The sequence below is a fragment of the Peromyscus maniculatus genome, chromosome 15 (assembly GCF_049852395.1).
Source record: "Peromyscus maniculatus bairdii isolate BWxNUB_F1_BW_parent chromosome 15, HU_Pman_BW_mat_3.1, whole genome shotgun sequence".
Lineage (NCBI taxonomy): Eukaryota > Metazoa > Chordata > Mammalia > Rodentia > Cricetidae > Peromyscus > Peromyscus maniculatus.
The window spans coordinates 16,414,013-17,567,445 of NC_134866.1; the positions used below are offsets into that span (position 1 = coordinate 16,414,013).

General features: G+C 35.7%; 1 protein-coding gene across 8 annotated transcripts; it reads right to left on the reverse strand.

Annotated features, from left to right (window-relative positions):
* Positions 1-48,839: 48,839 nt before the first annotated feature.
* On the reverse strand, positions 48,840-908,940 carry Cdh18 (cadherin 18). Of its 8 annotated transcripts, none has more exons than XM_016000295.3 (13): positions 908,636-908,940; positions 646,177-646,241; positions 318,167-318,645; positions 261,949-262,243; positions 235,973-236,092; positions 146,219-146,386; positions 137,366-137,553; positions 113,926-114,179; positions 103,817-103,953; positions 80,591-80,712; positions 71,699-71,816; positions 55,509-55,760; positions 48,840-51,264 (listed from the first exon to the last, which is right to left on the reverse strand). In XM_016000295.3, the coding sequence occupies exons 3-13, from the start codon at positions 318,392-318,394 to the stop codon at positions 50,774-50,776; spliced, it is 2,373 nt and encodes a 790-aa protein (XP_015855781.1). In that variant the 5' UTR covers positions 318,395-318,645; positions 646,177-646,241; positions 908,636-908,940; the 3' UTR covers positions 48,840-50,773. The 8 variants fall into 8 exon arrangements, with proteins under 8 accessions (XP_015855781.1, XP_042117321.1, XP_015855785.1 ...); XM_042261387.2 differs by having other exon boundaries at positions 646,177-646,236; positions 908,636-908,928; XM_016000299.3 differs by lacking the exon at positions 908,636-908,940 and adding an exon at positions 686,978-687,078.
* Positions 908,941-1,153,433: the final 244,493 nt, after the last annotated feature.

Here is a 1,153,433-nt window from a genome sequence, read left to right on the forward strand (position 1 = left end):
AACTATACTCATATAGTAAATAATAATTAATACTTATAAGATTATAGTAAGTGTATACTTACATTTCTGTTTTTTTCCACATTAACTTTGATTGATCTCTAGTACCAACTTTTAAAACTAATAATCTAGTATATTTATTTAACCTAATGTTAGACACTATTTAGAAACAATTGGAGTTTAGAAATAGCGCAGAAAAACAGTTTATATAGAATGATCGAATCCATATTATAAAAGAGCACAGCTTGTCTTATTACAGTAATCATTAAAATTAACTGATTGTCTATTTGGAAATTATGCCAGCAGTCCAAATCTTAGTGATTATTTTGTTCTGCAGTATATGTTTTCTCCTTTAGGTGTTTATTCTCCTATGGCAAAAATGCTCCAATAAAGTTCTAAGAGTGTTCACACAAGAAAACTCGAATATTTACATATATTAAGGGTAACTCAAAAGGTTATGGAGAAAATGCTTGTAAAGAGTCTATGAGAACTGTCCAGGGGTATTTGTCTAATAGTCTCCACTGCATTCAGTTAATTTGGAACCAAGCAACTGCAATGATTTTCCATGCCAAGACCTGGTGCATATGTAAAGGTGTACTTAGAACTGTTCAAGTTCATGATGGGAGATAATTCATCAAGCATCAGGAAGTAGCTAAAACATCACAGAGGGCTTCTACTTATGTTCCCTTCCTGACTATATTATATATTATATTATATTATATTATATTATATTATATTATATTATATTATATTATATTATATTATATTATATTATATTATATTATATTATATTTATTATATATTATCTGACCAAACCGAAATGACATTATCGCAGACAGAGAAACACCTCTTATTAGATACTAGTAAAGTCCTGACAATAAAAATGTCCTAAAAAATCCCTGAAGTTTTAAATTTAAAATGTAACATCTATATGTATAGATGTATAGATATTCAAATATTAGATGGTGTAAATGCATCTAAAGCAAAATGAATACATTGTGTTGTCTGTGTGTGTTTCTATTCCTGAGGATACGTAGCTTCAGCTTTTGAATTTCTTGATTCAATTAATGTGTACACTGTTAATTAAAGTTCATATGTGGTAATTTCTATGCACACATTTATGAATAATATTCACCTTGTGAAACAACTAATTGTTTCTTTCAAGTAGTTAGGTAGTGTTTTACTTCATTTAAAAATATCTGTGTCAATTATTTCACAACTGTTTTCCTTTACTGTCTTTTTAAATTAACGTAGTTCTATTTTAACAATACCTACTGTATGCATGTCTATTACATTTGTGTGTCGCCTGTGTGCATTTCTCTTTACATATGCACTCACCAAGGTGTTTGTTTATGACTGTCAGAGGTAATGTTGAGTTGAGTATATATCCATATTGCTCTGAATTTTATTATTTTCAATGTCTTTCGTTGACTCTGGAAACTCACAGTTCAGCTACACTAGCTGGACAGCAAGAACATGGGAACAGCTGTTTTTCCCCCTCCAGGACTGAGAGTACCAACATGCTTAGCTTTTCATGTGAGTGCTGAGCATCTGAACTGAGGAAGAACTTCACTCACTCAGCCATCTATCCTGATCCAGCACCTTCTATTTTTATTCTATGTCCTTATTTCACTTGTAGTTTAAGCAAACTGAACTTCCTTTATTGGTATCATTGATCTCTTTCTCCCAGGAAATTTCAAATTTGCTCTTTATTGTATGATTACTACATTATATATAATTCATTGCAGTTATTACTCTGCTTTATTTATGTCATTAATATATCAAATAAGTTATATAATTCTACATATTCTCTATTTTTATATACAGATACCTTTCAGTATATTGTAAGCAAATGTCATATCATTTCCTAACTCTGTCTTCCAAGGCAAATACTACAGCAACTATTATTTCTTTTTTTTCCTAGTTACATTCTTATAGTTTTAGGTAGAATAATTAGATACTGTATTTCTAAACTGAGATTATGTTTTAATTTGCCTGGCTTCTTGTATTTAGTTAAGCCTTACCTTTAAACAAAAACTTAGCTTTAATTAAAAACTTTTCTAATTATGGGCTATTTTTACTTTTTCCTGTAGCATGAATCTTAAAAGGTCTTATTAATAAAAACAAACCTGAAGCCAGTTATTGGGGTGAATGCTGGAAGATCAGAGAAACAGAACAAGCCATAGCCACCTCACCTTGCCAATTCCTCAGCTGATCCTGTTTCCTCAGACTGGAAGCCTCTGAGTCCTCATCTCTGAATTGATCTCAGCTGAACTGCTGCTCAAAAGCCTGAAAACTTAACCAGCTCCAGTTCCTGGTTTTCATGCCTTATATACCTTTCTGCTTCCTGCCATCACTTCCTGTGTTTAAAGGCATGGGTCACTGCTGTGGGATGGTCTGTATGTCAAATGCTCTGATTGGTCAATAAATAAAACTGAATGGCCAGTGGCCAGGCAGGAAGTATAGGCGGGACTAACAGAGAGGAGAATTGAGAGAACAGGAAGTTGGAGGGAGACACTGCTAGCCGCCATCATGACAAGCAGCATGTGAAGATGGCAGTAAGCCACGAGCCACGTGGTAAGGTATAGATTTATAGAAATGGATTAATTTAAGATGTAAGAACTAGATAGCTAGAAGCCTGAGCCATTAGGCCAAATAGTTTAAATAATATAAGCATCTGTGTGTTTATTTGATAAGTGGGCTGTCAGACTTCCGGGGCTTGGTGGGACCTGGAGAGAAAAACTCCAGCTACAAATGGCGCCCAATGGGTTGGCAAGAGTTTCTACCTAAAACCTGAGGAAAAAAAAAAAAAAAAGGATTCTAAAATGGAGCTAAAAACAGTTCCTAGCTGACTCTTTCAAGTTAGCGGCAGCCTGCGTGTTTGAGCTACTATGGTGGGTTCCTGGTGTGCTCACTCAACCTGCAATATGGCGGGAATGAGGCCTCTACAAGTAGCACATTAGCTGCATAGTGGATTTAACCTTTGCTAGTACAAAACAAAAAAAGAGGTTTCTGGGCTACATGCTGCTTTGATAGAAGCATAGACCCACTATTTTTGAGAGTTGATGGCTCCAAGAGCTGGCAGAAAATGTACCACCACCATGTTGGGAAGCTGAAGTGGGCGGAGCCAGCAGCCACAGCTCCCTTTCAGTCTTGGAATACTGCAGTTTAAAGTAATAGGCTCAAGGTAACATAAAAAATAAGCCACGTAAAGATGGGTACCACACAAAGAATCTGGATTAAGTTCTCTTTGATATTCATGACTGAAGAAAAACATTTGATTGCAAAAGCTGTTGAGTTGTGCCAAAATGTATATTTTAAAGGTACCTTGACTTCAAAATTTGGATATAAGGATGTGTTGCTTCGGAAAGGAGGCTCTGCTTTTGTGTTCACAGAAAGCCAGGGGCTATGGATTTGTTCCAGATTAAGATACATCAGGTTTGACAAGCCAAGAACTCCTGAAAGGTCTCTGATGAAACCATGGCCCAGATGATCCAACATCCAAAACAGTTTCAAGACAACTGGCCCAGATGATACAGCCTCACGGACTACTCCATAATCCTAAAATTTTCTTTCTGTCCCCATAAGATACAGTGCCCCCTTCCAGCAGGAAGTAGTAAGAGAAGCTACACCCAAATTCCCAAATATACTGAGCTGGCTTTGGAGATGTATAAAAGTTAAAACCTTCCTTAAAAAAAAAAAGAAAAGAAAAGAAAAGGGGAAGTGTTGTGGGATGGTCTGTATGTCAAATGCTCTGATTGGTCAATAAATAAAACACTGATTGGCCAGTGGCCAGGCAGGAAGTATAGGTGGGACAAGGAGAGAGGAGAATTCTAGGAAGTAGAAGGCTGAATAAGGGAGACACTGCCAGCCGCCACCATGACAAGCAGCATGTGAAGATGCCGGTAAGCCATGAGCCACATGGCAAGATATAGATTTATGGAAATGAATTAATTTAAGCTATAAGAACAGTTAACAAGAAGCCTGCCATGGCCATGTAAGTTTGTAAGCAAAATAAGTTACTGTGTTTACTTGGTTGGGTCTGAGCGGCTGTGGGACTGGCAGGTGACAGAGATTTGTCCTGACTGTGGGCCAGGCAGGAAAACTCTAGCTACAAGTCACCATGCCTGGCTGTTTCCAGTGTGGCTTTGAACTCACAGTGATCCCGATGGATCTCTGCCTTAGGAATGCTAAGATTAAAGGTGTGTATGCCACCACTTTCTGGCCTCTGTATATATCTAGTGGCTGTTCTGTTCTCTGACCCCAGATATGTTTATTAGGGTGCACAATATTTTGGGAGACAAAATATATCACCACATTTTCCTTGTCTATTGGTTTTTCTACTCTTTTATGAATTTTTTCCTATTTGTTATCTACTAAGCTTTTCCTCATGTTCATAGTTTCCTCTATCGTGGCTTCTGCATGCCATGTTTCAAATATGTTCCCTTTCTCTTCTCTGTGGGCTGTTTTTCCTTAAAAAAATTAAAAAGACAATCTTTTGAAATAAATACATTGAATAAAAATTAAGGAAGTTATCCATGTGAAAAAAAATGAAATAAAATCAGTTAATAGAGCATGCAGTGCAGACAGAAACATGATCAAAACTGCTTGGCCAGCAAATTGGTAAGAAATACAGTAAAACTGAAGAAAAATGACAGAATCTAGAGAAGAGGTTGGCATAGTGCATACCAGCTTTTTTCTATCCTACTTCTCGCCCACTTCCAGTGCTGATTAGGAAGATAAGCCTCTGCAGTTTTCAGGAAAAAGCATGAGGGTATTTGAAAGAATACCTGCATATATTGAAATGTATTTTGTGTACACTGAAACTAACCGCAGGAGATCAGTTAGTCTGTTTTCAGATATGAAGAGTAATAGTAATCTGAAATATTCAAAAACTATACCCAACTCACACAGATGATTAGCAACACAGATACCCAAAGAGCTACCCTCTCTTGTGGAAATGTGTTATTCCTTGTAATGCTGAACTCTACACGGTGAAATAATACTGTTTCAAACAATCTTTGACTTTCCATCTATTCTGTGGAACAAAGACCACCTGTGAAGGTCGTTCTCTCATGTTTCTCAGTGGCAACAGTAATTTTCTCAGAAGTTGGAATTTGAGAAACATATTACAGGTAAGGAAGTGCACAGGTAAATGCTATATAACATCAAATAACATGTAAAGGACGAACTGAAACACTCACTTCAAAATGTGAGAAGTCTGGGGGACTGCATCTCTGGGTGGAAGCACTGCTTGAAGAAATGTGTGAGGAAAACAACTATGTTCTCACCCCCCTCAGATCTTTATTCCAAGAAATGTTCAACAAGCACAAATTGAATTTATATTTTTAAAGCAGAGTTTCCGATCAGAGTGTGGATACACTTGGATACATTCCCTTATTCCCTTTATCCATTTACACTCAATGTTCTCTTGTGATTGACATCATCTTTGAGGAAATAAAACTGGGGAGCAGCAGAGCAAAAGGCTCCCAATGCTAACTCATTAGCTATTCTGTGATATTGACCACATCTTACCATTCAGTACACTAGAGTAAAGTATAGGCTCAGTAGTGAATCAATAAACCACTCCCATGTCCATTTGTGGTTTCCTCTTGATTAGAGAGTCTGTAGATGTCATCTTGATTAATATTTGTCTCTTTTTATAACTGATAAACAATCAGCTTCTAATGATGCTATAGCTTCATGATATTGTGGACAAACTACACATTAAAATTGTGAATTTAGAGATGTTCGATTTGAATTAGGATTGTTGAAGGATGAGATCTCATGTCAAAGTAGGAGTTGAAATTTTGTGTCTGCTTCTATTTATTTTTTATTTTGCCTTGCTTTTCATTAGGTCAGTCTCATCAAAAAAATTATTTCTACAAAAGAAGGAATTAATCTGTTCTGTGATTCAGTAAAGTTTAGAGAGAACAGAGTTGTAAAAAGAGTGAGGATTGACATTCAATAAGAGCCACCACAGAAATAAACCTTTATTTAACTTTTTCTCACAGAAAAGAGCTGTCTGTTTTACAGAACAAGGTGACTTAAATGCCAGGACTTCGATATATAGAAAGTGCTCATAAAAATGCAGCGCTTATGCAAGTAAGGATTGGAATCCTCAGTGAATGGGACCTGTGATCGTGGCATTAAACTGAAGTGGCCTTTCTCCAGGAGATCACGACTGGCCAAGAATATTAGAGCCACAGGCTGATCAATGTCTAAAAGCAGAAAAAAAGAGGGAAAAAAATGTCATATATTCATATTTGTTTGAGGCTTGTAGGAGTTTTTTTCTGTAAATCTCTACATTAAGGTCTGAAAAACTAAAATAAAACAATTTTCATGTGACTAATATGTAACTACTTTGTGTGTGTGTGTGTGTGTGTATGTGTGTGTGTTCTTTCATGTACATACATTAATCACCAGTGTATGATTCTTGTATTTTTCAGTAATGTTATTTTTGTCACTATAAAGCATCTTTGCTCTTTTACTTTATCCACCATTACTAAACATTTATCAGGAGGGAAACATGTTGGTAAATTCTGTACAATGTTCAAACTTATTTACTACTTTTGTTGAGGTTCCAACTCCCAGAGCACAGCGAGATTTTTCCCAATGTTCCAAGGGTCTGTGCCTTAAATCCCCATACACCTGTCATAGTTATAGTATTAGACAAAATAGTTTTTGAATGAATTATGGATAGATTTTCTCTCAAATTAGATAGTCAAAAAGTTCAACTAAATCCCAGCACCATGCCTATAGTAAAGTAATGAATGGACTCTTATTACATCCTAAATCCCCAAGTAAGTGCTTGCAAGAGGCTGCCCTGTAGACATCTGAAAAGGGCAGAGTTAGCGATGTCTCTTCTTTCTATTCTGTAATTCTGCATATGAGCAAATTGTTGCCCAAAGCATAACAGGAGAAGAACCGTGCTTCATCAATCTGTACTGAGGTTTATAAATGAAAAAATAAAAACACATTAATCTCTAATATGGAATTTCTCATATGTTTCCATTAGTGTTCCACAGCCTAAGCCATATCTAATCCTCTGAAATAATGCACATGGATTTCATCAGCATCAGGATAATACGTTTAAAAAGAACAGCATTTTTTAAAATTTACCAACCATTAGGAATAGAAGAGCCATCACAAGCAAGCTATTGGTGTCTACACCCTGTGCACTTAAGCTACAGTTCAACCAATGGATCCTAATTCAAGAGAGTTAAGGGTGTGGCTATTGGCAGAACAGCTCCATGCACTTATAGCAGAGGGAAAGGGTGAGCTTCTGAGAATCAAGTTCTGAAGAGCAAGGAAAGGAGTGGAGAGCAGATGACACAGGAAGCTACCATTACTGAATTATGTAGAACACTCCAGACTCATAATCCTGACTTTGATTGACATCATTCTTTTCCTGTGGTTTAGAGTTCTCCTATGAAAGAGGTTAAGTTATGAAAAAAAAAAACATTACTGAGTATGAAGCAAGTTAATCTTTAGAACAGCTCATTTTTCCAGAAAGAAATATAAGTAGCCTGTAGCTAATTATCTGATACAAAGAATTTGCATTGACCAGATAAAAACACATTAACCTATTATACAACAATCTGATTCACTGCTAAGAATTGTAGGGAATGAACATATCTTTAAAATCTTGGCAAAGTTTACTTCATTAACTTAGACACATCCCTTTCCTTTTAGAAGTACAAATTCTAATCAGTTTTTTTTAATTTGGGAATGACAAAAGATTTATGCTGAATTAGGGATGGGCTTGTGGCTCAGTAGGTATGAGAATGTGCTCTTCAAGGACAAGGATCTCGGAGACTGTGTTTGACTCATGTAAAAAAGCCAGAGAGAGATGTGTGCACCTGTCACCACATCCCTGGAGGGAGACAAGAGGTGGGATCTCAAGATTTCTCTGGCTTATAATGATATCCCAAACTGGAGGCTGCACAGTCAGTAAGAGACTCTGTTTCAAGTCAATAAGGTAAAGTGATACCATGCATTATTCTCTGGATTCTATTCAAGAGATACACATTCACAAACATGAACATACATCAAACGCACACAAGCACTCTCTCTCTCTCTCTCTCTCTCTCTCTCTCTCTCTCTCTCTCTCTCTCTGTCTCTCTCTCTGTCTCTCTGTCTCTGTCTCTGTCTCTCTCTCTCATCTTTGGATGTTAAATAAGATTCCTATAAGCAGTATCTGGCTTGCTTTTCTTACCACTTCCTTAGAGTAGATGTCATTTTGTAGCAACTACACCCTGCAGACCTAACCACTTAACTCAGCAGATTTGCTTGAAAATGTTGCCAAATTAAGAATCCTTTTGGTGAAACAATTAGAACTCAACACTGTAAGTATTGATCACTTATGATTTGTGTTAGAATTCTCACATTAACTTTGTACAGTTGAGTAAGGTAAGTTTTAACACACCATTAAACAGAGAATTTCCTCTTCAGATGTCTTGAAAATGAATTCTTTTTTCCATATAAATTTTAGAGTTCTATACTGTATATACTTTCAAATAAAATTGAAACTTCTGAACAACGTAGTATTATTGTAGGTAAGTCTTCATATGCCCACCTATGGCAATTTGTTTCAAACAAGCTGCCTATATAACTTTATCCTTCAATCTTAGAGTATTATAAAATTCTATGCTTCCTTTGACAAAATATTGTGATTTTTTATTTTGCATTTGTATGTGTGTATCTGTTACTGTGCCATAGCATGGTGGGAGTTGGTCCCCTTGTTCTACCATGTCGGTTCCAGGTATTGGACATAGGTTATCAAGTTTGATAGAAAAATCACTTTAGCCAAAGTCTTATCACAGGGTCCAAAATACTGATGCCTTGTAATTCTAGGTAGACAGTTGTAGATTTTACTCTATTGAAGCCATTGAAGTCAATAAAACGTTATGTGGGACTCTTTCATTAATGAAACTGCTATTGCTAATATACACTGCTCATAAAATAGTTAGCTATGACTTTCTTCCCTTTTGGAATGAAAGAAATAGTTATGTTAAATAATATGGGGGTAGACTCTTCTGTTTTTCTAACTTTAATTTTGCACTGTCAAGGTATTTTCTTACTCTTATAACGCCTTGAAATTTCTATTAAAAAATGAGAATGCTGAGGCCAGTCATGGTGGATAGGCAGGAAATTCAACACGATGAGTGTGGTTCTGTGTGGATTAAAATGTATAAGTGTGGTGAGCATCAAAGTGCTTTGAAAATATCAATTAAATAATTAGTTCCATAATTTTTCTAATTAACATATAAGCAAGATATAGGAACTAACCATGGTAATGTGAATTGCTATAATAATCTAACACAAGGAACAACATAAGGAAGTTATGTATATATTGGATAATTATGATGCAAAACAAAGTAGAAAAAAAATTTCCAATGTTAATAACGAAATAGTAGAATACAATGCAGAAGCATAAATGTACAATTGATATAAGACACTAATATTTCTTTGGTATTGATCATAGCTATGTAAAATACACAAATACATCTAATATTAAAACAGATGATTCATATTCTTTCCTATTGAAAGGGAAATTGAAATGTCAGACTCCAGTCACCTAATGTTTCATATCCTTTCAGCGGCAGAGGAAGTAGTTGAAAGCTGATAAAAACACAAATCCAATATGTATGCCTTTCTATCGATATTCACTGTCTTTATATCATACATGTGCTTTTGAAACACTGGAGGATTCTGATATATGTGCATATAATGTTTCAATAACCTCTCTTTTGCAGATATACCAGACTCAACATAGGAATCCCCATCCTTAAATATTCTTAACATATGAAGTATTTGTATTTTGTATTCCACATAAATTTGCAACTATTTTTAGCAAAATTTTATCAAATTAGAGGCAAAATATGCATGTTCTATCCTTGGTAGCTTTACATTTATCCATTTTTTATTGAAGTTAGTGAAATGAAAACAATAATGAATATATATCTATCATTAGATATTAGTCATTCAATAAAATTGGTAATAAAAAGTCTATACTATATACTAAAACCAAGTATTTGTTAAATACTTTTAATGGATTAGTTATAAAAGATTAATTTATACTGTTAGACTTCACATTATTAAAGTGTCGTACTACACTATCTTATAATAGTGATATAATAAAAATTTGTTAGGACTCAGATTGCTTTCATATATGATTGTATCATTAGTAGAAACTTTTCGAAGGTGATAGAATCCATGTTCAGAAATAGATCAATATAATTTTTGGTGACAATTTTGATATCTTGAGATTCATTGTTATGAATGCAAAACCTCATTCCATATTTTAAAAATATGCTGTCATTTGCATGCCATACATGACAGAAGGCCATTAAACACACAATCATATTGACAGAGGACTTTCAATGTTCTAGATCTCTGAGAAATGCACATTTTATTTGCAATTATTCTTCCTGTGGTATTATGTTATAGCAACAGAATCAAAAAAGGGAAAATTATGGGAAGTTATAATGTCATGAAAGTGAACCCAGAGAATGCAATTATCTCTTCTTTACAAACAAATTGAATATCTAAATGTTTGCATAAAAATAATACCTGTGGGAACCCACAGAGGCTTCCTATTAATGTCTTACTCAAGGTCAGAGAATCTGGGCTTGCTTTACCCAGCAGAGGTGCATATGGAGATGATTTTTCCACGGACATGTTTACCCAGTGTTTGAAAGGGTCTAAATTTGGCTGTACTGTGTGCTTTGATCTTTCTCCTCTGCCCTTGGAAACTCATAAAATGCCTTTTGAATAGAAAAGGAAAGAGATACCATGATAAATAAAGACATCTTGGGAATAGGAAGAGGCAGGGTGCTGGGAAAATTCTCAGGAACCCATAAGGATGACCTCACCTTGGACTACTGGCAATGGTCAAGAGGGTGCCTGGACTGGTCTACTCTGGTGACTGGTTTAGTGAATGCCCTAACTGTCATCATAGAGACTTCATCCAGTGACTGATGGAAGCAGATTCAGAGATCCATGGCCAGGCACCAGGCTGAGCTCTGGGAATCCAACTAACGAGAGAGGAGGGGTTCTGTGGGCACGGAACGACGAGATCATTATGTAAAAACATTGGGCAGAGATGACCAGCCACAATAGTGGAAACCCATGAACTGTGGTTTAATAGCTGTGGAGCCCACATAGGACTAGACTAGGCCCTCTGATTATGAGAGACAGATGGCTGTTTAGCTTGAACTGTCTGGAGGGGGGGGCAGGTAGAGGGATCGGGATCCATCCCTGGTGCATGGATGGTCTTTTTGGAGCCCAGTGCCTAGGGTGTGACACCTTGCACCACCTTGGTGCGGGGGGGGGGGGGGGGGTTGGACCTGCCTCAGCTGAGTGTACCAGGCTCTGCTGACTCCCCGTGAGAGACCTTGATTTGGAAAATGTGTGGATGGGGGTGTGTTGTGGAGAAGGCTGGGGGGTGGGAAGAGGGAAGAGGGAAGAGGAAGGAATCTGTAGTTGGTACGTAAAGTGAATAGAAAATTTCTTAATATAAAAAAAGACAATGCCAGTGGGTGTGCTATATCTAATAGATGTCTACCCCAAATACAAGGTTTGTGTTCACTATCTGTTGTTTTTTTCCTAACCTATTCTGTGTTTTATATAAATACTTTATATTTATTCCAACTGTTTGCTATCTAAAGACATATTTATATAACATGTAACATGTGACAATACCGTCAAGGAAAGGAGGCCAAGGTAGCCCTTGCTAATAAGGATATATATTACTTTTTGTTTATTTTTTTCCTCTTGAAAGTATAGACAACGTTTCATTTATCATCTTTACAAATTATAAAATGTTCATTGTAGCAAATAGTAAGTTGTTTCTCTGCTGATTGGCCAACATGTCCCATATTATAGATGCATTGAAAAGAGCAACATTCATCACTGCGAATTATATATCCCATGCACAATGATTGTGCATTGAAATAGGAGCCTTCCCTGAGATACTTGTTCATTCTTGAATAGAAAAGAGGAATTTCAGAAACATGTCCTTAGAGAAAGCTAAAGTGGAATACACACATCAAGTCCTTGAGATCTGTGTCTGCTCTTCATCAAGTATTCATGGAGCTGCTCAAAACTGTTTATTCCAATCTCGTCATAACTCCAGTGAGAAGTTCTGTTTGTTATTGATTTATTTTATCTAAAATCAAGTAACGTATAGTTTTATTGTATCAAACAAACAGTAAAAACATTTTGTTCTACATTGGTGGAATATAAATGTTAAAAGAATGAAAATCAATTGTACTTGAGTGAAATATATCAGCTCACATTTATTTTAGTTTAAAAATGGAATGAAAAGCTTATAACTAACAATACAGTACAACAGAATTTAGTAGAAGATATTGTTGAACTATCTATAAAATAGCTTGAAATTTAAACTAATGTTCTCTACTGATTTTAAGATATGTATATATAAATATGTCTGAGTTTATGAATACACTACTTGTTATAAAAAAATACACATATGTGTGTGTCTGTGCCATTATCAGCTCATATAATTCAAATTGTTTGAACACAGACTATATCACTGAATTTTATTGGTTTACATTTATTCATAAATATATGCATATTGTTGCATGAAATTATACAATAAAGCTAGAAGAGGATGTTGGAAACCTAGGGTGGAAATTACACTGAGTTTTGAGCTATCACATGGGTGCTATTTGTCAAACTTGGGTACTCTGAAAGAGCAGCTGACTCTTAACCACCTACCCCTCTGAGTCATGATGTTAAGGGTGCTCAATATTCTTCAGTACTATATGAATAAACAGCCTGATTCTCAGAGTTCAAGAACAAGGTGTGTTACACTGTCTTTGTGTGTCTACCATCCATATAATCTCTACTTCTATTGCTGTAATAAATTTATTTTTATGGTATTTTTCAGGGATGAACAGAGGTATTTCTCCAGATCTGGGGATTTTATACCAGCCACTTTTGCATTTTCTTGATGTTAGAGTTCTTTTTTTTTCCTTCAGAATTGTGTGTTAAAACTGTTTCATTTTCAGTAGTCTCTTGAATTTGGTGTTATTTTATTTAAGACATTGCTAAAACCAAACATTTCATTAAATATTCAGCAACAGTTGTCAAATCACTCAACAATTTTGATCAATAAATTTATATCTGAAAGAAGAAAAAGAGACAAAAATGTAAATTTTAAAGTAGGAATAGAATGTCCTGCAATATAATTGTGGGCATTTCTATATATTCTACAGGAAAGGTTAACAATACATAAGTGATACTCTTCTACAGCATAAATCTTTTCATGTACCATTTAATTTATTTAGAATTATTAACTATTAATTATTTTTATAATAATTATTTATTATTAACATAATAATATAATAATTTTAATAATATAATACTTAATTATTAACATTGTAATATGTCAATTAGTTCCAATAATAAAAAGTAGTTAATTCATAAGTTTTAATAATTTTCTTTTTTACAAAAATGTTCTCTCACATGCCAGAGCATTATAATTGTGTATCTCTAAGTCATAGATACATGGGTTGCCAGTGTACACACTATTCATTGTGTTGAAAATAGAATACTTATACTAGTACTCTAAGTACTTTATGTAGCAATTAAACACAATTCTACATAGCTACCTTCAGGAGGAAATGCCATTCACGATGATGAATTATAATTCTGTGTGATAGTAATAAGGGAATTATTTGATTAATTACATTCATATTTACTATTGTAAAAATATTTTGTAGACTTATCCACTCCAAATTTTCAGACTATGTTAGAAATAATTTGTCCTTCGAGACCCTATTTGATAATGAGAGTACATGTATCTCATCACTTTCCTAAAACATCAAGGGATAATCATTTATGTACTTTGCTTATGGATAAATGACTACCGCAGATAATTAAAATTGCACATGTCCAAATGTTATGAAGTTAATTTTATATCCTGTTAAAGAATTTGTTAAATTCTACTGAGAAGCACATCAGAGAAGTTGAAATTTCATTATAAAATATGATATATATATTTTTTGCACAATTTCCATAAGTACCTTCTGACAAATAACATGAAATTCAAAGAAAAACAGATATTTGATGAAAATGTGTTCACTCTTCTCCTACCTATGAAAAAACAGAATTCAGTAATGATGGAAAAGACAGTATTTAGTGTGTCACAACTGCTTAACTAAACATGATTCTGAAATCCCTCCCATAAGACTGCTGAGATGACTCAGATACTCATAAGAGGTATTGTTTTAAGAAAAGGTAGATTAAATCAAGAGTTTGATCAGTAGATCATGATTTGATACCAAGTGAGTAAGAATTAATGTTTTGCTTTGCTTGGGGAAGGCTAACAGCACTCATGTCCAAAATCTAGGTCTGAAATCTAAACTTGTGGTGGTTAGAATGACAATGAGCCCATAGGCTCCTATGTTTAAATACCTGATGCCCAGTTCATTGGGATTAGTGGGCATGGCCTTCTTGGGGGGGAGTTATGTCACTGCTGGCAATTTTTGAGGTTAAAAAAAAAAATATGTCATGTTATTCCCAGTGTGCTCTCTGCCTCATGCTTGTGCATCAAGATGTGAGCTCTCAGCTGCCTCTCTCTAAGCCATTCCCCTGATATCACAGACCCTAATCCTCTATCACTGGGAAGGCCAGTTAAACACTGTATTTTTATTTATTTTTTTTAAGATTTATTTATTATGTATACAGTATTCTGCTTACACACCAGAAGAGGGCGCCAGATCTCATTACAGATGGTTGGAGCCACCATGTGGTTGCTGGGAATTGAACTCAGGACCTAGGGAAGAGCAGTAGTCAGTGCTCTTAACCTCTGAGCCATCTCTCCAGCCCCAAACACTGTATTTTTTAAGTTGCCTTGGTCATGGTGTTTTACCACAACAATACAAAAGTGAATATATTGTTTAATAAAAGTCAGTGAGATATTGGTTTGGTTACTTTTACCTTTCCATGAATCCATTTTACAATTTAGCATTGTTATCATTAAGACTAAATTAATGTACAATTTAATATTATTATTGAACTAAATGAAAACTCTTAATGATACTTAGCTCTTAATTTCGTGTCTGCAGAATGCTCAGATCCTTTGCAATACAAAACATAAGAAACTAAGTTTTGAAGATCAAAAAGCCAGTTCTAGACTAGGAACTCTGCTCAGTCTATGCATTTTGCACTATTTAAATCCTAAAATAATGGGACTCATTCTGGACTGAGTTCTATCATGTCTAGAATATTACAACAAGAATTTAATGATTTTTTTCAATTCTTAATTTTTTAAATCTGTGACTATTTGCCTACTTTCTTATTCAAATGTTGCCATGTAAAGAAATTAATTAGTCGTATGAAACAAAGTTTAATATAAAAATTTGAATTACATAAAATATATTACAGTTTAGAATAATACATGTAAATCATGTTTATTAATTATATTAATATTGTCCACACTGATTTGAAGCTAAAATATCTGAGAAACATTAGTAAATTGAAGTGTGCCTTGGAATTAATACTTAAAGTCTGTGAATCATGTTTATAACTGATTAACTTTGAATTATTTAACCAATAGCTGAATGATACCTTCCTAATGCCACTGCATATTTGATATAAATGTAATAAAATTAGAGTTGACATTTCATGGAACTTCAGTTCACACTTATACCTGAAGCAAGAACAAAGATGCCCTATTTCTGGACCACCAAGTGCCTCATTAGTGGAATCATGGCAAAGGTAAGTTAATAAAATTTCCAGCTATCTTTGTCTTCTTCATTCAGATTTTGTGCTGCATTTTAATTAGTAATTTTTCTTGATAACAATTTGTGATAAGCTTTTACTACTAAAAGAAACAATATATATTAGTATTTTAAATATTGTAGAACTTTTCTTTTTGACTAAAAATTCAAATACCTTTTTTGAAAGACATTATTTATTATGTATACAGTGTTCTGCCTGCATGAATTCAAACACTTTTAAAGTCCTCCTCCTTGTAACTCTTCTAGACGAATCCTGTTTATTGCACTCACTTATTTTGAATAACTTTTATTCAAAAGCTTACAAACCCTCTCTCTGTAAAACTTTTGTTTGCACAATGGCCTTGCTGAATGTTTGGAACCTAAAGAACCCTTTTCTGCTTTCCTTTATTTATTTTGAGGACATTCTTTTAAAACTAGAAAATATAGAAAAATCTGTATGTCAGACACCAACCAGTGGTGAAAAGATCTAGTCTCCAACCACATTACAATAAAAAAGTACACTTCCTGTTTCTATGGCTTGCTAGCCATGCTTTGGTTCTAGAGCACCCTCTTTGTAAAAGGAGTTGTCTTATTGGAATATTTCTGTTTGTGCTTTCCTCTGTGCTTCTAATATTATTGCTATTTTTCTTCATGCTTATTAGCTCGTTTTTTTCCTGTACTTTCTACCCACTAAAGTGGTTATATAGCCACACCACAACAAGTTTTTGTAAGATTTTGGTATTAAGGAAATCTGAGAAAACTTGTATGCAATATTCTCACTGGCTCACATGGTTTATTTTCCTAATGCTCTTCTAATCCATCCAAGATGTTAGATTTGAAAAATTTGGATCACCATTTATTACTTAAAGAACTTTAGGTTATAAAAGTTAGCTTTGTGATTTTATTACAAATTACAATGTGAAGTTAATTACTTTTATCTTAATGAAAGATAAACATAAATATTGAAGAGGAATAAGCAATTGATAAAAAATCAAGCGAACCTTCAGAAGATGTTCACTGGCTTCAAGATATATGAATCACACATGTATTTCCATGAAAATCAAATACTAAGTATTTAGCATCATATTAGAAAATATAATTTGTGGATATAATAAACAAGGGTATTAATAAAAATAATGACTATAGGTTGAGCCAGGAGGATGACAAGTTCAAAATTATTCTAGAATACATATTTCCACCACAAGCTGAAGAGCCCTTGTCATTTGATAGCTACTGGAATAGCGACTAGTCAGTTTTCTTTATTAGTGTGACCCTTGGCAAGGTGATCAAGCTCCAGGGCAGGCACCCCCATCCAAGAGGATTTGGGTAATACTCCTGGGGATATAAAACAATAGAAAAAGAGATAACCCAAGGACATGGGTGTGTAGGAAGATGAGGATGGGTGTGAGAAGAGTCGTGGAACACGGGTGAAGATGATCAAATATTTTGCATAAAATTGTTAAGTAAAAAATAATTGTCATATTGGGGCAAATACAAGAGCAAGAGCTTTTTACAAAAGTACTAGATTATTAGATTTTCATCTTTCTGTTTTCTAAGCGTTCATAGCTAATACTATCACTCTTCAGAAAAGCATAAAGTGATGCATGACTCACCTTTCACTTTTTAGGCCAGGAGCCATATTCCTTTCCTCCATAATTTAATGCATTAACTTCCATTTTCCACATGCTTTGGAGGACATCTGACTGTGAAAGGAAGGTACCCAAAGAGAATAATGTTGGTGTGTGAGATATACTTCACATCTTTCAACAATATGTGGGGAATCTGTAACTTTTCTGAGGTGAATTGTAAAGATTCTATTGACTATCATCTTATTTATTGACTGATAATTATTTTCAACTGATAATTAACGTTAATATACACAATACCTGATTTTGAATTCAGGTCATTGTTTTTGTTAAATGCATAAACTCCAATGGGTATTCCTTTCATTTTATTTTAGAAATGTGTTTTAGAATATATGTGAATCAAAACCTATCATACAGAATGGGTGAGATTTGTCAACAATTCGTATGAAAAAGAGTTAATATTTGCCAGAGGTGGAATGTAAATCCCTATTGATAAAGATACCATGTACATCAAAAGAAAACCCAGAGACCTCAAACTGGAGCTGACCTGAAAGCTTCCTCCATGCAGGGTAATTTTCAGAGTGCTGGAAGTTGCCATGAAACATCCAAAGGAGAGAAGTGACTAACAGTCATACCACCTTTGTCCCCTATGAATCACATCACAGACTAGCATGGCATGATAACACAAAGGGTGCAGTAGAAGCGTGCATATTTGATGGTAGCCAACAGCTCTCTAATTGGACTTAAGGCCAGCTCAACAAAAGAAAACGTATAAACTGGAAACCTAGTCAGCTAACAAGGGCTAGTGATTCATAGGTCTTGAAAGAGAAGTTGCAAGCATCACTTTACTAAACTAGCATAATCCCTACCTACATTCTACATATTTGTCCTTAGACCAATAAATAAGTGTAGTCATACACACTCATCAAGGAAACTTCTCTATGCAACAGACAGAGACAATTACAGAAAACCACAACAATCAAAATGAATTGTTGTGGAGCCCAGACTCGGTGGGGAGCTCTACAAAACTTTCCATCACCCAGAGCTCAGGATATTGCAAAAAATTGGCTGGAAGGATTGTAAGAGCAAAAGGATCAGAAAGTCTACTGTGAAACTATGTCTCCTACTAAAGTTAGAAGCTACATCCATAAAGTCTCATAAACATTACTGCCAAACATGATCTGGAAACTGAAAATAAAAATAAATATGCCAAAGTGGGTGAAAGAAAACCCATGAGGCCTCAGTCTTACGCAAAGTACTACAAGCAACTGAAGAATAATATGAGAAGAGAGAAATTGTCTCCCTATGAAAGGGCACATCACTTGGTTACCTAGTATCAGATGGGCAGCCATATATATACATACACACACACACACATATAAATGTGTGTGTCTATATAATGTATATCTATCATTATATAGATGGATATAAATATATATGTGTGTGTTCCAGGCAGATATATGTATCAGACATATAATATATATACACATATATGTGTATGGCACAAAAATATTATTGAAAAAAAACTGGTCATTCAACTAACCAGGGCTGATAAGGGGATCGCAGAGACTAAACTGATGAACTGACAGTCAGAAAGACTATATAAGTGTGTTGTATGTTTTCCACATCTATGTTGTAGTTGTATAGCTTGGTATTCTTGTGTGATCATGGAAGTGGTGGCTATCTCTGATTCTTTTGTCTGCTTTTGAGACCCTTTTCCTCCTACAGGTTGCCTCATCCAGACTTAATATGAGGGGATATGCCTAGTTCCATTGCAACTTGTTAAGCCATTTTTGGTTGATGTCCCGGGAAGGCTTGTCTTTTTCTGAAGGGAAATGAAGCTGGAGTGGATTTAGGGAGAAGGAAGGTTGGGTGAGAAGGACTGGGAGGAGAAGAGGGAGGGGAAACTTTAGTGGAGATGGACTATATTAGAGAAGAATAAATAAAAATGGAAAGAAGAGAAATATAAACTTCAAATAAAAGTGTGAATAATAAAAAAGAGGTCATGATTTTGAAAGAAAGCAAGAAGTGGATGGAAGGTTTGGAAGGAGAAAAGAGAAGGGAGAGGTGGTATTTATATTACATCATACAGATAAAAGAAAAATGTCATAATTAACATTTCAAATGTGACTTTTATTTTATGTCAATATCTCTATAAATTTATAAAAATGAAAGTAAGTATACATTTCAAATGATATGAATTTAAGATTATCCTGATATAATTACTAGAATAAGGCAAACACACTAACAAAGAACTTACCAAATTAATTTTTATTTCATCTAACTTTCATTTTCTTTTCTTTCTTTCTTTCTTTCTTTCTTTCTTTCTTTCTTTCTTTCTTTCTTTTTCTTTTTCTTTTTTTTTTTTTTTTTTGGTTTTTCAAGACAGGGTTTCTCTGTGTAGCATGGTGCCTTTCCTGGCACTCACTTGGTAGTCCAGGCTGGCCTCGAACTCACAGAGATCCGCCTGCCTCTGCCTCCCGAGTGCTGGGATTAAAGGCGTGAGCCACCACCTCCCGGCCTAACTTTCATTTTCTAATTAAGAGGACATTATAGATGTGAGCATAAACTAGAATATTTCTTTAGGTTTTTATGTAGTGTAATGACAGAAACATGTAGAAAAGACAGGTGTAGATGTTAGCATTTTCCCCTGACATTCAGATCTGGGAGATGATCCAGAGTTATATCATATGTCAAGTACCAAGCATGGCATTAGCTAGACACAATCTGTACATACTCACCATGAGGCTAAATGGGCTCTCACTTTCATTCAGCAAAATGGATTTTGCCTCTAAAGAGTTTATTATCTCAGTAAACTATTGGATCAGTGTTGTTTTATGCTGAAGACACCATAGTGAAGATCAATGTACTTGGGAAAAATACCTTTTCCACATGACCATATATATATGTGTGTGTGTGAGTGTGTGTGTGTGTGTGTGTGTGTGTGTGTGTGTGTGTGATATGTATATATGATTACAGATAGATATAGCTATAGATAGATAGATGGCACTATTTTATTACATATAAGTTATATATAATATATAAATTATATATATTTATATAAAACTATGGACTTAGGAAGTTTTTTAAGATCATATTAAAGGATTCTAAAACATGGAATATACTAAAATTAAACACATTTTCCTAGCAGCTGTTGTTGTACTTATTAAAATGGTATACATCACTATATGTGAATATTAAAGTGCAAATGAAATTTAAATAAAATTTAAAATTCCTTTGCGCAGTTCCATGACAGTTGAATATGCTCTGTTGTCACTATATTAGAAATATGAATTTGGGGAGCTCTCATCGTTGCTGACTATTATATTAAATGTCATGATGATATACTATCCTGGTATAAATATTCATGAGGTTTTTCAGTTATTGATATATACTACATGGTTAGAGCTAAATAGGTAGAAAAATTGAAGGTGGCTCTCTGAAATTATGACTTCTTGTTCCTTGGAGGCATTGAGTGGGGAAGCAGCTAGAAGGTACGAGACAAATATTTACATAGGACAAAAGACAGGACGCTTGGACCCTAGAAAATACTCAAACCAGTATTCGTGGAGTGGGGCACCAGCCTTAGGGTCTAAAGCAATAAAAGTTACTCTCATTGTGGCTTGATGTAATTTTCCATTCTTTGGTAATTCCTGGGTATGAAACAGACAATCCCCTAGACAGCAGCCATAATCTGTTATGCAGTGGATGTAATGAGACTACCTAGATCTGTTGATAAATTTCATAAAATGTTAAATATCCAGAAAGTGAAAGTTATAAAGATTATTTTACACCACAGCAGTGCAAAAAAAATGAGGGCAAAGTATATCTAGAACAGGAATATTGCTAAGTGATATTAAACATTTCTCATCATAAATCAATTTAGAAGACAGAAAACTTATCAATTGATATTAGTGTTCTTTGATGCTCATGATCTCATAAGTTATATTTCCACTTTCTTTAAAAATAGAATTATCTGATTATGATTGCTAGGGTGAGTTTGAGAACTTCATTTTTACAATTCAAATATAACTTTCAAGAAGACAGATACCTATTTCAGATAAAACAAAAAAAAATCTGAGAGTAAACATTTGACTTCGAATTGTAGCTATTTTCCTTTTCTACTAAACGAATGAATATATTTATTTACTATGGATACACTTGACCTAGCAAGACTCCCAATCATTTTTCTATTAGCAAGTTGCTCTAAACTTCTCAGATAAAGATAAGCTAATCACATAATAAAGTGAATATAACACAAACTTTTCCCCAATCATGTCAACTTTGTCTTTACCTTTGATCTTTCAATTTCCTCATGAGACCTTCTACAAAATGAATTTCAGAATCAGTTGTTAGTTTGTAAACTTTTGTCCTAATGGACTTCATTATTAAAATGGGAGTCTTTTTTTCTTTTATGAATAAGATATTTTACTGGGATTTAATATTTGATTATTAGGGTCCTAGATAGTTTTAATAAGCATTATTGAAACTATAAAACATTCCTTTACTATGTTTTGTGGTTATGTTTATGTGTGCCTGGAAGTGTTGTTTTTCTGTAGGCTTATTGGCTATACTTGATCTACTGATATATTAGCTACTGTCTGCAGCCCGCTGCAGGGAGGTAAGTGCTAGTCTGCACAAGCCACAGACTGGCAGGATTTCCTGTCCTCCTCCCAGCACTCCTCTGTTGCTGCCATGAAATGTAGTTTTTAACTAAGTCTCTATTGCTCTATGTACCAATAAAGACTTGGGAGTCAGATGTTGGAGAGAAAATCTCATAGGTCAGAGGGGTCAAGAAGCAACCAGTTGACCCTCCTTTTTGGCTAGAAACCCTGTAAGAGAACATCTCTCCATTTGTCCCAAAGACAATCTCTAAATTCTTCTCTACTCCTTCCTGTGAGTCTCTCTATCCATCTTCATTGGGTCCTCTGTACTCTTTCTATGGTTAATTCTCATCAACTGCTTGCTGACTCCACCCCCTAATGCAAGGCTGACTTTTTAAATACAGTCTCAGGGTTTCACAGTGTGATCAAATATCCCACAACATGGAAGGGTCTGCATCATCACACCTTGGTGCTCAGGTATGCTTCCTACCTTCCATAATCCTTTTATTACTACATTTAAAATGCTGAAGAGGAAGAAATGAAGGGAGCCACTGAGGTTGCCTTTCTCCTAATCTGAGTAGAATGGAAAGGCATCCTCATTCTATCCTGTTTTCTAAGAACCATGAGTGAGCACAAGAAAAAAAAAATAATCAATATAAAAATACTCCCTTTAGCCGGGCGGTGGTGGTGCACGCCTTTAATCCCAGCACTCTGGAGGCAGAGGCAGGCAGATCTCTGTGAGTTCGAGGCCAGCCTAGTCTCCAAAGCGAGTTCCAGGAAAGGCGCAAAGCTACACAGAGAAACCCTGTCTCGAAAAACCAAAAAAAAAAAAAAAAAAAAATACTCCCTTTAATACTATCAAGAACAAGCATGGAAGAAAATACTTCAAGGTCATCTAAACTAGAAAAGAGGAAATTCCCCATGCCTGTTCAAAAGCGCTTAATTACACGTGGAGAAAATGCTAAAAACATCGATTAAACTATCAGATGCATGTTTAATTATGTATAGTGCAAGATTCAAAAAGAACAAACAAAAATCAATAGTATTACAGTTGGCCAACAGTGAGCTAAATAAAAGAGAATTTAAGAAGCCATCTCATTCACAATAGCCAAAAGCGATACAATAAAAATTTTAAGAACACATTTTTAACTGATAAGGTTAATTAAAGTGAAAAAAATGAATCTCTCTATTTGATTAACACAGCCAACTACTAAAGTAAATGTCCTTTCATAATCTGTATGTAGTTTTCTGGAGAGCTCTGACTCAAAGTTCCATTGACTTTCTGGTTTTGCTGATTTTCCATTGAATCATTTACTGGAGTAAGTAAACTTTGTGTTTGAGTGTAACTTCAGTCCATACATACTCTTAGAAAAAATTAAGCTTAGCGTTTGTCCATGGAACTTTTCAGAGCTAAACATCATTTCTCACAATAGGTTTCAAAATCATTTTAGAAGTACTTTCTAAGTCAAGTTCAAGGAAAGCAGGTAAAGTATACTGATGAGAAGGAAGAAATAAAATTAGCATTGTTGAAATTGGTATGGCTATTTATATACAAGGACAGAAAAGTGACATGTTTTATAACTAATAAATGATTATAACAAGCTAACAGATTTCAACTTTGTAATTAATTAATTTCTATCCAAAATATCAGCAACAACAAATTGCATATTAAAATTAAAATAATAAGGTAAATAAATTGAAACAACATGGAAATAATAACTACTACATGCAGTAGTACAAATGTTTTATATATGACAATGTATGTAGTATTATCAGCCTCTTTGGTATGCTATAACAAAACAAACATTTAGAACTATAATTTGCAGGACAGAGTAGGTGAGAACGGACTCAAACCTCTTTCTTCCACTTACATAGGCTCTTGTTTTGTGGTCTGGTCATTAGAAGATATCATATCTAGTGAGTGCTCATTTCTAGGTAACAGATAACGCCTTCTTATGCTCTTCTGTGGTGGACAATGCAGACCTTTGAGAACTTCTTTTTATTATATAACGTTTTATTCCATACATGATTGTTCTCATCCTTACTATATTTTTTTTCTTTCATTTTTTTACAGTGGGCATGCTACAGCCTGGGTTCACATGCTGAGATGAGGAAGGGGTATCATCTGAAGAAGAATTGTCCAAAAATCAGAAGAGATGAATTTCACACAAGTGGCCAACCCTGAATAGCTCCAGCTCTCTTTATTTATACTTCAAAAATAAGCATGCTTTTCCCACCCTCCAGGATTAACCTCCAGAGAAAACAAATATATTCTTTTTCACATTTTTTTTTTACATCAAAACAACTTTTCTACCGAAAACAGTGCTCAACATTGTGTTAACTTGGCCAAATATCAAGCCAGGCATATATTATCTTGTCCTTACTAAGCTAAAAGGTGATAAACATAGGAACACACTTTTAAGAGCTCCAATATCCTTCAAACCCCAACAAAGCATATTTACAGAAATAGGAGTGATTTGCCATTACCTGCTTGCAGAGCTCGTATTTCTCTTAACTGTTCCCTTGTCCTACAAAAGGGCCCTGCACATCTAAGTCTCTCTATAAGAAATACAAGAAGCATCATTTCCCAGAGAATTTTAAGGGAAAACACTGAAGAAAAAAATGGAGTTTCCAGTAATGATCACATCTGTCCCATGCTGTACTTGCTGAGTGAGAGACCATTTCCACAGGACTTGACTCAAAGGCACCCATTGGACAAGCATTCCTATGCTGATCTGGAACTAGGCCACATGGGTCACAAGGTTTTATTGAAAATAGATTCTTCTCTGATGCATTACATCCTGACCGTAGGTTCCTCTCCCTCCACTCCTCTTAGCCACCCTTTCTCTCTCCCATCGATCCACTCCTTCTCCATTCCATCTTCAAAAAGGAACAGGTCTCCAAGAGTTGACAAGCCAACAGGACCTACAAGATACCAATGACACAAGGTGAGAGCTTCTCTCATGGGGCTGGACAAAACACTCCAATAGGAGGGAAAGAGTCCCAAATACAGGCAAAACATCAGAGACACACTCACGCCCACTGTTAGGAGTCCCACAAAAACAAAGGCTAACAGCCATAATATTTATGCCGAGGACCTGCGGGAAACCAGTGCAGGCCCAATCTTTGCTGCCTTAGTTTCTGTGAGCCCAGATGAGCCCTGCTTAGCAGATTCAGTGGGACATAATCTCCTGGTGCCCTCCTTTTCCTCTGACTCCTACAATCTTTCCTCCCTTTCTTCCCTGCGGTTCCTGATTTCCTAGGGAATGGACCAGACAAAGATCTCCGATTTAGACTCTCTTTCCACATAATGTCTGACTGCTGTCATCTGCTGCCAGGGGAAGCCTTTCTGACGACGATTGGACAAGGCATCAAACACTGGCTTGCCATTCCCACGCGTTTGGTACCAGCACAACTTTCAGGCAGGAAAAGTTGTAGGTTGAGGGTTTTATGGCTGGGCTGGTGTCCAGGTGTCTCTTTCTGTAGCCTGCAGAGTACGTTCTGTGACAAAGAGATTAGACTGCATTGGATAATGCTCCACACAGGCACTGTCCTGGCCTCCTTACATTCAGTGGGCTTTGTGGACATTGTTCTCAGCAATGGAGCCTTGCTGTCAGTTTTTGGAGAGTGACATTCTGTCCTTTATTCAGTCTGGGTTGTTTAGGAATCTCACAACCTGGCCAACAACTCAAATAACTATAACCCGCGTCCTACCACTGGAAGGGTTGCTAGGCTGCAAAGATGGCCAGTTCAAGACTTCATATATTCCACTAAAAGGGATCCTCAAAAGGGTTGCTCTTATAGAATCCAGGAAGTTTCCACTGCACTGGGTTTTCCACACTGCCCCCAAATGCCTCCCAATTCCAGAATTCTTACCCTGCACTCTCCCTCCATCCTTCCCCCACACCCCTGATCTTTCCCACTTCTACCCATCCCCAGTCCACCTGCAAAACTTAACTTTCCTCCATTCCCAGGGCTAACCATGCATCCCCACTAGAGCATTCCTCTTGACCTAACCTCTTCATTATTCAGCTGATGAAAAAAACAGACATCATGAAATTTGCAGTCAAATGGATGAAACTATAAAAATCATCCTGGGAGAGGTAACCCGGACCCAGAAAGACAAACATGGTATGTACTCACTCATAAGTGGATACCAGCTGTTAAGTAAATGTACCACATTTTAAAAATTGGATCCTTTTCCTCTTATCTGGTTTCTGAGGTCTTTATATACTCTTTGGCTGTGAGGTTTGTAAAAATCTTTTCCCATTCTGTAGGATATGGCTTTGTCTGAATGACTATGTCTTTTGCCAAGCGAGTTTTTCAGTTTCATGGTGTCTCATTTATCAATTGTTAGTCTTAGTGCCTATGCTAACAATGTTCAGTTCAGGAAGTCTTTTCCTGTGCCGATGAGTTCAAGGCTGTTCCCCACAATCTCTTCTATTAGTTTCAGTGTATTTGCATTTATTTTGAGGTCTTTGATACATTTGCAGTTGAATTTTATGCAGGAAGATAAGTATGGACCTGTTTGGATTCTTCTGCTTTCAGGTATCCAGTTTGACTAGCATGGGTTTTGAAGATGGCATTTTTGTCTCCAGTATGTATTTCTGGCTTTTTTGTCATAAATCAAGTGTCCACAGGTATGTGGATTTATGTCTGGGTCTTCAGTTAGAGTCTTTTGATTGGCATGTCTATTTTTCTGTCAAATGCACGCTGTATTTTATGTGACCAAAAAAAAATCTATTTTCAATATAATGGATAAAAGCAAACAAACAAACAAAACACAGGAAAGAAAACATTTAAGCATTAGGAAGTTTTTAAAAAGTCTGAGTAAAGTATATATTTATGTAGTTACTTGTGTATATATAAACAATGGGGTTTTATATGTAAAGACAATTAAGGGGAAATGGAGACAATAAACAAAATAAAAATCATTTTAAGATGTTTTCCATTTGTGAAGCACATTAAAGAAGATATGATCAAATCTAAAATCCAATTTGTAACTCTGAATCATATATTTCCTCATGTACATCATTTTTCTTAGAGGAAATTATATTTTCAAAAATGTTGTATAAAGACACATGCAGGTCTCTTATAGTAATACTTTCTTCATCAGTTTATTTCATTTTTTTCCTTTCTACTTTATAGAAATTGAAACATTCTGATGTGCTAATTATATCTTGTTCTTAGTGGATAAATCAGAAGTGAGGAGGACAAAAAAGAATAACATCAAAATATACAATGTTTTAAATAAGAAAATTTTAAAAAATACCGAGTCAGATTCTGCAGGGATAAAGGAAATATGTTAAATTCTGTTCAATTTTATATTTTGACATGTATCCTCCCTATGATACAATGATGACAATAGTTAACAACCCAATGTGGATAGGGGAAATCTCCTAAGGCCTCAATCCTAGATGAAAAACTAACTACAATCAATTATTAGATGGTATTATTCTGGGGAAAAGCCCCTGGTAAATTATACATTTCCAGATTGTCATCCTTAAACACATATAGATATGAGAAAAAAACAGGTAAACTAAGATATATATATACACATAACTATACATAAAATTAACATATATATGTAAAACAGTAATAATCAAAGAGGAAAAGGTTATTTTTGTTTTGTTTTGTTTTTTTTCAAGATAGGGTTTCTCTGTGTAGCTTTGCGCCTTTCCTGGAGCTCACTTGGTAGCCCAGGCTGGCCTCGAACTCACAGAGATTCGCCTGCCTCTGCCCTCCCCCGCAGTGCTGGGATTAAAGGCGTGCGCCACCACCACCCGGCTAGGAAAAGGTTATTAAGTGGAGAGGAAGTGATGATAGACATAGAATCAGTTGAATGGGTAAGAAAGGAGGAAATGAGTTAAATATAGTACTCAAGTATGAAATTCTAAAAAACATAAATATTTTAAACATTATTTGTGTAGAGGAGAAATCGAGTCTATTAAAGCTTTTGATTATGCAATGAAATATTAGTGGTTTCCCAAGAAAAGCTACAAGAAATAACTAATTAAAGGCAGAGTGTTTTGGTCTGGTCAGGCTAAGGTTTTAGTCTTTCTGCTACTCAATAAACACTTCACTCTAATTAGCTTTGGTTTTCCATCTCAAAAAACATGATATGCTTAGAATTTCTTCAAAGAGCTATGTGATGATTAAATAGAACGGCATTGGAAAAGATTTTATGCAATCATATATACAGCTCTCTAGATAAGCATACAACACATTTACATTTTAAATAGCTAGGGATGCAAATTCAGACTAAATTCTATGGTGAAATGAGTTACTGTTTTGCTAATAAAATAAAATAAATCAGCTGAGAGAGAGAGAGAGAAAGAAAGAATGTTTTATCAATATGAGTTTAGCTCTCAGCCCCCATCAGGGAAGTGTCTTTGTGCAGTGAACAGTGACTAAGAGAAACTCACAACTAGCCAAAGTGCAGAGGAAACAAGTCTACAGAGTATTTGATCATAAATAGTTCACTTTCATCATATATACTACTCTTAAGGTTCAAAACACATTGCTGAATAAGTGCTGAAAATATTATAAAAGACAGATGTCCAAGAAGACTGGGGTTAAACAAGGTCCTTAGGAAATTACATAACCATAAACTCATAAATCCACAGCAGCCATGGTTACATGTGTTGTGGGATGTTTGACCTGACTGTGAATTAGATACTATGCTAGTAAAATTAACCTCACATTACTGGGCATAGCCAGAAACTAGTTGACAGTATTTAGCCATAGAGACTATAGAGAAGCCAGGAGGAAAAATAGAGAGAAACACAGAAAGGAGGAAGGAGGAACTTGGAGTTCTGTGGTCTTTCAGTTTGAGGCTGTTAGGGAAATGCCCTCTTGCTGGGTCTCTGTCTCAACAGGAAGGTCAACTGGTTGCTTCTCAGCTTCATAGAGCTAGCAGACTTTCACCCCAACATCTGATTTCTGAGTCTCTATTGGTAAATAGAATGATAGAGACTGTCAAAAACCACATCTGGCAGTAGCACCAGAGCTGGTGCCGGCAAGACCTGAAATCCCACCAGGCCATGGCTTGAGCAGGAAGACTCTGGCTGAGGGGCCATTGGTACACAGAAGGTAGTTAAAATATCAATAGATTGAGGTGCAGCCACTAAGATGACCAGAAAACAACATCTGGCATTCCAGCATGGGGCAGAACTACCCAGTGAAGAAGCCATGTAAGCTGGTGCTGCCAGATTTGGTGGCTGTGCTCATGAGGCTCTGCTTCCAGCCACTGACACCTTTTGCAGGGACTCCAGTGGAAAGTGAGGAAGGCACCACAGGCTGGCTGCTGACATTGCTGCTGCAGATAAAGAGAAAAGTCAGCAGATTTGGTGAGACACCTAGGAAATTCTTGAGAAAAGAGCTAAGTAATATTAAAAAGAAAAACGTGTTTCTCATTAAAATGGGAACTATCCATAGACTACTGGCAATGGTCCAGACCTACTCTGGTCATCGGATGGCTGAATACCCTAACTGATATCATAGAACCCTCATCCAGTGACTGATGGAAGCAGATGCAGAGATCCACAGCTGGGTCCCAGGCAGAGCTCCAGGAATCCAATTGATGAGAGAGAGGAGAGATTCTATGAGCAAGAGATATTGAGACCATGATTGGAAAAAGTACAGAGACAACTAGCCAAACTAGTGGAAATGCATAAACTGTGGACCAATAGGTGAGGAGCCCCCATGGTACCAGAGTGGGCCCTCTGGATAAGTGAGGCTGTTGTTTAGCTTAAAATGTTTAGGGGGCCCCCAGGCAGTGGGACCAAGGCCTGTCCCTGGTGCATGAGCTGGCTTTTTGGAACCTAGTGCCTATGGTGAGACATTTTGTGCAGTCTTGATGTAAAGAGGAGGGGCTTGGACCTGCCTCAACTGAATGTACTAGGCTCTGCTGACCTTGCCTTGGAGGAGGTGGGAATATGGAGTGGGTTGTGGGGGGAAGGTTGGGGCTGGGGGAGGGAGGACAGGGGACTCTGTGGGTGATATGTAAAATGAATAGAAAATCTCTTAATAAAAATAATGAATGGGAACTATCATGGTACAGGAAGTTAGGACTTTGTATAGTGCTACTAAGGATGGAAAAAAATAAATGAAAGGATAATAAACTTAGCTTGAACTGACATAATGCCAATTAAAATTACTTCAAGTTTTGTAATTGATATTTTATCCTTTAAAATGGTTTGATAACTGTACCAAGTATGAAAATTTGACTGATATGAGATATGTCTTAGAAAGATTTGCTATCGATAATACACAAGCCTTAGAAAAAAAAAATCTTGATAAGATACCAGCTTCAGAAAGACTTACTACTGAAACGTTACAAGCATCAGAAAGACTCACTAATAAAAATAAGAAAAATTTGCCTGATAAAATACAATCCTCGGAGAGACTACATAATGAAGATAAGAAAAATACTCAAATACAGACAGAGGAATTTAGACAAGAACCCACTGCACCACTGCATAATGAAACTGAAGAGGATTGGCCCAAGGTTATTAGAAAACCAGCATTAGTTTATTCAGTTACTATCCAAGAATAACCAGCAGATGATAGGTACCACCAAGGTTATGCAGAAGTTAAATCGAATCCTATAGCAATATTAGATTTGAGGAGATTTATGGAAGCTGTTGTTTCATATAGTATGCATTCACCCCAGGTGAAGCAGATGTTAAATTCAAGGGCAATAAATATGAGAATTATCCCCCAAACAGAAAAGATTTAGCTACCATGGATACTGGAAACTGATCCTCAGTTACAATGGAGAACCTGGTGGACAGAGAAAGCTAGGGTCATAGAACATTGAAATAGGGCTAGAGGCATTAATAGTTCTCAAGATCAGTTTTAGATGAAGGCTATATGATGAGTTGCAAAGACTGTGTGAGATTGATGATCACACCTTTCCCATATGTTGATTAGCAGCCTGAAATGCTTGGGACAAAGATGAAGAATCAGGAAAGAGGTCTGAGTCATTTATTGAAATTAGGAAAGCCTCAAAAGAAGCTCTCACTAATTTTACAAAGATTGACGTCAGCTGTGAATAAAATAGTATCAAATCCAGAAGTAAGACAAATAGTAATTGATACTTTTGACTTTGAAAATCCAGATCAGAAGATAAAAAGGTTATTAGTAGGACTTTAAAGGCAAGATCAGCACCAATGAATGGATTAGAAATACAGTTGACATTGAATCTTATGCTTATGATGCTGTTTTGATAGAAAAAAAATTCTAGAGATTTTAAGAAAAGTTTAAAATATCAGATGGTTTATTTTTGGTAAACAAGGTCATTTGAAAAGGGATTTTAGGCAAGGCATTCCTAGGAACAATGTTTTTTTGTTTTTTGTTTTTTTTCCCCCGAGATAATTAAAACAAAATGCCCCAGCCTTCTGGAGTAGGCATAAGGTGTGGCAAAAGCCATTATTGTACTAATAAATGCAGATCAGCAAGAGACAGGCAATGTAACCCTTTGCCTTTGGGAAACATTTTAGTGGACTTCTAATAGGCTCCAATATCAAATTTGGTTCAATGACTCACTGCCAGCATCAGAGAAAGTCACCCACAATGTGGTTAAAAGACTTAATACCTGTCATTAAAAACCAAACAGTCATGGATATGATCAAGGACAGAAAAGCTTCAGTAGATTGATCAAGAATTTCAAGAAGCAACAAAAAAAAAAAAAAACCAAACAAACAAACAAGTATTTTGGAAAACTGTTATAAATGCTCATAGATCAAAACTGAAAATACAAATAAACAGATATGAAATTGTTGGTTTATTAAAACACAGGTAAAGATGTAACAATAATTTCACCGAAATCTAGGCACCCAGATTGATCTTTACAGAAGGTAAATATTCAACTTCTAGGAATTAGAACTCTTTCTCAGGTAAAACAAAATGCAAATGAGTTGGTGTATAGGGCCTGAGGAATATATAGGAAAGTTAAAGCCATATGTGGCTGACATAGCAATGAATTTATGGGGATATTATTTATTGCACCAATAAAAAATTCAGATCAACATTTCTCAAATCTTAGAAACAACCCATAAAATAAAGAATGCTTCTGAAAGAAACAATAAAAGATATAATCAAGAACAGTCACAGAACTTTCATGATGTCCATAAGCAGGGTACAACAGCTGTTACCAATAGCCCTATCTTTAAAATCCTTAACCTACAAACCTGTGTGGGTGGAATAATGGCCTTTGACATCAAAAAAACTACAAGCACTAGAACAGCTGGTACAGCAGCAGCTAAATGTTCAACATATTGAAGAATTGACAAGTCCTTGGAATTCTCTTATACTTGTTATTAAAAAGAAATCTGGAAAATGAAGAATGGTAACAGATTTGAGAGCTATATATAAGGTTATTTAGCCAATGGGTTCTTTACAGCCTGAAATTTCCTTGCTTTCTTTATTACATAAAGGATGATCCATTATAGTGATTAATTTAAGAATTATTTTTTACTAAATCTTCACAAAAACAGGATAGAAAAAAATTTGACTTTACAATGCTTACACTTAATAATTTCCAGCTTGTTAAAAAGTACCATTGGAAGGTTCTTCCAAAAGGAATATTATATAGCCCCACCTTGTGTTAATATTTTGTACAATAGCCATTAGAAATAATTCATAAACAGTTTTCTTCATCTCAATCTATAATTTGCCATTATATGGATCTTACTACTTGATTCAGATGTAAATATATTAGAAAAATGTTTTATGAAGTAAATAGAATTTTGCTTATTGGAGATTACAAATTGCTCCTGGGGAAAAAATAAAAAAGAGGAGATTCTATTAATTATTTATGTTATAAGATAGGTTTACACAAAATTTAACTATAGGACATAAAAATCCATACAAATTAATTACAAACTCTTAATTTTCAAAAATTACTGGAGGATATGAACTGGCTACAACTCAAAATTGGATTAACAACTCAAGAACTAAGCAATTTATTTCAAACCTTAAAGGTGATAAGGACATAAAGAGTCCAAGAAAATTATCATCTGAGGCTCAGTGAGACTTGCTCTGTTAGAAAAGAAATTACAGGATGAACATGTGGATCACTTGGATCCAGACCTTGATTGTTTTATAGATATTCTACCTTCTACTCATTCTCTACGATAGTCCTTATGCAGGGAGAAGATAATATCTTAGAATGGATATTTTTAATTGCAAAAATGAGTAAAAAAGGAAACACCTATTTAGAAAAAGTTTCTGAGTTGATTCTGAAGGGAAAATTGAGGCTTCATCAATTAGAAGGAATAGATAGATCCAGCAGAAATTTTGGTACTTTTTTACTAATGCTGAAATTGCCTCATTGTAGGCAGAAAATGAACATTGGCAAAGAGTTTGTAGTAATTTTGAGGGGAGATATTAGCAACAAATTTCCCCAAAGCAAGAAACTCAATTTGTAAAAAGAACTAATTATATTCTCCTTCATATAATAAAAGAAACATCAATTCTGGAGACCCTACATTCTGTACTGATGGAAATAAAGCAGGAAAGGCAGATTATAAGTCACAAACAGTAAGTAAAGAGGCTCAAAGACCTTATGATTCAGATCAAAATTCAGAATTATATGCTATTTTCAAGGCATTATTAGATTTTTCCAGAAACTCTTTTTTTTTTTTTTTTTTTTTTTTTTGGTTTTTCGAGACAGGGTTTCTCTGTGTAGCTTTGCGCCTTTCCTGGAACTCACTTGGTAGCCCAAGCTGGCCTCAAACTCACATAGATCCGCCTGCCTCTGCCTCCCGAGTGCTGGGATTAAAGGCGTGCGCCACCACTGCCCGGCCAGAAACTCTTAACATAGCTCCCGTATCTCAAATGCAGAAAGAGTTGTCTACATAGTTAAAGTACTGAACTTATACCAGATGATTCAGAGTGAAATTTATTTATCCATTACAAAAGTATCCATTTTATATATATATATATATATATATATATATATATATATATATGTACATATCAGATATTATATGGGACTATCAGTCTCTTTCTCAAAAAGTAATGATGAAATTGATCAGCTACTTATAGGAAATGTACTAGACACCTCAGAATTTTATAAGAAACAGCACATAATGAGCAAAAAATATATATACTTGGAAATATATTTTTCTAACACTTGGCATTAAGCCAACGAAATTATAAGAAACTGTCTTCCTTGTTCTTCATATAAACAGACTGCATTCCCCGCAGGAAGTAACCCAAAAATGTACTCGAAGGAATGATGTTTGGCAAACAGATGTGTTTCATTTTTGAGTTTGGAAAATTTAAAAATACGCACCATACCATAGATATATAATCAAGATTTCAGTGGGCAACTGTTTTAAATTCTGAAGGCTTATACTATAATTACTTATTTATTAGAAGTTATGGCAATATTGGAGATACCTATACAATATAAGACTGTCAAGTCCCTAGTAAAATGTCACAGTTTTTGGCATATTACAACTTAAAGCATATTTTAAGTGTATCAAACAATCCTACAGGACAAGCAGTTATAGAAAGATATAATTGCCTTTTTTTTTCTTTTTTTGGCTTTTCGAGACAGGGTTTCTCTGTGTAGCTTTGCTCCTTTCCTGGGACTCACTTGGTAGCCCAGGCTGGCCTCGAACTTGCAGAGATCCGCCTAGGCTCTGCCTCCCAAGTGCTGGGATTAAAGGCGTGTGCCACCACCGCCCGGCAACGTATCAATTGTGCCCACGGAAAAAGTCAGCAGCTTTAAGAACAATTTGTTTGTTACCCTAGCTAAGTACCTGAAGTGGTTAGTACATTCCCATCTTGGCCATGTCTCCTGTTTACTGGGACAATAATAACTCATAGACTCACTGACAATTATTGAATATTTATCACGTGTAGGCACCATCATGGTCTTCTGTATTCTTATGGTTTCCATAAGATCTCAGTCACTAACAGAGTGGAAAACTTCAATCATATTTCTCATTTAAATGTATACTATTAATTTTAGATATTTACTACTAAGACTTAGCTTTTCATTACCATTGGATAAAAGATTTTGAGTAAGGACATTCAGCACACTGAAATTTGTGGCCTTTTAAATGGTTAGGGAACACTATTTGAAATCGAAAAATTGATACTCTATAAATCAACACTGTCAGGTCTTGGAAACAAACCCGTTAGACAAGACACAATGAATCCAAATAAAATCATGTTTCACAAGATAAAGAAAAAAAAAAAGAAAGAAAGATATAATTGCACTTTAAAAATATGCGTAATAAACAGAAAGGTATAATAAGCTCCCCAGAGAGAGATTACGCAGTGCTTTACTACTTTAAATTTTTAAATGCTAATGAAGGAGGAACAATGGCTGTAAAGAGACATTGGATGGTAGGGATAAAACTGCTGAATTAGCCGGGCGGTGGTGGCGCACGCCTTTAATCCCAGCACTCGGGAGGCAGAGCCAGGTGGATCTCTGTGAGTTCAAGGCCAGCCTGGACTACCAAGTGAGTCCCAGGAGAGGCGCAAAGCTACACAGAGAAACCCTGTCTCGAAAAACCAAAAAAAACACTGCTGAATTAAATATGACTGTATGTTTTAAAAACATGCTGACCTCAGACTGGGAACCAGGAAATGGGTTTTGTTGGGGAAGAGATTTGCTTTGGTTTCCACAGAAGAAAAGTTCTGGACATCATCAAGATTGACAAAGATTATATTCAAACAGGAGAGTCCTCCTGATTCAGGAGAGGCAACAGTTCAAGCATTTTGATCATCTATCCAAGCTAAATTATAAAACTAACAAATGCCTTTCTTTTGATCAGGTATGAAATAAAGGTATGAAAAAAAAAAAAAAAGATGTGCTGTATATGACCTCCAAAACACAGTGAACTGTGACCATTCTTAACAGTGACCTTTGTGGGTCTCTTTTTGATGATGGGTCATCCAGTGACAAACCCACTTGGACAGTGGCAATGACATTAACCTGACAAACGCCACTCAAAGATCTGTTTCAGATTACAAAGTGCTCAGAACAACTTGCTAAAGTTATGGTTAGGGCAAAATATTGTTTTTGTCTTCTCAGAAGAATAAAAGCATCCAACTAAAGGAATCCAGAGACAACTGGACAAATAAGACTTCTAAGGAATAAGGAAGGATCATCAAGAGAAAATGTCCCAAGAGAAAGAGTAAATTGGCCCAACAGAAAACAAAAGGCTGTGTATTTGTTCAATGAATCAAGTAACCCCCCCCACCAAAAAGCCTAGCTTAAGACATAAAGAAATAAAGCCAGAAAAACCAAAGATACTTGAGGTATAATTTACCTTATCAAACATAAAATAAATCTTTGCCTGACTTGTCTACAACACACACTCTGTACTTAATGCAGATAATGTACGTTACCTTTGAAAGTTTATGTGTTTTCAGAAAAAGGGGACCAAACACCAATGAAAACAGGAGGCCCAGGTGACTCCCTCCCCCCAGAGTGACTCTGTTGCAGTTTCCTCAGAGTTCTGCATCCAGAACAACTTGAAGGCTGCTGGCTGAGATGGTCCAGCTTTATAGACTATTCTAGGCAGTACTTGACCATTATCCTAATTTTTCTCAGGTGCCCCAAAGATGCCAGTTCTCTGATACAACAGGAATCATCTAGAGAGCATGATGCCCACATACCCATGGGGTGGGATAGGCAGTTTTTGTTCATTCAGTGGGTTATATGTTTGTCATTATTTAGGAGAGTTGATTACAAATTTTTACTAGTCATGTCAGGGAGAAAACTAAACAAAGGAGATTAGATTCAGGGGTCACTTTCTGAAAAGAAAAAAGGGGATATAATATTGAAATGGTGAGATAAAAGGGTGGATGGTTTAGCCTACTTTTTTAATAACCACTAGTCTCAAATATTTTACAATGCTATGCATTTTAGTATGTTGATATACATTAAAGGTTATTTTTGTTATACTGTATTATATGCTTTTATTTTCTTGTTTAAGGTGTTGTATCTATGCAGCTCATTTAAAAATGTAATATAAAGTTCTAGTCCTTGAAATAAAATAATAAAGAAACACAGATTAGTAGTAGTCATCTATAACAATCAAATTTATAGTTGTGTTAGGTATATATTCAAGGTCAATCTGAGACATATTTTATATAGATGGTCTTTAAACACTTTAGAGTACTACTGAATACAGCATTTTAATGTTATAGAAACATAATGCTTTTCATGACCTTGAGACTCATCTGCTCCTGGGAAAACCAACTACTTCATAAAGGGATGATTGGCATCACAGAATCTCCATATGGAATTTGCTTTCTTTGTGGCAAAAGCTAGCCATTTAGGCAAGAAGCTGCTCTTGTTTTGGTTGCTGACAGTATGCTGTCCAAATTGGGACAAACAGGACACAAAAGAAGTTGACCACCAAAATTTGCTAAGGCAAGGTAGGACATTTCTTCAAATTTCCTGCTTTACAGAAAAGTCTGTCAAATATTCTAGGCATGTAGGCTGAAGATGATGCCCCAACACTGCAGAGGAACCTTGGGTGACTGTCCAGGCAGCTAGATATCTGTTTCATTTTGAAAGTGGTTTGTACTGTACTTCCTGTTTACTCAAGTATTATTATATCCTTCTGGGGTCTTTGATGGAATTGAAGACTAGGTAGTTATAGTTTTGCTTAGATTTATAGAAAATAAATTAGGCACAAAACTCTGGACCCATCAAGAGAGGATAATTAAATGAATATTTTCTTTGAATTTGCCAAAGAAATGGAATGGACATTGTGAATGTAATAATGTAATTCCTAAAAGTTGATGCCTTTTCTTTCTATCTAGACACTTTCTGATAATTATTCTTTTTTTTTTTTTTTTTTTTTTTTTTTTTTTTTTTTTTTTTTTTTTTTTTTGGTTTTTCAAGACAGGGTTTCTCTGTGTAGCTTTGTGCCTTTCCTGAATCTCAATCTGTAGACCAGGCTGGCCTGGAACTCACTGATAATTATTCTTATTGTATGTAGTTTTACTATTTTAGAATTAAAGCCTTCCCTTTTTATTTAGGCAAAAAGAGGGAAATACAAAATCATCTTTTTGTACACTGTGAATGTGTACTACTCTGATTGGTTTAATAAAAAAGCTGAATATCCAATAGATAGGCAGGATTGTTGGGGGCAGTGAGAACACTGGGAGGAAGAAGATGGGGGCCACCAGCTACACACAGAGGAAGCATGACACAGAGGAGATGGGGTAATAAGTGGCAGCACTTAACTGAATAGAAATGGGTCAGCTGATGTGATAAGTGCTGGTTAAAAAGAAGGCTAAGTCATCAGCCAAGCTTTTATAACTAATGATATGTCTCCATCTCATGATCCTAGTTTTCTAAGGGGTATTATTCCTGATACGTTCATGATGCTCCATTTAATGGTACCACAAAATGTGTAAATGGGCAGCAGTAATTGGATTAAGTTGGATATAAAAGAAGATAAAGTTGAGTGAGAGTAGATTATGAGCTAATTAGTTTGAGGTGTGGGAAGTATAAATGATCAAAATAAATTATATGCACTCCTAAAATTCTCAAAGAATTAATAAATGTATTATCGTAAAAAAGTTAAACCTTGAGCCAGGCAGTGGTGGCGCACGCCTTTAATCCCAGCACTGGGGAGGCAGGGGCAGGTGGATCTCTGTGAGTTCGAGGCCAGCCTGGTCTCCAAAGTGAGTTCCAGGAAGGCACAAAGCTACACAGAGAAACCCTGTCTCAAAAAACAAAAAACCAAAAAAAAAAAATAAATAAAAGGTTTAACCTTTATATTGTTAGGACATGGAGAAAACAGATTTCCTCATGATATACTTTTATTTCTGAAAATATCTCATGTGTTATCTATCTCATGTGTTGTCAAAATCACTGAGTCTGATAAAATGTAATCCCCTTCAACAGTGAAAAATCTTTTGTATTTTGTTCACTGTCTCCATAAACTAGAGCATTGTTCTTTGATTAGGGTTATGCCATGAACTCTGTGTGTGGAATTTTCATCATAACAACATTTTATGATTATGCAAATTAGTTTTGTTTCTATGGAAGTCAAATATTATTTCTCTAAATTTTAATTTTTTCCAGAGTAATCAATAAATGAACTTTCTTTGTTTTGAAATAATGACATTGGCCATTGTGGTAGTTTGAATGTAATTGGCCCCCATAATCTCATAAGGAGTATCACTATTAGGAAATGTGACTTTGTTGGCGTTCATATGGCCTTGTTGGAGGAACTGTGCCACCGTGGGGGTTGGCTTTGAGTTTTCCTATGCTCAGGACACCACCCAGTGTATCAGTTGATGTCCTGCTGCCTTCTGGTCAAGATATAGCCAGTAGCACATCTGCCAGCATGCCACAATGCTCCCTGTCATTATGATAATGGACTGAACCTTGAAACTGTAAGCCAGCACCTTAACTAAATGTTCTTGTGATCACAGTGTCTCTTCACAACAATGGAAACCCGAAATAAAACAGCTACTTATAAGCTGATTTTTACAAACCAAATTAAAGGAAATTCGTGGTGGGTAAATATAGTTTATAATGCAGTTCTGCATTTATTAGTCAAATCATTCTAAGTGTGTGTACTAAAGAAATTGAAGGATATGTTGTGATAGTAGTTTTAGTCACTATTCTCAGTATGATGAAAGAAATGGATTAAATAAGCTCAATGAAACAACTCTTAGTATTTGCATGCTGTAGCATAAAATACTCAGTTTGTGTAGAAATTGTTCAAAGCTTTTGTTACTTACATAGATCCCAGGTTACAATTTTCTCATTTCAGAAATTAGAAAAGCTAAGGGAATAATAAAGAAGTTCTACTAATAAAACTATACTATACAATTTCAAGGAATATATGCTGTTTTACAAAGAAAAATGTGTGTTCTGTTTATATTAATGGAAGACAAAAGGGATATAGTATTTTTATATTAAATTAAGGGAAAATTTAAATGAGCTTTAAATTGTTATGTAAACAGACAAATTATATCAACATGACTAGAGTTTTCAAGCTCTAAAGCACAGACTAAAACCTTCCAGTCCAATAATTCAGACATAATAGTTTCTGATTAATTTTGTTCCAGATCCATGTTTCTATTCAAGACACTAATTGAGAAACAACAAGGCTTGGGCTTAAAGTGGCATTTTACAATTATTTGCTAGAGTGAATAACTTTCTCTTCTGTTGGGGATATTTGTGCACACTGACAATCTGAGACTGATACAAAAGTTGAATCTTGAATCAAGAGGTGAAATCCATGACTGGCTAACCAGAATTAGCCATAGAGATTTTGGAGGGCCATATAGAGACATACAGGAAGAGATCAGGAGGGGCTTATGGAGAGTTCATGGTTATTTCAATCTTGGAAGGTGAAGAGAAAGAGCACATCATTTCTCCACTGCTTTCTTGATATATAAAGTTTGCATCCCAATATCTGACTCCCAAGTTTTATTGATAAAATAATAACTTGGATAAACACATTACACTTCCCTGTATTTATGTGTTATTTCACACTGAAGTTCAGACACTTTTGGCTAAATTCAGCTAAGCCAATTGGAAGAAAAGCATGATATACAGTTATTCAAGAGGCAAAGTTGAATGCCTATTTCTTTACTTCCCCTGGGATCCATGGGTTTAGGTGAATTCTACTAAACTGAGAATACAATTTTAAAAAGATGTACCAAATACTTCATCTTAAATTAGAACATGTAGTTAATAGAACTTTTAAACTGTGGTATATTATTAGACTAGTAGACATTTATTTTAATTGTGCTTTCAAACTTGTATAATTTATGATCAATAAGAAAGTGAATAAAATCACTTAGGTGCTATACTCTTGGGATGTAAATTCATGTTATGATATCCTCCTGGAAAAAGAAAATTATCTTCCAGGTTACCTTCTTGATATAAGGAAGATATGAATAAAATTAGGCTTAAAAATACAATTATATATTTTGCTTTTAAAATATAGTACTGAAAATATTTATCTTACAGAATAAGATTAAAGTCCCTGCCCCCAAGAGAGAATGCAAACACAATAAAGTTATAATTTAATTTAATATGTAATTTCATTTGTTTGTGAAATTGATCATCTTGGGCATTTGAAACAAAAAAAAAAATCATTCTTGTGGCTATCTTTTGAGGAATTAAAAGAAAATGTCTTTCAGAATACTGAGTATGTATGCTTTGGCAGGTCCACAGAGCCAAAACACATGACTAGCATACTTGGTGATTTCTTGGTCAGGGAACAATTCTGTCTTCATAAACAAACTATATGGTTCCTAAAGAATTACATTCAAAGTTGACCTACGCACATACATAAGCATGCCTATCAAGTAACAGAATCAGATAAAACAAAGCATCAATTTCGTGTTTGGTTTATTAAGTTTTTAGTTAAAAATATTATTTTACAAAACAATCATTGTAAAACTATTGTTACTTAGTGAAGCAATAATATATGAATTGCTGTGTTCTTAAAATTATCTTTATATTTATTATCACTACAATAACAATAATACACTGATAAATTATCTAAATAATCAAATGTAAATTGTTTGATACTCAAATATTTTATAAATGCTTGGGTTTTTATTCATAATATAGGTACTTTGATTTTGGAAATAATCAAATTTGTCTAATAATTTCTTTGTAGGTACATATACCTGTATTTCCCCTCTGCTACACCTTAAAGAGTTGATAGCTCATTAAGAAAGATGCAGCTTTCCAAAAACAATGTCTAGTTGTATCTATTTTCTGGATGAGAGTAAAATCCACACAGTCAAACTGTGGTAGAATAAGTTCCATTCAATGATCTGAAGTTGGTTTGGTCCTCTCTTACATCTCACTTGATCACTATTTCTCTGCCTCCTTCCTCCAGTCCAAGTGGAACTCTCTACTTTGTAGGTTTTCTCATTGGCTGTCTCGTCTTGCTCCTTTTTCTGCAGGCCTCCTCATCAACTATGTCATTATCATGTCCCATAAATCTTAGTGTCAAAAATCAGACAGTTTTCCTTTCTTCCTGAGATACTTCCTAATACTGCTTCTAACTCCCCAGGAGCACCTGTAAAGCTCTGCTTTGATTTTTCATTTGACAGTGCTTTTTATGTATAGTTCCTAAGTGCTTTTTATATATAGTTCCTAATTCTTAAAAGACACTCTGATAACATTGATGCTAACTAATGTCACCAGGATGTATTTTTTTTAGCATCTTTTGGAGTTCAGAATGTGATTTTTCACAATGTGGGTGCTAATTATGATAAATTTAACTTTCTTTTTCATGATAATATAATTGCAACATTTCCTTCATGTCTTTCCCCTCCCTCCAGATTCTCTCATGCTCCCTATTGCTCTCTCTTAATTTCATTGCCTTTTTGTTTTTAATTGTTGGTATATATGTGATATATAATTTATAAGTTATATATATAATAGATGTTATATATTATATGTAATACATAATGTAACCATCTTAGTCAACATGTTACTTGTTAATATATCTTCAGATAAATGAATTTCTCCTTGAAATTTATTCATTTGATCTGGCACTTTAAAATTTCAATAGATTCATTCCAGTTAGAACTTGATCTTTTTTTGTTTGTTTATTTTCATTTAACACAGAGTTTCTCTTTGGTGCCCAGGGTGGCCTGTGGTTACTTCTAGTGCAGATTGACCCTAAGTGTACAGTCTACTACTTGGCCCATTTTGTTGCTGGTATTATAAGAATGAGGCACCATTACCAAATATGTATTTGTGTGTACAATTTCCTCCAAATGGGGCTTTTACTATGTCTTATTTTCATTATTATTTACTGTAAATTTTTTTTATTTTACTTTTCCTTATAATTTTTTTTGATTATAGTTTTTTTTAAACACACTATCTAATTTCCAAACATTTAATTCTCTGTACTTAACACCTATAGCTTTTTTACATTTAACTTTTGTAAGTAATTTATTTCATTCCACTATGGCCAGTAATCAGTGGATTTTAATTACTTTTAAAATCATTTCATTTTGATAGGTGGTTCAGTCTGTGATCAAGTTTCAGAAAAGTTCCATGAGAGTTTAAAGAAATAGTCTATGCCTCGAACACGAACACATGTAACGTGCTGGGCATGGCTGTATGTAGCTAGAGTTTTCCTGGTCCTGCCTGGCCCAAGGTCAGGACAAATCTCTCTCACCTGCCAGTCCTGCAGCTGCTCAGACCCAACCAAGTAAACACACAGAGACTTATATTACTTATAAACTGTATGGCCATGGCAGGCTTCTTGCTAACTGTTCTTATATCTTAAATCAACCCATTTCTATTAATATTTATGTTGCCACATGGCTCATGGCTTACTGGTATCTTAACATCTTCCCACGTGTTTGGCTGGCAGCTTCTCTCTGACTCAGCCTTCCTGTTCCCTGAATTCTCTTCTCTGCTTGTCCCACCTATACTGCCTGCCTGGCCAATCAACATTTTATTTATACAGAGTGATATCCACAGCAGATGTATGTGCTACTAACCCCAGAAATGTGAGTAGAGACAAATGGATCATGAGAGCTAAATAGTCAGCTAAAGCAGCTGAAACAGAAAGCTTCTGACTTAAGGAAATATCATGTCTCATGTCTCAGGACAATAGAGCAAAGAGTGATAGAGGAATACATCTGAGGTCATGCTCTTACTTCTGAATGCATTCACCTGTGCTTACTCACATGCCCATTCATACAAATATGTAACAAAGAGAGAAAAAGGGGGAGCAAGAGATTGTAAAAACTTTAACACAAAAATAGATACAACATACAAATCTTAAGTTATCTGTGAGGTCATTGTGCTTATAGAGCAAGTGCTGTTATCCACTGAACCATCTTACCCAGCCCTGAGATACATTTTGTTTGGGTTTGGTTTTTTGTTTAGAAACCAGGGGTTCAAGGTTATGCTGTTAGTTTCTTTGGAGTTTTTTACTTCTGTTTTCTTAACATTGGTGACTTTTGAATTCAATCCTTTGTGTTTAGAAAAGATATCTGAAATTCTTTTTGTCTTGAATTTGTTAAGAATTGTTTTGTAGCCAGGTGATGGTGGCGCACACCTTTAATCCCAGCACTAGGGAGTCAGAGGCAGGCAGATCTCTATGAGTTTGAGGCCAGCCTGGGCTACCAAGTGAGTTCCAAGAAAGGCGCAAAGCTACACAGAGAAACCCTGTCTCAAAACACCAAAAAAAAAAAAAAGAATTGTTTTGTAACCTCAGATTTATTTATACTGTAGAACATTCTCTGTGCATTTAAAGAATGTATAATCATCCTGCTGTTTGTTGGAAAGTTCTTTATATGTCAATAATGTTACTTTCATCTGTAGTTTTATATAAATTAGTTTATTGATTTTCTTTGGACTCTCTAGGAGATAAACTGGAGTACTGAAGTCTTTTTATATAACTGTATTTATATTAGGTACTTTCTTTAGATTGTCAACATTTGTTTTATATATTTAAGGGTTTCATGTGGTTTGAAATTATTTATAATTATAACTTTTTCTATGTAGATGTGTTCTTATCATCAAAGTAACCTATAGTCTTTTAGTAAGTTACAATAAAGCCTATAATATAAGCTTATCCTATACTAAGAAAGTGAAAAATAATGTATAGCAATGGTTGGGGGTATTTTCCTATTGTGCTTGTTAAGCCCAGATTTCTCCTGTGTCCTCACTGACTATGACAACTGATCCACTACTACATGGAGTAGTGACCATGATAGCTTCGTCTGTCTCAGTTTAACTCTGTCTCAGTTTATCTACCTCTCCTTTAATTTTGTTAATGTGTTCTTTTTTTTTTTTTCCAGTTTTTCGAGACAGGGTTTCTCGATGTAGGTTTGCGCCTTTCCTGGATCTCACTCTGTAATTCAGGCTGGCCTCGAACTCACAAAGCTCCTCCTGCCTCTGCCTCCTAAATGCTGGGGTTAAAGGCATGTGCCATCACCTCCCACCACCTCGTTAATGTGTTCTTGATTTGGGGTCTATATTATCAAGTGAGTGTTTATATGGAATTAATTCAATATTCCAAGCAAATTGACATTTTAATCATTATGGGAAAACAAGGGATGAGGCACCACCACAATCACTGAGGTCTTCCGGTACATAAAAAATTACCGTGGGCTGAGAAGATGGTTTAGTGGTTAAGTGCCAGCTACACAAATGTGAAGAACAAAGTTCGGATCCTCAAGATGTATTTAAAGGTAGGATATGTACAGCAGCCAGCATTAATTCCAGTCTGCAAGGCAGAGACACATGATACCTGCCTCAATGAATAAGATGGAAGAACAACTGAGGGTCGTTCCCAACATTATTGAGGAGCCTTCATGTGCTTATGAATGAGCAAACATGCATACATACATACATGTATACCACACACATACATAAAAATATCAGAAATAAAAACATTTTCCTGATAAACCTATTAGGAAAAAAATATTAGAGTCTATTTTTTTTTTATTTCCAGAGCTTGGGTTTGTGTATGGGTTTGTGTAAGTGTGTGTGTGTGTGTGTGTGTGTGTGTGTGTGTGTGTGTGTGTGCATTTGTTATATATGTCTGTGTGTTCTTTTGTGTATGTGCATATGGAGGTCATAGATCAACTCCTAGTGTCTACTTCAACTGCTCTCTGCCTTAATTTATGAAACAGGGTCTGAAATAGATTGTGACACTTAACCACTTGGCTTGATAGGCTAGCCAGTGAGCTTCAGGATTCTGCCTGATTCTTCCCTGCTCCTGGTCCTGGAATTACATGCATAAGCATGTCTGGTTTTTCATTTAGATGCAAAGTATCTGTCCTCAAGTTCTTAAACTAGTGTGCAAGCATTTCCTCAACTTAGTCATCTCCCAAACACCACGTTTGTGCTTTTGCTGTCAGACAAAAACTTGTGATAAAACCCTGTAAGATGTGTTATTGTCTGCATTACTGAGAAGATACTATCGTATCTAAGTTCTTATGAGTTCACGGTTGTTCATTTTCTGCATTTTCTTACAACTCGCAGCATTTTAAAAGAAAAGGATCTTCATTACAATTTTATAAAACTGCATCCCCAAGTGAGGAGCTAGATGGAGTCAATAACCTATTAAACAGGGAGAATTAGTCTTCTCCAGAGAAGACCCATGAAAGTTTATCCAATCCCAAGTTGATCTCTAAACATGTACATGTGAACAACCCTAGATGAACTCAGTAAGTTACACACACACACACACACACACACACACACACACACACACACACACACTAATAGTAGTTAAAGAAGAAATAATGAACTTGAGAGTAAGCTGGAGGGTATCTTGGAGCGTTTAATCAGGGACAGAGTAAGGTAAAAACTGATTTAACTACACTATTTGAATATTTAATGTTTAATTAAATTTTAGAAAATGAAGGTGAAAAAAATTGTGATTTCTCTACTATGCTGAAGAGTAAATTTTCCTCATTTCCTTGAAATCAGAAAAGTAGTGGCCACTCTTCAGGATAATGTGAATTCTGTTATTATATATTCTTTATCAGTCATTAAAAAAAACTTACTCTTCTCTGATTTCTTCCTATATATAAAAAAAACTGCTTCACACAGTATACCTTTCCATAGCTTACAGTGGGAACTGTTTTGATTTAATAGAATACATATGGGTTGATATTTTCACTTTAAAATTTTGTATTCAGAATGTTTGATAAACTTGTTGTCTCTCATTCTAGTTATTTTGAAGTACTGCTGGTCCTTTTTGTTTATAAAGTTTCTAATCTCATATTGAAGGCAAGATTTAGTTTTTTGAGACAAGGTGAAATAAGTTTTAAAACAATATAGTTTCTTTAAGATAATATTTGCATTTAGAGAGGGAGGTTTAATTTGCATCTAAGCCATAAAGTTCTCAAGTCATATTTTAGTAAGCTTGTTCTGTTTTGAAACTGAAATAGGAGTAAGAATAGAATATCACAGCGTGGAGTTAAGCACAGTTGATCCTGGATCATGGGTCTCTTAACTTTTCAAGAATGTGAGCACTGGAGTTCCAAAGCTGTTCAAACAGAGTCTGAAGTATCTGGTAAAGCCTGTTTCACTCACAGATAATTACCTACTGCACTGTGCTGGATCCCACATGACCCTGTCCCTTGATTCACCAAACAGGTGATTTTTATTGGGTCTGATATAAGTCTACCTGGTTCTTGGTTTCTTCTCCCTATGTTCAGCTGAACTGAAAAAAAACAGACAGCAAATCAACTTATTGGATATAGGTCTATTTTTTTTTAAAGGCAAACACAAATAGAGTAAGTGGCATTAGTGTTTTCTTTTTTCTTGAAAATGGTTGACTCACTCCTACATAAACTTCTAGTTAAATGACCTTGTACTGAGTATCTCAGCCCTCATTAGAATTTAGTTGCTACATTGTGTCTCTTGCAGCATAAGTTCTAATATTCTGATTAATACCTACATGATAATTTTGATACTTTTTAAGACTCATAATTTTTCTCTATGATACCTGTGATACATCCTCAAACTGAACAACAATGAAAGTTGAACATTAGCCTTAATTAAGCCAAATAATGCCATTTTGAATCAACTATTCATTGAGAAACTTCCACTATGGTTTTATTTTGAGAACACATGTAGACATTATATCTTCCACTCCAAATATTCTTCAACAAGATATTTTCATGTGTGTATACCCATGTGGTTAAGTGTTGGCAATTGATTTCATGGCCATTTCCTTTTTGTGCCATTTCACAGGCAATCACAGTTTCTTCTGTATGGATCTTTACCTTAGCCACAATTTCCTCTTTAATCCATTTGAAACTCATTACTTGAACAGATTCACAGTAGAATACATTTGTGACATACCTCATTCATGGTTTTCTACAAAAAGTTTAGTTTCTCAAACTTTGCACGATATTAATAAGTGCTGTAAAACATTTAATGCTATGAAACACCTAATATAAAGTATTGTCACTCAGTATTGTGTGAACACCTTTGTGTATAGAGTCTGTCTAAAAAATAGGTGGTACATTGATTTTTTTTAAATCTATACTATATTTATGTAAAGAAGTATTAACTCTGGTTGATGAAGCATGCTGTGAGGCATCATTGGTGTGTGACTCCATGGCTATTTCTTGCAGTGAAAGAAAGTAAGCAGCCCTCTGAATTCTATGAAAACTTTCTTTCTTATTGATAAAACTGTAGATTTTAAATATAACCTTTTGAGGGTTGAGTGGCCAATTTACAAAGCAAGGATTCTCATTACTATTTTGATTCAAATAATAGACTTAGAACCTGCTTTCTACTTAGAATAATTAAACAAGTCTTTACTTTCAGAGTCTACATCAAATGCAGGACATAGAATGGCTTGGTTAACATTTTTTTTTATGGCAAATAAGTCCTTCCAGATTACAAAAGGACCATGTTTTTTGTTCATATTTAGATTAATATCAGGGACTTATAAGCAATATATCATTATAATTAATAGCTAGTTAGACTTAAGTAGCAGTGTAATGTTTTATTCTACAAAATCTGGGAAATAATTTAGCACTCATAACTATATAGAAGACATTGACTTTGTTGCAGAGTTGAAAGAATACACACACTTTCAACCTTCAGATCTCTGTGAAAAAACCTGGTGAATATATGGATATATTTAAAATACTGGTAATTTTGCAAAAAAACTCAAAGCAAAAACCGAATGGAATGTTATAACCGGACCCTCATGATCCCGTCGGAGTAAGGAGAGATGACATGTAGATTCATTGCATTCCCCAAGGAGTACACTCTCCTCAGTAGAGGAAGTTTCCTTGTTAGCCTAATCAGACCATGAGAATCCTGAGGCTGTTTTTCCTCCAACCCCTCTTGTCTTTTGATTTATCCTTACACAGGAATGCGCCCCATTATGATGTTTGAAAAACTGATAAAGCAGCATGTGGGAAGCTAAGATGTTGTAAAAAGCTTAAATTTCATTTATTCCTCAGGCTTAGAACACAAACTGAGAGTTATTCGAATTAAACTCAGTTCCCAAACTTCCAAACTGGAATATGACAGCACATGGTGATTCAAACAGAGTCACAGTCCCAAAGTTTGCACAAGGGTGCAATCAGAAAATGTCATAACTTTTGGGGACATTATAGTCTAATAAATTTAAAGATTAAATGAAAAACATCAATTCCTTCAAATACTTTATATCTCATGTGCTCAAAAATTCTGATTTACCAGGAATACATAGATGAGGTAATTTCAAAGAGTAGTACTTTGATTTTCTATAGTTTTTTTTTTTTACATAGAGCCCCCAAAACAAAAGAAAGGAATATTCTTTTAAAAAATTTAAAAAGCCCCAAGAAGTTGTAAAGAAAATGAGATTGTTTGGAAAATATTAAAACCATTAGACTTGTTTTTACATATTTTTGTTAACAATAGCTTGACTTTTGAAGATTTCATAAAATTTTCTCATCATTAGGTCACTATGTAGTAAAATGTATGCAGATATGTATTTTGAATCTAATGGTATTGGTAAATCGGATATGTGCAAGTCTTCAGCCAGCAGAATACCTTGCACTTGGTGAGTGGTTCCACGGTGCCTACTTTGTCCTCACAACAGCCCTGTGAGGTAGGCAGAGAAGTCATTGCTATTCTACACTGCAGTTGGGGACTCTGAAGTTCAGAGTCTCGGGGTGACCTGTTCAGGGGTCATATGCGTGATTCCTCTACTTCTTTGGCCTGTTCTTACCTATTTTCCTGTAATGACCATGTGTGCAAGGACTAACCAGGGGAGTGAGAAAATGTGGACCCACATGAAGGTTGAAGATGGATAAACAACTGGATAAACCACAAAGGGATCAGACTCACCTTTGGACTTACATATTATCGATGACTACCTAGAATGGAAATACATGAACTGTGCTGAAGTGTAAACCAGCAGGCAAAACATTTGACAACCACCTTCAGATATAAATGTACTAAAATGAATGGGGATCGAGAGAGAGAGAGAGAGAGAGAGAGAGAGAGAGAGAGAGAGAGAGAGAGAGAGAGAGAAACAATGAAAAATTTCCCGTGTTTTATACAGGATGAGGTTTGTAATTATATTTGAAATCGAAACTTCCCTGACATATCTGATGACTGGAGTCTATTCATTCCGTCAGTTTAAAAACAGAGTGTCCCCGATTAACATAAACGATGATGGACAGGACAGAGACCTTGGTCTCCATGCCGAGGACAGTGCATAACCAGGGCACTGACCTTGCATATGTTAGAGTACAGGCAGCAAATCCCCATGCTCCATCAGCTTTGAATGGAGAAAAGAGGTGGGGAGGGCAGAGGGGAATGAAGTATTCAAGTCCACGACAGAGTTGCCTGGTTTGTTGGGAATAACTCCCGTAATTGAAGCAAAGGACAAGAATAATGAGCTCTGTCACAATAACAGATTAGAGGTCTCAAAGGTCCACCCAGAGAAGTCGTATAGGAGGTTGTGACTACCTCTGCATGTTTCCATGGGTAGCGTATGATACTGTAGGGATCTGACAGTGATGTGAAGCCCCCTTTGTAAATTTTGCTTTAGGAAAAAAGAAATCACAACATAGTGAAATAAATATTCATTGTTTGGCTTAGTTCAGATATTCTTAATTAAACAGTACCATAGACTTTATTGAGCATTTGAAAATATACACAAGGAACAATAGCTTTTTCTCTGTACTTATTTTATATTTGACTTTCTTCCAATAACCCACTTTTGATCATAAAAAGGGCACTTGTTTCTACAGGAGCTGTGTACAGCTTGCTCAGTTCCAAGTACTGTTTCCGCTCGACTTCCTTGTCATATTGAGGTCATATCTCCACTTGGTCAGGAAGCAAATTCTACAAAGCTCCAAAAAAATTAACCGCCTATGTTGTTCTTTCAGATTCCATCTCTCCATAGAGTTCTGCTAACTTTTTAAACTCTGGCCCCCAGTCTCCAAGGTAGTGATAATCCTGGTCTGATTGCGTGGTTGCTGAGTCCAAAGAGCTTATAGACCCAGCTTCTGACCTCTGACCCTCATAGGCATAAGTCTGTAGAGAGTCATAAGGGGGTACGCTGGGGTCCAGGTCTGCTTCTGCCAGTCTTTGCTTAATAAACTCCTGAACATCTATACTCTCCAGGGTGGACAATGTCGGGTGTCTAGGAGTGAGCTTCACTTCAGGCCGAATGTCTCTGCGGTACTTGAACTCCTCTGCAGCAGAAGGATTTCTCAAAGCTGTGATGTCAAAGGCCTCAGTGTCTTCTTCCCCGCCTCCCTCATCATCGTAAGTGACCACATTCTCCCGCACATCTTCTTCTGAAATGATCAAGGGCTCTTTCTTGCTGCGCCTCAGGGTGATAAAAAGGACCACAATGGCTGAAGGAAAAATGGAAACAGGATGAAGTTAGAAGAGAGAAGGCAATGCTTGGACTTTAAGTATTAGTGTTTTCCACAATGTTTTCTACACCTTCTAGAGTCAGTTCAGCATTGCAACACAGCCTTGATCTGCATGCTACTGAATGAGCCAATAGACATTGGGATAGTTCAGAGAATGTCTAAACTGATAACCTCAGTAAACCATTGCAGATTTACTAATCTGTGTGATACTATATTATTCTCTTTTGCTAAGATTGTGTCTTGACACTCACTGCAGTATAAACAATAACTATTCATTGTTTAGTGTGATGGAAAGAAATCTTTTAACTGGAAAAGGTCTGTGTTTATAATTTACAAATAATTATTTTGTATGGATATTAAGAAGGCAGAGCATATTTCTATAAAAATAATCAAAGTCAATATTTTTCTATAAAGCTGCAAATAGTTTTTACTTTATGCACAATTTTTGCTCTATAGGAACTGTTCATTTTGCATTATTTTTCTCATAACTTATGTATTCCTCACAGCAGAATTTTGGTTCTACACAATTATGAAATGAAGAAGCAGAGATTAAAAAAAGAGGAAAATAATACAACAACCCCAGACTTATTGAGGAAGACACTAAATAAAAGAACTGAGAGAATGGGTAAAGATGTCAACCATTTAAAATAATGGTTTCGGTAGCAAAATTTCCTATTAATTGATACAGACATTGTATACACAGGTTAATGCCTAGGCACAAATATTCAAGCATGTGAACAACTAGACTGTGTCTTAGGGTCTCTCACCAAAAGTTGTTAGTAGTATTGTTAACACTGGATGAAGTCATAGAAAGAAGTCTTGACACCTGGTTTTGGTCATTTCTCAGTATTTTATGCCTTTACACTTCAGCAAATAGAAAAGGGATTTCAGTTAAACTTTGTTGTAGAAAGTATGCACATAAAAAAGGAAAAAATAATCTACACTATTACAGTATAGAGAGATCATTTGTATTCTTCACAAAGTAAATGCTTCAAATTTTGTGTGCATTACACTTACATAATGAAGTGTGGAGGATAATACTATGCTTCTTAAGTTGTATATGTGTCTATTTTGCAAAAGTTTAAAAAGTATTCATGGTAAGGCTTGTTTAGATTTACTTATTTTGAATTTATGTGTATAAATGCTATTCCTGCCTGTATGTCAGTGAGTTGCATGCATGCCTGGGGCCCATGGCTAACAGAAGACAGTGCTGGAGCTCCTCTTGTAAGATGTTATATGCATGCTGGAAAGCAAACCTGTGTTCTCTGCAAAAGGAGCTAGTGCCCTTAACTGCTGGGCCACCTTCCAACTTTCCTCAAGATGTGTGTTGCTTCAAAAAAGAATAGTAGTTATTTAAACCATGAATCTAATGATTTTCAAATAAGAGGATTATTTGCTCGTAACCAGTGACTCCCATAGATAATACATACAGGCATAACATAATAGTAAAATCCCGGATAATTACATAACCTGCATCATTTTCAGAGTGAAAGGGAACCATTTATATTTGCGTGACATTAAGGCATAGATTATCTCTCTAGTTACAGGCAATTGTGTTAACCCAGAGACCATAATGGAAAGGCACAGACTAGATTGTGGTCCTGGCTGTTTTCATACATTTTTGTCAGTTATTGGTGTGTAACGTGACATCAAGTAAATACCCTACAAAGAATCTTGGTGGGAGTGAACAAGAGAAATTTCCATTAAAGTGGAGACAGGCTAGGTGATTGCAGACTCTTTGTGGTATAAATAACCTTTCTAAGAACATTACTGTTAATTGTTGCTATAAAATTATTTCTGGTTTACTGTTATACTGTCCTTCTAACTGTTCTTGAGAATGCCTAGAGCCCTTGAAACTGTTACTAAACATTTCTATCAAATCCCATGAAAAAAGAACACATCATTTTAAGAACACGAGTGAAGATAATAATTAGAGACAAATAACTTATTGAAAATTTGGAAATGAAATTAAAATATTAAAAAGAAATTAACCTGGTCTTTGAAATCATGAACATGATATGGATACGCCATTTTAAATTATTTGGTTGGGAAATACAATATCAAAGAGCCATAGTGTTATAAATAAATATTATAATTTTATATATCATATATATTATAAATATATATTACAAATTGCATACTTCTTTGTTTAAAATTATCAATCATCTTGGGTTACTTGGAAATAGATTTTAGTTGTACACCTAGCATGGAATCTCAATTATTGCTGTATTTTTGAGATGTTATCATTCTTCAGTGTTCCATCATTTGTTAGTAGATTTCATTTTCCTCTCTTAGTGAACTTCTTTTTTTTCCTGTCTTAGTTTCAAAATTACAAAGAATTTGAGATCATTGTTATTATCTTTCCTTAGGTAATTTTGAGACATATTTTGATGGAGCTCAAGCTTCCTCAAACTTGCTATATAGCATAGGATGACTTTGAATTCCAGATCTTCCCATTCCCTTCTCAGCACTACTGAGATTCCAGATACATTCTGCTATGCCTGGTTCATATGGTTCTGAGGACTGAACTCAATACTTTGTGGACACCAAACATCCTCTATATACATGCTACTGAATTTGGACCCCAATATTATTTAGTTTTAAATGATTAATCTATTTAGTATCATTTTATGAGTATAGACATTTTGGAAGCATGTATATCTGTGTACCACTTATCTGTAGTTGTCTTCCGAGGCCATAAGAAGACTTTGGATCCCCCAGAACTAGAGATAAGGACTGTGATGAGTCAATATGTGGTGCTGGGAATTGAACTCAGGTCCTCTCTAATGACAGCAGATGCTGTGAACTGTTAAACCAATTTTCCAGCCTCCCTGATAGTATATTTTCATAAACAAAAATTCAAATGAATTGTTCTTCATTTCTTAATTTTACTCCCAAGGAAACACAAGTTTAGTTAACTACTTTTGTACTGGTTTTTCAGATTATTTTTCCTATCAATTATTTATCATCCCCATATTGGGATTGCTCAGGGGTTTCCAGATTCATACATACCCCTTGTGTGGTCTTCATTTGCTTTTATTGTGACATGAATTACAACACACTCCCTGCAAGTTTACATCATCACAGATGTGTTTACTCAAAATGTCTGTTGATCCTTTTATATGCCAAAATATCTTGGTATTAAATGTGGTAGAAATGAAGTATCACAATCATAGTGATTATTTTGATTAGCTCCACAAATGCTATTGGCAGCCTCTGGTCATGGCAGTTATCACTGAAAATTTCCAACTTGGAAACCGAGAGTCTCTCGAGATTATTTAATTGAGAACAGATTGGCAGTAACTGCTCAGCCTTCTTCTGTTTCTCACTTTCTTCTTTTTAATTTTTAAAAGACACATTTCAATGCCTAAAGGAATTAGCAAATGTACAATGTACATAGGAACACAATTCCAAAGGTCTGAGTTGCCCTGCTCCCTTCTCTTCCACATATTACTATAAAAGACTAAATGGAAAAGCTTAATGCAGCGTGGCTTGCTACAATGAATATAGTGAATATTGCTGTCTTGCTACAACGAATAAGGTCTTGCTATAATGCACTAAAACACTGAGTGCTATGTGGCTGGATGTGATCAATAATTTTTAATGAAGTTATTTAACTGCTAAGTTGCTCCTGACATTATCAGTAGACCTGTGGTATAACGTATTGTCTGTTTTCTCTGCCGCCATTTTCACTTTCGACTTTCAAGACACTGTGTGTTACTGATTTTCTTTGTCTCTCACCCTACCTTCCCTCCTCTCCTTCTCTCTCTCTGTCTCTTTTCTTCTTTACTTTTCTCAGCTCCATCTTTCTTTCCTTTTGAATCTCAATATACCTGCACCCAGGTTACTCCTGGTCTTCCCTCCTGAGCATGTTCTTTTGCTATGTCACTTGCACAAAGTGTTTCTCTGCTGTGCAAAGCTTGCAAAGATTCAGGGCATCCTCCACAAAATATAGTCTTCCTTGACACCACCCAAACTCTCTCAAATATCGAAATAACATGGGGTATTTGACTTTTACACAAAGTATTCTATTGTGACTTTTTCTTTCGCTTCATTCAAATTATGCTGGTAAACACCATATCAAAGAACTCCTCGCATTAGCATCATTAAAAAGTTTGGTCAGGAGAAAACTCATGACGTCATGATTCTTAACCGTGTACGCGTTCCTTACTCTGCACTTCCTCTCTAGAGTCGCCATACTTGTTAGAATCATAGGCACTTACCAAGGAGAATGACAACACAGAGGAGAATAGCAATCAGGGCTCCTGTGCTCAAGCCCGCGGAGGACAGGAAGGCTTCTGCATGGCAGGTCCGCACACGCCCATCTCTCTCGCATGCACAAACCCTGATTGTGAGGGTGCTGCTGCTGCTGAGAGAGGGGATGCCACCGTCAGAGATCATAATGGGCAGATAATACACATCCTGCACAGTTCGACTAAATCTCCTCCGCCTTGTCAGAATGCTGGCTGTGTTATCTACGACAGACATAAGCAAAACAAAACACGCTTAGTAAATCTGCCGTGAAAAATTCACATTTCCTTTCATGGATACAACAGGTATAGGATTTTTTTTTTTTTTTCAGTTTGTAAATGGACACTCCACCATAAAGGGGCAATTATCAAAGGAAGAGCAAATATTGGTTTTCAAATTGAGAAACCTATTTGAAAAGTTAAGAGACCTAGCATCAGGAAAAAAGATTAGAGTGGCCTTACAGAGAAGAAGGTAAAACAATAAAAACTTTGGACGTAGACCTAGTCACTGAGACATTTAAAATGTGAAAAGGGCATGAAGCCAGTAGAGAGCCGTAGGAAACTTCCAGAACAAAGACTGTGGTAGTGAGTGATTAGGCAGACATTTCTATTCTTTCAGCAAATGAATCATCGGGTCCCTTCTATTCCATTGATCTTGAATGCACCACAAAACAAGACAGCAAGACTCCGACAAAACAAGACAGCAAGATTCCTGATAAAGAGACAACATCTTTATAGATCATACAAAGGCACTGAGCTGAAATGAAACTGGGAACTTCTTCCACACTGTCTTTTACTTTGATGCAGGAGCTCTGCAGGCTGAGGCGAGGAAATGCTGATGACCTGACCTAGGTGGACCCTGTGTACCACAACACCGAACCGCCTGCTACTTAGCACTTTTGATGAGGATACACACTAGAATTACAGCTAAGGGTGACTAGTCATACAAGAAATCAAAGATATTTTTCTATGGTACTTTGAATTTTTTAGTAGAAGTTTTATGAAATGGTGACATAAAACTTTTATTTTTTTTTTCAGCCAAGAATCTGACTTTTAAAAAGAAAAGGGAATTTAAGGAATGATGATCTCTCACCTAGAAAGGCAGAGCAGGGCAGAATAACAGGTTCCTGACAAAGGGTATTCTGTACTTCACTGGACCCACAAAAGCATATGTGGTGGAACACTCACCAAACTCAAACAAGATACTCTGAACATCAGGAATGAACATCAAAGATGGAAACAAAACACACAATCTCACAAATACAAGATAGGTGTTAAGTGGTAATAAACACACACACACACACACATACACACATATATGGATAGATATATGGACATACAGACATAGATGATAAATGAATAGATAGATAGGGAAATATAGATGAAGAGAATATAGAGCTTTCAAATAAACAATCTTAAAAGCATTCACTATATATATGCATATATATACATAATCAATTAATCTCTCCATTTAAAACATTAAAATATTACACACAAATTATGTCTACTGTTTTCAAAGTGTCATTTTAACCCCATAGTGTGAATGTAGAGTAAGCCACCTAACATGGTGATAAAATAAGAAAAAAAAATGACAAAGAATTTTGAGATAACAAGGAGGTCACATGTCATGTACAGATTTACATGAGCAGAAGGTCTCTAAGTAATTCCAGAGACTGGTAAATTTCTTTCAGAACATAATTAAGGTAATTGTGTTTGCAGTACATGCACTATCAGTTCAGTGCAGAAATACCAACACATCTGCTTTACTTCTTCAAAATAGTATAGTCCTTATTCATTTTATAAACCCATTTCTTATTCAGAATTGATTATGCAAGCCTATTGGAGGAATAAGCACAGATGTAAAATTTAATGTGAAAACTAAAAGAATAATGTGCTGACATAGAATAGTGAATATTTCACTTCAAAGGCATTGAAGTGCAATAATATCAAATATAATATTTTATTTATGGAACTTTTTAATGGATAACATTGTGGGATTTTTCATTAATATATTTATAGTAAAATACATTGTTGATATGAAAACTGTCTTTCCATCTCTGTTTCAGCAATGATAGAAGGCTACAGAATAGCAGTAGTAGAATGCAAATTAATATTGGCCATACAGTTTGGATATAATTTATTTAGTTAATTTTATGAACATCATGTTTCTATACATTTAAAAAAATTGCACATAGCTAGTTGTTGGTGGTACACACCTTTAATCAGAGCACTCGGGAGGCAGAGGTAGGCAGATCTCTGTAAATTTGAGGCCAGCCTGGTCTACAGAGCGAGTTCCAGGATAGGCTCTAAAGCTCCACAGAGAAACCCTGTCTCGAAAAAAAAAAAAAATCCCACATAATGGATCCTGATATTTGACTACTTTTAGTAAATTACATAGAGTTAAAGTTAAAATAAGACGTTTTAAAATATTTTAAGTGGCTAACAAAAATCCATTTAAAAGTCCAACATACCTTAGAAAATATGAAAACCACATGTTCCTGAAAGTGGAAAGCAATATATACAGATTCCTAGCAATTTCAATGGGTTCTTTGATTTTAGTAAGCCTGAGAGATTCTTTTTATACAAAGGACAGTAAAATAGACCATAGAAACAATCTTCCTAAACCCCACAAAACAGCAGAAACATTTGAGATTCTCAGCTGTGTGCCACTAATTAGAGCAAATGTTTAGGTTTTCTTTGTTGTTTATCTGAAGACAGCTGAGAAGAGCTGCTTTATCCAGAAGAATAGGCAGGCTTTTACATTTCAGTGTTCCCAGGTTCTCAGGCAGCTCTAACAGTCATTCATAATTTAATTCATGGAGCCCACACATGACACAGCTTTGTCTGGGTTTCCTGTAAAGCTTCACTTACATAATACGTTTTGATATGAACTCTACTCAGCAGGAGTTTGTCTTCTGCTGGTTTCTTATTACAATGTCATGGATTACAAAATAACTACCCCAATGAACTAACCTAAGGTGTGCTCCTTCCATGGCATAATCTGCTAGACTGTCTAGTGAAGACTTACTCCTCCTTTATCTCTTGCCTCCCCCTTCAAAAACCCCCAAGAACGACTACAATCTCAGTGCTTCAACTCTCAATTCTGCCTCTTCACTTGGGTTTGCAAACATCTTGCGGCCTCACTTGTGTGTCTGCCAGAACACCAACCTACCATCCAACACACCAGTATGTTCTCATTTGCACCCTGTAATGCCATCTCTTTGACCATCTGCCACACATCTTCTTCATAAACCTTTAAACTACAAAGAAACCCGACAATCTAATAATTCTGATTTTAGATTCATAAAAAGTTGTGGAAAATTATGTAGTATTTATTCACTATACTCTAATGACATGTTTTTTTTAAATAAAGCTTTCAGAGGAGACTAGAAATCGATGAAAATTACTGTTATTGTTATAAAATTTAGTAAAGTAGCACTTTTGAGGTTTTATTTTTTTTTCTTCTACTTTTGTCTGGTTGCTCTATCAGTCTCATAAAAAAAACATCTTGCAAAGAAGGCAGAAGAGTTTATCGACACTTTGGTAATGATCTTTGAAAACTCTTTAGTCCATTTTGACAATTAATTATACAGAAGGGTTATATGCATATACAATAGTGTATAGAAAAACAAAGAAGAACATATAAATGTATTTGAATCAAAATTGGATATCATGTCATCCGGAAATCTCCTCATGAAAAACGTGATAATTTAGGTGACAGGTAAAAGAAGCAAAAGATAGTAGGCAGGTGGGGGAATGCCAGTTTATACTAGCACTCAGGAGGCAGAAAGAGGAATGTGGAGGCTCATGGTCAGCTTGAGTCATGGCCAGGTCACAACCCAAGAATTATAATGATAGACATGTCTCAAAAGAAAATGAGAAAGATAAGGTGGTGGTTAGGTATGGGGCTGTTACATGTTCAAATTTAAAAACCAAACAATAAATACTAAAAAACCACAATCATGGCAAAATAATAAAATGGTAGAAGTGAATGGCAAAAGTAACTGTGGTAAATGTTTGAATTTGAACTCCAAGGAACTCCTCTACTTATTATTAACCACACACTTTTTTTTAGCACTAAAATGATGAGTCATTACAAAAGAAAAAAAAATCATGTTTAGTTACTCGATGTTTAATCCCTGAAGAAAGTCTTTAGTCAGTTCTGGCGAATACATATTTCCACTCTTTCAATTTGTTGAAATGCTCACGACTATTTATGCAGATGTTGGGTCATAGTACTTCTACAATGTCGGGGCTTCTTTGCAATAAGTATAATGAGGTAAAAATAGGGGTGACTGTGTCTTCAGAGGAAAACAAAGGAACATGTCTGGAATGGTAAAAATAGATTTTTATACTTTGTTTTCTATGATTTTTTTGAAGTTTTGTTTTCATAGAGCGCATGAGTCAGTTTTCTTTTTGTTCTTGGGAGTGGGAGGAAAAAAAAGTGAGAGACAGCGTGGGTTAGTAAGCCAAGCATTGGGAAATGGATCAAAAGGGCCGCATCAAAACAACACAAAAAATGAGTAGTGCTTGAAACATTCAGAAAGAACAAAAGCGCATTTTTCCACCTATACTAAGACATCTACTAGAACTCCTTGCTAACATAGAAATTCACGCGTCCCTACTTTGGGGTCAGAGGGTGTACATAGTGTTTAACTTCGCAGCATTCATGCTCGGAAAGTGTAAAGCGAGAGGACAGCGTGGTCCTGTCAGGTGAAGCCAGATAAATGTTAGTAGCTGGTGACCCTGAGACTTGACTGGTAGGGGAAGGAGAGCCACAGTAGAATCAAAACATGTCCCAGCTCCTTGTTGACAGCAGCTAAGCGACACAGCAGGGCACAGTGGCTGCCACATCCATTAGAGGATGTCTGATGCTTGGTTTGTAACTTAGGGGCGATTATGTGTGCACTATTTTGTTTAGGAATGGGAGAAATCACTAAATGTTTTCTTGAAACTCTGTGGATAAAAACAGAATTTTAAATGTTTATGCTCGGTGGAGAAATTAAGCACATTACAGCACCAGCTGCGAGTTCTTATTTGAAGGCCAAAAATAAAACTATGGGGATATTGACTGCTATGCAGCTGACAATGCTAAAGAAATATAAAATAAGCTCTGAAAAGCTCCCAAGGTTTCCGCTGGGTCTCAAACAAAAGGACTGCATTGCCATACCAGTGCACTGAGAAATTTGAAAGAAAGAGCATCAGAAGATACATTAAAAGCTACAGAGTCAGGACAGAAATCATTTCCATACCATGTCTGCTTCAAGTTCTCATTTAGTACAATTTCAAATGTCTCCACACAAACCATTATTTTCCTTTTCACTTACATGATCTTTTAAAAAATGATATCACAAGCAGTTCATTGTACATTTTCTGAGGGAAAATTAGTATTACAAAGAAGCAATTTAAAATAATTCAGTGAAGGCAAAAATAATTGATGAAAATTTAAGAAATATTTTTATAAATGATATTTATAAAGTCATTTGTTTTCTTATTATTTTTGACATTAAAATATAATCACATCATTTATCCCTCAATACATTCATCCAAGCAAACCCTCTTAGGTATGTATCAGACCTCTTGTCTCTGATTCCTTTAAAATACATGGTCTCTTTTTTTTTTTTTTAAATTGTAATATATATATAGAGAGAGAAAATCATAGATATATAAATACATACTTTAATTTGTGATATACATATCACTTAGGAATACCTATATTTATATATATTCCTAAATACATGAATTTAACCAACTTAGTCTGTGTAAATTCTGTATATATATATATATATATATATATATATATATAAGCTCACCATTTAGTATTGAAAAATAAATCAGTAAATGCTTTCCTGGGTAAAACATTAATTTTTAAAAATATGATTAAATAAAATATGATTAAATATATAACTTGAAAATACACATCAGCCGGGCGTTGGTGGCGCACGCCTTTAATCCCAGCACTCGGGAGGCAGAGCCAGGCGGATCTCTGTGAGTTCGAGGCCAGCCTGGGCTACCAAGTGAGCTCCAGGAAAGGCGCAAAGCTACACAGAGAAACCCTGTCTCGAAAAACCCAAAAAAAAAAAAAAAAAAAAAAAAGAAAATACACATCAAATAAAAAATGTAGAGAACTAAGGATGGATTAGGTTTTATGTTATTAAACTACCATCATTTCTCATAAGAATAATACCATTGCACATCTTATTTGATACAGCATTTATGATCAAGAATGGTAAGTGGACTGAGAAACTTCACATGTTCTAAAAAAAAAAATTCTTCAATACTTACAGTACTGAAATTGAAAATACAGTAAATACACAACAATACAAATTTTTAAAATGTGGCACAAAATATCTATTCATGCACATATCCATGAAATAGAATACTAATTAAAATTTAAAAACCCGGTGTGCTTTGGATCCTTGTGAATGGCTTAGACATTACTGTACAGAGGTATTGGTGGTCTCTTTCATTGCTAAAATCTGTAGGACTTACGAATACACTTTACAGTTAGAGTTAAGCCTAGGACTTAGTCTGGCAAACCTCTTTACATTAAATAAATCCTACTCCCAAAAGACCCAACAGGAGGTTTCTGAAATAAATCAAATCCACCATGCTGACTAGGAATTACTTTATGTTAGAGGAATGGTCTGTTCTTCCATATTAGCCAAGGCATGAACAAACAGATCCCTAATACATTCCATTGATGGCCTGCTGGCTAATATTACTACTACAGTTCAACTACTAGAGCTGGTAAACCAAGAGGCTAAATTTATTTAAAGGAGAATTTTGGTGATAAACTTAAAATTTTACAAGTTCCTGAAGGGAAATGTGCATATCAATCAACAAACGTTTCATGCATTTCTTGCTACAATTTTACAATTACTTCTTTGTCGTGTTTTAAAATTCTTTTTAGATTTTTCATTTCATTTTATGTATGAGTGTTTTGTGGCGTGCGCGTGCGCGTGTGCGTGTGTGTGTGTGTGTGTGTGTGTGTGTGTGTGTGTATCATGTTCATAAGTATGTCCATGGATGTCAGAAGAGGGTGTAGATTCCACATCATTGAAACTGTGGATGATTGTAAAGCGGCATGTGGTTTGCTGAGAACCAAATCTAGTGTCTCTGATAGACCATAAACCATTTCTCCAGCTTCTTAACCTTGGTTTAAATTTAAAGTTTAAATTTAAAATAAGATTGCATTACTAACTATTTAAAGCCAATAAAGCTCATTAAATTAAATCAAATATTCACAGTCTTTTTCATACTATATCTTATAAAATAATCATCCAGTTTTATTATCTTAATATATGTGATTAATATTTAATTAATGATCTAGGGAAAACAACTTTTCAGAAGAATATTGATCATTTTTGTTTAGCATCGCATAAGTTTTTTAATGATTACAATTTGACTCTCGTTGCCCAGGAGCTAAATGGTAGATTCATTTAGTTGTTTATAAGAATAGACAGTTTCATTTTATTTATGAATTAGATTTCAAGAAGAACTAAAATGTGATCAAGTCTCTCTAATACAATGCTTGCTAGATTTTTCTAAACAATGCATAGTATGATTCGTCTGTCACCTGTATAAACCTCTTTGTTCAAACGTGTTCTCTGTGTCACTCCATCTGGTCAAATCACATTCCTAATGCATTTTAAGTGCAGCATGAATGCTCTCTCTGCAGTCACCTAACTGGCTTGCATTGCAAATCACACCTCACGCAATTCTTGCTTCTTGAACCACACAAGGGCCATGGAAGCAGGAGTGGCAGGTGATTTAATTCCTTCGAATCCAGACAGTTTACACCACTGTCTGACACACTGCAAACTACATACCACTTTAAAGATTAAGTAGCAGGAGTGAAACAGTGTTAACCTGAGAGCTGACAGCAGAATTTCTCTTAGAGGAAAAAACATTTTCCAAGATGGGAAGGAAAGAGAGGTGTTAAAGTGTGGTGCAGTGGGACCTGGAGAGATGCCTGATGAAGAACAGTATAAAATGTCAGTTGGATGGAAGAGGATATGAGTGTGCACCCTGTATTATTTTTAAAGAAAAGTGGGTATTTTTTCTTTTTGTCTAATAAATGAACAAACTAAAATTTTCCAAAGCATATTTAATATTTAATATGTTTTCTGTTTTCTACTCTGTTATTCTTGATTTATAGGTATATTCTATACCCAATCCATTGTTTTTGGGAGCAGAATAATTACACATTGAGTATTCATACTTTGTCTTTATATATGTGAGACCTTTATCTTATTTTAAGTTGGTTTTGATGACCATATATTTTCATAATGGAATTTCATGAGAGGTTTTATATAGTTGTTAAATTTTCTGAGCATTCAGTGGGTGACTATGGCCTCTCAGCATTAATAAGAGACTACAGTTTAGGTAGCAGAGTGATTTTTTTTCATTCAAGTCCTACCTCTAAAACTACTAGTAACTATTTGCTTCTAATTTGCAAAAGATTATTTTAACTTCATTCAAATTTTTTAAAATTTGAATTCATTATCTGTAAATTTGTAAAATATGTTGTTATCCATAAAGTTGGAAAAATTTCTGAGGGTATGTTCATATCATTGTTAAAAAGTTCTTTTATATTTTTAAATTATGATTACATCATTTCTCTCTTCTATTTCCTCCATCTAAACCCTTTCTTTCCTTATTCCCCTCCTTAGTCTTTTCCAAATTAAGGGCCTATTTATATATGTTTATACAAATATTTATATACACATACATTATACACACACACACATATATATACATATACACATACATATATGTGTGTAAAATATGTATACACATTCATATATGTCTACATATACATATTTATAATTTCTAAACATATGAAGCACAACTTGTTCAATCTGTATAATGTTACATGTATGTATGTTTTTAGGACTGATCATCTGGTGTGAAAAACCAACTGGTGTGCTCTTCTCCTGAGGAAGATCATTTCTGCTGCTCGCAACATTTTTTAGTTGTCTGTGGTTCTTTATGTAGCATTGAGGTCTTCTGGCTTTTCCTTGTCCACATTTGCATGTCTACTGTTGTTTTCCTTGTTTAAGATTTTTTTCTTCTTTTTTTTAGAATTTTGAAAGATTTTTTTCTTAGTATTTTAATAGAAAATACTCTCTAGTGTATGCTATGAACTTCAGGGGTTCAATTTATTTGACCCCTACTACACTGGTTACTTTAGTCACTGTCACCGTGACAAAAGATCAACAGAAAGTTAAGGAAAGAATGGTTTGTTTTGGCTTGCATGTCTAGAGGGAGAGTGTTCATCATGGATGTGAAGGTAAGGCATAGAAATGATAGCTAGAAGCTGGATGAGCACATTTTTTATCTACACAACATGAGATTGAGAGAGCTTGAAGTGAGGAGAGGTTTTAAACTCTCAAATCCATCTCTAATGAGATACTGTTTCCTGAAGGTTCTATAACATGCTTCTAAAGAGCACCACCAACTGAGGACCATGTGTTCAAATTCATGGGCCTATGGAGGAACATTTCTCACTCTAAGTGCAAACCTGTTATATTCTGTTACTTCCCACTTAGAACAGATTCCCAGAGACCCCAGACTTAAGCCAACACTGAAATATCTCCCTGCAAGCATCAATGCTGCTGTTTTGGATACATCCACATGACATTTTTATTTAGCCATACATGTTTTCAAGTAAAGTAAGGATAAATGAATTGAGATTGATATGAGATTATGGACTATTACAGTCATTTCTCAGGACTTTCGTGTATCTACTCATCTCATGAGAGCTAGTCTTTTAGTATGGTATGCCCATGGATACTTTACGTTACAGTGAGCCAATTGAGCACACTGTACTCTGATGAGTGGGGAATTATAGCAGGTTTTAAAAAGTGACAATAGTAACCCTGGGTAAGAATAATGACTGTCACACAGAATTAAAACCTGCTATAACTAAAGTACTAGAAAGAATCCCATACCACACTAAATATTCTCCGAAGTTGCCTCATTATTACACAGAACTTTCAGGGTCCTCAGTCACCCTAAGTTTGTTGTTTCTGTTTCTGTTTGGCTTTCTCGCTTTAGCAATTGTAAATAGGTTGGAATGTTTCAGGTCCTGAGCCAAATATATGAAGTTATCTTTAGCCCCCTAAATATCCATTAGCTGGGCGGTGGTGGCACATGCCTTTAATCCCAGCACTCCGGAGGCAGAGGCAGGCAGATCTTTGTGAGTTCGAGGCCAGCCTGGTCTACAGAGTAAGATCCAGGAAGCAAGGCTACACAAAGAAACCCTGTCTCGAAAAACCCAAAAAATAAGTAAATAAATAAATAATACATAAATATCCATTAATTGTCCACTGCTGTTTGTGAGTTAACCTCAACTTGACTATGAGATAAACATTTAGAAATGTAGGTAGCTTTCACTAAGACACAATGTAAACATGAATGGAAGTATCTGAGGCTTGTTGCCCAGGGTTTCTGACAGTTCTGTAACATCCTAAGTGATGTGTACACCAATATATTTGAAAATACTGATACATACCCGATTTTTTCTTCTGTTACTCTAAGATTTTTATGAAGCTGTTACCATATTGGAACATGATCATTGGGATAACCTAATGCTGTGTTCTCCAGCCATATTCACTTACATTCGGAGCAGAAATGAATTATGTTACTCCCTTTGAATTGAGAACTGCATTTTTGTAAAGCATTACCACCCATTCTAATTCTCATATATATTTTGGAGATCTGTGTGTTGCTTCAAACCTGGGGTAAGGTTCTGAGTTGATTACAATTATCATCTTTTTTTATTAAGAATTTTTTATTCATTTTACATATCAATCACAGATTCCCCTCTTCCCTCCTCCCACCCCTGCATCCTCCTCCCCCCACAATCCAAACCTCATTCCCTCCTACAAGAAGGCAAGCCTCCTGCCAGGGGCAATCAGCAGAGTCTAGTCCAGCAGTAGAGGTCCAAGCCCCTCCTCCTGCCTCCATGCTGTGTAAGGAGTCCCACCACAGGTAGTGGGCTCCAAAAAGCCAGCTCATAAACCAGAGATGGCCAAAAGACATTTATGGAATTGCTCAACATTCCTAGTCATCAGGGAAATGCAAATCAAAATGACTTTGAGATAACATCTTACATCTGTCAGAATGAATAAGATAGAAAACATGGATACTGGCTTACTTTGGAGAGGATGTGGAGCAAGGGGAACACTCCTCCACTGTTGGTGGGAGTGAAAACTGGTACAGCCACTTTGGAAATCAGTATGGTGGTTTCTCTGAAAAATTGGGAATCAGTCTTCCTCAAGATCCAGCTATACCACTCTTAGGCATATACACAAGGAATGCTCAATCATACCACAAGGACACATGCTCAACTATGTTCATAGTAGCATTATTCATAATAGCCAAAACCTGGAAACAACCTAGATGCCCCTCACCTGAAGAATGGATTAAGAGAATGTGGTAAATTTACACAATGGAGTACTACTCAGAAGCAAAACCAATGACATTATGAAATTTTCAGGCAAATGGATAGAAATAGAAAATATCATCCTGAGTGAGGTAACCCAGACTCAGAAGAACAAACATGGTATGTACTCACTCATAAGTGCATACTAGATGTAAAACAAAAGATAACCAGACTACAACCAACAGCTCCAGAGAAGCTAGCTGTAACATGAATTGCTAAAGGTCTTATTATAAAAAAACATGGAGCCTGATAATGAGGTGAAAGCTGAAAGATCAGAGGAATAGAACAAGTTACAGTCACCAGCTCGTACCTCACCAACTCCATGAATCCTCTGACTGAAATCCTCAGCCTGCAGAGAGTCTCAAGAGCAAGTTCCTGTTTTCTCAGACTGAAAGCCTCTAAGTCCTCACCCAAAAGATCTAAGCTGAACTTCTTAAAAGCCTCTAGTTCCTGGTCCCCATGTCTTATATACCTTTCTGCTTCCTGCCATCACTTCCTGGGATTAAAGGCATGTGTCCTTCCCAAGCAAAGACATGACATCTCAAATGCTGGGATTAAGGGTGTGTGCCACTATACCTGACTCTGTTTCCAGTGTGGCCTTTAACTCACAGTGATCCAGTGCGATCTCTGTCTCTCGAGTGATAGAATTAAAAACATGTGTGCCGCCAATGTCGGGGCTCTATATCTAATCTAGTGACTGGCTCTGCCCTCTGATCCCCAGAAAAGTTTTATTTGTTAGAGCACAAATAAAATATCACCACAGCTAGCTAACAAGAAGGACCCAAAGTGGGACACATGAATCGCCCTGGGAAGGGGAAATAGATGAGATCTCTATTATTTTCTAAATTTCAAAGATTTTAGCATACTAGGAACATATCCATACTTGTAAAGACAGATAATCATTAAACAATGCCTTCTTTTCCAAGCTGAGGTAGTATCAAATCTGTTCAGTGAAATTATTCCCAAATTAACATGGGCTTTTAGAATAAAATAGGGAGAAAAAGTAGGGCTTGGGCCAAACTTTACTCCACTTATTACAAAAGAAACTCTGAATATGGGAAGCAAGTGTTTGTTTAGTGAGAGAGAGAATCAGAGCAGCAAGATAATTAGGCAGATTAAGGTTCCAGAAAGGAAGAATGTGGAGAGATACTTGACAAACAGCAAGGAGTGACTTGTTCTACCTCTGGTTTCTTCTGCTAGGAGCCACTACGGATTCAAGATTATACACCAGAGCACAGAGCAACAATGAGAGCTCTTTAAAGTTTCCAGGGTTGGTACTCAACCTGGAAATGAAAAGACCTCAAATGGGTGTGACTGAGTTTCCCTGAAGACTTTTTCTAACAAGGAAGATCTAGTTGGAAGTTACTTTTAGAAGTCTATCAGAGCTAAAGCCCTACACTAAAACAGAGAAAGGCCAAAAAGACCTCCTTGGGCCTGTCTTGGTGTAGGAGCACTGCCAAGCACAACCAAATTCTTTGGAAGATACTCCAGATTTACTGTTCTAGGAACAGAGAAAATCAGAGATGATCAGAATTTACTCAGCTCACCTTCTAACTGGATTCATTTGAATATGTTTGGATGGGTTTTTGGAGGAATAGTGTCTTAACATGAAAACATCTTATAGTGTCGAAGTTTGAAATTTTCAATCCTTTCCACAGTGTGGTTGGGAATTTAACCAACAATATAATATTGCTGGGAGTTGGGTCCTACTCAGCAGTTTATAGATTTGTTCAGCTTGAGTGGATTTATGCCATATTGCAAAAAGCTCTTTTCAGTGGGTTCTCTCCTTTGTTCCTCTATCATGTGGGAGAAAGTGTCTTCCATTTTATACAACGCAAACACTCCAGGTTGTAAGCAGAGAATGTTTTCTCTACCTTTCAAAGAATCTTTAGGTTTGTGACATTTGGAATTGTGAGAGCAAAAATTTACTGTTTTTCAAGTTTCCATCCTCAAGTACAATGTTAAAGAAAATTGCAAGAGAGAATGGTATAGTTTCCAGGCTATTTGTTCACAAATATGTCACTAGACACATGAGGGAATATGTCCCATTATCATTAAGAAAACAAACAAAAAGCATATTAACAATGAACGAGATTGGAATCTGCTCCTGTAATTAGATTAGGCTGATATCCAATATTACTCTTAAGACAGATATGTTCAAGAAAATACACAAAAAATTAAAAGATGCATCAGTGTCTTTCATGTCTATCACTAAAAAATGGTCACAAACCAAAGCAGTGAGTGTTTGGAACACATTTTCTCTAACAGACCTCCTGCTTCCCCAGCAGATCATTAGCTCCATGCTGGTATTTTCTTTCAGTATATTCCTAGCATATGTCACAGTGAGTAATGAAAGCTAAGGAAACCCGAATAACTCTTAATAAATAAATGAAACATTTTGATGATTTTAGTTCTTCAATTCCCCAATAAATTAGTAGATTACAAATTAACTAGGAATAAAATGTATAAGAAAATATGCAAAGAAGGAAGAAAACATGAGTATCGTTTAAATCATGTTATTCAAAATGGAGTTCATAACAAATTGGAATCTTACTACAATTCAGATGAAGGAATACCCTTTTAGCTGGTACAAGGAGCCTAGTTATCTCTCATTAATTAATCTATGCCTAAGGAATACTATAGTGTCTCTCTAAACCATATAGTTTCTTATAGGATTTAGTTCAGTGAGGAACCAGTATTGCGGGACATTCTGTATTCATAACTTTTAACCTACTAACATGACATCATGTATAAATACTCAAAGACAGCGCAGTGTTCCTGAATGAAGACCAAGGGATATTTTACGTATGTCCTACTGAACAGAATACATTCCGATAGTTTTTCCTGTTATTATAGGATGCATAGGGATGATATGCAACAGACTAGGTGCATGAGGAAAATACAGAGGAAGGAATCCAGAGAACATTGCCTTCTCAGACAAACAGCTTATGCAGGAGGTAGTACTTTGAAAGGAATGTCCTGGTATCACTGATCAAAAAAAAAATAATTCTATCCCAGAATCTTAAGGTTATTACATAATGATTATAAATAAAAATGATTCTTTGGCCATCTCACAATCCATTTTTTATGAAAAAAATGAAAGCACTTATTGATAAATCTTATAATACTAATTGTCTCAATTGTTAGTTTTTATATCTTTCTCTTAAGACAAGAAATAGAAGCACCTAGTTTCCATAACATATGAAACTTGGATTACTACAATGTATCTTTACTGCCCATTCTTAATATACTTTCCACCTTTCATAGATGTTGACATCATAAAGATATAATCTACTTCATTTTCCTCATTCTGGTACATTGCCAGCTTCAGGCATTCAAGACTCATTCAACTTCCTGTTCAAATCATTGAACCAATCTCCTTTTCTGATGTTAAACTTTCATTGTCGTTGATTTAAATCTGGGGAACAGTGGACTATAACTCTTTACAACAGAACTAGATGTATCATGTCTAAGCTCGCCAAACACTCCCTGTGCTTAGTCTTGCTGCCATTGGAGTGGTAGTAATGGCAGGGGTATTGGAAAGAGCAGGAAGTGGATTCTGGATGTACTTCTGAAAACATACTCACACATCATAGAAACTGACATGGAGAGTTTCCAATCTATACCCAATGAATATGTTAGATGATTTTATATCTACACTAGAAAAATCATTAGACTTATTTCAGTGAACTACTTCATTTGCGTGGGAATTAAAAGAAAAGATCAATGTTAAACTTTGATAATATCATTCCACCATTTTCTATAAATATGTATTTTAGTTAAATAAACAGAATATGTACACATTTTATTGTGGTACTGTACATAAGTCTCAATTCTGCACAGAGTTAATTATGTGTTTTATGTTTGCTCCAACATATGCAGAGAAAAGATACCTGTTCCTTATAAGACTGATATATTATTGTCTCCCATCAGGATTCTATACAAAATGGTAAATCCTAGACCATAGCATATTCAAATCAACATCATAAACATTTGGAGGGATGTTGGTGCTAATTAGAAAATTACATATACTAATTACCTTTTAATATCCCCCCAAATAAAACAGGGGGAACAATTAGACAGAGCATCTAAATAATAATACACTTCCCATAATTACTAACTTGGGTGTGTTCCTTTTCTCCATATAAGGCAGATGATTAAATAAAACTAATTTTAAAAATATATATTATAAACTTTTTAAAACCACAATCTCCTACAATTATGAACATTTTCTGTCCATCTTTTAGGATACATTTACCATAACAAGAGACAGTGCAATGTGTACAGCACTTCTGCATAGTTTTCCTAATGCAGCATGATTTCAAATGTTGCATCTGATTTTGTGGCTCTCTTTGGGACATATTTTTCACTTTTCCTAAATTAAATATATTTTGCCCTCTAGCAGTTGCTGCAGCAATTATAAACACGTTTATCAGCTAAGATTTCTCTTACAATTTGCCTAAGAGCATACTGCATGTACATTTCTTGTTTAAAGAAATACTGAGTAAATTCAATGAATGTTATCCGTACATATGGTTCAGTTTTAAATACAAGCTAGTCACAGATCATAATACACTAACATCAGATTGAGTTTGAATGTCAGTTTGCAAGCTGTTCCTGGTTATAGAGGAATGAGACAAATTTAATAATGCCTGTACCCTGCCAGTCAAAATAGAAAAATCATAGATCAACAAAACATATCTATGTTCACCTTCATTATCCTTAAGTGTGAAGTTTGGGTTCACAGGTAGGTGTTCATCAAGGAAGAAATTAAACCTTGGTCCATTGGCAAAGTCATCTTTATCAGTGGCAGTGATGGTGTGAATAACCTAAAGAAAAGAGAGACACTAACAGTAACTTTAATTTGTTTATTCCTTAGATTTAATTATACTGTCATTTTAGTTGCTGTAATTAACAAATTTTAAAGATCTATTTTCCAATTCAAGTGTTTAAAATTAAACACATCAAAAAACCAATTAACTGGCTTATCGTCCAAGATTTTAGGAAAAGAGTTTTAGTTTAATTTATAAATACCTACACTCTTATTTTACATAAAGATATACAAATAATTTGAATTTATTTCCTTTGTGTACCATGATACACTAGGGCTTATATTATTATGACTCAAAATTCCTTAGGGCTAAGTGGTTATAAAATTTCGGTGAAGCACTTTTTTTTTTTTAAATAGGAAGCATTTTTGCATAAATATAACATTCCAGTGTCGTGGTAGCAGAGTGTTGCTATATAGGTTGGTCTCTGTCCAAAAATGTAGGAACAACACAGCCCCCTCCTTAACAATTCAAGAGAAGCAAGGAATGACAGTGCAGGCCCTAAATTTCATATGAGAGAAAATTGAGTCCCATGAACTGTGATATGCCCGTACACCAGAACAGTGGTGTAAGTGACCACAGAACTTTCAGTGAGTCACTGATGAAATCTGACCTTTATGGTGGCTCCGGCAAAAGAGAGAATACAAATTCTAATTACCTTGACAAACACTACCCTAAAAATATGTACCCAAACAAGTGAAAATGTGTGATGTTTCCTCTTTTAGGAATTATTGTCCTAAATATTCAGATTATCAACTTATTGTTTTCAATTGAAGAAAACACTAAAATAGCTTCTATTGATGATTTAGAGTATGAAAACACAAAAATAACACAGCACAAAAAAATCTAAATCCCTCTTTTTGTACTGAAAATATTGGTTGGTAAATGAAATAACTAGGACAAAATAAAAAAAAAAAATAGAACCAAGGCAATAACAAACGCCCGCCTTTGTGTCATGAGATGCGGGAAGTATTTATACTCTGGAAGTGGTAGATGTCTTCCATGCATTCTCAGGTCTCCCCGCACACCCCTGCCATCAGTCATCAACCTCTGCAATCTCTGTGGAAAAGAATTCCTCAGCCTCCATCCTGATTTGTAGAGAGAGAAATCCCTATGGTGCTTTTGTAATTTATTTCACTCTAGAGGATTTACTTTAGAGATGAAAGTTCTTCCTGTTGTTTTTCCTCTTCCATGTTAAGTACAACTCCTTCTCCACATAGATTGCTTTTTCCAGTTTGACTTTTGATTCCAAATAGACAAATGCGCTGATGAAGAATCAAAAGCAATCTCAACCACACAGAAAGCTTCAAATAGAGTTCAAAATGTTGTGCCAACTGAGGAATGTATTTGCATTCTCTATACATCGGTTCTTAATATAATCTAAGTGAAAATCATGTTTTATTTTAAAATTTGTTTTCAGGGTTAAATACACTCAAACATCACACCTTATGTCTTAGTGCCCAACTCACTCACAGGCATGCACATGCACACTGAAATACACGCATGCACTCTCACACACTCATGCATTTATTGTACACATATTGACAACATACAAAATATATATTTCTTTTATAATGTTTCAAAACTAATCTTATACTCATGATGTTCATTCATTATGATTCTTTAGTTTTTAATACTACTTTCCCTGAAATATTTTTTAACATTATAATCTATTTGCCAATTCAGTTGTTAACTAAGAGTAGAATTTTGGAAGGATAGGCAAAGAACAATTTATCTAGACAAACTGAGTATTTTATTTTGTGTTTACAGGGAGTATCATTTTCTTTACTAGTCATTTGATAATAAACTTATAAATAATTTGAATATATTCTAAATCCTAGAGTCATGAGCTCCTTTGTGGTAATTCTGGGGTAATTAATCTTGCATTGTGTTCTCTATTTTTGAATTTTTTCTATAATATCCTTTCCATTTTTACGCAAATAATTTTATATTTGAACTCAACAAAGAGCTCATTAATGGCATGTGTTTGCTTGAAACAACCTCCAGTCTCATCCACAGTCCAAACAATATTACAATGTGCTTCAAATGTCCTGAGCACCTGATAATTTTGCAATATTGATAGTCAAGGGCAAGCATATTTACATTTTTATTCACTTAATTTTGTAGTTTCCTTTCCTCTCCTTTGTACTTACGACTTCTTTTTATCCATTCTACTATGTAATTATTATTCCATCATTCCTTTATTAAAATATATGAGTAATCCATGTTGGGTATTTTATATCATTTTAAAATCTAGCACATAGCTAGACAATTGACAGTTCTCCGTAAGCAATATTTTCAGGGTTTGTATTTTATTCACAGTTTTGAGGGCTTTCTATTTCTGTGATTGCAGGGCAAGGTGCAATCTCTCACAGCTTGGTTTTGATTCTCATGTTTTCCTGGATTCACACAAATGTTCTCAGTCAAGAAGCCAAGCTTGGATTAATGCATGACATATTTGATAATTTTTTAAGATGTGAAAGACAGAAAGCCATAGAGCTGGTTTACCTTTTGAAAGTGGAATGCACTTGATAGTCACTAACTGCAAGCAAATAGATACTAAGAAAATTTTGACAATATCTGAAAACAAATGTCACTGTTTTTAAAATATATTGACTACTGTGTATTGATATGAGGGTACGTTATTAGGAAAAAACTCAATATCCTATGTTTAAATTAATATAAATTTTCTCCTTGAAAAGACACTTTTATATTTTTCTTTGGTTGCTTCATTTTTATTTTTCCATATATACAGCACTGAGACAGTACCTTGAGTCTGGCCCCTGGTGTAATAAACAAGCAGTCTACTAGAGAGGTATACTGCTTGCTTCCTACAGTTTTGTGAAGTGCACTACCACTCAGCCCTCACACTCAATATGGAGCCCTAAGAAACACTTAATATGTTGTTCAAGTTAATCAATGATTTTGATTGTTTATCAATATCAAATCCTATATGAGATCACCAAATCTCATTTTATAGCAATATGAACCTTTGTAGGTTAGGTGGATTGAATCATGATAGACTATAAATCTGTAATAAAACATGTTATATTTTCATATGAAGTTACATAATTAATAAGATGTCTGTGATATGACAGAGGCTATGTAAGTAATATTTTTTTCATTTTCATGTATGTTCTGATATAGGTTAGGCTATCCTGGGCTTTTATATTTTTATGTAGGATGGAGGAATGGGGACTTCAGATCCTCCTGCCTCCACCTCCTTCACGCTGGGATTACATGCATGGGACATCACACCTAATTAATTCCTGAGCTAGCAATAGAACTCAAAGCTTCTTGGTGCTAGACAAGCACTTGCCCAACAGACCTATATTCTTAGTCAAGAAATGACTTTTAATGTTAACTAACCCTGAGCTTATTCTCTAATATAAAGTAAAAAGGCCACAGCATATTTGATATTAACAAAAGAAGTTTCCAGTTTAGGCATATACATGCTTTTGGATTCACTGTGGTTTGGGAATTGACTACAAATTTTATGCATCCCTGACTTTCTGTTTGATGTGGTTAAATGTGTAGTACTGCATTGTTGCTATTTATATTGGTGTTTAATTTGACCTGATCTTGATATTGTGCAAGTTTAGAACTTTACAAAGTGAATGTTTCTACCATAGCAACATCCCAATACATTTTGGTGCTCAACACCCTAACAAGAGGATCATCAACCTTATAAACAACTGTTGCAGACTCTGTGTTATTCCCCTACAAGGAAAACATAAATAGACTCCAGCAAAATTGTTACAGAACTCAAAGTTTAAATACTATCATATTTCAATTCTGGGACAACATTCATTAAATGCTGTCGAAAATGCTATCATTCCATCCAGAATGCAACATGAAAAAACTGAAATGTCCAGAAAGGTTTATCTGTTAGGGGCAAATCACAGAGTTCAAAAGTATTAGTGATGACTCGCTTAAATATTGTGAAAATTATACTTAAAGATACTTTTTTTAATCTGAAAGTTAAGTTCACTTTGATACCAGAGTTGGAAACATGCCAAACATCAAAAAAAAAAAAATCCACTGTTTTTCCCAGGAAAACGATGATTAAGTCTGATTCAAAGGACAGATATTACATGTGTCTTCTCATTTTGAGTACTAGATTACTAAACATTTCTTTTAGGGTAGTTTGATTAGTTCCTTGAGAACTTTATTTTGATCATATCACTCCATCCCTCAGCTCCATGTGAGCTCTTGGTTCTTAATTGGTATAGAGAAGTAAATACATAGCGTTACCAATCAACTAGAAGCTACCTAGGGTTCCCATGGGAACTAATGGAAACAAGGGCAAGAAGTGGGTTGGTAGCAGCATGTGGGGGATGACTAAACCATATTTCATACTCATATACACATGACCTTATGAAATCATGTCAAGAAGCTTAAAAAAATAAAATGCAAGAGAACACCATGATGATCAAAATCCAGCAGGCTAGCAGTGTGGTGAGAGGAGAGATGTCTCAAAGGTACTGACGAAGTGAACTGCCACATGCACCAGTAGGGAGCAGCCAAGAAAGTCTGGGTCTGAAATCCAGCCAAAATCAGTTCACATATGAACCACATGAACTGACACACTGATTATTTCTGAGCATCATTTCTTCCTACTTCAAGTGTTTGGCCATGAGCTAGCATGTATGTGCTATACTACCAAAAGGGAACATACGATATTTCTGAACATTGAAATGGTTTCACAACCTCAGAAGGTATTTATATATATAATTAAAATATATAAATTTTCATAGGTGCTCACTGTAGTGGCACATGGCCTTTTTTCTCCTGCCAGCCTTTGGAGGTAGTGACAGGAGGATCTCTCTGAGTTCCAGGCCTGTGTGGTCTATACAGCAGGCTTCAGGTCACACACACTGCTACACAGTGAGACCCTGTTTCAAAAGTAAAAAAAAAAAAATAACTATAATAGTATAATAATGTAATATATAAATGCTTATATAAATATAGGTAAATCAGATATAAATACATAGTTAATTATATATAATATAAACATTCAATTATAAAGGTCTTAAAATTTTGGTATGTTCATGTATGCCTCAATATAAAGAAATTGAAACTTTTAGTATATTCTTTTTTATAACTGAGTAAATTCAGATAAACAAAATAAAATTTTCATTGGGATACAGATCTAAGCTTTAGAGATTGAAATTTGTAAGGAATAATAGATGATAATAAAGATCCATTTATTTCTGGGTGTCTTAATTTTTCATGTGATACTAAATATTATAATTTTTAGTCTTGCTGTTCTAATTATATCATAATGAACCATAAGTAAAGCCTTGTATTGGTGCTGTGCTTCCCAAATGTATAAAGTTGTTTAAATTTTCTATATACAAGTAAAATTTGGGCTTTCACTCAGAAAAAAAAATGACTTTTATTAAATGAGCTTTATTAAATTCTTTGTATTTACCTACCTGACCTGATTATTTTTTTTCCATTTTAGTATATTGTTTTTCCTTTATTTGGTTTATCAATACACCATTTGTGACACCTTAATCTGTTTTCAGAATGGAGATCAGCTCTATGTAGAACAATGAACATTAATACCAAAAGCTGTCTACTAATGTTATTGTAAGATGAGTAACTGCTGTAATATTTTTTCTAGTCTTTGCTGTCATTCTCTTTGATAACAGTATTGTGGAGATATCCTTTTTATATACAATCCATTTAGTTAAAAAAAGTAGGCAGTATTTCTAAACTATCTAAAATTTTTAAAAAAAGAAGTAAATGCATCAATTCTAAATTTTAAAGTCTTATATAATGTTAATTTTTTTACTAGCATTCCATTCACACAGAGACTATTAATTAGTTCTCTTATACTATTTGTGATACTGTAGTTTACTTTCTTTCTTGTAGTTTTCTTGCCATGATCTTCTATTTCTATGAGCTCTTTAATATTTTTTTTGAGAGAGATGGTCTAGCTCCATTTCATTTATTAGTGTTCATAAATAATCTGATTCTATGTCACATAGCTTAAGCTATTGTAGTATCAAGAATAAATGCTTCATTTACTTTGCATTGTTTTATTTTCTTTCCATAGTATGAATTTGAATTAAAATTTTGCCAATAACTATGGAATAATTTCTTTGATTTTTATTTGATATGGTATATGTGCACCATCATCCTTATTAAATATTCTTAATAATTTTCTATTTTATTCTTATAAAAGTTAGAACATTTAGCTATATATTTCAGAGGATAATATTTGGGTAATATTTTTAACTTTCAACATATAATATAGCATGAGTAGAATGCCGAGAAATATATTTTTCTAATATTTAAAACTTTGTAGTCTAGCTAATATTAAAAATTTGATATACATTTTGTAAAAAGTTGAAAATATGTATCAAAAGGATATGAGAGTAGCATATATCCCATTACATAAAGCTTGACAATCATGATATCTAGTTTGCAATATCATTGTCAAAATGGTATGTGAATATAATATCTATTACTGAGATGAATCCTCAGACTACCCAGCTGCTATCTGTTTATGGTTTTGCATCTATTTCTTCTTCATTTTAAAACAATGTATATCTAAATGCAACACTGAATGCTACTTTGTGTACAAACTTTATCATGATAATGAAATCTGCCTCTGTAGATCATTTGATTTGATAAAGATTATTTTTCTGATTGCATATACATGTGTATATCTATATACATATGTATGTATTGAAAATTTTCTAGAATTTTTCCATCTTTCTTTTAAGATATGATAATAGTATCTGTTATGTAACAAATTATTAACTTATTTCTATTGGAATTTCTTTAGGTCACAGCACTCTGTACATACTGAAACAAGGAAAGACTCAACATTATCCTACCACTAATAGCCTAGTTCTGTTTATATGTACATGGATTACCTCATTTTTTAGAGTAATATGATTATTTTTTTATCTTATTTCTATGAAGTTTGTGCTTTGTTCTTGTAGTAAGAACTATTTTCATTTATGGGTTTTTCTTGGATTTATTACTGAGGAACATGTAAGGAAACTATAATTAATGGCTGTCTCCATGATGTTGTCAATTTTAAGTTAGTTTTTATTTTTGTTTTTATCTTTTCTCATGAAGCATCAGCTCATAGTATTATTCTTGCTTTCTTTGTATTATGTGTTTATTTTAAATTTCATACTTAATATCAGGAGAAGGATAGGTAGTTGTATAAAATTACACATAAATATTTCATGCAATCTTTTCTATTTCCCGTAGAAATGAGATATTATGCAATGGTGTCACCATGTATGTTTTGAAATTGATGAGGACATGACCAGGAACACCCATATCATCTTAATAATATTACATCATACTATCATATTTTTTGGGGGGGTGTCACATCTCCATCCTTATTCCCTGTCCTTTAACCTCCAGCAAACAATAATATGTTTTCTGGCTCCTCTATACTCCTGCGTTTCTAAAAATCACCCAGTTTAGACTAAACATATACATATATATCGATCTGTCAGTATTAAAATGAGTAACCAGTTTACATGCTAAGACGCTTCTATTGATTATTTTTATATATCTATATAAAAATAAATACTATTTCATCATGAGATTCATAAATTTTTAAGTAATTTTGAGGGTGTACTGCTTCTAATGAACCCACATAGGCTCAAAGTTGTTTAATGCAGGACTTTGATACTTTCTCCCTTACTGGACTTACCTGTAGCTGACAATTTTTAAGGTGGACTGTAAGAATGCACATCCTTCTCTAATCCCTTTTCCTTAAGTGCCAACCAATCTGCCAATAGAACTGATTTACCACTCAGATGATTACAGTGTGGAAAACAGCTGTTTTGCTATGTGCAAGAGGAACTCACTTTATGCAGCAGACAAAGTAAGCAACTGGCTTTGTAGAGGAAATCCATGTGGCAAGAAACTAGGTATGCTGTCTCCCAACTGTGGGGCTCATTAGTGGTTAAGAAAACACCTAGAACTCTTTGATGGATTGCTAATGTGAAAGTGAACCTGCAAACAATTTGGAGATAATCTATAGAATCCCAAGAATTGACTGAAAACAAGAATGCCACTGTGATGAGAGTCTTGTGAGAGCCTTAGGGTAGACCCAGGGTAGCCATGCATTAGTGAGGGTGAGTCACAGCAAGTGCAATAATACAAGCAGTTTTATTTTGACCGTGGGTTTTATGTATTTTGTCATACAGAACATAATATTAATGCACATTCCTCTTCTAATGGGTGGCACAGTGCATCGAGTCTCCTTCCCTGTCTATTGTTCTTTACTTTCCCCATACCATAATGCATAGGGGCTCTTCATAGTATATACAAACTCAAATGTTTACACACACACACACACACACACACACACACACACACACACACACACACACCTTTCATAACCAACATTTCACCATCATGTGTTTTGTTCTAAAAGTGAATTGTTCCAGACTCTCCTCCCTAGACACAGTCGCTAGGCTTCATCAGACCATGAGAGAACACTGCTCCTCATTGAATGCAGGGCTGTACATAGACTACTCAATGCAATTTAATTGACATGATGGATGGATCATACCTAAATGAGTTCATGTTCTGAATTACATTGTAATGCAGTATAAAATTCATTTCCTACAATGCTCAAAAATTTATTTGTACTTAAAACCTTATAAAACTATCGTCACTGAGCATAAAAATGACACTGAGGGATTTGGGGGATAATACCTAGGAATAATAGAAATAAAGCTGCTTATTCTTCTTCTATTCAGGTGGTAGGAAGAAAAGAATTAACTTACCTGACCAGGCTTAGAATTCTCACAGACAACAATATCATATTCCCTGGCAAGTTCAGGTGGATTGTCATTGACATCCAGAACTCTAATGCCCACGGAGACATGGCTCAGTAAATCAGGATTGTCTGCAAAACACACAGGGATGTATTTAGTATTTCAATGCACACTGTAGAGGCTTGGCTTACAGCAAATCTCCTTAATGCTGTGGCTTGCCTCTAGCTCGGTATGCTTTAGTGGGACTTTTGGCAAAAGACAACTATATGAAGCCTGTCTCTGCTAGAACTCATTAGCTTACAGAAAAGAATGAAAAATGAACACCACGGCTTGACATGAATACTAAAATGATGGGTTTTTGTTTTGTTTTGTTTTTTTCCTATCAAGGAAATTACATATTATTCAGGAGCTGGAGTGGGAGAAAGTTGTCAGAACTCATGGCAAGCTGTCAGAGCCTAAGAGATGACAATTGGTTTTAGCAGTACCCCAAAAAGAGCACAGAAGCAACTAAAAAGCAAAGCAAAACAAAAAACATACAGTGTGTAGAACATTCAAGGTCTAAATTGTGAGTAAACTCAGAGAAAGCAGTAGTTGAGGTTTTTATAACACATATGCTCACATTCTTATAGGGAACTCTGTGTAGTTTGTAATAAGAATTTTCAATTTTAATAAAAAATTAACAAGAAATTGAGACATAACAAACATATTTGAAAATATTATATTCTATATTATAAAATATGTCTTAAACTTAGTCTTTGCATTTTCCAGAAAATTTATTAACTCTAGGATTCAGGATAAGGGAAAAAATATTTTTTTTCCTACTGTGTTTCAAAGCTAAAAATTTAGAAATCCTTGCAGAAAAACTGAACTGCCCACTGTCTTTAGCTGTGTTGGTTTCGATCTATCTTTATTTTTCATTTTCTTTCTAATTGTTGCTATGTCCTTATGAGATGGGTAACAAGAAAACCATACATTAAATGCTGACTGGCAAGAGAGTATAAACTTTGGAAATCGGTTAATACACCCATGAAAAGGAAAAATTAACATATTCTACAAAAGAACAATTTAAATGCTTATGAAGAAGACACTAGTAATTATAACAAAAAATTAAAAAGGTGAATCTCAAAGTCCAGTGTTCAAACTTTTCACATTGATACATGATTATTTCATCTACAAAGTCCGTGTTCAAGAAAATCAATGCCATGCTGCAAAAGTAATTGCAAAAAGTGTATATTAAGTATTCAGTAAATTTACAATGGTGTTTTCGGTTGTACTTATAAGTATCTATGGCTACATGCAGCTCACAAGATAAGGGTGGGGTATATCAAAAAGGAAATGAATAATTTATATAAAACTACATTATAAACCAAATATATTTTAGGGAAATTTTTAAAAAGAGAAAATATTTAGTGTTATCATTGATAGTTAATAAAATAAGTAAATTCACACATGTGTAATTTGCTCTAGAAAATATTGTCCATGAGAAATGTGTTCCAGGCATAATGGTGGACACCTTTAATCCCTGCACTTGGGAGGCAGAGGCAGGTAGATCTCTGTGAGTCTGAGGCCAACCTGGTCTACACAGTGAGTTCTAGGATAGCCAAGGCTATAAAGAGAAACCCTGTCTTGATAAACCAAACCAAATCAAACAAAGCAAAACAAAACAAAAAGTGTTTCATCTTATGTTTTATCATTTAAAATACTTTGATACTAATACAACACAATCTTCCTAATGACAGACATTACATATCTATAGACTAAATAAAATAATAGTTAAACCACTCCTCTAACTTACTGAAGAGAACTCTGCTGTGGTGTATATAAATATATACTCACACATACAAACATACATACATAATACATACATACACATATATATGTACACACATGGGTAAACATACATATATACATACATGCACACATATACATACTTGACAGCTGTGTAGACAGAGAAGTCAAGAGGGAAGAGAGAGTGTCTTAGTTAGTTTTCTATTGCTGTAATAAACATATGACCAGAAACACCTTGTGGAAGAGGGAGTTTATTTGGCTTACACTTCCACATCACAGTTCAACATCAAAGGGATTCAGGGCAATGAAGAAAAGCAGGGACTGAAGCAGAGGCCGTGGAGGATTGCTGCTTTCTGGCCTACTCCCCATGTGTGCTCAACCTGCTTTCATATACAACCAGGAACACCTGCCCAGAGGTGGCACTGTCAGAGTTGGCTGGTGCCTTCTAAATCAATCAATTTAAAAAAAAAAAAAGTTGTACAGATTTGCCTCCACATCAATTTGTTGGAAGAATTTTTCTTGGTTGAGGTATCTCTTCTGAGATAATTGCAGCTTGTTTCAAGTTGATAAAATAGTAACCAGAACAAAGATAACAATTGTAAATAAATAGAAGTTATCAATATAGCAAACTAATTAAAGAACACATATAACCACTGAACATAGAAATGGAAAATGAGAAATAAAGCACAACCCCCATGCATTCTAATGACAAAACTAACAAATATTCAGCATAAAATGTTCTTAATTATGAAAACTAACAAGCCTAATTAACCAAAGATAAAGGAACTAAAGGATAAATCTAATAAAGTATGCGGGCAATCTATATCCAGGAGGTTTTATTGAATTTTATTACAGAAGAGCTAACACAATTAAGATCTCTATTCTGTCTGTGGTTAAGGAGACAGAATAACATAAGCAAGACTGTTCTTTGCAGATCGATGTGTGGATTCAATATAATTAAATACAACCTCTGCAAACTTCTCATCAAATCTGAAATTTGATTCTAAGTTTCATAAACACAAAGGTTACTTGGACTTTCAGAGGAAATACACAGTAAAAGAGACTAGGTGTATGATTCATCAAAGCTTCTTTATCATATTAAAACTAGGTACTGTGGCATGGTCAGGGAGACAGCCAAAGAGAAACGGAAGTAAATATAGGGTGACTGAGGACCCTGCAAAAAATCTCCAAAATAATGAAGGTAAGGAAGATCAACTGAGGGGGACCATTTCATCAAGGCAAGATTTTCATTCTACTCAGGGTCCTCATAACAGAGAAATAAACGTGTTAATGCTGATATGCATTACAGTGTTAAATTAATAATTATGTTAACATTGACCAGTTTCACACTGAACCTTAAAATGTATTTTGAGGGAGATAAATGTATATCCCTAAGTACAAATAAATTTTGAAAGGGTATTAACATAAACATATAACTAAGATGAAAATTTCCAAAAGCCAAGATATAATAGTCATGAATGTAAGAGTGGCAAGCTTGAAGTCAGGGATTATAACATGTTCTCAGTTCCTCCCATGTATGACAAAAGAATAGTTTGTCAAAATCCCAGTATGGGAGAGGCATTTCCACCACAGGAAATCGACAATGTATTTTTCTCTAGAATAAATAATAAAAAGGTGTCCTTAGTGCATGAGCTGGCTTTCTGGAACCTAGGACCTAAGCTGAGACATTTTGTTCTGCCTTGGTGTAGGGAAGAGGGGACTGGACCTGCCTCAACTGAATCTACCAGGCACATCTGAATCCCCAGGGGAGAACTTGCCTTGGCAGAGTTGGGAATGGGGTGACGATTAGGGGGAAAGGCTGGGGGGTGGGATGAGGTAGGACAGGGGAATCCATGGCTGATATGTAAAATTAAATTAATTATAAAACAAAAAATGTAATACATGGAGATGAACAAAATGCAACACAATAAAAAGATAGATTGAAAAATTAAAAATAAAGCATGAAAAATTATCTTTAAAAATATCTGTAAAGAAATGAAAGTTCGTAAAAATAAGTTATCATTCTATGCAGACTAGATTGACAAAGAGTGTATCTGTATATAATAAAATTATGTAATATAGGAAAGCCCAAATAATACAAAACTAAAAACAGTGTAAAGCCTGTTTTGTTTACCATAATCTTAGAAGTAACACTAGTTAATAGTTGAGATAAACTTAAAGTCACATTATTTGTTTGTATGTAGATATATATGTTCGTTTATGTGTCTGTGTGTGTATGCTTGTTTGCATGTGTGTGGGGCTCATGTGCAATAGGGTTTGTGAGGAGGTCAGACTACAACTTAGAGGAGTCAGTTCTCTCCTTCCACCATCTGGGGCTGAGGATGAAGTTCAAGTGGTCCGGCTTCACAGCAGGCAACTTCAATGGCTGAGTCATCTGGCTGAGTCTGTCAACACGAATTCTTAAATAAAGGTATTTATTTAAAATCTATTTATCAGTACCTTATGAGTGTCTTCTTTGAAAATATTACAGAACACGCTAAATTTATTAAACTAATATAAAACATTATACTATTATATATATTATTATATATAATAACTATAAACATTATTATATATATAATAGTTTCCTACAATTTATTCATGCAATTACCAAAAACCATTATTTTATCCTCCATACATACTAAAGGATAGTGGGATATATGTAAATTATTCTAAGTATGTTATATCATACAAATAAAATAAATACATATTTGACTATACTATCTAAATTCTGACTTAAGTTTGTATGTATTTATTGTGTGTGTGTGTTTTTGCGGGAGTAGCAGCAGAGTCAAGATGTCCTGTAGCAAGGCTACGTTGATACTTACCATGGAAGCTAGTTTGACAAAGTATTCGAAGTTTCTTCCTCTGCCTTCCAAGATCATTACAGTTATGTGCCATGCACATTTTATATACTAAATTCTGACTGTCAAAGTACATTAATGCAGTATGGTCTTTGTTTGAAACGTATTTGGCATATGAATCTATGCTTTAGTGTTTTATTTCATATTCTAAATTTATTTTTTTTTTGTTTTGAATTTTTATGTTATAATAATTGGAATGATCTAGTTTGTACAAAGTACTTTGGCAAAGCCAGGATTATTAACATTTGTTGGTATCCTTATTTCTGGTCTTGCATTGCCACATATTTGCATATATTTTCTATCCTAAAATTATCTATGATTTTTCATGTTTTTATAGCTCACATTCTGAGCAAATGAGAGCATCCCAGAAACCATTAAGAACATCATGGTAACACAGCCTTAGTACATCCTGGTAGCTTCTCTCTCTATGTTTAGCAGGCAGGGTTGAAGCAACTGCATTGAAAACAGAAAAGGAGCTTCCTATGAAAGGATTCTTCATAGATGACATCTCCAGTAATAACTTAGAGAAAAGAGAGAGCAATTCTTAACTATAATACCCTGTGCCTCCGTGCCTGCCTGTCTAGTTTATTTTGTTGTTGTTGTTGTTTGGCAACTGGAATGTACTTGAATCCATTCCATTTGAAACTCAACCACTCAAGATTGAGAAATGACACTGACTACTTGAGGTACTCCCCCCACTTACAGTCCTAATGCTAAATAATTAGGCCACATTATAATCACTAAAATAGAATCATTGAGGATCAGACAAGTAATTCTTCTTTATGAATACTAACTCTCATATTGAGTCAGAATAAGCTGTATGCTTAAGCTAAGCACATTGAGAAAGTGTGTGAGCACACTGTCTACATGTTTAGTCAAGGAAATATCGTGTGAGACACTGAATAAGAATAATTCAAAAGAGAACCAAGAATGATGGGAAAAGTTTAATTTAATTCCAAGTTCAAATTGAAATCAGTTTATTAAGAGTAGGATGATATATAAAACTGTACCTTAATTCCATGTTATTTTGACTAAACATAATTTTTATTAACTCTGTGTTTGTGAACTGGGCCCTTCCTCTGATTCTTTTTTCATTATTTACATTGGTCCTGAGCTAACTTCATCCCGATTGTCAAACATCTTAGCTGAAAATGTGTTTGCATATGCTACAAAATGTTTGTAAGTCTAATTTAGAGATTTTTTTTTTGTTGTTGTTTTTTGAGACAGGGTTTCCCTGGGTAGCTTTGTGCCTTTCCTGGAACTTGCTTTGGAGATCAGGCTGGCCTCGAACTCACAGAGATCTGCCTGCCTCTGCCTCCCGAGTGCTGGGATTAAAGGCATGCGCCACCACCACCCGGCCATTAAAGGCTAGGCTCACAACCAAAAATATAATTTAGAGATGTTTTTAAACTGCTAATGTAGTATTTTTTCTTGCATCTTTTCTTTTTATGTCTTATTTCTAGAAATAAGATTGTGTGTCCTTCTTATAATATTTTAAATAAAGTGCATTATTACCAGAGATACTTAAATACGACTCCAAGTACTTTACAATGCCTGTAAACTTACACATCTGCTATATTTAGGTCTTAATTGGTGCATTATTTAATGGCCTGTTTCTTATAAGTTGCAATTAAGGCATCATGCAAATATTGTAATGGTGACCATGGGAGAAAGTAGAATGGAAAGGTTAATCCCGTCAATACAAAAATCACAAAAGAACAAAAAAGTATGTGATGTTACCAATTCTCTAGTCCTTCTTACAATATGTACATGTAATATGCAAATGATCTATGCCTTACAGACCATCAGTGTAGCATGAACTCACATACGCAGGCAGTTCTCTGTGAGTTCAAGGCCAGCCTGCTCTGCAAAGTGAGTCCAGGACAGCCAGGACTGTTACCCAGAGAAGCCCTGTCTCAAAAATAAAAAAAATAAAAAGTTTACAAGAATCGCACTGTTTTACTCCTTGCGTTGGTGCTTAGCTTTTCTTTTCATGCTCCCTCTTTGCTTCAGAATCATATCTGGACAAATGTCTATGTGGATTTTTTGCTTGTTTTTTTTTTTCTTTTTTTTAACATTCGTTTCTGTGAAATGCCTTTTCTTTTTCTTAGCAGATGTTGGCAAGCAGGAACTTTTTCTCTCTCTCTACATGTCCCTGTGGTTAATTTTGACCAATAAGAGGAACTACAGTAGTTATTTTCTGTTTATTTAATAATGCTTTCTAATATTCCCTTTAATTATCCATTAAAAATCTTTTGTATTTACTCAGTGTGTGTATGTGTGTGTGTGAGAGAGAAAGAGAGACAGACAGACAGACACAGAGAGAAACAGAGACAGAGATCAAGGCACACAGGTATGTCCAGACAAACACACACAGAGACACACACACACACAGAGAGAGAGAGAGAGAGAGAGAGAGAGAGAGAGAGAGAGAGAGAGAGAGAGAGAGAGAGAGAGAGAGAGAGGATGCATTCCGATGCATACTATGCTGTACTGCAGGAAGTCAATGGACAGCTTCAGTGTGTCAATAGTTCTTTCCTCCCATCTTGGTCTGTGGAATTTTGACTCAGGTGTCAGGCCTTGTGGAGAGCAGTTTTATTTGCTGAGGCAAGCCTGTATTTACCTTAAAATTGTTTTATTAATAAAACTACCTCAGTATTTATGAGAGGCCCACGTGGCAAAGAGTCCCTCTTTCTTTCCTCTCTCATTTTATTTGATCTTGTTTTAACATCAAGAAATCAAATATTATTTTAAATAATGTATTATTACAGATAATTAATATGATATTTTATATCTGATTGAAATTTCAACACGTAAATACAATGGTCTACAATAAATCAGTGAATAAATTGTATATGACTGAAAATTAAACTAAATTCACATGTATCAAATTTCAAACAATGAAAGATAATATTTTACAAATAATATGCTCTTTAAAAATACAGAAAGAGGGAATTTAAGATTAAACCATCCAAAATACAACTCATGTACCCATTCTATTTTTTTCTGTGAGCATACTGTAAGTTTATTTATTTCATAGTCATTCCTCCAAGCCCCAGAATGAAAGGAAATACTTAAGGGGGAATCCATTTTCTTCAGGACATGCTTTTGTGCAATTTACACACAAATCCAACAATTCCCAGTAGGGCTTCTGTCTTATTGCTAGACAGTAACATAAGTCAGAGGCTTCACATTTAAGCTGTGCCTTTGATCTTGGAGAAATGAACAATGTCTTTGTTCTGTAAAGCATAACTCCAGAGTCAAAATAATTCACTCTTATTTGAAATTAGAGAATCTAACTGTTCACATTGATTATAAAATAAATTAGAATCTGTCCTTTGGCGGTTCAAAGATGACATAACAGGTCAACTCAGTTAGATTAAGAAAACCTAGCTGAAATTTGTCCTCTGATGTTTCTAATATTTCTGAATTTTACCATTTATTTCCCATCTTAGTGTCCTTACTCATAATAACTGTGCACACTTTTTTAGCTTTCATCTTCATAGAATGTAAAAATTCATTACATGATCCACTCTTATGTTCTCCTTTGAACTTGCATTTACAGTGATGCTTCTGTGCTGCCTAGAACTTGACCAACAGGCTGCAGGAGTATTAATTTCTGAAGAGAAACCCAAGCGCATCATTAGCAGGAGAGGTCCGACCTTTGTACTATTTTTATTTTCTGATGAAATAATATAAATACAATAAAATGTTCTTATAACATCATCAATAACAGATAATAGTCATTTGGTTAATTTTGGGGAAATTGAAATTATAGGAAACAGTGATATTATCTTTTAAAATATTTACAAATTATGTATTTGCAGTATTTGTAAGAATGATTATTCACCAACACCCAATTTCTCTGAGAAATGACAACGTTTGTATTTTAGGATGTCTTTACATTGTTTAGAACTAATGCCAGGAAGCTTATGTAAAGGCCACACATTGAGACATCCAGGAAGCTGAAATTCGACTTATGTGGAGAAATAGGTTGAAATTATTTTAAATATTTCAAAAATAGCAATGCTTCTTCTTTGAAATTCCTTGAGATTTTACAATTGCCTCATCCTTTTCGGACTTGTATCACCTAAAATAAATCCAGTTACATCATCCGTCTTAAGAAAACTTGAAGCTTACAGTAAGGAAATCTACAAACCTTGACTCCAATGTGTACATGCAGCTAACTGTTGTGTACTATTTAAATCAGTTGCCTAATTCCAATACATTATCTGGTTGAGAAGCAGAACTCCAGAAAACAACCTTTTCCTTTTCAGTTGGAAAAGGCAGCTGGTGGCTTTCTCATGTCTTATATGTATCATAAGTTATCTTGGAACTAAGCAAACGGTCAAATGATAACATCAGAAAGTAGATGATCTGAAAGAAATTTGTGATTCTTGACACAAAAAGACACAAGGACTCAGCCCTGGGCTCCCTGGAACTTAGATGAAGCGGATTATAACCCAGCAAAGGGGCTGGTTGCTGAAACTTAAAGGAGTTACTTCCAAAAGAACCCATGATAACTAAATTTAGTCATTCTACATTTGTTGTTGTTGTTGTTGTTTATCTTTATAAATAAGTCCGTATTTGTATGTATATGTGTGAGCACATGCTCCATGAGTGGAGTATCTTCAGTAGGCAGAAGAGCATGTCAGATCTCATTGGGCTCTTGCTAGAGGTGGTTGCTTGTTGACAAATTAGGTGTTGGGAATTGAAACTAGATCCTCTGATAGAACAGAAAGGCCTTCCCAAAGTTAAGTCATTTCTCAAGAGCATAACCTATGGCGAAACCCATTTAACTCACTTTCTCTACACAGTATCACCTCCCAGAACACTTGAGGACAGACAAATCACTATGTCTGCTGGGGGCTCAACCTGGCTGCTAATTAACACAGCAAGATCAAAATCCAATTAGAGATTCTGCTATTGTGTGCCTTTTATCATATCTTGGTTAAAAAAAAAAAGTTTTGAACTAAACCACTGTAAAATTTGGTTCATCTGTTCTTCTTCAGGTGTGCATATATTCATCATTTTAATTTAAATAGAAAAAAAAATAGCATAGTAAGAATTGAAAAAACAGTCTAAACTGGGGAAATGTGTGGACCTCATATTTTTGTCAAAATAAGTTGTTGTCATAGAAGCAACAAGTATACTAGTTACCTGAGTCTGGATAATGGAAATGAAGAAAAGAATTGCCAGTCAGACAACTTCAAATATTCTATTACATAATTCAGTGGTGGTTGTTACAATTATTGTTATTGTAAATTAATTAGTAATTAGAATCATGATAAATATTGATAAGATCATGATACTATGTACAAAGTTTATGTCCATAGACCTAAACTTCCATCACTGTACCCAATTATTTTGTCTGAATTATGGATAACTAAAAAATTCTAGAGTACCTTTAGGCCTAGTTTGAAACACACACACATCTATATACACATATATGGTATGTATGCATATATATTCATACAGACAATATTTATATTGCATGTATATATGCACACAATATGCACAGACATAAATATGTGTTTGTCTATATACATGTAGATAGATGACAAGATAGAGAGGTGTGTGTGTGTATGTATGTGTGTGTGCTGTGTGTGAATCTGTATGTGTGTGAATAGTTGTTAAAAGGATATATAAACAACCTGAGGGAACAAATAATGAACAGCGATCAGAAAGGAATGCCTCATCATAAAATGAAAGTCATTTATGTTAAATATATAATACTTTAAAATCCAATTATGGTCAGAGAAATAGTTCAGCTGTTAAAGGATCAGGCTGTCAAGAGTAAGAACCTAACTTCTATCCCCAAAACCCTAATACTAGAAGGAGAACAATGATTCCAACAAAGGATTTTCTGACCTCCACACAGGCTCTGGCAAGTATTTCCAATGCCAATTAATCAGTTAATTATGAATAATGTAAAAATTGTTAAATGCATAATTAAACAGCCTCAAGATGAAATACAACTATAACAAAAGCTTGTCTGAATTGTAAAATTGACACAATAATGTGTGGTGGTATTGTTTTCCCCAAAATATTGTGGACCTTAATAAACTTATCTGGGGTCAGAGAACAGAAAAGCCACTAGGTAGGCGGTGATAGCACACACCTTTAATCCTGGCATTCCAGAGATAGAAATCCCTCTGGATCTCTGTGAGTTCAAGGCCACATTGTAAATAGCCAAGCATGGTGACACACGCCTTTAATCCCAGAAAGCCAGCCTTTAATCCCAGGGAGTGGTGGTAGAAAGTAGAAAGATATATAAGGCGTGAGGACCAGAAACTAGAGGCATTTGGCTAGTTAAGCATGTGGCCTGGTTAAGCTTTCAGGCTATGGAGCAACACAGTTCAGCTGAGATTCATTCTGGATGAGGACTCAGAGGCTTCCAGTGTGAGGAAACAGGACCAGCTGAGGAATTGGCAAGGTGAGATAGCTGTGGCTTATTCTGTCTCTCTGACCTTCCAGTATTCACCCCAATAACTGGCCTCGGATTTGTTTTTATTAATAAGACTCTTTAAGATTCATGCTACAATAATGTTTAGTTATAAGTGCTACTCTGGTGTCTAATATGTGATCTACACTAGAAAAATAGAAGATGATAGATAGATGATAGTATAAAAGTAGAAATATAAGTAAATTTGTTCACAAAATATTTTCTCACACAACTATGAGGACATAGAAATACCTTCTAAAATATTTTGTATTCACAGTATCATATCAAAATTAGACTGAAATTCTATGTCTATTCAGATAGATGAAATTAAATGAATTATCATCTTCAAATGATAATATCTACAAATAAGAAGCTTCACCTTTGTAATATATTAACAACAAATTTAAAAGTCAGTTTATGCTGGGCAGTGGTTGCACACACCTTTAATCCCAGCACTTGGGAGGCAGAGGCAGGTGGATTTCTGTGAGTTCCAAGCCAGCCTGGGCTAAAGAGTTCCAGGAAAGGCTCCAAAGTTACACAGAAAAACCCTGTCTCAAAAAACAAACAAACAAACAAACAAAAATCCCAAAAAACAAAAAATATAAAAGTTAGTTTACTTCCCATAAATGTAGATACACATGAATTTATTTTATTATTAAAAAACTCAATCACTGATGCATGCCCAGAAAACTAAAACTTGGGTGCAAATATTATGTAAACTTTGAAATAAGAGCAACAATTGCTAACATATCAAATATTAATTAACAGGAAAATAGTTTATTCTTTGATGGACAAAGCCATATAGTGGAATATTGCTAACAAATAATAAGTAAAACGCATGTTCTTATTGGGAACATGGGTAAATCTAAACATTTTATGCTGTTTAACAGCAATACAGAGTTTACAAACAACATGCAGAAAGTCTTATAAACTTTGTTTCTGTTTATGGAGTGTTCTGGAAGTGCCGGAGATTGAAGTAAAACAAATGACAGCTGGGCAGAGAGGAGCAAGGAGCAATGCTAAAGAGAAACGTCAGGGAATTTCTATGAAGTCCATTTTACATCCTGGGATAGAGGGCCGGTGTGATTTCAAAAGGGTGTGCACTTTTAACTCATTGAAATGTAGCAATATCTGTCCATTTCATTACATGTCAAAATTACCCCATCAAAGAGAAACTGCAGGAAAGGAAAATCAAATCCACCTGCTTTCTGATTATGACACTAGTAGTCACCCTGCAAGTTAGGTCAAGGATTGAGTCCTACAGAAAATAGATGGTTAAGAGTCATATTAATCAATTCACTTTACATATGACATGCTTTAATTATAACATTATTTCCTAGGTGTCCCAATATGAGCTTGACTTTTGGTTACATATCATGATCAAGAAAAGTTCAGTTCTAATTTCATATATATATATATATAATTTCTTCCAAATTACAATAGTATTCTTGTAATATATCTAGTAATGGAGTAATGGTTAGTATTAATTTAGCATGATCATCAATCAAGTTTATGGTAATAATATGCACTTACATTTATGATTTCACTATGTGTAATGTATTATGTTAAATTACATTTTTTGGTGATTCTCACTACAATAATTTCTTGCAAATGGTAAAATGCATTAAATCTTTGTTAAATAAACTCTCCAAATTCCAAAAGCCTGTAGTTACTAGAAGTAAAACTTACATGGTAATAATAGTCTTATTACAGGGTCTGTAACCTTAAATATTATGTATAACTGTTCTATTAAGGTAATTTAACAACTTCATTCACAAGAAAATGATAGGTAATATATAAAGTATATAGACTTGTTACAATACAGATTGAAAATTATATATGATTAAATAAAAGAAACCCATATAACTGTCACATCACAATTTCTTAAATCCCTTCATGACTCATACAGATATTAGAAAATATTTTTGTGCCGGGCGTTGGTGGCGCACGCCTTTAATCCCAGCACTCGGGAGGCAGAGCCAGGCGGATCTCTGTGAGTTCGAGGCCAGCCTGGGCTACCAAGTGAGCTCCAGGAAAGGCGCAAAGCTACACAGAGAAACCCTGTCTCGAAAAAACCAAAAAAAAAAAAAAAAAAAAAAGAAAATATTTTTGTAAACTTTAATTTTCTAAACTTTAAAGTTACATAGGATTATTTTCAAACCACTAAATACAACAGGTACTTTGGAGTGCAATTTTTCTTTATGAGCTATATTAAGAGATTTAAGTAACATTGAATATAAATTAGTATTTAGCTAAATTTCAAATAAACACACATTTATTGAAACTTAAGTGCATAATAATACTTAATAAAACAATCTAGAATATTTCCAGCAACACATAGCCATCTCTGTGCATAGGTATCTTGGATATATGAAAGGAAATACATTCCACAATATCCATCTATATTCAAAGTATATTCAAAGCATATATCAGCAATTCCTCTAATACTAAAACCATAAAGTACTGAAAACAACACAAACACCATTGTTAGTTGCAGACATCAACTACTGTAAAGTTATTAAAACTTCAAATAAAAATGAGTAAGTATCTAACTTTTCTTCTAAGTGTACAAACTTGTTCTAATTTCTTCTAGACACAGTCAATAAAACCTCAAAATCATCAATATATAAGCTAAAAATAAAACTTAATATATATTATAACTGGCCAATGAATAAGGGTGAAAATATGGGCATTAATAGTTAGTAGTCAATAAGTTAATCTCCAAATCATTAAGAGTTCTACCAATTATGGACACATGCTAGATAGTAAATAAGATATAATGGTAGCAAATATGGACTATGCTACAAAATATCTCAGAGCAGCAGGATTTCCCACTACTGCAGGAAGTGATCTGTGTTTCTAGTTGACAATGAGGATGATTGAGCTCCAGCCTATAATTACACCTCCATGTTACTGTGCATACATGTAACATAGAAATTGTTACAGAATATTTACTCTAAGGCAATAAACATGATAAAAATGATACAAAACTGGAAAAATCAATAAAAACTGGGAAATAGATTAGATCAAATAAAATTGGAAACCTATTTCCATATGAGTTTTATAAATCAATAGGTATCTTCTAAATCAAGAGCCAACTAAATAATGTGTCTTACTTTTTCTTTTATAATTGCAAATATTCTTTTTTATTATTAAGAAATTTTTTATTCATTTTACATACCAATCACAGATTCCCCCTCTTCTTTCCTCCTGCCCCTCCTGCCTTTGTCTCCCCCACCTCACCCAACCATTTCCTCCTACAGGAAGGTAAGGCCTCTCAAGGGGCGTCAGCAGAGCCTGGTACATTCAAAGAGGCAGGTATTTGTTAAATATCTACCAGATATTAAGAACTCTCTATTTCAATACTCAGATTACTGTAAAATGCTTTCCTTCACGGGGAAGTCATTCTTCAGTCTAAATTCAGTTTTATAATTTAGAATCACTAAGAACACACTGATGGGACTGTGTGAGTGAGCATCATAGAAAGAGTTAACTGAACAGTATGACAGGAAGACATTGCCCTCAATGTCCCATGGCCTGGAATTCTCTACTGAATAAAATATCATCCCAAAATCTGTACAACTTCATAGGCTGCCTTGAATTTGAACCATTCAACCAAATAGTTATTTTTATCATCTAGCACCATGTGTGAATAATATACTTTTAAGGTATTTAAAGTCAGTGTTTGGAGGACAAATTTTTCTTGTCACTCCTCAGCCTAGACGCTGACATATATATACATGCACTCCCAGCATTCCAGAGAAGTGTTTTATTTCTCTTGACTATCAGTGAAAGTGGTAGCACTCTCACTTCTGATATTCCCTTTGTGTGCCAAGGGAAGGAACCGTGCCAATTAGGATCACTGTGTGTGCTACGTAAAATTGATAACAAGAACACATTTGCGGAAGGCAGATGACATATATCAAAATATCATAGTGACAGTAACAAAATGATGTGTGGAAGCTTTGGGAACTTGAAACCACTCATTCTCCGCTAATAGATTTTCGAATTATTAGATGCACCTGCCTAAAAAATAATTTCCAATTAAAGTCTACTGGGACTATATTCATTTCCCCTAAATTTAATTTGTACCACCTGAAGCTACTGGTTGAATTAAATTTTAAAAATCTGGCTTTGGTCTTTAAATATATTTGCATGAGAAAAAAGAGTCAATGAATAGAGAAAGATATAAAAATGACTTTTCAAATGAGTTATGCATGCAATCAGTGGTAAAAAGTTAAATGGTGAGCTGAAACTATGTATCTATATAACCACAAGTCACATACCTTTGTTCCTGCTACCATTGTTTAATAATATACTTCTAAACTTCTCTGATCCTCTAAAATCACCAGAATCATATTTGTAATAACCATTCATTTATGCATGCAAGAGAATCACAGCTAAGAAACAAAAGCAAATAAACATGCTTGTCCAATACCATAGAGGTTCTGATTATTCATTCAGGATAGACACAAAGGGCCCGCACTATTATGATTTGAAACACCACAATTTGAGAAGCACTAGTTTGGATATGAATATCCTGAGTCACAAAAATTCTGTACAATATAAGATCATTTTGATTTTGGGAGAAGTGCATTTGCCATGCAGCAATAAAGAACAGACTCTCACTTTGGTAAATTGATGAGGTAAAATAAATCGTGATACTTAGCACACATGAGAAGTAGGCTGTGTAAGGTAAAGTGGGAAAACAGTAATTTAGTGATGACTCTGGTGTACAGAAAGAAACTAATTTGATGGCAGAAGAGTGGCAGAGCAATTGTCTACCATTTATGAGGCCTAGGGAAAGAGGAATCAAGAAGTCAAAAGAGAAGACAAGACAGAGGGAGACATGGAGGGAGGCAGAGGAGTGCATAGTCTTGTGGGCCAGACATTTGCTAAAGGAAGAAATGAATAGAGAATATTCTCATATTTAACAAGATTTTACTAATCAATTCCTTGTGCCAATAATTTTACTACGTATTTTGAGACGACTTGGTCAATAAGATTAAAATAGAGATGGTTCTTAAATTTGAAATGGTAACAATATACTAGAAACAATAAAGCATGGCAAAATGAAATGTGGTAAGATTTGCTTTAACTTAACCCTCATAGAATCTTAGATCATGAGGGCCGAAGTTGTAAAATTTTATAACAAGTTGAGAAAAATGTACTAGATATTACTACATTGCAATAGTTAAGTTATAAGGATAAAAAGAAACCTACAAAGTAGAACAGAGAACTAAAAAATGAAAACAGTAACAATTTGTACAAAAAATTGGCATAATTGGATGCTATGAATAAAACCATGATGAATATATTTCAAATTAACCTGACAATATTCTCATGTGAGTCATATTAAGTAAGCCTTTACCTTTCTACCTGGACTTTCTTTCATAGTTTCATAGGTTGTTGGTGTGTGTGTTTGTGTGCATGTGGCTGTGTGTGTGTGTGTGTGTGTGTGTGTGTGTGTGTGTGTGTGTGTGTTCAGGCGTGTGCATGTGCATGTGTGTGTATGTCTGTATGTATGTGTCTGTTTCTATGATCAGTAACAGATCAATGATTTAAATCGATCAGTCAATGGGAAGAATCTTTTTAAGTTCACATAGGATCTCATTTACAATTGACTATTTAACTTAAACACACAAAATACCAGAGCAAAAGCACAATCAAATCTAAACATCTATATACATTGCTAAGTACTAATTCAGAATAAAGACAGAACTCTGCATTACTCTATTTGAAATACCAGAAATTGAGAAATATAGAAATAAAAGCAGAGACAACAAAATCTCAATATATTGAAAAGGGAAGCGATAAAGAATATCACTCACAAAGGGACTCAAATGCAGAATACACAGGAGCCACAAGATCTAGAGAGGGGTTTTCAAATACCACTTCCTGGGTAAGACATATCCATTGCAATCAGGATCTCACTGCAAGTGTAGATGATACCATGGTGTATGCACAGGAATAGACCAAACAGTCAGGAATAGATGGAAGAGGCAGGAGTTCCCTTTAATGACAAACTATTTGCTATTGATAGATTCAGAGACAGGAAAGTCACTGCCTTCACTTGTTTACACAATGATGACTTCATCTGACTCTCGTGGATAATTTGATTCCAATGCTTGAACAGATGGTCCTGAATAAACTAAAGGGGTCACAAAAAACATCTTGAATCTGTGAAAAGGTCTAGTAGTAATGATAAGGTTAAGGTTTTGGTGGATGAACATGGGATAAATTATGGTGTGAGAGACAGAAATCAGAATATATTATTCACGTGTATGCAACTGTCAAAGAACACAGTCAATAAAAATGACACAAGCAGTCTTCATTTAGATTCAGAAGCTGCAAAATCCAAACAGTATGAATGAGAAATCTGAAGCCACTCTGAAGTTAATTTTATGTGTCTCCTTGGTTTGGTTGGATCATAGTTTTCCAACCTATGTGGTCACAGTTTGTTATATAAGTTTCTATGACACCCTTTTATTTGAGATTAGTGTTTAGACAAGACAAACAGAGCTGATTGGCTTTCATGCTGCATTTGAGCCTCATTCACATGGAGTCTTGAGAACAGCAGAAGTACTGACTCCTAAGCAACAAATAATCCCTTCCTGGTGGCATTCGCCCTGGAGTGTCAGCTTCTGCCTAATCTAAGTCAGCCTGTTCGCCAGCTTGCCTTCACACACTATGCTACTCTGCATTTAAAGCTCTGAACTACTGTGGTGCTGTGAGTCAATACATTGCTACAAATCAGGCTCTCCCAGTTGTTTCTCTCTCTCTCTCTCTCTCTCTCTCTCTCTCTCTCTCTCTCTCTCTCTCTCTCTCTCTCTCTCTCTCTCTTTCTCTCTCTCTGTGTGTGTGTGTGTGTGTCTCCCTCCCTTTCTGTCTCTTTCTCATTCCTCAAGAGATCATATATATTGATCAAATACACATACGTGCATGCCCCATTCTCAACAATACTGACAAATATTTGCATATGAGTCCATCTAGAGTTTGGAGAAGATGTCCAGGGCAAATACTCATCCCACTCCAGACAACTGAATACATTCATAATCCTCTTTCTGAAACCCTCACTGAGAGACTAAACTCCACAGTTGTTGTTTTTCTATATCTGGTAACAAAAATTCTTTTATTACAATAAGGATTATTAATATCACTTTCTTCCTATCTTGTTCCCTACAATAAAGACATTCACAGTCAAAACAATGTGTCTACTATGCTTGCTACCTAAATGTCACTATCCGAAAAATGTCATTCATTAATATTGCCAAAATGTGTTATTCAATAAATGTATTATTGTGCAGATTTTAAAGCATACCAAACCAATAGCTAAACAAGAGCCTTTCCCAATTGGTAGATGAAGAGACTGAGAGATTCAATAAACAGAAAGACCTATTCTGGATGACGAAGGTTTAGTTGAAATACAAGCTTTCCATACAGGGGCACCCTAAACTGATAACAGAAAGAAAGTAAGGGCTCACTTCAGTATTCTCAAGAAGGAGGTTTTGTCAAAGAGAATGAGTTTGAAAGCATATTTGAGCAAAGAGACCCAGAAGGCCCTCCCAGTTGACATATGACTTTAGTATTTTTAAGCTGTAGCTGTAATCCAACCAAGTCTACTTCTTGACATGTTTCTTCCTCCTTTCCCTCTTCATGTTCTTCTTTTTGATACCCCCCTCTCTGAGACTGATAGAGGCTGAATCTGTAGTCCCAGGCTGGTCTAGAATTCATTGTATGTTCCTGGTCATTCTGAGTTCTTGGATTACAGGAGGAGTCTCCTCTAGTTTAGAGAATCCCTTAACATATATGCTCTACTACAATAGATAGTTATCATTTACCAATGCAAGTAATGAAATCCCAGTGCTACAAGACATATTAAAAACAATCATACCAATAAAGGTCAGAAAATGACTAAAGGGCTGATGGAAAGGACTTTTAAGGGAAGTGAGGTAGAACACACTGGCATGGAGAATTAAAAGTAAATATTGCCAAAGGAGGAGCTTAACTAGATGAGGAAGCAGACGGTAGGGCAAAGGAGTATGGCAAGGTACAAATAACACTACCGTTGGTTTGAAGAAGACCTATAAAAACTACTACTGTACAAGATTACACACCTGTACACAAATTGTCAAAGCAGATAAAAATAAGGCAACAATGCACAGATTCCCTAGGGAATTTTTAGTGTCGACTACAATTAGAGAGAGGTTTCTCTAGATTGTAGCACATAATAAGTTGACCTATCTCCAATGAATGATGACACATCTAAGAATATTTGGATACCATAAATGATCCGTGTTAGAAGATTAAAGGAGATGAACCTAAAATTCAGCAGCTATGGAAGTGAGGGAGATCTGAAAAGAGGTGTGGGAGGAAATATGACCAAAGTAATTTGTATGATTCTTTCAAAGAACTAGCAATAAAACCACACACACACACACACACACACACACACACACACACACACACACACACACACAAAACACATACATACTGCTAACTGCAATGGAATACTTCCACAGATAGATACTTACAAAATAGTAGTTCCTTTTTTTTTTTTGGTTTTTTGAGACAGGGTTTCTCTGTGTAGCTTTGTGCCTTTCCTGGAACTCACTTGGTAGCCCAGGCTGGCCTCGAACTCACAGAGATCCGCCTGCTTCTGCCTCCCGAGTGCTGGGATTAAAGGCATGCACCACCACCGCCCGGCTGCATTCAAAGATCATTACTCTGCTAGCCATGGTGATAACAGAGACTCCCATATAATAGTTAATTTTGATCACACTAGAAAATGGTATCATAATCTAGGCACATTGCTATTGCTTTTTCCATGTGCTTAGGCAGCTGAAGCCCCACAGTGAACAAGGGCAAGAAAATGTTAGAATGAACTCAGATTCACATTCTAGATAGTTAATGTCACTATTGCTACATTTGGGATCTTGCTGAATGTGCACAGGTATCTTGGATGAATTCTTCATTGTCATACTACACCATAGACATAAAGTCTGTTCAGCAGAAACAATGCCGAGCTTTCTTATTTCCTTGGCATGTTCCCCCTACAAAGCCCAGGCAAGCCTTAGGCTCTTGCCTCACATTTGGGGTGCATGGGATTACATATGTGCTATGCACCCTGTGCCCAAGTATTCTTGTTCTCCTAAATCCTGACATTGCCTATGAGGGCTCTTCTCTTATTTGCATAATTTCCATAGTAGAAAAAATAAAGTGCTTTAAATATTAGCCAGTAAAACCAATCCACAGGACAATCTACTGTGTAGAAAATATTACATTAAGAAGAATTTTTAAAAAGCATTTAAAAAAATAGCAACTACATTCCTAAGCAGAGCGTGTTTTTCCCATGGGGCTAATGTTGATGTTAATGCTCACCATTAGGGGAGAGCTTCTGCCCCTAGTAAAGAACAGTTAGGCTCGGCAATAGGTGCCGGAGATGTACTTCTCTGAAAGCAATCTCCCAACATGGCTATAAAATCTTAACTATTGCTTATTCATGTTGTACACCTGTTTATGATTGGGATTAAATTATATTTCAGTAATGCTCATTGAATGGGTCTCTATGGCTTTTTTATTACCAACTATAAAATTCAGGAAATTACAATTTAGTAGACTGTTTTACTTAGTAGATATATATTAACTCTATTCCCACAAGAAGAAATAGCAAATAGAAAAAAAACTCAAGTAAATAATTAAAATTTTACTATTACAAAAGCAGGACTTCCCTTTGGTAATGGCTGAGGATGATACATTTTTTTATATGCAAGTGTTTGTTTCTATCTGTAAGTCAGTTTCTATTGGATACAAACTTTATTGGGGCTTAAGTGATGATTCAGGGTTATATAACAGCTTCTTATCTAAATTCTGGAAATTGTTTCTCTCCTAATCACAATCTGCACAATGCTTTCAATATTTCCTTGTAGATATTTTCAAATGTTAATTCCAGTTTCTCACCTGATTCTTAATATTATTTATGATTTATTTATATGTTATTGCACAAATAAAGACGTAAAATAAAACATTTAGCCTGGAGATTTAGAAAATGAAAATTATCCGGAATGATATGAAATTAACCTATTCATGTGTTCTTCATAACACATCTGCTTTCTAATAGTATGATGAAAATACAATTTAAATAAATGTAGAGGAAAAGACATATAAAAGTTACAGATTGGAAGGAACATAGTGAAACACGGTCTTCTGAAGAGGACAGGGCAAAGCATTTATGGACTCGCAGTAGTGACTGCCAGAACAAGATCAAGCCAGGAAAGAGTTCAGCATCGCTGGAGCAGGAACTCATGGTGCTCCTACCCTGGCTGAAAAGCTGAGGAGAGTTAATCACTTCTATAAGGAAATGGCTTCTAGTAGGTTAACCGTGCTCTGTGAATGGCTCCATACATATGACTATGTATGGGAAGCACAATGGATTTTGCAGGTTATAAGGAAAAGTGTACATGAAGTTGGAAGGGGACAGGAGGGGAAGTTGTCAACATGGGACGAGGTAGAGGGAGAAATGGGGGATATAATCAAAACTGATTGTATGTAAGTATGAAGTTCTCAAAGAATTGATCAAATTACTTTTTAAAATTTGTGAATAATATGGACAGAATGAATAAAAGATTATCATGAACTAGTATGGATTTATAAAAAAATATGAAAGAGGAAATGACATAGAGATATCACTTCACATCCTCACAAAGGATAGGCAGGAATATAGGTCAATTGCAATATTGGAATTTGGATCTCTTGCACGAATACAAAAACTGTGCAGCTTTATAAGAAAATAGTTTGGCAGTAAAATGGTTAAGCAAGGATTTACCGTGCAAAACAGCAATTCTAGACTTAAGATTATTTAAAGGAAATGTAATGGAAACATTACTATCCTAGTATTTTCATGTACATGTGAATAAAAACATTGTTAATAACCTAAATGTAAACCAACACTGAAATCTATCAGTAAGGAGAGTTAAATAAAATTTGTTAGATCCATACATCATAGGAAGCTTTATTTTCACATGGATGTACCATTATAAAAAATAATATTCTAAGTTAAATAGTTCAGATACAAATTGTCATATATTCTATAATTGTCCTGGAGGAATCACTGGTAAGAATCTATTCTAGAGAAAAAGGAAGTGTATCTGTGGTTTTCCTTATTCTGCAAGAAAAATGAAGATTTTCCAATATCCATTGTGGTAATGGAGGAATTATACACTTTAGACATATACCATGCCAATCATATCTATATGAATCTCTTTAAATACTCGTTTATATACTGCATCATCTTCAAGAAATAATGAGCATGATCCCTTTTTACGTAGCAACATTTTTCACTCTGAAATACTCATACTATTACATTTATTTTTTGTCATGAGTTTTAAAATATTTCTTAAAGATTCATATCATTTTGTTCACAACTCTAAACTGAAGCTAAATGGTGCCTTTGTTTATTTCCTACCATATTAGGATACATTATTAAGAAATTAGATCTCTTCATAAAAGTTTTGTTTCAATTTTATTGACAGTCATATTGTATTTATTCAACACCAAAATAATAGAGGGGTTTTTTTTGTGTGTGTGTATGTGTGTTTTCTTTTCATTGTTGTTATGGTTTCTGTAAACTTCGGTGTTTATGCACTGCCCTCGATAGGTGTCCAGTTCCTCAGCTTTGTGTTGTAAGATTTGCTTAAAGAAAGGTTAGATACACCATTGACTTTTCCCAAGGAATTCTTTTACTGTAAATGCTATAAGTGCTAATTCAAGCAAGGGCAGTATAGTGATATCTAGTGGCTGAACTGCCAGATAATAAGTCCCCTGTTGAAAAGACTTGGTGGCATAAGTGAAGTATAAGTCCATGGAACAGAAAAGTAGCACAATTAAGAGGAAAATCAAACACTCTTGACTCAAGGATGTCTGTAACATCAATTCTCTAACTTCATGCTGGGATGAAACGGAAGGAAAACACAACAGAACTTACTCATTACATTATAGATATGGGAATGACTTCATCTATATATTCTCTGGAATTCTGACAAAAAAGAAACGGGGGATGGTACCTTGGTAGCCAGCAAATCTCTGCATGCAATTTCATGCACAAGGACAATGTTTCCTGGGACACATAAATCAGTTTACCATTTTCTGACGCTGTCACTGTGATATTGTACCAAGGCGTTTCTTCTCTATCGAGTACTTTTGAAGTCTTAATGGTTCCAGTATTGGCATCGATGTTGAAAAATCTGTCCTCTTCAGCACTGTGGTTGATGAAATACCTGGAAGAAAAAAAATGAAAGTCTTCTTTGTAAGAAATGTTAAATAAGGACAATAAAAGATAATTAGGAAGTTACTAAATCATGTGCATTAAAATGCAACTATATTTTAATATCTATATTTGACTTAATATTTCTTTAACCATTATATTTCATAGAACCTATTACAGGTGTTTTAATAGTTTAATCACATATTAAAATATTGGAGGAAAAAATTAATAAATTCTGTGCATAGAAATAGGCAGTAGATTGGAAACTGGAGAAGTGGCTCAACAGTTAAGAGAAAATATTGCTCTTATACATAACTCAAGTTCAATTCCAAACCCCGATATTATGTGGATCTCAGCTAGATCCAACAAGTCAACATTACAGCATAGAAGGACCATGCTCCAGTAGACGGCCCCAGACCCATGAGTAGTCAGCACAAATTGGATTCTATATGTTTTATATATTTAATGAGTTAGAATTGATAGGTTGTGATTCTGGGAAATATTGTATTAAAGAGAGTTACAGACAATGAGAAAAATTTTAAATAAATGAAGATGTGGATAGTGTATGAAGGAAGCCACTAATGTTTTCTTGTTGCCCGTTAATACATTCTATGTCTCTTCTGTTGCACTACTCAAGTGACAAGGAAAAACTCACTTACTGAGTTGTATAAAAGAGTGAGGGATCACCATTGTATAGCTATGATGTCACTCAGATGGATGTAGGGAAGGAAGAATAGGACATGGTGTGGATTCCTATGATTTCTAAACAGGAAATGTGGATTCAAAAATCAATCAGCATTAACTTAAGTCATTGGGACAGTAGCATCCAATTTGAAAGGAAGTTGAAAGAGAAAAGGAAATAAGAACGTACAGAGCTAATATCAAAAGCCTTTAGAGACTAAAGTAGTTCCATCTTTTTATGAGAATAGATGGTAGAAAAAAACCCAAAATGAAGTCTGAGGGGGCATGAGACAAAAAATACACTGTCCCAAACAAGGTTTAGAAATTTAGGGGAAAAAATGAACACAAATAACTAATAATTATATGGGTAGGAATTTAACCTCCTTATCCATCAGTACATGCAAAGTAGAAGTATTTGGAGATTTCATCCCACTTCAGATATAATGAAAGAAATGCTGCTAAGGATTCAGGAAAACAAGGAACCCTTATACACTGAGATTGTGAATATAAAATAGCCCAGTCATTGTGAACAGTGAGTATAAAGATTTCACAAAAAATAAATAAATATATAAATGAGAATGAGAGCTATCATGTGAACCAATGGTGTCACTTATGGATTTATACTAGGGTATTTGTAGGTCAGTATATTATAGAAGTACTTAGAAAAAATATTTATTGCAGCACTGTTTACAGTAGTCATATTAGAGAATTAGCTTAGGTGCCGGTCAATAATAAATAGATAAGTAAATTATGCAATACCCAAGTGTAGAATTTCATTCCACCATACTGAATAAAACTGTGTTGCCTTCATTAAAAAGATATTGCACACATTTTTATATACTCCATTTTAAACACACACACCTATGTGCATATGGGAAATTGAGAGCATTTTATATATGGGGTCTATAAAATAGAAACAAGATTTCTGAGAATGATACTGAGCTAATGGGAGGAAGAGAGGGGTGGGACAGTATAGGAGGTGAATATTGTCAAAGTATATGAAATTCTTGAATGGGAATGCACTTATACACTTATCACAATATATGATTAATACATGCCAAAAGAAGCTTGTTTTACAAAATTGTAGTTCTGTCACTGCTGTATAATCACCATACTACAAATGTGAAATAACCATAAAAAATAATATTTACTCATGATGTAAACTCTTCAGGGTCTATGTTACAAAATACCTAAGAAGTTAGCAGAACACAACTCTGGGTGCAGCTATGAGGATGTCTCATGAGAAAGTCAGACAATGAAGTATGTGTTCTAATGAATGTATTGATGCTATCTTTGATGGACTTATATTACTGTGTCATTAATGGGAAGTAATGAAAAATGGAAGGTAGGGTTTAAGTAGAGGAAGTAGGTCCAAGACTCATGCATTGAGGCTTCATCTACCACAGCTTTCTCCTGCACTAATTCCACTGCTGGATGCTCACCATGAAGTTCCTCTAATACATGCTTGCGCAGTGTGTTTCTCCACCTCATATTTAGTGCTGAGCACTGGGCCAAATAGCAAATGAGTGAAAGTTTCTATAACTGTGAAACAAAATATGTAATTTTTCTCTTATTTCTTTTATGTAATGTAGACACTTGATCACCAAAATAAACTAATACAATCTACTGAAAGCTACTTCTAATACGTGACCATTAATAAAGTGAGATATTCATATTGTTGTACAATTAGATTATAAGAAGTACAATTGACGTGTTGCTAATTGCTAGTTGCCCAGTAGTCCATAAAAACCCTCTCACTGGACCAGTCTCCAGTGTAATCATTAACTAATTTAGCATCAGCAGATAAAGACTTCTCTTTGCACCTTACCTAGCAAGAAGTCTTTTGTTAGAGTTTCAATCTTATAGAGAATTATATGTTATGATTATGTATTTTCCTACCACCTACTATGAAATAAAACATGTATCTATTAATACTTCTAGTATGTATATATCAAACAGTGTGAAAAATGATAGAACTTCAATTTTTCAAAATAAGATGAAATTTATTATTCAAATAAGCACTTCACTGACCAACAAACAGGCAGAAAACTTATGACTATAGCAAACAATTGATATCACTAACAGCTGCCCTGAATTAAATATTTCCTTTCAACTGTGCTATGATTGACAAGTCACTGAGTTCTTCATTCAGCACTGTTTCCCTATGATAGTGTAGGCATGGGGCAAAGATAATTAATTTTCATGATAAAGTATATTGGAAAAGTTGTTTTGTCATTTTAATAATTTCATATTTTAATAATTTAATAATCTCATTCCTTATAGGTATTTGCTTTATGCATTATTTTCTTTCTCTTATACCCAAAAATTAATTTCAAGCAAACATCAAAAAATACATTTCTATACTTATTTGCTCTAAAATATTAAAGTATAGATTACTTCTCTCTGTTATTATCCTTTGTATACTTGTAAATATAGCATGTGGATGGTAAGGAAAATTCTTTGAGATTTCTTCCCTATATACGTGATTGATTAAAATAATAGTTTGAATAAGGTTTAATAATCTTTAATTATCCAATAAAATATGGTATAACATGGGAGTTTGGCTTTCTCTGCAGTTTAACTAAAGGTCAACCATCTGAAATATGGCTCTATTTCATATTTTTAAAGTTCCTTTCAGAAGGTTAGCCTATGAAATGCATGAACCACACAGATATTCAGAAAGTAATTATTCAAAGTAAATAAACCAAGTGTATCATTTGTCATCAGGTGGATCTTGTATTATATTTCAGTGTCTAGTAAAATACCATGTAAACAAAGCATATACTGTCTTACACAGAATTCTCTATGATGATGGTTAAGACCCCATCATTCAGCACTTTTATCTAAAGATAATTTTCATCAGTGAAGAAAAGAGGACGGCTCTAGTCATATGCGGGCCTGCTTCTGAAGTGTCATATGTGTGTGTGTTTTAAAGTACAGTCTTAATCTGTATGTTCTTATTAGCATTATGTAATCGATAATAATAAAACATATTTAAAAGGCAGGAACACTTGGCTTTGAACAAGGCCCTACTTCTTCTGTCGCTATACTTTTCTTATTAAATGATTCTGGGGGATCATTACCGTTATATTCGGAGACACTGGTACTGTTTTGATTAAAGCGTACTTAAACCTGAATTCTGAGAACAATATAAATTAGCCAATATGATAAGCTAAATTTCATATTAATTTCTCTATTAAAATTGGACAATATTTTAAAAAGTGTTTCCTTTAAAAACTACAAGTCAAATATTCAATCTCAATTATTTCTTTTCTATCCATTATGCTTCATCAATTCTGCCAATATAACCATGTCATTATTTTCAAATTTCACTTTTCTATGAGTTTGCAACATCCACAGTTAGTGGAGCATTCAGTGATTGTAATCCATCATGGATAATGTGAATATTTCTGGACAGCTTACGAAAGTCAGTGTACCAGACAAGATGCAGTGAGCATGGTAGCAGCATTTACTTACATATGTTCTAATCAATCTCAGAACAAGCTGGGTGGTGGCGGCGCATGCCTTTAATCCCAGTATTTGGGAGGCAAGGCCAGGCGGACCTCTATGAGTTCAAGGCCAGCCTGGGCTACCAAGTGAGTTCCAGGAAAGACGCTCAGAACAAGCTATGCAAACATTTAGATTCTCAGCCACCATTAAAAAATAGGAGAGAGAGAGGAGAGAGAGAGAGAGAGAGAGAGAGAGAGAGAGAGAGAGAGAGAGAGAGAGAGAGAGAGAGAGAGAGAGAAGAATGTTGGAATGTTGTATGTTACAAAACTGATTTACAATCTGGGTCACAATTCAAAATGTTATAATGATTTAATTTTTATGTTAGCAAACAAATGTGTCATCAAGACCACATTAAAAATCATTCAAAATATCTATTGGCACTTTCTGCTATTTGTAAAGTAATTTTAAAAATGTCTATTTTTTAATATAGCTATAGGAAAATTCAGATTATAAGTCACAGTGAAAGAAGTTAAGTTATAGACAATTTATGTAAATTTAGCTCTGAGGTTGTTCATTAAATGGGAATTCCAATAATTTTCCTTTGTGTACTAAATATTTAATATGTGCTCTTAGTCTTCCTATATGGAATGACTCTTACATATGGGACCAACTTTATTCTTCAGATAGGAGGACTAAAATGGAAGATACTGTCATTGCTACATTCCCTTCTGAGTGCATATATCCATCTACACAAACAACAGATTCACGCTACAACCATCAATCACTGGCTTTCCCATAATTTAAAATACCAGGCCGAGCTCCAGGAGAAGAGGGATTCTTTGAGCCAGGGACATCAAGATAATGATTGGGAAACCTAAAGAGACCAAACCAAACTTGTGGGAACTCATAAAATTTAGAAGAGCTGTGGAGCCCGCATGGGACTAGGCTAGGCCCTCTGTTTAGCAATACAGTTGTGTAGTTTGATCTGCTTAAGGGGTCCCTGGCAGTAGGATCAGAATCCACCTCTGGTGCAGGACCAGGCCTTTTGGAGCCCAGTACCTATGATGGGACAGCTTGCACAGCCTTGAGGCAGGGAAAGAGGCTTGGACCTGCCTCTACTAAATGTACCTTTCTCACAAAAGGCCTTATCTTTTTGTAGGAGGGAATGGGGGGTAGGTTGGGATGGGGAGGCTGGGGGTGGGAGAAAGGAAGAGAGGGATCTTTGGTATGTAAAATGAATAAGCAAAATTTTCTTTATTTTTTTGTGAGTTAGTTAAAGCAATTTAATAGTCCCTACTCTGTTGTGTACTCACTGAAAGCAGGATATTATTATTGTCTATATTATTGTCTAATTATTGTCTATATTATCCCAATTAATCTTAGAAATTTATTATTAAAAATAGAGTATATACACATTAGAAATGCCATGTGTTTTTTCTTTTTCTATAAATATTTTTATTTTATAATTAATTTAATATTACATATCACCCACAGATTCCCCTGCCCTCCTTCCTCCCACCCCCCAGCCTTCTCCCCAATCCACCCCCCACCATTGCCACCTCCTCCAAGGCAAGGTCTCCCCTGGGGATTCAGCCCAGCCTGGTAGATTCAGTTGAGGCAGGTCCAGTCCCCTCCTTCCTGCACCAAGCCTGAGCACAGTGTCTCAGCATAGGCCCTAGGTTCCAAAAAGCCAGCTCATGTACCAAGGAAAGGTCCTGGTCCCACTGTCTGGAAGACAAACATGGTATGTACTCACTCATAGGTGGATACTAGATGTAAAGCAAAGGATAACCAGACTGCAACTCACAACACCAGGGAGGCTACCTAGTAAAGAGGACCCTAAGAAAGACACAGAGATCACGCAGCAACGGAGAAATGGGTGATATCTTCGTGAGCAAACTGGATGTGGGGGGTGGTTAATGGAGGGCAAGAGTCTGGGGAAAGAGAGCTTAGGGGAGCCGGGCGGTGGTGGCGCACGCCTTTAATCCCAGCACTCGGGAGGCAGAGCCAGGCGGATCTCTGTGAGTTCGAGGCCAGCCTGGGCTACCAAGTGAGTCCCAGGAAAGGCGCAAAGCTACACAGAGAAACCCTGTCTCGAAAAACCAAAAAAAAAAAAAAGAGAGCTTAGGGGAGCAGGAGGTCCCAGTTGGATCAAGAACAAAGTGGGAGAACAAGGAAAGAGATATCATGATAAATGAAGACCCCATGGGAATAGGAAGAAGCAGAGTGCTAGAGAGGTCCCCAGAAATCCACAAAGATACCTCCACTATAGACTACTGACAAAGGTCGAGAGAAAGCCCAAACTGACCTACTCTGCTGATCAGATGGCCAAACACCCTAACTGTCATGATAGAACTCTCATCCAGTGACTGATGAAAGGAGATGCAGGCATCCATGGTCAAACCCCAGGTGGAGCTCCAGGAGTCCAATTGACGAGAAAGAGGAGGGTTTATATGAGCAAGAGATAGTGAGACCATGATTGGAAAAAGCACAGGGACAAATAGCCAAACGAATGGAAACACATGAAGTATGAACCAATAGCCTAGGAGCCCCCAACTGGATCAGGCCCTCTGGATAAGTGAGACAGTTGGTTGGCTTGAACTGTCTGGGAGGCCCCCAGGCAGTGGGACCAGGACCTGTCCAAACTTTTCTTATTTTTAAAAAAAGTTAAATTTTTTTTCTGCTTTTCTTACAATTAAAATACAAGTTTTAAAGAGTGACATTTTGTTGTTTCTTAATTGAAATACATGAAAGGCATTGTGTGGTGCCTGAAAGGTATTCCCACTTTACATTCTAAATTCTAATTGTAAGTCTAAAATCTAAAATTTTACAGTGTTTTATTGAAAGTGTTAAAATTCCACCTATCTAAATGTAGACTCCAATTATTAGTGGACTGTCACAGATTTCCAAAGGTTGGGGAGGGGGGGAGCATTTGTTCATCTGGTGGCAAGCAATAGGTTCACATTTCTGAAAGCCTATGTGAGAAACAGGATTTTGCATTTCCTAGTACCTTCTATGTGAAGTCCCACATTTCTACCTCTATTACACCAGAAAGTAAATGCAGATTGCTTAAACCAATGGGCTTTTGGTACCTGTGCGTGCCACTCTAAGTTTGTGCGTTTTAAAACAAAAGTATTATATTTTGAATTAATCAAATAAACCAAAAAAAAAACCAGAAAACACAAAATTTATATGGTTTCCTATAAAAATTGAAGAGTCTAATAGTTTAGAAAACTGAAAAGTAAAATGAAAATAAAGTCAAGCAGAGTTTCACAATGTTTGTAAGACTAAAATATTTTTAATATTATTATCAGTTCTACAAGTGGGAAATTAATTTCATTTCCTGGCACATTGCAAGGTACATTCCTTCTGAGTAACGTCCCTTAATTACTAAACATATGATCCCCGTGAAAGTAAGACAAATGGGGCTTGTTTTTATTTTTGTTATAATTCTCTTTCTCTCTCTCTCTTTTTTCTCAGTTTGTACCTTGCATCCTATGTGAATGACACATTTTTATTAAAATCAAGAATGAATGTTATATAAATTATATACTGTCATATCAGCTCTGGAGTTTCTAATTATTTCTAGCCAACTGAAGTAAATTCATTTATTTTTTTGAATACAAACAAAGCATAAAATAATTGTTATGCTAATAAACCTATTAGCATTTGAAAACTATGTATCAATCATCTCTCTACGGCAACACCTAATGCTGTGAGTGTTCCGTTCCCTTTCTAATAACATGAGGAAAATACTATGTCAATCAGAAATATCACAGGACACTAAGTTAGGCATAGAACTAGTTCATTTTTCTTGGAACATTCACATGACCACACAGCACATTGACTTACATATATTGACTTTCTTCCAGAAAGATCTTTTAAATTTGATTTTATGAGTATAGTTCCTACAACAGTTCATCTCTCTTCGGATGTATCAGTTTCTTAATCTGAGTCATATTAGCTTTTGGGGTGAGAGAATTCTTTGTCATGTGACTGTTTTAATGGTTAGACTTTGGGTATCCCAAGTTCTTTTCTGGATCTCTTTCAGTTAGTGTTACATCTTAGACACACACATACCTACAAAATGCATAGGGAGGCCTTTGAGGTGTGTGGTTGTAAGAGAGTAACTCTCCCAGGAGAGGATTGAGGATATGTGTTGGCAGTAATGGAACATGGGAGGCTTCCCCATAACCTAGACACTCTGGGGTTCTAATATGGAACTAAGAGAAATAAATGTACATCGTTTATAAGCCAGCCATGCTGTGATTATTCCTTATAGAAGTCAAACTTACTAAAAGGAAAGGTAATCTACAAAAAAAAAAGAAGAAAAGAAAACACACACACACACACACACAATTTAAAATGGCCACAATACCCAATACTTGTCATGTTACGTTTAAAAATTAAAAAGAAAATATTCAAAATAAAGAGACATAAAATAAGCTTTGCCAAAAAATTAAAAAAAAAATGATGAAGCCCTTTGTATGGTTATTTGCAATATGCTCACATAAGAAAATCTAAATGACTGTTGGCCTTAGTTCTTTCTCTGCTCTTTGTCATGTGAATTCAGAGTAAGAAGAAAGCTCTAGTTGAACTAGGAAGCAGGCTCACAGCAGATAGACAGCGAGGCAGGTGGAGCCTTAGCTTTCCAGGTCAAATAACTGTGAGAAGGAAATATTTCTCATCTTCTCACTACATATTTATTTTTTTCTCCTTTACCAAAAGCAAGGTTGATGAATATACATCTTGATGCACAGGTGTTCTTTCTTTGTACTCAAAAGTTCCTTAAAATTAGACTGAAATTTGGATATCTTTAGAAAAACCAAACCCAGGATTTCTACAAATATTACTAGAGAAAGAGGAAAAACATACAATGGAGTAACTTAGAGCTTATTGGGGAGAGGGTACAGTCTATCTTTCTTTGCCAGTGTAATCTTTGATCAATTTTCTTTGATTTACCAATTATCTCCCTCCCACGCTGTGGTATGAGACTTGAAACTCAACGGGGACACACAAAAAGAAAGCTTGAAAATAGGAGAGGATTTCTTGGGGAGAACTGTTTCAGTGCCAAAAGGAAGAAAATGAGATAGATCAGCAACTGAAAACAACTACAATTCCTCAATGAAATGTAGAAAAATGTCAAATGATAAAAGTTTTTTTGTTTTCATGAATGAAGGCTAAAATACAGAACTGTATGCAATAAACTAGCTAAAAAACTTTCTAAGAATATAGGTTTCCAATGATATAAATATAGACAAAGGAGTCTACACTTCCTATTGCCAAGTAATCAAAGTTTCTGGAGTTTAATATTATGAACACATTTTTACTCATTCAAGTATGCTATTTAATTAAATCAATGGGAAAAATTCATCTGTTTTCTACAATAGATGTTTAGAGGTGGTGAGATTATATTCTTCTCTGTGTGTGCAGTGTGTGTGTGTGTGTGTGTGTGTGTGTGTGTGTGTGTGTATTTGATTTAAATATTAACCTTAAATGATAAGGAAGAGTACACCTACTCAATTTCTCTCAGGGATTGCCATCTTTACCTTTAGACTGCTAGAAATACACATAGACTATGATGTTCATCAGATGTTTAGATGACACATACTCTGGTCTTCTTGCATAGGACGCTGTATATCCACTGAGCCAGCTTCCCAAGCCCCATCATACATTAATAATTTAATCAATTTTTGCCTGTTAATTTATTTAGTTATTTAGATAATTACTTAACTATGGTAACTCAAGACATATTTTACATATATTTATAAACACAAATATATTTAATTCACATTAATTTACCTTGACACATAAGCCACATTTTCAAGTACCTATGAGGGCAAGAATACCATACCTTACTAAGCTGTTAGCACTGTCTGGATCTTGTGCCAAGACGGTGCCAACAATTGTCCCAATCTTGGCATTTTCATAGACGTCCATGACATAAGAAGGCATGGAAAAGAGTGGTGGTTCATTCACATCCCCAACAATGATCTTCAGCATGGTGGCATCTTTGAAGGGACCCAGGTGGGAAAAGCGGAAGTCCAGGTGTGTGTTTGCTCCTTCAATGTTGAGCGTGTAGGACTTCTTTTTCTCATAGTTCAGTGGCTGCAGAGGAACAATATGATAGCCAGTGTTAGGACTTCCACATCTTTCAAAGTTGCAGATCTTTTTCTACTTATGAAAACCATACCAGAAAGAAGTCAACTTACTTTTCTTTAAAAAATAGTTATAATGTTTTCCTGAATTATGACATCAAAAGGGAATTAACGGTAACTCCAGACTTAATCCATAGCAAAGCGGAATGTGGTTATAACCAGAAGGAAATAAATTCCCCTCAAAACACAATATTGCTTCTCAGGGACACTTTCTTGCCCTCCCCATCCCCACCAAGAAAAAATTATTAAATGGATAATCTAAAAATATCTGTTGCTTACTTGTTTTAAATTTGAAATAAATAACTTTTTACATTTATGTAATCTACCTCTTATTCTTTAATAATTCTTTGTTTATTTTAAATTGGATGTATGGTGATTTTGCTTTTGACTGTAGGTCTTTCTAGAATTATGCTCTTTACTCATTAAATACCCTGTTTGAAAATATTTTCTCCTAATGTCTCTTCACTTTAATTTTTGTGTTCTTTGCTACATAGAAATTATGTACTTCAGGTATTTTCTTTGTTTTAATTCTAGTACTATGTAATCTACTTTGTTTATCATATTTCTTGCTATATTATGATAGTGAGAGCACAGTTTTAAAAGCAGCTTTTTTTTCTTTGCTTGGTTAAAAGTATTTTATCTTTGAACCTGTATTAATTGGTTATTATAATAATTTTAGTTTCTTCCTTACTTTTAAGTTTTCCAATTGGAGCTTTTCTTGTTGTAGGGGAATGAACCTTGGGCCTGATGCATTAGGTAAGTATTTTACAATTTAACTACACAGCCAGCCCTCCAGCTAATACTTACCTTCCATTAAAAATATGTATCAGGCATCATAACTTCAACTTTATTTGCAAATGATAGCAACTTATGCCCTTTCCCAAAGAAGGCCATTCAAATATTATAGGATAAAAACATTAAACAAATATTTTATATTAACTTTCTAAGTCATATTGATTAGTGTGAATATTAGCAGTGGTGCAAACTGATATAGGCATGACAGTGAATAGGAACACTGACTTTTTGAGAAGAAGTTAAGTTTGGAAAATGCTAACCTTGGTGGAAATTTATGCTTGTATTTGGGTATGCTAGCCAAAATGACCTGTGATTCATTTTAATTGTATGAAAGTTTGGATAGAGACATTATCACAGATGGTGTGAGGGGCTTCATTCACTTGGAACCAACTGAAATATTCATTGATGCTGCTCTTGATAAATACTCATTAGAAAACATACACAGAACTATTTCATCCCTATTAATGTTTCTGATAAACTATCCCGATTGAACCCCCTTGCTATTTTCTTCTTGGTGGGATCAGTTGTAGCCATTCCTTATAGAGATACTATGCTATTTTCTTTGCCCCAAAGTACTGTTCTAGTCATTTTTGATTGTTTAGATAGGCAGCCCCTACTTAATAATATTTTACCAGTAAATGTAATCTTTTACCAGTTCTGCATGCTAGGGCATTCTATATCAATATGGTGGCAGATCTGTTGTCTGATCAGGTTTGTATCAAATTATGCAAATAACATCTTTCTGATAGCCTTAGATATTGGATCATGAAATTTATGCTGTTTCTGTTCTTTTGAAGATGTTTGCGAAGGTCCATTACCCACACCTAAGCATCTCTTCTAGATGCTGTGTCTAACTATTCTCATAATGGGGATGAAGCTTCAACGTGTGATTTGGGGAGTCACATATGCCCCCCTCAACATCATTGACAAAAGGTACCTAAAAATTGCCCTTAGAGAAATTATAAACAAAATATTCGGTACTACTAATGATTATTTCTTCTGTTCTGTCCTGATCGTCTTGGAAATTGGCCTTCTTGAGTTGCAAACACTCTATAGAAGAGGTAACCACACTTTTGCCCCAAAGCAGGGTCTGAAAACTGGAGAAGCTCCTAAAGCCATAGTGGCCTAGCTGGACCACTGTAGCCATTTTGCCAATTTTTATAAATTAAAGCTTTATAAAAAAATTCTCAAAAGTTGAGAATATGTAATCTGCATATATGCACATATAATAAAAATCTTATTCCCTAAGATTTATACATTTTTAATGGTGGTTAATTAAATCTGCAGTCCGTAGACTACTAATTATAACTCGTTGTCTTGGAAAAGAACTGAAATTAAAAATAAATTCTGAAAATAATTAATAATTCTCTCCAAGAAGATCTAGGTCCTGTCAGGATGGACAAATCCAAACCTTTCTTTTCTAGATTCCACTCTCCTTTAAAGAAGGAAGAATCTGTCTCTCAATTCTTTATACACCTCACTCCAGTTTACATAAATTATCTTAAAATAGTGATTATGTATTCTTCTCAAGGACCAAGGAAGTGATGTATAGAAGCTTAGTGTTTATGAGCACTACTTTTAGATTATCATGCAGAACCAACCAAATTGACAATTATCTGTAACTCCATTTGCAAGAGACCTGACACCCACTTCCTACCATCAAGAGCACAATGCATTTACATGGTTTACATATTTGTCACACACATACATATCAAAATATAGATTCAAATAAATTAAATTTGAAAACAACAAAAACAAAGACTTGTGAGTGAACACCATCCTCTTTACATCTAGACCAGATGATTGATATATGGATATCTTGCTAATATGAAGCAGAAGACAAGAGGGCTAATATTTGCATAAGATCAATGTTTATAATAATATTTGTTAAACTTACTTTTGTGTAAAACTTTCTGACCAACATTTTTATCATTCTTAAATTTGAGTCCTATTTGATTTGCTAACAATGATCACATCTTTTCTCACAACATTTGATTTTAAAATATCCATCTTCATTCATTCGTTTTCCCAAAATTTTACTCCATTCAACTCAGTGAAATTAGTGAAGGAAATTCTGGCCCAATTTAGTTTATTTTGATCTTATTATCAAGCTGTGCATTGAAGAGGATAGACCACACATTTCCTAGCAGATCCCTTTGGCAAAATAGATGTCACATGTCTTAATGTTGCCCACCTAATGCTAAGGTTCAGGCTGTTTGTGTGGACACATGGTTTCCTGTTGATGATCATCTAATATAAGTTTAACTACCTCCAGGCCGAGATAATCATCCTGGGAAACTGGTTTGCCAAGACTGGCAGATGGATGGATAGGGACCATCTGTAGCCACAAAGGAAGAAGAGAATAATTTCAGGTTGGGTCAGAAATTTGAAGACAGTTTTACTGCCACAAATAGAAACATTTTAAAAGTGAGAGTGTCATTTCTGAACAAAAATTGGTGATATTAAATTGTACTTATAGAAAAATTGGGAGGAAATATAATCACTCATTTATTCTGTATATTTCATAATTATGTATTCAATATCAAGTATACTACACATTGTATTATAATTACAGAAGTACATAAATGGGGCAACATATTATTTACCAATACTGTAAATGTGGTAAACATGTACAACTAACCCATCATTTATAAATTTTAAAAAATTAAAAATCTTTAGTCTTTGGGATTTATATAGAATTCTGCCTGTAGCTCTTAATAATTTTTAGTCACAAACATTTTTTAGCCTAAATATATCCATCAAATACAGTACATTAGAAACAATAAAATCTATTTACAAAGTCACATAAATAAAAACAATACATTGAATAAAAGAAAAGGGAAAATTCACTCTGATTACTGAAGTATCATGAAAAGCAAATAGCATGAAATCTCTGGAAGTTTGTAAACTGAAAACATAGGACTTTCTGCTTCAATGAAACAAACATCCCTGGTCAAGTGTGACATGGTAAATACATGATAACTGTATTGTAAAACAAGTGATTGTTCATAGGTGTTTCTCGGTACATCGTGACAAACATTCAGTTGACTAACTATGGTGCTCAAGCTAAAATAGGAGCTATGGACAAAGTGTTTCTGCTTTTAGGGATAGAATTCTGTATGAAAATAATGGACTATAGAGCTTGACAATTTGTTCATTATTATTTACAGATTGTTTCACTCATATATTTGTTGGTGGATGGATGGGATTATTTGAGTCAAATGCATTGCAGTTTTAAAAACTGGAGAGCTGGGGTAAGTCTCTTGGGTAGAAGGCCATGAGTCTGCATCATTAGTTTGCATTTACTGTGGAGAGGTAGTCAAGTTTATCATGGTTCTGCACTGACAATCATAAACATAACTTAATGATTACAGAAAACAATTACAGGCATAAGAGCAAAACACTGCTCTGTTTTGTTTTTGTTTGCTTAGTTTTTGTTTTAATAGGATTTGCTTTAGGTTTAATTCTTGGGATAAAATTTTTTCGCAGTCCAAACTCCACTGGCTTTGTTTGCACATTTAGTTATCCACTGTGATAATGGGTATTGAACTGCACACACCAAAAAAATACTCTACCACTGATCTATTTGATACATCTAAAATGAATGACTGGATTATAAATTAAAAAGCTACACTCATAACCATGTACTCTAAGAAGCAGCTTTTCTGATGAGGGATGAATAAGGCACTGATCTATGAGTACAGCAGCATGTCATCAGGGGTCATTCGATTGGTGTGTTCATTTAACAGTGTAACAATCGTAGGTTTTCCCCTATGGTCCATGACCTATCTATTCTCAGCTTCTTTGCCTAATTTATAGTGTCAGTTGTGTGTTGCTTCTAATGGAATTGGTCTTAAATCCAACCAAAAAAGTGGTTGTGTAGTCCTATAACACTTGGGGAGATGTGTGAGAAGGTTTTGCAGTCAGGTCCAGTTATCTATATTGCAGGTATATAACAGGGTTCATAGCTAGGTGAAATTGATGATAAATTCCCTGTCCAATAACATGTATGGTACTTTCAGCATTCTAAATGTTAGTCCATCGGGGTGAAGCTTCTAGTTGGGTACCACAGGATTTCTACATGTTCAAAGACATTAGTAAGCAATGGCTTTATCAATACCTGTTTGCCCTCAGGATGTCAAATGTAATCAGTAGCATTGTTCATTCATATAGTATTGGGGGACTATGAAACCCCCTTTGGTCGTCCACTCAAAAAGATGGCACCTATTCCTAGCATTGGGGGTGTTATGTGGTAACATATCTAGTTGGAGCATTATGTCCCCCATTATGTATCTAAAAATTATATATACATAATATATAATATATATGGTAAGTTTTCACAATTTTATCTTTTAAAAATCATTTGTTAGTTATTTCTCTCAGATTCCCTCTTCCTTCTTCAAATTTAAACCTCCAGAACTTGACGGTGTGTAAACAGTGAGAGAATTTGGGGTACTCTGCCTTAAATGGGAAGATATTATTAAACCCCACTGTAACACGAATTGTTAGAAGGTCTTATCAATAAAAACAAACCTGGGGCCAGATATTGGGGTGAACTCTGGAAGATCAGAGAAGCAGAACAAGGCACAGCTTCCTCACCTCGACAATTCCTCAGCTGACCCTGTTTGTTCAGACTGGAAGCCAATGAGTTTTCATCCAAATGGATCTCAGCTGAACTGCTGCTAAAAGCCTAAGAGCTTAACCAGCCCTAGTTCCTGGTCCTCATATCTTATATTGCTTTCTGCCATCACTTCCTGGGATTAAAGGCGTCAGTCACTGTGAGACCAAAATGAGCCATCTTAGAAATGCTTTCACCCAAAAACTAAGGCCTAAGATTTCTCCTTTTGGGAATAGGCCATTAGTTACTGAAACCAGTCAGTTCAGATTCCAGAAACCAGGAAGTGTAAAAGTACAGAGTCACAAGATAGTCACGAAGTAATGCCTGCCAGACTATGGAATGTCCTCTCCCTGGTTTCCAGGGTAACTGATCACAGAAATGCCCCACCTGAGGGCAGCCAATGAGAAATGGTGGTGGGCAGCCACTCCCTTAGAAGTAATTTCTAGAAGTCCCTAGAAGCGAGCCAATCAGAATTGTACCCGTACTAGCACCCCTAAATGATGTAACCTTGTGACTTTTCCCTTTAAAAACTGAGCTTGCAGACAGGTGGGCGCTTCCTCCAGCCTCCACTGCGTTGGATGTATTGGACGAAGTCCCTGCCTAGGCTTGTATTGCTTTTGGATATCCAGAATTAAACCTTGCTTTTGCATTCCTGCATGCTCGTCTTTGGTGGTCTCTCTGGGGGTCACGATCTGGGCACAACAGTCACCATGCCTGGCTGTTTCCAGTGTGGCTTTGAACTCTCAGAGATCTGGATGGATCTCTGCCTCCCAAGTGATAGGATCAAATGTGTGTGTGCCACCATTTTCTGGCTGCTATGTCTCTCTAGTGGCTGTTCTGTCCTCTGAACACAGATAAGTTTATTAGTGTGCACAATATATTGGGGGAAAATATATCACCACACCACACCCAGCAGGACTCAAATACAGATGTAAAAGAGGAATTGGGGGAGGGGAAATAATATGACCAAAATATATTTAAAAATATATTGTATGAGAATGTTTTTAAATAATTAAAATTTTAAAAACAACTACACTAAACTAGATTACAAAGAAAAAGAAAGAAAAGACAAAACAAAACTACATCCAGTGGAGTGAGATGATCAGCCTGTGAAGTTGCTTCTTTTGATCACTGGGACGCACACAGTAGAAGGCATGAACTGACTTCAGAAAGATGCCCCCTGACCTCCAGAAACATGTACATGCAAACACACACACACACACACACACACACACAGAGAGAGAGAGAGAGAGAGAGAGAGAGAGAGAGAGAGAGAGAGAGAGAGACTTAAAATATTATATCTAACCATCTTTTGTAGCCAAGAAATACACCTCATTGGAACAAAAACCACGGGCACCTATAAAGTGAAAGGATTCTCCACTCATTCTGGGGACCTTCACGAAAACTGTGTTCTCTGGCTTTTTTAGGTTATGTGCATGCCCAGGCATTACTGGGAAGTAAACCACTCCTTGATGTCTAGGCATTCCAATTGCATTGTAACTCAACAACCAGCCAGAGAAGCCAGGTGTTTTGTTCAGAAATCTCAGCTTTGCTGCTGTGGTTAATAAAGATACCTTTCAAAGCAAACAGATTTTAGACAATGTAAGCACTGAGCTGAGGGAGTGCAGGGCAGAGCTGTAGGCTTAAAGAACTGACTTGAGCCACAAAGGGTTATCCTCAGGACTTGAAATCAAATGAAATGTGCCTTGCTGGATTTAAAACTTGTTTTAGACTAGAAACTCCTTATTCCTTCCATTTTCTCTGTGTCAGGATGTCAGGCATGCTAACTACCTTCTGTGCCTCTCCTAGCACTAGAGATTGGCAACAGATGGTTTATTTTCTAAGCTCATAGGTCCACAGATAAAGATGCTTGCCCTAGGATCAAACATACTCAGAATTTCACCAATTTTAGAGTTAGATGGAGGGATTTGGAACGTTGTACTGATTTTGCATATCACTGAGGTTTATCAATGTTTCAAGGTGGGGTTTTCTATGCATGGGGCAGATATGAATTTGGGGGAAACAGACGTAGATTATATATAGTAACCAAATTGTGACCTGGACTCTCTCTCTCTCTCTCTCTCTCTCTCTCTCTCTCTCTCTCTCTCTCTCTCTCTCTCTCAGAAACAGAGACAAATAGACAGACAGACAGACAGATGGATAGACAGACAGACACACATACAGAGAGAGAGAGAGAGAGAGGAGAGAGAGGATGTGATAGGTAGGCATATCTTGATTATACAAGTGGGTGCAAAATTAAATTACTATAATTCTTTAACTCTTCCAGTTGAGAGATATAAACAGTGTGAAATATTGTTACCATATACACACAAAGAAATGCTATAAGCCAAGACATTCTCAGTGCCTTCAGAGGAGTGCTTCCTAATGCTGGGACCCATTAATACAGTTCCTGGTGTTGCCTTGACCCTCAAACCTAACATTATTTCATTGCTACTTCATAGCTGTAATTTTGCTACTGTTATCAATCATAACGGAAATATCTGATATGTAGGATATCTGATATATGACCCCCAAAAGGGTCATGACCCACACAGATTGAGGACCACTGCTCTAGAAGACAGCAGAAGCAAGGAGGGTTTTATCTCAGGTGTTAAGTAGAGCCCAGTCTAGCTGTTAGAACTATGAGGGAATCTGTTTAGTGTTTCAGCCACTGAGTGAGTACTATCTGAGTATAGCATTCCTAAAAAGACATGGACACTGATTGGCTGTATTTAAACATGCCTGTTGTTTTAATGTCCTGTTGTTTTAATGAGTCTGAGGGTCAAGTATAACTGGATTTATTTGACTTTTCAAATTAGACAAAATTAATTGGAATGGATTTAGAAAGAGGCTTCAGTCATGCATTTCCAATTTCCTCACTTCAAATTCACTCCATATGAGTTTATTATATTTTTGGCTTCTAAAAATATTTCCCATGGAAATTTATTTAGAACAGTGTTTAGATTTTGTAGCTCTTTAGTATTTTCTATGTCTTCCATGCTTCTAAATAACATACAAGTGAATTTAGGATTCCATTTATCAATTTTTATGTTACTAAAATTTATTATTTTTTCTAGCCTTTGGTTGATACTACTTAACTTTCTGTTGCTATCTTCCAATGTTGAACATGTATATGATTTATCTAACTTTATTTTATTTTTTGATCCCTAACACATTTAGAAGTAGAATGGACTGAGAAGTACTTAGAATATCAATGTGTTAATGTTGCTTGTTTTCCTGAGTTTGTACAGATAGTATGAATCTATCATGATTGACACCCTATTTCTTATTTGGTCTTGTGCTTCCCTTATTACTTATACAACTTTAACTACTATGTTTTAAATAGCTTTAGTTCTGTAGGATAAAAGCCTTTTGATATTTGGAAAGGTTCATATTTTTGCTGTTTCGACTTCTTTTAGTGTACAAATTTTTATATTCAATCTACAGCTATTCAACAGTGAATATTAATATTATAATGTAGTAAATAAGTAAAATAAAGCATCTTTCCCCACTACTTCCTTTTTATATTATTAGCTTTACTTACTTCACTCCCTGTACATTTGACATAGAAGTAAAATTTGTTTACTGGTTCTGACTTACAGTCTTTCATTTTTTAACTATTACCATTTTTTAACTATTACCATTAAAAAGAAATGTTTTAACTATTAAAGAAATTTTTTAACTATTACCATTAAAAAGATTTTTTTCACTCCTGGTTTGGTTTCTTCATTACTAAATTTATTATTTGTGTTTTAGAGAGAACACTCTTATCATTCCAATCTCTACCGAACCCTGAGTCTAATTGCCATTGTTGCCCTGACAGGCCATTTTGTTTCATCTCACAAGTAGTTCTCTAGAAGATAATGAATTTCTAAAGACAGTGAGCTGTAGTTTTAAATCTTTGTATGTTTTTATATATCTGTGTGTGAGTAGTATGCTGCAGGCTGCAGGAATATATCATAAGAACTCAGCTGGTTATGGCAAAGTCACTACCTGGAGGGATCAGGTAATTCCTCCAGAGGAGGCCAAATCCCAAGGAGTTTTTGGTGTTACTTGGCTTGTTATATATCAGCTGTATTCTGTTATGAAAATCATGTGTGACTTCATAGTTTTTCCAATTGACTTTTCCCTAAGAAGGACTAGCAATGTAGACTGATCACTCTCTGGACATACACATTCTAGGTATTTGGAGAATAGCCTCAGGAAAGGCTTTCTCTGGAATCAGATTATCTCCCTTTCAAGGACTACAAGAAACACTACCCAGGTGGGCGCCCAACTTCAGAGGACTAACAATGATAACAGCCCACATGCAAGTCTCCTGACTTACAGTAAATTCCACAAGGAGACAACGCCTAGGAGAGGTGGACATTAAGTAATAGCTTTACACAATTTAGCTTGGACCCTCCCTTTATATACTGGGACTTCCAGGGCACCGGTAGAGAAGAGAAAAGAGAATGGGAGAACTAGATAGGTAAGAACTTGAGAGGAATGAACTGAGATGGGGAAGAACTAGATTGAAGGGTTAAAAGAGAGGACTAGAGGAACGAAATGGAAGATGAGGAAGAGCCAAATGGGGAAGAACAAGATGAGAAAGAGCCAGATGAGAGAGAAGGAGATGGGAGAGGAGCTGATAGGGGAAAGAACTAGATAGATGAGAACCTAGAAGGGACAGAACTAGATGAAGGAATTAAGATAGAACATAGAGGGGACAGTAGCTAAATATAGAGAAATCAGGCAAGAAAGGAGCTAGACATGAGAACAGAACTGAAGCTGTGTATAAAGGATGTTATGCCAGAGGAATTAAAGCAAGTGGACTATAGAGCTCTGTGTGCTGAGATTCTATTTACTGAAAATAGTCCTCGCCGTTAGTAGTTCTCTCTCCTGAGCCCCTGGGATGTATAATATTAAGGCTGGTCCCTCTAATATTATACAAGACCTGACGCCCTTGGGTACCCAGTCTCAGGAAGAGTAATCTACCAAACACACCCAAAAAGCATTGGTGTGCTTGGCGGAGGCTGTCCAGAGATGAGGCAGTCTCTCCCGGGAGTCGTAAAGGTGACCCCTGAAGTGCCAGCTACCGACGGACCTCACCAAAGGTGCTGCAGACTGGGAGGAACCCCAGACCTCTTTGTGGTGAGTAGTTGAATATCTCCCTTCCCTATTAATAATCCTTCTTGCACCATGAGTCAGAACGAGTCAAAAGAGAATCAGTTTTTGATAGAAGTTACAGGACACAGGCTTAAGACGAAAGGCATTTCAGTCAGCTCCAGTCTGTTTACAGGCTTAAATAAGGAAGCATCAGACTATCTTAATTCCATAAAGCACCCTAAAAATCGTAAGGAAAGATTTAGGAGACTCCTAAAAGCTGCCAACCTTAATAAATTGATTTACCTTCAGACTATGACAAGCAGCAGAGATTCTAACCCCTCCCTTTTAGGGAGAAACCTGCCGTTACTTCATTCAGGGTCTTACAAGGAGGTAACACAATCTTCTCACACTACCAGACTTCCTGAGAGCATAAACCAGAGCTAATGAAGTTCACTATGTTCTCCATAGTAGCAGCAGCGTCCTGCTACAAACAGCCTTTTTTGCTAAAACTACTGGAATCTAAGGGCTAACTTGAGCCCTAAACTTGCCCTGCAGCTAACTAGGAGCTCCGCTCCAGCAGCCTTCATTTAAATTAATGCAGGCCTCATAGCCAGTGTTGATTTAAAAACTAATGGCAACTCCCAGCTCTCCTAAAAAAAAAAAAAAAAAAAAAAAAGTGTCCTTTTCTCTCTCTTCTTTCTGGGTTGACTATTAAGTTCTTGGTAATTTACAAAAATCTTGGCCAAGTACAAGAACTTCAGTTAACCTACTAAAAAAAAAAAAAAAAAAACAGGTCCTGGTTAGGGGATGCCCTACTACAACCTGTATGGATTCATCAGACCCCCTGAAAGATCCCAGCATACTAGCTTAGCCTAACGCCATTTCAAGTAAGGTCTGAAAAGCGCAGGGTGTCTACAGCCGGCCTCCTGGCCCCAGAAAAGGGTACTAAAGGTCAGAAAAACAACTTGGAGCCAGGCAGCAGGCGTGTCAAGCTCGGGGAAAAACCACGAGCTGCCCTGAGTTTGAACCCGGCCTCATTTGAATCGTCCAATCAGAGCCCTGTAAACCATGAGTTGCCCTGAGTTTGAACCCGCCCTCCTCGTGCTCCTGCTGCCCGACCCTATAAAAACCCTCCGCTCCAGCCCGGGGGCGCGCCAGTCTCTTGAGCTTCTTGAGGGACTGTGTTGCCCCGGGTACCCGTGTTCCTGAATAAAGCCTCTTGCTGTTTGCATCTGACTTGTGGTCTCGTGTGATCTCTGGGCGAGGGTCTCTCCAGAGGGAAGACTGCCTTCGGGGGTCTTTCACCCGAAATGTTTGGGGGTTGGAATCCTAAACATCTGCCTTCTTCTCTCTGAACCTAACTATCTGCTATCTACATCTCAGCTAACTACTGCCTGTGAGTCGTCTCCACCCGTCTCCTCACCTTGCCATTCCCGATGGCTATCTGGCTTGATACAGACTGGGTGCAACTGCTACCAAAAAAAAAAATATCTTCCTTTGTTTTAATGTTTTACTGTGCTTATCTAATTTCATGATACACCTTAAAGGATTTATTAAATTGTTACTCTCCTTATATACTATATTTTGGATAAGAGTTTCTGTTTCTATATTAAAATAACTGCAGTACAAACTTAATATTTTTAAGGCTAAACTGATGGGTATAAAACCAAAGTTCTAAGCTTGTAAGAACAACTAACTTATAAATTGTTACGAATAAGTTTACTTTAATTAAAGATAATTCAGAAATGAAACTTATTGATTGATTGGCCGACCTAAACTGTTAACTGTTAAGGATAAGATGTACTTAAGCTATAAGCTATTAGAGATAATTTTCAGGATACAAATTAAAACTTGATCATCATAAAAGATCAAATTCTCTAATGTATACAAAATCATATTTATATACATGCTACATATGCTAAATTTCATATAATCGATTTATTACTTAGCCCCCTAGCATTTAAAATGTTTAAGCTTTGGACAAAACTGCCATACCCCTTATTGTCAGGGTTTTGTCCAAACTATGCTTTGAGATAATCTAGATTATGTTTCCATTTACCAGATTTAAAGATAATTTGCCTTACTATCCAATTTAAAGCACAAGATAGTTCACCTAACAGATTTCAAAAATGACCTTTTACTGTTACTTTATTAAAAGAAATTCACTTTACATTGGCTATTTTCAATAATCAATCACTTACTTCTCCCGACAAACTTAATACATAGATGCTTTTGGATAGAAAGTTTTTATAGGGATATAAAGGTCTAGATATAGAAAATGTTTAGGAAAGTTAAAAAATAACTTATATGAATTGCCAATTATTAGGATAGATCAATGTAACACCTAAACATCTAGATATGTTATTAATGATACATAAATCTCAGTAATAACCTAGAGATACTGAGGATGTATGCCTAGTTAGAGCTATGGATAAATTTTTTATTGAGGTATGAGATATAGAAGCTTAAGGAATGGACTTATATGCCTTAACACAAGAGTCTGGACCTCCCCAGAAGGGACACTGGGGCTAAATATAGGCTGTAACTCCTCTGCTGTACAGGGTATAAAAATTGTCCCAGTAAAGGTTGATCCTGACTTTACTAAAGAAATTAAGATTATTGTACAACCCTCTACAAAAACAATTCAGATTCATGCAGGACAGAGCCTAAGGGAGCTGCTGGTGTGAATTCCAGTGATATGACCTTCTGGATTCAGGAAATTAAATCTTCCAAAGCAACTAAACCCTTAAAATACAGGGGGAAAAATAATTGGCTTGCTAGACATAAGCATGGTTGTTTCTTATATTTCAGGAATGAACATGCCACCATACATACATAGATGGAGATCAGAGGACAAACCTCTGTTGAATTTACTGGGAGTAGGCCACCCACACTCAAGTCATAATGCAAGTCATAAGAAGATCTTAACTCACTAAGCTATGTCTCCAGCCTACATCTATTTTTGAAATACATATATTCTAATGGCAAAATAGTACATAAACTTATTTGCCTATAATATTCATATTTTAAAGGTAAGGTAACCAAATGTAAAGGATTTACTCATAGTCAGTTCTTGAGAGTAGTACAGATACTGTTTCAAAGATATTTAAACATAATCACTTCAGCAAATTTCCCTGACAGTCTCCCACTTCTGAAAAGGTGGCCTTCCTAAATAAAATGAGATTAACACAATTCAAGGACCAGGGTATGTTGCTACAGTACTCTTGTGCATTGGCAATATTTCATATCTATATAGATTTCCTCAAGAAAAAACTTATTATCAACTCATATCTATATTTCGTGTAGCTGAAATGATTTTTAATGCATGGAAAGCGACTGAGCCCTTCATTACTCTCAAGTATACTGGTGTTTAACATGTTACTTCAAGGACACATGCCAATTCCATATTATTTTGGAAATCTAAATTCTAAACAGCTGCATGTACTCTAAATATTTAACATAAATTTATTCACTTAATACAGATGTATAATTAATTGTTCATGTGTTTCTCTCTTACAGATGAGGAATCAGACAGCAGTCAGAAAATTGAATTGAGAAATTCCCCAGTGGAAGCAGGCTATAAATGATGTGAATGAGTTTTAAACTCAGGTTATGAACTCTCACTTGTAAGAGTGAGGTTATATTGTTGGAAACTTCACAGGAAAAAGTAAATAACATGGCATAAACATATTTGAATGAATAAAAAGAATTAATCTGTCTGTGAATGTATTGTATTGAGTAACAAAAGAGCTCATCCATCCTCTATTTGACTCTTTATTGTTAAATTTAAAATGAGTCAATAAATTCTCTAATTATAACTACAAGACATCCAAGGAATTTTGTAATTTATTTAATTAAAACAAATATATAGCCAGAAAATTAACAATATTTGGGAAAATTTCTTTATCTTTTTGGTCTCTGCAAGAAGTACTTATCCTTGGGGCAATTTTAATTTCCTTGGTCAATTGGATTTCTCTTACTTCTTTTTAGCTACTGCTCAATTTTCTAATTTAACACCTCATTATCAATGAGTTCAGTGTGATTTTCATAGAAGATTTTAGTTTCTTAATTTTATCTCATTATTCTTAGTAATTGCCTTTACATATCATTGCTCTTTCTCACATATAATGCAGAACTTTTGCTCTTTAATATTAATCTATTTCATATTAATGTAGATAGTTGTCGTCTATCACATCAGTCTAGTTCCATCCAGCTTTACATATTTAGGATAGTTTAATAGTTTCTCATTAATCTCTTCTACTGTCCCTTCAATCACCCTGTGTGTTTCTCCCTTGGAACTATATTACCATGAAGAATATATGGATCCTGAAACTATTATCTAGCCAACAAGACCTATTAGGCAGAATTTCATCAAGTACAAAAGGACTAAATGTTCTGGTCTCTTAGGCAATAGAAGAGAGACTCGTCAGAGCTTTTGCTTTATATAATTTATATGATTCCTTCATTTTGACTTTGAACTTCACAGTGAGTAGATAATGATTCCGTTGTGTTCACATTTCCATACATTAAAATTTGATTTTAATTCTGGAATACAGCCAAATTCTAAGTAGTAGGCAATATCATCATTATGTATAATCTGTTTTCAAAGCATGCATTGTAAACTATGGTATGCAAACATAAGGAAAGATAGGATTAATTCAACGAATGCCTCTCTTTCTGAACTTCCTTGCTTGGCATGCTTTGTCACCCTCTTTTGAGATTTTCCCAGGGTTGTGGACCTTCAATAGAGAATAGAATTCATGTATAAGCATTCTTATTATGCATTTCACTCAACAGAAGAATGAACATTCACTTGTGTATAATTTCAATATTAATAAAAATTATTACATGTTTTACTATAGTCATTTGAATATGGGAAATAAGTGGAAATATCTTTCATCCCAATCATTGTTCATGTAATTAGACACAACTTTTTATATGTATAAGAATGTCAATATATATGTACAGATATACTAGATGCATAAATATGATAGCTCTATGTAGGGCATAAATAAATAAACCAAAAATATCAAAATTTATCAATATCTATATATGAATCAAACATAGCCAATCATAATAATTTATCAGAAAACTTGTTTCCTAATAGAGTACAGTATTATACTATGAATAATTATATGATTGAAACTATAGTGAAAATTTAGTAAAATTTCAAATGATTCATTATTCAATGCTCATGACAATGCCTAAAAGTAAACATCTAGAACATAATTTGTTCAATAGCAGTCCTTAATCAAATATATTAAAATACAACAATCCAGTTGATCAAATTGAAATCCTGACCTTCTTTTGATTGTTTCTAGAAGATCAAAATAAATTTGCAAAGACAAGAGCCCTCAAAGAATTAAATATATTTGCTTATTTTTAAAAAAAAAATAGCTAACAGTTGTTCAAATGAATAGTGAATTAGAATCACAATGAAAAAGATGATTAATATTTGTGTTTGTATGTGCATTCAAAGATAGTCATTTTATTTGTTTTTCTTTATGGTTCAACAAACATACAAGTTTTATAGAAAAGAAATAAAATACAGTGTAGTCTTTATTCTCTCATGCAAAGTAAGAAAATAACCATAAGAATCTTAATAAACACAATTTACTAAAGACCAAAAATATGTTATCTGGCAATAATATGATTATCATAGAAAATATATAAAATACTTTTCTTAGAATTTTCCACAGTGTCTCTGTGGACACTGAAGACATATAATGCAAAGAGTTATATGAAGGCAGTATATCCAGATACATAAAATAATAATAAATATTTATTTTAATGAGCTTATGTATTAAAAGAACAAATACTGACTTGTTCACCAATTGTATCCCATAGACTCTTTCTCCTAACTATCACATACTATTACCAATGATATTGATTATCCTCCAAAACCTGACAGTAAGGTCCTATTGTTGATATCACATATTTAATTAAATATACAGACATAAAATTGGTGCCCAATTGGAAGCTTCACCACTACTGACAAGCTAGAAAGAATTAATAACTATATTATCAGCAGCGAAGGCAATTACCAATATTAACCAGCTACAAACACTGTGACTTATAGCATCAATCTACCTGGAAGATACACTGGGCAAATATGGCAAAAATGTTGTGAACTAACCAACCGCTTAAAAATGGATTTAATGTTGACTCCTTTAGGTGGAACCAATATTAGACACTGTTAATCAGGCCCAAAAAACTGAGACTAGATAGGTCATATGCTCTAGAGGAAAACCTATGCTATTATTCTTTTTATGAAAAATAGCAAAAAAAAAAATTCCAAATTACATGTTGTAATACCCATAGATCAGAGCATTGAATGCCCTTTATTTGAGAAGCGTCTTGTTGTAGGAGATGGGAATTAACACAGAGATTCAAAACTGCATATTCTATAATGGGGAACATTGCAATAATCTGTAGCAGGAACTAGAGAGTCGTATTAATAAAATCAAACCTGAGGCCAGTTATTGGGGTGAACACTGGAAGATCAGAGAGCCAGAACAAGCCACAGCTACCTCACCTCGCTGAATCCTCAGCTGGTCTTGCTTCCTCAGACTCGAGCCCTCAGACTCGAGACCAGAATGGGTCTCAGCTGAATTGCTGCTCAAAAGCCTGAATGCTTAACCAGGCCAAATGCTTAACCAGCCAAATGCTTCTAGCTTCTGGTCCTCACACCTTATATACTTTTCTGCTTTCTACCATCACTCCCTGGGATTAAAGGCTGGCTTTTCTAGAATTAAAGGCGTGAGTCACCATGCTTGGCTGTATCCTTGAACACATGGATCTCTGCCTCTGGAATGCTAGAATTAAAGGCATGTGCTACCACTGCCTATCTTCATGTTTAATATTGTGGCTGTTCTGTCTCTGACCCCAGATAAGGTTATTAGGGAACACAATATTTTGGGAAATACAATACCAACTCAATAATCAGTTCTACTTGGATGTATTAATCCTACTGCTCTCTTGAAGACTCGGGGAACTTTGCAGAAGAAGAGATGAAAAGATTGTAAAAGCCAGAGGTGGTAGATGACTCTGTGGAAACTGTGTCTTCTAGATATGACAGGAGTGAACTGCATATAACCCACAAAAACAGAGACAGTACATGGAAGACTTTTACATAGGCAAGACAGACAAAATTTAAACAGGGAGAAGATGAAATGGGCACAAAATCCCAACGCTAAGTAAGAAGCTATGTGAAATTTATATCTAATGGAAGAGAGGAAATCTATTTTGTCCAATGGAGTGACAGTAGATACGTTAGCCACAGTCAAGGACAGGCTTCATGCTTAGAAGTAGTTGTCCAACACAAAATATGATCCATATGTTTGTGTGATTTTTGTTTTGTTTTGTTAACATTTATTATTTTATTGTTTTTAATTGTTTGTTTTGCTTATCTTTCTGAAAATGAGAAAGAATATGAAGTTGGTGGGTTGGGAGGTAGGAGATCTTAAGGGATGGGAATGAATGTGTAAAAATATATTGTATGAATGTATATATATTAAACCCAGTATATGCACACATAAAAAGCTATACGTAATAACCTACAACAATAAGCCTAATATGATCCAGATAATGAACTAATAAGATTAATCAAGGTTGATGGTGGAGAAGGTTCCATGAGTCAGAGTTGTCAAGCTAGCGTAAGGTGCGTTTATACTAAATATTTTCCTGATAAATAATTAACAGACAAAGTTGAACTTGTCTTTTATTTATGTGAAAAAAGAATTAGTAAAATGTCATGCATAACTTTTAAAAATAAATAAAAACAAGAGCTTATGTTTTCAGTTAATAGATATATAGAAAGTGAAACAAGATAGAAAAAGATAAGTATGAAAATATTAGTTGGTAAAATAATTATGATAACAACTAAAAATGAAGCCTTATGCTTAAAAGGAGAGCTCCTGGAGAGATGGCTCAGTTGTGAAGAGCAGCTGTTTCTGCAAAGGATATGGATTTGATGTCCAGATCTCATATGGTGCTCCGTAACCACACATTACTCTATTTCCAAGGGATCCTAGGCCCATGTATCACCTCTGCAGGTGCCAGACATAGATGTAGTGCATATAAATACATTTGAGCAAAATTCTCATACAAATAAAATAAGTACATCGAAACACATTAACAATACTGACTAGAACAGTTTCTGTAAAGGTACATCTTTATATAGTGATCATAAGAAGAGGTTCTGAGAAAGATTCCTAGCCAGAAGCCCACCCTTAAGTTTCAGAGGTTTTTGTCGGAGGCATGTGTGGAACTTAAATTCATCCTTATCTCTGTCGCCTTTCCACCTATTCAGGCTCCGTCAAACTATGAATGAAACGTATCAAGGTGTATTTACAATGCACCATGCAATGCATCAGTGAATTCAACTTGGCAATTTCCTGATGAAGCGATGATATGGATGGAATGAGTCAGTGTGTCTGCTGCTGAGTTATAGAGCAGGGCTGATTTTGATCTCAGAGGAGATTAGCTTTTCTGCTTTGCTGACTAAGGTGAGCCGCCTTAAGAGATTAAATGAGAGCAGGGATTCAAGGACTCTTTCATCTGTATCTTGCCACCTTAACCAGTATCTTCTGAAGGTTAAAATACACTGAAGAAGAGAGCCTCTTTTCCAATTACAATTGCTTATAAATAACTGTGAAATTGATAACATTAATCTGAAGATATAACAATATTGGAAGTACTAACACTAATTCACCTCTGAGGAAATATACCTAGGAAAGGAAACCAGGGTTGAAGACAATTAGGTCTGGTTACCAAGACTATTTTCTGTATTTCCTCAATAACATTTAGCCAATTGAACTATCTTTTTTTTTTCAAAATGTCTACTGTATACATAAAAAATCCAATGAAGTCAATCAAATATGCAAACATATAATCATTAATTTTCTTATTTTGTAAAATTAACTGTGGCCATGCAGGTGGTAAGAGCTCTTCATCAACCTCATTGTCGAAAAAGTTATTGTACTTTATTGGTACACAAAAACTAGCTACTACAGGCTTTATTTCTGAAAAACTAATATTTTCTCAAATTGCATCAAGTTCATAAGGCTTAGTACTAGGGTGGTCTCAGTGCAAGCCTTCTATTACTAGATGGTTGTAAATGTATTTTTACCTACTACTTATTCCCTCCTGCCCTTCATTTTTCTCAATAAAGGATGCAATTGATCATAAATAATAACTTTCTTCTACCATTGATTGACTCCTTAAAAGACTGTCTCTCCCTCTAATATCTCTCTTAAAATCAATGCTTCTCTTAACTTATCTCCTACACTTATTTTACACTGAGCTTTTTTCCTTCTGTATGGGAACATGTTTCAGTCTCTCTCCTTAAAATTAGCACATCCCATCAAGTTCATATCCTCTTGCTTCATACCCTTTCCCATATTATTATATAGCTTACCAAACAAGGCGACAGACTTCTCTATTTTCTCAAAACATTCTTTAATGCTGCTTTTTCATAACAGCAACACGATATTCACATTATATCGATATAAAATCATTAGAATAGAAGAGAGAATACATCACAGGCAATAGAGTATACGTGACACACATTGTCAGATAACCAGTCAGATGGACAAATCCACTTCAGCATCTTTAACTTAGATTACAATTTTTCTCAAACCACCTCTGAACATTTTTCTACAGGAGAGTTACTTTAGTGACTGCTGAAATGGTAAATACCCACACCCATTGCTGTTTTTCTTGAAAATGTGCATTAACTCAGACACTAGGAATTGGAATTGACCATCTCAGCAAGATGAAATCTGAACATATTGAAAGATTTGGAATCTCTCCATCTTAATTGTTTGTGTTATGATTGAATTATAAAATTGATTTAATTTTAATCTTAAGAACAAAATCTAATAATTAAGTTCACAGTAGGTAGAAAAGAAATAAAAAAATTAAAGACAGATGAGTAATTAGTGGTTTCATATACCTGACTTAAAGGAACCATCACTATAAAATGATTTGTATTTCTTAAAAAGTGTAAAATAAGAGTTTTGTATCAGAAGTTTATTGATGTTATTTAAATTAATATAACAGAGCTAATAACAGCAACTAAACTAGCATTCATAATAAATCTGTTATTACAAAATGTAAAATTCTGCTGCACAAACATAAGTATTTGGGAATATAGAGATATTTTGAGCTTTTTAAATTCATTTTACATGCACTTGAAGAAAAATGAAAGAAAAAGCATTCAGCATGAGAAAGCAGATGAAATACAATGATCCATATACTGAAAATGTTGTATATGAGAAAAGGATTAGGCAGAGGGCAGAACTGCAGAATCAAAGGAACCTGAATGCGAGGAGAGCAAAAATGGATGAGCAGAAATAGAAAGGATTAATCAACATGGCTGACAGAGAGAACCCCGGCACAAAGAGATAACAGCACGGGCAGAACTGCGGAAAGCTGAGTCTTAGGTCTACTTTTTGAGTATTTTGAGATTTTTGAGCTTCAGCCTCTCAGGTAGTTTTCTGTGGAGTTGCAGTTACATCAGAAAACACACTAACATTCTTAAACCATAGGGTTCAACATTATTCAATATATTTCTTCACATTTCATTTTTTTCTTCATTTGATAATAATTCCAAAATCTCTCCTTTCCCTTTTTTTTTTTGTTCAAATCTTCCTGTATTCTCCTCCTCAATTTCAAATTGAGGCACTTTATTTCTTCATTAATTTTATATATATGTGTGTGTATTAATTAATTAATTGTATATATACACATATGTATACATATATATTTGTTTCATTATACTTAGGAATACACATTTTATATATATATATATATATATATATATATATATATATATATATATACATATACATATATTAAAACAGTATAATGTATTCCTGTATGTTCTCATTACTAACAATTTGGGTATTTGATAACCAAATGGTATGCTCTTGCCTGGGGAAGACTATTTCCTCTTTTCTGAATTTCTTAGTTGCCTGTAGTTTTTTGTTTGTTTGTTTGTTTTTGTTTTTGTTGTTTTGCATAGGGTTAAGGATTCACGAATTTTCTTCCATTCACTTCAGCATGGCTATTGATATTGATGTTAGCCTTGTCCAGCTCACATTTAAGCAGTCATGCTGGTGAAACTGTATGTACGAGCTTCTGACATAGCTCCGAGACACACTGTCAGAGCGAACCTCGATTTTACGTCTCTATCAAACGTTCTGCCCCCACTTATGTAGTGTTCCCTAAGCCTTAGTTGCAGCCGTGTTTTGTAGATGGATCCATGGGGACTGGACTCTACATGTCTGCGTTTTGATTGGTGTTTTCTGTAGTGGTAGCCATCTTTTCCAATGGCAAATAAGTTGGTAGATTCTCTAGATCTTAAAAAAAAAAAAAAAAACAAAAATGTATGTGTGTGTGTGTGTGTGTGTGTGTGTGTGTGTGTGTGTGTGTGTGTGTGTTGGAACATCAGAGGAAGTTTGGGGAGGGGTGAAGTCTCATCCTGTACTCTTCAAGTTCAATGACCAAACTCATTGTCAGGCTTGGTAGCAGTACCTTTACCAGCCAAACTTTTTTCCATCTCAATTATTCCCATCCCATACTTTAGATTATCATATTGGCTGAGAAAATCACTTCAGATATTTATAGATGCTTATGAACTTTCATAATATTTATGGAGTCCCATCTCTAGTATTTCACACAGTCTCAAGAGCAATAATTCTAAGATTATGCATCTTCCCATGCCTTTTTGATCAGTATCACTACACGTATTAAATACTCTTTATTCTTGTGATAGAAACACAATACAATATTTTGATGACATTTTAGTAATTTCATTTGGTGCAATATATTGCCCTCATTTTTCACTTGACATGAATAGGGCATGTCAGAGACATTTAAGCAAAAATGAAAACTGAGATATATATATATTCATAGTGTGTTCTGTATTCAAATATTCCTACCATAGGCAACATATATTCATGATAGAGGACCCGGAAATCAAACACAAATGAAAATTAAATATAGCCAGGCGGTGGTGGCGCACGCCTTTAATCCCAGCACTCGGGAGGCAGAGGCAGGCGGATCTCTGTGAGTTCGAGGCCAGCCTGGGCTACCAAGTGAGTTCCAGGAAAGGCGCAAAGCTACACAAGAGAAACCCTGTCTCGAAAAAACAAACAAACAAACAAACAAAAAAAAGAAAAAAGAAAAGAAAGAAAAAGAAAATTAAATATAAATCCATCTTAGAGTAAAAACATTAAAAAATCCTTGATAAACTTACAGGAACTTGTGCGGGGGGGGGGGAACAAAAGAAATGATACTGTGAAATGATAGCATAGTGAAATAGAGATGTGGGTATGGTGGAAAATAAAGATTTGGGTATGGTGGAAAATTGAGCACTTCCACTGATCATTGAAAATCTCTCTGGAGAACACACATGCTATATATGAGGAGAACCATTGATTTAAAAGAATATGGTGAGGAAGAGATAGTCTTCAACAGAAACTTTTATTCACAAATACAAGAAAATATACAATACTGTGCCCCTCTCCCTTTAAACACCAGAAAGTAGGGCTATTTATATTTCTGCCGAATTTTGATAGCTTCACATACTGAAGGGCTATTTGAATAAACATTATATTTTGTTTGCTTACCTTCTTTAAGGAGAGTATTCCTTCCCTGGTGTCTTTGTCAGTGGAGATGGAAAATATCCCAATCCCATCTCCATTAGTGATGGAATAAGTCATATCTGCATTTGAGCCTGTGTCTGCATCATTTGCCTTAATTTTCCCAACAGCTGAACCGACTTGAGCAGACTCGGGAACATACAGCTGATAGTGTTCTGGAAAAGATTTCATATTAAAGTTACTTAGAATAATTTTTATAGAGTACATAGCTCATAAGAAAATAAAGACATCTTTGTGTTCAAATGAACATTGTATAGAATGAACTCAATGGATTTATATTACATTTTTAAAGTATTCTATTAGTTGTTATAAATGTGGCAGTATATATAAAGTAATTTGAATACTAGAACATGAAATATTGTATTACTTCTACAAAACTAAACAGAAAATAGAAAAATTCATTTCTATAGCATAAATTTTGAATTAGTCAATCATAAGTTTAATCCCAATTTACTTTTCTCTTCCCAATAGTGTGAAGTTCAAATATGTATGTATGAGAGGGAGAGAGAGAAAGAGAGAGAGTGCACAATTGAAATTTCACAAGGAAAAGGGAAAAGATGATACCAGAAGATATAGGCTAACATTTTATAAATAATTTACTATATAAAATTTGTAAGCATTACAAAATAAAAATTATAAATATATTTAGAAATGCAACAAATATTTCCAAATTCCTATAAAATATTTGATAGCACTGCATAATAGCAAAAGGAAAAGTCTATTTTCAAAACTAAAATCTAAGCCAGTGGACCAGTTCAAGAATGGAAGTCTACACACACAGTGATGTAGTAATTGTGCAGTGGCTTCAACTTTGATTTTGTTTATCCAATGTGCAAACCATACTCACAGTATAAGTGTCAGTATTCAGGATTTGGAAACAAAAACAAACTGATGTTTTACTGATATGAAATACTGAGTTGGAATATTTGGTTGGAAGGGAGATACTCTGAATGGCTAAGAAGAGATTTATCTACAAGCCATGGCTTAATAAACAACACCTACTTTTCCAAGGTGTGGGGAGATACACTATTACGGCTTGTAGACCAGGGAGGCCATAGATGATGCCAAGACAGCTCAGGTTCTTGTTATTTCTATTGCTTTCCCAGCATAACATAGGCAATGAAAATCTATTGTGTAAGACACATGATTAGGATATCATACAGAAAAATGAAATTGGATTTAAGCAGGGTATTTCCTCCTTACTGTACACGTTTTGTGATGCTCAAAGATACCATGTGATTACAACCCCCACTAAGTAGAATACTAACTGGCCATATAAAATGTGTCCTTTGTGAATTAGTAGTATTCCTGTTATGGAAGTACCGAGTCTTCCCTAAATCGGAGTCTCCATAGGACAGCATCCATACTCGGTACTGTAAACTCATTCAAAAACCTCTAACAGGGAGGACATCTAGAGGGAGCAGCTTAATTCTGTTGTTTATTCAAATTGACACATTGTCTAATTACATCCTACATATATTAAAAATGCCATAGGCAATTATTATTCTCAGCCTTAATCAGAGAACCCTCATCTCGCAGTGAAATGTGGTACCTGAAAAAGGCTTATTGTTGTACTCACTCAGGGTTGAGAAAGAGTAAGTGAAGTGCTCAGTCCCGTACAAGACAATTCCTAGGCACAGTGAACAATATGGTAGAGGGGGTTGAAAAAAATTAGGAGTCAGAAGATAGGGAAAAGGACTGTGAAATAAACATCTTTAGAGCAGCACACAGCCACTTCAATAAGTCACAGGCTTCTGCTATCATCAGATGCCTGTATGAGTTTGAAGACGTATGGTCTATTAATAATCAGACATGGAGACACAGGGAACTTAGGGAGCTCTAGCCATAACTGAGAAACTATTTCTTGATAATAGATTCCAGCAAGGGAAATATTGCCTTCAATTTTGTTCACCCAATGGTAACCACACCTGTAAACCACGGATAAATAGAATCCAATGGTCAGAAACGTGACACTGGTTAAACTAATTGAGTCACACATAAAAATTCAATGATTCTAGAGAAAGATCCAGGAGTAAAGATGAAGGGTTGTTAGGACTGAAAACGAGATGTGAGACATACGGAGAAAATAGTAGCCAGAAAGCATTAAATACATTTATGAAAATTACAAAGAGCTAACTTAACACAAGCAAACAAATGATTACAGTTAAAATAGACATTTTGTACATCTCCTTTTTAAATTTAATCATTTATATACTCATAATTTTAATTATGTTAAGTAAATGCCAAAAGTAAAAATATATATTACTAATATCAACTTCACATAATGAATATCCTAAAATAAAACAAAAAGATCAAGACAGAAGGTAGGTCAAGAATTGACAATTTTTTCGTAACTATTAAATCTAAGATGGAATAGTTTTGTTGTTGTTTAAGTAAAAAGCTAATCTGCTTTGAAATCTGTTGCTCAGAATAACATCTTTTGTTACTTATCTAATATCTTTTATTTTAATTTTATGTTAATTTGTGTGTGTGTGTGTGTGTGTGTGTGTGTGTGTGTGTGTGTGTGTGTGTGCGTGTGTCTGTCCATGTCTGAGTACAGATGTCTGGGGAGGTCAGAAAAGAGCCTCAGACCCTTGGATCTTGAATTACAGATGGTTGTAAGCCTTAGAACTGGACCCATGACCTCTGCAAACAGTTCTTATCCACTTAGTATCCCTTTAGCCACCATGTAAGAACTTTGGGTAATATGCTATAATTTCCTCAACACCTGATGCCTCCGCTTGACTTTGAGTTTATATATTAGGTGTCTGCATTTACAACTTCATGAAAACAACGACAGCTAGCTCTGGTGCTATGCTCTTCAGCTTCCTCATTGACTTCTCACCATCCTAGAATTCAGAATCATCCCTGCTCTTTTCTAGCCTTCAGTTTAATGGAAAAGTGCATGTTACTGTGTCTCTTTTCCAGATCATTAAGGTTTTCTGCAAATCAGCAACATTCTTCCTGTTCTAATAAATCACAATTTTATTGGAACAGGATTTCAATTTACATTGTGATCCTTTGAAGTTACAGATTAACTGTTCAATACTAGAGGCCCAGACTTCCAACTAATCTCAGTGTTTATCATGCCATCCTATGTGAATGCAATTGCTCATTTTTAACTCAACATATAAGATATCTGACTCCTTCACTGGAGAATTCAGAAGCAATGGCAGTATTATTAGTTGGTTAATTTCAATATCGTGTATCAGGAAATATAAAGGTCCAAGGAGAGGGATAGATATGATAGATGACCAATCTCTGAGCACTCACAACATACACGGTATTTATCGGGTAAGTGTGGCATCTTGTGTGGATATGGATTGTAGTGATCCAAAACAATTACAAGTATAACAATCAGGATATCTGGTCATAGACCACTACAGCAAACATTGTGATTGTGAAACAATTTGAAATACTGTGAAGATTAGTGAAATAAGACATCAAAATCTATTTCAAGAAAATCATACTTATAGAATTGTTGGAAATAGGTCTGCCATAATCTTTATTTTTATAAAAAAATGCATTTACCAAGTGGAATTTAATTAAGGGAATACGATGAGTCATACTTATAAAAGAATATTAAACTAAATAAAACATCCCTTGGGGTTGTTAAACTTTCTTCAAAATGGAAAAAAAAAATGAAGGAGAAATACCACAAAGACAAAGGATTAAAATAATAAGAATTGGATCCCTAAAATGGAGTAGCATCAAGTAACACAACTATTTTTACTAAAATATTTGTTTTGCTGAGGATGAAGCTCAGACTTTCTGAGACATGATGTGAGGCAGCTTAGATGGGACTTTAAGCATCGTATTATATATAGCATGTTAAAAAACTCTTTCACATTTTGAAATTCATTTGCTATATTGTACCACATTAGCACATTTTTCTTGTAATGTCTTCAAATGCTTCCAGAATCTTAGCACTGTAGCCAAACCAACCTCATTATTCCCCATTTTTGTTTCTGAATGGGCCATAATTTCATGCACCATATGCGATCTTTTCTCATGATTTCTTTGACTCCACTGTGAGCTGGTAATACTTTTCTAAAGCACACTTCAGAAATAGAATCCTGGTGGGTAATGAAAAGGTATTTAGCTCACTAGCCCTTGACCACTTTAATATATACATCCCCTCCCAAGGCAGTGATAACTCTAATTGCTTTTATTTTTTCAAGAACTAGAAAGAGGAGAAAAGTTCAACACAATGACTTTTAAATTGGAAGTATTAGAAAAAGGTTATAAATTAAGTGTGCTCATTACATTTAAATAAAGAAGGTGGAGATCTTTATCTTAAACTAAAGCTCTGCATTAGAAAGTATGAACACAGCTGAATATTTCACTACTGACTGAAATGTGTGCTTAGTTAATGTGGCAGATAAATTCACCCGAGAATTAAAAAAGCAGAGAAATAAATTCATATAGAGAATACAGGCAGCATAAAATATCCAACTTAAAGAACACTGATAAAAAACAATGTATCTATAAAACAAAGGACAATAGCCTGATGGTATACACAGGACAGGAATAGTATTATAAAGACTGTCATAGAAATGAGAAAGTTGAATAGGCAGTGACAGAATTTTCTCACCAATCAATAGATATCATTGCAAAGAGTTTACATGGGGGAATATAAAATCAGTTAGTGCTTATGTGTATCACAATTAAACTACAGAAAATATAAGAGAATATATTACAAAAGAAAATTCTGTTAAGTCTACAGTGTAAGTAAAAGATTATAGGATAATATTGCAATCAGATGTTTCAAATAAAGATAGGCTTACTTATAATATGAAAGAATGATTACTAAGCACATGATAAAAAGAAGTCTATTACCTTGCCACACATATGAGATTAAGGGGAAAAGAAAAACATTTGAGGGCCTAATTGAGAGTGTTGTGAAGATAGATATTAGAGTCAGTTGAAATGGTGTGAGAGGAAACACCTCCAAGTTCTGTGAAGAAAGATGGAGATCACAAGTGCATAGACTAAAAAGAGGAAAGATCCTACATGTCAAGAGAGACAGAATGTTGGATCTACCTCACCACCAGAGAAGGATCTGCATACACTTTCAATTAGAGATTCATGGACATCCTAGAGCTCTTTGAAAATGTAGTCTTGCTTATCTGTCTATTTTTTTCCAAGTAGCTTATTATGATATCCCACTATGAAAATAGCTATTTGAATGGCAACAATGTATCTCTTTAAATCAATAGATTCTTCTATTGTAAGATAATATCATAGTGGCCCAAAGTTAGTCAACATACAATATGATGTTTAGTTTTCATCAAAGTCAACAACCATCCTTTGAAAAGGACACGACAAAAGATTCTGGAGACATACTATCTTCATCTCAAACTTCTAACCACATTTCTGAGTGTGACAGGGTCGCAATCTGCTTTCAGTCTGTCTAAAATGCAAGAAGTGGAAGAAAGCAATTACCCTGTATTGTTGTTTGGCTTTGGCTCTTTTTTTTTTTTTGGGGGGGGGGTCCTGTGGTGGTATTGTGTTCCCTAAAATATTGTGTACCCTAATAAACTTACTTGGGGTCAGAGACAGAACAGCCACAATATTAAACATAGAGACAGAAATCCCTTGATGAGTTCAAGGCCACATGGAAACAGCCAGGCATGGTGACACACGCCTTTAATCCCAGGGAGTGATGGCAGAAAGTAGAAAGATATATAAGACGTGAAGACCAGAAACTAGAAGCATTTGGCTGGTTAAGCATTTGGCCTGGTTAAGCTTTCAGGCTTCTAGCAGCAGTTCAGCTGAGAGCCATTAGGATGAGGACACAGAAGCCTCCAGTCTGAGGAAACAAGACCAGCTGAGAAGTTGTCCAGATGAGGTTAGCTGTGGCTTGTTCTGTCTCTCTGATCTTCCAGAATTCACCCCAATACCTGGTCTGGGTTTGATCTTATTAATAAGAACTTTTTAAGATTCATGCTACAGGTTCCGGTCACCCAGATCCTAAATAAATCACACACAGAGTCTTATTATTGCTTATGAATGCCTGGCCTTAGCTTAGCTTAGCTTCTAGCCAGATTTTTTAAGTTCAAATTATCCCATCTACTTTTTGCCTCTGGGCTTTTCTCATTCTCTTACTTCTATAAATCTTACTCCTACTCCATGGCCTGCTGGTAGCTGGTTGGTTGGCCCCTGGAGTCCTCCTCCTTCTCTGGATACTAGATCTTTTCCACTCATCCATCTCTTTTTTCCTCCTCCCAGATTTCTCCTTCTGTATATTCTCTCTGCCTGCCGGCCCCACTTCTCTCCCTCTTCTGCCTCACTATTGGCCATTCGGTTCTTTATTAGACCAGTCAGGTGTTTGAGACAGGCAAAGTAACACAGCTACACAGAGTTAAACAAATGAAACAAAACAAAGGTAACACACCTTAAAATAATATTCTACAATAACCCTTTTTCTATGAACTAATGTTTTCACAACAACATTGTTATATGCCAAAATAATGAAATTATATCTGCATTTGTATCATATCAAGATTCATCTATATAAACTACATTGTCCATATGTGGCAAAAATTTCATTATTATTTAAATCCCCTATAGAATCTTAATTGGCTTATAAGTGTAGTAGATATTTGAGAGACAGAAATAAGGATAAACTGAAAAATGCAATTTTACTTTAAATGGATGTTCACTAAGCCCCTATCATGTACACATTGAGTTTAGGGGCTATTTAGGAATTCAGTATTAAAATCTTTCTTTGGAAAACGATACTTAAAAACACGAGATTATGGAGAGGATTTAGTAGTAGGAAAAACATGGGGGGTGCCATGTTTAAAATACCTTAAGTGAATTTTTAAAGAACAAAAATATATCGCTATAAAGGTACTCTAATGTAACAGAAAGGACAGAAAGTTTCATGTTTCAAACTACCAAAATTTATGTTCAGTTATTCTGTCATGTTCTTTCAGTACTTAAAATTTTATTCTGTCATTAATTGACAAATATTTGTACATATTAGTGCAATAGGAGGTTTCAATACATTTATACCTTGAATAATATTCAAGTAAGAGAATTACTATGTCTATCACTTTAAAATGTGTCATTGCATTTATATTTTCAGAATATCTAAAGTGCTCTCTTCTAATGTAAAACATTCAATATATTATTAAACCAAGGACAATGCCAAAGCCAGAGAATATGAGCACTTATCTGCCAACAGATAAAAAACTGGTCAAATAACAGAGGTGTATTAAAATTTGTTGTGATGCCACTAAAAATGTCTTATATCTCCATCTTTTTATACTGAAGAATGATACTTGTATCAGAGTAATGTTTGTTCTATGATGTTCTATTGAAAATATGATTAGAAATATGTATTACATGGGAACACTAATATAAAAGATCCTTAAGTATATTGTATTTTAAAAATTGTTTATTGAACTTTAAATATATGTACATCGAATTTTAATGTTGACCCATTGTGCTCTATGGTTTACTTTTGAACATAATTTTCCATAGTGTAAAAGCCATATAATTGATCCTGTTGCATTCTGACCTTTGGAATAATATTTTAAAGAGGTTTTGATTTCAGTATGAAGTTCATTTATAAGACTTTTATAATGACATTTTAAACATTGGTTGATGGAAAGAGTATTGACATTCAACTAATTCATTCACTCAGCAACAATTTAAAGATTATGGTAAGTAAGATGAACATTTATTGTGGCAAAACAACTCAAACTAGTAGTTTGACTTCTATATAGTACAGGCAATACATGCTCTGGGAATAAACATGAGATGGACAAGTGTGTGAAATTCAGTAAGAGTTGACTATCCACCGTTTTGTTAATTGTTGAATAGATTTCAGACAAGTTCCAGCAGGGGTATTATAAAACCGTTTAAGCACATAAAATATCCAGGTGAAATAAAGTTTGTGGTGCATTATTTTATATTAGGAGTAGGTATTGCCCTAGCATACCTATGGCTGGTGTGCACTGAGAAGGAGAAATGAGTCTGAGATGGGCATCTGACAATGACTTACAGAGTCTTTATTGGTTCACTGTATTGTGTACTGGATCACAGTTTTAAATAGCCTTTGCAGGATGGATATCTGTGACAACACACATGCAGGGTTGGTATGGAAACTGACAATTATCTAATTAAAAGCTGACTTTAGTATCTGCCATTTTGGAAACACTCCACTATATTTTATTCATATCACTGACACTCTGAGGTTTGCATAAAGCCAAATTCTTCCAACTGCACAGAATTAACATCTGCCTGTCTCTGTATTGCCTTTTGTATTATGAATTATATTTTATGCATTATATTCTATTCTGAAATACAACCTTATTTTTAAGTTTTAACCACATTTACATTTGTGTGGGCATGTGTGTGTGTGTGTGTGTGCACATCAGCACACATGCACATGTAAGAGAATGTACAGTTTATAACATGAATTATTTTTAAAATTGTAATTTCATAACCTTGATATGAATTATTTTCATGAATGAAACACACATCAAAACGTACAATGAATATTTCCATGAATGTTTACTAAATACATACCTCCTTTGCAACAAGTAAGATTTTATTACTTTATGATCATATCATTTTTAGTATAGCTTATGCCAACATAAATCTTTACCTTAACACAATACCAGATGTGTCTTAGAACTAGAGGGCATTAGGTCAAGTACTATCTTTACACATCACTAATGAAGAGACACAAACACAAAGGCTAAAATATTCTCCCTTGATAAAACAGTACATTATATATTCAATAAATTCATTTGTTTTACATAAATGAATGATAATAAATGCAATATGTAGGCAACAGGTACATACTCTGTGGAAACCGTGGTGGGTTGTCATTGACATCAGTCAAGGTTATATTGACAGTTGTGGATCCCGAAAGTCCGCCAACTTGCCCAGCCATGTCTTTGGCTTGAATGACCACTGAGTAATGTTCTCTGGCTTCTCTATCCATGTTATGTAAAGCTGTTCTAATGACTCCTGGAATATAAAGATTTAAGAAACAATCAGTACAAGTTTTACACTGAACAAGTAACATGTTTGAGAAACAGGAATGGTGGTGTCAGTATTGACTTCTGAAATAGCACATTTTTAAGTGAGAGTTACCTTTTTTTAGAAAAAAAGGCACATTCATTTGCATGCACATATCATAAACTGTCTTTATGTCTCAAAATAAGATATCTTTCACTGTTTGATTCCTGGGTTAGGTGACTCCCCAAGGCAGTTTTAAGCCAAGATATACATGTTGAAGTCACAGGACAACTTGTGAATATATGTTCTTTCTTCTTTCTATGTGGGATGTGGGGATCAAATTCAGGTCACTAGGCATGGTAGCAGCCATCTTTACACATTGACTCATTTCCTTGACTTTTCAGACATTTACAAAACATCCTCATTAATATATCTTAGTCATCTGACTCTTGAGACAAATACTAGCCATGTCTATCAAACATACATTCAATTAGTTTTCAATGTATTTAATAGAAGTTACCGAATTCAACTTCTTGGTTCTAAATTTACTAAGCTTTTTATACACAATATTTTGACATGAGAAAAATAATTTGTATATTCAAGGTTAAAAATAAAAATAAGAGAGGCTGTCATAGCAGAAAGAATTATTGAATTTATCCACGGTTCACAATATAGGATGCTATGATATTTTTTTTCTTTTTGTCTATCTGCTTTGCAACTGAATTGATTGGATTTACACTGATTTAGAGAAGAAAGCCATAGGCACAAGGAAAAAGGTTAAGTATCACAATTTCAAAACTGGTGAACAAACAATTGAGGGCATTTGGTAAAGACTTTAACGAAGGTAAACAGAGAAGAAAATGATTGTTATCAAAATAAAATTTAACAGTGTGATAATAAATGATCCACCTAATTCATGCATATGCAAATTCCCCTAGCATTTTTTTTACAAAGAACAGTTTTTCATCACATATACAAATTACAAATGTAGGAAATGGATGCATAACATATATAAAATATTCTTAAGTGGTAGATATTCTGTATATTTCTAATGTTTGAAAAACTAAAGATAATTTTATTAAGGAAAACATAAAAATATAACATAAATGGAACTTATGTCATAGGAAAATAAAAATGTTGCACAGGTTATTCTTTAGAATAAAATTAAATTGCTATTTTATAAAACATAAATATCTAAAGATAAAACCAAACATTGTGCAGTAAATGGCAATATTCTCTTTTGTATACGTTTTTGAATGTCAGTCATTTAGGAGGACCTAATGAGGAATATGTAGTGTTTCATACTCAGCAAATTTGTTGAAGCCACAGTATGCCCCTACTTATTCACTCTCTCTACTTCCAGAACCAACTTGAAAGAAACACGGTATCCAAATTGACTATAGAAAGAACAGGGCATATATAAAATTAACACAGAGATTTCAGGAACAATGCCCATAGGTTCATCTAAACCTACAAATTTCTTTAATATGGCCCAGTATGCTAATAAGCTGTTAGGCACCATGAGTCACCTCAAAGCTCTAATGACACACCTCCTCAAACAAGGAAAGACCTCCTAATTCTTCCAAACATTCCTGCCAACTGAGAAATGAATATTTAAATATATGAGCTTGACAGAGGGTGGGGGTTATTCCCGTTCAAAGATGCACATTCTATTCTTCTGGGCTGAATTCTCTTCCTGTATGAACCTTCCCTGGAAACATCCCAAGCCTTTGGCACCTCCAACATCTTAGGTTCCCCAGCGCAATCCAGGATTCACTTTCACTGCTTCCTGCAATGGCTTTTTTAGGCCTCCATGCAAAGAACACTCTGCCACATGTCTGGATTCAGCAGCCTTTCTTAGCCATAGAGGAAGATCCCATAACCCCCATACTCTTGTATCCTTCATGATTCTTAAGCCAGATGCACATGACTAATGTTAACAAATTAAACTGCCTGCTTGGGATGGAACTTGGTTGTCCTTGAATTACATTTGCATAAGTTTTTCTTTGTTGCTTCATTTTAGGAACAGAATTAGAACTATTTTCCTTTCACAAGTTTCCAGACTAGCTGGGTAGGGGTCTCACCATGAGGGTACTACAACCTTTATTTCATTTCTTTTTATCTATTTCAGTTCAAATGTTGGCTCCAACATTAAATTCCCTGGTATTCCTTACTTCTCCTCAAATTATACATTTTGTAATTCTTTTTGCCCCCTTTATTCTTTTTCATTGTAGACCTGCATGAGATTGATCACTAATAGCTTCATGATAGAGTCAATATTAGGCTCTCTTAAAATCTCCACTACCAACTAAATTGGTCCAAAACTCTTTAATTTAGCCTTGGGCAAATTTTTAACACATGCATGGAAAGCAGTCACAGTCATTGCCAAAATATCATATGAGTGGTCTCTAATCAGTTATTAACACCATTCCTTTGTGGTGCATTTTGAGCTGGGTGTCCATGGTCCACATGGCTCTTAGTAATTGAGGATCCAACTAGTAAGACACAGTGAGTCCCACTTGCAGAATCCTAGTACAGAATCCTGAAGTCTTTTCCTTACTCTAAAAGGCTGCTTGGTCAGGCCTGTCATAGCAATAGCCAACTCCTTGGTACCAACTTCAGACTTTTTTATTTTTCTTCAAGACAAAACTCCATGACCAAGGAAACTTAATATTGTACAGTTTATTTCTTTCAGAGATCATGTGTTTGATATTGTATCTAAAAATTCACCATCATGTCCAAAGACAACCAGATGAGTATCCTGACTTTTAGAAAACTCTCAGTTTTAAGTTAAGACTATGTTCTACTTGAGCTCATTTTTATGTATAATGCATAAGGACTTTTGCTCTTTAATTTTTGTTTTCATAATTTATTTTTCTGTGTTTGCTATTACATTGTGGAAATGCAGTTAATTATAATATTTCTATATCAGTGCATATTTTTAGGATCCACAATCAGTACTATTTTTTGTGTCTTTTACATTTCTGCCACAGTCAACTGGTTATATCTTATGTATCTTTCTATGCTATCACTATTTATACCACACAACATCTCTTTGTCTCTCTTTCATGAAACAAATATTAGTTTCTCGTTGTTAGCTTCACATTTAGTCTTCAAGTTAGGCAGAGTTAGTTCTTTAATATTCTCTTTCTAATCCAATATGACAAAATGACAGCTCTTCATAATTAGATCTATGTATGCAATGAAATGCAATTCTAAACTCCAAAATCATTTTAAGAATCTGAGAGGCAAATTTTAAATTTTACATGGAAAGTCAAAATTTCAGGATGCCCATCTGTGTAGTGATCGATTTTACTACCATAGTAAGACAATCAGGTGGATGGCATTCATGGAGAGATTAACTCATTTAAAAATATGTCAAATATTCCAGTATAATAAATCTTCCAAAATTGGTATTTTAGTAAAATTTTAGAAATACAAAGTGTTTTAACTTTTCAGTATTGTCATGTAGAAATAAATAAAAAGTGCTAAATTTACCATCTTCCTCCCATATCAATGCTTGATGTAACAGACATTTTTTTTTAATTTTTAAAGAATAAAATAGTTTTCAAATAAACACACACACATGGACACAGACACTTTCATTCATCTACATGGCTGAATGGATTTCCTACCCATCTTCCACCAGCTTACTACATATAATAGCAAACTCATTAAGGAGAATTTTTTTCTTAAAACAAAAATAGTTCAGTGTGAAGGCATCTATTCATTCCAATCGCTTAATAGAGGAGCATGAATATGAACATATGCATATATGATAATGTACATTTTTTTCAAAACTGTGACAGCTAGGGCTATGTACAATGTTGGGATAAATTATTTGTTACAGTTAATGTTCATTCTCAAGTTGACTGAGTGGAGACATACATAGGCAATTACTAATGTAGTCCTCTGTGTGGGGGGAGATAGTATCACAGAACATTGGATAGTGGCAGTTCTGATTTAATTTGTGACTTTAACCCATTGATAATATCAACATTCAAACAAACTATAGAGATTAGTTAAACTATGGACTTAGGGAGCTTAATCAGAACAAAAAAATTAGGGATGTACTTGTGGCTTTGAAAACACTATCTTATCTTTGGAACCTATCTTTCTTTCGGTTTGCATCCTCTCTTCTGTAAGATTAGCAGCCTCCTCTGACACATGCTCCTGAGGCCACAGTGTTCTCCCTAACCTCTGTCCCAAAACAGCTCACCTACATATTCCTAGATGGAAATATCTGAAACCTCAAGCTGAAATGAGGCCTTTCCTTTAATAGTCTCTATTAATTTGGTCGCACAAATAAATCTGATTAATACAACTTATTTACATAATATATGCATAATTATGTAATAACTGTTGTTTGGCATGTTTTCTGTTTCTGGCATTTGTCTGTGAATCTACATCCCAGTGATTACAGCATAAGTACTTTTTGAAAAAGTAAAATCAATATGGTTATACCATATAGGATTTTCATTAGTAGATTTTTTAAAAAGTTACAAAGCATCTCTTATTTATTGTGTTACTGTATGCGCACATGTTGCCAATAAAGAAAAAAAGTTAATTTAAGTATGTGGTAGGTGACTGGCTGTGTCCCATTCTGAATTTCTGATATTTTTTTCTAACAATGTTTTTACACAACTTTAACGGGAATCATTGCCTTTTCTTCTATTAAGATTCTGGGTGCCAGGTGGTGGTGGTGCACACCTTTAATCCCAGTACTTGGGAGGCAGAGCCAGGCTGATCTCTGTGAGTTCGAGGCCAGCCTGGACTACCAGGAAAGGCGCAAAGCTACACAGAGAAACCCTATAAAAGATTCTGGGTTAACTCAACAGGATATGATTGGCTGAATATCATTTCATTTTGTTCCTTGTACTCCTAGTAAATTATCGCAGCTTCTTTATTGTTGCCCATTGCATTCTGAGGTTGGCACTTGTGTTTTCCAATCACCTTGGTAGGTAGCCACTTGTAACTGGGAATTATTCTCAACTGAATATAACTTCTCAATTTTGAAGCCTCATCTGTGGTTATTAACATTATTTCTTGAGTCCCAATCGTTGGTTGACCATAAGATTTTGCTCCTTAACTAATCATATTCATATAACAACATTTCTCCAAAGTGTTTTCTTACATTTTTAACCAGTAAATAAGAAAATATCTCCAAATTTGGCTCATTAGCTATCACCACAGAAAATTACAAAATAAATATAGCAAATAGACAAGAATAATAAAATACACATACATAATCAAATTTACATAGTAGCTTCTCAGGTTCACAAAGCATTTAGAGCAAGAACTTGTATATTTTTTTTCATGTGTAAACTAGATACATTCCCTTTTGTTTGGTTGCTAGGAATCTAACACATTTTCTTCAGCATATTAGACTTTGCCAGAATTAATGAGCTACTGAGCAAAAGAAGAAACCCAAGCATTTGAGCATGTGTGAATCTAAATATTTTTATAGGATTAAAGAAAAAATCAGAGCCTGACATTTGATTGTGTTAGAAAAATACAGAGGGAACACTTTGGGATATTAGAATAAGACACAATAATCTAGAAAAGACCTTCAAATTACAGAAAATCGAAACAAATACCCACAAAACATTTATATTAAGTTAGACAACAGAGTATAGAAATGATATAGAGACAGGGTAAATATTTATAAATTATGTCTCAGAAACAATATATGACAATTATGCAAATAAGCATTCCATGGTTAAAAAACAAATGACTATATTATATTACAGTAAAATGCACCTTTGATTTTCTTGAAAGAAGACTTAAATAGATATAAGAAATGATCAGTATGAGATTTCATCATAGCAAAGTAATTCAAAGTCACAATAATATTACAATTCCCCAAAATATAGACACATGAAGAGAACTGCTGTATGATTTCAGTCAAATATGAAATATTCTATTGAGGCCTGGAGATGGGGGCTGTTGTAGCACCTTCTTTCTATGCAGGGAAACCTGAGTTCAATCCCAAATACTATACTCTCCCCCACACTCATATACACATGTGAAATTAAGAATACAATAGTGATTATACAGTTCCAGGAATTTATGTGAGAGTAAAGGGATGAGAAAAACTGCAAATCTTAGTAAGTCATGATTCAGTAAGGTACTATTATAGGTGATAATGAAAAAAAAACTAGCAATAAATTTCAATTTGAAAAAGCCAAGAGAAAAAATAAGACCTTCCTCATCCACCAAAACTATAGACATCTGAGGTAACACAAATGCCTCATCCAATCTAATTATTATACAATGTGCATATTGGTAATGTTATGGCACCCTATCAATAAGTATAATATTGTGTTTATGTATTTCAACATAAAGTAAAATTGGTATTAGAAGTTTCAAATTGTTGTTGGGGAGATGATTCTGTGGTTATTAGTCATTGTTTTCAAAGTAGGAAAACATGAGGCAAAATCTCTGGACTATACATACAGAACCCAGCATGGCTATACATGATGGTAACCCAGTGGTTGAGAAGTGGAGACAGGCAGATCTTGGGAGCCTGCTGAGCAACTTGCTTAGATGAAACAGGATCTTCAGCTTGAGAAAGACCCTCTCTCAAACAGTAAGATGGAGAGAAATAAGAGTCCTGGCCTACTTACTGTGTTCTAACCGTACTTCCAAGTTTTGAATGCTTAACACTGTTTTCCACAAGAAGATACTACTTGGATGATCTTATCATACACCTTTCAGTAGACACAAGAACTTATACATGATGTCCTCCACTGTCCTTCATGTGATCAAATATAGGTACTCATACCCCTCTGCATGTGTGAGAATTTCTGTCTATTCCCTCTCCTCTCTCTCTGTCTCCCTCCCTCCTTCCCTCCTTCCCCCCCCTTTCCATCCTTCCCCACCTCCCTCTCTCCCTCCTCCTCTGTGTATGTCTGTGTGTGTGTGACTCAGACACACATATACACACATGAAAAGCAAAGCAAAAGAAAACAAAACAAAAAGCCAATTAACTAAAAAACAAACAAAAATCTCTACAAATTGGCATTTTCTTTGGTTCCCCTTAATTTCTCTGAGTCTCAAGATGACATCAAGGTGCCATGCACCTTCAGGGTGGATTTTCCTCTTGTTATGCGTTCTCTTAGGAAATTCCCTAAGAAATGTACCCCAGAGTGGGCTCTACTATCTCCTAGTCATCTCTCAGTTCAATCAAGTTAGTAATCAAGACTACAATGATCAATTATAATCATAATAAAATTAAACAGACATTGTCTTTAAACTTCCTGTATTAGGATATAGGAAGATAGATGACAGACATAAATTTTGGGGGAAAGATAATCCAGTGATTGTTGTAGATGAGCAAAATTGAGTAACATAATCAGAATTAACAAGATAGGTGTGTGTGTATGTATATATATATATATATATATATATATATATATATATATATATGTGTGTGTGTGTGTGTGTGTGGGTATGTGTGTGTGTGTATGTGTGTGTGTGTTTATTTTAATTCTAGAATTTTTTACAATAACATAAACTTTTGTAGGTTTAGGTACATTTAGATGTTTCATTTAATATTAAATGTACAGCTTGATTTTTTTTATTATAATTGTGATTTAGGAGTTTGCAATAATCCTTGTACTGGTTATTTCATTGCTATTTAAGTTTGTATACATCTATATATTCTAATTTTCCCTTACTGTTTTGACAATTCATTTGGGATGCCTTAAATTCTGGTCTCCACTAAGAGATGTATGAGGTGACACCCTCTTGTGGAAGTACCCTCTTGTGGAAGAGAATGTCAAGTACTAAGGATTTGGAAGTGTGGTTTGAACAGAGCAAGTAGATAAGTGAGAAGCAGAATAAATGAATTTACACACACACACACACGTATGCACGCATGCGTGCATGCAAAACTATTTACATAAAATATATGTATACACATATATATATGAATGCATACACATACACACACACACAAACTAAAGATGTTCATGTGAATGTCAAGGTTGTATAAACCACAAGCTGCTAGCCATTTTTCACAGCTCCTGCTGCACAGAGACACAGATGCATTTAAAGTGACATTAGCGTACATGACAGACTGATTCCAGAGGATAATGGGAAGTATTTTGCCTTTTTTTTTCTTTTGTAGCATCAATTTAATTAATGAAGAAAGAATCCATAAAATATCACATAAGACATTACAAATTTAAAAGGAAACCATACTTTCACTTAACGCTATTACTCATTGAGCAAAAATGTATTGAGATTGATCTAGTCAGTAGAAAAGAAATTGAACCTGGCCTTCTGAAACAGGATGGCAGGTCTCAACCCTGAGTTTGAGAGTGATGGTGACAGAAGTGTTTATGGTAATTTTGCAGTGAAACTACTGTCATATCCCAGCACAGCAAGGGCCAGAATTACTGCAATTTTTAGAATAAAGGGAATGCCAGACCTGGAAATGAGAAAATTGTCCAAAGACAGTTAGGTCTGATTAAGAAAACATGTTAGCTCTCCTATTATAAAAAGTAAATATTTCATAAATAAAATAAATAAATTCAGCATCTGTGCTCAGTCTACACCATCAAAGCTCCTAGGCATTGTCAGTTAACCAAGGAAACCACCAAAGATTATCTGTGTTCATACCAAATATGAAACACTGAACTATATTATGTGTTAGGGCCTCAATGCATGCTTGATTCTCTTTATTTGCTACATGCTGATGCGGTGTTATGATAGCATTTTTAACTTCCTATTTTAAAATGTATAATTTTCAGACCTGGTGATACAAAACCCATTCATATATTCAGGACTCTGATAGATTTTCTAAACAAATCACGGCAAGTTATTTCTGATAACTACATAGAGATTGTACTGCAAAGTCACCTTTGTTTTACTTCCACATTTGTGCATCCTGATGAGACAGATGTGATTTTATATGTTTTATTTTTGAGATGATAATTACATCATATGCACACATGTATACAGATATGTGTAACAGTAATTAATGAAAAAGTCGTCATTAGTTTGAAAGAGAAAAAGGAGGGGTGTATGGGAAATTTGGAAGTGAGGAAGGGGAAAATGCTGTAATTATATTATAATCTTACCCCCAAAAAGGAATACTTTTCAAAACAGACAAACGCACTCAAAGAAGACAATACCAGGTGAACAATCCAGATTTGGAAAAGGAAACAATACCTGGAAAATCTGGAAATGGAAAATGACATTTGTGCATGTGTGCTCTCTAAAAGTAAACACTGTGTAGGAGTACAATGGTTCAGAACAGCCTTGGGTTCCTCTGGCCCATGACTTTATTGATTATAGCACACAATGGAATCCACATGCTATACTTGAGTCTTACAAAAAGCACTCTTCACATGAAACTTACACTCATGATGGTAAAAACTTTAGGAAATGTAATTAAGAACAGAAAGGGAAAACAAGGAAAGAGATACCATGATAAATGAAGACCCCATGGGAATAGGAAGAAGCAAAGGGCTAGAGAGGTCCAGAAAAATCCACAAAGATAACTCCATGACAGACTACTGGCAATGGTCGAGAGAAAGCCCGAACTGACCTACTCTGATGATCGGAAGGCCAAACACCCTTACTTTTGTGATAGAACTCTCATCCAATGACTGATGGAAGTGGATGCAGAGACCCACAGCCAGGCCCCAGGTGGAGCTCCAGGAGTCCAATCGGCGAGAGAGAGGAGGAATTGTATGAGCGAGAGATGTTGAGACCATGATTGGAAAAAGCACAGGAACAAACAGCCAAACTAGTGGAAACACATGAACTATGAACCAATAGCTGAGGAGCCCCCATGGAACTGGATCAAGCCCTCTGGATAAGTGAGACAGTTAATTAGCTTGAACTGTTTCCCAGGCAGTGGGACTGGGACCTGTCCTTAGTACATGAACTAGCTTTTTGGAGCCTGGGGTCTATGCTGGGACACTTTGCTCAGCCTCGGTGAAGGGAGGAGGGGACTGGACCTGCCTGGACTGAATCTACCAGACTGAGCTGAATCCCCAGGGGTGTCCTTGCGCTGGAGAAGGTGGGAATGGGGGTGGATTGGGGGGAGTGCAGAGGGGAGGGGAGGGTGGGAGGAGGGAGGACAGGGGAATCCATGGTTGATATGTAAAATTAAATAAATTAATTATAAAATTAAAAAATAATAAAAAAAAAACACTGAACATAGCAAATGGACTGGTATCAAATATTGAGGGGAAATAAAAGCACTGGGTTTGTGCTCACAGTTATAAGTATGGTAAACGGGTAAAATGTTCAGAATGCTGCACTTATCTGTTGACTTACATGTTCTACTTCTAAAACATTCGAGAACTTAGGCACTGATAACAGGTAAATTATATGACCTTATAGGAAATTATTATGTCTTAAAAACTTATATGTGATATTTGACTTTACCTAGTAGTATTACTGAGCTCTTACATTATCTGTTCTCTCAAAGATATTATTGTACAAACGGTCTTATTAATTAACAACAACAACAAAAAAATCTGGATCCAGATAATGTGGTGAAAGCTGAAAGATCGGAGAAACAAAACAAGCTTCAGCCAACCTCACCTCGCCAACTCCTTAGCCAATCCTGTTTCAACTAATCCTCAGTTTGAAAGCCTCTGAGTCCTCACCCCTGAGGGTCTCAGTTGAACTGCTGCTTAGTTCCTGTCTCCTTACGCCTTATATACCGTTCTTCACTCAGCCATGTCACTTCCTGGGATTAAAGGCAAGTTGCTTTCCAAGCAAAGGCATGAGATCTCAAGTGTTGTGATTAAAGGCATGTGCCACCACTGCCTGGCTCTGTTCTCAGTGTGGCCTTTAACTCAAAGAGATCCAGATGGTCCCCTGCCTCCTGAGTGATAGGATTAAGGGTGTGTGCCACCACTGTCTGGCCTCTATGTCTAATCTAGTTGCTGGCTGTGTCCTCTGATCCCCAGATAATTTTATTATGGTACACAGTATATTGGCATCCACAATATATCACCACATTTGTCAGCTAATAATCAAAGTTTATTTAAACCATGAGATCATCAGTACTATTTGCAGAAAAAGTATTAGATATGAATGCTAAACCATGACAAAAATCAAGCCAAGTATGTTGACAAAATCAAATGACTTCATATTTTAGGATAATTTGCATATTTTGTGCTACACAACATTTTTCAGTAATATATGTATGTGTGTACGAGTAAATATATGAACATGAATTTCTGTTTCTTAAATAGGAATCCGTCTTATTGCCCATGACAAAGACATTAGAAAGAAGTGAGAAAACGAGTTTTATGTGAAAGAACTCATTCACTACACAAATCAGGTGGCATTTTTCATTCTGAGAAAAATCAAGGAGGTCATCTTATTTAAAACATAAAGGAAATGCTGATTGGACTGAAAATAATGAATCAGCTCAGGAGATATGAGCCTGTAAACTATAAGACTTTTGAGTTTGTCTGCAAGTAAGATGGAAAGTCATCAACATATTTATGCAAGGAAACAGCATAATCTTATATTTTAGCACAATTGATTTGGATGTTATGCAGGGACTAGATAGTGTAGAACAAGGCAGAAATCAGGAAACAAGTTCAGAGATGATTACAATGAAGGTAAATAAATGGAAATGCAGAGCAGTGTCAGATGCTGAACCTTTGCTGATGGAACAGCTCGGTGGTATGAAAGGAAAGAAATGGGATAAAGGATGATTTACAGTGTTTGGACTTAGTGAAGATTGTAAGCAGTATTTGTGGGGATATTTTATATAGCAGTTCTTGACTGTGTGTGTGTCTGTGTGTGTGTGTGATGCTGCAAAGTCAGGTTTGATCGTATTGTGTTACAGTCATCTTAGTAACTCAGAAGAGATATTCTGTGAGCTTTTATAGTATATCAGAGGATCACTAAAACAGCACTTTAAACCTATCATAAATACAAGATTTAAACGTTTAACCTGATGACATTCGTAAAGGAAGAATTATATCAAGATGCTCAGATATTAAATCCTGGCACAAAAGAAAGACAAAAATGCACACCAAAGAACAGGGACAAAAGATAAAAAACAAGGAGGTGTGGCATGCTGGAAGCAAAGAAGTTTTCAGAGAATAGGAACCATTCAAGTGTGTCAAATGCTAAGTCAAGTATGATCCAGCCAGAACAGGCTGCGGAATGAATTGAAGGCACAGGCATAATAATGGAAAGTGTGGCAGACTGACCTAAATTTGAACAGTGAATATGAGGTGAAAGCAATGTTATGTGAGGCATTTTGAAGTGAATCTTTAAGGACAAGTAGACTGGGCAAGATGTCTGATTACAAGTGGACTATGAGAAAAGGGCATGATATTAATGGCACTCCAGGATTTGACTTAAGGGTCCAGGTCAGTGGGGAGTCTCTCTACAAAACTAGAAGTACCATCTGAAGATCACTGAAGAGTGTTAGCTCCTGACTATTTTGACCTGGCTGTACTTGACTGGTATCTGTCAAAAAGAATGAAGAGTATTTGAACACATGGCACACTCTCCAGAAAGGTCTTGGATTGACAAATGAAGATAATAATTACAATTTCAAAGAGAAACATGAAGCTGATCTCACCCCTGTAACACCAAAGAATATGCCCATTGTGATAAATAGTCAAAATCACTCTTGATGAGTATTCATTCTTTCATAAAGGCTACAAAAGTTAGATTTTAAGAAAAGTTCATGAAATAAAAATTGATCTGTCTGATCTTAATAAATATGAAACAAAATTATTCGTTTTGACTGGATTTAACATTACATATATATACATACTGAATGTATAAATTAGCTTAACCATCTTTTATGTAAGTAAGTCAATTCAGAATATGCAATAAGAAGTCATTATGCCTAATTTCCCCCAACTAAATTTGGAGGATCCCTAGCCTTGCATAGTTTGTTTTTAGACAATTGGAAAAATGGGCAGGACATTCCAGAAATGTAGATTAATATAGCTAAAAGGAAAACTATTGGTGAAATTATTATGGCCACTCCAGGTAGTTAAAAGGAAGATTTATTTAGTGGGTAACTTACAAAAAAGTGAAAGGTAGATCGTGGGGTCTGGGAAAGGTGTATCAAAGTCCAGCGGTGTTTTCTGGAGGCGCCCAACCACTCAAGTTTCCACCTTAAACCTGAGAATATTTAATAACCAATTCTAAACAGAACCAAAACCAGGTTCCTGCTTCATGTCTCATACAGGCAGCTAGACAACCGCAAAATGTGGGTTTGAACTACTGGCAGTTTCCTGGCTTGCATGTTTGACCAGCAGTATGGCGGGAATGAGGTGTCTGCCACTGACACATTAAGCTATATGGAAGAGAGAGAGAGAGAGAGAGAGAGAGAGAGAGAGAGAGAGAGAGAGAGAGAGAGAGAGAGAGAGAGAGGTTTCTGGGCTACACGCTGCCTTGATAGAAGCATAGACCCACTATTTCTGAGACTTGATGACTCCCAGAGCTGGTGGAAAAGGCACCACCACCATGTTAAAAAGCTAAAGTGGGCAGGGCCAGCAGCCACAGTGCTGTTTCAGGCTTAGAAGGCTACAGTTTAAATCAATAGGTTCACAATAAGACCGTTATATAAACAAATAGTTTTTAAAAATAAAGTCTTTAAAAAAAAAGTAAAGGTAATAAGCCACGTAAAGATGGCTATCACACAGAAAATCTGGATTATGTTGTCCTTGATATTCGTAACTGAAGAAAAACATTTGATTGTAAAAACTGTTCAGTTATGCCAAAATGTAAATTTTAAAGGTACCTTGACTTCAAAATTGGATATAAGGATATGTTACTTTGAAAAAGAGGTTTTGCTTTTGCTTCCACAGAAAGCCAGAGGCTATGGATTTGTTCCAGATTAAGATACGTCAGGTTTAGCCGGGCGTGGTGGCGCACGCCTTTAATCCCAGCACTTGGGAGGCAGAGCAAGGCGGATCTCTGTGAGTTCGAGGCCAGCCTGGGCTACCAAGTGAGCTCCAGGAAAGGCGCAAAGCTATACAGAGAAACCCCGTCTCGAAAAAACCAAAAAAAAAAAAAAAAAAAAGATACGTCAAGTTTGACCAGCCAAGACCCCCTGAAAGGTCTCCAATGACACCATGGCCCAGATGATCCAACATCCAAAATGGTTTCAGGCAACTGGCTCAGATGATACACCCTCATGGACTACTCCATAATCCAAAAATTTTCTTTGTGTTCCCATTAGATACAACACCCCCCTCCAGCAAAAAGTAATAAGAGAATCTACGCCCAAATTCCCAAATATACCAAGCTGGCTTTGGAGATGGAATGGGCTCACTCCCTCTCTAAATCCGGAGATATTCCTAAAATAAAATGGTTAAAAGATTCTTGTGTCCCAAATCAGAAGAGCCCTCTGATGTGGGACAGAGAAAAACCAATATTTTTATTTAAAACAGGTTGATTATAAATACAATCTCTTTCTAAAGAAAAAAAAGGGATAGTTCAGATATGATAGGATGAAAGGGTAGATTAATGAAACTACTTTTAAAGAGTAACAACTTGTTTAAAATGTTTTACATTGCTATAGATTTTAGTTTATTGATACAAATTTAAACTTAATTTTGTTATACTGTATATATATTTCTATTCATGTTTGAGGTATTATGTTTATGTAACTCATTTAAGATTGTAATGGATAATTAAAAAATAGATTAATAATTAGTCATCTATGATAATCATATTTGTAGCCATGTTACTTAAGTCTTCTAGGTATACATAGATATATTTCAGATACATAGGTAGTCTTCAAACATTTCAAAACCTACAGAATATGGTATTTAAACTGTTTAAAAAATTTAGATCTTCTGGACAATGAGACATGTCTGCTCCTGACATCACCGATTTACTTCAAAGAAGAGTATGGGCATCAAAGACACTCCATATAGAGTTTATCTTCACCGTGACAAAAATAGCCATTTGGACAAGAAACTGTTCTTGCCTGGACTGCTTGATCAACTGGACATACATGACCCATAGAAAGGTAACCACTAAACTTTGCTTAACAAAATGGTCCTTCAGGTTCCTGATTTGCAGAGGAAAATGCAAGACATTCTACAGGACACAGAAAAAAATAAATGAGAGACTCTAGGCCGGCAGGCTGAAGACTGATGCCCCAACTTTACAAGAGAACTTTGAATGACTGTCCAGGCTGTGAGCTGTCTCTGTCCACCCTGCAAGACTCCCAAAAGTTGCTTACATCCTTCTCCCATTTCTCAGGTAATATTATATCCTTCTGAGGTCTTTGATGTGGGTAAAGACTAGATATTTACATTTTTCCTTAGTTATGATAAAAGATAAGTTAGATATAAAACCTTAAACTCACAAACATAAGATAGATATCTTCTTTAATATTGTAACTATAATTCTTACTCGATAATTATTTTGTTATATGTTTTTTTATTATGTTAAAGTAAAAACCTTCCTTTTTTTAAAAAAAGGGGGGGAGTGCTTTGGATATTGCTATATATAAATAAAGCTCTGATTGGCCAGTGACCAGGCAGGAAGTATAGGTGGGACAAAAAGAGAGGAGAATAGAGGAGGAGGAAGAAAAGAGAGACTGCCTAGACCTGCTGCCAGAACAAGGAAGATGTAAAGTACCAGTAAGCCACGAGCCATGTGGCAAAGTAAAGATTAATAGAAATGGGCTAAATATAAGAGTGAGAGCTAGACAATGATAGGCATGAGCTAATTGCCAAGCAGTTTAAATAATGTAAGAGTCTGTGTGTTTATTTTATAAGTGGGCTCTGGGACTGGCAGGACTTGGTGTCAGGAGCTGGAGAGAAATTCTCCAGCAAGAGAAAACATATATTAATTTAAAAGTTAGCAAGTTTTTTTTAAAGTGTTACCTAGTTAAACATTTGCATATCTCATTTCTGCTACCTGTTTACTTGCTGTCTGCATGGCCAATTTTGCCATGCTATATGTACAATATATCTTACAAGAAGGAATATTTTATAAACAATAACAGCAAAAAACAGCCTCCATATGGTGGCTTTCTATACCTTCTGTTTTCCATTTCCTAATGTAACAATAAGTTTAATAGATATATTCTGGCTTTTATTTTTTAATCTCTGTGTGTATATGCTACTTTGAATTTGCACCTAGGTGGTTTGTATTTGGTGAGGTATTGCCACATGCTGCAGATTAAGAGTGACTTGTGGTGGTATTATGTTCCCCAAAATATTGTGCACCCTAATAAACTTATCTGGGGTCAGAGACAGATCAGCCACAACATTAAACATAAAGGATAGACAGTGGCAGCACATGCCTTTAATCCTAGGATTCCAGAGGCAGAAATCCATGTGTTTAAGGATACAGCCAAGTGTGGTGACTCAAACCTTTAATCCCAGAAAGTGAGCCTTTAATCCTAGGGAGTGAGGCAGAAAGCAGAAAGATATATAAGGCATGAGGACCAGAAACTAGAAGCATTTGGCTGGTTATGCATGTGGCTGGTTAAGCTTCAGGCTTTCGAGCAGCAGTTCAGCTGATAACCATTCAGATATAAGGACACAGAGGCTTCCAGTCTGAGGAAACAAGATCAGCTGAGAAGTTGGCCTGGTGAGGTTAGCTGTGGCTTGTTCTGTCTCTCTGACCATCCAGCATTTCACCCCAATAACAGGCCCCGGGTTTGATTTTATTAATAAGAACTTTTAAGATTCATGCTACAGTGACTCTCCTCCCTCATTCCCATACCAAGGACTTTCTTCCCTGGCTCACTAGCCATTTTGTCCTTCCTTGTGGAATTGTCAGGAACTGAATCAGGCATTTACAGCAGCCCATACATCAAGTAGACCAAATACTGCACTAATGAAGCAATGTACCACAAATGCTTGCAAGGTTCTGGTTCCCTGGGCATACCTGAGAATTGTTTGCAGAGAGTTATTTAAGATTTGAAGAATGATCTATATTAGCAAACAAGAAAATAACAAGAAATGGTTATAAAACAAAGCTTGAACTAGAAAAAAATAACATAGCATATAATGGTTGGGGGAAAAGTAAATGAGGCATTGATTTAAGTTTCAGAGACTTTTTTTTCTATTAATATAATCCTAGAAGTCATCCTATTTTTTATTGATTTAGCACCTTTCAAATTTATTTTAATACTATTCATTCTTGAGGTTCCAAGGAACCTATAAATGTCTTTCTACTGATCAAACAGTTGATTCGTTTGATCTGTTTGGGAGGCATCTAGGCAGTGGTCCTGGGCTCGCTGCAGATAGCTATTCAAAACCTGGGACTTAGACAGGGACGCTTGGCTCAATCTGGGAGGAGGGGACTGGACCTGCCTGGACTGAGTCTATCAGGTCGATCTCAGTCCTTGGGGGTGGCCTTGATCTGGAGGTGGTGGGAAAGAGGGGTGGGCTGGGGGGAAGGGGAGGGGGGCAGGAAGGGGGAGAACAAGGAAATCTGTGGCTGTTATGTAGAACCGAATAGTATTGTAAAATAAAATAAAGAAAGAAAGAAAAAACACACATATATGGGCCGGGTGGTGGTGGCACACATCTTTAATCCCAGCACTCAGAAGGCAGAGCCAGGCAGATCTCTGTGAGTTCGATGCCAGCCTGGGCTACCAAGTGAGTTACAGGAAAGGCACAAACTGCTCCGTGTGTTGAGTTCTGAATCCTCTTTACCACCACTCGAGGATTCTTCTCAGATCACACTTTATTGGAGCGCCTCTTGGTTAAGGGATTTTGTCTTTAGTATTTTTTTTTCAAATACACAGTGAAACCCTGTCTTGAAAAACAAAAATCAAACAAACAAAAAAAGCATATATGCACCATGATAAGAACTTCCCTATAGACCACACCAATATTCAGAGCTTTGTGGATGGTTAAGGAAGTATATAAAGAATATGACCATTGGGTTGGGTTGTACCTCAGTCAAAGAACAGTTGACAAGTCTGAGTGAGTTCTGGATACTATGGGTTTGAGCCCTTGCATCATTAGAAAAAACATAAAGCAGACTAAAATTAGTTCATAAGAAGTAGAAACAATGTATAACATGTTTGAAATACTGACAAAATAAGTGCAACTACAATCTAATATTTTTAATTATTCAGATCGAGTATCATTCAAATTGTGTGTGTGTGTGGGGGGTGTTTTATGTAAAATCTAGTGCCTTGCATTCTACTCTTCAGCTACACATCTCCAGACCCTAAATTTGTGTTTTTAAAATTATGTACTATGTCCATTCAAACTTTTTGAAGGATCTTTGACTCTTACTCTTGTAACTCTATGTTTTCATCATCAATTGCCTGGTTCAGCAGCTCGGGTTTCTCTTGGCCATACAGGCATTTGACTCTGTATCACACTTGGCAATATGGAAAACAAAAGAGCTTAGGTGATGGAGGAATGTCTTTTTGTATGCTGTGAAAATGTGTTGCTCTGATTGGTTGATAAATAAAATGCCAATTGGCCAGTAGCCAGGCAGGAAGTATAGGCAGGATAAGCAGACAAGGAGGATTCTGGGAAGAGGAAGGTTAAGTCAGGAGATACCAGTGCACCATCCAGGGAGCAGCATATAATGGCACACAGGTAAAGCCATAGAAAAAAAAGTTGCAACATATAGATTAATAGAAATGGGCTGAGTTTAAACATAGGAGCTACTCAGTGGTAAGGCTGAGCTAATGGCCAATGCAGTTTTAATTAATATAAGCCTCTGTGTGTTTACTTGGTTCTGAGTGGCTGCCCACCAGGCGAGAAGCAGGAAAACTTTCAGCTACAGTTAGGGAACCATGGGTTAAATTTTCTGCCTCTATTGGCTTGCATCTGTTTCCCTCAACAATAAGCAGAAACACCAATACTGTGGGTTTATTTGGTTAATATACAGTGATATTGATCAGTTCATAGATACTTTCAGTAGAGTGAATATCACATGACAATCTCTCCATAGAGTTATGGTACACTCGTAAGAGACTTGGGTATCAATTTTGTTCAGAAATTGGCATATTTTTGTTGAAAAAAGTTAGGTTCTTATTTAATGTGCTCTCTCCATCTGTTTTCACAGACGTGTATACTTTCATTGTAATTGTAGTCAGAACTGAAGCCCCAGCACTATTTTTTTGCAAGTTGACTACACAGAACTTTTATAATCAAAATTTGGTATTTTTCCTGTTGTTCTTTCTGGGTTGTTAGTTTTATTTGCTCTATCTTGATTCTGATTTACTTATTATTTTATTTACAAACTCTGAACTTCATTTATCCCCATAAATATTTTGCTGAAATTCAAAGATTACCAAGTCTTTATTGGATTTCACCATGAATCACTTTATTATCTCAAGGTCTGTGAATAGAAGCCTAGTTAGGATGCATTTAACATACCGTGCACTGTGCTCAATATGATTGTTGCAATTATTTAATTTATCCTCTTCCTGGTCAGAGCTATTCTTACTAATACTCGGGAGTATAGAATGTTAAAATGCCCAGTGGTTTCCTGCATTTGTTCATTAACTTGGGTACTATGGTTCACACGAAGACAAGCTTTTGGCTTGTATTCAGTGGGCACATGCCCTTTACTGAAGCATCACACCGACTCCTTTGTGGAGAGTCTTCATTTGGCTGGTGTCTCAGTATCACAGCTGGTTACAAAGATTGTCTTCAGACTGCTGGAGTACACTATGCACAGATCACAGTGTGTTTTCCTCTGAAGGCCAGTGTGCTGTATTCATTCAAGGTGTATTAATTGGCCTCCAATGTGTTTGCCAGTTTCTTGTTGAATATGAAGAAAATATAAAAATCCTCAAAGGTCCTAGTCTCTCTGATGTATTTTTTTAACTCTAGGTTTATGTTTCCTTTTTGCTTTCAAACAGAATTTAAAAATGAAGCAAATACATCACCTTAATATGCCAACAAATGTTAAACACAACCTATTTTCTTCAATTGCATTTTATATATTAAAACTACAAAATTCTAACAAATCGGAAATAACCAAATGATTCAGTAGCAACTTAATGATGTCATTAATTCAGTTGACGTTGATTGCATTATGAGGTATGACGTGCTCAGAATAGAAACAATCACAGAAAATATTTTTAAATTTGATGTGCTCACAGACTAGAGTACGATAATTTTACATTTTAAAACCAAATCACTCCAAAGTGGATTATCAAAAGTAAGCGAACTTTCACTCCCTCCCTTCCTCCTTCCCTTTACTTTCCTTGTGTAATTGAGTAAAATTTGAGTCGGGGGAGGAACTGCCCATTCACATAACAGAGTAAGATAGAAGGATTGGTGGAGGAATTTCCCATTCACATATATACCTAAATTACTTCACAGACATTTAATCATGTGATGTGCTTCCTAGTGTAAACATCTATAAGAAACTTACCGTGACTGTGAAACGTTCATTGGTTTTTACTTGCACTTTGGGAACTTTGTCCATCAAAGACCCAGGCAAGAGCAGGTTCCAGTGATCAGCTTCAAGCCATATCCATCCCCTTTCCCTGAGAAAAGCATGCTGTGGCTTGCAGGACTATCAGCTAAGAGAAGATTCTCTGTTTCTCTAACCTAATATTATGTTACATTATTTCCTCTGAGTTATTTATAATATGTGAAATACAATAATTTCAAGTAGTCATTTTGATACACTTTTGAGTTTCAATTTAATGGGGGGACATTTTGTTTTTTTCTCTTTCTACTGTCACATAAAACATTTTCACAAGAGTGAATGTACTGTAACATTTAGGACACTGACTTGGCAAGATGACTTAGAAGATCTGCAGTCTATACTCATTGGTTGGTTGGTTCTGCATTTTAATGAAATTACTGTTCTATTAGTCAGTTTCTTATTTAAAGAAATGCAAGTGATGAATTGTCATTTGCTTGTAAGGAAACTACATCAATTAAATAACACACCATGCTGAAAATCCTTAGAAAATTGTCTACACAAGTGCAAATGAAATAGCAAACAAGAGTTAAAAGTCTTTCTACTTTGTGATATTATCAAGAGTCCATATGACCACACTCTCTCAAGACTGAAAGTACAAACAAGGCCTACAGTGGTTACTACCACATCAGGTCCTAGAGCTGAGAGGAGGGCAGAGATATGACTGCATCCCTAACGCAGATGCTATCTCCAATTGACAACTGCTTGCAAATGAAAAATTACTTTTCTTCAATGGAGTCTCACTGGGGAAACAAAGCACACTTAAAGGTAGATCACATGTCCAGCAAAGATGGCCAACAGAAAACAAACACACTCAGAAGCATCCTTGGGATTTTTTGTCATGTACGGTTATCAGGGCACTTGGTTGTTGTTATTACCTTTGTCTGTGATTTTTTTTTTCTATTTTACAGGTCCTTTGTTATTATATTACAGATCCCAAGTTTCTATGCTTTTTGTAGGATTCCTTAGTCTGCAAACATGCAAGCATGTGTATCTGCTTTTGTGCTTTTTCTTTTGGCTCATTTCACTGTTTGGTTGTTCAGTCATATTCAAATTTATTTGTCTTGACTTATTTTATTATCATTCTTTAAATGTCTGTTTTTCCCCCTAAGGGAAGCAGACAGAGTTCAGATCAGATGTAAAAGTAAGTGGAAAGGAACTTGGAGGGTAAGGAAAAAACATAATTAGAATATATTGTATGGGAAAAAAAATCTATTTTCCAGAGAGTTTTGTTGATCATATAATAGAGAGAAATAACTCTTAAAGAATGTATTTGAATGAATATTGCTCTTCTAATTCCACAATGTTTTAAATTCAGTACATTTTATAATTAAATGCAGCACATTTTATGAATTAAAAAATATAATTTTCAATTCAAACTAGTCTATGAGATGAAGAGTGGAGCCGTGTATATACTAGAACACCAAATTCCAGTGATTGTTGATGATGGTTTTACTTTTCCAATTGAAGAAGTACAAGGCAACATTAACATTACAATAAGTAGTTTTTCCTAATCATAGTTCCTTAGGCAATCCTGGCTGCCTCTTTGAAACATATATATTTGATATATTAAATGACATTTGAAATTTAGGCAATTCTCCTAAAAATCATAGGAAACAAAAACCTCAGGGAAATATTTATGAGAATTCCAAATATTGTGTTCCCTTGGCTGGATTCTCTGAACAGTGGTGCTGCTGTTCTGAAGTTGATATCACAATCACATCTGAAAGAACAGAGAGGAGAGATTGCATCTTTACAACCCCTTATACAAAGGCTTTCATTTTTAGAAGTAATATTGAGTGGTTAGAAATACAGGTAGAAATGTTAAACCAAAGGTAATTAGTATAAGATTGAGCTATGTGAGTGAGTATCCTGCATTTGAATCACACTAACAACAAAACAAGAGTAAAGATCCTGGGAAAGCAGAGATGTAGGTTGATGGTTCACCTTCACCTCCCATCAAACATCTGTCAGCCCTCATCACCTACCTAGTCAACAATGACTTTACTTTTCTTTTTCTTTTTGGTCTTCCCTGCAAACTATCTCAGAACATAATTTTGAAAGGAGAATTAAAAGACATATTATGAAGTTCCACACAGCTGTACAGACTATAATTCTCAAAGTGGTTGCCTTGAAAGGTAACATCATTTTATGGGTTTTGGTGGAGGAAAACTAAGACATTGCCATTTCTTTTAGTGAAAATGTATATTTATTACAGTGATAAAAATGATGAAAAATTTCATATAAGTAGAGAAGGATTTTCGCTTAGTAAAGTGCCAATGAATTGTGAAATGTTACCCATAAAACCACTATTTGCTGAAAAAGGCTTGGCTCAATCCATTTTCAATTACTAAGTTAAAATGTCCATCCTTGACTTTAATATAGTTGGAATCAGTGAAGACAATAAATTGTACAGGAAAAAAAACATTATGAGCACTGGATTTATAAGGATCTCTAATTTTGGAGCTTAATTACTGAAAATTAATCGTCTCTTTTTATTACTGCTCTTTAAAAACTGCCATAAGGTACTGTGTTTATCATGCAGCCTGAGAGTTTCTGGAACATATATGTGGTAGAACACTGTCCTCCGAACATAGGAGCTACTACCTTCATTTGAGCAGCTGTGAGGACTTACAATAGACTATCAATATAAAGACTGTTGACATATCCTCAAGACAGAAGAACCTTTAGACCTTTGTTTGAAATCCCAGTGATCCTTTCTTAGACATTCCTCCCAGCAGTAACATTCTGCTCATGATGTTCTTGGTCTCCTAAATTTCTGAGGTGTTGTACTACATAGAAAGTGGATGTTTAGATGTAGAAGGCCCATTTACATTTAGGTACTTATGGGCAAGTCATGATCCAAGCAGGGGTGAGGCTTGTCTGGAATGCAGTTCTCTTGGTGTTTCACATTCTCCTGTAAGTATCCTCATCCACTCTCTTTAAGGAGTCCCAACATACTCAGGTTCAACATGCTGGAGTTACATGAGATCACTACTTTCGTCTGTAATTGGTGCTCTATCTGTGTGGATTAGATGGTCCTCATTCTCCAGGAAATGTTCACACAATATATATTGTGGTATCACTAGATATGATTATTTAATACATATATTATCTCGAGTAGTTAGCATGACTTCTCACATGCAAATGCACAGAATGCTTTACTAAAATGCTATTTTCATTATATTTGTATCTGCATTATAAATGTTATATTCTTATTCTTTGTGTCAAGTATGTTATGAAAATGTATTTGGCATTTAAATTTAAGTTGTTTACGTTTAAAACACTGACTATCAAATTTCATGGACAGTGCCATCACTAATCTCAAGAGTGTGTAAATAGAGATAAATTTTAAAATATTTCAATAGATAAATCCAAATAGTTATATTAAGTTGGGGAGCTGCCATAGCAACTTTAAAGTAAATAACTATGCTTGACAGTATATTTTCATTTACCGTTAACATTTCTCCCATCATGCTTATAGGTACAAACTAGTAATAATATTACAAATTGGTAATAATTATGCCATTTAACAGTGAAAATAAGGAGAGGGGGAATCTGAAGTGCCATGGTATATTTTCCTAGCTATATCTGTAACGTATGGGCATTTTGGAGTTAGAAGCTCAGGATGATATCGTATTTACATAATGAGCAACTTCAGTTTTATAAGTGCTGTGACTCAGAAATGACAAAATAAACACCGTCTTCTCTCAAGCAAAACTGAGAGAAAAACCATGAGTCTATGCCATCTGTGCTTCTTCTCTAATGAGTTTTCGTTCCTCGGGGGAAAATGAAAGAAGAGCTTTGGAAGTCTCCAGCCTGCAGGTAGAGATTTCTTTCCTTCTTTTCTTCGCAAGTTTATTTTCTTTGTTTCCTTTAAACATTTTAATTTACAAATAAAGGGTTTTTTGTGTGTTTATTTTCTACAACATTGTAATATCATTTGACCTTTACAAGACAGAAATACTGACTTCTGGATTAAGACGAATGAACCTAGAGACATTGCACTGTGTGTAATTAGCCAACTTTAGAAATCACAATACTAAATACACCTACTTACTTACACGTATAAACCAAAACTTCTCAGATCATATGTTAGTAGAATAATGGTTCCCAGGACTATACAGAGAGCAATATGAGGGAGATTTTAGCTACAAGGAAAACTTTTGGAATTATAATACTTAACAATGTAACAACTGATAAAATATTCTCAACATTGGAAAAAATTTAAGATGCTTTCTCATTCTAATAGTTCTCCCACAAAATAAAACTACTAGTAAATATGTTAGATTATAGATATATTAATTACATTGAATATTTTATTGTGGCTGCATATGTAAAAGCATTGCATCGCATGATTTAAATATATATATAAAATTGAATGGGCATGTACATCCCAGTGCTGCTGTGAGGAAGAAAATGACACAGTATTTACTTGTAATTTAGGGGATAAGTGACAGCTTACTTATACAAAAATCTGACTTAGAACAGATGCTAATGATGTTAAAGTGTGTATATTTAGCAAACCATTCACTTAGAATCCAATGACATGCTCTAATAAAGGGTACCTGCTCTGCGTTCTAAATCTGCTTTCCAAGCAAGAGAATCCTCCAGTGCTGCAGCTTTGATGAAGATAGAAAATGAAAGAAGACAAAAACATCTGAGGGCTGAAGGGATAGTACTCCTCAGCTTTGTAAATGCCATAGGAGGCAAAGGGTTTCCTACATAATTATACTTTAGCACATACTTCAATAAGTAAGGACTACAGTGCAGATGAAAGCAAAATTCCAAAAACCTGTCAAAAATATTCTGGAACAAATGGCCTGGAAGCCCAGAGCATGCCAGGTAAGTGAAAGGAGGCACAACATGAACATGGTTTAGGTTAGTCCTCACTTGTACAGAGGGATGCTTCTGGCATTTAGTTCATGGCAAGGATGAAATTTTGATGAAATTGTTTAAAGGACGTTGTGAATGAACCATATATTTACATGATTCTCCAGGGTGGATTAAAGAAATAAGGAAGAAGATGATATAGTTTTGTTTTTTTCCTTTGATTGCTCTGGTCCCTTTAGAGTCTCCGAGTCTCTGAAATGGTAAAACTATTTTACATCAAACTAGCTTTCAACATCACATGTAGAAAAATTCAACCACTTTCATATGCAAGTTCAAGTTACAGCAATCCCATGCACTTGGGTAATTTTTATTTGCTTACAATAGCGGCTAACCATTCATTAAAATTAGAATATTCAGATTTATACTGGGATCATTCACTTAACCTTTATTGAAGGTAAGTGGATGAATCCATTCACCTTGCAGAGCTGAAAACATGAATAGTGGCATCTTTATGTTATTACTGACAAGATAACCTGAGACTGTTAGAATGGGCTGGCCTGCTCTTCTTTAGGGCACTCTTGCAGGTGTTTGTCTTTATTAAACGATGTTAAGGATGTCAACATCAATGATAGGTCTTTACTAAAAGTACAATTTTATGATGGAATATCTTTCAATTAAGTTAAGCTGTTGGGGATCAGGCCAACTTGAATCTTTGATTGACAGCTAGCAGACCCCTTTCCTATTATCTGGCTGCTTTGAGCAAGGACTATCAATCAAACTGCCCTTCTTTAGGTGAGAGTCAGACTATCCCTTGTTCTGATGCCTCAAGGAAAGCATAGTGGAACCTTGAGAAGCACTGCAACTTCCAGTGCCAGAGCCACAAATCCTGTTTCAGATGGCCTTATGACGTCTGGAGAGCTCCTGACAACTTGTTCCTAGCTTTGGGACACTTTTCTATAGGCCATACCAGCTCTTTGACCCTCTAGATATCCCTGGTCACCTATGTCTACCCTTAAACTGCTGGGAGGGGTTGCTTGCTTCTGTGACTAGACAAAAGTTTCCAATGGCTGTAAGGTGCAGCCTATAATTGCTCATTATGTGAAGACTGTGAGTGATCTAGATGGGATGACAGTGATCCGTGGAACTGAAAGATTGTAGCAACTTCAAGAAAAGTATATGCGAGCCGGGCGTTGGTGGCGCACGCCTTTAATCCCAGCACTTGGGAGGCAGAGTCAGGCGGATCTCTGTGAGTTCGAGGCCAGCCTGGGCTACCAAGTGAGCTCCAGGAAAGGCGCAAAGCTACACAGAGAAACCCTGTCTCGAAAAACCAAAAAAAAAAAAAAAAAAAAAAAAAAAAAAAAAAAAGAAAAGTATATGCATGCAGTGTTCTCTTTTAGTTAGATCATCAGCCTGTGTTCCATTTTTTCCAGGTTAGTTCTGGCAGTCGTATATTATATGTTGTCTTTCAATATTGAAATATTATGCTTTATAAAAAGATTGTCCTTTTGGACCTTTTGCCTAATTATGTTTTTTTATTACATTTAAGGCAGACTGGGTTACCTATAAGATTCCTGTGGTTCCAGGCATGATAGCTGCTGAAAAGATGGCTGAAGAGTTCTAGAGAGAAGCTGAGAACCCTAAAATTTAAATTTCTGAGTTATTACATTAAGAGATAACAGCATTTGAGAGGCCCACAGAAAGCAAAGGACTCTGATATCCAAGTCTCAGAGTGGTAACATAGGAAGCAGAGATAAAAGGTAAAACACTGGAGGCCCTAAGGTATAACACTAGGGATGGCTAAAGAATTTCAAAGCATAGCTGGAGGCAGCATCTGAAAATACTAATAGGGAAACTGAGGCTAATGAAACAAGAGATTGAAAACAGACAGAGATAGTTTACCTACAAAGAAAGAAAACGTAGTTACTAAAGCAGTTGGAGAGAGAGGCCAAAGGTTAAAGACTTGTAGATCATGACACCATGGCTCAGAACCTGTAACACTAGCCACTGCTGGCCAATGAGTGCCCTCTCTCTAAATCCCAAGTGATACAGCACTTTCTTGGACACCAACATACTACAACATCCCTGGATCTAAAAGCTTGGAGCTTTAAGCCTTAACTCTCACAGTCCAGAGTTCTCAGTCTCTGCATTTGAAATTCTGCTTGGGAGCCCTGTGATCATCTCAACTAAAACACCCAAGGTGATTACAATTTCTCTGGAATAGGGTACAAGTTCACTCAGGTAGTTGAGTTGCAATAATTACTAGAAGATAAGTAAAAACACAATTATTTTACAAACATTTTAAGTGATAAGTCATAGAAGGACAAGAAGAACCTGAGACATAAAGTTGAACTGGCTTGAATATTATATAAAGTCATTGTGCCCTTTTATAATATTTGACCAGAGAATGAAGGGATGGAAATAAAAGAAAATGTGGTCAGAGTAGAATGTGTAGAAGGAGAGGAAACTAAACAGAGTCAATATAATTCAGACTAGAAAATACACTAGGAAATAGATGTAATTCTGTTCCATGTGGGTTATAGATTAAACAGAAACTTAGAGAATAGAATGGGAATTATTTAGTAAGACGAAGACCAAAGAGTGCAGATAAAGAGGACAACAGAGAGTCACGGATGTGAAAATGGTCCAAGAACATCACATGTGTGAATGAAAATACCATAGTCAAACTATTCTGTACAACATATATATGTTAACTAAAAATATTTTAAAACATTTTATCACTCCTGAGGCAGGTAGGGGAGCTGGTCCTGAGGTCATAGGAGCTAGAGAGATGGTTCTGCCCCGTATCACCTGTAGCACTCAAGACACTACATCATGTCTGGGCAACACAGTAGAGATGACTGTAGCTTGAGTTTTCCTGCCTGGCCCACAGTCAGGACAAATATCTCTCACCCGCTAGTCCCACAGCCACTCAGACCCAACCAAGTAAACACAGAAACTTATATTGCTTACAAACTGTATGGTAGGCTTCTTGCTAATTGTTCTTATATCTTAATTAACCCATTTCTATAAATCTATACCTTGCCACGTGGCTTGTGGCTTACCAGCATCTTCACATGTGGCTTGTCATGGTGGTGGCTGGCAGTGTCTCTGACTCAGCCTTCCACTTCCCAGAATTCTTCTCCTCCTTGTCCCGTCTATACTTCCTCCTGCCTGACTACTGACCAATCAGTGTTTTATTTACTAACCAATCAGAGCAACACATTTACCAAACAGAACATCCCACAGCAGATGACCCTGAAGGTGTAGGTGTAGGAGATCAGACCCTGAGGACTTGAAAGCGGGAGAACTGGCCCAGCCCCTTGCTCATCTCTGTAAGGAGTAAACTCACGAGGACAATGCAGGAGGGCTCAACCTGATGGTGAGGACAAGGGAGAGCTGACAGGCTGACCAAACCTGCAAGTACCTAGGCCCAGACCAGGGTTATGTGTTGGGCCACCTCAATATCCACCCCATCTGTCATCTGCTGGAGCACACAAAGAGACCTGCAGCCCCAAAGCTGAAGGATTTCCACAACACAGGGCAACAGCAGAGCAACCAAGAGGAGTTCCAGTGAAGGCCCAGCATCTATAGTGTACTAGAAACCAGATGTCTCAAACCAGACAAATAACTCTGCAATGAAGGCTTGTAAGTAAAGATATATGGATAAAAGTGTTTACTTTTTAACTCGCTGTTTTACACTACAGCTTCCATGAAAAGATTGATTTTTTTTCCCTTCTCTAATTTTTTCCTTAAATTTTATCTATTTTTTTATTTTGGGAGTACAGTTACAAGGGCAGAGGGTGAATACAAAGGGATGGGTAAATAAATGGGATGGAGATGCATGAAGTGAAAGAAACAACGAATAAATAAGAAGGAGGAAAAAAGCTGTATTCATAAGGAGAAACAGGCAAACTCTAAAAGTCTCTGCAGGCTAAGGTCCTGCCTTCCACTGTAGGAACAACTCAGTGAGTGTTGTTTTTCTGTTTTGTTTTTTTTAAATTGTTTTGCTTTTTAAAGAGATAAGAGGCAGTTTATTCTTGTGGCAAATATGAGTGACCATGACTCAGAAACAAATTCAGTTTAGACTAGGTTTTGTGTTTTGATGTGGAAGCATCTTTGTTACTTTTTTTTTATAGTAACAGAACAAAGAAAATCATAAATCAAGATACGTTTCTAATACATTGTTGGAAACATTAGGTAATTGGGTTAAAGGAAAGTTGACAACCTCTGCTGAAATTCAGATACTACCTGATGATACACAGTGTTTTAGTTGGTGGAAACTAGTGTTTTGCTAAATTAAGATATTCCAAAAGATTTTATTAATTAGTCTCAAGATTTTAGGTTAGAATCAGAGGTGAGAAAGGGATGAATATTTAGAGGGCTAAAGATAGCTCAAGATAAATTATAATTAGAGTCCAGACCTGCAATGTTCCAATCTCTCCACAGTCATTGAAGTTATAATCTATCAATTAGCCTTATAGAAGATTTCATGGAAGGTATAGCTTTTTCTCCCCAGTACACTTTCTTCTTTCATTCATATTACACAAAATATATATTAAACAAGGTCTCTCATATGCCAGGCTGGGTTTGACCTTGCTTTGTAGGGATGATCTTTCAGCTCCTACTGTCAAATGAGGTCTTATTATAGACCTAGTTTAGCTGATCTAAATGGTCGAGATTTGATTCCTGTTCATATTGCAAATCCATGGACTAGATTGTGGTAATACCAGCAGGTGACTTATTTAATTCTGTTGAATATGAATTGATTATGAATATTAATTGAATATGATTATCCCCCAATATGGGAAGGAAAAGCAAAAATGGAGGCATGTTAGCTATGAACAGACTTGTGAAATGGATATTCATCACTTAATGCTCAAATTATAACAGTGGTAGTAAGATTCTCCTCTTACATGAGAATCTCAAACTGATAGACATGGAAACTAATTTACCTTGAAGAAGGAACAATGGTCTTACTTATCTTACTGTTTATTTCAAATTAATCTTCATGTGAAGTGAAGATACATATTGAAGGAAGTGGCAACATGATTTTCTCACAGATGCCCTAGAAGGTGCTACTGAAAGGGAATATGACATTTTTGTTGTTGTTTTTTATTGGCATCCTTTACTTTTGGCTTGTGTAACTAGAACAATGGTCTTTCTGTTAAGTGAGATGATGTAGAATTAGAGAAATTTATGTAAGATAAATCATTTAAAAACCATAAATGTATATAGTATTGTACGGTTACAAACCTATTTGAGAAAAATACTTTCTCAAGAACATGAAATACTGCATTTAAAATAATAAATGGAAAGTTTTGTATTAATGAAAATCAACATTAAAAAGTTCAAAAAAAAACCCTGTCAGTTTAGAAAGCAGATATTTATGCTTTCTCATAGAAAAGATTCAAAATAAATAATGAAGCAAGAATCCAATAAAAAGTACATTTGGTTATCTTACGAATGCCAATCGAGTTTTTCCCTGGGACAAACTTCAACACAGACAATGTTGAAAAATTCAAGGATGAGCAAGGAAGACAAAAAATTGGATTATGATGAAGTAGAACACAGATCATTATTACTGAGTCCCAATGGATTTTTTATATGAAAAATGTTCCTAGTGTGGGATAGAAGTAAAAGAGAAAAAAAAACATTTATGTATGTTCAAACATGTCCTTTAAAAATCTATCAGAATAAAGCACAGTCATTGAACAACGATATCTCAGGGAAGCCATCAAGGCCTCATAATGGAGGTGGGGAAGTTACTTTGTTTATCACCTTACTGAATTGATGGCAAGTGAGTTAGATTTGCCTAACTTAAGAAGGATAAAATTCAACATCCCTCAGACTCCTGTGGGGTAAGGCAGTCTTTTGCAGAAGCCCCTGGCAGTCAGCCCTAAGCATGCACAGATGATTTAGAAACAAACTTTTGAGATCAGCTCTCTGAGGAGTTCAGACCCAAATAAAGTCAACTGTGATGATGTTATAACTCCATTTTAAGATTTACTTATATACTAATAAGAATTTCAATAGTTTAACGCAGATACACATTATGATTTGCCCAATATGAACCAGCATGCAAAATTACACAGTAATACATAAGGTACTTCTTGATGATGGATGCCAATGGGCACTGTATGGCCTTTAGCTCGAGTTTTCTCTACAGTGCATTTATCAGCAATCGCCCTGTCTCTAAGACTTAAAAAGTCTTAAAATTACATATTTCAGTGAAAGAAAACAAGACACAGTAAACAAAATGGTGAAGATATAAATGTGAAGACTCTGAGTCACATTGAAGTTACTTAATGCAGTACTCCTAGATTTTCTAGTTTACAGTGAGGAACCCCTGAGCACACTCAGGGATCATTCTCTACTGAATTTCTGGTTTTTTATGAAATAAAAATGTATGAGAACCACATACAGCAAACCAAAAAACCCAGGGCAATGGTATCATTTCCTAATATTTAGAAGATAGCTACAAGAATTTCAAAATAAGGCAAAGCACTGTAAGCTTTCAATCTTATTATTTTTGACTAAGTTTCTGAATTCACTCAACCAACCACTCAGGACAGCATTGTCTTCAGGTCGAGAACACAGACATATCCAATAGAAGATATGTTTGGGGTTTGATTTTCTTTTGTGAAATTTGACTGCATTAGCACACACATTTCCTTACAAAGTTATAAATTGTGTCTGAGATTTAGTAAGGACTTATAAATTATTTTCTGCTACTGTTAACATTTTAATGTACTTTAATATAGTCAATAATCACCATTCTCAGTGATGTGGTTCATGATAAATTTCCCACACTCCTGTGGATAGACCTATACCAGGCAGCACATATGGGATACATTGATTGGATATAATTTAATTAAGAGGGAGAGAGGGAGAGAGAGAGAGAGAGAGAAAGAGAGAGAGAGAGAGAGAGAGAGAGAGAGAGAGAGAGAGAGAGAGAGAGAGAGAGAGAGAGGTAGAAGACACAAAGTTGGGAAGAAGAAGAAATTGGATGGGTGGTTGGGTGGATAGAGGTGGTCCAAGGACAGTTAGAGATAGCGCATGTGGGGAGAGTAGATATGAATTAAATATATATTAAATATATAAAGATGATTAGAGAAGCAACAGAAAACTATTTTGTACATGTAACCAATAGTTTCCTCACTTAAATGTTATATAAATGTATTTATTGTGTTCACATGTAGGTGATATAATATAATTATAAAATTTATCCAAAGTTATGTTATACAGCCAATTTTGGTTTTATTAGAATCATCCACTTGACTTTTCATGGATGTGTTTGTCTTAGCAATCTTAGGCAAACAGTGCTATGAGAAAAATTTGTAGAAGACTAACATAATAGACAAATAATGTGCTTCAAATTGAAGGCTGAGGAAATTCAGTAAAGACTCCTCTAAATTCCAGTATAATAGATAGATAAACAGTTGATTAGGACAAGGAAACTGTGTCCTATGGACACAATGGGACAGGTGCCCACAAGAACCTGCAGTGATTGTGACAGCATGCAGCAGAACTGTTTAAGTGGAGCCGGACTAAATCCCAGGATAGAGAGTGGAGATGGCACTAAGTTGTGCCTCTACGTGAGGAGCTATTGGGAATACTAGAACTAATAAAAAATAAATATACAACAGAGATGTGTAGAAAGTAAGCAGGTACGGACAATGAGAATGATTTCAGTCCATAGATCTGGTATTTCCAGTCATGTGCATACATAAGGTTTTTGAGGAAATATTTTGGGAAAAAAGTGGGGTTATATAGGGAAAGTGATGTATAACCAAGTCACGAGATATAAATCAGAGACAAAGTATATGTCAAGATAAAGCTGATTCTTTATCTTTTATGTTGGAAGATGAAGGAAAGATATGAAGATAAATTACTAGAATAAAACACCTACAGAAAAAGAGAAAAGTTTACAAGCAGTACATCAGGGAAGAGATTGGTTAATACACAGAAATTCTTTGAGAATCTCGTACAATGTGCTCTATCATACTCACTCTTCCTCCTAGAATACTTACTTACACACTTATTAGAATACTTCCCTTCCCTCTGAACTTTGTGTTCATTGTTTCCACAGCATGTCCAGTTTGTGTTGCCCAATTATTCTTAGATGTGTGGCTTCCATGGAACATGGATAACTTATCAGAGGCAGCACTCAGAGACAAAAAAGCATTTCTCTCCCAGCATTTAATAATTTGCAATAACTTCTCAGCTGGGCAGGGGGTGGATATTTGTGCCCAGATCTATGTGGTAATATTGTATTTGTGCTAAAATGTGATGATATTTTTATTTGTATGTTAATAAATAAAGCTTGCCTGGAGATCAGGGGGAAAAGGCCAACCATTTTAAGTAAACAAGAAGTCAGGCAGCACACATCCTTAATCCTTTAGTAGGCAGGATCTCTGTGTGTTCAAGGCCACACTAGGGAATAGAACCAAGTGTGGTGACCCATGCCTTTAATCCCAGTACCAACAATAGAGGCATGGAGGTCTGTAAATGACAGACAGAAAGTGACAGGACTGTATAGGAAGAGGAAGTGAGGTAGCTGAGCTAAGATAGACAATGAGAGGGCAGAACAGCAAGATAATAAAGGGTATACAGGAAGTATCTCGTATTTGGAAGCTGCAGAGTTGGTGAGGTAAGGTTGGCTCATGGCTTTCCCTATTTCCCTTATCTAAGGCTTCCACCCCTATATTTGCCTCTATATTTTTATTTAATAGGACCCTTTAGAAATACATCTACAGATCTACTTTCCACAGAACTTAAATAATTCAAGACCACAAAGTCAGCTACTCTTCCACCCCATCCCACACAAAGTGACAAAAGAACAAAGTCAATGTTTCTAAAAAGAATGCCTGCAGACAGTAAGCACATTAGAAACAAAAACAAGAAACAAACAAAAAAATCAAGTGATCAACAGGAAATGCAAATCAAAATTACAATTAGATCACCCTGCAGCACAGATGGTAGTGACTTTCAAAAAGACTGCAGATAACCAAAGCTTTGAGGAATGTAGAGAATGCTGAAACTTTGAATGAAACTTTGCACACATTGATAGGATTGTTGTTGTTTTGGTAATTATAGAGAGCACTATAAAGTTTCCTTAGCATTTAAAAATGTACACTATTGCAGAATCCAGAAATCTTATTACTGGGTAGGTATTCACAAATCCTGCAATCATTTTGTGAATGATTGTGTAGCCATGTAAGTTACTGGATTTGTTTCTAGTCTATTCACAGTTGACAAAAATCAGAAACATCCCATGTTTTTATCCGCTGATGAGTAGGTGAAGACAATGCGGTTCATACACAGAATGATACCTTGGTTGGGCCCAAAACATCGAGTTAGGTGCTTGAGAACATATCAGTGGAAGCTGAGGTCATTGCATCAACTGAAGCAAGCCAGTCAAATACATACAATTATCACAAGGTCATCATCACGTGTGCACTCTAAACAAAAGTAGAGCTCATATTAGGTGAATGGTTTTATTTGGCTAGAGAGAAAAGGCAGTTGTGAGAAATGTTAAAAATCTGCTAATGGATATGTTACAGTCAGGTAGGAGCAAACAATTCTTATGTCATATGCATGCTATCGTGACACAGTAAACATCCTATGATATATGCAATTAGTACATTTTTATAACACTTTACAATATATTTAAATTGTTTGCCAGGCTTGGTAGAACATACAAGTAACCTAATTACGTGAGAGTCTGAGGCAGGAGTACTACAAATATGAGTCTAGGCTAGTACACATGAGGAAATTCTAACTCAAAAACTAAGCACACACATACGTATACACACACACACACACACACACACAGGCGCACACACACACACACACACACACACACACAGGCACACACATGTACATACCAACACATCAACAAAGGCAGCACATTTCTAAAAACTGAAATAAAGGTCAGCATTTATAAGGAAAAGTCCTATATTCCCAGATCATCAGCTGCAGCAATTGTAGAGTCTAGCTTATAGAATTTTTATTACTTAGGAAAATAATTCATTAAAAAGGACCATGGAAGCACAGGAGCTTCTGAACTAGATGAGCATTAAAAGTTGTAAAATGTCAGCATATGCTGATTACTAAGATTGAGAATAAAACTTAGACCTCCTTTCACTTGGTTTAAGGCCAAAACCAATAGCTTTAAAGTCCTATTACTATATTGAAGTAAATTTGTCTTTCATTATGCACCTAGGAAACTAACTCTCTGCGTATCGCCTACATACAGGCAGTGGAAATTGAACACATTCTACTAATTAAGTGCCACATTGGATATCTCTTCTCAACTTCCCTCCTGCATATATGAAACGAACCTTCAAACTGCAGAGAAAGTGACAACAAACCCCAGAGCAACACTCTGTGTTTGAGAGAATCAGTTATCCCGGTGTCTCTGAAAGCAAAATCAATTCATGTGCTCTGTCACTCTTAGAAAGGACTCTCTAACACGCTGTCAGCAGTAAATTCTACAGGATATCCCTGAAGTCAATTGCTTCTTCTATTTGGGATTAAGATAAAAGCAAATTGATTCTTCTCATACATAGAGGGAGCAGGAGAGAAGATACAATTTCAGTCTCCTCGTTTCTATCCACCTACCGTCAGATTTCTCTTGCCTTCCTCATGCAAAGTCCTCAGTAATTGAAATTCTTGCTATGACATATACTTAGGCATAACCAACAGGAAAGCAATTTCTATTCTAGCTACCTTCCATGATAGTTAAAAATGGAATTTATTTATGAGAAACTTATTCTGGGCACATTAAAAATAGAAAAAAATAAAGTAATTCATTGCAATGTTTTAACTGACATGTCAGCTAGGTTACTGAGACAGTCATGATGTCACTACGGTTTCCAAACTCCAGTGGAAAGAGCAATTTGTCTTCATTTTACTGGAATTGAGAAAATTCTTAATTAGCACTTTAAATTTCTTCATACATTTTGTAAACTATAATCGCTTAAGAGTCAGAGAGAATGTTTTAAAATTCAAACTATTAATTGGACAGTAAGAAAGGGTTAACCCTCACACTCAAATGGTTTTATTGATTCTTACCCTAGAGAACATATTAACAGCATATATAAAATTTACAATTGTTTTCAATTTTTAAATACCATAGATAGGTAGATGCTTTTCAGACAGTTATTATAAGTAATTTGGATTTTTTCTGAATGTGTAGAAGTATATAAAATATCAGGTGGCATAATCAAATATTTCCAAAGAGGGGGGAAAAGACAGAAGTAAAATAGAACCTGGCATATTCCTTTTTAAAAGTATTATAATCATTGACAAATATATGTGGTTATGATAATCATTTTGATATTTATGAAGAGTTAACATGGGTATTTATTTTGATGAGATATTATAAAGTTCCCAGTAAACTTTGTATGCAATGTGTATATGAATTTGAATGTGTGTGTGTGTGTGTGTGTGTGTGTGTGTGTGTGTTGTTGTTGTTGTTGTTGTTTGGGAGTGGAGATTCAAGGAAAAACCATTTGGGACACTAAATACAAAGAGCATACGATGAAGATGGAAATACTGATAGTTAAGTATATGTTGAAGTTTATGGAAAATTTATTATTCTTAGGTCTTAACACAATATTTAACATCCACTATGTGAATATGAGACCAGCATTAATTATTTTTTTGTGTTGCTGGTTTGTTTGTAATTAATTTTTTACATATAACACTGTAACCAAATATTAAATTTTTAAGGAAGGGGGAAATAATGTATTTTTCATTTCATAAATGAATTAAATATTTATTTTTGCTTTTTAAATTTTTGTGAGATGTATGCAAGCTAGTCAGAATCTGGATTAATCAAATGTCTACTCAAGAAGGCTATAATATGTTTGAAATCTAACTATATCAAAATATCTCATAGAATTTGTCATTGCAAGTAAACAATTGCTATCTCAAAATTTTAAATTAATTAATCTGAATTATATATCAAGAAAGAAAGAAGATATAAGCTTTCAAATAACATTAACTTTCCAAATAAAGTTTAAAAAATAAATCTCCCTTTCAAAATTGACCAGGATAAATTTTTTCATAAAAACATCAAGAGATATTCATATATAGGAAGAACTTTTGTTTATAAAGTACAATTTGAATAAATTATTACCATTATGATATAATTTACTAATGGATTTTTAATTAATAAGTTACAATATGTGCTCTTCCTGAAAAGTATACCCTTGAAGAACTTAAAAACTTTAAATTTGTTTTAAAATTTGAAAATAATAAATCTGACTATAGCCATTAAACTTTATATATGACAAATCTTCCCTGATTACCTCTGAAATAAATCTAAAAGTTTTCCTTAAGTTTCTTGATATAACTTTAAATATATCTTCTCAAATGAAAAACAAAGTAGTATTCATTTCAACAGAACATTTTTCCTTCAGAAAAACAGCCTTGAGACATGAAAACGATGAACTATCTTTGTCACGGTGTGATGCTCCCAGTTTTGGACTAGGTGAGGAAATGTGATTTTCCCAGAGCTGTTTGCCTATCCTCATTCTGAAAAGAAACTCTGAAAAGTGTCCAGAGGAACTGTGTGCAAGGGAGTTGAGATTTTGAGCAGGAACATCTCCTGCTGGGAACATACAGCTCTTGTCATTGGTGTGAGTCCAATTGGGTGATAAAACACACTGAACAGAACTTTGTAGCTGGAATTTCATCTATGTGATCTCTAAATAAGACTTTTCTTTAAAATTGCTGCTGCTTCTACAAACCCTGTTCATTTATTATGCACTCATACTTCTACACTAAAGGGATTTCTTTGCAAGTGCTTTATTCAATATTCGGTAATGAAATTTAACAATTTAGCATCTGAGTTTGCCCTGGTATATGTGGCAATACATATGAAAAATATATATGTATATGTGAATTTGGAAGTATGAAATAAAATTGTCCTTACAAACAAATGGAAGCCTGTCCATCTTTATGTCAATGCATAAGAAAGTTATCAGTGCTGCACTCATTGTTAATAATATGATCAGCAAGGCAGGGGCTGGGACCCAGTGGTAGAGAGCTTGACTCACATTCATGACAAACTATGTTAGTTCTCCTGTATTAGCAAAGAAGGCAACTTGATGAACCTTTGGGTGCTGACCTAAGTTCCTTGGAAATTTTATTGAGCTTGTCATCCCTGGTTTCTGAGTAACTTTCCTAATAAGGGTTAAGTGCAATGAAAACTGAAATAAGCATTCATTTCTAACATCTTTCTAATATTTTATTATGTATGAAACTAACTTAGAAAATATAAAATATCTGAAGCACCCAGTACTTTTAAATATAAAATGATGCCTCCAAAATGTATGAAATAATACCATCACACCGTATTTTTCCCATTATTATTTCTGCCTCTCATCATATGAGCACACAGGACCAAGTTACCATTCTGAGACTAGAGAGGAGTCTCTCACCAGATACCATTATCACCCTCATCTTGATTTTTGGCTTCCTGCACCTATGAGAAAACTTATTTATTTGGTTAAATGTTTTCCATCACTCAGTTCCTGAAGATTTATGATATCAATACATATGAATTAAGCTTTGCACCACACTGGTTCTCCTCAAATTTCCTTCTCAAATTGTTAATGCTACTGTAGTCAAGTTATAGATATCTTAGTGAGTTTGAAGAAACTCATAACCTACAATGTTTTGGTTTTATAGTCTCTTGAAATAAGGATAAAAATAAATATAGGTCTTTCAAATATTTGTCATTTTATTATTGCTTTAAATTCCTGAAAGTAGTTTTAAAGAGCAGGTAATGTTTCACCTCATTAGCTCCATTCCTTGTTGTACAGTGATATATGGACCATGGGGATAAGTGTTCTTCAGAAAGCAATGTAAGAAACCAGACAAAGAGGACATCAGAACTGAAAGAGGTTTCCATTTTCTCATTAAAAAGATGATTGAGTTTTCTGGTTCCCACTTAGGTTTAGTAAGTTAAGAAAAGATATACATGTTACCAGAACAAAATGTAAAAGAGGAAAGGAATAGATAGATAAACAACACCAATAATAACAAAACCAGTAATATTTGGAATCAGGTAAGAAAGTGTGGAGGGTAAAAGTGTGACCCAAATTGTTATATAAATGTATGAAATTGCCAAACATAAAAACAAAATAATTAATAAGCTAAATGATAGATAAACTCCAGCTCTGCTTCCTAACAGTACATATTGACTGCATTTCAGAGGCAAAACCAAAGATCCATCTTGGTTTAAATGCAGGTACCTAAGGGAAATGGGTTGTCTTCTGGCAGCTGGGGTTTTAAGTCTACACTGTGTCTATGGCTCAGTCACTGCTTACAGGACTACCACAGTTGTGGGGATCCTTTGCAAAACACATTCTTTTATCTTATCTATCAATTTGACTGAATTATAAAGACCAAATAGATAGCACTATGAAAAGATTCTTTGAAAAATTACCTTTATGAAGTATCTACATATGTAATTCTACATATTTTCTAAGTACTTTTTTTTCAACAAAGTAAGCATTTGTTCAGTATGGGTTAAAGGAATAAAAAGATAATGCAAGACAAATACATAAAAATGACAAAAGGTCTTGAGTTTGAGGAACTCAAAGTAACCACTGCTGCTTCTGTGATTTTATGAATGGACACGTGATTTGCAGCATCTCTGCAGCCAGAATTGAGGCTTGTAATCATTGACCTTCAGATGGAGAAATTACCTAGGTTAATCTAACCTTTTCAAAGAGCACTTTAAACGCTGAGTTTTCTTTTGGTAGCTGTAGTGAATTCAAAGAGATTTCAAATGCAGGAAACATGAACCACAGAAAGACCTTCTGTTGTTGGTATGAAAAGGAGGCTGTCCTTGTCAGAGAGAAGGACTTGGGAGGAACCTTTCAGAAATCCCATGATCCATGCTCAGTTCCAGCAAGCTACTTTGGTACCAGAACTCTGCAACTGCATGGTGCTGGCTTTAAAACTCATGGCTTCCAGACCTTCCCTGTACAAACACAGCCATAATAGGACATGAACTTCATCTGCATGAAAGGCAACACAGCGGGCTCAGGATGGTTCCTGGCTTTCTGAATGTCGACATAGGACAACATAGTTATTGTTTCCAACAACCTCCAAATTTGAAGAAATCTATTAGACATTATTGAGATAATAACACAAAGAAGTGTGTGATACAGCCTGCCTGAAATCCCAACCACAACAAGGTAGAGGTGAGCTGATAAGTATATGTGTGTCCTGTCTAGGCTAAACAGTGGCTCCCTGCCTCAAAACAAACAAACAAACAACAACAAAAAGACAAGCAAGCTGCTAATATAACGCAGTGTTGGTGAAAAAAGAAATGAGGCTATTTGGAGCAAAGAAATATTATGGGTGAAAAAAAATAATTTCCAGTAAGAGGGATTGTGCATGCACACAAGCACAATGCACAGATGCACAGATAAATAAATTACAGTCTTTGCAAAAAGTATATTGAATATATAATTTTCCTTTTGGGTTAGAAGAAAAAGTTGTTAGTACATCTCTAATTAAATGAGTACTTCATTTCTGATGTATATAGTTAGTTTCTCTTTAGCTATTGTGAAACACCACAAATCACATTAAACTCCTATCATTACTAGTTCAAACTAAGATTGAAGGTATTGAGATGGCACTGTGTCAACAAAATTTCTACCTAGGTAAAGGGGCTTGCCTTCAAGCCTGGTGACCCTAGTTCAATCCCTGGAATGCTCATAAAAGGAAAGAAATGATACCCTCAATTTGCATTCTGCTTCCTATTTTCATACTCTGACAAACATGCATACATAATTTACAAAATGTAACCTGATCAAATATAGTACTTCATAGGAGATACAATTGTGCCCCAATGACAGGTGATCCTTCTCCGGGGACCTGATTCATGTACAAGCATTCAAATTTAGAAGGAAGAATGAATGGTGACTATTCTTTCAGAGAACTGCTTAAATTTGGGATCCATCTAATTCTTTATCACAAGTTCAGGGGCTGATTCTAGTAGACTTCAGGCTTCTCAACAGAGAAACAATGGAGAAAAAAAATAGAGTGCTAGTCTTTCTATTTACTTCTTCTTGGTAGAAAACTGCAAGCTAGTAATCACATCTACACTCAAATTCAGATTCATTACTCTTGAGACACAGGACCCACAGGGTGGTGTCAATACAAGGAACTTAATAACAACCTCCTTGCTTCGAGCTAATCTTTCCTTCACATTTGCTGTTTAGAAAGTTTTTAAATTTTGTGGTATTTTTTTTTAAATTCAATATATGTACAAATTTAGGGTGGAGGAAGGGTGCTGGAAACCGACCCCAGAGCCTCATGAACACTGTACTCCTGCCTTCCCAGTGAACTATATCTTAAGTACACATTAAAAATCTCATAGAAAGATGCCAGCACATTTCGCATTTGGTTATCATTCTCTTCCAATTGAGGTGCAGGCACTCATTCTGAAAGCACAAGATGTGACTATTGTATTTTTAAGGTCTATTTTAATTCATTTACATTTATTTTAAGCAAGCATATACTCCATGGGAACAGTGAAGCTGATGAAATACCACATAGATATTTTGGAAGAGAAAAAAGAACAAATGGGTCATCTAGTCTCCAGGACTGCTATTTCTTGCTGTGAAAATAGAGGCAAATATTATCCTATGAGAACTCTCGCTGTGACATTATACTTTAGTGACATACATCTGCAGTTTATCACTTGAAAATCACATAATTGGACAATTTGTTATCACTGCCAACTTTTAGGTCTCTAGTAGGTTTAGATACCCTGTCATTTTAGATACGGTAGTTAACAATGTCTTGTAACTACCTTTTCTTTCTGTACTACATCACTCATAGCAATGAGATAAACAATGAAGCTGAAGTCATGTGTTATACTCTGCCTTTTTTATACCTATGTATTAATTATGAGTTTTTTAATTCATGACCTGTAATTTATGTGAAGTTATATGAAACCAAGAAGCATAAAACAATGAAGAGCTGGATTGAACATTATGGAAATCTTCAAAGTTGAAATACTACACAAGTGGAAGTCATAGATTCGTAGGGCTAGGTTTCTGGCATACTTTTAGAAATAATCCCAAATGAGTAAGTGTGGTGCTATTATGTTCCCCAAAATATTGTGCACCCTCATAAACTTATCTGGGGCCAGAGAACAGAACAGCCATTAGATATAGAGGCCAAAAAATGGTGGCACACACACCTTTAATCCCAGCCTTCCAGAGGCAGAGATCTTCCTGGATCTCTGTGAGTGCAAAGCCACACTGGAAACAGCCAGGCATGGTGACTCATGCCATTAATCCCAGGAAGTGATGGCAGGAAGCAGAAAGGTATTTAAGGCGTGAGGACAAGGAACTGGAGACTGGTAAAGCTTTTAGGCTTTTAGCAGCAGTTCAGCTGAGATTCATTCTGGATGAAGACTCAGAGGCTTCCAGTCTGAGGAAACAGGATCAGAAGAGGAATTGGCTAGGTGAGGTGGCTGTGGCTTGTTCTGCTTCTCTGATCTTCCAGCATTCAACCCAATACCTGGCTCTCAGGTTTGATTTTATTAATAAGACCTTGTAAGATTCCTGCTACAAGTAAGGAATGTTCAAGAAGTGTTAGAAAATGTTCAGCAAATATAATACATTTTCAATTTTGTTGAAGCAGAGGGAATAAGTCACATAAAATGGAATAGCTTGAAATTATACAAAACACACATTAAATTTAGTTGAATGTTTGTCTATTTAACTATTGCAATAATGCAAGAATTCATTAATGTTAACAAAGTAAGGCTCTCAGAATGACTCCATTATATTGTTAATGGTCATTGAGTATTGGATACTTTTTTGAATTAATGGTAGAAATTAATCAGAGGATTGTGTCTAAGTGAAAACAAAAAGTGTTTATATCTTTTTGTAAAAGTTATAATTTAAAACATTATGGTACATTTTGATAAAACATACAAAATACATATACTGGTGCTAAATGCTATTTACAACTGTTTCAGAAAATATTCATATCTAATGCTTTTAAATTTACTTGTTCTTGCTTTAAAACCTAGTTTAAGTGTATGAGAGTATCTAGTCCATGTGAATGCCTGGTACCCTTTTAGGCCAGAAAGGGATTTGGAAACCTTGGAACTAGAGTTACAGGTGATTGTGTGCCCAGTTACAGTTCTCTGCAAGATCAGCAAATGTTCTTTACCACTGTGCCATAGCAAGAGTCCCAACTCCTAATTTTTAACACATACAATTGCTCATAATTATATGCACAGCATTATAAATTCCTGCATGAATACAATGTGTAGTGATCAGATTTGTTATCATTTATTATGTTATATATGCATGAACTATAGTCTAGTACTTTACAAAATATAAAATGATTGCAATAAACTCTATTCTACCTATAATATTATACAACTTTGCGTGATCCCTTCTAATTAACAATATTTTGATAACTCTAATCCAATCCTTTGCTATAATCTTGCTGGTATCCTGTAATCCTCTGAGATCAGTTTTTATGATTACAAGATGTATATGAAAAATCATACTAGTTGTGTGTTTGTCTTTTTGACTTAATTCTTTCTAATTTCTTTAAGCATTTTATAAATCCTAAGATTTCATTTATATCTTGTCAGGTTTTAGAGAACTGATTTAATCTGTTTAATGAAAGAAAATTGATTGATGATTCAATTGGTTGCTTTTGATTTCTGCTACACATACATTGTCAAGTTCTACCTTGACAAAAAAAAATTGAACAGATTTAAGTTAAAACTCTCTTAAGCCTGAATTCCTTAAAGGAAATAAGGGAGGTGTAATATCATAATATCTTGAGAAATATTCTCTGGAAAAATGGAGAACCAGACTTAGATTTAGTGAAATGGCCATACTGAGAAGTATGCAGTAAAGTAAAATCTTTGTTTTCTTACAGCCCCGATATTTAAAACTTATTTGACTAATGAGCACACTTTATTTTCACAAATTTATTAATATTCTGTACAATGTATATTGATAGTAAACTAATGGAATGCAGTCTTTCCTTTTACTAGAATATTTTGTTACTGTTTGACAGGAACTCAATATAAAATCATAAAAATTATTAAGTCGGCTTGAAACAAATTAAGCATGTAATTTGGGGAACTATTTCAAAACAGATTTTAAATAAAAATAATATGGAATGGGTTTACACTACACAGCAGACTAAACCATTCAATAGTATGCTGTTATTTTGTAGATATCCACTAAACTTTGAGAAGTAACTTAAGTTCAAGCGTAAGTCATGGCATGATAATATAATTACATCATATTCTAAAATATTTTAAAGAGTGACCTTGAATTCAAAGATTGTATTTGGTAAGGTCTCTCATTCACAGTATTTTTTCACCAGTACATGGATTTTTTTAGAAAAAAAAATAATAGAGATATTGCAAATACCACTGTGTCATCTTACATGATCAAAATTGTGACAACGGGGATAATAATTTTATATGAAAATACATTTTCTGCTGTGCAGTGCAGATGAACAGAGGGTGATGAATTCAGTTTGAGCTTAATCTAGTAAGACAATTCGGTAAACTCTACTAAAAAACTCTAACAAGCCACAAACAACGATGGGTCACAATTTAATATAATAAATTCCAGATATCGGAGACCCTTCCTGAAAGATGAGCCAGCAGGAAAATATCAACCCGAGTGGCTTCCCTTAAAGAATGTACAAAGTATGATACAATCGGTAAATAAAGAATATATAACCAAAACGACTTGAAGATACATTTTTGCTGTTACCTTTGAATATGTTGAATTTATGGTACTTTAAAAATAATCAGGAAAGTTGCTGTGTAAGCAGATTAGAAAATAGCCCTAAGGTACTTCTTAAAGAGTAATTTTGCTCAAGTCAGTGTTCCCAAAGGAAATTGACTTCTGGTAAAATGTTCTTATCCAAGGACAGACAGGATATTTCAGTGTCACAGAAATTGTGACTAGGGTCAGTGAAGAGGAAGAAGCAAGCTTGTGGTCATGGGGGAGGAAGGGAAGTGTGTGTTTTGACACTTTATGAAGGTTTCATTAGTGGTCTTATCTATTCTTTGGAATTATCATATCAAAATATTTCAGGAAATAAAACCAACTATTCCACAAGATTAAGTAGATGAGTAAGAAAAAGGAAGAAATGCTGTATAACACTCTAAGATTTATGTGTGTGTGTGTGTGTGTGTGTGTGTGTGTGTGTGTATCTCAAATGTTCCATATTTGGTTTCTATGAAATTGATCAAAGTATATCTTATTATATTAAATTAATGTTTAACAAAAATTAAAGGTAGCTTGGTCATATATGACTATAAGTTTAGAACTTGGGTGTCAGATCCAGGAACACTGTCAAAATTCAAGACCACCCATATTGATATCATGAGTACTTTGTTGGTCAAAGCTATAACAAGAATTTGTGTGAAATATCCAAATAATAAGATCAATTCATGATTTTTTTATTTTTTATTTTATAATTACCTTAATTTCACATATCAGCCATGGATTACCCTGTCTTCCCTCCCTCCCCAGCCCTCCCCCCAATGCCTTGCAGGAGGTAGCAATTCATAATTTTTAAAGATTATAGATGATTAGGAGTATTAATACTATAGAATCTTATTAGTATTAATTAATACCTTTTAGTATTGATGAATGAATGAATGAATACAAGCTTTCCATGTTTACTTTTATAATAGCTTATACATTATTTTCTCCCTAAAGCCAAAAGGAATGCATTACCATGAACCTATCTCTTACAATCTGAGATTACACTGAATCCTTTGTTGAGCCTGAGAGGCAGAGTGAATATTATAAGGTGTGATTATTTAAGAGTTAAGACTATAGTTCTATTGTGTACTCAGATGTTTTACTAAATTATTATAAAAAAGATTGTAACAGCCACCTGTATTTGTCATGGATTTCCCATGCAATCAATGTTTCCAACCTAAGTTAAGTAGTAATCATAAGTGATGTTAACTTTCATACCTCTGACCTAGAATAATGCATGTGTGTCTGTACCTATGGTATGATAATCATTCTCTGAAAACAAAAAAATACATATTGAAAGCAATATTATAAAATAAATAGCCACTATAAATGTTGAATGCAACAACATACAGATATAGCTTGACAGACAAAAATATTTGTAATACTGTTTGCTATCTGGATCAGTTGAAATCATTTATTGAATTTCCTGTAAAACTCTGTAAAGTATCCCTCACTCCATCTCTTTATGATGCTCTCTCTGCTGTTCAATAAAGGAGAGGGAAAAGTCAACAGACATAGGGACATCCACAGGACAAGCTTCAGACACCACACATTCAGACTCATACAACTGACAGAGAGGGATGATGGGAGACCCAGGAAGAGAGAAGTGAAGAATTCATTCTTGGTTAGCTTTTCGTTAAGTAGCACTGAGGGGATGTGCTGTAATTTCTTTCCTTAATGGGACACTAATGCATCATGACAGATTCTGAGCACATTACTAATAAATTAAAACTGTAAAAATTTTCATGTATTCCAAAATCTAGTTCATTTCATGAGATTTAACAACCCCAATATATGCATATATGGACTTGTACAAACTAACTAATAGGTGTTTACTAATACTTAACAGTAAAATCACATAAGTGTCATTTGAAGTAGTCAAAGGAAAGTATATAATACTATGTATGTGACCGTCTTTATGAATGAATCATATGTGCAAAGAAGCCATAATTTGTAAATAAACTTAAAATCAGGAATATAGTCTTCTGTCTTAGTTAGGGTTTCTTATTGTTGTGAAGAAACACCATAACTACGTTTACTCTTACAAAGTAAAACATTTCCTTATGGCTGGCTTATAGATTCAGAGGTTTAGTCTATTATCATGGTAGGAAGCATGGCAGTATGCAGACAGACATAGTATTGGAGAGTTTGCTTAGAGTTCTATGTGTCAGGACTCTTCTCTATAAAATGTCCTTGAAATGTGAATTTGCTATATCTCTGGCTTTCACATAGCCTATATTCTGCTGACTTCTGTACTTCAACAGAATTTCTTGTGCAGATTATTTTGGTGAGGAATGCAGACGTCTGGGCATAGAAACAGTACAGTAAATGTTTTCTCTTTGCCCTTTTAAACAGATACATTTGCTCTCTTACTTTGAGCCTTCTGAAATCAGCATGTACTGACTACACAGATGCTTACATGAGATTGGAAGCAATGAGTAGAGTGAAGAGGAGGCATTTATTCTCAAGCTTCATCCTGCAAATTAATGACATTCTGACTTCTACCAAAGATCAGAGCTCCTGCCCAGCAGCCCCAAATATAACAAACACTTCAGCATGGGGTGTTAACAATGGTGATCTATTTCAGAACACTGAACTCATGTGGCTTGTTTGTTATTTTTCTATGTCTGTTCACATATTAGTAAACTATCTTTTTTATAAAATTTTCTCAAATTAAAAAATATAAGAAAGAAATACATCCACATCTGGATCAGCAAGAAGCAGAAAGAAAAGTGTGTGCCGCTGGGCCTGGCTTGAGCTCCTGAAATACCATTCCGAGTAACATACTTCCTCCATAAGACCACTTCTACTCCAACCAAGACCACATGTCCTAATCCTTGAAATAATGCTACTCTCTATGAGCTTATGAGGACCATTTTCATGCAAACCATGACAAGATTTATATATGTCTATATGTGATGAGTTTATTCATTGTAGAAGCAAAAGAACCAATGTCCCTCTACACAAATGCTTCCCTTTCTACAGTTTTAGATATTTGAATTTTCTCATGGGGATGAATTATTTTACTTTTGTGTTAAGATCTAGTCTAACTTTTGTCTCATCCTCTGATGAAATGAACAGGTTATAGAGAAACATTATTAACCATAGAAATTTACTAATTATGCTGGACAATGTGTTTACTGCTGCTTCTTATTCCCTACTCATATGCCATTTCCAATGATTAAAAAATGCTCACTCATATTTATAGATACATATTTTTTTCAAATATTAATATAGCAAATAGAAAACAATAATTTCTTTTGATTTTCTTCTAAAACAATTGTTAATCTTTAGACTTACCTGCCATTAATATAAAACACCTTAAAAGTAAAAATATGACTATATTTAAGAAGGGTATAAATTCTTTGAAATCATCATGTGTGTATAGAAAACTAAGCATCTCTATTATTTGAATGCCCTTTTAATTTTTAATTTAAATTTTGTGTAAGCCAGTATTCAGATGTTCTCTGTTTTTCTGTCCATATGCAGTATTGAAAAGGTCTTGTGAAAGCACTTGGATTTATTAATCATCTTATTTTACCTGGACTTCAGAATAACATAAAGTCTTCACTAATGCTCAATTAATTTTGTAAACTATCTTCATTATTGAATATAAAACACAAAAGATTTTATCCACCCATTTAATGTTTCTCTATTCTTTTAGGACATTTGGCCAATACACAAAAAGATCTATCATAGTAATTTAAAATGTAAATTCTGTTCACTACATAAATAGCATATAAGAAAATTTTGTAATGGCACACAGGTAAAGCCACAGAAAAATGGCAACATATAGATTAACAGAAATGGGATGAGTTTAAGTGTAAGAGCTTTTCAGTGGTAGGCCTGAGCTAATGGCTGAACAGTTACAAATAATATTAAGCCTCTATGTGATCATTTTATAATCAGGACACAGGACTACAGGGCCTAGGCAGGACCAGAGAAACTTCAGCTACAGAATTTCAAGAAGGAGTGCAAATGATTTCAGAGTAAGTTTTCTGTAGGCTAATAAAAATCAGCTTATTACACTCTGAATACCTGACAGTTAAAGGCTCTCAGTGTGGCTTAAAGGATTTATGAAAGACTTTTTCTTTGGGAATTTAACATAGTCTTGTAATGAATGGTGTCTCTTAATTAATTGCCAAAAACAAGACATGAAGGTGACTGCAAGGTGTACTGTCACTGACTGGATGACATGCCAGCAGTGAAGAAATATCCCATGCCAGCATTTATTTCTTCCTGAATCCATCTATGTGAGCTTCATTAATATTAACTGAACAGGCTGATAACATCATTTGATTTTTGACCTAGTCCATTTAGTTAAACAAACTCCTATTTTTGTGTTGTAATATTTAAATAAATAATGGAATAATTAGGCAGAAATCTAAATCCTAAATATTTTTTATTTTTATTTCCTTAGTCATATTTCCATTCCTTGACTTTAATCTAGACTGTCTACAGATACTCATGTCATAAATCAGATGAATGTTCAGAACATTATAATTATACATTAGAGTATTATTTCACAATCATATTTATGTTGAGGATCAACACCCAATAAATAGAGAGGATATATATTTGTTACTGGAGAAGTCAGTGGCTTATTAGAGATATATGTATTTCTCTATCTACCATCTCGGCAGATCTATGTAGATAATAATCTGGACAAAAACAGAAGTGACTTCCCCATGCCTACTTATTATTAAGTGGCTATTTTCTGAGTTAGCTTTCTATATGAAGTCTTACATAAGTCTAGTAAATAAGATAATTAACAACAACAACAAAAACTAAAAGAACAGAAACAAAGGGCTAGTCTTATATATCCACTGTTTTGTGAGTAATTGAAGAGAGACATTTTGTGATCCACATGTTTGCACTGGGTGATGAGAAAATGGCTGCCCTTGTAGACAGATGCTCTATCAAAGATTGAGAGACAAATGTGAGCACATTTGGCATTTGGATTCCACATTATAATATAATCTACACATTCAGAAAGATGGCTCAGGGGCTAAAAGTGCTTGCTGCTAAGCCTTATGGCCAGAGTTCCATCCATGATACCCACATAGTAGAAAAAGTGTCAACTCCTGCAAGCTGTATTTTGACCTCTACAAGTATGCCATGACTCCTTATGCACACACACACACACACACACACACACACACACACACACACACACACACACACTATGAATTGTGATGTATAGAAATAACATCAATGAAAAGTTGGGAATAAAAGAAAGGCACATCATCATCTAGACCTGGGGAATAAGACTCTACAGAGTTTATTCACTGCAAAAGGATTTCTTTTAGAGTATAATGGAAAAAGGCTAATATTGGCAAAATTCATGTAGAGATAACTAATTAAATTTGTCAATGTTTTTAGACAAAAGATAGAAATGATTCATTATCTTTATATAATTCAGTAATGGATACAAATGAAATTTCCACAAAGAAATTCTAAACCACTTCTATGGTGAATAAGGGAAATATATCTTAAAATAACTGGTATAGCTGTGGCGATTATAAGGAACACCCAGGGCTTAAAGAACAGAAAAATAATAGTTTGTGTGAATGGTCTGAGGTGATGAATGGACTGTAAATAAGCTTTTTGTCCCACACTGATCCAATTCTTACATTAATTTGTGAGGATTGGAGAATATTAAGAAGACTTCATCTTTTACCCACTAAAATAGCTAAGATCAATAACTCAAGTGGCAGCTCATACTGAAAAGGATGTGGAATATGGAATATGGCTGAAAGTTTTCGTATATCCTACCTTGTCCACAGCCACTCAGACCCAAGTAAACACACAGAAACTTATATAAATTAAAATTGCTCAGCCATTAGCTCAGGCTTACCATTTACTAGCTCTTACATTTAAACTCAACCCATTTCTTTTCATCTATATGTTGCCACATGTTCAGCGGCTTTATCTGTGTGTCATTACATGCTGCTTCCTGGAAGGCAGGCTGGCGTCTCCTGACTCAGCCTTCTTCTTCCTAGAATTCTCCTTGTCTGCTTATCCCTCCTCTACTTCCTGCCTACCTACTGGCCAAACAGTGTTTTATTAAACCAGGGTACAAAAGCATTATTCCATGGCAATAAGGGGAACATTTTTTTCCATTGTTGGTGGGAGTGCAAACCTGTATAGCCATTATGGGCTATTTCCCTCGGAAAGATGGGAGCCAATCTACCTCAATATCCAGCTATACCACTTTTGAGCATATATCTAACACTAAAGGATGCTTCATACTACCTGAGGGACACTTGTTCAACCATGTTTATTGTTGGGCTATCAGTTATAGCCAGAAATTGGAAATAACTTAGATGTACCTCAATAGAAGAATGGATAATGAAAACATGGTATATTTGCACAATGGAGTATTATTCAGCTTTTAAAAATGAAATTTGCAGGAAAATGGATATAGGTAACAAATAATCATCTGAGTGAGGTGGCTCAGACCCAGAAAGACAAATATAGTATGTATTAGCTTCTATGTGAATATGAGCCGTTAAGTCAATGATAACCAAACTACTATCAGTAGAACCATAGCAGTTATATATATAAAGTCCAAAGAAGGACAAAATATCTCTCTAGGAAAGAGAAATACAATAGATAGTTAAAATATATACATATGTGAAATTGGTCTAAAAAAATTCCAAATAACAAGGGGACAGAGCCAACTGCATATTTCTTGTTGCCAAATGAAGCTTCCAGTCCCAGGAATGGGTTACATATTATGAGGTGGTGTTCAAGGGTTCCCATGGGAACACCACAGAATGTTGTCAAAACTATATATTGCTTTTCAGAAACTGTGATCAGGGCCCCATTGCTAAAGACTATATAACACAACTTACTGAACATGGAGAAGTTGTGCAGGGGACTAAATAGATCCTTTATAAGCTAGATTTTGTTGTTGTTGTTGTTGCAGGAAGGTACTTTGCATGCTACCAAAGGAGAAATATAAACACCAACCCAGCCACACATCCTTTGATCTACAATGGGGTCCTGCCAGCAAGATAAACTGTTAAATTAGTAGTATAAACTTGTGAGATAACCATCCAGTAACTGATTAGACTTAAGGCTCATTCTACAAGATGGAACTATACCAGACACTGCTTTGGTGGCCAAAATGTGAGCCTAGATAGTCCAGGAACCTAGGGTAAATCAAATACTATTATTCTGAGTGAAATGTAACCATAAAATTACTCCTAGTGATACTCTAAGATACTTATAGATTAGTGCTTTGATCAGCCACCATAATATAAGATTCCTCCTTTAGTAATTGGGAAGCATAATTAACCTACACTCAAACATAGAATGATTGACTTTGGAATACCCAGGCATAAATGTGATGTCTCCATTAAATCTCTCTCCTCAAGGCTAAGAGAACCTGGTGGAAGAGGAGAGAAGACACAAACAAAACAAGACCTTCTAAATCAACATGAGCAAAGCTCTGATGAACTCACAGAGATGGCGGCAGTATGCACAGGGCCTGCATGGGTCTGCACCAGACATGGTCCTAGAGCTGAAAGGAGAAGTACATGCAAGCCCCAATTCCTAACCCAGAAACTATCTTCAACTGATAATGGATGTAGTGAGGGCTGCTTTCTCAGTAATTTTGAGTATGTGCAAAATATAATTTCCAAATGTATCAGTTTCAGGATTTGGATGAAACTCAAGGATTCAGCCCAGCATGAGAGACACTAGATCAGATGGCATCACCAAAAGTGTGGGACAAATGAGTAAATGAAAAAGAAGGGATGGATGGAAGGAAGGAAGAAAGGAAGGAGGGAAGGAAGGAAGGAAGGAAGGGAAGAGAAGAAGGGAGGGAGGAAAGGGTGAAGGTAGGGGAAGAGAGAGGGAGGACAAAAAAGAAAAGCAGAAAAGAGAACTTCATAATATTATTTCTAGATTATAGGTTTTGATTCAATCCCCAGCATTCATAAACATCTAATCTTCATCTGAAGGGGAGGGGGAGGCAGGATCAGAAGGGGAAGGCCATCTTTTACTACCTTAGAATTCCAAGATAAACAATGTGATGTACCAAACAAACAAACCAACAAACACAAAAAGGAGAGACACATGTAATGCAGATTATCAATCAAATAAATCTTTCTCCACAATGCTGTGGTACAACATCTGTGTTCAGAACTGTGCATAATCCAGGAAGAACATCACTCAGTGGGGTCTTGTATAGAGTAGCACTCTGGGCCAGCAGTGAAGCTAACCAGTCTTGTCTGAACTTTGCATCCATTGCCACTGTGGTAAGTCAGACTTTGTGACAATTTTCACTACTTTTCTTTAGTCGACCATAAAATTAAGATGATTGCATCATAGCCATCTTGAGAATTTAATTTCATGGAAAGGCACTTATTAAATAAGTGATAATTAGCGTTTAATTAAAGAGAGTGCTAGCTTCTCTCACATAATCCCATTGCTGCCTTTTGAACTGAGAAGTGTCACCCTCTCAATTTATCCTGACTCTCACTTTTTCTAGAGCAAACCAACCTGTTCTTGATTTTTTATATGACCCCAGAAGCAGTTGAATGCTCTGAAATTATACTGAAAGATCAAATAATCTGATGTAATTTTTAATTGCTCATTGGTTTTGATCTAAGAATTCTTTGTAAACCCAGGAAGGTTTTAAAAGGAATTCCAATGGAGCAGTGGTATCAGGGCAATATGGTAAAAATGAAGTTATTACCTGACAAAAATATGGGAAGTTCTAAAATATCCCCTCATACCTATATTAAAAAATAATGCAGTGATGTTAATAAAAAATTGAGACTTTTGTTCATGGTAATGTTTGGTGTCAGTCTTTCATGAATGGGTCAAAAGCATCCAAATGCTGAATTCTTCTCTATGAAGCCTATTGTTTTGGACAATAACAAAGGCTTCCCATCACACTCATTTTCAAAGGAAATGACTGTCTCTTAACTGAAATAATTCAGAGTATGATTAAATCAGAAATATCTTTAGGTGATGTCCCGACCCTAGTTTAAGTACAGATCACAAATTATTTTATTCAAGAACAGACAGTACCTTGTCACATAATGAATCAATTTTTACTCATTTGTGCCCTGAGGAGATGAGAGATACTCCTGAGAAAGTCTTTTCATTGAGCTTCCTGTGTACTGTTTAATTTCTTGGTAGATTTGACAAGAATTACATCTGACAATCAAGTATCACCAGGTAGAATGTGACCCAGAAAAACATTACTCAATACCAACTTATGCTTTGTAGCTTAGGAAATATTTATAAGTCACAAAAGTCCTCAAACCAAGGTTTTGTGTATTTTCAATCATCTTAGTAATAAGCTCTACTTTACTAGTAAGTGTAGGTGTTTGTAGTAAATGCTCATGTAAATACAGTGCTAATAAATTGTGGCTTTCTTAACTCATGTCTATGAAATTTTCAGGCAAATGGATGAAACTAGAAAGGCTTAGTGAGGTAACCCAGACTCAGAAAGACAAACATGGTATGCACTCACTCATAAGCGGATACTAGATGTAAAGCAAAGGATAATCAGACTACAACTTACAGTTCAGAGAAGCTAGGTAACAAGGAGGACCTTAAGAGGGATGCATGGATCGCACTGGGAAGGGGAAATAGATGAGATCTTCTGAATACTCTGTGGGTGGGTGGGGGGCAAGAGAAGGCAGGGGATGTGGGATGAAAACAAAAAGGAAAGGGATGGTTGAGCTGGAACAGGGATGGAGCGGGAGAGCAGTGAAAGAGATATCTTGGTGGAGGGAGACATCACAGGGATAGGGAGAAACCTGGTGCTAGGGAAGTTCCCAGGAATCCACAAGGATGACCCCCGCTTAAACTACTAGCAATAGTGGAGAGGGCCTATCCTGGTAATCAGATTGGTGAATACACTAACTGTCATAGAGCCTTCATCCAGTAACTGATGGAAACAGATGTAAAAATCTATATCCAAGTACCAGGTCGAGCTCCAGAAGTACAGTTGAAGAAAGGGAAGAGGGATCTATGAGCAAGGGGCATCAAGATCATGATGGGGAAACTTACAGACAAAACCGAACCAAGCTAGTGGGAACTCATGAACTTTAGACCAACACCTGTGGAACCTCTATGGGACTCGAATAGATCCTCTGCATAAGTGCGACAGTTAGGTAGCATGGTCTGTTTAAGAGGTGCCTGGCAATGAGAATAGGATCTGTCCCTGGTCCAGAAATTGGCTTTTTAGAGCCCATTATCTATGTTGGGACACCTTGTACAGCCTTGATGCAGTAGGAGGGGCTTGCACCTGCCTCAAATGAATGCACCATGCTTTGCTGACTCCCCATGGGAGGCCTTAACGTTTTAGAGGAGGGGATGGGGGTGGTTGGAGTGGAAGGCTGGTGGGGGGGAGTGGGAGGAGGGATGAGAGGGAGATCTGCGATTGGTATGTAAAAATGAAAAAAACATGCTTAATAAAATGGAAAAAGAATTTTGGTAAGAATTATAAATTATCTGCTGGATCATATGGTATTTTTTAAGGTACTGAATTAAAACATCTCTAGAAAATATTATAGATGAGTATTTTAATGGTCTCAGTTTCAGTAAGGTTTTTAATGTTTTTATGTACAAATTATACAAATGTGTCTTATTTCTGCAACCAGAATAATGTTAAAATATGTGTTCTTTTTAGCATGCCATAAACTCAATTTCTTTACCTCAGTAAACGTACACCATATGAGCACACTGCTACTCTGTTGTCCTCTTGACTAAAAGTACTGACTTGGTTTGGCAGGCTGGGTGATGGTCTCACAACATTACCAGCCAGAAAGTAGGACCTGACAGATATTACACCAATGGCATCTTTATGTAGATGCACACTTAAAGTGGACAGAATTCATAGATCTTTACAAGAAGGGAGAGCATTCCCTACTTCCATGTTTTTTATTTAATTTAATTTAATCCCCCACCCTGAAGTTTAGGAGAGACAATAGTCTTTTGAAAGAATGGTCATTTAACATCATGTGAATTTGGAAGGGAATGCAGAATTATATTTAGTCAATGAGAAATAACGAAGGTTGTCTCAGTGATATGCAAGCATGAGCTCGGAACATTTAAACTGGTGGCAAAATAAAGGAACTACATTAAAACTGATTGTCAGTTAATGGTTTAATGAAGAATAAATTAGAAATCACCACACAAACAAAATCAAAAGAGGGAAACAAATCTATTTGGTGTTTATCCAAATTGTGTCTAAAATCTGGTTTCGGAAAGGAACTGTTTGGCTTCTCTTATGTTTTCAAGTGTTTAGATTTTTTTTTCAAAATTGTTGGTTAGAGATTTAGGTCATTGTATACACTTTAGGGTTTCTATTTTATATACATTGACTTTACAGGTGGCCAGTTCCAAATCTCTTAAGTATATTAACTATAAAACTGTAAAAGCCACATGTTGACTCCCAGCTCAGCATGGAGTGTTTATCTATATCTACATGTATAGATACAGACACAGATATAAATCTCTAAATCTCTCCTCTTTCTCCTCTCTCTCTCTCTCTCTCTCTCTCTCTCTCTCTCTCTCTCTCTCTCTCTCTCTCATGTGTGTGTGTGTGTTTGTCACAGGGTAGAAATGATATGAAAATAAATGGTACTATTAATATGCAAACTGCTAAAGGTTTCTAAGTAATGAATTTATCAGCAGAAATACACATTTAAAAGAGCATTCATCCTTGTAGCTCCCAGGTTATTTGGTGTACAAATTACTTGTGAAAGACACTAGTGAGATGAAGAATTTTGCTATTGTTATAACCTGTCCCATTACAATATATCTGGAGCTTCCCTACCTTATATCCATTCATGTTTATTTGTTTGTTCGTTTTTGTCTTTTGGTAAGACAGGGACTCATGCATCCCACATGGTCTTTGAATACCCTTGTATCCAAGCATCACCTTGTACTTCTCCTGCTAACTGCCAGCATGCTGGGACTAAATGCGTGAGCCACCTGCTAGATGATGGTCAATTTTAAAAGCAATTGAAAGGCTAGTTTCTTTTCCAAAATGTTGACATCAGTCAGTTGCCAACACCTGAAATGCAAGACCATAAAATTAAATTTCTTGGTGTCAAACTGTTCTTCATTTACAATTTTACTTACAAAACGTAAGTAAATAAGTAAGTAAATAAATAAATGGTGACTAGAAAGATGTCTTAGCAAGTGAGTACACTTATTGCTCTTGAAGGAAAACTGGGTTCAGTTTCCAGTCTCCATAAAGTGGTTCACAACCACTGCTAATTCCACTTCCAGGGTATTCAATTCCTTTTCTGACCATCATAGCTCAGGTGGTGCATGTGCATACAAGAAGACAAAACATTCAAAGGCATAAAATAAATAAGTTTAAACTATTACAACTTTATTTATATTTAGATATCTGAGTTTAAGGGTTGGATTCTGCCAAAAATTCAGCTTCTCTCACAATGTGTCCTTCTTCCTTTCTGTGCATGAGTACCCAGAAAGGCAGGGAGGAAGAGAGAAGATTATTCTTGGGCCATCCTGATGGCTGTAAGGCTGTGCTCAGTATCTGTTTCTTTCTCTATTTGATACTCACAGAACCAGCTTTCACTTCCTCTCAGAGACATCCACACAGCACAGCAGCACCACTCCTTAGAGTACAAGTTAATGCTCCATGAGCTCACGGGTGCAATATTCTGAACAGTTTCACCAAAGGAACAAGCTGACCACTACACATCCTCGGCGGGTTCTCTTCTCATCCCTGGGTACCATACAGCTTCTCTAAACAATTATTGCTAATGGACTCTCATCCCATTTGTTTGAGAGCCCTGTGAAGGACACAGGGCAGAGAGGGGAATTGCTGCCTGCTACTTCTCTCTGTTTTAATCAGTGTCTATATTCTTAATCCTTGCAGTGCCCTAAGACACCTCTGACAAATTTGTCAGTTTAGATACTTTGAACTCATTCATTTTCATTTCACTGATGCTCAGTTTGCATTTGATAAATCATATCTCAGAACTTTCCTGCTCCATAGTCATTAAAGTTATCTTTAAATACATATCCCAACAGTCTTAGAAGGAGTGAAACTTCCTTGCCTCTTTGCTTCTTCCACCAGCTAGCCAGTGTAACAGTTCCCCAGATCACGCTGCCTTTTGCTAATGAGTGAGCACACTGACTGCATGAACACCACAAATCTGTGAGAGCAATGGGGCTTGCAACAATCAGCATGTGGGGAGAGGCCACTGAGCTGCTCTGTGCATCTTATCTCCATAGAGGATTTCTCCTCTCCCTCTCTTCTTTTCTCTTCTCTTCTCTTCTCTTCTCTTCTCTTCTCTTCTCTTCTCTTCTCTTCTCTTCTCTTCTCTTCTCTTCTCTCTCTCTCTCTCTCTCTCTCTTTCTCTCTCTCTCTCTCTCTGACTCTGTCTGTCTCTATCTGTCTCTCTCTCTCTGTCTGTCACTCTCTCTTTCTTTCTCTCATCTTTGAGCCAGCCACAGTGTACTTGCATTTCCTTTCTCCCATTTCTACTACTTTTTCAAGTATTTTTTTTCTTATAGGTAAGAAACACTTCATACCTTTATAAAATCGAGGAGTGACTGGTCTCTTATGTTTCCTAAAGCTCAGCACATATCAATCTAGAAGTAACCAGAATTTACACAGACACAGCATTTACACACATGTGTAAAACTATGGAATGTATGATTAAGTTTAACAACAGTAACCTCTTTGCAAACATATCTGAATATTAGGGAAATAAGTTTGTACAAATAACCTGCTTCACATTTCATGTTAATAAGTGATATTTTAATATTAGTGTTTTGCCCAGCATATTACTTAAAAACCACATTGAGGAGAAAAAGAAAATGACATTAAAAGAATAAGAAAATGTCATTAAAAGAGTAATTTAAACAATCTGTCAGAATAAATTATATTTATTTATATAACTAATATAAGTGATATATTCAAGTATATAATGTAATAATAAATATTATAATTAAATTTACAGTTTTTCTGCTGAGGTTGTAGTTTTATATGGAGAGTATATTGATCTTTCCAGATTTTCCTTACTAATTCTAGAGTACAAATTTAAGAGCAGTTTTTCAAAGATGACAGGCTTTAAATATGGACATTGTGTTGATTCATGTAAGAAGAAATAAAGAATGAATTAAAGGAAGAAGAACTATTACCTGAAGAGTAGATATTTAATGAATTTCACACATACATTTACACAAATACACACACATACACACACACACACACACACACACACACACACACACACACAAATCCAAAATAAAACATTGAGTTTGTTCTTTCATTGGCCAACTACCCTTGGTCATGGGCCTTCCTTGGAGTATTATTTATATGCCCAGTACCCATTGATACTTTATTGTTCAATAGGATGAATATTGTGAAAATGGCCATCTTATTGAAAGCATACTCTAAATGTAATGAAATGCCCATCAAAACCACAACATAACTGTTCACAAAAATTGAAAAACCAACCTTCAACTTCATATGGAAACAACAAAAAATATGATAGTTAAAGCATCCCTGAATAAATAATAATAAAAATAGAAATAAAAATAAAAAACAACTGCTAGAGGTATCCCCATCTCTCTTACTTTCCTTCCTTCCTTCCTTCCTTCCTTCCTTCCTTCCTTCCTTCCTATCCTTCCTTCCTATCCTGCCTTCCTATCCTTCCTTACTTCCTCCCTCCCTCCCTCACTTCCCCCCCCTCTCTCTTTCTTTCTTTCAGTTGCCACTCTCCTAGTAGCTGAAATATGGCTGAGAAAACATTTCTGTGGATTCTTTCCCAATAAGAATTAAGTGAAAAAAAATATTCTAGGAGCAAATTAAAGATTTTGATTGGTTTTTCTTATATGATTTGTCCTGTCATGAAACAATTGATTCAGTTAGTTAAATAGACTCCTGTGAATGTCACTAACTCTGAGGCCTTATTTATGTAGCTGAATTGATGTCAGTGTCATATATGGAAGAGATATTTTACTATGTGGCTAAACAGAAGCCTTTTTTTTTTTTTAAAGAGAATTACATGAACTAGCAATAGTTGTAGCTCAGTGTCTATTCATAGTGTAGGTTTGTTTTGGAGATCCACAAGGGACAACCCTTTCCAGTTTTATAAGGTAATTATATTCCTTCATTACATAACTATGTCATATAGCACATGGTCTGTCCAGTGTTAATTTGTGCAGGTCAATTTTTTGCTTTCTTCTTATCCATGTCCAACTTTTCTCTCCTGATTCTGTGGCTGGAGTTTTCTCCAGTCCCACCTGGGCCCACAGCCACTCAGACCCAAATAAATACACAGCCGCGTATATTAATTAAAACTGTTTGGCCTAATGGCTCAGGCTTCTTGCTAGCTAGATCTTACATCTTAAATTAATGAATTTCTATAAATCTATACCTTGCTATGTGGCTTGTGGCTTATTGGTATCTTTACATCGCGCTTCTCCTGGCAGCAGCTGAAAGCATGTCCTCCCTCAGCCTTCTACTTCCCAGAATTCTCCTCTCTGCTTGTCCTGCCTACACTATACTTCTAGTCTGGATACTGGCCAATCAGCATTTTATTTATCAACCAAATCAGAGCAACACATTCACAGCCTACAGATTGATATCCACAGCATGATTCCTCAAGATTTTGCTTTTCACTGCTCTATTTTTTAGTGGTACCATTCAGGGCTACAGGGGAACTACAGGTTGTCAGCAAGCACACTTTCTAAATATCCAAGAACACATCTCCCTTGTTGTGGACTCCATTCCTCTCTCTTGCATCAGTGCCACCTGGTTGGCTTTTATGCTATTGCACTATCTTTGAAATCAATTTCCTGGCACTCAAAGAAAAATATTCACTGTCTGGACACTGGTTAATCACAGTGGAAGAGTTGTCTTCAAGATCACACAAGGAATTTTGAAGTCCTTTTGGAATAGAATACATATAACATCTTCATATTCTCTATTTATAACACAGATAAAAACTGACAGGTAAAGAGAATAAGAAATTTTATACATGCTCCAAGGAGAAAATAGTATCCTTAGCATATAGCATGTTGTGACAATGGGATGCCCCAATAACTTTTGAAGTAAAATTTGTATAGCTTTACCCTTATATCAATCATGTTGAGATACATTTTGCAGTAGAGCCCATTGGTACTATATTTTATGAATAAACTAATAATTTTCACACATCCAGAGAAACAAAATACATCTAATTATAGTGAGAAATATTACAACTGACTCCCTTGTCACAAGAGCAACCAGAGATTTTTCTCAGGTTAAGAATGTGAGTTTGGAGAAAAACTGTGAAGGAGACTATATAGAATGTACACATATTATATATAAAGTGTAAAGGAGAGAATAATATAGTTTTACTCTCTGGAATATGTGATATTAATGAAATTATTATTATACTTTTATTTGTAATAATAAATTAACAAATGAAATTATTTGAATTTATTTGGAAAACTTAAATGTCTATTTCAACTTAAATAAATAATATTCCTGGAAAAGAAAAATAATGAAACATACATAAGAGTTGTTATAAACTTTCTTTTAAAGACAATTGTGTTAGGGTGATATGTTGTTTCCCAAAAGTTGAAAGGATAGTTGATTATATGATTATGCATATTACACTTTAGAATACAGATCCTACAGATAAGAGTCAATAATTGCTCAAATACTTTGGCTCCAGAGACTTTGATTCTAATTATTTGAAAACACAAAGGAATTTTAATCAGAAACAATGATTTTTTTTAACACTTGGGCTATCTTTACAAATCATAAAATCCTTATTGTATAAACAACATTTAACACCTGAAGATTGGGGAGGGGGGCGCGGGGCTAGAGAGATGTCTCAGTGGTTAAGAGTACTGGTTGCTCTTGCAGAGAACCTGGACTTGATTCCCAGCATCCACACAGTGGCTTACTTCTGTTTCAGGGCATCTGTTACCGACTTTTCTCCTCCACAAAACCATGCAGAGACATGGTTTACAGACATACTTGCAAGGCAAAACATTCGTAGAATGAAATGTGACAAACACATATACATGCATGACAAAACATCCATAGAATAAAGGTAAATAAATGTATAAAAATGAAAAATAGTAATAAAAATAAACATTGAAATAAAAATGATTCTGAGAATCTGTGTTGTGAACTTTGCCTTTTTTGAATCTGCTAATATAAAATTACTAAAAATAGATATATTTGAATTTATAGCACTCATTTTAGAAATTGTGTGAGCAAATATAAATCAATATGATGCTTTAAATAAAAGCTGTTAATGCTGAAGCAATTTCCTGAAGAACACCTATGAATATGCCAGTTAAGTAAAGATTTTATTGCTTCTTTATAATCATAAATCTGTGCCTTTGTCCATATCAGTTCTGACAGTTGTACACACAGTGAGGGCTCTTGACACCAGGGCCACACACACATTAGACAGAAACTATACCAATGAACTTCAGCCATCTGCTCACTTTTTATTTTGAGACTAAGTCTCACAAAGTTGCCAAGGTGGGTTTTGAACTCAGACTGACCAAAAAATGGACTTTTTCCTTAGTATTCTATGTAGCAACAGTAACAACTTGCATCACCAGGGCCAGTTTTGATATCTTACTTCAATCTTTTTCAAATTATATGTACAATTTTCCTGCAAAACAAAACTCTGTGAATAATTTAAGGTGCTGACAGGATGGTTCTCCTAGGAAATGATAGGAAGAAACTTGAATCTGAACAGTGTTGCTCAGTTTATCTGTTCTGTCCCACAGCCAGGACTTAACACTCATTCTTCTTCTCATCCATCAAGTCCTTGAGCACACATTTGCATTTGCAGCTTTAGAGCCAAAACAGACATACAGCTTCCAGTAATGGTGATTATGTGTTTCAACCCTGATAGATTTATCTTCTTCTTCCATGAGTAGCCTTCCAAAGTCTTCCATGAGGATATATGTGAACAGTCAAAATTTGTGCTACTTTCTCAACTTGCATATTACAATACAACTTTTCAATATTTCAAGGACTTTTCTGAACATTGGTTCCTTAAAAATTGTGTAAACAGCAGATAGATTTTCCAAAGTCCATGTAAAGTATCGAATAACATATTTAATGGACATCCAGAATAGACTTATATTTAATAATCATATTTATACACTGAGATTACTCATATTTCCATGTTAGTACAATTCAACACTAAGCTTTTTGTGTGTGGAGAATAATAACTATTATTATTGCTAACAGGTCATCAGTAAATTTCCTAGACTGGCCTTGAAATTTGTCTGTATCTCAGGCAGGTATTCAACTTGGCATCTGGGTGCCTAAGCCTCTTGAAGAGGTGGGATTATAGACTTGTGCCCCCATGCTTGGTTTCATGGATAATCTTTTTAAAATTCATATTTCATTTTTGACTTCTTGCTCTTTATGGCAGATGAAGAGTTGTTTCTTTAATGTCAATTAAAATTTGTTGAATAGTGAAAGTACATTGTAAAAAGGTAGGAGCTGTGAAGGAAGTTTAGCTAGTGAAGCACTTGCTGTATAAGCATGAGGTCTGGGGTTTTGATCACCATAACATGCACCCAAATGTACATGTGTACCCACACTCTTTGGAATAGGCATATATAAACATAATTGCACACACCACATACACATATGCAAAAATGCTTTATAGATATTGGTGAGTAGGTGAACAAAAATTTAAACTATAATGGATTACTTATTTCACCAAGGAAAGCTGTCTCAGGAAGGTTTTCTAAAGTTAACTGACATTGGGAGAAAAGGAATAGCTGGAGGACTATGAGCAATAATAACAAGGATACTGATCAAAGCAATGGGTTACAGTAATTAGAGTAGAAAAATGCAGGTTTTTTTTAAGATTATTTTATTTATAATTATGTGTATATGTCTGCGTCTGTGTGAGTATGTGCATGTGAGTGTAGTTGTCCCCAGAGGCCACAGGCTTCAGATTCTTTGGAAATAGAGTCACAGGCAGTGTGAGTCAAGTGATATGCCTGCTAGGAAGTGAAACTGGGTTCTGGGCGAGAGCAGTGCATACTCTTAACTCCTGAGCCATCTCTCTAGCAGTAATTTTCTATTCCACTTGGATGCTTGAAATAAAACATAAAATTTCTTTCCTGGAGCAAGATTAAGGACAGTGGGAGAGTGAGTGATTCCGTGTGTAAAGGAGAATGAGAAATGTAGTTACAGCTGTCGGCATCTCTGTGTGCACCGACAGGAATTTAACAATTTCTGCAAAGGATACAGGCATGGCTTCTGTGTTTTTTCAGTACTGAACTGTCTCAAAGCTAAAGCTTTGTTTGTTGAACACATGCACATTCAAAGTATAAATTGTGATTCTATTGTCTTTCCTGCAAATGATACCATTTGAAAATGCCACTGTCATAGGTATTTCATATCAGGACTCAGTATTCTTGAATGCTAAGCATCAATTTCCTTCTCAGAGAATATCTCATTGATGGCTGGCCTCCTTATACAATAGAAATAGCTCTTCTAGGAGACTTAAAATTGAGAAGATAGTAACAGTCTCATTTGTATTTATTATTTTTTAGTTTATCACAGTTTTAAATGCACAAATATTGTTGTAAAATCCCTTGCCATGACCCTGGGACCTGCGCCTCTCACAGGTTTCTCTGGGGCAATCAGTATCCTAGCGGGCTGCAATCAGGAACCAGGGGGAACACGTGAGCTCACACTTTGGATAACTTTAGTTCTCACAGTCCAATCAGAACTTATTGCTGACACAGTGTACAGCTACCTTTATTTCCAAAATAGGGTGCATTGCTCTGCTCCACTGGACAAGTATCTAAAAATGTAACAGCCCTCCATGGTAATCCACTAATGTTTACTTTATACTGTAACATCACTTTGTTGTAATTAAGTTATATGTTATTACATTATCTCACATAGAACTTTATATGTGTTTCTTTGTTTATATATTTGTATATTTTGTGTTCGTGTGTAAGTTTGTAAATCATCGTGTCAACTTTATTTGGAGTTAGGACATTTATGTATCAATTCAGGGATTGTTTATTTTCTTATTTGGTTTATTTATTTATTATTAATATTTTAATTTTATAATTTAATTTAATTTTACATATCAGCCATGGATTCCCCTGTCCTCCCTCCTCCGGTCCTCCCCCAGCCCTCTCCCCAATCCCCCCCATTCCCATCTCCTCCAGCGCAAGGACACCCCTAGGGATTCACCTCAGCCTGGTAGATTCAGTTGAGGCAGGTCCAGTCCCCTCCTTCCTTCACCCAGGCTGAGCAAAGTGTCCCAGCATAGGCTACAGGTTCCACAAAGCCAGCTCTTACACTAAGGACAGGTCCTGGTCCCACTGCCTGTGGGCCTCCCAAACAGTTCAAGCTAATCAAGTGCCTCACTTATCCAGAGGGCCTGATGCAGTTGGGGGCTCCTCAGCTATTGGTTCACAGTTCATGTGTTTCCACTAGTTTGGCTATTTGTCCCTGTGCTTTTTCCAATCATGGTCTCAACATCTATCGCTCATACAATCTCTCCTCTCTCGCGCCAATTGGATTCCCAGAGCTCCACCTGGGGCCTGACCGTGGATCTCTGCATCAGCTTCCATCAGTCATTGGATGAGAGATCTACCACGATAGTTAGGGTGTTTTGCCATCCGATTACCAGAGTAGGTCAGTTCGGGCTTTCTCTCGACCATTGCCAGTAATCTATTGTGGAGGTATCTTTGTGGATTTCTGGGGACCTCTCTAACCTCAGAAAGACAAACATGGTATGCATTTTCTCTCATAGGTGGATACTAGATGTAAAACGAAGGATGACTAGACTGCTACTCACAACTCCAGGGAGGCTACCTAGTAAAAAAGGACTCTAAGAAAGACAAAGGGATCACCCAGTGACAGAGAGATGGATGAGATCTACATGAGCAAACTGGACATTGGGGGTGGTAATGAAGGGCAAGGTTCAGGGGAAAGAGAGCTTAGGGGAGCTGGAGATCCCAGCTGGATCAAGAACAGAGAGGGAGAACAAGGAATAGGAGACCACGATAAATGAAGACCCCATTGGAATATTATTTAGTTTTAAGCAATGTACCCAATATCTTTCCCTGGTGCTTTTGCTAAGTACCAGGGAAGAATTTTTATTTTCATTTTATTAGGACAGAACTCAGTGAGTTAATTTAGTTGGACTGTGTTAATGATTTTTCATTCAGGACTGAAAGGAATACAATGGGGTCACCTTATAAAACTCCTGAATTCTTGCCGGGCAGTGGTGGCACACGCCTTTAATCCCAGCACTCGGGAGGCAGAGGCAGGCGGATCTCTGTGAGTTCCAGGCCAGCCTGGGCTACCAAGTGAGTTCCAGGAAAGGCGCAAAGCTACACAGAGAAACCCTGTCTCGAAAAACCAAAAAAAAAAAAAAAAAAAAAACCTCCTGAATTCTTTTATTGTTTCTGCTTCCCAGATCACACAAACTATCTCATTCATTCTTTGCCCTTCTTTCTTTTTTTCCCTCACTCTTAACTCTTCCCCTTCCCTGTCTCTTTGATGCCTACTCTTCACTTTCTTTCTCTCATTTCTTGTCTCTCTCTGCATCTCAGATCTGAATTTCAAATAATGGGTATATCATTATATAATTTAAGCAACTACACATTTTAACTTGAAATCTAGGAATAAATTGAAAGATAGGACAAAGATAAATTGGAGTTCGGACAGTGTTCCTAACCAATACACTTTACCCAAGATCTCATGGAAAGGATATTTATCACAATATTTAAACAATTCAATGTTGCAGTTTCATACATTGCAACATTGAGGTCCCTACTGTCTATTACCACTCATTGTTGTGTCTGTTTGTGCCTGTGGGTAACTACATTCCTTAAAGCACAAAAACATTTGGAGGGATGAGGAAGTCTCAGCTCTTCATTTTATTGTTATGATATAAAAATGTTTTATTAGCCTATCATGATCACAGCTTCACAGGATTTAATTAATTTTTAATTGAACCATTGGCTTAAGCATAGATATTTTTAATCCATTAAATTTTTCATGTAGATAAATTTCCCAAACAACACTATTAACATCTTCTATTTTGAATGGGTCTTAAAAATATATTCATGGTAAATCTTGAAGAAATCGTGTCATGACACTTTATTCGCAAAGAATTGCTGCAGAGTTGATGGGGATTTTGTGCAATCAACATAAACTTTAGTGACAGAGAAGGCTGGATTTCCTAAATGCATTCCTTACTAAAACTATTTTTAGCTGCATCCTGTTGTGAGCATGGTAGATCATACATGCAGATGTCATTGCTGTGGCCCTGTTGTTATCAATAAAACTGGATAGATTTGTCATTTATAACAGTTATTTCTGATGAGAATCAGCACATTTCTTTTTCTACTCAAGAAGCAAAGTCCCTCTTAATTTCAGCAATGAGAACGCAAGTTTGGCTTTTCAGTATCTGTTATTTGAAAAAATGTAGAGCTCTAAGGAGGAGCAGAGTAACAGGAATGTAATTCCTGGTTTTATCCTAGTAACTGGATGATTTCAATATTTAATAGAGAATTTTAGGCATCCTGGTTAAGCAAAAACTATGGTTTGAGTGAATAAATCAGCTGTTATAAGTCTTATATGTCTTATTTGCTTATGCATGACTTATTAAAAAACTGGAGGCAGCAGCTTCAATATGCAATAAAATGTTTCTTTTTCTAAATAAAATCAGAAAATATAGGGAAAGTCAGAACATAGCCTACCTTATGTTTGGAAATTATCATGCATCTCATATGTGTCCTCAGGATTTAGTAATTGCTACAAGTGGTGTACTGATTCTTCAGATGCAAAGTGAAACTATATCACCTCATTTATTTTTAATGATGACAATTAGCTATAGATCAATTTCATTTCAATATTTCACATAATTGATGTTAATAGACCTACATAAAACAAATGAATTATTTAAATAGAATTTCAGATTCTGAGTTGTGTATTAAATATGCATTCTTTTTTATTGTGGGCATATTGCTTATTATAAGTTTGTGTTTGAACACTCAATGTGCGATTCAAAGAATTCCATTATATTACCCAAGGCACTACCAAAACTGCAAATTGTGCATTTTTATGCAAGATTTAGTCAGTAGTTGATTAGTATCTTGCCATTAGAAAAATATTTTACTCTGTGGCTTGATTTAGTTCTCTAGCAAACAGATTTGTGTTTTTGACACAAGGAAGATGATGTAAGAATAAAAGTTCATTTATTGTTTATTTCAAACAGCATTGGGGTAATTCGAAAGCCTTTCAACAAGTGACAGGAATAATCAAACTTTATCAAGATCATCTTGATAATGTACACACTAGTAGAGGCCTAGAATCCTAGTTATTATAGTGGGTAAGGTATGGGTGTCTGAAGTTCTTGGTCAGTCTGGGCAATTTAGCAAAATCATGTCTCAAACTTACAAAAATGAAAGAAAAATTTAAGGTAAATAGTAGAATAGTTCAGAGATAAATCATAGGCATATGTGAGACCCTGGGTACATTCTCAATACAAAAGAAGGAGTGTGGTGATGTTTTATTCATGCTTTAATAAATGGAGATCAGAGGAAAAAGTCAACCACACCACAGAAGTCATACAATGTTAGCACATGTCTTTAATCCTAACACTTGACAAGCAGGATCTCAATGTGTTCAAGACCACACTGGAAACAGAGCCAGGTGTGGTGGCACAAGCCTGAAATTCTAAAACTAGTTAACCGTGGAGATCTGGAGGTCTGCATAGAGAGACAGGAAGTTACAGAGCTGGGCAGAAAGAGGAAGTGATGTAGCTAGGTGGAGAGAGCAAATCAGATGGCAGAACATCAAGGCATATAGGAATGGATAGACAGAAAGTCATGACATTTGAAAGCTGTAGAGTTGGTGAGGTAAGGTTGGCTGGTGGCTTTCCCTATTTCCCTGATCTCTCTAAGGCTTTCACCCCTATATTTGGCTCCATGTTTTTTTTTTTTATTATTTAATAAGACCATTTAGAAATTGATCTACAGAGGAGCAGAAACAGAAGCCAGATAGGCAGCCTTAATTATATACAATGAGCTCTCATAGGGAGAAAATATAATGGGTCTTCCTTCACTGTGCCCTCTCAGAGACATTCCTCTGTATCTACAGGTGAACATCGCTTCTTTTTTGAAGAACGTTTTTTATAGAGCCACACATATCATATGGAATCTACTTTCTGTTCTTGGAAAGTTCCAACACCTTTAAAGACTATACATGATGCACTACATTCTATCTATATCTTTAGGAGAGTTGGCCATTTTCTTGCATTTCTACACACAGTCATATTCATTTGACAAAGCAGAAACTGTATCTTATGTTACAGTCTTCACCATGGGGTTATTATTGTTTTATAATTTTATATCTATTATAGTAGTCCTTGTGTTCTATAATCTACTAGAGAGTGTTTTTTTTAAATTTGATATAGATTTTGAATTTATAAAGCACTAAATTGACCCAATAAGGCAACAACAGATACTCACAATTGTATAATTATAGGTAAAATAATTTTGCTTGAATTATAACAGAAAGCTAAAAAGTTTAATGTATCCAAAGTCATGAGGTGTATAGGTAGACTATTGTACATTGGAAAATATTCCAATAAAAATGGCAAAATTACAGGGCATTTTATTTTCCTTTACCTTATCTTTAAGTTCGCATTGTTTTAAAGCAGTCTTATTATACTTATTTGAGAAGAAATAAGTAAATGTCAGTTTCAAAAATGAAAAGAGGCATAATTTGTACTCATCAAAAATTAGAGTTGAAATATGTACACATAAATTAAATTTAATAACATGTGGGAGTCCGGCTCCCACCCTTTGAATGGCTCTTAGGTGGAGGCAAGAGGAATTAAGAAGTGACAGCTAGAAAGAGAGACCTAGCCAACAAGAAGAAAAACAGAAACACAGGATAGCTTCAGGAGGGCCTGGGTCAGTATCCAACAGCTTCATCATTTATTTGAAAGGGCTTTTTGTAATATTCCAAGGGGAGAGTCAAAAGACCACCCCTTTGCAAGATCAAAGCATACTGTAAAGCCAAGTGTAGACCCTTCCAAAAACTTGGTAACCACACTAGTGATCAAATCATCCCATTATGCAGTCCTGCTGGGTAAAGCAACCTCAGATTCTCTGATCCTCAGTAATTTCTCACTAGGAAGCCTCTGTGGGCTCCCACAATGACACATCTACAGAAATTATAAAAATTGGCATGGAAGTTGAGGGAGACAAAGAGAATGTCCACTCTAAGCTCAGCTGACCTGTCTTGAAGGATCGTGATGGATGATCACACTTATACTTCAGGGATAATCAACATTCCTCCCCTGATTTCATGTTTGGCTGGCTACAATATGCTGTTAGTATGAAATATAAGGGTGTTGTTCTTTATCAATATTCCTTATAATACCTGTGTATTTACACTTCACTTCTCTACAGGGCCTCAAACATAACTGTGAACTCTCCATTTTTTAACAATGGCAGAATGAAAAAAACAGCTTAAAACCTACCAAGAATATTCTCTAGTCTTAAACATAGTATGTTATATTTCATGTTTTCTTTGAAAGTTTTAAAATAATGAATGTGTTTATTTAATAGGATTTTTCAACACTTACTCCATGCATATCTAAGTATAAGCTGGCAAACTGAATATATACCCACTTTTATCACTACTTACATTATATTTTGGGGTTCTATGTTCTCATGCATGTTGTTTACATAGTGCTCCTTGCACTATGTAAATGGACTTACGAAAAATTGAAATAATGTTTCCAAACTAAATGTAATAACTTAGAACCTAGAAAGTGTGTAGACTATAAATAGTAATATCTTATGTTACAGTACAAAGTTAAGAGTCTAAAGACATCATTTACCTATTCCTACAAAGGATGCATGTTTATGTCCTCCAAAATTTTAGTTGTCATATTGAGCCCATTGGTAGAGAATGGTCATGTGCAAGTTAATTAGTTCATAGGATCCCAAGCAAATTGTAACATGAGACATTATAGAAAGGTTCTTCTCTGTGAAACCAAAAGCTGTACTGAAGAGTGTTGCTAAATGTAGCTCCAGACAAGAACTCTAGAGGACCCAAAAATAATAGTTCCCTGATTCCAAATTATCTACCTCCTTAACTACAAAAATACATGTTTGTTGTACAGTCTTTAGTAGATGTGCAAGCTAATAAAATATTAAGTGTTTTATACTTTTCGTTTACTTGAGATAGAATTCAATTTATTTTTATAAACTATGCATATATGTATGCATGTGTATGTGCATGTGTGGAGGCCTTTCTTGGTTACCTTCCACCTTATTTCATTAGGACTTGTATTTACTGAGCCTAGAGTGAATTAATTCAGTTAGTCTGAATACCCACTGCATTCCAGGGATATTCACATCACCATCCTCTAAGTACAGATGTTATAAATGCATCACACTGAGTCTGTCTTTACATGGGTCCTGGGGAGCTGAACTTAATCTCCAAGCAAGCACTTTCATCACTGAAACATCACTATAGTAGCATTATTACAATTCCTTGCTTTAAATGTCCTGCCCTGTTTCACTTTCTAAAGAAGAAATATTCAATAATTTGTATAGTCCTTTTCTTATTCCTATGGCTCATCAAAATTATTTTGCTCTCAGTTGCACATAAATCTGTATAACCTCCTGTTAACAAGCATGTGTCTGTGAGTTTTCCTTTGCTGTGATAATATACCCAACACCATCAACTTACAAGGATGCAATTTTTATTTTGTTTCTTAGTTTCAAAGTTTAAGTCTGTGAGTAACAGAATCATTACATCCTTTGGAAAGACAGGATGTCATGGTGTGTAATATGTCATATTAAATTTGTTCAGTTCATGCCATCCAGGATGCAGAAGAGCTGCCTTCAAAACTCAATGAGTTCTTTAGCCAGGGCTCCAATCCCAGCCCTTAGGTAGCAGAGGCAGGCAAATCTCTAAATTTGAGGCAAACCTGGTTTACAGAGTGGGTTCTAAGACAGCCCAGGTTACACACAGGAATCCTGTCTTTGGGGGTGGGAGGGGATAAAGACAAACAAACAAATACCTCACTGATTTCTGAAGATTACAATTAGATAAATGCACCCAGGATGTTTGAGCTCATGATCCAGTCATCTTGCTAAGGGCATCTCGGAACACATGTTCAGTGTAGTCCTGTGCTATGACATTGCAGCTTTTCTAAATAAGTTCCCAAAGACAGAAACCTATGTTTATTTTCTCTGGATCTTGTGGCTGTATCTACATGAAACAAAGAGCATCAATATGTTCAGTAGGACATACACACATAATTGAAAAAATCATTCTGAAGTTAACCAAAGTTTTATGAAGGTGAGCAATTTAAACATAAAGCAATAAACTTGTTTCCATTGATTGTTTTATATTGAGGAAAACATATAATATGACAATCATTCCTTTCCCTTTACTTATTCTAACCTAGCACAGTATACTAAAAGCTAAGGATAAATGAAGGCAAAATATTCATGTTCAGCCTTCAGAAAAATTCAATTTCTTCTTGTTGATAATTTAGAGATATAAATGTCTTTCAAGCATGAGTATGTAAATAATGATTATAAAGCAAATGCCAGACACTATCCTGAATGTTTTAAAATTTTTTATTTAATTTCTACAGTAATCATATAATAACTTATTTATTCTCTCATTTTATAGGCAATAGCAAACAAAAAGAAGGAATGGCATTTCTTATGTAACAAACATGTACTTTTATGTAAGCCAGGTTTATATATATTAGTTACAGAAGCCTATTATTTGAGATGAGACATAAATAATATATCAGAATTGTTGGTTGAGATAAGGATAAAAAGATGAATTACACTAAAGTTCTCTGCTGTGGGATGGTCTGTATGTCAAATCTGTTGCTCTGATTGGTCAATGAATAAAACACTGATTGGCCAGTAGCCAGGCAGGAAGTATAGGCGGGACTAACAGAGAGTAGAAAAGAAAGAACAGGAAGGAGTCACTGCCAGCCATCGCCATGACAAACAGCATGTGAAGATGCTGGTAAGCCACGAGCCACGTGGCAAGGTATTGATTTATGGAAATTGATTAATTTAAGCTATAAGAACAGTTAGCAAGAAGCCTGCCATGGCCATGCGGTTTGTAAGCAATATAAGTCTCTGTGTTTACTTGGTTGGGTCTGAGTGGCTGTGGGACTGGCAGGTGACAGAGATTTGTCCTGATCGTTGGTCAGGCAGGAAAACTCTAGCTACAGTCCTCCCTTCCACATTCAATACACACTTCTTCCTGGTCTCTTGGGCTAAGTCTCCAATATGCTCTCTCTTGTCCACAGAGAATCAATAATTTCAGTGTTCCTTGGAAAATCTAGTTGCTAAAGATTGACAAACTATAGACATATAAGATGTTATATGTTAAGGAATTAACAAATAGAAAATAATTTGCTGTAAAAATTAAACCTCTGACCAATATCACTTTCTACTTTCTTGGATCTAACTGAACATAAAAAAGCTTAAACAGTTAAGATGCTTGACTGTTTTCCTGTGGCCATCCAGCAAGAAAAGAAACAAAACAAAGTGTATGCTTTCTTTAAAATCCTTATCAATCAGCTACTCCTGGTGCTCAATCAAGCAGTCACCTGGAGAGCAGCACTGGATTGTTTGGCAGGCCTGAGAGGGATGTGAGCAGCAATGAGACGTTTTGACAGTTGTAAGACTGCCACTCAATTTGTTTTCAAGGGATACTATTAGAAGGAGTGGAGCACTGTGAGTGTGTAGAGGATGTATCAGGGAAACAGCATCGTAAACATTCAGCTCTCAGAGGTAATGCCACATATAAAGCATCATAAATATGTAGTCAAGGAATAAATACATGAAGAAATGCTTTACAAGTATAGAGCATATGTCACCTACAGTCCATAACTGTGTTATAAAACTTCTATGCTCTATGTATCTACACCCAAAAGAACATGTATATAGACATTTAATACTTAAATCAGTGTGCATTAAACCCAGAATTTCATGAGCTATTTAAATGTTTCAATCACTTTTCTTCCTTCTCTCTCTCTCTCTCTCTCTCTCTCTCTCTCTCTCTCTCTCTCTCTCTCTCTCTCTCCCCCTTTGGTTTGCAGGTATGCTGTCTGTACAGAGAAGCTTTGGGACCATAAAGCCCTCATCGCTTAATACATAAGTTATTTCTGCCTCGGATGAATGCTCCACAAACTAAGAGTGACAGTCTCCTGCGGGTGTTTTGAAAGCATGAGAATACTGAAAGAAAAGCTTGCCTGTCAGGAAATTTCAGGAACTCCCAGTCCTGTGCATGATTGTGTGTGTTAAGGATTCCCAATAGGGATTTTATTTTCTCAAAAGACTGTGCCATGGGCCTTTGTAGCTATGCTAAAATTTACCTTACAACTGGCATGTAGTGAAGACTTTAGTCAACATTGGCAGAAGAAACATGAAACAGGTATGAAATACTTTTGTTTAGGGCAGGGATATATCCTTAGGGTCTTGTGTTTGCTAATAGTATTCTACCCTTGATCTATATGCTGATCTGATGATGTATAAATGTTCATGAGTGTGTGTGTATGTGTGTGTGTATTCTATGTTAATTATGAAATCAAGTGACCAAAATAGGCAAATAGAAAAACAATTAAAATATGTAAGCAATCCTATGGAGACATATAGTTACTGTAATCAGTAACAAATTTTAAATAACAGGACACACTTCTTTATCTTGTCTGGCCAGCTTTTATAGTTCTGGAAGGTGCTATGCATACTCTTGAGGAGAGGGGTACTCAACACTCTTACCTAGCTGCAAATCCTATGAGCAATAATAACAACTGCCCTGTTGAGATATGTCTACTGGTACAACAATGACTCAAAAATCATAGGTGTAACCAAATAGTTTCTGGTTTGATTGAAGACTTGATAGAGTTTTTACCAGGCATAGTTTTCAGATCATGGAGATAGATAGGTCATAGCCACGAGAAGGGAATCTACTACTACTATTCTAATAAACAGAGTATAAAAATGATTCCTAATGTCTCATTGTCATATCTATAGGACAGTGCAATTCTCTGTTCTCAAAAGAGAAGTTTTGTCTTGCAATAAATGGAAAAACAAAGAAACTCAAAACTGTTCGATTTGCATGGAAATTCTGTTCAGTGTTCAGCAGTAAATAGGTCATCTATATCATGCCCCTAAGTACAAAGTTCAGGGATAACTGTAAAAGAGAGGGCAGAATGAATATAAGAGCCATCTCTTTAAAAAAATGAAATAATGAAATTCACAGGTAAATGGATGAAGCTAGCAAAAAATCACACAGAGTGAGGTAATCTAGATATGTGTTTGCTTTTATATGGATACTAGAAGTTAAGTCTTTGAGAGACAGGCTATAAACTATATAACCACTAAGGTTAAGTGTAGAGTAAGAGGCTAGCAGAGGAGGTTGTGTCTCCCCAGGAAAAGGAAATAGAATAGATAGTTTTGAGTTGACAGGATGAGTGGACTGTAAAGGGAGGTTCAAATGTGGAAGGTGAGGGAAAATTGGGAGTGGACAGGGAATATGTGAAGGTTTATCTAAAACTAAAGGCCATTTAAGGGATCATATGGAAATCTAACACAGTAGAACCTTCCTAAAATACATACATATATAAAAGTGATATAAACAGATTCACAAATTAATGTGGGAGACCTAACCCTAACTAGAGATTTATAGTCACCAAATGAAGCCACCATTTCTGATAATGGGTTATAATTCATTGAGTTGAAAAAGGGTCCAACTGGAACCCAGTATCATCTAAGGCTATTGTCAAGGCTATTAATTGCTCCCCACAAATGAAGATTAAGGCCTTATTGCTGAAGATAATACTTACAAAATCCATTGAAGATGAAAAAGTTGAGCTAGTGCCTACCATAGAGCCTTTATCCCTACTAACTAGGGCTCAAGGTACCAAGAGAGAAGAGGAAACACAAATTCAGTTCTAAACCCTACAATCTGCAATGATGTCCTGCTTTCAAGATGTGCTACTGCAACGGCGGCACAAAGCTTATGTAGTAATCGTGCTGACAATTTTTATTCACTTGACACAAGCTAGAGTCATCTGATAGTAGGCAACATTGACTGGGAAAATGCCTCTATAAGATCAGGCAGTAGGCAAGTCTGTAGAACATTTCATATATAAGTGATGGATGAGGAGGTTCCCAGCCCATGGTGGATGTTGCCACCCCTGGGCTGGCTATCTTCAGTTCTATAAGAAATCAGGCTGAAAGGACACGAAGAGCAAGCCAGTAAGCAGCATCCTGCTAAAGCCTTTGTTTCTGTTCTTGCCTGCGGGTTCCAGCCCTGTTTGAATTAACATGAATGTTAAGTGTTATAGGTGAGTGTAAATCTTTAGTTAGCAAAGCAGGAAACATTTTGTTTGAAGCAACTGTTTATATTTTCTTCAGGTAACTCTGTACAAGGAGAATGAAAGCTGTTCTGAGAATAATTATCTTCACTATATAGCTCTTGATATAAGGTTAATGCTTCTTAGATTTATCAGTGAAACATTTTGAAACCCAAGAAAATTCTTACATCTCCATGTAATCACACCTGAGACTCTGTAGAGCACTTGAAATAAACTGACAATATGAAGACAAGAAAACATGGCCCTCAGAGAGAGGGAGATAGAGCATTGGCAAAGTGCATGTAGCCGTCCAGATTTCAGTGACACTGAGGCCAAATCACTTGGAGGCATTTCACTTCTATTCCAAGTTGATTCTGTTTGGCATACATAAAATTATTTCTAGTATTGTTTCAACTTTCAGAAAATCAAATAAACAAGTTCCCTATGGCCTGTGTTGTTATCAGTGTTTGGGGAAATGAAACCAAAGTGACCTTTGTCCATCAGGAGGTGAGATAAGAGCCCTCCAAACATCAGTGTTGACAGACTAACAATCAGGACAAAAATGTCCTTTCATCAATCTTTCTACACACCCAAATATTAAGACCCACAGAGAATGTGATCTTTCTTTTCCCATATGGTTTGTAGTAGGAATCTGAGACATTTCTCCTAATATTAAAGGAAACTTGTATTTTTAAAATATTGATAGTGTTACTCATAAAAATGTTTAGGGAAATAGAGGTTAAGAAACAGACAAAAATGATGTTTTCTTTATTTATTCTTGACTTAGACATGTGAAAGATCTGAAACATTTTGAAAAATGATGCAATTATAACAGAAACTCAAGGTGGTCATTAAAATTAGAGATGAATAATATGCTGCATGAAAGAAGGTACTATCATCTTTCATATGTTAAAAGTGTACTAATCTTATCACAGAGCTTTTCTCCAATGACTGATGGAGGCAGATGCAGAGATCCACAGGCAAACACCAGGCAGAGATTCAGGAGTCCAGTTGGAGAGAAAAGAGGGATTCTATGAGCAAATATATCAGGATCATGATGGAGAAACCTTCAGAGATGACCAAACCAAACTAGTAGGAACCCATGAAAGTTGGATCAATGGCTATGGAGCCTGTATGGGACTGGACTAGGCCCTCTGCATGGCAAGACAACTGGGTAGCCTAATTTGCTTGGGGGGCCCCCTGGTGCACGAGGGGGCTTTTTGGAGTTCACTGCCTATGATGGGACACCTCATGCAGCCTTGAGGCAGGGGAAAGGGCTTGGACTTGCCTCTAATGGATGGGCAGGGCCTTGCCTTCTTGTGGGGGGGAATGGAGGTGTCGGTTGTGTGTGAAGGCTGAGGGGCAGAAGAAAGGAAGAGGGGGATCTCTGGTGAGTAAATGAAAAAAAATTCTTAATTAAAAAAAGTATACTAATTCCCTTGCAGAGTATGCAAATGAGTAAGGGCAGCTCTCAGGGAATTTGTAACCTAGGAATTTCTTGTTCAATTAAGTATTTATAGAATATATGGTTTTACCAGTAACAGTTTACTTAGTGATTCCATGAGTCAACAATACTTTAATTTGTTCTGATGTCCCCAAATACTTAGTTCACTAAAAGCCTTTCAGTACTAATTTTCTGGCAATCATTAGAAAAGTCCTATATTTTAAGCTTATGTGGCTAAAAGAAAAAAACTGCCAAAAAAATAGATGTTTATAGAAGAGTAGAGAAATGGCAGATGCTGTAATGTATAGTTAAGACAATTTTAATTTTTAAAGAAAATTTCAGAGAATAAGTACTTTTTTCTGCAAAACTATAGATAATTTTGCTAAATTAAACAAACTGTGAAAATAAGAATCATTGTTCTGCACAACAGCAGTCTTGAAAATGTTCAGTGAGTCCTCAGAAACAGAGAACACCATTTTTTTTTCTTTTCATAGGCAGGGGCTTGGGAGGAATGAGCCCACATTTTTGATGCCTGCCTTACACCTACCACGACAGTGAATTTTACAGTGAAATTGAGTTATCAGACTACAAAGCAAGTCTCACCATGGTCTCTAGCCTTAGTCACATTTGGTTGTTTGTACATATGGAAATAGCACAACATAAATTCATTGAAATCTATTTGTTAACTAGTATTTGAATTGTGTGCATTGGCATAGGACTATATCATGAGTGCTACTCTTCCAGTGACTGAATCTGTGCTTAATCACAGGCATTAAGATCAAGGAAGCCGTGCTGGCTAGTTATATGTCAGCTTGACACAAGCTAGAGTCATTTTTTTTTTTTTTTGAAGCAGGAACCACAGTTAAGGAAATCATTCCACCCCACCATATTAGACTGTTGGCAATCTTGTGATCCATTTTCTTAATTTATGATTGATGTGGGTGGCAGGACAGTTCACAGTGCATGTTGCCACCCTAGAGAGTCGGTCGGTCCTTGCTGCTATGAAAAAAACAGGCTGAGCAAGCCAAGAGAAGAAAGCCAATATGCATCTCTCATCTGTGACCTCAGCATTAGCTTCTGATTCCATGTTCCTGCCCTGCTTAAGTTCCTACACTGACTTCCTTTAGTGATAAGTCATGATATAAGCTGAAAAAAATCCTTTTCTGCCACAAGTTGTTTTTGGTCATGGTGTTGTTTCGTTTTGTTTCCCAACAATAGAAACTGTAACTAAGACTGGAGTCAGCAGCGTGATCTACATAATGATGTTCAAACTTTGATAAAACCATCAAGTGTTTGTCAGAACAAAACTATTGTAGCAACAAGGAAGCTAGAAGATCTGTTGAATGGAGCTCCACCATGTAGTGAAATCAGAGAAACAATGGAATATGCAAAATGAGTGAGAGACAGGGAGTGCAAAGGCTAATATATGCTAATGGTCCTTTATCCGTTCATGTTTTAAATATTTTACAAAATGCATCTCCTTTTGTGTTGCTTTGCCCCATAGAGTCTCTTAGGAACTATTTTCCTTCAAATCTTTTTTGAATTTGACAAAGTAATATAATGTTCTCTCAGTAAAGCCATGCTGAGATACACTTCTGAATCACTGCATTGCATTTATCTACAAAAGAAGTATAACCTTTAGCATTGGGGACTGATAAGTATCTGATTTTGCTTATTATTAATTATGATTATTATATATCAACTGTTATTGTACTATTAAAATGTAGTGATAATTATTTAAACAAGAGAACATTACTATTATTATTTTATGAATTCTAATACACATTTTTATGGAATCATGTAACGTTATAACAGATATACAAGACTTTTATAAATAAAATGTATATTTTCTAAACATTTAAAACAGAATTCTTCATATTTTTAGTGCTTGTTAAAATGAAATAAACTTGCATTGATTAAATACAACAGAAAATATTGATGAGCTACCTTAAGTGAACAAGTAAGAATGTTGAAAATTAGCCTTAATTTTTATAATTGTGTATTTCTCTTGTTTATGATTTATGTAAAGGATTTCTTAAACATGATTGGAAAATAAGCTGGCAAAATCATTTTGAGTTCCAAACCCTCTTTAACACTTGTTAAATTAAGTTATAGAGTCTTAGCTTTCCATATGGGATTTTCCTACGTATTTTTTTCTCATTCCATCCCCTCCAGTTCCCTGCTTTTCCTTCCATCCCATTTGTCAGTTCTGTTTTCTTCCACTTTCAGCCTTTTTGTCTAGTCTGAGAGTCCCCTCTCTAGTGTCCTTGTCTTTGACATGCTTCCTCTCATCTGAGTACACAGTAAAAGGATAGCTTCAGCTAGGATATGAGAGTGGATGTGGTTATTTGTCTTTCTAAATCCAAAGAGTTAACTTGGTGGACAACTTTTTATAGTTCCATCCATTTTTCTGGAGATTTCATTTTTGTTTCTGGCTGGACAATATTCCACGGAATGAATGTATTATGTTTTTATTATGTTTTTATTTTCCTTTCATCTGTTGCTGAACATCTAGACTAATTCTATTTTCTTCATACTAGAGAAAAACTACTGTAAGCAGGGGTGCACAGGAACCCTGTAAAAGATTGTAGATCACATTGCCAAGGAGTTGTACAGCTTGCTTATATGGTACTGTTTCCTGTTGTTTGAAAATTATTTCATAGCAATTTCCTTAGTGGATATACTAGTTTCTACTCTTTCCAGCTGTGGATAGGGTTCTTATTTGCTCATATCTACATCAGCATACTATGGTGATATTTTATTTGTATTAAAATGTTATTTGTATATTAATAAATAAAGTTGCCCTGGTGGTCAGAGCTATTAGCAAGCCATAGGAAAGCAGTGAAGTGGTGGCGTATGCTTGTAATCCGAGCACTTGGTAGGCAGAGCTAGGTAAGTCTCTGTGTGTTCAGGGATACAGCCAGCATTGGATACACACACCTTTAATCCCAATACCAACCATAGAAGACCTGGAGGTCGATACAGAGAGGCCGTGACAAGGTGGTCATGTGGTTGGGTTTACAACCAATGAGAAAGCAGAACAGAAACCCTATATAAAGACTTAAACACAGGAAGTAACTCTGATTCAGAGAGGAAGGACCACCGCAGGAGGAAGAGTAAGGTTATAGCTCTTAGCTCTGACCTCTTGGCTTTCTTCTTTGCATTGGTTCTGTGTTTCTTATTTAATAAGATTGTTGGTTACATCTACAGCATACATTTTCATGATGGTCTCTATTCTGACTGGGGTATGATGGAACCTCAAAATAAGTTATAATGACTTTCCATAATAGTTAAGGATACTGAGAATATAAAAACATTCATAGGCCATTTTTATTCCTTTTTTAAAAACTCATTTTTTTTTTATTTTCAATTATGTATATGTCTTCATGTGTGTATGTGCACATGAATGTAAGTGTTCTCTGAGGCCAGAGCTGATCAATAGCCTAGAAGCTGAAGTTACAGGTGACTGTGAGCCACCAGACATGGGCACCTGATATTAAGGTCTTCTTGGAAGAGCAGCATGTACTGTGTTCTTAAGTGCTGAGCCATCTTTCTATAACTCACTTTCTATTATGTTTATAACCATGTATTTACTTCATTGGCAACTTCATGAATTAGCATGTTTTTGTGTCAGTGTATGTCTATTTATTGTTATTTTAATTATTTGTAACACTTTATAGATTCTGAATACAAAATCCTTGACTGAAATAGAGCAGGAAGTGATTCTCTGCCATTTAGTAGCCTGTTGAACCCTTTGATCATTTTTTTCGCTGTCCTTAGGCTTTTATGTTCTTGTGATTCCATTTGTCTGTGCCGTCTGTGCTATTGTGGTTCTATGAAGAAATGTGTTTCCTCTATCTATGTCAGGAAGTGTTTTCCTGCACTCCTTTAGCAGTTGCAGGGTTTACGGTTTAAGTGGATGTTTTAGATCTATTCGAAGTTATTCTACTCTTAAAAAAGAACATATACTACACCTAAAATTCTCTGAATCTGATAGGTACCTTGTAGCTGGACAGATACAAGATCAATATACACAAACCAGTAGCTTCTATAGGCACAGACAATCGCATTTCTGATAAAGAGACCAAGAAAACACGTGTTGGAATAAATCTGAACAAAGGGTTGGCAGACCTCTGTAAGGGCAACTTTATGATGATGAAAAACAAATTGAAGAAGCCACCAGATGGTGAAATTCAGCCCTATGCTTTTAAATTGGCAGGATTTATATCACAATAAGGGCTGTGTTGAAAGCTGAAGAGATTCACTGCAATCCCACCTCAAATTGTCCAAGGACATTCTTTATAGAACTACAAAATAATAATAATAATAATAATAATAATAATAATAATAATAATAATAATTCTAGGATTCTTAAGGAAGCAGAGAAGAACCCAGATATCTAAAACAACCTTCTTCTAACCAGGAAGAACACAAAACCAATACAGCAAATGAGTTTAAAATATAGTACTGATCACAGTGTTAAAAAGACCCTGACACTGGTGCAGAAACATACCTGTAAACCATTGGCACATTACAAAGAGACAGAGGTAAATCCACACAAGCTATACACACTTAATTTTTGACAAAACTGTCAAAAACATGCACTGGAAAAGTGGGTAAGCTTTTCAATAACTAATGCAAAGAAAGGTGAATATGTACTTGCAGAAAAATAAAATTAGATTCTGATCTGCCACACTGTTAAAAAAAAATTGAAATGGCAACTTCCTTACTTGGGGGAAAATTTATATAGAAATCTATGCTAAATACTTCTTTCAATGGAATTCACTTTTTTTTTCCCATTTCAGATAACACTGCTCCAAAGACATGACCACCCTCCATTTAATGGTAATGAAATCTTCTTAATCTTACAGGATAAAATCAGGAGGGCACAGAACATTGCTGGACACCTTCATTTTGCCTGAGACTGGGCTAAGAGCATTTCACTAACTTTGTGAAGATATCTACACAGGTACCACCAGTATAAATTTATATACACTGAAATTGGAATTAAAACGTTCAGGAATCTGACCTATTTAATAAATAGTAAATTGTACCTTTGTATCAAAGTGTAAAGTATCTCTAAACAGATACCTTTAATAAAGAATATTATTTCTTGGAAAATATTATACATAAATGTCACATTGAATATTTTAAATGAGCTAATTATAACATGAATATATTAAGTGCATAAATATTGTGGTAGGATGACCAAGTGAACTTTTTCACTACATCTATAACATTTCATACTTAAATAATTAGTGATAGGACTTGAGCCTTAGAACTACATGTTACCATAAGCAGAAAGCTCTGTATTGTAAGTGAGGAGTTTCCTGTCCTATGGGATAGATATAATTCCTGCAGAAGTGTGTGATTAACAAGAAACTTGGTGTTCAATGTCTGCTTTTTAATATAAAACAGCACACAATATTTAAGTGCTAAACCATACTAGGAGTGCTGAAAGCAAGTGTATAAAATTAAAGTGCATCATTAAAACTGTATTACTTTTATATGCCTGAAAATTAAGCATGCTATTTATAAATGAAATGATTTCAAATGCTTATAAGTTATAAATAAACATGTTTACAGAAATTAGTATATATATATATATATATATATATGGTGTTACAAACAATTAAAATTCAATTTCATAAGATAAAGATAACGCAGAAAAATTTGGCTCAACCATTTATTGTGTATCAAAAGCTAACTCTGTGATATGTATGCATGAGTGACATAATTGTCGACTGACATAGTAGACACAACATTTTAATAAAGTATAAGTAGATTTGACCTCACATGTGGTAAGCCAGTAGAGAGTTCTTAATTGTTCTTTATTCCTGACTTCTGCTTTATCTAGATTTTCAAATTTCCTAAACTGACCATCATGAGAAATGAAACCATTTGTACCAGAGACTTTATTCTGTGCCTTAGCAGAAATTAACATAGAGTGCCTTCTGCTAAGAGAACCATCAAGTCCCTATCAGAGGAAAGACCATTAAATAGATTTCCTTCCCAAATAAAAACTGCACATTTGTGCTGTATGTAATACTTAATTTCTGCTCCCAAGAGAAGGCATCTCCTTCATCTCTGCTTCTTTGGCCTAGATAATGAAATTAGATTTTATGTGACATCAATGGATTATTCAGCTACTGTTGTCACCACCTCATAGAAGCACAGAAGTCTTCAACATTGTGGTTTACTTCTAATGATGTTTACACTACAATGACAGCATTGGATTGAGATGTGTTGTGTTGAAAAAAATGATCCCCATATAATGGACCACAGCAACTTTCCTAAAATATCTTGCTCAAGTTTTTCTGCTTTCAATAATAGCAAATGTAGTTATTTGCTTATTCTACACCAATGCTGCATTCATAATCTGTTATAAATAATACATTTTTGATATTTTGTCACTATAAATTTTTCTACTTTTCAAATGTTAATGTTTAAAATAATATTTTAGTTGGTACTCTTTAGTTGTCTTATATATTGAGGAACATCACATTGACTATAATAAAGTTTGAACATTTTATAATTTACAAGAGTTTTGATTCACAGTACTAATTAATGGAATTTCAGTTTAAATTCCACAAGTTATTAATTATTATCTATGCAATATGTTGAACGAATAATCTCATCATTCGTATCTTTGGATACAGGTATTAACATATGGTTTCTACAATAGAAAAACAAAGACACTTTGGGAACTCATTACTATAAAATAGAGGTGAATATCAAAATGTACCTTTTAACATAATGAAAATAAGGCAGTACCAGTACTAATTTTTAATGATAAGCACTGAAATCTCAATGTAAGTAGGGGAGAAAAGTTAAGTTATACATTATTATAATTGGTCTTCAATAAAAGTAATTGGGAATGTGTTGAAAAGTATCATTCAATTAGGAGAATGGAATTAAAGTTATACTATTAAAATACACCTTTGTAAATGACTTTGCAAATGCCTCTTATGTAACACCATATCATAGCAACTGATTCTCTAATTTTCTCTATGTCTGTTTAGAATTTAGTCCAGGCATTTAGAAACACAGTTACAACTAGATTCATTAGTTCTAAGCATGTTTAATTGCATGGTAATAAGGTTTTTAAGCACAAGTAGCCAAAATATGGAAACTCTGAAGAAAAAAAAATGAATATTTATTTTAGAACTCTTCTAAGCACTTTCTGCAATAACTGTTTAACACATTTACTGACTTAATGCAACTTTAAAAATATTTTCTTTCATTACTGGCGTGATAAGCAGGAAATAGACCCACAAGTCCTATTATGCTTTAGTTAGTGAAATACTGATATTAACACAGATCCCTATGGAAGTATACATTTCCTTTAATACACTACACATTTTGAAGAGAAGGAAATAAAAGAGAACCAAGAGCTAATAGAATTTAATGCATTAGGAACTGTGTGAGAGTCTGTTTATACTTGAGATAAAATTCTGTGTTAACCATTGCTTGGTTTACCTGTGAGATATATACATACACACATACAAACACATACACACACACACACACACACACACACATATACATATATATGCAATATATATCATATATAACTACAATATATATGATATATAACTATACCCAAATGCTACTGCATTTAAATGCTGTCACCAATAGCATGGTGACGAGAACTTATGTAAATGCAAACTAAAGCAGCATACTAGGCAGCCAATCTCCCTCATTTGCATTTACATCCTTAAACATATGAAACAATTCAAATACTATGATACACAAAGAAAATTGATATTCATAAATATAGTACAAATAGAGTACTATAGTCGAAAACATATTTCATGCAGGATGCTTTTATTTCAACTTATTGTTAAATAAATACAACATTTTTCTTATACAAAAACATCTGACTAATATGCAAAACATGAATGGATTAAAAATTTATTCTGGTACATATATGCTTATACACAGGTATATGTGTGGAAAAAATTAAACATAGCAATGTGTATTGCTTTCATTGAGACACTTGTGTAAAGCAGAAATGTACAAAAGGAGGACCATATTTATCAATAATGAAGTGATTCATTTTTCAACAAAATTTCAGTCCAACAATAATATAAATAGCCATATGTGGCATACATGGGCTACAAAGTGGGTATGGAGAGAAAGTTAGACAAATAGAGCTTAAGCTTTAAGCTGTTTATGCAGAGAGCAGACACAAAGGATGGTGTGGAGAGGAAGATAGTGTAAGTTGTTTACTTAGAGAGTAGATACAAGGATGGTGCTGAGAGGAAGTTAGCTGGGTTGTTTGTATGGAAATTAGACACAAATAGTGCCAAGAAAGTTAGCTCAGGTTGTTTATACTAAGATCAGAAGATGATATCAGCACATAAACAATTTGTAAGTAGGGTGACCTGTGAAATGATTGGTCGGCTCCTTCACCCGCTCCTAGGGTTCTGAGGTTTTTGCTATAAGAGGCTTACTGCCTAACACTTGACTCCCCACTATGTCTGATTATCCTTGGGTAAGAGGGAGGCTGGGGAATGGCCTTGCAGCACACTTATCTTTCCTTGGTTCCAGGCCACCTCTTCACAGGTGACCTAAGTTCCTGGTGGGGCAGGACCCCACAGCCATACATGGGTATTTTAATTACTAGGTTCATAAGAGTTTTTCCCTACTTAAATATCTCAAAACTAAAATAACTGGAATGTCATGTAATAAGGTATAAAACGTTAATGGTGTTTGCTTTATAATATTCATTTTTACTTCATCAATAAAATATTTCAGTCTATATTATGATTAAAATGTATAAAACATGGATACATGAATACTTTTGTGCAAGTTTATCCTCCACTTACAACTCTCTCTTTGCATATTGGTTCTACATTGTTTCATCTGGGAAAATAGAGAGATACAGAATGTTTTAGGTCTATTTCTGGCAGTGAACTTGAATGCTGGAACCCCTTAGGGAAAGGCATGCAGATTACTTAGTCAAATCCTCTTATAAAAATGATAATAAAACACGACTAACACATTAGGTGATGAAAGTGTGCTTAAGACTCGAATCTTCTTACTGGTGTGTACTTCATTATATAAGAGGATTTGAAACAGACCTGATTTGAAACCATAGAGCTGATGAAGGATTACTTTCACAAATAAAACTAGCACCAGCCATGAGAAACCTTCTTTGGAATGGTTGGTCAGGGTAGTCCAAGAAACTTCCTAAACAATATCAACTATTGATGGAGTCCTTCCCTGGCTCTCAGACATTGAAGGTATATCCCTATTCCTGAGGACACTGCATACACAAGCCACAAAATTCTGATGATCCACCTATACCTGGCATGAAAACCTTCTTTCTGCAATGTGTCTTCTAGAGATGCCAAAAACTACTATGCAAACTCTCAAAATCTGTCCTACTCAGCTGCAGAAGTTGTGAATCACAACAATGACCAGCATGGCAAGATATCTAGAAATGTACACTAAGTGACATTCCCTCATAAGTAACTAACAGCAGCGTAATTGGACTGAAGTTCAGTCAACAGGGAGGGAAACATGCCTAGTACTGGAAACAGCTATTTCCCAGGGCTAGTAAGGTCATGGACTTTAGAAAAAGTCTGTTACTATCCATTTCCTATACCAGCATATGTCCTTATTGTATTCTTACTCTTATCCTTATCGTCACAGAAAAGTATAGCACCCCCCCCCCTTCACAAACACACAACATTCACAGAAGCTTCTCTTTACAGCAAGTAGAGATGATCACAGAAACAATAAGTGGACACAATACACAGATCACGAGATCTTGCAGAACCCAACCCCAATGGATACATCTAAAATCACAGCTCCTGTGTCAACAGCTTAGGGAACATTTCATTAGAGGCAACAAATGAATGTAAGAGACAAAATATCAGGAAGTCTGCTGTGAAAGTCTCTCCTAGAAATGACTACATAAACAATAAACATGCTAATGTGGAACAGGGAGATTTCATGAGTTTCTACCTTTAGACAAAATCTATATTTAACTAATGACTGCTGGGAGAGTGAGAATTAGCCACTCTCAGGAATGGACCAGCTTAACTAGTTAACCAATACAAATTTGTCAGAAACAAAACCATACAGAAACAGGAGAGAGAGAGAGAGAGAGAGAGAGAGAGAGAGAGAGAGAGAGAGAGAGAGAGAGAGAGCAAGTGCATGCAAGAAAGTCAGCAAACAGTATTTAGATATTTGTGCATCCATGTCTGTAACAATAATTGTAAAAAGAGGGGCTATCAATTTGAGATTGGGGAACAGCACAGGAGGGTTGCTAAACCATACCTGGGAGTGTCTAGAAGGAGGAAAGGGAAGGGGGAAATGATGCAATTCTTTTTAATTTAGAATTATATATAATTACATAAATATATAAATGGGTTACTTATAGGCCATGCAATGTGTTAAAGGAGACATCTAAGAAGAGACACATCTTTGGTCATAGCTAAAGGACTGTTAACTTTCCATGAAGGTTCTATGTTAATGGAGTTAGAGTGCACACATGAATGTTCCATGTTCACTGAGTCAGAGTGCATTCAGTTTTACCACAATATCCCCAGGGTGTAGTGGGTAGCCATTCCAGCTTTGATCTGGAAGTTCCAAACCCCATAGAGACTTCTGCAACTGTCACTCCTACAAGGCAGGGCCAAGGGAGGCGCCTGGAGACCCAAGATCTGGATGGGTCAGCACTCTCTCTGTTCTGGGACACTGAACGGTGGAGGTGGACCGAGCAGAGCTCCAGAGAACACTGCTGGACTGCAATTCACTTTCCCCAGACCCCCGTGACCTACCTATCCCTTAATTTGTAAGTTACACCATTAAATAAATCTCCTTTTATCTACGTGGAGTGGACTTAATAACTTCACCAATACCAGGGGCTGGCTAGAGCTTCCTGGACTTCTATTTTCTTTTGCAATCCATTTTGATATTCTTTAAATTTTGTAAAACCTGAAAGTTGCATGTTAAATGTGTGTATATTTTGGAAACAAGTACTTAGTTTCCTTGTTTTACTGGAGAGAGATCACTTAGCCAGGACATTTGCTTTCTGTATCTTTTGACATAGGATGAGGAAACAAGACTACTGTGTACTGTTCATTGAAATTTTGGGGTGATACAATATCAATGTTTACCAGGATAAAAGGCAGAAAGAGAGAATTCACAGGTTTATCTGATTAAAGAAAGACATTTAAGACTTTTGGTAATTATGTTAATTTCATTAATTAATACAATATGAGAGACCTGAAAGAATTTCAAACTCAGAAAAATAAATCCCAGGTGAAAACACTGAAGTACCTCATTGTAATGTATTTCATATATTTATAAGCAGTGTATATATGCATATACATGAATATCTTCATGTGTGGTAGCAGAGAATATATTTTACAACTAAATTTATATAAGGTACTAGAAATTCTATTGAATAATTTTCCATTTTTGATGGAAAATAAAAAGTAATATGTAAATCAAAATGCTTGACAATATTATTTAATTAGTACAATATTCAATATTTCTTTTCAAAAGAGTATTATTTAAATGTTATAGTAATATTCAATAGTAATTTTAACAGGTATGAATAATAGAATTAAACAATTATCTTTATATTTACACTGCCTTAGGAAAATAGTTGCAATTTTAAATGCATTTAAATGTCATTATCTTACAATGAGTAAATATAAAAGAGCATCACTTGTATTATTAATAAAAGCACTTGCATAGTAATGTATATAAATTCACTAACCTGTTTTAGGATCCACAGAGAAATAAGGTTGTCCTTGCAGGATACTGTAAACAACACGTGCACTGTTTCCATAGGTGGGGTCATCTGCATCCGTAGCTGTCACCTGTAGAACAGAGGTACCTGTGCATTCAGGAAAACAAATTTTAGTGTGTGATGGCATTTAGCACATGACTCATTTGAACACAGTAAAAGGGTTTGTTTCAGTTTCAATGCATTACTAAAATGACTATGTCCTATTAATTTTAATTCTTTTTTTAAGATTTATTTTTACATTTATTTGTATTTATGTGAATGTGTATCTGTATGTGGGTATATTCATGTGGAAGAGCAGGTGCCCACAAAGCTAGAAGATGGCATTGGATACCCCAGCACTAGAGTTATGGAGAGTTTTGAGCTACCCAACAAAAACAATTGGGAACTGACCTCAGATCTTCTGGAAGAGCAGCCAATGCTCTTGACAACTGAGGGGGGCTGTTCAGCCCCTTGTAAATTACTTCTTAGGTTTGTGTTATATATATATATATATATATATATATATATATATATATATATATATATATATATATATATAAATTGCTTGCTTTCTCTCCATAGTATCAGTAACATGCAAACTCAAACAAAATACATGATAGATGTTGTATTATGATTCCTTAAATCACGACAACATTGAAAAAGTTCTTCTTGATATTTTCTTAATAAGAATGGGCTTTTATTGATGACCTTAAATAAAGTAATATTGAGTATTTTGTTAAATCAAGAGTACAATGAGTCTATGTAGTTCATGAGTTAAGAACATTCTTAATAACGATTGCATAGTGTGTTATTAAAGTGAGAAGATGGACAAATTATATTATCAGTGAAACAACCACTTAACCCATATTTTATCTTGTATTCATTAGTTTATTTATTTTATATACCTTGAATACTGAGTCTCAAACTACCATGATTGATTCAAATTTCATTTATTTTGTGGCTCCTATACAATATGGACATAATTGTCTTTTAAAAACAAATACTAAAATATTTTTTGAAGAGCAGTCCCTTTAAAGTAATTAATAAACATTACAATGCATATTTTGGGATGTGCTATCCTGTTGTTTTTTTTGTTCATACTTTGAGAACCATGTGTTTCATTAAATACATCTGTTTTATATGGGAATTATTCTTAAGTTAAAATTATTCCCCAGCATATGACAGCCAACTATTAAGGGTTGTTCAACTTTATGATTAGTTTGTAAATACTTTACTCTATTAACAAAATTAACTTTACAAATTATCTTATGATGAATACTTCACCACTAGAAAATATTATCTAATACTTAAAACTGTGTATCAAACAAAAACATTTCAACAACCAAAAGAGCCTTCATGGAATTTGTATTAATTCTGGTTCTTGAATATAGAGTGGAATAATTTTCTGTTGTAAATTTTGCAAACATTTATTCTAATATCAGTCTGCTTCAAAATTTTTATTTCCATGTTGAAATCCAGGCACAGAAATAATCAAAGCTGATTCTATGTCTTCAAGGGTTCCTAGAACTCCTGAGAGATTCAGTAAGTTCACTTGAAATTCTTTATTTGCAATGTAAGTGCATATAAATGTCTAATAATGTAATAAATATTTAAGACATATATTTAGGTTTACACAATGAGAATCTGAAATATATATAGATGATGAAGACTATGTCACATCTACATTTAAACTGTAGATTAGTGTAATACACTGGGAACTAAATCCTGGCAGTGGTTCAGAGAAACAGTTGATACAAACTCTAATGTGGAGAAATATGTGAGTGCAGCTGCCTTTAAAAAAAATAAATTCAGGGGGCTGGAGAAATGGCTCAGAGGTTAAGAGCACTGGCTGTTCTTGCAGAGGTCCTGAGATCAATTCCCAACAACACATGGTGGCTCACAACCATCTGTAATGAGATCTGACACCCTCTTCTGGCATACAGGAAGACACTGTATACATAATAAATAAATCTTAAAACAAATTAAAAATAAATAAATAGATAAATTCACAATTGTACTATGACCCAGAAAATTGGGCTAAGGCATTTATGACAAGTAGAGTATATTGATATACAAACATTTTATAAATATTTGTAGAATAATTGTTTGCCATAGTCTTATGCTGGAAATAGACCAAATGTCTTACAGTGGGACAATCATTAAGCTGTACCACGCTATAATATAGCATGTTACTCAAGAAAGAAAGGAAAAATGAATTGGCTACTCATGCATGCATTTATTTAACTAGATCTAAGTTTAAAAGGTCAACCTTGCATGATTTTTACATTGTGTTATTTTGCTCATATGATGCTGAAAAGTATACTAGGACCATATGGTCTGCAGGTCGGGACAGAAGGAAGAAGATTTGGCTCGAGCTTATAAGAAGTGCAAATTTTACAATGCGAAAATGGTTAAGTATTTTGATAATGATGATTCAGTGCATGATGGACTTGTAGCCCCCAAACAACAAACACTCAGGTTGCAATAGACTACGAGGGAGAAGCAGGGATAAAGTAGCAAAAAATATATGAGAACATTGGACACACTAAGTGTACTGAGGAAGAACATGGCCGTGAAAACACGGATCTCCTGTTTGTACTTTCTGCAGCTGTGAGATGAAACTGTTCTGTTGGATGAGTCACCTACTTTACAGAAGTGTGAAACACTGAAAAGGAATAAATGGTAGCTGTCCTCCTTACTGACAGTTAAATTTTAGCAAGACTCTAAAATTAGAAACCAAGAAGAAAAAAGTGAATAATTTCCTATGATATTTGATTCCAGATACATTGTTGAGTGAGGTAAACAAAAAAACATTGTCCATGTTGATTGAATTTGGTATAACTTAATATTTTTGGAGACTCATATATTCCTAATTTTCTACTTGTTGATGCTTAAAAATGAATTAATGGATGAAATATATTGGGTATTTTAATGAATAACATTACTTTTCTTTAAAAGTTCATATGAAACAAAACTTTTTTTTACTTCTTTTAAAAATTGTTTTTGTATGTGTTTTATGTACATACCACCCAGCATGTGTGGAGGTGAGAAAACTTCTGATAGGTTTTTCTCCTCAACATTCCTCTCACAGTGGAGTATGCAACTTCTTCATTCATACATACATTTAGTATATAGCTAAATTATGTCCATGATAAAAAGGAGAAAACTTCTAAATTTTCAAATGAAGATATATAGAATAAGGTCCCCAATTGCACTAATCTGTCAGAATGTTGAAATTGGACTCTAATATCCTCTGAGAAATATTTTGTTTTGATTAATACTTATTAAACCTACATCACATTCCCCAACTCACTGGCTTTTCATTAGAGAAATCCTGCCTAAGTGGATGGAAACATTTTCTGTTTGCAGAAGCATTTCCAGGGAAAAGGGCAATTCTGGCGATGCTGTATTCTGAAGTACATAAGCCATTTCCTATGCAGTATTGTACTCTCAGTATTTCCTGTGGCACACACTTTCTGTTCCCAGTCTAGGGATTAGTTCTCTCAGCTGATGTTTTATACAAATCTGAAAAGATTTACATACATGAAAAAACGCATTCAGAATATCTTTACAATATAACTTAAGTCCTTTTTTTTCCTCTGGAGAATCCACCTTGTCACTCTCTTCGCTTGGCTTTTCTTTGTTCTGATGATTTTTAAATAGCACAAATTTTGTCAAGTTTCATATCAACAAGAAACATATGAGTGGACTTCTTTGAAAGTCTCTAAAGACCAATTTGAAATATTTAACAAGGCATTTTAATACCAAGCAAATACTCTGTGAGATTGCCAATTGCTACACATAATTTGTTAGAGTTCACAACTCTGTTAAAATCCCAAGAGAATCAAGACTAAGCAAAACCTTTGGATAAAAATAAGCTGAAGACTTATGAAGGCTGAAAGACTTCACTGAGGGAAGCTCTTAAGGCTTACGTCTCAGAAGACTTCCCCAGGATTTCAGGTAAAAACAAGACTCAGTATAAATTTTGTGCTACACAGAAGACTAGAATTTCACTAACCGACTAATCACAGTGGACTTATAGTTGTTGTGGACTTCATTCACACTTTATTCATTCAAACGTTATAACATTTTTATAACATTTTCAAAAATATGTCTGAGATGACACTTAAGAAACACCTATGTTGATACCCACAGAAAAATCACTATTTTAGGATCTGGCAAGATGACTTAGATGGACATCTTGCTCGCTGCCAAGCTTACTGACCTGAGATCTATTCTAATTCACATGGTCAAAAAAGAGAGGATCAAATCCCATAAATTGTCTCATGACATACTTATGATGCTCCATGTTCACATGCAGGTGAAACACAGACATGTGCATGCTCATACACACTTACACACACACACACACACACACACACACACACACAAACACACACACATTCAGTCTCTATTTCATTTTATGCTACTATGTGCCTAAATCATGGCCTGTTTATTTTTACATTTTATTTACATACTTATTGAACTATACAATGTGAAATTTCTCATTAGGCAACTAAGTTTTACATTCTCTTCTTTAAACTAAAAAAGGTAATCAATGAAATGATATGTATTTCTTTAAAAAGAATGTGGAAAAGTCATCCCTATAGGTGATAGATTAAATTAAGCTACTTAATTTAATAATGAAATCAGTATATTGAAAATGTTGTACATAATGATATTTACAAATATATGATATTGAGCTTTATAAGATTATACAGTTCAAACTCATCTATCTATTCTGAAAAATATCTATATATTCAGTTTCTCCACCCAGTCATTTTTTTCTTGCCTCTCCTCTTTTCTTGACATTTTTCTCTCAGATATCCCTTCATGGAATTCCATTGCATTTCAGATGCATCTACCTGAATAAAGGTACATTTATTATCTAACTCTATAGACAAAAGACATTTATAAATTCAAAACTCTTGAGAAAAATCAAAATAACATATCAGCTCCAAAAAAATACAAATCCCTTGATGAAAATAACATGGACAAATTGACGAACAATTTAAGATAATGGTTATCACTATGTTCAAACAACTGATAAAAGACACATAAGAATAGAATTTTACTTCATTTTAAAATCTCAACTGAAAAGCAGAAGGTCCTGAAATTTCAAGAAACAAATTAGGAAACTCAGTGGAAAGCTTCACCAAACAGAATGGGTGGTGTTGAAAACAGAGTCAGGGATGGAGCACTTGGCAGATCACTAACATGAATGAAACAGTAAATATCAACAGGAATTGGGTGGAAAATGAGCAAGTTTTGATGCTCTATGGAAAGACTTAGTTTATGATTTATTGGTATCAAACAAGAAGAATATGACAGTGGAGGAACAAAAGAAGTCTTCAACAGAAACATAGAATGAATCTTTCCATACCTGGAAAAAGAGTTCCCTACCTAGTATAAGAGACGGGCAGAACATAACATAGACATAATGAAAAATAATAATAAAAACAAAAAACTCTCCAGGCTTTATTGGAGTTAAAACATTAAAACAGGGAATAGAAAAGCAGTAATGAAAGCTGCAAGTGGGAAAAGTGGAGTCATCTATAAAGGATGCTTACTAGATTAACACTGATTATTTCACAAAAACCTCAAAGCCAGAGGGATTGGGAAGATTTTCTGTAAATTCTGAGAGACCACCAATGTTAACCCAGACTATTATACCCCAAAACTATTATTTAATAGTTAAAGATAAGTTAAAACTTTCCATGATAAAAACAAATTAATTTATGAGAACAAAACCAACTCTACAAAAAAATACTCGAAGGAATACTTCAATCTGAAAAAGAAAAATCAACCTGCCCAAGGGTTTTTAGAGAAGAAATAAATGTATCAGTACAGTTATTCAAAAAAGATATGAAAAATACTCAAAAATCAATAAAATTACAGATATTAAAACACACATCTCAGTATCTCTGACTAAAAAGACACAGACTAGCAGACTGGATGAGAAGACAGGATCCATTTTGTTGTTACCCTCAAGAAACACTTTAATGCCAAATAAAGGATGGCTAAATGTATTCTAAGCAAATGAAACTAAGAAACAAGTACACACAGCTATTTTAGTATCAGGAAAAAATAACCGTCAAACAAAAGTTTGTCAATTAGAAGATTTTCACAAACAATAAGAAGACTTCCATAGTTATTAAAGGCAAAATCTACCAACAGGACATTACAATCCCACAAAATAAACATCCTAGACAGAGGGGACCCAAATTCATACAAGAAGCAGTATTATATTAAAAACTGCAGCTTAACCTCAACATTATGATAGTCAGTGAATTCAACACTCAACAGTATCCTGAATTACACAGGTCATCAAGAAATACCATCACCAAAAACAAAAATCTAAACACAGTAACCGAAAATTAAATGACCACATAAATAAAATGGATGCAATAGATCAATAGAAAATGGTATTCAAACACTACAGAGCACAAATAATTCTCAACAGTCAATGAGACTTTCTCCAAAACTGATCAAATATTAGACTATGAAATAGCATTATTTGAATGTAGGAAAACTGAAGTCACATCCTGCATTCTATCTGAGCACAATGTACTAAAGCAGATAAATTAAATTAATTGTAATAGAAACAACATGAATTACACAACCTCTTGAAAATTTAACATCCAACTACAAAGCACGGTTGAGTCAGGGATGAAACCAAGAAGGAAATTTAAAAATTCATAGAACCAAAAAAAAAAAGTGTATACAAAAAAATATGAGAAACAATATAGTTAGACCTCTGAGCAATTTAGAACATTAAGTGCTTACATAAAAAATTAAATATCTAAAATTAATAAATTGATGCAACTGAAAATTTTGGGAAAATAAGAATAAGTGACTGTGGTGGTATTTGTTCCCCAAAATATTGTGTACTCTAATAAATTTATCTGGGGTCAGAGAACAGACAGCCACTAGATACAAAGGCTAGAAAATGGTAGCACTCACACCTTTAATCCTAGCATTCCAGAGATAGAAATCCCTCTGGATCTCTGTGAGTTCAAGGCCACATTGGAAATAGCCAAGCATGGTGACACACGCCTTTAATCCCAGAAGGCCAGCCTTTAATCCCAGGGAGTGGTGGTAGAAAACAAAAAGATATATAAGGCGTGAGGACCAGAAACTAGAAGATTTGGCTGGTTCAGCTTTTGGCTGGTTAAGCATTTGGCTGGTTAAACTTTCAGGCTTTGGAGCAACACAGTTCAGCTGAGATTCATTCTGGATAAGGACTCAGAGGCTTCTAGTCTGAGGAAACAGGACCAGCTGAGGAAATGGCAAGGTGAGATAGCTGTGGCTTGTTCTGTCTCTCTGATCTACCAGCATTGACCCCAATAACTGGCCTCGGGTTTGATTTTATTATTAAGAACTTTTAAGAATCCTCCTACATCTGGCGCCCAACGTTCGTGTTACAAATTCATGAAAAAGCTGTTTTCCTGTGGCCTTGTGAGCCCCAGCTCAGGCCCAAGCTACACTCAGCCGGTTGTGGTGGCACACACTGGTAGGATTTGCTGAAGGAAACAGAGGCAGGAAGATCCCGAGTTTTAGGTCAGCCTAGGAGGCTTGGGAGAAGCTTTGGCCTGGACTGAGACACAAACAGTGTTGGGACCATGGAAGCAGTGGCTACTGCTCCACGTTGCCAGCTCCTTCTCATCGTGTTGGTGACTGCGGTGATGCTGCTACCTGGGACGAAAGGTTTACTGCTGCTGGTTCAGAGAAGAATTGCCAGGACCATCGTGTTACAGGAAAGCATCGGCAAAGGTCAGTTTGGAAAAGTTTGGCAAGACAAGTGGTGGGGAGAAATTGTTGTGAAGATTTTCTGTTCTAGGGAAGAATGTTCATGGTTCTGAGAGACAGACATTTATCAGACTATGATTGCTCCAAACCACAGAGGAGGCAAAAAAAAAAAAAAAAAAAAAGAGCCTGCATGGAACCATGACCACACCTAACAGCAACTTTGAAATCTTCAAAAGGACTATGGTAAAGCCATTAAGCTGATTAACACCACAGAAAGATCTGCTTTGGACTACAAACTGCTTACGACAATTTTGAGATGGCTAGCTGAGATGATCCAGCCTGACAGACTACTTGAACAAAGACTTGAAACAAGCCCTGAACTTTCCTTTTATACAGAGACTGGACAAACGATACAGGACTTGATGATTAACCCCAAAATTTTCTTTTCAAGATTCCCTAAAGATATCTTCACCCCTAGAAAGCAAAAAGAAAAAGAGAATATAGATATGAGATAGATCATTGAATCTACTCTGAGAAAAAAGATAAAGAAATAATAGGATAAATAGGTAGATCATTGAATCTACACTGAAGAAAAAGGGGAAGATATAAAAATGACAAAAGGTAGACTACTGAATCTATTATGAAAAGATAAAAGAGAGAATATGGATATGATAAGATAAAAAGGGAGATTATGGAATCTACTTTTAAAAAGGAACTACTTGTTTTAAATAAGATAAGTAATGAAAATTTTTTGGTCTGAGTTTATCAGATGTTACTGGACTGGACATTGTTAATATATATAATGGAGTTTTTTGTCTGGATCTGTCAAATGTTAATGGACTAGACATTGTTAATGTAATCTTGACTGTATATTGCATATACTTATTGAAGATAGTTTTTCTTGTATTAGTTATAAGCTTTTTTAATTTTAGACAAAAAGAGAGGAAATGTGGTGGTATTTGTTCCCCAAAATATTGTGTACTCTAATAAATTCATCTGGGGTCAGAGAACAGACAGCCACTAGATACAAAGGCTAGAAAATGGTGGCACTCACACCTTTAATCCTAGCATTCCAGAGATAGAAATCCCTCTGGATCTCTGTGAGTTCAAGGCCACATTGGAAATAGCCAAGCATGGTGACACACGCCTTTAATCCCAGAAAGCCAGCCTTTAATCCCAGGGAGTGGTGGTAGAAAGCAAAAAGATATATAAGGCGTGAGGACCAGAAACTAGAAGATTTGGCTGGTTCAGCTTTTGGCTGGTTAAGCATTTGGCTGGTTAAGCTTTCAGGCTTTGGAGCAACACAGTTCAGCTGAGATTCATTCTGGATAAGGACTCAGAGGCTTCTAGTCTGAGGAAACAGGACCAGCTGAGGAAATGGCAAGGTGAGATAGCTGTGGCTTGTTCTGTCTCTCTGATCTACCAGCATTGACCCCAATAACTGGCCTCGGGTTTGATTTTATTATTAAGAACTTTTGCCGGGCGGTGGTGGCGCACACCTTTAATCCCAGCACTCGGGAGGCAGAGCCAGGCGGATCTCTGTGAGTTCGAGGCCAGCCTGGGCTACCAAGTGAGTCCCAGGAAAGGCGCAAAGCTACACAGAGAAACCCTGTCTCGAAAAACAAAAAAAAAAAAAAAAAAAAAAAAGAACTTTTAAGATTCCCGCTACAAGTGACATCTAAAACCATACATGAGAAGAGATAATCCAAAAGAGGGATTAATTATGAAATTAATGAAACAAACAAAAATCCAAAGAATCAATGAAGAGTGATTGACAAGTTTAACTATAATTCAACTACACATTCTCAGATTTCAACTGAGTGAGAAATGAAGAACTGAGTAATTATAAGTTGCTACACATGAGGTCTCCCTCACATGCTTTGAAGTTTTGGTCACTGACTAAATCTACATATAAGCTTACTTATCTGCCTGTCATCTATTTATATATCTAATCTCCAAGGTAAGAAATATTGTCTTTAATTTGATTTATTTTAATAGATACTGCATACTTAAAATAACAGTATCACCCATTTGATACTTTTCTGTTCACTGTATTTCAAACATTCTAGATCACATAATTAAATACTGTAATCTCAGGTGGGAATTGTTCTCACACTCAGCACAGAAAAAATAAAAGAAACATCATATGTTATTGAAAAAACAACAACAACAAGCAATTCATACCTAAGATATATTTTAAGCAATGTGATAATAAATGGCATAATCTCAAATCTTTTATAGCATTTTTAATGCAATGCATTGACAACAAAACACTAAAGTAACAGTGTTGCTGAGACAGGAGGTTATGTGATGGCCTCTTTCCCAGAGGAATTTCAACTGGCAGCAGGAATATGCCAGCAACATTGTACAGTTTGAAATAGAATTTAGGACCTGATGTTTAAAGCCTCTCAATTATAGGTGCCACTTGTTCATGCAACCACAAATATGTGACATATACCCCTGACATATCTAATTTTGACAAGTCTCAGATTATATTCCAAAATAAATACTTATCATAAAGATTTCAAAATGAACTGAAAATCAGAAGGCGGCACATCAATAGTTGATAACGTATTGTAAAATTAAATTATAGAAGAGCTGAAAGTATTGAAATGAAATAAAGATAGTAAAAGCAGGCTGTGTGTGTGTGTGTGTGTGTGTGTGTGTGTGTGTGTGTGTCTATCTGTATTTAATAATGATGAGTGGTTTTTTTTAAAGAGAGGTTTTGTAAATTCAAGAGCAAATATTGACTGGAAAAAGACACTTGGAAACTGTAAGTTAAAACGTCAAAACAAGAAAGTGTTTATAACATCTCCCTTGAAAACAAAGAAAAAAATACTTTCATTCTATCGTAGTGCCTCTTGTCTTCCTTTAATTTATTAACGTTTTAAGAAATGTTTTCCACACTGTGAATGTTGGTAAATAAGGATGAATGAGAAGATATTTCAGTTAACCAAGATGTCCACTATAGGAGGGAATAAAAATAATTACACACTTGTGTTCCCTAGGCAAGTCTTCTAAAGTCCTATAAAGTTTTTTGTGGGAAAAGATTAAGTTAAATTTAAAATCACTAAAATTCAGTGAAGAATAAAATCATTTTAATATGAAAACTAAACATTGGGCCAGGGATAGGTTTCATGGGCACAAGTTCTTAGTGAACGATGTTGAGGACCAGAGTACCCAGCAATCTTGTAAATGGCTAAGGCATGATGTCATATAAACAGGGGACTCTGACACTTGGGGGCATGGCATGGAGAAAGGAGAAATAACGGGGCTTGTTGGATTCCCATAAGCTCCAGGTTAATGAGAGATCTTTTTTTCCCCCAAAATAATAAAACAAATAGTACCAGAGCACACACTCTGTCTTTTCCTCTGCCCCCCCACGTGCAAGGGTGTTTGCTTACACACACACACACACACACACACACACACACACACACACACACATCCATACCCTCCCCCTCATACACACACACATTCTTTCTCTCATACACACATACAATTTAAAATAAATAAAAAGGAAGGAAAATTAAATGTATCCAAGTGTTTGTCCAGTAAATCAATAGATTGAGTAGATCTCTCCACTGCCATCAAATAAGTGTGTAACTTACCTTGAATTATTTCATATTTTCTTCATTTACTCTCTCTTATAGTGGTTGTGCATGTGTGTGTATATGTGTGTGTATGTGTGTGTGTGAATATCAGTTTCCTACAAAGAAGACTATATCCTTGACAATAATCCTTTGTCACACATAAAGATACTACATATGGCTTTAATTTGAGCTAGTTATGGCCTATAAAATGCCAAAATTATTTATTATAGTCAGGTATTTGGTGTTATGAGAGTTTTCAATTTCATGAAGGAATTCTAAGACTTGTCTATTTCTAAAAAGGAAAAAGGAAAACAAAAAACTCAGCTTACCATAAAATTCAAACCACTGAATGAAAGTAAGAAACTAGTTTAAATTATTTGAGCCTTCTTAAATTTATAATTTAAAAATGTAATCATAAATATGAAAAGATAAGATACATTATTACCAAATTAAGTTACCACGCAACTTGCTCACATATCCAAACAATGTCTTGCATATATTAAGGGTCTGTATTTCTATGAAATTCTTTTTTTTTTTTTAAATTTAGAATGAGCAGCCATGGGGTAATAGAATAAATATTGAGAGAATATTTGCTTCAAGTGAGGAGGTTACAAAAATTATCCAACTAAAATGAAGTAATGGTAGAACTCCTGAGGCTCCTCTTCAAATATTTCCTTCCATTCTGGGCTTGGCTTTTTCTTTCTGTCAGTAACATCCTTCAATGCAAATACTATAAATTAAAAACAAAATCCACTAAGCTTCTCTCTCAGGCTCTGGAAATGATGCCCCATAAGCACAGGTTAAAGAGAACCCAGGCCTGCCCCTCTGAGCTGAGCAAAATATGGGTATTATTTTCAAGACACCTGCTGAAACCTAACTCAAGACAACAGAATCACAGGCCACTCTTCACAAGCTCAGCATCAGTTTGAGCTTTGAGAAGATGCAAGCCAATTGTCTGTGATCCCACATAATAAAGTTCTGGCTATTGAGCCATAAATAAACAAGATTAATATTGCTCTGAGCCACAGTCTTTTATTTGTTTGTTTTTGAATTTGAAACATCATCGTGTGGGATCATGTGTTTAGAAACTCGATCCTTCACTGTTGGTGTTCCTACAGAAGCTGTGGAAACTTTGGGAAAATGTAAAGCTTTGGTGGACAAAAGCAGACCACTGAGAACCAGTCTTGAAACACGATATTCAGATTCACATCCAAAATATGCCAGGACAATAGACAATACTTTCTGATTTTGAACATAGTGTGGACAGCTTTCTTCTGGCACTGACACCACACCCTTCTTTCCATAAAGGACTGTATCACCTCAAACTGTGAACCAAAAAAAAAAAAAAAAAAAAAAAAAAAAAAGAAAATCCTTAAGCTTTTTTTTTTTTAAATAGGGTATTTGGTCACAGCAAAAGTAACTAACTCAGTCACTAACTCTTGAGTTGCATTTTGTATAAGACAAAAGCTAATATTTAAGAAAAGTTATCAGAAGAAAGAAAGAAATGAAAGAAGGAAGTTACATAACTTGGAAATTTGTGTCCGATGGGTTGTTCTTCCTATCCACCAGATTAATTTTCAAATACAAGCCATCTACCTTGTGAACTGTAATACAAGCCTCATGTTATTAAAATCATATCGTCCTGGAGACTATGTCTCCAGGGTGATCATAAGAGTACGGTTCTTGAATCCTGGCAGGTGTCCAGAATGAGGCTCCCAAGATGCTTGGGCTGATCTAAATCAAGGTCCCAGCAACCAGTGCAATGAGTCAGTGCACAGCTGATGTGGATCGTTGTTGCTGTGCAACAAGGAACACACAAAAAGAGGCCCTGTGGCTTTTAAGACTGGAGGGGAAATACAAAGACAAAAAGAGAGCATTTCATTACATCACTCAGAACAAGCAACACAGTGAGTTTAAGGACTGTAAGTAAAGCAAATTGGATTTCAGTACCTGAAAACTTGCCAGTGTCCCACCAAAACTAAAGTTTATGAATGATATACTCATAATTCTTTACATTAAATATAATAGACTAATAATCACTATTTCTATAATCTGTTCTAATGACTAAAGATCTTAGTCATTTCAGAGATACTTTTCCTGTGAGAAAAGTATCATTTACATCCTCTATTCATTTCTCAGGTGCCCATATTTAACTCACCACTGACTCAGAAAACAGGTAGTATTCTATGTATTTGGACTATGGTTAGACATAATACTGAATAGTGTCACCATTTAGTATCAGATGTGAAATGACTAGACAGTTTATAAAATTAAAGAAATAATTTGGAACATTATGAAAATTTACCCTCTTTCTGCAAGCTGCAGGAAAATTTAATAGAATCCAGCTACTATCACAAAAGCTACTACTTGGAAAGGTCAAGGACTTTTCCAAAGGTCAAGCCATGGCTTAAGAAGTCTTGTTAGTATTTTAGCTTTTGTATATATGTTAGCTGATTCCTACAATAATTCTCTTGTATGCGATGTGTGGATCCAAGAACTTCTAACAGTGTATTTATCTAAAATGCCTAACAAGCACTGAAGGCCAAATGATCTCCTAAACTAAGGTAACACCCTTATAGAAACACCTGTCTCCTAGGTTAGGAGGATAGCTTTATTTCTTTTGCAATTTAAGCTGAGACCCTCCTTTCTCATACAGCCTTGCTAATATTATAGACTCTTAACTTCTTAACTAACCACTTCTAGGAACATACACTTGAGAACATAAATCCCCTTTTTTTGATATACTAACTGATATTAGCTCTCAGTTGACCTCTTCCTTTAACCACTCCCCTTTTGGGTTGTGAAAGGAAGCCTATTGGTCACTGCTTGAGGAAAACTCTTATCTGTCTTTTTGAGCCTGCAAGAATTCAAGCCTGGTGACCTTGCTCTGTCAGAGGATTGCTATTGCTTGGGTTTATAAATGAATACAAGAGAACTAAGAGGTATAAGGAAATTGGAGGAAGATTTGAGAGAGAGGACTTGAAGACGAGATGGAGAATAGAATAGAGAATAGAAGAACTAGATGGGTAAGAACTGGAGAGGAACGAACTAGATGGAGGAGAACTAGATTGAAGGACTAGAAGAGAGTACTAGAGGGACGAGATGGAAGATGAGGAAGAGCCAGATGGGGAAGAACAAGATGAGGAAGAATAAGATAAGAATAAAGGAGATGGGAAAAAACTAAGATGGGAAAGAACTAGATGGATGAGAAACTAGATGGGTCAGAACTAAGATGAGAGAATAAAGATATAACATAGATGGGACAGCAGATAAATGTAGAGAGAAATCAGGCAAGAAAGGAGCTAGACATGAGAGCAGAATAGAAGCTGTGTAGAGAACTGACTCAGAAGAATAAAGTTTATGGACTAAAAATTTCTGTATACATAGATTCGTTGCTTATACTCAAAGACTAATTATTAGCTCATTGTAGATTCTTCTAGGACTCTGGGATAGGTCTATTGAGACGCAGGAACCACATAGTCCACATTACCCTCTCAGTTATTGAAAAAAAAATTAAAACAGAGATAGAAGGGAGAACTGACTGTCATCATCATTCCTCTTTGGTTAGAGGATATCCTCCAGAGGTTCATGTTCTGGATGCTTGGTCCCCAGTGTGGTGATGCTGAGACATGAGTTGACTATCAAGAAGAGTTGGCGTGTGATGACACTAAATCACTGGGGAGTCACTGTCTTTAAGGAACTAAAGTGGCTCTTATGGTACCATAGTTAGTTCTCCAGAGACTTGATATCTAAAAATGTACTCATTCCTCAGTCCCACAAGCTCTCCACCATTGTACTACAGTTCACATGTAGTGCTTGGAGGGCCATTATATGTCAGCCCAAATGACCTTGCGCACTCAACTTCAAAATTGTACGGTCTTTTGTTTACTTGTTACTAAGGCTCAGACATTTAATGTAACAACAGAAATGGACCAAGATGATCATTAGCACCAGGGTGATGATGCAGTGCAATTATGAACAAAAGGACAAAATCCTAAATTTGAGTTGATGAAATTTATATAATTTTATTCAGGATAGATACAGGAAACAATTGACTTGAATAGTGTTACAACATATTTTTTCAAGTACTCTTCCTCTATGAAAACTATTAAATATGTATAGATGTGATTATACTACTATATACATATATATGCAAGTATATAGCTACACTAGATTTATTTACTGCAGATAACCAAAATAAGGGTTATAAAATCAAATCTTTGAAGTTGGTGATTCCTGAATCTCAACTACTCAAACACTGCTCTTCATTCTGTAGCCAAAATTGACTAATTTCATCCATAAGTTTGCCTCTATTATAGGTTATTATTCATTTTAATATGAAAATAAATATTTCAACACTAAATTGCATGTAGAATAATTTGGGTCATAAAATAGGTGATGAGCATTCTAGCACTGTGAAATTCACTTTGTATGGAATTATAAATTATACATTATGTTATTTTATTCATACTTCTATATTTTGTCATTCTCTTTTCTTGCATGTCCCCTGTGCTAGCAATTTTCAACTGATAATTGAGAATGACTCAAATTTTCCTTCTGAGAACATTTAGCAATATCTGGAAATACCTGGTTTGAGTGTAGTGTGAAGGGTGTTACTGGTACTGTGTATTAGTGGCCAGGAATGATGCTAATAATCCTCCTTTGAGCAGGGCAGCTGCAAAAGGTCAAGACTGGGAAGTGTGCTGATCTCAAATATGGTAACAGTTTAAATTACATTGTGTAAATGAAAAAAATGAGAAGAAACTTTATATAAGAATATTTTTCAAAAATATTTTGATTTATTTTCGCATCTATATTAAACCATCTATACTTCCATCTCTGTTTTATTTGATAAGGAACTTACAAACACAGTAGACTTCTCAGACTGAGAATGTTTAGTTACAAGAACAATCTATTAAAATCCTGAAAACTAAGCAAATTTTAGATACTATGCTTTGTGTTCTCATTGCATATTTTGCAAAGATGTGTAGACAATATTAGCACAATGTTTTTATTATATAACAACACACACACACTCACACACTTATATTCACAATACTAAACTGACTAATATCTAATAGTGGAAAAAGGAATATTTGTCATCACTTTTCTACTTAAAATGAAATGTCCACCTACTTTAATCCTGTTTCTAACTGATAACTCTTATGCATTGTGAATAATCCATTATGACAACTTCTCTAATCTACAAACTGAGCTTCCTTTCAACTCTATACAATTAGACCAGGCACAAACACTTATGTCAAGGCTGAAGGAGGCAATGCAATGGGAGAAGAGTCCTAAGAACAGGCAGAAGGGTCAGAGACTCCCTCACTCCCACTATTAGGAGTCCTGCTAGTATTTCATAGATAACAGATTTACATAGTCTTTAAAAAGGGTGATTTTCTTCCCTTCAAGATAAAATCATAACCCACTTTTCAGAAACAATGAATTTCATCAGTGTATGCATACATGTTTTCCCCTTCAAATATTTTCTGTTCATGTGTATGAATATTCTCAAATACAGGCTCATTCTATAGTATAAAGTAAAAGTTGTTTTAGGTTCAGTTAAGGAAATTTTTGTGTAAGAATATGTGTGTATTCTGTTTCCTACTTTCACATTGTATATAATTTTGCAAGGGATATTAATGCAGATATAGTCTATATATATGTATATATATATATATGAGAGCATTTATAAAATATCTCTGCAAAATACTGATGATTTCATTTCAGAAAAGCAGGAAAATCAATCAATATGATAAATACACTTAAAAATCATATTGAATCCTAATATTTTATAATCCAATTAACAATATTTTTAAGTAGGAGTTAGACAAAATATATCTAGTATGGCAGAATACTGCTATTACTAAAAGTCAAAGTCATTAATCAAATATCCATATGCCAGGTAAAGATTATCTTTTTATGAGTCATTGAACAGGAAAACCACATTGAGACCTATAAAAACATTATAGGTTCTTGGCACTGCTCTTGGATGCCCTTCAGAACTAAATGATAAGAGTCTATTCCTAGCCAGGCGGTGGTGGCGCACACCTTTAATCCCAGCATTTGGTAGGCAGAGGTAGGCATATATCTGTAAGTTCGGGGCCAGCCTGGGCTACAGAGTGAGTTCCAGGAAGGGCACAATGCTACACAGAGAAAGCCTGTCTCGAACCCCCTGACCCCCCCAAAAAGAGTCTATTGCTGAAGACACCACATATTTTTGGGGAATATTAGGTCACACTGTGACCCCAAGTTTGCATTTGCATTAATTAAGTAAACTCAATCTTGGGTCAAGAGACTGCATTTAAAAAATAGTTGACAGAAAGTAATCATAGAATACTGGGGGACATCCAGGAGAGATAGAGGGACACAGGAAATACTAGGGTGCTGTTTGAAGTGGCCACTTTTTGTGATTTGGCAAAGCAAAACATGGGTCTCTCATGTATGCTAGCAAGAAGAGAAGGTTAGCCAGTTGCTACTCAGCCTCTCTGAGCTCACAGGTTTTCACCTCACCCTGGGAATCTTGAGTTACATTCATAATTAGAACAATAGAGATTTGGTTAAAGCTACCTTTAGCAACAGTGACAGGGTCAGTGCCTGTGGGAGCAGAACTGTCTCTGGTCTGCAAGCCTGAAGTGCCAGGCTACGGCTAGATAATCAGGGCTAATACTGCAGAGTTGCAAACAATGGCTAAGACAGCGGTAGATTACAGTGCAGCCACTGGGCCAAAGTTAGAAAAACATATTTTCATGACTATTACAGAAATCAAACAAGAACTTAAACTTTCATAGTCTGGTATACTGTTAGGTAGACACTAACAGTTAACCAGCAGAGAACTCCTAGAACTACCACACCAACTTGCCAGGTAAAATACACCCACTAATTTAATAGTGGCAAAATTGTTATGGGAATAACCCTTTCACTCTGTGATTGGACTTGAAGCCCACTCCATGGATGGATATTCATTACTGGTATCGACAAAACTACATGGTGAGGAGGTACTAGGCCCTACTGTGAACATACTACTATTTTAGTATATAATATTTTATTACTCCCTTAAGAATTTCAGAAAATATATTGTGCTCATAATAACCTCAATTCCTCCTCCTAATACTATATATATATATATATATATATATATATATATATATATATATATATACTTGTGTGTGTGTGGTTAGAATTATCTCTTTTTCAAAATCATGTGGCTATATTCCATTGGCATTGGTTTTTTTCCTTTTTTTTTATTTATTCTTCTCTCATATATTATATCCCCACTGCAGTTTCCCCACCCGCCTCACTCCAATCTCTTCGGACATATTCTATTTTCTCCTTCAACTTCCCCTCAGAAAAGAACAGAAACATCAACCAAATAAGGTACAACAAGCTATACAATAAGACCAGGCACATAGTCTCACATTAAGGCTGGACAAGGAAACCCAGTAGGAGGAAGAGAGTCCCAAGGCAGGAAAACGAGTCAGAGACTGCCCCACACCTACTCTTAGGAATCCCACAAGAGCACCAAGCCATACAACCATAAAATATAGGCAAAGAACTTAGGTCAAACCCATAGAGGCTCCTTCCTATCTTTGAGCACACTTGAATACCAGTCACTTGATTCTGTGGGCCTGGTTCTTGTGGCATCGTTGCACATTCTGGTACCTCCAGTCCTTCTTCCTGCTCCTCCACAGGACATGAGTTCCACCTAATATTTGGATGTGAGACTCTGTATCTGCTCCCATCATTTGTTGGATGAAGTCTCTCTTATCTCTCCGGCGTTAATTATGCTGAGTTCCCATCCCAGCATATCCTACAGCAGGAAAATTGCAAGGGGATGGGTTGGTGTCTGAGTCCTTCTACTTGAGGCCTTGCCTGGTTGCAGAAGATGGCCAGTTCAGGCTGTGTATCCCCCTTTACTAGGAGTCTTTGTTAGTAAGATTCCTTTGTAGGGTTCTATGGAGTTTTCAATGCACTAGGTTTTTACTTCATCCCCAAAACTGGCCTCCCCACCCTCCAGTTCCAGTTCCCTCCACCCCTCCTCTTATTATCCTGTTCCCATCCCTACCTTGCTGTGGGATGTCTTTCTGTATGCTGTGAATAAGTGTGCCTCCCATTGGATAATAAATAAATTTGCATTGGCCTATGGCAGGGCAGGATGGATCCAGGTGGGAAAGTCCAAAAGAGATAGAGAAGACAGGCAGAGTGGAGAGAGGCAGCCTGCCACTCAAAGAGCAACAAGATGCCAGCAGACTGGTAATGCCATGGCCACATGGCAACATATAGATTAATAGAAATGGATTGAGTTAAGTTATAAGAGCTAGCTAGCAAGAAGCCTGAACCATAGGCCATATAGTTTGCAACGAATATTAATCCTCTGAGTAATTATTTTATAAGCGTCTGAGGGACCACAGGTGGGAAAGATTCATCTGTACCTCGGGGCTGGATAGGACCAGAGAAACTTCCCCTATACTACCCACCCCGAATCTACCCAGGATGTCTATTATACTTCCCTCCCCATGGAGACTTTTGTGTCATCCTCCCACACCCCACTCAGCTCTCCTTTTTACTTATCCTCTCTGGATCTGGGGACCATAACATGATTAGCATAATTATCCTTTACTTTACATCTGATATCCACTTACAAGTGAGTGCATAGCATGTTTGTCTTTTGGGGATGGGATCATGTCTCACAGGATAGCTTTACTCTATTTGCATCCTTTGGCCAGTAAATTTTATGATGTCATTTTTTAAACAGTTGAATTATGCTCTATTGTTTAAATGGACCACATTTTCTTTATCCCTTCCTTGGTGAGGACATCTAGGTTGTTTCTGGTTTCTTGGTATTATGAAGAAATATACTATGAATATAATTGAGCAAGTGCCCTTGTAGTATGATAGGACGTCCTTTGGGTGTAGGCCCAGGAATTATTATAGAACATTATTTTAAGAGGTGTTAAATGTTTTATGCTGTGAAACCTTTGTTTAGTGATGCAAAGATGTGTTGCATTCTTTTATGTTGCATTTGTTTAACTGTATGAAGCTGTGTTACTTTGACTGTCCAAAACACCTGATGGTCTAATAAAGAGCTGAACAGCCAATACCTGAACAGCGAGGTAGGAGAAAGGATAGGCAGGGTTGGCAGGCAGAGTAACTAAAAAGAAAGGATATATGGGATCAAAAGAATAAGGCAAGGAGGATTCTAGGGAGGATGTCCAGCCACCCAGTGACATTGCCAGCCATGTAGTAAGAGTGAAAATACTTTTGCAGAAGAAAGGAAAGGAAAAAGCCTAGAAGCAAAAGGTAGATGAGATAACTGAAGTTAAGAAAAGCTGGCTAGAAACAAGCCAATCTAAGTCTGGGCATTTATAAGGAATAATAAGCCTTCATGTCATCATTTGGAAGCTGGGTGGCGGCGCCCCGCAAAAGTTTAAAGAGCCCAAAGAGTAAAAAACAACCAAACAAAAAGGAATGGCATGGCTAGATCTTGAGGTAGATCAATTCCCAATTTTCTGGGAAACCACCATATTGATTTCCCAAATGGCTGTACAGGTTTGCAATCCCAACAGCAAAGAAGAAGTGTTCCCCTTGCACCACATCCTCCTCAGCATCAGCTGTCACTTGTGTTTCTGATCTTAGCAATTCTGACAGGTGTAAGATTGAATTTCAATGGGAAAAAAGATTTTCACCAACTATACATCTGACAGAGGGTTAACTTCCAAATATATAGTGAACTGAAGAAACTAGACATCAACAAACTAATTCAATTTAAAAATGGGGTACAGGTCTAAACAGAGAATTCTCAAAAGAGGAATCTTAAATGTCCAAGAAACATTTAAATAAATGTTCAACACCTGTAACCATTAGACAAACGTAAAGCAAGATTTCATTGGTATTGAATATCAGACTTGTTTTTTTCTCTTTTATTTTTTTCAGTGCCTCTGGGCTAATTTTGTTATTTGAGTGTAGAAAACTCTATCCACAAAATATGTGGTAAGTCAGAGAAATTTAATAGTAGTAAATAAAGTCTGTTTAATGAGTCGAAAATGACTTTATTTCTTTAAACATAATGCTACAACATCTCCTGTTTTATATTACTACTATTGTGCTTCTTGAATTTTTCTACAGGAATTTCTCTACATATAACTTTTGTTGTTGTTGTTGTTGTTTTTTTTTTTTTTTTTTTTTTTTTTTTTTTTTTTTTTTTTTTTTTTTCAGAGACAGGGTTTCTCTGCATAGCTTTGCACCTTTCCTGGAGCTCACTTGGTAGCCCAGGCTGGCCTGGAACTCACAGAGATCCGCTTGCCTCTGCCTCCCAAGTGCTGGGATTAAAGGCGTGTGCCACCACCGCCCGGCTTCTACATATAACTTATATCCATTTTTCATTTAAATTTTAATTTTAAAATGGGAATATAAGGCCTAAAAGTATACCTAGCTTGAAACTTTTTCATGTATTTCTTATAGTCATGGTATTTTAGACAAATAATACAATTACATATTTCATTTTTATCCTTAGTACACCAAGAATAATCATCATGTTGACACGGTGATGACAATTTTGACAAATACATGACATTATTGTAAATATATGAGATTCCTGACACTTAGCAGGAGTTTAACAAGTGTTCCTTGTAGTTGTCTGTTGGATCATTTTCACAGTTGCTATGGTGACCTAGAGTCACAGACTCTGACAAATTTCTGTATAATTTGTGATGAAAAAAATTTAGAAAATTTTCAGAACAGAAAGCCTGCATTCAAAGGAGCAAATCTCATTAATCGATTAATTAGTACTTCTCTGGGTACAAATAGTTTTGATCACAAGCCTGATTTGAATATTTAAGAGAAGCTGTTAGCTGCACTCGAGCAGAAAGGGACATTTCTATCACAGCAAGTCATCTGACATCGTAATTACTCTCTGGGTCAGTGGGAAAAAGAGGAAGTGAGAGTTTCATGTTTCAAGCACAAATCAACTTCCATAAAAGGCAGCAGCACCACTCTTTCTAATCAGAAGTGAACATCAATTTCTCCATTCCTTTGAATTCAGAGTTAGATTAATTTCTTTACTGGTGTCCCCCTGTAAAACCTTGAAATGCTGTAAGTAAAGTGCTGGCTGTGAATGTATGAGGACATGAGTTCTATCTAGCGCAGCCACATGAAAGTGGCATAGTGTCATGTAATCCCAATGCTGGAAAAGCAGAAGTGGATGGATCTCTGGGACACGCTGGCCAGCAACCTTGGTATAACTGGCAAACACCAGGCTAGCGAGAGACCTCAGGTTAACATTTGTATATCACTTTAGCAACATTGAAGAAAGCTGTCCACTAGTTAGACAGCTGGCAGCAAGTGTCGGGAAGGAAGGAAGGGTGCTATTTGTTTATACAGAAGGCTGCCCTTCTGTGAAGTGCCAAGCATGCAAAAATCTTCGTGGCTCAGTCCGCAGAGACCTTCTTACATGGGACTACAGCACAGTCCTCTAGCTGTTCTGCATCGGGTCTCATTACCTGTAATCTCTCACAATGCACTTCGCAAACTTTTATTTTGTAAAAACAATCAGTATTTTAGGCGTTGGGGGGCCACATAGCCCTCCTCATAACTGAACAACTCCTCTTCCTTTTTCATGTGCAAACTATAAAAAACATTTTTCCTGTGAATGATTGACCGTGCTTCAAGAAATCACAATCTGCAAAGTAAGCAGGGAGGCTGTCGCTCCTGCCATCGATGTCCTCTTGTCATCAGTGTACCAGCATTTTGTTTCTGCTATCAGAGTTGATGCATCCTCTGCCATTCTTAAGCACCAAATACAAAGAACATTACACACACACACACACACACACACACACACACACACACACCACACTTTTTCACATCAGCCTCCATACAATCAAAATACAACGTGAATTGTTGGTTATGATTGCACACATTTACACACATACACACACTAATTTTTATATCAGCTTCTATACAATCAAAATACAATGTGAATTGTTGGTTATTATTGCACATACTTACACACACACACACACACACTTAGAGACAATAATGAGCTTCTGCTCATTCAAAACCAATAATAAAGTATTCTGTCCAAAATTTAGCATCTGGCCTCCAATAAATTACTATCATTAAAAATATCTTTGCCTGGATCCACACTAGTATGGAGATAGCACTTAACTCTCTTAATTATTTTACTACTTTTTTTGTTTTGTTTTTTGTTTTTTTCAAGACAGGCTTTCTCTGTGTAGCTTTGCGCCTTTCCTGGGACTCACTTGGTAGCCCAGGCTGGCCTCGAACTCACAGAGATCCGCCTGGCTCTGCCTCCCGAGTGCTGGGATTAAAGGTGTGCGCCATCACCGCCCGGCCTATTTTACTACTTTTAAAAATTAAAGTTGTGTCCTATAAACACATTCCTGTCACCCTGAGAACGTGAGAGTATTAGTTATTCCTTGTTCTCCCAATATTTCAGATTTTACGAAATGTCCCAGAAGTATTTTTATACCTCAAATTTGAACCCACTTTTACTATGATAATTCCACCTTGCCTTTTGGCTTTTATTTGGATTAACAAGGATCCTTTCATGGGCTCTCAAGTATCAATTTACGTGTAAGGTTCTGCTTATCTGTATGCACACGTCTGCTCTAGGATTCACTGCTGTTATCTTTGCTGTCTCTTTACTGATTGGACTCAGATCTTGACCTCCTTCAAACATTTTTAACTTCTCATTTTTCCCTCCCATCCATTAAAGCTTCCTTTTTATATTCAGACTTTTGGGACATAGCCATAATTTGTCTAAACCCAATCTACCAATGTTTTTCTCAAAAGAAGATTCTCCATGAAGCTTGTAAATCAGGGAGCTCCTCATCTGAAATGGGAAGACAATTTATTTCTTCCTCTATTCATATTTTCTTCCTTGTTCTTAAAGATATACCTTGTTTCCATGATGGTTCCAAAGAATAGGTTTCCTACAAGTGGCTTATTTCTTAAGAATTTTTATGTTCTCTTATACCAGGATGGCAATCAAGCTCAATTAGTGCCCAGTCATTATTTGAGGACATAAGTAGATTTTTGTTATGATTTACCTTTTAATATAAAATATCATAATCCTACTCCCCCCAATCTCTCTTCTGTATTCATTAAAATCCTCCAGTTCTCTTCTTATTACTGTTTGTTGGAAATTGCCTTTGGCTGATGATGCCTCTGCATAGTTCATTTTCTCTATTGTTATTTCCTTATGATTCTGGTGGTTTCATGTTTGCTCTTGGCCTGTATCACACAATGGAAGCCTACCAGCATATTTCATGTAAGTGATGGTGTATTAAAGCATGGTGCACTTATAAATTAGGAGGTGCTTGGACAGTATGATATTGGCTTAGCCATCCTTGTCAGGGCATGGAGGGTTGTTTTCAAGTTTGCTCACTAACTCTTACCCTTCATGAATAACATTGCCTGCTCCACCAATTTCTCCTTAAATACCCTTGGAGACCAATAAACTTGAATATATTCTGGGACTCTGCCAAGGACTGCTATAGCTCGTCCCTGAATTCTGCTGCAGAGGGAAAAAGGTTGGGAAATTGTTTTCTCCCCAGAGGCTCTGGCTGAGAACATCTCGCTCTTGATTTCCACCCTTTCTCCATCAGCTAAAGAGCTACCTGGCTCTCAAGAGAGCTAAAATGGGCTGCAATCCTAAAAGGGAAAAGAAGTTCACGACTTCCAGTAAGGAAGCTTTATATGAACATTCACAGACAAATCAGAGTAAGACTGGCATATACATTTAAATGAAATACAAAAATTATCACTCAAAAATGTGTCTTGAAAGCATGTGGAATCTTACAAAGATGGCAAAAAATAATGTGACTATTTAACATCATTTTAATTGCTTTCAAGAAATTTATTTATGGAATGAAAATAAAGAGAAATATCAGTGAGTAGAGAACGTGTTCTGCAAACTCAAAAACCTTGAGACCTGTACCAAAATATTTCAATCACAGTACAGCCGTGCATTGAGATGAATCTTAAATTCATTACCTGTTGCTTATTCCCTAAAAGTGAGAGGGAGGCATTTGTACTTCACCTGTCTGCACATTTAAAATAACCTCAAAATGAGTAATGTAGATTTATATTTTGAAATAAATATGTAATTGCTTAGCAAATGAATAGTTTTATTGATTGATGAAGCAATGGCTTCAAATCCTAATGCTATTATAGTTAAGAAGGACCTGTAGGCTTATAAAAAATGGAGCCTTAAGCTCAAGATGTCATGCACTTTATCTTCAAAGGAGTTACTGTTGAATGTGTTGGCATTTACTATTACACAATAATATGAAAGAAAATTTACATAATCAAAAATAATGCCCTTTAAGAAAGAATTACATGTTATTCAATTTACCGGTTTTACCTTGAGAGATCCAAACCATTATCTATACATAATGCTCAAAACTTTATTTTAATAAATAATATATGATCCAATAATCGATACATGTCTTTTTGCAATAAAAAATCTTAACATTTTAGAAGTTTCTCAAATTTATACAAATATACAACATACATTTTAAAAAGTTGGTCAAAAGATAATTTTTGTATTATCAATAATATGCATTAATTTTTACAATGTAAAAATAATTTTCTTACCCATATCTGACATTTCAGGCACAGTAACGATGTATGGTCCATCCGTGAACTTTGGTGCATTGTCATTGATATCTTGCACTTTGATGATGAACTCGGATTCAGGTTCAAGAGGCTTGTTTGTCCGTCTGTCAATAGCCTGGGCATGAAGCACATAGTGAGTCTTCTGCTCTCTGTCCAGGCTTTTGGTGGAGTGGATGTCACCTGTAGTGTCATCGATGATAAATATAGTCCCAGCACCTTCCCCAGTGAGGATGTACTTGACAGATCCATCACCTTTGTCGGAGTTGGAGTGCAGCTGGAAAACAGACCCAGGCAAAGTCAGCATGATTTATATTCTGATGACATATATTTTCCAAATATTATCAAGAGATTGAGACTTGAGCTTTCTTTTATACTGTGAACTACATGCTACCACAGCCATTGCCTTTCTTATAGTTTTCTCTACTTTATATTAAGTAGATCTTGATTTCTCTGAGATTCAATAACTGTATAAAAAACTGATAAACAGTATGTTTTTATTTTTAAGAATCACCATTGTCTTTCTTCTGATTTAACATGACACAGTGTAATATAAAGTTGGGAAAAGTCATTTCCATTACTGCTTTCCATGCCTGGGGGAATAACATTTTCATTAGGAAATTATTATGAAAATTATCCAACTCTGATTGTTGACGTTAGGTCTTGAAAGAGTAAGTAGGAGAAACTGAAGTTAAAAACTAAACCATCAATTTTTCAAAAGCCCACAGATGTATCACCAAGGTACCAGTTTCATGATTTGTAGAATTAAAAGTGTAATATCATTTAGGATAAATATTTTCAATTAGAAATTATACATTTTGTTGCTATTTTTATTCACAAAGGGCTTGAAAATATGACAAAATCTCGTTAGTGGTGAAATAGTTAATAAGTAATATTGACAAATGATTACATTTTTCTTTTCTTAAAATGAAAAAAGTATATAAGGTTCTTTTATAAATGTTAATTCTGTAGAAAATGGCTTCTGTAAAAATATTTTAGAATTTAAATAAATAAACCTCACTAACAAGAAGATAACATAGCAACTTTATGTCATTTAAATCTATGTGGATGATTTTAAATGGCATAGATTAAGTTGCAGGTAACTCAGTTAAGATTCTACTTTAATTTGATGTATGACACCACATATAAATAAAGTTGACAGCTAGGGGAAGACAAGTACTTTTGTGAAACCACAGATGTATGGTTTGAAGCATTGTCTCTCCCTCCCAAGAGATCAGAGTGGTTTCCTCTGTATGGAGACTTTGTTTGAATAAACTCAACTATTCACCCTCAACTTATTTCTGATATGAGGGACAATGAGAATACATTGGCCTGGTGCTCAACTAGGCAATTAGAGTGGCTGGCCAGTGAATCCCAGGAACCCAATTGTGTCTTCCTCCCCCAAACTGAGATTATAAGCATTTATCATTGTGCTCAGATTAAAAAAAAGTATCTTATGATTATGAATCTGTTGCTTGCATGTAAGTAAATTCATCATGTGCAAAATGCTCATCACTTATGAAGCAGACACTGGTAATCTGACAAAGCAACCCATTTCAGCCCTTCTCCATCTTTACAATCATTTGTGACTAACTCAGTAAAGCATCAAAGTTGTTGTCTCGGCATCTCTAAGAGCTGTTGTGAAATACTTGTTACTAACATTATAACATGAGAGATCATTTGGAAATATTTTTGTTATTCTAAAATAAAAATATGTATTTATAATATTAACTATTATAACTTACATACTTGTCAAGAAATGTTTTCTGATATTTCAGGAGTAATTTTAGAAAGACATAGCCATGCTTAAAATAACCATCAGAATATATGTGGTGATCACCTATATACTCAGTAAAATTACAGAGAAAATTTAGGGTTTTTTTTAATACTTGTACTATATTTGAATAAAAGGCATTCATGTATATATATATATATATATATATATATATATATATATATATATATATATATACTAGAATAATTATAATTAAAGTTTTCAATATGAAGCATATATTCAAATTTTTCTCAGTATGTATTTTGCATAGATTTTTGTAAATTAGTCAGATAAAATAAACATGTCAGTAATTTTTATGAGTTTATCTTTTTAGGCATGAATCTAGTCCTTCACTCATGATATTTTCACAATTTGTAAAGCAATTAACATGGATGTCCCAGAATTTATGATTAATTTGAACATAGTTTATCACTGGTAGTTTATAAATGTAATATCCAATTTATAAAATTGGATAACATTACTAAGAGTTACATCAAAATATTATAAAATATATTTTGGAACTATCACATCAATTGTTCATAATACATAGCTTGAATATTTAAGTAATGGAGATGATTATTTTATTGATTAAATTTTTAATCTTTTAGTAAACTTGATTGAAGCTTGAAATCATTATTTCAATGTAGCAACAATGGAAACTATTACATTAGGATTTAATTCATTGATTAATAATTTATATAATTTTGATGATTACTGCTTCTGAAGGAGCAAAGTGATCCGTTGAGGATAAGCACCTCTCCACCTTTGCAATGATTTATGACTAACTGAGAAAAGCATCAAAGTTGTTGTCTCAGCATCTCTAAGAGCGGTTCTGAAACACTCTTTACTAATATTATAATATGAGAGATCATTTTGTAATATTTTTGTTATTCTGAAGTAAAAATATATATTTATAATATTAACTATTATAATAGTTGTTCTTTCTTTTTCTATCCTTTCTCCGTTATTCATTTACTCTGCAGTAAGTTTGAGCCTAAGAAAACCACACCCATTGGACTATGGATTTTTGTTTAATAAAAGATTTCTAAGTACCCAGACGGATCACAGCATGTACATTAGGCCTTAGGAAAAAAGAGACAAGACTCCAGGGGGAAGAATGTATGAGAGTATTGGAACTAAGAGAGAAGAAATGAGGTGCTTCCACACAGGGTGTGTGTTCAATTGAAGGATGAGACATAAAACAAAACATAGCAAGGTTTAGAAACAAATAAATGGTTTATTACCTAGATCTAGGCAATAGTAACAGAGATATTTTACTTTGCATGTGGTTCAAAATCAGGCTATAATTAAAAAGTATTAAGAGTAGAATAAGAAAATTATAAATATTCAGAACTATTAAATCAGAACACTGATTTAATAGCTACTAAAATGGTATTCGTTTGCTTTAATTTTAAAATGTAAATTAAAAAAAAATTGGAAAGTACCACAATATTTTGTGGAGAAAATATTCCAACTAATGCTGATTTATTTTTTCTGAAAATACCTCTTGATTCCACAATGACTGAACTTTTGCTGGGTCCTGCAGCCATATTAAAACTTGCCTTGAGAGTATTGTAGTTGACCTGCTATCCAATGTGTACTTAGCTTGATAATGTTTAATATGCCTTTAAGAAAAGACAATGTAACCAAACTTGCTGTCCTTGGATTTCTCATGCAATTATCTTCTATAACTTAAACTAAAAGCCTAATTTTAATATGTCTATAGAGCCTCCCATGTCCTTGACCCAGAATTTCTCTCCCCCCCCCTCTCTCTCTCTCTCTCGTGTGTGTGTGTGTGTGTGTGTGTGTGTGTGTGTGTGTGTGTGTGTGTGTGTGTGTGTGTGTTATGGAATCATTTGCTTTGCTTCCAATGTGTTGAAAGCAACATTAAACAAAACACATATTCCATAAATGTCAGAATTAACTTGTGGATAAAATCTTTTTTGTAACTTCAAGTGCTTATCTGGGTCAGTGAACGTCTTGGTACAAGTTCCTATTGCTGTGACAAAACACTATGACCAAAAAGCAAGTTGAGGAGGAAAGCATTTATTTGGCTTGTAGTTCCAGTTCATACTCTGTCATTGGAGGAATTCAGAACAGGAACTCAAGCAGGGCTGGAACCTGGAGGAAGGAGTTGATGCAGAGGCCAAGGAGATGAGCTACTTACTGGCTTCCTTCCCCTTGGTTTAGTCAGCCTGATTTCTTATAGAACCCAGGGCCACCAGCACAGGGTTGGCAACAATCACAATAGGCTAGGCTCTCCCACATTGATCACTAATTGAGAAGATGTCTTACAGCTGGATCTCATGGAGGCATTTCCTCAACTGAGCCTCCATCCTCTCTGGGTCAAGTTGACACACAAAAATACAGCCAGTGCAGTTAGGGTTAGGGAAGTAACTTTTTTCTTTGTATGACTCTGTTAAATATTTTTTAAAATAATTCTCTCACTCCTTTTTTAGACTCTGTTTAATATGTTATTCAATAAATACTGATCACTTTATTACAGATACAGATTTATACAAAGAATAACACATAGGCAACATGTACAGACAGGTCAGACACATGATAGATATGCCATGGACAGAGCATTAACCACAAACTAATAAAAGATATAAGTTAAAAAGTGGTGAATTCAAATTTGGGCTCATTATTGCTCAAATTAATCTAAGAGAATATTTCTGTCTCATTCTTTTAATATAGCACTGATATATTTTGGTGCCTTCTCTAAGTTTTCTTTAGTACATTAATTAACATTTCTATTAAAATAATAACAGGGTCTTATAACATGCAGAATGAGGAATAAATATCCAGACTTCTGAAATTTTGTGAAGGAGGTTACACTGTCATTTTTGTGGGCTATTGGAAGTAGAGAAACTTCTCGTGTGTCTAATTGCATAATAAACAATGATAATCAGTTCCACTTTAGCAGACAAAGAGAAAAAGGGGTGAAGAAGAACAACAGGAAGGTTGTCACCCAAGGAAATAGTGTGAACAATTTTCTTGCGTTACCTTCATGGAGTGTCTTTTTCTTGGTGTTAAATAGAAACATATGGCATTCCCATAGCTAATGTGACACACATGAATTCACTCCAGAAAACTATTTATGCACCCTAGACCACATTAGGGTTGTGACCTAAAAATTTATAGCTTTCACTCCAATGCACAGTTGCTCACTAGGATAATATGTGATTCCTTAGAGACGAATAATTTTCAAAAGGTTAAGGACATGGTGGCAGAGTCATTAATTTTGAAAGTTGCTTTGAGTTAGGACTTCAAGCTCTATTACAAAGGTGGGTCACTGAGTTAAAAATGGAATATAATATGCTGTATAACGTTTGTGTAGGAGAAGTGCTTATGCTTATAGTTCATTGGAGAAAAAATAAGGGTAGACATCCAGTGTTAGCAACCCAGCATTATCAAACCAATACTGTTTTGATAAAAATTTGGGTAAAGCAATGTGGGATATGAAAGTCACAGTAATTTGTGTTCCTGACAATTACTAAATCTAGCTTTAAATTATGCTATGTTTTTAAAGTTTTAGCATGAAAATAACAAGTCACTGCTATATTAACTAATTCATGTTGTCCCAAACACATCAAATACTAGCAATATCTTGGTACTTACATACCAGTTTCTCTGTGCAAAATGATAAAATAATCATATCTTAAAATTAGTTTATAAAATATATTATAGAAATGTTAATACTTATTCAATCAACAAGGAATTAACATGGTAAGAAAAACAAAACAACATTTTGGAAAGGATGGGAAGATAAACAATTTGGTATCATCAGTATGAAAATATATTTTGAATAAAAATTTATCATCTAAATTTTAATCAGATTTGCATTTATTCCTGGAGAAGTAAACTAATAAGTGAGGAATAGGAGGGCAAAGAAACCAAAGGCAAAATTAGATATAATATTAGTCTCCTCAATAGAAGATTGAAAATGTCATAGTGTCAAACCCTTCACTGGAATTTTGGAATGGTCCATCTTGTTGTTCTTAGTATTTAGGCACTACAGAATATGTACAGTGGTTAAGAATTTCCTTTTTAATTGTTGAGAAAACTCTAAAAGTGATCAAATAACTGGAATTGAAATGAAGTTCATAGCATATATGTGTGCCTATAATGACACATCGGCTCTCTTTTGTCTCTATCAGAGTCTACCTAGTGAAGAAAGAGGTGGTAAGTAACAGTAAAACAAAGAATAGTAATCTCAGAGAACATTTCAATTCCAGAAATATTGACCCATATCCAATTTGCAAACATCAAAGTTAAGGAGAGTTATTAATGTATCTGATTCAAATGAAGAAATGCTATTCATGTTCGCTTGTTTTGTTTTCACAGGTAAACAATGTTGACACACAAGAGAGGAAAGAGAAATGAATTAGATGTATTCTCAAAAATTAATGTGAAAATAAAGTAAAAGACAGCTATTTAATATGACCAACATTTTTAGTTCTTTTAACAGTTTGTTTGGGGGTACCAACAGTGTTTTTTTTTTCTTTTTTCTTTTTTTGTTTTGTACTTTTTAATCAATAACTTGGTTACAGCTCTGAGAAAACCATCAGAATGGCATTCTGACTAGTCTACAATCATATCAATGATGAGAAGAGGACAGTTACCAGAAATACATAACTGATATGTATTATGCTGAGAGGTAACAACTAATTCAGTTACAGGAAGAGAGAAAGAGAAGGGGTGGAATAAAGAATGAATATCAGATATTGTTGGAGTATTGTAAAAACGCTGCAATTTTAAATGCAGGCTGTGTTATGCTCGACATTAGGAACATAGATCTTTATCTGGCAAGAGATAGTTCATAGAAATGAATAGGAAGGAACTGGAAGTGAGGACATTGTTTCATTTTAAGGACCAATTTGATTATATTAATTATATAGTAAAGAAAAATAATATACCATATTACAAGAAAGAAAAAATGAAAAACTGAGACAATTTAGTGCATCATTGCTGTTTTGGAAATGTTTGAGGCCTCAACAAGAATCAAAGAGAGGTCTCTGTAAATTGACGAAGAATGTATTGTTTCCTGGATAGTTTGAAAATGGCTGAAGATCTACTCAATTATTCTAACCCAGGGAGAACTATCTAGAACTTATGGCCAATTAAAGTTATTGGAAAATATAACTTTCATGTCTTAAGTAATCAAGTTTGGAGGATTTGCTGTAGAGCTTCGAAGATTCTAACTTACAATTCTGATTACAGACATAAAGAAAATACATTTCAGAGCTACAACAATGCTTAACAAGTTGACATCTTAGGGGACGATATTAACAGAATGAAAGAGTCACTTTAGAAATATTACTAGCAGATTTCTAAAATACGATGCCAGTATGATCACAGGAGCATGGGGAGAATAAGGGGAAAGGAGAGGATATCAGGGAATTACATGGATGTGAGCTCAAAGATGGGAACCGCATGAAGTGGGAGAGTGGAGACTTGTGAGCTGTGTTGTATCATAACCAGCTGAGACTTATAAAGGACCATTGTGGTTAAAAACTAGTAAGAGACAAACAAGAGATTAAAAAGATAATTGCAGAAACTAATACAGTAAGAAGAAAAATGATGAAGGTAACATTTATCAAAGTGATACTAAGTGAAAGTAGTAAAACCTGTTCCTACCATGTATATTGTCTGGAAGTGAAGTTTCTACAAAGTACTTGGTCTGGATCATAAATTGAAAGAGTGATCAAGCAAAACATAATATTTGGCAACAATTACTGAAAAAAAAATGAAGTTTCAATTGGTCATTGAAGGACTAAATAAGATTGTGGGGCATACATGGGCTGCAAAGAGGGTGCTGAGAGAAATTCAGATAAATAGAGCTTAAGCTTTAAGGTGTTGACGCAGAGAGTGGATACAAATGGTGAGAAAAAAAGTTAGCTCAAGTTATTTATGCTATGATAAGATACTAAAAAAAAAGAGATAGTGTCAGGACATAAACAACTTGTAAATAGGGTGATTGGTTTGTTCTTTCACCCCCTCCTAGGGTTTGGAGGTTTTCTGATATAAAAGAAGCTTACTGCCTGTCAATAAAGGAGTTCTTGTTTGACTTGACTCCCTGCTGTGTCTGATTGTCTCCAGGTAAGAGGGAGGCTGGGAAATAGGTGAGCAGTGCACATTTGCCTCTCCTTGGTTCCAGGCAGGTCTCCACATAAGATACAGAAATATTGGAGGGATTCTTAAACACTCTACTTGGGCATTATAATTGAGATGTCCCCACATGAGGTCTCAAAGAGAAAGATGATATTTCAATATAGAGTCTGGAGTTCATAATAAAAATTTGATTAATTTATTTTTTAACACAAAAGGTGCACAAAGCTAATAATTACAGAAATAAAGCTAGACAATACTATTGGTGAACTAAGAATAAAGGACAAAGGATAGACTGAATTCAGAAGCCTGAACTGCAATATCCAAGAAAAGTGATCCAATCCCACTTGCTTAGATAGGTTCTTCTTTGATGATACGTAAGAATTTGATCTTTTTTGGACGACATTCCTAAAGACTGTTCTGAGTTCCCAGACTTTTTCATCAAGTTTCCCAGGTATTTCCACTCAATTCTTGTTAATTCATTCCTTCTTGGATCTCTTGGCTTTGTAAACTTGTTTCTCTCTCTCATTTCTATTTCTGTTTATAGTCACAGATCTGACCTGAATTCACAAACCCCAAATAATTAACAATTAATGAAGCCAATTCAATATAACTGAAGAGAAGAACTATATATATCTTCACTATGTTCCAGGAAATATGCCAATGTAAATTTAACAAAATCCAGTGTCCTCGTGAGTTTCCATTGCCAAGAGTGCAAGGAAAAACACAGACCCATACCTGGACAATGTTCCCAGGAAATCATCATCGACAGCTTCATTTCCTTTTGGGAAAATTTTTTCACAAGGTAGAACACTAAATCCCAAGTCCCCATCCTTGCTTCTCTTCCTTAAAAAAATCTCAAGGGACTAATCTTCAGAAATTTCTCATGACAGTTTCCCTTGGACATTCATCTTTTTGAATATTTTATCTCAATAGACAGAAATAGATATAATATCACAAATAAATGATTGTTATTAGATAACATAGATTTTAAAAGAAGGGGAAATCGAAGAACCAGCTAAAGCTAATTCAACACAAGGAAGCAAAACACAGCATTCCAATACAAAGATCTTTCACTCTGGAAATTTAGGATGTGGGAGTGGCAAAGATGGGAGATAAAATGGACTAAAGCCTGAGAAGGATGTCTTCAGGGATGCTCACCAAGTTTCCCAGCCAGCCTTGCAGTGTCACTCAGCTCATGCAGAGTCCTCAGAAAGCAGCATGATGAAATTAAAATTCTACCATATCTGCTGGTGTGTGTTTTCCTTAGTTCAGTTCGTGAGCAATGGAAACGGCATTCAGAACTTTTAAACTGAGTCCAAGTTGTTCAGTTGAACACCTGAATTTTCTTTATCTTTTCTCTCCCTCCCTCCCTCGCTTCCTCCCTCCTTCTTTCTTTCTTCCTTCCTTCCCTTTCTTCCTTCCTTCTCTTCCTTCCTTCCTTCCTTCCTTCCTTCCTTCCTTCCTTCCTTCCTTCCTTCCTTCCTTCCTTCCTTCCTTTCTTTCTTTCTTTCTTTCTTTCTTTCTTTCTTTCTTTCTTTCTTTCTTTCTTTCTGTGTATGAGTTTGAGTTTGAGTCAGAATAAATAACCAGAGCTGTCTGACTCTCCCATCTCTTAATTGAGCTTAATATCATATTTTGATATGCATTTGTATCTTGGTTTTTTCTTATCATTTTTCAATTGTTTTCTGATTCTGTCTTTAGAAAATCTACTGAAAACACCCCTTTCAAAAGGTGCCCTTGGTTCATGTATTTCTCATACTTTCTCCTGTAGATTACTCAGTGTCCCCTGCCTTGTAGCATTAACTCTGTTTATTTTCTCCCCATGCCAAGGCATTCATGCAAAAATCTCACAGAATTTCAAAACTTTGAATCTGATTATTTCACAGATGAAAATTTCCCCAGGATCTACAAGTGAATAATGCCTTACTTTTTGTTATCTCTGCTTATCTTTTCATCTTTTGGATGCTTATCATTCATGCTAAATTAAAATAAAAACAGAACAAATTGCTTTCTAAATTGGTAATATTTTAAAACTAATTATTTTAAACAAGTATTCTCTATTTTCCTGCCTGGATTTAAGTGATTTCTTTTCAATTTTAGTTAATTTTATACATCCCATTTTTGATGGTTGATATAATCAAATTGACAGAATTTAGAATCAATTAGGAGAAAAAGAGACTGCACAATAGACCATACAAACAGTCTGCTGCTCCATAATGGGTTCATAGAATTCCATATTAGCCTATCACTCATCACTCTGTACATACTACAGCATCATCTATACTGTGTGCTATCTCTCCAGTCTTACTTTTCTCTCACTGAGGGTAGAACCATAATCCCATTCACTTTGTTCCATTGCATGAATATTTTTACTGCTAATAAGTACTATTTTAAAATAAAATATGATTCAAATTTTCATAACTAATTCTTTTTACCACTATTATGCATTTATCTAAAGAATCCTACAGCACATGCAGTGCCATGGTCCATGAGACTCTGTAAACATTCAGCCTATTGATATTGTTCATGTTGGGCCCCAGATATAGAAAGTTAAGTGTCTATTGCTGAATCATGTACTTGAGAAACAGAGCCCAGAGATCTCTGAGATGAAGCTGATCTAAATGCCCCCTTGCTGATGCTAAGTTTCATGGTACCACAGGGAGTCATGTAAGCTTCTGAAAGATGAATGCAACCAATTGGCATATAATGCCTATGAACCATATCAATAACCAGCATCGCATAATTACCCTAAGAGTACAATACTCCCATGAATACAAAGGTAGTAACCAATAATTATTAGACATAACCTGATCTTAAATATGGAAAACATGCTTGCCACTGTAAACCTAGCCAGCTACTCATCATACCAGCAATGGTACAGTCATGGATCTTGAAGGAAAATAAAAACTATAAGCAAAACTTTAATAAAACAGTGTAATGCAAACTATATTCTAAATACGTGTCCCTATACGCACAAACAAGTGTAATCCTAACTCATCTTTGTGGAAATTCACTTTTCAACAGACAAAGAACAATACAGAATACCACAATCAATCAAAATGTAGAGTTGTGGAGCCCAGTTCTAGTGGAGAGATCTAAAAGGCACTCCTACATCCAAGGCTCAGAAGACATTGTGGAAGATGGGGAGGAAAGGTTATCATAGCAAGCAGATCAGAGAGTTTGCTGAGATACTGTATCTCCTAGTAATGTCAGAAGATACACACATAAAGTCTCACCCGCATGACTGCCTAAACATGAGCTGGGCAGGGAAATCAACAATGGACAAATGACAAGTTGGGAAGGAGGATGTCCACAATGCCTCTGTCCTGCACAAAGAACTATCAACAATTGAGTGATGGTGAGAATAGGAGAAACAGTCTTCTCTAAGGAAGAGTATACTGACTGGTTACCCAACACCACTGGATCACCTCTGAAAAGGTACATATGAGTACTATTATATAGAATGAGAAGGCTATATTTAGAAATATATGTATATACAGATATGCATGTAACAACAATTAATAAAAACAAAGAAGTCATGAATTTTTAGGAGAACAAGCAGGATGATATGAGAGTATTTGGAGGGTACAAAGGAAAGGCATAAATTAGTTAAACTATAATTTCAAAAGAAATAATTTAAAATGGATATACCATGCAAAATATGTCAAGAAAGTTAAACAAAAAAAGTAACAAACTGATAAAAGAAAGTTGGAGGAAATAGGAAGGAATGAAGGAATTCCAAAGTATTCCTATCAGATGGCCATCCACTACAGACAATGCATCACTAAAGTCTCAACTGTTCTCATTGCGTAAGGACTGGTCATGTCTATAGAAACATGACAATAGCAAATGATAGGTAGATAGACAGGCAGATAGATTATAGATAGATAAAAATATAGACAGATTGATAGAACTCAGATATATCGAAAATTGATTATTATTAAATGCACAGATATGTAACAGGGTGATGAATAGTGATTTTATAGATAACAAAAAAGATGGAAAGTGTGGTATTGTATTCCCCCAAATATTGTGCATGCTAATAAACTTATCTGGGGTCAGAGACAGAACAGCCACAATATTAAACATAAAGGATAGGCAGTGGTAGCACATGCCTTTAATCCTAGCATTCCAGAGGCAGAAATCCATGTGTTCAATGATACAGACAGGCATGGTGACTCATCATGCCTTTAATCCCAGAAAGCAAGCCTTTAATCCCAGGGAGTGGTGGTAGAAAGCAGAAAGGTACATAAGGCATGAGGACCAGAAACTAGAAACATTTGGCTGGTTAAGCTTTTAGCTGGTTAAGCTTCAGGCTTTCAAGCAGCAGTTCAGCTGAGAGCCATTGGGATGAGGACACAGAAGCTTCCAGTCTGAGAAAATAGGACCAGCTGAGAAGTTGGCCAGGTGAGGTTAGCTGTGGCTCATTCTGTCTCTCTGATCTTCCAGTATTCACCCCAATAACTGGCCCCGGATTTGATCTTATTAATAAGAACTGTTAAGATTCATGCTACAAGAAGAAGGGGTTTACATAGAGCTAACTTGTAGAACTAAATATTTCTCTTATTTAAAGAAAATTATAGGTAGTACAAATTGGTATAGTAGGTATAAATATAGTACAAAAAAGCCCCAAACTGGACTTCTCTGTAAGAAGCTTTTAATAATACTTTAGTTGAGATAGTACGATAAAATTAGAATATTTCAAATTAAGATAAAACTGTACTCAATATCATAATACTTAGAAAATACATGAAATTTGTAAAATTATATTTGCATTCTGTAAAATATTTGATAAAAATCAGAGCATATATTTATGATGAGAAAACAATATGACTGAAGTATAACTGAATTACATATATTTTTGTATTGACATACATGCTATTAGAGGTTGAGAATGAAATGACTAAGGTTTTCAATAATCCAACCAATGATGTTTATCACAGACAAAAATCAGTTTCAAGGACAAAAACTAATTGAACATGTATAAGAAAAATATGTATCACCTAACCTTCACAAAGGAAAAATGATAATAAATGCCTGAGATCAGAAATTGTCATATTTCATGGTGAAAATTGCTCATGCAGTACCAATATGGATTATTTGATAATAAAAGAATTAACCCAGAAAGAGCACACAGTTATATGTGAGGATTCAATGCCAGTGGTAAAGAATATATGAAAAAATGAACTGTACAGCAGAAATATCAAATTAGACCTTAATAGTTGAGAATGGAATCTGCTTTTAAAAATCATTGAATGGGCAAATAGAGGATAAATATAAAAATAGCAGACTTGATAACAAGTAAAGTAGATATAACAAATGTTTAGAAAAATACTCAACATGGGATCACTGTACTCATTATTTTCAATATGCATTCTCCAATATAAAACATGTTAGATAATAATAGCAGGAATTAATGTGCATATGTAACATATGTAATATATCTTTGACCAAATAGGAATGGATTAAGAAATTGAGAAGTGAAATAAATTTACAAGTGAATACAAAATTATACAACACATATTCTTAAAAAATTATTGAGATAAGATATCACAAAAATATGTCGAAATGATTAAAAATTTCATGAAATATAAGCATACAATGAAACTTTGAGAATGTAGCTGTCGAGCAATAGGTAAAAGAGAAAAAAAGATGAACAATCAGCAAGTTGATGGTATATGAAAGATAAATAAATAAATAAATAAATGACAATATTCAACCATTAAATAAATCCCTTACAAATAAATTGAAAAGGGAACCAGAGAGTGGATGAATAGTAAGAAACCTCATATTTGAAAAGGACTCAGGTTCTAAAATTTGTAAATAAGAACACTCAATAAGGAAAAGAAATGATAGAACCCAATTCAAAATGAACAATGTTTTATGCACGCTTTTCAGAAGAATAGATAAAAATAACCCTAAGTACGTGAGAAGATGTTTGTCACCATTAGTCATTAGGAAAATGTAAATTAAAACCACAAGAAGTTACCAGGTCCCTAATACCCACCAAGGGAGCTAAAATTTCAAACAGACAGAAAATAAACACGTGCTGGCAAGGTTGTGGAGAAACTGGATCGCTCCGTGCTGCAGATGGAATTGCAACAATTATCCACAGTTTAAAATTATGATAATTCTTTAAATTGGTACATATATAATTACTGTAGGCAGCAACAGCTCCAGCTTCAGTTATCAAAGAAAAAGGAACCCTGTGCCACAAAAACACATAGAATCTACATGCTGAAGTGGGTGGGATGGGTGGTAAATGGGACAGAATACTAATAGGAGAAAGTTTTATTTGTGAGGAGGGATATGCAAATATTCTATATCTAGAGATTTTTATGACATCACATTTTGAACATATCGAAAACTAGTAAATCATAAGCATGCAAATGTAAATGTTATGTTTTAATATTATTTTCTGTTACATTTAAATTGTACAATATTTTGTATGTTTATATCTCCATAAAACTGTAAATGTGTAATAATGGGAATTAAATGGCAGAAACTAATAGGTTTTGTTAAGAATAAATATACATGTTTTCTGTGTCCATGTCCTTTACAGTAATTTATATGAGAAACTTGAAGGAAGAAGATGACCTGGGACGCTTGCTGTGAGCATTGGCAAGCATGGCTTCTGCTGGGTGTGAGGGTACACATCTAAAATGTCAGCAGTTTAATGGGGTTCAGAAGGAGAGTATGAGGCTCCCCACTGGTGCAGATCACATAGGGAAATATCTCCCTTAAAAACAAAAAGTATGGTTTCTTTATATAAATCATATTCAAAGCAGTATGAAACACAAAAAGAGTAACAATGTACAAAAAAATGACACATAAAGTTATGTCTTCTAAGTCACATTCAGAAAAAAACTCCTAAACTTGACTCAAACTTTGTCATGAAAAATTGTTTGTGAAGATCATGAGGAAAACATAACTAGTTATTATTCATCATTTATTGGACTAACTGTCTTACACATTCAGTGAGATTGAGAAAGAAATTCTCAGGAAGGAATGCCACACTCAGCACAAACAGAAAAGGAAGAAACTAAGTTTCTCCTTTTTGAAGAAACAATTAATTTTCTTTAAATGTTAAGCAATGTGTCCATGACACACATGAACTTATATTCATATAAACTTTCAAAATAAGAGGATTCATGGACAAAAGCAGTCTAAAACAATTTGAAATGCAAATAACCTAAAAAACTTTGGAGGTACTGAGCACCAGCAGATATTGTTCTTCATTTATATCTTATAAGAAAATTCTACTAGTAGAAATGTCAATGAATTAAGTAAACAGAATAGAGATCAAAATATAGCACCAATGCACATTTGATTTTCAGATAATATCTAATAAAACATCATAAATTTATTTACTGTTACCCAGATCATAGAGTCAAGGAAATTTCTCCTATACCTTGTTAAATCAAATTTATGTTTGGCTGGATGAATTCCAAAATTGTTGTAGGACAAGAACTCCATTGTGTGACCCTTCAAACCTTTTGAAAGAAAACTTTCTGGTAGTTTTCCTATGCTTGTTTCAGCCAGCATGTTTTGTGTATGAAGGGCAAATAATGTGTCTATTTTGTTTGACTACCAACCCAAAGAAGATAGTTTTTTATCTTTATACACCATGGACATCATATATACCTGTATTTAAATTAGGTAAGCCTGATGACTATGAGCTAACAAGATAATGGGGTGATTTCTTGAAGAAATTTGGGTCAAAATTATTCTACTTTGTGGAGAAAAGGGAATCATGAGAATTTAAAAGGTCAGCCATTGGGGAATATCTGTTTGGACATAAACTTATGTATCTACTCTGATAAATTTGCATGCTCACTGTCTTCCTTTCCTTTTTCTGTGAGACTCATGTCATAAGGTGAACATGGTGTTGTGGCATTTTGAAAATTTGTTTAAACATATTGCTCTCTAACTATTACATGCATTCACCATCCCAGTCTTTACTGACCTCAATGCTTTCTATTAACGCTAAAGAAAGAGAACTGTGGTTGAAGCCCTAAGGAGAGGCTGATATGGAAAGCAATGCCTTCACCAACAGCCAGTGCAAGCTAGAAGTCTGCAAGCAGACACGTGGGTGAGCGTGAAAGAGGATTTTCTGCAATATTGAGCCTTGAGATAACAGCAGTTCCAGTTGCCACCTTGATCCCTGTGTTGGGAGAGACTTGCTATCAAAGCAACCCAGCTAAGTCATGCCTGAAACTCTCATTCTCAGAAACTAGGATGACAAAAGCTGCATGTGGAGCCAGTCATCACAGGTGCTTTAGGGCCCCTTGAACAAGTCTGATGGATACATCTAGTGGCTTTAATGTCTGAACTAAGTTAAATCCACATCTCAACGCATTTGGAAGTTTTGGTGTTGTGTGTAATTTATTTATCTGGTTGCTTCTGCATACAGTGACTCAACCTTTTCCCTTCACTGATAAAAGGGTCTGTCTTAGTTTTTCCCACATTTTTCCAATATTTCATACAATATTTGTTTTAAACCACTGACACTGGGAAAGAGAGGACAAGGATGTGATCTGTGAGTGACACAGATGTGTTCAAAAATAATGTGCATAACTACGAAGCCAGTCCTTATAGAGCATTTGTCCGTTGACTTTAAATACATGAAAGGAAGAGAGAAAACTAAGTCACTGTTTAAGGATACAAATCAAATTGGTAGATGTCAGGAGACAGAATGAAAACTTTGAGCTGCAATGTGGTTTAAGCTTTTCCTGTATGATTTATAGAGTTTCAAGTGGCTTCAAGTCATGTGTGTGTGTGTGTGTGTGTGTGTGTGTGTGTGTGTGTGTATGCTATATGATATATATATGATATATATATGTATGTGTGTATGCTATATGCTATATGATATATATAATATATATGATATAATATGCAGCATTTGAGTAGTAAACCTATTAATTTGGGGCTTACCTCTACATTAGAGGTTTATGATATTTATATAGGTTACTGGACAAAATACAAATTTAATTTTATTATATAACTTATCATAGAAGTTTTCATCAAATATCAGAACACATTTACTTTCTAAAGTCCTCATTTCTAACTTCATTCTCCATAGGCCTTGGAAATGTGCATGGTAAAATTCATATTAAAGTGCTGAAGAGTGTGGGGAACAAAGACAATCTTATCAGAAAAGAAAACATGGCCGGGCGGTGGCGCACGCCTTTAATCCCAGCACTCGGGAGGCAGAGGCAGGCGGATCTCTGTGAGTTCGAGGCCAGCCTGGGCTACAGAGTGAGTTCCAGGAAGGCACAAGCTACACAGAGAAACATTGTCTCAAAAAATAAAAAAAGAAAAAGAAAAGAAAAAATAACTTTGAAATATTCATGGAACTGTATCTCAAATTACACTGTAGGACCCTAGTAACATAAGTAGCATGGTACTGGCAGAAAATAAGAGAAGTAGATGTGTGTAATGAAGCTTAGAATTTAGAATTCAATCCACAGAACTCTGACCTAATGTTTAACAAACAGGGCCATTGGAGAAAATGCATTGGAGAAAACAGGACATATTTAACAAATGGTGGTGGGCAAGTTTGATTTCTCGTTGTAGAGGGATGAAACTAGTTCCCATCCCTTATCCTCTACAGAAAGCAAGTTGAAATATATCATAGTTTGTAATATAAGCTGAATGGTTGAAAATTACAAAAAAAAAAACCTCAATAAACCACTTTAAGATATAGACATAGGCAAGGTCTTAAAATGGTTATAATAATGCAATACATAAAACCAGCAACTAACAATGAAATTACATCTACTCAGAAAGTACACCTACTCTTGTGTAACAAATTAAACAACCATAAGAGTAAATAAATACCCTTCAAAAAGAACAAAAGAAATTCTGTCCAGGATACATCTATCCTAATTAATTTTAATAATTAGCTTGAAATGACCTAGAGTCATCTAAGAAAGGAATTCCAATTGAAAAATTACATAGACCAAATTGGCCTGTGTCCATGTCTGTGCAAATGTGGTTGTCTTGGTTATTTACTGCTATAAAAAGGTCTAGCCCCAGGTGGGCAGCACAGTATCTATATGGGTACTAATGAACTATCCATTCAAACTAGCTAAGAATGAACCTGTGAGCAATCCAGCACTTGATATTTTTTCGTGGCTCCTCTTTAGGTCTTACCAAGACTTCCTTCAAAAATGGACTATGAACTGGAAGCATAAGCCAAATAAACCTTTCTTTGCATAAGTTTAAGTTAATTGTTTCATCATAAGAACACAAGGAATATTAAGACAACATCAGAGAGGTTATTCATATAGAGAGTGAGTATATGGACTATTGAAGTAATTTAGTGCCTGAGAATCAAGTCAGCCTGTCAATCATTGGCTTAGGAATCTAAAGATACAACATTCACCAGAAAAATACAAGCAGCCAACGAATGGTAGGAAAATTGTTTGACATCTGTCACCATCAGAAAAAAATACAAATTACGAATGCTTTTTTTGGTTCTAGTTCATTACATACAGAATGGCTATACACAAGGAAACAAGAAGAAGGCTGGCAAAGGGCATGAAGAAACACAAACCACTATTCACAACTTATGGCAATGTCCCCTTTTGTAGCAACTAGAGAAATGAAAACTACTTTGGAAATAGAACTATTTTATCACCCATCTACAAAACTCCTGAGTATATACTTGAAGGACAGAAAGTAAGTCAACATACTACAGATATACACTCATTCATGATTATTGCCGCTCTACTCACAATAGGAAATTAAGCCATCCTTAATCCGTCAATGAGTGTAGAAAGAATATGCAACAAATACATCATTCAACAATAAAGAAAAATGAAATAATGAGATTTGCAGGAAATTTTATTGAAAAGGAATTCATCGTGTCAGGATTTTTTTAAGGTACATGCAAAAAGACAAACACTTCATCCTTTTTCTCATTTAATGAAAGAATCTAATACTTCAATTGTTACCAACCCCTGCCCCCCATTTATGAATTTCAGAGTTTAATGCCTAGGATTGTATAGCCTCAGTTGGGACAGAAATATCTGAGTGCCAGGGTAGCAATGTTGAAATCTAAATATTTATATCTCCCTCAAATTCATGTTGAAATAGTAAATCCCAGTATGATTGCATTGAAGGCTGGATCTTGAGAAACAATTAAGGCATTAAGCTAGAGACTTCAGAACTGGAGCAAACACAACAGTTAAAGTGACCCCAGCATGATCTCTACCTCTCCTTTCCATGAGAGAATAAAAGGGAATTATAGCAAATTAGATTATGCTGGCAATATCATCGAAAACTGCCAGCCTCTATAAGTAGAAAAAAATAACTTGTTTGTAAACCACCCTGTCTGCAGTAATTTATTTCCAGTATAATAACCAGATCTAATGATGCAGCTTATGAGAGCCAGGGCAGGAAGAGCAATGCAGAGAAAAAAAGACAGTTGAAAAGAAGGAGTCAAATTGAAATAACTGCTCCCTCAACATGACGAGCCCCTGTGAAGATGAGGAGTCAATGTCTACTCCGTCACCATGAAAAGCCCCTGTGAAGAGGAAAAGTCACTCTCTGGTCCCTTACCTTGACAAGCCACTGTGAGGATGAGTAGTGACTGTCTATATTAATTTTCTACCACAATAATATAGAGCAGAGCTAACATGGATCAGAAATAGGATCTTATCCTGTTACCAGCTGAGGCAGACGCACATCCACAATGGATGAATATGAGGCTTACAAATGAAAAATAAGCATATGTTCATAATGAAACATTATGAAACATGAAAAGTATGCCTTCAGAAGTGAGATCAGCAGACGCACATGGAGATTAAGAAATCATTATACTGCACACAAAATGAAAAGAGGAATGGAGGCTGCAATTACAAAGATGCTCAGACAATAAGAAGCCATCAAGAATGAGGAATCAATGGGAAAAATACCATCTGGAACAGTAAAATATGAGAATTAAAATGTTAGTGGGTGTCTTAAACAGTAGATATGACAGAATAAAGGCTATAAGCATGAGCAGAATGGTTAAAGATCCAATGAGTAGCATCATAGCACAGTAAATTCCAAAGGCCTTTATTGTTAAATTTGTGTGTAGGAATAGTATATGTACATATTGTATATGTATATGTACATGTGCATTGGTGTGTGCATATATGCATTCAGATATATATCTATGTATATGTGTGAATGTGGAGGTCACCAATCAATATCAGATGCTTTCTTTGATAGCCCTTTATACTACTATATGATCTCTCACTAAACATGCTGCTGATCAAAAGTTCAGATAAACTGGCTTGCTAATGAGCTCGAGGAATCTGTCACCATACTTTCATCAGTAGGCTTGCAGACACATTGGCTGCAACATGAAACGTAAGCAAATTTGTATTTAAGATTCTGGAACTTCTTAAGGAAAACAGTAGAGATCAGAAATAATGTAAAGTAAATTGCTACAGTTAAAAACTTAGTCACTCAGCTTGAAAATATAGAGCATAACAATGATCAGTGGGAAAGTAGACATGTAAAAAAATCAAAGGACCAGCTCCCTCGTGGTCTTCCTGACATGCTTTCCCTTCCCACCATGAAGTAAAATAAGCTTGTCTTTCATTACATTGTTTATTGTAAGATATTTAGTCATAGTTGTGGTTCTTCCATGTAACACTGGCAATTTCTAAGTTCTTTTTTAATGCTAAGACATTGGATGTTTTTAGGAAAGATAAAGGAAAAGCTTTCATGTCCTGTCTCAGGCAATATTCTTATTTTTGTGTAAACATCTGAGAACTTGGAAGTGTTGGCTTCATTAATTCATGGTAATCTTTCCACACACAAAATTTTGAGGACTGGACTGCTACTGTTTGAAAGTAAAATGGAGGAGGTGACAAAACCTATGTTTCTAGCCTTGCATGAAACAAAGTAGTGAAGATTCCTTATATTTCTCTGTTCCTAGCAGTAAGTTATGTTTACACAGAACACTGTGAATATGATACTTGAAGAAACTAACTTGGGAATCTTATAATAAACTGAAGCTGCTGTCTACTTATTGTCAAACTATAGGTATAGGGTGACCAAAAGAGGAAGGTGGATGAGCTAAAGGGATGGTCCATTGAGTCCTGGCACTAACTCTTTCTCTGTCTCTATTTCTTTCTGTAAGTGTATCTCTATCTCGCTGTTGATGAATATATGATCACATTGCAAAAATGTCTCTCTGTCCTTCCTTGCCTGCCTAAGGCACCTTCTAATTAGTTAATAAAGAGCTGAATGGCCAAAAGCTAGGCAGTAGAGAATAGGTGAAACTTCCAAGCAGAAATAAGAATTCTAGAAAGAATCTGAGAGGTAGGAAGGAGATTCACCAGCCAGACATGGATCAAGTCAGACATATGATACCAAGGAGAGGTAATGAGCCATGTAGTAAAATGTAGATTAATGTGAATGGGTTAAGTTTTAAGAGCTGGTTGGGAACAAGCCTAAGACAAGGCCAAGCTTTCATAATTAATAAAAAGCCTCAGGAGCTGGTGGTCTAAAGAAAGTCTGACTACATCCCTCCTTCTCCCTATCTTTTTCAATCCCTATCTCCAATTCAATCTCTATATCTTCCTCTATATCTAATTCTATATCTACCTATCTCTATCTCTATCTATCTCTACCTCTATTTTTATCTCTATCTCCAATGCTATCTCCGCATATCTCTACCTGTAAATCTATCTCTAACTCTCCTTATGGAAGTAATGACTTCAATCAAAGCCTCCCCTGCATGCATGCACCTTGCTTTGATCTTCCTTCTACTACTGCTCAACCTGCAGAATTGTGCAGAGTGAATTTCTTTTCTCTATAGATGGACCAATATCTTTTATGCTTTTGTACTATCACAAAAAAATTTAGACTGATAGTATCTTCTCCTCAATTATGCATTGAGAAGTAAAAGTTAAAGATGGAACAGACTCATACAGTAAGTAGTAATAGTAGAAGAAGTGTGTGTGTGTGTGTGTGTGTGTTCAATCCAAAAGCTTAAGTCTGCATAATGAAACTTTTGACACACGAGAAAGTTCCTAAGGGATTCCAGAACCACGTCAGAGACAACATCTTTAGCCTACTCCCCCTCTGTACTGAGCCTTGCCTTTTTAATTTTTACTACACTAACTTTTTAGAATTAGTACAATAATTTTGTATTATTTCAAAATATATAATATCAATATTTGGAATTAATCAAAACTGTAAAAATTACTCAAATATTCTTATGAAATATTGCACTGTCTCAATGCATGAATGATTAGATAATTAAGATTCCACTAGATATTTTTATTTAAATTGATTTCAACTTGATTTAGCCAATTGAAAACATAAGCTTAGCTACAAATAACTTCCTATATTTAAACAAATATATCATGTTTATTTTTGATAGTATATCATTTGCCATTATTTTATTTCAACTGAAGGCTAAGCAGTATATTCCAGAGTAAAAATATAGGTACAAACTTCAATTTTGACACATTATTATGATTTAATCACTATAAACATTTAATTACATTATATATAAACACTACTATCTATTTTAGAACATTCCTTATGTTTCTGTTTAATCATGAGACTAATATTTAAATTAAATATTTTGCCAGGTGACTGAATAATGCCAATCTTGCATGGCGACAGATGAAGTAAGTAAGAGGATTGTGTGAAGAAAATGAGTTATTGTGGACCAAGCATATACATGATACTGCATCAAAAAATAAATGATTAAAGCCCATGGTGACACTTAAATGAACAATTAAAGAAATGCATAGAAAAGGGATGGAAATGAGAGAGAGTAAAAAGAGAAACAGAGAGACAGAGATGCTGAGATGCGTTTAGAGACTGGCCTGGAACAATTACTCAACACATAACAGTAACTTACAGTCACATACATGAAAACAAATATGAAACAATCAATCTTACTTTTTTCATATTCATTTCAAGTTTATAACATTCATTTTACTGGATAAATTACACGCTAGCATTTACCAGGTTTTAGATGCCCCCCCCCATTTTTTTCTTTCTGAGTTTTACTGCCTATGAATAATGGCAATAAAAAGAGCATGTTCAATTGTGCCTGCCATTTTGCTTATAACAGGGCATATAATAAGCAGAGGAGTTCAAATAAGCTATGATAGTCTCTGAGTACTGAGAGAGGTAGCCAGTCAACTGTACTTGTGACTCAAATATGTCTCCTATCAAATCACAATCAGATTTGTAAATATGGCATTACAAGAAGCAGCTTGACACAAATGGGAGGGATTAAGAATCACTCTTACAAAATATTTATGAAAAGAATGCCAGTTCATTTATAACATTAGATTTGCAATAAGGAAGACTCTGGATGTCTAATGAGGAAAGAATTCAAATAAATATATACATTAAAGGGACTAGTTCCTCAATTTCACTTACTATAAAATAGGTCTCATTAATTTTCCAAAGCTTATACCTATTAAACTTACCCTAAACACCCATCTTTACTCATGTTATGAATATTACTGAGATGTTGCAGTCGTGAACTGGGCTCCTTACTAGATTACAAGGGTGATGTGTCATGTACAAAACTAATGTCCACAACAAACATTGCAGATGATACCTAGGTTTGTGTAGCTAAAGCATCCATCACTCAGTGGAACTACTAGAAGAACAAGAACTCCATCATACGAGAGGAAATCATGAAAGGAATTTATTAAAAGGGAGTCTAAACTCTTTGGAACTGAAGTAAATACATGTTTATAAACTGTGCCTGGAGGTACGGTTCTGCAGCCCCAGCTACTTTGGGGGCAGAGACAGGAAGATATCAATTTCAAGGTCAGCATTGACTACAAGGACAAAACAAGTTCTTGGCCACCCCAGATGAGCCAACTTGGTCATGTCTCAAAATGAAAAGAGGAATGAGTATGAAATTTTAAGTCAGTGTTAGACACTTAAGCAGCGTATTTATGAGACAGAGAGGGAGAGGGGGAAGGGAGGAAAGAGAGAGAGAGAGAGAGAGAGAGAGAGAGAGAGAGAGAGAGAGAGAGAGAGAGAGAGAGACTCTGATCTTATATTGATACAAGACATGGCTTGCATTTTTAGCCATAGTGATGCTAGCCGTTTTCAGCAATCTCATGTAGTGATAGGATATCAACACATTTACATTCATGGTGAAAGTTATTCATCTTGGAGGAAGAAGACTTACTCTTTAAACATGTGTGCCATATTCCCCATCATCCTTCAGTCTAAGGAGTCTTGGCACTTATCAGAGGGGCTCAGAATCTTCCACAGTTAATGTAGATGTTCTTATCCCACTAATTGTCTAAGAAAATTATCTTTGGAAAAAGTAACTTCATAGTGCTTTAGAGCAATCATTTGTGTAAATGCTGACAATTTTGACTGCAAATTGTATAAATTTTAAAAGATAACTATAACTGGGACTCAATTATTTAATTTGTAATATATAAATAATAGTACTGGCACCCTTGGTGTGTTATGATGTCGTGGATGTTATTTAATGGCTGTGAAGGATTGAAAGGCCTTTTACATGATGTGTACTAAAGAAAGGTGAGTCACAGTGATTGGAATAGCTGTTACTATGGTTTCTTCTAAAAGAATAACATGAAAAAGGATAAAATACTTTAAGTTTGTAACTTCAGATCATCTATTATTTAGCAGAGTGAATTAGACAGATCACAAACATTTTAAAGGATGGAAATTCTAATCCAAATATTTGAACTACTACTAGTTGAGTAAAAATCAAACAAAATTATTTATAGCATCCTTTTGAGTATAGAAAAATTGGACAAAGATTACCATCAGACAGAAAATAAGACAACATAGACTACCATTCAAATAAATATATCTAAAACTTATAGCAAAAGCAAGAAAATATTAGTCATTTTATCACTATTTTCCTGTTAAATTACTGTCCTATAATTTATTCTTTTCTATAGTAGTATGATTTTCAAGTTCTATCAGTGGATGTGAAGTAAAAATTTTAATCAAAATAATTAGAAATAGTAGTTAATAGTATTCTAAATATATATGTATCTAAGTATCTATATAATACTTATATATAGATAAATATACATGTATCTAAGTAACATGTATTATTATATGCTGTTGTATATAACAGGTGCACTACAAAGTTCTATTTTAGTTATTGTATTATATACAATGATACACTTAATACAATGTCCATACAATATATTTGATTACTTACTAAAATTGAGTATAGTGTTGTCCATAGTTAGATGTGTACAATCTATATTAATGAATATGTGATTGTGTGAACATAAAACAATTTCTATGACACATAGGCTTATGTACTCTAAAATTTTCACTCTACTGGTTCCTCCATGGGCTGATTATGCGCTCAATATCCTTGCTCTTTCTTAATTCTTATGTATTTCAAATCCTTTATGATGGAAAAATCTCTAAATTTAAAATTCTATATTTAGTGTAGTATAAATTATGAAATTACAAACAATAGAAACCAGAAATTGCTCTTAAGTTCTATTCACTTTTATACATATGCAAATTACAAGACTATTCTTATTCTTTCTTCCTTTGCACCCTTTCCTCTCTCACTCTTTTCTTTTCTTCACTCTTTCTACCTCTCTTTTTCTTCCTCTTCCCCTCCCTCCTACAACTCTCTTTCTCTCTTTTCTCATTCCAGATCATCTGCTGAGAGTCATGACTTAGCTATGTGCTGGCTATAACACTAATGATGTTCAATCTTTGGTGATGAATTGAAATATTAGTACAGAAATAAAAGTTTTGGTTTTTTTTGTAAGTTTTTCAATGTGAAGAGGCAAAGCCCAAGTGTAGATCTAAATACAAAGGGGCAGGAAACACATGCGTTTCATCTCAAATAAGCATTTACCTCTAATCGTAATGCTCTTAGAAACAGTGAAAATATTCTCAACACTAGAACTGTACGGTCAGACGTGTCTTCATTTCAGATTGATATAAGTGCTGAATGATGTACAATGTATGAATATAAAAGGCTACCATTCATTCTAATTAGGTTGTCACTGCAATGTTTTAAATGAAATTAATGCATAAGGCAATTAGTACAGTGTATACCAACCTGGAACAAAGAGAACTAGTCAAATCTGAGATATGTTCTGGCTGAGGAACTGACAGTGGTCACATGCTAGGACTAGAGAAAAGGGGATGGGAAGAGCATGCCAAGAACGATGTCAAGTGCATGGCTTGGCCGGCTGCGTGGATGGTGGTATGACTACTGAGAAGACAAAGCTGAAGAAAACCAGTGTGTAGGGAAAAAAGGGACTCTCTTAAACACTTTGGTGGCACAAGGGTTAGATTCAATCCAGAGCCTTGTGAGTGTTGCACAGTCACTAAACTACATTTGAAGACCTCTACTTTTAAATTTCCCCTTAAGAACGTGTCACTAAACTGCCCTGACTGCACTTAGATTAGTGATCCTCTAGCTTGAGTGTCACAAGCAGCTAGATTCTACATCTGCACCCACAAGTCTGTCCTAGGGTTTCATAATAGCTTCTGTTTTTAAAATAATTGAATGTATGTATGCATGCCAAATACATCAAGTATTTTAATCACTTTCAAATAGAATTAACTTGCACTTAAAATTATAAAGAGGCTCAAAGTCCACATTTTATTTTCTGTGCTTAATTTTGAAATGGCAACAAAAAAATTCAAGTCTAATTAGCGAGTAAGAGGAGGGTTTATATGAGTGAGAATTGTTGAAACCAAGGTTGGATAAGGCACAGGGACAAATAGCCAAATGAATGGAAACACATGAACTATGAACCAAAGGCTGAGGGGCCCCCAACTGGATCAGGCCCTCTGAATAGGTGAGACAGTTGATTGGCTTGATCTGTTTGGGATGCATCTAGGCAGTGGTACCAGGTCCTGGGCTCGCTGCATGAGATAGCTGTTTGAAACCTGGGACTTATACAGGGACGCTTGGCTCAATCTGGGAGGAGGGGACTGGACCTGCCTGGACTGAGTCTATCAGGTTGATCTCAGTCCTCGTGGGTGGCCTTGATCTGTAAGTGGTGTGGATGGGGGTGGGATGGGGGAAGGGGAGGGGGCAGGAAGGGGGAGAACAAGGGAATCTGTGGCTGTTATGTAGAACTGAATAGTATTGTAAAATAAAATAAATAAAAGAGAAAAAAATTCAAGATTATATATTCTGGAAGATTTTGTAAGACAAATGACATGGTCAATAAGACAAAATGGCAGCCTGCAGAATGGGAAAAGGTCTTCACCAACCCCACATCTGACAGAGAACTGGTCTCCAGAATATATAAAGAACTCAAGAAACTAGACATAAAAATGCCAAATAATCCAATTAAAAATGAGGTACAGATATAAACAGAGAATTCCCAACAGAAGAATCTCAAATGGCTGAAAGACCATTAAGGGATTGCTCAACATCCTTAGCCATGAGGGAAATGCAAATTAAAATGACACTGACATACAATTTTACACCTATCAGAATGGCTAAGATCAAAAACACTGATGACAGCTTATGTTGGAGAGGATGTAGAGTTAGGGGAACACTCCCCCACTACTTGTGGGAGTGCAAACTTGTACAGCCACTCTAGAAATCAGTATTGAGGTTTATCAGAAAACTGAAAATAATCCTACCTCAAGACCTAGCAGCACCACTGTTGGGCATATACCCAAAAGATGCCTAATCATACTACAAGGACACTTGCTCAACTGTGTTCATAGCAGCATTATTCATAATAGGCAGTACCTAGAAACAACCTAGATGGCCTTCAACTGAAGAATAGATAAAGAAAATTTGGTACACTTATAAAATCGAGTATTATTCAGTGGAAAAAACAAAACAAAAAAAAGGACATCATGAAATTTGTTGGCAAATGGATGGAACTAGAAAAAAACCACCTGGAGTGTGTTAACTCAGACTCAGAAAGACAAACACAGTATGCACTAACTCATAAGTGGATATTAGACTCAAAGAAAATGAAACAAGACTACGCTCCACAACTTCAGAGAAACTAGGTAAAGGAGGACCCTAAGAGAGATATGCTTGGAGGGCCCCAAGAAGGGGAAATAGTTAAGATCTCCCAGATAAACTTTGAAGAGGGGATAGAAAAAAAGGATGGAGGATTGGATCATGACGGATTGAGATGGGCAAGTTGGGGAAGGGATGGAGAGGGAGAGCAATGAGATACCTTGATAGAGCGAGCCATCATAGGGTAAGAGAGAAACATGGTGCTGGGAAATTCCCAGGAATCCATGAGGATGACCCAGCTAAGAGTCCTAGCAACAGTGGAGAGGGTGCCTGAACTGGCCTTCTCTTGTAATCAGATTAGTTACTACCCTAATTGTCATCAAAGCCCCTACATCTAGTAACAGATGGAAGCAAATGCAATGATCCATAGCCAAGCACTGGGCTGAGCTCCTGGAGCTCAGATGAAGAGAGGAAGGAGGGATCATATGAGCAAAGGGGTGTCAAGATCATGATGGGGAATACCGCAGAGACAGCTGACCCAAGCTAGTGGGAACTCAGGGACTCTGGACTGGACAGCTGGGGAACCTGCATAGGACTGAACTAGGCCCTATGAATGTGGATATTAGTTGGGTGGCTTGATCTGTTTGTGCAGCCCTTGGCAGTGGGACCAGGACTTATCCCAGGTGCATGGCCTGGCTTTTTGGAGCCCATTCCCTAAGGGGGGATATGTTGCTCAGACGTGATGTGGGCTGGAGGGGCTTGGTCCTGTCTCAACTTGGTTTGCCAGAATTTGTTGACTCCCCAAGGGAGGCCTTATCCACTCTGAGTAGTGGATGTGGACTGGTATGGGGGGAGGTTGGAGGAAGAGGGAGAAGGGGAGGGAGGAGGAGCTGGTATTGGTATGTAAAATGAAAAAAAATATATTAAAGAAAAGAAGATTACATATTAACATCATTTACCTAGAGGAGGCTGAAGCTCAAAAAAAGTTTTGGGTTATGAATATAAATACATAAATTAGCACCAAATAGACAGTGGCTAAAGAGTCATTTTTTTTGCCTATTTGAAAATAAAGGAAACACTGCATGTACTTTAAAAAAAATGTGACGAATTCTGGGCACAAAACACTGAGCAGGTTTTCACAGTACAATGTGTAAGCTCTGTAGGGAGCCAGCCAGCAATGTTGCAACACTTCCAAATATACACATTCTCATTCTTATTCTCTCTTTCTCTCTCTCTCTCTCTCTCTCTCTCTCTCTCTCTCTCTCTCTCTCTCTCTCTCTCTCTTTCTCATCTCTCTATCTCTCTCTATCACACACACAAACACACACACACACACACACACACACACATACACACACACACTATGCATTTGACCATGTATTTCCTGAAATGTATTTCCATATATAAGTTTAAATAATTATACTTTGAATTCAAAATCAGAAATGTACTACATTTTTGCCTTACCTTAGAACATCTTATCTTTCTGTAATCATCTTTAACATTTCTCCATCATGTATAACCATAGGAGGTAGTTACTCATTTTCACTAGATGTAATGGTAACATCCATCAGCATCCAGGAGCTGCACATTTCAGAATTTCTCTGTACCAGAAACAGAAACAGCTCCTATCCCATCTGGCTTTCAGTTACAGACTTCTAAAAGCAATTATCTGACCCAGCAGAAGCCTAACAGTACTCTACTTTTGTTTTCCATCTCTTACTTCAAATGTGAATCAAATTCTCACAAGAAATGTGACAAACACAGGAAGAAATCGATGTACTTATTTCACATTAGCCAAAGCACATGTGTGCTCTAAAGCATTCTTTAGGGCACTGTTCACTCTTCTACAGCTGTTATTTGGTGCTGTTCCACAAAGTTTTTGAACAGTGGTAAGTTGGGGAGTGATTATAAATTTCCTCTCACTATATATGATGAATATGCAGGAACATATCTGGTTCCTGTTGCAGAGGGAAAGACAAACACAAAGGAAAAAACATGAGGAAGGTTAGGGAAACTGCTCACCCATCTTTTCCAGGAGCTCCCAACCGCGGGAGCTGCAGCATCCTCGAATGAGGGCTATCTGAGGCCGACCATTAGAGAATGTCTCTCTTGAACACTCCCAGAAGGTGCCACCTGGGGCTTTACTTCAGAGAAAATTACCTCTTCTTCATTGGATAATTTTCTGATTATCCTTTTACTGGTCCCTGTTTCTGATGCCAGAATAATGCCAACCATGAGAGACCAGTTCCCACGATCAGCTCAGGGCAATAAAAGGAATGCCTCAGATTAGAGAGGGGTAGGAAACGTTTTTATCTCAGGGTAATTAGGAATATGTTTTAGTCTGTCTATGACTGGAGAAATGGGGACACACACATGCTCTCTAATGCTAACTTTCTCTTACACTTCAGCCTAAAAATGGCCTCTGATGATTCCTGTTTCTACATTGCTACATATCTCCACACTGCTACATTCTGTACATACAGCTGCATATCTATCTTTACATATATATGCCATACATCTCTATGTACAGTTACATCTGTTTATACATGTCTACACATCTTTCTTTTACATACATTTCTCTTCTATATCTCTTTTCTACATGGCTCCATTCTCCTTGTCTTTGGCACAGTTACATCTATCATCTATACATGCCTTCTCTATTCTTTGTTACATTCCTTCACATTTATTACACATTATATCATTTATTCACTCTTTATTCACTCATTCTTTCATTCATTCTCTCATCGTAGCTCATGCTTCTTCCTCTTTCACTTAGCACACACACACACACACACACACACACACACACACACACACACACACAATCAGACACACTTCACTGACATGCTGCAGCAGCTCTTCCATAGCTCTACACAGCTGTCTCTCTCCACACCACCACTGCTGCTGCTGCTCTCACAGCCAAACTCAGGGATAATTATACGTTACATTTTCAGGGCCATACCCATTCTCACAACACAAGTCGCATACTTTCTTTCAGGCTAGTAATGCTACGTGGACCTATGCACATAGCCCTAAGTTGATGAGGGGTCCCAGACAGTAAATAGCTGAACCTTAAGCAGTCAGGGTACGTGCAGATAGGGAGCCACTGCAAGGACTATAGCCTGATGTAAATAGTCTGGCCTTGATTTAGCAATAAACAACACCTGGAAATTAGTCTTCATGTATATTCTGTAGGAGCACTTTAGTCTTTTTTGGACTTCGAAGGTCTTCGCAAAGTGTGTAAAAGTTTGTCTTTGGGACTGAGAATACTGTAATTTCCTGTGTCAGTAAAGAAGAATATTCTAACAATATTTCTGTACATCAGAATTATACAGCTTAAATAGAAATCCACAGAAAACTGTATGCCTAGAGATATAAAACACACTACCAAAGGGCCGTGGAAAGCACCCACAGCTATTCTTATTAGGGAGGCATAACAGTGGCACCGAGAAAGTTACAGAAAGAAAACAACCGGTTTTTACAGTCAGTGACACCATGGCTTTGCCAGGTGGGGCTCCCCATCAGGGAGTTATGTGTCTGGTGAGTCAACTTGTCAAACACTAGTTGTCAACTGCTGTATACTCTCATGGCTCTCAACATCCTGTGCTTTAGTCACGTGTTGTAAAATGCTATGTGTTAACTTGTCTGACTCTGGATGCCCAAACAACTGAAAAACTAGTATTTTATGGCATTTTTGTGAGTGATTCCTGAAGGGGCCAGCATTGCATTAGTGGGCTGAGTTAGGACTATCACTCTGGATCATAAGGGAAGGCACCATCCTTTCCTATGGCAGCCCAGTGAGAATGCCACTGCAGGGGAGTGATATCTTGACCTGATATGCCCACCTTTCTCTGGCCTGAGCTGTCAGATCTCCCTCTTTAGAATAGTTACACTGGTCTCAGACTTTAAGAAAAATTTGAATTACATCATGAATTTTGTTGTTTTTCTGGATTAAAGATCTCAGATAGTGTGACTGCTCAGCCTATGTGTTCATGTTAGTAAATCACTGTGATGTGTGTGTGTGTGTGTGTGTGTGTGTGTGTGTGTTTGTGAGTGTGTGTGGATTTTTACCTATGTTTAATCTATCAGTTTGTCTATGTTTTGTTCTTTCTGTTTCTTTGTAAATCTCTAACTAAATCAGTTGCCATACTTTTACAGTTAAGTTTTTATAACCCAGCCTGTTACAAATAAATTCATTGTGTCAATAGCATTTTGAGAAAAACTGAATGGTAAAAGTCAATATTATCTTTTAAAGATTTTAGTTTGAAAATACAAATCTAAACTTCTTGATACAAACTTAGAAGTAAGACAAAGAAAACTCAGAACGTAAATATGAACAAATCACTTCTGCCCAACCAGCAGTGCATATTTTTTTTCCTTGAGAATTTCATGTTTTCATCATATTGATGCAATGGCTTCTTAGAGCCCTTTACTGAGAACTCCTCTCTGCCATACTGTGCTTCAACTGTTCTTCCTGTTCTCCATTACCACTCGGTCACATATATTTGATACTGAATTCATTGATCATGTGAATATCACTTACAGAATGCTACCAGCTTCAGATGGAGGCTGGGCCAGGTAAATCACAGCTACATCAGCTTCTCAGTTAAACCAGGAGAATCATTTCCGGTACTGCTGGTTTGGAGGAGCTGGGGACGCCTACATCTTAGGCGTTTTTACTTTAAATAAAACTTAGTCTTCATAAGACGGTTACTCTGAGGCATGGGATTTTGCCTTCAGGAAGCTTCCCTATTATTCTAGCTCACCGGAGATCTCTCCCCTTCAGTGGTTGTGATCTCAGTAACACTCACCCCTGATTTCTCAGCACCTGTAAGAACATTCTCATGAGCTGGAATTTCCTGGGCTAAAATGATTATTTTATTATTGGGACATGCCAGTAGGAAGTCAGATTCTATGTCTTTATAAGGCAGAAGGCAAGGCTTTACTGCTGGAAAAACCATGCACTTTGGATACAGTGCCCAGAGGCCTCTGAGTTGGCACTGTACTGAAAGTTTCCTATCTGAGGACAAACTTTCATGGTAATAGAAAGTGCATGCAAGCTTCCCAAGGAGTGAAATAACCAACAATGCTGTCTAGTGTGACAGCTATAAACGATAAGAACCACCAGTTTGTTTCAATAAACCTAAGTGTAAAATAGTAGTGCACATACCTCAGTGGTAAACAATAACTCTCTGTTCGGACTTAAGACCCACACAACACTAGGAAAACCCAGCCTGGTACTAGAAACCCAGGCAACTATCCAGGGCTAGTGATATCAGGGATGTGGAGAACATTCAATCACCTTACTAAGCCAGAGCAACACCTAACTACACTCTAAATATGTGTTAATATTCCCACAAAAAAATGTGACCCTTGGTATTCTTCAAGGAAACTTCCTTTTGCAACAGACAGAGAGATCATTATAAGAAAACTACAATCAACCAAAATGCAAAGGTGTGGAAACAAATTATAGGGATTCACCTATAAAACCTTCCCTCACCTTAGGCTTGAGGAACATTGTGGAAGAGGAGGCAGAAAGACTATATAATCCAGAGGACCAGGAAGCTTACTGTGATACTGCGTTTTTTAGTAATGTTAGTAGCTGTACCCAGAAAGTATCATCAACATGACTGCCTAATATGAACTAACCAAGGATATCAACTATAGACATGCTAAAACGTAGGGTGGGTAGAGCACACAAGACCTGAACCATACACAAAGCACCACAGGCGACTAAGAAAGGCTGAGGGTGGAAGAAATAGTCTTCCCCAGGGAAGAGTACACCATTTTGTTATCCAAAAATAAATGATAAGCCTTAAAATCATGCATACAAGTAATACTATACAGACTTATATATTTAGGAATATATATTTATGTATGTATACATGTATGTATGTATATATATAACAATGATTAATGAAAAGTAGGGACCATGAATTTGAAAGAAAGCAAAGAGGGGTAAGAAAGCATTTTGGGGATCAAGATGATGCAATGACATTATAATCTAAAAGAATAAAAAATAATTTAAAAACATAATTAATGAAGTATTATCTGATACAGATTTACTCTTCATATAAAGGGATTGAATACAATGGCAATGATTTACAAGAATACTGTAGCATTAAATAGAGAAAGTGACTGAAGGGAGAGAAAGGGATATACTGTGATGGCTCTATAGTGCTAACTTTTCATTTGTGAGATATATATATATATATATATATATATATGTATATATGAATATTAAAAATTGAACCAAAATCCATAACCGTGTATAAGATCTAAAAATGAAACACTTTGAAGGAGAAACTCTTTGGTGAGCTTTAAGCCGTTCACTCAAAGTTGTCAAATGTTAATACCAGAAGAGTATTAAAGGCCATACAAGTATGCAGTATTCCACAGAGTAATCACAAAACAGAAAAACGAAATCCAGGACACAACCCATTATGGCATGATGGCAGTAACAAAAATAAAAAAAAAGGAAATGAAATGTTTACAGTACTAGTGACTCTAAGGGCTGACTGCAAGTCACAACTCTCTCTATCTCTCTCCTTTCCTCCCTCCCTCCAATTTCCTCTTCCAAGTTTTAGTAGAAGGTGTTCAATCTATTTAAAATATTAGACTGGGCCTCTCTCCTCCTGCTTCTGTTTCCAAAGTACTAGCATAACAGACATGTCCAACACACCTTTCTCTGTTTCTGTTATTTTGTTATTGTTGTTGTTGTTAATTAGTGCTGTTTTAGCTCATTCTGTATTTTTATTTTTTTCACTTCTCTCCTCTTTGTTACTGGTGCTATGGTAATTACTGTCAGCAGGTTAGCACTTTAGATTGTTCTTGTTTGTTTACATGTTGTATTGTTGAAACTATTAGATGTCTTCTTTATAAACCAGAACATGGATTGATTCCAGTCCTGTAATCCTTTTAGCTGGATGTATTTCTACAGTCTGTATATTTCCAGCTAGAAAAAAATGAGACTCAATCTATCCTGGACTTAACTGCCCAAAGCATGGTGAATAGTTAATGAGTAGATCAAAACAAAAGACCTTCCATGTGGTAACCTGGCCCCCATAGGTGACTGAAGTCCCTATTTTGGAACATCACTCAATAGCAAACAGCACATAAAGATAAGATAAAACACTGCACATGTCATGGTTCTCAGTACAGCTTGTAGTTTAGCAAGAGACCATCTTTTAAAGCAGTAAGGCTGAAAACAACAGATAAAGTCACTTGTCCTTTGGCCTCCACATGCCTGAACACAGATTCATACAACTGCACACTCACATGTATTCCACACATTCATGATGAATACAACTCACACATATACACACAGAATTAAAAAAAAAAAAATAACCCCATAAAAGAAAAAAGACAAATCAAATACAAGAACAAACTCAACATAATAATAGCAGCTTTTCAACAAAAACCATATTGCCCTATAAGATATGGAATGGCAATATTAAATAAATAAATAAATAAATAAATAAATAAATAAATAAACCAATGCTCAACTAGATTATTACATCCTACACTTTTTAAAATAATTGCTAGACAATTAAGGACTTTAGAAAAGTATAGTAAATCTTAAATCTAAGAGAGTGTTGGGCAAGTAAAAAAATAACTAGAAAGGAACCAAAGAATAGAAAAGCTATGTTAAGGTGGGAACTAGTGTATATGGTTTGAAGATGGTTTTAATTCTCCAATGAGAAGACTATGGGTAGACAAATGACGTAAAAGTGACAGCTACCCAGAGGACATTTACCACTTTGGCCAAGACATGTAAAAGACAGACATTGAATAATGGAATAATATTTTCAAGCTAATAAAATTAAAATGGAAGATGGCATAGTTTCATTAATGTCTAACATGTAACACTTTATGAGAAAATTAATCACAAGTAGGCAAGGTTTTTCTGGTAAGCATTGACATAGTCCAGGCTTGCCTCGAGGCATGGAAAACATCCTCACCAGCCACCCATTTGCTGGATAGCATCTGTTTAATGCCAACATTGACAGTACACAATTTCATGCAACAAACACTACTGAATTTAAAAGATCAATTAGATGAACAAATAATAAGTATGTCCTCAACTAATTATTCTCAACAGTAAGGAGGTCATTTAAACAAACATAACCAAACAAGAAGGACCAGAGTTTAATTGCACTATGGAGCATGTGGATATAACAAACAATTACACACTATTCCATCCAACAGATGCAGAATACAAGGTATTTTCTGAAGTAAAGGTAACTTTATTATATTTTTTTCTTTAACATAATTTAGCTCATAAAAGAATCCAAGCAAAGTGCAATGAATAGGAAATATTTTTTCTATCTTATCAGATTGTAGTAGAACAAAAGAGGAAAGGATAATAAAGAAAAACTAACATCAAATCATTTAGAAACACATAGAGAACAAAGATGTTATTGAAGAAATGGGCCATTGATGGATGATATCACTTTGTATGCTATGAATGTGTTACTCGAATTGGTTGATAAATAAAATGCTGATTGGCCAGTAGCCAGGCAGGAAGTATAGGCAGGAAAAGCCGACAAGGAGAACTCTGAGAAGAAAAAGGCTGAGTCAGAGGTCCCCAGCCAGATACAGAAGAAGTGAGATGCAAAGGCAGAACTGAGAAAAGATACCACATGGCTAAACATAAATAAGAATTATGGGTTAATTTAAGTGTAAGACCTAGTCAGTAATAAGCTTGAGCTTATAGTTCAGAAATAATGTATGCCTTTGTGCATTTACTTGGGTCCAAGAGGTTGTAGGACTGGTAGGTGAGAGAGATTTGTCCTGACCACAGGCCAGGTAGGACACAGGAATACTTCCAACTACAGGCCTTCAAAGAAATAAGGGGGACAATTTAAGTGTCCTAGAATAAAGTAGAAATCTATGATAGAGATAAAACTAAGCAAAGCAGAATATGCTAAGGAGAAAGAATAGAATAGGTAACCACTATACGCTATTGATTAGTATATTCACTAGTGGAGCAATTATGGAAATAACTAAACTTTCCACATAAAACTAGATATAAAAATAAAATGTTATGTTTAATGGGACTTCTATGTGTGCAAATGTGTGTGTGTACATCTATATGTGTTTCTTGTGTTTTTTCCTGTTTGATTTGTCCTATTCTTGTTTTGTGTGTGTTATTTTATTATATTGTGTTTTTATTATTAGATGTCTGTTTGCTCTCTAATGAGAGAAAGAAAGGATATGGATTTTGACTGGTGTGGAAGTAGGGAGAATTTGGGAGAAGTTGAATGAGGGGAAGATAACATTCACACAGCTCATTAAAAAGAGACAGGTCAAGATGGTGCCTTCATGGAGCCTTCACTCTACATTCTAGCCACTTTGGTGTGGAAAGACATTCTACAGGCTACAGAATGAGAAAGATGAATGTCACTGAAACCAGAAAATGTTCCACTTACAATCTTTCTTGCCTGCAAGGTGTCCTGGGTCAATGGTGGTACAACACTTGTGGGAGTGACCAACCAATAGTCTGGCTTAAAGGAAATTCATGTCCTATTCTTCCTGGATGATCAGGAACCTGAGACTGGGTAGCCCAAAGATTAAGAACAGAACAAAATTTAACTGGGAGAGAGAGACAGAGAGAGAGAGAGAGAGAGAGAGAGAGAGAGAGAGAGAGAGAGAGAGAGAGAGAGAGAGAGAGAGAGAAATTCAATAACATGATTCCTAGTAATATTCTTGCTGTATTCATAGATCTGTACTTTGTCTATTTTTCATCAGACAGGCTTCCTCCCTCTGACAGCAGATGGAAACAGGTACAGAGATTCACAAAGAGGGGGACTGTCTGGGTCTTCATGAATATATGTTATGACTGTTAGCTTGGCATTTTTGTGGGACTCCTAACAGTGGGACAGGAGCATCTCTGAATCTTGACTGCTTTTGTGACTCTTTTCCTTCTCTTGGTTTGCCTTGTCCAGACTCTATATGAGGTCTTTTGCCTTGTCTTCTTGTATCTTGTTTTGTCTTGTTTGTTTGTCCTTTCTTAGAAGCATGCTTGCTTCTGAAGGGAAGCAGGAGGACAGTGGCTTTGGGGGATAGGTGTGTCTGGGGAAGTTGAGAAAAGTAGAGAGGGAAGAAACTGTGGCAGGAATGTATTTTATGAGGGAAAATTATATTTTCAATTAAAAATCAGAGAAATATATTATATAAAAGAAATGTATTTTTAATTAAAATAATATTACATAATTCAGATATACTGTTATTAGGTATATACTCAGATAAATAAAAATAAAACAGCAAGCAATACAGAACCCACATAACTATACTGTGGCATTTTTAATATTAGCCAAATCATAAAATCATTGTACTACTTGTAAACTGACAAATGTATAAGGAAAATGTGGCATTATAGGTAGTAGAATTATTTACTTATGAAAATGTGAATATCCTAGTGATGTGGTTTGTTGCATAGTATCTAAGAATCCTTTCAACTCGAGCATAAAATAATAAAATACAGCCTACTGTGCTAAGGGAACTATAGTTTTACTTATCATACCTGATGCTCTGGATTTGATTTCAAGGTTATAGAAAGAGGGAGAGAAAATATAGAAAAAAAATTGAGTAGTTTTCATTTAAAAACAAATGAATTTAGATATTATCAAGTGTAGACAATTAATCTAAATTCAAAATAACCAATGTTACATATTTTCTTTCAAGTGTAAAAAAAGGGTGTGGAGAAGGCAAGTGACAGAGGAAAGAACAGACTTGAACAGGAAAGAGGATGAGGCAGGCAAACATGGCTGAGAATATGATCAAAAGTATATAGCATAAATGTACTCAAATGTCACAATGAACACCATTATATTCTATAAGTCATATGCAATAAAATCATGATGTAAAACTTACACTCTCACATTTCTGATTATAATCCAATATGTAGTCTAGGCATCCTAAGGGGTGAAAACTATCCCCTCTAGGTTTTTTTTTCATGAGATTTTGCTAGTAGCACCATACATAGCGAAAACACTGATCATTGCAACACATCACCCCTACTTTCATACATCTCTGTAGTCTTGATTCAGTATTTCTCATAGTCAGTAAGAAAATCATAGCTGTAAAGAATAGAAGATAATTCATGTTCAGTGAAATGCTCTCTAGAAAGCCTTTGGTATTCCACAGCTGACTTGCATGTTGGCAATCCTTTCCCCAGAGACATAAATATTTGCTTGACTTTAAATAAGCAGTTAATGTGTAACAATATATAATGCTATCATTCTCTATAAAGATGTTTAAAAATAATTATAAAATTGAAAAATCTTCCTGGTCATTTCATTTCGAAGGAACAATAACTATGCTCAAAGAACAGAAATAACAATGGTAACCATAGGTTAAGAAGAAGCAAAATGACATCAACAATTAACCTAAGTCACACATAAGAGGAAAATGTGATTGCAAGGAAAGTAGATGTCTTCCCTATAGCACTTCTTTTATATTTAGGGTTCTACTATTTTAAGTAAAATACTTTACACTGTCCTGAATAATATAAATATGTTTGATACTTCTCTTAATTTTGATATATAATTAAAAAGAACTCATGCATACAAAGTAGCTAGAGAACTGAACAAGCAATTACCCAGTAGACAATTATGTTGAGAATATATATATATATATATATATATATATATATATATACATTGTATATATGTGTATGTACATATACATTATATATATATATGCAGTAATACTACATTACAGATACCAAATTGTCATTAACAGTAGTTTGAATTTTTGTCTCTGGGATGGATATTGGATTGGTAGAACTTGTAGTTCTCCTGCCTGCTTTTATTCCTCCTTTATTATAACCCTCACTGCTTGGTCTACTGATTTTAAAATCAATATCATATATGTTTTTATCATTTTTTAAAATCTTTTTTCTTAATCCTATATAACTAAGCTCAAATTTTATTACCATTAATAATAGTTTCTACTGCGTGGCTTACAACATAAGACCTCATACATTTATGTCCATGTATACAAATGAGATGAACAACAGCATATGTTTGCTTAAAAATAAGAAAAAAAAAAGCATCAGACTTGACATTTCTTGTCTTTATAATTCAGCTACATATCCCAAGTAAGTTTCAAGTGTAAGTTTTAACTTATTCCACATATATATGAGATTATATGACTGTCATTGACTTATGATTAAAAAAAGTAGTTTACCACGACCGCTTGCCCTCCATTACCCACCCACCCCCCATCCCCAGTTTGCTCATGTATATCTCATCCATTTCTCCATTGCTGGGTGATCCCTGTATCTTTTCTACGGTCCTCTTTACTAGCTAGTCTTCCTGGAGCTGTGAGTTGCAGTCTGGTTATCCTTTGCTTTACATCAAGCATCCACTTATGAGTGAGTACATACCATGTTTGTCTTTCAGAGTCTGGGTTACCTCACTCAGGATGATATTTTCTAGTTTCATCCATTTGCCTGCAAACCTCATGATGTCATCGTTTCTCTCTGCTGAGTGGTACTCTATTGTGGATATGCACCACATTTTCTTTATCCATTCTTCAGCTGAAGGGCATCTAGGTTGTTTCCAGGTTCTGGCTATTACAAATAATGCTGCTATGAACATAACTGAGCATGTGCCCTTGTGATATGATTGAGCATTCCTTGGGTATGTGCTTAAGAGTGGTATAGCTGGGTCTTGAGGGAGATTGATTCCCAGTTTTCTGAGAAAGTGCCATACTGTCTTCCAAAGTGGCTGTACAAGTTTGCATTCCCACCAACAGTGTAGGAGTGTTCCCCTTGCTCCACATCCTCTCCAACATAAGCTGTCTTCAGTGTTTTGATCTTAGCCATTCTGACAGTTGTATCTCAGAGTCATTTTGACTTGCATTTCCCTGATGACTAAGGATGTTGAACAATTCCTTAAATGTCTTTCAGCTATTTGAGCCTCTTCTGTTGAGAATTCTCTGTTTAGGTCTATAGCCCATTTTTAAATTGGACTGTTAGGCATTTTGATGTCTAGTTTCTTGAGTTCTTTATATATTCTGGATATCAGCCCTCTGTCAGATATGGGGTTGGTAAAGATCTTTTCCCATTATATGGTCTGTTCTTTTATCTTATTGACCATGTCCTTTGCCCTACAAAAGCTTGTCAGTTTCAAGAGGTCCCATTAATTAAGTGTTGCTCTCAATGTCTGTGCTACTAGTGTTATATTTAGAAGCTTACGGGATTGGGAGATCCTAGCTGGATCAGGAACAGAGTGGAAGAACAAGGAAAGAGATACCATGATAAATGAAGGCACCATGGGAATGACTCCACTGGCAATGGTGGAGAGGATGCCTGAGCTGACCTACTCTGGTGATCCGATGGCTGAACACCCTAACTGTCATGATAGAACCATCATCCTTTGACTGATAGTGAAAGACTCCAGCATACTAGCTTAGCCTAACACCATTTCAAGTAAGGTCTGAAAAGCGCGGGGTGTCTACGGCCGGCCTCCTGGCCCCAGAAAAGGGTACTAAAGGTCAGAAAAACAGCTTGGAGCCAGACAGCAGGCATGTCAAGCTCGGGGAAAAACCACGAGCTGCCCTGAGTTTGAACCCGGCCTCATTTGAATCGTCCAATCAGAACCCTGTAAACCATGAGCTGCCCTGAGCTTGAACCCGCCCCCCTCGTGCTCCTGCTGCCCGACCCTATAAAAACCCTCCGCTCCAGCCCGTGGGCGCGCCAGTCTCTTGAGCTTCTTGAGGGACTGTGTTGCCCCGGGTACCCGTGTTCCTGAATAAAGCCTCTTGCTGTTTGCATCTGACTTGTGGTCTCGTGTGATCTCTGGGCGAGGGTCTCTCCAGAGGGAAGACTGCCTTCGGGGGTCTTTCAATAGAAGATGAAGAGATTCATAGCCAAGCCCCAGACAGAGCTCCAGGAGTCCAATCAATGAGAGAGAGGAAGGATTATATGAGCAAGAGATAGTGAGACCATGACTGGAAAAAGCACAGGGACAAATAGCCAAACTAGTGGAAACATATGAACTGTGAACCAATAGCTGAGGAGCCCCCATGGTACTGGACTAGGCCCTCTGGATAAGTGAGACAGTTGTTTAGCTTGAACTGTTTAGGGGGACCCCAGGCAGTAAGACCAGGACCTGTCCTTAGTGCATGAGCCAGCTTTTTGGAACTTAGTGCCTATGCTGAGACACTTTGCCCAGCCTTGGTCAGGGAGGAGGGGCTTGGACCTGCCTCAACTGAATGTACCAGTCTCTGCTGACTCCCCAGGTGAGACCTTACCTTGGATGAGGTGGGAATGGGGGGTGGATTGGGGAGGAATGCTGGGGGGTGGGAGGAGAGAGGACAGGGGAATCCATGGTTGATATGTAAAATGAATAAAAAATATCTTAATAAAAAATATATTTACAACTTGGAAAAAAGTAGTTTACAAATGTGATTATGTTTATCCTCTGCTTAGTCTTGTTGTGCACTATCCAATATGGTTGGTGACAGCAAGCAGTAGCTATATAAATTTAAATTACTCAGATGTATTTTTTAGTATGGAAAGTAACAATTTATTCCAATTACTAAAATAGATTGACAGTTCTTTCAATGTCCAATTAGAAATTACTAGACAAATAAAAATAGTATGTAAATCATTAAAGTAGAAGATTTTAGAATATATAGCTTGGTAAAGAATATATACATATATAAACACAATCACACACACACACACACACATATATATGTATATATGTGTATATATATATTCATTTATTTCTTATTTGCACTAAGCACTAAGCATATTTCAAATGTTCAGTAAATATACGCACCTACTAAATATGCAGGATGGTGAACACAATTATTTGTGTGGTGTGTATGTGTATATGCCACATGTTTGAGGGCACCCAAAGAGACTAGAAGAGGGTATCAGATCACCTGAGGTGTGTGGTGATCTATTTGTAATCTAAGAAATAAAACTTGCCTGAAGATCAGAGAACAGAACCAGCCACAGAGTAAGCCACAGAGGTCAGGCAATAGAGGCACACACCTTTAATCCTAGCACTCAGGAGGCAAAGACAGAAATCAGTCTGGATTTCTGTGAATTCAAGGCCATACTGGGTTACATGAGATTCATCCAGTCTAAAAGAGAAACAGCCACACAGTGGTGGCACACACCTTTAATTCCAGCACTTTGGATCACGTACCTTTAATCACAGCACTAGGAAGGTTGAGACAGGAAGTGACACTGCTAGGCAGAGAAAGGAATATAAGGCGAGAGGATATAAGATTTTACTCTCTTGCAGACACTCTCTCAGGCTGAGGAGTTGGTGAGGTAAGAGGTGGTGGCTGTGCATTGCTCTGCTTCTCTAATCTTTTACTCTGATATCTGGCTCTGGTTATTTTTATTGTAAGACTATTTAGGATTTGTGCTACAGAGGTAGAGTTACAGACAATTGTGAGTGTCCTGACATGGGTGCTTGGATCCATAAACAGAAAGTGTTCTTAACTGCTAAGCCATTTCCCCAATCTGAAACATAACATGTACAAAATTACATAAAGTGTTGTTAGACATCAGTGGCCTTAACTCACCCCAGTAATTGAATTACCTGGCCAGCAATTAATACAGAATTCCAAACTTATAATTTGTCACTCTGTGGCAATGGCTAGTTCCAGATTTGGCTTGCAGAGTAGTTGAGTAACACCTTTTGATATGCAATTCCTAAAATTTCACTGGAGCCAACAACTCCCCTTCCCGTGAATACAATTTGCCAGTTTTATTTTCTATCAACGCACATGTCACTTTGAACTCAAAGATTTATCCATCATTTTTAACAGTAACTATTAAAAAATAGTCTTAGAAATTGCCTTTTAATCTACCTTTATTATTGTGCATAATCAGTTCTGTTCAATGGAGTCACAAAGACCAACCTCTTAAGTAGTAGAAAAATCAAGAATGCCTACCTACAATTGCTCCCTAGACTTTTTTCAACTTATAACAGATAACTGAATATGTATTACAAAAAGATCCGAGGGTGTTAAGGTAGCCCACATTATAACATACAGTTCCTAAAACACCACTCTTGTAAGTTAAATTGTTAATGAAATGTCCTTAGTACAAGAGGCCCAATGTACTTATTCAAATATTCATTTTATCAAAAGGAATAAAATAAGCTAGATGTGAGTTTATATCTGAAATAGCAGCTTTTAGTGTGTAGAGGCAGTAGATAAAAGGTTTGAAGGTCATCCTCAACAAAATGGAAAGTTTAAAGCCATACTGAACTACATAAAAACGTGCTTTAAAACAAATAAAAAAAAATAAAAATTGGTGAAAAGAGTGATTAGATCTTCTGGAAAGATATTATATCTAAGCAAAAATACTGTGTGCTTGTTTGGTGTGGGGGTCCGTGAAAGCATCATGGCCTACAGGGAAACAAACCACAAGAGGCAAAGAGAGAAAACTTGTTTCAGCCCAACTTAGTTGGTACTGGTTCAAGCTCCAGGAAAGTCTGACATCAGGCAGCTTATTGTAAGCATATTTAAACACAGAATTTTTGAGGAAAACAAAAAGGATTCATGGTATAATATAACCTTTGATGCAGGAGAAGGCATAATTACATTAAAAGTATGAGTATATATGCCCATGAAGATGGGTTCTATAACTTAAGGGCTTAGGATCTGGTATGGGCTCTGAACAAGATAACATAGAGGTCAGCAGTCTATAAAGTACGCCTGACCTCTCCTCTAAGGATGGGTTCACTTTATTACGAAAACAAGGTAAAAATAAATGTCTAAGCAGCAAGAATCTAGAATAAACATTCCTGGGAAATTGGTGAAGACTGGCAGTCCAGATAACAAAGGTTACCAAGTCATTGAAAACATGCATTCTCATCCTAGTTGGAAAACAGAAATTCATTTCCTCTTCTGAGAAGACAATCCTACATGATTAACATTTCAGGTTTCCCTGGTGATCTGTGGATACAAGGACCTTTTTGCTCCCAACTTTTGAGACAATAACAGGAGAAGCCCAAGCTTATTGAATTCAGTATATGGGTCAGGATAGTCTTGAACTCCAACTTGCTATCTCCACATTCCAAGCATTTGATTTAGAAGTACCACCATACTCTTTCTGAACATATTTTTGGTACTTTTTTATGTTTTAAAGTAGCTTATATTTCTTCTCCATATTATTATGAAGGTATTGAATGCCAGTAAAAGAATACCTCCATTTCTACTTACAAAATATGTATGTACTTTAACATATATATTGCTCAAAGAAAGTCATGAGGTTGGATGTGACTGTTAAAATAGCAAACAAAGCTAATAAAGACTGAAATTCACACTTTTACCATGAATATTTAAAATGGCTTATGATCCGAGAATATCCTATTTGGCTAAAATTCATAGCACCTGTGTGGTAATTTGAAAGAAAATGGCCCCCATAGGGAGTGGCACTAATAGGGGATATGACCTTCTCAGAGGAAGCATGTCACTGTGGGGGTGGGCTTTGAAGTCTCCTATGCTCAAGTCAAGTCCCACGTCACAGACTCCTTCTGCTGCCTATGATCAAGATGTAGAACTCCCAATTCCTTCTCCAGCACCATGTCTGCCAGCATCCCACCTGCCATGATGATAAAGCACTAAACTTGTGAAATGTAAGCAGTTGCCTTGGTCATGATGTCTCTTCACAGCAGTAAAACCAGAACAAAGACAACCTGACTTCTATATCAAACAAATACAATTTAGTACATTTTCTGTACTTTAAATAAGAATCAAAGATGCTTGTGACCTGTTTGTTAATCATGGTGGTAAATTAATATCCCGCAAAAAGAAAACAATCTAAGCTTTCATCTCTAATGAATATTTATTCATTTTATTTCTTAGTAGTGCTGCTTTTGTATTAAATTTTAAAAATCAGAGCATATGAAATAAGAAAAATGGTCATATACATCAAAAAACATGTTTTTCAGATAAAAGCATGAGTTGTCCTTTCCATTTTTCAGAAAACTGATGTACATATTATTTTAAAAGGGGTACAGCTATCAAATCTAGGAAAAGAGAGTGGAGATATAAAGACATATGTCAATGGGACTGCCAAGCAAAATAAATAAATTTGAAAAACCATTCTTGATAACCAAAGGCATGATTTACAATTGTTCAATTAAAAAATGAATCAAAAGTAGTAAAAATGATGTTATTATGGATAAGAGAGACAGGAAACAAAAACAGATGAAATTTTAAACATATATTCTCTTGCATTTAATCCAGGAAAATAAAAGCAGCATTTTAACTTTAGAACTCATCATGACACTAGAATTAAATCTGATTAAGTTATGTGGAAAAGAAGTTTCAGGACGGCATGGTAGCATCCACCTTTTATTCCAGCATTTGGGAGGATGAAGCAGGTTATCTTAAAGAACCAAAGCGTGTGTGTGTGTGGGGGGGGGATATTCAGAATGAAGAAACAAGCACTTAAAAGCAAACTGAATGCAGCAACAAGTGACACCATATTTAGGTGAATGTTAGATTTTATAGTGTAAATACTAGTTACATAAAAGTCAGCGATTCACAAAAGTGATGGCACAAATGTGCATCAATATGTTGAAGTCTTTGTCCTGGGACTTCTAAATGTGCCCCTTTTCAGAAAAAAATATCTTCACACACTGAGCCAGTCAATGTTAGACTATTATCATGGATTATAATTAAATATGATGTCATTAAAACACTAAAATTGTGTGTGCAGCTTCATTTTACTTTCTACTTTGAAAATCTGTCATTCTCCTTTGTGATTTATGTAGCCTAGAATTTTGATCACTGTGCCAACATAAATGTATAGATAAAGTGACTCTGAAGAAAAATTTCCCCAGTCATTGGGAATGATCCCTGAGGTAGAGTCCTTCAGTGATGAAAGACCATTGGCATACATATGCATATATATATACATACATACATATACACACACAAGCTATTAATGCATTTATATTTTTATATTTGGAAAAATCTTTTTATTTATTTATTTATTTATTTATTTATTTATTTATTTATTTATTTATTTATTTATTTTGGTTTTTCAAGATAGGGTTTCTCTGTGTAGCTTTGCACCTTTCCTGGAACTCGCTCTGTAGACCAGGCTGGCCTCGAACTCACAGAGATCTGCCTGCCTTTGCCTCCCGAGCACTGGGATTAAAGGCATGAACCACCACCGCCCGGCTAGAGAAATCTTGCAATGTAATATCTTAGGTATACTTATAACTTACATTATTTTGCATGGGTAATTTTTTAAAATAAATTTCATCCATAAAAATTGGAAGTAATTTGTTAATTTAGGCATCATTTAATTATTAAAATAAAATATAAATTATTATCTTGAAATGTAATTAACCTTCGTGGTGGTTTGAAAGAAAACAGCCTCCATATGGAGTGGCACTATTAGAAGTGTGACTTTGTTGGAGTGGCCTTGTTGGAGGAAGTTTGTTACTGTGCATGTGAGCTTTGAGATCTCATACATGTTCAAGCCACAGCCAGTGTCTCCGTTCACTTCCAGTTGCTTTTGGGTCAAGATCTAGAATTCTCAGCTTCCTCCACAGCACCATGGCTGTCTGCATGCCACTACACTCTCAGCTACCATGTTCCACTATGTTGATAATGGACTAAACATCTGAAACTCTAAGCTTCCACCTCAATTAAATGTTTTCCTTTATGAAAGTTACAGTGATCATGGTATCTCTTCACAGCAATAGAAACCTTAACTAAGAGACCTTTTAAATATGATTTCTTTAAAAATTAAGCCAAAATCACTGTGGTAACTTGAATGTAATTGCCCACTATAATGTCATAGGTAGTAGTAGTGTTAGGAAGTGTGGCATTATTGGAGTATGTATAGCATTTTTAGAGGAAGTGTATCACTGTGGGAGGGGAGCTTTGAGGTTTCCTATGCTCAAGATGACACCCAGTGTCTCAATCAACTTCCTGTTGCCTGCACAATGTAGGACCCTCAGCTACTTCTCCAGCACCATGTCTACCTGCATGCTGCCATGCTCTGTGCCATAATGGTAGTGATCTAAACCTCTGAAACTGTAAGCAAGCCATCCCAATTAAATGTTATTTTGTTTGTTTGTTTGTTTTTTCATTTCTTCTGTAAGAGTTGCTAAGATCATGGTGTCTCTTCACAACAATAAAATCTCTAACTAAAATAGAAGTTGGTAACAGGAACTTGGGTATTACTGTGATAGATAGGTCTGACCATGTCTTGTTTGGTGTAATCTGGAACTTTTATGGGACACTTTGGGAGTTTGGGTTAGAAAAGCAATGGGATGTTTTAGGTACTGTTTAATGGGCCATATTAGTAAGAGCCTGGAAGACACTGGTGCTAAGAGTTATTTGAACTGTGATTGGCTCATTCAAGAAGTTTCAGAGGAGAAGAATTTTGGTATGTTGGTTAGAGATTGTTCTTGTGATATTTTGATGAAATATGTGGCTACTTTTTGTCCTTGTCCAAAACATTTACCTGAGGCTACAGTGAAGATTTTGCATTAATTCCCTTGACAGAGAAAATCCCCAAACAGCCTAGTATAGACTTGGTTGTGTGGTTATCAGTGGTAACTCTAATAAAGATTTTAAAATGTAAAGGAGCAAGCATAGCAATGTAAATTACAAAATGCAAAATTTAGGAGAAAAGAAACACAAAAAAGGAAGACTGGAACTGAGTCTTGTGTTTAAGAAGATGAACAGATTAAGAAATAAAATAAAGGGAGTGGTGACCTAGGGCAAGATCCTACCCAGCAAAAATTCAAATTTGTAAAAAGGAACTAAAAAAAAAAAAAAAAAGCTTAGAGCAAGGTATGGGAGTACACACCTTTAATCCCAGAACTTGGAAGGGAGAGGATGGCAGATCTCTGAATTGAGGCCAGAATGGTCTAGAGATTCAGTTTCAGGACAGCCAAGCTGAGGCAGTGAAGAACAGAAAGCTGGTGAAGATATAATTGAACAATGGGGCCATGTTCTAGCTCCAGTAAGAAGCATAACTTGGCAACTTCAGCCACAAGGTTCTGGAGTTACAGATTGAAGAAAGTGGCCAAGGAATTTGCCCATGAGATTAAGGAAAGCTACTGAGGCCAGCCATGTGGCAGATATATCCCTGAATGGAGGCCTAGTCGAGAGGCCATTGTGTGACACTGTGAAGTTGAAGAATGGATTGCCTTGGAGAACCCAAGACGTTAGAGATACTAGAGTAAATCAATGGGATATATCTGCTGAAGAAAGCTGCTAAAAGGCATTGGAATCAGCCCAAGAGAAAGAAGTGTGTTGCAGTCAACAAAGGTGAATGGATTTGGAGATATAAAGAACATTTTGGCATCAGACATGGGAATGCAGAGTTTGGAGTTTGCCCAGGTGGCTTGTAGTCTTGCTTTGGTCCAGTATTTCCTCACTATGTCCCCTCCCCTGCACTGAAGAATGGCATTATATATCCTGTGCCATTTATTTATTTATTTATTTATTTATTTATTTATTTATTTATTTATTTTGTTTTTTCGAGACAGGGTTTCTCTGTGTAGCTTTGCGCCTTTTCCTGGAACTCACTTGGTAGCCCAGGCTGGCCTCGAACTCACAGAGATCCGCCTGCCTCTGCCTCTCGAGTGCTGGGATTAAAGGCGTGCGCCACCACCGCCCGGCCCTGTGCCATTTATATTGGAAGTATGTGATCTGCTTTTGGATTTAGAATTTTACAAGTGGTTACAGTTACACAATTTTATGAATCTCAGAAGAGACTTTGAACTTTGGACTTTAAAACATTGTTGAGACTCTGATAGACTATGAAGACTTTTGAAGTTGGACTAAAGGCATTTTGCGTTATGGTATTGTTATAGGCTTATGGGGGGGGCAGGGAGTGGAATGTGGTTCTTTGAATGGATTGGGCCCCCATAATCTCATTGGGAGAAGAACTCTTAGGAGTTATAGCATTGTTGAAGTGTGTATGACTTTGTTGGAGGAAGTATATCACTGTGGTGTTGTGCTTTGAGGTTTCCTATGCCCAGGATATTACCCATTGTTTCAGTTAACTTCCTGTTGCCTGTAAGATGTAGAACTCGCAGCTACTTCTCCAACACCATGTCTACCTGCATGCTGCCTTGTTCCCTGCCCTGAGGAAAATGGACTGAACCTCTGAAGCTATAAGCGGGCCACCCCAATTAAATGCTTTTCTTTTATAAGAGTTACCTTGGTCACAGTTTCTCTTCACAGCAATATAAACCCCAACTAAAATAGCTACTTTTACTTAAATGTGATACTCATCAATTTCTCTTAGCTGCTCTTCGTTTTTCCTAGATCTAATGTCATAAGTTAAGTTTCTAAAGGATTAAATACCTACATAAAATGTGATCAGTAACTCTGAATTCACAAGACACCATGAATTCATGCTGTCATTCATATGAAATTCCAATAGCATATTTTACTACATGAAGCTTCCAATTTTGAAAATTATCCACTCAATAATATGACACAATTACTGGGTTCATTTTTGACTATACATTTGCACTTTAATTTAAAGTCCTTTGACATTAATGTTGCTGAATTTTTATTTCTGAAACCCTGAACACCCCACTTTTGTATGATTTATTTTTTCTTTAATCTTAAACAAATATTTGATATGGAAATTTAGCATTTCATAATAAAAGATATTTAGTTGTTCTTTTATCTATAAACAAAAGTGCGGAAAAATGGAAGTCACCATGAAAAGCTCTCAATAATTTCACCTTACCCAACTAGAAAGCATTTTAGTTAAAGTATTGGATACAATAATTGTTCTGACACTATCATAACACATCCTACGAACATCAAGAAGTCACTTAGTTGTTCTGTGCTTGCTTCCCATCACTTCAGCTATGTAACAAAATGGCGATTTTATTTCCAGTAGAGCCTTAGAATTCCCTTTTATCATTTACATGTTTAATAAATCAACATAAGAGTGAATCTCTTCAATTCAGAGTGTTGTTTGAAAGGGAAGAGAAGGAGTGAGGTAGATTTACTAACCAAGTTCTTAATTAATATATGTGATATATTCAAAGTATTATAATTTAAATCCAGGGAAAATTATGACAGTAATATAAAATACTGCACAATTTCATAAAAGTTAGTTTATTTATTTCTTCAGTAAAATGTAAGCATTTATTAACTTCTATTATCATATCTACTATATTGTGAACATTGCCAAAACTGAAGGTAAATTTAATGAAGTGGCTCTATTATTCTAGCAGAAAATATATAAAACATTTTATTCTTGATCATTTATTTTGTGCAATGAAGATAAGACTCAGATACAAATATTGTGAAATAAATATGTTTTCCTTTCTTTCATTAAAGCAAAATAAAAACAGAAATCAAACTATTACCAGTGGTTCTACTCTTTGCTCTTTGGAGGGTCTACCACCCAGCTCCCAAATAAATATCATGGAGTCTTATTCTTGCTTACAACTGCCAGGCCTTAGCTTGCCTTGTTTCTAGCCAGCTTTTCTTAATTTAAATTATTCCACTTACATTTTGCCTCTGGGATTTTTCCTTTTCTTTCTTCTGTAATCTTACTTTCACTCTGAACTTCATGGCTGCCTGTGTGGTTAGGTGGCTAGGTGGCTAGGTGGCTAGGTGGCTAGGTGGCTAGGTGGCTGGCCCCTTTTTTCCTCACCCCTTGATCTCTCCTCCCAGATTTCTCCTCTATTTATCCTGTCTGCCTGACAGCCCCATCTATTCTTTCTCCTGCCTTGTTACTGGCTATTAAGATCTTTATTAGACCTATCAGATCTTTTAGAAAGGCAAAGTAACACAGCTTCACAGAATTTTAAAAAAATGCAACATAAAAGAATATGACACATCTTTGCATCATCAAACAAATGCTCCACAGCATAAACAAATGTAATATATCTTAACACAATACTTTACACACAAAAAAAAAAACACATGGTCTCTCTCATATTCAGATCCTAGCTTCACATCTTTTGTGTGTTTAACTGGGACCATAAGTAGAAACAAGTACAATGGGAGACAATAAAAATGGGGATAATAGGTTATAGTAATAACAAAAGTAGGTAGTTAGAACCCAAGAGCTGGTAAGGTTTAAGCAGGAAGGGGCATTTAAAAATTGGAGTCAGTAGGGTGATAAGGGTAACTTAAAGGAAGTGTGCATAAAAGTTATGCTGATGCCTCCTATTGTCAACATAATAAAAAAGTATTATGGGACATAGAGCAGAGTACATGTGACATCAGAGAAGAAGAGAGAGTACCGGAAGTCCATGTATTGAAGAGATAAGGTGAAAAGGAAAACAGAGTGGTGAGTCTTAATCAAAATTAACAGTATAGGTAGGCGCCTTGTGGAAACTTACTAGTTAGTAAGATAATTTCAAAATAGACCTTAAAAAGAGTGTGAACAAAATTACCTGGCAAAAGTGAACAAATTTTTTCCCAGAAGAGATGGGTTGTTAAATTTCAGTGCAAGGCATAGGAAACCTTTTTATGAGTTCCTGGTTAGATAGACCTCAGAAGTCTCCAAACAACACAGGCTATTGGCATTGACCTTGATTACCAACAACAGTATCATTGTAAGACCTTATTGGTGAAGATGCCACATCTTTTGGGTGTATGGCTTAGAGACAGTAATTTCAATTGATGAGGAAAATTCATCCTTGAGAGCTAGCTCTCAAGTTGCTGTATGGGCTGCTAAGAAATAAAAGAAAAGAAAAGAAAAAAAAAAAAACCTAATCCAATCAATGTCTGATCCCAAACTAGACCCTCCAAACTAGAAAAAACTGACCAGTCTGGCAAGATCTGCTCATTTGTGCAGTAATGACAGGATTGTTATGGGGAAACTTATTAGCTTTCTCATTATATTTGATGACTGTTGCAAAGGAAGGAATTTCAAACCTGGCACTTTAATAATGGTTAAACCCCATGACAAGATATCACAGACTCTAGAATAGTATTTGCTATTATGAATTTGCTAAATGGTGATGTTCTCAAGTTTTCTTTTAAATATTATACCCAAAATATTGACCTGGGCTTCTCTGAACTTCAGTGAAATAAGCTTCTTTTTGTAGTGGGAGGGGGTCAATGGAGAGATATTTAACTGGCTAAAGTTATGAGAATGAAAGACTGAATGTACAGCATTAAATTGTGTATCTTTATCACACCTGCAAGGCTCAGGAACATTTTGGAACATAAAAGAAGCAAAAGAATGAGAAACTCTATGAAATGCTGTCTCTGGACCTGGCATGGATATCTTAGTCATGAACTCCGTGGTTACCTGTGTAAGACCTATACAAGATCAAGACAATAAAATTCCATCTAGAATATTTGCCAGCCCCCATACCTAACTTAAATTGTCAAGGATCCATTGGCGTATGACATCTGCTAATGGAAGAGGAATAATTCTTGTTTAAGAGGGTGGCTGGGTTTCCCATGACCATGCATATGGCCACAAACCTATGTACATATCAACTATAATTACCCCAACTTTTAGCATTGCTAATTTGAGATAGATGTCCAAACACAGGGAGCACTCATTGGACTCAGTAGGCCCTGAAGGCAGAAGCATATTATGAGAAGGAGGAGGCAGAGGATGAAAGTGGTAGGAGGACTTGAGGGTGATACAGAAGTGGGTGAGGTGAAAGGAGAGGTGGGTATGACCATATTTCAACATAAATAGATAGGAAATTTTAAAGAAAAAATTAAGAGGCATCAATATATATTATATAGATAATAACATATGTGCATGAGCTTAATATATTAGCTTTTCTTATTATATTTTAGTTTATTATTATTCCTTAGAACTTTGATTGTTTTCTAAAGAGAGACTGAAAGTGGATGGATCAATATGGGGGAGAACTAACATGCAACTGGAAGAAGTAGAGGGAGGTTAAACATAGGAAAACATAGATTATGCCAAAATAATCTATTTTCAAAAAGGCAACACCAAAAAGAAAAAAATACAAAAGAAGAAACCAAGTAATTAAAAATATTATCATCCAAACATAGTGAAATATTACCTACTTTATACCCAGAAAACAAAATGCTATTGAAAGATACACAGAGGTCTCCATTTAAAAATCCCAATGTTTTTTGTTTTTTTTTTAAATTTCCACACCCTGTAACTTTATCTGCGGCTTACCTGCCAAGACAGCCACTTCTGTCTATTACCATTAAAGGTTAAAACCCTGGACCCCCAAGCAGGAAGATCTACAGAGTTATACCACATTTGATTTATTAATGAATTAAAAACCCACTTCAGAAAGATATTTTTGTGCACTTATATTAACTTGTGACTCCACATAATATTCATTTCATAATTTCACATAATAGTAGCAAACATAGACAACATTAGTTCCTTAGCACTTGCCAAATTAATATGGGAATTTAGGGACAGCGGTGAAATTGGCAATAACCTCTCAAACTCTCTCTTGTTGAAGAACACAGCCACTCATTAGAACTATTTTTGTTTTCATCATTTCCATTAATTGTCCTAACTATTGATGTTGCTACCAAGCCCGGGGATAGATCCCTCATGTAAAGAGAAATCGCTAAGAACCCTCTTCTGTGCATTCACTGCACCCAAAGCCTGACTTAGAAATATTTTCTGTAAACAGCAATGCTGAACATTTTCAAGTTTCTTTCCTTTTTGTTCTGCAGCTACTCAATTCTGCCATCATTGTGGCCAAACATCCATTGATAGTATGCAACTGAATAAATGATGTTGAGTGTATAATTGGCCGCATCCTTTGGTGTCAGCCTTTATCCATAAATTTTTTAATTAAAACACCAACAATTGGTAGGTAGCACCATGAGCCTTCAACCCTCCTTAACACTTAGAAAATTTCAACCATAAGTCAATGGGCACCATGTCTGAAAAAATAGCTTAGGATGAGTCCTTTCATTAAGGCATCATCTTCGTTCAGCCTAATTATGCCTAAGAAGAAGTGAAAAATAATCCTACTTTTTCCTTCCCTCTTCCAGAAAATTTAATTATTTTCACACTTATTTAAATTGACATCAAATATGCATTTCATATATAGTAAAATAAATGTTAAATATATAATATGTCTTTATATTGTTTTACCATCAAAGATCAATTTTCCTGTTTCTTTTGTTTTGCCTCCATTTTAAAAACTAAAGGATTATAGAAAAGAGGAGTGTATAACAAATAAATCATTTATAATCCATTATACTATGATTTAATGTTCATACATTTATCACCCCATAGAGCATGTTGCAGGGTAAAAACACACAGTGCAGATGAATCATTTGTTTCATTTTGGTATGCATATGTGAATATTGTCAAATTGTTTTGGCTCCTTTTCTGTGTTCTGTACACTGACCCCTCAAATTCTGTGCACTACAAATACCACAGCTGTATCCAAATCCCTGACAGGCCATGCATGTCATTGCTTGTGATCCTGCACAGCCTACATGCAAGGGAAGTTCCATGGTTTGGATCAAGAACTATTTTGCTTTCATCAGTAGTAATAAAAAAAAAAAAAAACTTGTCACTCAGAGAAAAGGAAGAAGCTGAGGCTGTAGTCAGTTATCCAACCTCTGCGCTATCCATCTGTTGGGTGGGGGTTAACCATACGTAAGTACAGCTACTTCCACAAATCAGAAATTAATCAGAATTTAGTTTTCCAACTGCATTCTGTTCTAGAACTGAGGTGATGCATGGTTAATTTGCTCCATATAATGAACACAAGGATTCCTCAAAATGTTGACATGTCACTCTATTTTTAAGAAATGGGAAGTTGATCTTAAATTATTAATAATCTGCTAACTATGTTCTTCCATGATGTTTACCAGCATCTCAAGAATATTTAATACTTACAGAAAACAAGCAACAAGTATTTTAAATTATTGATAGATATTAGACATCATGTTCATGTAAATTATAAAGCTGATTTAAGTATACATCTTAATAAGTGAAATAAATAGTAAATGTTAGGAGGTCAAGTATTATCTTGACACCATATCCATGAGCCAGAAAAAAAAACAAAGTAGCAGTCAACAGTGATAGACCTTTCAAAACAATTGTGCATTTTAGTTTACCTTTCTGATAACAAAGACAAACATACTTAATTGCATGCCCAATAAATCTACTTTCATTAGAGGGAAAATGAAAGTAGCATTGGGGGCAGGGAGAAGCATAATTCAGTATGTGTGAATCACTTTTATAATAGATTTAACCTGAAGGATAGTTCCTGTATTTCACAAATATTTTGAGTTCTCCAGGCTAAGAAACAGCTTTCTATAATATGTGCAGCATGCTTCTTATCTCTTCAATTTAATATCCAGGTCCCCTTTCCTCTCACCACAAGATTTCTCAAGAGATGAAAAACTAACAAGCAATTCCAAATGAATCAAGATGAACTTACTTTTCCAACATACTGTGGATCTGGTCCCATATGTTCTTCTAAAACAAAGAACTGGTTCCATACCCATCCCCTCTTGGGACGATGGTGGACTTCTGTCTCCCCTTCAGTGTGTTTGGTTTGGTTTCTGGTCACCTTGATGGAGCTGTGGTGAGCAGTTCCATAACACCTCTGCACAAAACAGAGACACACGAGGACTGGGCAGATGCAAGATGTGCTCGTAATTCTCATTGTAAGATTACTTCCCGTTCACACTCCTTCTTGTCTTCGTGGCCTACAGGGGCTCAGTGTGCGTTCAAGAGGAAACCGGAAGCATCTTTTGGAAGGACAGTCCAAAGCAGGTCATTTAGTCTGTCCATGGTTTAATTGTCCATCAGCAAAGGTCAGACCATATTTACATCCTTACTCATGCCTGGAATCACTGGGGCAGCCATTAGATCACAAGTTGTCACTGTAGGTGAACACAGCTCATCATTTTCTGCCTAATGGAAAGAGAGAATTTGTACGTGTTACTAAATACCTGAATTTTAACATTTACATTTCTTTAAAGCATGCAGCTGAAGGGTGTGGATTTGCCTAGAAGACACATTTGTGGGCTTTGCTGTGAAGGTATTTTCGAGAGATTTGACTGAGGGAAGAGCAAACCTAAATGTGGATATTCACACTGCATGGGGCAGGATTCTGGACAGAACAAAACACAGAAGCAGATAAAAAGAGCTGAGCTCACATGTATCTCTTACTGCTCACTGACTGTGGATACAATGAGAGCACAGACCTCACACTCCCACTGCTTGCTTTCATTACCATGTAAGACTACACCCATGCAAACCCTAGGCCAACACAAATCTTTCCCTTAAGTTAACATCTCCTATAGTATTGGGTTCCAGCAATGAGAAAAGTAACCGATGAAATAGTCAGATAATAATGTGCAAATATTTTTGAAAATACACAAAAACTATTGTGCTTGGAAATATTTTACATGTAATTTCCTACCTTTAATATTTATCATTAATTACACATGTACTTTTATATGTAATACTGTACTTATACTTTTGGTAGATATAAAAACAAATAATGTGTATATTACATATTAGTACTGGAGGAAAATCTACAACCACTAATTTACTAACAACAATCTGTAATTATTGGTTATTATACACAGATAAGTGTAGCCTTCACTACCAGCAAGGAAACCTCTTGCAGTAGTCAGAGAACAGTACAGAAAACCATAACCATTCAAAATCCAGTTATGGAGCATAGTCTCATTGGATACATTTACAATTTCCCCACCTGGTGTTCAGGGATCATTGTGGAAGAGTTGGTGGAAACATAGTAAGAGCCAGAGAAACATAGTAGGAGAATGTGTCTGCTAGTAACAAAAGAAGCTATAGCCATAAGTTCTCACCAACACAACCACCAAAAACTGAGCTGAACAAGGAAGATACCAATGAACATACCATACTGGAGCCCAGGGGTACAGCTCATGGGGCATCAACCCTAGACAAAGAACTAAAGGGAACTCAGAAAATCTGGGAAAGGAGAGGAGGTCCTTCCCAGGAAAGATCTATTGCTATACAGTGAGAAAGGGAATGTCCTGAAAAAAAAACATACATAAAAAACATCATGTGGACATAAGTCATATTTAATAATATATATGTATATACAAAGTCATATATGTATGTGATAACAATCAATAAAAAATGACGCCTTGAAATTAAAGTACAAAAGGGATGGCAATAAGGTAGTGTTTGAGGAAACACTGTAGTTAAGTTACAATATCAAAAAATGAACAATAACAAAAAAGTTATCTATTGCACATATAGCAGTCACTTTTTAAAAATATACTACATTTTCATTCAGTACCATCACAAACATCAATCAGGCATATAAAGTGCTTAGGCATTTTGAAAATAAAATGGAGTAGAAGAGATGAAGCTCACTGGCAAATACATGCAGCTGAAAATCACACCAGGCTTGAGGCACAGGTTGACAGGTCAAGCGTGAGTGGCAATACCAAGTGGCTGACCCTCGGCTTCAGACATTGTCTCAGGCACCTTCCATAATGCTCTAAGGTATGGACCCCATGTCCAGGCAAGACAGATCTCCAAGCTGGGGAATGACTTCCATAAAGATTTGATTTTACTACAATAATTTCTGCAGCTGTATCAAGAAAAGCTTGAAGGAAAAACAGTGCTAAAATCACCAGCAGTAAAAAAAAGAAAAAAAAATTGTTCATATAAGAATATGCAGGATCTCAACTTACATGTTGTTGTAGATAAAGGAAATGTGACTTGTTTACTTAATAAGAAACATGAGACTTTCACATACTTTATTATTAAATTTCCACCCTGCATATAAGCTCTACACTATCGTGTAGAGTTAAATGAATTGCATTGAGGTGGGCATAATGTTATAGTTAATTATCTTTTAAAACAACTTAAATAATCATTCATGCATGATTTTTTATGTATACTTAAAAAACAACATTATATAGTTAGTGATGAAAATGTTTCAGTCCATCAGTAGTACTTTTTATCTATCAAAAACTTTTCTGATAATTTAGAGTTAATGATTATGGCATTTTACTGGTGGTATAAGAATCATGTAGGAGTGGAATTGGAATTTTCAAATGTCTGACAAATGTGCTATTCAAATTTTACACTATTTTTTTTTTAGAACAAAGTAAGATACACATTCCATTGACTTTATTTAAAATGGTTCAAAATTTCCTTTAGCTCATAAGAAAAAAAAAAGAGTATTATTTTAGGTCCAAAGTTGTACAGGCACTAGAAAAGAGTAAAATCTCACAAAATTTATTGTCATTTAAAAAAAAATAATTCCCCAATATTCCTATTTACATAAGCTAAATTCTTCAAGTCTAATTAATCACACCTACTAAAACTTTTGGATGAAGTAACTGCCTTCAGTATTCATTCCACTTCACTTAATGCCATATTATTTTGGTGATACATTTTTAATTTCACACGAATTTTTGTCAACTCATGAATTTAAAAGAAAGAGATTTTTGTAACTCTTCTTTGAAGCCAATGTGACAAATACATGGAAGGTGTTATTATCCTAATGCTTTCTCACCATTTGGTGTGATTTTCAAATGAAATTAACATCTTTGCCCTTTAGACTAAGTTATTTAACAAAGCATAATTCATGAGCACAACGTGAAGAAAGTGACTTTTGAAATGCATTATGAATATGTTGATTGAGTGATTTTTCTTTACAATGTTGATCTTGTGTATCAGTGTGAGATTACATAAGTGCATTTTCAGCTGCATGCACGTTATAACATTTTAAACTCTTATGACAGTTATGAAAAGTGATAAATATGTTGCTACAGTGAGAGAGAAACAAACATAACTATGGCACTTTTGAATGTAACTTCATAGCTCAGCTGCTGTGTCACAGTCGAACAGTGGCTTGACTCATTGAGTCCACCAGCTGTTTCACTCCAGTGGCAAATGTGTGATCGTTTCTCTGTCTTACCCACATTATTTCCTACTCCCCTCTAAGCATAGTTCTGGAGGAGTCACTTTAGGTAGTAATAAAATATTCTTCCAATAATTATATTTGTTGTTTCCCAAAGAAATACTGGCTTTGTATTTGAAGAACAGAATTTCTGATATGAGTGTGACTATAGTAATACCCCCAAAAATGTAATATCTGAATAGACTATAAGAACTAGTGTAAAAGAGGGTCCTTTCCCTTGCGATCTGTGTTCTGCCTGAGCTGTCTGACATTGCTTGCTAAGTTTCATCTCTGGCACTTGGAATAAATCATTTTTTTATAAAAGGAGTTAATAATACCAGTAAGATCAGGGGACCTGGCTTGTAAAGTTCATTTTCAAGAATAATATGCAGTTTATATTGGTTTTTTTCCCTGAGATTCATATTTCCTGCTTTCACTCCAAATATCATTTCTTGTATATATAACCTTTGACTTGAACTACTTTTTAATTTAAATTTATGAATCTTAGATTTAAAAAAAAGTGTGGAGAGAATTTTACATTTTTAAAGAATGTTTTCTAAACCACCAAGGTATAACCCCGACTGTTTTTGAATTCAGGCTCCTCTGACTTTGCTTGTTCAGTGTATCCTATCAGTGTGTACTCTCACAAATGACAGTTAAAAATAGGACGTGACCCTGAGCAGATATTTCTAAAAAGAAGAAATACAAATCAATAAGAAACATTTTTAGAACTGTTCAGCATCTTTGGCTATTAGGAAATGAAAATGAAAAGCAACACCCCCCAATCTGAGCTCCTAAAATTAAGAAAACAAATGATGTCAGTTTGGTAATGATGTTGAGAAAAGGGCCCATGCTCTGTTGCTGAGGTGCAAATTGATGCAACTATTGTGGAAATCATTGTGGAGCTTTCATAAAAAGTTCTATTTAGATATATCATGTGACCTAGGGCACCGCTCCATTTCCCACTACAGAGACATACTGTTTCATGATTATCTTATCTACTTACAATGGCTGTGCATGGTTAATAGTCTCTACTAGCTGATGAATGAGAAATGAAAATGTGGGACCCATATACAATGCAATTTTATTTAGCTGTAAAGAAAACTGAAATTATGAAATTTGCAAGTAAATATATAGAAGTAGAAAAAAGTATACTGTATGAGGTAACCCAGATTCTGGAATGTGGATGTCAAATGCTCCAACTCACATATAGATCTTAAGATTGAAACTTTAGATTGTGTGTTTAACTTAGAATGCATGATGAAAAAAGCTAGGAAACAAGGAAGAGGTTGATGTGCGGGGGGTGGGGGTTGGGTGGAGTTGGGGGGGACTTGAGAAGGGTGGAATCAGAGAACAAAAGATATGAAGAGGGAAAGTCATGATAATGAAAAGGGAGACTTAAATGGGGAGAGAAATGGGATGAGTTTGTAGGGCACAGGAGGTGTAGAATGAGAAGTAATTAATACCATGGATATTTGAAAAAAAAAAAAGAAAAAGAAAATTTACTATATAATATGTAAGGAGGTCAATTGGAGTTACCCAACAGAGAAGATAATAATGTTCCTCCCAGAAGCCATAGATTGTCAAATAAAAAACCTGGTACCAGGAATGGGATACATCCACTGGGTTTTTGGCCAGGGGCATTCCAGAAACTCTAATACTAAAGATTATAATACCTTCACAACAGAAAATGGAGAAATCAAGTTCATACCAACTGAGAAATTTCTTCCCTCCTCTCTATATTTCATAGTACTAGAAGGTGCTACCAGGTTGTGGAGGGTGAAACTACTGGAGACATTATACATCACAACAATGGTTTGTTTGGAAAGATACAATCATATGTGTATATAGAACATAAATATGATGAGGGCAATTAACTTCTATCTGACTGTATCTAAGGAATGTTCCACAGGAGGGAACACATGCCAAGTACTGTAAATCTATCAGTAAAGCCATAGCTCATGAGCTCACATGCCACAGAGGTGGAATCTCTTGCTATTATTTTGCCAAATGGATACAACATCAAACTGCTTTCTCATTCTCATCAAAAGTTTATTTGTGCAGTGGAGAGTAGTTAACACAGACACTCACAGATGGTTAAAGCAGAGAGAGTAAGTGGTTATGCATTACTCAGCCTTAAATGAGGCATTTATATTACATGCCTTCCCTTCAAGGTTTGAGCTTATGGATTATTGAAGGAAAAGACCAAGAAGGGAAGATTATAATAGTTATATGATAGGGAGAACAGAGCAAAGTGAAGTCTTCTGATCATAATCAAACTATGGTAAACTTGCAGCAGCTCAAGTTAATGGCAAAAACCTGAACTACGTCCAGCCATGCTACGTTCCAGCATGAAGAGTGGGGCCAAGCCCCTAACCTTACCTAATGAGTTATAGGCAGTTGATGTCTGCTGGAGGAGTGAGAGTCAATTTTTGTTAATATATGACCCCTGCTTAGTTGATGTTGCCCTGGTGAGAAGGCCCATATCGCTGTCTATGAGCAGCATAAGTTGGACTCAGTGGGTATTAGAGAGACAGAGACAGAGACAGAGACAGAGACAGAGAGACAGAAAGAGACAGAGACAGAGACAGAGAACAAAATGTTGGGAAGGAAGTTGGGTGAATCTGGAAGAGTTAAAGATAAAAGTGTAGAGTAAATATGATCAAAATGTGTTATAGGCACATTTTAAATTCTCAGACAATTAATAAACAGTATAACACTTTTTTTCCTAACAGCTTGATCATTTTTTTTTCCTGAATGAACCTTTCACTATCTGTATAAATGGCAGGACACATGGTATGGCACATGTTGATGAAACAAAGTCACCATGAAATTTAAAAGCTTGCATTGTGTATCTTTGGTAGAGACTTATTCATCTTATGTAAAGCAATCATACCTTAAATGTATATTCTAGATAATATACGCTACATGGAATGCCATTTATTTAGGAATTACTTTTATTTTATGATATATGAAGACATCTTGTATGAATAAAACAACAGGAACATGGTGCTCAATACACAGAGTTGTACTTAGAAAAAACACCCCATAGGAAAAGTTTCAATGTATTTACTAATTGTATATATGTAAATGTGCATCTACTCTGAGCAAGTAGAATTTATAAATAACAAAGTTCTCAAACTCTTGAGGAAATAAGACTACTTTGGAATAGTTAAATTGAATGTAAATGTAAACATCAGACCTACCTGGAATGGACACTTGAAGCAAAGTTCTGTTACTCTGCCTATCTGATGAACAGGCTTCCTTTTTGAGAATGACTCATTTTGAAAAGAGAACAATCTTACTCTTTCCTTGACAGGTTCTTAAAAAACCCTGAGACTGTCAGGAATATTAAGTAAGAAATGGTTGTATTGGAGTATGTTAATTGCAATAATTAACTAGTAAAATTACAGATCTTGAATAAAAGATCAGTATTGTTTCCTTAGTTTTGATTGAATATATATGCTATGTTATAATATACCAAACTACGACATATGGCACATATATGATTTTAGGTGATTTACCTTTCTTCACATAGCCCAAGGTTTTTCACTGGTCGGGGATACATGGAATACCTTCCTCTACTGGCTAGGCATATTTTCAGATACTTAGCTGTCCCTGGAATTGCAGCTCTCACTGTATCTTGGATCCACTCATTACTATTTGTGTGCAATTCGTATTTCAAGTCGGTTTCTTCAGTCTGTGATGATATCTGCTTCTCAGTTTTTAAATATGTATTCATTCCTAAGTACCCATTTTAACTCTTTTCTCTATAATTTTGTAGAGGCTTTTATATTGCAGTGTACACTTTGTGAATTGAAATATTAAATTCACCCCTCCATCTGCCAATTGGTGTGAATAGTTTTTGCTTAAAGTCCAAATGCAAATCTGTGTACACCACATAGAATCATTGAGAGCTTTATTCAAACCTTTTTTCTGGCTCAGAGTATCTCACCTTCTCTCATAAATATAACAATTGTCCCAGGTCAAATTGTTTGCTTACAGCAAGGGTAAAGTATTGTTCTCCTGCTTCAGACAGTGATACATGCATGGAATCACAGTATTGGAAAGACTAAAGCAGGATGATAATGGTATGAAGTATGTTTGGCCTGCACTGTGAGATCCAGGCTAGCCTGTATTATACAAAAGACTTTATGTGAAAACTAACAAATGAAAAGTAAAAATTTGTAGTATGAATCTTAGAAGGTCTTATTAATAAAAACAAACCTGGAGCTAGGTATTGGGGAGAACGCTGAAAAATCAGAGAAACAGAACCAGCCACAGCCACCTCACCTTGACAATTCCTCATCTGATCCTGTTTCCTCAAACTGGAAGCCTCTGTGTCCTTATCCAGAATGAATCTGATATACATTTCTGCTTCCTGCCATCACTTCCTGGGATTAAAAGTGTGTGTTACCATGCATGGCTGTTTCCAGTGTGGCTTTGAACTCACAGAGATCCAGAAAAAATCTCTTCCTTCGGAATGATAGGATTAAAGGTGTGTGTGCCACTATTTTCTGGCCTCTATGTCTATGTGGTAGCTGTTCGGTCCTCTGACCCCAGATAAGTTTATTACGATGCACAATATATTGGGGGACACAATGTATCACCACAAAAATATATTATAATCCCTGTACCTATCACTTGAAAATCTAGATATCAAAGTTCCTTGTTATAGGCTTTGTCTCTAAATTTCTGTAATCTTGATCTGATTTTAATAGAGAAGTCTACTATGTGATCACTATTTGTTTTGCCAAAAGAGCTAACAGAAGCAATTTAAGGAAGTAAGGGAGTATTTTGGCTCACACTTTGGGGATGTAGACCTTATCGGGGAAGTCAGGAGATTTGTGAAGCTTACCCCATCGTCACAAAGCAGAAAGTGACCCATGATAATACTGAGCTCACTTTATCCCCTTAATTTATTGTAGAATCCCAAAGCATGAACAGTGTCATGCAAGATTAAGGTGAATCTTTCTAACTCAAATGACATCATCTGTAAAATCTGAATTAGAAATTTCTAGAACCTTATCCCTTTGTAATTTCTAGATCTTTGAAATGGACAATATTGACCATCGCACCTTTGTATCAGCGTTGTATTAGCCTTTTCATAGTGAATGTATTTTCCATCCCCTAACTTACTGGTTGGGTTTATTTCATTATTATAGCCAGTACATAAACATTTGTAGCGTGAGGGAGAAAATAACTTGAAAGTGAATAAATTACTCCTGGCTCTAGCAGCACTTACGTTGTTCAGATACTTTGCTTAAGTTTGTGACATTTAAAATGGTACTGTAGAATCAAAGTAATTTAAAACATGCGTTGACTCAGTTAAGAAAACTTGCCTTCGACTTAAAGTTGTGTTATAATCAAATTTCAAGTTACCAGATAATAAAACTCCATTATACCAATAAAATCTTGCTTTTACTAAGTTCTTTCACATGTAGAGAAAACCAAGCAATTCGAAGGGCAAGACAGAAGTCAGTCTTGTATTCATGTTGTCCTTGTCGCTAAAGCTCGGATTATCTGCCCGGGGGTTGGTTTTGGAGTCTTCATGGCCAAGTGTGCCAGTCACACTGCAACAGACACATCTCAGAAGGCACCCTGGCATTTGTTATGTGCCTACGGAGCAACACGACCAGGACATGAAGCCTCTAAGGACATGCTGCTTTTGGAAGATATGCCAAAGCCGAGAAATTCCTCCCTAATGCAAGCTGCTCCATCCCAAAGATGGACAGAAGTGGGGGTAATTATGTTTCTGGGAGTAGGCCGTCACTCTCTTAGGATGGTTCATTCCTTGGACTGTTTCAGGTTATTCTGAGAAGTACTTGCCAAGGGGAGGTAAGTGTTATCGATGACGGCTGGGGTACCATCCTAAAGACAGTGAACGTTTGAAGAACAAAGCTGGGCAGGTTTCTCTCTCAAATAATTTCAATAAAGTGGGCAAAATAGACTTTGCATGAATTTCTGAAGCATGTGATTAGAATTTACACTAAGTGAGTATTTTAAGCACAGGCTAATTATTCTAAGCTTTAATTGAGGCTTCCAATGACAGGTCAGTTTTATATCGTTTACTTACTTAAACAACATCAAATAATACTACACAGTGTAACTATTGGACATCCAATACCACAGTAATTTAATGTATCTCTTCTTTTTTCATAGAATTATTAATGCGAAGTGTATATGTAACATAAAGTTTGAAAAAGTTAAACAACATACTTGAAAGAGATAAGAAACTAAAAAAAATCACTTCATTTGGATTTCAGAAGTTTCCTGTGTAGATGTGAATTTCACATACTGTTAAAACCACGTGATTAGTTATTTCTTCATCATTCGGCATTGGTTCATTGAACAGCCACAATGCTGCTGTCACTTCTTTAAAACCAGGGATTACTAATTAAGTACATGTTGGATATCCTTGGTACTGCTAGGATTAGTTAAAATGTACATAAATAAACATATGCAGATATTTGGTATTATAGTGCATTCGATGGGAAAGAAATAAAGAAGCAAGAAACTACATACACACATTTTAATGAGGAATGAATTTAGGGCTCAACAAAATTAATTGTCAAAAAGAAGTACTTTGTCTTAGTGATTAGTGATGCTGGGCATGACTTCAGGTGCCTTTCAAACATTGGCATGTTGTTTTCTGCTGCAAAATGTCTAAGTACATTGTCTATTTTAATCTCTCTTTTTTTGTTGTTTTTCTCTTGAGTTCTAGGGATGTCATGTACTTTAGATAATAACCTAATAACATTAAGAATTAAAAATATTTCTTCTGTCTTGTATAAGATTCTATCCTTATTTTTTTAAATAAACTCCTTGTCCTCTTCTTAATCTCTTTTCCTTATGGGGTCAAATAATGGATATGTTGGTTTGTTCAATTGTGCCCATGAATTCCTTAGACTTTCTTCTCTGCAGCAGAGACAATATCCAATGAACTGTTTTTATATCCCTTTGTTCTTTTTTAGCTTGACAAAACCTGCTGGAGAACTCTTACTGTAAATTATTTCCAGTTCAATTATTGCACTGCTCATTTCCAAAATTCATGGACTTAAACAAAAATCCAGTTCACTATTGAAACTCTCATATATTTTAGGTATTTTTTTTCTGAGCTTGTTAGGCATTTTTATATACTTTTATTTCATTAAGTGACATTTACATTTTATTTTCAAGGTAGTATGTATTAAATAAACATGAATTTGATTCATAATGCTTCTGTTTGCTTACCCTTTGTCTTTGAGCTATGAGTTACTAACATCTAATAGTTTCAGAGCCTGGGACGTCGAAAGAACATGTTCCATTATGGGTTGTACTTATAATTATGTGAACAAATTGAAAATAGTATAACTAAGAACTCTTCCTGTTCCATGGTATGAATGCTAGTGAGCAATGTTACAAGGTTTTCAGAAAAGAGCAAACTTCTATGAAACAACAACCAAACATGACAAAACAAGATACAATAAGACAAGGCAAAAATTCTCCTATTGGGGTTGGAGAAAGCAACCAAATAGGAGGAAAAGAGTAAGAAAAAGGAAATGGATCTAAGGGAAAGGGGAGGGGTGGGGTGGGGGAGCTAGGAGGAGTGAAGGGCGGGGAAATTATAGTCTGAATGTATTGTATGAGAGAAGAATCTATTTTCGATAAAATATATTAAGAAACAAGCCTTCTGAACTGAACTCATATTTTTTTCCTCGTTTTCATTTAATAGTAATTTATTTGTTTACTTTTTGCATTTGCTCACGTGTGTGGGTTTACGAGCGTGTGTACATCTTTGTGTGCCTGTGTGTCTATGAGAATATGTAGAAGCAAGAGAGCAAGCCTGAGTGCTCCACAGTAGCTAATTTGACATGGTCATCTTACTGTTTGAAATGCAATTTTCATGAGGATCAGGGTCTACAAATTAGACTAGCCTAGTTGGTCTGTCAGCCCTGGGTTTGCAAACATGTACCACCCTAACAGCATTATAAGTGGGTGATTCAGATTGCCTCAGGTACTTATGTTTACATGGTAAGTTTGCTAAATGACCTATCTGGAAGCTACCACATTCTTATCAGATACAAGGCTTTAAAAAATATTTTTGTGTTTTAATTATATATTTATGTATATATAGGTATGTGCATGAATGAGTGTAGTTTTCCTCAGAATCCAGAAGAGAGTACTTGATCACTGGAATTACACTTTCAGGACATTGGGAGTTGTGTTATGTGGGTGCTGTGATCCAAACTTAGGTCTTCTCCAACTGGAACTGAGCTTAAGTAGTTGAACCATCTCTGTAGCCCACCCTTTTTAAAACTATATACATATTTTAAAGATTACATATACATTTCTGTTATCATGTGGTCTATAAATTTTATAAAAATGTGTAATGATAATCAACTACAAACAGTGTGCAAGAGAGATGTGATTTTTCTCAAATTATTATTTCTCCTCCAGCTTAGAGAAGTCAGTCATGCATACTTAAAAAAAGAATTTAAAAGAGATAAGCCTCTTACACATTATAAATGGGTCAAAATTTACTGTCTCTGAAAACTAATTTAGATGAAAAAAACAATCTATGCATAAGTTGCCTGTGTCAAGTGGTAGGGGTGATTTGACTGTGTGGATTGGGGGTAGAGAATACACAGGAAGGTTGCAGAACATTGCTACCTCTTTGATGCAGTCACTCAGGCCTATTAAAGGAAATTAACCAAATGTTTTCAAGGAGTTACTAAATTTCGAGTTACTAATGCTACAATATCCATTAAATACCTCATTTTTTAGAAGAAACACTGAAAGTCCAAGATTTTTGCTATTACTATCTGAAAACTCATTGAAATTTTATTTGCAATTTGGTGTGCACGTCTCCAGCTTTTGCATTACCCAGTTTATATAGCTTTATAGCTTATGGCAATTAGGAAATCAAGTGGGGGAAATGCTGCATAACACAATCATTCAAAAGATGGAATATAAGGAAGGGACTCCTGGTTGTATTAACATCCCTATGGATATTGCAGTTAAATTCTCTTAGCTGCTGAATTATTATTTTTTGAGTCTTGAAGATGAAACTGCAACAGAATTGTGTACTATCCTCTAAAGTGTTATTAGATACATTGCAGATAGGATTTCCTGGGGAATTCACAGCATTTTAAAAATAATTGCTGCACCGGAGTCTTACAAAATAAAGGCTTTTCAGTTGATGTCTTTGTGGGGATCTCTTTAAGAGCTATTTATAAAACTACAAAATTACCCTCAGAATTAAAATTACAATCTATATGTATTAATTGCTATCATGAAAATATTTATTGTTTTTATGGTTCTGTTATTTGACCTTACAACTGTTTTGTCTACTAAGTGGGAATTTAGGTATAAATTGGATAAGAAAAAAATTTCCTTGGATCTAACTTGTACTTATAAATGACAAGGCAGCTTGTCGCGGTTGAGATAAGAAAGTAGGGTGAACTAGATATGGAAAGCAATTCAGTAAGCGATGTTCCTCCCCCATGGCCTCTACTTTAGTTCATGTCTCCAGATGCCTGCCTTAAGACTTGCTCTGACTTCTCATCGAGGACCATTGTAAACTGTAAGATGAAGTAAATCCTTTCCTCCAAAGTTGCTTTTGCTCATAGTGTTTATAAGAACAGACACCAAACTAATATTGTGTTCACTGGAAGTATCACAACAAGCACAAGTTTACATGCTGATGTTGATCTGTAGGTGACTGTTTGACAGAAGAATGCCATGTATATGCAGTAGAACTCCAGGACAGGTAATAATATCATCTCTGAGCTACACCATTAAAAGAAATTAACATGTTTCAGAATAACGTAAAAACTGTTTTTGTCGTGGTGTTTTATTACAGCAACAGAGAGGCAACTAATACAAGTATTTTTGATAGAAGTTTGTCTTCCCCCTGCACAGTTTATTTTAAATTATTCATGTCATTTTTGCATATTTATTTTGACTATTTCCTAAAAGCTAACAAAAAGAGGGAAATCATGCCTGGTACAGGAAACCTATCCAGCGACACACAGCTAGTGAAGCCATGAATCTCAGAGAACTTACCTCCACCACTTTACTAAACCAGCATAACTACAATCTAAATATTTCTCCTTTCCTACACAGAAGTGAAGGCCTTATTCCTCGTCAGGGGACATTTACTATGCAACAGATGGGGACTACAAGAGGTCAACGCCACTCAAAATGAATAGCTGTGGAGCTCAGTCCTAGCGAATAGACCTAAAAATCAACTCCTGTGCCTAAGACTCAGTGGACATAGAAGGAGGAGGGGGTAAGAGTTATAGGATCAGGAGGTTTGCTGTGAGATTGTATCACCTAATAATTTCAGGAGTTATATCCATAAAGTCTCATCAGCATGACTGACTGTCTAAACATGACCTGGACAAGGTCAACAACAAGAGTTGTGCATAGTGGACAGGGGAAACATCATGAGGCCTCAACCACACACACAGAACTACAGGCATGGAAGGAATTCTCAAAGTAGAATAAATAGTCTTCCTCAGAGAAGGACAGGCCAACTGGTTATCCAATACTAAACAGAAAGAACTCAAAACATACAAATAAGTAACAATTATACAGTCCGAGGAGGAGATATTTTGAAATACATATTTATATACATATATAAATATAACAAAAATTAGTGAAACAAGAAACCCTGAATTCAAAGAGAGCAAGATGTTGGCAAACTGGCTTCTTGGCCCCTTAAAGGCCTCTGAGCTCCCTGTGGGAGGGCGGTGGAGGGTGCAGATGTTCCAAAGGGGCCCAGGGTGCAGAGAGGCTCAGCCAGAGACTTGTGTGCCCTGTCCCCTTGCAGAGAAAGGCTACCTGAGGAACCTTTCCTTGTGCTGTCTGCAGGGTCTGCGTAGGTCCCAGTTTTTATTTCTGAGAAGTCTCTTCCTTGGACCATAAGAGCCTCAAGGCAAGCAAACCTATTCTTAGACCCTTCCCTTTTCCTTCCACAATACTTTCATGAACGGTAGGGACAGTGGTGGTCAGGAAGGAGGTAAGAGGGAAAGCATGGTGGCAGGAAAAGCCTGGGAGACTCACGGACCAGTGTTAAAGTCCCAGGTTCCACATTGCCTCTTTGCTTTTGGTCTTGACCCTGACTTACACAGCTGTCATTTCATCGGAACCTCAGAACTGCCTTGAGACTGTGGAATTACCACCATGTCCCCGACTTTGAAGCTGAGAAAACAAGCACAGGATGGCATGAATGAGTGTGACAAGGCTCTGCATCCCATCTCTGCCTTCTAGTGTGGATCTGACATTGGCTAGTTGTGCAGCTGCTCTGCAGCCCATACTCACAGACAGACCACAGTGCCTCTCTGTGGGCTCTCTCTGTGTTGGGAAGCTGAACGTTGGAGGTGGAGAGAGCACACAGAGAGAGCACTGGCCCATCCAGCTCTCGGTCTCCAGGCGCCTCCACTGGCCCCGCCTAGTAGGCGTGACAGTTGCCAGAGTCTCAATGGGGGTTGGAACTTCCAGATCCAAGCTGGAATGGCTTACCCACTACACACCTGCATCCTCTAGCTTCTCTCCTCTGGCTTTAACCTAGTCCCGCTCTGAGAGGGAAGAACAAGCCTACTTTTGGGTCTTGTGTGTCCTTCTGGGGACTGTTCTCCCAACTCCGTGGCTTCTGCACCCCGTTCCATGCCCATAGAACCAAACAGGTTGTCTGCAGAGTGTGAACCCTCTGCCATCCTTACCAGGATATCCAGACTGGACAGAGTGACCCTCGAGGAGCCCTCGGCAGTTTCAGGAGGGAGATGATATGTTATGGGAAAGGAGAGGAGATGTGATGGAGATGGAGAGAGGGGGCAGCCTGGGACACTGAGGAGAAAGAATCCATAGAGCAAAAAGTGAGGGTGAGGGAAGAGCTTGTGAGGACCCCATACCCAAGTTCTGAGCCCACAAAGAATGGGCTTCAGTAGAGACAGTGCTTTGGACTTCCCTCATGCAGCAGGGAGGCACAGGAGACACAGGCTGGTAGGCAGGAGGAAGAACCCAGAAAGCCAGCTCTGACCCTTGCAAACCTTGACAATGGAAGTGATGGGAAGGGCCTGGTTTCAAGAGGGGAAGACAGGACAGTAGGGCTGGAGTACTGCTTGAGTCCCCTTATTCTGTCCTCTTGTCCCTTCAGGTGGCTCCTGCCAGCTGGTTCCAACAGGATGGTGCTGTGGATATCGCTCTATATAAATAAAACACTGATGGCCAGGGACCAGACAGGAAGTATAGGCGGGACAAGGAGAGAGGAGAATTGGGGAAACAGGAAGAAGGAGGGAGAGACACTGCAGCCACCGCCAGGACAAGCAACATGTAAAGACGCCGGTAAGCCACCAGCCACGTGACAAGGCATAGATTTATAGAAATGGGTTAATTTAAGATATAAGAACAGTTAGCAAGAAGCCTGCCATGGCCATACAGTTTATAAGCAATATAAGCATCTGAGTGATTATTTTATATGTGGATTGTGGGACTGCCGGGCTTGGTGGAACCTGGAGAGAAGCCCTCCAGCAACAGGATGGTAAAACTCACCACCCATTGCCAAAGCAGCAGACGGTCACCTCTCTGCCTCCAAGATAGAAATATATGCTGTTCACCCACCCTGCCCTTCCACCCATCAAAGGCAAAATATTTTGTGTTTGGAAACGGTCTGTTTGCATTTCTGTTTCCTGGGGTAGGCAGAGCTTAAAGAGGTCCATCCAGATGTGAGCTTGAGCAACCGGGCCCTGAGCCTGAGTACTGAGCCCCCTGAAATGGAGGCCACAGACCCCGTGGGCCTGAGAGCCCACCCTATCATGACAGGAAAAGCAGGGCAGCTCCTAGGACCCGAGATCCTGACCTATGGGCTGAATTTGCTTCTCTCTGGACTCCTGCCTTCACGGTCAGGAATAGAGACAGCTGCAGATATTGCTTGTCACAAGAGCAGGGACGAGCCTGCTTGGGTGCTTGGGTGCTTGGGTACTTGGCTGCTGGGTTGTAGGGAAGCAGGAGCCTGAACAGGCTCCCCAGAGTTATGTCTCTGCAGGCCAACCTGAGTTGACAGATTTGTTGAATTTAATCATCTGATATTTTGGAGCAATTCCAAGTGGCAGGGACTCTCCTAGGTGTGGGGTGCATGGTAGGAACCAGAATCTGCCCCTTTGGAGATTTTGCTTGATGGGGGCAAAAAATTTTAAAAAGATGGAGAGCAAATTGAGTATATGGGACATTTTAGAGTGAGGAATAAAAAAGGGAGAAATGATGCAATTATATTATAACCTCAAAAATAAATATGAAATTTGTAAATGAAAAGTGTTTAATAAAAGAAAAACGTTAGCAACTTTTCAATAAAAAGACTGTTTGGCACCTTCTCATCTTCCTTCTCATTCATGGAGATGTTTAAATAATTCTAAACAAATGACAAAAAAATGTAACATCTGGTGCTTGAGGTAGCGTGGATCTTCCAGCTGTGCGTGATCCTCAAAACACAATATGTTTTTCAGTAGTAATGGTTTAATAATTACAATCCTTAGTTAAAACAGATAAAACTGCATGTTGATTTAATACTACTAAAACAAATAAAATCTTATCATCCCTTATGTAGATTAAAAAGGTACTGTATTTGAAGAGTTCTGCTTGGAAAAAAAGTGATAAACATCTCTTTTGAACTGATAATACAGTTTTGATACTTTCAAGCTTATTGTTAGGGGAAAAAAGGATGTATTGTATAATGGCAGAACAAGAAACATTATGTTCTTTATAGAGAGAAATTGCATTTATTTAAAGTCAAGTGTATATTTGTAGCAAGTCTTTTCTCAATAACAATTGAAGCCTCCCTTTTATCTTCATGAGAATTTAAAATTAAATTATTATATCTTGCAGAAGAAAAGACAATAAAACAAAATTTACATTGGTGTGTATGCTTTTGAACTCTGCTACTTAATGTCATGTACTATCACCCAACAGCCACAGCTTCAAGTGAAGCTCATTTTAGGTGAAAACTCCCATGCCAAGCTTCATAGAATAAATCTCTTCACATTCTTCTGGATATGAATATGTTAGTAAAGCTCCATGTGATTGCATACTCACCAACGCTTATAGAGAGAGTAGTGTCTTATAATATGTATCTGAGAAGGCAATGAGTCGGACCTTTTTCAGACATGGTCTTACTATATAGTCTCAGCTAGCCTGGAACTCTCTATGCAGACAGCACTGGCCCTGGACTCAGAGAGATCTACTCACCTTATGCAGTACATTGCTTAGATGATCAGAACATTCTAATTTTTAATCGTATGATTTTTTTTTTCCACTCATACTTGTAATCCAACGGAAATCAGTTCAGACATTCTGAACCAAGCACAAATTCAGAAATGGAATGCAGGGGGCAACCAATGGAAAAATGAAGAAATGTTAGCTGCAGGAAAGAAATCTCTTCTTAGGGATCCAGGATGAATAAGTGCATGGAATTCTCCCTACAATCAATCATATCTGTTATTACTAGATGAAGCAACATCTTTCCACAAGGACCACTTGCACAACATACCTTTGACTGTGGTTCCTCTGCATCCCAGGTCTTTCTAATATCTGCATTTGTGATCCCTTAGGATCATTTCACAGAAAAAAAAGTATCTTCATGCAAATATGAATAAACCTACCCACTTTTAATGAACCTCAAATACTACTCTAAATTTGTCGTTTTGGAGGTTGTTTGAAATATTACATGCAGAGCAGCCACTGCAGGGCCTGTGGACATTAGTGAGCAGGTGCATATGGGTGTGTTCATTTTTATTGGTTCTTCATTAAAGTCGGATACATAGAAGTACAGCATTTGTTACCATAAAGAAATCAAATTCCATTTTCCATATTGAGTATAATCAAATACAGGTATATTCCATCTGAAAACTATAGAAGTCATCTTTACACAGTGACATATACAGAAAAATATTTCTGCTTATTCCCACAGGAAATTCCCTATCCCCAGTCCATTGTTGCATATGTCTCATTGGAGGATATTCTGTATGCCTGTGTATCTGTACTCATCATCATTAAGATTCCTCTTTACCTCCTTCAGGGGATGGAGTGGTTTTATTGATATCTGCCTGCTCAGATCTATAAGAAATTTAAGGGCAGAGTAATTTGGCTTCAGCTTTTTGGCTCTTTAGGTAGTGTGATTATTATCATTCTCCTGCCATAATGGGGTAATAGAATGTCATGGGCTGAACTTCTTGTTTACACAGGGTATGACTAGGAAGTTCATGGAGTCTCTATGCTTTTGATTCTCTGCATGTGTTATGTATTATGCTTCAAGATTGTGTTCAGGATAAAAGAGAAAAGAACCAGAAGTTTTTTTTTCTGATTTCAAACTTTACATTTCCCTTTTCTGTTTTGTTTTTCAGTTAGTGACATCTTTGTCAAATCTGCACAGCATTAAAAATACAGAAGCAAACAAATAAAAAATCAAACAAAAAATCTCCATAAAAACAAAATCTTTCTTATTATTTAAAGCATAAACTTGTGGATTAGAGTTCTTCAGTTCTGCATCTGAACACAGAAACCAAGTCTCTTAAAACACATAAAGCATTTCTGTCTACAAAACTAACCATGCCTTGAGGCGTTTCTATAATAAAACTGAGAGCAATCAGCCAGGAATGGAGATTGTGCCTGGAGAACACATAATCAGTATAATCAAATTATTATCCTGTCAAGAAAGAAATGTGTCCTTACAAAACCCAGCATCTAGGGTAACCAGCAGGCTCCTAGTGACTGTTCCACTCAGTGTCAGTAGAGAGTGATAGTCTTGCAGACTTGGACATAGGGAAGGAAAGATTTAAGGAAGGGATTTGGCAATAGAAAACATTCATTATTCAGGGGCAAGAAAGAAAGGAGACACTCTATGTCCCAGGATTGCAGAACAGGTAATGAAGAAAAGGCACTGAACTTGAGGCAGAATTTCACTGGAGGGAACGAATACACTGGTTTCCAGCATTCTCATTTACCGTTGCTGGAGATTATGATTACTCTATAACTTTTCCATCTTTAAAACAATGTAGATTTGTCAATAAGTTTCTAGTCACTCAAAGTCAATCCATGTAAGTTCTTAGGGTGTGAAACTATTAAATTTTATATAGTACTTACTCATTTCCTCAATGACAACATTTTGACAATGTATAATGACATTTAATGAATATAAAAAGAAGGGGGCCTTGAGAGATAGCTCAGTAGCTAGGAGCAATTGCTACTCTTACAGAAGATGTAAGTAGGTTCCCAGCACTCACATGGTATATCACAACTCCAGTTTCAGAGGATCTGGTTTCCTTTCCTGGTCTCCTTAAGTGCCAGGCATGAACATGATGCACATATATAAATGCAAGAAAAACTCATACAGAGACTATATGAGTAAATAAAAATTTTAAATAATTATAAAGGGTATGAACCTTGATATCATGAGAAAAATATTATTTACTTCTTGTCACATGGCACTTTTCCCTAAAAATAATTCATGGATTTAGTTAAGAGAAATGCAATTTTTTCACTTTCATAATTTTGGGAACATCAGTCATCTTTCCTTACCTTATGTTTTTAATCCTCTTGAATAAAGACAGGATATGTAGCTTTTTGTGTCCAAGATTATGACATATATATAATAAAAAATTTTTGAGTTCAAATTATAATACATTAAATTATCCTTCATAGATCTTACTTATTAGATAAAAACTCTCTCCAAAACATAGAAGGATGAGCCTTATCACCAGAAGACAATTTGGTCAGTAAACCTAATGAACTTCATAATGATTTTTTGTGAAGCTCCCTGAAGAGAGAGTAGGAAGAGAAGACAGGCTAGGACCTTGCACCTAGCCTTTGGAGACCCCAATAGAGACTCAGTTAAGCCACTGTTACCTCCTAATGGACAAGAAGTGAGAAACTAATGGTTTTTAAGTAAAAAGTTGCTTTTTAAGTTTTTTTTTGTATTTTTTTTACAGTGCCTCAAAGGACAAACAAATATTGAAAGGAACATTTTGCCTGTAAATTAAAATCAGGATGTACACATGTGTGTGTGTGTGCGTGCGCACACACACACACACACACACACACACACACACACAATTGGTTTAAATAAGTGATTATCATGTTTATACAGACTGTAAATACTTGATGATCTATCTGGTTACCATTCAAACCCTTAACTAATCTCAGGAGAAAATTGTGTGCAAATGTTTAAGAATGTCTGAGGAAATGGTTCAGTCTACACTAAGTCTATAAACCTGAAGTCAAAAGTAATAAATGCCCTGTAGTCTTAAGGGAAACACAATCCATAAACATATTCCTGTGGCAGAACTAAGAATTCCTACATTGTACCTAGGAACAAAGTTTACCTTGTTGTGACTATAAAGTTTTTCCACTTTGCTTAACCCCAGCTCCGTTTGGGCTGTCTATGATAAACATTACAGAAAATTCTGTCCATCACCCATCTTGTGAAACACAGAAATAGAGAGAAATCCAAAAAAAATACTTACAATTTCATTCTTTCTGAAATCTAAAACTGATTTTCAAGGAATGGATTGAGCTTTTATAATTGTTGCTTTTATTAACTAATTTTATACATAGTTACCAATTTTAGATGACAGGGGAACGTTTGCATTACATCTATCATAAAGAGTGATTTGGTAAAAATAAAAGGCATCCATATCATTTATCATTTCATAGTTGATCAAAACTTGAAGCCCAGAGAATAAAGCTTTTCAGTATTAAAACTAAAAATGATGCCCTCTTGCATTTCGTAGAATCTAAATATGAACAAGCAGACTTGGTAGATAAACAACATAAAGATGCTGGAGAAACAAGGATTTGAAGACTAGAAATGGGATAACACAAAACTTTTTAGATGGTGAATCTTGTCCTCATATGGAGTCATGGAGTTAAATCTGGTACTTGTGCAAACCTTGGCAACAGTAGGGATGTGGGAATGTGCAATGACCAAAGAGATATACAAAAATCAACTGATTGATGCATCTGAGGACTTTCTGGCAGCCTTTCTAGAGTTGGTTTGCTGAACTTCACTGTAGCTTTGATATAGAATATACACTACTGCTACTTTGTGTTGCTAATGCCATATATGATGCAATAGCAATGAGTCCTCCCTGCAACACCTCATCTTAGAGTCAACAATTTATTTTTTCTAAAGAATCTAAGAGTTATTACCATGCATGCAACATTTTCTACATTAGCCAACTAATGGTATAATTGCAAAAAAAATTTAATGATTTCCTGCCATCATTTCTTAGATTGCATATTTTTGAATTGCATTGTTTTAGCATGTCTGATTAATTTAAACAATGGTGTTTAAGTCAATGGCTGAATTTGTATTTAAAAACTGTGTTAAATGATTTTTGGATTGAGTTAGGCCAGACTTTCTAATGATTTCTGAAATGAACCTGAATGTATTTCTGCCATGTTGTACTACAATGTATTTAAGGCAGTATTGTCAACATGAAAAATTATATGTTCAAAACAATTATATATGATGACCAGTATTGAAAATATTCTATACCCTACAATATTAAATGTGGAGACATACTTTAATTATTTATGTTAATACAAATAATAGCATGCATCTCATTATTTCAAATTTACTTTAATCTGAAATAAATGCTAAAATACCAAATGCATATTTTAAATACTTTTATTTATGTTTTATTATCCATAATTGCCTCATACATATCCTGAGTTTATACACTTAAATACCAATAGTAATATAAACTTTTCCCTACTGAAGGTCTTCAACAGAAATGAGACATTTAGCAGCTCCATTCTATGGGCATGTTCTGATTTATAAGTATGACACTTATCCACACAAACTTATAAAATAGAAATTATATTTATACATTTAAGTACTTGGTAATAGAAATGTTTCTTAATGCTTGCTACTCAAAGATTATTAGCATGCTCAACTTCACATCTAGTATCACCTTACAAATAAGCCTTACAAAGTTAACTAAAAATTTTTGGTGAGAAAACCCACATGAACAATGAGTGTCACCATTTCTTGGTCTGAGTATAAACATTCACAGAGAGTTAACATGGCCAGCTGCCTCCAGCTCCTGCCACCCTGACATTCTTCTCCTCATGGGTTGTGACACCAAACTGTGAACAACAATGAATTATTCTTTCTATAAGCTGGCTTTATAGAGCATTATGTCACAGCAACAAGAAACATGACTAATACATTCACCTTGATCCGTATAAAGATCTAGTCTCTAGGCAGTTTGGCAATGGCTTCCAGGTACTGAGATTTTTCCAAGCCATTTGCTATGGGCTGTTCTCCTACTGACAGACAGTCAATGCTTTATGTTACCCAAGCCTAAGTGTTTAAGTAATTTATCATCATTCTCTAGTTATTTGAATTTGAGATCTTTAAATAGTTTTTTAACAGATTAATGCTATTTTTGTTTTATGTTTGTGGATATTTGTCTTGCATACATGTATGTATATATGTATATATGTATGTATACGAATGTGTGCCTGCTGCCTGTGGATTCTAGAAGAACGTGCCAGATCATGTAATACCTTTGTTACAAAAGGTTGTGAACTAGTTGGTATTGGTGGTGGGATATAAATTGTTTTCTTTTTTTTTTTGAAAGAACAGCAAGTATCTTGACCACCTCCCTACCTCTGTTAGTTAGGGTTTTTATTGCTGTGAAGAGACACCATGACCATGATAATTCTTATAAAGAAAACATTTCATTGGGGTGTCTCTCTTACAGCTTCAGAAGTTCAGTTGATTATCATCATATCAGGGAGCATGGTGATGTGCAGGCAGATGTGGTGCTGGCGCTGAGGAGCTGAGAGTGCTACATCTTGACTCAGAGGCAACAGGAAATTTACTGACTGTCACACTGAGTGAAGCTTGAGAAAAGAAACCCCATGGTGACACACTTCCTCCAAGACCACACCTACTCCCATGTGGCCACACCTCCTAATAGTACCACTCCTTTTGGGGGTCATTTTCTCCCAAACAATCACACCACGCCTGTAAAGTCTGCAAATATTTTCAATAGTTCCTTCTACAACACATTTATGACAATATAACAAAGCATTATGCATGTTTCTATAGCAACAGTCTCAACATCACTAAACATGCTTCTCTTTTAGACTTGACTCAAAGAAAACTAATTATCTATCATACGAATGTTTTTATCACAGGCAATGGAGTTCCTTCCTACCTTTTAATGGCCTCTTACTTTAAATTTGTTAGTTATTAAGTATTGTAGACCTTTTCATAATATGCATCTCGTTCACTTTGGGACAAAATAAATACATAATACATATAAAGATGTTTAACTCGCCGGGCGGTGGTGGCGCACGCCTTTAATCCCAGCACTCGGGAGGCAGAGGCAGGTGGATCTCTGTGAGTTCGAGGCCAGCCTGGGCTACCAAGTGAGCTCCAGGAAAGGCGCAAAGCTACACAGAGAAACCTTGTCTCGAAAAACCAAAAAAAAAAAAAAAAAAAAAAAAAAAAAAGATGTTTAACTCATTTATTCCCTATCTAATTTACTTATTTTTATTTTTATTTTTTTACTAAATATCCACAAGACTTTCTCTATTGTGATTTATTTATTGGAGGGACATTGGTATTTGTAATATTGTTTTGTGTAAAATGCAAGCAAATAAAATAAAAATGGCTGTGGTTCATTTCCAATATACTTAAATATTATTATTGTAGTTTAAACAATGTTCATGATAGGGTAAGTGTAGAAGTAGACACAGCCATTCACATGTACCTGCTCCCAGACATTATCCTTGGTTAAGTGATTATCAACTTGCTTTGCCTAAGAATACCAAGGAATTTTTAAAAATACATCTCTTGAATTTTGCATGTTTCATGAGCTCAAGAATGATAGTAATTCTGTCCATTTGAAGCAGCATTTATTACTCATTCTATCCAAATTCAATCTGTTTTATTTATTGTGAATCCTCATTAAATTTCACTCACTCACAAGGGGCAGATGCTTAACACATAACTATTGAGAGGTCCATCAAAGGTTTCACATTTTCACATGCCAGTGTTTAATGAAGTCTTTAATAGGGTCCAAATTAATAAAAAGGTCTAGAAAAGAAGTGAAGTGCTAATTTTACTTTCAATTTTGCCCTTTATATAATTGGGGAACACAAAATGTCCATAAAATCTTTCTTTTTCCTCCATGGACAAAGGTATTCATTTACTTACATTAACATAGACAACACATGGCTCTTTCTTGGTAAAACACATGTGACCTAAACACAATTAGATATTTTTGTCAAATTGTCAGAGTGACAAATTTTTCCTTCATCTGAACTAACATGTCTTTTGTAATTAGATTTTTATCTTCCTGTACTTTTAAGTGTTTTTAATCAACTACTCAGTTATTCTTAGTAAAAATAATTCATTAAGATGTAAATTTGCATTGACTGACTCCTTAATAAAAGATATTTCTGAAAAGAATAAAATATTACTATTATTTCTCCTTCCATATAAGCTTAATTCATTAACAAGGCTGGTAAATTGTGGCTTGGTCTGCTTGGGATTGGGATCCTTCCTTGTTGCATGAGCAGGCTTTTTGGAGCCTAGTGCCTATGATGAAACAGCTCACATAGCCTTGGTTTGTGGCGGCGGCAGGGGGTGGTGGGGGAGCAGGTTGGTCTTGTCTTTACTGGATGTGCTTCCTGTTTGTCAAGTACACCTTCAAGCACACCAGTTTTCCTTCCCTCTGAGTGTAAATTACAACCTTGAAATAGAACCCTATCATCATATTCTTGGATCTTAAATCTTGGTGAAATAATCATCACTTGCAGTCATTTAGAAGATATATAAGGCAGATGACTGGCTGACTGACATTGGAGATCAGAAGCCCTCAATCACAGTGTCTACTAGAATGCAATGGCTATTTGTGTGGCCTTCATGATATTATCTAGATAATGAGTTTTCTCTTTGACTGTCTACTAACGTTTAACTAGAGATCAAAATAATGGAGTCTATGACTTGTTTATGAGAGAAAACTGTATTGTGAAGTCCAACAAGGGAAAGAAAACATGTTTTGCTGAAATTAAAAAAGAAGTCTTACAATGTATCAACAGGACACAGTGGATTGTCTACAAAAATAATCAAAAGTAAGTATTTTAGGAGTTTTAAAGATGGCTTGGGAGTTAAAAGCACTTGCTGCTCTTAAGGAGGACCATGGTAAAATTTCCAGAACCCACATGGCATCTCAGAATCATCTGTAACTGCTGTACTGAGGAAAGCATTGCCCTCTCACGGTCGGTATAAACACACATCAGGAGAAACATCAGTACACATTTTTTAAAGTGTGTTTTGTATTCACACTCAATTCTAGATCTAGAATAGCTCGATAGCCAGAGCTATTCTATTTTGCTCATCAGAGAACAAAAAGGAGCATAGAGATAATGTATAAATATTAGGAGTAGACTGTCTCAGTGAGAGGACTAGGTGACATTATTGCTGTATTGAATTTTCAAAAGTAAATAAGAAGCTTTTGACTTCTAGCAGGACTTGACTTATTTTTGTCTACTCATAGGACCTTTAGTATGACACCGACAACACAACTCCATGTGCAGACTTCTCATGTCTTCCTCCAGGTTCTAGCTTGATGATGTGTCAAGTCTTTATCAATCGTCATAATAACTTTTACTTGTAGCAGATGGAGACCACTACTGAAAAACACCATCAAGTTGCAGAGTTGTGGAGCTCAGTCCAGTGGATACATCTGCAAAACATTCCTGCACCTAAGGCTCAGAGGACTTTGCAGAAGAGTGGACAGAAAGACTTTAAGACAGGAGGATCAGGGTGTTTGCTTTAAGACTGTGTCTCCTGGTAATGTTAGAAGTTATAACTATAAAGTCTCACCAGCATGGCTTCCCAAAAGGGAACTTGACAAGAATGAAACTAGAGAACATATCAATCTGGATGGAAAAAGGTCATGAGGCCTTAACCCTACACAGAGAACTACTGTCAACTGAATAAAGCTTGGAATGAGAGAGGTAGCCATCATGGGGGTCTACTCCAATTGATTGGCCAGTGCAAACAATCACTGAAAATATATCTACAAGTAATGCTATAAGTACTCAGCAGGTTGTGCTTATATTTAGGAATATATATATACATATGCAAATATGTATACATGTATAACAACATTTAATGAAAAAAAAGAGGTTTTGAATTTGTAGGATAGCAGAAGGTGTATATTGGAGAGTTTGGAGGGAGAAAAAAAAGTGGAAATACTGTAATAAAATTAAAATCTCAAAAGTAATAAAAATCAAACAGAAGTCAGTTTATTGCTTGAAGAAATGTTGTGAACAAAGAAAGAATGATTTCAAACTAAGAATGTGTTGAAATTTTTGTGATTCAAGTCAATTTCATCTTCCTGAATTTGGCTATGTAGAAAAGTGCAGGAGTTGACTCTCCATAGATTTTGAGAGGACAGATCCCATGACAAAATCTGCAAGTTTCTCACATATTTTGTAATGAGAATTGGAGTTGTGTCAAAGGGGAGATCAAAAGTTGAAAGAGCAAAGTCTGGAGTAATGAGGAAGATGAGTAAGAGGATTTTAGTGAGATAACCATCTGACCAGATAAGGGGAGGTGCAGGGTGTGGGGCAGTAACCACAGGCCAACTACCTCATCTCTCTGAAGCTTTAAAGCAGTAGTTCTCAAGCTGTGGGTCATGACCCAATTGGGGTTCACATATCTTCTATTCTCCATTATGATTCATAAAATAGCAAAATTACATTTATGAAGTAGCAATGAAATAATTTTAAGGTTGTGGTAAACCACAACATGAAGAACTGCATTAAAGAGTCTCAGTATTAGGAATATTGAGAACCACTGAGTTAAAGGAACCTGTGTAAGGCAGTCCTATTCTTTTATAGTTTTATATTTTCTTGCTTCTAATGGAGTCCATTTTTAAATTTTTTTTTAAATTTTTTTAATCTTTTAGGACTAGACTGTAAGTGAAGATGGCTTCTAAGAAGGATACTTCTATATCTGTTTCAGAAAAGAGACTCCAGACCATCCTATAGAAAAGGTGTTAACTGAGGACAAATGCAGCGTCTGGTAGCTCTGAAAACTAAGACTGCTCATTATAACTAATAGCACTAGAGATACATATAGGGTGGGAGGGTGGTAATACTGATCGAGTGGTTAACAGGCAAGGACAATAACTACCAAACACAAAGTCAGTGATAGACCAAAGGGAGCTTCAGTCACCCCTAAATGGGTAGGCAGTATATGAGTAGTGCATCATTAGCTCCCTGATTTGGACCGGGAAAAACCATAGAGCATGTATGACCTCCTTTAGCTCAGCATTTGATACACAGGGAACTAACTGTTCTCACAGAAGTTACATCAACCTCTGCCCCATTTCCACAAAAGCACTATAACACTCTAGACAAAGCATGTCAAGGTCTTTTCTTTCTCTGGGTATCCCCACCACCACCACTATATGTAGTTTCTCTGGTTTCTTTCATTTCTCAGTTTCCTTAAATAAAGTTTTAAAATTCTTTGCATATTCACAAAAGGCCATGGCTTAGTATTCTCTGCTGTCAGATCTTGAACTTAGCACAATTGATCACAGGTAATCTTTAGAGACTAAAACTTTCTGTGTAGTACCCTCAGTCTTTGAGTCACGAACAACCGGGCTTTGAAAGATCCCATTTTAATCAAAACTCCTGCTTCAAGGATCTCAGGCCAAGTGGCTAAGTCACAAATCAGTTAAATCATTTCCTACTGAAGAGTTAGTTACACAGGAAACAGGTAATGAAAATATCACTTCTAACAAGCTTTATGCCTTATAAAGATAGCAAAAAATGAATTTCATTTCCATTTCCAGCATTAATGTTTCATGCCCAGGAATGCTTAAATAATGGCATTAATTGATAAATTGGGATTCTCTCCCACTCCATTGTTTTGAGATATTTATCCTGTGCTCACTTCACCTTTGGTTTTGGTTGTGTGAATGTCTCAACGGAATTTTATTTTTTTATATCATGATAAATTATTTCTTCTTTTTTCTGAGATTATAATCAGAGATCTTGTGTATTTCATATATGAATGACTGTCTTCTCTTTCCTAGGGGAGTGCATATATTTTAAGTGAATGATAAAGAAAAGAACTGTAAATTGTTGGCCAAAAGAGAAAAGTGTGGTAGGAATCAGTTCATTGCTTAGTAAAATTATTTGAAAACTTCCTTGAGTAAAAGGTGACTATGTGACTAAATTCTGGGACAGCAAAATACAGGGGAAAATGTTCAAATCACCTCTAATTATGGCACTTAAAATCTTATCTTGTGAATTCAATTCCATTTGTTCCACCCATCTGGAAGATGGCAGAGGAAAAAAGTAATCCCGAACTCTTAGAAAAAGTTTCAGCTGTTGTGGAAAGTTAATCTCTCCTATAGATTTGAATAAGTCAGAAATAAGTCATGAATGTTAAATACCAAGATCTGGAATATTATCTCAGTAACGCATTCAAATGTACACGAATATGACTCTACTATGAAGTAAATATGCTAGTATTTTGATATTATTTCATTTTATAGTCGATAGCTTTGTGCATAAATAATTTTACATTAAGTGCTAAAAATGGAGAAATTTATTAATTTTAATCTCTACAATGAAAAACTATCTGGAAAAATTTTTATTTTTCACCCGTGCCTCCTCATGCACACATATGAGTGTGTGTGTGTACAATGCATGTGTGAGTATTGGTGAATATATGTCATGATATGTTTAGAAATCAGAGCATAACCTCAGGTACCAGACTTTGCCTTCCACCTAGTTTGAGAAGTGCTTTGTCTCTTTATTGTTTTCTGTTTGTTTGTTTGTTCGTTCGTTTATGCCAGGTTAGCTGGACCCTGAGCTTCCAGGATTCTGTTGCCTCCCTTTCCTATCTTGTATAATTATTGGACTGACAGACATGCGATACCACAACCAGCTTTTTTATATGGGTTCTGGTGATTCAAACACTAGTCCTCATTCTTGTATGACAATTGATTTACTGACCTAGTCATCTCCAAGTGATGGCACTATGTTGGAGTATGTGTGAAGATATTGGCTATATATTTTAATTTAGCAATATCATCTGGAAATATAAGCTAATGGAAAAATAACAGGATTTTAGTGGTGTTTATGAAGATGAACAGCATGAATTAAAGCAGATGTATCCAAATGTTTTACAACAGGTGCACTTATGGGAACCCAAGACACCCATTAAAGGACTGTATATTTTTTAATTGCTGTTATGAAGCTGACTATACATGGGGCACTTATGTTTGGAGTAACAAAGGTAGCAAGGAAGAATCTGGCATTAGTTCCTTCCTAAGCAAGAACAAGAAACCCAATACTCAGGATTTGCACTGCCTTCCTTTTACATCTCTTGCAATGTGCTAGACAACTTATATCCAGTTTGTATGTTAAGCCTTTCAATTTTCTAAAGGGAGGGAAGAGTTCCTTATATCCACAAAAAAATTCAGAACAGACAAAAAAACATTATGCACCTTAACCACAATCATCTTATTTGTAAGTAATATAATCAAGTTAATAAAAAATAAATAAAAGCTGATTTGGTAGATTGAGCCCTGGATTAACGTAGTGTTCTATGGGAAAGAAGACTCTATGTCATGACACAAAGTAAAAATTGAACTTTCAGTTGTTTGTTTCAATTTACTTAGAACTATGTTGTATGATACTTTGTGTTCTGACAAATAATGCTTGCCTGGAGATCAGAGAAGCAGAGAAGCCAGCCACCAGAGAGACTTTTTACCTCTACAAAATCTCAGACCAAATAGGCCTCCTGTTTCTAGTAATCCTCAGACTGAATGGGCAGAACCTGTCTCTGTCTGCCATATATTCTTGATTCCTCCCCAAGGCAAGGATCAAAGGTGTGAGCCTCCACCTCCCTAGCTCTGGTTCTCTCTTAGACTGGTCCAATCTCCTATATCCCAGGGTGGCTTTGAACTCCTGATCTTCTTGCTTCTTTCTCCCAGGTGCTGGGATTAAAGGTGTGTGCCACCATGGCCCGGTCTCTATAATTAACTAGTGGCTAGAACTGCCCTTTGATCCCCAGGAAAGCTTTATTTGTCAGAACTCAAAATATTGTACAACAGAACCAGTAAAATTTTCTAAAATTTTGAACAATAAAAAATTATCCAAAGAACAAATACCCAAAAAGTGTGTTTTTAGTGTTATTCAAGATCTCCAACTGTTTCTTAAAACACCTAACATTTTTATTTATTTTTGATCAACTGAAGAAACATGTATTTTAACATAATATTGGATTTGCCTTTAGGTACAATGGTGTACTGCTTTGAATAAGAATGGCCCTCCATAGAGGGCTCATAGATTTTCATGCTTGGTCACCAGGGCATGGTAGCACTATTAGGCATAGCCTTGGAGTAAGTGTGACCTTGCTGGAGGAAGTGTGTCAGTGGGGGTGGACTTATGGGTGTTTCAAAAGTTCATCCAGGCCCAATGTCTCTCTCTTGCTGCTGCCTATAGATCCTGGTATTGAACTCTCAGCTCCCATGTCTTCCTGTGTGCTGCTAAGCTCCCCTCTTTAAGACAATGGACTAATAAAACTCTGAAGCTATAAGCAAGCCCCAGTTAAATGCTTTCCTTTGTAAGAGCTACCGTGGTCATGGTGTCTCTTCCCAGCAGTATATATAACACTGGCAAAGACAGAAGGTAAATACTCTACTTTTTTAATAAAAAGTAATTTGCTCAATAGAGTTAGTGATTTAACACAAGCAGGATTAAGTAAAAAGAGGGAGTGTGATGTTGTGGAAAATGAGATTCAAAGGGTGGTGAGAATACTCTTAAGTGAAGAAAAAATGTGTGTTGAAGTCTAAGAATATAGCAAGGGACATAACTGCCTAGAAAGTAAGTGTTGATTGTTTGTAAAGCCAGAATGGACAGTTTGAACACAGACTGAATTTACAATTTTTTCTCTATTTGTAAAAAAATGTGAAAATGACTGAGGAATGGAGCAAACATTCAATATGCTGTTTAAGACATGGTTCTGACATTTATCACATACAGTTCTGGTTACATTTCCTGAAATGTCTTCTTAATTATTTTCATGGATAAATAGTAAACATAAATATGTAAATGTGGTTATTATGGGTCTAATGAAAAGAACATATACAAAAGAATCACTGAAATGTAATAAATAATGTTTTAGTTTTAGTAAATAGATACATCATTAAAAAACATAGAAATAATAAAACTCTAAACCTCAATAAAGAGAAATTGAGAAGATTCAATGCTATTTAATGCATATATTTGATTTGTTTGGTTAGTTTACTTTTAAAAGCAGAGATAGTTTTTTCCCAGATTGGATCTAATGATTTTAAACTACACCATCATGACTTCTTTTCAGTGGTTCATTTCATGTCCGCCTATTTATAGCTTACAAAATCATTTAATATCTTTTAAAGTGTTTGTAAAATGTTTTCTTGAGAACATATGTTCAACTGCATGACTGAAAGAATACAATTTATAAGATACTGAGCTCTCTTAATTTGCTTTTGAGAATCATTAAATAACAAGTAGTTCATGCATTAGAATAGTAAACTATATGTTTTCCCACTGTAGCATGAGCCATGATGCTGTTGTGTGAATATGGTCACACAAATTCTCATTTTAAGGTTGACCTTTATATGTATTTTTCTCTTTTTTTTGCATCCTCCAAGTAAGGCGATGAAAAATATAGTTAAATACAATTAGGTGGAAACAAGAGATGAAATATCTCTGAAGTTGTAAGAAATGTCATAGGAGACCTAGGAGTCTCAGCTATATTAGACACTAAAGTATATTAAATTAGATTTTATTTAAATTGGGCTTTGAACAACAAATGCCATCCACACACCCTGAGGTGAATGCAAATTGAGTAATTTAAAACAAGAAGAAGCATTTTTAGAAGCCTGAAAATGAAGAGTAATTATACTCATTTAGATTACCATCAAATCTATAGGATTCAAATTTCAAGTGAATTAAGCACTAAAGAAGGATGGATTTATCTGACAGTTTTGTGAAGAGCCTCTCTGATTTGCAATATTTTTTGGTTGATATGCATGTGTACAAGACCAACTACTTTGAAAATGAAGTGAGGGGAATAATGTCAAGAGATCAATTTGGTGTAATCACTGCTCTGGACTTAGCATTGCGCAATGAGCTACAGTAAATTACTGAAGTGGATCATTTTGAAGGGCACATTAAATAGCATTTAATTATATCTGTTCAAAACATGAAGGGATTTTAATGCAACACCCAAAATATCTAAAATTAGATTGAAGAATATGTTGGAAACATTTGCATGCTCACAGAGAATCACTAAAGAGCTTCCCTATAAAGATAAAGATGACATTTACTCTCAAAAAGATTATCTGGGGTGGGTGTTAGTGGCTTATCTATTGCTAATCTTACTCTGAGCTCTATTGACTCTGTCTGCTCTAATTGTTGACATCTCAAACAATTTCTATTTACTCGTGCTTAGCATGATGCCTATAGCCCTGCAGGGAGCCCCTTTGAATTCACACACTTAATTACTTACATCTCTCTAGGGAAGTGTTAACTCTGGCAGAAGAAGAGGGGAAAGAGTTTATTAAATGGTACCATAAAATAGACAGTAATATTGTAGAAGGGATGTGAATGAAAGGAGAAGGCAGAGTGGCTTTCTTTTAAAAATACTCTAAAGGGGAAGATAGAATGTCAGATTAATGCCTTATTTTCACACACTTGCTGAAGGTTATCTAAATATGTAGAGAAATACCACATCATTTTATGTCTCATTTATTATTGATTAAAGATCAATATATACCTTACAGTTTTATGTTTTTCTAAAAGGTCAGGCCAAATACAAATAGTTGTAATCTGTACAAAAGATGCCATCCGATGTTCTGACCATACTAGTTTGGTTTGACCCAATAGCCATATTAAAATCAAATCTGATTTGATTTTATGGGCTCTGAATTGCTTTTATTCCTCTACCATGCCTTTCTCTAATGAATACCACATTCTATACATGCTTAGTCTCTGTGGTACTAAAGTCATAATAGATTTCACCCTGGCAGGCAGACATGGTGCTATAAACACATAGAATTCATAAGAACATATAGATCATCATTACAGAGGATATACATGTGTGAATCCATCAATTATACTCATGTGATCAAAAAATCACTGTACCACATCGCACTATATATCTTAAAATATTAATTTGTTCAGCTTTGAGAAAAACATTTCACACACAAAAGTATGATCTTGCTAATAATATTCTATCATTTTTTGCTATTTTTGAAGCTATCTCATTATTTCTCCAAAAAATATTCTAAGAAGAGTGATATTTTGTTACCTTCAGTTCTTATTAGTGTGATTATAGGATATATATATAAATAATATATAATATCTATATAATATTATATATTTATATAATATCTATATAATATTATTTTTATTATTTGTGTACCCAGAGTCCTTTTATATTAATAGGAGTATTAAATAGTTTAAATAATTTATGCATTTAACCGTTTTAAAAGAAACACATGCATTCACTTTTTAGGAGCTTGTAACCTTTCGATAGAAGAAATAAACTGTCAAAGACACTCTCTGGTTACTAAACTACAGATGTCACAAGATAAAATTATACAGCAGCTCACCCCTCCCCCCATAAAAACCTGACATGATTTCCTTCTTGGGTTTCTGAGGGAGTTGAAGATTAGTTAGTTATAGTTGAAGATTAATTAGGATAGAAAGTGAATTAGATACAATAGAATAGATAATGGAATTATTTTCTCTGAATTTGTCAAATACTAATGGACTAGACATTGTTTAGGTATTTATTACTTGTATATATTGTATATAGTTATTGTGCTTTTTTATACAGTTTTTCTTATATTAGTTATAAGCGTTTTCCTTTTTTCTTTTTATTAACATAGAAAAGGGGGAAAAACTGCCATGGTTAGAAAAATATATTTAAAATCTTTTGCATGATTTTCAGGGTTGTATTCTGATAGTTGGAATCTTATATTAAACTGTTGGTCTAGAGACTAAAATTATATTGAAAATAAACTGTGAAGGTCCCATTACCCATTACCATGAATTTAAAGATAGCTTTAAAACACAGAAAACAAGCAGCTGATACCCTAAAAATAAGTCACAGATATGCAAGTCCCAACACAATGAGTACCAATTGATGGCATCCTACAGGATTTCATTTTTATGCTTCTAATTTGGCTACTAATCATGGGTTTGTTTTATTTCAAATGATTAAGAAGAAAAAGAATCGTACTTTTCTCTATCTAGCACAACATTTCGAGGTTGTTTTTTACTTCATAGTCATATAAATGAAATAACTATAATGAAAAAAAGAGTCTGAGTTTGGGAGGACAATTCATTTGTTATTCAGTATGGCTTTGAAACTGGTAATTTTGTGTCATTCAGAATTTTCAATGATTGAAAGATTACGTTTTGTATATTCAGTGCCTGGTCTTAAATATAAAGATTGTATTTTTGACATTAGCTATATTTTAAATATCTCATATAACCTGGAGACCAGAAAAAAAAATGAGAAATGTTTACTGTTTTTTTTTTTTAGTGTCAAATATATACTCTTGTTGAGCTGTTTCTTAAATGCAAAAATAGATTTCAACTTTTAAGTACATAAGAATAGACTAGGGTTTAGTGAAGAAAAATGTTTATTTTTTAAAATATTAAACTAACACCATTGCTTCATGTTATGTCATATTATTATATAATTTCCAGCTACTATTCATGGTGTCTTTGTTTAAATTTCATTTGACTTTTTGAAACATGACTTAAGGAACAAAATTTGTTCTATGTGTTTTATGAGCCCTAAAGTGTTTATTTCATTTCAATGTGTGATTATTTTTATGTGAAGTAAAGCATGGGTTGTCAGTTGAATATGTCAAAATGTATAATCTTTAAACCTTTTATGGAGAATTCCACAAATAGCACATCGTTTCCTATATATTTTCAACTGACAGTCAATGGGAAGCTAAAATTACCGCTACTGTTGGAACCTGTATTCTGCTAAAACATCTGAAAGTCAATTCTTCTTCAAGGTGGTTGGCTTCAGATCATCCACTGCTGTAAAAGTCTGTTAACAGAATTATTCTCACTCAAGTTTTGACAATTCTGGCAGCTGAACCTCTGAGGTAAGCCTAAGACCTCTTAATGCAAAGGGACGAGGAGAATGAAAGGAGAGCTAAGCAATCCTGAACAAAGTTAGACACGTGGAAAAGTCAAGGAACACTGCCTAACATGACAGAATTTTCCCCTGGTGGTACGTTCTCATTTTCACTGGAAATCTATCATTTAGTGTCATACTAATAAAAGTTCTATAAAGAAGCAATTACATTGTTTAAAACAATCATCTAAGTAGGAAAAATGATAGTTTGCCTCATTAATCTTAGTATATAAATTATAAAAATGAAAGGAGATCAAAATTGAAAAATCTATAATAAAACTCATGTATGTAGTTTTGGAAGCAGCAATTAAATATATGTTGCAAAATCAAAATATTTAGTTTGTTTTAGTTCATTTTTGTTGCTATCATAAACCAACATGAACAAAAGTAAACTTACAGAAGAAAAAAAAGATTTTGTCTTATGATGCTAGAGGGATAGTCAATAACAATTGGGCATGGGGATCATGGCAACAGGCAGCCAGAGCTCTTGAGATCTAAATACATCCATAGGCAAGAAGCAGAAAGAGGAAACTGGAAGTGGGTCAAATCTATGAATTCTCAAATTACAACCCCCAATAAATACATATTTCCTCCAATGAGACTTATGATTTAAGACTTCATAATCTCTCCAAACTGCACAACCAAGTACTTGAATACATGAGCCCATGAAGGACATTTTTCACTCAAAGCATCCAAGAGCTGAAAAAGTGGCTCAAAGAATAAAAGCATTTTCCTTTCTTATACAGGAGATGGGTCCCTTCCCCAGCACCATACAGTAGCTCACAAGTGTCTGAAATGCTACTTATTAGAGGATCTGATGCTTGCTTCTGATGCTTATGGGCAATAGGCAAATACATGATACGCTGCTGGGGTCCACTTTTGGGGTTCAGCCCTGACCTTATGAACGGTCCCTTGAAGTGGGGAGTGAAAAATTGGGAAATGCTAGATAGGAAATATAGAAGTAGACAAATTAAAAAAAAAAAGATAGAAACACAGGACAGCTTCAGGAGGGCCCTGGGTCAATAGCCAGCAGCCTTGAGTATATTTCTAATGGGTTTTTTATACACTAGCAATGGGAGAGGCAAAAGACCTCCCCTTTTTAAGATCAAAGCACAACATACCACCAAGTGTAGACCTTTCAAAACACCTGGTAACCACGTCCCAAGGCCATGCATCTTGTGATTAGTCCTTAAAGTGTAGGGCACCTGGTAACCATGGCTTTATATGCTATTATACCCCCCTTGGAGAGCAACATAAACTCTGACTCTCAAACGGAAACAAACCACAAGTTGGAATCTTTGTGGGCTCCCACAGTGTATATGCATATATGCAGGGGGGGGGGATGTCAAATGTACAAGTTAAAAAAAAAGATAGTATTTGTTTGAATGACCTTTTATGCTCTTTTTCATTTTATTTATTTATTTTTAATTTATTGTGTATGGCAGAGGTGTTGTATGACATGGATCATGTATAGTGATCAGATGACAACTTGTAGGGGGTCTGTTTCCTGTTTCCACCATATGTGTTCTGGGGATTGAACTCAAGTTATCAGGCTTGGCAGCAAAGGCTTTTACCCACCGAGATAACTCACTAGCCCAGTTGTGTGTTTATATTTATTTGTGTGTGAAGTCTATGCTGCTGTGTGAATGTGTCTGTGTAGTGTATGTCTCTGTGTATGCACACCTATGTTGCATGCCTTTTTGTGACTACACTCACCTGTGCCAGTGTGTGAGTAGGCCGGAGGTTGACAATGGGAATGGGAGTATCTTCATCCAGCACTATCCACATTGTTTGAGACAAGGTATTTCTCTGATTCTGAAGCTCACCATTTTGTCTAGGTTGACTGGCCAACAAGTCTCTGGTGTCTTTTTGTCTCTGCGAACTCAGTGCTGTACTTATAGACCTTGCCACTATGTGGTAGAAGGGATTTGAACTAAGTTCCTTATGTTTACATGGCAAGTTCTTTATCTACTGAGCCATCTCCCTGTCTTCTTTTTATGATACTTTATTATCAACTAAAAATGATTATTCCTAATAACTTTTAACATTCAAAGTTGTCATGTTTCTTAAAAACTCAGTCTTACTCATACCAATCCCCTAAGGGTTTGCACTAAATCTAATCCATATGATTAAAGTACACCATCATAATAAGTAAAACAAAAATCACAGAACATTAAGTGACTATTGAAATCAGAAATCAGAGATTATCAATTTTTAGCTAAGGTAATTAATATTTAAGGGTTTCAAAACATGATGCATTTCATGTGATTTTGGCAGTTTGAAATAAAATGGTAGATTGAATAGAATTGCAAAATATCACTGTAGAGTTATGTAGTACTAGAGTCTGCATCATTTTGTCTTCTCTAATGTATTACATATAATTTCAGAATCATATATTTATGGTTAAGAGGATGGATAAAAGCCCTAGAATACCTGAATTCTGACCCAGATCTACATCATAAGACCTCTTTGGATCTGGAAAAGTGGGTTCTTCACTTCCTTTGCCTTCACTAGAGACATGTGTATTTAAAACCTTGTGATTGGAACGTTGTTGAGAACACTTACTACATTAAAAGCTCCCCCCAAGCAGTTTAATGCTGTCAGGATGCCAGTTTTTATAAAGTAAATCAGATTTTCATAGATCATGATTCCCTTATAAAAGATGGTTTATCTGCCATGTGACTAACAAATTTATTCTGTGTAAGAATGAAAACCTTGAGGGTTTATATGAGCGAGAATTGTTGAAACCAAGGTTGGATAAAGCACAGGGACAAATAGCCAAACGAATGGAAACACATGAACTATGAACCAAAGGCTGAGGGGCCCCCAACTGGATCAGGCCCTCTGAATAGGTGAGACAGTTGATTGGCTTGATCTGTTTGGGAGGCATCTAGGCAATGGTACCAGGTCCTGGGCTCATTGCATGAGTTAGCTGTTTGAAACCTGGGACTTATGCAGGGACACTTGGCTCAATCTGAGAGGAGGAGACTGGACCTGCCTGGACTGAGTCTATCAGGTCGATCTCAGTCCTCGAGGGAGGCTTTGCTCTGGAGGCAGTGGGAATGGGGGGTGGGCTGGGGGAAAGGGGAGGGGGGCAGGAAGGGGGAGAACAAGGGAATCTGTGGCTGTTATGTAGAACTGAATAGTATTGTAAAATAAAATAAGATTAAATTAAAAAAAGAATGAAAACCTTGGCTCAGAACTGCATTAGTATTTATTACTTACATATTTATTATAAAATAAAGTTAGCATGCTATGACTAAGGGTAGAGCTCCAGCATTGCAATGCCCAAGGTTAACCAAAAGCCCCACTGGCTTCATATCATCAGGCCACAGGGCACCTCTGGAGTGGGAGGTATTAATGGGGCAGATACCCTTTCAGTGAGTGATACCAAAACTCTGTTACTTGAACACTCAGGATCTTTGTAAAACCTCTGTTTCTATAAAATGAAAATTGCTTTTTGGTGCTTATTGCAAGTTAGTTAATACAAAACATAGACAGCACATCCTGAGTTGTGGAAAGATTCAGAAAGAACACACAGTCATAGTTGTCAGTGGACAATTCCATGCTGTTACCTCTTGTCAGATCAGTTCGAGGTATTAACAGAGAAATTGTGCAGCAAGAAAATGTGATGTGGAACGCTACAAAACTACAACCTCAAGAGAGGCATTTATACTCATCTGTCCCTAGAACGGTCCACAGTGTTCAACATCAGTGGGATTCAGGGCATCATGTGGGGGCAGTGTATGGGGACCCTTTCATTGAATCTGCATGATCAAAGTTACTATGGTAGCACTATAAAACACTGAATCTCTTTTGAATTTATGAGTATGCACTGGAGTCACCAGTCTTCAAAATTGGAAGTATTGCAAATGAATGAAGTTGTTTACTCATTGTTAATACACAGTTTGCAAAACAATGACACAAATCCTTCTTATCTAACCCTAATCTTGTGATCATATTGGTGACTATCCAGGTTGTCAGCTCTGGGACTTCACCCAGTAATTGATGAAGGCAGATTCAGAGACTGAAGGTCAGACACTGGGCTGAGCTCTAAGAGTCCCGCTGAGGAGAGGGAGGAGGGATTGTAGAAGCAAGGAGCTTCAGGGACATCAAAGGAAACCAATGGATGACTTTATTTTTAATCTGCATCCATTGCTTCAGCTGTTTATGAAATTAATATCAATAAGCCATTTACTAATCACATGTTTTTTCTATCCAGTAAAAATACGAGAAGCTTCCTGTAAAAATCTAACTCTTTATAAAATTTTCCTAAGTAGCTAATGTCTTGTGATGTAGACATCAGTGATATTTTTAACTTAAAAATTTTAATTTTGAGCTAGTCTGAAGCAAAAATCAATAAGTGTTGTATTGATAGTATAATATTTTAAAAAATCAATTTTACTTGTTATGAGTGGACACTTTTGAATTGTTTATGTGAATCTTCAACCATACCTTCAATAATGTTTTTCTTTGGTAGTCTTTAAAATCAATTTTATTTACTTTGAATTAAAAAAATTCTCCTGTATTATTTTAAGTATCAGTAACCTGCAGTTTTTACACCTCTATTTCTACAGAAATATTGTTATATTTTTTTCATCAAATATCTTATTTGAATATTCTTTATTTGCAAAATGACTGTTATATACATCTATTTGGTTATAAATGCTACTAATATATATTAATTTTTATAACATTTTCCTTACTGAGAAACCACTCAATTTTCAATTTTTCTGTTATATTTTAAGCATTTTTAAAATGTTATTGCTACAAACAACCATATTCTTTTGAAAGTATGTAAATGTTTTTGAGTGCATTATGAACAGCAACATTGTATCTTAGCCTTATTTATCATATATCTATCTACCTACACACCTTTTTCTTCCCATTTCAGATATATCACTTTATATACTTACTATATAATTACACATTATAATATTTAGTTATACCACATCATACATTTATTATATAAATTTTATATTATATCACTCAATAGACTATTTTTATTTTCCTGCTCATATTCAATAGATGCATTCTCTAAGTATTATTATTACATACTTCAATATTTGCATGACAAAACAGTACGTACTACCTAAAGTCTATGGTTTATTTTTGCATGGTATTTTTTTACTTAACATAATATTTTTATTAATTCCTTGATATTTTTATATGTGCATACAATGCATTTTGATCATGTTAATGCCTCACTCCTCTAGTTCCTTCCAGATGCACACAGCTACTCCCTCCTTTTGCATTTATATCCTGTTTGGTTTTATAACCCTCTAAATCCAGAAACAAATTTGGGCTTCCTACATACTCATCTATGTGTCCCCAGTCACTGGAGCATACTCGCCCTTTCAGAGATCACATTCTGAAAGAAAACTGCCTATTCTTCCCACAGAAACCATCAACTATCAACAATTTTCACACAAGGTGGGTCTTATGAGTACCTCCCACTACATTCTGAGACTTTGACTGTCTTCACCTTGTGAAGGTCCTCTGGATGCAACCAAAGATGTTAACATTCAAGAGTGCAGCTCTCCTGTTATGTTCAGAAGATATTGCTTGATCCAAGTCCACCCTGGCCACTTTCTCTTACAATCTTTCCCTCACAGTTTAGGAGTGGTCCTTGAGCTTACTCCACAAATACTTATTCTCTGTACTTCAACATTCATAAGTCTCTGTAACTCCACAAAACAAATAAAATTATCTAATGAGATCTGGCAGTTAAAGTAATCTATGTGTATAGAAATACACATACAGGGTACAGTCTGAATATATAAATATAAAATTATATAATGTATATATATAATTACACAACACACACACACACATATGTATATTTTAACCCCTAAAAATGAGCAGTTTAAAATAATTATTGACAAAATATGAACCTTATAGCATTGCGGGCATGAGGAAAATGTGGAAGGAAATGGCACTCTTCCTTTGTTTTCACTGAGCAGTAGACACTAAGGCAAATTATTGTTATAAGAAGATTTATTGAAGTTACTGCATGAAGTTACTCTTCATGCATGCTGGTGCTTGTGTAGCTCAGATATATTCTCTTGTTCCAAGACAATAATATCAAAGGAGATAGAGGTGACTCCACTGTTAACTAAGATTAGCCTCTTTATACTATACAGTCTATGCTCATTACCTTATTTTGGAGACCTTGTATTGCAAAAGTCAAGGGAAAAAGGTAACAAACAAATATGTTTTAGTTTATTTTCCAGCAGGAAATTTAACAGTTTTGAACCTTATCATGGTCACTATTTATAGTACCATTTTGTTTCGCTTCCATTCTAAAATCATATATTTTTAAATACATATTTAAATAAATAATTTTATTGAGTATTTTTAGAGATGTGGATATGATATACATCATTCCTTATGATACGCATATTCTTTTTTTTTTTTTTCAAGACAGGGTTTCTCACTTTAGCTTTGCGCCTTTCCTGGAACTCACATTATAGCCCAGGCTGGCCTTGAACTCACAGAGATCTGCCTGCCAAGTGCTGGGATTAAAGGTGTGTATCACCACCACGCGGTGATACACATATTCTTTTTTTTTGGTTTTTCGAGACAGGGTTTCTCTGTGTAGCTTTGCACCTTTCCTGGAACTCACTTTGGAGACCAGGCTAGCCTCGAACTTACAGAGATCCGCCTGCCTCTGCCTCCCGAGTGCTGGGATTAAAGGCGTGTGCCACCACCGCCCAGCAATACACATATTCTTAATGTTACTCATTAAGAATATGATTACCTAGAGGCATTTAATAGAATTAGTATACATATAAAATAAGGTCATAACATATGGCAAATTGACAGATAACTTTGTTTATAAACATGACTGGGAAAGATTAAATAAACTGAGAAAATTTGAAATCTATCACTTGATTTTTTTATTACAAATATGCATATGTTCTCATGGTTCCATAATGCTAACTTATTATGGAGATGTCATTCATTTTCAAGAAACCTTAAGAACTATTTGTGCATTGTGAGCTGAAGAAAACTGTGATTGACATTTTTTTGGTTGCCCTACCACTTTTTTTCCAAATGCATCCTCATTTATCTTCACAATTGTTTTTATAGCATTTGGAGGCTTGAATGTTAGCAACATTTGACCCTGGAACATTTCTATCTTCTCTCAGACTTGTCCAATATTAGTGAACAACAAAGGGTCATCTATCACTGTGTCACACTTGCCTGGAGAATTTCTTAAGGGCTTAAGAAGAATGATGAGGTTAGTCTTTAAGCTGTGAGATTCTTGAAGATGAATTTTCTGCGTTTTGTACAGATATCACTCTGTCACTGCTGAAATTGTGCTCTCTACCTGAGTCATCTATTTAATGTTCTTCTGTTAAGAGAACCTAAAGAATAATCTGTTTTGAAAATACTTCTTCATAAGCCTAGATTATGATGACTGCTAGGTAAAATTATGTGGGCTGTGAATTGTAGGATATATCCAAAGGAAATTTGATATTGTTGTCGTGGTCAGGGGAAGCAAGTGTTGTTTTCTTTGTGGAGGAATTGGAACTGCAATGCGTAGGGTTTTTTTAATGAGATACATTGAAATCTAGATGGTGTCTCTGAAGTGAGCTTTCAGAGAGTTGGAAAGAAGTCAAAAGTTGAGCTGGAACTCGTGTCAAGCCATATTTTTTTTTTTTTAAGAAGAAGAGTAGTTTTCCTCAGTAAAACATTAGACATTCTGTAATTTGTCTTTGTTCTGAAATCTTGAGTCTTAGAGAGCAAGAAGCTCTGGACTTAAAAATGACAGAGGTGTAAACCTCCCAAGCACTTCCAAATGACCCAGCAGTTGCACTCCTGGGCACTGATCCTAGAGAAATGACAACTCATGTTCACACCAATACCTGTACACAGCTGTTGATGACAACGTTGTTTGTTACAGCCTGGACATGGAACTAGATCATATGTTCTTCCCTAAGTATATAGTTAAACAAGTGCTGGTTTACTTATGCCAACAAACACTGCTCACTAATCCGAATTTGGATTATTGAGGAGCAGAGCATTTTAATAAATCTCAACAGAAGTACACTAAAATAAAAAAAGGCCAATCCGTAATCTGTATATTATGAAATTACATTTGTATGATGCTATCAAAATTTCTAAGAAAAACCAAGATGACAGAATCTACACAGAAGCTGAGAGGTGATAAATATGAACACAGATATTATGTAAAGACATAGAGGATGTTGATCACACAGAGAGGGAAATGTGAATATTGAGGTAGGTTGGCATGGCATAACTGGACCTAAAAGGAATGAAGAATCACTTTACATTGTACCTAGTGGCCATGTAAGAATAATTAAGTTGGTTAGTGTTCAGGAATATGTTAATATAAACTGTAGTGTGATGCCTTGACCTGAAAAGTTGGCATTAAAGAGTACACAGTGGCAAGTATTGCATTATATTACCTAAATTTTCTTGCATCTCTTTTAATCTCAGGTTATTCATATTTTTTTAAAAAAGATGTTTACATTTGGAAATTATTTTGCCATATGCAACAATTACAGTCATTCACACACCTTGTGATTAAATTATAATATTCAAACTTCTATATCCAAAAACACATTCTATGCATTTGTTTAGAACTTCAATATTTATAATCCTAAATAAGAGAAACCAAATTAATATACTTAAATGATTAAATATTTAAATGCAAGAATAGTATCTGGAGCAGTGATAATGAAGTAAACATATTTATATATACAATAACAGACAAATCACTCAAAAGTAATGTGAAATTAAAAGATGTAAACAAGAATAGTTTACAGCGAAAATCCAATTTATTTACAGTTCAAATGCTGTTTAATTAGTCTGTGGAGGTAGGGTCTGCTCATTATCTTGTATGATGGACATGGATTTCTAGAGCCATTACACACTAAATATTTTTGTGTAATTCTGTTTGTTCATCTAAGTGAAGAGAATATGAATGACTAACTAAAATCTCATCAGTTTCCTGTTTAAGATTTGTGTTCTCCATGTGTGGCACACATCAGTTAATTTTGCTTTGTGTGCTATTGTTCTGAATATTCTCTCATTAGAGCAGTAATGAAACAGGGATTTGACTCAGCTTCTAGAGTCAGGAATTATGTAACACTTGCTAATATTTATTTCAATAACCAGGTATTCTTCATCTTTATATTATTTACTCACATATGAAAATAATTTGGTATTTTCCTCTTTCTTAATAGATCATAAAAGGTAGGCAAGAGAGATGGTTCAATAATTAAAAGTACTTGATGCACTTCTAGAGCACCTGAGTTCAATTCATGACATCTGTATCGGAAGGCTCACAGCCATCTCTAATTATAAGTCCAGGATATCTAACACCACTAGCCTCCAAGGGCCCTGGAACTCATATGCACATAACCATACACACACACACACACACACACACACACACACACACACACATACACACACACACACATAATTAAAATAATATAAATTTTATTTCCTAAAAGTTTGATGACAGAGTAATTTTATTTGAGCCACAGTTGTCATGTAAAGAGAAACTTATCTCATTTTCTTATTAATTAATAAGGAGAGTTAATTTTAAGTTTCACAATACATACTAGTCAGATAAAACTGGATATGAACAAATACACAACTCTACAGGGATTCAGCTTGTTCTGCCTACTGGAAATCTATAGAAACTATTACTCAAAATTGATTAGATAACAAGGCTGTATTCATGTAGAGAAATAATATAGAGTTAATAAATAAGTAATGACCATTCAACTAAATAGAAAATGAAGATAACACATTGCAATTGATGTGACAAGTTATTAGTAAACTAGAAAAGTTTAGCTATTATTTTGGCAAAGATTTTCTGAATATGACACTAATATCAAAACAAGAAAGCTAAAATTAGACAATTAGAAACACGGCTAATATAAATGTGCATATGAAGAAATTCTTCATGGACTGAAAACAGTCCCTGTGAACACGAAGGAAATATTTATAAACCATAAATCTCATAAGGACTACTTTCCAAAGCATATTAGAAACTCTTATAATTCAGTAGCAAATCCACAAATTTCTTGAAAAATCAATGGGCAAATGACATAAATATGCACTTTAAAAAACATTCTTTTGCTGTGGATATCACTCTGTATAAATAAAGTGCTGATTGGCCAGTGGCCAGGCAGGAAGTATAGGCGGGACAAGCAGAGAAGAGAATTCTGGGAAGTGGAAGGCTGAGGGAGGGAGACATTGCCAGCCGTCGCCATGACAAGCAGCATGTGAAGATGCCGGTAAGCCATGAGCCACGTGGCAAGGTATAGATTTATAGAAATGGATTAATTTAAGATGTAAGAACTAGATATCTAGAAGCCTGAGACATTAGGCCAAACAGATTAATTAATATAAACGTCTGTGAGTTTATTATAAGTGGGCTGTCAGACTGCCAGGGCTTAGTGGGACCTGGAGAGAAAAACTCCAGCTACATTCTTTTCCTTAAAAATTTCATTGATATGTACATCTTAACATTTATATAACTCCTTACTCCCTACATCTCCTCTGGGGTCCTCCCAAATATATCATTCTTCCAAATTCAAGTCAGCTGTTTTTTTTTTCTTAATATTCATTATTTTCCCACTGAGTCCAATCATCCCATATGAATATACATTTGAACATTGTGTTACCCACTGGAACACTGAACATGACCTTTTCAAAGAAGATATAATATGGCAACTGGTATAATATATATATTCTGCTGTCACTAAAAAGTGAGATAAGAAGCAATATGCATATGATATCATCCATTACAGTGGCATGTTAGCTTTCTCTTATGATAAAGAAATATTCAAAATGTACTTTTTAAAAAGAAAGGTCAGTATTTCCTGCCAATAATGGTGACCTGAGTTCAGTCACATGATTCTCGATGATAGAAAGAAGGAATCAATTCCAGCAACATGTCCTCTGACCTCACATGTATGCTATAGCCCACAGGGACATATAGAGTCACAAAATAGATAAATAAATGTAATATTTCAACCATAGAAATGTTTTTGTTGTGCTTTCCAGTTACAAAGTCACCAGACAAAAATTGGGAAGGCCATTTGCTTTTAGATCAGAATGAATAAAATGAGACACATGTATAACATTCTAGTATAATCTGACCACAGGAAATAATTTTGCTGTATGCAACAACATGAGCATGAAAATATTATGGTAAACAAAATAAGGTAATAATGCAAAGACACCTACAGAATGTGCATAGATATGATTTTAAATACTATGCATGTGTATATATGTATATATGGTTATTAAAATAACAAACATGGAAATGCAGAGAAGAACAGTAGTTCAGAGATCTGGGAACAGAACACAAGGTTACCAGTTAATGAGTAGGAAGTGTCAATTATGTAATAAGAATTAAACTTTCAGGTCAGAGATACAATACAATGTCAACATTTACAATCTCATAATGAGTAGGTAAAATTTATCTAGGCATTCTCACAATTTCTTGAATAATAAATGATAAATCTCATAGAATCAAGCTTCAAACATCTTCTAATGGTCTGAGTCTATTATACATGTTTGAAAAATATTAATACACATGCTAATTTTGAACAATTCTCAAACTTCAGAGTTTTATCTGTGTTTGTATTTGCTTTATTCTTTTCTATTGTCTATTCTTTTGAACTTAAAAAGAAATTGTAGTAAGAGTATTCAAGCCATTATTTATATACTTGAAATCAGTATTGGTTTTTTTTCAGAAAAATACATAAAAAACATACAATACCGTTATTGCCTTTGCATAAGAGCAGACTTGTAAAATATACCATGTATGTACAGAAATCAACAACATGCAGAGTGGATGGAAATATTTGTTTGGGTGTTATGGCCTCCTTTCTTCAGAAATCTACTTAAAATCTGTGAGATTCAATTGCCTCTATAAAATTTGGAAAATACCTTTATAATAATAATAATATATATAATATATATATAATTATATTGTAATAGTAGAATTTTATGAATACACTGTTTACTGTTCTTGAAAAACATGATACTTTATTTTGTTGTTATTTTTATTAAAAATCATTTAGGGATATATAATACAGTTATAACATTCTTCTCTAAATGCAAATCAATTCTCTGTATCTTAAAAGTGGAATGTTTAGTTTTGTTTTAAGTAGTGTTTATCAGTTTAACCAGAAAAGTGTGCTTCAATTAAATTTTGAATTGCAATAGCAGTAACTAAGGGAATCAAATAATTATGTATTTCCAAATTTCTTACATTATTATTTTTCTTTACTGTTTATAAGACATCATTCTTCATCTTAAAATGAATCAAGCTAAGTAGTCTTCAATTTATCTACTAATATTTGTATCTCCTAATCTAATTTTTTGGAAACAAAATATGCTTTGAAGAATAAGCCTTAAACCTCTGTTAGAGACAATTTCAAGTTTCTGTTGGCCTAAAGTTCTCACTGAAATTAAAATGACACAATATTATAGTCTTATGTGGTCTCTTTGTAAATAATTTACATGGTGTTTTCACTATCACTAACCCCCCTATATCCTTCCAGCGCCTGTCATGATCCACTGTCTCTTAAATTCATAATGTCTTTCCTAATAATTGTTATCGTCACACATATGTATGTGCTGACACACCACACACACACATACGCACAAACACAACTTCATTAATACATCAATGTTCTTCTTGTGTGAATGTGTTTATGGCTTGAGGCCAGATAACCTGTTAGGGTCCTCACCTCTGGAGAACATCTATTCTTACCGGTCATTGATTGCCTGACTATTCATCTAGGAGAGGGCTTTGTGAAATTCCAACCATCCTTATTGCCGTGCCCTCTGGTGTTGGCATTATGCTGGTCCTGTTTAGCTAACCATATTGTTAGATTAAATTTTAATAACAAGATCTAATTAAAGATTATGTGCAATGAAAATTAATTTAATGAAATGATTACCTAATTATTATGCCTTATAATAGTTTTATGATATTTGAGTATTTCCATCACAGGCATTGCTACCTTAAATAACCCCAATGCTTTACAGGGAAAAACATGCACATTAAACTTTCAATGTGAATTCCCTTCTGTCTTTTTTATGTAAGCATATGTACCGAGACCAAATAAATACAACTAGAAATTGGGTTAAAATTTTATGTATCAATGAAAAGCTGTGATTTGTGTGTATAGTTTCTGTGCTGATATTAAAATCACAAATTCATATATGATTATCTTTCCTCTATCAAGACAGTGGTTTCATGCTTCCAGTGCAAATCTGTGTTGTCCAAAAGAAAGGAGTATATACACTGTGTAGAAACTGGTCATTGGGTGCAGATTTGCACTGGAAGCATGAAAACCTGAATTTCCTCCGAAACCACTAACACTAGTAGACATGATACAAAAGCTTATTATTCCAGCACAAGGGAAATAACAACAGGCTGAGGACTAGGACTCACTTGCTAGCCAATCTACCATAATTGGCAAGTTTGAGGATGGTGAGAGACTGGGACACACACACACACACACACACACACACACACACACACACACACAGGACAGATAGAAGAAATATAGAGTTGGCATCATAATATTGATTGTCTAGTATCTCTTATTATTATAGCAAATATTACATAGACTAATCAATAAACTGGCCATATACTTTTTCCTTGTTATGAGTTTTACTATGTGATACAATGTCAACAATTTCTAATGTCAAAATTTCAAAATCTATGAAATAAATTTAAATGAAAAATATTCACATTTCTGTTCAACAGCTTTATCCCACTTAGGAATTTTTGTTTTATAATTTTAAAAGAAATTTAATTTAAGATGCTGTTTAAATTTACGCAAACCAAAACTAATGGAAAACCATAAACCTTATCATAGGTTACCCCACCTCCCCACTTCATCAGAAAGTAAGAGGGCTAACACAGTTGCTCAGTGGGTAAATGTGTTTGCTGTCAAGCTACACAATCTAAGTTCAACCCCTGGGAGTCTTTTGGTGGAAGGAGAGAACAGATTCCCTTAATAAAATCTATGTGTTATCAAACCCGGGACTCTTATGGTTGATAGAGAGTACAGGCTTTCACAATGAGATCTGTATCTAACACATTGCATGCACCCACCCCCAAACACACAAATAAACAAATTCATTTTATAAGTAAAACTAAAAAAGGGGTCGTGCATGAAACATTTCTATCTTGAAAGTTTAAGGAGGCAGTTCTAGATAATGCTGTAATTATTATATTCAGAACTCCTAACAGCAGGTTAAAATTCTTGTTTCAGAGGTAATTTCTTCTTCACAAAAAAGGATAGCACTGTTTCTCTACATCTCTTCCAAACAATGCTTTGAAGAATTTGTGTTTTGTTATCCCTTCACATCTAATGAATTTGGAAAAGGAAATGTGAAAAACGACATGTGTTTAACTATTAATAAAGCATCTTTCATTACTTTTAGCAGTTAACACTCCAATAACACCATCTAAGAGAAATATTTGTGAGCAACCAGTTCTCTAGCCTTCATAGTCTCTATCTCAGCAATCAAAGTGTTCTGTGAGCCCCATTTGACAATATATAAACAGAACTTCATCAAGCATCTGAAGAGACAAATGCAATAGCCCTGATCCTTCTCAGTGTCAAGGACACAGTGGATGCCTGCCTGAGTCTGTACTGACAAAATAGACTAGGCTTTAAATAGTTCCCATCTCCCTAAGCATCTTTTTTGGGGCTCTGCTGAATAAGACAATTGAAAGTGATGACACTGGAATTCTGCATGTGCTTGATGATTTAATGGGTCTACCTTATAAGAAGACAAAGCCAAAAAAAAAAGCATGTGACACAACTGAATAAGAAAGTAGAGGTTATAGATGTGTGAAACATAAATTGTGAAAAAGCATAAGGGCTAGGAACCTGTACAGATTCTTGAGGACAATAATGTATAAGAATAGTATATGCTGCTACACTAGCAAAGTATCTTATAAAAACCAAGAACTCATGAATTTATTTCTATGTAAATTTTCCAACATGTGAAAGAACTCACTACTTTGATTTTTAAATCCAGGGCTACAAACATCATGAGGTTTGCAGGCAAATGGATAGATCTAGAAAAAATCACCCTGAGTGAGGTAACCCAGACTCAAATAGACAAACATGGTATGGACTCACTCATAGGTGGATACTAGATGTAAAACAAAGGATGACTAGACAGCTACTCACAACTCCAGGGAGGCTACCTACTAAAGAGGACCCTTAGAAATACACAGGGATCCCTCAATGACAGAGAAATTGATGAGATCTACATGAGCAAACTGGAGGTGGGTGGGGGGTTAATGAAGGGCAAGGGTCAGGGGAAAGAGAGCTTAGGGGAACAGGAGATCCCAGATGGATCAAGAACAGAGTGGGAGAACAAGGAAAGAGATACCATGATAAATGAAGACCCCATGGGATTAGAAAGAAGCAAAGTGCAAGAGAGGTCCCCAGAAATCCACAAAGATACCTCCACAATAGACTACTGGCAATGGTCGAGAGAAAGCCTGAACTGACCTACTCTGGTGATGGGATGGCCAAACACCCTAATTGTCGTGCTAGAAACCTCATCCAATGACTGAGGGAACCGGATGCGGAGATCGACTGCCAGGCTCCAGGTGGAGCTTCAGGAGTCCATTTTGTGAGAAAGTGGAGGATTTGTATGAGTGAGAATTGTTGAGAACAAGGTTGGAAAAAGCACAGGGACAAATAGCCAAACTAGTGAAAACACATGAACTATGAACGAATAGCTGAGGAGCCCTCAACTGGATCAGGCCCTCTGGATAAGTTAGACAGTGGATTGGCTTGAACTATTTGGGAGGCCAGAAGGCAGTGGGACTGGACCTGTCCTTAGTGCATGAGCTGGCTGTTTGGAGCCTCGGGCCTATGCAGGGACACTTTGCTCAGCCTGGGTGAAAGGAGGAGGGGACTGGACCTGCCTTGACAGAATCTACCAGGCTGAGCTGAATCCCCAAGAAAGTCCTTGCCTTGGAGGATATGGGAATAGGGGGTGGGTTGAAGGGAGGGCTGGGGCAGGGCAGGAGGAGGGAAGACAGGGGAATCTGTGGCTGATGTGTAAAATTAAATTAAATTATAAAATAAATAAATAAAAAAGATCTAAGCATGCCCCCCCCCCAAAAAAAACAAATTAGTTACATATGTAGCTCTGATAAATAATATTAGCTTGGCATACGTTTTCCACATCTGACAAAACAAATGCATTTGATTTTCAGTTTTTAAGTAACTTCTTGTAATTAAGTATTTATTATATCAATTTTAATAATGATGTTATTTCCCAAAATGATAAAACTACCATCAACAATTTTTTGAAGAGGAGAGCAACACCTTTAATTATATTAAGAAATTAGGGATAACTGTGGAGTTATTCCCTGAAACGATGCAGATATAGCAAAATAAGCACATGATGTAGTTCACTGTAAGAACTGCTCTCGGGAAGCCATTACATTTTGGGATACCTACATTTGCAAAGTTTTCTATTTGTTGTTTTTGCCGAGAGATGTTTTTAAATATTGATGAAGGTTCTCAGTTCACATTATTAAAGAATGAGTTTCCAAATGTAAAGCTTGGGGAACTCTGAAGAATTTGAGGTGTGGAGGAAAAAGAAAAGCAAAAACAACAACAATAACAAAATTCAAGCATTCCACCTGGCAAATTTGAAATTGGAAGCTGTTTTACACAGACATAGCTGGGTAAATAATAGCGAGGTTCTAGAATGATCATGGGGCTTCATTCTAATTCCATTTGATCTTGGTAGAATTGCACAGGTTGGCTTGGTTTCCTAAACAATTAGTCACAAAGGTTGTATAGAGAAATAAGTTACAGACTCTAACAGAGGCTTACCAATGAATTTATAAAACACAACCTGTTTGCAAAGTGAGAATGCCTTCATTTCTTTATTTTCATGGATATTGTACTACAACATCAAAAAGAAAGTGATTAATGAGCTACAATTCCTTTAGAATTCATCACATTCATATAAAATACACCTGATTTTCTAAACCTATTTATGAATTGTAGTTACAATCTTTGCATTTACAGTTTTCTTATGTTCATTCATGACAAATAATGTATGAACAGTAGCTACAAGTATACGAAAAGGTGATTATGCCTTGAATTTTATACTAATTCTTACCTTCTTCTTCTTCTTCTTTTTTTTTTTTCTAACATTTGTGGGCAAAAGGTAATGCCAGTTGGGAATAAAAGCATAGAACCCTTGAGTCACAAGCCATGAACCAACTATTTAAATTCCCCAGTTCCAGGAAGTTTTCTAAAATGGTGACTAGTAGGGGATAGAGGAGACACTGACAATCTTCAGCTATATTTTAAAAATATCATTGTAACTGGTGATGGTCAGAAATGTTTGGTAAATGGAAATCATCTACTGTAAGCAGTCAGACTCCTTTCGACAATTCCATTCTCCAGGACTAAGTATTAGAGGCCCACATCTTATGGGCTTTAATCTACTCTTCAACCATGTGTGTCTAAGTAAACTAAATTCTAAGTGAACTGTCCTTAGAGACCATGTGAGAGAGAAATTATCCATTAATGATCAGTTCACCACATGAAAACTAGATGTTGATAATTCTTGTATTTAGTGACAAGCCTTATAAAAATTTATGAAGGCTGCTGTAAACTTGCTGAGAGCAAGGAGATCATGGGATTTGTAAATGTAATTTGTAGGCATTAATGGCATAGCTCTCATATTTTTAAAGCTTTTAAATAAATATTTTCAATCCTTTGATCAGCCCATTAATACTAATTTTAAATGTATAATATGCTAAAAAGTTCCATGTCAAAATTAAATTCAGTTCATAATTTATTAAAAGTAAATATATTTGCATCAAGAATTATAATTTTTTCAAATGCAGAAAACAGTGTGTTATGATGCTAAACATTTGTCTCATTAACCTGTACAGGACCAAATTGCCGAAGACAAGATCATGCTGGAATATTTATTTCAGCCCTTTTATTTCAAGGGTATGACAATTGCATACATCAAGACCAAAGTGAAGCAGCCACAATGTATAAGACTCCAAATTTTCATGTAAAATAGGTTGAATTAATATGCAGATATGTCAATTCTTGGAAATGACTGAAAATAAAAAAATAAAATAAAAAACAGTTTATTCCCTCTTTAAGACCTCATGGGAAGCCCTTAAAAATGAAAGACTATTTTTCTAGATGATTTGCTAGCAATATTTTTAGAATCATAAATAAGTCTATTAATGGATTTAGATAATTAAAAAAAAAAGCCTGTCCACTACAAATCAAAGAGATATCAGTTAAGCACTCAGAACTTTATGTCAAAAACACCAGCTTAGAGGGGCTGGAGAAAATGGAGTGATAAACCACTGTATCTATGGTGATATCCTCTAAGCCCACATCCATGGAGTGATAAATAATACATTTTTAAATTTGAGTCTAAATCAGACTATCACAACCTTTTAAACAATATCTTGAGTCTTAAGAAAATCATCATCATTATATATATATATACACATATATATATACATATATATATGGTATGCTGTTTTTCTTCATTTCTAAATCACAAAATGAAAAAAAATGTAAGAAAAGTATATTCATGAGTTAAGTTCTTATAAAATATTATAATATTATATAATGGTACATATCTTTTGTGAATTTAGTAAATTAAAAATTGAATAAATTGAATACCACTATAGTTTTAAACCAGTCACTAATGTAGTATTAATAAGCAATACATAATTTATTTATATTATTTTTCATTGATGTCTTCTACAACCATTAAAAAGTTAATTTTTTTAAATAAGAAATTTTTTATATTCATTTTACACACCAATCAAGGATCCCCTCTTCCCTCTTCCTGCTTCTCCAGCTTTCCCTTCCCAACCCATCCCTCATTCTCTCCTACAAGAAGGTAAGGCCTCCCATGGGAAGTACATGTAGTAGAGGCAGGTCCAAGCCCCTTCCCCTGCCTCAAGGCTGTGTAAGGTGTCCCATCATAGGCATTGAGCTCCAAAAAGCCTGCTCACGCACCAATGGATTAGTTAATTTTTAAAAATTGCATTCTACTCCTCCTTGAGAAGAAAAATGTCTATATCAGAAGGCTTATTTATTCTCATAAAAAATGTTCTGAGTAGCTGAACACTCATTTAAATATTTGATATAGAGGAAAGGCCAATAAAACTAATATACTTAAATAGTCAATGAAAGCGACTTTCTGAGATTTCAAACACTATTATTTTGATGGAACTATATCAATGATATTGACTACTTCAATGTTTAGGTACACAGTCCTGAAAAATCTCATTTAATTAAAAGTTTTTAGGAAGCAAATATTTTAGCTAATTTGTTTTGTATGAGATATGAATAAAATAAAACAAAAAATCTAGAATTAAAAAATGTATGTGTAGAACATGAAAACCTATCGCCAAAATTATTCTTATGTGAATAATATCCATGTATTTATTAACTTGACTTCAGAAAGTTGTAAGTTGTTGGAATGCTTAAGGTAGCATCTAGAATTGAGTCCACATTTCCTGTTTTGATAGCTCTTTGTTACAGAGTGTACTGTCAATGAATACAAAAGATATTGACTAGCAATGATTAGCTATATGGCCTGTTTCATTTAGAGTGCTGGTTTCATCCAAGTATACAAATGGTGAAAGGATGATCATTTATCATAGTGATTTTAACCATATTTTAGCAGGTATTAATGCTAACGTAAAATCTAATATTGAAATCTTGTTGTTAAAGTTCATATTTCCCTAAATTCAAATTCAATAAAAATATTGTTGGTTTAAGAACTTGACTGCACAGGATATCACTCCAGTGCAGTAGATGACAGACAAGTACTGGGTCAGCTTGTAGAACCACACTGTAACCTGGATCAAGCTCCTATCAGCTGCCCATTGCCCGGCTATTTGCAGAATTTCTGCCATCCTCACATGCATCAACTTTATCAACAACATGAAAATGATAAAAGAAGAGGGCTTTTTCTACATTCTTTGAAGGAAGAAGTGGATTATGAGAAAATCATTCCTTGTGAACTGCCACTCAAGTGAACCACAGATTCTAAAATCTTTATTTCTAAATACTCTGTCTACAAAATAACAAAACAAACAAACAACAACAACAAAAACTATACAGTTGAGAAACTAAAGCAATGTATTGCAAGTAAATTGGTTTCCTACATTTCTGTTTTACAGGAATCTTCTAGTAAATAATATAAGTAAATTTGTATTTATTTATTTGTTTGGTTGGTTAGTTGGTTGTTTTTGAGACATAGTCTTTCTATGTAGATCTGGCAGGGTTCTAGAACTCATTCTCTAGAGTTCCAGAACCCTGCCAGATCTATAGAGAGAGATCACAGAGATCCACATGCCTCTTCCTCCCAAGTGCTGGGATGAAAGGCATTTGCCACTACATCCACCTATTATCAGTACATTCATTAGTACAATTGCATAAGCAAATTGATAGAGATGTTTGCTAGGTTAAACACAAAGAAAATGTATGTGTTGATGTCTGTCTATGATAATACATTTTTATGCACTTGCATCAATTGCAGGAGAAAATAATAACAATACAGGGAAAGAAGTATGATGTTATTTGGCCTAATGTTTTTGCTTCATATTCAATTAAATGTTTATTTTGTATATATCCCCTTTTATACATGAATGGGTAGTAAATGTATTATTCAATGCAATAAGTAGAATAAATTAAATATGTAAGTAGTATAGTTTAAACTTCAAAATACACATGCTGAATTTCATGCCCATTTTCCTGCCTCACATACGAGCATCAGGTGATTTCAGATTATTCTGTGAGTTTCTTCATGTTTTGTCCTGACAAATATTCTTCAGGGTCCATCTAGTAGATTTTCTCTCTGCTAATGTATCAATTAACCTTCAGAATATGGATAATTTACTTTCTTCTCAGGAAATAAATCAGCCCCAGCATCGTTCAATGGCTATAGCCAAAATAGAATGTAAAAGGGGTAAATGGAAAAAGAGTCGCGTGAAAAATTGGTATTATTTGCAATTATTAAAGAATTACGACATGCTATGAAATCCATCCTAGTGAACTGAAACACAAATTAGTCAGCAGGGCCACAATCATTCTTGTTAAGTGCCTCTGTTACCTAAATAAACATGGCCCTACACAGTTTTAGGTCACCCCAGGGCACGTACAAGTGCATTTTCCTTAAGGACACAGGAGTAGTGGCCTGTATACCATTAAGCCCTGCATTATGAATTCCTGTGGGGATTATATGCTTTCTATCTTCAGAACTTGATTCTTCAGTTACACCCTTTATATGAGTTCCCTTTTGATGGATTCACAAATGGATATGGTCAGAGATATTTCTAGGCAATCAAATCAATATTTTGTTCTTGTATTAATAATGAATGACATTTATAGGCACTACTGAGAGACAAAATGAGTACTACAAGAAAATATTGTAGTGAAAAAGTCCAACATGGACATGATGATATCGAAAAGTAATGTATGACATAAGCAGATGTTCATAGGCTTTTTCCCTAAGCCTGAGTATTCTCCTAGATACTAGTGATGAAAGTTGTGCCTACTTAGTAAAGACCTGGCTCCCTTGCATTATCTGAATTAAACATACAACAAGGATAGATAGTAACTGAATATCCATTTAATTATTTTAAATAGTCTAAATTGTGTAAAGGGATGATGTGGACTTTTTAAAGGAGAGTTTGCTCTTCCTCTGAAGAGAAATCCATCCCAAATTGATGTCAGAGCTGAAATGTGAATAAAAGGACCCCGTGATGGACTGACTAGGCACCTGGTAAAATTCTACACAGAAGGCAAAACACCCTGAAACACTTAGAAGTAATAGCTAACAACACTGTTACAAAAGTAGCAAGATACAGGCAGGGGCCACTTAAAGAAAAGTTGAGGATCTTAAGTGCATGCCAGCAAATGGGCCTAAATTGTATTGGTTTTTTTAATTTTTAAACAGTAAAAAGTGGTGGTATGTGGTGCCTCACATCATTAATAGAACCCGATGTAATTAAAACTCACTCTTTTTCCTGTCTAATAAGCCAGAGGGGAGGTTTGATGAATGCAGAAGAAAAACAAGTGATTGAAAGAAGTTGTTGACACTGGATATGGACAGAGAGTGGACGATTCACAACATAGGAACTTATGCTAAGGTATCTGTGTGAACTGACTTTTCATACTGTTCATTCACTTAGAATCATTCATTCATGATATTTGAGATTGAGGCCTTTGGAAAGCAATACAATTTTGACAAGTCTTGATGGGGGTGGCTTAAGGACACCAGTCCTATAAGAACAGATATCCAACCCCTTTTGTGAAATAAGAGGAATAGAGAGACAAGAATCCTTTCCAGGAACCAGACCTGCTAGCACTGTTTACATAGTTTCCAGCCAGGAAGACTACAGAGAAATAACTGTCTGAACTTCGTCTAAGTGAGAGCTTACCCAGCTCTATCAATAGATAAGGTAAGCTGAATACAGGAGTAGGAGGGAGTTGCCAAGGATTATGTTGAAGATATTTCCTGAACCATGGATGTCACAGGGAAAGGGAGCCAGCCATGAAGAGCCTGCACTCAGCCTGGTGGGTGGGAAGGTTAATCACATAGCCATACGTGGTCAAGGAGAACTGGAGCTGTGAGAGAGATTTTTAAGTAAGGATGTCAGCTAAGTGTCTGGATTTACAGCTCTGGAAATTAGAACAGGCATCTGAGCTGAAGCTGTTCTTTGAGAGTGATCGATCTAGATAATAATTAAACACGTGTGAGAGCATGGAGGAAGAAAGCAGAGAAGGAGGAAAAAAAACAGAGCCCAAGATTCTCTAGCTATTACTGGCTAACAACTTACAATTTAACAGGCTTTGCTAAAACAATGGGAATTGAAACAGAGCAGCGTCAGGAGGGAGGGAGGGAAAAAGAGAGCTGAGTTTCCCAAATGCCAGGGCTAGTTTTGTATAAGGTGTATGAATATCCCAGTGCTCTAGGCTCTGAGAAAGTCAGGACGATAACTCTGAAAGAGCTTTATGATCCTGGAAACATTGCCATCTCAAACAAAGGGTTGTATTTCAGCAACGAGGCCAAACATTAGAGTACAGAGGGGAACATTGTCATACTTAAAATCGAACAATTTTCTGACACAAAGTAAATACAGAGACGAACACTTGTCATTTTCTCCATGCTGAATATATCCTTTTAATCCATAAATGTTACTTGACCTGCATGTGCATTAAGAAGAGGTGAGTTAGTTTACTAATAATCAATTATGGGTTATGAACTGCTTGGCAGCAGATGCCATGAGAGAGATGACAGGTGTGAAGAAGGGAAAAACTGCCAAGGGAAGAAGCATCTTTGGTCAGTTTGAAGATCAAATGCGTCCTGTGAAACACAAGAGGTTGGTGGGAAAGCTAAAAGTGTCCATTGAGTGAGTGACAATAAGGCAGGATGGAAGCTGTGGGCAGTAAGAAGATACTGAAACACAAGGAAACACAGGGAGACCAAGGATGTTGATATTATCAATCAGTAGACTCTCGAAGATTGTCTGGGGTTTTGATAGCCAAGTAAGGGAACCAAACATCTCAGGGACAGTATGACAGTCCTTGGAGGTATTTAGTCACACTGGAGCAATCAAAGAAACCCAGGCCCTGTAACCCTGTATTATGAGTAATAAGAAAGTTATAAGAAACTGTACTATATTTTTTACATAGTAATGATAAAAATACATGTGAAAGATTTTTTTTTAACCAGGGAAGAATTAGGCACCCATAAATCTGTTACTTACAAATGTCAATGGTTTAAGTGAGATACTAATATATAAAAACGAGGGTTTTTTTTATAACATTTCTAATTTAAGAAACAAAAAGATGTATAAATAAAATATATCTGTGGGTTGAATGGCTCTTTCTGTGCCTTTGAGAATTTGCAGCAAGGTATGAGGAAGAGAAAAGGATATAAAACACATAAGCAGAAAGAACTAGAAACCTTTAAACATGTTATTTTTACCAGGAATCAAAATTTTCTGTGCCTTCCTATTTCATGAACCCATCTGGAACAAACTCTGTCAGACTATGACGGTTATGATGCAAGGCTGAAATCAGACAATTGCTATCAGTGGGCAACCACAGAGATATCCAGGCTCTTACAAGCAAGACTCAGTAAGAACAGAAGACAGATTCCTCAGGGGAATTTCTACCTGGATGGGCCAAATGGATGAGGAATGCTTCGAAAACATGGAGAAATCCCAAAAACAAAAACTGCAGAGATGCTACTGAGACATCACAGACAAAAATTCCTTACTCAGTACAAAGCATTCACGCCATCGCTGACGCCCCTGTCCTCCATGATCAGTAAGAATAGTTTGTAGGGTTAGAAGATGAAGAAAGAATTAGAGCTATTTCTGAGAATACACACACACACACACACACACACACACACACACACACACATAGACACACACACTCACACAGACATGTCTGTGTACTTGTATATGACTGCAAGCACAGAGGACCTTCTTGTTCAATGGCATAAGTGTGACAGAAAATGACAGGAGGATAATTTCATCCCTTTTGCTTCTTATCAAATATAATTTTCAAAATACCGAGACTACTACTATCCTGTAATCAATAGCCAGCTTGTTTCTAAATTTTATTTAATCCATCAGTAAGAAAGCCTAACAAACATAGAAGTTGGATCAAGATACAAGAAAAAAAAATGACCTGCAATTGCAAACTCATGATGGGACAAGAAGGTCCTATAAGTCTGTTTTGTTACATACAAAATCTGTTTGTGTTTATATGCAGCATGGAAAAAGGACCATCATTTTCAACATCTTTTACTGCTCACAGAAAAACAAAACTAAAAGAAAAATAAAACTATGTCATTACATCTGTTTTATAGTAACATAAAATACCTGGACATAAATCACTTATATAAAGTTATGTAGTCTCTTGTAATCTATGTAATTCCCTAAGATAAACATTGCAACTATCATAATATTATTAGGTAAAGTAATTAAATGTCTGTCCATTTTGTTATGAAGACTGACCTACATACATATATATATATATATATATATATATATATAAAGATATAAAGATATAAATACATATACATGATTGAATACTAAATTCTGCATATACATTTCCATGCTTAACAATAGTTTGCCTAGATTTATAATATATATTGTATTTTATATTTGTTTGATGCACATATATAGTGTATGCAGTAGACATATATTGTGAAATGTATACACATAAATATAATTGATTTTATAGTTTGGCTTTTATTGTGTAATTATTGCAGAAAAGTTAGTTTCAACAATGTATAGATAGATATAAAGGCAATGTCAGTGATAATAAAACAATTGGAATTTTATGAATATTTGAACACTAGTAATCCAAGTGTCATTTTCTGACCAAAGTCTCAAACAAAAAAAAATTGAGTTTATATTTTCACAATAGCTGGAGACAAGAGGCCTAGAAATAAACATGTTAAATCATGCTATATGATATGAAATTACTATATGTAATAACCTATACTGTTATATACATCATAAATATATGCACATACCTGTGCATATGAATACACACATATAATAATTCTCCTACCAATAATGAGTTATGATAGTGGCAATAGAAACTCATTTCACAGTTTTTCATGGTTATATCAGTAACCATTCACTTTTGGCCAGCTTTTATATCACACTGAGGCATCTTCTTGGAATAAACAAGTCCTGGGGATATAGCTCTTAGGTGGAGAGGTTACCTAGGATTCTCAAGGCCCAAAGTTTAAACCCCATTGTCAGAAAATAAAACAAAACAAAACAAAACAAAAAAACAAGCACTACTACTAATTTTCTACCTGCAGGAATGAAGAGAAATCTAAGTGTGACTGATGTGGTAACATCCTATAAGGAAAGGTGGTTTGTCCTTAGCAGAAAAACAACAAATGTCTCTAGAAAATAAGTGGTGTGAGAAGGCTTTCATGTGTGAAAGCACAGTGCTTTCTTTTAAGGGGTATATAAAAGTGGAATTTTTGTCTGAGCCTGCCTTTGATTCCCTATCCCTTTTACAGACTCCTCTGGTCATTTTCGTTTTGCAAGATACCATGTCTTGAGATGATTTCCCTGGGTCATTTATCAGTTATCTTTTCTTCAGGTCTATTCCTCATCAGTATTTTCAATTCATCTTTCTGCTTGCAGATCTAGGATCTCAGATTTTTCTTTTAGTTTTCTGTACCCAGGATCAATCCAGTGGCCCTCTTTTCTTTTTGTCTGTCAACAACTCTGACCTTTTTGGAAACTCAAGTGTCCAAAATATTGTCTTGGTGTCATTTCCCTCGATTCCCCCAAACTTTGCTTGAGAATATCACGAATGTTAAATCTCTCAGTCATTATCAATAGTAAAATTATCTGTCCAAATTGAAGTTCATTTTTTTCCTCTGTTTATTACAGATACGTTCTAGGAAAACCAGGGGAAAAAAGAAATCTTTCATACATGTGATGCTGGTTTTCACTGGTGAAATGCATGCACTCTAGGCATAAGCCGGTTCTGTCCTGACACTGCACACAGAAGCAGGTTGTTCACTTACACCAAGGGTCAAAGGAGAAGACAAATAGTTTGAGGTGGGCTGTCTACAGCAACACTTTATTTTAAGAAGAGTGTTACTGCTTAGTTGACCAAATCATTACACCACAGTGTGACAAAGCCTTATTAAGAAAAAACCTTTTACATGCTAATTGACTGCAACATCTACTGTGCCTCACAGCCAGACTTAATCATACACCTTGATTTCACTTAAGACTTAAGACTTATATCCTACTGTGTGCTTAAACCTGTTTGTTTAACCTGACTTTAAAGGAATAATACAACAACCAAACTAACTTGCATGGAATTTCTCATGTGATCAACTTTCACAACCTAAGCTAATGCAGTTATAACCTAATTTTGTGTACCTCCGTTCCCTAATTCAAGAATAATGCACGTGAATTTTTACATGTGTTATCATAATCACTTGCTCAAAACAGTGAATATAGAAAGCAAAAGGTCTTATAAATGAATATCCACCATAAATGTTTGAGACAACATACACATATTGCTTGACAAACAATCTTGTTGTACTGTTTTTATCTGTATCATTTGGGTTTAGATGCTTAATTCATTGTAAGTGTCCATTACACCTTGCTGTTCCATAAAAGAGATATGTTAGGGATGCACACAGACATAGACACAGGAGCAGACAGACTCACAAGACAGCGTTTAGAAAAGCACACATTCAGATTCATACAATAGACAGACATAGACCAGTGGAAGACACAGGAAAAGAGAAGTAGAGAATGCAACTCCGAGCTCATCCTTGAGAAAACTACACAATGACAAGTGCTTTTCAATCCCTTATCCTAATGTGGTACCTACACTTTTGAGTGACTCTGAACTTATTATACATGCTTTCATCTTGACACACCATATAAGTTATTGAATATCAGTGTTGGAAATAATCTTACAGATATAGTAAAAAATGTTTATATATATATATATATATATATATATATATATATATATATATATATATATATATATAACTTCTTTTCAAACAAAATCATTGTGTAACATTCCAGAGAGTAGATGTCTATTTTATGTAACACATTTTTATCACTTCCAAATGAAGCTCAGGCCTTTCTCTTGGGCCTGCCCTCTTTGCAGGTCCCCATGATCTGACATTTTATAACATAAACTGCTGGAAAGAAAAATACCACATTTAAAAACAGATTAAACTAGTGATGATTTTAAATGATGACGTGACCCCTTTACTTGTAGACAGATGCACAGGTAGAGAGACAGAAAGAGAGAGGAAAAGAGAAGGAGAGAGAGCAGCAGCAGCAGTCACTCAGTCCAGGTCCTAATTATAAACACAACAGGAGCTTCTCCTTCAAGGTACTGGTGCCTCCTCCACTTCCGCACCATATGGGCTTGAACTGTGAGCTCAAGTTAATCCACTCCCTCTTAATTTGCTATTGTGAGGAAATGAGACTATGACTCAAGATTGTTACCCTTAATGTCACTGTTATAGTCCAAATTCTTAAATCAGTTCTGATCACAATAGAGCTTATTGTTTAAACATGATTTTATATCGATTTGGGGCATTTTTGGTGAAGTCAAGTCAGCCATCATTAGTTTGTGAAGGGCCTTTATCCTTTAGGATTGTCATCTAGTCTATAAAGTAAATCTAGTGACTGGGTACATTTTTTATTTTATTTATTTATTTTTGATATTATAATATAAGTACATTCTTTTTCCTTCCCCCTTCTTCCATCCAAGCCTCCCTTGTTCCCTTGCAACTGGTCTTGCAGACTTAAAGATGAAGGATTCTCACAACCAAGAGCAACAGCAGGACAAACAATAGGAATTCCTGTGAGGCTGAGAACAGAACCAATGACTCTGCAATAAACACTTGCAAGTAAAGATATAAGGATAAAAGTCTTTACTGCATGATTCACTGTGTCACACTATAGCTTCCATGATAATATTGACTTTATTCTTTTCTTTTCTATTTTTTCCTTTTTTATCTAAAATCTTATTTTATTTTATTTGTGGTGGGGAGGATGCAAGGGCAGAGGGTGGATATGAAGGGGTAGGGACATAAGTGTGATGGAGATACATGATGGGAAAGACACAGAAAATAAATAAAAAGGAGAAAAAAAATTGAGAAATGCTAAAATATTCCTTTGCTCTCTTTCAAAATCAGTGTTTCTTTTTTCATTGATTAGCATTACATGTATATATGTATATACAATATATCCCTAAATATAACATACTCAGTCTATGTAATGTTACATGTATGTCCCAATTGGTTTTGAATGACCAATTGGTGTGTTCTTCCCTGGGGAAGACATTTCTCCTGTTTTCAGCATTACTTATTTCTCTGTAGTTCTGAGTGTAGGGTTAAGGTCCCTTTGTCTTTCCCCAATTCGTTATGGAATGTTTATTGCCCTTGTCCTTGTTCAGTTCATGTTTAAGCAGTAATAGTAGTGAGACTTTATGTGTGTAGCTTCTGACAGGTGTCAATAGATATGATGACGAGAAAATAGTTTCTCATAGGCAGGCCTCCAAATGCCTTGTAACATCCACATGTCAATCAAGATGAATCTCATCTTGTATGCATTCTTTTATTAACTGTAGTGCTTTGAATAAGAATGGTCCCCACAGACTCATTTGAATGCATAGGGAGCTGCATTAAGAAGTGTGGCCTTGATGGAATAGGTGTGGCCTGGTTGGAAAAAAAATGTCATCTGGGGGTGGACTTTGAAGTTTCGGAAGCTCAAATCTGGCCCTTGTGACTCACTCTTTTTTTACTGCTTCTTACAGATCTGGATGTAGAATTCTAGAGCACCATGTTTGCCTGCAAGCTGCCACGCTCCCCACCATGATGATAATGGACTAAACCTCTGACATGTAAGTCAGCTCCAATTAAATGTTTTCCTTTGTGAGTTATGTGTTATGGTGCCTCTTTACAGCAATAGAAAATGTAACTAAGACAGGAACTATTTATTAGAGTGGTAAATTAAGGATCAATGGAATCAACACTTCCTTAAGTTGTCACTTAAAATCACACACATGAGAAATACCAAATATTTGTCTAATGCAATGTATTTCAAAGGCCTAAAATAATGTCCTGCTTATTTTACTAGTTCTTTGACACAGTTGAAATCAGAAGACAAATGAATGACAGAAAGCAGTAGCATGAATCTTTTTTTTTTTTTTGAGCATGAATCTTAATAGGTCTTATTAATAAAAACAAACCCAGGAGCCAGGTATTGGGGTGAATGCTGAAAGATCAGAGAAACAGAACCAGCCACAGCTAACCTTACCTTGCCAACTCTTCAGCTGATCCTGTTTCTTCAAAGTGGAAGCCTCTGTGTCCTCATCCAAATGGCTCTCAGCTGAACTGCTGCTAAAAGCCTAAAAGCTTAAGAAGTCTCTAGTTCCTGGTCATCCTGGCTTTATATACCTTTCTGCTTCCTGCCATCACTTCCTGGGGTTAAAAGCATGTGTCACCATGCATGGCTGTTTCCAGTGTGGCCTTGAACGCACAGAGATCCAGACAGATCTCTGCCTCCGGAATGCTAGGATTAAAGGCATGTGCTACCACTGCCTAAACCTATGTTTAATATAGTGGTTATTCTGCCTCTGACCCCCAGATAAGTTTATTGGGATTCACAATAAATCAACCACAGAAGTCAGAGGCATGTCCTGTTTTAGGTGGCATGGAATCCAAGACAACAGCCAATAAGCAGCACAGAGTGGGAATAGAAGCTTTAGAAAAAAAAGGAAAGAATACCAAGGTATTGGAAGAAATACCTGAAGTTTTAAGGAAAGTATGCTTAGAAAAGAATCAGAAAGAAATAAAAATTAGGGTTTTTTTTTAATAATTCAGAGGTGGGGGGAAGGACAGATTTTAAACCCCATCTTTACTGTGGTATGTACATTTCTTCAGTAGGAACATGGATTTAGGGGAAAAATGAGACAGAGCAAAACAAAACAACAACAAAAATCTAAAGTATTTTATTAAACAACTAATTATTCTACCTGTCATTTTAGCATGGATTAATGAAGCCCATCTTCCCAAGGTATTCCTTAGCAGTTGTGATTAAACACGCCTAAGTATTGTCTGTTTTCCCATGGTCCAGAGATTCCATTCTCTTTATATGATTTTCCTTCACTCCAACAACCACATATTTAAACTAGGGTAAGGCTGAGACAGCTGATCCCTGACATAGTCTAAAGCATGCTGTACCTTTGCAGGAATCCACAAATTAGCTACAGATTGAAATTTTTGTTACATATAATAATATTCCATATCACTATGCAATTTATATTTTGTTTAGAATATTATTTTAGAATTTATTCTGTACCTTTCCACATTGTCTAATATTGGTCAAGATTTTTCAAATTATATTTGTACATTCTTTTAAAACTAGGAGCCTAAAGACTTACGTTACTTTTTGGCATCTCAAGGCTTCATTTTTCTGAGACCATAGATTCATAAAACAGGCATTAGCATAAGAATAAAAATTCCTGATTGTGCATTCCTGCATCCTCATTTAATAGCCTTGAGGCTTGGTGAATACTGCCTCCTCTGAGTTTGAACTCCATCTATATAAAGGCGGCAAATGCTATGTATTCACTTAACATCTCCTGGGTCACAAGAGCTAATGGATGGATGCACAGCCGCATTAATACACATCATGTCCAGGCATGGCATTATTGCAAGCCTTCAAAAGGAGGAATACTACATTATTTATTGTCATATTTCCTAAGAACTCAAAGCAATGTTTTACCAGTTAATACTCTGGAAATATGTGCTAAATTGGTTTCTTACCAAATAATGTAGTCAAAAATTCCATTTATATTATCCATAATATTATTTTACTATATTATTTAGCCATTTGAGGCAATTCAACTGTTTTAAATTAAGCCTATAAAATGGGCCCATTCTAATAAATCCCTTATGGACAAGTAGCATCAATAATCTTGATAGTTGAAATAGAGTTCAAATGTGTAGAAAAGATCCATAAGGCAGCCCATGTTTTCAGGAGCCCATGGTTTTGAAGGAAGGTGAATAATGATATAATATTCTAAAATGATGTGTTTTTTCAATGTTCTCCTATCATTTTTCAAGTCAATTCCATTTTACATGCTGGTGAAAATTTCTACATGTGTGAAGCCAGAGCTATATTCTGTCAAGTTAGGTCAGCATCACCCTTAATCTCTGACTTTAAATGAGACATTAATGAAAATGAATTAACCCCCAGTACGATAGCCATTTTGTTATTGTGCACTAATGTTCTCCAGGATAGAATGCATACAATTTTTTCTTTAAAAGGTGATCGTCAAATGGCTGTTATTGTTCTTTTTCATTATTATGAATTACATCTTTTCATATAGAAGACATTAGGGTTTAAATAAATCTGTACTGTACCACATAGGCTTTGGGGAAATTTGGCAATATATAATATGCTGCAATGAATACTCTGAAAATTGTTGAACAGATTCTGTTATGACATTGTGACATGACGTGTCTTAGGGTCACATGTAATATATCAATACTAACAGACTTACTGAGCCACACAATAATAGCCACATTATTAAATTCCTACAGCTAAAAATAACTATAGATTTTTTAATTTTTTATGCACATGTTATTATCTTTTAACAACCTTTATGAGTACTTTATCAGAATTAGAAAATTCCTTTAAAAAGTGTTAGGATCCCAACAGTGTAGAGTAAGTAAATGCACAGCAAAAGGTAGTCATGACAATGGTGATCTGATAATAATATATATTTTTGTCTCCATTTGTGGTTCATGACTCAAGCTTCTATAACTCTTACAGTTTCCTGAGTAATAAAAGATCTAATCTCTCTCTTGCTATTCACATTAAATTCTTGGAACACACCTGAATTTGAGTGAATGGAATGACTGGCAGATGGAAGTACTGTATCTTAGTTCCTCTTCTATTGCTGTAAATACACACCCTGACCAACACAACTCAGGAGAAAGTTTACTTAAGGCTTACAGTTTTAGAGAATGGCCATGATGATCATTGTGGGGATCAGGGTAGCAGGCAGGCAGGCCTAGTGCTAGAGCAGTACCTGAGAGCTTGTGTATTGAGAAACAAAAAGAACTAACTGGAAATGGTGGGGGTCTTTGAAGCCTTAAAGCCCATCTCTTGTGACACACCTCCTCCAAAAAGGCCACCTCTACTAATACTTCCCAAGCAGTTTCCTACTAGGGACATATATTCAAGTATATGAGGATATGGTGACATATGTCATTAAAACCACCAAACTGCAGTAATTTCAGGATATAGTGGTTCATAGAGAGCAGGTACCTTTATTAGAGTTTTTCTCTCTCTCTTGCTTGTTCAAATCACCTGGATTTTCATCATCAATCACAAAAATCTAAAGAAATGATACAGGCTGAAGAAAACTTTATTATCAGTGGCTAATAATTAAATTAATAATGTCTACATAGCAGATATACCATCCAAGTTTCAAATAAAGAATTTGGGAGCACATCCTGGTTGATGAGTACAGCAGTGTGGAAGGAGGGTACAAGTCTCCTCAAATATATAGTCAGAGGAGTTTTTGAACTCCTGAGTCTTCCAAGCACACTCTATCTAAGACATCATCTGGCTAGACCTTTGTATCCCTTCTCATTTTTTTTTACAATGAACAACCAAAATCTCCGTTGACTTCTGTGACTTTTAAAGCAAATTACTGAACTTGAAAAAGAAATTGTCAAAAATTCTCATTTGTATCTAAATGAGAGAGACACATAAACACTAGGGGTGTTCAAAATTTGTAATAGATGTCTTATAACAGCTTAATACAGAAAATAATTAGCCAAAGTTAGAATAGACCCCCACAAATGAAAAGACTTGTTTTGTCTATTGAGGGATCTCTGTAGATCTGCACCCCATTTCTGGTCTCTTAATAGGAGACAGAAAGGGAGTGGATCTACAGGAGAGGGGAAGTGGGGAGGAACTTGGTTATATGGAAGTAAGGGAAACTGTAATCAGCATATGTTATATGAAAAAAGAATATTTTCAATAAAATGGAAAAAAATGCTTATTTCCCAAGAAAACATAATACCCAGGTCAAGTTATTTCTCATGTTAATTTTGCTGAATTAACAGTTTTAGAATAATTTTTCTTTCATTAAATTGTCAGATCCAATTATTACAAAGAAAGTATTTTTTTCTATTCAAGGAATTAATCCTTTCCATCCAGTGTAAAATGAGCTTCCAGTAGAAATAACTTAATAAGGGATATAAACATAAAAGCATTTCTTGCTCTGTGGATGTTGTATATATACATTAGGATAGCTAGGTCAGCTGAAGCATGTTTATATTTCTTTCCATCAGGTTGTGATATGATTATAAGAGCCTGAATTTACTGAAAAATGAAGTCTTTAAAAATGATCAAGATACTCACAACTACTAAATTTAGAAACATGAAGATATTTTTCAGTGAAAGAAATTTTACAGACATTACTAGAGATCAAACCTGTCATATAAGCATCAACTGCTATCATGCAACTTAACAGTGTATCTTTGATCTTGTCAGACTTACGTTTTTGACATGAAAATCAACTCCTACCTCCTCTAACTGCTGTTAACAAGACCCTTGTTGCTCTGATGAAGGGATTTCAAATCACTGAGCTGATGGGGACTTTGCTGAATTTAGCTTTTAATCTCTTCTACTTGGAAATTGTGCTTTCATCCTTGGCAACTTGTTTTCACTCTGTGTTGTATCACATCAGCCTTTGAGACATATCTTTTGCCATTATACTCTGGATGAATGAAGGAAAAATTACCAATTATCAAAGAATTCAAGGAAGAGCCATATACCTTCTTAATAGTGTGCTTGAGATGTTGGTGAAGACTGAGTTCTTCTTTCAGGAACATGCATGTCAAAATTATATAAATTATGTATGTATATATTTACATATTACGTCTTTTCTTATTTTCTTAAATATTTTATTTGTTGCTCTGTGATATGGTTCAATTGGATGAAATTTCCAGTAAAACACCATAACCTCACTTCATTCCTCAAGGTCCACAATGTGAAAGCAGTGAACTGATTCCTGTATTTTGACCTCACCCAAACTCCACATCTGCTCCATGAAGCCCACATATAGGAAAACACAAAACAGACCAAAAAAATCCTTTTAAAAAAAGTCAACTTCCAATGGTTTTTTAATCACCTTTCACTGAAATCTGGTCATTCTTGTGAAAAATTGTGTGCAATAGAAATGATTCTATCTATACAACTTTCTTTCTGTACATGATCTTATCCAGAAATCCAAGAAGGTATATTCTTTCTAATCTTTGAAATCTGGGAAACCATGGAAATCCAAGGACTATCAGGGTATAAGGAGACCCAAGTAACAGTTGAAGATCATGTAAACATTCAATTGAAAGTACTGCCTGGCCGGGTGGTGGTGGCACACACCTGTGATCCCAGCTCTTGGGAGGCAGAGGCAGGCAGATCTCTGTGAGATTGAGGCTATCCTGGTCTACAAAGAGAATTCTAGGACAGCCAAGGCAGGTGCATAGAGAAACCCTGTCTTGAAAAAGAAAGAAAGAAAGAAAAAGAAAGAAAAAAGGAAGGAAGGAAGGAAGGAAGGAAGGAAGGAAGGAAGGAAGGAAGGAAGGAAGGAAGGAAGGAAGGAAGGAAGGAAGGAAATACTACTGATTTATTTGTAATAATCTGAAAACAACCTAGATGTCCCTTAACTGAAGAATGGATAAATAAAATTGTGACATATTTACCGAATGGAGTATTACTCAGCTGTTAAAAAGAAATGACATCATGAAATTCACAGGCAAATAGAGTAAACTAGAAAAAAATCATCCTGAGTTCTCTATCCCAGACCTAGAAAGACAAATGTGATATATATGCACTTATAAATGGATATTAGCTGTACAGTAAAGAATAAACTACAATCCACAGCCTCAGAGAGGCTAGGTAACAATAAGGGGCCAAGTATGGCACACTTGGATCTCTCTGGGAAGGGGAAATAGAAGAGATGTTGTGGGTGGACTGGGGGCTGGTGGGGATGGGAACATGAGGAATAGGGTGGAGGGGTCTGAAAGAGAGTACTGAAAGACATGATTTGAAAAGGGTGGCATTTCAGGGTCAGGTAGAAATCAGGTGCAAGGGAAGCTCCGAGGAACCTACAAAGTGGAGGGACTGGGACACCAACCCAGTCACATAAACACCTATTATCTGTCCTGCCTATGGACTGTGCTGGGGTAAGGGTAGCCCAGAGATTTTGGGAGTGGCCAACTAATGACTAATCTTGCTTAAGACCCATGCCATGAGAGTGAACCCATCCATGACACTGTCTGGAATGCTAGGACCCACAGGCTGGATGGCTCAGAGATCTAGGATAGAACCAAACATGACTAGAGAAAAAAATATCAATGTAACCATTCCTAAGGACATTCTTCTATACTCATATATTGTTCCCTAGCCCAGATGTCATAAGGGAGGCTTCATCAAGCAACTGGTGGAAACAAATGCAGAGACTCACAGCCAAACATTATCCTGAGCTCGGGGAATCCTGCTGAAGAGAGGGAGGAAAGATTGTAGGAGTCAGAGGGGTCAAGAACATCACAAGAAAATCTACAGAATCAACTATCTTGGCCTCATAGGAGCTCACAGAGACTGAACCAGTAATCAGGGGCCTGATCTAGGCCCTTTGCATATATGTGACAGTTGTGTAGCTTGATAGTTTTGGGACTACTAGCATTTGGAGTAAGGGCTGTCTCTGAGTCTTTTCCTGGCTTTTGGGACTCTATTCCTCATATTGGGTTGCTTTGACTAGCCTTAATAAAAGGGAGGTGCTTAGTTCCACTTCAACTTGATTTGCTGCATTCTGTGTATATCCATGGGAGGGCTCATCATTTCTGATTAGAAATGGAGAAGTGGATAGGGGTGAGCAGAAAGGGTTAGGAGGGGATGGACTAGGACGAGAGGTAGGAGGGGAAACTGTGGACAGGATGTAAAATAAATAAAAAAATTTTTAAAATAAAGTATTGCTGAACCAGCCTTCAAATAACTTCAATTGCAACCTCAAAAGCATGTTAGTGAAGAAACCTCAAGATCATTTTAGTGGTGAGCCAGTTAGATAACCACAAAGCCTCCTTGTCTTCTTTCGTGAGGTTCTGGACAACACAGCAGAAATTATCCTTTCTGTGTGCTGCAAGTTTTCTGAGACACAGTCAACATCCAGAGGATATTAATTTCTCTAAATAATTGTTTTATTTCTATATTAGGTAGGCCCATTTCCTTTCCCTGGTATTTCTCTAACTTCACACATGTAACAGAAATACAAAAAAAATATAATTCTAGACATCAGATCTTATGAGCCATTAAGAATATAACCTTAGAGAAGTTATAAAATAGAGAAACTTTATCCCCTGCATGTCTTATCGCCGTGTGACAACTCAAGCCAGAGAACTGAACTGGATAAGATATAAACTGACAGTGCAGTTATTTATAAAATCCTAAATATCAGCTCAAAGGTCTTTAAAACATCTGCAGCCATACTTAAAGGCATTCCTATTATATCGCCACAGAACTCTTCTGAAAAGGATAGCATTTGAAGACTCATCTTTAAGCTGTGGATTCTGAACTGCCTCAAGCTGTTGTTCACCTCTGGTTAAAGAAGAAAGCTGCAGAGCAAGTGCTATGCCTTCCTTCAGTGAGAAACAGTCCTTAAAAAGCTTGTGTTATGGACAAAAGAGGCAAGGAAAGTGTGCTCTACAGGAAAATGAGTATATAAATACTTTTTTCTCTATGCTGCCACTGCTGGTTTATGCTAAACTTTGGGTAATATAAATTTCTGACAGTGAAAAGCATAAAAAACGTAATGGCTTTCAATCATAAATTTCTAACACTTATTAATATTGAATATTACTAATACTCACTTGATGAGGAGAAACATTATAGTAGAAAGAAAGTGAAATGTATGTTCCTTTGACCATACTTCAGACCCACAAAAATTCTATGCCCTCTTCCAGAAGAAATTATTTCACTGCATGTTGACTTGTGTTTGATTATCTATCTATATATGTACTTACATATGCATACATACATAAGTGAATATGCTCATCATATTATTTTTTATTTTGTTTTCCTTTTTGCATATACTTTGAACAGTTTAAATTTTTTTTTCTTTTTTCTTTTTTTTTTTTTTGGTTTTTCGAGACAGGGTTTCTCTGTGTAGCTTTGTTCTTTTCCTGGCACTCACTTGGTAGCGCAGGCTGGCCTCAAACTCACAGAGATCCGCCTGGCTCTGCCTCCCAAGTGCTGGGATTAAAGGCATGTGCCACCACTGCCTGGTGAACAGTTTAAATTTTGAACGAATATCATATTAGAAGTCATTTCCTATGTGGCTTCTACCACCCATTCATCAAAGTTGTTAACCATGTGTGAATCCTATGGCCTAAGAAGCCAGACTTCAAAGGTATAGTATGCCTCCTTGGACTATAGTGTCTTTAAATATATTTACTTGCATTATACGAAATACTTCTGCAAGCCATACTTAAAACAAAGAGACAAATTGTTGAACTCTAGTGTGATTAATCTAAGTTCCGTGTAATTCATAAAAGTGAAAAATGAAACAAGAGTTAAATGGATTTCTGTCAGACTGTTTTAATCAACTTACTACTGATGTGTCAGTACTAGAGATGTTTACATTCAAGTGTAACGTGAATTGAAGATATTTTATATTATTTAATACAGCAAATCCTTACTGAGTGATGAGCATGTGGGCAAATATTTCAGATTTCATCCTCCTTGTGCGCTAATCAAACTGTTTACAGGTTTTATACAAAGAGTTGCATAAGATTAAGATTCCTCTCTGATGCCAGGGATCATGTTAATCACAGCACTGCAGGTGGTATCAGCTTCTAAAATATGTGAGTGAGAATGAAATCATTCCATCTTTATGATATTTCGTGAGGTTGTTTTGAGACTTTCACTCACTTGAGAGATGAGGTTAATAACTATAGTCAAAAGACTGTGAGGTGGTGGCTTCCCTGTGAATACATGGATTTCCAACTCCAGAGCTTAAGTTCTGAATCACTAAATTGTATTGACTCTCTAGTTTATAACTGCAGGCCAGTCATGGCTGCACATATTTGTAATCTCAGCTCCTGGGATGCTGAGGCAAAAAGATCCAACTGATCAGCCTGAGCTACATCAAAGTATCTTCTCCCCAAACAACAAAACTTTCCAAATATAGCCAGAGGAATCTTAGAAATTATAATGTTTTAAAGTATCTCCTTTAATACTACAGATGCCTCATTCTGAAATATGACATATATATATGTGTGTGTGTGTGTGTGTGTGTGTGTGTGTGTGTGTGTGTGTAATTATAATTGCATTAATATCACTTAAAGTGGTATTGTTGGTTTTTCTAACATAGGAATTCAATTTTTAAAGAATATTTTTAGGATGGAAAGTTGGTTCGGTAGTTAAGAGCACTGATTGGTCTTGCAGAAGATTCATGTTCAATTCACAGCGCCCACTTGGTGTCTCACATACATGTGTATCTCCATTACAAAGACATATGACTCTGTCTTCTGACCTTTGTGAACAACAGGCATACATGTGGTACATACACATTCATATGTGAACCAATGGCTGAGGAACCTCCATGGAACTGGACCAGGCCCTCTGGATAAGTGAGACAGTTGATTAGCTTGAACTGTTTGGGAGGCCCCCTGGCAGTGGAGCCAGGATCTCTCCTTGGTGCTTGGGCTCGGTTTTTGGAGCCTGGGGCCTATGCTGGGACACTGTGCTCAGTCTTGGTGTAGGGATGTGGAGACTGGACCTGTCTCTGCTGAGTCTACCAGGTTGGGCTGACTCCCCAGGGGAGACCTTGCCTTGGAGGAGGTGGGAGTGGGAGGTGGATTTGGGGGGGGGGACTGGGGGATAAGAGGAGGGAGGACAGAGGAATCCATGGCTGATATGTGAAATTAAATTAATTATAAAATAAAAATATTTTTAAAAAATTCTTTAAAGCAAGGGTATCTTTATTTGTTGTTTCATGTTGCCATGACCAAATGTCTTGCACAATCTAAGTTGAAGGAAAGAGTTTATTTGGTCTTGTGATTAAAAAAACAAACAAACAAACAAAAAAACAGTCCATATGAGCAAGCAGGACATGCTGATAGGAAGATGAGGCAGCTGGGACCAGACTTCAACCAGCAAGTAGGGAGCAGACAGGAAGTGATGTCAGACCATTCAATTTCAAAACCTGCTGCTGCCACTGATGCATTCCTCCCAGGCAGCTCTACTTCCTAAGAGTTCCACAGTCTTCAAAAACAATTCAACACTTTGTGGATCAACTGTTGGAAAAAAGGATTCACATCCTACTGCCTATAACAATTAGAGAAATAGAGTACTTATTACTCTAATACTGAATAATATAGATTCCTTATATACGTGTATTTGCTGAGCTTGCTCAGAAATTATGAGTTTTCTTCTTTTGCCTCTGATGATGAGATGCTGAGCCTTCTTAAAACTCTGCTTGATTGTGAGTTAGAGTTTCTAAACCAAAAATCTATTCACTAAATACATGAGAGATTTTGGCTCTATTAAATCCATTCTATTATGTTGGATTTATTTGAGAGACGTCTACTTATTTACTCTACTTCTTCAATGTTTGTGTAGAGTTCCTAAAACCACAAATGGCTAGGACTGTTCTTCATGTTTCATTGCCATGAGAAGAGACACCCCTGACTGAATAAGGACAAAAACCAAACATTTTCTTTCTGCCTGCAAAGTACCCCTGCTCCCAGTCTCGGTCCAGTGACCCTTACTCCCAATCTCATTGTACCCAAATATTTAAAGCACTTATTTTTGAAATTATAATCAAGTAAGTATGCTGATTGCCATTGTGTCATTTGCCTTCTCAGTACAAAAAATGAATTGATATTTGCAAACACTAAGAACATTGCCAGGCATCAAAGAACATTATATAATGCTAAGAACATCTAAGAACAATATAAAATACTATTTAAGAAGGGCAGATGATATAGGGTAACACTAAAGGAATTTATATACTGGGCCTGATTACCTGAGTATTATTCCCAGGACCCATATGATAGCATAAGAGAACAGACTACTGAACATTGTCCTCTCACCTTCCCATGTACACCATGGCAAATGCAGCACCCACCATGCACAGAACGCAAACTAAAGAACAGTTGTTACTAAACAATAAGAGTACAACCCGACATACATAGTCAAGATGATTTAACTTCCACATTTGATTTGGAAAATTTAAAAGACACACATCTGGTAAAAAAAAAAAAAAAAAAAAAAAACTGTTAAAACTTCATAAGTTCTTAGTTAATGTGTTATATTTTTAATGTTTAGAAAATAATCAATGGAAGCTGGAGAGATGACTCAGTGGTTAATAGCACTGCATGTTCTTCCCAAGGAGCTTCATTCAATTCCTAGCACCCACATGGTAGCTCACAACTGTCTGTAACTCCAGTTCCAAGGGATCTGACACCTTCACACCAATGCACAAAAATAAAGTTAAATACATTATTTTTAAAAAAGAAATGATCAATGACTAAAATTATCAAATCAAATATAAATACCAGGAAGGACCTTAGTGCATAAGAGTCTAATGTTGACATTGCAAGCAATTATTTACGAGGTTTATTAGGTTGTCTTGGCATGGATTTAACTCATGATCCCCCTACCTCATTGTTCTAAAGAGCTACCATCATTCACTACCACACCCAGCTCTGTCTTTGCAGAGAATCAGCACCCAAAGCTAGCTATGTTAGTAACTTTTATGTTCACTGTATAAATTCTGAAAAGAAATGGAGAGAGAAATATAAATTTCTGAGCGATAATCTAGCAACCATTAAGGATTGCAAGAAAACATGAAGGTTTAGAGGCTACCAACAGACAGTAGATCAGAGGCATCAGGAGCATCACTAAGTCATTTCTGCTGATTTCTAATTTGTCTTCTCAATACTGTTTGAGTTTGAGCATGCATGGGATCTTTTCATAAAAAAGTATGAATAGGTTACAAGAAATATAGTTTTTCCAAATTATGTAGAGCTAGCATGTAGAGTTATTGACTGGAAGGGAAAATCTGTGAATGAATTATTTGTGTATATTTTAAATGGTTCCTTCTATTTTCTCTGAATCTGACACTCAGAAATCATTTGTCTTTCTAATGATGTTTAATTCATGACTTACAGGGTATTCTAACTTAGAGAAGGAACAAATCTACTCATACTTAAAATAGTTTATTAACATATTTAAGTGGTTTTAGATTGTAGTCTTGCCATTTCCCTCTTTCCAGGGAAAATGGAACCAGGTCATCTTACTCACAAATGTTTATCCAGTCTACAAATGTTTATTGCAAAAAACAAACAAACAAAAATTTTTTTCTGAAAACAAAAGTTCAACAATTTTCTGTGACCGCAATGTTGCTGGCTAGTGTGGTGATATTTTATTTGTGCTAAAATGTGGTGATATTTTATTTGTATGTTAATAAATAAAGTTTGCCTGGAGATCAGAGGAAATAGCAAGCCCTTTTAAGTAAACAAAGAAGTCAGGCAGTGGTAGCACACACCCTTAATCCAATCACTTAGCAGGCAGGGTCTCTGTGTGTTCAAGGTCACACTAGGGAACAGAGCCAAGCATGGTGACACACGCCTTTAATCCCAGTACCAATGATAGAGACCTGGAGGTCTGTACAGACAGGCAGTAACAAGGAAGTGAGGTAACTGGGCTAAGAGTCAGAGGCCAGAACAGCAAAGCAATAAAAGCCTGGGTAGAGAGGAAGTTGTGGCATTTTGGAAGCTACAGAGCTGGTGAGATAAGGTGGTTGGTGGCTCTCACTATTTCCCTGATCTCTAAGGCCTCCACCCCTATATTTGGCTCCATGTTCTTTATTTAATAAGAGTGCTTAGAAATTTGTCTACAGGCTAGTTCTTGTTCAAACAAATGTGAAAAGAGAAAAAGTGAGATAAACACTTTTAGATGTGTAATGAGACCTAGGATATAGAAAACAAGATAGACTGCTATCATACACTAAAAAGTTTTAATAGAAGCCACTTTACACTCTATTGAAAACCCTTCCAAGAAAGAGCTCCTCCCATTTTAAAGTAATCAATTTACATCCTAAATTCATCCATAGCACATTAGTTATGGAAATGTAAATGCACAGAATTACCTGACATACTGATGACCATATTGTATGTAACCCTGAAATTGTATGGATTATAGTCTAAATCAGGTAATGTGATAACAAGCTTATTAATACATCTATTAATATAAAATATTGCCATTAGAATATAGCAAGCCAGGGCGTGAAAAAGATTCATATGCATGAACTAGATGGCTGAAAAACAGATAAAGAAATATTAAAAAGAATAAATTCTTTCCTTGTAAAGAACACCACTATTTAAAAAACAAAATCAGAATAACCTTCATCATATGAAATGTGGACAATCATAAAGAGGTCCTCTTTACATATTAAAAAACAGCGTTTTGTGTTTCACTTTGATTTAATTCAAATTGTGAACACTGATCAGAGGGTTAATATCTGAGAGGCAACATAAATCTCTCAGGGATAATTCTCCATGAGAAGGTAAATAGGAATAAGATTTTAACTGAAAAGACCTCAGATTAGCTAAATCAAGAGGACTAGTATGCTAAATGGGAATAGGTCACCTCTAAGCTTACAACTCACACTTGCTTGCATTACATAGACATGAGATATTTCCAGGAGATCATAAGTATCACTTTTTATCCCATAAAAATCAATGGCCACAGCTGGTTTTATACTTAAACAATAAAAATATAAGTCAAAACATAATTCAGGGCGGGGGAGATGGCCCAGTATACACCGCCTGTTATGCAAGCATGAGATAGAGGTAAGTGGATCCCAGTGGTTGACTAGCTGTCAGTTTAGCAAAATCAGGGAGTTACAACTTGGGTGATATTTTTTCTTAAAAAAAAAAAACTAAGGTAGTTTTATATTGTATTGTAGATACAATTAGTATGCACATGCACACACACACACACACACACACACACACACACACACACACAGAGGTGTTCAAATATATATAAAATTAGGGGCTGGAGAAATGGCTCAAAACCTAAAGCATTTGCCATGAACAGTCAGCCGTGAGTTTCAATTCCCCAAACCCATGTATAAAGTGAATGCTGCAGCCATTTCTAAACATAATATTGCTCTGTCTACTTGGTGTACACAGCAATGTATATCAAAGAGACCCTGCTTGCAATAGGTTCTCCTCCAAACCCACCAGCACCATGGTACACGGGCACCCCTGCACACAAACAAATGTTCCATACAATCATACAGGAACATGTAGATGCAAATATATGTATACAAAAAAACAGTCTTTTATAATGCCTTGCCTAAATCCATGTGTTTTTTTCCTTTGTGAATCCAGGAATGGAAAACTGATGAATTCTTAGTTGTGCATCAGGTACATGGGAGGCATCATTTAGAAATATGTTGTATATGCATGCCAGTTAATAGTGAGCTCAAATCGAAAAATGATGAGGTAAAATCTACTGTTACAGAGTCTTATCAGCTCACATTACCTATAGCACTTTAATACATTATAGAACAGTTTTTTTTTATGGCTAAAAATTACTCAGCAATATCGTAGTCCTTATATTTAATTAACAAAATTATCCCTTTTGGTTGAAATTCCACATTCTTCAATGATAATTTTATGTCTTTTCAATCTAATCTCAGTTGTGATTTCATTTGTCAAAATAATGTCAGCTTAGCTAAAACTCTAACATATTATGGCTCATTTTTTCTCTGTTTTACAGTTCTCAAATAGAGACATGATTTGTGATTCCAACAATGAAATCTCATTTTCTTGAATTAATATGAATTTTAAAATTTGGAATGGATACTTCTCTCATAAATGTGTTTTCTATTTAAAGCTAGATATCAGTGAAAACCTTGCTACCACCTAGTGACTTTGCTTTATTCTTTTTTTTTTTTTTTTTGGTTTTTCGAGACAGGGTTTCTCTGTGTAGCTTTGCGCCTTTTCCTGAAACTCACTTGGTAGCCCAGGCTGGCCTCAAACTCACAGAGATCCGCCTGGCTCTGCTTCCCGAGTGCTAGGATTAAAGGCATGCACCACCACCGCCCGGCTTACTTTGCTTCATTCTTAAGTGCAGGTAATGATGGCTTTTGTTTATGGGAATATTATCATTTAAATAGCTGTACTAAAATCTGCTGGTGTTACCAATTAGATATATAAGTTGCCATTCTAATGTCTCCTTATGAGGAAATTCTTTAAAACTGATATGGTTTCAACTATTGTATGCATGGGAAACCTAACAAGATTACCATTTTTAACTCCAAATACTTATTAGTGTTTTCTTCTGTCTTTTTCTCATTCTTCAAGTCTTTAATATTCCTCCCTTTCATATTTACCTCTGCATTCCTCTTCTTTGTGTGTGTACTGGTCTCTCTGAGTATATATACTAATCTACACTTTCTTGTTTATAGTTATACTTTATGTTCTCCCTTTCCCTCATTCATGGCATAATGAAGACATTTTCCTGATATTTAAACATAGATGGTTCTGATACCCTGTGGTTGTTAGCTTTATTCATAATATCTAATATCTTTCTTTTGTGATTTGAGACAGTAGTTTAAAATTATGTGCAGAAAGAAGAGCTAAGATGTTCAGCTTTTGAAGCAGTGGGATTATAAATTCTGCATATGGGGCCCTTAGGTTTCTGAACAATAGCAAGTTGGCACTTTGAGGAAAAAAAGACATCCAGATCCTGACAGTGAAAACACAGTGAGAGAAAAGGTCATGTCCCATTCTTCATGGCAGCCTCTACCCCCCCTCTACTTCAGTTTTAATCCTGTACAAAATAATAAATGACACAAGAAAGCTCTCTTTTCCTCATAGTAATTTTAGCTCAGGAATTTTCTACTATATTGCATCAGCAGGACAATATTGTTTTGTGAAAAGACAAGCACAAACAAATTTGTAGGGTGCAGAATGAATTCCACAAGAACATTTTATTCATAGTAGTTCATCGTGCATAAAAACTGAGAGTAATATAATTTGTTCTCTTAGCTTGTGATTATGTTTTCATCTTCAAGATATTTCCAAGTTTTGAGAGAGAAAGAAATTAAGTTGGTATTACATTGTGTTTGTTCTGTATCCTGCACTTATGGAAGGAAAAGCCCTTCAAAAGCCCTTTAAAGACTGTAGCATTTCACCAATGTTTGATTGGTAAGGGCCAGGCTATCTATCAAGGGCAGCTTTACGTTTATTGGATCCAATCTGGAAGAATTAGTGAGTGTTAGCAGACTCTGCCTGGCTTTCCACTTTCCTTCAGTATTTCAGTTGTAATCAGGCTAGGCTACTGAGAAAAGTAAACATCTTCTTATATTTAACACAGGGAGCAATCCTCTGTGTGTCTCTCTTTCCCTTTATCCCCCAACTTCCTTGTTTCCTCCTTCACAGCACTGTCACCACCCCGTTCTGCTCTTCATTCTGTTCCTTCTTCACACCCTCCTTTCTACAATGGACTTGAACATTTTGATTTCCGAGCACTTGGTTGCCAACTGATAATCAATTGTTTTTCTCCTGATGTGTTTCCCCTCATTCTTTTTTAGTCACATGTGTAAACATCCTTGATTTGAATATCAAGGTTGGAATGGCTGCTCTTTTCTAGTTTCTGGAACTCACCAGGAGACCCTCTGTATACTCCCAGAGGTGGAAATCCATGTGTGGACAACCACATGTATCTAGAGTATAGAATATAGCACGTCAACACAGTTGGACCCTTCTGGTTGAGGAACTGTGAATTTCTAATGAATGTTGCTGTTATTTTGGCTCTCGATATCAGACACTTGGTTGAAATTTAACTCAGAAATCCTGCTTCACTTGTTAGTTATTAAAACTTCCCCTCCGTTAGAAAAAAAAAATCAAAACAGAGTTTTTAGTTCTATCTTTGTGTTTTAACAAGTATCATATCTAAGTGAGGGTTGCAAGAAATTTTTTCTTCCCTTTAAAAAAATAAATTTATTTATTTATTTTATATCCTAGCTGAAGTTTCTTCTTCCTTCTCTCCTCCCAACTCCTTCCCTCCACCATCCATCTGCCTCCCCTTATCAGCTCCTCCTTCATCTCTGTTCAGTAATGGGCAGGACTACAATGGATATCATCAAAACATGGCCTATTTAGTTGTGATAAGACTAAGCACTTCCTCTTCTATTAAGATTGAGCAAGGCAACGGAGTGTGAGGAATATATTTTTAAAATAATGTACTATAAATGACATTTGTTTCTCTGGCTAAAGATCTGAACAGTTTATTGAAGAATAAAAAATAATGGTAATGTTCACACAACCAATCTTTAGTAGAAATGACCCTTTATTTTATGCTTTTTAATGCCTAATATTCTGTTTGAAAGCACAACGATGAATAATACAGCTGACATTCCTCTGAAAGCCAGTTTTAATCAGCTGCAGTAATGTTTACATTCAAACTGATACAGCAAACATGTCACAATTTTGATTTTTCAGTATTAGAAAGAAAAATCTTGAAACTTGAAGTCAAATTTTGAATTTTGGTGAAGATCTATGGTTATTACTATTGTCTTTGAAGTTTAAATAAAACAATATTAACATAGTCTTTGATAACTCTCCCCCATAAAATTCTAGAAACATGAATCCAATTGATTTATTGAGTATTCAAATATAAAATTCCATTGATGTTAGATGATTGAAAATGAATTGTTAAAGCTGTCAAATGTGTTAGATAAAATGGTTCACTAATCATATATGTGTAATGATTAATTACATGGTTATATATTATTGCTACTGTGGAGATATTTTAATTTTAAAATTAATTTTATTGGGTAATAACATTATGATTTTTGATTTTCTTGTAAGCTAATATCATTGTACTTGTCTTTATGTCAAAATCTATTATGATTCAAGCTAAGGGCTAGGTCGGTGTCCTCCTCAAATCATTTCTGTAGTTCGATAGCTTTTCTTCCCATGTAACAATATCTATGCCACATGAAGTAATGTTTTTATTTTAGTATTATATTTATTTTAGTGGTGTGTGTGTGTGTGTGTGTGTGTGTACATATACATGAGAGCGCCAGTGGAGGTTGAAAGAAGGTGGCAGACCCCTGAAGCTAGAGTTACCAGGTCATTGTAAATTGCCTTACAGGGGTGCTGAGAAGTGAACTCTGTCCTCGTCAAGAGTAACTGCATCATCTCCCTCCCGCCCTCTGGACTGGCATTCACAACAGGAAAAGTTTGCATCTGTGTTCTCTGCGTGGGGAACAAAGGTTCAGAGTCAGTTTTCCTTAGGAGTGTAGCCAACGGTAAGTCCACCAAACTCCAGTGGAAGGCCACACAGCCAAGAACAATCTGGTGGCACAAACTGGTCTTATGATAGGAAAAAAAGGATGCAATATTAGTTGGATGGGGAAGAAAGGGTGGATCTGGGAAGAGTTACGAGTGGGTGCAGGTGTGATAAAAACACATCGAATGAAACTCTAAAGAACTAACTTCTTTCAATAGTTACTCTGTAACATTTACCAAAAATAATTTCAACTTTATTCTATTGTTTTAGGTTATGTCCCTACATTTTTACTTTAAATACAGAGCAAATATATTTTTCTTTTTACAGACTTTATTTTTGAGATTATAATGACAACATTCCCCCTTACTTTAACTCCCCCCAAAACTTTTCACATGTCCCTCCCAACTCTCCTTCAAATTCGTGGCCTCTTTGTTCACTAATTGATAATGTACTCAGGAATGTATACGTATACACATCGGTATTCCTAAATATAACCTGTTCAGTCTGTATATTGCTACTTATACGTATGTCTTCAGGGCTGACCATTTGGCAATGTAGTAAATATTTTTCCTTTAAAAATTAAGCCTGCTTTTTGACATTTTCATATATTCACCCATCAATTGATTCTGATTACTCTGTCTCCCTTTCTTTTCTTTCCACCTCTCATCTTAATCATCACCAATGCACCGTCAGCCTCCATAAAGTCTTTTTCAAAGATTCATATATTTTTCATTTCATTTGGAGAGCCAGTGAGTAGCCTGTTAGAGCTCTTCATTAGAGTCTGGTGGGCTCCCTGATCAGTGTCAATAGATACCTAAAATTGATGGTTCTCGAACCCCAAGAATATATCAGCAGCCATTCATTGTTTGTTTTACAGCTCTGTGAATGATCCAGGCTCAATCATATCATTATCTACATCATATCCACTCTAAGAAAAAGAGGCTGAGGGAAGCATTTAAAGAGGTTTCAGGCTGAGCCTTGAGGATATCTCAGTGATTTTAGGTCTCTGGCAACCATGGGAAAAAGAAACTTCTTCAAGGAATCCTCTGGTGTATACAGGAGCATCATAATAGCATAGCATACACATGAACACTTGTATATATGCACATGCACACAAGCTATAACCAAGATGAAATATTAATTTTATTAGGGTAAAAGAGGTATAAACTGCATGTGTTTCTGAATACTAAACTTGAACATCCTTCCCAATGTGACAATACATGGAGGCAAGTTCTCTGAGAAACAGGTCATGAGCTAACACTCTCATGAATGGAATCAGTGATATTATCAAGGAACCTCAAGACAGCTTAAGATCCCTCCTAATTTTTTAAGAAAACATTGAGAAATTTATGACCCAAAATGTAGTACTGATAGACCCCTAATCTGCAGGCACTCTGATCTTACCTTTCTAGCCATAATCTGTGATGATTAATAAGCCATCCACTGTATCATGTGCTATCATAACAGCCTACATGGATTAACTTTGTAATTCTAATACAGCATGAAGGAAGTGTCTAACTGAGAAAATATTTAATATAAGTAATCTAATTTTAATTTTTACTACCAATAATCTTCACACATGCTCTGGATAGTACCTTAGTTGGGTTCAAGAAATTCCCCTCACTTCCTAACTTGTTATACAAGAAAAGAAACAAATTTACTCATAGACATATTTTCCTGAATTCATCTATCAAACTTTGTAAGAATTTGAGATTAACATGAATGCCTCATCAACTCCACACATGCTCATTTTATTTCCCTTTGCTATTTTCTTTCTGTTTGAATTCTTAGTGTTTCATAGATGTCTAAAATTTTCAGTTATGTTTAGTTTCAGGGCAGGATGTTTTGATCAGGAAATTGGATCTCAAATAGGAAATATGACATAGAATGCAATTAGATAAACATTCAGCATCAAAAAGCCCATTAAATCTTGGACCCAAATCATTAACTCCCTTTTCATGGGCAGAGTTTCTATTCCCATTCTGTGCTGAATGTCAGGAAGATACAGACAGTAATTTGGAAGAAGAATTTGCAAACTTATTTCAGATGACTTTCACTGAAGGGAGGAGTTGTGATTACCTTTGTACAGTTTTTTTTTTTTTTTGCCCCTGGAGTCTGATATATCAGCATCAACATGGATCAAGTCATGGCCCTTGAAATGTATAATCTACTTTAGTTACTGCATGGTTGACATTTTAATAAATTATGCTGCCATTGTGAGTTGGCTCCCTGGACTCAAGTTCATGAGCAAATAAAATATGCTCTTCCATTTTTATCTGGAAAGCTATATGCTAAGAAATATTCAGATTTTCCAAAGAAAATATGTATAATCAAATTTTGTAAATGGCAACATTGATTTCTTCATATTTCTGTTGTAATCTATTTCACTAACTTTTCTTTATGGAACAAATAAACTGACAGGTTGAATCGTTCTGAATAGATTCTGCAGGCTGACAGATGTTATCTATCTAGTCTTATTTTGACCTGTTTCCATGGATGCTTCCTAGAGACATATTGGGGAAAGAAAATGATTTGACATCAGTGTGAAAGGCAGAGTAATGTCAACAAAATACAGGGGTCAAAAAGAAGCATTAGGTAAACCTCAGGTGAATAAACCATGTCAACACATGTTCTGACCGTCCAAGAGAACTAGTCAAGAAGGCAGCTGGACTGGGAAGCTTGACACGGGCAGTTTAAAAACAGACAGCAAATCCAGCACTTAGTTACAGACAAGATTATTCTTGAATGCTCTATACGGGTGACCCTCATGCTTTAGGATATCATGATATCTCTTTTAAGCTTACTGTTTCCTAACTAAGTTCATTGTCAAGAGACAATACTAGACAATACATTGTAAAGAACATTGATTTGAAAAATGTTTTGTGTCATAACATCATATCTCAATTTTCTCAGACAAAATGTAAGACAAGCAGAATAAAATAACTCCAACAGTTATTTTTTTCAGTAAGAAAGATAAGAATCAGAGAAGTTAAAAGATTTGACAAGCATGTAGAATTGTTATATAGTAAAGTTAGAATTCAAATGTGGTCTCCTGAAATGAAACGTCATTTTCATTCCACGCTACCATATCAATCTAAGTAATTCAGTTCTCAAAGCGAATTGAGAGGAAACATAAAACTAAATGTAATATTTCAAGGAGATATAGAATGAATCCAAACATATGAATCCTGAGATAGAGCTCATGTTGTAAATAACCAAGCTTGTCAAGATATGAAAGCCATTCTGAGCTATAAACTGAGGTTTGATTTAAATGTCATATTTGAATAACTGTTCTCTGGTTCCCATCTACCATAAATTTAAGATCTAATTTTAAAGAAAATGAAAGCAAACAAGTTTTTTATACCAACATTTTAAAAAGCACATAATATGCTATGAATTTTTAAGACATAACTTTAACCAAACTGTTACAATGACTAAACATATTTCAAACATTTGTAATATTCTGAAATCTGAGCTATAGGACATTATATTATTCTGTTTATAATTGCATTTCAACATCATAGAGAAAAATAGAAGTTTAATATTTTTTCTTAGTAAACATACCGAAGGCTGATAGAGATATGAGCATCTTATTATTTCCAAGTTTATAGCAGCAGCCTCTATAAGAAACGTAAACCAGGAAGAATTTTCCCAATCGTCACTCTGTAAAACTAACAAGCTGCAGTTGTCTGGATTCATTCTGACAATAAACACTTCAACTACTGGGATATTAAAAGTCAGGTAACTAATTCAACTAATAAAATCCAGTGTAATGCTATTCACTTTTAAAGTCCTGAGCAGACTGAAAAAAAGCACTTGTTTGTATTTGGTTTTTATTTTTTATCTGTTTAATATATTTACTCTATTTCTCCAAATAATTATTCTGATTTTATAGTACTGCTCCCCTCAAAAAATACAATTTTCACCAACATATTTTTTTATCAAGTTTCTGTTCTGTTTTTGTTTGAACATACAGAATTGCTTCATCATTTCGCATGATGGTATATAAAGAAGAGGACAAAATAAGCCTGTAGTGTATTTATCCTCTTTCAATCTAACATTAATGGATTGAAGAAATGGAATAAACAGTTAACATGAATCTCAATATAACTGTAAATCCTAAAGAGTGTGTGCAGTTTATTAAAGGCTCTAGTTTAAATATTCCTGTTATTAAGATGTTGCTTTTTTTTATTGGATACTCAATGCAACTGGGCTGGGAAATAGAATATAACATTCTAATAGTAATTTCCTCATGGTTCAGGTAATTACTGTGGTTTTCTGTTCAGGCTTTTCCCTATATCAGTTCTGCTATTAGAACTAACCTCTTTGTCTTAGTAAAATATTTAAAAAATGTTGATATATATATATATATATATATATATATATATATGTATATATAATGTACACAGAATTCTTTTATCCTTAGACAGGCATGAAGGAATTATAAAAACTTAAATAAAGAATAACTGCATGGACACTTCAGGACTCAAGGAATATTGTTATAATTATTATTTAGGTATTATTTAAAATTAACAGAATTCTGTCCAACAAAAAACATTATTTTGGCAGATGGTAGCAGTGCATGACTTTCATCCCAGCACTCTGGAGAGAAAGAAAGGTGGATTTCTTTGAATTTGAGGCCAATAAGGTCTACAAAGTGAATTTCAGGACAACCAGGACTGTAACACAAAGAAAACCTGACTCATAAAAAAGCACTGGCCTGAAATGATCAATATAAATATAAGAATATCCTACTTGTCTTAGCAAATAGCTAAGGTTGTAGAAGCCCTGAGACAATAAGAGGAGGGCCCCAACCTCAGTTCTACATCTAGGGTTGTCCATAGTCTTAGGCGAGATGGGGATTACATGCTCCAATTTGGAAGAATGTGGGGATTAAAGCTAAAGATCTTTAAACCTTGCAGGATGAAGCTTAAGCCAAGCCTAGTGGCTTCTTCATGCATACTCTCATGCTGGTGGTCACCCCAGTAAACTGAATACCCTGCAGATGGAACCAGTCGGACCAGGTTGAAACTCAAGATTGTAGAAAGATACACAAGAATGCCAGAAAAATGGAGCAAATCAGTGGCCTTTGGGAGAGTTTACTCAAAGACCACCTCTAAAAAATACAAAAAAATCCACAAATGTGGCAAGGGCTAGACTTTGCTATCTGAAAGGAAATTAAGGAAGTACACATGTTTTCTAATGGTAACGTTTTCTTTTACTTCATCTTGAAATATCTCTGACAATCTCTCTGTCTCCACACAGATACTTTACATACAGCTATTTGCCTCTCTTTACATACATACATGTCTCTCTTACAGCCATACATCTCTACACACAGTTACATCACTTTTCACATAGTTACATTTGTCTCCCCAGCTACATCTATCTGCTCCACAGATGTATATCTCTACACACAGATACATCTCTTTTCTGTGTAGCTTCATCTTCCTTATAGCCACACAGTTACAAATCTCCACACAGTTACATTCTACACATTTCTTTTCTATGCACATTTCTTCTGTCTATTCTGCTACATTCCTTCACATGCTGCTACATCATTCACTCACTCTTGACTCACTCACTCTCCTCTCCACGCACATCTCTGCTCTACATACACATCTCTGTCTCCATAGCAAAAACTCTGGATAAGTATGGGTTACATTTTCAGGGTCACAAAGCATTCCTTGAGTAAACAATAAGACAGAGTCACGCTGATCACAGTTTCTCTCAGGCTAGAGATGTCACAGTGACCAGCCAATGAGTAATGCTTGGCCATGCATGTAGCCTGAGTGTTTTGCACTGTCAGACAGAGTAACATTGAAATTTAGGGCTTAAATAATAAACAGTTAGTTGACTGAACCTTCAAGTTAGGATTATGTATAGAAAGTCAATTATTACAAGGGGTTATGTCTACCAAAGTTGTTTCATGTCTGACTCTGATTTAACAGACACTTGGGAATTTGTACTTGTGTATTTTATTTGTAGTGGCAGCTAGTCTGTTTTGAATTTGTTCTAAAGTCTAAAGTCAGCTAAATGTGTAAAAGGTTGCCTCTGTAGCTGAGAATTTTCCTATGTCAGTCTGAGTAATGAAAAACATCCTAGTATTATTTTTAACATCCGAATTATACAGCTTAACCAAAAATAATCTTCCTGGCCATCCACAGGTATATGTGTGTCCAATTGGTAGAATATATTCATGAGATAAACACATAAGCAGTGGGAAAATACCCATAGCTGATTTTAGGGAAGAAATGAAGTAGCACATGAGAAAAATTACAGACAGAAGCAATCAGTCATTTACAGTCAGTGACCCCTCTAGACTTTGCCAAGTGGGGTTTCAAATCAGAGAGTTATTTATCTGGTAGGTCAAACTTATTAATACTAGTTGTCACCTGCTATATACTCCCATGGCCTCCAGCAAAGCAGACCAGCAAACAACATAAAAAACTGAACATTCAACCTAATATACATATATATATGTATATATATATACATATATATATATATTAAGTCAGCTAAATATACATTCAGTCTTTTATAAGACAATCCATTGCTTATATAGGAGAATGAATTCTAATTACACTCAACATAATATCCAAGAGTCCAGAACACAACAAGATATTGTCATGCTAAGTATGAAGCCTTTCATAATGTGATGAGAATGGAAATTAATGTAGATTAAGATTTAGTTTTTGTAGTATTTATCAGGTCCCCAAAAATTCTAAAGGACAGCTACAAGTCATGTCAAAAGTAATAAGACATTTGTAAAGCTCAGAAAATATATAAGCTGGTGGTGGTTTTGCACGCCTTTAATCCCAGCACTCTAGAGGCAGAGGCAGGTGGATCTATGTAAGTTCAAGGCCAGCCTGGGCTACAAAGTGAGTTCCTGGAAAGGTGCCAAACCTACACAAAGAAATCCTCTTGAAAAACAAAAAAATAAATAAATAAAAGCTTGGAACATATATAATTTTTAAAGAACTATATTAGAAATTAAAGAGTAAAAACACAAGAAAAAATAATTTTGATGGATATTCTAAGTAAAAATTTGAAAAACAATAAAGGAATCTGAAGGCTTAGCATGAGTCAAAACCATTTTACCTGTACTAAACACAGACCTCCCTCCCCCAAACAACAAACAAAAAATGGTCTTACCTTGACATAAGGATTGCTGGGTGATTCTAACAGGTCTACCTATCATTCACTGTATAGAATTTCAAATCAGAGAACAGAAGCTGTGACTGTCACACTTCTGTAACCCTTGAAGAAAATGAACAGAACCAACACAAGATAAGTCCACAGACAAAGACAAAGTTTCATTAGAATGAAATAACCAAAATGTAAAACAAATAGCAGGAAAAAAATAAAGCAGAGAAAGAGGACTTGCTGTCTGTAGAGAATAGCAACGTGAACAAGACATGATACCTTCTTTGTACTTATAGAGGCATGAAAAAATTCCATAATCCTTTGCAAGTGATAATATAAAGGCACTGACAATTGTGAATTCAGCAGGCCAATAAATTACATTTATAAAATGAAAGGAAAAAACATAAGCTCCTAAGGAAATACACGAAGACAAATGTCAGCTGACCTTTCACTAATTATAGCATGGAAAGATTACTGAAGAAAAATACTCCCATGATAAGAGAGAAAAAGAAAAGCAACAGAAGGCACAAAAATTAGGAATGTATGTAATAATCTTTCTTCTCTTGGAAGAAAAATAATGTACTGTTTGATGCAGTGCTTTTAAATAAGGGGAATGCTTGAGATAATTAGCCCTGAATATATAATACAAGTAAGCAATAATATACCGACTGAGCATGTGGTATTTAAGCATATAGGAATTCACACACACACACACACACACACACACACACACACACACACACACACACACAAATATATTCATGTTCTCGTGTGTGTGTGTGTGTGTGTGTGTGTGTGTGTGTGTGTGTGTGTAAACAGTTAAAGAGGAAGAGGTCATGGAAAGAAAGCAAGGGGTGGTACATGGAAAGGTTTGGAGAGAATAAAGGTAAGGTGGAAATGATACACTTATATTCTAATATGAAAAAAATACCTAATAAAAAAGAATGCAGAATACAATACCCAAACTCACTGAAGATAATATAGACAGTTTTAATAGTCTTATGAACACCAGAGAAATGGCAACAGAGTGAAAACATTTTGTGTTTGAAGTTTAAGATAAAGGACTTGCAGAGCCACGATGGCTTCATTAGGAAAGTTTACAAGCAAAAGTAAACAATATTTAAGTCTAATTTTGCTCAGTCTCTGGGAAAATAATGAAAGACTCCCAAATATATCTATATAGTATTAACTTGACTCTAACACAGTAAAAAAACAACGAAACTATAGAATGATATCTATCATGAACATAATGATGAACAAAATATTTCAAAATTGGGTCCAAGAATGTATAAAATAATTGCATCCATTAACCAAGTAAAAATACATTCTACCAAAGTTAGGCCAATTAACTTTGTTAAGAATCTATGCTTTCTCCCTTCAATTTCAAAGATCTTAGTAATATATTCATTAGACTTGTAACCTTAAAATTCCTTCTTTACCAATTGGATATCACATACAAACAGATTTGACTAACATCTCTGGTTTACAAAAGAATATAAGCATGATCATTTATTATTTTAAAACTATGTGTTAGTCAATAATTAAATTATGGTTTTCAGGACAGATTTTTTAGACAATATAATTTTCTCTTTATAATCGAATTCATGAGTTTCACTGCTTTTTATAATAATAGAAGATGATAAAAATGCCTAGCTAAACCAGATTTAATGGGTTTTCTCTAATGTTTATTTAATAGTTTTGATGTGTGTGGAGGCAGGCTATGTAGGTGTAATATAACAGGTGTGGAAGGTGGAGGATAACCTCAGGTGTCTTATTCTTGTGAGCCAAGTATGTTTACTTAAAACTAGGTTATAGATGGTTCATTCCCAGCATCTGCTCTCATCAGTTATTTGAAGTACCCTTGAACAGATGTGAGAAAGGAGAAAGTCATAGCTCAATGGGACAGACTAGAGAGGACTGCATTGTGCAAAACCCAGAATGTCATAATGCATTGAATCTCTTTTCCTTTTTCTTATATTCTATAAAGATAAATGAAAAAGGATAGCTTGAATGTTTATGGCATTTTAGTTATAAAAAAATTTAGTAATCATGTAAATAAAAGCATGCAATATTCTTTAAGGTTTTATTAATTCTACAAGGTTACATCTTTATATATTCACTCATATATAATAATTTTTGTCTCTTAATAATATACATTAGCCTTTAACACTGTTAACTGTAAATGAGAATATTCAACATTATTCTTAGAATTTAGAAAATATTGGGAGAAGTATGTCATTTTGTGCTTGCTTAACTGGGCTCTTTTAATTCAGCTGAAGTGGTTATAATACCTTACTTTATAGTGAATGTAATTCTGAAAGCAATACTTTTAACTCTTGGAAATGAGAAGATGATTTTTAAAATATGGACACTTTGCAAAACAAAGCACATTCTCATTTTAGGCAATTCAGTTTTTCAACTGTGTGGATGGTGGGGGATGTCCAGCTGTTTGTTATGATTACTCTATTTTGCTTTTGTCTTCTCACCATTCAGAGGTAGCCAGATGGTTATAAATATTTAGTAATCTGAAGGCATTTGAAAATTATCAAATCTGTTACATTGCAAATAAGAAAGCTACATACTAATTTTCAACACACTGGTTTGCAAATCTAGAACCAGAGAGGCATGAAAGAAAAGTAAAATCAAAGAATTACTTATTCTCCCATACAGCTGTCTTGATTATCATGTAACAATTGCAAGTCACAAAGAGAGACAGAGCTATAACCTAACAACTCTACCTCCTAAGTCTGCATGTTTCAAAACTCCTTATTAATGGACACTTTTGTATGCCTTCATTACCCTTGAGTCCAAAACACTCAGTATGCACAAATCACATTCATGTCTCTATACCAAGTGGCTCCCTGCTTAGCACTCTTCATTCATTAGCATCATACACAGCCTACTTTGATTTAGTCCACAAGAAAGAAGACAGCTGCATAACTCAGGATGGCGGCATTTGATAAGAGCATCTGGCAAACCTATGCTTCATACTTTTACTAGTGGGTCAGAATTTTCTATAATCAAACAGAGTTGACTACTACATAGTAAAATCCACATTGTTAGTTCAAAAGACTCAATGTATAGTCAAACTCCATGCTGATATTGTCCAACATGGAATTTGGAGGAGGACCTGAAGTAAAGGAATTAAGACTTCACATCAGTGAAGTGTATGATTATATGATACTTCCAATGAATCAAATTAGCTCTAAAACATAAAATAAATAAATCTATAAAATATTTATTAGATCACTGTGTTAATTTATCCATTTTATCCACTTCACTCACTTGACTAAAGAAACATAATTTATTGGCAAACAACGATCTATCTATTCTTTATTAGAAAGAATTCCTTGTGTCATTGTTTTTTTTAAGATTTTAATACAATTATGCCATTTCCCCTTTTTCTTACTCTAAACCTCCCATGTACCACCCTCTTCTCTTGCTCTCTTTCCATCTTGTAAAGAAACATGAATAAAGTTGCAAGCTGAGAGACCTTATCATAGAGTTCCTAAATAGAAAGGCACACACTAGCCTCAAAAGCCACATTGAAATACTAGGAAATCTCACCTGTATTCTGGACTATTAGAATATCTATATTAACAACAAATTCCTGGATTGCTATCAATTACTTAGAATGAAAAAATAGTAAAATATAACACAAATACAGAAAGTCTGTGCACAATACTGATGTTTGAGACAAAGACAAAATTAGATAAGCCGTCAAAGAATGGATACATTGATCAATTAATATGTTGGATTTCTGTTTATAATCTACATGCTCATAATATTTTGGCAGAAAATAGTAGATTATAGCAATGAGTAATCTTTAGAAATTCTTTGGTTTGTTAATTATGATTGTGTGTTTAAATTATAAATCTTTGATAGACATTAAGGGTTGGCAGGAAAGTATCATTCAAATAAAAATAGAACAATAATTACTTTCAAGTCTTTCCAGGCCATTTGTTATTGTGGCCCACCATGAAATCTTAGAAAGCTGATGATTATGATGCTTTTGCTCCAGTAGTGTTCATAGCATTTCCAGCATTAAGAAAGCTAGCCAAAGGTCAGGCAGGTATGGCATACCTTTAACCTCAGCACTCAGTTGCCAGATGCAGGGAAATCTCTGTGTGTTTGAGAAAATACTAGTCTATGTAGTGAGTTCCAGGACAGTTAGAGCTACATGGGGAGACCCTGTCTCAAAAAACAAGAAATGAACAAACAAAAAAGATCAAATCGTGAAACATAATTTTATGGTTCTTCAAATGATTCAGCTTAACTAGGGAAAGTAAAAATAAATAAAACTATTTAAACACTGTATCACCTGAGAAAGCTAACCAGTAGGGATGAAACTTCCATGCCAACACTAGCTGGATTTCTTCATGTCCTATAGCTTGCACATATTTGATAATATTAACAATAAAGTCTTACCATAATTTTCTAGAGATGAATTAAGAGCCAGGCAAGAGTCTGTTATGTTGTACTACTACTGGCAACTACCAACCACACAGTAATGCAGGAGTTTGTGGCTGTGCACCTGCAGCTTCCTTGGCTCAGCTCACTGGGCCTCCCCACCTCACTTAGTCATCCTCAAAGAATCAGCTCAGACATCACCTCAATAGCTTGGCTTTTTGTTTGCTTGCCTATGGTATCTAGGAGGAGCATTGTGTCCTGTCATAGTGTAACTCCAATTTAATCTCTCTCTCTCTCTCTCTCTCTCTCTCTCTCTCTCTCTCTCTCTCTCTCTCTCTCTGTGTGTGTGTGTGTGTGTATGTGTGTGCTGTCTTTAGTATTGGTTATTCCTTCCCTTACTCACTCCTCTATATGCCCTCAAATTAACCTACCCCACTCGATCTTTCTTAGAATAATGTTATGAGAGTGAACAATCATACACCTGTTACACAGGATAAAATCTATAAACTGGAACTGTTTTGGAATCAAGAACCCGAGTCTTGGTAGGTCATATGCCTAGGAGAAAATCTACAACTTTTATTAAGCTAAATAGATGTAGATTTAAATTAATTCCTAATGACTAATTTCTATAACCACAGATTAGTGCATTCATCAACCCTCATCAGAGATATTTATCTTATAATAGATGAAAATCAACACAGGTGCCTCAAATAGTCACCAACTACTGTATAAGACATAAACGGTTAATAATCTATGAGGCAAAAAAATTGGAATTGTATAAGTAAAAAAATACAATAGCAGGATAAAAGTCCAATAGAAGGTACAAGAAACAAAGACATACTCATTTTGCAAACTCAGGAATCTCATAAAAAGATAAACTAGAAGCCAAAACATATACATAAAATACCTTTAGGGTAAAAACAGAAAAGGAAAAAAAATATACAAATAAAATTAAAAAGAATAATGAGTAAAAATTAAAACAAACAATTGTATTTAAAGATGGCATCACTAAGGACTTGGATTTTTATTGATATAATACTTGGAGACTGGAGTGGTGCCATTTGTCCATATTGCTTAGGAGACCCATGAAAAAGAATTACTGACAGGACAAGGCAGCCAGGACTTGTAGGATAAGTCCTATTTGAAATAAAACAAACTTTAAGAACAGATTATGTTTCTCAGTCATTCAGCAGTCCATACCAAATGTGTTTATTAATAGTTGTTCTGGTTTTATATATCAACTTAACACAATTCATAACATTTGGAAAGAAGAAATCTCAATGGAGAAAATTCTCCACCATATTGGCCCAGAGCCAATCCTGATGGATATTTTCTTGATTAGTGATTGGTGCGAAAAAGCTCAGGTCACTATGGGTGGTGCCGTTACCCTGACTTCCCTCCAAAGTGGGTTGTGATGTATCACTTTAAGTGAAATAAACCCTTCACTGCCTATGTTGCCTGTGGATGTGGATTTTCATCACAGCGATAGACATCTAAGACAGAAATGAATGTATCTTGATAAGCAACATTTAAAATAATATGTCTAAACATAAGTACATTGCCTGTACACAACTGCTTAAGAGCTAGAATAACAAAAACAAAATCTTACATATACAGATAATTAATGTATAGTCATTCACATTACAGTTATATATACTTGAATACAAAATGAAAACTGCATATTAAATCTAAGTATTTTGAATCTACTACATCAATATGAAATAATTCTCAATATCTGTTTGTTCATACATTCTCAAATTAAATGTATATTTTCAACAGATTAAGCTGATATCATTTTTAAATGGCCAGTGAAGTGGCTCATAGATACGCAGTTTCATAACAGAAAAAAAAAACATAAATAGAAATTTCACTTTACTACAAAATTATGGAAGAAAATTTTTTCCCAAAATATCTCCAACACCTACTGAGCTGAAAAAATGTGCTAACTCAAAGGGAAGATAAATCTAAAAATAGATAACTGTATGAGGTATAAATTCATAAATAAGTAAGATAGTCTTATTTATTTTTCTCGTTTGGGATTTTACTGGGGTGCTTACTTCACAGATTTCTGCTCTTGCAATTCTTATATGAATTATGTATGACAACTGAAAACAAGGCGAGTTGAAGTGTGAAGTCTCTGAGAAAGATTAACACCCATGAATAGTCTAGGGATAAAGTTGCATCAGATTCTCAGCTCTACATCAATATTTATCCTCTTTGTTGAGGTTATAAAGCTCTGTGATATTTAATGACAAATGAGCCTCTTTTAAAAATGTACCAGGTATATAGAGACGTGCCATGATAGCCTATCACATCTGATTATTATTGCAGTGAAAATGAAACACGAAGGAAATATAACACGCCCCTGGCAAGGTTCATGTCTGCCTCACAAATGTCCCAGCAAAGTTTCAGGCTACCAGACTTTAATGCCAAGCATACACCAAGAATTTGTTGTACAAAATGATAATCCCTGAGTGAATAAATATAAAATATAAATGCAAAAGTAGATCCAACCTTGCAAAGCAGTCCATGTAGCATTATAACTAAGAGCCTATAAATGTGAAAATGTAGACACCATATACTTGAAAGTTGTGTTTGAAACACCAAATTCTGTTATAAACTAAATGAGTATCTATAATTTTGGACTGTTAGAAGCAGAAAATATGACTATGCATGATGTGTGTGGTGCCATAGTATTTGACATTTTTAAAGATGAATACTGAAATTCAAACACAGTGTTATTTGGTTGCACTCCCTAAGGCTATGGACAATTCACTCCTTTAAAAAATGGAGTGAACATTCTCCACCATCATCAGTATCATACTTTCTTCTAAACTACCAAAATTTTTATTCTTCTTTAATTACACCAATAATGTCTGTGGGGTTTTTTGTTTTTGATTTTGTTGTTATTTTTGTGGGTTTTTTTTTTTTGGCATAGCAGTGTGGAGGAAGAAATGATAGGTGTGAAGAAAATGGAAAGGAAAAAACAGGACAGTCTAAAGTTTGAAAATGAACACAGAAAAGGGGGGCAGAGGAACATCCTGAAAAGACACAATATTTTCCTGGGATATATTTCTACAAATTTAGGTGATTTGTGTGGGTTTTGTTAAACACAAGCTTGTATGCAAATAAGTATTTGCATGTAATAAGTGGATGTGTTAAAATAATTATTATTTTACATTTTAATTTTAATTAAGAAACTTTTAGAAATAAACTATAACATTTTTTACTTATAATTTTTAGAGATACAAATAAAATGGGCACATTGTAAATTGTTTTTGTGCAGGTATATGTACATAAATTTGATCAAACTGTGTTTAAGTCTTAGTATATTACTACTTAATATCCTCAATATTCATGTTATATTAGGAATTTTATTCTTTGATTTGTGACTTTGACATTTTGTCTAATTAATTCAACATGGTGGAATTTTATTCATCACTGTTCTCACACCAAGTACCCAGGTTTCATAAATATAGTCAATTTAAACATTCACTTTTCATATTTTAGAATTTTTTAAAATATGAAAATATATATATTTTCCAGTAGAAATAAGAGTAAAAGCATATGTGTTTGATATGAAATCTCCTTCAAAATACATTAATCAATCAGCTGAGATTACTACTGTAAAAGGCAGAGACTACCACATGATGTAATCAAAACTAGAATTTCTAATTGTCTCAAATCTAAAATTAATTAAGAAACAAAGAGTTAGAGTTGTTGAAAATAACCCAAAATGAAATGATGCTTGGAATGAAAAACTCATTATGTTAAGTAGAAATTTCAGCGGAAAGCGTGTCCAATAGAAAGCTTCATGTGGAAGAGAGTTAAAACAAACAGAAATAGAGAAAGTGGATCAGTCAATAAGTATCAATAAAAAATTAAGCTGGGCGGTGGTTTCGCACGCCTTTAATGCCAGCACTTGGGAGGCAGAGCCAGGCGGATCTCTGTGAGTTTGAGGGCAGGCTAGGCTACCTTTCTGGGAAAGGCACAAAGCTAAACAGGGAAACCCTGTCTCGAAAAACAAACCAACAACAAAAAATTTAATATATGCATGTGTGTGTGTGCATGTGTGTATGCATACTCAAGCATGTACATAAATATGTATGAATGGAACATGAGATTTTGGAACATGAAGAAAAACCTGATCTTTCAATTATGCACACAGAAGCATATAATAACCAAGGCATAAAAAATACTTTCAATAAGATAGTAAATGAATATTTCCAAAACTTAGAGAAAGAGATGGCCATCCACATACAAGAGGCCTAAAGAACACCAAATAGATTTATAAAAGACAGATTTCCAAAGGAGTCTACTCGCTCTTTCAGAAACCCTTGCTTGTGCTCATCTATGTTCATTACTTCTCTATTCACAGTAGCACAGAAAAAAAAGCATCTCAGGTGTCCATCAGCTGATGGATGTATAATAAACATTTAATACATATATACAATAGAAAATATTTAGTTTTAAAAAAATATAATTATGAAATTCTCAAGTATATCTATAGAGATAGATCTATTCATTCTAAGTTAGAAAATTCAGACCTGTCAATCCAAATGTTATGTGTTCTCTTTCATAAGTAGATGCTAGCTTTGATTCTTTACATAGGCATGTTTAAATTGGAGTACTCCCAGAAATTAGGAAACTAGTAAAGGGCTTTGAGGTTGACTTCAAGAGATGAGAATAGGACACAGGTGTTATGGAGGTTGAAATGGAATAATGAAACAGGAAGGGTTAAATGAGGTGAGAGATTGGGGGTCAGTTTACAAGGGGTTGTGTGGAAATGTATAACTAAACACTAATACAATTGAAAAAAATATGGAAACCTACTGCTTTAGAAGGTTTATAAAACATATGCATTCATATAGGCATATACAAAAGGAGTTTAAATGCACTTAACTTAGAAAGAGAGGAAGCTTCCTCTACAAAATCCAAGGCCAGGTCAGAATTACTTCCTTTAGAACGGGTCAGTGGGTTCTTATAAACCCTTCCCTCAGACATTACAAGGTCTGGCCTCTGTTCTTGATTACTCATCAGAATGTTATAGCATGTCACTATTTTTGAAGACATCACATACTTGAGTCATGGTGAAATAGAGTGATGGGGCAGGCAGTGACCTAGAAGTTTCATTTCCTACTGAATGCTGTTCATAGAGCTAAAAAGTACTATGTCAGGTGTACAGGGCAAAAATAGTCAAGCATCTTAGCCAGCTATGAACACTTTGAGATAGAATAAACACTTGACCTGGTGTATAATGGCCAATGATACAATTGTGGCACAAAATTAAGGAGTAACTAACCAGTTTCTAATTCGATTATTAACAGGGCCCCAAATCCCAAGTTTGGATAGGTTATAAGTTAAAGGAGAAAAATCAAATACTATTGTGCTGATAAAGGGACATAGTAATAAACTCTTTACTGGGTTCTAATATTATTAATAGATTATGAATCTCTCAAACTTCATCAGAGAACCTTCTTTATGCAGTAGATGGTGATTCACAACAGGTTGGCGTGCATCGAGTAAGAGACCGTGGAGTTCTCATCTCTACATAGGACAGCTGTATCACAAACTCTCTCATAATTTTCAGGGACCCACATGAACATGAGGGTAAAATGGTTGCAGGGGTTGGTAACAGTGGATATCTGCCTTGAAACAGTATTTGGTCATGTGAACTCACAAGTCCGTGACTGCATGCACAAGACCAAGTGAGCCACAATTCCTGCATGAACAAAAGAAGGGTTAATGAAGTCCTAACCTTAGCTGGTGCTATATTGGAAACTGAGAGATGGATGCTCAATGAGGGAGTATCAGTTTTCATAAGGGATGTGGTTCCCTGAGAGGCTTCTCATGCTTCACCCTTACAACCAGGGCCATACAGGCAACATTAAGTCGACTTTAAGTTTAAAACCAGATCACTTATGGTGGAGAGAGAAAGGGAATGGGGACAATAGGGAGAAAGTGCAGGGTACAGAAAAGGGGTTGGAATTAATCAAAACATTATATACACGTATGAAATTTTCAAACTATAAAATAAAGTGAAAAGATGTATACAGCATAAAGTCATATATCACAAGAGATCATAGCCATTATATTCTTTGACTGTGGCCCATGCCACACTCACTTAACCTTGAAATTTTTTACATATTTTTCATATAACACTGTTGTTTTATAGTCCACTCACAAAGCTTTCAAAATACTATCATAATACTGAGGTAAAATAATTGACCTGTCAAGTATAGTGTAGCAAATATTTTATTAGCCTTCTTTACCATTTTTCTTGTTTACATTTCTCCAATCCAAAATATTTATTCTGAATTGATCTATTAAAATATAAAAACATGTTAACATGTTTTCCCCAGATATCATAATTATTACAATTATTAATAATAGGAATTTTACAATTTCTCTGATTTTCTGTGTTCTTACTTTTGTAATTGATTCCTAGTGTATTTTCACTTTCTTTGAAGAGTAAGTTTTTAAAGTACTTTCCCAATTTTTCTCTAATTTGTGTAGGATCTCTATTTTTTCTTTTAACTAGGTGGGAATATTTGTTGATTTTATATAGAATGATGATGTTTGAAATCATTATGAAATATGTTGAATTGTCCTAGACATTTTAAATTTTAGTTTTGAAAGATGAAAATGTATTATCATAACTCAGAGTTAGTATTTACATGTGTAGCAAATTAAGGTGAAAAGAAACATTAATATGTGTAAGTCATAAATTTGCATTTGAAACTGAAGTGCTAAAAGGCCCCTGTGTTTCTAAGATACCGAACTCTTAAATTAGTCTATCTCAAAATTTGAAACTGAGTTATACTTATTTTCATCAAACAATCAGAAAAGAAAAACAAAACCACAGGCAACAAATAGACACTAATAAATGAAATACTGAGATACAAGTCCAGTCCCTGAGATCATGCAGCACCACTTGATAACATTGTGAGTCTTAGACACAATAACTCATGAACAATTGGAAAAATTAATTTATTTGTTTTGTATATATTTTATATAGCATTTTTCATGCACCATTTTATGCATTTTTGTAAAATACTTCAATTATTCAGTCCTATTCAATTTTTTACTTCAAAGTACAATACTCTGATGCTGCAGGAAGGTGATAATAGTGACATGAAAGACAAAGGCGGTACCTGAAACGACATGCTCTCAAAGGCCCTGAAGTTTATCAACTGAGTGCAAATATAGAGAATAGAACAGGAACTAATGTAAAAATAAAAACATGGAAATATTTCCCTATGTGATTATCTCAAATGAAGAGCTGTCCATGACCAAAAAAGACAGGGTATTCCTGCAATATAACATGCACAGAGTATGAGAAAAATAAATTTAAAGAATAATATAGAACTATTTTTGTAAAACAATAGAAAAGTTTGCAATTCTCCAGGCAATTTTCTCCAATGAAATAAACCAATAAGATCAGACAAAAGAACTACCAGCACAATTAAGTAGGACAAAGTTGACAATGCTAATAGAATTAAAAGGCTACATGGGGGATCTAGATAAAGGTATTTATGAAACCTGAAGAAGTATGGAATTGGAAGATGACTCATTCATTACAATGCTTGCCCTGAAAGCATGAAATCATAAGTTGTTATTCCCAGAACCTACATAGGAACACAGGAGTAGTAGTAGTCTATGCCTGTAATCCCAGCACTGGGAAAGCTGACATAATAGAACCACTGGGGCTTGCTGGCTAGCCAATTAAGCTGCAACAATGAGGTTTAGGATTAGTGATATGCCCAGTCTCAGAAAATACAGTGGATGAGTAACTGAAGAAGATACTGATATGAATCTTTGCCCCCACACACACACACGAGTGCATGTACCCAATACATAAACCACAGAAACAAATACCATGATGACAAATTACACTGTAGAGTCAAAAAAATCAAAATGTGCTCTATTTAACATATTTAAGATGACTAGAACATCCAATGATACATTTTATATAGAGCACACATGAGACTAATACAAGAGTTTATCTAAAATAAAAATGATATCAATAAGTTCACTATATGGACTAATAATATTATTCCCCAATGTTTATGGAGACTGTCTTTAAGTAGGAAGATTTTAACAACTTCATTTCATGCTATGCATTTTCTAAACCCATTATGAACATAATAGATCTATATCACTATATACTTAAATGCAAACACACCATTCTCTGCTATGTACTATTTTGTACAATTTCATGAAAAGACAGGATTTACTAATCCTCTGGAAATTTAAAAAAAAAGTGATAAAAAGTATGTAAATTGCATGAAACACTTGTGGGTTTTATGAAAGGACCAACATGATGGATTTTTACAGAATTTTGACTAACCAGGGAAATATTGGATCTGAACTCTGCTTTAAACACTATCTTGTAGGTCATATCTGAGATATTTTAGAAACTTAATGTGTGAACAGCTCAGTCCTGTCTGAGAGTGTTGCATCTTGAGGTATGTGACTAGAATATCTGGGTTAGGATTCTACAGGAAATTGGGCGTCTGGCCTCCTTTCTCATGATTCAAAGGCGTTCTGCTTCAGCCTACTTTCCTTACATAAACTTGAAGCCACAGTCCACAAATCAGGCGTGTTAGCCTCAGAAACTGTGAAAAAAAAAGCAAAAAAGAAAGGGAAGTTTCTTTTATGAATGAACTTTCCTTGACATTTTACAGTGGCAAAATTCTGCTTAACATGACACCTGACTTTATGTCGAAAATTAGTCCTCACTCATCTGCTAGACAAAACCCTAAGAAACCATTATCTTGACTAGATTTAATGCTTCATGTTATACATTAGAAAACAGCCAGTGTGAATGAATCAGCCACACAGAATCAATTAGTGGCTTGTTTGATATTTTTGACTCTGGTGGTTGGAGAACAGAGAGCTAAACAGGACAACTAAATGCCCTGTGCTGTCAGCACAATGTTTTCAATGAGGTTAAATTTAAGGGGATATTGGTGAAAAGCAGACAGGAGTGTTAGGATGTTATGTGTTGTTGAATAGGATAGTGTTACTGTAAAGAGGAAAAAAAATCCCCCAAGGTACTGGTTCTCAACCATTCTAATGCTGTGAGCCTTGAATACAGTTCCTTACTTTGTGCTGACTCCCAACCATAAAATTATTTTCATTGCTCCTTTGTAACTGTAAATTTGCCAGTGTTATGAATCATAAAGTAAATACCTGATACGCCACCCCTGTGGGGGTCACTTTCCACAGGTTGAGAAACAACTGTCTTAAGCTCTTTCCACTCTTTGTCAGTGAATATCTATCTATGCTCTATAAAGGAAACCATGACTGAGAAAATGTATGTGTGAAATTTTGCATTGCTGATCCACCCTGGAAACAGGAAGTAAATACTAAGAAGGTGGTATCTTGTACTTATCAAAATAATGAATCATTGTTTCAGAGAAAAAAATGAAGTGCATGTTGTGACTTTTGAATATTTACTTTTATCGCTTTTTATTATATGTATGTGTACGGTCTATGTGAGGTTTTGTACATGTGTCAGTGATTGTAGAGCTCAGCAGTGTTGGATTCCTCCTGAAGCTGTGTATACAGAAGGTTGTAAACTCACTAATATGGGTGCTGGGATTCAAACTTGGTCTTCTCTAAGAGCAGTAAAATACTGAATCATCTCTACTGTGTGAGGGAACGGGATGGCCGAGCTGGGGGAAGGACAGGGTTGGAGAACAATGAAAGAGATATCTTCATAAAGGGAGACATTATTGGGTAAGGGAGAAACCTGGTGCTAGGGAAATTCCCAGGAATCCACAATGACAACCCAGATTAGACTACTACCAACAGTGGTGAGGGTGTCTGAACTGGATCACCCTGGTAAGCAGATTGGTGAATACCATAACTGTCATCAGAGAGCCTTTGTCCAGTAACTGATGGAAGTGGATGCAGAGATCCACAACCATGTACCACTTTGAGCTCCAGGAGTCCAGTCAAGGAGAGGGAAGAGGGATTACATGGGAAAGGGGAGTCAAGAGCATGACAGGGAAATCTCCAGAGACAACTGAACCAAGCTCAAAGGAACTCACAAGCTTTAGACCAACAGCTGTGGAGCCTGCATAAGACCAGACTAGACTACATAAGGAAGACAGTTGTGTAGCTGGGTCTGTTTGACCCAAAGTGATCAAGATCTGTCCCCTGGTGCATGAGTCAGCTTTCTGGATCTCATTACCTATGGTCAGATACCTTCCTTACCTCTGATAAAGCAGAGAAGGGCTTGGTCCTGCCTCAACTGAATGTAGCAGGCTTAGCTGTTCCCCTATGGGAGAACTTACCCTGTTGGAAGAGAGGATGGGGGATGGGTGTGGGAGAGGGAGGAAGGATAAGAGGAGGATGTGTGGTTGGTATGTAAAATAAATTAAAAAAAAAAAAAACAACCTTGTTCTATCCAGAATCTAAATTCATTTATATATGAAGAGAGAATATGGTTTTTTAGATAATACAAAAAGACAGTAGAAAAATCAATTACTTTTAGTAATTTAGTACAGGTTACTAATTTAGTTAGGGTTACTAATACTTAAACACACTGTATGGGTATTTCTATACAGTGTTTCAGTGGAGGTTATTTATTCAGTTCTCTTCATAATACATCCAATAATGCTCTTACTCTGAAATGAAACTCTCATAATTTCACAGATAGTAGCTAGCTTCTCATCTTTAATAACTAAAATTATGGAAACCTGACAGGAGATAAAGGGAATGTGAATCTGGATAAAATTTAAAATGTTAATCATAGTTTAATCTTATTAACAGTATAATTAAAAATTCCTTTATATTATACCTAAAGCATGAGTAGTGATGCACTGAATAATTTTTCATATCAATGAAAAGTAATAAAATACCTATACTACTAAGAAATAAAAAGTACTGCTTTTAGCAAAAGGAATCTCATAAAAACTGACCATTGGAAAGGAGGTGAAAATCTATTTCAGATGATTTTTTTTCCACTAGTAAACTGTAAGTTATGAAACCCAAGAATTATTTAAAATTTACATATAATATTTAATGACTAAATTAATTAAAATAATTATTAGTACTGGTGAGCAAGTTTAAGGGTTTTTGTCAGAATATTATGATATTTAGAGGGAGCCGACTTTAAAATGAAACACAGTAAAAGAATTATAACTTTCCCTATATTAAAAATTCATTGGGTCAGTATCATACCAAGGTAAAAATGTGTTCTAATAGCAAACTAATTACCTAAAGTGTTTACTGTCTTTACAATATATTCACTATGGGGACAGCATCTGTGCATCAAAAATAATTAAGAATTGTATAAACTTCTAAGACAGAATATACTAAACATGAGTTTTAAAAATGTGTGCAAGAATTAACACTAGATAAATGTAAGAAAACAGGTGATAGATGTTGAAACCAACTAGGAAAGATTGAGTTCATTAAATGAAGATTTATTAGCATGCAGAAGATTTGTATTTAATCAAAACATTTTAATGACAAGTGATAGGTTTGGAAAAGGGTCAGAAGAAAAGCATTAAATATGTTTTAGCATTCCATCATTCATGAAATCACACCACTCTTAATATTATTGATTGAAATCCAAATACAACTTAATCTATTGTCTAGAATAGACAAGGTAAGATTGCTTTCTTTTTTATTCTGTTTTTTTCTTCATTTTAAATTTGGTTTTATAATTAATACAAACTTTGAATCATATCCATCTATTTCAAACATAGTTTGCTAATAGAAAATGAAATAACTTTTCTATGAATATGCAAATATTGATATTATCAATCAAAACAGTGTGGCTATTATTCTAAATTTCATAATTTTAAAAAGCATTTTTTTGTCCCAGAAATATTTTTTAAAAAAATTACACACAGGACAAAATATGAGGATATACAGTAAGAAACTTAGAAAAAGCCATGAGATAATTTACTACTTTACAAGCTTCTGCATTAATGACATTACTTTATACAATGAATAATGCTTATTTCAGACACCATAGGCATTAAAATGAAAAATATTGTGCAAAGTGTGGATTTTCTTCTTTTGCATTGTTGATCCTGTAGCCCCCCAAATCTGTACAAGTTATTAGCATTGATCTTGGTTACCCCAAAAAACTTGTCAGTAATCTCCTATTTCTGAAAACATTACATACATGAGTCTTAGAACATGATGAAATTAAGCTGCCATTAACCTGGAAAGTTATGCCTATTGGCTAGTTTCTTTACACCTGAAATTTATGCACATTATTGTGAGAAATATGGAATTAACAATTTTACCTAGTTTTGAACCCTGTCAGGAGACATCTCTGGTGGTAGATGGATCCTGCAGAGAATGTAAGGAGTCAGTGGGAGAAGAAAGTGAGCCAGGCCATGGTGGTCAGGAGAATCTTGCATCCTGACTGACTAGCACCTAGAGTGCTTCTTTATTTATACAGAAATTAATAAGCAGGGATAAATTCATGGTGTTCCAAAACATAGATCATACCATTTTTGGTTTTGTACATGTGTTTCACTTACTTTTGCTCATCTTTTAGTCATCATTAACAAACCATGACAGGACAGAGTTATCATTTGCAATAATTTTTCCTCAAGTATTGACACCATTAATAAATATATTTATCATTCTTATTCATTAACCCCATAACCCAATTTTAAAGAATCTAGAGTCATATGACAGCCTGTTCTCAGGCTGGTAGCTTTGGCTTCTTCAAGGACACTAGACCAAAACAAAGTCTTCAAGCCACCCTGGGCATACTAAGCAGTGTATTATTAAATCTTCATGGTCAGAGTGCCCAAGAAAAATCCTCAGGCGAAAGTTGCTGCAGTATTTATTAAAATTCTGGCATAATACAATGTTTATATTTTATATCTTTATAAATTTTTTCTATATATCTAATCCTGGCATTCTTTTGTTCCTTGGTCATACATCACCACAGTGGCTCTGCATGAGCTAACTTTTCTAAGAGAGGGAGGTCCTGATATCTCGTACTTTTATCATCTTTCTACTCCATACTTTGCTCATCAATATATCTCTGTGTAGGGCAAAAGTATGTGCCACTTAATTGTGTGAGTGTACAGTGGGAAGAGGCCTGTAATCTGAACTGTGGCCAACTCCTCTAGCCCACCTAATCTTATTGGCATTTTGATGTTGACTTCCTTATGAATATCTTATTCCTGTGTAAGTAGAGGGACAGATGTTTCAGGAATGTCTCATAGCCTCATGAAGAGACATCTTCCTTCTTTATGTATCACAACTCTAAGGTATAAGGAAGACCTTTAAGTAGATAAGGCTATCTCCCTAAAAGCGGGGGAATAGTATATTCAAGATTGACCTGGAGAAACTTAGAAGCAGCATTCCGGGGAGAAGGCATAAATGATTCATCAGAAAATTTCCATCAATCCAACATTCTCAAATTGTCTAACTATTAAATGCCTCTAAGGATGCATTAGGTGGAGATGAAAACCAAAGGTGGTATGGCAGCCATCATGCAGCTCAGCTTTGCTGGATCTTTTCAAAGCAGCTGTGCTGGCTTTAAGACTTTTGCCATTCCATTCAGATATGGCTGTGACAGAACCCAATGAAACAGAATGATCAGCCTGACAAATGCCCATTGGTACTATACATGTCTGTATGTTGTGGAGCAATCAACAACTTTTTGGCTAAAATTAAGGCACACTAGATTGGATTATACTCATATATGTTACTGTTAACTGAGCCAAAAGACCGTGGCTGGGCTACATGATAGGCCCTAGAGGAAAAGTTACTGCCATTATTCTCTTTACAGACATAGTAATAAATTACCTCTAAATGCTCATCTTTATACCCATTGATTACTGAAGCTCTCAGCCCTCATCATAGAAACTTACTCTAAAGTATATGGAGACTAATATAGACACAAATTATCAAAGTGTAGAGAATCAGAGTCTGTGAAACACTCAATAATAAATAAAATATTGAATACCATCTCTCCAACCCCCAAGGCCCAGGTATCACCCTTCAAGACAGAGAGAGAAAAAAAAGTAAAAACCAGAGGCTTTGGAGGAGTGCTGCAAAACACTGTTTTCCAGACATGACAAGGTTGTTGCATCCAAAACCTCACAGTGGTTTTGACTCTGTGCACAAAACTTGGACAAGGCTGAGCAAGTCATAATGAAAACATGTATGGCTCACAAAGTCCTAAGTACAAATAGATTGTCAGTAGATACTGGCTGTGGGGAGAAAGGCATGGGAAATAGCACTTAATACCTGACTGACCTCCAGAGCACTCTTCCAAGAAGAAAACCTTCCTGTTGGAGAATATGTGTGTTACTTTTGTTTATGTTGCATTTGTTTAACTTTGTGAAGCTGTGTTACAGTGTCTGTCTGAAACACATGATGGTCTAATAAAGACCTGAATGGCCAATAGCAAGACAGGAGAAAGGATCAGCAGGGCTGGCATGAAGAAAGAATATATAGAAGGAGAAATCTGAGAGGATAAAAAGAACTAGCCAGAGAAGGAGGAGGACATCAGTGGCCAGCCACCCAGCTACACAATGAACAACATAGTAAGAAAAAACAGTATACAGAAATAGAGAAATGCAAAAGCCCAGAGGCAAAAGAAAAACAAGTTAATTTATGTTAAGGAATGTTGGCAAGCAGCAAGCCAAGCGAAGTCCAATCATTTATAAATAAAAATAAGCCTTCATGTGCAATTTATTTGGAAGCTGGGTGGGGCACATTAAAAGAGCCAAAAGAGTAAAAAGTAACCAATAACAATTTGGCATTCCAATGTGGGCCTGAATTTCCACATGGGCTTTAAGAAAGCAAAGGGGAAAAAAAGAGGATGCAGCTTCTTTAAGAGTTTCTGCCTGCTGCCAAGCCCTTGAGCAGTCAGTACATTAAGTAGGAACAACAACAACAACAAAACTAAGTAAAGATGCATGTCACAGTGCACACATTAGCATTTTACGTTTGTAGGAAGGTGAATGCAGTTCCTGGTCATGCACCTTTGACCTGACCACCAGTTTTAGGCTTGGCTTTCAGGCCCCCAGAAGTGGGTGGAGCAAGCCATACTTAGTACTCTAAAGTTTGCTCACACAGTCAAAAAAAAGCTAAAAGATACACAGTAAATGAGGTCCAGAAAGATTAAAACCTCTAAACAGGTTAAAGTGTGTTTAACAATGTGCTTAGGCTTAAGAAAAGAAAAAGTGTATAGTCATAGAAAAGAAATAAATATTATAAAAATAAAGTCTTAGAGACAGAAGAAGTAATATGAAAGGAAAAGGGCATGAAATATGGGAAATACACAGGGAGTCTGGATCCTGTATAGTATTGTGCTGATTTGAACTTTTCGATGGCTGATGGGCAAAAGACAGCTGCTAGGAGATGTGGGATTGTGAGCAGGATGGCAGGATCACACCAATCTAGCTACTTTAATGATATCTTAACTTTAAAATACAAGTCAGAAATATATTTGTCAAGTGGAAATGAAAAATGCTTTGGAGAAAAGTTTTTGTCTTTGTTTCCATAGGAAACAAGAGGCTTTGTATTTGTTCCTAGTTAATATGGATCAGATTTGAGCAAGTGACACCTGAATCTTGACAGGTGATTTATATTAGCAAATATTACTGCTGGTCTTCCCAGGACTTAGCCATTATCTCAGATTTTCTCAGGAATCCTGAAAATACTTCATCCACAGACAGCAGGAAGCAGTTTGGAGAACACAACAAACTACATTCCCAAGAGGGGTGTCGGAGGTCTTTGGTAATTTGATGGGTTATGATGTTTGTTATCATTTATGAAAATATAAGAATATAGGATAAAAAGACAACTATTAACCTCAGATACTTTGCATTGTAATGGATTCTTTTCTATTGATACAAATTAAAAGTTAATTTTGTCATAGTCTACATATGTGTGTGTGTGTGTGTGTGTGTGTGTGTGTTTCTAGTCTTGTGTGGGGTATTGTGCCTATGCAGTTCATTTAAAAATACAATGTATAAATAAGAAATGAGGTTAGTTTTTAATCTATAATAAATCACACTTGTAGTCACATTAGGTATGTTTTCAAGGTTAAATAGGTATATTTTAGATTACATGGTTTTCAAACACTTCAAAGGTCCATAGAATATGGCATTTAAAATGTTTTGTTAACCTAAAGATTTTCATGACAATGAGACACATCTGTGCCTGGCATCACCAATTTACTTCAGAGGTGATGATGAGCATTGAAGAAACTATGGAATGTGCTGTCATTGTGACAAGGTTAGTCAAAGGAACTGCTTTTGCCTTTGATTGCTGACAATGTGCTGTGCAAACTGGACATGTAGGCCACACAGGAAAAAAGACTGTTGAACTTAGGCAAAACAAGTCCTTCAAAATTTCTGTTTCACAGAAGAGTCTGACAGATATTCTGTAAGACACAGAGCAAAGTGACTAAAAATTTTGTCAATATAGGCGAAAGAGTTGTTCAAGTTTCCTCCATCATTGAAATGTTTGCCAGATATTCTGGGCCTGTAGGCTAACGATGGATGCTACAATATTGCAGAGGAAATTTGGATGACTGTTCAGGCAGTCAGATGTCTCTGTCATTTCTAAAGTTTTTCAAAGTTGTTTGCAATGCATTTTTTTGTTTCCTTAAGTAATATCATATCCTTCTGGGGCCTTTGATGGAGTTGAAGACTGGGCAATTATAGATATTGTTTTCCTTAGGTATGCTAGAAAGTAAATTAGGTATGAAATTTTGGATTTACTAAGATAGGATAGATTATGGTGTATTTACTTTTACCAGACACAAATGGGTTGAAATTCAGTACATTGTGAATGTAATCTTTACTTGATAATTGTTCTTATTGAGTAGAGTCTTGCTATGATAAAGTTAAAACCTCTCAGTTTTGTGTAGAAAAAAAAAAGGATGCAGGGATGTTGGGGAATATTATTTTAAAGTGTGTTACTTTTGTTTAAGTTGCATTTGTTTGACTCTGTGAAACTGTGCTGCTTTGTCTGTCTAAAATACCTGATGGTCTAATAAAGAACTGAATGGCCAATAGCAAGGCAGGAGAAAGGATAGGCATGGCTGGCAGGCAGGGAGAATATATAGAAGGAAAGATCTGGGAGGAAAAATGGAAGTAGCCAGAGAAGGAGGAGGACATCTGGGGCCACCCCAGCCTTCTAAACAATCAGCAATGGAGTAAGAAAGAACAGTATACAGAAATAGAGAAACGTAAAAGCCCAGAGGAAAAAGACAGTCAGGTTAATTTAAGGAAAGCTGGTAAGCAATAAGCCAAGCTAAGGCCAAGCATTTATAAATAAGAATAAGCCTCCATGTGTGATTTATTTGGGAGTTGGGTGGCAGTCCCCCCAAAGGAGCCAAAAGAACCAAAAGAGTTAAAAAACAACCAACAATACCTTTCTAGATTTTAGAGGTTCCTTTAAATATTTTTCTTTTATTTGTTTATTTTTTCTTTTATTTTTGAGATTATATTTCTACCTTCCCTATCATCCCTTCAAACTCTCCCATATATACTTCCTCGTTCTCTTCCAAATTCATGTCTTCTAATTAAGAAAACACTGGCAATGAGGAAGGCTGACTATCCTTTTAAGTAAATAATAAAGGGTCAGCCATAATATGTAAGTATAAAATTTGATAAATTGGTACATTTAATCTTAGTGATCTATTATCTCTCTAGCTATAGCAAAATCTATACCTTTATCTATCCATGTATATAATGTATCTATTATTGTTTCTCCTAATCATCAGTATATTGTATTACCATAATAGAACAATAAATCCTGATACTAAATAAATCTATTCTCCAAAAGAATTAATTTAATATCTCACAAACTATCATTTCCTTATAACTTCACTCTTCATGGATACCATAAGAATGAATTTTAGTGGGAAAAGATGATCATTTATTGATGGAAATCAGATAGTAGAGTATGTTGGAGAATTGTGCTTTAGACAAGCATCTATATTTTCTATAGTATAAGTTCTGTGCTGAGCACTCAGTCAGAGCAGAAGGATCAATACCAATTAAAGACAACATTATCTGAAGCACTTCTTATTTTAAGTATTTTAGAAAATCAAATTGTTTCAAAGAATATTTTCTCATGGTTGGTAATAAATTTAGCACATAAGGCCCATTATTATCTAAGAATTACCTATTCTTACAAAGCTTATTGATTGTGACAATCCAGTTCTTTCATCGAGTTAATGTGTTTCTTTTTTACTATGAATGTTTGGCATTTCCTATAGTGAAAGAATGGGCATCATTTCCAGGATGCTGACAGGGTGTCCTAGTTTACTTCTGTCTGAAAGCCACAATTTTACACTCAGAAGAGTCAGCACTTCCAGGATGATAATACCACATTTAAGTGTTAAAAATACCTTTCTGCATGCACATGAAATCTGACTGCAATGCTTCCTCAGAGGAACAAGCTATTCCTGATACACATTTCCAGTCACAGTCATTCAACGGCTGCCTTTGAAGATAGTGAGCTTAGATGATCTAAAAGCTGGTACTTGTCTCTGCCTTGGCAAACCATGGATATCCATAGAAAACTGAGTCTTCCATTTTGAAAACTGCATCCTATTTTGGTCCTGTGTGTGTGTCCTCGGTGACTCAAAGATAATTTTTCTTGATGCAAATATCATAAATTATGCTAAAAATATTGAAGCAAATAATTTTGTATTGCAATTTATATGATAAATTTAAATGACCACCTACTGGAAAATGTCTTTAGATTGCATGGAAAACACAAAATTCTCCCAGGTTTTGACCATCAATATAATCATAGCAGAAAAAAAGTTAAGGAAAAAGACAAATTATCTTCTGACATTCTCACATGCTCTGAGTGTTCGCTATTTGTCTGTCACTGTATGCATGAACATGCTAAAGTGTTGTTTCATATTTTCCATTTTAACTCAGTAATCAAGTTATAATCAGTGATAATCATGATTTTTAAACAACTTTAAAGAATGAGTAGTCAATGATAATTGTCTGCAAAATATAGGACTTAAGTGTAGACTTTATTTCCTACTGAGAAATTTCAAAAGATTAGATGGCTATGTCATTTAGATATATTATCCCAGAATCCTATAAGTTGGAATGGCTTTAGAGGAAGAAATTGATGATGGTGAGAGAGAATTGTAAAGATTAGAAAGCTTGGTAGTCTTGGTAGAATGAAGACTAGCAGAAAGAAAATATACAATGTTAGGAAATCACCACAGTTCACAGAAGACAGGAAACTCATAGAAATTAATGCACATAAATCCAGAGGTACTGGTGAGAAAAGATGCTAACATAGAGAAAGAAATAATCTTAAAATGAGCTAAAGGAAAAAAATTAAAGAGCCAGATTGATATAGTTTTGTAGGATGTCAATCATCTAAGGAATATTACACATAGGTACATTCTATAGAATTAAAAAAATAACTTTAGTAAACAAAAGTTGAACAAAACTTTTACTAATATGTCAATGTGTACCTGTATGCATAAATGTTCACATATATACTCATATATACACACACATATAGTTTCTCTATCTATCTATCTATCTCTCAGACATCACACACACACACAGACATACACAGACACACACACACACACATACACACAGAGAGAAACAAATGGTCAATATGTGGAAATTTTAGCTAAGTAGATAATTTAAATGAAGGAAGGAAGGGCTAAATTTTGCAGTTTAGCTGTTTGTTCTGAGTTAGACAGGATCTTCAGCATCTGAAACACAGGAACTACTACCTGTGAGTCACCTATTTTACTACCAGTAATCCCAAATAACCTTTTTTGCTACACTTGAATAAAGTCATACTTTGGTTTGTTGGTGTCTTCTCTATTTGGGTAAATAGTTCTTTATGTCACCCAGAAAAGCCACACAACAACCTTATCATTTAATTTGTTATAATAAACACTTGTCACAAAAGGAGCTAATAGAACTATGTCAGAACTGTAAGAGAAAAATTAAATGCTGTTTCTTGTATGTAGACACAATACAGCAAGGGCGTTGGAAGACAAAATAGAGGCTAGTATAATCGTTACTATTTGCTGCTTCCACAGGTTCTGCCTGTGGCAGAAGTTACTCCCTACAGGCTTAGATCATTTGCACATATTCTATGATGAGTATTTCATCTTTTGAACAAGCACTCTAAGTCCACAGAGATGCAGATGCATAGTTATTCCCACTCATACCAAGATAACCTAAAATCAGATTAGAGAAGACTGACATATCCCCCATCATTTGTTTTTCCTAACATTTCAGGAATTGGATAGTGTGTAGGATAGTCATTCCAACTCCTGTTTTAAAATATGAATATTAGAAAAATAAATTTATATTAGGCAGAATACACTATTTCCTTTCATTGAAGATAATTAAATTTTGTTTTCTCTGAGAAGCCTGATGTCTTTCAAGCTCCCAATATCCTTCATGTTTGTATGGTAAGTTTTCATCCTTTATTCTGTCACAATGAAAAAAATTACAGGTCACTGGCATACTCACTACAGCTTCAGTGATATTTTCTGTTTTTCTCATATTTATATGAGGTGTTATTTAATATAGCAGGAAAGTAACATATATCAAAGTGATACTTCTCTTTTGATACAGTAAAAGGAAAACTTATAGGTTTAGATCTACACATGTTGATATTTTAGTTGTTAACCTGAGGCATAACTTAGCTCATATCAATACCAGTGTATCCACGCCACTAGGCAGATCTGAGGTGGCAATCCCTTCTATTTTTATTTATGATTTTCATTTTACAGAGTGTACCCTCAGAGACTGAGGACTGGCCCTCTTGTTCCAGTCTCCAAACTAGCAAGAGCTGATCCAGCTCTTCTTAATGGCCATCCGATGCCCTCTTTCTGACTCCTTGGTACACGCTGAAGACACTTGTGACTGTAGCACATGCACTGACATCACCCTGCATCAGCCACTGTTTTGTGTTCTCTAGTGGACAACTGTAAGACTCCTTTTCTATAACAGCTAGGATTACAGTGCAACACTCTCCTACTACATTGGACTTCAATGTAGGCACAAACAGCCATTACAGATTTTTTTATTGTTAAAAGTATTGCTGTTGCCGGGCGGTGGTGGCGCACGCCTTTAATCCCAGCACTCGGGAGGCAGAGCCAGGCGGATCTCTGTGAGTTCGAGGCCAGCCTGGTCTACCAAGTGAGTTCCAGGAAAGGCGCAAAGCTACACAGAGAAACCCTGTCTCGAAAAACCAAAAAAAAAAAAAAAAAAAAAAAAAAAAGTATTGCTGTCCTCTATTTAATAAGACTCAGTTTCAGAAACAACATCTCTTAAAGGACTTTTGCCTGTAATCTTAACACAGGAAAGGCAGCAAAAGCCCAGCTGAATCAACCTGTTTCACCACCATTGAGAAGTAATGTCTCAAAATATAAGGAATAGGGAAGACACTTGTTGAACTTTCTCAACACATGCACACACACACACACACACACACACACAAATGTGCATGTACATGCACCTCAAAAATGAAGAAAGATAAAAGAAAAAAGAGAGGTGGGATTATAAAGTCCATGGTGGTGGGGGATTTGTGTGCCATTCAATACTTCATGAAAGAATATTTTAACTTCTATGAGTCTCTGAAATACACTTGTAGTCTAGTAATATTGTATATTTACATAAATGTTCATTTTTACAACTACAGTCATTTTTCCTTTGCTGCTGAAACTGCAGATTTATATGTAAGCTCTTAATAGAGTCTTAGGATTTTCAATGTCTGGACATAAATCATAGGTAGACTGCAGTTAAATCTTCAGGCACTTAATCAGAAGATTAAGGGAGAAAAGTTTTCATAAGTGATATAACATTTTCATTATATTTATTGTTGTATTAAAATTTTCCAGGAGTTAACACACAGTGAGATTAATTTCATAGCATATCCTAATCATATCTAAACTGGAAATATTAAGTAACACCACTGTGTATATATTAGAAGACAAACAATCCATTATCCAATAAAGCACATGGATAATTAAAGATTTTTTTGTAGCCTTCTGTGATTTTTTTTTTTTTGACATTTGAGAAACTTTCCAGAGGTGGGTAGGATGTCACATGTCTGTCATCCTATCACTTGAGAGACTGAGAAAATAGAATCATGAATTTGAGGCCCACATAGTCAACAAAGTCTAAGAGTGCCTCAAAATATCTTTTTCTATGCTAATATGGTGGCACACGCTTTTAATTCTGGCACTCTGGAAAGACACAGTCAGATTTCTATAAGTTCTAGGATGACCTGGGACACATATATCCATATCTAATTAATAAAAATATTTATATTTATCTTGAAATACCACCAATATAACTATTTGAATAAAAAGAACTTTACTAAGTTACTTGAGTGTTTCCTTTTAAAACTAATGCAATGAATTCATTCAAAGTAAAATGTCCTTAACAGCTTTCTGCTTTTACTCTGTGCTGTTATAACAGGGTTCGTTCGAGTGCAAAATCTGCACTGACCAGGGTTTTATGTGATCCCTGTTCTGGAGACTGGCAAGCCCCAGACCAGAGTGCTGGATTTTGATAAGGGCTCCCTGGCTATGAACCACATACATGGCAGAGAGCAGAAGACTGAATCTACTCTCCTAAGTACATTTTGGAGTATATTTAATTTATTCATGAGACTAAGAAAAACCTCCCTAGCTGATGGAACAACTTCCCATTAGATTTAATGTTTGTTTGTGTGTGGATGTATTTAGGGAGGTCAGGGAACAACCTTCAGTGTCATTTCTCAGGCATAATTCAACTACAATTTTTTTTTTTTTTTAAGATGTGTTCTCTAACTAGTCTGCAATCAAGTAAGTAGCATAGCTGCCTGGCCATAAAGCACCAGTTTCATGTCTCTCTAGCTCCTTTTCACTCTTATTATAGATGCATGTAACTACACCTGGCTGTGTGTGTGTGTGTGTGTGTGTGTGTGTGTGTGTGTGTGTGTGTGTGTGTGTGTCTGAGAGAGAGAGAGAGAGAGAGAGAGAGAGAGAGAGAGAGAGAGAGAGAGAGAAGAGAGAGAGAGAGATCTAGAAATCAAACTTAGGTCCTAACATTGAAAGGCAAGCACTTTGCTGACTGTAGATTCCACCACCTAACAGTGTCCATTGTTGATTGAATTCTAGCATAGGACATTAAAAAGGACAAAAAAACCAATACAAAATAAAAATAAAACAATAGTCTGATAAATATTGCTGTTGATTATAGGTCTTATGTATATGGACATTCCTTTTTCAACAATGTAAGGTTTTGTTTGATAATCTCTTCCCCACTCAGAATATAATTGCGTGGCTCGAGGCCACAAAGTTTAGCTGTTTGGCTTGCACTTGATCCCAAAGCCAGAAATAATGAAGGCCATATGTCCATGCTTCCCCGCTGTTTCTACTGTTTCTGTAAATGATCATTTTGTCAAGGTGAGTGAGATCTACTGAATTAATGTTAAATTTTTCTCACAAGTAGACTTTTTATTTTATTTATCACCTATGAAGTTATATCCTCTAAATTGGTAATAAAAATTACTTTTATGAGATACACATCCATGTAAAAATGAAAAACAAAATAATAATCTTTAAGAAAATTCTATTATCTCCAGGTTTTCATGAATCTCTACTCCTACTGTGCAGACACAGCCTCCTACTCAATTTAGTTTCTTCCAGTATTCCCAAATTCTGAGTGCTCATCTCTCCAGGTCAATAGCTTTGTATTTTACATCCTTCCTGCAACATCCCCTCTCTTCCTTTTAACTGCATTCTACTAACCATAACTTCTAATCTGGTGCCTGCACACACAAATTTTCTGTGATCCCTTTATTTTTGTCTTCAATGAAGACATAGGATCCCATCTTGTACGCCCTGTGCTTTAAATTATAAAGTACTCAGTTGTAGCTTTCTCTCTCTTTTCTTCTTTTATTGTAAAAATTGCTTCTTTTCAAATCTATATTAATCATATTTTTTGTTGTTTAGAGCACAATACTTGTTCCCTTTAGTCTGTTCTCTAATATCACTTGTATATCTGTTTTTCAATGTCCTATCTTGCCAAGTCTATCATTAATATAAATATATAATCCAACCTTTCTCTGTTTCTACTCTGTCACTGGGCTGTTAGGTGCCATCATACCATCTTCAAAATCAGGATCCATCTGTCACTGGCTACTTGTTTCTGTCCTTGTTCCTCTACAGTGGAAATTCAGTAGAGTCTTCAGTGTTTCTTGTTGAAATATATGACAGATAATGTCACTTTTCTGCTCAGAACTTTCTACTGCTATGGTAACTCCCCTAGGAAGAATCCAAGTTCCTAACACTAATCTTCCAGACCAGCGTGTGTGGCTTCTACTATTGTGTAACTGTGTCTCCTTTTTATGATTTGTGGTTCTTAATTCATCTGTGTCCAAATGTCTCAGATGGGGAAAAGCAGAAACACATTTTCTTGCATTTAAGGAATGTGAGACTCTAAGCTACAGCTCCTAGAAAGGGAAAAAAAAAACAATAAACAAACCAACTCCTGGATGCATGTTTGTTGTCATTTGGATTTTGTTGTTTAGATTTGCTTATTTTATATGTTCTGGAGAAATGGTTTCACTATATAAACTATACTGGTCTCAAACACACACTCCTCCTACCTCATCCTCCCAATTTTTCTAGATTATGAGCCACCATGCCATTCAAGCCCAAATTATAACGTTAATCCATGCATGAGTGTTGTGGGATGTTCTGTATGTTGTGAATATGTGTTGTTCTGATTGGTTGATAAATAAAAAGCTGATTGGCCAGTAGCCAGGCAGGAAATATAGGTGGGATAAGCAGACAAGGAGAATTCTGGGAAGAGGAAGACTGAGTCAGCAGATGCCAGCCCACCATCCAGGGGCAGCATGTAATGGCACACAGATAAAGCCACGGAAAACGTGGCAACATATAAATTAACAGAAATGGGCTGAATTTAAACGTAAGAGCTACTCAGTGGTAAGTCTGAGCTAATGGCCGAGCAGTTTTAATTAATATAAGTTTCTGAGTGATTACTTCATAAGCAGCTAGGGGGTCTATGAGGATGGGCAAGACTGGAGAAAGCTTCAGCTACACATGAGAGTGGCCATATGACCTAAAATCCTTATATTTCATCTCCTTTCTCAACATATTTTCTTTAGGAATTAAGTCTTTAACACGAGTTCTGAAGATGCCTTCAGACTATATCTCCATAACTGTTTCCTTAAACTCTGCTGCCCTGGCTGATCTTTAATCAGCACAGGTGTTCTTTTACCCCAGGACTTTTGCATTTCTCACTGTCCCTGGAATGTGACTCCATAGAAATTGCCATCATTCATAGTCACAATCCTTTCCAGATTTTATTAAAAGTATTATTTTTAGTGCAGGGTTTTTTAGCCATAGTAGATAAAAGATCAAGCCACCATCTACCTCTTTAAATATGTGTTTCCATATTGCTTTATTTCTTCTATATATAATTTTTCTAGAAGGATGACAAAACACTCATTACAGTCTGATGAGAGTTGTAGTAAAGAAAACTGTAGTGAGTGTTTTGTGGAAGGTACAGATTTATAAGTTAATATGTAGTATAATAAAATATAAATTAATATTCAGTAGGTTTTGCTTTTGTTTCTGGAAATATGCTTAGTTTCTCAAAGAAGAATTAGTCACCAAAAGAGAAAATTGTAAGAGTATTGGGAATGTGGTTTTCTTTCCAATCTTGATCACATAGGTTTTCTCGAGTGTCTTGAGTTCAAAAGAAGCAACCATCTAAACACAAGATATTCCAGAAACCCAGAAGATGGCTAAAATGTCACCCTGCATATTGTTATTGTCCTTTCAAATACAGTTAATTGCATTTGCTTCAAAGGTAAAACTAATAAACAACAAAAATTGGAAACACATAATTGTTTCAATTCATGTTTGATCAATGTATTCTTGTTGAAAATATTTTTTAAATCTCAGTACCTATGAAATGTATAAAGTGTATGATATTATTTTCAATTTTTTAATTTATCATTAGTGATAGTTATTAAAACTTAAATTACCTTTGTTCAGTTTGTCTGCTCTCTTTTACATTTTCTCACTTAATTTTTGGGAGAGCATTTGCTCTTGTCTTTTCAGTTTTGATTGTTTGTAAGATTTTTGTTTGTTTGTTTTTTGTTTTGTTTTGTGTGTGTGTTTTAGAAAGTGTCTCACTGTGTTGTCCAGGTACACCATGACATCACAGCAATCCACAAATGTCAGACTCCAGGATGTTTTAATCAACCCTGAAGCATCATGACTGGCTCTGGAAGTTGAATATAAGGGAAGCTAGCTTTCCTAATAATAGTCTTCTACCAAATATAATGTGACTTATAATTCTGTCATACCCATACTACACTGAGTCCAGTGTTCATTATGATAATAGGTTAAATAGTTAAATATCACCACAAATATTTATAGCAAATGAATGTGTTTAAACATTGATAGATATAACTATTTACAATAATGTTGATTGTAGGTAAATTAAAAACACATATTCAATAAACTTTCAATGTCTTATTTTTGTGTTCCATGTGAGATACACATAATCATAGATTAGTTCAAAGTTTCAAAATTGACTTGAAAATTCTCCCATTTGCAATGTAAATGTTTAATTCCCCTCTAGTGGTGGAAACTGGAAAACTTGAAATATCTTTATTTTTTAAACATACAGTTTCATTGATCACATCCTTCGCATGGTGTAGGTACAATATTGAATTGCCAATCATATTATAGATCATGCTCTTATGTGCATTGTAGCAAATAGCTTGATTGAATACTTTTGGGCATTGTCCATTATTCAAGTAGTCATGTTTATTAAGAATTTTCATAAATTATTTTAGTATACCAATGAAGAAATCTACACACCAAAACTTCATACACACAAGCAACATGTGGGTATGCTAGGAGAGGGCGGGAAAGCTTCTACACTAGCTTTACTTGGATATTCATCTGTTCATTTTCCTGTACTATCTTCCTAGTTCACACATTCGCTTAATCAAAACTTTTTCAGCACTGATATATTACATTATTTATTTTGTACTTGCCTTCCCTTTAATCTCCAGCAAAATATTTTAATAGGTATCTGGGTAGAGCATGAGGGTATAAATATGCAATAATATGGAAGAACCAAAAAATATAATAATAAATGTATTAGAGATATATGCCAATCTAAAACTACTCTAATAATGAAAATACAAAACTGTTAGCAACTGTGTGTCTCCAAAATTGAGCCAAAGTCAAATATATTAGGGTCTTAACCCTCCTTTGAATTGTTGGCTAGGGCTGTCCCAATAATCTCAAAATGTATAGCCAATTGCTATTGCCCTTGGTTTCCTCTCGGAGATGAAAGTTAAATCTTTATTACTGAAGATAACATGTACTTTAGAAACAGGCCTAGAGACCCCTGATCTAGAACTCACATAAATGTCCTCTCTCTCTGAGAACTAGCTTTCATGAAATTAGAAAGTACCATGAAAGCTTCCAACGAGTAAGGCAACCAATCGTTTCCCCCTGGTATGATGATGCCCATGAACTACATCAACAATAAGCATGACAGGATAGCATAAGTGTGCAGTAGTGGCACCATAGCTTGGCTGTAGCCAATATCTTTGCTATTGGATGTAAGATCTGCTCAGCAAGAGGGAAAGCCACTCTTGGTACTGGAAACATAGCTAACTACTCAGTGAGTTGTGAGTTGTGGTTATTGTAGGAGAATCTACAACTGCCAATGTGCTAAATCCATGTATATACTAGCAACTATAAATTTTTGTCCTTGTATCCACAGGTAAATGTACGTTTAACCTCTGATTAAGGAAACTTCCCTTTGCAACAGACTGAGATCACTATAGAGAACCATACCAATCAAAAGTCAGAGCTATGGAACTCTGACCTGTTGGATACATCTACAAAACATTACTGTACCAGGGAACATTGCAAAAGAGGGAAATGAAATATTGTAAGAGCCAGTGGATCATGGATTTCCTGTGAGCTCGTGTCTCCTAGCAATGTTTTAAGCTATGCCTGCAAAGTCCTATCAACATGGTGCCCACACATATGCTAAATAAAGATGACATCAATGGTCCTGCCAAAGTGGAAGGGGAAAAGGCCATGGGCCTCAACCATATACAAAGAACTGTAGGCAACTGAAAAATTTGGGAGCAAGGGAGGTATTCTTCCCCAGGGAAGAGCAACTAGTTGGTTGTCCAGTACCAAATCGCTAGCCCTGAAAAACATACATATAATTAACATTATATGGGTTATATGCATACAGTTTAAATATGCATATACAACATGCATGCAAAAAACGTAAAAAGAAGCCATGTTTTGTAGGGGAGTAGGATTGCTTGGACAGAGGAAAGGGCAAGGAGAAATATAAACAAAATGCAAAAAAAAGTCGTTCAATAAAGTATTAATATATAATGCCCAATTGTAAAGGAACACAGGGTTCTTAGTAATCAGTACATGTTGATTTAAATTTACAGTTAAATTTGCAATGGAGTATGCATATCTAAATTAATCTATCCTTTTACGAATAATCCAAAGTATGCCAGAATTAGCAATGGCAGTTTCTTTAAATGTGTGAGTTGTGTGGTTAATCGTGTATGTGGAAGTTCATATGTATATATGAGCATACATGTGTGTAGGTGCACATGCATATGAATATTCATGGTGAGAAAGCCCCAAAGTTGATGCTAGGTGTTTTCCTCAGTTGCTCTTCACTTTATATATTGAGGAAGGACATCTCACTGAACCTATATCTTGAAAATTTTGGCTAGTTTAACTGGATCCTTTTCTGCATATAAGAGCCAGGCTTACAAACAGCCACTACATCTGCTATACTTTTGCATAAGATTTTTGGGACCCAAATCCCAGTATTCATTCTTGTACAATGAGTCATCGCCCAAGCTCTCAACAGTTACTTTTGAAAAATAAATACCAGGTCACATATCTGTATTTTAGAATTCTGCATAGGAAATTTTGAGTATGGCTTATATGAGAGTAGAAATATAAAACAAGTAAAATTTTATCTCAAACCTTAAATTGAACATTTAATATTAAAGTTGTGCTCCATGAACGACATTTGAAGAGAAAATACTAACCTTTCTTGTGGATGATTCTTAACAACCATCTAGCTTATGGTTGGCAGCATCCCAAATCAATATTAAGCAAATAAGCCATCAAGGACACTGATTCCATGATAATACAACAACAGTACTCTGGATCCTTACAAATGCAACCAATCATATCACTTGATTTGTACACCTATCATTCTTCCTGTTGAAAAAATTGGGGGACAAATGACTGACATGGAGTTCACATGTAGTACAGTGCTTCCTGGTGTACCCAAGCTCTGCCTCATCTTCAAATTATGGTCCAAGTATGCTACTCATAATAACCATATAAAAACTATGCTTTAAAATAAAAATGCTATCCTACTATGCACAGTGGTTTGAATGCTCAAAAGTACACCATTCATCTACAACTATGAGACCGAACATCATTTCTGAATGTATGCATACCAATCATTATACCCCAAACAATTTAATTGTAGAACAGAAACAATCAGTCTTCCATGAGAATATTATTTTATGGTTCATTACAGAAAAACAGATTGAAGTAACATTTAACAAGTAACATTGTAATCCCAACATATAAACTTTCTTCAGTGTTCTCCCTTTCCCCCATTCTATTTTAGCATATAATACTATAGTGTTAGTCTTTCAGTTCATAGAAAAAAAATGGGGATAGTGGCATGACAGTGTGCAACAGTAATGTGTTAAGGACCCACTGAAAATGTACAACTTGATATCTGTGCATTTTCAAAGTGATAATATAATTAATGGGCACAGTACCTAAACAGAAACACACAAACAATTGTCTAGTTCACTGGTATACTTATTACCATTTTCCAAACAGGTCCTTGGCTATTTGTAAGTGCAGCAGTTAGCCATGAGAGAGGAATATTTTCCTCCATGCAGAGAAAAGTTAGCAAAATAAGTAGCTACTTTTGGTTATCTAAACTTTTGCAAAATGGTCCTTGCATTTAATGTGTAGAGATCAACAAAATTGCTCCCCAGACTGAAAAGCTCAGGGTATCTCTTCCCCCCCCCCCAGCAAAATAAAACATCTAAATATCAATGTTCAGAATCTAATCTAGAATCTTTGGGCTCCTGCAAGATAGATACATAACTAAGTAAATTGAAAAGTTTGTTGTAGTATTGTCACTTGGAAGTAAAAGGAGCACCATACACACTGTTATATCTTTCATTGTCTGTAATTTTCCATGGACTATAGGACCTCAATCAACTTATTCAGGATAAGTGAATGTTTATCCTCAGTATTTTCAATGTGCTGTAGTGTACATGAACATTAAGATGTCACAACACTGAGTTTAAAAGTATGTAAGGGATGTTTTCAACCCTTAACCACCCATAAGTCAAATTCAGAAGAGGAAAAAGACCAATCTTCTAAAAACACAGTTTATATAAATTGGGCCACAGAGACAGGTGCAAAGCCTAATAATGGTATTCCTATGAGCTAATAATAACAATCACTTTATATTTAGTATATGAAACACAATTTGTTTAAAATTTCATAATGTTGTACAATTAAGTCTCCAATAATTCTGCCAAATACATTTTAGCAAAGGTTATAGGAAGAATAATCATTACCAATTTCCACTATATAAAATCTCTCTGTCGGAGAAGCTGTTGCCTATGCTTGCAACTACTATAGATAATTATATTCAGGGTGCATCAGCCGCAGCTTGAAGTGGAGTTTCCTACCCCATTTCTTCTACTGCCTTATTCTCCTCTGCTATTGGCTGACTTCTGCTGAGCATTTCTGCTGCATTTGAAATAGCCTGTCTTCATTTTGAACCAACCTTTGTTTTCAGATAGCCAATAAATACTGGCCATGGGTATCATTGTCCATTTGTTTTCTTAAGTTAGCTATCTGTGTTGAAAAACACTGGAACTATAATGCATAAAGTAATTATTGACCAAAGCCCATTAAGTGAATGCTCTCTGGAGTGAATGAATTGGGTGACCGGCTCTAGGTTAATTCATTACCTGTAAATACAGAATCAAACATATAACAGAAAGCTTGAAAGAAACTGCAGTAATAATTGCTGCTTGCACTGGAAAGCTACAGAACTGGCTCTCTTCTAGTATCACATTCTGCCTCCTCCTCCCACATCTTACAAGGTATGTTCAAGATCTAGTCTGCATTTAAAACTCCTCAAAGAACAGAATATGTTCTTTGAGGAGACTATATGTTCAAACAGAGAACAGTTATTGAAGAGGGGCAGCCCCCTGCATTTAACATCTGTGAGTGATCCCAGAGTAGAAGATAAAGGTTGGAAAACACAAGCACAGTGTAGAGTTAGGTTTCTGGCTGCATAACAAATCCTTCTCTGATCTCTGTCTGGGCTCAGAGCAGACATGCCATCACCTGGACATACCAAAAAGCAGAATATTTTCCCTAAGATTCTCATTTCTCTCAGTTTCCGGTCTAAAAAAAAACAGGAAACACTTATCTTGATCAAGCATAAGGCTTATTTAACTAAGCAGACAACAGAGTTAAGGGTATTTCAATAACCCTAACTAATGAAATTCTGTTTTCACCTGTTACATAGAAAAGATTTACCTTGCTCGACATCTACATGCTGAGCACACTCATATACAGTTATGGACGTGATTTACCTTGATTTTCAAATGTGGAAACAAAGACAAAATTAGAGGATGTCTACTCTAGAACAAAGCACGTTTAGGAAGTTAAGGCAATGCCTGCGAGTTAAGAAACAGAGACAGACACTAAATAAACTCGCTAGTTACGACAGGAGCCGGTGGGCTTCCTTCCTTGCATCATTACTGTGCCTTTTATAAAACATAAAAGTTTCACCTTAGGCTTCCATAAACAACTATGAAAGCCATTTTTGAAAGAAAAAGAAGAATATTTTTTTAAAAAAGGAAAAAACAAATAAATTTATAAAAATAAAAAAAAGCAAAACAACACAAAACAAAAATGCTCATCTTGCAGCAGTCTAGTGCGGAGATACCACGTAATTTTACAAGATACTGAGAGGACAATAATTAAAAAGCACTGTGGAAAATCTGATTGCAGCATCCCTATTTGATTCTGATCACGCTGATTTCACTTTTATAGACAGACATAAATGCCACTTAATCCTGTGCCCTCAGTATTCAAATGTGCCTGGCAGAGTCCCCTTCCAACTTCTTCAGGGGCAGGGCAGATAACAGCACATCCACAGACCAACATGCACACAAACCCAGCTGGACTGGAAGCTTCACATTCCGGAGGCTCTAAAGCAGCATTCCGGCGTAAGAAATACAAATGTATAGGAGCGGTAAGGCTGCCGGCTGCAACTTTCCCATTAGCACAGCACCCTGTGAAAAGCATCCAAGGTGGAAGATTTCACCAATACAGTTTCACTCCGAACTGGGGTAAGCAGCCCCATTGTATAAAAATATTAATGTCACGACAGAGTAAAGTGTGATGCATTGAAGCCTTACCTTGGCTGACTTGCCCTAACTGGTGGAAAGGAACGTAATTTATGAGAAGCAGAGGGGGGACTTTCTCAGAGCTCTGGGCACGGCTGCTCGCGGTCCTCGGAGAGCCCAAGCTCGGGCTCCGCGCACCTCCAGCCCCGGGCTCCCAGGCTCGGTCTCTGCAGCTCCCGAGCGCGCCTCTGATTGGCTGGCAGCTCTTGTCGGCCTGATGCTGGGCTCTGGCAGTCTCTCCTCCTTCCTCTGCTCTCTGACTCGCCCGCTACTCCCTTCCCCTCTTTGCCTCTTTCTCCCACACCCCAGCGTACATACTTTTAGGGCTGCACGGATACCCTTTTCGTCCCATAGACAAGGTCACACCGAAAGCAGTAAGGTTAATGATAATCATTTCAACACACCAAACAAAACAAAACAAAAATCCTGTGTTCCTCAAAATTGACGGCCAGGACTGTGACAGTTTAGACCAGCAGTTCTCTGCGGGGGATGGGAAAGTAGGGGCAGAGGCAGGGGATGGCTGTCAGAGGGAGTGGGAGTATCCATCAGAAGCGAAAGAGCAGAGGCAGCCAGGGCAAGCGCTGATGTGGCAAGCTGATAATAAATTTTCATATTTCCGTGCAAAGTCGTCACAGCCTGCTAAACATTCAACTGCTGGCTCATTCATCAACGATCCGTAGTGTAGAGGAAGTCCAGCGGTTTAGCTTGAGAGATGTCCTTTCATGCTTACCCCAAGTACTCAAGGCGTTTAGGGTTTATATTAGATGGAGCTTCCTCTTGGAGGTCAGCATTATATTTGGGAAGATGAATAAGACCGCAGTGCCTAACACCACCACCCCCGCAGCCCCCCCCCCCGCACTTGCTAGTGCCAGAAGAACTGAGTCAAGCATGAACTTCTCACCCCTTCTGACTCCTGAATAAATTACAACGATTTGTAATGTACACAGCTTATGAAAACAGGGATTTCAGGCCTGATTGGCTGTTTTCAAAATTGATGTGAACAGCTGAGGCAGCTTCAGTACTTTCTCCCAGCAGGAAGTCACCCACACTCACCACCAATATCACCCTGCATCTCACTTGAAGCATCATAGTAAACAAGTGTAGGTGTTTTGTTTTTGTTTTTGTTTTTTTCTCTCTCGAAATTGAATGACTATTCCAAGGGTCTCCTGGCAGGGATTTTAAAACTTACACAGAATTCTCATTCTTTGCAAACACCAAGAGAATAGCATCACTTTGTATACTTATTTGTGAAAGCTGACAAAGCCCCCCCCCCCTTTTTTTGTGCTTTAGAGGAGGAAAGATCACTCAGCTTGAGAGAGGGAGTGTGAAAAGGATTCAGGTTTGCTAATATGCAAAACACCTGGGTGTGAAGCAAGGTTGGGGTTTTCCTCTTAGTGTGAATATGGCATGCCCCACCCTGAAGAGACTTCTTCAAAATCCAGAAAGTAGTCCTTTCCAAACACCTTCTTTTGAAAAGTCAGTAAAAGTATCTTTGCAATTATTACTAAATTGTGGTAAACGTTTGACAAAGGTTACTTAACTTGTAGCAGTACCTTTTTATTTGGTCTTTTTTTCTGCATTGAGAAAGGTCATTGGAGAAGATAAGGTAAGTGGTATTTCTTTTAAAGTGCGGCCCAGGGAATGTTAAGAATCAAATACTTATATTAGGTTGTCTTTATTTCACTGGCGTATGTGAAGAGCACAGCCATTTCATTTCACTTGGAGGTTGATATGTTGAAAGAAACAAACAGACACAGTGATGGAAGTGCAGCAATTGAATTACTCCTTATTATGAAAGCGCGGCACATCGAGGTGCTGAGTTGCTCCTAAGAAAGATATTAGAAGTCAGCTAAAATTTGGAAATCACCAACATTTAAAGTGTTGAGAAAAAGAAGAATATGAGCAACAGTGTCAGGATAATGAGCCAGTGTTCTTTCAGGCTTTGTTTAGTCTCTCCCTTGCGGCTCCCAATAGAAATGAAGGTTTTCTTTACATGGTGTCCTAATTTTTTGTTTAAAAACTATATCTTATAATTTTGAGATTATAATGTAATTGCATTGTTTTACCTTTACCTTTCGTCCCCTCCCAAACAATCTCATGTATATCTTCTTGCTTTCTTAGAAATCCATGGCCTCTTTGATTTTCCCACTAATTTTTGATACACACACATAAATACACACATATATATATACTATATACATACTCAAATATATAATTATAACCTGCTCAGTCTATATAATGTTACTTCAATGTATGGTCAGCCCTGAAAATATACATACAAGTAAAATTATACAGATTAATCCATTTTTGGTTAGTTAAAAGTATATAAAAACAGAGTGAAGTTCAATTTTTGCTCTATTAACAAGTCACTGATGAATGAAGGGAGAGGTTGTTCTGATAAATAAAGAGACTGTGAAGAAGAGCATTTGATCTCAGAAAAGTCATGTGATTTAATTTTAACATTTCACACCTCAGCATACCCAGGAGAAGACCAACTCTGCTTACTTCATCATGTCTTGTTGATTGAAATAAAGATGTTTGTTTACCTGGCTATAATTGTGTTTTCTCAGACATCAGCAAGGAGAATGTCAGGGATGCAGCTGAAAACAAAACTATCCACCACCACCCCTTCCCTTAGTGCTATCCACCCCCTTCCCATAGTGCTATCCACCCCTTTCCTTTAGTGGTTTTCCATTGTTAAGACCACAATAACTGAATAGAATGGAAAACATCAAATGAGTCAACAGACACTTGCTCAAAACTGCAAAATGTACAATCCATTCCTATGAAAATAATCTATTCATCAAGGGATGATTTGTTTCATTGATGGCACTCATACCAAGGGCTGTAGGTACTCTCCAAACTCCATGATAAAATGTGTAGTGTTCATAAGTGGCTTTAAAAGTTTGCTGTTCTGAACCTGTGCCAACTTTCACCAGTGATAGGTAGGTGAGCCTGTGGACCACCTGGTACAAGGGGTGTGTTCTCAGGCTACAAAGAAGACAACAAATGGAATAATTTGGAGCAAGTTTCCTTGGGGAAGGCCAGGCAGTAATCTTTTTATGTTAAAGATTAATTTAAAAGACTAGACCATTTATTTCAGTTGGCAAAATTTATTATGGAGCTAATCTCTGAACCTGAAAGCATAGGCATTTCTCATTCTGAGTCCTTTTTTCGTTACCTTGGGAGAGTTATAAGAATCATTTTAGCAGGTGGCAGGGAAGCATCCAACATGAGATTGATGCTGGTCAGACTCTAGGAACTGGAAAGGTAAAATTTAGTGCTAAACTGTGAACATTCTGAGAGGGAAACTCAGAAAATTGTCACTCTGGATGCCATCATATGTTCCATTTTACTGTAAAGTTTTTGGAATCTTATATTTTCCAATACAAATGAAACAAGATTGTAAAAATACATCTATAGATACTCCTACCTCTTCTTGTAATTCAACAGTGGGAAGAGTCAAGGGAACAAGGTTGGCAAACTAGTTCATCCTTGAATGCCTTTATTGAGTTGACTCATGGACCAATGCATATGATTAAGATGCACAGTTTTTGTGTTGAAATATATTATGAAAAGACCCTCACATTTCATCTAATCAGTACTTAAATCACCTCAAATAGTTAGTTTCCAATTAATAATATACAATAAATTATTTGGTTTTTATGTGAGAATCATCTGAAACATTATTGTTTTATTTAGCAAAAATTAACATTTTTTTATACCTTTGGTTGAAAGAATATGAGAGGAAGCCTGTACAGGTGGAAATGTATCATGTTACCTCATGTTAAGCCTCAGGGAACATCACAGGAGAGGGACAGAATGTTTGTGAACAGGGTTTGTTGACCCATGATAACAGAGCAGCTGTGGTTGAGGGCACAGTCCTGCACATCATCAAGCAAGCCAACACTTCAACATGGATGGGAAAAGAACTTTTGAGAGACTGAACCCATCCGTAGCTGAGGAGCCATTGGTAGTTGATAGCTGCTGGGCTATGGTAATTGATAAGAGGCCACGATAGTCATACACATACTGGTGTGCCACTAAGGATTGAGTGGGATAACTCTTCTTAACAAAGGAGATAAATTGAAAGGCATTTGGGAGTAGAGGAAGTCTGAAAGGAGAAGGCATTGATAGTGATGAGTGAATATCATCAAAATATATTATATATGAAATTATCAAATAATAAAATATGACCTCCACTTTTATTATTACAGTTTACCTAATCAAGCTAATCTTCACTCATTCTGATGCTTCAGATTAAAATATAAGGTAATAGGTCAATAACAAAGAAGAAAAATATCTAAGAAGAACCTTGCAAATAGGAATACAGCAATTATGCCTAAAACACAGCATTACCTTTCCAAATAAAAATGTCAATCAGTAAACTCATTTTTTTTTTTGCATTTAATGTATATAAAGTACTAAAGAACCCAGGATTTTTTTTTTTTTTTTTTTTTTGGTTTTTCGAGACAGGGTTTCTCTGTGTAGCTTTGTGCCTTTCCTGGAGCTCACTTGGTAGCCCAGGCTGGCCTCGAACTCACAGAGATCCGCCTGGCTCTGCCTCCCGAGTGCTGGGATTAAAGGCGTGCGCCACCAACGCCCGGCTAGGATTTTTTTTTTATAAAATAGCATAGTATTGATAATTGATAAAGCAAAAGGCCAAATCCAGCTTCTATTGATCTATCTATCTATCTATCTATCTATCTATCTATCTATCTATCTATCTATCCATCTATTTATCTTACTATAATCTATCTATTATCTATCTATCATCCATATATCTGTCCATCATCTCTAGATAGCATTTTATTCAGGCAAAATCAATAGTTATTTTAGTTAGAAAGATAGAATGAAGACATGGATTTCTAGGAAATTGACCATACATCAAGATTTAAATCATATTTTAGTGATTAAACTAAAACATTTTACACATATATGTAAACATACATGTATAGATTTATATGACAGGCTTTTAAAATTCTTTAAGTAAAGGGAGAGTTTGGTGAAAGCAAAGTCATATGTAAAGAGTGAGGGCAAGAGCATGATTTACAGCTTTGAACACAACAATGAATATGGATTCTATAAATTTGAAATTGTTAAACCAAGAGCAGGTTTGGCAAAATTTAAAGTAGTTTGTCAAAGAGATGTGTGAACACTTAGAGGAATAGACAGTGGGTCCTCGGGAGTCAGTCATCTAGTGAAATCAACCATCTGATGAACTGTGGCTTTCGAACAGGACAAGTGTAAAAGAGTAAACATGAGGCATGGGCATCTGTCCATCATCAGAGATGCATTTGGAAAACTCCAAGTCCAATCTCAATGCAGCAAAATAAACATTCCATAACTCAATTCAAAATAGAGTAAAGTAGAGTATGGTATTGGCAGCGATTCTTAGTTTATACTTATGAGCAAGATTTGTATAATTTTTTTTTCTTGTATAATTATTTTACAATAGTAGCTGTAAAACTAATCAATTCTTTTTTTCCCCTGGAACTCACTCTGTAGGCCAGGCTGGCCTCGAATTCGCAGAGATCCACCTGCCTCTGCCTCCTGAGTGCGGGCATTAAAGGCTTGCACCACCACTGCCCGGTGAATTAATCAATTCTTATGAATAGCCATCATGATTGTCTTTCTTATCCTAATTAAAATATTTGTTATCACCATAATATTCTATTTCTTTATGTGAAAAACAACAAACAAAACAATAGCAACAAAAAAAAAAACAATGCCACCCATAATTCTCTTTTCTTTTTTCACCCCGGAATGACTCCTACTCACTGATTTTTATTTTTTGTTTCGGTAACTACATCTGTCTTCTCCATTTTTTAATGGTCAATACAAAATATTAGTGAGGCCTTACTTGAATTTATTTACCAGTGTACACTGTTTTTGAGTAAATAAAATAGTTTTTAAATCATGCCAATGAATCAATTAAGAAAAGTTTGATTATTAGAGGAAGCATTGTACAGTAGTGTGGAACACAAAATCTAAGAATAAATCAACATATAATATTATTGTAGCCTTATTTACTACATTTCTTCAGCAGTAGAATGGCTATAACAATATTATCTATTGTATTAGTCACAGTTATCCAGAGAGAGAGAGATGGAGAGAGAGAGAGAGAGAGAGAGAGAGAGAGAGAAGGATGGAATGGATAGATGGATGGATGTTTGGAGAGATTATATATGTCTATATATCTGTATAGATATAGATATGTAGATACAGATAGATGATAGATAGATAGATAGATAGATAGATAGATAGATAGATAGATAGATAGAGATAGATAGATAAATGGAGAGACATAATAAATTATAGATAGATAAGACATAACATTTCAGTAAGAAACAACTCATGGGCATAGCCAGTGAAGCCTCATGATCTCCATGTATAAGGTAGAAATCCAGTAAATTTGGTAATAAACAAACACAAAGACTGATAATGTAGGGAAATGACCGGTGCACATGTTAGTCTTCATTCAAAGGCTTTGAATAAGGAGCACTTGTTACTGAAGCAATGGAAAGATGGATGTTGCCCATGAAACAGAGAAGAAATTCATCTGTCCTCTCATGTTTCATTACATTCAGAATCATGTCAGATTAAAAGATATCCATCATTGATGATGATATTTATTTGCTTTACTCAATCCATGCATGCAAATGTTGTTGTATTTCTTTCATAGGAATTTTCAAAAACACAGGAGTAGTGATGTATTCCTTAGTATCTGTGCATCACTTAATCCGTTGAATTTATTCATAAGTCACAATATTTATACATTAGGTTTTTCTTCACTTCTAAGAATTTTGCCTAAGATAAAATGTATGCTTTAAAATATCCTAGGATAATTAAATATGCATTGAAACTGCTAGGCATAAAGTAAAGTTTATGTGAATGTGTTGATTGTATTTTTATATGTTGAACCTGTTTGAGTACACACTACTAATGTTCATCTGATGTATGGTAGGTATTTATGAAGCCACAATGTGATGTGTGAAATTCTTGGTTGGAACTGACAAATATATATCTGGTCATATCTTAATTGCTTTTTACTTACAAGGGTGTTTAAGCATGAAAATTTAGTCTCAGTATATTACTTTACAATGATTAGGATGCTATCCCCACAGAGGTGAGATTTTTAAAATCTTACACAATTTTATACAGGCCAAAGTCTCTAACATAGTTCTCAACACATAATAGAGTCTTGGAGGATGTCCAGGTGAAACTCAATAAAAGTTGATTAGTAATATGTTAGATTTGCTTTCTATGTTCAGTTGCTATCAGAAAGAAGCCAATCACAAACCAGAAAATTCTTAACAGAGAGTTTATTACTAATAGAGAAACTATGGTTTCTGTGGAATATCCTGGGGACAGAATTCACTCAGTTCAATCTTTCATTTCTGCATTTATCTCTTTGATGCTATATAATGAAGTATTGTATTGAGCTCAGGCTAAAATATGTAACACGAATCATAAAAGGTCTTATCAATAAAAACAAATCCAGAGCCTAGTTATTGGGGTGAATGCTGAAAGATCAGAGAAACAGGACAGCCACAGCTAACCTCCCCTCCCCTATTCCTCAGCTGATCTCGTTTCCTCAAACTTTGCAAGGTGAGATTAGCTGTGGCTTGTGTTCTGTCTCTCTGATCTTCCAGCATTCATCCCAATATCTGGCTCATGGGTTTGTTTTTATTAATAAGACCTTTTAAGATTCATGCTACGTCTGGTGCCCAACTTGTCAGATATGAATTCACAGAAAAAGCTACTTGACTATGGCCTTGCTGGCCCCAGCTCAGACCAGAGCCACAAGTTGCCAGTTGTGGTGGCACACTGGTCAGATTTACTGAAGGAGGCAAGAGGATCCAGAGTTTGAGGCTGGCCTAGGAGGCTTGCTAAGGAGAAGCTGTGACCCAGGCCCAGCCACAAATGGTGGTGGTGAGACCATGGAGACAGTGGCTGCTGCTCCAAGCTGCCAGCTGCTTCTCATTGTGTGGGTGACTGTGGTGATGCTGCTACCAGAGAAGAAGGGTTTACTGATGATTGTTCAGAGAACAATTGCCAGGACCATCGTATGACAAGAGAGCATTGGCAAAGGTCAGTTTGGAATAGTTTGGCAAGGCAAATGGTGAGGAGAAATTGCTGTGAAGATTTTCTCTTCTAGGGAAGAATGTTCATGGTTCCGAGACACAGACATTTATCAGACTGTGATTGCTCCAAACCACAGAGGAGGCACAAAAACAAAACAAAACAAAAGTACTAGGGAGGCAGAGGCAGGCAGATCTCTGTGAGTTCAAGGCCAGCCTGGGCTACAGAGTGAGTTCTAGGAAAGGCTCCAAAGCTATAGAGAAAACCCTGTCTAAAAAAAAAAAAAAAAAAAAAAGTCTGCAATGAACCATGACTATACATAACAGCGACTTTGAAATCTTCAAAAAGATAACAGGATCTCACAATAACAATTCTATATGGACTATAGTAAAGACATTAAGCTGATTAATACCACGGAAAGATTGACTTTAGAATACAAACTGCTCAAAACAATTTTGAGATCGCTAGCTGAGATGATCCAGATTCACAGACTACTTGAGCAAGGACTTGAGACAAGCCCTACAAGTTCTCATTATGCAGAGACTGGACAAATGATACAGCTAACTCTCCCAGGACTTGACACTTAAGCCAATTCTTTGCAGGATTCGATAAAGATGTCTTCACTCCCAAGAAAGCAGGAAGTAATTTTAAGAACATGACATCCACATTCCCAAGAGGTGGGGTGGGTGTTTTTTGGTCGTTCAATGGATTATGGATAATTGTTATTGTTTATGATGGTTGGTTACAAGTTGTTAATTGTTAATGGTAAAAAAAAAAAGGCTAAACAAAGGAGATTAGATACAGGGTTCTTGTTTAAAGACAAGAAAAAATAAAAAGATATAGAAAAGGGTAGATCATTGATTCTACTCTGATAAAAGGGGAGATATACAAATGTTAAGTTAAAAGGTAGATTTTTGGATCTACTCAAAAAAAAAGAATATGGATATGATAAGATAAAAAGGGAGATTATTGAATTTAGTTTTAAAAAGGAACTACTTGCTTTAAATAGGATAACTAATGGAAATTTTTTATCTGAAGCTATCAAATATTAATGGTCTAGACATTGTTAATGTAATTCTTGAATGTATACATTGTATATAGTTATTGGATATAGTTTTTCTTGTATCAGCTATAAGTTTTTTAAAATTTTAGACAAAAATGGGAAAATGTGGTGATATTGTGTCCCCCAAATATATTGTGCACCTCCATAAACTTATCTGGGGTCAGAGAACAGAACAGGCACTAAATAGACGTAGAAGCCAGAAAATGGTGGCACACACACATTTAATCCTTGCATTCTGGAGGCAGAGATCCATGTGGATCTCTGTGAGTTCAAAGCCACGCTGGAAACAGTCAAGCATAGTGACATATGCCTTTATTTATTTATTTATTTATTTATTTATTTATTTATTTATTTATTTATTTTTTATTTTTTTTTCAAGACAGGGTTTCTCTGTGTAGCTTTGCGCCTTTCCTGGGACTCACTTGGTAGCCCAGGCTGGCCTCGAACTCACAGAGATCCGCCTGGCTCTGCCTCCTGAGTGCTGGGATTAAAGGCGTGTGCCACCACCGCCCAGCTGACATATGCCTTTAATCCCAGGAAGTGATGGCAGGAAGCAGAAAGGTATATAAGTTGTGAAATCCAGGAACTAGGCTGGTTAAGCTTTTAGGCTTCTAGCAGCAATTCATCTGAGATTCATTCTGAATGAGGACACATGGACTTCCAGTTTGAGGAAACAGGATTGGCTGAGAAGTTGGCAAGGTGAGGTTAGCTGTGACTGGTTCCGTCTCTCTGATCTTCCAGCATTCACCCCAATATCTGGCTCCTGGATTTGTTTTCATTAATAAGACCTTTTAAGATTTGTACTACAAAAATATTTATAAAATGCTAGAAATACTTAAAATCCATTTGAAAATCTCAGTATACAAAGAGATAGTTTTATTTTATTAATGTTTAATTAATTAGAACTACATAACTAAATCATTGACATTTCAAGAAATATATTAAAATAGTTATTGTGAGTTTGTGATCAATAAAGATGGTCAGTAGTGTACAGTAACTCTTAAATTGAAAATTGTTTTCTACAACACTTGGAAAAACTACCCATACCCCTTGACCTTAAGAATTTGCTTTTTCAGAATTTCTAAGTAAACATTTTTTTTTGTTCAACACTTCCAATCAATTTTCAGTATTGTTTTCTGTAATGTATGTGTGATATAATTTATCTAATCCTTTCCATATAACTGAATCCTGTTACTGGCAAGATTTTGATATTCTAGGCTTTAGTGAACAGGTCTGCAGATACAGAGACCCATAGCCAAACATTAGAAAGAGCTCAGCAAACCCTATGGAGAAAAAGGAGGAAAGATTGTAGGAGCATGAGGTTTTGAGGACACCACAAGAACACAGCACAGAATTAACTGTTAATTAACTGTTAATTAAGCGGGTTCATAGGGGCACACACAAACTGAAGTGACAATCATGGACCCTGTATGAGTTTGGGTTATGTCTTCTGAATATAGGTTATGGTTGTGTAGAATGTTGTTTTTGTGGAAGTCATAATCATGGGAGCTGAGGGCTGTCCCCAACTCCTTTGCCTTCTGTTGGGACCCCTTTCCTCCTCCTGTGCTGCCTAATCCAGCCGTGACATTTTTGGGAGGCTTGCTCTTTTCTGAAGGGAAACAGAGGAGGAGTGGGTCTGGGAGAGAAAGGACATGCAGAAGAGGAACAGAGAGTACTAGAGGGAGGGACAGATGAGGTTGAATGAGAGAAAAATAAACAAATACAAACGAACAAAAAAAATAAAAAACTGTTTATGATTAAATACCCAGATCTCTGCCGTTGTATTTTTAGAGTATGTAGAATTGTAACTACAGCTAAAATCTATGAACAGTTCTTAGAACAATGATTACTCTCTTACTTCGAACACCATTAAGGAGAACTAAGTAAAATACTAATTATTTCTTTGCTATGTCTGAGCAGTAACTTTTTCCAATTTGCTTATGTAATAGCTGAAAATTAATATTTTATTATTTCCATTTCTATTAATGTGGTTACTATAATAATTACTGACCAGTTCTTGTTTTTTTTCTCAAAATTTCCTTTCACATCCATTTCCCTATCACATTATTGTTAATTGAGAACTATAATGGACTTAAATTATCTTAATACTCCGTCAAATAGGAACATTAGAAGTTCATCAGAAGTATCTGCAGCTTTTCCTTCTCATGCTTAGAAAAAAGAATGTTTATGTGTGTGAATGAGCATGCATATGTGTAAGGAATTATATGCACACAGATATACTTGACATGTATGTAATACCCCATTAGAAAGTGCTGATGGAAGTTAATTGAGGGAAATCAATGGAAGCTAGAAAATTTATTGCTGCAAAAAAATTGAAAACTAATAAAATTTAAATTGTCTTAAATCCCATAAACTATGTATTTGCAAAAACTTTTATATAATAAAATAAATATAAATTACCTCCAATGAGCTGATAATAAGGCAGGCACCTTAGAAAGGTAAATTTTGAAGATAATCATAAAATATATATTGATGGATAGAAAAACTTTTTTTTTTTATTAAGAGATTTTCTATTTGTTTTACATATCAACCACGTATTCCCCTGCCCTCCCTCCTCCCACACCACAATCTTCCTTCCAATCCACCCCCCATTCCTACCTCCTCCAAGGCAAGATCTCCCCTGGGGAGTCAGCTCACCCTGGTAGATTCAGTTGAAGCAGGTCTAAGCCCCTCTTCCCTGCACCAAGTCTGAGCAAAGTGTCTCAGCATAGGCCCTAGGTTCCAAAAAGCCAGCTCATGCACTAAAAACAGGTCCCAGTCTCACTGCCTGGGGCCCCCTAAACAGTTCAATTTAAACAATTGTCTCGCTAATCCAGAAGGCCTAGTCCAGTATCATGGGGGCTCCTCAGCTATTGGTTCACAGTTCATGTGTTTTCACTAGTTTGGCTAGTTGTCTCTGTACTTTTTCCAATGATGGTCTTGATATCCGTTGCTCATATAATTCTTCCTCTCTCATCAGCTGGACTCCTGGAGCTCTGCCTGGGGCTTGGAACGGTCAAGAGGGTGCCACAGCTGACCTACTCTGGTGTTCACATGGCCGAACACTCTTACTGTCATGATGGAACCCTCATCCAGTGTAGCTAGAGTTTTCCTGCTTTGCCCACAGTCAGGACAAATCTTTGTCACCCGCCAGTCCCACAGCCGCTCAGACCCAACCAAGTAAACACAGAGACTTATATTGCTTACAAACTGTATGGCCGTGGCAGGCTTCTTGCTAACTGTTCTTTTATCTTAAATTAACCCATTTTTATAAATCTATATCTTGCCACATGGCTGGTGGCTTACCAGAGTCTTCACATGCTGCTGGTCATGGTGGCGGCTGCAGTGTCTCTCTGCCTCAGCCTTCTGCTTCCCAGAATTCTCCTCTCTCCTTGTCCCACTTACTTCCTGCCTGGCCACTGGCCAACCAGTGTTTTATTTATTGACCAATCAGAGCAATTTGACATACAGAACATCCCACAGCACTTCCCCTTTCTTTTTTTTAAAAGGAAGGTTTTAACTTTTACACATCTCCAAAGTCAGCTTGGTATATTTGGGAATTTGGGCGTAGCTTCTCTTACTACTTCCTGCTGGAGGGGGGGCGCTGTATCTTATGGGGACACAAAGAAAATTTTAGGATCATGGAGTAGTCCGTGAGACCGTATTGTCTGAGCCAGTTGCCTTGAAATGATTCTGGATGTTGAATCATCTGGGTCATGGTGTCATCAGAGATCTTTCAGGTGGTCTTGGCTGGTCAAATCTGATGTATCTTAATCTGGAACAAATCCATAGCCTCTGGCTTTCTGTGGAAACAAAACCAGAGCCTCTTTTCCAAAGCAACATATCCTTATATCCAAATTTTGAAGTCAAGGTACCTTTAAAATACACATTTTGGCATAACTCAACAGCTTTTGCAATCAAATGTTTTTCTTCAGTTACAAATATCAAAGAGAACATAATCCAGATTCTCTGTGTGGTAGCCATCTTTACATGGCTTATTTTTTATATTACCTTGAGCCTATTGCTTAAACTGCAGCCTTTTAAGCCTGAAAAGGCGCTGTGGCTACTGGCTCCGCCCACTTCAGCTTCCCAACATGGCGGTGGTACCTTTTCCGCCAGCTCTGGGAGCCATCCTGGGTCTATGCTTTTAAACAAGCAGTGTGTAGCCCAGAAACCTCTTTTTGTTTTGTACTAACAAAGGCTAAATCCACCATGCAGCTTAATGTGCCACTTGCAGAGGCCTCATTCCTGCCATACTGCAGATCAAGCTCGCACGCTAGGAACCCGCCAGTAGCTCAAACCGGCAGGCTGCCGCTCCTTTGAGAGAGACAATTAGGAAGCTGTTTTTAGCTCCATTTTAGAATCTTTTCTCAGGTTTTAGGTAGAAACTCTTGCCAACACGTTGGGCGCCATTTGTAGCTAGAGTTTTCCTGCTTTGCCCACAGTCAGGACAAATCTTTGTCACCCGCCAGTCCCACAGCCGCTCAGACCCAACCAAGTAAACACAGAGACTTATATTGCTTACAAACTGTATGGCCGTGGCAGGCTTCTTGCTAACTGTTCTTTTATCTTAAATTAACCCATTTTTATAAATCTATATCTTGCCACATGGCTGGTGGCTTACCAGAGTCTTCACATGCTGCTGGTCATGGTGGCGGCTGCAGTGTCTCTCCGCCTCAGCCTTCCTCTTCCCAGAATTCTCCTCTCTCCTTGTCCCACTTACTTCCTGCCTGGCCACTGGCCAACCAGTGTTTTATTTATTGACCAATCAGAGCAATTTGACATACAGAACATCCCACAGCACTTCCCCTTTCTTTTTTTTAAAAGGAAGGTTTTAACTTTTACAATCCAGTGACTGATGGAAGTAGATACAGAGAAAAACATTTTTAACAGAATATATACTTTCCAAGTAAGTAATTCTTTAGAGATCTACTCTATAAAAAAAGGAAATTATTGTAATACTGTTGTGTGAATTTTAAAATGCTTCCACAGAATATATAGTGGGCAGATACTACTAAAGAATATATCATATTTGTGGTTGTTTGTGTGCATATTCCCCTTCTGATTCTCAAGGGCAAGACTAACTACAGAATTATGACATTTCCGAGAAAATGAGTCAAATATATCAACTATTTTCAGAATGTTTCACATTAAATAGTATTTATTACTCTGATTTCTACACTTCTGACATCATTATAAACCTGCATTAACATGTTTAGTACTTAACAGTATAATACATTAGTTAACATATAATTATGCAAATAGAAAATCTAAAATATATGGTAATCAACTGAAGTAATATATGTAAACTTTCTGGTTCAGTTTGGCACATGTCAGTTTAATATACATCTCTCAAATGAAACCATAGAAAAGTATGATTCACAACTTAAACTTTCCATAGAATGTAGAAATCTTAAAATCGACATTTCACCATCATGTGGTACTGTAACAGAGGCTAAGTCAGAGCACTCTATGAAACCACATGGATGCTTTCTATCATCCTGAACATTTTGAGGAGAGCCTTTTGGGAAGTCTGAGTTGGATGATTGTAGCAGGAATCTTAAAAGTTCTTATTAATAAAATCAAACCTGAGGTGAGTTATTGGGGTCCATGCTGGTAGATCAGAGAGACAGGACAAGCCACAGCTAACCTCACCTGGTCAACTTCTCAGCTGGTCTTGTTTCCTTAGACTAGAAGCTTCTGTGTACTCATCCCCATGGCTCTCAGCTGAACTGCTGCTCAAAAGCCTGAAGCTTAACCAGGCCAAATTCTTCTAGTTTCTGGTCCTCACGCCTTATATATCTTTTTGCTTTCTACCACCACTCCCTGGGATTAAAGACTGACTTTCTGGGATTAAAGGCGTGTGTCACCATGCTTGGCTATTTCCAATGTGGCCTTGAACTCACAGAGATCCAGAGGGATTTCTATCTCTGGAATGCTAGGATTAAAGGTGTGAGTGCCACCATTTTCTAGCCTTTGTATCTAGTGGCTGTCTGTTCTCTGACCCCAGATAAATTTATTAGAGTACACAATATTTTGGGGAACACAATACCACCACAGATGATGAAAATAAATTACCCATAAATGATAAGGAGAACAGGAGGCAAAGTGAGGTAACATGTTTCTAAAATCCAGTATAGAAAAGAAGTTCATGAAGGAGAAGAAGAGGAAAAAGCACTAAAAAGGGGCTTACATTTACTGTGTTGAAATTATTTTCTTGTTAAAATGTTGGCCATGATGCAGAGGAAAGCAAGTAGGATGAGAAAATGTCATCACTTGATCTAACAGTGGCGTCTCCCACCCAATAAAAAAATGGCCAAATAATAATTTTGTGTAGGGTCTGACAATTGTGAGCATATTCACACATATAAATATTAAAAGTTTAATTACTTGAAAAGTTTAACTAGTCAAAAGAAGTATGAAAATCGATACCCATTATTTTAATTAAAAATTGGGATGATGCTAAAGAAAAAAAATATGTGATGGGTAATGGAAAATTTAAGGCTGTTCTTTTTATTCTGGTCAATGCAGACTGATAACTAAAATATAAAATCATAGAAAACACAAAAAGAAGAATTAAATTGTAGTTCATGTAATTTTCCCAGAAACACAGACAATCAAGAATACTCTAAACCAGTTTTCTATATGCTTTATATGGTTTCTCATGTCAGTAAAAGAATTCACACAGAAAAGAAAAATACACACAAGCATATACTCCCCCCACGCATACACACACGCGCGCACGCACACACACACACACACACACACACACACACACACACACACACACACTTTGGAAGTGTGAACACAAAAATATGCATGCTGCCTTTGTTGTTTTCATCAGTTGATAGACATCTAAACTGCTTATGATCTGGCTATTGTGAATAGAGGAGGAATGAACTCAGATAAGCAAGACCATCTATACAAGGCTACAAAAATCTTTGGGAGTATGTCCAGGAATTTTACAGCTGATCACATGGAATATCTTTTTCTGTCTTCTGAGGAACCTCTACGCTGATTTCCATCGAGACCTGCACCAGTTTTCCCTCCAGGAACAGTGGATGAGTATTCCCTTTTCCTCACATCCACACTAAAATCTGTCATAACTTTTAAAAATTATATCCATTTTGATTACAAGTTGAAATCTCAATGTATTTTAATTTGCATCCCTGGATGTTAAAATATTATGACTATTAAGAAAAATAATATTTCTGTGGGATCTTTGTGGATTTCTGTGGGCCTCTTTAGTACTTTGTTTCTTCCTTTTCTCATGTGGTCTTCATTTACCATGGTCTCCTAATCCTTGTTCTCCCTCTCTGTTCTTGATCCAGCTGGGATCCCCCGCTCTCTTTCCCTCGACTGTCACCCTTCATTGCTCCCACTCATGTCCAGGCAATGGTTGAGAGACAGCCGGGACTGACCTACTCTTGTGATGGGGTGGCCAAACACCCTAATAGTTGTGCCAGAAACCCCATCCAAGGACTGAGGAATCTGGATGCAGAGATCCAAGGTTAGGCCCCTGGTGGAGCGCTGGGAGTCTAATTAGTGAGAAAGAGGAGGGTTTATATGAATGGGAATTGTTGAAACCAAGGATGGATAAAGCACGGGGACAAATAACCAAATGAATGGAAACACATGAACTATGAACCAAAGGCTGAGGGGCCCCCAACTGGATCAGGCCCTCTGAATAGGTGAGACAGTTGATTAGCTTGATCTGTTTGGGAGGCATCTAGGTAGTGGTACCAGATCCTGGGCTCATTGCATGAGTTAGCTGTTTGAAACCTGGGACTTATGCAGGGACTCTTGGCTCAATCTGGGAGGAGGGGACTGGACCTGCCTGGACTGAGTCTATCAGGTCGATCTCAGTCCTCGTGGGTGGCCTTGATCTGGAGGTGGTGGGAATGGGGGGTGGGCTGGGGGAAGGGAAGGGGGGCAGGAAGGGGGAGAACAAGGGAATCTGTGGCTGTTATGTAGAACTGAATAGTATTGTAAAATAAAATAAAATGTAAAAAAAAAAAGAAAAATAATATTTCTCTGGCTATGAAAACATGACCTGAACAATGACATCACCAACTGACATGCTAACAAGGAAGGAGAAAAGCTCATAAGGTCACAATCCTAGAAAAAAATGAAATAAAATAAGACTAGAGGCAATTGAGGAATATTAAGAATGGAAGAAATAGTCTTGGCCAGGGTAGAGCCCTACACACACACACACACACACACACACACACACACACACACACACACACATCATGAATTTGAGAGAGAGCAAGAGAGGATGTATGAAAAGAGTTGGCAGGAGGAAAGGGAATGTGAGAATGATATAATTGGTTTATAATTTAAAAAATACAAAAATATTTTTAAAAAATTAAAGCATTATCCACCACTTATTATTCCTATGAAGACTCTATTAGTTTCTTACTTCATTTTAATTGGATTTGTTTTTACTAATACTTAGGTATTTTAATTATTTGTCTTTTCCACATTAATTTTCTTTCAGATGGGTAGGAGATAAAGATCATTTCCCATTCTATAATCTATAATCTATCTCTTTATTCAGTTGGTGATTTTCTATGATGTACACAAGCTTTTGAGGTTCCTGAGATCCTATTCATCAATTGCTGGTCTTAATGCCCAGCCTACTGTTGTACAGTACAGAGAGTTATTTCATATTACTTTAAGATTAAGTATGTTCCCCCACTCTCCCCTAAAAGAGATTAAGGGTATTGGATCTTAGGTTTAGGTTCCCATCTATGTGGAGTTAAGTTTTGTACAGCATGACAGGTGAGAATCTAATTTCATTCTTTTCATGTCCTATTCATGTAGTTCAGGATGTTTTTTTGTAGATGCTACATGTCTGCACCTGCACTGTCTTTTTCTATTTCCTTCCTTCCTTCCTTCCTTCCTTCCTTCCTTCCTTCCTTCCTTCCTTCCTTCCTTCCTTCCTTCCTCTCTCTCTCTCTCTCTCTCTCTCTCTCTCTCTCTCTCTCTCTCTCTCTCTCTCTCTCTCTCTCTCTGCTTTTTCCTGAAATACAAAAATGTCCAAATGAAATGAGGGCAGGAAACGGTTTATTTGGCATGGCTACAGGTTACAGTCTATTACTGAGGGAACTCAAGATGCAAACCTGGATTAAGGAACTAAAGATCAGAAGATGAAGAAGTGATGCTTAGTGGATTGCTTCCTGCTTCTTGTGCAGCTTGTTTCCTTAGAGAATCTAGAGACGCCTTCCTAGGTGGCATTGTCCTCACAGGGCTAATCCATCCTCTATGAATCTGTAAAACACTCAGCAGACATGGCAATGAGCCAGTCTGAATCAGAATGTTTTATAAATGTGGTCCTCTCTTCCTAAGCATGTCAAGTTGACAACTCAGAATTCCTATCGTAGGTGCTCCAGAATTTTTTACTTCTAAGGTAAGTTTAGCTACATCAGTCATGTTATATTTGAATGTTGAGTTCAGTTTTTCAATTTCTGTGGATTTTGATAGAGATTGCACATAAACATATTCTCCCTCATATGTGGATACTTCTTTTGAATCTTTAAATAGTTGTGTTGAACTGGTGTTTCATGAAGTTCAGAAAAGTAGTATGAGGCCATAGTGATATTTACAGAGAAAAGGAATAGAACACAAAAGAATTAAAGAAAAAATTAATAATGCAAAACAAAGAATAAAGGGGTGAGATATTAAAGGAAGAAGAGAAAGTATAAGCAGAACTAGGTAAATAAATTGAAAGACAATTGAAAAAGATACAAATAATTATTACTATAGACATTTCCTAAAATATATACATATACACATATAAAAGGAATTTAAATGATGTTGCCCTGTAATACTCAGTCCATCCCTTTCCCTAGACATCATCTGTTATCAATGAATGCATAGCCTAAAACAGGGAATTGGTTAACTCTTTTTCAAGTTGTCAGTGGTGTCTCCTAGACCTCTGAGATATTATAGACTATTGCCATTGCTCTTGAGTACCCCCAAGAACTCGAAGCGGGATGAGATTCTATTTCTCAAAATACCCCATTGTGTGATATGGAACATTAATTTAAACTGGTACAGAAATGAGAGTTCTGACAATTTTTTCTAGTAGAAGGTTCTCTCCCACTGCTGGGAGAGAAAAGTAATCAGTAGTCTCACGCAGAAGAGAACCCTGTGATATATGACAATGCCTGCCTCACAGATGTTCTCACTGGTACAATAGTGCGATGAAGTTATCGGGGTACCCAACCATTTCCCTATTGGACTTAATGAGAAGTCATCCCTGGTACTTGTAACTGAGTCCCAAACACATCACAGGTGAGTTCATAATCCTGAAGAATTTACTATTATACTACAAAGCTGATATAATAATGTGCTCAACATTTAAAGGAGCTTTTTTCAGTGTTTGGTAATTAATAAAGACAATGACAGATGGTTAATTTTCAAAGAATGTGAGACTGTGGAGAGCTCAGTTCTAAGTGGGACAATAGATTAAATTCCCTCACCCAAAGACTCAGGAATCCCCATGGGAAAAGGAGCAGACAGGTTGTAAGAGCCAAAGGTATAGGACAACTGCAGCAAAGCATCATTTGTTGGGCACAGTTTCACCATTGAATACATGATATCACAAAATATGTGAATATATAAACGATACCTGCACAAAATCAAGCTAGTCAAAATTCCAACATAGATATAGTCTAGGTTAGGGGCCCATGATAAGGTAGGGTTTATCCCTAGTTGAGAATATTTTGGCAATTCATGGTCACAAAGGTTGGTGATTCGATTTTCTTCAGAGATACAACTTCCCATGCCCCATTGAATTATCTTACAGGCATGTACACACAGGCTACTCTAAGTTAATTCACTGGATTAAAATAAAAGAGCACATGAATTTAAAAGGTAAAAGTGGTAGTGGAGAGGTATAGAAAATAACTGGAATAGAGACATTAGGGAGTTGATTTGATCAAAAATATTTTATGTATATATATATGTATAAATATGTAAATTCTAATATACTGAAAACATAAAGTCACATGGTATAAAATTAGTTGGCACCTACTAGGAAAGGGAACAACAGTTTTCTCCAGTGGACTTTCAACCACACTTCAGGGAAGTTTGCCAGGAAAAAACCAAAGGCTCCGTGTTTTTATGTGCTATTTTGATTTTGTTTTGGAATTTCTAGTCTTATTGGGTTTTAAAAATTGTCTTTTGCTTATTTGTTTAGACAGAGAGAGACACACACAGAAAGAGAGAACAGGAAATTATATGGGTTTGGATTCTCGTTGTAGGTAGGATCTGGAAGAAGTTATGGAAAAGAAAAGAATATGATAAAATATATTGTATAAAAATTAAATGAAGAACAATCATTTTTTCTGTTTGCTAATAAAATCCAGGAAAGAATGGAGAGGAAAGAGGACCATATCATCAGGAGAACTATTTCTTTATCTCAGAGGAGAATATATTGCACTTATTTGGACTCAATACATTGTGGGGCATTGTTCTGTATTAAGAAATTGAACTATTTTTCCATATCATGGAATAAAAAAGTGAAGAAAAAAGATATAATGTGGAACAAGATAATGCATAACTTCCACATGGTATATAAATACAAACTGAAGAAGTAAAGAAGCTGGGTATATTTACTGAAGGATTTGGGCAAAACACAGAAAAATGGTTTAGTAAGGAAGGATCCATAATTATTTATTCACTACCAAGTGGTCAGTATTCAGTTCATATGCATACAGGTGATATTGTGCAGACTGAACAGGTTGCTTTCATGTATTTAGGAATAGATCTAGGTTTAAAGAATAAGCTGTGAATTTTAAAGGGTTCAAGAGGGTGGGGTACTTAGGAGAGATTGGAAGGAAAAAACTGGAGGGAGTAAATAATCTAATTATATTGGAATTAAAAAAAATAAAAGTTAATGGGACAGTATTTACAAAGCCTGATTGTTACTGGAAAGAAAAAAGAGCAGGTGATATCATCCTCAGAGTACAAGGAAAAAAATTGGAATCATGATGAGTGAGCATAAATGGGGTTAGCTTGGAATATGTGGATGATGTTGTATTAGCTGAGTGTTCAAGAAACATCTAAGAATCGAGTGAAAGTAAAGGCTGAAGTTTTGAAAACAACTTTGAATGAATGCTCAAATTTTATATTGCATTCACAAGTTTTGGCATTCATGGCAATAATAGTAACAGCATAGACTAATAGATACCTTCATGGGTGTTAATGAACAAGAGAGAAGTTTCTATAGGATCACAGACAGAAGTAGCTGAATAATGAGGAGATAAAAGGTGCAACAGAGGGAAGCAGAGAGAATGGGAGGGGAGGAGTATGACAAAAATTAAGACAGCACTTATGAATAAGCTAGATTGTACGATCTGAAAAAAAATTCTCTTACATTTGAGAATTTTACAGGTCCATTTTTGTTATTTGAAACCATATATATTAGTAAATTATTAGTAATTTAATAATTACTAATTATTAATTGATTAATAACCAAATTCCTCATGCTTCAGAGGAAGGGAAAGTAGAAATATACGAGCTACTTGTAAAGGTTTGGACAGTACTGGTCGGGGGTGGTTTGCTAAAAATAGATCAAATTAGCTCTTAGTGTATGATGAATTTGCATATTCTACAGCATGCAAAATTGTCAAATGAAGTCTCATAATTTCCTTTTATTTTAATGCATGAGAAGCCTGATCTACATTCAGGTGCATATGATTAGCTGTATATTACCATTTCCTTCCTCATTCAATGTTGCTTTATGAAAGAATTGCCAAGGAGTGGGTATGTGTAATTATTCATAGAGGAAATTAAAGTTGTATGGAAAGCAAGAAGTTGAAATGTGAACTGTACCACACTGCATTACTTTAATATAAAAGATAAATATGTGCCTGAGACTCATAATGAAGTTGTAGCTGTTATATGTTAAAAGATACTTTTATCACCAGAAGGAAAACATGAGAAAAAATGTATACATTCCTTAAAAGAAAAGTTAGAGCATGTCATCAAGTCAGATAATTTTTAACTCACAGAAAACCCATAAAGGAAGAGCAAATTAAAAAGGGAACAGTGTTTGAAACACTAACCAGAAATTCTATCAAGAATAAATTGTATATTCCTAATATTAACTTGAGATTCTAAGAAATTTGTTTTAAAAAAAAGACTATGTTTACTTCCCTTTTAGGATTATTAGTATTACTTATTTCTTCCCTTGTATACTTCAAATCTATTTACTATGCTGAAATAATTATACCATTTAGTCCAGTAATTACTAAATCAACTTATTTCTATCCTCTCAGATCATTAAATCATTAAGAATTACAGGTAAGCATCAGGGAAACACTGAAAATACAGGCTTTGAATAGCCTACTCTGCATTTGGCCTTCAAAGTGACCATATCCAAGTAAGGGTGGGATTACATTATTCCCATAATGCTACATTCATATTGAAGCCTATATTTATTTAGGCTTTAAGTCACTGGCTAAGTGAAATTATCTTTGTAATTCAGTGCTGATCTAAACTTTCCTCAAGCCACCAATATTCATTTGTGGAGCTGGCAGTTTCCAACATATTGTCCCTAACCATATGTTCTTCCCATTACTACTAACTAGTAATTACTGGCATGGATTATTTCCTCATCACATTCTTTAAGCCAGAATACCTTCTTCCAAAACCATCTAAATCCATCATAAGCATATCCACCATGCTTTATATTTCACTGTACTCATTACAGTGCTCCCGTTGTTATAACATTTGTATTGTTTCCATTTAACTAACCCATTATGACCTTGTCCTTGGACAATGGGGAATATGTAGTAAAATGTGCTTTTTTAATGTTCAGTTAATCTCTATTCATTTTTTTTTAAAACTGGAAAATATTAATAAAAAATTGTGTGAACTTTTAACCAATCATTAAGAATTTGGTCAAATTTACTCTTAGCCTTATTTTTCATATGCTGGTTTTTATAAGTTCTTGCTCTCAATTTACTTGTTTTAAAGGTTATAATAGTACATTTCCAATAGAGAATTCATAATAACAACATTGAAGGACGTAGTGGGTGCAATTTACTCTATCTAGTGCATAGTATATACAGAGGAAGTGTTCATTACAAAGTCATAATTACAATCATCAGTTTGTATTTTGGATGTGTGTGTGTGTGTGTGTGTGTGTGTGTGTGTGTGTAAAAAGCATCTTGCTAGACACATATAAGTTGTGAGTGACTGCATTAAAGTAGAGATTGCAAAATCAAAACACTGAGTGATTTGTGTCTCTAGCAATGGGGCCCATTTGTTAAGATACCGTACTACTGAGAACACCTGATTCTGTGAAAAGTAAAAGCCAATATTAAAGAGGGATCAGCTTCCATTCACAATCTTCTCAAGGAAGATACAGATTTTTCTCTGTATGAGAGTTCCAGAACAAACACTTAAGAGACCAGAGATAAAAAGGATTGGATTGTCAGTCACCGAACCTTCAGACCACAACAGTGAGTAACAGAGAAAGGGAAAAATTAAACCCAACAAAAAGGAGCAATTCCCCTTTTGAATGTGTTTCCCAGGAATTAGCTACTCCTCACAAATTAATTAGTTATAGTGTGAATTCATTCAATCATTTTGAACCATCATCTGTGTAGCCTGTGTCAAATTTAACTGATGGTGTTAAAATCTGTTAGACGAGATTTGTGAGGCCGGACAATGAAAGGACTGTGAGGTGTAATCGGTTTCAAAAACTAAAGTGATGCTTCCCACACTGAAATTTTAAATAAACATTTAAAGACATAGCACAGATCATGTTTATGCAGATTGGAGTCTTTCTTTTTCTTTTTCTTTTTCCACTGTGCATTAAGAGTGAGTATGTGGGAGCATGAGTTTTAGAAGGTTGTAGGTTGAAGAGTAAAAAATATTTAATTATTTCTGATTATGAAATTTATAAACTTTATGTAATTTAATATAACTTGTTAATTTAGACCTCTCTGGAAAATCAAATCATATTCTTTCTAATAGATATAAAAGAATCTGAATATTTAATAACCTTCATTGTTTGATACTTGTATGCTAAATTTGGAAAATGAAACCAACAGATTGCCTTTGAGCAAAGGTTGCAAAGAGATTCTATTGAACTCCCAGACTAAAACTATTATTTTCTTTTGTTTGGTCTTTATGTAATTAACTCATCACTAGAAAGGAAAGCAATGAGGTATTCTAGTAATAATATAAAATAATTAATGATGCACAATATTAAGCAGATGAGGAATGAAGGCAGATGGGGCAGGATTGTTGAACATTACCTAAGAGCAAGTAGACAGAGAAAAATCACAAGAGATACTACTAACGTTTCAAATCACAAAAGTTAAGTTTTATAGAAATTAGGGTGGGAAGGGAAAGAGATCAAAGTAAAGAAATGGTTGAAACATTTAAAATCATCTTAAAGTTTTAGATATCAAATCTTTTTTATATATAATTAGGAGATTTTATGCAAAGTGTTTTGAAGTTATGACAATAGAGATTTTTTAACAGTGCTATCTAATAGAATAATTTAAAAACAACAACAACATTCTAAGGAATGTAGCTTTGATGAAGTTATTTTTTTTTTTGGGGGGGGGTTCATGAAAGAATTTCTCTATGTAGCCATAGCTGTCCTGAAACTTGTTCTGTAAACCAAGCTACCGAGTTGGCCACAAACTCACAGAGATCCGCCTGCCTCTTCCTCCAGAGTGCTTGGATTAAAGGTGTGTGCCACCACCACTTGGCAAGAAAGAACGTTATTTAAACACATAATAATTTTGAGCAACTTTGTGGATAATGAGTTTGTTGGGTAAGCTAGTAAGTCTAAAGAATATAACAAAATGGAAAGCACATTGAATGTCTATTTCAATTTCACCAGAATATTTTGGACTTAGAATTATTATGAATGTAAACATGTTTCATTTATAAGAAAAATTTTAAGTTATAAAAAGGAACTATAAGATCATTTAAAATGTGAAAAAGCAACCAGACCAGTTCTTAGATATTTTATTATGAACTCTAACAAAAAGAGTTGTGAATGAAAATATTTAGTTGACCATATCAATATCACTTTATACTGGTGAATTATATGTACCAAGAAAATTTTTTAAAAAGTCATTTAAAAAATGCAGACTATACATAAGTATCCAATGCAATGAAAATGGTTAAAAATACAAATATAAATAAACATATAGCACATAGTAAAATCCCATTTTAATTTATAAAATAAAATGATAACTTTTTAAAATTAATTATGGAAAATTATTTGGGTGGGGAAGGCAAGGATCTGATCAGAAATGTAATCAACTAAATCAAAGGAGTAAATACTTAATGTAGAAGTCTTAGCTGGAAAAAAAAAAGAAAAAGAAAAATTATGAAAGCCAAGTCGTGAGAAGATGTGTGCTTGACACACTCCTAAAACGATTTGAGTGGAAATGAATACATTAGCATGCTTAGAGAAATATGAGTTAAATATCCATGAAATTGTTAAATGTGGAAAAGATACTGAAGCATGACTGATCAAAGACAGGCAATGAAGCAAATGTTCATGGAAGAGCAAAAGCACAGCTGAGAGATTAGCCACACAAGAGAGAGAGGGAGGGAGTTCCTGGTCTGGGGTGCCTAGAGAAAGACCAAAGTGTTACACATTATTGGAAAGGGATATAGACACACACACACACACACACACACACACACACACACACAAACACACACACACACGCACACACACACACACATATATATAGACAGATAGATAGATATAGATAGATATAGATAGATAGATAAATGATAGATAGATACATCATAGATAGATCATAGATAGATCATAGATACATAGATGAAAGATAGAGATTGTGTGTTTGTGTTTGTACACTCATACAAGCCATAGGTATCTCTAAATCTTTCAATATATACTGAGCTAACCACACTTTTATATGATATATAAGCTATATTCCATATTATGTATATGTATATATATAAACCTATATAATGTTTAAAACAATATGACTGTAGTGGATTGTAAAGTTTGTATAATATTTAAATTTCATTATCTACAAATGAAGATTCATTTGAGCATAATTCTGCCCATTTTATTAAAGCCTTGGTGCTTCAATACTACAGTAGAAGGGTTGAATAGTTGTAACAGAACCATATGGCTTACAAGGGTAGAACATGACTCTATTTACAGGCATAAGTGCCTGACCACTAATACAGTCTCAACCTTCCCAATTATTACAGCATCACATCAATTTGTATAATGTGCTTCTAAGCATCATATAGAGTATGAACATATATCTTCAGCAAGGGTGTAGTGATGATGTAGTTTTTATGAATTGTGTAATATATGTGTGTAATTATATCTGAGTGTTATAAAAATGAATACATACTGAGAAACAGTGGTACATGCTTTTGAGACTCATAGTCTCTTATGTTTTCTGTTTGGGGGACTGGAGTAAATTTCTGAGAACAAGCATTTATTTTCCATTTTAATTAAACTCAACATTTAATTACATTTCCACTACTCTGTCAGCAGAAACGAATCTATAAATGTGGAGTGAAAAATTATGAGAGCTGGTCTTTAATATCCCATCACAAACAGAGCATGTTATGGGCAATCTGTTCTTGGAGGGTACATAGCAGCCGTGTTTCCTATGAATGTTAATTTTGCTAGAACATCCAACTTCAGTATAGAACTTTTATCTCTTAGCTAATATCTACCAGTTGAAGCCCAGCTCTTGAAAGTGCATGCTATATTGACAGTCATACCTTTGCCCCTCAGGGTTTTAATTTTCAGCACAAGAGAATTCAATAAGTAGAAATACTTTGCATATCAAGTACAAGTTCTCTGTGAAGCAGAATATGCATTGCCTATGTTCAAATTCACATCAATAAAATTATATGAACACTTAGATTTTTATTTTATTTTCAGGGCCAATATGTCTTTGGCAATTTGCTAGGCACTGTGAAAACTAAATGGTATCAGCATACAAAGTGATTATGATGATGCATGAAGGAAGACTTATAAATGTGAAAAGACATTAAAAACAAAGAACAGTGCTGCACAGGGATACATGAAATTTCCTGCTTTATTTATTTTTTCCTCCTATCAAATTTCCTAAAGTGTCATGCTTCAGATTTTTTTAGGATTCTTGATTCCATTATTATGACTGTTCAAAAATCAGAATTCCTTATTGATTAGAAATCATCCTCTTGCTTTATAATAAATCTAAATATATATTTATCAAGTTTATAAGACTGACATACAAAGCCAATATGGTAATATGTTAACACACATTGGGGAATATAACATTGAAGTAGTCAAATATGACAATATCTCCTTCAAGTGTGTCCTTTGTATAAACAAAAGGTACTTCACTCTGAGGAAATAGTTTGGTGGGAAAAAGGAAATTATGCTATCAGGGTAAGAAAATGTAATTCCTTCTTCTTGAGCATTTGTGAATAACATATTCAAGGCCAACCCTTTGAGAAATAAATTTCTAATATTTACTTCTTGTTTACTACAATAACTGTTTTGACCCTTTGGAAAGATGAGATTCCTTAGAAATTTAGTCAGTGCATCATGCTGCAGAGAACCTAAGTTTGGTTCTCAGCACCCACCAAAAGCATCTCACAACTGCCTGAAATTTCAGCTCTGCGGAATTCATGTAGTCTTTGCTCCAAAGACACTGCACTCCAGTGGTTATATCTTACTTAGACACACACACACACACACACACACACACACACACACACACACATGCATTTTAAAAACATTAAACGTAGATCTTTAATAAATGTAGTATGCTTACAGTAATATTTCATTTTATATAATTACTCTATTTACTTTTGTTTCCTTTTGGTTACTTTGATAATGTATTTTAGCTTTGAAAGTAGATCCTTACTCTTTCTTTTTCTTGGGATGTGTGCTAGTAGAAATCCTTCGTATTTGCAGAAATAAGAGCTACAACTGTGTAGCTCTCTTCCTTTACAACAAGAAATATTGGTAAACTTGTGTATACACTTTTAATTTTCTACCATTTCTTTCTAATTTGGCTGTTATTTCTTTCATTCTAACAGAAGGTTTTATTCAGTGTCCTTCTTCAATCCATCTTCAGCATATTTTAAGTCTAGAGGCAAACAACACTTCTGTTTTTATCCCCATCTCTCTGGTCATGCCTTTTTTACATTTGTATCCCCATCCTTACATTATCGGTTAGGGTAGTCAAATACAGGCAATATTTTCCGACACTGGGGCTTCAAGTAATTCCATGTATGATCCTGTCTCCCACAACTGCATCATTCATCAACAACTCTCCTATGACTGTATATATAACTGCCTATTCAAATATTCATGTTTCTTTTCCATATCACAAATCTAGTACTTGAAAAGTAGAAATAATAATTATCTATTCCCCCAATAGAGATGTTTATTCATTATACCCGTTTTAATGATCAGTAGAATTACCAGTGCCATCACCCATTTCTGGAATCAGGATCTTTCACATCTTACACCTCCTACACACTCATCTCATGTTCATTACACTGTCATTTGACTACCCAAATAGCCTTTTCAATTCCATCTACTTCCTCCTTCTCAAATGACCTATTCTTATCCAATTTATTATAATCTTTCTCTTAACATACAAGACCTCACTTAATTGGTCTCTCTACATACATTGCCATCTCTATCCAATCATTCCACACATAATACCAGAGCTTCCTCTAAACACAGAACAGTTCTTTTCTTGTGAACTCATTAGCATTGTGAAAACAACTCAATTTATTTTACAGGAGAGAGGGGAGTTGTTATGTTGACACACAAGTGATATAGCTGTATTTAGTTATTGTTTTGTAAATATGTAGCCTGGGCTTAAGACAGTTAAGAGTTTCATAAATATCATTTGTTCAGTTAACATTAAAATATGTCTGATTGAAATGAATTCTTCAGCAGTATCTCTTCAGCTACATAGAAAAAAAAGTAGTTAGTACAGCGTCATGGAATCCAAAATTACTTCAAGCAACAGTGGACATAGGAAGGATAAATGAGGGGTTATCATGGAAAGAAATAGAAGAATATCCTTCTCCAAGAAAGAGAAGCATGGAGAGAATGCACAGTTCACACTATGACGTGATTTTAGACAGAGTGTGAACAGAACAGAACTGAGCATAGAACTGGAAGACACACATTTGTAGTGTTTGTGCTTGCCAACAAAGCATTTTCTCAGAGCAATTTTCTCACTGTTCTATAATGATATTACAAATCACCTTTCAGGCCAACAATTTGGATCCCCAAGGACTAGGCAAAATGAAAGGCGAGATTTTGCTTTACTTTCTTACCTGGAAGACATACCAAGTGGCTTCCTGCTGAGAGTAAAATTGATTTTGAAGTTCCAATACATGTGTGGACATGTAAGAATATCTACCACTGACCATTAAAATGGATGAGCTGCCAGTATAAATGCTGGAAAGAGTGCCAAAAATGCCCAAAGTTTTGGGTAAGTTTATGAAATATTCTCCTTTTGAAAGAACATATATTATATAAAACCACTGTATACATATTAGCTATGTCAATGAAGAAATGACCCATAATATCAATTATAAACTGTGACCTCTGAAGCTCTGAGGTTTTGAGTTTATTTTTTAAGTATATTTATTGTATTCCAAATTTTGAGCCATTGGTCACAATTATTCAGTGAAAATAAAAACTACTCCAACACAGATTTTCAGCTTTACTCAAGTCATGTTTTCCTTTTTGTTGTTGTTGTTGATGATTTTAGTTGTTGTTGATGTTATTGTTGTTTTAAGATGCTAAGGTGAGGCTTCCCTAATCAAAGATAATGATTAATACTGTGATTTTTTTTTCAGTTACTGAATTGCCTGCTGCCCTGATAAGTTTTGTCCTCAACGTGACACACTTGAGAAGAAAGAAATTAAACTGAGGATTCGCTTCCATCAGATTTCTATATGACCACATCTGAGGGATTTTCTTAACTGAACATTCAGACAGGAGGGTATGGAGGTGGTGCCATCCCTGGGCAAGTGATCGTGAGCTTTATGAGATAAGCTCCAAAGCATCCAAAAACTGCCTTTCTGCTCTATCTTTGCTTCAGTCCCTCTCTTGTCTGTCTTTGTTCATAGACTGTAACATCTAAGTAAATGAACTCTTTCCTGCCGCAAGTTGCTTTGGGTGAGTGTTTTGCTGCAACAAATCAGAATACCTGACCATAAGGCAAATTCAATATGAAGTCACACCAACTAAAATGACTTAGAAACAAACCCACAAGCAGCTTCACCAGAGATAAACTCTGTCCCTCACTTTCAGGTTATTTTTTTCCCAAAAGATTTTACATTCTTGGAGTATATTATTTTTCACAAACACAAGATTTAGAAACAGACCCAAAGCTTATCCCTATTATGTCAAACTATCTGTAGTTGAAATTAATTTATCCTCTTTTTTCTCACAAAGTAACCTTCAACTCATTTATTTCCCATTCAGATATTTAATAATTTAAATATATTTTTCACAATTAACAAACAGTCATAATTTGGAGTTGCTTCTGTAGTCACATAGCTTCTAAAAAACAAAATTACAGGACACAGCTAAGCTTTCAAATATTAAAAAGGCATTACTTTAACAATCTAAAATAAAGTTACAATTTGATAAACATTTGCTACAAGGTAGAAGTAATTACACATATTTTTAAACTTTATTGCTATTGTGTGTGCATGCATGAGTGCCTGCATATGTGTGTGTGTGTGTGTGTGTGTGTGTGTGTGTGTGTGTGTGTGTGTGTGAATATGTTGTGGCTCAGGAGTTGAGGTCAGAAGAAAATTCTGTGGGGTCAGTTCTCTTTCTCATTTCTGTACAGGTTCTACAGATGAAATTCAGATTGTCAGGCTTGAGTACCAAGTGCCTATACCAAGTGAGCAATCAATCTTGCCACCTCTAATTACCTATGTCTTGTGAATTTATCCAAAATTGAAATCAGTGAAATATAGCCCTCTTAATAAAAATTGAGTTGGCTATCCTGATCATCATCATTTGTATCTGAACACACTACTTACAAGTGAGCTTCCTTTTGCACTTCAAAGTCCTGGTGCTGATTCCATTGCAGGGACATTATCAGTGGGGTGGGAGGCGCTGCATAGATAGCATGTGTAACAATACTGCCAGTAGGGCACCAGGCTCACTGCGGCCATGTTTTCGCTATGTCTGCATTTCACTTGGCCCTTTCTCTCAACAAGGACCTTTCATAGTTATTATCTGGTTCATTCTCAGCATTATCTCCTTCCTGAATTCTTTATTATTGGCACAACATGTGTTTATTAGACAGATGACCAATTTAAAATGCCTTTAGATCTCATTTTTCCTGTTTTGGACAGCAGGAAATGATTATTTTCAATATACCTTTGCATCTTATTATGTTAATTTATGAGTTCAATTGATTACTTAATGCCATCATGGATTTTATTTATAGGAGCTATCTATCTCAAAAAATGGTTGAGAGTTCAATGTCACCAGTTCCTCAGTTTAGAGTTACACGTTTCTGTACAGTTATTACAAACAAGTCTAATCGAGGAACAAAGATATTTTAAATTCACAGGTTCTGGGGCTGAAGAAATGGCTCAGCAGGTAAGAATACTTGTTTTCCTTGAAGAGGACCAGGATTCAGATCTCAATAGCTACCTAACAGCTCGTTAACATCTGTAACTTTTGTTCCAAGGATACACAACACCCTCTTCAGATTCTACATGTACCAGCCATATATATGGTGCACATAAATACATGCAGGAAACACTCATATGTGTTTAAATAACATAAGAATCTTAATTTCAAATCTGCTGAATGATTTTTAAGTAGAAAACCTCAGGGGAGACGAACAGCACCTTTGTAAACACATCATTTTAACTGTTTTTACAGAACCAAAATTAGAATACCACTTTGTTTTACACAGTCACCTGTATTTTTGATATGCTTTTCCAAATACTGTTAACAGCAAGGAAAATTGTTTATGGTGAGATCGAAACATTTTTAGATTTCTTATGTAAGTCAATAGACATCCTGCTGCTTAATATACCATTTTAGAGAATGTACACCACTGTGGTTATACAAAAATGCCCATGGCAGAATATTCACATCTCTCTGAACTTATACAAAAGGAGGTAGGGGTTCACTAGGAATGCCACAGAGGCATCTAGGTACTGTCCTTGACATGCAGTGTCAGTCAAGTCCAGGGGTGAACACTGACCTGCATTTCAAGCACTTCACAATAGATGGTTCTGTGCTGGGAACTGTTCAGACTTTTAGAATCCAAGGAAATCATTCCAGTCACTGCTTGTTAAATATGCCCTATTGTGATGGTTTGAATGAGAAAAGCCCCAAGAGGCACTTACATTTGAATGCCTGGTTCCTAGGTGGTGGTTGTTTAAGAAGGTTGTTTAAGAAGGTGGTTGATGTATGACCTTGGAGGTTTACCACTGGGGTTGGGTTTGAGCTTTCAAAAGCCAACACCAGGCTCAGTCTCAACTTTTCTGCCTCCATCTTGTGAATAAGACATAAACTTTAGACAAATTCTCCAGCACCATATCTGAATGTACGCCACAATGTTGTCCACCATGATAATCATGGACTAACCCTCCAATACTGTTAGCAAACATCCAATAAATGGTTTATTTTATATGATGTCTTGGTTTTGCTGTATCTTCATAGCAATAGAAAAGTAAGACAGAATTTTAATGGATAAGAAAGGAAAACAAAAGTTTAACACCTATAATGTGAAGAACATTGTTATGATCAAGTAATGTCCAGATGAGAACATTCCAAAAAGGTCTATGTAATCTAATCAAAGAAGCTGAAAATGTACAACTATGACATCTGAAAGGATGATTTGTGTGATTACAAAGGCAAGGCCAGGACTGACTAAAGCAAGCGAGCACATCCAAGTTTCCATTTTAGTAATGAAAAATACATTTGTGCGAGTGTGTGTTTAAATGAGTAAATATGTATACATATAATATACACACACACACATATATATTATATAACATAAGATTCAGATATATAAGATGATAATCTTATAAAATTATAAAATTATTTTATTTATTCTTATACCAGGAGCATCAAAATATTATGAGCATTGATGTAAAATAGTATTTGTATAAACCAAAAGCTTGAGCTTTTTTGAGAAGTCATCATTCAATAATAGTTTTAAAGAACCTGGAGGAGAGACTTAAGCAGTTACATTTTCTAGTTTATTAACCCAAACTGGAGGAATATTTGTTCATTACTGACCTGCTAATATATCATTTAGCTGAAACATAAATTATCTTCCATGTTTTTTTTATTCAGGGTTTATATCTCAACAACCCAGAGCATACACATTCCTCTAGAGCAGTGGTTCTCAACCCGTGGGTCGCGATGCTTTGGGTTTGTTGAATGACTTTTTCACAGAGGTTGAATAAGACCAAAGGAATATATAAATGTGGTGATACTATATTTGCTCTAATAAATAAAGCTTGCATGGACATCAGCGGAAAAGGTCAGCCACTATATTAAACATAGGGGTCAGGCAGTGGTTGCACACATCCATAATTCTAGTGTTCAGCAGGCAGAGATTCATCAAGATCTCTGTGAATTCAAGGCCACACTGGGAAAAGAGCTAGGCATGGTGGTACATGCCTTTAATCTTAGTGCTAGTTAACCATAGAGGTCTGGACATCTGTACAGACAGGCAGGAAGTGATAGAGCTGGGCACAAAGAGGAAAGTGATGTAGCTGGGTGGAGAGGAGTAAGATGGCAGGGAACAGAAAGGTATATAGGCTTGAGTATACAGGAAGTAGCCCTCTCTTTGGCTAGGATTTCCTAGCAGGAAGAATGAGTCTGGTTTCTTTCTGCTTGTCTGATCTCTTAGTTTTCACCCTGATATCTGGCTCCAGGTTTTTTGTTTGTTTGTTTGTTTGTTTGTTTGTTTTGTTTTTATTAAGACCCTTTAGCAATTTGTCTTACACAGAGATACTTACATTATGATATATAACAGTAGCAAATTATAGTTATGAAGAAGCAACAAAAATGATTTTATTGTTGGGGTCATCACAATTTGAGGGACTGCATTGAAGGATCGCAGCATCAAGAAGGTTGAGAACCACTGTTCTAGAATGAGGACGTGAGGGTCTTTTGGACTTTCTAACACTGTTGAAGAAAGGAAAGAACCTATCTTGATCAGAGTCAACAACAAAAAGACAACCATGAGAATATCAATACCTGACAGATCTTGGGAAAGCTGAAATAAAAGTGGAAAGAACCAAGTTATTATTGGACATGATATATCTTTGGGCAAGATTGATTTGCATGTCATAGTAATACAAATTCCTGTTCAAGAATAGAGCTGGGACATTTTTAGCTTTGACAAAAATGGACCAGTGTGTCTAGATCAAGTTTCTTATAGGTCTCAATTTCACTGAAAGTGATACAATATTTATTATGTACCTATCGCTAGACAAGGAAGAGAAACATAGCTGGCATATTACCCAAAGTCTGAGTAACTGAGTACAGACTCCACATCAAAAGTCTGATGGACATGAGGTTTATATAGAACAGCAATATTTGGGAGCATTACAATATCAAGGGAGAGCTTTGACTTATGATGACATTGGATGAAGGACAAGAAGAAAACACCCATGTCAAGACTATACTCATGAATAAGAAAAAATGGGGTTTGGGCTTAAAGATATTATTTTGATTTTTAACTAATTGGTAAGTATTCATTGTTGCACAGTTAAATTTGATGGTACCAGCACATCAGCTATTACTTGTTATAGTGAAGTGGGTAAAGAAGATACTGGTAATGAGACAATTAATTGATGTAATCACTGAATTTTCCCAGAGATTACTGATCATTTCTGGAATGGATGGATGATAAGGCACTTGTATTCATACTAGCAGAAATAATGGGCAGTTTGAATAAAAATGTTTGAGCGTTTGGTTGGCTTTGTTTTTAAGTAAAAGTCAAGTTGAACAAAAACAGTTGACCTGAATAAGAGGAGGAGGGGAAATCGTGTGAAGTCTTTACAGAAATGAGGTGTTGATAAGATGTTCTAATCAAGGGATTTAGACTTGTGAGACAAAAAAAAAATAGAATGGTAAGGGGAATAGTGTTGGGAGGAGGAACACAAAACGAAACCTTCCATTCTAGCAGAAATAAGGTCTAGTTCATCTCAGCAAAGGTTTGACATGCTCTATTAGGGATGTGAGTGTTATGAGCACAAGCAAATGGAGATGCAGTAGAGAAGATTTGAAACTGTCTAATTGTGAAGGAAGCCCCAGCATAAGGTGTGTGTGTGTGTGTGTGTGTGTGTGTGTGTGTGTGTGTGTGTGTGTGTATACATGTGTGTGTGTATGTATGCATGGGTACATGCCTATGATAGGGAAGGAAAAATTAGCTTTCTGAGTATCAGTGAATATTGGTCTGTGTAATGGGGCATGATGACCATCTGTGTATTCTACTATTGTTCATTTGTTTTTTAAAGAATTGGAGAATTTTTCACACCTTCATCTTTGAAAACACCATTTAACAATTGTTAGTGGCTTCAATTTTAATTTATAAGGTCTCATGTTGCCTCCTTGTGGTTTTAGCCAAATATATTTTCTCATAGGTCAATTATTTGAAGTTTTCAAGTTTCCAAGTCATTAGTATTGCCAAATAATAAAGAAAGCAATGATTAGTTGTTAAAATCATTATAAACATACATTTTAAATAATGGTTCAACTCCATCTAATTGTTTTTCACATGTGTCATAGTTCTTTTAAAGTTCAAGTAAATATCATGATCAAACCATGATTACATTAAATCAAGAATTTTCAAAATATAATTTTAAAATATCTCAGAGAAATTGATACACTCATTTTTTCATTTTAATGCAAAATTATTTCAAAACATTCAATATATGTTTCAGCCAATATCTTTAGTTGTGAAGGACTAAATTCATATTGAGACACTCTCATATATTTGAAGAAGTACTTGCCTTAGAAATTTGGCTTGGGATAAATAAGAGAGATTTTCATTTTCTTAAAGTCAGGTCAGTCTATTGTCAATATGATGGGAAAATATAAGAACGCTCCAAATTCAACTTCTAATGACTATTCCCTTATAACAGAAATGTCAGGTTCATTATTTTTGGATGAATATACTCTCTTAGGTCCTTTTACTATTGAGAAAAGAAATGCTATTTTCAAGGATAATATTGTACCCAAGTCTGAGTAAACCACTTACCAAGTCATTAAAACTTCACTGATTACAAGAAAAAAAAGTCACAAAACCCCAAAAGAATTGGCAAAAGTCACATAATAAGATTTACCCCTTCAATAAAACGACTTTATTGCAGAGACTGACTTCATATTTAGTGAGTAGATGACTAAAGATGATTGTGGTCCCTTTTTTTTTGTTGTTGTTGTTTTTTTTTTGTTTTTTTTTGTTTTTTTTTTTTGGTGCCTGAGACAAGAAAAAAAGTGAGTTTTACCTGAAGGATTTATAAACATAGAACACTGCTGTGGATACCGTTCTATATAAATAAAACACTGATGGCCAGTGACCAGGCAGGAAGTATAGGTGGGACAAGGAGAGAGGAGAATTGGGGAAACAGGAAGAAGGAAGTGAGAGACACTGCAGCCACTGCCAGGACAAGCAGCATGTAAAGACGCTGGTAAGCCACCAGCCACGTGGCAAGGTATAGATTTATAGAAATGGGTTAATTTAAGATATAAGAACAGTTAGCAAGAAGCCTGCCCCGGCCATACAGTTTATAAGTAATACAAGCATCTGAGTGATTATTTTATACGTGGATTGTGGGACTGCGGGGTTTGGTGGAACCTGGAGAGAAGCCCTCCAGCAACAGAACACTGCAGTAGAACAGGATACAAAGACACCAAAAATTTTATAGTAGCCATGCTTATCAGGGTTATCAGTCTCTGCCATGATTATGGTCTGTGTTCAGCCTCCTATCACCTAAAGATAACTATGGAAAGTTATGTGCTAAATGAATTAAGTAGCCTTCTGTACATTATTGTATCTCAGTTCACTTTCAACTTTCCTATCAAATGCATGGCTATGATAATTATGTTGCTAAATATGTAGCTGGCAATTGAATACATTTCAACCTTTGTAGAAATGCATACGTGTAATATGAAATCTACTTTAATATTTGTATGGCATTTCTTCTGGACTCTCAGAATTCATTATGTTAAAACAGACAAGGCTAAATAAATTGTGTGTCTTTTTCCGAAATTGATGACTTTTAATATTACATTTTTATATCACTCTTTTTATATTAAATTTCAAACTACACCATTGTTCAGGTTCTACTTTTTATATCAATGTCCATGTTTGAATTTATCCACTTCTCAGCTTTTCTTACTGGCTTTGTTAGTTTTTATTGCCAGGTTAACACAGACTAGATTCACTTGTGAACCAGGAAACATGATTTTAAAAATGTTGTATATCAAGTTGTGCGGTGTTCGTGTCTGTGGAAATAGAAGTCTATTGATTGAGGAGTGGTGTGTGATAGCTCAGCCCACTGTGGATGGAACCACATGGAGCAGAGAGACAGTTTATATACCTGAAAGCTATCTGAGCATGAGCCAGGCAGTTCTAGCCAACAAGGAGAAATGCTCTGTGGTATCTGCCTTAAATTCCTGCCTGAATTCCTATCCTGAACGCTTTCCAGAACGAATCACAACTAAGCAGTACAATGTAGCTTAAGTTTTTCTCTCAGGGTCCTGCCAAGCCTGGGCCCATAGCCCACTTATAAAATAAACATACAGACACTTATATTATTTAAACTACTCAGCCATTAGCTCAGGCCTACCATTGTCTAGATCTTACTCTTATACTCAGGCCATTTCTGTTAATCTATATTGCTGTGAATATCACTCTATATAAATAAAACACTGATGGCCAGTAACCAGGCAGGAAGTATAGGCGGGACAAAGAGAGAGGAGAATTGGGGAAACAGGAAGAAGGAGGAGAGACACTGCAGCCACTGCGAGGAGAAGCAGCATGTAAAGACGCCGGTAAGCCACCAGCCATGTGGCAAGGTATAGATTTATAGAAATGGGTTAATTTAAGATATAAGAACAGTTAGCAAGAAGCCTGCCACGGCCATACAGTTTGTAAGCAATATAAGTCTCTGTGTTTACTTGGTTGGGTCTGAGCAGCTGTGGGACTGGCGGGTGACAAAGATTTGTCCTGACTGTGGGCAAGGCAGGAAAACTCTAGCAACACTATATGTTGCCACATGTTCCGTGGCTTTACCTGCTGCCTTTACATGCTGCTCCCTGGACAGCAGGCTGGCATCTCCTCCAGACTTCCACCTCCCAGCCTCTTCTCTCTGTTTGTTCTGCCTTTCCTATACTACCTGCCTGGCTACTGGCCAATCAGCATTTTATTTATTCACAACATACAGGATATCCCACAGTAGTACAAGATGAAATAAACCCTTTCCTCCCAAGGTCCTTTTTGTTCTGGTGTTTATGACAACAGAGTAAGCAGACTAGGACCCCTATGTTCAGATATTACCATGCCTCAAGGTTGCGTGCATGCCTGACATATCCTTTCACTTCTGTCATTTTCCTGTTTATGCTTTGCTTTATCTACATAGATATCACATTTACAGAATACATATATCCCATTAGAGTAGTTAAGAAAGGAATTATTACATGGCACACACAGCTCACAGAATCTTCAATGGCACCAAAGCATTAGAGGAAATCACACCAGAAAAACAGAGAAACTGAATGAAATACTTCAATTTCCATTACAAGTGTTGCTCTGAAATCATCTTATTTGTGAACTCTTATAAGCAAAATGTCACAGGAAACAAACTCAGATCTTCACACTCTGTGCATTGATTAGAGAAACTTAAATTCCAATGACAACACATGCTTCTGTGGAGTCCCAGAAACACACTTTTTATGTTTCCAACCAAGATAATCAAGGAAGCTAATTTGAGAGAATGAGTGTTGCATAAATAAATTCACAATGTGTATCACATATTGTGACTAAAATTATATTGATTTAAAAAAACCAATGAAACAACTATTCTTCTGTCAAAAAATCGTAATCACCATGTAAAGGCAAAAAAAATATAACCTTCATTGATGTGTTTGTACCCTCTATTTCTTCAAGAATAGTCTGTAGTTTATGCATGGTATTAAAAAATAAATTGTATTTTAATCATGAAAATCCATGTACCTATAATCTGAGAAATCATACATAAGCATAAATGGGTTTGTAAATAAAAGGTAAACCATTTGAAATGCTTTCTTATTTCGTATCCATTTTATGAATAAGTAGAGGAAATTCTCATTTGTTTTATCAAGAGTCTACAGTGAAATCTACAAGTAGTTAGGAATTACTGAGAGATTTTGAATGAAGACAGAAATGTCTATTTTGTAAAGGTATTGTTGGGCATGAAAGCAGAATAATGGCTCTAATATCATGCAAGATCCTTGCAAACAGCTACCCTAGAAGTGGATCCAATTCTGGAGATGGATACAAGCTTTGAGGAGAGCAAATGCATTGTAAGTGAATGAAGATGTAATTGTGTCTCTATCTGACTTACATGGTCTTTGGTGAGGTACCTGACCCTTCAACAATGTCCTGCAATATGCCCTAGTGACTGAGCAGTCTTCTCACTCAGCTCATGACATTTGCTTCATGACATTGTACTTTTTGTTCTCTCTGGAAATGATACCCATCCACAGTTTCCTCTCAGTTTCTCTGCCAAAATGCATTCAGGAAGCCCTCTGCTTTATATATCTTGGCTCTCTGAAGCAGAGATAGACAATCTCTTACTATGTGAACTATTCAGTCTACTTTTCTAAGTAAAATACACATCGTTATGCACTGGAGAAAGTTTCATTTTATGCTTGGCTATGATTTGTTAATTGTCCTCTGCAATATGTAGAAAGCCATATGCGTTTGTGTAGAGCCAGAGGACTTTAACTAGGATGCAAGAGAAACTGAGGTTATGTTAGAACATGTCCCAGTCATTCAATCTCTGATATCTAATTCATCACATTTCTGTCTAAGTATAGAACACAGATAGAAAACATACAAAATGGATTGATATACTGTTAAAGAAGTGAGTGTGAAAACATCCTCAGTTAATCATTTGGTTAATTGGCAAATGGAAATCAAGGTTTTTATTTAAATCTTTTTCTTTCCCAATTTTACCAGTTTGTGTTGCAAAACTATGTTTTTCTTTCCTTTCAATAAAATAATGTGTGTTGAAGGCCTGGGTCACATTGAACTGCTGTCATTTTCTTTTAATCATCGCTCTTGTCTGCAGCCTCATTCTCCTTTAATCAGTTCAGACTTCCCCATTGTTAGGACCAATTCAAAATTACAATGTTCACGCCTGTTTTCCGGGCTAGCCACCCAGCAAGTTCTTTATATCATTGCTTTCAACAGCTCATTTTGTTACAACACATTTATCATATGTTTTCTCTCTTTGGCCAGAAATTTTAATATCATATGTATTTTACTGACTATTCAACTACCCTTAAAATATAACAATAAATCTTCTAATCACAGTTCAGTTCTTATGGATTTTTACATAACTGTACAGGATATTGTTTGTTCATAAGTAATATTTGTATTTTGATGTTAGGAAATTGACCTGAGAATTTTCTTAGAAAAACGTAGTTAGAACAGCTTGATTTTCTTTCTCAGAAGAAAATAATGAATGAACTGTTGGATGAGAACATGTGAGGGGTTTGTGATTGGGCAGATCGTGTGTGCAGTGATATCATGAATTGGTTGCTGTACAGACACTGAGAAGAATTCTACAGTCTCTGCCTTTCATATTTTCTGAAATGAAGAAAATAGATGATTTGATTCTCATTGGTTATCTGTAAAGTTAAGTAGCAACCTATATAAGAAGCCTACAAACATTATTTGGCCAGAGGTTATCGATTGAACATAAAATTTACATCACACATATTATATATGAAACAATAGTATAATGGTATTAATTTTCAACACTTAATGATATTAACATGTATCCATATTATACATGATTAAAATTCCTTGACAGTGTTACATAGGACTTCAACACTAAAGTAATAAGACTAATGTAATCTGTTGAAAAGCAGAGATATTTAGAAGGTGAATTTTACTATTAGGATACATTAAACCAAATGTCCTTCTATAAAACAATGCTACTAATTTCATATAGTTTTAATAGCTCAACATCACATGTGTGATTAAAGCATTAAAAATATATGTACATGAGTACATGAGCACTCCAAAATATACTTAATGTGCAATGTGTTACACTTAGACTAATGAGAGATGAAGTGTGATTAGTAAGTTTACATAAAATATAACAGACATATGTTAGATAAGATATTGGTAAATGATTTTACACACACACACACACACACACACACACACACACACACACACACACACAAACACACACCACACAAAAGAGTCCATTTTTAGTGAGGCAAGGAGGGATGCTCATGGACACTAGGAGTATAAAATACGAAATGCCAAACATGGTGTTCAATCCACACCAATGTATTTAATCCTTGCAGTACAAGAGAGGTAGGCAATAATTTGCCATAAACATGAGAGAAAACCATCTCTGCAAACTGCGTTTTATCTCTGTTAGTGTGTGTGGCAAATGGAGATTGTCCATTTTGAGTCATCATACATCTCACTTACTCCTGAGGTACAAATATAATTGTATATCCATTACTTAAACATTTCCTTGTACCTTTTACAATCTGATTTTGAAAGACAAAACATTGACCATTGCCAATAGGTAAATTAATATAATTAACTGTTTACCTCTATTTCTGGAAGATTTGATTCATATTATTATTTTCTCTCATAAATTATAAAGTATATAATATCAACTAGAGGTATTATTAATGAGCATCTATTATAAACATAAATGATTACTGACATGTTTAGAGATGTTTTAAGATATTGTATGATTTCTTCATTTTAATGTCATAATTATATATATATATGTAAATCATACTTGTTAAATATAAATTCTGTAAATTCCCAATAAAATAATAGTAAATTTAGAACATAATGTATATTTGTCTTTTAATTAGAGGCATTAACACCCTTCTCCCTGTTAAAATACTATGCTAACTTGTTTCTGGGTCCTTTCTTCTGCTTTCTAATGTATATGAGCTAGTAGAACATATACATATATTTGTGACCCTGGATTCTACTCTGGCTGGGTGAGATGCATATCTATTGCCTGCTAAGCAACTTGAGAGAATCCAACATATTTACATTTAGCATCTCAGTGGTTACTTCAGTAAGGAGCAAATGCTAGTTTCCTTGAATCTGAAAGTGAGGAAATTATATAAAGTCAAAATAAAATGAAGTTCTGATTTCTGTTATATCCCATCACATGTAATCTTTAAAACAAGAGACTGTGTTAGTAACATATTATTGTAAAAAATATTAAAATTTCAAATACCTTATCTTCAATTTTAAAATATTTTTAAATGTATTAATATTATAGTGTATTTTCTATGGAAAATATGCCTCCCACACACACACAAACAAGTGTATGTTTGTCAGCACTCTTAGTTATATGGAACTGGTCAGGAAACATGGTCGGATGCTCAAAGAACTGCTTCAAAGGCAGCCCAAACAGGACCAAAGTTGCTGTAACAATGTCTTGTGTTGAGTTGAATATTGAAGCATCTTTTATAACTCAACAGAGAAATATTCTTTCTTCATCATATGCTCATTAAGCCATATAAAATGTCCGGCCTTCCCAGCAAAGTTATTCCATTTGCAAATCCTGTCTTTAATTTAAGGTATATTCAACTTTTACAGTTTATATTTATTTTAAAATTATTGAGGTTCTACTTAATGCTTTCTTTAAAAGATTTCCTTGTTTTTATTAGATTATCTGCAAGCATTATTTATTGGAAAATGATTAATGACTAATTTTTACAATGTTTTGTATGAAACACAATAGTGAATTTAAACTGTTTATTATTTGGGGTTTTCAAGCAGGGTATGTTATGTTAATCATATTACTTCTAGACATGAATGATTGTAAGAACGTTAGTTTATATTGCTGTGTAACAAAATACACAGACTTAAGCATGTCAGTACAGCTATGTAATAAAAAAGTGAGAGTGCCTGAGATTTCTGCTCACAATCTCATAAAGCAGAACTTAAGGCGTCTGCTATTCTCAGTTCTCATATAAATGCTTGGGGAAAAGTGTGTTGTCAGACCCATTCTGTCTTCAGTCAGATTTCTACAATCCTGTATTTATTGTGGCAACGTTCATAGTAGCGAAGACACAGAATCAATCTCAGATTCAAGCAGCTATTAAATGTGTAAAGAAATTTTGTGTATTTAAATAAAGAAATATTAATTAGACAGGGATCCTATTGTTATTATTATTATTATGAATGTACAAAAAATACTCTGTTGGTTGGATAAACCAACCATATAGATAAATGGTAGGGGGAATTATTCTCAACTTTCACAGAAAAATTAATCTTCATCATCTACCATTAAAAAAAAATATCCGGAAGGACAGTATAAGCCAGATTGTGTTCTCAGCTCAATGGTGGTTACTCTGCCTCTGCCTAGAGGAAAAGTACCCACTAAAGCAGAGGTTCTCAATATTTCTAATTGTTCATGCCCTATTAAAGGCTCCCCAGTTTGTGGTGACCCTCCCCCATAAAATTATTTTTGTTACTGCTTCATATCAGTAGTTATGCTACTGTTAGGAATCGTAATATAAATGTTTTTGGAGAGAGAGGTTTGTTCAAGGGGTCATGACCAGCAGATTGAGAACTCCTGCTCTAGATACTATGTGGGATCAAGGGCACCCTATAACATTTAGGTTTTCCCTTAATTCTGTGGAATCAGTATGCTAAGCTCTTGCAGAGATTGTGAGGAATGTGGAGCACTCCCCCAGGATCTGTCCTTATTTACTACCCTGGATAAAAAAATTGCCACTGAAGCTCTAAAATATCTTCATGGAGCATATAACACATGTTCAAGGAGACCAGAAAAAGAAAGAATTAATCCTTTCCCAGGTAGTGAGAAGAAGTAATTATTTTTTCTTTTAAAAATCCATTACTGGGCTGGACACACACTGTTAATCCCAGTACTTGGGAGGATCTCTATGATTTCGAGGCCAGCCTGGTCTATAGAGCTCCAAGACAGGCTACAAAGCTACACAGAGAAACCCTGTCTCATAAAAAACAAACAAACAAGCTAAATAAATAAATAAATAAATAAATAAATAAATAAATAAATACCCATTAACTGTCTCATTAACCAGTGCTTTGTGCTCATGAAGTGTGTTTGTTTATGGACATGCTTGCAAATGCACACAGGCCATGATACATGTGTGGCAGCCAGAGGACAAATTCAGATGTTATTCGTTGCTTTGTACTTTGTTTGAGATGGGGACCCTCCGTTGTTTGCTGCCGGGCACACCAGGGGACTTGGACTCTGAGCTGACAGAGAGTCTCCTGACCCTGCCTCTCTTCCTAGAGGAGCTGTCCTGGGATTACGGACACGGCCACCATCTTCAAATTTGCATGGGTTGTAGGAACTGAGATGGACACCCTCACACTTGCATGACAAGCACTGTATTCACTGAGTTGTCTCTCTGCCTCTAATGATGGTTTTCTTTGAATGAAGTGTGTGCCAGAATTCTCTGATATGAAGAAAATACAGAATGACCAAGTCAATGTACTTTCAATACCTTCACTTAGTTTTAAATTTTTCATCAACCTATGATAATTGTATATATTCATGAGGTATCTTGTAGTTTTCAATACATAAATATAATATTTAGAGGTCAAATAGGGTAATTCATGTTTCTATCTTATCATTTACATATATTTGGAGACATTTATCTCGGTTTTTTTCAAATACTACTTATGGTGTGTTATTTTGAACTATAATACACTATATTGTGGACAGAACATTAGAATGATGACATTATGTTTTGTTTTCTTTTACTGTACTGGCTACATTTTTGTCAAGTTAATGCCAGCCAGAGTCACTGAAGAGTGGCGAGCCTCAACACAGAAAATTCCTCCATAAGATCAGGTTGTAGGCAAGCCTGGAGGGTATTTTCTTAATTAGTGATTGATGTGGGAGGGACCAGACCATTGTAAGTGGGATTAACCCTGTGTTGATGGTTCTAGGTTCTAAAAGAAAGCAGGGTGAGCAATCAATATAGCTAGAACAAGGCAATCCTCCATGACATCTGCATCAGCTCCTCCCTCCATTTCCTGCTCTCTTTGAGTTCCTGCCTTAACTTTCTTTGATGATAGGTCATGATACAGAGTATACAACACTAACCAAGACTTCCTCCTTCAATACTATCTAGACAGGTATGAATATACAGGCAAATATTGAAAGCAAAATAATCTAATTTTAATGGGCTTCCTTATATGAAGAGATATTTTGAAAAGACCGAAAAAGAAAATGATAGTTAAATGCACCCAACGTGTAGGAAGGCCCTCTGTATTATTAACCACTGAAACAAGTGAATATCAAAATCAAAATGAAGTATATAGCAACTCAGCCCATCACAATGGGTGTTATTTTAAAGAATGAACCTGAACAATATCTGCTTTAAAAAAAATTCCTTCCCTACAAAATGACAAGGTTTAGATATATAAACCCTAATACCTCTTTACTTTTAAAACAAACAAACAAACAAAAACAACAAAAAATATACACCCTTGTACTCTGGATCACAAAGCATCACAGGATATTGAAACTAAGGCATGCCTCGTACCAAACTGACTAGTACACAGCTTTTGTGTGCTGCTACATGAAAACACCCAGATCACTGCAAACAGATGTAGGAATAGCACATTAAGTGGAATGAATAGCGCACCATAAGGGAACAGAACATCTGGAAGTTTGAGTCTGTGTTCCACACTTCTGAACACATAAGGCCAAAAAAAAAAAAAACTTAGATAATAGACTTACATATGCTTAACAAGGCTGTAATCTTCCTTCTCTCTGGCCAGTTTTAAAATATAAAGTCTTTATTTTGGAATGGTAGAACCAAATATTACATCATAAAATAATCTCTCTGTTTCCCTTGGCAGCTAGCTCCTCTATATTGTGCTGTGCTTTTAGCAGAGAAATATATACAATACTTTTCACTGCATACAATAATATATTCCATTCACATTAAAATGACTATACATTGAAGTACAGTCATATATGTTGTTCTAGTTTATATTTTTATGAATTTATATCAGTGAATTTTCATGTAATTCCTAGCTCTTCTAGATGACTAAATATCATTGTAATGAAAATAAAATATAGACTTGTGCTGTATTTTAGGGTTATATCATCATGAAAATCAGTGATCCTGACATGGCACAGCACTTATAGAAGAAGCACATTACACAAGAACAGAATAGTTCTCATGAATTAAGAAATGACAAGAAATTGAAACAGGTCTGACATAGAAAACGAAAGACCAGATGGCATTGGAAACAGCTGCACGCCATCTCTTCTGCAGTGCTGTAGTCATAGACACATATGTGCATGGAAATATGGAGTGTGGAAGGGGAAAGAAACTCCGATTATACATAAAAATGTGAAATGGATAGAGTTTCAGATTTTCGACCATGAAACTAAACATAAAGGTCAGATAAGCATTTTTTGTTAATTATTTTCTATTTTATCAAATGAAGGATCTCTGAGACAAAGACAGAAATGAATGAATCCATTCTATTAGTTTTTTTTTTAACCTTGTTTATATATATTACTTCATGGTTTAGTTCATTTTCTAAAAAATCATCAAATGTATTAAATTTTGAATCTCAGTTTTTGAAATATTATTTGTGCAATTGAATGTGAACAAGATTATATATATATATAGCATTATATATATATATATGTAATTGATATTAAAAATTGTTATATGTCATATTTATAAGTAAGGAGTATTTTGGGATACTCCTTAGAAGATACTCCGCATCATACCCATTGGATATATAAACAGAATAAAAGTTTGAAAAAATAATTTTCTTAGTGGCTGCACTATCAGTGTTCTGTTCAGAAAGTTGTTTCCTGTGCCAATGAGTTCTAAGCTGTTCCCTAACTTCTCTTCAATGGGTTCCAGTGTGTCTTGTTTTATGTTGAGGTCTTTGATCCACTTAGACTTGAGTTTTGTGCAGGGTGGTAAATATGGATCTATTTAGAGTCTTCTATATGCAGATACCCAGTTTGGCCAACACCATTTGTTGAAGATGTTTATATTTCCAGTATGTGTTTCCAGATTCTTTATATAAAAAATAAGGTTCATATGTGTGTGGTTTTATGTCTAGGTCTTCAATTCTAGTCCATCAATCAATGTGTCTGTTTTTATGCCAATTCAATTCAGCTTTTATTGCTTTAGCTTTGTAGTACAACATCAGATCAGGGATACCTCTGTAAGTTCTTTTATTTTACAGGTTTGTTTTAGCTATTCTGAGTTTCTTTTTTTCCATATGAAGTTGAGATTGCCGTTTCAAGGTCTGCAAATAATTATTTTGGAATTTTGATGGGGATTACGTTGAATGGCCAATTTTTACTACTGATCCATGAGCATGGATGATCTTTCTACTTTCTGATTTTTTTTAAATTTCTTTCTTCAAAGATTTGAAGCTTTTACAGTACCATCTTTGGTCATGTGAATCTTAAAGGTCTTATTAATAAAAACAAAACCAGAGTCAGGTATTGGGGTGAACACTGGAAGATAGAGAAAGAGAATAAGCCATATCCAACCTCACCTTGCAATTTCCTCAGCTGACCTTGTTTGCTTAGACTGAAATCCTCTGAATGCTCATCTGAATGGATCTCAGCTGAACTGCTACTAAAAGCTAAAAGCTTAAAAAAGGCTCTATTTCCTGGTCCTCATGCCTTATATACCTTTCTGCTTCCTGTCATCACTTCCTGGGATTAAAGGCATGTGTCCACATGCCTGGCTGTTTCCAGTGTGGTTTGCACAGTATATCAACCACAAATCTTTGACTTCTTAGTGTTACCCCAAGATATGCTGGATTATTTGACACAATTGTGGAGGCAGGGTGTTTTCTTGATTTCTTTCTCAGTCCCTTTGTATATAAGAGGACTACTGACTTTTTTTTGTTGTTAATCTTGTATCCAGCCACTTTGCTGCAAGTGTTAATTAGCTGCAGGAGTTCCCTAGTGAAAGTTTTACAGTCACTAGTGTATTGTGGTGGTATTGTGTTCCCCAAAATATTGTGTACTCTAATAAATTTATCTGGGGTCAGAGAACAGACAGCCACTAGATACAAAGGCTAGAAAATGGTGGCACTCATACCTTTAATCCTAGCATTCCAGAGATAGAAATTCTCTGGATCTCTGTGAGTTCAAGGCCACATTGGAAATAGCAAGCATGGTGACACACGCCTTTAATCCCAGAAAGCCAGCCTTTAATCCCAGGGAGTGGTGGTAGAAAGTAAAAAGAAGATTTTGGCTGGTTAAGCATTCAGGCTTTTGAGCAGTAATTCAGCTGAGACCCATTCCGGATGAGGACTCAGAGGCCTCCAGTCTGAGGAGACAAGACCAGCTGAGGATCCGGCGAGGTGAGATAGCAGTGGCTTGTTCTGTCTCTCTGATCTACCAGCATTGACCCCAATAACTGGCCTCAGGTTTGATTTTATTAATAAGAACTTTTAAGATTCATGCTACATCTGGTGCCCAACGTTCGTGTTACAAATTCATGAAAAAGCTGTTTGCCTGGGGCCTTGTGAGCCCCAGCTCAGGCCCAAACTACACTCAGCCGGTTGTGGTGGTGCACGCCGGTAGGATTCACTGAAGGAGACAGAGGCAGTAGGATCCCAAGTTTGAGGCCGGCCCAGGAGGCTTGGGAGAAGCTTTTGCCTGGACTGAGCCACAAACAGTGGTGGGACCATGGAAGCAGTGGCTACTGCTCCACGTTGCCAGCTCCTTCTCATCATGTTGGTGACTGCGGTGATGCTGCTACCTGGGACGAAGGGTTTACTGCTGCTGGTTCAGAGAAGAATTGCCAGGACCATCATGTTACAAGAAAGCATCGGCAAAGGTCAGTTTGGAAAAGTTTGGCGTGACAAATGGTGGGGAGAAATTGTTGTGAAGATTTTCTGTTCTAGGGAAGAATGTTCATGGTTCCGAGAGAGAGAGAGAGAGAGAGAGAGAGAGAGAGAGAAAGAGAGAGAGAGAGAGAGAGATTTATCAGACTGTGATTGCTTCAAACCACAGAGGAGGCAAAAAAAAAAAAAAAAAAGTCTGCGGGAAACCATGACCATGCCTAACAGTGACTTTGACATCTTCAAAAAGATGACAGGATCCTACAACGATGATTACACATGGACTATGATAAAGCCATTAAGCCGATTAACACCATGGAAAAATCGACTTTGGACTACAAACTGATCAGGACAATTTCGAGAGGACTAGTTGAGATGATCCAGCCTGACAGACTACTCAAACAAGGACTTGAAACAAGCCCTGAACTTTCCTATTATGCAGAGACTGGACAAACGATACAGGACTTGATGATTAACCCCAAAATTTTCTTTTCAAGATTCCCTAAAGATATTTTCACCCCTAGAAAGCAAAAAGAAAAAGAGAATATAGATATGAGATAGATCATCGAATCTACTCTGAGAAAAAAGATAAAGAAATAATAGGATAAATAGGTAGATCATTGAATCTACACTGAAGAAAAAGGGGAAGATATAAAAATGACAAAAGGTAGACTAATGAATCTATTATGAAAAGAAAAGAGAAAGAATATGGATATGATAAGATAAAAGGGGAGTTTATGGAATCTACTTTTAAAAAGGAACTACTTGTTTTAAATAAGATAAGTAATGAAAATTTTTTGGTCTGGGTTTATCAGATGTTACTAGACTGGACATTGTTAATATATATAATGGAGTTTTTTGTCTGGATCTGTCCAATGTTAATGGACTAGACATTGTTAATGTAATCTTGACTGTATATTGCATATACTTATTGAAGATAGTTTTTCTTGTATTAGTTATAAGCTTTTTAAATTTTAGACAAAAAGAGAGGAAATGTGGTGGTATTGTGTTCCCCAAAATATTGTGTATTCTAATAAATTTATCTGGGGTCAGAGAACAGACAGCCACTAGATACAAAGGCTAGAAAATGGTGGCACTCACACCTTTAATCCTAGCATTCCAGAGATAGAAATCCTCTGGATCTCTGTGAGTTCAAGGCCACATTGGAAATAGCAAGCATGGTGACACATGCCTTTAATCCCAGAAAGCCAGCCTTTAATCCCAGGGAGAGGTGGTAGAAAGCAAAAAGAAGATTTTGGCTGGTTAAGCATTCAGGCTTTTGAGCAGTAATTCAGCTGAGACCCATTCCGGATGAGGACTCAGAGGCCTCCAGTCTGAGGAAACAAGACCAGCTGAGGATCCGGCGAGGTGAGATAGCAGTGGCTTGTTCTGTCTCTCTGATCTACCAGCATTGACCCCAATAACTGGCCTCGGGTTTGATTTTATTAATAAGAACTTTTAAGATTCATGCTACAGTGTATACTCTCATATCATCTGCAAATAATTATAATTTTACTTCTTCCTTGAACCTGATAGAAAAGAAAGTGGGGGATAGCCTTGAATGATTGGCACAGGAGACAACTTTCTGAGTAGAGCACCAATAGTGTGGACACTAAGATCAACTATTAATAAATGGGATCTCAGAAAATGAAAACCTTCTATAGGCAAAGGATGCCATCAATCAGACAAAGCAGCAGCTACAGAATTGAAAAAGATTCTTAGCAACTCTACATCTAATAGAGGATTCATATCCAAAACATACAAATAACTTAAGAGCTAGAGAGCAAAAAAAAAAATCAAATAATCCAGTTAAAAAATGGGGTAGAGATTTAAACAGTGAGTTCTCAAGAAAGGCATCTCAAATGACTGAAAAACAAAGAAATGTTCAACATCCTTAGCTCTTTGGAAAATGCAAATCAAAACTAATGTGATATTTCATCTTAAACTTGTCAAAATGGCTAAGATCAACATTACATGTGATAGCTCATGCTTCTGAGGATCTGAGCAGGAGGAACACTCCTCTATTGCTGGTGGGAGTAAAATCTTGTACAGCCACTCTAGAAATCAACATGGTTGTTCATCAGAACACTGGGAATCAACCAACCTCAAGACATAGCTTACCATACTCTTGAGCATATACTCAAAGGACAATCCATTATACCATAAGGACACTTACTCAGTCATGTTCATTGTGGCTTTATTCATAATATTCAGAAACTGGAAATAATCTTGATGCCCTTCAACTGAAGAATGGATAAAGAAAATGTCATACATTTACACAATGGGGTATTACTCAGTTGTTTAAAAAATGACATCATGAAATTTAGAGGCATATGGGTGCTACCATAAAAAAAAAAAACATCTTGAATTCATCCAGACCCAGAAAGACAAATATGGTCTGTACTCACTTATGAGTGGATATTAGCTGTAAAATAAAAGATAATCATGCTATGACCCACAAACCCGAAGAGGCTAAGTAACAGGTATGGTTTAAGGCAGGGTAGGGGGAGCACAAAGATCTCCCTGGAAAGGAGAAATAGAATAGATTTAGTGCGTGGACTGGGAACCAGTGAGGACAAGACCAGGGAGACCAGGTGGAGGGGAGAGATGGAGGACCCCAATGAGGAGAGAGACAGCTGTAGTTTGGGAGCTCCAAGCAGTGGTGTGTAAGTATGCCTAGTGCTGTAGAAACTTCCTGGAATCAGTGAGGACTCCTAGTCCCCCTAGTGAGGACAACTAGAATTGGAGGATACAGGGTCTGAACTGGCCATCTGTTGTAACAAGGCAAGGCTTCCAGTGCTGGACCAGGTTCTATTTGGTTGAGTTGTTGGCTGAAGTGGTTCAGTGTAGATCCCTAAACCACCGAGACTAATTCTAGGACAGAGGGTGACTGTCTGAAAACTGACACTTGGTCCCAATTGCTGGGGACTAAATCCACACAACTCACTGAATGGAGAGAAGTTGAAGTGGGGCCTGCATGGAACCTCCACTCTGTTCTGGAGCGACAGTAAATTGTGGTTGGGACACACTGTATGAGAGAAGACTCTATGTACAATAAAAAATAAAATCTAATCATATTTTAAAAAAAGAAAAAATAATCCCTTCCCTACTTGATTTTCTCTGTTTAGCGTCATCAGAATTCTTCTAATTTGCTACAGGACTCATCCTGTGTCTTAAATGGTTTAATCTGATTACTTGTTCTTTTGGTTTCCAGTTTCTAATTGAAACTGTAACATCTGCTTCATCTGCTTTCCTGGGTCTCAGCTTTCTAGTCTCCACAGCTGTGTGAATCACATCCCAATAATAAAACTTTATGTATCTCTCTCTCTCTCTCTCTCTCTACACACACACACACACACACACACACACACACACACACACACACACACACACATATATATATATATATATCTTTATTTATATTGCTGTACACACAGAGAAACTCTGTGTATCTCTGTCTCTCTCTCTCTCTCAATCACTTCAATTCTGGAAAACCAAGGGTGAGGCTCCAAGTAATTAACTTATTCTTCTTTCAGAGGGTTTTGTGGTAAGCAGTGTAAACTTGACTGACCTAGGCACTAATTATCACATACTGATTGCTTCTGCATAAAAATATAAAAGTCCATTATATAATTAAACATGTGCCCCGTTTTTATTTTTTCACGAAGTAATACCAAGCTTTTAGAAGAACCTCTGTCATCCTAGGCACTGGTTTATAACCAGTAGCCTATCACATTATTAACTATTCATATTAGTCAGACATGAACTGCTAACATTTAGGGATTTTTCCACTTCATAGTGTAGCCTATAGAAATTGTTTCAGCTCTGACATCTCATGCAATGGACTATTTTCTGGATCTTACTCTTGTTTATTAGAATAGTAATGGTCCAGATGATGTATTTTTAGAAATGCTGCAGATATTAAAACACATAGATTAAAATAGAAACCATGTCTCAGACACCTTAAGAAATTTCCCAAGGCAAGAAGCCAAAGAGTCAGCCTAATGCCCTTCTAGTGTTTCCTGATATCTCTAGTTTGTGATTTTACTTTTGGCCCTGACTTCATTTTATGATTATATTTTAACAGTGGTTAATGGTGTTACATAATTTTACCTTTTTATTCTTGTAATTTCAGGGTTTATGTTGAAATTTGAGGGGCCAACAATATTTATAGCAATTTGTTCCTCCAGATATCAAATTAGAAAATATATAGGCAATTGATTGTTATTCATAAAATCATTTTAAGTTTAATGAGGGAAACATACAAAATATTAGAAAAGCAGTACGAATATAAAAGACAAACTGGTGGGTGGCTTACCCAGCACTCCACCAGGGGAGTGTACCAGCTTTAGTGTCTGGTAAGCAGGCTGGGACAAGAAATAGTGACTATTTCTCAGTTCATCAGCTTCTCTATTTCCAACTGAGAAATTATGACAATTTTTTTTTTACTGATACTCATGAGGATGACAGAGTTACATTATTCACCCTGACAAATAATGTGTACATGACAAAAACGGACAGCAGATTATAAAGAAGAGAAAATATGTATGGCAGCATATAAAGAAATGAAGACAACAAGAAAGGACAAAAAGGAAATAAGCTGCAGGTCTCCCTTTGGATTTGGTCATAATTCAAGCTTTTAAATGACTAGACTAGAATTTAAAGGTATGTGGATTTATTTATTAGGTGACATATAAATATGTTTATAAACAATATTTTCTTTGGTATTTCTTTAGAAATGAATACTGCGTATCAATCTGGAGACATGTTTCCCCCAAAACAAGGTGGTAGAGAGAAAATGCACAAACAGAAGCATTGGATTGATGCTAGGCTTCTATCTCACAGAAAGAACTTTACAGCCAGGGTAGAATTTTTACCACAGGGCTTCTGAGAGAACAAGTAGAATATCATGTTAACTAGAATGAGCAAGACTTGCAGAGGGCAATGAACTGGAAAAAAAACCCAACATTTGATGTTCCTGGAGGTTTGGTGAAGTGTATATAAACCTAAGATGATTTACTGCAAAGAAAAAAGAACCTTCTGATTGGATATGAACATGGGATTCCATTTGTAAGCAGCATCATGAGTAAAATCCTGCTCCTGCTTTCCACAACCAAAACTCCTCATGGATCAATGTTTCTTTCTCATCTAAAGAAAAACTTAAAAAAGAAGAGTTTCATAGGATACACTGCAGGCATGGAAAGCTGGAGACAACAAGAATCCTACTTCCCTGAAAACACTGCTTAACTGTCAGCATTCTCTAAATAGGTTCTCTGAAAGTGTGCCCACGGAAACTATATTCTTCCCATGAAACCTTCCTCATAGATACCAGTTCAAGTAACTCTTCTGTGCTCTTGTCCAACCATAAGGGTGGCAAGGAGGGGAGTGTTACTCAATAGAAAAGTGTGTTTTAAGGCCAGTTATTACTTAAAGTCCTTCAAAGCATGAAATAATATACATATTTCCATTTAAATCTATTCATAAATCCATTGAGTATGCAAACATTTTATGTCATAACCAAGGCTCTTTGAATGAGATTATATATTGATCAATTTCTTGAATGACAAGAAAGATATTGTGATGTTTTATGTAATTAAGAATAAGTTAAATAGTATGTTAATGGTTATATAAAACAAAATGGTAAAGATGTTTTGTGAACCATAACAAATTGATTCTAGGATTGGGGTTCTCAATTATGCTCCCTCATTAGTGTAAAAGCACATAATCTTTTCATTTTTTCTTACTGTATCTGGACAGCTTTCGTAGTTTCAGTATATGACAGTTATATATCATTGAATTATCGTAAATGATATATCATCAGGCTATAAAAATCCAGTGAGATTTGCTTAGTTCTAATCAGTCTTTGCCATTCTTTTGCTTTCTGGGATAAAGATCAAAGCTGTGATTTGCAAATCAGAGTTTAGAATATTTGATTTTAAATGTTGACACTAGCAGATTGCTAACATCTCATGGTATGTGCCCAGTGAGATGAGGCAGTATTTTAGAATTTTAGTTTTGAAATGACTGCACCTGTCACTGGGTGTTTTTCTTCTTTCTGAGAAAATTCTATTGGCTAATGTGATGAAACATTGTAGACAATGGTTACATAGAAAATGATAAGACAATAGTAAGTGGTGATGACTAAATAGCTCCAGCAAATATCTTGCTAGGTTTTCTCCAGTCTAAATATAGGAAAATCCATTATTTTGTTTTAAAGAGCATTTTTTATGCATTAATAATGCAGTCATATCTTTCTGTTGAGTTAGGATTGTAATGACAGAATATTAAATATTACTTTTAAGTGGAAAAAAGCATAATTGTAGTGTTGAATGGAACCAAGTAAGGAATGTCACCTTTGTCAAAAGATCTCTCATGCTATTTATAATAATATGAATATATAGAAATACACCACCTTCTGTACCACATGACTAAAGAGAAATATGAGTCATATTGATCATAGCTCTAGGATTGGTAGTAGTTCTCATATCTCCTGTACCTAGAATTAAGTATCCTTTCTCAAGACAAACATATCATTTCAGATCAATGATGGGGAATGAGAAATGTCCTCATAGTATAGATAAATAAAAATTGGGGTCAAACTTAAATAATTAAGCTTATTTCCACATAAATCTATCAGTGACTATTTTGGATAAGTAAGTGAGATTATAAACTGGATGTGGGTACGCACTTGTATTCATAGCTCTCAAGAGGGTAAGGAAGAATGACCACAATTTCATGGTCTGCCTGGGCTTTGAAGCCAGGCTGTGTCTCCATGAGTTAAATGTACAACAAAACAAAGGAAGAACAGCAGGAGCAGTTGGAACTCTGCTCACCACACTCTCTTGGCTTGCCTAATTTTACCTTCAGGCTTTTGGTATACATTTCTAACTCAAATCAAACAATATCTGTTAAGTTTTGAAAAATTAAAACAAAAAGAAATTGGAATAGGAGACATCCTTGGAATATAGAATTTCTATATTTGGTAGAAATATAGCTAGCTTTCAATTTGTTTAGAACTATGAAAGAGTGGCTACATTAGCAAAATGCTTGTCAGGAAATATACTCAGTAGCGTGTTTGATTTGAGTGGCAATATTTGCCACCAAATCATCACATTTTTGTCAATCTACCTCCATTTATCCACTGTACTTCTTCATCTGGGGTATGACTTTTTGAGCTCAACAATATTCTTATCTTGAATAGGAAATTTATTTGATGAGAGTCCTTAGGAATAACTAGGATACATGTACAACAGTCTTTATCTGCCCTTCTCCTGACAGTTGGATAGCATTTGCTGTTATAACCTTTGCCTTGGTTACAAGCTAAACACACATCCTTGTTGATATTGCTAAATGTTGTTCTCTACTCATGGTTCTAAAGGTTAACTCCTTTGCCTTTTGCTGCTGTCATCCTATACCAGGGTATAAAAGCTGAGGATCCCAATAGAGGCTGGATATCTTCCACAGATCATCCCCTTTCAAGTCACCCTCATGAAGAACAAGAGTGATCACGCCTTCTAAGGCGGTCTCTTTATACTTCTTAAAATGGCCCCAAGTAATTGGATGTCTTGTACTTGAAAATTAGTGTATCCATAGTGACATGATAATAGAAAGTATTCCCAGACTGGTCTTCAAAAGTCCATTGACCTATTAATCAGCTGAAGTCTGTAATTGTAATCCTTTGGGTTTTGAAGCCTGGTAATAGCAGTCCCACTTTAAAGGAAAGGATAAAATAGATACCTGGGGTTTTTTGTTATTGTTTTATTATCTATCTATCATCTATCTCTCTATATCTATCTATCTATCTATCTATTTTCACTTTGATGCCCTTCTGGAAAATAAATTAAGCCAAAGTGAATCAGCTTCAACATTCTTCCCATATGTTTTTATCCCCAACAGTTTTAGATGTATTTCTAAATTATGTAACTGGGCTGCAGAAATGGTTCATTCTGTAAAATTCCCGATGTCAAGCATGGGTACTTGAATTCAGATCCCCAGCAACCAAGTAAACATCCCCACAATGTGCCAACAACTCAAGCAGTTGGGGAAAGTGCTAGAGACAGGCAGTATCCTAAGCTTATTGGCCAGCCAGCCTATCCAAAATGATGAGCTTCTGATGAACCATAAGCCTTTGTCTCAAAGAGTAAAGGCTTTGAGACATGACACCCGATGACTACTGCTGGCATTGGCACACAAACATATGAATACCTTCATTAATAAGTGCATGAATCACATGCACACACAAAATAGTATTTTATTGTCTTTTTTAACTTAGGAACACCTGCGGTGGGATGTTCTGTATGCTTTGGATGGGTTGCTCTGATTGGTTAAAAAATAAAGTGCTGATTGGCCAGTAGCCGAGCAGGAAGCATAGGTGGGACAAAGAGAGAGGAGAATTCTGGGAAGTGAAAGGCTGAGTGAGGAGACTCTGCCAGTTGCCACAATGAGAAGCGAGTTGTAATGTACCAGAAGGCCTGAGCCATGTGGCAATTTATAGATGAATAGAAATGGGTTAATTTAAGATATAACAACTAGATGGCAAGAAGCCTGCCATGGCCATATGGTTTATAAGTAATATAAGCCTCTGTGTGTTTACTTGGCTATGGGACTGGTGGGTGAGAGAGATTTGTCCTGACCATGGGCCAGGCAGGACCAGGAAAACTTCAGCTACAAACATCAATTTTCCTTCAGAAAGGCTGAATTAGATAAATTTCTAGTAAAAGTTAAAGAGTTGAAATACAGTCACTGCCTAAGATGTTTACCAAATGCATATGTACATGTTTATTACTGAGTCTTTTCACCTTCATTTTATTTTAGAGGTAATTTCTATAATCCTTGATTTCACCCCTGTACTTTGACTTAAAAAACAAAACAAAACAAAACAAAAAACATTGTTAAGTGTCTTTTCAAAACATGCCAATCACTCAGCTTTTCTAAAGCTACATGGTAATGGAGACATGTGTCATGGTTTGAGGGGAAAAAAACCTTGAAATTCAGGGAAATATTGATGGAAATAACTATAGAAATAAGATAAAGTTATTGGATAGGCTTCTCATGTTGCACCCTGAGAATCAGTGTAAGAAACATAAGTAGCTGTGCATATTTTTTCATCTCCCATAGGGATGCTAACTTTCACTGCCTAATTATGCTCTGTTCTCTCATGCATTTACTTCTATGCTAATAGTTCTACAAATGTACTGAGGAGATTAATTTAATGAAAAAGAAATAAAGTAGGTATTACATTTACATGTTAACTGTTTACGTAAAACAGAGTTCTTAGAATTATTGTGGTGAATATGTACAAGTATATCTTTTTGGAAGCTCTTACAATTGGGTCAAGATAATACTGTCTACTGTTACATTTCCATCATAGTACCTCAGTAAAATGGTAACATCTCTCTTTTCTTTCTACACATTTTGACAGAAGGTAATTGTAATAGGATTAAGGTTATTTTTCTCTCAAAAATTTAGAAACAAGTTTAACTCACCAATTCACCCTATTTCAGTTACCAAAGAAACACCATTTGTGCTGTCAGGTTTATTTTCTCATTAGAAAATGATGTGTATGGTGATGACTGTGAGGTGGCCTGAGTTTTTCCTCTGCATTTTTTGGTATGTTATCTTTCCCTCCCTTTCTTTTTCATCTATCTTTCCTTTAAATTTCATTTTTCATTTTTTCATTATGTCCCTCCTTCTAACACTTCTTTGCCTCCTACCTTCCTTTATGAGATGCATTAATCTAAAGGACATAGGTCATATTTTCTTGTATTATCTTAGCACTAAGTACAGCCAGCTCTGAGATAAATTACTTGTGCATGCATGAGGGCTAGGATAAAAGGCGTTGTTATTGGTTAATTGCTTTGATTTGGCCCATGTTCAGATTTTGATTTTGCCCATGTTCAGTAGCCACATTCTGGTCTACCTAGTCCTGCCATTCAAGCTCCATAATGAAGAACACCAGACTATTTCAATGGGAAAAATGTATTTCAATTTATTGTATAGATTACTATAAAGGTGAACAACTATAATTAGTATAGGTACTTGGAATCCATGGCTGATATGTGAAATTAAGTTAATTATAAAATAAAAATATTAAATAAATACATAAAAAGAAAAGTGGAAATATGGGTGCTGGAAGACATCCCAAATTCTAGGATATATCTTTATCATAAGGTTATAAAGTTGCCATAGAGAGAGGAAGCTTCTAGGTGACAGGGCAAGCTCTGAATGATAAAGATATCTCTGTTCATTAACTCAGGTGGTTGATCTTAAGTATAGTCTTAAAATTATTAAACTCTTCAAGCACATCTGTTAACAGTGCATGCCAATTATAAACTCTCTGAGCCAGGTAAGATAGTTCTTGTACTTACAGATCCTTCAACAAGTCTTTGTTTTAAAGATAAATGATGATAGCCTTTAGTAGTTTATGTACAATGATGACACAAAGATCAGTTTGCTTCAATCTTCCCCATTGCTATCATTAATATTTTGTAATTTGTCTATGCCACAATCACAAATAGAAAGAATTGTTATACCTGCTGTTTGTTTGTTTGTTTGTTTGTTTGTTTTCAAGACAGTTTTTATATGTAGCTCTAGATGTCCTGGAACTCACTCTGTGGACCAGGCTGGCCTCAAACTCAGAGATCTGCCTGATTCTGCCTCCAGCGTGCTGGGATTAAAGACACGTGCCACTGTGCCTGGAATACCTGCTTAATAGAAGAGAAACTTTTGTTTTGGAAAATGGAAATGATTTGAGCAGCTAAGGAGCAAAGCTACACACGAAGCCAACCATGTCATTCTGCAATCACTATGACTTCAATCTTCAGCTCTCCTTCCTCATCTTTCTTCCCCTCCTCATCACTCATTCTGTTATACAAAGGACATATATAAATACTGATGGTCTCCATTCTTCTGGAAATATGGTCAATATACTATTTATTTAGTTAAAATATGAACAGTTATTCTCTCTGTTACTCAAAGTGTATTTTAATTCAGGCATTGTGGCATAAAAGCTTAGCAGATCTCTGTAGTGAGGACTGTCCATTTTATCTAACAGGATCGCCTACCCAATCTACAATAGATATTTCCTTATCTTTTATCAATACAGTACTGTAGCTAGTTAGTCAGTGTTCATGTGGTATAATAGAACTGGAATTTTAAGTAGGACCTCAAATATTTTCTTTCTGAAACTCAAGGGAGTTGGGATATGTCTGCCCTAAAGTCTAGACACAACCATTTTTTTTTATAGAACAATGTTTCTCAACATGTGAGTTACAACCCCTTTGAAGGTAACATATTAAATATCCTGCAGATAAGATATTTACATTACAATTCATAACGGCAGCAAAATTATACTTATGAAGTAGCAATGAAACAGTTGGGAATCACCACAACATGAGGAAGTGTATTAATATGATATTAATATTAGGTATGTTGAGAACCACTGCTATGGAACGTCTAGTTTTGATTCTTGAGCTGTTCAGCACTTATTATTGATGTCCCATAATGTCCCTTCCTCTTAGTTATGGGTTTCACCACAAGAATCAGAAATGAGAAGAGTAACAATAAAAATCCCTAAGAAAAACTACTCTCTTTTTTTATTAAATGCTAAAAATTCCACATATAATTAGCACTAAAATGTTCAAGATACCTTGTTTACATAAAATGCAGGGTCTAGATCCATTTTAGTGATTTAAGCTGATTGAAATTTAAAGAAGTGAGGACTATGTGGGTACCAGTTTCTGTGAAGTTAACTGGAAGCAAAGGCTTGCAGTCTTAATAACCCAAATTCAAAGCAATTTACAAGAGATCTGGAGCACTTAATGGAGCAAACATTTGCTTTCAGATAGTCTATTGTTAAAGTCTGAAAAGTGCAATAACATGAAAACGATTTTGAGGCTGTTACTCAATACAGAAAAGCAATTAGAAAGCTGAGTATTAGCAAGTATCACTCAGAAATAAATATTTACTGTCCACCTTACAGATGTGAGAAGTCCCATTTCTATATATAGTTCTAATTGGATTTAAACTGCTTCCTAAGTATTCTAGTAAATCTTGAATTCCCTTTTAACAAACGGCAACATAAAACTGTCTTGTTAAACTTTAAAAAATATTAAACACATTGGAGATGAGTAATTGTCTAAAATTAACCAGGAATGTATAGTGAGGTGTTGTTTGGGTTTCCTTTCAACATAATAAGTGACTTTAATGCATTGTTTAAGAAACATTCCCAAGAGGTGGACGCTTTGGATTTCCAGTTGCATGACTCCATTTGCTCCGCCATTTCACTGTCTTCCCTGTCATTATCGATCAGCCCTAATCTAAATTTTATTAAACATTTTTCTTGATTTTTTTTCTTTAAAATGAGTGAGGAAGCTAGAAATGATAAACTCAGCACCAAGGAAATCCTGTCTATTACTTGATTATTTTTGTTGTTGTTGTACTGTATTCTTGCTCCATTACTTGCAAAGGATGAGCCAGTCACAGTAATAAGTGCTTCTTTTCCTGATGCCCTCCAAGTACCTTCAAATGACTTAATGTATTATAAAACTAGCCAGAGGAATAAAGCTTTATAAAAGGGGAACTGCTTGGGTAAAGCATTTGATTTAATATTAAGATCAACAATTTCCCCTCTGTTTATTACCAGGTTGAGTTGGGAGTGTGTTCCCTCTTTTCAGATGGTGTACACCTGTGATCTATGAAAATTTTAGTACAAAGAAGATAGGTATTGTCACCCCCTTTTAAGGCATGAAACCTGAGTCTCAGAGAGTTATTTAAGTAATTTTCAAGAATAGCATTGCCAAATTAAATGATAGCATAGAGTTTAAAAGCATCGGCTCATTATTCCATAGATATCCCATGGTAAATTTTCTATAATGGATATACCTATTTATAAAATTCACCAGACTTTGTTTTGCCTGAACAAATTAAACAATCCTAACCTATCAGAAATTACTTAGTAACTCTTTTATACATGCAGGTTTTTTTCTTTCTGTAACATTATTATATTATGATTTTATATATTTTGATTCTACTCAAACTATCTCCATTTAAATACAATATGGATGTTAATAGAATTGTATAGTTGAATTGGTTTTCCCATAATGTTTTCTATAAATATGCCTTTCTAAAAAAAAAAGCAGTGAATTCATATTGGTTTAAAGGATATATAATGTAAATACTTTCATTATTTCTGAGCTATGAGACACTGTTTCTCAAAATATTTATTGAATTGTTCTTAACAATGTAAGCTAATAATGATTCATGAGAATAAATAGTTGGAGTGACAGATAGAGCGTAAGAAGCAGATGTGGTCCATTGTTTATTTTATTTATAAAACAAAATATAAATAATAGGGGCATCTTAAAGGAATTCACAAAGACAATGGAGAGGAAAGATCCAGAAGGAGCTTCTGGAACTCAAAATATTAGAGAGCTAATGAATATTTGAACTTGCCCAGAATTTCAATAACTCAATAAAGATTACAAAATTCTCTAACAATCATAAAAATAATGCAGACAAATAAATAGTTCATACACAAGAAACACTGTGAATGGGTGCTGAGAAAACTAAGAGTTAAATTATAGAATAATATAGAACATGTTGAACACAAATCTGTTTTTAATTTCATTTCTTTTTGAGATTAATATAATTACATCACATACCCTCAATCTTTACTTCCTCCAAATCTTCTCATCCACCATTCCTTGCTCTATTTCAAATTCATGGCCTCTTTAAGCTTCAATGGTTATTTACAGGCATGCATGCATATATGCATATATAAATATACATATGTATATGAATGCATTCATTTTAAATATACTCTTTTGAAGAACAATGATATTCTTGACTCAGAGTCATGAAAGTAATGCCATGATTTTAATTATACCTCTATAATGCATGCATGCTATTTTAGCTAAGGAGAGGATCAACCTTGACAAAGAAAAGCAAATCTTGCAAGATTACTCAAAATTAGCAGGTAAGCAATTACTACAGAATGCCACAAGTACTGACATGCTCAAATTACAAGCAGAAAGTAAAGAGAGCTTCAACAAACTAGAAACAAGAAAACCTTAATTAGACTTACTATAGTTGGAGGTGTAATAAGAAAGATAAGAAATAAGGATAATGATTAAAATTATGATTCAAGGAAAATTAAGATGAGAGTGTATGATAAACTCTTATTTCAATAGCAGATCTAAAAAATAACGAGAAAATTTCATTTGTTAAGAGTGTCAGATAGGGACTGGAAAGATGGTCAGAGGTAAAGTGTATTCCCTACTTTTGTAGAGGATGCTGTTCAGTTCAACGCACCAACAATGATCACTTGTAAGCTTAGATCCAGGGGCTCAAACACCCGTTTCTGGCCTCCGCTGGATCCTGTACACATGTGCTGCACATAAACTCATGGAGGAACATATAAAATTACTAAATAGATAAATCCATCATTTTCTAAAATACTCATAATCTGCTATTTGTAGATATGTCTTTTACCTTCCTAAAATGGACAACCATAGTACTGGGAATTCTGTCTTTGAACAAGTTGAGTTAAATAATCTTTTTTTCAAAGGGGATTTTTACTAATCTCTATTTAATACATATTGGTTTTATTTTAAAAGTCTGTCAGCTATTCTGTTCTGCAGCTCTGATTGTTTCAGGCATGCTAAAGCTAAACAGCTGTGAATCTTATTTGGGTTAACTACAAGAACATGGATACCAAAACAGGAAGACTGAAAATCAGTGGCAGCTTCTTCCCATTATAGGCATGCCCTGAAATTTCAGACAGATAGCTGCAATCACTGTGTTATAGAGATGAAAAAAAAAAAAACATGACTTGTACATGTTTTCATTCATATTTTAATTTTTATGCAAATGGCTACTTGTAGTACTTGCAACAAATGTTTAAACACACTAATATATCTGAAGTAGCTAAAATATTGAAATATAGCTTAATTAAGAAAATATACATATATAGACAAAGTGAAGTACTGGAAAATAGAAAAGTTTGTTTTATTTCTTATATAGTCAATAGGAAAAGAAACGCTTGCTCATTGCTGAACTAGGATGTGTGTGAAATATCCAAGCAGAATAGTGGTGGGTCCTTACTAACCAAAATAACATGAGGTAACCACTGATCATAACCAAGGAAGTCCTATCGTTAACTTGTGAATACCAGGATATAACAGACCATTGAACTCTGAGAAACTAAGTATTTTTCTTGTTATGGAGAAAATACTATGGGGAAGGGAATACTGGTCATTCACTCTCTAGAATCACCCACTCTTGAAAAGTCACCCTCTCTAGGTGACTGCCTCCCTTAATTTTTACTACATGCAATTAATTGTACAATATCTGGTAGTCAACCATGAGAACATATACATACAAGTAAAATTTTACAGATTGAGCAACTAAGCAGGTTATTAATATGAACACACGCAAACATACACATAAACACACACACAAATACACACATGTAACAACAATTAAGAAAGAAGACATCAAAAAGGTAAAGAAAAAATTGAGTCAGAAAAAGAGATTTGTAAGAAAATTTCCTTTGTCTTCACTACATTTAGTGTTTGTACAGAGACTAAAGGTATGGTCAAATACATATTAATTTATTGTAGTGATATAACTGTAACAAATCAATGTTACTTCACACTGACTTTTTGAAAGCTGCCCTGGGTGCATTTCTTATGTGTTACACATACATTTGTATATTCAATGTATCAATCAGTTTCCTTAAGTAAATACACAAAATATTCGCCCATTTAATCTTTAAACACTTTATCAAACATAATAAACATAAAGCTTCAAGAAAGAATGGTACCATGTGTTCACTTAGATCAGAGATTAAAAGGACCATTTGGTGGAGGACCAGTGATAGGGCTCAGTGGTTAATAGCACTTGCAGCTAAAAGAACTGGAGTTCAATTCCTAACACCCTTGCCAGGTAACTGACAACTGTCTGGAACTCCAGTCCCCAAAACCCAAAGACCTGCAGGTGCTGCCACCATACCTGTGACACACATCCATACATATAATTCAAAACAACATTTAAAAAGGTGCCATCTTGTTACTCTCATACTGTTATTTTAATATGTATGAAATATTTTGTTAGGAACCCTGTACCCTTCTCACTTATATTTCAGGTTCTTTTCTTATATGCTTGATATATATATATATATATATATATATATATATATATATATATATATATATATATATTTATAGTTGTTTTGCCTGGCTATAGTTCTGTGTGAACCACATGCATTCAGTGCTCACAGAGGATCAGGAGAGGTTCCTGGTAAATGAATTTACAGACAGTTGTTAGCTATTAGGAAGAAGCTAGGAATTGAATCAGAGTCCTGAAGCAGACCAACCATTGCTCTTGAACACTGAAACATCTCTACAGCACATTTTAAAGTTTCTTCTCATTCTCATTTTTCTCCTAATGTTCTTGGTGATTTTATCTCATTTATTGATTAGAAAGTAATCAGGGAGATCTTGCCTTGGAGGAGGTGGGAATGGGAGGGTATTGGGGGGGGGGCTTGGGCATGGGAGGAGGGAGTACAGGGGAATCGGTGGCTGATATGTAAAATTAAGTTAATTATAAAATCAAAATATTAAAAAAAGAAAGTCCTCTACAGGAATCCAACATCCCTTCTTAATGTTTCTAAAGCTGAGGGCATCTCCCACATTGGTCACCAGACTTAAGGACTCTCTAACAATTTTTTTTCATATACACTGAAGACATTTTTTTAAAAAACATTACTCATAAATATTCACAGAGTTTAAATAATACTGACAAATTCCAAAGAAATGCACATAGTTTAAATCACAACTGATATTCTTTTGGGTACCACACACAATTTTCTCCAACTCTGAATTTTCTTAGTTTTTTTCTTTACATATTTTTAGATTTGTTTGTGTATGCATATTTTATTTTTATTCCCTTCTTCAACTCCCTTAATCTTGCCCATATTTTCTCCTCCATACTGGACTGAAAATGATACATTAACTAAGTCAAACTTTGTCAGTATTTTTGCTAAATAGTATCCAGTGATCCAAATTCAATCCCGATTTTAATTAAAATCTAAAATATATAAGATCTGACAAATCCTCAAGTTCTCGGGTTTCTACTGTTCATCATAGTGTGGACTCTGATTCAGCCAAACTTGATTAATCATCAGCTAACCTCTCTGGAGATAACTTTTCTTTGTGTATCTCTTCACCTGAGACCATCTGTCAGCTGTCCACCTAACTATGTCCTTCAAATCTTTGCTTAAATATTATCTCCTCTGTTTTCTTTAGGTAGATTCCAAGCAGTCTCTGAATGACACATTTAACCTCACCTAAATAATCTGTTTTCTATAGTTTGTAACATGACACAAGGCACGGTGCAGGACTCCATGATGCTGCATCTATCTTTCCAGTTTGAGGAAATACACACTATATGGGTTGGTCACATGAAAAGGCATAAAACACAATCTTGCACCATGAGACAGGGGACATTGCAATCCCTATCCTGTGGGGATCATCATTAAAACTGCAATACACTTTGGTAGGTAATGGCTTCTTCAAAAGGTAGAGTTATTGTCTTCAGTTCTGTATCTATCATGAGTTCCCCCACACTTCAGCTGATAGCGGCACAACTATGTTCATGCTGGCAACACTGGTTGCACTCCATAGGAAATAGAACAAAAACAAAATAAAACAAAATATGTAAAAGTGAGAGGGAAGTGCGCTCATATTGCTCAGAGCAGGATGGGTGTTACCAGAGGTGGGTAGGAAAAGTATGTGTGGCGATACAGGAGAATATGTATAACTGTAATCAGGATGCAGTATATACTTATATGGAATTGTCATAATTGCATTCAAATCATTGCTAAAATAATTCTTATAGCAAAATTGCTCATTCCCCTATCGCAACATAATGACCTTTTCATATTATCTCTTTCACTGGAAATCGAAACCAAAATATGTATTGACGGTTACAGATCTCTGGATTTAGTTCCTTCCTAATTCAATTTGATGGTCCCTTCTTCCCCTTTTCCATCACTCCCTCTGCTGGTCCATGCTTGCTTTCCCATAACTCTGATTCACATTTATCTAGTTCTATGTTGTCTTATAATGAACCAAGGCTCCTATGACTCCTCTCAAAGTAGCAGCTGGTATGAGAGATGGCTAGGTAGCTTCCAGATTTCCAAGTTACTCAACCCATTTAGGGAAAAAAGTATATATATTCTTATGTTTCCATATGTTATTAGTTATCCTACAGGAACAGTTCTGCCTGTAGGATATCTACTGCCAGGTGGAGCCGACTCCTCATTCAAATTTGACTGTCTGTGACTTTGAATGTGTTGTAGTATCAGTCATGGCACAAGGTAGAGTTCGAATCCCTGATGAAAGGCTGCAGCTGCAGAAGTCCTGGCAGCAAGGATGTATAATGATGCTTTCCCCTTGCAACACAGCTCTTCCTGCTCCAATGCATGGCAGCCAGCAAAAAAAAAAAAAAAAAAAAAAAATCAATTCGCTTTGTTGTTCCTGGGAATTTTAACAAAATTGTGGTTTTATTGTGTTTGCAATTGTGAAAAATAATTTAGGGCATAATCATTTTGGATACATTTGATTACTACTAAGAACTTATTATTGAGAGGTGGAATTACATAATTCTTTCCACAGTTAGTTTAAGGCCATTGAAAAAAAAAATAAGCCTTTTTAGTTGTGAAGTGTTCTCATGCTCAAATTTGGCAGCCAAACAAGGCAAGCTCTCAGTTCTCAAATCCTGCATTCGAAAACACCTTTTCTTTCAGTTGGCTACATATTTTGAAATTGTGGAGTCATCTTATGTATCTGTAAGCCAAGTAGAGCGTGTGTCTAGGAAGGACGCTTTTTCTTGTTGTTGTTCAGAAGCCAGTGAGATAAGTTCTTCAAAGCTACTTGGAAGGTGTCCACTGCAGAAAAGCATGTGGTAAATTTAGCTGCTGTATTTGTAGTCTGCACCGACGCTCAGAGAGCCAGGCTAAATGCGGATTTATAAAGTAAGTAAATAAACGCAGCCCACAATTGGTTTTTTCAGGAGAGCCTGCTTTTCTCTCAGAGGCTGTGGCGTCCAAAAGGTGTTTCTTCTGAATGAAAGAAATGAAGTGTTGGAAAGACGCACACCCTACTGAGTTAACACACAGGTTCTTCTTTTTGAAGCATGTGAGAGGCATTGAAGGAGACATTTACACTTTCATTTTGTCACCCGGCCTGAAATGGTAGGTCCTTTATACAGATGACAGGCATGCTTAAGCACCTGCCTCTTAGATCAGGATGAGAAACTGCTGTTGCTGTCTAGGGGAAAAAGGAATTGGCTTTCTTCCCCCTCAACATAAAATTAAATAGGGAATGCACCTCGAAGTTTCCATTTCATTTCTAAGTTAGAGCCTAAAATATATGATGTGTTCTAAAGTTACAAAATGCCTTCTCATATGCACGAGTGGGCAAGATATTTATTTAGAATAAATCTTCTCCGCCTTCAATACAAATTTTCAAATGGAGGGAGGAGTGCCCCAGTTCATTTTGTCTATGTAAAAGTGGCACCAGATTCTAAATACATATATCAAGTTGTCCTCACTCCTATTTGAAGAAAGCAAGGAAACATTCTTCCTTTTAGAACTGCTGAGACAAATTAGGACACTGGAAAGAACTGCTAAATTTCATCTCTTCAAAGCTAATACAAAGGTAAGTATGCTTCTCAAATGGTTTCTTCACTTCTTCGTGAGATGTTACATGGCACAAATAAGCATGGCCACTAAGAGAGTCTCAACATCATGAGAATAAGGACACAATTTTTGTTCTAAAGTACTCTATCCGCAGCGTTCAGAAAGCATCACACAATAATAGCAACACACATATATGCTCAATATGTAAATTATTATTTAATCATGTGTCTTTGAACAATTCCCATCACAAACTTAAATCAGAGAAAAACAATTCACTTCCAACTTTGCAAATATTCACCCAGTAAGCCACTTGCTTCTAAATAAATTTTTGAGAATAATTTTGTAATTTCAGTTCTGATTAATACATACTAATATCTTGTTCTATACTTCAGATAGATTTTATTTTCATCTTGTTACATAAAAATAATTAACCAATGTAAGAATAATGAGTGCCACATATTATTTATAAGCTTAGTAATATATTCATGTTGGCTCACTAAACAACTATCCTATAATTGTTCAATATTTGTTAGACATTATTACAGCCACCAAGCTTACACATCTTTGAAGGAAGATGGCATCTGTAAAGTTCGGGGACTCCATTAAAATGTAAACTTGAATGACACTCGACTAATTTATGTTCTATAATACCATAGTCACTGAGTTGTGAATGACATAGTGAGTCCTTGGAAACACCGTAACTATTGGAGTCATTGTGATTTTGACCTCATTATGAGACTATGTAACTCCAACTTCCAAATTTGTCTCTGTCCTTCTGAAAAAAATCTATTTTTCTCTTTCTTTTTAATATAGTAAGTTAGTCAACATGAAAGGCATTTTTAGATTTGCTTAGAAAAATGTATTTAGGATATAATTATTACATGACAAGATTTTTTTATTATCAATACTGCTTTTCAAATCTTGCATTGTTTTTAATTCCTTTTGTTAGCATATATTTAATTGTTTGAGAATTTCATACATGTATACAATGTATACAAATTGGACCTATTCCCTCTCCTCAAACTCTTTCTAGAGTCTTCCATATATATGTTATACATATAATATATAAAATGCTATATATGTATAAATATAAAACATATATAAAATTATAGTTTTGTTTTATGTCTATGAAACACTATATATAAAACATTTCATATATATATGCATATAAAATAACTTCTATACATGCAGTGACTACTAAGTTGACTACATATGAAACAAAATGCCTCACAAGCTTGTCTACAGGCCAATATGATTGAGGCTTTTGTTCCACTGAAGTTCCTTCTTCTTAGATGACTTTACTTCTCTGAAGTAGACAGAAACTAAGCAGAACACTCTTCAAATATTAATGCCTAGCATTATTAAATGTCATTTCTATTAGCATGAGATAAATATCTTTTTAATATGACGATTTATATAAAAATCTTTTATTACAGAGAGAAGTTCAGTTACCTCTTAGGTGAAGATATTATTGAAACTTATTTTGTATAATTTAGGAACTTGGACTGTATACATTGAAGATGTGGTTCAAATATATTTCCTACACAATAGTATCATTCTCTACTAGTATATTCAAATTATATAGTTCAGCCAAAGAATCATTAGATAACAAACAAAAAAGGAGAAAAATGAAAACACAGCTATAAAGTATAGCTTATAAGGAAATGGAAACAAGTCTTAGGTATGCAACTATTAAGCATTTGGAGTTTTTAATCTTTCAATCTTTTATCAATGTGCTAATACTATTTACATGAAAAATGAAAAGTACATAGTTGGTTTACATTTCCACTATCTAGCATGGCCTGAAATAACTTCTATAGATGCAGTGACTACTAAGTTGACTATGAACTGTAAGCTAGTAAGTTATGACTCAAGATGTGAAAATCACACATGAGACTATATAAATAATGACAACAGTTTTTATTTAAGTAACTACTTACATGCACCAATCTGGTGTGCCATGTATTTTTCATACTGTGAATTTATGAAAATATGAATATTCATGACATAAATGTCATCATTTATTAAAATGAAATTGTTTAAAAGTGGAAGCAGCATACCTCTGAGAACAAAGGTGTCTTCTTTATGTAAAGAAAAATCACGTTAATCTGCTTTAATTAAACACAAATCACTCAGAGAGTGGCATTTAGTGTGTTCCGTTCTCTTCAGAACAAGCAATGCAAGATTTACTCAGTGCTTATTTTGTAATGCACGACAACTGGTTCTGAAAGGAAACAGTGCAGTATTTTAAAGATTTGTGCTTCTTTTTTGTGTGAGTGAGATTTATTTTTCTCACGTTAATTTTGTTTTAGAATTGCGATATAAAAAAGCTGCTTTGAAGTGGAAAATAAGATCCCATTTTTAATAGATTCATAACTTATAAAAATACTTCTTCCATGTTTTGTAGAAGTCATCTTATATCTAGGATCTCTGGTGAGCTATTTTCTATGTGGATGATTGCTTCCTCCTGGCAGCTGCAGTGAAATTTCCTGACACATCTACCTTGTTGGTTGGGTTAGTTTGAAGACAACTATGGAAGCAGTCCTATAATTAATTATTAAACTGAAAAACTAGCACATTTCAGGAATAAACACTAAATAATTAATACAAATAATCCAACAAGTACCCTAACAGCTCTATTGTTGTAAGCAAACAATCATTTTCAACCTAAGATTACAAAATATTCTCTGTAGAGCCATTCAAAACTAGGGATCAAGCAACGATCTCACCAAGGTCTTATAAATGTTTCTTTGCATTAATTTAATATGTATGAATAAATTAATCTGAAGGGGGACCATTTTTCTAAAATATGCTTATGTAGTAAAATATACTTACATGAATTATATTGTTCTTCATACTCAGTATCTTTGGTTGTGGGGTTATCTGTTGTACTAAAACTGTCCAAAGCACTGTATGGGATGTTATAAGCAATTTTGAATTATGTGGCTCAAAAATGTCAGCATGAATTTCATCTTATAAAATTGGTACACTTGTCATAGCAATATCTTTGTAGACTATTATTGTGATTTTATTAACAAACATGATTTGTTGCAGTGTGGAACTCAGTTCTATAGGACTTAACCCTTAGGACAGCAGAGGATTCCACTCTCTACGGGCCAGATTTTGAACATATTTGCCTTTATCTTAGTTTTGCTTGACCCACCTCCTACCCATTCTTTTCTCCACCCCCAATTCTTTATAAGCACTTAAAATTTTAGCTGCCCTCATCCCACCCATGTTCATTATTACATGCGTTCTACTTTCACCACTTTCTTAAATATGTTTTCACTATGTGCTGCAAATTCATAGATTCTCAAATAGCTTCTTCATGAATACATACATCATCTGGTCAGCCTTCTCCCTGCCTGTCCTGATTTCTCCATCTCTATTGCCCAGTATCTACCTGAACATTTCTGTGCAGAATTCGGCCCCCTCTCTATCTTCATTTCACTTTTTTCTTTCCTTTTTTTCTGACCTCCCTATATTTAACCCCTCAGCACTGGGCTATTTCTTGTTTCCAAGTGATCTTCAGCTAAACACATTAAAGATTTGAAGTTAGTATCCACATATGAGAAATAACACTTTGCATTTTTCTTTTGGGGCTTTTACATGTATTTTTCCAGTTCCATCTGCTTACCCATACATTTTACTATTTCAGTTCTCGTTACAGTTAAAGAATATACTATTACATATATACCATATCTTCCTTACCCATTTGTCAGTTGATGGACAGACAGTTGGTTTATTCTATTTTGTAGTTGGAGCAGCGGTGAATGCGGTTGTACAAGTGTCTCTGTAGTATGATATACAATCTTCAGGGTGTTTTCCCAGGAGTGGTAGAGATGGGCCATATGGGAATTCTATTTTTTCGGTTTTGAGGAAACTCTAGGTTTAGTATGGTAGTTTCTGTATTAGTTTACCTTCCCACTAACAGTGTGTCGAGTTTAGCCTTTCCCTACATCCATGCCAGCACTTTTGAACGTGTTTTCCAAACTTTTGTGTCTCTTCTGATGGCTTCCATTGGTCATTTCCTAACTAGACATTTTTTCTCAATATTTTAGTTATTCTTTTCCATTCCTTATATATTTTAGATATTAATTCTCTTTCAGTAGAATAGACAGAAAATATTTTGCTACATTCTGTAGGCTTTCTATTCATTTGGATGACAGTTTTCATTGTTGTGCAGAAGGTTTTTAGTTTCAGGTCTCATTTGTCAGTTTCTGAGCTTATTCTTTGTGCTACTGGAGTTTTATTCAGAAATTCCTTACTTTTGCCTATAAGATGACACATACTTTCTATGTTTTGCTATCAGCATTTTTAGAATATCAGTTATTATGTGGAGGTAATGAGGTCATGAGTTATAGGCGTTGATGGGTTCACAGGAATAAAATGACCTTAGTAAATATAAATTTCATGACTAAACACTATCAAACGCATCATACCTTCATTTTTTGATTGAATTTACTATGAACTACAGGAAAGCATGTGGGAGGTACACTATTATTGAGACCTTGACTAAGTAAACAAGCAATAATGGTGTATACCCTTCTACACTGGTATGAACTACAATCCCTCTTCCAAATGTATTGCTGCTTACTCATTAGATCTTAGAACTTGGAGAGGATGACACTATGTTTATTTCTGTTTGATAGATGAGATAACCAAAGCCTAGTTGTATACTGTGAACCCCCTAAAGTCGCTGAACTTTTCAAAGACAGAGCCATACTCTGAACTCCAATGCACCTGTTGTCTTAATTGCTACCCAACAGAGATATAATAGTACCCTGCTTGCTTCCTTATGGAGGGAGGGAAAAAATGCCGTGAGAAATGGAAGAACAGTAAGCTCTTCAGTCAGTTCTGACAGGTTAATTTGTTTAGTTTTGTTTTATCATATGTAATTGTCAGCCTGGGATTTCTTTATATTATGTCCTGTAAACTAATGAAAAGGGTATTAATCTGAGTTTAGATTTAATGAATGAGATTTTTTTAATACCTTGGAAACCATGATATAAAAGAGACATGTCAAACAACTTGACAACTTTATACTGTTAGAAAAATTTAATACAAAAATGAAATACATTACCCACTTAAATATCCAAAACTTCTTCAAACATGTTGAAAAGAGCATTTAATGCCTGGGTCATTTCTTTCTGTCAATTAAAGGATGGCTTAGTATATTTTGTGACAGAAAATGCACAACTATATGTATTCTGAATTTCAGATTGTAAAGTACTCATTGTTTCTGTTGAAAATGTGTGACTTAAAATGTTATGCCTTGTTATTTGGTAATAGCTCTCCCTCCTCATTCTTCCCTAGCTCATCTCCAGCTACCCAGCCACCCAACTTAGTGTTCTTTCTCTCTCCCTTTATTTCTTACTCTCTTTCTCTCCTTCTTAATTTCTTTCTTTCTGCCTCTCTCTTTCCCTCTCCCTTTCTCTCCTTCCTCTCTCAATCTTTACCTCTCTCTCCCAGTGTCTCTCTCTCTCCCCCTCTCTTTCTCCTTCCCTTTCTCTCTTTTTCATCTACCTGCCTCTCTCTCTGTATCATTCATATACACAACAATCAAAACAAAAGAACAAACAATTCCTCAATAATGAAAAAAATTACAAAATACATACAATAACAAACAAACAAACAAAACAAAACAAAAATATGTGAAATATGTTTTGTGTTGGCCAACTACCACAGGGCTTGGGGACTTTCCTGAAGTATGGTTGACATACACCCAGTGACAATCCACTGGAGAAAATTGATTTTTTTCAAGCAGGGAGCTTCTTGGTTAGTCCCATGATATCATGTATATTCACCCTTCCCAGTGCTGGAATTTTGTTTAGTATCAATCTGTGTGTGGTTCTTGTGTATGCTGCTATAGTCTTCAAGAACTCATATATCTCTGACTTGTGTCACTAAATTGCTGTTTATTTATTTATTTTTTGTTTTTGTGTCATTCACCATTCATTGCTGCCACATTCTGCCTGTGATCTCTTCTTCATAGATCTCTAAGTCCTTCAGGGGAGAGTTTTGATAATGACATCACTTTCAGGGCTATACAATGAAGTCTCTCACTTTCTGCACATTGTCCAATTGTGGGTCCCTGTGTGAACCACTATCTATTGCAAGAAGATACTTTTCTGATGAGAGTTGAGATTTTTCTGATCTATAGGTATAAAAAATATGTCATTAGGACTCATTTTATTGCTATATTTATTTATCAGCATAATAGTAAGTAGTAGTGAAGTTTCTGGTTGGGCACCAGCTCCATTCCCTCACTTTGATAACATAAGAATGCTGTGCTTTCAGCAATAGGGCCTTACCTTCAGGCTTTGCAAGGTAACTAAGAGATTTGGCAATAAGCTGCAATATTCTAAGGGGTCTATCAGAGCACTTTAGCTAACATCTAAGCAAAATGCAACCCAGATGTGGTATTGTTTCCCCCCCATTATATGGTGACTCCATTTAACTTCCTTTCTTATATTTATATATTTTGGAAAGCATCTAAAGTATTAGCTTTTAATACAGCCTTTCAAATGTCCTGTGGTGTTCGTGGCCCCTCTCTGTATTCCTCTTCTACCCTATACTCCCATCTTAATCTATTTAATACTCTTATTCCAGTATCTCCTTATAACACTATATTCTATTTCCCCCTCATTGAAGGATATCTTCCTTCTCCCATTGTCTCTTTAAGATATTTGTATTGAAGCACACACTCCTAAGCCCTAACAATTAACATGCAGATATACGAGAAAACTTGAAATATTTGTCTTTCAGGTTCTGGGTTACTTCCCTCAGGATGATTTTTATACCTTCACCCATTTACCTTCATTAAATTTAATTACATAACAGCTGAATACTTGTCTACTGTGTAAATATTTCTACATTCTTAGTATCTACTTACCAGCTGATGGACATACAAGCAGTTTTGTCTAGTAAGAGTTTCAAAATTATTATTAAGAAATTGTCTATTCACTTTACATACCTACCACAGATCCCCCCTTTTCCTTCTTGCCACCCCCTAGCCTTCCCCTGCAACCCACCCCCCAACCCCACATTTCCCAAGTAAAGGTCTCCCATGGGGAATCAGCCAGTCCTTAGTCTAGTAAGATTTATAGTCATTTGGGTATATGCCCAAGAGTGGTATAGCTAGAACTTGTCACAGATCAATTTTCAGCCTTTTAAAAAAATCCAACATTCCTTCATAATAAGAGTACCACAGAGACTAGAAATATAGGGATATATTTCAACATGGTAAAAAGCAGTTTATAGCAAGACCACAGCTAACATCATTCTACATGGAGGGAAACTCAATACATTTTCACTAAAATCAGGAATGGCCACTCTTTCCGTATCTATTTCATATAGTACTTGTATCTTACCTGAAAAAAATAAGATAAGTGAAAGAGATTAAAGATGATACTAACAAGAAAGGAAGAGGTCAAAGTTTCTTCACCTGTAAAGAATTTGATTTTATAAATAAAGACCAAGAAACAGCAAGAAACTTCCACAGCTGATAAACACTTTCAGCAAGTAACTGATGCAATCAACACAACACATACACACAGCAAGAACAAAACAAAGCATACACCAACAACAAACCCATACTTTTCTACCGATATGAATGGCAAACATAGTGAAGACACATTAATGCAGAAAACGAACTCGGGGAAACAATGTCTTTCAAAACAGCCTCAGTAATTCTATCAAAGCAAGCGAAAGATTTATATAAAGCAAGTTTAAGACTCTGAAGTAAGAGATTGAAGAAGACATCAGAAGATGAAAAGAGCTCCCATGCTCAGAAAAGTGAGATTAATATTATTAAAATAATCATCCTACCAAAGTGAATCTATAAATTCAATGCAATCTTCATCAAAATTCAAACACAATTCTTCACACAAATTAAAAAAAAAAGAATTTCCACTTATATGCAAACACAAACCTCCAGCATAGCCTAAACAATTCAGAATAATAATAATAAAAATCCTAGATTTCAAGGGACATAGTTAAAAACAGTGTGCATGGTGTCATTATAAAAACAAACACATTAGTCAGGTGGTGGTGGCACATGCCTTCAATCCCAGCAGTTGGGAGACAGAGCCAGTTGGATCTCTGTGAGTTCAAGGCCAGTCTGGTCTACAGAGCGAGATCTAGGACAGTCACCAAAACTACACTGAGAAAACCTGTCTTGGAAAAAAAAAAACAGCAAACAAAAAACCAAAAATAAAATAAAATAAAATAAAACATTTTTTCAACAGAATAGAAGACCCAGATAAACTCCACACAAAGAAGCATCCCTGATTTTTGACAAAAAGCAAAAAAAAAAAAAAAAAAAAAAAACACTGGAGAAAAGACAAGACTGGATCCCTGCTTGGGTACCCCTTGTTTCAACCTCTAAATTTATAGATGCTATAATATGAAAAATAGTTTATATTTGAATAATGTGCATAGAATTTGGTTTGAATTCTCACAGCAATACAGTAATGTGTTTAATCAATAGTTTTAGATTACTGGTTGATACATTTATCAAATAATTTTTTAATTCTCAGCCCCTTTTAAGTACCTTTTCATTTATGAATTTTTTTCTAAAATATCATTGATTTATGTGAATTTCATGAATCAATACTTCATGAAGCATTCATTTAACTGTATCAGAATAAGTACTATTTTCATAATGTAACACCAATAAAAATAAAATCAGAAGTCTCCATGCCTCAGTTTATATAGAGGGATTTTTAAATTTCAAAAGGAGTTACAAAAATACTGGCTTTAAAAAATTTTATGTGTAAAAGAAACCATTAAATTCGACAGGTATGGATGAGCTGCCGAGTCGGGAAACATGAAGCAGACCTTCATTAGGTATGCATTAATTTACTGCATCTGCATTGGCTTGCCCAAACAACATATAATTACAGGTATCATAAATAATCAAAATTCAAATGTACTTTCACAAAGAATCTTGATTGAACCATAGGGCACTGACAAAAGCCACATTTTTCGAGTGAGCAATCAACCTCAGAAATTTTAATTACCAGCACAGTATACTCACTGTGGATATTGTTTGTACATAAACCAAAAAAAATCAATAATAAGTAAATTCTGTTGATTTAACTCCTTGTGTAAATATTTATTTGGGGGCTATACATCAAACTAAAATACTAAATCTACATTTCTAACTCACCTGAATTTAACCTTCTGGTGTCTTCATTTATAAATTTACCTTTCTAGGGATGGTGTTGTCCCTTAAGAAACACTGAAGAAATGTTGACTGCACACTTGTATATATTTTAATTTTTAATTTTATATTGTCCTTTTAATTTGAAAAATTATTCATTTTACATACCAATCACAGATGCCCCTTTCATGCCTCCTTCCACTTGCCCCCAGCCTCCCCACCTCTGACCTGCCCCCCCATGCCCTCCTCCAAAAGGCTAAGGCCGCCCTTGGGGAGTCAAAGCTGGTACATTCAGATGACTATTTTATAAATCACACTTTATGGTTTTCATAGATAATTCTATTGCCAAATGTTATGCTCAAATTCTAAGACACAGAATCATGATTTAAAGTTTCTTTAAAGAATAAATGTATTTTTGAGTTACTGCTTATGTTATAAAAAATACCATATTTCAAAACCATACCACAAGTCAGAAGGTATTTGTATTTACAACACTTATATTCTCAACATTTATAACTCAAACAAGTTTTCAATGTGTTCTCTTGAAAGCCAACACTATTTGTCAACAGAAAGAAATTTGTGTGAAATTTCATCAGCCATACTACACAGGCAGTAGTGATAAATACAAGACGCTGGAACTGGAATCATCATACTTGAAACTTACTGATTTAATATACAATGTCACACAAAAGCTTGATGTCATTTCTTACTATTTCATGAACAGGATGAAGAGCCATACATGAATTGCCTTTATCAAGAATAAACTGGCAAATAAAACATCTATCCACATCTATATACCCTGTTTCTTGCTTCTCAAAGTTAATTGAGAGCTGTTGTCTGAAAGGTGTTTATAGCCTATGAATTGCCCAGGATGACAAGAAACACTTTCATCCATTATGACAAAGAAATACATAGTACATCCCTTTTAAAGTCTGTGTTATTTCATGCGTGCATTGACAGAATTTACTTGATTGAGATGTTTTACAGTTATGTATCCTATTGCTTGACTTGTCTGGTACCTACAGGGTACAGGGAGCTTAGCTGACAGCCTTGATTCCTTGATGACTAGAAGGCTAACACACAAGTAGCACTCTGTTAATTAATTAAATTCTCATCCCTAGTTGTGCAGAAATCCAACATGAATGGAGACATTGAATTCTCTGTATTAAAGCAAATTTAAGCATTTCTTACAAAATATGCCTTAGTTAATACCTAAAACTCAATTAACATCCTCAAGCTCATGAACAAAGTAATATTTTATAGTACATATTGAAATGGGTAGGTTTGGTATATTAACTATAGACTTGTGCAAGTTTTTGCATCATTTTTTTTCTTTTTTATCCTTAGAGTTCTCTAAAGCCTTGAAATATGAATTCCTGCATTAACTATGGCCATACTTTGTTCTCTTAGATGAACTCACATTCCTTCATCATGTTCCTCTAAAGTTTCCTGCTATTTTCTAGCTCCCTGAGGAGCACCATGACAGTGACTCAGGTAACAGTTATGGAGTTCTCTATTCTTACAAATCATGGATTTTATCAGGGTCTTGAAGAATATGACGATCATGCTTTTATATTTTTAGTTGATTATGCATTTGTATAGTACTAATTTATACATTGAGTTCAAGGAGCTCTTATTTACCTTTTTTGTTATTCATTCAAAACTTCACCTATATTACGATATGTAATTTATATGAAAGAAGAAAAAATTACTCTTAATTAAAATTTGAAAGCAAAGGCAATGGCAAGACTGTAATTAATTTAATTATAAAATTAAGAAGTTGTTTTCCAATAATTTCCTTAAAATATACCATGATTAGTAGAATAGTTTGCACAGTAGTTTACAATTTTAGTAGACTAAAAAATGAAGGATGAGAAATTGATTAAAATACCATAATATTTTCCAGAAACTTTATAAATAGTATATTAGTATCTGTCTGTACAAAACTTTAAACATAAATTGATTAAATTCTAGACCTGCCTGGACTGAATCTACCAGGTTGAACTCAACCCTTAGCGGAGTCTTTGCCCTGGAGGAGATGGGAATGGGGGGTGGGCTCGGGGGAAGGTGGCAGGGGAACTGGAGGGGAGAGAACAAGGGAATTTGTGGCTGATATGTAAAATTAAATTAAATTATAAAAGAAAAAAGAAAAAAATCAATATATATTCTGACAAAAAATAATAAGAAAGTCAACTTTAGGGTATAAATGTTTTTATTCAATACTTTCAAAAGAGATTCATATAATTCATCATATCATTCAATTGTAATGACTTCTAGAAAACGAATAGTACAGGAAAGTTAAGATTAGTCCAGTATGCAAGTATTCAAGAGTGATTGTAAAGGCTACAATGGAGCAGAGGATACAGAGGATATGTATTTACTTACTAAAGTCTCTCTCTCTCTCTCTCTCTCTCTCTCTCTCTCTCTCTCTCTCTCTCTCTCTCTCTCTCTCTCTTCTCTCTCTCTCTCTCTCTCTCTCTCTCTCTCTTTCTCTCTCTCTCTCTCTCTCTCTCTCTCTCTCACCCACTATGCACTGCATTACATGATACATTGCTTGATACTTATCAAACATCTGAGAAAACACTGTTCTTTAAAAATTGTCTAGTTGCCTTTAATAAAATATTCTTGAGATGTGGCTTCCACTGTTTTCCTTTACTTCGTGTGAATTTGAATTTTCTCTCCTCCCTTATATTTAATTGCTCCCTCATTAGAGGCTTGAGGAAGAACAAACCCAAAGCAAATACATCTTCTTGGATGAGGTCACTCCTAGGAATTCTTATTGATAATTTGAGAAATACAGCCTCCATACAACAATAAAATATTCTTCTGTGGTATTTAAATTTAATACAACATGACCCTTTTCTTTTTCATGCCAAGCTTGTGCAGTGAACAAGATGTGATGATAATATCCTCATATTATTTAGAAAACAAAAAGCATAATGAATGTATGCTGAATAATAAAATTTCAGGTGCTCTACAAAAGTGCTTGATTTTTCCAGGTCCAGAAGATACTAGTTTTATTCTGACATTCTCAATAATAAATGTGACTTTCAAATAACAATCTCTACCAATACTGGCCAGAGAAAATGACCTTAACATATTTATATGTTCCTGTAGTAATATATTAAGATTTTTTTTTAGTTATATGTATTTTGGATCTTGCATGGAAATGTCAGAAGCAAAGTAAATATATAACTACTGAGATTTCTATGATATTAATGTATTATCTCACTGAATACTACATGCTTATAGGCAATCATGATTCCATCTCCTAGGGATTTGAATTGCTGATGCCTACACCTGCTGGAGGAAAGCTTATGAGATTTTGTAAACCATAGTGAACATTAGTGTTGAGAATTTTCAAGTAGCTAAAATTAATTCTACTATGTGACCCAGTTATAACACCTTGGCAAATGCCCAAAGATATTGACATCCTACTCTAGAGATAGCTGCTCAGCCATGTTCATTTACACTCTTTTCACAATGGAAAAAACCTAAATATCTTTTAACTTATGAATGGATAATGAAAAGTGGCACATATAAAGATGGAATACTATTTAACTGCATTAATAAATAAATGCAGGTAAATTGTTGGAACTACGGAGTATTAAATTGAATGAGGTACTCAAGGCTCAGAAAGCCAATTGACACACATTTTCTCTCATCTGAATTACCAAGCTCCCAATCTTTATATGTGAGCATGAAACCTAACATAACTGAGAAATCCAAAAAGTAAAAAGAAACCATGGGAGGGTGTAGCTGTTCTTATATCTTAAATTAACCCATTTGTATAAATCTATACCTTGCCACGTGGCTGGTGGCTTACCGGCGTCTTTACATGTTGCTTGTCCTGGCGGTGGCTGCAGTGTCTCTCTGGCTCAGCCTTCCCCTTCCCAGAATTCTCCTCTCTCCTTGTCTCACCTACTTCCTGCCTGGCCACCTACTTCCTGCCTGGGCCACTTGCCAATCAGTGTTTTATTTATTGACCAATCAGAGCAATTTGACATACAGACCATCCCACAGCCAGCACTTCCCCCTTCTTTTTTTTTTTTTTTTTTTTTTAAAGGAAGGTTTTAACTTTTATACATCTCCAAAGCCAGCTTGGTATATTTGGGAATTTGGGCGTAGCTTCTCTTACTACTTCCTTTTGGAGGGGGGCGCTGCATCTATGGGGATACAAAGAAAATTTTAGGATCATGGAACAGTCTGTGAGGCTGTATCGTCTGAGCCAGTTGCCTTGAAATGGTTCTGGATGTTGGATCATCTGAGCCTTGGTGTCATCAGAGACCTTTCAGGGGGTCTTGGCTGGTCAAACCTGATGTATCTTAATCTGGAACAAATCCATAGCCTCTGGCTGTCTGTAGAAACAAAAGCAGAGCCTCCTTTCCAAACCAACATATCCTTACATGCAAATTTTGAAGTCAAGGTACCTTTAAAATATATATTTTGGCATAACTCAACAGCTTTTGCAATCAAATGTTTTTCTTCAGTTACAAATATCAAAGAGAACATAATCCAGATTCTCTGTGTGGTAGCCATTTTTACATGGCTTATTTTTTATATTACCTTGAGCCTATTGCTTTAAACTGCAGACTTTTAAGCCTGCTGACTCCACCCACTTCAGCTTCCCAACATGGTGTTGGTATGTTTTCTGCCAGCTCTGGGAGCCATTAATTCTCAGAAATAGTGGGTCTCTGCTTCTATCAAAGCAGCATGTAGCCCAGAAATCTCCTTTTTTGTTTTGTACTATCAAAGGCTAAATCCACCACGCAGCTTAATGTGTCACTTGCAGAGGCTTCATTCCTGCCATACTGCAGGTTGAGTGCATACTCCAGAAACCTGCCATAGTCTCAAACATGCAGGCTGCCGCCAACTTGAGAGAAACAACTAGGAACCGTTTTTAGCTCCGTTTTAGAATCTTTTTTCTCAGGTTTCAGGTGGAAACTCTTGCCAACACATTCAGAGCAATTTGACATACAGACCATCCCACAGCAGGAGGGTTGGTGGGGGAAAAATAGGATACAGGTGATATGAAAGAACAAATGAGAAATGCAGAATGGGTGAGGCAAGTCAATAGAAATGGAGAAGGGAGGAGAAGGCATAAATAACAGTGAAGGAATAATATACATATATGTGCATCTTAAATGAAAATATTCCATTTGGGCTGACAGGATGTGTAGACCATGTGACAAAACCCCGAGTAATGGGCATAAGAAACCTCATTTCAAGCCATTGATCTGTTTTGCCCTAGTGACTCCCCAAACAATATAGGCTATTGCTACCCAGAGTTGACTCTCTGAGACTAAAGTTAAGTTCCTTTGGCTAAAGACACCATCCATTTCAGACACAGCACTCCAAAGCTTAGTATTAATTTAAACTGAAAGCCTTTTTGTGGGATGTGGCTTTCATAGTGCTAGAATTTCAGTGAACGCTGCCATGAGGGGGAAACAATCAATCATCCAATCCAACCATGGAGCCTATGTACCACAATAAATATTAGCATACCAAGATGTCCATGTCCCTATTTACATGATAGTGGCATGCACATCTTGGTGTTAACCAACAGCTATCTAACTTGACTTGAGGCCTACTCAACATGAGAAAAATCATTCCTAATACTAAAATTTGGCCAACTATCTAGAGCTAGCAAGGTTATGGAGTTTAGAGGCTATCCTATTTATCAATACTACACTAGAACAACATAATCATAACTGCACTCTAAAACATATCCTTATATTTAGAGATAAGCACTGCTTTTACCTCTCACCAAAGAGGCATCTCTATCCAGCTAATGGAGAATCACAAAAAAAAATCATAGACATAAACATTGCAGAGATCATCTGATCTTGGTGTGTGGTGCATGTATCTATAATATCTAAAGTTCAGAGAACATCCTGGAAGGTAGAGCAGAAATATTGTAAGAGCTAGAAGACTGGGAAGTCTTATGAGATTTTGTCCTCAAGCAATGACAGGAAAGATACACCCATGATGCTTCAACAATGTAGCTGCCTAAGTACGACTTGAATGATGACAACATGCTAACATGGAAGTGGGAAATCTCAAGGGACCCCACATGTGAGAACCACAGGTCACTAACGAAGGAGGCAGGCATAGAAGCGGTTCAGGTAAGACATAAAAAGTAAGAATGGTGTAATTCTATTCAAAAAAGAAAGATCCCTTTCTGGAGCTGTGGGTTGCAGTCTGGCCATCCCTTCCCTCACATTTAGTATCTACTTATGAGTGAGTACATACTATGTTTGTCCTTCTGAGTCTGGGTTACCTCACTCGGAATAATATTTTCTAGTTCCATCCATTTGCCTGCAAATTTCATGGTATCATTGATTTTTACTGCTGAGTAATACTTCATTGTGTATATGTGCCACATTGTCTTTATCCATTCTTCAGTTGAGGGGCATATAGGTTGTTTCACCAGGTTCTTGCTATTATGAATAATGCTGATATGATCATAGTTGAGCATGTGTCCTTGTGGTAAGATTGAGCATTCCTTGGGGTATATGCCCAAGAGTGGAATAGCTGGGTCTTGGGGAAGACGTATTCCCAGCTTTCTGAGAAACCCCCATACTGATTTCCAGAGTGGCTATACAAGTTTGCATTCCCACCAACAGTGGAGAAAAGTTCCCCTTGCTCCACATCCTCTCCAACATAAGCTGTCTTCATTGTTTTTGATCTTAGCCATTCTGACAGGTGTAAGGTAGACCGCTGTCAGTGGTCCAAAGGGTGCCTAGACTGGTCTACTCTGGTGATTGGTCTAGTGAATACCCTAATTGTCATCATAGAGCTTTGTCCAGTGACTGATGGAGGCAGATGCAGAGATCCACAGCCAGGACCCAGGCTGAGCCCCAGGAATCCAATTGAGGAGAGAGAGGAGGGATTCTGCAGGCAGGGGATGTGGAGATCATGATGGGAAGACGTTCAGAGGTGACCGGATACACAAGTGGAAGCCCATGAACTGTGGACTAGTGGCTGTGGAGCCCCCATGGGACTGGACTAAGCTCTCTGGATATGGAAGACGGTTGTTTGGCTCGAACTGTCTGTGGGGCACCCAGGCAGGGGGATCAGGATCTATCCGTGGTGCATGGGCAGGCTTTTGGGAGTCCAGTGCCTGCAGTTTGACGCCTTGGTGCAGTGGGAAGGGGCTTGGACATGCCTAGGCTCAGTGTGCCTGGCTCTGCTGACTCCCCATGGGAGACCTTGATTTGGGGGATGTGGGGATGCGGGGTGGCTTGGAAAAGAGGGCTGGAGGGTGGGAAGAGGGAGGAGGTAGGATCTGTGGGTGGTATGTATAGTGAGTAGAAAATTTCTTAATAAAGAAAAATAAAAAAAATAAAAGGTGAAATTTACAAGGATATAAACACATATAACTCTGCATGAGACATTTGCAGTTCCTAAAATCAAGTTGGCCATTCTGCCCTCCAATATGTTTCAAGAACTGAAAACAAAAGTTTCGTTAAAAACTTCTTCATATTTTAAAAGAAAAAGAAAATTTTCCACTAATTCTGATGAACTCCCCTAGATCCTGGGACCATTCATGGTGAAGAAGAGAAATGGCTCCAAGATATCATCTTCCGACCTGTCATGTGCTCTCCAACCCCTTCCACAAGGAAATTAATAAATGTATAAAATGTTGCCAGTATTTATAAATGAAAAACTCTTAGTAAAACATGGGTTCCCTAACTTCATCCATGCAGCATAATATATTAGTAACACATTACCAGCCTTTATCCCAACTGACTAATCCTTTATCTCCTCATCTAGGTGAGTGGCTAATGCAATAATTTCATCTACTTATTTTCAGTCTCAAACTAATCATGAATTAAGATCCACATTTCTCTATAATACAACTACTCAGGCCTTTGGTTCATTGTAATTAAGTGAAAGTTTTCCAGTGATGAATGCCTAATTAATTTTTAACCCAGCTATAAATTAAGGAAAGGTTGCTCATTAATGATGAATACTGTGTATTTCATTACTCTGTATGTGAATATATGTTCACATACATACTTATGCATCATTTATTTTCTCTCAAGGAAACAAAGGTGAAGCACCATGTTAGACATTATTTTGACAAGACACTTACTTTTTTTAAGTGCATAATTTGTTGTCTTGTTACCAGCATCCCCCTACACACACAATTTTTACTAGTTATAAATTCTTATTTTAATAACATAGAAGTTTTGTCTCTTCTCTGGCTTATCCAGTCTACCTAACTTTTTATCATATTAATTTCTGCCCTTCACAAAGTCTCAGGAAAGTTATTTCACCCACTTGTAAATTTCTTACTGAAGCAAACCAAAATAATAAAGCATTTATTGTGATGGATATTTTATTTGTGAATTCCAATAAAGTTTATCAGGGGATCAGAGGACATAGCCAGCCATTGTATTAAACATAGAGGTCAGGCAGTGGTAGCAGATGCCTTTAATCCTAGCATTTGGGAGGAAGAGATTCATCTGGATATTTGTGAGTTCAAGGTCACACTGGGAACAGAGCCAGGCATGGTGGCACATACCTTTAGTCCCAGAACTAGTTAATCATAGAGGTCTGGAGGTCTGTACATACAGACAGGAAGTAATAGAGCTGGGTGGAAAGAGGAAGTGATATAGCTGGGCTGAGAGAGGAAGTAAGATGGCAGGGCACAGATAGGTATATAGGCATGAGTATACAGGAGGTAGTTCTCTCTGGATACTGAGGAATTGGCAAGGTGAGGTTGGCTGTGGCTTGTCCTATTCTTCTGATCTTTCAGTTTCCATACCTATATCTGGCTCTGAGGTTTTTATTAATAAGAGCATTTAGCAATTGGTCTTACAATTTATCATATTGTGTAGGTGATTATCATTGCTATTAAATATTTTTGAGACATTTACAATTTTTTCTAAAGATTCAATTCTGCATTGTAAGTTATATAATCAGGAGTACAGATTTTAAGTAAAAGAGGCTTTGAAAACTTCATTGAGGAAAACTAAGATGAAATAGCAAACTTCATACACACACACACTCACTCACACACACAAACACATACATATATGTATAGACATATATGTGTGTAAGAAAAGTCATCATGTCAAATAACTAACATCTTAAGATATTTGTGATCCAACCAACACAGAAGCTAAGTCTAAGAGGAACCTGGAAAATTCCCAACACCTCTATTTTCCAAGTATTTATATTTGGTCACAGGTTATATTATCTACACATATTTAGTATAATTTATACCTAAGAAACAAAAACACATGGAAAAAGAGCTTCAAAATACTTCATACACCAATTGTGAAAGGTGATGTTTTATTGCAGAAATCACTGTGGCATCTTCATCAAGTATTAGAATACCAAATAAATTTTTAAATCAGTAAAGTTTTGATAGAGCGCATAATTAAAACAGTCAAAATATCCAGGCACAAATGGATTGGTTTTGTCATCTTAATAACCCATTAGGATTTGATTGATAGCTTAGTGCTTCATCCCAGTAATGAGGAAATAAATCCAAATTCACTGAAATAATTTCATCAAACTGATTAAAATGGCTATTGATGCTCATTTAAGCTCAAATCTACTGACTTCACATACTTGACAAATGCTGTGAGCTAGCATGAAAGGGATTCTTTCTTCTTCCAGTCAAGCAAGGTTTAATGACTTTAAAATTCCCTGATTCCAGGGCTTATGCAAACAATCATCTTGACATTATTCACACTCAACAACAGAGAAGCTTTTATTCCATTATGCACACAGCCAGGAATGACTGCTGAGGACACAGTAAGCAACTGTTAAGGTGTGATCTTCAGTTAATTCAGACTAAAGGAGAGAGAACAGCAGATATGACACCCAAGCTTTGATGCCAGAAGTTTAAATCTTCTAGGAACAAATGCAACAAAGGAAGTCAGGGGAAGCTCAGCGGTACACTTGCTTAGCATACAGGAGACCATGGCTTTGATATTCAGTAAAAAAGCTACCAACCAAGCAAAATATGCAGTAATGTAAAAAGAAAGAATGCTTTGTAAAACAAATATGAAAGCATGCAAATATTAAATTACAGGACTGAGTATTGTAGCCTGATTTGCTTTCAGTAAAACTGCTATAATATTCAATAGTGAAGAAGAGATTAAAATAACAATGTGTGATAAGAAACAATTAAATCTCAACTGAAAATCTTCTTCCACCATTTGTTTAGCAGATAATAGTGTTTCCCAATAAAAATCTCACTTACCATCTCATGCTTTCTCTCTACTCTAAACTTTTAGGTAAATTTAATGAATGTGTATAACCTGAAATAAAGAAAACAAAAGTACAATAATTTCTCCAGATAAAGTTAGTGATTGTGAATTGCCACTGGTATTTGAAATTAACATACAAATCACTCATCTCATATATCTGAATAGAGAAGATGAGCCTAGCCTTTTGGGACAGAAAATGAGACCTGGGAAATGGCTGAATCAGCAGAGTGTTTGCTGTTCAAGCTTGAAACCCCGAGTTCAATCTCCTTTTCTTAAAGGATAGATAGACAGCAAGAAACCAATCAAGCAAGCCAGAAAGAAAGAGAAAATCTCAACTCATTTGGTTTTTATGACAGCAAATGGTGGCAAATATCGGGTGAGAGCAGAACTTTTGTCATCCTTTAAGGGAGAATCCTGGGGTTCAGAGATAAGGAACCTAGCTAATGGGAATCTCCCAGGCGATGAAGAGACCTTCTACCAGAGAACAAAACAAACAGCCAAACAAACAAACATAAAAACAAGGTAGATCTCTGTATTCTAACATCTACTGCAAAAAGAATCCCTGGCCAATGATTGTGGTTCCGAAGGCTGCTGTGAGATGTGCTGTATGTTAAATGTGTTGCTCTAATTGGTTAATAAATAAAACTCTGATTGGCTAGCAGTCAGGCAGGAAGTATAGGCAGGATAAGCAGAGAGGAGAATTCTGGAAAGTGGAAGGCTGAGGCAGAGAGGCACTGCCAGCCACCGCCATGACAAGCGAGATGTAAGGTTCTGGTAAGCCACGAGCCACGTGGCAAAGTATAGACTAATAGAAATGGGTTAATTTAAGATAGAATAACTAGATAACAAAAAGCCTGCCACGGCCATACAGTTTGTAAGCAATATAAGTCTCTTTATGTTTACTTGGTTGGGTCTGAGCAGCTGTGGGAATGGCAGATGAAAGAGATTTGTCCTGACCAAGCAGAACCAGAAAATTTATAGCAACAGAAGGCTAAAGTTATGGATATTAATATTGTGGAGGCAGTGTGTCTACATGTTCTTTAGCTTATTATTATGTACGTCATTGATTCTTATTTCACACTGTCTCTTTCCTTCTCGTAAATAAAATATAAAGCAGAAGTTGCTCAATGCCATTAGCAACTTCAGAAAGTTGTCTCTTTCTAAGCCACTGACTGTTGTGTATTCACGGTTCATGGTGTTTAGGTATATGTAAGGTAAGTATATGATGTTTGAGCATAGCTGTAAAATGGAATCTACATTACCCTCTTCAAGACCCAGCAAATACCAAAGCTAGTCCATAGGGAGCAGTCCTGTGAAATTTTGTGATCTAGATGTGACATGGGTGACGTAGCTATAAACATGCAAAAGCTATGGTTACTTGTGCAAGACATGCAAAACAAAACAAGTCATGGAAGTAGGAGGAAGAATACTTGTGTAGCAAAGTAGGTCGGATACGGGAGGATAAGAATGAAGATACACTCACAATATATTGTATAAGTGCATGTAATTTTCAAACTGTGAAATTTTAAAGAGTAATTAAATGAAACTTGAAGTAAATCTGATATAATGAAGAATTTAAAAATTACATATGTTGTTTGTATTTTGTTTAAAGAATAAAACATATTGAATAATAAATAAACAAGGTAATTGGGACAAAGGGAAATGCACACATATTTGCAGGTGCATTTTTACACCTGCAACAGTCTCTTCAATGAAAGAAAGGGAAAAAAAAAACAATTATATCCAAATAATTACAAATTTCCTAACTGTATTTACAGTTTCTGTTGTTGCTATGCCAGTGAAGTCATGGCAAAGATCTCCCCCCCCAAAAAAAAAAAATTCAGATAAAACTTTCTGAGAAATGTGATGCTTGGTCCTTCCTTACAAGAGTTTAGAAAACTACAAGTTATCAGTGACACAAATAAAAAAAATCAATGAAAAAATACTGTTGTCTGGTACTTGGAAGCTCCAGGTATCTACAATTGATTATAGTCACGTTTAGGATGTGTCAGTAAAGCTACAAGACTATGTAAGCAGTCTGGGTTATTTATGTAGAAGCTAGAATTATTTACTTGTGAGACAATGGCTATATGCTTCTGTGATTTTCTTTTAATTACTAAATAATATGCAAAATAAATAAAAATATAATATATTATCAAATAATTGATTTGATATTACTAAACATATTACTAAAATCATTGATTAGGAATCCAAGGGCTTTGAAAATGGCCTATCAGGTACACCCAAATATTATGACCAGATTTTGGATTCCCAACCTGCTTAGATGTCTAATATGAAAGCATACATGTATCTGTAACACCAATATTTCTTTGGTGAGATGGATAGCAGGGGCCAGAGAATTAGCAGTAACTTATAGAGAACATGGCTTTGGTGTATGCAAAGAGCAAATAGCAACAGAATATGTTTCAAATTAGGAGAAAAATGATGATAGTCATCAAGGTTATGCTATGACCTCCACTTGGGTAGAATGATCTGTGGGTCACACACACACACATGAGAGAGAGAGAGAGAGAGAGAGAGAGAGAGAGAGAGAGAGAGAGAGAGAGAGAGAGAGTTAAAACAAAATTAGAAATCTTAGAGTCCAAATTCTTTTTAACCAAAAATGAAACCACAAGAGAATGCAACCCTGTTCCTGACATTTTTGCTAATAACTTGGAAAATCTTAGATATGCAGGCTGATTTTATAAATCATGTACAGATGAGAAAGTGTAACTTTTGAAAATTTTGTTACAAAGATTAACATTAAAAACATGCTTTCTTTACAATCACGGAAGCTTTCTTTACAATCACGGAGGCATCACATTCCATTGTAAAATAACTTGTCCTTAATTTACTTTCTATTGATGTTTATATATATATATATATTTCTTCCTATTGTAATCTAAGGAGTTGTCATTTACTCATTTGAAGATGCATAATTTGTTGATGGTGTTTTATAAAGTAAATTCCTGGATAATATGGATCTTTGTTCATAAAATTGTTATTTTTAATGAAAAGAACATATTTGCTTAAAAAAGAAAATACCAGCTTAAAATTCTCTCACTGCTTTCTACATTCTTTGACATCTACATGTGCTATGTTCCATCCCAGCTCCCAAAGTGAAATACCAGATCCAGGAAGCAAAGACAGTATACTTGGGGAAAATGTAATCAGCAGAACTTAATATTGGAAGAAAAGAAAATGCTCAGCCATGGGGAGCGAATACATTTTCTTTAAACCAAGCACCCTTGAGTTGGCATCAAGAGGATAAGGAGTTAGCTGTCACTCTCAACTACAGAAACAAACACACACAAATTCTCCCAAACCAGACCCACCAACATGAACGTAAATTCCAGCTATATCAAGGGGCCCATGCCCTCTGTTCCTGAGCTTCTACTGTTCATGAAAGGATGAGTTTCCACTATACTGTGCCTTTCAGAGTAAAGTTACTCCATAAATCTAGCTGCATTGAGGTGCCAGAGGCGAGAACTGCAAACAACTTTCAGCAGAAGATTAAAGAGTCGCCCCTATGAAACACTCCTAAAGAGAGACTCAAGTTCAATGTTAGTGAACTGAACTGGAGTTACCAAGAATACAGAAATCAGCGGAATCTCCAGAAAAAAAAAAAGGCAAAGACATGGCACAGGGGTATAATATACTCAACAAGTCAGTCACCATCAGACAAGAAAATTTCTCCACAAACTCAGATTTGTTTTTAAGTGTTCACAAAAGTAGCATAGAGACACGAAGGTTGTCCCTTTGCTTTTAAATACTTCAATGGCATCACATTGCACTGAGAGTTGTTTAACAAATTCATCTCCAATGACTGGATTTTAATTTGATTTAGTGTTTGAATGAACACCTCTGTGAAATATTATTGGAAAGATTTAACCTGCTTTTAATGTAGTGATATGATGAAACGCATGTTAGGAATGTTCTAGGTATGGGCTTCACAGATTATAGACCCTGAATTATATTTACATTTTGTTTACATGAAAGCAGCAGAGGTGGAATCATTATTGTAGAGCATGCAGTTTAGTGTTTCCACATTGCTGAATCAATTTGAAAGTGTACACACATAAAACTTTAAAATCAGTAGTCATCTACCTCAGAAATAATCTAAAGAGAAGAACAACTGTTAAGATTATGATTCATTTAGATTAAGAATTCTCCTAAGGGGCTGGAGCAAAAGAGATGGCTGATAGGTACTTATTACTCTTGCAGAGGACCTGAGTCCAGTTCCCAGCAACCACATGATTAGGCGGGCAGTAGGATGGCTGTCAAGATTAGGGAGGTGGATAGTAAAGAGGGCTTCCACAACACCTGCAACTACAGCTCCCAATGATCTGACCCCTCTGGTCTCCTCAAGCACTTGCACTCAGGACAAGCACAAGCACATACACGCAAATAAGAATAAAAAGGAAACTGGGTGTGTGTGCAGACATGGGCACCAGCCTAGGGCCATTCCTAACTGACTATCATCAGCCCTCTGAGGTGGGTTTCCAGAATGCCAAGGCACACGGTGCACAGTTGTCATATATGGCCTTGTAATTCCAGGGGAATTCAACATGTGTGTTCACAAGCAACAATGCTGGAAATACTCAGGAGAGAGTATCATTTTCAGGTTTTGCTAATTGCTAAACTTGTGTTGTGTGTATGTTTTGAATATGCTGTTTCTTGTTCCTCTGAAAACCTTTTGTCACTTAGTTCCCATTGGCCTTGTTTATTTCAAAGCAGAATGCAGTGGCACATCTTATCTTTCTATGCATGAAAAACACCCCGCCCAAAGTGAGGGGAAACAAACAAACAAACTCAGTGAACCCAAAAAGCATTTTCAATTAAGTTTTGCTTTAAGTTCCTTTCTCCTGAAGACTATCCAAGTCATCCGTAAAACACAGCTCTTTCCAGAGAGAAAGTGACAGTTTACTTTTTGTCTCGTATTTATGGCCATTGCCTCAGAATATGACTTCCTGTTATCCAAATATACATGCTCCATTTTGGAAGCTTTTACATGGATTTTCACATTGACCCCCAAATCATTACTGAACTCTTGGACAAACGCAAGAATTTGTGGTAACATTCCAGCTTCTGTATTTATGGAAGCTATTGTCATGTTAATACATGACCAGGGCTGTGGTGGTATTGTGTTCCCCAAAATATTGTGTACTCTAATAAATTTATCTGGGGTTAGAGAACAGACAGCCACTAGATACAAAGGCTAGAAAATGGTGGCACTCACACTTTTAATCCTAGCTTTCCAGAGATAGAAATCCCTCTGGATCTCTGTGAGTTCAAGGCCACATTGGAAATAGCCAAGCATGGTGACACACGCCATTAACCCCAGAAAGCCAGCCTTTAATCCCAGGGAGTGGTGGTAGAAAGCAGAAAGATATATAAGGCATGAGAACCAGAAACTAGAAGCCTGAATGGTTAAGCATTCAGGCTTTTGAGCAGTAATTCAGCTGAGACCCATTCCGGATGAGGACTCAGAGGCCTCCAGTCTGAGGAGACAAGACCAGCTGAGGATCCAGCGAGGTGAGATAGCTGTGGCTTGTTCTGTCTCTTTGATCTACCAGCATGGACCCCAATAACTCGCCTTGGGTTTGATTTTATTAATAAGAACTTTTAAGATTCCTGCTACACAGGCCTTTGAATGATAGTTGAAAAGTTGTTAGGTAAGACACAGAGCTGAACAATAGATAGTTGTTAAGGAAACCAAGGATAGTTCAAAGACCATTCGACTCTGTATCTGCAATATTCCAAATCTCCATAATCACAAAGCTTTGGACAGCCTCATAGCATACTGCCCCCGCCCCAGGGGAGGGGAGGGGAGGTAGACATATGATTCAGGAAGCCACTTGCTAAGTTACATCGTATTTCTATGCATTTATTTTGAGAAATAAATGATATTTATTATCATTGGACTAGTGAATTCATGCTTGGGAATGGAGCATTTGATTTTCCTTATTAAAATGTAATGGGGAAATCCAGACTAAGAAGATAAAATTAATATATAATGCTTTAAGTTAGCCTATAATTCCTGGAGTCAGAAATAAACAGCTCTATTATTGAAGCAGGGTGTGAGTATATATTTCTGATTTTTCAAAGATGAAGTCAACCCTACATCAATAATCACTTCTGAAAATAGATCGTTCAAAATGATGTGCCAGATATGGAGAATTTTTTTTTCTTGAAGAAATAACTGGGTAGCATTAGCAGCACGTGTTCCTAGGCTCCATCTGAAACTGAGGGCCATTTCTTTAGTCTCTTAGATAAGCTTCTTTTGGGGCACAAAATTATTAGTATCTTGTCACCTACTGTTTCAAATGAATACTTCTAAGATTGCTGTAGAAACTGGCTGACATTTGAACAGTTTAGAAACTCCTCCATGGCATATCTGTCGGAACTGGCTCATATACATGATGGTAGCCCCATAAGGTTGTCTTACTTTCTGATGTCACCTTAATTTATGTAATTATAGCCAACAGTGACCTCACAGTGACAAAATTTCCTTTACACAACATATATAGGCATCCTGTCTGGACATAAGAGCTACATTAGAAAGGAAAGTCTCTAAGTGGGAATTGAACTCGGTAAGGGGGCTCTCCTTTCTTGAACAGTCCTGCCTTTACCCAGGATTAGGCTGGAATTTTAATGACAACATCTGAAAGTTGCTATTTTAGATTGTAGTTTTGCTGTGGGATGTTCTGTATGTCCTGTGGGAGCCCTTCTTGGGTTCTTTGTGGCATTACCCAGCAGGTCCGTATAGAGGATGATTAGGACCATGGGCCTGAGTGCAGGTGTTTGAGATGGTCTGCACTTGGCTGTGCTGGGGGATGGTCTGTATGTCAAGTTGTTCTGATTGATCAATAAATAAAACCTGATCGGCTGTGGCTAGGCAGAAAAGATAGGCGGGACTAGCAGAGAGGAGAAATAAAAGGACAGAAAGGCAGAAGGAGACGCTGCAGCCGCCGCCATGACCAGAGATGCTGCAGCCGCCACCATGACCAGCAGCATGTGAAGACGCCAGTAAGCCACCAGCCACATGGCAAGGTATAGATGTATGGAAATGGATCAATTTAAGATAAAAGCACAGTTAGCAAGATAAGGACAGTTAGTAGGAAGCCTGCCACGGCCATGCAGTTTGTAAGCAAAATAAGTCTCTGTCTTTACTTGGTTGGGTCTGAGCGGCTGTGGGACTGGCGGGTGGCAGAGATTTGTCCTGACTGTGGGCAAGGCGGAAAACTCTAGCATAGATGTTCCCCATGAAACAATAAAAGGGCTAAAACTCTGCCTTTCAACTTGGACTCTAATGCTTATTCAGCCATATTCCCTCTTTTACTTATATTCATTAACATTAGGAATTATCAACACAACACAGGAAATGAATCAACCCCTTCCTGCTCTCAGTTTTTTATCATTGTTGAGGAAGCAAGGAAAACAGCGATATAGGAAAAGACCTCAATCTTCAACTTCCCAGAAAGCAGCAAAGTGAACCAATAAATTGCTTTTAATTTCAAATTATCTAGTCATTGGCATTTTAAGACATCAACCCAAAAAATAAACAGGACACTATGGTGTGTCCCCTTTATACAGAATATTTCTTGCAATCATATGAGCAAAGAGTAAGAAAAACTCCAAAGGTTACAGGAAAAGGAGGTAGAGGGGTGAGACAACTGAAAAGTCTGCAAGAGAGAAGTGACAGTCCTCTGAACTTGACTATCTCAACATCTCAGGCTGGCCTAAGAGATGGAAGAAACAGCCCTCAGATTCAGAGGGTGCCTGGGAGCACATGTTGCTAATGCTACAGAGCCATTTATTTGAGGAAAAAAACAAAACAAAACAAGATTTTCTCCCTTCCTAGCAGACACATTATTCTGAAGGATCTATTTTCTGAAATGATTATTAATGTTGGGTTGACATGACTTTTAAAACTCAGAAATGTCAAATGAACCCTGCTTCAGATAATAGAGGTGATTTTTGCTGAATCCAAGAAATTACATTAGGTTAGTCAGTTATGGTAACTGGCTTTGAGTCTATTAGATCAGATCACTTCAGCATGGATACAATGTAGAAATAAAAATGGCAGACATTAATGGATCTACAGGTAAACAGCTGGGGCCTTGGATCACTCATTTTAATTCATTGTGCTACACACTTTTATTTCTGTATGCATACGATGATCATATCTTGTCCCTTATGATTAATTTTGAACACACTTACTTGTTTTCAAATAGCTCAATATGACACATATGCATAGTACAGTTTTTAAACTGATGATTGACCCACTATTGACTACTTGAAAACAATGACTTGCATATAGATTTAGTAATAATTGCTTTGGGCTTTTGATACAAGGTAGCTAAATGAAATGTCTAAACAGTAATAGAAATAAATCCAATGCTGAAGTATCTTCCCAAATTAACAAATACAAAGTGGCATATTAGCACATAAAGTGGACCTTAAATGACAGTAGAGCACAGCAGAATAAATACTGTAAAGATGTTGACCTTCATGACTTTGTGGATATCATCACTATCCACACATTTGTAATTTTAAAATTACATAGAAATGCCAATGGCCATGTAGTCGGATTAGGCAACATAAACTACCATATGGGAGCACATGAATTCTTTTAATACAGTAATTTTCCATTAGCAATTTGACAAGTTCTTATACTTTCATATGTAAGCTCTACAGTGAAGTACTCTAAAGGCAAAGACTGTGAGCATTTGCAATTGAAGAGCCATTTCTACTGTACAGGTAAACTACTTAGAATAGTATTATTTCATTTAGTTCACTATATGAATCATCTACCTTGGATAAAATAAAAATTATGCATCATTGTATAATATATAATTATTTACATCAATAGTGAAGTAGATCTGTGATTTTGATCTTCATCTATGCACTATGTACCTATATAGTCTCACACATATGGCAAGGAGGAAGGGAGGAGCAATTCATGAGAGGCTGCCAAAGGTTTCATGTCTATTGACATTTCTTGATCATCACTTGTGGTCAGAAGGAAGTCAGCTCCTTTTTATAGGCTTCCTTAACCTCACTGAATGGGAATGCTGGTCAGGGAGAACCTTATGACAGCAAAGAGTGAGAAGGGGAGGGAATTAAGAAACTTTAGGTCAATAAATTAATTTAAGTACCTGTAGAAAGAAATCCTGAATCTTCTATAATTCGTGTATGAAGAGTAAGTGATTCCTTCAAGATCTTCATGCCAGGTTCCGACAAACAGAACAGCTCTGTTTCTGAGTGTCAGGTCCATTGTTCAGTGGAACGCTTCTGTTTTTATAGCAAATTAGTTTGGTTCTCAGCAGGAGAACTCTTCATTGAGATGTTTTTAAAAGTATTTCACTTATTAATTTTGAGTACTTTCTGCATGTATGCATATGCCATGTTCATGCATAGTTCAGAAAGAGGTCCAAAGAAGGCATCACATTTCTTTGAATTGGAGTTACAAGTGGGTATAACCCACAACGTGGGTGCTAGGAATACAACCTGCGTCGTCTGGAAGATCAGCAAGCAGTAAATGCAGCAACTGAGCCATCTCTCCAGTCTCAACAACAAGATTTTTGAATTAAATGTTTGAGATTTCATTGAGATTCATTATTCATTTTTTTTTTCATTTTAAATTTCACCTTGAAATAACTCTAAAGGACAGACAGTTTCACCCAAACTCTGAAGGACAAACATGGTATGTACTGAACTCATAAGTGGATACTAGATGTAAAGCAAAGGACAATCAGACTACAACCCAGAACTCCAGAGATGTTAGCTAACAAGGAAGACCCAAGGAGGTATGCATAGATTGTTCTGAGAAGGGTAAATAGATTAGATCTCCATGAGTAAACTGGGGATATGGAATGGGCAATGGAGGGTAGGGCATGGGGGATGAGAACATAAGGTAATGAGATGGTCGAGCTGGAACAAGGATGAAGTGGGAAAGCAATGAAATAAAATGCCATGACAGAGGGAAACATCATGGGGATAGGAAGAATCTGGGTGCTAGGGAAGTTCCCAGGAATCCAGAAGGATGACCCCACCTTAGACTACTAGCAATAGTGGTGATGGTTCCTGAACTGGCCTACTCTAGTAATTAGATTATTGAATACCCTAATGGTCATCATTACTTTCTCCAGTAAATGATGGAAGAAGATGCAAAGATCCACAGCCAAGCACCAGACCAAGCTCCAGGATTCCAGTCGAAGGGAGAAAAGAGGGTTTCTATAAGCAAGGGGCATCAAGATCATGATGGGGAAACCTACAGAGACAAGCAAACTATACTAGCGGGAACTCATGGAATATAGAACAACACCTGTGGAGCCTCCATGGGACAGGACTTGGCCCTCTGCATAAGCAAGACAGTTGTCTAGCTTGATTTGCTTAAGGGACCTCCTGGCAGTAGAATCAGAATCTATCCCTGGTGCATGAGCTGGATTTTTGGAGCCCACTACCTATTGTGGGACACCTTGCACAGTCTTGAGGTAGGAGAGAGGCTTGGATCTGCCTTTACCCCATGACAGGCCTTACCTTCTTGTAGGAGGGAATGGGGGATGATAAGAGGGGAGAGGCTGGAGAAGCAAGAGGCGGGAAGAATGGGTAATCTGTGATTGGTGTATAAAATGAATAAAAAATTCTTAACTAAAAAAAGAAAAGATTAAAATGATAAAAGATTTTTTAAAACAGTGCTTATTTTTTGTTTTATTAATTTTTTACTTTTGTGGCATTTTGTTTGTGTGTGCTGTCTTTTTGTTTTAAAAAAGATCGTGAACACATTAGCCTCTTGCCTCAGCCCATGAGGCACTGGGATTACAAACATGTACCACCTCATTCAGATAAAAGTCCTAATACTTTTTGTTCCTTATTCCTAAGTGAAATAATAAGCAGTCTATAGAGCTCCAAAAGTACAAACACATATAACCAATGTACAAATACATTGAATTAATGTGACAAAATATGATGGAAATTATTACATTGTACAACTAACAGATACAAATAATAAAACCAAGTTTGGATGGCAAAGTGCCTTGCTAAGCAAGCATGAAGAAGCTTGTGTTCCTGCACTAATGTGAATTCTTGTCATTTGTGTCCACATTGCTGGGGGAGCAGAGATGGGCATATAAATAGCGCTGACCTAGCTATATCAGTAAGCTCCAGGTTCAATAAGAGAGAGAGTCTCAAAAATGTCACAGAGAGACATGAAAGACAACCAGCATCAGCCTATCACTTCTCTGCAAGAATGAACACGTTTGCATGCATACATGCAAAGGTATGCATACTGCCAGGAACATGTATAGCCATTACACACACATGCTTGCTCTCTCTCTCTCTCTCTCTCTCTCTCTCTCTCTCTCTCTCTCTCTCTCTCTCTCTCTCTCTCCATGTCTCAAGGTCAAAAAGTAAAATAAAATCAAACAAAAACAGTCTCTATTACCAGAGACTCATTATTTTATTCATTTGTGAATAAATATCAAATTCTATACAAATGTTATTAACAAAGATCATTTATATGCACAACATTATATAATATATACATTTGTTCTTGCATGTCAGTACTTACTAAAGGATTTTCATTTTGGGTGAGTAGATATAGTTTCTAATTTTTTAAAATATTTTTCCAGAGATAGCTTTGAGTTGTTATAATCAGAAACTATTTGAATGGTTGAGATGGTAATTACACAAAAAATACAAATATCATGAGATGAAATGATGTTATTCCCTTAATTTTTAATTTGAAATAAAAATGTATCAATGTGCATCAGATAAATGAGCTATTAAAATATGTTCCAAAATAAATGAACAAGACCAAGTTTTAAACTCAAGTACAATAAATATCATGAATAAAGAGGGAACAGTTATAAGGACTCTGTAACTATTTAAGGCTTCTTTGGTCTCAAACACAAAATTTCATCTTCCACTGTATTTTTACAAGCAGTTCTATTTCTATGTCATACTTTCTTTCTGAAGGAGATACATTATTGTAGGAAGAGCTTTAATATCTGCAGATGACAATGTAAGGCAGAAGCTAGAATGATTTATCAAATGTATGATATAAATTTATTTTGTAATTATCAATATTTCCCAATTACATGAGATAATGAAAATAATAAGGAAGAAAATCATAGGTATGTTTTAATGTTTTTCTGTATTGATTTATTTTTATTTATTCTGTAGGGCTGGGAGAGAGAAAGACAGAGAAGAGAAAGAGAGAGGTGATTGTACATTAGTGTAGGTGTACACATGGATGTGGAGATAGAGAACATTTCTTGAGTGTGTTCAACTTTTTCTCCTATGAAATTTGTGCTTTAAACTCAGGTTGTCGGGCTTGTACAAGAAAGAAGAAATGATTTTACATTCTGTCCCATTCACCAGGCATGACTACTATGATTATCATTTTTTTAATGTGATTCCATTAATTCAGAAATATTGGCTTCTGAATCCTTTTAAAAATTAATTTGCTATGTTGTGGAAAGAATGCCCAATATATCAAGTTCCAATTTGACTGAATTGTGCTAAGCACTTATTTCTGAGAATAATGGGGCAATACGCCTTTATGTTTGGCATAAGGGCTGACATTACTTTGTCCTTGCAAACCACACTGCAGTATAATTATGTGTGAAGACTTTTAAAGGCTCTTAGGTAGGGACTGTTATTCTTCAGAATGCATCCTTTAGAGTAGAGATGTACAACCTCCAGAGTAAAATTCTCTGATATACAGATGTAGAAGAGGACTTTATACAGCAGTTCTCCAGTTTAAGTGTGCTTTACACTCATCTAAGCCTCGGTGTATTGTCATTGTCAGAAAACTTCATAACCTAACAATAACCTTTTGCTATCTGTTATGTAGTGTTGTCCAGATAAATTGTCGTGCTGTGCAGCTGAACAAGATTGATGACACAGCAAACTGGAGGTGCAAAGCTTAAGAGAATATACCCCTTCAGTGAACTTTGCAGCACTCCAAATCACTACCCTGGGCTGGGATAGCAGGAGTCCCTCCAGGATGTTGATTTACAGGCTGTGAAATGCCAAAAATACAACTTCAACATGAAAGAATACCTTTAAGAAATGGGAGCAATAAACCTTTCCTTCTGAATGTAGTTCATGAGGCTGTTCGTTGATAGGAAGAGAGGTGGCTATTAATTTTCAAAGGGATATTGATAATTAAGGGCATCCTGGGGAAGGAGAGTCAGATTTCTTCAGTGAATGCATCTCTGAATGCTACCTATTGCTGGCCCTACACCCACACACGAACCAGAGACACTAAATGGACTGTGTCTATTTAGAAAAAATTTCAGAAGAAGGATTTGGAGGGATGGCAAAGCTGTATGGTTATATTTCATTTGTACTGAAATATGATTTTATTTGTATGTTAATAAATAAAGTTGCCTGGGAGTCAGAGCTAATAGCAAGCCATAACAGAAGCCAGGGGGTGGTGGAGTACATCTTTAATCCCGATCACGTGACAGGCAGATCTCTGTGTGTTCAAGGACACAGTCAGCATGGAGACACACGCCTTTAATGTCAATACCAACCATAGAAGACCTGGAGGTCTGTATAGACAGGCAGTGATGAGGCAGTCATGTGGTTGGGTTTACAACCAATGAGAAGGCAGAACAGAAAGTCAATAAAAGGACAGACACACAGGAAGTAGGTCTCTTTCTGAGGGGAAGGACGACAGTGGCAGCAAAGGGTAAGAAAGGCAGTTTTAAGTCTCAGCTCTCAGCTACTAATCTGACCTCTTGGGCTTTTAACTCTGTATTTGGCTCTGTGTTTCTTATTTAATAAGAGAGTTACATCTACAAAGCTGTTAAAAGAACACACTTCTCTTACAGAGGACCCAAGTTCAGATTCCAGCACACACATAGAGAGTAACAAATCCAATGACCGACGCCATTTTCTGCCCCCCATGAACACCATGAACATGAGAAATGCCTATGGTGCACATGCAAAGATGCCTGCAAAGCACCCATACACATAAAATGAAAATAAATAACTCATTCAAATGTTCAGATGAAAAATAATGAACAGAAATGCTTGCTAAGTGAGGGAAAGAAAAATTATACTCAAAATTGCTCTATTTTAATGGAAATGTACATATATATGTATTTATACATATATGTATGTATGTATATCCATATATGTGTATAGATAGATAGATAGATAGATGATAGATAGATAGATAGATAGATAGATAGATAGATAGATAGATAGATAATCTGAACGTATATCTGCACACAAAGTGCATGCTCAGTGCCCATGGACAATCAAAATGATGTCTTAGAACTGAAGATATAAGTTGATGCATGCTACCATTTAAGTGTATGGAATCAAACCCAGTTCCTCTTCAACAGCATTTAGTGTTCTTGTCTACAGAAGCACCTCTCCAGGAAATTTTGATTTATTTAATAATTCTTTGTTAACTTCATACATGATCATGGTACACCACTCACATCCATTTCCTTCCTCTTTCAAATCCTATCTTTTACTTCATCACTCTCCCAAATTCATCTCTTGTTATTTTTACATATATATGTGTGTATGTACATTTATATGCATATATATATATATATATATACATATATATACACACATATAGCTCAGAAGAAGTGGTGAAATGAATGACCATTTGTAAGAATGATAGGCCCAAGACTCCTGCTGTTAGTGTATCCTGACAGGGAAAATGAATCTATCAAATGTAGAGAGTATAGTTGCCTAAACAGAACTGGCACCATTTGACATACATGCCAGTGTGGACATGGGAAATTTCACATTGTCCTATCCCTAGATGAAGGTAGTGTATGGCTACAAAGACAGGAAAAAAATTCATTTCTTAAAGCAATCAACTTGCACAGTTTGTCCAATCCCAGGTCAGCATCTCCGGACACATGATCATACAAAAAAACATTAAATAGACTTAGTAGTTTTTTCTGTGATTTTGAGAATGGGACATCCAATCACCACAGTGTCATGGCATTGTTTATCTTTTAAGAAGACAATTGGCTCTGAATGCTTGAATGTTTCCTACAAAAAGCATCCACTGCAGAATTCTTTTTTACAAATGCCTGAAATTTTTTTAATTTATTTTTTTCCTTTTATTTTATTTTACAATACCATTCAGTTCTACATATCAGCCACACACAGATTCTCTTGTTCTCCCCCTTCCCCCCAGCCCACCCCCGATTCCCACCTCCTCCAGGGCAAAGCCTCCCCCAAGGACTGAGATCAACCCAACCTGGTAGACTCAGTCCAGGCAGGTCCCCTCCTCCCAGATTGAACCAAGCATCCCTGCATAAGTCTCAGGTTTCAAACAGCCAACTCATGCAACGAGCCCAGGACCTGGTACCACTGCCTAGATGCCTCCCAAACAGATCAAGCCAATCAACTGTCTCACCTATTCAGAGGGCCTGATCCAGTTGGGGGCCCCTCAGCCTTTGGTTCATAGTTCATGTGTTTCCATTCGTTTGGCTATTTGTCCCTGTGCTTTATCCAACCTTGGTTTCAACAATTCTCGTTCATATAAACCCTTCTCTTTCTCGCTAATTAGACTCCCAGAGCTCACCCGGGGCCTAGCCGTGGATCTCTGCATCCAGATTCCTCAGTCCTTGGATGGGGTTTCTGGCACAACTATTAGGGTGATTGGCCATCCCATCACCAGAGTAGGTCAGTTCCAGCGGTCTCTCGACCATTGCCAGCAGTCTATTATTTGGGTATCTTTGTGGATTTCTGGGGACCTCTCTAGCACTTTGTTTCTTCCTTTTCTCATGTGGTCTTCATTTACCATGGTCTCCTATTCCTTGTTCTTCCTCTCTGTTCTTGATCCATCTGGGATCTCCCACTCCCACAGGCTCTCTTTCCCTCGACCCTCGCCCTTCATTACTCCCACTCATTTCCAGGTTGTTCATGTAGATCTCAGCCATTTCTCGGTCATTGGGTGATCCTTGTGTCTTTCTTGGGGTCCTGTTTCCCAGGTAGCCTCCCTGGTGATGTGAGTAGCAGTGCAGTCATCCTTGTTCCACATCTAATATCCTCTTATGAGTGAGTACATACCATATTTGTCTTTCTGAGTCTGGGTTACCTCACTCAGGATGATTTTTTCTAGATCCATCCATTTGCCTGCAAACCTCATGATGTCATTGTTTTTCTCTGCTGAGTAGTATTCCATTGTGTATGTGTGCCACAATTTATTTATCCATTCTTCAGTTGAAGGGCATCTAGGTTGGTATTGGCATAAAAACTGACATGTGGACCAATGGAATCCAATTGAAGACCCTGACATTAACCCATACACCTATGAACATATAATTTTTGACAAAGAAGCCAAAAGTGTACAATGGAAAAAAGAAAGCATCTTCAACAAATGGTGCTGGCATAACTGGATATCAACGTGTAGAAGGCTGCAAATAGATCCATATCTGTCACCGTGCACACAACTTAAGTCCAAGTGGATCAGGGACCTCAACATAAATCCAGCTACTCTGAGCCTGCTAGAAGAGAAAGTAGGAAGTAGTCTTGAACGCATTGGCATAGGAGATCACTTCCTAAATATAATACCAGTAGCACAGACACTGAGAGAAACAATCAATCAATGGGACCTCTTGAAAGTGAGAAGGTTTTGTAGAGCAAAGGATACGGTCAACAAGGCAAAGCGACAGCCTACAGAATGGGAAAAGTTCTTCACCAACCACACATCTGACAGAAGACTGATATCCAGAATATATAAGGAACTCAAGAAATTAGACATCAAAATGACCAACAGTCCAATTAAGAAATGGGCTATAGAACTAAAGAGAGAATTCTCAATAGAGGAAACTCAATTGGCTGAAAGACATTTAAAGAATTGCTCAACATCCCTAATCATCAGGGAAATGCAAATCAAAACAACTCTGAGATACCACCTTATGCCTGTGAGAATGTCTAAGATCAAATCACTGAAGACACTTTATGCTGGAGAGGATGTGGAACTAGAGGAACTCTCTTCCACCGCTGGTGGGAATGCAAGCTTGTACAACCACTTTGGAAATCAATATGGCGCTTTCTTAGAAAATTGGGAATCAATCTCCCCCAAGATCCAGCTATACCACTCTTGGGCATATACCCAAGAAATGCTCATTCATACCACAAGAGCACTTGCTCATCTACGTTCATATCAGCATTGTTTGTAATAGCCAAAACCTGGAAACAACCTAGATGCCCCCTTTTTAAGTTTATTTTAACTGTGGTGCCACCTACTTTGTCTAAGAGAACATTTTTCATTGAGTTTTAGTTACATTCCCCATCATTACAAGTCTGTCACACATGAAGAAGATGTTCTATTGATTTCAGTTGTTATTGTTGTTGTTGATGATGCTGTTGTTAGGGATACAAAGTTTGAAAGCTGCCATTTTGTACTTGGTCAATCTTTTGAGGGCCTAATGTAACAATATAATCTGTTGTCTCAGCTTTCTACCTAATTGTCTTCACTTCTTTGCAGAGGAGGGTGTGGATGCAGATAAAGAAGAGGGAAGGGCATCACCTAACTTTATTGCGTTTTTGAAACATAGTATGGGCATAATGCAGTCTACTGTTTCTGAACATATTTACATATAAAGAATTTGCCATCAGAAATGAGCTTCTCAGTGGTGAAAAACAGATCATTGACTGTTTTTAATGTTCTAGTCCAAATAGTGGTTAATTTTGACTGCTAGAGCTGATTGCCATAATCCTGAACTGCTTAAACAGTACCTCGTGGTTTTCCATGGTTTTGGAGGCTGCAGACTCCAAAATGAAGGCACCAAGGATTATTCTATTGCTGAAGGCACACTTCCTATTTCTTTTTTTTAAGTGCTTTTATTATTACTTACTTATCTGTGCATGTGTGCATGTCTGTATATGTGCATGTGCCTGAGGTTAGAGGCATTCCCTGGAACTAGAGTTATAAGCAGTTGCAAGCTGTCTGATGTGGGTGCTGGGAATTGAACTCAGGTTTTCCACAAGAACAAACTTGTTCTTAACCAGTAAGCCATCTCTGAAGCCTATCATCTTCCGAGGAGAACATCAAGGAAGGGTTATCACTTGTGCCTGTCTGCTTGAAGGTACTAACCCCATTTCACATGCCCAAACCTTGTGACCAATGACCTCAGATAGTACTTCCAAAAAGCCATTACATTGAGGGTTTGTCTTCACTCTATAAATTTTGGAAAGACACATGATTTACACTTTAGAGGACATATCGACATATATTTTAATAAGATAATCTAATAATATATATATATATATATATATATATATATATATATATATATATATATATATATAAAAGGTCTCTACTCTTTTTTCTTTACAGCTAAGAAAACCAATGTTTTTATATGTTAGGCAACATTTTTATACTGTTATGGCTTTGAATTTCCTTAAAACAGCCAAGTTCAAAGTACAGTTAAAATCTTTTTTTTCCCATTGAGCTATCAAAGCACCCTGTGATTAACAGTGAGGCAATATAATTTAGTGTAGTGTGTAAAATCCCATTAAGATAACTCATTAGGAATTAAACACCAGTATAGCCTTCAGTGATGCAAAAAGCTGACAACTGGGCTGAGGAGAGAACAGCAATAGATAAGAATCCTCTGTTCAAAGGTAAGAAATAGTCTATATAATCCTAAATTAGCCAGGTTAGCCACATAGTGTAGACTAATTTCTAAATAGTCTTATTAATTAAAAAAACACGGAGCCAAATACAGGTGTGAAAGCCTTAGATCAGGGAAACAAGGAAAGCCACCGGCCAACCTTTCCTCACCAACTCTGTAGCTCCCAAATGCATGACTTCCTGTCTACCCAGGCTTTATGTGCCTTGCTGTTCTTTTCTCTCATTGGCTCTCTTAGCTCGGCTACCTTACTTCCTCTTCCTACACAGCTCTGTCACTGTCTGTCTGTCTGTCTGTACAGACCTCCAGGTCTCTATGGTTGGTACTGGGATTAAAAGCTTGTGTCACCTCACTTGGCCCAGTCCCCTAGTATGGCTTTAAACACACCCCCTGCTAAATGACAGGATTAAGGACATGTGCTGCCTCACTTGTTGTTTACTAAAAATGGTTGGCCTTTTCCCCCCGGATCTCCAGGCAAGCTTTATTTATTAACATACAAATAAAATATCACCACATTTCAGCACAAATAAAATATCACCACAATATAGTGTTAAAATACTGTTTCAATGTGATAAAGTATTTAAAATTACTTTATATGGATCTTTGACTACATGATCAATATATCACTATTTTTATTTGGATTTTGAAGTAAAACTTTCTAATCCTGTGCATTTTTAAAAGAAAAAGTCAAAAAGTAGGATAGTATATAGGGTAAGATAAATGAGTGTTCAAAAGGATAAAGAGAGGGAATAGATTTATGGCTCAATAGTTGAAAGTATTTATGGCTCTTCCATAGTATGATGGCACATAGCTATCTTATCTACAGTTCAGGGGATTCAGTACCCTCTTCTTGCCCTCCCTGGGCACTGAATGCATATTTTGCCCAAATATACATGTGGGCAAAACACCCACAGACATAAAATAAAAATAAATAAATAATTTTAAAAGAATAAAGAGGCTGCACATATGATATGACTCATGTGCTAAAGTACTCACCACATGAACAAGCAAGCAAGCTGAGTACAGATGCTTAACAAACACACGAAGGCCATGTATGTCTGCCCACACTTGTAATCCAAGGGACAGGGAGGCAGAGCTAGGCCCATCCCTGAATTCAAGTGGCCAGCCAACCTAGCACAAAATGTAAGCTGAAGAGTCAATGAGAGGCCATCTCTCACAACAGAAGATAATGATTATTTCACTACACTTATTTTTTATTATTGTTTATAATTTTATAATGGATGAGAGTTAGGTATATTGCATTGTATTTTTATTTTGGAAATTTTAATTTGAAATTTTGAAAATACATATATACAATGTCTTAGTCATCTCCATTACCCATCACTCCCTCTATTTCCTCTCCCAGTATACCTCTCTCACAATTTCCTTCCATTTTCCATCCTTTTATAAAATAACCCACTGAGTCCAATTACTGTTTCTCATATGGTTGTGTATGTGGGATTATCTACAGAAGCAGGGGTTTGTTTCTTTAAAAAAATATATTAAAATCTACTTCTAATTCTGTGGACTATGTTTTCATTTGTATGTAGAGTTGCTTGGTTGTGAAAACAGTTCTAACATAAGTAACATATCTGTTAAGTGGGGAAATAAAAAATAATTGACATGTGAATTATAGTCAAATTAGATGCAGAGGCCTCCTAAGCAATGGATACCTTAGACTCAAGAACGGTCTCCAATTAGTGTGTGTTGATTCACTTCACTAAACTTCAGAGTCAAAATACTATGAACAGAATTGTAAAGAGAGAAAAATTCCAAAATTTGCCGTAAGAATTCAATGAACTTTGCATTTGGCTAAGTTACTAATATCAAAATCAGTTTGCTCTATTAGAATATTGTTAAGGAGATAAATATATATCTAGCTAAAAGATAGTAAGGTTTACTGACAAAATCATAGCTGAAGGAAGAGTGTATAATCATCATCATAATTTTGAGTCCCACTTCCTGTCACACAGTGTGTGCATGAATTTCCTATTGTGACAGGCATTATACTTGACAATTTACAAATGTTATTTTACAGAAGTCTAAAACAAAGAGAATATCTTCTGTTATATGTATGTCTATCTGTTACCGTTTAGTTTCCTATTGTTTGGTTGGTCAATGGAGAACCATGTCTGGTGGGTCTATTCACATTCTGTACATAGAAACAACTCCTTCTGGAATGCTCACAGAGTAACACGGTTCTAGTTCAAAATCATCAGGGAAATTTTGGCTAGAGCTTTCTTAGCAAATGACTCATTGTTTTATAGAGAATACAGGCATACAGTGTCTTTAATTTTTACTGCAGGCAACACGGGGGGGGCGGGGGGAGCAATTGGTCTTACTGCTTTCCGACATGGGACTTATGTCCACAAGGGAAGATAGCTTGTGTGTGTACTTCCAGCATGTTGAGGAACACACAGACAGGGCACCAGAGGAAAAGTAGCTAGAGCAGAGTGATTCTAGGCAGGGTTACCAAGTGTCCCTGGACTCTCTCTGTGGGGTAAGGAAGTTACCTATCATGGTTACCTTTTCCAATTGTCTTTTCTATAACTTAAAACACATCACCAAATAGAATAATTCCCTTGTTATAGATGTTAAAGAAATTAATGTATTGAGTAGAAATGACCATGAAAATGATTTAGGTCCATTGTCTTAAGTCCCAGCTTTGTGTCCCTCACTACCATTAAATACCTTCTGAAAGGATCTAAGAATTGTCTTGATTCTCATAAAGAGAGCTCATTTATTAAAATCCATGGCTTTGTCTGGCTTCTGAATTTAAGAAATTCAAATTAAGAAATTGAAGAAACCCTAGCTCATATTTTTATAGTGCCTCAATAACATAACAATATAAGAAAATTATTGTATATTTTTTTATATAGTACAGATTTTGTAAAGAAAACATTAATAATCCTGTTAATAGTCATTTTTAAGACTATCGCTACACTCTCTTCAGTAATATTGAAGATCTATAGCCTTATGCCATCCAATTTGACCAGTGTCACTAGTAGAAAATTCTGTCTTTTTTGTCCAGTGTGCAGTTTTGCCACTTTTTTTTTTTTTTTGGCAAAATCAAGTTTCCATTGGCATTTGGGTTTATGTCTGTGTCTTCAATTTCATTACTTGATCAATGCATTTTTTTATACCAATACAATACTGATTACAAAATTGTCATAGTAACCAACTACTCTCTAGCTGGATTTAAGGCTAACTCCATGAGATGGAATACATGCCTGGCACTGCTCATGTGGCTGTGAATTGGAGACTAACAGGCCATGGTGATGGTGCTAGGAGGAAATCATGACTATGTTGTGACAGAGAAATATAGCAATAAAATAACTAAAAATATCTTGGTTTGAATTCCAATTTTTGAATAAAAATGTTCATCTCTTATTTCAGCAAGGATATTAAATATTTTATTCTGAATATAGCCAGTAAACAAATGCAACAATGGCAACTTTGTTGCTTGTCTTACTTAATACATATTATTTTTTCTTTCTGAACTTATTTGAACTTATGGTAAGAAAAAATATCTAAATATCAAACCTGAAAAATAGGTATATATCAAAGTCTCACATGACAAGGAATCATAATTTACTGAGAAACACCAGAAAATTACATCACATATTGTCTACCACTTTGGTTGCTTGGCTGATACTTAAAATATACCCATTTTGGAGTCCTTGGGGTCCTGATGAAATCTTTCCAAGAGTTAACATGTTATGGGTACTGGATTATTTTCTATACCTAGGTATCTGGCAGGGACAATGTCAGCTCATTACAGTGTAACTCCATTCACACTCTTTTTTTTTTATATGCGTATATATGTATTTTAACAAGTTATCTATAGAAGTTGGTTTCCATATGACCTTTCAAAAGCTCTTTAGTATTTTTTACCCCCAATGTATTTCCTCTTCTATTGTGATCTCCCAAACCAAATGCCCTTAACCCTTATTGCTCCATTATTTGACTTTCCCACTTTATAGCACTATGTTATATCTCCTGTTCATACAGATCCACTGTCATAGCCCCTTATTAATCTCCCAGCTCTGGGTTTTCTAATTGAAATGGATAAAGACTCAAATCTAGCATCTACAAATGAAAGAATGTGACACTTATCTTTCTGAGTCTGAATTAACTCACTCAAACAATTGTTTACAGTTCTATCCATAAACCTGTAAATTTCATAATTTCATTATTTCTAGCAATTGAATTATATCATGCTATTTAAATATACAAGATTTTCATTATCCTTTTATCAGTTGATATAAATTATGCTATTGTCGATTTTTAATCAGAATAGAGATGCAATGAACATGGATAGGTAAGTATATCTGTAGCAAGAAATAGAGTGTTTGGGCATATATCCAAGTGTGGTAGTTTGAGTTCTACCATTTTGGAGAACCTTCACACTGATTTCCATAGTGTCTGCCCCCTTGCTAATCCACTATCAGTGAAGGGAGGACTTGCAGCTACTAAATCATCTACTGTCATTTATTTGACATATTAAATATTCTAACTTGAGCCGGGCAGTGGTGGCGCACGCCTTTAATCCCAGCACTCGGGAGGCAGAGCCAGGCGGATCTCTGTGAGTTCGAGGCCAGACTGGGCTACCAAGTGAGCTCCAGGAAAGGAGCAAAGCTACACAGAGAAACCCTGTCTCGAAAAACAAAAACAAAAACAAAAAACAACAACAACAAAAAAATATTCTAACTTGAGTAAGTTGAAATCTCAAAGAAGATTCTATTTTTGTTTTACTCATGGTTAACGATATTTAATATTGAAAATAAGTAAGTCACAGCCATTTGCATTTTCATGTCTTCAGAACTGTTGAAGTTACTTGCTTTATTTTTAATGAGGTCGTTTATTTTACTTTTGTATTTCATTTCCCTAGAGAACTTATTGGTAAGGGTCTCTTCTTGAAGACACTGCATACCTGAATCATAGAACATGGAGAAATCAAGCTAGTACACACCTGGAAATTTCGATACTTGTTTGCTTCCATATTTTTGGAAGACACTGTATATGCTTCCAGTGGAGAAAAACAAACAAATAAACATAAGAAACATCAATACTTCCTATCTGTGAACTCTGTAATTTATGACAGTGACCAGAACAACATCACATACCTACTAATGCAATAGTGGCAGGACCTCATGAGGTAATCCAACCACTTTGTGCACCTCTACCAGATGAATCCCATACTTGGGCATTATATTAGATACAAAGTCTTAGAGCTAGAGAGGACATAGTTCCTATGTGAGAACCTGGTGATGTTAGTCCTTATGGGTACAATATCAAACCTACTCTTAATGACTTGTTGTACACATAGATTAATTCATTTCCCAACTTTTATCAGAGAATCTTTGTTGTGAACATAAAAATTAATACAGAAATCCACAGTTGATCATGGTACAGAGAGAATAGGAGATTACAAATGCTCAGCTGTAAATGGTCATCTGAATCCCAATCTTTCTTCTCAAAACTCAGAGATGATTATTGAAGAGGCATCAGAAAGAATGTAAGAGTCAGAGCAGATGAGTGGCTACAAATGAATAGTTTTCTCTGGACACAATAAGACAGTTGTTGTCATTAGTATTTTTGAACTTAGCCATTCTGACAGGCATAAGGTGGTATCTCAGAGTCATTTTGATTTGCATTTCTCTGATGACTAAGGATGTTGAGCAGTTCCTTAAATGTCTTTCAGCCATTTGAGATTCTTCTGAGAATTCTCTGTTTAGCTCTTTAGCCCATTTTTTTTAATTAGATTGTTCAGTACTTCGATGTCTAGTTTCTTGAGTTCTTTATATACTTTGGAGATCAGTCCTCTGTCAGATATAGGGTTGGTAAGGGTCTTTTCCCACTCTGTCCGCTGTCTTTTTGTCTTATTGACCGTGTCTTTTGCCCTACAAAAGCTTCTCAGTTTCAAGAGGTCCCATTTATTAATTGTCCTCAGTGTTTGTGCTACTGGTATTATATTTAGGAAATGATCTCCTGTGCCAATGTGTTCAAGAGTACTTCTTACTTTTTCTTCTATCAAGTTCAGTGTAACTGGATTTCTGTAGAGGTCTATGTTGGAGAGGATGCAGAGCAAAGGGAACACTCTTCCACTGTTGGTGGAAGTTCAAACTTGTATAACCACTGTGGAAATCAGTATGGCGGTTTCTCAGAAAATTGGGAATCCATCTACCTCAAGAACCAGCCATACCACTCTTGAGCCTATACCCAAGGAATGCTCAATTATACCACAAAGATGCATGCTCAACTATGTTCATAGCAGCACTATTCATAATAGCCAGAGCCTGGAAACAACGTAGATGCCCATCAACTGAAGAATGAGTTAAGAAAATGTGGTACATATACACAATGGAGTACTGCTCAGCAGAGAAAAACAATGACAGCAGGAAATTTGCAGGCAAATGGATGGAACTAGAAAGTATCATGCTGAATGAGGTAACACAAACCCAGAAGGACAAACATGGCATATACTCATTCATAAGTGGATACTAGATATAAAGCAAAGAACAATCAGACTGCAACCCACAGAACCGGGGAGGCTACATAGCAGGGGCCCTAGCATGACTGTGGATTATAAGTTTTCGTTTCACCCAATAACTGGGCAAGCCTCAGTGAAACATTTCACTATTTGGATAAGAATTTGTACTGTATTGAGCTGATAATAGAAAAATAAATAAATAAATAAATAAATAAATAAATAAATAAATAAATAAATAAAAATTTTAAAAAAAAGACAGTTGCATTTATGAACTTGTATGTGTTGTGACAGCAAGCACAAGACCTGTGGGAGCTCAAACATGACAAAATCCAGCTTGGGGTAGGGAAGGCAGCCAAAGTCCCAACTTCCCTTAAAGAATTGCCTGCAATCTATAACCTCTTGGAGCGACACTTGGTTTTCTTTAAGGGTGCGACCCATTATAGGTTAAACACATTCCAGAGAATGGCTCTATGTGAAAGAGTATTTGGGAAACACAAATTTGGTTGGGTTAGATTTGACAAAAAGCAAACAGAAAATTGGCTAGATAAATTGTGGCTGCAGATTCAAGAGGAGTTAGAGAAGAGGGGCTATATGTTCTAAATACAATATATGAAATTCTCAAATAATTAAGAAAATTATATATATATATATGGTTTCCAGTACTTTCAAAATCAACTACTAAAACAGAAAATGTATTTTGCAATCATTACATTTGACATATGAAAATCTTATGCTGAGTACAATTCCATTGTAAAAATTCATAAGCTAACTTTGTCATTTCAATTTCATTCTTATTTGAAGACAATTGATAGTCTGGCAAAAAAGATTCATAAGAATGACCATAATCTGCCTTACTTCCCCAACTGGCCCTGGCAATCAGTACTCTAATTTTTGGATTTCACATTTAAATGTTATAAAATATATGCTTCTAAATGTGTTTTATTGGGACTACAAGGTAAATAACATCTTCAACAAATAGAGTTTCATTTCAATTTTCACTTCTACAATTTTATTTTCTTCTTCCCATTGGAAAACTTCAAAGAATATGCTACACAAACTTGATACTAGCAGGACATTCCTGATCTACTTTCTGAATTTAAATGTGAGGATTCAGTTCTCAGAAACACTTTGTTTGGGAGAAAGCAATGAGGATTTACTACATAAGACAGATTCTGTCCATACTGACCTACAAATATCAGATGAATTATAAGAAGGAATAGCTATTATATCTGAAATTATTAGCTACAAAGCTTGTAGATTACCAAACATGTTCAATCACTTCCATATCTAAAATTCCATTACATATTTATTCATATTTCAATTCCTGGTTTACTAAGTTTATAAGAATAGAATTTAAAAAAATACATTACAAAGTGAGAGCAATGGGACATTTATCAAATATTTAGATTGAAACATAAACATAACCAGGATTAGGATTTTTGAGAAGATGTTGATAGCTTACCCAAATTGCCAGTTTTAATCCAGATGTCTGGCACAATACAAGGAAAATAAGCATTTTGTGAATAAACATGAGCTCTATTACATGAAAATGCAATTTACTCATTGATTTCTAACTTTATTTTACCGGAGGGAATAATCATGACTGTAGAAATGGTCTTGTGTCTGAGAGCAGAACAACAGCATGTGCACGATCCATCCCAGGGCCATTTTGTTAGATGGACTGAATTAGGTGCCAATGAAAGTTTTAGGCTTGCCTATTTATGTACTAGTTTTGATAAGATCAAAAATGTGTCTGAAGATAAGATTTGCTCTAGGATTCCTTTTAGAACATGACTTTACAAGATCTAAAACAAGCCTTGTGTGACTCTATTTTCTTAGCATACAGACTACACTTGTCAATCCTTTATTCCTGGATTTTTTAATTCTGTAGTTTCCAAGGTATTTAAAAATATAATACATTCCACAAGCACTCTATACTACTGCTGATATATTCACTGAAATTGAAATGTGTGTTGACACCTACTAAAGTTTCCAGTCACATTCGACTTAAGACAGTTTGTAAAATTTTTGCAGGTTGGAGACTGTAGCTGCCTTTTGAGTATGTAGGATTTGTTCTTAGTGTAATCGCCTGGGGGCAATTAACTCAGCACTTTTGATTTCCAAGAAAATAGATTGGTTTTTGTGAAAGTCTGATGATTTTATCTAGCTTTAACCTTTTCAGTTTCAAAAACCTTTTTATTTATTTATATTGTTAATTTTTGGAATAAAGATGAAATTCCTTTAATATGTAACATAAAACAAAGAATAACGCCCCACTTGCTCCCCTCCCCAGATGCTGAGAACTTCAAAGCAAAGTCACTTTATTTAAAACTTGTCTTAAAAAGTGACTGTTCTTAATTTGGCATTGGCTATAATCTTATCAAATAATGGAGATAAATAGGCTTGAATTATCATGGAGAAAGAGAGAGAGAGAGAGAGAGAGAGAGAGAGAGAGAGAGAGAGAGAGAGAGAGAGAGAGAGAGAGAGAGAGAGAGAGATGAGAGGGGAGAGATTCAGGAAAAAAAGGCACCATGTTCACTCTCAATATTCAGACTTGCTGCTCCTGGTTGTGTATATTTAGAACTCTGTAGAAAGGGGCAGCTCATTCTCTGAGACTTTGAAGCCAGCCTGTTCCAAGTATCTAGTTACAGGTCAGCCTGTGCTACTTAGTGAGACATTGTGTCAAAAACAAAAATCAAACATTCCTACATTCCATGGTATTAAGTCCTAGTTAGCTGTGGAAAAGTAGCTCATACTAGAATAGTGTTTACAAAATCTACAATGAGCAAAAGTATAATGATTTTATTTTATTTCTTATTGATTTAGTACCACCTATAATACAAAACTTCCAATCAAAACATTCACTTAGAAAAACCTACCTGGAATATGGATGCTTATCACGATTTAGTTTGTGTCAGTAGTTGTAGTATTTCAGTAACATGTTTTAAAATATTGAACATTCCTAAGGATTACTTTAGTGACCTTTAGGGATTCAGTATGCAATCTGAATCATAATACTAACTACTTGAAGTGTCTTTATATCAGCTTCATATCCATGGTAGGTAAAGATAATGACAGATGTTTGAGTAAATGGAATATGGATGTAACTATTTATCCATGAAAATTAAAATATAATTTTAAGAGAGTTATCTTTATATAATATAAACCTAACTTGAACTCACATTTGTCTCCTTATTGTTTTTGTTCTTGAACTTTAATGTGTCACAATAAAAAGAAGGGTCCTATTCTTAGTTAGAAATTAGCATGAGAATTTTTTTTGGGGGGGAGCTGAGGATCGAACCCAGAGCCTTGCGCTTGCTAGGCAAGCACTCTACCACTGAGCTAAATCACCAACCCCTTTAGTTAGAAATTAAATCTGATGTAAGCTTTCATTTATTCATTTATTTAATATATTTTGGTCATTGCTTTCTATTTATCTATTAAAGAAATTGTTAATTTCAATTCTACACAATGATAATTTATACAATAATACTACTTTGTCCTTTAATTTTTCTCTATTTTTTTTGACATAAAAGAAATTTAGGAAAGTTGAGGTTTTTTGTTTTTTTGTATGTTTGCTTTGTTTTCTTTTGTTTTGTTTTTCCTGATATCTAAAATTTACTTTTCTCCTCTCATGTATCTTTTCTGTTTAGAAAGTCAGAAAACCTAGAGACATTTTATGTGATAGACCAATTGAAGATACTCACCGATGATTTATTTTCTCTTGTATTTGCATGAAAGTTGATAGATATCTTATTTTCCCTCCCTTAAGAATAATAAAAATCCACATTTGCAAGACACCTCTGTAGTTAGGGCAGGCCCATGTTACACTTATGGACAAAACACTGTGCACAGAACTGAAGACTGACATACAGAATCCTTTACCATGTTCTGTATCTAAGCAGACATTTAAAGAAAAGAACTCCAAGGTGTGGAACCTGCACAGTGGAGGAAATCATGATTTTGGAGTCATCCTATGGAGAATTCTCCTAAAGGGGAAAACATATGTCAAAACAACCCTGAAAATGAACAAGGAACACAGTGTAAAGAAATGGAGGTATGCTTGTGCCTGTGTGTGTGTGTGTTTGTGTGTGTGTGCACGCGCGTGTGTCTGTGTGTCTGCGTGTGCCTGTGTGTGTGTGTGTGTGTGTGTGTGTGTGTGTGTGTGTGTGTGTGTGTGTTGCTTTCTTTTTAATTTTTAGATAAAATTTAAACTTTCCTCGTTTTTTTTTTATTTTTCCATATGAGACTGAGTATTGTTCTTTCCAGGTCTGTGAAGAATTGTGTGGGATTTTGATGGGGGTTGCACTGAATCTGTAGATTGCTTTTGGTAAGCTTGCCATTTTTACGATGTTGATCCTACCTATCCATGAGCATGGGAGATCCTTCCATTTTCTGACATTTTCTTCAAATTTTTTCTTCAGGGACTTAAAATTCTTGTCATACAGGTCCTTTGCTTGTTTAGTTAGTTACCCCAAGTTATCGTTCTATCATTTATGGCTATTATAAAGGGTGACGTATCTCTGTATCTCTGATTTCTTTCTCAGCCCATCTGTCATTTTCATATAGGAGGGCTACTGATTTTTTTTTTTTTTTTTTTTTTTTTTAGTTAATCCTGCTACATTGCAGAGATCCACGGCCAAGCCCCAGGTGGAGCTCTGGGAGTCCAATCAGCAAGACAAAAGAGGGATTGTATGAGCAAGAGATGTTGAGACCATGATTGGAAAAAGCACAGGGACAAATAGCCAAACTAGTGGAAATGCATAAACTGTGAACCAATGGCTGAGGAGCTCCCATGAAACTGGAACAGGTCCTCTGGATAAGTGAGACAGTTGATTAGCTTGAACTATTTGGGAGGCCCCCAGGAAGTGGAGCAGGGACCTGTCCTTGGTGCATGGGCTAGCTTTTTTGAGCCTGGGGCTTATGCTGGGACACTTTGTTCAGCCTTGGTGTAGGGAGGAGAAGACTGGACATGCCTTGGCTGAGTCTACCAGGCTGGGCTGACTCCCCAGGGAAGACCTTGCCTTGGAGGAGGTGGGAATGGGGGGTATATTGGGAAGAGGACTAGGGTTTGGGAGGAAGGAGGACAGGGGAATCCATGGATATGTGAAATTAAGTTAATTATAAAATAAAAAATTTAAATAATTAAAAAATAACTATGAAGCCCTGGCAGGTCTTGAACTCACAGAGGTCTTCCTTTTAGTGCATCTTGAGTGTTGAGATTAAAAGCATGTGACACCATGCCCTGCTAAAGAAATTGTTTTTAAAAAGCTGGTGACAATGTCTCTAAGAAACCACTGCCATAGAAGGTTTTCACAAAGCATGATAAAAACTATGAGATATACAGATCATTTTTACCATGAATTTTGTATTATTCTTTATTAAAATGTAAACTACTTAAGAATGATTGTCAGATTCATCTTAGAGGATTTTGTTCCTCTTGCTTAAATTATATCTCATTTCACAACATAAAATATAATACACATGACAATTTTGAAAGGAACCAGTCACTATAAAGAAACAAAGAATCTGTGCTTTATGAAGTAAATATTCAGTTTCATAAGAGGATCCCAAGAATTACTTAGGTTAAGGAAAAGTATCTCCTAAGAATTGTACACTTGTAGTATTAACATGAGCTGGAAATCTGCTCCCTGAACACAGATGCCACACATGCAACTTCATAGTATCTCCCAAGGCATTGTGTTCTTAATTGACATATAGTATATTTCCAAATATTGCTACGTAATTCAAGGACTGTACAACTGGTGATTGTTATCTAACTGCCAAATGCAACAGTGGGAAATTGTTAAATAAGTGCATATAAATTACATTGTTCTCTGTGAATATTAAGAGACCAATATAGTTTTCTTCATAAATTATTCATATCCTATATTTCTCAACATACATGCATGGTTTCTCCATTTTGTTGGCTAACTTTTGATTTCAAAATTGTACTTGTGGAAGAATTTCACACTGAATTTTTGAGCAGGCACTGAAAGTATTATTTTTAGAAAAATTTGAAATTTTGTCCCAAAACTGAAAGCTCAATTTGTTATAAAATTCACATAAAAAGTATTAAAAGAATGCTGTCTTTCAAAACGGCAGAATCAAGCATTTCTATACTTCCTCCTCTCTCCATGGGCAAACAGTTTTTTTTAACGCTTGTAAAAGAGATGAACTAAATGTTTCAAATAAGCTAACGATATCATAATGAGTTCTTGATTTTATGTTCTAAATTGTAATATTTTTAAACATTTATTTCTTCCTAATTTTCCATATTCCGTATTTATTCATGAGATAAACTGTTGATGTGTGATTTTCTGTTATTGCATACTACTGTCTTCTAATTTACCAGAAGAATAATCATAAACATCTTTTCCAAACTTGGCCTCATTAATCATCAGATAGTAAATTAGACTTATATCTTTTGTTATACTTTGTGTATAAGGGACTCTTTTTCAATGTGAATACTATTCAAGCAATACCATACTCAATGTTTGTAATATTTGTTAACTCCTAAAAAATAGCAATAGCAACTCACTTTTCATTTCTGCTTCTTAAATATTGATTAGGTTCTAAAGCCAAGGAGCTGATTTTAGAATGGAGTTGTGATATATAAGGAATGACAGTAGAGTATGAAAAATGAAGTCCTTATGTAACTCATTGTCAAAGTATTTAACAGCAAATATTTCAAAAACATTATTAACAAAGGCAGCCTCGGGAGTCAACTAGAAAATTAAAAGGTAAAATAGACTGGCTTATTTGCAAAATAGCTTAATAATACATTCTAGAGAAAATGTCCAAGTTCATTAGCTATAGTTCCCAATGAAAATATTGAAGGAAGGAGAGGTTGGCTTATCAAATCCAGAGAAAAGCTGCGGCCATACAGAGTGATAGACTGACAGGGAGCAAGCCTCTGGTAGTGGGATTCATGGCTGAGGGAAAGAAACTTAAGAAATAGCATCTGTTTTCCTTAGTATATGGCCACTGGCAAGTTGACCACTCGACCTTGGAAGGGTACAGATCTAATAATGTATGAGGAGTACAAACTGTATTTAATGACATAAAAATAATACAGAAAAAAAGTTGGGATATCGGGATACTGTGGAAGATCTGGAAGAAACTGGAAATGGAAGTGATTATGATAAAATGTTATTTTATTAAATACTCAGAGCCCTAATAAAAAGACTAAATAAAAATGACAAAGTTGATTGAGACTTGTCAAACAAGGAGAGCAAGAGGCAGTTGTTTACTGGAAGCAGAAGAACACCTGAGAAGAAGCACGCAACTAATACAACTCCAGGAAAATACAGGTACTCAGATCATAAGATCACTGATAAATAAATTTGCTAAGAGTAAGGGAAAAGATGTTAGCAAGTGTAATGTGCTCTCTCATATGAGAGCACATTCTAAGATTATTCAAAAGCAAATTCTCATTCCAGATGGCAGGCTGTGTCATCTTGGACATGTTTCAGGAGGAAAGCAATAGTCATGACTGAAAATGAGAACAGAGCTCACGCACTTGCATGGATTTGTCTGGTACGTTCTCCCTAGAGAGAGCATTAGGCCTTTCCTATCTTAACACATGAAGGAACCGAAGAGAAAGATAATTTCATTTTTAATTTCTTTTTCAGTTTTGAGGAACTGATTCCTAGAAGAGAAAAGTGTTTGTGTGTTGTCTATTGAGAGAAAAATACTGTGACTGCATAGGTGTATTTTGGCATGAACGATGCCTGGTAACAAGAAATGCATAAGTTTTGGCATCTACCCTGAAGCCAAGTGTCCCAAACAATGGCAATGTTCTGCATATACTTCTAGGCAGGACCATCCCAGATCAAATGGCTAGTAAGAAAGTTCTAGGCCAGAGTTTACCATGTGGTTTTCAGATTCTTGCTTTTTGTATGAATAATCACTTGACACAGAGGGATAGAGACATCTCTAGTCTCTTTCGCGTCTTCCAAGGAAACAAACTCCATTCTAGGCTCTACTCTCTCTTTATATCATCTACTACTAATTACTTCTGATCTGTGTTGTTCTAAGATCACCACACCTAGGGACAAAGTTTCAAAATGGAAGTTTTGGAAGAGCAGGTTTAGTTCACAGGAACGCTGGAAAGAGTAAAGAGCCAATATGTCCTTCTGACACAAACTGTACAGAACATAAATATTGCCATTCGATTGCTCCCTTAAAAAGCTTCCTTGATCATACTATTGTACTAAAGAAGAAAACTATATTCGTGCATAATAATTGCAACCTATTTAAATGATGACTGAGAATTCCTGTACTTTTGTAGATTTACTAAGGGACTATTAAAGGCACAATTCTCAAACATTTAAGCCTTGGAAAATTCTCTCAGTTCCTACCTTATGTCCCTGACTATAATTCATATTGTATATGCTCCCAAGACAATTTCAGGCTTGTTTTAACTGTATAGTGGTTTTGAGTATTGTGGTAAAATCCATTGTTTCTAACTTTTGTATCCGATTTCCCAAGGAGCTTTCTTTTCTAGGGCTGTTGAGGTCATCAGCAGCTCTCATTGACATTTTCTTCGGCACAAACTGCCTAACTTAAATGGAATTTTGATTATAAAATTAAAAGTACCAAGCACTTTATATTTTGTAATATATGCTGAATTAAATGTTTTTGCTTTTATCTTTTTAGTAAAATTGTTTTCCTATCCTATGAAATGCATAATAGGAAGATATTTAGCATTGGCGACTGGACAATAACAAAGCACATATTCAATCATCAAGTCATGATGCATAAAATAGAGGGTAAAATGATGCCTCCAGGTTTAATAAACATTCTAATTGTAGTATCAAAGTAACTAGAGGAAATGATATATGTAGGCCAGAAATTTGTAACACACACACATACACATACACACACACCCTTGGCATGGAAATGGCAAAATATTTAGAATAAAATTATAAGGACATAGTACTACTTTACATCACACTTAAAAATAAAATCTATGCCAAAACTTAGGTTTTATTAGGTTCATAACTCACACATCCATACATATATTGGTATCTATACACTGTATACATTAAAAACATAGAAACATAAAGGTGTATGTATATGTACACCTTTAAGGACATCATTTTATAATTTATAAAAGTATTGCAAATTAAAACAACAAAAATGTATTTGTATACTGTACATGAAGGAAAACACAATGACTTAATTTGATAGTATTCTAAATATATTTTGTACTGATAAAGTATAACTAGTCCAATGAAATCTGACTAATTCCCCTGCAATTATTTCTGAAATGCAGCTTGTCTTAGAAGCAGAAGTAGCGAAACACACTTGGGCTTAATGAGGTTTTAGTGGGATTACTTGTTTATGTGTGGCAATCAACTCTGCCCTTTCTAATACAGTATTTGTTTAGATCTCACAGAGATAAATTGAGTGCACTGATTCTAAATTGAAGATCTATTAAATAATAAGTACAATGTATTTACAGTCACCTCTGCATTACAGACAACATTTACCACAAGATAAAAACATGTTGAGTTAGAAGAAACTGCAAATTGAAATAGGAGAGATTTCAGTAATGCAATCAAAATTTCAAGATGTGATATTGTTAAGGTTTTCTAAATATTTCTAATTTTTTTTATATTGAAGAGTGATTGTGCTTTAGAGCAGTAATTCAAGAAAAATTTTGCTCTACTTCACATACTGTGCTAAATAATTTTAGGCCAATAGTGAAGAATATAAAAGTCAAGGTATTCCAGTTTCTTGAAGGAATCGTTGGATTAATCAAACTTTCCCTTTTTCTTTTGTTTATTAATTTGCTGTTAGAGCTAATGAAGGAAATGAATTCCTTTGATGTCTATTGTAAGAGCACAGTAGCAATGGCATATGAGGGCCAGGAAGGGTGGTAATATAATAATAACATTGCTGCTAATTCCTATGGAATTCTACTTCATTATCACAAACAAATAATATCCAGAAAGCATCAACTTTTTAAAAGTGAATGCTATTGGAATATTATGTATGAAAAGTGAAAAATATTTTTGTGTTAAAGACATACTCATAGAAAACCTTCATAATGTGTTCTTTTAATATAACATATTTTTGGAAAATAATCAGTTGAAAACAATCTATGTATCATAAGGGTAATTTTTTTCACAATACAGTAAAATCTTAATTGTTCATATCTAGTTTATACATAGTCTGATCCTATTACTTTTCAATGAGCTTTTCTGAAGCATAATTGATATTTCATGAAATCAAGCAAAATATTTAAAGATTACAATCAATCATGAAGCTTTTCTGAATGTCTCATCAATTATGAAATCAAGCAAACTATTTACAGATTACAATTAATCATTACATTCATTTTAAAGTGGTATTTCAGAAATATTTACTAAGTGTTCATCTTAAATAATCTAGCAATGTTTAGAAACCTAAAGTTACTCCATAACAATTATACTATATTCAAGTAACATGTCTTTTCACCTGTCTGTGTTTCTCTAGGTTTGTATTTGTGTTAAATTACCTGTGTACATGGCTTTACCATGACACCAGGAAGCAGAGCTGTTATGCTGACACACAGAAGACTCTCCACAGCTGTCAATCAGCAAAATTGGCAGAACAATGAAGCTGAAACTTAGACATGGCAATGAAGCCCTACAAACCTTTTGCAATCAAGGGAGGAAAAAACAAAAACAAAAACAAACAAAAACAAACAAACAAAAAAACATATGAGACAGTCACTATGCCTTGCTTCAGCAGTGGTTAGCAATTTGCTCTCGCTCTCGCTCTCTCTCTCTCTCTCTCTCTCTCTCTCTCTCTCTCTCTCTCTCTCTGTGTGTGTGTGTGTGTGTGTGTATGGGGGGTTCAATAGGATATATACAATTTCTAAGGTTAGTTTGATCTATGGTCTAAAGATCTATTTAGATCTATGTAGATCTATTTAGAAAAAGTCACAAAATGTACAATATTCAATCAGTATGGCAACACTTATTAAGTATGGTTATAAAGCTAAAGCCAGAAAACTTTCTTGTGCCACTCTGTAAACACTCACTCATCCTACTAGAAATACACTTTCTCCTATCCCATTAGGCCAGAGCCTCACATAGCACAATGGTCTACCCTTCAACATAACAAATTATCTATGAACTCAGGTTAATTTATCATCACCAGCAATGTTCACTTTAAACACACATATACCCTGCCAGTAGACACTTAGTGAGTTCTACTCTATCCCATACCATTCCGTGGTATAGACCATGCAAGTTCAGAAGTTCATGTAATGTGAGAAAATGAATCTGGGTCCAAATTATGCATGCTCCAAGCATGTAGTGAGTTTTATTATAATTTTCATTGCATGTTTATTATTATATTTTTCATTTCTTCAGCATAATGACTCCTAGTAATTGTAGTACTTTAATAAAACGTAGGTTAAGCAATATATTTTATTTGCAAAGTATTAAAATACAAATAAGTCTAAATTTCATCACTATAACCAACATTTCTTCAATGACATGTTGCCAGTCTTTAATACTGCACCGCAGTATACTTAATAAAAATTTGAGTCAACATAAATGATGTGAGCTGTGAGGTATAGAAGACTCACCACATTTCCTACATGTACAGGGTTTTTCTTTATTCCTAACATGGAGTTTAATTAGCTCACAAAAAAAATACATAACAACAACAAAAAAAAACAAAACAAACAAACAAACAAAAGAACATCAACTGATAATGCTGCCATGTGCTACATTCTTGGCTGTAAATAGGAATTGATTATGACAGGTTGATTGATGAAGAAAATTAATTCTGCCTACAGTGTCAAAGGTTGATAATAATATCAGCATCTCCCCCAAAACCCATAACAATGAGTAGACTAAATCTTTATTTGCTATGTTCAGTACTAAGAAATGTATGTGGATGAAAACACAATAGAACCAAAACTACCTAAAACATGGTATAACTTTCATTTTACAGATATATGAAGTATAATGAAATTGAATCAAATATATTTTCTTCATTCATGTATATATGTTTTTGTGTGTTTACATATTCTTGCATGTGTTGACATGTATGTGGTAGTAAATATTTGTGCGTGCATATGGAAACCAAAGATCACATCGATCTCTTTCATAAACAATTGTTAACCTTATTTATTTTTAACAATGGGGTGAGCTGCTAACTAGCCAAGAAGATAGGTGACCTCCTGCTGCTGCCTCTCAAGTGTTGGAATTGTAGGCAAGAGCTACCCTTCTGGGCTGTAAGCTTGAGAGCTGAAGTCTAAACTCAGGTACTCAATTGTCTTCATAAATCCTATGAGTGGGATTCATTTATAAGTAACATCTTTCAATTAATGAAATTCTTCCCAACACTGACAATCCATACATTTTAATTTTAATCTAGTCTAGAAGCTACCTACTATTCGGAGTGCATTACAGAATTACAATTCATGGCCTGTATTTGTATTCTAATATATAAAATGACAGATGTGTTCATCAGATTTGAAACATTTCCCATCAGAAAATAAGTCAGTTGAAATATATTACAGACTATTGTAGCATTTCCTCATTTGTTAATTAATATATCAAAGACCTTTTAAATCATCTTAATTTTTGAATAAGTCAAAAAACTAAGGTTAATTTTTATTTTTTACCTGTACCAGCTACACTGGGTATACAAGAAAGAAACTTTACTTTTCTTGAGGCTGCTGTATGATTTCTTCCAATATTTCTATAGTAATAAAAGAATTAAACATAATTAACTCACTGCATTCTTTATATTTGTTTTGTATTTCAGAGAAAAAGCCATAGATTCATGACTTCATCTGCTTTTTTAATTAAAACTTGGTTTTGTTGAAAAAATATGTGATTACACAGTGTTTGTTACTATTTATGTTATTAACAAAAGTAGATTCTAACCACTTCTAGAAGAAGCAGCAAAAATATGTTGCTCAAAGGGAATGGAGCATGGGAATGAGAGAATCAAGCAGATGGAAATACCAGCAGATGGGTATTCCTACCTGGTAGCTGGCAATCAGTGTCCTAGAAGCCAAGGCTTTGAAAATATGAAATGCCACAGCTTTCTCTTCCTGCTACACAAAGCTGATATTGTACTCCTGCACTTCCATCCACATCTCAGCAGGTCTGCTGCTCTGCAAGACAAATTCTGATGATCTTACAGAAAACAGAAGTATTTACTGCGTCTGTGCCAAACAGGAGGCCAATTTCTGCATTATCTTGCTCATGAGCTGAAGCCAAATGTTCTAGAAAGTGAGGTTGGCTTAAACATCAGAGATAAGACAATGAAAATGAAGATTCAAATATGCCTTGCTAATATTAGACTGTAAAGCATGTTTTACAAACCCTAAATCTAAATCAAGCAAGTATCATACTCATTGCTGGATCTTCCCTGTTTCCAGAAAGACCTCAGTAACAGCACTGCTGACCTGCTTCCCTTTCCCCACAGAAGCAACTGGAGAAATACATTTTCTCAGAAAAAAAAAGCAAAGAAATAAGGCTTAGCACTTCTCTATATATTGTTATAAGAACCTCAAAGTGTTTTTGCTCCACATGCTCTTGGTTTTAGAGCTTCAGTGAACACAGTCCATAAATACACAGCATTGTCACCATAGATGCAACACCCACACTCTGCAGCCTTAAACTGAGTCGTTGGGTGCATGTCTTTGTATGTTAAAGAAACCATTTTTATTTAGCCAGTCTGCTTGTTTCACTGTGGCTTTTTGTAAAGCTTTGGTGGATAATATGTAAATGCCATTCTTGTAATAATATTTATTTCTTGGTAATGGACAATAAAACATCAATGGATTGTCATGAAATCTTTTAGAAATATACAAACATTTCAAAAGTTTTGAGTTTAAAAGCACATGACCTTCATCTATTTTCCTATCTATGGGTGATTAATGTTGAATTTGTATTCTGTAAATAGCAAATTATATAAATACCTCAATTGTAATATATTTCATTAATTAGTGGCTATCAAGATTTTGTGGTTATTCGGTTTCTACTGGCCTAGAGGACTCAAATGAAAACAGCAAATGTTAGCAGTGGGAATGAGCACTGCCTGTAAATGTTGGCTATTTTAAAGTTATATCATATCTTATGAAATTATCTTATTTGAATAGAAGGTGTTTGTTCACTATAGTATGTCTGAAAGAAAGAAAGAAATGTATTTTCATATGGCACTTAATTATGAAACACGTTACATGTACTATATAATCATCATATTTTACATTTTTCTTTACCATGATGGCGAAAACTTAAACACAGTTAATGTTTGTAAAATCTGTATCAATGCTTATTTATTTAAATACTTAAACAGTATTTGATAGACTATAAAGCTAATTCTTTGTACTTATAAAATTGTAACTACTTTATTTTACAATATATATAAGTATGCCAGTCTATTGTACTATAATAAAGTAGTTAAATATAGAGTAGATTTGTGATGATAATATGGAAATGAAGGTGTCTTGTTGATCCTATGTCGATCTAAACAATTTATCACTCAGGACTCAAAGGTTCAGATGTAATTTAGCCAATGACAGTCTCTATACTTTCAGATAATGGCCTCTGTTCCCTACAAAAAATTTAGTGTCCCTTTTTAGACTGATGACTTTCCCATGTTCCTCTGGCTTTGGTACTCCCAGGAACGCAGATGCATGCAAGGGAGAATGGAGTTTACAAATCAATGGTGAATACAAATAAAATAGCACCTTTAATCATATGTTTGTAGTAACTGTTAGGTGAGACAGATATGTGCACATAACTGCACTCTAATTTAATGAGCTTTTATGGGAAGACATAAAACATGGAGACTGGTGTTCTGCTGACATGAGACATTGGGGTTTTGCAGTAAAGAGACCCTTAGAGAAAACCGAAAGGGATATGCAGCAAGAAAGGAAAGAAAACATGGATTGAGGAGAAGAAACAAGTCAAAATGAGGAATTTTTATTCTTGGGGAGGAAGCTCTGTGATGTTTATAATTTTGTTACAATTTCCCAGAGGATATGTTTGAGACAGAGTATTTTACAATGCCACACAAAAGTAGATCAATATCTTTGGGGGGCTTATTTGTGTTCTAAAGAAAATAATTGTGCTACAAACAAGCACAGCATGCCTTTCAATCTGAGAAAGGTAGATTTAAATAGGAAAACAGAGGCTGTCTCTCCATTACGTCAAGTGCAAGCTGTGCATTCACCTTGAGTACTGATCTCCTCACTGAGAAACACAAAGCTGTGAGGATTAAAAAGGATCAGAGGCAGGAAATTTTCTTTAACCATCAGGGTTTTTAAATGTCTAGATAAATTAATATCCTGTTCTCTTTACTAAAGTAGTTTTTACCCAATCCCAACTTTACAATGAGATTGCAGAAAGTAGCTCCTTCTTCGGAAAGGTGAAACAAATTCAATTTCTTTGTAGTGAAAATCTATTGGAATGTAAGTTATGGAAGAATTTGTGACACAGTTTACATTGTTTATTATTATTATTTTTATGTAACCTAAGGATAGTCCCATCTGAGTGGGTGTTTGATGTCTATGTATTGAATTTTGAAACAAACAAACAAACAAACAGTCATCATCATCATCATCAACAACAACAACAAATAAAAACAACAAGATGTCTTCATGGCCAGAAAAAAAAATATTGATTGATGAATCCATTCTTCTTAGTAATATCTGGTACAGGACATAGGGAAGAAATTAGATTAGCTTTGTACAAAACACGAGACAAGGGATTTTCTGTGTAGTGGTCCCCAGGTTAATTTTTCCTGTCCAATGTTCATAGTTGTGGGCTGCAGACTTTTGCAACATAAAACTTCCATTAGAGATTGAATTATCAGACAAAAACAATGATGTGTACTTTAATACTGTTTTACTCCTTATTGTCTCATTGAAAAGTTATCAGAGGTTCAGTGTTACTGGTAATAAAATTAAACTTGTGTGTAATATAAATAAGTAAATTTTCTCCCCACCACACAAATGTATATAAACAAAGATTTGCATGATGACAAAATAGCTTTCCTATTATGTGGCTTAAAGAAGGCAATTGTGACTCAGGAAAACTCTGAAAGTAAATATAAATATGGACAATCACTTCTGTGCTCTACCTCTGTTTCTCTGTCTCTGTCTCTCTTTCTGTCTCTCTCTCTGTCTCTCTCTTTCTCTGTACGTATGTGTGTTGTTCTTCTGAATTATAGAGGAAAGAAATTTTCTGTATTATTTTGCAACTTCTTCATTATGTTTTTTATGATTTCAAATTTACTACACTGTAATGTTTTCATCTTATATGTATTCTATAAACTTGAGCATGGTTAGTTTCTTCCCAGAAATATGCAATTTAAATGCTCGTATTTCATTTGAGAGCATAAACCAGTTGTCAAACATTTAAAAATAAAACTTCCTAAAGAAAATCATGCTCTATGCTGTATCTGTCTCACACTGTACCTAGAGAATTTCATTCAAAATGTCCAAATAAAACATTTTAAGTGAGGCTGCTAAATATATACATATATATTAGAATGTTTAAATTCATCTACCAACAACTTCATTTTCTTTTTTGTGGTGGAACATCTGCAACTTATTTATTTCACTTAACAAAAGTGTCTTTCATTGATCATTTTTCTCTGCATTTAGAGACTTTCAGGACTCATCCTTCATGTTATAGTCACATCATGATGCCATAGCTAAAGTATTCCTTTCCAGTAACTACACTCCAAGTGACTTCAAAGTTCACCTAAATCCCTTTAAAATCTCATTGGACTATCTCTGAAAACAGAAATGGATGCCAAAACTTAAGGAGGAGCCATAAGACACTTCAAATAACCAAATAATTCTTGAGAATGAAGACAAGAAATACTGACACTATCCCTCACTTTCTGATATTAAAACAACTTATAAAGTTCCAGTAATTAAGAGGTATGTTATTGACATAATGGAAAAAGTTCATCAAATAAGTGGAAGACTTCTCAGTCATGAACTTAAAATGTCACCTTATTTTTGAAAATATATTAATTATTTCACAAATTTCAATGAAAAATAGGTTAGATCCAATAACAAATGGTATCAGGGGACAGTAAACATCTATGAATATGGATTGAATTTATCAGTATATAACTCTTGCATTCTATAACAAAATGTTATCTGAATGTAGTCTTCTTTCTCTTCATCTTACAAATGCATATATATAAACATGTGTTTATACATATGTATATATATGTACACATATCTCTAATTATACTGTACTTACTTCCTCTGCTTATAATGACATTATATGATACAGTTTCTACATGCTGAGGTTCAATGAGGTGAAAGAAGCAGTTTTGTATCATAGTGACCATATAAGTTTCCCTTCAACACAGAACTGTAAGAACACAATGGATATGTCAAAACTGGAATGGCTATTATTTGGCTAATGAGTGGAAAGTGTAGGCATCAAAGCTCTAATGTGCAAAATAATATTGGTGTCCTTGGTCTGATGCATGAATGTTCAAGATTTAAAAATAATTACTAACAATTACATACTTACAAATTATGGAGTTTTCCCATAAATATTTTCAGCCTGTGTTAGATTGTAGGCTATAAAATAATGAGAAAATGAGAAATGAAATTTACTAAAGCCAACAATTGTATGGGGTATCTAAAATAGTACAACCACAGAGACAGAAATATAGGTAGTTGTCAATGCTCAGAGGAAATGCTAGCAGATGCTCAGTTGGTGTAAAAGCTATGACACTAAACGTATCGTGAATGCTGCATTATGCACTTGAAATGTTCAGGAAGCACTTGTCACATTGTGTGTCTCTTTAGTATGCTTTAGCATCAAAAAATAAACAACATTCATCAAAGAACTTTTTCTTTAAACAAGTGTGTGTACTACCTGGATAAAAAAGTCATTTGACACAGCTAAAGAGAAGTGATTTATGGAGGTTTAACCTTCCCCTGGGAAGAAGTATTGCTTTTCTCTTCCTCTGTTGATCACTGTCCCCTTCAGCCACTACTAGATCATATCAGCTTGAACTTCTTTCCTCAAAGTAAATTCCTACAAGGAAAGTCCAACAGCATCCCATCTACTCTAGAAAGGGTCCTTTTAGAGACAAGGCACTCCTCACTCTGTGGCTTTAGACTGTATCATTAATCACTGTCTCAATAGTCTTCATTCTCAGTGACAAAGACACTCTCACACATCACACAGCCAAATTCTAAAAGTACAAATAAAAGTTGATATGGAGTAATGTCTTTGAAACATTATACAAAGACATGATGTAATTGCTTTTAAGTAAAGTTGACTAAAATATTTTTAAACTATAAAGAAACTGTATCAGGAGAGAACAATCATAGAAGGTTAAAAGTAGATTGCCTGTGATACATAAAATGCCATGTTGTCAACCAACAAAAGGCAGAGTACAGGGACCAGGGTTGTTTGCACAGTGCTGAGGTGTTCTCAGTGGGTTCTGTGGTATGAATCAGTGGACAGACCTCCACATACAGATGAATCAGCTCCTTTACAATACTTAAAAGAACAATTCACTGCCCACACATGTCTCCATGCCCAACACAAATCATCTTTTTTTTTTTTTGCCTTCCAGGAATAGCTCAGTTTTCAGCCCATCATTTTACTGACTTTTAAGAAGTAAATATCAGAAGGAAAGAGATGATTCATTAGAAAATGTATTATTAAGCTTATTAGTAATTGCTCTTATGTTATAGGAGTCACTTCAAGGAAATTTAAGGAAATATCACATCTTAGAAAAATAGATGTTAGGGCTACTTGAAGACTTATTTGCTACATGAGAGCTTTGTTCTCAGTCTATATGTGAATGAAAATAAGATGGACAATTTCCAGGAAATCTGCTCATTACCCCCATAATCATTAAATCTTTATCCAGACTCTATCTTCTCTAGTGGAAGTGAACCAGTGGTCATAATGACAACAGCCACCTACCCAAGGATCATTTTCTTTAGAAAAGCTCAAATAATAATATTTCAACTCTAAAGTCTGAAAAAGTCTATAGAGCACAAGATATATGTAATACAGACAGTTTTCAAGAATTTTCATTATGTGGTGTGTGAATCAGAAGATTTTGATAGTAGGCTCTCTTGGGTAGGGAAGCAGAAGTGAGAGAAGGAAAAGAAGAGGAAGGAAATGGCAAGTTTGGCTCTTTATGTGATTATGGATTTCAAAAAAAAAAAAAAAAAAAAAAAAGAGAGAAAACCAGAATTCCAAATGTCTAAAGTTGGTGCTAACAGCGCAGAAAACAGTGTTGATTAATATCTATTTTCAAGTAAGATGGTAAAATTTCCCAAAATTCAATTTTCTTTTATAACCATTATTATTGCACCCTTGCATTTTCATACTTTTAAATAGTTTTATTTCAAAATATATTTAACTTGGTATGAAATTATGACAAAGGACAGGCAGTATCCATAGGCACCATTTTCTTCTATTACCAGCATCATTTTTTATCACTAATCATAAATCTGCTGCAACCAAAAAGTCTATACTAAAATTCTATCATTAACAAGATCCAAAACAGTTTCAAATGTCCTTATTTGAAATATCTCAAACATATATCATTTCCTGAGTGAACAGACTTCTCAAAACCCTCTCCTTGAGATATGTTGAGTTAGGCCATCAAACATTTCTCAACCACGTTTACCTTTCTGTGTGAGACTGCCAGTTCATGCTCTCTGGCTGGGATGATCTATATGCTTAATTCATTTCTACACTTCCTTCTAAACTCTTCTCTCCATAACCACTTCTCTGTTCTCTCATAATGTTCCTGCCTGCTGTTTTATTCCCTACAGACATATCCCCACATTACTACAAAATTCAGACTTAGGATTAAAATGTTGCCTTCCCTTCCCTAATTATGTATTTCTTTCTTAATCATTTCCTTCCCTAGATGAACTTTTCGTACCTGTGTCTTTTCCTATCTGGAGAATATTCTATTAATGTTAATATGGTCTGTAGGTCAATTTTGTTCTGGAAACAATTCCTTTCCTTTTTTGGCATTCCTTACAGAGGACATTTCCACGAAATAAAGACTTATAAGTTATTGTCATGGGTATTTACTTTTAAGTGTTTGTGTACTTCACTCTTGTCTGAAAACAAGCCTGCCTGCAATAATTATCACTTTCACCCATTCTATAAGATTGTTCTCTCAATCTAAGCATTCTTCTGAAGACTAATGTGAATGTTTTCCACTATTCAACATTGCTGTGGAATATTACTTTATGTAAAGATGTGCTATACTTATGTTGCAGAACATTATTTTAACTATGTAAATGTATGTTACATTTGTTTATGCTGCATTTGTTTAATTATGTAAAGATGTGTTGCTGTTTCATTTTGCCTGCTTAAGGCACCTAATTGGTCTAATAAAAAGCTGAATGGCCAATGGCTAGGCAGAGGATTGATAGGAGGGGTTGATGGGCAGAAAGAATAAGTAATAGGCAGAAACTACGCTTGTAAGGAGAGAAAAGAAGGAGAGGAAAGAGAGAGACACCCAGGGCCAGCCAGGCAGCTGCCAACTCAGTAGACATGGAGTACGACATACAGAATGAACGAAAGGTAAAAAGCCTTGGGAAGAAGTATGGATGAAGAGAAAAAAGTTAAATTAAGTTAAAGAAAAGAAAGCTATCCAGAACTGAGCATAACTAAGGCCAAGCCTTCATAACTAAAGCCAAGTATTCATAATTAATAATAAGACACTGTGTTATGATTTGGGAGCTGGATGTTGACCCCAAAGAAGGCCTGATACACAATATCATACAACATTTGTGTTTTTTATTTCTATAAGTATTCACTTTTTCCTGTTCTCTTCTCTGGTCTAATTGTTCCTTTCAAGGAGTCTCCAGTGCTGTCAATGAAATCTTATTAACTCAATGTTTAAATTTCTATATCTCTGATTATTGTACCGTTCCCAATATTTCTACATTTTCCACCAGAGTCTTCACCATGTTATCATGATTATTTTATATAACTATCTGATAACTTTTGCACCTATTCCTTTCCAACTTGACACTAGGAACTTTTTGCTATTTTTCCATAGTACTTTTTATTCCCTATTTTATTTTGAGCTTTCAGATATGTTCCTCCTTAGGTAATCTGTGTCTTGCAATCTTTCACAACCAATCCATGTGTACTAGGTCTATGCAAATGTATTCATTATTTATCGGAGTGTGTTTCAGTCTATTAGTGGAGCTATACCTTAGGGCTCTATCTTGCACACATGGACTAATGTTCTCCCATGTCTTCTGTTCCATTCTTTGCTTCCTGACATCTGTGGTCTCTTTCCTTACAACCCAGTTAACTGGGTTTGCATTTACCCATGTGAAGGGAATATGTTGAAATAAAATGGAAATAATTTAAACTTATAAACACACACACACACACACACACACACACACACACACACACACACACACACACAAATCACACCCCTACAAGGACTTTGTTTTAGTTAGCTAGTAGGAATGATTTGGATAAGGAAAGGTCTTTTGTATAATTCAGAATGAGTGTACTTTTTGTGCTGAATGCACCAGGGATTTATCCTCTATCTAGACTAAGAAAACATGAAGCTCCTTAGGATAAAGCTCAGGAATAATGTGATCCTTTTATCTTTAGTCCTAAGGTATTATCTTGCTTATGCTTTGCTAGATATGGATACCAGAAATCCAAGATACTATTACAGCACTGACGTAGTTCAGTGAGTATAAGGCTGCAGCAGGCCCAGTTCCACAAAGGCAGATTTCAGCTGTGCATCTCTGAACGGAAATGTTGTTCGCTGACCTCAATTTCCTGACGGATCTGCCCGGTTATTAATTTTCAGTGTGTTCAGCTCTTTCTTGTTGTGTATATATGACTGATGGCTTGCAACTTCTTGGTGTGTCAGAGTTGAAACTGAAAATAACCTTGTGGGAATGCATTAAGTTAACAATATTACCTTCAGCCCTCAGTCTACTCATTGCTCAAGAGTTATAAAATATCTTCCTATCAAACTTTCAGAAAACTGGAGATCTTATCTAGTGCAGGCTTTCTTTTTCTTGTGAGCCGTGACAACCTCCTGCCACTCATTGAATTTCCATGTACTTGGATGCCATAGTTCAGTGTCACCAGACATTTTCTGTGCTTGACACGTGTTCTCTAGCAGCCAAACTCCCACTCAGCTTCCATTTGCAGCTGCACCATGTAATTTACTCTGAATTTCCAGGAAGAAATCTTGAATTGCGTGGATGCTAATCTAAATGTGCATAGTGTTCAGCACTTGTGAGTAACATTATACTTATTTTTATGCACATGTCTCATAAATAGAACTTGCTCCTTGAAAACAGAAAATTAGATCTATGTATCCAACAGACATTTTAATAATTGGCTATGACAGCTGATTAAATTGACTTGGCAGTACTACTGGAATTGATATAGAATAATTCCACAAAAGAGATCAGTAAAGTGAATACAAAAATAGGATTTTATACGTGGGCATACAAATGATGTTTGCATATATCTTATGAAAGAGAATCAATTGTTCCTGCAGAAAAGTTAAAATCAAGCAAATAGAGACCCAGTGAAGCCCCTGGAAATTGTAAGCTGAGAGGACATTGAATGACAGGTTTCAATCACTTCTGCCTGAAAAGAAGCATTAGATCCTGCCTAAATGCACTGCTTGTTTGGTGAATAATGGACTCTCACCGGGCCCAAGCTCAACATATACTGATTTTTATACATGGAGATTCTTACTCTCTTTACACTGGACTGTCCTGGTCTTACCATTTGCAAATAGTGCCTCTTCACGTCTCCGCTTCCTTTTGGAAAGATGTCTTTGTTCTTGAATTTTCTTCCTGTCTCACTTTCTGAGTACTTTCTCTCAGATACCTAATCCCTTTCTTATTCCAGGGTTTCCTATACTGCCTGCATCAATGTTTGACAGCTGATATAGCTCCTCTCCCCATTCGTGATTTTACCTATGTATGTAACAATAAGTTTGTAGAACCCCAAAGGACATACATGTCTGAGTCTACATGAAACTGTCTATCAGAGACATAGCTCCTGTAATTCCAAATAAACTATTTTTTAAAATTAAATTTTAAATGTTTTAATTATCAATAACTTCACATGACTTCTGTGGAATTGTTGATAATAAACTTACCTAAAGTTGAGATAGATCAAACCCTGAAACACTTCTCTGGTTTTATTTTAAGGCTGTAAGGAATTGCTTTGTCTCCACTCTACAACTGTGATGATGTAATCTCAACGTGTGTGTGTGTGTGTGTGTGTTTTCTTCTCGCTGTTGTGTGAAGTGATAGTCTTAGGTTGCGATACTCTGTTACAGATTTTTTACAATATTGTTTGTTGGTTTGACTGATGTACTCAACAGAAAGGAAAACTAAGCTACTCCTTATCCATACCTCTGAAAGGCAAAGTAAACGATCAAGCAGCAGACCATTTTTTATAACCTAAAATACCCAAAGTAAGTTAAGGCTAAGCTTCTTAATATAAAAGATATGACTATTTTTAGTCTATATTCCTACCTAATTTTATTAAAAAGGAAGCAATATGTTAATGTTAACTATGTCTATTTTTTGGACTTAGTTCTGACTTTTAAGATTACAGCTACTTGAAGAGACCAAACACAATTTTGGAAGATGAACTGTTTACCCTCAATAGTTGAAAGGGTGACTAACATGAAAGTGGCCATGTTTGAGACCTACTGTCAGGACCTCTGTTTCCAAGGCACTCATAGTGCTTCGTATTGAGGTTCTATCCTGGTTACTTCTTCTGAAGCTTCTTTTCTACAGTACACAGTCCTTTCTTTTTCTGTTTCTAATATCCATCTTTCCATTTCGATTCCAGCCCTAGTATATAACACCTTCACTGCTGCGCCCTCTTCGTACTCACCATTTGAGGCTGTGTTCCTCATTTCCTGTTGGGACTCAGCCAGTTCCCTCCAGCAACTTCCTTTTGCGTGATCCCCTGGTAGTCCTAAACCCTGAGAGTTATCTCACACTGATGGTCTCAAATCATTCTTCCTAGAATTGACTCTTACACACTCTAGATGTGCAAACCTGACAGGTCATCTAGTATCTTTATTTGCATTTCTAACAGGCATCTGATACTCAACATGATCAAATAAAAGTAGTACTAGATGAGAAGTCCTCCACTGAGTCTCCAAATTCTCAATGATTCTTTGTCATTCAAACATCAAACATAAGATGAATCCTGTTTGAACTGTCACCTTACCAGCTAAAGGTGATACACCACGAGGATGTGGCTCAGCATAGCAAGCTGTGATCTAGCCAGGGCTTTCACTGTCTTGCTCGCTCTTTGAGTGTGTCCTATTGACATTGCTCAGTGAGGATCCTTTTCTGATGTCATCCAAAGGGCCATAACTCCAGTTCCCAAATACAGTCACTCCCCCAACTTTCATTTGGAATTGATTATATTTTTATTGTATTATCTTCTTGCTTTCTCTCTATTTTATTTCATACCACTAGAATTGAAGCTTCCTGAAGACAAGTTTTCCAGTATATTTGGAAAATTTTATTTTTTCCTCCATTTACAGGCCTTTATCTGTCTGTCACAACTACTAATAACTATTGGTCAAATTATTAAGGCCACTCCATGTAGTTAAAAGGGAGGTTTATTTTGTGGGGTTACTCACAGCGAAGGGATAGTTTACAGAGTCTGAAAAAGGTGTGGCGCAGTCCAGCAGTGTTCTCTGGAGCACTCTGCTTGGTCTACCTCCAGTATCCAGGGTCCAGGAACCAAGAGAGCCAGAGCATCCAGATCTCAGGTCTTCAGGGTCCTCTCTTGGCCCTGCCTTGTAGGTGTGACAGTTACTGAAGTCTCAATGGGGGTTGGAACTTCCAGATCAAAGCTGAAATGTCTACCCACTTTTGAATAATGTTTATATGTGTGTGTATATATATATATATATATATATATATATATATATATAATTAGACATATGTTTATACTAGTCAAATAACTATCATAGCAATGAATACATAATTATTTAGAATTTCTTCTAAAACATTGGTTGTGTACTATTGAGAAATGCTATCATAACTTCAATGTATTTACATTTTGATAATTTATTTCAGATGAGTGCTAATAATACTACTTTTGAAAATAATATAGTCAAGTAAAATAATTTATGTGATATTCATATAGACACACTTCTATTTCTTAGTCTTCAAAATATTTTAATTACCGCTTTGAGAAAATGCTGAAAATTAAATTACTGTTTATGGTTTTCATTTCTAAAAGAATGACTTCATTTTTTTTATGGGGCATGTGCCTGACAAACTATTGTAATGGAGTTTGTGATAATGTTTAAGGTTTGACTAGCTAAAGAAAAGCATTATTTTGAAAGCACTGCCAAAGGGAGAATTCTATTCATTCATTTTCAATTTTCAGAGATCAGATTACAATATGTTTACAAAATTTATCATTTGAATTTAATTTCCATATGTTGCATATTTAATAACATCTTTTTGAAAAATACTTAGGGACATGGTATTACAGCATTTCCTTATCTTCTGCTTTGAATTTTTACTGTATGCATACAAATGAATAAAACCACCACTTACTCGAAGGCTTCACCCAGTTTACAAGCAGAAGAAGCTTGATTGCAATTGTGCCCTAGAGCTTTTCAAAAATTGTGATTAGATTACCATTAACAACAAGAAAAAATAAAACTATAAAATAAAAATATAAACAATGTTACAAGTATAATGTAGACTTTTAACATTCTCTGTAGATACTTTAAAATTCAGAAATAATATTTTTTTCTAATTTTTAATGATATCTTAACTCTGAGGATACCCCATACATAATACCAACAATATGCATTTTTGTTTGAATCATGAAAAACTGAAAAATGTTAAACTATTTTCTGCCTTTTAGTTTCTTCTTCCTTCAATATTTATACAAGTAGTTCCATTTTTGAAGCTTGTCCCGGGGGGAGGGGGGACTCCTTTTTAAAGACTTTATTTTATTTATTATTAGCGTGTAAGTGATGTGTTTTGGAAGCGAGAATGTTGTTACACATGTACCATGTCATGTGTGTGAAAGTCAGAATACAATTCTGTAGAGTCAGTTCCCTCCTTCAGTGTTTATGTGGGTTCTGGGATCTAAATCAGGTGCTCAGACTTGCATTGATATCATCTTTATGCACTGAATCTCCTTGCTGGTCCTCAAAACTGTTTCATGATTGGTTAGGAGAACTTCCATTCTGGTGAAAAGGGGAACAGAAGTATATTTTCAAAAAAAAATATAATATGTATCATGTGACAATAGTATGTTGTGTTTTTAGCAAGAAGATCTTTTGTCAAATTATTGTTGGTGACCAAGAACAACAATAACAGCCTTGGTTGTTTAGCAAGACTTTGTCAACCCCTCCATGATCGATGTGTTCAACAACAAATAGTAAATTATAGCCCTGTTTTTCATAGTTGCTCTACCTATTGTTCTTCTTGTGTTTGTATAGGAAATGCAAGAACTGAACAAAGAATAAAAAAGCAAACAAAAGTTATGATGCTGTAAATGACAAAACTGTAAATCACTAAGTAAAATATGACAGGATTTCATCTATGTTTCCCTCTCCATAATTCTTTAATCTCACTTCCATTTTCTAAACCAATGGTTCTCAACCATCCTAGCCCTGTGACCCTTTAATATGGTTCCTCATATTGTGATGAACCCACCCATAAAATTACTTGCCTTGGTGTTTCATAACTGTAATTTTGCTACTGTTATGAATTGTATGGTAAATATCTGTGTTTTCTGACAGTCTTAGATGATCTCTGCTAAAGGATCATTCAATCATCAAAGGGGTTGCAACCCATGGGTTGAGAACCACTGCTCTAAGGAGACAATTAACACTTTTATAAGTCACCAATACTGTTGAATTTAAGCCAACCTTTACTAACTCACTCTAATACCTTAGATAGTGAAAGAGAAATTCTTTACTCCATAAACCAATTTTTGGTCCATAATCCAGTTGGTTTTCAGGCTCTGTTTTAAAATGTGATTATTATTATTGTAAAAAAAAACAGTTAAATAAATAAAGCTTATGTCTTGCCCAAAATTTTGTTTCATAAAAATGCAAAGCTTGTTTAGAACTCTAAATTTAATTTAAAAACTCTAAATTTAAAACTTTAAATATGTTCATCTAATTGACCTCTCTCACTGCTGACAGACACCAGTCATGAAGCAGGATAAGAAATCTGCACTGGAGTTGGAAATTGACTACTTACATCAACTGTCATACAGAATTTAAAGATATCCTCCATCCTAGCAACTACTTCATAATGTCTTCAATCTGGTCTTTAACTTTCTCTAATGAGCCTCTTTAATCACATGGACATACTCATACACATACACCTGTATTATTTAAAATAATAATAACAGTAATAATAATAATAATAATAATTGGGGAAAAGATTTGTTTTTTGCACTTTTTCTAAAACAAATGTCAATCTGAATTTTTACTTATCTCCAGTTTTATCTCAATTTTAGTAAAAACTTTTATGTTCTCCCTGCCATTATCATTTATGGTTCCTCATATGCCCCAGAGATTCTTTTCTATATGATCTTACCTATGAAACTCTGAAGAGGAATACACATTTTTATGGCATTAATTTAGCCATGAGGAGACCAAAGCACCATAATTTTTAATCATGTTTAATCATGTTGGCCCTTACAGATCTGAATATGGAATTTTCAGACAAAATCTGTTTCTGATAGCTTTCCTCTCCTATATTCTTCACCATCCTTGGCTCCCTTGTTGTGTCTTTCTACATCTCCCCAACACGGTTTCATTTTTCCTTTCCCATCACAGATGTCCTGGTACCCCTCAAAATATCTTTCCTTGGGGTGACCTAGTTTCTACTTTGCTAGGCCATTCACATGAGTAACTCCCACTCATACTTATAAACATAGACACTTAAAGCTTGGATATTCACACAGAGATAACATGAGTTTTGTCTTTCTCTGTCTAGTTTGTTTTCTTAATATGAAACTTTTCAGAAATTTTATTTTCTTGAAGACTTCATGTTTTAAAGTTTCTGTAAGATGAATAAAACTCAACTGTTCTTGTATACTACAATTTCATTATCCATCTGTTGATGGATATCTAGGCTGGTTCAATTCCCTTGCTATTGTGAATAAAACAACCATAAACACGAATATGTCATAATGCCAAAAATGTCAACTTTAGGATATAGAGTCTTTTGTGTATATACCAAGGAGTTTATATAACTGGGTTATGTTCATCTTTGTCTTGCAATGATATCTACCCCTTCATCTATTGAGACAAACTTCGATATAAATTGAAAACTCTCTGCATAAACTCATTTTGTACCCACTTATCAGTTTTTCCAATGCAGTTCTTTCTCTTGCTACTGGATACAAGAGATGCTTTATGAATATACTTGTCATAGTTACACTTAATTATTAACTAGATACATCATAGAGTCACCTGTGGAAACATTCTCAATTAGGGTATTTCCTAGATCACTTCTGTCTATGGGCATGCTATAGGAGATTGTTATGGTGGTCAGCTGATAAAAGACAGAGTCCATTCCCTGGGAAAGTGTTTCTATGATATATGATGAAACTACATAAGGATGAGCTTTAAACTACCAAAGGATCACTTCTTGGCAGTGACTGGGTCATGAAATAAATAGAAGAATGGGGAGCAGGACTACCTTGATTTCCTCAGTGATAAACTAACCCATTAGTCACTTTGGGTCAGAGTATTTATCACAACAGCAAAGATGAAATTAGAACAGAACTTGCAGTTTTGCTGTGATTCACGCGACTATGTGGCTTTGAATGCTTTGGAACTATTCTGTGAAAGGATTGTGAATTTGTTTGAAACTTTGAGCTAGAAAAGTCACTGAGTAATCAGCAGTTTAATGAGCCATTCTATGAGAGCTTGGACACAGTTATTCTTAGAGAAGTGGCAACTTTGAAGACATGGCTTGTGAGGCACAAGGGGAAGCAAGAACTTAATTAAGAATGGCTGCTAACAGAACATCTAACAAAAGCTTGTTAGCCTTCAGAAACTCACTTCCATGTTGTTGGTTAAGGGAGTCCAAGAGACTCTCAAAACAACACAGCCTACTTCTGTTGCCCTTGGTTACCTCCTAGATTTTGAAAAGAAGCCCGTGTTGTTGAAGACATCATGTATTTTGCACATAAAGGCTGTAGCCTAAAGAGGCCAATTTTGCATTTTGAACTCTCAACACATCTTGGTTAATAGTATCTAAAAGTCATCCACTTAGTGTTGACTTGTACAATGGAGGGTGTCCTGGAGTTTAGCTTAGGTTAGGCTCTTTGTTAAGGCCTCAGAGACTTGCTGAAGACAGTTCTTGAGTAGCCATTGGTGAGGATGAAGTCTCAGTTGCAGTAAAAACCCCAGGATATTGGAGATTCCAAGACCACGAGACATCTTTCTGAGTGAGTAATAAACATAAAGTGGAACTGTCCTCAGGCTGCAAGGCAATCTATATGCGGTGTAGGACATTTTTTGGAGAATTGAGATGATCAAGCCCATTGGACAAGAAAGGCACCATCCTAGTTAACATTAATTTTCAATTGAATATTCCCTAGCTTCACCTGGAAAGTATTCTTAATTGAGAGATTTCTGAGTTCAGATGGGCTTGTGGTAACATCTATGTTGGGTTATCTTGACAGTTGGGTAAGAAGCTTATATCACACTATTGGTGACACCATTCTGTTACTAATAGTTCCTGAGATTTATGAGAATGCTAGATGATCATGAGCTGGAGAGCAAGGCAATGGGCAACCTTCCCAATACAGTTTCTGCTTCGAATGTATGCTTTATTTCCTGCCATGTCTGCTCTTTTGAATATATCATGGAAATATAATATTCTGTCATTAATAACAATATAAAAACACTTAAATTTTTCAAGGAGAAATATCCCTTTAAATACAATGGATCACATGGATTTACTATCAATAATTAATGGTTATGAGTATCAATTATTAAAAGCTTCTTTAATAGATATTGAGCCTATACCAGGTTAGTGAGTATATTGTGATCTGCTATTAAAATATTCAAGCAATGTTACTACAAACACTGTCTATTGAATATTAGAATCAAATACAAATTAAGGCAAAAAAAAAACCCTTTGGAAGAAGTGAGAAAACATACACATAAGAATGGTATCTAATTAAGACAGTAGGAAGATATAAGCCTCACTTGGACATCCTATTCTCAATATTGGCATTATACGACCCCTCTGTTGTCTGTTATATTGCACATTTGTTTACAGAGTCTAATATTGGAAATAAATTAAATTGCTTGGAGTTTTGGAACACTTTCTTTGTAGACATAAAGATTAAATTTCTCTCTCATGGATACAGAGTGAGTATTGCACTTGCAGCTGGTTAATCCCCATAATCTATTACCCAATCACAATTCCCACAAAAATTAAAAAGCTTGTTAAAAGGAGATAAGACATTATCTCCTCACAGAGGGCTACTTCTAAGTCTCTGAAAAAATTACTCGAGTAAAATTTCTTATAAATTAAATTGAATGTAAAAATGTGCTTAACAGAGACAAGACAGTTTTGTAGATTAACACTGAATGGGATACTAGGATGTCTTCGTTAGCTCAGTTGGAGATCTCTGGTTGCAAGGCTACATATGATTATATGCAGTTGTAGCTCCCTAAGGGCTCATTAATTTTGCTTAGAGAAAAGTTTGCTTTTCACCATCTTCCGAGGATCTAACAGTTAGTTGCACACACTATGAATCCTATATGGAAAACAGGAGGTGAAATGTCTTAAACAGGTGTTTTTAAGTAGGTATTTTACAAGTTATTTCAGGGTTTTAGATGTCAAGATGTGTTGTATTTTTTTTATTCTCTGATTAACACATTTACTCATTCTAATTCATTCAAATTATATATATATTCTTCTTTAGTTTTTTTCTGTTATTTAAGAATAAGAGTGCCCTGAGAAATGTAGTTAACAAAACTACAAAAGCAACAAAAATTTTACAAAAATAAAAATTAAATCATCTGTGAATTTGGGTGGTTTTGTTTTCATTTCTAAGGATGCACATTTATTTATTTTAATTCTAAAATAAATGAAATGTTACTGAGGAGCCACAATGGCTCCTTTTTTAGAGATCAATGGCACAGGTATTCAGAGTGGTAGATTTCTCATTTTGAATTATTTAATTTCATTCTTTGGGCTTTATCAGTTGAATGAGTTTTAATAAAAGAATGATCATATTGAAAATGAACAACAGGAAATATACACACTGTTAAGAATTCCCTAGGTTTCTTAGGAAGAACATCATTCGTATTTACTTGTTTCTTATTTTATGAGAATATTCAGTTGAAAGATTAAGCTTAGTGCTGATAACAACCCTTTCTACTACTTCTAATTCTCTAAACTTAGGCTTGCTTCTCTTTATTTACCAAAAGTTTCTAACAGACAACCAACCATATATTAAATAGAAGTAATTGTTTTTTCTTATTTCTTTGTTCATGATCATAAACTTAACTCTGAAAAGTACCTAGATTTAAAGAAAGAAGAAGAAAACATAGCGTTCCAGTGAGAGTACAAGAGTTCATTAGCTATCATGAGCACATGGATGGGAGAAGAGCTCCTTAAGCTACACAGACTCTTCTGCTGGTTATGGTGAACGTAGATAAATGAACTAGTGTTGTCCCTATCTAAAAGAGGTGTTGCTCTCATTCTTGGACCCAATGCATTCAGTTTGTTCCTCAATGCTCATGCCATCTTTCACTTCAGAAACACCATCCAACCAGTGTCTGCAGAGAGATGGAAAGTGGGAAATCTTTTGTGTTTGGTTCAGCATTTGGCATGGAAGCACTACCAGGACCTGTATCTTCAGATTGATGCTTTCATCAAATCTCTTCCCTTATATCAAAGGGTTTCAACGTGTGTTTCATGATCTCCTAGGGAAGGGAGAGTGAAAAACCCTTTCACAGTGATTGCATATAGACCATTGGAAAACACAGATATTTACATTAATATTCATAACAGTAGAACAATTATAGTTATGAAGTAGCAGCAAACATAATTTTAGGCTTGGGGATCACTATAACACTAGGAACTGTATTAAAGGATCACAGTATTAGGAAAGTTGAAAAACATTGCCATAGATGAACTTTTGCCAATGACATCATGCTTTGTGAACATTTACCAAGGTGCATGACCTCTGGGGTCACTCTGTGAAAAGAACACTTATGAACAAATAAGTTTTTTTTTTTCTTGCTCACAATATGAAAGCTTTCTCTTGAGTTTGAAACTTTGTAAGATCCACAGCCAAGTACCAGACCCAGATCCAGGAGTCCAGTTGAAGAGAAGGATTCTATGAGCAAGGGGCATCAAGATCATGATGGAGAAACCTACAGAGACAACCAAACCAAACTAGTGGGAACTTACTAACTTTTGACCAACAGCCCTGGAGCCTCCATGGGACTTGACTAGGCCCTCTGCCTAAAGGAGACAGTTGTGTAGCTTGATCTGCTTAAGGGGGCCCCTGGCAGTAGGATCAGGATCCATCCCTGGTGCATGAGATAGCTTTTTGGAGCCCATAACCTATGGTGGAAAACCTTGCACAGCTTTGATGCAGGGGAAGGGACTTGGAACTGTCTTAAATGAATGTACCAGGCTTTGCTAACTCCACATGGGAGGCCTTACCTTTTTGGAGGAGGGAATGGGGGATTGGTTTGGCGGGGGAAGGTTGTGCAGATGGAAGGAGGGAAGAGAGGGGGACCTGTGATTTGTAAGTAAAATGAATAAAAATGCCTTAATAAACATAATAAATGAAACTTGAAGAAGATATGGCCTAAGTGCTCATCATCAATATTGATATACAAGAACGTTGTGGGGTTGGCCAGGACTGAGAACAAGTAACTACAGTAGATGGTAACATCTGCAAAGCATAAGAACTTTCTAAGTTAATAATCTTACTCAAATTTAATGACTTACAATAGTGACCAGAATATATAGCTTGTGCAGAGTAGTCACAGCACATATTTGGTATTATTTTCTGCTAAGAGTGACACTTATGTTGTTAAGTATTTATCAGCAAGAATATTTTCTATAATGCAAGATGCCTTTAGTTCACATTTATGTTTCCATTAATAATTTTCATGGACAGAATCTTCACTGTTTTGAAATAAGTATTTTTACCTTATTAAAGCATTGAACATTTGTGAATGATATTGAAACAAAAAAATAAATATTTATAAAAAATAATTTTATTTCTTAAAATGTCACTGTTAATGTCTGTGATATCATAATTTGATTAGACATATTTCTGCATGAACTTTCTGAAAGTGTGCATTCAGTAAGTGCTTGGCTGAGAAGATGGTGTCTACATTCCATTGGTTCTTTGCATGTTACTTCTCATAATCCTGGGTTCTTGCACAGATATTTTATACATGGAAACTTACATCAAAAGACCACTTTTCAGCCGGGCGGTGGTGGCGCATGCCTTTAATCCCAGCACTCGGGAGGCAGAGCCAGGCGGATCTCTGTGAGTTCGAGGCCAGCCTGGGCTACCAAGTGAGTTCCAGGAAAGGCGCAAAACTACACAGAGAAACCCTGTCTCGAAAAACCAAAAAAAAAAAAAAAAAAAAGACCACTTTTCTACAGGATAATCACCAATCTGCACATTGTCACCTGAAATGTACCACTCAGCAACCCCAGAGTTTATAAAGTAACTGAACAAAGTATGGGTGTACAATACATGTTTTGAGGTGAAATGAGAGGGTAGGGTTTGAGTGGGAGGTAGGACCAGTGTGTATGTCCATAGCATTCAGCATAACTTGCTTTCAGTTGTCATTATTCATTCATAATACTTACAAATCAAAAAGATAAAAGATGTTTTTCTTTTAATGTTCTTTTGACATGTTTTATTGGAGTGAGAACTATTTTTATACATTTATGTATTTATTTAATTTCCTATAACCAGTTTTTTATGTAATATATACAGATGCAGTTTTTAGGCATATAGCTATTTCATCATTACCTCTATTCACTTTTTTCAAGTGTATAGGAGAACTTTCAACTTTCAATTTTTAAAATATTCTGAAGCAATGCATTCTCAGGGCTTAGAGTGGAAAATATATTAAAATACAATTCACATATTACTTTGAAAGAATTTTCTTTTTATATCTAATTCTTTATATTAGGTAGGATGACTTTCCTTAGCCCAGAACAAAATGACAGAACCTGGTATTTTATTCAATGCCTCCTGACATTGAAGTTATGGTCACTGGGCATATCAAAAGTATTTAGAAATCTCACCACAAGGTTTCACACCTAGAAGAAGCACCGCAAGCTTATACAAATGGAAGTGAATTTCCTCAGGTCAAGCTTTACAATGCCTACAAGACAAGTGGCTGGTCACACTTTCCTGCTATTAATACACTTCTTTCTGGCTTTAAATTATTTTACCTCATAACTCCTTATTTTCATGAGAAGTCATTGATGCAATCATAGTGTCAGTTTTCTTTCATTTTTAAAGTATTTTTATTAGCCTTCAGCAGGAGGAAAGTAATGCTGTATAGTTCATCATTATGCTAGAAGCAGACAGATTACATTATCATTTGAAAAGTTATTCAAATTTTTTTCAATTTTTAAATAATTATAAGCCCATTATAGACAGATATAATCCATCCATGTATAGATTGAATTATTATGGTGATTTTTATCTCATTGTTTCATCACATAATTTTTGTATTTTAATAGCAATACCAGATTTCATCATTGTTTTATACTACATATTTGTAAACATTAAAACTATGGAGATATTCTTCCATTGCTATAATTGACTTATAATGCTTAAGACTATTAAAAGTATCTAACATAATATCCCATTCATGTTAAAATTTCTTAATAATCTGTAAATGATATTTTAATTCAGTGCTTGTTCAAATTAGTATCTATATCTCTGCAAGAATATGCTATGTCTCTAGAGTCATTTTAATCTCTAATTGCTTTTACTCAATATTCTTGTTAAGTAATAGGTAATATTTTATATGGAAAGTTTGTAATTCTTGTCCACATACTTTTAGGCAGCTTTAAATATGTTTATATCTGTTAATATAAAGGCTAACACTATAAATGTTCAATGTCATCCTTAGATGAAACTCTTCTTTGAGTAAGTGGTCCTGAAATGATGAGCTGTCATTCTGGTGAGGAAAATTAATAGTGAGTAAAGAATGGTGAAAAGTGAAGTACATGGTTGAGAAGTACAACATAAAATAGAAGAAAGAAAATAAGAAAACAAAAATAAATTAGTGGCTGAAGTTCTCTAAATGTATTACTTCACAAATATGCACTATAGCAAGACACATATGTAAAACTTTGTATTTTCCCATATCACACACCAGTCTCATTTGTAATTTAGAGCATTATGCTAACAAGTGTGAAGCTTACCAAATTTGTATCTGTGAGACATCAGTAGTGGTTATTTCTTTTAATTTATTTAGAAAATTTATACAGTATACAAAGAATATTCACTGGTGGTCCCAAGTTCTTTTTTTATTGTAATTGATTCATATATTTCTAGATATCCTATTTAGGCAGTGAACTCAGGAAAATCCCCTCAGGCACTCAAATGTTGGCCTACAGTTATATGTCATCATGCTTGTCCAATGTTATCATTTATTGAATGAAAGTAAGGTGTTCACACATGTAAATCAACAAACCAATGTTGTAATAAGTGTCAGATTTCTATTGAGATTTTAAGTGTTAATGAATTTAAAGAGGACTATACAGATACTTGGTGGTTTCTCAGGACCTATAAGTGTTAATCATTCCTTGCAAAGTAGAAGAGATATGCATTTTAGTTGAAACAAAAAAGGTTTGAAAATGTGTTATTGAATGATATCATGTTCCTCCAATGTTTACTAACATGAACACTTTTACATTTTCCTCTTTCAGTATGCTTCATGTCTAGTGGAAAAATCTATTTAGAGTTGATTAAGTAAGTTAAATAATGACAGAGTCATTCCTAAAGAATACAGCAATAATTCACATTTTATTCCTAACATGATTCTCTCATATATTTAAGAAAATTATTTCAGCACCAGACATACTCAAATGATTCACCTATTTCATAAAATATAATTTCCTCAAGGTTGAACTAATATATAAGAAAAATATTTCCATAAGCTTATTTTGTTATTGGCTTCAGAGACACAACAAAAATTCCACTGGTCTCAGTCTGCTTCCCTCCACCCATCTCTGAGCAATTACAGCAAAATTAGCATTGTGAGTAATTCATTTGTAAATTGCCTCTATCTATATTTTGTGAATCAAATGTAATATGAAAAGTAAAGCCTTTTTCAGATAATTTAAATCTGTACTTAGACAAGAAGGTTTGCTAGAAAAAATATGTGTTAGGAAAATATCAAAGAAATTAAAACACTGAAATTATAAATTATTATTAGAAATTGTATTACTTTTCTCCTTGATATGAGAAAATATGACATGATATCCAATGAGAAGAAACCTGAAGAAATATTTGTCTTAACACTTCAAGGGAATATAATCTATGGTAGTAAGGAAGGCATGGCAACAAGAACACAAGGGAACTGGACATACTTCAACAGTCAGGAATTTAGGAGGGGTGGATACCAGTTCAGGTAATGCTAAACATGCTTTCTGCTCTTAAGTCTCTTGAGGATCCCTGGCAATGAGATGAGGATGCCCGCATTAAAGGTGTGTCTTCATTCCTCAATTAAATCTTCCTAGGCAGATCTTACAGATACACCCAAAGATTTGTGTCTATGTAATCTAAATCAAGTTGACAAAATTCTAAATCAAGTTGACGAGAAGAGGGAATTTACAAAGGGAATTTATTTTGTTACAGATGTGTCTGGGTAAGCAATCATTGAACTTTGCCACTGCTACACCCAAAGAAGGAAGGTAAGGAAGTGGCAATAAGACATTCTTCCTTTGAGTGAGCGGCACATCAAAGGACATTGCCTTAAAGGACAACCATGAGGCCGTGTGAAGAAGGTACTGAGCTTATTTCACTGTATTGCCTGATTATCCCCGACCAGATACCACTGTGGTAGCCCAAGAAAATGCACAGATAGTTTAGTTCTGCTGATTAGAAGCCCGAATTTAAGACAGTGGAGTACAAAATTGCAAGGACCAAGAAAAAAGTGATGCAAAATAAAAGACTTTTCAAAAGAAGGAAGGAAGGCATAAATGAATGAAGAGTTCTTCAAAGAATATATAAACTGCTACATATTTTCTTTACTTGCCGGTGAGGTCATTTCCATTTTTAAATAATAATACTGAAATTGCTTCACTATCCAAGCAACTTTCCCATAAAATTGCTAATTTAGGATATTATTTTCAGTGGTACATGTCAATGAAATTGGGATGCTTAAAATTAGAAGTCAATGATGGATTTTTTACATACATATAAATATTACTGAACTTTATCTTGGCTGGGCCTGTCAATACTGGTTCAACTTGCCTAATTTCAATATCGCTAAAACATTTTAAAATAGATATAATAGTTACTCTTTGAACAAGGTTTAAGGTGAACAAGGACATGAATAAAGTTGTTTGTGTGCAATGCTGAAAATTTCATCCATCAATTAACAGTGTGTCAAGTATTACTTGACAAAATTATGCTTGCATATACATCGCACCATTTATCTGTGAGAGGCAGATGTAATACAACGTCTGTGTGTATAAGTCAAATATTTGCAAAATAGTCAGTTGCAAGACCTACAGTAAAGTACAAAGTCATACATTGTGCACAAATTACACTTCATTAGATAATGTTGGTACATGTCTTTCTTAATGCAGTTACAAACAAAAAGGCATTTGTGAGGCCAATTTTAAGTGATGAAGTTATTAAATAATATGAAAGCCTATTGAAATGCCTAGTAAATATTCCCAAATCAACATTAATTGGGAAAATATTCTGGTAATTGGATCAAAAAATTCTGTAACCTGTATTTTACTCAATGAAATAGCTTCTCAAGTGGCAATAATAACCATTATCTTTCTGACCTCATCTTGATGTTTCTTTCTACATTGAATCACGTAAATAAAATGGAGCTAAATGACACTCTACACATCCCAAATATTTTGAGAATTATAAATCAAGTTATACAAAATGGAAAACCATCTTGAAGAAAAATATGAAACAAGAGTTTCAAAAGTAACAAAGAAGGCTGTGAATTTAAGTAATCCTTAATCTTCAATAATTATCTACTGAAAAATCTTTAATTTACATATCCAATCTCTGATCTTCTTCACTTAAATTAACTTTGAAGAAAGCACATAATGATATGATTTATTTGGGGACATTTATTATGTATCTTAAGGCTATTTTGAAATGGGGTATATTTATATTTTATGTGCCTTTGCCAGCCTGAATCATCACCAAGTAACATAGTACAGACCAGCTAGTTAATGCTACTTCTCTGAAGGAAGCATGATTGTACCTTCTGCCTCTGAGTTTAATAGACTTAGCTCAATTTGTACCCAAAATAATACATATATTACTCTGGTTTATTAGAAACTCCAATAGACTTTAAATCAAGTTATTTTACTGTAAATTCAGTGGTGGGAATTCTTCCTCCACTTGTGAAGAACACACGTGTTCTTTATCCAACATGTAGTTTCAAGGATATGCCTCGTATGTTTCTTTGCATAAATTCATTTGGATTTTAATGTTCTCATGTTGTTTCTACAGCATGTGTATTATTTTCCTTAGGTAGACTTTATACATAACCTAAAATTCATTTTAATAATCTATTTTCCCATTTACCTTCTTTTATAGTATAATTTCTAATCTTTTGTAATTGAGAATTCTGATGTTATTACATGTCATTTGTCATTTTCCTCATTTCTTTTAGCTCATTTTAACATTTTAGTCCACATTTTTCATTGTGTGGTAGACATAGATTTCTAATGTGCTTCTTCAACTGTAAGGAATTTACAGTTTACAGATTATATATCTTTTTATTCTCTATGATTTCAAAGGTAGATCAACAGTAGTTTTCCACGCTTCATTATAACAGAAATCATGTTTTTTTTTTTCTTTTTCTCTTCTTTTCAACAACATGAGAACAGTGGGATCCAGCTTCCTGAGGTCCACATCCTTATGTCTGCCCTTGTTCTCATCTGTCTCATTATCCTACCCAGCTCATTAGGATTCTCCTCATGCATTTGACTTGGGAGTGCATGTTGGTTTATGAGTCTCCAGGGTTCATAGCCCAGAAACTTGGACAGCTTCGGTGCTGTTGACCTTCCTGTATCCTGTTGCATATATTTGGTAATTGGGGTCTTTAATTTCAACTAATTCCCATGATGGCCAATTTCAGAGACATCATCAGGCTGGTTGATGAGTTTTTCTCCTGCACACAAGATGATGTCTCTCAGTGCTCTGCTTCCCAGAGCCTTCACATAGCTTCCTCTAACAACATTTTTGATATGTCTCATAGATATTAATTTTTGACTCCTTTTATGGCTGAAGAGAATGACTTGTCACCAGATATTGTGGAGGTATTGTTTTGTTTACTGTCAGGTTTGCTTTTCCTGTCTTTCAAATTGCTTTTCTTAAATAAAAACTTCTGTAAATAAATAACATTGACAAACAGCAATGGAATATGCCTGAAGTAGTTTTGGAAATATTATTTAATCATTTCTAAAGGTACACTGCAATATCTCAGGTGTTAACAAATGAATTTAGTATAGTATACAATAATATGCTAATCAGGTCCACTCAGTTCTAGGGTCCGCATACGGGACCTCAGTTCAATAATGTGCCAATAAGTAAGATATTGCAAGACACTCTCAAAGCTGTTTCAAGTTCGAACAGGGACATAAACATAAACACAAAACTCATTGGTAAATCAAGAAATATAGCTAAATCATTCATTCTGTTTATGTATCATACATGTTGACACAGTAATAGAGTCTTAAAGAATTTACACAAAGGAAACTATTCACAGTCAATTTTTTTTAGAAAAGCAATCATCTTGTTATAAAATAGCTAACGCTACTTATTTAACAACAAAGTGAACGTATGATGAAAATACAAATAAAAATTAACAAAACAATTACTAATCAGAGTTTTGAGTTTAAGGACTCTTACATTTTGTGTTCAAATATACTTATTGTATGTTTTTTATGAAATTTTTGTGATGGTCATGCCTCTGCCTTGTGAATAAAACAAATTTCGACTTTTCAATATTTTAGAAATCATGAAGCTTCAGGTTAACAGTAATTTTTTTCTTCCTCCTATTTAAACAATCTTTTTTTTCCGAGACAGGTTTTCTCTGTGTAGTCTTGACTCTTCTGAAACTTGTTTTATAGAACAGGCTGGCCTCAAACTCACACATCCACATGCCTCTGCCTCCCAAGTGCTAAGATTAAAGGTGTGTAGCACCACAGCCTGTCTTAAACAGCCATTCTTATATCGACACAATCTGATGCAATTTATAAGAATATTCAAGGATGGATTTGGTCATAGCATGAGAAGGATGGAATAAAAATTAAAGGAATGGGAACAGAAATCAGTAGAGAAAATGGAGAGAGAGGAGAATGAGAAACAGAAGGAGGAGAAGAGGAAGAGGAGAAGTAGCAAGGGTATAATGTAAAAGATGAGTAAAAGAAAAATATGAAAAATATGCTCCGGTGCTATAGCATAACAATGTAGCACTATGCATACTGGCTAACAGAACAAAGCCTAAGTTTTTATGTCAATAATACACAATAGAAAGTTGTCTAGTCATCAAGAAGAATGAAGTTATGCCATTTGCAGTGAGATGTATGCAACTGAGATAATAATAGGGGAACAAAGGAATCTAATGAGAGATTTGAAGGGAACAAATGTAGAATTATTGCAAAGGGGGAATAAGGCAGAATGCTGACCGTATCATATAGTTTTGTGAAATGTCTGCATGGAATTTAGAATTAAGCATAATGAATGCACAGAGTGAAATACATACATATCTATTTGGAAGTGAATATAAAGAAGCTGGGGTAGTGATCACAAACCATTTTGGGGGCTTCTAGTGCTTTACAATTGCCTTTACATTTATGCATTATGAGGAAATTGTGTTTGTCACTTAATTTTGACAGTTTCAGAATGTATGTCCCTCTGTTTCACACCTCTGCCCCTTTTCTCCACAATGCTAGTCACCTGGATAATTCAAGGCTAACCTCAAAGTTTTATGATGAGCATACAATTTCTACAGCATAAGTTAATAATATAAAGTCCTCAAGGACTATCCACGATTGGGAAAATATATAGTAATTGCCTTAAGTTAGTGAGGTTTGAAAGTTATTTTCTGTTCAAGCAATTAGCCTGACCAAATTAAGTAGTATTCAAAATGGGCAACTTTGCTAATATTTGATTATAATACCTTGTATATAATGATCAAAACTTTCATTGACTTCATCCCTTCATTTTAATCAACATTGCTGTCTTTCATTGACCATCCTAATTAGCTTTTTTGGGGGGGGATAATTCTTGATTCTAAGGAATTGCTAGTCTAATTAAAGAGTAATAATATATCATTAGGTGCTGTTGCCTCTACAGAAATTTCATGAATCATTCCTTTTTGCTTTTAACACACCTCTCTTGTTTTATCTGGGGATTCATAGGTTGTGTGTAGTGGGTAGCTGTTCCAGGTTTGACCTGTAAGTACTACGCCCAGTAAGGCTTCTGGTAACTGTCACACCTACCTATAACCTACACCGGAGGTGGAGCCAAGAGGGGTGTGCTTAACCCCTGAGATCTGGACGTGCCTGCTCTCTTGGTTCCTGGTGATCCTGGATTCTGAATGTTAGACCGAGCAGAGTTCTCCAGAGAACACCACTGGACGGCACTTCACCTCTCCTGGATCCTGTAACCTATCCCTTTGCTTGTTGTAAGTTACCCCAAAATAAACCTCCTTTTTTTACTACATGGAATTGCCTTAATAAATCCCCCAATAGTTGTGTTCAATATACTGAGTTTCACAAAAACTCTATGCATTGACTTTCAAGAGTGTAATGGGAGAAAGTTGGATTGGAAAAACAACTGACTCAAAGTGTCTGACCGCTTTGCAGCAAGGGCACTACTCTTTGTCCAGAAAGTTAAGCTTGAGTGCAATTTCATTTTTTCCTTGGCTGGGAAACCGAAACAAAGTTTTCTGTGACCCCAAATCCTGCTGTAGTTCTTAAAAGAATTTATGTCATGGGATTTCCATCCTTTCTGAATTGTTGGCTACAGATCTGGGGATTTCTTACCATCCAGGATCACAAAGATCTGTATTTGTTAGGATTTCTACTGCTGTGAAGAGACATCACAATCAACACAACTCTTATAAAGGAAATCATTTAACTGAGATGGTGGCTTACAGTTCAGAGGTTCATTCCATTATCATCATGGTGGGGAGCATGGCAGTGTAGGCAGACATGGTGCTGGAGCTGAGGGTACTAGATCTTGCAGGTAACAGGAAGTGTACTATCTCACTGGGTGTAGTTTGATCATATAAGAACCCTCAAAGCCAGTGGTGTTCTCTGGAGAACTCTGCTCTGTCTCCACAATGGCACAATTCCTCCAATAAGAACAAACTTACAAACATACCATGCCAACAAAGCCACATCTCTTAATAGTGTCACTCCCTTTGGGGGCCATTTTCTTTCAAATTACTACATGATCCGAATCAATCCCTCCAAACCCTTGCTTCTGAGAACCAAGACTCAATCTCCATCCTCTTGTGTCCCTGATGTTATTTCCTTTTCCTCTACTATATGATTGAAGATAAACTAACTAGGCCTTTTTAAGTTCTAATTAAAACAGCCAGAGGGGGAAAAAAAAACATTTAAATACCTAGAGCAGGTGTGAGACAAAACCTTTTTTCAATAATTAGTGTAAATAGACTTTCTCCATTTTTTCTAAGTAATAAGTGTCCTGCTTTTCTCCCTCAGCAGGTGGCAAATGGCTACTGGGAAATTTGTAACAGCAGGGTGTGCAGGCAATAACAATGCCTTTCTCTACTTTGTGATTCCCATTCCCAAAGCATTTCTATATGGATTTGAGTCACAGCATAACTAGAGGGCTGATAGGGAACACACTGTCACTCTTCACAGATGAGAAGATACAGTGCAGAGAGAAAGTAAGTATCAGAATAGAAATTTCAACCAGGCCTTTGGAAAATGAGTAGGCCATTTTTGCAATTTCATGGTTCTGTTTGGACATGGTGCTGTGCTAATGAAATCTTTCAGGAGGAAGTTGATCATCCTCAAAAACAGAATGGACAAGACAGATGTGGCAGGTATATGCTCCAGGAGCGGCTGGCATGGTTTAAATTTAAATACAGTTACATGAAATATAGGGCCCAGTGAGTAGGAGGTAGTTACAAAGAGGTATTTGATGTATGCATTTGTAAAGAAAATCTGCGTTTCAGCAAATATTGAAAGGAAAAGCAAATGATGTTAACAGTAGCAGAGGCAGTAATCTACATCTACAAAGCACCTGCTAAGTATAAAGAAACTTTCAGTAATTTTAGAAATTTCTGAAAATGATTGGCAAGAAAACTGTAGTAACTCACTTCAGCAGTGTTGATGAAAGTGAGACCAAGATTAAATTATATCATATTACATTTTAACTTTGTATTTACTTTTTGAAATTTTTATGAGTATTGTACTGCTATGGGATGGTCTGTATGTCAAATTGCTCTGATTGGTCAATAAATAAAACACTGATTGGCCAGTGGCCAGGCAAGAAGTAGGTGGGACAAGGAGAGAGGAGAATTGTGGGAAGCAGAAGGCTGAGGCAGAGAGACACTGTAGCCGCCGCCATGACCAGCAGCATGTGAAGATGCCGGTAAGCCACCAGCCATGTGGCAAGGTATAGATTTATGGAAATGGATTAATTTAAGCTATAAGCACAGTTAGCAAGAAGCCTGCCACGGCCATACAGTTTGTAAGCAATATAAGTCTCTGTGTTTACTTGGTTGGGTCTGAGCGGCTGTGGGACTGGCGGGTGACAAAGATTTGTCCTGACTGTGGGCAAGGCAGGAAAACTACAGCTACATTGTACTATATTTACATAATCACCACCCATTACTCTCACCATTTTTATGCCCTTTACTCCCTCAAACTATCGATCTCTCCTTTCAGTGTTGCAACTATAGACCACACAGGCATTTATGTGTAAATACAAAACAGCCTTTTGTGTCCATTTAGTGTTGCTAAAGTGTGTATAGGTTTAAGGTTATTCCAAATGAAGAAAATAACTGACTGTGTGGTGTCCAACTCCAACTGATATTTCTATAACAATATCCCTATACCTGTGGAATTAGGAATGTTATAGAAGAAAGAGTAGAAAGATGTAAGAGCCAGGGTACCAGGATGTCTGCTGTGAGCGAGTATCTTCCAAATATGACAGGAAAGCTATATCCATGGGAACTCAAAAACAAAGGTGTCTAAACAAAATTGAAATAGTGATGAGGCCAGTTGACGTGCCAATATGGATGAGGGAAATCTCACAAGACCCTACCACTAGACCATGAGCTACAAGCAATTAATGGCTAGAATGCTCAGATGCTGAAGAAGTGTGGTGTTCTTCTCCAGAATTGAGTGCCCTGGTAGATTATCCAATCCAAGTGGTCAACACTAAGTAGATACACATACACTATTAAATAATAATCTTAATATTCACAAGATGCTAAAACACATTTCTTGAAAAACCTGGCAGCAGTGTTCTAAGAACTATGAAAGGAAAACAAATGACAATATTTTTGAAAGTTTAATGTGATTAAATAGTGTGTTTATTACGTATGAGGTATGAAGAGCTTGGAAAACGAAGAAACAGAAAGGGATTTCAATTTTTATTTTATTTTATTTTTTATTTAATTGGATTTGCTCTGGGAAAGACCTACCCTCCCTCCCTCAAAAGTAGTTATTGCCCCATAGTTTTTTATCTATGGCTATGACCCTATAGAGTCCCCTGCTTCTCTGTTAACACATGCATTGACATTGTCATTGTTTGGGTCTTGTTTAGGCAGCAATTACTAGGCTGCCAATTGCAGAGCGCTCTCTTACAATATGGAAGCTAGACTGCAGGGAGAGGGCTTTTCATCTACTTAGATCATCGATCCCCTGTGTCCTAATAAGTGGAGTCTTCTGTAATAGGAACTAATCTCCAAACTCTATGAGGCAACCAAGGGCAACATCAATAACTTAGTTTATCTGGGAGTTACTTGGACTACAATGACCAACACTTGAAACCAAGATTCCTCATGTCTGACACAGGGTGTTTCTTTGATAGAATGTGACTCTTGTGGGGAATATTGTTAGCCTGAGACGAGTAACCTCATTAAAGATTATATATACATATGTATGTGTTTAGGTAAATATAAAATAATGTTTCCTTGACAATGTATCAAACAACTTAATTGTTATTTTTGATGTTTTCTCTTCCTGTTTTGACATCTTCACTCTCAGTTAGAGCCTCCTCCCTGGTTTTCCCATGGCCCTCTTCATGTCATCTGCCCCCTGATATTTCCCTCAAGCCCAACCCCTATGTTCTCTTTATACTTTTCTGATTTCTGTGGTGACTCCATGTTGTATACTCACCTTTGAGGATTTAAAGTTAGGACCCAAAGATGAGAGAGAATATATGGCATTTGTCTGTCTGGATCCATGCTATCTGACTCAATACACTACTTTCTAGTTGCACCTGTTTATCTGAAAATTCCAAGAGTTAGTTTTTCTTGACAGATAATAATATTAATTATGTATATGTACTATATGATCATTATCCATTTGTTGATGGGAATTTAGGATGCTTCCATATACTAGCTATTATGAAAAAGGTGGTAATGAAGTGTTGAACAAGTTTATTTGGAATGGGATATTCCGTCCTTTGGCTATATGGCCAGGAACAATAGAGCTGAGTTATATGGTAGATTTTTTATCTTTGTGAGAGTTCTCTGTACTGATTTCTAGAGAAACGGCACTCGTTTGCATCCTGAGAAACAGAGAATAAGTGTCTCCCATTCCACACACCATCACCAGCAATTCTAACTATAATGTGATGGAGTTTCAAAGTTGTTTTAATTACCGTTTTCCTAATTCCAAAGGATCATGAACACTTTTTAAAGTATTAGTCAATATTACTTCTTCTATTGAGAACAGTGTTCTGGTCCCTACCACCTTTATAAATTTTGTCATTAATTTTCTTGGATTTTTTTTTTTTGTATATTCTGGATATATTTCACGGTTCCTCTGTAGGTTTCTTCTTAACTTGATTGTTTTCTTAGCTATACAGGAACATGTAAGTATTTTAGTGTCCTATTGTCAATTATCAGCCTTAATTACTATTGTGGAGTCCTACCTACATTTTCCTTTCTTACATTTCCATTCACTAGGACAATGCCTATGTTTCTTTTAGCAGTTTTAGCACTTCAGTTTTCAAAATGACATCTGTGATCCACTTGGAGTTAATATTTTTGCAGTGTAATAGATATGGGTCTACAATAATTGTTACACATATACAATCTAGTTTCTAGCAACACTTGTTGAAGATGTCATATTTCTTCCCTGTTTGCATTTTTCCTCTTTGTCAAATATCAAATGAATAAAGTTATACCTTCATGCTTGTGGCTTCTATTTTATTTCAAAAAGCATTGGACAAAAATCAAACATATTTTAGACAAAAAAAATCCAACATATTTTTATGAGGAAAGTACTAGAAAGAGTAGGATTAGAGGGAACACATCTCAACATAATTCAATCTTTATGTAGCAAACTCACAGACAACATTTTACTGAATGGAGAAAGACTTGAAGCAATCTCATTAAAATCATGAATAAAACAGGCTGTGATCTATTTCAATAGAGTACTAGCAGCACTAGCTAGAGCAATAAAATAAGAAAAGGAATATAATGGATACACAAAGGAAAATGAATCAACTTATTCATATTTGCAGACGCGATGATATTATATACGAGATATCAAAAATTCCACCAGAAAACTTCTAAAACCAATTAACAAATCAACAAAGTGGAAGGATATAAAATCAACCTACAAAAATTAACCTCTCTCTACACCATCCACAAACATGCTAAGAAAGAGATTATACACTCCTCTACAATGAAATTTTCAAATCTCTGAAGAATTAAAAAAATCAAAAACAACCTTTTTTAAGGAACTACATTAATTAATATTTTGAAAATAAACATCTTCCTAAAAGCAATTTACAGAATTGACTCGATATAACTAAAATACCTACACATTCTTTGCGGTGGATATCACTCTATATAAATAAAACACTGATGGCCAGTGATCAGACAGAAAGTATAGGTGGGACAAGGAGAGAGGAGAATTGGGGAAACAGGAAGAAGAAGGGAGAGACACTGCAGCCACTGCCAGGACAAGCAGCATGTAAAGATGCCGGTAAGCCAAAAGCCACGTGGCAAGGTATAGATTTATAGAAATGGGTTAATTTAAGATAAAAGAACAGTTAGCAAGAAGCCTGCCACGGCCATACAGTTTATAAATAATATAAGCGTCTGAGTGATTATTTTATATGTGGATTGTGGGACTGCGGGGCTTGGTGGAGCCTGGAGAGAAGCCCTCCAGCAACAATTCTTCATAGAAATAGAAACAATATTCTAAACTCCTAGGAAGTCAGACTAACACTTGACTGGCCAAATCAACCTCAAGAAAGCACAGTACTGGAGGAAGTGGGAGGAGGCAGCCAGAGGCCCTCAGGAGACACCAGTGACCAACTTGTCTTGGAGCATCTTTAGAATTGAGAAAACAGTTGTGCTACCCAAGACACTCAGTTGTCACTTATGCCACAATGACAGCAGGAAAAGAAAAGGGCACTTAGACTAACTGGATGCTAAGCTGTTTGGGGAGACCACAAGCTGTGGAGCCACATTGCCAGAGCAACCCCAAATCTTCTCATGATACATCTCTTGGGATTCTCAGCTGCAACAACAGAAAAAATGAGCATACTCACATTAACTGATTTCTATCTGCTATTATCAATTAAAGCTAGCCTTAATTTTTTTCTGGTAAGTAAAATAGTTACCATTAACATAGTGCTCAAACATAATGAAAACATGGAACAGTAAGGTTTAGGTGCTGTTACATAGTTGTTGTTGCTACTGATGAGCACCAATATCTGCTTAGCAGTCAAAATAACATTGATTCACATACACAGAACCCTGGAAATTCTGGTCACAAACTTAAATTCTAAGTAAGTTTTATGTAGAGTGAATGCAATAATTTAGTTAAAATAAGTGGTCATGTTACATTAAACAGATAATTATATAGATATTTTAACATTAACATTATTAATACTTTGATAAAATGATGCCTTGTATTTATCATTTAATTTATTTCATCTTAATTCTGTGAAGATTTGTCAAAGATAACTTATAAATAGTGTGGAAAAGTGAAATATGAAAAAAAAGAAGAAATGGTGAGAACAAAGGATTGTGTGTGTGTGTATGTCTTGTGATGTGCTGTATATGTGTGTGGTGTGGTGTGTGCATGTGTGCGTGGTGGTGTGTGTGTATATATGTGTTTCTGTATGTGGTATGACGTGGTGTATGTATCTCTGTGTGTGTTGTGTGACTAAGGTGGTGTGTGTGTGTGTGTGTGTGTGTGTGTGTGTGTGTATGGGTGTGGTGTGATGTTTATTACAGTGTGTGTATGTATGGTAGTGCATTGTATTGTGATGTGATGTGTTGTATATGAGTGTACATATTTTTATGTGCAGGTACAACTATGAGTAAGCAGGTTAGGACTCCAGCAGTCCATACTGCATACCTTCCTCATGTGTGAGTCACTTTATCTTAGGATTGTCTCTCACTATACCTGGAACATACTGAGTCAGCTAGATTATGCTAACAAGCAAGACCCATAAATTTATCTTCCTACTGCTGGAAATACAAGTATACACCCAATTTATGACTGATTTGTAAAATGCTATCATATGATATCTGTGATAGGTATCAATATCTTATCTAGTTTCAAAATCTTGCTTATATTAAACATAGTATCACATTTATACAGATTCATTTGCATAGACTATCTTTTCAACTAGACTTTTGGTTCTTGTATTCAAAGGAATCTTAGTACTGTTACTCATGCACTTAATTTCATCTCTGTAACTATTTAGCAAATAGATGGCCAAGTAAAACTCTAAGCTGTATGACTCATTCCACAGTAGACATATGGTTATTTTGAGTAATATTGGTTTTCTCTTACAAATCTCCTTCATACTATACAGTATCAGTCATCATTATGAGAGATAACAAAATGACATTAAGATATATAAATTTAATACCAAATATTTTCTTCCTTCAGTGACATTTGGAAACAGACGTTGCTTTAACATAGTAAGCCAAAATTAACTAAAATATAAAACCCAGAATTCATGAAATGCTCTCAAATGTACTAGCTTTCCAACTTATTCTAACTCACAGGAAAACTCAAGAAATATATGAATCTTTACATTATGCAGGCATAAAATTTACTTTTATAAATTTAGGCTGAATGAAGTCACTTCAGTGAACAGGATAAACAGCCAAAACAAAGAACATGCTTATTATGACTTCATCCTTAGCTTCTCTGTAGATCCTTGGCAGTTAAGCTTCATCCACAAAACCTCCCTGCTGTGAAAGAAGAAATGAAATGTCCCTTATCTTTTCAGAAGCTTACTTATGCAACAGAGTTGTGTAATCACTTTCCTATTTTATTTTCATGTATTTTCTCAATTGTCTATCCACACTCAAATACTGTCTTTTAACCTAAGATAAAAATACTAATAGCTGAAACAGTCTTCCTGCCTGGACACAGTTTCTGTTCTTGTCAAAACAGATAGTGAAAAACACTGTAATTTTTGTACCCTGCATCTTGTATTGCATTAAGCAACATATTCATACTTATAAAGAGAATATTTTTATGTTTCAAGTGATACACACACACACACACACACACACACACACACACACACACACACACACAAATATGTTTTTGTATGTATAACTACAATAAGCATGATGTCCATCCCATGTGTTATTAGCTACTTGCTCTATTGATTTTTTATTAGCACCCTTTCATGGTTGAAGGCAATCAGTAAAATCAGTTTATTTATTCTCTTTCAAAAGCATGTTATTAGGCAAGCACTTTGACTGGAAATGGATGCTCTAGTACATGAGTTCTTCCATGGAGTTCTCCATTTGTCATACAATTTGTGATCTCCTGTGACCTATTTATGCTTTCTGTTCTTCAATGACCTTATGAAGAAATAATATCCATTAATGAAACAAAAGATCTGGTTTTAAACTTCAGGTTTTTTCTAGATCCCATCTTCATGGTTGTTAAAGATATTGCCGGGCGGTGGTGGCGCACGCCTTTAATCCCAGCACTCGAGAGGCAGAGGCAGGCGGATCTTTGTGAGTTCGAGGCCAGCCTGGGCTACCAAGTGAGTTCCAGGAAAGGCGCAAAGCTACACAGAGAAACCCTGTCTCGAAAAACCAAAAAAAAAAAAAAGATATTGATTGATTTTGCTAGCGTACTTGCACATATTTGAAATCATAATTTGTATATTTACTGGATTTTCATCTCAGCTATCATCTTCCTATCTGTCTATCTATCTATCTATCTATCTATCTATCTATCTATCTATCTATAATCCATCTATCATCTATCTTATTATTGGTAAATATTAATTAAGCTTTTCTAAATTATTTTATTTATACTTTACATCTAATTCTATAGGTAATTATGTTATTTTCAAAGAGAACTGGATGAATGTATAGAGGACTAGATGAATGCTTCCCAACATTTCTATCACGACATTCTTATCTATTATGTCATCTTTGGTATGCAAGATTGTCAAAACATCGTAAGTGGTCAATTTACCTTTGCTATGAAGACCTGATATATTTACAATGTAGTGCCCATATTCATTTTCTTGAAATCTTGGAAATATCAAGCTGGTCCTCTGATCAAACATTCCTTTGTTTCTTCATATTCTTCATAACAAAATCCAGTTCGTACTATGACTATAAAACACAACACACCTTGACATCTTAACCTCTTTTAATTTTTTTAACAGTGTTCTTGCCCTTCACTCAATATTTTTGTCAGTCATTCTGGAGCATCTCCAAGCACCAAATGGTGACATTCTTGGCTGAGAGTCATTCTTTAGCCATCTCTTCTACAAGTGGATCCTGAGTTTCCCTTTTCAATTGCATAATATTGTGCATGAATATTACTTTATAGAATAAGGTTCATCTTATAAGATTAAGCAAGATTTATGCTCCACCCTTTTCCTTTCTTCATATGTTTTTGTAAATATGTTAAAAGCACACATATACTTTCAGCTACCATCCCATTGTCCTATAGTTTGAAGATGCATTATAGTAATAAACTAGTCTTTCTTGTTCTATATTATACTCAATACTTAAACTTGTACCTGAGGTGCTTTGGGCATGTAATAAATGCTTTTTGAGGAACAACAAGTGTTGAGCTGATAAGAAAAAAAGGAAGAGTATGAGAAGAAAAATAGAAGGGGCATAAAATGACAGTGATATTTCATCTGACACCAAAATAAAAGAATGCAAGAAATAATACAGAAAGAAAATTTCATTATTATTCACACACATTGCACACCATTAGTAGGATAAAAAAGAAAACCATTATTGGTAGACAATACTTACATATAATATGGTAGCAGAAGTGGGGACATAGCACATTTGCAGAATGCTTGTCATGTGCTTGGTTTCATCCCTAGCACCACAATAAGTAACAAAATTATTAAGAACAAAAGTAACTACTATAATTCAATAGTAACCAAAAATGTAGGTCAATTACAAAGGTAAGGAGTTGAACACAAATTCTTGGAAATGTATTGAAGTGGCCAACAAGTATATGAAAAATGCTTAATATTACCAATAAATAGGAAAATAAAAATCAAAAGTCTAAGGTGATAATATAATACATGTGTTTATCTGTCAGAAAAAAATGAAAATGAATGTTGAGAAGATGACTTGATTTTCCCACTTAGAATGCATAAAATACATCCACTGTGAAAGATAATATTCCAAATGTGCAAGAAATGGCACTCACATATATAGGCAGCAAATACAATTGTCTAATAATATTGAGGCCCAGTCATTAGGAGGGAATTCTTGCCTAGTACTGGAAACATAACAACCTTTCTGGGGCTGGTGAGGTCATTGACCTTAGAAAAGAGTCTATTGCTGCCTGTTTTCTAGACCAGTATAAGTCTTATTACATTTCAGATCTTCTCTTCATACCCTCAAACAGTTGGAGCTAAAGCCCCTCATCAAAGAAGCATCATTTGCAGCATATGGAGCCAATCACAAAAAACAAACAAACAATAAACAAACAAAAACAAAAAGCACAGTAACTGAAGCTTATGCACAGATAAAGAGAATGTGGGAATTTTAACATCAACAGATATGTCTACATCACAGTGTCTGCATCCATGGCTCAGGGAACATCAGGAAAGATGCGTTGGAAAGATTGTAAGAGCCAAAATACCAGGAAGTCTGCTGTTAAACAGTCATTTCTAGAAATGTCTGCATAAAACCAGAAAAAAGTCACTATTGATGGATTTGTTAATATGGAAGAGGAAACTTTCACCAGGTCCTATCCCTAGACAAAGAACTGCAGGCAAGTATTGACTGCTGGGAAAAAGGAGAACTAGCCTCTCCCAGAGATGAGGCCATTATTTTTCAGTGAATAGTCGTCAGTCTTGAAGCCATGTACACATTACAACAAAAACAGACTCAGCAGGTTGTATGTATACTGACTTATCTGTATAAGCATAGAGAAATTCGAGAGAGGATAACGGGGCAGCATTGGAGGGAAAAGAAGGAAGGGAAAATAAATTTAATTATATTTCAATTAAAACATTTTAAAAGATAGTGTGCTCGTTCTCAAACATTAAACATATATTGCATATGATTATGTGGTTGCTATGGAACATTACCCATTGAAAAAGGCACAAGAAAATAAATACATAGATATCATTGTTTATAAAGGCAATAATCTGATTAGAATAAGACACTTTCAAATATCTATAAACAAAATAATATATGAGTAAAATACTAAGTGTTCTGGTGTCAAAACTGAGGCATAAGTCAGTGGAACAAAATAAAAGATCAGAAAATGAGCCTAAACCACCGAAACCAGGTGATCCTAGAAAAAGGTACCACAATGTATATTAGAGAAGGTAGCCTCTTAACAAGTGAAGCTGGGAAACTTGGGTGGTTTCTAGAACTAATGTAGGTCCATATCCATCCCCTGCCAAAATACACTCAATGCAGATCTAATATGCCAACCTAAAAATTTAAACCTTACCAGAACCTAAACTTACTAGAGGAAGACCCCTCAAGATGTTGTTGGCATTGGGAATAACTTTCTGAAAAACAAAACAAACAAAACAAAATGAAACTAAACTCTAAAGCCCTGGAATTAAAGCAAGAGCAAGGATTGCATGGAAATAGAACATTTCTGCACAGGAATTGAGACAATTTGGAGAGTGAGACAATTTGGAGAGTGAGGAAACAGCCTAAAGAATGGGTGACAATTTTGCCAAATATTTATCTGGGAGGGGGATAATATCTTAAATCTTAAATATATATATATATTGAAATATATATATATATATAATTCAATGCATTAAGGAAGAAATGCACAAATGTCAAACAAATCAAACATTCATAAAATCAAATTATATAACTCATGAATGGTTTAAAGTGCTAGTCACCTGAATAAAATAATTATATTTTGCTGAAATAAACCCTAAATTTCTGCTATGTTGCTGATTTTTGTAAAATTCTCTCATATTGGAAGCTAGAGATGAAGCAATATGGTTAAAACTTTGGTTTCTGTTTTGGCAGACATGTCAGAGAATGAATTTCATAATATATTTTTAACACCACTGGTCACTCCAAATATTTATTGTGACTCTGGCTTGTTATCTGCACTTTCCCAGGCCAAAATGATAACTAAGCTTGACCATTTTCACCATCATCATCATCATCATCATCACCATCATCTCTTTCATAACTGTCTTCCTCAACTTCATTTTCAGAATGAGCTACCCTTGTATCAAGAATTCGGCCACATATTTTATAGCTCCTGTGAGAAAGGAGTAATTATCCCTCACTTTTGTTGTCACAGCGAGCATATACGGTGTCTTCAAAATTAAGCAGATGGCAAATAGTGGGAATGACATTTCGATCCTGTTTTGACTGCTTTATTAGAGCGTCCTCACCACCTTATGTTCCTTTGCTTTCTCACTTACCGACCTGTTCCAAATACAAAACCACCACGAATGTACTTTATTCTAGCCATATTTTCTCTCTTCTTATTTTGCCCAAAGATGCCATTTATTTGCTTTGTACACATTTTTCTCACATAAGCTAATATATCAATGGAAGTTATTTCTTCCACTCCTACTTCCATTGGGTCAGTAAAACACTCTATTTCTTTAAATTTTTATCACCTGCTTCTTTTGTTGGTGTCTCTTTTAGCTCCCAGGGAAGATTCTTGGTTCTTATCCTCCCCCAGGCATTCATCATTCAGCCAATTACAAAGACACATCTTTATACAAATGTAATCATTCATTTCCCAATTTTTCAAGCCACTTTAACTGTTTTTCTCAGCATGGTATTCCAACTTATGAGTTGGCTGTAACTTTTATGCATTTCAAAATATATTTCATCAATTTACGTGATTTCTTATCATTACAAGTTTTTGAATCTGTAGACTATTTTGAATACTCAAGTAGATTTATTAAGAAAGCCAATGACTTTAGTGATTCCATTTCAGCTAATCATAGATAAAAAGTAAAACAATGATAACAATTGTGATTCATTTGTTTGATTTATATGTTCTTGCTTAATTATATCTATTATACACTGTCTACAAAATGAATAACCAGTGATTAACAAAAAGGTAAAAATATTTTTCTACTCAAGAGATCCTAAGTGGTAATTCTATTTTATTTTCAGCAGAGTTTTGGTCCCCTCAAGGTTCTGTACCTAAAAATGGAAATTCTTTCTCTTCTTCTATCAGACCAAATTTTATCTGTTGGTAGATTATCCCGCATACTTACTTAATCTTGAGGATCACACTAACTTAACTCAGGATTAATATAACTAGGACGACATTTTAAACTTATAACACCATAGAGCAATTCAAACAGGGACTTGGCAGTTGTGTTCTTATATACACAAATATAAAATCGTGAATGAAATGCCCAGATATCCTTAGCAGCACACGGGATTATGAAGGAAATAGGGTGTCAGGGTGATAAGGATGAAGGATGCAGTTTTTCTGCAAAATTGAGCATGTCTCTGAATACCAGAGTTGATTTCATCTGACCTGGTTGCTAGGAGGGATTTAAGTTTTCCTCTCTCACTCCTTTTACCTGGATCTCTTCTCCTGAGAGACCAGAAGGCAATTTCAGATTTGCATTTCATCACCATAACTTCCACCCTGATTTAATTTCTTCCCTCTAGGCTTGTTGTCCTTAGATATAGTTGTCAGATTCAGCTTCAACTTTTTATTCTTATCAGAATCTTTTCAAAGTCTATAAATGGCTGGCTAATACATCAAATGTTTTTATCTTTAAATGATGGTGTGGTATAATAGGAAAAAAAGGATCCAACAGTATAGCTAAAAGGAAAATATAAAATAATACACACAACACAACAAATGCCAAAGTCTTAATCAGAAGTCGTTGATTTCGTGTATAAACAATTAACATCCCAAACTCATATTTCCTGAACAATCAAGCATTCAGTGAACCAGAAGTTTCAGTTACTTGTAATTGCCTATTTACTGTTTTTATATAAAAGGAGTTTTAGGCCTCCAAAAACATACAGTCACACATAATTTGAATGCATTTATATATTAAATATTTATTTGTAATCTATGTCAATGTCTCCAGCAATCATTTCAATAATGATATTTACTACATAATAAATAACCATAGCACATCATTGCATTTGATCTCATATACATTTAATTGATTTATTCATCAATTTTATTTCACTTTTTAAATATTTATTTTCATTTGTGTGTGAATGTTTTATCTGCAGATATGCATTGCATTATGTATACATTGTCTGTGCAGGCCAGAGAGGGTTATTGTCTCCAGACACTGGAATTATAGATAGTTGTAAACTATAATGTAGGTGATGGGCACCAAACCTGGCCTCCTTTCAACAGTAGCATGTGATCTTAATTACTAATCCATGTCCTCAGCCTCTATAAAATTGACTTTAGATTCACAAAACATTGTTTATTTCAATTCAAGGATATCATATTGAAATATCAAACAGTATAGGAATGACTTTTAGAAAATAGAATAATATAAACAATTCAATTACACACAATTACAAAAAATTCCCTTTCTCCACATATAGATTCTCTGGAATATCTATGGTTGATCATATTAAAATATTTTTATAATATTGTAGTCATTGAATAAATATGTTTGCTTGAGACAATGTTTATGTCCTCCAAAAATTACAGAATAATAAAATAAATACATTTTATATTTTGATTTATGATAAAGATAAGCATATAGATTTTGCCTTTCTGTTTTGGTAAGTTAAATAGAGCATATACCCAATGGGTTTCTACTCAGGTAATACCCTTTAATATTGCCTGTTTATTTTGTCATGGGACCTTCCTCAGTATTGGATCACCTCCACATAACTCAGAGGAAAACTTATAGATCCCCAGTATTGACAAGTGGGAAGGAACTCTTCACCTGGTATAACAATACTGAAACAGCTGAAATAAGATGGTGAGGACTATGTGGAGCTCTGGATAAAACCTGCTTGTGGAGGCAGCTTGAAAAGTTTGCCATCTTCATTTAAGAAATGGGCAACTGTTAAGCCTACAAGTCTGTGAGTAACAGATGAATCTGCATCTGTTTGCTTACAAAGTGAGAGACTGACAGGCAGGGTGCTGCTGAAAAGGTTCTTTGAGTTGCTTGTTTTCATTAGAATGTTTGCCATTACACCCACTACAACAACAATGTTTTGCCAGACCTCTGAATCTCCTGTCATGTATGGTCATACTTGTAACATGCACTAATTTGCCTGGCAAGATTTTGAATGCTGTAACTCTATTAATTTCTGTAATCCATACAAGTAACCGGAAGGTAGTACATTTCTTGACGTCTGTTTTTAGAAACAAAGAACATAGGTGCAGAGATGTCAAGTCATTGTCCTAGGCCACACAGATAACATAGACAAATTCTGAAATTACATACAGAGAATTTCTGGCTTGGCTCTCTGCTATCATGCCTTACACTGGTCTACCTCTCAATGGGAATGTTATTCTAGATTTTCATCTGGGAAAAAATGTTCCAATTATGTTCTGATTTCTGTTTCTTAATATTACTTTACTAGTAAACAGACATTAATTTCTCCTATGTTCATGTCCTTTAGGTTATGTGAGTTGTATTTAAGGGATGACAGCATTACTCTAGGAACACTTCCAGTGTGAATAACTGCTGCACTTGATGTTAATGTAAATAGAGGAAGCTGGATCCCCATTCTCTCACCTTCTGAAACATGGTTGCTTGCTAATTAAATTTCAAGGTACCTCAGTGTTATAGTTTTATTTCTGTTGCTGTGATAAAACACTCTGACCATAAGAAGCTTAAGGGGGGAATGATTTCCATGGTCTGTACTTTCAGGTAATAATCCATCAGGACTGTGTCTTAAGGCATGAACCTGCAAGTAAGAACCATGGAGGAACATTCCTTGCTGTCTTATTCTCCAACTCCTTCAGCCTCACAGCTTGTTAATCTTCCTTATGCAACTCATGGCAAGGCACAATCCACAACATTCTGTGCTCTTCTACACCAGTTAACACCCAAGACAGTCTCTCACTGACAGGCTCACCAACAAACCTGATATAGAAAACTACTCAAAACATTTCCAAGGGATTCAGCTGTGTGATGGTTACAGTTAATGCTAATACACACACACACACACACACACACACACACACACACACACACACACACACATTTCTCTCATTCAAATAGCACCATAGTAATAGTAGTCACTGAGTATTTATACATGAACCTTGGGATCATGGAAATACTTTGAAGCACTCCTATCCATATTTATACATCATAAGATGACCAGAGAATGATGTTTTAAAAGAAGAAAGTAAAAAGTATAAGGGGAGAGCTCTTCTATTGTTTTTATATGTCTCTTGCAATCATGAGGATCTATATTTAGGATATGTTATAAACACATTTTAGACTATGAGTCAAAGTCCATTCAATAATTATATTTCTAAATAAAAAAGAACAGCTTTGTCTTGGCTTAAATTTTAAGTGTCATGCGGGAAGGTCATTCGGCGTGCTAGGGAAGTCCCCAGGAATCCACAAGGATGACCCCAGCTTAGACTACTAGCAGTAGTAAGAGGGTACCTGAACTGGCTTACCCCAGTAACTAGATCAATGAATACCCTAACTGTCATCACAGAGCCTTCATCCAGTAACTGATGGAAACAGATGCAGAGATGCACAGCCAGGCTCCAGGCTGAGCTCCAGGAGTCCAGCTGAAGAGAGGGAAGAGGGATTCAATGAGCAAGGGCATCAAGATCATGATGAGGAAATGTGCAGAGACAACCAAACCAAAGTAGTGGGAACTTATGAACTTATCACTGACAGTTGTGGAGCCTCCATGGGACTGGACTAGGTCCTCTGCATAAAGAAGACAGTTGTATATCTTGATCTGCTTGAGGGGTCCCCTGACAATGAGATCAAGGTCCATCCCTGGTGCAGGAGATGGCTTTCTGGAGCCCACTACCTTGCACAGTTTTGATGCAGGGGAGGGCCTTGGACCTGCCTCTAGTGAATGGAGCAGGCTCTGCTAGCTCCCCATGGGAGGCCTTACCTTGTTGGAGAAGGGAATAGGGGAAGGGTTAGGGGGTGGGGACTGGAGGAACAAAAGGAAGGAAGAGAAGAGGATCTGTGGTTGGTATCTAAAATGAATAAAAAATTTCTTAATAAAAAATAAACAAAAAAATTTAAGTTTTAATTTTTTTTAAATTGGCATTTGACTAATTCTAATAAGGCTACATTCCAACTATAGTTAACATGAAAATTAATATACTTGTAGACTCTAGTTGAAAAAAATCAAAGTTTTGTTGTACAAATACCACTCCCTGTGGTAATGACCATAATTTTGCCCTGTGGCATAATGCTGTGATTTTCTGTTGCTGAGCATTGAGATTTGGGCATGTAATTTATTACTATCAATTGCTAAAGCCAGAAACTATGACTGTTTAAAGAAGAAAAACGTGTTACATATGAAGTAAGTGGGTAGAAGAGGTATTAAATTAAAGCATCAAAAAGCAGCTTTAAAAATTCTGGGACACTTGACTAAAATATTAGTCATAAGATCTAAAAGAACAGTGACTCTACAAACATGTTGAATAATATTTCATTAATTCAAAAGGTCTGCCAGACATCCAGATCTTCTTAAATACAGTTAAGTAAATATAGTAAATATAGCAATTTCCCTCTATTTTCTATTAATGATAATCAAAGAAACAGTGTTTTTAAGAAACATCAGAACTTTATCATATTTTATAGAAAACACAGTTTTGAATCATCAGCCAGAATATTAGTGCTTGTTTCTCTACTTAAAATCTTAAATATTTCTTTTAAATTAGTTGGTTAGAGACAGTACAATTTATTCCATGTACAATCTTTTGCTCGTGGGGGTTGAAGAATTGATCCAAATGGCAACGTTTTTATTGTGTAAGTTTGTGCATCCAAGTTCAGATTTCCAGAATCCACATGACTGTCAATTCAGAAATCAGAAACAAAGGATCCCCTGGAGCAAGCTGACTGCTCAGATCTGCCATATCTATCTATCAGTTCTGGAATAAACTGAGAAACAAACCCTCTCTTAGTATTCAATGTTGTTAGCAGTTGAGAAATACTCTGAATACCAACCTTGAGACTCCACACAGACTTGCACATATATGTCTGCCTACCCCTGCGCACAGGAGAACCCATGTATATGAAAAAAAAAAAAAAGAGACGTGTGCAAAAAGAGACACATGCCCACAAAGGGATGAGCAAAAACGAAGAAAAACAAAGTTCACTGGGGCTCTTAGCACATGTGATGAATGCTATACACTACTTCAGTCATACATTATCCAATATTCAGCAGCCCATGAAATGTAATTATGATGCTTTGTAAACTGCTAAACACTCATGTGGGTGATTACTATCCTTATTTCTTGGCTCCCAATAAAAAATGAAAGTGTTTGTGGTTTCAAGGGCCTCATTATCCTGCAAATCTACCCCTCTCCTCATTGATTAACATGGAAGCTACTCACTTTTACTCTCCCCTACATTCTAATTGCATTAGTTTTTCAGGACAGCAATAACAGAGTGGGCTAAAAGCAGCAATCTATTTCTGGACAGTTCTGGAGGCTCGCTCAGCAGAGCCACCTTTAGTTCTCTGAAACCTGCGGGCGAGAATCCTTTCCTGACTCTTCTGAGTTTTGAACTTTGCCTGCAACCCTTAGCTTTCGTTGGTTTGAAAACATGTGTCTCTTAGTTGGCCCTGTGCTGACCTGTCCTTCTGAGTCTTGGTTTTCATCTGATGTTTTCTGTTCTTTTGAATGATGATCATATTGATTTATGCTCTGCTCTAACAATACCATATTAAGAGGCGACTGTCTACATAAGTTCTATTTCTAAACTGGGTCATATCCAAACTTAACTGATGGTTAAGATTTCAATATAAATTCCTAGACACAGTTCAATTACGCACAGTTTTTGATTTCCAATAGTCTTACATATGAAATAGGAGTAACATTGAATCATAATTTCAAGGTAATTTTGTGGGCAATTCAAGACTTATTAAATCCACACATGCCTAATACCATAATTATGCTTTGCTAGAAGTATGTAAACTTCATGCACATAATGACTGATATATATATATATATATATATATATATATATATATATATATATATATTATGTAATAATTGAATGAAATATTATATATCATTTTTCTGCATGTGCTAAAATTCCTAAGGATGTTTTTATCTTCTGTGGTATGCTTTCATTCATTTCGCATGTGTGGATTCAACTTTGCAGAGACACATGTGTAGTAAAATATTATTTTAAGGTGTGTTATTTTTGTTTATGTTGCATTTGTTTAACTCTGTGAAACTGTCTTACTGTGCTTGTCTAAAACACCTGATGATCTAATAAAGATCTGAACAACCGATAGCAAGGCAGGAGAAAGGATAGGCAGGCTGGCAGACAGAAAGAATATATAGAAGGAGAAATCTGGGAGAAGGAGCTAGGATCCAGAGAAGAAGGGGGACTCCAGGGACCAGCCACCCAGCTACACAACCAGCAAGACATTGAGTATGAGTAAGATTTACAGAAGTAAGAGAATGGGGAAATCCCAAAGGCAAAAGGTAGATGAGATAAGATAAAATAAGTAAAGCTGGCTAGAAACTAAGCCAAGCTAAGACCCAACATTCATAATTAAGAATAAGCCTCTGTGTGCCATTTATCTTGGACCTGGGTGGTGGACCCTCCCTAGAAGGGCAAAAACAGAAAACAACACATGTGTGCAAGTATATGTAGAGGCCTGGTTTTTCCTCTATGGCTTACCATATTTATATACAAAAATATAAAACAAAGTAAGCTATGAAATCATGTCTCTTTGGTATGGAAAGCATACTAATTCTAAGCAAGTATTATATCCAGAGAAAACAAATCTTGACATTGCCACAATGTTTCTGGTAATTTAACCAGGAAGAAATAAAATAGCACACAATATAAGAGAAAAGCACTAAGAAAGTATTTAAAGAGTGCTTGGGAAACAATTAAAATGATGGCTTGACTCACAAGGAGATACATAACACAAACACTGAAATATGTTGAATCAAGTTAAAGATAAGGAGAACACCAACCAACATCCCAAAATAGACTGAGAAAAGCCCAGGAGGCCTCAACCCATTTCAAAAAACTCCCAAGCACTGAGTCAAGCTGGACATGGGCAAGGTAGCTTCAGTATGTAGGAAAACACCAATTGGGATTCCAGTGCTAAACAGTCACCTCTGAAAGCATTTATTTGGACTCAAGGGGTTGTGTTTAAGAACATGTAGGTGGGCTAGAGAGAGGACTCAGTGGTTAAGAGCACTGGCTATTCTTACAAAGGACCGGAGTTCAATTCCCAGCACCCACATGGTGGTTCACAGCCATCTGTAGTGAGATCTGGCACCCTCTTCTGGCCTGCAGTTATACATGCAGACAGAGCATTGTATACATAATAAATAAATCTTTTTTAAAAAGAACATGTGCTGGGCAATGGTGGCATACGTCTTTAATCCCAGAACTTGGGAGGCAGAGTCACGTAGATCTTTGTGAATTCAAGACCATCCTGGTCTACAGAGCAAGATCCAGGAAAGGCGCAAAGCTACACAGAGAAACCCTGTCTCAAAAAAAAAAAAAAGTATGTATATATGCATGCAATAACATTGCAAAAGAAGCTCTGAAATGGAATGAGAGAGGGACTGGGTATATGTCAGGGTTAAGAAAAGGACAGGGAGAAATGTCATTAAATTAATATCTGAAAATTGAACAACCAACAACAAAACAAATTTAAACTTCATTCCAGAAAGATCTTTGCAGATCCTACAAAAGACAGTCACAGAAAGCATCCTTGTTCATCAGGATTTTTCTTAGAAATGTTGACTGATAATTAGTTAAAACTTGGGCTTGGGTAAATAAGTCTTGTCAGGCAAGGATGAAGTCTCCAGCTCATGCATTAGAAGCAATTTCCACACTGACTCCTGTAACTAAGCCACAGGGAAATGCAGACAAGCTATTTTGAACTCACTCATGGGCTCTCTAGTTTAGTTGTTGTGCTCCAGGCCAATGAACAGACCCTGGCTTTAGAATAACAACCCAGGAAGAATTACATTTTATGTTGATCTCTGGCTTCCATGTACACACACCTACAACCTACATAAACACACACATGGCCCCCACACACACAGAAGGGAAAGATTTAATATTCAGATAGAAATGCCAACAAGGAGGCAATAGCATCCCCTCATTCTGTAATTTCTTGTGTTAGCAAAGTCTGCAAACTCTGTAACTTATTTGGAGCTTGGTATACCATAGAGAACCCAAAGAGAAGGACACCTCAAGACATTTCATAATCTGAGGGAAATACACTAAAATTTTTAAGAAGTCTAATATTCTGCACTTAGATTTTTATATTCAGTTTTTTTTTTAATAATCAATGCTTTTAAGCTTTTGCCTAGAGGTGCTATAAATAAACTACTGAAAATAAATACAGCTACACACCACAAAAGTTTAGGGAATCTGTGGCTATTTAATTGAATTGACAGTATATTCTTATGACACATACCTCTTTAATATATTTCTTATGTTCATTGTTCAGTTTATTCTTAAATATGAACACATTTTCATTACATTGATACCAATCATCTTCAAATACCTAATTTTTTTATGTATTTATTGAACCAAAACCCAATGGAATAATATATTGCTGAAAAACCAACAACAGTTAAGTTTTTATTGGATTTTGTCTTAAAACATCACAATTTTTAAATTTTTAGTATCCTTTTCTATGTCTCATTATATCTCACTATGAGTCCAACTCCTCATCCCTGACTGACCTGGACCTCTGTAGATCATGCTGTCCTTGAATCCACAGATGTCTGCATCTCCTTTTCACCAGTTGAATTAAAAGTTTTGACTGGTGCCACTCCCTGCTGAAGAACTTTTAAAATGGAAACAAAACAAAGAAAAACAAAACAGACATGCTACTATTTCCAGTTTCTCAGCACTGGTTTTGCCAGTATCTTATTTTGTATCTTTATTGAATAATAAACCCTTTATTGCATGACAAATTATAACTGTGTGTGTGTGTGTGTGTGTGTGTGTGTGTGTGTGTGTGTGTGTGTGTGTGTGTGTGTGTGTGTGTATTGATTCTGGTTACTTTTGTGTCAACAGGGCAATAGCCAAAGATATATAAGAAGAGAAAACTCACTTGCTGAAATCCCTCCATCAGGTTCCCATAGGCAAACCCTTGGCACATTATCTTGATTGGCCTTTGTGGGAGGACACAGCACACTGAGGCCATGGTCCACCTGGATAATTGGTCCTGGGTTGTACCAGAAAACAGGCTGAGCAACCCATGGTGAGAAAGCTAGTAAACAGTGTTCCTCCATGGGCTTTGCTTCATTCAGATCCTGACTCCAGGTTCCTGCCTTGGGTTCCATTTTTGCCTCCACTGATGAGGGAGTGTAAACTGCTATGTAAATGACCCTTTCCTTCCAACTTGCTATTGGTCAGAGTTTTATGATCGCAATATTTACATCAAATTAGCCAGGTGGGAAGGATTTCTCTCCTCTTATACTTTCTAGTACGTCATTAAAGGAGGTCAGGGCAAGAACCTGAAGTTCAATTCCTATTGAAATAGAGGTCATGGAAGAATGTTTCTTATTGACTTCATCCACTCTCTAAAACCACAGAGGACAAAAAAATCAATCACCTCTTCACTCTTACTTCCATCCTTCCTCTAAGGGCAACACCATGGGGACAACACTGTAAAACCAGTACCATCGGGACCACACTGTGAAGCCAGCACCATGGGGACATCATGGACAACTTCTGCTATCAGCTGAGAATAGACCTTCAGCAGACTGAAATACAGGAGCATCCTCTTGGAGGTGTTTCTAGGAAGAAAAACCAGCCTGGGCAATTTACTATTGCAAACTGAAAGGTTAGCTTGGTGACATAGGCCTGGAGGGCACCCTTCTCTTTATGCCATTGTTCTTCAGGAAACCTTTCCAAATTGGTCCTAATCTGCTTGTTTATTTTTCATGAAAATCTCCATTTTGTATTCATTTCTGCCCAACTTGATCTTCATTGTAGATCTGCATAAGAGTTATTAATTATTAATAACAACCATACTACAGATTCAATAATAAGCTACCTGGAAATTGTGTCTACCAAATAAATTGCTCCAGTACATTTTAATTTATTCTTAGGCAAGTTCTTAGATCAAGGGCAGAATACAGCCGTATTCTTCGCCAATACATCAATGGCCTCTAGTCCAGTTTTTAATGTTTTTGTCTGAAACCTCATGAGCTGAGTACTATATCCATATTTCTCCAAGCAAAACTGTCTAAAAGGCTTCTATGCAGGAAAGTCCCTTCAGCTGTGTTTATAGAACTTAATAACTTCTGTCATCCATTGTTCCCAAGTCTCCCACATACCTTTAAATCATAGCATGATTAGGCACTTCACAGCTGTAGTTTAGTCTGTGGCACCAACGGCTCTATTAGCTACTTTTCTAATACCTAGGGAAAAAAAGATGATGACCAGAGACAATTTATGGAAGAAAGAGTCTATTTCAGCTTGTACTTCCTGAGGACTAAGAGTCGGTAAAGAATGGCAGCAAGCAACTGGCCTGACTTCAGGAACAAGGTTCTGAGAGATCACATCCTGCACCACAAGCATGAAGCAGAGAGAGCCAATGGGCAGTGACTCAGGCTCCTGAAACTCTCATCACACGTTTCTTGTGACACACTTCCTTCCTCCAACATGGCTACACTCTAAATGTCCCCAAATGGAGTCACTACACTGGCACCAACTGTCTCCTCACCACTTAGCCCAGCAGTCAATGCCCAGGATCAAGCAAACTTGCAATCAGGTACCTAAGTGATTTTTATTCATTCATTCTCTCTGTCTCTCTCTGTCTCTCTCTCTTTCTCTCTCTCTCTCTCTCTCTCTCTCTCTCTCTCTCTCTTCATATATATGGAAGGATATATATATATATATATATATATATATATATATATATATATATTCATATGTGTATTTGTGTGCATCTGTCTGTCTGTCTACCTGCCTGCCTGGTGCTTATGTGTTTTGTTTTGTTTTTTGGTATGTGTGTGTGTCTGCATTATGTGTTTTCCTATTTATGTGTCAGTTGGAGAGTGTGTCTATACAGAATATGTTTTTGTCAGGCTGTACATATGTGTATGTGTTTTATTTAAAATGTGCTCAGTGAAGACTATTGGATTGTTAGATTAATTAGTAGAATTAATATATTTTTAAAAATTTATTCATTTCATAGCTTTAGGTTTCTGAGTTATTTTTTATCTATATTCTTTTGATATTGACACAATTTTTCTTATGCAAAAAACTTTTTGATTCTAATAACTAAGTTTGTTTTATTAGAGTAGGATTCATTCTCTAAGGGTTAGAAAGTGCTTGCATTTGCTCATGAGCAAGCTTTCAGTAGTAGATTGTATGAGAAGACACCTTTTGAACTTTTTTTTATTTCCAAGTAGGATCAAATTTATTTTGTTATTTCTTTATATTCAATAGTGATTTAGGAGAGTACATTTAAAAACTCATTTAAAATTTATCCAGACTTTAACTTTATTAAATTATCTGTACTTTGAATATAGTTAGTTCTAAAAGTAATGTTTTTTAGTTGCTTGAAAGTTTCATACTTGTATACAATGAATTGATCAAATACACTCCTCTTCTCCCCCTTCCAGTTCTCTCCTAGTTTCTACCCCCTTTTCCCTCCTGAATTAATGTTCTCTTCCTTTTACCCACAGAGTCTGTGTAGACAAATTTCTAAATGATCTTATTAAATACAAAACTTGGAGCCAAACATAGAGGTGAAAGCCGTAGATCATGGAAATAGGGAAAGCCACCAGCCAACCTTACTTCACCAACTTTGCAGCTTCCAAATGCGAGTTACTTCCTGTCTGCCCATGCCTTTATTGCCTTGCTGATCTTCCCTCATCTTAGCCCAGCTACTTCACTTCCTCTTCCTACACAACTCTGTCACTTTCTGTCTATCTGTACAGACCTCCAGACCTCTATGGTTTGTACTGAGATTAAAGGCGTGTGTCACCACACTTGACTCTATTCCCTAGTATGGCCTTGAACACACAGAGATCCTGCCTGCTAAGGGATTAAGGGCCTGTGCTGCCTGACTTCTTGTTTACTTAAAATGGCTGGCCTTTCCCCCCTGATCTCCAGGCAAGCTTTATTTATTAACATACAAATAAATTATCACCACATTCAGCACAAATAAAATATCACCACATTTTCCATTTTTTGTCTAATAAAAATTTAAAAAAATTAAAAAGTTATAACTGATATAAGAAAAACTATATACAATAAGTACAATAAGTATATACAATATATATAAGCAATAACTACATCAACAATGTCTAGTTCATTGGCACTGACAAATTCAGAGAAAATATTCCATTATTTATGCTATTTTGGTGAGTCCAAAATGTACCTAAATTTACTTTCTATCCTATCTTGTCTTACCAATAGAAAACTATCTTATAATATCTTTTAAACTTATACACTTTATAATTTCTTTGTGAGTTTCTTTTCTGAATTTCTTAACAAGGAAAATTGTTACTACAACTATCTAACCTCAACTCACTCAGAGACCCAAGAAGGAAATAATATTATCTAATAAAACAGGAAGCATAAACAAGTGACTTCCCAAAAGTTTCTCTGCACATTGGGGCATCATCTTCCATGTACAGGCTTAGCATATCTGACAGACTCATTTGCAAAGTGCTGTGGGATATCTTTCTCTATACTGTGAATATGTATTGCTCTGATTGGTTGATAAATAAAGCTGTTTGGCCAATGGTGAGGCAAAATAAGGTTAGGTGGGACATTCTAACTAGAGAGAGAAGAAGGAGAAAGACAGAGCAAAGAGACATTGTCAGCTGCTGCCATGAGAAGCAAGATGTAAAAATACTGATAAGCCAAAAGCCATGTGGCAAAGTACAGATTTATAGAAATGGGTCAATTTAAGATATAAGTACTAGATAACAAGAAGCCTGCCATTGCATAGTTTAAATGTAATATTAGCCCTTGTGTTTACTTGGGTCTGAGTGTCTGCAGACCAGGTGGGACACAGGAAAACTTCATCTACAAGGCTGCTTGTGCTGACTATACACACATTTGGGTGCAGGTCTATCTCCTAGAACATGGGCAATCTCTCAATGAAGACATTCTTAAAAAAATCATGCCTTCTTCCTGCCCCCAGCAGTCATCAATTGCAAAGAGAACCTCAGCCCTGGTTGACATTTCATGAGCTCCTCCCTCCCATAGTGGCGGTTTTCCTAGCTTAGTCTTGTACAGATCTCATATATGCCTTTAAAGCAGCAGCGAGTTCATGTATGCAATTATCTTGTCACGTCTGGCAAGTAGTATTCACTGCAAATATTCCACTATCTCCAGCTCTTATAATTTAAGAATTTTCCCTATTATTATTTCCATGAGACACCTGTGGATTTTTAATAATTTTATAAGAAAACTTCAAGGTGTATATTATTTTAAATTGAAATAGAATATTTATTTCTTCCTGTCAACCATTGATATTTACATAAAATTGATGAAAATATATTTCAAATACACTTTTACCTATGATACAGCAGTAGAGCTGTTCCCTCCCAGTTTTCTGTGTTCTGCTTTTTAACTCGCTGAGTCCACTTAGTCCACTTTTGAGAGGAAAATGAAAAGTATAATACTGATTTCAAGATCACTGTAAGATTACACAAATGACCCTGAGTGATAAAGTTACAGCTTTCAAGTCAGACATTCGACCTCTCAGAACTCATGGTTGGTTGAAAATAAAAAAGGGGTTTTGTCCTTATTCCAAACACATCTCAGACATCTCATTTCCTTCCATTAGTTGCTGACTATCCATTTTTGGGCTCTTAATATTTTCCATAAGGTTCTATACTAGATTTTCAGTTGAGCATTTTCATTTTTCTTAGTAAACGCCCCTGAAGCGCTTCTGAGGAAATGTGTCTGCCTAACAGTTGAAAATGACTCCAGCAGCTGCAGCACAAGACTTTAAAAGCCAACAACAAAACAAGAGAAGTCTGTAACTCCCTTTAATAGTCCTGATACAACTGAATCTAATCGCGTTTTTCACATCTCTCAGATATATAGAGCTCAAATGAAAACCAAGATGAAGGACTCTGTCTTCACTGTGCATGCCTATGCCAGCTACTCTAGGGCTCACACCATTTCTGACACATTTCCCTAATCCCCTACTCATTAATACACCATCAAATGTCTTTTGCCAGCACTCACTGGCAACATGGAATTCCTAAAGAAGTAGAAATGTATACAGTGTGGCTAGGCCATCCCTACTCCACAGAGACACCAATAGGAAAATGGAACATAAATAGAGAGACATGGTACATCACATCTGTTTAAAAGGTCAAAGCAACTCTCCGCTTCAACAGAATTTAACTTTCACTTCACAAGTAAAACTGAGGTATAATATGTATGTACACAATGTGTTGAGGAACAATCCTTACATCTGTTTTTTGCATCTCTCATGATTTTTTCATTACACAGATGAGGAGTTTCTGAGTTTTTTACATTTGTTTGAGTCATACATGCTGAGTACAGCTAGGATTTTCATGTAGGAAGCAGAGTTTCCTCGTAAAACCACCGATGTACTCCTCACACGAGACATAAGACTGAAACAGACTTCTATTTCCTCCCTTCTTTGAAGGGTAGCCCACCAAGAAACTTGTAGAGGAAATATAAGATCACTGTAGAAGTGTATTTAGATTTAATTTGGGGATTTTTGTTTATGGAATCATAACAATCGTTATTTTATTAAGGAGTTTGGTTTTTGATGAAAAACATGTTTTGGCTCTGGGGTCATTGGTTTTGGTATGCAAAGCAGCAGCAGCTAGGTGCTCACATTTTAGTCCTTTTAAAAATGTATTCTTGGAAAATTTCATATATGTATACAACATACTTTGATCATATTTACTGGTTCTTCTATCTCTGTATCGCTAGCCCATGTCAATATTCCTGCTATGAAATTTGTTTCACAACTTCATGTCTGTCTATCTTGCTTTATTTTTCTTTCTTTTTTTTTTTACTAAACTCAGTGAGCCCGGTTACTGCTGCCCATATATATATTTGGGTGGTGTCATCAACTGGGGCATGGGGAATTTACCAGTATTCATTCCCCTACATAATAAACGACTCTCACTCCCCAAGAAACTATAACCTGCCAACAGTTCCTCAATTGGAGGAGAGGGTGATCATTTTTTATGTCTCTCTCATTTGTCTGCTTTTCTTTTATTTTAATACTCAATTTACTTTCCAACTCACTTGTAAAAGTATGTTAATTAAATTAAATAACTGTTAAAATTTTTCAGATTTTACTAAAATATGAATCCCCTTTTTTATCCTGTTTATTCTCATTATATAAGAAATTCATTTGGTAAAAATGAGCTTATACTAAAACGACTTTGATGGTTATTCTCTCAGTAAAGGCCATGTATTGTATAATATTATACGTTTTTTCATTGTGGTTTCTGAGTTTTAAAAAATATAGCTACATAATAAATAATAAATATAATAATCCCCTAGAAAGTACTTGCATTTCGGATTTCATTAAAATATAGAACACAGGACCTGTTTTCAGTACCTGCTTCCAATCAAATTTGCAGAAGCTGCAAATGTCACAGGAGATAAATTAAGGTATCTTTTAAAAATGCCCCATGACATTCAGATTTCCTGAAATCTGAATCTTATATTGAACATACAAAATTACTTTGACAGAGAGTTTCTGCACTCTTGTTTCAAAAAATATAAGTCAAGTATTTAATCACAAAGAACTATATTTAACAGGTTCATATTTTGCATGATATCAGTGATGCTGAAGCTACCTTACACCAGAGGAGCTTATATTTTTTTTTCTGCTAGAAGTCAGTGTGAAACATTATCTCATCATGGACATTTGGGAGCTTCTCTTTTGTTGGATAATTTCCTATCTGCATAATATTTTTACAATATTAATTTTTAAAATTTAGGATTTTACACAAAGTTCATAGCATGACTATTCTAATAATGGTTATCTTAGTCAATATCCTAAAACAGCTTGTGTTTTGCCCAGACAATACTCTAAATTACCCTTCCAATATTTGTGCTAAAATTGTATTAATTTCAAAATCAATTTGTACTGCATAATCTCCCACTAATTTTAATTGCTACTTTTGGTTAACTCAATACTATTCATGAGCCTTTTGGTTAAAACATTGCTGGACATGATGAAATGTATTATTCTAATTAAAGAACAAATATAATTCTTATCTTTGTTAATTTGAATGCTTGAACTTTTAACAAAAAAAGCTTGCTAGAAAATTTCATGGAAACTTTACTGTTTCCAAACTATAACATTTGTTCTTCAAATGTTAGTAAAATATTTACTAGATAAAAAGCCAAATTACTGAATATTCAGTGTGGTCACAAATATTCACTGTATTATATAAACAGACATCCATGTAGTCATGCATGTGAAAACACACTCTGATTTTTATCTTGTCTTTCTTCCTTGTTCCCTGCCATGAATCTTTCATTGAATCTAGTTGCTACTCCAACATACCAAGCAGAAAGAGTCTCTTCCTGTGGCCATTTGGATAACTCTATCATTTACTTGATCCCAGTCACCATTCAAATGTCTGTCAGTGAAATCTCTGAAAATTTTAATGTGCTTATGTCTGTCAGTGAAATCTCTGAAAATTTTAATGTGCTTTATGCTCATGAAAGTGGGGTCTCAGTTCAGATCACTCTTTCATCTCAGTCTTCATTGTCTTGCATGCTTTTATGCTTATCTTTCATAATAATATGGCAATTTCCACTGTACTTGGTCAGTATTACTAAGTTTCTCAACTGCTTGTGTCCTGAGACAGAGGACAGATGCCTAAGTAAAGTACAAATTGGCTGACTATTTGCTAAGTTGATGAATGATAGAAGAAAGAACAACCAATTTCCAATGTCAACAGCATGATAGATAAAAGGCATAACATTTCCATTTCCATACCTCAACTGCAGCCTGGGAACACAACACACACACTGAATAATAGCTGGCTTCAGGAACTCTTAGGCTCTATTATGAATAATGAAGCAATGTTGAAATGCAATTGGCATGTGTATGGTGATATTTTATTTGTACTGAAATGTGATTTTAATTTTATGTTAATAAATAAAGTTGTCCTGGGGTCAGAGCTATTAGAGCCATAGCAAGAGTGTGGTGGTTAGAAGAGCTAGGTAAATTTGTGTGTGTTCAGGGATACAGCCAGTATTGGAGACATACACCTTTAAGACCTGGAGGGCAGTACTTATAGGCAGTGACGAGGCAGTCATGTGGTTGGGTTTACAACCAAAGAGAAGGCAGAACAGAAAGACTATTTAAAGACAGACAAACAGGAAGAAGCTTTCTCTTGGGGAAGCTAGGAGTACTGCAGGAGGTAAGATTTTAGCTCTGAGCTCTGACCTCTTGGCTTTCTCTTTTACATTGGCTCTGTATTTCTTATTTTAATAAGACGATTGGTTACATCTACACATGTGTTTTGTATAGAGCATAATGGGGAATGTGGTATTAGATGGAGCCTTGAAATCTTAGGTATTTTAGAGTCACCGGTGATACAAAAGATCAATGAAAGTACCAAGCAGATGCCATAACCAGCTGCTCAGTCTTCTCTCAGAGATCAGGCCTCAATTTCAGTTTCCTGAGACTTGAGCAAGCAGTCTCTGGGAGGACCATGTACAAAAGACATAGTCCTTGTTGTAGCTCCCTTTCTTCACGTATTCTGACTGCTCAAAGTTTAGCCAGTTGTTTACTGTCTGGGACCCCTCACCAATTTAGAGCTATGTGCATGAGTCAAAGACAGAGCCTGGACCACTGAGCCAGGCCCCACAGTCAGTATATGCTAGGCCAGCCAGCCCCCCATGTCAGCTCAAGGACAAAGCCTGGGACTTGTCCTGGACTGCCCCCAAAATGATAATTGTAACCCCCAACCAATAAATTCAAAGGTTACATACCCTCACCCAATTAAAAGAGAACAGAAACCTTCATAAATAAAAATAAACCAATCCCAGTTTCACCCAATCCAAACCCCCAACTGCCCTGAAGAGCTTCTGGTTTTTGTCTTTAAATAGCTAGCCTCACAAAGAAAAACTCCTCCCTGCCTCACTGTATTGGGTGTAGGAATGAGTTCCCTGCCTAGGCTTGTAGCTATAGAATAAATCTTGCTGTTGCATTCTGGACATTCTCGGTCTTCGGTGGTCTCTTTGGGTTTGCAATCTGGGCATAACAATCAAAGAATCAACAGTCCCCGGATAGCATGCATTTTGTGTGGAATGAATTCCTCTAATCCCCATAGGAAGAATGAATGAATCAGAATGTGCTATATCTTTCACTATTTAAAGATACCTGTTTAATAAAGAAAGAGATAGTTTGGACCAGATGTGAAATAGGAAGTTATGAGGTGCAATATAGAAGACTCCAGTGGACTACTTAAGTAAATATATGTTCCATAATAATCTAGCTGTAATGAATGAAACTGTTTGCAACCTAGTCAAAGGGACAGTGGTGTGAGTGAACTGATGGCAGAAATTATTGGGGAAAATGAAAGAATTTAGTCCCTCAGGATGCAATAAATCCACTAAATTATTCTTTTAGACACAACATACTGGAAATCAAAATCAACTGAGTTTGAAAGGTATATTCAAAGATGTATTAGTATACAAATAACACATGTTGCATTCAAAAGCATGTGTTAAATGAAAAGACAAAATAGCCATAAAGGCACTGACCTTTGCAAAGATTTTGTGTGGTTTACTGCAACTTGATATGTCATGTTTTGTTGATACTCATGGGAGACCTGCCCTTTCCTAAACAGAAATGGAAGAGGAGACAATTGGAGGATGGGAACAGAGGTGGGATGGAGCAGGGGACTGGGAGGAGAAGAGTATGCATACCACACACACACACACACACACACACACACACACACACACACACACACACACACTTTTAAATGACATGGCTCAGGAAGTAAAGAGCTTGCTGTGCACAGATGAGAACAAATGCTCGGATCTTTTTTTTTTTACATCGACATACAAAGCCATCCATTCGTGCTTTTGTAACCTCAGTGCTGGTATAGAGATTGATGAATCCTGGGGCCTCACTGGAAGCCAGGCTAGCTGACACAAGAAGCCCCAAACAAATAAAAAAGGGAGTCTGTTTCCAAAATATGGTGGAGAGCAACCTCAAAAAGCACTAGGCACTTACATTGGGTCTGGACACGCACGTTCATGGCCTTGTGCATTCTCATATACTCAAGTGCAAGTGCACAGAATTTTTTAGATTGACAGATACCAGCATGCAAGTATTTTAAGTTAAAGTATATAAATTAACAGTTGGAATTAGCTGTCACAATCATGACTAGGAACCGAGCTGTATTTGACAACCCAAGTGTCAACTGAAAAGTGATCTAGTGAGGTTATTATAACTAAAAGAAAATGAACATGTTAACTTCACTAATTTATTGTTTGATCAAATGAATCATATCTATGATGCCATCTCTTATACCATAGATACATTGTAATTAGGATATTTATCTCTTGATGAAATTGGTGAAGACATTTCTATACTGAAAACAAAGATCAAACTTTGAAAGGAAATGTCAGTTTAAAAACAACAACAAAAAAAGCTTCAATATAGCTACGTTAAATCACTTTGTAAAGTAGTATATATGGTTTTATTGTTGGGAATGATGGAAGACATTATTCCTTTGGCTTTTGTGTTGACTCCTCAGTCTAAAAGGTAGGATGTATATTGTCTTGGGTCATGTAATATTGGTTCTTTGAAGATTATCAGATAGTATCTGTTTTAATGTGTGTGCCAGTTACATTTCTTTTCTGAGCAAGGAAGGGAACAGTACTTATTGACAGCAGCAGAAACTCTTTCATTAAAGGTTATGGTCAGGAAGCTGGGGTCATTTCACATATACAGTGGGTTATAGGCAATGTTTGCTAAATTTTCTGATTGATTACTGATCAAATTTTGTTTACAACATGTCTGTGCTACTTCATTTCTTTGCCAGATTAGGCCAGGGGGATGATGACAAGGAATAAATCTTGACCACATTAAAAAGCTGTCTAGATGTTGAATCATAATTTCTTCAACAAACATCTAACACTAGATTATTTATTTATTAGAATGTAAGCTTAAATTGTGATTCATGTATTTACAAAAGTCAGCAAAGGAAACCCAGTCCTTATTTGTTTAATTAGGTGACTGATTTTATTCCAAATATTTGAAATCAGTTTTCTTACTATTTGTTATATATATTATTCAACTGTAATATAGTATGACAACTGATAAATATTCATCACATTTCTCTCAAAATGAAAAAAGAAAACAGAAAAACAAAATAGTTAGTATAAGCAGCATAAAGCTTTGCTGAGGGCTTTGGTTGAAGATTTATATATTATTTTATAATGATGACTTAGGAGGAAAAGTGGCCTTCTACTAAGCCTTACCATTGGAGTTCAAGCCGCCCTCGGAATGCTCCTGGTAGAAGGAGATATGTATTATCTTAGGTCGACATGTGACTTCTATATATGTTCTATGGCATTAATATAGAGATACACATATCCTCGATATGAATAAAACTGTAATAATAGAAAGCCATTCACTTAGGGGGAAAAGAGTCAGAAAAGCATATGCGTTGAAGTAAAGGTAGAAGTCTTCAAATACTGCTCATCTTGTGAAATATTCATGAAATGTTCTTGAAAATTGACCAGTAAAGCAGAGCCCAACACATTATTTAAAATGTATTTATCTTGTTAATCAAAAGAATAAGTTGCTTGAATTCTACTACTGTCATTAACAAAGATTTCTTTTATATACAGAATAACTATTCTACAAATTTTAGAATCAAAATATATACATAAAGAACTGTACAACTGGGTAAACTTTTATAAAATTCTGATTCAAACTCCAGTGGGTTTAGTTCCCCCTAGTGGTAATTGATCAAGATTCTACAAAATGGAAAAAGCACTCAGACAAGCTCTATAAGTGAGTTTGTAAAAATCTCTCCATTTCTCTAGCCTGGCAGTGGTGGCGCACACCTTTAATCACAGCACTCAGGAGGCAGAGCCAGGCAGATCTCTGTGAGTTCAAGGACAGCCTGGTCTACAGAGTGAGATCCAGGACAGGCACCAAAACTACACAGAGAAACCCTGTCTCAACAAAACAAAACAAACAAACAAAAAACAATAGCAACAAAAACTTTTCCATTTCTCACATTTGCAATAGATCTAAAATTATACATCACCTAAATAAATTACAAAGTCACATTGCAAGGAAAGTTTTCTTCTTATTTCCAGATTAATGACTGTTATGATTATGAAAGTGTTCTGGATTATTTTTAATAGCAGATTAAGATTGAAAAAATCCAATTTATTAATTACAATGTAGATTTACAGTGTAATAAAAGCTAAAATTATAATAACATTTAAGATTTAAGCTTTGAAAAGAATGGATGTTAAAACTTAATGAGTAACAATAAAAATATATTATTTTAGTGAAAGAATCAAATGTTTAAGAGTGTTAGTTATTTAGCTGCGTTGTGTTCTTACCCTGCAAGGAAGTGTCACGAAACACGACAGAATCCGCTTATAAGAGTTTATTAGCGTTAAAGGGACAGAGAGTGCTCAGGCCTGTGGGAGAGACACGTGTGTGGAGAAGAAGGGGAGAGAGGACCGGGAATATGGCGCTTCGCTTTAAAACTGGCTGGAGGCGTGACCAGGTCACGTCACTACTCCATGCGTGTGTGTAGATCACATGGTCACGTTGGGCGCTTATGTGGCCATGTAACATCACGGATCCTGGTTACGCGAGATGCCTTGACCCGGAACTTGCTAGGCAGAGGTGTCCAGGTCTGCTGGGTATCCTGGTTAAGAGAGACGCCCTGACCCGGAAATGCATATCCTGACCTGGAATTGGCTAGGCGGAAGTGTCCACCTGGTATATGCGACCGTGGGGGCATGTTGTGAACCCTTCAAAGAGATTGTTTTATCAAACATGGACACTAGTATTTCACTGTTATAAAGACTATTTAGCAAAATTATAAGTAAAATACTTGTCTTCTTGCATGTATGTAGCACTACATAAACACGCATGCATGTGCGCGTGCACATGCGGGCACACACACACACACACACAAACACATACACGCACACACACACAGAATCCTTGGATTGCAGAGAGGCTGGACAAAGAAGGTATTTTCAACATTTATTTTTATAATTATGTTTACTGTCATAAATGATCTATATGTTTCATTACTTTGTGAACTTGAATCCCCAGGCAAGGCACTCCTGAATTGAGTATAAGCTAAAGATATTTATCTGAAATAACCATAACTATGATGCTCATACAACTGTGCTATGTTGGAAAATGAAGAAAGAAAGCTTCAGTATAAAATTAGCATTAAATTACAATGACTGAGTTTTGAAGACGTGTTGTCCAAGTTATGTTCTGGTTAAGTTTAAAGAGTGTATAAAGTTTTCCTGGAAGTTGTCTTCATTCCAAGAACCTTCAGTTTCACCCTCATTCTCTTCCCTTTGGGCAGTTTTCTTTCCTCCTTTGTAGCATCACTGTGTTAACTGTGATATTGTTTGTTTCTGACCTACTTCTATGGGTTATATGGAAACAAAAGCATGTCATAACAATGCATCTTACAAGGACGAGAAGATGAATATTTTTAGATAAAACATAGTAGGAATAAAAAACTTTAGAGTGAAATGTGTTCAATTGTTTTGTCACAGTTGAAATTTGATATATATTGACTGGATGTTTTATGTATGAGAGGGTCTTCTTTTTGGTAGCATAATAAAAAATTATTTCGAATTTTCTCTCTTTCTGTCTGTCTATGTTTTTGTCTCTGTTTCTCACTCTGTGTCTCTCTCCGTCTCTTTCCCCCTCTTATCTGTGTGTGTGTGTGTGTGTGTGTGTGTGTGTGTGTGTGTGTGTGTGTGTATGTGTTTCTTGGTTGTGTGTATGTGTTGTAGGTTTTCTTAGTTTTGGTTGACCTGTCTTCAGCCCCCTGCTCTCCCCCATCACTGACCTTACTCATTCCCCATCTGTTAGTAGTTTGCTTCAGAAGTAATATATTTTAAATCACATTTGAATTTGTACAACGCATTAAGTTCTTCTCAAACAGTACTCCCTCTTCTGCTTTTAGATCATATTTTGATCTAAAAGCATTGTTTTGTCAACCTGACACTGGCTAGAGTTATTTAGGAAGAGGAACCACAGTTGAGAAAATGCCTATCTCAGATTGCTGTAGGCTGACATGGGAGAGTCCAGCCCATAAACATTCTGTGCTACCCCAAGGTGTGTTCTGCATTTATTTAAGAAATCAGGCTTCAGAAGCTGTGGAGATCAAGTTGGTAACCAGTGTTCCTCCAAGGCTTCTATTCCAGTTCCTGCCTTCAGATACCTTCTCTGAGTTCCTGCCCTGATTTCACTAAGTGGTGAACTTACAAGCTTTAATGTAAAATAAACATTGTTTTCCTCAAGTTGCCTTTAATCATCATGTTTTATCATAGAATAAGAACCTTAGTAAGCCGGGCGGTGGTGGCGCACGCCTTTAATCCCAGCACTCGGGAGGCAGAGGCAGGCAGATCTCTGAGTTCGAGGCCAGCCTGGGCTACAAAGTGATTTCCAGGAAAGGCGCAAAACAACAAGAGAAACCCTGTCTCAAAAAAAAAAAAAATAAAAAAATAAACAAACAAACAAAAAACCAAACAAATAAAAAGAACCTTACTAAGACACATGTGTTATATTATACTTTAGCCCTCTCTCTTAAAGCCTCATTGTCCCCTCTCATGGACTATTTCTCACTTTTAGTTTATAGACTCCCCCATTCCCATACAAATATAAATATATAAAAATTAGAGCTGGGATCCACATAACATCTTAGAAAGAATATGCATTGTTTCTCTTGTGAAATTATAAATGCACTGTGCATTGCATTATTAACTTTTTGTTCCTATCTCAAAACAAATCAAATTTACACAGATGGAAATAAAAAGGCATTACTTTGGGAACGTTGTGACTACCAAATAACAAACACTGGCTTTTATCATATGACTTATGCTTATGACATCAATGCCCCAAATTCAACAATCTTTATATATCATTTCTTAAAAATGAATTAGAAAACTGATAAGAAGCCAAGACAGAAAGAAAGAGAAAGAGAGAGAAAGAGAGAGGAACAGAGACAGAGGCAGAGATAGAGAGACAAAAATAGAGAAATATACAAATATAAAGACAGAAAATCTCTCTCTCTCTCTCTCTCTCTCTCTCTCTCTCTCTCTCTCTCTCTTTCTTGTGTGTGTGTATGTGTGTGTGCGTGTGTGTGTCTGTGTGTGATCTCTTGCACAGTTATTGGCTTCCAAAATTTAAGAGATGACACAAAAAAGGTGCTCCTTAACTACCTCTGAAGAAGTGGGAATTGAACCTCACTGCAAGCACAAGCGTATGAAATTTGAATATACTTATGTCTCACTTAGTTGGAAACATTGCTTACATTCACAGTATATTACTGCTAGATTAATTGCACTCGTAAAAATTTAAACAGAATGTTGTGGCAAAGGATGCTGTTAGTTAAGCACACATAGGTGAAGTGAAGAGAAAACTGAAAGCCATAACTTTCTACTCTGAAGTTTTGTTAGTTTTAATTTTGTAGAAGGAATTTAAAATGTAACTTAATAAGAAAAAAAGTTTAGTTAATTTAATGTTTGATCATGGATTTTATTGGAAAGAAGATTGGCTATAAATGAAAATGTTGTGAAATAATTGCTGATCTATTATTTTATTAATCATTTAATGAAAGTTATGTATTTCATGAAACTTAAATTGCATTTTAAAGTATTTTGAATGGAAAAAAAATCCTCACAAAACTTAAGTAGAGAACCAAACTGAGAACACATTTAAAGATTACTTGTGTTTTTTGTTCCTCTTTCCTACTTAAACTGACCCATGACCCTCTCTATTGAATTTCTCACAGAAAACGACAATGGAAATGAACAAATATCCCTATTTTGCTAGGGATAATAGTGTGTACTTGATTCCATTTCTTAGAAGAGCCTCAGATGGAATTCCCTTTCACTTCTTGCTCCATACTTGCTCTTGAATGTGTTGGGTCAGGGCTTAGGTCTTAGAAAGAACTTTTCATGCAGCAACTCAAGACTCCCACATGCTGAAAGTTGTGTTTTCCTGATGTGATCACAAGCCCTTGAAGTGGGGGAGGGTTGGCATCTCTTTGTGATCCAAAAGAAGAGGTAAGCCCATGCTGAGCTGAGGGGGAGAAGCTTCACTTTTACTCAGTTTCCTTCCATTTCCTTACAAAGGTGACTATTATGTGTAGGGAAGCTATGCTTCAGCTTTCCTACATGACTTCACATTGGGAGATTGTCAAGTAGTCTTCATCAGCTCTGGGGGACAATTTGGAACATTTTGGCTTTGTGTTTTATTGTCATCTTTGTCATTACTTTGTAATTAACTCTAAATATTTAAATACCTCTACATAGTTTAAAATGTTAAGTGATAATCAGTAGCATTAATAAAATAAGCACCTTTGATTATATATCAGACTAACTTAAGTAGAAATCTCTCTATGAAATATGAGGTGAATTTATGTTTAAAATAGAATTATAAGCCTACCAATTGAATTCAATTACTATGATTTCTCAAAAACCTAAGAAAAATAAATTGAACACTTAAACACATCTAAAGGAAGCAGAATTCTTAATTTAAATAAGAATACCATTAAAAAACCTCAATGATCTTGTCCATGATTGTAAGTAAGATCACTGAAAGTTTATACTGGAAAAGCACTTGAGGGTCCTCCATTCCCAAAGTTGATTATCAATCCAATCTTATTTATATCTAAGGCTGAGAAAGGTTTCACTAATTACCTAAGGTCATACAGGTAATAAGCACTGAAAGACAGAGCTGTCAATCATTGACATCTCTAGCTTCACAGTTGAACATTTGACATAGTCCAATTAAAAATTTAATACAGCTTACTGAAAAATTGAGCATCATGCAGTATTTACATACTTTCATTTAAAATACTGCAGTTTCAGCAGTGCAGTTGAGAAAACAAATATCTCTTACTATAAACTGCCACCTGTAAACCACCTCATAACAACCTACTGACATTAATTCCTACATGAGAAATTTCACTTTACATAATCTAATTGAAGAAAGTTTCATCATCAACATGGAAAACAGAGTGATGATTCACAAGCAGAAACCTCACGTTCTGTTTCAGATGCTAATGAGTTCTCCTTGGAGACTGTCAAGCCTGTCACACTGCAGTTCTCTGTGTTCTCACTTGCCCACATTGGACGGAGTCCTCCTAGCAACACAGGAAGAACAACCCCAACATGTTTAAAAGGAGAGCACACTCTCTCACCATTATCAGAGAAACCCAAATTCTGAGAGCCTTATGAATTTCAAGAAATGATTTAAGCCAAAGGAATTGCTGTATTTTTATAGTTTTATAGTTTCAATAGAATATCAAAATATATAGTTTGTTTATGATAAACACATTCAACAACAATTCCATGTTTTCTAAATGCTTCATTGTTTTAACAGTCTTTATTCTAGGAAGAGACACCATTTTGACCTGCTCATAGTTTATTATGAAAATGTATTTTCAACTGTGATTTCTTTTTCCAGGGAGGAAGCTATTCAAACATCATGGGTAAGCACAGTAAGTGAAGGAACAGAGAATCTCAGGAAATAATCTCTTGAAAAATAGGAGAGCAAATGAGAGAGAGAGAAAGAGATCTTTTTTTTTTTCTTTAATGTATTCAGTCCTTATACAATAAATTTAAAAACTGATTCTGCATAAACCAACATTTGGGGAAAGAAAACTTCAGAATTTAAGGTCTTTGTGCATTGACTTTGAATATGATGTTATTTACTGGTGCCCAAGGATTGTATTAAATCAGAACTAAATGACACTTTATTAGTAGGTGTCTTCATGTCTGTACAATGGCTTTCCTTATCATTACAGAGTAGGCTTAATAAATAAAATCCACATCTTTGCTATAAAAATATTCAGACCCTGTTTTAAATCACACGGGGCAATGACAATATATTTTTTTGGGTAACATTAAAGTACATGGGGATAGGTTATAATAATCCCTAGTTTTAAACTTGTGAAACTATATCAAAGAGGTTCTAAAACATGCATGTGCCTGGATTTGAATCCAAGAGCAAATGTTACTGAATATAATTTATTTTTTTTTTAGGGACAGAACAGAAAACACAACAGCAATGAGTGTAAAAGGGTGGATGCCACCAGGAAAGCTGAGATAGAACACACATCCATGCGTGTATAGACAACATGAAATGAACTTAGTTTGTGATCAAAAATGTAAAAATGTGACTTGAAGTTGGCAGTGGGGATATTGGAGGATAAGGGACAAGTTACAGTGGATAATTGGGGGTCAGGAATGACCATATTTCTCTGTCTACCTGTGTGAAAATTTTAAGAATGAAAAATAAACATTTTTAAAAAGTAGAAAATTATAACTTAAGAGCCTGAGTGTGGATGCCTATTTGGTCCAGATGTATTTCCTCAGTCATTTCTTCTGTGAAAAAGCTGGGGTAGTTGAAGTCAACTTAGATAACTGAAAGCCTTTATATACATTTCTCCCTCGTGCAGATGAGGCTATAAAAGTGCCAAACACCACAGTTACTCAGGAACATTAATGAGAATGATTAATATCACTGAAATTGGTGGCTGTACCCTATTGAAACAATCCATACCATACATTAACAAAACTGTACAGCTGTGGACTGAAGAGATGTCTCAGTTGTTAAGAATATGTACTGCTTCTCCAGAGGATCCAAAATTGATATTTTTTTCATGTCCTTGTTTTGGTTTTTGAGAATCTGAGTCAGGGTTTCTCTGTGTAACTGTCCTGGCTGTCCTGGAACTCTCTATGTAGTCCAGGCTGGCGTCATTCTCATAGAAATGTGCCTGCCTCAGCCTTCCAAGTGCTGGAATTAAAGGTGTGTACTACTATGACTAGCATACCAAATTTGATTCTTAACACCTAGATGGGTAGCTCACAACCACCTGTAAGTCTATCTCCAAGTTATGTGATGCCTCTGACCTCCCATTGACCTGACATTCATATGCACACATGTATACATAGAGGCACACATATACACATCATTATGAATTAAAATAAATCTTAAATAATAGCACATACTAGCTAAGTATAATGGTCCTGAGGATGTGAGAGAAGACTGTGAGTTTGAAGGCTGTCTAGACTGTATAGAGAGTACCCTAACAGGGTGAGCAATGTGGAAGAACCCATTATTAAAACCAAAACAAACAAGGAAAACATCAGTATATGAAGCATAATGAAAACCTATGCTTTAACAAAATTATTGAGCATTCCATGAGTCATCAGTGTTTCAGTTACTGCTTCGAAATTTCTTCTTAAGTAGCTTTGAAATTTACATGTAATAACACACATTTTCAGAATGTATAAATATAAATTAAGCAATAGCAAACTGCTTACAGTACTGTAAGTAATATAACATAGTAGCATTTTGAATCCATGATAGTTTCCATCCTTGTATAGCAAAAGGCTGAGAAAGAACTTCTAAATTTTGGAAAGTGGAACAACACCATATGTGTTATTCTAAGGAGCATGCACAAGCATAGATTTTTAAGATAGAGCCAAATGTAATAACGTAATGAGTTCAAACAAGTGTCTGCTACACTCTGTTGCCTATAGTCACATTAGTGAACTATCAGTTGAAATATGTAACAGAACATGACACATGTATGATGGTACAGTATTATTTTCTAAAATTGACACAAAAATACCCTGGTGGGGGCTTCAGATCATCCAGTGAGTGTGTTTACCTTACATTTACAAGGCTCTGGGTTCATTTCTTAGCATTTGAAAATACACATATAAACAATAAATAAGTACATTTGAAATCATATGTTTAAAGGGAGACAGCTCGTCGGATTAATGTGTTTGACTCTAGACTGCTAACCTTACCTCAATATATAGAATCAACATGATGGAAAGTGAAAACAGACTTCTGTAAATCATCCTCTGATATCCACATTTGAACCACAGTCCACACACACACACACACACACACACACACACACAAAAAAAAAAAAAAAAAAAAAAAAACTTGTAGTGAATGGGTATTAAGGTTTCTTTTTAATGTAAAATTTTATAAGGTTTTATTTGCTGGTTTATTTTATTTATTTACTTTTTTGGAAAAGCTGAAATTTTTGGTTGAAAATGGAGATTTACGATTTACTACATGCTGGATGAGGGTTGTTTCTTCAACAAGACATGTTTCAAACAGCTGTCACTATTGAGTAAGAGAGAGGAATGAATGTTTGACTCTGTGGTATGAGTAATGCCAATCATCAAGAATGTACAAGAAGCCTGAAAGTCCGTAATCATATTCTTTCTCATAAACAGTCTGTTTGACTCTGTCTCTCAGAGGATATGACATGCCTATAAATTTCCTGCTTCATGGAGAGAGAAAAATATTCTCAGGGATTCAAGCACAACTTTCTACACCCCAGGATCTTGCAGCCAGACAAGTGGCAGCATCAACATGGAAATGGAGAAGGACACTTATTTGTAAGAAGGAAGTCCCTGCTATTACCTTCATGAGTTACAAAACTTCAACATGAAACAGGGCATGCGCATCTCAGCAAGTGACTATACAACCCAGGGTTCTGTAAGGTCAAAGGAAGCCCAGAGGAGCCAGTCAATATCTTGAGCAAGTGGAGCCATGATACTTTTCATGCCAACTATGGTGAGGTTTCTCAAGAAGAGACACACGGTAAATGCTGAGCATAACATAGAGTATAATGTTTCAATAATTTGCAAATATTATTAACTAACATAATGAAAATGTTCCTTTTGAACTTATTACTCTCAAGTCTAACCTACTTATTAAAAATCACTTGATAGTTAAGTCTTAAAATATTATATTTTATTATAAAAGCTTAATACATGAGAAGACCCAAAGATTAATCAGAATTTATTATGAAATCAATATGATATAGGTCCTTGCCCCAATGTCCAACCACATACAACTAGAATACAATTTCTCTTTCAGCTTTATTTTCTTCTTCTATTTTCAGTGGAGGAATCTAACAGCTGTAAATTGATTTTAATGATTTAAAGTATTGTCATCTTCCTAAACTAGTCATTACTCTGTTTTCTCTAATAAAAATCTGGAGTACACATTAAAATTGTGACACATTCTTATTATTCAGATAAGACTTCTGAGTCAACAACAAGAACGTTGGTATTAAGCCAACATATATAGTTCCAACATAAATAGTAGCATAAATATATCAGTCTAGGTTAATGCTAATCTAGATGAATAGATTGTAAAATTTATACATATTGAGTAATTTATCACAAACATATGATACAATGATTTAACTTCCAAACCTATATGTTTAGTTTGCATCCAGGGACATAAAATTAGCTTTCAGTTTTCACTTCAACCAACTCAAAACACGTGGATCTATGGTATACTCACCGTGATGAGTATGATAACTGAATTTATTAGTAATAATGTGATTAACTTTTTATTATGCTAATTAAATTTCATAAATCAAAACTCACAATACATACATTACGTTAATTTTAATCTGATGAAAATTGATACCTTAATAGACATTTAAAACACTTTTGCAACATAGTGAACTCTAAAATATTTGGTAGCTTAAAATGAAAGAAAAGCACTTTGCTTGAAGCCTTCAGGTAGGCTGATGTTAGATCATCATGAGTAGTTATAAAGGAATGCTGGTGGTAGTGTGGTGGGAGAAAATGTGTGAGAGGACATCAAACCAGAATCATTTTCTGCACCTTTGCATGGAATTGAATGCAAATCAATGTGGACTTTAGTTTGGATTAGCGTTTTATCTCCCACAAAGCAAGTTCATGTTTATTGCAGACTTTCAAAATTAACAGACATACCAAATCAAATAAGGTACTACAATTGCATTAATGTTAGAAATGAGAATATTTACTTTGAATTTTACTGATTTTACCTCTGCTCTTTTCAAACTGGGTCTCACACTGTATGTCTGGCTGGACTGAACTCATTATGTACCTCAGTATGGCCATAAGTTTGACAAAATTTTCTTGCCGCAACCTCCCTTCCCAAGTGAGATATTATATATACATACTGTTATATCTGGTTGAATATTTTATCTTTTCCATTTATACAAATGAAAACAGTTGATAATGATATGTTATTAATATATACAATCTGTACATTTGATCTCATATATATGTTTTAAGTTATGTTTTGAATTCTCAACTTTTTTGCATATAAATTAATAATAGGCAAAAGATTTACACTATCTGAAGAGAAACCAGAGTATAGAGTGAGCTATAACTACATAAGACACTAATTGAAAGACAAATAAGAAAGAGGAAGACATACATTGAGAGAAATATAAAACAATCTATTAATGCTAGTAACTGTTGAATAGGTTTTAAAAGTGAATTTAAAATGCAGGGGAAACTTGGCCCTGTCACATTTTTAAATATCTCTTCATTATCACAGAAGTTATTTAAAACAAACCACATGCCAACAACTTGACATTTGTGTAACATTATCATACAGGAAATAGTAGAAAATTTACTTACAATTCAGTCTATGACTATTTGATGATAGGTTTTCTTCTTAGGTATTTTAATGGTTGAGTCCTATACTAAAAAAAAAAGGAGAAAGAAAGAAAGAAAACATAAAAATCCTTGAGAAAGAAAAAAAATAAGATAAATTTTTATGAATACTTGCATATTTACTACTAAAATAAAATTTATTTATGTTATAAACTATAGATGATTGGTTTTAGATAATAAAGATTTAAAAGTAATATAAATTATACAGTTGTTTAGTTGAATGATTTTTGTGTTGGAGATTGATCCAAGAGTTTTGTGCATGTAAGGCATTCTACAGCTCAGGTATAGCATCAGTTAGTACATAGTCAAGAGGTAAAATTTTAGGACACAATGGAAAGGAAAAATAGGATTAATAACAGAAAGTTATCATGTATGGAATGGAAAGGTTTAAACATCAGGACTTTTAGATTGTGTATTATGGAAAAGGTAAATAAAATCTCAGCTACCTCATTTGTTACCTGTTCAAGTGTGTTTACTTATTTTCATTCTCCAACTCATTATTGCTTCACTAGATTAAGACTGGAAATTGTGAGCTGGGCGGTGGTGGCACATGCTTTTAATCCCAGTACTCAGGAGGCAGAGGCAGGCGAATCTCTGTGAGTTTGAGGCCAGCCTGAACTACCAAGTGAGTTCCAGGAAAAGGCACAAAGCTACACAGAGAAACCCTGTCTCAAAAAAAAAAAAAAAAAAAAAAAAAAAAAAAAAAAAAAAAAAAAAAAAAAAAGACTGGAAATTGTAGGGTGGTATAATAGGTAAATTATCTAGCATTTTTTCAATAAAAGACATTTTAAGTGTGTGTGTGTGTGTGTGATTTTTTTAAGACAGGGTTTCTCTGTGTAACTGACTCTGTATAACATCCTAGCCCCGAACTCACAGAGGTCTACCTGCCTCTGCCTCTTGAGTGCTGGGATTCAAGGCATGCATTACTACACCCAGCAAAATATATAATTTTTGTTGCTGATGTTCAAATAGTGGTTTATAGTAAATATTGGATGGCACATAAGTCACTTTATAATTTCTACATTTTTTTTTCACTATTAAGCCTACAGAATACTAAAACTTGGCATAAAATTCCAATAAGGGACCAACCACTACTTCCAGGGAGGCAGAAAGACTGACCACAGATTCTCACCTCTCCCTCTCCTCCAAATCCAATCCCCCTGTTTCATAAGGAACTCTGTAGCAGAATAGCCACTATTGTCCCATGTTCTTCTCTGACTTCATCTTCAATGGGTCACAAAACCCTAGTCTTCTAATTTTCATTCCCCAACTCATCCCATTATCCCAGTCTCCAACACCAAAAGGCATTTCATGGGAACACCCAGTTGAGCAGGCCAGAGAAGCAGGTACACTAACTGAAGACCTTCATCACTCCTTCCTAAACTCAAAATCCTGTTGTCCAATCTCATCCCTAGCATCATAGTACCTACTACCGCTTTCCTTTACTTGTACCCACATTGCTTGTGGATCCCACAGACCTTCCTCTACTAGATTCCCTCCCTCCACTCCTTGTTTTACTTCACCCCAAAATTCCAGAAGGCAACCCCTGTAAACTTATTTATTCAGTTTAATCCAGATCTTCACCTCATTTTCCATTCCTCCAGACCCATCACATAGTCCCATCCCTGGCTCTATAGCAGAAGTTCTGTGGTAATCTCTCTTCACTCTCTATCACCATTTTGTAGAGACTAAATAAGCAGATCCTGGTGTGACGCTCTGCTTTCTTCCTTCCTGTAAACCCCCTCAACAACCTACCTTATCTCCATTTCTAGGTGTAAGGTCAAAATACTCAGAAGTGCAGTGTGCCTGAAAACACCAGTGGCTGCAGTTATCAGATACAGAGAAAAGTTCCTAAGAGGCAGCACACAGCCACCAATCTTTGCTAAAAAACAGAGAGGTAACTGAAGCCATGGAACAAGAAACCCACCAAACAAAGACAAAACCTGATTGCACATAGAACTATGGTCTTCCCAACCCCCCAGACCTAGATAACATCATAAAAATGTAATCAATAATGGTGAGGACAATAGCTTTCCACTAGAGTGTAGCAGTTTTACAATGGGAGGCCCTGGATATTCCAATGTAGCTGAAGGACAAGAAAATACATTAAAATATTCTGTATGGATATGATGGAGCATTCTTTAAAGAAGAAATGAATAAATCCCTTAAAGAATCCATGAAAGCCGCAAAGCTACACAGAGAAACCCTGTCTCGAAAAACCAAAAAAAAAAAAAAAAAAAAAAAAAAGAATCCATGAAAGCACAAACAGTGAAAGGAAATCAATAAAACTGTTCAAGAATTTAAAATGGAAATAGAACAGAATAAGAAAACCCAACTGAGGAAATCCTACAAATGAAAACCTTAGGAGTTCAAACTGGAACTACAGAGGCAAACTTCACTAATAGAAAGCAAGACATGGAAGAATCTCAGACACTGAAGATATAATAGAAAAATGATTATATTGGTCAAAGAAAGCATTAAATCTAAAAAACTCCTGAAATAACACATCTGGGAAATCTAGGATACTATGAAGAGACCAACTCTAATAATGATGATGATAGAGAAGAAACAGAGGGGGTTCCCAGAACAAAGACTAGAAAAACATTTTCAGCAATAACATAAAAGAAAAATTTCCTAACCCAAAGAGGGAGATGCCTATTAAGATACAAGAAGAAAAAAGAACACCAAATAAAGTCCTCTTAGGACAGAACAATCAAAGCATTAATTTTATAGAACAATGACAACACATACAATAGTAAAAGCTGCAAAGTAAAATAAAAGACCAAGTAACATATAAAAAGGCAAATCTGTTAGAATTACAACAGACTTAGCAATGGAGACTGTAAAAGCCAGAAGGGCCAGATGTCCTGCAGATTATAAGAGCTCACAGAGACCAGCCCAGACTATTATAACCAGCAAAACTTCAATCACCATACATGGAGAAAATTAAGCATCCCATGATAAATCCAAAATAATCAATATATATTCACAAACCTAGCTCTACAAAAGATGCTGGAAATATGATGCCAATCTGAAGAGGTGAGCTATAACCTTGGAAACAGAGGGAATACAAAGTCTCAGAACAACAAAATCAAAAGAAGGAAACACACACATACACACACACACACACACACACACACAGGGAGGGAGGGAGGGAGGGAGGGAGGGAGGGAGGGAGGAGGGAGGGAGGGAGGGAGGGAGGGAGGGAGGGAGAGAGAGAGAGAGAGAGAGAGAGAGAGAGAGAGAGAGAGAGAGAGAGAGAGAGAGAAACCACAACCACCACCCCACCAACAACAACAAGAAAACAAAGTATTAGGAATCAACAATCATTGGTTAGTGATATCTCTCAATATTTAAAGTCTCAAAAAGATATAGACAATCATAATGTTAGAAAACATTCTTCTTGGTTGACTTTTCCCTTTGATGAGTATAAAGTGTTCTTCTCTATGTCCTTTGATTAGTTTGGTTTAAAGTCTATTTCCTCAGATATGAAAACTAAATGCTCAACATCCTTATCCACAAGGGAAATGCAAATCAAAACTACTTTAAGATTCCATCTTAAACCTGTCAGTGTGGCTAAGATCAATAACACAAGAGACAGCTCAGACTGGAGAGGATTTAGAATCAGGGAACACTCGGCCGGGCGGTGGTGGTGCACGCCTTTAATCCCAGCACTCGGGAGGCAGAGGCAGGCGGATCTTTGTGAGTTCGAGGCCAGCCTGGGCTACCAAGTGAGTTCCAGGAAAGGCGCAAAGCTACACAGAGAAACCCTGTCTCGAAAAAAACCAAAAAAAAAAAAAAAAAAAAAAAAAAAAAGAATCAGGGAACACTCATCATCCATTGCTTGTGGGAGTGTGAACATGTACAGCCACTATGAAAATAAATGTGGCATTTCCTCATAAAGATGAGAATCATTCCAGCTCAAGATCCAGCAATACCACTCTTGACAATATACGCAAAGAAAGCTTAACCCTATCACAAGGACACTTGCTCAACCATGATCATTGCTACTCTTTCAGTAATAGTGAGAAATTGGAAATAGCCTTGATGTCCTTCAACAGAAGACCAGATAAAGGAAATGTGGTACATATGTAAACTGGAGAATTACTCAACTGTTAAAAAATGACATCATGAAATTTGCAGGCAAATGTATGGAACTAGAAAAAAAATCATCCTGGGTGAGGTAACAGATACCCGGACCTATAATTATGGTATGTATTGGCTTCTGTGTAAATAATAGCTCTTACATAAATGATAACCAAGATGCAGTCTATAGGCCTAGAGAGTTTAGTTATAGAGGAAGGGAGGAAGGGACATATGGATTTCTCTAGGAGGGGGAAACAGAATAGACCTTATGGGTGGACTGGGGGGCAGGGGTGCTAGAACAAGAAAATCAGGTCATGAAGTCAGGAAATGAGGGGAAATATAGCAAGATTTGAGGAGCATTTGAGGTGATATAGAAACCTAGAGCAGTGGAAACTTTCTAAAACATATGAAGATAATCATAATGAAGTCACTAAATAATGAGAGAAATGAAGTTCTAACTCATCATCTCTTGTCTCCAAAGTAAGCTTCCAGTACCAGAACTGGGTGACATTCAATTTAGTTCTTGTCCAAAGTGGTCTCATGTAAATCCTGGGACAACTCAGTCTGTTGATAATGAAATAGATTGCTCTCCAAATCTGACATAAAGTCCCCATTGCTGAAGAAAACACCCACATAACTCATTAAACATGTAGTAGTTAAGCTGGTACATATATAAACCCTTCACTCCCATCTTATAGTGTTTTTCAAACATGAAGGTACTCTACAAGCTAAGGGAAGAAAAACCTTCCACTAACCCAGCCATAAAACCTTTGATGTGCAATGCTGTCCTGCCTGCAAAATATGCTAGGACAATGGCGAAACAAGCCTCTGTACTTTTCAAAGAGATAACTGGTTTGACTTGAGCATTCCATAAGATGGAACCCATATCCAACCCATATCCAACACTTTGACCAAGAACCAGAAACTAAAAATTTCAAAGACCTAGTGGAAAAGCAAATTCTACTGACCTTAAAAAAAAAAGTAGTGATATAAGTGATTCCCAATGATATTCTGCTACACTCATATATCAGTGCCTTATTCAGATGTCATCAGAGAAGCTTCCTGTTGTGATATATTGTGTCCCCCAAAATATTGTATACCCTAATAAAACTTATCTGGGGTCAGAGAACAGAATAGCCACTAGATTAGACATAGAGACCAGACAGTTGTGGCACACACCCTTAATCCTAGCATTCAGAGGTAGAGATCCATCTGGATCTCTGTGAGTTCAAGACCACACTGGAAATAGAGCCAGACATGGTGGCACACACCTTTAATCCCAGTACTTGAGATTTCATGTCTTGCTTAGGAAAGACACGTGCCTTTAATCCCAGGAAGGGATGGCAGGAAGCAGAAAGGTATAGAAGATATGAGGACCAGAAACTAGAGGCTTTTTAGCAGTTCACCTGAGCCATTCAGGTGAGAACTCAGAGACTTTCAGTCTGAGTAAACAAGATCAGTTGAGAAGTTGGCGAGGTGAAGTTGGCTGTGCCTTGTTCTGTTTCTCTGATCTTTCCGATTTCACACTAATATCCGGCTCCTGGTTTTGTTTTTTATTAATAAGACCTTTTGAGGTTTGTGTTACAGCTTCCAACAGTAGCAGATAGTAGCAAACGCAGAGAGTCACAGTTTAGTACTATGCAGAGAGAAAGAGAGAACACTCAGTTCTAAATGGGAATTGATGTCAAATCCTGCCCCTCAGAGATCAGGATACCCTGTGGAAGGGAAGGCAGAAAGAATCTAAGAGTCAGAAAGGTTGGAGAACACCATGAGAAAAGGCCATCTACATCAACTGAATTCATGAACTCACAGAGTCTGAAGCCATAAGCAGGGCTTGCACCAGGTCTTCTGCATATATATCAATGCTTCAAGTTTAGTGTTTTTATGGTATTCCTCAGTGAGCGAACAAGTGGGTCTCTGATTTTTTAGGCCTCATCTCAGGTTCTTTTCCTTCTGTTGCATAGCCAACTTCAATGTGATGTTTTTTGTTTTCTCTTATTATTATTTTGCTATTTTGTTTTGTCTTTGAAGCTTGTTCTTTTCAAATGAGCAACATAAAGGAAGTATATCCAAAGGGAGGGATTGTGGGAAGGAACTGGGAGGAGTAGAGGGAAGAGAAACTGTAATCAGGATATATTATATGAGAAAACAATCTATTTTTAACAAAAGAGGAAAGTCAAAGGAACTGTGTAATATAATTGAAACATTTTTATAACTGTAGTATATTGAAAATCAATATATATATATATATTTGGGAGGATCTTAGCTGAATACCTGATCACACATCTGAGGAAATTAGGCTAGAAAAAGCACATGTCTAATATAATGACAGTCACCAATCTTCCAGCTCAGGGCTTTTATCACTCCAGGTCATCTCTGTGCTACCTGCTAGGTGGGGATCAGCTTTCTTCACATGTAAACTAAAACTTCAGAAAACCCTCACATCGTAACCACAGCCAATCCAGCCCCAACCAAGAACTATGGCTTACAATGAGGCATGAACAGTAAATCAGCAGACTTAGATCTGCTTTGTAGAACTGTATATATGCCTAAGAGTAGTGTCTTACAAATGAATAAAACCTATTCAATATTGTATAATGTATACAACATAATTTCAGATGGAATGCATTGCTAGTACTGAAAAGCCAATACTGAAGCATGCAAGGTGTGACCTTAGAGGATAACAAATATTTTACAGATGCTAAGGGCCCAAGAATTACATGTATTCCTTTGACTTTCTTAGAAAAAAATTGGCTTCATCTGTTCCTAGTTGTCCATGCAATTTAGTTTGTGATCTCTAATTTTCTGAAATTATGACCATGTCCTGTCTAGTATTCAAACAAATATCTCAAATACTTTCATGATAAACCAACAAAAATAGCCTTACTCATCAAATCTTCTAGTGTCTATTATGCATAAAATACTATTTTTACTATAGAGACAACAATGTTAAAAGAAAGAATGAAAGAAAGAAAGGAAGGAAGGAAGGAAGGAAGGAAGGAAGGAAGGAAGGAAGGAAGGAAGGAAGGAAGAAAGACAGAAAGAAAAATACCCAAAATCATTATATTTAAGTTTGGCAAGATGAATGGTGAAAGAAAAATAACTAGAACCTCTCGTCAACATAAAAACCTACTACATAGAGGGCTATTGTAATTTCTAAAAAGAAAATAAAGATTTGAAGGTTCATGAAGCATGGAATTGCACCCATTAGAAATGTCAAAATATGTAACGTTGTATTAGGTGAGACCAATGGATCTTAAGGAAAATGTTAAAGCACTGTTGAGTCTTAAGTGCTAATTCAAGGTTCAGAGCCAAGGGCTGAGTCCTTTAAAGTCCAGGAAATGAAATACAGTAGTCACTAAGTTCAGAACACCAGAAAATGTCCTATGATGTTCTTTAAGTACCATGTACAGAAAGAAACCTTTCATGATTGATTGTCTCTCTGTCTGCCTATTGGTAATCTGTCTACATATCACCACAATAAACAAAGAAAAGCAAAACACCTTATATTACAAGAACACTCTCTTAAGTGTCATGGTCCCTATGTGAACCACACATCTATCAATAATAAATGTAAAAACTACATGACTGGTTTGAAATTTTAACTCCAGGAACTAGGATAAAACAAAACATTTGTCTCTCTGTCAACCAATTCTTAGAATTAACTCTTTCTAGTGCATGGTGCACACACAACAACTTTAAGACACATAATCTGGGGAGAGCAGAAGCTAAAATTTTCTAAGCAAAAATGTTAAGAATTGAATTATCTCAAGATTCCACAGAATGAAAACCTGTGTGCCAGGGGGAAAATATTTACGAACCATACATATCTCCTGCTAAGGTTAACATAGGCTAATTGGAAATAAGGCAAATAGCAGGTGCCTGTTCCTCCATGCTCCATTGCTAGCACACAGGGGACAGCACCCTTAACCTTGCAGTCCAATGTACATCTTCACTAAACAGGACACAGCGTGCTATTTTAGTGACTAAAATTTGGCAAGGGAAAATTAATCTATAAGTGTTCTTCTTTTGCTGAAAAATGCTCAGCCTGAAATATCACCAAGGAACAAGTCAGTTTCCTTTATTAACATATTTATTTGAAGGTAATAAATAATATAACAAACTTAGAGAAAGGATTTGTAATATTTTCCCTTATTAAGAACATATTTCACTTTCATCTCATTTTTAATTTTATAGTTGTTCATGTTTATGATAATAGGAGTTCAATGCTGTGCTGGTATATGCTAGGCAAGTAAACAAACGTAATATGTAGCTACAGTGTCATCTCATTTTTACCACAAGTCATATTACCTTGTACTCGTATCATATCAATGACTTCTAAATGTCCAATATTAACAATGAAAATATTGTTCTAAAGATAATATCAGCAGTATTTTTTCTGAGTTCTTAGAATAATAATAATGAAACTTCTTAGTAAAAACAGAATTTACTTATGTACGTAATTGCATAAAATGTATTTCCAGTTATTTAATAGGTCATCCTCTTAAAGTTATTCAAGCTATGCTAAATTGCACCCAATTTCAATTAATTCTTCAATTTACAATATTATTGTATATTCATAAATCCAAAAGCTCCATGAGTTGTCCAGAGAAAGTGAATGGCTGTATAATAACACAATATTAAAATATTTTCCTGTTACTTCTAATAGGACTTATAAGAACCAAGTCAATTCAATGAGATTTCTGCTTGACTCTCAGTAAGAATGCCAATAAGGAAACAAGAGATAGACTTATTTTTAGATTTCATTAGAAGGAATTGCTTCTTCTAACATCATATTTTCTTCTTAGGAAACTCAGACACAATACTTATTCTTTCATCAACTATTCCCTCTTTAATATTTTAGCCTTTTTGAGCCAAAACCTTTAAAAATGCCACTAAATCCCTTTCAAGAGATATGATTTTGTCTGACACATTTTTCTTTTCAAGATGCTTGTAACTGCCGGGCGGTGGTGGCGCACGCCTTTAATCCCAGCACTCGGGAGGCAGAGGCAGGCAGATCTCTGTGAGTTCGAGGCCAGCCTGGGCTACCAAGTGAGATCCAGGAAAGGCGCAAAGCTACACAAGAGAAACCCTGTCTCGGAAAACCAAAAAAAAAAAAAAAAAAAAAAAAAAAAAAAAAAAAAAAAAGATGCTTGTAACTACTCACTTTACTGCTTGGTCTTAGTAAAGTGAGTGTTTTGCAGTCCAATAAACTTGTTCCTATTTGAGATTTACCATAGAAAATTGAGTTCCTGGAGCCCTAATTAGTGAATTAGATCAGACGTGTGCTTAGCATTTTAGCATTGAAAGCAGGCATTGACTAAGCACTATTTACCCCGTTTAGATTTTAGAGTCCAAGGTAATGTGATTTTGATGAGATTGGCTCTTAGCTGATGTACTAATGAAGTGAGACTCTTTGTAAACCCAAAAGGTAATGAATGTATTTCACCTTTAGAAAGACTCAAATAATGAAGCAGAAGGTGTAAGTACCCACCTTCTGCTATATAAGCCCTGTAAAGATTGTCCTCCCATGAAGGTGGTCTATATTTAAGTAAGCATGAATAGACAATGCATGATTGAATTGTTAGGTAGGGCTCCTTCATAGCAGATACTTTCTCCTGAAGCTTTGCAGAACTAAGATGTCATAGCACTGCCTTACTAAAAAAAAAAAAAAAAAAAAAGTGGTGGTGGTGTAGCATGCCTTTAATCCCAGCACTCAGGAGGCAGAGACAGGCAGATCTCTATAAATTCGAGGCTAGCTTGGTCTACAATGTTAGTTTTAGGAAAGGCAAAAAGCTACACAGAGAAACCCTGTCTCGAAACCGCCCCCCCCCAAAAGAAAGATTGGGATATTCTAAGACATGCATCATTAGACAATTTTGTCATGTAAATACCATAAACCCTAAAACCTAGATCTCTGGTGAAGAAAATAACTCACAATATAGAACAGAAATGTAAAAAAACATCACTATGAGATGTGGTCGATATAATACACATGAATCTGCTACAATGCAACATGGAATTTTATAAAAGACTAAATTTTTCTTTTATAAGTAGAAGTGCCCTAAAATTATAATTAAAGAATATAAGGCTAAACACATGAATGAATGAAATAATGGTTATTACATTGTATCATGTACTAAAGGACATATAAGCATACATTAAATGTGCATATGTTTGTCATCACATTAGGCTTGTTTACAGCAAGTGCATCCTGGCTTCATTATTAGTAGGAACTTTTCAAACTCATTGTAATCTTACAGAATGAACTTGGTACATACGATTTTTCTTGAGCAAAATGTTTTTTATTACAATGACTACTAATTTTATTAAGCCCTGAAAGTTAGTAGTTTCAGAATTTTAACAAAGCAATCTTTTTATGTGAGCCACTTCCCCGTACAATTACAGAGAATTAACTTTACACAAAGGAAAAAGTTGAAGAACACCTCTAAACTATGAGATTAAAAGTCAATGCTAGTTTAACCAAGTAATATTATGATTATCTGTTATATATAATTTGAATCTAATATATCCAGATTGAAACTGATATTAGGAGTCAGTGTATTTCTAACTTAGCTACTGGTTATTAAATAATATAAAAATATTTCAATAATTCTCTACAAACTCAGTTTTGTAGTATCCATTTTGAATATTAGCAATTATCAGAACTCTATTTCACATATACCCCAATATATATTTATATTTAGAAAAGGAAAATAAATTTTAGAAACACAGGACAAGTGTTTTGTTTTTCTAATTAATTCATATTAACTATAAAAATGTTTATTTTTTCATTACTGTTCACTTGGCATATAGTAATTGGCTATGTAACACTCTATAACTTATGACTAGTAAGGAAAACATTCATAACTTGCAGTCATTTCCAATGTAGTATTATTTCCATTTAGCAACAACAAAATAACACTCTTGATTGAGTCTCATTGGAATGTAACCAGCTACAAGAACTGCACTTCACTATATAATGAGGAATACAATGAATTAATAAGTGCTGGTTCTTGATATAAGGTGCTGGTCCTTCATTATTGTAATGGTCATTTGTAAGCCAAAATTGTTATTGACCTGAGATGACATTGTTGTTAAATTGTGATAAAGGGGTAACCATAAATTGGGAAAGAACTGTAATGGTCATTACCTTCATGAGCTAATGAGATTGCTAATTATGTTCTTAAATGACAATGATTTAATAGGCCTGGCATAAAGGGCTCACAGAGCAATAACCAAGACAACCCTCATCAAGGTGTTTTCACAATGGTAGAAAAGATGTATGTGTGAGACTGGGTACTATAATTATGGTATGTATGAAATTATTCATTAAAAGACTCTCCCTTAGCTGTATAGTTAGTACAGATTTTATATTATTTATTCACATACAATATACTTAGATAAAATTTAAACCATTGAGCCCCCAGCTCCCATTCCACCCCAGAGCTCCCATCTGGTCAAGAGGTGAGTGTCTGGGGTCATATTCAGAGAGGCCAGCTCCTAGGTCCCATCCCTGGGCACCAGCCATTCCTGGGAAGACCTGCCCAACTTGGCCCCAGGTTCTGGCCATTGGGCAGGACCCTCCCACCCCCACCAGGAAGGTTCACCTTCTCAAAGACCCCCGAAAGACCCTGCAATCTCCATAACCTACCCCACACCCATCTGCCTGAGACTCCAGCCACTTATTAAGACTTAGAGACCAGCCCCCAGCTCCCATGCTGCCACAGAGCTCCAATCTGGACAAGAGCTCTGTCTGGATCAAGAGCACTGATAAGACCAAGAACAAATCCACAAGGAGATGCACAGACGTCAAGGCAGAAGAACATACAACAAAATAAAGAGCAATACAGCACCAAAGAACCTAGCCCTCCTCCAACAGCTAGACTCGAACATCACAAAAATGGAAGAAGCAGAGGAAAGCAACCTTATGAATAACATCATGAAGATGCTAAAGGCTTATAAAGAAGAAATCAAAAATGAAGTGGAGGAACAGACAAACAAAAAATGGGAAGAAAGCTATAAATAACTAGAGGAAAGGACAAATAAAGCAGAAGAAAACAATAAATCCCTGAAAGAAAACCATGAAAAAGCAATGAAAGAGATGATGGAAACAGTCCAAGACCTGAAAAGGGAAATAGAAAAAAATGAAGAAGACACAAACAGAGGGAATACTGGAAATAGAAAATCTGAGTAAATGAACAGGAACTTCAGATGCAAGTATAACCAACAGAATGCAAGAGATGGAAGAGAAGATCTCTGGTGTTGAAGATACGGTAGAAGAAATAGATTCATCAGTCAAAGAAAACACTAAAGCCAACAAAGTCATGACCCAAAATGTCCAAGAAATTTGGGACACCATGAAAAGACCAAACCTACGAATAAAAGAATAGAGGAAGGCGAAAAATACCAACTCAAAGGCACAGAAAATATATTCAACAAGATTGTAGAAGAAAACTTTCCCAACTTAAAGAAGGAAATTCCTATGAAGATACAAGAAGCCTATAGAACACCAAACAGACTAGACCCCCCAAAAAAGTCCCCTCGACACACAATAATTAAACAACTAAATGTACTGAATAATGAAACAGCAAAGGAAAAAGGCCAAGTGACATATAAAATCAAACCCATCAGAATAACACCCGATTTCTCATTGGAGACTTTGAAAGCCAGAAGGACCTGGACAGATGTAATGCAGACACTAAGATACAATGGATGTCAGCCTAGACTAATATACCCAGCAAAACTTTCAATCATCATAGACAGAGTGAACAAGACATTCCAAGACAAAGCCAGACTTAAACAATACTTATCCACAAAACCAGCCCTACAGAAACCACTAGAAGGAAAAGTCCACCTAAGGAAGTCAGATACACCCTCGAAAACACAGGAAATAGATAACACCACAGGAGTAAACCCCAAAGAAGAGAAGTACACACACACTACCACCAGAAAAATAGCAGGAATGAACAATAACTGGTCATTAATATCCCTTAGTATCAATGGACTTAATTCACCTATTAAAAGACACAGGCTTAAAGAATGGATACGAAAGCAGGACCCATCTTTCTGCTGCATATAAGAAACATACCTCAAATTCAAAGATAGACACTACCTAAGAATAAAAGGCTGGGAAAAGACTTTCCAATTAAATGATCTTAAGAAACAAGCGGGTATAGCCATCCTAATATCCAACAAAATAGACTTTAAACTAAAATCAATCAAAAGAGATCAAGAAGGGCATTACATACTCATCACAGGAAACATCCACCAAGATGAAGTTTCAATTTGAACATTTATGCCCAAAACACAAGGGCACACACATATGTAAAAGAAACATTACTAAAGCTTAAATCACATATAAAACCCCACACATTAAGAGTGGGAGACTTCAACAACCCACTTTCACCACTGGACAGATCAGCCAATCGAAACTTAACAGAGAAATAAAGGACTTAACTGATGTTATGACTCAAATAGACTTGATCGATATCTACAGAAAATTTCACCCCAACAAAAAAGAATATACCTTCTTCTCAGCACCCCATGGAACCTTCTCTAAAATCGACCACATACTTGGCCACAAAACAAATCTCAACAGACACAAAACAATTGGAATAACCTCCTGCATTCTATCAGGCCACCATGGTTTAAAGTTAGATTTCAACAACAACAAATACTACAGAAAACCTACAATCTCAAGGAAATTGAATAATGCTCAACTGAATCATCAATGGGTTAAGGAAGAAATGAAGAAAGAAATTAAAGACTTCCTAGAGATCAACGAAAATGAAGCCACCACATACTCAATTTTATGGGACACTATGAAGGCAGTGCTAAGAGGGAAATTCATAGCACTAAATGCCCACATAAAGAAGTTGGAGAAATTCACACTAGTGACTTAACAGCACACCTAAAAGCTCTAGAACAAGAAGAAGCAAAGTCTCCCAGGAAGAATAGACTCCAAGAATTTATCAAATTGAGAGCTGAAATCACTAAAATAGAAACAAAGAGAACAACACAAAAAAATAATGAAACAAAGAGTTGGTTCTTTGAGAAAAATCAACAAGATAGACAAGCCCTTATCCAAACTAACCAAAAGACACACAGAGAGAATCCAAATTAACAAAATCAGAAATGAAAAGGAGGACATAACAACAGACAATGAGGAAATCCAGAGAATCATCAGGTTATACTTAAAAAACCTCTACTCCACAAAACTGGAAAATCTAAAAGAAATGGATAATTTTCTAGATAGGTACCACATACCTAAGTTAAATCAAGACCAGATAAACTATTTAAATATTCCAATAACCACTAAGAAAATAGAATCAGTCATTAAAATTCTCTCAACCAAAAAAAGCCCAGGACCAGATGGTTTCAATGCAGAATTCTACCAGATCTTCAAAGAAGAGTTAATACCAATACTCTTTAAATTGTTCCACACAATAGAAACAGAAGAAACACTACTGAACTCCTTCTATGAGGCTACAATTACCCTGATTCCTAAACCAAACAAAGATGCAACAAAGAAAGAGAACTACAGACTGATATCCCTCATGAACACTGATGCTAAAATACTGGCAAACAGACTCCAAGAACACATCAAAACAATTATCCACCATGATCAAGTAGGCTTCATCCCAGGAATGCAAGGGTGGTTCAATATATGAAAGTCTGTCAATGTAAGACACCATATAAACAAACTCAAAGAAAAAAAAAAAAACCACATGATCATCTCACTAGATGCAGAAAAGGCATTTGACAAAATCTAACACCCCTTCATGATAAAGGTCTTGGAGTGATCAGGAATATAGGCAATATACCTAAACATAATAAAGCCAATTTACAGCAAGCCAACAGCCAACATAAAATTAAATGGAGAGAAACCCAAATTGGTCCCACTAAAATCAGGAACAAGGCAAGGCTGTCCACTCTCCCCATACTTATTCAATATAGTACTTGAAGTTCTAACCAGAGCAATAAGACAATATAAGGAGATTAAGGGGATACAAATGGGAAAGGAAGAAATCAAGCTTTGCCTATTTGCAGATGATAGTATACATGAGTGACCCCAAAAATTCAACCAAGGAACTGATACAGCCTATAAACATCTTCAGCAACATAGCAGGATACAAGATCAACTCAAAAAAATTAGTAGCCCTCCTATATACAATGGACAAACAGGCTGAGAAAGAAATCTGAGACACATCACCCATTACAATAGCCACAAATGATATAAAATACCTTGGAGAACTCTAAGCAAGTGAATGACCTATATGACAAGAACTTTAAGTCCCTGAAAAAAGAAATTGAAGGAGATGTCAGAAAATGGAAAGATCTCCCATGCTCATGGATAGGCAGGATTAACATAGTAAAAATGTCAATCTTACCGAAAGCACTCTACAGATTCAATGCAATCCTTATCAAAATACTAACACAATTCTTCACAGACGTGGAAAGAATAATACTCAACTTCATATGGAAAAATAAAAAACCCAGGATAGCCAAAAGAATCCTGTACAATAAAACAACCTCTGAAGGCATCACGATCACTGACCTCAAGCACTACTAGAGAGCTACAGTAGTAAAAACAGCTTGGTACTGGCATAAAAACCGACATGTGGAAAAATGGCATGGAATTGAAGACCCTGACATTAATCTGAACACCTAGGAACATATAATTTTTGACAAAGAAGCCAAAACTGTTCAAGAGAAAAAAGAAAGCATCTTCAACAAATAGTGCTGGTATATAGTGATTCGTTTTATAAATTAAAGACAGTGAAGGATGTAATGAAATGTGACTTGGGGTGGGTGGGTGGGAAAGGGTGGGTGGGAAATACCCTACCGTTTTGCAAACAGCTCTGGGCAAAACAGCGTGTGTCTTTTGAAAATGGTTCACGAACACTGGTGACTTTCATGATTGTAAAGCAGTAGCTATAACCATGTGGTTTTGTACAATTGATCAGTGGAGCCCATCGCCGGCCAGCGTTCCTTCTGTGGATGGTGTTCTCACCCTCCACGGCCAAGGTCATTCATATTCTTGCACATCTATTAAAGACTTTGTTGAAAATGCAAAAAAAATAGTGCTGGCATAACTGGATGCCAACATATAGAAGACTGCAAATACATCCATATTTGTCACCATGCACAAAACTTAAGTCCAAGTGGATCAAAGACCTCAACATGAATCCAGTTACTCTGAACCTGATAGAAGAGAAAGTAGGAAGTACTCTTGAATGCTTTGGCATAGGAGATCACTTCCTAAATATAACACCAGTAGCACAGACACTGAGAGAAACAATCAATGGGACCTCTTGAAGCTGAGAAGCTTTTTTAGAGCAAAGGACACAGTCGACAAGACAAAGCAACAGCCTACAGAATAGGAAAAGGTCTTCACCAACCCCACATTTGACAGAGAGAGGGCTGGTATCCAGAATATATAAAGAACTCAAGAAATTAGACATCAAAATGCCCAACAGTCCAATTAGGAAATGGGCTATAGAACTAAACAGAGATTTCTCCATAGAGGAAGCTCAAATAGCTGAAAAATATTTAAGGAACATCTCAACATCCCTAAATAATCAGGGCAATTCAAATCAATATGACTCTGAGATACCACCTTACACCTGTCAGAATGGCTAAATAAAAAACACGGAAGACACTTTATACTGGAGAGGATGTGGAGCAAGGGGAACTCTCCTCCACTGCTGGTGGGAATGCAAGCCTCTTCAGCCACTTTGGAAATCAACATGGTGCTTTTTTAGAAAATTGAGAATCAATCTCCCCCATGACCTAGCTATACCACTCTTGGGCATATACCCAAGGAATGCTCAATCATACCACAAGGGCACTTGCTCAACTATGTTCATATCAGCATTGTTTGTAATAGCCAGAACCTAGAAACAACCTAGACGCCCTTCAACTGAATGGATAAATAAAATGCGGTACATATAAACAATGGAGTACTACTCAGCAGGGGAAAAAAATGACATCATGAGGTTTGCAGGCAAATGGATGCATCTAGAAAAAAATCATCCTGAGTAAGGTAACTCAGACTCAGAAAGACAAATGCGGTAGGTATGTACTCACTCACTGGAGGATACTAGATGTAAAACAAAGATGACTAGACTGCTGCTCACAACTCCAGGGAGGCTACCTAGAAAACAGGACCCCAAGAAAGACCCAGGGATCGCCCAGTGACAGAGATATGGATGAGATTCACAGGAACAACATGGACATGAGTGGGGGTAATGAAGTTCAAGGTTCAAGGGAATGAGAACTTAGGGAAGCAGGAGATCCCAGCTGGATCAAGAACAGAGAGGGAGAACAAGGAATAAGAGACCATGATAAATGAAGACCACATGAGAATAGGAAGAAGCAAAGTGCTAGAGAGTTCCACAAAGATACCTCCACGATAGACTACTGGCAATGGTCCGAGAGACAGCCCAAACTGACTTACTCTGGTGATAGGATGGCCAAACACACTAACTGTCATGCTATAAATCTTATCCAATGGCTGAGGGAACCAGATGCAAAGATCCATGGCCAGGCCCCAGGTGGAGCTCCAGGAGTCCAATTGGCGAGGAGGGTTTGTATGAGCGAGAATTGTTGAGAACCAAGATTTGAAAAAGCACAGGGACAAATAGCCAAACTAATGGAAACACATGAACTATGTATTTCCAATTAGCTGAGGAGCCTCCAACTGGACAAGGCCCTCTAGATAAGTGAGACAGTTGATTAGCTTGAAATGTTTGGGAGGCACCCAGGGGGTGGGACCTGGACCTGGACCTGTCCTCAGTGCACGAGCTGGTTGTTTGGAACTTGGGGCTTATGCAGGGACACTTGGCTCAGGCTGAGAGGAGGGGACTGGACCTGCCTGGACTGAATCTACCAAGTTGAGATGAATCCCCAGGGGAGTCTATTCCCTAAAGGAGATGGGAATGGGTGGTGGCGATAGGGGGGAGGACAGGCAAATCCATGGCTGATATGTAAAATTAAATTAAATTATAAAATAAAACAAATAAAAAATAAATTCCATGCTAAGAGACAAAAAAAATTAAAGCATTGACAATGTTGCATATGGAACTGCTCTCATGAGAAACTTTGAGAAGTACAGTTCTGCAACTGCTGGAGACACCTGCTCTTGTGTGATTAGAGGTATGAGGACAAACCATTTTAACAGTAGACTATCCTGGCTGCATTGGAGAGCACTGCTGAGGGGCCAAAATATTAATGGATAAAGTAGATTGGTTTTGTTTTATCCATTTTACAACTTTTACTGATAACAGAAAAGATCATGAAGAATAACTTTAACATATGCAATTTTATATATTATATAAAATAGTTAATGACATTTAATTAAGAGTGATATAGAGGATAAATTATCAAAGTAATTCTAAACATAACTCTAAATATTTAGACTTGTATCTGTCAGAAAAAAATAATAATTGCAAGAGAGAAAGATAATGGAACAACAACAACAAAAAAAAAAAAGCTCAAGCTCTGTATATACTTGGGCATTTAGTCCTTCCACATTCAGTAAGAGTACCTAGGAAATATATATATACAGTATGTGTGCTGTGCTAGGATGCCTGAAGACCATGTCTAGATAAAGCAAAAGGCTCTGTGATGTTCTAAAAAGGAAGCAATGAGTAGATGTACCTGGCTGTGTGGTATACACCATTTTCTTGAAAAGGTCTTGCAGAATTAAAAAAAAAGAAGATACAAATATATAATAAGTAATGTGGATGATGTTATTAAAATGATGAAAATTTAAAATTAAATGAGCCTGTATATTAAGCAATTAATTAGGCTCACCATTGTAGATGGATTAAATAATTACTGACATAGAAAATAAAATAGAACATATTTATGTATTTAGATTATGTTAAATTTTCAAGTCTATCAACATGTTCCTAAATGTGAAAGTTTCAGAAAAAAAATCCCATTTATATATTGTTTGGTTAGGAAAACACACTGCCTTGAAACTAAACACAAACTAACCCTTAAATGGTAGTTTCAACATATTTACCTTACAGTGTATCAGTAGGCATTAAACATAAGAAAAAAGAAAATATAAAATGGGACTGTAAAGATGGCTTAGCTCTTAACAGCACTTTCTGCTCTTCCAGAGTAACTGGGTTCAGTTCCCAGAACCCATATGGCAACTTCCATCAGTCTGCAACTACCGTTCTGTGGGTTCCAATGCCCTTTTCTGGCCTTTTAGGGTACTAGGGATACAAGTAGTGCACAGCTATACAGACACACAACATGCCTATACATTTACAAATAATGTAAAATAAAATTTTAAAAATAAATAAAATAAATAATACACTTAAATATTTCTCCAAATGTTTAAGAAACATATTTTAACAAACTGACTTTATGAATGTCAAAAAAAAAAAAGATGAGACCTTCAAGGCAAACAAAATAAATACAATAACGTATCTAAGGTTAATTTTTAACACTAAGTTATCAAGGGATAGCAAGAACATAGAGAATTACCTCATAATATATTATAGATATGAAAAAATCTACCCTTTTAAAAAATGGCATTAGGTTAAAATTTGCCCTTGTAGATTATGAGTTAAAAGGTGTTACATCCTTTTATGATGAGGAATATTTTTGTAATGATTCAAAGATGTGTTGCATTATTTATTATTGTATTTGTTTAACTCTGTAAAGCTATGTTACTGTGACTGTCTAAAGCATCTGATTGGTCTAATAAAGAGCTATGATGCCAATTCCTAGGCAGGAGAAATAATAGGTAGGGCTTGGAAGCAGATGGAAAAATAGGAGAAAAGGAGGTGAGGGAAGAGTGAGAGAAGGAGAAAGCGAGGACGAGACACCCAACTACACAACCAGCAAAAGAGAAAAAAGGAAATAAAGATATACAGAGTAGAGAAAGAAAAAGCCCAGAGGCAAAAGATAGATGGGGACCTCTGGTCGAATTCCACTGCTCTGATGCAGTCCCCACTAGACTGCAGGCAGGTGAGATACCTGCCTCTGAGCATCATCCCCACCCTGCTACCCACTGGACACTGCCCCACCAAGATCCGTGAGTCCAATTAGAGAGATAGAGGAGGGTTTACATGAGTGAGATTTGTTGAAACCAAGGTTGGGTAAAGCACAGGGACAAATAGCCAAACGAATGGAAACACATGAACTATGAACCAAAGGCTGAGGGGTCCCCAGCTGAATCAGGCCCTCTGAATAGATCTCTGAAGTATTTGAAGGCTACCTGGCCAAACATCCCAATTGTCGCGCTAGAAACCCCATCCAATGACTGAGGGAATCGGATACAGAGACCCATGGTCAGGCCCCAGGTGGAGCTCCAGGAGTCCAGTTGGTGAGAAAGAGGAGGGTTTATATGAGCGAGAATTTTTGAGACCAAGGTTGGAAAAAGCACAGGGACCAATATACAAAGGAAAGGAAATACATGAACTATGAACCAGTAGTTGAGGAGCCCCCAACTGGATCAGGCCCTCTGGACAAATAAGACAGTTGATTAGTTTGATCTGCTTGGGAGGCATCCAGACAGTGGGACCGTGTCCTGTCCTCAGTGCATGAACTGGCTTATGCAAGGACACAATCCTCAGCCCCAGAGAAGCTAGATAACAAGGAGGACCCTAGAAGTGATGCATGGTTCTCCCTGGGAAAAGGAAATAGATGAGATTTCCTAGGTAAACTGGAGGTGGGGGTGAATAGAGGGGAGGAGATGGGGGCATGGGAACATGAGGGATCAGTATGGTCAAGTTAGGGGCAGGCCAGAGGAGGACAGTAATAAAAGATATGTCAATAGAGGGTGTCATTAAGGGTTTAAGGCAAAACCTGGTGCCAGTGAAACTCCCAGAAAACCACAAGGATGACTCCAGCTAAGACTCTTAGCAATAGTGGAGAGGGTGATTAAACTGGCCTTTTCCTGTAAACAGGCTGGTGACTACCCTAATTGTAATCATAGAGCCTCCATACAGTAACTTATGGAAGCAGAGATCCACAGCCAATCACTGGGCTGAGCTCTGGGAGTCCAGTTGAAAATAGGGTGGAAGGATTATATGAACAAGAGGGTAACAAGATCATGATGGGAAAACCCACAGTGACAGCTGACTTTAGCTTGTGGGAGCTCATAGACTTTGGACAGACAGCTAGAGAGCAGAATGGGACCAACCTAGACCCTCTGCATGTTGGTGACAGTTGTGTAGCTGGGTCTTTTGTGGGGCACTTAGCAGTGAGACCAGGACCTGTCCCTAATGCATGAGCTGGGTCTTTGGAACCCATTCCCTATGGTGGGATGCCTTGTTCAGCCTTGATGTCCTGAGACTGTGGAGTGGTCAAAGAATGATTGGTCTATCTTGAGGTCTATACAAATGGGGAAGCTCATTCTCCACACTGCCTGGATGACCAGCAACCTGAAGATGGATGGACCAAAGACTTAAGGTAAAAACCAAACATAACTGACAACAAAAAAGTCAATTATAATTTCTAACAATATTATGCTATACTCATAGTTTGATGCCTAGCCCAAGCATCATCATATAGACATGCCCTAGCTGATGGGAGCTGATGCAGAGACCCACAGTCAAACATTAGGTGGAGCTCAGAGAACACTGAAAAGAGGCGGAGGAGGGATTGCAGGAGCCAGATGGAGTCAAGGACACCAGGAGAACACTGCATAGAATCAAATCACCGGGGCTTATATGGGCTTACAAAGACTGAAATGGCAATTGTGGAGCCTGCATGGGTCTGAGCCAGGTCCTCTGGATTTATGTTGCACTTGTTTAGCTTAGGGTTTTTGTGGTACTCCTAATACTGGGGGAGTCTTTGACTATTTTGACTGCTCTTGGGAATCCTTTCCTTCTACTGGGTTGCCTCATCCAGCCTAAATATGAAGGTTTGTGCCTAGTCTTATTGCATTTTTTACACTGGTTTCTGTTGCTATCCTTAGAAATCTTACTATTTTCCAAAGGGAAATGGAGAAGCAGTAGATGGGGGGGGAGGATGTGGGGAGAACATCGAGGAGTAGAAGAGGTCTGCAATCAGGATGTATTGAATGAGAGAAGAATAAATTTGAAGAAAGGAAGGAAAAACATTTCAAAAGTAAACCAACAGTAGATGTCAGTTGCATTTTATAAGCCTTTGGAAAAATCTGAAAAGCGTTACTGAAATAAAACCCAGCATACTAGTTATTCAGTGTAGGAAAGAAAAACATGGGCTCATGTATGACTCAGATGGTTTGGGAAATATGCACATTATCATGACATCATTTCTCCCTAGTCATCGTACATGTAGAGGATATTTTGTAGATACTGAAATGTTTATGTTAATGGAATATCATCAAGAAGGCTAATCACACAGACTCGTGGATGTGAATCCTATGAATTACAGCACTATAATTATAGACAGATACAACAGATAGTTCATAAGTCTGGGCTGCTTTGATAGAAGCATAGACCCACTATTCCTGAGAGTTGATGGCTCCCAGAGCTGGTGGAAAACCATACCACCGCCATGTTGGGAAGCTGAAGTGGGTGGAGCCAGCAGCTACAGCGCCAGAACCTTTTCAGTCTTAGAATGCTGCAGTTTAAAGCAATAGGCTCAAGGTAATATAAAAAATAAGCCACGTAAAGATGGCTACCACACAGAGAATCTGGATTACATTCTCTTTGATATTCATAACTGAAAAAAAAAACATTTGATTGCAAAAGCTGTTGAGTTATGCCAAAAATGTATATTTTAAAGGTACCTTGACTTTAAAATTTGGATGTAAGGATACGTTGCTTTGGAAAGGAGGCTCTGCTTTTGTTTCCATAGAAAGCCAGAGGCTATGGATTTATTCCAGATTAAGATACATCAGGTTTGACCAGCCAAGACCCCCTGAAAGGTCTCCGGTGACACCATGGCCCAGATGATCCAACATCCAGAACCGTTTCAAGGCAACTGGCTCAAATGATACACCCTCACAGACTACTCCATAATCCCAAAATTTTCTTTGTGTCTCCATAAGATACAGTGCCCCCTTCCAGCAGGCAGCAGTAAGAGAAGCTACACCCAAATTCCCAAATATATCAAGCTGGCTATGGAGATGTGTAAAAGTTAAAACCTTCCTTTAAAAAAAAGGGGGGGGGGAGTGCTGTGGGAAGGTCTATATGTCAAATGCTCTGATTGGTCAATAAATAAAACCCTGATTGGCCAGTGGCCAGGCAGGACGTATAGGCGGGAATAACAGAGAGGAGAATTGAGAGAACAGGAAGGTGGAAGGAGACACTTCCAGCCACTGCCATGACAAGCAGCATGTGAAGATGCCAGTAAGCCATGAGCCACGTGGCAATGTATAGATTTATAGAAATGGATTAATTAAAGATATAAGAACAGTTAGCAAGAAGCCTGCCACAGCCATACAGTTTGTAAGCAATATAAGTCTCTGTGTTTACTTGGTTGGGTCTGAGCTCTGAGCGGCTGTGGGACAGGCAGGTGACAAAGATTTGTCCTGACTGTGGTCCAGGCAGAAAAACTCTAGCTACACACTTAAGTACAGAAGTTGGATAGCACATGGCATACTGATCCCCTCCCCTACATAAAGATCAAGAATCACAGGCTCTTTGTTCAAAAGAGAACACTATATTTACTTTTTGTGAATAGTGGAAAAATAAGATTTCCAACAGTCTCATTGTTGATACAGGACTTTATATTCAATAAAGTTAAAACCACATTGAGTATTAATTAAAGTACAATATTTTTAATATCATTTAAAATGACATAAGTATTCAAAAATAATCCATAGTGTTTTCTATAAATCTTTTCTTAGTTCTTAAAGATCTTTTGAAACTCCAAAATAGTTTGTACAAATTGACTCATTTTCAGGGGAAAGATAAGGTAATTGAAATAATGAATTTTCAATTGGACACATTTTATGCCATTATTGGAGAAACACACTGGTGTTATTTATAGATGTCACTTTTCATCCAATTTTCTCTTCTGTTTTAAGTCTTCTGTCAAGACTGACATGAAACTGTGAGCTTATTTAATTAGAATTCTTCATGTCATACTTTATAATCAGCATGTTTTTGACTGGTCATTCAATGAAAACTGGCCTCCCAGAAAAATAAAGTGACTCTAAATAGAAAACATCATGATCCAAAATTTGCAAAACAAAATGAAATGTTATACTTACTATTTTTAACATAATTATCTAAAATTATTCTCAAATGAGTGATTTTTATAGATCGCTGTGTTCTTTTAGTTACTTCTTCTTACCTTTTCAGGTGGTTAGAAATAAATAAAGACTCCAAAATCAGCTACTAGAGAAAATACATCAACAAATATTGCCGATAAACTGAATGTTCTGTCGATAAACTGAATGTCCATATGTAGAAGAATGAATTTACTTTAACATAAACTGTCCTTTACAAAGACTAATGTCAAATACATCAAGAAGTTTAATATACAACTTGAAATGCTGAAATTCCTAGAAAAAACAAGATTCTACAAGATATAGACACAGGAAAGGCCTTCTGAATAGGACTCCATTTCCCCAGGAATTAGGGCCAAGAATTGACAAGTAAGATTCTATGAAATCAGAAAGCTTCTATACAGTAGTAAAGTATCTGTTGACTGAAGATGAACCCCAGGGTGGGAGAGGATTATATACATCCGATAGAAGATTAATATCCAGTTTTAATAAAGAATTACAAAATAAAAAAGTTAGAAAAACATATAGCACAGTTGAAAAATGGGCTATGGACCTAAAAATAACATTCTCAAAAGAAGAAATAAAGATAGCCAATAACTAGTTTAGAATGTATTTAATATCTTGAATAAATGGGGAGTGAAAATTGCAATTACTTTCAGATATTATCTTCTGCCCAGCTGCTGTGTACAATAAAGCAATTAACAACAGATGCTGGTGAAGATGTGGAGAAAGGGGAAACTAGTCACTATTGATGCGATAGTAAACTGGTTCAGCCACTTTGGAAATCTATGTGGAGAAGTTACAAAAGGCTAAAATTAATCTACTGTGTGACCCAGCTGCACTACTGCTCCACATGTGACCAAGGCTACATCACACCCCATAGATAATTGCATATCTATGTTCATTGAGGCTCTACTTACACTAGCTAAGAAATTGATACAACCTAAATGTCTCCCTACAAATGAATAGATAAAGAAAATGTGATAATATACATTGTGGATATTATTCAGCTGTTTTAAAAGGAAAATTTAAGGTAATTGGATGAAACTAGACTGGATTATATTAAATGACATAGACATAACCAAGACCCCAAATAACAAATTCTGTGAATTGTCTCTTCACTGTGGCTCCTAATTACAAATCTTCAGATTGACTATATAACCTAGAGTCATCAGAAAAACAAGAAAAACAAAATGGAAATTGGGATAATGGGGAATGAAAATCATAGAATACAGACTCTATGGGGGGGCGGTAAAATAGGGGAAGGTTTTTAAATGAGGAGGAGGGAGAGCAATATCGATTAAGAGATAAAGACTAAAGACGAGGAATTAATATCTCCAAGGATGTTTGAAAACTCTTTGAGTAAATATATTGCTTCATGCTTACCTAAACTATATATAACACATACACACACCACACACACACACACACACACACACACACACACACACAATATATATATATATATATATATATATATATATATATATATATATAAAGCAATTATATATGTATATACACAAAACAAGTATATATATGTGTGTGTGTGTGTATACATATATACATATATATGTATATATGGAGAGAGAGAGAGAGAGAGAGAGAGAGAGAGAGAGAGAGAGAGAGAAGAGAGGGAGAGTTTATATAGAGAGAAGAGTTTAAAAGAAGTTTTAGCACTAAAGGTGATAATGCTCCCAAGAACCACAGTCAAGCCAAGGAAAAACTCCAGTACAATGTACAAGAATTTTGCTTTTGAGGTTTTGGTCAGTGATATCCAAGAGACTTCCAAATTAATATAGTGTATTCTCAATTACTTTGGGTGCCTCTCACAATATGAGGTAAGTCTCTATTCTTAAAATCACAATATGCTCAATACACAAACCTCAGAGGTTTTGATCTGGATTTCACCAAAAATTCCCTCTCTGAAGGCTAACTTTCAAAGTACCACAAAGCGATGTGCAAGTTGCCAAGAGAGAAATGCAATCAATAGTCCTACTCATCTGTGATGTCTATTGTGGTGGCTTCTCTTATGTCAACTTGCCACAAGCTAGAATTATCTGAAAGGGGGGAACCTCAATTGAGAAAATTCCTCCATAAAATCCAGCTGTATGCCATTTTATTAATTAGTGATTAATGGGACATGGCCCAGAATTTTGTGGATGGTGCTCTCCTGAGTTAGTGGTCCTGGATTCTATAAGAAAGCAGGCTGAGCAAGCCACGGGGAACAAGCCAGAAAGTAGTATTCCTCTATGGCCTCTCAATAAGCTCCTGTCTCCAGGTTCCTGCCATGTTTGAGTTTTTTCCCTGTGTTCCTTCAATGATAGATTAAGGTGGAGAAGAGTCAGCTGAAATAAACCCTTTTCTCCAAATATACTATTTGGTCATGGTGTTTTTTTGCTACAGTAGAAACTCTAACTAAGATACCTACGAACTACAGCAACAAGTAACACAGACAGATAGCCTGAAGGTACAATAGTGACACTTAGATGTTCACAGTAGTCAATAGCTGTCTAATTGGACTTAAGGCCCACTTAATACTAGGAGGTTCATTACTGGTACTATAAACCTAGCCAAATAACCATGGCTGGTGAAACTAGTGATCTTAGAGCAGAACTCAGTATGGCCACTTTCACAATCCAGTATAATCTCTCACTGCATATATAAAATTATATTTATATGTTTTCTTTTATAATTTACATCATTTTGAACTTCTCTCCTCCCTCTAACTTCTCTCATGCTCACTATTTTCCCTCTCAAATTCATGACTTTTTTTATTTAATTACTATTGTTATACACAGTAGAATAATATCTAATGCTGAGTCCCATTAGTGACTAACCATCTCTCTTTAAGATTTATTTTTGTGAATTTTCTCATGTGCAGGTGTGTGGTGTGTGTGTGTGTGTGTGTGTGTGTGTGTGTGTGTGTGTGTGACATGTATGTGCAAGTACACTCAGAGGTGAGACACAACTCCAGGATCCCCTATGAGCCACTAGCTGTGAGTAATGGAAACAAAAACTCAGACCTTCTTGAAGAGTAGCAGTGCCCTTAATAACCAGTTCATTTATCTGACTCCTTAATACGTATCCTTACCACTCACAGATAAGTGTGGCTTGCACTCCTCTTTAAAAAAATTTGTTTTGTAGTAGATGGAGAATATTAGTGTTACTCTTTTATTGCTGTAACAAAATACCATGACCAAGGCAACTTTTATCAGACAGTTTATCAGAGTTTCCATTACAGAAGGAAAAGTCAAAAACCATCACAGCAGTAAAACATGTTAGCAATCATTGTTCTGTGATGGCTGGGAACTCTGCTCTTGAACTAAAAGCATAGAGCAAAGAGCAAACTGGCAGTCATGAGTTGTGTGGAAACTTCAAACCCTACCTCCTGAAAAACACTTCTCCCAGTAAGTCTACACCTCCTAAAATTACAGGAATAGTGCCACCAACAGGGGCCAAGTATTCAAATGTCAGCACCAGTGGAGGAATTCCCACTCAAAACTCCACATTCAACCTCGGGCCCTGTAAGCTCCTGGCAATATACATAGTGCAAAATACATTTAGAATAACTTCAAATGTTCTTCAAAGATCTTACAGTGTCATCACTGTTTAAAAGTCCAAAGTTTTCTTCTGAGACTCAAGGTAATATCTTAATTGTACCTCCCTAAAAATATAAAATCAAAGTACCTAGTTGCAACAAAAAATTATTACTCAAAAATGCTAATGGTGAGCATAGAGAGGAGATATTGGGTAAATATTAAATCCTGTAGTTCCATGACTGATGTCAAAGGACTAGAATGGTTCTGGCCATTGATCTTGGCTGCCTACACTATACAGTTCTCTTTCTGGCTGATCCCTTTCTTTTGTGCAGCTTTCTTTGTGTTGTAGAATATGAGTTGAAGATGTGTTATATTTGTTTATGTTGTGAAACAGTTGATTAATGATGCCAAGATATGTTGTATTCTTTTATGTTGCATTTACTTAACTCCATGAAGCTGTGCTACTGTGCCTGTCTGAAACACCTGATTGGTCCAATAAAGAGCTAAACAGCCAATGACTAGGCAGGAGAAAGGATAGGCAGGAATAGCAGGCAGAGAGAATAAATAGAAGAAGAATGTGAAGATCAAGGAGCAAGAACAGGAGAAGAGACATCAGGGACCAGCCACCCAGCTGTACAGCAAGCCATGGAATAAGAAGTAAAGAAAGTTATATAGAACAGAGAAAGATAAAAGCCCAGAGGCAAAAGGTTGATGGAATAATTTAAGTCAATTAAAGCTGACTAGAAGTAAGCCATGCTAAAGCCAGGCATTCCTAAGAAAGAATAAATCTATGTGGGAGCTGGGTGGCAGTCCCCCAAAGAGCAAAGAGCAAAGTGTAAAATATCACCAGAAACATATTGGCACACAAAAATGGAGCCAGTATTTTTTTTGTAGGGACTGAGAAAACTGAAAAAAAAAAGTGGACACACCTTTAAGAATTTCTGCTGGTCAGTTTCTGTTAACAATGGGCCCTTGAGCAGCCAGTACCTTAAGTAGGAACAAAAACCAAAATAAAAAATGCCTGCCACAGTACAGGGCACTGATATTCCAGAGCTTGAGGACTGAAGGCAGCTCCTGGTATCACACCACTGACCAGGCTTATGCTTGGGTTTCATGACACTAGAAGCAGGTGAAACCAGTGGCCAAAGCTGCACAGAGGTCCCTCCCATGCTACCCAGCAGTCTTTTGATCATGCAGACAAAAGAAGACTAGAGATAGGCAGTGAAGGCAGATCTATATGGAAAAAAACAAACAAACAAAAAACCTTCTAAACAATGTGCACAGACTTAAGAAAGAAATAGCTTATAGACAGTCATACAGAGAAATAATTTAATCATAATAAAGTCAAGTCATTAAAGATAGAAGTAAAATAATAAAAAAAGAATAAGCCATGTAGAGATGGATAATACACAGGGAATATGGATCCTGTATGTTGTTGTAATGATCTTGATTTTTTTTTTTTTATTGCTGATAATCAAACAGCTGCTGAGAGACATGGGATTGTAACAGGGAGAGCTGAAATAAACCAGCCTAGATATCTTAAGAATACCTTAACTTTAAAATGAAACTCAAAAAAAATGCATTGCTTTGGAGAAGGGATTTTGGTTTTATTTCCACAAGAAATGGGAGGCTTTGGATTCCTTTAGGATTAATATGAATCCGGTTTGATCAGGGAATGCCTTGTGAAACTTGACAGGTGATATATATCAACAGAGGTTGCAGCTGGTCTTCATAGGACTTGGCCATTATCTTAATTTTACTCAGGAACCCCTAAAGATGCCTTTGTCCACAGAAAACAGGAAACAATCTAGAGAACATGACTCCCACATTCCCAAGAGATGAGGCAGGTGGTCTTTGGTTATTTGGTGTGTTATTAATATTTGTTACCATTAGGGGCATATAGTAATATAGAATAAAAAGATAACTATTAATCTCAGATATTTTGCATTGACATGGATTTTGGTATATTGATATAAATTTTAAAGTCATTTTTGTTATACTGTATATATGATTGTACTCTTGTTTGATGTATTATGCTTATGCAGTTAATTTTAAAAAGACATGTATTATTAAGAAAAGTGGTTAATAGTTAATCTTAGATAATCAAACTTGTAGTCACCTTGGGTTTGTTTCAAGATTAAACATATATTTTAGACAGATAGGTGGCCTTCAAACACTTCAAAGACCTATAGAATAAGGCATTTAAAAATCTTGTGTTAACATAAGGATTTTCATAACAATGAGACACATCTGCTCCTGGCAGGACCACTTTTGTTGCATATATTGTTTTTAAAGTTAAAACTTTTCATTTTTTATTTAGACAGAAAGGGGTAAATGTTGTGGAATATTATTTTAAGATGTGCTGCATTTGTCCAAGCTGCTGAACAACTGTTTAATGATGTAAAGATGTGTTGTATTCTTTTATGTTGCATTTGTTTTACTCTGTAAAGCTGTATTACATTGACTTTCCAAAGCACCTGGTTGGTCTAATAAAGAGCCGAAGGGCCAATGACTAGGCAGTAAAAAGGATAGGCAGGTCTGGCATACAGAAGAATAAATAGAAGAAGAATGTGAAGATCAAGGAGCAAGAAAAGAAGAAAGAGAAGATACCAGTGGTCAGCCACCTAGCTACACAGCAAGCCATGGAATAAGAGTAAAGAAAGTTATTTAGAATAGAGAAAGATAAAAGTCTAGAGGCAAAAGACAGATTTAATAATTTTAATTAATAAAAGCTGACTAGAAATAAGCCAAGCTAAAGCCAGGCATTCATAAGAAAAGAAGTCTCCAAGTATTTACTTGGGAGTTGGGTAGTGGGACCACAAAGTGCAAAGGGTAAAGAGTAAAAGACAACCAACAACAGTTTACCAGGTACTCAAAGCAGTTGCCTCTTCAACATCTTGAGGTCTCTAATACAAGCCAGATTTCTTATACTTCCACAGTTTCACAGAATGGTCTCTCAGGTTCTGCACTCACAGACTCTACTGCCATATGGCTGAGTTCAGGATCTCTCTGAAACTTTTGAGGGAGATTCTAAAACCCTTCTGTTTAGATACATCATGACTCTAATGCTAGCATCTTGTGGACAACACTGCCGTGTTTGGTCACCAGCTTGTGACAGACATTAGCCCCCATGATTCACATTTGAGCAGCATCTCTTTGTGTTCCTTTCTAGGAGCAGAGCATCCCTTAAATCTTTTCTTTCACAAGACAGAAGTTTAGGTAGCTGGCATCTTTTCCTCAAGACACCTTTCCCTTTATTACAGTACAGATCAAGTCTTTCCTTACACTACTTACTTATTTCAAACAATCCTGGACTGGTGTTGAAAGCCTTTTTTCTTCACACTGTAGATTTTATATTTCTTTATATCCCACTTTCTCCTTTTTGTTGAACATCTGCGTAAAAGTGCCTTTTACAATCAGAGCGTGAGGACTCTTCATGCTAGAAACCTTCCATTCCCAGCCTGCACACTTACTGTTGCCTTGCTGGCCTTCAAAGCCTGTTCTTATCTTCTTGAAGGTACCTAGGATTTCATGATTATAGTTCTTAACAACCTAATGACCTTCAAAATCTGCTAAAGAATGTTATGTCTTAAATTTATAGATATTCTTGGTAACTGTAGATAAGCTCTTTTGTCAGGTTTGACTGTGTTGTTCTACTTAGTTAGGATTCCTTACAGATCTCCAACATCTTGAGGTCTCCAACAATGGTAATTCTCATTGCAAAAAAGGTTTCCAAGGACTTGAAAACATAATTGTCCTTTGGAAAGATGCAAATGAAATGTATTTTTTGTCTAAGATTTATTTTTATTAGACTGTGTGTCTATGTAGTATATGCCTATGAGCATAGGTTCCTGTGGCGGCTAATTGTCTCACTTGGACCTGGAATTACAGGTGGTTGTGAGCTCCTGAGAATGGGTTCTGTAAATCAAACTCAGGTCTTCTGCAAGAGCAGTAAGTGATCTTATTGCCAAGCCATCTTTCCAGCTGCCACAAGGAATTTAAAAAAAAAGAGTGACTTTAATAGCCATTAAACAGAATCAGCATTAACCTGTCATGAAATCTCCTCTGCCAAAGATTAGTCTATTACTTTGAAATTTATCTTGGGTCACATTTATAGGTCCAAGGAAGAAACACTTCGTCAAAACATTTTGACACTTTGTCAAAAATATTATGTTACTGAGATTGTTCTGCTCTGAACAGATTTTGATCAGGGCCTCCCAAGTCCATGTAGCTATTGTCTTCCAGGTTCTTGCTACGATGGCCCATTAAGATCTGCTTATAGTGTTCAATCACCCATCTAGTCCAAGGTTCCAAAGTTTTCTGCATTCATTCAAAACAAAACAAAACCAACAAAACAAAACAAAACAAAAAAAACCTAACAAGGCCAAGTTTGTCACATCAATACCAAAGATTCTGGCACCAATTTCTACATTAATTTTATATTGCTGTGATAAGCACCACAACTAAGAGAATGTATAGAAGATTGACTGTCTATGGGATAACACTCCCAAAGAGATAAGAGTTCATCACTATCACTATTATATAGGGAAGCACACTAGAAAGCAAACAAGGTGACTGGAACAGTTGAGAGTGGCCAACTTGAGCCATAGGAAGGAAACAGACATGGAATGGTGCCTGGCTGTGAAACCTCAAAACCTACTCCCAGCGACACACTTTCCCCAGCAAGGTCACAACTACCAAGGCTCTTCAAACAGTAGCAACAACCACAAGCAGAAACCAAGTATTCCCATGTTTGAGCCTAGGGAGGACTTTTTGTTCAAACAACTACAATTATAGAAAGGTCCAGCTGATGAAAATGCAGAGAGAAAATGACTATGGGATGCCCATCCCTAGTAAATATATTTGCAACTGAATCACTATGCGGAATACCTGGGAAACACCATAGAGCACGGAATAGAAATTCTGTAAAACCCAGAGGATCACAGGTATTCTGACAGCTTGTACTTTCTATGTATGACAGGGAAGTTAATTAATGAAATATTACCAATATGGTTGACTAAACGTAACCTGAACCATGACACCATCACTTTATATTCTAACATAAAATGGGAAACCTCACAAGGCCTCATATCCTGCTGATGATATGTACTTAACTAATGACTGCTGGTAGGAAGAATAAATGTTCCCCATGGATAACTCATCTAATTGGTTATCTAAAACCAAATGATCAGAATTAAAAACATACACATACAACCAACACTAAATGGATTCAGAGGTTTTATTTATATAAAAAGAGAGTTTCAATCATGTAAGAGGAATTGTAAAAAGTGGAACTGATGTAAATACATATCCACATATATTATAATACGTATGTAAGTACACATATACGATATATAAAATTTTTAAAAATATATGCATACTTCTGATTGGGAGATTTACTCTCAAGTATTACTAGATCCATCTATTGTTAAAGTTCCCTTTTCTCATTGCTACATTCTATGCCCAAGAATAACCTACTTCAAAACACTATGCTGTATTCAGAAAACAATTAACAAAGGATACACAGAAATTCTGATTTCGGAAAAACAACAAGGACTTCTGGGAAATCAAAAATGGCTGCTTTTAAGCTTTCAGAGTAAACATTTTGTTCACGTAGTCTGATATAATTTTCTTCAACATAAGAGATAATTGTTACTGAGAATAAAGTCACATGAAGGCACAAAGGCAAACAATAAAGATAAACCACCCACTATACTGAATTATGTGTGTCCTATACTTACAAGTTTCTAGAATTCTGTAAAGCACATTTTTTTTTACAAAATCATATGTCCTTTATTATTATTATGTTTTCCCTTTTAATTTATTATTTTATTTTTATCTTTAAGTTAGAATATGGAATATTAAATCTTGTTATGGCAGTTTTGAACAAAGTCTTTTTTATCCTTTCTACTTATCTCCCTCCTCCTTTCCCCACTGAAACTTTCTGTAAATCCCTCCCCCCCCCATAGATGCCACGTGCCACCTGTTCTTTTGTCTCTTTCCACCTTCCTCAGCTCCTTTTTCTCCCTCTCTTGATCTCTTTTCCAGGGCTGAGTTCACCCACATTTATTCTCCTGTGTATATACATACATATGTACATTACAAGCTAAGATGTACACATTATAAATACCATGGAGGTTTTGCTCAAGTTTGGTTCAACTTGCCTAAATTACTTTTCAGATTCAATCTTTTCCTTGCAATTTTCATAATATAGTTTTCTTTAAAGACAAAAAATTCCCTTTATTTTTTCTCAACCCACTAAATCCACTAATTCCAATTAAGACTCCCTGTATACACATAGATGTGACATACCATCTGCTGGAGTATGGACAGCTTATTATCAGCAATTAGCTAGAGAAAGTTGACTTTTCTATTGGTATGTTTGTGACTTTTCTCTAATAATATGAGTCTTTGTTATAATGGGATATTAACATATAAGCAATTACCACTCAATACTTGATCAAGATACAACTCAACATAAAGAATTTGCACTATTATGTAAAGTGTAATTGATGAGGATTATTATAAATTTTTTCATTTAGTGTTCTTACACGTCAGTTATGATAGATTTACAAAGATGTTATGATATTCAGATTAGAGGGAGCTAATATTGCTTAGGATAAAGAGAGTTGATACTAACATGGCAAGTTAAATAATGAGGGAAAAATGAATTGAGTTCAACTCTGTATGAACTGGTGCAAAATACTAGAGCTCACGTACCTAACAAAGTATATCACTAATTAGTACTACTACTACTACTACTACTGCTGCTGCTGCTGCTGCTGCTGCTGCTGCTGCTACTACTACATGGATGCAGTGAAGAAGTAATATTTTCCCATATGTCAGGTTTACTGTGAAGTCTAGGCATCTAGGTGACATTTCTCAAATTAAATATTGATGAATCATTTAAGTTAAAAATCACAGTGGGAGCAAAATCATATATTTTTGTATCTATGATAGTTTGGGTTTTTTTTTTGTTTTTTGTTTTTTGTTTTTGTTTTTGTTTTTTGTTTTGTTTTTGCTTTGTCTTTTAACATAACAGGTTTTGGCTTTGATCCTGTCCATGACAGACACACCCAACTGTAGAAATAACAGGAATTTCACTGTTACACTGGAGCCTTCCATTTAACATGGAATAAATGAAGACCCTGCGGAGTAGGTTGTTTTAAGTTGTCTGATGTCTCTCAAAGAGATATTTTTAAGCGTTCATGCACAGCAGTTATGTATGGGATCTTAATTGTTACCAGGATCTTTGCTGCTAAAATCAAGTCAAAGAAAGGTCATCATGACAAGGTCTAATCAAGATCACTAATGCCTTTAGAAGAAGAAAGAGATAACCCATTATTGTGGTGGAGGTTTTCAGAGGCATGACTTGTGAAATAAATCACCAAAAAGCGTTAGTGAAATAGATGTTAGTGAGAGAACATAACTTCATAGGTTCTATTCTGGAGCATTTAGAAAAAAAAAATGCCCCTATTAACATCTTGAACTTAATATTTTAATTTCAAGAAATAGATAAACCATTGAATTTCCATGAACTAGTGAGTGAATATACAGAATGTTCATTCTCCTGACTGGCTTAAGTATTTCAAGAATGTGCATATATTAAAAGTTTTCAATTTAGAAATTTTAAATAGGCACAATTTATGATATACTTAATGTAGTTCAACAGCTATAAAAGGACAAGAAGTGATTGCTTTTTACAGGTTATAAAGAGAGAAGAAAAGAGAATTTGGCAATTATAAAATCCAAAAGTGAACTTCAGGCACTTACCAAAAATAAAAAAAAAAAAAAACCAAAAAACAAAAAACAAGTTTTTTAGATACTCCTTGTACTAAGACAACATCTGAATACTTTAACATTTCATTGAAAACTCCCAGGTATTAATGTTCCCTTATAATTCGATGTCTGAAAGAATGGCATGAAGTACAAGATTCCCAGAACTTTTCATGATAAATCATTACTTCTTTTTTGATTGTTATCTCTTCACCTAAATATATTTCAAGGAACATAGCTTTGGGGGCATTTATTTACAAGTATTATATACTAGTATATATAATATGAATATCATATGTATTATACACAAGTAACATATAGTTTACAAATATATTTTTTAAAGCTAGGTTATGAATTAGTAGCAGACAATGCAGTGTTTAAAGAAAAACATTTTTAAATGTAAGTTTCCACAAACTTTTTGAAATCATCTTCTATGTAAATAAATAGTTTGTAATTGAAATAATGTAACAAAACTACTCAAAGTTTTTAAGCTTTTTCTGTAGTTTTATTTACTTTCCTTTTGTTAGTTACATCTAATAGAAGTCAATAAGATTATAATCTCATTTTATCACATAGATTTTCTACAGGAATTCAACATCTATCATAATCCTCCTAGGAATTTATTTATTTGTTTATTTATATTTTTAATTTTAATTTTATTTTATTATTTTGTTGTTGTTTTTGTTTTTTGGGACAGGGTTTCTCTGTGTAGCTTTGTGCCTTTCCTGGATCTCGCTCTGTAGACCAAGCTGGCCTTCAACTATTAGAGATCTGCCTGCCTCTGCCTCCCAAGTTCTTGGGATTAAAGGGGTGCACCACCACCATTTATTGAAATTGGAAAAATTGACATTTTTTATGCATTGTTAATTTGTGAGTTATCTCAGTTTCTACCTAAGACTAATCTGCCTTTGAAGAAATAATTTGTATTATTTCCTTCCAAATACCACCTGGTGTACAGATTAAGTTCCATTTGCAAATGTTTTTCCATGATCCAGGACATGTAGAAAGATAGCTTTTCTTTTTAACTAACATTAAACTATATTTATGACTCCAGTTATCAGATAATTGTTATGGGACCATCACAGCTAATGTAAAACTTAGTATTCAAGTTAATCTTTGAACCATTGTACTTAGGATCTGTATAGTCATTTTCATGCACAACATGAAGTTATGATCTTTCTTATAATTCAATTTTCTGTTTTGCTTGATAAGTCTCATAAATAAAAAGAAAAATGAATTTTGGTGTGGTAGTTGGAATGAGCTGTTTGTCATAATCTTGGGCACTGAACACTTGGTCTCAAATTGGTCATTCTGTTTATGGAGGCGAGGAAGCACAGCATTGTTGGGGGGTGTGCATACCTGAAGGAGGCTTTATGGATTAAATGTTTTTTGCCCTCCACCGTTCTCTTTCACTAATTTATGTTTGTGTTTCAAGATGTGAGCCCTTGGCACTCAGCTTCCAATTTCATTTGCTGTTAAGGTTTAACCAAAATAATGGAGGTGGATTCTTATTCCTCTGGAATCATAAGTCCCAAATACATTTCCTTATATAAGATGCCTTCCTATGATATCATATAACAGATATAAAAATTATTTACTATAATAAGTATATTTTACTTTATATTTGAGAATTAAACCACACTGGCAACTAAGTTTCCTGGCAAAAATACTTGTACATTTTGTTCAACCACATAAAGTTTATTGTAGTCAATATCCTTCAAAGAATATCTTTTTTGTTCATTTGGATAGCTAGGGCAGCTAGTGTAATAATGGATTAACTGAAGAAGGCAAACATCTTCCATCAAATTACACTATTGCTTTGAAAAAATATCAAATATCTTATAATGTAATTTTGGTTATAAGAAGCATATCTAATATTTGTTCTGAACATTACAAATCACTCAATACATTCTGAGGCAACAAATATCTGCAGCTTTTGTTGTTGGTGGTGTTTTTGTTTGCTTGAGAATGCTTTGAGTCAAAAAGTTGTTCCTATATTATACGGGCTGAAGCGTGTTCCAGATCATATCGGAATTCCGTTTTATGTTATGTGTATACACAAGTATATTTAAAAACAATGCCAGAACACTTAATCATAAATCTCAGAGAGTTATATTACTAACTGAAACACAAGAAGAAGGTAAAATACATATATATATATATATATATATATATATATATTTACTTTATAATGGTTAAATTATTTAACTTGACAGAATTCATCAAATAGAATGATACTATTTCATGGAAGATATTGCTGAATTTCACATAGAATATTTGGTAGTTGTGTCTGGTTGATGTTCTGAGTTATTCTTCTATTTTTCTGAATGTAGAACATATATGTGTTATGTATGTACACGTGTATATATATATATGCACACACATATGCATACATATATATGTATGTGCTTATATTAATGCATGTTTACATATGTTTATGTATATATGTATTCATACACACACACACACATATATATATATATACACATATATGCACAATTACAATATGTATTCCACACGATGGCTAGTACTGTCTGTGTTCATCTCAATGTTATCATTTTAAAAATATTTTGTTTTAAACAAAATAATGGCACACTTTGTTCTTTGAAGAAAAAAATCAATCAATGTTAAAAATAAATAGATAATTTATAGCTGGATAATTCTTATTAGTAGATTATCTCATTTAATACGTTTGTCATTGTAGCAGTATAATTACTAGAATGGTATTTACATAGATGTAGCATCATATTGCTTTCTGAATATATATATATATATATATATATATATATATATATATATATCCATAGACAAATTCTACTCTCGAATTAAACTAGGGAAGCCACATTTCTCATTGAATGGCAGTGAACACAGAGACACAGAGCTGCCCTAAAATGATGACAATAAGTGATGCTTGAAATCATGACCAAACAAGATAAATATAGCACCCTCTGTAAGACTTAGGAATCCTTGCAAGAATTATGTAAGAGCTGCAAGAATGGGAGAAAGGCTGGGCGTTGCTACCCCCTAGGCAAAGCACAAATGTTGCAGTAAAGAACTTGCAGCGGCTGCCGTTATTTCACTGCGTCTGCAAAATACTGGCCCTGACAGCAATTAGTCAAGGGTGAGTGAAGAGAATTTATAGTGCACAACCCTTTAAGATTGAACTGAAAATTATTAATAGATTTTTATTAAGTGAGTGTCTATCTTCTGTTATGTGCCTACTAATGAGTTTCCCAGGATCCAAAGAATAGTTTTAAACCCACTATTACACACATAGTCCTGCGTAAACTCACAAATATGAAAACTGGACTTGTAGGAAAGAGAGTTAGTAAAACTTCTGGGAAAGAGAAGAAAGAAATGTAAATGAGTGTCATCAAGATATTCTATATTTAATTAATACACTTTTTAAATTAAAAAAGTAAAACTAAGAAACTAATTTGTTAATGAAAGCATAACAATTCAGAATTTAATTCAATGTGATTTTTTATTGATATACATTTAGCTACTTTCTACAACATCTAAATTACAATACCCATTCTCATCATTTTGGTTACGAACCTTCACCTGTAGTGGCTCAGCCCTCTCTCCTGCCCAATGACAATTCTTAAAATTTTGCTAAATAAAAAGTATTTATTTATATTGTGATTAAAAAGTACAAAGGTAGCAATATGTAGAATTACTACAGTGCATACTTTAATTAAAGAAATATGTATGATTAACATAGAAATAATCGACCAATAAAATATAATCTTTATTGTTTATTTATATTTTCTGTAACTTGGTGATTTTAAAATGAAAATACAATGTCCCAAGTCATCTGTGTTAGTCCTTCCTTAGAGAGACCTGTGTTAACTTTTTTCCATCAATGACATCTCTTCCAGAGACTGGAAACTCCCAAAATCTAAAGAATGAGGATACTCAGCAGAAAGCCTTAGCAGGAATTCTTTATTTACCATCTTTATCCCTAGTGACCAAGTCTGTGATCCAGCTCACTGAAGCTTTTAAGAGGAGATTGTGTATTCCCTGAGCAGCTATTGCAGAAGCTGGGCAATGAAAACAGTGATTGAACAGAATAAAGACTATTTGCCTGTATCATAATCAGAAAGTTTCAGACCATTTTTAGTCCTTTATAGTTTCTTCAATCTATGAAATATGTGATTTCAGTTCATGTATTACTTCATGTGAATTGGTTCTGCTTTTCCAGAGTTAAATGTACAAAAACAAATCCAAACAGCCAAAAAAAAAAAAAAAAAACAAAAAACAAAAAACAAAAACAAAACACCATTATATTCAAGCCAAGGGGAACCTCATTTCTACATCAGCTCAGTCTCCTTTGTGAAAAAATTTCTTAGCTCTTTAGAGATAAATCCTGAGGATGATCAATAACTGCTTGAGGTAAAGAAGTATATTAGAGGTGTAAATTTTGGTTTTTCTAAAATTTACTAACTTTTCTATAGAATAGTTCTTAAAACAAAGCAAGCATGTATCATTTGTCATGCCCAGATCATAAATGATAAATAGCTGATTTTATAGAACACACAAATCATGATCATAATCATGAACATAAACCATGTCCATTAAAAAGGTAAACAGAAAAATCTGAGAATGAACATGTAGGTTTAAAGACAATATGATGTAACATGCCACATATTGCAAGTTCTAATATTTCATTTCTTCTGATTTTATAGTAAGATACAAGCCTAAACATTTTCTGCATCTTTTAGAATCCTACATTTTTCCTGATTAAAAGTTATATAATAGTCAAATGATATGGAAATATGAAAACCTTGCTGTCTTATATTTATTCAAACAAATACAATGTTTAGGACATCTATTTTCAACTCACAGAGTGTAGCAAAAAAACAGACAGACAGGTAAGCATGTACCCACTCACAGACACACAGACACAAAGACACATACACAAACATACACATACGGTGATTTATGATGTGCTAATAAAAGGAATGAAAACCATTCCATAATCCATGTATCTTTTGGAAATATCAGCTGATTTGAGAGTTTGAATTTTCCTTACCATTGTAGACCAACAAGCACTCACGTAAAACAAATCACTGTGTGACTTCTCTCTATGCCATTAAAATGCAATAAAATATTTCCTGCAGTCTCATGCCATTGAAGAAAAGGAAAAAAAGATTGCATTGATGTAACTGACCTGAACACAATTTGTTTTCTGGAACATATCCATATGCAAGCAGCCAGAGCTTTTGCTGCAGTTTGTATGTTTGATATACAAGGCGTTGCATAAGCAAAAAAGCATTTCACAAGGTCAGAAATGAAACGCTTCTGAGCCCGCTGTTAGCATTCAGCAGAATTTACTGCAGATATTCTGGGATCATATTTTTTATTCTGTCACTGTGGATAAGATGACAGGCAACCTACATAGAAAGTGAAGGCATAGATTCTTTTTCTGAAGGAATAGACTTTGCAATATAAAAAGAATGGAGTTGCCATCCCCAGTCAGGATCTCGCTGAGACACTTCCTCTCAGACAGCTGAAATATTTGACTGCAATAGAAATCATTTATGAGGATTTGAGTGTGTCTCTGAGAATAAGTGTGCCTGTTAAAAACCTGGGAAAGCACGTTGATTTGTAATCAAACTCCTTCACTGAATGTGAGTATTTCTGTTTTATCTATAACTTAACAAATGTGACTAGCAATACAAAATACATGAGATATGAATCTTGATTTTTTTATGCTTCTGCAGATCAGAGCATTTGTAGCTCAGGCTATACCTAGCATCACTCAGTTCTAATTTCACAGAACCTGAATAGGTAAATCATGACATCATGATATCAAGAAGGAGACACGTAAATAAAAGCTACACAGTGTGTAGTAAGAAGAAAAATATCTACTAAATTTTATTTTAAAAAAATCTTTCTATAACAATCTAAAATTATAATTCTACTTTGAAGTTTTAATAAATGATGCATAAATCACAGAATTATTGTCATTAACCAAGTGTGCTTTTGTTATGTGTTTCCATGTGCACACACTGTGTAATCAAGTCCAATATATTATCTCCACAAATAGTTCTAACTACTTTATGGAAAATATGTGCTCTATTTTTTTAATATAGCATAGGCTCACATGCTGTTCATGATGCTGCCCAATAGCACACTAAAGCTTCATGCTTTTATCAACATTCAGCTTGACACTCACTAGTCAGCTTTCTCTAGCCACTTTGTCTCAATTGCTTTCTCCAATTTCTAATAAAACTCATTCTACTTCAGTTTTCATGGAGACAATTTCTTAAAAATTCCATACCTGAGAATATGCAACATCTGTCATTTAATGTCTGACATATATCACATAGCATTGTGGTCTATCTATCAATCCATGTTGTCTGAAAAATTCATTCTTTTTCAGGCATATGTAATATTTTGTTCTGTATGCATATTACATTTTCTTTATTCCTTCATGACATATAGACTCAGATTATTTCATTTTTTCTTGTCTATTGTGATTGATAATGCAGAAATCACTATGGTGTAGTTGTACATTTTATATACTTTATAATTTTACTTTACTTGGATACATCTGAAGAAATAAAATTGCTTGATTATGGGCTAGATGTATTTTCAAAATTTTAAGGAACTTGTATACTATTTTTCTTAGTATCTGAACTAATCATCAATCCAACAACAGTGCCATAGATTTCCTAACACTTATTATATTCATTCTTTCTTATTGCATCTTACTGATGTCACATGCAGATTAGTGATTATTAGTATCATTTAATAAACCAGTCAGTCATTTCCATGTACTCTATTGATAAGTATCTATTTACTCATGTTTTCCATTTTCAATAAGACTAGTTGCCTTGTTTGCTAAGTTAGAGTGTTCTCTGTACAGTATAAATTATAATCTCTGGTATTGTGAGTTTTATTAATAGAAATTAAAAAAAACATATACAAAGGCATTCACACATGCTGCTGAGTAAATATATATATATATATATATATCACAGAACTATGTATACATTGAATACTGATTTCTACTCAGAAACAAATAGTGTAGATCCATTTCAGCAGATTCAGATTATATGTAATTTAATTTACCTATCTACTACTTTTCCTCCTTGACCAGATGAGTTATCACAGTATCCAGAGGGTAAGAATTTTCAACTATGAAAAATCACATGGGTAAGTATCAGGGTTAACAGAATCTAATGGCTGGGCAGTGAGCAAGATCCATATTTGTGGATTTTGTTGACAGACATTTCACAGTCAGACTAAGTAGGCATAGGAAAATAGCTACGTCTGAGATACATACTAAAGAAAAGTCACTCACACTTCTATATCTACATTTTATGATTCTCATTTTTTTTTTGGTTTTAGATATGGGGTCTCTCTGTATAGTTTTGGTGCCTGTCCTGGATCTCACTCTGTAGACCAGGCTGGCCTCAAACTCACAGAGATCCACCTGGCTCTGTCTCCTGAGTGATGGGATTAAAACTGTGCACCACCATTGCTGGTCTCTCAAATTCTCTTACCTGCTCATTTATTGTTTGTTTTGAATTAGACATTTTTCTTTAATGTTGACAATATTTCTAGTCATATAGTAGAAATACTTTCATTTTCTTCTCATGATTCTTGAATCTTCTCAAGTTTTCTCAAATTTTTATCTAATAGCGGATGTCAGATCAAGGCCCCAGATGAAGAAATTTACCTATTTTTGGTAAATTTTATTCCAGATGAAATATAGAATTAATTTTATATTTGTTCATATATTACTCAATGTCTTAACAACTCATTTAAAATTTAATACACTTTTTATTTCTACTTTACAAATAGTTAATTTTATACTGATGATTTTATTTAATTATGACAGAAGAAGCTACTGTCCAAAGGCATACAATTAGTAACAAATCACAGTCAAAGCAGGAATCAAAGAAGCTTAGGTAAAAAATTCTATTAGTCACAGTTACACATGACATCTTCAGTGGCCTATAAAACATTGATTTTTCTAAACATGAAAGGTCCCTGATGTGAGGTGCTGTCTATTAGAAAGTCAGATGCACTCAGCGGCAGCAACAAGAAGACTTCCCAAGGACAGGAACAAAATAAAACAAATGTTATCCCCATGGGTCTCATTTTTCACACTTTTGAAATAAGCCTAAAATCCCTAACTCATTAAATCTATTTTTACTGAAATTAAATGAGATCACAGAAGAACATAGATTTGAAATCTAATTTAAATTTTTCATATTTAAAAATGTTGTAGCATTGGTAGCGTGGCAGCAAGAGACAGTAGATATTAACCTATATATTAAATGTATAGATTCTATGTAGTCTGTCCTAATAGTTAGAAGAGGCATTGGATGGTGATGAGATTGCTCAGTGTGTAAGTATCTTTGGCAGGCAAGCAAAAGGACCTGAAAATAATTCACTAGGACCCACATCAAAGTCAGGTGTGGCTGCACATGACACCAACCTAGCTTTAGGTACACTGCAGGACCATGTCACAAGGAAATAAGGCAGGGAATGATAAAGTAGAACATTCAGCATCTCCCTCCAGTCACCATGGAACACAATTGCACTCACCACCCTCAACAAAACAAACAAACAGATAATCAAACAAACAACCCTCAAAGACAGAGCAACAGAGTTCACGTTGCAATAAATTGACAAAAACAGGCGAAAAGAGGTCTGTACAAAGGGTGTGAAGGTACTTGTTTCTGCTTCCATAGTCTGATTACCAGTTCTTTTTTAAAATTATTACTCTACCCATAAGAATTTTGCAATACATAAATATATTCTCAAAATTGGGAGATTATAATCATAATACACTGCTGGGGATGTCTTTCTGTATGTTGTGAATATGCTGTTCTGATTGATTGACAAATAAAATGCTGATTGGCTGGTAGCCAGGCAGGAAGTATCCTGCCTTAGCCCCTCTAGTAGTAGTTCCCAGGTGTGTGCTACCACACCCAGCTCTAAGGCAGCTAGAGCTGATGAAAACTGGGAAAATGTGCTGTCCTGTAGAAAAAAACTTGAGCAGCTTTCACATTTGGTATTCATCACTCTAGAATGGGTCTCTCAGACACTTAAGGATTGGGTGCAGACCTTCAGGGTTAGTGCATATCCATATAAGTAGAGCAACAAAAATTGGGACAATCAGAGAAGAGAATTCTGGGAAGTGGAAGGCTGAGTCAGGAGATGCTACCAGCTGCTACCACCATGAGAAGCAAAATGTGAAGACAGAACTGGGAAAAGGTACCAAGCCACATTCTAAACATAAATAAAAATTATGGGTTAATTTCAGTGTAGGATTTAGCTAGCAAAAAGCCTAAGCCATTAGGCCAAACAGTTTTAATTAATTTTAGCATCTGTGTGTTTATTTGGGTCTGAGCATCTGCAAGCCAGGTGGGACCAGGAAAATTTCTGGCTACAATACACAATATGTTTTTTTAATATATCACATTAAAGAATGGATTTCAGGGTGACATTTTCATGTATGTGTATCACTGTTCTGCACTCCTATTGCTACCTACTTATTCAGTCATAGTTTCCTTCCTCCAACCTGTCATGTGTATGACACAAACTCATACATAGCACAACCAAAGTGTTCATGTCTTTATGTCTCAGATTTTTATTTTGTGAAGCATTAAGTTCATGTGCTTTAAAAGAGCACTCAGACATAAAGAAATTGTAACAAAAATAATTACATAAAATCAAAGGACAATTCAGATATAATGTAATCTATAGACACAATAGGACACTGATAATCAAGAGGAACCACAGATAAATTCTATAATAATAAAATTATACAATGTGTTTTTGTGTGCAGGTGTATTCTATATATCAGACATGACATATGGTATTTGTTTTTCCAAATCTAGATTACTTTACTGAATATGGTGATCTCCAGTTTCTAATATTTTTTTTACAAAAGCAACATATTTATTGTCTTATGTTGATGAATAAATCTACATGGCATATATATTTTCTTTATCTATTGATCTTTTAATGGACATCTAGGCATTTCTTCTGGAATCTTTTCTAAATGCAAAGAAAATAAACTCCCTTCTCCCGGTACTGTGTTCTATTCCTGAGGCAAATACCAAAACAATAAAACTGGGAGTGTGGTATTGGTTCAGGACAGTGCTGTATGCCTGGACATTTCATGAATTTGTATTTTTTTTTTTGGTTTTTTGAGACAGGGTTTCTCTGTGTAGCTTTGGATCCTGTCCTGGAACTCACTCTGTAGCCATGGCTGGCCTCGAATTTACAGAGATCCACCTGCTTCTGCTCCCTAGTGCGTGCGCTGCCGCCACCACCACCCGGCAAGAGTTTGTAGTTGATTCTGAGGTTGTTTGAGAAACACTGGAAAAATTTAAAGCATAGTGGAGATGTAGTAAGATGATAATATTGTTATAAGAATGTGGAAGGGATTAAAGAAACAAGATTGGGCACAAAGGATCCAATAATGAAGATATTATGATGACAAAGAGATGAGACACCTAAAATGACAATGTTGGCAAGGATAAAAGAACTGCAGCTTTCATAAATACATATTTACTTTATAAGAAATCTATTGAATGTAAGAGAAGTTACATTCATGAACTAGACACATTCTGACATGAGCATGTTCATCTTAAAGTTAATTGGGAAACAATGAATTTAATGAAATAGTAATTTCTGGACTAGAGATATCAATTTGAAAGCTATTAACTCATAGTTGCTAACTGATGGGTCCCCTGGTAAGGGAACATTCTCAAAGAGACTAACTGCAGGAAGTAGGGATAAAAGTCTCAGACTAGAAAGGAAATCAAGACTGCTACGATGAGTGAGCAGATGAAGGACATCTTAAGGGTAGTGATGGAGAGCCAAGCACAGGGAGATTATACACGGCTTAGAAAACATAAAAACCAAAATCAAATTGAATGGAGTAATGCAACTGCCCCTCGGTATCAAGAGAAAATTATAGCAGCAAAGCAGCAAATACAGAAAAAAAAATATTTCAAAGAGTATGAAATAAAAATAACCTGTGTGGCTGTATAGAAAAGCACAATCTAGACAGAGCTGGGTAAACAACAAGCATGGGATTTGCTTCATTTTATTGTTTCTTGTGAGGAATCATGTTTAGAAGAATGGGACACTTGAAAATACAGTTTGTCGATATCAAAAAGGAGCTAAGAGAGTAATGCTTAGTTTACAGAAAGAAGAAATAATTAAGAATAAACCAACACAACTTCCAGCTCTGATTTTCCTTCATTGGTCCCCAGTGCAAAGCAGTCCAAGCCAATTTAACCTGGCTCCATTGATCCTGAATTGTCTTTGTTTTATTTATTTTTCAATGGGGAAAATTCTTGAATTCACAATATCTCCCCTGGCCCTACTGATTTTTTCCAGCCGTAGTGCTTATTTTGATTTACCTCGGCAGTTAGGCCTCACACTCTAGCTCTTTACTTCTAGACTCCCTTTAATTCAGATATTTTCTAAACTTCAAATGGCCTCTACATTACTACGTAGGAGTTTGCATGTGAAAAACTCATGTAAATGACTATCCTTCAAAACATGGAGGTATTTACTTTCATCTTAGTTAATTACAAATGAATGAGATTATTTACTATTATTACTATTATTATTATTATTATTCCTGGTTTTCACTTCAATCAGTTGTGAGGATAGAAAATAAGATTGAATGAGGATAAATCTCATCTGGAATTTTAATTTCTGATACTGGGAAATAATACTTTTTTGCTTTGAACAAAATTGGTTTTAAGGAGAAAAAATTGCTAAAACAAAAAAGAAATAAAACAAACAAAAAGCCTCTGGTTAAAACCAGAATGAATGCCCAGTGTCCAGATTGCCTTGCTAAACTTGTGGCAGACTTATCTTCACTATGACCTGTCTTTATTTTTTAAAGTTTTCATGTTATGATGGTAGATATTGAAGACTGTTCAATGGCACTGTATTAGTATCTTGAGGCTGGCTTAATAAAACTAGGTGGCATTGCCAGGCAGTGATGGCGCATGACTTTAATCCCAGCACTAGGGAGGCAGAGGCAGGTGGATCTCTGTGAGTTTGAGGCCAGCCTGGTCTACAAAGCAAGTTCCAGGAAAGGCACAAAGCTACACAGAGAAACCCTGTCTCAAAAAACAAACAAACAAAAACTAGGTGGCATAAAATAAAATTCTTTTCTCTCATTCTAAAGTGAAGCATTCCAGAATGAAGTGGACAACCCCACCATCCTCCCTCATGACTTGGCATAGTTTTACCCAGAGGAGAAATCTGTCTTTCTGCTCACTACCAGATGTGTTAATCATAGTGGTGGTTTAAATGAGAGTGGAACTCATTGACACTTAATTTGAATTCTCCATCTCCATTTGGGAGAACTACTTCAGAAGGATTAGGAGGCGTGGATGTGGACTTGTTGATGGGGGTGTGTCAATGCGGGCAGGCTCCCAGTGTCTCACTTCATCTCATGGTTTTGTCTCAATATGTGAGCTCTCAGATCCTACTCCAGATCTGCATCTGATTGCCTGCTGCCGCACTCTCTACCACATTGGCCATAGAGTCTAAACCTCTGAAACTGTAAACTCCCAAACAAACACTTTCTCTTTTAAATTGCCTTAGTAATGGTGTTTTATCACACCACTAAACAAGTCACTAAGATGGTCATCTTGTGAATCTTTGGTTTATAGACGCACCATTTCATTACTGCTGCCATTATCACAAAATTTTTCTTGCCCCCCCCATACGTCTGTCTCTGCATCTTTTCATGACAAACCTTATCTTAAATTGATTGCAAGTGCAAGAGTCTATATCTATAGGTCATATTCATGAAATATAGTGTATGTGAGTGTGTTTATATGAGTGTGTGTGTGTGTGTCTGTGTGTAAAACAATAACTACTAGAGAAAAAAAAAGACCACAATTTTGAGATGGAACAAACATTGAAGTAATTTGCATGAGGAAAGGGAAACAGAAAAAATAATGCAATTGTATTTTAATTAAAATATAGTACATTAAAGTTTCAACATATTTTCTTGGGAACATGATTTGACTTATCAAATATGTTAGCAATTATACTCATGTGTCCACAGTAATTTAAGAGGAATGAGAAACAGCAGCACATTTCAAGTCAAGGGAGAAGAGTGTGCTCTCTGTTAGAAGTATACTTAGAGGACACTGACTGTAGAGGCTGATGAACTGAAAAGAAAAGAAAAAAATTTTCAATGGCTAAGGTGAGTTCAGAAAGTTTCTCATGACATAGCCCAATGGCCATTTCTTTTAAGCCCTCTTTAGGCCAGCAAAAATGCAGTCCTGGCCTACATTTGTATAATACCTAATGTGAAAAAACAAACAAACAAACAAACAAACAAAAACCCACAAAAACAAATGAAGGTATCTGGAATCCACAACAATGACTCCAGCTTAGACTACTAACATAGTGGGTGGCAAGGGTGCCTGATCTGGCTTACCCCAGTAACCAGATCAGTGAATACCCTGTCATCATAGAGCCTTCATCCAGTAACTAATTGAAGCAGATGCAGAGATCCACAGCCAAGCACCAGGCCAAGCTCTAGGAGTCCAGTCAAAGTGAGAGAAGAGGGATTTTCTGAGCAAGGGGCATCAAGATCATGATGGGGAAACCTACAAAGACAACCAAACCATACTAGTGGGAACTCATGAACTTTAGATCAACAGCTGTGAAGACTCCATGGGACTGGATTAGGCCCTCTGCATAAGGGAGACAGTTGTATAGCTTGGTCTGCTTAAGGGGGCCCCTGGCAGTAGGATCAGGATCCATCCCTGATGCATGAGCTGGCTTTTTGGAGCCCACTACCTGTGGTGGGACATCTTGCACAGCCATGATACAGGGAAAGGGGCTTTGACCAGCCTCTACTAAATGTACCAGGCTCTGCTGACTACCCATCAGAAGCTTTACCTTCTTGTAAGAGGGAATGGGAGGTGTGCTGGGCCAGGGGGGGAGGCTGGAGGGGAGGGAGGAGAGACGAGAGGAATCTGCAATTGGTATGTAAAATGAATAAAAAATTTCTTAATTAAAAAATTTAAAGTTAAAAAAAGATACTTGAAATGCAATCACTTATTAAAGTTCCATTCTCCAACCTTGGAGGGCTAAGAATGTTATCAAATAACATCTGATATCCATCTACCTGGGTTTAAATTACATCATAAATACACCCACTGACAAATTTTAATAATGACTTTTCTATTTTACTTTCTGTGATCTGTTATTATAAGAACTTAATGGAATTGCTTCTACATTGGGACAGGGAAACTGAGGCAACTTATTCCTATCTTCCCATGACAGGGTCACTCATGTTTAGCTCTAGAATTAATTATTACCCATTTCCTTAAGAAGAGACAGTGAAAAGAAATGCAACAATGTGTTAATCAAAAAAAATGCATGTTCTCAATAAAAAAGAGAAAAGAATATTGATACATGAGAAAGAATAGAATTTCCCAGCATGGAAAATAAGTAATGTTTGAAAATAAAAATAGTACTACACATGTAGGAAATTTATCATTTAGTAGTGCATGAAAAAACTTCAAACTTGATTTTTCAAGAAATAATGATTAGAATAACATATGAATTATAACTTCATTTGATTATCAATGAGACTTAAAATATCTGATTACATGCATTAAGTCTGTAGTGCAATATTGTTTGGCTTAGCCAATTGTTGAAAAATGAATTTGCTCCTCTATGTTTACAGAATCGTAAACAATGTGCAAAAAACACAGGTGATATTAAATCCTAAAATAACCATAGATAGAAATGTAATGATATAAAGTTGGTTGGCTTATGGTATCCTGAAGTATATTCAATTCTTGGAACCATTTTTATATACTTTCTTTGAATAAAATAACCTCAATTATCCCTCAATAAATAAGTTATGAATACATATGCTTTACTTAATTGATAAATTTATATGTACTTCTAGACTTATAGCGTTTACATATTTGGAGAAAATACACATATCATCTTTAATAGTTATATGTGAATCTGTACAATAAAGTATACAAATTCTGTTATTAAAATAGTACTTGAAGGCACATTTGGTAACCAGCTTATCTAACAAAAATAAGCTACTGTGCTTAAATTTTAAGCATCTTTGCAATCAACACATCATAAAGCTTACTATCAAGTAGTTTTCCATTTCCTTGAACATCACAAAGTCTCAATGGTGAAATAATAATTCCTGTAAGTTGATGACAGAGAATTAATACTGTATATTTACCTAGTACTATGCACCACAAATATATGCTGTTTGTTTCTTAAGTGGATGCTTGGTTTGATCTTTTCTCACATAAAAATAGTTGATTAGCTGGTCATTAAGTAATAGATTCCTGGCCTGGTGCCGTGGTGCATCCCTTTATACCAGCAGTCAGAAGCAGACACAGATAGATCACTGTGAGTTTGAAGCCATTTTGGTCTACATAGTTCCAGGTCAGTTAGAGCTACATAGTGAGATACTGTCTCAAAAACAAATAAACAGTCAAAAGTAATAAATTTCTTATTGGTATCTGAATCTAATGGTGAACAGTAAAACAGAAAAGAAAAGAAAACAAAATATCCAATTATTGATTCCAACAAAATAAAGAGTATATTATTTGGCATCCTTTAAAAAAACAATATTTATTTGGCTTCCTTTAAAAAAACAATATTCAAGTTACTTATCACATGATTTCATTTTGTGTCCTGTTATCATTTTTTTGTCTCTCAAGTATCAAAAACAATAGATGTCCAGCCCCCCATTGCTTTCTCCTAAGGTCCATGGAAGAATCTAACAACCAGCTGGGAATCTAATGAGAGATACTAAATGAATCTAAGCACACTGAATTTTTTTTACTCCATTCACATTATTCTTCTAATTCAATTCCATCTACACAGCTTTTCTGTTCTCATACTTAGCTCCTCTCTGACTCTTCTGGTCTCTCGTTATTCTACTTAGTTTTTTCCATCTTATTTGTGTGTGTGTGTGTGTGTGTGTGTGTGTGTGTGTGTGTGTGTGTGTGTGTGTGTGCACATGTGTACATGTGTGTGTGTGTTCTTCCATTCATTAAGAACTTGTTAGTAAAAACTACAAAGTAAACTCTCAGGGACAAGTATTTTGATAAAAGTAGCATTTGGCAAAAACTTGGTCGGCTTAATTGGTGTCTGACAAAAGCTGTAGGTTGTAAAAAGTTCTGGCTATCTTTTTAAGGGATAGCTACACAGGAAGAAATTAAACTAATGTGAGATTTAAGGAAAAGCCAAAGAAGACATTTTATGTGATTAATAATATCCAGACATGGTTAGTCAATTAACAGCCTTTTTCTGTTAATCTCCTGAATCTTAGAAACTACACATTGTTAGTCTATTGAGCCTAAAACCTTGCATTAAAAACTGGTGTGGAAGTAAATACAAAGTGTTGAATTTTGAATCAGAGTTGGAAGGTGCAGGTAGAAATAGCTCAGGGCAACATAGGTGCTATTGGTCTCTTGAAGGACTAAGATACACCAAGGCCAGACACTTGCACTACCATTTTTAGTTTGCTGTAATTCTTCTAAACGGTTTTGATTCAAAAAGGCCAGGCATCTGCAATTCCACTCTGTGAAAGTTCTACTTTGTCTGGCCAATACTTACCCTGTCAGTGACTAAGGATGGAGAACAATACCTCTAAGTATCCATAGTCCACATGGAACAATAGACTCAGTATTGTTTATTAAGCATATTTTTGTATGTTTCTAATAAAAAAATTGTATAGTTAAAGGAAAAACCCTCTTCTAGACTATCCATAATTGTGTGTGGCCATAGATTGAGATGCAATCATGATATTACATGTTTTTTAACATAGAAATACATGGTAAATGGGGAGCTATCATAGCTGTTGTTGCACAAGGAGTTTACAACAAGAAACAGCCAATTCATTCAGAAGGTAGTAATCCCATAATGCCTTGCATGATGGTTTCTCTAAAAGAGCCCTTGTTCTGATAGGTTGACCTCCTGAACACTAGTTGTCACCTGCTGTATACTCCCACGGTCTTTTGCTACCAGCAGCTCTCAATACTCAAATTTTTCTCATCGTAAAATCTCAATGACACTATGTTAATAATTAATATCACATTTCTAAAAAAAATAAAACAGGAAGACAAAATCTTCCTTAAATATTTTCTTGCAATTTTAATATTACATATGTCTACCTAGAGTATACATTATATAATTTTGATTCAATTTTCTAAAGAAAGCATATTGTAGCAAAATTCTTTAAGAAAAATACAGGGTCATCATTATGACCTTAAGGTTATCATTTCAGTTTTATATATTGCACATAATTAGTATCAATATATTAATATTAGAAAATTAAATTTTATGTATATAAGAAAGTTTGTATAATTTTACTCAATAGAAAATTTCTATAATGATTTAATTTGAAAAGAATAAAATATTTTCTATGCCCATGTACTCACAGGATATTTTTTGAGTGTACCAGACCCAAGCACACATTGACACATACCTTATATTTTGCATAAAATTATCTTCAATCCAAAAGTTATACTGTTGTTAAACTCATAAGATATTGGGTGCTTTATCATATTATACGACTGTAGACTCTCAGATCTAGTAGCTAGCTAAAAGGACAACTTAATGTCATAATGGAAGCAAACAGGAACTTTTTTATTGGAAAGAAGAGAATACATAACATAAAATGAGTGAAGAGAAGAAAATATTTTAAAAAGCATTTTTTTTAGATTGTTACCAATTAAATGAAGATATTAAGGAAATGCGTATTTTTTAGAATCACCAATATCTCAACAAATAAACATTCTATGAATTTTGCCCTGGGCATATTTATCTCAGAAAAAACATAAACAGCATCAATAAAAAATAACAAAGACCTTTATACTCTCAGACTGAGATACAAAGTGAATTTTGTATTCTGCATTTACAGTCATGCTTGACAAGAGAAATCAATCTGCTTACAACTTTCAATAATTTGTAATGCCACTAAATTCATAATCTCTTACTAAATATTTATAGTGTATTACCATGTTACTAAATTAATACATAGTAAATCACTTTATGTGATTGCAATACTAATAATTATCTAATTTATGCTTTATAATACACAAAACGTATTACCTTTATTTGATATACCATGGAAACAATATAATTATACATATATTAAATATTGTCAATGAGGATATATTTTAAAATTATAGTCATTGTCTCCATGTTTGTTTAAGATAAGATACAAGAATAAAATTATGTTTCAATTACTAATATTAGTTAATACACCTATTTTACTCAATATACATCCTATTAATTAATGTTTGTTTTTCTCTCTTTCTGTGTGTGTGTGTGTGTGTGTATGTGTGTGTGTGTGTGTGTGTTTGTGTGTGTGTGTGATATATTGAGTATTTTCATCTATCACTCTCCATGTTATCACTCTGAGACAGTGTCTCACTGAACCGGAAGTCTGTGTATCACTTGCCTGGTTGACAGGATTAGCCTAAGGATCTTCCTGTGTTCACTTTATGTTGGCGTTAGAGACAACTATCATCTTACTTTGTATTTTACTTGGGTGTTAGGGATTCAAACTCAGAAATCTATACTTTCAGTGAAAGCACTCGTTGAGTCTTCTCTCCAGCCTGGGATAGATTCATTTTAGCATTTAAATTATTTAGTATATAATATAAATCTAATTATAGTCATTAAATACAAGTGGGTATTGATACATTTAAATTAACTTTTCAATGTCTCTTTATCTCATTATACTTGAAATAACTGTGGCCCATAGCTCGTGAGAAAGAAATTAACATTTGAATGTATCACATGACAAAGAAGTTGAATGTTAGTATAAAAGAGTGCATGTGTTTAAATAGAATAGATGCATTTCTATAAGCTCAAGAGGTTACATGCCTTCATACATTTTGGTGAATTAGCATGTGTAATCTTAACAATTTTCCCTGAGAGAATGGTCATAGTTAAATATGAGGAAACTGATACACAACAGGTCCTAGACACAAAAGTATATCATGCAGCAAGGAAGGGCAATAGCTTGCACCATAATTCACCAAATCTGACTCCTGAATTTGAAATTTTCCAGTATTGATTTTTTTCAAATTCTTTCCTAAACATATACCTCAGCCATACATCTAATTTCTCTCCTAGCCTTTCTGACAGAAGAAGAAATCCACGTACTCTGACAACACTGACATACTATAAAAACAGTACTGGCTGCTACAGTAATAAAAACAGCTTGGTATTGGCATAAAAACTGACATGTGGACCAATGGAATCGAATTGAAGACCCTGACATTAACCCACACACCTATGAACGTATAATTTTTGACAAAGAAGCCAAAAGGATACAATGGAAAAAAGAAAGCATCTTCAACAAATGGTGCTGGCATAACTGGATATCAACGTGTAGAAGGCTACAAATAGATCCATATCTGTCACTGTGCACAAAACTTAAGTCCAAGTGGATCAAGGACCTCAACATAAATCCAGCTACTCTGAACCTGCTAGAAGAGAAAGTAGGAAGTAGTCTTGAATGCATTGGCATAGGAGATCACTTCCTAAATATAACACCAGTAGCACAGGCACTGAGAGAAACAATCAATCAATAGGACCTCTTGAAACTGAGAAGGTTTTGTAGATCAAAGGATACAGTCAACAAGGCAAAGCAACAGCCTACAGAATGGAAAAGATCTTCACCACCCCCACACCTGACAGAGTACTGATATCCAGAATATATAAGGAACTCAAGAAATTAGACATCAAAAAGACCAACAGTCCAATTAAGAAATGGACTATAGAACTAAATGGAGAATTCTCAACAAAGGAAACTCAAATGGCTGAAAGACATTTAAGGAATTGCTCAACATCCCCAATCATCAGGGAAATGCAAATCAAAACAACTCTGAGATACCACCTTATGCCTGTCAGAATGGCTAAGATCAAAAACACGGAAGACACTTTATGCTGGAGAGGATGTGGAACTAGGGGAACTCTCCTCCACTGCTGGTGGGAATGCAAGCTTGTACAACCACTTTGGAAATCAATATGGCGCTTTCTTAGAAAATTGGGAATCAATCTCCCCCAAGATCCAGCTATACCACTCTTGGTCATATACCCAAGAAATGCTCAATCATACCACAAGAGAACTTGCTCAGTTATGTTCATATCAGCATTGTTTGTAATAGCCAAAACCTGGAAACAACCTAGAAGCCCTTCAACTGAAGAATGGATAAATAAATTGTGGCACATATACACAATGGAATACTACTCAGCAGAGAAAAACAATGACATCATGAGGTTTGCAGGCAAATGGATGGATCTAGAAAAAAATCATCCTGAGTGAGGTAACCCAGACTCAGAAAGACAAATATGGTATGTACTCACTCATAGGAGGATGCTAGATGTGGAACAAGGATGACTGGAATGCTACTCACATCACCAGTGAGGCTACCTGGAAAACAGGACCCCAAGAAAGACACGGGGATCGCCCAATGATGGAGAAATGGATGAGATCTACATGAACATCCTGGACATGAGTGGGAGCAGTGAAAGGCGAGGGAAAGAGAGCAGGAGATCCCACCTGGATCAAGAACAGAGAGGGAGAACAAGGAATAAGAGACCATGGTAAATGAAGACCACATGAGAAAAGGAAGAAACAAAGTGCTAAAGAGGCACACAGAAACCCACAAAGATACCCCCACAAAAGACTGCTGGCAATGGCCGAGAGACAGCCGGGACTGACCTACTCTGGTGATGGGATGGCCAAACACCCTAATAGTTGGGCCAGAAACCCCATCCAATGACTGAGGAATCTGAATGCAGACATCTACAGCTAGGCCCCCGGGTGGAGAGCTGAGAGTCTAATTAGTGAGAAAGAGGAGGGTTTATATGAGTGAGAATTGTTGAAACCAAGGTTAGATAAAGCACAGGGACAAATAACCAAATGAATGGAAACACATGAACTATGAACCAAAGGTTGAGGGCCCCCAACTAAATCAGGCCCTCTGAATAGGTGAGACAGTTGATTGGCTTGATCTGTTTGGGAGGCATCTAGGCAGTGGTACCAGGTCCTGGGCTCACTGCAAGAGATAGCTGTTTGAAACCTGGGACTTACACAGGGATGCTTGGCTCAGTCTGGGAGGAGGGGACTGGACCTGCCTGGACTGAGTCTATCAGGTCGATCTCAGTCCTCCAGGGTGGCCTTGATCTGGAGGTGTTGGGAATGGGGGGTGCACTGGGGGGAAGGGGAGGGGGGCAGGAAAGGGGAGAACAAGGGAATCTGTGGCTGTTATGTAGAACTGAATAGTATTTTAAAATAAAAGAATAAAATAAAATAAAATTGATTAAAAAACAAACAAACAAAAAAACAGTTCTGACATGGCACACTCAAGGACATCAAAAGCTTTATCCAGAGGCTCCATCAACTGTCCGTTGCTTACTCCGATGGTTTATATGGTTCTCTTGCAAGAATGACTAGTATTTTATCACTTCTTCTGAGAACATTATTTGGTATAAGCAAGAACAAAACCACGATTCTCAAAAGGAAATCAGAAAATAGGAGAGACAATTAAAGAGAGAGCTTTGAGTTAGATGATGGTGATGGGTTACTGTGGTCCAAATATCTGATACTCTTATTGAAAGAAATGTTTTATTTATATATTTACTTATTTATATCTTGAGACAAGGTGTGTACAGATGTACATGGTACAGGGGAGGGCATGAGTATGGAGATCTTAGGAGAACTTTGTGTGTCTTTCCTACAGTACTACTAACATTTTCTTTTTTTCATGTAGTATCTCTGAGTGGTCTGCAGCTCACCAAGTAGCTGGGCAGCAATACTGAGGGACCCACCTATTTCTGTCTCCTGAGTTTTGCATTTATCAGTGTATTACCATTCCCAGAATGTGTTTCTTTTACATGGCTTCGGGATTTTGTACTAATATTCCATGGCTTACAAAGCAAGTAATTTCTAACTGAGCTATCTCCAAAGAGCTTCTATAGGAAGAGTAAGTTACAAACAATTAAACTCACCTCAATGAAGGAGTAATTTTCTTCTCAACCAAATGCTTGAAAATAATTATGAAACAATGGCTTGGAGAGCATTGTCTTTGAACAATATCTATAATAATTTTATTCTGATAAGTAAGTCTAAAGCATCTATTTTTTCCTATTTACTGTATAAACGAGCCGGGCGGTGGTGGCGCACGCCTTTAATCCCAGCACTCGGGAGGCAGAGGCAGGCGGATCTCTGTGAGTTCGAGGCCAGCCTGATCTCCAAAGTGAGTTCCAGGAAAGGCGCAAAGCTACACAGAGAAACCCTGTCTCGAAAAACCAAAAAAAAAAAAAAAAAAAAAAACAAACAAACTGTATAAACTTATTATTCCATAGTTAATATGAGCTAGTCAGCTGGGGGGTTTCATTTCCTGCAAGAAAAAAAAACTGAACAAGTACTTGCATCTAGAAAAAGAGTTTACAACAGTAGAAAGATGTCACTAGGCAGGGGCAAGTCCCAGCTTAGGATGATTTTAAACTTTTATATTAATAGATATGTCCAAATGAGTGATAATTCAATATAAGAGAAATCAAAGAATAATCTCCATATTTCAATAAAATTAAAATATATATGCAAAGATTACTTAATATAGAAAAATAAAATTTTATTCTTTAATATTCCTTCAAACAATTCAATGAAAGGATGTTAACTTAGGTAACTGATAGAAGTTTGAAGAATGATCTATGAAAAGCAAACCTTAATGACTGCTCACAAGGTCTAGAGGAAATCCCTGACAATGCTTTCATGTTCCTCATTTAAGGAAGTAATGTATTTCATCCTTGATAATTAAGTCATCAAGCATTGTAGAAAGATATTAAACTTCAAAGACCTCAGGCTGAGTATATGGTCACTAACTTGACTATATGAGACCCTAGAATGTAAAAAAAAAAAAAAAAATTACATAATTAACCAGGATTTTTTTCATGCAGCCTCTACTTAATCATACACAGTGCTGGGCATTTCATGAGTTAATGACAGCAACTAAAACCTCTGTCATGTCTCCTGAATTCCTGTATAAAAAGTACCCAAAAAATCGAGTAATTGTTATATAAGGTAAATCATACATTAAAATTACATAAAGGGCTATCAGAAATGATGGATCATGAAGAAATGAAGGGAGGGTCCTGAATAAATATAAAAGATCACATGTGTCAGGACATCTCTGCCTTGCTAGAATACTGTAATTTGGAGAGAAGTAGAAGACAAAGTAAGAAACTAGGAATACTGATTGGTTGATAGAAATGTCAAAATCATGGACCATTTCACAGATGCTGTGGGATATGTTTCTGTATGTACAGGCAGGAAATCCAAGACAGAGACAGGAAGAAAAGGGCAAAGGTGGGGGAGAAACCGCACCCCCAGGAGAAGCCAGATGTAAAGTACCAGTAAGCCATGGCCATGTGGCAACTTACAGATTAATACAAATGTTTTAAGTTACAGGAACTAGATGGCAAGAAGCCTGACATAGGCCATACACTTTTTAAGTAATATAAGCCTCTATGTGTTTGAGTCTGAGCAGGTATGGGACTGTGCAGGACACAGGAAAACTTCTGACTACACACAGAACTTTAGATTTGTTCTAAAATGGGAAAGTTTGGTGGGGGCGGGGGTGTATGGGGGATTGAGAATCCCTGTTGTGTTTAGTTATATGAATCATGCCAGATTCTCAATATTATCATAAGAGAATATAAGACTGCCCAGCACAAAATGAGTCATTTCTAGAAGATTCCTTCTCAAAAACGTTTAGAAATATATAACATACAACACTTGGTCATATGACTCAATATCTGCCCATCTAAAACAATATTTAAGATTCATGTTTCAAATAGTCAAAACAAAACAAATATATATTTATAATTAAAAAGTGTATGGGTTAATATATTCTTATTTGGGCATGTGGAATGCATTTCTAATTGGGACTTATCCAGATAAAACCAACCTAAGTGAATTAGTAAAATCCTATATTGGAATGAAGTTCATGTTGAATATGAAGAAACATTTCTAAAGCATTTTGAGATTTAAAAATATATACGGATACTGCTGAGAGAATTGAAACTTTTTTTTTTTTAGAACAGACAGTGTGGACTCCCAAGTGCTCACAAAACTGCAACTCTCTTCAGTTTTATCAGCTAAATATAAAACAGGGTGGCAGTACCAGGGTGACTTAGACATTCTGATGGATTAAATCTTGTTTGTGTCATATGTGTGGTTTCCCGCTAATAATAGCATACTTGAATGTTATTTCTTTTTCATTTTCTGTGGTTGTTATCTCTTCACATTACCAAGATAACATTATGGTTTTCTTCTAGTCAGGACTCCCTGTCTTGTTTTATAAGACAATTTTGAAGATATCTATATGGCAGGTAGACATGGAAATTGCTTTCAAAATCCAACTGTCGATAAGAGATTACAAAGAAAATTTCATGTATCTTGTAGTTGCTGAAACTTCATAAATCCTCAAGACTAAATCACCCAATCATCAAGATAATATGCAATCTTAGTAAGCCATCTTTATTTTCAGAAGTCTATCCTCTCTGCCTGACATATGAAATAATCAATTAAGAACCTGTGTTTTTGAAACAATCTTGCCAAAATAATATCTCCTAATTATATGAACCACCCTAAACTACTTACATAGGCCTTCTCCATTCAATAAGATACTTTCATTAAAAAAAATAATTTAGGAAAATGCATTTGCTTTTCCCCCAATACTCCTTGTATATGCCTTTGGAAAGAATTAGCATTTCCATTGCATAAATAGAAAGCAATTAAAATTTAAAACTATAAATTTATATGATCAGGTGACATTTACCCTAACAAAGAAAACTGACAGAAATATACCAGGGAACAATGTAAGTAACCAGAAAAGAATAGCAGTATTAGATTTAGGAAGATGCATTTTTAAATTTTGATAGTATAGTTATATTATTTCTTCCTTCCCATCACTCCCTCAAAAATCTTCCATGCACAATCCTTCCTTGCTGTCTTCCATAACCAGTTCTCATTAATTATTTTTACACACACACACATACACACACACACACACACACACCATAGTTACTATACACTTTAGAACAATAATAAATTAATTTCAGATGTGAACAATTTTACATTTTAAAAACCATTACACCAAGCAAATATGAAGTCTGTAGTGAGAGAACTTGAATATGGGAGATGATTAAAAATTAGCTTTTTTATAAATTCATTGAGCTGAGTCTAAAAGAACTGATAGATTAGACAGACATGTCTATTATCTAAAGGGAGAAAGTGGGAAGCATTTTGGTTTAAACTATTTATTTTTCTTTATAGGTTGACCATAAATCTCAGTATTCCTCTCCTTCTTTTCTTTTGTTATTTTTTGTGGAATTTTTGTTGTAGTTGTTTTGTTTTGATTTGATTTTTTTTGAGATAGGCTATCTCTGTATAACAGCTCTGGTTGTCCTAAAACTTGCTTGGCCTGCCTCCGCCTCCTAGCACTGAAATTAAATCTTGGTGGGCATTAAATATCAGTGTTCAATGTGTCACTTTATATGTTTCAGGAAACCTTTTATATGATACAATTGGATCCATTGAATGAGTCCAAAAAGAGAATTACAATCATTTAAAGATACATTTATCTTAAAATTCAGCTTGTAATATTTACTATTTATCCAAAACACTAACTAGTACATACATACCAATAGGGAAAGTGATGATTACAAAAAATGACAACTGTCAAACTATGGAGAAAAAGTAACTTCGGGTAACCAACCCCAAATAGAACATCTACAACACATCTATAACTCTACAATCAAGTGTCAGCTGACATCCCAGAGGAGGAGGTGGAATGGTAAAAGCCATAAGAATAAGGTAAATGGTGTAATACAATGTCTTCTAGATAAACTCTCAACTTGCCTGAGCAAGACCTATATACACACCAACATGCTTTAGGGAGATCTCCTTATGTTTCCATTACCAATGTGAAGAGCTAAAGGCAGGCAACAGTTGCTTAGGGAGGAAAAGTCAATTTTCTTCAGGAATATATTTCCTAATTAGTTCCCCAGATTGATACCAACTGCCCTGGCTAAACCTTGTACAGATGCACTAATGAGACTAAGGAGGCTTTTATTTGCATATATGTGTGTGCAAATATACATATATATGTGTGTATATATACACACAAAATGAAGAGACTGAATTTGTGATTTGATCTGTGGGTGCACATGGGAGGAGTAGAGGGGGAGAAAAGAGTGGATATGATGATATAAGTGCAGTTTATTCATATAGGAAATTCTCAAAGAACTTCAGTAAGTATTAATTCCCCTCCAAAAACAGGCCTTTAGCTATAATCTTTAAATTCCCAAATAGAAAGCAAAATTGATTTGTAAACCTACAGAAAATGCTGAAGAATGCTAAGGTTGGAATAGGAAATGTCCATAAAAGGCTAATATGTTTGAACTTGATCACCAGCAGACACTATGTGGGAGATCTGTAGAATATTTGGGGCAGGGATGTCACTGTAGAAGTAGGTCACATGGAGAAGACCTTGAAGGGAATACCTACCAAGAATTTTACCTTAATCCCATGCTCAGATTCCATTGCCTTGAAAATAACCTTTATCTAACTACCTATGGATGGCACTAGACGTATGAAAAGAACCCTCCTACATAAATTATCAGTCATGAAAATGCCCCCCATACATGCCCACAGACTCAACTGATAGGAGTAAACTCATCAGTTAATTTTCCACTTCCTAGGAGTGTCACAGTCATCAACCGTTTTACTGACTGAACCATTTCTCCAGCCCTCATTTGCTTTTTTTAGAAAGAACATATAAACAAATTGAATATATAAGAAAAATAACCAGGGAGAATACTTTGTTCAAAATAGCTTAGAAGTTCAAGCCCAAACACACTCATTTGTTACAAATTCATATAAATTGGGAGAAAAAGAGAGCAGTAAAATACATATTTAAGATGCATTAACTTAAGAAAGGTCTTTTATTCTTAGCCATTGCATTTCTTAGGTCATGGAATAAAAAGTTATAAAGGAAGATCATTGTATGCAATGACCTTTCACCATAACTGGCACAAAACCTTCATCATTCAAATACTAATTCAACTCAATACAATTGTTATATAGCATGAAGAAAATGCAGTATGTTTCTAGAAATGTCTAGGTAGACCAGCTACAGATATGAGGGAAAAATAGCTTCCTGACATATGGACTTATATGCTGCACATTATATAAGATAACATTTCTAGTGTTTGACATCCACACTAACTTAAAAGGAAGTAGAGAAAGGAGTCCAGTATAGCTGAAAGTTCAGAGAGTAGAAAGACATGGTATCTTCAGTCTTAGGAACAATGGAAACTTCTTGTGGAAATTATGGTAATGAAGGAACAAGAGTGGATTTAGATTTTAAAATAACATTTGAGGACCTGTGGAGAAGTATGTTAGCCACTTGGTGAGTAGTTTAGACAAGAAATGATATTTACTTGGATTCAAATAGTTTTTCAATGAGAGACATCAGATTACAATATTATTCTGAAGATTTTCTTTTGTATCAATGGAAATTATATTCTGAACAGGCATAAACATTAGAGAGATACTAGAGAAGACATTTCACACATGCTAAAAGGAAGTAGCAGTTTCTTAGGACATGAAAATGGACCTACTCCACTGTGTTTTATTGGTATTCATTTCCTAGCAGAGAGTAAAAATCTCTTGAGAAATACAGGCAAAAGGCAATTACAAAATTGCTCCATGCCTTGGTATTATTCATCTCACATCCAGCACAAATATTCCAAACCACAGAAAAGAGCTATGGCAGTCTCATTATTGAAAAACTTCCTAATTTTTCCCTAGTTCTCATAAAATATCCATCACTCTAGCAGACTTGTAAGCAGTGAAGTCCAATATCACTTGATTTTTGTTTTGTTTTTCTTTTCACAATGATCAGGTTCAGTCCCACATTAACCTTCAACATTTATATTTTTTGCATATGTGAATAGAATACAAACCAAAAATTATTGGAGAAGGAAGAACACTTATTCCCCCCCCCCAATTTACCTAAGTAGTGCTCTTTAGATGAATTTAGAGCATTAGGATGAAAAGGCTGTATTTGCAAAGCAATACGCATTAAACCGTGATCCTCTCTGGTTTATTTGTTTCTCTAAACACTACTGCAATTGTTGGCTCTTTTAAAAACTATATTTCTCAGAACACAGTTAATGGAGCTTAACCCTTTTAAGTTGGTATGATTAAACAGTGGAGATGGTGATTCCTTTCTGTTTATGAAGCACTTTTTATCATGGAAATGAAACAAGGAGAGGAAGTGTTTGCATGGAACACTAAGAAGGCTAAATGGCAATTATTCCTAAAGTAAGGAACTACTGGCGAGCAACCACAGAACTTGTCAAAATTAAACTCTAATCTTTTATTTCCGAAAACATAAAGGGCTACAAACGTTCTATACAGTGACCTGAATCATTTGTTGCTAACAGCTGTATTTGGACTGAAGCGTTGGTGGACAAATGTTTTCAGAATTAGGATTGTTGTCTGTGTGGTCTAGTGTTCTGTTGTACACAAAGCACAATGATCTAGTGTTCATAGGTCCTCATTTGATCACACTGGGTTTTGGTTTTCATACATGGGAGAGATAAAATGAGATTGAGCATTGCCTTAATTTTTCATGAGTGAACAGAGAGCTGGCTCTCATTCCAGGAATAGATCTCTAGAAAAACAAAAATAAAGACATGTACACACACTCCCATACACATGTGTAGGCTCAGTGCAAACTTGTTAAAGATTTCTTGACACAGTGATATCCTGGCTATTAAGTCTTAATTAACTTATAAAGATAATTGTTTTATTAAGTATTGCCAGAAGAAAGAAAATAAAAAGAACATATAGGATCTTATGTTGGGGACATATAGGTTCTATCATTTTTATCATATCCACCTCATAAACCATATTGATTGCCTAATAATCTAGAAATGTCTATGTCCATAATACGAGGTGCTTTCATCAAAATAACATTCCTTCCTTCCTTTTCTTTTTTTCTTTCTTTCCTTTTTTTTTTTTTTTTTTTGGATACAGAGTCTCCCAAGTTACATAGAGAGGCCCTGTATCCAAAAAAAAAAATGTTATCTTGTCTGGGTATAGTGGCACACTCCTTTAATCCTAGCACTTGGGTGGCAGTGGCAGGAGGATCTCTGTGAGTGTAGAGCAGGCTAGCCTCACACTTTCAAGTGCTGGGATTAAAGGAATGTGCCACCACACCAAGCCAAAATAACATTTATAAGGAATGTAAACTTTAAATATATTCTTGGCACTAACAATGATATAAAGAGCACAATATTTTAAAAAGAGAGAGAGCAAAGCATTTAAATTCAAAGTATATGATTAATGTGATATTTATGAAGATTCTGCAATAGACCTTCTTTATTATAAAATATCAGAGACAACAATATTGATATCAAACTTATAAAAGAAATTTTATACAATTTATCACCACCCATGTGATATATGAGAAATAAAAGGATAATGACTGAATTGCTTTGAATAAATATTTGGCATTAATCTCACTCAATTCCCATTGAGGTTTCCCCACTTATTTGGAAAATTCATAGATAAATAACAGTGTTTTTTAAACATCCTAGTGTAGTTTATGAATTATAACTGTTAATTTAACCTATGTTTCCTATTTAATTATTGCATTTCAGGTTAACACAAACCCCACATTCCCAAAAGCTTTCATTTTAGTTTCAAAATGGAAAAAAAAGAACCCCAAATATATATTTCATTTCTTTGAATCATTTTTCACATTCTATCTGGTATATACAATCTGTGGTATGTAGATCACCCACATACTAAGAAAGGATGAATGCATCCTAACCCACTCATAGATAATAAAGCCATGTTGAAATGTCAAAAGGCAGAACACCCAATTCTTTATTTGCCTTTTTAACATATAAAGATGCTCATTACTTACTTTGACACCTTCTCATTTTTTCCCTTTGAAATGACATAGTAAAATCTATAAAGGTCTTTGGCCTGTTGCATCTAAAGTAAGTGTTTCGTGATGCTGCCATTCATTGAGTGCACTGAGAACAGCAATCCCCTTTTCAATGACTTCAGTAAAGAAATGCATGTGAGTGCATGATGAACTATATTACTATAGGGCATGTTCTATAAAATTCGCCTTCATTTTATTTCTTATTCTGCTAAGCTGTCACATAGCCTAAAAATAAATGTGGTCAAACCTGTGATCCCTGACTTACTGTTTCTTCTTGTGAGTAGTAGGAAGAAAACTTCTTGTGTTGTTTTGTCTTTAAACTCCTCAAGCACATATTCTTTGCTTGTTGTTTTCATGCCCCATTTACCATTATTATTAGGTTTCAATCCACATTTTATTCCTCTGCTTTATTTGTCAAAGAAAAAATGCTTAGCAACTCACATAGTAATATAAAGTCATTTTCAGAGCAGATTTTGCCACCAGAATGCCAAGTGACACTTTCAGCCCTGAAATGTACTGATCACATGAACTTGGGACTTTTGCCTCAGTCATCATTTCTAGTTGTGATAAAGGATGTCGAGTTTGCACACTGCACACACACACACACACACACACACACACACACACACACACACATTGAACTAGGAGGTCTGGTGTATAGTAATTTTTGTTGCATTGTAGTTATAACAACACCCATTTCTATAACATAGACTACATCGTCCTCTTTCAATTCTAGTATTTGGATCACTTTCTTATTTTACACTCATCATCATCACTTAGGGTACACTTGAATGAATTCTTAATTTAATTCTCTGTATTCTGGTTTATTTAGCGGATACATTTTTATTCCAATATATAATTAATAATTTGTCCTTACATTTATGTTTATCTCCTCAGATATCCGTGTTTCACGCAAATTCCCAATAGAAAGGTTTTGTTTTTTTTTTTTTTTTTTTTTGTTTTTGTTTTTGTTTTTGTTTTTGTTTTTGTTTTTGTTTTTGTTTTTTTTTTTTTTTTTTTTTTTTTTTTTTTTGGTTTTTCGAGACAGGGTTTCTCTGTGTAGCTTTGCGCCTTTCCTGGAACTCACTTGGTAGCCCAGGCTGGCCTCGAACTCACAGCGATCCGCCTGGCTCTGCCTCCCGAGTGCTGGGATTAAAGGCGTGCGCCACCACTGCCCGGCTGAAAGGTTTGTTTTATAAATTATAACTTAGGATTGCCAAATTTCTCAATACTTTTTATTGGGATACAATCTGGAACACCAATAGAGAACACACAAGTTCTGTGTTACTGATACTATACAAAATTACCCTCCTTTTTTTTTTTTATAGAAGAGTACTTACTAGATTCTATAAATTTGCAACTCAAAATTTTATTTACCTTGCTTTAAAAAAATAGAAAATTCTTTTCCTGTCACATTTATGTCAATGACTCTTACAGATTCTCATTGTATAAAGCTATAAGCTAATTTTGCTCTTTGCTAACTACCAGATGTTGATCAGAGAACCACTTAAAATGTTCAGTATTGGAATACTATCTCAGCTACAGTAGATAATTTTAAAAAATGAAGAATATAAGGAAGATGCATCTTATTCTTTAAAATATTTTGAAAGTTTTCCATTCAGTTATGTGTTCTTGTTAAATACCAAAAGCAAATAGATTTGCACTAATATAACGATTTTTCTATGCAGAGACAAAATTCTGGAATAGCAGTATGTATCTGTTATTTGGATATCAGATTTCTTATCGGGGATGTATTTGATTTTTCTTTGAAAACTACTATTACTACCTCAACCAGCATGTATTGCTTCACTGAATACAAGAGGTTTCTTCATTTTGCTATTTTTTTTCATTGTAAGTAGACATTTGATAGATTATATCATGATTATAATTTCTCTTCTCTGTTCTTACCAGTTTTTCCCCAACACCGCTCCCATAGGTTCCCACCCCATTCCATTCTTTCATTAGAATACAGATAACATTACCAGGGAATAGAATAGACTAACAGCAAATCTTTACGTGGTTTTCTGCTCCCCCAAACTCAATCCCCCAATATCATCTCCAGCTATGCAACAGAACAGCTGCTTCCTCAAGCCTCCCCCAGACCAGTGCCATCTCTACTGGATCATACAGATCTTCCTCTACTAATCTCATGCCACATAATCCGTGCTTTATCCTGGCCCACAAATCCATCAGGCACTCCCTGGGAATCTACAGGCCACTTCGACCAGGAAAAGAGATCGGCTAACAAAACATGTTCACCTCTATATCCATTCCCAAGTCCAATTCCCAGTCTCACCCACAGTTCTATAGCAGACCCACTTCAGTCTCTCTTCATGCCCTGACACCATTCCTCTTACATAGTCGAATTCTATTATGCCAAACCATTGGGAGACTGGAGATGCAGCTCATTGAACAGAGTTGAGCTAGCTTGGGAAGAATTTTCAAAAAATGGTGGGCTTGTCCATCCATAAGTTTTTCTACTATTCCTTTTTCTTTTTAATAGCTTACTCCCGATGAGAGTTAATCTTATTTTTCAACCAAATGGGATCTATATTTAAGAATAAAAATAGCTGCTACACACAAAAGCAGGGGATATCTTAATTGTGTTAATTAGTATGGGAATACTTGTCCATTGTGGGTAGCACCATTCCCTGGGCTGAGTTGAGTGTAGGGCTGGATGAAAAGGAGAAGTAATTGTGGTGATCACAAGCATTCGTCCTTTTCTGATTCCTGAATTAGGATGGGGTGCTACCCACTCTTGTCTTATTATTGTTGCCAAATTGGACAGTGCGCTTGAACTCTGAGCTTAAATAAATCCCTTTACCCTTGAGTTGTTTTTGAAGAAAAACTTCAGACGAAAGCCACACTAACAGCCTTTGTCATCCACCTTGTGTCATAATTTGCCAGTCTCTGGCTTTTGTCTTCTCAATGAAATCTTTTTTTCTAAAACTAAATTCCTTATCTGTCAATGGAGAGTTTTCATTAAATAAAAAAAAAATCTAAATAACCTTGATTATTTTGCTTGTGGTTTTAGCATTAAGTGTTGATAGAATATTTAAACACTATTATTCTCAGTTCATAAATGTCTGCAATTCTATGCTAACTCTATTGCATTGGAAGCCAGCTCCTAATGAAACCCTATGCAGTCTTCAGTATTCCGTCCCATTCCTCCTTTCCTGTATCCATTCTAAAGTTTGCCGTAGCTTAATGAACTGCATATGAAAACTTTTGTTGTGTGATTGAAAAAATTATGCCCAAATCATCACCGCTTTTTGAATCTTGTTATTCCAAGTCTGGATTTTTTTTCAATACTCATCATGGGAAGGAGAGATGGTTCACTGCTTAAGAGGACTTAATGTACTTTCAGAGGACCCATGTACAGGTCCGATTCTCAGCACCCATTTTATGGCTTACAACCATCAGAAACCTAATCCCAGAGGATTCAATGCTCTCTTTGAGACTTCAAGGACCCCAGGCATATGCATGTTACATAGACTTACATCTAGTCCAAACACCCATTCACATTAAATTAATTAATTAAACTTTATTTTCTTGGATGCTCCATAGCACTTGCTGATTGTATATGGAATGCTCCGAAGGCTAGTGTGATAAAATGTTTTTCACAGCTAGACACTATGAGAATGTAGTGGTATACTTTATTTGAAAGTTCTAAAACATTCATCTGTGCCTCCCACGAATCCAGCCAATACTCAGACCATTCTTAACTGTATCTTATATTTTGAACATGAAATTTGAAGGTTTGCCAACTATCACCCTTCTATGATATTTTTTTTTTGTTATCACAAGTCTTCAGTAACAACTGAGAAAGCATAGACTACACAACCACCAGTGAGAAAGAAATGAGGCAAAGCAATAACAAGAATAACTTTTGTATTTAGAACATGATTTATCTCAAGTATCTTTTATTGTGGAAGGAAGATGACTAACAGCTTTTGCAGGTCAAGCTCTCACTAGTTTATAGAGTCTATTTTAATACCCAGTGACTCTGAGACCTGCTCCCTATTGTGAGTCTCCTCACTGGGCTGTGTTCATCTCTTGCAGCTCCAAACATTTTCATTCTATTGATTTATGCTTGACACTGTTGCCTATTTGTGTCTGTTTTCGAAATAACTTTTGTAAACACTTCTTTTACATGATTCCGTTAATAAAGATAAAGATACTTTATGTGTGTAGCTACTGATATTGCCAAGGAACATAATCTCACAGAAATCTCCCTTATTTTCTTGTTTTTTTACAGTCTTCTTTCCTCCTCATTCACACTGTTCCATAAGCCTTAGGTGAGAGAGTGTTTTGTAGAGGTACCCATTGGGACTGGGCTCCACAACTCTGAATTTTGATTGATTGTGGTTTTCTTTAGTAGTGTTTTTTTAAGTGAGCATGAATATATATGTATATATATATTCATTTAATTAATATATATTTATATATATTCATTTTAAAAAAGAGATAAGAATATCTCTTACCATAGACAAGGAAGAGGTCAATATTTTAAAATAAATAAATGAATTGTAGGGCAGCATGATTACCTTAAAAATAAAATTAGAATAGAGGATGGAATTTACTCCAACTTTTCTGACAGACCCTCTATAGATTCATTTTTTTTCATCAATAAAATGAGGTGGCTGAGTAGACATTTAAAAATGTAAAACAATTCTCCTATTTTTTGTTGTTTTTTTATTTCATAACTTAATTTAATTTTACATTTCAGCCACAGATCCCCTGTCCTCCCTCCTCCTGCCCCCTGCCCTCCCCCAGCCCCCCCCCCATTCCCATCTCCTCCAGGGCAAGGCCTCCCCTGGGGATTCAGCTCAGTCTGGTAGATTCAGTCAATGCAGGGCCAGTCCCCTCCTCCCTTCACCCAGGCTGAGCAAAGTGTCCCTGCATAGGCCCCAGGCTACAAAAAGCCATCTCATGCACTAATGACAGGTCCAGGTCCCTCTGCCTGGGGGCCTCCCAGACAGTTCAAGCTAATCAACTGTCTCACTTATCCAGGGGTCCTGATCCATTTGGGGGCTCCTCAGCTATTTGTTCATAGTTCATGTGTTTCCACTAGTTTGGCTATTTGTCCCTGTTCTTTTTCCAATCATGGTCTCAACAATTCTCGCTCATACAATCCCTCCTCTTTCTCACCAATTGGACTCATAGAGCTCCACCTGGGACCTGGCCATGGATCTCTGCATCTGCTTCCATCAGTCATTGGATGAGAGTTCTACTATAACAGTTAGGGTGTTTGGTCATCCTATCCCCAAAGTAGGTCAGTCCGGGCTGTCTCTCAACCATTACCAATAGTCTATTGTGGAGGTATCTTTGTGGATTTCTGGGGACCTCTCTAGCACTTTGTTCCTTCCTATTCCCATGGGGTCTTCATTTATCATGGTATCTCTTTCCTTATTCTCCTTCTGTGTTCTTAATCCAGCTGGGAACTCCTGCTCCCCTAAGCTTTCTTTCCCCCAACCCTTGCCCTTCATTCCCCCCATCACATCCAGTTTGCTCATGTAGATCTTATCCATTTCTCTGTCGTTGGGCAATCCCTGTGTCTTTCTTAGGGTCCTCTTTACTAGGTAGCCTCCCTGGAGTTGTGAGTAGCAGTCTAGTCATCTTTGCTTTATATCTAGTATCCACCTATGAGTGAGTACATACAGTGTTTGTCTTTCTGAGTCTGGGTTACCTCACTAAGGATGATTTTTTTCTAGATCCATCCATTTGCTTGAAAAAGCCATGATGTCATTGTTTTTCTCTGCTGAGTAGTACTCCATTGTATATATGTACCACATTTTATTTATCCATTCTTCAGTTGAAGGGCATCTAGGTTGTTTCCAGGTTCTGGCTATTACAAATAATGCTGCGATGAACATAGCTGAGCATGTGCCTGTTGCTAGTATTTTCCTGCCTTGCCCACAGTCAGGACAAATCTTTGTCACCCGCCAGTCCCACAGCCGCTCAGACCCAACCAAGTAAACACAGAGACTTATATTGCTTACAAACTGTATGGCCGTGGCAGGCTTCTTGCTAACTGTTCTTTTATCTTAAATTAACCATTTCCATAAATCTATACCTTGCCATGTGGCTGGTGGCTTACTGGCGTCTTCACATGCTGCTGGTCATGGCGGAGGCTGCAGTGTCTCTCCGCCTCAGCCTTCCGCTTCCCAGAATTCTCCTCTCTCCTTGTCCCACCTACTTCCTGCCTGGCCACTGGCCAACCAGTGTTTTATTTATTGACCAATCAGAGCAATTTGACATACAGACCGTCCCACAGCACTTCCCCTTTCTTTTTTTTTAAAAGGAAGGTTTTAACTTTTACACATCTCCAAAGTCAGCTTGGTATATTTGGGAATTTGGCCGTAGCTTCTCTTAACTACTTCCTGCTGGAGGGGGGCGCTGTATCTTATGGGGACACAAAGAAAATTTTAGGATCATGGAGTAGTCCATGAGACCGTATCGTCTGAGCCAGTTGCCTTGAAACGATTCTGGATGTTGGATCATCTGGGCCATGGTGTCATCAGAGACCTTTCAGGTGGTCTTGGCTGGTCAAACCTGATGTATCTTAATCTGGAACAAATCCACAGCCTCTGGCTTTCTGTAGAAACAAAAGCAGAGCCTCTTTTCCAAAGCAACATATCCTTATAGCCAAATTTTGAAGTCAAGGTACCTTTAAAATATACATTTTGGCATAACTCAACAGCTTTTGCAATCAAATATTTTTCTTCAGTTACGAATATCAAAGAGAACATAATCCAGATTCTCTGTGTGGTAGCCATCTTTGTGTGGCTTATGTTTTATATTTCCTTGAGCCTATTGCTTTAAACTGCAGCCTTTTAAGCCTGAAATGGCGCTGTGGCTGCTGGCTCCGCCCACTTCAGCTTCCCAACATGGCGGTGGTACGTTTTCCACCAGCTCTGGGAGCTATTGTGGGTCTGTGTGTTTATCCAAGCAGCGTGTAGCCCAGAAACCTCTTTTTGTTTTGTACTAGCAAAGGCTAAATCCACTAGGCAGCTTAATGTGCCACTTGCAGAGGCCTCATTCCCGCCATACTGCAGATCGAGCGCACACGCCAGGAACCCGCCAGTAACTCAAACCGGCAGCTGCTGCTCATTTGAGAGAGACAATTAGGAAGCTGTTTTTAGCTCCGTTTTAGAATCTTTTCTCAGGTTTTAGGTGGAAACTCTTGCCCTCTCGTTGGGCGCCATTTGTTGCTAGTATTTTCCTGCCTTGCCCACAGTCAGGACAAATCTTTGTCACCCGCCAGTCCCACAGCCGCTCAGACCCAACCAAGTAAACACAGAGACTTATATTGCTTACAAACTGTATGGCCGTGGCAGGCTTCTTGCTAACTGTTCTTTTATCTTAAATTAACCATTTCCATAAATCTATACCTTGCCATGTGGCTGGTGGCTTACTGGCGTCTTCACATGCTGCTGGTCATGGCGGAGGCTGCAGTGTCTCTCCGCCTCAGCCTTCCGCTTCCCAGAATTCTCCTCTCTCCTTGTCCCACCTACTTCCTGCCTGGCCACTGGCCAACCAGTGTTTTATTTATTGACCAATCAGAGCAATTTGACATACAGACCGTCCCACAGCATGTGCCCTTGTGGTATGATTGAGCATTCCTTGGGAATATGCCCAAGAGTGGTATAGCTGGGTCTTGGGGGAGATTGATATCCAATTTTCTAAGGAAGTGCCATATTGATTTCCAAAGTGGCTGTACAAGCTTGCATTCCCACCAAAAGTGGAGGAGAGTTCCCCTTGCTCCACATCCTCTCCAGCATAAGCTGTCTTCAGTGTTTTTGATCTTAGCCCTTCTAACAGGTGTGAGGTGGTATCTCAGAGTCACTTTAATTTGCATTTCCCTGATATTTAGGGATGTTGAGCAATTCCTTAAATATCTTTCAGCCATTTGTGCTTCCTCTGTTGAGAATTCTCTGTTTAGCTCTATAACCCATTTCTTAATTGGACTGTTGGGCATTTTGATGTCTAATTTCTTGAGTTCTTTATATATTCTGGATATCAGCCTTCTGTCAGATGTGGGGTTGGCGAAGATCTTTTTCCATTCTGTAGGCTGTTATTTTGTCTTACTGACCATGTTCTTTGCTCTACAAAAGCTTCTCAGTTTCAAGAGGTCCCATTGATTGATTGTTTCTCTCAGTGTCAGTGCTACTGGTGTTATATTTAGGAAGTGATCTCCTGTGCCAATGCATTCAAGACTACTTCCTACTTTCTCTTCTGTCAGGTTCAGAGTAACTGGATTTATGTTGAGGTCTTTAGTCTACTTGGAATTACATTTTGTGCTTGGTGACAGATATGGATCTATTTGCAGCCTTCTACATGTTGACATGTAGTTATGCCAGCACCATTTGTCAAAGATGCTTTCTTTTTTCCATTTTACAGTTTTGGCTTCTTTGGCACTTTTTTTTTTTCAAAATTATTAATCCAATAGCTTCACTATTGCTTAATTTTGATTTGACTTAAAATTTAGAAAATTGTACATTAAAAATTCTTTAGGATGAAAAATGAAAAAAAGTATTCTGGAAATACAATGAAAGAGATTTACTTGCCTTCTTGCTTCTCATGTTATTTATATTTAAATGAGTATGTTATTAAAACAAGTATTACAATGCTATTCTCGTATTATTCCAACACTGATTCTTCTTGCTTGCTTAAAAAGACAAATATTGTTTTGGAAAATGAAAAACATATTTACTAACATTTAATGAGAAAAATGCTGGTAATTTGAGGCTATTCTGTCTTGAGGAGAGAATCCTATATTTATTAATTTTGAATGAAATTGGGATTTCTTTGCTTTGTAATGAGAGAAGACACTAACTAAAGACTTATATTTGAAAATAAAATATGTTTTGACCCCAAAGAAAATTAACTAAAAGAACAATGATAAGCTACAACCAAAATATAATTGCAAATAGTGAAATGGAAAATAATAATAATAATACATAAAAGAGAGTATACTAGATGGATTTATTCAATTTATTTAATATGCATGCATTATTTTATATTTTTGTGATGTATTGTTTTTAAGACAATTGGATTGTTGTATTTTGTTTCTTTTATCCATGGTTTTGATAATACCTTTAACTTCAGAAATTAAAAAAAAAAATGTTTAGATGGACAAAATGATTAGGAATGAGAAGGATTCCATAGCCTTAATAAAGCAGAAGGACCAATTGCTTATACAGAAATATGAATTTACTATTAATGGTGTAAAGTATGATGAAATTTCAGCTTGCTGTTTTTATCAGAGATGTGTTCTTCTAAATCAACTAAACACTGCGTTTTGCTCTTAGAAATCCATCATCTCTGCTGAAAAGCATGAAACCATACTGTAAATATCGATAACATCTTCAAATTTCAACAAATGTCAGGTCAGAATAGAGTATAGGTAAATGTGTGTGTCCGTACTGACAGCTGCTCAAAGAAGTATTTGTTTAAATGCTATTTCATATTCTTTCACTTGGAAGTACAATTGAAGGCATATCAAATATAAGACACATTTATCTGAAATTTTATATTGGAATATAAATCTATTTGTTCCTGTTGAACTGTCTGAAATGGTGTTAGTATTTCTATGTTTTGAGTTTTTAAACAGATGGTTTAAGATTATAATTTTATGAGTTAAATATCTAATATTATATTTCACTGATGCAAATACTTGTAGTTACAATAAGATCTTTATACTTTATGTAAAATAAAGAGAGAGGGGTGTGATTAACTTGGATAGAAATGCTCATAGGCATAAACCTGATTTTAGTCCAAATGATATTTGAATAATTCTTAGAAATTAAATTCATCATAAATTTTGAGCATCCACCAAAATGATAATATTACATAACAAGGATGCATTATAACTACAAAAATATTTCATTTGGTGTTTTTATGGTATGATTTGAGTTTTAGTGTGAGTAACTTTCATGGAGGCTCACATATGTCAATATCCTACTGTAAAGATGATATGGAAAGGGACCTGCATATCTCTAATACTTTAAGACAACCTTAGAATGTTGGTAAACTAAAACTGCACCTCCGATTAAATAACATTTAGAACTGTTTTATAGTGTGACTTTTTTTTGTTTGGAGATGCTTAAAATATAAAATTGTTTGGGCATATAAATGTGGCAGTAATGGAAAGTAGTTTTTATTGTTTTTCAATCTATTTCAACAATTCTGTTGATCATGGAAATTCAATTAGTGCTTTTTGGTTGGTTTTACATTTTTATCAGACTCAGGTAGTACACTAGAGGGCCAAAGAGAAATGCTGATTTAAAGACACAAGACACTGGAATCCTCAAGGTTGTCATGTACAAAAGAAAACAACATAAGAATAAGACATGCAAGATCACTTTTCTCCAATTTTCTTTTTCTCTTTCCTCTTGTTGTCTCATCTACATCAGACAAGCCACTCTCAATGATTCCACTGAAGATTATTCACGCACTATTTTTATTTGGATACAATTTTTTTCATCACGAGATTTGCTTTCTACTTTTCTGTGTCCTCTCCAACCACAACCTTTATTTATCAGGAACCCTCCCTCTTCTTTGCTGGGTTTTTGATGTATTTGTGGCCTATACTTTGCACTCTATTGTGGTGGTAATCTAATTGTATTGAAATATTATTTTGATTTGTACTGAAATATTAATTTGATTGTATGTTAATAAATAAAGTTGTCTGGGGGTCAGAGCTATTAGAGCCATAGCAAGAGTGTGGCGGTGGTGGCACACGCCTTTAATCCCATAGATATCTGTGTGTTCAGGGTCAGAGCTATTAGAGCCATAGCAAGAGTGTGGCGGTGGTGGCACACACCTTTAATCCCATAAGATCTCTGTGTGTTCAGGGATACAGCCAGCATTGGAGACATATGCCTTTAAGACCTAGGGGGCTGTACATTCAGACAGTGACGAGGCAGTCATGTGTTTGGGTTTACAACCAATGAGAAGGCAGAACAACATACTTTAAAAATACGAACCGAGAGGAAGTAGGTCTCTTTTCGCGAAGCTGGGACAGCAGGAGGAAGGGTGAGATTTTAGCTCTGAGCTCTGACCTCTAGGCTTTCTCTTTTACATTGTTTCTGTGTTTCTTATTTAATAAGACGGTTGGTTACATCTACATCTGGCGCCCAACGTGACAAGAATCCATTAAAAACTGCTTGGCTTGGCGGCAGGTCCGCTTTCCCGCAAGGGCGGCAGGCGGCCCGCCGCGGCGGCGGCGGCGGCGGCGGCAGCGGCGGCACACGGCGGCCGGCGGCAATCGGCTTCTTAGTCCGAGCTGCTGGCGTCCTAGTCCGGGTAGCAACTTCTAGCCCGGGCCTAGGTCTGTGAGCAGCTTGCCTAAAGCCGGTGCTACAAACAACTCAGACCTGCCCTGCCGAACAGGGCTCTGCCTGTAAAGCCAACGCACGTGGTCGGAGCTTAAGGAAGCCAGACCCAAGCCTTGACTCGGCACAAGAAGGAACACGTGGCTGCATTTAAGCTTTAGCCGGCTACGCTTTCTTGTGCGTTCTCTCTTTCCTCTCTCTCTCTCTCTCTCTCTCTCTCTCTCTCTCTCTCTCTCTGGATTTACACCTGGGACACTAGGTGGCTGCTTTGAAAATCCCCTCGGATTTCTACTGTTCTACGCAGATTTGGTAAGTCATAATATATCAGATATTTTAAAGGAAACTATCTAAAAGAGAATTTTTTTCCACATTAAAAAACAAATGGGTTTTATGTGTACATTGGAAGAAAATTGGTTTTTGTTCGAAATTTTAGGCAGTCTGGCAATGGAACAACTATATAATATTAGTATTGGTGGAATTATGCACCTCATCACTATAATAATCCACATTTTAATATTTAAAAAGATAGTCAATTTAAGTGCCAGGATAACAGCGTTAGAAGAACTTGTTAAACCTGTAAAAATTCAGACAGAAGAAATTAACAGTGAAGTTGTTTCAAGTCGGGATCATAAGGTTGCAGAAAGAAAGCCTGTTTTCACACAGTCACCCTTAATTTATCCTGTAACAGTACAGCAGATGCCTGATCAAATGGCTACACAAAATACTTGGGCTCCAATTGAAATGTTGGATTTAAAAAGGTTTAAGGAGGCAATAGTATCTTATGGCATGCATTCCCCATATGTAAAGCAAATGTTAAACACTTGGTCAACATATAATAGGATAGTACCACAGGACTGGCGGGACCTCGCACAAGGTGTTCTGGAACCCAGCCAGAGACTTCAATTTCTGACTTGGTTTAAGGAGGAGGCTAAAAACATAGAAAAACAATGGAGGGATAAAGGAGTACAAGTTTGCCAGGATCAGCTTATGGGCGAAGGCCAATATGCTTCAGCACAAGCACAATGTTTATATGATGTCCAAACCCTAATTTTATGTCGAACGGCAGCCTTGAATGCATGGGACAAAGTTGAGGAACCAGGAAAAAAATCTGAGTCATTTACAAAGGTGAAGCAAGGCCCAAAAGAGTCTTTTACAGATTTTTTACAAAGACTGGCTTCAGCAGTAAAGAGAACGGTCTCGGATTCAGAAGCTGGTAAGGCAATAATTGAATCTATGGCCTTTGAGAATGCGAATGCAGCATGCAAAAGAATAATCAGGCCATTAAGGGCAAGATCTGCACCTATGGAAGATTGGATTAGAGAAACAATTAATGTTGAAGCTGATGAGCATGATGATACATGGGTAGGAGAAGTAATTTCAAAAGGTTTGAGGAGTGTTAGATGTTTTGGATGTGGAAAGCAAGGACATTTGAAAAGGGACTGTAGACAGGTCATTTCCAGAAACAATGTTTCTTCAAGGAACAATGGCAACAGAATGCCCCTTCCTTCTGGAGTATGCAGAAGGTGTGGTAAGGGAAAACACTGGACCAACGAATGTAGATCAACAAAGGACAGACAGGGTAATCCTTTGCCTCAGTCTTCGGGAAACTCCCAGAGGGGCCTCAGGCAGGCCCCCAGTGCAAATCCAGTTCAAACCTTTCCGGCAGCCATAGAGGAAATGCCTGCTCTGGAGAGCGATTAAATAACCAAATGCCTATTGGAATAAATCATGCTGGTCAGAATGATGAAACAGAGAGAATAGAAAATTCAGGAGAAAACATAAAGAAAATTTTTTGGCAAACTTCTATTAATGAACAAAGACCAAAATTAACGATAAAAATAAATGGTGTTTTGTTGTCTGGTCTGGTAGACACAGGTGCGGACGTTACCATAATTGCACCAGAATTTTGGCATCCAACTTGGCCTCTTCAGGAGGTAAACGTTCAACTGTTAGGAATTGGGACATTATCTCAGGTGAAACAGAGTGCAAGATGGCTCGAATGTATAGGTCCAGAAGGACAGAGAGGAAAATTAAAACCATATGTGGCTAACATAACTATGAACCTGTGGGGTCGAGACTTGTTGCAACAATGGAATACTCAGATTAACATCCCTCCAATCTCAGAAACAAATCATAAACTAGCACATGTTACTGAGAGAAATATTAGAAGATATTGTTCTAATGAGTGGTCACCAGCCATCCATATTATACAAGAACAGGGCACAATAACTGATGATCTTCCAAAGACACCAACAGCTCTACCTTTAAAATGGTTAACAGACAAGCCTGTATGGGTCCAGCAATGGCCTTTAACAACAGAGAAACTCCAGGCTTTAGAAGAGCTGGTAGAAGAACAGTTAAATGCTCAGCATATTGAAGAATCAACCAGCCCTTGGAATTCTCCTGTATTTGTTATTAAAAAGAAATCTGGTAAATGGAGAATGGTAACAGACCTTAGGGCAATTAACAAAGTAATTCAGCCAATGGGTTCTCTACAATCTGGGATGCCTTTGCCTACTCTGTTACCAAAAGGATGGCCTCTCATAGTTATTGATTTAAAAGACTGTTTCTTTTCAATACCCTTACAAGAAAAAGACAGAGAAAGATTTGCTTTTACAGTGCCTACTTATAATAATTCTCAACCGGTTAAAAGATTTCAATGGAGGGTCCTCCCACAGGGAATGTTGAATAGCCCAACTCTGTGCCAATATTTTGTACAACAGCCATTGGAAGTGATACGTAAAAAATTTCCTAAATCTATAATTTATCATTATATGGACGATATTTTACTAGCTGACTCAAATGCAGATACTTTAGAAATAATGTTTGAAGAAGTAAAGAAAGTTTTGCCTCGCTGGGGATTACAAATTGCTCCTGAAAAGATACAAAGAGGAGATTCTATTAATTATTTAGGATATAAAATAGAGCTACAAAAAATTAGACCCCAAAAGGTGCAAATTCGGAGAGATAGACTACAGACTCTTAATGACTTTCAAAGATTATTTGGAGATATTTCTCATCTACGAACTATTGTTGGGGTAAAAAATGATGAACTGACTAATTTGTTCAAAACCTTAGAAGGTGACAAGGACTTAAATAGTCCAAGAGAATTATCACCTGAAGCTGAGAAAGAATTAGCCTTGGTAGAAAAGAAAGTGCATGAAGGACACGTGAATCGTATTGATCCAAAGCTGGATTGCATTTTGGTTATCTTACCTTCTAGGCGTTCTCCTACTGGAATATTAATGCAGAGGGAAGATATTATATTGGAATGGATATTTTTACCAAATAAACCAAATAAAAAATTAAAAACTTATGTGGAAAAAATCTCTGACTTGATTTACAAAGGAAAATTGAGACTTCGTCAATTAGCAGGCATAGACCCAGCAGAAATTGTCGTACCATTAACTAAGGAGGACATTGAAAAATTATGGACAGAAAGTGAACCTTGGCAAAGAGCTTGCAGTAATTTTTTGGGAGAAATTAACAGCAAATATCCCAAAAGCAATAGAATTGATCTTATAAAGAGAGCTGAATGGATCTTGCCTCGAATTGTACGGCAAAAACCCATATCTGGAGTTCGTACATTTTATACAGATGCCAACAAAGAAGGAAAGGCAGGTTACAAATCAGAAAATTTAAGTAAAGTGGTTCAAAGTCCGTATAATTCAGTGCAAAAATCAGAATTGTATGCTATTCTGTTGGTATTAATGGATTTTTCAGAACCTCTCAACATAGTAACTGACTCTCAGTATGCTGAAAGAGTGGTGTTACATATTGAGACTGCAGAATTTATCCCTGATGCTTCAGAATTAACTTCACTATTTATTCAATTACAAGATACAATCAGGAAAAGGAATCATCCTTTATATATAACTCACATTCGATCCCATACTGGTCTGCCAGGCCCTCTAGCACAAGGCAATGAAGAGATTGATAAATTATTGATAGGAAATGTGCTGGAGGCCTCAGAATTTCATAAAAAACATCACGTTAATAGTAAAGGTTTAAAAAAGGATTTTTCCATAACATGGCAACAAGCCAAAGAAATAATAAAGAAATGTCCTACTTGTTCCTTCTACAATCAGACGCCATTACCAGCAGGATGTAACCCAAAGGGTACTCAGAGAAATGAAATCTGGCAGATGGACGTGTTTCACTTTGCAGAATTTGGAAAATTGAAATATGTACACCACACTATCGATACTTATTCAGGATTTCAATGGGCAACTGCTTTGAGTTCTGAAAAAGCTGATTCTGTAATTACTCATTTGCTAGAAGTTATGGCCATCATGGGTATACCTGCACAAATCAAAACTGACAATGCTCCATCATATGTCTCTGTTAAAATGAAACAGTTTTTTGCTTATTACAATATAAAGCATATTACAGGCATACCACATAATCCTACAGGTCAAGCAGTTATAGAAAGATCAAACAGAACTCTAAAGGATATGCTAAATAAACAGAAATGGGTAACAAAAACCCCCAGAAATAGACTGCATAATGCTCTTCTAACTTTGAATTTTCTGAATGCCTATGAGAAAGGAACAACAGCTGCAGAGAGACATTGGATAATAGAAAAAACTACAGAATTAAATCAGCCTATATACTTTAAGGATGTGCTGACCTCAGAATGGAAACCAGGGTATGTATTACATTGGGGACGTGGTTTTGCTTTTGTTTCTACAGGAGAAGATAAGCTGTGGGTACCATCAAAATTGATAAAGGTTCGATTTGAACAAGAGAGACCTCTTAATTAGAGGAGGTGATAGTTCATCAACCAGCATGAACATCCAATTTAAACTAACTTGTATCAATAAAACATGCCTTTTCATTTCATCAGATAATAACTTGCCAAAAAGGAACATCCCCAAAATTAGTCTTGGGGAAAGGTTTTTGTTTTTGTCTTTTAGGAGAATGAAGGTTAAGGAATCTGAAGAACACTGGACAAATGAGGCAACTGAAGAAAAGGGACAAATCATCTATCCCAAGAAACAGAGTGAAACGGTGTATGGGTATATATTATCTAAAAAAAAATTTTATGTCTTCCTAAATGTTTGTTTCTGCTTTTCTCTAAAGATTTAACACTATTGGTCTTCTAACAGTCCCAGTTCAATTAAAATTTAAAGCTGACTTTGGAGTTGGAGAATGGCTCTCTCCTTCTTTAAAATCAAGCATGTTGTTAAAAGGAAAATGCAAACTCCCTGTATCATGCCAGAATAAGAGCCATCTTCTGCTATGGTACAGGACAAAAGCAAAATTAATTAAGGGACTATTCTATTACTAATCTCAACTCTTTGATTCTATTCTGATTCTTTAAACTTTTCTCAAAGTATAAATTTTATATCAAAATTTACAAGATTAATATATATATACATTTTAAACTTTGTTAAGATATGACTGGTCACATAGAGTACTAACTAATTCTAGAAAAAAGGCTAGCTGCATATATATGTTTTTGTGTTCGAGTCTCTTATCAGTTTTCTGCAGGAAATCACGGCCAGGCCTAATATCAACTGAAGTCTCCAGAAAGAAGATGGGGCCCCACAACAACAACAATTCCACGTGGACAATAATAATATCATTAAGCTGACAAACATCATCCACAGATCAGCTTTGAACTACAAGGTGCTCAGAGCAATTTTGAGATGACTAGCTGAAATGATCCAGTCTCAAAGACTACTTGAATAAGGACTTGAGATAAACCCTGAACTTTGGCATTATACACAGACTGGATAGTGAAGGATATAGTTACCTCTCTTAGAATTTGACAATTAACCTAAAATTTTTCTTTCAGGATAAAGAAAACTTCGCCCATACCCAGCAGGAAGCAATTTTAAGAATACGACACCCACATTCCCAAAGAGGTGGTGTGGGGCAGGTGGTTTTTTGGTCTTTTTAATGGGTTCTGGGTCTGGGATAATTTTCAGTATTTAGGGGGGTTGGTTACAAGTTATTGTCAAGGGTTAGGAAAAAGGCTAAGCAAAGGAGATTAGATTTAAGGTTCTTGTTTAAAAAAAAAAAGAAATAAAGAAAGAAAGAAAGAAGGAAAGAAAGAAAGAAAGAAAGAAAGAAAAAAAAAGAAAGAAAAGAGAAAGACAATTACTAGTTTTAAATACTTTACATTGGATTGAATTGTTTTATATTGTACACAAATTTGAAACTGATATTGTTAGAAAATGCTATATGTATATTTCTAATTGTATTTATTCCATCCATTTAACAATGTAATGCAAATTTCTGATCCTTGAATGTTATTATTATCAACTATTAGGATATAAAGAAATGAAAGCTAGTAGTTAGACATTATCATAGAACTTGTAGTCATATTGGATATGTTTTAAAAATTGAGCAGAGATGTTTTAGACAGGTCATCTTCAAACCCTTCAGAGATCTACAGAATATGGCATTTAAAATGTTTTAATAACTTAGAAAATTTTTCTTTTTTGAGACATGTCGGCTCCTGGCAGTACCAATCTACTTTAGAGAAAATATGGGCATTGAAGAAACTGCATATGGAGTCAACTTTCATTCTGGCAAAAGTTAGCCACTGGACAACAAAGTATCCTCGAATCAACAGGACAAAATGGACAGACAGAACACGAAACAAGGGACTACTGATTCTTGCCAAAACAAGTGTGGTTATGGCTTTATCAAAAGGCATCTTCTGAGGCCAGGACAATATGGCCCCATCCCTGAAGTGGCCTTCGCATCCGGAAAAGGTATGGTGCCCTTTTCTTCGAAGGCAGCTTAACAGGCAGAGGGCCGATGGATTCTGTTGTACAATGGAACAGCAGCTGAAAGCTCATGCCTCTCAAAAGTAGACTGGCATTTAATAGAGGGATGTGGAGAAGAAGGGGATGCTGAGATGAAGCCATATATACACAGCCAAGAAGAATGGACAGCTGAATTAAAAAACTGTCAACAATTTCCAGAATTTAAAATCCTGAATCATGACAGGACACTAGTGGAATTCAGGTGTTTCTGGTACGTGGACTGCTCTCACCCAATGTGAGGTTGAACTGTTGACCTTGTGTACATCCTACTTCACAAATGAGTCTGTCAGATACACTAAGCCTATAGGCTGAAGATGATGCCCCAACACTGCGGAGAAACCTCAGGTGACTGCCCAGGCAGCTGGCTGTTTCTGTCAACTCACAAAATTTTTTTGGAAGTTGCTTGCATGCACTTCCTGTTTTTATTTTTGTTAGCTAATATTATTCCCTTCTTGGGTCTCTGAGGGAGTTGAAGATTAGTTAGTTATGGTTGAAGATTAGTTAGTTATAGTTGAAAATTAATTAGGATAGAAAGTACATTAGATACATCTTGGAATTATCAAAATAGGATAGATAATGGAATTATTTTCTCTGATTTGTCAAATACCTGTTTAGGTATTTATTACTTGTATATATTGTATATAGTTATTGTACTTTTGTATATAGTTTTTCTTTTGTTAGTCATAACCTTTTGCTTTTTTTCTTTTTATTAAAATAGAAAAGGGGAAATGTGGTGGTAATCTAATTGTATTGAAATATTATTTTGATTTGTACTGAAATATTAATTTGATTGTATGTTAATAAATAAAGTTGTCTGGGGGTCAGAGCTATTAGAGCCATAGCAAGAGTGTGGCGGTGGTGGCACACGCCTTTAATCCCATAGATATCTGTGTGTTCAGGGTCAGAGCTATTAGAGCCATAGCAAGAGTGTGGCGGTGGTGGCACACACCTTTAATCCCATAAGATCTCTGTGTGTTCAGGGATACAGCCAGCATTGGAGACATATGCCTTTAAGACCTAGGGGGCTGTACATTCAGACAGTGACGAGGCAGTCATGTGTTTGGGTTTACAACCAATGAGAAGGCAGAACAACATACTTTAAAAATACGAACCGAGAGGAAGTAGGTCTCTTTTCGCGAAGCTGGGACAGCAGGAGGAAGGGTGAGATTTTAGCTCTGAGCTCTGACCTCTAGGCTTTCTCTTTTACATTGTTTCTGTGTTTCTTATTTAATAAGACGGTTGGTTACATCTACACTCTATGTACTTGTTTATTGCAGAAAACCACGTTCCCTGTTAGGCTACTTCCTCCCAGTCCTGATGTCATTTTCTAGTTTACAGCCATCACATTTACTTCACCCTTTGTCAAGACCAATTGCCCTCAGTCAATCATTCCTGTGCTAGAGATGCCTGAATGATTCCCTTTGATGAGACATCCTAATATGACACTTGAAATCCTTCACATTTAGACAATATTCTGTTTTATTTGGTGATTTCTAATTGAACTGCTGAGTACACTTTCTCCTCATCTATATTTTAATACATATGTACTACTTTTATTTATTCTTGGGGAATTTCATAGATGTATACAACATATATTTTTTTTTTGTAACTGCCTTCCGCACTTCCTTCCCTTCATTACCTTCTGGACTCTACTCTCAGTTTTAAATTCATTGCTTATTTTTCAACCTACTAAATCTGGTGAGAGCTGTCAATATCCTCTAGCTCCACTTGATGCCATACCCATGAGGATATTGACAGCTCTCTAAAAACATGACTCTCCTTAAAACAGAGAATGATCTGAGAGTTTATGTGCATGTTTTTTCTTTCATCATCTATGTCTTGGGGAATCAGTTATCAACACATGTTATCGTTACCATAATGCCTCCATCCTTGAAGACACAACAAAAACTGCCAGCTCTTCTGTAAGCTTTCCATTTCATTAATTTTCACCTTGAAATCTGTATTTTAAAAATATGATATTTTTTATATTTATGATTTATTTATTATTGATTTATGATATTTATGATATTTTATTATCACTCATTATAAGTAAAACAGTGTAGTGGTTGCCTTAGATATAACAGACTTTAAAGTATTGTATGAAGAAAATAACAAACTTTTGAGGAACTCTCACACTGTAGTCAAAACAGGATAAGGTTTAAATTTTAAGTACACAGAACAATTCAGCACCTATTAAGCTCCACACCTAATCTCCTTATATATGCCACTATGTGATTAATGATTTATAACACTAGATATCTGTAGCTGAAGTTTTATCCTATCCTATCTAGGCCTGCAGCTGCTCAGACCCAAATAAACACACAGAGGCTTATATTAATTAAAACTGTATGTCTTAGGCTTCTTGCTAGCTAGATCTTACATCTTAAACTAACCCATTTCTATAAATCTATACCTTGCCACGTGGCTTGTGGCTTACCAGTATCTTTACATCTTGCTTCTCATTATGGCAGCTGGCAATGTCTCTCTGTTCTGCCTTTCTTCTTCCCCCTCTCTAGTAAGAATACCCTGCCTAACCCTATTCTGCCTCATCCTTGGCTAAACAGCTTTATTTATCAACCAATCAGAGCAACATATTTTTCACAACATACAAAAAAGACACTCCCATCAGATATCATTTTTTTTGTAACATATAAACATTATGTATTTAGGTCAGGCATGGTGGTGCCCACCTTTAATTCTGGCACTTTGGAGGCAGAGACAAGTGTCCTTTTGAGTTCAAGACCAGTCTTGTCTATAGTGCAGAACATGCAGGACTATGCAGAGAAACCTTGTCTCAAAAAACAAAACAAAACAAAAATCAATCAATAAATAAAACTTACTTATCACTGGGAGACAAAACTATAAAAGAAGAAATCAGAGGATAAGTCATTTATAAGACTGATGAATGTATTTTCCCTTACTTTCTCAACTATTTTCTAATTATATTCCAATTATGTTTTTTCACTAGTCCTCTAAATCATAAAGACACTTTAGAAATGTGTGTATGTGCTCTTCAGCAAGCTCTCTCTGTCTACCCATTCTGATTTGCTTGGACCAAATTAAAAAAAAATCAAGCAAAAATACAAGAAGAAGGTAGAGGACTTTTTCAGATTAGAATGCTATGTCCTATCACTGAATAAAATGACTACCTTTCCTCAGCTGTGTTTCTGCAAAGATGAAAACATATCAATTCATGTTTCTTCCACAAGAGGATTTTGTTTTTACTTTATTTCTCCCCACTCTCCATTCTTCCTAATTACTTCATTTTATTTCCTTTACAGATCCTTACATTTAGAAGTGCTTTGGGGAAAGTATACTCATATTCCAATAAAAGAGCTAGAGGTGACTTGCATACAGTGTAGCATATGACAGGCATAACCACACACAGGCTGTTCTCTTCTTGTCACATGATCTCCAACCTTTGTTCCACAGCCCATCACTAACCTGGCTATGAAAGAAGGAAGAAAGAGAGAAAGAAAGAAAGAAAGAAAGAAAGAAAGAAAGAAAGAAAGAAAGAAAGAAAGAAGGAAGGAAGGAAGGAAGGAAGGAAGGAAGGAAGGAAGGAAGAAAGGGAAAGAAAGAAGGAGGGAAAGAACGAAGAAAGGAAGGAAAGAAATAGAGAAAGAAGAAAAGAAGGAAAGAAAAAGAGAAATAAGGAAGGAAAGGAAGGAACTAAGGATGGAACGAAGGAATGAAGGAACGAAGGAAGGGCCTCTCTTTGGAACAATCTAAAACCTACTCTTTCTCAACTTATCTTTCAAGACTTACATGTTTTAGGTTCCAAATTTGTTTCACATGAGTGCAGAAGTGGTTTCCCTGATGGAAAATTCTCTGTGTTAATATGCTTTAAGATGAAATATTGATGAAAGTCTCCATGACACTTCCCACAAAGAAGCAGATGAGTGCTAGCTTAAAGTTATGAATCTTGAAATACTAGGAATTACACCATTGTATTTATAGCTGAATCCACTTGAATAAAATAATTTGAAACATTGATTATTCAAATTAACTTAATTGCTATTATAATTACTGCTACTCTAGAAGAAAAAGAATTAAAATTGAATTAGCCTAAACTTTTAGGAAGCAAACATAAATTGCCTTCTGATCATTGCATATAACTGAAGGAAAAGCAAAACATGTATTGTTATCAAGAATATATGAGGGGAATGTAGGTCTTAAACATCATCATTGTATGACATGGCAATGGCTTAAGTGATATGGCCTTAGTTCATCTATTTAAATAGTAACAGTGTATCACAGTGTCATGATGGGAACTAAATGGGATTGAATATATAGAGGAAAAAGTCATGCCCAACATTAAAGTGTTTAACAAATGTCAAGTGTGTTACACTACTTTACTTTGTAAAATTAGACTTGATTTATTAATTAGAAGATTCCAGAATAAGTCAGAGGAAATATGAATCTTCAAAGAGCTCTTGAATTGACAAAAGGCAGCCTGACAAAGTGATTCTAACTGCTTTGTTTTGGTTTTCACAGCAACACTTTGAAATTACAGGCTTCATAAAGAAACATATTATACAAACTATCTAAGGAAAGCAGGGTAAATGAGAAAATGTGCAAGGCATTTGCCCATGACTTTGATTCCTTTTGTAACCTGCATATCAAAACAAGCTTTTATTTTAATGAATATAAAGTCTAGAGTGAATATTATTGGTGTATCAAGGAGAATAACAGTGATGGAATACACTTCTTAAAAAAGTAAGTCAAAATGATGAGACAGAATCTTTCTTTTACAGTGTGCACCCTATTTTAGATGTGAATAAATGCTTAAATATAATTCCTATGGCGATTAGAAAAAGATCAAACCTTTGAAAGCAAAGCCAAGCATGAGGAAAATGAACATACTTTAAGGGCTGGCTGGAGTCCTTGCAGCAGTCTGCCTTAAATTGGGCATTTGTTCATTGCAATGTAACATAGCTGTATACACAGTCACCAATGCATAGTACTAATATTAAGTAGATCCTTGGTCTGTGGCTAAGGAAATATGTAAAATGTATCCTTTGTGTGAAAATCTGCAAGGTACTTTCTTCTGTCCTCAGTTTAAATCCTTTGTTTAAAATTCATGTGAATAGAATAGCATTTATCTCAAGAGAAAGCATGGTACATTTTTAAACACAAGTAATTTCAGTGTGTTTCAAGAGAATGCACTTCACATTAAACAATGCATGGAATGTTTTTATCAAGCATAATGGTCTGCTTGTTCTCTGTGCTTGAAGCTGAGGAGAATGCATAGATGGCAAGACATACTTTACAACTCATTTTTAATAATAATAATAACAATAAATCATACTCACCTTCCTCACTTTGCTTTGTGTCACTGTAACAAGATTCCTGAGACTTTCTGATTTATAAACAATGGTTAATTTTTCTACTTATGAAAGCTGAGGAGCCTGAGATAGAGGGATCTGGTGAGAAATTGCTTGCCCATGGGGAAAGGCAATGAGTATTCTTGTTCACTTTGGAGCAATGAAAAGGACAACATTCACTTTGACAGGATGCTCTCACACAGTAGCTAATTCAGACTTTCCTGATTTATCTGTTCTTGAGACAGATACATACAACCTCTCAACAACCAGAGCTCCTCAAAAATTTTTTTAACTCTGTCTTTTACCTATTTGTGGGCCCTGCCACCCAGCTCCCGAATAAATATACACAGAGACTTATAAATGTCCACCTTAGGTTGGTTTATTTCTATCCAACTTCCCTTAAATTAAATAATTCCATCTACCTTTTGACTCCTGGCTTTTACATTTCTTTATTCTGTATACCTTCTCTAACTCTTTTCTGTTGTTGGCTGTGTGGCTGGGTGGCTTGCCCCTGAAGCCTTCCTCTCCTCCTTTAGCTCTTTGATATTTCTTCCCAGATTCCTTTGCCTATTTATTCTCTCTGCCTGCCAGCCCCACCTCTCCTTTCTCCTGCCTTGTTATTGGCCATTCTTTATTAGACCAATCAGGTGTTTTAGACAGGCACAGTTAAACAGCTTCACAGAGTTAAACAAATGCAACATAATAGAGTGGAACACATCTGTGCATCATAAAACAAGTGTTCCACAGCATAAACAAATGTAACACATCTTAAACTAATATTCCATAACATGGATTACATTGTGTCTTCTAAAACTGCTTTCATATTAATGAAATAGATATGGCAGCACTGATTGTCCTTTGGGTATGTTTATTGTGGAAGAGTCAAAAATTCAATAACTAGAAAATAGAACTTTTTTCTTTGTTACTATTCGTTACTATTTTTGTACTTTGCATGTGTAAAACCTTCAACTAGTGGCTTCTTTCTTTAGCCTCATGGCAGATTCTGGTACTGACAACATGATTATATTTACTGAAGATGTGTAACTATAAACTGATTAGTATCAAGAAACTCACCATTCCCAAACAAAGGAAACAACAATGCAGGAAAATATTTCTGAGCCGCTCAGTATTGATTTGAAAGTGGAATGTGGTAAAGGGCCTGATTGAATGTGTCATTGAGGCTGTGGATACAAAGGTCTATTTAACCAGTAAAAGAGAATGAAGAAAGGCATGGAAATGACAGATGATTATTGATATGTACTCTTTTGAAGTCACGCTGAATTTTAGTTAGTTCCAATTTTTGCATTTTAAAACATTCAGCTTATGAAAGTTTCTGTTTGGTTAAACTAGGTGTGTGGCCAACTACATGAAGAAAACTGGAAATAACAAGGTGCATGGAATTAAGTAGATGTTACCTAAGATTTCCATGAAATAATTTGTAGAAAACATTGTTCATGTCAAATATAGACACTTAGTCCATTTTTGCTCCCCCCCAAATCAGACATATATATTTAATGTTAGTTATAACATAGTTAATTTAATCTTGATGGTTAGACAAAGCCTTTAAAATATATTAAATTCCATACCACATTGATTCTCCAGCTTTATACTACTAATATTAGGAGGCTGAAACTGTACCAAGGATTTATTTTCCCTGACTTACCTCACATTGCTCATTTTATATCTTTGTTTTCAGTAAATTAGTTATGTCGTTGGCTTTTCTTTGATCATAAAAATTGTGTAAACTCTTCTACAATTGAACATTTCATTAAACCACCCTGAATTTGTGTTCTCAGATATGGTTTCTATATTTTGCTCAAAGTAAGTTGTCTTGAATTCCCTTCAAAGCAAGGGATGTGTTATATGTTTCATGAGTGAAGACTTAAACGCTCAAAGAGAATAATCCACTGAGTTGGCATACTATGACTTTTTTATGTGAGGGGGTAAGAGGAGCGACACTCACACACTCTCTCGATGGTTTCCTTCTTCTGTTTGTTTTATATTCTCCACCCATAAATGTATGTTCTGTCGCTCTTGATACCTTTCTTCTAACTATTTTTATTCTTCCATATTCTCTCGTTCTTGATATTTTCCTCCTAACTTGATATTTTTCTTCTAATTCTCTCCTTCTTGATGTTTTCTGCTGTGGGATGTCTTTCTGTATGCTGTGAATATATGCTGTTCCCATTGGTCAGTAAATAATGTTGCATTGATCTATGGCAGGGCGGGATGGAGCCAGGCGGGAAAAATCCAAAAGAGATAATGAAGAAGAAAGGAGATGGGGAAGACATCGAACTTCTGTCCAAGGAGCAACATGTAGTGGGATGAGGTAAAGGCACAGAACATGTGGTGATACATAGAAAAATAGGAATGGGTTAATTTAAGATGAAAGAACTAGCTAGCAAGAAGCCTGCCATAGGCCACACAGTTGGTAATTAATATAAGCCTCTGAGTGATTATTTTATAAGTGGCTACAGGACTGCAGAGCCAGGTCTGGAGAAACTTCTGCTACATTTTTTCTTCTTACTCTATCTTTGTTCTACTTTATTCTCTCAATCTTAATGATTTCTTTCTAACTCTATCTTAATTCCTCCTCATTCTCTCTATTTTTCCTCTACTGCTTCTATACCCCAACAAAATCTTTCAGGCAATATATAAATAACAATATGATTACATTCTATTTTTTCAAGTGAATGATTACAGTGAATACTAGTAAAAAACAGCATGTTATCCTAATGCCTTGATTAACATTTAATCCCAATGATTAAACATTTTACATATTACAGGTTAAAAACTAATTATCCCCAAGAACCCATGAACATTCATACCCTAAGCAACTTGTTCTAGATTAACAGAGTGTAAGCAAGTAAGGTATTCTTCTCAGCCAGTTCTTTTACTATCAGGCTGCGTTTTGTGATTATGGAGAAAGGACCAATCATTTTATTATTCATCTTGAAAGTAATCAAATAAAGAATCTTAAAGGAATCACAAACCTAAATTTTTATACTTGAAAAACAATCTGTCAGCTCTATTTTAAATCTTTAGGGTACATACCCGCTCATCAATAGTTTTTATATCAGGAGATTCAGGGTATTAATCATTGCCTTTGGTCACCAACCAATCCTATCAAGTAAACTACACCAGCTAATAATAATTGGGCTGCTTTGTTTTTGTTCCCTGACCTTAAGGAGTTCCTCATTGAACTATGTGCCTTTCTAAAACATTAGATTGTCTCCTTGGGTTTTTCACCTCACAAAAACATCTTAGTCTAATGATTCTAAGTGAAAACGTATTATATCAGATTGAATTTTATTTTTAGTGTGGTTGATGATACATAGACTGACAAGTAGTACAAAAAAAATGAGGAGGAATGGGTACTTTATTTGCAAATTTGTAAACACTTTGTTCAACATATTCGGTGGGAAATACTCTTTCTGTATATCATTTGGTTTTCTTTGCTTTTGCTATCAAAGAAAGACTACAATTGACTATTAATTTATACTAAAGTTACCAAAGAAGATTTTGGAAAATACTCGTTTTCCATTCTGTTAGTTCATATAATAATGGAGTTTGTGTAACTGGGAAAAAAACTCACATAATTTATTATCAGGAAAAATTTAATTTTTTTATTTGTATTCTAATTTACCAAGAATTCTTAAGGCTTAACATTTGATAATTTCTAGTTGTTTGCTAATGAAAGTCAACCTTTATTGACTTCTGATAAAAATAATGTTCATCAACATGGCAGTCCTATTACATGCCTAACATTGCCAAAGAACTGCTGATTGGGTCCAGGTAAATCCTGGAACTATGTCACTATAGGTTTTGTTTTTATTTAATAACCAAAAATATAAATAAAATTAGAACAGCTTTTTTAAGTTCCAAAAAAAAATCTTGTCTAACCTTAAGTTGTTTTCAAGGCTTTGTTTCAGATATGAAACACTATAGAACCTGTGAACACAACTCCCCACATTAAGATTAAAAGAATTTAAACTAGCTGGACTACTGGGAATCATTTCTTTTCCTTAATCTTTAACCTAAGCCACATTCTGTATGGCTCCTCAATAGAAACTCAAGTGTTCTAGCTGTGTGACAGTTCTTTATTTTGTTTTATTCTCTGCAGCCTCTGCTTTATCAGAGGCAGAACCAACATTGTATCCTACCTTTACCTATGTTTTTCCACTAAACTAACCTCTATTATAATCCCTTACTATATTTATAAAAAAAACCCACAATCTTCAAAATGCTATTTTAACTAACACTATTATTGTATAAAACCATTGTTTCATTGAAACAGTATAACTTTAGATGAAATCATCTTCCTAATAATCCAAAGTAAAAATGCCCAGTAGAAACTGGGCTGTGGTGGTGCAAGCCTTTAATCCCAGCACTCAGGAGGCAGGGGCAGGTGGATCTCTGTGAGTTTGAGGCCAGCCTGGTCTACAGAATTAGTTCCAGGACAGGCACCAAAGGTACACAGAGAAACCCTGCCGCAGAAAATCAAAAAATAAAAACCCCAAACCAAACCAAACCAAAACTAAAATGCCCAGTAGAATAGGATATTTCCATGAGATAATCATACTATATTATAAGCAGTGTGGATCTCCCCATACCCATTCACACTGTGGCAGATACCAGAGAAAGATAGCAGCAGCAAACACTTGAAGGTACAGCAGAAGTAAAAGACATTATGGAGTCTATGCCTATCAGAGATTCACCCACCAGGGATTTGCCTCCTGGCAAGCAGACACCTTGAACTTCATTTGCCACCTGCTGCTCCTCTGACATGGCCAATGACAACTTTGCTTTATATATTTTATTCTTTTTAAATTTTTATTTGAATTTTATTTTCCCAAAATACACTTTGATTGTTTTCCCTACCCCAACTCTCCTAGATCTGCTACCTTTCCCTACCACCAAACTTTGTGTCTTTGTGTGTTCACTGTTCCTCTAAAAATAAGATACAAAAGTAGATTTAAAAAAAAAACACAGAAGACAGAAATCAACAAGTCAAAAAAGTAGCAAAACAAAACATATATTTCTTTATATTGTGAGGTATGTCCTTAAAAACCATTGGTTTATTTCCTCTTATAGGAAAAAAAGGTTGAAATATAGTGCTTATAAATTTCATCAAAGAGACAGGATTTCTAGAAAAGCTGTGTGTGTGTGTGTGTGTGTGTGTGTGTGTGTGTGTGTGTGTGTGTATTTGTATTGTATATGCATACATGTATGCATATATGTGTATGTGGTTATAATTAGCATAATGAATATAATTACTCATTATCTACTAGGAAATTAATAGGAAAATTACTATTAAGAGGCAAAAAGGCCCCTCTACACAATTGGTTTTAATCTTCTAATAAATGTGTGTCTGCAAGCAAATTACAAGATATCTTTATTCTCCATCTAACTTTCCTGTCAAGCATGTTTGGATATGAATTGGGATCACTAACCAGGAAACAACAAACTCATTAACAACAAAAGACGTTTACTAATTGCTTAATCACAACACTCAATGGTGAATGTACAGTCAAACTGTTGCCTTGTTGACAACTATAAGAGGAAATACTATTGAAAGTGTGGGTTAGCAGGCAGATGTCCAGATAAGAGTCAAACAGATTAATGAGATGGCATTCAGTGAGGTCTTAGAGGCTTTTGCAAGCAAGGCAGTACATTATCTTTTGTTTTTGTCATGTTTTGTTTGTTTGTTTAATGTTTGCAGGTATTGGACCTGATGCAACTTTCCAGGGTATGTGGGGAAAGGATTTGTTACTGAGACACATTAAGGAATAATGAACAGTTTAGTCCACTGAAGCAGAAACTAAAAAAAGTGACCAAGATATAGAAAAAGACAGTGAAAATATATGAAAGAAAAAGAAATAAGTGAAAAGGATGACATTTTGTTTACACATTGGATATTAAAATGCATAGTGGGACGAATAATCAAGCAACAAGAAACTGTGATGTGGCAAATGCCATACAATGCTAAAACTCTAGTGTTTTATAAGCCTCCTTTTCCCCAGAATTCAAGGATATTAGTACTAGATAGAAACCCTCCTCCATAACCCTTCATCCTCAAATAGTAAAACAAATCAAGAAGACCACACATGTTCATATTGTGATAGGTGTATGTTCCTTAGATAAAATACTGAATTTGTAAATGTGATATTTTCATGACCTACAATCAAATTAAAGTAAAGGATTGGTTGTTTCATTAAACAGCAAACATTACATGTGAAGGTCATTTTGACCAAAAATCTAGAGGTATACAACATATTGATAGTGCTCCAGTGATAAGGTCTAATTTTTCTCTTAAATCTAACTTTGTCTTTCTCAACAAGAAAGATCAAATTTCTGTTAAAATTTATATAGAACATACACCATTAACAAATATTCAAAATGCAGTGAATACTCTGATTTCTACTTGCCTTTTGGTCTCTAATTTTCAGAATAAACTGGTTTATTTTTAAAATGAGAATAACACATGGGAACTCTTTTCATCTTATTGATAAAAGAAAGTGTTTGATCCAGCCAGCATTAGAGTTCAAATACAGATAAAAGATGAAATAGTAGATTATTGAAGAGAAGTTCTTGGGCTATGCATTCATAGCAAGTGAATACATAAAAAAAGATTTATTATCAGTGTATCAAGCACTGGAAATGTACAAAGATTATAAGATACAATGATTGAGCTTCTTATTTATAAACCTAATAGATGTGACACATTTATATTGTGTATGTCCAATTTTTCAAAAGTAAGTTGTATGTAATAGTTCAAAGCTTTAAAAAATACCCTGTTAACTAAGGAAAATTGAAGGCATGATACAAATTCAATTCTTGATACTTTAGAAAAAATTTTCTAAATGCATGGTTTCTGTCTGTCTTTCTTTCTTTCATTTTTTTGGTTTTTCAAGACAGGGTATCACTGTGTAGCTTTGTGCCTTTCTTAGATGTCATTCTGTAGGCTGACTTCGAACTCTCAGAAATCCACCTGCCTCTGCCTCCCAAGTGCTGGGATTAAAGGCATGTGCCACCACCGCCCAGCTGCATGGTTTCACAGAATTGAGTCAAGTTTATCTATGTCAATGCAAGTGGCCTTGACAAAAGCTTCCTACAGTTTGCCCAACCTGGAAGCCAAGCATAAACTTTCAAAGAGAACAGGGGCTACTGTCTGAAGTTTTTATGTGATTAGACAAGAAATTTAAAGGTACAAAATAAGAAAAACTGAATAATGTATTTGCTGCCTATCTACCATCGAGATTAATTTTTCTGTTAGACAACATGTTTGCAAACATAAAGCTAATAATGGTGGTCAAGTAAATCTTTTCAGAGGTGTCTTCTACATAGAAATTTCCAGAAAAATAGCAGTATGTATGAAACTGCTTTTGTGGGCCAATAAAACCAGGAACCAGGTAAAGATCATATTACCAATTTTTAACATATCAATAAGAAAAATATTGAAGACTATAACAGTGATAAGTATATATTAATGTCATCACGTTTCTACCAATCCAGACAGCAATAAAAAAGATTGTAAGAAGTGGGGGGAAGAGAATAGGGGAGAAACAGATTTATATGCATGCATCTTTTAATTTTCCTTTACAGTGATAAAAGGCCCTGCCAAAAGCAACTCACAGGAGAAAAGGCTTGTTTTGGTTCAGGGCTCACTAGGGAAGACATGGCAGAAAAGAGGAAAAACATGGGCAGAAGGAGAAAGCTGGCTGGCTATGCTGCATCTACACTCAGACAGTGGTAAATAGGAAATGGGAACAGGCTACAAAGTCTCAAGGCCCACCTGCAGTGACACACTTCGCTGGTATGTGCTATTTAAAGCCAGGAAGAGTTACAATGCCATCTCAATAAGAAAAGGAAACTCACCTCACACACCTGCACACTGTTGTTCAAGCTGGCTTTTTGGAACCTAGGGCCTGTGCTGAGACATTTCGCTCAGCCTTGGTGTAGAGAGGAGGGGACTGGACCTGCCTCAACTGAATCTACCAGGCTGAGCTGAATCTTGGAGGAGACTGCATTGGAGGAGGTGGGAATGGGGGGTGGATTGGGGCGGAAGGCTGGGGAGTGGGAGGAGCGAGGACAGGGGGATCCGTGGCTGATATGTAAAATTAAAATAATTATAAAATAAAATAAAATCATAATAATAATAATAATAATAATAATAATAATAATAATAATAGAAAACAAAAAAGTAAGAAAAGCAAGTAGATCCAGGCAGTGGAGAAAATAGTATACAGGCTTGAAGGGATGAAAGGACATCAATACTCTTACCCAGAGCTAGACCTTACATGCTACAATACCTCCATAAATAATCCTGCGACAGTTGCTGTTTTGCAGATTGCAGCAATAGTGGTATGATTGTTTATAGAAGCAACCAACTAGTCTCTTGTTTGGATTTGAGACTTGCTTCACAGGAGGGAATAGTTTTATGTTCCTCTATGTCTGGTCAAAGCCCATCTAGTTAAACCATTATAGAGGAGAGAATCTATTCCCATTGTTTCTCTATATTGTTGGGTTGTGAAACTGTCATCTAAATATTTGTGTGCCTCCTTAAACATGTGCTGCTCCTAACCTTGTTCATAGGAGCTACTTATTGCAGTGGATAGTGGTTAATACAGAGGCCAATTACTTTTCAACTTGTACAGAAAAAGCAATTGTAAATTGTTGTGGTTTGAATGTTATTGACCCCCATAAGCTCATAGGGAGTGGTAATATTAGGAAGTGTGGCTTTGTTGGAGGAAGTGTGTCACTGTGTGTGTGGGGGGGGGGTGGACTTTGAGGTCTCATTGTATACTCAAGCCATGCCCAGTGTCTCAGACTACTTTCTGTTGCCTGAGGGTCAAGATATATGAATTCTCAGCTCCTTCTCCAGCACTATGATCCCTTGTGGGTAAGTCATAAAGGAAACTATTTAAACGACAAATTTTTTCCACATTTAAAAAAAAATGGGTTTTCTGTGTACATTGGAAGAAAATTGGGTTTTGTTTGAAATTTTAGGCAGTCTGACAATGGAACAACTATAGGGAGGAGTTACTGAGTCCCTACAAATAGCCTAGGAGCTATTAACAATTGATAGCAGCTGAGCGTGGGAAATTCACTTCTACTTATGAATGATGCCACTGATAGATTCACCTTACTCCAGTGGTTAACCCCACATCCATACCCATATGGGAAGCTCTGTGTCTTAAAAATAATTTAAAAAGAAAGATATCAGGTTGGGAGAGAAATATAATGGGATATCTTGAGTCTTGTGTCTTGTGTAATGTTGGAAGAGGTAACTGAAAGATGAATATTATCAAGACAAAATGTGTACATGTATGAAATTTTCAAATAATATATAAAGCTTAAAGTTAAAAACAAATAAAAGTATTGAAATTATTTAAAAGTTCCAACACCTGGAGAGGGCTGCCCCTTTTGAGTTCTTGGTCAGTTTTGTCTAAGAAACTCCCCAAACATTAAAGTCTATTGTTTTCTTTTGTTGACTACTAGAGCCAGAGGTAAGTCCCTAACACTTCTGATTCAGGGTGCAGAGGATGCTGAGATCTGACTTGAATGAGTCCTCCCTGAAGACTAGTTTTCATGGTACCAGAAGGTCCCATGCAAGCTCCAAAAGGAAGGAAGCAACCAATAGTCCAAACCAGCTCTGATGCTTACAGACCACAGTAATAAACAGCACGGCATGATAACCTAAGGGTACTGTAACAGCATGCATACGTTGGTAGTAACCAACAGCATTCAACTTGGCCTTAAGACCCGTACAATGTGACAGAAACCATTGCTGGTACTAGAAACCTAGCCCACAGCCAAGGGCTAGAGAAGTATTGGTTCTTGGGGAACTTAAATCAGCACAGTTCCTAACTTCTTAAACATTTGTCTTAATACTCAGATAAATCCAGTCCTTATCACTCACCAAAGAAACTTCTCTTTAACACTGACCAAAAGCAGTACATGTGTCAATCGAAAAATATGAATATTTTTCATATATGTTTGACTGTTGTATATGTATCCATGGGAAATTAAGTGAAAAACTATTATGTGACCACACATATTACAGCTTTCAGATTAGTGAAGATATGTAATAAGTGTTCATCACTATATGAATGGGTAAAGGACATGTTTCATACAACATAAAATGGAGTGTCCACAAATATCACACACACATAAGACAGATGTCACATACACATACATACAAACACATATAAACACACACGTAAACATTGATTAAAAGCAAATCAATAAATAAATGGTAATGTTTGACGTATTCTGTTACATATTTCATTTCAGTTTTTTAGGAAAAGAAAAATTTCTGATATTTTTATGGCCAACCATATCATTGCTAGTAACTGAAAAAAACAAAATTAAATTTCACAAGTGTAAACCTTGCCCTACTTTCTGATTTTAGCATTACAAAGTTGTTCCCCATAACACTACCTCATAAAGGTATTCACTTTTCTTCTTAAACTCTATCATTGACTGACTTAAGAATAAAGTGACAGTTATGGGAATGATTTCATCCAGTGTTCATGCGCAGATGTGTCTCTTGCTTTGCGAGCTGGTTCAGCCACGCACCCCTGTTTCCCCGGCTCTGCTTTCTTTCGGTCTCTGCGATGGAATTTCTGTGGTGATTCAGCTGTTCCTCTGGAGACAGACATTTCAGAAAAGTGACAGCAAATAGGATAGAAGGTGGTGACTCAGAACTTAGACATAAAAAGAATGGGAAGCACAGTTATCAGCAGTAAGCCCCGCACCTGAGTCAGTGAGAATGTTATTGATCCATAAGGCCTCTGTTCACAAGAAGTGTAACTTTTCTGTAATGAAAGTGGATGCAGGAACATGAAGAAGTGATCTGATGCAGAATCTCAAAGGGCCCTACATGCCTACATTTTGAATAAGTTAAAAATAATTTCTTTTAATTTCATCAAAACTGGCCTCTTATGTCACTTTTACAAAGAGGTTTACTATGACCTTTCCTTTTGACATTGCAACCCATCTTATGCCCGGTCTTTCTCACCCTGCTATCACCTGTGGTTTCTGAGTGTATTAGTCAAGTTCCTTATGTGCTTATGTATGTCTTATGTGCTTATGTATGTTAATGAATGTGTTCTATTTTCTTCTGTTAGAACATCAACCATATAAAAGGAGAGAATTTTATTCGATTTACTAATATATCAGTTTTCAATCTCATAAAAGTTATTTTCTGAATAAATTCATGAAAATATGTCTATGTTTCCTTAAGAAATATTTTGGTATGAAAATATCAATGGGACCTTATCAATATTTAAATTGTAAAGTGGCAGGAGAAACATAAAATTACTTTTCTGAGCTTTTCTTGAACTGTGTGAATAAATTATATAATATCTTGTCTTCCAGGAAAGAACGTCACTGCTTGAGTTAACTGATGATGTGAGAGCAGACACTCAATTACGAAGATTTATGGGTTTTGTTTTATCACAACTCAACATACACTTGTCTGGATGTGCTAGGACCTGCCTCATCTGAATGGACCAGGCTCTGCTGACTCCCTATGGGAGGCCTTACCTTGTCAGAGGAGGGAATGGGGGTGGGCTGGGGTGGAGGTCTGGGGGATGGGAGGAGGGAAGAGAAAGGGATCTGTGGTTGGTATATAAAATGAATAAAAAATTTTGCAATTAAAAAAGATGAAAAAAAGAATTTCCTAGTGTTCCTTTTATTAATTTTGGTTCAACGCACATTTTCCTCTTTTTTTTTTTTTTTTTGAAGTATGTATGTCTTACGTCAAGTTAAAATTTTGGCCAGTGAGATAATCCTGTGGGCATAAGTGATTGCTGCCCAAGCCCAGTTTCCTGATCTCTATTTTTGGAACCTGGAATCCACAGTGGAAGTAGAGAACTGACCCTTGAAAGATGTCCTCTGACTTCCACACATGTGCAGTAGCATATGTGTACCCCAACACTCAAGTAATTAAAATGAAAATAATAATAATAATAATATTTACACTAACAAATAATACTTAAATTTTAAAAACGAAAATTACAACTTGAAATAGGCTAAAGTCTAGCTTTAGTTTGATGTGGTCCCTTTACTTTCTGTTTATTTCAACCATTCCACCTCTTTTAATAATATGTTTGCTTTTTGATTACTCTTTCCCTCTTTATGAATCATTGACACCAAGTCACATGTATGGTAATATGACCTCTACTGACTTTACAGGACTCCACCAGAATATATTCAACTGCCTATCATCTGTGAATGAGCTCTAACAGTCAATGACTTGTTTCTCTATTCTTTTTCCTCCAGCGCTTTCCTTTCAAGTTTCCAAGTATATTCACTTTATAAGTACATGCATGCTTATCAGTAATATGAAAATTTCCATAGGCTCTCCAAGAAAAAAAAACACTCTTAAGAATAGGCCCCATAACTAGCAGTAGATAACCAAAACAAAATGAAATCAACAATGTCTTTGGAGGTTATATATCTCATAATATTGTGTCAGGATATTTTTATTGACCTTGCATATCCTTTGCTTATGTACCAGGGCTGTTGCATTGGTGTTTTGTGTCTCTGCATCTGTGTGTGTTTCTTACACCTTTTCTTAGGCTCTCCTTCTTCTGTTAGTATTTTTTATTCCTATTGCAATTTGTTTGTTTTTGCTTTAATTTATAAAAATAGTTACTATATTATATTATAGTTATTTCTATTATATGCCTATTTGCTTTCTAATGATATATATATATATAAAGGGTATGACCTGGATTGGAGGCAGTTAAGGAGGAACTTGGGGTGTTGGGAAAGAGAAACCATAATCGGAATATACTGTATGGAAAGAATCTATATTCAGTTAAAGAAAAAAAAAAACCTAGACAATGAAAAAAGAAAATGAAAATTTCCAAAACAGTTATATGACCTCATAACATGTTATTAATAGAGTGCTATGGACCAATTTTTCTATTTTTATTAAAATTGTAGTCAGTAATTAAATGAACTCAGAATGAGGGAGTAAAAAAGACTGCAATCCTCTTGCAAACATGGTCAACACCAGTAAATGATCAGTGTACTAACTTAGATCCCATTTAATTTGTCCCCCAGAAATACCATCCCCTAGTGCTGTGCATAATCTTTTACACCAACTGTCTCCTGTGACTCACTGAGAGCTCAGGCTGTTAGTCACGGCTTCCTGAGGTTTTGTCCTTAACCTTCAAGCTTCTAGCAACATTCTCCCTGGAATTGCTTATCTTTCAGACATCACCATTATCACCTGAACAAGGGTGATTCATTTTGTGACTATTTCCCAACCCTTTAAAGCTGTAATTTGTCTTCTTTGGCACTCTGAGTCAGCCGAGTCCCAAGAGCTTCCACATCCTTTCATCCTTTCTCTCCCAGGGCAGAAAATTGTAAGAAACTAGGCAACTTCCCCCAGTAGCAAATTTAAGCCATTCTTTTGCCACCGTGGTTAGAATTTAGAAATTCTAACAGACTCCCCAAAACGTCGATTTCCTTTAAAAAAAAAAAGAATCTTTTTTAAGAGAAGCACTTTTAGCTTCAATTCTATCAGGTATAAAGTTAAATACCTCTTTAAAAGGGACATCCTAACTGCAATACTTTTATCAGAAGTTAAGTAAGCTCACTGATTTGAACATTGAACTTCTAGTGTGGATATGAGATACTTTTATACTCTCAGTACAGAACAAAACATTATAAATAATATGTTAAAAAGAATCATTTAAAGAGTAACACAAGCAGAGAGTGGCACCGTTCTATCCACTTATTTAAAGAGCATTCAGTTTTCAATTTTACATTAACTGATTTAAATAGAGGGCATCCTGCCTAGTAGGAAGGAAAACACACTTTTGATCAATTCATTCAAACCACTTTAATTTATTCACAATGAGAACAAGTTTCTTAATATAATATCACAAATTCATTCTCTCATTTGAATCCCATATTTTTGATATATCCATTATAGGAAAAATACCCATAATTTTTTATGGAGAAGATTTAATGTTTGCAATTGCAAGGAAAGACAATGAGAGATGTAATGAGTCAGTAACTATGAAAATACTTCTATCATATCTCTTATTGATAAAGACATGGCTGACAAGGATTCTTAGGGGATGTCCTAGGGAGTCCTTATTCAGTCTCATGGAATTAGAGTTCCCAATACTGTTCCCAGGAAATGACAGAGCAAGACAAATTTACCAAGCTAAATAATTTGTAGCTAATATTCCTCTGAAAGACAGCATTGCCTCAAGGGCTTTTCCTATTGTCATGTTAGAGTTTTCTTGAGGATAGACTGGATCACCTTCTCTTCCTTGTGGGAGATGAAATAGTACTCTTATGTTCTAAACATTTCTGCAGATCTCTCTAGTACCTTTTCCACATCACTTAATAGAGCTTCCACTTAATAAATGCCTTATGCATTTAATTTTGTGATGCATTACCGACTAAATAAACTGCATTAAAGAGATGATCTAGCTCCCCAACAACACAGACCTGGGAACTCCAAGACACCTCCTTGTGAAAGTGGTTTCCTGCCTTGCTATGTCAGGACAGTTCTCTGGCCTTTCCAGGACATATGTGTCCAAAGTTTCTCTCACGGATTCAACAGTCAGTAGAGCGATCACACTACTTCCTTCCTAACATTACACTAGGCATATTTAAAAGCATGGGGTGGCCAGATTTCACGATTGCTTGAGTCTTTTTGAATTTTTTTAAAAGAATCTTTAGACTAAGATTGGTATAACTTTGAGAAAGTGGATACTATTCATTAGTTGTAATTATGATTTACTTAAACTGTGTAAAGAAAAGTGTGTGTGTGTGTGTGTGTGTGTGTGTGTGTGTGTGTGTGTGTGTGTGAGAGAGATTGTTTAGAAATAACAACTTAAGGCAAAGTGAAGCTGGTTTTATATATTTGAAGCTATTTATGCAATTGGGAATTTATCTGTATTTAATTGATTATTTTGTAAAGCTTATACCAATTCCAGTCTAATTGTATTTTCTTAATCTATTTCCAGAGAATATTTACAGAAAGACTAAATGCTAATACTGCTCCCAATGTTTTATAGTCCAAACAAAATACAGCAAAGAAACTCAGGCAATAGTATAATGGTATCAATAGTTTTGAGTTACAATCTAAAAGTAAACTTTCTCTTCTAAATACATGATATGCAATATTTGTAAACTACATACAATTTTAATTTAATATGGCACTATGAGAATATTCATTTTCTAACAAAAGTATAAATATTAGTTTCAAAAACTACTGAGATCTCTAAAAAATTCTCTCCCCAAAATCTAAATTACACATGGAAGCACAAACCGGCTCCACCAAGTTAAGATTTCTTTTAAAAGAAATAAATGAGTACTTTTTAGGAACAGATACTTATCATGCATTTTAATAGCTTGCACAAAATGTAGATAATTTTAGAGTGGAGAAGGCTTTCCTTCATGAGGTGTATAAAGGCAGGATCAATGGAGTTCCAACCTCATGACAGTAAAAGAAAGACTTTCCCATCAAGGGACCAGAACAGAAGCTAGACAAGGAAAGACAACACATGGAGATACTTGGCATGAATAATAAATACAAAAATATATTAAGGACAAGTTAAAAAAAAATCTCAAAGTGGAAGGAGAAAAGCAAGAATTTATACTTCAATATCATTATTATTATTATTTCTAGGAGAAATGGCTTTGTGACATGTGGGACCAAACTCCTAATGCTCTGCCAATTCTTCTGAGTGTTCTAAAACCCATATGTGATCATTGAGTAATTTGTAAAACACAGGAAAGGGTACTGAAGGTAGCTTGCTACATGTGATAAACAGTGAGGACATTTTTTGAGTGTAATGATGGGGTAGCCAGGAGAAAGACATGCTTTCCAGTCTTGTTTGGAAATCCTTCTAGAAGGTATTTATGAAAGTCAAAAACAAACCAAGCAAACCAACAAACAAAACTATTCATAGTTGACCAAAATGATGCTATGTGTATGTCAGAACCTTGAAATCATCCAGACATATTTCAGTCTATTTTTAATTTGGTATCTTGCACAGATTTCCTCGATGTGTGTACAATATGGGAGTACAATCTGTGTATGGAGGTGTGTGAAATTTTTGTGGGAATGTTGACATACACATGTCCCAGTACACAGAAGAAAGTCAGAGGATACCCTTATGTGTTTTCCTCACATTTCACCTTTTCTTTAAGAATGGTTAGTTCTCATAGTAGCTAGTGTCAGACTAGATTGCATAATGGTTTCCAGTGGTGCTCCCTTTTCTGTCCTCTATTGCTCAGTAGGAATTTCTGGCTTGCAGTCATTCATTTTAAATTCTTGGATTTTCTGTGAGTTCTGGGAAAGTGTTTTCAAGTTTGGTCCTCTGGCTTGTGCAGTAATTTATTTTACGCACTAAGGCATCTCCCAAGACATCCTGCCTTATTTTTGTTTTGTTTGCTTGTTTTTAAGAGTCAAAATTCCAAGCTAAAAAACCTATCACTGAGAGGTGTTTCATATAAAGTTACTTTAATATATGTACACTTATTTTCAAATGTACACAGAGGCCTAGTTTTGATCTGAAAGGTCATGTTAACTACTTTTCTTATGCAAAATAATATTAGAAATATACTTTTCATAAAGTGTATTCTTATTATGGCTTCTCCTCTACCAGCTCTTGAATTTTGTTACTCAGTATAATTAATATGTTTTGTTTATTTAACAATATCTAAATATATTTATAAGAAATGATACCAATATTATGGGAAAACTGGCCCTAACCAGATAGGAATACAATCTGGTCTTCATATAAATAGAACATATTTGGGAGTTTATTCTTTAGGCATCTTTTGCCCTTTAAGAGTTCATATTATCTGTAAAAAGGAAACAGCTGAGCAAATGTTCAACCTGCCCCTAGACATGTTCTTTGTGAATGTGTCTTTAAATACTTAGTGTTCTTTGAACTTTGGTGTTCTTGCCATTTGCTAAATTCTGGCAAAAGACTAGGAAGATTTTAACTGTATTCATGAAGCATTCTCAGCCTCAGCAGGCTTTGTGATGTATACTAGACTTCAGGAAATGCATATTACTCCATTTTCATGAACACAATTATTCTTCAAGAGGCTTCCCTGACCATCTCCCTAGTCATGTACATATTTCAAATCAACTTCTAAGAATATAATGATGAAACTCTTAAAACATTTCAAGCTGAACTTTCATAATTTTTATCATGGTCTCTTCAGACAAAATTTACCAAGAAAATGCTTTATCTTAATATTGTGTAAAGATAAAAATGTAAACTATTATTTATAGCATTGTTCTTGTGTGAATATTATAGAGGTATTGAGAACTCTTCTATAATGTCCTTAAAATTCCATCCAATGTACTAATTGATATTTATTATGAGTACCATAAATACAACATCCTATAAGAATTGTGTTCATATAACCACGGTAAAATAATTATATGAGCCACGAAATATAGACACAGCTATTAAAGTCTTCAAGTCTTCAATAACACCTACTTTTTCTCTCTTCAGTTTAAAAGAACACATGGCTGTGGCTAAGTTGCACCTCTAAATATAAATTCAAGGTTAATCCTCATTCAAGTGCATTAAGAGGGGGCAGCATCTTCATGCTGGCATAGTTTTTCTGAACATGTTTGAAGATTTATTACTGGGAATCCTGCCCTAGGTAAACACATTTGATATGTGAGCACGGCCTCTTGGCTTTGGCATGCTCGGCTCATCTGTTACATTGGCATCATTCCGACTTTAAATTTTGTTGGAAGTGTGCCCCAAGGTTTAAGTGCCAAAATGCAAATTTTTAAATAAGATACTGCATATAGCTATTTTTTTCTGCAATGGGCAAGAAATCCCATATTAGGAATCTGAGCAATAGCATAATATCAGGCTTTGTGCTTCAGCACAGAAGTTGGGCATGTGTTCAAGATGATACAATTAGGTGATTAAATATGCCCACCACATAATTTTATAAGGTAATAGATTTTGTCCTTTAGTGAAGAAAATAAATCTGAAAGTCACTTCTTTATCATAATTATTATTGTATCTTATTTTATGTTTCACATTCATGTAGTTTCTATATTATTATGTGTAGGATTTTTTTTTTATTTTCAAACAGGTATATAACATAAAAAATGTCAAAGATTACATGAACCACCCACAAAACACCAACAATAATTTAAAATATAAAGATATGTATTCAAAGTACAGATTATTTTATGTATTGCAATTGACTGACCATGTAACTATTTTTATATTAGCATAAAACTTAATACCGAGATATTGAACATGCATGTATAGACAATTTATTTGAAAAATGATAAAATCAGTACTAACAGAAGGAAGGGAATATCAAACATTTTAATTCAGCAACTGACTTGGTCATCTGAAATGTTAGAAATCATTTATTCAATGTTCCAGGAATAATGACTCCTTCATTAAGGGTGTCAATAGAAGCAAAGACAATAGTATGAAAGGAAGAGTCTAAAAATGTGTCTATCTGTAAACTTGAAAAATAGAAGACATTGATTTGTGCCAAACTCAGGACTGAAAATCACCCACAGCAATTAATTAGTCAAGTGACCCAATAGAAATCATTTTAAATTAAAAAAGAAGCTATGCATTGCTGTCCTAAATTAAATATGACAAGACCAAATGGGATGCCCTCAACCAGCTATTTTCTATAACTTTTTACAATATTAAGGTTATTATCCAAGATTTCCTGTGGGCTGTTAATTAGAATCATAAAATCCCGAGTATATCGAGAATACAAACTTTCTTAATTTGGATTTATTTTCTGTTCTTGCACTAAGAACAGATAATGGAATTATGCAAATAGTATACTAACCTAAAACAACTAACATGTTTTCAGTTATATAAGAAAATATATTGAAAAAAAAAAGACTTAAATTGGTTTATTTAGATTTCATTTTATTAACAATATCACTGTAGTACATGAACGCAGTCCCTTGTTACCCCAAGTTATGCAGCCAAGTTTCTCATATTTGAGGGAATCCCAAGGGTCAGCACATCTAAAATGAAATAGACAAGACTCACCCTCGGAAATCCACCACGATGATCATGGTATCTCCCTTCTCAAGTAATATTTTATTTATTTTTTAATATAAGATTTGTATTTTCAGATTAATTCTTCAATATACCAACATATAAATAGCTCATATCAAATTTAATATTTCAAATAATCTCAACGCACATAATTCTAGATTATATGAGTTGTAATCTAGATATAATGCAAAAAAGTATATAGTACTTGTAACAGATGATCAGTTAATATTATTAGACTAAGTAAAGTTGATCGAGAGAGGCTAGAGTAAATTGAGGTCCCAGAACAATTGCAACATACTATCAAAGAATATGAGGAAAAGACATTGTTAGTGGATGTATTCTTGTTCAAAAATAGCCATGCACATGTCATATTGTCATAAGTGAAATATACCTATGTGTTCTTCCACAAAGTTAAACTTGAAAAATAACATGGAGGGATGTAATTTAAACCCACAAAGGCTACAAACATTTTCATTAATATTCAAAAGTCTGCTTTAAAAAAGACATGCTTCTATTTTGCAATATCGACATTTAATTTAAAATCTTTATTGTTTATGAAATGCATGAAAACACAACAATAAATACACTCAGAACATTTCTTAAAATAAAATTGATCTCAGTGGAGATGAAATATCAGATGAGAAATAAAAATATGAATGCCTAATCAGAGTCCATAAGTAGTTCATCTAAATCGTTATTCCCTGCCCATTTCATCTAAGTCAAGCTTGTTTAAGACAGTGAAGTTTTCTTTTCCATTTCTTTCATGCTGTTTTATTCAGTGGCATCAAACTAGTCCTGTTGAAAATTACAAACTGGGGATGAAGGTTTCTTGTTCCTTTTTCGTTATTTGCATTAATATACAGTTAGCAAATATGAAGAAGAAACAATAGATGGGAGAAAAAAATGTGTAGATTGGAAACACTTTCCATTTGAATGACTACAGAAGTCCCCAACATTGCTGAGACGTGAAATAGAAGTCAGTTTCATCTGTTCCTAGTTGTCCACGCAATTTAGTTTCTGATCTCTAATTTTCTGAAATTATGACCATTTCCTGTCTAGTATTCAAACAAATATCTCAAGTACTTTCATGACAAACCAACTAGAATAGCCTCAGTCACCAAATCATTCTAGTACTAAGCAGAAATCTTTCTCCCTGTCATTGTACCAATAAGTACCATGTAGGCTGCATAGAAAAAAATCCTCATCAATTTTACCCAATTGCAAATGCAGTGCATTAAAAGAATAACTGGCTTAGAAAGAGATGCCATTGTATAGTAGTGGCACATGTGTTAATGGGTTATCCACTGCTTTGTGATGGAATTTAAGGCCTAATCCACAAGTGGAAACTCATGTTTGGTATGGTAAATCTGGCCAAGAACCAATGTTTATGGATGTCACAGGTCCAATTAAAGAAGTTTCTGTGTGAGGTGGGTAGAGGTTAATGACAAAAAATCTCAGCCGGGCAAAGTACAGAGATTAAGTGTGCAAGCTTCAGTCACAACAGGGACATCTATACCCGCCATCTGCCCCTCCATCAACGGTTCTGGGAATATTGTCAAACCAGAGGTCCAGGAGGATCAGACAAAAATGAAACAGTGCAATCATCCCCTTCTTCCCAAAGTTGACCTTGATCTTCATTTTCATTACACTAGAAAGAAAACTAGTAAACATACTTTAAATAGGCATATTGTTTATAACCACTGAGAAGCAGTTTTCATATAAGAAGTATGGTTTTGTGTGTGAATTAGAAACTCTTTATAATTAATCCAGGATGAAGAGTTTATCCATTTTAATGTATGCTTTCATCTTATTCATGCAGTTAATTTTAACTATTAAACATTGTCACTTTATACTTAATCTTGACCAAAATGCCGAGAAAGGATGAATGTTGTCACTTACACACAACTTCCTGGTCGTTTCTGAAAAGATCAATATCTATTTGTTTTGGTCCTATTCTTAAATTGATTCCTCTCTCCCTAATATACACTGTGTCATTACTTCAATGAGAAATCCATTCTAGGATTAAAAAGTGAGAATATGAATAGGATTGTATATGAAGATACATATATTACAGAGAATCTGAACTTTTAGTATTTGACAAGAATAAATCACTATCTCTTTAATGAGTCATAAATATTTTATAAGACTATGCTAGGCAAATATTTACATATTTTTCTAAAACTTAATAGGATTTATAAAATGTATTCAGGATTATCCATTGTGATTTGACTTGGGCTGTTGGTTCAGATAATTTAATACTGTCTTCCTACTTCTTCCAGGCCTCTTTGTCATATTCCATAGATTAGGTGGCCTAAGCAATGAAAAGATAAAAGTTAATAATATGGATGTGGACTGCTGAGTGATTGTTTATGCTTTCAGGTTGTTGACACCTAATCGTTAGGAGAGGGAGAGAGATAAAAGAGAAATCCAGACCAGAAAGGAAGCAGGTAGAAGCAAAGAAAAAGAAACTGTTCTATGTTTATGTGATAGGTCTACTCACACTGTGAAATTCTGACCTATGATTTCATTTGATAACCATTATATCTCAAAGATTTCATCTTCAAATATCATCTTTTCAAATATCATCTTTAAAATAATGCAGAGTAAATGGGTACATTCTTTGCTTTGCAACACCTGGTTTCCCACAAGGCAGATCCATATAATTCATCATTACTGGTCTAATTTAACATATTTTAGAAAATTAACTATGTGATGTTTTGATTCTAATTCAACCAATTAAAAGTATAAGATCATATATATATATATATATATATATATATATATATATATATATATATATATATATATATATATATATATATATCTTGAATCTATGCTTATTCTCATATGTTTAGCTGCCAAACGTTTTTTTTTCTTTTATTTGCATTCATGTTCAGTTACTAGTATTGAATAATAAAATAAATTAAACTTATTACTACCAGTAATTAAATAAAACTACATTTCCCAGCCTATTAATCTCAAAATCAACTCAATTGCTGCCATAACTATAAAGAATGTAGGCATGTTTGCAGTTTTTACTAGTGTCCACCAAACACCTAATAACCATCAAACTGTTTTGCTTTACCTCATTTTTATTTGTATCTTACTGAAAACATAGTTTGCCTCCTTTCCATCTCATTTACACCTAATAATCCCAGAATCCTGGCAACACTTACCTTCTGATGTACTTAGTCTCACTAGGATACCAAATTCTAACTTCTAAGCAATGTAACTTTTATGCTCAATAAAGGGAAATGTAAATCCAAAGTAACTTTTATGCTCAGTGAAGGGGTATGTAAATCCAATGAAACTTCATGCTCAATGATGGAAAATGTGACTAAAAGATATAACAAATTCTAGAGAAATGCCACAATCAAACTCAAATTTATCATCTCCAAAACTCAGTGATCTTCAAGTCCCACGTTTTCTTTCTCTTCCATTCTCCTTATCTCATTTCACTACACAGAAAAACTATAGTGGTGATTGATAGCCCCTGCTTGCTTACCTCTCACATCCACTCAATCAAGTCTTGCTTTTCAATCTTTGATGTATCTTTTTTTAATTTGTCTACTCTTTCTTGATTCAAATATACATGCTCACACTTAGGTAGACAGACAGATAGATCCAAAGTATGCAATTTACTCATTTGCAAAAATGTTTGAGAAATGTGAATCAGTCTGTATGTCCATGTATAATCTTGAAACTAAACTGCATTGTATCAATGTATTATAAGTGGTGATGGTTGAGCTTTATTTATTTTTGTCACTTAAAAAAATTGAAATCAACTTTTTCATGGTGGTCATGAGGAATAATAAGTTGATATTGGAAATGAATGAAGAGTTTCTGAGCACATATTAACTAATATTGTTATTTGGAATATATCTGTTTAGCTTAATGCCTACTACACAGTATACTTGGTTAGGCCCTAGGACTGAGGAGCCTATGGAAGACTGCTCTTCAATACTCCAAAATGACCGAGTTTTCTGAGTATTTCAGGATATTAGGAATTAGCAGTAATCACTTTGAATTGAAAGCTACTAGCTTTTCTTACAAATTACCATATTTGTCAACAGGAAGTCCATGCCATGTGAACCTTCAGGTTTCTTGTAATACTGATAATTACACTGATAACCTCATGAGCCTAGAAGTATGTAGTGACAGCATGGAGTGGAGGTTAGCTAAGGAACAGTAGCAGTGCACAGAGGAGGTAACTGTCACATCATTCAAGATACATTGCTACCATATTATCCTTTGGGAGTTCAAAGAAATGGCTAGCAAAGTTTTAAGGGCCCTTGTCTTCTAGACACCAGAAAACAGACTGAAGCTTCTCATCATATTGCCAGGACTTTCTAGTAGACTAGGCCCAAACACTGTCTTGATTGTTTACATGAATGCAAACTTGGCTTAACACATATACTGGGAATTGTTCAGTATTTGTTCATATTTCTTTGGGCCACCAAGGAAATATTTAAGATTGAGAGGGCCAGGCAAATATCATGACAGCCTGCCCTAATAACTCAGTTAACAACTAGGCTTCAGTCCCTGCTTTTTGGAACCAAGCAAGCAGTTTCTGAAAGAGTAACAAACAAAGGACAATCAATACCCAACACTCTAAACGGAAAGGATGAGGAGGCCTGGTGTCCTAAGCAATAAAAAACTCAAGATGATAACCAAATAAGGATGAAGGCTGAGACTTGTCCAGACCTGCCAAAAAATGGAAAATTATACTCCTGACCAGCCTCTACCTAGACCTAGCCAATTAGACCATACTAATATAATTGGCTTATTTTTTTTTTTTTAGCCAATCATATCTAAAATGACCTAACTTCGTTGAACACTTCCCTTATTTAGGCTTAAAAGGAGCCCTCACTTCCCTCTCAGGGTCTTCGTCATCTTGCCTTTATGTGGGATGGAAGACCCCAGCACGCTGGAATAATAAAAGTTCCTGCCGATTGCATACATGGACGGTGGTCTTTTGTGCAACTTCTCCAGGACCCTAACATAGATAAATATAAAAAAGAGATAAGTGGTAAAAGTGACCTGCTTCCAATGATCTGGAAGAAAATCCTGTCTTTAACAGCTAAGAGCTAAGGTTGCAGAGAAACAAAGCCAGGTCCTCATTATACAGTTAGGTGAGTCATAAGGCAAACGTAATTTCCGGCAGCTAAAGTATAGACACTGATTGGGGAAAAAATGGGATCTTGTGATTTAGGAAGACAATGGGGAAGTACTCAGAGTAGGTTGAGGGTGTTGAATCCTCAGATCCTAATAGAACCATTCCACCTGATAACAATACCTATTTACTCCTAAAGCAGATGCATTCCCATCCCCTACCTCTACTCCCAACAGGATCCCCTGTCAGTCTTCCTGAGGGAATTAATCCTGCCTACTATGTAGAGCAGGCAATTTACCCTAAACATTTCAGAAAAAAGAGTGTAGATGTCTCTTAGGAACCACAGAATACTGACTCCTGACCTATAAATAAACACAAAGCTAAGTAGGTGCCTAGAGATGAAATAGAAAATAATACTACACCGCTAAAGAAATTTATGAGTTTGCTAATTCATTAAAGTAGAAATCTGGAGATATGTATAAAAATGAATTTTAAGCATGTTGGATAGTGATGGAAGGAACATAAAGTCTGATAGGCTGAATATATGGAGATAAGTTCATGATGCAAAATTTAGGTTTATGGAAGCTCACATAGTTCAAAAGGGTTCCAACAATTTGTTTAATTGGTTTGTTTCAGTATTTATGAAAAAAATATCCAGCTGGGAAAGAGTTAGAGATACCTTATATTCCTTAGTTTGTTTTGGATGAAGGGATTTTAAACCTCAGAGAAATAAGAATGCTTGATTTGATTGATTCATTGTTTCTGCCCAAGGGAAAGCCCAGAAGACCTGCCTTTCACTAGTACTATACACCTATAATGACTCTTGACTAATATTGTTAAATTACTAAAGAATGCCAAGTAATTACAAAGGATACCTTTCTTTTTAGTAATTTCCAATCACTTTAGTAATTAGAATCATTTTTTTATTTGCTTGTACACAATATATCTACATTGAATTTCTATAAAGAATTTTCTTTAACACAGAAGACTCAACTCTGGATATATGTTAGAACCAGCAGGGGTTATCTGAGAAAAACATAGATGTCCAAGTACAAATTTCAGAGATTCTGACTCAATTGGTCTGAGGTAGGTACTTTTTTCTGTTCTTGCTGTTATAATGGTACTGTACAATGAGAAAATGAGAATTGCTAAGATGGAGATATGGCTCAAAGAGAGCAATATGGAAACTCTAAGAATCCCTTACTATGTTAAATATTAGAAGTTTCTATGATCAGATTTTTATGATCAGTACTCTATAAAGATAGAAGAAGAGTGTGTAAGAATATTGGTATCACGTTACACAGAATGATTCTGTGCCTTTAAGATGGATTGGTCAGTGAGCTTGACCTCACAGTGGACCTATTCATTTTTTAATGAGCTGCTGATTATTTCAAGTAATACCTAAATTTATTTTAAAGAATTGCTATTCATGTTAAAGCTATTTAAAAGATCAAAGAAACTAAGTATATGACAAACAGTACATAATTCCTTATAAATATAAATAAGAAAGAAAACCTATCTAGGACAATATCATTCAATTCAATTTGAAAATGTAGAAATATAAAATTTTACTTTTTTAAATAATAACATTGACATAGTAATGTTTTATTTCTGATTATTTTTGAGCAAAATGAATTTATTTTATGTGGCAGTTTTATTTGTGAGTCTATGTAAAGTGTTTCTTTTTATGAAAAAATTATCATTTGGCTTTGTAGAGGCAGTGCTAACACTTGATAAATTTAAACTGTCGATTTTGAGCATGCAGTGTTGGCATTAAAAAGTAGAGTGATAACCTGCAGTACCAGCCCAGGAGCAAACAGATCCCAGTTCTGATGCCAACAGCAAGTGCTCATTCCCAGCTCTGTCCTTGGACCTGGCTTGTAGTTTCATACATCTTTTGCCCTCCATCTGTGTATTGTCCATCAGCTCCCTTGTCAAGCATTGGGTACAGTTTCAATGACACAGATGAGCCCCTGCGTTCTCACATAATTTATTACTCTGAGTTTTGGGAACAAAGACCACATTCAGTTCAAGCCTGTACAGCAGTTTTATTTCTTTTGAGTTTCCCTTTATTTTTATTATGCTTGACTTTTCCTCTTTATCTTGGGATTCAGCTTTGGCTTAGGCGTAGAAATAAATCTTTCCCCTGCTTCCTTTCGACTTGCCCTTGACTGCCATGGAAACCAAACAGAGCCCTAGAAATATGGAGAAGCGATTTTATTCCCTGGTTGGAGGGTTGGGTAATTATTCAAGATCTTTTAAATCTGACCTAGACTTCAATGGCTAACAGAACGAAAGAAGGGAACACAGAAACCAGACATGCAAACACTATTACATTCAACCCAAATTGTCTCAGCTGTCACACACCAGGCAACAGGAAGAAGGGAGGTCGATCACATTTGTCTCTCAACTGTCATTATACGTATCTTACACTAATTGCAGCCAGAAAGGAGAAAAAAAAATTTAGAAAGACACAAGATGTTATCTATATAAAATAAGAATATATCCCTTATTCCAGGGTACTGTTCAATTTTCTGCATTTTTTTCAGAAAAAAATATTACCTTTCAAAGTCAGATTCTCAGCTATTTATTGCTTATTATGAGATTTTACCAAATGATCATTTCTGTTGTTTATTATTGCCTCAGTTAATCCCTCACCATGCTTTGGAAAAGAATCGGCATTAAGGGATTCTAGGGAAAGATGGATAAAACAAAGCAGTTTCTGTTTTGAAAACCTGATGTCCCTGTCACTGCACCAACTTTTAGTGCCTTGCCTCAGTGACAGACATCATCTGCATCAGTTTTTTTATAGACAGTTAGTAAATCATGAGTCTATTATTATTAATTTAAAAATCATGAGAAGCAGAAATTTGAGGTAACATTTTGTAAAGTTTAAACTTTTAATAATAGGTTACATAAAATCCTATGTGAAGTTCCACAGTGGCTACTGTATAGTCTTGAGGTCTGGTAAACATTAGTTTTCCTTTTTTTTTTATTTATAATGTTTTATTTTTTTCTTTCATTGAAAATATTTTCTTCTCACATAATATATCCTGATTATAGTTTCCCCTACCCAGTTCCTCCTCCACTACCCTCCCAGACATATTCACCTCTTTTCTGTCTCTAAATAGAAAACAAACAGGAACCAAACTTGACTGGGAAAAAAATGTGAAATGATTCCTAATGATATTCTGCTATATTCACAGATTGGTACCTCCCCCAATTGTCATCAGAGAGGCTTCACCCAGCAACTGATGGAAATAGATGCAGTTAAACATTAGGCAGAGCTCTGGAAACCCCCACAGAAGAGGAGGAGGAAGGATGGTAGCAGCCAGAGAGGTTGAGGACATCAGGAGAACATGGCCCACAGAGTCAAGTAAACAAGGCCCATAGGAGTTCAGTGTGTCTGACTCTTCTGCCTGCTCTTGGGATCCCTTTCCTCATTCTGGGTTGTCATGCCTACCCTTGATGTGAAGGTTTGTTCCGGTCTTATTGTAACTTATGCCATGTTTGCTTGATATCCCTGAGAGGCTGACTCTTTCTGAATAGAAACAGAAGAGGAGTGGATCAGAAGACAGGGGAGATGGGGATTAGCAGAGGAAGGGAAAACTGTGGTCTGCAGGTAATATATGAGCAAATAATAAATATTAAATGTATAGATAAAAAAGAAAAATAAATAGGCTTCTAAGTTGTAATAATGAAATAAAACATAGCTTATTATAATAAAATAGAATAAGATAAAACAAAAACTAGCACATCAGAGTTGGACAAGACAAATAATCAAATCTAATTTGCAATGTGTTATTATGATTTTTTTTCAAAATTAGGTAAAATCTTTTAAGTTCTATTGACAGAGTTTTACAGACTCCAAGGGTTTCTTCAGTCAACAATAGTGCTGCCCACCATGAGAAGAACACAGAAGTTTTATTTTAAGATAAATTTTCATCCTTCAAATTTAATTTTAAGAGGCCATTATCAACCTTATCATAGGTAACATTACTACCTTATATCAGAAATAATTGATTTTATACATGCTAACATTTCATTGTTTTTACTGTCAACTCTGCATTGCAGTTATTGCTGATGTTTAGACAGGAAGCACCTGAAGTTAAGTTAAACAGATAACTGGCATTTATTTACATAACTCTTGTAATACTCACCCATATAAACTTCCTTTAAAACATATTTGCAAATTACTCACAAATTAGCTCAAAGTTTTCTGTTTCTTTGTTCTTTATTTTTTATGTGTAGGATGAATGTTGCATGCATATGCACACATGTTCATGTATGTGAGGTTGGACACAGGCATGCATGGAACAGTCTTTGAGATCACAGGACAAAGTACCGTGTTAATACTTCCACTTTGTTTTAGATGGGGCATTTTTGTTGTTAAAGATTGTGTTCACTGTGTTAGTGTAACTTCCCAGAATTTTCTTGTCTCTCCTTTCTATCTTGCTGTAGAAAAATGGGGATTACTGCACTCAACAATATGTGTGTTCTGAAGGAATCAGTCTCAGGGTCTCATGCTTGTGAATAAGTCCTTTCCCACTAGTCATCCCTTATCCCTCATTCACTACAAAGACTCTAATATTGCAGGCTGTTTCAATGCTCAGCAGACAGTGTTAAAAGGTCCATAGGAAATAAGTGTGAAGTAAGCCATTGCTATGGTAGAATGAACAGACATGTGTCAAGCCCATTTCTAGTTTGGTGCCTTTCAAAATGCTGTTCTTACAGTTATGAACATACTGTAAACCCTAGGTTACTGTCTTTGTACCAGAAATAAAAACTGTCTCTATAATTACATCTGCTTATTCTTATATTCTCAAATGAAACGTTATTTGTACAACAGTTATTCTTTGTACCTCAGAGGGAAATTATTTTTCTCTTGGTCTGTAGAACTTGGTCCCCTCATTATTTTTAATTTTCTGTTTTGTAATCAAACATCTAATTGTGAATTTTAGTTTCAATTTCAGTATCCTAGAAAAGAAAATTCTCATGCAGCTGCAGACTGGCAGATTTTGCTTGATCGATGGTAGATGCCTAGTGAATTTGTTGTAAATAAATAAATAAACATAAATGGAGCATCAGAATATTGCAAATTGAGATGAATATGACCATGGCATTATGATTGATGATCTCAATTTTAATTTCAAAGTGTTATGTGGCTATTTCTTACTGAGATCCACTTGGAGGGAGGACTGAATATTTCCAAATCATAGAGTAAACAAAACTTATTAGGCTCAGAAAACTTTTGAAACTAAACCAGGAACCTGTCCCTCGACAATGCAATAAAAGCAATAAACAATTGTTTAAGAGAGGAGAGTATCCAAGCTGCTAGTAGAAACTCCAGAGTGGTGAACTCCAAGGATGAAGGTGTTAGTAGTCATCACCCATGCTGGGGAAGGCATTCCCTGATCTGTCTTTGAGTAACCCATGTTCCTGTAATTAACCCCTCAGTCATGCCCTGGTAAGTAACCTCAATAATCTCAGAGGTCACTATGCTAAACTTTGGTTTGTCTAGATGTACTATCTGGAGTGAACATATGATTGTGCATACTTTCTCAGGAAAGCAACACAATAAAACGCATATAAACAGTCTTTAGAACAAGTCCCAAAGTGGTAGTTTGGGGTCTAAGAAACACCTCGACTGCTGTGGGATGTCTTTCTATATGCTGAGAAAATGTGTTGCCCTCATTGGCTAATAAATAAAGTTGTTTTAGCCTATGGCAATGTAGCTTAGAGCAGGTGGGAAATCCAAGCAGAAAGACAGGAAGAAGAAAGGCTGATAGAGATGTCAGCCTGTTGCCCAAGGAGCAACATGCCAGCAGACCAGTAAAGCCATGGCCATGTGGCAACATATAGATTAATAGAAATGGGTTGAGTTAAGTTATAATAGCTAGCTAGCAAGAAGCCTGACCCATAGGCCATACAGTTGGTAATTAATACAAGCCTCTGTGTGTTTACTTGGGACCAAGTGGCGGGATGTGGGTGGGAGAGATTCGTCCTGACCGCGGGGCTGGGCAGGACCAGAGAAACTTCTGACTGCCGTATTTAAACAGTCTTTAGAACAAGACCAAAGTGGTAGTTTGGCATCTAAGAAACACCTTGACAAAACTCTTTTCAAATAGAACAGGATATATGTGACTAAATAAATACTATTTTTGAAGGGTTCACAACACGCCCCCCCCCCCCCACTGTCGCATTTACCAGGCGGACACTTCCGCCTAGCCAATTCCGGTCAGGCCGGACACCTCCGCCTAGCAAGTTCCGGCCAAGGCATCTCGCGTGACCAGAATCTGTGACGTTACATGGCTATGTAAGCGCGCAACGTGACCATGTGATCTACGCACACGCGTGTAGTAGTGACGTGACCTGGCCACGCCCCCAGCCGGTTTTTAAAGCAGAGCGCCATATTCCCTGTTCTCTCTCTTCTCTCCTCTTCTTCTCTCCACGCACGTGTCTCTCCCACAGGCCTGCACTCTCTATCCCTGTATTTCTATTAAACTCTTATAAGCGGATTCTGTCGTGTTTCGTGACACTTCCTTGCAGGGTAAGAACACAACGCAGCTAAATAACTAACAATTTTGGAGATTTTTTTTTAAATTAGATGTATTAGAGAATATAGTATGCATCCAAACAAGAGTAGATAGAGATACTATATTGGTGATCTGAGAGCAACATTAAAATCATCATGGGCTTGCAATGGGCCATGTGATGTGCAAAGAGCTACAAGCACACAAGGTATAGATAGGCAAGGTCCTTACCCATGTGCTGATCTATTATAAATGGATTATGGTTTCCTTTGAATCAGTTTTTTTCTCTTTCCAGACACTACATACAACTAACTCAATTCACGTTCAGGATAGCCAACAATTATAAGAGTTTAGAAACAAGTTCATGCTGAATTATCTTACTCATAATTTCCTGAATGTATAAAATGAGTTTTAGCCGGGCGGTGGTGGCACATGCCTTTAATCCCAGCACTCGGGAGGCAGAGGCAGGCGGATCTCTGTGAGTTCAAGGCCAGCCTGGACTACCAAGTGAGTTCCAGGAAAGGCACAAAGCTACACAGAGAAACCCTGTCTCGAAAAACCAAAAATAAATAAATAAATGAGTTTTAAAGGTGGAAAGATGTGTCTTGATGAGCAACTGCAAAACAGTTGAGGCAAGATGTTGTCTACATTTTATCATTTACAGAAGAAGCATAGTTAATCCTTAAATTGAAGGCTCCAAGCCATGACATAGAAGTAAAAGATAACCCTGTTTTTTAAAGAAGACTAAGGCAACTGAAACTTCTCACTTATGTTCTTTGAGAATCACAACCATCTTACATTTTACTTGTTTTTTTTTTTGTTTGTTTTTGTTTTTGTTTTCCTCGAAAGTTTAGGTCATTTTAAAGTAAATCTGACTTCCCACTATAGGAATCATCAATCAAACATATCCAAATATACAAGTGGACCTCTACACAAAGACAGAATTTGGGAAGAATTAAGATCCAAATATTATTCCATAAATAATAAAAAACAGTTGTTAATGAAAAAGCTGTCAAGACCAGAACCAATGAAAACATATTAAACCATTTTAAAAAACACATCTAGTTCTACTTACAGAAAGCTCTGTTCCATTAAGTGTCAAAAATTGAAGTCAATTTCATGAGTAGAACTAATTCTGAAGGAACCCTTTTAGACTAAGACCATGATAGGTTTACTTTTTTTAGCATTAGCATAAAGCACTTATAACTTGGTTACTTACATTTATTTGAATCTATCTATGCTAGAATTTGGGGTCTGATTTGAGGCAAGAGACTTACACTATGTTACCATTCATTGCATAGATATTTATCATTGATAAATTACAAACTATTTAATTTGGTTAAAGAATAACAAAAAGGAAGTCCCCATCTCTAGTTCTTCATAAAACTTCCTCCGCTCAGTTACTCTGGTCTTAGAACCCTGAACATTTTATTTTATTTTTTTCATATCCACTATTTTAAACTCTCTATAATAGTTCTGAAATTTGCCTGCTAGGTAAGAAATACTTGGTTGCAAAGACAGCATTCATTTACCTCATGGGGTAAAACATGAAGATTAATCACATGCTGTGTGTGGAAAGCAGAGTTTCAGTGAGACTCTCAATAAAACTCAAGACTGATAGCAGCAAGCAAAAGAAAGTTCCTACGTACACATCAGTTTTCTCAAGGAGCATCACTTAAATTGCAAAAAAAAAAAAAAAATTGTTTCTGACACAATAGAGACGACTACAACAACACACAACAGCTCATAAGAGTTTCCCAGCATGTATTATGCTCTGAGCATGGATTTTCATTGTAAATAGAATCGTTTTGACTTTCACTAGAGACCACAGACTTTCTATAATGTTCCGTAAGTGTGATTATTACTGTATTATTTAAGACAAATGAGTTTCTTACATTTTAATTGATTTGAGTTGTTGAGTTTTATTTTTTTTCTCTTTGGATATAAGTTTATATGATTAACTTTTTTTTTTCATTTCCTAGGTATCTAAATATTTTAAGACAACAAAGAAAGCAGAAGCCCAAAGAAATATTCAGCAGTGAGAGATGTTCTGTCTTCTGTGTGCGGACAAATAGCTTTCTGGATTGACTACAGTGTAACTTGCAAGTGAACATCCACTTCTGTGCTCACATTCATAAGCATTCAAAGGATGTGAATATTTGATTATTCTTTCAATAAATGTAACCTCAATATCCACTGGGTCTCAAAAGTGATCAGTTCCAAATGGTAAATGGTAAACAAAACAAGGACTCCTTCTCTATGTATTTACCAAGCTATCTAAAAGGAAAAAGTTCCCATCGAAAACATCACTGGAATTACCTTTTATTGTTCTCCCTTTATAAATTCTCCTGCCATTCTCTGCTGGGCGGTGGTGGCACACGCCTTTAATCCCTCTGAGGAGGCAGAGCCAGGCAGATCTCTGTGAGTTTGAGGCCAGCCTGGTCTACAGAACGAGTTCTAGGATATGCACAAAAACTACACAGAGAAACCCTGTCTCAAAAAACAAAACAAAACAAAACAAAAAAATTCTCCTGCCACTCTTTTAGCCTTGTCTCAAATCCTGCCTTTTCTTCCCTCCCTTTCTCCTGTTTTTTGATTTTAATATTTTTAATTTTTTTGTTATTTTCAAGATCATAATAAAATTAAATCAATTTATACCTCTCCTCTTCTTCCTCCAAGCCCTTCTATATAACCTTCCTTGATATCTTTCAAATTTATTGACTCTTTTTCATTGTGTGTGTGTGTGTGTGTGTGTGTGTGTGTGTGTGTGTGTGTGTTTGCTTTCCATAGAGAATTCTGTTTCTCTTCCCATTCCCAACATTCCTTAGTTGCTTATATTTCACTGTTTGATTTTTTTTTTGGCTCTGTGTGTGTGTGTGTGTGTGTGTGTGTGTGTGTGTGTGTGTGTGTGTGTGCGCGCGCGCGTGCAGGTGATGTAGGATTATACTCATGCAGGCTTTTCCCCATCTACTTTATCATGTCTATTATTGTTTTCCTTGCTCAGTTCGCGTTTAGGCAGTCATGTTGGTGATACTTTATGGGTGTAGCTTTTAATCTTACCAGGAGACATATTCTCACAACAAAATCTCTGGCTCTTACACTCTTTCTTCCCCCTTCTTTTGCAATGTTCCTGAACTGTAGGTATAAGGGTTGTTTTGTCGACCTATCTGTTTTTGTTTCAGTCACTAAAAAATGTATGAAAACTGGCATGCTTGATCCTGGAGAAAACTATTTGATTGTATCCAATGTCTGCTGATGCTTTCAGTCATGATGATGTATTTTAAATAATTTCGATACAATATTAATTGAGATGAAGACAGGAATCATTGCTATAATAAGTCATTATGTAGTCCAAAATTCAAAAGTTGACTTGTCCTTTTATTTATAACTGTATCAGGCTGTAATTAAATATATGAGAAAACAAAATGAACAAGTGTGAGATGAATAAAATCAGCATTACTAAACCTGCTGGCAGAGTTACATCACATAACTGAATTATTGTAAAGTTCTACATGTTCTTATATGATTTAGAAAAAAGTATACAGAAAATGTATTTTTTAATGAGAAACTAGTTACTTTAAAAACACATTTTTTGAAACTTAACTTGTCTTTGCTTTCAATATATTGAATGGTGTTTGGCCTATGACATTCACGTTTTTATTTGAGCAGGTTGTTAATTTACTTTCCTTGGTTTATTAAAGTAAAGGTCAAAAAAAGTTTGATACAGTGTTCCAAAATAGGATGAAAAAAGAAATGTTTTGACATTCAATGTTTTCATTATTTATAATGGCCAATAAATAGAAACATCCAAAGTGTACAATGACTCATGATTAAGAAAAGGAAGAGATGCATACAGTAGAACAATATTTGGTCATAAGAAATAAAATTTTCTAGGTGCAACATATACCATCCCTCTGCTGAAACTGTGTTTCATAGTTGGCAGTATATCGATGGTAAACAAAAGCTGGAGAAATATTGCTGAATGGTTTCTAAGGTGAAGCTTTCTTACAGAAAGAAGCTTTCATGGTGCACTATATAGTATTGAGATATAGATGAAAATAGCAAACTTCACCATTTAAAAAAAGAAAAGAAGACAGAATTTCATTATTTTTACCATGAAAAATTGACAAATTCTCGACAACGGAGAAATGTTCTACCTAATTTTAATACTATATAATGGGTATATGTATAATACATTAAGTGGGATGCCTTTAATATATATAATTTCTATATACCATGTAAGTTAAAAGTAATCCAATTGAAACATAAATGTGTTATCTAACATGTGCATTGTAGTCATTATATGTCAGTTTACATGATTTGCACCATGGGGAATAAAATGACTGTGGACAAAACAACAGGAGGGCTGACTCTGTGGAACATGCTGATCCCTCCACTAGCAGAGCCAAGTGTGCCATCAGATTCCTAGTAGCCACTTGCTGTGGGATGTTCTGTATGCCCTGAAGGTGTTGCTCTGATTAGTTAATAAATAAAGTGCTGACTGGCCAGTGGCCAGGTAGGAAGTATAGGTGGGACAAAGAGAGAGGAGAATTCTGGGAAAAGGAGGGCTGAGGAGATGCTGCCAGCCACTGCCATGAGGAGCAGGATGTAAAGTACCTATAAGCCACAAGCCACATGGCAAGGTATAGATGGATAGAAATGGGTTAATTTAAGATATCAGAACTAGAAAGCAAGAAGCCTGAGCCATTAGACCAAACAGTTTAAATAATATAAGCGTCTCCATATGTTTACTTGGGTGTAGGACGGGTGGGTGAGAGAGATTTGTCCTGACCATGGGCCAGGCAGGACCAAGAGATAACCCAGCTATTTTCTTGCAAAAATACAAATTTAACACTGTACTCGAAAGGAAATCTTAGAATTTAGTGTCAAATATTTATACTATAGATCATCAATAACTTTACCAATAATTTTGTTTATGGGGTACCTTTTTTTGAACTAAACTATAGGTCACAAATCTAATTTCACCAGTATCAAATATGTGTGTGTGTATGTGAGTGTGTGTGTGTGTGTGTGTGTGTGTGTGTGTGTGTGTGTGTAGGTGTAGTCATTAGTCATTAAATCTTACCAGAGGTATGTTTTTCCAAATGTAAACTATTTGGTTTCCAGTGCCTCTGATGCCCTTTTTAAGTAGTGTTAAATTTTTTTATTAGAAAACAACAACAATAAATCATGGATTGAAATTGCTTTCCAACATATGTAGAGTATTATAAAAATATCTCACATTAATTATCCTATCATTTATAGAAATGATGGACCACTTAGAACTTTGTGGATAAGATTATGATAAACATTTCTGAGTGTCAACAGTGGTTAATGTAGACAGTATTTCATGTTTTTCAGCCATCTGTATAACTAGTGCTAACACAATCAATTTATGTTATATACCCTGCACAGTCATTTAGTTTGAAAAATAAAATCAGTGTGGCTGTGTTGAAAACAATCATAGAATATTTGTCATCTCTTAAGCATAAGATTGTATATGATAACTGCCCACCATGACAAAGTAATTCATTTCTTTATTTTTTATAGTTTTCACATATATTTAGCATAAATGTAATTTATTTAATAGATGATATAAAATGTATTGAAAGGCCATATTTAGTCTACATTGTAAGGAGTCATTCCTACTAGTAAAAGATGTCAACTTCAGATTGTAAAGAATAGCTCCCATATTGTCAATATGAAAATTTCTTAACTATAAATATAGTCACATAAAAACGCTTGAAGAACATACTCCTTTAATTCAGGTAATCTTGTGTAGCTTGGCAGCAAAGAAACTGAGAGAAAATAAGAGAGCACATATTCTGTTTACATTTATTTAGTAATGCAAAATTGATGAATGATATAATCCAAATGTGTTTGATGAGATGAATGTTACCTGAAACAACTTACAAACCTGGATAAATGAATTTGGTTCTAAGATTTGCTTCAGTAAATAGCCAAAAAGATTAGACCACAGAGATGTTACACTTGGATTGTGAACAGAGTTCATTAAAGAGAAACATAGGGAAATAAGAACGATGTTATTTCTGATCATTGAAGAATAAGTATGAGAAAGGAGAAAAGTGAAGCAATCCAGACAGCTGTAGGTGGGTGACCCCAATCACAAAAGCTAAATTGGCCCCCTAGATAGATATTGAAAATCAGACCAAAGTATCTGATGGTGCCGGTGCCAAGTGCTGCAATATCTGAATTCCATAAAGTATCTCAAGTGGTTTTTTTTTCTATTGTTTTCTTTCAGCAAACATGGACTATGGTTTCTAATGATTGATGGTTAAAGGTTCAAGCGGCTATCTTTGCAAAATGAGGGAAAAGATAGCACAAAGGAAATAGTAATTTACAAACTGGAGCATCTCTTAAGATATATTTGTCAATTTGACAGCGTTTTGATTGATGGATTGAAGGCATTTTAAAGTCAATATTTGATCTTTTTTTTGCCACAGATAAATATAAAGAGGCTGAAGAAAGACAAATCTAGATTCAAATTCATTGTCAGGAAACTAAAATTATATAACTTAGGGAGGTATTTAAGCATGGTAAACTTACTTCTTATCTGAAAAATGGAATATTAATACACATTTTACTGATGTGCTTAATAAATAATTAAATATATAAAAAGAAATATTTATGGTTGTGTAGATTAAATTTTATTATGTTAACTTGGATTCTCATGAAACATCAGTAAGTATCAAGTTGTAATTTTACAACTTCATTATAAAGATATTTGTTGTATTCTACAGTGTTTGGCACTTTAATTAATATAGTGTAGCCTCACAATCACCCAAGGCTCAAATAGTTTTCAAAAGATCAATTATGACATATTAGTTTTAGGCATTGCAAATTAGACATTAATTAGTAGAGAAGTTAAAATACCATTTAAAATTTTTTAATTATAAGGGATATTTTATATTACCATACTAAATGTTTAGTATATTATAAAAGTCATCCATTTTATATGATACTATAAATAATTTAACACAAATAATCCTAGATAACCATGTAGATGAAAAGGTAAAGGCAACAGAATAGTTGTTTTGCAAAATTAACTATAGAAAAGTATTCTGACAGTGAGTGTATCTATAATAGTTTTAATTGGATGGGACATGTTTTATAGGACATAATGACATAAATTATGTACCTTTCATGTATATGATAATCTTTGGGGGCCTAATACCTCAGAATGAAACAACCTAGATGCCCCTCAACCAAAAAATGGATAAAGAAAATGTGGTACATATATACAAAAGAGCATTACTCAGCAGAGAAGAACAATGACATCATGAAATTTGCAGAAATGATGGAACTAGAAATAACACCCTGAGTGAGGTAACCCAGACTCAGAGGACAAACATGGTATGTACCCATTCATAAGTAGATACTAGATGTAAAGCAAAGGATAACCAGACTATAACCCACAACTCCAGAGAAGCTAGCTAACAAGGAAGACCCAAAGAGGGACACATGGATTGCCATGGGAAGGGGAAATAGATGAGATCTCCATGAGTACACTAGGGATGAGGATTGAGCAATGGAGGGTAGGGGATATTGGATGAGAACATAAGGGAATGAAATGGTTGAGCTGGAACAAGGAGGGAGGGGGAGAGCAATGAAAGGCATACCATAATAGAGGGAGATATCATGGGAACAGAGAGAAACCAGGTGCCAGGGAAGTTGCGAGGAATCCCCAAAGATAACCCGAGCTTGGACTACAAGAAATAGTGGAGAGGTTGCCTGAACTGAACTGGCTTACCCCAATGATCAGACCAGTGAAAACTCTGCCATCACAGAGCTTTACTCCAATGACTTATGGGAGCAGATGCAGAGATCCACAACCAAACACCAGGCAGAGCTCAAGGAGTCCAGTTAAAGAGAGAGAAGTGGGATTCTATGAGCAAGTGCATCAGGATCATTTGGGGAAACATGCAGAGACAACCAAATCAAACTAGTGGGAACTCATGAAAGTTGGATCAATAGCTGTGGAAACTGCATGGGACTGGACTAGAACCTCTGCATGGTGAGACAGTTGTGTAGATTGATCTGCATATGAGCCTCCCTGGTAATAGGATCAGAATCCATCCCTGGTGCATGAGAGGGCTTTTTGGAGTCCATTACCTATGATGGGACACATCCTGCAGCCTTGAGGTAGGGAAAAGGGCTTGGACTTGCCTCTACTGGATGTGCCTCCTCATGAGAGGCCCTTGCCTTCCTCTGGGGGGAAGTTCAGGGTGTGTTGGGAGGAGGAGGCTGCGGGAATGGGAGGAGGGAAGAAGGGGATCTTTGACTGGTGTGTAAAATGAATGAAAAGTTTTTCTTAAAAAAATAGAAACTATAGAAACAAGTAGGTTAAAATGGGTTTATAAAAGTGTACAAGTTGAAGGAGGTTAAGTTTACAATATTTATAATTCTACTGTATGGTATCCATGTATGTAAATGGCATGGGATTCAAGAAGAATACTAGGTATATATTTCTAAACAGAGTAATTTAGGAGGACAGAGAGGAGACAGGCAACCACCATCCAGCTGGTGATACCAACCTACTGAGTTCTTAAATTCCAGTCTTCAGATAATGAAAGAATAAATCAAATTTCTTATGCTGTTTTATGTGTATTGCTTGTTATGACTGCCCCTGCACACTAATATTCATCCTATCTAAATGATTTCCCTAGTTTATATTCGGAAGAGACATGCCAGGCATAATTTCTACATATAAAAAATGGAAAGCAGTGATGTACAGGGGGTGGAAACAGGAGAGTAACACAATGAGTGAATTTAAATAGTTCTCTCAATTAAATTAAGTGATAGGTTGGGGAGAAGATACCACTTTCTTTTCAATAAATTTTCTATATTGTTGATCAATATCCATCACATTTGTTAATTTATTGCATGAACATTAATATTTTTCATCTTTTTATCTCCTTGGCTATCACAGCAAACAGACTTTGATTATTTTATTTTTCCTATTTTCTTTATACTGATATTTGCTTAGGACGAGAAACTGTCTGACTCAACATAATTTCAGAAAACATGTTGGGAAGGAAGAAATGAAGGTATTCAAATAGAACATACATTTTGCCTAAATGTCCATAAAAATCAAAAACTGACTTTTGGGCAGACTGGGGAGACTCTAGCTATTGAGAACAAAAGGTGGTAATATGAAAAGTACAGGGGAGTTCCTCATCACTTAATTAACACTTTTGTTGACCAACTTTGTTTACAGGTTAGCAAGATAAACAGTATTTTATCTTCCTTCATTTTATTTAAGCAAATTTATAATGAACATTGAATTTCTATTTTAAAATTAAGTGATAAAACAAATAACACAGTGGGACACAACAAATGAAAAATTTACAAAATTGAAGTAATAGGTAAAAATATGCAGAGACCTACACATGAGATAATAAACATAAAAGGCATACTAAAACTACTGAAATTACACAGCAATGATATGTGGAGAAATTGACAAAGATTTAAAATAACATTGTATGGATATTTCATTATTTTCTAAAATGTGGTGTTGTAATAATAGTAAACAGGTGATACTTCTGAATGCAGCTTGATTTGAAAATAATGTAGCATTGCTATCTACAAAGAGGAGGTTATAGAATGGAATGCAAAAGCAATGAAACTTTACCACAGATCAACAGCTTCCCGTTCCTCCATTTTGCTATACTTCACGACTCCCATAGACATTTCAGGTTTATTTTTTGTCCAAAATCAGACATTTCAAACACATTCTTTGAGTGAGATCATGTGTTCTTTTAGGAACAGGATGGCTGGCATTGGACTTAAGAAAGACTCAACCTTTTGTTGTTTACGAATCTGAACGCTCAGATTAACCACAGTTGTCAAATATGATCATGTGTCCTTTCTTTGAAAGGGTAAATACTGTTGTGCTCCCTGATAACTGATGCCCTTTGACTTACAGTGGGACCACTTAACTTTTTTGTGACAGAGTGCAAGTGACATGCATCTCAAAGGGTCTGCTCTGTGAACTACAGATTTTGATGTTTTCCTGGCCTAGGTGATATAACACTCTTCCCAACAGGACCCTGCCTGGGGATAAGAGGTTTGTCCTATGCATTGTATTATATTCCCTCACTACTATGATACTTGGACAGTAAATTTTTTTTATTACTAAACTTATTAAATAATAAGTTTAAATAATTAAATTTTATTATTAATAAAATTTGTATTAGTTAAATTCAATAATCAAATAAAATTTAATAATAGGAATTAAAATAGAGTTTTTCATGATTACATTTTTTATTTATATTTTCAAGTAATGTTGGGTTTCTGAGAATGAGACCTTGAGATAAGTCAAGGTAGGTGTATTCACCACATTTTCCTTATCTCTCTCTTCATCTACTAATAAAGATTTAGGTGGTGCCATCCTGTGACTATTGTGAAAAAGGTTGAAAAAATATGAGAATGTAGGCATGCTCATGAGATTCAGATTTCAGTTATTTGGGGGAAAAACTAGCAATGAATTGCAAGGACATAGGCTATTCTTATACTGGTTTGGTGTGACAAATTATAATTTGTTTGGTTGGTTGGTTTGGTTGGGTGTGGCAAACTACAGTTTTATATGTTTTTCTCGTAGTTTCATGCTTCACAGCTTTTTTCTTTAAGAATAGTGATACCGTGAGATCTGTTAGGATGTATAGGCATCTGTGCACTATGGATATTACTTATACACTAACCAATTCTATATTATTAGTAATCAACTTAACATTTATTCTCTTAAGGATTCTTTTAAATTGTGTGTAAGTCAAGATATGCAGACCTGGACCATAGACTTTGATGTAAGCTTGAGACTGCCTGTGTATTGGTGTGATCTGGGTAAACACAGGATAAAGAACAACTACTAAGAGCCTTTGACACAAATCTAAGAAGCTGTCCTTTGCTGACCTGAGTAGGCTTGATCTAAATGTTCTGACCGCCAAAGCAAACCTCTCTCTCTGAAGAGAATGATGTGGAATGAGAGTGTAAACCTCCTTGACAAGCACCGTGTCAGCATGAGAGGCAGGGGATTTCTTTAGGCTAAGCTGGCAGGCTTCAGAGAATCCTGATGTTAACTGGGATCCTGGGATTTGCAGAATAAGCAACTAAACAATTATGTTTAGACTTTATTGCTTATACAGAAGGGAAAATACCATAGTTCTCAGGGTATTGCAAACTTTTGACTTGCTGACAATCACTTGCAAAAGTAGCGAGGCATGAAAGATCAAGAGGGAGATGAAATGTTTAGACATGGGGATAGAACAGTACTTTCAAACTCTCTCTCTCTCTCTCTCTCTCTCTCTCTCTCTCTCTCTCTCTCTCTCTCTCACTCTCTCGCTGGGTTTGTGATTATAGCAAGATTTGTTCATTCAATCCCTCTATTTACAGGTTATATTATCAACGATATATGAGCTACAGCCAATTTTGCATGTGTGTGTGTGTGTGTGTGTGTGTGTGTGTGTGTGTGTGTGTGTGTGTGGTGGGGGGTGATGGTGTTGGTGGTAGTTCATATAGGATAAAGTGGAGAAGTGAATATTGCACAAATATGACTATAATTATTGCAGTGCCACAGAACGTGTACCTGTACCTATAGGTGCCTGGGCTATGGAAATTAATGTACTTAGAATGATAAAGAAAATATGTTATACATAAAAATATTGAGGAAGTAAGTTTCATAAAATCCTCAAGCTGCCATTTTAACACATAATTTTAAAACCACTTTATATATCTATATGTGTGTGTAGATTTTGATACATCATGCGAAAAAAGATCCATCTGTAGACTCCCATTGTGTTTGTTCCTTATACATTCTCATCTGTTCACCCTGAGAAAGGATATAGAATTTGATCTGACTGATCCAGAAGTGAGGGCTGCTCTGTGCCTCAGACTAATTTTCTGGAGCCTGCTGTTCCGCTAAGAGCATATTCTTCCACTCTTGACAGCTGTGCTGTGGGTTTAGGGATAAATGGGCTGTCCTCAGTTGAGATGGGATTTACCACTGAAGTCTCTCCAAATACCAAACCTAATGATGGCAAGTGTTCTTGACTACAGGAATTCACCATTGAATGCAATGTCAACTTTCACAGTAATAAAAATATTTCTGGCTCACTTATCTTTATTCTGCAAATGGTTTGCAAACCTAAAGGACCATATTTCAGATTACAGGTGCAAATGATGAATTTACAAAAATATCCCCTGGTCTCCCTTTACAGATGGCAAGATTGAAACACACTGAGTTTCAACACTATGTTTGAAGACATGCAAGTGATAAATATGAAAATCTAAATTCCTCTTTAACAACATAACTCACTTCACACAATTAGTAATAGTTATATTATATACATAAATAGTTATGTATATAATTATTCTAGATAGTTTAATGTAACCAATATTAGCTGGTAAATGTTATTCAAGTCTTCTTTTACACATTTAAACACTGCTTGATTCTCTTTTGTCATCCCAAAGTTTTGTTCAGTTTGTACAAAATGTCTTAAGTTTTAGTATGTGTCATTATATATATATATATATATATATATAATATATCCACATATATGAATACATATGGACAAAATATACATCAATCGTACTCATGTACTATACATTTTGTTATCTTGCTTTTTCTGCATTTCTTTTTCATAAGATAAACATGTAGATTTTCCCACCTTGAAATTGAATACATAACTCAGAAAATTTTCTGTAAGTGGCACAGAGAAAATATTTTCATCCAAAATCAGTATTGTCTCATTTACAAATACTCAAACTCCTACCATTTCAGGCTTCCAAAAGCACAACTTATTGCATACAAGAGGACAAGATAGAAGTTCTTCACTTGCTATCCCACACTTCCATCTACCTACCTCCATCTATCCTCAATTATAATGAATACACACATTATACAAGTATTCAAGTGGAGAGAGAGGGGAACCTACCCAGCCACATAACCTTCAACCTACAATCCATCCTGTCTATTGGATATGCTGGGGCAAGGGTAGCCTAGGGATTGAAGGAATGGCCAACCAATGACCAATCTAGCCTAAAATCCATACCAGGAGAGTAAGCTCCCCCATGCCACTGCCTGGAACACCAGCATTCACAGGCTAGATGACCTAGAGACCAACGATACAACCAAACACAAGTCTGGTGGGGGTATTAATATAATGATGCCTCATGATATTCTGCTATACTCATAGATTGGTGCCTACACCAAGTTGTCATCAGAGAAGCTTCATCTAGCAACTGATGGAAACAGATGCAGCAGACCTACAGCTAAACATTAAGTGGAATTAAGGGAATCCTGCAGAAGAGGGGAAAAAGAAGTTATAGGAGGCAGAGGTGTCAAGGACACCACAAGAAAACTCACAGAATCAACTAACCTGGGCCCATAGGGGCTCACAGAGACTGAACCAACAACCAGGAAGCCTGCATGGGACTGACCTAGGCACTCTGCACGTTTGTTAGAATTTTGTAGCCTAGTCCTTTTGTGGGACTCCAAAAAGTGGGTACAGGGACTGTCTCCAACTCTCTACTGGCTTTTGGGACCCCACTTTTCATACTGAGTCACCTTGGCTTTGCCCATGCTTAATACAGGGAAGATGTTTAGTTTTATTAAAGCTTGATTTGCCATGTTGTTTTGATGTTCATAGTAGATTTGTCCTTTTCTGAACAGAAACAGAGGAGGAGTGGAGTTGGGGTGCAAATAGAAGGTAGAGGGACTAGAAGAAGAGGAGGGAGGAGAAACTGCTTCAGGGATGAAAAGTAGAAAACATAATAACACCCCATAAGAAACAAAACATATGTTATAGACTACATTGAAAATTATGCTGCTTTGGTTAGAAAGATTGGTTTTGGGTCTTGATGTTTACATTTTTTATATAGCATTTATATAAACTCTGGAAAAATAATAGTATTCAAATTATAAAGTTGCAATGTGGATAAAATAGTATGTATAAACTTATAAATTTATAATACTTAGTACATGTAATTATAGCATGAAGTTGTATGTATCCATAAATATCACTGTATAATAAGCAAGAGTTTAGGTATGTCAGACAATTGAATTTGTAACATAGTGCTTAGGTTTGCCTACTATATTGCAAAATTAAAACTTAAAATAAAATATTATTTTTCATATAAAATAATATACTACTATTTGATTTTAAATTTATATCATACATAATCATATTTAGCAAACTACATTTCTCATATTTTCCATTTAATATTTCATTATTTGCAAATTTCATGCATTACATTTTAAATATAAAATTCTTTCCCCAACTCTTCTCAGCTACCCACCCCATTTTTTACCCATCTAGCTTTATGTCCTTTAAAACAAACAAACAAAAAAAAAAAAACCCAACTATTTTGTTGTGTTATTGCTTCCAATATTTTCTTGGTTGTGTGCCCAGCCACTGGACCTACCAAGGACCACATCCTTAAAGAAGACTAACTCTGCATCACCCCAGATATCCATTATCAATAGCTCCTCAGCAAGGAGTAGGTAGTAGTAACAAGTAGTAGACTTTGTGAATATTTCCCCTCTCCATGGTGGATTTCGGCTACTTGAGACATCCTAGATATTGTCCTTCCTTTCACATCATTATTAGTTCACATGTGCAATTGCTACCAAGTGACAATTATACTAATGTTGATATTCATAAATTAACATTTAAAACCATATATATATATATATATATATATATATATATATATATATATATTCAATACAGACTGTGGGACTTAGTTCTGTTTTTCTATGTGCTAATTTTGTTTCAAAATGAATATTATTTAACATAGTTGACTTGCATGGCATTCAACAGATATAGAATATCTAATTGCTTGTTACCTAGTGTATCAATAACTATAGATGGTTTCAACATGTGGTGCTGATCGATTCACAACAGAAGACAGAGAACTTAGTATTTTTCCAGGTTTCCCTTATGTGTTTTTACATCAGTGCTACCTAACTTTCCTAATGCTGTTACCCTTTAGTACAGTTCCTCAAGTTACAATGACCATCCCCCCCATAAAATTATTTCAAAGGTACTTAATAACTCTAATTTTACTACTGTTATAAATTGTGATGTAAATATCTGACATTCAGAATATCTAATATGTGACCAACAAAGAAGTCACAACTGCTGAGGAGTTAATAACCACTGATTTACATTCACAAAGCAATAAGACTCCACATTCTATAGCTAAGTATTATTTTACACAAGTGTCTCAATGATAACTAACCATAACTCTACTGCATGCAAAACAAACAACATTACTGGTGACTATAATGATATTAAATCATAAACAGTGCCACGTCATTGAACTCAGGCCGTAGGTTGAGATCACTTACCTAACATTCATGAATACTTTAAGTTCACTGCACAGAGATAAAAATTTGGCAGTAAAGGCAGTAAAACCAGGAAGAAATTTTATTACCTGTCATATTAAAGAAGATAAAATCTAATCGTGGCTTTACATTGTTTTCACAAAATATCACATAGATGCATTCTATTTCGAAAACAGAAAAATAATAAAACATAATCAAAACTCACTATTTCAATATAAAACCAAAATATTATTTTTGTCTTAAATTTCCATCAATGTGGTATTTTTAGTTTACAGCAAATTTCAATAAAGATGTATTTTTTAATTCTTAGAAACATAGTTTCTAACATGTCACTGAACATTCAATAAAACATATTTTACTTATTAATAAAATTAATTCTTGAGTTATCCGAGTTAAAATGTTATATAATGTAACATTGTCATGATTGTACATCCAAAGTTGAATAAAAGGCAACAGGAAGGCATTTCTTATATTTCTCATTAAATTTTCATTAATATTGAGGTATTAAAACAGCAAAACTTCATGATTTGATGTGACAAGAAAACCTTATCTACATATATACTATTTATACTTTATTATAAAATATTAAAATTTAATCCATATATGCATCTTGTACTTTGGAATTAATCAAAATATAACTTACAAATTGTTATTTCATGTTAATGTGTGTCCTGAAGTACAGCTGACACAAATTTTTGGGTTCCTTACTGTATCAATCTGGTCAGATAGAAAGATATTGGAAATATAAGTTTTTAGGAGAAAGATCATAAATTAATTATCCAAATATATTTTTAAAATTGTGAACGAAACATTCAAACTTTCTTTAATACAAATATGATGTTATGGCCTAGATCAGTTGTTCTCAGCCTGTGGGTCTCAAACCATTTGTAGATAAAGGTCCTTTTCACAGGGGTCATCAGATATCAGATATCCTACATATAAGACAGTTACATTGATTCATAACAATGGTAAAGTTACAGTAATGAAATAGAAACAAAATAATTTTATGGTAGGGAGTCTCCACAATGTGAAGAACTACACTAAAGTGTCACAGCATTAAGAAGTTTGAGAACTACTGCTCTAGATATGAGTCTCAGTGGTTAAGAGCACATACCGCTCTGACTGGAAAGAACACTGAATTCAATTACATTCACCCATGTAGGCAGCCTAAAATACTCATGTCTAGATATTCATTGTCTCTGGTTTTAAAAGGTACATGTACTCACCTGTACCTAAACACCAAAACATATACATAAAAATTAAAAAAGTAAATAAACACACACACAATGTGTTAATGAAATAACATTCATTCTGTTTTTTAATGTGAAGGCTTCACAAATCCATGCATATTTTTCAGGAAGGTCCATTGTAGTATGAAATCTGAAGTTTGAAATACTGAAAATGAAACCTGAACACTGATAGTTTTTCTTGACAGAGCAAAAGCCACATTACTTCAGTCAAAAATTTAACCTAAAGTTAAATGATTTCAAACAGTGAGGTCCTCAGTTTTACTTGATATATCTCTTGGACACAATAGACTGTTATGTCAACTGGCAACTGAAATTTGAGAGACTTTCAGAAAAACTATGCCATTTTAGATTAAATTATAGCCATAAATAGAATATTGCTCATTTTATCTACTGAGACTTTAAGAACTGTTATTCAAGATTATATTTGAAATGCATTAATTTTCAATTTAAAGTATAATAGTAATCATATGATAACAGAATAACTGTTCAGTCTGTTCAAAAAATGTAACCAAATACATAATTGCCAATTTTGATGTGAAACTATCTCTGAATAAGTTTAGCTCAAGTTCGGTTAATACATTATTCAGAGACCCAATCTATAAAACGGTCACGTTTGATGAACACCAAAGCACAATTTTAATACTGTTCTGTAACTAAAGCAAAAAAAAAAATACACTGCAAGGTTTGTTCAGTATGCCAGCAACATTAGCAGATTCTTAGAAGGACAGAGCAAGATCAGGAAAAAAAAGCAATTAAACAAACAAAAAGAACAAAACCCCAAATACCCTGCTCACTCATCCCCACTTCACTCATATAATACATCTATCTGATAAGACCATTGTTCTTGAATGAGGGGGTAATGCAAATACCAATAAAACAAAAGGTTAAGAATTAAACAAGAGAATATTAAATACTTCATGCTTACAGATATCTCATATCTCAACATTTTTTCCTGAGTGCAGTATAACTCCTTATCAGTGGACTCAAAATTATGATAAAATATAAAACTAATTTAAGTTTATATATGAAAATAAATACAAGGTACTGAGAAGCTAGAAAGATCAGTGCCAGAGGAAGAACTGATTTCTGAAGAAGTAATAGGAATGTTTAATTCTTAATGAAACATGAATGTGCAAATTTGTCTTAGTAACCAATTAGAAATTAAATAACACAGAGGAAATATTTGTTGAAATAAATGTTTACATTTAATAACAGTATAATTGTTGAAAAGCTACTCCAACTCATTTATCCACAATTTATTTTTCTAAAACAGTTAATTAGGCATAATAAGTTAGGTCCATGGAGAGGTCCTTCTTCCAAGTCTAAGGACCAAAATTTGCCCACTCCAATTCACGTAATTGAAGGAGAGAATCAATTCCTGCAATTTTTACTCTAACCTTCAAATGTGCTATGGGGAGTATATACACAACAAATGAATAAATAGATATGTGTAATATACCTTTTAAAGAGTGTTAAGTTAGATGTTGAGCTTTTGAAATATAAGATAATATAGTGTCTAATATTTAAAGACACACAGTACTTCTCATGGCTCATCTTTTTATCCATGGCTAAAATCACCACCCAATATTCATCAAAGAAGATTCTCTTTCCAGTAGATGATAATTAACATGGATATTCACAACTAGCCAAGATTCTGAGATTTCCCAGATGCCCAGATTTCATCCCTAAAGGGAAGGAAAATACGTACATCAGAACCACTTCCTAGAGCCTCAAGGAACATTACTACAGAGTGGCCATAAAGAGTGTAAAAATCAGATGTAATGGATGAGGACAAAGAAACTGTTTTCAGGACAGAGTCAGACAACTACCCAAATGAACACACAGAGATCCTGAGTGCATTCAGAATACCTTTGTAAGACAAAGCTATATAATATACATAGAGAGCAGAGCTTGTCAAAAGACCCTACCCTAGTCTAGGAGCTATTTGCAATAGGTAGTTGCTGGGAAAGGAAAGACCAAAGAGTGTAGTCCCTCATACTACGGAGGAACTTTATACATCCAAGAATAATTAGCCCCCACACATTGACCTTGATGGAATATCAAAAGGCACACAGTAAAGGAAAAGAAGTCTATTTTATCTGGGAAGAATTGGAGAAAGGAGTATAAACATGGTTCAAACTCACTGTAAGAAATTCTAAATTAGCTAATAATTAAAAAGACATGAAACACATAGTAGCCATATTTACACTGTTGTGATATAGTGTAACAGCAGCAATGAGTATAGAAAATTGGTTACTGAAAAATTTTTTGACTATGTACGTTTACATATTATACAGAAGCTCATGAGTTTGAAATCATTCTCCTATATTGCAATATAAAATTTTTATTTGAGTAACACGTGTAGTACAGCAGAGGTTCAAAGTCATGGAACCAAGAAACACAACTCTGAAACCCAGATGCTGTGTTAGCTACGTCATAACTCATGTTCACACATCAATAGGATTGTCTGGTACTCTAATAACTGAATATACCTAGACATTTAAACAGGCTGGGTATTTTACCAACTTTGCTGCTGTCACAGGTTGAAGATAGGATCAGTGATCACTGTAGACTGATATCTGCTTATCCACATATACAGGAGGAACTATATATTCATCATGAATAAGATGCAGAGTTACTGCAGAAAAGCTGATAATTATCAAATGGTCACAATGCTTATGCTTAGTCAGGATGCCCTTTATCTCCTTACTGCCCCAAAGCAGATTCCCTATAATTTTCTATTGCTTTCAAAACTAGGCAAATTATAGTTGCTTTCTTTCTCTCAAAATATCCATATAGTGCAAAAATAAATTATTTAATTATATTTACTTAAGACTATGCAAATTTTGAACATAGTATCAAGAAAAATGTCATTAAAATTCTGAGAAATAATATACAAATTTATATTCAAATGTACTTCATTTTTTTGAGATTTATGAAATGGGCTCTTCAAAACTAAGACAGAGGAAGAGCATTCCAAGGATGATCAAAAGTCAAAAGCTGGGGCTGGAAAGATGGCTCAGCAGTTAATAGCACTGACTGCTCTTCCAGAGGACCTGTGTTCAATTCCCAGCACCCACTTGGTGGCTCCTAACTGTCTGTAATTCCAGTTCCAAGGGACCTGACATCCATAGCAAAATATGAATGCACATAAAATTAAAATTAAAATAAAAAAATCAAAAGCTTTTAGTTAAATGATTTGTGGCATTGCTGGTTTATGGTATATTTATATTTACCATTGAATGGTAAAATGATGAATTTGTAATTAGTTAGATAAATATTATTATATTACATATATTTGTCATGGAATTTAACTAGTAGAATTACAAGATACGTTCATTTATTGCAATCAAGGACTGCAAAGATTATTGAATGTGGATATTTTTAAAAATTACATAATACTCTAAATTCAGAATTTTCTTTAATCCCAAACTGTTTTATCAAATGTAAGACAATTGCCAGGAATACATGATATCTTTTGAGTTCCTTAGAACCCTTAGACACTATCATTATGGCCATTTTTCTTTGTTACCCTTTAGAACTTAATAGTAAATCTAAAGAATCTATACAGTTATGTGTGTAACCAGTGCTTAAATTATGATAGGAGACATATTGAATTATTTTTTATTCTATAGATACTTTATGCATATTCTGATCAATTAGTTGACCAATTTCCTCATTATATAGTTTATATCATTCTTCCCTCTAGGGTATTCTTGTGCTTTCTCATTGTATTTAGAGAAATATGTCTTCATATGACCTATGAAACCTTTCCAACTTTTCTTCCTTCTTCATATTCACTGGGCAGCCCTTCTTTTGTCATGCTGGATTCAGTCTTCTATTGCCAAAAACCTGCCATGCTTTCTCCTTCCCCAATAGAGTTTGCACTTTTTCTTTACGTGTCTGCAAGTACATCACCCTAAAACTCTGTCTACAGATTTTTTCCCACAATGTCTAGCTTCTATATTATTCATAAAATATATCAAAATAAAATTAACTTTAATGTGTTTCCCCAGAGAGAGCACTGTAAGTTCACTACCTCATCAAATGAAATATATATGAAGAGAATATAAATATTCATAAAATTCTGATTAAGTTAAAGAGAGAGATTTTTATGAAGTATTTGAATATACATGTATCTATGCTGAAACACATATATACATACATACCAAATCATTATTGCACATGGGAACATTTATTATTAATATCTACTACTTAGTTAATGTTTTCAAATACAATAAGATATCACAAATAAATACATTGTAATAACACACCATAAATAAATCATAATGTCATATTCTTAGTCAATGTGAATGCTAGTATTTAATTTTATATTTGATATGTATATCTTACACTTAAGCAAATCAGGCAACACATGTCTGTTCAGTTTCAACAAAGGCACGTGAAAGAACACATGATCAGATCATCATGAGGAGTTATTTAACGTCAACAGAAAGCCTTCTACTATCAAATTAAAACACCTGCAATTCAAAAGAAGAAAGGCTTCCTAAATGTACTCAGAAGGAAAGAGATCATTGATTTGATTTGGTAAGCTTCAGCCCGTGTTTTCAAATGGTTTCTACTTGAATTCACACAAGTTAATATTTTGTCATTTACACAATTTAAATTGTCATTCAATTAGAAAAGCACAGTTCATTCAGAAAGTTAAATAATTAAGTTTAATTTGTCAAAGTTCCAGTAAGAGTTATGGTGAATCCTACACACTGATAAACTGTGGTGTGAAAGCGATTTTGATGTTTTATATTTTGATGCAAGTTTATAGCTATGTTATTCCCTAAAATATAACTGCTATTTATTATATTCTGTTCTAGAAAATATGAATATGACAAAAATATTTTTACATTTGTATATAAGTATCAATAGGTGTGCATACATTATTTGTACACTAACAAACATTTGTATTTTAATTAATGTAATGATTTTATTAATATAATAGTTATTAATACTCAAAGATTTATATTAGGTAGTATAATCTCACTTATAACAAAATGCAATTAGTTTTCTTGCTTTGCTCCATAATGGTTATAATAAGATCGGATGTAAAATGCACAACTGTTAATCAGACAATGGGGCTATGTAGAAACCTAGTGCAGTAGAAACTCCCTAGAATCTACGAGAGTGACCATAGCAATGTCTTCTAGTAATGGGGGTTACAGAGACTGAACTGGTCATGGTCTATAACAAGGCAAGACCTCCAGCAGTGTGACCAGGACATTAAACCAGCCGCAAAACCTTTGACTTGCAATCTGTACTTCCTGCAAGGTGTGCTGGGGATAAGGGTGGTGCAGAATTTGTGAGAGTGGCCAAGCAATGACTGGTCCAATTTGAGGCGTATGCCACTAGAGGAAGCCCATTTCTGACATTGCCTCGATATCCAGTAGCCAGAAGTTGGACGGCCCAGAGACCTAGGCTAGAACTCACTACAACTGGAAAAAAAAATCAATGAAATGATTTTTAATGATATTCTGCTATATTCATCGATTGGTGCCCGACCCAATCATCAGCACAAGACTATCTTCCATCCCTCTAGATGATGGAAGCAGATGCAGAGAACTGCAGGTAAACAGTAGGTGGCAGAGCCAAGGGAACCATGCAGAAGAGGGAAAAGGATTGTAGGAGCCAGAGGGGTGGAGGGCAGCAGGAAAATACTGCCCATGGAATTCACTAAGCAGGGTTCATAGGGGTTCACAGGGACCAAAGGGAGAGAAAAAAAAAACAAAAACAAAAACAAAGACTGTTTGGGTCTGAGCTAGGTCCTTTGTATATACTTATGGCTGTATAGCTTGGTGTTCTTTTGGGACTCTAAACTGTGGGACTGGGGGCGTCTTTCACTCCTTTGCCTGATGTTGGGACTGTTAGGGTCCATGAGCAGTCCTATAAAAGACCATGCACAATCAACAAGAGAGTTTACTAAAAATTACCAACATGTTGGCGTCTGACCATCAGACAATGTGGCAAATGGCAATCCACAAATGAGCTCACAGGCTCCTTTTAAGCAGGGTTAGGGGAATTCCAGGGAGGAGAGGTTAGGCTGGGATCTGATTGGTGGGTTTAAACAAAAAGTTTACAGGTTGTTATAGGATTGGTAGGTGGTTCTAGGACTCAGGGACATTCCAGCCACATGGTAGAGAAATCTATCTTTAGCTAGCAGGCTGATTGGTTGCCCCTGAGCTGTGGTTTTCCTGAGAATGGCTCGCTCAGCTCCAGTAAGCTCCAATAGACCAAAATCTTAGGCCTGGTCTCTGGCAGAGCTACTGGGAGACTGTAGGGGCCCTTGTCTGGCTCAGGGCCCTCATAGGGACGCTTTTCCTCCTATTGGGTTGCCTCTTCCCACCTTGATATGAGGATTCCTGCCAAAATTCATTGTTATGCAATATTCAGTTAATATTCCTTGGAAGCCTCCCCCCCCCCCAGAAAAAAACAGAAGAGAAGTGCATCTCAGGGAGAGGAGAGGTGGGGAAATGGACTTGGAGGAAAAGAGAGAGGGAAAACTGCGATATGGATATAATGTATGGAAAAAACTAAAACATGGATAAAAACAAAAAATGCCTAGTGCCAAAGAACAATGAAACATAATTTATATGAATAAGAACCATCAAGAAAAATTCAAAAAAATTACTCTAAGAAATTCATTGAAATTAATCAGTAATGGTTATTGAAATAAAAATGAAGATTAGGGGCTTTCTTGATTAAGACACTCAAAATGATAAATGTAAATTTAAGGTAAGAAATTAAGTGTTGGAGAGATTGCTCAGTTGGTAAAGTACTCTCTGTGTAAGAATGAGAACCTGAGTTTGATTCTTAACACTACTACTGAAAGACAGGCAGGTGATGCCTTATGAGCCATAGAGATTTTGGAGGGCGAGGTAGAGAGGTACAGGAAGAGGGAGGAAGGGTTTAGGATGATTTTGAAGTCTTTTTGATATGGGAAGGTGGAAAGAGTCAGCCCTTCATTTCTCCTCTGCTTTCTTGATTGATCAGGTTTGAACCACAATATCTGACTCCCAAGTTTTAATAATAATATATTAACTTAGATAAACACATCAGATTTCTTTTTATAGCCTATGGAGACCATTAACAAAATTCACAACTGATCAAAATAGAGAACATCTAAACTTGGTTTAGTATCCAAACTTATGGTTACATCTACAACACAGTCCCAGTATTTATGGCTCAGAGATCTCAGAAGAGGAGGCAGAATGATTGTTAAGAACCATAAGACAAGGAAGTTTCCTGCAAAACACTGCCTTCAATATATGACAGGGGAATCTTAACAATATGGTGAAGTAAAGAAGATCATTATAAAAGCATCAGTTGACATTATAACATGGGTAGAATAGTTATCACAAAGTCATACCCCTAGATGTAAAATTATAGGTTTTGGCTGGTGAGAAATAGAGAATGCAAATACATAATGTAATATAAAATAAGTTTATATTAAAATTATAATTAGACTTAAAATATAGTATTAATTTTAATTATAAATATTATATATGTATAATTTAATTATTATTTAGAGTTTAAATTTTGACTACCTGTCTATCTTCAACTATAAAGGGACAGAAAATGAAGTTTCTTAAAAAGACTTACTTTGTTCAATAACTAAAACATTATAATCATTTTTAGTATTTTATTTTGACTAATTCAATTTTCTAAAAAATAACCACAATACTGTTCTTAAAATTTTTTTAAAGTTATCTCCATTAACAGAAAAATAACCTGAACTAAAATGATATTATAAGGAAGTAGTTTCATAATAAAATTTGTAAGGGAAATGGGCCTTGATAATATAAAGTGATATAATGACATGAGTTCACAAAATAAATACTTTCTACATATTGAAATCCATAATTAGGCCTGATACTTTGCTTCTATATGCTGTCAAATGATAACTTAGTTTATATGGCTTTGTTTGTAACTCAAAGACTTTTTAGGGTTTGGAATGTGGATCAGCCATTGAAATGTTTACTCTACAGCATGAAAATGTAGGTTTGATAGTCATCATTGATATAAAAGTAGCACATGGTGTCATATGCCTATAATCCTAGTACTGATCAGATGAGGACAGGAGGATCAATCTTTCTGGCCATTTTACCAGCCAGCATAGCTGAACTGACAAGCTCCAGCATCAGGGAAAATACTTATCTAAAAAATAAATAGAAGAATAATTTAGAAAGACATCTGAGATTGAACTCTGTCCTCCACATATGCATACACACACACACACACACACACACACACACACACACACACACACCACACAGAGAGAGAGAGAGAGAGAGAGAGAGAGAGAGAGAGAGAGAGAGAGACAGAGACAGAGACAGAGACAGAGACAGAGACAGACAGACAGACAGACAGACAGACAGAGACAGAGACAGTGAGAGACAGAGAGAGAGAACATCATAACAAAATTGGCCTTTCTGATTTCTCTCTCTCTCAATTTTCTTTTTTTTGTTTGTTTTTTTTAAAGATTTATTTATTTATTATATATAGAGCATATATAACTGCAGGTCAGAGAGGGCACCAAATCTCATTACAGGTGGTTGTGAGCCACCATGTGGTAGCTGGGAATTGAACTCAGGACCTCTGGAAGAGCAGTCAGTGCTCTTAACATCTGAGCCATCTTAACTTTGTCTTGTGAACTTATTCTGGGATGATGAATATAATCTACTCAACCAAAATAGAGCATTAAAACATTTTAGAGAAAACACTCCCTATGTCTAGTTTATAAGGAACATAAATGATGTGTTTTGTTTTTTTTTTTATAGAACCAGGAGCAACTAAGGAACAGCTACTCCATTTAAGAAGAAAAAAATAAAATAAAATCTTTTCTCAGCTAGGGTAAGTAAGTAGTCTTAAATACTTTGAAAGACACTGCCATTGTGAGCTCCTCCCATCAAAGCTATCCTTCATGCTCTACAATTACTTTGGAAAGTGTGGGGCCTCATACTATCACTGTAGGATACCAAATGAATGAGTTCAACTTTCCATAGTTCATCAGAGCTGCAGAGGACTTAAGAGTGATCTGGCCATGTCATACCTGGAGGGCAGCATTCCAGTAAATGTTCTTGCTAACAAGGACCCAACTTTAGGAAACATATTGTTAGTTTTTAACTGGCAACTTTGACACAGATTCTGTTGATAACCCAATGCCCCAAAACTAAGAACATTCATATGCTCCCATGCACTGTATCAATTTAGGTTGAATAGAGTCAATTTATAATATATAACATGCAAATTAAAAATTGGCACATTTCTTTTTATGTACTATGCTTCCATACAGAGCACACATGTGCATAATGAACTACAAAACTGTTAGCATTTAGTCTTTTATGATTTGTCATTTATTTCTCAGTTATAGAGGAAAATATGTAAAAGAAAGACAATAAGAATGAAAGTCCAAAAGTAATTTTCACATGACCTAGAAGATAACAGGAAATTCCTCAAAGGGAGGTACGCACACTTTTATTTAGTGGAGGCAGAATCTTCTTCATTTCCCAAGGGACCGGTCTATAAAATATTAATTTTCTACAGCAGGATGTAAAATAGCACAGTTGTTGACTCTCCCATCCCTTCACTGATTGCAATATTTCCTCTTTCTAAGCATGTTCTCATTCAGCATATATCCTCTAGGGAGTCTTGGAGAGTCTCATTCACAGTTTCTGACTCATTTAGTTTCCTTCATAAGATTTATGTGGAAGCCAGTCTCTGTTTTAAGTGGGAATACCATTGTTTTAATCCCTGACAACTTTTCTATGTGACAATCTACACTATCTGGAGATGGGAGACAAAATGGATCAAATAAGCTAAATATTTGGAAATTCAGAGTATGCTAAGAAAGAGTAAAAATAGTTTATTGTCTTTACAACTGATAAATATTTGACAGTGGAATCTCACAAGTTGTAAGAGGATAATTTATGTCTGATGTCATTAATGTGGCCAAATAAAACGATTACACTGCAAATAAATCTGTAATATAAAATGATAAAGCATCAATCATTTGCAGTTATAATTGAAGTAAATTACTTGACATCCACTACTACACTTTTATTTTTCCTTATTTACAATTGTAACTTTTTTGGATTTTGCAAATAAATATGATTGAGAATTAAAAGCAGCATGCTATTTGTATGCTCCTCTATTTATATACATTTGGAATACTGGAAGGTTCAGAAACTAAAATGTAAATTTGTGTTTCTGTAAATTACAATTTGGGCTATTTCTTGAACAACAGCTACATATCTCTCAACAATAAGGAAAAAAAATGACATGTTAGATTACCATAGGGTAGATGACCATTCTATAACAGATATTTTATTAAATTAGGATCCAAATAAATACTTATATGAGGAATTTATTCTGACTCTAGTGCCATTGATTTAACAAGGTTTCTTGGTAGTAATTAAGTCTCATTTCAAAAGAATATGCTTTAAACCTTGACATGAGAAATTTTCAGACAAATCTATTTGCACAATTTTTTCATAGATTATTAACTATTTTCTTCATATTTAAGGTTTGAATGAAGGACTTAGAGATTTAGTAGCCAGTACAGGTGTTCCGTGATCCTTTATCAGTGTATTTTATTTTAGTTAGTATTGTAAAAGGGTTGCATCAAATAAAGCAAATGTAGAGTCGTTAAAGTGAGATTAGTTGCTTTTAAATTCTATACATTTGTTTTGGACAAAAATTAAAAAAAAAACTCCATGTAAAAGCACATCTGATCCCTAACAAACTTTGAAACATTTGACAAATTGTCCACTTTTTACATGCCAGATTTAACATTTAACAACCCATTGTAGCTTGTTCTCTTTTCATAGTGTGAGTTGTGTGATATCACACCATTTAGAGTTGAATAAACTGAAATTTGCCTGATTCAAAATGACAAGCTGTGGAAATGAAACCTGTGTACTTTATAGCCTTGCTTTTGAGTCATAACCCACCTATCAAATTCTTTTATGTGGCCAGTAAGGCATAATGATAGCTATATTTCTATTCTTTACACAAGTTCCTTATTATCTGTGTATCACTCAAGGATAACAAGCTCTCTAGACAATGTATATTTGCACATACCTATAAAAACTAGATTCTAAAGCCGGGCGGTGGTGGCGCACGCCTTTAATCCCAGCACTCGGGAGGCAGAGCCAGGCGGATCTTGGTGAGTTCGAGGCCAGCCTGGGCTACCAAGTGAGCTCCAGGAAAGGCGCAAAGCTACACAGAGAAACCCTGTCTCGAAAAACCAAAAAAAAAAAAAAAAAAAAAACTAGATTCTAATTCCTTCTTAATATTATTGTAATAAAATATTAGTTTTAATATTTCATTAATAGAATCAAAATTAAATATATGACAATCAAGAAATCAATATAAAATTGACCGTTCATAACATAAATAAAGATTATTTAAGCATTTTTCTCTACTAATATTATATTGAGTAGTTTTTCATTTTCCTTTCTATTTTCATACTTCTAAATTTATGTTTTCTAAGTTAATGTGTTCATCCTAGTAAAATAAGGAAAGCATTTACAATTTCAAAACTATGTCAAGAAACACTTCATGCCCTAAAAATATTTTGTTAAATTTATTTTATCTTATACATATGAGTGTTTGATTGAATTCGTGTATATATTCTATATGTATGCATAATATTCAGAGAAGACAGACAAGAGTGTGGGATCCCTTGAGCTGAAGATAAGCATCATGTGGGTGCTGAGAAACACACCCTGGTCCTCTTCAAGAGCAGTAAATGTTCTTAATTGCTGAGCCATCCCTCCAGCCCTTAAATTTTTTAACTTAAACTTTTTTTTAAAACATTTTAGAGAGTTTCAGTTACAAGTACTGTATTTAAATTATTTATTCACCTTATACTTCTCCCTGCAATAACTCCCATGTCCACCTTCCTCAGATTCATGATGTTTTCTATAATTAATGTTGTGAGAAATATCTGTATCTACTTTTACATTTATGTTATCTCTATATCCTGTCTATGGCACTCTCTCTCTCTCTCTCTCTCTCTCTCTCTATATATATATATATATATATATATATATATATATATATATATATATGTATGTATACATGATTCATCCTACTGAGTCCCATTTAATGTTGTTTATATAAACATGTGTTTTAAGATGAATACTTGTAAATAGGTTCATTGGAAATGTGCCACTGAATGAAAAAAAAAAAACTGAAACCTTTCTTCTTCTCTCTCAGTAGCCACTGACTCCCTGTAGCTCTTCACCTGATGGTGGGGCCTTGTGAAATTTCCCCTGTTGATCTACCACACAGCACACCTACAGCATTCCTCAGCATATACCCAAAGAAATGAAATCTCACTATGGAGATACTTGTTCCGGCATGCTAGTCACTGCTCTATTTACAATAATTTGCATATGGAAACAACGTAGATGTCCTTCAGATTAGGAAAATATCGTTAAAATGCAATACATATACACAGTGGGATTCAATTTAGCTGCAAAGGAGAAGAAGATCATGAAACTTGCATGTAAATGGAGGGACGGGGGAACTCTTCTATTGTGGAAGATAAATCATAGTCAGAAAGACAAATGCTGCATTAGAGTATTCCAGCTCAGGATCTTTAAACTTGAGGATGTCACTTCAAAGAACAGGAAGTGGAAAGGGATGATGGCTGAAGGGCATGAAGAAGGACCTCTACAGGTGGGGAGAAAGAGACACAGGCCTAAAGAACGGCGGGGGGGGGGGGGATCAGAAGTTTGACTTTAACTGGGAATGAGGAAAGACAATAATGCCATAGAGTAAGGCAGAAGAGGTACCAAGAAAACATTATTTTATATGCTTACTCAAATGTATAAAACATGTACATATATGTGTACATATAAACGTTTACATAGTTTTAAAACTATATAAGTTTTATATATATATATATATAAATATTTTTATAAAGTTCTTTTTTTATTAAGTTCTTTTTTCTTATTAAGAAATGTTTTATTCATTTTATATATCAACCACAGATCCTCCAATCCCCCCCAACTGCCCCCTCCAACAAGGTAAGGCCTCCCATGGGGAGTCAGAAGAGCCTGGTACACTCAGTTGAGGCAGGTCCGAGCCCCTACCCTTGCATCAGTGCTGTACAAGGTGTCCCACCATAGGGACAAAAAGCAGCTCATGCACCAGACATGGATCCTGATGCTACTGCCAGAGGGCACTTTAAGCAGAAAAAGCTACACAACTGTCTGGCTTATGCAGAGGGCCTAGTCTAGTCCCATGAGGCTCCATAGCTATTGATCTAAAATTTATGAGTTCCCACTAGTATGGTTTGGTTGTCTCTGTAGGTTTCCCCATCATAATCTTGATAGTCCTTGCTCATAGAATCCAACTTCTCTATCTTCTACTGGATTCCTGGAGCTTGGCCTGGTGCCTGGCTGTAGATCTCTGCATCTGCTTCTATCAGTTACTAGAGAAAGGCTCTATGTTGACAGGTTATTCATTGATTACTGGAGTAAGCCAGTTCAGGCACCCTCTCTACTAGTAGTCTAAGCTGGAGTCATCCTTGTGGATTCCTGGGGACTTCCCTGGTTTCTAGCTAACCCAATGATGTCTTGCTCTATCATAGTATCTCTTTCATTGATTTCCCACTCCATCCCTGTTCCATCCTATTCCCTTATGTCCTCACTATCCCTTCCCTTACATCCATTGCCCCCCTCACTCCCAGTTTACTCATGGAGATTTCATCTGAGGACTCTAAGAGGGATGAATAGATCACCCTGGGAAGGGGAAGTAGATGAGCTCTCCATGAGTAAAAAGGTTTTTTAATGCATAGGACATTTCTATGTCTATATCTGCTAATATGTTTGTATTTATTAATTAAACCTGTTGATGAAAAAACTCATAATCTGTCAGTTTCTATGTAATTTGTACTCATTGTATGCCTGTATTTTATAGTAACGTCTACTAACAATTCCCAATAAGGAATTTGTTCAACAAAAATATGTAAGTGATTAGAATGAAGTTATTTTCATGCAGAATTCTCAGAAAAGCAGAGTAGAATATAAGAATATAAGAATCACTTATAAATATTATTACAATTCATTTAAAACAACAAGCTTCATCTATTTATCAATAATTATCAGTTGTGATTTCACATACTACTAGGTAGGGTCTGACTGTGAAACTACACAATAGGGCAAATCTATAAACACATGGTCTTTGCTAATTAAAGTAAATAACTAACTAGATAATCAGGATGATTTTTCTACTTTGTTGGTGTATCCTGCTGATAAATGTTTTTGTTCCACTTGTTGGACAAAGCCTCCAGCAGCTTATTCTGCTTCTCGGGCTTCGTTAAGTTTAAATTGTCTAAGGTTTTTCTTTAAGATTATAAAACTAATTCAGTAAAAAGCATCATATATATTTGTAAATTTACTATAAACAACTCATAATGTTTCTTACTTTATCTTCATAATGCAATTGCAAAATGATCTCTCTCTTTCTCCCACATCCACCTTGATTTCTTGTATTTGATTTTTGATTTTCTTTTGCAAAATAAGTTCATTCTTTGAAAATTTAAATACAGTTTTGGTAAATGTACAATCATGAATTATAGGAGACACTTTTTTTTTTAGTTTTTCAAGACAGGGTTTCTCTGTGTAGCTTTGTGACTTTCCTTGATCTCACTCTGTAGACCAGGCTGGCCTAGGAGACACTTGAAAGCTAATCAAAGTCAATGAAAAATTATCTGTAATACTATAATGATAATGCATCCTTATTGCATTACACATCCAAGGTTGTCAGTGTGACTTCTGCAGCATGAGAAAAAGCAACAGATGGGGAGGTGAAGAGGTGTTTTGTTAAGTTTTAAGCAAGTTAACCACTAGCAGCTCATTCCTGCAAAACTACTATTGGTTTTATAACTTTTAAATTTTTCATTCAGATTCCAATTTCAATTTGATATTCAGATGGAGAAAAAGCATACTGAAAAAAAGAGGTGAGTACTTAGAGACTGACTACAGATAGAGACAAGGACAACCAATGGTTCCAGAAGGAATTTAGTCTAAATTCTACAGTTGTGGTTATAATAAGCTTTGTTGAAATCATAGCAACTGCCTTTGTCTAATTTTGTTTGGATCCCCATAACAAATATATACTTTATTTAAAAACAGAGATGTATTTTCTCAGGTATCAGGAGTGTTGGTTTCACTCTGAAGTTGCAATCAATGGCTTGAAAAATGCTATTGTCTCTCTTTAATTTTCCCCATATTCTTTTCTGACATTAAGTGTCCATCACCACTTTTCATATGGAAACATTAGTTATGAGATTGTGACTCAACTTGATTTCAATTTTCTAATATTGTCATACTCTAAAATATGGGGTTAATTTCAGTTAATTTTTTCACTGTTTTAACAATTTTTTGGGAGGCAGATCTATTATAAAGGAAAGAGAATTATTAGCTTATAATTTTTGAAACTCAAAGTCCAAGTAGTGATTGTCTGTAGTGTCTGTTAGTTATGCCACAGCATAACACCATTGTAGGAGCATATACAAGGGATTGCGTATTCAGTAAGAAGGCCAGATGGGACTGTGGGTGGGTATAGTTCTTCAAAATGCAACAATTAATGAAAAAAGAGGTCACGAATTTGAAAGAGAACAAGGAGGGCTATATGGGAGGGTTTGGAGGGAAAAAAGCCAAGGAGAAAATGCTGTAATTATAATCTCAAAATACAAAAGAAGTAATAAAGAAAGAAAAATTGGAGTGCTAGAGCAGTATTTGCATAAAGTCAGATGAATTAGCATTGGCCTACTTCATTCTCTCCTGGGATTTTCCAGTCAATAGAAGTCCTTCAAATATTATTTTGGCTTAAGCTGAAATAGATCAGCTCTATTGCATACAAAATTGTTATTCCAATGAGAAAGGAAAATTCATGAATAATATTCCGGTGAGTCCCTCACACATAAAAGCTATACTCACATGACAACAATTCAAACATAAATGTAGCTTGTGCCTTTTAAACATCATTAAAATGGCTGAATGTGATGGTAGACATGTCATTGCCCACTATATTCACCTGCTTTCAACCAAAGAAAATAATCTCACTGCACTTTGAACCAGTGCGGTGTGTTGAGCTAAAATTGGTATCAGACCAATTAGAAAGAAAGGTATTGTGCTGCCTGATGAAGGATGTAGTAATTAATTAAAAAAAGAAACCCATATTTCTTTTAGAGACATCCTCACAGAATTTCATAATAAAATTACTGTCAGTTATAATCCCATAATCAGAATTGCAAGCAAACAGCTCAAGTGTGCTAAGAACTGTTACACATCCTCTACCATTACAAAGACACAAATCAAAAACATTTCAATGTATAGACTAACACCATGCATACATCTTATTGAAACAACAATGTTTTCTACAGTATTCTTGGAGAGTCATATCAACACACAGACCTAGCCTTCCTGCCTGTTCCCAAACAATAAAAACTAAATGTTAAGAATAAAAGTTCAAGCAAGAAAAATAGTAGTCATTTTGTGAGGGACTTAAATGTAAGTATGCCTATGAATAAAAAAAAATTAAATAAAGAAAAATGAAATGTTTTTAATCAGAACTAAACAGCATTTATCTTTGAAAATTGAACAAGTTATACATTTTTAACTATTTTTATTATGGTCACTATTTGCTTGCCTATTATCAATTAATACTTCCTTTTACTTACCTTTATCATAAGCTCTGCTAACTATAACAAGATTTAAAGGAATTATGTGTAGAAACATCTGATGTATGAATGTCAAAATATTTTATGACTGTAACTGAGATCTCTGATTGGTTGATCACTAGATAGCTGATAAATCACTTTTGAATTCTGTGGTGTATAGTAATATACTTTTTTAGTGAAATCAATTGAAAGACTGTCAAAGAGAAGTTATCATCTGTCAGTTGCATTGCACCATGACTATGAAGTGCTATTTCGTTTCAAGGTGAATTTATTGTTGGCATTGATTATTCTACATTGTTGTGGGAAAGTAGCCTACCTTCCAATTTTTGCTGCACTGTTCAGTGAGGAATTATTTGAATCAAGAACTTTTAAATTGAAATTAAAATCACATCTCTTCCTTCCATTCCTGTGGACACACATCAGCTTGTCTCGGCTTACTCATTTTTAGCATATTTTCACTGTCCAAACTTGAATAAAAGTGGCAATTCCCTTTAAATATCATCTTTAATACAAAAGGACATTGAAAACTTTTCATACTGTTTCATCATTAAAAATGATATCAGAAGCAAATAAATCTGATATCCAAGGCAATTTTAACTAAAAATATATGTATACCTATTGTTTATCATTGTATATACATATGTATTGATTTTCAAATGTAATGTGTATTTGAAAATAATTTTACTGAATCATTACACTGTCCTCTAAATCATATCATAAAATAAAAACTAAATAAAGATAAAAAACAAGTACATTTAGAAAATCAAGGTTTCAAAAAATACAGAATCTTCTTTTAGTAGAATGGTGTTGAATTTGTCGATGTGCAGTGAAAGCAATGTCTTTATATGTCTTGTAAGTCAAGAGAATTTAAGTCATTGATGAACATAAACCACTCAGGGCCAAAGATGACTTTGACAGTCTGAGGGTTTGAATTCAAAGTGCAGAATCCACTATGGATGAGAGAATTCATTCCTAAAATGATCTTCTGACCCCTACATGCATGTGACTAGTCCACATCTCTCTCTCTCTCTCTCTCTCTCTCTCTCTCTCTCTCTCTCTCTCTCTCTCTCTCTCTCTCTCTCCCTCTCTCTTTCTCACACACACACATACACATACACACACAAGTGCATGTGTGCATGTACATGCACACACAACACACAGATGTGTACACATATGTGCACATAAACAAACACTCACACATGCACATGTGCACACATAAACGCACACCACAACAATAATAAATCAAATTGTAAAAGAGATATAAGATTAAATAGATGAGCTAATTGAATTCATTTAATATTAGTATATGAATTTATGTTATTGTAAGCCTCCCTTGTGTGTAACCTAAGAAGTACTAGTTTTTCATCATTATATCTGGCATGATACTTTTATTTTCAGAAGTGTATCACACAATTTGGAACAGTATGAATAATAGAATTTATTTTGTACTAGATTAAAATTGTTTTATGATCTAAGAGAAAAAGCAGTAACTGGTTTAATAATTTAAAGCAAGAATAAGTAATGTTCTTCCATGCTGGTGGAGTGATTTTGTACTGCAGATTAGAAAGAAGAATTACTTCTTAGTAGTTAATATGCAACCTGATACTGGCAAGTTCAGATTGAACTAATTTTAAATGTAATAATTTGATGCCAAAGTTCTGTATATAAATCAGTTTATATATGTAAATTAAGCACTAAACATTTCAGATGGACCAAGGGACACAAATTGTTGACTGTCATATATCCTTGGTCTGAAAAAATATGATTTCATTATTCTGTTTGTGGAACAATGTATTTCCCATACAGAAGAATTGTTTTTACAAAGGTTTAAAGATAATTCATCAAGTGCTCACATGTAAGGGAGAAATTTCTTTAAAGATCGCTACCTCATCTCTTAGCCTGCAAAATTAATATGGGTATCTATCAGTTTGACAACATTCACTTTTTTTTGAGACTGTATTTCTCTGTGTAGCTTTGGAGCCTTTCCTGGAACTCACTCTTAGACCAGGCTGGGCTCGAACTCACCTAGATCTTCCTGCCTCTGCCTCCTGAGTGGTGGGATTAAAGGCATGTGCCACCACTGCTGGGCATAACAGCATTCACTCTTAACTATTCTTCAACTTGCACCTGAATTATCCATAAGAAAGATGATAATGGGTACAGTCATACCCTGTGAATATGATATGAGTGAATAAGGAACATGTGTTCATAAATATGTACAGAGTATACCTGCAAACAATGTTGGATCTTTGTATGATCATCAAAATGAGTGAAGACACAATGGAACATATCTCATAGGTTAGTGATTATTCTGAAGCTCCTGAATTTGGGAAGTAGCCACTTCTCTGGGTGACATGCTATTGTAAGTAATATTATTTTATTCTATTCTTTTGTTTCAATTATCTGGCTCTTTCTCTCTTTTTATACCAGTCTGTATATATTTGTTCCTCCTATAAAGATATCCTATCACTGTCTAAATTCTTCAATAGGAATTACAAAACATTCTCTGAACTCAGAATTGTATTAGTGGAGACATGGGAAAATAAAATACAAATAAAGTTGTATAGTGATTTTTATGAAATATGTGACTTCAATTCTTTATTGTACTTTTTCAGTAATATTCAAATTGTTCAAGTAACTACTATTAAGAAAACACAGAAGTCTTGACTGAATGAACTTTTATGTGATTTGTATAGTTAATGCAACATAATCCCAAGTCATTTTTATAGTATCTGTCATTGAGAGTAGCAAAGTACATAATTTAGGTCAATGTGAAGGTTAAAATAGAATTATATTTGCTAGATTAATAACATCTTAGTATTTTCATTTTACATTAAATAACTCACATAAATATATGCTACATTCATATTACATAGAATAAGAAATCTTCTGAAGTCATGTGTATAGCAATAACTACAATCTACTTAATATTCTTTGTTTTAATCATATGTTGTAGAGTCCTGTCTAGAAGAGTTACAGAATTTCCATCTGAGAGACAGAACATGGTGCATTTCTGAAATACTCTCTAAATAGGAAAGTAACTACATTTTTATTTAATTTTATGAACACAACTATTAGATAAATAGTCTCAGAGACTTGCCTCCTGCTTAGAATTCACAGACAATTCTACAATATAAAGTCAACAATGGGCAAGGACACACTTACTAAACCCACAGCTATGAGCCATTTATTGCTACTAATACTCTAGATATTTTCTAATTTGTTAAAAGCAATATAATTGTTTTGTGGAAATTCTCATATTTACTTTCAATATTTTCATGAGGTATCATTTAGGAAAGATTCACAGAAAATCATTAACAAGACTAAATATTTTTCAAAGAATATATGGACAAAACAAATTTTTATGTCACCAAGTTAGGAAATCATCCAGGAACGCATAAAAATCATGTTGGGATAGGAGAAATATCGTCTCACGAGAAACAGATCCTCATACATACACATGGATTTGCTCCAGAAGAAGCCGGTCAGTCTGAGGCATTCTCTGTGTTTTATTATGCATGAAATAAAGATAGAATCAGCCTGGAAGCTCAAGCAGGGTCATCTCAGAATTTTACTCAGCTGAGTCTCAAGAATGGGGGAGTAATAAATAGCATCCTGTAAATACTGGAAACCGTATAGCAAATGGTTTCTCTTTGTAAGTACATAGATTGAAATATGACTTTGTTTCAATTTAAAAATTGAAATGAAATGCTTTCTGACCATCAGAGCAGTTATTGTGAATCTCTCACAATAACTTAAAATGACAATGAGACTGGAAACAGCTACAGTTGTCTTATTTCATAATAAATTCTGCCTTGATAATCAAGAGTAAATATCCAAACCAGAACACTACTACAAGTTTACATCTAGATTCAGTGTCATTTGTCATTGTGTAAAATAATAAAATAAAACATATCTATCTATCTATCTATCTATCTATCTATCTATCTATCTATCTATCTATCTATCTGAGTTGGGGCTGTTCCTACCTGAACAGGTTCAAAGAAGACAATAACATATAGAACAAATGACGAAAACATAATTGTTTCATTCAATTAAAAAGATGCAATACACATTTCATATTTAAATAGACAGTTATGGTTGAATTTTTTATCTCTAATACATTCCTGTGAATTATAGCCCACCTCTGAGTTTGATTTCTTATCTTTCCATAGCTAATTTCTCTCCATTTCAGTTGTTTAACTTTTCTCTATTAGGGAATATCAAAGGTGGTTTTTAATTTTTGTTACTTTTGATTTTCAGGAACTATGTAATGAAAATGAGGAAACTGAAAATTCAAGGATTTAGGTAATCAACCTAGAACCACAAGAACCTAGACAGCTAGCTGGTATTTATTAGTAGTACCATTTTAATCAAAACATCATTATCTTATGCATACTATGTATACAAACTCAATAACAATAACAGGGAGGGACTTTACTTGCCTCTGCTGAATGCACCAGACTCTGCTGACTTCCCATTGAGCCCTTACCTTGTTGGAGGAGGGAATGTGGGGCATGTTGGTGGAGGGAAGGCTGCAGGGGTGGGAGGAGGGAAGAGACTGGCATCTGTGCTTAGTATGTAAAAATGAATAAAAAGGTTCCTTAATAAAAATTATATAACATAAAATGTGTGATCTCCATTAAAAAAGATAATAACAGTTACAATTCTTTTCTCCTACTTAATAAGTTTGTTATCACAAATAGGGAAGTGGAGAGGGTCAACACAAACTCTTAGCAGAGTTCAATTGATTATCCATGAAGGCAGCTGTTTTTGGCATCTTACTGTTTTGCTACTAGCAATCTGTCCTAACAGCGGCCTATTTATTCCTTCATGAACCAAATCGAACACATGAAACAGAGTTTTTTTTTTTTACATGCTTCCATGATAGTTGAGAATTAAATAATGAGTCCATTACTATTGCAACATTTGGCTTACCACAGAAATACACTTCTATGGCATTTGGATTCAGTGCTATAGATATAGAGAAGCAATCTTAAGTTGCCTTCTTTTTATCAAAAAAAAATCTGATTGTTCATCAAAATTGTTATGAGACTAAATGATATTTTATTGCATCTCTCTAACTTTAATGAGACTTAGACTTCACAGTAAGTATGACGTTTTATTCATTAGTTCATTTATTTAGATGCATGTTTATAAATATCTGATCAGTTCTTCTTGGAATGTAGAAATAAATAAGGTACAAGCCCTGTCATAAACCTTGTCTGTGAGAACATGGGAAGAAATGTTTACTATTTCTGCCACTAAACATGTTTTCTAATATTAGCAAATGAATAATTAATAGGCCTATTGTTTGAAAAATAACCATATTGTTTTCAGAAATAGAATCTTTGTAAGCATGTATTTCTAATTGGAAAATGTTAAATATACAAAAAAATTTTAATGTGCTATAAATCAGATTCATATAAGGTAAAATTAGATTAGTGTTCTTTAACATGTGTCCAATTTAACAGCTGATGTTCCATTAAATTCCCCGTATTCAAGCTTATCAACAGAAAAATAAAAACTAAATGCTAATGCAAATCTGACAACTTTCCTTTTTAAAACTTTTTCTTCTTTTTAGAGAATTCCTTACCTCTGTACAGTGAAACACAGTCTTTGTGTTTCTCTCCTTTCTGACCTCTCCCTCTGTCTCTCTCAAGTCACTAAGTCCAGTTAGTGATGCCCACATATGCACCTGTGTTGGGCTGTTCTCTGAGTCATTGAAAACCTACTAGGGGCCACATTTGGGGACATGGAGATCCCCTATCACATCCATGACAGAATTTTGTCAGAATTGTGTCTCTCTTGATGCTGTGCAGATGTTGTGGAAGTCAGCACAGTGCCTGTGAGTTTGTGAGTGTTACAGTTATGTCAGATGACATCTTATAGCCTTCCTTCTGATCTTTCAGTGTTTACATTATTTCTGCTTATAACACCTATATAATGTTCCTGGAGCCTTGATGGTATTGGGCTACTAAGGATAAGCCCTCAGTCTCTTACTCTCAGCCATAGGCTTTTGATGAGGGTTATAGGGCTGGAATAAAATTCCTCCTGTGGAACAAACTTGAAATCCAAAAAAAAAAAAAAAAAAAAAAAAAAAAAAAAAAAAAAAAAAAAAAAAAAAAAAAAAAAGTTAGTTGATCCTTAGCACTCAGGCCACTATTGCATGAGTAGACAATAGAGACTTTGTTTTATGAGCCAATTTTCAAATCTACTCATTCCAGTGTAGGTACTTCAAATAGTCAGTTGATCTATTTTGGACATTTTAAGGGTTAATCTCTGTCTTCTGTTCTTCTAAAGAGCCTGGCCTTACATATTTTAAATTGACAATTCTGTTGTACTGAGACGAGTCATCTAATTGGTTCCAAGTATATGTTTTGTTTAAATTTTCCACCTGAGTTGGTTCCTGGGAATTCTTCTGATCAGCATAGTATCGCAGTCCAAGTTCTTTTGAACAGATGAACAAAAGAGTACCTATGTGCTTCACATTCTCTTTAACTGTGTGACATTTTTTATTCAAGGCTAGCATAGGATGGACATTTCACTGAGAAATGTTACTTAAATTTATTGAATTCTTTTTTTTGTTTGTTTTATTTAATCTTCTCGCATATAATATATCCTGACTACAACCTTCTCTTCCTCCTCTTCTTCCAATCCTACTACCTCTCTTCTCTCCAAGATCCTCTGCTCTCCATTTCCCATTAGAAAAGAGTAGCCTCCGAGGGATATCAATAGAAAAGGACATAACAAAGATGCAATAAGATTAGGCACAAATCCTCATATCAAGGCTGGATGAGACAATCCAGTAGGATAAAAAGTGTCCAGGGAGCAGGCCAAAGAGTCAGAGACACACCCACTCTCAACCAAATATGACCAACTAAAATATAATGAGATGAAGCAAAAACTACCATATTGGAGTTGGACATGACAACCACACAGAAGAGTTCCAAGAGCAGGCACAAGAGTCAGAGACCCACTGCTTCTCAAGGTCAGGAGTCCCATAAAAGTACTAATCTAATAGCTGTAATACATATGTGGAGGATGTGGTGCTGACCTATGTAGGCAGTTTGATTAATATTTCAGTCTCTGTAAGCTCATATGTGCCTAGTTGATTCAGAGGCCTTTGTTCTCCTGGTGTTGTTCATCCCCTCTACCTCTTACAATCTTCCAAGCATCATATTTTTTATGGATGTCTATAAAATGGAAAACACATGAAAAGCCTTGCCTATCAGTGCACATAATTTCCAGCTAAATAATTATACAGTTTTAATATTGATCCTTAAGCAAGGAGTTGTTAAACATTTACATATAGATCCTGAGAAGATCTGTGATCATACCACATGGCTTGTTTCCAATATGCCTATGTGAGTCTTAATACAAACAGACCAACAAGTATGGGCAAGAGTAAAACTAGAGAAAATTTTTAGCAGATGACTATAATGAACTGAAAAATCTAAGACCTGGAAATAAAGGAAAAATCCTCTTAGGTTTATAAACACTTTTATGTAGCATATGATTCAATTTTTTAAATGTTTATTTAAATGGTAATTGTAAAATTGATTTCTAGAGATTAAATAAAGAATTAAGGTACCAACTGGATTCATATATTCCCCAAATGTATATGATATACCTTTACACAGCAATTAATAGAAAATGATTCATGGGCCATTATTCGAATAAGTAATGTAATTGAAATCAATTGTTTACATTTATATAAATGAAAAAAGCATGAGGTACTAAAGAAGAAAGAGGAAAGATTACATTTCTAGTCTCTGCTGATAACTGATTACTAAATTATGGCCATTAGTAGGATTCTTGAATTAAAAACTATCATGCTATAGATTCTAAGGTATTGATGGCCCTTATAACTAAAGTGTGAGGAAGTACTGTGAAAGCATAGAGTTGAGAGAGAGAGAAATTGTATATATCATTATGAATTGATGTCTTTATGCTGATGTGGATACTGAAACAAATTGTCTTAGAATACACTAAGTACAAATTTGCTGTTTGGCCATAAATGCATTTCCTTAAAAATGATATGAGGTAGAAAATCCATGTAACCTCTCAACATGGAATATAATGAGTAATAACCATCATTTATATTACAATAATTAATTTTATACTATTAAATAATTGAATTTGGGAACACAGGGCATAATTCATTATGATGAGTATTTCCCTTAAAGACAATTCATAACATTATATATTAATCCCTTCCCTTTAGTTTTCCTAGTCAATCTTATGATTTTATTTGCTTTTTGTCTTCAGATTTTTTTAATTTTATATTTTTCCTACTAACCCACTGTCATATCTATAATTATTAAAGATCTCAGAAAGAAAAGTATGCATGGTTTCTCTCAACTGTGAATCCTAGATTATTTATTCGATCATAAAATACACACACACATACACACACACACACACAGGGACACACACATAAATGATGGAGGCAAAGTTAGACTTGAAAAAGGACAGAGACTAGGAGGATGAAAAATGGGAGTACGGAGAAAGAACAGGATACGGAAAGTTAAAATAGTGAAAATATATGTGTCCTTGGCATAAATTGTATTTTTTAATCACTCCATATGAATATCCACCAATAAATTATTAAATGTGGTCTTTTAAATTTATACCCATTTTATAGTAACTTTGCAGTCACGGTGAAAGCAACTTGTAAAAGAGACCTTTGCTGTTCTTATTGTTTCTATTTTTTTAAACAGTTTCCATATCCTGCATTCACAAAATGTGAACATTGCCAATAATACCTGTCCATCCATCAGCTGCTCACACTCACACTTTGGCAAAGTCATTATTTTCCCATTACTTATATTGTCAGAAATGCATTAAGATATCCACGTGGGACTCATTTATGGCAAAAGTAAATAGTTTTTCAGTCAATTAAATCTTGGTAGGCAGGAAGAATGTTTCCATGCTTTAATTCTATCTGTCTTGTTTTACTCATAGTCAGTATTATATAGAAAAAGAAAAAAAAAAAAACACTGTCTGAGGAGGTAACTGTTGTTGCTTTTCAGAACATCTTTTCTTACATACAATTAGACTCCCAGGATCATAACTGTGACATTAGCTGGGCATTAGGTACAAAGTTGCCTACTCTCTCCAAATAATTTCATATATATGATGTAGACTTCAAACATCTTGCATACAAGGGATAACGATTTCTGTGCATCTTGAATTATATTGGATAGTCAAATGTATAGACATCTATACCTCCTTTAACTATTTGAAAGTTTCAATCATCTAGGAGATATTTTTGATGACAAAAAGCAGGCAACTTAGGATTGCTTCTCTGTATCTATGACATTGTCTCCAAATGCCACAGAAGTATACTTCTGTGGTAAACCAAATGTTGCAATAGTAATGCACTCATTATTTAATTTTCAACTATCATAGAAACGTGTAGAAAAACCTCTGTTTCATGAGTTAGGTTTGGTTCACAAAGGAATGAATATGCCATTATTAGGACAGGTTGCTAGTAGCAAAACAGTAAGATGCCCAAAACAGCTGCCTTCATGGATAATCGATTGAACTCTGCTAAGAGTTTGTGTTGACCCTCTCTACTTCTCTATTTGTGACAACAAACTTATTAAGTAAGAGGAAAGAATTTTAACTGTGATTGTTATTGATTTTATATACATAGTAAACACAAGATAATGAAAATAAATTTACACTATCTTACAGAATCCCTCCTTTGTTATTTAAGACAAATTCTCCTGAGACAAATTGTGAGATTCAAATATGCACATGCTACTTAAAAATTATAGATCCCACTGTTTTATTGTCCCTCACCACTAACAATTAATAGAAGTTTTAAAAGTAGATTTATCTAAATCATATATGGAATGGTAAGCCTTTTTTTCTAGCCTTTGCTGCTCCATGAGACTTCATTTGCTATGAACAAAAGAAATCCCAAAATAGAGAAAATGCTAGTCTAGCAGTCAAGCAGAAACCTGAATTATTCCACTCATATGCTCACAAATATCTTAGCTGAAATTTAGAATTGGCTGTAAAAAAATCTTATCAATTATATATAAAGATCATTTGGAGACATAATTGCAAATATTAAGATCTGTTGACCATCTGTAGCTTTCTCTACAAGGCAAATCAAAATTGCATAACCTTGGCACTTTTTATGCACTGCTTATGGGGGTATCTTTTTATTTTTTCACCCACAGTTGGCACTTTCTGCCATGCCGCCCTTCTAAACAGAGTCTAGAATTAATGTAATGGAGAAAATTGCTCTGGGTTACAGAGATATTTTGTTACAAAGACTAAACATTAGAACGTCATTTAGAGTTTATTTCCCTAATTTGCACACAATTCTAACAACTTTGATTATCTGCTTTCTTAAACACTACAGATTAGAAAAAGGGAATTAAAAGCAGAGGGCTGGAAGGAACTAGCCAATTCACTACATACATGACAGATACAAATAGACATCACACCATAGGCATTGCACTGAATAACTGGGGTCTTAATAACACTTTTCAGTATAAATGAAAATTGTTCTGACACAAGTTAAAACGGCCAGGAGGAATTTACCCAAGATTGTTTCTGATGGGTCAAGTCTATTGTAATCAGAGTGAGGCGGGAAGAGACAGATGGGGGAGGAAAAATAAGATTCAACTCTGTCTAAAATAGATACAAGTGGAGATTTGGAATCAACAGCCTTCAGAGGAAAGAAAGGAAAATTACTAAGAAGTATTTGGATGGGGAAAAGGAAGCATGTCTCGGTTTCAAGAATGCAAGGATCTCAATAATTTAAGGTAACATTCTTTAGTATACCTGGACTTAACTCAGGATGAAGTGAAGAATGGAACCTTACAGAACAAGGTCCAGGGGCTGGATATAGCTGTTTGCAGAGTCCTTGCTCAGCATCTATGAAGCCTTGGATCTGATCTCTTTACTGAGTAGACTCAGTGTGGGGCAGACTGTAACACAAATACTGGAGAGGGGAAGCTGAAGGGTCAGCAGTTCAACCTCATCCTCAGTTCTACAGGGAGTTCAAGATCAGCTTAGGAGTCAGGAGCCCGTCTCCAAAACAAAAATAGAGGCAATTGTAGCTAGAGTTTTCTTGCCTTGCCCACAGTCAGGACAAATCTCTGTCACCCGCCAGTCCCAAAGCCGCTCAGACCCAACCAAGTAAACACAGAGACTTATATTGCTTACAAACTGTATGGCCATGGCAGGCTTCTTGCTAACTGTTCTTATAGCTTAAATTAATCCATTTCCACAAATCTATACCCTGCCATGTGGCTCGTGGCTTACCAGTACTTTACATCTTCCTTGTCCTGGCAGCAGCTCCAGGCAGTAACTCCTTCTACCTTCCTGTTCTTTTATTTCTCTTCTCTGTTAGTCCCACCTATACTTCCTGCCTAACCACAGGCCAATCAGTGTTTTATTTATTGACCAATCAGAGCAACTTGACATACAGAACATTCCACAGCAGACAATGTTAAACATGTCAGTGGACCTAATAGGAACTTCTTCAAGAAGGAAGTCCATTCTCTAGAATGTCAGAAAATCATGTGTAGCATTTGAGGAAAAGTTTCATTGAAAATGCTTATTATCAACAATTATGCCTCCTAAATATCACTCTCATTATCAAGAATCTCAGTGATTCAAACAGCTTATTTCCTAATGATGCTTTGCCTAATTTATTAACATATCAAAGAAAATAAATGTCTTCAACTTTTCTCAAATTAAAAAATGAACATCTGTAGATCAGAACTATTTGTGGTAATCGTGTAATAACTGTTATCAGTCCTATGACTCAGAATCTTTACTTAGTGAAGTTTTAAATGGAGTAGAAGAAATTAACAAACAGGAACCAAAACCAATATTTGTTTAGGATGTGTGATGAGGTAGTTACACACCGACTTCAGAAACCAGGGAGCTGCTAATATCACTGAGCAATATGCCTCCTCCTGTGCTTTTCTTTGCAATACCCTTCCCAGAAGTCTTGAACAGCTCCAGGATTCTCTCTCTCTCACTCACCCCTGCCACGCACATCTGGTTTCCTTTCTTTTGGAAGTCTGTCTGAGCTCCCATATATCTAAGAGCCTCTTGTGCCTGGCATCTGACATCTGTAGTAAAGCCATCTGTCTCATTTCTTTAGGATAATGATGTTGCTCTGTCTGCATCTCATCCCACAGACCTCTGCCCATTGACTGGCTGAATGTAAGCAATCAGTGGCCGGGATGCTCATACCCATGTTCTGGATCACAGAGGAATAAAGGACCAAGACAGGAGGAAGGTGGGACTAGAGAAGGCCATGGTTTGCTGGATCTTGAAGAATCTCTGCTGGAAAAGAAGAGGGTGGGCTTATTGCCTCTTAGAATAAACCTGAGGAAGTCACCTGAGAAGGTCAAATGATGTGTAGATAGGGCCATCGGCCATCCTCAGGAGTCTTGACTTTGCATGTGGAACTGGAGTTTACTTGGTTAGTAATGGAGAATGATCCAGGTTCGAGGATATCATGGTGTGGAGTCTGCCTGGCCTCATTAGTCATGAAGTTCCCTATTTGATGAGAAGCATGATCCTAATGAAAGACTTTTAAATACCTTCACATAAATTAGTAGTATAGATCTTGGAGGATTTGTTTTTCTAGCCCTAACACTAGGGGCCTTGCAGCTGGGATAGCTACCCAATGTCCCAGCATAACCCAGGTCACTACAGTGTTTTTGCCATTCTTGATTGTTCCACCAATGTAGAGGTAGGAAGAGGCTTGTCTCCACCCAGTGTTCCTTCTCTCTACCCCTGACCATCACTTCCCTCCAGATGTGGCCTTGCATCCTTCACCTGCCTTCTCCTCTAGCCATATTCTCTTGTCAACTTATCCCTCCCAGGCCCACACCTCAGGAGCAGCAGCAGGAAGAGGAGGGACTGGCCTTGATCTACTATGGCTTTGCAGCTGTTCCCTGTGAGGGCTGAAGCAATGATCTGTGTTCAAGCTGGTTTCACATGTGCCCAACAGGGCAGTTTACAACAGGAGAAAAAAATAGCAAGATGCCAACTGACCTTACCACTTCCTGTCTGCAGAAGTGTGCGTAACGAATGTATTGGTTGAGTAAATCACTCATTCACTGTTAACTAAAGCCCCCACTATTCAATATCAGTGGCATTGGTTTTTAAATCAATTCATTTTATTTTAAGTCAAATACAGCCTCTCTGAGCATTCATGAGTTTCATAATAGTCATTGTTTATTGATGGAGTAAATATGACCACCTGTGAAAGTGCTGTTTGCTATCCATAAGTGACTTATTTCAAAAGTAAATAACACACCATGGTTTTCTGAATCTCTACAATATTTCAATTTGCCATATATTAAAACATATTACAAATAAATTTGGACATGTGACTGTCAGGTCTTCAAGACAATATTTTTATCTTCCATTTGATATGACAGAGAGTATTAATTTTTTTGGATACATTTAAAAAGTGATTTTAACTTTTTTGAAAATTTGCTAGTTGTATGAATTAGCGTTCCTTGAGTATATGGCCAAGAGTGGTATAGCTGGGTCTTGAGGAACTACTGGGAACTTAAGAACCTTAGACCAATTGCTATGGAGTCTCCATGGGACTGGACTAAGCTCTCTCCATAAGCTAAATAGTTGTGTAGCTTGATCTGCTTGAGGGGCCCCTTGGCAGTGAGATTGGGATCCATCTCTGGTGCATGGGCTAGCTTTGTGGAGCCCACTACCTATGATGGGACATCATGCACAGCCTTGATGCAGGGGGAAGGGCTTGGACCTACTTCAACTGAATGTACCAGGCTCTCCTGACTCCCCATGGGAGGCCTCACTTTGTTGGAGGAGGGAATGGGGGCAGGGTTGGGAGGGGAAGGCTGGAGGGGCAAAAGGAGGTAAGAGAAGTGGATCTGAAGTTGGTATTTAAAATAAAAAAAATCCTTAATAAAAAGGGAACTTCTAAAAGAAAAAATACATACATACATATATACACATGCATAATTTGCCAAAGAAGAAATTTAATAAAAGATTCTAATTTGGCAATTCTAAAAAAAAAAAAAAAAAGTTAAATTAGATCGCTGTTGGTTACACCAAAATAATAGTGTACCTTTGTAAAAAAAATTTACTAGTTGTATAAAAGAATACCACATATTAATAAAATTAACTATGTTTAGAAATGTGTGTGTCTAATACCATATAAAAATATTAACAAAAGTGATACTCTCATCAGTATCCATGAAGAAACCTAACAAATACCATAAAATCCCAACTAATTTCTCACTCTCTCCTTTACTGACAATAAGAAGCAAACAGTATGTCCAGGTTGGACAATCACCCAGGTAGAGATGATACCAGATCTACTTCTGATCTACTAGGTACCTTCAGAAGCTTGTATAAAGTGAGAGTGGTATAAGGAAACTCAAAAGGATTTGCATTGCTGGTTACTCAAAACAGCTAGAGAGAAAGACCATGAAGTTGGGTAGATATAGAAGCAAGGAGCCTGGATCTGTAAGGAGTTGGAGAGGGAGAGGAATGTGATCCATATACATGCAAAAAATCAAATCCAATTATAACAGCACAAGGAGGATATGATTCTTGAATATAATCTTTCCCTTTTGTCCCTGCAAACTGCACTAGATTTAGGCATGTCTACACATAATTAAAACTGAAGGCACAAGCTTTTATTCCCTCAAACTGATAGGTAAAGGCAACTTGATCTGTGAATTTAAGGCTAGCGTAGTTTACATGGTTAATTTCAATGTAGCCAGGGCTGCTTGGTGAAATCTTGTCTCAAATAACTAAATAAACGAACAAATGAACTTAAAGTTTGTTTTCATTCCATTTAAATCAGTATTTTCAATATAGTTTTAATGGCACCATATGTCTCTAAAATAATATTATATAGAATGTGAGTTACAATTAGGAGAATCTACATTGTTGAAAGAGATACTGATGGTACCACACATTTCTATTCACTTGTTTCTTCCAAATAACTAATGATATTCAACCTGTAGAATCTTCTGTCCTTAGTAGTGCTGAGATTTTATTATATGGAAGTTAGAAATCAAATGAATCACATAGTTGAGACACTTGCATTTAAAAATCTAAAATATATGATCAAAATAGAAATGTGTTTCTAAAATAATGGTAATATTGCAGGTTTAATTTTTAGTAGAGTTCTTCAGTGTGTTAATAGAATTATAACACACATTATTTTAGACCATTCAGTTATTAAACAGAAAAGAAAACCCTCAGCTTTGATGAATTCACTCAGGAAAAGTTATACTTAGAGGGAAATTAATATAATAGTTAAGAAAATTATCAAAGTGTACTAATTAAGTTGATTATAATGATGAGTAAACAACTAGGATCTCAAACAGGCAGTGTTTATGTGTGTAAAATATATAAATGTATAAATTAATTAAAACACAGTGAAGATAACAGTCCTATAGATAATTATGCTGTAACATGAAGCTAAAGTTATGATTGGGACACATGATAACAGCAGAATGTTGAGATTATCTGTGGCTTACCTTATGTAGCTTGATAACAACCTTAGTTATGTGTCATTTACCTAGGAGTGTTCCTAAGCATGTATTTACACCAATGCCCCCTGTGGGACCACAGATGTGGCAAATGGGGAACAAGATATGTAATTGAAAATCCATTTACAATCTGTTTTATGTACATTATACTATAATTTAATTAAATAATTCTACATTTTTCACTTGCCAACAGGACACTGTCTGGCATATATAGGATCAATAAATATAAATTACTGTAATTGAGTAAACACTGATGGTATTTGTACTTTTTGTATGATAATAGTCATATATGATGTGGTAGTTTGAAAGAAAATAGCCTCCAAAGGGAGTGACACTATTAGAAATTGTACCTTTGTTGGAGTATGTACGGCCCTTTTGGAAGGAAAATACAGTTATGTGGTCTAAATAAGGTCAATGATGGGAGAAGCAGAAAACTGATTTGAGCACATGACTTTTGTTGTTGATAGAAAAGTTGTTTTATTACTTCCTTTATTTTTTGAGATTATAATATAATTATACCATTTTCCTCCTGACTTTCCTCTCCCAACCACTCTCACATGTCCCATCTTGCTTTCTTTCAAATTCAGGGCCTCTTTTTTTTCACATGTATATATATTTCTAAATATAACCTATTTGATCTGCAAAATGTTATTCATACCTCTGTTTTTAGACAGGCCATTTTGTACTGAATAAACAATTGCTGTGTTATTAACTGGGGAAGGTTTTTTTTTTTTTCCTACTCTTGGTGTTCTTACTTGCCGGTAGTTCTTTGTGTGGGGTTGAGGCCTTCTTTATCTCCTAGTAATACCAGAATCTACACCCATGAAGTTTCACAAACATGACTGCCTGAACCTGAGGTGAACAAGGAAACAAAAGGAGACAGACTAAAGTGGACTGGGGAAATACTTAGAGCTTTTAGGCAGAGAACTGAGTTACAGAGGATAAATGATTCTTTGATCTTCATATATATTACAGAACTCAAATATTTAGAAGGAGTGCTTCATTTGTAATTAGAACCAAAAAAAAAATCTATGTCATAAAACTTTACAAGACTTACTCATATGAAATTACAGTATACTTTCTGATAGAATCCATTTTGTACCTTCATACTTGTTAGGGGTGTCTAGCTTCAATTTCACTTTTCTGTAAGACTATTAAATTAAGACATTGTAATTTTCATTTGATGTTCCATGGGCCTCACCATTTTTAACATATAAAAGTTTGTGATTAAACTCAGAAACAGATGATATGAATTAATTGTAACAACCTTCCAACACTCATCTATCAATGCTAGAAATAATCTTTTTAAATTATATGTTTAAAATGTTTAAAATGTAAAATTAGAGGTAATTTTACTTACATCCTTAGTGGTTTATTTTCTTAGCTAATCATCACTTGAGAAATTTTGATTGATAGAAGTGCATTTCAATCGTATTAAATTTTAATGTTGATGAAGATTATGTAAATGACATCTCAAAGGTATATACCTGATTTTACATAGTTTACTGGCTATTTGAAAACATGTTATGAAAGAACACAAGGCACTGAATCAAATAAGGCATTCAAAATATTTGTTTATAAGCACAATCCAGGTTCATGGCAAAGCCAGAGATATGATTCTAGATAAACAACATTAATTGGGTACTGCTAAATTATTTTAGATGACTTTTTACGTTTTCCTGGAGGAGATAAACCCAAAATGAAGCCGGGCAGTGGTGGTACACACTTTTAATCCCAGCACTCGGGAGGCAGAGCCAGGCAGATCTCTGTGAGTTCGAGGCCAGCCTGGTCTCCAAAGCGAGTTCCAGGAAAGGCACAAAGCTACACAGAGAAACCCTGTCTCAAAAACAAAAAAACGAAAACAAAAACAAAAAACCTAAAATGAGGGCTGGTGATATAGCTCAGTATTGTGTACATTGCCTAGCATACACAGAGCTACAGGAACTGCCACCAGTGAACTCTGAACAAAGCTCTTCTGAAGCCAATGAGTACTTGATGCATCTTCTAACTTGATGCATCATCCACAACTGCAATAGGGCAGCTGTTAAAGCCATTTAATGCCTGACAGGGTCATGTGGCTTGCCCAGGAAGATGAAAATAGACATTTAAAAAAAAGATTCTTAAAATCTGTTTTTCTATGATAGAATCATATTATACATGATTAGTTTTCCTTCTATGGAAGTACTATGCATGTATGACAATATAACTGATTAATGAACTACTTTAAGAAAATCATACCAGACAGAAATCTTTCACATGTAAGCTCAAATTTCATGTTTAATTTTCTAATTATATATATGATAAATATTTACTAAGGTACTATTTCTGGTTTTCCTTGAGACTCCTAAAAGTAATTAAGTCCTATTCTCCTGTGAGCTATATACCTACTTAACTGAAAAAAAATATACATGCAATGCACATGTATTTTGTGTGAATGAGGTACATTGGCGTGGTAAAGCCACAGAAGCATTTCTTTTGAGGAGAAGGCAGCATGCCACTCCTTTTCCATAGAAGAGACAGTTGTAATTCTTCAGGACAGAAGCCAGTGCACACAAACACAGCAAATCAAATACATGTGTCATCCTGTCTGGCTGATTTTAAATTTGGATATATATCACAAATATAGGAGTTCATGCTATCAAGTTTTGACCATTGAAATCTTGTGGGGAGTAGTGGGGAATGGGTTGGAATGGGGAGGCTGGGGTGTGGAAGGAGGGAAGAGGGAGATCTTTGACTGATATGTAAATTGAATGGATTTTTTTTTTTTTGAGACAGGGTTTCTCTGTGTAGCTTTGAGCCTTTCCTGGAATCACTCTGTAGCCCAGGCAGACCTTGAACTCACAGAGATCTGCCTACCTCTATCTCTTGGGTGCTGGGATTAAAGGCCTGGAAAAATTTTCTTAAGAAGAAAAAAATCTTGCCTGACCTGCCATGGAACACACCCTTAAGCGTTCCTATAATTTGTACTACAAGCTAAAGAAATATGTGTCAGTGTGATGTGAGGCTTCAAGAAAATTAGTTTGACAGAAAATTCTCAAATTCAGTATCTTTATCAGGAAGGAAAAATATTACAGTGACTGTTTAATAATGAATCATGAATACATCATTTCCTAATTTATTTTCAAAAATACCTTGATGCCTCTATATCAACACAAGACAATTCATCTTAAACATGAGGAAAATGGCATTGATGTCACCTTATTTTTATATTACATATCTGCAGATAGTATCTCTGCCATACTAAATTGAATGTCTAATAAAATGTCAAAAATTCTGATAGATTTGAGTGGCAGGAAAGGCAGTAAGTGGAAATGCTATAGCTTTGGTAATTAATTGGAGAACACTTCTTTACGAAAAAGCCTAGTTCTCATGAATGTCGCACTGACATTTTCAAAATTGATTTGTCTTGACATTTAGAAGAGTTCTATGGGATTATGTGTACATGTTATAACATTATGCAAACTACAATACATCTGTAATATTTAAGCCTTGAAAGTAGGATGATTGTTTTAAGTGAAGAAAACAATTCTACTTTTATAAGAAAGCAGTTTTCAGATTTCAAAATGAAACAGTGACATCTGATGCTATGAACAGCACTTAAAGCAAAAACTCAAATCATTGAAATGATGGTACAGCACTTATCTTATAAATGAATACCTTACAGGGTCGACTTACAAAGTACAAGGAAAATAATATTTTTTTTTGAGGCAGGGTTACTCTGTCTAATGGCCATAGCTGTCTTTGAACTCACTTTGTAGACGAGGCTGGCCTTGAACTCACAGAGACCTGCCTGCTTCTGCCACGCAAGTGCAACACCACACCTACCATAAAGGGGTGTGCCACCATGCCAGTCATAAAATAAATTTTAAAGTGAAGATAAAGGTCAAATTAAGGTATATAAAATTAATATTCAACTATCCTTTCCTATTGAATAAATAAATTCAAGTGATGTAAACTGATGTCTAGTATTCCCTGAGTACAAGTATTAAATGAGCACCTGAGAACTTATGCTACTCAACCACTGAAAACTTGTGTTTTCACAGATAAGAAAATGTTGTAAAGAGACTAAACAACACACCACAGACCACAAAGACAAAAGTTACACATGAACAATATAGTCATATCTTGACTGTATTCTTAAATTAATGATAAGAGAATACCTACAAATTTTTTACTTTGTTGTAAAATATGAAAACTGAAAGATGTCCTAACATAAAAGATTGGATAAGAACATGCAATCATACTGGAAAATGCTAAACTTTGCTTGCAAATTTCATGTTAGCATAATGAGATACTACGAGCTAAATTAAAAGTAAGTACAACAATGCACAGTGTTCCTCTGACGTGGAATAAGTACAATTTACATATGTATTACATATGTGAGAATAATTTCAATAAAATTATAAATTATAAATTTTAAATTTGGACATAATCACAAATCTATTTATTATAAGACCAATTCAAGTTTGGTATATAATTGAAATGTTAAGGCTGTACATTTTGTTGTTTGCTTTTAAGATCATATTTTAATTATATCATTTCTTCCTTCACTTTCTTCCCCACAAACTATCCTTTAGACCCCTTATCATTATTCTTCAATTCATGGCCTCTTTTTTCCATTAACTGGTTTTGCATGCATATATATCTGTATACATATATATTCCTAAATATAACCTGTTAAATTAATGTTTCTTGTATGAATGTTTTCAGGGATAATTGCTTGGCACTGGACAAGTTAATGTGTTTTTTTCCCCTGGGAAAGGCCACCTCTTCTTTCCCCTGTTCTACTCAGTTGCCTTCAGTTCTTCATGTAGGCCTGTAGACATGCTAATTAATCAGTGCTAGTGATGTCATGGTTATTAGAGGAGAATCTACAACTACTAATGTGATAAACAGGCCTAATCTCTAACAGCAATTTAAAGACATTTGTCCTTATACTCACAGATAACTGTAGCTGTACTTCTAGAGCACTGGGGACTTCCTAAGGTTAGCAGATATGTGAGATTATAGTAGTGACCTGAGGGTTTTGAAGACTTTGAGAGCTCCACTAATTTGATAATATAGTCATAAACTGCAAATTTACTGTTATAGTTAAGCAGTAAGTAAAAGTAATACACACAGGGTCTGGAAAGATAGCTCACCAGCAGATAAGGACACAAACCACCTGCTCTACCAGAGGATTGGGGTTTGATTTCCATGTAAGCATGGTGGTAAACAACCATCTCTAACATTTTCATAGAATTTGATATTCTCTTCCAGCCCCTATGGGAACTGCATGCATGTGGTGGATAGATACACATAAAGATAGCACCCCACACATGTAAAATTGTAAAATAAAATGAAGTAATACATTCAAAGTCAGACCAAACACAGTATAATTCTGGAAAGAAAGACTGGAAGTCAATAGTTGTTTTTTTTTTTTTTTTTTTTTTTTTTTAGTAGTATGTAGAAACCATGCCCTTGCTGAGAACAGTAGCATTCTCTCCTTCAGTAACATTTGCAATGAGCATGCATATATATGTATATCATGTACTAATCATGTACTAAGTGTGTATACATAAACATTTTATAGGTAAGAATCAGTCTTCTCAGTTATTCTTGATATCATTAATATGTTTCTAAGCTGATTGAAAAGGATAAATCGGTGTCAGATCCTTGATATATACTCTTCAGATATTCATAAAGGAGAATATACCAAAGTTGGAATGTTAGTTACTTGATCTGGAGCTTGAGATACAATGTTGAATTGAGATTCCTTTAGGGCTGGTTGGCAATAGAAGAATTCAGTTACGTATCTTTTATATCAGTTCATTGTCTTCATGTCTCAAAAGAGCATAAGGCTAAATCTGTGTCTTCCTTTTTCAGACTTTAAAGAGCCAATGTGTCATTCTTCATAATGTTAATCCTGAGCAAAAGCTTAATATGCAGGTATAATATAATGTATGAAGATACTCAGGCACCTTGAATGGTGTGGGTACCAAAGCTGAATATAGTCCCTGTGAATAGGTGTGGCTGGAGTTTTGCTTGTATCTGTCATCAAAGATATGCTGCCATTTGTGATATGAAAAACAATAAAAAGAGATGGTAAGTCATAGATAGATGGATAGATTACTAAAATGTGGTAGACTGTCAGACTATATAGTAGTTAGATTTCAAATTTAATATGGCTATCCATATTTGAGAACTTTAGAGATTAGTGATTGCAAATTTCACTAGAGAGATGAACATTAATACATTTGGTATGGAGATGTGCTGTTTAAAGTTAATTTTCTTTCTTTTTTTTTTTTTTTTTTTTGGTTTTTCGAGACAGGGTTTCTCTGCGTAGTTTTGCGCCTTTCCTGGAGCTCACTTGGTAGCCCAGGCTGGCCTCGAACTCACAGCGATCCGCCTGCCTCTGCCTCCCGAGTGCTGGGATTAAAGGCGTGCGCCACCACCGCCCGGCTTAAAGTTAATTTTCTTATAACACAGACTTCATAGTGAAAAGCCTCAAACATTAATTGATACTTAATAAGTATGATGTTGCTTGGATTTGACTTTCAAGTAGAAACTATACTAATGCCCATTAACAACCAAGCAGATTTATTAGATATCACCATTCAGTTTTAATTAAAGAACTAAGTTGAGTGTATGAATCATATTTTCCCATAACAGTAACAGGTATCTCATTAGATGATGAACCACAACCAGCTGAAAACTAAAAATTTTCTTCAACTATATATGTGCTAAAACCTTGGAGACATGACAGTTACTACAGAGGATAATCAGAATACTCTGGATGCCATAATCTGCAGATAGTATGTCTTAGGAAGAGTCCTGACGTTGCACTAAGGTATGTTAGACTTATCAGCCTTGTGGATATCTTTTCCTTTGAGGGCATTGGAAGCGGTAGTCCTTCCACATACCTCTGTTCTCTCCATGCTTTCTTAGGTCTCTGCATTTTATTTGCTGCATGTATTTTTTTCTTTTTAATAAGAAAAAGGTTATTAACCATAGTATATAATATCCTTTATGGTACACCATTATACCCTGTTCTCAAAACCTTAATTTTAAAGTTTAAATTTCAGCTTAGGAATTCAAAGAAGGCATTTATCCCTCAACATAAATGTGTCAATCAATTATCACTAGAGTTTAGAGTCATACCTGATGGAGAGTACCATACTAACTGTAATATGAATAATAGTTGATAGGAATGCTTACTATATGTCACCCAATGTGAAATATTTTTCCATGATGAAACATCAAAATGGCCTCCTGTAGCTTTTGCTGTATATTGATCCATATTGCAGAAATAAAGTAACTTGGACAGAAGGAGGGACAGTGATTTGACTCAGTAAATGAGTGTCACCAACATTTTAGCCCCATTATCTGGTTTGACAGACCTAATATTAAGCTCATGACAACTGCTTGCGCTTCAGCCTTTATTTAAAAATTTAACATTGTTCTCCATTTCATTTCTAAGAGACCATTTTATTACAGCATCATATGTTTCAGAAGAAAACTACTGGAGTGAGTAAAGTCTTCAAAGTGGAATTAATAATAAAAGAAAAAAAAAAAAAAGAACAGCAGCTGACTTTAGCATGCCTAAATGTTTTTTACATCATTGATGCTGGCCAAAACTTCATCCATGGCTGGCCGCACCCTGACTCATATTCAGAGTTGTGTGAATGTAACCTAGAGAAATTTTACTGAGCAGATCACATGATCAAACCTTGGGAAAATTTTAGCAAAATCAGACATTAGCATTAAATTACTTAAGATTTTGTAACCTGTTAGAAAAAAAAATATTATGGAGCTCCTGAAGTTGAGAGGGAGAATCCCCGCATGTTCTGGGCACATATTTTCTTTATTTCTGCCTCTATATTTGAGCTTGGGTTTACTTTTCTCCTTCATTCCCTTGGCCATCTTTGTATTCACAAAGACACTGTGGGGGCAAGATGGAGATTGGTAAAATAACTAAACATGACCTAGCCAAACCACAATGTATGTTCTAAGATACACAAAATGAACATTGAAATTTAATCCTTTGGTGATGAAGAAAGTCATCACACAGGCTACATAGATCTTAACATGATGGAATATATAACAATATAATAATATATAATAACATGATGGAATCTTTGGCTAGTAAGGCTACAAAGAGATCACTGAATTCACAAAGGACAACTTTTTGGAAAATGACATGAAGATCACTTGATTCAGGAATGAGGAAACTGAGATGAAAATATGAAGATGAAACCTGAAATGTATATGTATCAAAAAAACAGAAATAAAAGAAAGTGAAATTGGGGGAGAAAATTGAAAAAAAATACATAGAAGACAAACACAATAAGAAAAAAACGATACAATTCAGAGTCGTGAACATTCACTCATAGGAAAGCACAGATAATAAAACATGAGAATAGGGAAAATCCTTAGTATTTCTTCACTTTCTGGACACTGATGAGTATTCTGGAGCACTTTCCACAAGTTGGTACATGCAGAATACATGAAATGACATTGAAAGAAGACACACTGCTAAGTGTAACTGTGAACTCCCCATTTATGCAAAATTATGACTTATCCTAAGTCCACACAGTGGGGCAGGAGAAAACAGATTCCACAAAGAACAGCTGACCCTACTGGAGATGTCGACTGGAACACATGCAAGAATCAGTGAGAAGAGGAGACGATGCTAAAGGGAGAGTTCAGATCGGCACATCATTGAAGAGGGAAGGGGCCTCACCAAAAACTCACAAAAGGGAAATGGTTGTTTATAATAAAGACAGCATAGTCAACCTTGAGACTACAAATCTAAAGAAAATAAAAAGGTAGGAGAGGGCTTGGAGGTGGCTCCAGAAACAAGGGCACTTATTTTGAAAGTACATATTCAACACAAATACATGCACACACGTTAAAAATTTTAAAAAGTCTACAGAAAAGTATAATCATGCTAGTGTGTAATCTGAATTAATATGTTATAATGGACATTATTAAGAAAAGCAGTCCATAAATTTAATAAAATCTTAATTAATTTTAATAAAAAATTAAATAAAATCTTAATAAAAATTTTTAATAAAAATAAAAAGTGCTCACAGAATAAGAAAAGCAATCCAAGACTATATCTAGAACCAAAGAAGAAGGAAATATCCAAAGAAATACTTCACAAATATGAGCAGTTTTGAAGAGACCACAAATCAGGTTTTAAATTATACTAGAAAAAAAACATAGGTTATTTAAAATGTATTATATTGGTACAAAAACAGATATAACAGAAGACCCAGAACCAAATCCACACAGCCACATTTATCAGATACTTTTAGAGAAGTACTAGGTATATATATATTGAAGCATAGAATATCTCTTGGAAAAGAGTTCAGAGAAAATTGGATATATACGTGAACAAGCCTGAAATTAGATCTGTGTATACTGTCCTATATAAAAGTCCATTTAAGATGGATCAAAAACTTTAATATGATACCTGTAAAATTACAAGAAGAAAGCTAAGGAAAATCCCTACAAGATATTGGCATAGGGAACAACTTTCTGAATTGTACTCCAATGACTCAGGAAAAATCTATCAAGAATTAATGAAGAGAATATCACAAAATGTTAAAATCTATGAACATAAAAGAAATGCACAGTGCCAGGGCAAACAGAATGAGAGGAAGTCTTTGTAGTTCTTCACCACCAAGGAGTACATATTCAGAATTTATAAATAATTTAAACAAGTAAACCAAAGAATAAGTACCCCAAACATTAAATGAGTGAATGAACTGAAGAGATTTTTTTTCAAAAGAAGTAAGAAAAACAATTGAATACATGAAAAACTACTCAACATTTTTGCATAGCAGAGAAATAGAAATATAAACCTCACTTGTATTCCATCTAGCATAAGTAAAAAATGGCTTTGATGACAAATACACGAAGCAGAACCATGATGATGGGAATATTGGTACTGTGCTGGTTGGCACGTAACTTAGTATAACCACTATGGAAAAAGTGTAGTGAGTCCTAAAAACTTTTAAATTGGAATTAATATATGATTCATATAAAATAGTTTTAGATATATACCCAGTTCTTTGAATACGAAAGGGAAGGAGGTAAAAAAAAAAAAATCACCAATAACTACCCTGGAGCTGAAGAGTTAGATTAGTCAGAAAGTTCCTGCTTTGCAAATTAAAAGAACCTGAGGGCTGAGGGTGGATAACCAGAACCCACATAAAAAGCCATGAATGGTGCACACTTCTGCGAGTCCAGTACTACAAATATGGAGAGCAGTGGCTACCTGAAGCTCATTGGCCATCAAGCCTTGCCACATTGCTGACCTTCAACTTCAGTGGGAGACACTGTCTCAAAAAATAAGATAAGAGCGTGATGGAATAAGATACCTACTGCTAATTTCTGACTTGATATTAACACATGGCATGTAGTTTTCACATCATTTCATTTATTTCTTGTGGTATGCAAACAACTTTCACCTCAAAGGTAATAATCTACCAATAAAAATCAACACAGTGGATGCATGTGGATGTGGGTTGGCACAAAGTCATTTTGCAGTATAGATGTTATTACCTGAACTTTTATAGTCATTGACCAAAGGAAATACTACATACATCAAGGCATTCAGATACGCATGTGAGAATGCCAAGCATCCTGTTGAAGCTAAGAAATGAAATTATTCTATACTCCAGATTCATAGCTTTCTTATTGGTGGGCATTAGTGGACAGCTAAATCCATAATCCCAAAGATTTACCTAAATATTGAAAGTATGTTAGGTCAGATAAAAATAAAGGGAGTAAATGGCTATTAAAGGAGAAAAGCATGACAAAGATAGTGTGGCTTTATTCCTACAATAGTCCACTGTTCCCATTAAGGATGTTCTAATCAGTCATCCAGTCATATAAAATCTTTAATATATGTATGGTCCCCTCCACACTGGGAAGTGCAGTTCACATTTGAGTATCAACTCAAAATCTATTAAAAGCCTAACTATTTTAATTTAATATGTAAAATAATTTAGTGACCCACTAGATGCTCTCATTCATTTTGGATGTTTTAGTTCATTATCCAGCTTCAGTTGCTTTCTTCTTCTTCTTTTTTTTTTTTTTTAAGCGTGATCTTACTAAATAGCCCAACCTGGCCTTACAATGCACAGTTATAAGCATCCTAGGACTAGGGTTAAAGCCATGCATCTCCCAGTTGCTATATTAGATGGTTTTATAACATAAATTTTTATAGAAGATTATAAAATCCCTCCCATTACCTTCTGATTCAGTTTTTGTTACCTTATGAGTCATGAATGTGTCCTCCAAGACCTAGTAAACATTTAATGAATCATATGCCAATCTGGCATTGCCATAGTATTGGTTAAAGGCAGAAAAATGAAAAAAAAAAAAAAACCTAGAACACACCGTTTATCACCAAGAGGAAATAATATCATTTGAGAACCACTTGGTAAAATCATTAATAAATGAAGGTAGGAACTTTATTCAAGCTTGACAAGTAACTTCAAGGATGCTGGGGTTTAAAGCAAAAGTATAAAATAACCAGTAGGATTGACATGATCAAATTTCTGTAAGATATTCTTAGGGATATTTCTGAGTAAGTAGTTTTCTTTGGGTTTATTTTATTTTTAATTATGTGTTGTTTGTGTCTATGGAGTGCCAGTACACAGAGAGGTCAAAAGTTTTGGATCTTTTAGGCTGGTGTCAAAGGTGTTTGTGAGAAAATGGACTCAAATGTCTGCTTGTTGATAATGTCTTAACATAAAGTTGAGGTCCAGTTTTCTGTTTTCTACATAGAATCTTGATCTATACAAACATTGTTTACTTATACATATGTACTGGAGGGTTTTCCAGGTTTGATATTAATATATTAGAATAATATTGATGTTTTCATGATATAGAAATATCTTTTCTAAAAATATATCTATTTAATTTTATTTAAACTACTTGAAAAATATATAGATATATGTGCATATACACATATTTTATAAATATAACAAAGTATCAGTTCAATAAATTTTCTAAATTTGGAAGTTTACTAAGTTCTAGTATCACTAAAAACAAGCATATAACTAGTCAAATGTCTTAGTTCAAAGGGTAAAAATATATAATGCATACTCATTCAATACTTAAATTCAACATATTAAAATATTTATTAAGGATTTTCCAGATGGTGAAGTATTTGAATTTTTCTATTTGATATCACAAAATAACATGATGGACTATATTACATAAACACAGAGAATTATTTACCATAGTATATTATCTTAAATTATAATTTATAATCTGACAGAGGACTGATCTCCAAAGTATATAAAGAACTCTAGAAACTAGACATCAAAATACTGAACAATCCAATTTAAAAATGGGCTAAAGAGCTAAACAGAAAATTCTCAAAAGAAGAATCACAAATGGTGGAAAGACATTTAAAGAAATGCTCAACATCCTTAATCATCAGAGAAATGCAAATAAAAATGACTCTGAGATACCACCTTACACCTGTCAGATGGGCTACAATCAAAAACACTAATGACAGTCAATGTTGGAGAGGATGTGGAGTAAAAGGAGCACTCCTCCACTGTTGGTGGAAATGCAAACTTGTTCAACCACTGTGGAAATCAGTATGGCGGTTTCCCAGAAAATAAGGAATAAGTCTTCCTCAAGACCCAGCCATACCACTTTTGGGCATATACCCAAGAAATAATCATACCACAAAGAAACATACTCAACTGTGTTCATAGCAGCACTATTTGTAATAGCCAGAATCTACAAACACCCTAGATGCCTGTCAACCGAAGAATGAATTAAGAAAATGTGGTACATATACACAATGGAGTACTTACTACTCAGCCGAGTAAAGCAATGACAGCATAAAATTTGCAGGGAAATAATGGAACTAGAAAATATCATCTTGAGTGAGGTAACCCAAACCCAGAAGGACGAACATTGTATGTACTCACTCATAAGTGAATTCTAGATATAAAGCAAAGAACAATCAGATTGCACCCCACAGAACCAGGGAGGCTATATAGCAGGGGTGAACCTGGCTGACTGTGGCTTAAAATAAGTTTTGGTTTTACTTATAGATAGATGATAGATAGATAGATAGATAGATAGATAGATAGATAGATAGATAGATAGATAGATAGATAGATAAAATAAAAAATACATTTATTACATATTCCATAATGCTTATCATGAGAGCAAATAGAATATGCTTAATTTCCATGCATATCCTGCCTCAATGTCCTCTGCCACTGTCAGAGCTGAGCATGAGGAAGTACAGCATCCACTAAAGCTGTACCACACCTTTGTGGCTGCCTTCATCAACAACACGTCTCTCAGAATATGATTGGCTGTCCTGCTTGTCGTTGCCATGAACTCCATTTCCTTCTTTGCTCCTTGCACTTCTGAAAATGTCATACATTTTGCTTCCAAGAGAAGATTATTTTTGTCCTTTTCAATTCTCAGCACACAAGAGCAATTTCACAAGATATCCCCTGCAGCTACAAAATATATCAAAGGGATCCTAAACATCTGCAATCCATAGAAAGCTTTTTACTTACATTTTAAGTAAATATGCATGGCTTAAGATTTTGAAATCTATACTCAGACACCAGTGAGCTCTACTCGTGTATATATGAGGTGGCACCCTTATGTTAAAGTGCTTTCTTTCCAGAAGATACACTTGAAACATTTCTGTATCTGCTTAAGACATTTCTACTGACAAGGTGAGTCAGCCTCTCACTGGGCTCCATATGCCAAGACATGCAGGGAATTCAGATCCCAGTAATTGTGCTTCATAATTGCAACCCTCAGAGTTGAGAGCAAATGAATGCTTTAAAATCATTCTAAGGTAACATTGGTTGACTTTCAATATCTTTAAGCTATTTTTTTTCCAAACTTACTCAGAATAAGCTCTGCCACTGGGAGCATTTTATCATTTGGCATTCAGTCACCTTACAAACAGTCTATGTGAAATCTGTATTTCATGTGTATGTGGGTATAAATGCATAACCATATGTTTTATGGATTTCAATATACTGTAGCAAATTAAACTAAAATTATTTTAAGTAAAAATAAGAATTGGCTATTTTTATTTTCTAAATAAAATTAGGGTATGTGGAAGATAATAACTTAAAACAAGCCTTAGCTATAGAGAGAAACTCAGTGGTGAAGAACACTTGTTGCTCTTATAGAGAATCCAGGTTTGGAATCCAGCATCCACAAGTTGGCTTACAATCATTCGTAACTCCAGTTCCAAGGTATTTGATACCCTCTTCTGGCCAAGGCATGAGCATTGCACATATACACACAGGCAATCAAAACAGTCATACATGTAAATAAAAGTAAGAAAATGAAAAATAATTAAAAGAAAACATACCTTCTCATAGACAATATTTATTAAATGAAAACATATGCTAAATAGTCTTCTAGTATAATGAGTTTTTAGTTACAGGATCTGAATGAAAAAACCACTCAGATATTTATAGTCAACATTAATGTTTCAATGGGGATTCAAACATACACTTACATACTTACTTACCTTAAAACAAAAACAAACTTTAGTTTTATTTTTTGTGTATGGTCATTTTGCCTGCTTCTATGTCAGCACAATACATTTCTACAATGCTCACAGAGGCCAGAAAAGGTGGTTGAATGCTCTGGAACTGAAGTTACAGATTGTTCTGAGTCACTCCAAGAATGGAGTGGAACCCAGGTCTTCTGAGAGAGAAGTTGTCTCTTAACTGGTAAGCTGTCTTTTCAGTCCCTACTGGCCTCACTTGTTAACATTCAAGTTTTGTATAAAGATCTGTGTACTAAAGAAACAAAGTTGCAAAGAAATCTAAAATAGATTGACAATTAACAGCATACCTACAAATTCTTCAGCTTAAAATGATGACATTCTTGCAGGATGTACTAGTCCAAGAGTGGGTTAAAGCTTGTGAGAGTAGCCAACTAAGATCTGATCAGATTTGAGGCCCATTCCATGAAATGGAACCCATCCACAACACTGTTCAAAATGGCCTAGAACCTGAAGCCAGACAGGCCAGGGATTTAGCAGAAAATTGAATACTACTGTTCTGTTAACAGAACATAACCATTAAATGATTCTTAATGGCATTCTGCTCTATCCATCTATTAGTGCCTTGATCAGTCATCATCAGAGGAGCTTTCTCCTGGAGGAAAGAGGGAATAAACAGGAAAACCTAGAGCTAGACAATATGAAGAACTAGTAGTCCTTAGAACACTCAGTAATAAATGGCATGTCTCCAACAACCCCCAACCCCACCAGGGTTTGGCGAACCCTATGGAAGAGGAGGCAGAAAGAGTCAGAGCAGATGGAGGGCACCAAGAAAACAAATCCCAATAAACACAGCAAGAGGAATACACGTAAGAACTCAGAGACTGTGGTGCATGCACAAGGTCTGCAGGGGTCTGCACCAGCTGCTGTCTCAGTCATAAGAGAAGTGGGCACAACCCATCTCTAACACAGAAGCAAGCTATCTCTAATTGCTAAACACTTCTGAGTGAAAACCTAGTTTTCTTCAATATAACTGAGGATACAAACCACTCTTAAAATCAAGCCCCATGCCCAGCATTAGATTACCAACACAAAACAAACTCAGTGCCATTGGTATCTTATGTCTCATAATGTTTTGTCACGGCTACCCCAGCCCCAAACCCTTACTGGTCATTTACATATATGTTATGTTTCAGTCGGATGCCTGTGTGTATGAAAAAGTGTGTTTCTGTGTCTCTATGTGTTTATTGTGCTTTTTCCTTTGGCCCGTTTTCTTCAGTGCAGAGGATCTCAGAGGAGTGAAGGGAGAGGAAATCATAATCAGAATATACTGTATGAAAATTATTTTCAATAAAGGGATTAAAAAAGGTAAATAATAAGAGTGAGACAAAGATAGGCTAATATTTTAATAAACATACACATAGTAATATTATCATATAAAAGATGAATAGGAAAATAAACATTTGGGGATGCGATAGTTCACTTAGTGAGCAACAATTTGAAATTTCAGATAAATTCTGAACATGCAGTGTAATGGCAGTCTGACTTTGTGGAAATAATGCCACTGCTGATGACAGAGTTTTCATGTCATCACAGTCACTTAACAGTTTTAGAAATAATATGAATGAAAACTTCATACATGAATTGACTTTAATGACTTTTAAATGCTGACTTTTCAATAAAAATTTAATTTTTTTCTGAGTTCTTTTGTACAAATAAAATTTTGGGGAAATGGAAGGTACTAAGTGACTGTCTATATCTAATATTTTATGGTAATTTATTTGTAAGAGGATTTTGCAAAAAATCAGAAACTTCTATATTATGTTTCTATGATACTAGTGCTTATAAAGTTTAAAATGTGTGTAGCTAGAGTTTTCCAGCCTTGCCCACAGTCAGGACAAATCTTTGTCACCCACCAGTCCCACAGCCAATCAGACCCAACCAAGTAAACACAGAGACTTATATTGCTTACAAACTGTATGGCTGTGGCAGGCTTCTTGATAACTGTTCTTATAGCTTAAAGTAATTCATTTCCATAAATATATACCTTGCCACATGGCTTGTGGATTACCGGTGTCTTCACATGCTGGTTGTCATGTCGGTGGCTGGCAGTGACTCTCTCTGCCTTCCTGTTCCAATTCTCCTTTCTGTTAGTCCCGCCTATACTTCCTGCCTGGCCACTGGCCAATCAGTGTTTTATTTATTGACCAATCAGAGCAATTTAACATACAGACCATCCCACAACAAATGTGTACAAATTTAATTGAGAATGAGGGCATATGGGAAAATATTTTCTATTTCAGTAGTTTCTTCAAATTAGATTTTCTACAAAGAATTAACATTCCAATATATTTGTGATTTTTTTCTTCTAATGTATAGGTATGCTATGCAATTTGTACTTGAATTGAAAACACTAAAGTAAACTTTAAAGATTATGCAAAGTGTTACTGTTGACCATGCACTAATTTCATTTTTTTCTGAGAAAACAGTTGTTATCTTTTGGAAAATCATGCCACTAATATAGAATCAATGAATTAAGAACCCATACTTCCAGGGAAGAATATACATGACAAGACAGTTGTTTTGGAACTGTACATTGACACATTGCCTTTTGTTTACGGAAACAGCACCATTATGAAAATAAATAACTGAAAGACTTGACTCAGCATTCATTGAGGATTGCAAGTTCAAATCGTATACTTTGCCAGGTAGGCTTGTGAGCTGAGAGGAGTCATCAGTGCTGTTCATTTCTGAAAGTCACAGCCCGGTGACTTGCAGATTAACCAACATTGCAGTCTAGTCCAAAGAACGTAACCTTCAGAATATTGTCTTTCTCTGATGACATCACTCTTTTGCTGTATTCAGATCCTCATCTGATTAGATGAGGCCCATGAGCATGACAGGGAACAATTTGTTCTAGTCAAAGACCACTGCTTTATACCTTGATGTCAACAAGCCAGCTCCACAGAAGCGACAAGAGAATCTTTGTCTAAATATGTGGCTGCTGTGATTCAGTCACAACACTACATTAAACATCATGAGAATACATATTTAGAACAATTAGAAGCACTTGTTTTTCTTCCATGCATATAAACACGAATTTGAAGAGAAAGAACATCTCTAAATATTAGTGCTGAGAAAATATCAATGACCAGCAATCAGTTACAAAGTGGAGAAATGGAGTAAACAGACATTTATTATTAATCAATTTATTTATTCATTTATTTTTAAGTGCATCTATGTCTGTAACTGTGTATGGATATTGGACAAGAATGTGTTACTTGCAGGGACCAGAAAACTTCATCCGTACACTTGGAACTAGTGCTTTGGATCAGGATTCCATTCCTCTGGAAGAGAAGCACCTGCTCTTAACCATTGAAACCATCTATCCAAACAGGAATAGACATTTTTTTTAAAAAAACAAAATAACAAAAATACAAATGGTCCAAAATTATTCATTAACTATAGAAATTAGATAAATGAACATTAAAAACACATTCATATTGTCTCTCACCAAAGTAAGGGTGTCAATCATCAACTAAACAAATGGTAACAAAGGCTGATGAATTTGTGGGGATAAGGAGCCCTTATACAGTGATGGTGGGGGCATAAACTATTTCAGCTACTACAGATGCTAGTAGAGTTTCTTTAAAAAATGAAATGAGAATTATTACATGATCCAGTTATGTCACTCTTAGGAATTTGCCAAAGCAAACTTATTTAGCAGGTTATGCAGAGATAATTGCACATTTAAGTTTATATGTGTATATATACACATATGTATATAGAAAAATATGGGCTGGGAAGAAAGGACTCTAAAGGAAAGGAAGAGAAAAGAACAACATTAAATACTGGGAAGAAAACAAAAGACCAATACTCTATGCTGTCTCTCATATGTGTAAAGTAGAATTAACCAAACACACAGACACACACAGACACACACGCGCACACACACACACACACACACACACACACACACACCTCAGTTTTCTTTAGTAAAGATAATTGAAGACTGACTTATATAAATGAGTTTAGCATGCAAATTTTGTAGTTATTTTCATCTAATGTTGTAATTTTCCTAAAACACTTAAGATTTAAAATTCTTTTATTCTTTCAAATTACTCCTAAAGACTTATGTAAAAATTTTACAAGACTATGAAAACCAAAGGTGCATATGAAAAAAAAAAAAAAAGCTAGTTTCTTGCTTCATGACATCCCAAATGTTACAAGTGAAATAACATTGGTAAAATTCCAGGTTTATGATTTTTTTTTCTTTTTAAATAACTTTGCCTTTCAATATGACAGGAAAGGTTGTTCCTGGAAAAAGTCCTCAGCAATAAGTAAATGTCATAATCACAGAAGAAAACTTTACAAGATATTTTAAATATTTCAATTACATACAACTATATGAAGAAAAACATTATTATCACTGTGTGTGAGAGGATGTTAAATTCTGTTTGAAAATAAATTCAACATCTCTATACTTCAGTTTATTTGTCTTTTACTATTATTCCATATTATGATACATATTTGCATGCTGCAGGGGTGATATTCTTGAGCTCTTAGCAATATCTTGTCTTAGCTTCTCAAATGCTAGGATTTTATGTGAGAGATACCTACCATACCTAGTTCTGTCAATGTTTTCTTAAAGCCTTTTCAAATATATTATCTTGTATACCTTTCTTTGATCTCAACTAAGCATGATATTTTTATGTAAAATACTAAACTTTTGGCAGAACAAATATATACAACAACACAGTAAAAGCTTAGTAAACCTGAGATGAAAGAAATTTCAAAGAGTTAAGTAGACAACGATTAGGTTTTTCTTTTAAGCCACCAACATACACAAGTAATAGAGTCAAAGGCAGACAAGAAAGCATAAAGCTTTAAATTAAAAAAATAAAAATCTTCAAATGGATTCAGAATGGTATGAATACATAGGTAAGCCAGAGTATAAATGTCAACAGCCTTCCCTTGACCACGTGTATTAGAACAATGATATCCAAAAGTATCTTTAATTGAGAAGAGGCAAAATATCTCCACTGAAAACATTGGTAGGAATTACTCTCTAAGAAAAAGAGAAATTTGTATTAATGACTATATGCTTGTTTTAATCACATAAAGCCAGATTACTGGCCGAATCAGTCCACAGATAGCAGGGGGTAGCACAGAAAGGTGGTGCTTCATGGCAAGTTCTTGTACTTAAGGTTTTTATTTGTATCATGTCACTCACAGGCAAAAAAATAATAATAAATAAATAAGGGCTGAGGATCGATCAATGATTAACATGCTTCTGGGCACTTTGACAATATCTTCTATTCATCACATTGCTGTTTGCTTCACTTACACTGACCTCTCACTAGCTTGCCTGACTATCCACCATCTTGTCCACATTGTCACTATTTGGCCACTCATTACCACAGACTCCTCTATCTCTTTTGATTTTAAAATCTCTTGTTCAAATCTTCAGTGAAGAGTAATGTTCTCTCTCTTTCCCATTTCTCCATTTCATGTCTAGAGAGCTATTTGAAATACAAGTTTTTGTTTGTTTGTTTTTTCGGTTCATACTTATATTGGAGGAATCCATACAAGTTAAGGTATTTAATAAGTAAAAGAATGTGATTCCTATAAAAATGTGCATTGTTCTTTTAGCCTGATTCTCCTTACATTACAGATTCCCTTAAACATTTTTAAAAGAAATAATTCTCAACAAATTATACAAATGTTTTGATTGCCATGAAATATCAATATTAAAATTTATAAATGTCCATTCTCTGCAGGACCCAAATAATATTCATTTCCACTTGTCTGTAACTCAGTTTTACTTTTTTTTTAAATTTTATTTTATTTTACAATACAATTCAGTTCTACATATCAGCCACAGATTCCCTTGTTCTCCCCCCTCCTGCTCCCCTCCCCTTCCCCCCAGCACACCCCTCATTCCCACCTCCTCCAGTGCAAAGCCTCCCCTGAGGACTGAGATCCACCTGGTAGACTCAGTCCAGGCAGGTCCAGTCCCCTCCTCCCAGGCCGAGCCAAGTGTCCCTGCATAAGCCCCAGGTTTCAAACAGCCAACCCGTGCAATTAGCACAGGACCTGGTCCCACTGCCTGGATGCCTCCCAAACAGATCAAGCCAATCAACTGTCTCACTCATTCAGAGGGCCTGGTCCACAACGGTAGCTAGCGCGTCTGACTCCATTATTTTGTTTTCTAAATAAAAACTCAACCTTCTAATTAAACTGTTGACACATGTCTATCTGGAAGCATCAAGTGTCACTGATACAAGGAGGAAGGCAGCTGAGTAAAAGAACCCCCAAAATAATACTTTAAAACACGTAGTCAGGATTTTCCTAATGTCTCCTTCAGAAACAAAGGGATGCTCTAGCCACAAGAGCAGACCATTCAACAACCCTGTGTTAATGTTGAAGAGTACTTGCTAATTTATTCATTTCCATCGCTGACTCCACATTTTTCAGGCTGAAGAACTGTCTGATCTGCCTATACATCACAAGAAGTAACAATGCCAACCGCAATTATCCAGGCAACAAATTTCTTTCTCCCTTCTCCCTTTCTTCTCTCCCCTCTTCCCCACCCTCTCTTCCACTAGTGACCAATCTCAGGAACTTACACTTGCTAAGCATGCATTTTATCACTGAATAATGTACCCAAGATAAAAGCCCTTTAAAAAAGATAATGCAGGAATGTTAAGTAATGAAGTGCTTCTGTGAGTACAAGACTTGAGTTAATTTCCTGTATATTTGGTAAAGAATGGAGAGAGGGAGGGATGGAGCAAGAAGGGGCGGGCCATATTCAGAATGATTATTTCTATCTTTATCCATTTACTAGCTCCTGAAACAAGGAAGGAAATCTGGATTCTACTTCATAGACATATCTACTCTGCTCAGAAATTTCCTTTACCAGGATCCCAGGTCTAACACTTACCAGCAATCAAGATCCAAGAACATTCTGTTACTAACTATAGTTTACCATGAGCTGGAGAAAGGACTCAGGACATTAAAGTAAGTATTACACTTCAATGGGAACTGAGTTTGGTTTACATTACTCAAGTCAAGTTGCCCACAATCAACTCAAATGCTAGTTCCTGCCTGATTCAAAACCTTTCATCTTCTGAAGTTCAAGGTACGTATATCAATATGTACACACACACACACACACACACACACACACACACACACACACTCAAAATGGTATAATTTTAAAATACAATTTTATATGTGAGAATGATAAAATGTTTGAAGACTGACATTTGCTTTCTCTATTTTATCTGGAGAAAATAACCATTTAGATCAAGGTTCTAAGCTTTATTCTCTACAGATAATACTTGGAAATTTCTAGACACATTATTTTTATTGCTTTAAAAATTTTTAAATACATTTATTTATGATTTTAAAAAAAGAATCTTGCAAGAATGTTTTCGTATATAGCAGTTTATTTTCTTATATACCAAGAAGGTTAATATAGAAAATATGCGTAAGTATTATACTCAATTTGAACAATATGAGTGAGAAAAATTATGATAATGGTGGCTGAGGTTAGGGTTTATTATCATAACCAAAAGTATCCCAAGGATTTACTTCATATTGAACTGTTGTTTAGAGCCTATTGAAAAGCAGTTCTTTTGAAGTTGACAGAGATTTTGTCATACCCCATGATTCTTAGGGTAATCAATATTAATGTACCAATTCCTGAATCAAGGTATTGAGAAATATGTTTGGGGAAGAAATATAAAGAGTTGCATGTTATGATGGACATAATCTTTCTTTAATCTTAGTTCAATGAGTTTCTAAAATGTATATTTATTCAACTACTGGTTATGAAAACAAATACATGTGGTATATTTAAAGGACAATGGAAAACAAGAACATTTATTTGATCTTAGAGAAAATGGGCCATATGCTATATCAGATAAACAGTTGAAACAACACTCCTGAGAAAAGGCAAAGTCAGTTGTGCAGAAAAGGTTCAATAAACTACCAAAAGAAATAGAAGAACAGCCAGGGTTAGTACATTTATAAAGGGGAATTGGGCATTTTGATGGGTTGACATTTTTCCATGACAAGTTCAGCACCTTAAGTGATTCTAGAAATGTCAGACAGGAGCTTAATAGGCACCTCAATGAAAACATTAACTACACAATTAAACTTAATGAGAATAAATTCTCCTTTTATGAGAAAAAGGTCAATGTTAACTTGATCTTAGAGGGGAGAAAAGAAGATGGTTTTCACACACTTAGGAAGAAAGCCAATTAGTCCTGAAGTTAATGCAGTGAGGCACGAAGAGAGGCCTTACCAACCTTCTCATTTCTCACTGTCATATACAAACCTTGTACTGTCATTCTGAATTCAAATGTGAGGTATGATGATATCCAGGCTAACAATATCTGTTGCCTCTTAGATAGGCCAAACAGACTATAAATAATTTTGGAATTCTTAATGCACAGTAACTTATCTATTTGCCTCACTTTTGTTTCTTCTATTTTTTACATCAGCATATCATGAGATTTATCACATAATATGGCAACATACACCCCAAAGTGAAATTATTTTATGGCAGTGTTTTTTCCACCATTCATTAATTAAAAAAAAAAAGTAATAATTATTATGGGGCTTTAATTCTAATTTTTAAAAATTATAAAGTTATCACAAAACTTTTATTCAATTTCTTATAAAAAGACTTTGTCTTGTATTTAAAAAAATATGCTCATTTAAATGACTGCGTCAAGCAGGACACAGGAAACAAAATCTAGCTTCTATTTATGTTCTAATGATTTCACAATATATTTGCCGTTTTGTTCTTTGGTTTTGGCAGTTATATTGAGAAAAGCTATGCTAAGCAAACTTAACAATGGCATTGCAATATTGAACAGCATTTTATAAAGTCATTTTTGTATATACATACATGCATACATTTGTATCTATAAATATTAACCAACAAAATAAACACATGGAATGATTTTAAGGTAAATAAAAACAATTTTAAAAGTAATTGTATTCGTTTTCTTGAAGAAGAGTTTGTTAAGTACCATGTGAAAAAGATTTCTGAAAAGAAACATCAAGTTTTAAAGTGTAAAGAATAGAAAAAGTTGATATATCAGAAGGGTATAATTAATATTCAAGAAATATTAGATAATTCAGATAAGCTTCAGTGGACATAAATAACAAAATAAGCATAGAGGAATTAAAAGGCTTTGATAGAGAAAAGTAGCAGTGGAGTTAAATTAAAGGAGAGGTTTTGGTACTGGGGGAAAAGTGATATGAAATGAAATATCACTCTATATAAATAAAACACTGATGGCCAGTGACCAGACAGGAAGTATAGGCGGGACAAGGAGAGAGGAGAATTGGGGAAACAGGAAGAAGGAGGGAGAGACACTGCAGCCACCGCCAAGAGAAGCAGCATGTGAAGATGCCAGTAAGCCACCAGCCACGTGGCAAGGTATAGATTTATAGAAATGGGTTAATTTAAGATAAAAGAACAGTTAGCAAGAAGCCTGCCATGGCCATACAGTTTATAAGTGATATAAGCGTCTGAGTGATTATTTTTAAGTGGATTGTGGGACTGTGGGGCTTGGGGAACCTGGAGAGAAGCCCTCCAGCAACAAATGGCACCCAAGGGCTCGAGTTTCCACCTTAAACCTGAGAATATTTAATAACCAATTCTAAACAGAGCCAAAACCAGGTTCCTGCTTCTTGTCTCATACGGGCAGCTAGACGCCGCAAAACACAGGTTTGAACACTGGCGGGTTCCTGGCATTTGCGTTTGACTGGCAGTATGGCAGGAATGAAGCGTCTGCCAGCAGCACATTATGCTGTGTGGTAGATTTAGTCTTTACTAGTATTTTTAAAAAAAAGGTTTGTGGGCTACACGCTGCTTTGATAAAAGCTTAGACCCACTATTTCTGAGATGTGATGACTCACAGAACTGGCGGAAAACGCCATGCTGGTAAGCTGAAATGGGTGGAGCCAGCAGCCACAGCGCCATTTCAGTCTTAGAATACTGTAGTTTAAAGCAATAGATTCACAATACGTAGGCTTGGAAGAGACAAAAAAGATAAATTAATATAAAAAAAGCCACGTAAAGATGAATATTACACAGACAATCTGGATTGTGTTGTCTTTGGGATTTTTAACTGCAAAAAAAAACATTTGATCAAAAAAGATGTTAAATTAAACCAATATGTATATTCTAAAGGTACCTTGACTTCAAAATTTGGATTTAAGCATATGTTGCTTTGGAAAAGAGGTTCTGCTTTTGTTTCCACAGAAAGCCAGAGGCTGTGGATTTGTTCCAGATTAAGATACATCAGGTTTCACCAGCCAAGACCCCCTGAAAGGTCTCCGATGACACCATGGCCCAGATGATCCAACATCCAGAGCGGTTTCAAGGCAACTGGTTCACACAATACAGCCTCACGGACTACCCCATAGGCCTAAAATTTTCTTTGCGTCCCCATAAGATACAGCGCCCCCCTCCAGCAGGAAGTAGTAAGAGATGCTATGCCCAAATTCCCAAATATACCAAGCTGGCTTTAGAGGTGGAATTGGCTCACTCCCCCTCTAAACCCAGACATATTGCTTTAAAAAAAGAATGGTTAAGAGATTCTTATGTCCCAAATCAGAAGAGCCCTCTGGTGTGGGACAGAGAAAAACCAATATTTTTATTTAAAACAGGTTGATTATAAATGTGATCTCTTTCTAAAAAAGAAAAGGGGATATGATATAGATATATAGGAGGATATGGAGATGATAAGATAAAAGGGTAGATTAATGAACCTACTTTTAAAGAACAACTTGTTTAAAATGTTTTACATTGGTATAGATTTTAGTTTATGTTTAAAATGTTTTACATTGGTATAAATTTTAGTTTATTGATACAAAATTGAAGTTAATTTTGTTATACTGTATATATATATATGTATATATATATATATATACATATATATATATATTTTTTCTATTCTTGTTTGAAGTATTATGTTTAATTCATTTAAAATTGTAATGGATAATTAAAATAGATTAATAATTAGTCATCTATGATAATTATATTTGTAGCCATGTTAGTTAAGTCTTCTAGCTATACATAGATAAATTTCAGATAGATAGGTAATCTTCAAACACTTCATAGACCTAGAGAATATGGCATTTAAATAACTTAGAATTCTGTTGACGTGAGACACAATTGCTCCTGGCTGCACCAATTGATCCCGAGAGAATGTTGGGCTTCTAAGACATTTCGATTTGGAAGTTTGTCTTCTTGGCACAAAATGGCCCACTGGGCAAAGAACTGCCCTTGCCTTGATGGCTGACAGTACAAATGCAATGCAGTCCTTTCTGGACAAGTGGGACACAAGGAAAGCGACCACTGTACTCTGCCAAGACAGGGTAAGATGGTCACTCAGAATTCCTGTTTCTGAAAATGGTCTGTCAGATACTCTAGGCCTGTAGCCAATTTGAATGCACCAACAATGCTGAGAAACATTAGGTGACTGTCCAGGCTGCCAGCTGTCTTGGTCTACTTTTGCAAGATTCCTGAAAGTTGCTTGCATCCATCTACCATTTCTCAGGTATCATTATGTTCCTTCTCAGGTCTTTGATGTGGTTGAAAACTAGGTAGTTGTAATTTCCTCAGTTATGATAAAAGATAAGTTAGATATAAAACCTTAAACTCACAAATATAAGATAGATAGGACATCTTCTTTAATATTGTAACTATAATTCTTGCTCGGTAATTGTTTTGTTATATGTAATTTTACTATGTTAAAGTTAAAACCTTCCTTTTTAAAAAAAGAAGAAAAGGGGAAGTGCTGTGGATATTACTCTATATAAATAAAACACTGATGGCCAGTGACCAGACAGGAAGTATAGGTGGGACAAGGAGAGAGGAGAATTGGGGAAACAGGAAGAAGGAGGGAGAGACACTGCAGCCACCGCCAGGACAAGCAGTATGTAAAGACGCTGGTAAGCCACCAGCCACGTGGCAAGGTATAGATTTATAGAAATGGGTTAATTTAAGATAAAAGAACAGTTAGCAAGAAGCCTGCCACGGCCATACAGTTTATAAGTGATATAAGCGTCTGAGTGATTATTTTATAAATGGATTGTGGGACTGTGGGGCTTGGGGAACCTGGAGAGAAGCCCTCCAGCAACAGAAGGGTATAATTAATATTCAAGAAGTATTAGATAATTCAGTTAAGCTTCAGTGGACATAAATAACAAAATAAGCATAGAGGAATTAAGAGGCTTTAATAGAAAGAAGTAGCAGTGGAGTTAAATTAAAGGAGAGGTTTTGGTACTGGGGGAAAAGTGATAAGAAGTGAAATTTTAAGCAAAATCACCAAATAGTTCCATTTTGGGCAAAATTTTAGAAAAGATAAAAAATAATATTTCAGAGATAACAAATAGATCAATAATGTTAGAAATAGGCATGTGTATTGCTAAGATAATATCAGGCAGAAATTCTTAAGTAAAGATGCCATTAAAACATTGATTTGTTTAGGTTAACTTTAAAGTAAATTTAAGAAATGGTAGGAAATTATTAGAAGACAATTTATGAAAGAAATATTATTATTATATTGTTTAATGCAATGTATTTGTATATACACATAACAGTATATATGTATTAATAGATGAGAAGTCAGTAAGTTCATGCATCTCCTTCTTTTTCTGTTTCTTCCATTTCGTCTTTTTTTTTCTTTTTTGTTTTTTCGAGACAGGGTTTCTCTGTATAGCTTTGCACCTTTCCTGGATCTCGCTCTGTAGACCAGGCTGGCCTTGAACTCACAGAGATCCACCTGCCTCTGCCTCCCGAGTGCTGGGATTAAAGGCGTGCACCACCACCGCCCGGCTCTTCCATTTCTTTTATGTGTAAGTTTCTTATTATTGAATCACTATATATCATGTTCCATTTTTTAATTATTATATCATGAATAATTGTTGTAGAAAATATTCTTAAGTTTCATGCCAAGTTGCTATAAATTTACAAATAATGTAAGGAGCAATCATTTATTTTTATTTCATTCATATATAGTCATGTTTGCAAACACAATGTACAACAGACTGAAGTAGTAGACTCGATGGATTTTGCATGTGAGGTCGTAAATGTGAATTCTAAGGCAAATCTCATTTGAAGATACATTTACCTATGCTAAGTGACAGCATTCAAGATTTCCAGTGAGGATGCTCTTACCTGCCACCATCTCTGATCAGCACAAATCTGGTCTGTGAGGGTGTCAGTCTCAGCACATAAAAATCCACTATGGGAAAGACTCCATTTATCCTTCTGACTTAACACATAGGACCACGGTTATGTAAGTGCCCTATCTAGCATTTTGTCCTTGAACTGTATAACTCAAAAAGTAGTCAAATGAATTTTTTAAAAAAATATGAGATAGGAGAGTAAACATGAGAAAAAGTAGAGATGATCTTATAGATCTGACACAGAGATTTACCACAGTAAAAAGGAAGGGTACAGAAACTCACAGCCTGACAGTATGGGGAGAGAGTCTAAATCGGAGGTCTCTAGCAAGTCACTCCCTTAGGAAATCAAAAAATTATGTAGAGGAGTGGGAGGAAATATTGTAAGAGTCAGAGTGGATGAAAGACAACAGGAGAACAGGGATCGCTGCATCACCAAAGGGCTCACGTGGGCTCACAGACTGAAGGGGCAAGCTCGGGGCCCCTGTGTGTCAGTTGTAGCTGTTAGCTTGGTGTTTTTGTGGGACTCCTAACATCGTGAGTTGGTCTATCTCTGGCTCTCTTGCCTGTCTTGAGACTCTACCTCCTGTTTGGTTGTCTCATCCAGCCTTGATATGAGGGCTTTTACCTTGTCTTGTTGTATCTTGTTTTGTCTTCTTTGGTTGCTGTCTCTTAGAGGTCTGCTCTTTTCTGAAGGGACACTGTGGTAAAAGATCTGGGAAAGACGAGAGGTAGTGGGAGCTGGGAGGAGTGGAGGGAAGGGAAACTGTGGTTCCCATGCATTGTATGAGAGAAGAATCTGTTTTCAACTAAAAGGAAAAAAGAATATTCCTTCTGACAAGCTGAGTCAGCCTCTGTCTAGTTCCTACATGTGGAGAAATGGGGAGAATTCCGATCCCAGGAATTGTGTTCAAAGAAAAAAGGAAAGAAAGAAAGGGAGGAAGAAAGAGGCTTTTGATATTTGATATTAGCTGTCAGCTAATCAACTAATCCCTATATAATGTAGCAGGCTCACAATGTAGTTCTTGTTGTGGCTGCCTGCCTTTTCCATATGGGAAGTATGGTTCACATCCAACTTGTAAATACAGCATACATCAGTCAGCTGTATGTGAAAGTGCGTATTCATTATTATGAAGTTCTATCATACACAATCACACTGACTATTTTGCCAAAGCTGTTCAATACCATCCTGACAAGAGGATTCAAATATTTATGCTGAGCTCTTCATGTAGCAAGTACCATCAGTTGTCCCCAAGTCAGAAAGTGTTCTCCAGATGCCCCACAGAAAGGAAATGAAACCCCATTCTAAGGTCTCAAGAAACTCAGTGGCACAGTTGTCTTATATCTGTCTACACTTTATTTAGAAATATGTATTTTTTTTCCAGTTTGTCAGGTGTTCTTAGAGAATGAACACATGCACTCCTCATACATACTAGCAAGTGCTCTATCACTGAGCTCCATCCCTTATTTCGAAATTTGTATATCCATGCTTGGGATGTTTGGAATTTTCTTCTGCAAATCAAACACATAAAAGAGTCCATTAGTTTTGCATTAATGTAATAACTATTTTCTGATTATGCTAGCCTGTAGTGAGTACACCGTGGTGTTTAAAAAGCTTAAAGAGAAAACTAGCCTGGGCCTGGTCTGCTTCAAGTTTGTCTTTTCAGGCATCCCTGTCATCTCCTTTGCAAAGATTCACAGCATACTGAAGCTTCCCAAGAGGATTTCAATTTTCCTAAAGTTTTTGTTTTGAATTGTGCACCTAGAATCCTGTACTTTAAAATGTATAGGACCCAAGACCCTATAGTTCATGACATGTATGGAAGGTAAGAAATGGAAAGATTTTCAATTTTATTTTTTACCCAACCCAGAAAAGGAGAATAATGTGTAGGCTCACTGAAGTCAGCAGAAGAAAACCGAGTAGGCCTCAATGCTACATGAAGAAGTGCAGGCCCTTAAGGAATCTTGAGAGTGGGAGAAATTGTCTTCTTCAAGGAAGAGCACTTATCCAATACCAAATTGTTAGTCTTACAAACATACACAGAAGGAACATTATACAGACTGAGCAGGTTGTGATTATGTTTGTATAGACATATATGCATGGAACACCAAAGAATAGAAAAGGAGGCCAGGAATTTGAAAGAACAAGGTGAGGTATTTGAGAGAGATTGGAGGGAGGAAAGGGAAGAAGGAAAGGTGTGAGTCTAATCTCAACAAGTAAAAGAAGCACTTGATATAAGTGAATTCATTAGTTGCGATTACAAAATAATTCCAAGCTATGAAACTGCTTTTTCCAGCATTACTTTGGCAGACTTTCTCTTGCAGGTGAGGGGGCAAAGACAGCTCCCCTTTCCCATTGCCATCATGGTTAATTGTAGCTGAAGTTTTCTCTAGTCCTGCCTGGCCACCGGTCAGGATGAATCTCTCTCGCCCACCAGTCCCATAGCTGCTCAGACCCAACCAAGTAAACACAGAGAGACTTATATTACTTATAACCTGTATGGCCATGGCAGGCTTCTTGGTAACTATTCTTATATCTTAAATCAACCCATTTCTATTAATCTATAAGTTGCCACATGGCTTGTGGTTTACTGGTATCTTTACATGTTGCTTGTTCAGTTCTCTCTCGCCTATTGTGAGGGGTGCAGCCCTCCCTCCTGAAGGCAGAGGCCAGCTTTCCTGTGAGAGTCACGGTCAGCTTTCTTGATGCAGTGTTTAGCCAGAGGCAGGGCCAGTTTTCCCAGAGCAACTGAAGGGCCAGTCAGCTCAGCATGATCCTCTGATTTCATACTACATGGTTTACCAGACACCTGATGTGACATAGGATATTTAATATTTTAAAAAAATGTCCTTTTGACTTTACAAGTTTTCTACAAATACGTATGTACAATGAAAATAAATTTAAAAACTATCTGCATTCTAACTGGAAGATACTCAAATTATTCAGTTTGAAAATGTCTAACAGGCATGCACATAAATGATATTTATGAAAAATTCAGCATGCCATTTGAATAATATTTTACCTCTGAGAATTTAATTTCCAGAATATTTATGTAAAACTTATTTCAACATTGCAAGGTACTTCGGGTGTTTATGTTACAAAATCAGAAGTTTGAGTTATTTCTTTGTAGATATATATGTATAGCTGTTCTTACAGTTGGTAAAGACATTCTTTCCTCCCTCAGATTTCTTTTGATACATACTAGCTACACACTTCCTCTTCATTTTTCATAGCTTGAGCATTGCATTTTTTTTCCAACAGATAATTTTTGAAATGATTCTAACACAAGTGAGATAAAGCTCACTGTGTGGCAAGTGAAGATCAGTTGACAAGAGTTTGTGTTTCAGCCTGTCTGACTGTTTTCTCCTACGCCTTATTTTTCAATTGCACCAAATTTTAGTCTTCATATTTTAACATGCTAACACACTCATGTTAAGGCATCAAGACCATGCATTGCTCAATAAGATCTTGGATTTACAAGTCGAAATGTTATATACAAAAAATTGCATATTGCTGATCTGAAATTTACATTGTCCACATTTCTGCAAATTTTCTGGCTATCCCACACGCAGAAGGATTTTACAGAGATCTACAACTGAAATTGTTTTCTAATAATTACTTCTATTTTATGGATATTTCTTCCTGAATAGTATTCATGATGTTAAATACCAATGACAAAATGATATTCATAGTGGAAAGTAAATGGAATGCAAAGAAAATGTGGACCTAAGAAGGAAGAGGAATCAGAACTGAAATGAGGAAATCTGAAACTTGATGTTCTGTGGTAAAATATTTGCTGTATACCTGAGATGTGAGCATCAGTGGGAGCCAAGCATTCCTTTTGAAATTAATAGATACTTGTTGAAAATGTGACTGACAGGATTGGTCATTCAACTTTTCAATAGTATTACATAGGGCTAAAATGTAATATTATCAGTGGCAGTACTTAATTAAGAGAGGATGTAAAGATACAGAGAAGAATACTACGAGAAGGAAGAGTGAGTTGATGCATGGTGACTTCTTCCAGGCCACAGAGAGCATCAGTCTTGTGTCAAGCCAGCATGCTCAAAACATCTGTTCCTTTCTGACCTTTATGTGTTGTGTTTCTCAAAGCTCCATTTACATTTTCTTGCTCATTAGAAATATGCAATCCAATCTCACCAAGAAATCCTTATTTGTTTGTTCCTTGTATGTTCTATTTTATTGAGAAATCCAACCATATACAATTTAGCAGCTTTTTATGCTAAACAAATCTACTCCATTATATTTAGGAAATTTGGCTGAGCCAGAGCATCTGTTACAGTATATATACAAAAAAATTTATATACAAAAAAATTGCATATTGCTGATCTGAAATTTACATTGTCCACATTTCTGCAATGTGGCTGGCTAGTATTGCATTACTGAAAGTGTGTTTAGAACTCCTATTTATAATCTGTTTTAAAGAAGGAATAAAGGGTCTAAATGTTTTCACCTGCAGATTTAGAAATTTCACCAAAAGAGATAGAAATTCAGTCTTAGAAAACAAAGTTAATTTTGTGCTGTCTTTTGATGGGTATTGGCACACTTCTTCCTTTCTCATCTATAAACATTTACAATTCTATCATCAGCAGAGCCAGGAAAAATATGAGGTTAAGCTGCTTGACTAATTGACTGGCATTAACTTAATTAAACATATTAAGATCCAGATTGATAGCCACTGAGTGAATTTAATGACTAGCATGCTCATTTTTGTTAATTTGTTATTAGGCATTTAATGTAATGGACTCAGCAGAATTCAACATTATTATTTTGAAATTTTTGTCATATGGGATATCATTACTATTATCACCATAAATTACATATTTAAATGTGAATAATAATTTTATTATGTTTAAATTACTTGAAATGGTGACTACATTATATCGTATATAATTTCCCTTTGTGAAAAATTTAGTGAAATGTGGTATTATATAGGGGGAAAATTCACCATTGCCATTTTTACTACTACATTGATTCATTTCTATAGCAAAGGATTACAAACATCTGAGAGAGACAATGGTAAATAGAAAATTATAATAGTTTGGGGAGAAGTCAATATCCTTATAAAAGGAAAGTATGCCTCTACAAATCAAATGGAAAATGCAGTGAGAGAAGGGTTTCTCAAACATAGTACAAAGATCTAGTAAAAAATAAGCCCAAACAGAGGCAGAACATGGATGTTACAATGGATCGCTTCAAGTAAGACAACACATTCCAGAGGAACCAACTGTCAAGGGAAAGGTCCCTGGGGAATTGTGGGTAAGCTCAGGCTAAGACAGCCACATACATGTACTGCATAAAGCAGAGTAATTGAACCAAACACGCATTAACTGCTTTTCTCATTACTGAGAAAAAAAAATACTTCACAAAAGTATTTCGAGGAAATAAAGCTGTGTTTTGGATCACAATCTGAGATCACAGTCTGTCATGTCAGGAAATCATGGCGGGAACCACAGACCACTTGTTCTCTTTGGATCTACATTCAGAAACCAGGGACAGATGAAAATTGATGATGAGCTTGTTTTCTCTGTTTTATTACAATGAGAGACCCAAGACAGTAAAATGCGTTGTCTCATGTTCATGGAAGATAATTCCATCTCAGTTCATGGACAAAAAACAAAAGAAAACAAACAAAACAAAAAAATCACAACTCACACAGACATGAAGAACAGTTATGGACTGATTCAAGATCTGTCAAGTTGATTGCCAGTATTAACTATCACAAATGTAAGTGATGATTTCTGTCTGCTTTTTAATTTACATTTACATTTTCTCATATTCTTACAAAAGAGTTAACTTGCTATATATAATTTTATGTCTAATTAAAATATACTATATCCACTGATACATATTTTCTTCTGTTTCTATAAAGATTCCTTAAATTTGTAGAGATAGGAAACATAAGATATAAGTCCACTAATTATAAAAGGATTGATGATTTGCTTTTAAATAATGAACAAAATATCCACTGTGATTAATTATGCTTCTTGTACAAAGTTGACAAACTAGATTTTAGAAGAATGTTAGCATAATGAACATAAGAGGAAATTAATAACAATGAATAGATCTTTGAAGCTCACTCTATACTCCTTCATCATTAGAAATGAAAATTATGCATCATGTTCTTCAGGCTTGGAAGGAACTTTGTTAATCCCAGTTGTGATATAGCTTTCCTCTGATTATTTCTGTGTGTTTATGAACACATATAAGTTCATAAATTTCTATATCCTACTATCTATTTTGTTTACTAATAATAATTTTGTATAAAGGTGTTAGGCAAAAATTAAAGGTAAGTCTGGAAAACACTGATTGTTTATGTGTGCCTGTATTTTTTTAAAGACAGTATAACTTAAGACACAAACTCCATACAGCATATGATAAAAGAGGATATCCCAAAAAATTATATTCCTAAAGACAGATGTGATGGGAATGGGATAAATAAATCTACATAACTTACATTTTAAGAGAGGATATTAATATTTAAGTTTATTTATTTTTATATTTATAAATAATATATAATTTATAAATAATATAAATGTCAGTGAAAACTGCTTATTCTTTAGCAGCAATTTTTATCAACGAGTAATTTCAAATTCAAAGACAAAGAACTGAGGCTTATGATATGGGTACTGATAATTTTTTAATAAATCATAGCCCATTTTCTTTACTAATTTCACACAAGTGTGTTTTTTAAAACCAAAAAGAAAGATATCCCCTTTTACATGGTTCTTCAAAGACACTTAAGAGTTATCAAGAATTGTTTCCATACAAAAGATGGAATATGCTGACTTTTTATGGTAAGAACTAATACAAAGAAAAATGTACAGGGATTATTATGTGTCATAGTATAATTGAATGCATTACATTGACTTCAAGTAAGCATAGGTGGGAAAAATGCCATTTTTTTTCTGAAAAATGTTGGAGAATTTATGTAGTGGTAAGAGCAGAGAGTTGGTTCAGAGAGAATTGATATCAAATTTTCTATAAAGCCATGTGATAGAACAAATAGATATTTTTAGTGAGTGGAAACATGTATTTGAGTTTTCCTGCCTTGCCCACTGTCAGGACAAATCTCTATCACCCACCAGTCCCACAGCCGCTCAGACCCAACCAAGTAAACATAGAGACTTATATTGCTTACAAACTGTATGGCTGTGGCAGGCTTTTGCTAACTGTTCTTATAGCTTAAATTAATCCATTTCTATAAATCTATACCTTGCCATGTGGCTTTTGGCTTACCAGAGTCTTCACATGGTGCTTGTCATGGCGGCGGCTAGCAGTGACTCTGACTCAGCCTTCCGTTTCTCAGAATTCTTCTCCTGCTTGTCCTGCCTATACTTCCTCCTGCCTGACTACTGGCCAATCAGTGTTTTATTTACTAACCAATCAGAGTATCACATTTGTCATACAGAACATCCCACAGCAGAAATATTTTATACTTTGCTGAAAAAATAACATTATTTTTCACATATGTTTTATTTTAAAAAATTACTTTAGTTCATTTCTAAGCTTTATTTATAAACAATAAACTTTTAATTGATTTTTATTCAGGTAGGAAGAAAAGATTGAAAAGTCCACCTTATCCTTGAAACAGGTATCTTAGGTTCCTGGGTTTCTTGATTTCTTGAATTTGTTTTATAGTACTTCAATCATAGTAAAATAACAGAGTATTTGGGATGTTCTGTAAGAGCTGCAAGCTGGGCAGTACTCCTGTTTCAAAAACAAGTTGTTTCAAGAATTTGCTTTTATATTTCATTTCCACTATACATATATTACAATTCTTTCTGCCATGTAACAAAACTCCTAAGGAAAAATATGGTCCAAATGGTTAAACACACAAAAGTACTATTAAGGGCACTAAATCCTCTCTTAAAGTGTTATTGATACCTCTGAGAGAACATTTTCATGTTCCCAGACAATGTGATTAAAAAATGAGGACGTTTTATACTTTACTTTAATGTAATCATATGTTTCAAAATTCCAACAAGGAAATTTATAGTAGAGAATATCTAAGTGTAGATGAGTAACATTTAAGACTTTCCTACTGAAATGTTAGAAAATAGTGGCAATATGAAAGAATTATACTAATTAAAATGCCTAGACATTTTGAATAAGGTATGACCACTGACAAGATATAGGTGTTTAGGAGTCACTAATAGGTGATATTGTATGATACCTTCTGTTTTGGATATTTGAGACAATAAATAAGTCGTTCAAATGTAGACCAGAAAGAGTCAGAAATGAAAAGAATAAGGGGTCAAGTACTGCTGTGGGATGGTCTGTATGTCAAATGTGTTGCTCTGATTGGTCAATAAATAAAACACTGGCCAGTGGCCAGGCAGGAAGAATAGGTGGAACTAACAGAGAGGAGAACTGAGAGAACAGGAAGGCGGAGGCAGACACTGCCAGCCGCCGCCATGACAAGCAGCATGTGAAGATGCCGGTAAGCCATGAGTCACAGGGCCTGGTATAAATTTATAAAAATGGATTAATTTAAGATGTAAGAACTAGATAGCCAAAAGCCTGAGCCATTAGGTCAAACAGTTTAAATAATATACGCATCTGTGTGTTTATTTTATAAGTGGGCTGTCGGACTGCCAGGGCTTGGTGGGACCTGGACAGAATTCTCCAGCTACAAAGTACTGTTCATTGTGAGCTATGTATAACAACATGAGATATAGTAAAAACACCATTAGACAATACAGATGTTTTTTATTGTATAACAAAGCATCCTATTTCCCAACCTGCATCTATTTAATGTGTAATAGAGATTTATTAAGATATAAATTGACGACATACACTCATGAATACAGAACCAAGTAAACAGCTGAAGTCGTCCTCTGTTCTGTCCAGGTGTGAATGCACCTGGCTGACTGATCATGCCAGGAAGAAGAAAGCAGGAAGCATGTGCCCGTTATCCCTTCCCTTTTAAGAGGTCACATATGAAGGCAAGAAGGACCACCTCCTTAGGATCTTGCCCAAGGTCATGGATGGAGCAAATACCACTACAACAAACTCCAATTTTTTTTTTTTTTTGTAGCTGTTGTTCAGCCATTAGGATATCAATTCAGGTTGCACTGTCCTGTGTAATTCTGTTTTGACAACAGGCAGGAACTCTTTCAAGGAGAATGAGGTTGGTAGGTTATCAGAGAACTCACATACAGCTTTATCTATGGAGTAGGAGTTATATAAGTTCTTCTCTAAAAAAACAACTGTTCAAAACACATTTTGCATTCTCTTTTTGAGATTTTTTTTAATTCAATTTAATTTTATTTTACAATATAATTTAGTTCTACATATCAGCCACGGATTCCCTTGTTCTCTCCCCCTCCCACTCCCCTCCCCTTTCTCCCAGCCCACCCCCCATTCCCACCTCCTCCAGGGCAAAGCCTCCCCTGAGGATTGAGATCAACCTGGTAGACTCAGTCCAGGCAGGTCCAGTCCCCTCCTCCCAGGCTGAGCCAATTTTACATTCTTTTAAAAGGCACAGTGTTCTTACTTCCTAGCATGGGGCAGCAAAAGTGAGTTCCAAACTTTCACATACAATAAATGAATAGATAGATAGATAGATAGATAGATAGATAGATAGATAGATAGATAGATAGATAAATAAAGTTTATGGAAACCTCATGATAAAATCTAATGTAGGGGAATGAAATATTCTGGAATTAATTGTCACATATCTGACTTTTCACTTGAATGATGTCAGATGTACTAACATTGGTAATGGGCTAGAAAGCTTGAGCATTGATTTCAAACTGTGCTCTGAAATTCAAGAGTGATAAGCAAATACAAATCTCTAACTCAAATATACCCACTTGATAACAGGTTAAAATGAAAAAGACACTAGATATCAAGTACACTGTTCAAAAAACTAACAAAATTATGCACTATAGCTGTACCATGTGTTTCTTTGTAGGAATTCGGACTTTGGTACTTTTGGTTATAAAAGCAGTGGAATGCTTAGGTGCTAAGAGTTATTTGAAGTGTAGGAAGCTCACTCAAGAGGTTTCAGAGAAGAATTTTAGATGTCGCCTAGAAATAATTCTTGTGATATTTTGGTGAAGAAAGTGGCTGCCTTTTGACCTTGTCTGAGGAGTCTGTCTGAGGCGAAAGTGAAGAACTTTGGATTAATATTGTTGGCAGAAGGAATCTAAAAACAGGCTAGTATAGACTCTGACAAGTAGATATTAACTCTAATGAAGATTTATAATGAAAACTAGCAAGCTGAACATCATAAATTACAAAAAGTACATTTTGAGTAGAAAAAGAGCACCAGAAAGGAGAAGCAGAATGGAGCTAAATTCTGTGTTCAAGGAGTTAAACAGATTAAGACATGGAATAAAGGGAGAGTTGACCTCAAGGAAGGATCTCAACCAGCTAAATTTCTAACCTATGGAGAGGAATTAAGGAGAAATTTAGATCCAGACGTGTTTGGTATACACCTTTAATCCCAACACTAAGAAGGTAGAGACTGTCAGATCTCTGAGTTTGAGGACATTCAGGTATAAAGATTAAGTTCAAGGACAACCAAGATTACACAGTAAAGGAAAACAAAAGCTGGTAGAGATATAATTTCACAGGGCAGCCATGTTCCAGCCCCGTATGCAACAGAACTTGGCTGCTTCAGCCATGTAGTTCTGGTTTTAGAATTAAGGACAGAAGCCAGGCAGTGGTGGTGCACGCCTTAAATCCCAGCACTCGGGAGGCAGAGGCAGGCAGATCTCTGTGAGTTCAAGGCCAGCCTGGTCTACAAAGCAAGTTCCAGGAAAGGCGCAAAGCTATACAGAGAAACCCTGTCTCAAAAAACAAAAAAACAAAAAAAACAAAAAAAACAAAAAAAGCATTAAGGATAGAAAAAACTGGTTATAGGAGTTGCCTCCATGCCTAAGGACAGCTATTGAGGCCAGGAATGTGTCAGGGGTATCCCTGAATGGGGAACAGAGGCCTAGTAAAGGGGGCATTGTGTGAAGCTGTGAAGTTGCAGTCTGGATTGCCTTGTAGAACACAAGATGTCAGAGAGCTGAACAGATTTGGAGATGTGGAGAGCATTTTGACATCAGACATGGAGATGCAGAGTTTAGAGTTTAGAAAACTGGCTGGTTTTCAGTCTTGTTTTGGTCCAGCATTTCCACATTTTGTTCTTTTCCCTGTGTTTTGAAATGGTAATGTATATCTTACGCCATTGTATGTTAGAAGCATGTGATTTTTTTTTATTTTGATTACAGTTAAGAGATTGCCATGTGGGGGCTGGAGAGATGGCTCAGAGGTTAAGAGCACAGACTGCTCTTCCAAAGGTCCTGAGTTCAATCCCCAGCAACCACATGGTTGCTCACAACCATCTGTAATGAGATCTGGCGCCCTCTTATGGCCTGCAAGGATATGTGCAGACAGAATACTGTATACATAATAAATAAATAAATCTAAAAAAAAAAAAGAGAGAGAAAAAAAAAAGAGATTGCCATGTGTCTCCAAAGAGACTTTGGACTTACAAACATTGTTGAAACTGTGATAATTATGAGTCCTTTTGAAGTTGGACTGAATGCATTTTTTTTTTTTTTTTTTTTTTTTTGCATTATGATATGACTGTAGGCTTTCCTGGGGTCTTATCCCACCAGGAACTTAGGTCACCTCTGAAAAGGTGGCCTGGAACCAAGGAAAGGTAAGTGTGCTGCTTGCCCTTTTCCCAGCCTTCACTGAGACAATCAGCTGCAGCAGGGAGTGAAGTCAAGCAAGAACTCATTTATTGTTAGTTGTAAGCCTCCTTTGTAGCAAAATACCTCAGAACCCTACAGGGGGTGGAAGGAACTAACCCTATACTCATTTCCTTGCTTATGGGCTGTTTATGCACTGACATCATCTCCTGATCTTTGTATCTTATCTCAGTTTAAACAACTTGACTAACTTCCTCTCAGCACCATTTGTATCTAATCTCTGCGTAAACAATTTAGGCTCACTTCCTCTCAACAGCAACTTTGTAGCTCATGTATACCCCACAGTCTTTGGGAGACAGTGAGTGGAATGTGGTGGTTTGAAAGAAAATGGTCCTCCAAGAGAGTGGTCTTATTGGCAGAACTGTGTCACTGTGGGGGTGGGCTTTGAGGTCTCTTTTTCCTAACTTCCCTCAGTGTGACAGTCAGTCGACTTCCTGCTGCCTGTGATGTAGGGAATCTCAGCTGCAGCACCACATCTGCCTGCAAGACCCAATGTTCCCCACTATGATGATGATGGACTGATGAACCGATCCTCTGAAACTGTAAGCAAGCCCCTCCCCAATTAAATGTTAATTAAATGTTTCTTTATAAGAGTTGCTGTTGTCATGGTGTCTCTTCACAGCCATAAAAACCCAAACTAAGACAGGGGCCTTCTCACACCAAAGAACATAGGGGTGAAGGCATCATGTTTCTTGGAAGTTTCCATTCACTAGGTTTCTATATCATCCCTCAAGCATCCCTTAATTCCAGTAGTCTCTCCCCTCATCCTCACCCTCTCTCTTCCCACCTATTCCTCTCATTCTTGCCCCGACTTGACTCTAGTCCACCCTTAAAAGGTATTGCGTTTCCCCTTCCTAGGGAGATTCATGTGTATTCCCCTAGACCCTTCCTCTATTCCTAATCTCTCTGGTTTTATGGATTACAGTTTGGTTATCATTTATATAATGGTTAACATCCACTCATAAGTGAATATATACTATATTTATTTTTATGGATCTGGATTACCTCACTCAAGATTTTTTTTTTTTTTTTCAAGTTCCATCCATTTGTCTGGAAATTTTTACCAAAAGAGAAACATAAACACCAACTCAGCTACAACTCAGACTTAAACCTACAAACTGCCCTGCCGGTAAATATGCTAGGACAATGGTGGCACAGAAATGATAGAAGTATCCAACAAGTACCTTGTTTGACTTAAGGACCACTCCACAAAATGGAACCAATAACCAGCACTGCTTATGTAACTAAGAACCAGAGACTAGATACCCCAGAGAACTACGGTAGAACAAAAACATTTCTGCTCTAAAAATAAAGACATTAATTTATAAAAAATGATCAATAAAATGATTCCTAATTTTATTTTAGTATGCTCATAAATCGTTGCCCTATTCAGACATTGTCAGAGAAGTTTGTACCACCAGCAAATGGAGCTGATATAGAGACCACAACCAGATATTATGCAGAAGGGACTCCTTGGAACACATAGCTCTAAACAGGTTGTCTCCATCAAAATTCATCCCTTCAAAGCTCGGGGAACTCCATGGAAGAGGAGATGGAAAGAGTGTAAGAAACAGAGAGAACAGAAGATACCAGCAGAACAACACCCTCTGAATCAACTAAGCAAGGCTCATATGAACTCACAGTGACTGAAGCAGCAAGCATAGGGCCTACTTGTGTCTGCACCAGGTCCTCTGTCTATATATTAGAACTTTTGGCTTATTATTTTTATAGGGTTTCTGAATATGAGAATGAATGGTTCTCTTATTCTTATGTCTGCTCTTGGGACTCTTTTCCTCCTGTTGTGTTATATTGTCAGTATAAAAACATACAAAAAAATAAAGAATGTGTCCAAGTTCTAAAGAATTGAGGAATAGAAGGTGAACACTGGATTGGCAAGATTATATATAACCAAAATTATCAAACACTTTGAGTGAGGAATTAGACTTTTAATGCACCTATTTGAGATGTCCAATGATGTTCCAAATATCAATGTAAAGAAGGAAGTTTATGTCAGGTATTTAAAGTTCAAGAGGCATATATAAGGAAACTATGGAAACATTAGACTCTCCCTTGAGTAGAGAAGGTCATCAGGACACATGAGGCAATCATACAAGAGGGTATTGACTAGCAGAGTCATGACTGGCTGCACTGACCATATCCTGATTAAAAAAAAAATAATCAGCTGAAATTAATCATAAATTCAACCAAGCTGTGTCTTCTAAACTTGGTGTAATATCTATCTGGAGAAGAAAAAAATTCCAGCTAGTAAACATGTACTTGGAGAGAAGCAGAATGCTGGGAGATATTAAAAGAGAAAACTAAAACAAACAGAACTGTGTGGCATAACAATGGTTAAGCCTGGAAAAGGGCAGTGTTGGACTTAAGAGTGGTTGAAGGTGTAAGTGCTTTTGACTGCAAAGCAATGAAGGATAACTTTATGATATACACATTAATTAATTTAGTAAAATGAAATCTGAACTCCTTGGACAAAGCTAGAAATAGGTATGGGATGACTGAAAGGGAAACAAGCAAGGGAATCCATCAGAATTCATGTCTTACAAGCAGCAAAGTGTTTGAGAAACAAAGAATGATTGAAGGGAGAACTTTGAATTAGCTGTTCCATTAGCAAAGGATTGCTTATTGTCTGATTTGACTGGCATTTTGATTAATTACACTTATTTGATTAAGAGTGAATGAACTAGTAGAAAAATGAGGGTACACACACAAAGTTAATTTTGTGAAACACTATTTCAACTGTAGCTCAGGTTGGTCTACAGTGTAGCCAGGCTGAGCTCTAGTTCATGGCAGTCATGCCATTGAGGCTTCTCATGGCTGAGATTAGAGGCATGAACAATACTTTGTTTTAAAATAAAAGATAATGTTAATGGTTTATAGAAAATCATTTTAAGAATTAATGCATGTATACAGAGTATTGCTTATAAACTGGAATCATTGTTGAAATAATTCTGCACAGAAGAAAATCTTGTGTTGGAAAGTCAGGATAGGGTGTAATTTGTTTTAGAAGTATGTGCAGATATAAATATTCTTCCTTATTTTTGCTTTTTTCTTAAGTTGATTTTTTTTACAATAACACTAATAATTAAAAGTGTGAAGAAACCTCTTTGAATAAAAATCCTCCAATGAGCAGTTAGGAGGTATCTGTGTTAAAGCTCTATTTCCACTAAAGTTACATCTTGCTATCTTTCTCACAATATACCAAGGTTTCACCTTATTTTTATTATATTTCCTAAGCTACTGACAAAATTAAAGTAAGAAAATAAAGTTGTGCCTTAGACACCTAACATTGTTATTACTTTATTTTTTTTTTAGTTTGTGTTTTGAGGCAAGTTCTCTTTTTTCAGCCCAGAATGGCTGCATAGTTACAGAGACGTTCCTGTGTGTCAGCCTCTTAAATGCATAGAAAAAGGGGCATGAATTACCATGCACAGATACCACTTATAGCCTCAGAGAAGAAACTTGAACATTTATATTATGAAAGGAGAGATGACCGTGTGAGGTCACAGAGAGAAGGCTTTAAATGCTAGCCAATGAGGAAAATCTTATGGGAAATCTAACTTAGGGAATTGTTCTTAAACTTTTTACTATGGCAGTAAATGTTTGTCCCTTTGTCTACCCATTCAGGGTTATTTTATGGCAGCTTTATCGAATTAAAGCAGTATAAAAGGGATTTCATGTCAGTCAACAGCACGGATAATGGTACTTTGTGTCATATTGAACAATTATTATCAATTATATTAAATGAGTGTGGGTTGGTATGATTTAAGGACAAGAGACGAGAATGAATACAAATGTTTGGCAAGACTGCAGCTTATTTATTTATTTATTTATTTATTTGTTTGTTTGTTTGTTTGTTTGTTTTTAACACAGGGTTTCTCTGTGTAGCTTTGGAGCCTGTCCTGTAACTCGCTCTGTAGTCCAGGCTGGCCTCAAACTCACAGAGATCTGCTAGCCTCTGCCTCCTGAGTGCTGGGATTAAAGGTGTGCACCACCACCACCTCCCTCACACAGACCTACATACAAGCAAAACACCAATGCACATAAAATAAAAATAAATTAAAAAAGAAAGACTGTGGCTTATATGTACCATTTTTAATTATAGTTTGCTGTTCCTGAGTACATTTTTATCCAACAACATACTTATAAATTAATGGTAAAGTGGGTAAGATATCTGATCGATTCTATATTGGAAGAAGTTCCTATTCAATTGAATGTCTAATAATATAGCGAGCAATCACAAGATGAATCACAAATACTGTATCTTTCCTTTAAGGATTAAAAGCACATTTTTCTTCACTTTTAAGTCTTTTTGGAACAAATAAATGAAGGTTTAGAAATTTTCTCTCATGGGTTACTCTTAAACTTTTCATATAGTGTTGAATTTTTTACAGGAATGATTCATGGTTTAAATCTTACTTTTAAGTTATGTATATGTATATTTGTAAATCAACTATTCAGAAAATTGTGGAATAATAATCAAATCATTTAAGGGCACTTCAGTAATTCTACTGAGTATTACTTTTAATTGAATAGTGAATAAAATTGAATATATTAAAAACAGAATTAACTACATTTTACCTCCTCTAAAGTCATAATTTGCCCTTTTTTGCTAGACAAGAAACCACAAGATATAAGGCCTTCATATAAATTTATCAAAATGACTTATTGTTATATGCTCCAATTTGTATTTCCACAATGACTTCATGTGTTGAATCTTTGTAAAAGACAGGAGGCATTGTCTGCAATCTCTTTTCCATGACTTTCTAAGTGATGCTTAAAAGTTTAATTTTAACTAATGCTGAGAAATGTTTGGTGAAAGCAGATTTGCTCATGCGTTCATTTTGCAAATGCCTTCTTATTCTTTGCCATCAGCTGAGTTGACATTTTACTGCTCTATACATTTTGTGAAGAATGCTGGCGAAGGAATGTGCATATTCTAAGGCATTTTCTCCCCTCTAGTATTAGTCTGTTCACTGACCCCAAGCAAATCTGAGTTTAGCTGAATCTGTGTTTAAAACATCTACATAATAATTTTGAGTTTTGTTGGGCATGATGGAACAGAAAAGATGATTGCTGAAGCCTCAAGTCCAGCTTGTTTATGTAGGAAGATTCTGTCTCATCCCTTCCCCAAAATAACAATGGTGATAACAGAGGAGGTAAGTAGATAACTTGTATTATGGAGTATAATGTATTAGCTGAATAAAATATATGTTAACTATTGAGTATCCCTATAATTTAACATAAAGTATAAATGAGAAAGACAGATGGATAAAGAACCATGGAAGTGAATACTCAGACAGAGAAGTGATAGGAGGAGAGGAGAAGAGAGGAGTGAGAGGATAGAGTAGAAATGGAGGGCTAGGAGAGGAGGGGAAAGGAAGGGAGGGAAGAGGAGAGGCAAGAGAAGTAAACATGCATGGGCTAACTTGAAGACACAAATTTACATGTTACAAAGTCACCTTCTTGGTATTTAGGTTTGACGACTGATCATTATATTCTATTTACATAACATGATCTCCTTTTAGCTGCATACAGGGTTTTTGAAAGCTTGACCATGAACACTGAAGTTTTGTTTAACTTAATATAATTATTGCCTTGATTATGTGAATGGGATGTCTTGAAAAAGATATATTCATATTGAAAATCTAGTAGGCTGTTTGAGAACACCATGGTAAATCTAGAGAGAGAAAAATTTTAGCCTGAGCATCAAAATTATCTTGAACACTCTTTATTGCCTATCATAGTTATTTACAGCAAAACGATTTGTCTGAACTAACAGCCATATGGAAGTACTAGCTGTATCTATGGAATTTACTTCAGAATTGACCGAAACTCTCACTTCTATCAACCCTAAAGTTCGGAATGTTATGAATTTATGGATAGATGGATGGATGGAGGGATGGATAGGTGGATGGATCAGCAAATAAATAGAAAATATTCCCTGGTTATGCCATAATGCACCTTACTGAAGTCTTAGCACTGTAATATGAGACTGCATTGATTTCACACTTTGTGTGTGTGTGTGTGTGTGTGTGTGTGTGTGTGTGTGTGTGTGTGTGTGTTAGTAAACGTTCATGTGATAGAGTAGTTGCTTTAGAAAACCTGAATTCATCATCCCGGCTGTAGTCACTGAGACTGGTGTTAGAATTAATTACCTTTTATTTCCTATGAGGCAAAAGTAGTGTTTTCTATCCAAATGTGTTAAAAACCCAGTTAGTTCATATTTAACTAAGATATCTTTGTGAACAAGTTGTACTTCAATTTGAATGTAACTCTGCATTTTCCTCAGATCTATGTATATAATATATCCATTTATTATATATAATATATTTTATATATTACTAAATGTATTTGTAAATAACAAATTACTTTAAAGCCTACTTTAGTATTTCTTGTGGTTTCTGAACAAGTGAGATGTAATGATACCACCAGCTGGCATGTCAATGAAGACAAAGGAAATTTTACAATGTTCTATTCTTAGATGAACACTAACAACTGGTCAATGGCTCCTGAAAACATGAAAATTGGTTTTCTCCTGGTATCTGCACCCACATAGGTTGTATAATCTCAATTGATCAGTCTTGGATATCTGTATATACAGGCAGCATTAAATGCACTCTGGAGGTTGTATACACATGTATACACATAATACTGGTTCAAGAAGATGCTATGAATTTAAGAAAGAGTTGGTGGGGATACAGAAGAAGTTAGAGAGGAAAGGAGGGCTTTAAGAAATGCTCAAACACAATGATACAAATATTATGGGGGCAAGCAGCACTTTTCTGTTTGGATTAAAGGCCTGATCCACCATTGAAACCCATAGCTGGCAACAGTATTGATGTGAAGAATCTGTGGCTATTATAGGCACTCCGTTAGAACCTACTACTATTGAAGTGCTAAATGGGCATAGGATTAAACTAACTCCTAAAATGATTGTTGGTATACATATATATTAGTGCATCACCCAAAAGAAACTTCATTTTGTCCTAGAAGCTACTGAACACAGCTAAGGTGCAAAGAATAAGAGACTGCAAATGCTTATCTATAAATAAGACATCAACCTCTTCTCCTAGGGCTCAGAGATCATTGAGGAAGACAAGAGGAAAGATTATAAGATGTTGATGAGCATGATAACTAGAGGGAAACTGTTTTCAGACATAGCAGGGCAATGATACATCTGAACTCACAGGGCTTGTGGCAGCATACACAAGGCATGGGAGGTTCAAGCCAGACAAAATTCTAGCAAGGAGAGAGCGAGGTGGGTACTAAGACCCAACCCTAGCTAAGGAAGATTGCCATTGGATAGTTTCTGGAAAAGGGAGAGAGGGGGGGGGATCCTGGCATATGAACCAAACTTTACTGAAAAGCCACTTGTTTAAAACTGTGGGACAACACAAGAAGTGCTTGACTATTTTTAACAGGAAACACAGTTGGACCAGGTTAGTGGGTGGATCTGTGAATAGAATGGTGAGGAGTAGATATGGTCAAAATACAGTGGGTAAAATTATCAAAGAACTAATGAAAATGAGGAAAAATAATCATTTATCCTCAAAAGAAGTGCTCTTGAAATAGCAAATATTATATTTAAATTAGCATCCTCTGTCTTGCATAAAATACTACTTTCAGGGTAGCAAAAACAATTCTACAGCACACATTCTTGTAGAGTGAGCAGATATTTAAGGTAGAGATATCAGCCAGTGATAACTATGCAAAGATGTGAAAATGTACTAAAAATATGAAAGGCTAAACAGATGGTATTAAAAAAATAACAGACTGGCACTGTATAGGCAGAAAACTCCGAGAGAATAAGCACAAGATACTATGTAAGCTTTCTAATAATTGTAGAAATGCAAATTATAACCTCTTGAAATACATTTTGTCGTTAGCTGGGGTACACATTTTAATCTTCCCATTTCACTTATTGGCAATAAGGTAGAAAAGCTTTCAGTTCTAGGGGGAGGAGACACTATTGTCATAGTGGGAAAGAGCTGACTTTAAATGATAACAGCCATTGCATAGATGGTTACAGAAAAATACAATGAAATGATTACTTAAATATGCCTACATCACACTAAAATTTCAGACATTTAATAAGTATTTAACAAATTTCACTTTTATCCTTTAAAACGGAATATATACAGCTATAATATTTTATAATGCTCCGGGAAATCAATTTAGAGGAAACAACCACATAGTACTATATAACTACAGAAGTCTAACTGTGCCTATTTGCTGGAGGGGATGGAGCACAGGCCATAGCCCAGCAGGAGAGACTTCCTCCTGTTGAGTTCTTAGAGCAGTCTCTGAAATAATGAGCTAGAGAAGAAGTTCCAGTCTTGATTCAGACAAATTAGATACTAATGCTAAGCTAAAACAAGCATCTAAGTAAGTATGAATTTCTCTGTTATCTCGATATTACCAGTTCACAAAGATAATGCCCATGGTAGCAAGCGATGCTTTATTATTTCTTTTAAAAGTATTTGTGACACTAACATAGGTAGTAAAGTTAAATGCTTTGCACTCTTTTCTTTGAAAACACAATGAGCCGTGCTACTAACCCATTGCTAAATTAAACCCAAAAGTAAAGCTGTAGTAGATAAGTAAGTGAGTTCCGCTTTACAGGACACTTTCCTCATGAGGTGACAATTGGCATTGCTGGTAAGACTGAAAATGACAGCAGAATAACAGGATGGCACAAGGTGGCTGCTTTGGGAGAGCTCACTCAGGGAATTTGGAATGTTGATGAATCTTCCCTCCCTAACTAAAATAGTTTTTCATACTTTGATATTTTTTTAATTCTAAAAGATTATGCCTTTTTCTCTTTTATATTGAAAAATAGATTTTTTTCTTCACATAATACATCTTGATTAATGTTTTCCTTGTTGCTACCCATCATATTTCCTCTTCACCTCCTCTCCTACCAGATTCACCTCATTTTTCTCTCATTATAAAGCAAACAGGCTTCAAAGGGATTATAATAATACATTATGATATAATAAAAATAAAACAAACCTAACACATCCAAATATGATAAAACAAACAGAACAAAAGTAGCTCAAGAAAAGGCACAAGAAACAGAATTTCTGAGGTTTAAAAAACACATTTGGAAATAATTTCTTCAGATCATTTAGCAGTGACAATTTTTTTCATTACCTACCCTGTTTGCATGTTCATTCTTCCTGCATTCTCATGTTATGGGTCAGTAAGTATAGTACAATAATCATTTCTATAACACATGAAGAGTTATGGATTTATACACATAAGAATACATGCATGCAATGTGTGTGTTGTTGTTGTGTTAGGCGGTCAAATACATTACAAATAAGAACTTACTCTTTTCCATGTTTTAAAATCTTTCAAAAGTACCTTAGGGAGTGCTTTCAACTTCTTGAACTAGAGTATAGAGATATTGACTCCTTTATACTTCTTTGGTTTAACAAATGATCAGTTAATTATATATAATTTTATATGTGATTTTTTTGCATTTTTTCCAGTTTTTTAAGTGATGTAAAATTTCTATTGTATTTTGTTACTACATAATTTGAATATTTCAGTTGTCACATAATACTAACTATACATATATATGGTGGAGATAACAAAGTCATAATCAAGCATGAAGTAAAAATTGATTAAACCAGGGTGACTGTCATTTCGACTTGATATTTGCCTGTGAGCCTAGCCTTTCATAGCTAATATTCTTTCCAGCACTCCTTACTATTTACTTAAACACAGTTAAAATGATAGTTTCTTGCTTTCAATAGTGGAATTAAGTGACTAAAATTCATGACCACACACACACACACTATGTGTGTGTGTGTGTGTGTGTGTGTGTGTGTGTGTGTGTGTGTGTGTGTGTGTGTATTCTTGTGGGGTTTTTTTTTATTATTTTTGGTTTTGTAAGACAGGGTTTCTTTATGTAGTCTTGGCTATCTTAGAACTAGTTCTATAGATTAGGCTGGCCTGGAACCCAAAGAGATCCAACTGCCTCTGACTATCTAGTGTTGGGATTAAAGGCATAAGCCAACACTGCTCACTTGTGTAATATTAATGTACACATATAATATATAATATACCATAGTAAGGAGAAGGAAATTAGGACACAGGTACTTGTGTGTGTGTGTGTGTGTGTGTGTGTGTGTGTGTGTGGTGTGTGTGTGTGTGTGTGTGTGTGTGTGCTGTGTGTGGTTGTGTGTGTGTGCATGTCTGTGCGTATATATATTAACACAAACACTTAATCAATTCCATGTGTTTTATAGATATTATATATAGCAATGTATAAGTATATTTTATATACTTACAATGTACTATAAAGTATTTGAAATGATTTTTCTTTTGAAAAATCTGTAACACAGAATTTTCCTTTGAATTTCATAGATAGGAAAGAATGATATGTCTAGGATTTTAGATAATTCCCAAGAGTCCAATGATGGTAAGTCTCAGCTTTAGTAAGAAATGAAGAATCTGACAGCAAAGAGAGTAGGTGTTAGATGCAGGCATTATTGAGAATGGAAGGATTTTCTAGGTTATTTTATCATTTTCATGGCTGTCAAAAGCCAAGCCTGAAGTTTTCTTGTCTATATTTATGTGAAAAGTTGATCACAAATTCCTCTGTAAGTCGGCTAAGGCCTGCTTTTCCGAGTTTGTGAAAGGATAAGGGGCTTCTAGAATAACAAGCAGTAAAAAAGATAAACAAAAGGAAGTGATGTGGCTATAAATAACAGGATGCATGTGCCTTCTCCAGCCCGCTCACTCAAGTAAAGAGAGCCATGGTCATGAGATGCCTGATGACTTCCTAAAGGTGGTATTTCTCAGGAACCCTGTTCTCTGTCTTCAGATATTTGAAGGCAGAGCTATGTGCTGCATCTAGATGAGAGGCACTGTAGACAGAGCAAGCCTGAGATGTTGTCTTCTTAGAAGTGTCACTCCCTAAGAAATTCTATTCCAGTAAAAGCTCAGATGTGGCTGAGCCACCGCTGCAAACCTATTCAGACAGTGTCACTGCAGGAGAGGGGAAATGCCATTTTTTAGAAATAATGCTAACTGACCCACACTATTACCTAATGTTCACCTGAAAAAAAACAGATGTAGAACTGTTGTTTGTCATTAAATTCAGTAGCTGCCCCTTAAGCAATGGTGTTCTAATCAGCAACTGCAATTCCCAGCTACCAGTAGTGGTTCTGTCATAGCTGAGCAGGAATTTTATTTCCTCAGGCACTGGCTCTATCAGACCAGGAAAAGGAAATCTACCTAGATCTCTATCCCTCTATACAACTCAGGATTCAAAGTTTGAGGTGAAATTCTTCTTGCTTAGAGAGGGTGAATAGCAAGTAGCTGACCTCGCCTAGCTCTTATCTTCCCCAAACAGGTGTCCTTCTGCTCAGTCCCCACTTAAGAACCCTAGCTACACATGGTTCCTCCCTACCACTTCCAGCCAGCTAATTCCTGACTCAGCCTCCTGATTCCAGGTTAATTTTATTTAATCAAACAATTGTTTATTTTATTTTATTTTTTATTAAGAAATTTTTTCATTCAGTTTACATACCAAAGATTCTCCTCTCCCCCCAGCTTTCCCCTCCAAACCCACCCCTACTCCCTCCCCTCACAAGAAGGCACATGCAGTAGAGGAAGGTCTAAGCCCCCACCCCCCTTGCCTCAAGGCTGCACGAGGTGCTCCATCATAGGTAGTGGCCTCAAAAAAGCCCACTCATGCACGGAGCGGGGGGGGGGGGGCAAGCAGATCAAACTACACAACTGTCTCGGAGGAGGAAAGCAATAATCAAAAAAATGTAATACATCTTTGCATCATTAAACAAATGTTCTATGGCATAAACATATACAATACATCTTAAATAAATATTTCACAACATAGAACCTCAGACATTGTTGGTAGTTGTTAATGGACTCCAGTTCATCCTAAAGGAACCAATATTCTATGCCTGAATCATAGAACTTAAACACAAATCTCTATAGGCATAAATATACAAACTAGAAGGAACGGGTTACCCAATATTTACAAAACCTGCTCTTCCCAGATACCACTAGAAAATATGTCTTTATCTCAATGTGACTGAAATTCACAAGTAAATGGTAATAGGGAAGAAGATGGTATGATAGGCAGTTACTAAAGAGAATGGGATTTCTCACCTAATCTCCTGACCAAACAATTTTCTAAAATAATTTATCTTATATGTTATTATATTGACCTTATTATATGATCTTATATTGATCTCCACAAACATATGCTTGTGGAAGTCAATGCTGAATATCACATGTCTTCTTTGATCACTATCCACTATTTTTTTTTCCAGACAGGGTCTCTTCCATAATTCGGAGTTTATCAATTTATATTGGCTGGCTGGTGTATGAACATCTACCTGTATCCATTCTGAAGCCCAATTAAAGGGTTCAAAGACCTGGCCACTGGGTCTAAAACTATTGTTTTATTTATTTTATCTACTTCTAAGAATCATTTAGAAACTAACCCTTGTAACAAGAAGCTGAAATATAATAATATACATTAGTTAAATAAATTTTCCCATAGACATTTCCGCATGCATGTTCTGTATATAATTAGTTGATAACTTGAAGAATATAATATAGAGCAGTTGAGTTTAGGTTTTGATTGTAAAATCTGAAGTATTGAGGAGTAGTTAGGTTTAATAGATTTACCAACACTTGGGCAAAGTAGAGATCACACATTGAATGGCACCTTTACTGTTTGTGTAAGAAGAGGTGCTAGGGATATTTATGCCAAGGGTGCTAGAGAGAAATAAAAACACTCTCTGTTGTGAATAAACAATATTTTCTCAAATGATGGATCTTCTCAGTGACATTCAGATTTTTAAAAAATGCATATGCAGCTTCAAAAATATCTAATTGAAACTCTGTTTAAAAAAAGTAACCACTGTGAGGTTACTTCTAAGAATCATTTAGAAACTAATGGGTGCTCAGTCCCAGAGAGACCATTGTTTTCACTAAATGAAGTATATTATTTAATAGGAAAATACTGACAGCACATGAAGTTTTAGAAACATAATTATCTTTTCAGACATTAATAATATAATGTTAATATTTCAAAAGAGAAATCTCTGGCCTATATTTTTATATGTACACTTTATATTTAATATGGTTTATGGACTGAGATGTAAATTATCTTAATTGAGAATATGCTTTATTCACAAGCAATTCCTAATTGCTGGAACTTCAATTAAGACACATCAGTATAATTCATAATTTGAGGAAAAGCTAGAGCTAAACACTGATTTCTCATAATGAGTTGGCTCTGTCTGAATCACTTATAAAAATAATGTTTTTTTTTATTTTATTTTCAGAGCACAATGATTTCAACAGCTGCATATCAGAATTATTAGAAAACCTAAGAATACATTGAATTAAATCAGGGCATATATAAAAAAATATCTAGCGAAACTCAGCCCTGATTCTAATTCAAGTCTGACATTAAAAATAATCACTTCTTGCTTGAAAATGAATGAGTTTATAAAACTCACCATATGAAATCAATATCCAAATATAAAACTATGTGCAAGCTTGATTTCTTCCCACCAAGGTGGTCCCACTTAACTCAAAGAGTGAGTGGGTTAATTTAATGTATGTAAATGTGTATTTGTACATGTATACATTTATATGTAACTATATGTATGCATATGTGTATGTGCATGTGTGTATGCATATTAATTTAATGTATTAATGTAAATATATAATTATAAAATTCAAGGACAATGAAGAGGAGCTATATTTTCTTTTCTTAACCCTAATGTAATTTGAAAAAATATTATAATCTAACTTCCTCTGAAGGATTGTATCTTTAAATAACAGAAAATAAATTCTTCCCGTTCAATGATTCAGAGATTCTCTTAACAGTTTTCATATCACTAAAGTATTCATGAACATAAAAGGTTGTAAGCTTTAATTAAATACAGGAAAAACAAATCAAATACCTTGAAAGAAACAGAATTTGTTTTTTTTTTCTTCACAAAATATTACACAAAGTTAGACAGATTCTATTTTGCCACTAAAAAAAAAAAAACTAAAATAATTTTCAGTAATTTATTTTCAGAGAGTACCCCCATGCCACCTTTTCTCTGATCCTTTTTAAAGTGATGTTAATGAAATGCATCCACCCTTTACTCAATATTTACTGAACTTTCTTCTTGTTGCTATTGTTCAAAGCAGTTTGCAATCCAGTGAGTACCAATAAGTCACTCTTTAAAGAATAAGGATGGAAGTGTTTTGCATATGACATACTTTAATGCAACTATGTAGTTCTGACAGGCGCCTGAGGGGGAATTCTAGCATTCTTAACAAGCTGTGAGCAGAGAAGACATGGTTCAGATAAAGTGAAATCAGTAACTTCAGAAAGCTAAATCTGACCACGCCACTCTACATTTCATAGTCTGTAACATATTTGGGTTTGAAGAAATGTGGCATGGTGAGAAAACAACCTGGATTATTTTAATGGTTTGGAAAACCATCGCTGCTGCAGATCTGACTTCAGTTTGCTTCAGGTGTGTTTGGTGGTTTCGATTTAGGGCAGATAGTGAATAAGGTATAGAGACGGAAACATGATAATTAGTCTGTGCTAACTCACCTAAGTATAGAGACAGAAACACGATATTAGTGTGTGCTACCTCATATAAGCAGATAGAAGGAAGCTTGAGTGGTCTAAATCTGAGAATCAACTAATCTAAAAGGTTCAGATTATCAATTTCTCTATTAAAACAGCCTTGCTCCTGTCCTCTTTCCCTGACTTTGCTCTCTTCTTATTTGTTTCAGAATCTGTCACTCTCCAGACTTCAACCTATGTCATACACTATAAATTATAACTCTAACTTTATTTATGCACAATTATGGAACCGAAGATGTTATAAAATGAGCACAGATTAGTAATTACTCTGTAATGATCCACACTGACTCTCTCTGTCTTTAATCATGTGCATTGAGGCTCCATTTATGTTAGCAGTGAGGGGTGTTATAATGTAGGGCCTAGTCTAACACAAAATCCTATAGCAGGTGGGGATGTGCAAGGGTATGGTTTAAGAATTATCAGCAGTTAGCATACCAGTTATTCAAGCTTTTAGTCTCTAAACCTTGTTAGAGAATTCTACTCAAATCCTGAGTTCTAATGCAGCTTGAGTTATGTCTCTCCCTGTTCTGAGTTCCTGCTTCTATTACATCAGATAATCCAGGAATAAAGGAAAAAGTAAGGAGTAAAGTGAGGAAGTTTTATTATTTCACTTTGCCATTAATTTAGGTAAAATCTTAACCAAATATCACCATTTTGGAAATAGTGGCAACCAAGGCTATTTCATAAATACTTATTTAGTTATACAACAAGCAAGACCAGGTGAATATAAGACTGTGTGGCCATTGATTAACAATATAAAATATTTATATTCTTTCAGGATTTTACAGTACTTTAGGGAATTAGTTTCATGCATATAATATACTGTACTACCTAAAATAGTATTTGAACTATACCAATCAAATTCATTCAGACATATAGAGAAAGTCAATAAAATAAAATGGAAGCTGCAGAAGACTTACAGACTCAAGGAGGAGTTGTCTTAGTTACTCCAACATTTTTTGCAACAAAGCACTTGATCCAGTGGGGGGCATTTCACATTACAATCTCAATGGAGAGTTGACCTCTTTTGAGTGCAGAAGTCTTAAAATCATAAACACATGGGTGGACACACACACACACACACACACACACACACACACACACACACACACACACACACGACTTCCCACTACAATGTAGGACATCTAAGTTAAACCTGACAACAAGGCCGTTAGAAAAGACCAAACAAGTACAAAATCTTCTGGTTTTTGATGCAGAGGACACTGCTTTAAAAAAGGAAATTTGAAAATGAAAATAAAAAGATGTGTGATGAAAGTTCCCACCTTTCTGTAATATCTAATCATTTCTGTGTTTAAAATATGACTATATTAGACAACTATAATGGCATGGTTTTCCATCAAATCTCCACATATCTGAGGAAAATGTAGTCATATTTACCGAAATTATATTCAGGGGACTAGTATTCTCCACTAAAGCATCAAATTAATATCTCTCTAGTTGGTATAGATTTTAATTTGATATATTTTTGATATTGTGATATAAAAGAAACCTCTTTGACTTAAAGACACTTAGAAGTATGGATTTTCTTGCCGATAGAAAGACAAGAGATATTGATGGGCTAAATGTTCCATTTTCGTAAGATGGGAAACAAGTAAGTGTAAGGAGAAGACTTAGGCAGGAAATCAAAATCCACAATTCATAAAAAGAATGATCTAAACTGGAAATGGGATGAGCAAAGTTGAAAGCTGATTTTAAGCTACTCCTAATTAAATTGATCAAAGCCAGTTGTCCAGTACATCCATCATGTGGGTATGCTGGTTACTTTAAAGGAGCTGGCATTTCATTGCTTGATTTCAGTCTATTACTGTTCACAATAGACTCCACTGCATAACCCAATATATCCATGTTAGCCCTCTAATTATGTAATTGTGGTGGCTTTTGCTATAAGCGCAAATGCCAGATTGAAGGAATATCATGCTGGTAAAGTACCTTGACCTTTTGGTCTTGTCTGCATTTGTAGCTGAAAGCATATGTGGCACTGGTGGCATCTCTTGCAGAATAATGACAGAATAATCACTGGGGCATGAAACCACAACCTGTGGGGAGTCACTTATGACCATTAATCTTTGCCACATTCTTTCATTCTCTGAGGATGGGAGAAGTGACAGAATATGTATTTCAGTTTCTATATTTAGTGACTATTAATGAATCTCAAATCAGCTTCAACAGCTCTTTGGTGAACTTGAAGAGGAAAATATCACACTAATAATTTGAAATTTATTCTGTGAAATTGATAATAAATTCTGTTTGGGGAACTGATGCATATTTTGCGGTGTTCTCATTGAGTGGATGCATATGTACATTTCCAACTTATTGTGGAAGTTTTCAGTCATATGTACTACAGAAAATGTGCAGAAATTACTTTTCTATTACATTTCCTAATTTAAAATAAATAAGCACTCACAAGCTAAAGGAAAACAATTTGCAATAAGTAAACATTTGAATGCTTACTCTGCCTTTCTTAACAGTGTCTCAAACCTGAAACTATTGCCTATGTTTCTATAGAATTATTAGAAGCACAAATTTCTATGATGCCATTGTCAAAAGTCAAAACAGCTGTTTATTACAGAATTAGTAATTGAAATACTTTCTGATATTATAGCTTTTAAAATCTTTTTCCCCTTGAAAGCCAATATAAAAAGTGGATTATTCCTATTCCCATGGGGTCTTCGTTTATCATGGTCTCTTTTTCCTTGTTCTCCCTCTCTGTTCTTGATCCAGCTGGGATCTCCTGCTCCCTTAAGCTCTCTTTCCCCCAATCCTTGCCCTTCATTACCCCCACTCACATCCAGGCTGTTCATGTAGATCTCATTCTTTTCTCTGTCACTTGGTGATCCCTGTGTCTTTCTTAGGGTCCTGCTTTCTAGGTAGCCTCCCTGGAGTTGTGAGTAGCAGTCTATTCATCCTTTGTTTTACATCTAGTATCCTCCTATGAGTGAGTACATACCATATTTGTCTTTCTGAGTCTGGGTTACCTCACTCAGGATGATTTTTTCTAGACCCATCCATTTGCCTGCAAACCTCATGCTGTCATTGTTTTTCTCTGCTGAGTAGTACTCCATTGTGTATATATGCGACATTTTATTTATCCATTCTTCAGTTGAAAGGCATCTAGGTTGTTTCCAGGTTCTGGTTATTACAAACTATGCTGATATGAACATAGCTGAGCATGTGCCCCTGTGGTATGATTGAACCTTCCTTGGGTATATGCCCAAGAGTGGTATAGCTGGGTCTTGGGGTAGATTGATTCCCAATTTACTAAGAAAGCACTATATTGATTTCCAAAGTGGGTCCCCAGAAATCCACAAAGATACCTCCACAATAGACCACTGGCAATGGTCGAGAGAAAGCCCGAACTGACCTACTCTGGTATTAGGATGGCCAAACACCCTAACTGTCGTGCTAGAAATCTCATCTAATGACTGATGGAAGTGGTTGCAGTGATCCATGGCCAGGCCCCAGGTGGAGCTCCAGGAATCCAATAGGCGAGAAAGTGGAGGGATTGTATGAGCGAGAATTGTTGAGACCATGATTGGAAAAAGCACATGGACAAATAGCTAAACTATTGGAAGCACACGAACTATGAACCAATAGCTAAGGAGCCCCCAACTGGACCAGTCCCTCTGGATGAGTGAGACAGTTGATTGGCTTGAACTGTTTGGGAGGCCCCCAGGCAGTGGGACTGGAACATGTCCTTAGTGCATGAGCTGGCTGTTTGGAACCTGGGGCCTATGCAGGGACACTTGGCTCAGCCTGGGAGAAGGGGCCTGGACCTGCCTCAACTGAATCTACCAGGTTGAGCTGAATCCCCAGGGGAATCCTTGCCCTGGAAGAGATGGGATCTTGTATAATATAGGAGGAACCAGCCTCAATATTATACATCCCAGGGGCTCAGGAAAGAGAACTACTGACGTCGAGGGCTATTTTCTGTAAATTGAATCTCAGCACACAGAGCTCTTAGTCCATTCACTTTTTCTTTATTCTTTTCCCTTTCCCTCTCTTTACAGTTATATATCCCCCAGAAATCACAATCCTCCCCTCCACCCAGGAAACCCAGCCTGAACTTCCTCAAGCAGTGATTGTCCATTATCAGGATCAAATGGAGGGTTGATAAGAATTACAAAGAGGGGCTCTAGTTGTTAATTACCATTTGTGACCCAAAGGGGAAGTGACTAATGAACTAACTAAGGCTAAATATGGGTAATATCTAAGAAGAGGGATCTTACGTGCACAACTATAATCTTAAATGTGTTTGGTAAAAGATGTTAAAAATCTATGAGTTGCTAGGTCAATGGGAGAAAATAAAACTGTCTTCTTTTTTCCTGTGGCTCCTATCTGTTCAGGCTGTCTGCCGTTTTTCTGCAGGGTGGGGAAAAGTGTGCTCAGTCTCTAGGCAACCTGTGTACAGCTAGATGCCTCTGGTGATAGCTAAAGGGAGATCTGGAACTGGAGGTAAGATTTGGGAAAGGAGGAAGTTAAGCTTAATTAGCACATCCACCAGGCCTTTTCAAACAGGTGGCCTGGATGCTTAAGTCTGTTCTTAGAGAGTACAGAGGTATCTCTGATAAGGTACTTTCCTCCATCCAGTGATGGACCTGGCCGGATGCTACCAATAATGATAATTACAGGGAGGCTTGAACTGGGAGTTCTGGCTGAGCACAGAAGGTTATCTAAATATTCCTAGAAGTGGTTAGGTAAGTAGTTAGAGGTCTATAAAGTTAGTAAGGCTGTAAGAGAGGAGGGGTCTGAGCTAAATTGTGTAAAGCTATTACTTAATGTCTACCTGACTTGGGCGGTGTCCCCTTGTGGAATTTACCTTAAGTCAGGAGACTCGCCTGTGGGTTGTTATCACTGTTAATCCTCGGAAATTGGGTGACCACCTGGGTGATGTCTCCTTTAGTCCTTGAAAGTGGCTAGGGGAGATATCTGATTCCAGAGAAAGCCTTTCCTGAGGCTGTTCTCAAAATGCCTGGAATGTGTATGTCCAGAGAGTGATCAGTCCACACTGTTAGCTCTTCTTAGGGAAAAGTCAATTGGGAAAACTATGAAGGCACACATGATTTTCATAACAGAATACAGTTGATATATAACAAGCCAAGTAACACCAAAAACTCCTTGGGATTTGGCTTCCTCTGGAGGAATTCCCTGATCCCCCAAGGTAGTGACTTTGCCATAAACAGCTGAGTTCTTATGATATATTCCTGCGGCCGGCAGCAATGGGAATAGAGGGTGGGCTGGGGAAAGTGTGGGGGGTTGGGAGAGGAGGGAGGGCAGGGGAATCCGTGGCTGATATGTAAAATTAAATAAAATTATAAAATAAAAAAATAATAAAATAGTGTATTATTTAGAAGGCAGTATAATTAAATGAATTGGGATTTTGGAGCATTTGAGAAAATGTGAGAATTAACATTTTAAATCAGCTAAGGGTTTTACTAAAGATAGGTAAGTAAAAATTATAAGACAATTTTGAAAAAAAGGGATATCATGTCTTAAACTCCCCTCTCTTTCACACACACACACACACACACACACACACACACACACAAATATTTAATAGTAAATAGTCATGAAGAAATTTGTTGAGAAAAGAATTAGTTTAATCTGGAAATTGATATGTTAAAAAAGTTATGTAGTTGTTTTAGAGATATATCATTTGTTTCATAAATCTCAAAACTAAAGGAAACAAAGTTTTCTGTTATTTAAAAAAATTAAAAAAATATATAAACATTTATTATCCAACTTTGGAAGTCTGAGTTAATGATTTAATTATTGATTACTAACAGAAATAGTATTAAACAATCACTAAGGTCTGTTACTGTATCAGTCAGTGGATATATTTGACTAATTGGTAAGTTAGTTTTATATGGAAATACATAAAAGAATTTAATGTTTGAACAAAGACACTTGAGACTTATAACTAGTGTTTTCCTTAATATGAAAATAATAATAACTGTGACTATGAATGCAGGCTTCTGGGAGAATAGTTGCCTAACATGTGTGGGTTAGATCATGATTATGTAGAGAGAAAATAGATAAATGTAATAAAAACAAAAGAAATGAATTAGAGAGGAAGAGATGGAGGGAGAGAAAGAGGGAACAGGAAGGGAATGGAGGAGGAAGAAGTAAATTAAAGTAGATTCACTAAACTCCAGTAAAGGCTAAATCAACAAACAAATTTAGGAGACAAATATATCGGCCCATCTGAAGACACTGCAGTTGCCAGTGTTTGACACTGTGATATGTGTAAGTAATAAACACAGCAATAGCACTAGCGAATGACAGAGATCTACAAACCAGTTTCACTTTGGGAAGTTTGTGATTACATCAATTATGGTGTCATGTGATTCTGCCATAGACCAAGACATTTGACACACTTATGCAAAGTATGATGGTATTTTGAAGTGACACACAGTTTTAGAACCACTAAAAGAAAGGAAAAGTGTGAAACCCTTGAGATATTCTTGAATTGGATTCTGATTCTGCTGACCTTGACACATGAGAAGTCCACAAAAATGGGGCCAACCTTAGTCTGTCAATCATCGCTAGTTAGGAGGACCAGCTGAACTGTTCTAGAATATTTTTCTGGAGAAATTAATTAATCCTATAACTTGGTGAAAACTTTACAGCAGTATTCAATCTTAGGATACCATCTATATTAGAGTAGGTGGTATCCTAAGGTGAACTTGGTTAAAAGGATGACTTGGAAAGTATCTGAGAACAATGGCATGAGGACTCATATACTGCCCACCTAACGGTTCCACGGAAAGCTTGAGAGCACATCAACAAACACTCTCCAAGGAATATTTTAAGCTCCATTTGCATTCCTGATGGAGACTTAGGAGCATTTTGAATGGGCTCACTTATTGTTTGTGTTTTTAAAATTGAAGTAATTAGACTGGATTCAATGTATCATCCACAAAGACCAAATTTAGTACAATTAAAGCATGTAATACGATTTTCTGATATTATAGTTTAATATGATATTTGAAGAGCTTATGAATGCCTGCTTAGAATCCATCAGTCCACCTAAAAACATTTGCATCAGATACAGGCTATATTTGTTTCACATGACATAGGCAACAATATATAATGCCATAATAATGAAGACCATTTAGTAAAGTACATTTTCAGGGAAAATTAAAGACAATGATAAAATTATAATAAATATTATACAATTTTTATTTTATACAAACAATTGGAAGAACAGAAAATTCTAAGTAAATTGTTTAAAAAGAAAAAGTCCTAAGTGAAATTAATTTAGGGGCTGAAATGTTGATTGAGTGAGCAGTGCCTTCTACGAAAATATGGGAAATGAGGTTGGGCCCCTAAAACCTATTTACACTTGGCCAGATGTGGTTGTGCAAGATGTTATTCATAGCACTCAATTGTAGGAATGCAGAAACAAGCCTAAAACTTGATAGCCACTGATTCTAGCCAAATGGTGAATGTCAGATTCAGTGAGAGTTCCTATCTCAAAACATAAGGTGGAGAGTGGTTAATGACTATTGATGTGTACCTCAGGAACATTGCACAAACACGAACACACACACACATATGCATACGCACACACACATACACGTACATGCACACGCACACACACACATACAAACACACACACAAACAATGTGCATAGAAAAATGCACAGATATAAACACATGCACAGAAACACACACATACACGATGTGCATAGATAAATGCACAGATATAAACACATGCACAGAAAATTTTAAAAATATATGCATTTGGGATCAGGCAAAGAACTATAAGTACACACCAAAGTAGGAAATATAGGCTAAATCTAATTTTGCTACTGAGTTTGTATTGGATAAATTACTGCTAAGTTCTCTGACATTCAAGAAATTTACTTTAAAATCAGATAAGTAATATACATAATAGGGCCAATAAATTTAAGCAGTTCCTATTTGAACTGATTCTTAAAGGGTCCTTAAGGAATATATGTCACATCCCAAGGTAACATTTTTTTTTTAATAAAGACAAATTAGCAGGGTGTTGTGACATTGTTTCTTACAGGAGAATCCTGTGAGAGATAATTGTGTGCACTGATTGAGTGCAGAGTCAATATCTCAGCTATGCCTCCAAGGTTTAACATTAATTAGTTTTGCATCCCTCACCGGGTTATTGAATAAGGTACGGATTTCACATGTAGAGAAAAATTTAAATCAATCTCAGTTCAATTGTTATTATCACTACTATTATTGTAAGTAGAGGAGAAGTGGCAAATTGAAAGTGATAGGAATGTATTTCAATATTATTTTTATTAGCTGATGAGTAGGAAGAAATTGGGAAGCAGAGAATCTACACATGGTTTTGTGGTGAGGACTTTTATAGGTGTCAGAGTTTATAAAATTATCATTTGTGTGAATGTGTTCTTAGATATATGACGTACATATAATATATACACTATATACTCAATTGAATATACATATACTAATGAATATATGCCTATATACATATTGTTAGTATGGAAAATATGCTATCATTTTACTATCATACAAACTTTCAACTTTATGGGTATGTGTGCACCTAATTAGTTATCCATTCTGAGAAGTGTGTTTTCCTATTTCTTCTGTAAAATACACCTTGTTTTCAGGGACTGTAACACTATGTATATGTTATTGTAATTCCATGTTGCCATGTTGACAAGGCTCCTTTAAAAAAAAAAAAAACTTAGTTTATCCAGTTACATATACATACACACACACATATATATATATATATTCTTGTGCAAATTAAGCAGTTCCTTTAACAGAGAAAAGTTGAACTCAGTAAATGATAAAAACAAAAAAGTACCTTTTCCTTTAAACACATTCCTAAGAGATCTCTCTTCTGGGTAGACTGGGGGCCAGCAAGGGTGGAACCATGAGGGATTAGGCTGGGGGCTTGATGGGGGTACATTTTGGGGTCATTTAGAAACCTGGTGCAACGGAAACCCCTACAAATCTTCAAGGATGACTCCAGTTAAGATTCCTAGCAATAGTAGACAGGTAGCCTGAATGGGCCATCTCCTCTAATCAGATTGGTAACTACCCCAATTATCATGTTAGAGCCACCATCCAATGACTGATGGAAAGAGATACAGAGATCCACAGCAAAAGCACTGGGCCGAGCTCAGGGAAACTTGTTGAAAAGAGGGAGAAATGATTGTAGAAGCCAGAGGGTCAAGATTTTCACAAAGGAACCCACAGAAACAACTAACATGGGCTCATAGGAGCTCACAGACTCTGTACTGACAGCCAGGGAGCCTGTCTGGGATTGACCTAGGCCCTCTACATATGTGTGACAGTTGTGTAGCTTGATCTATTTGTGGAACTCCTAGTGGTGGAAGAAGGGCCTGTCCCTAATGCTTGGGTTGACTTCAAGGAACCTATTCCTCATGCTGGGTTGCCTTGCCCAGCCTTAATACAGGGGGAGGAGCTTAGTCCTCCCTTAACTTGATATGCCACGCTTTGTTGACACCCATGGGAAACCTAATCCTTTCTGAACAGAAACAGATGAAGAGAGGATGTGCATGTGGTGTGTGTGTGTGTGTGTGTGTGTGTGTGTGTGTGTGTGTGTAGTGTGTGTGTGTGTGTGTGTGTGTGTGTGTGTAAGAAGTAAAGGGAGGGGACACTGTGGTAAGGGTCGTAAAATAAATTAATAAATTTAATCAATAAACTAAAAACACATTAGTTACAATGTTATGTTTGCGGCATTTATTTTTAGAGAATAACAAGATACTCTTCAAAGGATAACTTAGCACCACTTAGGCCCTTAAAGAATAAAGTAATGGAAATGAAACTTTCCTTTTTGATACAAAACCACAAATTTGAAAAGTTGGTCATATGTTGGATTTAATATTTCCAGACTGTCCAGAGCGGGAAGATTTATTTTCAATAGGTTAGAATTTGGCCTGGAGAGTTGACTCAGCAGTTAGGAGCACTAGCAAGTGTTCCAGAAGTTTCAGGTTCAATTCCCAGCACCCACATGGTAGCTCACAACTGTCTATAACTCTAATTCCTGGTGATCCAAAACCATCACAAAGACACACATGCAAGGAAGACACAAATGCACATAAAATAAAAATAAGTTTAAGAAAATTTTAAAAAAAGGGTAGAAATTAGAAGAAACTTCTGGGAAATACCAAGTTCACATTTCGCTCTTGCCTGATTTCAGCTGAATGCTTCTTGGTAATAATTCCACATGTGCAAAGCTATTCCAAGGCTATTCTCAAATGGGTGAAGTCATATTAACAGAAAGAGTTCCCATGGAATTTACTTAATGGTTACTCTGATCTTTCTATGCTTTAGGTTCAACCTATTTGTTGTCATTTCAGAAATAAAAATGAAATAGCTTAATTCAGCATATTATACATAGAAAAAAAGCACATTTATACTTTAAATATCTGTATGTGTTTAATATGTATACTGTGGTTTAACAACAATAGAAACAGAATATAGAACCTGAATATCTCAACATTTCCAGGGAGATATATTCTTACATTTAGAATCTAACTTATATTTCATCACTCATGTAAATATTGTAGAAGTATATAATGTACATTTCCATTTGTCCCCTTTTTGCTTTTTATTAAAAGCATTCTTTATAACTTACTTTTAATAATCAAGAGCAAGGATGCACCACATTTTTGGACCCAAGGGATTAGCTTTATTGATGAATTTATTTCCCTCTTGTTCTGATAGACCCAACTATGGCCAAATGTACTAAAACGATATTAATTCAAAGAGATATTTACAAATTGGAGAACTCTTCATATGTATACCCCTAAGGGTTTGTTCACAGGTGAAAAACTGAAGGTACAATTCATGTGCAAAGTGAACTTTTTTTCCATTGTTGGTTGTGTTCATGTTCTTTTACACACACACACACACACACACACACACACACACACACACACTGGATTATAATAAAAGGAATGTGTATAAACTTTGTTCTAAGGAAGAAAAATAATTGTTTGAGATAAATATTTGGTAAATACGAACTTAGATTCATTGACATGAGTTCAATCAGAAAACAAGTTGTAAAGTACTAATAAAACTGATAAAAGAGTCACAATGGTGTGTGTGTGTGTGTGTGTGTGTGTGTGTGTGTGTGTGTGTGTGTGTGCGCGCGCGCACGTGCGCACACGCATATATAGCCAAGCTACAAAGTAAAATATTTTGGAAACCAATATAAGTTGCAAGCAATTTAAGGATCAAGAAAGCACAGGGAAATTTCCTCTGAATAAGTACCTGGAGTGCATTTAAAGTTGAACTTACTGTCTCACACTGGAACGTTTAGGCTTGTTAAGTGAGACAAGTTAAGTGTTAAATATAATGGTGCTAAATGATGCTAAATTCAAATGTTCTTTAATCTTCCATTAGATTAACAGAAAATGTGAAGCAGATTCTTTATGTTCAGAGTATAGCCTCCTATTTACTCTTGTACTTTTCTTTTTCAGATTTCTTGGTACTGTAAACAGGTTAAAAAAAAAAAACAAGGCTGGGGAGGACATAGGCCTTAGGAGGGAACTCATTTCTATTGCTTAACTAATTTAATAAGGCACCAAACTACATTTAAAATATTTATTTTCATACTACAGAAAATGCTACTCATATCCTTAATCAAATAAGCTTCTCTTTGCCATAAATAGAATACAGAGATTCATAAATGTACAAAGTGTTTAGAACCAGAGATACTATAATGTCCACCTGCTAGATAAGATAGGCTCACTGTTCCAATGGACACTTTTCTTACACTCGATTGCCACAGGACGAAAAACAGTTCACCATTCTGTACAATCACTCCTAAACTACTTGTATATTGCCAATTGTTATATGCTTAATCCTGTACTAAATGTTTAATTTTGTTTATAGTATGTTATGCCTGTGCCAGGCATGCACAGATAGCTAAAGGCTTTAAGCATGGCAAGCAATCTGAAGTATTCTGGAAGTTAGAAAAAGGGTCAAACACAAGACACTATACCAGGTTCATAGTAAGTATAGAACTGGATGCTGTGTGAAATACACAAGATAAATGAAAGAAAACAAAACTGTATCTACTGTATAAGAAGCGTATGTAATTGAGTATAACTTTAAGTCCAGCAGTCAACAGGATGTTAAAGGAGGCGAATCACAGTCTGAAGCAAGCCTGGGATATACAATTTCAGCACTGCCCTGACAATTCACCCAGGTCTAAAGAAAATAAAAAGGGAGCAGTGCAGACTTTAATAAGCCAAAATTTTCACCGCCACATTGTAGAGATCAATACAAACAAACACTTTGGAAAAGAGTTGACTAAAGAAATAAAATCTGAGTCAAAGTCTACTGGCCCAAAGGAAGGAAAATCAAACTGTCCACAGCTCCTCAGTAAGGAGCGATGGCACATGAACCCTTTTCTGCCTCATGCTAGAATGTTGACCAATTTAGTCTTGTGCAGCCAAACATAGCTGTTCTGAGGTCATAAGTGCAATGGCCTTGTCACGTCCAGACGATGCTGTTTCGATCTGGTTCTCTCTTCCTTCAGTCTCTTTCCCCTTACAGGGATCCTAAGCCTTAGGAGGGCAGTGATTTGGATGTTCCACTTGTGGGTGAGCCTTCCACAGTCACATCTTCTCTACACTTTGACCAGTTGTGGGTTCTTTTTTTTTTTTTCATTTTTTTTCTTATTAAGTGATTTTTCTGTTCATTTTACATACCAAACACTGATTTCCCTCTCCTCTCTCCTGGTGAATTTCTGCATTAACCTTCATCTACTGCAGAAAGAACCCTAGCTGATGAGATCTGAGAGTTGCAAGAATCTCCAGGATTAGAGTGTACTTTGATTCTCTGTACATTTAGCAAAATGATAGTAGTAGGTTCACCCTTGGAGCCTGTGAGCTTTCCCCATCATGAAATCTGTGTTGCTCTTAGTAAGTCTATCATGTTCCAGGGGATGGTCCTACACACAGAAGCTAAATGGCCAGCAAATTGTAGTCAATGAGTTACAGAATTTACAAAAGGAAGATATAAAATCAGGGGCATAGTGAAGTGGGGTGGATATTGGGAGAATTAAGAAGAGGAGTTAGAGTGAATATGATCACAACTGGTTTTATGAAACAGATTTGCCAACAAAGATCCATATCTTCACTGTGTTTAGGAAGAATCACATTGAAATTTTACCAATAAAGAGAAATAATTTTATATATTTACAGACATATTGTGGTTTATCAGTTTTGTTTAGCTTAGTCTTTTTGTTTTTTGTGACAGGGTCTCATGTAGCCCAGTTTGGTCGTCAAATCATTATGTAAGCTAGGTTGTCACTGGCTTCTGTTCCTTCTATTCCCCACACCCTCAGTGCTTAGATGACTGACATGAGTGTGAACTCCAACGCTTTGTGATGCTAGGGATAAATTCTGGTCACTGTTCATGATAAACCTACTAACTGGGTTATACCCACAACTTCTTAACATTTAGTATCAAAATTTTCTTCATGAGGGAAACTTACTACTAGGCAAAACATTCCATTTGATTTTAGAAAATTGAGTTCTTAGATGATTTCTAATTTCCATTTACTTCTCCAGTAATAACTGAACTAATATCTACCTAAGAAAAACTGACTGAGCTTATGGATAGAATTCCAAAAGGCATTCTGGAAAAAAATAATATTATATTATGGAATAAATTTGTTGTTAAATAATAGGGGATATTGATTTAAATGTTGAGTAAAAATGAGAATAGATGTGTGTATATGTGTGTGTAAAGCAACACCATACATCACCCAGAGACTCTGAAAAAATAGACATGTAGCAAAAGAGCCACTGGAGTAAAAGGAAATGTTTTTCTGATATGAATGGTCAGACATGAAATAAAGATTACCTGAAGAGTTTTTAATTGGACTCCAGTCCTTGATTCTTCCTTAATGACAAGGCTTTTATTTTTTTTAAGAGATTTGTGTCCCCAGGAAACCTGTGCAACAGTGGTGAAATTAAATTGGCTCTCCATTTTCAGAGAGTTGTCAAAACCCAATAACTATGTGTTTAAAAACTCCTTCGAAATAAGGTCCTAACAGCTTGCCTACCTAACATCTGGCTTTGTTAAAGAAGTGATTAGTTTAATTACTTCAATTTGAAGTTGTGCTTACCCTTCTGCATTTTGGGTCGTATGCTGCTGTCTGATTTCCACTTAGTGTTAATGAAAACAGAAAGGAAAAATACACACATCCTGTTTGATCACGAACTTTCTCCAGGGCTGGTCTTTGCTTCTCAGTGAGTGTCTCTGCTTTGTTCATTACATGAGAAGGGCACTCACAGGTTTCTCTTTGACATTTTATTTCATGTATACTGATCAGAGGAACACATCAACAAATCACTGAATTTCTAGTTGTTTTTTTCTTTAACATATAGTGGTCAGTTTCTGAAAGGGACAGATATGTGCAAGTCTATATACACAGTAGAGTTATAAGAAAGCCATATTAAATATCTTACTAAATTCTCAAGGAATACCAGATAGTAATGAATGTTTGCCAAATATTTGCAAGAAAAATGTAAACGATATTATATATATTTACACAAATGCACCAGTATGTGAATATAGATATATGATGTATCAAACTCAATTTATAATTTTTATATGTTAAAATCTTATATTCAACATTTTCAAATACTGAAAAAATGTGATGATTCAATGGCACTGTTTGATATTAACAGGGTTTTGAATGATTCAAAAGAAGATATAAATTCACTTTATAGAAATACTGAAAATAACTAGGAAAATGTCCTGAACTAATAAACTCCACTTTTTAACATGCTGCTTTGCCATAACAAAAAGCTTTCTTGCTGAGGTTTATTGAAGATTGTCCAAATAATAAAGTCTTTCTGATAGTTTTTCTGGGATTTATTTCACTTCTGAGTACACTGTGTTCTTTTTAAATGATGACATCATATTTTCAGAGACCTATAAAACATCTATCCACATTTTATGGAAAGATTCATATCACATGATAATTTTAAAAATAATTCTACAAGTTAACCAAGATATGTGTTATGTTTTAATGAGGGCTTCATATCATCAAACATGAATAACATAATAGTCACATAAAGAGCAAAGAGTGTTTTGTTTCAAAGTTGTTGCTGTCAGGATGATTCTGGGCTTTACTGGCCTGATTCTAGCACCACAGGGTATTTACTGTTTTTTTTCCCTTGTAAATAAATATCATTAGCACTCTCTGTTCTTGCCATAGTAACTAGATTTCCTCACACAAACAAATAGCATCAAAAGAAACAATGGAAGTGTTCATTAACAATATTATAAACCATATAATCTCTTTCCAGAAATATATTTCAAGTAAGAAAACTGTATATTAGAGAAGAATCTTGGTAAAATTATATTTATCTATGTTGATAGGCATATTCAGAGTGATAAAACATTGGTGTCTCAACAAATACATTTTGTTGAATATTATCAGACAGTATGATTCTTTTAGAAGATGGAACCTGCTGGAATTAACTAAATCATCTACATATAATGATACAAAGATGAAATCCTAAAGTGGGTTGAATATTCTGATAGAACCAAGAGACTGATATCAATGTTCTCTCACTCTGTCTCTCTGTGTGTGTGTGTTTCTCTCAAGCACCATAAACTGTTTTGTACCTATTGATCTAAATATTCTGTCTATGCACAATTTTTTATTTTTATTTTTATTTTTAATAAGGTATTTTTTAAGTGGTAATATTCTTCTTGGTTCTGACCTCAGATAATACTAGCCAATATCACTGGCTGTTCTATCATATGTGATTGACAGTTGATTCTTTCCAAATTTCTCCAACAGTTTCAGACAAAAATCTCAATACTTTTACATTTCCATGTATTTTGTGCCCTATCTCTCTAATTCAATAACACTCCAGAAGCCCACTACTTATGATGGGGTACCTTGCACAGCCTTGATTCAGAGAGAGGGGCTTGGACCTGTCTCAATTGAATGTACCAGGCTCTGCTAACTCCCGTTTGAGGCCTTACCTTATCAGAGGAGGGAGTGAGAGTGGGTTGGGGGGAGTGTTATGGGACAGGATGAGGGAAGACAAGGGGATCTGTGGTTGTTATGTAAAAATAATGAAAAAAAAGTAATACTCCAGAAAAAAAAAACACAGTTTTAATTGCTCTTCAGATGGATCCTCCCTTGTGTAAAAATTCTGTATATAGGTATTATATTTATTCAATATCTAGAACAAAAAATAGAATATCATCTTATTAATTTATTTTACATCAGTAACACATAGTATAACCAGACATTGATTCCCTGTGGTTCCTGGAAGGCATTCTTCACTGAAAGTTGTTCTACATACAGTTGGGGTATTTCTTCTTTAGTGGAATATTGTCACTTTCAGTATAGCAATTATGAATGTATTTTAAGAGCAATTAAACTTGTCTCATACTGTCCTGACAGATTGAAGCTAAGAGTACATGTAGTCACCCATTAAAGTGTTCAGCAGAACTAAAAGAACTTCATTTAATCGGGTGATATATACTTAGCAACAAATATGCTGAAGGAAGGAATCTTTGAAATCTTAACAGGACTCAGAACTAGTCAATTTCAAAAAAAAGAAAGAAAGAAAGAAAAAGGTCAAAGTCTAGTAAGCTTTAAATATGATTTCTACTTAGTCTGAATGTCAGTCTTTTTTTTACCATCAGGTCTACATTATCAGACACTTTTTTTTTTAATTTTCCAACAACATTTAGTTTATTGATATTTAAATATGAATTACAGTATTTATGTATTGTAAGATACTTTTCTTCTTTTGTATTTTATCATCAATCAAAAAATGGAAAATTACTCTTATCACACTAACCACAAAAATACTGTATGGGAATATTTCTTTTTTATTCATTTTTTATTTAGAAATGTTCTACTCATTCCACATACTATCCAAGATCCCCCCTACTCCCTCATCCCATTCCTGAGCCCTCTTTCCCAAGCCACCTTGCATCCCCACATCCCCCAAATAGAGGTCTCCTATGGGGAGTCAGTAGAGGCCAGCACACCGAGCCTAGGCAGGTCCAAGCCCCTTCCCACTGCACCAAGACTGTGCAAGGTGTCACACCATAGGCACCAGATTACAGAAGCCTGCCCATAGACCAGGGACAGATCCCGATCCCCCTGCCTGGGTGCCCCCCAAACAGTTCCAGCCAAACAACCGTCTTCCATATCCAGAGTCCAGTCCCATAGGGGCTCCACAGTTCATGGGCTTCCACTACTGTCGTCGGTCATCTGTGCACATCATCTCATAACGATCTCCATGTCTCTTGCCTGCAGTATCTCTTCTCTCTCTCATCAATTGGATTCCCAGAGCTCAGCCTAGTGCCTGGCCATGGATCTCTGTATCTGCCTCCATGAGTCACTGGACAAAGGCTCTATGATGATAGCTAGGTTATTTGCTAGGCTGGTCACCAGAGTAGACCAGTCCAGGCACCCTCTTGACCACTGCCATCAGACCAAGGTGGGGTCAACCTTGTGGATTCCTGAGAGCCTCCCCAGCACCCTGCCTCTTCCTACTCCCATGATGTCCTTGTCTATTATGCTATCTTCCTCCCTGCCCTCCCACTCTGTACCTGTTCCAGCTTGACCCTCCCATTTCCCTCTGTTCTCATCCCTCACTTCTTGCCCTCTGCTACTCCCCCCACACACACCCAGTCCACTCATGTAGACCTCATCCACTTCTCCTTCACAGGGTCATCCATGTGTCCCTCCTAGGGTTTTTTCCTGTTAGCTAGCCTCTGTGGAGTTGTGGGTTACAGTCTGGCCATCCCTTCCCTCCCATTTAGTATCCACTTATGAGTGAGTACATACTATGTTTATCCTTCTGAGTCTGGGTTATCTCACTCAAGATGATATTTTATAGTTCCATCCATTTGCCTGAAAATTTCATGATATCATTGTTTTTTACTGCTGAGTAGTATTCCATTGTGTATATGTGCCACATTTTCTTTATCCATTCTTCAATTGAGGGGCATCTAGGTTGTTTGTAGGTTCTAGCTATTACAAATAATGCTGATATGAACATAGTTGAGCATGTGTCCTTGTGGTAAGATTGAGCATTCCTTGGGTATATGATGAAGAGTGGTATAGCTGGGTCTTGAGGAAGACTTATTCCCAATTTTCTGAGAAACCGCCATAATGATTTCCAGAGTGGCTATACAAGTTTGTATTCCCACCAACAGTGGAGGAGTGTTCCCCTTGCTTCACACCCTCTCCAACATAAGCTGTCTTCAGTGTTTTTGATCTTAGTCATCCTGACAGGTGTAAGATGGTATTTCAGAATTGTTTTGATTTGCATTTCCCTGATGACTAAGGATGTTGAGCAATTCCTTAAATGTTTTTCAGCCATTTGAGATACTTCTGTTGAGAATTCTCTGTTAAGCTCTGTAGCCCATTTTTTAATTGGATTGTTCAGTGTTTTGATGTCTAGCTTTTTGAGTTCTTTATATATTTTGGAGATCAGCCCTCTATCAGATATGGGGTTGGTGAAGATCTTTTCCCATTCTGTAGGCTGATCAGACAGACACTTTTCTAAACAGCCTCAATGTTCACCCATTCTGCTCATCTCCTTGTGCTTTACACTAGCATTCTGTACAATGTATTAGAGGTTAAATTCCTCTTCACATTCAGGGCAGCTCATCTTTTCATCTCTTTCTTTCTTTTCTTTTCTTTTCCTTTTTTTTTTTTTTGGTTTTTCTAGACAGGGTTTATCAATGTAGTTTTGGTGCCTGTCCTAGATTTCGCTCTGCAGACCAGGCTGGCCTCAAACTCACAGAGATCTGCCTGTCTGTGCCTCCCAAATGCTGGGATTAAAGGTGTGCGCCACTGCTGCCAGGGCTTTTCATCTCTTTCACTATCTATAGATTGTGTTCACCTTCAGAACACTGGACTATCATTTACATATACCTTTCTTGCCATCTTTTGGGGGGAAATCTTCAGCTTGAAATTTAGAAGGTGTTAAAATAAATGCTATTGAATAAATAATATACAACTGGTATGTATTTGTGTGCATTCCTGCTCCAATGTTGCTACAAACTTTTTTAAAATTTATTTTGTTTATTAATTTTACAACCACACTTCCAACCACAGTTCCATTTCCCTCTCCACCTCCTGCTCCACCTCTATCTCCCCCAATCCAACCCTATCTGCTCCTCAGAAAGGGCAAGGCCTACCATGGGGAGTCAACTAGGCCCTGCATGTTCAGTTAAGGCAGGACCAACATCCCTCCCCCCCATTCCCACATCAAGGCTGAGCAAGGCATCCCACCATATAGAATGGGCTTCAAAAAGCCAGCTCATTCACCAGGTATAGATCCTGGCCCCACTGCCAGAGGTTCCACAAACAGACAAGGCTGCAAAACTACCTGTCACCCACATGCAGAGGTCCTAGTCCAGTCCCATGCAGGCCCCCCAGCTGTCTGTCTAGTGTCCCTGTGCTCCCACAAGTCGGGGCCATCTGTCTCTCCGAGTTTCCCCATCATGATCTTTGCTAGGGAAATTCCCATAAATCCACAAGGGTGACCCTAGCTAAGACACTTTGCAGTAGTAGAGAGGGTGTTTTAACTGGCCTTCCCCTGTCATCAGATTGGTGACTATACTAACTGTTATCACAGAGTCTTCCTCCAGTTCCTGATGGAAGCAGATGTAGAGATCCACAGCCAAGTACCAGGCCAAGCTAAGGGAGTCCAGTCAAAGAGAGGGCAGAGGGATTATGGAAACAACTGGGGTCAAGATCATGCTACAAGCTCTTATACTTCTGTCTATTTGGTTTACTGTAGGCCTTTTGCACCTGGTTATGAATCTCTTTCTATAAATTTAAGAAGTTTCCTTCTTTCATTTCATTGAAAATAAGTAAATAGGGCAGGAAGTCCCACCTCTCTCCTCTTGGACTTCTTTCCTTCATGCTACTATCCAGGTAGTAGGACCTCAGATGAGTCTAGGATCTAGCTGGAGGCTCCAAGAGTGTGACTCCCTCAGGAGCTGGGTAGACATTAGGGGTAGGAACAGTGCACCTAATTGGCAATGCCAAAGAGGAAAGTTACAGAGGATCTGGGTGGGCCTCACAGGAAGGAGCAGACCTACCTCTAGCTCACTGGAAGCTCACTCTGCTGAAACAGTTTTATATTCTGAATTCAGGACATTTCTGACCTTACAATGGTAAATGTTAGTTCCAGTGTCTAATATTTTTTTTTATTAATTTAGAAGACATGAAAGCAATCAAATACTTAACAAACTCAGAAAGCTGTCACATGGACCTGACAATTTTCCAGGAATCTATAAAAGTCATGCTATTGACTTGTATCTCCTGTTGCATGGCAATTTAAAAGGTGAGATGATTTTGAATTAATCAAGTTCAATAGAGAGCAGATGTCTCAGTTGTCCTTTCCTTTTTCATACACCCTAGATAGTTTCATTAGTCAGCATATGGGACCAAACACAGGCTAAGAATCCATTAATTCTATGAATTGCATCATTTGAAATGTGCCATTCACTGTTTCTACCATGTTACTGTCTTAAACATCCATTTATGACCTGTGATTGACAGTTGCATGTGGCAAGGTTCTGTTTTCTTTATCATGATAACTTTACAAAACACCCATAACAGTATTTTAGTAAAGTAGGCACAGAAAAACAAATGAACAACAAACACCTATTGACTCATTAGACTTCATATGAAACCTAATCATTGTTTAAGGGCCAGGTAGATGAATAACCAAAAAGATCCAAAAGTTTCAACTTTCTAATATCACCAATACAATGTTAGGTAAATTAAATATAAAACATACTATAAAATGTTCAAGGGAAAATGCTATACAATTCTGATTATATTTTCTTCCTCCAAATTAGATATTTACTTGGGAGCCTGTGATCTATTATCTATCAAACAGCATGGTGAAAACACCAGTACTTGGAATAGATATAAGATTACGGGAGGCATTGGTGTTAGCTGTTACTGTAGTAACATACTGCCTGGGATAAAAATGTCAAGGTTTGTGTTTTAATCATCTTATGAATGATATAGGAGTATAACTAGTCATTTTATTCATATTTTCATTTGATAATTGTGGAATATTATGTAGTATTTGTTTAATGGAGAAGGAAGAGATGAGAGGGGAATCTGAGGCCTGTATGTAAAATGAATAAAAAATTTCTTAATAAAAAAAGAATTTAAAATTTAAAGTTCAAGCAGATAAATGTTTATTTTATGAAAATAATATCTAAATAAACATAATTATTATTGGTTTGTAAGGAAGTGATTATATACCTTTGCTTGTAGTATGAAACATTTATACTTGCCTTTTGAACACCACACCTCTATGAGCCCTCTATAGTAAAATATTTCTGAGCATTATTATTAAATGAATACGAAGAAACACACAATATTGATTATGGTTTATTATTATGAGTATTAAACTAAATATATCATACAAAATGCATATCTCATGACATAAAGTATGCATTCCAAAAATAATTGTTATGCTTTTACTAAAGTATTAAAATCTCATTTTAGAATTACGGCAAAATAATTTTATTTAAAACTAATAGAAAATACTGCTGAGAAACAAGAAGAATACGAAAACTTATAATTAACAAAAGCCTTAATAAGGTAAAAATCGAGAAAGTACTGTGTAAGTACTTAAAAGGCCAGGGTTTAAAGGTTGTCTGCATAATTTGATGTCTAACCACTCACATCCCTACTGAAGGGGAAAAAACCCTGAGAAGTTTGTTTTCATGCCTCCCCAAAGGTAGTAAAATTAATTAGGGAGATGTGCAGGCTGCTGATTCACTTGATTATATGTAACTACCTAAAGTGCAAAATTTTCCTACAGCCTCAAGGAGTTTCGGTTGATTCATCACCTCTCTCAGAGGGTTGATCATTGCAAATGGCTTTATTGACCTGTGGCTTGGTACAGCATCACATGCTCCAGTGAAGCAAGTCATAAACAGCTGCTAAGTGCAGGTGAGAAGTCGCCACGGAAAATTCCAGGACTGCATCAGCACTTCTCAGCCATCAGGCCCCCATGCTGTCACAGATTTCTGAACTTCCTCAGAGACATAGTTTTGAAAGTGACTTGCCCTAAAATAACATGTATTCCAGGACTTTGTGACTTCTAGAAAATCACAGAGGACACACTGTTCACTCTACATATGTGGATCTGATAGTCACACTCACAATTAATTTTCAATGTTTTGTTCTGTGACAATGAAAATCTCAAGCCTAATAAATTTTGAGAAACCAAGAAACTATTCTCAAGGAGTAATCATAGATATAGTTGAGAAATTACATGCCTAAACATCACAACAACAAAACTAAACCAGTGTCTTTTAAACATCAAAGGACATTCAGTAGCAGGGCAAACTGGGAGAGACATCTCAGGATAATGAGCCAATTGACCAAGTAGCCTTGTCAGAGGCCATGTCTGAAATTCTGTGTCACCTGAGACTTGGCATATTATGAACAATGGCTTTTTCAGCTTACGGCTCCTCTAGGAAACCGGAAGCCGTAAGAAGTCCCCCTGCTAAGGTCCTTTTAGCAAGAAAGTACGCAAAGAGCAGAGAGAGGGAACTAGTCTGAACTCATTTCATGTTTCTTTCTCTTTCGCATCTTTTTCTTTACCCCCCGCCCCCGCCATGTGTGTGTGTGTTCATCTACCCAACCGTGAGCTTCACATAACACAGCTGGAATGTGGAGTTCAGAAGATAACCTCAGGTGCTAATTCTTACCATGTACATAATTAAAGATAGGGTCTGGGCTTTTCTATAAGGTATGCCAGACTTTATAGCCCACAGACTTCTGTGTACTCATTTCTCACTGCCTTCTCTCTCTCTGCTGGAACAATGTACTTCAAACTGTAACTCCAGGCATCCAGTTCTGAAGAGGTTCTGGGGACTTAAACTCACATGTTTTTATGTCAAGTTCTTTAATCCAATGAGCCATCTTCTAAGCCTCAGAGTCCATCTATTTTTTTTTTTTTAACCAGGTCCCTACTGCTTTCTTAAATACTATTCTGTTGTTTGCACATCTTCCTACCAGGAAGGAAAAATCACCCTCATATGTTTTGATAGCACTGACATTCCATACCTCTTCTACTTACAGCTCCTTTTGTCCTGTTTACTCCAGACATATGACAACTGTAAAGAAATAAGTTCTTTCTTTTTGGATAGAGATTATTATTTAATATTTATTTAGTAGCCAGGATGGTTAAAATTATTTTTATGCATTGTAAGAGCTCCAGTTGATTTTGGAAAAAATAACTTGCCAAGGACACATGTGAAAAAGATTTTCATACCACATGTAAAAAGACATTTTAAAACCCAATTAGATAACAAAAAAGGCCAAGTACAATATTGATGGAAATCAGGATAGAAGTTTAAGTAGTAACAGATATAGAAAACTTACTGTCTTGCTCATCTACATTTCTTATTTAGCCAACATCTATGTAGCTGGAGAATTTCTCTCCAGCTCCTGCCGCCAAGTTCGGCCAGTCCCGGAGCCCACTTATAAAATAAACACACAGACCCTTACATTATTTAAATTGCTTGGCCATTAGCTCAGGCCTATCATTGTCTAGCTCTTACTCTTGTATTTAGCCCATTTCTAGTAATCTTTACTTTGCCACGTGGCTCATGGCTTACTGGTACTTTACATCTTCCTTGTCCTGGCGGCGGCTCCAGGCAGTCTCTCTTTTCTCCCTCCTTCCTCAATTCTCCTCTCTCCTTGTCCCACCTATACTTCCTGCCTGGTCACTGGCCAATCAGTGCTTTATTTATATAGAGCGATATCCACAGCACATCTACGACTGGAGCTGCCCACCGTGTGCTGTCAGTCAAACCCATATCAGGAATCAATGAACATAATTCCACAGATACATGCCTGATCTGATCAATCACTCAAGTAAGACTCCACCTTCCCAGGTGATTCTTAGGTATGCCAAGTAGTCAATAAAAACTATCAAGCACCATCTGCTGTTGTCAAATTGACACATAAACACATCACCATTAGCCTTTATTTGCTTGTTTTTCCCCAAGACTTCATGTTAACACCAAAATACACACAAAAATGCTTCTCCTGCACTCAGTACTTTAGAATAGATATCTAAGCAATTTAGTAAATGAAATGTATTCTCTCATAATAATGTTAAAAAATCATACTTAGGATTGTGGAATAACAGAACTGTTTACTGTGTCAAAAATCAAACATTATCCACTTTTTCTTTCAAAACAAATTCTTAGTGTTTAAGAAGTTCACAATTCGTACGGTGTCTTGATCAAATCCCTCTCTTCTATCCCCCTATTTCTTCCTATTCTGCCTACTACATTAATCTTTCAATTTCCTCTATTTTTTAAACACACAGAGTTCACTTAGTGATGCTTGATGTACTCTGGTATATGTCCATCTATTGCAGTATGGGTAACCTTGTCATGCCCATGTCTCTGAAGAAACCCAATTCTTCTGACTGAAATTAGTTTCAAATTAGTTCTCAGCTAAGGCTGAGACTTCAAAGCTTCCCTCTCATCCTCGCTAGGGTTTTTGCTGGTATAATCTGTGCGGATCTTCTACATGCAATCACACTCACAGCAAGTTTATTTGTTCTTGGTCCTGTATGACCAGCAATCACTGTTTCTCTGACATTGTACACTGGCTCTTAAAATATGCCCATCCACTCTTCTCAAATGATGACTCCACACTGGAAGAAGGGTTGTGATGTATGTGTTCCATACTCTACAGTCACTCATTCTCTGTACATTGATTGATCATGCATCTCTATATTAATTATCATCAACTCTAAAAAGACTTTTCTCTGATGAGCATATAGAGATACATTTATATATGGGTACAAAGGTAAACTAAAGAGACAGTTTAATATTAATTTAATTTTGCAAAATAATCAGTTAAGATTATACCATGGATCCTATGGCCTAGGCATTCATGGCTTTTTATCTCAGTTAATGCTGTCAGACATAGGTTCCATTTTGTGAAATGGGCTGAAAATCCCATAGGAAAGGGATTAATTTACTCCTATAACATTCATACCAATGTTGTCCTAGCAGGCATGTTCTACAAGGTTAACAATTGTTGTACTTTTCATTGTTCACAGATGTAGAAGATTATTAATTACTTTTCTCCCTTATTAGTGTACACAGAACTTTCAAGCACTGTAACTACTAGCGAAAAAGGGATTAAGTTTCCAGATCAGAACTAGCTTCATATTTCTTCATGTCTCAAGTATGTGCCACATTCAGCAATAGGGTTTTACAACAAGTTTAGAGGGTATTCAAAAACAATAACAATAGCCTGTAATATTCCATGCTCAATAAAATATTCCACATATTCTGTAGTTCTTTTACAAAGTTATTGACAACATTAAGAAGTTGCACTCTCTGTACTAAATATCATACAGTTAAAAAGATAGGAGACAGTACGTTGTACAAGACACGCTATTGGTGTTGACAGGAAGTATTTTCCAATGCTAAATGTGTGAGACTTCATATATAAAGGTATTATTTAAAAAGAAATAGACCCTGCAACTTACAGGTTAGCCTGGAAACTAGCTACACAAACAGATTTCCACATGGGATGAGTACGTTGAACTAATCTGCTTAAATTTATATGACATTCTAGCCCCTCCTTTTATTCCCTCCACACACACATGACTCGGTCTAGCAAATCATCTTGATGTTTACATTTAATTGTTGATGTGCTCTGCTACTGTTTGTTTCAATGTTAAATAAATACATAATAAAATTGAATTAAAGAACTGTTTACTGTGATAAATGGTTTCAAGTAGTATCCCCTAGGCTTGAAAATTATTTGCTGATATATTTAAGGTTATTATTCATAAGTTTAACCCAAGCAACTGGTTGCTGCACTATATTTCACATGCATAAACATCTGATAAGGGAGCGCTATTGCCTTAGGCAGCTCATTTTTTTTTTCAAAATTGATCCAGTATAGTCGTAATCCCAAAAAAGCTTAACCAATTCTTGCTATTAATCTAATTCTATTCTAATCTTCAGGCAAACATTTGAATAAAAAATTCTAGAGGTAATGTTCAAAGTATAGCCCATCATATCCTCCATTATTAAAAATGACCAAGCAAAGTATATGCATCAATTATCAATTTTAACACACATTATAAAATATAGAAAATTAGATGATATGGCATCATTAAAACTGTTTGAAATTTAACTGTACACATATTCCATAATCTTTGAACAGTGAATTGTATGTGTAGTGAAAAGGGCCAATGAAAGAAACATATCTTGACCCTGAAACCAGAGTCAGAGAAAGAAACACATTTTGACTCCGAGACCAGAGCAGAAGAAACACACTCTGACCCTGAAACTAGAGCCAATAAAACATAATTTGGCACTGAAACCAGAGCCAGTGAAAGAAAAACACCGTCGTCCTGAAAACAGAGCCAAAAGGTTAAAAAGGGCCAGTGAAAGAAACACACTTTGGAACAGAAAAAAGAAATAAAGAAGTACACTCTGCCCTGACCAGTTCAGCATGAAAACCAACCAACCCCTGAGCAGGAAAAGCAACCATTCCCTGAGCATAAAATCCAGCCAATCTCTGAATTTGTTCAAGATCAAGGATTGAAATCTGACCAATGCCCATCCTGAAAATGGTCACCCTGGAAAAACTCTGCCTCTAAGAAGCCCTATATAAGCCCTGTACCTGTTCAGTTTGGCGCTTTTTTTTTTTCCATCTTTTTCTTCCACTCTTCTCTAGTCCTCCCTCCCAATAGAACCCTTGATTGAGTTTTTCATGAAGCAGGGCAGAGAAGTAACAACTTTCACTAGACCACGAGTAAACTGCTACATCTCTGTGGAGGTTTCCCTCTTAGTAGAGTGAAGCAGAGAAGCAACAACTTTTGCCAGAGCAGGGAAACAATGCACTCTCTGCGGGGAAACGCCCTTAACACCGGGGAGCGGAGTGGAGTGGAGCTGTAAAGGCTCTCTTGGCTCTCTCAGAGAGGAGCAAGATGGCTATATGCCTGTGGGGAAACCATCTTCCACCTGAACACAGCTATAGTTACAGACTAACTTCGGGCAGCCAGGATACCTTTCTTTTCACAGATATAGTTATAGACTGGCTTCCAACAGCCAGGAAACCTTTCCCTCCACACCTATACCACTTACAATTATAGCCTGACTTCTGACAGCAGGATACCTTTCTCTTCAGAGCTGTAACACTTGCAGTATGCTTTGGTAATATGTTTGTCTGCCTTCCTCTCTATACATTATAGTTCTAAAATACTCATAGAGGGCCACTCTTCATTCTTTTCTGTACCAGAGATATTTTCCTCAACTCTACACAGTCATGGTGAACTTCCACTCTCCTCTTGATCAACCCTGCATATTTGTCATTTATTTCAGAGACAACTCACACATGAAGGCCTATGCATTCCCTTTGCAGATTGAGCAATGAAAAAGGAAATTAATTAACTTCTTTAAAATTTCCCCCAGCTTTCAAAACATCTTGCCTCTGAAAATAATTGTTGACTTCTTGCATGCAATATTCGTTTGTAATTTAGGGGGATATGAAATTCCCAGAAGCATCCTTGTGCTTTTCCCCCATTTAACATCCTCACTCTAAGACTTAGAAATCAAATGCGAGGGTGACAGCACCAAGCAATTAAATGTTCATTAAGTGCTTTCAGAAATTAGGGAAGGAACCAGAGGGTAGGTAAACAAAACAACTCTATTTAATGTAATTTGAATATCTCTTAAAATTCATTTATGACTCAATTACTACAGTGCCCAAATATGAAGGTTCAAATATTTGGAGTAATGAGAAATTAGTATTAATTGATACACAGGGAATAAATTTTCAAGATTGCTATTGATTGATTGAGATTGTTATTTTCTACTCCATTTCATCACTCTAGCATGTGGCTTGAAGAGAAACTTAGGAAGGACCCTTGACACAGTGTGGTCACTAAATATTGAAAGGATTCAACCATGCCAGTTAACTGATTCATCCCATATTTTCCTAGGGAACATCATTCCTAACTGCGGAAATTCAAGGTTTCCAATCAAAGACCTTTGTAAATTGTAGTAGAACAACTGTGATTGCAGATTCAAACACTCCTACATCTAAAACTAGTCCTACTGAGCACTTTGCTACTACTGTTTATGTGGTGAGTGATTGGCTTTGCTACATGGCTTCTACTGTTTAAGTGATGGACAGCAACATTGAGGCAAAGTTCCTAACTAGTCATGCAATTATACAATGACACATCTGATAATATGATTTTCTATAAGTCTAAGTAATAGAGTAGATCTATTAAATGCATTTTCAATATGTAGTATTTTTATGGTACTTTTTAAAGTTTATTAAAACTTTCTTATAAAGAGCTTGTAAATTAAAAAAAGAAAAGACATCAGGCCATAAAAACATCGTGAAGGTTGATTTCCTTAAGATGGCATTATCCAAATTTAAGAATACTAATTGAGATTTATACATATTTCATTGATTAACAAAATAAATAGAGATATTTTTTACTATGCAAGAAAGCCTATTGAATTATCATCCCTGGTATATGATTTATGTAACCACATTTAGTCAAATCCAATATTATATTTTCTCAAGCTCCATCTAGTCCTTTTATGATATACTAACACACTTTCTGACTTTTTTTTAGGGATATCAATTAACAAACATATGAATGTGGTTTAGAGGATATGTCATTTTTTAGATCAAATATTATTAGGTATATTGACAATGTGTGTTGAGCTCTAGGTATAATGAATGAGGTCAGGAAATAGGGAAGAGTACAGTAGATATACAGGGAAATGGGAAACCTTTCAAGCCAAGTCCCACAAGTGATTAACTACTTTATCTACAAGTGAGGTCAGCTTGGTCTCCTCAGACAAGGAAGAAGGGATACTTCTGTTGACAAGAGAGGTTTAGGGAAAGTCAGTTTAGGGGTGGCGGTGGTGGCGGCATCCTACAGAGGCACAGAGAGGGCTTGGAGTCCAGCCTGCTGGCTAGAATGGCTACCTACTACAGTGTGCTTCTCTTGGCTTGTTTTCTTGCTCACCTCTAAGCTCTTGCACACAGTGAAAATCAGCAATCCACCTTGAAGTCTCAGAATCAACATTACAAGTAAATAGTTAAGGAGAATTAACAGGGCTACTAAAGCCATGCTTCCAAAAATCCTTTATCACCACCAGTAGACATGATTGGCTACTTGACTAATTGAAAACTCTATTACTTGATGTATATATTCTACACACTATTCGCTATCAAAACAAACAAACAAACAAAAAAACAAAACAAAACAAAAACCTCATCACTGCTAAAGGGCAAGGGCATTATCATACAAACAACTTGGAGCATTATAAATTATCCATTTCCTTGACTACCCAACTCTACTGTTACCAACTTCCAGACTCAATACTCTTTAATAACTATTGTGTCAAAATTCACAAAGCACAAGGGTTATTCCATTGGGAATTTTAATATATGTCTTGGTGGACTGAAAATACAGCAAATAATCAGTAAGGTAACAAAGAAGCAGGTCTCCACCACAGGAATGGTAGAATAACATAGACTTCCCTCATATTTTTTCTTCTGTCTTTCAGGTAATAATAAATGCCTTTAAGGCAATTGTAGGAATTTACCCTGTCTGACTTGAAATCCTCGTATATTCTGAAAGATCTTTGAAATATTTCATTTTGTCAGCGACAGTTACTTTAAAGGATGCAAACACCTGAAAGGAGAATTTGTGGCATGAAAAAAACAAGTCTGATGTTATGTTCTTCTGGGTCACCAAGAACTGAATCTTGAGATTGTCAGAAGCAGATAAAATTGGGAAGCAAATCCTTTGTGGGAGATTCTGCAAGGAAGTGATTTTCAACCTGTGGATTGCAACCCTTTTGGGCATGAATAACCCTTTCAGAGGAGTCATGTAACCATCAGAAAACAGAGATATTTATATTTTGGTTCGTAACAATAGAAAAATTACAGTTATGATGTAGCAACAAAAGCAAGTTTATGGTTGAGGGTTAAGACAATATGAGGAACTGTATTAAAAGGTCTCAGCATTGGACAGCTCTATAAAGTGAAGAAAACTGTAAAATAATATAAACAAAAGCAATCCACAGCAAAGGAAAAGAGGGTCCATTTATTTGGCTTAATTTTTAACTCTATAATATTCTTGGTAGAATATAAAGAAAGTAATCCAAAAGAGACCAAATGTTTTTTCAGGAACCTAAACCCAGAATCTCAGAAGAGAACATGAAAGGATATAAAAGACAATAGATGGAAACTGACACAATTTTTATCTTGTTGAGTTGATGGAGAATCTTAGTCCTATTTTATGCATCTTCATAGCTACTAGAGTCACAAAGAATGAAATATGGCAGTCATTAATTGCTCCTAAGTATGCCTGAGTAAAAATGAAACACATTCGATTGAGAGGCATTCAATGTTAACATGATTCTTGCTGTGGTCTGTCTCTCTGTACTTAGGTCAGTCACCTATATGAGTTTACTTTGATAAACCCATTCAATCTTATAGATAACCCTCCCAAAGCATTTCTCATTATTAATTTATTATGAAGAGGTGTGCTTCTAAATTATAAAAATGACCTTTCCTAAAATTTTAGAATGACATGCTTTAACACAGCTTCAAAAACAGAAGGACCTTATTATTTAGATATTTTTTCAAGATTTTTAGATTACACACACACACACATCCCATACATATATGCGCGCGTGCGTACGCACGCGCACACACACACACACACACACACACACACATTCACACATTATATTCAAGCAGTCTGTTCTAATTAAGCAATGCTGAAAATCATTTCAATTTTGGTAGTTATCTCTTTGTAGCACCAGCATTAATCTACAGACCACACTTCTGTTCTTCTGTCTAAACTATACTGTTCCTTTCTGTCCCTTCTGGGAACATCTCACTGAGTCATTCAGAGATAGATATGCAGTAATCTAACAAAATCATACATTACACCTATGTACAATGTTTCTTGATTTGTGAAACAATCCTGGATTTGAGTGAACAGTTCAGTTTCTCCTTCTTATAAATATGTTTCAAAATTGGGCTTTGAAATTTTATTTCAGAAAATCGTTAATACTCTCAGTGATAATTTTTCTGCTGTTGTTCAAAGTGCTCTTCTCTCAGTAGGTTTTAGATACAGTTTGTTAGAGAAGATCCTTGGCAAAGAATTTGCCGGTTCTGTGATTCCAGCCAGAAAGCTAAAATGATATCGATTTAAGTAAGAAGAATTCTACAGCTAGATGTTGGAAATGATACCCTGGGTATACATCCCAGCCAGCAACTAAGCTTATAAAAAGGAATATTAAAAGCAAGCATACATTATTTAATGAATGTCTAAGTGGGCAGTTCAGAATATAAGTCAATTAACTTGGGATAAATGCACTAATAAATCTACTTATGTATATTAATAGAGAAAGACACAGGAACAGAAGGACGGTAGGACAAGATGCATTTTTCCCCTTGTGTTCACTGCTTCAAGATGCTTTCAAAATTTAACTAGTACAAGAGGACACAGATCCAAGTATTTGGTTCCATAATTAATATCCTTTCAATTTAGAGAGAGAGAAGAGAGATAGTGAGCACTTAAATAGATATCTTCAATATTTCTGTTTTATAATGCTTGCACTCACCACAGACTTCTATATTTATTTCTGGGGAAAACATGGTATTTACTGCATAATGACTTAGTGCTAATCTATGGTACTTTTCATCTTTAAGGGAGCTATTCACATCAAACTTACTGTCATAATAGATACACTTGTATATTATTTTCAATGAGTAAACAGAGAAGTTAAGCGACATGACTTCAAGTTTCTAAGTACCAAAAATCCATGTAAGGACTTGAACATGGGATTGTTTAACAGGCCAAATATTTTCCTATCTCCAATGAGATGATGAGGAAGGAAAGGAAAGGAAACTTGAAACCTGAACCATGTCAAGAGGATTGCCCATTCTTTCACTAAGAAGCTCACTTTCAAAATATTTTCCATATAACTGACGTTAATATACATGATATGTATCGTGCTCTGAAGAGTTAAAAGCGGATCAGATTTCCATATCAAAATAACCTGAATAGAAGGATATATAATGGATTAATAATAAGTGTTTATTTTATGATGCAAGCTTTACATGCTTCAAAGCATAAAAATCTCAAGATGTCTGTGTTGGTCACCCTTTATTGCAAACAGAAGATTCCTTAGTGAGAAATCAGGACTCTGCTGATGTGGAGTTGTTTATCCCAGGCTGGGTGAATATATCTGCAATAAAAGTTCTGCACCTAAGGTTCAGGGGCCATTGCAGAAGGGAGGGCAGAAAGATTTTAACAGCCAGAGTACCAAGGCGCTTGCTGTGAGATTGTATCTCCTGGGACTGTCAGAAGCAGCACCTTTAAAATCACACCAACATGATTGCCTAAATGTGAGCTAAAGTGTGACAGCACTAAATATTCTTCAGTGGACATGGAAAACTCATGAACCCTCAGACCTACACTAAGAACTACGAGCAACTAAGGAACAGTGAGAGTGTGAGAGGTTATTTTCCCTAGAGAAGAGTCCACCAACTGGTTATACAGCATCAACCAGTCAGTCCCGAAAACATACCCAAGAGTGATCTATACAGACTGAGTCAGCTGCATTTACATATTTAGAACACATATGTATGAACAAAAACATTTGTGTGTTAACAACAATTAATAAAAAAGGTGCCATTGATTGGAAAGAGAGCAAGGCAGAGTCTATGGGAAGAGAGAGAGGCCAAATATTTTCCTATCTCCAATGAGATGATGAGGAAGGAGAGAGTAGAGAGAATGGAAATTGTTGTACTCATATTACAATCTTAAAACAAGAGAATTCTTTTTACCAGTATGATATTTCGCAAATAAAAGTTGGTCTACTTAATCCTGTGTCTAAATATTCTCTTTTTGGTTCTAATTAAAAATTACAAATAAAGGTGAAGCATAAAGAGCCCCTGGCTTTAAACTGCCATATTCACGCACTTGTTCAGCAAACATAAAATATTTTGTCCAAAAATGTCAGTTGGTGATAGATATGTTTCTGAAGGTAAAACTTTGTTTGTATTTTTCACAACAACTAATGAGTTGCTATAACCAATCAGAAGAATATGTTGAAAGAAGTAAGACACAATGAACAGCCAGGAAGTGATGAATTTGAAAGAAAGGAAAAAGAGGAATATGGGAAGATTTAAAATGAGAAAGGAAAAATAGGCATTTCATTATAATCTCTAAACATTGAAGAAATAATTTTTGATAATATGAAAGTCTAAAACACCAAATTCTTATGGCTGTGTAGAACAATAACTCTTATTATTTACTAATGGTAACCCAACATTTGAATACACTTAGGAATATAAACTTACAGTTTCTTATGAGAAGAAAACTGCAATTAATTAGTACACAGACAGGTAATCATAACCATTATGACTTCCCTCAAGTAGCTGAGATTTATGTACATACAAATGCTGTCCATAAAACTTAACGTAACTTTAATTGATGATTCCCAAAATTAGAAACTAGTAAGGAATATTACTGTCACTGAATGGATGAAAAACCACTTCAACGATTTAGTACCATTCAAAAAACACCATACCATCTTACATAATTAAAACATTTTTAAAGTCTACTGAAGGGAAATTGATGAACAAAATACTAAGGGCAGAAAGAACTGTGTAAACATAGACATGCCAGGCAAAGGACAGCACAAGGCAGTAAAAGGTATGCAATGTGCACTAATTTGGCCATCACCTGTCACTGCGAATGGATAAAATCTATTGAACACATAATGTGAAGGGTAGAGCTTAGTAAAAACTAAAAAGTTTAAAAACAATGGTACAGATGATACCTTCAGGGTAAATTTTTGAGTTATCAATTACAATTAAGAAGCCACACTGAGGTAAGATGTTCAAAACAGAAAAGCAGTATAGATAGTAATGAAAAGTGAGGATAAAAGAACATAAGGAAACAATAATGATTACTCATATTTCTGTCTAAACCTAAAATCACTCTAAAATTTGCCTATTCCTAGAAAAGATGGCATGTAACATATTTTTGAAACAAAAGTGGTATGCCTAAACTCGTCCTGCTGTACACTATTGTTTATTTCTAGAACATCTCAATTTTTTTTTCTATCAACAAACGGGTGAAAATTGGTACCTATGTCCCATGACTTGCACTGACAATATGTGGTAGCCATTTACTAACACTTAAATCTACCTCAACCATATTATAATTCATAAAATGAATATTATGCTTACATTTATTATCTTCTATTAGTCTTAGAAACTCTATGCCAAAATCCCCTCATTCATATTTTATAATAACTGAAGTTTGATGAATAATAGTGTTCAAATATTAACTTATGTGACTCAAGAAATAATTCCAATGAGCAGAAAAACAATGTGCCAGAGAAACTTCTAGTACACATCTAAGGTCATAGACAAACAAGTTTTTACATAAAATAAAAAGAGATCATGCTAAAGACATGTATTTTTGTGCTAAGATGAGAGATAAAATTGAATATAGAAACAAAATATGTTGAAATAAAATATGATGACATAAAGCAAATCTCAAGCTGGAGAGATGGCCCAGTGGGTAAGAGCACCAGCTGCTCATGCGGAGGACTTGTTTGATTCTCGGTGCACCCTTGGTGGTTCACATACATCTCTAAATCCAGTTCTAGAAAAATCTAACATCCACTTCTGGTACTCACAAAGACTGTACTAATATGGTACAAGCAGACAAAGTACTCATTCATACAGTAAAAATAAATAAATGTTTAAAAATATCAAAACTGAGAGATACTTTCATAAGACATACCACTTAGTTCATTGAACATGCAATGATAAATATACAAACATTTCTGCACGTGTAGTATCATGTGTCCCAGTCCAATGCACTGGACATGGTTAGGTGGAGCCTCTTTACTTTCTTTTGAAGTCTGATATTGCTCTATTTTATAATGTCACCCACACCCTTGCTTTCTCAATCTAGCAGGATGACTAGAAAGATAAAAAGACATGTTACACAAGGGTGTGAACCTGAGTTCAAATCCCTAATATCCATTTAAATAATACGTATATTTCTTCAAGCCTGTTTAGCTAGATCTGGCAATGGCAGTCAGAATTAAGATAATCACTAGTACTTGCTGGCCACTAAACTAGGTCAAGGTTCAGTGAGAGAGACTGTACTCTCATTAAACAAGGTGGAGAGTGACAGACCACATCAGCTAACCCACTCCACAGGATTCACAGATATGCAGAGAAGGGTACACCTCATACCCATGTGTGTATGTACTGCATTCAAAGGTATCCAAATCCACACACACAGACACAGACACAGACACACACACACACACACACACACACACACACACACACACACACACACACGCCAACCTACCCCCTCTGACACACGACAATTACACATTTACACAAACAAACATTTTTAAAATGGTTTATTTCCCTGCTGGGTGATATAAGACATGGTATATTTCAGCAGTATTTTCACTTATTCACTATTAGTTAGAAAACACAAATACATTAATCTTGTTCTGGGCAAAAGGTGACCTACATTTATATTTAACTGCAAATTTTGCAATCTTATTCAATGATTATATTTAATTTTAGCTGTTATCTGGAACCCTAAGCTTCTGGGTTTTTGTTTTTGTTTTTTTTTTGTCTGTTTGTTTCTGGAGACAAGGTTTTTTCTGTGTAATAGTCCTGGCTGTCCTAGAACTCCCTCTGTAGACCAGGCTGGCCTCGAACTCACAGAGAACCACTTGCCTCTACCTCCTGAGTGCTGGGAATTACGGTGTATGCCATCAATGCTCAGCTTTCCTTTATGCTTCTTTCATATAACGAACTATGTCTTGTAGAAGAAATGAAAAGTTATTAAAACATTCTTCATACCCTTGACAATGAATTTTCAGCAGCAGAATTCTCACCCGTAACAGTGCTGATAATTTATATTACCACTACTGCTTTGTTTTGATACTATCTGGATAGATTTGGGATGACTTGTACTATATTAGGTGCTTCTGGTATTATTCCTTTCAATATATATAAATGTCCAGTTAAATGATATAAAGCCTGCATCTATCCACCAAACAGACTCCTTGTGTCTTGTCTCACATGTTTCTGGGATGTCTAAACACTTTCTGCAATAAGCAATAATCTCTGCTGCAGAAGAGAAGGAGTAAGTAGGTTTCCTTCCTGGAAGAAAGTCTACACTGTAGCTTAAAAAGCACTGTGTCTGAGATTGATAGAAAAGAGACCCATTTGTCCTATAATCAACAATTACATAACCACTTATTTATGTCTATAAGAGTTCATAGTTATCAAAAAATGCTTAAGAATTCGAAAAGGTACTTATTACATGTAGACTGACACTAATTCCATCATTTTATTTTCTCTTCTCCTGTACTTATTATTTTTTTAGAAAATAAGTAATCCTCTCCCTTAGTGAGATTCTGTTTGTTCTTTTTGAGAGTAAATTGCTTGAAAAGCAGAGTCACTGAGATCTTGTCTTGGACTCAGATATTTGAGAGTAGTGCAAAAATAAGTTCTTTAGATTGCTTTATAATGGTGTCCCCTTAAAAGGTAGCCTTTGAATTTCAGTAAATCTTCATGTTTTAAATATTTCAGCTATTTAAGATTATATTTATATGCATTAATAAATTCAAAGAATGAGAAGCATAGGGTGTGCTTATTTTCCTTTGAAAATAGATTTCTTACAGATCTTCATAGTGTCTGTTTTGTGGGTGGCACCAGAACAACTCTTGAAGCAGTCCTCATGCCTTTCAAACAGGAGCAAATGCTGCAAGAATGCTGTATCACCTTGCTGTACTCCACTGCACATAACACAGGGAGAAAGAGCCCCCTAATGGTTCAGAGAGCTACAGAAACCTAAGTGGACATGCTTTCTTAATTTTTCTCTTTCAGTGTGGTTAAAATAAGTAATCAGGAGAGACATCTGATACTATAGGAGTTAATGAGAAGGTGAATGAAAGGTCCCATTGACCTCTTTTATAAATTCAAAGAAAGAACAGAAACCGAAGATGAACTGATTGAGTAAACTGTAGATTTCAGACTTGGAATGACCCTTAGGTGTCTTGCTCCCAGGACAATAGTCTTCTTTGATCTTGTTTGCAGAGAGAGATAATACAGAATGCAGGGGGAATATCAATTAAATAGCAGGAAACTGCAGTGCTGATTTAAAAAAAACTCTCTGGTTCCAATCATTGAATGCTTCCTGCTAACGATACAGGGGATTAAATATTCTAATAGAAACTGCAAATTTATAAGGAATAAAAAAAGAATCAAAGTAAAATTGAGAGCCCTGAAAGACTGTCTAGATGTGAGAGGTACAGGGTTAAGACATTATTTCAAAAAGTTTTTAAAAGAAGAGTGTTCTTTTTTATAGAAAAATACTATGAAAATTTACATATACTCATACTGAAATTTAAATAATGAGTTAATAAAAACATACAATGCAACTGAGAATTAGTCTCTTTTATTAAAAAATGCAACATAGCCTATAAAGAAGTAGCATAAGAAAACTGTACTATAAAACAGATTTGTAGAGTGTTGTAAGCAAATTAAGTTTAAATAAACATATATAATATAGTTAAAACAAATAAATAATTTAGTTGACACTACATTATGTCTTCTCAGAAGATAAATCCAATAATTTGCATAAAATTCAATAATACTACTGGCAACTTTGACATGGTCCTCAGAGAGCACAATTAACAGAGAATGTTGAATGCAGTAATGGGTATACCAGATTTAAAACAAGTGCTGAGTTTCTGTTAAAGATAATGCTGGTGCATCAATAAAAGTGTGTGCTAGGGTGCCTTCATTTCACAATTTGGTCATTGGATCTCACTCACAATAATCAGAAGAAATAAACATAAAAATCCATTCAGGTTACTCAATTCAAAACAAGAGAACCAATACCCCATAAGAACATACCAATACAGATACGCAACTTTAGTCAAGCCATATTTGTTGTAATTTCTATTCGCATTATTGTTATTCTCTTATGGTATTGTCCTGACCAATATAACTACCCAAGCCTTTGCAATTATAATTGAAAGACAATGTAATATAATGAAGGACTATATTTTGCATATGTGATTTTTTATTTTAAGTAATTTTAAAGATGAAATAAAACACAATATAACAGTTCAAAGTAAGTTATATTCTTAACTTCAGCTAATTCACTCCCAAGAGGCTTGGCAAACTTGTAATAATTTTTTCATTTTTTATTAAGGAATTTTTTATTCATTTTATGCACCAACCACAGATCCCCCTCTCTTCCCTCCTCCAGCACCTCCAGCCTTCACCCCCCCACCTCTGCAACCCTCCCCACTTCCCCTCCTCCCATAAGGTAAGGCCTCCCATGGGGAATCAGCAGAGCCTGGTACATTCAGTAAAGGCAAGTCCAAGGCCCTCCCCCTGCACCAAGGCTGTGCAAGGTGTCCCACCATAATTATTTTTAAAATGGAATAACACATTAAAAAGTTTTGATCACTTATCACATAGTAATATGTTCTCTGATAAAAGGAGCAGCCCAGAGAATTGCACTCTAAATGACAGAGAAACTCTCACGATAAATTAGCTCTTCATTGACCCAAAAGTAAATACCCTAACACATTAGTATCACAAATCATTTTACTTCCGACATGCAAGAAATAAACCCCTTTCATGACCATGTTCTCCCTTTGCAGTTAATATTTTGACCCACACCCAAAGGTCAGTCATTTCCATCAGTACTGCATTGCTCCAGCCATTATTCCTGTTCCATTCCATCAGTTTCTTGAGAAATCATTTTCTAAAACCCTGCGCCCAGAAGAGAATTTTATATTGGAAAGACCACATGTGTTCACAGGCACTTTGCCTGCACACACCGCCCCTGACACTTTAAATATTAATTGATAGGACTGCTGCAGTTCAGCAGTGAACTCTAGAATGCCTAAGCATGTCCGGACTCAAATTTCCTTCCTTAGCACAGGGCTCCTTCAATAACAAACACAACATAACCACAGCCATAATAAAAGGGCAGTCTAATTCATATTTTTGGGACCCAGACAGCATGCTTACTCTGAAAAGTTAAAACTGCACTTAGAAGGCAGATTTCACAAAGAATAACTGAAGGGTAGCTTCTATGTCCGCATTAAATTAAAACTCACAGTCCATGCAATAGTGGTACTTCTTGATATGTTTTTATTATCAAAGTTATTTAACAAAAAAAGCAATATTTTTGAAAGTGTTGTTATACCGGCACTAAAATGACCTTCCTATTTTTAGGATAGATTTGGCTTAATTATCTTCTATAATTGGAGAATGTGCTACATAAATACATCATGTGATGATTGCATTAAAAAGTGAATGTACCTGTGGATAAACATGCAAATGCATTCATTTAAACACATTACAGCACCCCGACTCTAATATTCTACTGCAAACTCAGTTTTAAAAGCAAGCTTAGCTGCTATGTATCTTACTGTGGCTGTCTGAAAGGAAACACATGAAAAACAAATGATAATAATTTCCTTACCTGGAGCATGGAACTGTTCTGTCTGCAATGTAGATAGAAGCGGGGCTGGGTTAGGGCTTGATTTTTGTTTTCTCTTCAAATCTGCTTTAATGCTGCACGAGTGTGTTGAGCTGTTCCAAGGTGAAGTCTGTTATTTCTCGCTGGCTCTCAGAGCTGACATCCTTTTGTAAAAGAAAAAGCAGCTCAGTAAGTTGTTGACTGAGGCAGCTGGGAAGCAGGATTATCCGGTACCAGCAGCCACAGAGTGATTCTCTCTCTCTCTCTCTCTCTCTCTCTCTCTCTCTCTCTCTCTCTCTCTCTCTCTCTCTCTCTCTCTCTCTCTCTCTCTCTCTCTCTCTCTCTCTCTCCCCCTGATGCTCACTCAGCTCTAAGTCTTAGCTCCTGCTGCTGCTGTGTAATCAATCTAGCCTGTCTGAAGCTAATAGTCCCCTATTTAACCAGCCAATCAATAGCAAGGACCCCACTGCTAGTCCCAAGAGCCTTTTTCCAAGAGTGGTACAAACAATAAGAGTTTTGCCAGCAGTTTACTCAAGTATTGTTCATTATTTTATCTCCCTTAGCGATAGGATTTGAGAGAGCAGAGGCTCAAAGCAAGCTCAGTGTTATTGCAGATTTTTGCATTTAAAGCTTTAACCCTTCCTTGCCAACTGATAGTAGTTTATAATTATGCATAGTAACCTTTTCTGTCATTGTTTGAGACACATTGCAAAATAGCAATGTGTAATACAATATTTTATACTCATATATATATCTACATATAAATGTACATACACATATACATTATATATATATATATATATATATATATATATATATATATATATATAATTAGTGGCACAGTTGCCTACATTGAAATCTGCTTTTGGCTAGAGACAACAAAGCCTAAAGCAACCCGTGTCTCAGATCAGTTAAAGAATGCCCAGCATGTTGAAGTATGCTGAGTTATTCATTTTGTTCTTGAAAAACTGGGATCAATATTTTTGTTTCTCATAAAAATGACAGATGATATTTGTAGATATTTTTGAAAGAAGATCTGAGTCAGATGCTAGTATATAAAACATTTTTTTTTTGAAAATATAAATGTACAAATAGATCTCAGAAGGAATCAAACAGAACATCTCACACCTAGTTCAACGCTCAAGGTTAAGAGGATTTCCTTCTTAAAATGACACTTTTATTGCTTGGCTACTATGATGGTCCAGAATAAAGAAACACAAAACAAGCCTTTGGAGACCAGATTGGTCTTTCACTGCTCACGTGCTGCCAGAAAGACTAGAGAAGTTAGGGAGAAAAGAATACAAGAGAACCTAGGGTCTTCTAACCCTATTCTTTCTCGGTTGCTGCTACAACCATTACTACTTTTCTTACTTTTACACTTCTTAATCAACCAGACTTTTGTGACTTTTTTTCTTTTTTATAATCCACCACTATGCTTATTAAGAAAACTTTAGAATACTTTACTATAACTCAGTTCCCAACAGCTATTAAAGCCAAGCAGTGGTATCAAACTTCAGTATCAACAGATACAGAAAAGTATGCAATTTCTGCTAAAATGAATTGAGAAGAACAAAGAGGTCATAAAATATGCATAAATACGCAGTTACTCTCAATTAACATCAAATTATAATGTATAGTATCATCTACTTAAGAAAAGCCTTCTGGAAATAATTGGTTCAATTCAGCAAATATTTGGCAATTCTTTGTTTCAAACCTTTGGTTTCGTTAATAGAGAAGTAATTCATTAGAGTAGGAACAGGCTATTTTGTGACTTTGATCATTTTGGTGTATTGTTCTCTAATTAATCAGCCAGGAGCTTACAGTCTGGTGGGTAGTAAGGAATTCTCAAGTAATCAAATACCAGGCAGTAAGCTCTCCACCTCCTTTCCAAAGTAATTCAAAGAGCATCAAGTACCCATGAACAAGATATCACTCTTCAAAACAGACATCGAAGCATGTCATATATAGCATGGCATTTTAAAAAGAAGAAAAAGAGCATGAATTCCAACAATCCTTCTCCCAGAGTGTAGAGAATGTTTTACAAGTCGAAGAAAAGGTCTTAGAGAAGTTATAACAAGAGCAAAACCACAAGGTCAAAAAGATGGAAGCGGGGAGGGTTAGTGGAAGAAGGTTGGCTGTAACATTTAGGACAAAGGAGAGGAAAATGAAAAAGAAGGGAAGGATGGACGACAATATGGAGTAACTCCAGTGCTCAGGTAAGAGTGATTGAGTAACAGGGGGGCTTTTCAAAGTGTTTAGAAGACAACTCAGACATGTTTAACTCAGCAAATAGGAATCTTGGTAAAGCTAAATGATTAGTTTTACTTGCTTGAGATGCAGGTGAAGGAGACAATTAACTAGGTGTAGCAAATGGCACAACCTTTGCCCTTGGAGTGGGGATGAACAGGTTTGAGATGAAACCAAAAGTCTGAAGTTTCACTGTGGATGGATTTTCATCCTGTTAAAGACTGTTGCCACCTAGAGAAGTGTCATATTTCCTAGCATGATCAGTAACTGAAAAACAGTGGATGGTAATAAATGTCATATATACATATATTTTATGTTTTTAATCTCAAAATGTATTTTAATCTAATTATATTTATATTAGTCCTCTTTTTGATATATATATATATGTGTGTGTGTGTGTGTGTGTGTGTGTGTGTGTGTGTGTTTTCCTACTACACTATCAGCTGAATGGCAGAAACAAGCAAGTATTCTTCAACATATTTTTCTGAAAATTAACCTTTTTTAAATTGAGTTATAAAGAAGTTGCTTGAAATGTATTTATTCAATGTAAAATACATAAATAATTACCATGTTTGAAGTAACTAGATCACCATTGTATGATAATTTCTAAATGAGATGGTATCCAGCGTTTCAGTAGTTCCCTAGACATTGACGGTTTCAAAGTCACTTGGGATGGAACAGTGTCTTAAGCAGCTTTAGTCCAGCAGAGATTAGGCTGGCTCCACTCTAAGTTACTCTGAATTGTCTAAAACTTGCCTTTCAACCCTCTCCCAGTGACTGCACTTTAGGAAGCAGAATTTGGCAAATGCGGAGGCATGATGACTCTGCGCCATGTTGTTATTTAGAAGCAACTATTCTCCAATGCCAAACATGAGGCACTTCGGACTGCTCCTAAAAAGAGAAGCTAACACCTAATGAACACATCAAGTATGTTGGGAACATGGGAGCACATAGGCATACTAACACCTTAGAAGAGGCCCTGCTCATCTCCCTGCAGAGAACTTGGAACAGAGTTTTTATTTCAGCATTCACTAAGCACAGTTCACCGCTCTTTTCACTTTCATCTGAATGTACAGCTGCCAAATACACACACACACACACACACACACACACACACACACACACACACACTAAAAATAAAATCAATTTTTAGCCAAAAAAAAAAGCAAACACATCAGAAAGAACAGACCTGAGAACAAAGTGAACAATTGGAGTGACAAAGGATGGAAGACTCAGGTGTGTATATTCCATAAAGGGAAAGGCAAACAGCCAACACTGTGTGGGTGGTAGCCACCTCCCTGGCCACACTGGCTTGTCACTTCACTGTTTAGCATAAATGTGAAGATAACCACAGGTAAAGAATTCCTGACTGTCCCAAGCCTTCATCCCATCTTCTTCTACATGGATTATATGTCCAACTCTAATTTCTCTTTGTCACTTTACTGAGTCTTTCATTTGCAGCCATCCTGTATCTGATTTCAGAGGTCCTGTTCCTCGTAGGCTCTTCTCAATCAGGCTCACAGTTGAACCCTGAAAACCTACAATTCAGATCTAATGCTACCAGCCTGTCAAAACTGATGTGTTACTAAACCAACTATCATCAGTTATTCTTATTATTTACATTATCTTTCTGCCTCACCCACCTTAATTTCTCATTGAGGTCTACAGATTCTTCACTGTATCCACTATGTAAATATATATATATATATATATATATATGTATATATACATATATATGTATTCAGATATAATATATTTATATCATCGATATATTTTAATTCAGAAATATATTAAAATTGTATGAAATGTAGTATGTTGAGCATTAATATTAATAATAACACTGGAATAAAATAACCTAATACCTTAAACAGTAAAATAGTTTTCAGAACCAATATATAGATTTACTAGAATAGATTTCAAGTGAAATATACTTCAGTATATTTAGTATATATTATTGATATATTAATTCAGAAGCCTATAATGAATTTATGAATTAAAAATAATTTTATGACATTGTAATAATATGTTGTTTGGGCATTAATATTAATAATTACAACTGGAGTAAAATAACTTACTGATTTAAACAATAAAGATTGTTTCAATATATAGATTTGTTGAAATAGATTTCAGGTGAACTATACTTTAGTAATGCAGTTGCATGCAGAGGAGAAAATTGAAATAATTGATTCAACAACAACTCATAGAAGAATAATTCTTACTTTTAGATAGTTTTTGGAGAAGGGTCTAGGAGTCTAGATCTTAATATCTTAGGGAAAGAATTAAAGAGTTGAATTATATTTCCAGTTACAACACAAGAGCCACGGTGGACTTAAATTTCTACTACTATTTTTGTTCGGGTACTTATGGTTCTAGATAAATAATCTTAAAATAGAAAATAAAATAACACTAGGACAACTGACTAGAATCAAAGAGGCAAACGTTGACTCCAGTCAATTACAAACTTACATTCTAGCTTGAAGTAGGAGGAGACCCTGAGAAAAGATAGGAAAATTAAAGAGACAGGAAAGTTAAAGTTTCTGTATTAGAGCTAGAAAGCAGTCAGGTTCAGCACTGATAACCTAAAACCAACCATGTGGTGGCTTGAATAAGTGTGGCCCCCTTAAGTGCATATATTTGAATGCTTTGTCACCAGGGACTGGCACTATTTCAAAAAATGAGGATTAGTAGGTGTGGCCTTGTTGGAGGACGTTTGTCACTGAGGGTGGGCTTTAATGTTTCAAAAGATCCTGATAGGCCAAATTCTCTCTCTCGCTCTCGCTCTCGCTCTCTCTCTGCATAAGGATCAGAATGTAGCTGTCAGCTACTGCTCCAGTACATACCTACGTGCTTCCACGTCTCCCCACACCTCATAATGATAATGTGCTATGCTTCTGAAATGGTAATCAAGCTTCCAATTAAACACTTTTTTCATAAGAGTTATCTTGGTTATGGCATCCCTTCATAGCAACAAGACCATAGCTAAGACAAATTGTCACAGGGATTGGGACTTTGGGGGCACATAAGTACAAAACCCATTAAGAGTTAGTTTTCCTGTTTGCTCACTTCAACTTTTGGCCTAGGCTGGTCATTCTTAAGTTTAAGAAACATGATTTTTTGTTCGTTTGTTTGTTTTTAAAGATGGAGCTGAACTCAGGGATGCTCCCCTCAGTTTGTCAGAACATGGAAATGCTACCTTGTTTTCTACATCTAATAAGGCATTCTGTTTCCCTATCTACCAAGAGCTACAGGTAGGTCTTGGTAGTACCTGAGAAGTGGCTGCAAAGGGGTTTTCATTTTCTTATTATTTCTGCCCGAGTTCACTTTTCACAAGTGATGAGGCATATTTAACAAGCAATGCCAATACTCTTGATAAGTATTAACAATCAGGAATCAGAACAACAAAATATAATTTAGATATCGATTTGAAGATTGTTGTAATGGTTCACTTATTTTTGTCAATTTAGAATAAGCTAGAGTCATCCAGGAAGGAACCTCATCTGCTTGGCTTTTATGTATTTCTGTGGGTATTTTCTTGATTAATCATTGACTTGAAAGAACTCAGCCCAGTGTGGGAGTGCCACTAGGTTATATTAAAAAAAAAAAACAAACTGAGCAAGCCAGGGAGACCAAGTCAGTAAATAACATTCCCCCATGGGCTTGACTTTAGCTCCTGCCTCTGGTTTCTTAATCTGATTTCCTGTCCTAACTTCTCTTCATGACAGACTGTAAAGTGTAAGCTGAAATAAACCCTTGTCTCTCATGTTGCTTTTGACTATTGTGTTTATTATAGCAATAGAAAGAAAACTAAGGTGCTTTTGTAATAGGAGCAGGTAGAAAGATTAAAATTAATGGCTTTGATTCTGGGAAAATGACAGAAATGGAAACTACACATCTATGCTCCCAACATCACTTACACAATGGACAATAATTGCATATGAGAAAGCTGATCACATAATGATTTTAGAAATTTTGAATCTATTGATAGCTTACACTTCCAGCAAAATGTTGGTTGATAAATTGCATTGATCCATTTAAACTCTTACCACAGAGAAAGCTATTATTGTTCAACCATCATCATTATGGCAGACCGACATTCATGTGTTACAGGAATAGCTTATCATCAGATTGTGGAGCAAGAGCTGGAAAAAATACTCTATCTTCAATGAGATAAGTACCTGTCCCATGATTTTGGATATTTCTTGACAGAGAAACAATTTTTTTAAGTATTTGGTCAGTAATTCTGCAGATTTCTGCAATTTTGCTTGCTCCATCCTTATGAATAAAGTGTCTGCCAGGAAATGTGTCCCACCTTAGCCAAAGAAAATAAACATGCCAGGAAATAATCCCCTCCTAAATAAAAATTAAATACATTATTTCTAATTCTATGCTAAACATTTGTATAATATTCCACAAAAATCTGTTAAAGTTAGTCAGCAAATATATTTGTCTGTTTAAATGTTAGTCATTATTATTATTATGATTTTATTATTATTATTATTATTATTATTATTATTTATTATAGGCTTGTGATGTGTGTTCATGAGTGTGGGCATGCACATGTTGTGACATACATGTAGAAGTCAAGTGATGATGGAAAGAGCCCCAGTGAAGTTGCAATCCATCAATTTCTAGAGTTCTCATCTGCAAGGTTGCCAATTTCCTGAACTGTCCTCAGCAACCAAGAAGCCTCAATGAATAAAAGGACTACAAGAGTAAAAGTTTATTTTCCTAAGAAATTAGGGTCATGTATTTTATGAGGAATTTGATAATGACAAGTAGAAAGAGGTTGTGATAAAAAAATATTTTATATATTAAAATGATGCAGTGAATCTCCTTAGTCTATGTGCTAATTTAAAAATCTCACCCAATGCATTTTCAATTAATAAAATAAATTAGAAGAAAAACAATTAGAGAAAGAGGAAGAGGGTTGCAATGTGGGCATGAGAAGATAAAATGAACAAGCATAGCTAAGTAATCATATACTTGAAGAAAAGACATTGTGAAACCCATCTGTCTTAGGGTTTCTATTCTGTGATGAAACACCAGCAAAAAGCAATGTGGGGATGGGCTGAGACCACCCTAATCAATCACTGATGAGAAAATGCTTGATGGATCTCAGAGGCATTTCCTCAACTGAGGCTCCTTGCTCTCTGAGGACTATAGCCTCTGTCAAGTTGACATGCAGAACCAGCTACTACACCATCATTTTAAACAGTGAATATACAGTAATAGCATTTTTATAAATTGAGTAAGAAAGTAAGTTTTATAGAGGAATTGTTAGGTGAATTAGTTCAATTAATTCAAAAATATTGTACATCTTGTAGTAGATCCTAACTGTACATTTGGCATGTAGAAGTATAAGCAAGAATTTTCAAGCAATTTTTCCAAAATAATGGAAAATCTATATGGTTTTAATTACATAAGACTTTTATGTATTTAATTATTAATATATAATCTACACTAAGACTGTTATGTAAAACCTTGATAATAATGGAAACAGAAAAGATTAAGATTCTATTGGAATCAAATCAGTGTATGGGGAACAATGAAAACTGAATGTTCAGAAAATGTAATCAAAATAAAATGGAGGACTTCAGAGATAGTTCTGTGGTTGAGACTGCTCACTGATTTTGCAGAGACTGGAGTGTGATTCCTAGCACTCAAGTTTGGCAATTAACAATTGCCTTTTATTCTTGCCCCAGGGGATTTGATGTCATTTTCTGGTGTCTAGACACTTGAACTGATGTTCACATACCCATACATAGAGACACAGTATAAACACCACTTACATGATAAAAATAAATCTTCAAATATCAATAAATATAAACAAAAAATGAGCCATGTGTTGTTGCATACCTCTTTTTTTTTAGTTTTTTTTTTTTAATTTATTTTACAACACCATTCGGTTCAACATAATAGCCACAGATTCCCCTGTTCTCCCCCTCTCGTCCCCCTCCCCCTCCCCCCAGCCCACCCCCCATTCCCACCTCCTCCAGATCAAGGTCTCCCCCGAAGACCGGGGTCGACCTGGGAGACTCAGTCCAGGCAGGTCCAGCCCCCCTCCCAGACCGAGCCAAGCGTCCCTGCATAAGTCCCAGGATTAAAACAGCCAACTCATGCAACAAGCCCAGGACCCGGCACCAATGCACAGCTGCCTCCCAAACAGATCAAGCCAAATGACTGTCTCACCCATTCAGGGGGCCTGATCCAGTTGGGGGCCCCTCAGCCTTTGGTTCATAGATCCTGTGCTTCCATTCATTTGGTTATTTGTCCCGGTGCTTTATCCAACCTTGGCTTCAACAATTCTCGCTCATATAAACCCTCTTCTTTCTCACTAATTAGACTCCCAGTGCTCCTCCAGGGGCCCAGCCGTGGATGTCTGCATCCAGATTCCTCAGTCCTTGGATGGGGTTTATGGCACAACTATCAGGGTGTCTGGCCATCCCATCACCAGAGTAGGTCAATTCCTGCCGTCTCTCGGCCATTGCCAGCAGTCTTTTGCGGGGGTATCTTTGTGGATCTCCGTGGGCCTCCCTAGCTCTCTGCTTCCTCCCCTTCTCATGTGGTCTTCATTTACCATGGTCTCCTATTCCTTGTTCTCCCTCTCTTTTCTTGATCCAGCTAGGATCTCCCACTCTCTTTCCCTGGACCGTTGCTCTTCATTGTTACCACTCATGACCAGGCTGTTCATGTAGATCTCATCCATTTCTCCGTGTCTTTTTTGGGGTGTTGTTGCATACCTCTTTTATCCCAGCACCTAGGAAGCAGATGCAGGGAGTTTTGTATGCTGAAGGCTAAATTGATCTACATAACAAGATTCAGGTCAATTCAACTAAATACTGAGACCCTGTTTAAAAAAATATTTAAACAAGTAAACAATAGTTTAAACAATTAAAATTATAATAAAAAGTATAGTTGAGCCTAATTTTATGTCCACAGGCTTTTAAGGTAGATCATAAAAGACAGGTAAAAAATAAAACTTAATTCACAAAATGGTATGTTGAAACAAAAGGAAACAGGAACTCAGATAAGGAAATGAAAATGTCAAAAATTGGTAAGTTAAAATTTATATTAATTGTTTAACTTCTGTCTAATAGACTAAAATACCATGAAAAAATTAAGACACAAAAACTGGCATGACATGCACATTTATTAATATAGTGTCTTAATTCTAGATCAGTTCAGTGAAGCTCTCAGAATATAGGGTGAAATATGAGCTGTTAATTTTCTCTGAATATTGGTTGTTTCATTGAAACAGGATATCAACAAAGTGATGTCCAAAAAAATTGTTGGGACCAATCTGAACTTACAATATGTTGGGAAACCACTGTGTTTACAGTCTTAAGGGAAAGACTCAAAAAAAAAAAAGCTAGAATTTTAAAACAGAAATTCCAGTGCCAGTTTCATAATACCTCTCTGCATTTTTGGCCAGGGAGAACTCTTAACAATGGGGGCGACGGCCATTTTCCTTTTTGACCACAAGAACTAAATGGCAAGGCTCTTGCTGAAAACATCACAGCTGTCTGGATAGGAAACACAAAAAATATCAAACTGAAATATCCCTGTGGATTATGCTTACTCTCCCAGAGCATGCTATGCAGAATGCTGGAGGAAATGATCCATCCGTAGCCTTATCAGTTTTGGTTCCTGTGTGCCACAAACAATTCCACCTTGCCAGGCAGGATATTGGCTGCAATGAAGCAGTGATTCAACTGTTTAAGGAGTAATAAACCCTCTTCTCACTGCATCTCAGGCCCATTCCACAGCAACAAACACATGGCTGGCACTATGACTCTGGTCAAAAGCTTATGGCTGATATGTCAGAGGCCCTTCGGTAAGGCAACTACTAATATTTTGGTAAGTGTTCATGTAATTGAACTGTTTTCTATATATGCATCGTTATACTCACGGATTAGTACTGCCTTCAGCCTTAATCTGTGAAGGTGTGTGTGTGTGTGTGTGTGTGTGTGTGTGTGTGTGAGAGAGAGAGAGAGAGAGAGAGAGAGAGAGAGAGAGAGAGAGAGAGAGAGAGAGAGAGAGAGAGAGAGATATTAATGCAAAAACTCTCTGGACAATGTGCTAAGAATAGGTGACTAATGCTTCTCACCTAAATAGAAAATCTACAAGACATCCCTTCTTAATGGGAACATTATGTCCAACATAATGACCAGAGAATATTGTCAGAGAATGTTGTGCAACACACACACACACACACACACACACACACACACACACACACACGGAAATATAGAAAAATAGGAGAATGAGGAAGAGATTAAGGATTATTGGAAGAAGAATGAGAGGTAATGGGAGGTAATGAAGGGAACAGGTATATATGACCATAGTGTATTTTATACATACATGAAAAAGGCAAAAAGATAATAAAACATATTCAAGTCATTAAAAAACTTCAGGTGTATTTATAAGAATAATGATTATAGAAGTGAAATGAAATCTTTATCTGTTAAGAATTTAATTTCCGTAGCATAAATATAAACCTTTAGTTACAGAAATAGAAAATAAGCCACATGTATAACCTGAATGCATGAACTATAGACTACTACCTGATTTAAACAGATGCTGATATGAAATAAGGAATATGGCATGAAACCTGCGGCAGGTGTTACTGCAATACTGTAGCCCTGTCTCCTTTTAGATCTTTTCTTCACATAGCTGGTTTCCAGTTCCAAGAGAGAGGTGAGAAAACACTGGGAGAGAAGCTATGAGCATCTGAGAGGGCTCGGTGCTAAGTGGCTTGGTGAAGTTGGACTACATTTCTCCAGACAGAAGAGGAATGTACACAGACGCTGTGCCTAGCACATGCTTTCAATGCAGAAAAAAGCTTCTGCTTGTTATTTCAGAGTGTTGTAGAAATGTCTGCCTATTGCACAGCTTCAGATACATTTGCCTGTGATCTGGGTTGTCATTGAATTACTTCAACACATACTTCTTGCCTTGGCCATTCAATCTACGGAAAGAAATAACTTGGTGTTGTGAAGGATCAATGTATAGTATTTCATGGAGTCATTAGAAACCTCACAGAATTCACCAACAACTGCATATCTATGGCAATGGTATTTATTGACTGGTGACATTTTATTAAAAGGATTTATCATGTTATCTTATAGGAAAGTGGATAATCTTTCCCCAAAAGACATATTTACTGAGATGTTTTACTGCACTTTGATTTCTGGAGGAGATTACAGTAATTCTAAAATAATCGGAGTTTAGGAAGTTCTATAGAATTTAGAAATGATAGTGGTGTCTTGTTCACTTTATGAAGAATACTTCAGATATACTTTAGCTTGATAGCCATTTACGTTTGAATTATACATACGAAGGGGAAAATATCACAGCTTTCAAGATGTAAAATGGTAAAAATGAGACTAAAACTCAAAGTGGTAGCTTGAATCTGTGAAGAGAAAAGAAAGTAAGGGGAAAAATCAATATTCTCACAGATAAGAGAAAGCATAAGTGAAATGAGCAGCACTGTCTATCAATTTAAAGGAAAACAAGAAACCCAATGTGGATTTCACAAAGAAATATATTAATGTGCTACTGAAAAGGCTGTAGGATCAAGGCATACTTAAATAATACAAAGGCAAGCTTGTTGTAGCTTCATACCTATGAGGTACATCAAGGGCCATACACAAAGGGAAAATCATTGTTAGTTATCCTATACATATGAACACATATGTATGTAGATTCATAGGTGTGTAGAAACATGCATGCACACAGAAATTGAGATGGATTGAGTCATCATGTTGCCTAAACTTGTCTTTAAAAGGAGAGAAAAAGAACTAGAAATCACTTAAAAGTAGATATCCCAGTGAGAATTCCTGCTCTCTAGCTGCCCTTATCTGGAGAATGTCTCTAGGCCTGGAGAACTGACCTTACCTGAAAGCTGTCTGCAAATCTGAATATCTGATTAATCTCTAGCATAAATCTTAGCATAGTTCCTTGTGGCACAGATGGTAACTAAGACTTGTAGTGGGAGCTTTCTTATAAGCCCCCACTGTCACATAAAAAGCCTTATGATAGTAGTGTGCTTTTTAATGCAAATTGGGTGATTCCCCAGCTACAGTGCCTAAACCCATCTATGCTACATACTCTGGAATTAAGTTGAGTTGTCTCACTGAAATCTCCCAGAAGGCTATCTACGTGGTATCCACAGCTATTCAAATCCAGTTCCTTGCTTTGACTCCTTCCACACTCTTGGACTAGCATCTGCAATACTGAGGAAGGAGAACCACATATAATAATCATGGCTATCCTCCAAAAGTAGGTACAGAAGGAAAAGATGCTCAATTTATGAATCAACTCCAGGAATCAAAAGTTGATGTCACTTTGCACTTCAAGTTCCATGAAAGAAGAAGGTTACTGAACTTTAGTTTGAACTTTTCCTAATCAAACACCACTCAACTATTTTATAGACTAGAATTGAGATCAATGAAGAGAATGGGGTCAGGTGAACTTTGGAACTAAATCAAGGTAACTGAAAAAGAAGTAAATGAAAGCAATAAATTCGCATGAAGTTAATTACATGTTTATGGAACATAGAATATGCATCATGTACACAAGAAAAATATGATGTCGATCTGATGGCCATTTTTATAATTAAAAAATATGAAAATTACATATACAAACTTATCCACTACAAATTTGATTCACATTTGTCAAAATAATTTGCATGTATGTGTCATTAAAAAAGAAGGTGAAGTTTTATAGTTGTAAGGGGAAATAATAAAATTTCAGTTAAGGATATTTTCATACCAGTCTTTAAACTTCAGTCATGTTTATCTCTGAAGAGCAAGAATAATTCAAAGCAAAACATATGTAGAAAATTTGTACTTGAGCTGGAATGTAGTAAGATTGCACTCAATGTAGGTAATATGTTAAGCAAATCAATTATTAATATTTATCTTCAAATATTTACTCAAAATAAACATTAGATGACATTTCAAACAGTTAACGATTATATTAAGTTATATATCCTGCCATAGATGTCTTTATATTTATTGTCAAAAGTCTAGGCTTCCAGTGATAAAGGAAATATATATATTATATATGAATATATAACAGAATTTGTGTATTTTCAGTGTTACCTTTGGCCAATGATTTGATTGGTTTTATTTGCATTCAGGTTATTCACATACGGTCTTCCTGTTTCAATTAAAATGTCATCAGTCCACAGACCATTGTTTCTATAGCTAACTAACCATTGAAGTCTGTTTCTGATTACTCCATTAGCTGTCCCACATTGTAAGGATAATATTAAATTCATATAAAATTGCTTCTGGGAGAAGCTGAGGAAACTACTCTGACCCAATTTTATACTCCTTCCAAATTTTTTTTAAAAAATGTCTTTTCTTCCTTCACAAGTCATTGCCCTATCTTTTCTTGATAGAAACTATTACAGAGAACAGCGGGAGTCATTTAGCTCCACTTTCAAGCATACTCATTTTCAAGGGATGTTGCTGGGAGAGAGAACTCAGGGGATACAAAGGAGAGAGGTACAGATACTCTAGTGGGGAACTGGAGGAAAGGCAGTGAGAGAAAGGGGTGTTCCAGTTACTCCACAGATGCATGATCAGCTTACATTTCAGTCAGCTGGATAGCCAAGGTCACTGTCAAGGTTCTTGTTTAGTCTCCTTTGCAGTCTTCCTATCACTACATCTCCATGCATCAAAAAAGAAGAGACTGTAAAGTAGAAGACAATGAAAGGGGCATGGAAACTAACATGAGCTTATTTCCTCACTTGGGTGCATTCATTGTGAGTTGTCATCTTAGACACATGCATCTTAACTGAACATGCTCTTGTGTTTGAGAATTAAGTTGATTCTTTTTGGATTCCTGCTAACTGGTTCCCTTCGACATTGCTACCACATAGGATCAGCTGCTTCTTTGCATACATCCTTGCCTAACCAGCTCTGGCTTCATTTTCCTCTCTTTACATCACACTTATTCTTTTGCAATTATTCTGTTTTAGAATCAAACTGTCCTAGTGTGACTATGTTTTCTCTTCACAGAGAGTATCATGGATCAAACTATTCTAGTTACAAAAAAATACAACTTCTAATTGACAAAAAAGGAAATTTTTTTTAAATATTAGTAAACTGTGACAATTCTACAAATGTTCCATCTAAGAAAATTTCTATAAATTGCTTTCAGAACCACTGTTCATTTGAAGTCAACTTTGAAGTTTATTGCTTGATATCTTCCTTATGATTCAAATTTACATATATATATATATATATAGTCTTTTGGTATCTTGTGTCTGAAAAGATTTTTTCACTGTTTAGTGTTTTTAAGGAACTCATGAGTGTATAAATGAGTGGATCTCTGATTCTTGTGCCTTCTTGGTGTAACTAGAGTTTTCCTGCCCGGCCCACAGTCAGGACAAATCTCTGTCACCTGCCAGTCCCACAGCTGCTCAGACCCAACCAAGTAAACACAGAGACTTATATTGCTTACAAACTGTATGGCCATGGCAGGCTTCTTGCTAACTGTTCTTATATCTTAAATTAATCCATTTCCATAAATCTATACCTTGCCACGTGGCTCGTGGCTTACTGGCATCTTCACATGCTGCTTGTCATGGCTGCGGCTGGCAGTGTCTCTCTCTGCCTTCCTCTTCTAATTCTCCTCTCTGTGCCTATATTTCCTGCCTGGCCACTAGCCAATCAGTGTTTTATTTATTGACCAATCAGAGCAATTTAACATACAGACCATCCCACAGCATCTTGGTCTCTTTTCTTCTTGTGGTTTGCTATGTCCAACTTCGATGTGATGGTTTTATCGTATTATATTTTATTTTTTTGTTATGTTTTGTTGCTGTTTCTTATAGGCCTGTTCTTTTCTAGTAAGAGAGAGAAAGGGAGTGGATCTTGATAGGAAGGGTTGTAGAGAGGAATTGGGAGGAGTAGATGGAGGGGAAACTGTAATCAGGATATACTGTATAAGAAAAGAATCTCATTTTTCTTTTTATCAGTAAAAGGGAAAAATGAAAGGTGATAGAACATTATTTCATTGTAAAAATACATGAGAACATATCTACGATTTTGAAACAAAAGTTCTGTAATTCTGCAACAAAATAAGGTAAGCATCAGGATTTAATGAAATCTAGGTAGACTTAAAAAATTAAAATTTCAATTTCAATCAGGGTATTATCTCTACAAAACTGAAAATGTAAGATGCCAGCTTATAAAAAATCATCTTTGTAAGTAAGCAAAAACCCTTATTTTCTTCTGGTCCAATCTGCCAAAATGAGTGTAATGAATAAGTGTAGTAAGAAGACAAGATACAATCTTAACAAAGAGAATTCCATGTTTTAAGTCAGAAGCAAAATTAACACAGGCATTTTGGAAAACATCCTATTATCTAAAGTCAACTCTCCTCTTACCCTAAGAGTCAGACTCTGTACTTCATGCAGGAAAGATGGATGTTTGTATTTACTAAACAACATAAAATGTTTATAGTAGCTGTGTGTGCAACAACACAAGCTGAAAACAATGGAAATACCCACAAGCAAGTCACATGTGGTGATAAATTCATGCTGTGGAATGTGACCCAACAATAAAAATGACATACCAGACCTTCTGGTAATGATAAAATGGTAACATACTAGGTATAACCTTGAATAACTTTGTCTTATATAAAAAGTTACAGACATAATTTATGGGCCCTGGAGTTAGAATACTAAAGAGATATGTACTGACACCAGGGAACCATGAGGAAGCTGGATTTCTTGAGGATATTTAAATATTCTCTCCATAAATGCCTGTCACGTTGTATATAGGTAAAGGACCAACAAAATACCTAAAATGAAGACTTATAATCTTTATTTTTTAAAACTGAAATCTCAATTTTAAAATAAAAAACTGAAGTAAACCTATTTTAAGAGGGGTTTCCTTGGATATGTAGTTGTGATATATGATTGTATATGACAGATGTTATTACATTTACCATAGTGCACTTTCCATCTAATATAGTTTAATCAAGAGTTGAACAGTACAATTACTGTGACTTGTTAATGCATAAATTTTACTCCATTTATTATTACTCCATTTACTCTCTATATATATACACATATATACATACAAATACATATATACACATTAAAGTGTGTTGAATGTAATGAAGCACATGCTTTTACATACCTGTTTTGTTATAAAATTTTATTTTATTTTTGTTTTACATCATTTATCAGCATTATGTTGGTTTTTGAAGCAGTCCACAGCTACACATATTATATTTGCATATGTAATGATAATTGGAGTATTATATGATAGTTGATTTACAAGAACATAGGTTGACAATCCACGAAAAAAATTGTTACAAGGTACAGTAGTAATTATAATAAAGTGATGATCAATTGATAGCCTCAAAGAAACATGAATACATTAACAATATATCAGTCATAGACATTCCAAATTACAGCAGATTGTGTAACAAATAAGATTCTTCAATAATTGAAATAATGCTTTAGATAGGAATGTCCATCAAGGTCTGACTAAATAGTAGAAGTTTCAGATATGGTACAAAGCTTGAGAATGCATAGACCATGCAAGGGACTGAGAGAATATTAATTTCTGTTGTCACTGAGCAGGGAAGAAGGGCTATCTTCCATTAAGATCTCAAAGGCTGAGGGGCAGCTATTCAACATCCCCCTGTAGTACATCTTTGCTTTATCATCTCTTCTTTGCAAATTTTGTGCTAGGGGAAGCTCTATAGAATATGACATCAAAGATGGGCACACGGTAGTCCTACCCACCTGCACAGATGTCCAGGTGCCATTTCTGCTTTGTTTCCAGGACCGTCTAGCCAGCATTCCTCCTGGAGCTTAGTTTTGTTCCTAAGCCAATCCATTTTGCATCCAAGCTTGACATTTATGGTAGGATTGGATAAAGAATTATATATCATTTTCCATCTGGCTCTGAGAAATAATGCTACAAAAGCCAGTGTTAACAAAAGGGTTACCTTTATTTTTGAGCAATGGAGGAAAAGAATTCATAAGTATAATGGCTTAGATTTTCTAACAAACTTTTCTAGGGAATTAATCCCATGTTTAAAGATAAAAAAGTATTAAAGGAAAAGGTGTTCCCATTTTCCCTTTATTCTGTGAAGAAACGGATAGAAGGATTATATGACTGGTTCACTAATGTTTTTTTCACCCCCACATTTATTCTCTTATTTTTAAAAAGGGAGGATAGCCTATTAATGAGGTTGAAAACAAACTGATTATGGACAAATGGGTTTAATTTTGATGATAGTTCTTTGTGTGAATTTTTTTTATGAATTTCCCGTGCCCATCAGCTGGAGCTAAAGTAACTAATGAAGGATATAAATATCCAGGGCTCTCCAATAATCTGGGATCAGATGCAGTTCCTTTTTGACTGCTGAGGAAAATGATATAGGATCTCCATGCAGCACCCTAAATAGGACCACTACTTGAGAGGCTCCCCAAGATTGTCGTTCAATTTTGTTGACATACCTTTAAACTTACATCAGAGCAATTTTGTTCTGTAGCAAATATACACATTAAATTATACCATGTTTGAAGTTCTAAAAAAATTAGATATAAATTGCATTTTAAAAACATTGTATTCATTATCTTGACAACATGAAAACAAGGCAGGAATAGTGAAAATATATAGGTTTATATTTGTTCCATCTCTAATTCATTACAAAAAATAAGGCAAAATAGTTAGTCAATAACTTTTCAATCATTTATTTAAACATGGCAGTGACCTTTTGCTATAACATTTGGACAACATATGTTTCATTTGTGATTACACAATTCCTATAAGAAAAAAATGTCATAAGTTTGAGATGTCCTGAAAGGCATTTGAATTTTCTGATATATTTAAGCACAATGTTCCAGGTTTATTCATCTTCAATGACTTCCTAAATAAGTTATATGTGTCATAAAGTACTTGAGAAATGTGCAAGCCACTTAATCTTTGATAAACACCCACATCCAAAGAAGCATTATGTCCCATCCAGTGACTTTCTGAGTCATCCCATGACAGGATAAAATTTTGTTATGTAATTGAAACAGTTTAAAATGTTTCAGGGCAAAGTCCCTAGAAATTTAAAAAAAAAAAATAGTTGGGAGTGAAAATGAATGAAGAGGAATTAGGAGTCTTTCTCTAAATGTCACTTGTCAAAATGAAAGAAAGAATTTTGCTGTGACATGGAGTTGTGTGGAAAGAGAAAGTTCAGCTTTTGATGAGAATATATAAATTGAAAAATATATTTCCAAATATTTTTTAAATAGTAAAATACTCGTTTTATGGATTCAGTCCATGTTTTAACTACATTTCCTAGTCTGCTCACCATATGATGGCAGCCTATATAAATGACAAATAACAAGAAAGCTTTTGCTCTGCATACTTGCACTTAATTTCCTGGCAAGATCATTCCTTCACCAGCAATATAGTCTACTTCTTGGGGATTCCCGCATGCATTGAAGATCAGCCAGGAAATCTGGCATCGTTGGCTGAACAACTACTGGATTCTCGGACTTTCCATTGGTAGTCAGGCATTATTGGTCTAGCTAGATCATTGTCTCTAAGCCAGCATAATAAAGGCCATTCTATCAGTTCTGCCCATGTAAAGAACCCTAAGTAATAGAGATTTTGGTAGCAAGAATGGTATTACATGCTGCTGCTGCTGCAGATCTGTTGTTATCCATGTACTTATTTGTATTTTTCCTTGCTGTGATGCAATCAAACTCCCCATAAACTACGATACAAAAATAAGTCTTTCCTCCATTATGATCTTTTGCACATCTATGTGTGCAATCACTTTGGGGGAATATAGAGTTTTATTTTTTTTTTTTGTGCGTGTGTGTGTGTGTGTGTGTGTGTGTGTGTGTGTGTGTTAGAGATAGATAGATAGATAGATAGATAGATAGATAGATAGATAGAGATGATGATGATGATGTAAATATAGTATTTATGTATGAAATTTACAAAAGTAATTTAAAAAGAGTCATCATCTCAAAGAAACAATTCCTATTTGGAATTAGGCAGGATAGGAATTGCTAAAGAGGCCCACAGAAATCCACAAAGATACCCCCACAAAAGACTGCTGGCAATGGCCGAGAGACAGCCGGGACTGACCTACTCTGGTGATGGGATGGCCAAACACCCTAATAGTTGTGCCAGAAACCCCATCCAAGGACTGAGGAATCTGGATGCAGACATCCATGGCTAGGCCCCTGGTGGAGCACTGGGAGTCTAATTAGCGAGAAAGAGGAGGGTTTATATGAGTAAGAATTGTTGAAACCAAGGTTGGATAAAGCACATGGACAAATAGCCAAACGAATGGAAAAACATGAACTATGAACAAAAGGCTGAGGGCCCCCCAACTGGATCAGGCCTTCTGAATAGGTGAGACAGTTGATTGGCTTGATCTGTTTGGGAGGCATCTAGGCAGTGGTACCAGGTCCTGGGCTCACTGCATGAGATAGCTGTTTGAAACCTGGGACTTATACAGGGACGCTTGGCTCAATCTGGGAGGAGGGGACTGGACCTGCCTGGACTGAATCTATCAGGTCGATCTCAGTCCTCGGGGGTGGCCTTGATCTGGAAGAGGTGGGAATGGTGGGTGGGCTGGGGGGAAGGGGAGGGGAGCAGGAAGGGGGAGAACAAGGAAATCTGTGTAAATTTTTTTAAAAAAAAATTAGAAAAATAAAAATAAAAATAAAGATAAAAAAAAAAGGAATTGTGTATTAGATGTTCATTGCCATGAAAAAAGATTTGTATTCTAAGGTTGCAAGGCAGAAAAAAAAAAGTGAGGAGAGGCATTTATTAGATTGGCTTACAATTTGTGGTGCTCCATGCAGTTCAACAATGGCTGCCTCAATAGCCTAGTTGCATAATTTGGTAGTTACTCAGTTCATACGGTTGGATATCTTAGCTGTCCAAGAGAGATAGAGAAGGCATAAATGATTCCTGAAGAGGTATCGTCAGTTGACGATGGAAGACTGAAAAAGTTGTTCTAATTTGTGAACAGCTATTATAACAACAGTACAGACAAACTATTAGTGAGAGTAAGAACAATTGGAAAAGAGAAAATTTCCTTCTGCTCGGTCCTTTTCACGTCCCATCACTACAAGTTTTGATCCATGCTTATTGAGGGCTCTTCCTTCTTCAAAAAATATGATCTAGAAAATCCCTCACTGGAGTGATCAGCATTTTGTGTTTTCGATGATTCTACATACAATCTAGTTGCTAACAAAATTAGTCATCATAGTTACACTTTTACTCACAGTTATGAGAATTTACTTATTATGTAGTTATAGCAATATGTAATGTTTATTTATGAATGTATATTTTATTTATACTAAATTTCATTATATTGACCTTCACTATAAGTGACTTGTGCAGCATCATATGAGAAATTTTAAATAAATAATAAGTTTATATATAACAGAGGATCTATCTTGTTTGGCTCATGATGGTATGACTTTGATATAAAACATCCTACTGGGGAATAGAGCTTACTAGTAATAAATGTGCAATATAATATAGAAAATTAAACAACAGATGTGATAGTAATTAGTAACAGATTAGTAATTAGTAATAATTACTAATAAGTAAACTTAGTGAAAGAACAGTCTATCTTTTTGCTAGGGTTATTAAAGATGATGATGGATTCACTGATGCTCTTGGAAATATAAACTTCACTGATGCTCTTGGAAATATAAACAGAACCTGAGACAACAGAGTCCAAGGTCCTAGGGTAAAACTAAGACTACTGTTCTTAAAAAAAACAAATGAACGCCAGGCGGTGGTGGCTCATGCCTTTAATCCCAGCATTCGGGAGGCAGAGCCAGGTGGATCTCTGTGAGTTCGAGGCTAGCCTGGGCTACCAAGTGAGTCCCAGGAAAGGCGCAAAGCTACACAGAGAAACCCTGTCTCGAAAAACAAAAAAAAAAAAAAAAAAAAAAAGAAAAGAAAGAACAAAACATGTAGCAGCAAAGTGACTCCTAACAACATTCTGCTGTATTCATAGATCCCTGCCTTGTTCAGCCATCATCTAAGAAGCTTCCTTTTGCAGCAGATTACAGATACCCACAGCCAGACATCAGGCAGAGAGTGAGAGACTTTAGAAGACTAAGCACTGAACAGGATGTCTCCATCTAAACATACCCTCAGTGCTTGGGGGAACCCTGCTGAGGAGGAGGCAGAGAGAATGTAAGATCCAGAGGGAATGGATGATGACACCAAGGAAACAAGTCCCTCTAAATCAGCATAAGCAATGGTCATATGAACTCACAGAGACTGAAGCAGTATGCAGAGGTCCTGCACTGGGTCTTCTATGTATATAATATGGCTTCCAGCTTAGTGTTTTTATGAGAAGCTGAGTGGGCAAAAAAGTGGGTACCTGGTTCTCGTGCCTCCTCTCAACTTCTTTTCCCTTTGTTTGTTTAGCTCAATTTCTGTTTGTTAGCTTTTGTTTTATCATATCATATCAGAGCATATATCTATTATATTATAATTATGTTTCCCCTAGAATCCTGTGTGTTTTCTAATGAGAGACAGAAAAGGAGTGGATTCTGATGGGAACAGAGGTGGGGAGGAACTGGGAAGGGGAGAAGGCAGGGGAAACATAATCAGGATTTATTATTTGAGAAAAAAAAACAAATTAGACAGGAAGACACATAGATGATCTAAAGATAGATGGAGAGATATACAGATTGACAGAGAGGTGACAGAGAATTTGGATTCACATAAATAAAAAGAAAACCATAATTTTCATGAAATTTATAGTATGTCAACCTTGTAGATATGCCAAAATTGACATAAAACATGAAAAATAGCAAATAATCAGAAATATCAATATTTATAAGATTATCAGAGAATGAAAATAAAGATATCATAACTGTTTAGAAAATAGCAAAACTAACTAAATCCACTTACAAACAGTAAATCAGTATAAAAAGAAAAAGAATGAAGTCTACATTTCTGAAGCACTGAATGAAAATAAAACAGAAAAATTCTTTAAAGAGCACCCACAGAGAAAATATTATCATGAGTAAAAGAAAGATAGATATTCAACATCATTGCAGTAAAGCTCATCACAAAAATCAAAGTAATGTGTTCAAAAACCAATAAAAGAAAGTCACAACTTCGTAATCACCAAATAAGCACTAGGGTAAGTTAAACATCAACTCAGAGATCAAAGTCATCAGAGCAGAGGAAACTTAAAGAATATTCAGGCATTATAAGTAACCATAAAATGAATACTGAAGGACCTCAATGTGTAGTGATATTACAGTATGATGTGCACTCTTCATTGTTTGGAAGTGATAGGATTTTTCTCCTTAATTCCACATATATGTTGTATTATGTTAAATGGATCTTGAGATATGACTATCATACTCTAGGGGGAAGTCCTATAAAGAATTAAATGTTTGTGTTAAAAAAATAATGGCTACTGTAAAGATCAAGGCACCAGGGAGAAAGTACATTAATAAAAATGTAGATCTAAACTCAAATGGCAAAATACTGCTGAGATTAATAAAACAATGAAAGGGAATAGAATGACAATTAAGTAATGTGTGAAATAGCAATATTAATGAAATTCAGCATTCTAACAAGTAGAAACAAATTTAATAAGCCACAATGGAAACCTCAAGACATTTAAGAAGGATTGGCTACACAAGGCCTCTATTAATCCATTATTATGTAGTGGTATTAGAATACATCTAAACTAGCATTTAAAGAATTCTTATGGGTTTATGAAACTTTTAGGTCTACAGTATATCACCAAACTTGTGAGAATAAATGTACTACTTGAGAGGAAAAACATCCATAATAATTTGAGAACAAATGACAGTCGGTTAGGTACTTGAACATTCTTAATTATACCACTTTATCCCCATTATATTCAAAAGAAAGTGAACAAATTAAAAGCAAAAAATAAATCTATAGTAACCAATGAGGACATTATATATAGAAGAGAATATGGTGGTTAAATGACTCATCCCAGCATAGAAATTTAATTATGTGTAGTGTGTGTGTGTGTGTGTGTGTGTGTGAGAGAGAGAGAGAGAGAGAGAGAGAGAGAGAGAGAGAGAGAGAGAGAGAGAGAGAGAGAGGAGCACATGAACATTTGTGTGCACATACACACGCACCGCAAAAATGGGATCTTGTAAAAGCTGCTGGTTTAAAATCACTCTATATTCCAGGGGATATGATCTTCTTAGAGCTGACAGTAGATCACTTTTTTGAGATATTTGTTATAGAGAAGCTCAGCTTTAGAGTCTTAGTTCAACACTGCAGACAGAAACCACACTTCCTCTGCAAAACCACAAAACATACAAGTTAGAAAGACTGGATTGAACATTGTGTGAACTCAGAGATAACAAGCACTGCTGAAAGTGATTTAGACAGTAAGCTGACAGAAAGAAGATTAATTAAAACGTGAAAGCACTCTCTTGCTAAATCTCCAAAATGCCACCAGCAAGGCTTACATATAATACAGGTACAAGACAAGAATTTTACTTTCTGGGGAAGTCAAATAACCTTCCATCTGAAAGTAGCCTGGCCACTGTCCCTATAGTTGGAGGATATGTTACATTGCAAAATAAATATTGAATAAGAAAATCATAAGGACCTGAAAGGAGGTAGAAATTTCCGCGACTTTATTTTGAATTCAATCAAATCACATGACATCAAAGCAGAGAAATCGGGGCTGGAGATATGTCCCAGAGGCTGAGAGTACCTACTGCTCTTCTAGGGGAACAGAGTTCATGTTCCAGAACCCCTGTCTGGCAGTTGAAAACTGCCTGTAACTTCAACTCCAGCGGATCCAACATCTTTGTAGTCTCTGTACCACCTGTACAAAAATTCACAAACCCTCCTAAAGACAAAGCCTCAGATAATCATAAAAATACAGCAGAGAGGCATTTTCCAAGAGGTGAAAAAATCGATAAGGGGCAAAACAGATAAAAATCACAGAGAATTTATTAAATTAAACTAAATTGAACCAAATCATTAAAAATGAGCCAATGAAAGTTAGATAACAAAACTATCATTTCATGATGGGTAAAAGTGTGATGGTTAATCTTCACTACCAAGTTAATGGAGTTTAGAATCACCATGGAAACACATATATGACTGTATCTTTAAGGGTAGTTTCAGAAACATTTAACTGAGTAGTCCAACCCTGCATATCAGTGAATACAACCTTGGTTGATTGCCCAGACAAAAATGAAACAATACAAACAACAACAACAACAAAATCCAAAGAAACATGAAGAAAGGACAAAGCATGCCAGTAAATGAGATCTGTTCCAACCTTCTGATTGGAGATGCAGTATAGCCAGTTATGACATCCCCATCACCCTGGCCTTTCTGCCACGATGGAGTAGTATAGAAAAATTGGTACTAGGAGATAGGGCCATCACTGATCATCCTCACCATGTATTCATTATACTTTTGGAACCATTAGAATGTCATACACTTCACAAACTGGGTCATTCTAGAGGAAGTTCAGAGACCCAGAACATCAGCAACGACATGAACAGGGGAACAAGTTCATGTGGTTTCAGAGGATACCAAAGGATACATCTGCCTGGGATGGAGACTATTCATTTTAAATTATGACGAAGAATACGGCTCCATTCTCCCTTGAGTGTAGGCTGAATTAAAATTAAAAATAAAACTAATGTTTGGCTGTGGGTCTCTATAACTGCTCTCATCACCTGCTGTAGGAAGCCTCTGTGATTTTGATTGGGCTAGGCACTGGTCTATGGATCCATGAATATAGCAGAATATCATTAGGAATCATTTCATTGACTCCTGTATGTGTGTATGTGTGTGTGTGTGTGTGTGTGTGTGTGTGTGTGTGTGTGTGTGTGTGTGTGATGTTTGGTTCTTCCCTCGGTCTCTGAGCCATATAGCTACCAGATCCTGACCATCCAGACAGTGTTGGACATTGGCTCCCTGTCCTGTCTTGGACCTCAAGTTAGGAATCTAGGAGCTTGAGGAACCCAGGAGGATAGGGGAGGAAGGATTCTAGGATAGAAAGGGGTCAAGTATAACAAAGCATAGCTCACAGAGTTAACTAAGCAAGGATCACAGGGGTTATAAAGACAAGAGAGGCAACCATGGAGCCTTCATGGGTCTGTGCTCCACCATCTTCATACATGCAATTGTTGTTTAGGTTGTGTTTTTTTTGGACAGAGGCAAGGTATCTTGGGATGGAGCTCGTCTGGGATGAGAGAAGGAAGGGGAGACAACAATCAGGTTATATTGTATGAGAGATGAGTGAAAAAAAGAAAAGAAATGCAATTGACTAAATTGTAGAATTAAATACTTTTTGCTTGAAACAAATGAATTCAAAGTGTTTCACAATAACATTCAGGCTATGCTACAGTTACTACCAATACTACCGATACTCTTATCTGGATCTGATCTGAGAGATAACAAAAGCTTAGCAGGAATATATTAAAAGAATGTATAATTAAATTTGCAGAAAAACATGGATCATTCTAATCTTGTTAAACTGAGAAATCAGTCATTCATATAACCCCCCTTCCCTCTCTTCAACTGGATTCCCGGAGCTTGGTCTGGTGCTTGGCTGTGAATCTCTGTACCTGCCTCCATCTGTTACTGTTGGGGAATATTACTTTAAGATTTTTTTGCTTATGTTGCATTTATTTAATTCTGTGAAGCTGTGTTACTGTACCTGTCTAAAACACCCGATGGCCTAATAAAGAACTGGTCAACAGCAAGACAAGAGAAAGGATAGGGACAGGGGCTGGCAGGCAGAGAGAGAATATATAGAGGGAGAAATCTGGGAGGAGAAAAAGAATAGATGGAGGAGTGAGGAGATATAGGAGCCAGAGAAGGAGGAGGACTCCAGGGGCCAGCCACCCAGCTACATAGCAAGCCACAGAGAAAGAAACATGGGAATAGACAGTGAAAAGCCCAGAGATAAAAGTTAGATGGAATAAGTTAAGGAAAGCTGGATAGAAACTAAACCAAGCTAAGGCCAGGCATTCATAAGTAAGAATAAGCCCCCATGTGTGATTTATTTGGGAGCTTCGTGGTGGGCCCTCCAAAAAAAGAGTAAAAATCCCCAATGACAACAAGTTACTAGATAAAGGCTCTATGATGACAGTTAGGATATTCATCAATCTGATTACTGGGATAGGCAAATTCAAGCACCCTCTCCACTATTGCTGGTAATCTAGACTGAGGTTGGCCTTGTGGATTCCTGGGAATTTCCCTAGCATCAGGTTTCTCCCTAACCCCATAATGGCCCCCTCTATCAGGATATCTCTTTCATTGCTCTCCTGCTTTCTCCCTCCCCCATCTCAACTATCCTTTTCCCTCATGTTCTCATGTTCCATCCCCTCCCCTCTATCCTCTGCCTCCCCCATCCCCTGTTTAATCATGGAGATCTCATGTGTTTCCCCTTCCCAGGGCGATCCATTCATCCTTCTCAGGGTCCTCCTTGTTACTTTAGCTTCTCTGGAGCTGTGCATTGTAATCTGGTTAACCTTTGCTTTATGTATAGTATCCACTTATGAGTGAGTACATACTATGTTTGTCTTTCTGTGTCTGGGTTACCTCACTCAGGATGATAATTTCCATTTCCATCCACATGCCTGTAAATTTCATGTTGTCGTTGTATTTTACAGCTGTATTTTATAGTAATACTCCATTGTATATATGTATCACATTTTATTTATCCATTCTTCAGTTGAGAGGCATCTAGGTTGTTTCCAGGTTCTGGCTATTATGAATAATGCAGCTATGAACATAGTTAAGCAAGTGTCCTTGTGGCATGATTATGCATGCCTTGGTTATATGCCCAAGAGCTGTATCATTGGGTCTTGAGGAAGATTGTTTATCAATTTCCTGAGATGTGGTGTTACTGATTTCCAAAGTGGCTGTGCAAGGTTATATTCCCACAAACCCTGGAGGAGTGTTCCCCTTGCTCCAGATCATGATGGAGAAATCCACAGAGACAACTGATGCAAGCTTGTATGTAGATGTAACCAATCGTCTTATTAAAATAAGAAACACAGAGCCAATGTAAAAGAGAAAGCCGAGAGGTCAGAGCTCAGAGATAAAATCTTACCTCCTGCAGTGCTCCTAACTTCCCTGAGAGAGAGCTTCTTCCTGCTTGTCTGTCTTTAAATAGTCTTTCTGTTCTGCCTTCTCATTGGTTGTAAACCCAACCACATGACTGCCTCGTCACTGCCTGTAAGTACCGCCCTCCAGGTCTTAAAGGCGTATGTCTCCAATACTGGCTGTATCCCTGAACACACAGAAATCTACCTAGCTCTTCTAACTATCACGCTCTTGCTAGGGCTCTAATAGCTCTGACCCCAGGGCAACTTTATTTATTAACATAAAATTAAAAGCACATTTCAGTACAAATAAAATATCACCATATTTGTAGGAACTCACGAAATTCAGACAGACAACTGTGGAATATGCATGGGACTGAACTAGGCTCTCTGCATACAGGAGACAGTTGTGTAGGTTGGTTTGTTTAGGGGTCCCTTGCCGTGGGATCAGGATCTATTCCTGGTGAATGAGCTGGCTTTTTGGAGCCCATTACCTATGTTTGGATGCCTTGCTCAGCCTAGATGCAGGAGGCAGGGGCTTGGTCCTGCCTCAACTAAATGTACCAGGCTTTGCTGACTCCCCATGGGAGGCCTTATCCTTTTGGAGGAGGGGATGGATGAGTGGTTTGCAGGTGAAGGCTGGAGGGGAGTGGGAGGAGGGATGAGAGGAGTATCTGTGGTTAATATATAAAATGAATAACATTTTTCTTAAATAAAAAAGAGAAATCAGTTGTTAATCTTAAAGCAATTATTTCCATTTCCTTATGGTTCAGAGAATAATATATTATTTCCTTACTTTAAGTTTTAAATGAGTCAGTTAAGTATATAACAAACAAAGTATAAGGATATATAGAAAGTAGAGGGTAAGAGCAAAATATAAGTAGCAAGACATGAATATTCTTCAGAAATAACTGGGAGAGCCTGGTTGGATAAAGCAAACTTAGATAACATAATCAAATTATGGACTTATAAACACCTAGTAACAATTAAACAGGAAGTTAAAGCAATCATCTAGAATACTCTATGGAACTGTCTCTCCATGGGACAGCTTCTCGTTTTTTCTCTCATATAATAAAATATTGGATAACATGGACAATAGTAAAGTCTGTTGGAAATCATTTACCCTCTATATGTTCTCAAGAATCTGATGTTTTTTTTTTTTTAATCTGGATTATTTTGTTCTTTTTCCTTCTCTGTTTAGCATTCATTAGTTATCTTGTTTCCCACAATGGGATAATATAGAATACATTGAGAAAAACATGCTTGAGTAAGAAATGGATAAGGAGTTATTCCTCTTCCACAACCAGTGTTTCAATAAACCTAAATGGTGGATGACAATTTACCAATATATTGTATGTTACATCTCAGTAAAGATAAACCTGTCATTGTACACTAGGACAAAAAATATTTCCTGGTCGCAAGACCTACCTGTTGAAGACTCCATCTTGTAAAAGATGCAAATGCAGCTGAAAAGAGAAAGTTTAAGGTGAAAACACTAAAAGGATTCCCTTCTTGAAGCAAAAGCAAGACAGCGTTTTCCCCTGGCATAAGCACACAAAGACATCTGCAAAGGTGGTCCAAGAAGGCCAGGATTCATCTCAAGCTGGATACAAAAATTGTCAGTATCATTCACAGGTTCCAGTTTTGTATACTTGAAAAAGATATGAGAAAGAGGGTTTAATACACGTTGACACCAATGTTTTTAAGGATCAGTGTGGCCAGGCAATGTGCAGTATTTATATTCCTGACCAAGAAGCCAGGAATAGCTACTCTTTGAAGCTCTGATGATGAAGCCTAATTTGCAATGGAGTCCCCAGGATGGTGGAAGATGCCAAGATCAGAGAGTGTTTGCCAAGGAAAGCTACAATCAATGAATAGAACCTGCTCAAGGAAAACTGTGTTTTCTGTAGATGTCAATGATAGACAGGAAAGACTATCCAAGCCCTTTGGAGTTTAGATGAGTATATTTTGAGCTCTAGGTAGTTGATATATGGCTACAGGATTTGAACATTGCCTTGCTAGTTTTTAATTTTCTTTTTGTAATTATTATTATTTTTTTGGTTGGCTTGGTTTGGCGCTTTGTGTTTGTTTTTGTTTTGGCTATCTCCATACCTCTCCCTTTTTGTAATGTGAAATTTACTCTGTATAATGACATATTGAAAGTAATATAGATGAATTTCTAAACAGTCTTATTAAATAAGAAACACAGAGCCAAAAACAGAGATAAATAGCCAAATAGATCAGAGAGTCACGACTACCTTATCTTACCACCTTGACGCCTTCATTTCTCCAGAGAGAGCATTTCTTCCGGTCTGATTTGTCTTTTTATTGCCTTTCTGCTCTGCCTTCTCATTGGCTCTAAACCCAACCACATGACTTCCTCATCACTGCCTGTATATACAGACCTCCAGGTCTCTATGGTTGCTATTGGGATTAAAGATCTGTGTCACCATGCTTGGTTGTGTACTTCACCACACAGAGACTCTGCCTGCCATGTGATTGGATTAAGGGAATATGCCACTACTGCCTGACTCTGTTTATGGCTCGCTATGACCTCTGATCTCCAGAAAAACTTTATTTATTAACATACAAATAAAATCACATTTCAGCACAGATAAATTATCACCATAAAGTAATTAATGTATGCATAAAATTTATTTTTCTAAGGTCCTATAATTAAGTGATTGTCTTTAGTCTCCAAATAGACTAAACTTTTCAACAAGTGTTAGGAAGAGTATTAAAACATCTGGGGACATTTAAAGAAGGACCAAATGCCCTTTACATTATTAGATGAACATGATACTCTAGGCAATAAAGGTGCAAAGATATGATTATAGTACTAAGTGTATGCCAAGCTGGTAAGGAGTGGAAATATGACAGTTATTACCTGACAATGATTGTAGAGCTTTGAATATTTTGGAGATACATCATTAGGTATATCTCCTAGGGTATTTCTGAAGTGTAGGGAAGACCCAAAATGAATGTCAGTGGCACCATTGATGAACTGGGAATGCAGACTGAACAACAACAACAAAAAGAATGAAAGAAAACCAAATGACAGCATCCATGCCTGTGGTTCTTGAATTTTTTGTTATGTATCATCTTCAGGTACCTCATCTTCTGCTACTGAATTTCCCCCCTAATATAATGGACTGTACCTCCAACCGTGCTTCAAAATACTTTCTTTCTTCAGTTGTTATGGTCAGGGACTTTGTAAGTGCAATGAGAAGAATCGCTAGCACCACATGATTCCACAAGCAGAGATCTCTCCACAAAGCTTTGCTCTTTCTCTTTTACTTGTAAAGTTTAAGAATAAAGTTCACTGGTGATGTGAGTAGCAGTCCAGTCATCCTTGTTCCACCAGTGTGGTTACCTGGAAAACAGGACCCCAAGAAAGACACGAGGATCCCCAATGATGGAGAAATGGCTGAGATCTACATGAACAACCTGGATGTGAGTGGGAGTAATGAAGGGCAAGGGTCGAGGGAAAGAGAGCGGGAGATCCCAGCTGGAACAAGAACATAGATACCCCCACAAAAGACTGCTGGCAATGGTCAAGAGACAGCCGAGACTGACCTACTCTGGTGATGGTATGGCCAAACACCCCAATAGTTGTGCCAGAAACCCCATCCAAGGACTGAGGAATCTGGACGCAGACATCCACGGCTAGGCCCCTGGTGGAGTGCTGGGAGTCTAATTAGCGAGAAAAAGGAGGTTTTTATATGAGCAAGAATTGTTGAAACCAATGTTGGATAAAGCACAGGGACAAATAGCCAAATGAATGGAAACACATGAACTATGAACCAAAGGCTGAGGGGCCCCCAACTGGATCAGGCCCTCTGAGTAGGTGAGACAGTTGATTGGCTTGATCTGTTTGCGAGGCATCTAGGCAGTGGTACCAGGTCCTGGGCTCGCTGCATGAGATAGCTGTTTGAAACCTGGGACTTATACAGGGATGCTTGGCTCAATCTGGGAGCAGGGGACTGGACCTGCCTGGACTGAGTCTACCAGGTTGATCTCAGTCCTCAGGGGAGGCCTTGCTCTGGAGAAGGTGGGAATGGGGGGTGTGCTGGGGAAAGGGAGGGGGCGGGGGGGGGAGAACAAAGGAATCTGTGGCTGATATGTAGAACTGAATAGTGTTGTAAAAGAATAAAGTTCACGAGTTACAATGTATCTTTTCAAAAAAAATTAATGCTTTGGACTCTGGGGTACAGAATCACAAGTTTCACTCCAGCAGGAGCTACTTAGAAGACCTGGTTTCTTGTTATTTGTTTGCTTGTTTAAGTTATATAATATATATCACTATATATATCACTATATATATCACTATATATATATATAAATAAATTTTTATATTCATGGACTTAAATAAATATCATCAAAACATAATTTTTAAAAATTTATTGTATGAATTTCCAGAAGTGGCTACGTCATTTTCATTTTTACTTTCACATATTATTAAAAAACAATCCTATGTTTTCTCCAAACCTTCATTTTATCCCTCTTTTAATTTAAAAATATTCTAATGGGTTTAAAATGATATCTCACTATGGTTTAAATTTGTATTTCCTAAATAACTAACAATGTTGAATATGAGTCAGGTATTTCCACAGTTTTTGAACAAATTTCTATGAAGACATTTAAATGTTTTGTTTACTGAGTGTCTCTCTTAAGTGGAACTCTAAGATTTCTATTTACATTCTGTATAAGAACTCCTCGGAGCCTATATTGCTGTTTTGCAAATATTTTCTTCTATTTTGTTAATTCTTTAATTCATATTCAATTTTTATTATTAGTTTTACTTTTTTACATGAGCATATAAATTTACAGCTTCTTTTTCAGCATTTACATACATACTTAATATTAATTGATCCACAGCTAACACATCTTAAGGTACTCCTGCTCATTTTTCTCATTTATTATTTTTTAGATTGGAATATTAAGCTATCACAATAAAAGCAACTGATCTTCTGTTTTACAGAGAGCTTCAGAAATGTTTATAAGGGATAAATAAACATTTCCTATCTTAAGTCAATGGAATTATATAGCTGTATTGTGATTACTGTCTATATTAAAGATATGATGGAAATCTTTATAATCTGAGCACTGAAGAATTAAAAGCAGGATGACAGGATGCACAGAACAACTAGATCATGCAAAGCCAAACAGACAGAAAAATAAAAACAAAACAAAAACCAACCAAACAAAGCGATTTCTAATTTTTGTTGATTATAGAAGTTACTGTATAGTGAGAAGTCCTACAAAATTCTTCAGACTTTAGATGACATTACAATAAATGGATTTCTAATTATTTGAAAAGAGGAAATGATATTTTGTAAACTATTTCATGGGATATGAGTAGGCTTTTGTATTATTCTACATACAGCATTCCTTATGATTAGACTCCGTTCCGATCTGTTGTTCCCTAGATAGGCCTGTGCCCCTCCTCCTGAAGCCTGGCTGTGTCTTCTGCATTCTACTTTCTACCATGGTGTACCTATAACATAGAATCCTCTTTCTTAATGTGCTCCCAAAAGTTCTTTCTAGTTTCCTGGTTTCCACTTGTACTACAAGTTAAACCACAAGAGATTTGAAGCTATATTCCACAAATGAGAGAAAACATACTGCATTTCTCTTTCTGGGCCAGAGTTCTCTCATCCAGAATAACATCTTGAATTCCATACATCTTTCTACAAATTTAATTTTTTTTCTTTTCAGCTGACTAATACTTCACTGTGTCTATAGCCATGGTTTTATTATCCTTTATCTGTTGATGGACATTTAAGTTGATCCCACCCCTTAGCTACTGTGAATAGGACATGAATGGGCATAGGAGTCTATATTAGAATATAAAGTCTGCTGGAGATGTGCATAGGTCTGATATAGATGGAGCATATACAAGAGCTATTTCTAGATGTGTTGAAACATCCACACTGAATCCCAAACTGGCTGCAGTAGTTTATGCACCCACCAGAAGTATATAAGAATAGCCTTTAGCCATAACCAGGCTCATAGTGGTCATTTATATTTCTAATGCTGGACATTCTGATTAATGTGAGATTGAGGGTAGATAATGTCACTCCCAGAATACAGGAATTAATAAATGAAAAGTTTAATGCAACAAAAAGGATACATCCATCTAAGTTATTGATCAGAAAATATCCAGAGATCACTTGTGATATATTGTGTCCCCCAATCTATTGTGTACCCTAATAAAACTTATCTGGGTTTAGAGAACAGGAAAGCCACTAGATTAGGCATAGAGGCCAGACAGTGATGGCACATTCCTTTAATTCTATCACTCAGGAGGCAGAGATCTGTCTGAATCTCCGAGTTTAGTTCCACAGGGAAACAGAGCCAGGCAGTGGTGGTACACACCTTTAATCTTAGCAATTGAGGATCTCATGTCTTTGCTTGGGAAGGAAACATGCCTTTAACCCCAGGAAGTAATGTGGTAGGCCACAGAAAAGTATATAAGGCATGAGGAAACAGGAACTCGTGCTCTTGTGGCTGAGGACCAGGAAATAGAGGCTTTTAAACAGCAGTTCAACTGAGAACCTCAGGGGTGAGGACTCAGCGGCTTTCAGTCTGAGGGTTCCTGGAAACAGGATCAGCTGAGGCGTTGGTGAGGTGAGGGTGGCTGTGGCTTGTTCTGCTTCTCTGATCTTTCAGATTTCACTCCAATATCTGGCTCCGAGTTTTGTTTTTTTTATTAATAGGACTGTTATAACTGATTTGTGTTACAATCACCCAAACAGGAAGACTGTTATCATTGTTCCTAGTTACCCAAGATAATCTGTCACATGAAACCAGCTTTTATCTTGCCAGAAGTTATTATGCACCTGCTTAGGGGAGAATATACCAGTGGAATTATCCATTGCCTGGCCATCAGTTCTGACATACTGACCTGACAGGATTGCTCATTGGTGCAATATTGGCAAAACTGCTCAGCTACTTCCCTCCTTGGTTTCTCCTGTCTTTCGGGACTGCTTTGGTTTAGAACACAGAGGGCACTCTCATTTTTGCACAATATGGAAAGCACTCTCATTTTCATACTTTTTTATAATGCATATTCTCCTTCTGCAAGAATTTCCTTCCCTCAATTGCCCCATAGAGCTGGTTATTTCCATAAGAATTCCTTTTGTCATTCCAAAACTATTTTTTCTTCTAATACTAGAGGAATATATATATATATATATATATATATATATATATATATATATATATATATATATATAAGTTTTGTTTCTTCCTTTGTCCTCCAAACTCATTCATGGTAATTTTTATATATGTTTATATCTAATGTTTATTATTGCTATGTTTCAAATGGATTTTAAACACCACAGTATGAAAGATATTTGACATTAATAGCTTCTGACATAATTAGTGGAGCATGATCTTTGCTTCATGAGTATGGACTTACTGTGGAATATTTCTACATTGAAGGAACCATTCTGTCTGAATACTGCATGGAATATTGACAGACTGACTAGACAAGGGGACACTGAAATGTCGGTAGATATGTTACAGTGAGCACATCGAAAGTGAATACTCAAACACAGTTTATAGCCAATTTAAAGTCTTTGTGCCAGTTAGCTGGAACTATACTGATCTAAGTCCTGAGTTTAGCCCCAAGTGTCCAGAGCATGGAATTTGGGAGATAAAAACCACATTCTGACATCTTGCTAGGCAGCTGCAGTGGGATTTGATGTTCCACACAAACAAGCAGTTTAACAGAAGCCACAATAAGTTTGCTGGAGCATCTTGACATCAGTTCCTAATTTACAGTTTGGTAATTTTCCATGGTATTGTCTATAAAAGAGATCAAAATCTAGTTAAACCTGAAATGCCCTTGGCAAAAAAACAAAATGGAGGGACTTCTGCAATATCTTGCCTTCTCACAGACAGAATATTCTGTTTCCTCCTCACTCTCTTTATGTCTTTAAAGATCCCTCATAAAGTAGTCTCATGACTGCAAATGAACCTGAGACATAAACTTCCTTAAGAGTAACCCTGCCATTCCTGGTGCATTTTTTTTGCCCATGATGTTTTTCAGGTCTGTACCCAGAGCAATATCCCAGTTTTCATATAATAGACATACTTCATCCTCACATATGACTCACATGCCAACCTCACAGGAGGTGTGTGATACACATGGAATCTCTGTCCATACAAGCTACAGAGAAGTTTTACCTGCTTAATAACCACTAGTCTTTTTTCAGCCATGCATTCTCAGGGGGCTTTGCTATCCTCTGCTGACATGAAACCTTGTCTTGTACAAGTACTTGCTTTCTTTCATAAGGTTATAGTAAAGAAAAAGGCACATGTAAGAATTCAGTGCTTTTGCCCCACATGAATCTCATTATCATTGTGTATTTGATGACATTATAATTATATGTAAGAAGCTTGGTGTGTCTGAAAGCTAGCTGTTTTCATTATCATTTTGTCTCTTACATTCAATGTTGTAACTGCATAAAATTATGCATCTCTTAGTTACAGAAGACTTAAATAATTCTTTGATAATTTCAGGAAATATACTTCAGTCATAATCACACCTGAGCTCCTCCCTTATCCTCCATCAGTTCCCCGTTAATCCAATATGAAGTTTTCTTCTTCATACTCCATCTGCGGAGTACATTTTTGTACTTCCCAACTGCTCTTGGGAATGGAGTCTGCCCTGGAGTGTTGTTAGCCTACCGAAGGTCACAGTGAAGAAAGCTCTACCTGTTTCTCTCTCTCCCCCTCTCTCTTTCTTATCACCTGTCAATAGCACCCTAGAAAAGATGGGACTTTATACCCATAAACTCCCTCTATACTGGCATTATGAGTGGCTGGTGTTTGAGCAGGTCTTACACATACTGTTCTGGTCGCTACAGGTCCATATGTGTAACTGACCTGTTGTATCTGGAGAATATACTTTCAGTATAATCAAAATTTATCTAATTATATCAAGAATATATCATATGTGATTGAGATATATCATGTCAATTTCAATTTCCTAACATAATTGCTTTCTTCCTTGATTTAACAGAAACAGTTATATTTCTTGAAAAATTAAAATAAAAAAAAAATACACAGCTATTACTTATATGATAACTGGATTTAATTGTGCCCAAGCTTAAAACATAAACAAATCCATTAGAAATCCTTATATATTTTGTACATAAAATAGAAAAATTAAATTGAGACTGATTTGTTTCACTTATTTCATTTTACTAGTAAATATTCTTTTTTTACTAGTAAATATTCTTAAATTCAACAAGTTGAAAATTGAGCTCATTAGATATGCTATTTTTCATTTATTCTTTAAAAATCCTATAACTAGAAAATGTGTCTTGATTGTACCATTCTATTCTCTACCCCTAATCTCCCAGGATTCCCTCCAATACATCTCCATCTCAATTTCATGTATTGCTTTTATTTAAATACATTAAGTTCAATTAGTGTGCTTAAGAGTGAGTTAGCATCAAAGAAATTAAATTACAATAACTGATATATATATATATATATATATATATATATATATATATATATCCATAACTAAGTCCCCAAGGAAATAGAAGAGGTTATTTAGAATTTTTTTACATATCACTTCCTTAAAACATTTTAATTGGCCACTAAATTTCAAGATGGTATTTATAAAATTTGCAATGATAATAAATGTATAAGAAATTATTCCATGGCTTTCAGGATAGTTCAAATAATAAAGTTGCTTGCTACAAGCATTGTGCCCTGGGATTGATTCTGGAGTTCTACACTGTAGCAGGAAAAGGTGGTTATTCCATGTGCTCCTAACCTACACACATACACGCACACACACAGACACACACACACACACACACACACACACACACACACACACACACACTTACACAAAGACATAGAACTTTAACAAACAGAAGCCTATAGTAATAATTATAATAATAATAATAATAATAATAATAAATTAATTAATTCATTCCAAATTTCTCAATATAACTTCTATCTAAAATGGAAGATTCAAAGAAAAATACAATATTATTAAATAATTATAATAGTACTTGTTTTCAATTCCTTGTGATTCCAAGATGTGAAACCATCATTACTAAATGTTCTTCACTTTATTATCTCAAGCAATGGGTTATTTATGGTAGAAGTCTTTGCTGTTTACAGTTACAGTGATTTTTTTATACTAATTAACAAAACAGAAAGCAGTACACATTAAATATTAGAAATAGAATCAATTTACTGGACCTAATTTGGGGATTGTTGGCTTTATCAGGAGTCACAGTCATTTGAAGCTAACAGTGCTCTGTTCGTATACCTACTAAAGTGATTTATGTATATGCTAACACTAACTCATGTTCTATTGTGACAACCTGAATGGTTGTTATGTGCTGAGGTGGTTGATTATCAGAGGAGTGATTGAAACACATGAAGTTGATTACCTCATGGGTGGTACCAGTAGGTCAAACCCAATTTACTATAACTGATGAAAATATTCTTGACTACATTTGGCATATGTTGTAAACATCATCAAGGAGTTACATATTTAATTAAAAACAATTCAAGAGAATTTTTTTTCTTCTTTTGACCTGTGCATTGTGATGTCTTGATTTTCACTTGTTGGATTTATTGTACTATATTCTTCAAATTGGAGATAATGCTTGAAGTTTGTAATAAAAAGAAATATAAACTAGGTCTGAGGTGTTTGTAAGACAGTTTTGAAATTTAGCAAATAGTTTAAAAATAATAGAAACAGTAAGCTCAGATGTTTTAAATTTGCATTTCTTTGATACAGACAGAACACATTATCTTTAAATATCAATGGAATATTAGTGTCCCAAATGTGCATACATAGTATATTTTCATTAAGTAAATATATCTCTTCCTCAAACACCAGTTCTACATTGCAAAGTCTTTTAAACTCTTTTCTTCTTTCTACAAACATCCTACCTTACACACCCATCACCAGAGCTTATTGCCCTAACTAAGGAAAAGTTAGCACCACTGAATGGACCCTTCTTTACTGTCCTGCCTTTCACATCCAGGATTGTGCTGAAGGCGAGGATACTTTTGTTAGATTCCACTTGGGAGTGGTGAAACATTTGTCTTTCTGTGCTTGGCTTATTTGCTTAACAGAAATATTTTCAGTACCATGCATATTGTTGGAAATGACAGAATTTCACTCTATTTTCCAGCAATGTGTTGCAAGCCACATTTTTTTTATCCATCGATTAGTTGATGGGCAAATAATTTACTTCCATTTTCTGTTAATGTGAATGATCCTTCATGAAAAGAGTGGTGCAGATGTCTCTTCAAAATGTTGATTTCTCAATGGGTCACAAAACAAAAAGCCGTGAAAGGGATTTGTGGGATGGAGAGAGTTTGAGAGCAGTGAAAAATGAGAATAACTAGAATGCATAATTACACACTTGGGAATGTCAAGGGACAAATTTAATCCAAAATGTAAAGTATTAAATTTATTTTCTTTGGATATATACCAGTAGTGAGACTGCTAGATAATGCAGTATCACTGATACTTTTATTTTAGCAAAATAATTATCCTAGATACAAGATATTTGAAGCCTAAGAAAAGCTGTGCCAAGAAATAATTTTCTCTGAAATAATTTTGATTGGCCAAGTATGTAGCACTCTATCAATGTAACCATTAGTTTCCTATGCCTGACAGATACAGCTTAAATTTACACATAAATGGATGTATTTGTCAGTTCTGTGATTATGTTATGTTCTCAAAGACCAAGTGAAAAATGTCCCTGCAGAAAAAATAATGTGCCTTACTCACATATACTTAGGGAGTGATATGACCATGGAGACTGAGAGCCTCAATGACAATAGAGAAGAAACTGGACACCTCAGTACTATAGCCAGTGGGAACTGAATCCTTCACATAGCTTGTGACAGAACAAACGTGTACTCTTAAGGAATAACTCTGTGTAGTAGATTTTATTTCACAGTTAAAAACAACAACAACAACAACAAAAACCTAGTAAACTGGCCTAGTATTTAAATTTTTCCATTCCTTTCCTCCCTTCCTCTCTTTTCTTTTCTTTCCTTTTCTTAGATCCAAGTTTGAGAAATATGCTATTCTAAAAGAAAATGTGAGAAGATGTATTTTAAAGTTATACATCATAAATGTGTGCTAGAGTAACCAATACTATAAAAGAATTGATTTCATACTTTTCAATATAATTTCTTAGAGCTCATTGACAAAAAATATTTTATTGGATATTGCTATAAAAATAATTTCCAGGCTTCACTGATTTAAAACTACATTGAAGCAAGTGTATTAATGTTTAAATTTTAACTCAATAATTTTTTGATTCAGAAGAGAATGCATATAATCAATGAATGCATGCACTTACACTTTAACTGTATATAAATACTATTTCACCAAAGAAACAATAGTGTTTTCTCTTACTTATAGAAAGGATAATGTAAGACTTTATTTACACTATGACACAAACCAAGGCATAAATTTCTAATGTTTATGATTTAAATTTTGTTTTTCAAGATATCTCTTTTAAGGCATCAGGCATGGAATAAGTACTACCTCAATATTTTGTGTTTCTTTGTTTTGTTTTGTTTTTTTGAGACAGGGTTTCTCTGTATGGCTTTGCACCTTTCGTGGAACTCACTTGGTGCCCAGGCTGGCCTCAAACTCAGAGATCTGCCTGGCTCTGCTTCCCGAGTGCTGGGATTAAAGGCCTGCGCCACCACTGCCCGGCAGCCTCAATATTCTTAAGTAACATCTGCATATTTATATTGAATGATTTTTTAAAAAGTGATTGGCAAAAAGGCTCAGTGACTAAAATACTTGAGGCCAAGACTGATGCCCTAAGTTGGATCCCAGTGGTATACATGGCAGAAAGAGTGGATTAACTTGTGTAAATTGTCCTTGACCATCACAAGAGCATCATGCCATGTCTACAAAAGTTCATGTACACACACACACACACACACACACACACACACACACACACACACGGGCACACGGGCACACGAGCACACAGGCACATGGTACACGGGCACAAACACATGGGCACATGGACACATTCATACACATACACTAAATGTAGTAAACTATAATAAATGTAAGGTACTATACATTTTATGCTATACTTTTTTATTCCTAAAGAATAAATTATTATTGCAGAAGACAGCACAGCCTTATAATAAGACATAAAGAAACCAAGCTGGACTTAATTTAAATGCTTCAATACATTGGAGAGTTATAATCCCACAATACTCTGATATTGTGCAGTTCTGTATGGCACCATATAGTCAGGGGAGTGACCTCTGCCATCAACAGTCTTAAACATCTGTGGTTCCTGCTTGTAACTCTGAACCTGTCAGGAACAATATGACCAATGGTGCAATAGTGTTATTATAGTTATGGAGAAGTCAACCACTTATGATTAGATTTATTGGGCACTACTAGAAGGAATGTGAGTCTGTGAGTGTAGACATTGTTAAAACTCCCATTGCCTGAAAGGTCATAGGTCCTAATGGAGAAGTTATTGTAGAGTTCTGTGGAATGTCACCTTCTAGGCATTATATGGATGTTGCACTGATGAATTCTTATCAGCAGTGATTACTTGTACAAACGTTCATCAAGCTTCTATTGAGAATTGGGAAGGTGCTCACAAGGCCTCTCTCAGATTTAAGGACGCATAAGCAACTGTTGGATAATAAAGGTGAAGGGTCCATGAGGACTCATTCTTCAGTAAGGAGATACATGATGTTAGTGGTTGATGGGTTTAAAGACACATTTTATCCACTGACATTGCACAGATAACTTGCCCATGTTGCTGTAAATAAACCCTACCAGTATTTCAGTAAGTCATCATAAGTAAGCACATTGATGTGAAAAAGGAGAGATTAAACTAGAAGCTGGAACTGTTGAGAAGAGGAAGAGGGTCAGTGGGATTGTGTGAGGGAGATAAGAGAAGGGAGTGAGCACAGTGATTGTGAGCAAAGTACATTCCACATGTGGGATGATGCCATAATGGGATCTGATAATATTTACAATTAGTACATGCTAATAAAACTTGAAGATGTCCCTACTGTATGGTCCAACAGACCTAAGACATGAACCAAAGATTACATTCAGACAGCAGTTATTGAAAACTGAACAAAGGTGTTCACCAAGCATCGGAGTTACACAAACTCCACTTTAATCTAAGTAACCTGATAGTTTCTGATAACGTCTTATACCATGCCCTCTAAAATCCTTATTTCAGGAGAAGAATGTGCTACATCATGTTTTTTACTATTATCTGACACTTAACTGAAAAATGAACAACCTTCATTAGGAGAATGTCAAGAACTATAAAGGCAGGAAAGCTTAAACTCTATGAATTTTATGCCACTCAGATACACAAAACAAACAGGAGAGATTATCTTTTTAATCTACTCTTGAAAGAGGCTACACACAGTTATTTTTTTCATGAAAGTCTCAAATCACAGACTAGATTTCTGATAACTCCATAATACCAATCAATAGATTAGTTCACTGTGCAGATTAGAGAGGATAAATTTGAACAAGTAGTTGTTTATTTCATGTTTCTTTGTTGATGCTCTTCAGTATTAGAGTTGGACCCTAGTAAAAGCGCTTCTGTCAGATGTAAATTGGTTTCATATATTCAGGCACACTGAGAATTTTCTAATTTTCTTTTTTGGTTTATGAGGATGGATCACTTTCAGGTTTTTCAAATGCATTTCAATGACTGCAAATTTATTATGCTGAATGATATTTCTGGCCTCTTGACAACTCTGGAATATCCTGAATACAATGATAATCCCTACCCAGCAGGTATTTCTAAATGAGTACAAACAAAATTATCTGTGTGCAAATGTTCCTATAATTATGAATTGACGTGAAGAGATACACTTCATTTTCCTTATTATCAATGGACAGATTGAAAACTAATTTAGTATTTCTAAATTGCTTAAGGCTAGTAAACAACTCATTTAATATTGGAGTTATACATCTTGGAAAGAAGTCTTTATATTTGCATTCTTATTTGGATTTAATGTGAACATAGTATAATATAGCCATAATCTCTCCTTTCATTATAATGTATTTTATAATCAATAGAAGTCTACTTGAGAGTAATTAGTGCTTCCAGTGTAATTATTTTAATGTATAATATACATATTATATTTGTAGAAAGATAACTTGATACATAATATGTATGTATATTTCTTTTCAATGGAGTGAAATTAAAAATTAAATCTGTTGACTGGTGACATTCTTTCTGTTTTCAAATTTGTAAATTGCAAAGCCTCTTACACTTATCAGTTCCAAGAGTGAGTAAATACAGAATATTAAAATCCTGTTGTTCCACATCCCAACAACCCTACAAGTGACCATCTGTTACTCGTAGCTCGAACATTTTAGCATAAGGTCTCTATGTACTAGAAGCTTGTCTTCTGTAAAATAAATGGTGGAAAGTACACAGAAATGCTAATGCAAATGTGTTAGACTCTCATCTCTGCCATTGACAAATGGACTTCATTTCTGTTTTCTCACTGCAAATAGCAAAGTATTCTCTGGAGAGCTGGTTAAATGCTGCCGCTAGTCATCTGCTGCTTTTACATATAAGGAAGGATACATTGCAGTAGAGAAGCATTATTATGTGTAGAGATTATTTACTGTTTTTAAAGAATTTATTTATTATTAATGTATGCTAGGTTACATTGGAACTGAAATATAAACTCCAATAATAATCAGAATGATAAGGATTAAAAGCAAGATATATTACAGTTACATATAATAAACAGTAATTTTCTCTGCCTTTAAGATTTAGAGTAAGACAAAAGAATGAACATGTTTTATTTCAAGTTATAATTTTAATACACAAAATATTTATGAACATGATAGCATTGGTTTATAGTCAATGATATGATGCAATGGAACAAAGCTGATTATGACTCCAAATTCCCCTCCAAAGGTCAAGATGACATGGTCTGCAATTTTTAATTAGATATCTCTAGAAAAATGTTTCAACTTCACAATAAAATATGAGGTCATGGGCATTAAAACTTCAATTTAATCAACATGTAATTTGGGTCATGCTTTTCAATAACCTGCCTAGAGTTAATTAGTTGAAATATGTACAATACATATAAATAATACAATATGTAATTCAAATCTAAAATTATATAATATGAACATGCATTCTTCTGCATATTGTTACTATACAATTTGGACTTACACTATAATTCTTTCCAACTAACGTATCCTGAGAAGTGTTCAGGCAGAATACTGTCTTATACAAGGAATCTCTCTATCTTTCACTAATTACTCTCCTGTCTCCCATCCTATGCTGTTCCACATGCTGTGGTGTCTCTCTAGTCTGTAACAGGATTGTTAGACTTTTAGCTCAATAATATTTATTTTAAATTGTGGAATTATAATACATTTACAACTCCTTTAAATGCTCATTCAATAAATCGTAGTATCTGAGTCTGTTTGTCTTAATCAGTACTTTCTGTCCCCTTGCTGCTGACTCAATTCATAAAGTGCAGTGTTGCTAATTTATGACTCTGAGGAAATACAAAATAATTGTTTTAAGTGCTCCCCAAATGATGTTTTCTTTCTGATTAGCACTATCTGCAAATCTACCTGATTTTAAAATAAAATTAACTAGATGGTTTTTTTTTTTGAGGGGAACTATCTCCAACAAAATTATAGCAAGTGTCAAAAAGATGAAAAATATATTTGATGAGCATTCTGTCATTTTATAACACTATCTCTCTACTTGGAAGTAGACAGGAATGAGCACCAATTTTGTGATTTTCTAGGCAAATATAGTACAAGTTTCAATCTTCTGAGTCTTTAAAGACAGACTTTTAAAATATATACTTGCCTAACTGTTAGTCACACTTTGTATTGTCAATGAGAATAATTTTAATTCTCTTTATTTTACAAAATAATAAAATAATTGTTGATGTGTGACCACTGAAGTTTACTCGGGAAATATATTTAAGGAATATAAGTATTGTATGGATAGAATAGTATTATAAACTACTTCTATTACGCATCTTGAGAGCTAAGTGTAAGTCTTTTCTTACAGTGGATTCAAGGTGGATCTTCAGCACATACTCTGACAACTCACAATCCTATGCAATTTCAGATGCAGGGTCAATTAATACTGTTGTAGAGTATTATTTGGGGATGTGTTACATTTGTTTATGTTGTGGAACATTTGTTTAATGATGCAAAGATGTGTTGCATTCTTTTCTCTTGCATTTGCTTAACTGTGAAGCTGTGTTACATTGCCTGTCTAAAACTGATGGTTTAATATAGAGCTAAAAAGCCAATAGCAAGGCAGAAGAGGGATATGTGGGGCTGGCAGGCAGAGAGAATAAATAGAAGGGGAATCTGGGAGTAGCAAGAAGAAAGATCAAGGAAAGGGAGGAGGAGGAGGAGGAGAAGGAGGAGGAGGAGGAGGAGGAGGAGGAGGACTTCTGCAGACAGCCACCCAGATACACAAATTGTCATGGAGTAAGAAGGAAAGAAGAGGTATACAGGAATAGAGAAAGATAAAATCCCCTAGGCCAAAGAGAGACAGCATAAATTTAGTTAAGAAAAGCTGGCAAGAAACAAGCCAAAGTAAGGCCAGACATTTATACTTAAGCCTCTGTGTGTATTTATTTGGGGTTGGGTGCCTGGCCCCCAAAAGAGCTGAAAACATCCAACAACATTTTGGTATACCAGTGTGATGTTCAAATTGTATGGCTCCTTTAAGAGTTTCTACCTTAAGGCAAATCCTTGAGCAGCCAGTACATTAAATAGGGGCAAAAAAACTAAGTTAAATTGCCTGCCACAGCACAAGCATTGGCATTCTAGAGCTCTGGGAAGGTCGAATGCAGTTCCTGGTCACTCAACTCTGGCAGGGCCTCAAGCTTGGCTTTCATACCCCAAGATAGGGCAGAGCCAGCCATGAGAGCCATGTGAGGTCCAGGTGTAGCTTAGCAGTCTAAAGTTTGCTACTCCAGTCAATAAAGGCTAAAAGAAACACAATAAAAGAGGTCTAGACAGAAAAACTTCTGAACAAGTTAAAATGTGTTTTATATTGTGCTTAGGCTTAACAATGAAATAAAAAGACTATGGAAAGTCATATAAAGAAAAAATAGTTAAAAATAATAAAATAAAGTCTATAAAGAGAGAGTTAATGTAATATATAAGAAGAATAAACTATGCAAATTTTGGAAATACACAGGGAGTCTTGATCCTGTATGTTATTGTGTTGATTTTGAAACTTTTGAATGTTGATGAGTAAAAAATAGCTAAGATACATGGGATTGTGAACTGGACTCCTAAATTGATCCAATCTAGATAATTTAGGAATGCCTTAAGTTTAGAAAAGAAATCAAAAATGTATTTTTCAAATGGAAATAAAAAAAATGTTTGGAGTTTTGATTCCACAGGAGACAAGAGGCTGTGGATTCCTTCAGGAAAAATATGGATTAAGTATGATCAAGGGAGACTTCCTGAACCCTGACAGGTGATATCTATCAATGAATGTTACTACTGGTCTTCCCAGGACTTGACCATTGTCTCAGATTTTCTCTCTAGGACCCTAAAGATAAATCACCCAGAGACAGCAGGAAGTAGTTTAAAAAAATTATACCCACATTTCCAAGAGTTGGGGGGTGTGAGTGGTTTTTGGTTATTTGTTGGGTTATGGTTGTTAGTTAAAATTTAGGGGAATACAGAGATATAAGAATGTAGGATAAAAAGACGACTATTTTTCACAGATATCTTGCATTGGTATGGATTTTATTATAGTGATACAAATTTAAAGTTAATTTTGGTATGCTGTATATATGTATATATATTTATTTTTGTATTTATTAATAATATAATATTAGAATATTTTATTATACTTATATAATATATAATGATATTTATGTATAATATATAAATATATATTTATATATATTATTTAATACATATGTTTCTACTCTTGTTTGGATTATTATACTCATGCAGCTCATTTAAGGCAGTGTATAAATAAGAAATGAATTTAGTAGTAAATCTATAATAGACAAACATTAAATATGTTTTCTAGGTTAAATAGGTATAATTTAGATAGAAAGTCTTCAAACCTTTCAAAGAACTACAGAATATGGAAATTCAAATGTTTTGTTAACTTAGGGCTTTTTATGACAATGAGACACATTTGCTCCTGGCAGCACCAATTTACTTCAGAGATGATTAACATTGAAGAAACTCGTTATGGAATTTGCTTTCACTGTGCAAGGTTAGCCACCGGGCAAAGGAACTGCCCTTACCTTTGACTGCTGACAATGTGCTGTGCAGACTGGACGTGCAGGACACACAAGAAAATGACTGTTGAACTTTGCCAAAACAAGGCAGGACAGTCCACCAAATTTTCTGCTTCAAAGAAGAGTCTGCCAGACATTGTGCAGGACAAAGAGGAAAGCGATTAACTTTGCCAAAATAGGAAGGACAGTGTTTCAAATTTCCTGCTTCACTGAAAAGTCTGCCAGATACTCAAGGTCTATAGGCTGAATGCCCCAATGGATGCCCCAATGTTGCAGAGGAACTTTAGGTGACTGTCCAGGCAGCCAAATGTCTCTGATAGATAATATTATATTCTTCTGGCTAGTTATAGTTGCAGATAGGTGTAAAACTTTGGATTCACTAAGATAGGATTGATAATGCATTATTATTTCTGAATATGCTAACTAAAAATGGACAGAATATTGTAAATGTAATTCTTACTTGATAACAGTTTTTATGTATAGTTCTACTATATTAAAGTTAAAATCTTTCATTTTTATTTAGGCAAAAAGGGAAATATAGAATATTATTTTAAGATATATTACATTTTTTTATGCTGTAGAACATTTGTTTAATGATATAAAGATGTCTTGCATTCTTCTATGTTGCATTTGTTTAACTCTGTGAAGCTGTGTTACTGTGCCTGTCTAAAATAGCTGATGATCTAATAAACAGCTGAACAGCCAATAGCAAGGCAGGAGAAAGGATAGACTGGGTTGGCAGGCAGAGAGAATAAACAGAAAGAGAAATTGCTCTGGGAGGAGCAAGCAGAAAGATAAAAGAATGAGAAAAGAAGGAGGAAGAATTCTGGGGCCAGCCATTCAGCTACACAGCTACACAGTCAGACATGGATTAAGAAGAAAGGGAATACAGGAATAGAGAAAGTTAAAAGCTTGAAGCTAAAAATAGATGGGATAATTTAAGTAAAGAAAATCTGGCAAGAAACAAGCCAAGGTAAGGCCAGGTGGGGATTTATAATTAAGGATAAGTCTCCATGTGTGTATTTATTTGGGAGCTGGGTGGCAGGACTCCAAAGAACAAAGAGTAAAAAAAAAACAACATTACATAATGCCTTCTCTGTCTGTCTCCCACACTGTGGTCACAAACTCATACACCCCTATGTACCTACATATACACATAATTAACAACTTAAATCTTAAAAAGAAGCAACACTATTATAAAATACAATACAAAGCAAATATATCTAAATTAAATCATAATAAAGTATTCGTTCAGAACAACACATGGGATCAATAATGTTCACATAGATTGAATGCCTAGTACTCTGATTCATATGTTATACTTTATTAATTTGCTACTCTAATATTGTCATATTAGTCTAACTTACTTCCCAGCTAACACAGTTATTGCTTAGTTAATATTTAAAGTATGAATTATGACTTCCCCAAATCAGTTCCTCAGAATGTCACAGAAAACATATTTAGTCTTAGTTCAAACTGAAACCCCTAGAATTTAGTATTAGTCCTGTGTGACTGATATAGTGGGTAGCTGTTCTAGCTTTGACCTGGAAGTATCACCCCCCATTGAGGCTTCAGGAACTGTCACACCTACAAGGCAGAGCGAAAACAGGACCCCTGAAGACCAGAGATCTGGATGGGTCAGCTCTCTTGTTGCTGGATCCAGGACGCTGAAGGTAGACTGAACAGAGTTCTCCAGAGAACACCACTGAACTGCACTTCACCTTTCCCAGACCCTGTAATCTATCCCTTTATTTGTAAGTTACCCCACAAAATAAACCTCCCTTTTAACTACTTGGAGTTGCCTTAATATTTCTACCAATAGACTGATGCATTTACAACAGAGGAGAGACTGGAGATAGATACATAGAGAAGTCAGGATACATGACAACAAAGACATATTCAAATCAAGCAGAGACACCTTGGAAGCATCTACCTTGATAGCAGGTTCAACTTGAACTTTAGATTTCTGAGAGATGATTAATCTCTGTCATGGAAGTTACACAGTGACTTCTTGTATTTTATTGTAAGAACAATCATACATTTCACTAGAATTACATTAATTTATTCCAAGTGATCACATAATGAGTATCACCACTATTCACAGGAGTGTGGAATGGAGAATGGGAGCATTTGCCCCTTAGCCTCTGACCACATTGCAGTCAGCCCCTAGACACATTGCAGCCAACATGTGTACATTCAGTAGCAAGCATTTTACTATGCACATTTTGTTTCTGGATCAATTATTGCTCAAAATAAAACTACCATAAGTCTATGTTTCCATGTTATAATTTCAATTTAAATGACAAAATAACTCCCTAAAATTTGCTGAACACATTGAAATTCTGGAGTGAAATGACTTAAGGAGTGCAGTTGAGTGCAATGACATCATCTGAGTTATCCTTAAAACTGATTAAAGTGATACTGAATGAGGACATGATACAGCTTTGATTCTTAACCACATAAACTGTGGGGGTGGAAAAATTTCTAAAGAGGATTAAGATGTTGTATAAATTTATACAAACCATGACTTTCATATTTCTAACTATAGCATAACAAAAATTCCTATGGGCTCCAATCTCCTTACTTGACATCAACAAAAGTACAATGATCAAAGTAGTCTATGTTAGCAGGTCAGATATGTCCTGTTAAATGTTAACAAATCATCAACAACTGAAAAGTTTTCACTAATGTATCAATAAGGAAACATATTCTACAGTTCATGTAGTAATAAAAATGTCTCAAATTCACTCACCATTTCGCATTTAAAATACCTTTATGTCTGTGAATCTATCTATGCTATCACATTTGTTTAATTTTATTATCATAAAGTTAACAGAAAGTAATGAGATCAGAGCAACATTTTCATATCATAAAAGTATGATCAAACCCTTCCTTCCTAATTAAAACACATTAAGAAACTGTATCAAGTATCTATTGCAAAATTAATTCTGCATATTAAGTATTAAATCACCAATCACTAAAGCAATAGTGATTCTGTATGATGGACACATGCAATCAGTTTTAAAAAGAGGAATCATTGAGAATGAAAGACAAAGAGTGCATTTCAGATGCCTATCTCTGTAATAACTATATTTAAATGCATATTACCCATAAGTGATTGAAAAAAAATATACTCTTGAACTCAAAATGTTTTCCTGACAGTACTAGGAAATTGGAAGGATGGACTTTCTTTGTCTCCAGCCCTGTTTTCTTTTGGTTGACTTGTATGGTTTTTACATCATCATCCTTACTTCATCTACACCTTCCACTCTGTTTACAGAAGCAACAGTGAAGTCATGGGAAGCTGTTATCAATTTGTTTCTCAAAGTCATAATCTAAGTTGAATTGGTTATTTTTCTATGTTCTTTGTATTTTCTACTTGTTCTAGAAGGTGTTATTCTATATAATGAAGGCATGTTCTTATAATATATAAATTAGTGCACAGAATAATATAGAAATTTCTTAATTTTGTAAGCAAATTTGAAGTAGAAACAAATAGTGTGCAAAGCAATAATATCACTGGTGTCATAACAGTTTAATTAAACAAGATTATCTTCATTTATTTTTATTAACTATTTACACAGAGGATTTCCTTAGATTTTTGTAATTGTTGCATTTTCCTAAAGTTACATGAGATATACATAATATTCTTTTCTATATTCTATGAACACCCAAAGTGCTGGTATGTGATCATTGAAGAATAATACATCTTGAGTACTGGCTGTTTAATACTTCTACTTTTTTATAAAATGACTTTCACAAATCTTTAGCATGTGCCAGTGTGTCCCAGGTGGGGATAGCACTGCTCTCCAGAGTAATATTAGACAACTCCTAAATGTCTTTGACTGTCGCAAATGGAAAGATGGAAACTGTTTTGGATATTGAGTGTACAAAAGCTAGCAATGATGTCTTCCCTCCAGCAGTCCAGTGGGTACCTGCAATGAAGACTAATTTTAGAGAAAGCCATGTGGTTTCCATCCCTCTTCATATCCAGTAATTTTGGTTATACATATAAATATGAATATTCTGTTGTCCTCTATGTGCATACTTAGAAAAATATGTGCTACAAAATGTGCTATAAATGAAATACAATGAATGCAGGATTTTTCCAGTGTGAAGGAAATACTATGAACACGAGTTTTAAGACTTTATTTCTTATTAATACAATTTAGTATTTCTGTTGTTAGTTGTGACATTTGTCAAACTTGTGAGTCACATATTGTCATGTCTGGTCTTATAATTATTCTTATAATGTTTTATTCCATGATTTACTTGCCTGAAATTTATTATATGTGTTGATAACTCCGTAAGAAATTGGCAAATACATCATGAGAAAATTACAACATATTTTGTAAACAAATGATGAAAGGTTATAGAGAAGATAAATGTTTTGAGTTCTGAGGAATGACTGGTAGTTATGACATATGTGATTCCTCAAATCAAACTGTTGAAATTTACTTAAAATGTATAGCTAAAAATTCTCAGTTTGTATTGATTTTCACAATTTTTGCTGTGTTATGGTATGCAACCACTGTAAGTCAGTATAAATTACATTTTATTCTACTTTGCTGCCTTGTTGAAGCCTTGGCTCTTTTCAAATCAGGAAAATATATTTTTCCTATCTGTGTGTGTGTGTGTGTGTGTGTGTGTGTGTGTATGTGTGTGTGTGTGTGTGTAGCTAGAGTTTTCCTGCCTGGCCCACAGTCAGGACAAATCTCTGTCACCCGCCAGTCCCACAGCCGCTTAGACCTAACCAAGTAAACACAGAGATATATACTGTTTAAACTGTTTGGTCTAATGGCTCAGGCTTCTAGCTTAAATTAATCCATTTCTATAAATCTATACCTTGCCATGTGGCTCGTGGCTTACCAGCATCTTCACATGCTGCTTGTCATGGTGGCAGCTGGCAGTGTCTCTCTCAGCCTTCGACTTCCCAGAATTCTTCTCTCTCCTTGTCCCACCACCTACTTCCTGCCTGGCCACTGGCCAATCAGTGTTTTATTTATACAGAACGATATCCACAGTGTGTGTGTGTGTGTGTGTGTGTGTGTGTGTGTGTGTGTGTGTGTGTGTCACAGTACTCCTTTGGATGTCAAAGGAGAGCCTCAAGGGTGTGTTCTCGTTTTCTACTGTGTGGGTGTTGGGTATCAACCTCAGTTTATCAATTTTGGCAGCAAGTTCCTTTATATGTTAAGCCATTATCTTAGTATATCTATTGCTGTGACAAAACACCATGATGAAAGTAATTTGCCGATTAAGCAGTTTATTTCAGTTTACAATTCTGCATCAAAGGAAGTCAGGGCAAGAAGGCAAGGCAGGAATCTGTAACCAATCATGTCCTGAAGTGGAAGTATGGATGGGGCATGGTTTATTGGCTTCTGCTCCTCATGGCTTTCTCAATATGCTTTCTTGTGCAACTTGGGACTACCTGCCCTGGGTACAACTGCAAACTGTGTGACAGACCTACTCACCAGACATCAATCACCAATGAAGAAAATGCACCACAGACTTGCTTACCTGTCAATCTTACAGAAATAGTCTCTCAGTTAAGATTAACTCTTCCCAGCAATGCCTAACAGAGTGGCAACCAAAACTGACGAATATGACCATGTGGCCCTCTGTAGGATATGCTCTAAATATAACAGAATCATTTCTTTAATTTTCATTATTGTATTAATTACATGAGTGCACATTTTGAGTGTATATTTAGCTGTGTTATTATATCTGGTGTCCTCAGAGCTAAGAAATGGGTATGGGATCTCTAGCAACTCGACTTGCAGATGGTTGTGAGTCACAATATGAGTGCTGAGAATCAAACATGGAGTTTTAGGAGACCAGCTAATGCTTACTCACTGAACCATATCCTCAACCCTTATTTTCTATTGACTTCATTAAGAATGTTTAAGTATTAGTAATAAACTAATTTCTAATTTGCTGGATATGGACTTTCTAAACTACTCAAAAGAAAAAATACATACAGAAAAACCAAAGAGGAGGAAGAGAAGCTAAAGTGACACAGGAAAATATTTTTAATGAGAAAAACAAGGCAATAGATGATGTAATTTTTAATTATCACAATATTTATAGCACTGCATCATGAAAATAATATTAATTTTTGAAATGCACATTGTCCAGCATCTATAATTGTTTGATCACTGATTTTTTGTTTTGTTTTGTTTTTCGAGACAGGGTTTCTCTGAGTAGCTTTGCGCCTTTCCTGGAGCTCACTTGGTAGCCCAGGCTGGCCTTGAACTCACAGAGATCCGCCTGGCTTTGCCTCCCGAGTGCTGGGATTAAAGGTGTGCGCCACCACCGCCTGGCTAATTTTTTGTTTTTAAAAGATTCAGATTTTCCTACTTTTTTGTATTGTTTTTGTTCAATTACTAGATAAAAACTTACCATTTGTGACAATCAATACATTAAATAAAATTTGTGCTACAACCATTCTCTTCTGGTGGATAACAGAGTACACTGTGTGCATTAGGTATGAAATGAATGAAAGCATGTCCTTTGAGATGCACGATAAAGTATTTAGGATAGAGTTCAAAGTCTTCCATGATATTATGGTTAAAGACATCATCACTAATTTCTAGTGGAATGGCTTCTTTATTATTAGGTTTCTTATTATTTTTCCATTCACAAAATAATGAAAATAAATATATTTGTACATCTTTAATAAAGTGTTTTTGTTATAGCCAGTAGTGAATCAGAGGCTATGGTGGTGTACACTAGTAAGATTTGAATATATATATATGATAATCATATATATGATTATCATATTATATGATATCATATATATATGATAAATATAACTATACACTGTTTTTATATTTTGGTTCTTGATTATAAGCCATATTAGTGAGTCTTTCTATCTATAATGCTTGAGTCAATCAGTGTAGGTCTACAGATATTGCTCCTTGGTGCAGGGGAAGGGGCTTGGACCTACCTTAACTGAATGTACTAGGCTCTGCTAACTCCCCATGGGAGACCTTACCTTGTTGGAAGAGAGAATAGAGTGGGTTGGGAGGTGAAGCCTAGGGTGGTGGGAGAAGGAAAGAGCTGGATCTGTATGTGAAATAAATAAAAAATTTGTAAAAAAATGATATTGCTTCCTTATATAGTGCTCATTTTTAGTATGAATAAAAAAGAAATCAGGGAAAGGCCTCTCTTATAATTTTATTCTTCTCATTAATGCATGCTCACAATATAATTAATGCTCTGAGCATTTTCATTAGCTAGGTTTCTGATATAGTTTAGATTCAAATTTGAGTCAAAATTGAGAGGAGAAAGTAATTATAGCAAATAGCTTTAAATAATATATTTTAAAAATAAAATGTTTATTAATGCATTCATATATATGGTCATATATTTTCTCTATTACTCTTATTACTTTGTTTCAAATTTTTCATTTGATTTTTGAGCTACATTTAAAATAGTTACTTTATTTAAATAAGAACCCATTTAAGTTTATATACTCATTTCTTAATCAGTGTTTTAGACTATAGGTGTTTTACTTCTACTTGAATGATGAGACAAATTGATTCAAGAGCAAGCCAGGAACAAATGCAGACTGTTTGATACAGAGTACTTCCTTGAAGTCTCTAGTAAGAAGTTTTTAGCTACTTAAACTTTGTCTAATTTTAGGTCTCAAAAACTTACTCTGTATTTACTAGACAAGGAGATATGTGGCTACAAAACACTAAGACAACATTGGAGCTCTCTGATTGAGCCAAAAATGTCACTACAATGTTGCGCACTCAACAGAGTAACTATATGTATAACTTAAGAAACCCTTTACCTTCCTTGTAACATACTTGTGATTTGCATGACATTATTAGTCTATCAATGTAATCTTGGCAAAGCATCACACATTGAGGATTTCAATGAAGTAGAAATGTTCCAAATCATGGGCTCTAGAAATACAAAATCCAGCCATCTAGAGAGATTTGCTTTTCCTGGTAGGTGGGGAGCATTTTAGCTTTTTTGGCTTCAATTGGAGCAGGCCAGCACTGATCTGGAAGGCATCACTCCCACCTGTCTCTACTGTCACATGGTGTTCTCTTGGAATTGTGTTACATGACTAATTACATCTGCAGTAAGTATCAATTAAAAATACGGACAAATTATGAGTTCCTGAATATATTGTCTATAATATATTTTCACTGTGGAATAATAATTAAAACTACAACAAGTCTTCATATTGACTCTCAAATGTGTAATCCACTGTTCTACATTTTGTGTGCAAATTATGTAGTAGAGCTAATTAGATTTTTACATTACTCCTTTGAGTTTGGAGACAAATGTATTTAAAGTTTTGTGTTTAGAAAATGATGCCAAAATATAAGCATGGTTTTCATAATTTAAGCTGTCAAATGTAGATGGAAGTTTCTATTCTGACCAGTCCCCTAGGCATTCAGGCCCAATAAACACACAGAGGCCATTTTAATTATAAACTGTTTGTCCTATTGCTCAGGCTTATAACTAGACAGCTCCTACACTCATTTTAACCCATAATTCTTGTTCAGGTTTAACCACGTGGCTAGGTACCATTTCTTAGTGCAGCATTCTCATCTTGCTTCTTCTGTAGCCAGCTGGTGACTCCCTGTCTACCTTTATTCTTCCCAGAATTCTTCTAGTCTGGTAAACCTTCCTTTCTGGCTACTGGCCAATCAGCATTTTATTAAACCAACAGGAGTAACAAATCATTACAGTATACAAGAGCATTATCCCACAGCAGTCAAATATGCTAAAAGCAGTCTTATCATTAGCATCAATCTATGATGATGTAAGACATGTGCTTGTATTTCTTTTATATGACACAGGTTTTACATGCATATTCCTGTTATTATTTTTAAGATAACTTGTCAAACCTACTAGACAATTTTATAGTCATTTAGTTAAAACTTGATTGTAAATTTTTTCAATAAATATAAAGTGGATAGAAGTCAGGGAATTAGAGCTATGTGATACACACTTTTATAGGAATTTCAATACTAAGGTATTCTTATTCTATATGAGGAGATATAACCACTTTTTCTCATTATGCATCGCAAACTCTATGTTGGCTCAGGAAAAATAATTATTACTAACAAATGTTTATTTCCCTTATATTTCAGGTATCTTTTGGGTTGTTTTTCAAAGTGCTTGACTTTTCTCTTGACAAAGGTTTGCAACCACCAGTGATGTTTTCACATTTATTATTGTCTTATATTTGTATGTAGGTCATGTTGTCCAGCAGGAGACCAAGCCAAAGTTCAAACTTGACATCTGTAACTAAAAATAAAGAAAACTACTATGAAAACTATAAGCCTAAAGAATTACTGCTCATCTTAGCTGTATTTTTATTGATTCATAAAATTATGTACACTCAGAGTATACAGTCTGATATTCTGAAATACACACACACACACTATATATATATATACATATATATATATATATGTATATATATATATATATATTTCTCATATGATTACCACAGTCAACTTGAATAGTATATTCATCATTTCACACACTTAAGATCTATACCCTGAAAATTGGAGGTCCACAAGTTTATCCACAGTTACTATGCCCTTTCTTAAGTCTCTAGGGCTTATTAACCATGAGGCTTTATGTTTGTCCCATTTGCCTCAAACTGCATCACCTTTCTCCTCTTCAGCACCTGATAACTACCACTCAACCCTTTACTTTATTGTGCCTTACTTTTTAATGCTTCACATATGCCTGAGGTCAAGCTATGTTTGTCTGGGCAATTTCAAGCAGAAAAATGTCCTTTGGTTTTATTCATATTTCAGAATCAGGAAGACATCCTCTATGTGCATCTCATTTCATATTAGTTAATGTTTAATAATTAAAAATTGCTTCATATTCTATTTACTCATTAATCAACCATTAAACAGTTCAGTTATTTCAATGTCTTTACCTATTGGAAAAAAATCTTAAAGAAATGGAAGAGCATAATATTTTTTTAAGTTTTAATTTTATTTCCATTTTGCAAACAGGCAAAAGAGAACTTACATATAGTATATTACTTCAAAAATATTTTGAAGAACCTTCACCTGATGGTAAAAATTAGATAAATCATTTAAATACCATCAATTCTATAATGATTCTGCTTTGGTTTGTGTCATCCCATTTAAAATCCAGGTTTAGGGAAAGTGACAATTTTCATAAGCAGAACATTAGGACATGATGGCTTTCTAATGAATGGGACTGAATTGAGGTTGGAAGGATACTCACTCCTATATTTCCCTCTGCTGACATATGAACAGTATATGTCACCTGCTTCTTTCACTTTCAGCCACACAAAATAGAAAATCGAGAGTCTTAGCTAGATAGGAGTTTGCTGTCATCTTGGAGAGCTCAGTTTCGAGTGTTATAAAAAGCCACATTTCTGTTGTTTATAAAATGACCAGTTTGTTGTGTCTTGTCGTAGTAATGTAAACTGAGGTACATGCCCTTTGTTAAAACCTGTGCCAATGATGCTTTTACTTTTGTTTATAGAAGCCTCTCTATCTTGCTAGAAATAATAATTCAGAGAGTTTGAATTAAACTCCCTAATTGCTAGTTACACTGCCATGTTTTATATACCTAATTACCACTCTACATAATATATACTGTATATTATATATTGCATATATATTACTTTATATATCGTATATACATTATATTTGTATATAATCGCATACACATATACAACACACATATATATAACACTAAATTTTCAAGTCTAGGATGAGAGAAATGCTTCATTTTTTATCTTTGTAAATTTCTCTCATTAATGTTTTGAAGTTTCCTGAGTATAAGATAATTTTAGCTGATTTCATAATGTATGCAGTGTATTTCAATCAAATGCAAAATGAGTGATAATCATTAAAATAATCCAATAAATTATAATTTTGATCCAGCAATGAATGTATCATTAGTAAAAATTTTAAGTCATAAACTCGCTTATTTGTCTTCTAATCAAATAGGGTAACTCTGAATGTCATAATACTCCAAAATTAGTATCTTTGTTCTGTAATTGAAAGAAAAAGAATATATTTCCTACTAATAAATTGTTTTGGTTATTCAGACTCTTCTCTGAATTTTTATCAAAACATTGTTTTTTGGCCGGGCGGTGGTGGCGCACGCCTTTAATCCCAGCACTTGGGAGGCAGAGCCAGGCGGATCTCTGTGAGTTCGAGGCCAGCCTGGTCTACCAAGTGAGCTCCAGGAAAGGCGCAAAGCTACACAGAGAAACCCTGTCTCGAAAAACCAAAAAAAAAAAAAAAAAAAAAAAAAAAAAAAAAAAAAAAAAACATTGTTTTTTAACTATTTCTATAAAATTTGATATTTCTGTATTAATCTCTGTAGCTGAAGTTTTCCTGGTCCTGCCTGGCCCATGGTCAGGACATATCTTTTTGTAATATGTTATTTTACTATGTTAAAGTTAGAACCTTCCTTTTTGAAAAAAAGAAAAGGGGAAGTTCTGTGAATATTTGTATGCTGTGAATATGTTGCTCTGATTGGTTAATAAATAAAGTGCTGATTGGCCAGTAGCCTGGCAGGAAATATAGGCTAGACAAAGAGAGAAGAGAATTAAGGGAACAGGAGGGCTGAGTCAGGAGGTGCTGCCAGCAGTCACCATGAGAAGCAACATGTGAAGATACCAGTAAGCCATGAACCATTTGTCAAGGTATGGGTTTATAGAAATGGATTAATTTAAGATATAAGAACTAGATAGCAAGAAGCCTGAGCCATTAGGCCAAACATTTTAAATAATGTAAGCATCTGAGTGTTTATTTGGGTCTGAGTGGCTGTGAGCCCAGGCAGGACTGGAGATAACTCAAGCTACAATACTCTTTAGTGAAAATTACTGTCATCTTCATTCATAAACAGTTCTAAGGACTAAGTAATAGAACACAGAAAAGAAAATATTTCATTGTCTCATAGGAAACTGTAATGCTACTCAGAAGTTCCAAGTCTCTGAAATTTATCTCTTGTAAATGATGCTTCATTTATATTCACTAATGACTAGGAAAAAAACCAAAATACCAGGGCCCTTATTAAGTTATAGGAATTTTGAAATTGACACGATATTAATATTCTTCAAACAATTATTATCTAAAAATACCTAAATAGATTAAGATAAGGAAATAGATGTTAATAGGGTGAATGCAAATGTCTTTCCATGCGTGGTAATAAATAATGTTCCAGAATTTAAAATCTTAAAAGAAAACTATAGATAAGGAAGCAGAAAGAAAAGATAAAATAAGGAAATATATGGTTATAAATTAGAATATATTCATATGAAATGAAATATTTGCAGTCAATATGCATAAACATCTGCATGACCCTCCATTTTTTTTGTTTGTTTGTTTTTGTTTTTTGTTTTTCGAGACAGGGTTTCTCTGTGTACCTTTGCGCCTTTCCTGGATCTTGCTCTGTAGACCAGGCTGGCCTCGAATTCACAGAGATCCACCTGCCTCTGCCTCCCAAGTGCTGGGATTGCAGATGTGTGCCACCACCGCCGGGCCAGCCCTCCAAATTTTAAGACAATAACTGCATGTTTCCAGCAAGATAGCAGTACCATTATATAACAATAAGTTAAGAGTGAATTATATACTGGCAAGAAGAAACTGATCAGGATGGGTATTAAGAAAACTACTTTACACATAATGTATTAAGTAGAGATAGGATCATCTTACACAAAAGTATATATTGCAAGCTCAAACAAGTTCAGAAATATCATTGGTACACTAAAAAAAAAAAAAATAGATTGAAAAACTTCACGAACCCATCCCCACACCATCATCTCCAAGAACATTACATGATGTTGAGTAAGAGTTAACTACAAGATGGACATGAGCCACAAGCTGCACTGTGTACCCAGGTACTCCTTCCCAATGCTGCCGGACTGTGGGTCTTTGAAGTTAGAACCCTCATACACACTAATCAAATGGGCAAAAAAAAATACAAGTTTTCCCAGGGACATTAGAGAATATGGTTTTTATGACTGATAAAAAGAAAATCATACCTCATGCCAAAATAAAAGTTCTATGAAGACATACTTAATGTACACAGTCAGACACAAACATATTTAATGAATTATTAAAATATGAATTTAACCTTTTTTGAGGGTTTTTTTTTTGAGACAGGGTTTCTCTGTGTTGTTGTTGCCTGTCCTGGATCTCACTCTGTAGACTAGGCTGGCTTTGAACTCACAGAGATTTGCCTGGCTCTGCCTCCCGAATTCTGGGATTAAAGGTGTATAACACCACCACCAGGATGAATTAAACTTTTTATGATGAGAATTCTCTTCTACAAGTACATAGTATTGATTCCAAGAAGGCAAGCCAGTTAGAAATTCAAGTATTTAATTCATGTAACACAAGATGGACACATCAAATGCATATGACCCAACCAGCACTTATTCATCCAAAAAGCTCTTGATGAACCTATGGTGGAGTAAATTCCTTTCATTATTCAAAGGTTTTTTACTGGAGCTTAAGAGAGCTCAGTGTTTAAGACAACTTCCTGCTCCTTCAGAGGACTGTGATTCAGTCTCCAGCATTCAGAAAGTAGCTACAAAAAGTGAGCTAGTGATACAGTACTTAATGATGAACAAATATCTAGTGTTCAATAGTCTTTAAGAGAACAAGTATATATCTGTTACCATTCTACTCAACAGAATATTGGAAACCCACCCCCAAGTGCAGCAAGCCATTTGGTCCATGCTACTCTCATACTGGATAATGTAGCACTTTACCTTCTAGTAAACTGTATCCCACTTCTTCATCTTGCTGTTTCTATCATGTGAATTCTTTTAGGAGAGATTCAAATGATCAGAGAGCTAATGGGATTCTAGACTGAGATATGGCGAAAATTGTAATGCTGCTGTTATATCTCTGCAAGTTCAGGTTTCATATGGGAACTGTCTTCTTGGTTTCCAACATATGGCTGTTTCACCTTTATCTACCTCATGATAATTTTGGAAACTTTTTCTGTCACGAATCTATAGAATTACTTGATAAATATGCAGCAAATTTTCTATATTTAAAATAGAGGCCAAAAATCTGAATATTTGTTAAATAAATGAGTTTATTTTAAACAGTGTACCTTTTAGAAATGATATTCAGAGAACAGATGAAATTTTAATTTTATAATTTTTGAGATTTTTATCATTACTGTATCAGAGTCTATCACTGTTCTCTATCTTAAATTTGCTTTAACACATTGTCATAATTATAATTATTTTAAAATTTTCCTCATATTCGGTGTTGCCTTTGGAAATATATTTCAAATAATATTCAACTACCAAAGAATAAACCCATGATCATAGTAAATCTTTTATCTATTGCCCAGATTTAATGTAGAGAAATGTCATGGCTAATCACAATTTAAATATGAGAGGATATACGTGCCTGCTGGGCGTGGAAAACGATAGGACATGGTTCTTAATTTAATACATTTATGAGCCTGTAATTTTCACTATGCATGACCATATTGATACCTCAAATTCAATGTATGAATAAATATTAATAAAATCATGTCTACAGGGAAATCATTATCTGAAGTATGCATAACAAAGGGTGCTATGTCAGAACATGTAAAATATCACTGTGTGCTTCAAAGATTCCATCTACTTAATATTCAAAATAAAAATCTTGCACTTGTTAGATTTTTTTTGTTTGAAGGTGCTCATGTTTAAAATATACATTCTGAAAAAAAAATCTTTCTTGTTTATGTAGAGTATCTCACCAGACACTGCCATTTTATGTTGGTGCTTTCATCTTGGCCTTTTAAAAATAGACATTTGTAAGATCACTATTGTCTTTTTGGTTAATATATTAAATTTCAATAAGTTTTAACTGCCAGGATTGTCCTCAACAAAGAGAATGCAAGACACTCCTTAGTTCTTGGAACAGATAAATTCTTAGGATCAGTTCCAAGAGAATGGCATATTTTTACCTTTCTGAAAGGAAGGACAGTCTCAATGCAAATAAAGCCACAGTAAAATTCTCAAAAAAAAAAAAATCAACAGCTTTCAAAGTGTTGTTATATTATCTGGTAATATGCAAGCACCATGGGGTTGTTTGTGTTCCTCATTTGTCTTACATATTATTGCTGAATCTTCTCATCCTGCCATGGAGTCCTTGAAGACTTAGCACATATTTTAATGTCATTTACTCATCTACAAACTGTGAATACTATCATTCCCTTGAAGTGTTGTAGGTACTGTGAACTAGGTAATTGAAATGACTAACATTGTAGGATTTTTTAATAATGGATATAATTTTAATAATTTTATGGGAGAATTGTCATGTGTAGTTACATTATATAGGTTTCCATAATTTTTAAGTATTTATTTTATTATTTTAATTATTTCCATATAAACATGTGTGGAGAGGAGTTGTGCATGTGTGTGTGTGTGTTGGGGTAGTATAGTTAGGAGACCAAAGATATGAGAGGCATTGGATTTCCTGTAGTTAGAGTGATGATCAGTGTGAATCACCTGACTATACAGAGATCCTTTTCAAGAGCAGTCTGATGGGTTTTTTTTGTTTGTTTGTTTGTTTGTTTTTTTGTTTTATTTTTTTTTTTTTGGTTTTTTTTTTTTTTTTTTTTTTTTTTTGGTTTTTCGAGACAGGGTTTCTCTGTGTAGCTTTGCGCCTTTCCTGGAACTCACTTGGTAGCCCAGGCTGGCCTCGAACTCACAAAGATCCGCCTGGCTCTGCCTCCCGAGTGCTGGGGTTAAAGGCGTGCACCACCACCGCCGGGTAAGTCTGATGTTTTTAATTGCTGATCCATTTCTCAAGTCCCATGACCTCCTTATCTGTTCACTTATCAAATGGTGGTGGACACTTCAATATTTTAGGATTTGATACAATCTATGTATTTCTATAAACAGTTAATAAGCAAAAGGAAGCATACAACTGCTTTACATTAAACATCATTTTCCATCATGAAAGTGCAAGAACTAAAAATACTAAAAGTATGTGTGTTAAACAGCACTGAATTGCATAACAACCTTTGAAAGGGTAATTTAAGGTAATTTTTAAAATATTTTGTGGTGGTTTGAATAGGAATGGTCCCCATAAGCTCATTGTTTGAAAGCTTGCTCATTATGGAGTTGTGCTACTTGAGGGGATTAAAAAGTATGGCCTTGTTAGAAGAAGTATGTCACTAGGGTGAGCTTTGAAATTTCAAGGGCCCGAAGTCAGGCCTAGTATCTCTCTCTACCTGCTGCCGGCCGATCTAGGTGTAGAACTCTCAATATCTCCAGCACCATATATGCCCTCATTCTGCCATGCTCCCTATCATGATGATAATGGAATAAACCACTAAAAATGTAAGGCCCAAATAAGTCATCTCTTATATAAGAGTTGACATGGTCATGGTATCTCTTTACAGCAATAGAACATTAACTAATAGAATCCCATTTTTCTACTTTTAACAACTGATTTTTTTTTCATGTACACAGAAAATGACTAATGTATTAATTACTTATAGGTTCTTGAATGTTAATCTTTCTTTAAGAGATTTTTTTTTACAGCCAAGTTTTCTTATTGTAAGAAATAAATTACCAAAAAAAATGAAAGTATAAACACAATTTGATCTACAAACAGTGAGAATAATCCATTACCAGTCTGAAAGTTTGGCATCCTCTCACCCTGAGGGTCAATGTCACAGCAAACAGGAACATGCATGCTGGGGTATCTGAGAGCTTTTGTAGTGAGAATAGGACGTTGGAGGCCAAGACTTTCCGGACTCAAACTGCTCCTGATATACTGCTTTGCAAATTTAAAGGGTGAGCAATAAGTCAGATGCCCTTTTTTGAGACCCTGCTCTAGGGCATGTGGTATGTGTCAACTGCTTTCTGGAATCGAAGGCAGCCTTGGCCTGTTTTCTGTTTCTAGTTTAGATTTGAAGTTGCCTTTATTACTCCATCTCTTGTATCAGTAATCTCAGCCACTGTATGGTAAGGTGTGGCTGCTAATATAAACACAAAGTTTTGCGCACATTCCTGCCAGGATCCAATGGGCCATTCCATTAAGCATCCTCAGACAATTTTGTAAAGAGTAAAATTTTGTTATTATTTAATAAAACAATTGTATGTATGACTTTGTATCATGATGGTTAATGTAATTTCTCATTCAATTAATGTTCTCCCAAAGTTAGTAAAAAATTACATAAAGAAACTTCTGTACCATATAGAACTTATTAAAAACATAAACCATTGCCTTTAAAATTATAATGATCATATGTAAATACTAGATGAAATAAAATTTTAAAAACTTAATTCAATTTTATTACTTTATTTTTTGGTTATAATATAATCATATCATTTCCCTTCTCCCTTTCTTCCACCCGAACTATTATTTATATCCCTCCTTGCTTTTTTTCAAATCTGTGTTTCTAAAATCTGTGGCCTCTCTTTTCCATTAATTTCTGTTCCATGTATCTGTCTATATATTCCTGAAATATAATCCATTCAGTTTGTAGGATATTTGTCTGCATGTTTTTGAAGCTGACAATATGATATTGGTTTATTCATTGGTCTGCTCTTCCCTGGAGAAGACTATTTCTTCCACTCCCAATATTCCTTGGATTCCTGTAGTTCTTTCTGTATGTAGGTTTGGGGCCCTTAGCACCCCCCCTCAACTGGCATCCCACCCTCCATTTACCACCAACCTATCTGGTCATCTTTGATATGTCTGTGATTGTTGTCCTTGTCCAGTTTATGTTTAGGCAGTAATACTGATGAGACAATATGGGTGTACTTTCTGACATTCCTAGGAGACACAATTAAGAGCAAGCTCTCTCATCCTCTGCTTCTTACATTCCTTTGCCTTGTCTTGTACAGCGTTCCCTGAGCTGTAGTTAAAAGAGTTCTTACTCTAAATAAAACAAAGCCATGTGGTTTAATGCAAAATTTAGATGGATCTACAAAGGGTCATGATTGGTATTTCTGTTGTATTGATTTTTCTCAAGGTACCATTTTAAGTAAAACTAAAAAAGATAATTTGTGTCAATGCATTCATTTTCTGACTTTTTGGCATATATAATGGCATTTATTACTTATAACCATATAATGTATTATTTTCAATAGCTCATTTTACTGTGGAGACCTCCACAGATTAGATAAATTGACTCAGGTGATTCTCAGGATTCCAGCACTACCATGGCATTATACACAGAATCAGGAACCTTGGATAACATTTTAGCACTGTGCTTGAGGGATGGATATTTGTGGTAGCAAAATTGCCAGTCAGAAGGAAACAGGTACTCTTTGGCCTACGGTAAGGCAGCTTAGTAACAAGTGGAAAATACAAGAAGAGAGACAGGAAAGAGAAAGGCAGAGTCTAGGGAGATGCCAGCTGCCATTGAAGGAGAAGCAAGATGCCAGCAGACCGATAAAGCCAAGGATCATGTGGCAAAACAGATTAATAGAAATGGGTTAATTTAAGATGAAAGAGGTAGCTAGCAATAAGCTTGTCATAGGCCATATAATTTGTAAATAATATAAGTCTCTGTATGTTTACTTGTGGCTGAGCAGCTACAGGATGCGGGTGGGATAGATTCGTCCTGACTTCAGGGCTGGGCAGGACTGGAGAAACCTTCCAGCTACACCTTAGTTTTTCCTAAAAGGCCTGACCTTTTCGATAGCATCTACGGCCTACTGAAGAGTTCTCCTCATCTGGCTATAAGCTCCTGCCTAATTTAACTTCCCATGTATTTGAAAAATGTCTTAATATGTGGCTTTTTCATTCTGTAATTAAAAAAAAATCATGAAATTGCTAACTCGTGGAATGTGGCATTGGGGGAAATCCCAATCTTCATCCCTAGCCAGGCTACTTATATTTACCTCTAGAAAAAAATTATTGTGTCTCTTTGATCTAAACGTTGTGATCTTGTTTCAACCACAATATTGTTAGTGGATACCATCTATGGTTTAAAGGTCTACAATTGTCATTGCTATTGATGACACAGCTTGAAGTTAAAGTTCTTCAGTATCATTAGATTTTTTTTCAGTGATCTGTTCAACAGTAATCTCTTTAGTTTTTTATTCTGGATTGTTGATATCTGGATTTGGGATGGTGAAGGAAGATTGATTTCATGATTTCAGACTTCATTTGTTGAGGATTACTTGTCAAAGGGTTTCATTATAGTAATAATGTATGTGTTTAGAATGGGTGTGTTTACTGCAATTTTCCAGTTATTAGGCATTAGACATTTATATATTGCAATTCAAATGTGACCTCATTTTGTGTGCAGTAACAATTTAACAGTCATGTGTTTTTTTGAATGAGGTTATTTTTACAACTACCAAATTACTTACAAATGCAATTACACAAAATTGATGGTTTAATAGAACATTTTTTTTTCAAATATACAATTAAAAGTCACTTGGTCAATGATTTTATATAGTGAATACATGTCACATGTGACTGCCTTATTTTAAATGACTTTGTTTCTTTCTTACCCTAGCCCTTGATTTGCTCTAATAAAATCTTAGAGAAGGGAAATATAGGTAGACAAACATATGTACTCCTTCTTACCAGGTGCTTGATAAGGTCCCATCAACAGAAATAGTTACCTTAAGTTTTAAATTCATTGATTCCCCCAAAAGAACTGAATTAAATTCTTTTAAACTACGGCATATTTCAGTTCTACCGCTAAAGGATTTCAGCCCATTGTAATGAGGAAGGCATGGGAGAGTTCATTACAGTGGGAGCATACGAAGGGGATGCCCCGATTACATTAGAATCAGAACAGAAAGGGAGGTTGAAATGCAAGGATAGGCTATAACCTGCGCATAGTGCATAGTGACCCAGAGCCAACATGGCCATACCATGTTTCACTCACTCTAGAAACAGCGCTATAGGCCAAGCAATATGTATTCAATATATGAGAGTCTGCAGTACATTACAAATTTAAACCATAATAGGGACATCGATCTGTCTTTATAGAATGCTAATATGTGTGTGCATGCATGTCCAAGGTACTGATTAATAGTTGCTGTCAACATGACACAAACTAGGAAACAGGAATCACAATTGTGGAGTTAGCACCATAAAATGGGCCTGAGGGTACACAACAGAACATTGTCTTGACTAGTGAGTCATGAGGGAAGGCCCACTTGACTCTGGATGGCACCATTCCTATTAAGGTAGCTCTGAGCTTTGTACAAAGGCTAGCGGAACAAGCCAGATGAAGTGAGCCTGTCAAGAACATTCACTCATGGCTTTTGCTTCAGTTCTTGCCTCAAGTTCCTGCCCTGAATTCCCTTAGTAGTAGAATATGACTGTAACATTGGAAGATTTTTGCATTATGCTCTTTCCCATTCCCAAGTTACTTTTGATTATGTTTATCATTGCACTGGAAAACTGAACTAATACACCAAATTACATACTTAAAAATTCATAGAGAGCCATTGTACAAACAAATATGAATAATACAAAGAGATAGGAGAGAGGATAACATTAGAAGATCCTGTTAAGTGTTGAACAATTATTTGTATTAATAATCAATTATATTCAGATTATGCACTATTCTATGTATTTCAGCACTATTAACTCAGTACTCAAGTTATTATGGCTCTTACAGAGATAGACTGACCACTAAATGCCTAGGTGTTTTCTCCAAAAAACACTGTACAAATAAATGATATAGTCAAGGTTAGACCTCTGTGTGATTTATCTGTATGCCATTAAGCATTGTGTGTCAGACTGTCATTTATTGGTAGCTCTTTCAGGTCCTGATTCCCTTTGCCATTTTTCACCTAAGTTTCTTCACATTCAGAACATCTTTATCTAGTTTTTAGTGTAGTTTTTTTTAAACATACACTTTTACTTCATTATGGGAAATAACTCTTGTCTCTGACACAAAAATAGGGCAGATGAATGTATTAATTCAAAACAGTAGTGACAAGTCCTGTGCAAGCTTAATGAGGAAAAAATGCCAGCATGGAGATAGGAGGTGGGACAGGAAACCCTACCCTAGCTATGGAGCTGTTAACAACTGATAGATGCTGGGAGAGGGAGAGTAGGTTTTCTTTAAAAGTGTTATTCCTGGTAAGTCAGCTACTTCCTGTGAAAATATGTGGACAACAGGATAAGGACCACATAAATTATCAGATGGCCTTAATAATTCATATATAAGGTTTAAATGAGAACTCAGAAATACTAGTCATTATTATAGGAATGGCTCCTACAATTTATTAAACAGTGAGAGTAAAATTTAGACCCAGAAACAACAAATAGTTCTGTCCTTGGGGAGTTTTAATTTTGACAATTTAATTATTTGCTATGGTGTTAACCTTTTAAAGGCAAATATAATTATAGTTAGAAGGACTTCAAGCTGTTAAAAAAATCAAATTGCAAGTGTCTCCCTTTTGTCTCTTATTTCATTAATCTGTGTTGCCTGTCTTTTTCTTTTTGTGAATTTAGCTAAACGTTTGTAAATCTTGTTAATCTATTCAAAGATCCATGTCTTTGTTTCAATAATTGTTTTTGGTTTTTTTTAATTTAAATTTTAATTTTTTTTGGGCTTTTTCATCAATTTTGGCTCTGTTCTCTGTTATCTTTTTGTCTACTTTTATGGAGTGCTGATTCCTCTTGTTTTCCCAAAGCCTTCAAGGATATCCTTAAGTTATTAATTTGAAATACCTAGTTTTTAATGTAGTTGTTTAGTAGTCTAAATGCTCTTGTTAGGACTACATACATTAAGTCCCATTTCATTATGGTATATTGTCATTTCCATGAACTCTAAGAGATCTATATATCTGTCTGTCTGTCTGTCTATCTATCTATCTCTATCTATCAACTTTCTATCTATCTATCTATCTATCTATCTATCTATCTATCTATCATCTATCATCTATCTACCTATCTATATGTATCTGTGTGTGTGTGTGTGTGTGTGTGTGTGTGTGTGTATCTTGAATTTTTTCTTGGCTCAATTATCATTCATTAGTGAACTATTTAATTTCCATGAATGGTTCTATAGCTTCTATTAATGCCATGCTTATAAAAAAAAAAGTTTCTTTATAATTACCCTCCCTCTTCTGGCTCTTTCAGTCTTTATACTGCCCCTTCTTCAATGATCCTTAAGCCTTGGGAAAAGTATAATGTAGATTTCCTGCTTAGGGCTGAAGATTCTTCAGTGTCTTATTCTCTAAACTTGGCCAGTTGTGGGTCTCTGTTTAGGTCTACTTCTGCATAAAGAATCTTCCATGATAAACATTTAGCAATGCACTAATCTAAAAGTGTAAGTGTAAGTTATTAGATATCAGTATAATAGTATGCCTATTTAGCAGATAATTATTTATAGGTTCTTCTCTAGTACTTTTAGCTGTCTAGGAACAGGTGCAAGGCTCCAATAATGGTGCAAGTTACAGGTTTTATTATATGGAAAAAGCCTGAAATTCTATGTTGCCAAATTTTTAAATTAGTGTATGTTAATTATACAAAATGATGAGTTTTACTATGATAATTTTGAACAAAATACTAACACAAATCCGTGTTCTTTATAATTACACAAAGTGAATTATAATTATGAGAAACAAGAGATGGTTTAGTGGATAAAGATGTTTGCCTTCAAATCTCATGACTCAAGTTTTATCCCCATTTTGTTTCATATTGTAGATAGAGAGTATTGACTCTACAAGTTGTTGTTTGACTTACTGTCATTAAAATTCCTTCTGTAGGAAGGACACTATATCTTCTCTCTTACCTCAGGTCCTGACGACACAAAAAGGTAAGATGCCATCAAAATTCACACTGGGAACAGCAGTTTGTCTGTTGGCTTTACTTACAGAGTAAATTCAGTTACAGAATTTATGAGCTGTGCCACAAAAAAGTTAGTATTGGATGACTTAACGAAGCAGGAAGGATGACTTCACTGGTGCAGATAGAATTCTCACCCCTAGTTTGTCCTCATCTAAATGCTCTAGCATCCTGAAACCATGAAGTCATGTAAGATGTCGGGCAAAATTGCGTGCAGCTGACTTGAGTGGAACCCAGGATGCTCAGAGGAGAACTGCATGACCCTTCAGTTCACCTATTTCAATGAGGGAATTCAGCAGTTAACAAGCAAAGCTGAGACTACAATGTGAATAGATTAGTCAAAGTCTTGAAGACAGGGAATGTTTGGCTCAGATAATCATCTGATCAATCACTTGTATATGGTGATATTTTATTTGTACTGAAATGTGATTTTAATTTTATGTTAATAAATAAAGTTGCCCTGGGGTCAGAGCTATTAGAGCCATAGCAAGAGCGTGGTGGTTAGAAGAGCTAGGTAGATTTCTGTGTATTCATGGATACAGCCAGTATTGGAGACATATGCCTTTAAGACCTGGAGGGCGGTACTTACAGGCAGTGATGAGGCAGTCATGTGGTTGGGTTTACAACCAATGAGAAGGCAGAACAGAAAGACTATTTAAACACAGACAAACAGGAAGTAGCTCTCTCTCGGGGAAGCTAGGAGCACTGCAGGAGGTAAGATTTTATCTCTGAGCTCTGACCTCTCGGCTTTCTCTTTTACATTGGCTCTGTGTTTCTTATTTTAATAAGACGATTGGTTACATCTACACTTGTAGATGTGTACCTTGGTACACACATACACACACACACACACAGTAAACAAATGCAATAAATTAAAAAAAATTTAAGATTATTGAATCTGCATAAGCTTATTTTGCAGGCTTGTATCTATCCCATTGGTTTGTTCTACTTTGCTAGTTTTAACAGCAGCTTTATATTACTTTGGATTATCATTAGAAGCCACAGATTATCACAATTCTAGTGTTGCCTTTTTCTTAGTATTTTGCATGTATAGCTGAAGTTTATGATGTCTTGCTATTTATCTGAAGACTTCTAGTAAGATTTTGATAAAGATGTCAATGGTAATTTATAAATATGATTAAAACAACCTTTAAAATAATGTATGTTATGCCCCTCTTTGAATGTGGGACATTGTCTTCTCCTTTCTCACTTTTACAATTTTAATTTGAAATTCTTTGAATGACATTGGTTAAGAGTATGCCTCAGCTTCTTATATGTTTGGGATTTTAGCTCATGGAATGCAATTGTTCTGCTGACTTAGATTTTTGTGATTTTTTTTTTTTTTTTTTTTTACTGGAGCACAGCAATGTCTCTGATTCATGTTGGTTGACTTTGTAGTCTGATACTTTCCTCCTTCATTTCCCATATGAATCGCCATCTGGGAAGAGAAGCTGCCTCTGTGTAATTATTCATATTATATAATATATATCAATTTTTTTTTCATTTTTTTCTTTCTAATTTTCATTGTGTTCAAAAATGATGGATAGTCCCAACCTTGATTCTTAGTATAAAAAGAGATTTTGAAGTTTTTCAAATACTGTTTCTGTATGTGTTAAAATAATGATGTGAGTTTGTCTTCATTTTATTATTTGACAGCATTATTTATTGAGTCATGTGTGTTCCATTCCCTATGGGCATTAATTAATGTAGGAATGTCCCCAGGAGGTTCAATTTTGAATACCTGCTCTCACTGTGGTGACACTAAGGGTTTAGGAGGTTTGGGCTTGCTGGAGAACCATTTGGGAAGTGCTTTGGGATGAATCGCCTTCTATCACTTCTAGACGTGAGTTCTAGGCATCCTGTTCTTGGTGCCACTTCTGCCTGATGATATGTTTCCCTACCATGACAGACTCTTGTCCCTCTGGAACTCTGAGCCCAGTGAACCCTTCCTTCTTAGTTTCCTTTGTCATAGCGTTTTTAATCACAACGGAATAGTAACTAACACACGTGCATTCCTAGTATGAAATCTATTTCTTTTTGTTTGTTTGTTTGTTTGTTTTTGTTTTTGTTTTTTCAAGACAGGGTTTCTCTGTGTAGCTTTGCACCTTTCCTGGAACTTGCTTTGTAGACCAGGCTGGCCTCGAACTCACAGAGATCTACCTGGCTCTGCCTCCCGAGTGCTGGGATTAAAGGTGTGTGAGTGCACGCCACCACCTCCTGGTCCTATTTCCTTTTTAAGTGTGATCTTTAAAGTTTTTCTTATACATTTCCCCTAAATTTTGTATTTATTCTTAAAAAAATTGCATAAAATATATTTTATCATATTCATCGTCCTTAATCTCTTGTAGATCCAGCCCCCTTTTCCATATCCACCTAAATTTCTATCCTCTCTCGTTTTTAAAAGCTATCCTGTACAGTTTGTACTGCCCCTATATTCTTGCATGTGTGGCCTTTCCTGAAGCATGGTCCACCCAAACAAAATTTAATCAACCTCTTCCTCTCTCAACAGCTATCAACCACTACTAGCTTCTTAGCATTAAGTCTGACCCTAACAATGTGTAATCTTTTTAATGTGTTGTTGAACTCCATTTGCAAGAGTTTTTATTTTTATTTTTTGAGACAGGGCTTCTCTGTGTAGCTTTGGGACCTTTCCTGGATCTCACTCTATATCCCAGGCTGGCCTTAAACTCACAGAGGCCTCTGCCTCCTAGGTGCTGGGATTAAAGGTGTGTGCCACCACTGCCCTGTGAGTTTTTAATTTTTTTAATAAAGGAAGTAATCTATGGTATTTTGTAGTGTGACACAGTCCAGGTACAATTATGATACTTGTTTTGTTTAATGAATGAAGAGGATTTGATTCTATTTTGTTTTATGGATTGAGAAATAATAGTATCATTTCTTCATCAAAGTTCTAATAGAAACTAGTGATTGCATCTGGTCCTGGGACTTTATTTTAATTCCCCAATCTTTTTTTTTTTTTTAACTCTCTTGATTATTGTTTCAATATCATTGTTTATTGCATGCCTAATTTGATCATTTATGTACTTCTGGTTAAAGATTCTTATGTCATGTGATTTAAGTGTCCAAATTACTTACAGTACTATAGTCTCTCTATATAAATATATACATACATACATATATGTACAATACATATATTCAAACTATTGTCAATTATGCTATTGCATCATATCATTAATTTGTCTTAATTTTATTGATTCAGTTTTTCTCTCTTATGCTTTGCTTAGTTTGGTTAATAATTTATCAATTTTTTTATCGTTTTTCTGAGAATCATTTTTCTCTCTCTCTTTCCCCCTCTCTCTCTCCTACCCCATAACTCAGTCACAATGAATATTGATATGGCTCTTTTGTTTCTGTGGCATTAAGTTTATCTTGATCTACAACTGACAAAATGACTATTTACCAATTGAACCATTCACAAAAGAATTTGATATGGTCTTTTTTTTCCTTTTATTTTATTTTACAATACCATTCAGTTCTACATATCAGTAACGGATTTCCTTGTTCTCCCCTCTTCTGTCCCCCTCCCCTTCCTCCAGGGCAAAACCTATTCCCCCTTATTCCCATCTCCTCCAGGGCAAAACCTCCCTTGAGGACTGAGATCAACCCGGTAGACTAATTCCAGGCAGGTCTTTCCAGACTGAGCCAAGTGTCCCTGCATAAGCCCCAGGTTTCAAACAGCCAACTCATGCAATGAGCACAGGACCCAGTACCACTGCCTAGATGCCTCCCAAACAGATCAAGACAATCAACTGTCTCACCTATCCAGAGGGCCTGATCCAGTTGGGGGCCCCTCAGCCTTTGGTTCATAGTTCATGTGTTTCCATTCGTTTGGCTATTTGTCCCTGTCCTTTATCCAACCTTAGTTTCAACAATTCTCCCTCATATAAATCCAACTCTTTCTCACTAATTAGACTCCTGGAGCTCCACCCGGAGCCTACCCGTGGCTCTCTGCATCCAGATTCCTCAGTCCTTGTATGGGGTTTCTGGCAAGACTATTAGGGTGTTTGGCCATCCCATCACCAGAGTAGGTCAGTTCCAGCTGTCTCTCGACCATTGCCAGCAGTCTATTGTGGGGGTATCTTTGTAGATTTCTGTGGGCCTCTCTAGCACTTTGTTTCTTCCTGTTCTCATGTGGTCTTCATTTACCATGGTCTCCTATTCCTTGTTCCCCCTCTCTGTTCTTGATCCAGCTGGGATCTCCCGCTCCCACATGCTCTCTTTCCCTCGACCTTTGCCCTTCATTACTCCCGATCTTGTCTGATCTCAGAAGCTAAGCAGGGTCGGGCCTGGTTAGTACTTGAAATCTATGTCCATGCCACCCTGAACGTGCCTGATCTCATTTGATATGGTCTTTATGTGCATGATATCTTGGTTTCTTCTGCCCACACCTTTTAAAATTTTAAAAGCAAAGTCTCACACATTGGGATTGTCTATTATTAACACATGGGATGTAAAAACTATAGTTAATCCTAAATAGTGCTTAATTTGGTAGGTTAAGAAACATCTAATACATAATAGGTTGTAAATGAATGCAAAATTGACTCTGAATTTGTGGTTCATGATGATTTTAGCAGCTTTTCTCATCAACAGTGGTCTCCTGGCAAATTCATTGTTAACACTTCACCATTGAAAACAACTAGTAACAGCCCATCACTATTTCTGTGATACTCAACTGTTCTCACATAGTCTGCAAGATTAACTACTGCAGCAATCTTGCTGGAATTATAGATTTGTGAAGCCTGCTGATTCTGTTAACTCTAAGTAGAAATACATATATATATGTGTGTGTGTGTGTGTGTGTGTGTGTGTGTGTGTGTGTGTTCACACTAGTTCCCACAGTTGACACTTCATGTATTTTTCCTCACATTCTATTTCATGAAGATCTGTGTGAGTTTCAAACTATGTGAAAAAAATCATTTCATTATAGCTCAGCAGGGATATAAAATAATTTCCCTGAAGCACAGCTGGTTTGAAAATACAATGACTGAAAATCGGCTAGGTTTTACTTGTTGGCAGTTTTAGAAATCAAAGCTCTACACACTTCTGATTACATTTAAATTAGTATCCAGAGTAAAGGTTATAAGCTACGTTCAATTATAATAATTCTACTATAATACTAGAAGTGTCTCAGACTTGTTACTGGACCACTATTTCACAGTTGTGTGTTCCTTCATTCATCACATGGAGGTGGTGAGGTTATGCATACCACTTGCCTATCAGGAGCACTGGACCATCCTGTCACTTAGCAAATTCACTTTGAACAAAAACCAAATGTTTTTATGTCCAAAAGGCTAAATGAGATTAATGGTTATTGAAACAAATGTCCTTTTCTTTGATAGTTATCAAGCAATGAAAACGACATGAATCCAATAGATAGATACATACAAACATACATACATAGATATATGCATATTTACATGATAAATAAGAACAAGATGAACAAAATTATCTTTACTTATGTATTCCCATTAAAATGAAGAGTCAATGTTGATTTAATTTGACCCATATCTATTACTTTAGGAGTTTGCTATGAGCACACCTTAATTTTATGAATACTCTAATGAGCTAACTGTGAATTTTCTCCTAAATAAAAAAAATACTGCAGAACAAATTATCATATTCAATATTGATGCTGTAAATGCTCAAATTTTCACTAGAAAAAGCTAAACAAAGTCATTTTATTCATTTTATTTAATATAAACTACATTGAGCATGTAAATATGTAAACACAACACTTACTTCTAAATACACTAATGTTTAAGAACTCATGTTTTATTCCAGTCATACCAACAAGGTGCTTTATCATATTCCTAGAGTTTTAAAATATCTTCCCCTGTTTTCATAGTTTCTAAGTTCTTAAACTTCAATTGTTATGTGAGTTATTCCTCAACCTTATCTAATGTAGCAAATTTTAACTGGCTTCACTTATGTAAAATTTCAATGCTTTTAAGAAGAACTATTTTCAATAAGTGTTTTCAACTTCATCATTGGGATTGGTAAAAGGGTTCAGTGATAAAGGTGTCCTTCGTAAAGCTTATTTGGTCCCATGAAACCACAGGTGAAGGTAAGAATAACTGTGGCAAGTGCTCTTCTGACTTCTACATGTGTGCATGTAGCATACACGACTCTTTCTCTATCTATCTATCTATCTATCTATCTATCTATCTATCTATCTATCTATCTATCTATCTATCATCTATCTATCTATCTATCATCTATCTATATGGACAGAAGAAAACTATAAAATCAAACTATGTAAATAACTGCAGCTGTTTCTCACAGTTTGACTGAAATAAGACTGCCTTAAAATATTTCCATGTCAGTTTTTTTTTTAAATTCTGAATTAAATCAGGAAGTATCTTTTCAGTGCCTACTATGTGCTTGTAAAAATCATTATAAACACTTGTGGAGGTTTGGATGAAAAGTAGTGGCCACAGAGGGTGATGTATCTAAATGCTTGATTGTAGCTAGAGTTTTCCTGCCTTGCCCACAGTCAGGACAAATCTTTGTCACCCGCCAGTCCCACAGCTGCTCAGACCCAACCAAGTAAACAGAGACTTATATTGCTTACAAACTGTATGGCCATGGCAGGCTTCTTGCTAACTGTTCTTATAGCTTAAATTAATCCATTTCTATAAATCTATACCTTGCCACGTGGCTCGTGGCTTACCAGTACTTTTCATCTTCCTTGTCCTGGCGGCTGCTGCAGGCAGTGACTCCTTCTGCCTTCCTGTTCTTTTATTTCTCCTCTCTGTTAGTCCCGCCTATACTTCTTGCCTAGCCACGGCCAATCAGGTTTTATTTATTGACCAATCAGAGCAATTTGATACACAGGCCATCCCCCAGCACTGCCAAGTGCAGACCATCTCAGACACCTGCACTCAGGCTTGTGGTCCTCATCATCCTCTATGCGGACCTGCTGGGTGAAGCCACGAGGAACCCAAGAACGGGCTCCCACAGGACATACAGAACATCCCACAGCACTTGATCTTGAGTTGGTGTTGCCCTTTGGAAAGATTATGGAGCCTGTAGAAGATGGAAAGTATGTATCAATGGATCTGCTTTGAGGGTTTATAGCCTTACCCCATTTCTTGGTCTCTTTCTCTGCTACCAGTGAGTGGGTGTAAATGAGTTCAGTTTCCTAGTATTGCTCTCCCAGGTTTCCTGAATATTGCCATGCTTTCCCCAGTATGAGGGACTGGATGCTTTTGGAACTCCAAGTCAAAATAAATTGTCTCCATCAATTGCATTTGGTCATGATATTTTATCATAGCAACAGAAGAGTAACTAATATAATAGTCAAACATATTTTGACAAATTCTTAGCATTGGAAACCTTGGAATCAGTATAATGGACAAATCTGTTTAGCTTCAACAAAATGAACTAAAAGATAAAATGTAGCTGATCATCTTGCAGGACAAGAAAGAACTGTGGATGCTGGCTTCATATTGACAGTAATTCAAGAGTTAGCAAAAAAAAAAAAAAACAAACAAAACTCCAGTGCTGCCTTCAGGGGCAACAGTCTTATCAGCAAGTTGAATTCCCCTTTAAAAGGAAATATCTGAGTGACCAGTCCTCCATAATTAACCCATTCAGGCCCTTGCTCTTTCCAAGAAAATGTCAGCATTTTAAAATTTGACATTTCAAAGTAACCAGAGCATTTTGACATCAAATCCAATAAAAGCTAATTAAAATGATTCAGTAAATGTCACAAAGATAAGTGAGACAAAAGAATCTGCCTTTTTCTTTACAATTACAAGGAAATATTCCGTAAGCAAAAATAGATAAATAACAGTGTGGGAAAGGTTTCTGGTCAGTGCCTTTTATTTTGTTAAGGAGAAATGTAAGCATGCTAATATTGCTGGGGTTGTTAACTTTTCTAGTGGTATAGCATATTTAATGCCAAGAATGTTACATGATAATATGGTTACTTTTAAGTAGTAAGAGCAGAGTAAATTATAGGAGCAACCCAAAACACCAAAATAAATAATAATCTAAATATCAACTATAATCCAAAGAGGAAAGGAGAATAAGGTCATGTTAGGAAAATAACTGGATTTTAGAAATTATATATATATATATATATATATATATATATATATATATATATATATATATATAATTTTACTGTAGTCAAGAAAAATACACTGAAAGTTCAGCCCCTGTATAAGATTGGGGATAGAGTAGTCCATGTGTTGATCTTCAGAAAATCTGTAACAGAGGAAGGAAGAAGGGAAAGGAGAATTATGAAAACCTCATTGCCTACAGGGATATGGGAGCCTAAATATTTCTATTTCTCTGTAAGGGAGTTTCCTTTTGTATTCCCACATACATCCTCTTCCTAAGTTTGACATAACAGCTTTTCTTATTTATCAATTTCTATTACATAAACAGATTTTATAGAATAAAATAGCATAGTCTCATCATGCAGGAGCTTCCCTGGCATAACCTGATAATAAAAGTTATCAAGTTTCTACCTTGTGACAAGTACCATCCACATGGAACTTATAGAAACACTTTTTAAATTTGACTTTAAAAACAGCACAATGATAAGTAATAGTTAACCTAATAGAAATGTCCCTGAATATTCTCACTAACATATTTATTTCATTTAATTCAGACTCCAACATAGCTTAGCACATACTTTGTGTTCACACTATCTGAGATGGGGAAGTTGGTCAAGGTATTGCTGGTAGATAGATAGACAGGTAGACAGACAGACATATAGAGAGGTAGATATAGATTCATTTCATCAGTCCTGTTCCTCTTGAGAACCCTGGCTAATATAAAATATCTGAAGTCAGATATTTTAGAGAAAATTTGTAATTTTAGAGTGACTGAGTTTTTAAAGAGACTGGATATTTTAAAGAGACGTTGAACTTTTAAAATATTTGGCAATTTTAAACAGACTGAACTTTTAACATGTTTGGATTTTTCAAGACTATTGGGCTTTTAAAAGATAAGAAGTTTTACACTGTCATAATAGTAATTATATGACCCCTTGGGAGAATAAGAGAAAAGAAGTTCTAGTTTAATAGTGATGTGTTTGTGTGTCAAACTTATGAAGAGTTAATGGTACTGGCTAATTTTTGTCAAATTGACTCAGAGAGTCATTTGGGAAGAGAGAATCTCAGTTGAGAAAAAGGCCCCCCAACAAATTTGCCTGTGGACAAGTGTCTGGTGTGGTTTCTTGACTGATGATTGATGTGGGTGCTACTTTTAGGTTGGAGCTCCTGGGTGCCATAAGAAAGCAGGGTAGCCGGGTGGTGGTGGTACAAGCCTTTAATCCCAGCACTCAGGAGGCAGAGGCAGGAGAATCTATATGAGTTTGAGGCCAGCCTGGGCTACAGAGTGAATTCCGAGAAAGGCTCCAAAGCTACACAGTGAAACCCTGTTTAAAAAAAAAGAAAAAGAAAAAGAAAGAAAGCAGGCTGAACAAAGAAATAAGTAATACACCTCCATAGCCCCTGCATTAACTTCTGCCTTCAGGTTTGTGCCCTGTATGAATTAATGGCCTGAATTCTCTTAGTGACAGAACTGATAACTATGAGCTGAAATAAACCCTTTTCTCCCCAAGTTCCCTTTGGTAATGGTGTTTAATGAAAACAATAGAAACCTTATATAAAAACAACATATTTACTGATGTTGTCATTGATCGGGTATTGTTTATGCAACCACAATATTGAGGTATCATTGAGGAATAGTTGATATGGCTTCTTTGTCATATCTAGGAGACACAGTCCCAGTCCCCCCCCCCTCTGGCTCTGACAGTAGTCCCACCTTCTCTTCCTCCATGTTCTTTGACCTTAGGTACATGAGTCATGGTGTAGATGTATTCATTGGGACTGAGCACTCCGTGATCATCTGTTCTCTGCATTTTGACCAGTTATGCTTTTCTGCAATGATTTCTATCTTCTGCAAAGAGATGGCTGACTAATGAGTGCTAAGAGTTGCACTTCTCTGTAAATATAAGAATGGGTGTATACAATTAAGTATTAAGAATGGGTGTATGCAGTTAAGTATTATGTTGGCTTAGTAAAATGACAGTAGTTGGTTTTACACTCAGACCCGTGGCCTCTTTAAATGTCCAAAGTCTCTGAACTGTGAATTCTTGTGAAATGAAAACCAAGATTAATATTTCTTATCCCCAAAAGGATAAAACAGGGCTTTAGGCAATTATACATAAGAGAAGCAAAATTCAGCATAGTTCCATTTTCAACACTGGAGTCTCTTACATGACCTTGTGGTTCTGAAATGAATGGGCAATACCATCTTTCCACCACTGTAACCCACAGCACACGTACCTTCTTGTATATGCTCAGGATGAAGTCATCAATCTGCCTTTTCCCTTGGTGGGCATCTCATTATTTTGGCATCTCAAATATTTTGGGATCTCTAATGCCATTAGAGGCTGAACATTCACTGATAGAATCCCTTGCCCTCTCTTCATCTATATAGTGATAAGCCAAAACTTCTCGTATGACCCTTCTGACCCTGGAAGATCAAGAGTGACTGAAGCTTCATCTTTACCAATTGTCCATCAGGCTGCTCTTCAAGGACTCCAAGCATGCCTCAACTGTTCATAATAACCTCTTTCATACCTTCAAAACTAGAACCAGTTGGGAGACTCTTCCATATTACTTCCCCAGTTTTGTCACCATCTCGATTTTTAGCCTTGACTCCCTTTGATAACAGATTCCCTGAGTTGACACTGAGCAAAAATTCCCAGAACTTTTTACCCCTAAAATGCTGATCTTTTACAGTTATAGCTATTTCAATGCCAGCGTGCGTGCATCCATCTATTTATTTGAACAATAAAACAAAGCTTGTACTTCAACAGATTCCTAGTACAGAATTCCATATGAAGAGCAATTATAGAACCTTTGCTTCTCAGTGAAAATTCACAAGCCCATCCTTCACATGTGTGTTTCTTTCTACGGTCTCGTCTTCTATGCATTCCTCAACAAAAGCTCATTGTGTTTTCAGTACTGAAATCTTCCACAGCCTAAAATTTTAAATACTGGAGGAGGCAATCCAATAGGAGGGAAAGGATCCATGAGCCGGCAAAAGAGTCATACCCCCGCTGACACTGTTAGAAGTCCCACAAAATCCTCAAGCTAAATAACCACAACCTTTGTATATACAAAGTTCCTAGTGCAGACCCTTCTGCTTGCTGCTTCAGTCTCTGTGAGTAGCTATGAGCCATGCTTAGTTGATTCTGTGGGTCATGTTCTCCGGGTGTCCTCTACCCTTCTCACTCCTACAATCTTTCCTTCATCCTCTTCAGTGGAGTGGGGAAGGACAGAGGAGCCATGGATATACTGGGGTGGGGCTCAGAGAAGTGAAGGGAGGAAAGGCTGTGTTTGCGATGCATTGAGTGAGAAATGAATAATTTTTTTAAAAAGACAAGAAAAGAAAAAGAACAATGGGCAAAATTTAAAACAAATACAAATGATTGAAATGCTTCCAAATCTTTGCCCGAAGCAACATGATCAGTTCTGTCACAGCAACATCTTGCTTTCCTGGTCCCAGTGGCCATTGTAGTTTGCTTTTCTGTTGCTGTGACAAAGCACTCCAACAACAAAAACCTTGGGAGGAACATTTTTTTTCCTTTCAGCTTATACTTTAGGGTGACAGCTTACCACTGAGGAAAATAATGGAAGGAATACGAGGCAAGCATCTGAAGGGGAAATCATGGAGGACTGGTGCTTACTGGCTTACTTTCTAGTTCATACTTTTAGCTTTCTTATGCATCAGTGGTCACCTACCTAAGGATGGTTCAACCCACAAGGGGCTGGGTCATCACAAGTCAATCATCAGTGAAGATAATTTCTCACACACATGGCTGCAGACCCACCTATTTAAGGCAATTCTTCCAATAAAATGTCATCAGCCAAATCTGGACTTTATGAATATCATAGCTGAAGCTCACTAGGACAGATCCACACTATAACTCAGAGAAAGTAGAGGAGATGCTTTGGAATCTGCATTTCCAGTTATCTTTGCAGATGTTTTTTTACTAATTCCTAATTTGAGGATCAATGGCTCTAAGACTCTGCCTTTCTATACAATCAAGCTTCTGCTGACCCACAGATGCTTCTTCAGATTCTGAAGTAGTAGCCATATCACCATTCTAAGCCTTTCTGGTTAATGAATGAAGGTCATCATTGGCCACAGCAGTCTCACAGGACTGAGGTCCAAGTTGAGAGTATTATTAGCTATGTCATAAAAGATGATAGGTAGGTCTCATCATCAGGAGGCATTTCTTAAAGCATGAATCTGACATTTTAGAATGATGAATATTTTCCATATTTCTTATTTTTCTAAGATCAACAAACAGCAGACTTGATTTATGTGGGATAAATATTCACAGTCCTCATTATTCTTCATATAATCTAATTTAAAAGCAACTTTGGATATTACTGTGGAGAAGATATTCACAAAATGACTAACTATGCCTGTTTCAGCGTTTCTAAAGATATGAAGAGACAGCATGACCATGGCAACTCGAATAAATAAAAGCATTTAATTGGGGCTGGCTTAGAGTTCAGAGATTTATTCCATTGTTATCATGGCAGTAAGCTTGTGGACACACAGGCAGACATGGTACTGGAGAGGTAGCTGTAGGTAGAAGAAACTCAGAGAGAGAGAGAGAGAGAGAGAGAGAGAGAGAGAGAGAGAGAGAGAGAGAGAGAGAAAGACACCAGGCCTGGCTTGAGCATTTGAAACCCCAAAGCCCATCCAAAGTAATACACTTCCTCCAACAAGGCCACACCCATTCCAATAAGGCACACCTCATAATAGTGCCACCCCCAGATGACCAAGCGTTTAAATATGTGAGCTTATGGGGGTAATTTATATTCAGATAACCACAATGCCTAAGAATATGACAGGATGTATACTACATGACTCATAGAAAATTGTCTATATTTTTTAAAAAAATACAAAATTACACTAATTAGTAAATGCAATACATTCAACTAAATAAGACTATTTTCAATAATATTGAAATTCAGAGTAAATTTTCATACCAAGGTAATTATGACTTTTCAAAGCATAGAAATTATTTTTTTTATTAAGAAAAATTTTTCATTCATTTAACACCATTCAAAGATCCTCCTCTTCTCTCCTCACTCCTCCTGTCCCCACCAACCTCCCCCTGTCAAACCCCCCCACTCCCACACACAAGAAGGCAAGTAAACTGGGGAGGAGGGGTGGGCAATGGAGGGTAGGGGGTAGGGGATGTGAGCATAAGGGAATGGGATGGTGGAGCTGGAACAGGAAGGAAGGAAGGGATAGCAATGAAAGAGATACCATGATAGAGAGAGACATCATGGGGATAGAGAGAAGCCTGGTGTTAGGAAAGTTGCCAGAAATCCCCAAGGATGACCCCAGCCTGGACTACTAGCAATAGTGGATAGGGTGCCTGAACTGAACTGGCTTGCCCCAGAGATCAGACTGGTGAATACCCTAACTGTCATCACAGAACTTTTCTCCATGACGGATAGAAGCAGATGCAGAGATCCACAGCCAATGACTAGACAGAGCTCCAGGAGTCCAGTCAAATACAAAGAAGAAGGATTCTATGAGCAAATGCATCAGGAAGAAACTTGCAAGGATGACTAAACCAAACTTGAGGGAACTCATGAAAGTTGGATCAATGGCTGTGGAGCCTACATGGGACTGGACTAGGCACTTTGCATGGCAAGACAATTGTGTAGCTTGATCTGCTTGGGGGGCCCTGTGGCAGTAGGATCAGAATCCATCCCTGATGCATGAGCAGACGTTTTGGAACCCACTGCCTATAATGGGACACCTTGTGCAGCCTTGAGGCAGGAGGAAGTGCTTAGACGTGCTTCTACTGGATGTGCCTCCCCAAGCATAGAAATTCTGTACTCCTATTTCAACTTTTAAAGAAAATACTTATTAGCTTAAGTCCCTTTTCTGTTTAATTTTTACCTAAACATTAGCTTCTCTTATTAAATTAAATATGTCTAGATATTTAATATCTAAGTGATTGTCTTTTGCTTTTAGTTTTCTCCATGATCATATTAAAAGCACACTAATGTGATCTAAGAATGACCTGGAAAGTAATCACTGCATTGATATGTTGTCCATTTTCAACTCTGTGTACTATATTGGATTTCCTGCTTTATTTTCTGTTTTCTCATATACAATTGTTTTACTTTCCTTTAGGGGGTATTCATTTTCATTGATTCCTATGTAGTAGTCTGCCATTTTCTAATACCATGAGGCTTTATTTCCTAAAATGAGCAGTGTTTGCTCTTGTTACTTCTGTATCAAGTGTCTTCAGCCAATTCCAATCTCGCATACCTCAAAATAAGATTTTACTCAAGAGTACTCATGGCAAAATAAGATTTTCTGTGCAGATATTACAGAGGAAAATAGCTTGGGTGATATTATAACCCCCTGAGATGTGTTAAATGTCATTTTGAGGTCTGTGAAACAAATATTTTGTGAAAACAAAATCGTGTCTGTAGCAGTTCCTTGGTATAAACATGTTTGATCACAATGTGACTTTGGCAATCATTTCCACAATTTGACAATGCAGTTGGACTTTCAAGAAATTAGTACTCCACATTTCTCACTCCAGTACAGATGAACAGCTTGGCAGTGAAATGAAATAACTTATTGTATTTCGCAGTCCAAGTAGATGAAAATAATAATGAAAGTGACCAATAAAAGAAAAAAGACTGAAAAATTCTGGGTTTTTTATTCCTTATATTTGTCAGAAAATGACCTAGGAGTTGTGTGAGAAGAATTCTGAATGCTTCTGATAATATTCGAAGAAAACAAGACACTGATCTTGTGACCTCAGTTTCTTCCAAACATGGAATTACTCTTGGAATGTGTTTCTTGCGCACATCTCAGTTTTAGCAGATAGGAGTGAGTTTACTCCAAATTAGTCAATATTCCTTGCTATTGATATTCAACTGAATGTTTAATCTATCCTTTATATGAATCTATGGAAAAAACATGTTTTTGCCTTATGATGGTATACAGCATGAACTCATAAGATTTTTTTCTCTGGTTACCTTTCTTAACCCTCAGAGTATAAATTGTCTGAGGATCTGAATGAAGTTGGCTGTTTCATGAGATTTTATTCTGCCTCATTTATCAGCTCTATTCCCCCAGTTCTCACTGCTTCTAGTGTGGTAGCATTATTAAGAGCAAATTTAATACAACGTGGATATTTCTAGGGTATAGTCACTGGTTGGCAGAGCTAAAAGTGTTATTAACCTATATTCATATTTACTATGCATGGAAAAATAAATGAGACTGTTACAATACACATTATGCAGATAATCTCTCTATATGTCCATAATGATTCAGTCAAATTGTTTTTGTAAATTATATTCCCTTTATAAATTCCTAATATGTTTTGATTGAAAGATGCAGGGTCATAGCTTATATAATTGATGATTATTCAAAATAGATATGTGTAAACATTTATAAAAATTTAAACATTTTATCAAGTTAATCATATGTTCACTTGTTAACAAATATTTATGGATTGCTTCTTATGTGTTAAACTATTTTGTATGCAACATTATAAAGATCAGAGAAGAGAGAAAGGTCAATCATAAATTACTGTGGCCATGATGAACTGTTTAGTGACATATCAAAAGATCCCATGAAAGCACAGAAGACATCTGTTAATATCTGCAAGGAGGTACTGATTAGAAAGGAGCTGCATTGGAAAAACTAAAGCAAAACTAGGCTCTGATGTAGGAACAATAAAAGAGATTTTTGGAAAAAACAAAACAAAACAATATGGCTGAAGATGAGTCAAAGAATTATTGGGACTTTTATGCACAGGAAACATGAAGCAATGCTTGGGGATGGATATAGAATATGTTAAGGGACTTTTGCTTGAGAAATAAAGACAGAAAATGTTCCTCCATCTATCCTTTAATTTTAATGATTTAAAATAACAAAAGGGATGCGATTGTAGTGGATTATAATTAAAATAGAGTAATTCATTTAAAATTTTATTATTGAGTAGATGAAAAATTAAACAAGTATATATAGTCGCATATAATCAAATGATCACATATAATCACATAAAATCAAATGAATTAAGTAAATAAATGAATTAATTGTTGAAAATGAGAAAAATTGTTCAATATGCTAAATATGTACTTGAAATGAAAGCTAAGCTTCTGTGAAAGCTGGGAGCACAAAGGTCTTCACACTCACAGATAGTAGTAGGGAGACCAGGAATGTTAATCACATAGTGTTGTCACAAAGAAAAAGAAGTATAACCTATTTCCATTTAAAAGGCTGGGACTGGGAATGGCAAATAGCATTGTCTGTCAGGCTAAAACCTACCAAGTTTCTACAAGCCAGACTAGAGACCTTTGCACTATCTAAACAGCACAGAGCTTCCCAGGCTCCCAGAACCCGAACCAGAGGTGGCTAATAGTCAAAATGTCCTCTATGCTATCTGTATGACTGAAACCATACCAGATCTCCCACTAGGCCTTTAAGATAACACATGGAGCCTGTCTTTAGAAACCATCTTCCTGGAAGAAGGGGCATGTGCTGTGAGAAGTGTTTCAGTGTGATTCTGCTTCATTGTCCACATGAATTGTTTTACACCAGGAAACCTTTTTCTAGGTTGAACTGTACTTAAATACAATTAAAATAAACTGCCTGATGTCAGACTCTAGATGTTTGAATGAACATTGAGTCACCCTAAACTGGACTTTCTTCTTGCCTCCCATGAATCATTACTCTGCTGGCTCCAGTGTTTGCAGAGACCCCCACTTGTGAATATTTAGGAACACTCAGTACAAACAATTCCTCCTGTACACATTTCATGGGGTAAAGCCTTGACTATTGCATTTGAGATAGCATTGTTCTGAACATCTACACAACACAGTCACAAGGAGCAAGGTGTTCTACAGGCCGGTTTCTGGTTTAAGACTTCGCTGAAGGGATGTCTAAAATACACCAGAGATGGTACTGATACTGACTTGTCTTGTTGCTTAAGTGTTCCATCTGTGCTTGCTTATTCTCCTTCATCGCCTAAAGAGTTTGTTCTGAAACATTCCCTGCACATTTAATCCTATTTTGCCTCACCTAAAGCTTCAGATATATTTATTCCATGATAAATAGTTTTACACATGTGTTTATATCCTAATATATACTATCATATATACTATCATATTCCTTCTAAGTAACTTGCAGCTATTAATAGAATTGTAAATATATTAACTGCTTTGATTCCAAAATGTAAAAACTGCTTACATTAAAATTTCGCATCTTAACTTTTCTTTTCTTGGTATTACAATAGCAAATCTGTGTAACTAAGAAGGAACTTACACCCTTGTTTATGAAAAAGGAAGCATATTTATATGAAGTTATATTGAGGACTGAATATGTGTAATTATCTTGGCATACAATTATACTGACATTTGTGCATCTCCAAACTGTATGGCAAAACAAATGTGTTTTACATCCCTTTATACAGTATATTAAAAACAAAGAAAATTAAAACAAATCAAATATATTAAATTAAAATTAAGAGGAAAAGATGATATAATCTCTCTATCTTATTGGAATTTATTTTGTTAACAAATTGCTTTTTGTGAAGCCAATATGTGGTGTTTCTGTATAGCCAGCAGAGCACCCATGTTTATCTTGAGAAAATATAAATAAATTCTCTTGCCCTAGTGCCTTAAGTTCCATGACTCAACATGTTTACCTTGACCTTTAATGTCTAGGCTGGTTACTGATCAGTTTGACATGAATATGTTGTATAAAAGAAATACATATTTTTTTGCTTCAATTATTTCATGATTCAGTTTTTAATTCCTGCTTGTGCATTTTTAATTTTATTTCCATATAATCATATTACTTTGTTCATATATTTCTTTAATTATTGGGCAATCTTTTATCATTCTCTTTCATTTTCTTCTGTTCTTCTTTGAAGTATTTTTTAAAATATTTTGAGATTATAATACAATTACATCACTCCTCTCTTCTTTTTCCTCCCTCCAAAACCTTTTATGCACCCTCTTATTATCTTTCAAATTCTTGGAATCTTTTTCTTTAATTTCTTCTATATATGTGCATATATGTATATGCATGTACATGTACACAAATGTACACACACAAATGTATGTTCATTATATTATAATGTACTATATTACATTATATTCTCCCTCTAACAATGGCTGGTGCACATTAAAGTGGATGGGAATAGTCAGATGAGAAATTGTCTTTAAGCAAATTTAACTAAGAAAAATAGGTTTTTTTCTTTGAGAATTCTTTATATTGATTCTCAAAGTGGCTTCACCAGTTGCCAGTTCTCCCAAGAGAGAAGGAGGAGGCCCCTGTCTCCACATCTTCTCCAGTATTTTTTTTTCAGTTTTTTTTTCTTTTTGATTCTAAACTTTCTGACTTCAGTATAGTAAAATCTCAGTAGTTTAATTTGCATTCCCCTAATGAACAGGAATGTTGAACACTTTTAGAGATATTTTTGCTGCTTTTGTTTCTTCTTTAGAGACCTCTAGTTCAGATCCACAGCCTCCCTTTAATTAGTTCATTTGTTTTTCTGACTCTTTGATTTCTGAGTTCTTTGTTTATTTTAGATATTAATCTCTAATCAGATGTAAAACTAAATGAGATTCTCTCTCTTATCTTGTGAGCTTCCTGTTCACTCAATTGATAGTTACAAATGCTGTACAGAAATGTTTCAGTTTTAGGAGGTCCTATTTGTCAAGTAACCTTAATGCCTGAAAACAGAAAGACAAAAACTTCTTCAGATAGTCCTGTCCGTCATTAGTATCTTTAAGAGACTGCCTATATTCTCTTCCTACAGATGTAATGATTCAGGTATCATATTGAAGCCTTTAATACATTTGGCGTTGATTGTCCACAGGGGCAGACATAGGAGTCTAACTTCCTTTATCTATGTACGGATATCCAGGATTTGTCATAAGATTTCTTGAAGATATTGTATTTTCTCCAATGTGTCTTTTTGGATCTTTGTCAAATATCAAATAGCTATAGTAAAATGGCCTCATGTTCAGGCCTGCCATTTTCTTCCACTGGTCTCTGTGTCTCTTTCTGTGTATATATTGTGCTTGTTTTAGTCGTTAGAGCCCTGACATAAACTTGAAATCTGGCATGGCAATGCATCTGGCATCACTCTATTTTACTCAGGATTTTATTGGTTACCTTGTGGTTTTGAATGGATACATAGATTGCCTTTTCTATTTCCATGAAGAAATGGCACGAGAATTTTTATTTTGATTGCATTGAATCTGTATATTGCTTTCAGAAGGAAGGTCATTTTCACAGTATTAGTTCGACCAATCCATGAACAAAGGTGTGGGGTTCTTTCCATCTTCTAGTATCTTTCTCAATTTCTTGATTCAGAGTTTTGAATAAATTAGTAGAGAAATATGTGAAAAATGTATTTAACTAAACAGAAATAGGCCTTGAGGAAAATAAAAATTTCAACAGTACAGAAATGTGGAGACAGATAATCTTTATAGATGGTATATATATATCAATACAATATTCATTATATAAGTACATGTGATCCTTCATGGAACTCAGGATTTCAATATATTTAAACATAGAGTTGTTGCTGTTCTTTGTTTCTTCTAACAATTAACAACAAAACTTATGACCTATGATGCTTCTAATCCATGTAACTCAAATATCTTTAAATAATTGTCATTAAAATTATGAAAAAATATATGAACATAAGTCCAATCCATTAGCAGTTTTCAGTGATTAGTTAAATATTGTTAGTTATTAATATGGTAACAAATGGAAAATCAAGTTTGGTGAAACATGTTTTTGGCTGTAACTCTTTATGCCTAAAATATTTCTTCATATTCTGGTTTGTGACCAACTGCCCAGTATATGAAAGAGAGAAAGGATTCTATTTTAAGGCCTTCCTTGGTTGATAGGAAAATGAAAACAAATGATATTACAGTTACTGTAGAGTATAATCTATTTCTCTTTCCCAGTGTCATGCTCACTATGTAAAAAACTAGAGTAAGAATAGTTCTTCTCCATTTCTTTGAGAGTACAGCAATAGTTCCTGATTGTCTGACCATAGACTACTTTAGAACTTCTCACACCAATGCAGAGAGATGTGTTAAAATCAGTGGCCATGGCAGATGCTTCTTTAATATCAGCAATTTTATTGCTGAAACTAACTTTTCACTCAGCATCAGAAGGAAATATTAGAAGTATGTTGTGACCTTTTACTTGGAAAGTTTGTATTTTCAGTGATAAAAGGCAACTGAATTTATTATCATGGGACCTTGAAAATACATTGGAAAAACATTGAAGTATGATATAAAACATAGGTATTATTTAAATATTCTAGAACAGTTTATAAGCAAGCTTATATTACATTAAGAACATTAATCAAATACTTTGTTCAAAACATTAAAATTTAACATTTTAATACGAAAATATGTATTATGTTATTCTACATAGTTCAGAAGAATTGATCGATCACATAGGAAACTCTATTTTTATATTTTCCTGTAGATAGATGATTGCTGTCTCTAATAAGTTTGTAGAGTGCACACAGCAAAATGTTCATGAAAATTTTAAATGTGTGCCTGTATCTGTTTATATGGAACCAGACTTCCACTTCTCTTCTGGAAATAGTAAAAGTCTATTAGGTACTTTTTTTGTGGCCTGTATTATTTAAAAACATGAAGAAGTTCATTTTTTAATGCATATGTATTTTTTGATTAAGAAATAATTTAATTTTACAAGTAATGAGAGGATTTATAAATGATGGTATGTATAGTACTCATTGTTTGATTGTTTTTAATGCCATTCACTGTTATCAGCATGTTACACATTTGATCTGCCACAGCTGGGTTCAGGTCATGAGATGGCCAAGGAGTGTTGGTAAGAAAAAGGAAGTGTCCGGCCACCAGGTAAGTTTCCCACAAGTGGCTGTCCCCAAATACTTTAAGCTGTCTTTATTGATTCTTCAAAACAAGCAGGTTTTCCCCACCCTCCAGGATTAACCTCTGGAAAAGACAATTTTTTTTTCCAACTTTTACATCAAAACAACTTTAAACTGAAAACATCACTCAGCATTTTGTTAGCTTTGCCAGGCACATCTTGTCCTTACAATGCTAAAAAGTGTTAAACATAGGCACTCATTTTCAAGAGCAACAAATTATACTTTCAAAACACAGCAAAGCATATTTACAGAAATAGGGGTGATTTGTCACAAGCTGCTTGCATAGAGTTAGCTTGTATTTCTCCAACAACAGTCTCCCTTGTCCTACAAAAGCATCGTGCATGCCTAAGCCTCTCTATAAGAGGAAAACTTTATTAGGCACTCTTTTTCCATCTTAATGGGGTTTTTTTTCTTCCAAAATTAGGAGGTATAGTTAATGTCTCCTGTGTTCCTTCCTTATTTGTGTCCATTAACTTTTATGCCTTCCACCCTGTCAGCACTGAATCAGAACAGTCCCCATGATCTGGGATAACAGCTGGTATTTCCATATAAATACATGAGAGGCATCAGTTCCCAATGAATTTTAGGGGGAAATACTTTATCTTATTTATTTTAGATATTTGTTTTACAGTGCAAGAGAGAAAGAAAGAATGTTGTTTTGGGTGGATAGATATTTGGGAGGAACTTCAAGGAGCTGGGGAAAGAAAAACCTTTAATCCAAATAATTGTATGACAAAAATAAAAAAAATATATTTTCAGTTGTAGGTAGAAGTCTTCTGTCCCAACCCCTGCTCCCTGTCCTGGCAGCTGCTTCCTAAGTACTTGATTTGGAGGCTTAGTATTACTTATAAATGCTTGGCCCATAGCTCAGGTTTATTACGGACTAGCTCTTACACTTAAATAAACCCATAATTCTTATCTATGCTTAGCCACATGGTTTGGTAACTTTTCTCAGTAAGGCATTCTCATCTTGCTTCCTCTGCATCTGGCTGGACTCCGGACTCCACCCTTCTTGTTCCCAGAATTCTCCTAGTCTGCTCACTTTGCCTGTGCTTCCTGCTTGGCTACTGGCCAATCGGCATTTTATTAAAGCAATTTGACAAATCTTTCCAGTGTACAAGAGAATTATTCCACCACATTCAATTAAAAAAATCAAAACAAGATTTCTTACTCTAAAACATATGTTCTATCCAAGTCAATTAATGATAGGTAAACGTGTTGTCCTTTTGTTTAATTGTTGCTAACTTTTAAGCCAGGGCTGTCCAAATCAGCAACTGCAATTCTACTGCTACCAGCAGCTGTTAGGCTAAGAGAGCTGAGGCCTGAGAGAGTTCTGTTCCCTCAGGTGAAGACTCTTGCAAAGCTATGGAGGGAACTTAACTAAACCTCTGTCCCTCTAAAGAACTCAAGATTCAAAGATTAAGGTGGAATTCTGCTCCTGAGAGTGGCTGAATAACAAGTAGCTCACCTTCTCTCCCTGCTTGCATCCTCCAAAATCCCTCATGTTTTTCCTTGCCCCTCCTCAAAAACCCTTCTCCACCTGGCTCCTCCCTACCACTTCCTGTCAGCTGATTGCTGACTCAGCCTCTTGACTGCAGGTGAATTTTATTTAATCAAACACATCTCTGCATATTTGGTGGCACACGCTTTTAATCCCAGCACTCAGGTGGCAGAGCCAGTAGGATCTCTGTGAGTTCGAGGCCAGCCTGGGCTACCAAGTGAGTTCTAGGAAAGGCACAAAGCTACACAGAGAAACCCTGTCTCGAAAAAAACCAACAAAACAAAACAAAAATGTTCCAGAGCATAAATAAAAGTAACACACCTTAGAATAACATTCTACATCATAAATGTGAAAATATGTTTGTTGTGGAATATTTGTACAGTGTGTGAAGACATATTGCTGTGATTGATTTAATAAAGAACAGAACACCCAATAGCTAGGCAGGAGGTCTAATCAGGGAGAAGAAGTAGGAGGAGTTAAGCACAGAGGAGACACCAAGGAGATATGTAGTGAGCTGGACATACGAAATTAAATAAAGATAAAAAAGTTACATGGTAATATGTAGATTAATAAAGTAGGTTAATTTAAGTTATAAGAATTTGTGCGATAAGGCTAAGCTAAGACCAATCTTTCATAATTAATAAGTCACCATGGCATTATTTGGGAGCTGGCTGTTGGGACAGAAAAAGACTTACTACATATATTGATTATGCTAATAATAATTATTTTGATATAGATACTGAAATCTTATGATAATCTGATAGTACTCATCAGTACATTGTATTAAGTATCTGGAGAGACATTTCTGTATTTCTGAAAGATTGCAGTTTATCAACAAAAATGTTGGAATAATAACTCTGTATTAAAGAATAAGTAATATAATCTAAAAAGAGTAAGCAGTAGTGATCAGTATTTTAACATAAATATAAGCAGCGCCCTCCATTACCTTGTATATGGCACTAGCCTTTCCTGGTGAAGCCTTTTTTACTTCCTTTCTTGAGTGCTCTGTTTTCTTAAAGCAAGTGGTTTCGGGTCAAGACAGTTACAGATGACTTCTCATTTTTATACCTTCTGAGGGCTGCAGAGACTGTCTCCTACAAAGCTGGGGAGGCTGGTCCTTCTGCAAACACCAGAGCCTGCTTTAATTGATTGAGCACACTGAGTGTTTTGCTGTAATTGCAGTCCTTGCAGAATCTTGAATCACAGGTAACTTTGAACTCTCACCGCTTTCTCTAAGTGCTTCTCCATAAGAGGAGACATGTTATTGTTGAAATGGAGTAAAAAATATCCTTTCTCCTTCTTAATGTAGTAAACCCTGAGCATTTTTCAGGTAAGAGATTCTGTAACATACTTTCTCACATGTTATTCCCAACATCAGGCTGACTGCCCTAAAGATATCCAGGATTTTCCCATAATTTCCTAAATCACCTGTCAAAACATCTGACAATAATCAGCCAGTGCCTAAAGTCAATCCTCAGTATCAAATCCCCCCTATTTTAATTTTTGGGATTATAATTATACTTCTCTTCTACCTTTCCTTCCATTCAAACCATCTCATATGCCACTCCTCACTCTCCAAATTCATGTCCTCTTTTTTTCATTAATTGTTATAGTATATAATATATATATATATATGTGTGTGTGTGTGTGTGTGTGTGTGTGTGTGTATACTTGCATACTGCCACATATAATCTACTCAGTATATATAATATTTGTGTGTATGTTTTCAAGGTTGACCATTTATCATTGAAAAAAAGATCAGTTTTTACATGAAACACTAAAGCTATATTTCCTTTAATATAAAGTCTTACTGGTTCAATATTAGTATAAATATATTTATGACTTATGTTAATTTATATTTCAGTATCCTTCCTAAAAATTAAAGTGGTTTTAATTCATGTTAAAATATGTCTATACCCTTCAATGCATCTAATTACTAAATTAGACAGAAAAAAATATAAATTATGGACTTCTTGTATAAAACTCTCTTTGGTAATATATCAATAAGATATCAGAAAGATTGTTGTTAAAATAGGTCAAAATGTAAGTACAAAAACAATCGTAACACGTAAATTTAAAAATAAAATGCTAACATGAAGTGAATTAAAAAGATAAAAATGAAATAGCACCAAAATTTTAATTTGGCAAACTGTTGAATTTCTAATTTTAAAATGGAATCTTTGATTGATTCAGCTGAAAAATTCCGCCAATAATATGTGGTGCAAACACATACAATTAATTATGAATATTTGTCTGTCAAAATGGAGGTTCAGGTGATAAATTATAAATACATATATGTATATGAATACATGTATATACACATAGATATACATATATACAATTATACAATCATTTTATTGTTTGATTTGTTCTTGTAGCTATAACACTGCACATATACCAGGCTGGTTTTACACTCTGTACAGCTGAGGACGATCTTAATCTTACCATCCTCCTGTTTCTACGATTCCGGTGGCTGTTGTTATGGTTGTGTACCACATGCCCAATTTATATGCTACTGACCATCAAACTCAAGGCTTCCTACTTTCTAGGCCAGCACTCTTCAAACTGGGCTACATCCCCAAACCTTAGAAATCTCTAATGCCATGACACAGACACCCTTAGAGTAAAATTATATAAAGATTATTATTTTCTTAGTCAGGATGTGTACACACACTATATGTGTTTGACTTTGGGATGGGAAAATTGCTGAATAGGCTATGTGTAACTCACTACATGGACATGCATTGTGGAATGGAAGAGTACCAATATGCCTTCTTTTCTACTCTAAGCAGAGCTAAAATTGCAGGTACGAAAAAGGAGCCAGAATAGTGACAATATTAGTTTTACTGATTAAATTTCAACAGAACTCAAAGTTGAGAAACACAGCTTATAACCCATAAATATTTATATTTTGCTTAAAAATATATTGAATTTTATGTTTATATTATTGGTTAATAAGTGTGCTTAGAATAGTTGACTCTATTGAGACAAAGTTTATAAGCTTTTATTAATCCTATAATTGAAAATAAATTTATCTAACATAGGAGCTATATTTATGGACATTAAAATTAAATAGCTGAAAATATTACAGTTGCAGCAGAATTTAATGCTCTCTATATTTTCATTTAAATGAAACACAATTTTATGTTTCTTCTAACAATTCAGTGCTGGGCCAATCAATTTGCTTCTGTACTTCCTAGGAAATATGAAAAAAATGCTAATCCAAAAATAAATATGACATTATATATGTAATGCATGGAAGGTAGTAATCAAATAACGATAACCTATAAATACCTTAGGAAAAAATAATGGAAAACTGTCAAAAAGTTGTTTTGAATAAAAGACAAATTACAAAGTTTGATGGTAAAATCTCATTAACTAGGTCTTATATTAAGTACCAAAGAAAGTAATTGAAATGTTCAGTTATCTTTTCATATCTTTGTAATGATTATATCAAAAGCTTTGCATAATATATATGATATTCTCAATATATTTTGTTCATCTGAAACATTTTATAGAATACTTTAATCACTAGGGCTCATCTTAATAAGCTCCAGTAAGAAGCCAGAAATCATTGTCTAGGAAAAAATCCAACTAGCTCACTTGGGAAAAAGTAGAGTGTCCAAATATATTGATAGACTATATTAATAATAAAAAACTCTGCAAACATATTATTCAAATATGAATTATGAAGTTTCTCCTTAAATTTAAATAACAAGAAAACAAATGATGAAATTTATTCTTTTAAATTCAGTCATGAATTTATTGAGAAAACATATGTTACAATGCACTTTATAAATTGCCCTTATAATTTTTGAATCCTTTGGCATCCAAATTAGGTTTGGAAGATTTTTCAAAATTTAATGGCACAACATTTAATGCATAACTTTTGTTTCCTGATATTTCACCTAATTGTTTGCATACTGAAATTGTCATGTTACCTGTGTCATCTGAGGAAACAAAGTCCAGTGATTGAAAACTCTGGATACTAAAGTAAGTTTATTGAGAAGAACATATCTCATGCTTTTGAATGAGATACACGACTCCTCAAGTATCAAAATAATAAATAAAATGGTTTGTGGATTGTATTTGACATTCAATTCATAGGAGTATTCCTTACAAAACATTGCTCTGTAAGTAGCCACTGAATTAAAAAATGGCTGTTAATTATTTGTACACTTTATTAATGATAAAATAATAAAATAAAAATTTTTAAAAGATTACAAAGATGAAAGTAATTTGAATGGGCTCATCAAGAACAATTTTAAATACAATTGATAAAGTTATACACTACATAAATATTAAAAATGCATATATTTATATGTGTGTGTGTGTGTGTGTGTGCAGAATATTTCTTCTAAATCCTTGTCCCTGTTTCTTCCAATATTACATAGTTTGGATAGGTGGATTTTATGTTGAACTACTGCTTGTGAATAAAGCTTGTGTTAGATAACAATATCCATATTTTTTATTATTTTTGATGTTATAATATAAATTTAACATGTCCTCCCTCCCTTTCTTCCTGCTGAACCTTGCAATATACAATTTCTTGTACTCTTTTAAATTCATGACCTCTTTTTATTGATATTACATGCATATACATATTCACGTGTATATAATTTGTGTGACAGTAGCATACAAAAACGTCAAGGAGGTGAATCATTTCTCAAGGATTTTAGGCAATATTATATGGATAATTTTATAAGGGATACCATAAAGATTTAAGATTCTCTTCATGATTTTCCACCTACACAGTCAATGTTAATTGAAACATAAACAGCTTTGAGAGAAATATTTTTACTTCAAGAAATTTATACTTTTATTATGTTAAATGATAAGAATTTGTAAGTAAACAACTTTTTCATAGTTAAAATCAAAGTATAGAAAACATACTTTGCTCATGGTGTGGATCTCAAGTTAAATCGAACATACGTTGGTCACTTACACAAGTCCTGTGCCATCCAACATGTCTTGCAGGCCAGACAGGTTTTAGGTCCAGAGTTTTGGAGCTCATGCTCTACACTGCCTGGATAGCCAAGAACATGAGATTGGAGACAGGAGAGCCCAGAGACCTATGGAAGAAACAAACACAGTTGGCCCCCCAAAATTCAACAAACAAACAAACAAACAAAAACTGTGGAATGATTCCTCATGATAGTCTGCTATACTCCTCGATTGGTGCCTTGTCCAGTCATCATCAGAGAGGCTTACTCTTGCAGATGGGGGCAGTTGCAGAGACCCATTGGCTGGCAGACATTAGACAGAGTACAGGGTCTATATCAGAGGTCACCATCTGGTCCCTCCCCTCAAAGACTGGGAACCCCATGAAAGAGGGGGAGAGAAGATTGTAGGAGTCAGAGGGGATGGAAGACACAGAATGCCCCACTGAATAAACTAAGCTGGGCTCATATAGCCTCACCAAGACTGGAGTGGCAAGCACAGGGCCTGCGTAAATCTGCAACAGGTCCTCTGTGTATATGTTATAACTGTGAGCTTGGTGGTTTTGTGGGACTCCTAACTGAGCTAGTAAGTGTGTCTCTGTCTCCTTTGCCTGATCTTGGGACTCTTTTCCTCCTATTGAGTTGCCTTGTCCAGCCTTGAGATGGAGGTTTTTGTTTTGTCTTATATCTTGTTTTGTCCTGTTTGTTGCCGCCTGAAGGCCTTTTTGAAAGGAAATGGAGAGAGAGTAGATTTGGGGAAGGAGGGGGAGCTGGGAGGAGTGTAAGGAGCAGAAACTGTAGCTGTGATGTTTTGTATTAGGGAAGAATTTATTTTTCAATAAAAATTAAATAAATAAGTACATAATTAAATAAACAAACCAACCAAGGAATATCTACCTAAGTAATACTCTAGTTTAGGTAAGAATTGTGTGGCTAACCTTTATGAAATCTTGATAAATGTAAAAAGGAACTGAACAGAAACCTGAAAGAGGCAGCCATTTGATAAACTGTGTACTAGTTGACTTCTCCACATTGTGACAAATGACAGACTTAAAATTCTTAAGCAAAGAAAAACATGGGAGAAATTGTAGACTAGTTATAACTTTCAGAGGCCCAGGTACCTACCTCATCCAAGTGGGCCTCACTTTCTGAAGCTCCAAGGTAGGACCAGGTGTGGACCAAGTGTTGAATATATGAATCTACAAAGACACTTCAGATTCAAACCAAAATTAAATGTGACATTTAAAAAAGAGAAAGAAAGATACTTCTCAAATTTATTTTTGAAGTAGTTCTATTAGAGTTTTTTAAATAGTAACTTTATCTAGAAATTGTATAAATGCCCGTAAAGAATGAAATATACTAGATTCTATTTCAACACTACTGAGCACACATCAACTTTTTATAAAGTCATTTTCCATATTTGATATATTCTAAAGTGGGTTAATTTGCAAATCTGCTTGATAATAATATATAAGGAGACAGGGAGTATTTTGAAGATGACATCCACTGGAGGTTATATTGGAAAGATAATACTGAAGCAATGCCCACATCTAAACTCAAGAATCACTTGAGGCAGGTTATAAAAGTCAGGAGAATGAGGAGTTTGTGTCTCCTAGAATTGTCAGAAGCTATACCCATAAAGTCTCACCAACATGGCAGCCTAAACATAAACTGAACAAAAAATACATATTTGCACAGACAGAGGAAAGTTCTAGAAGTGTCAACCCTACAAAAAGAACTACAAGCTCTTAAGAAATGCTGAGAGCAAAATAAATAGCCTTCCCCAGGAAAGAGTATGCCAGTTGGTTATCTATATTACCAAATAATCATGTATACAAGTAACATTACACTTATTGATAAGGTTGTACCACATATATGTATTAGGGATACACACACACACACACACACGTGCATAACAACCACAATGAACAAAAAGTTCAGTAATTTCAAAAAGAGCAAGGAATGAAATATGATTTAATTTGGGAGAAGGAAACAGAAGGAAATAACAAAATTTTATTATAATCTTAAAAATATTTAAAAGAAGAATACAGACACAAATATTTTTAAATACTTAAAAGCATATTACTTTTACAATGCTGAATCATCCTATCACCACAAAAATGGTTGTTTGAAAACACTAATAAAAACATTTTACACTTTAGATATTCAATGAATATAGTCACAAGGATGAACTTCACTGATGTTAAGCTGATGTATTATATTAACTATAACACTATTTGCATGCTATAAAAAGAATCATTGCTTGTCTTCTCAATATTCCATGCTACTAGAAAATTTTGAATATTAGTCCCTGTTTTTTATCAATGCCATCAAAACTTTACTTGGCTAGCCTATTCTAACTCTCCCTTCTGATTGTACTGAAGATAGATTATCCACTTTTATTTCCCCTCCAACTAGATTGAACAATAAGTTAATCAGCCTTCTCAGCTACTTCATAAAAGCTACTAAATTCTTTATGACATGGAAGTTACCATACCAATGGAATCTGACATAAAATTTCAAAACCTATTTATAGGTTCATCTTTGTTCCTATTAGATGAAATATTTAAGTAATTTAGATACAAGATCATGATGTGGTCTTTCTCAGCAATATTTTTTATACTACTGTATATTTGTGAAGAACAATATCACAAAGTCAAAGATAGACAATTTCTGTATAAAGAACAGTAGCCATGTGTGTGTTACATTTGTAGTAATATTATATAGGAAATTAAAAAGCCATGATGACTTTGTATATCTTTGTTATAAGCACTGTGAGAAAACCTAAAAATTTCTAAAAAATGTACTGCAATGAGTCAACATAGAAAATTTTCATTTAATAAAAACTTTCAAAACTCATTCTTGGAGATAAGATAATGTAATACAGATATACATAGATATAGCTCATTACATAGATAGCTCATTTACCTGACTCTTGGATCACCAGCTCCCAAATCATGACAGAGACTTATTATTAAAAATATTCAGCCTTATCTTAGGCTTGTTTCTAGCTAGATTTTTTTCCTTTAACTTAAATTAACCCATTTCTATTAATCTATGTTCTTCCCTAAGTCTCATTTACCAAATGAACATACTGTCAACACTACTTTCCAGCTTGCTTTGTGTTGGACTGCCTGGATCCCCTTTTTTTCTCTGCCTGCCAAGCCTCCCTCTTCCTCTTCTGCCTAGCTATTGGCTGTTCAGCTTTTAATTAGACCAAGCAGGTGCCTTAGGTAGGCAAGGTTAAACAGTAACACATCTTTTCATTGTTAAACAAAAGGAACATAAACAGATGCAAAACATCTTTATATAGTTAAACAAATATTCTATTCCACAACATTTCCCCCTCTTTGTCTAAATAAAAAGAAAAGTTTTAGCTTTAGCATAGTAAGACAATATACAATAAGCACAATTATTAAGTAATAATTACACGTACAATATCCAGTCTATTTGTATTTGGCAAATTCAGAAAAATTAATTTGTTACTTATCTTAGTGAGTCCAAAGTTTTTACCTAATTTAACTTCTTTCATGAATAAGGAAAATTATACTATAACTATGTAGTCTTAAACTCTATCAAAGACCCCAGAAGGATATAATATTTCCTGAGTAAACAGGAAGTACAGTGAAAGCTACTGTAATAATGACAGAGACATCTGGCTGCTAGGACAGTCACTCAAGTATCCTCAGTAACATTGCAGCATCCATTATCAGCCTACAGGACTAGAATATCTGACAGAATTTTCTGTGAAGCAGAAATTTTGAAGGACTGTCCCACCTTGTCTTTGCAAAGTTTGGCAATTATTTTCCTTTGTGTCCTGCATATTGTTATAAAAATAAGGATAGCCGGGTGGTGGTGGCTCATGCCTTAATCCCAGCACTCCGGAGGCAGAGGCAGGTGGATCTCTGTGAGTTCAAGACTAGCCTGGGTTACTGAGTGAGTTCCAGGACAGGCTCCAAAGCTACACAGAGAAACCCTGTCTCAAAAAGAAAGGACTACGGAGGCAGTATATTTTATTTTATTATTTATTTATTTGGTTGGTTGGTTGTTTGGTTGTTTGGTTGTTTGGTTGGTTTTTCAAGACAGGGTTCCCCTGTGTAGCTTTGCGCCTTTCCTGGAACTCACTCTGTATACCAGGCTGGCCTCCAACTCACAGAGATCCGCCTGCCTCTCCCTACCTAGTGCTGGGATTAAAGGCATGTACCACCATCGCCTGGCAGGGCAGTTTATTTTTATATTCATTTACCAGAATAATAATAGGAGGCTCTCTATGGTGCCTATGACATCACCAGCAATGGAATTTTGGTGCAGTTAGCAGGAAATCCTATGTATATTTTCCATCCTGTGGAATGAGATTAATTAACTCTTAAAGTTTTTAATTATTTCCATAATAATTTTGCAACTACTGCAGTAGTGGTTACATCTCAGTATCTTGCCAAGCCAGTTGCTGTTATAGTTAAAAGGGTACATAGCTTAATAAGAGTTTTGATGACTTTTCTCCTCTCATAGAATATAGAGAATCTTCTAATACTATGAAAATTAGCAGGTGCAGATGAAGTTTTAAGATAGATACCAGTTAGATTTCTCCATTTCCTATGATTCATGTGTGCTGTCTTACAGGAAATTATGTTTAATACAGAGATCCAAAAGGACTATACCTATAGAAAATAAGAGATACTGGAGTGCTCATCTATAAGTGGGACATCTATATAACACTCTCTATGCAAAAGCTTAGGGATCAATATAAAAGGGGAGACATAAAGAATGTAACATCATAGGAAAGAGATATGTATAGTGAAACACTATTTAGTGGAGATAACATCACAGTCAAACATGTGAACTCATACTAACTCAGGCTGTATGCACAAGATCAAGCCAGCCAAAATTCATGCATGGATGGAAGAGATTCCCATAAAATCCAAACCCCTTCTGATGAACTATTGGTAGTTGATTGCTGCTAGGATAGAGGATCTGTTTTCTTTAGAAACATGGCCCTAAGAGGGTACCTGTGTCAGGATAGGTTCTACACAAATACACACAAAGGGAGCTCTAATAAGGTTCAGTGGGCATTAAAGAGAGAAAAAGAAAATATGAAATTGTTAGGGAAAAGACTTGTGAGGGATATAGGCAGAATTACAGGGAGATGATAGGGTGTCTTTGTTCCAGACAAGTTAAAATCCACATATGAATATAAAATGAAAAAAATTTTAAAGAAAGCATATGAAGATAGGAGGCTAAGTTGGTGGAGGTAAAACTAAAATTGAGGGGGAAACATGGAAATATTTATATAGACATTTTTATTAAATTCATGAATATTAAATAAGTTTTAAAATAATTGATCACAGTATTAATCCCAAAAGTTATCCATTAAGGATTATAATGAAGGATAATAAATGATAATTTTGGAAAATGTCGTAAATCAAATACTTGCAGTATAAGAGTCATCAAACTGAAAATAGAAGATTTTGATATTCCTGTAGGAAACATAATATAAGATAATTAAGTTTAAAATGTGTTTATATTTATTTATTTCATCAGGTCACATCCAGACTGGCTTCAAACTCACAGGGACTCTCTTGTCTCTGCTTCCAAGTGCTGAGATTGTCAGTTAAGGCAATGTGGTCAGCCTCAGTTTCATCTTATTTAAATATCACTTCCATTCAATACTTGTATATCCTAGTTTTGGTTTTATCCTACCACATTATAACAATCAAAATCTATAGGATCATATGTTTTAACTTCTTTAATGAGTTGATGAGCAAATCAGAGCCTACCACTTTATTATGTCAGGAAAAATACAGGTGAGAAACCATTTAAAATCTTCCTGTGGATCATTCAGAATTTCATTTCCAATCAAACAAAGTGATATTATGGCTGGTCCACTGACTTTTTTGAAAATTAAATTTTCTACTGGGAATTTCTAAAAGTCAATAGAGTTTTTAAAAGGATTTGTATTAATCCTTGCACAGCCAAGAAGATATTAAATTAGGTCTGGGTAAGCAGGTGTATTCTCTGTTCTTTATATCAAATGCTACTCTAAATATTTCCAGAATTGTAATGCAATTTGCTATCAACTGCAGAGTAGTATGATGGTCAAAAGTTACTCAACAATATGGTTTTGAATTAAGATAAATTGTAAGTTATTTATTCATGAGAGGTACTAAAATGTCTGAATTTAAAGCATGTTATTATTTAGAAACTGTCTTGATAAAGAGTATGAAATTTTATATGTGGCACTCTCTGTGATGTTCAATAAATAAATTGGAGTCCATTGTTGGGACATTGAGGAATCAGACAGCATGCAGGCAGACAGTATGTACATACAACAAGTGGATCATAGACAGACCAGAAACCACAAAATACATCTATACAGAAGATAAAAGGAAAGAGGTGGAGAATCCACACTTGGACTCATTCCCTCTCAAAATAATATGAAGCTTTCTTTCCTTAATGTGAAATAAATGTATGTGGTGGGAAGAGGTCCTGGGAAAATGGATATCACTATGTCTCAGATCAGCTGAACCAAGTTGGGGATCATAGGAGCAGAGGTCCCATGTACTTTCAGTTCCCACCAAGCATGAACTCCCTCATTCCTTTTATTTTTTGTTCTTTTATCAAGTCCACTTTCATCCCACCTTGACTTCTACTGCAAAGAGTGATGTGGCCTCCTCGAGGTTTGCTACAGTACACTTTTCTCTTTGCTTTCTCTATCTGCTTTCAAAGTTGGAAGTTTTTGTCTCTTTAAATTCACAGGCATGCACAGCAATGAAGAACTTTAAAGAAATTATAACTAAGAATTCATTAACACAAGTCTGTAATCATTCAACTCTGCACCCACCATGTAAGTGCAATTGCTGGAGATCCTCTTTTACTCACTCTCTATTTCATCAGATAATTCACAACCATGCCACCTGCTGTTTCAGGAACAAGCAGGCCTATGCCACACCTGCCCAAAGGCTGCTTGGCCAGTCCAACCATAGCTAAAGACTTGGCTTTCACAATAAATCATTCTTGCTTTGCCATAACTTTAGAGACAAAGGATAGACGTGACACTATTGATGTAACTAACCGTCTTATTAAATAAGAAACACAGAAACAATGTAAAGGAGAAAGCCGAGAGGTCAGAGCTCAGAGCTAAAATCTCACCCTTCTGCCTGCGGTGTCCCAGCTTCCCGAAAAAGACCTATTTCCTGTCTGTTTGTCTATTTATAGTATTTTGTTCTGCCTTCTCATTGGTTGTAAACCCAAACACGTGACTGCCTCGTCACTGTCTGAATGTACAGCCCCCTAGGTCTTAAAGGCATATGTCTCTAATGCTGGCTGTATCCCTGAACACACAGAGTTCTATGGGATTAAAGGCGTGTGCCACCACCGCCACACTCTGTCTATGGCTCTAATAGCTCTGACCCCCGGGCAACTTTATTAACATACAATCAAAATCACATTTCAGTACAATTAGATTACCACCACATGACACTTCTTGGATAATGCAATTTTTAAACTGTATAAAACAAATATGATGAAGAACTGAGTCTCTTAAGAAAAGGCTGAATCCCAGCACTCGGGAGACAGAGCCAGGCTGATCTCTGTGAGTTTGAGGCCAGCCTGGGCTACCAAGTGAGTTCCAGGAAAAGACATAAAGCCACACAGAGAAACCCTGTCTTCAAAAACCAATAAATAATAAATAAATAAATAAATAAATAAATAAATAAATAAATAAAATTAATTAATTAAATATGTATGTGTTTATATGCATATGTACATATATGTGTGTTTGTGTGTGTGTGTGTGTGTTTATATACATGGTAAAAATATACTTACTAGATATTACTAGAAAAAATTTACATTTATACCAGTATGTTAATTTTTTGAAGAAGTTGAAATTTGAATCTTTTCATTGCAGTGTACTATTTGATAACCCCTACAATGACCAAACTATTCTATGAGGCTGAAACAGCTATATCCTCCCAGTTCTGGAAGCTTGAAATCAGATTTTGATTTTTTTTTGTTTGTTTGTTTGTTTGTTTTTTTTCAGTTCCTCATGCCTAGGCACAGCCTCGGCTTGCACGTTGCCATCTTGTAATTCCTCTACACAGCTGCCCCGCTGTACACCCTTGTGTCAGCATGAGTCTATGTGTCCTAATTGCCTTTTGTGAGGACACTGGGGAAGGATTAAAGGTTTAGACCAGGGTCTATTTTAAAGAAAGACCTTATTTAAATTCCTTATGTTCTAAGAATCTTATTCCCAAATTCAGCCACACTCTAAAGTACCAAGGCCTTACACTTCAACATATGAAATTTAGGGACATTGGTAGGATAATAGAGTAAAACTCCTTGTTCCTATTATCAAAACAGAAACAACTTATTAAGTTAACTTTAGTAATTTTATAAAAATTGATTTGTCTTTATGAAAAGAGGAGACTGCTATTTCGTTTTTGCAATTGTAGAATAATTTCTTTTCTTGTGTATGTGGGTGTTGGTTGGTCATACATGTACCTCTATGAAAAAGAGAACATTCTGGTCATTAACTATCTCAATGTGCATGTGTGTTATTGTGTAACTAAAGGGGATTGCTTTTAAATGATTTAGAAGATATCTTATGTTTAAACTGAGGTCAAAAAGAACTGCTATTAGGCTCTATGTGTTGCCTCCATCATAAAACTGTTTCACACCTTGAAAATCCTATGATGTTGTCTCTACACCTTTTAGAACAGAGACCACTCAGCATGTAGAGCAGGTATGGTTCATAAGTCAATAGTGACATTGTTCTGTTGACTATAAAATAATGGTGATGTAATACATTTGAAAGGAGAGCTGTTTTCACATTGAGGTGATGAGAATCTGGACATAGAAAGGAAAAATACTGAGAACTGAAGATTCTGAGGTAAGAGAAAGCTCCTCCACCAGTTTGATTAACTATAAAAGAACAAACCACAAACATGTGGTGATGCTCAGGAATCCAGATATTTGTCTTGGACCTTTGGACCCTGTGAACAATCACTTTTGCTATCAAGGGAAGTTGCTTTTTAAAAAAAAAAAAAAAAAACAAAAAAAAAAAACTGTAGTTTGCTTATTTCTTATGCCTTCAGGAAAGTCGCAATGGATATTCCATCCAAGTACTTGCTAAACTTTTCATATTTCTGTTGGCTTTGTGCATGGGCTATGTTGTCACAAAATGAACTGGATTTGTGTCTACTTTGGATGAAATTTAGTGTTGAGCAGAGGAACCTAATGTGCATTTCTATGGTTTCTATGGCATATATATGCTGACTGTGGCTTAGAATGGAAAGGGAATGAAATCTTCAGAAGACACAACAATCATACATGGTGATAGGTGTTAATATTGCATCACTGACATCAGAAATGTACCAGAAGGAAGTATTTTAAAATAAAATACTAAGTGATATATGTCTCACTTTATTGTGATTTGAAAATGGATGGTTTTCTATGAAAATCATTAAACTAAGAGCAATCTATGTTGTATTAGTCAAACACTATATGCATGTATATGTATACATATATAATTTTATTAAATATAAAATATTAAAGTGCCTTAGCTCATATGAAACAGTGATCATTTGTGGTGTTTAAACAGTTATTGCAATGCTATTCATTATAAATTATTTGTAACCAGCCCACATATGTAAATGGACTAGTACTCACTCAATATATACTGTCAAATGCATTACAGATAACCAGATAATACAGATATTCCTTAATTATGACAAAACTCTTAGTTTTGTGCTTTCCTTTCTCATGTACACCATTATAATCCTAATATCACGAAACAATAACCTGTAACAATTCTGGCCTTTGTGTTATTGTAGTTTACAGAAAAGTGATTCAATTCATTCTCACAAAAAGTTAGATTCTAATTATAGTTCTAAAAATAAGAAAAACATTAGACACATATTCAAAGAATTGCTCTGATAGTGTCATTGATTCCCAAATATTATGATGTCATATTGACATAGTGTCAGAAATGTATCTGTAATAACCGTGAGCTGTTTCTTTATTTCTACTTCGTAAATATTGACTTAGTCCCTTAGAGACATTAAAAAAAAATCCAATGTTTTATGCCTCTATGTGTTAGAAGCTCTACTAGCAAATAATAGCAGTTCACCCATTTTCCCTGCAGGTCTTTGGGTCTCGCTGCTTCATGAGATTTTCTCTAAAGTAACCTTTCAAAGCCAGCCATAACAGCTTTTATTCTAGATCATGCTGGCATCTGACCTTTGTAAACTTATACATAACAAAAAATAAGAAAAAGAAGATGCTAGGGGAGACACAGTTATCTGTTTCCAGATGCAGCTATCCCCACAAGCTACAGAGATATCATGACCTATAAAGTTCAGAGCTGAGTTGGTTCTTCCTAAAAATTACCCAAAGCTATTAAGATTCCCTCCTATCACTAAAAATGTCATAGCTAAGATAACTGCTCTAGTTAGAGAAGGTACAATATTTAACAGGGAACTGCTGTGTGATCAGTGGGTTTGATTTGATGACTGCCGTTTCAAGCTGCTAATGCACCAGGTGATATAATGTCTCATTCTCTCTGAACTATATCACTAACCTAAATTTTTTTGGAAGGGATTCTATACTCATAAATTTACTTGACATATAATATTTTTATTTCAGTTAAACATGGCTGAGGTGGCCAATGTTCATTCTAGTTATATAATAATAAGCGTTAATGACAGCATTATCAGATGATAACTGAGCTTCTTTAATGGGACTCATTATGTTTGACAGTCCCTTGTGGAATGTTAGGACGAATGACCTTGGACATTCCAGTTTAGAGTTTTAACATATAAACGATGAAGATATAGTCAGAGAGCCAGGAAGACATGTTTCTGAAACTTTTCTCCAGGCATAACTCTCTCAAATCATAACATCTGCAGTTGGTTTTTTAAAACTCACCAGGTACCTTTGAGTTATCAATTTGATAAACAACATAGAACATTAAACTATAATGTATCTGTTGTTATATTTTGGTAGAAGTATATAGGCATTTGTGCTGGAAAGTTTCATGTCAATTGATACAAGTTAAATTCATCCGAGAGGAGAGACCCTCAATTGAGAAAATGTCTAAATAAAATTGGGGTGTAACCAAAGCTGTAGGGCAATTTTAAAATTAGTGATTGATGAGCAATGATGATGCTGGCTTCTGTAAGAAAGCAGGCTGAACAAGCCATGAGGAATAAGCAAGTAAGAAGCAGCCCTCTGTGGCCTCTGCATTAATTTCTCCCTCCAGGTTCTTTCCTTAGTTGAGTTCCTGACCTCACTGCTTTTGATAATGAGCTGTTGTATAGAAGTGTGAGTGAAATAAATTCTTTCTTCCCTGAGTCTCTTTGGTCATGTCATTTCATCACTTCCACTATAACGTTAAGGCAACATTTCTATCCCAAGTATAAGCATGTTCACAATATTTAGAAGTAATAGACTTTTCTCAAGGGTCTGCCCCTTTCAGATGGTGTTGTGCTTCATTGGTGACCAATACTCAGGAGAGACTGCCAAGTTATCACTCAGATTCCGTTTCTATTTCTGACTCATTCATATGTTTTCTTAGAGATGTGTATGAGTATATTTGACACCCCATGTGCAGGTGCTGCATAATATGTATCAGGCAAATTACTAAAAGTTATATATTAGATTGAACTAAATCTTGAAAGTTGTACTTATACGTAATAAGGTGGCTTATTAAAATAGTCTATAATTTAAAAAGAAGACTGTAATATAATCTACTCATTACTTTCTCATCTGAGCAATTTTGAAAACTAAAGTATTGCTGTGAAAACAGAATAGTGTATTATGGGAGGAAATATTCATTGTCACAAAGACAATGGTAAGTGAATCTGCATAGATGCCATAGAGACATCATTTGTCACAATAGACTTAATGATTTATAAGGATTTACTGATATTTAAATATTAGTGTTTAGATTTTTCACCTTACCTAGGAACTGACGTGAATCGGAGTGCCTAAAGGGTGATTTTATTTCAGTCAATAATATTCGTTGGCTCAGAAGCTTCCATTCCACTGAGTAACGTTTCCATGAATATTTTATTCACAGTAGGTTATCCATGCTTAGTTGAGATTCTTTTAAATGAACTCAAACTATAAATTGCATCTCACTAGGTATTTGGCAACAACAAGAAAAGGTATATGACAGAGACAATTGATATCAAGCATGTTTTGTAGGAAGAACTTGGATGAATTTGGGCTCTGGCTAGAGAAGCCCTAGAATACCGAAAGCAGAGCTTAATTTGCCAGTCTGGTAGGAAGATTAAGCCCCAATGATAGAAATACAGACTCTGAAGGCCTCTATAATGAGGTTCCAAAGGGAATTAAGGAAAATATCAGGATATGGGATGAATGTAATTCATGCTACATTCTAATAAATAATCAGAGCTCATTTTGTCATGGTCCTGAGAAACTGAGTGCAAAGCTAATGAATTAAATTGTTTGGTGGAGGAAATGTTAGCATATAAAGCACAACTGAGCTGTGTCATGGTTACTGCTCAATATACTTATTGATTTTAGACTGACAGAACACAAAAAAAGAAAGGATGAATTTTAAAATTATTCTATTTGCATACGAAAGGATGCTGAATAACTTTAAAATTGAGGACAAGGCGAATACAGAAAAGCATTTCAATTGTAAAGAAGACAGCAAAATTAAACATATACTTCCCACTTGGCCTTGGGACAAGAGGAATGGTATCATGAGAATAGGAACCCACCAGCAAAGGCTTCAAGGTATAAATATTCAAATTAGTTTGAAAGGAAAATGCCTGAACACAAACTGCAACCACTGCAATTGCCCTCATGGGAATACTTTTCTAGCTTCAGCTGAAAAGGCCTTTAGATCCCTGTGCAGCTATGATAAATTGAGGCCAGGCTATACATCAATCACATAATAGAACTTGATATCATTAGACATGTGGTACCCTTTTCATAATTATTAAAAATATCTATTTAATTGCTCTCCCATTCCATCCCTGTTCCAGCTTGACCATCCTATTTCCTTATGTTCTCATCCCCTGTCCCCTACCCTCCATTGCCCACCCCTCACTCCTAGTTCACTCATGGAGATCTCATCTATTTCCCCTTCCCAGGGCAACCCATGCATCCATTTTTGGGTCTTCTTTGTTAGCTAGATCCTCTGGAGATGGAGGGAAATATCATGGGGATAGAGAGACACCCAGTGCTAGGGAAGTTGCCAGGAATCCCCAAGGATGAACCCAGCCTGGACTACTAGCAATAGTAGAGAGCTTGCCTGAACTGAACTGACTTACTCCAGTGATTAGATCAGTGAATACTGTGTTATCACAGAGCTTTTCTCCAATGACTGACGGAGGCAGATGCAGAGATCCACAGCCAAACACCAGGCAGAGCTCCAGGAGTCCAGTTGGGGAGAGAGAGAGGATGGATTCTGTGAGCAAGTACATCAGGATCATGATGGGGAAACCTGCAGAGATGACCAAACCAAACTAGTGGGAACTCAAGAAAGTTGGATCAATGGCTGTGGAGCCTGCATGGTACTAGACTAGGCCCTCTGCATGGTGAGACAATTGTGTGGATTGATCTGCTTGCCGCCCCCGCCCCAGCGGTAGAATCAGAATCCATCCATGGTGCATGAGGGGCCTTTGTGGAGCTCACTACCTGTGATGGGACACCTTGTGCAGCCTTGAGACAGGAGGAAGGGCTTGGACTTGCTTCTACTGGATGTGCCTCCCCATGGGAGGTCTGCCTTCTTGTGAAGGTGAGTGGGGGGAGAATGGGGGGGAGACTGGGAGGGTAGAAGGAGGAAATCTTTGAGTGTACACATCTTTGAGTGATGTGTATAATGAATGAAAAAAAATCTTAATAAAAAAGATTAAAAATAGTATCACTTTAAGTTTATTTGTTTTTAGTGGCTATTTTTTGAGATAGGATTTCACTGTTGCTGTCTGGCCTGGGACTCTATGTACATCAGGCGGGCCTATAAGTCACTTATAGAACTACTAGAATTAAAGGCAAGAAGCACTGCACCCAGCCGATACAACTCTAGTTTTATCAGTGTTCTGGTGAGAACTCTTGGTTCTCACCCTCATCCTTAAGTGGTTTCTTTGATTCCTTACAGTAAAAGTCTAACAACCCATGGTTACTCCATGACAGCTTCTGTTTCATTTTCAATGATCACTTATCACTGTGCAATTCAGCATTCTTCACACCATCAGCAAACTGATGAGTTCCCAGACATGTTTCACATACAGGGGTTTTATGGGGTACCAATATGTAGTGGATACAATCAAGTGGAGGTGTGCAGAATGATACACTACTCTTTCCAAAACCTCCAGTGTCTCTTTTGCTTGCACCATATACTTAACTGTAACAAAGCTTACAAAAAGATAGCCAAGGGACAAAAGTAAACTTCTAAGACCTTGCTTGTAGTCTCAGGAACCCAGGACAAACAGTCAGTGATCCCCTGAAATATTAGCCAAACTCATCTCCCATGCACATAGCAATAGCTGCAACAGACTTAAGAGCTCCTAATTACAAGGGACCTATTGTTATGTGGTACATTCTTTCTATAACACAGCTCTGAAGTACCTATCATCCTTTGGGACTGATTTACCTGTACCAAATTAAATAATATTGAATCATGGAGGTTTGTACCAATGTGCTAGAAAGCCACTAAAGCCAGGCAGTATATGGCTCAGTCAGATTCCTTGAAAGGAAACCCTGAGAGATCAATACATAAAACAGTGAAGGTAAATCCTAAGTTTTGGTGAAGACACTATCGTCATGGATATACAGCAGACATCATCTGCTACAAAGGGCTGCAGTAAATGGAGATGAAGTAACACAAAAAAAGAAGACTCAGTTTGCAAAACAAGGAGGGTGGATTTATGCAAGTCCACTGGAACACTGGCGTTCATTCTGGTGTTGGTCAACTTCTTCCTTGCCTTACCCCCATGCCTTTCATCTGTGATGGGAGTGTTCACTTTGTGTCATTGTATGTTAGACATATGTAACTTCTCATTTGATTGTACAGGGCTTTCAACTCTGATTTATTTTTGAAATTAGAGAAGATGTTAAGTTTGAAACATGGAAGATGAAATACTGTTGAAGATTTGAAACTGGAGCCTATGAATTTTGCAGTGTAAAAGGGGCAGGAGCCTAAGGGAGTCAGGAAGAACTGTTACAGTGTGCACGTCAAATACTCAAGTATTTGAACACTTGGTCCCTAGATGGGTGAACTCTTTTCAGAGGGTTGAAAACATTATACTGTAGTACCAAGCTAGAGGAAGTGGGCCACTGAGCATCTCAATAGTTTGCATAGATTAAAAAAAATCCACCAGAAATGCTAAGGAGAATTACCAGTCAGCAATGAATAAGCAAGGCAAATAGTGAGACTCAATGTGTATAATTTTATAAGATTGTAAATTTGAATTTTATATTCAATTCATTAAAATGTTTTATGTAACATTTATTTTCCTTCTGAGCAGAATATTCTCCATGTCTATGCAGTTGATTTTACTCTGTAACTTGTATTCATAAATTAGTATTTTCTATGAGTTCTTCATCAACATATTTCTCAATTGTTATGAAATATTTTCAGAGAGTTTGAGGAGAAATTGAATTTAAACAAGTCTCATTTATAAACCTGAACATCCATGACATTCAATATTTACAGTGATTATTTCCTCTTGTGATAAATAATATAATAAAAATGCATTGATGATTAAATCCAGAAATTTATACATATGTTATTTTCAGTTTGTCACAAAAATGTCAATTTATTGATCATATTATATATAATATGTAAACTATATTAAAACCCAAAGTTTTTTTGTTTTTTTTTTTTTTTTTGGTTTTTCGAGACAGGGTTTCTCTGTGTAGCTTTGTGCCTTTCCTGGAACTCACTCTGTAGCCCAGGCTGGCCTCGAACTCACAGAGATCCACCTGGCTCTGCCTCCCAAGTGCTGGGATTAAAGGCGTGCGCCACCACCGCCCGGCCAAAACCCAAAGTTTTAATGAGATGAGAGAGACAGAGATGGAGACAGAGGGGGGCATTTAGGCATTTTCACTATCCCTCCAACATTACCTCTCCCACAAGCCCATCTCTCTCTCACTGAAATTCTTTTCCATCACATCCCTTTGTATGTTAATATTTTTTCCCTACTGAGTGTCAGTATGGTTCCTTGCATGTGCATGAGAAGGGCATATTTACTGAAACAATGACAACTTATCAGTGACTATACCATTGATCAAAATGATAGCTTCTTAACTACCCATAATACCCAAAATTTCTCAGTGAGGAATCGGCTTTCCTAAACCCATGCCTGTGTTTGAAGAAGCTGTCGATCCAGATGTGAAGTTCCTGTGCATATAACCACAGCTACAGTGAGCTCATGGCTGCAGAACTTTTCTCTTCTAAGGACACCGATTCACACAACCCTTCCCAAACTCTAGCTCTTATATTATGATCACTCAAAACTCTATAATATGTCCCAAGAAATGTAATGATATAGATATTTTGTTTATGACTAAAAACTGCAGTTTTATTGTCTGTACTTTGCTCAACTGAGTCACTGTGTTAACCATTGATCACTGGAAAAAGGAGCTTTTCTGATGAAACTGAAAGAAGCAATAGTAAATCCTTCGTTATCTTTAAATGTTATTTATTTGTTTGTTTGTTTATTTATTTGCTTATTTATTTATGATATGTGCAAGCATGTGTTTGTGCACGGGAATCCACATGCCATGGCATGGGCGTGGAGGTCATAAGCCAATTGGTGGAAATCAGTTCTCTCCATCCACCATGTGGGCCCTGGGGAAGAAGGTTGGCAGCTGATAATATGGAAGGCTAAGGATAATCATTTAGAAGGGATTTTGAAGACATGTCAATTTAACAGAATAACAGAAGTATGTTGCTGGAGGGCTTCTCTCCAGGTTCCCCAAGCCCCGCAGTCCCACAATCCACTTATAAAATAATCACTCAGATGCTTATATCACTTATAAACTGTATGGCCATGACAGGCTTCTTGTTAACTGTTCTTTTATCTTAAATTAACCCATTTCTATAAATCTGTACCTTGCCACGTGGCTGGTGGCTTACCAGAGTCTTTACATGCTGCTTATCCTGGCAGTGGCTGCAGTGTCTCTCCTCAGCCTTCCGCTTCCCAGAATTCTCCTCTCTCCTTTTCCCACCTACTTCCTGCCTGGCAACCTAATTCCTGCCTGGTCACTGGCCATCAGTGTTTTATTTATATAGAGCAATATCCACAGCAGAAGTAGGGTCTTCCCTAGATCTTATGGCCTCCCCAGCCACGAGAGCTTTAGCACATTTATAATATTAGACCTGAGTATCCCAAAATACTGGTAATAATTTTTGTGTTCTGGCAAAATCTGGGGCCTCCTTGACCAGCATTCAAAGGGCGATATCCTACACCAGTTACTTGATTTTTCTGATCAGTTTTTAATTTTCTAAAGTACATATTTTGTTAGTTATTTTAATAATATAAAATTAAAAGGAATAACCCCAGCTTTGTAGAAGATGCCTACTTTAACTTGTGTTTAGAGTCAGGAGAAGCAGGGGGAAAGATGGTAAAGCTCTTGTTTTCCATTGATGGAGCTCAGGATCATTATGGATAGCTTACTGGCATTATGAACTTGTATATACAGTACCTTGAGAAATGAGAGCTATTTATCAATTTCTCCTGTGTTCAAATCATTGATTTCCCAGATTATCTGTGCTGAAGGTAAAGATAAGCTTACCTGTGAAAAATATAGCTCCGACTGTGTTTTTAGGAGACAAATGTCCACGGCATATACTTGTATGTTAACTTCATAAAGCTATGATAGGTTAGGGAGGAATAAGTCATCTTCAGTAATTAATTTCTTTTCTATTCCTCAAATTAGGTCAGGTTATCAAGCTAATTGTCTCAGCCCTCATTTTGTCTTGAAAATGAAGACTACTTAAAATAGCTTAAATAATTCATGTGACAAGTTCTTGGTTGTGATTATAAATGAAAATGGAAACAAATTTGTTACTAGTCTTCCAAAAGTCTGGCCATCTCTGTATGAAAAACTTCAAAATTAATTAAACAATAACAATATGTTTGATCATAAAAATGTTTGAATACCAGTATGAGAGTTCCTTCACCCACCTGTAAGTCTTTTTTAATGTAGCGTTATTCCTTTCTGACTTGACATTAAAGTACCCAGACTGCTATAAAAGTGCTTTGACCTTTAGAGGTGTGCTATGATTACCGATATTTTAAACTGATTTAGTTTTAAAAAGAAGACCCTAGGGATTTGTCAGAGTTTCAGAAACAGGTACATGACTTCTAAAAAATGTAATTCCATACTTAGATTACACAATGAAATACTAAGTTAAGCCCTACACTTCAATTTGGGAAGCAAACAGACCCAACATTCAAAAGACTTATGTAATGTCACGAAGACCTACCCAGCTGCCAAGAGAAATAAGATTTTGTGATATAACACCTCACAAAGCAAACCAGGAAGAAAGGCATCAAAGTACACAATCACAAAGAAGTAACCTCGCTGTCCCCTGAATTCATTTTCTGGTAGGCGAAATCCTGCCCCCTACCTAGTTATATGTATAATTCCTAGTTATATGCAAGCTTTTGTATGGAATGCTAAAAGGAGCTTTTTCAAAAAATGATAAAATTGGTTAATATCATGCAGCCTTCCATCATACTAATCTCATCTTTGCCCAATCCATACAATGAAGTATACAATAATAGTGTATTTTAATTCTTGCAGAAGTTATCCAAGTGCCTCCATTACAGGTGAAAATGAAAAAAGTTGTCAGATATGAGACAATATATAGTATTTAAGACATGCTATTAGGCACATAAAACACAATACGTACTCTAAAGTAAGTAGTATAAGAACCTACTAACAAGATTACAGAGAAAATATATCAGCATGGTAAATATATAACTCATTTCAGTATTTCTCGATTTATGCATAAAATTGGACCTCTTCATACACACAATAAAAATATCCCCCACAGTTTCTCAGAAGATGTTTGATTCTACAAAATAGTGTTTAGATTTCACTATTTTATTAATCAATAAGCTACTCTATGGATGGAACTAGAAAATACCATCCTGAGTGAGGTAACCCAGACTCAGAAGGAAAAACATGGTATATACTCGCTCATAAGTGGATACTAGATGTAAAGCAAAGGATAACCAGACTGCAACCCACAGCTCCAGGAAGGCTAACCAGCAGGGAGGACCCTAGGAAGGATTCATGGATCATGGGTGAATGAGAAATACATGAGATCTACATGATCAAACTGGGGGTGAGGAGGGTAATGGAGGGCAAGGGATAGGGAATGAGAACATAGGGAACGGGAGGTTCGAGCTGGAACAGGGACAGAGCAGGAGAGCAAGGAAAGAGATATCATGATAAATGAAGACATCATGGGAATAGGGAGAAACAGGGTGCTAGGGAAGTTTCCAGGAATCCACAAGGATGACCCCAGCTTAGACTACTGGTAATAGTCAAGAGGGTGCCTGAACTGGCCTACTCCAGTGATCAGATGGGTGAATACTCTGTCATCATAGAGCCATCATCCAGTGCCTGTTGGAAGCAGATGCAGAGATCCATAGCTGGGCACCAGGCTGAGCTCCAGAAGTTCAATTGATGGGAGAGAGGAGGGATTCTGTGAGCAAGGGACATTGAGATCATGATGGGAAAACATACAGAGATGGCCAGCCAAACTAGTGGAAACGCATGAACTGTGGACCGATTAATGTGGAGTCCCCATGGTACTGGACTAGGCCCTCTGGATAGGAGAGACAGTTGTTTAGTTTGAACTGTTTAGGAGGTTCCCAGGCAGTGGGATCAGGATCCATCCCTGGTGCATGAGCTGGATTTTTAGAGCCCTATGTTCGGACATCTTGTGCAGCCTTGGACCTGCCTCAACTGAAATGTAACAGCCTCTGATGATTCCCGATGGGAGACCTTGCCTTGAAGGAGGTGGGAATGGGGGGCTGGAGGAGGTAGGATGGGGGATCTGTGGTTGGTGTGTAAAATGAATAGAAAATTTTTTAATAATAAAAATTAAAAAAAAATCAACATTGGGACCATTTAAACTCTCTTTATGGCTTCATGCCCTTAAAAATTGTAGCCTTCTCATCTATTTTAAAAATGCACATTTCAAAAATTTGACTTTCATAATATTTGAATAATTTAAACACAATGTATTTAAGAACGTTCTTATTTTATGTTTCAAAAATTGGTGCATATCATTTTATCAAGTAAGCTGAAAAAAAAAAAAGAGTTCCAAGCAGTTGTACACTATTACAACACAACTTGTTAGGCAACTAAGGGAGATGATTGAGTGGGAGATACTGCCATTTCGCATTGTCTTCCCCTACAATGATCAAACTTCATAGTATTTAAGGGATCTGGGAGTAGAGAACAAGGTAAGAAGCAGTCGGGAAAAGAAATCCCTAAAGGACCTGCTCCATGACATATCATCTACCTACCCTCAACTCTAATAGATGTATAACTCCCCCCAATGGTGCCGGACCAGGAGAAGGAACATTTCAAATGTGAGCCTTTAAAGACATGTCAGTCAGATCAGTTCCATAAGAGCAGAAACTCAGTCAAATTATGTAATATCCATTTGTTTATTGTTTTTTTTATCAATATCTCTATCTTAGTTTGTTGTATTTGCTGTATCTAAACACTACAGTCTGAGTAATCACTTTGGGGGTAAAGATTTATTTGTCTTATAGTCATGAAGTCTTTATAATTTAAAGTCTGACAATCATATGACAATTGAAGAATTTCTGTACAGTCCTTGTTTGATGTAGGGTGCCCCTGTGTGAAACAATGCATCCAAGCTCAGGTCACATATTCCCTTACATAAAAGTACAACACTCTGGATTATGGCCACGTTTTTCCATTTATTTAAAGTTGATCATGTCCCAAGTACCATACATACAGATACTACACATATATCAAATTTCAATTATCTTAATAACTCATAATGAGAGTTGCATTTCCACATAAGTTTTAATGTGCACATTCAAAGAGGAACATTTCCTGATGTGTTTGCTTCAAGTCACATATGTATGTAGTTTCTGCCTTGCATATAGCAATCATTTAACAAATAAGAACTAAAATTAAAATTTTAAAGTGAGAAAATGTATTTTGTCCATATTGTGTACACTTGATATGGAATATATATATATATATATATATATATATATATATATACAAAACAGTTATTTTTCTTGAAATATATTTGACCTTTGTAGTATTCTGAAAGTATGTTTTAAATGTTCACAGAGTTATTTCACATAGTTCTCACATTAAGGAAAAGTCTTGACTTCTCATTACCATCATTAATTTTCAAGCAATTATCCATGCTATTTCTCAGTGGTCTAATTATAAGTGAATTTTAGAAAGAGAATTGTGAAATAATACCCATTTATATTCTGCTTTTCTTCTGTCTCTCTGCACACAATAAAATAAGAGAGAGAGACTAATCGACAGAGACACAGAGAGATCCAGAATTGATTAATAAAGGAAATATGCCATAAGAAAGGAATAAAATTTTCTAAAATATGTTGACAATAGTAATTAAAATATTGCTTTAAATAACCAGCCAAAGAAAGCTCAGATTAATGTTTCAGATTTAATACGCAAATTTAACTTCACTACAAAAACAGATGTACTGTGTATTTTTGAAATCTTATGAGAGATCTATATACAATTAGAAATGATTATTTTCCATATAAAACTGCTCAACAGTTTTATACACAATGTCATTTCTACCAATTCTGTTTTGTGATAAATGCACTTGTCATTGTTATTAAGGCATTCATTAACTGTTAGAGGTAGCTATCATCATTAGAGTTATCATATCATTCATTGAATTTTTATCCTAATAGTATAGTGATAGGTTAATAATAAGTGAATGATATTTAAATTAAACAATACAAACCAACTTATATTAAGTTAAATTACTGTTTCCATTATTTATCTTACTTGTCTTCTTATTTGCCTGAAAATTCTGCAGCTGCACTTGAAATCTAGCAACGAAGTCAGTCTCCTCTCCCTTGACTTTTGAGTTAGCCAAATAGCCAGCAGGATGAAGAACATTTCTAGGTTCTCTTTATGAAAGACACATTCCCCTTCCTGAAACATTTCTTTTCTTGTCTACTTGTTTCATAAGATTCCACATCTTAATGTCATCATCATGTAGACCTAGATTTCAACATAGTAAAGGAGGAAATAAAAATCCAGATTGCAACATTTGCCCCAGATGCTGAAGTGCTTTTTACCCACAGGTAAAATGGATCTATTTTTTATAGTGATCCTCAGATTCTGAACTTATACAAGATCAGTTCCAAATGCTAAAGTCTGAAGTGCCATGTATATTTTTTAATTGTATGGGTTTTAAGTTATATATCATTTTGAAGCAAATTTTGTCATGCGAGTGTGAAATGAAACAAGTTACGTTATCTCAAAATATGAATGGAAAACTGGGTTCAGGACAGATTGCTTTCCCAGAAAGGGAAAAATTATAAGAAAACTAGAGCAGTAGGTTCATATCATGTCATATCCCAGCCTGGTAAAGAGTATGAAATGTCAGCAAACCAGAATGATCTTCTTGGGTGGTTTCTTTGTCTCCTGGCCCTTCTGAGTAGGATGTGTGGTGCTCACAGCGTCTCCAACTCTCACAGCTACAAATGGCTTTGCCCACAGTCTTGTTGAGCGATCTTCCTTGGAGAAACTGCAGGGCAGCTGAGTGTGAAGGAAGCTCTGCACGTTTGCATTTATAATGCTGTGACATGCCAAATGTGGATCATGGAGGCATCCTTGCCTACTTTGCTGCCATGGCTACTGCCCTAACAAGGAGCTTTCTGTGTGTTTCCTCATGGAAGTTTTTTTCAGTAGCTTTTTCTCCAGTGGTTCTCAGTCTAGTTTCAAAAGCCCTCTGGTTCATCATTGGAGGTCTATAGGGAGGCAGCCACACATTCTCAGTTTTCTTAAATGCAGTGCCTATATTTTCAGGAATGTTGGATCCGCATCTGAGTGAGTGTATTGTAAATGCAAATAGCAGATATTACAAAGTCAGGTTGAAATAGGCAGTGATGGCCTCTCTTGTTATACAGTTCTGATCCTTATCCAGGGTTAGGATGGTATGAGTAACCCCTGTGATGCTCAGAGTGTGTTCAGCCATTCTTCCCCTTTCTTTAATGAGTTGTCTTGGCTTTTGTTTAGGTGGCTAAGTAAGCCTAGCATCTAGCTTCTACTGAGAAGGTGAACATCACTAATATCCTCATCAGATGGTTATTTAACCAAATACTTGTTCTCTCCTTAAATAGATTTCCCCATTGTATTTTTTTTAATAAGAGTAGGCTGTTCTCAGATGATAAGTTCTGCATCTTTTGTCATTACAAATTTAATTTGTTTTCTCACATTTTTCAGTGGTGATGCCAAATGAACTGGCTATTCTTTCAATATTTCTATTACTAATTTCTTTAGTCAGATATGTGTTTTATTTCATACTCTATCTACTTTCAACACTGGGAAGTACACTTAATTAATTAAAATGTTGGCATTTCCTTAATTTCTTTGTTCTCACTAGATTTGCCAATATTCTTCTTATGTTTTTTACTAATATAAATATTGTGTTCATGAATAGTTAACTATTTTCTGAGAAGACTGAGATTTTTTTTTCTACTGCTCCATTCCTTATCTTGGAGTTTTAACCTTATAGTCAGTTTAAGAATTTGTCACAGTAGTACCTCAGATTCTGGTATCTAATATTTCTCTTATGTTTTTTAGGCTGCTAAAATATCATAAATAAGCAACTGATAAACAACAGGCATTTGATCTTTAGTATTCTGGAGGAAAAGGATCTAAAATCAAGTTTCAAGCACATTAGTGAAGTAATGAGTTTGAACTTCCTATTTCCATATAACCAGAGGGAGGAGGGGCTGAGGGATCTCTCTCATTCCTTCTCATAAGGACACTAATCTTATTCATGAGGCTAGAGTTTCATGAGTTAAACACCTCTCAAGTCGACCCTTGCCTAAAGCCATCACACTGGGGAGAAGATATTGAATTTATTTACAAGAAGGATAGCCATTTACAAATTGCAGACACGGTAGTGTATCATTCCTCTCATTTTCCACATGTTAAACATTCACAGATGCAAATTTTCTTATTTGTAAAACAACAAGCAAAACTTTCACATTACAGTAGTTTTGTGATAACTACTCATTTGTATTGAAGATGCTAATATTAAAACATTAAGTATTTTGTATAACATAGGTAGATAGATACAAATTTCACCTCCCAAATTTGAGTAAAGTGGTAACATTTATCATCACGTAAGTACTCATTAAAGGTAACATGGAAAGCATTCTTGATACTAATTAATTCTGTCTGAAGTGCTTTAAGCAGTTTTTTTGTTAGTGGCTTCAATAAAATTAAGCAATTTTGGGATTTCAGTGAATAGTAATGTTTCCTAAGTCTGGAAGTAAACTTGGAATCACATGCTCATTCTTTACTTTTGGGACAAGGTTTAGAATTTGTCTGTATACATCCATTCATATAGTTATGCATACTTTTATTTCTGTTGTTATATTAAAATATCATGAGGAAAAACACCTTAGGGGGAAGGATCTAGGATTTATTCACTTTTTAATCCCAAATTATAATCCATCATTAAGGTGGAGTCAAGGAAGGAACTTCAGGTACCATATCAAAGCCACACGAGAGCAGAGCAAAGGAATGCATGCACAGTTTAGTGCTCAGCAATTTTTCACTACTCTTACATAGTTCAGGGCAAAAAACAGAAAGAGAAAACAAAAAACAAAAAACAAACCAAAAAACAAAACCAGGAAATGATGTTCCACCATTTCAGACTGTGACTTCTCACTTCATTTAAGGAAATCAAGGTCATTTCACATAGACATGACCACAGGACAGCTTTGTGATAGTGTAGCAATGCTTCACAAGACTTTGTTCCAGGTGATTCTAGGTTGGGTCAAGTTGAAAATTAAAACCAATCATCACAATTAGAGAAGTGGTTATTATAGAAACAAATATCATTTTTCTATTCAATGCATTCAATATAAAATTCCCATGTCATATCACCTTTTCAAGCATACAGCTTGATTTCTGGACTGGTATAGTAAATCATAAAATTTGTAAAATAATTCTATCTTTTTTGTTGATTCTTTGTCTTTCACATCGTGCATTTTGATCCCATTCATTTCCCCTCCTTCTGCCCTTGCAACTCCCCTCAAAATAAAATAAAATAAAATAAAATTTTTGAGAAAAAAATTGAAAAGCAAGGAAATAATAGGAAAAAAACCCGAAAAATCTCTTCACGGAATCTCTAATGTGACATGGTGAGTCATTCAGTAAACTCTTTTGTCCATCTATCTTTACTTACCAAATGTCCTTTGCAAAGAGTCATTGGTCTGGTTTGAGGCCTCTGGTTTTTGCTACTCTATTGATGATGGACCCTCACTGGGACTTCTCTTGTATGTCCTGTAGTTGCCCTGTGTCATGGATATCCTGTAGCTTTGGGTCTACAGGACTGGCCCATTCATGTGTTTCAGCAGATCATAGATGGGGTAGATGTTGCTGCTGGCCAACCCATATCGCTAGTTCTGAGCCTGGGTAGCTGAAGGGTTGATCAGCCTGTTGGCTTTTCCCCATCCTCACTATCCAGGTGAGCTCTCTAGCTTTGCCCAGGTTAGCAAGTAGCCCCACCCCCACCCCTTGCAGTAACTAGCAAGGCACAGGGCCAGTTCTACTTTCTTTTCTTCTTTCTTCCCTCTCTTTCTTTTCTTTTTTTCTTCAAGACAGGGTTTCTCTATGTAGTTTTGGTGCCTGTTCTGGGGCTTGCTCTGTAGACAAGGTTGGCCTCGAACTCACAGAGATCCACCTGACTTTGCCTCCTGAGTGCTGGGATTAAATGCATGCGCCACCACCTTTCACGCCCTCAGAGTCAGCTCTCTCACTTCTGGACCACTGGGGCCACCTCCCTTGTTACCCAGGTGAGGTGCAGGGTCTACTCTCGAAGTGCTGCGGCTGGTGAGGGGCAGGGACAGCCCTTCTGCTCTTACTCTCTCAGGCAAGCTCTTTCAGCTGCCCCCAAAAAGGAGTGGGGGTGCATCTCTCCCTCTGCCCATACCACCATATGGCAGATGAGGGTTAGAGTCAGATCTCCCATGCTCATTTTCTCAGAGATGGTTCACCTACATACTTGTCAAGAGAGTCAGCTCTGCTGTGGTGCCCAGGTGAGGGAGGTGCAGGGCCCATTTCTCCGAGGGCTGAAGCTGGTAAGTGGGAGGGTAAGCTCCCTAGTCTATCTCAGGTGTCAAGGGTTAAAGGGGAGGGCATTTCTCCTTTGCACATGCCATTGTATGACAGACAAGTAGAAGGGAAAGCTCTTCCATCCTCTCAACCACGGGCTGGCTCACTCAAACCTCTGCCAACAGGGTACCCTCTACTGTGTTGCCCAAGTGAGGTGCAGGGCCTGTTCTCACTGGTGAGGGGCAGGGGCAGCTCTCCCATTCTTATGACCTCAAATCCAGCTCTTCCACCCATTTCAGCCATAGAGGGGTCATAGGGGGGAAGGACTTCTCTTCCTGTCCATGCTGCCTTATGGTAGATGAAGGGCATGGTCAGATCTCTCATGCTAACATTCTTGGGGCCTGCTCACCTGCTCCCCTTAAACATGTTCAGCTCTGCTGTGCTGCCCAGATGAGGTTCAGGGCTCGCTTTCCCAAGTGTTGCAGCTGCTAAAGAGGGAGGGTTATCTTCCCGGCCAGTTGGAAGCAGTAGGGGTGAGGACGTCTTTCCCTTGCCCCCAACCCCACACCACAGATGAGGAAGCAGGTACCAGCTATGCTCTTCTCATGTCCTCAGGGCTGGCTCACCCACACCCCTGTCTACAGGATCAGCTCTACTGTGCTGCCCAGGTGAGGTGCAGGGCCTGTTCTCCTGGATGCTGCGGCTGGTGAGGGGTTGGGTCAGGTCCCCCACTTGCTGCAGGTAGTGAGGGTCAAGGGGAGGAGGGGATTTTTCCCTCATTCATGCCACCACATGCTGTATGAGAAGGACACAACCTGCTCTCCCATCTTCATATCCTCAGGACAAGCTTGCCCATGGCCCTGTGAACAGGTTCAGCTCTACTGTGTTGCCCAGGAGAGGAGTAGGACTCTCTCTCCTCAGTGCTTCACCTGGTGAGGGCCAGGACCAGTTCTTCCTAGTGTTGCAGCCAGTGGGAGGTGGGACCAACTCTGTACAGTCCTTTTTTTGTGTGGTATCAGGAGCCACAGACATCAACAGAGATCATGGCTGCATCAGAGCCATGAACCCAGACATGTGCCCCATTGGCACCACAGGCCCAGATTATCACCATGGCCCTGGGTACCAATCAAGTAAGTCATCTACCTTAGCCTGCTCCTCACCACTTTCACCTCTTCAGATATGCCTCTGTCTGCAGAACATGAATCATCCTGTCTCTTCCTCCCACACCACACCATACATTTGCTCCCCATAATAGTGACAGTCTGCTTGGCACTGTAAGGTGCTAGATGGGCCCATGTTTCCTCCTAGGAGCCTCAGGCAGACTGCACCAGGGCTATGTGTGTGTAACCTTGTCCCTCATGATGCTGGGTTGGACCATGCTTCCTCATGAAAAAGAGATCATAAGAGTGCCCAGTCACCCATCGTCTGAGGAATTCTGCCTGTCCCAGGCACATGGCATGGAGAGGAGGGGTTGCTGGAGTCCTCATTTTGTGCATTTTTCCATGTATAAGTTGGCCATTTTTATGTCTTGTGATGAATAATGGCTATTTGTGTTTTTATTCAATTTAAGAAGAGTTTATATTAGATACTGAATTAACTGGTTTATTCTGTGTGTTAACTACTTGTCAAATGCAATTTGTAACTCCATCTTCTGAGTTGTGGGATTATAGACATTTGCCACATTTGTAGAATTACAGACAAATGCTTGCTTTATGCCTTACCGGAGGTTAAACCCAGGATGCCAACTGAGCTACATCTCAGCCACTGGTAACTTTTTAATGACTGTTACAGACACATTTTTAAATTCAAATAAAGTCTACTCCCTGTCTCCAACACTAAATGCCATCAAGATTGTATAATTAAACCATCTCCTTTCAAAATAATATTTAAGAATTCAAGGTCTTAGAACTTGATCAACGTGTTAAGGCTCCCAGTGTTATTCTCATAAGGGAGGTATCTTAATCTGCCTTTCAGTGTAAAATGTCAGAGCTCTTTGACATTAAGAGCTGGCAGAGCTATCAGAAACAGAATTATCCAAGATGATACGGCAAACCTTTCCAGCTTTTGCCATCTTTACCCTGCTTTAAATAGGAGATTTCAGGGAAGGGTGTCTCAGAATCTTTTCACAACTTACCTCTGTTCTTCCTCAGCTATTCCTCCCTCCTTTTTTGTTAAACTCGGTGTGGAACTATCTTTCTTTTAAAAAGGACTTCAATTCCTTTGAAATTTCTACAGTCTTTGATTGCCAGCATATTCTAGCATAACACAAACTCATGAGTTACTCTACAGTTCTGGAAGTAATACCTGTGTTCTATGGGACTCACATCAGAGGGTTTGTAAAGCCACATTTGAGAACACTCCACTTTTCTGAGCTAAACCAACCTTGAATACTTTGTATGCATTTACTGTTATCTGTGATAAAATACTTTCCAAAAAAGTTAGCTTGATAAAAGGAGTTTAGCTTGCCCTTACATTCGCAGGGGCTACAGTCCATCATAAAGGGAAGATTTGGCAACAGGAGTATGGAGATGGATAAACACAGTTCACTAGTAAACAGGAAGCAGAAAAAAGAGAGAAGGATAGAGAGAAAGAGAGAGCTAGAGTGAGAGAAAGAACCAATTTATAAACCTCAAGGCCCTCCACCAGTGACTATATCATCCAGTAAGGTTTTCAGTTTCATTTCATTGATGTGATTAATGCACATACAGAATCTAAAGAAACCAATTTTGTAGAAGTAAAGAAAACAACTATTGGGAGGAAAGAAGAATAGACAGCCATTGACTAATGGGTGCAAGTCTAATTTTCATGGGGGAAATAAGTTTTCATCTCTATTGTAGAGCCAGGTGACTGTGGCTAATTATATTGAACTCAGTATTGAAAAATGACTCAAATGCAACTTTACATTTCTGACAGCAAAAGGAGTCTGCTATCCTGACACAGAGGTGTAAAATGGAAATGTTCTGCATATACCCATCACAGGCTTACAGAAGCAGACTGTGGAAGAAAGCCAGAAAATAACCAGGTGGAACATTTTCTATTTGATGGAGATAGAGATGGACTATATAATGGACAGGTGATGAAACGTCAGTTAAGAACTTTAACAGCCATATATGAATCGAATGTCAGAAGTCATAAAGCCAACACAGATGCTTGACAAAGATCCAGCAGATCTGAGCCACATGATGGCTGCCATGCCACCTTTGGTTTTCATCTCCACCTGTTGCATACTTGGGGCACTTTTAATATTTGTACAATTTGGGGATGTTGAATTGATGGAAAATTCCTTATGAATCATTATGCTTTCTCCCAGGAATGCTGCTTCTAAGCTTGTCCAGGAAATTCCTGAACATACTATTCCCCCCCCACTTTTGGGGAGCTATCCTTATCTATGTGAAGATCTTCCTTATGCCTTGGAGGTTGTAACATATAAAGCCTCAAACCTTCATGAGGCTATGAGACATTCTTCAACATCTGTCCTTGTACTATACAGGAACAAGATATTCAAAACAAAGTAATCTTTGAAAAGTCAACAAGATTAGGTGGGCTAGAAGAGTTGGCCACAGTTCAGATTACAAGCCTCTTCCCACTGTACACTCGGACAATTGCATGGCGTATACTTCTGATTAGCAAAGTATGGAGTGGAAAGATGATAAAAGTATGAGACCTCAGGACCTCCCTTTCTTAGAAAAGTTAGCACATGCAGAGCTACTATGGTGACATACAACCAAGGAACAACAGGATGCCAGGATTAGACATATAGACAAATTCTATAAAGATGTAAAATATAAACATTGTATTTTGCCAGAATTTGAATAAAAACTGCAGCAGTTTTTGCCTGAGGAATTTTTTTGGGAACTCTGACCATTAAGAGTTAATAATACACTGCTTCAGACATGGCAAAATGCCTAGGGTGGCTTGAAGATTTTGTTGTGGTCTAGTGTCCTTAAAGCAACCAAAGCTACCAGCTGAGCACAGGCTCTAGATTTTTAAAAAATGGGTAATGGGGTAAATGAGTAAGAAGGATAACTGTTTATTAATGATGTCATAACTTGAGGGAAAATAGTTGGAAATGATAACTCTGTCTTGTCATAGTTTGTTAATGATGACTAAAAGATGAGCAAAAGGAAGTGAAACACATGTACAAAACCAAAAATGACATGATCTACATTTTGGAAGATAATGAATGTATACCTGCTTACTAAATCCTGTATAAATGAAGAAGTACTCTGGCTGCTAGTCAGTCAGGCTACAAGATTCTCCTGACCACCATGGTCTGGCTCACTTCCTTCCCTCACCAACTCCTTACATCCTCTGCTGGGACCCATCTACTGCTGGGGATGGCTCCTGTCAAAAAACAAAGTTTAGAAATGTTCACCAGAGAAAATATCAAGCCTAATAGTTTATATCACCTTCTAAGAAAGAACTATTTTATAAGCTTTTAATTGTTTTATTAATGCAATCAGATAACAATTCCCAGGCAAAATCTGGAGAAACAATATTCCTAGCACTGAGACAGAAACCAAAGTATTATTAACTTTACATATGAAGAAAAATAGCAAACATCTTTCAACAAATTCAAACATAAAGACTATTACCTCAAAACTACATTTCAATTTATTATCTTTCAGAAATTTAAAAATATTTCCATTTGATATTTGTCAGAAGTTTGCTAAGACCTGAAATTATTAAATTAAAACTGAATTTAATAATTGTTAACAATAAACTGTATTTGAATTTGGATATTTCATGATGACAATACATGAAATCAAATTCTAGGACATGATGATGGTCTCAAAGAAAGTGGGTGAGATACATTCAATATTGCTCATAAGCTGACCAGGCATAATATACATATACATATATATATATACATATACATATATATGTATATATATATAAAGTATTTTAAATAGAATTTAAGATATAAGTGAATAAAGACTAAAGGGAAGGAAAACTATTAAATAAAACTCAAACCATCAAGGAATGATACGAGTACAATAAGCTGTATATAACCATAAGAGTCTAGATTTTTTACCCCATATGTAAAAGTGACAATAAAGAACTCTTAAAAGAGCAAAGATTCTTCAATGGTTTGTGCATCAGATACCCTCATTTTTGACAAGATAGTAGACCTGAAAAAAAAAGAAACAGAGGAGGTGAGGTTAACACACATTATGTAGCATACATTAAGACTTTATTCCTATTGGCAGTAGATACTGAATATCTATAGTCATTGCTTAGTTACCTCATTTCAACATGTCTTGAAATCTATGACTTTTGCCCTCCTGAAGAATATACATTGATTTAGATATTTTGCAGATGAATTGCAATTAGTGGCTGATGACTGGCTGACCCCAGGCAGGATTTCATTAAGCAGAAGGAACAGTGTAACTTTAGTATAATTTAGTTCATATTGCTACAATGTGACACATTCTATTTAAATCCATGACCCACTTAAAGATGATGGAGAAACGTCTACCTGAGCCATTCACTTTCTTCATGTACTCTCTGAGGATTTTAGAATGACACAGAAACAGTTAGGCTTTTGAATGGCCCTGGAAATTTCCATTGAAGATCACAAAGCCTAATCAAAATACCCTTTTATGAATGTGATGATAAAGGACAGAATGTTTTTATCAGAAGATGGTTAAAGTCACAATACTGTTAAAACTTGATGCTCTTAGACCATTATCTGCTTCCTAAGCTTTATGAACAACCAAAATTAAGAAGTATAAGTGAGCTGTCCTGACACAACTTCATGTATTACACAAAGACAGGCATTTATTGATATATATGGGTTATGTGCTAAATTTCTAAGCTTCTGAAATCCAATTAACTATTTAGTGTTTTTATATTTTGATATTACATGAATCTCTGAGATAAAATTTACAGAGTAAGAATAATGTTATAATTTCATATGTAACATGGATGTATCTTTACAAATTTAGATGGATGTATCTTGTCACTTATCAACGTAAATTTATCTTTGCTATAAAATACCAGCATCCTAAGTAAATCCTCACCAGAATTTAAGCTTAATAAAAGCAAGAGAGAAAATGTCCCAATATCATTGTATGAGAGAGAGAGAGACAGAGACAGAGACAGAGACAGAATAATTTAATAACACAACCAGTCAGGCCATCCAGATCCAATATGGTGTTTTGGTAGACTAGTTTACCTAAATTTGATAATGCTGTACAACATTAGGATAATGTGTCAAAAACCAGACCTATGGATTCAAAATGCTGCTGCTTTAATAACCAGTTTCAGGAATCAATGGCTTTCAGAAATAGTATTCAGGCTATTTATAACCCAAAACAAAGGGCATGTTCACCATTAGCAGAATTAAAGGGTAATTCATCATACATACATTTTATTTCAAAAGGATCCAACCTACAGACATTGACTTAAAGTAGTTTCAACATTAACAAGCATTCATTTCTTATTTAAAACAATTTTATTTATTTTATATATTTTTCTCTAGATACTATGTAGTACACATTAGTTTTATTTTATTTTTTTTCTTTCATTTTTCTTTATTAAGAAATTTTCTCCTCACTCCACATACTATCCACAGATCCCCCCTCCTCCCTCCTTCCACCCGTCAGCCCTCTTTCCCAAGCCACCCCACATCCCCATATGCATTATTCATAGTAGCAAGAACCTGGAAACAACCTAGATGCCCCTCAACTGAAGAATGGATAAAGAAAATATGGCACATATACACAATAATGGAGTACTACTCAGCAGTAAAAAACAAACAAACAAACAAACAAAAAACAATGATATAAAATTTGCAGGCAAATGGATAGATCTAGAAAATATCATGAGTGAGGTAACCCAGACTCAGAAGGACAAACATAGTATGTATTCACTGATAAGTGGATACTAAATGTGAGGGAAGGGATGGCCAGACTGCAACCCACAACTCCAGAGAGGCTAGCTAACAGGGAAAGACCCTAGGAGAGACACTTGGATGACCCTGTGAAGGAGAGTTGGATGAGATCTACATGAGTGGACTGGGTGTGGGGTGTGGCAGAGGGCGAGGAGTGGGAGATGAGAACATAGGGAAATGGGAGGGTCAAGCTGGAACAGGGACAGAGTGGGAAGGCAGGGAGGAAGATACCATGATAGATGAGGACATCATGGGAATAGAAAGAGGCAGGGTGCTGGGGAGGCTCTCAGGGATCCACAAGGTTGACCCCACCTTGGTCTGCTGGCAGTGGTCCAGAGGGAGCCTGGACCAGTCTACTCTAGTGACCAACCTAGCAAACAAGCATTTTTATGTAAGAAGAGATTGCAAGATTCCATGACCATGTGGAGACAGATGCTCCGTATTTCCTCTGCAAATCTAACATGTTGGAGACCGACTCTGGACAGCTGTGTCTTGAACCTTGTGTTACCTGCCAGGATTTATCAAGCCTCGTGTAAATAAGAAGCTTTTAGTCTAACCTAGGAATGTAGGATTAAATAAACCTCTTTAAATCAGCTAGCTGCAGGGGCCTGGGACCAAAGCGACCTCCTGCTGAACCTCCTTAGGAATTTTCTTTGTCCTCTCCTCACTCCTGCTCCCCCTCCCTACCTGAAGCCCTGTTTATAAGCTCTAACACCAGTCAATAAAGAGAGACCTTGATGCAACTCAGACTGACTCTTTCTTCACGTGCTTGGTCTCCTTTCCCTCTCACCCCCCATTGATTCACAGGTGGTCCCTCCTCGAGACCCTCGAATAACCTGGCCTGCTGGACGGGTCACTAACAGACACTTTCACCCTCAAAAATGCTCTCTGATAGTCCCCAGGAAACTGCTGCACACCACATTACAGAGGATAATGTGTGGATGGATCACCAACTGTAGTCACTGCTACATGCCTGAATGATCATAGATTCTATCTATCTATCTATCATCTATCTATCTATCTATCTATCTATCTATCTATCTATCTATCTATCTATCTATCTATCTATGCATCTATCTATCTATGTATCTATCATCTATCTATCCATCTGTCATATCTATCTATCTATCTATCTATCTATCTATCTATCTATCTATCTATCTATGCATCTATCTATCTATGTATCTATCATCTATCTATCCATCTGTCATATCTATCTATCTATCTATCTATCTATCTATCTATCTATCTATCTATCTATCTATCTATCTATCTAACTGTCCGTCCATCCATCCATCCATCCATCTATCTATCTATCATCTATCTATCTATCTATCTATCTATCTATCTATCTATCTATCTATAATCTAAATCTTCTTCTATATACCACCCCCTCCTACTGTGTTTTGAACAAATGCATTGAGGTGAGATGGTACTGTGGACAGTCAGGAAGTGTCCGCAGGAATGTGACCTTAAGGGGGACTATGTGATTTTTTTATTCTTTCTGTACATTCTGGCTCACGATGTCAGTAGTTTCAAACTTACTGTGTAGCTAGAGGTTACCTTGATCTTCTGATCTGCCTACCTCTAACTCCTGAAAGCTGGAATTACAGCCATGAGCTACCATACTTAGCTTATATGAAACAGTGATGCAATCTAAAGGCTTTGTGAATACCATACAAGTACTCTATCAGTCTACATCTGCATCACTTTATAACATTTTATTTTAAGAATGTTTGTCTAGTCGGGCAGTGGTGATGCACACCTTTAATCCCAGCACTAGGGAGGCAGAGCTAGGCAGATCTCTGTGTGTTTGAGGCGAGCCTGGTCTACACATTGAGATGTAGGACAGGCACAAAAACTGCACAAAGAAGCCCTGTTGAGAGAGAGAGAGAGAGAGAGAGAGAGAGAGAGAGAGAGAGAGAGAGAGAGAGAATGTTTGTCTAGCAGAAATGAATGATGAAAACTATTTCCTACAGCTGTAGCCTTTTTTTCTTATTTTTTCACAATTCTTCATGATTTTCTTTTGAAATGAGTCTGTTTCTTCCTCTTATTCATTCAATGTTTTATCTATGGAAGTAAAAGAATCCAATGTATTCTATCCATGTTTTGCTTGTTTAATACACATATTTACTATGTTTTATATTTACTCAGGCAGCATGTTACTGATTGCTCTGCACTTCACGTCAAGGCCTCTTAGCTGAGGTCTGAAAAGGCAATGTCCTCTCTACTCCCGCTGAGTCTACAAGCACTCTTCTAGAGACTTTTTGGGCCTCTGACCACTACCCAGTCTTAAACCTAGTGATCTTTAATTGTGTATTTTTGTTCCAGAGCAGTTTTCCTTCCAGTTACATATCTCTGCTGTAATTATCTCTTGTAATTACATACTACATTTAAAAACTTAATGACATAAGTTAACTGCCATTTTTTTTCTAATAAAGGAAAGCATTTAATTAGGGCTTGCTTACAGTTCAGAGGTTTAGCCCATTGTCCTCATGATGGGAAGCATGACAGCACACAGACAGACATGGTGCTAGATAAGTAGCTTAGAGTTCTACATCTGGATAGCAAGCAACTAAATGAGAAAGAGCTACTATGCTTAGAATGGGAACATAGATTTATTTAGAAAACAGAATTAATAGCCTATTTTTAGATAGAGAAATAATTTGGAAGAGAGGAAGACTCTAGACCTATGCCTGTGAATAGTCAAGGGGAAAGTGGATTAGGTCAGTGGTAGTCTGTGCAGTGGTTTGATGAAAATTTCCCATATGCTCATATGGAGTGGCATTATTTGAACGGATTAGGACATGTAGCCTTATTGGAGTAGATGTGGCTTGTTGAAGACTCGTGTCACTGGGAGTGGTCTTTAGAGTTTCAAATGACCAACCTAACAGCCATTTTTTTTTTAAATTCGTTCAAGATGAGACAATGTTAGAATGATACTAAATGGATTCATGAGCACTTTTGTTCCAGTCAGTTTTTTTCTTGGCTATGGATGTGACAACATCTGTCTCACAAGTTCACAGGGACATTTCTTCAAGCACCATAAGTATCATACCATGCTCTTTCTATGAGTGTCCTAAGTGATATAGATGCTCTGTCCAATTTTAAAAGCCATTTTCATGATCTCTGTTCCTCAAGACAAAACCATAAAGCTGCAAGGTATTCTAAGTATAAGGACAGGAAGAGACCCCAACCATTCCCATAACACTCCAAGGGCAGACATAAGCTAACAAGCCTGCACATATATAGATAAAACTAAATAAAAGCAACACAACTACCCAAACACAGAGTTGCTACAGGGAAGAATGACAGGCAACACAAACACAAGCATGCTGCTACTCATCAAGAATGTCAAGTTTGAATACAATCCAGTACAGCTATCACCGAGTCATGAAAAAGATGTGACATCCTTAATAGCCAATGTCAGATTTAACACTTAGGTAAAGGGAAATTACTCTTCTTACTTGAAGATAATATGCACATGATGATAGGATAGGAGAGGATAAATTCTCAATAAGAAAGCTGTGGACCAGGTTCTTTGTGTTTTTGTTCATTGTTTTTGTTTGTTTTGTTTTTCTTACTCTAGATTTTCAGCCAATCAGTTTAAAGACACTTACTGCTTTATGGCTGCTATGATGCTTCTTTATCTCCATATATCAAGCCCTTATTCCAAATAAAAAGATTGTAAATGAAAAAAACAATGTGCTATATGACAAATTATTAGAATCAGAAGAAAAAAGACTAAGAGACTTCTAAGAGTTCTATTTACATCCTTTAGGGATACATCTAGTTGTATGTTCTGATAGCACAGGCTAGGAAGATAGTGACAATTTACACACACGTGCGCGCGCACACACACACAAACACATCTGAATACTTTGGTTGCTACTCTGGGACATAGCATAGTTGTAAAATCTGTTAAAAAATAAGACTCAGATGAAATGCAAATTGTTTTGATAATAGCTGTCCATAACCTTAATCATATTTGCTTGAATTTCTGGTGATTTGAAGTTATGAAACACTGGAGAAGTAAAGTGTGGTTGTACTACAAGCAGTAAGGGAAGCACGTCATCTTATGGCCTGCCATGTGCTTCCCAATTAGTGTGCCCAGACAATGTGAGAATATATTTGAAAACATGGGTATGGCATTTGGCACTCAGTGAGATCGCAGTCTAGTGTCTCTTCTTTAAGCCAACTGTGCTCTGCCAAGCTTCACGGCTAATATTATAGAGACTGTGAATGTTGCAAGCTCCTCTATGACTAGTTGTGCCACAGGACTATAATGTCCCTAAGAGGAACAAAGGCATTTGGCCTCTCCTATCTGTACTGGTGGCTTTTAGGACCTTTCTATGCACCCCAATCACAGATGGACTTTTCCCTTTATAAAGTGCCATGATTGCTTTACAACCCATGGACAGCCCATTTTATAAATTTTGTAAGCTCTACAAAATGTTAAAACACTATTTATATATTGATTGATTGGTTGATTGATTGATTTATGTGTTTTATGTGTATGTGTTCATGTCCCATAGCAAATGTTTGGAAGGCAGACCACGGCTTGAAAGAGTTGTTCTCTCCTTCCACTATGTGAAGTCCAGGGATCAACTTCAAATCATCAGCTTTAACATGAAGCACCTGAATCCACTGAACCATCTTGTGGCCCCAGTATCTCAATTTATAAAACCTAATGTGAAGTGAATAGCTGTTGGTAGGTATTGTTCAGTGAATAATGACAAGGGGAAAAGTCTGCACATATTCTCTTGACTGGTCTGTATTCAGTAGTTTTCCTAGAATCATTGTGGATGGGAATAGCACTTTATTATGAATAAATAAAGAAAATAGTGGAGTTTATTCATTGTAGAAACTTAGATTTTGCTCAAGGCAATAGAGAATTGAGGAATTGGAAATATTTCTTCACATATGTGCACATACCACTTTAAAAAGCATAAAACTGATAATATAGTCAGAGTGAAGATAGTCCATTTATCTAAACTGTCACTGGTAGTAACTGCAAGAGCAAACTCCTGGACTGAAGAGCCTGAAGCACTGGAAAAAGCTGTTGGAAAAAGCCAAAATGTTACCATGTGTTATCTGTTTATTGCGGCATTTAGCTGGCTTATTTCAAGAATTAATGATCTCAAGCAAGATCTAGCCAATTTTCAAGCTGAGATTGAAGAGGACAGAAGTTTGGAAATGTGGGGTCTGATAGCATCGGCCAATTGCTTTATCGCCCATACACTATGAGATATCACTAGTGTGCCAAGCTTCCTGTAAAGCTCAGTAAGAATTCTCATACCAGCAAATGAATGTGTGCACAAAGGCAGATTGAGAATGAAGATTGGCAAACATGTATAAATATTGTATGGTTTGGTGTTGAGGGTAGACACACCTCAAGGTGAAAAGGAACAGCACGTACTGAAAAGTCAGTCCAGTTCATAAGGAAAACGCTAGCAATAATTTTCTGAATAGAACTTTGAATATAGTTCACAGAACAGAGGAATAGCTGTATATAAATAAACCAGAATTCCCCTTAGTTTTTAAGGAAATATTTTACCAGGGAAGCTATATATGTAGCCTTCAAAAAAATGTCCAAAATTGGTGGCAGCAGCTGACTTTAGAACTCTAGTGTCCCTGAGAAGAACAATCATACAGACATGGCTATGGATGTTATATGTATATATAAAACCAAACCTACAAATCTTTCCTAGGTAAAGATAGAGGCCACAAAACAAGGAAGAAAAATGTTTCTCATGAGCCAAAGTACGTTTTAAGAAAGAAAATTACTCTACTTACAGGGCAGAGTGTCTTCTCATCAGAAGTATTACTGAGTAGGACTGTACAGTCACTCTTCCCAATTCCAAGCAGGAAGAAATGGGTTGATCTCTGAGAATCCACGTAAAATGCAAAAATGCCAGTCAGATATAGCACTCTTGATCATATTTCCCAAAGTACCCTGTATCTTAGTACAGAGATACTGGTCATCTCTTTTCATAAGAGCCAGGAAGTAGACACAACTTATATGCCCATCAACTGATGAATGGGTAATAGTACATTTACACAATGTACTATCATTCAGCTATTAATGAATTTGAAATTAGGAGATTTCATATGAATAGATGAAGGTGGAATATTTGGACTGATGTAATTCAGACTCAGAAATAGAAACATAATGTGTTCTTTCTCAAATGTGAATATTATCTTTGAACATTTAGACATGTATGTTTGAATTGTATTTTCCATACAGGTCAATAAACAAGTTTAGTGGCCATGGAGGCACAGGTTTTAAGAAAGGTTAGATACTTATGAAGGTAGAATCAAGAATAATGGAAAAGAAGAGGTAAATGAAGGTATGTGGGAGATCAGACAAGTGGAAAAACAGAGAATGATAACCAAGACTACAGACCTTTGAAAATCCCAAATAGAATTCGGCTACTGTAGAATATTATATATATCCCAGACACTGTAGACTTCCAGATAAGATGCCCAGTTCCTACACTATCTCAGTTGGAGTTCTTGGTTAGTGAAGCCTCAAATCAAGCTGCAGACATTGCCCTTGGTTACCCTCCAGAATCTGATATTAAGGATCCATTGCTGCAGACAATAGGCCTGTTTAAAATAGTAATGTTTAAATAGTAATAATTAATAATCTTTATTTTTATATAATTAAGAAGGGTATCTATGATTCTGATTTTTTGAGGGTTTTAGAGTTCCAATTTTGAATTATGATAGCTTTCTATGGTGCTTCCCTATTGTTAAATTTCAGAAATGTATGAAAACAAGGTAAAGGTAGTGTCTTAATTAGATTTTGATTGCTGTGAAGAGACACTATGACCATGGCAACTCTTATTTAAAAAAAAAAACATTAATTGAGGGGTCTCCCTTACACTTTCTGTCCATTATCATCCTGATAGGGAGCATGGCATCAGGTAGGTAGATGTGGTTCTGGAGCTGAGCACCCTTATATATTGATAGGCAGGCAGCGGGCAGTCAACTGACTGTCACACTGGAGGAAACCTGAGCAAAAGAGACCTCAAAGCTCATCCCTACAGTGACAAACTTAATTCAACAAGCCTACATCTTTCAGTAGTGCTACTTTCTTGAGGACTAGTTTCTTTTAAACCACCACATTCCACTCGCTGGCTCCCAAAGGCTATAGCCATAACATAATACACAAAAAAATTTGTGTTCAGTTCAATTTCAAAAGGTCCCATAGTCTATATGTCTCAAACTTGTTCCAAAATTTAAAGATTTAAGTCTCTTCTGAGACACATGGCAATCTTTTAACTGTAATCCTCCTGTAAAAATCAAAATGCAAGTCACATATTTCCAACATATAATGGCACAGAATATATGTTACCATTCTAAATCACAGGAAAGGGTGCAAAGTGAGGAAATATTACATAAAGGCAAGACCAAAACAAGCTGGGCAAGCTCTCAACTCAGAAGCTTCATGTCTGATGTCCAAACATTCTTCAGATGTCCAACTCTGTTCAACTTGGTTGACAGCAACACACTTCATTCTCTTGGGCTGATTCCACCCTCTGTTAGCAGCTCTGCTCTTCAGGTATCCCAAAACTCTAGCATCTCTAATATTTTGGGTTCTCCAAGGCAATCAAGACTTCAACTTCACAGCTTCACTCAATGTTCTCTTTACTAGGCCTCCATTCAGGGACAGCATTCCTGGCCACAATGGCATTCCTTAGGCATGTAGAAAATTTCCCTAGCCCATTTATTCTGTCCTTAACTCTAAAGCCAGAACCATATAGCTGAAGTTGTCAAGTTTTGCTGCTTGCTGGGACTTGGACCTGCAACCCCCCTGCCCCTTGTTCAACTACATATTCACCATCTTTGTTTTTTCCACATTCATTGCCTAAGCTTGGCTGTTCTTGAATGTGTTCTGTACTGCAGGTTGGCCTCTAAGTCAGAGATCCACCAGCCTCTGCTTTACCCAGTGGAGGGATGAACAGTATGCACCACCACACCCAGCTTTAAGTTTTTTTTTTAAACTTCCTTTTCACAAGTTGGAAATTTAGCTGGGTGTGGTCTGCCTGCATCTGCCTCCCAAGGGCTGGGACTAAAGGCATGCACCATCACACCTAGTTACAAGCTTTTCATTAGTTCCTTTTCATTATAAATCTTCAGAGTTTATATTAGGCCATTTGAAAATTTCTTTTGCCAACAGAATTAATCCAAAACTCGTCACTTTAACTTTGGACAAACTTTTCAGATAAGGGCAAAAAAGCAGCTACTTCTGTTACCAAAATATCACAAGAACAATTTCTAGGCAACAAACTAAAATTCTTCTCTGAAACCTCTCGAGGTAGACGCCACAGTTCATCAAATCACACTGAGCACCACTTTCTGTTTTGGGATATTTGTACACTGTATGAAAATGTATTGCTGTGATTGGTGTGATAAAGAGCTGAACGGCCAATGACTAAGCAGGAGAAGATAGGTGGGATTTCTGGGGAGAGAAAGGAAGAGGAGGAGGAGCCTAGGTATGTGAACTATGACAGCAGAACAGCAGAAGAAACTGAAGAAGTTGGACATAAGGCACAGAGGAGAGGTAACTTTCATGGGAAAGAATATAGATTAATGTGAATGCAGAATGCAGGCTACTTTGAGTTATAAGAGCTAGTTAGGAAAAAAAGCCTAAGCTAAGGCCAATATTTCATAATTAATAAGTCTCTATGTCATTATTTGTGGGCTAGCAATCCCAAAGAGAAAGTGCTGCTACTGTCTTCCATGTTCCTACTAGTATGGCCTATTAAACAGTGCTTAAAATATTCCACTGCTTATCTAACCCAAAGTCCCGAAGTCCATATAACTCCAAACAAAAGCATGGCCAGGCCTATCACATCAATATCCCAGTCCCTCATATCATCAGCCTTTGTCTGAGTTAGAGTTTTCATTGCTGTGAAGAGACACCATGAGCAGGGCAACTTGTATAAAGAAAATTAGCTGAGGAGGCTCCCTTACAGTTTCAGAGGTTCAGTGCATTATCCTCATGGTGGGGAGCACTGCAACAGGCAGGCAGACATGCTGCTAGAGCTGAAAGTCCTTCTCTCTTGATGGCCAGGCAACCTGCAGTCTACTGACTGTCACACTGAGGAAAGCTTGAGCAAAAGGGAAAATTTGCTAATGTCCCCCATATTGTTAATGAGAACATCAATTGAGGCATTTTATAATTCCTCCAAATCCTCTACTGAGATGATGCCAGTGAGCAGTAGCAATGATTTGGATTCTAGGAACTCATAAGCTCATGAGCCTACCTTCTTCCACAAACTGAGTCCTTTGTGGAACAAAATCTACACAGTGTCCTGCCTGATGCCCTTTTCATCCCAAACCATATGAGAACCTGGAATTTGCCTCCTCCTCAACATGCAGAAACAAGATACTAACTTGGAAGCAGAAAGGAGAGCCCCTTCCAAGACAAATTCCTGCCAATTTAGAAGTACTAAAGCAGGCTCTATCAAGATAAAATCCCTGCCAATTCCTTCACTGTAGAGTCCCCAGCACTACAAGAAATAAAATAGTATTGTTGATAAATTACCCAGTAAATGGTGTTGCTATAGTTACATAACAGGATTGAGTGAGCAAATAAGTTTTGTGACTGGAATAAAGAACTAATATCTGGATATTTAAAGATCACATGACACTCCTTTATGTATGAATGGATTTTTTTAAATTAGCAAATTTCTGATAGAAAATTAGACATTATTCCACTTTTTGTTCTAATTTATAGGGTCATATTATCATTCTTAAAATAGTTCAGAAGTTCTCAGTGAGCTGCTTAATGAACATAGTCATTAGCAAAATCTCCACTGGATAGCCCTCATATAGTGTTCATATGCAGCTCAGATGTTATAACCCTATCTAGCCATGTGTCTTGTTTAAGCAATCAAGAGCTTTGGGGAAGGAGAAATGTAGAAAGCTACAGCCAGTATAACATGGCAGAACTTTTTATACTAAAGATTTTTTTATAATTAACAGAATGCTCTCTAAAATACATAATCATAGTAAATATTTAAACCAATAACATGGCTATTTCATGTCATGATTTTGCAGTATTATGTACATGCTTTATTATGTATGCTGTATTTTTATGAGTCTGGCAATGAAGTACATTTGTTTACATGTTCATTGCCAACAAATTATGAGTAATGCATTGCTCTGGATAAGACACACATAATGTCATTAGGCAAAGAAATTTTTTTTGTTCCATGAAAATATTATGTGATCTTGTGTGTGATGTTTTCCACTGTATGCTTTTGTATATAGAGTGTTTTTCATTTTGTGGCCCTTGATTCTATTTTTATGTTAACTAACACAATGAATGTTGAAACAAACTTTTCATAAATTATTATGGATTTTTTACATATAATATATATATATATATATATATATATATATATGACATTATAATATAATTACATTAATTTGTCCTTCGCTTTCCACTTCTTAAATAATCTCATATGCTCCACCTTGATCTCTTTCAAATACACATTCTCAACTGACATTAAATGTTGTTACATCATATATTTATATCTTCCTAAATAAATAAATTCAACCTGCTGTCTGCATAACGTTACTCATATGTATGTTTACAGGGCTGACCAACTGGTATTGGATAACCAATCAGTGGCTTTTCCCTGGGGAAAACCATTTCTCATGATCTCAGGATTCATTATGTGCCTATAACTCTTAGTTTAGGGTTGAGGCCTCGTGGGCTTTTTCTACTTCTGCTTTAGCAAATCCATTGTTGACATTGGTCAGCTCATGCTTAGGCACTCATGCTAGTGAGACTGCATTCCACAACTTTGCATTCTGGTTGATTTGGTTTTCTGTAATGGTCTCTGTTTGTTACAAATATTAATGATAACTTTTATTGTAGACATTATTTTTAAACAAGAAGTTCATAAATCATATAAATCTGAGAACTTTTTTCTTTTTTTTTTAGTTTTCTTTTTTTTGTTTTTTATTATTATTATTATTATTATTATTATTTTACAACACCATTCAGTTCAACATAATAGCCACAGAATCCCCTGTTCTCCCCCTCTCGCCCACCCCTCCCCCCAGCCCACCCCCCATTCCCACCTCCTCCAGATCAAGGTCTCCCCCGAGGACCGGGGTTGACCTGGTAGACTCAGTCCAGGCAGGTCCATTCCCCCCTCCCAGACCGAGCCAAGTGTCCCTGCATAAGTCCCAGGATTCAAACAGCCAACTCATGCAACGAGCCCAGGACCTGGCACCAATGCACAGCTGCCTCCCAAACAGATCAAGCCAAATGACTGTCTCACCCGTTCAGGTGGCCTGATCCAGTTGGGGGCCCCTCAGCCTTTGGTTCATAGATCCTGTGCTTCCATTCATTTGGTTATTTGTCCCGGTGCTTTATCCAACCTTGGCTTCAACAATTCTCGCTCATATAAACCCTCTTCTTACTCACTAATTAGACTCCCAGTGCTCCACCAGGGACCCAGCCGTGGATGTCTGCCTTCAGATTCCTCAGTCCTTGGATGGGGTTTATGGCACCACTATCTGGGTGTCTGGCCATCCCATCACCAGAGTAGGTCAGTTCCTGCCGTCTCGCGACCATTGCCAGCAGTCTTTTGAGGGGGTATCTTTGTGGATCTCCGTGGGCCTCCCTAGCTCTCTGCTTCCTCCCCTTCTCACCTTCTCATGTGGTCTTCATTTACCATGGTCTCCTATTCCTTGTTCTCCCTCTCTTTTCTTGATCCAGCTAGGATCTCCCACTCTTTCCCTCGACTGTCGCCCTTCATTGTTCCCACTCATGACCAGGCTATTCATGTAGATCTCGTCCATTTCTCCGTATCTTTTTTTGGGGTCCCGTTTTCCAGGTAGCCTCACTGGTGATGTGAGTAGCAGTCTAGTCATCCTTGTTCCATATCTAGCATCTTCCTATGAGTGAGTACATACAATATTTGTCTTTCTGAGTCTGGGTTACCTCACTCAGGATGAATTTTTTCTAGATCCATTCATTTGCCTGCAAACCTTGTGATGTCGTTGTTTTTCTCTGCTGAGTAGTATTCCATTGTGTATATGTGCCACAATTTATTTATCCATTCTTCAGTTGAAGGGCATCTAGGTTGTTTCCAGGTTTTGGCTATTACAAACAATGCTGATATGAACATAGCTGAGCAAGTGCTCTTGTGGTATGATTGAGCATTTCTTGGGTATATGCCCAGGAGTGGTATAGCTGGATCTTGGGGGAGATTGATTCCCAATTTTCTAAGAAAGCACCATATTGATTTCCAAAGTGGTTGTACAAGCTTGCATTCCCACCAGCAGTGGAGGAGAGTTCCCCTAGTTCCACATCCTCTCCAGCATAAAGTGTCTTCAGTGTTTTTGATCTTAGCCACTCTGACAGGCGTAAGGTGGTATCTCAGAGTTGTCTTGATTTGCATTTCCCTGATGATTAGGGAAGTTGAGCAATTCCTTAAATGTCTTTCAGCCATTTGGGATTCCTCTGTTGAGAATTCTCTGTTTAGTTCTAAAGCCCATTTCTCAATTTGACTGTTGGTCCTTTTGATGTCTAATTTCTTGAGTTCCTTATATATTCTGGATATCAGTCCTCTGTCAGATGTGGGGTTGGTGAAGATCTTTTCCCATTCTGTAGGCTGTCGCTTTGCCTTGTTGACCATATCCTTTGCTCTACAAAAGCTTCTCAGTTTCAAGAGGTCCCATTGATTGATTGTTTGTCTCAGTGTCTGCGCTACTGGTGTTATATTTAGGAAGTGATCTCCTATGCCAAGGCGTTCAAGACTATTTCCTACTTTTTCTTCTAGCAGGTTCAGAGTAGCTGGATTTATGTTGAGGTCTTTGATCCACTTGGACTTAAGTTTTGTGCACGGTGACAGATATGGATCTATTTGCAGCCTTCTACACGCTGATATCCAGTTATGCCAGCACCATTTGTTGAAGATGCTTTCTTTTTTCCATTGTACCCTTTTGGCTTCTTTGTCAAAAATTATATGTCCATAGGTGTGTGGGTTAATGTCAGGGTCTTCAATTCGATTCCATTGGTCCACATGTCGGTTTTTATGCCAATACCAGGCTGTTTTTATTACTGTAGCTCTATAGTAGAGCTTGAAGTCAGGGATTGTGATGCCTCCAGAAGTTGTTTTATTGTACAGGTTTCTTTTAGCTATCCTGGGTTTTTTGTTTTTCCATATGAAGTTGAGTATTGTTCTTTCCAGATGTGTGAAGAATTGTGTTGGTATTTTGATGGGGATTGCATTGAATCTGTAAATTGCTTTTGGTAAGATTGCCATTTTTACTATGTTAACCCTGCCTATCCATGAGCATGGGAGATCTTCCATTTTCTGAGATCTTCTTCAATTTCTTTTTTCAGGGACTTAAAGAGAACTTTTTTCTTTAATCTATCAGTATCATTTAATTTTCCTATCTCTTTCTGATACTCAGTGTTCATATCTCAAAAGTGCAGACTGGCTAGAGTCAGGGCATAGCAACTAAGAAGGTGATCGCTTCTCGGCCTTTTGGCTAAGATCAAATGTAGCAACTAAGAAGGTGTACTGTTCTTCCTCAGAACTAGAATTTAGTTCTGATCACCCGTGTTGGATACCATACAATAGTCTGTAATTCCAGCTCCAGGGCATCTGACACCCTCTTCTAGACTTCATAAACATCAATTCACATACACACACACACACCCAAAACACATAGTTAAAACATAAACATAGTTCTGAAATAACACAACATGATTTTTTAATTCATCTGCAATAAATATTCTACGTGGCTATGTTGAAGTTTACATATGTATTTAATTCATGTAGAAGCAAATTCCATCCTAGTACATACTAGTATTTTTTTATATAAAATATATTTTATATGCTCTATTAAATCCACATCAGTGCTTTTTATGATGAATTCCTGTAAAAATGGGATAATGTAGTGGTACCTAAAGCAATTTGAAGAGTAAAGAGTCTTATTTGATGAAAAACATATATAAGGTAGGGCTTTGATATTGCCCTTGGCTGAAAGGAACTCTCTGACTTCACTCTGTTCCTTGCACTTAGGGAACTGAACTGGTCAGCCTTCAAGAGCAGACACTCCTTTCTCATCCTTAAGAGTATTTACTTTAGAAAACCCTTAATAAGTTCTTTCTTTCTCCTTAGTGTGTAAATCTTGTTGAAGGCCCTTGTTAGTTTTATAAACCAAGGCTGTCTTTTTCGAGGAGCTTGAGGACACATTTTTTAAATGTAATCATGAGAGAAAACACAGACCCTGCCTCCTAGTCTTTAAGAGGGCATGATCTTAAGTTTGATGTGCACTCTGTTCCAACTTATACAACTATCTGCTTTCATGAGGAAAGGAATAAGGTTCCCTTTGGGTGAAGGCTATCCATGACCAGACATAGTTGTCCTGTGAGACTGTAGACTTTTATACCTTCCTTCTCTACAGCTTTGGAAATTGGCTCCTATTTATCTTTGTCCTCCTTATTCTTTCACCATTGCATTGAATAAATACTTTCTTTCTGTTCTAAGGGAACTTTTACTTTCACATCATATTTGTTCTTTTTAAAACTTTTTCTCCTAAATATTTTTATAATTTTATGATACATAATTTTATTTTAGCAGAGCTAGTAAATATCAACATTGGAAACAAACCTTGTTGCATAGTCTGTTCATGCACTGACATTCCAGCACATATTTTAAAGGAAATTTTTGGAAAACCATTAAGTTTAAATTGTTTTCAGTAACAGAATTCTAAACTTGTTTTTGAAAGCTTTAATGGAGTACACTAGTATCATTTAACCTCAACCTATATACTCAGGTTTTTATTATCTGAAACCTCAACCATGATATAACTGAGGGATCTTGAGCCAATCAGAATGTGCAGAAGGCTTTTGCACAACAAAATTTATGAGAAGTTCACTTGAACTTCCCTGATCAAAACCTGTCTGATTCTGCCTCTGGTAAGTTTCCCCCTGTGTATATCAGTCTAAATAACCATCCAATCAAAATGCAACCCTCTACAGATTCATAGAACTCTTCGCTGTTTGTAGGTTGCTTTTTGCCTACTGCCTTCACTTTTGTTTCACAACTTTCCATCATTTCCTCCTGAATTCAGCAAGTCTGCAGGCTTTGTGAGCAACCCCACTCTTCTGAGAGATTTTGGGATGGTTTCATGTGCACTGATAGAGTATAAAAATCATCAACAGTCTCAAACAGCTGGGTATTTTTGAGAACTACAATAATGACTGTTCTGGTGGTATATGCATACTGGTTGCCGTGAGAGTGACCAACCACTTTTTGATTGGAACCCATGCCTGGTATTGTTTAGTAGGATAAATTGTGTTGTTGACTAGCTCATAAGCCCTAGGAGGAAACATGGTACTATTACCTTGTTAAATGGACCTAGCATTCAACTTCCCCCAAATATTTGTCTTGATGCCAATAGGGTTATGACATCACTCAGCCCTCATCAGAAAAGTATTCTGCTACAGATGACAATTAATATGGAGACAACCCCCCAGTCAACATACAGAGAATAAGAGTCTGTGGAGTGGTAAGATCCAAATAACACATCAAAGCTCAGCCTCTCCCCTCAAGGCTTGGGGATCATATCAAAAAAAGGAGGAAGAATTATTGCTATAGACACTCTAAAACATATAGTGTGTCTATCTAAAACAGAATTTACCAGACATGATAGTGAAAATACATACATAGACTCACAATGGCTGGGATTGTGTGCACAACACACAGACAAGGTCAAGGTGCCAAAATCATAGCATGGATGTTTCTGGAGGGTAGGTATCAATGAAGCTTCACTTTTATCTAAGGAACTATTAGCAACTGATGTGTGCTGGGAGGGAGAGTCCATTTTCTTCAAGTATTCAGGCCCTGAGACATTAACAGTGACCTGGTAAATGGTCTGACACCCATGAACATATAAGCAGAACTAAAGGAACACAACAAGTATTGGGAAAAAAGAGAAAGCATGTGAAGTTACAAAGAAGGGAAAAGTGGGATAGGGAAATGAATTGATCCACACAGATATCCATGAGTATGTCTATTAAATAAAATATGTTTAAGTTGACATTATCAATACCGAGGAAGGATGAATGACTTTTGAAATAACACATAATTGTATTCCTAGATTTTAACAATGCTTTCTTTATCACCAATACTCTTATTCACCTAATCTACCTAATATCTTACCCTTTGATTAATTGATGATCAGTGGCCATAATAGCCTTCTTCCCCTTTCTCTTTATGATAATTTTTTCTCAGTCATTCCTTGTATTCTAGGACCAGATACAATTAGCTTCCATGAACCAGTGCCACTGGAAGAGTACAAGATGAAGTTCATCACATTGTATTTACCCTAATTAATTTTCATCTTATTTCTGAATAATATTTTCAGTAAATGTGACTGACATCAATCTCAAATCATCCAATCCTACTTTGAGATAGGTGATAGTATCTCCTGGATAGCTTTGAAATTGTTTTATTTATTATCTACACCAATTTTATGACTCCCACTAGCCTAGATGATTTTAATGGACCCTGAAAATTATTCCCTTAGCAATTTCAATTAATTTTTAATAATGTGGTTTAAATACAAAACATTTTTGTAAAATATACAAATCAGGCCATCAGACTTCATACCCTAAACCTCTTAATAGTTTGCAATGGTCCTTCAGAGAAGAAAAAATGCTGTAGATGAAATACATGTGTTCATTTCAAATGTTAATGGACTAACTTGAGTGTGATTGATGCCATAAAGAGTTAAAGTGTTTAGAAAACTGGGCCCTTAAGTCATAAAATCCTCATAAAAAGGATTGATATTTGTCATAATCAAATACTTCAATTGTTTAAAAAGGGGGAGGGTAAAGTTGGTTAATTTGTAAACAAAAGGCCCTTGTTTTCACCTGTTTCTGGAAGTGAAGAAGTTGTTAATTATAGCACATTCAGAGCACCAGGCTCCCTTCAGTTTAGTGAACGCTGCTCTCTGCTTCCAGAACAGCATACTGAACACTGTGTTCTTTCATGATACAAAGGCAAATTGAATTAAAGAAAGCCTCATTAGGTAGCTGACTCATAATTACGCTACTCAATGTATTTACATTGTCATAATGGCTTTCTATTACTTAGAAGAACACTTACATATAACACATTACAGTGCCCACATAAAGTAGGTTTAAAAATCTCCTCTATCTCTTTTGCTATGAGTGGATACATGAAGGCTCCTACCTATGAAACCAGAAGTATATGTAATTTCAATAGATGCTAAGAGCAGATGTGGCTTATTCTTGAGTTTCCAAATTCTAGAAGACTAAGAAATCATTTTATATCATCTTGAACTAACCATACTAATATTCTGTAGTGCCAGCTGGAATGAATTGGCATGGGTACTTCACATACTTGGAGCTTGCTACCTCCTTTGATAGTCTTGGCGTTTGCTCTGTTTTATCATACTTTATACAAACATTATTCCGTGGTGATACTGTGTTCCCCAAAATATTGTGCACCTTAATAAACTTATCTGAGGTCAGAGAACAGAAAAGCAACTAGATACTTAAGATAGGCAGTGATAGCACACACCTTTAATCCTAGCATTCCAGAGGCAGAAATCCATGTGTTCAAGGATACAGCCAAGCATGGTGACTCACACCTTTAATCCCAAGGAGTGGTAGTAGAAAGCAGAAAGGTATATAAGGCGTGAGGACCAGAAACTAGAGTCATTTGGCTGGTTAAGCATTTGGCTGGTTAAGCTTTCAGGCTTTGGAGCAGCACAGTTCAGCTGAGACCCATTTTGGATGAGGACTCAGAGGCCTCTAGTCCGAGGAAACAGGACCAGCTGAGAAGTTGGCAGGTGAGGTTAGCTGTGGCTAGTTCTGTCTCTCTGACCATCCAGCAGTTCACCCCAATAATTGGCCCTGGGTTTGATCTTATTAATAAGAACTTTTAAGATTCCTGCTACAGTATTCTCTGTATAAATTAGCTAAAGTACATAAATCTTTGGTATTCATGAAGATAATTTAAACACCCAGGGCAGACACAAATCAATTGTGTCCAACATAAGTCACAGAATGCTCAAGGATAGTAGGAGTTTGGCATTCTTTGATGAAAATGACAGTGTTTTTAGATGGAATGCATAGTCTATTTTCTTCTGTTACTTATACCACTCCGTTCAGACTATTTCGGAATTATTTCTGATTATCATCTGTCACTAAGTAAAACATTAAAAATAAAGTATTAAAGTTATTCTCTGGACTTACCTTTTGCTCTTCTTGATTGGTAATTACTTAACCGCACAATTTAACATTAAGAGAGTATATATTTTCTCACTTTTCATAGACAATATTAAGGGCCTTGAGTAATTTGATATTCATGAAATTCCAAAGACAAAAGAGAACTCAGAACTTCTGTCACTCTAAAGTTCCCTCCTTGATTCAACAAATGTTGATTGCTTTCAATACATAACACTGGCAAAGGATGCCTCAGTGTGGGAAACAAATATGCCTAATTTGCTAATGTCTGGAACTGTGCATTGTAATGGAGAGAAACAGAGGGAACACATTACTGACAGAGCATATATCTCCAGATAATGAAAAGTCTAATGAAGAAAACAATGTTAAATGATAATAAAAGTTTGATAAGTAAATATGTATATGAAGAAAATCAACCCTTTGATCCCTGTAGACATAAAAGGTATGTCAATGATCTTTTCTCTCTCTTTTTCAACCCTCTTTTGCTTTTTGTTTCAATCTTGTCATGATTCTTAGGTATGGAAAGCTGTTAGGAATGTCTTTAATTCAGTAAGTTAAGATGATAGGGAAGTTTCACTAAGAATTGCAGGCAAATGTTTTCATGTGTCAGTCAAAAATGATTTTGAGGGGAGAATACAGCTTGCATTAATATCTGAGCATAAGACAAATAACTGCATCTCCCTGTAACTCTTTACATCTTTTTGACCTACCAACTATACAAAACTTGAGAGATTAAAATATAATTTGATATCAGTAAATCATAAAATGTGAAATCCACTATGCTCATGTTCATGATCTACATGGTCTGGTAAACAGATGTTTTTTAAATGTCACAGAATATAGGGATTATAAAAAGAGGGAAAGGGAAATAATTAACGGAAGCAGAAAATCAACATATAAATTATTTCTCAACCGTGTCTTCCAAAAATCTTTTTTAAAACTTCTACTGTTTTACTGATTTTTCCCCATATTTTTTTATTCTCCACATGGGCATATTTAGTTTATCTTTCATAAAAACACAAAAGGATTCTAGGTGTTAAATAATTCATATGAAGATTGGAGTACACAGCTCACAGCTGCAGCTGCACAAACCTAGCCAAAGCCAGATAACAGCATATATATATATATATATATATATATATATATATATATATATATACATATATAGTGTGTGTGTGTATGTATATATACTTAAGCTACAGTTATGCTGCCTTCCCCTTGCTATCCCTACATCATCTAAAGACTTTCTTGTGGCATAGAGTAACACATTTAAAACTATTTGTCAAAGTTGTCTGACCATATTTTATTGCAGCAGAATTTGTACAAAGCAAAGTTGAAAAGTAAAAGAACCTTTATTTGCTAATTACACTTACTGGCACCTGGGGTTCATACATTTGGATGTCTTCTGGAAGAAGGCTTTCTCAGCATCCTGGTTACTTGAATGCTGGATTGTTGATTAACAGTGTTGAATATTTCATAAAGATCAAAACAAATTAGAACCAGTGTATTTACTTAAATTGATAATGACATCATTAGTGATATTTTTGCAAAGATATTAATTAGTTGAGGGAAGCATATTTAAGAAGATGAAAAGGAAGACTACAAGACATTTCTTGCTATGTATTACATGGAAGCAAGACTGATGACATTTAATTTCTTCCAATGTCTGTGTTCTGTTGCTTTGAGATTGCAGTCACCCTAGGGGTGACAGGGAGCAGTGGTGGATGGATAACATGTAACATAGATTCAGTCCCTAGCATCATAAAGAATTATTTCTAAAATGTCAGTTACAATTATAACAATTTTGAAAAATAAACTGGAATAAATTTGCCTTCCAGTGGGAGAATGTAAAAAAACAAGTCAGTTACCTAAACATTCCACACACATTTTCAAAACGATGAACGCTATGTAATCATGTACTTAAATCTATACGTATAGTATAGAAATCAATTTAAATACTGACAATACATCACTGATGTACGTATAGATATTAATAAAATATGAACACATAAAATTTCGCAATATATTGCTCTTTACATAGTTTAGCAAAGTTGTTGCTGAATAAACATGTAGTTCTTCCACATGTCTAAGGCTCGTGCAAAACGACAGCAATTCTGGTCTTGAGAAAATTGGAGAAGCAAGTGTTACATGAAAGTAAATGAGAACCGGTGTCTCTAATAGAGTTGCTGCCATGGCCCTAGGGAAACAGGTTTGAAACAGTGCAAAATGGAGAGAACTAACTTATTGGTTGCTTCATTCCTGGTTTCACACCTGAAATGAGAAAAGCTTGTTGTAGATCCTAGTGGGCAATAGAACAGAACAGAGAGGGGAAGAGAGAGCTGCAGTGATTCACACATTGCCAGGGACTGGTTCAATTTGGCTTCCTATCATTGGCCCCAGATTCTAAAAATCAGAGAGAGAGGAGTAAGTCTCTAGAATGCATAACTCAAAATTAATTTACTGTTGAAGACTTACATATATTGAAAACAATTTTGCACCCACTGATAAAAATAAACTTCATACCTCATTTGTATTCATAGAAACTGGTGGAGATATTAATCAACTAAAGATTTGTATAATGAGCATTTCATCAGCATCTTCACTGGTATAGAGAAAAAGTTATTATTTTATTATTATTTAACCCCATGAATGTACTTGGAAAATTATTCAAGTTTCATCTAATATAGTCTAAAGAATGTGCTTCATTTGCCTTAAGGGTATTGATGAATCATATGAAAAACATCTATTTTACAAGACCAATTATAATATAGTAGCTTAAAACCATAGCAAATACTGAGTACCCACTATAACATACAGGAACCCAGGGTCTGTGGGACCATAAATGTTTTCTTTCTGTCATCAAAGAGCCCACTATCTATCTACCAGTCTTACATTACTGTACTATTGATCACCTCTTTGGCATGTCTGTTTTGTGTAGGTTGTATTTTTAGTGTTTGAAACAGAATAAAACAATTTCTTAAAAGCTGAATAAATTAGGCCAGAATCTTGGATTGATACTAGATACTGAGTGATAATATTTCTGTATAAATTTTAAATGCATACATAATAATGATTAAATTCTAATTCTATTCAAGCATTTGTCAATTGAGCTGGCTGGTTCTTTTACATTATACACATTATTGTCATAAAATATTGAATACATGCTAATGATGTGACGGTACTTCATGATGGCAAAACCATATTAAAGTCTATTATCATTTTAAAAGAAATAGAGTTTTCCAAATCACTTTATACAGTAGGATGTAGTTTTACTGGTTGACATATAAAAAAGAGGTTAAGTGGGACCAAGGAAATTGCTCAGCAATCATAGGCAACTGTTAAACCTGATGGCCTGAAGTCAACCCCTGGGACCTACATAATGGAGAAAATAACCAGCTCCCATAAGTTGTCCTCTCTCTCTCTCTCTCTCTCTCTCTCTCTCTCTCTCTCTCTCTCTCAAACACACACACGCACACAAACACACAAAACCAATAAAATGAATTTAAGAAAGTATTAAATGGTCATTTTATTGTACTAGGTAATATATGTCTATCTAAATTTCTTGAAATAGCAAATAGTCTCATTTTCATATTTAGGATTCTATATTTATATAACTGCATGCATATATGATAATTTTTATTGAAAATAGATTCTCTTCTCTCAATTGATAATCCTGACCAGCTTCTTCTCCTTCCATTCCTCCCATTTCCCATCCACCTCCCTTCTCCCCCAGATCCACCATCCCTCTCTCCATTTCCACCTTAGAAAAATGACATCATGAAAATGGATGCGAATAGCAAATATTTTCAAACAAAAACTATTACACTGTTAAAAAGTAATCAGAAATCTTTAGAATTTAGATTATATATATATATATATATATATATATATATATATATATATATATATATATTAAATGAAAAGTAAGTACATATCTACCCAGAGGGTTATAAAACAAGAAAAACAATAAAAGGTCAACATATGTCAAGACACTGAAATATAAGTGTTCTCAGAGGCAAACTGCTAAAAATTTAAGAGTATTGGAAGCAGATGAAATCACTAATTTATTGGAGAGTGTTTAATTGTAGAGTTGTATTAGATCATTCAGCCAATGTGCCTCCATTCTCTATGCTATTATTAGCAATGCTCTGTGGGCAGCAAGGCCAAGACAGGATCCACCAGAGCCAGGCTGTGTAAAGACTGGAGCTCTCCCAGATTTAATGCCACCCGGATGGAATTAAAAGCTGTATGTCTTGAACACTTGCTATTATTTAGTGTTCTCTGACATACACTCTACTTTCCTTTACAAATATCAAAAGATCAGGGATTCGTAATTTAAAACACAAGTAAGTAGGCAAAAAGTATATAAACCTCTTACCATCTCCTCTAGATTGGGTCTTGTCTATTCAGGATGTCTTCATCAGATAAGTATTATGGGCTGGATTGCTTATAATCCATTTGGAAGACTTAACACACAGCAATAATGTCTGGGAGTTATAAGATCAAGGTGCCTAATATCACCATCAATTGCACATTTTGTGTCCTTAGCTGTGTTTTTGCAAGGTAAGAATTTGAGGATGATCTCTGGGATTTCTTGTATCAGGGTACCCACTCAATTGGTATCAGTTTTTCCCTTAAAGGTTGTTTAGTCCCTAAAGATCTGAGATCCTCATATTACGCTGGCAGTTAGGATATCAACAGATGTATTTTGATTCCACAATGGTATCTGTTGGTGCCTAGGTCGGCTGGATTTCTGTAGACTGAGTATCACCTCTTTCTAACTGTGCTTCCCTAAACTCTGGGCCTGTATTGGTAGAGGAAACACAGATGAGTTGTGAGGTTTTAGGCTACCTTCCTTCCACTGTCTTAGGAAAGTCCTTAGCTTCCATTGAGAGAGTTGATGTCTACTATATTCATTTAAAAGGCTACAGTGTCATTGTGTATTCCTCTAACATCTTTTTGTCCTCTTCACTATGAGTAGATTGAGAAACTCAAACTGTTGATTTTCTTTTGATTAACAGTTCTCTTTAAATGATTTCTCTCTTGTCCAATTTAAGCATAGAGAAGAAACAATTTGTTCATTCAATACTGTCTCAGTCAAATGTCCAGTTTCATCACTTACAAATTTTATTCTTCACAAAGCAGGCATCAGCCAAATTCTTTGTTATTATATGATGTGCACAGTCACTGAAGTTTCTAGTAACAAATTATTTATTTCCATCACAGGCTTCATCAAAGTGGCCTTTTCTCAGCATGTTTCTACCAATATTCTGCTCATGATTATTTCAGAATTTTCTGAGGTAATTGGAGCTTTCTCTCTACTTTTTCCCCCTCAGGCCACAGTAGAAACAAATTTAAAAGTCATTCATGGTAATATAAGCTTTTCCTTGTGTGTAATTCAAAACTCTCCCAGTCTCTACTCACTACCACATTCGTATTTCTACCTATTTAGGTAATTGCCTCATACCCATCTCCATTCTACAGTACCAATTTAGTCCTAACCTAGTTGGACTACTACACAAACTGCCTTAGGCTTAGTGAAGGTACAGGACAGAAATATTCATCTCCCTGATCTTAAGTGAGTCAAAGAACTCCAAGATCAAGGAGTTAGCAGGTAAGTTGCTATTTAAGGGGCAAACTGTCTTGCGGCCTCAGGGGAAGATAGAAACAAGCTCCTTGGTTCCTTTCTCTTTTTGAATGACAGTAATATCACTCAAGATAGGAAAACACTCAAGAATTCCAATCCTTACCCTATATTTGCATATCAGCTTTCAGAATGAGAAATTATGGGGCACACAGACATTCAGTACTGCACGATAGCTCCCCAAACAGGGATCAATGAATGATTAATATAGTAAAGTAGTTTACATTAGCAGCTAACAACAATTTCTTTAGTGCTATAGGTTGCTTTTCCTTTCAGAATATTTTCTTTCTAAATCTTGAAACTAACAATTTTAGGTTCAATTGTTTCAATGAAGAACATCAAAGCAGATACAGTTACTATGTAACATTGCTTCCTAGCTGTAACATTTCTCCTGCAGGGTGCAGGTAGAGTCCTAAGGCTAAAGAATAAACAAAGCATACATCTCAGAAAGCAGGAGTCTAGAATTCACAAGACCTCTCAAAGTCACACAAGAAATAAACAGTTGCTGGAGAGAGACTCCTTGACCAGCTGAGCTGCCCAGGCAATGAGTTATAAGGAAGCAGCTATCCTGAGTCTTCTTCACCTGGGCTAATGTGAGGTTTGAGGAGATGCAGCTGCTTTGGGATCATCCACCCTTCATCCATACTTTGGTGAGTGACCCCAGTAAACTCATACACTCTCTGAGATAGAATTAAGCTTCTTTGATCTGTCCCTGATCTCATATATGACATGAGGAGATATGTGCTCACATGTAAGAAAGCACAGAAAGAGGAAAGGAGGAAGACAGAGTTGCCTGGTTTGCTGAACATAGATTTTCCTCAAAGCTAAATAAAAACCAAGGAATATATAAAATACATGATAAAATGGAGCAGTAGTAAAGATCCAGAACTAAATCACTGACTATTTTCAGAACTGAACAGATAGAAGGAATGGAACAATATTTTTAATAAGTAGCTAACATTTTTTATTATCTGTCCAAAAAACGTGGCAACTTCTATTTCCTGTGTGTTATGAACAATTTTGTAAGTGCTATATTCTTGTTTTCATTTCAGTGTTGTATCACCAAACAATTTTAGGTGGTGAGTAATGTCATTGAAGTTGAACTTCATTTTACTGCTACCATGTAAGTAAATGGAATTGTCAAAATGATTAGCAACTGTGGTCCATGCACAGCAAAACCTTATTTATGTATCTGCACCATAAACTAGTCCTGTGGCTCTATTATTCTCTTTCAGTGAATTTAAAATCTCTAATTTTCACATAAATCTATATTTTAATAAGATATTCATTTATATAAATGATGCATGGAACTGGAAAAAAATTCTGAGTTAGGTAACCCAGACCCAGAAAGACAAACATGGTGTATACTTACTTATAAGTGAATATTAGCTGTAAAGTAAAGGGTAACCATGCTACAATTCACAGACCCCGAGAGATTAGGTAATAAAGAGGGCTCAAAGGGACATTTAAATCTCCCTGGGAAATGAAATAAAAAAGATTTTTAGGTGAACAGGGGGTTGGTGAAATGACTATGAGGTGTCAGGTGGGGGTGGGGTGGGGGAGATAATACTGAAAGAGAGGATTGGAAATGGAGTCATTTCAGAATCAGGTAGAAACATGCTGCAAGGGAAACGTCCAATAACCTACTAGGATGACCCCAGCTAAGACTTCTAGCAAGGGCTGGAGAGATGGCTCAGTGGTTAAGAGCATTGGCTGTTCTTCCAGAGGTCCTGAGCAGGTTCAATTCCCAGAAATCACATGGTGGCTCACAACCATCCATAATGAGATCTGGTGCCCTCTTCTGGCCTGCAAGCATGCATGTAGGCAGAACACTGTATACATAATAAATAAATAATTAAAAAAAAAAGACTTCTAGCAAAAAGGAAAAAGGGATACAAAGCATGAACTGGTCACCTCCTATGACCAGGCAAGACTACCAATGGAGGGATTGGGACACCAACCCAGCCATATAATCTTCAACTTACAGTCTGTCCTGCTTATGGGATATGCCAGGATAAGGGTGACATGGATTATAAGAGTGGCCAACTAATGACTGGATCAGCCCCAGACACATGAGCTCAATCCTGACATTGCCTGGAATGCCAGAACCTAGAGGGTGGATGACCCAGAGACATAGGATAGGACCAAACAGGATTGGAGAAAAAAATGTCAATGTAATGATGCCAAATGATATTCTGCTTTGCTCATAGATTGGTGCCTAGCACAATTGTCATCAAAGAAGCTTCACCTAGCAACTGATTGTAGTCAGAAGATTTCTCTGGTCCTGCCCAGGTCCTGTAGTCTAGACAAATCTCTCCCACTTGCACACCCCAAATAAGCATACAAAGGTTTATATTGATTATAACTGCTTGGCTATCAGTTCAGACTTAATACTGACTAGCTCTTACACTTAAATTAATCCATAATTCTTATCTATGTTTAGCCACATGGCTTGACACCTTTTCCCAGTTCTGCCTTGTCATCTTGCTTCCTCTGTGTCTGGCTGGTGACTCCTAACTCAGTTCTTCCTCTTCCCAGCATTCCTTTAGTCTGCTTACCCTGCCTATACTTCCTGCCTGGCTACTGGTCAATGAGTGTTTTATTAAACCAGTGTACAAAATCATTATCCCACAGCAATTGATGGAAACAGATGCAGAGATCCACAGCCAAACATTAGGCTGATCTCAGAGATCCCTGCTGAAGAGAGGAAGAAAGGATTATAGGAGCCTGAGAGTTCAAGGACATCACATGAAAACCCATAGAAACAACTAACCTGGGCTCACAGTGGCTCACAGAGACTGAACCCACAAACAGGGGGCCTGCACTGGACTGATGTAGGCCCTCTGTATATGACAGTTGTATAGGTTGGTCTTCTTGTAGGACATCTAACATGGGAGCAAGAGCTGTCTCTGACTCTTTTGCTGGCTTTTGGGACCCTATTCCTCATACTGGGTTGCTTTGCCCAGTCTTAATACCTGGGGTGTGTAGGAAGATAAGATCTACAAGACTGAGAGATGAGCCTACCTGGAGTCTGCCTGAGGGCCGAGCAACAGGCACTGTCAGAGGTCCTGATCGTGCCTAGCCAATGAGGAACAACTGAATTAAAAAGTGTTAGACTGATTTCTTAGGCAGAAATAATTAAGTATAACATTGATGCTATGTCACACTAATTAATAACTCTGATTCAGATCTCTAGTAGAAAAGACAGATAAGAAAGGGGAAAAACGAAAAAAAAAAGAAACACCAAGAAACTTAAGGTGTGGAGGCCTCCTACCCTGCCTTAGAATAAAGGAAGGGTATTTTTAAGGAAGATACCACTCATCTAAACTCTCCAATTGAGAAAGCAAATTTAATCCACTTTTGTGTCTAGAGAGCAACTGGATATAAGAGCTGTTGCTAATGTGATTAGGGGCTAGGATTCATCCTAAGGAGGCAGTTGAACTTGGCAGCTGTTTCCACAAGGTTCTGGCTTTCCAGGAATGAAGGATGCAAGAGCCATGGACTCTTTCAACATGGTTTAGAAATCCTCTGAGTCCAGGCAGCAGGTGGCAGGGCAGTCCCTGTGTAAAGGCCCTGGGGAGGCAAGAATCCGTGATAGGTCATTAAGTACAACAATAAAAGGGAAGTCTTGGTTTAGGTAGAAATCCCAAGGTGTTGAAGATGCCAGAGCCATGGGATATCTGGTGAGGAGAGTGCTAACAAAAATGGACAATATTCAAGTAAGAGATGCATGTTGTAGAAGCAAAGAAGGGACAGAGGCACCTAAATACTATGAAGATAATGTCCTAGGTATTGGACATGGAGTTACAGGACTTGTTCTTTCCCCTGATGGGTTCTGATATTGCTTTGGTCCAGTGTTTCCTCATTATACCCAAACATATCCCTTTTAGAGTTAGAAACCACCCCTCATTTCCCTCTTATTGAAAATAGATTCTTAGATTATATGTTCCCCTCCCTCTACTATTCCTAGTTCTTCTCCCTCATCCTTCCCCCTCCCCCTCCAAAGATCCACTCCCTGTCTGTCTCTCATTAGAAAAGAACAGGTGTCTAAGAGATAACAAACAAGCATGACAAAATAACATAGAGTAAAATGAAGAAAGTAAACATCTTAGGGAAGTTGCAATCTAACAAAAGGAAAAGAGTCCCAAGAGCAGACACAAGAATCAGAGACTAACTTCTTCTCATACTCAGGGGTCCTATGAAAATATTAACCCAAGCACTCTCTATATATATACAGAGGAGCTGGTACAACCCCATCCTGTTCTTGCAGCTTCAGTCTCTGTGAGTTTATACATGCCTTGCTCAGTAGATTCAGAGGACCTTTTTCTTCTGGCTCTTGTCCTCTTTTCCACCTCTTTTTCCATGCGGTTTGCTCAACTCTGAGGTGAAGAATTTGATGGAGACATCCCATTTAGACTCTCTTTCCACTTAATTCCTTGCTTGGCTTTCTGCATTTGTTACCATCTGCTGCAACGGGAAGTTTCATCATGACTGAATAAAACACGATTCTATGAATACAGCAGAATATCATTAGCTGTCATTTTATTGATATTTTTTAACCAGTAATGTTAGGTTTTATCTTAGGTCTCTGGGCTATCTAGTCTCTAGTTTTTGGTCAACCAAGCAGTGTTGGCTATGGGCTCAGTCTCATGGAGTGGGTCTCAAGTCAAATTGGACATTTGTTGGCTACTTCCACATAATTTTTGTTTAGTTTTTCAGTACAGGGTTTCTCTGTGTAGCCCTGGCTGTCCTGGAACTGACTCTGCAGATGATTCTGTCCTGAAACTCATAAAGATCTGCCTGCCTCTGCCTCCTGAGTGCTGAGATTAAAAGCATGAACCACTAGTGTCCTGCTACTCTGACAGGTTTTAGCAGGGTGTTTCATTTAAGATTACCTTGAGTTTCAGAAAAATAGTTTGGACAATGAAATTTCAAACAGTGTTGAAACTGTGAGAGATTATGAGAACTTTTCAAGTTGTTCTATGTATATTTTGCATCATGACAAATCCATGATACTATGGTACACATCCATGATCCCATGAAGGCCAGGGGATGAAATTTAATGTTTTGATTATGTCCCCCATAAGCATATATATTTGAACATTTGTCCCCAGTTGATGGCATTATTTGAGTAGATTTAGGTGTGGCCCTTCTGTGAGGAGTATGTCACCAGAGGAAAGCCTTTGATGAGAATTTGTACATACCTTCATACTCTTTGGTAGGTTTATATTCTGAAGATGTAGTCTCTCTACTCCTTCCCATACTGCTAGCCTGCTGCTCTCTTTCATGTCTCTCCACCAAGAAAGACTATTATCTTTCTGAAACCTGAGCACAAACAAATTATGTCTTCTTTAAGGAGTATTACAAGTCATAATACTTTGTTTTTCACATACTAGATGCTTTAAAATTCAATTTCAAGAGTCCAATAGGGCCATAAAACAAGAAAAAAAAAGCTACATTTGAAATTGTGTATGCATTAAGATATACCTAATACAGTTTGTGTATGTGTGTGTGTGTGTGTGTGTGTGTGTGTGTATTACAAAAATGATGGAAGGTCAGAAATAAAGACAGGTTACTACAGCCAAAAAACATTACAAGTTAGATAAAAAACAGTGGGTCATCTCCTAGAAATCCAGTTTCACGGGCAGCAGTTCTCAACCAATGGGTTGTGACCCCTTTGGGGGAGTCACGCAACTGTTTCACACTGGTCATTTAAGACGATCATAAAACACATTATAATTCATAACAGTAGCAAAATTACAGTTTTGAAGTAGCAATGAAAATAATTTCATGGTTGGGAGTTACTTCAACATGAGAAACAATATTACAAGGTCACAACATTAGGAAGGTTGAGAACCACCATTCTGAGATGGGAGTGATATATGATCAGCCATCCAGTGCAACCTACATATGAAGAAAGGACAACATGAAAAAGGAAAACTACAAATCAATTACTTCTCCTAGAACAATAAACAGAAAGGTGTATCTAATCTTCATTATAAGGGGATGTGTCAATGTACATACCTACTATAAAAGCCTTAAGTGCCCTTACTCTGAGCAACTGGATCGTCAAAATATAGGAGGCCAAGAGATATCTTTCCACAACATCTACATTAAATGTTTAACAAATAATTATTTTATTAATCTCACAATTGTACCCTGCTGCTGGTTCATGTATAATTAATACTATTGTTGCATTTGCTAGTGTTTTAAATGCAAAATATTTTCAGGTATTTCATTAATTTGACAATAACTGTTTTTAATTAGAAATAAGTCCTGAAGATAAAATGTATATTGAGGTTAAGAATATATGCTTTATGAGAGATGTAAATAGTGTATCTAAATAATCATGCCAATTCATTCCAGAAAAATGTTCAGATGTTGAAAGTAGTGAGTCTGACATATTAGTGTTATGGAAGTGCAAAGCTCTACTGATTTCATTAGATGAAAAGGTTATCACAGAATAATTAGAATAAAATGATTCCACATACATGGATATATATGTTTAATATAAATGTATAATACATACATATGCAAACAAAAGAGTTTGGGCACTTAACTGGGATAAACCATTACATGCCACCATGTCACTGAGCTGTCTAAAGTGCCTTAAATTTAATAAAAGGCCCTTCCATCAATTAAATAGATAAACTCTATTTAAAAATTAATGTTATAAAACATAGAGAAAATAAATTATGCTAATATAAACTAGAAATTTAGTTAATTCATTGATGACTTATCACTCAAGATAGGAACTTATTCTTTAACACTTACACAGAATTCCTAACTAGGTTAAATATGATTCTCATTCTGATTCTGTGTGGTATACTTATCATCAGATCAACTTCCAGTGCCTGAAATTTTATTTATTTTAATTAAATTAATTTATTTTACATCCCGACCTCAGTTTCTCCTTCCATTCCCTCCTCCACCTCTCCCCAGCCCATCCTTTCCATTCCTGCTCTGTTTGATTCTGCTGAAGAGAGGGAGGAAGGATTGTAGAAGACAGAAGGGTCAAGCACACCGCAGGAAAACCCACAGAAACAACTATCCTGAACTCTTAGGAACTCAGAGAGTCTGAACCGACAACCAGGGAGCCTGCTTGGGACCCACCCTGTATATATATATATATATATATATATATATATATATATATATATATATATATATATGACAGGTGTTTAGCTTGATCCACTTGTGGGACTCCTAACAGGGGAGAAGGTGCTGTCCCTAAAGCTTTGGTTGGATTTTGAGACCCTATTTCTGAAATTTTATTTTACAATAGGTGCTTTGAAAGAAATCAGGAGTGGTATAGGGATGTTCTGACAGTAGAAAAGGGAAGGAGGAAATGGTATGGTAATTACAGATATACTAATTTAGGGTGATGTATATAATCCCCCAAATCAAAGAAGTAATTTTAAATGTGTTTTCCTATTATAGGTTTTATTTTATCCTTTTATTTTAGTAACAGCATAATACTGCTTTACAAATTAATTGTCAAGTACAATTATTCACACATATTTGAATTGTACACTAAAAAGTATAATAAGAATACTTATTATTAGATGGGTACTGGGATATTATAAATACGGGGTCCACTTCCTCTGGATATCCTTATTTGCTGAATGTCTCAACATATGCCTATTCTCACACTGTCATTTTAAAGTGTGTGTTAAAATAAGTCTTAAAGTCATACAGCATTCATTTGAACCTTGTCAGTGTTACTTAATGTTTAATATGACCAGATTTTCTTCTCTTTTATTTATTCCAATATGTTTATTTCTTCTAAGAATATACTGTTACCCATACTTGTAAAGTTGTTGCATTATGATAATTAACTCATAGCCTGCAGGCCAAAGCTTTAGACCTCATTATGGAGCATATTCCTGTGTGTGTTCATATACTAATCTGTAATTCATAAGGGCTTAGAATTCTGGCCTGCTTGCTGAACTTACCACCACGTTATGAGAAAACGTCCCATCTTACACTGAAATCTCAAAATTATTTGGTGTAAAACTGCTGTTATATGAACTTAATAAGAAAGAAGACCTTTGCTCTTTAGTTTTCCCTGCACTCAGGACTTGAGCCAGATGAAGGAGATGCTGTTTGGGGGTGTTACAATTAAGCGCAGGTGACTAAATTCTTAAATGTCTACTTACATTTGTCTGTATAACATAAATGGATGAGCACAAAACATTCCTTGTATCAATAATAAAAATAAAGTTTGTTTTTAAGAAAAAGAGAGTCTTAGTAAATGGGGTATGTTTCTTGGAATAAATCTGAAGTACATAGACTTCTAAAGGAAAAAAAAATCAGTTGACTTTAGTGTACTCTAACTTTAAAGCCTTGGGTAATACTTTCTTATCTAGTCAACAGTCAGAGATGATGCTATCTTGTGAGAAAGGCTGCTCCCTTAAATAGACACAGAGGTATATCTCGGCAATGCTCAACAAGACTCATTGAAAGCACAGTCTGGAGATCGAAAAGCAATTAACAGGCTCGATTGTGATAATTACCCACAGTATGGAGGCCTCTCTAAGATACAGCTTTCACTGTGCCAATAATAGAATTCTTTAAATGGTGATATATTTTCATAGACACAAGAGCTTCCTCATTTCGACCTTGTCACTTATATTGGATGGGGAAATCAACTTCCTTCACACCTTTTTCCGTGCCTAAAATATGGCACACTATTGTTTTGACAACTTATAAAGTCACCTGAATGTTACCTTGAGTCATGATTTAATCAACCAGAAGAAAGCAACATCTCATTTATTTCTGTTGTTTCTTTTCATTGCAAGGCAATGATGCCAAGGAACAAAACATTCAAATTGAGTTGCGATTAAAATTAAATGTGTAGACAGATGGGGCAGTTGTGATTCTGGCATAATTTGTCCCTTATTACAAGAGGTCAAGGTGATTCAAATTTCTATTTTCATGAAATAAAGCAATTCCTGAGCGAAATAGAAGCCACACGTCATTTTTTGGCTCATAGGCAAACTTTATTTCTTAATAATTAATATTTAACATTGTGGATTACATGTGTTTTTCATCATATTAAAATTATACTAGGTAATAAATGTACAATGATATGTATTATATATGTCATATAGATATATGAAAATTAGGTGTGTCTTTATACAAAAGACACATACATATAATTATTATATGTAATATATATTATTTATTTTGTCCTTAAATATAGAATCTTAGAGTATAGACTCAGGAATCATAGATATAAATAAACAAGTTTGAAGGTTTTATTTTCTTCTCAGAAAATTTATGTAAAACAACTTTTCTACATTTTTCTTGCTCTTTGATTATTTTCTTTGTTCAGTGGTCTATGGGCATTTATGTATGCCATATAGTACTTAACCTTTCACTATGTGTAATATCTTATGTTGCAGCAGTTACCTCTATTTTAAATTTTTGTACTAAAAATTTGGTTACTTTAGCAAATAAGGCTGTAGATGAGTATCATTCAAATAAAAATATCTAGTTGGAAATTGTCTTGGAGCAACAGTTGGAATGATACATCAGATTGGAGTAATTTGATTACATAAAAAAGACAAGAAAAGGTTAATTAGCTAAACTGAATTCAATATTAGAGTTGGGCTTATTGTAAAAATAAGGCTTATTATTAAGTTTGAACATATTCAATTGACTTAATTCCAAATATATTATTTCTTGAAGATTCTAACAACATGACAATTCACAATGCTAGATTAATTTATATTTTTATAAGAAAATAGAATACTATGTTTTTAGACCTTGTACCTATTGTTTATAAATTAATATACTTCATCTATGTAATCAAATCAGAGAATATTGTAGCTAGTTCAATTCCTAAAATGAGCACTACAATGGAGAGAGGCCAGGCAACTTTCCCATGGCCACAGAGTAAACTGGCCAAGAAAAGATGTGATGACATGAACGGCAGACCTCTGTAGAAAAAGATCACAGAGATGAGATCAATGTACAGTATAGGCATATGTAGAAACAGCATACAGATTCTCATTAATGTTTTCAATTAGTATGTATTAATAATGATGATAATGAACTCCACCAGGCTGGTATACAGTCAGCTTTTCTTTTCTTCAGCATGCTGACCATCTGAATACTGGTTTGAATGCTAATTCAAAGGCAATGAAGGAAAATACTCATTTTCCTCAGACAAATTGGCTGAGGTGTTACTGATGGCATCACTTATTCACAGAGGAAAATGGAACATTCTATAACTTGTTTGGTAAGGGCATCCTTGGCTCAGTATCTCCCAGATCTCTATTTCCTGTTTATGGAAGAACAGGATGAAGATTTTTATCATTGGCCAAAGCTAGAGCTGATTGTATGGTAGCTCTATCTTTAGAAACTCTTTGTGTAGTACATACAAATTAATTTCTTTAGATCTCTTTAGAATGGCAGTCACTTGAAGAACTGTAAAATTACAATTTAAGGTGTGATAGTACCCATATCTAGCAAATGTTCCCCATGAGTAATAATTAATAGTATTAAGTTGAATTGATATAAAGAAATGATATGAAACAATGGTAACAGCAACAGCTATTGGAGCCATACTCACTGGTCCCTCATCCTCAAGTTGACAGTCAGCATGATCACAGTGTATTCATCTGAGTATCAATGTCCTCATCTCTAGATATATGATCATAATAGTGATCAGTCGAGCTAATACATCTGGCTTTAGGGTCATGGGAGATGAAAGACTGAGGGGATTTGGGGTTACTCCTCCATGGTTTCAGAGAGCTTCAAAGGCCTGGAAATGTGTGGTAGCATTGGGAGTATCTGCCCAGTCTGACTGCCAGCTTGGGATAGAATCTTCTCGTCTTTGAACCCATTAGCAGAAGATATTTTATGTTGAAGCAATTGCTTTTTAGCAGAAGAACAAAACAAAACAAAACAAAAACAAACAAACAAACAAACAAAAAAAAACTAAGGTATTTTCCCTTCACAAATTGGCAGTTTATTTGGGTGGCAGACATAGACAAAATGATCCTTGGGATTGCCAGCCTCCCAGTGTATTGTGTATCATCTTCTGGTTCAGTGAGACAGCATCTCTTAAAACAGTAAGTTGGAGAACAGTAGAACAAAATATCCCCATATCAACATCTTTCCTACACATGCCTCTGTTGAAACGGCCAACAAGCCATTAGGCATGCAAAGGTGTGGAAAGTGGGGGTAGATAAGCCCATGTTTCCCTAGTTGACAGCTCTATTCTGGTTGCTCTAACTTGGGAATGGGTGAGTTACTACCGCAAGGTATTAGACGTAGGTGAAGAAACCGGGGAAACCAAGGACTATGCCAAACAAAATAGAAGTAAAATGTGCTTAATCACCGGTCATAAATCAGTAACAGAGTTACACAAAATGCTAGGAATAGCCCATCAGCCACATCATATCGGGGAAAAAAATCAGACAGTTGAATATGTCCATTAATTCATTTATTCTCATAGTAATCGTGTATACAGCTTTTAAAGTGGGGCTCTTTTTAAAATATCCAATGGCTATTATATAAGCACCTGACCTCTGGGGAAGGCATTGCATAGTCTTTGTATTTCTGGCTCTGGCTCGTCTTGTCCCACCTTTAGCCTTAGTAACAGTCTTTTTATAGAGGTGTTAGTGGTTGCAATCAGGCTAATGCCAAGTCCTGCTGGCCTGGGAGCCCTTTGCTCTCAAGGTGGCTGCTTAGCTATTCTCAGCTCCATTATGGGTTTATATAAAAGATTCACTGTCAGGGGGCCATCCTCCCACACTCATTTCCAAGTCAGTCTTTCAAAGTTTAAGTTTACATTAGGATCTTTTGTAACCCATAAAATAATTCTTTTCTCTCATTTGTGAGTCTTTAATTCAAAACATATAAATACAGCAAGAAAAAAAATTACAGAGATTTTTAAGGATTTGTAAGCTTTGGCATTAATTGAGAATGAGTCCTAAACAATTGATCAGTTTTTGTCATGGAGATCAGAATAGGCTTATAGTCGATTGATAAATTATGAAGTCATTGAAAGAAAATTGTGGTTGCTTGATTTAGCTGGACTTACATCAAAACTCGGCAAATTTAGCAAAAAGTCCTGGATATGGTCATGATGCTGTGCTTTGTTTCACAGACTTAGTTCATACTTAAGAAACATAACGATGTTTAAAAGCCTGCAGAAATCACATGAAAAGTCAGGTGCTCAGCTTTGTAAATTCTGATTTTTAATCACTACATTTTAAAGCAGTCATAGCCAAGTAGTTGTAAAAAGAAGAAGAAGAAGTGCTTCTTTCACTGATACCAGTGCAAAAGTGCCAGCCTAGACACATCCGATATGAGGAAAAGATGAAAAAGTACTTCTACCTTCAACTGCATAAAATACCTGTGGCTTGAAATGCCTACTCATCAGAACAAGACATTATAACTTCATTGACCCAGCCCTCCCTTTTTCCATTAACTGTTCTGCCTGGGAAAGCCTATCTGTGATCTCAGTGGCTTGTCACATGCTAAGGAAAGATGGCTTTCAAGACCTACCCTGCCAAAGTCAGTGTGGGAAACACCAAGAGAATTGTGTGAGAACAGTTTATCACACACTATGTTCACTTGTTGAGATGTCACGATAGAAGTTTGGATGAATGGTATCCAACAGTTTGTCCATTCCTCAATTATTTGACACAGCATCCTTGTGGTATTTTTACAGTTATAAGTAACGAGGCTATGAAAATCTATATATAAATATCTTTTGTAGCCCAGTTAATTCAAATTGTTTGTAAACATAGTAAATATAAAATTAAAGCATAACAAAATTATTTTTTCTTGGAAATGATGTTTCATTTGCTGTATGACTGCACCATTTCATATTTTCAGACTGATAAATTTTATGACACTTTGATAATATTTTCCATTTTCTGTTTTTATAATATGTTTATTATTTTTTATATGCATTTGTATTTAACTTCTGCTGCCAAGGTAGAGACAACTACAAGACATTAGAGTAGGTTTTTCTAAATATGTCCATGCTTTTGTCTTTAGTAAGGTTTCTCAAAACAAACATAGCCATAGAGTGAATATATAACTATTAAAGGGGAAATTATTAGAGTAGCTTATAGGCTATTGTCCAGCTAGTCCAACAATCAATATCTTTCCCACTTTTGAAAGACCAATAACCCCATAGTTGTTGGCAGAGTCCCAAGTGCATCCTGGGTAGCTGCCAACCATCATTCTATGTTGGAATACTGAAATGTATGTTCTAACACATGGGAAAAAATACTCAGCCACAGGAACGATGAACTTGCTGGTAAGAGTAAGCAAGTAAAGAACAAAGGCTGCCTTCTTCCATGTCCTTTTTTTATGTCTGTCACTCAAAGTTGTGTTCCAGATTTTGGAGATGTCTGCTCATGTCTTAAAGCTAATGAAGAAGCCGGGCGGTGGTGGCGCATGCCTTTAATCCCAGCACTTGGGAGGCAGAGCCAGGTGGATCTCTGTGAGTTTGAGGCCAGCCTGATCTACAGAGCAAGATCCAGGACAGGCATCAAAACTACACAGAGAAACCCTGTCTTGAAGTAACCAAAATAAATAAATAAAATAAAAAAAGAAGGTAATGAAGGAAATCCTACACAGGTAGGCCAGCTACTTGATATTTAGTTGATTCCAGATGTAGTCAAGTTGACAACTAGATTAGCCATCACAGTACCTAAGTTCTGTAATTTAAAAATGAAGTTTAATAGATTGAATGCTAAGTCACCATTTTTCTCATGAAGATTAGGAGAAACTGTATTACCCAAATCCTGTAATCTTTATTATGACTATTAAGCTTTGCATTTACTTGATGGATAAATAAGCCATGACTCAAAGCAAATATTCAGGTCTAAATATCATCAACTCTTTTATGTAAGTATAGTAAAACTGAAGAGCACATGAAGATGTCTCAGTGAGTACATTCTAGGCAAGAAAGAGTGCTCAAATCCAGATCCACAGCATCCACATAGAAAGCCAGGCATGGTGGCACAGTTAATTAATCTCGCCCTCCTCACAGATGTACAGGGTGGTCCTGATGGTGCATTTGCAAGCAAGATTAGCTCAGGCATTGAAATCAAAGCTCACTGAGGGAACCTGTCTCAAATAATGAAGTGGAGGAGCTGAGGAGATGACTTAGCATTACTTTCACTTGCTGTTCTTTCAGAGGGCACAGGTACAGTCCCCAAGACCAATATGGCACAGAAATGGATATGTTATTCCAGATTTGTAGAGCCCAGTGCCCTCTTCTGGTCACTTCATGTACTGCAGGCTCATGGTACACAGGCACTGGTACACAAAAATCTATTCTAGGTGTACAAGTACACGTTTTTAAAAACCAAAGTTCCTAGAGCATTTCACAGTTGCATGCAAAAGTTTTATGTCCTGCAGTTGGTGTTGTCACTTATTTTTATACCTTTGCCCAATTTTAACAAACACAATATTTGATTGGTAAAGAAGTTGGATGTGTCAATATCATTCACTGGGGAGAGAAGCTTTCTGGTGGTGCAGATCATCAGTTTTTGTCTGAGTCTAGCCAAAAGCAAGAGGTTTTGTGTACATGTCAATCCATTATGGTCACGGAGTAACCTTGTCTGATATACAGGATGTTGATTACCTCCTTAAATGGTGGAATTTGCCTCCACCCCCACCTCCCACCCCTCGACTTTTATGTGAGTCCAAGCCAAACACATCATATGAATTGATGTCCGCAATTCAGGTTTCTCATTAGCAGCATTGCAATGACAGCAATTAAAATATGATTGGATGCTTTGTGAAATTACTAATTGAATATAATAAAATTAGCATTGAGACACAAGCTTAAAAAGAACTTTATAAACGCCGGTTGCAGCTAGCAAATATACAATGATTTTTGTATATATGCTTCTCATAATTTAGATTGAGAAACCCAAAGAACAAAGGAATAGTTGAGAGAAAGGAAAATGGCACATTGGGGCTGGGGATAGAATCATAATGTTCTTGAACTTTTGAAACCCATGATTATGCTTCTTTTAAGAGAAATCCATTTCTAAAAATACAGTTTTTGAAATTTCTGACATATTTTAGGTGAAAGGGCATTTCTTTGTAAAGCAAGTTTTAATGAGAGTCAAAAATTTTGCAATCATCCCCCAGTTAGGATATTGCATGCTATTTTGGCAGTTCTATTTGGGGAATTACAGAATACAACATAGTCCAGATATGTAATTGTGTTGAGTTAATCAAGCTTCATTCACCAATAACATTGTACAGAAGAATAATTTAATATGTTGTCTTTATATATTTAGCCTTGTCAGAGGAACTGTGTTTAGACTGAAGAATGTAAATTGGAGATGATTGGTTCTTTTATATTAAGTTGAATCCTTCTTTGATCCTTTAAAAAAAATCCTTGGTTGCTCAATACATGATTCTTTCTTGTCATCTGCTTAATCATCAAGCTTTTTCTGTCTTTGAGCATGGAATTATTAGCATTACTAGAAATAATATTGAAACGAACTCAGAATGTGTGTGTGTGTGTGTGTGTGTGTGTGTGTGTGTGTGTGTGTGTGTTTGCAAGTTTACAAGCATGTTAGTATGGAAAAGCATCACAGGAGAATGTCTTCCTCAGTTGCTCTCAAACTATTGTCTTGGAGACTCTTTCACAACACTTGGAGCTCACTAATTTTGCAAGACAAAGCATGTACATTTTTTTCTTTGCCTGAATCACCCTAGAGTTACAAAGTGCCATATCTAAATTATTTTTGTGTGAGTGCTTTGCTCTGAATTCAGGTTTGTACTTGTAAGTAAATCAGAAAGCTGACTGTTTCATCTCCCCACTTCCTATTTTTTCTTAGATTCATACAAATTTATTTAGCTGTATTCCTTCTAGAGATAAAATTCAACAAAAATAATTCATTTTCCAATATATAGTTAATTCTGGAAAAGGTATCATTAATTGAAATATTTTAGTATATGTGGTGGTATTGTGTTCCCCAAAATATTGTGCATGCTAATAAACTTATCTGGGGTCAGAGAACAGAACAGCTACAATATTAAACATAGAGCATAGGCAGTGGTAGCACATGCCTTTAATCCTAGCATTCCAAAGGCAGAAATCTCTCTGGATCTCTGTCAGTTCAAGGCCACATTGGAAACAGCCAGGCACGGAGACACACGCCTTTAATCCCAGAAAGTGAGCCTTTAATCCCAGGGAGTGATGGCAGAAAGGTATATAAGGTGTGAAGACCAGAAACTAGAAGCTTTTAGCTGGTTAAGCTTTTAGGCTTTTGAGCAGCAGTTCAGCTGAGACCCATTCGGATGAGGAAACAGAAACTTCCAGTCTGAAGAAACAGGATCAGCTGAGAAACTGGCTAGGTGAGGTAGCTGTGGCTTGTTCTGCTTCTCTGATCTTCCAGCATTCACCACATACCTGGCTCTAGGTTTGATTTTATTAATAAGACCATTTAAGATTCCTGCTACAAGTATATTCAGACATCTATATAATTATTGTATTATTGATTTGAAATAATTTTACTCTTATAAGTTACAAACACAAGTAATAAACTATTGTAATGAATATTGACTCCATTTTTCAATATGTTTGTTTTACAACAATAATTTGAGTATCATGAAATCCAGAGATCTAGTAAGCATATTAATATAATAACAGAATCAGAACTTATCCTTATGAACTCCACATATTTGCAACATTTTTCAGTTACAAGCTTGTAGTTGTTGCTGATAAATGCATACAGTCTTCGTTAATAATATCCGTTTGCCTCACTTAAGGTTAATGCCTTTCATCTAACATACATTTCCAATCTCCTTATACATCTTGATTCAAAAACAGCAACATCCAAGCTCCTCTGCATTTCTGAAGAAGTTTAATGACATTGCCGATGGACACGGGAATTTCATGTTGATTGATGCAAATATCTGCCAACTTTCCCCAGTTTCTACTGTCTTCATTATCTTCCTGAGTTTTCCTCCAGGAGATCCCTCTGCATCTCCTACAAACACTATTATTTGCAGCACATCTCTTCCAAGTTCTGCTGCTTCCTTTTTATGCAGCTAAGACTTTTTGCAATGAACGTTACCAAGGTGTGCTGTAGTGTTCAGATATTTTGCCTTTTCTTTCTTATTACTACTGTTCAAATTAATATGTTTCCAGAAAGCTATGAAGGCATCACTGTATAAACAATGTATATTTAAAGCTCACATTTTTTTTTTTGTGTGTGTGTGTATTTTGACATGATTGTTTCTCTAACAAATTCAGGACTCTGGGAGAAAATTGAGATGACAAATAACATTGTCTTAGTCACACAAAGAGCAGCTATTTATGGACTAAACCCATTTATGTTTTTCAGGAAAACTTTTATTTGAAGAAAATACAATTTCTCTACAATATTGGAATTTTAGATCCCATTCACTCAGTTCAAAAGTTGTTTATATCTTATTTAAACATCAGGAATTGATATTCTGGCTTCTTCTATGGACAAAAGCTTTCACCACCTTTAGTAAAATTAGGATTTGACCAAGTTTTAATTTCTGCTAAAGCCTTCCAAACTGAGACACATGTTGCATTGTTTATAGTCTCTTTACATTATGTACAGAGAATGAAAAGGATGTGCCAACTAGGACACGACTCTTGTCTTTTCTCTCACAATAGGCCTTCTCATCAAGAGGCAAGATGTTGGCAGTTCTAGGAGACACTCCCTGTCTCTTTCCCACTATGCTTAACAAAGTAAGAAATGGAATACCCAAATGTTGTATGCAATATCAATTTACACTATGCAAATTTTCAAGAAAGCCAATGTTTAGTGTGTTTGGGGTATTTAGGTACTTTATGCCCAGTGTCTTCCTTTTGTTTTGACTGAAGTGTCCAAAAACATGTATTTTTTTCTAAGATTACACTTGTTATGAAACTTGAATATTTTATTTTCTATTTTGTAACATTCTAGAAACTAAATTCATATTTTTCCCATTACAACTTATTCCTTAATTGTAATTAAATACATATTTCTTTCATTTCTATGATTACAAAATTAAATCAATGAAATTATTTTAAGGCAAGTGGCTCAATGATGTTCCTAGTAACTATTATATCCCATTTGCACTTTAAAAATATCTTACATAATTTACTAGGAATCTTTAATTCAATTCATCCCTGAGATTCAATGAGAATGTCTCTACCAATGAGTTATATGTGGGTTCTATCTGGGACCTTTCCTAATCATGATTAAGGGCAGTTTATTCATTCCAGAAAATAGAAATTATTACATTAGTTATTTTTGTTTATTTATTGTGAGTGTGCGTGTGTGTGTGTGTGTGTGTGTGTGTGTGTGTGTGTGTGTGTGTGTTTGTCTGTGTGCATGTGTTGAGTGTGCCGGTGCCACTACAATGCCCATGTGGAGATCTAAGGACAGCTTTTACAATTTCATTCTCTCTTTCTTCCAGGGACTAAATTTAGGTCATCAGACTTAGTTAGCAAGGACTTTCCCCAATGAGCCATTTCACCAACACTTTAAAATAGTTTTACATTAATTAATTAATTTAATGTGTGTGACATGGAAATAAAGTGTGTACATATTAAAAGACTCTCTTTCCCAGCTTGTGAACACTGTTTTATTCCTGCTCATTTCTGGTTCTGTAAGTTAAAACTTTGGTATTTCACTGTCTTAGAGGAAATTTAGCATTCCTTTTTTTTTAATTTCCCTTTTATTTTTCTTCTTTAAAGCATTTTTTTCTTCTTTAAAGCATTGAGTTCTGCATTTGTGTGATTGTTCATCAAGAACATGGGAGTTGATCTACTTCAAAGTCCAGCTTGGGCATATACTCAGAGGTGTCTGTATCCCACTACTGAGACATTTGCTCAACCGTGCTCACCTCTGCTAAATAATAGTAGCCCAAAATTGGAAAAGCCTAGATATCCATCAACAGAGGAGTGGATAGAGAAAATGGGGGATATTTACACGTTGAAGCGTTACTAAGCCATTAAAAAGATGAAATTCATAGGTAAATGAATGGAGATAGAAAAAAAAGTCATCCTGAATAAGGTATTCGAGACCGAAAAAGACAAATACAGTATGAATTCTGTTATATGTAGATGCTCATTTTTAAGCATATGATAAGGATGCTACAATCCATATAACCACAGAGGTGGAGTATAGTATAAGGGACTAGGAGAAAAGGAAGAACCTCCCAAGGAAGGGGGATTAAATATGTTCTTATGGAGAGACAAGGGAAGATTGGAACCACAGGATTGAATGGAAAGGAAAATCAAAGAGGGGGGTAAAGAAGGGAATCTGGGAGAGACAACTAACACCTAAGGGCCATTTGAGGGGTTTAAGCAGAAGTTGAGTAAAATATACTCCCGTATAAAGAAATCGAAATGAAGTACTGGGGATGTCTTTCTGCATGCTGCGAATGTGTTGCTCTGATTTATTGATAAATAAAACACTGATTGGCCAATAGCCAGGCAGGAAGTATAGTATAGGCAGAACAAGAGAGAGAATTCTGGGAAGAGGAAGGCTGAGGCAGGAGTCACCAGCCAGTCACAGAGGAAGCATGATGTAAAGATTCCGGTAAGCCACAAGCCATGTGGCAAAGTATAGATTTATAGAAATGGGTTAAATTAAGATATATGAACTAGATAACAAGAAACTTGCCACGGTCATACAGTATATAAGTAATATAAATCTCTATGTGTTTGCTTGGACCTGAGCGGCTGTGGGCCCGAGCAGGACTGGAGAAAACTCCAGCTACAGTGAAGTCACTAAGTAGTGGAGAAGACAAAGCCCCAACTATATATCTTTTTCTGCCAAGTGAAACCTCCAGTACCAGGCCTTGGTTAGATCTCATCAAGTTGCTGACCAAAACGCCCCCAGGGAAAACCCCCCAGAACTCAAGCTATTGCCAAGGCTATCTGTTGCTCTCCAGAAATTGGTGGTAAGACTCTACTACTGAGGACAATACCTAAACATCTCATTGAACACAGAGAAATTGAGATGGTGCCTAATGTGAGACTTCATTGATTGAATTGTGTTCATGAAACTGGAAAGTACTCCAGACAATATCAGAGGAGAAAGGTCACTGCCAAGCCAGCTACAAACCCTCTCATCTACAATGATGATCTGTGTGCATTATATGTTGGTGCAACAGTGTCTGTCTTAAAGTTTGTGGAAGTACCACCATTATCTGAATTCAAGGCCCACTCCATGAGGTGGAACCCATGCCTGACATTGCTCCTGTGGCCAAAACCCTGAAAATAGGCATAACAGAGAACCTAAGGGACAACCAAATATTATTGTTCTACAAAAGAAACCTATTGATAAAATGGCTCCAAATGGCATTCTGCTATCATCTTAGATCAGTGCAGGGTCAGCCACCATCAGTGATGCTTCTTCCTGTGGTGGTATTGTGTTCCCCAAAATATTGTGCATGCTAATAAATTTATCTGGGGTCAGAGACAGAACAGCCACAATATTAAACATAGAGGATAGGCAGTGGTAGCACATGCCTTTCATCCTAGAATTCCAGAGGCAGAAATCCATGTGTTCAAGGATATAGCAAAGCATGGTGACTCACACCTTTAATCCCAGAAAGCAAGCCTTTAATCCCAGGGAGTGATGGTAGAAAGCAAAAAGGTATATAAGGCATGAGAACCAGAAACTAGAAGCATTTGGCTGGTTATGCATTTTGGCTGGTTAAGCTTTTAGGTTTTGGAGCAGCAGTTCAGCTGAGACCCATTCAGATGAGGACACAGAGGCTTCCAGTCTGACGAAACAGGATCAGCTGAGGAACTGGCGAGGTGAGGTAGCTGTGGCTTTTTCTGCTTCTCTGATCTTCCAGCATTCACCCCAATAACTGGCCTCAGGTTTGATTTAATTAATAAGACCTTTTAAGATTCCTGCTACATCTTCCTGCAATAGATGAGAACTAATAATGAGACATCCACACTGGACAAGGTGCAGAGCATGAGAAACTTTGGAACACTCAGTCCTAAATGGGATGCCTCCATCAAACTCTCCCCGAGGGTCAGGAACCTATACATAAAAGGAGGCAGGAAAGGGTGTAAGAAGCAGAGGAATAGCTGACAGGAAGAAAACTCTATCACTTATAATACTGAAATACCCATGAACTCACAAAGTCTATAGCAACATGCTCAGCTCCTGCCCAGATCCAAGCCAGATGGTGGCCCAGTCCTGAGAGGGGAAAGTATACACAAGCTCTTATCCCTGACTGAGAATGTGTCTTAGGGTTGCTATTGCTGTGATGAAACATGGTGAGCAAAACAACCAGAGAAAGAAAGGGTTTATTTGGTTTACACTTCCACATCACTGTTCATCATTAAAGCAAGTCGGGACAGGAACTCAAGCAGGGTAGGAACCTGGAGGCAGGAGCTGATACAGAGGCTGTGAAGAAGTGTTGCTTATTGGCATGCTCATCAAGGATTGTTCAGCCTGATTTCTCTTAGAAGCTAGGACCACCTACCCAAGGATGTCTCCATACACCAGAACTTAATGAGGCATTTTCTCAGTTGAGATCCCCTCCTTTCAGATAACTCTAGTTTGTGTCGAGTTGACATAAAACTAGCCAGGACAGAAGGCTTCTCCCCTTGACACCTGCTTGAGAAAAAAAACCTGCTTTCTTTAATCAAGGCTCACTGGATGTATGAACCACACTTTAAAGGCAGGCACCATACCCAGCAGTGGAAGTCCAAATCAAAATTTATTTGGGGAGATTTTTTTTTGTATCATATGTCTTTGGACCTTATTGTCTTACTGGTCTGTCTTATATATTATGGTTTCCAATTCTTTGTGTATATATATATACAAAGAATATATATATATATATATATATATATATATAGCAAAAAATGAAAAAAACCTGGGTCCTATTTAATTCCATTTAACATATGATGCACAATAATTACAAAAGACAACAGTGTCTCTTCCTCAAAATGATTTATATGATCTGAGAACTATCAGAACACTGGGGCAATACTACTTTTCTATCACCAGATGCGTCTATAAGCTATGACTTAAATGGAACCGTACATACTGCATGCCTAGTCTGGCTCAATGGCTGTAGGTTGCCATGTCAACGTAAGTTGCTGGTTTTTAAACTCTTGTGGATTGCAAACTTCTCCAAAAAAATAAATCTAATAGAAAATTATTGATAAGTCATCTTGCTAGTCTGGAGGGAATACTGTTTTAACTTTTCCTGGATTTATTTATTTTATTAACTTAGGTATATGAGTGTATGTATGTATGCACATCACCTTTATGTCTGGTGCCTGTAGAGGTCAGAATAGGGAATATCAGGTTCCCAGGGACCAATGAATGTTTCCAGTCTGCCAGGACAGTGAAAGGAATTGAACCCAGACCTTCTGCCAGAGCAATAAGTGCTCTTTAAGTCTAAGCCAACTCTCTAGCCAACACGATGATCTATGAAAACAAAGGGACAATTAAAAACTGAGTATTTATAAAAAAATATGCATACTTTCTGAATGCTTTAAGAAAAGTACATTTATAAACATGAATATTCATTTATATGAACTAATATCAAAATACGTTAATATAATTATGAGTAGTTAAAATTTTTAAGGTGATAACTTTTTTAAAGATTTTTTAAGTGTAGTGTTTGTGTTGGTTTACGTCACTTTTTCACAGGTGCCTGTAGAAGCAAGGAGAGCATATCTCATCCCTTGGAGCTGGAGATACAATACATTGTGAATCACCAGGATAGGGTACTTGAGGCCAAGCTGGGCTTTCCTTAAACAAGCATTCTCATGCAATTGGATGAGACATCTCCAGTCATCAAGAAGAAAAATTAAAAGGAAAATATAGTATTTTCAGTGTGCTTTAAATTATTCTGTTGACATTTCAAGGAAGTAACCACTTTGAGTTTTATTACAAACTCTAAATTGTAGGCTTGTAATATGAAGCCCTAATGATTATTTTACTGGCGGTAAGTATCAGTTTTTGTATTGGTGGTATGGAATTTTTTGGTTTGAGTAGTTTAACCAAGAAATGGGTTAGTGTAATATACTAATTTGGACTTTTGTTATTCTACCATTATTCAATGTATTTACAAGCTGGACATTCATTTTATTATTTATGAAAAAAATGTATTGTCTGCATGGATAGTTTGAAAGACTTTAACTTTTTGTTTAACAAATATTTGAGAAAATCATACATGTATGTACACTACATCAACACTATTGCTGCCCCTAGCTCTCCCTGCTCCAAATCCTCCTGTCTACCCTTGGTCAAGTTCATGATCTCTTCCATAATGGTTATTTTTTCAAGTAATACACAATAATGGTTATTTTTCTTGTAATGTACACACATATGTGATCATTTGATTCCATTTTGCTTTGTTCATGTGCACAAATAACCAGGAGACTACTTGGGATTTAATGATCTGTATGAGAGCTCATCCCCTGAAGAGATTGTTTCTTTTCTCAGAAGGCATTTGTCACTTGTAACACTTCATCTGGAGGCTGGACCATGAGAAATGTCCTTGTACATATTGCCATAATAACTGTTGTTGTCATTGGACTGTTCTTAAAAGAAAACCATATTGATGAGAGCTCATGATTAAACTTCCCTGTAATATATAGAAGAAATTATTGCACAGCAGAAATATTGGTCTGTCTATACAATCTACCAACCTCTCTCTTCTTTGATATTCCCTTAGCCTTAGGTGTAGACGGTGCATTGTTGATGTTGCATTGGAGACTTAGGGCAGGACACCCAACAGTAACTTATTCATTTAATTTTGACCATTTAAGTTTTTCTATAACACTATATCCATCTGTTTTCAAAAAAAACAAGAATTTTTTGATTATGTGTGAGAACTACTCTTACCTAAAAATTGCTTATTTTTTGTGGATATGTGATATTTATTTTCCATTTTACTCTATCAGTGGAATCTGATCAGCGATTTTTTCTATTCCTCAAGGTTTCCTTATTATTTTACTCAGAAGTCATTTTGCTTCCCCTTTCTCTTTTCCTTTCTAGCATCTTTATTGTTGCACATTTCTTATACTCCGAATGATAATATAGTTTTCAATTATGCTATTAAATTTTGAATAACTCTTCTTAAAAATCTTATGGAATTATTCACACTAATGGGCAGATTTTCCCCCTCTGTATTAGTTTTCTCATTTGTGCATTACACAGATATTCTTGGTGCTATTATAACTTTTTGTGTTTGTCTTATGATAAACTGAGTTGTTCACACAAGCGATCTCATCCTCCAATTTCAGTGGAGAATAGGCACATGCAAGTGTAGAAAATATACATATCTTATACTACATAAATTTAATCAGACATCTTGAAGGGTAAATTAGGAGGGTAAACAAATGTTTTAAATTGTTAATAACATGTAATTTTAGATAAAACCAGTGCAGGAAGTCTTTATTCAGTTTGTCATTTAAGACAAAATCAGAACGAAATATAGGAACAGATAGAGAAAATTACAATTTACTTGCTTTCAGCAGAATTTTCTATTGTAGCAAGTAAGTAGTTGTAGTTTGGCCCAGGTGTGATAAATTACTGTTGGGATGAATTATAGGAAGCAGATTTGTGATGAGAAGTCACTCCAAGTGGTGGGAAGGTTAATGGGTTTTGTTGATGTAGACACAGTTAATGTTTTCTGCATTTCCAACTTGAGACAGGGATGAATTGTGCATTTGCTGATGATTAAACTAAACCTCTGATTTAAATTATGTCTCTTGGATGCACAGTACTACACTTGGATATCCACATACAACAAACTAATTAAGAGTTCAATTTATTTATTTGAAGACACATGCAGCGTACCTACTTGAAAAGCTCTGCTTTCTTTTCAAGGTTAGTGTTATACTAATTTTAGTCTTTAAATCACAAGTTTGATATGCTAATCTTCTAAATACTTGTGGTTCTCTTTTCATATCATTCATTCCTATAAATAATATGGAATTTATTAAACAGATTAGGGGCATAATATTATAAAATTTACAAAAAAATATTCTAGATGGGATTTGTTCCTGTTTGCTACCTATAGACAAGAACAAACTTTATGCAATACCATGCCATAACTTACAGAACTCTCTTTACTGGCTTATTAAGTCCAGTGTAGTAAAATTATTAGAAACAAAGACGATGGGGTCATTTTATGTTAAATAATTTTGTATATTTTTAACTGAAATAAAATTACATTGTTTGCACCTCACTTTTGTGCCTTCAGCACTTCCTTCCAGTTGCCTTCCCTCCAACCCCTCTCATATCCCTAAATCTTTGTCTTTGATTATTATTTTTACATTCGTGTGTGTTTGTGTGTGTGTGTATGTGTGCGCGCGCACGTGTGTGTGTGTGTGTGTGTGTGTGTGAAAGAGAGGGTGGAGGAGAGAGAGAGGAAGAGAGGGAGTGTGAGTGTGTGTGTGTGTGTGTGTGTATGCAAAAATATACACATACAATCTGCTGAGTCTATTTGTGTTGCTTGTATTTATATGGTTCAGGGATGACCAGTCTGCAGTGTACAAAAATAAGATGTCTTATCCTTAGCAAAACTCAACACTGCCACTATGCGGTACCAGCATAATTTCTTACAACGTTTCATAATCTTATCATTATACCCATAGATAAGTCGAAGCTGCCATTCTCCCTCAAAAAGCCCTTTCTTACAGCAAATGGAGATCATCAGAGAAAACCACACCTGGGCAAAATGTAGAGAATTGAAAGATTATTTTCTGGGATCCTTGCTACAACAAATAAATCCATTTCACTACTCCTATAACTGTGGATAATGGAATATCATAGAAAAGGGTTTGGGAAGAATTTTAAGAGCCAGAATACCATGGTGTCTTAAGTGAAGCAGTCTCTCCTATAAATGTCTGCATAAACAAGATGAGTACAATGGCAATCTCCACAGACATAAATGTGGTACGGGAAAAGCGTCATGCATTCCTTTCTCTAGAAAAAATAAATCACAGACAACTAATGTGTACTGGTAGAAGGAGAAAGTCTCTCCCAGGGATGGAAGCCCTTATTGGTTGTGAAAATCACTTTTTATATTCAGAAGTATTCAAAGCTGATGTTAGAGAATTGTTATAAACTCCAGTTTTTTTTCTGAAGAGGGTGGCATATATAATCATCAGACAAATATAAAAAACAATCCATTAGAAATATGAAAGGTACTGAGGTGGTCTATTTAGAGATCTGAACAAAAACAAAATTGTTAATAGACATCCAATATTATTGGTGATCTCTGACATTCCAAACTAGAAGTATTAGATGAAATGAAACTGGGGAAGGGTTCATATTTCATATAACATGCAGTTTCTAACATCTGGCATTTCAGAGTTCAGAGTGAGACTCCGATGTGTACTATTAACATGCTTTCCATAATTACTGAGGAAGGAAGCAATCATTCAGAAATTTCCTCTATATTAGCATGACAAAATAGCCAAGTTTAAAGTTATATGGAAACTTATATTTAAATGAGAAGATAAGAGTGGATATGGCAAGCTGAAGTCTTTATGAGATTTCAACTGAAGGAATGCATGAATGAAAGTCAATTATCAAGAACAAATACGATGTACACAGTGATCAGTTTAAAGGGTCAAAGTTTTAAAATAAAAATAATCAATATTCCTGTTCTCAGATTTATTTCACATTCTTTCTTGAACTGGATGTCTCTAAAGCATTTTTATTTCACACTAGGTGTTTTGTTTATTTTTATTGAAATACAGTATTTACATTAACTTTCTGAAGCTAATTATGTTAATGTTATACATGTATAAAATGTGTAGCAGTTTTGTCAACATGATAACCATTTACATCTCTTCTAAGAACAATTTTGATTTTGAGAATCAAGTATTTTTTTCTGTATATTTAAATATTATAGAATTGGTTTTAATCAATATTTCACATCATATGCTTTATAAAACATAGATCTACTTTTTTGTTCGTCAGGTGACAGAATTATGTCTCTACTGTGCCATGCCTAGTATGATTTTAATTTTTCCATTCTATTATCCTATGAAATTAATTTGCTAGTTTCCAGGAAGGAGGGAAGAGATTTCGCGCACTTCTCCTTTTACATCTGACGTCATCAAGTATGATTATGAGCTCTGGTTTCACCACACTGATGCAAATCCAGGATCTCTCTCTCTCTCTCTCTCTCTCTCTCTCTCTCTCTCTCTCTCTCTCTCTCTCTCTCTCTCTCTCTCTCTCTCTTAATGTGTGACAAACATTCCATTGTGTATGTATAATGCCTGTACTAAAAATTATTTCTTTTATTTTTGAGGTTATAACATAAATTCACTGGTTTCCCCCCCTTTTTTTCCTCCTCCCAATCCCTTCCAGGATACCTACCTTACTCTCAAATCTATGACCTCTTATTTCATTAATTATTGTTAATTTGCCTCAATATAAGGTGCCCAATCTGTATAACTGTGATAGTCTTGACAACATGCATAGCACCTTTTAAATACATAATACATTGAATTAGTGATTACTGACTGTGGTATTGTATTCCCCCAAATATTGTGCATGCTAATAAATTTATCTGGAGTCAGAGAACAGACAGCCACTAGACACAAAGGCTAGAAAATGGTGGCACTCACACCTTTAATCCTAGCATTCCAGAGGTAGAAATCCCTCTGGATCTCTGTGAGTTCAAGGCCACATTGGAAATGGCCAGGTATGGTGACACACGCCTTTAATCTTAGAAAGTGTGCCTTTAATCCCAGGGAGTTGTGGTAGAAAGCAGAAAGGTATATAAGGCATGGGGACCAGAAGCTAGAAGCATTTTGGCTGGTTATGCTTTCAGGCTTCTAGCAGCACAATTCAGCTGAGAGCCATTTGGTTATGAGGACACAGAGGCTTCCAGTCTAAGGAAACAAGACCAGCTGAGAAGCTGGCCAGGTGAGGTTAGCTGTGGCTTGTTCTGTCTCTCTGACCTTCCAGTGTTCACCCAAATACCTGGCTCAGGTTTGATTTTATTAATAAGAACTTTGAAGATTCCTGCTACAACTGACTACACTGATTTTATGTTTGAATTAGACTAGATAATTAAATTAAATATAAGATTTCATTATTATTCATACTAAATATTTTATTATACTTCACCATATGTTGAGGTTTCACTATTTTCAATTTCTACCTTTCTGTTCACATGCTCATGAAATATGTGGTTTCTTAACTCCTACTGCCTAAATTAAAAGACCAAATTGTTTCAAAATCATATTTCTGGGAATCATTTGGTTTAAACCAGGATTCAAATATGGCATTAAATTTTCAAGTTGCAGATAAGTCTTTAAAAGTATATTCCATTTTCCTATGTACTTATGTATTGTGTGCTAGTTCATTCACTTTTTTAGAAAGCATTTAATTTGTCTTGACTAAAAGACCCAATATTAAGCTTATGCAACTTGTGAGATAACAAAAGAATACAGACTGTAGCATTTGGTAAGCTCCTTGGCCCCGCTTCGTAGGCGTGACAGTTGCCAGAGTCTCAATGGGGGTTGGAACTTCCAGATCCAAGCTGGAATGGCTACCCACTACATCTCACCCTTTTTGTCTAAATAAGAAGGTTCTAAACTAGTACAAGACTATATACAAAGGAATGGTTATCAAATATTGTCCAGGAATAATGACGGATAATGACCTAGATAAGATGGAACTACAACCAATGCAAACAATATCAAGCAAGAAACACATACTAAAATCCAGAGAACTATAGAGCATATGTAAATGGCATGTTATAAAGATCATTCCAAAAGGTGTCCTATCCTAAAGAACCTGAATCTAATACTTAATATGTTCTATCTAAGATATTATATATACTAAGTTGTAACTATAACTGCTAGTCTTCAATCCCATCAAAGACCTGAGAAGGAACATAATGGTACCTGAGAAATGGAAGATGGATTCAAGCAACTTTCGGGAGTCTTACAAGAATAGACAGAGACAGCTGGCAGCCTGGACAGTCACCTAATGTTTCTCATCATTGTTGGTGCATTCAAATAGGCTACAGGCCTAGAGTATCTGATAGACCATTTTCAGAAGCAGGAATTCTGAAAGACTATCTTACCCTGTCTTGGCAGAGTATAGTGGGCACTTTCCTTGTGTCCCGTGTGTCCAGGAAGGACAGCATTGCATTCGTACTGTCAGCAGTCGAGGCAAGGGCAGTTCTTTGCCCAGTAGGCCCTTTTGTGCCAAGAAGACAAACTTCCAAATGGAGATGTCTTAGAAGCCCAACATTCTCTCAGGATCAAATTGGTGCAGCCAGGAGCAATTGTGTCTCATGTCAACAGAATTCTAAGTTATTTAAATGCCATATTCTCTAGGTCTATGAAGTGTTTGAAGATTACCTATCTATCTGAAATATATCTATGTATATCTAGAAGACTTAACTAACATGGCTACAATTATGATTATCATAGATGACTAATTATTAATCTATTTCTTAATTATCCATTACAATTTTAAATGAGTTACATAAACATAATACCTCAAACAAGAATAGAAATATATATATATATGTATATATACAGTATAACAAAATTAACTTGAAGTTTGTATCAATAAACTAAAATTTATACCAATGTAAAACATTTTAAACATAAAACTAAAATCTATACCAATGTAAAACATTGTAAACAAGTTGTTCTTTAAAAGTAGGTTCATTAATCTACCCTTTTATCTTATCTCTATATCCTATGTATCTATATCATATCCCCTTTTCTTTTTTAGAAAGAGATCGCATTTATAATCAACCTGTTTTAAATAAAAATATTGGTTTTTCTCTGTCCCACACCAGAGGGCTCTTCTGATTTGGGACAGAAGAATCTCAATCATTTAAAAAAAAAAAAAGCTTGTCTGGGTTTTGAGGGGGAGTGAGCCAATTCCACCTCTAAAGCCAGCTTGGTATATTTGGGAATTTGGGCGCAGCATCTCTTACTAGTTCCTGCTGGAGGGGGGCACTGTATCTTATGGGGATGCAAAGAAAATTTTAGGCCTATGAGGTAGTCCGTGAGGCTGTATTGTGTGAACCAGTTGCCTTGAAACCACTCTGGATGTTAGATTATCTGGGCCATGGTGTCATCGGAGACGTTTCAGGGGGTCTTGGCTGGTGAAACCTGATGTATCTTAATCTGGAACAAATCCATAGCCTCTGGCTTTCTGTGGAAACAAAAGCAGAACCTCTTTTCCAAAGCAACATATCCTTAAATCCAAATTTTGAAGTCAAGGTACCTTTAAAATATACATTTTGGTTTAATTCAACATCTTTTTCGATCAAATGTTTTTTTGCAGTTAAAAATCCCAAAGACAACACAATCCAGATTCTCTGTGTAATATTCATCTCTACGTGGCTTCTTTATATTAATTTATCTTTTTTTTCTCTTTCAAGCCTATGTATATTTTACACACATTGTAAACGATTTTATCTGAATCAATCTTATTGTGAATCTATTGGTTTAAACTGCAGTATTCTAAGACAGAAACGGTGCTGTGGCTGTTGGCTCCGCCCATTTCAGCTTACCAATATGGAGTTTTCCTCCAGTTCTTTGAGTCATCAAGTCTCAGAAATAGTGGGTCTAAGCTTTTATCAAAGCAGCATGTAGCCCAGAAACCTTTTGTTTTTTTTCAATACTAGTAAAGACTAAATCTACCACACAGCATAATGTGCCACTGGCAGACACCTCCTTACTGCCATACTGCCGGTCAAATGCAAATGCCAGGAACCGGCCAGTAGTTTAAACCTGCTTTTTGCAGCATCTAGCTGTCCATATGAGACATGAAGCAGGAACCTGGTTTTGGTTCTGTTTAGAATTGGTTACTAAATATTTTCAGGTTTAAGGTGGAAACTCGAGCCGTTGGGCGCCATTTGTTGCTGGAGGGCTTCTCTCCAGGTTCCACCAAGCCCCGCAGTACCACAATCCACATATAAAATAATCACTCAGACGCTTATATTACTTATAAACTGTATGGCCGTGGCAGGCTTCTTGTTAACTGTTCTTATATCTTAAATTAACCCATTTTTATAAATCTATACCTTGCCACATGGCTGGTGGCTTACTGGTCTTTACATGCTAATTGTCCTGGTGGTGGCTACAGTGTCTTTCCCTCCTTCTTCCTGTTTCCCCAATTCTCCTCTCCTTGTCCCTCCTATACTTCCTGTCTGGTCACTGGCCATCAGTGTTTTATTTATATAGAGCGATATCCACAGCATAAGTCTACTGACATTTCCGGTGTCCTGTTCTCATCCATGGTTGCACCAGAGCAACACACATTGCTTTTGTGGATACCTTTAAAACAGGATTGACTTTGTTTCAGACCTGCATTTGTTCTTCTTTATATTCTGGTTGTATCCCAGGTTTCTCCTCTTGCTTACGGACTGGTTTGGTTTTAATTTTTTTTTCTAAAAACTCTGTTCATAGCAAGAAAAGGTTATTTCTGAGAAACATTTACCATGAAAAGAGTCTTTTCTTGTACAGTCATAATATGTCATAAAATACAGGGTTTCAAGCATTAAATCAGCTTTAGATTTTTTAAGAGGCTGCCTTAAGCATGATAGTTTGTCATAAGATGTGATTATGAAATTGGACCAAACTAGTAAAGTCCCTCTCATTAAATTATAAAAGAATAATACTTTTGACTTCTGTCCAAAGATATTTTCCAAAATCTTGGTCAGTTGCATATTTGTCTCCAATCACATTATAGTATGACTTCTCATGAAGGAGCATACAGTTATTTAAAAGTTCTTAATAATGCTCTGTTATTAATCACTAAACTCTACAGCAGACTAGTTTGGGAATATTTACTTTAACTATTTACACAAAAATTTTCATGCCAAAATAATGGAATGACTCACTTTACAGTAAACGTAATAGTGATTTCCAGTGTTTAATTCTAGAACAATATACAAAATTAAAAATTGTGTACTACCTTTTATGTTTTCTTATATCTATTGATTAATTATTAACTCTTAATTATGAAAGTTATATCATTGCAAACATTAAGGAAAATCTGGGCTTAATTCCTGCCTCTAAGATTTACTTAAAAAAAGATGTATAAAACCAAAACAAAGAAAAAAGGACCTTTGCCAGTGTGGTGGCTCACGCCTTTAATGTCACAACTCAGGAGGCAGAGGCAGGTAAATCTGTCAGTTTGAGGCCAGCCTGGTCTACAAAGTGAGTTCCAAGATAGCCAGTGCTACATACACAGAAAAAACCTGTCTTGAAAAACCAAAAATAAAAAAAAAGATTTATATATCCATTATTTTTAATTATGTATGAGTGTAAGTATATTTGCACATGATTATGGGACTCCACATAGATCAGAAGTAGGTATCGTGTCCCCTAAAGTTATACTTACAGGTGTTTGTAAACTGCCTAAGATGCCCTCTGAGACCTCACTTTAGTACTCTGCAAGACAGTGAAGCACTGTTAATGTCTGAGCAGGCTTCCCATTTCCAATATCCGTATTTCATCCTTTGGTGTCATAAATAAATTTTGTTTTAGCACAAAACATTTTAACAATATACAGACTGAGATGTAGAATTATGAGAAATCAATCTGATTACAATTAGTAATTATAATTTGCAATTAATAGTTATAAATATTGTTGGAGAGTAATAGTGGGTAGAAAATAACATTAAATGTACGTTTATTGATTACATAATTGGTTATGGGAGTTTTTGTAATTCTTTGTGTTAATATTTTATTTTTATTGAAAATAGATTCTTCTCTCATACATTACATCTCAACCACAGTTTCCTCTCCCTCCCCTCCTCCCAGCTCTCCCCGGCCTCCCTTGTCCCCCAGATCCACTTCCCCACCTTTTCTATTCAGAAATGAGCAGATCTGTAAGAGACAACAACCAAACACTACAAAACAAGATATAATAAAATAAGAAAAAAGTCTTTATATCGAAGCTGCTTTCAAAAGACAACCAAATAGGAGAGGAGCAGGCAAGAGAGTCAGAGACACACCTGCTCCCACTCTTACGAGTCCCACAAAAGTACCAAACTAACAGCCGAGACATATGTGCGAAGGACCCGGAACAGACCCCTGTAAGAACTTGCTTTGTCAGTCTGTGGGAGCCCATGTGAGCCCTGCCATCCCCTCTGACTCCTACGATCTATCCTCCTTGTCTTCCACAGGGTTGGCAGATCTCCTGTTTCTTCAGTACCATCACTGAGGTTGTTTTGCTCTGTTCTAGTGGGCTGGATGAGAACACCCAAGGCCTCACATGCCCAGGAGAATCTCTGCCACTGAGCTCCATATCAGCTGGCATGCTGTTTTTGTACTCCTCAGTGTCTAGTTTTGACTGAAAAACTGCTACTGCATGTCAGGCAGTATCTTTTCCCATGTTACTGAGAGTGCTGAATGGTTGTAACTCCCATCCATCATTTATAGCTTTCTTTGCTATATGTTTGATAATGTTTCTACTTTAAAATTACATCACACAGTCTTCTTTTCCTGATTATTTGCTCGTATAAATATTCATATAGATAAAAATATTGAAAAATCAAATTAAATTAAGTGAGAATGAAGATGTCTTGGAGAACTAACGGATACTAAGGATTCTAAAGAATTATCCAACAGCTGTAGATGTGGATGATTATTGAACAGAAGATTATAATTGTGCTGAATAAAAATAAACATGGAGTGTAATTAAACATTGAGTCCAGACAAACATCCTAGGACCAGAAGAGTAGCTGACTAATGTACTAGAATTATTCTTTACAAAATACTGCATATACTGGAATTATTCTTTACAAAATCCTGTAGTTGGTGACTGAATATAACTCAGGGTAATGATGCCTCTCGTGCCTAACTTTATTCTGAACAGTAGAAATATCATAACTGAGTAGTTTTAAAAAATATACAGCTATATAATTACATGCTATTGTAATTTTGGATAAATAAACCATCTCTCTAACGGATTAGTTAATGTTGGCTTGGAAATGAAAGGTAAGCATGCAATGAATCTTATTAACTTTTCCAGTCACCTGAAGTTCTACAAGTTCACTTGTTGCCACCAAGATAGATAATGAAATTCATATATACTCTGATTCAATGCTTCATGAACAGAAAGTTGAATCTGAAGACTAACTTATTGATAACTTTATGATCTACTATATTAAAAAGAAGGTAAGCTACTTCATTGACATGATTACTAAAAATGCTTTGAAAAATTCTTCACTTTACATTAATATTAGTTTTGGTGGAGGACATGGATGGTCTCAAAACATCTTTAGGAATTCAGATTTCAAATTTTATTATAAATATTCTGGTGCAGATAGTGATGTTATCACCTCTTGTCTGTGAGAACAAGGTGTGTGTAAATTACAATATTTCTGTAAAGCAAGGTGTGAGAAGTATTCAATTCTAGTAGAGTGTAAAAAATTCTTTTGACAGCATGAGGGCCATGTAGGCAAAATATGTGTCAGATTGGTAACTGAACATGCTAAAAATCTACCCATTTTTATGAATGACTTCAATAGAAGATTCCTTTTTAAAATAAATTATATTAAATCGTATATTTCTTTTATAATCTTTTAATATGTAATAAATATATATCAATATATTTATCTGCTCAGAAGTTTATTTCCTCGAATTCTCATTTAAACCACTGGTTACCATTCTGTGTCCATTTTCTCGACCTTGAAGTTCTTCTGTATAATTATTGACTACACTCTGTAACAAATTATTCAGCGATTCTTCTACATATGGATTTACACTGAGAACAAATAATGATTCTTAATTTAAGTTAAAGGTTTTCTTTCTTGGATAATCCAATTTGAGGACATTTTATTTTACTATACCTTTCCTCGTTTTTATATCACAATATAATTACCTTGCATTAAAACTGTCCAGAAAATAACCTATTTCACAGCAAAAGTACTCTATTTCAGTCAGGATCCAGATATTAGCATAAGAAGAAATAGAGCTTCTCTCATGATTTGATTAACAATGCATAATTACAGAAAATGTCTTTTTCTAGCTGTCGCTAATCAGGCAGTCTAGTTTTGAAGGTCAAAGGAAGAAAATAATAGAAGTCAGCAAATCAGTCAATTTGGTAATGGTAGCCACAAAGGTCAAATATAATTATAAAGTGGTAGAATGAATCTCAAGTGTGATTTTAATATTTGATTCTCTGCATTTAAATTAATATATGTTCATGACAATATTGATAACTCAGGCATTAATTAGTGAACAACCCTCTATGAGATGTGGTCATAGGGTTTTGTGTTCTTTCAGTGCTAAGGAAATTGCTAAAGTTTGTTTTGAAGTGACTAAAACATACTTCTGAGGGTGGATTTGAGTGAATGAGGATCTCAGATTTCAGTCTAAGCTCAAAATTAAAATCATAGTTTGTGAAGAATGTATGAAAGGTAGGGATAAACAGAAATTTCAAGTTATTTTAATAGCTATGTACACCAATGCATTAGGGAACATTCTATACCTTGCAGTAACCCAACTACTTCAAGTTTGTGAGTATATTTCATCTTAAATTTGGTAAAAACAAAACAAAACAAAACAAAATAGATTCTTAGGGATTATATAGAAGTGGTGGATTTTGGCTGCTTTTGCAAAATAGTGTCTCTGTTTTGCTCAGTTTCTCATAGTGAAGTGTACTCCCTGCAGTCAGGGAGAAGCATCACTGGGAACATTGCAGCCTAAATGTCTATCTAAGTGTTTGTGTGGGTTGCAATGTCATAAACATGCTTGGTGACTCAAAAATGCAAATGTGTGCTTAAGAATTTAATTAGATGTTTCTAGCATTTAACTTTAATTTTTATATGAAATATGACTCTTCAAAAATGATTGTGCCTCATTAGCACAGTAGGTAGTGCTCAGTCTCATAAAATTGAAGAAAAGCCTGTGTAACTTCTAGATGAATGGCCCACAGGTTAAAGCTTAATAGACAAGGTTGACCAACTTCGGCATTGTACATGCATGTCGCATGTTTTTGTTTGTTTGAAAGCTTGTGTGTGAGTGCATCAGTATATTTCATGGAAGAAATAAGTCAATGACCAGTGGGTATCTTCAATGATTACTCCAGTGGAAAGTGCAAAATTACAGTTATGAAGTAGCAATGAAATAATAAAATGAGATAATTTTATGGTTGGGGTCACCACAACATGAAGGGCAGTATTAAAACATCACAGCATTAAGAATGTTGAAAATCACTGCTCTGTACCCTATTTTACAGAAAAAAGGCTCTCCATATACCTGGAGATTACTGATTGTATTTGACTGGCCAGAAAACAGAAGAGGGTGCTCTGTCTCCGACTCTCTGTCATTGGAATTATAGGCACACATGACTGCAACTAGTTTTTTTTAATGTGTGTCCTGTGCATCCTAACTCAGGTTCTCACACTGTGTGATAAGCACTTTACAAACAAATTCATCTCTCTAGCCCCTCAGTGAACTGATTATATGGAATTTTAATTCAACATTACTAGTAAACATAGAAAGAGAAGTGATAAATCCTTGTGAAAATGATTTTTGCTGTTTTCAAATTTTAGAATATATTAATCCATTTAGAATCCATGATGATTAAATAAAAGCAAAGAAAGCCTTGGGCACTGATATCCAACTTTCTCAGGCCACAGAGACAGATACATGCAGAGGTTACTGAAAAGCTATTTTTTTAAATATAATTAACCAGAAGTATCAGAAGCTATTAAGGAATAAATATAAACTAAACCTTGTGAACATCAAGAAAACTACCAAAGACGGTGAAGTCTTATCAGTGTTTCCCTTACTTGTTTAGAAGCTGAAAGACATAAAAAGGCAATATCCCCCGAGTTTTGAACTCTAGGGACTACACTAAGTTTCTAAGGACAGTAGATGCCAGGGTGAAGCTACCAGTTCCTCCTTAAATCAAAAGTCTGACTTCACATCTCTTTCTGTAATTATTTCTGAGACATGTAAGTGGGAATGGAGAAAAACTGACTTATCATTGTGCTTCCAACTAAAAATAAATATTATTATTATCTTATACAATTAGCACATGTTGAATATATCAAGCATAATAGACATCTGAAACTTTTAAAATTGAATGTTGCTTTAATCAATTAAGAATTTGAATAGGTAAGTGATCATTTAGTTTTTTCTTTTTTGTTGTTTTGTTTGTTTCAAGACAGATCTCACTACGTAGCGATGGATGACCTAGAACATACTATGTAGACCAGACTATTGCTGCTATTCTTAATGAAAAAAAATATTTATTAACCAGTATATCAAAGGTCTTTGATGGGATTAAAAGGACCTGTTAATCAAGAAAGCAGGTTCTTCGATGTTCATGTAACCCACAATAAGTTCCCCAGCATAGAAAGGAAGAAACTAGAAAAGATGAAGGAAGTTGACCAAAGAAAAGAAGAAATTTAAAAAGCAGGTAAAAAACGAAATAGGAGGTAACAATATAATGAAGAACTATATATAATAAAAGGACATTTCTTTGAAAAGATCAAAAGCTGTTTGAGTTGTAAACAAAAATGAATGCTCAGGGAGGGAGTGTCCAGTTCAGTGCCAATTTTTTTCTCCCAAGTCCTGTGTCTGAAGCACTTGCTATCTTCAGCAACAGGATCTTCCTTTTATGTTTTGAGAGGCAGCCACATGTATACTAAGAATCTCTGTTTTTTTGGGGGGTAACTTGTCTACTACTCATCAACAACTAAAAGGGAGGTATCCCTTGCATAGCACTGAGATTTGTGAAATAGGCTATGTCTCCCGGGGGGAATATTATCACTTTTTGTGGCATAAGTCAATTAATATGTGCACATCTTAATATGTGCGCTATGCACTTTAAGTAAGCTTATAAAGCGCTCCTTCCCTATGACTCTTTAACATATCCTTAGTGATATTCCTCTCTTCTTTCTCCTTAAATATATTAGCTTTGAACATTCTATTCTAACTATTTTTATATTACTTGCTTTTTTATTTTTACAGGTACAGTTTTTTTTTTTCTGTGTGAATGCATGTGCACCACATGTGCGCCTAGTACATGGAATTCAAAGAGGTTATTGAATCAGCCAGGACTAAAGTAACTTATGGTTATAAGTCACCATGAAGTTACTGGGAATCAAACACATGTTCTTTGCAAAAAGAAACTGTGTTTTTAACTTCTGAGCCTGCCCCCAAGCCCCTAAACATTATATTTTAAAGTATCACATTAAATAAAATTGCAATATTTACTTAGAAACTGTTTCCACAAAACACCATCAACCTATTCTACTTGAATTATACTTAACTCTATGTGTTATAAAATTGTCAATATAGAGTGACCTTTTTTCTTCTCCACTTGTACACTGAAGCCGTGTTTCCAGTTTGACAATAAATCAACACAAGAGCTTGGAGCCATAGTTCAAAGTATTCATTTGTTGTCCAGTTTTGGGTCTCTTTATTAGACTGTGGGGTGCTTAGCTCTAAGTGGGATGTCTATTCAACCACATTTCCACCTTCAACACTCATGGATAATTTTGGAAGAGGAGGCAGAAACATTGTAAGAGAGAGAGGTACAGGATTTCTGCAGCAAACCAGATTACAGGGTTTTCACAGGTGAACTCATAGGATCTCTGGCTGCATGCCCAAGATCTGGGTAAGAGATCAAGCCAGCCAAACATCTCCATATGGATGGAATAGGGGTTCAAGATTTTCCACATCCATCTGAAAACTATTGAGAATTGATGGCTGTGGTGTGGAGGGACAGTCAGTTTTCTGGGATATGGACCCTGACAGGATACCCGTGCTACAGTAGATGGCCCTATTTACGTGAACATACAAAGATCAATAAACAAACTCCACATGAAATTGAAGGAAGGAAGTGGTGGCAGGGAAACAGAAGGAATTAAACCATAGGGATTCATTTTGATTTAATTAATATATTCATGTTTGAAATTCTTATTTTAAAAAAAAAAGCATCATTTGGTCTCCATAAGAAATAAAATGGCATTGTTGTGATAAAGCCCTAATTAAATACAGCAAGTATAAAGGGGAAAAGACATTCAGAAATTGTATCTGAGGATAAATGACCCCTTGAGGGAACAAGAAGAATGTGGCATTCTGTATAAGAAAGAAATGGGCCTCAGTCAAGCATCTCTGATCACACTTTGATGGGTTCATATGACAGTCCATTAGATAGTGAAACAACCGCTTCAGGTTGTGCAGTCTGCCGTATTCTGTCAGGAGATCCCAAGAGGACAAGCACATCTAGGTCCCCACTTCGTTTCTCTTGTCTTCAACTTAATGGTCAAGGACTGTCTCAAAAATCAAATTTTGAAATTGTTAGATAAGTTACACTTCTTGAATTTGCACAGGGTTGTTGTTCCGACAAGAGTTTTCATATATTCGATCCCATTCTAGACCACATTCTGGACACTTAATGTGAGAAAATTATAGTTCAGCAATCCTGTTATTAAAATTAATTTAATTTGGAATTTTTGCCTGATAGTTTTCTTTAAATAAGAATTTTGAAGTTGTTAGTATTTGAAAAGATATTTATCTTATTTTTCTTTTCAGACTACAAGCCATAATAAAGCATTTGCTTTAGAATACAATTTTAGAGGTAAGTTCTTTACACATGCAAACACACACACACACACACACACACACACACACCCTTAACCTAGATGTATTATCTTTTTTCAAAGAAATTATTATTACAGGACAGAATTCAAAGTTTAATCCTTTTCCTAGCTCTTCCAACATGTAAAAGTATTGTCTCTGAGCTTCCATTGTTTCCATGAGAATTTAGCTATCATTGTTATTATAAATGCTTTCCCCATCTTTATTTTCTCTGTCTAGTGTCAAAATTGTGTCTTTTCTTTACTTTTCAATAAAATAATTGTGGTATGTCTCGCTGCTTCCTCTTCTTATATTTTATTACACTTCAGATTCTTTGAACTTCCAAGTTCCATACTATTATTTTTAATCATTTGTAAATTCTCAACTATTATCTCTTCAAAACTCTATTGTGACTCTTTCCCTTTCCCTTCTCCACTGGAGTCACTACCGTTGGCACACTGAGAAGGCTTTGTACAGTCCTGAATTTAAAAAACATTCCATTGTTCCAAACTTCACTGAGTCAGTTCAGGTAATTTATGTTATAATTGTAAGGTTTTGGAGGTTCAAGCGGGAAGATTATGAGATCAAGGCTAATTTGAATAGTATACTAAGCTCAAGGCTGACCTTATTTACATAGTAAGATACTGTATCAAAGAGCCAAGTAGTGGGTATATAGCTTAGTGTTACAGAATATGCACAGCATATGCAAAGCCGTAAATTTGATAACAAGAACCATTAAAAGCACAATCTTGTCATGTTTCAAAATTCATTTATTATCTTTCTATAATATGTTTGCTTTGCAGATAAATTACAGCTAAATCACTTCTATTACTGAGTGTTGAGTCTCTCTATCATAGAATCCAGTAAGTTGACCTGTGTTCTCACTTTAGTTACCGTCCATGAATCATAACATTGGAAAACATATTGCCACAATGAATTATTTCTGTGTTTCATAGATTTAGGCCTAAGGAATTACTTATTTTCTATTTATGTAAACTTGTTTAAACTTCATGTATACAGGAGTATTTTGAAAAGGATGGATGTTTATCTGTTTTCATCCCATTCTCATAAACATTTTGTTATTTGTTTTTTTTTTATTTCTAAAAAATTTAACATTTTAAATTATAAAATTGGGGATCATCAACCATTTGCCTTTTTTCTTTGTTATTATTAAGAAATGTTTTTATTTACTTTACATACCAACCACAGATTTCCCTGTCCTCCCTTCTTCCACCCGCCAGCGTTCCTACCCACCCCACCCCTCATTCCCACCTCTTCCAAAGCAAGGCCTCCCATGAGGAATCAGCAGGGCCTAGAACATTCAGTTGAGGCAGGTCCAAGCCCCTCCCCCTGCACCAAGGTTGTGTAAGTGTCCCACCACAGGCACAGGGTTCCAAAAAGTTCACAACATGTACCAGGGATGGAATCCAAGATGGAAGAAAGGAGGTCTTGATCTTCCAACTCCTATTTTCCCTTTGCCCCATTTCCTGAGCTTTTTCTAAATACATCTAGACTTTGGAAACATTCTAACTACTCCATTGCAAATAATCATCTTGATTCAGACTAAAATTTTTAGATCAAGGAGAGAATTCATCAACCCTATAGTGGTGTCAATTATTTGCATCATAGCCATGCAGAATTAAGTATATGTATGATCCCTAGCCAGTCTTTCACACAGGTTATTTCCGTGGCTTGACCCAGTTGGCATTGTATACCTTTTTTGCTCTTTCCCTAGCAAAAGTGATCACAGGTAATTATATAGGGTGGAGTTTTGAGCAGGCAGGTTATCTCCACCAATAATGAGCAAACATTGTCTCTCATGGAGGAGTGTTAGAATGCTGAATTAGGTCTTTATTCATTTTTCTCTTTCTCTCATAATTATACAATATTGCCTTATGATGGCATGCCCATATTGTGGCAGATGAGGTTTCATTTTTCACACCAGTACCACATAATTTCTGTCTTTCATAACACCAATGTCAAGGTAGTCATGGGTTTCTTGAAGGCAGTCAATTATATCTTGTGGGAAACAGTTTTATTTAAAGAAAATGAAAGTCTGTCACTTTAGATATCTCTTCATCCTTACATACAATGCTGATTGGCCAGTGGTTCTGTCTTATCAGTAGTCCTGCTAATGAATAGTTGGCCTGTTAAAAGGGCAGAAAAGTGGTTAGAAATGCCTATTTCCTTAACCCTTTGATTCTCAAGGATTCTTAACTATCACTATGCTACACTATAATAACAGAAAACATGCTGGGCAGTAGTGGCACACGCCTTTAATTCCAACACTCAGAAGGCAGAGGCAGGTGGATCTTTGTGAGTTTGAGGCCAGCCTGGTTTACAGAGAGAGATCCAGGAAAGAATCAAACTACACAGAGAAACCTGTCTCAAAAAAACCAAAATAAATAAATAAATAAATAAATAATAAATAAATAAATAAATAAAACCCCACACATCAGTGAAATTTAGGGTATTTACCAAACTTAATTTTAAATCAATAAATTTTATTTTTCTTTGTTGTATCATATTTTAAATATTTTTAATCAAATCTCCTTTTGGAACTATCTTATCTGATGAAGGTTTTTACTGTACAATATTATAAACTAAACTAAACATTTTTCTGATTCATGAATTGTGTGCCAAAAATAATTATCTTTAAATATGAAAATTAGAATTTTCAAATTTGAAAAAAAATGACCTAGAAAGCTATCTGGACACATTCAATTTATCATGCTACATCTTTACTGATGACACTTTGTGTGGTCCCAATTTAGTCTCATTTTATTTCTCATCAATACATAAAATCCAGGCATTTGTTTAAATTCCACATTATGCTATTCTTCTTGATTATATCAATCAGATTATATGATTTTTAACAAACAGTACATATCCAGAAAAAAGAAATTGTATTTGTGGGTATTTTAAATTTTAATTGTGCAATTTAGTTATTACCATTAATGAAGTGATATGGAGGGCCAGAAGATAATTAACATGGAATTATTATAAAGTATATTATTCTGTAACATATGAGGCTGAATATTCAAAATATAACATAAGTTTAATCTAAACATATAAATTATTTTCATCTGCAAATTAAAATGAAATAAGCTATAAAATGTGTTTATTAACATCTATGCTGTTAAAAATTTACAATGGTTATAATTGTCTTCAAATTACAGAAGATTCTCTCTCATCTCTAATTTTTATATAATTGCTCCCTTCACCTGGAAGATGTGGTGGTATTTATAGAGTTACTTGAGATTGATAGTTCAAACTTCTCCTACTGACACTGCTCATTTGGGTGCAGAGCCATTTCTAACTGTGAAAATTGTCAAACTCATTGATGAAGTGCATGTCACTATAGATGACAATGTGTCATGTTGTATATGTACATTAGATTAATCAAAATAATGTCATGGTAGAAATGAAGACCAAATAAAAATAAATTTCCCATTTTCATTTCAGCATAATTTTAGAGAGAAATGCTATTGGAATATGGATCTTTTCTATAAATTATAAATGATATTTATTCTATGGCAACATGCAGTTACTGAGCTCATGGTAAACTTTTTAAAAGATTTGAACTAATTTTTGGAACCCTACAGAATTTATTTTTGTTGTTAGTTGTTTGTAATGTGTGGATCATGGAGCTTTGTACTTGAGCAAAAGAAGAAGTATTCAGGAACAAAATAAAGACGTTCAAGGACACTCAAAGAGACTTTTATTCCTTGGTTTTGCAGAGGCATAGTGCTTGACTAACTGGAAGATAAACAGATAATGGGGTATTTATAGTGCTTTTGCAAAAATCTTGAAGTAGTTTTCTACCTGTAATAATGAAAATGACAATCTTTTCAGCTACAGGGTTTTTTCAAATAACAGTAATTTGCAAGTGCTCTTTGAAGTAGAACTAATAATTATATTTTCATTTCTTAGATAGGCTGAACCAATAGTACATTCCTTAGATTTTAATGGAATAGTCACGTTTTTCAGTCCAGGCTTCATAGTTTCTAAACTTACCACACTAGATGACATATTGCTTCTCAGAAGTCTTGCATTGTTACCAGTCTATTTTGAATATAAAAATCTTCAGGGAGTTGACTGTCTAGGTCCCTATGCAGTGCACAGTTTGTTGGACTAGTAATCTAATGTAACACTTGAATGTGAATTAATTCATATAAAGCAAACACAATTCTTCAGATATCCTAAAATCTGACAAATATATTCTGGCTATCCATGGAAAGGATACATGAGTTATATTTTGGTACAGCCATTAGGTAGACAGTCACTATATAGCAATATGTGTCCAAATTTTCTATTACAGTACCAGCTTTTTTAATGAATGTAAGAATACCTTTATGTGTTCTCTTTATTAACCACTCTTTCCATATCGAAATAGGTTCATAAGGTTAACTAATTATCAAAAATGAATTCTCTGTGTGTTCATGCCTATCTAGAGGAATGCTGATTATAGCTCAAGATGGAAGATGTAGATTTCCAAGTCAAACTTTAAAATGCCATTTGTCTCAATGGACTGTGTAAATGAGCAGAAATGTGAGATCATTTCAAAGATTTCAGCCTAGTAATTATCCTAAGATTTGAGACAAGAATTTTCTAAACATATCCAAACATAAAATATAGAGTATAACATTTTGAATGTCTTTTCTTAAAATCTCTCCATTTGCCTGAAAATGTAACAATAAATCAAAATTCTTCGAAAAAGGAGTATGCTAAGAAAAATGCCCAGCAAAACTAAGACAGGACACCTCTCATCGCCATGGATAATATATTATACATGATATATGTTTTTTTGTTTGTTTGTTTTTCGAGACAGGTTTTCTCTGTGTAGTTTTGTTGCCTGTCCTAGATCTCGCTCTGTAGACCATGCTGGCCTTGAATTCACAGAGATCCACCTGGCTCTGCCTCCCAAGTGCTGGGATTAAAGGCATGCGCCACTACCACCCAGCTTATACGTGATATCTTTAATTAATATTAAAATCCACAAAAATCTGTTTCTTTAAGCTTTTTTTTTTTTTAAATCAAGCTCTGTCTTTTATCTTGGAATCTCTGGAACTAATAATTTTATTTTTCATGGCTGTTTTTACTAAACAACATTTCATTGCATTCCAGTCTCCCAGACTATAATTCTTATGCGTCATTTTTCCTTTTAACTAATACAAATCAAAGAATGACATGGCATTGCACTTTGATACACCTGCCTGTGCTGACCATGTCTCCCATTTCATTATCCTTCCTAATTCACCCATTGTGGGAGCCTGTTCTCGGGTTCCTCGTGGCTTTACCCAGCAGGTCCACATAGAGGATGATTAGGACCACGGGCCTGAATGCAGGTGTCTGAGATGGTCTGCACTTGGCTGTGCTGGGGGAGGAGGTCCTTTGCTCCACCCCTTGGCGTCTCTATAAAAACCCCGAGGCAGAGACAGTCAGGGCCCATTGGAATAGGTTCCAGGCCCTCTCGAGGCTATCCTTTACTTTCTATCTGTTTATCTCCACAAGATTCTCCGATATAAATCCTTCTATCTAATATTTCCTGCTGCTCGCACTCAAGAAAACTCTGGGAAGCTGTTGGGTTGGTGGGTAAATGCCCCACAACCCATAAACTTAAAAAATACACAATTACATGATAAAGTTATTGCAGCCAATTGTCATACATGATGTTAAAGTGCCCATATCATTCTGTATAAGGTGGGCAGAATTGAAAGAGATGTTTCTCTATGTGAAGGTGCAGTGTCAGAATTCACACTTACCTTACTATGCTACAAAGAAACCAGTTACTATATTTGGCTGATGGTGTTGAATGGTATCCTGTCTCTACTGTGGTAAAGAATAATCCCATTTAAGTCATGCATCCATTTTATTAAATTGCTATGCATCTTCGTTTTAATAAAAGTGTTTGCTTTGTTCAGTTTTCTGTAGAACATGATACTTTTTTTTTCATTCTTACAAGTCTTTTAGAAGGTTTTGAAAGCTAATAATAAGAAATAATTAAACTATGGAAAAGTCTAAGATTATATATTGCTTTCCTTCAGTAATATATATCACATTTCCTTCATTAATATTTTGGAAAATTCCTAAAAATCATTTGAGACTGGTTTAGTGTGAACCATGGAATGATAACAGAGGAGTGATTTCAGTATTAATATTCAACTTTTTCTTCAGATTCCCATATTCTTTTTGCTGCATTGCTGTGTGGATCTGTGTGAGATTGATAATAAATATGGACTTTAATAAGACACCAGAGAATTGAAATATTTCTTGGATCCTTTCATTCTTATCACTCTTTCTCTAGCACAATGCAAAAACAGTTTCATTTTCTATTGATAATACAGATCTAAAGAAAAGACAGTTATTTTCTTTCAAAGTTCAAGATTTTAACTGACTACCTAAGGATGTTTTAGAACTTTTGTCTTAGTAGCTAACATTTCCTGGGAACCATAATCTCCTGTGAGCCATTCCTTTAATTTTTATAAAGATCATTATATACACTATACTTCATGACTCAATTGGTTCATATTGATGAGTATTTTAGATACTAAGAGGCTAAGTGAAATATGTACTTATTTAACAATATAATTTTAATGACAATGGTAGATACATTGTGTTACACTGGTTGATAATATACTAATTTCTTTACTCTCATCTATAAAATACTAACAGTGAAGTTTGAAGGCACAAGGCTCTCTCAGGTATCAAACACAACGCAGTTATGTATTAGGCATATTGAAAATTCTTTGCAAGCATTAGCTTTTATATTTGATTATCAAAACATTTTTAGAATTTTCTAATGACTAATTATAAGTATTATAAAATGAAGTAGTTGAGTTTGAGCTGTTTAATACATTAAAGTGGCCACAGAAACCATGAATATTTTCCTAGGGTAAGGAGCACTGTGAGCATTTATTGCCACCTAAAGCAGTTTCTGTGGGAAATTTCCACATCATTTTGAATAATGGTAGTAATATTATACTGAATTTATGTAATATTTACTTGGAGCATATATTATCAGAAGCTGAGTGGCTGAGAATGAGAGTGTAAACTTTGAAGAACTTTTGCTTCTGCATGCACTGAAGAGAATGTTTCGTGTTTGATTTGCACTGTCTATGGTATGTGCCATTGTTTGGATTACCACTCCCGCCCTCTGATCCCAGTCTTCATCGCACTGTGGCTCATTCTATTTATCTCCATCTAGGCTCCGAGTACCCCTTTTGAATAACACAAACGACTGAGTAGGATCCATCAAATCCTGCATGATATTTTCATTTCGGTTTTGAAGCTACAAGTACCCTATTTTCCAATAAGATTATATATTCACAAGTGCCAGAAGACAGAATGGGAATTTATAATGTTTTAGAGTCACAAGTGAATCAAAGTTGTGAATAAAATATGACATTGTATATGTAAAATTTAACTTATTTCAATATGTTTGATTTCAAAGATGCATTTTGAGATAATCTTATGTGATTAGTTGCATGTAATTTACATTTTTGTTGGATAATGTATTTGCATGGGAATAAATACAAATGTAAATGTTTCCTGTTAAAACATATCAATATCATCTTAAACTTTTAAACATTTTTTCTTTCATAATTATTCTATAATCTTTATGATTTCTCCTGAGAATTTAATTTTAAATTGTAACCATTTGATTCTGCCCATGGAAGAGTAAGTGTAACAAATATTGATATAAAAATTCTGTAACAGGACCAATACAGATAAATCTGTTCATTGATAATGAGACATCTTAAAATGAATTATAAATGATTGTATTTGTATTTTTATTGAAATATGATCACAGAAAATATTTAATAACACATAATTTAATTTATAAACAGGAATTACTTTCTAAACAGAAGAAAATGTTTTGCCTAATAGTTTAGTTATGCATTTAATATAAATTTCATAACTTGCCAAGAACCTGAATGTCGTGCATAATACTTTTTATCAATATTCATAGTATTATTGAATGAAAGCTTTTATTATGAATATAATTCAATTCAGGGATTTTGAATTATTCCTTCAGTTAAATTTGCAAGTGTCATCATTATATGATTTTAAAATATCAGTGTCACTAACAAAACAGACTGTTAGCACTGGGCCAAGTACAGTAATACAGAACTAGTAAGACTAGTATATTGTTTTTAATATATTTGACTAAAAAGCAATAATGTTCAAGTGAGCAGGCCAGAGTTTTATCACATATAAAATATATAAAAAATCATGCATCACCTTCACATATTTTAAATTTTTTAGTTGTCATTTAAGAATTTAGAATGGACTAAAATGCACAAAAATACATATATTTCCACAAGTTTTGATGAAGTATCAAATGAGTTGTTTATAAGACATATAATAAACAATTTTGTGTAAAATATTCACTTGCATAAAATGTTAAGAAAGAGGATAGAGTGTCTTTCAAGTGTATAATTATTTTGTTTTCATTAATTTTTGGTTACATGACTTCTAGTGTAAGAGTTAATACTTAAAGAATTTCTAAGTGAAATTCCTGGTTTAGGGATTCTTTAGTTTGAGAAATTCTACAGCAGAGAATCCAGTAAAGATGAATCTCATTGTGGGAATTGGAATTCTTTACTTGCCTTGAACAGACCATGATAGAAACTAGAAATAAGAAATTTCTTGTATTCCAACTATAATTAATTAATTTTCCATTATTTTCTAGGAATCTAAGGACCCATCCTGCAAGATGATCCTGAAAACATTGTTTGATACTACAAAGACACACAACAAATGTGTTTATGTGTGTGTATATATATATATATATACATATACATACATACATATATGTGTTTATATACACCACACACACACATATATACATATATACATACATATGTATGTATGTATGTATGTATAGATAGATAGATAATTTCTCCTAATAATGGGGAGTGATACCACTTGAATCTGCCAAGACCCCCTTATGCTCAGATATTGAAGTCCAGGTAACCGTGTGATTAGACTATTTAGAAAGATTCTGGATATTTGACTACTATAGCCCACATGGAGGAAACAGGTCACTAGAGGCAGGGTTTTGAAGTGCACAATTGCCTCCCAGTTCTTGTATTCCTCTGTGATTTCTGGACCATTATAATGTTAGCAGTGCCTACAACAAGTACCTGTCTCCATGAGGCTGCCTTGGCAGGTCTTCTCCCTCAAAGTGACCAGAAATTCTCTGATTCTGTAAGCTTTCAAAGCCCTTTTCTCCTTTCTGTAAGATACTGTAATCAGAGAGGTACAAAGCCAACTAACCAGGGTTAAAGAGAGGGCTCAGTTCTTCAACGCATGCAATGTTCTTACAAAGGATAAACGTTTGATTGCCAGTATGCACATCTGGCAGCTCACAAACACCTGTGACTTCAGATCTTATTGGAATCCAAAACATCTGGGCTTCTCCAGCTCTTACTTGTACTCACCCATACATATACATATAATTTTAGCAATACGATAAGCATATTTTAAGTAAACTAAACATAGAGATTCATCATAAAGATAGAGGAAGCCAATGTGGAAACATTGAACTTTAATAACACGCTAATACTAAGTGGCTCTATCTTGTGTAGATATCCCTTTACAACTATAGAGAAATATATATCTCAACATATCTTTGAATAGTTTTCAAATTAAACTATATGTTAAGGTAAAATGTATTCCAAATTGAACCTGTATTCTGCATGTGATCTCACAGTTTTGGAATAAATTGAAAGTCCTGAAGAAGAGTAGTTGAAGCAACACAACTACATTGGTGTTCAATGTAGTCTCTTGATAAAAAAGGAGATCATGAAAGATGTTAAGAATGTTTTTCTTTTAAACAAATAAAACAATACATACAAATTAAAACAAAGTATCCCTAAAATTATAAAATATTGAGGTATGCTTACAAATGATAGTTTCTCCTTTGGTTCTGCAACATATGTAGACATGATTGTCTGTGTCTCTATAAAAATCACATAAAAGAATACATAGTTTTGTCCTTATTGTTGTGGTTTAAATAAAAATGCTTCTTATAGGAAAATGTATATGAACATTTGGTCCCCATTTTGTGGTTCTGTCTGCAATAGCAGGTGAGCCATGATGGGAGAAGTTTATCACTGAGGGAAGGTTTTGACAGTATATGGACTCCACCTTCTGCAGTTCACATTCTTTCCTTCATGTGTGAGGTAAAATATGTGATCGCTCAGCTTCCTACTCTACCTGTCATGCCTATAACTTATTGCCATAAAAGACCACCATGATGGATCTTTTTTCCTGTAGAACTCAAAGCTAAAATTGTCTCTTTCTTAAGTTGCCTTTGGTTATCTTGTTTTATCACAGCAATATAAAGGTAATTAATATATTGAATATGGCTTAATTCAATTAATGTGATTATCTTGGTTGTATCTCTTCCTTTTAAAATGGTGTATTTTTGTTTTATGTTCATGCAATGGGCATAAGAATTCTCAAAGAATTCCATTTGTTTAAGAATTATTGCCAACAATTGAGACATTAGATGACATGACACTAAAAAACAAATTCATTCTGAAACAATATCTTGTTATGCAAGACAAGCTGGCCTGGGAGTTACTATTTATTACTAGATGGCTTTGAACTCAAATACACTTAACTCTTCCTCAAAATCTCTTAGATTACAGAAAATGCCATCATGCATAGCCAAACAAATGTATTAAAATCTCAATCATAACCCCCAAAATATTAAAGGACTAGAAGTAATCCTATAGGGAATCCTTCAAGACACTTAATTGGGGAAGTTATGTTGGGCATTACTGCAATAACACAGAATACAAAAGTAAAAATGTCCCAGATGAGATCACATAAAATTAAGTTTGGTAAGCCAAAGGAAATAATCAAAAACAAAAATGAGTATATAACCTAAAAAGATACATTGAAGAATACTTATAACCAAGGGGAATATAATTACTAACCCTAAAGATATATATCTTCCCACAGTTAGGATAGTCATTATATTAAAAAAAAATGAAATATGACAAATGCCTGCAAGAATGTAGAAAGGAAGTTCATTAATTCACTATTGGCAGGAATGTCATTGGTATTGCTATTTTATAAAATTTTGTACAGCTTCTTCGAAATACTAAAATAATCCATATGATTTTAGAAACATAGTATTCATAATGAGTCCAAAATAACTGAAATTAGTATGTCACAAAAGGCAGTTGCATTCATATGTCTAGCAATAGATAGCCAAGGTAAATAATAAATCTGGGTTTATCACGTGATGCTAGCTGTATGGTGGAAAGAGTAATACCAAATTAAACACTGTCCAGCAAATGGGTGTAGTGTGTATGTCTGTGGCAGTAAACCTAACAGCTTTGCGGATTAGGCATATAGAGCCTGAGTTTGAAGCCAGACTAAGTTATATATCTAGATACCATATAAATATATACATAAATATTAATTGACAGAAAGCTAAGTGAAATCTGGGCTTAAGTTGTTTGTAGCTCTTGCCAGGATATGTGAAGAAGCCTGTGAGGCATTTCTAGCACTAGGAATGAATTATCTAATTTTTTTTATTGTTGTATCCACATTTCTAACAAGAAGTAATTTAAGAAAAGAAGGATTTATTGGACTTACGGATTGAGGTGGTACAGTCCATCATAGCAGGGAAATGGGCTTTAATGGTTCAGGAATAAGGGGTTTACAAATGGGGAATTTGGCAGGCAGATAGGCAGAATGACAGAAGCAGAATGGTAGCATAACAAGACGCTCATGACAACTTCCTGAATCAAAGACATGGCTGCACAGTGGTCATAACAAGGTAGTCAAGGAGGCTCCAGGCAGTGGGACCGGGTCCTGTGCTCAGTGCATGAGTTGGCTGTTTGAAACCTGGGGCTTATGCAGGGACTCTTGGCTCAGCCTGGGAGGAACGGAATGGACCTGCCTGGACTGAGTCTACCAGGTTGATCTCAATCCTCAGGAGAGGCTTTGCCCTGGAAGAGATGGGAATGGGGAGTGAGCTGGAGGGAAGGGGAGGGCAGCGGGAGGGGGAAGAACAAGGGAATCTATGGCTGATATGTAGAATTAAATTATATTGTAAAATAAAATAAAATAAAATTTATAAAAAAGTAGTCATAAAAAGGTGGTCATAACAACCTTTTGAAACAAAGACACGGTTGCCATTTCATAGAAAATGCGGTACAGAACAATTTGTAGTTAAGGATACAGGTGGGGAATATATACCAATTCTTTAGAAAAAGATTTAATCATGAACATGAATGAATCTAGCTTGTTTTTTACCATATGTTGGCTTCTAAGCCTTCGAAGAAGGCATGGTGGTTTATCAAAGGTGCCATGAACAACCAGGCTGGCTCATCCTGGTTATTAGTTAAACAGTCCTGAAAATACTTCATAGACACACCCACAAGTGTTTCTAGATGATTCTAAGTGCGGCCATTGTCAATGAAGATTAAGATTCATAGGGAAAGAAATAAAGAGGAATAAAAAAAATCAAAAGGTTACATGTCTAATGAAGCTATAAGGACTAAGGGCAGAATGGAAGGGCATTACTATATAGAATACATAAAGGATAAATACAATATGAAGATCTAAGAAATAGATTTAAAGAAGTAGAGAGTAAACAGAGATTATTAGAATAATAAGGGTGCAAAGACTAGAAATGTATAGATTATTGTTAATGTCCAGGGCTGAATTGGAACAGCCCAATGTTACATAGCATAGAAAGATAAATAGGTTTGATTATAATACATGTAATATCTCAAAACAATTTGTAGAAAAGATTTTGGACATTCTTAATATAAGATATTATATGTACAGCAGAGCAACATATAGGAGGAATTTTCCTGATCTGATTTGCATATTTGCAAATAAATTTCACAATTCCCACCAAAATTTCTAAAGTTACTAGGCATGAATTAAATAAGCAAATATATTTTGTGAGTAATAAATCAAGGAAAGGTTACAGTTGTATCATATTGCATTTATATTACCCACATGAAATGTACATGACAGCATCAAAAGCTGTCCTCTGTCTGCAGAAATAGAGAGTATGCACATGCTTCCTTAGTCATAGGGATGTTGGGAGAAATGGGAATTAAGTTTGAATAAATACTCTAAAACTTGGGTGATTATGCCACAAGTCAGTGAATGTATAGTAATTTACTGAAGTGCATACTTTAATGGAATGGTAATTGTACAGTATAAATTATACCTTTATAAAATTGTTTTTTAAAATAGACTAAATCAAGATTCCTGTTGTTGTCATTTCTTATAAGCACTACACTGCCTTTTCTGCATGAGAAACTCTCTCCAGGAAAATTAAACCTGCTTAGAAAAGCCCAGTATTAAATCATAAATGTGTAGATGGGACTGCATTAAATAACAAGCATTGCAAAAGTAACATTTTAAGCAACACCAAAAAAATTTTGTAAAGAATAATTTTGACAACAAGTATAGAATTAAAACAAATGAGGGTCAGATGGGGGGGAACCCTCAAAATACTAAAAACAAACCATGAGTATGATGTCATGCTGTCAACAGAGTCAATAATATCAGTAAATGCTGAGATGTCAAATGCAAGGATATTGACCATTGATTTCTGAGATGGGAAGTCATTGAAGATGTTAGAAATGCTATTTCAGAGAAGTGATGGTTTAAACCACAGAGTGCTCTGGGTTAGTGAGAAAGGTGAAGAAATGCAGCCAATGAGCCAATGATTTGACATAATTATTTCAAGGAAGGGTGTGGAAATGGAGGTAATAGAGCTACAGTTTGAGAAGTGTATAATGGAAATGAAGACTGAGTTGTTTTTTTTCTAATTAGACTGTTGAGCAAACTCAGTGGAAACTGACCATTACAATGGACCTAATATTCCAAATTTGATATGAAAAATATCATTAATAATTCCCAACAGAAATAATAAAACCAGAAAAATATTTTGAATATCAGTACATAGAAGTAATCAGTACTTAATTATGACCTTAAGCTAAGTCCTAATTTAGAGAAGAACCAAGCTTGATACAAACGTGAGGATGTGGACGTTAGGACCTTATGCATGTTTATGGTTCACAAAAAAAAAAAAAATAAAAAAAAAATAAAAAAAAATAAAGAAAAAAGAAAACTGCTGTGATATATTTTTTAAATAGATAAAATTGGGGCCAGGCAGGGTGGCACACACCTTTAATCCCAGCATTCTGGAAGCAGAGCCAGGAGGATCTCTATGAGTTCAAGACCAGCCTGGTCCACAGAGCGAGATCCAGGACAGGCATCAAAACTACACAGAGAAACACTGTGTTGAAAAACCAAAAAAAAAAAAAAAAAGGATAAAATTGGTTGCCAATACAAAATTATTTTACCTACAAACGGAGAGGCCCATGGTAAATTCAAGACCGTGTCAAGGATCTACTCACTGGATGACAGTTGGAGACGTTGCAAAGCCATGGGGAAACAGAGTAATAGTCACATATTTTCTGAATAACTGCAACTTGAATTTTATCTTCAACTTCAGTACAAAAAACATAGTTCCTACAAAGTTCAAATGTGCTCTGAAACTCCTAAATCCGTAAGGTCCCCTTTCAAATCCATCTGGCTTCAGCTCTCACCAACCAGTATTTGTCATGAACTATGTCTTTGAGTCTTTTCGCCATTGGTTTTTAAGGATTACACACTTATTTTTTTATTACATTTTGTGTAATTCTTTGGTGATTCATTAAGCAAAGTTTACAATGGTTTAGGTCTTGAGAGTCCTTATTTCCCTTTTTTTATTATTGAATGTTTTTCATATTCAAGTCATTGTGGCACTTACAGACAATCAAGTCTGTGTTTTAATCCCATTCCTGAATGCTAATGTATCTGTCTTTGGCATTATTGAAGATAGGTAAAAGGAATAAATAAGGATTATATTTTTTTAAATTGTAAAAGTATAATAGAGAATCAGCAAGATTAATATAATTCATAGAGAGAGACAATCAAAAGAATATATTGGAAGTTTACTTAAAGTAAAAAATGGCAGAAACATGATTTCTAAAGTGAGAAGAGAATGCATGAATAAACAAAATTCATAAAAGATTCTTCAAAAATACTTACAATTTATTAACTTGGGGTGTGTGGAATATTGAAGGACTTTGCCTACTCAAAGCCTTGTACTGTGAATGTATTTTTAGGAGTCACTGCCTCAGGTCCTCTACCCACTACTGAAACCGCGAAGTTCCAATGAATAGTCCCAAGCCAAAAGTTAGACGTATGTTAATCTCGGTAGGCCACAAAACAAAGTAAGTGAAAGACAGCAAGCAGTGTGGGAAGGAAGTGTCAGGGGAAGTGAAGATTGAACGTGTTAGGAGAGAGGTAGGAAATGGTGGCTTGTGATGGTGATTAGATTACATTATATCCATGTATGAAATATTGAAAGAACAAGTATAAATAATAAATAAATCTGTGAATGAAAGGAAGAAGAGGACTTGTTGAGTAAAGGAATGAGATTAACGAGGAAGTGGGAAGACTACAGAACTGGATGAATAATATGATAGTCACACATTATGTATCTACGTGAAAATGTTACAGTGAGACTAACTATTATGTGTAATTAACATGTGGAAATAAAATGCATTAAAAACTTAAGGTAAAAAACAATAAAGAAATGTGGAAAATTTGCATTTGAAAACAGTAATCATACTTAGTGACAGAAGAGAATAGTAAAGGTTTACCATAAAGCTCATCTCAAGCTTTGAGCAGAAGACTAATGAGACTAATGAGAAAAAAGTGACTCAGCTATGAAAACCTGTCCCTCAGCCATTAAATAGGATAATAATAAGAAAAGACAAGGAAGGATGAGGGGAGAAAAAGAGAGACAGGCAGAGAGAGAGAGAGAGAGAGAGAGAGAGAGAGAGAGAGAGAGAGAGAGAGAGAGAGAGAGAGAGAGAGAGAGAGACTGGCTAAGAGAAAAATGGAGTTTTATTCTTGTTTACTATTATATATTTGTGACCCCTTTTTTTTCCTTTTATTTTATTTTACAATACCATTCAGTTCTACATATCAGCCACGGATTCCCTTCTTCTCCCCACTCCTGCCCCCCTCCCGCTTCCTCCCAGCCCATCCCCCATTCCCACCTCCTCCCGGGCAAAGGTTGACTGAGATCAACCTTGTAGACTCAGTCCAGGCAGGTCCAGTCCCCTCCTCCCAAACTGAGCCAAGCATCCCTGCATAAGCCCCAGGTTTCAAACAGCTAACTCATGCAATGAGCCCAGGACCCGTTCCCACTGCCTGGATGCCTCCCAAACAGATCAAGCCAATCAACTGTCTCACCTATTCAGAGGGCCTGATCCAGTTGGGGGCCACTCAGCCTTTGGTTCATAGTTCATGTGTTTCCATTCATTTGGCTATTTGTCCCTGTGTTTTATCCAACCTTGATTTCAACAATTCTCGCTCATATAAACCCTCCTCTTTCTCGCTAATTAGACTCCCAGAGCTCCACCCAGGGCCTAGCCATGGATCTCTGCATCCAGATCCCTCAGTCGTTGGATGGGGTTTCTGGCACGACTATTAGGGTGTTTGGCCATCCCATCACCAGAGTAGGTCAGTTAGGGCTGTCTCTGGACCATTGCCAGCAGTTTATTGTGGGGGTATCTTTGTGGATTTCTGTGAGCCTCTCTAGCACAGACATTTACCATGGTCTCCTATTCCTTGATCTACCTCTCTGTTCTTGATCCAGCTGGGGTCTCCCGCTCTCTTTCCCTCAACCCTCGCCCTTCATTGCTCCCACTCATGTCCAGGTTGTTCATGTAGATCTCAGCCATTTCTCCATCATTGGGTTTTCCCCCTGTCTTTCTTGGGGTCCTGTTTCCAGGTAGCCTCTCTGGTGATGTGAGTAGCAGTCCAGTCATCCTTGTTGCAGATGACATGATAGTATATTTGTGACCTTTAGAAAAAGTAAGAGAAATCAGAATAATATAACGTAACTTATGGACTGGCATCTCAGAAAGTTAGGTATGATAGGCATGGTTTATCTAAGCATCTCTCCCCCCCCCCCTCTCTCTCTGTCTTTGTGGGTCTGTGAGAAATAAAATAGTGTAGAGGTTACAGAATTATTTTTTCAGTCATCATGAATCATAAAAGAAAAGACAGACACTCCTGCGTTCAACTAGAGAATAGCATGTTCTGGGATATGGAACATGAATTAGTAAAGTGTTGCTGAGCAGCAAGCTGTGTCCATCTGAGTGCAGAGTACATAAAAAAATCATGTTTTTGAGAATAAATTTGGCAGATCTTGTGTTAGGAAACATAAGTCACGGGATAATTGAGGTTTTGACTGTACTAGTTCATATAGGATGGTAAAATAATGGAACGAGCCTCTTGCATTATGGAAAGAAGTAGGCGATTCCCACTGAGTATAGAAAGAAGAATGCACTGTGATGATAGAACTGTGTGCAGGCGTTGCTTAGCACCCTGGAGAAGTTAAAAGGCTCCAACTTCAAAGAAGAGTAAAGTGACAGCTGTACCTTCCTCCATGCTCGGAATTAACAGTTACAGTTCACTGAAACTTTTTTTCCTAGAAGGTAATTTTTATAAATGAAACATAGATTAATGTGATGGGTGATCAGCTAAAGCTTCATTCATAAACTTTTTATACAGTCTACATTGAAGTAGAAGTTTTACATTTGTACCTCTTCTCTAAGGTATGTTTCTTTAGGATGTTCAAGCAGTGCCATTTTAGAATATGGGGTTCCTCCTTTATTCTGTGAATGCAATTTAACTTTCTCAGTGTGGCCTTCTACACAGCAATACACATCTTGATCTGAAATGAATGTTCTTACTTCTGCTCCCAGCATCTGTAACAACCTGTAACTCCAGCAGTGTGGCTCAAACAGTCTCCACTTACAGATAAACATTCAATACTAAGTCAAATTTCAAAACTTTAAATAAACAAATGCAAGTCTTTTCACTGAACCCAGATGACAGGCTGGCACACTGTAAACAGCCTACTGGTGTGGGACTCCTAGGCTTGAACAAAGTTTCTGCTTGCTTCAAGCTGCTTCCTCCTTGGCCTGAGAGATTTCCTGGCTCATTGTGGCTGCTCTAGCCCCTTGTGAGACATGCAAAGTGGTATATTTTTAAAAGTCCAATCAGGTTGTTTGTGGTAACACCATAATTAGCATGCTTATCTCTGTGGCGATTCATGTGTTATACTATCTGGGTTTCTTTTGCATTCTAAATGGTAAGCACTAGCTTTATGATAAAACATCCATTCAGTCCTGAATTCATCTCTTCACAGACTGAGCACTGGTATTCAGAAGTATAAAATTCTCAGGAAGATTAACTCGATTCTCTATAGATTTTATTCTGATTTTTTTCATTTCTTTTATTAAGAAATATTCTATTCACTTTACATACCAACCACAGATCTCCCCTTTTCCCTCTTCCCACCACTCAGCCTTCACTCCCAACCCACCCACCATCTGCACGTTTTCCAAATCAAGGTCTCTCATGGGGAGTCAGCAGAGCCTGGCACACTCAGCTGAGGCAGGTCCAAGCCCCTCACCCCTGCACCAAGGCTGTGCAAGGTGTCACAGGCTAGGCACTGTGCCCCAAGAAGCCCACCCATGCACCAGAGGCAGATTACAATCCTCCTGCCTGTGAGCCCCCGAAACAGTTCGAGCTAAACAACTGTCTCTTGTATCCAGAGGGCCTAGTCTAATCCTATGGGGGCTCCATAGATATTAGTCTACAGTTCTTGGGTTTCTACTAGTGTGGCTGGTCACCTGTGCATGTTTTCCCATCATGATCTCAATGTCACCTGCCCACAGAATTCCTCCTTTCTCTCACTGATTGGATTCCCCTAGCTCAGCCTGGTGCCCTGCAGTGGATCTCTGCATCTGCTTCCATCAGTCACTGGATGAAGGCTCTTTGATGACAGTTAGGGTATTCACTAGACTGGTCACTAGAGTAGACCAGTCCAAGCACCCTCTCAACCATTGCCAGTAGTTCAAGGTGGGGTCATCCTTGTGGATTCCTGAGAGCTTCCTGGGCACCCTGCCTCTTCCTAATCCCATAATGTCTTCATTTATCATAGTATCTCTTTCCTTGCTCTCCCACTGTCCCTGTTCTAGCTCAACCCTCTCATTTCCTTATGTTCTCATCCCCCATTCTTTACCATTCACTACACCCCCACTCCCACTTTGCTCATATAGATCTTATCTATTTCTTCTTCACTGGGCTATCTATGTGTCTCTCTTAGGGTCCCTCCTTGTTAGCTTCTCTAGAGCTATGGGTTGTAGTCTGGTTATACTTTGCCTCACATCTAGCATCCACTTATGAGTGAGTACATATTATGTTTGTTGTTCTGAGTCTGGGTTTTCTCACTTAGGATGATATTTTCTAGTTCCATCCATTTCCTTGCAAATTTCATGGTATCATTGTTTTTTAATACTGAGTAGTACTCCTTTGTGTCTATGTACCACATTTTCTTAATCCATTCTTCAGTTGAGGGGCATCTAGGTTGTTTCCAGGTTCTTGCTATTATGATTAATTCTTCTATGAACATAGTTGAGGATATATCCTTGTGGTAAGATTGAACATTCCTTGGGTATACCAAGAGTGGTATAGCTGGATTTTAAGAAAGACTTATTCCCAATTTTCTGAGAAACTGCCATACTGATTTCCAGAGTCCTGTACAAGTTTTCATTCCCACCAACAGTGTAGGTGTGTTCATTTGTTCCTCATCTTCTCCAACATAAGCTGTCTTCAGTGGTTTTGATCTTAGCCATTCTGACAGGTGGGAGATGGTATCTCAGAATTGTTTTGATTTGCATTTCCCTGATGACTATGGATGTTGAGCAATTCCTTAAATGTTTTTTTTTTCAGCCATTTGAGATTCTTCTGTTGAGAACCCTGTTAAGTTCTGCAGTCCTTTTTTTAATTGGATTGTTCAGTATTTTAAAGTCTCACTTAAACGTTGCAGAGAGATCAGGAATACAAGGAACATACCTAAACATAATAAAGGCAATTTACAGCAAGCTGACAGCCAACATCAAGTTAAACAGAGAGAAAATCAAAGTGATTCCACTAAAATTAGGAATAAGACAAGGCTGTCCACTCTCCCCATACTTGAAGTCCTAGCTAGAGCAATAAGACAACAAAAGGAGATCAAGGGGATACACATTGGAAAGGAAGAAGTCAAATTTTCACTATTTGTAGATGACATAATAAGTGACCCCAAAAATTCTACCAGGGAACTCCTGCAGCTGATAAACTCCTTCAGTAAGGTAGCAGGATACAAGATCAACTCAAAAAATCAGTAGCCCTTCCTCCTATATACAAATAATAAATGGGCTGAGAAAGAAATCAGAGAAACATCACCCTTTACAACAGGCACAAATAATATAAAATACCTTGGGGTAACTATAACTAAGCAAGTGATAGACCTGTATGATAACAAATTTGAGTCTCTGAAGAAAGAAATCAAAGAAGATATTAAAAAATGGAAAGATATCCTATGCTCATGGATAGGTAGAATTAACATAGTAAAAATGGCAATCTTACCGAAAGCAATCTACAGATTCAGTGCAATCCCCATCAAAATACCAACACAATTCTTCACAGACTTGGAAAGAAAAATACTTAACTTTATAGGGAAAATAAAAACCTAGGATAGCTAAAAGAATCCTGCATAATAAAGCAACCTCTGGAGGCATCACAATCCCTGACCTCAAGCTCTACTATAGAGCTATAGTAATAAAAACAGCTTGGTAGTAGCATAAAAGCCAACACATGTACCAACTGAATCAAATTGAAGAGCCTGACATTATTCCACACACCTATGAACATCTGATTTTCAACAAAGAAGCCAAAAGTGTACCATGGGGGGGGGGTGAGAAACACATCTTCAACAATTGGTGCTGGCATAACTAGATGCCAACATGCAGAAGACTGCAAATAGATCCATATCTGTCACCATGCACAAAACTTGAAGTCCAAGTGGATCAAAGACCTCAACATAAATCCAGTTACACTGAACTTGATAGAAGAGAAAGTAGACAATAGTCTTGAACATATTGGCACAGGAGACCATTTCCTAAATATGACACCAGTAGCTCAGACACTGAGAACAACAATTAATGAATGGGATCTCTATAGATTTTATATCTCCATATTTCTTGGCTGGCTAATTTGATTGGCTGTTGTGAATTTCAACTAATCAGCCAAAACTTAAATTATGATCTATATTTCTTAATGTTTGTTTGGCAGTATATTTTTTTCTGCCTTTGTATTTGATTTGCAGCTTGGTTAAATATAACCATTTCTATTAAAATCTGAATAATTTGAAATTTTTGAGTAGTTTCTTTTCATTCATTGTGGTAGTTTGGAGGTTAGAAGACAACTTTATTACCCTGTTTTTATGTAATGTACACTCGACCTTTATGATGAACTGTTTATATGAGAGTTTTAAGGTTTCCAAAGCATTATTTACACTCAAAACACTGTACTCTGTTATTTTTCTCAGATGATTATTTAAAAAAATAATATGTGCGACTTCGTTCTGAACAATTTAATTCCTTCATCAGATAATAAAAATAGATGTGTAGCTAATTTAAACTAATTTTTGGCACAATGCCTCTTAACAATAGATTTTTATTTGATTTATTTTTAATTTTATATCTATGGATGTTTTTACTGAATAGATTCAGGTGATTCTCATGCCTGCCTATTGCTCAGGGAGAGCAAAAGAATTTGTCAAGTCCCTTGGAACTGGAGTTATAAACAATTGTGAGCCAAAATTTGGGTGCTGGGAATTGAACCTGGGTTCTAAACAAAAGAAATAGGTGTTCCTACGTGCTGCGCCATTTCTGCAGCCTCAGCTCTGTTATTATTAGTACATACTACATTGTATTATATCCTTGTTCAATTCTAGACGACAAAAATTATCTAAAAACAAATTATTAAAAAGTTTATATGCTATAAAATAATTACCATGTACTGATAAATTCTGGACTCTTTCTATGTATTGTTTTAAGCTATACTTATGAACATTTACTAGGCAGATATAGTGATTATGTATGTATATAGTGATAATATGTATGCTTGCATGTTTGTATATTTATAATGTATACAATTGTATACATGGATACAAATGTACTGACATGCACACAATTGCACATGCATATACCCACATATATGAAGAGGGATAGATAATTAGAATGATTTCAGTTTTAAGTACATCTTCAGATTTATTATTTATCAGAAGATTTTTTTGGAAGTTGGTAATGTGTGAATAAATAAATTTTTATGTGGATTTTGTTTTATAACTAGATTTTGCACAATCCATTTTATTGTTTCAGTTTAGTAAACTTGTTTGATTCATGTTTTGTTACAAAAGTTATAAAATCTGTTTATGGAAACTCATTCTGCTGAATCCTTTCTCCAATATGACTCTGTTTATGCAAATGAGACCTACTTCGCTGCATCCCTAGGGCCTACTTTCAAACATACTTATCTTTTATATTATAGTCATGAGTCTAGAATATTGTTCCTTATGTTTCAGAGGGAAAGTCACAACTTTGAAACTGTTCTGCTTTCTGAGTATTATGTTTCTTCATTATATATTTGACAATAAACAACAGATTTATTTAATTCTGAATATATATGTATATATATGCTATCATCATCTATCTTGTACCTATAAATATATAATCATGTATCACTGTACATAGATACCTACAAAATAAACCTTTATAATTATAAGCCAATTTCTCTATGTAGGGACACATGCTCCATATCCCAAACAAAGTAAACACGTACTTGTCATGAAATATGTAAGCTCGGGAGGCATATAAGATCACAAGGAATATAAGTATATTATTTGTGATTTCCAGAGATTCAGAATAATGGAATTTATTGTATTCCCTAAATCAATCTCAGTTATTATTTATAATTGAGGAGGGTTTTTTTCTTTATAAAATTTTGTATTCATCAAATTTACTTTTTTGTCTGCTTGTTTCTGTGTTTCAGTTTAGTAAATGTGTCTGATTCTTGTGTTTTTTAGAACAGTTATAAAATCTGTTTATTATGTGTGTATGTTAAGTGATGCAAGTTATAAGTGACTCTCCTGGAAATCAACCCAAGCCTTTTTTTTTCATTACTAAATTATTTTTCCTTCTGCTCAGTGGACAGGAGTCTGACATGAATTGGCACTATAATTTAAACTGTTTTTTTTTTGTTTCAGTGGGAAGTAAGTGGCAGCTCTTTGTTCTGACTGTTTCCCTGTAGGGTGGGGAGGTGTGATACCTGAACCTTAGATTCTGAAGTGAGTTTGCAGTGAAGCATGCTACACCCCTGTGAATCAGGAAGCAGGAAGAGCTGTGGCCATGCTGAGGCCCAAGGGAGGATCCTTTGTACCTACCCATCAGTAAGGCACTTTCTTCAAATAGGTCCCACCTCTAAAGGTACCAAAAATCCTCCAAAAATTAGCACACCAGTTTGGGACAAATTGCTTAACCACATGAGTTCATTACCTCACAGATAAAGCTTAGACACATCCGGAGCCATTCAGCATTGATTCACAATGCTTAAAAAATCAAAATAGTACAAATTAATTATTATTGAAGATGGCAATGTACTAAGCTAATATAATTTTCATAGTGTAAGCAAATTTGGAATGAACCTTGTATTTTAACAGCTGAGGAGAATTTAAATATAAATTCCCCAATGACACTAATTGCATCAATTATAATTTAACTGTAATCTGTCAATATTTTATCCAAATAAATGAAACTAATTAGTCCTATTGAAAGAAAACAGAAGTAATGAAAACAAAAAATCTAACTCAGTCATGAACATAAAAAGCTCCTATTAGGGGGGAAATGAATGTATATTTGTTATTCTTAAACCATTTCCTTGTGTGTCTGTCTATCATCTAGCTAGCTAGCTATCCTCTACATGTATACATATATACACATATCTATACATATCTATAGTTATAACCTTGAGTGTGTATATATACACATGTTATATAAGAGAAGTGACAGAGAGAGAGAGAGAGAGAGAGAGAGAGAGAGAGAGAGAGAGAGAGAGAGAGAGAGAGAGAGAGATTCTCACTATGAAGCTCTAGCTGACTTTGACCTTGCTGTGTAGATATGTAGACCAAGCTGGCCATGAACTCACTGAGATCTACCTATTTCTGCCTCTCAAATACAGAGATTAAAGGTATGCATCACCATGCCCAGTGATCACTATATTTTTACTTCAAAATTATTAATGAAGTTATAAGATAAAATATATGTTTAAACTATTATATTTCAAGTTACTTCAAAAAATTCAGTTTCTCATATTTCAACTTTATATTTTTAAATGATTTGTCAGAATTATTTTCCATTTATCTAATTCATCTTTAATTTTCCTCTAAGTCAGTTCTGTTTATAGCTAGCATCCCTTTGTTTTTCCTTATAATTTTAAATAAATTAAATGACAAAAATAAGTCCACACAAGGATTTTGCATTTTTTGGTACAGTGGTCAGAGCCCTTTAACTCATGTTCATTCTCAGTAACTCATAGAAAATATAGATAGTTCTCATATTCACATATCTTTACTAACAGCCTAGCTGTCAGGTTATATAAGGTATCTAATCGCCTAGGTATCTCCTTTTACAAAAGGAATATGCTTTTAAAAATTATCCCTGTGACCTCTAAAGTTTTATGGGCTCTTTGACACCCTGAAAGCATTATTTAAACCTAGACGTAGCAAGCGGGGCACATAACTCTCAGCTAATGACCAGGTGCTATAAGTGATCAAAGCCAAGAGCCTTTGCATCCCACTAGAACTAAAAGGCAGACAGTTTTACAGAAAACTGCCAATCCACCCGTTTCCTGAACTCCCTTTTTCCCAATTATGGTAACAAAACTTAGAAAAAGGAGTCTCCACCTATCAGGAAGATTCAGAGATTAATTTCGAGTTTTCACCTTGGGAGTGAGTTTGATAAGATTTGTGTTTAACTCGGTGACTTTTGTGAAATAAATAGGCCCCAATAACGCAGATTGGATACATTCATTTAGTCAAGGCTGATTTAGATAGAAGATTGACTTTACCTGTAATATGGATGGATATCTGTACTCGAGCTGTGTGTATGTGTGTGCGCGCACGTTGAATGTGTGTGTGTGTGTGTGTGTGTGTGTGTGTGTGTGTGTGTGCTGAATGTGTGTGCTTGGGCTACAAAGATCAGAAATCAATGACAGGCAGCTTTCACTATTGTTCTCCACTAAATATGGTCTATAATTAATTCTGGGGACTTCAGATTGCATAGACTTGCTGGCTAACAGATCCCAGGGAAGCTCTTGTATCTGCGGCTCCAGTGTTGGGAATATAAGTAAGTGCTTCCATTTTTTACTTTTTTTCTGATAGTGATGGGGATCTAGACCAAATTTTAATTCCTAGCCGGGCGGTGGTGGCACACGCCTTTAATCCCAGCATTTGGGAGGCAGAGGCAGGCGGATCTCTGTGAATTCGAGGCCAGCCTGGGCTACCAAGTGAGTTCCAGAAAAGGCACAAAGCTACATAGAGAAACCCTGTCTTGAAAAACCAAAAAAAAAAAAAAATAATAATAATAATTCCTGTACAACAATCATGTTCAACATGCTCATGTATATTTTCCTTGATATTTAATTAATCAAAGGTTAAAATAGAAATTGAAAATTAAGGTGTGATTAAGTTTGGGACATTTTAAAGATACTGTGAATACTCTTGGTCAGTTATGTATTTTTTAAAAAAAATCTTTATTGAATCTTTGGGGGTTTTACATCATGCTCCCCAATTCTGTTCACCTCCAGGTCCCCCATATTCCCACCTCATCCCTGTTGCATACCCCCCCAAAAGAAGGGAAAACAAATTAAGCAAGCAAGCAAACAAAAGCAAAAACAAAATAACAGCAAAACCCCAATAACAGAATAAAAACCATGCCAGAAAAAAAATACAGAAAAATCTCTGCTTCTCCTTCTCTCCTGACTTTCCATCTTGATTCCTTCTGATGACATTGGAGGCTTCGGTGTCTTATATAGAATATCCCTTTGTCCATCATCTTGACTGGCAACTGTTCATGACAATGAGTCATTGGTTGCCAAAAACAACATTCACACAGCTTATTGAATACAGAGAGGTCATGCTGATGCCTGTCTGCACAGACCCTTCACTGCTGTGTTCTAGTCTAATTGGAGAGGAAGGTACCACGCAGGCTATGCAACGAGCAACCTGGACACAACCCAGCCACAAAACTTTCGACGTACAATCTGTCCTATCTGCAAGATGACTGGGGACAGTGGTCTGGCAGAGCTTGTGGTGGTGGCTAACCAATGTCTGTTTTAACTTGAGGCCCAAGAAAGAGACGGAGCCCATGCCCTACACAGCCTGGGTGGCCAGGAACCTAAGACAGGGGAGTAGAGACCCGGAATAGAAACAAACACAACTGGAAAGAAATGAAATGACTACTAATGATATTCTACTATATTCACAGATTGCTGTCAAACCACACTACCACAAACAACAATAGAAACACGGTTGGAAAAAAAAAAAGAACAAAGCAAGAGAAGTGTCATTGAAGGTTCTAAAATAAGTAGATAATCGATGAACTTCACAAGATGAAAAGGGACATAATTACAAGTTTCAAGGTGACATGACAATTAAAAAGCAATGTTATTTTAAGTAACAGAAAAGGTAGACCCTAAATCTGTAATTTATTCCCCACAAAGGAAAAATTATAACTATTCAAAGAAAAATGTAAAAATCAGTTATTTTTAAAAATCAATATATATAAAATGCTCATAACCAGTATTTAGGCTGATAAAATATAATACCAGGAAAAACATATTTCAATATAAACTGTCAGAAATTGATAAAATAATTACAAATCATGAACACTGTCTTGACTTTGGGGAAGTATTATATGACAAAGTTGTTAACTGGACATCTTAATAACAAAACAGGATAATTCCTCCTATGCTGGCATTCTCGGATGTTGAAGAATAAAATGTTCATTCAGGCAGGTTTTGAGAATATTCTCTTCAATGTGACATCTGACCAAATTCTTGAAAACACTTGCTTTCTGTGTCTTCTTATGTCCTACTTCAAGACACTGGTATAATTATCATCTACTCACATTCTAAAGGCCTCACACTGATAATTATGATTAAATTTGACATCTCTGAGAGACACAGATGTTTTAAAAACTAAGAGTTGCATGTTGGAACCAATAGTATACTAACTTGAAAGACATGTTGGAATTCTTTAAGAAAATGTGAGAATTGTGGTTTGCAGTCTGGTTAAGGAGGACCCTAGGAAAGATGCAAGGATCACCCAGTGATGGAGACATGGATGAGATCTACATGAACAAACTGGGGGTTGCGGGGGTAATGGAGGGCAAGGGTCGGGGGAAAGAGAGCTTAGGGGAGCTGGAGGTTCAAGCTGAATCAGGAACAGAGTGGGAGAACAAGGAAAGAGATACCATGATAAATGAAGATACCATGGGAATAGGGAGAAGCATAGTGCTAGGGAGGTCCCCAGGAATCCACAAAGATGACTCTGCCATAGACTACTGGCAATGGTAGAGTGGGTACCTGAGTTGACCTACTCTGGTGATCGGATGGCTGAATACCCTAACTGTAATCCTAGAACCCTCATCCAGTGACTGATGGAAGCAGATGCAGAGATCCACAGCCTGGTCCCAGGCAGAGCTCAAGGAGTCCAATTGATGAGAGAGAGGACAGATTCTATGAGCAAGAGATATCGAGACCATGATTGGAAAAAGTACAGAGACAACTAGCCGAACTAGTGGAAATATATGAACTGTGGACCAATAGCTAAGGAGTCCCATGGTACTGGATGAGGCCCTCTGGATAAGTGAGACAGTTGTTTAGCTTGAACTGTTTAGGGGCCCCCAGGCAGTAGGATTGGGACCTGTCCTTTGTGCATGAGCTGGCTTTTTGGAGCCTAGTACCTATGGTGAGACACTTTGCACAGCCATGGTGCAGGGAGGAAGGACTTGGTCCTGCCTCAACTGAATGTACCAGGTTCTGCTGACTCCTCAGTGGAGACCTTGCTTTGGAGGAGGTGGGAATGGGGCATGGGCTGGGGGGAAAGCTAGGAGGTGGGAGGAAGGATGACAGGGGAATCTGTGGTTGATATGAATGAATAGAAAATCTCTTAATAAAAAAGAAAATGTGAGAATTGTGCTTATCAAAATACAATTTTCAGTGTGGTTAATTTGTGAAGCAGATCGTTACCTTCATAGATTAATAACACTTGCTATTAGATTTAATAATCCTCACTAATCCGATGCCAAGAAGAGCTAGATTCACACAAAAGCTTGCTAAGGATTGTTGGAAATGCTCCTGTTTAGATTTGCGTTTTGGTGTTTGTGCAAAAAATGACACTTGCTTCATATAGTCTATATTTATATATAGTCTATATTCATATAGTACTATATTTGTTCACATTTTCCCCTCCCTTTGATTCTTCACATACTGTATGCAGATGCCTTTGATCCCTTTAGTCACTATTGTTCACAAAAAGTAATGTACTAACTGAGCACACCATAGTATGTGTAAATATATGAGAAAAGAAAGTAAACACAAAGGCAATTTAAATAAGACACAGCAATATATTTACCTGAAAAGTCTAACCAACGGGAAACAGATTATTGTTTAGTAATCACACCTGAAGGAATACAAGCAGCAAAGGGTTTGAGGGTTGATGAAACATTGTTTTGTTTTGTTTTTTGTATTTACTTTTTTATTCTTTTTGATGTCACTGATTTAATTTTGTCAGCATGTTTCCCATTCATTTGAACTAAAGGGTATATGGGCCTAAGTCCAGCTATCCATCACATACAGTCCTTCTGTCTGTATGTTCCTTCTCTAGCAGGTTCAGAGGGTCATGCATGATATTGTTTCAGGGGAATGGGCTTGAGATGTTTGTAACTTCCTCCTAAGGTCACATGCAGAGTGGACACTTCCGACATGGCCACAGACATATCCAAATAGTTCTTCCTGAGGCTCAGACACCTGATCACTGAGAACACCATGGTGTATTGATCTGTAGATCCCAAATTAATGTTTTGTCATTGAGTAGTATTCCACAGTCTATGTGTCCCACATTTTCATTATTTGTTTGTCTGTTGTTGGACATCTATGTTGATTCCATTGTCTCAGCTGTTATCAATACAGCACCAGTGAACATGAATGTGGAAATGTCTCTTGAACTGAACAGGAAACACTCCTTTCTGGCTAGATTTACTAATACATGAAGGTGATAAGCAGCCATGGAATGGAGCTGGATCATTCTCTTCCTCGTGTCAATTACTGCAGGTAAGGGGCTTTTCAGATCCAAACCTGAAGAGGGAACAGGGACTGAGGTGACAATGACATCCTCTCTGCCTTTCTCTCCACAGGTGGCCACTCCCAGATCCAACTGCAGCAGTCTGGGGCTGAGCTGAGGAGACCTGGGTCCTCAGTGAGGCTCTTTTCCACAGCTACACCTTCACTAACTACTATGTGAACTGGGTAAAGCAGAGGCCTGGACGGGGCCTGGAGTGGTTTGGGAGGATTGATCCTGAAAATGGTGATACTGGCTATGCTCAGAAGTTCCAGGGCCAGGCCACACTGACTGCAGACACATCCTCCAACGTAGCCTGCACTAAGCTCAGCAACCCGACATCTGAGGACTCTGTGGTTTATTGCTATATGAGACACGGTGTTGGAACCACATCCTGAGTGTGTCAGAAACCCTGGAGGAGCAGGAAGCGGCCCTGGGACTGAGATGACAGAGAAGACTAGCCTGGAGACTTGTTCAGAAACAATCATTTTGAGTGTCCATTTTTCTGCCTCCCCCGCTGTAAATAAAATGATGCTGACTGAGGTCCAGTAACCACCTCCATGTACAAGTTTCTTCTGTAATAAAACTCTGAAGAAGGGAAAACTGTGATAATGCAATATGACAGAAATCTCTCTGGATTCCAACAGACTGGAAATTTTTTTGGAGCAGCTTTGAATAAAGTATAAGCATGAATTTTGTCAGTAAAATTCACATAAACATCATCTGACCAAACCAAAACTCCTCTCACAGTCTTGTCTTTTTTTAATGGCACTATTTTTTTATTTTTTAAATTTATTTATTAAATTTAATTTTACATATCAGCCACAGATTCCCTTGTTCTCCCCTCCCCCACCCCCACCCCCGCCTTCCCACCAGCCCACCTCCCATTCCCATCTCCTCCAGGGCAAAGACTCCCCTGAGGATTGAGTTCAACCTGGTAGATTCAGTCCAGGCAGGTCCAGTCCCTTCCTCCCAGGCTGAGCCAAGTGTCCCTGTGAGGAGGTTTTGTATGAGCGAGAATTGTTGAGACCAAAGTTGGAAAAGGCACAGGGACAAATATACAAACAAAAGGAAACACATGAACTATGAACCAGTAGCTGAGGAGCCCCCAACTGGATCAGGCCCCCCAGATAAATAAGACAGTTGATTGGCTTGATCTGCTTGGGAGGCATCCAGGCAGTGGGACCAGGACCTGTCCTCAGTGCATGAACTGGCAGTTTGGAACCTGGGGCTTATACAAGTCTTAAGTAGCCTGAACGTATGTTTTTATCTCAGGCTGTGTTGTCCACCAGAACTTCCAGTCCCTTTTTAAATTTTTTTTCATTCATTTTACATACCAACCACAGATTCCCCCTCTCATCCCTCCTCCCACTCCCCATTCCTCCTCCCCCACCCATCCCTCATCCCCTCCTCCAAAAGGGTAAGTTCTCCCATGGGAGAGACAGCTAAGCCAATTTAAACTGATAATAAGGGATATGATTCTAGTATATTATGCATGATCGTCCTGTAATTGAGACAAAGGGGGAGAATAATATGTTTTATATTATAAGGTGAGTGACAGATTGGATCACGTTATTATCATTCTCACTAAGCATCAGATTTAGGATGAGAGGTTTCTATATAGAATTTGAATAAGAGTCACGGAGCTATTAAATTAACTGACTTACAACTGTAGGTTTTTACGAAAATGGTGATCCTGCTATTTAGGAAAGGTAATCAGAATGTGGTGAGCTTAGATAAAATGTGGAATTTCAGGGAGCAGATAGACATCAGGGAAATCCATGGTACATTGGTTCACAGTGTGTGTGGTGCTACAATGGCATTCTATAACAGGACATTGGTGGATTTGATTTTATGCTGAGATTTTAGATGATTTTTAAGGAGTACAAGATGGAAAAATACATACTGTACTAAAATTGATAAAGGATTCAAGAACTACAGTTGAGATTTAAATCTAGGTCACATGTGTGTATACTGAAAACAATTATGTAACTTAGATTTTCCATTGAATTCAGTTGAATCAAAGGGGATAAAAAGATAATTTGAGCATTATGTGATTCCTGTTGAAAAATGAAAATATAAAGAGGGCAGAGAAGCAATGTTTTAAGCAATAATAGGGATGACTCTCAGAGCTCGGCCTGGTGCATTATTGTAGCTGCCATCAGTGACTGGATGAAGGCTCTATGATGACAGTTTGGGTATTCACCAATCTGATTATCAGAGTAGACCAGTTCAGGCACTATCACCACTGTTGCTAATAGTCTAATCTAGGGTCATCCTTGTAGATTCCTGGCAATTATCTTAGCACCCATTTCTCCCTTACCCCATAAATATCTCCCTTTATCTCTTTCGAAGAGAGGGAAGAGGGATTGTATGAGCAAGGGGAGGGGTCAAGATCATGATGGGGAAAACTACAGAGACAACTGAACCAAGCTTAAAGGAACTCATGAACATTAGACTGACAGCTGAGGAACCTGCATGGGACCTGACTAGATCCTCCGCACATAGAAGAGGGATATGTAGCTGGGTCTGTTTGAGGGGCCCCTGGCAATGTGATCAGGATCTATCCCTGGTGTGTGAGCTGGCTTTCTGGATCCTATTACCTATAGTGGGACATTTTTCTCACCCTTGATGTAAGCAGGGAGGGGCTTGGTCCTCCCTCAGCTGAATGTACCAGGCTTTACGAAACAAATTTAAAAAGTCTAAATCTAAGCATATGAATTTTTAAATAAAATTAAATTATTAATTTAATTAATTATTAATAATAGTAATAGAAAGACTATAGGCATTTGGAATGGTTTGATTGTTAAGAGGGAATTACATGGAATGAAGGAAATGATTTATTTTAAGGGTGGTTTGGGTTGCACAATTAAATTTAAGAATCCCTGTTTTCCAAAAGACACAATAAGTGTGAGTATTCCAACACTTTCCCCTTGACCAGAATGTTTGACCTAGACAACACTAGGGAAGAGTAGCTTTTCCCACAGTTCTAGATGGTCCAGTCTATAAGGAAGGAGAAAGCAGGGAGTGTAGATGTAATGAACCGTCTTATTAAATAAGAAACACAGAACCTATGCAAAGAAGAAGGCCAAGAGATCAGAGCTAAGAGTCTTACCCACCTGCTGCAGCTAGCCTCTTGAGCCAAGAGACCTCTCCGAAAGAGACCTACTTCCTGTGTGCTTGTCTTTATATAGACTTTCTCTTCTGCCTTCTCATTGGTTGTAAAACCAACCACATGACTGCCTCGTCACTGTCTGTTGTACAGGCCACCAGGTCTTCTATGGTATTGAGATTAAAGGCATGTGTCTCCAATGTTGGCTGTATCCTTGAACACACAGAGATCTATCTAGCTCTGCCTACCAAGTGCTGGGATTAAAGGCGTGGGCCACAAACATCCAGATCTGCTAGAGCTTGCTATTAGCTCTGACCCCCAGGCAACTTTATTTATTAATATACAATTAAAATCACATTTCAGTACAAAGAAAATATCACCATATTAGAGGGTCAGCTCAAATGATGCTGTGCAAAAAGTGCAGAGAAAAGGAGTAATAATGCTTAGGTAGATTTTTCCTTTTCCATTCTCAAACTGCCAGAATTCCAAGCCATGGGATGATTCTGCCCATAAACAAGGTAGGTTCTTTCCTCTTATTCATTCCTGTCTAAAATGCCATCAAAGACACATGCTGCTGCATTTCTCATTAATCTCCTAGAGCAATGATTCTCAACCTTCCTAATGGTACAACACTTTAACACAGTTCCACATGTTGCATTCACTTCCAACCATAAAATTATTATGTTGCTGCTTCATAGTTGTAATTTTGCTACTGTTATGAATCATAGTGTAAGGGTCTGTGTTTTCTGATGATCTTAAGTTATCCTCGTGAAAGGCTCATTTTACCCCCCCTCCCAGGTAAAGAAACAGTGCCCTGGAGGATCCTAAATGCAGTCACAAGACAAGACAATGAATATTACCACAATAACCTGTTTTCTTTCCAGTATCTGTATCTGAAATAAGCATTGTATTCAGAAGCTGCAAAGTAATCATAGTAAACTATGAGAAAAATGTAGTCAATCTAAAGATTACTTTAGTTTGGATATTTATTATCGAATATAAAGAGCTAGGCATGGAGAATCATACAAGCAATCCCATAGGTTGGCATGCAAAAGCAAGATGATCTCAAGTTCCTGGATATCATAGTGAGTCACACAGTAGTCTGAGATGCATGTGTATTGGGATACTTTCTTAAAATAAATAAAGACATAATCTAATTAGATAAACAATATAAAATAGAAGTCTACATAAATCTCTAATTTAGAAAATATACTTGGCATTGTTAAACATCAGAGTTAATCAAATTAAAGCTAAAAAATACTGTTTTAAAATATACTCTCATCAAACTAGAGAATATTTTCTTCTACAGAACATTTCAATGTATGAAATTCTCATCCATTGTTGCTAAAATAAGCAGATGTCTATTTTTTGAAAAATGTCTTATAGTATCTTATAAAATTAATCATCGGATAATAATTACCCAACATATATAATAACTATATTCACAGTGAATATAAATGCAGATGACAGAGATACACAATGCTTTCAGAGATACAATGCTTTAATTTTTGAAATAAACTTATTTGAATGCTAGATGAAAACACAAAATTTGAACATAACTTTGTCATGTCCTGTGATGTTTGTAGACCTGTATACACTGTGAAGGTCTTTTTTTTTTTTTTTTTTGGTTTTTCGAGACAGGGTTTCTCTGTGTAGCTTTGCGCCTTTCCTGGGACTCCACTTGGTAGCCCAGGCTGGCCTCGAACTCACAGAGATCCGCCTGGCTCTGCCTCCCGAGTGCTGGGATTAAAGGCGTGGGCCACCACCGCCCGGCAACTGTGAAGGTCTTAAAGCAAGTTCAGAACTTTCATTTCCTCAAACATCTGCCATCCCTTTTTTGTCTGAATATACAGCATCCTTTCTTCAAACTTCAACTGCAAGTATAAGGCAGAGAGAGTTGAATGGAAGTGACCAAGGCCCCAAGAAGTGAAAACTCCCACGAACAGTACCTACTTCCCTCAAATACTACACTATTAGTTTCTAAATTTATTCATGATGTAGTCAGATAAAATTGGGAAGAGTAAAATTAGATTGTATAACATATGTTATAATAACATTTTATTATAATTGTGACCCAAGTATTTTAGAAAGCTTCTACTGTATTATTCTTCCATAGTACTCCACAAATGGCCCTTAATTTGAGCTGGCTTTCCCCATCCTCCCTCCCTTGACCCTCTCTCTCCTCCTCATTTGATCCTCTTCTTCCAGCCCTCATATATCCATAATGATCTCTTCTATTTCCCTTTGATAATTAAATATATATGTACCTCTTAGTCATTTATTCTATAGCTACCCTCTGGGGTTCTATGGATTGTAGCTTCGTTATCACTGACTTAACAGATAATGTCCATATATAAGTCAATATGTACCATACATACCATATTTCTGTTTCGAGGTCTGGACTATTCTACTCAGGGTGATTTTTTTTTTTTTTGTTAGCTCCTTCCATTTATCTTTCTTTTTTTTTCATTTAACATTTTCTTTTATCAAGTTATTCATTTCTCCTACTTTGTGTGCAATGCCCAAAACTCCCTTTTTCATCTCTTTTATTCTGTTGGTGGGGCCTGCCTCTAATGTTCCTCTTTGAGTTCCTAAGTTTTGTATTTACAATTTCCCCAAATTTGGATTCTCTTTATTTATCATATTTTAACTATCATATGTTGAACTATTTTAATCATTTCAGTCCATTGTTTGTATTTTTATTAGTAGAATTACTCATATCGACTTTAAGGTCTTTATGTAGATTCATTACAAGCATTTGAAGTCCACATCTTATGTTTAATCTTTATTGCATTTTTCAGGGTCTAGTGTAGTTGGGTCCTGGACTCCAGTGGAGATATCTTGTTCCAACCGTTACCGTGTTTTTAATCTGGCACATACGCATCTGTGTTTGGTGATCATTGTAATTCTAGGTTCTAATATCTGCCTTCTCTTTGTTAGGTGGGTGTTCTGTTCCTTGTTTTTTTCTTAGGAGTGTGGAGTGGTTGGGGTTTTTCTGGTAGGGAATGCAGCTGAGACTTTGGCAAGTGTGGTCATTTTGTGGTTCTATGTAAAACATGCTTCTGGTTCTCTGGTAGATATAACCAATGGAGTTCCAAGTAATGCCCAGTAAATTTTAAATAAATGCTCAAATAAATTTTGAGATCAAAACTTATGCAAACTGCACTGTCAGAGAGGGAACATTCATTTCTTTTTCAGAAATGTAAGTTGTCTCAAAACAATGACAATTGAATCACACAGCCTTGTTTCTCTAGATCAGTGATCAGCTTGTTAACATCTGACGATGGTGAAACAGGACTGTGATAGTGAGATGTGACAGAGTTGAGCTGAAAGATCCTAAACCATGATACTTCCGCTTTAGCACAATTTATGCTGTGGTTTGGGAAATATTCTGAAAAGTTTTCATGGATTTATGGATTTGGTGAGTCATTTCCCAGATATAAGGTTGATAGAATTCTCAGCCTTTTGGATGCTACAGCTACTGTATGAAGTTTTATGAGAAATTGAAAATCTAAAATAGTAATCCAGCAATAAATGTATCTATCTTAATTCTCATTTTAATGAAGTACTTTCCAGGCTTCTATTTGAAAGTTAAAAGTTTGAGAAGCATAAAATTTTGTGAGATTCAACAGCATTTTCTTCTATTTCATGCCTTAGTGCTTTAATTTTTCTACACAGTGCTTCTATTCACCCACTTTCTACATGCTTATATTTAGATTTTTATGAACTTAGCTCAAACATCTTATACAGAATGAAACTGGATAGGGAGATTAGCTGTCTTCTTTCCATTTCTCTCAGGAAATTGAAAATCAAGGATGGCCTGTGGAAGACAGGTGTTCATATATCATGCTTTCTTAGAGTAAAAATATAGATGTGTTATAAATCTGTCCAAGAAAGACAATACCTGGGTATATCTTCTGCTTCAGTTCAACAAATTACACATTCATGGCTGTACATTTCAGATCAGTTCTACATAGAACTGGCCTTTAGTGTCTACAAATAAAATTAATAGGTCACTAATACAGATGTAGTCTATCTAAGGTTCTACAGTTAATCTTAGTCAACATGCCAAGAAGTAGTACCAGAGATTCCTAGTTTCATTTATCTCACAGATTGCTTTGAGGTACTGAACAGTCCACTGAGGTTGCATATTAGACATGTGATCATATATTCATTTTCAAGTGCTTCTGAAACTCTTTATTAGACCTCTGTATCTGTTAGTGTTCTTCAAAGAAACAGAACCAAAAAACCGAATATGAAGCAAGGGAAACCATCTTATTTTACAAATCTGGCTTAAAGGGTTCTAGAACACAAATCTGCAGGCTAGCACTCACCCAGGATACACAACTGAGCACAGATTAGAGCTGAAGTCAGAAGGCTGGCCGTACATCTAAGGAGTCAGTTGTGACTCAGGCAAGGATGCCGTTTTGACTGTAGCAGAGCTTTGGATCATTTGTGAGAAGCTCATTAACTTCATTGGAACTCAATGTACTTTAGTTAAATACACAGATTGATATGGATTTATGCCTGTGTAATGGCTCATGCAGACATGTGTGGAAGGCAGAAAGAACACTGGGTGCTTTCTCTGTTATACTCCACCTTATTTTCTTGAGAAAAGCTTTCTCAAGAGACCCAGAGCTAGGCTGGTGGCCAGCTAGCCCCAGGGAGCACATCTCATGTTATCACAGGGCTGACATATGAGTTCTCAGAATTTGAACTAAGTTACCTAAGTGAGTACAGCCAGTACTTTTATCAATGAAGCTGTGTATCATGCCCAAATTTGTACTTTTATATCCTGAAAATACATTTTCATGAATAATTTAGAATAGGGCATGTTCTAATATCAAAACACTCAGGTCCAACCAGCTTAAAACATGTTATTATCCATCACAAGTTCATCTCTTGTCAACTCCACTCCTATGCTTTAACCATACTTAATGACTGTATATGTACAAAACAATGTAATTTCCAGATAAAGCTACTCTATGTAGAACTGAACATGTACTAGTAATAGCAAAATAATATATCAATAAATTTATCTTATATTTTATGAGATTATAAGATAGAAAAAAGAAAAAAATATTTATAGATGTAACCAACCGTCTTATCAAACAAGAAACACAAAAACAATGCAAAAGAGAAAGCCGAGAGGTCAGAGCTCAGAGCCAAAATCTCACCCTTCCACCTGTGGTGTCCCAGCCTCCCGAATGAGGGCTCTCTTTCCTGTCTGTTCGTCTATTTAAAGTATTTTGTTCTGCCTTCTCATTGGTTGCAAACCCAAACACGTGACTGCCTCGTCACTGTCTGAATGCACAGCCCCCTAGGTCTTAAAGGCATATGTCTCCAATGCTGGCTATATCCCTGAACACACAGATATCTATGGGATTAAAGGCGTGTACCACCACCGCCACACTCTTGCTATGGCTCTAATAGCTCTGACCCCCGGGCAACTTTATTTATTAACATACAATCAAAATAATATTTCAGTACAATTAGATTACCACCACATTTCCCCTTTTCTATTTTAATAAAAAAGAAAAAAAAAGCAAAAGGTTATAACTAACAAAAGAAAAACTATATACAAAAGTACAATAACTATATACAATATATACAAGTAATAAATACCTAAACAGGTATTGGACAAATCAAAGAAAATAATTCCATTATCTATCCTATTTTGGTAAATCCAAGATGTATCTAATGCACTTTCTATCCTAATTAATTTTTCAACTATAAGTAACTAATCTTCAACCATAACTAACTAATCTTCAACTCCCTCAGAGACCCAAGAAGGAAATAATATTAGCTAACAAAAATAAAAAACAGGAAGTGCATGCAAGCAACTTCCAAAAAATTTGTGAGTTGACAGAAACAGCCAGCTGCCTGGGCAGTCACCTGAGGTTTCTACGCAGTGTTGGGGCATCATCTTCAGCCTATAGGCTTAGTGTATCTGACAGACTCATTTGTGAAGTAGGATGTACACAAGGTCAACAGTTCAATCTCACATTGGGTGAGAGCAGTCCATGTACCAGAAACACCTGAATTCCACTAGTGTCCTGTCATGATTCAGGATTTTAATTTCTGGAAATTGTTGACAGTTTTTTAATTCAGCTGTCCATTCTTCTTGGCTGTGTATATATGGCTTCATCTCAGCATCCCCTTCTTCTCCACATCCCTCTATTAAATGCCAGTCTACTTTCGAGAGGCATGAGCTTTCAGCTGCTGTTCCATTGTACAACAGAAGCCATCGGCCCTCTGCCTGTTAAGCTGCCTTCGAAGAAAAGGGCATTATGCCGTCTATTTCTGGGAGTTTTTGTTACCCATTTCTGTTTATTTAGCATATCCTTTAGAGTTCTGTTTGATCTTTCTATATCTGCTTGACCTGTAGGATTATGTGGTATGCCTGTAATATGCTTTATATTGTAATAAGCAAAAAACTGTTTCATTTTAACAGAGACATATGATGGAGCATTGTCAGTTTTGATTTGTGCAGGTATACCCATGATGGCCATAACTTCTAGCAAATGAGTGATTACAGAATCAGCTTTTTCAGAACTCAAAGCAGTTGCCCATTGAAATCCTGAATAAGTATCGATAGTGTGGTGTACATATTTCAACTTTCCAAATTCTGCAAAGTGAAACACGTCCATCTGCCAGATTTCATTTCTCTGAGTACCCTTTGGGTTACATCCTGCTGGTAATGGCGTCTGATTGTAGAAGGAACAAGTAGGACATTTCTTTACTATTTCTTTGGCTTGTTGCCAGGTTATGGAAAAATCCTTTTTTAAACCTTTACTATTGACGTGATGTTTTTTATGAAATTCTGAGGCCTCCAGCACATTTCCTATCAATAATTTATCAATCTCATCATTGCCTTGTGCTAGAGGGCCTGGCAGACCAGTATGGGATCGAATGTGAGTTATATATAAAGGATGATTCCTTTTCCTGATTGTATCTTGTAATTGAATAAATAATGAAGTTAATTCTGAAGCATCATGGATAAATTCTGCAGTCTCAATATGTAACACCACACTTTCAGCATACTGAGAGTCAGTTACTATGTTGAGAGGTTCTGAAAAATCCATTAATACCAACAGAATAGCATACAATTCTGATTTTTGAACTGAATTATATGGACTTTGAACCACTTTACTTAAATTTTCTGATTTGTATCCTGCCTTTCCTTCTTTGTTGGCATCTATATAAAATGTACGAACTCCAGATATGGGTTTTTGCCGTACAATTCGAGGCAAAATCCAATCAGCTCTCTTTATAAGATCAATTCTATTGCTTTTGGGATATTTGCTGTTAATTTCTCCCAAAAAATTACTGCAAGCTCTTTGCCAAGGTTCACTTTCTGTCCATAATTTTTCAATGTCCTCCTTAGTTAATGGTACGACAATTTCTACTGGGTCTATGCCTGCTAATTGACGAAGTCTCAATTTTCCTTTGTAAATCAAGTCAGAGATTTTTTCCACATAAGTTTTTAATTTTTTATTTGGTTTATTTGGTAAAAATATCCATTCCAATATAATATATTCCCTCTGCATTAATATTCCAGTAGGAGAATGCCTAGAAGGTAAAATAACCAAAACGCAATCCAGCTTTGGATCAATACGATCCACGTGTCCTTCATGCACTTTCTTTTCTACCAAGGCTAATTCTTTCTCAGCTTCAGGTGATAATTTTCTTGGACTATTTAAGTCCTTGTCACCTTCTAAGGTTTTAAACAAATTAGTCAGTTCATCATTTTTTACCCCAACAATAGTTCGTAGATGAGAAATGTCTCCAAATAATCTTTGAAAATCATTAAGAGTCTGTAGTCTATCTCTCCGAATTTGCACCTTTTGGGGTCTAATTTTTTGTAGCTCTATTTTATATCCTAAATAATTAATAGAATCTCCTCTTTATATCTTTTCAGGAGCAATTTGTAATCCCCAGCAAGGCCAAATTTTCTTTACTTCTTCAAATATTATTTCTAAAGTATCTGTATTTGAGTTAGCTAGTAAAATATCGTCCATATAATGATAAATTATAGATTTAGGAAATTTTTTACGTATCACTTCCAATGGCTGTTGTACAAAGTATTGGCACAGAGTTGGGCTATTCAACATTCCCTGTGGGAGGACCCTCCATTGAAATCTTTTAACCGGTTGAGAATTATTATAAGTAGGCACTGTAAAAGCAAATCTTTCTTTGTCTTTTTCTTGTAAGGGTATTGAAAAGAAACAGTCTTTTAAATCAATAACTATGAGAGGCCATCCTTTTGGTAACAGAGTAGGCAAAGGCATCCCAGATTGTAGAGAGCCCATTGGCTGAATTACTTTATTAATTGCTCTAAGGTCTGTCACCATTCTCCATTTACCAGATTTCTTTTTAACAACAAAAACAGGAGAATTCCAGGGGCTACTTGATTCTTCAATATGCTGAGCATTTAACTGTTCTTCTACCAGCTCTTCTAAAGCCTGGAGTTTCTCTGTTGTTAAAGGCCATTGCTGGACCCACACAGGCTTGTCTGTTAACCATTTTAAAGGTTCATAGTTATGTTAGCCACATATGGTTTTAATTTTCCTCTCTGTCCTTCTGGACCTATACATTCGAGCCATCTTGCACTCTGTTTCACCTGAGATAATGTCCCAATTCCTAACAGTTGAACGTTTACCTCCTGAAGAGGCCAAGTTGCATGCCAAAATTCTGGTGCAATTATGGTAACGTCCGCACCTGTGTCTACCAGACCAGACAACAAAACACCATTTATTTTTATCGTTAATTTTGGTCTTTGTTCATTAATAGAAGTTTGCCAAAAAAATTTCTTTATGTTTTCTCCTGCATTTTCTATTCTCTCTGTTTCATCAACCTGACCAGCACGATTTATTCCAATAGACATTTGGTTATTTAATCGCTCTCCAGAGCAGGCATTTCCTCTATGGCTGCAGGAAAGGTTTGAACTGGATTTGCACTGGGGGCCTGCTCGAGGCCCCTCTGGGAGTTTCCCTAAGACTGAGGCAAAGGATTACCCTGTCTGTCCTTTGTTGATCTACATTCGTTGGTCCAGTGTTTTCCCTTACCACACCTTCTGCATACTCCAGAAGGAAGGGGCATTCTGTTGCCATTATTCCTTGAATAAACATTGCTTCTAGGAATGACCTGTTTACAGTCCCTTTTAAAATGTCCTTGCTTTCCACACCCAAAACATCTAACATTCCTCAAACCTTTTGAAATTACTTCTCCTACCCACGTATCATCATGCTCATCAACCTCAACATTAATTGTTTCTCTAATCCAATCTTCCATAGGTGCAGATCTTGCCCTTAATGGCCTGATTATTCTTTTGCATGCTGCATTCGCATTCTCAAAGGCCAAAGATTCAATTATTGCCTTACCAGCTTCTGAATCCGAGACCATTCTCTTTACTGCTGAAGCCAGTCTTTGTAAAAAATCTGTAAAAGACTCTTTTGGGCCTTGCCTAACCTTTGTAAATGACTCAGATTTTTTTCCTGGTTCCTCAACTCTGTCCCATGCATTCAAGGCTGCCATTCGACATAAAATTAGGGTTTGGACATCATATAAACATTGTGTTTGTGCTGAAGCATATTGGCCTTCTCCCATAAGCTGATCCTGGCAAACTTGTATTCCTTTATCCCTCCATTGTTTTTCTATGTTTTTAGCCTCCTCCTTAAACCAAGTCAGAAATTGAAGTCTCTGGCTGGGTTCCAGAACACCTTGTGCAAGGTCCCGCCAGTCCTGTGGTATTATCCTATTATATGTTGACCAAGAGTTTAACATTTGCTTTACATATGGGGAATGCATGCCATCAGATACTATTGCCTCCTTAAACCTTTTTAAATCCAACATTTCAATTGGAGCCCAATTATTTTGTGTAGCCATCATTTGATCAGGCACCTGCTGTACAGTTACAGGATAAATTAAGGGTGACTGTGTGAAAACAGGCTTTCTTTCTACAACCTTATGATCCAAACTTAAACCAACTTCACTGTTAATTTCTTCTGTCTGAATTTTTACAGGTTTAACAAGTTTTTCTAAAGCTGTTATCCTGGTACTTAAATCAACTATCTTTTTAAATAGTAAAATGAGAATAAGCATGGTGATAAACTGCATAATTCGATCAACATTAATCTTCTCATATAGTTGTTCCATTGTCAGACTGCCTAAAATTTCAAACAAAACCCAATTTTCTTCCAATGTACACAGGAAACCCATTTTTTTAAATGTGGAAAAAAATTGTCTTTTAAATAGTTTCCTTTATGACTTACCAAATCTGCGTAGAACAGTAGAAATCCGAGGGGATTTTCAAAACAGCCACCTAGTGTCCCAGGTGTAAATCCAAAGAGAGAGAGAGAGAGAGAGAGAGAGAGAGAGAGAGAGAGAGAGAGAGAGCAAGAAAGCGTAGCTGGCTAAAATTTAAATGCAGCCACGTGTTCCCGTTTGTGCCTAGTCAAGGCTTGGGTCTGGCTTCCTTAAACTCCGACCACGTGAGTTGGCTTTACAGGCAGGGCCCTGTTCGGCAGGGCAGGTCTGAGTTGTTCATAGCACCGGCTTTAAGCAAGCTGCTCACAGACCTAGGCCGGGACTAGAAGCTGCCGTTCGGACTAGGAAGCCGGCAGCTCAGACTAGGAATCCGGCAGCTTGGACTAGGAATCCGGCCGCCCGGTCTGCTGCCCTTGCGGGACAGCGGACCTGCCGCCAAGCCAAGCGGTCTTTAGTGGATTCTTGTCACGTTGGGCGCCAGATATAGATGTAACCAACCATCTTATCAAACAAGAAACACAAAAACAATGCAAAAGAGAAAGCCGAGAGGTCAGAGCTCAGAGCCAAAATCTCACCCTTCCAACTGCGGTGTCCCAGCCTCCCGAATGAGGGCTCTCTTTCCTGTCTGTTCGTCTATTTAAAGTATTTTGTTCTGCCTTCTCATTGGTTGCAAACCCAAACACGTGACTGCCTTGTCACTGTCTGAATGCACAGCCCCCTAGGTCTTAAAGGCATATGTCTCCAATGCTGGCTATATCCCCGAACACACAGATATCTATGGGATTAAAGGCGTGTACCACCACCGCCACACTCTTGCTATGGCTCTAATAGCTCTGACCCCCGGGCAACTTTATTTATTAACATACAATCAAAATAATATTTCAGTACAATTAGATTACCACCACAAATATTTAATACATAGAAAATAAGAAAGAAATACTAAAAATATGCTCAATTCTTGGTTTTATAACTGATCATATGTTTATACCTACCATTTCTAAACTCCTTCTTTTACAGCTATTTTACATCTGCCATCCTGTGTCCCCATTTGTCATTGGCCATTTTCTCCTCATTGAAAGATTCTCTGAAGGGAGGAGGAGAAAGCTCATGAGCTTCAGGAAGTAAAAAAAAGGTCATGTCTAGAATTGAAACTTGGAAGCTTCTCATGACCTCTCCCCAACAGTACACAGAGATGCAAAGAGCTGCTTATGTAGGAGACTCTGACCAGATGAACTGCTGAGAGCAGAGGATTTGTACTGTAGATCTGTGGGCAAGTTGTTCAGATGGCTCTGGGTTGCAGTTTTCTTTCTTTTATAACATTTAATTTTATTTATTCATTTATTTGGTTTACAATAGCAACTTGTCTTAATTAGGTTTTGTAATGCTGTGAAGAGACATTTTGACTACAGCAACTCTTATAAAGGAAAACATTTAGTTGAGGTGGCCCCTAACAGTTCAGAGGTTCAATTCATTATCATCATGGTAGAAAGTATGGTGGCATTCAGGCAGACGTGGTGCTGGCTACAAGTCATGCACATGACACCCAGACATACAGGCAAACCAATACTCATCTGCATAAAATAAAATAAAAATTTTAGGGCAGGGTTGCAGTTTTCAGGAGTCATCACCTGTGTTGGGATGAGCTTTTCCAGGATGCAGGTATTCGGAACCATCCCTGCCCCCTTTAGCTAACCTGCATTCCTGTTGGCAACCCAAATTAAAATAAAACCACTGGCTCACTAGTGCAATCCTCACTTTGGTCTGTCATGGGTTGTGAAGACTTGTGTGTGTGTGTGTGTGTGTGTGTGTGTGTGTGTGTGTGTGTGTGTGTGTTACATCTCCTAGGAAATGTCTATCACACAGCATCCTCCCCATGCACACCTCAGATGTTGGACAAAGTAATGCCAAACAAACTGCTTATATCATGATGGGAATCAAATGATGCCATTTTTTCTGTTAATAAGAATTAAAGTTGGCTGTCAGTAATTTTTGTTGTTTTGTTTTTTTTTGTTTTGTTTTGTTTTTTTTTCGAGACAGGGTTTCTCTGTGTAGCTTTGGTGCCTGTCCTGGATCTCACTCTGTAGACCTGGCTGGCCTCAAACTCACAGAGATCCACCTGACTAGCATTTCCCATCTTAGATAGTCTGACAGGTACAAGATGGTATCTCAGAGTTGTTTTGATTTGTATTTCCCTGATGACTAAGGATGTTGAACAATTTTTTTTTTGTGTATCTCAGACATTTGAGATTCTTTGGTTGAGAATTCTCTGTTTAAATCTTTACCCCATTATATCATTTTAATTATTTTTTCATTCCTTTTACATTCCGATCATAGTTCCTCTCCCTCCTCACATCCCTATTCCTCCCCACACCTTTCATCTACGACCCCCTCCCATCCATCCTCCAATCAGAAAGGGTAAGACTTCTCATGGGAGTCAACAAAGCATGGCTTATTAAGTTGAGACAGGACCAAACTCTTCTCCCTGCATCAAGGCTGGGCAAGGCATAGCAGCATAGGGTACAGGTTCCCAAAAGCCAGCTCAAGTACCAGGGACAAGTCCTGATTCTACTGCTAGGGGCCCCACAAACAGACCAATCTACACAACTGTCACCAACACACAGCAGACCAGGCTGGGTCCCATGCAGGCTTCCTAGCTGTGAATTCCATGTCCATGAGCTCCCATTAGTTCAGGTCAACTGTCTCTGTGGGTTTTGATTCCCCCTGGCTCATACAATCCCACCTCTCTCTCATCAACTGGACTCCTGGAGGTCCGTCCAGTGCATGGCTGTGAGTCTTTGCATCTGCTTCCATCAGTTACTGGATAAAAACTAGACAAACATGGTATGTACTCACTCTTAAGTGGATATTAGATGTAAAGCAAATGATAATCAGGCTACAATCCACAGCCCCAGAGAAGCTAGGTAACAAAGAGGACCTAAAGAAGGATGCATGGATTTCTCTGGGAAGGGGAAATCAATGAGATCTCTAGGGTAAACTGGGGGTGGAGATGGAGGGAAGTATAGACATTTTTAAATTGGATTATTTAGTATTTTGCTGTCTAGTTTCTTTAGCTCTTCATATCTGTCAGATGTGGGGTTGGTGAAGATTTTTTTTTCCCATTCTGGAGGCTGCCGTTTTTTTTTTTTTTTTTTTTTTTTTTTTCTTATTGACCATGTCCATTGCCTAACAGAAACCTTTCAGTTTCAGAAGGTCCCATTTATTAATTGTTGTTCTCAGTATCTGTGCTACTGGTATTATATTTAGGAAGTGGACTCCTGTGCTGATGAGTTCAAGGCTACTTCCAACTTTCTCTTCTATCACCTTCAGTGTAACTGGATTTATATTGGGGTTTTGAGCCACTTGGACTTGAGTGTTGAGCAGGGTGATGAATATGGTGGATCTATTTACATTTTTCTACATGCCAGCATCCAGTTATGCAGGCATCATTTGTTGAAGATACTTTCTATTTTCCATTGTACATTTTTTGGCTTTTCTGTCAAAATTCAGGGGTTCATAGAAGCCTTCATGGGACTGACCCAGGCCCTCTCTGCATGTTGGTGACAGTTGTGTAGCTTGGTCTGTTTGTGGGGCCCCTAGCAGTAGGATCGGGACCTGTCCCCTGGTACTTGAGCTGGCTTTTGGGAACCTGTTCCCCATACTGGGATGTTTTGCCCAGTCTTGATGCAGGGAGAAGAATTTGGTCCTGTCTCAACTTGATATGCTATGCTTTGTTGACTCCCATGGGAGGCCTTCCCTTTCTGATTGGAGGAGTGGATGGGGGTGGTAGATGAAAGGTACAGTGAGGAATAGGGAAGTGAGGAGGGAGGGGAAACGTTTGTTGGTCTGAAAACAAATAAAATAAATTTTAAAAGAGAATTAAAAGTAATAATGAAACATGTTTCCTTTGAATTCAGTCTTCAGAGTAACTGCAAAATTAAACATTAAACACATAAACATATATAACTACATAATTAAAGTATTCTTAATAAAAATAAAATGAAGTGCCTAATTAAATGGATAGTTAGGGAAACTACTCAGAGCAAATAACACTTAAGAAGAAATAAGAGTTGAATGGGAATTAGGTAGTGAGTTAAGAGGGAAACCATTACTGGTAACTATACACAGTAGATCTTCAGTAAAAAGCTTATCACATTCTAAAAGTTGATTTTATTCTTATAATAGTAAAAGAAGAAGGATATACATCTTTGAATAGGGATGGAAAAATAAAAAAGGCTGTGTAATTTTTAGCCTTGAGATTAGTCAGACTTTAAAACATGCTTTATGCAAGAAAAGCCAGTGAACACAGGCAGAAAGAATTATGATGTCTGTTCAAAGAAATGTAATTCATCAAAGAGGAAATGTCTAAAATGTTTTTACTAAAGCTAGTACTTGCTGGCTGTGAAGGCTAACTTTATGTGCCTATGTGGCTATGCTAAAATACTTAATAAATCAAATTAATATGTTTACTGAGAAGGACATTGTCTGGGTTTTTTGTTTTTTTGTTTTGTTTTAAGCCTGGTTAACCTGTGCAGCAAGTTAATGCCCATAATAACATATGACAAAATAATTCAGTCATAAGCAATACTGCGAATAAGATTTTGTTGTATTTCTTTATGATCACTATTTTCCAACTCAAGGGAGAAGTGTGAATAGCTTCAATGTTCTATATGTGTAGAAAAGACAGTTCGACATCTGTCCTGTGATCTCTGGAAGCCTCCTTCTACTTTAAGGGAAGTATAAAGACACATAGACCGTCCAGAGTGGGAGGAGATGCTAGAACTCTAGAGGCTGTGTTGTCTGCCAGCTTTCCTTCCTTGAGTCTGTTTCTCCATCAGGTGAAGGATTGCCACATGAGAGGCTTGTAATCCACAACACATGGCCATGAGGAAAGCAGAGGGGAGAGCACATAAAGAGGTGGCCTCTTGCTACAGAGCGTATGCAGAGCTGAAGCATCATTTGACCTGGGGGAGTCTGCTTTATCTTGTGTGAAGCATGGTGGGTCCCTTTCCTCCTTCTTGAATTAGACTAGGCTTGGGTGCACTTGGCAGGTTGAGTCTCCTTAAAACACAGGAGGAATCTGATTGGATGATAAAGGTGGATTTTGAACTCTCCTCCAACCCCCAGAGAAAAATGCTGGCATTGGAGGAGTCAGCCAAAGGGCTTGCTGGGGGCAGAGAAGCCTTCCAAAGAGTGATTTTTGTGGTCAACAACTAGGAGTGTGTCCTCTCGGGTCAAAGAGAAGATAATCTAGGATTAGCCTGGTCACTTCTGGACCTCTTTTCCTGTCTATCTACCTATTTGAGAAACTAATAGTACTGGTCTTTCCACAGCTGGATAATAGTGTATTGAAATTAATTATAATAAGCCCAGAGCATTTCTTCAGTGTTTAATGTTGTAGTTACAATGCAGGGCCAATTATGGCAGAAGCCAAATTCCAAGGAAACCATCTTCTGTGAGTTAAGAAGATAGCTCAGTCAGGAAAGACCTAACTGTGCAAGCATGCAGAGCTGAGGTGGATCTCCAGCACTCAGGTAGAAAACCAGGTTGTGGGTAGCATTTACCATGTTATTTCATTGCTGGAAAGGTGGAGACAGGAGGAATCCTAGAGGCTGCCAGTCTGGTTGAATCAGTGAAATTGGGATGCAGTGAGAAACTTTGTCTCCAATAATAAGATGGAGAGTTATAGAAGAAGAAACCCACTGTCAACCTCTGGACACCCTAGTCTCTTGTGTGTTCACACATTTGTGCACATACTAGCACACACCTACACACACAATTATGAAATTCACATCTTAGACTTATAAAACACCTTGAAAAGTAAACTTAGGAGAGTTGAACACCTGCCATCAATCTGGATGTTTACGTCAGTTTTTTTTTTTTTTTTTGGAAGGGAATGTTTTTGTGGAACAAATGTATTATGCCAGAAAAGTGAAAAATTTGGCATAACTGCATAAAATTTTAGGGACAATTTCACTTGAAAGTAATGGCTTTACGTCTACCCTGTCAATGTGATAGTTGGCCATAAACTAAAAAGACAAAAAGAAAACTAAAATGAAAAAGAAAGAAAGAAAAAAATAGAGCATATTTCAGTCACCATACTCTGCCAAAAACATCTATTTTCTTTTTCATGGAAAGTGATGAAGAATCTGTGTTGAGAGTGCATATTAATTCTTTGGAACCACATCAAGCAGAGTTAATTTAGTCCTCCATGCAGTGACTTCCAGTGTTCTAGGGGAAGAAAGGTCTGGGGCGTTTACGGCAGCTATGCTTTGCATAGTGCATTTGTGAGGTGGAAGCATATTAGAGCCGTCACTGTTGAATCTTATCAGCAAAGTACTGTTTTTACGGTAGTTTAGTGGTCAGATATAAGGGAGGGGATTTTAGCTCACAAGTGAATGGCAGTGCCTACTGTGTATCTTATTGTTCAATAGGCATATACAATAAAGGCTTTTGAGGTAGAAGAAATGTCATTCATTTCATTGAAAGATCCCTGAGTTTAGCGACAATATTGAAGATGTGATAAATATCAAATAATTCAATAATAAGATAAAAGAGAGTACATCACTTGGAAAATTACATGGGGCAAGTAAAAAAGTGGCATATATATCATAATTATCACATATATAATGTATATATCATATACATACAAATATACATATTTATAAATATTATGTATTTATATATGGGATATTTGTAAATGTGTGTAATTTTCTACGTATAATATCACATGTATTTCATATGTATAAATGTGTAGTATATAAATATATAATTGTATATATTTATAAATCTTTAGAAAACATTTATAAAGACTATACATATTGAAACTAGAGTACACCATTAAAACATATAATTGTGAAAGCATGTCGCATTAAAGATACTGCAAACTGAGAATACAAAGATTCATATAAGTGTGAGTGTGTGCAAGATGGGAAAAAGGGAGAGAAGTCTCCTCTATCCCACATTACAAAATCACGTAAATTAAGGCTACATTTAATAATTTTTTATGTAAAGCACATCAAGGTAAAGACCATAAACAGATATTCTGGAAGACTGCCCTGTGGTTGTTTGATATTTATGTGAAATATTTGTCCAAAGTTATATTACTTAGTTCATTTAAAAATGACCTTTTAAAGTATGGTATGCTTGAGATTCCTCTTCACCCTGTATGTAAGAGAACTGGTTATAAGAGAAGTATATTTGACATTCAGACAGAAAAATCTAGAGATAGTCAGAGGAAGAGTAAGCCAGATGACTTTAGGAGGAAGGATCATCAACACTGTTTATGGCTGTTGGAAACTCAGGCCAGGCAGAAACTTTAATACCATTGGAATTAGAAACATTTGAATTCTCATTGACTTTGGTTAGAATAACATGCCCTGAAGAGGTGGCAGAAGAAGCTAAATTGTGATTGTCCAACTGATGAATGCTTTGTACTGAGATCTAACTCAACACATGCTTTGGCAAATCACACCACTTAAAGCTCAAAGCGTTGAGTCAAGGAAGCAGAGAAAGGAGGATTACATTAGGACACCGTAATTAAGTCTCTTTGTTCCCTTTAACTACTTCATCAATATTACAGTTATATGTATACAATACATATACAATTACATTTTGTCATGCAAATTAAGATAAATATATCACCACCCACAGGGAGAAAAGATCAGAGCCATTAGTGTCTAAGAACCAAGGTTAAGATGATACTGTTCTCAAATAGGAATTCAATGTTCTAGAAGAAAGTCTCAAATACTCCTGAAAATTGCATTCTAGCAAGTATTTTATCACTCCAGTGTTTCAAGTTCATCTCTTCTCTATGGGTTGCTAAAGTTTATGGTAGTAATTAATGATACAGCTGGAATATGAAATGTATTGTATAAAATCAGGTTTTGATGACCTAGACACTCTGCATATATGTTACAGTTGTGTAGCTTGGTCCTCTTGTGAGACTACTGAAAGTGGGAACAGGGACTGTTTCAGACTCTTTTACTGGTTTTTGGGACCCTACTCCAACCTTAATACAAGAGGAGGGAGGTGCTTAGTCTTACTGTAACTTGACATGCATGTTTTATTGATACTCATGGTAGACTTGCCCTTTCCTGGATGGAGACAGAGGTAGAGGGTATTGGGGGTGGGAGCAGTAGCGAGTATTGGAGGAGAGACTGAAAGAGGAGGATGTGGGGGAGGCTGTGGCCAGGATGCAAAATAGATAAATGAATTTAAAAAAAATATCAACCATTGAATCTTGCTCCTCATTTATTGGTAGTATTTTGGGATGTTTTGAAAACTTCAGGTTGAAACACATACTTTGATATCGCAGGCAACTAGAAATCATGCCATGAAAGATTATACCTGGTCTTCAGAGTCCCTTTTTCTCCTTCCAGTTTGCTATGACATCAACAGCCTACATTTCCATGCAGGTATATGTATGTAGTCAGGCTGGACTGACCTGGAACAGAGCATTCTGAAAATGTGAGCTTAAATTATCTTCTTCTCTTAAGTTGTTTATTCCTATGTATTTGTCACAGATCCACAAAAACAGCTGTC

Excerpts from the sequence above, each read along its gene's own strand:
- Cdh18 (XM_016000295.3), bottom strand. The coding sequence starts at position 318,394 with ATGAGAATTACGAGCACATCTTGCATCTGCCCAGTCCTCGTGTGTCTC. Across the intron at positions 146,387-235,972 it reads CTCTGTGGATCCTAAAACAG|GAGTCATTAGAACAGCTTTA; the intron begins GTTAGTGAATTT and ends TTTATATTCCAG. Across the intron at positions 80,713-103,816 it reads AGTGACAGCGTCAGAAAATG|ACAATCCTGATTTACTGAGC; the intron begins GTAAACTGATTT and ends TGTGTTTTGCAG.